At 40.0% G+C, this 1033532-nt stretch overlaps 11 protein-coding genes and 2 long non-coding RNA genes across 26 annotated transcripts; 6 read left to right on the top strand and 7 right to left on the bottom strand.

Moving 5' to 3' along the window:
• The first annotated feature begins 10367 nt into the window (after nucleotides 1-10367).
• Nucleotides 10368-284464, top strand: HECW1 (HECT, C2 and WW domain containing E3 ubiquitin protein ligase 1). Of its 6 annotated transcripts, XM_087713122.1 has the most exons (30): nucleotides 10368-10695; nucleotides 57034-57091; nucleotides 101504-101828; nucleotides 116452-116559; nucleotides 158233-158327; nucleotides 165750-165825; nucleotides 169653-169822; nucleotides 204834-204976; nucleotides 206146-206246; nucleotides 208451-209824; nucleotides 210857-210958; nucleotides 220433-220583; nucleotides 226563-226693; nucleotides 228953-229074; nucleotides 235902-236087; nucleotides 236386-236520; nucleotides 238357-238462; nucleotides 239041-239079; nucleotides 240533-240629; nucleotides 243789-243872; nucleotides 246549-246658; nucleotides 248217-248337; nucleotides 255621-255734; nucleotides 257001-257153; nucleotides 259381-259479; nucleotides 261041-261170; nucleotides 271853-271999; nucleotides 273435-273549; nucleotides 273891-274089; nucleotides 283075-284464. In XM_087713122.1, exons 2-30 carry the CDS (start codon nucleotides 57065-57067, stop codon nucleotides 283184-283186), a joined length of 4872 nt encoding a protein of 1623 aa, XP_087569248.1. In that variant the 5' UTR covers nucleotides 10368-10695; nucleotides 57034-57064; the 3' UTR covers nucleotides 283187-284464. The 6 variants fall into 6 exon arrangements, with proteins under 6 accessions (XP_087569248.1, XP_087569247.1, XP_087569250.1 ...); XM_087713121.1 differs by lacking the exon at nucleotides 57034-57091; XM_087713124.1 differs by lacking the exon at nucleotides 57034-57091 and having other exon boundaries at nucleotides 273435-273546.
• Nucleotides 284465-321382: 36918 nt separating this feature from the next.
• Nucleotides 321383-368776, top strand: STK17A (serine/threonine kinase 17a). Its single transcript, XM_014060927.2, has 7 exons — nucleotides 321383-321786; nucleotides 344941-345153; nucleotides 346409-346553; nucleotides 353040-353166; nucleotides 363779-363827; nucleotides 363917-364093; nucleotides 365662-368776. Exons 1-7 carry the CDS (start codon nucleotides 321623-321625, stop codon nucleotides 365978-365980), a joined length of 1194 nt encoding a protein of 397 aa, XP_013916402.2. The 5' UTR covers nucleotides 321383-321622; the 3' UTR covers nucleotides 365981-368776.
• Nucleotides 350494-470982, bottom strand: COA1 (cytochrome c oxidase assembly factor 1). Of its 3 annotated transcripts, none has more exons than XM_087713130.1 (7): nucleotides 470830-470982; nucleotides 396042-396096; nucleotides 393346-393443; nucleotides 379788-382194; nucleotides 378904-379055; nucleotides 373418-373494; nucleotides 350494-352090 (listed from the first exon to the last, which is right to left on the bottom strand). In XM_087713130.1, exons 4-7 carry the CDS (start codon nucleotides 379972-379974, stop codon nucleotides 351934-351936), a joined length of 573 nt encoding a protein of 190 aa, XP_087569256.1. In that variant the 5' UTR covers nucleotides 379975-382194; nucleotides 393346-393443; nucleotides 396042-396096; nucleotides 470830-470982; the 3' UTR covers nucleotides 350494-351933. The 3 variants fall into 3 exon arrangements, with proteins under 3 accessions (XP_087569256.1, XP_087569257.1, XP_087569258.1); XM_087713131.1 differs by lacking the exons at nucleotides 350494-352090; nucleotides 470830-470982 and adding exons at nucleotides 372650-372809; nucleotides 446003-446090; XM_087713132.1 differs by lacking the exons at nucleotides 350494-352090; nucleotides 379788-382194; nucleotides 470830-470982 and adding exons at nucleotides 372650-372809; nucleotides 429119-429211.
• On the bottom strand, nucleotides 408102-446057 carry FIGNL1 (fidgetin like 1). Of its 2 annotated transcripts, none has more exons than XM_087713127.1 (2): nucleotides 446003-446057; nucleotides 408102-410207 (listed from the first exon to the last, which is right to left on the bottom strand). In XM_087713127.1, the coding sequence occupies exon 2, from the start codon at nucleotides 410202-410204 to the stop codon at nucleotides 408171-408173; it is 2034 nt and encodes a 677-aa protein (XP_087569253.1). In that variant the 5' UTR covers nucleotides 410205-410207; nucleotides 446003-446057; the 3' UTR covers nucleotides 408102-408170. The 2 variants fall into 2 exon arrangements, with proteins under 2 accessions (XP_087569253.1, XP_013916406.2); XM_014060931.2 differs by lacking the exon at nucleotides 446003-446057 and adding an exon at nucleotides 429119-429205.
• On the top strand, nucleotides 429626-464999 carry BLVRA (biliverdin reductase A). 3 transcript variants are annotated; one of them, XM_087713128.1, is made up of 8 exons: nucleotides 429626-430436; nucleotides 447531-447594; nucleotides 448221-448347; nucleotides 449844-449963; nucleotides 450804-450901; nucleotides 458005-458112; nucleotides 459936-460104; nucleotides 464035-464999. In XM_087713128.1, the coding sequence occupies exons 3-8, from the start codon at nucleotides 448229-448231 to the stop codon at nucleotides 464306-464308; spliced, it is 888 nt and encodes a 295-aa protein (XP_087569254.1). In that variant the 5' UTR covers nucleotides 429626-430436; nucleotides 447531-447594; nucleotides 448221-448228; the 3' UTR covers nucleotides 464309-464999. The 3 variants fall into 3 exon arrangements, with proteins under 3 accessions (XP_087569254.1, XP_087569255.1, XP_013928839.2); XM_087713129.1 differs by having other exon boundaries at nucleotides 449847-449963; XM_014073364.2 differs by lacking the exon at nucleotides 429626-430436 and adding an exon at nucleotides 446064-446196.
• A 198-nt stretch (nucleotides 470983-471180) lies between the features above and the next one.
• VOPP1 (VOPP1 WW domain binding protein) lies at nucleotides 471181-527427 on the top strand. 2 transcript variants are annotated; one of them, XM_087713133.1, is made up of 5 exons: nucleotides 471181-471588; nucleotides 488351-488409; nucleotides 518916-518993; nucleotides 523922-524058; nucleotides 527064-527427. In XM_087713133.1, exons 1-5 carry the CDS (start codon nucleotides 471538-471540, stop codon nucleotides 527243-527245), a joined length of 507 nt encoding a protein of 168 aa, XP_087569259.1. In that variant the 5' UTR covers nucleotides 471181-471537; the 3' UTR covers nucleotides 527246-527427. The 2 variants fall into 2 exon arrangements, with proteins under 2 accessions (XP_087569259.1, XP_087569260.1); XM_087713134.1 differs by lacking the exon at nucleotides 518916-518993.
• Nucleotides 527428-533880: 6453 nt separating this feature from the next.
• LOC148045913 (uncharacterized) lies at nucleotides 533881-630931 on the top strand. Its single transcript, XR_015696391.1, has 4 exons — nucleotides 533881-533949; nucleotides 535835-535909; nucleotides 611935-612076; nucleotides 630747-630931. It is a non-coding gene; the product is annotated as an uncharacterized LOC148045913 (long non-coding RNA).
• Nucleotides 545163-585615, bottom strand: LANCL2 (LanC like glutathione S-transferase 2). Of its 2 annotated transcripts, XM_087713135.1 has the most exons (11): nucleotides 585378-585577; nucleotides 585119-585229; nucleotides 584916-584985; nucleotides 580266-580383; nucleotides 565082-565289; nucleotides 564044-564191; nucleotides 562435-562581; nucleotides 558659-558841; nucleotides 557269-557445; nucleotides 556115-556187; nucleotides 545163-546268 (listed from the first exon to the last, which is right to left on the bottom strand). In XM_087713135.1, the coding sequence occupies exons 1-11, from the start codon at nucleotides 585437-585439 to the stop codon at nucleotides 546153-546155; spliced, it is 1413 nt and encodes a 470-aa protein (XP_087569261.1). In that variant the 5' UTR covers nucleotides 585440-585577; the 3' UTR covers nucleotides 545163-546152. The 2 variants fall into 2 exon arrangements, with proteins under 2 accessions (XP_087569261.1, XP_013925071.2); XM_014069596.2 differs by lacking the exons at nucleotides 584916-584985; nucleotides 585119-585229 and having other exon boundaries at nucleotides 585382-585615.
• SPAG5 (sperm associated antigen 5) lies at nucleotides 590565-599910 on the bottom strand. The gene is given in 6 exon segments (XM_087712164.1): nucleotides 590565-591206; nucleotides 591208-592430; nucleotides 593537-593582; nucleotides 597844-597938; nucleotides 598874-599061; nucleotides 599747-599910. Coding segments are annotated over 6 exon segments (2358 nt in total).
• Nucleotides 614697-820138, bottom strand: EGFR (epidermal growth factor receptor). 2 transcript variants are annotated; one of them, XM_087713137.1, is made up of 28 exons: nucleotides 819620-820138; nucleotides 698808-698959; nucleotides 680459-680636; nucleotides 679319-679477; nucleotides 676443-676511; nucleotides 674679-674797; nucleotides 673589-673730; nucleotides 672462-672578; nucleotides 669349-669475; nucleotides 669187-669260; nucleotides 667691-667781; nucleotides 665720-665919; nucleotides 663773-663899; nucleotides 662126-662225; nucleotides 657053-657210; nucleotides 650511-650546; nucleotides 649269-649410; nucleotides 648712-648834; nucleotides 645479-645577; nucleotides 642233-642418; nucleotides 641032-641187; nucleotides 639916-639991; nucleotides 637093-637239; nucleotides 632468-632565; nucleotides 631380-631547; nucleotides 631128-631175; nucleotides 630829-630931; nucleotides 614697-620831 (listed from the first exon to the last, which is right to left on the bottom strand). In XM_087713137.1, exons 1-28 carry the CDS (start codon nucleotides 819756-819758, stop codon nucleotides 620446-620448), a joined length of 3720 nt encoding a protein of 1239 aa, XP_087569263.1. In that variant the 5' UTR covers nucleotides 819759-820138; the 3' UTR covers nucleotides 614697-620445. The 2 variants fall into 2 exon arrangements, with proteins under 2 accessions (XP_087569263.1, XP_087569262.1); XM_087713136.1 differs by having other exon boundaries at nucleotides 630829-630934; nucleotides 819620-820137.
• LOC148045915 (uncharacterized) lies at nucleotides 684547-685254 on the top strand. Its single transcript, XM_087712165.1, has one exon. It carries the CDS (start codon nucleotides 684547-684549, stop codon nucleotides 685252-685254), a length of 708 nt encoding a protein of 235 aa, XP_087568291.1.
• On the bottom strand, nucleotides 693592-694809 carry LOC148045916 (uncharacterized). Its single transcript, XM_087712166.1, has one exon. The coding sequence runs from the start codon at nucleotides 694561-694563 to the stop codon at nucleotides 693592-693594; it is 972 nt and encodes a 323-aa protein (XP_087568292.1). The 5' UTR covers nucleotides 694564-694809.
• Nucleotides 820139-844726: 24588 nt separating the features above from the next.
• Nucleotides 844727-844968, bottom strand: LOC148045917 (uncharacterized). The gene is made up of 2 exons (XR_015696251.1): nucleotides 844918-844968; nucleotides 844727-844881 (listed from the first exon to the last, which is right to left on the bottom strand). It is a non-coding gene; the product is annotated as an uncharacterized LOC148045917 (long non-coding RNA).
• Nucleotides 844969-1033532: the final 188564 nt, after the last annotated feature.

Consider the following 1033532-nt stretch of genomic DNA (forward strand, 5'->3'; position numbering starts at 1 on the left):
TTGTGCCTATCCATTACCCAATCTAACAATGATTACCTAGGCTGATCTTGAAAAAAGCTGAGTAGGATCAGATCTAGTTAACACTTGGATACAATTGGAAGTGGCCAGAAAATCCCACAGGGTAATCAAAGAAACCACCTAGAACATGGCTCTGGGAGTCAAGCAGAAAAAGGTTTTATTACCATCAATATCTAAAACTAGAATGGGATGACAGATTTCTGGCTCAGGCAAATTATGGTCTGGACAATACTATAAGGATTAAACATATTTTATCAATCTTTAAAAACTGCTAAGGAAGCAGAACTGGCAGCCGACCCCAAATATAGACAATGCCTTTTTTATAGCTTTTATTGCTTTTCTACATTCTGTCTCTTGTTCTTTTTATTTCTCAATAAAATATTGTTTCTCCTTCTTTATAACATACTTTCCAAACAAAAGTGGGCATCTACACCTACTTTCAAGTGATTGACTTATTTTCACCTTGGTCTATTGCTTTGTTTCTTGTGAAGAAGTGTATAGGACATTCATTCATGTTATATCACACTTTCCGAGCATTCTCCCTGATTTTGAATATGCAAATAAACACTCCATTTTATATAAAACTCTTATTGTTGAAATGATTTGATTGGGTCATAATTCCTTCCTTATGTCTCTAAAGTAGATTTTGCTAAATCAGTAGAATAGACAAGGAAAAATGTTGCTGAACTGTGTACTTTGTTGATTGTATGCCAAGTTTCTTTTATGAAAGCTAAAAAAGAAAAAAAATGTGTTATATCTGATCTTAAAACAGATTTTCATCAGAATTCTAGGTATAGTTTTTGGAGTGTTCATCAATTAATTTACTTGTGAATATATTCAGGTCTAAGTTGTTGGGTTATTCTCATTTGCCAATAAGGATATTATATCCCACAAATATGTTTATAGAGGATGACCCCCATGTCCTATGTGTAAGATAATTTTGATCTTTATCATGTCTAGTACTTGAAAAAATGAAGTGCAAAAGTGGCTGTGAAAATATACTATCCACAGCATCTAACATTGGTCATTTTCATAATGAGAACAAAGCATCTCAAAGAAATAGAATAGATTTTTAATCTCATTTTGGTATACTTTATATGCAGTTAGATGGGGGGATTCAGCCTATGTTTTTGACAATATTTGAAGTATATATGAAAATTTGGGTTATTATGCATAGCAATAGTGCAAATAGTATTCTGCAGTGATGGACCAGGATGCAAAGAAAGAGTTTATACATTGTAGAAACTCATGTCTTCAGCCTTTCTTTCCAGAATCTGTTTTAAGCAAAATCACTATTCAAATCAAGTTTTAAAAATATTATGATAAGCTAATAATTATTTTGTTAATCAATCTTTGATAGAGACAAACAAAACAACATATTTTCACAAAGTCTTTGCTAAATTTCTCTATCTCCCCTATCCACTTTGCTTCCTCTCCATTTATCTGTTTCTCATAGTGTCTATCAATATTCAGTGAAATTTTGAAAAATAAGGAAACTATTCTATTTAACTTCCTTTAGGGAAGGGAACTTCAGTTACTAAAGCTACTGAAGCTACTTCAGTTATTGGAAAATACAAAATATTTCTTCCAAAGCTAAATTCATATAGCATCCATCCTCTAATAGGGATACACTTCTGCAAAAACATGTGAGAAATGAATAACATCTTCCATAGCTGCCTATAAGAAAATCCTCTGCCACCTGATTTTCGGGACAGATATAGTCTAGCAGTGTCACCACATGGATGTAAACCAGTGCATTGTCATTAGTTTCCTGGTTTTTCGGTCCAAAATGTCCAAATCAGCTTGTGTCCAGTTAACTACACCAGCTGTGTATCTTATAACTTGTATTGCCCAGATATTTATGGCCTTGATTGTATTTCCACCATTCAATTTAGATTTCAAAATTTTCTTAACTCTGTTGGTGTACTCTTTCCTGACAATAATTTTTACTTCTCCATGTTTGATGTTATCCAACTGCAGAATGCCTACGTATTTGTAGGCTTCATTTTTGTTGCATTTAATTAGTTTTAATTAGTTTATTATTATTATTATACAATTGTATCACAGCGGCCAGTTGTTTTGCTGGATTTGGCATTGGTTACTAGTCGGGCCAGGGGCCTAGGACGTCATAACGTATTTTCGTAATATGCGTGCAGATCCAAGCAGTGTGGCTTTTTGCATTTGACTGATGGTGAGTTTGTCAATTTTTAACTGTTTTAAATGTAATTCCAGTGCTTTTGGAATAGCACCCAGTGTGCCAATTACCACTGGAATTACCACTGCTGGTTTGTGCCATAGTCGTTGAATTTCGATTTTTAAGTCCTGGTATCTTGCGATTTTTTCATGTTCCTTCTCAGCGACCCTGCTATCACCTGGTATTGCGATGTCTATGATTGTGACCTTATTTTTCTCAACCAGTGTGATGTCTGGTGTATTATGCGCCAGTATTTTGTCGGTTTGTATACGGAAATCCCACAAGATCTTGACCATCTGATTTTCGGTGACTTTTTCAGGCTGATGTTCCCACCAGTTTGTTGCTGTTATTATTATTATTATTATTATTATTATACAATTGTATCACAGCGGCCAGTTGTTTCGCCGGATTTGGCATTGGTTACTAGTCGGGCCCCACCCAGGGGCCTAGGATGTCGTAACATATTTTCGTAATATGCGTGCAGATCCAAGCAGTGCGGCTTTTTGCATTTGACTGATGGTGATTTTGTCAATTTTTAACTTTTTAAAATGTAATTCCAGTGCTTTTGGTATAGCACCCAGTGTGCCAATTACCACTGGAATTATCACTGCTGGTTTGTGCCATAGTCGTTGAATTTCAATTTTTAAGTCCTGATATCTTGCGATTTTTTCATGTTCCTTCTCGGCGACCCTGCTATCACCTGGTATTGCAATGTCTATGATTGTGACCTTATTTTTCTCAACCAGTGTGATGTCTGGTGTATTATGTGCCAGTATTTTGTCGGTTTGTATACGGAAATCCCACAAGATCTTGACCATCTGATTTTCGGTGACCTTTTCAGGCTGATGTTCCCACCAGTTTGTTGCTGTTTTAATATTATAATTTTTGCACAAATTCCAATGGATCATTTGTGCTACTGAATTGTGCCGCAATTTATAATCAGTCTGTGCGATTTTTTTACAGCAGCTGAGTATGTGATCAACAGTTTCATCAGCTTCTTTGCAAAGTCTGCATTTGGCATCATCAGAGGATTTTTCGATTTTGGCCTTAATGGCATTTGTGCGGATAGCTTGTTCTTGCGCAGCCAGGATTAGTGACTCTGTTTCTTTCTTTAATGTACCTGTTGTTAACCATAACCAAGTTTGTTCACTGTCCACTTTATCTTTTATTTTTTCCAGAAATTGGCCATGCAGTGCTTTGTTCTGCCAACTCTCCATTCTTGATTTTATCACATCTTTTCTGTATTCTTGTTTCGTCTGTTGGGCCTTCAGTAGATTTTTGTTCTTTACTTCGATTAATAGATGTTCTTGACTTTCTTTTAAATAATCAGCCAGTGCATGTTTTTCTTCTTCAACTGTTTGCTTCACTTGTAATAATCCTCTGCCACCTGACTTTTGGGGCAGGTACAGTCTATCAGTATCACCACGTGGATGTAAACTGTAGTGCATTGTCATTAGTTTCCTGGTTTTTCGGTCCAAAAGGTCCAAATCAGCTTGTGTCCAGTTAACTATACCAGCTGTGTATCTTATAATTGGTATTGCCCAGGTATTTATGGCCTTGATTGTATTTCCACCATTCAATTTAGATTTCAAAATTTTCCTAACTCTGTTGGTGTACTCTCGCCTGACAATAGTTTTTACTTCTCCATGCTTGATGTTATCCAACTGCAGAATGCCTAAGTATTTGTAGGCTTCATTTTCTTTGCATTTAATTAATTGGCCATTGGGCATTTCAATTCCCTCACATGCAGTGATTTTGCCCCTTTTTATGGATACAGTGGCACATTTTTCCATGCCAAACTGCATTGCAATATCGGTGCTGAATACTCGGACTGTGTTTGTCAATGATTGGATTTCTATTTCTGACTTTCCATAGAGTTTCAAATCATCCATATATAGTAAATGCGAATTTTTTTCAGCTTCTTTGGCTGTTTGGTAGCCTAATTTCATTTTTTTTAAGATTACTGATAGTGGGATCATTGCGATGATGAAGAGAAGAGGTGAAAGTGAATCACCCTGGAAAATTCCTCACTTGATATTAACCATTCCGTAGATCTCATTCCCTACTGCCAACTCAGTTCTCCATTGTTTCATCGCCTTTTCAGTAAAGGATGTAATATTTTTGCTAATGCCAGTTGTTTCTAAGCATTTTATGATCCAACTATGTGGCAGTGAGTCAAATGCCTTTTTGTAATCAATCCAGACCATATTCAAGTTCGTTTTTCTGCTCTTACAATTTTCTAATATCATTTTATCAATTAGAAGCTGATCTTTTGTGCCCCTGCTCCTTCTTTTGTTGCCTTTTTGCTCTACTGGCAAGATGTTGTTTGTTTCCAAATAATCCATCATGTTATCTGCAATAATGCCTGTGAGTAATTTGAAGGTTGTTGGCAAGCATGTTATTGGTCTGTAGTTTTCAGGTGTTGTTCCTTTAGTTGCATCTTTCTGAATCAAGTATGTTTTTCCAGTTGTCAACCATTCATCAATTTGGCCCTTTTGTAAAATTTCATTCAGTTGCCTGGCCAATATTGCATGTACACTGGTCAGATATTTGAGCCAGAAATCATGTAATTGGTCCTTTCCAGGTGATGTCCAATTCTTTACCTTTTTAACTCGATTTTTGAGCATCTCAGTTGTTATTTCTAATACTTGCATTTGTTTGTTGCCAATGCTTTTCTCAAAGTCATGTATCCACTTTGCTTCCTTATTGTAGTCCTTTGCATTTTCCCACAATTCTTTCCAGAATTCAACTGTGGCCTGTTTTTCTGGTTTTTCACTTTTGGTGTCACCATTCACATTAAGACTTTGATAAAAACGCCGTTGGTCTGATCGAAATTGCTGATTTTGTTTATATTGGATGATTCGTGCCTCATATCTTTCAATTTTTCTAGCTGTTGCTGTTATCTGCTGTTTTACAATCTCTACAGCTTCATTGATGTTTCTTGTATCCAATCTATATCTTCTGATTAGCCGATCTATGATTTTGTTGTTTTTAAGCCGTTGCTCATCCATGTTCTTTAAGTTACTAGCATCTGCCCTTAATTTTTTGATTTTTTGTTCTAAACGGATTTTCCACTTTGGCTTTGACGCTTTCTCTGTTGTGTGACTAGGTACTTTAATTTTAATGCCTAGTTCATTAGTGACTATTACAGCTGCGCTGTACATTAACTGGTTTGTTTCCAAGATGGATCCCGGTTCAATTGTTGAAAACACTGCATTAACCATTTTCATGATAGGGGCCAAAATTTTCTTAGGCACAGTTTTTAGTGATGGTAAACGTTGCCTTTCCTCATTAAGCAGAAAATGCTCCATGATCTTATCCTTCAATTCTTTTTGTTTTTGAGTTAGTTCATCCGTTGGTTCAGTGATAACTGGTTCTAGTGGTGGTGATGTTATTTCCTCCCCAAGAGCTTCTTCTGGGAGTTCTACTATAATGTCTTTAGTTGTGTCTTGAATATCAGTTATTTCTGCTTGTGATATTGTTTTTTTGGTTTTGTAATTTGCCTGAATTTCCTCAAGTTCAACTTCACTAAACACTTTATTCTGTATAATAAATAGCCTTTGATCTGCTAGTCGTTGTTCACTAACATTTGAATCTGGATATTGTTCTTTCCATAATTCATACATTCGCTTTAAATAACCTCTTTTTTCTGGCTCTGAATTGTAGTAACAGGCCATTATGGCACGGTTTTCATCTGCACTATATTTTTGTCGTTTTGTTGGCTGGTCCACTTGTAGCCCACTTGTCTAATTATTATTATTATTACTAATTATTATTATTATACAATTGTATCACAGCGGCCAGTTGTTTCACCGGATTTGGCATTGGTTACTAGTCGGGCCCCACCCAGGGGCCTAGGACGTTGTAACGTATTTTCGTAATATGCGTGCAGATCCAAGCAGTGCGGCTTTTTGCATTTGACTGATGGTGATTTTGTCAATTTTTAATTGTTTTAAATGTAATTCCAGTGCTTTTTGAATAGCACCCAGTGTGCCAATTACCACTGCAATTACCACTGCTGGTTTGTGCCATAGTCGTTGAATTTCAATTTTTAAGTCCTGGTATTTTGCGATTTTTTCACATTCCTTCTCATCAGTACCTGTTACCCCTCATGAAGGATGTGTTAGAGCACTTGGGAAAGGGGAAATTTTTCACTAAGTTAGGTTTAAGGGAGGCCTACTACAGAGTCTGAATAAAGCAAGGAGATGAGTGGAAGACTGCTTTCAACTGCCCTCTGGGATGTTTCCAGTTTAGAGTACTCCCATTTGGACTGCAGGGGGTGCCAGCCGTTTTTTATGCAGTTGATCAATTTTTTTCTAAAAATTTGCAGACAAAAGATGTGTTGAAGATTCTGCAAAAATGTTTTAAAGTCAAAAGATTTAAACTAGACATTTTCCAGACAACTGTATTGTTGCTGGCCTGTGGTTTAATGCTACCCAGGTTGTTCTAATATATTTTAGAATGTACGCTATGGATTATTGTTCTACTTTATGATTTTAGACATATTTTAAAATAATAAAATGTCTAAAACAGAATAGAAAATAAATGCAATCAATAATATCATGAATAATCAATAATCTGAACTGAATATTATTTCAGTGATTTTTTTTAGATGTAATAGAGAAAAATTATTAGCTTATCTTTAAAAAAAATCCTGATTTCCCATTCTTACCATGTCTACAGTTAAAATCTCAAATGATTTATTATATTTTTCGGACTATAAGATGCACCAGAGTATAAGACACAGTAAGATTTCAAAGAGGAAAACAAGAAAAAGAATACTTTTTGCACTTCCTGGCCCCTGGAGCACTCTGCAGGCCTCCCAAACTCTCTTCATGTCCCGGTTTTGGTGAAAATGAGACACGGTTTCGGGAAGGCAAAAATGGCCATATTCGGTGTATACGATGCACCGACATTTCCACCCTCTTTTTTTGGGGGGGGGAGTACTTCTTATACTTTGAAAGGTACAGTAGTAATATTCTGTCCAATAGGCGTTCATAGGATTTGGAAGAAACAAATAGAATCACCCGTGATACCAAATATATGTTACATTCAAACTGGAAGACTAGGATCTGAAATTTAGCAGAAATATGTTTTATATCTTGTAAAGTCTTTATTTAGAAACTTCCAGGAAGAAAAGTGAACGTTGGGTAAGGATTTTTAAGGAAGGTGAAAAGGAAAGGTTAATAATTTTCTCCCTAGTTTTTAAACTTTTCAAATTTAAATTTCCTTCAGATACTGCTTTTTGCAAACAAGTGAGACATTTCATTTAATTATGAAGTGGCAAACACTGTCTTTTCAGATCAATTATCAAGAGTAAAAAACAAATAGTTAAGAAATATGCCACAGACTATTACTTAGAACAATCCTGAAAGTCTTGGAAAAGATATTCAAATGCTGTGATGTATCTATATCTGCAAAGGTATAAAAAAACTTATCCTAGAAAAAAAAAACTTATCCTAGAAATGCTGTGATGTATCTATATCTGCAAAGGTAAGAATTGCATAAGCCATGGTATTCCCTCTGAGACTTTATTAAAGAGAAAGTTGGACTTTGAAGAAGCCAGAAACGAAGAGCATTTTGAACCTTGGTGATGGAAAAGTCTCCTTAGAATATCATGGCAGCCTTCCTCTTATGGATCTCTGAACCAATCAACCCAGAATTCGTATTCCAGGCAGAAATGACCACGCTCAAATTATGCTACTTTGGATACATTATGGAAAGGCCTAGCTCTTTTGAGTAGGTTCTAATGCTGGGAAAGGTGAAAGAAAAGGGAAGAAGATTATCAGCAACAAGGGGACTGGATTCACTTATGGTGACACTGCTTTGTTGGAAGAGCTAAAGGATAGATTAAGGACAATCATTGTGGAAAAAATCTACCTTAGTGTCACTAAAAATCTACTTTAGTGTTACTAAAGTTGATAATAACTTGATTATACATAATCATTCAATAAAGAATTGGCAATGTTTGCCAACAAAGACCATTTTCAGCATATGCCAGGTTCTCTCTTCCCTTTTTTTAAAAAAAACTTATAATTAAATTACAAAATACAAAGCAAAGTGCCAATGTCCAGAATTATCATCATTTACAAAAATTCCTCTGGTCTCTTCATAGGCCTTAATGCAATTATTAAAAATTCAGGGTGACTGCTTTGTTTTGCTCAGAATGAATGTCAGGCATTTGCAATAGCACCCCAATATCTTCCAAATATTTCAAATATACACGGAAGCTCCAAGAGATTGTAATTGTACACTTTGATGTAAATAAGCCTCCCAGAAGTAAAATAATTGATGATGCTTTAGAGCTAGAATATACAATATAGTAATAGAAGACATCCCCAATGGTCCCCACTGGGCTTCTTGCAGCAATTCTTTAAAATAATACTGGAAATGGGCAAAACACTTTGTAAAGGCACAGTCTGAGATCCATCACTAGTTTTAGAAAATAAACAGGCTATCTGGCCGAGGCTTTGCACATTCCCACAGGTTTAATAGTAGTGATGGAGAAAGAGATATAAGTCTCACTGGTTGGTTTTCTGGTAATCAGGTGTTTTGAAAATGGCAATACACCTCATAGGTCAGTGATGGCGAACCGATGGCACGTATGCCACAGATGGCACACAGAGTCCTCTCTTCTGGCACACAGCCTTCGCCCCAGGTCAGATCTCCATGGTGTTTCTTTCGTGACCTTCTGTTTTCTTGCAAACGACGAAACAGAAGCACACAAAAAGAAAAAGATCTTACCTCTTGCCGCGGTGCAGGTATTGGTGTGCCCCACCTCTCGCTTGCCAGCTGATCTTCAGGTCTCTGCTGTGCATGCACGCATGTCCACACATGTGCATGTCCATGCATGTTCATAAATGCACATGCATGGACGTGTTTGCGCGCGTACACACCTTTCAGTTTGAGCATGCATACTCAGTTTGGGCACTTGGTGTCTAAAAGTTTCGCCATTCATAGGTGAATGTTGGTGAGAAACTCAAAATACTCCAATCTACTTTGGTGTATTCTGCTTATTAACCTCAAAAGGGTTTTTTTTTTCAGGAGGGGGCTGCTCAATGGGGCTTATTCCCAGAGAAGTAGATACAAATGAGGTTAGATTGCCCTCAACTTTCTTGGACTTTAGAAAGTCCTTGAAAATACAAGGCTTGTTGAGCCCCTTCAAAATGGACATATTGCCTGTACAGGTTGTTACTTTCCCACACTTTCTGATTGTTTTGATTTATACGAATGTCTTCGCTATTTTAACTTGTAAGCCAGTCACCAGTGAGATGACCAGCTATATAAATTAACTGAAATAAATACTGCTGTCTCAACCTGCCATAAATTTGGTGGAATACATTCCTTTTTAGTATTTCTATATAAATTTAGCTGTTCCCAATAAAATCAATAGTACTTAGCTTAACTGCATCTTCCCAGAAAAGAAAAAGATAAACCTATTTCTCATTAGAAAACAAATCCAAAAATAGAATCCAGATGTATCAGATCTGGGGTGCAATATCAGGATGATCATTAGATAATAGCAGAATCAGACAATTTACATTCTTTGTCTCAGATTATTCCAAACCAGATACATTATGCTATCCCTTCTAGATGGTCTAATCTAAAATAAGTCATCTGCTTCCAGAGGCTGGACACTGTTGAATCCTATGAAAAGCGCTCATACTGAATGCATCTGACAGGAGTCCCATTATTGGTCACTTGAATGTCTGTTTGTTTTGATTAAGAAAGATTTGGCAGCATAGAGACGATATAACCATAAAGTGTATAAATGGTACAACAATATACCACCATTCTTTTTTTTATTAAAAAACCCAAATTAAGCACTGCAGAAAACTGCATTAATCACTCTCCACTCGTTTCTCCCCAATTTACCCCCCCCCCCCAACAATGCTGACTTTTCAGGTGGTCTTGGCCGACAGCATCCATGCCCCTGAAAATAATGCATCGTCTTCGAAGGCCCCAAGAACTATTGGCAGCCGCGTCTGCCGTTCCCCTGTCTCCAAAGAACATCACCCGGGGGTCCGAGAAGGAGGACCTGGCCAGGGGAGACCCGCTGGCGCAACCAGGCGCGCTTCGTGGTTGGTTATTTCAGCTCGGTCCTCAGAATGGAGCGGGGCGGAGCTAAGTGAGCCGGGCTGACTGCGACACGACCAGAGAAGGGTATTACGCGCCAGCGCCGCTTCTGCTGCTGTTGTTGCGGGTCCTTGGAGTCTAGTGGTGCTTGAATGAATGGACTATCGCACGTATCTTTCCTCCCTCGCGTCGTTCCACTTTCGAAAGAGGCGGCGGCGGTGCTATTACAGCAAGGCGGTTGGGGAACTCGAAAAGGCCAGACGATCTCAGATTGTACCAGAGAGCTTAGCAAATAGGCATCCAGCCATGAGCCACATGTGTGGGATCTAAAGCCTGTTCTTTTTGTCACCGCTCCCTATTGCTCCCATTGAAAGAGCATGCTCTGCGCTCAGCCCAGCTTTCTCCAGGTAAGACACGTGCAGAGTTGTCCTGCTTTGCCTCGCTTGGTTGGTTGGTTGGTCCTTCCCAATGGTAGCTGCTGTTACTTTCAGTCGCCTTGTCTCACCTTGGCCAGCATTCTTCCATTCCTGCTCTTAGGACTTGAACCGCTCCTCTGTCTGGCTCACGTATAGTAAAATGTTCCTGCTGTCTTCCTCCCATCCCCTCTCTCGCCACGAAAGCTGGAAAGGGTGTTATTGTGGCTTTGGATTCCTACTCTGCAGCATTTTCCTCATCGGTCCAAGCCAGACTCTTGTGTTGTTGCGGGATTGGATTCGGACATGTTCAGGGAGTTACCAAATGCATCCTAATAGAAAGCCGCGTTGGGAGTAGGGAAGGCCAGGACATATTTTCTATATTAAGTGCCTATTCCAAGAAAGAACCAAAATGAGACATCTCTTTTGTGGCTTATCACACAAAGGATGTTAGTAATAGGCTAGGAACTATCGGGTATTATCAAGTCATAAAACACCCTGTAAAGCTTTATTAATTGATTTCTTTCTTTCTTTAAAGGGACGGAGAATGTGGATGAATGTGAAATGACAGCAAATCTGTCATTTTTTGATTTGTTTTTATTCACCTGCTGGCATCTGATTGAAAATATCAGGGAGTGGGAAGAAGATAGCAGGAGGATTCTGTTTATGTGTGTACAATACAGCATTTATTTTTTGAGTGTCTCCAAACTATGTCACCCCTTATTTTCCTGGTTCTAAAGGGAATTAAAAGTCAATATGCATATGCAAGAACACCTTTATGTTGCTGCAAGATTGGAGAAAGGAGTTGGGCACTTTTGGAATTCAATTGTTCAATTTCAATTCTGTTAATAAAAATAGGAAAACATGAGAAACCCATTACTAATCGTATATCACATACATCTGACAATGTTGATACAGTCTAGTTATCAGATGTCTGTAGCTTTGATATTTTTTAACAGCCTTTGACTGGATGTCAATGCAGCAAATTCTTACATATGAGTTTTGCTTAACTCCTCTTCACACCCATCTTGTTTTATGTTGAGTGGTATTTCATTGACTTAGTTAAGTACTTCTGGTTTGTTTTCATACAGTATGTAGTTTAAAATTAGGATTACTGATGCAATCATGAATAATGCAGATTTTTTAATTTTTTTTTTAAAAAAATCTTAGCTTCCAGCAGACATATAAATAGGGAGGTAGAGCTCACTGGATTTCACTAGTATATGTTCTTCAAATGAAAATGAACATTGCTTGGCCTGGTTTGTCCTGTTTATGTTCATTATTTTTAGAACTGCAGTGGTACCCCTCTTATGCTGCACACAGCAGAAGAGGAGAGCTGTTTTACAGCTATCAGTCAGGCTGGGAAGAATTCTTCTCCAGGCCGATTTTACTAATTCGTCTGCATTTTTAATTTACTATCTGATTCAGTGGGGTGCATCCCTGGACTGAAGAGAGCAGCATTTAAGGTATAGAGGAACTGCTGTTTGGACAAGGTAACCTAGCAGGTGGATCAGCTGTTCCCTTGTGAAGCCAGGAACATATGAGGATTTCAGGTATTACAATAACTCATATTAGCTGGGGGATTCATTTGAAAATTTAGATTTTCCATCAAGAAGGGATTATAACTTTCCTGCTGTGTGACTATCTTTTGTGAAGCAATGAAGTATACTAGAGTATGGTGTGTTGAATGGAGTGTATGTTTATCTATCTCTTTTAAAATATTCAATTATTTAAAAAAGTATCTTATTCAGTTATGATGCATTTTAAATAAAATCCTGCCAGTACTTTGAAAAGACATTAGAAAGCAGACTCTGCTGATTAAAAGTATATTTTATCACTTTGCTTTTATTTTTTATATTTTATTTTTATAATTGAGTATTATGAGTGAGAATGTTTAGTTTGTTATAAAGCTAATTGTTGAAGACTAATACTAATTAGACATTGACATTTAGCCAATGAAATCCTATGTTTTCAAACTTCATGTAAACCTATTATTTTGTAGTTATTTAGTATAGAGAACCATAGAGACGGACTATAGAACTTCAGTTAGTATAGCAGTATTTTATTCCAGACAGGAAGAAGAAACCATTAGAAGAAACTCAAACTACCTCCACCTTCATTGTCTAGAGTAGCACAGGGAAAATGCACCCAGACTTTCAAGATTCTGTTATAGTAGCCTTTATCAGTAAAACAAAATTCTAGTCAAATTTATGGAATATGTTTCCTGACATGGCGTATCCTAAAAGGTTGAAATCTAGTTTCTAGCTGGAAATGTTCAAATGTAATACAAAAGGCAATGCATTCTTTTTTGAATGAGTACATAATATAATTATAGTTAATTCTTATTAATGATGTATACTTGTAAATACTGCATTCATTTATATATTATATGCATTTTCTTTACCTCATGAGTTTTCTATGGATTTCTAAGCAGCTTTCATTATTTAAGCAATAAATAATGTCTTTAATTCCATTTACAAGAATTATGCCCATCATAATCATATGCCATGACAGTCATAAAATTGTAAACTTTTTGTGGCAGTCATTAAGTAAAGCAACTGCCACAGGCATTAAGTGAATGCCATGGACATTAAACAAATTTGCTTTGGATGCTGTTTTGCTGAAATTTGGATATAAATGCTGGTTTTCTGCAAAATCATTGTAAAACATGTTCATGCAACTGTGGGATGCTGCAAGCAGACATAAATGTGGCCTGGTGCTGAGCACCCAAAGTTCAGTCACATGATTGTAGATATCACCCGATCATCAGAATTTTGAATCCAGATCTTAAGTAGGCCTAGGTAGGTTTGTTCTAACTTGGAAGGGTTGCTAAGTGATTGGTCATAAGTCAGGAACTACCTGCATGGGTGACTTTCAACAACAGTGCAACCACAAAACAGTAAATCTATCCTATAAAACAAAAATTATCTGGTACTTCCAACAAACTATTCACAGGCTGACATCTCATTTTAGTCAGACCAAGGAGTGGCTGTCCCACAAATAGCCTGACCCTACACACCTTGAATTATACCCATAAAAAAACTGAAGTCGGTGCAGTTCCCACAACAGAAGTATAATAGTCATTAAACCAAGAGTGCCCAACAATGCAGACACTTTTCCGTTCTGGCTCACAATATAACTTCCAAGGGATCTTCAAGGATAGTCTGATCTAGAGCTTATTGCAATAGTCCAACTGAGAAGTGCCTGTGAACCTGTCTTCCCTACCCAGGAAAGGGAGTCATTGAGATAAAATAGAAATTTGTGGAAAGGCCCTCTGACTATGGCTGCCACCTGCTCTTCAAACAGGAACCTGGAATCCATATTGTGGACCAGTTTTGTTTGTGCTTTTGCTTTATCTTGGACACAAGAAAATGTTATGAATGATGCCAGTGTTCCTGCACTACATTCCAAAATACAGTCTTTGTTAAAAATGAACTGCAGGTCAGTGGTTTTAAAGTACCGTATATACTCGAGTATAGGCCGACCCGAATATAAGCTGAGGTACCTAATTTTACCACAAAAAACTGGAAAAGTTATTGACTCGAGTATAAGCCTAGGGTGGGAAATGCAGCAGCTACCGGTAAATTTCAAAAATAAAAATAGATACCAATAATGTTTTTGAATATTTATTTCAAAGAAAAACAGTAAACTAGCTCTGTAAGTGGAAAAGAGGGTCAATAAAAACAATATGGTATCAACAATAACTTTAAAAGTACAAAAACCTTAGCTCATTCAGCAACCAAGCTAAAACGCAAGAGTTAAAATCCTTCAAAACTCATACAAAGCGCTGTCTTCATAGTATCCTACCCCTGGAGTGGGGAGGAAATGTGGATTTCATAGTATCCTTCCCCTGGAGTGGGGAGGGAATGGGGATTTCATAGTATCCTTCCCCTGGAGTGGGAAGGGAATGGGGATTTTGCAGTATCCTACCCCTGGAGTGGGGAGGAAATGTGGATTTCATAGTATCCTACCCCTGGAGTGGGGAGGATTTGGGGATTTCATAGTATCCTTCCCCTGGAGTGGGGAGGAAATGTGGATTTCATAGTATCCTTCCCCTGGAGTGGGGAGGGAATGGGGATTTTGCAGTATCTTACCCCTGGAGTGGGGAGGATTTGGGGATTTCATAGTATCCTTCCCCTGGAGTGGGGAGGAAACATGGATTTCATAGTATCCTTCCCCTGGAGAGGGGAGGATTTGGGGATTTCATAGTATCATAGTATGAACGAGTGGCCAGGCAGGGGGGGAAATGGAATGAACGAGTGGCCAGGCAGGCTAGGAAACGGAATGAACGAGTGTGCAGGCAGGGGGGGGACGGAATGAACGAGTGGCCAGGCAGGCTAGGAAACGGAATGAACGAGTGTGCAGGCAGGGGGGGGAAACGGAATGAACGAGCAGGCAGGCAGGCTAGGAAACGGAATGAATGAGTGGCCAGGCAGGCTAGGAAACGGAATGAACGAGTGTGCAGGCAGGGGGGGAAACGGAATGAACGAGTGGCCAGGCAGGCTAGGAAACGGAATGAACGAGTGTGCAGGCAGGGGGGGAAACGGAATGAACGAGCGGGCAGGCAGGCTAGGAAACGGAATGAACGAGTGTGCAGGCGGGGGGGACGGAATGAACGAGTGGCCAGGCAGGCTAGGAAACGGAATGAACGAGTGTGCAGGCAGGGGGGGAAACGGAATGAACGAGTGGCCAGGCAGGCTAGGAAACGGAATGAACGAGCGGGCAGGCAGGGGAGGAAATGGATGGAACGAGTGGGCAGGCTGGCAAGGAAACCGAATGAGTGAGCGGGCGGGCGGGCAGGCGAGGAAACGGGAACGGGCACTGACTCGAGTATAAGCCGAGGCGGCTTTTTTCAGCCCAAAAAGTGGGCTGAAAAACTCGGCTTATACTCGAGTATATATGGTATCAAATAATGCACCCTGGTTGCTGCATTTTGTTTAATCTACTGACTGAACCAGACTTGCTTTTTTCATTGCATGATAACATGCAACCCTCCAAATGTCAAATGGCTCTATCTATTCACCTCTCAACTACTGGCTTAAGTTGAAGAAACTTGGAATCCATCAACAACTGAAGATCAGTGTTCCCCAATCAGATGAGTTGAATTTATATCTGTCATTAACCATTGTTAGGACTTATTGTACTTATGTGAATTGAAATCCAGAACACAACAATATTTCAGAAAGACTAAACTATACCATCAATATAATAATGTTTATACGGCTGATCTGTGAAAGGAGGTATCAGTCAGTCATTGATTATGTATTATCAAGTTGTTTTCAACTCCTAGTGACTTCGTTGATCTTCTTCATGACAATCTATTTTAACCTGTTCTCTCAAGTCTCCCAACAGTATACTCATTGTCACTATAACCAAGTCCATCGATCTTTGCTGCTAGTCATCTTCTTCCCTTTCCTTCCACTTTTCCCAGCATGATGGCCGTTTCCAGAGCATCACATAATATAGATATCACTAAGATGCCTACACAAATTGTGGGAGTGTCTGATGTTTATTGGCTGCTATTTCCTAATGACTCTGAAATTAGAATAAAGATAACATTTTTTCTCAGTTCTCTTATTAGGAAATGGACTCTAGACCAGGGATTTTCCATTTTTTTTCAGGGTGTAGAATCTGGTAGCTAAAAACAAATATGCCCAAACCCAAACAAAGCTCTTGTTGCAGAAAATTGGCTACATTTACCCAAACTCCCTCCCTCCCTTAGTCTCTCCTATAATTCCCCAAACTATTCTGTTTTCTTTCCTCCTGCTAATGTTAGTTAAATAGTTAGTTGACAGAGAGATTTGCTTATATAAAGACATTAGGAACATTACAGATAGTCTTTGACTTACAACCATTTGTTTTAGTGACTGTTCAAAGTTATAACGGTATTGAAAAAAGTAATGTATGACTGAATTTCACACTTAACGACAGTTGCAGCAGCCTATGGTCACTTGATCAAAATTCAGGGGCTTTTCCTAGAATGTATTTATGATAATTGCACTGTCCCTGGTTCATGTGATCATCATTTTTAACCTTCTCAGCTGGCTTCCAACAAGCAAAGGCAATAGAAGTCAGATTCATTTAAGACTACACGATTCACTTAACAGCTGCAGAGATACACTTAACAATTGTAGCAAAAAAGATTGTAAAATGGGGCACAATTAATTAAATAATTGTCTTATTTAGCCATGGAAATTTTGGGCTCAGTTGTAGTTGTAATTCAAGGATTACTTGTATATAAAATTAATCTTAATATGCATTTCTCCCAAAGTTGTACCTTTTAGCTAATACTTAAAAGTATAGCTGCTATTATAATATTATACAATACAATACAATAGCAGAGTTGGAAGGGACCTTGGAGGTCTTTTAGTCCAACCCCCTGCCTAGGCAGGAAACCCTATACCGTTTCAGACAAATGGCTATCCAACTTTCCACTGATTAATTGTTCTAACTGTCAGGAAATTTCTCCTCAGTTCTAAGTTGCTTCTCTCCTTGATTAGTTTCCACCCATTGCTTCTTGTTCTACACTCAGGTGCCTTGGAGAATAGTTTGACTCCCTCTTCTTTGTGGCAACCCCTGAGATATTGGAAGACTGCTATCATGTCTCCCCTAGTCCTTCTTTTCATTAAACTAGACATACCCAGTTCCTGCAACCGTTCTTCATATGTTTTAGTCTCCAGTCCCCTAATAATCTTTGTTGCTCTTCTCTGTACTCTTTCCAGAGTCTCCACATCTTTTCTACATCGTGATGACCAAAACTGAATGCAGTATTCCAAGTGTGGCCTTACCAAGGCATTATAAAGTGGTATTTACACTTCACGTGATCTTGATTCTATCCCTCTGTTTATGCAGCCTAGAATTGTGTTGGTTTTTTTGGCAACTGCTGCATACTGCTGGCTCATATTTAAATGGTTGTCCACTAGGACTCCAAGATCCCTTTCACAGTTACTACTGTTGAGCAAGGTACCACCTATACTGTACCTATGCATTTCTTTTTTGTTGCCTAAATGTAGAACTTTACTCTTTTCACCATTGAATTTCATTTTATTAGATAGTGCCCAATGTTCAAGTTTGTCAAGATCCTTCTGTATTTTTAGCCTATCTTCTGGAGTGTTGGCTATTCCTGCCAGCTTGGTGTCATCTGCAAATTTGATGAGTTCCCCATTTATTCCCTCATCCAAATCATTGATGAAGATGTTGAAGAGTACTGGGCCCAAAACAGAGCTTTGGGGTACTCTACTGCATACTTCCCTCCATGAAGATGCAGTTCCATTGAGGACTACATGTCGAGTGCGGTTGGTCAGCCAGTTACAAATCCATCTGGTGGTGATGCTGTCTAACCCACATTCTTCTACTTTATCTAGTACTAGGTTATGGTCTACCTTATCAAATGCCTTACTGAAGTCTAAGTAAACGATATAGACGGCATTCCTCTGGTCCACTAATTTTGTCACATTATCAAAGAATGCAATAAGATTGATCTGGCATGATCTGTTTTTGACAAACCCATTGGCTTTTGGCTATTAGTTTGTTTGCTTCTAGGTGTTTGCTACTTCGTTGCTTGATTATCTTTTCCAGAATCATTCCTGGAATTGAGGTCAGGCTGATAGGTCTGTAGTTTCCTGGATCTGCTTTTTCTCCTTTTTTGAAGGTGGGAACCACATCGGCTCTTTTCCAGTCCTCTGGTAGTTCCCCGGTGCTCCAGGATCTCTGAAAGATATAGTTCAGTGGTTCTGAGATCTCGTCTGCCAGTTTCTTCAGAACCCTGGGGTGTAATCCATCCGGTCCTGGTGATTTGAACTCATCTAGGGTAGACAGGTGCTCACTTACCATTTTCTTCCCTATTTCAACTTGTGTTCCTAATCTGATTTTTGTGGTGCTGTTTTTGATAGGTTAGACTGTTTTATCCCTTTGTGTAAAGACAGATGCAAAAAATGAGTTAAATAGTTCTGCTTTCTCCCTGTTGCTTGTCACCTTCTTGCCACTTTCTCCCAGCAATGGATCAATTGTTTCCTTAACCTTTTTCTTGTTTTTAATATGTTGGAAGAAGCTTTTTTTGTTATTTTTTACTTTTGTGGCAAGCCTTTCTTCATTGTGAGCCTTAGCTTTCCTCACTTCATCTTTACAGGCTCGGGCTATTTGCTGATATTCTGCCTTAGTTATGTTCCCCCCCCCCTTCCAGTTTTTATACTTATCATTTTTGTCTTTCAATTTATCAGAGAGTTCTTTATGCAGCCATGCTGGTTTCTTTTGGGAGCTGTTATTTTTCTTCTTCATTGGGATTGTGCTAGACTGGGCTTTTGTAATCTCGTTTTTCAAAATTTCCCAAGCTTCTTGAGTTGTTTTCCCCTTGAGGATTCTCATCCATGGAATTTTTCCCAAGCTCTCTCTTAAGTTTATTGACATTAGCTCTCTTAAAGTCCAAGACTCTAGTTTCACTTTGTTCTACTACTTGTGTTAGCATAATGTTGAATTCCAATATTGCATGGTCACTGGCCCCTTTGTTCCTGTGGCTTCAACACCTTCTATTATTTCCTCTCTGTTAGTGAGAATTAAGTCCAATATGGCTGATCCCCTTGTTCCCTTCTCTACTTTTTGGGAAACAAAATTGTCTGCTAGGTTTGTTAGGAACCTGTTGGATCTTCCACTTGGTACAGAGTTTGTTTCCCAGTTGATGTCAGGGTAGTTAAAATTCCCCACTACTATTGTGGTGTGTTTCTTACATATCTTAGTTAGGTGACTAGCAAAAAGTTCATCTACTTCTTCTGCTTGGTTGGGTGGCCTGTAGTATAGACCTATGGCAATGTCATCCCCCCACAATCTTTAATATTGACCCAAATGATAGTTCTCATCATTGTTGTGCTCTATTTCTGTAGAGAGGTAATTATTTCTTATATATAGTGCAACTCCACCTCCTCTTTTATTTGGTCTATTTCTTTTAAATAATTTAAATCCTTCTAGCTGTATGTTCCATTTGTTGATTTTTCCCCACCAAATTTCTGTAATGGCAACAATATTGTATCTGCCCTCTTTACTTGAATTTCTATTATATGATAAAGCACTATTTGATCATATTATAATAATAATAATATTATATTATATGATCAAGCACTACCTGGATCAGGACAGAAGCCCCATCCAGTCAAGCCAATCACCAAATTTTTACTCTTGTTACCTTATTAATAGTATATGCAGAAGTGAGTATATTGCTGTTACTGTTTTGCTGTGTTCAGGGTTGTGATTTATTGTGCAACAATTAGTCTGTTGGGCAACTATTACTCTGGATATTTAAAATTTTTAATTTTAAAAAATAAAATAAAAATATTTTACATTATTACCTTCAACAGGGGAACTTGAATATGAAGGAAACACAAAGGGATGGTTATGCTTTCAGAAAAGCCTTTTCAAATAATCTGCTTTCTAGCAAATGACATGGGCTTGTTATTCAGTATCAAGCTTAGAAACTATACCAAGTAAAAAATCCTTGGCATCTAGTAGTAAAAGTATGAACAAACGACAAAAAATATATCTTATACCATTTGGTTTTTACAAACTCTATGTCTATGACTTTTTGAAGGAGTGTTTGACTCATTTACTTTACTAAAGCAGATCCTCAAATCAAATAAATCCCTACTTTGAATTATCAAATCATCATCAAGCTTAATCTTTAATTTGTAGTTCCATATAAGGAAAATGCTATGGGTGGGAATTAGTGTCACCATGACCAGGACCTTGACTTTGACTGACCTTAGTTGCCAATGAATCAGCTTAGTAACTTTTTCAACTCTGTGCTTATCAGAGCTTTTATAGAGTAATAATGTTAGCTTTGCTTTGTTTTTTTCAGATCTCAAATTCTTTAATGCAGCCAGCTACCAGCCTTAACTATTTTATGCTAATTTGTGGTTAAGGTAATAAGGGTCACTTCAATTTCAAATATTCTCAGGATGGATGCACCCCGGCTCTTATCCTTGAATTCTAAACAATTGGTGAAGTACTAAGTTTCTTTGATTATAACCAAATAGGTAGAAGCTAATATATACAGACAGTGGGAATGTAGCTGATCTGCCAGCCAGTAATACCAAACAATCAATGTACATACCTGCATTCTTTTGTTAAATGAAATAAATATATATCTTCCAACTGAGACATGAATTTTGCTCAAATACAAAAATAAATTAACCCATTCCTCCTTTGTTGATGGTCAAATTTTTAACTTAAAAAAATAAAAATATTTCACATTATTATCCTGTTCAGAGGATGCAGAATATAAAGGAAACCTTTTGAAATAATTTTACTGGGAGTACCATTAAATTATCTCAATTTCTTCAAATATGTATTACAGGGAGATAAAGGTAAATAAACTATTAATTTAGATTGGAATATAAAATAATTTCTTTGTTAATAATATACATTTGCACTCCTGTTGAAACAATGTAAAACAACTTCTTGAGGCAATCTTTCATGATGAGTTTTACTTTTGAAACAATGCAAGAACTCCAAAACTCAACGCCTCATTTTCAAAGTGAAACACTCTGATGGCAGGAGCCATTTCCCTTTATACCAGGGATGTCAAACTCGCATCGTCACATTGTCGACACATGGTGTATCGTGACTTTCCCCTTCATTAAAACAATGTGGGCATGGCCAGCACATGACGCATCCTGCCCATGGACCATGAGTTTGACATCCCTGTCTTATACTGTTTGTGGACGTAAGAGCAATTTATAAACTTATGGCACATGTATCCGCCTTGCAGCAGTTATGGGGTCAAAAAATATGGGTCACTTATGCTTCTGAAAACAAAACACCCTGCAGTTTAGTTCATGAATGCTTTAGTTTGTACATTTAAGCAATGAAATTAATCAGAAACAGGCAGGGAGCTGCCTCATATTGTTGAATCATTTCTGATAAGCTTCTCCTGGAAGCACTGTTGGATAAACAAGTGGTAAGTTCTTTCTGTGGTTTATCATAGTACTCAAACCAAAGTTGCAGCTTGCAGTGACGTGCGGTGAGCTTTATGGCTCTATAACCTAGGTAGCTCAATCTGCTCTGAAAATCCTGTTTTGTGTGGAAGAATGCTTACAGACTAGACTCTTGTTTCTCCTCTGATATACCGAGAAAGCAGATCCTGCAGAGTTAGAAAAGCATGTTTCCTCTCTCCCTGTTTGAAAGCAAGATCGACTTTGTTTCCATCTAACTGAGCTCCAGGGGAGGGGACCCAGGAATCGCATGATAAAGCACCCCCCCCCCTTCCCAACCTATCCAGTCTGATCTACTGTTATTAAGGCCAAATGCATGTGGCTTGGAAGCAAGCAGCAGCCTAACAAAGAAAAAAAACCTGTTTCAGTAAATCAAAGCAAATTCCAAGCCTTACTCCTTATGTGGTTGTAAAAGCCTCATGGAAAGGTCTCCTTGGAAACAGAATTTGAATAAGAGGTCAGCTAGCCCAGGTCTTTTGAATTTTATTTATAAGTTATCCTGACAATGAGGGGCAATAAAGAGGCCCCAATCATCCCAGCATCAGCTTACTTTGTGTGGGCAGAGCCATCTGGCAGTTGAATGGCCACAAGGCAGATGCAGTTGAACTGAAGGGCCTGCAAGTTATGGGCAGGCTGTTTTGTGACTATAGTTTATGAAATATTGGAAAAAGGCAAATTCCTTAGGAGGTACCAGGGATTCTAGGGCTCGCAGGAACCTCAATAAAAGTAAGGCGGCCGTAGAATACACTGCAGATGCCTCCTTGGACATGGCCCGTTTTGCCTCCAAGGCCATTGCCTCCTCCATTTCTATCCGCCGGCTTATCTGGTTGAAGCAGTGGCAAGCGGAAGCACAGGCTTTCACCCTCTCCCTATTCTGCATTCCTTCTCTTTGGTCCTCTGTTGGAACCCCTTCTGGTGGAATCCAAAGATAAGAGCAAAAGCAGGAAGGTCGGAAACAGTCCTTTTACCATAGGCAGCCCTTTCGTGGATAGGAGGTAGTTCTTCCAACTCCCATCCCCAGCAACAAGCCCCTCCTAGACCCCTTCTTTCTCCTATAGATCAGGAATAATCAGAGATTCCAGCCCAGAAAGCCCTTCAAGGACAATTCCAACCATTCCTTTAAGAGGCAGAAGTGACGGCCTGGAGGATCTCCCAATAGGGGGGGATCTGTCTTCGCGGATCGTTGGGACAACATTACCAATGATGCGTGGGTCAGGTCCACAATCAGATTCGGCCTTCTCCTGGACTTGCGCTCCAGCCCTCCGAACCACTTTGTCCTGTGCCTGATCTCCAGGGACCCTCAAAAAAGGCTCCTGGTAGAACAGGCCGTTCAGCACCTTCTCCAGATTCGGGCCGTTCAACCTGTGCCTCCAGGCCAGGAGGGACAGGGGTTCTACTCTCGTCTTTTTATCATGCCAAAGTCTTCGGGGGGCTGGAGGGCAATTCTCGATCTAAAAATTTTAAATCAATTCATCAGATACAGGAGATTCAAGATGCACTCTCTCCTATCAATCCTGGAGAGTGTTCGCAGACACGATCTCCTCACATCAGTGGATCTTATGGAGGCTTACCTCCACATGCCCATCCACAAACAGCACAGGCAGTTTCTCCGCTTTGTCCATGCGGGCCTCCATTACCAATATCGGGTCCTTCCCTTTGGGCTGTCCTCAGCCCCAAGGGTTTTCACAAAACTTCTATCAGTGGTAGCCACACATCTGCTACCTGGCAATATCCTTTTGTTGTGCAGGTCATGTACCCAGGCCCTCAGGGATCTCCAGGACACCCTTCAGGTATTAGAGAAAGTGAGGTTCTCCATCAATCGGGAGAAGAGTCACTTTGTCCCCACCCCTCACCTGGTGCACCTGGAAGCCCTCATAGATTCATCCCAGGGCAAAGTCTTCCTTCCCAGGACCGCCAGAACAATTCAGGGAATTGGCCAAGGAGGTATGAAGGAGGCAGTGGGTCCCTCTTCTTCAGCTGTCTCAGCTGCTGGGGAAGATGGTCTCCTGCTTCTTCATCGTCCCTTGGGCATGGCTTCACAGCCGCTGCCTCTAGTGGTTTCTTCTGCCATTCCAGAAGTCCAATAGCAGCTGTTCCTCAGTGAAGGTCCCCCTATCCCCAGAAGTCCTGTTATCCCTGGACTGGTGGATCTCCCCGGCCATTGCTCAGAGCTCTTTTCAGGGACCCTCCACATCTGGTAGTAACGACAGACGCAAGCCTCATGGGCTGGGGAGCTCACTTGGAGGAACAAGTAGCGCAAGGGCTTTGATCCAATTCAGACCTATCACACAGTATGAATTTGCTAGAGTTGAGGGCCATCCATCTAGTGCTCCTTCACTTCCAGCCCATTCTCCAAAACACATGTGTTGATCCGGATGGACAACACCACAGGCAAGGTGCATGTCAACCAACAAGGGGGGACGAGAGCTATCTCTCATGGAATCTGCCTTTCAATTAGGAACTTGGGCAGAGGCCAACCTTCTCTCCCTACACGCCGAGCACATCTCGGGGTTGGGCAACACCGCAGCAGACTGGCTGAGCCGCACAACGATCGACCTAGCAGAGTGGAGCTTGAATTGCCGCATATTTCATCAGCTGTCGGCCAGGTATGGGACTCCAGCCTTGGACCTCTTCGCAACATCTGCCAACAGCCAGCTGCCCAGGTACCTGTCTCGATACAGGCACGGAAGGGACGAACGCTCTCAGGTGCAGGTGGCCTCGCGGTCTCCTGTACGTCTTGCCCCCCTTCCCCCTGATACAAAGGGTGATTCGAAAAATGCTGGAGGAAGAGGCCGAGCTCATCCTAGTCGCCCCCAATTGGCTGCGCCGACCATGGTACGCAGACCTGATCAATCTTTCAGTGGAACCTCAGTGGCTCCTGCCAATAATTCCATCCCTCCTCCATCAGGGCTCCATTCACCACCCAGATCTACACTGGCTACGCCTAACCGCTTGGAGGCTGAGTGGGTGGTCCTGAGGGCAGATAACCTTTCTGAGACTCTGATCCATACCATTCAAGCCTCACGCTGCCCAGCTATCAATAGGATCTACGAATCTACCTGGAAGACCTTCATATCATGGTGCCTGGGGTGAGGGGAGGACCCTTTGAAAGCTGCAGTTCCCTAGCTTCTTGAATCCTTGCAGCAGGGTCTTGATAGGGAACTCTCTCCAAATACCTTGCGGAGGCAGGTGGCAGCTCTCTCCTCAGTCCTCTCTCTCCACCGGGATGAACTCCTCTCTTGCACCCTCATGTCCGCAGGTTCCTCAAAGGGGCATCCAATACCTGTCATCCTGTCATGCATTGATTCCCCTCTTGGGATCCGACCAAAGTCCTCCACTTCCTTACAGAATTGCCCTTCGAACCCCTCATGGTGGCAACTCTGCACCACCTAACCCTCAAGACTGCTTTTCTGGTGGCCATAACATCAGCATGGAGGGTATCAGAGCTGGCGGTCCTGTCCATCCGGGCTGACCTGTGTGTCTTCCACCCAGACTGTGTGGTACTTCGCATTGACCCCACCTTTGTCCTGAAGGTGAATTCAACTTTCCATCGTTCCCTGGATCTCACCCTTCCAAATTCCTGCCCGGCTCCATCTCACAGTCTGGAGCACAAATGGCACAAGCTAGACGTCAGGCGTGCTCTTAAAATTTACATCGCCAAGGCGACTGCCTTCAGACGCAGCAAAGCCCTCTTTGTCTCCTTTTATCCGACCAACAAGGGTCTAAAATTCGGTCCAGATTCGTAATCAACAAATTAGAGATGATATTTTAGAAGCTTTTAAGTGCCTATCTGGCTATGTATCAGGAATCGAAGATAAATTGGAAGATTTTAATGATTCTAATATCAGCCTGGTAACGAAAATGGATGTGGTTCAACAAAAGGTTGGTGAGGCAGAAAATGAAATTATAATGTTGCAGTATAGACAGATGGAATTTGCCTTAAGGATAAGAGGCCTCAAAGAGAAAAACCAAGAAAATTTGAAGCAGATTTTCTCAGAAGCTTTTAATCAATTGATGGGACGGTCAGGAGAGATTTTTGATTGGCAGATTGACAAGATATATTGTGTTAATTCCTGGCTCGCCAGACAAAACCAACTCCCAAGAGACATTGTGGTGTATGTTGCCATAAGAGATATGAGGAATTCGATATTGCAAGAGTCTTACAAAACTAAGCTTCAAATTGGGGGTCAGGAGGTGACTGTTTTGAAGGAAATACCACCCAAAATGTTGAGATTGAGGAAAGACTATGCCTTCTTAGTTGATGAGCTCAGAAATTGTCAGCTACAGTTTAGATGGGAGGCCCCAGACGGGTTAGCAGTTACTTACCAGGGGCAAAGATATCGTCTTAACTCAGTATGGAAGGCTCAAGATTTTTATAATAATATACTGAAGGCTGGACATCCCCCCCCTCCCCAGGATTTAGAGAAAGAGAACAAGAAGGACAGGATAGACAGCAAGCTACCCAAGGATCACCAAGGTTGGATTAACTTCTTCTCTCAGAACTAGAAGGAGTGAAGGAGCAAAGACAAACCTGCATGATTACTAGGCGAATGGAACAAGAGTTAAAAAAGCAACAAGCTTTGCAACAAACAAACATTACCGTCCAAGAATTCACAGGTTTTAGCTCAGAAGCAGTGGGAGAAGCCAGGCCGAAAGCCAAACTACAGGATTTCCAGATGGCTCTTAAAAAGCTTCAGGGAGCTAAAGATGACAACTAAGTTCTTAACCTGGAATGTTAACGGTTTAAACTCCCCACAGAAAAGGAAGAAAATAAATCATTATTTGAAACAATTTAAGAATGACATAATTTGCCTGCAAGAGACTCATATTAGATAAACTGACCAGAAATATTTGATCAATACAAGACTTAGACAACACTTTGTAGCTTCTGCCCCTGAGAAGAAAAATGGTATAGTTATTTACTTAAGAAAGGACATGAAAGCCGAATTAATTGAAGCAGATTCTCAAGGAAGTTATATTGCAATAGAACTGGTATTAGAAGAGAAAAAGATACTTCTAATGGGAAAATATGCTCCCAATCAACAAGAAGACAAATTTTACAAAATGCTCCATACTAAGTTAATACATTGGGACTATAGATCTTGCATATTATTGGGCGACTGGAATGGTGTTATGGATACCAAGAAAGATAAGAAGGGTCTTCTGCAAAATATCCAAAGGCGAGCGAAACTACCCAAGTCCTTCTTCGATATGATGGATGATTTCGAACTGAGATATTTGGCGAGAAAGGAATGCAGAAGAACATGACTTTACATATTTCTCCGATAGGCATCAATCCTTTTCTAGGATTGATTTTATATTAACAACTAATGATTTGCTTTCTAGGGTAAAGAAGATGAAGATATGTTCTAGAGCTTTATCAGATCATAATCCGGTTTGGATGGAGCTGGAATTTGGGACGTAAGCAAGAAGGACTTGGAGATTAAATGAAAATTTATTTAGATATGAGAAAAATATTAATGAATGTAAAAAATTGTTAAGAGAATATTTTGTTTTTAATATGAGTAAGGGCACATCTATGGAAATGGTCTGGGACGCAAGTAAAGCTTACATGCGAGGAATAATACAAAAAATGCAAATAGGAGAGCATTTTTTACAATCAATTAAAGCAATATATCAGGAACAAACAGCACAAATTATAGTCAATGGAAGTTTAACAGACCCATTTAAAATCGAGAAAGGTACAAGGCAGGGTTGTCCCCTATCCCCATTACTGTTTATTATAACTCTGGAATTATTGTTGAACAAAATACGGGGATCAGATGATTTACAGGGAATCAAGATTAAGCATCAAAAATATAGAATACGTGCTTTTGCGGATGATTTGGTTATAACATTAACCCAACCACAGGAATCTAGTAAGGTTTTAATGAATATGATTAATCAATATGGCCAAGTGTCCGGATTTAAAATAAATTTAGGGAAAACAAAGATGCTAGTTAAAAATATGAACACTAAACAAAGGGAAGAATTAGAAGGAATGACAGGATTTGAAATAGTCAAAAAGGTTAAATATTTAGGAGTCTATATCTCAACCTCAAACGGGAAACTATATAAGTATAATTATGAGCCACTATGGTGCAGCATACAGAGAGAGATGAAAAATTGGGAAAAATTACAATTATCTTTGTTGGGAAGAATAGCATCAGTGAAAATGAATGTTCTACCTAAATTTTTATTTCTTTTTCAAATGATACCAATACTTTAAAAAGATGCAAATTTGCTAGAATGGCAGAAGGGCATTAACAAATTTGTTTGGGTAGGGAAGAAGCCAAGAATAAAACTAAAAGTAATGCAAGATGTGCGTGAGAGAGGAGGTTTGAAATTGCCAAATTTAAAACTATATTATGAAGCAGTAGTTTTATCAGTAATACGTGACTGGATTAACTTAACAGATGATAGAATACTTAATATCGAAGGGCATGATTTGGTATATTGTTGGCATGCTTACCTGTTATATGACAAAAAGGTAGTTAAGAATTTTAAAAGTCATATTTTAAGGAATGCTCTACTGCGGGTCTGGAAAAAATATCAATACAAACTAAATGAATGTGGGCAATTCCTAGACACACAATAGAAAACATAAATATAGTACAAAAACAGTATGTAATTACATATAGACAGCTTCAAACCTTAGAAAGAGGTGTGTTACAATTAAAACCCTTGAATGTACTAAAAGAGGAAAAGGCAATTCAAACATGGTTTCAGTATGGGCAGTTACAGGCCAGATGGAAAAAAGATCAAAAAATTGGTTTTACGCAAAATGAGGATAATTTACTAAAATTAGGGATCAAAGTCCAATGTATATAAAGAGACTATATAATGCATTAATAGAAATGGATTCAGAAACAGAATTAGTTAAAGACTGTATGATAAAGTGGGCACAAAATTTTGAAGAACCAATAGTGTTGGATACATAGGAAAAGATATGGGTAAGAAATGTAAAATTTACACAAGCCCAAAATTTGGGAGAAACCTTTTATAAGATGTTTTATAGATGGCATTTAGATCCTAAAAAACTGGCCTCTATGTATCCGAATTTACAACCTAAGTGTTGGAGATGTGATTGTCTCAATGCTACATACTATCATATATGGTGGACTTGTAAAAAGGTAAAAGCATTTTGGATAAAAATATGGTGGATTATGCAAAATGTTCTTTAAAAAAGGATAAAGTTTACCCCTCAGTTATTCTTGCTAGGTATAATTACTGATTGTACAGTTATAGAGACTAACTTGATTTTTCATTTAATAACCGCAGCAAGACTGTTGGTGGCGCAATACTGGAAGAAGGAAGATTTGCCTACTATTCAAGAATGGACATTAAAAGTAACAAACCTAGCAGAGATGGCTAAAATATCAGTTTATTTTAGAATATCTTTGTTAAAGATTTATACCCTGTACTAGTTCTGGGAAGTTGGGGGGGTTGAGTGGGGGGGGGTAGGGGGAGGGAGGTAAACATTTGTAAAAAAAAAATTCAAAAATTTTCAATAAAAAAGGGTCTAAAAGCCTCTTCTTCCCTGATCGGACGTTGGATCAGATCTGCCATTGCTCAATCTTACATCTTGCATCTTCTCCCTCCTCCACCCAACATTACGGCTCATTCCATGTGCAGCACAGCCACGTCAGTGGCATGGGCGCGGCAGGTGTTGGTGGAGGAGATCTGTAAGTTGGCGACCTGGGCTACCCCTAATTCCTTTATCAGACATTGCAAGGTAGATAGGTATGCATCAGCTGATGCAGCTTTCGGCCGGCGAGTAGTCCAGTAGGTCCTTCCATCCTCCAGCTCCTAGGCCAATCTCTTGCCCTCCCGGGGACACGCCAGCTTTGGTACATCCCATGCATGACCACTGTCTCCACCAACTTAGGAGAATGGGGCGTTGGTTCTTACCTGATACGCCCCTTCTCTGGGCAGGTGGAGACAGCGGTCATCCCCACCCAGGAATTCTGGCCTACCTCACAGGGGTATGTGGGGAGCATATGGTATTGAGTCTGGAGAGAAAGCAGTTGTTCACACACAGCAGTCTACTAATCTCCGTCAAGAAAAGCGGGGAGCATGCTCCTTAGAGCTGATGACATCACTTTTGTAGACTCAGTTCTATTGGTTACTGACTGAGTTAACCCATGCATGACCGCTGTCTCCACCAGCCCAGAGAAGGGGCGTATCAGGTAAGAACCAATACCCCAATCACTCCAAACGTTAGTGACAAGCAGCGCCCTCTGGGGGCTCCTCTACAAACTGCAGTCCAGTATTTCAAGCCAACGCATGCAACACACCCTGGTGCACCCAAGAAGCAGCTGTAAGTGTCAATTGCACATCAGTATGTGGTGACTCATCATCCCCTCGCTCATACCAACCAATCTGCTTAGTGAAAGTCTACCCGGATGGGTGACTAGAAGAAGCCGGGAAGATGCCTAAAATAGTAGATGCACAAAGCTATAGCATATCAGCCAGTTTAGCACTCGACAGCCTCATCAACGTCCAAAGTGAAGAAACACACTTCATGACATCAACGTGCACTGGGTCCCAGCGCACGGTGGGTAGGAAAGTTGATAGACTCTGCATAAAATTGTTGGATGGGAATGCACAGTTTCCACTGCCATCATTACTAGATTGGGACGACCCATCAGATGATCGCAGTCAGATTGCGACACCAGGGTTAGCAAGCACCACACCTTACCTGAAACACATGGCTAATCACTTTCCTGCTCTAGATCCCAAAGCCGTAATCCTGCTCTTGCTGGGAGCAGATACCTCTGACACTTTCACCCCCCAAGAAGTTTGTCAAAGGCCCAAGGGGCTCCCCATTCACCCTCAAGACAGGTGCATCTTTGGGATGGTTTGTGTCGATCGGCCGCAGGCCCAATCCAGGCAAATGTCTTCGCAACCTCCACTCTCAGTAACGGGGGAGCATTCCACTCGAGACCATGTCAAGAACACTTCATGACTTCAGCAATCAAACCAGTTTTAAGAGCAACAGTGTTCCAGACCAGCAAAGAAGACAATGACTTGGCCTTGTCGATAGAGGACAAAGAATTTCTGAGACTCATGGACAAGAAACTTCAACAGGAGACTACCAAGAATTGGATGACTCCACTACCCTTCCGCATACCTAGGCAACGGCTTCAAACAACCATGAGCAAGCTCTCTCTTGGCTTTCCAGTCTGAGATGACTCAGACAAGAAGCCTATAATGAAAGCTCATTTAGTGGAGTTCATGGATAAGATGGTCCAGAATGGACACACAGAACTTGCCCCACCTCTGAGAAAGGATGAGAAATGCTGATACCTGCTATCCTTTGGAGTGTACCAGCCACAAAAGCCATGCCAGATTCGAGTAGTCTTTGATGCCAGCGCACAATTCCAAGGCCTCTCTCTGAACAAGGTCCTTCTCACAGGACCTGACTTCACCAACCGTCTGCTCGGCGTGCTCATTCACTTCAGAAAGGAAGCCATAGCCATCATGGTCAACATCCAGCAGATGTTCTACTCATTCCTTGTCAGAGAAGACCATCAAAACTACCTATGTTTATGTTTTCCAGTGTCAAACAGCACAACCAACAGAAGCAAGAATGGGAGATGTGGCATGCCTCCCTGAGTTGTCTCCAAAGTGTTCCTATGCAGCACACATACGTTCCCATCTCACCTGTCGCCACAACGAAGGCAATAGCAGCCATAGGATACATCAGGGTCTACGGCAGGGAGAACGACGTTCACATCAGTTTCATCATGGGAAAGGTGAAACTAGCACCACAACTACCTCTCAACCATTCCCGAGAACCAGCTTGCTTCAAACGCTTCTCCAGTGGAGACCTCTTGTGTTGAGCTTAGCAGTGATCATCCTCACTACCCTCATGGCAGAGGTGGTAGCTATCATCAACGCTCAACCTTTGGTTCCAGAATGTTCGGGTCCTGAAAACCCAACTGTCCTCACCCCAGCCACCTTGCTGACCCTGAAGACAGGTGACTGGCCAGCACCAGCAGGGAACTTCATTCCCAAAGACATGTATTGGAACTCATGGCCTAAGGACTTATGCACCAAGTCCTACCCAGTAAAGATGGACTAGTTTGCCAGGTCACAAAGCTGCTGGAGTCATGTCGCGACCAGCAGACTTTCACCAAGAAGCTCTACACCAGACCAATCACCTGATACTGCTGTTAAGGAAGACTGAACTAGAAGATTGAACCTCAAGCTTTGCATGCTTTGTGTTTACATCATTGTTTGCACTGTTTGATGCTATGCCTTTGTGTAACTCAGTTAGTTATTTAAGTTTGTATGTTGGATGTTATGCCTTTGTTTATCTTAGTTAATTAGATAGTCAAGTTTGTATTGTTTTATGCCATGCCTTTGTTTGCCTTTAGTTAAAAGTTAGTTGATAGTGGAATTTATAATTCCAGGCGGGGAGAGTGTGCGGCCCCAGCAGTATATAGCTAGTGTAGGAATTAAGAACTGTCTCCTTTAAGAAACTACCTCCTGGAAAATGTAGTACCATCACATGTGATGACATCTGTGTTTCTGATTGGCCACTGGGGCATTCTGCCTGCATGCAAAGTTTATAGCCGGTCATTTTAAATGTCTTTGTGAACTGGAATAGTAGTGTTGTATCTCCGCTCAGCATGGGAGTGAAATCGTCATCTTTTTACACCACCTGATGGGACAAATTATGAAAAGTCAGAAGTATCTTAACACTGAATTGTAAGTTTTGCTATTAAGAATGCCTGATAATAAACTTGATCTGAATGAGATTCCTAAGCGTGAAGTTAACTGCATGCCCTGAGCAAGCCTACATGTACATCTCTGAATACTTTTGTTAAATGAAATAAAGATACACTATATTAAGTTGTAAGCCGCCCTGAGTCCCCCCAGGGAAAAGGGCGGCATATAAATAAACTTTAAATCTAAATCTAAAATCTATATTGCCAAAAACATTCGCTCACCCATCCACATAATCAGACTCAGTTGTGAGCTAATACTTTTGGCAATATAGTGTATATCCTCTCAATTGAGACATGAGTTTTGGCCACATACAAAAACCCACTCCTCCTTTGCTGGGTGTAGAGAGTAATGATCTTGATGAAGACATGGAGGATCTGTTGTCTAGGCAAAAGTGAGAAAATCATTTTTTAAGTCTCGAATGCCCAAATAATATTTCAGAAGTGATTCAGGCATATCATATGCCTTCCTAATTTACTGAATGATAAGGTGAAAGCCAGAGTGCAGCACATTCAGGCTGGCATGATTTGTTTATTGTAGCCAATTTAAAGCAATTTTAACCTTCCTGTGAAGTTGATTTCCTGGTTTGCCTTACCTGGTGGATTGATAGCCGGAGATAGAAATTTGTTTGCTTAAAAGTGAAGAGGAGAATTTGGGTAAGGATTGAAGCAAAAATTCGTTGAAGATTGTGAAGTGGTGCTGGAAGAAGCCCAGAACTACCTTTATTTCACACAGCTTCTGATTATAGTTTGGAATCTTCAGAATCTGGAGAACTCCAGATAATTGAAACAGAGGAACTTTTGCTATACAAACATTTGTATTATAGCAGAAATAGATAGTATGTCTAATTGGGAATTTCTATTATGTTATTGATTTCTGTTTTCTCAGCAATTCTTAGACTTGCTGCTTATAACTCTTATAACTTAACTGAGTTACTTTGTTCTAATTGTGGTTGCTATACAAAGACTACTTGTATAAATAAATTGCAGTTAGTAATTATTTCATTTCATAACAATGTAATAATTAAATGTAATGAAATGTAATAATTACTAACTGCAATTTATTTGTACAAGTAGTCTTTGTATAGCAGCCACAATTAGAACAAGTAACTCAGTTAAGTGAAACAGTTGCTAAGTTAAACTGTCATCCTGCAAAGTGATTCAGATAGATTACTGTCAGCAGGTTAAAACTCTGACATAATTGAATCGTGCCAGGTATAAGAGAATCTGTCTGTTCTTGGAAGTGCTAGACCTACCAACCAGCTGTGTCCATGCTTATAGTTTCTCAGTGATCAGGTCAACAAAACTTCCCATCTCAGGAGGGGAATTTGATGGTCATTCTTCCATGTCATGCCCACCTGATGTCCTAGAAAAGTAAGTGAAAAGTAAGATTAAAAAAATATATTTTGAATTCAGGGGTGATAGATTTAAATATAGTGAGACTTTTTAATATTTTTGTTCCACTATTTTTTCTTTCTAAATTGTAGCTGTTTACTGGATAATATAGAAATTTTGTCCTTATTCTCAAGGAGGAAGATATCTCAAACTTTCTTGTGGTAAAATCTTTGGAAATATTCAACTGAAATTCGTACAGTTCATATCCCTTACCTCTTCCTTCTCTTGCTATTAATTTTATCCTGTTCTGTCAGAAAACTGTTTTAAAAAGCCTCTAAAAAAAGTGCCCTCTGCAGGAGGAGGCAAGAGAACCACGTGCCTCATTTAGTCGATCTTTATGATCACTTGAGCAGAGTTAAGCAAGGGTTAAAAGCCGAAAAATTCCTTATGTAGATGAGGCACATGGTTCTCTCGCCTCCTCCTGTAGAGGGCACTTTTCTAGAAGCTTTTTTTAAAAGGTTAAGCAGACTCATCCATTGGAGGCTCTGGCAGCAGCTAACCCAGCCTGACCTCAGCAGCTCTTGCCTTTTTCTTTTTACATTTTTTTACATTTTCATCATAGCAGATTAGAGCAGAGTTGAAATTCTCTGTGACACCGCTGGAAAAGGTATGTGGGTCGGAGGGAGGGGGGAGGAATTCAAAATTAATGTAATTTGTAAGTAATTGTAATTTGTATTATTGTGTGTGTGTGTGTGTGTGTTATCCGTCTCTGCTAGCGTGTGGGCTGACACTTTATTTTTTATGTGGGACATAGCGGCCGGCAGGGCTTTTGGACATAGCAGCAGGCCAGGGCTTTAATTTGGACATAGCGGCAGGGCAGCTTTGGTTCCAAGCAGCATTGATTCTTTGAAGCTTTCCATAGGTCCTCTCTGTTTTTAAAGTCTGGTTTTAAAGTCATTTTAAAGTCGTTGGTCTAAGGATGTTGTTCCTCTATGGCGGACACGGCGCCGGGACTATAAAGCCCTGCCGCCGTGTCCACCATAGAGCAGGATGCATCCTGCTGTATGGCAGACATGGCACCGGGACTTTAAAGCCCTGTCGCCGTGTCCGCCATACAGCGGGATGCCCGCTCTATGGCGGACACTGCGGCACTGTTTTAAAGTCCCGGCGCTGTGTCCGCCATAGAGCGGGATGGCGGACATGGCGCCGGGACTTTAAAGCCCTGCCGCCATGTCCACCATAAAGCGGCTTTTTCCCGTTTGCCTCACCAGCCATAAACCTCACTGCACGTCACTGGAACCAGATACATTTATATCTCATAGCATATGGTACAATTAATCATATCAAACTCATATATGACTTGCAAGTTCCCATGTTATTTTTCCAAATCAAGGTTAAGCTTTTGGCAGTGGTTGTGTTTTGTGCATTAGAAGGAAAATTATATTTCCATCTAATCCTATCCCATCATGACAGAATGAACAGCAGATTTTCTAATACCTACACAAAAGAAAAGGTTTGCAATCTCAAATATATTCTTGTCACCATCCACAAGTGACCATGGCATTGAATGAATTGGGAAATTTAGATGCACATAAAATTTGGAATAAATGAATTCAGTTGCCTAAAATATGCCCATTTCTATATTTTGCTATTAAGCTAAGGAATGAAAAATAAGTTTATCTTCTTTTTTCTTTCTTTAATAACCATATCCTGTACCACAAATATGGGAGAGTTGGTAGAAAAAAAGAAACACATTAAACATGCAATTTTATCTTATATTAAAATCTGGAGGAAAGGTAGTTTTAAACAAGAAACTGATGAAAGAACAGGAGACCTGAACTAGAGAATTACCTTGGCTGAATTTATAATTAGGATTGCCTAGCTGAAATAATTATTTCCTCCACCCCAACCCTATTGAGAAATAGTTGGATTATTTCTGAGTACAATTATAAGTCCTAATTGGATCTGTTACACTTCCAATTAAACCACTGGAGGCAAAAAAGAACTCTCATCCTTCAACTGTCCTGTGATTGCCCTCCACAGCTTCCTTTGAGTCTCTTGCTCTGCTTTTTTCTAAGGTAAGAGCAGTACATGTTTCCTTTCCTTCCACTCTGTGGTTACTGTGATAGGTAACAAACTTCTGTCTATCTTTGATAAGTGGATGAATTCTACAGCAATTACAGTACATCAGTGATAGAAAAGATATATACACTAGATAATCCTCACTTGATGACCATAATTGGGCATGAATTTTTTATTGTTAGGTAGTTATTATGCAGTAATAGAGGAAGAACTGCAGTGGTTTTTAATAATTATTTAAAAATTATATCAAACCAGATTTAATAATTAGTTTTTTCTAAAAAAAGTTCTAGTTAACAATTGTTAAAACACCCATGAATTTGGATTTGGAATAGGTTAGATTAGGTAAAAGGCAGCTATGAATGCCAGACAAAATAGAAACAAATATAGAATTGAGAAAAAGAAGGGCTGGAAATAACAATTAAAAATATTGGTTTTATCTTTACCTGAAAGGTATAGGATCTGTTGGATTGGATTATGGTTTCTTCCAATGTTAGAAACAAAACTAAATATAATATGTCATATTTATCTGATAGGAGGATGAAGGTTCCCCTCCTAAATAAATGGGGTGTATATACTATACATGGAAAGTATAGATGACAAAGAAATGGGTGCATTTAATAAATTACATTTCATCTGACTATTATAGCAGTAATAGCAATAGCAGTAGACTTATATACCGCTTCATAGGCCTTTCAGGCCTCTCTAAGCGGTTTACAGAGAGTCAGCATATTGCCCCCAACAATCTGGGTCCTCATTTTACCCACCTCGGAAGGATGGAAGGCTGAGTCAACCCTGAGCCGGTGAGATTTGAACCGCTGACCTGCTGATCTAGCAGTAGCCTGCAGTGCTGCATTTAACCACTACGCCACCTTGGCTCTTACCACATTAGCCTAGTGAAATTAACTGTTCTGTAATAGCTAAAAAAATTCAACTACTTTTTTATTTACAGTTTCTTGCTTCCTTTCCTTCTAGGTTTGTTTTCCATTTTTTTTTTTTTAACAGATCTATATACATTTTTTTCAAGTTTATTATTTCTGTTGGAAGAGGGAAGGCATGTGTGTATTTGTGGATGGGTGGGTGCTCTTATATGGCCTAGAGAGGGCAGCATGGGAGATGGAAAACACATGTGCATTGTACAGTATGTTTGCATGAGGTTGTTTTGTATGACACAGAATAGGTGGTATATGCAAATTACAAATAAATTAATTTTATAAATAGTATACTTTCTTTTACAGGGAATTAGTAATATAAATAGAAACTTTTATTTGACCTTTTCAAAAGGATTGGGTAGGGCATGGCATGGCAGGGCAGAATAGAATAGAATAGAATAGAATAGAATAGAATAGAATAGAATATTCTTTATTGGCCAAGTGTGATCAATGTATTGATTTATTAGATGGAAGGTTTTTTTGGAGTAGTTATAACTGCAATTGATAAGATTAAGTATCAGTGGAATGGCTGGGCATTACATAGACTAGTTATTGCCATTGTCATTGCCATTCTTATTATTTTATTCTTTGGGAGAGATCATATTCAAAGTCAGCTTTCCTTTATCTAAATGTAGCATATAAAATTCCAGCCCAAAACAGAGTTCTTTAACATTATTTTATATGCTAAAGTAATAGTTTTACTATAACCTCTTTAGAGGTGTTTATATTCAAATTGGAACTAGATTCCTGCACTTGCATTTACCTGTCTCATGTATATGTAGCATAGGTTTTTTTTAAAAAAAAACTTTCTACACCTTTTATCTGTTCCACTTTAATTTCTGTAGAAAGAGTTGCTGTACATCTTACATAGTTTTTTTGTCCTTGATATATCATTCTATGATCTGGAAAAATGATGCATTACAAGACTAATTTAGGTAGGTAGCTTGGGCTTCACTTGTGCTGTACACTGAGTTGTAGTGATAGTGATATCAGTGATATAGACTACTATCAGTCTGGTTCTTTGGGCGAAGCATGGATTTTCTGGAAAAAAATAAATTTAAATACTTTCTGTGCCAAAGTGTATGGTTCGAATGTTTTAATAATTTTATACAAGTGAAAAATCAAGTACAGGTAGTCCTCAAGTTACGAATGGAGCATGTCAAGTACATTTGTAACCTGAGGATTCATAGGATTGAATTGCCTAACTTGACCGTGATCACTCCCTGCTTTTGCCCATGCATTCACTAATCATATGTGCCGGTTGTTAAAGGCACAAGAGATATCTCAGGGTGGGGAAGGCCATGGGAAGGGGGGAATAGCGATGGATCAGACCACTCACTTAAGACCACCCAAGACCTCCCCCAATCCAATTATATACCTCATGCTCCCCATAATTGCTTCCCCCATCCATCCTGCCATGCTGTGGAAGCCTATGGAGGCTCACCTTTCAAAGATCTAGCTGTCTCTCTCCACCCTCTCAGTTTCTTTGCCTGCTCTTGGTGAGTGGGGAGAGTAAAGGGAGAACAGAATGAGCGCACACTGTTTGGCTTCTCTAACTCACTGAGGCTGCCTGCCACTTCAGGCAGCCTCAATTAGTCTCCTCCAAAGCTTCCAGTCATGCCGTATCAAAGCATCTCATCAGTGCTCAAACACTTTTTGCTTGGAAACCGGAAGATTCATTTGCATTCATTTGGACGCTTTGAGATGACAAAATCACATTGCCTCAAAGCACTCCATCTGTGCTCAAACATTTTTCGCCCAAAGACAGGAAACTTCATTTGGATGCCAATGGGATGCTTTGAGGTGGCAAAATTGTTCCACCTCAAAGTGCCCATCAGTTCGCAAACAGTTTTTGCCCAGAGACTGGAAGTTTCTGAGTGCCCTGATCTCAAGTGACTTCAGGCACCCATCTGCATTTGCAGAGAATGGATGCCCGAAGTCCTGTAAGATCGGTTCCACCACAAAATCGCGGAGGACAAAATCGCGCTCGACGAAAGCGCGCATTTGATGTCATCACAGCGCGACGAAAACATCGCGCTGTGATCGAAAAATGTAAAAATAAAGCTAAAACCTTACCCTAACCCCCCCCAAACCTAACCCTAAACCTAACTCTAAACCTAACCCTTAACCTAACCCTAAATCTAACCCTAAACCTAACCGTTAACGTAACGCTAAACCTAACGCTAACACTTAACCTAACGCTAAACCTAACGCTAACGCTCTAAACCTAACCCTAACCCTTAACCTAACCCTAACCCTAACCCTAACCCTAACCCTTACCTTTATGTGAATCGGCTTGCTTTAATTTTAATTTTATTTTAATTTTTAATTTTTTTCGTCGCGCTGTGATGACATCACATGCGCGTTTTCGTCGAGCGCGATTTTGTCCTCCGCGCTTTTGACGGGTCACGGTAAGATCAGGGCACCCAGAAGCTTCCAGTCTGCGCACAAAAAGTATTTGCACTCCAATGGAGGCTAAGCAATGCAGTTTCACTCTCCCAAATCCTTCTATCGGCATGCAAACTTTTCTGTGCCAAGACTGGAAGCCTTTGGAGGACACTCACTGAGGCTACCTGCCATTCCAGAAGTGACAGGCTGCTCAGTGAATCAGAGAAGCCAAGCAGGATGCGCTCGTCCTGTTCTGCCTTTATCTATCTGTTCACCAAGAGACCCAGTGGGAAGGCGTAGAGAATAGACAGAGCAAATGTTGCAGTGCCTCTGCAGTCATTCGTAAGGGTGAACAACTACCATGGTGCTGCAACATTCATAATCTCAGGACTGTGTCGTAAGTATTTGGGGAATATTCAATATTGTGAACAAAGGTGGTAAACAAACTGAGGCAAGTCAGAGCTATCAGCAACCATTTATTTTAACAAAGAATATCTACTAACACACAAACTGGCAACTAGCAACGGACCGCAAGTTTTTGTCTGATAGCTCCTTAAATACCCTGCTGTCAGACTTCTTAACCAATCAGAGTCCGGCTCCATTCCCACCCAGGGGACGGCCTGCGTCAGACACTGAATACGTAACAGGGGAGTTATGTCACAACCATGAATGGTCGCTAAGAGAACTGTCATAACTCAGGGATTACGTGTATAAATTAGGTCATTTGAACTGAAAGGCCTATTTAATTACTTCCAATTCAATGGAATGTATATTTATGGAAAGAAAATTTGTAAATAGGCATGGGACTTTGTTTATGAGGATGATTCTCTAAAAATAGGATAAAATTTAATGTTGGTGGGTGAAAAAAGCTGGCAAAGAAAATGAGTTTGAAGATAGGCCAGATCAAGTCAGAGCTGCAGGGATAAAATCCAGAAAAATTGCTGCAATGCATCCCTTTGAGAGAAGCACTTCAGGCAGCACTTCAGAGAGTTGCTGGCCAATCCACTCTTTCATAGTATCTCCAAATTTCAACTTAAAGTGCCATGTAACAAGTAACAAGTTAATATTAACTTTCTTCAGAGTGAGTTGGCAATATATTCCTGGAATTATTAGATCTTGGTGACATGATAAATGTTCATTCAGGTTCATATTGTCCTGATGACAGGACAGTAAATAACTGAAATGAACATAACCCAGACATGCAGTATTTGAGAGTTTATAAATTGATAATTTAGAATTTATAAATGTGTGATGGGCTTAATAGGTTTGTCAATCTCAAGTCTTTTTGATATTGTCATTAATTCCATCTTGCCACAACTTTATTGTAATTTCTTTGTTTGATTTGTGCACTGCTCAGACTTGTTGAAAGTTGAAGGCATACAAATTTAATATTAAATGGCTGATTGCAAATCAGTTAGATATTTAGGGTTTGGCATTATGTACATTATAGTGTCTTTCCCAAGAACCTGGAGATAGACAAATATCATTCTTTAATATTATTAAGGGTATCATTGAAGGATGTAAGCTGTTTCAAGTAAGACTACTTTTTGCAATTACAGATGGTGATTTTTGTCAGTGCTAATGATGTTCAAGAGGCGCTCTAGATGTTTTGGGATTGCATCCAAGAAAGCTCTTAGTATTATCTTTGCTTTTTTGCCACAGTCATTCTATTTCTATTTGCAGGTCTTTGTATTTTGTGATTTTCTCAAATTCTTTTCTACTCTTCCTGCCTCTAGGTACTACCACAACCACTATCCAGATATTTTTGTCTTTCTCATTGAAATTTGTTAAATTTGAGGTATTATTATCATCTTTATACAATAAAACACAGATGTAGGTAATTCTGGATATATGACTACAGTTGGGATAATAATTTCCATTTCTAAGAATAGTGGTCATTATGTGTCCAACTTTATAACTGGTTAAACAAATCATTGCAGTTGTTAAGTGAATCATGTGGTCATTAAGAAAATGTGGTTTCCTTCATTAATTTTGCTTGTCTGAAGCCAGTTGGGAAAGTTGCAGATAAATGATCATGTGATCCTAGGACACTGCAATCATTGTAAATACGTGCCACTTGCCAAATGTCTGAATTTTGATCATGTGATTACAGGAATGCTCCAACAATTGTATGTGCGAGGTCTAGTCATAGGTCAATTTTTCAATGCCACTATAACTTCAAATGGTCACTAAATAAATGGTTATAAATCGAGGATTATTTTTAGTCACTCATGATTATATTCAGCTCACATACATTCACATCCCATTCATTCATGTCCTTATCTTTTATTGCATATACTGCTTGAGTAACCATTACCTGGTATCATCCTGCTCTCAGGATAAACAATATGAGCTGCAGAATGATTTTATTTATTCATTCATTTAATTTAGAAGCCATCTGGCTCCATATAGACAGCTTAGCTTTATCATTAAGTTGGGAGCCATATAAATATCTGGGCACATGCTATTCTAGAGGTGATTCCACTGTGACAGAGAAGCCCTGCTTCCTAAGACTCAACAGATAATATTGTTTAATTGAGAGGTAGCTGGAATTTGCCTATTGTGGCTGGTATTACTCATAAGCAGAAACAATAGAAGATAGGGAGTCCGTTTATATGCAGCAATTTCTGTTTTTTTAAATAACATGTTCATTTTTCAGTCATTAATAGTCTGCTACAAACTATGTATTGTCCATTACCTTTCGGTCAACATTGGTATATCATTTTAAAAATGGCCTTCCTCATATCCTGTTCCTACTATGTCTAACAACTAGCTTTTAAATCTGTATTTCACATGAATTATTCTATAATTGAAGCCTATTTCAATTTCAGTTATACATTTTCTAAATCAGCAATGAATTAATATTTTTTTGCTCACAAATGTAGTGATCGGCTGAATAACAAAAATCTGGACTGAAGCAACAGTACTTGGCAGTTATTTTCACTATTGCCTATCACGCTCTTTCAATCAGAATTCTGCCAGATATCTTAGGGATGCTTAACAATCAAAATATAATTTTTACATCCAGACTTTGTGTGGAGAATAACAGTTTCCTTCCAGTCATCAGAAATAGATGGAGTCTTCACTTTACATATTAAACAAGTTACCTAGCCATTGTAATTATATAATTACAGCAATTATATAATAACATTAAGTAAATACATAAACAAATATTGCTAGGACTAGATTAAGCTACCATATTTAGTTGTAGCTTTCCACATGTAATATTACTGCTAATAATAAGTGGTCAGTTAGAGCTGCTACAAAGTAAATGCCAGAGAGTCAGCTCGCAACCTCATTTTAATACAAAGAATGCCCAGAAGATTAGGGGACCGGGAGGTTTTCTTAGCAAATGAAACAGGAGGGGAGAGGTTGCAATTCAGAGATTTGTTTCAGCTTTGTTTACAAGGTAGTCCTTGATTTATGAACAGACATTTAGCAACTATTTCAAGCAGTGACGTGCGGTGAGGTTTATGGCTGGTGAGGCACTGATGTCACACACACACACATAAACACACACACACAGAGGCAGATGTCACACAAGGGCCCTTCAAAGACTAAACTTTTTTTTTACTGGTGGGGAATTAAAACTCCCCTTTTCCTCAATGGGAAATCATATTCAGACAAAGAAAATTATTAAAAATATCCTTTCCTTTCTGAAGCCTGGCTCTTTCTCTGCACCTATATTGGGAGGGGGGGAATAGGGGAAATGCAAGCGGCGAGGCCAGCCTGCCCCCTTCTTGTCTCCCACCCTCCCTTTCCAACGGGACAAGAAGGCCAAGGGCTGGTCTTGCAAACAGGGATTAGCGCACCCTCCCCCTCCCCCGGGAGGAGCTCTGCAGCGGGACAGATGAACGGAGGGGGAGATCGCCCCTTCCTCCTCCGCGCCCCCAAACCCCATCTTCCCTGGCCTGCACCCCTGCGCCCAGGCTCCTTTGGGGTTGGGGGTAATCCAAATGGGAGCGGGGGATCCCCGGGGCGGAGGCCTCCTGGTGCAACGGTCTGCCGCAGCTCCAGAGCGAACCTTCACCTTCCCCGCCCAGGATTGCAAGGCTGGAGGCCTCGCAGCAGCCACCCCCAGCCGGCTAACCCTCACCCGTACCGTCAGCGGCAGGACCCGCGCAGTTCCTCTCCTCCCCGGCGCTGTCCGGTGGGCATGTGAGCGCTGGGTGCGAGCACTGAATGGCACTTCAAAGGCATGCCGGTACTTTAGAGTGCCGGCAGGGCTCGGCCACCATTCAGCGAAACATGTTTTGCTGAATGGTGGTCGAACTTTAAAGTGCCGGCTTGCCTTCCTCTGGCACTTCAAAGGCATGCCAGTACTTTAGAGTGCTGGCAGGGCTCGGCCACCATTCAGTGAAACATGTCCTGGTTTGTGGCCGGGCAGCACGCTTGCACTTTAAAGTGCATGCCACCCGGCCACAAACCAGGACATGTTTTACTCTATGGCGCACCAAGGTGGCATGGCTTTAAAAAATAAAATAAAAAATAAAAAATGAAAAATAAAAATAGATGTGCCAGCCCGCGCGCCAGCAGAGGCGGCTAAAAAAAACACCACGCACACACGCACACACGCACATACACATAATAAAAACAAATTACAATTACTTACATTACAAATAAATTGAATTCCTCCCCCCTGCCCCCTCCCTCTGACCCACATACCTTCCAGCTGCATCAGGCTAGGCTAGTTGCTGCTAGAGTCACCACGTGGATGACTCTGCTTAAATGTTTTAAAATAGCCTCTAAACAAAGTGCCCTCTGCAGGAGGAGGCGGGAGAATCACGTACCTCATTTGCATATGGAATTTTTTGCTTTTTAACCCTTGGTTAACTCTTAAAAGGCGAAAAATTCCTTATGCAAAGGAGGCCCATAGTTCTCTAGCTTCCTACTACTAACTGCACTAAGCAGACTCAGAGTCACTGTGACTTAGAGTCTGGGAGCAACTACCTTGGCCTTTTTAATTATTTTAAAAATTGTTTCCTCTTCCTCAGGAGACTGGTGAGGCCCCGCCACCCCTACCTCTAGTGACTGCACGTCACTGATTTCAAATTACAATGGCCTCAGAAAATGTTTTTTACAGATTGCAGTGCACTTCTTTGCTCTTCCCCAGTATCTTTATTGGTACCTCCCAACTAGGGGGACTCTCATTGCTTGGTACCATATCTTCCACAACTTTGAGTTGATCCATAAAATATTTTGGCAGGGAAAACTGGAATAGATTGCCATATCTTTCTCCATGCCAGAGATGTGTTACAATTTATCTTATGCTTGGATAGCATAGTAATTACAGAAATATGTTTGAACTATCAATCATCAGCATTAGTAAAGAAAGATTGAATATTTACAGAAGATACTAAGCTTTGGATAAAATTGAGATTAGCATGTCTTGAAAGAATTCTTTTATTGATGGAATATATGTAGTCCTCAACTTACAACCATTTGTTTAGTGACCATTTTGAAGCTACAATGGGACTGAAAAAAGTGAGTTATAACTGATTTTTACACTTATGACTGTTGCAGCATCCCAATGGTCACATGATCAAAATTTAGACACTTGGCAATTACATATTTCATTCATTCATACATACATACAATGGTTGCAGTGTTCTGGGATTATGTGATCACTTTTTATGATTGTTTGACAAGCAAAGATTCAAAAATTTAACAACTGTGTTACCTACTTAATAACTGAAGTAATTCACTTAACACCTGTGGCAAGAAAGGTTGTAAAATGGGGCAAAATTCACTTAACAATTGTTGCTTAGCAGCAGAAATTTTGGGGTTAGGACTACCTGTAATAAGTAAACTAATGCTCCCCATTTTAGATATTTTCTTGTTTGTGTTTGTATTTTCTTTTTTTATACATATTTAAGATGTATAGAATTGCTTTGTATCATGGTTGGTTTATCTCACATCTCAGTTGCCTCTATCAAAATATTATATTTAGTTTACAAAAGTTTTGATCCACATAGTTTTATCAAAAGAACAGAAAAAAAGAAAAATGGGTACATGTCATTTAGCCACCCATTTTATTAAATATTCTCTAAAGTAAGCCTTTCTTATAGTAATATGTCAACTAAGAGTTAATGGGACCTGAAGTCCAGTGGGATCATTACCAACTGCTTATATGTTCCTCATTCTCTTTCCTGCTTCCATTTCATACTGTATATGATCTGGGAGACACCAGAATTTTGAAAAGCTAGGTATTAGGAATATGAAAATGTCTCAGGGTCGACATGTTTCAAGATTTAAATGGCAGATCTGGGCAAATTAATTTACAGCTATTTCCTCGTGATCTGGTTTTCTTCATCAAAGCAATAAACAACATAATTTGTCCCGCAACTTGGATCACTTCAAACTGCTTAGGGACATACTGTGAGAACAGGGTTTTACCCTGCCTAAAGTGTTGCTAGATTAACTTGTATCAACATGTTCTGTAGGAATGGCGGCTGAAACCGCTCAGTTTAAATCTGCAGGGACTTTAGCATTCCTTGATTTTGTAAAACAATGTGCTCCTCTGAGTTCCACATTCTTCTTCAGGTAGTTTCTCAAATTCAAAATTGTGTATAATGTATATAATGTTGCTATGATCTTTAAGTTTACCAAATACAATCAATACTGCTTTTATGAATTGTGTTCACAGGTAGGGGGCCTGTATTTTTTAGTATATTGACAGAAACAAGTGAAATTATTCAAATTTTGCATTTGTGCTAATGCACTGATCGATAATTAACTTGTGTTGCAATACAATAGAGAGTTGTTTTTTTTGTGCAGAAAGCATGCATCGAACAAGCATGTGTATAAAAAAGAAATTTACCTTAAGAATCAGAGAAATTATATGAAAATGGTATTTAAGTGAATCCATTGTAGTTATTTTTACATGCTATGATTCTTAGGTAGGCCTAATTGCAAAAGTATATTGTACTATTGCTTTAATTGTTTTCTGTATAAAAAATGAGTAGTTTTTTCATTCCATACTTTATTATGTCAGAATAAGTAAAATATTTAGGGTTTTTACCCGTAATAAAACAGCTTATAAAAGATTCTGGTGCAAATGAGTTTGCTTTGTTTCAAGGTAAGAATATTTGCCTTTTGTTTTGTGCACAATCTTACCTTATATCTTACAAAGATTTTAAACCTTTGTTTGGCTTCATGTCTTTTTGTTACAGAGTAACAATTGACAGTAAATGAACATATAACAAAATAAATTGAAACATGATCTTGACAGCTAACAATATGCATAGACTTGAGATATAGTATTCTTGTGGTATATGCCCACGATGACCTGAAACACCTCCTATTGGATTTGTTAGAAGATAAGTCCAAATGCTTTGTTTCCTCAAGGAGCAATTTCTTGTGGCTTTATCCTGTGGGGAAGATTCAGAACTAAATTGGTCATAGTAATTTCCATGGCAACTCATGTTAGTTTCCATGGCAACGTAAGATTTTCACAACCAAGTGGTTACATCTTTACATTACATTGTGAAATATTGTGGAAAACTAAGAATAAAGGGAGAAGGTTTCAACTATATGCATTATTTGAGTTGTGGGGGAAGATTAATTGGTCGCCACGACGTAGAAAAGATGTGGAGACTCTAGAAAGAGTGCAGAGAAGAGCAACAAAGATGATTAGGGGACTGGAGGCTGAAACATATGAAGAACGATTGCAGGAACTGGGTATATCTAGTTTAATGAAAAGAAGGATTAGGGGAGACATGATAGCAGTGTTCCAATATCTCAGGGGTTGCCACAAAGAAGAGGGAGTCAAACTATTCTCCAAGGCATCTGAGGGTAGAACAAGAAGCAATGGGTGAAACTAATCAAGGAGAGAAGCAACTTAGAACTGAAGATAAATTTCCTGACAGTTAGAATAATTAATCAGTGGAACAGCTTGCCTCCAGAAGTTGTGACTGCCCCAACACTGGAAGTCTTTAAGAAATGTTGGATAGCCATTTGTCTGGAAGGTATAGGGTTTCCTGCCTAGGCAGGGGATTGGACTAGAAGATCTCCAAGGTCCCTTCCAACTTGCTATTGTATTGTAAATAACTTCTCCATTTAATCAATTTAAGTAATCATGTCAGTATTCAACTGCCTCATTAAAACCCTCATTTAGTATGTTGGTGCAAAGTGCATCACTAAGAATATGTGTTGCTCTCATAATGTCTTGTCCCATGTGTATTTGTAAATTATCTTAATCTCTGAACAGATATTTTATCAAGACATGACTCCATTAATTTTGAATACATAGCTATGTCTTGTTTAGTTATTCATATTCATTATAATAGAGAAAATATTGTTGCATTGGAATTTCTATTGCTAACCCTAGTTTTAGATTTCCTTGCATGTATTTCCTTCTTTCCTGTAAGTAATTCACATAGTTTCTCAAGAAAAAAAATATATAATTTCAAGTTGTGAGGGAATAAAGCTGGTGTTACTATCTGAAGTTGGGAAATGCAGTTGCAGTCAGGCAGAAATGCTTCCCGCCCCCACTTTTCCAACCTTAGCTAAGCTCATGCTTTTTCTCAAAGGCCATAAAAGTTTACAGACCCAGAAACTTGTAATGGAGTTGGGCTTATTTATTCATTCTCCCACTCATAGTATACTTACAAACATGTATTCCAGCATTCCAAATGTCTGGCTAATTGAGGCATATTCTAGTACTTCTGCAAATGTACAAACATCTATAAGCAGCCTCACCCTATCCAGACCTTTAAACTATAAATGTGTGACTGTAAAGGAGAGAAAACAAAGAAGACAACAAGGAGACAAAGAATTGGTTGGTAATGTCTACAGTGTACCATCAAATTGCTGCAAGACAACTCCACATGGCAAATCGCTCAGGGGACAACTTACTGTAAGCAGCCAGAGGAAGAGCTAAGGTGGTGGTGGTGAGCAAGCAGTTGGGCAGAGCACAGATGCATTGGGGCTGGAGGCAGGGAGGCAGCGGCAGCCAGGGCTTACCATTTTCACAACCCTGTCTCTACCGCTCTGCCAGACCTGAAGTGGAAGTGGCCAGGGCCAGCAGCAACTGTCGAGACAGGCAGTAGGGAACTTACCATTTTCACACCATGTCACCACTGTGCTAGGCTTGGAGCTTTTGCCATTACTGCTGCTTCCATGCTGGGCTTGGAGATGTCACTGATGCCCGCCACAGTGGCAGCATTGGCAGCAGCTTCAAGTGTGGCACCACTGCTGCTGCACCTGGCTCAGAGTCTGGCACAGGGGCAATGGTGGGTGTGAAAAAGGAAAAAAACCCAACTTCTGCCTCCTCCCCACTGTCTACCTCAACTGCTGCCACTGCTGTCCCTGGCCTGTTCCACTCAGAGCACGATATGGTGGCAGCTGTGGCAGGGTTGTGAACATGGGAAGCCCCTGGTCTCTGTAGCCCCCCTGCCACCCATCTCAATGCACTCTGTACTTTGCCCACCCACTCACTTTTCCGCCTATCTGCTCTCCAGCTGCTCATCTGCCTGCCCATCTGGCTTCCTCCTTTGGCTGCCTGCAGCAAGTTGTCCCTGTGGTGAGCTGGCCATGTAGAGTTGTCCTGTAGCGACTTGGCAATAGTAAGCTAGCTATGGCATTTTGTCTCATTCCATCTAGTCTCTCTCAGCCATGTTCTTTCCTAAGTGAACTTTGCTCAGATCAATGGAACTTCTAGTATACAGTTCCATTATATATATTGCATCAGGTAAAGCATAACTAACTTGTTCTTATTGCCCCATTGTGGAATTATTTAGTTGCTGTTTTGTTTTAATTCCCCCCCCCCAAGCCTCTTTGAAAGTCATATATACACGATGTAGATAAAAACAAACCAAGAGAGTTCTCTATAAAAAGAATGGTTTTTAGAAAGGAGCAATGAAGCGGATGGCTTTCAAGAGAAAAGGGGTTAGGCTGCTCCAAGCAAACAAAGCCATATGGCAGAAGGTGTGAACAGAAAAATGGGAAAGCATCTGCCAACAGTCCATGAATTAAGAGCAGAAGGAGAATGAAAAAGAGGTTAGGGAATTTAAAAGGATGGATGGATAGACTGGCACATTTTAAAAATGCAGCCCTTTTAGGTAGGTTAGTGTGAAAATTGTGTCCTGGACCCATAGGAAGTATAATTGCTGAAATGGTTTGAATGTTTAGATTTGAATCATTTCTGTCTCCCACTTCAAATCTAAACATTCAAACCATTTTGAATCAAAACCTTTGATACTTCTGTTTTCTTAATGATTCACTTCAGTGCATCATTTAACTTCTATTTAAAAGTCATCAGTTGTGTATTATTGCACTTTCAATCCTTTTTCTTAACATTTCTCTCGGTAGAGCTCCATAGATAGAGCAATATTGTTCTAACAATTCCTTTTTATACATATATGTGAATACATAGCATGTTTATGCTACATATTAGGGTTAGGATTATAAAATCAAAATTAAATTCAGACTTATATAAAGTATCAACATTAATTTTTAAATAGTCATTTATCCTATGTGGAAAAATCTTTATTAATGTAACTGTTAAAAAAGTAAAATGCATACTGAAGGTAGAATGGAACACGTTTGTCTTATTCAACCTTGTCTTTGAGCTCATAGCTTTAATACTATGGAAATATAAGAGATAGACAAAAAATATTGCTACTATGGGTGTAAAGACAAACATATAAGTTGTTCCAACTGAGTATGAAATTCGTACTCTGGATTCTATTTGGGTCATTCCCAGAAGATATTGAGATACCGCTTTCTGGGAGGCAGAGGTCCAACAACATTCAATTCTCTGTTAACTTCAAGCAGCAAAACTTTTTCATTGCCTTTCACCTTTTCTACCTTTAATACAGGGATCCCCAACAGGGGTGGAGTGCTCTCGGCATTACTGCTGGTTAGCAATCTGCATATAATCTGCGTGCATGCATCAGACACCCACTGTGTGCGCATGCACTGTTCAATGTAAATTGTTCTGCATGCATGCGCATAACAATTTACAATGAACTGTGCACACGCAGTCATGAAAATCCAAAATGGTGACAGCCAAGTAACAGCAAGAGAACCGTTTCGGGGGCATCGTAGACTTGGGTCACTGCCGGTTTTGCAACCTAGGCCTAAATTCCATTGGAATTTCATTAACAGTTCGGCCGAACTGGTGGCAACCCACCTCTGATTTCCCCAACCGTCACTACCAGGCCGTGGCCTATTTGGAATTGCTTTAATATATCACACACAAAAACCCTTTTAACTAGTTTCTTGTTTCTCAATTTTATATAAAGAGTTAGGGTTACCATATATATAATTTTTAAATATATAAAAATTCCCAAGAGATAAAAGTCAATCTCAGTACTCCCAGACTGATCCTTCACCCAGGACTGTATTTAATAGATATGGTCAAAGAAATTTGCAAGTGCTGCTATCCCACTTTTAATGTTCATAGTCTTTCATTTAAAACAGTTTGTAAGCACCACAAAATATGCATAGGGAAACCTAAATATTTTGCAAGGAATTATTCCAGAGGTGGGTTTCAGCCGGTCTTGTCCGATATGCACGTACTGGTTGAAAGAATTTAGCGTGCCTTCCCGTACCGGGGCTTTTGGGGACCTGGTACCTGAATGTTCCCTGGCCTGCCCCCCCTCGCTCGGCTGCCAGGAGAAGCCTTCTGGAAGGTTTTGGCTGGCATGTGTGTGGAGGGAGGAAATCGCATGGATTCCCCACCCCCTTCAATGGAAAGGAGACAACTGTCAGAGGAGAGAGCAGTGCGCACCCGTAGGCTTGTCCAACAAATCCTCGCCTCCTGTTCCTTCTTCTGCTCTTTGAACAAGCTGTGCAGGTCACGCTCCCTTGTCTTTCACAGCGGCCTCATTTCTAATTGGGGGTGAGGGAAAGAAATCAATCTTTTCTGTCCCTCTCCATGGATTCCCTCCCAAATTGGAAACAAGGCGGCTGTGAAAGACAAGGGAGCGCGACCCGCATGACATGTACAAACAGCAAAAGAAGGAACACGATAGGAGTTCCACACGGGACTTTTCAAACAGCAAAACTCCCCTCCTGTTCCTTCTTTTGCTGTTTGTACACGCCACACGGGGGTGTGCTACCTTGTCTTTCACAGCTGCCTCATTTCCAATTGGGAGGGAAGAAATCGATCTTTTCCGTCCCTCTCCATGGATCCTCACCCCAATTGAAAGACAAGGCAGCACGCCTTGTGTCGTGTACAAATAGCAAAAGAAGGAACAGGAGAGGAGTTCCACGTTGGGCTTTTCAAACAGCCAAACTCCCCTCCTGTTCCTGTTTGTACACCCCACACGGGTTATGCTCCCTTGTCCTGGCTGCCCTGCTGCTTCTGGCTTCCCTCTGAGAGTCTTTGCTCTCTGGGGCTGTAATTGTGCAGGCTGTGCCCGCACGCCTATGTTTTCCATAGGAGCAACTCCGGAGCTCATTCACAACCCTCCGTGGAAAACATAGGGGTGCGTGCACAGCCTGGACAATTACAGCCCCAGAGAGCAAAGACTCTCGGAGGGGAGCTAGAGGCAGCGGGGAAGCTGGGTCTCTCGCCCTCAGAAGGAGGAAGGTCCAGTTGGGACAGGAGCTTTGGTCCTGCTGCCTCTGGCAGATGGAGCTTTACTGTCCCACGGCGAAGATTCTGTCCCTCAATCCGAAGCCTTCATAACTTGTTCTCACTTGCCTGGGCTTGTGCAGAGGCTTCACTCTCCGGGTCTGTAATTGTGCGGGGCATGCACGTGCCTATCTTTTCCATGGCATGAGGCCACGGCCAGAAAATGAGGAATGCGAGGGGGACCAGCAGGGCCTCATCCTTCTGAAGAAGATCTGACCCTGAAGAGGCAGATGTGGTGGCATCGGTCCTGGGATGTTCTACAGAGCCCCCCAGGGAAAACGCCGCTGCCAGGTACTTTTAACCATATATTTTGGTACTATGACTACAGAATGCTGCAAAAAAAACCATAAATACAGGCCAGTTGTTGAGTATTTCAAATGTGATTGGAACACTCAACAAGGTGATCACAGTATGTATGGTTCTCTCTCTCTCTCTCTCTCTCTCTCTCTCTCTCTCTGTCTCTGTCTCTCTCTCTGTCTCTCTCTCTGTCTCTGTCTCTGTCTCTCTCTCTCTCTCTCTCTCTCTCTCTCTGTGTATGTGTGAGTGAGAGAGAGAGAGAGACAGACAGATAGAGGCACAGATAGAGAGAGGGAGTGAGAGACAAACAGACACACACCGAGGGAGGGAGGAGAGAGATACAGAGAGGCAGACAGACAGATACAGAGAGAGAATGACAGAAGGAGACACAGAGGGAGGGAGGGAGGGAGGAGAGAGAGAGAGAGAGAGAGAGAGAGAACTTATGACCACAATTGAGCCCAACATTTTGGTTGCTAAGCAAGAGTGTTGTTAAGTGAGTTTCACCACATTTTCCAAGTTGCCCACGCCCATCTGGTCACATGACTCCCACAAAACAGGCCATACCTACAGAATAGGTTCTAAAAATTTTGAAACCCACCACTGAATTATTCCATGAAAGTTTTTTATAAAGTGCAGCTCTATTTCTGTACAGAATAACTGTAATAAAGCCATAAAACCCTAATTTGAAAAAAAATGTGTCTTAGCAAGGTTGTTTTTGCCTACATAGTATCAACATTCTTGAATTTTTTTTAGATTGCTGAGAAACGAATATTATGTTTCTACATGGAAGGAACAAACCATCCAGCATTATATAATATTTGCCAGCTAGAAGTGATAGCTCATGCTTCATAATTTCTGACTCTGCCCCCCCTCCAGCCCAAACATCTGCCATTTCAATTTCAAATTAAATATTTCAATTGAAGAATGGTAAAGAGGAGGAGATTTATTTATGGTAATTCCTCAGAATTTCTAAAAATATTTCTCAATTTGTGAGCCTCTGTACTAGATCTCCTAATTATAATAATAATTCCCCATTGGCACTATTGGCCCAATCATCCTGCATTGCCTCTTGTGAAATTATCTGGATTAAAATTTAAGTGATAAATTGATGCTCCCTGCTGATCCAACAAAACTGCCAGCTGTCCTTGCTGATTTGGAGAATGAATCCAACTCTTGGGACGGTTCCATAGATTTTGATATTATGCCAGTATCAGGTAAATTGGATTTAGTGAAAAACTTCAGTTTCACTAAACTGCACCAAACTATTTCAGCAGTTTTCATTATTTTTTTAAATGTGCAAAAAAAAAAAAAAAAAGATTGAATAGGGATGGTTTTGCTTCAGCAGGCATGAGAATTAACTATATTCGATTCAATTTCTTCACATACTTGCTTTTTTGTATTCTTATTTTTATTGTTTTAGTATTTATAAAACAGGGAGACATACATGGGTTATTTTTATTTGCTAATAGTTATATCAACCTATATTGGAGGTTAGTTCAGTTTTGAAATGAATATAATTTATTATTGCCAATCATAGCTTTTAATCATCGTGAATAAGTCAAAAGTCAGTCTGCTGCCTTTTTCCAAAAGAGAAAGTATTAACTGAAATTTTCATTGTTTCTTCTTACATGAAAATCTCACAGATTTTTTTTAATATACAAGCAAAATATCCTTTTAAAAACCTGTTAAGAACGTTTTAAGCAACTGTTATCTTTTTTATAAATGTATAATCCTAGATTATCTGATTATAGAAATTCCAGAAATTCCAGATTATAGAAATTCCAAAAAATTAACAGTATATTCTTCCTAATATATCTTATCTGTGTATGCTTAATAACCTTTTAAAAAAAAGAGCCATCATGAAAATGTGTTCTAATAGTAGAATTTTAAGGCTTTGGATCAGATGTGAGATTATAATATAGAATCATTTAAACAATTGTTTAAATTGTTATCATAAATTATGATCACATTTAGTAAGGAACATCAGTTGCTACTGCAGTATATATTTGCTAATCTTTCTAAAATATGAAAGAAACAAAGAGTTTAAGCTTTTAAAAAAATCTACTGGAGGATCCTGCAACAAAACAATATGTTAAGGTTTTAAAGCTAAACAGAAGGTGATTGTAAATTCAGTTCAAGATATGAATAATAAGTATTGCAGGTTCAAAGGTTTAAAGATATGTGGTGAAATTTATCATGAAATATAAAAACAGTATTATTTCTGGAGATACATCTTGCATTCTTGAGGCACTGTAAGAAACAAGGTAGTCTTCAAGATTCCTATCTTGCCAAACTGCTTTCTCTGTTACACAACTAGGAATCAATGAACTTGATATTCTGTAGGCTGCAGGACATATCCATCCCTTTGGCTGTCCCTATCTGGCCCCTGGAGATGACCTATTGTTCAGATCTCCACAACAGTTCCGCATGTGGCCGCTTGGGAAAATTAATTGCCCACCCTTTTAAACCCTTTTTACAAATGTATTCCCTACTCTCTTTGGGAGAACATAGGTCTTGAAACAAATAAAATATTGGGGATTTGCCTTTTGACAAGGATGCCATATAGTACAGCAGTCCATATTTTCATTTTGGTATTATCAGTATAAAAAACATGGAAGCCCCTCCCAGTACTTGATTAACATAAGGTCTTTAACATTCTGCACACCATGCCCTCCAAATATCTCAAAAGGAGATTTTTATAAGTTCCCTGTTGAACAATGTCTCTCTACCTTGTACTGTTGATCAAGTTCAAGTTATTATCCGTTATGTCCTCCATTACCCATTTTTAAGAGCAAGTTATTAATAATAGATGAACTGAAGAGCTTTGACCTTGAAAAATTGAACTCTGTTGTATTTCCAAATGTAAACAATCAAGTTGCTACTTTTGCTCTACTGTTATTTCAACCTTAAAGAAATGTTTCTTAGTTATAGCTTTGGCTTTTTCTGTTGTAACCTTTATAGAATAATTCTTCCATTGTTCTTTTTAACAATTTGCTGTTTTGTTATTATTTTATACGTTATTACATGTTTACAACAGCAATCCTATTTACTTAATGTTTTATTATGATTCTCAGTTTTGAATTTTTTTAATGGAAGAAAAAATTAGTCAAATGTCCTGGATAAAGTAGTATTTTAATATCTCTTTGGCCCCAAATGTAGTTGTAGGATTTTTTCCACTATTATCTGCCTCAATATGGTAAACAAATTCTTATGAACAAATTCATTATAATTGTTATTAATTCTCACAAATTTATAAGTCTTTTAAATTTGTGCCATTTCCCCTTACTCTGGAAATGAGAGTAAAAAATATTGGTGCCTCTACAATAGTGCCAAGATTTGTTCATTTTTCCTCCTCAAATTGCAAGGCAATCATTTACTTAAGTTAACAGAAGTACACTAATGCACTTGTGAGGTAATGTAAGAGTCACCATCTTCCCTGTACCATTTCCTTTTATTTTTGCATATCATTTTATTTTTATGTATTCATAGTTCCCTCAAATATCTATTATTTTTATATATTGTGTCTTTTTTCTGCCTCTCCATAATACAGTAGGTCATTCATACATCTAAAACTTTATTTCAAGCCTTTATTCTGGGTTGATTCAAGCAATTATGGAAAGATTCCATGAAATATGGACATTAGACTGATGGCAAACGCGAACACTGAGATTATGCAGTGGTAGGTGAAAAGGTCAGACTTCATAAAAGTTGAGAAAAGTAATTGAGGGGGAAGGGGGGAGACAGAGCCATGAGAAGATTCATTTATAATTTCACACTCACTGAAGTTTAAGCAATTGGACTGTATGTCTCTGTGTATATGGAGACAGACAGGAAACGAATGCAAGGATGTATCTGAAAAACAATAGATTAGAAAATGTTAAAAACATAATTCTTGGACCATATACTGTATATTTAGAAGATTCCTTCAGAATCCAGTAGAAATAGATGTTGTTTATCCCATTTTCCTTTGGCCATTTTAATTTCAAAATTTATCAAATGTCTACTTTGTCCACTAAATAGCTAAGAGACATTAACTGTACTTATTATGTTTTTGCTTATTTTTATTTTGGTATTAATTATCATCAGCAATATTCTCCTGATTTGATGCTCAGAGGAAAGCCAGAAATCTGAAAGGAATTCTGGATTTTATATACTTATATTTGGAGGAAAGTCCACAAGATGAAAAGTATTGTTCCTTGTTCTTTATAAGCAATATACAAGAGTAAATTAAATAAAGGCATAACTATAACAATTGCATTAAAGTCTTCAAATGATGCACTTCATTATATAGTATTATTCCCATGGGAATTGGGGCTCAGGAGAGCAACAGGGTATCTTTTTTTTAAGAGCTAAATTATCACCTAAAGTGGTGACAAGGCTGTTACCAAGAAAGAGGAGATAAAAATCTTACTCACTCAATAAGTAAAAGGTAAGCTTCCCTCCTTTTCAGTTTTGAAAATCTTATCTCCCGAATATTACATTTTATTTTTATTTTGGGAGAGTACTTTCATTATGCCCCTACTCCCTTATACATCCAGTTAAGAAGAGACAAAAACTGTTCCAGCAATATTAATTTTAACTACATATAAATATTAAGGAATATAGAATTAAATTGCATGATGATGCTCTCAAGTTCTGTATGTGTAACTTCTTTTTTAAATCTGTAACTAATAATACTTCATATAATAACCCACATTTGTTACCAAACTTTGTTCATCTTCATGAATTATACTTTTATTTTTTTATTCTACTTCAAGTTATTGTATTCTTAATAATGCCATTTTATTGGTTTGTCATTGAACTATACAGCAATAGCTTAAGAGGAAAATGTTAAAAATAAATAGAATACTTTTTCATAGACCCTAAATATAAATTTATTTGGCATAGCAAAATACATTTTGGGCCAAAACCAAAAGTATAAATATATATATCTTTATGTCTATTTTTTATATTTCTGTATTATTTTGGGATATATACTAAGTTAACCTCATTGAACTTTTCTCCAGGAATTGATGCACTTACAATTGGCGAGTCATTATGCTGCTCCACCTGTGTAGTGTTAAGGTCAGTGTGTTTTTCTGATTATAAAAAGCCATCCATGTCATTCCATTATAAATCATAACCATTCATAATGGAATGTGCCATAGCCCAGAATTGGTACACACTGTTTAAAGACCTGGTACACATGCTCAGTTCAGGCTATTTGAAACAGGGTTAGGGAAATTACAATTACAATGAATCTCTTCTCTTTTCTATCTTTTCTATCGGCATTCCCTTGAAGATCCCACTAATTTCATATTTTGCTTAGCCAGAACCATATTTGTAGCTTTAGGAATCTTTTAACTAAAGAAATACTTTTTGGTAAAGGGGAGGTAATGTGAACTGATGAAAACAAATCTTTGTCTTCTAAAATATATTGAAAAGATTCTGTCACACATTTGCTTTATTCCTAAGGCATTTGTTTGAGGCCAGAGTGTTTGCTCAGATTACTTTCATTCTGGAATGATGGTCTGTTCTCCTATGATCATGTCGACAGCAGCCAGAATGGGTTTGCTCTGTCCAGTAACCAATTGGACTGAGTCTACACATGATGTCATTGAGCCCTTGGTGACTCCTCCCCAGTTTAGACTCAGTCCAACCTAGACTAGCTATGAGAATTGATCTCTCCTCCAAATTTTAACCTTATAGCATTAATTGGCGATTTTTTACAATTTTTTCCCTTTAAATTGGCTTTTTAAATGATTTTTTTTCTTCTGACCAAATTGGAGGGAAATTCAAAACTGCTTCCAGGCTGCCTCTCCTTTGCTATCTGACTGCCTGCAGCCATGAGTTCGCTCAGGAAGGCTGCCTTGCAGTCAGATCGGCCAGTTCACGAGCTCCAGCTCCAGAGCTGTTTCTTCAAGGCGCTCCTCGTCTCTGGGCACTCGGAGGGACGCACGACCAGCTCTTTCGTGTGCAGCGGCTCCAAGCGAGGTCGGTGGCCATTCTACAGATCGTTCAGCCACATTGAGTGTCGATGGCCATTTTGCGGGTTGGAAAAGCCCACGAAGATAGCACTGGCCATTTTGAGGTTCAGAAAACCCTCAGAGGAAAAAAGTCAGCCATTTTGGACACTTTAAAAAAGGCACAAACTCTGCAGCAGCCATGAGAAGTGCCCAGCGACCCAGGATTATCCCAGGAGGACCGGATCAGGAGTGCCTGGCCATCAAACGGGTGAGACCATTGCCTATCTTTATTGTGGCTTTGATTTATGTCTTGTGAGAAAACTGACCAAGCTGTGGCTGGGGGCAGAGCTGCAGCCGGTGCAGCTGGAGCGTGTTTGCAGTAGTGCCTCCCAGTTTTATTTTATTTTATCAATTTTTAGTACGCCTACTGGATTCTTTTTTTATTTAATTAACATTTTTTGGTGGAGATAACAGTGTAGAACATAATACAAACAAAAACTTTTGTTGCTCCCGAAGAATTAAAAAAGCATGGGAAAAAGAAAGAAACGCCATGGCACCAGCCCAGGATCTCTCCCTCCAGTGAAGACAGCAAAACAACCAAGAATTGAGGAGCTCTTTGTTGGCAAGAGATCTGTAAGTAAAACCAACTCCCCCATCTCCAACAATCTGGAGATAATAGAACAGGACTGGCAAAAAGATTTGGCAAATCAGCATTTACTAGACTTTTCCGATCTGGTGGAGTGGAGGGGGGGACAAAATGAAAGCCAGCTCTTCTCAAAAACAACTAGCCCAATAACTTCCTTTATGGAGTCTAAGTTAAAGGCTAAAAAGGTAAGAAACAACCAGATAATTCAGAGTATGGAGAGTTTACCTTGCGAAAATTCAACTGAGTTTATGGCAAAGCAATGCCTTCTCACAGCGCAAACGGTGGTTTCAATATTTGAACAATTAATCCAACATGATGTAAAGACATTGAAAAAAGATTTAGCTGTTTTTCTTCAAGTACAATATCGGGCCCCAAGTACTCTCACTAAAGTTCTTGCAGAAGACTTGATTAACTCCCATTCGCAGGATAAGGAAAAGGAAATAGAGCAAAGAGCCAGAGAAACAGTTAAAGAGACGGATAAAAGGAGGCAGTCCTCTCAGAAAAACAGTCCCCCACCCCAGACAATGCAACAAGAGGAAAAGGTATCAATAAAGAAGAAATCAGGAAACCATCCCTCAATTACAACAATCACATTGCTCACTACAAACACAAAGGATAGCTTTTAGAATCCATTTGAACGGACTTAATTATGGATGTTGGAATTCCAGAAGTGCAATATTAAATTCCCTAAGCCAGCTTCTTCACTGTCACAGGGGCATGATTGATCTCCGTGCTGTGGAGTGGTTATCTGAGGCCCCAAATTGGAAGCGGATTCTTCTATCTTTCAAACAGCCCATCATACCACAGATGTTATTCAAGATGAAGGCATATTTAGCCTCCTTCCAAATATTTCTCATCAGAGTCTTTGGTGAGGAAAGGGTTACTCCATTAATAGATAACATGTGAGCCTCCAAGGTGACTGATACCACCTCATTTTCAACCTTGGAAAAGAAAGAGAATGACAGTGGGAGTCAACCAGCCTTGCCCGGAGAAGAGATACTTAACAGCACAGAAGCTGGTCTCATTAACGCTTTTGGTGCTCTCCCAAGGAAAGAACAAGACAATATATTATACAAGTTAGAAAATTTAAAGAAATCCCTATTGGTCACAATGGATACAGCAGAGCTGCTTATAGATCTGGTTTCCCTAATAATTGAGCCTCTCACTTCCCCCCACAGAGGACAAGAGATTACATGGATACAAGATCATAGAAAATAGAAGCCAAGACCCAAAGGGGGTATTAGAGATCCCAGTAGAGATGGAGATGTTTTCATCCCTGTGTGAATATCCCATGACACCTTCAGCACTGCCAGCTCCAAACCAAGAAACCGAGAGTCGACCCACGTCAGAGCCACCATCTCAAAGAATGAAAGATGACCTAATAACGCCTTGTCCTACAATCAGAGAAGAGGCTTCGAAATGGCAAGCTCTGTTAGCTGGTGCTAAAACCTCTTACCCTGAACAAGTTTCTCTAGAGTCTACACATGACCTAGACGGGTCCTCCCTATTTTTAAAGAAGGCCAATTCAATGTGCGATGACACCTCAATCCCTGGTAACAATCAGACAACTTCCCTTTGTATAAATCAAGTTTCCTGAATATAGCAGATTGGCCCATCCCATCAAAAGACCAACTCTTTTTTGACTATATATCACAATTTGACATCCTCTTCTTGCAGGAAACCTGGGCCTCCACAAAGATTCAGTTAGATGGCTGTTGGGTTAACTCAATCCCGGCTGTCCCAAGCAAAGTGGGGGGGGGGAGAGCTAAAGGGGGTATTGTGACATTAGTTAATACATCCTTGCATTTTAAATGTGTACCACTGCCACCTTTCCAGCCATGGGTTGTAACTACATTATTCTTATTTAAACAGGTGGAGATTTTGCTTTTTAATATCTATATTCCTCCACTTAATAAGAATAATGTGATTAACAAGATTTGGGACAGCGTAGAAGATTTTATTCTTGGCTGTTCAGCCAAATTCCCCCAAAGCTGCAATAATTATAGGGGGGGGGGCTTAAACCCTAGAATGGGTCCAAATGATCAAGCATTATATAAGCAGTTTAAGATTCACTATGATGAAAATGTAACAGGTGAATCTTTGCATGCCAGACAATTTAAAGACCCTAAAACTAATCGGGCAGGCTTATGTGTAAGACAAATGACTGAACATTTAGATCTTTGTATCCTTAACGGGTCCCCATGGGGCGATTTCCCAGCAGAATATACTTATCGGGGAGCAGGAAGAAAATCCACAGTTGATTACTGGATAATATCATATGACCTCCTGAAGTTCTTACAGAAGATGGAGGTAGACTTGCGACTGGAAAGCGATCATGATGCAATAATCCTTAATCTCACATTACACCAGAAATCTCTAAGGGCAGGCACAGCCTACCTACCCAGGTTAGAGACTGAAAATACCCAGGTAAAAATTAAATGGAACGAGAAAAATGCTAAGGAAGTTACCAAATGGATGTTAGCCCCTGAAACCATAGAGTTATGTACATCTCTACTAAGAAATAACTGTGGGGGATCTTACCTAGAGGGGTTTGTATCCTTAATTTTAAATTTGAATTCGGTTCTCAGTAACAGATCACTAGCTCACCCCAAAATGCTAGTTTCAAAAAACAAAAAATGGTTCGATAGAGATTGCGTTCAACTAAAAAGGATATATAATGTGGAATACAAGAAAAGTAAAAGTGCCCCCTCCGAGGAGCACACTTACTACTTAAAGCAGCTGAAAGCAAAATATAAGAACCTTCTAAAAGAAAAGAAAAGTGTGGCTCTGAAGGAGTCTTGGCATAGACTAATTACGGCAGTCAGGACAAAAAATATATCCCTTTTTTGGTACATCACCAGGGGATTGGGAAAACCTCCCCTACCCCCAACAAATCAGGTCCCGATTCATGTCTGGGAAGAGTATTTTAGGGAGCTTTATACAGATCCTGACTATGTAACCAAGGAGAGCCATGCTAGTTTGGACCAAACTCCTTACTGGCCCCCTGTTACACCAGAAGAGATATCCCGGTTGATTGGAGCCCTAAAGGCTAACAAGGCACCCGGAGCTGATAATGTCCTGCCAGAAATAATTAAAAAGAACGCCAGTTGGTGGGCTCCACTTTTAGCATCACTGTTTACATTTATAGACAATACAGGCCATATGCCTAAAGATTGGGGAGTAGCAATTATCATACCATTTTATAAAAAAGGGAATAGAAATGACCCAGGCAATTATAGGCCCATTAGTCTTCTAAGCGTTATTAGTAAACTGTATGCCAAACACCTAAATTATAAACTTCAAGATTGGTTAATTTCAGGGGGGATAATCAAAGACGAAAAAGCCGGTTTTAGAGAAGGAAGATCTACGGTGGATCATATCTTGGTACTTCACCATTTAGTACAAAAATACACATAAAAGAAAAAAATCGTTTCTTTTTGTGGCCTTCCTGGATTTTAAACAGGCCTTTGATTCAATATCAAGGATCACCCTCTGGGAGAAATTAAAATGCACCACTATCGATAAACGCCTCCTCTTCCTCATACAAAAATTTCTTTCCACCCTGAAAGTGAGGTGCAATCCCCAAGGGAGTTTTACCGGCTCAGTAAGGGTACAAAATTGGGTACCGCAAGGTTGCATCCTGTCCCCCTCCCTCTTCAACTTCTATATTAATCCCCTGATTGATCTCTTACAGAACCCTGGTTTCCATCCTCCTAACCTAGGACAACGCAAAGTGCCAATTCTCTTATATGCTGATGATGCCACTATCATTTCCCAAACCCCCATAGGACTGAAGAGAGCAATTAGGGCAACACTCGGCTATTGCATGCAAAACAAGCTGGTCCTTAACTTTGATAAATCAAAAATTTTAGTTTTTGCTAAAAGACCAAGCCAATACTCCTGGAAAATAGAAGGATATAGTTTGGAACAGGTTAGAACATTTAGATACCTTGGTGTGGTTTTCCACTCGCTAGGGACATGGAAGGCACACCTGGATCACACATTGCAAGTAGCCATTAGGTCCTCAAATGCAATCAAACATTTCTTTTATACAGGTGGAGGTCAGTTAGTACCTGCTGCCTTAAAACTTTTTGAGGCCAAAACATTGGCACAAATTCTTGCCTACAACAGCACCCTTAGCCTGCTCCATCACATAGCCACAAGGATAGATCATCTGCAGCTGCTCAACAACCTGATCCCTCTGCTTCAGGCATCAGTTGGTGGGGAGCAGGATAACTTATGAGATTCAGCTCTGCCTGACGACGAGGTGGTCACCCCAGATGCCCTCCCCTTTGCTGGATTATTCAAAACCGATCGCTTTAAGTCTCTTCTCCTTAAGGTCATAAAAGCTGCTAACTTACCCTCTTCTACTTCAGCCTCTACTTCACAGGCTAAACCGACAGAACCAGCTACAACTGAGGGTCCCAGTATCACATTCACCAAACCTGTGGAAAAGGAGGTGATCCATGCTCCCAAGATCTTCATGAACATGATTCAAAAACAGTGGGAGTCCCCGGGCACAGGTCCACAGCCAACCAACCTTGATAAGTGTCTCTATAATATTGCACCAGAACTCACCAAATTCTTCGAGACTTCTTCTGTGTATGCACCGGTTGCAGCCCTATCATCTACTACAGTGGTCTCTGGAGCCCCTGGAGACATTCTCAAGCCTGAGGAGAAAAGGTCAGACCAAACCTTAGTCAAAAACTATCAGGCAGGGGCCTGGGCTGTTAGGGTCTCTACTGCCACTTCATTTTTCTCCAGAGTGGCCCTAGTCTGCATTGAACAACTTCAGGAGTGCATTGCTCCTACCGATACTAGATCACATAGGGACCTCAACAAGATTAGGGCAGCTGTTGAATATGCGGCTGATTCTTCTCTCAGTGCTGTCAAGTTTGCTTCTAAAGCCATGGCCTCTTCGGTCACGACCAGGCGTCTGCTTTGGCTCAAGCCATGGCAGGCGGATATCTGTACCAAGTGGCACCTAGCAGTCTCCCCCTTCAGTGGCACCCAATTATTTGATACCCCTTTGGATCCGTACCTCACGGAGTCTAAAGACAAACGCAAGGTCCTTTCATCCATCTATAAGAAACAGGACAGTTGTCCCGCTCCATACTACAGGAGGTCGACCTTTCGTCCGGCAGACGGGGGAACTTCTTTCTCCCATCCACAGTGGCAATCCTTCACTCCCAGGCAGGGATCTCACTAGGACAGATCTAATAGACCTAACCCCCAAGAGGTCTTACTGTGGAGAAAGCAACTGCCAATTTTCACAACAAAAATGACTATCTGGACTCTATTCCAATCGGAGGTTGCCTGGTGTTCTTTGCCCACCCCTGGGAAGAGACCACAACAGACAATTGGGTACTCAAAACTGTCAAATTTGGCCTCATGCTGGAATTCCTCTCCACCCCCCAGGAACACTTTGTGCCATGCTCAGTCTCTCAGTGTCCTCGCAAGAAGTCACTGATGGAACAGGCCATTCAGCACCTGTTGGAGATCCGGGCCATCCAACTGGTTCCTCCTCATCAGAAAGACAGAGTTTTTATTTACGCCCATTTGTGGTACCAAAGAACTCTGGGGGATGGAAAGCAATTTTGGATCTAAAATCGTTGAATCGCCATATTGTCTACCGGCATTTCAATCTACATTCTCTGCACACCATCCTGCAGGGAATCAGAAAGGGTGATTTCCTCACATCAGTAGACTTAATCGAAGCTTACCTTCATATTCCCATCTTCATAGACCACCAAAAATATCTCAGTTTCTCTTATGGGCGGGAGGCACTTCCAGTACTGAGCTCTTCTGTTCGGACTGTCCTCGGCCCCCAGGGTATTCACAAAGGTACTGGCAACCCTAGTCACCCATATCAAGTCATCCCAAATTCAGATTCTCTGTTACCTGGATAACATCCTCCTGTTTCCAGGTCACCGGCTCAAGCAGAAAGGGATCTCGCTCTCACCATTCACACCCTGCGGAATCACGGGTTTGGGTTGAATCTCAAGAAGAGTCACCTCATACCCAGAACTCACATTCTTCGCCTCGGGATCCTAATAGACACCGTGGCAGAGAGGATGTTTCTGTCCAACAACCGCATACTCAGTCAGAAGGAAATTATCAGGAAGGTTCTGTGCCTACGCAAGGCATCCCTTCTTCTTCTCACCCAAGTTTTGGGCAAGATGGTGTCTTGCTTTGGGGTTGTCCCGTGGGCCAGGTTCCATAGCAGGATCCTTCAATGGTTCATGCTTCTGCATCAAAAGGCTGACAGGAGCTGCTCCCCTCTCAGGGTTCTCCTTCCCAGTCAGGTTTTACAGTCCCTCAAATGGTGGCAGTCCCCAGCAATTTTGCAAGGAACATTGTTCAGGGATCCGAGTTGTCTCACACTTACGATGGATGGGGTAGGGGTGCACATGCAGGAGCTAGTGGCTCAGGGTCAGTGGTCCTTCGAAGAGAGCCAAACTAGCATAAATTGGCTAGAGTTATGGGCGGTTCATCTCACCCTCATACAATTCCAACACAAAGTTCAGGACCACCATTGTCCTAACAGACAATACCACGACCAAGGTGCACATAAACAGGCAAGGGGGAATACGTTCCTGGACCCTGATGCAGGAGTCCACCCTGTTGTGCCAGTGGGCGGAATCTCACCTGTCATCTCTCAGGGCAGAGCACATCTCAGGGGTCCCCCACATCCAGGCAGACTGGCTGAGCCGGACTAGGATAGATCAGGCAGAGTGAGAGCATCCATCTGAACCTCTTCCATCGCCCGGCCTACGATTAGGCCTCCCAGTGCTAGATCTATTTGCGACGGCAGAAAAAAAACCAGGTACCCAGGTATTACTCGCGGTTCATGGATCCCATGGAAGAAGGAGTAGACGCCCTCAGGTGCCATTGGCCCAAAGTTCTCCTATACACATTTCCGCCCCTTCCCCTCATTCAGTGGGTAATTCAGAAAATGTTGGAACAGGAGGCGGAACTCTTACTACTGGCGCCAGATTGGCCATGCTGGCCTTGGTATGCTGATCTAGTGACTCTGTCAATCTCCAATCCATGGAACATTCCACGGTCTCTCCTGTCTCTACACCAAGGGTCAGTTTGTCACCTCGACCCCCAGTGTAACATCTGCCAGACGCATTTCTGATTTGGCTGCCCATTCAGTCAGGCATGACTTGTACGTATTCCATTCAGATTGAGTCGTCTTAAGACTGGACCCGACATTCATACCAAAGGTGAATAGCTGCTTCCACAGAGGTCAAGAGTTAACCTTACCTGATATTTGTCCGTCTCCTCATCATGAGAGGGAGCGTAAGTGGCACACTCTTGACATACAATGTGCCTTCAAGATCTACATCAACCACACCAATCCGTTCCGCCACTCGGAAACTCTCTTCGTATCCTTTCGCCAAGCTTCCTTGGTAACAAGGCTTCATTGTCAAGTCTGGGGCAGTGGATCAGAGCCTGTATTAAACTTCAGTCCTTGTAGGTACCTCTAAACATTGCAGCTCATTCTACACAAAGTGTTGCAACAACTGAACTTCAATCCTTGCAGGTACCTCTAAACATTGCAGCTCATTCTACACGAAGTGCTGCAACAACTGCTGCTTGGTCCATACAAGCCACATTGGAAGAAGTCTGCCAGGTAGCCACATGGGCGCCTCCCGTGGTCTTCATAGTCATTACAAGTTAGACAAGTATGCGTCGGCTGATGCAGCCTTTGGGCGCAGGGTGCTACAACAAGTGCTTGTGCCTTAACAGATTTTCTTTAGTATTCCCACCCTAGTGGACAGCCCAGTCTTTGGTACATCCTATTTTGGCTGCTGTCTCCACGATCATAGGAGAATGGGCATTGGTTCTTACCTGATATGCTCATTCTCTATTGAAGTGGAGACAGCAGCCAGCCCCACCCTGGGTGTGTCATGCAGTTCAGAACTTTTTGTGCAGAGGAGAGAGAGTATGGACTTGATACATGTATGTTTGATTCTCACAATTCTCACTTGAGTCTGCAGTCTGCTTCATCTAAACTGGGGAGCAGTCACCAAGGGCTTGACGACATCATAAGTGTAGACTCAGTCCGATTGGTTACTGGACAGAGCAAACCCATTCTGGCTGCTGTCTCCACTTCAATAGAGAATGAGCGTATCAGGTAAGAACCAACACCCATTTTCACCTTCTGGGCTGTATCCAATGAAAATTTTTCACTAATAAAAATATTACAAGCCATCTGATTTTAGACAATTTCTTCTCTTCCACCTCCTCTTCAAGTGTTCTACATAGCATCCTACACTCTTGTGAAGAGTGAATCAATTTTTGTGAACAAGTTTTGAGGGGGCTGCAATCAGTATGGGTATTGACAATAATTGAGTACTTCACTTGTATGAGCAATATGTTTTCAGTGTAACCGCATACATTGCCTTGGGAGCCTGATTTCTAATTAAACATTGTTTCAGTTTATATATTTTGAATTATATAACATCATCTGTTCAAATGTTAACAAGAGCATTGTGATTGTCTTTTTATGAATAATAAAATTTACAGAAGTGACACATTATGTTCCAGGAAAGTCTATGCCCAATATATTCTTATTTTTAATACTACTACCTGTAAGTTAAGATTGAAACTCCTGAATGTAAAGTGGAAGATCATGTGAACCAGAATAAGAATATACTTGTGAACAGGAATACATCTTTCAGTGTGGCATATACAGATATTTAAACTTAAATCCATTTAAGCCCTTAGATCTTAAAGAGTGCTCACCTTTTCATTATGCTTCCTTTAAAAAACAGCTAGCCCTAGATGTATAAATTATTCAACCTTTGGGCAGCTTCAAACCTGTAACTGCCACCTGTCAATTTCATGAGTCTATATGCAGCATTGATTTGATTCTTAGTCATCCCAGTACATAAATCTGCCATGACAATCTGCATGCTGTATATATTTTGACATAATGTCAAACTGGATTGATTCCTATTGCAATGTACACATTTTAGCCACATCATATTATTAAATTATTATGTGTTTGTTAAAACTAAGACAATATAGTACTGTTTTTCTAAATAATTTTATCTCTGAATTAAACAAAGTGTTTTCTGGTGTGTTTTTTTTACTTGCTGAGCTTTTCTTTGCTGCTGATTTATCAAAATAGTTTCATTTTCTGGAGGGTAGAATAATTCTCAGGATCTGCATTATTGTATTAACAATTGAGCAGCTGATCATACCTTTTAAAATGATTGAGACTTGTGTTTATGGCAAACAGGCTTTTTTCAGTCAGTTAATTAAACATATTTCAAAAACTTACATAAGAAATAGTTGAAGCTTGTTCATTGAACAAAATATTGATGTAACTGTTCAGAAACTATTATGCAATCATTTTATAATATTTTCATGCATATTTTCCTACACCACTCTTGATTGTTTGTAAGCAAAGATCTCTGTCTAATCTTTTAAGTGGAAATAATTTTTTTTCATTTATTAGTTGTTGCCTTTACAGTTCAAGAATTTAGGAAGTGTCCCTTCTGAAACATTTGCCAAGCACCCATTCCTTCTGCATAGTCAGCTGCCACTTGCCTGACCATTGTCTAGTTTGTGGCTCTTCCTTTGGTGTCCCAAGTTTATTCACAGATATCATAACATCCATGTTCCCCTCACCTTACGTTAGGTAAGTTCTTAAGCGAGCCCCCTCTAAATGGAAAAAATATTGCATATAAGAAGTCACTAATTTTTTTTGAGTGGGGGAAGTTGAAATTCCATCAGTGCATTCTCAATCAATATTAGAATGAACTTGAAATCTTTCTGTATTTGATTGATAAAAAGTGTTATTGTTATTCATTCAACTTAGATGCCACCCAACTCCAAGTTTGTCATCTCACAGCATAAAAACAAAGCAAATCTGCAATAAAAATATAAAACAATAAGCAAAATGGTTATTGATAACAAAATATAAGCTAGCAAGGGGTTCCAACTACTCAGAGAACATTATAATACAATATGGTGATAACTCAATCTAAAATCGTTGAAACTTTGGGGTAGAACAGAGCTTCTTTATAAGCTGCTCTGGTGGAAGGAAGCATTAGGTTCAATAAAAATCATATCTCTATGCAAATATGAGTAACCCCATGGTCAAATTCATATTTTGTCAAAACAGAATATCTATGAAGTGGATAAGATATAACTTTCAATAAATATTGTTTCTTTCATGTCCATACAAGTAAGCAAGTTGTTTCTTTAATTACCTGGCTGGTTTTCTTTAAGATAAGTCAGCTTTTCTGACACTTATCATCTTCCAACAGTCAATTCCATTCCATTTACAAAGGCTCATTCTTATTCTTTGTCCCACTTTTTTATTCAAGCAGAAGATAAATTGTGTTAAGAGTTATTGATCTTAGGTGAAATGTAAAACACATCTTCCAGATCATTTTTACCCAAGCACACAACACATCAGATTTCATTTAGAAAATGTAGTCTGTTTGAGCCCCTATACAATTTCTTTGTTGTATATCTTTTTGGAACTGAATTTGAAGCATTATGTAGAGCTAATATATGCTCTCTAGACATCTGGGGAAAACCTTGCCACCATAGGCTTATGCTACTTAATATGTAAAGGAATACTATGCTCCTTTAATATATCGTACTTTTTGCAGTACAAGACACACCGGAGTATAAGACACACCTTGGTTTTTGGGGAGGAAAATAAGGGGGAAAAGATTCTGCCTACCAGATATTCATCTGGCTAGCATCCTTAGTCTGGTCAGATTCAGCACATAGGTTTGCTGGTTTTGAGTGTGCATGTGCGCGCATGCTTTTTATCCCCTGATTGGGGATAAAAAAAACAGCTTCTAAAGCAGTGGTGAAATCTAATCTCCACCTCCACTGGTTCTGTGGACATGGCTTGGTCGGGGGGGGGGGTGTCATGTGACTGGGTGGATGTGGCCAACTTTGTTTTTACTTTCAGCTATTTTTTTAGCTTTTTAAAGCATTTTTCCCCTGCCAGTTCGGGTGGACCGGCAGGGAAAAAATGCTTTAAAAAGCTTTTTAAAAGCCTTTGGACGATCGCATGGCTCACAGCTGAGCCGCACGATCCTCAGAAACTTTTTTTTTTACTACAGTTTGCATAACCAAGGACAATCGTCCCTACCGGTTCAGCCAAACTGGGAAATTTCACCCCTGTTCTAAAGCACAGCTGATCATTGGTGGGAGCAGTAATGAGAAAACCAGGCAAAGCACGGAAGATCACTTCACTCATTAACGCCTCATTAGGGATGAAAAACAGCTTTGAAAAAGCTACATTTGGAGTATAAGACACATTTTCAGCCTCTAAGAGGGGGCAAAGTGCTTCTTATACTCCAAAAAATACAGTACTTTGTGAAGCATCTCTTTATGAAGACTTGGCACTGTGGGAACAGAAACTTAAGTTTGGAATATACTATGTAAATAAGAAAGAGTGTCAGACACTTTCAATATTTCCCACTTTTATTAGATGAAAACAGTATAAATGTCATATTGCCATGCTCTGAATTGCTCTTCCCCAGCAAATTAATCAGAAATAAAAACTTTAATACTATCGCTCTTCACCTCCAAGCCAGAGAAGGTACTTCATTATAAACAAAATCTTTGCTCTATTAATAACACCCATGCTGTAAAAGTGAGGACAATAATCTTTCTGTTTAAAAAGTGAAAAAAATGAAATAGTGTAGTTCCTTAACATAATTTAAGAAATCCCTACAGAAAATCATCGGTTTACAAAAGTCTTTCAAGAAACCCCTCCGGACGCCAGACCCAGCTGCTCTTCACAGAGCTCTCTGTTCAAGCAGCCATTCGTGCTGGCAGCTAGCCCCACCTCTCCTGAAATCCAAGCTTTTACAGGAAGGAAAATCACTGCTAAGAACAGAATAGAATAGAATATAATTCTTTATTGGGCAAATGTGATTGACACACAAGGAATTTGTCTCTGCATAAGCTCTCAGTATACATACAAGTAATAAGATCATAAATCATTTTCTGCCAACACCAAAAACAAAAGTATTACATTTTATTGAGCATAAATAAAAGCATCTCTTTGATAAATAAAATATAACAATTGAAAAAAGTACTTTATAATTGAATGTTACCCTTCAAAATATCCATATAGAGAATAATGTTATAATAAAAATGTTTTTGGATTGTTAAGCTACAAGTATAATTGTAGTATACTACACAAGACTTTCTCATTCTTTTTCTTGTCTGAAAACAGTAAGTTAATTTGAGTAATTGCTACTGTATAAGATGCAGATGATACATTGAAGGAGAAAAGAATTTTCTTCACTTCTACTTTTATTAAATCTTTTTGACAATTGCATGCAGCCTCATATCCATAGCATGGTCTCTTTGCATTGATGCACTTTTGGAGTTTTCATTAAGAAACCTTATATTTTAAAGTCATGGGGCTTTTACTTTTCTACAATCTCATTTTTTGGGGAATAGAGCCTATGTAATGTTTGCCGCATTTTGGGTATGTTCGTATTACTTTGCTTCTCACCGGCTCAAGGTTGACTCAGTCTTCCATCCTTTTAAAGTCAGTAAAATGAGAACCCAGATTGTTGGGGGCAATATACTGATTCTATAAATCACTTAGAGAGAGCTGTAAGGCACTGTGAAGCAGTATATAATTCTGCTATTGGTATTGCTACTTACAGCATAAAAATGGAATATATAGATTGCAATTCAGTGTTAGGGTGAAACATTTCTATGTCCCCCAGATCCTGTGGACTATATTCATGTAGCTATGTATAGAAATGGAGACTAAAAATAAATTGAACAATAAAATGTCAAAAGCAAATTCAATGCAGAGACTCAATTGATTGAAAAATATAATTAAGGGCTAAGAGGAAAAAAATATTTCCTAAATACAGTTGAAACAGACCACTAAAAATTTTCATCCACAAAATAATGACCTTCAAGAGTTTAAAAGGATAAAGAGGATAAATTGGTAGACCACCCCTGGGTTGAGTTTCAGGATGTTGCCCCTGGGGATGTGGACAAGGCCATGAGAGCTGTGAGTGCCTCCACCTGTGTACTGGACCCGTGTCCCTCCTGGTTGGTCGCCAACAGCAGTGAGGTGACACGAGGCTGGATCCAGGCGGTCGTTACCGCCTCCCTTCGGGAGGGGCACTTCCCCTCCGCACTTAAAGCGGCGGTGGTGAGACCCCTCCTGAAGAAACCATCTTTGGATCCAGCTGTTCTCAACAATTATCATCCAGTCTCCAACCTCCCCTTTGTAGGGAAAGTTGTTGAGAAGGTGGTGGCCTTCCAGCTTCAACGGTCCTTGGATGAAGCCAGTTACCTAGACCCCTTCCAGTCCGGCTTCAGACCTGGTTACAGCACTGAAACCGCTTTGGTCGCATTGACCGATGATCTCTGGAGAGCCAGGGATGGAGGCCATGCCTCCATCCTGGATCTCCTTGACCTCTCGGCGGCTTTCGATACCATCGACCATGGTATCCTTCTGCGAAGACTGTGGGAGGTGGGGGTGGGAGGCACTGTTTTGCAGTGGTTCTCCTCCTACCTCTCGGACAGGTCGCAGTCGGTGTTAGTTGGGGGGCAGAGATCGACCCCTAGGCCCCTAACATATGGGGTGCCGCAGGGTTCGGTCTTATCCCCCCTACTATTTAACATCTACATGAAACCGCTGGGCGAGATCATTCGGAGGCACGGGATAAAATACCACCAATATGCGGACGATACCCAGTTGTATCTGTCCGCCCCGTGCCAACTCAATGAAGCGGTAGACGTGATGAACCGGGGTCTTGAAGCCGTTAGGGACTGGATGAGGGCTAACAAGCTTGTACTCAACCCGGAGAAGACCGAGTGGCTGTTGTGTTTCCCTCCCAATAATTTGGCTAGTGCTCCATCACTCAGGCTGGGGGGCCAAACTTTATACCCCTCAGACAGGGTTCACAACTTGGGAGTCCTCCTGGACCCACAGCTGACCTTCGACCACCATCTGACGGCTGTGACCAGGGGGGAATTTGCCCAGGTTCGCCTGGTGCGCCAGTTGCGACCCTACCTGAACCGGGAGGCTCTCACAACAGTCACTCGGGCCCTTGTGACCTCTAGGCTGGAATACTGCAATGTGCTCTACATGAGGCTGCCCTTGAAGAGCACCCGGCGACTTCAGCTAGTCCAGAATGCGGCCGCGCAAGTGATCGTGGGTGCGCCTCGGTTCGCCCACATAACACCTATCCTCCGCGAGCTGCGCTGGCTACCTGTTGATCTCCGGGTGCGCTTCAAGGTGCTACTTACCACCCATAAAGCCCTTCATGGTAGTGGATCTGCGTACTTGAGAGACCGCCTCCTGTCGATTACCTCCTTGCGACCTATTAGATCGCACAGATTAGGCCTCCTCCGAGTTCCATCCGCCAGTCAGTGTCGACTGACAACTACACGGAGGAGAGCCTTTTCAGTAGTAGCTCCGACCCTTTGGAACGATCTCCCCGTGGAGATTCGTACCCTCACCACCGTCCAGACCTTCCGCACAGCCCTCAAGACCTGGCTATCCCGTCAGGCCTGGGGATAAAGATCGTAATCCGTCCCCACCCGAATGATGAATGTTGTGTACTATTTTTACTATGTATTGTTTTATGTCTTACTGTCTTGTACTCCCCTCCCTATATATTGTAAGCCGCCCTGAGTCCCCTCAGGGAAAAGGGCGGCCTATAAATAATAAAACCATAAAACCATAAAACCATAAAAAGCCTGCACAGTGATATGCTATTCATGCACAGCTAAGCAGTTTAGCAATCACCCAATATTTCTGACTTCAAAAATATAACACATGCATATACACCCAAATACAAATCAAGTTGAAGCAACTGTACAACAATTATGCAACATTTGACAGATACATCAAAGTAAAAAGTGTACCTACACGTTACATGCATCATGATCTGCTAAGAAGAGCAGGTCTTCATGTCTTCTAAAGGGTAGCAGAGTCAGAATCATAGAAAATTCAAAGGAACAGGGAAATCATAGAAGTTTTCCCATATTTTTGGAATGATTAATATAATGAACTTAAAAAATAAAATGTCATACTCAAATCTCTAGGCTATTATTTATTCACTGTTTTTCTCATCACAGTTGTTGAAAGATTTGTTTTTCCAATTTTCATTTTTCACTAAAAGCAATATTAGCAAAAAAGTATTCTACTTTAGCCCAGATAATTATAATTGTGCATATGTCACTATGTGTGAAATCTATATAGGTAGTTCTTGTCTTGCAATCATTTGTTTAGTGACCGTTAAAGTAATGATATGTTATTGGTCCTTGCACTTAGTGATTATTGTAACATCCATGTACTCATGTGCTTGTGATTTGGGTGCTTGGCAATCAGCATATATTTATAACCGTAGCATCCTAGATTCACATGATTTTCAATGCCAATTTTTCCAGCAAGCTTTCAACAATTAAATGTGATGTGCTTAATGACCATGGCAAAATAGTTGTAAAATTAGACATGTTCATGTGACATCTCATTTAACAATCACATTGCTTAGCAATAAAAAATTTGGTTTCAATTGTGAGTGTAATTGAGGAATATTTTTTAATGCACATTATGTTTTAGTTTTTTGTGTGAGTTTTTGGGGAGATTTCAGAATCTAATGCCCTGATCCTTTTTTTCTGCTGAAATTTTAATGAAGGGGAGCTGAATCTAGTTGAATATATTTAAAGATTTCTATTTTGAAATCATAAAAAATGGGTATAATCATCTATATAAAATTGCGAATCTCCAAAAGTTCTTCACCGATTGCTTTGAAATTTTGACACAACGTTGCATTCGAATACGTGAATGTTTTTATATATGTATATTACATAGATGTCACACCTGTGACAGGTAAAAACATGATTTTCTGTAAAAACATGTTTTTTTGAAAACCAGCACCATATGGTGGACGTAAAAGCAACACATGCTATACTAAATATTTCATGATTCCATTTCAATGTTTCCACCGCCATCTGGTGGACGTAAAAGCAACGCACGCTACACTAAATATTTCAGGTAGGTGGCCAGGTACAGCTAGTATACAATATATTTGTTTCTGTACAAATTTCCTGGAGAATAAAGAATAAATAACAACATTAAATCCTTTCTTCTTAGGTCTTAATTTTATTAAAAAATGGGATGGTGGTAAAATAGTAATTACTATAAATTAAGAGGATAGTCATAGCTACCTCTGCTTGTTTCCTTCTTAACAATATTTCCCAGCTTTTCTTTCCTTTTGAATAAAGAGATTTTATGCTGCTCTCTATTGTGATACTAAATTAAGCCTGATTTAATGCACATCTTCTATTTAACCTGTAAGAGTACAGTACAGTCCTTGATGTACCACAATTCATTTAACAATATTTCAAAGTTACGTCTATATGATCCTGGGTTTGTAGGATCTTTATCTGGTTTCACTATCAGTATTATCAAAGATTGCTTCCAGGAACTTGGAATATTTCTCCTTCCATTATTTTATTAAACATTATCTTCATCTTCGGCACCAATAATCCTTTAAAATTTTTATAATCTATGCCTAGTCCATCTAACCCCAATGCCTTACCTATTTTCAAGTTATTAATAACTTCCAGTATCTCCTATTTGTGATTTCATTATTTCTATATCATATTATTGAATTTCACAATTTAAATTCTTTTCTATATATGCCTGACTTTCATTCACATTTATTTTATTTCCCTTATTTGGCTTTTCAAAGAACTTTTGAAATATCAAGAATTTTTCTATCATCATGTTACATCTTTCCCCCTTATCATTCTTTATTACTCCAATCAGGATTTTTGCCTTTTTAACTTGTGTGGCTCTAGCCAACATTCTAGAATTTTTATTACTATTTTCACAAAATTTGCTGTTTAAATATTAGTTTTATTTGAGTTATTGATGGAGGTTTTGGCAAACACAATTAGGGAAGATTCACTGATTGAAGGAATAGGTGTACAGAAGAAAATTAAAATAAATTTATTTACAGATGATACAGTATTAACATTTCAAAATCCTGTAGTTATTATAGAGAGGATATATTTACACCTGAATGAATTTGCAAAATATAGTGGTTTACAAATAAACGGGGGAAAATCAGAAATGATGTTATATAACCATAGTAAAGAAGAAATGAATGTATTGAAAGGAAAATATAAATTAAAAATAGTAAATAGTATTAAATATTTAGATATTGACATCCCAAAAAATACTCAAGAGTTAAAATAAATTATGAAAAGTTAAAAATATATAAACAATAAAAAATTTACTTCCCCATAAATATGGGGAAGTAAAATTATCATGGTTTGGAAGAATTGCAATGATAAAAATGAAAGTTTTACCAAAATTTAATGTCTTGTTTTGGATGATCCCAGTTAAATTTTTGGATCAAAAATTAAAGCAAATATAGAAGTTGCTGGAGGTGTATTGTAATGGAGGTAAGACAGCAAGAATAAGTAAAGCATTATGGTATGAACCATTAAAAAAGGGTGGGCTGGGTCTTCCAAATGTTAGAAATTATTGAGTAGCTAATAAATTAACATTAACTAGAGATTTAATATGGAGGGATATAGAGTGTGAAGTATTAAGGAAAATAGGTGATCCCTATAGCAACATATTGCTTTAAAAAGGATATTTAAAAAAATGCTAAGTGGATTACAAATCCCTTTTTAAAAAACTTGATAGAACTATGGAATATATGGAGATACTGGTTAATGCCTGGATACTGGTTAATATTGGTTAATGCCTTTAACACTGATGGTGGAAATGGATAAATTCCCTAAGATTGAATTGAAAGAATGGATTAGTAAATTAAAAGAAAAGTAGATATATAAATGGGAAAATGGAAGAACAAGATAAAGAATATAACACAACTAAATAACATTTTATCAGATATTAAATTACATTGGTTGAATTTAATATAATTTGATAAAGGGATAAAAATGGAAGAAAGATTCGAGGAGAAAGATAGACAGTTAACAAAATTTGAAATGATTATAAAAGAATGAGGTGAATGAAGAATATATACTGTGTTTCTCCAAAAATAAGACAGGGTCTTATTTTCTTTTGACCCCTGAAATAAGCAGTTAGCCTTTTTTTCTGGGAGGTCTTATTATTTTTGAGGTGCAGGAGGCAGTGAGTGTGGTCACCTCATGGCTGCTGCTGTGTTGCAATATTTTCGGGGAGGGCTTATTTTCAGGGGAGAGGTTATTTTAGTGCATGCACTCAAAAGCCCGTTTGTGCTTATTATCCAGGGAGGTCTTATTTTCAAGGAAACAGGGTAGATAAAGGAAGAATTGGGAAAATATACAGAAAATTAGCTGAATTAGAAGATTAGGCAAAAGCTATAAAATTAATTTGGAAATAAGATTTAGGAGAAATAAATGATAATGATTGAAAAAATATTTGGAATAGAAGAGTATATAAGAATATGTTAGTTAGAGTTAAGGAAATGAACATAAAGTGATATGGAGGTATACCTAACATCACGTAAATTAAATCAAAAATATGTTAAATATACAAATATTTGTTGGAAGTGCAGGAAGGAGGTTGGAACATATAAACATATGGTAGAATTCTGATAGTGCACAAAAATATGAAATATGGTATTTAGGGAAATTAAAGCACTTTTGAATATAAATTTAGATATGTCACCAAAGATTGCATTACTGTTGCTGATGGAAAAACAGGATATAAATGAAACAAAAAAGAATTTGATTGTAAATTTGATAAATGGCAGCTAGATTAGTGATAGCTAAATATTGGGGTTGAAATTGGGATATTCAAAGAAATGAGTAGCATAATAAAATCTGGATTGTGACAACAAATGATAAATTAACAACAGAAATGAAATTTAAAAAAGGGATGATTGAAGTAAACAATTAAAATGAAATATGGGGGGATTTTATAAAAACAGTGTGGGGAGGAGGCAAAAGGAATAAGCCTACCATGTTTTCCTGAAAATAAGACAGAGTCTTACCGTATTTTTCAGAGTATAAGATGCATCTTTTCCCCCCTAAAAGAGGATGAAAATTTGGGTGCGTCTTATACACTGAATGTAGCCACACCCAACCCTTTGTTCTCTGCCTCCCAGCAATTTACCTCTTTGCAGCAAACAAGGGCTTGAGGCCCTGTAGCCCATAATAGCTGATGATCGGGAGAAATTGAAAGTGAAACTTGCTATTTGCTCCACATGGCAAATTACTGGGAGGCAAAAAAAAATTTCTTGTATTAATCAGGTTGTTTGCTGCAAAGAGATAAGTCAACTACTATAAATGCCTATAGAATGTTCAAATTATTAGACTTATTTTTTAAAGACTACTTTATTATTATTCTAGACAACTTAACAAAATGAAGAAGCTTTTTAAAATAAATGCTTGATCTGAAGAGGCCCTGTGCTATTGTTTTTAAAAGTGCTTTTCTTTTAAATAGCAAAAAATAACTATACTTCCAAAAAGCACATCAATTTTAACAGCATCTGTGCAAGTATAGTCTGAAATATAACACTAGAAACAATGCAAATTGTCTGTACTGTTTGTTGCAAGGAGGCAAATTGCTGAGAGGCAGAGGCAGATATTTTTCCCTTGTTTTTCTCCCCCAAATCTAGGTGTGTCTTATACTTCGGAGCGTCTTATACTCCGAAAAATATGGTATTTTCTTTTGACCCCTGAAATAAGCACTTGGCCTTATTTTTGGGGAGGTCTTTTTAAGGTGCTGGAGGCGGCGAGCGTCATCACCTCATGGCTGCTGCTGTGTTGCAATATTTTCAGGGAAAGCTTATTTTCAGTGGAGGGCTTATTTTATCGCATATGCTCAAAAGCCCAATTGGGCTTATTATCCAGGGAGGGCTTATTTTTGGGAAAACAGGATAGTCAAGAATATATTTTGTTTTGGAGGATAAGGGCACAATTGGAATATACTGTATATCTTTTAGTTGTTATAAAAGAAGAAATATAAGAAAAATATGGTCTCTGGGTGACAACTATAATATTTGTATTTTTCCCCTTTTTGTTTTTAGATTTATATGTATTATGTTTGTATTATTTGTATTCAAAATAAAAAATACAAAAAACCCAGCAATATTTCAAAGTTACAACGACCTTGATAAAAGTGATTTACAACCTTTCACTTATGACTATTGCACCAATTCTATGATCATACGGTTACAATTTGGGCACTTGGGCACTGACTCATGTTTACAGCAACTTGTAACATCTTGTGGTCATGTGATTGCAATTTGTGATCTTTGAGCAAACCTGATTTGCTTAACAACTGTGGTGATTTAATGACTGCAGTGATTTGCTTAACAACCATTGTAAAAATTATCATAAAACTAAGTCCAATTTGACTTATGACAATAGTAACTTACAGTGTCCACTGGCCAGTTGGTCTCATGCACATGCCAGAAACTAGAAGAGCAGCTGGTGACAGCATGCATGCCCACAGAGAGGGCTTTGTGTACCACATCTGGCACACGTGCCATAGGTTCACCATCCGGTGCTATAGTTTAACATATATTTCTGTCAAACAGTCTCTTCAATGTTGCATGTTCACATATTTACAGTGACCAACATTGATATTACCCTAAAACTAATACAACCTGTTTTCATAAGTACTTATTTTCCACTAAATCAGGTTGCTTGAATTAACCAAAATTAGGATTATTTTGAATTCAGGCTATTACATATATTTTCCCAATTTTAAAACTTGATATCCAGTGGTGATTTTAATTTCAGGATGGGGATTAATAGTGGAATATTTTGCCAGCCAGAATGGAACATTTAGGCACCAACTCTTTGACATGCCCTCAGCCATCTGCCACAGCTAATTTATAGCCAGCTTTCCTTCTCTGCTGGCCCTCTCCTGACTATTCTTCACAGTCAGTGGATCCCTGGCCCTTCATCCCTACCCTATCCATCAGCCCAGATACCATTTGATTTGGGCATTTTGCTGCATGGGACAAATAGCCCCCAGCCAATTGGGTAGCATGCAGAAACAATGCTGCTATGTGGGCAGCATGCGATTGCTGATAGGTAGGATAATCGCAGAGGCTGTGGTGGGCAACATGCGATGCAATATTTTTTTTTTAAAGTGCTGAGGCTGCTCTGCAATTTTTTTTTTAAGGCCCTGTGCTTTCCGGCTCTGGGTAGCTCCAGAGCCGTGGTTCTGACAGGTCATGCAGAGGGGTTCTGGGCCTCAGTTATAAAAAGAAGGTGTTAGAGGTGCAGACAGGGGAGAGAGTGTTGGAAGTGACCAGGAAGGGAGGGAGGGGCACTTCTAGAAGCTTTGCAGAGATTTGGATACTGAGGAACACATTTATCATTGGAGTTGGCTTGCAATTCAGCCAGCTCCAATTAAACGAAAGGGGGGAGGAAGAGTAAGCACGATGTGGCTTCTGGCATTGCAAGGGGGGAGTGGCAGGCAAGTGGCAGTGGTGTGCAGCTTCTTGTGAGACAAGCCATCTCTGCAAAGTTCTTTAGGGGTGGTCCTCCCTACCTTCTTGATTGCCTTCCAACTCTTGAGTGTCTAGCCTCTTTTTATAACTTGGGCCCAGTGTCCCTCTGCATGACCTGTCAGAACCACAACTCTGGAGCCACCTAATGGGTGAGAAAGCACAGCCCATTTGAAAAAAACATTGGGGAGGAGCTGCGGCACATCTCTGCAAAGTTCTCTAGGGGTGGTCCTCCCTACCTTCTTGATTGCCTTCCAACTCTTGAGTGTCTAGCCTCTTTTTATAACTTGGGCCCAGTGTCCCTCTGCATGACCTGTCAGAACACAGCTCTGGAGCCACCTAATGGGTGAGAAAGCACAGCCCATTTGAAAAAAACATTGGGGAGGAGCTGCGGCACTTAAAAAAATATTGTATTGCACACTGCCCTACCACAGCCCCTACAATTGCCCCATTCATTGCCAACTGCATCCTGTCCCCGCAGCACTGCTTCTCCCTGCCATCCAATTGGCTGGGGGGCTATTTGTCCCTTGCAGCAAAATGCGCAGGTCAAACGATATTTGAGTGAATGACATGGACAAAGAGTGAGGTGCGGAGGGCCAGGGGCCCTTGGGTGTAGAGAATTATTTATTTATTTATTTATTTATTTATTTATTTATTTATTTATTTATTTATTTATTTATTTATTTATTTATTTGTCTTGTATGCCTCCCACTCCCGGAGGACTCCGGGCGGCTCACAAAAGACAAGGGAGAGGGGGGGAACGAGACAAAGACAACATATTAAAAACAAAACCAACTTTCACAATTTCCATGGAGGTAAATGCTTCTCAGCTCCCCCCAGCCTGCTGGAACAGCCAGGACTTGGTGGCTTTGCGGAAGGCCGGGAGGGTAGTAAGGGTCCGGATCTCAACAGGGAGCTCGTTCCAGAGGGCCGGAGCTGCAACAGAGAAGGCTCTCCCCCGGGGAGTTGCCAGCCGACATTGGCTGGCAGATGGAATCCGGAGGAGACCCAACCTGTGCGATCTAATTGGTCTGAGAGAGGTAATCAGCAGGAGGCGGTCTCTCAGGTACCCAGGTCCAATGCCATGTAGGGCTTTATAGGTAGCGACCAGCACCTTGAAGCGGATTCAGAGACTAATAGGTAGCCAGTGCAGCTCGCGGAGGATAGGTGTAACGTGGGTGTACCTTGGTGCACCCACAATCGCTCGCGCGGCTGCATTCTGGACTAATTGGAGTCTTCGAACACTCTTCAAGGGCAGCCCCATGTAGAGCGCATTACAATAATCCAGTCTTGAGGTCACAAGGGCGTGAGTGACTGTCTGAAGGGCCTCCCGATCCAGGTAGGGTCGCAATTAGTGCACCAGGCGGACCTGGGCAAAGGTCCCCCTGGTCACAGCCGACAGATGGTGTTCTAGAGTCAGCTGTGGGTCCAGGAGGACTCCCAAATTGCAAACCCTCTCTGAGGGGCGTATAATTTCGCCCCCCAGCCTGAGAGATGGAACAGTTGGACAATCTTTGGGAGGGAACATCAGAAGCCACTCGGTCTTGTCTGGATTGAGTGCCAACTTGTTTGCTCCCATCCAGACTCTAACAGCCTCCAGGCACTGGCACATCACTTCTACTGCTTCGCTGAGTTGGCACGGGGCAGACAGATACAGCTGCGTATCGTCTGCATATTGCTGATACTTAATCCCGTGCCGGCGTATGATCTCACCCAGCGGCTTCATGTAGATGTTAAATAGGAGGGGGGACAGGACCGAACCCTGCGGCACCCCATACTTGAGGGGCCTTGGGGTCGATCTCTGCCCTCCGACCAACACCGACTGCGACCTGCAAAACGGTGCCTCCCATCCCCACCTCTCGCAACCGTCGCAGAAGGATACCATGGTCGATGGTATCGAAGGCCGCGGAGAGGTCAATAAGCACAAGGATAGAGGGGTGACCCCTATCCCTGGCCCGCTAGAGATCATCGATCAGCGCGACCAAAGCAGTTTCCGTGCTGTAACCAGGCCTGAAACCTGACTGAAAAGAGTCTAGATAATCCCTACAAAGGGAAGGTTGGAGACTGGACGATAGTTGCTCAAAATGGCTGGGTCCAGAGATGATTTCTTCAGGAGGGGTCTCACCACCGCATCCTTTAGGAGGAGTGGGAAGAGTCTCTCCTGGAGAGAGGTGTTCACAATCGTCTGGATCCAGCCGCATGTCACCTCCCTGCTGGTCGAGACCAGCCAAGAGGGACACGGGTCCAGTATACAAGTGGAGGCACTCACCGCTCCCATGGCCTTGTCCACTTCATCAGGAGAAGCCCATTGAAACTCAATCCATAAAGCATGCTCAAGACCCTCCCCCGGTACCTCGGCTGGTATCGTGCAATTGGAGTCCAGCTCTGTCTGAATCTGAGCGACTTTATCCGTCAAATACTGAACAAATTCCTCAGCTCTACCCTCTAGAGGGTCACCCGCATCCCTCCCTTTCAAGAGGGAGTGGGTTATTCTAAACAAGGCGGCTGGGCGCGATTCGGCGGATGCAATAAGGGCAGCAAAATGCGAACATTTTGCCGCCCGTATTGCCACGAGATAGGCTCTAATAAAGGCTTTCATCAGTGCTCAGTCTGACTCAGATTTACTGGCCCTCCAGCGGCGCTCTAGGCGTCTCTTTTGGCGCTTCATCTCCTGGAGTTCCTTGGTGAACCAAGGAGCCCTCCTGGATCCGCCGCCTCGGAGAGGTCGCAAAGGCGCAATCCGGTTTAGAGCCCCTGCCGCCGCTGTATTCCAAGCAGCGACTAAGGACTCCACCGGATTGTGGACGATAGTGTCAGGAATTTCTCCAAGCGCCGTCTGAAACCCCATTGGGTCCATCAGGCGCCTGGGGCGGAACCACCTAATCGGTTCCTCCTCCCTACAGTGGGGGATTGGCTTCTGAAAGTCAAGCCTCAGCAGGAAGTGATCAGACCATGACAAGGGCAAGGTTTTAATGCCCTTCAACTCTAGATCACATCTCCATTGCTCCGAAAGAAATACAAGGTCAAGTGTGTGACCCGCTGAATGAGTCGAACCTCGAATTACTTGGGTCAAGTCCATGGCTGTCATGGAAGCCATGAACTCCTGCGTCCCATCAGAGTGTTCACCAAGTGTAGGCAGGTTGAAATCCCCCAGAACCATAAGCCTGGGGAACTCCATTGCCAACTCGGCTACTGACTCGAGGAGCGAGGGGAGGGCTGTTGCAACGCTGTTGGAAGGTAGGTACGTTAGCAACAGACCCACTTGACCACCAAGGTCCAGCTTCATCAACAGGGACTCACACCCGACAAACTCCGGAGCAGGGATCCTACGAGGAACTAAAGACCCTCGGACGATGACAGCCACTTCCCCACCCCTTTCCTGGGGTCGCGGCTGATGAAGCACCTGAAAACCTTCTGGGCACATTTCAGTGAGGGGGACTCCTCCCTCTGGGCCCAGCCAGGTCTCAGTAATAAGAGCCAAGGTGGCGCAGTGGTTAAATGCAGCACTGCAGGCTACTGCTAGATCAGCAGGTCAGCGATTCAAATCTCACCGGCTCAGGGTTGACTCAGCCTTCCATCCTTCCGAGGTGGGTAAAATGAGGACCCAGATTGTTGGGGGCAATATGCTGACTCTCTGTAAACCGCTTAGAGAGGCCTGAAAGGCCTATGAAGCGGTATATAAGTCTACTGCTATGCCAGGTCTGCCCCCTCGTCTAAAATTAGGTCCCGGACAAGGGGAGCTTTGTGAACCACAGACCTGGCATTTAGCAACAACAGCCTGAGACCAGGGTCCTGACAATTCTTGCCACCTGGCCCTGGAGTGGAACTAACAGGGCCGGAAGGAGGGATCTCTGTGATGTAGCGAACCCTCCTTCCCCAGTAATGGCCAGCCCTGAAGTTCCCGTCATACCTGCCCCTCCCCATAGTGACCGTAATGCTCCAGCCTTCCCCCGCTACCGTAGACCCCACAACCCCTCCCACAGCTCCCGCACCATCCAGCAGGCAATCCTTAACACTCATTCTGGGACGGGAAGTAAGTCTGGGCCCCTACCACTTCTGCAGTGGCACTCAGTGGAGGAGACACCGGTCAATACTCTCAACCCTCTCATACACACGCAGCCATTCACCCATGCAGTCCCCACAAAATAAGTTAAACACAGAAAATACAACAATATGAATTTTAAAAAAAGTGGGTGCAAACATCAACCAAGCATACCATTCACACTACATTCCTAAAAAAATTCGCGGAGCACTGCGCTAGTGCGATGTAAGACAGTGGTGTGCAGATGGAGGGCGAGCTGCTCCGCTCTTCTCCCCTCCTCTGAGTCCTAGAAGAGCTTCCCAGGCCACAGGTCCAAAGTCAGTAGCATATAAAGTGGCTGTAAGCGGAGAGGGCACGGGATAAGGGTCCGGTATTGGTACACAGCAGCTTTCCAGTCCTAAGCCCTCCGGATCTAACAAGCAATTTATGGCCCCCGTGTCGGGGGGTAATTCTTCTCCTTCCCCTAAGATTGAGCAGGGTCCAGAATACGGGGGGGGGGAGAGTCTGTGGGACTGGCCCGGGCTGCTCCAGAAGACGGGATAAGGGGCGCCAATTCCTACAGAGCCAAGTCCTGACCCCTACGGCTGCCATCATTTACCACTCCTAGCCCTATTCCAACCTTAATTATCCTACTACTAAACCTAATCCTAACCTAAAGCTAATCCTAATTCTAAGCCAAAACCAAAAACTAACACCAACCCAAACTAAGCTTACCCATTCTAACCCTATACCAGCCTAATCCTAATCCTAACCCCAGCGTAGCCTAGCCCTAGCCCCCACACTAACTCTACCCCCAACCCTAGCCACGACCCCAACCCCGGTCTCCACTAGCTCTGCCCCAAGGCCGAGAGCACCCACAGATGGTACAGTCTCCAGTACTTAAGTCTATATCTAATCTATACCTAAACTATATCCTAAATCTATATCTAATCTATGCCTAAACTATCTATAACTATAAACCTAAACCTAACTAAATCTACCTAATTAACTGGAGCTATGGCAGGCAGCAACCTGGGAGGGAGGGCAGATAGAATGACCAGAGCAGATGGCCCCAGCCGAGGCGAAGGAGAGTCAATGCTGGGCAGGGAGATGGTAAGGCTCGCCGGTAATGGAGAGGGACAGGAGTGGTATCCGAAAGGCTGCGATGGAAAAAAAAAGAGGGGGAGGCGTCCAGGCCTCTCACCGACTCAGCAATGGACGATGTCAGCACGGCACCGCCATCTTCTCCGCTCCGAGCAGCACGATCACTCAGGGTCGCCGGAACCCGACAGGGGCGCAGGGGCGAGAGGAGAGGGGCGAAAGGAGAGGCAGGAAAGGGCGAGCAAGGCATTGGGGGGGGTACGGCCACGGCGGCGGTACGCGCAGCCAGCCGCCGAATCCGCCGATCCCACAGAACTCCGTTCCAGATGGTCTCAATCGAACAGATCTCCCAATCCCCCCTGCTCACTGCTCACCACATAGATGAAATAAAAAAACAGAGTTCAACTCCAGTTGGAAAAGCAGCCGCTCAGATAGAATCAAAGGCAAGCGTCCAAGATTTAAAACGCAGCGTTCAACAGAGCGGCGGCGCCATCTCTCCTCTGCGCCATGCAGCAGTTCCAGTTCCAGTTCCAGGCCTCGGCAAATCCACAGCTAGGAAAGCGACCGGAGATGGCTGATGTTCAAATGTCAGTCCCCACTCAATCCGCAAAATACAGCCCTTCCAGGACCTTATGTCAAAGTTGTCACGTACTCTGGAGGCTCTTCTAAGATCTTCTTTCGTCTCGCTGGCTTCTATTGAGCGAGAAGCCAGGCAACCATCCAGGTCCTGCTCATGCGCAGAATGGCTATGGAAGGGCCAGTGGAGGAGGAAAGATGTCTGTAAATTGGCTGAGGTGGGTGGCTGGGGGTGAAGGGTCAGTGCCTAAACCTCCTAGACCAGCAGTTCTCAACTTGTGGGTGGCGACCCCTTTGGGAGTCGAACAACCCTTTCACAGAGGTCGCCTAAGACCACATATTTTTGATAGTCTTAGGAACCAAGAAACCTGTGTGCCAGTGTTTGGAGCCAGGGGAGCAGTGGTGGCGGCGAAGGTAGTGCTGCCTTGCAAAAGGGAGGGGCTACCTGACAGGAGCGGCATTGTGAGGACAGCTGGCGCCCAGCAAATTGCGACATGAGAGGCACTGGTGGGCGTATCAGACAGCTGCACTGGACAAGGGGAGGGGAGGAGAGAGAATGGAGCACAAAAGTACCGCGAGGCAGCACCCTGAGAAGTGGCCAGGCCCGGTTTAATCCCCCAGCTGCAAGGGGAGGGGTGGGGGCACCGGGAAGAAGGAGCCGAGAAACGAGAAGGGAAGGATGGTGACAATGTCCCTTCAGTTCGCAGCCACCTCCTCCTCGGAGACTCAGAAGTTCACGCAGGCGCTCTGCAGCAGCTGGCTCCAGACATTTGGGATTTCTCTTTTCTCTAAAAACTCCGTTCATTCACAAGGAGACCCGCCTTCATTTCCTTCCCACAATATCTATGAATGAATGAGTAGTTGGAAAACTTGGGAGTGAGAGGATTCTGGGAGTTTAGGAGCAGAGGGGAAAAAAGATAGCTGTCACAAAACATCTTCAGCAGCCGCTTTGAAAAAAAATAAAGCACTACATCTTTTTAGTTTTAGGTTTTAAGCTTCCATACTTAGAATAGAATGGAATGGAATAGGAAAATGAAATGGGAATGGGAATAGGAATGAAATAAGAATGAAATAGGAATAGAATAGAATAGAATGAAATAGGAATAGAATAGAATAGAATAGAATGAAATAGGAATAGAATGAAATAGAAATAGAAATGTTTATTGGTGAAGTGTGATAAGACACACAAGGAATTTGTCTCCAGTGCACCAAATCACAGTGTACATATAAACAGCAAGAATAGGTCATAGATCATAATAATAGTTACAATCATTAGTTACAAACAACAATTGATAAATCATAAAGAACCAGGAAGGAAGGAAGCACGGAGAATGGAAGGGCAAAAAATTATAGAAAAGGTAAAAAATGTAAAAGAAAAACTTATAAAATGTGTATTTGTATCACAAATGTATCAATTAATACCAAATCTAAGCAATAAAACATGATAAGCATAAGGATTAAAACCGAATAATAGAGTACATTCAATAAAAGCTTGAGATCTACAATGTCTTGGTTACAATTTTTACATATACACTTAGTTATATAGTAAATAAAATTACATTTGCCATATCACTTTTTAAGGAGAGTCTAACATTTTAAATTAAAAACTGACACAGTAGGTTTTTTATAAATTTAATTTTTAAATCACTATAAATTATTAAATTGGGAAGTTTCCAAGAGCTGACCTAATTAATTTACGAGCCTTGAAACAAAGTTCAAAAAAACCCCATTCATTTATTAGGACTAACATCTTGGCATGGACTTCTGTGGAGCCAAAACTAAATCCCACTTAATGGTGTCTGAACTTTACCCCTGTGTCCTCTCCTCTCTTCCTGAAGTCATCAATCACATTCTCCAACAGGATGTTACAGCAGGGTTCTGGACATGCGCATTCACATCCTAGTTACAGAAATATGAGACTTTTTACTCTGGCCAAAAGTATGCATGGCATTTCCCCCCCTTCTCAAGTTGATAGTAGTCATGGAAACACTTTAGATGTTGACTAGAATTATAAAGTATACCACATTAAGTTAACTCTAGAAATCTGCTTTCTTATAACATTGAAATAATAAACTGTTAATATTAAAAACAAATTTAGACTATGGTGGAACTCTGGAAGGTAAATCAAGATCCATGATTTTTAAGATATGCAAAACTAATTAAATATATTTTAAGGAATGCATTTAGTAAAAAAAATTCTAATTGGAAAAGGAATTCAGCTTTCCAGATTTGCTTCACACTGATATGAATAATTTTACAAAGTTCCTAAACTTTACTGCAGGCTTTTTTGCATTGCTATAAATGTGAAAAATGATTTACCTGATTCATTTAACTACTACTAATTTTTGTAAGATGAGGTGAAGGTAATGTGCAATGTTCCCTCTATTTTTTTTCAGTGTGTGCGGAAACTTATAGTGTTTGAGCGACACATTTTCATGCCTGAGCACCTGAATCTTTTTTAGCCATAATTGCCATAAGATGTTGGGGAGGGGGGCAAGGAGGAAAAGGATCCCCTCCCTCTCCCTCAGACCCCCAGGAAGGAAGGAGGGAAAGGAAGGGGGAGGGAAAGGAAAGGAAATGGGAAAGAAGAAAAAGAAAGGAACAAGGAAATGGAAAGGAAATGGAAAAGAAGGAAAGGAAAAAAGAAAGGAAATGGGAAAGAAGAAAGGAAAAAAGTAAGGAAATGGGAAAGGAAAGGAAATGGAAAAGAAGAAAGGAAAGGATGAAGAAGGGAGGAGGGGAAGGGAAGGGAAAAGAAAAAAAAAGAAGGGACAAGGAAATAAGGAAATGAGAAAGGAAAGTAAAGGGGGGAAAGGAAAAAGGAAAGGAAATGGAAAAGAAAGAAAGGAAAAAGGAAAACAGAAAGGAAAGGAAAAGAGAAAGGAAAGGAAAAGGAAAGGAAGATAGAAGAAGGACAGAAAGGGAAAGGAAAGAGTGGAATGGATTGGTACTGCTCAAAATTCAAGTCTCAAGATCCTATGGACCCCTTTGGCTCAGGCAGTCCAACTCCACGCTGCTTCCCTCTCTCCGCAAAGTGAAGGGATCGCAGAAAGGCTGTCGAGCCCAGGACGGGGCTTCAGATGACGCAATGCCTGAGAAACCCTGGATGTGCAGAGAAACGCAGGCTACAACCAGCAAATCACATTTTCCCAGGAACTGGCAAAGAATTCCAATGGGAATTCTCCCTTCTGCAGCGTCATCAGTCTCCGGGCAGAATCTTCCTTGATTTTACTAATCACCAGATGGAGGAGAGAGTTCGGTGCAGAAAAAGAAGGAAGCGTGGTGGGATATTTTCAGTCATACTTTAAGACATTAAAAAACACTGCTTGGCAGTTTGAAACTTGTGCGCAGTGTTTTGTTGTTATGTGCACGGCTGCACAGCTTAGAGGGAACATTGGTAGTGTAGAACATTGGTAGTGTAGAAGGTAGAAGGTAGGAGGGCAACATTCTAGGGCAAAGAGGCAATGAGCCAATGAGCCATAGAAAGTTTGATAGGGAGAAAGAGTTAAAAAGGATCCTGTCTGGTGATTCTCAGAGTATACCTGTAGTTATGCAAATAGTTTCTTTAGATAAAATTCTGTCTATAAGTGAGGAACAATAAAGGAGAATAAACTCAATAAACTCAGAAGTAACTATTTCCTAGTTCCTGGAGGTGTGACAGAAATGAATTATTCATCTTAGCAACAAAAACTTGAATAATACACTAGTGACAAAGTATTTTTTACACTTTTGTCTAATTATCATATTCTGAATAAAATTAATAATTTTCTTCCATTGAAATTCAAATTGCATGTTATTATAGTATTAAAATTCTCCATCCCTTTAATCATGCAGTCTTGCATATATTCGTTTCTGTTCTCAGGCCTGTTTTATTGTTCATTTATAAATTAAACCAAATAAAAAGTTAAAGTTGCATTCAATATAATATTTGGATCCTGTCATATTTCTCAATATTCCTCTTTTTTCCTGCAGTTGTTTTCATACTGAACTTCTTATTTGAATGTTCTGGAACCAACTATTGTAAAATAAGAATCTTAAAAGATTTTATCTTTGTCAACACGTCTTGCAATCTGTTTATATTATTATTTTTCCTCTGATCAATTTTTAATAACCTCATCTTCAAAAGCAGATTTTTAAAAACAAAGCTGAGGGAAAAACTGGTATTATCACCAATATAACAGCACACAATTCATTATTGCAAGGTCTCTTATTAATGATTTATTTTTATTTGTATCAATTCAAAAATATGTATTCAGGCCATCAGGAAGCCCTATTCCCTTCCAAGAAAGGATAGATAAAATCTCTTCTGTGATTCATATTTAACAACTAGCATAGTTGTACTAAGATTCAAACCCATGAATTCTCACTTTCTCAAATCCTGCAAAATCTTGATCTGAATGCTCTGGCTTTTATTGTACAGTATTTTATGGTTCACCATACTTTAATTTTAATACATATATGTCACATTTCTTAATATCTTATGCTTCCTGAAACTCACATCTTGATCACCACCCAGTTAGATTATGAAAACACATTCTGCATAGAAACAATCCAGTATCAATATCTAGTACATTTAATAACTTGAGTATTGGTATAATTATTTTTGGGGGGTTATGGTTAAGTAGTTTTATATTATTTCTGTATGCCTCTTAGGGTTGTTCAGGTGAGTTAAGAAATTATTAATTAAACATAAAGACCAACTGTGCTAGAAATGAGTTGTTTATATACAACCAGATGACATCATATTTTTCATGGTAGATGCCTTATTGTCCTTATTCACAGACTATCTGATAAAAGCAGCAGTAAATTTTCATGCCAATTCTTTGCAAAGAGTGTTTGACTCATCAAGTTAGAAGATCGGGTATCTTTCTGCTGTTGCCATACTGCAAAATGAAAACCATGTGCCATATTCATTACCAATAAAAGATAGTGGGTTGCACTTCTGTTTGATAGGCCCAAGCTTTATCTTTGAGCTTTGTGATATGTCTTTTGATTTAGTGCTCCAAAAATTGATAAACAATGTATGACACTAAATAAACAATAACATATTAACTATAATTGATAAATAAAAAACTATTTATCAATTATACAGCAGAATCACAGCATAAGAGGCAAGAATAGAATACCAATCCAAACTGCAGAACTGAATGTTGCTTTCACCATTTCATTGACTCAGTCCTAGAAATTTGAACAATAATTAAAATAATTTTTATAGATAGGTTTTCGAAGCAACACAGTCACTTTTCTTTAAAGACAGTATTTCAAACAATATGAACATAATGGAAAGAAACCAAGGGAAAATTAAATCTGTCTATATTCTTAATGAGAATATTGTACAATGTCAAGAAAGCATTCAGTTTTTTCATTAGATACTAGGCTTTAATATGGCTTCACCATCTTTGTACTGGGGCTGATATTAGAGGGCAGGTAGGCTACTAACAACTCTGTCTACCGATTCTGACCAAAGAGATAATTCAAAGTTACATAGGCTGCAAATTCCTTTTATTTTAGGTTTCCTTCTGGGTTGGGAATTATAGTTCAGTTTTTCACAATGATGCAGATTTTCTTCAAGCTGTCATTGAAGGCCGAATATGGCTTTTTCAGGCTGGTTCTTCGGCATGCATATTTTCCAGTGAGACAAACTGAGACAAATATAATTTTATTGCAATTTATCAGAATCTTCAGACAAAAGGGATTCCTCATTCAAGAGGAAACACTAGTCTTCAGCTTACACCTATCCCCTTTTATAGTTAACATAACAAATAAATCAGAAATAGGAAAGTTGATTGGAGAGGATAATAGCATACATGTTTATTAAAATGAGGTCTGAAGAGAAATAAATTGTAAGGAGAAAGGTTGTTTAGGGTTCACAAAATAGATAAGCCAGACCCCAATTTGTACTAACAAAATTTTCTTACCAGTAGCTAGTCTCCAGCTTGTTTATCAGTTTAGGAATGTTAAAAGCTAATAAATCTTAGAATAGAATAGAATAGAATAGAATAGAATAGAATAGAATAGCAGAGTTGGAAGGGACCTTGGAGGTCTTCTAGTCCAACCCACTGCCTAGGTAGGAAATCTTACACCACTTATGACGAATCGTTATCCAAAATCTTCGTAAAAACTTCCAGTGTTGGAGCATTCACATCTTCTGGAGGCAAGTTGTTACACTGAATTGCTTCTCTCCCTGATTAGTTTCCACCCATTGCTTCTTGTTCTACCCTCAGATGCTTTGGAGAATAGTTTGACTCCCTCTTCTTTGTGGCAACCCCTGAGATATTGCAACACTGCTATCATGTCTCCCCTAGTCCTTCTTTTCATTAAACTAGACATACCTAGTTCCAGAAACAGTTCCTCATATGTTTTAGTCTCCAGTCCCCTAATCATCTTTGTTGCTCTTCTCTGCACTCTTTTTAGAGTCTCCACATCTTTTTTACATCGTGGCGATCAAAACTGAATGCAGTATTCCAAGTGTGGCCTTACCAAGGTATTATAAAATCTTGAGCATCATTTTAAAAGAAAGATATAAATCAGATTAAAATACAAAATAACTATGTTAGTTAACAAATAACAAAACCCATGTTATTTGCCCCTCATCATAAAAGCTGAAAATGAAATGTGTTGTGCCTTCCTACTAATTTAATTCTTTCAAGTCCCTTAGAATTCACTTGAGTTCCACACTATTTATGTTTGTATATGAGGTGGGAGGGATATTTTGTATGTGTATATGTGACATGTGCGTATATGCATACATATGTAAACAAAAGTATGTTATCATCATCATTTTAGTGATTGTCTGTCCACTGCAGGATGAATGCCTCTTTCACATGTTTCCAAACAATTGGTCCTGAGCTTTCTTTGGCCAATTGGGCCCAGAATACTTCCTGATGTCATCAATCCATCTTGTCTTAGGTCTCTTTCATGGACGCTTTTTATCAAGTGGGATCCATTCTATGATTGCCTTGATCCACCTGCCATCTGTTCTCTTGCTATGTGACCAACCCCAATCCATTTTAGTTGTTTTACTCTTGATGATATCGTATACTTTTGTTTGTTCTCTAATCCATGTGCAGGTCTTTCTATCTTGTAATACTGAGGATGTATCTTTCCATGGTTCTTTGCATCTCTCATAGCTTTTGTATTGATTATGAGGTTAGTGTCCATGTTTCACCAGTATTTGTTAGAACAGGTAGTACACACCGATTGAAAACTTTTCACTTCAGGCATAGGAGGATGTTGTTCTTAAAAATTATGCTTAGTTTGTTAAATGTCTGCCAACCACATTTAACACAACATTCAATTTCCTTTATTTTATCACTTTCCATTGAGATCTGTTGGACAAGGTATATATAGTAGTTTACTACATCTAGCTCTTCTCCAGATATTGTTTTTTTCTTTCTTTAGTAAATTTATTAAACATAACCTGGCTCTTTTTCAGGTTTATTTTTAAGGCAAATGGTTTTCCTGCTTTGTGCAGCTGCTGTGTGTGTGTGTTTATAGTTCTTCTCGATCTTTTGAGAAGAGAACAACATCATCTGCAACTAGATGCCATTGGTTTTTATTCCATTTTTTGCCCAGTATAGTTTGCAAACTACTTCTTTAAGGCAGGCTGAGAAAATGATAGGCCCATGATGGCGAACCTATGGCATGTGTGACGGAAGTGGCCTCTCCGAGCCTGCCAGCCATCACCTGTTGCTCTTCCAGGTTCCAATGTGCACTTGTGCACCAGCCAGCTGGTCTTCCTGTGCAAAGGAGCTCCAGAAACCAGAAGAGCAGTTCCCTGGCGCACATGTGTATTCCGGGAAGCTGAGCTTCCATTTTACTGGTGCATGCATGCATGCTGGACAGCTGATCTTTGTGCGTGAATGTGCTCCAGAAACCAGAAGACTCATGTGCATGCTGGAAACTGGAAGCTCAACTTCCCAGTGCGCACATGTACACTGGGCAACTGCTATTTCGGTTTCTGTTGCTCCCATGTGTGCGCACCAGGGAGCTGCTCTTCCAGTTTCTGGTGCTTTCCCACACCCGTACATGCACTAACATTTCTGCACTGAAAAGGTTCTCCAACACTGGGATAGGTGATATTATATTATATAGTCATACTTCTCATTCTGTGTTGATATCAATTTTAAGATCATTAAGCCAAATTGCCGCATTATTTTTTCATATATTGATTTTAGTAAATTTATGTAAGCAGTGTCTACACCAGGGACGTGCAGTCACTGGAGGCAGGGGAGGCGGGGCCTCACCAGTCTCATAAAGAAAAGGAAAGAATTTTTTAAATAATTAAAAAGGCCAAGGTAGTTACTGCCATACTCCAAGTCACAGTGACTTTGAGTATGCTTAGTGTTAACTGTAGGGGGAGGCTAGAGAACTATGGGCCTCCTTTGCATAAGGAATTTTTCACCTTTTAAGAGTTAAGCAAGGGTTAAAAGCGAAGAATTCCTTATGCAAATGAGGCACGTGATTCTATCACCTCCTCCTGCAGAGGGCACTTTGTTTAGAGGCTTTTAAAAAACATTTAAGCAGAGTCATCCATGTGGTGACCCTAGCAGCAACTATCCTAGCCTGCCTGGCCCTGGCTAGACCAAATCTTGAATTTTTGACGCAGCTGGAAGGTATGTGGGTCAGAGGGATGGGGCAGGGAGGAGGAATTCAATATTATTTGTAATGTAATTGTAATTTGTTTTTAGTGTGTGTGTGTGTGTGTGTGTGTGTGTGTGTGTGTTTTATTTTTAAAAGTGCCTTCTGGGCCGAATGAAGGAACAACCTTTGGACAGGAAAGTATACAGCTTGTTAGAGAGGTAGATTTTAAGGGGGGTTTGAAACAATAGCAATCTTACAAGCTCAAAGTTGGCACATTAATACAAAGTTTCTGTACAGGCTCCAAGCCATCTTGTTTCATTTCCATATTCAACATAATCAGCTAGGAAAAGTTGTTAGATCAAATCAGAGAAAAGAACAGACTTTCTGTGGTCTGAATGGATTTGTACTTGATGAAACTCCTGTTAATAAAGGATCATGATGTGCATTTTGCAGGTAAAACTGCTTCAGATCAGCTGCAGCTTGGGGAAAGCCAGGGCTTGTGAGTTTGCCAACCGTGTGTGTGTGTGTGTGTGTGTGTGTGTGTGTGTGTGTGTCGCTTCGGGGCAGTGCCAAATGCAGAGTCTGACCCTCCGACAACCTAGCTGGAAAAGGGTGGGGGGAGCGGAAAAACAAGAGGCGATTTGAGCCCAATCTAACGGGTTGTGGGGACGAGGAGAAGAGTTGCCTGTTCCTTTAATTTGCTCTGTTTCCTCCCCGCTCCATCATTGGCAAACCGCATCTTCGCAAGCCAGGACCGCGTGGTTCTCGGGGATGTCCTCAGAGAAAACCGCTGCGATGTCCTCGGAGAAAACGGGTGAAGAAGCGCCCTGGAGGCATGGGGGGGCGGAGTGGGAAAAAACACGTGAGGGAGGGAATCGCGCATGCGTGCGTGTGCCACGGAAGACCCCCATCTCCACTCACCGTCTCCAAGCCCAGGAGGGGGGTGAGGTAAACCAGTCGGAGCGCATGGGGCTAACAATAATGCCACGCGTGTAATTCCCATGCAAGCCCGGAGGTGCATTGGAAAGGGAGGAGAGGAGAGAGAGCATGCACAAGGGGAAAGAGGTGATGCTGAGTTGCAAAAGGGTGCATTTGAAGTGCGATCGGAAAGAGGGGGGGCCATCTGCTAAATGCCCCATAAAGGGAAGGGATTGGCTCTCGGTCCCGCAGACGGTTTGAGATACAGCTATGTTGCATCTCTGCAAGGATGTGCCGCACGTGGCCGTGCAGGGATGTCACCCCAGGGAAAGAGGCTTGGGGGGGTGGAGTGCAGAATATCGGCTGGCCGCCTCTCTCCCCTCCTCCGAAAAACCGGGATCTGCAAAATGGATAAGGCCCAACCAAGTGGGGAGGGGCGAGGAGTGTTTTGGCCAGATCTGGAGCAGGAAAGTTTTTGTGTGGTGCGAGGGGCAAAGTTGCAGTCTTTGGGAAGGGGGTGGGATGGAGTGAGGGAGGGAGGGAAAGAAGAGCTGTGTTTTTTCTTTCTCTCTGCCTCACCAGCCATGAAGCTCACCACACGTCACTGGTCTACACCTATTGGTTGAGCAATATATTAATTATTGCTTGCTGGAATACTGAGTCAAATGCCTTTTTGTAGTCAGTGAAAGCCATGCATAGAGGCATGGTGTACTTGTGTCTTTCAGTGACTTGCTGAACAACTTGGATGTGATCCATTGTGCTGTAACTAATAATAATAACAACAACAACAACAACAACAATCATAGACATCGCAATACCAGGTGATAGCAGGGTCGCTGAGAAGGAACATGAAAAAATCGCAAAATACCAGGGCTTAAAAATCGAAATTCAACGACTATGGCACAAACCAGCAGTGGTAATTTCAGTGGTAATTGGCACACTGGGTGCTATTCCAAAAGCACTGGAATTACATTTAAAACAGTTAAAAATTGACCAAATCACCATCAGTCAAATGCAAAAAGCCGCACTGCTTGGATCTGCATGCATATTACAAAAATACGTTACAACGTCCTAGGCCCCTGGGTGGGGCCCGACTAGTAACCAATGCCAAATCCGGCGAAACAACTGGCCACTGTGATACAATTGTATAATAATAGTGATACAGTGATACACATTTAAATTGCAAGGATGTATTAACTAATGTCACAATACCCCCTTTAGCTCTCCCCCCGCACCTTGCTTGGGACAGCCAGGATTGAGTTAACCCGATAACTGTCTAACTGAATCTCTGTGGAGGCCCAGGTTTCCTGTAAGAAGAGGATATCAAATTGTGATATATAGTCAAAAAAGAGTTTGTCTTTTGATGGAACAGACCAACCTGCTATATTCCAGGTTATAAGGGAAAGTGGGTCATCTTTTGCAGCTGATCAGGAAACTTGATTTATACAAAGGGAAGTTGTCAGGCTGTTGCCATGGATTGAGGTGTCATCACGACATAATTGGTCTTCTCTAAAAGTGGGGGAGTCCCATCTAAGTCCTTTGTAGACGCTGAGGAACTCATTCAGAGTAAGAGGTTTTAGCACCAGCTAACAAAGCTTGCCATTCCAATATCTCTTCTCTTGGTGTAGGGCAAGGAGTTATTAGGTCATGCTTCATTTGACTTTGAGATGGTGGCACTGACGTGAGTCGTGTCACAGCTTCTTGGTTTGGTGCTATTCATATAAGAATGATAGCATCTCCCTCTCTACTGGGACCTCTAATGGCCCCTTTGGATCTTGACTTCTGTTTTCCATGATCTCATATTCATGCAATCCCTTGTCCTCTGGGGGAGAAGCGAGAGGCTCAATTATTGGTGAGACTAGATCTATAAGTAGCTCTGCTCACCATTGTGACCAACAAGATTTCTTTAAATTTTCTAACTTGAATAATATATTGTCTTGTTCTTTTCTTGTGAGAGCGACAAAAGCATTAATGAGACCAGTTTCTTGCTGTTAAGTATCTCTTCACCGGACAAGACTGGGTGACTCCCACTTTCTTTTTCTCCCTTTCCCAAGCCAATTTGGGAGCTCGCATGTTAACAATTAAGGGAGTAACCCTTTCCTCACAGAAGATTCTGATGGGAAAGATTTGAAAGGAAGCTGAATGTGCCCTCATCTTAAATAGCTTCTGCGGTATGGTGGGCAGACAGGAGAACCTGCTTCCAATTTGGGGCCTCAGGGAGACACTCCACAGCACGGAGATCAATCAACCCCCTGTGGCAATGAAGAAGCTGGCTTAGGGAATTTAGTATTGCACTACTTGGTATCCCCACGTCCATAATTAAGTCTGTTCATATGAATTCTAAAAGCAATCCGTTGTATTTAGTGAGTGAAGTTATTATTGTATTTGGGGGTGGGGAGATGCTTTCCTGACTTATCGTGAGACTTCTCTATTAATATGTTTCCCTCTCATTCTCTTGTCTGGGGAGGGACAGTTTTTCTGAGTGGACTGCCACTTTTTATCCAATTCTTTAACTGTTTCTCTGGCTCTTTGCTCTTTTTTCTCTTCTTTATCCTGCATATGGGAGTTAACCAAGTCTGCTGTAAGAACTTTAGTGGGAGAGCGCAGGGCCTGATATTGTACTTGAAGAAAGCTGAATCTTTTTTCAATGTCTCTAAATCGTGTTGGATGACAATTAGTTGTTTGAATATTGAAACCACCGTTCGTGCTGTGAGAAGGCATTGCTTTGCCATAAACTCCGTTGATTTTTCCCAAGGTAAACTCTCCATACTCTGAATTATCTGGTTGTTCTTTACCTTTTTAGCCTTTAACTCAGACTCCATACATGATGTAATTGGACTAGTTGTTTGTGAGAAGAGCTGGCTTTCAGTTTGTTCTCCCCACACCAGATCGGGAAAGTCTAGTAACTGCTGTTTTGCCAAAAAAATTTGCAGGTCCCGTTCTAATCTCTCCAGATTGTTGGCAATGGGGGGGGGGGGTAGTTTTACTTACAGATCTCTTGCTGTTTTCACTGGAGGGAGAGATCCCGGGCTGGTGCCCACTGTTCCTTCTAAGGTGCGCGGCTGCGCGGCCGCGCACGTGGCAAGAAACCCCTGCGCAGCAGTTTCTAACTGCTGCGCAGAGATTTCTATCAAAGCAAACGTGGGGAAGTCCTTTGCAGGCGGCTAGAACTGGCCGCCAGCAAAGGACTTCCCCAGACTGGGAGAGATATTTTTTAAAAAACGGCGGTCCTTCTAGCTTGCTTTGTTGCTTGGTTTGCTGCAGCCCTAGGGAGCCATGGAGAGGGCGAGTCAGAGGCAGCCCAGCACCTGGCGTCCCCCCCCCCTCGGCGGCACCGAGATGGCTCTCCTGGAAGCCCGACCTACCGGTATCTCCCACCCCCCACCCCCGCTTTCTGCCTTCCGGAAGCCCATCGCTTCGGGCGCTTCAGGCTCTTTTCTTTCCTCCCATCCCTTGTCCTGCTTTCTGCTCGAACAGAATGTCTGCTGCTGCCTCCTCCTCCCCCAACAGCACTGCCGGATTTGCTGCCCAATGCTGCAGCTGAGGTGAAGCCGCCAAAGCTCCCGCCAGCACCCCTGCTTAGGTGAGGTGTTCTGAGCGGAGGGGGAGGCAGGCACCGCCGCCGCTGCCATGGGCGGGGGCGCCAGCGGGAGCTTTGGCGGCTTCACCTCAGCTGCACCGCCGGGCAGCAAATGTGAGGAGGAGGCGGCGGCAGCAGTTATTCTGGGGGTGGGGGCTCGTCACAGCAGTGATAAGGCCATAGATCAGTCATTTTTAGATGCAGGATATTTTCATACAGTAATGTAGAAAAAGCAATGTTGTCTGCCAAAATGCTGTCACTTAATGAATATATATAAGCATATCAGTGAAAAGTGGGTGAATGAAAGGCAGTAATAGCAATAGCAATAGCAGATTTTTATATACCGCTTCATAGGGCTTTCAGCCCTCTCTAAGCGGTTTACAGAGTCAGCATATTGCCCCCAACAACAATCTGGGTCCTCATTTTACCCACCTCGGAAGGATGGAAGGCTGAGTCAACCCTGAGCCGGTGAGATTTGAACCGCTGAACTGCTGATCTAGCAGTCAGCTGAAGTGGCCTGCAGTACTGCACTCTACCCACTGCGCCACCTCGGCTCTTTAAAATAGGAAATGTTTGCTGAAAGCAATGCAAACAGAAATGCCTTCTTGTTAAATTCTTCGAATACAAATTTTAAAGATTGTCTTAAATTTCTTGCTGGTTTACAGGCATTATTTTTTTTCTTCCAAAAATTAAGTTAGCCTCAAGGAATTTCATTCCCAAGAAAATGAACACAGAAATGAATGTAAAAAGAAACTATTAAAAAAAAACCTGTGCATTAATTTATATAAAGCACTATTTTACTTACACTATTTTCTCCAACTACCATTTCAAATTATTCACCCTTCGAAGTTCCTATGTTTCCCTCTCTCCTTGTGTGTGTGTGTGTGTGTGTGTGTGTGTGTTTAAAATGCAGGAATAAAAATGCTCCTAACACACCACAACTTTAAAGGCTATTTTTGTTTCAAATGCCAGACTTTCTGAGCCAACATTTTGGTTGCTAAGCAGGAGCGTTGTTAAGTGATACTGATATTATTTTTAATTAAGCGGGCCCCTTGAATAAACATAACTTTGAGTTTCAAATAATACTGATTTCGTTGTTGTCTTAGGTGACATCTGTGAAAAAAATTCAGGTGCTCAGGCATGAAAATGTGCCGCTCAAACACTATACTTTTCCGCTCACACTGAAAAAAAATTAGAGGGAACATTGCTGGTGCCATGGTGTTTCTTTCTTTTTCCCATACCCTTTTAATCCTCAGCAGTAACAAAAACTTTTGTCTGTGTTATGGTCTATGCTGTTATCTCTATGCTGTGTTATGGTCTATGCTGTTAATTAAATAAAAAGGATCCAACGGGAGTACTAAAAATTGATAAAATAAGATAATACTGGGAGGTGCTACTGCAAACACACTCCAGCTGCACCAGCTGCAGTCCACCCCCTCCCCCAAATATCAATGTATTAAACTGGTAATGTAAGCTTTATATTAATCTTCAGAATCTTAAATGAGGATTCCATCAACCACAAAAATAAAACAACCTGTACTTATGTATCTATGAAAGAATGAATGGAATTTCATTTGATTAATCTTGGATAAAATGGTCAGTATGTGAATGACACTTGAAACTGTATTTTCTTGAAGGTTTCACATAGCATGTTTTTGATGTGAAGTCATTTGACAAGTTGACCTGCCATTGTGTAGTTTTCTTCCAGCAAACTGTAATGATGCCAGAATGATAGCATGCATATTTATTATGAAAATGCTACCATTTGATACTCACATCCCATAACTCAGAAAAATAAATGATAGCATTTGCATGATTGTTAGATCACATAATCTTTCTTTCTTTCTGCAGATATCATTGTTTTTCCCCCCACAATATTGCAGACTGAATCAGATTGACATTGCAAATTAGAAGTAAATCGCAATGGAAATATCTGCTCAACCTAATGTAGGGTTGCAGTACAGAATTCCAAATAAGTGCTATAATTGAGCATCTTACAGTCTTAATCTTGTTACTTACCTTTCCAACTTCAATATATAAAAATACATCATAACTGCATAGAATTCTTCTATACTTTGAAGGTACAATCAGCTACAGCAAAGTAGCCAACACTTAGTTTAGAAAGGAATTAAGCTAAGAGGTTCACTTCTTACACACTATTAACCAAATTGAGTTGTCAATAATTGCCAACCATGAGTACCAAGCATATGATAAAAGCTCTGTTGGCAGCAGTAATTTTTGAGAAGGTGACTTGCATTTTTGCTTTTTAAATTTTTTTTGACGAAAGTAGATTATGCAGTTGGGAGAAGCAGTGAAAATGAAGATGACTCCAGTAAGATTCAGGCTAAAATATTGCCTTAGCTGCCAAAGGCTGATGATGAGTCAAAGTTAAAAGTCAAACAGAAACATAATTTGCTGATGAAAGTTCTGTATACTTCATTAAGTAATATTATACTTCTAGTAAAATGAACCCCACTTTTGCAACATGTTAGATACAAATTCATATTACATCAGACAATAAATGTACATATTTTAATAATAGGTTCTTACAAATGGATTCCAGTCTCTTCATTTTATTTGATAATTTTCAAGGGGATGTCATTTTCATTTATATGAATTCTAATGATTCCTCTCTTTCATTTTGGCAGAATCTGTACCAGAACAGGTTATTAGGCCTGGCTGCTATGGCATCTCCATCCAGGAACTCGCAGAATCGGCGTCGGTGTAAAGAATCTCTGAGGTACAGCTATAACCCAGACCAGTTCCACAACATGGACATTGGAAGTGGACTCCATGGGACAGTCACCATTCCCCGCTCGACCAGTGACACAGATTTGGTCACTTCAGACAGCAGGTCTACACTCATGGTCAGCAGTTCCTATTATTCCATAGGACATTCACAGGATCTAGTGATTTATTGGGATATAAAGGAGGAAGTAGATGCAGGTGACTGGATTGGCATGTATCTCATTGGTAAGTGATGATACATCATAGGATTTGTTGTAACTTAATTCTGCAAGTAAAACATGTATTGTAAAACACATTTGTTTCAAGTTGAATATAATCCATAATTTACAAACAGTGGTCTCCTTTCTCCAGTAAAGAATCAACAAAAGCAACAGTAAAAGAGGTATCAAATGAAAGAAAAAAGAGAAATGTTGATAATGTGAAACTTCTGCCAAGCCTTAGCCCAGAAAATGAGTTTAGTCTAGCAAAATCAGAAGATTTGTCATTTAACTGCTGAATCCTAGTAATGAATGTCTCATAGAAAATCCTACTTCTTTTGTTATTTTAGGCCAGTAGTGTAATTCCAAACTAGGTACTGCAATTAATAACAGAAATATTTGTGCAGAGAAAGCTTGTAGGAAGCATGAACTTCAGTGGGATTTGGATTCAGCATTTCTAGTTATCTGTATTGAAGGGAAAAGATGATTTGAAATAAATAGAGGTGCTGACGAATGATCATTTATTCAGTGACTTCAAATTTACAGAGGCAGGAAATGAATAATGGTCCTTGGAGTAACAGCTGTTTCAGCACCCCCATGGTCACATGATTACAATTTAGTCGTTTGGCAACCCATTTTTATTTGTGACAGTTGCCAAGCACCTTGCGATCATGTGACTTGTGCCAGCTCCGACCCTCTGGAACGAACTCCCCGTGGAGATTCGAACCCTCACCACCCTCCAGGCCTTCCGCAAAGCCCTCAAAACCTGGTTGTTCCGACAGGCCTGGGGCTAAAGAGCTGTTGCCCCCGTCTCGAATGGTATGACTGTTGTGAGTTTTAAATTATATATTGTTATGCTGTTGTTTTTAAATCTTTTGTCTGTATCCCCCTCCCCGGTTTGAGTTGTGAGCCGCCCTGAGTCCCCTTCGGGGGAAAAGGGCGGCATATAAATTTAATAACTGAACTGAACTGAACTGAACTGACTGCCATTTGCAACTTTTCATGCAGTTCAAAAAGTCCAAGGTCAAGGTGGCAAGGAAAATCTCACGTTATTAGGGCAAGTCTTCCTCTCACCTGCACACCCTCCCCTAGTCCTGTGCACTCACACAGGACTGGCAACTTGCACAACTCTTGCATAATCTTTACAATCCACATGGTACCTCTCACACCATCCTTGAACCATGCATAATTTAGTTAACAACTGCAACCAGGACTGCAGGGATGAATGTTACTAAGCAATGCAGTTGCACTGTACAATTGCAATGCTTAACAATGGAAATTCCCAATTGCCATTATAAGTCAAGGACTACCTGTATCTTCCATTTGGGAAATACATTTAAATACAGTGTTGCACATAGAAACATTAGGAGTATTTTCTGTACTAGAAATCAAAGCAAAGATTTTTCTGGTAAATGCACCCATATTTCTAAACTTACTGCCCGCACTAATTATGCTAGTTTCTTCTTTGTTGTCTTTCTAACTTCAAACAAACATTTTTACTCAGAAAGGCTTTGTATTTAAGTTGTTCTGAACCTGAGTCAGAATTGGTATGGGGAGGTGCTTATTTCTTAACGTAAGTGGTAACTATGTTTTAATCTATTGTTTTAATGTGAAACTTCTTGAGTATTGCTTTGGTCACTACACTGTGTGTTTAATTTTAAGCTATGATGATTTAATGTTTTTCAAAAATTTATTTTCAGTTTTCATTTGTACTTTGTTTTTTAAAAAACTAACCAAACCATCTCAGAAGCCAGCAGATTATTTTCAGACCAAAATAAATTCTCTTTCAAAAATTTTTCCAGGTTTAATATATAAACTGTATAATTCAATTGAAAAAACAAACTAAAATATTTTTCTTGGGAAAATGTAAAATAAAAATCTAGAATAATGTGGCTACATAAGAGTTCACACACCCTCTATATGTGACTGTATTCAGAATTAACCAATTACATTCAAACTGATGTTAAATAGTAATCATTACTACTGATATACCTGCTGTCAATTAAAGTGATTCTAATCAAGCCCATATAAAGTTCAGCTGTGGCAGTAGGATTTTTCTGACATTTCCTCTATAGAGTGTTAGAACAAAAGCCAAGGTCTGCAAAGAACTTACAAAATATCAAAGACATCTCATTGTTAAAAGGTATTTATCAGGAGGATACATTGTTTTTCAAAGCATAGGATATACCATGGAACACAGTGAAGACAGTCATCAACAAATGGAGAAGTGATTACCAAGTACTGAATGTCCCTCTAAAATTGATGAAAAAACAAGAAGAAACTGGTTTGAGAGATCTACAGCAACATTAAAGCATCTTCAGGAATTTCTGGCAAATACTGATTGTGTACCATATGTGACAGAAATTTCCCATATTCTTCAGTAGTATACAACATAACGCAGGGTGGCAAGACAGAAGCCTTTTCTTATAAAGAAAAAACATCCAAATCCAATTACATTTTGCAAACAACTGAATTAAGTTTGACAAAAATGTGGAAAAATATGTTATGGTCTAGTGAATCCAACATTGAACCTTTTTGCCATAATTCCAAAACTTATGGTGGATAACAGAATAACAGGCTTGGAAGGGAACTTGGCGCTCTTCTAGTCCAATCCACTGCGCAGGCAGGAAACCCTGAATCATTTGAAACAAATGGTTATCCAATCTGTTCTTAGCTAATTCTAGTGTTGGTGCATTCATTACTTCTGGAGGCAAGTTGTTCCACTGATTAATTGTTCTTTTTTATATATATGAAGTTTTTTATTTTTTCATTTTCATAACATATAATCACATGTATACTATTACATAGCCAACATCATATTGTATTATTAAATGTTTACATCAATTCATCTTACCATCAATTCCCAAAAACAATTATTGGCTCTTATGCTCTCCATACACCATATTTATACCTTATCCTTAATTCTTTTTCCCTCTCTCTCCCTCTGTCATCCTTCTTTTCTCTACTCCCCTTTCCACTCCTCCTTTCTCTTCTCCTCTTCCCCCGCCCTCTCTCCTATCCCTCTCTTCTTCCCTTACCTCTCTCCTCTATTTCACACTCTTCATCTCATTTACTTGGTGTATTTCAGCTTCTGAGCAAGCTCCATTTTATGTTGATGGTATTTATATTCCTTTTCAATATACATATTTGTTCTGACACACACACCCTTTCATACGCCAAAGCATGCCAAGACAAAGATACTTCAAGGATTTATTAACACATAAGACTAGACCTTGGCAGCAATCCAGCACAGACCAGACCTTGGCAGCAATCCAGCACAGACCAGACCTTGGCAGCAATCCAGTCTGCCAAGTTAGCCACGATAGCTTCTCCAGCTCTAGTAAATACGTTGATTCCTGCGACGAGTGTGTGGAAAGTCATTCCTTTTATAGTCTTGAGAGGAGCCTAATGACCACCAACTGAGTTCAATTATCTCCTGTAACTGCGTAACTGTTCTTTACGCCTATTAGCCCTCCGTTGCCGGGCATCCAGGACCAACTCCCTTGTCTCCTCCCCACTGCTCCAATGCATGACATCAAGATCACACTCCCTTGTCTCCTTCCCACTGCGCCTCTTGGTGGCCAACCAGCCTCTCTGCGCCCTGCTCAGAGTTGGAACCCTGTCCAGGGTCCTCCACATCTTCCAGAGCCGACTCATAGGGCCCCAGAGTCTGGTGGCAGCTCCAACAGCTCCTGCTGGGCCACAACACATATTTAATTTTAACATATATCTTCCTCCTTTTTTTAAATAGAACAAAAAAGTATACATATATAGTCATTGTGCTTTTAACCCCTCCCCCCCTAATTTTGGCTGAGATATAGACCAGGTTACAATTCCCAGCTATTCTCATCATTATATTTATATAATTATACATCCTTACACGTCCCCAATTTGTGATTCTGTCTTTAAATCTCAATAATTTCCCATTGTAAGTATATTTGATGTTCCCTCTCCATTTTTCCATATCTTGGATTAGATTACTCTTAATTATCTATAAATGGCAATCCTTACTGTTCAATGTTCCTTACAATTCCTCTAATCTACTATATAGAATAACAAGCGGTAAACATCTCACTTTGTTTGTCATCTTAAAAGTTCTATATATGTCCATGTTTATTATATTTTAACTCATGCTTAGTTGTTCTTCTATTGTCATATTCAATTAATTAGCAACTCAGTTTAATTATCATGTATAAAAGTGAATCACAAACCTCTTCTTTACAGTCTCCCCATATCAGTTTCATATTTGTCCATATTCCATATATTTTAACCTTTATTTAATTATCTTTCCATTATGATATTCAACCAGTTAGCAACTCCATTTTATTGTCATATATAGGAATCAACCTCTTATCTTAACTTTATATTTTCCCATATAACAATTGCTAGTTGTATAATTTTTTCCTAGTAAGTCTTTTGTCCCATTCCTCTGTTCCTGCCTTCTCCCTTTTCTTTGTTTTGACACATCCACCCTCTTCACTTTTCCCCAAACCACCATCAAAATGATCTTTTATATTTCTCTTTGTTGGGGCGTAATTTCCTACTTCAATTTTCCTCATGTTACTAACAACCTCCAAAACATCTTTTGTCTGCTTTTTCTTCCCTTTTATTGGGACACTTCCCCCTTTTATAATTTTCCCTAGACCACTACCAAGTCTGCTTTATATTTCTCTCTGTTTCGACCCCTTCATTATCTTGCCACCTTCTTCTTTGCCTTCTTCTTTAAATACCTGCTTCTCTGGGTTCAGAATTCTATTTAGGCTTGATTTTAACGATTTATGCATATTTTTTGTATTTCACGTAGTTCTTCAAATTCCTGACTTTCCATGATGTCCAGTTCCAAAGTTACAGTTAATTTCACAGTTCTTATTTCAGAGTTCTGATCCACCTTAAATTTATCTACTTCAGTTGCTGTGGGGAAGAATGACAGAAGCCATCTTGGTCTTTTGTTCTTCCTTAATATCCAGTTCCAAAATTGCAGTTAGCTATACAAGTCTTATTTCAAGATTCTGGTCCAGCTTAAATTTAGTTAATTCAACTACTGTGAAACTAGAAAAAAAGCTGGAGCCATCTTAATCTTTTGCAGAAAAAAAGGAAGAGGAAAAAAAACACCTTCGTATTTCCCAGTTCTTGACTCTGTTATTATTTCCTTTCCTTGCCACTCCTCACCTCTCATTGGTCATAGCTGCTCAAAATATATTAATTGGAACAAGCTTGCATGCAGCCAAAACTCGGGTATATTTCTTCTTCGCTTCCTGCTTTTCCAAGTTCTGATTTATGGCGGTTGGTTAATTAGAATTTCCCACACAGGCAAGATTAGGTTATCAGTTGTCAGTGTGCTTTTTTCTTGATCTTTCTCCCTTGTTGCATTTCATCTCTCATTAATTGGGATTGCTTAAGATATGTTAGTTAAAAGAATGTCCTCACGGTACGGACGTGCGGTCTCGATGCTCTGAGACTGCAGCTGGTAATTTTGCCACTGGGGGGTCCAATCAGACCCTAAACCATCCCGAAGATACGATGAACAGGAAGATTACGTCTTGTTGATATCAGGGACAGTGTAAGTCTCTGATTGATACAAGAGAAGGTCTTCAAGCTAGTGACTAAATACACCTTAGGCTGATGAAGTGAGGACGGCTGAGGAACAGAAGGGAACAGAAAGAGAAAGTGTGATCATCTGGGGAATTCTTTCTGTTTTGGAAAAGAAACTGCCCCAAAAATCTCTTTTTTATGCTAAACTAAATCCTGAAGCAGAAGAAGTCAGCGGTGGAATTGATCTTCATTGTTTTGTTTTGGTTAGTATGCTTTTCTTCTTGGAACTATTGAAATGCTCCTCGCTCTTTTTTCTCTCTCCCTCCCCTCCGTTTAAAGTGAATGGACTGGTTTTTCTTCTTCGGCTCCTTCCTGGCTTATTTTTCAACTTAAGGACTAAAATCTCCCTCTCTACTTTAACAAAAATCATCTATTATTTGCAATTAAACTCCATTTAAGAACTTTGTCCCTCCTAAATCTGAGTCAACAAAAAGAAAGTGAAAAAAATATTAATTTTGCTGCTCGGAAGCGACACGCTAGAGCTTTTTTTTTTTTGAAACTACGCATTCTGTTCCTGTTTCTCCTTTGATCTTACTGTCTTCGTGCTTCAAAGCTCTGTTACTAAAAGTGATAAGAGTCAAGACCATAAATTGTTTACCACAGCTGTCTCTCGAGAGCTTTATCGTTACTGGGAGAAGGAAAAAAATGGAACCTCTCTCTTGTGAAGATTAAAGTTTAGTGGCAGTAATTTATAATTTGGAACATGGACCAATTTACAGAGGAGGAAACTTTAACTTTGCAAAAGATATGGGATGCAATTCAAGAGTTATTGGTAACTTGGGGAATTGACTAGGAGATAGAGTTTATACCAGAAAAAAATGAGGGAGATGGAGTCCCAAAAACTGAAGAGAAAAAAGAACACAAAGATAAGAAAACTAATGATTTGATTTCCGAACTGAAAGTGGTTGAAAGCAAAAAAATGGGAATTTGGAGGGGGGAACTCGATGGTCCAGAGCTCTACCCCAAATTTCAAAGCACAAAAGAAGAAAAAAGAGAAAAAATGATGGTTTTAAAGGAAAAAAATCTTATCAGAAACAGGATTGATAATCAAAGCTAAATCAATTAAAGTAGCAAAAGGGCACCGAGATTACCTGAGAGATCCAACAGATAATAAGGTGCGGAGAGATGTCCACTAAACTTTACAAAGGAATTAAATAGATAATTAACTCTACAAATGGCAAAAAAATAAGACTTCATGCCTTCTGGAAGGACACAGGTTGATATATGAAAATTGATAATTAAAAAAAAAGCTAACTTTGATGATTAGTAAGTAGGAATTTAGTAATGTTTTAGATTGCTTGCTTAAATAAATAGTTGATAATGGTAACAAGGTGTATTTCTATGTTGGCCCGAGGTGAGGAAGCTGGATATAAATAATAAATGATTTTGTTACAAATATTAATGATAATAATAATGATATGATAAAAGTTGTAGTTAATGACATATATATGTACTGGCTTAATATAAGGAATTTGGATATAAATTGCAAACAATGATTTGGGGGGAAAAAATTAGAAATTAAATTAATTCTTATTTTGAATATGTTATAAAGGTATAATATTATTGGATATATGAAAGTAGATAACAAAAAATTTAACTAAGTTTTATAATTAGTAAGTAGTAATTTAGTAATTTATAGATGGTTATGTTAAATAAATAATTGATAAAGGCAATAAGGTATACATATATGTTGGTTTGATGAGAAGAAAATAGGTATAACAGTAAAGGATTTTTTTGTTAATCAATATTAATTATAACAACTAACAATGGAATGATAAGGATAAGATATACAGTTAATGATACATATATGTACTACCATAACAAAAGGAACATGGACACAAATTGTAAACAGTGATTTATCAACTAATTTTTGTTTAGAATATGTTATAAAGGTTTAAGGCTATTGGATGATTCTGTAATAATTAATGAAATGCCATTAGGTGGTTGTGTTTATTAACTATGGATTATTCTAGGAAAAAGGACACAAACAATTTCAGTCGAACGAGAACTATGATATGTTGAAAGTAAGATTCATTAAGAACTTTGACACTTGATATGAATGTAAGTAATGATTGTGGAAGAGATGCACGAAAGCTAATTATAACCAATTGACACACTTTCTACAAAATGTAATGTAAGATGATTATTTTTTCTGTGTGTTGTTTGTTTAATAAAAATAAAAAAAATGTAAAAAAAAGATATGTTAGTTAAAAGACACTCGGACAAAATAAATCTTTACGCTCCTTTAAAAACACAATCTTTTCAAGTCGGAAGCCAAATTTAGAGTTAGTATTTGAGTGGGCTTGTCACTTCTTCGCTTTCTTCCTTTCTGTCTGAATTGTTTCAAACAAATAGCTTTTTGGGGGGAGGGTTAGTGTTTCAACCCCCCATTTTCCTTTTCTTTCTTTCTTTTTGAAAAAATCTTGGTCTGACCATCATTATTATTTATGCTCTCAAGATTCTTTGCCTTTTCCAAGTTTGATTTATGGCTGTGGGTTGGATGAATTTTCTTACCGGTCCTTCATCTCTTCCTCACATTCCTGTTCATGTGCTTTGGCTGGAAGTCAGCTTCTTGTGCAGCATGTTGCCATGCTGCCGCTCCTACTCCAATTCAGAGGGCAAATCTCTAACCTGCAAGGGACGTGTTGCCTCCCACTAGATCTGATGAGACGCTGCCCCTTCTTCACCCCCCTCTCCAGGGAGGGTTCCAATCTAAAAAAGATCTCGGAGATGGTTTGTCAGACAGGGTTCATGTGAGACTCTTGAGAGACAGCCCCCCCCCCACGTCTGTCCAGCTGGAGAACTTCCAGTCAAATCTCACTGATTAATTGTTCTAACTGTCAGGAAATTTCTCCTTAGTTCTAGATTGTTTCTCTCCTTGATTAGTTTCCACCCATTGCTTCTTCTTCTACCCTCAGGTGCTTTGGAGAATAGGTTGACACCCCCCCTCCCTGTTGCAACCCCTCAGATATTGGGACACTACTATCATGTCACCACTATTCCTTCTTTTCATTAAACTGGACATACCCCAAAACAATGCTGTGCATCATCAAAAGTATACCATACCCACAGTGAAGCATGGTGGTATATATGGTGGCAATATACTTTGGGGCTGCTTTTCTTCAGCTGGAATTGGGGTTTTAGTCAAAGTGTGTGTGTGGGAAATATGAACAGTTCCAAATATCAATCACACAAAACCTTTAGGCCCTGCTAAAATATTGAAGATAAAAAAAGAATTTCACTTTTCAATGCAACAATGATCCAAGGCACTTCCAAATCAATAAAACAATAACTTCACCAGAAGAAGATTGAAGTTTTGAAAGAGCTCAGTCAGACCCCAGTCCTGAATACAACTGAAAATCTGTGGGGTTACCAGAAGATGAATGCACAAACTGACAAATTTGCACAGAAGAGTGGGCCAAGATTCCTAAGGCAAAATGTGCCATGCTGGTGGGCTCCTACTCCAAAAAACTGAATGCTCTCATAAAATAAAATTTAAAAAATCTGTTTCAACAAAGTATTGGTTTAAGCATATGCATTTTTATGCACCATGTTATTTTATTTCATTTTTCTCTTAAAAGTTTTGGGGGGTTTTCCCATTTGAATTGTACAAACTATATTAAAGATAGAAAAAATTCTGGAGCGATTTATCTTGGTCTGATTTTTTTAAAACTCAAAAAATTTACGGTACATTTTAACAAATGTGTATAGACTTTCCATATTCACTGTATGTTAGAGAATAAAATCTGGAGGTTTTTTCATTTAAGTACATTTAATACTAATGATTAACATTTTCTAGCAATAACTGCATTCTTTTTGGTCAGGGATTAGGAATAATTTTAATGTTCTCTCTTTGTATAATTTTTCATTTCTCTATGAACGATTTCTCTGGAAAAGCTATTTCAATTATTCCATGTATTTATTTCCTTAGTTTAGATATGAAACTTTTAGTGATTTGACAGTATTAATTATTTCTTTCTTTTAAAACAGAACTATAAAGAAAACCTAGTTTCTTAAAATTTCATCTTTTTAATCTAATTTTTTAAATTATATCCAATAAATGGAAAACATATGTAGCTTAGTAGTAAACATAAAGCATTATATCAATTTCATATTCTTTAGGACCTCTCAAATCATCTCTGATTGAAGTGGGAAGCCTTGTGCAGACCTGGGTCTGTCTTCTCTGGACATCACATGGCCTCTTCCCTCCCCCCACTCCAAAGCACCGCATGCTGCACTTGCCACTCCTTGAGATTCTTTCAGACCTTGAGCCTGCTTCCTCATCATCAAATCCCTGCAGTCTTGGGATCATTTCCAACCCAGTCACTCAGTTATGCAAGGTAGTCTAGGCCGATTGCTGAGTTTGCAGCTTGCAGACTTTGGCTTTTCTTTCACTTATCTGGCGGGGAAGGTGGAGAGTTGAAAATAGGCAGGGAGGTGCTCAAGTGACCCTATGGTCAGTCATAATGTAGAATCTCCCTAAATTTGGTACATGTGACCAGGGGGTGCTACAGCATCCATAACTTCAAAACCAGGTCATAAGTAGTTTTTGGGGGGAGGGGGTTGTAACTTTGATTGGTTGCTAAGTCAAGGGCTACATGTTGTAATATTGTAGTGCGCACCCCAGCTCTGTGGGAAAACATCGAGAAATGTCACATGACAACAACATGATGCTGCAAGTTTGACACCCTTGTTGTAGTAGAATATAATATGAACAAAAGCATTTTTTGAAAAAAAAATTAAATAGAAAATAATGGAATCAATAGAAATATGTCATATGGAATAAAGATATTTTATCTATTTCATAATTTGTGTCTATCATGAAAATGGTAGATTGGAAGAATTTCACAACTAAGTGGCCTTTGAAAATCTAGGGAATCTTGAGTTATAAATGCCTAAAACAGGCAATTACAGACTGTAATTTATGATTTCATATGCAGTTAATATTGTGTTCTGCTTATTGATATATTGTAGACTTTCTTCTTAATTATCCTTATGGAAAAATTAAAACATTTTTAAAAATCTGATAAAATATCATACTTTCTCAGGCCAATTTCTTGTTCTTATTTTTTTTTAAAAAGTGTCAAACCTATTTTGAAGTAATTAGCCAGAGAAACTTTGCTTTAAGTATCATATGCTTCTTTCTCTTCATTTTTGCCTTTAATTTTATTTTCCTAAAAGGTTCTAAAATGAATGTAACATGAAAATATTCTAATTAGTGAGGATTTCTGAATATATTGCTATATTCATGGTGAAAGAGCAATATTTAACGAAGCTACATTTGATGTATGAATACACAGTACTCATTCCAATACACAGTGAATTTTAGGGAATATTTTGTACATAGTATGCTTATTACAGAACCACTAAATATATGCTTTTGGGAGAAAATAGTAACATTGGCTAGAATATAGTTCTGTATGTAATTCAAACAAACCATGTCTTGACCCAGCAGGCTGACAGCCATTCCACTTAATTTGAGGATGAATTCTAAGATACACCAACCCAAAGACAGTGGGCCAGGCAGTGTTGTGGGGGGAATCCAGGGGTCTTCGGCAGGTGGGAGAATCATCACAGGATGAGATGATGTGAGGTGATGCAGGGTGAGGGGAAGTGCTTCTGCTGTGAGGCAACACGGGCTGGGGGCGCTGATGCCAGCAACTGTTGACCATTGCACAGTTGCTCCCCTTTGTATGTCTGTTTTTGCTTGTGGCTAAAGAGCAGGTCACCGCTGGTTATCTTTTCAGCCTCCTTGTGGGTCTTGCCCTTTTCCTGCATGTAGAGTATGTTTCCCTCAAGTACCAGATACACCTTGGCCCTGCCGCAGCTGCCACTGCCAACACTCGGCAGACCTGCTGCCACTTAGCTGACCCACCCAGCCTGAAGGAGGTAGATAATGCCCAGGCCAGCAAGCAAAAAACGGCCACCTTGAGCAAGTGGCATTCCCATCGGTGCCATGGCCGCCCAGGCCCAGCAGATATTGGAGGGAGGCACATAATCCCAGGCCCTGAGCATGCTCTGCCACTTCTACTCAGCCTTTATAGCTGTCCACTTCGCCTCCTTTGGGCTGGGCAGACCTGGTGCTCCGGGCAGCGACAGCAGCAGCCTAATGGACCTGCACCTAATGGACCTTATTGGTGGTGGCAGTGGTCCACAGCAATTCTGAGGTGTGTCAGGTGACCTTCCCTGCTTGCAGTGGCCGCCTTTTATCTGCTAGGCCTGGGCATGCTCTACCACCTCTACTTTGCCTTTCTAGTTGGCCACTTTGCCTTCTTTGGGCTCCAGGCAGCAATGGCAGCAGCCTAATGGACTTGCATGAGCTGCTGGCGGCCTCGATGGTGGCAGTGGTCCACAGCAGTGCCGAGGTATCAGGTGGAAAAGTGGAACCCTCTACATATGTGGGCCAAGTGAAAGACCTGCAAGGGGGCCAAGGAGATGACCAAAGACTTTTTCAAATGCAAGCAAAAAGAGATGGGACAGAGTAGGTGGGCTGATGGTGCCTGGCAGCTGCCACCCCACCCCTTGCCTCACATTGTCTCAATCCATGGCAGCGGCAGTAGCTGGAGGCTCTGCACTTGGGGAGGAATGCGGTCTGGCCTGCTGGATGTTTCGGGTAGCCGCCAGCCACGTGGGATGGAGCAGGCGCATCTGGTGGTCTGCATCACATGCCTCTCCCCCCACTCTGCCTACTGCTGGTCCTACTGCCATGCCTGCTTCTTGGAGGGCCAGCTTGGTGGTTGCAGCAGGCTGTGGAGCCCCTGCTGCCAGACATCTCCCCTGTGCATGTGGACACATACAAACATGTACATGGATCTGGGAGAAGTAAGTGGAGAGCTATGCAAAGGCAACGATGGGGAAGGAATCGAAATGGGAAGGAATCGAAATGGGAAGCCTCTGTCCAGAGACTCTGGCAGGTTAAAAAAAACCCTGCGGAACAGCAGCTTCCTTTTTTGTCCACCTTCACCTCTGTTGCCTCCACACCTGATGAGGAGAGGATAGTTTTGCTCTCCCCCTTGCAATGCTAGAAGCTACATGCCATCCCGGCTCACATGCCGCATTCCCCCCACAGTCCCTGTGATCACCTAACACCCATGGTTCCACCACAAATGCGCGAATGACAAAAGCGCACCTGACTAAACCACGCTGACAAAACCACGCTGACAAAACCGTGCGACGAAGGAGCGACGAATGAGCCCTGAAGCGCGCCGACAACAGCGCGCCGACAGAAGCGCGCTGTAACCTAACCCTAAACCTAACCTTAAACCTAAACCTAACCCTAAACCTAACCCTAAACCTTACCTTAACTTAAATCACGCTTCTGTCGGCGCGCTGTTGTCGGCGTGCTGTTGTCGGCGCGCTTTTGACATCGCGGTTTTAGCGCCGCGGTTTTGTCGGCGCGCTTATGATGTTCACGCTTTTGTCGGGTCACGAAACACCCATTGCACCTGGTAGGCAGAAGCCCTATTGTCCTAAAGGTCCCATTCCATTCCCTTACCATTCCCTTCCTTCCTCCATGCTCAGGAAGGGATGAGTGCGGGGGGAAAGATAGGCAGCGTGGCTTTCCCATTTGATGGAGCAGGCGCCAATCTGCAGATGGCAGCCAGCCTTAGATCTGCGGTGTCACCTCAACCACCACCCCCAGGCATGCACATAGGAAGCAGCCAACGTGCGAGGGCTGGCATCCTGGGTGAAAGGCAAGTGCTCAGAACGCAGTCCCCAGGGATACCAGGCCCTACGCGCTTACTGCATCCTGTGCGCATGCCCAGAAGGCAGGCCAAGGCAGATTTAAGGCTGGCTGTGGTCCAGCCTGGATGGCCGCCATCAGGTTGCAGATTAGTGTCCAGGCTGCGACACTGCAGGCCAGTCCTTCATTGTTTCCAGGATGGCCCCACGTCCAGATCTAATCACCTCACAGACTGGATCTGGCTGTGGTCCTTGAGTTTAACACCTCTGTGATAGAATATGAGTTTTATATGACAAAATTAAGATTGCTATTAAACTATATTTAAAATGATAAGCTATAATGATGCAGAAAATGATGCTATACTGGACATACAAAAGTATTAATCATTAAAAGGAATATACCAATAAAAATGTAACAGGGTGACAGGATAATTTTCTTATATTGGATTTACGAAAGAGACTTGCCAAAGCTTTGAAGAATTCTGTGAGATGGGACAAAGAAAAATAAATAAATTAAGTTCTTATAACATTGGCAGACAGCTAGTCTTTAGAGACTAAGATGGTGATAAAATCCAAGCAGAAAGTTAGCACAATTAGGTCAGGAGCACAGAGTTCTTCAGGCAGGAAGGGTAGGCCATGGAAGGTCCAGCCAAGATCATACATGACTATCTCTCCCCCCGGGATGGAAAATCCTTTTCTGATTTAGTCAGGGAGGCTTTTTAGCTCTGATCAGAATCTTCCAGGCTCTCCCCCTCCCCCGGCAACCCACTCTACTTACCTGAGTCTCCACTTAACAACCCACAAGACCACTTAATGACTGCAAATGAGAATGCCAGAATTGTGGTCATTGAGCAAAGCAGTCACATGGCCATTGAGCAAATTTCAGCTCCCTCTTGTCATGCTTAATGACTGCTTCACTCAACAACTGAGATTCTGGGCTCAAAAGTGGTCAAAAGTTGAGGACTGCTTGTATTTCTTTTTCAGTACTACGTTCTATTTTTTCTTTATTTTTATTTTAGTTTGCATTACTAAAAATTACAATTGCAATTACTTTAATTATATTTAGTATTTAGTAATGATAATAGTAAAATTACTATTAAAAGTATAAAACAAATGGTATGCATGTTACAATCCTTTGTGATAAAGAAAGTGTGTATTCATGAAGAAATTCTTTCTTTGTTTAGTTAATTTGCCTTAGAATTCATGCTAATTTTACTTTAATCAACAGTAGTACATTTCATTTATTCATTTATTTATAAAATTTATTGCAGCCAATCTTACCTCAGGGTAACTCTGAGCTGCTTACAGTCATATAAACAATTTGCCAATGATTCCTTATTTTGCTGTGAAATAATACATTTTTATTTACTTCCCAGATGAAATTCTATCAGAAAACTTCTTAGACTACAAAAATCGTGGAGTAAACGGCTCTCACCAAGGTCAGATTATCTGGAAAATTGATGCCAGCTCTTGCTTTGCAGAATGTAAGTATCATTGTTCTTCTTCACTAATTTAGTGAACATTGATGGAGCTGTGCTTGCAAATCATATCAAAATTTAATAATATAATCACTCCATTTTTCAGCATAGGTTGAACTAATGTTCATTTATTGTGTTGATCAGCAGACATTTTTGAATTTTTGAACACAGGAAGTCATGCTCAATTACCCACATGTTTAAATATCAAGTGGTTTGGGTCTGTTTGTTCTTTAACTAAAATTTATGATCTTTATGAAATAAACAAGACTATATGTAATTATTTTCTTCTTAGAGAGACGAATGGATTATTAGCACTGTCATATTCATTCTTATTTGTTCCTTTATTGCAGTTTGAAGAGGTTGTTCTTTTGGGTCCACAAAGCAAGAGCCCAGGGTACCTTTGTGTGCTCTTTTATACACTGTAGTTGCATTATTCCTGAAGTAACTTTTAAGTGCTTTCATATGCTATCTCTAAAATTCAGGAAAATAAGTTTAATGATATTAGAAATATGTATAGGCTGGGCCAAGTATACTATAAGAAATGACAACAACAAAGCAATACATAATAAAGCAAGCACACTGCTGTTTGGAAAATGACCAAAATACTAGGTTAGATTTAATGGTACTATATTATTAATAATGAAAAATGTGCATATACAGTATAATTGCATCTAAGATCCATCTTACAGGAAACCTTTACAGACTTCTATCTCTTTAAGCTAATAATTATTCTATTCTTCAGCCCACAGAAAACATTCCCAACCCAACTGGACTTGCTCTATGAAAGCTCTTGAAATCTATTACCACATATACTGACTTGATTTGTCATGATTTCTACTTGCACTGATAGTATAGAGATACTATACATGATGTTCTCCATTCATCTCCAAGTTGTTCTAGAATTATTAATAGGAAAGGGAATGCAAGAGCTGTGATGGCTCAGTCGTTAGAATGTGGAACTGCAGACTACTTCTGCTAACTGCTGTCTGCCTGCAATTTGGCAGTTCGATTATCACTGGTTCAAGGTTGACTCAGCCTTCCATCTTTAAAATGAAGACCCAGATTGTTGGGGGCAATATGCTGACTCTGTAAGCTACTTAGAAAAGGCTGTAAAGCACTGTGAAGTGGTATACTGTGTAAGTCTATTGCTATTGCTATTGGAACATGAAAATCAATGTGATAAACCATACTTCTTCTTGTTTGCTTTTATCTATTTGACTTCAGTTTGAAGGGGGATTATTGGCAATGTGTGTCTGAAATAAATTGCTTCTCAAATATAACACTTAATTTCTTTCCTCCTTCAATAAAATAAGTAAATACTCACTCAAGATAGTTTACTAAGCAACAATATTGGCTCCTTTGAATGGCTTCCCTTCTCCTCCTAGGATTTTTTTTCTCCCAGATTCTTAGGGCCTATTACTGGTGATCATTTAGGGGTTACTCAATTATTTTCTCCAACTCAATCATTCCCTTTAAAAAAGGAATCTAGTGGAATCTATTTTACACAATCCTTAAATTATATTTAGATATTATATGTAATTACAAATAATGAAAAATGTGTCTCTTATAATTATAAAAATGGGAAAGATCTAAACTTTGAATAAATGAGATTTCTTATTTACCATTATTCTTTTGTAATTGTTTTTAAAATAATTGTGCTGGAAGACTTTGCCATATGCTGCTAGCTTGTCCAAGCAGAGGAGAAGCAATTATTGGCAATAATCTAGCTTTGCTGTTTTTTGTATATAGAAAAGCTCTGTGAGACTGCACCCTGGAGTTGCTTCTATAATTCGCTTGAGCAAGGTGACAGCTGGCTTGTCCAAGCACAATGGGGGTGAATTTTTGTGCATATTTGTACAGGCAAAGCCAGAGCCCTGTCAAAACTTGCTCTGGACTTTGCTTCCATAAGTCATCTGTCAAGATAGGTGAGAAAATTTTAATAACAGCATTAATACTACTATTATATTTTTAGTGAACTGAATAAAACTATTCTCAGATAAAAATACAGATCACAATTAAATTATCTATTACATAAAACATACTAAGAAAAAAAGAACAACTTATTTAGTTTTAAACAGGAATATAACAGAATAGAAATTTTATTAAGATTTGAATATGTCAAATATGAAAAAATAATACAAAGATACAAATAAAACAATAATGCATGTTTGTAGTAAGTCATAATTCCTATAGGAAACCATTATCTGGTCTAAACACTCTTGTCCTCTTCAAAATGTCTTTTGAGAAAAAGAATACAGTCTTATTAATGATATGTAGGTTTGTTCTCTACAAAAAGTAATATGTTTTATTCTAGGTATCCCAATATTTTTTACTTTTTAAATAAGAATGTAAATAAACAACCCTTTCTAGAGAGTACCATTTGTAGTGAAAAAGAATGTGTCCAATGTCTTCCATGGCCAGTGCTCCACAAAAGAAGAGCCTTTCTTCAAAAGCTACTCTATGAAACCTCCCAAGTCTTATCAAGGAGTTCAGTAGTTCAAATTGAGCTCTACAAAAAGCTCTTCTGAAATGCTGAGACTTGTAAGTTGTTAAATATTTTTCTAATGAGGGGGCTGTTTTGTGTTGAGCCAAACACATCAAAGACTTGACATATTGAAGTGCTGTAATACCATCTTGGGCATCCACAACAATAACTCTTTGTATGAAAGCTTCCTTTTACTTTTAGATCTGTTTGGACTAGGAATTGAATGGAGAATCCATATTGTGGGTGACATTTGAAAGTTGAACAACCCAAGCATAAGATTGTATTTTCTGTGACTGCTTTTCAAAACAGAGCTTGGGTAATCTATCTGGGTCCATGGATAACATCTTCAGTCAGTAATTGAATTCTTAACTGTTCTATAGGGAATGTACTCAACTCTAACAATACTGCTGGGGCTGCTGTAGGTTTGTCCAGCTCCTGAAGATACATTTCAAAAAAGTACATTGTTTCTGTTTCAGTAAGGAGACATTTATACAATATATCTCCATAGTCTATTGGGAGTAGTTTGCTGTTATATACAATTATGGAATTAGAGAACCCAGGTAACTTTTGGTGAACAATCTTATGGTATTGGCACAGGCCAACTCCTTTTAAAATGTGGGACTAGGAACTGTTTCTATAAAAACAAGTCCTAAGTATATATAGGACTGAACTTGATTTAAATATTCCATATCCAAACTCCAGTTATACCTGGTCCATTGCTTCTAGAAACAACTATTTTAGTTTTGGACTTATTGAATATTCAGGTAGCTGAGTGTGCAATATGTACTAAACCTGTGTAGCAGTCTTCTCATCCCTATCTGGCTGTATGACATCAATACTATATTATCTGCATAAAGCAGAATGTTTACATTTTTTTTTAACTTTACCAATGTGTATATCAGTAGAGTGAAAGGACTTTGAGATGTAATTAATATACAGATTAGACAAAATGGAAGGTCCTGTCTGATTCCTTTGTTGGTACTGATTTTTTCCTCTTATGGAACTATATGTTCCCGTGTTTACTCTTAGGCATTAGTTTGAGTAGAACATAGAACAGTGATGGCGAACCTATGACACGCGTGTCAGTGCTGACACGCGTAGCCATTTGGGGTGACACGCACAGGATTTCATGCGATTCATCCTCGGCTCCTGCACGGCCGCCGAGGATGAAAGAATCTGTGCTGGAAGAACGGGGGGGGGCGGGACGTGTGATCTCCCCCGCCCACACTCACTTACTGTATCGCCACCGCCCCTTTCTGAGCGCAGGGGCTGCTGGTAAGGCGTGCATGCCGTGCGCACACACGTCATCAGTGTGGCGAGGGAGGACCCGCAGGAGAGGAGCGCGGGAACAGTGCGCGCCTCTCTCCAGTCAGGCCGGCACAGAGAGTCTACTCCTGGGACTGTCGGTTACGACCGCACCACAGCAGGGAACAGCGGAGTGCCAACAGGAACTGTGAGCGCCATTAGCAGCAACTATTGGGGTGCCATGGACTTGTAATTGCCCACAATAACTGAGATAAGTGAGGGGGAGATTGTGTTAGCTTGTTAGGCTAGTTAACCCCTAATTGGCTATCTATAATTCTATCTGCTGTCACTGGCCCACTGATGGAGCACCCAAAAAATAAAAAACAAAGGTTAAGTAAAGGGAGTGGTAGTGGCAGTGGCCGACCCTTTCAAGAGACATGGAGCGAGATGTATGGCATTATAGAAAAAAATGGCAGATCATTTTGCGTTCTATGTACTGAAACGGTAGTAAGCAGAACGTGGAATATAAATAGACATTTTGAAACTAATCATTCCCAGCTCTTGGAAAAAAGTGAGGATGAAAGGAGGGAATACATTTCCAGGAAGCTACACCTTTATAAGATTATTATAAAATTATGTTTTTGTCGAAGTGACACACAACGCGAGTTATGCTCGATTTTTTGCCGATTTTTGACACACCACGCCAAAAAGGTTGCCCATCACTGACATAGAACAACAGTGTTGGAAGAGTCCTTGGAAGTCATCTAGTCCAGCACTCTGCTTGAGCAGAAGAGTCAACTCTATACCATTTAAGAAAAATGGCTGTCCAATCTCTTCTTGAAATGTTCAGGTAGCTGAATGTCTGAAGGCAAGGCATTTTACAGGTTGATTGTTCTCATTATTAGGAAATTTCTCCTTAGTTCTAGGTTGATTCTCGGTTAGTTTCCATCCATTGCTTCTTGTTCTGCCTTCTGGTGCATTGGAAAATAGTTTTCCCCTTCATCTTTGTGGCAACTCATCAAATACTGGAACATGGCTATCATATTTCTCCTTGTCCTTCTTTTCACTAGACTAGACGTATTCAATTCCTACTACAGTTCTTTATGTTTTAACTTCCAGCCCCCTAATCATCTTTAATGCTCTTCTCTGCATTCTTTCCAGGGTCTCAACATCTTTTCTATATTGTGATGATCAAAAATGGATGCAGTATTCCAAGTATGGCCATACTAAGACTTTGTAAAGTGATACTAATACTTCACATGATCTTGATTCTATCCCTCTGTTAATGCACTCTGACTTTTTTGGGTGCTGTTACACACTGTTCACCATATTTAAGTGATTGTCCATTTTTCCAAGATCCCTCTACAGTTACTTGTATTGAACTATGTTTGACCTAGTCCATATGTCTACAGTTGGTTTTTCTTGCCTAAGAATAGAACCCTACTTTTAACATTGAATCTCATTTTATTATATAGGGCCCATTGTCCAAGTTTGTCGAGATTGTTTTGGAGCTTGAGTCTATCTGAGGTGTTGGCTATTTCTGTTAGCTTAGTGTCATCTGCAAATTTGATAAGTTCCCTTCCATTCCCCTATCTAGATCGTTTATGAAGATATTGAAGAGTACTGGGCCTAAAACTGAATCTTGGTGTACCCCACTTACTTCCCTCTGTGTGGCTATAGTTCCATTGAGAACTACACATTGAAAATGGTTTGTCAGCCAGTTACAAATCCATCATGTGATTATGCTGTCTATCCCACATTTTTCTAGCTTATCAAGAAGTATGTTGTGGTCTACTTTGTTAAATGCTTTACTGAAATCTCCGTATACTATGTCATTAGCATTTCGCTGTTGCACTAATTTAGTCACCTTTTCAAAGAATGAAATAAGATTTGTTTAGCATGATCTTTTTTTGACGAAACCATGTTGGTTTCGTCAAAACTAGTTATAAATTTATTTGTTTCTAGGTGTTCACAGATTTGTTGCTTGATTATCTTTTCTAAGATCTTCCCAGGTATTGATATCAGGCTGATTGGTCTGTAATTTCCTGGACCTGTTATATTTTTTTTTCTTTTTTGAAGATGGGAACTACATTAGCTCTTTTCCAATCCTTTGGTATCCCCCAGTGCTCCAAGAATTTTGAAAGATGTGGTTCAAAGATTCTGAGATCACATCTGCTGGTTCCTTCAGAACTCTGGGATGTAATCTATCAGGACCTGGAATTTGAATCTGAAGCTGACAGGTTTTCTCTTACCTCATCTTTGCTTTTTTAAATTTGCACTCGTAGCCTGACTTTTACAGTTTTGTTTTTAGTAAGTTGGTTTGTGTTTTTGCATGAACACAGATGCAAAGAACATTCTGCTTTCTCTTCCCTGCACATTACTTCCTTGCCATCTTCTGCCAATTAGTGAACAAATTTTTTCTTTGACCTTTTTCTTATTTTTTATATGTTTTTGACATTTGTTGCAAGCCTTACTTCGTTCTGAGCCTTAGATTTTTTATTAGATTGCATAAAATGAAGTAGTTATCAACAACAGTGGAGCAAGCTGAATAAAACCAGTTTTCTCTTCGGGAAACAAATGCCTAATTTTATATAAAAGATACTTGGCATACAATTTTGCTTTGATGTCAGTTAGAGTAATCCATCTATAATTGAAGAATCTTGAAATATATTATCAACCTTTTTATAAATGGAACTCCCAATCAGCTGGAATTTGTCAAGAATTATTATTACGAGTAAATAAACCTGCAAGTAAGGCAGTCAATGTGGTATTTAAATAATTTTGGGGTAAAATATTTTAATGAGTTCTTTTAAGTATAACCAAGTCAGTGGTCTCCAAAACACAAGCATAACACAGCCTCTTAGGCAACATATACACAAGCATCTATAATCCTACAACTAAATTCCAGAAAAGGGCTGGATTTGGTTTTTTGGCTGCTAACTGAAAATTTACCCCAAAAGAAGGCAAATGGTTTGATAACCAACTTGATGGTTTCTAGTATTCCTTTCTGTCCCCTTGAAACACTGCCAAAGACTTAATTGGCAATTAACTTTGCACGTCCACACGGAGCACAGAGTCAAAACAGAGCTTCAGACTTTAAACCGACCAGAATGAACAAAGTTGCTTCCTGCAAAGGCTCACGTGCCTTTATGTCTTATGGGAGGGGCCAATAATCTCCAAGCCTTACTCCTGAATCACCCCTTTTGTCTTAACTGTTCTTGCCTTCTGGCAGCTCTTTGCATGCTCGCACTGAGAATAGGCTCCTCCTGTACCCCCTGTTCCTCTTCCTCGCCGATGACAGGCTCTGGAGGCTCTGGAGGCAGCACATAACTTCCAGATGGCCCTAGCCCCCTCTCTGCCTCTGATACAGAGGCCTCGTCCGAGCCTTCCCCAGACTCCAGGACTAGCCAATGTTCATCCCCAATCTCCTCTCTGTCTGACTCTGCTGCTAGCTCTGCAGGCCATCACCGGACTACAACATGTTACACATTCATTTCATTACCTCTCACATATTCCATTTTTATTACCTAGTAATATTTTTAACCCCCCCCCTTTTAAATATTAAAATAAATTAAAACATGAAAATTTCCAAGGGATTTTAAATGTTTTTGTTTTATTCTGCCATTTTTAATTTTGAATGTGTTGGAATAAACTTTTATATGCGTACTTTTGGAAAAGTTATATATCTAAATAAGTATTGAAACATATAATAACTCAATAGTTTTTGAAGAATCAATTCCACGTTTGGGGTTACATTGCACAAGAAAGATTTTGCTTCCTGAACACTTTTATGTAATCTTAATAGATTTTTGGCTGCTGATCGCAAAGATAACCTGCAATTTAATCTATCATTTTATATAAATATTCTGTTTTAGTGCAATGACAATGTACACCATTCAGTATCTGTTGGCCATGCCTCACACAGGAAAGAAACATATAAAAACATGGGACTATTGTTGAAACATATCCAGTAACTCAGGTACAGGATTGGCCTGTACCACTTGTGCTGGCAGAGGAGGCATGATGCGGGTCCCATCAGCCCGATCATTCTGACTGACGGGGTCCAGGAGGATTCTGCCATCTGAAACATCTTGCCCCCTGATGTGAGGTTGGCATCAACCTTTCTTTTGTAAGGCCTACAGACATGGCTCTGCCAGTTGGCTTGGAGTCCCAGTGGGAGAACAGTACAGTGGTTGATCAAGTAGCAAGAGATCCTACCTTCCCCCCCCCCCATCCCACTCCATCCCTATCCTGCCCAAGTGTCCTTAGACTTTAATGTTTGATTTTTATTTATGTTTTAATGTATAGGTAAAGGCATATTTTATTACTATAAGTTGCCCAGAGTTATATTATGCTGAGATGGCTGGTCAATAAAATTTAACAAACAAATATCTATGGAGATCTAAAAGGTAATGGCTCTGATGCTTGGAATGCAGTTCAGATATATCAAATAATGTTTTTACATATGTGAAGGGGACAACCATGTAAGAGAATTGCAGTACAATAAAAAGAAATGGTCACTCCAAAAGAATCTGTTCCCGGACAGAAAAAAAAACACATGGCACATGAACTATTTGTTGACACAACAAAAATATTTTTGACTCTGCTTCATATAAAGATTTAATGAAAACAATGAACAATAAAGGTGAAAATCTTTGTTATTTGAAACAGATGTCAAAATTAAGGACATTTTTGTTGATTCACAGATCAGATACATCATCATGAAAAGGGGTTCTAAGATCTGATAGTGGGGCCAAAGAAAATCATCTGGAAGACATTAAAGGATATTGTTGATAATTTTCTTGGCAAATAAGCAATAAACTACATTCAGCTGGCTGCCAAACTTCTTACAACAGGGGTATCAAACTGGCGGCCCATGGGATAGATGCATGACATGCAGGCCACGCCCACCCTGGCTTTGCAAAGGCAAAAAAGTCATGATAGGTCATGATGCAATCAAGTTTGACGCCTGTGCCTTACAGCATACAAGACTATGAAAGTCACTACACTAGTCACAATCACTAAAGATTCATTTTCTGCATTCACTTTTTTTCTAAAAATCTGGGTGTAGTCACTGACCAATATGGTGTAAGGTATTACCCTATTATCACAGCACATTACCACAATGGAAAAACAGCATCCAGGCAACCGGAACCCATCAATGCTGGCTGACTATTGTTGCATCAGATAGTGAGATGCATTGTACATTGACTACAAATGAGCACTTTTGAACTATGCAGCATTATCAGAAACATTTTGCAATTATACATGAAACTCATTAAAAATTAATTTCATATTTCTCAGAGACTCCTAGGTAATAAGATCATTCTGAAATTTTATTTGTATTCAGTTTGAAGGGATCTATCATAATCACTATGGGGTAAACTTTAGAAAAATGCATATTTGTTGTCCAGTGTTATTTCTGAAGCCAATTTTGCATCCAGATAACCAAATGATGCCTATAGGTTTCTGAAGTTTAGAGTGGTATATAAGAGAGAGATGGAATGCTGTGGCATAGAAATGCTATTTTTTTACAGGCGAATGTAAAAAAAACAGAAAATATGTTTTCACTATGATGTTTTGTGCTTTGTGATGCACTTTTAAAAATAGTTGTTAATCATACCATTTTAAATTACATAGTGAGGGTATCAGATTAGATTAGTCTATTTCACAGTAACTGGCATTGGGGAATTCTGAGACTTATAGTCATGAAAGAAGGTTGTATTAACATATTCCAATCAAGGAGCTTTATACAACTGATGAATGAATAAGTGCAGCTTCCATGGTTACAATGAGTATTTCATTTGCATATCATAGGACATTATTTGATTCATTCCATTTCATTCAGTTTAATCCACCAGCTGGTATTGTCAATGTGGTAAGAAGAAATATATTGTAGAATTCTATTTTCTGCTGGCTAATTAATGTAAGCAGGAACTCCTATGATAATGTCATCATACTTTTAATTTGTACATTACTTAGAACAGGGGTGTCAAACACAGGGGCTGGATATGGCCTGCGCAGGCCCTGCCCACCCCAGCATCACAAGGGCAAAAACAATTTCAATACATTCCGATATGGCCCACAATGCAATCAGATTTTACACTCCTGGCTTAGAATGTAATTGTAGAAAAAAATAATCCACCAAATTTCAAAGAATATCAGTAATGCCATAGATACAAAGATAAAATTCAGTCAATGCATGTTTTTGTTCATATGATTAATTGTTTCAGGTACTAAATAACATGACATATTTTCATGTATTTTAGTATATTGTATTTGGGTATATTGTTTATTCCCAAATTAGTCAGAAGCAAGTATGCAAAATATTAAACCATGACACCCAATGGCCTCAGCAGCTAAATTACTGCAAGTAATGTTTAAATATGGTGTATTTCAAATATTGCTAAATATATTAATATTATAAAGAAAATAATTTTATAAAATGATAAACTGTGTTCAAACCATAGAACAATTCAACTTTAAATCAATCTGTTTAAAAAGAGAGGGCCAACCCACAAACATCAGCCCAGCATTTGAAAGCTTAGCATCAGCTTCTAATTTAAATTATGACTTGTAACTTACAAATGGCAATATTTTATTCCAATCGTATGCTGAATCATAGTTTGTTTAACTTGTTTTATTGAATAAACCATATTAAGTCAGATCTGAATATGCTAATCAATAAACTAAATTGACAATCATTATAGCTAAAAACATAGTTTAGTAAAGAATGAGAACCTAACCAACTGGACTTGCTAAACAAGCCCATGTGCATACCTAATTCCTGAACTTTTATTTTAACTCACCAATTCATTTTAATGAAATTGCCCTACCTCCATTTTGAGTCTTCAGCATAATAATTAATATAGAAAAATTAAAAATCAGCTTTATCCTAGACTGTCAAATTCTCTTGCTTAGTATTATGAATAAGTGATACAAAAGAAGTGAGATACTAAGATACAGAATTGAATTGAGCAGGGACGTGCAGTCAGGGGAGGTAGGGCCTCACCACTGTCATCATGAAAAGAAAAAAAAGGAAAAGGAAAAAGGCTGAGGTAGTTGCTGCCAGAGTCACAGTGGTTGACGTCCCGCCTGTATGGCAGTCACAGTGTGTGGCGGCGATGAGAAGCAGTCGGAAAGTAAAGGTCTGAACGGATGCCCCCGCACTGTGTCCGCTATAGAGCGGGACACGTCCCGCCTGTATGGCTGACACAGCAGCGGGGCTTCAGTGGGGCTTTCGGAAAGCCGCACCGGGGCTTTGGCGCAGCTTTCCGAAAGTCCCGCCAAAGCCCTGGCGCTGTGTCTGCCATAGAGTAGGACACATCCCACCTGTATGGTGGACATAGCGGCGGGGCTTTTGGAAAGCCGCACCTGGGCTTTCGGCGGGGGCTTTCCGAAGGCTTTAAAGCCCTGCCGCTGTGTCCACCATAGAGCGGGATGCATCCCGCCTGTATGGCAGACACAGCGGCGGGGCTTCGGTGGGGCTTTCGAAAAGCGCTGGCAGACATAGGGCAGCAGACATAGGGCAGCTTTTGCCCGCTTGCCTCACTGGCCATAAACTTCACCGAACGTCACTGGAATTGAGTCAATACATGTAATCAAAATATAAGTTATTGTGTCACGCTTACAAATGCAGATAACTTAAGGAATAGCATGTGCTATAATTCACATGTATAAAGGAGTGTAACATTTTCTGCTGTAATGAAGTAGGTTTTGGTCATGACTGTCTTTTTGTACCAAAACTATATTAAAAGAAGAGAAGTGGCCTTTATTTATATCTCAACTACATTCATTTTTAATCAAATGGAATAAGAACCAATAGATGCATCTGTGATGCCAGTAAGCAACTGGAAAACAGCTTAGAGCTCTCTTAGAATTCCCTAGTTACCCAATTCTGGTATCTCTCTTCTCTCAAATGGACAATTCCTTGCTTTGTTGCCATGGAGATATTAGACTTACAATATCATTGGATGTAGTTGATATTAAAAAACGTTATGCATGTTGAACAGAAAAGAACGAATATGCAATGATTAATGGAGCTGGCCTCATTTTTTGAATATATTTCCAGGGGAAAATTAATATGTGTAATGATAGATATAGGAAGTCTAGCCTTTTAATGGGTTGTTTTATTGTTGTTAATTATTTAGCTTATTTTAACACATGTGTCACATAATACAGGAGCAAAACCTATGCTGGCAAAAATATACATGCTATTCCAAAATACTAATTATTATTTTTACATTACCCTACATAAATGCAATGGGAGAAATAACAAACTATTTCAAAGAATTGGATTAAGCTTGGGGTACATAAATTTGAAATTTATTTTCTTCACTACATTGTCCTTTGTCTAACATTTCAAAATTTTGGAAAAGAACCCAACTATTTATATCCTACCTTGCCTCAGAAGTTTAAGATGGCATGCTTCATATTTCAGATTTTACCTTCACATCAGCCATGCTATTATATTAAATTGAACATTAAATGAATGATTGAGTTAAAATCATATGTTAACCTTTGAAAATTGAAAATGGATTTGAACCTGCACATCTTCATTCTTAGTCCAGTATCATCATCATCATCTTCTCCTCCTCCTCCTCCTCCTCCTCCTCCTCCTCCTCCTCCTCCTCCTCCTCCTCCTCCTCCTCCTCCTCCTCCTCCTCCTCCTATATCTTGGTCAAACTTTAAATTGCCAGAACGAAGCCACCTTTCTGACTTTGTCATTGGCCTAAAATAAGTTATTATTGGTACTGTACATGTTTTTGGTAGAAGCCAACATATCTGTAGATAGGCTGGACTCTATTTCTCTCAATTCACACAGAGTGTTGTTACCTGCTAAGAGTCTTCACTTGAACATATTGGTTTTACACTTAGGCACTCTGACTCTCAACTAATTCAGGATCCTCCAAATAATATCAGGAAGTTTCCTTCAGCCACATCCTTATTTAATGTTATTCCTTGCTTGACAGTCTCTGTTTTGACCCAAATACGATAAACGCTGTGGCATGAACTCAAAAGATTCCTTTATTAGGAGACTTCTGGTTGTACTTCTGGCACCTTCGGAAGCCTGATCTGCAAGCTCTGTAGTCAGCTCTGACCTCTCCCTGTTAGAGGGTCCAAATTTTGACCATAGTTACCCTGAAGGGGTGGTGAATAAAAGGGAACCACCTGGCAGGTTGAGGAGAGCCACATCTCTCCTCCCTGACTTGGAAAGCCCCTCATATGAAGATGAAGAGTAGCAGCAGCAGCAGCCAAAATGGCCACCATGAAGCCGGGGACAGTCTGAATACCTAAGACTGTGCTGGAGTGGATAAAGTGAATAGAGTGTGATCTGGGTGAGAAAATATTTTTTTATTGGAAGTTGACCCCAGGAATCCAAAAGAGAAGCATATTTAAAACTATTTATTGAAGCTGCGAATGGGCACACAGGGAGAATTGAAGAAGAAGAAAAATTGCTTTTTAAATAATAAATAGAAACTTGGTTCCTCAAAGATAAAAGATGTGGTATTTTAAAATGCTGGAATTAAAGTCCCAAATTTCTCTTTACAAACATTGCTCAATTATTGGATTTGTAATTTAAAAGTAATTGAAATTGGAACTGTTAACAATATTGCAGAGAGGCTGAAGCAGAAGTGAGAGCGTCATCTGCTGACAAAAAGGGAAATATGCAAGCTTGGAAATAACTATTCAAAAAGACTGGAAATATCTGTTGGACACAGACCTACTCTAAGACCACTAGAGATTTGATTATTTACTAAGGACTTCAGTTAAGAGCCCGTGAACATCAGTGAATATTATTGAATATATAAAGTAATTTGAAGAGGCATTCCTGGTGAATTTAAATTGTTTGGACTGACTATTGATAAGACATTTAAAATTGTGACTTGGAAGTTTGGCTTTTTGAATTAATGAACTCTGGACAGTGGACTAAAAAAGAGATTGACTAAACCCAGACACAACACAAGATGGAAGTGAGGAGAAACTAAACAGAATGGAGCTTTTTTAAAGCATTGAAAAAATATTTGATCATATAGACCAAAAATTGGGAAATTTAATACAAAGAATAATGTACAATGATCAGGACAAGGAAGAAAGAATGGAGCTACCGGAAGAAATAGAGGGGAAAGTGGAGAAAAATCAGCAAGAAGAAGATAGCAAGGAGGATATGTTGCCAAAACAAATAGCGATTAAGGAAATAAAAAGGATGTAAATGTAAAAGACCTAAACGGTATGAGAGAAACAAGAAGAGAACTGGGAAAAAGAGGTAGGAGGTAGAATGGATAGTTCTGGAATTAGACAGTGAGAAAGAGTAGAGTTGGGAGGAAAAGTTAGACTGCATAGTCAAATAGAGGGAATAAAAGACCTAAGGGACAAATATGGGAGGAAAACTAAAAAAAAATAAGATTAAAAGTTCGGATGCAGCTAAGAGATGATGGATAAGGGAAAATAGAGTAAAATAATATTTTTATGAATATATTTCAATAATGTTGTATTAATCTCAGAACTATACAGGTTAGATTATTTTAGTGTGATGGATATCAGGATAATATTTTAATATAAATGGATACGAAGAATTGAAAAAATAGATTTTGAATGACTGTACTACTAAATATGTAAAAAATGGAAGGTTAGAACTTAACAATAGGCGATTAGGGATATATGCTGTATGTGTGTATGTGTGTGTGTGTGTATGTGTGTGTGCGTGTGTATGTATGTATGTATGTATTGTGTCACAACCCCTGGTATGCCCAAATATGGGAGGGAGCATACTGCTTCCCTTTTCTTTTGGCTCACCCTAGGAGCCATCCAGGCAGAAAGCCATTTTTTAATGTTGCATTTATTTATTTATTTATTTATTTATTTATTTATTTATTTATTTATTTATCAGCACAAATGCAACACACACACACACACACACATTTATATATATATATGCTGGTCTTGTTGTATTCGGGTCTTTTCCTGTGTAAGATTTTACTAATCGTTTATTCATGTTGTGGGGGTGTTTCTCTATTTCGATAATAATTATGGAAGCTATTGAACAACCCCACAACATGAATAAACGTGACGATACCTCCCACCTACCAGACATCTGGAAACCAGCCCTAGTCAACAAACGAGCCCCACCTACCACTCAGGCCGTTACAACACAAAACAACAATGGACACACAGCCAGCACCAATCAGCACCAATCTACCAATCATGATACAACTACACAGCCAATCAATCCACTTATTGAAACAAAGCCAGCACTCCACACCCACCCACCAAGATTTATAGAAAGACGGCAGCTCTGACCACACCTTACTCACACAAACATGAAGCCGAAAACACCAGCCTGAGGATGGTGTATATAAACATACATATACACATATACATACACACACATACATACACAAATACATACATAAATATACATACATACATACATAGTCACATACATGTGTACTAATAGTAGAATTGGAAAGAATATGAATAGAAATACCCTAAATGTATAAATGATTGTGATTTATACTAAAACTGTATAAGAATATATTGAATAATGGAAGAATGAAGAATGGAACTTTGATTTTACTAAGGAAATATGAACAACAAAATAGGTGAAAAACATGTTTTTGAATATTATAGTGATATGAAAGGGAAAAAAAGTTAAAATAGGGAGAGAAAATAGTGGGGAAAATAATAATTATATGTTAATATGTTAAGATATACAAAAGGACAGAAAGATGGTTGAAAATGAAGGGTGATAATAAAAGGCATGTATAAATAATATGAAATAATGGAAATGAAATGTAATATTTAGGAATAATAAGACTATGTTTATGTGTACTGAAATGTATGTTACCCAGTTACCACACCATTCACGCATTGATATGTATAAAGAATATAAAAAATAAAAATTTGATAGGAAAAAAAGATTCCTGTAGTAGGAATGCTGGCAGCCCCAGCAAAAGGTTTCTCTTGCAGGCTAAAAAGTCTGTCTGGCCAGAAGATGAATAGTTGTTTGATACATCTATTCATCTCCACCCCTTGCCTTTTATCGCCAGAGCTAGAGTGAGGCCTCACTAGCAGCGGTGGCTCTTCCTTCCTCAGCATCGGCTCACGTCTTTCCACCGCTCTCCTCTTCTTTGCCTTCTGCGCAGCAGCATGTCAGGCACTGGACTTAGCTTCTTCATCAACCACCTCTGGACCTGGGGGCTATTAAATCTTCATCTGGGGGCTCCGCCTTTCTCTCTCTCTCTCTCTTTCTCTCCCCCAGCTCCATTCCCTCTTCTCCCTCAGGCTCCCAGGTTGCCCTGATGCTGACCCTGACTCCCACACACCTCCTCCTCTGATTTGGCTGCTGGAGGAGCCAGCAGCTGACAGGCCACAACTGTCTCCTCCATAATTTTATTTGATTTTGTTATTATGTACCCTCAATGATGTTCACTTTTGCCATAAAGTTGTTTCTAGAGCTGAATTGGATGACTTGGGCCATATGTCTTTTCACAGGATGTCAAGGGTCGGAAACTTGCTTAGTTCTCTCAGTGTTTATTGTAACCTCTTTCCTGATCTTAGGTGGGGCAATGCCGGTGAGAGAATATATTTTCTCAATTGGTGTAGGTTTGAAACATCCTATCACTAAGTGTATACTACATTGACAATAATATCAATTTGTTTCACATGTGCAGATGTGCCGTATACTGGAGCATATTCTGTTGCAGAAATGCTTAAGGCTAAAGCTGTGTGTGCAAAATAGATGGTTGAGCTTCCCATGGGTAGAGTATCAATTTCGTGATGATATTGGTCCTCAAACTGATTTTAGGCTTAATTTCAGGCAGTGCTTTTTTTAAAGAGAGCATCCTGTTGAGTGTCACACACAGATTCTTCGGTGTTGGATAGTCCTATAGTCAGTTCCTTTACCACATAACATCCAACTCTTCCTTTGCAACTCAAATTTTGGACGTGGAAAGAACACACTTTTGGATTGGGCTCTAAGTGTTTGATAGTGTAATATCATCCTAATTCTTCAAGTGCTACCATAGATTTCCCACTTACCACATCAAAAGTGTGCAGCCACTTTTATATCATCTGCATAGATGAATATGTGTTGTTGGGGATTAGTTCGTCGTTCCTTATATGTTATACAGCAGTGTTGTGTTCTGACCGGTTTCGCCAAACAGGTAGTGGTTTGGCGGCTGGGGTCGCTGGAACTGGCAGCGACCCAACCTGCCACACCCGCAAACCAGTTCCCCAGGTGGTGCCATTGGCACAGCTATCTTGTTTTTCAGTTCTGTGCATGCGCAGAACAATTTTTTACACTGCACATGCACTGTGCACGCACGTGCACGCACTGTGCACGCACGTGCAAGCAGCATGCACATGAGGGAACCGGCAGTAGTGCTTGCCAGAACCCACCCCTGCAGCAGGGATGTCAAACTCAAGGCCCACATGCCAGATTCGGCCCGTGGGGTTTTTAGATCTGGCCCACAAGGCTGGCCTGGAAATAGGAAACCCTCTAACCCTCTACCAGTGGCCTCCCGTGGCCCGTTTTTGGCCTGGAAGGTCTCCTGTAGCACTCTCCTGGCCAAAACAGGTTGTGTGGGCCTCCAGAGGCCTCCCCAGGCTTGTTACAAGCCGAAATGGAGCCTCTGTGGGTTGGATCTGGTCCTCCCCCTCTTATTTCTCATGGCTTTACTGTACTTACTTTTTGAAGAGCACCAGAAGAGGCTGATCCAAGTGGCAGAGAAGCCAAAGTCTTTTATTCAGATGCCTGTGAAACTGTAAGAACATGAGATGTAAGGAAAACAGCTTTCCCCATCTAAATAAAAGATTGGCTTCTTTAGTGGATCGAGGGTAGAGAAGACACGAGAGCCAGGACTACACAGAACTCAGGTTTATTCACAAGATAATTGACAGCGATTCAAATGTATCCTCCACTTGACATTGTATTTATACAGGCTGTAAGAACAGACGGACCAATGGGCGCTCTCCCGGCGTCTGGCAACTGCTGACCCTGCATCCTGACCAATCGGGTTGGCTCGAGCAGCTAGCAACAGGCTATGCTGTGCCTCAGCCAATCAGGGCGCAGCCTGGTCTGTTGCTGGCCTCCCGGTCGTAACTCGAGGACTTTATGAGTCCTCAACACCCCTTCCCCCCGGTTAGAGCGCATGCCCAACATTTGAGCATGCGTAGTCATCAAGATAGGCAGGGCGGCGCCGGACCTGCCCAGACCTCCTCAGTTCTCCAGGAGTCATTAGAGGGGTGAGACCTGCTCGTCGTAGCTCCTCCCCGAAGGGAGTGGAGCTCCGAGCGGCGCCATCTTGGGATGGCCCAGAAGGCGGGCTCAACATAACAGGTAGGCCGGGCCGAGGGGGCGCGGCAACAGGGGAAGTGTCGCGTTGCCGGGAGGCGGCAACTGGAGAAGGATTGTTGCAAGAACCTGGAGCAAAAACCGGACCGGGTTGAGTTTGCGGATGGGGCGCCGACCAACACTGGGCGTCCGGGTAGGTGGGGCCTGAACTGGGGAAGGACCTGTCGCTTGAAACCGTGTCGGGTTGAGGAAAGTCAACAGCAGGTTGGAACCCTGCAACAAGGGGGTAGGAGAGGCCTGCCTGGGGAAAGGCCTTGAACTGGAGCATTGGGACCGGCTGGCAGGCAGCTGTGTCGTTGGGCCCTGGATCCGTCGGGGCACCAGTCTCTGCAGGGAGACGCCTTCTTAGTTGATCCACGTGGCGCCTCCACTCGGATCCATCGGCTAGTCCGACCCTGTAGGAACAGGGGCCGGTTATGGACACAACAGAGGCAACCACCCATTTAGGTTCCCCAGAAAACGAGCGAGCCAAACCAGTTCCCCCACAAGGAAGGAGCGGGGAGGGGAAACCCCCAGGTTGCATGGCTGATCCCCCAAATAGAGTGGGTGAAACCTATCCAGGGGGGTCTGCAGGCGCCGGTCCATCAAGAGCTCTGCAGAGCTTTTGTTGGTCGTTGGGCAGGGGGTGGAATGTTGGCTTAGCAGGTAAGCCGCCACCTTCGACTGCCAGTCGCCCCAGTTCATCCGGCCAAGTGCCTCCTTGGCCGATCGGACCGCGTGCTCCGCCCGGCCATTGCAGGCCTGATGGTACGGTGCTGTGGGCGCATGCCAGATACCCTGACAGGCCAGGAATTCCTGAAACGTGGTGGAAGTGAATTGGGGCCCATTGTCGGAAATAATTACGTCTGGCAACCCATGGGTTGCGAACAAGTGGCGCAGGGCCCTGACCGTACTCTCAGCAGAGATGGAGGCCATAAGGACCAGTTCCACCCAGCGAGAGTAGGCGTCCACCACTATCAGGAATATCTGGCCATGGAAGGGGCCGGCAAAATCCACATGTAGGCGGGACCACAGGCCTCTCGGAGCCTCCCACTCATGAGATGGCCCAGCTGGGGGGTTAGGTCGGGAGAGCTGGCTAGTAGTGCAGCGGCCCATGTAGGCCGCAATCTCTGAGTCCAGCAAAGGCCACCAGACATAGCTGCATGCTAACGCTTTCATCCGCGCTATGCCGGGGTGGTCTTTGTGGAGCAGAGACAGGACCTGGGAGCGCAGCACGGAAGGGATCACCACCCGATCCCCCCAAATAAGACACCTGCCATGTAGGGACAATTCAGCTTGCCGGGTCTTAAAGGGCCGGAAGCTGTCAGCCACCTTTCCTAAGGGCCATCCGTGGAGGACCCAAGAGCAAACCTGAGCCAAGACAGGGTCAGCCTTAGTGTGAGCCGTGACGTCCGCAGCAGAAAGGGGCAGGCCAGAGGAGGCAATAAGGAAAACGGACAGAGAAGGCACTGGGGCCGGGTCAGGGTCCGGCAAGGGGCAGCGGCTAAGGGCATCGGCATGCCCCAGCTGCTTGCCCGGGCGGTAGAGCAGCGTATAAGAATACGCCGCCAAGAACTCCGTCCATCGTGTCATTCTAGGGGAAAGAATGGGAGGGGTCGGCTTATCGCCTGCCAAAAGCCCAAGGAGCGGCTTATGGTCAGTGACAAGGGTAAAGTGCCGACCATAGAGGTAGTTGTGAAACTTTTAAACCTGGACACTGCAGCCAGAGCCTCCTTGTCTATCTGGCTGTAATTACGCTCCGCAGCGGAGAGTGTCCGGGAGTAAAAAGCCACGGGGGCCTCTGAGCCATTTGGGAGGACATGGCTCAGGACCGCCCCCAGACCATAGGGGGAGGCGTCACAGGCTAACGTCAGCGGCAGCTTGTCATTGTATTACACTAAGACAGCCGCTGACGTAAGCGTGTCTTTGACAGCCGCGAACGCATGCGCTTCGCGGCTGCCCCAGTGCCAGGCCGCAGATCGGTCGAGCAACCGATGCAGCGGCTCGACTAGTGATGCCATAATTATTTATGGTATGGAGAGATCTTCCTCCCATCTTTATCCAGCTGCTGTGAAAGTTCACCATTTAGCCTTCTTAAGGTTAACATGTCTATGAAAAGGAACTTCCTAGGGTTTCGCTAAAGCATGTACCATACTCGCAATGGAACTATGCTGAGTGTGTGGAATTGGCTTATCAACAACTTTCCTGCATTATGCTGTGATCTTCTTGCTAACAAAGATGTTATCCGTGTTGTATTCCGTCTCCATCTTCCATTGTTGAAAGATAATGGCAATTTCAGCTCATGAACAAGTTCAAATGCATTAGTATCTGCCCAAGATACAAGTCATGCCCTGTCTTTATTGGTCTGGTTATATCCCCAATCCTCATTGTGACAATTAAAATTCCTAATTATAAAATGTATTCAGTCATTTATCTGGTAAATTTATCTGGTTTGTTGGAAATGAAGTTTACTTCTGGAGATTTATAAACAGAGGTAACAGAGAACAGTTTAAATAGTGAGAATTTCAATGTTGTTTGTTTCTGTCAATACAGCTGATATTATGCTGAGACCTGTTCTAATGCATATCATGCCTTATTGGTCATGTGGTTTCTCAATCACCAGTTCCATTTCAGCCATTTTAGGCCTATTGCTTGCTGTCACCGATGTGTTTCCTGAGCCAGAAGTACATCACATTTATGTTTATTATATATATCTGCTAATAAGGTACTCTTATTGCTAAAGAATCTCTCAATATTTATTGAGATCATTTTTAAAAGTTGTCCAGTACATAAATCTCTACAGTAATTTGGTTTTCAGGTGACATAATCTTGAATTTTGGAAGAGCTGAAACAATTTCCAGTTTTCACACAATTTTTGCAGTTTCAGAAAACGCTTTCTTTTTTATTTTATTTTTTTAAAATATTTTTCAAAAATAGTTCTGGGCTTATTTGTCTTCAGTGATAGATTCACATTGCCAATATGGCTCAGTTGAGTTTATGTCATTCTAAAGAGAATATGTAATATAGTATTCCGGTTTCCAGAGTGTATAAGATTTATTAAGAACTAATATATGCAAATTTTATTTTTGATGAAAGATTGTATGTTTCTCTGTTGGAACTTCTATTATTTTTCTATTATTTCTTCAACCTAAAACTGAATTTGGTAAAAAAGAAAAAAATGTGCGGTTTTAGTTTTAATGTAGCTTTATTTCCCATAATTTGTTTTAATATTAAGTTCTCCATGGTGCCTTTTTTCTTGTATTTCTAATAAATGTTAAAAATCAATGAACTCAACTATGTATTTATATGTGATATAGAAAATATCAACTACATAACACATTAAAAAACAGCTACATATAGATCAAGATTAGTGAAATTGGAATCAAACTCTATAGAGAACGACCATTATCTCCCATTGAAAATGTTTTTGAATAAATTGTTAGCTTTCTAATAGCTAAAGAATAATAGCTTACAAGCTAAATAGAAAAGAGGCAAAAATTTGATCACAGAATAGTGATTAGTGTCACTGTAATTAAGGAATTTTAAATTGTTGGAGGATAATATTTGATTATAATAAGATTGCACATAGTCTTTATTTAATTTATACGATTTCTACATGCAACAATAAGTAACCCAAAACACAGGAAATTTCCTTTCTTTGTTAATTCTGTAATTGTATATAAATGCAAATTTCTGCTTCCTGATGATTTAACTGTCTTTATACAATTTACAGTATATTGTTTGCTTTCAAATATAAATGTAAACATTTCTTCAAAGCAAATGATAAATCAAAGCTGATCTTTAAGCAGATGTAAAACAATGTAGAATGAAGAATAAGAGAAATTCTGAATGAGAAAAATAAAATAACTCTTCATGAAGAGTGCTAAAAAGATTAATGAAAATGTTAAAGATAATTATAGAATATTATTATATTTAAATTCAGGAAATTTTATGTTGAGTTATGATGAAGGTAAATTTGTTTAATTTATAAACCACTGATATAAATACTTTGTGCTTATAGTAAGATTTGGTATGTGTTTTAAGTAGTCTTAAGTAGAAAAAGAGGATAAATATATTAAGTAAATTTTTCAAATAATTATGTGGCACAAAAGTATTTTCACAGAACCAAATTAGCATAATTATAATCATTTGAGATTGTATATTATTGCTGATCAAGATATACGTTAAATGTATAATATATGTAGTATGAATATAAATAACAAATTAAATTAGTATCATTATGTACTGTTTGTGTTAAGATTATAAATTGGGTAATTTAATTTGATTTGAGAATGGAATTTAATTTGAGAATGGAAAGACAACAATATTTTTAGACAAGGAGAAAAATAGATGCTTCTGTAAGGTGATAGTCCGACCCCCCCTTCTCAGTTCAGGAACAAAAGCCAAACAGACGTACAAAAGAATGTTTTAATCAGTCCCGGCTCTTGCTGGCTGCGAGCCCAAAAGAAACAAAGATAATTGCTCTGGCAAAAGTCCTATAACTCACAAAACACTGCAAACCGGCTTCTCTTATCAAGCCATTTATCCAAGTTGGCTTCTCTCGGTTTGTGAACGCAAACGAGAACAAGAACGAGAACATTGACTTCTACAAACCAGGGCGTGGCACCAGCAGTCTCTTTTATCAGCAGGAGGGATCTTGATCAGCATCAGCTGTTCGTAATCACCTCCTGTAGTTATTACGCTGAGTAGCCCTGCGCCTGCATGCATCCTGATACAACTCCCAATTTTTTTCATGAACATTCCCTTTGATCCAATGCTCTGACGCTACCTGGTGGCCAACCAGTCTCTCCTCGTCCTGCTCGGAGTTGACACCCTGTCCAGGGTCCTCCACCTCCTCCAAGGCCGACTCATAAGCCCTCTCGCTGTCGGAGTCTGGCGACAGCTCTAACAACTCCTGCCAGGTCACAACAGGTGCACATACTGTAGCAGTGGTGGGTTCCGGATCCTGTTGCAAATAGTACACTGCAATGGGGCCAGGCGTCCACCACGTGCAGCACGCATGCATACTTACCGCCCGCAACACTCCAGCTGCTCGGCGAAGCATCGCGCAGGTGCTGTACGCTCCGTGTACATGCGCAAAAGGCCTGATTGGCTCAAATACAGGTAAGGAGGGTGGGTGGGCCCTCTAGAGCATCATACCGGAACGGTACCTGTTGCTCCCAGCAGGGACCAGTATGCCCATCGTATCCCACCACTGTACTGTAGGTAGCATCTTAGGTTTGTTAACTCTATTTAGCAAGTTAACTTCTATTAAAATTTAATCAATGATAGTTTTATCTGGTTAATCTTATATTCCAATATTAAACTGAAACATTCAATAAAATCCTAGTATTATTTCTTGTTTCATATCCAGATTCAAATGCATAACTTTTTTAATCAAACAAATCACAGGTAATTAAATGCCTTAATGTGACGGCACTGATTTAGAGCTTGATATTTTATTCATTAGAACATGATCTGTTAATCTATTTAGTAGCACTAATTAAAAGGAATCAATTATCATTACTTGACCTAATAAGCCTAATAAATATAATTAGGAAAACCTAATAAATATAACTGGGAAAAGAAAAATACAGAAACCATATTATGAAGCAGTAACATGTAAGATGTGAGGCTAGGAATTAATTGAGTGAGCTGTCATAAATTACAGTTTGAAAGTGAAAAGAGCTATTGAAACTTGGGCTAAAGCTTCCAGTTTAGACTTACAAAGTAAGGAATTAAGTTTTCATACATTAGCTTTCAAGGACCCTGACCAGCTGGAGTTTCAATACTGAGTGAAGTCAAGTAGCTTTGCCCAGAAGATGCTGTGAATATTCCTCACAGTAACCCTGTAAAAATTCTCCTGGGTCCTCCTTATCTAGGAGGAAACAGGTTGCCAAGCAGCTATCTAGGAGGAGAGCCTTCTCGGTGGCTGCTCCGACCCTCTGGAACGAACTCCCCGTGGAGATTCGGACCCTCGCCACCCTCCAATCCTTCCGCGCCGCTTTAAAGATCTGGCTGTCCCGGCTGGCCTGCGGTTAAGATTTTAACCCCACCCGAATTGTGTGACTGTTGTGCTTTCTTTTAATATGTTGTATTGTCTCCATGTTTGGAATACTGTTTGTCTTGCCCCCCCACCCTTCTGAATTGTGAGCCGCCCTGAGTCCCCCCAGGGAAAAGGGCGGCATACAAATAAAGGAAAACTAAACAAACTAAACTAATCTACAGCTGCAATGGGGGGTAAAGAAATAAGTGCACTTGGCTGCCCTTATTGTCTCAAGGTAAATCCCAGTAAAGACTCTTACCTGTGCTAGGTTGATTTCATTCTTTGTCTCACTTCACTTTTTAATTAGTATTACTAAATTGGCTAACATATCATGTCACTTTGTCTCTCAGAGCTGCTCAGTAAACCATGGTACACTATGAAATCATGTGTACAGAGAATGTACACAGGCATAATCCAGTCCAGCAACCTCATTGTCTACTCAGTCCAAGCCACGATAAGGGTATCAGCGAAATATGTACCAGAATTTGAGAAAAGCTGTCCAAGCTCTCTGTGAAACTACATTGGGTCCATCAGGCACATCAGGCACCTGGATCAATAAGCCTCACCTCCTGGCATTGAGGAGCAGCTGCAGAGAACTTTAGAGCCAAAAAGGAGTGATCTGTTCATAGCAAGGGACTGATGTTAACATTCCCAGATTCCAAATCATGATGCTCCTGCCCTGAGGCATATACCAGATCCAATGTGCAACTAATCATATCAGTTGGACTATGAATTAGTTGAACCTTGGCTCCCATGGTGACCATGACTTCCTGTGCCATTTAGATCTTGAACCCAGAGAAAACAGGTTGAAGGCCCTCCAAAACCATAAGCCTGGAGAACACCACCATGAATCTGAACACAGAATTCAGCAGCACAGACAGCAACACTGCTACAGTATGGGAAGAAAGATAGTTGAGCAGCAATCCACACTGGTCCCTATGGCATAGCCTGATAAAGTGTGTCTGATGTGATGATGTCTGTTGCAGGACTGCTAGCAGCCACTAAAGATTACCCAATAACAACAGGAACTCCCCCATCCCTTTCCTGGAGTTGTGGCTAGTGCCATATTCCAAACCAGGAAGAGCACATTTCATAAAAAGCATCCTTCCAATGCCCAAACAGTTTCAAATGAATGTGCTTTTTAAAAGTGAAAAGGCAATTTTAAAAGGCTACTTGGTTGGAGGGAATCTCAGTTTCAAAAACAATCTGTTGTCTAACAAAATATAGCATTACAGAGATTTATGCCTTTTGCATGATATCATAGGTTTCACCGTAACTTAGTTTTTGTTCTTGACTGACTTCTATCCTGAAATGTTTTTTGCAACTCCTCAGTTAATAGAAGAAAACTTCACTGAACTTAGTGCGGGTGATTTTTGATTAGACACGTTTGATATTGCACTCAAGGATTGCAAATGTAAACTATTTACAAGGAAATAAGCATTAAAGCATAAGCACCAGCACAAAAGGAATTATTTCCTCTGTAGAGAATTATACTATAAATTTGATACTTGGGTAAAGTAAGCTTTTTAAATAAAATGGGATAACCTGGGATTTGTTGGGTTACTCTTTCAGAGATAGTTCCTTGTCTGAACAGAGAAAGAAAATGAAATAAAAGCAGTGGGAATGGAAGCGACTTCTGGTTTCCTGCTGCTTTTCCCACTGACACTCCCAGAATTTGTTAAGAAGCATCAGAAATCACTCCTCCCTTCCTCAACTGATGTTCTGTTATTTTGCTGAGAGGAGAGGGAATAAAGGGAACCATGGACAATTAGGAAATGCATCGCTGGTCTCCATTCTTGTGTATACCCAAGGGCCCTTTCTTTCCAGGTAAAGAAGATAACTCACCTTTAACTGCTTGTGCCTTCCAGCTTGCCCTATCTCACATGCAGGCATCTGAGTCACTTTCCTATTTTTTCCTCTTTGCCTACTGCTGTAAAGTGATTTCAGATTTCAGACTGTGTTCCGAAGCAGCAGATTGCCACTCAACTGTCAGGCCTTTCTGCCAATTGATTGGGTGCAGGAGTTAAAGAAAAGTAGGAAAGAGGACATTTTCCAGTAGAATGGAGGGAGGGGTTACACATAGTATAGTCAAAGCCTGATTGGTCCATAGACTGAGGGAATTTTCTTTAATATTCCACCATTCCCTATTGGCTCCCAGTTTCCTCTCAGTCTTTTGGTCCAAGCACTGCTTTGGCTCCTAGATAGGAAATATTGCTAAATTCTTTAAAAAATTAATTTGAATAATTGACTACTCTAAAATTTCTAAATTAATTGGCTGCTGCCCCCAGGGACCGTTGTTAGTGTTCCATGCAAGGTAGGAGAGCCTGCCTGGCATTTTCCCTCCTACCTTGTGAGATGAGGAGCCCTGTCCGATCCCTGGGCCAGCGGGGGTGACAGGCTTCAACCGGCAGCTGTGTGGGAGCAAAGAAGAGGCTACGAGCCGGTCAGGACTCATTCAAGTGTGCCGGGGTTGAGAAAAGTGAGCTGCGCCTTTAAAAAGGCTAATTGCGGCTTCATGGCACCGCTGGAGCATTGGAGTCTTCTTTCGAGCCGCAGGCTTCAAAGAGCACAGCCGCGGCTCGCTGCAGCGCTTTGGGCGAGTTGGAGCCTCCAACGTCCGACGAACAACTACAGCTGGTCAGCGTGAGCTGTGGCTTGAGAAGGCAAGCCGTGATTTCAAAGTGTCTGTTGGCAGCGTGATCGGTGGCCATTTTAACTAGTCACGTGGAGACATTTTAGAATGCCTTGTGGCCTACACCTCAGATCTGCATCACGGCCACTAATCAAGGCTGGCAGGTCACTAACTAAAACCTACTGTCCTCAGCTCCCGAGGGTGCAGGCATCGGTTGGAGCCACTGGTGGCCATCTCTGCTCCAAGGGCATGTGAGTAGCTGCCATGGCAGCAACCGGATCTGAATTGCCACAGGCTTCATCTGAGGCTCAAAGTGAGATTAGGAAGGGGTTAGTGACAGGCCTAGAACCAGGGCTGCGGCCTCCAAGCCTTTGGCCGCCCAATGCCCCTCCAGAGCCACAGCTAGTGATGAGCTGAGAAGACAATGCGCACTGGAGAAAACAATTGCTAGAGTTGAGAGACGGGCCCAGAACACTAGGCCTGATTCGGCCAGCAGATCCAGGTCTCCCATCAGGCCCGCCTCTCTTCAATCTGGCTCTCCACCCAGGGGTTTTAGCCCATCTTCCCCTTCAGTTTCCTCTCGCAGGCCTTGCAGACAATTGAGACAGGGGGTTTCCCCTTCTCCTTCAGCCTCCCCAAGGGCTATCGAGGGTGATGGGGGGTGGGATCCCTTGGAGGGCTCCTCTAGAGATTACTATCATACATCTGGGTTAGCTCCTCAAGGACCTCCAGTCCCGGGTCCATCTCAGGATGATCTGGAGGACTTGAAAGCATAAAGAGTATCATTTCTACAGCAATTACAAGGGACATCGCCACAGGTCTGTCCCAGAGAGAAAGGGCCTTTCAAGGTGGCAGGCCCCAAATGGACTCCCATTACCGGGAAGCCTTTCTGCTCCTCACAGACAAGACCATACTAAGCCTACTTCCCCCTCCATGGTCAGTGAAGGTTCCATCCTTGGAGGGGAGGCTCAGCAGGAGATGGGGTTCTCAGTGAATGAGGAGTCAGACCCCTCCTGACCCCCCAGCATTTCCTGGTCTTTTCCCTCCCCTGGCCATGTTCAAGACCCTTTTGCATAAGGCCAGAAAGACCACTAAGATAGGAACAGGGGACCCAGCGGTCATCCAGCATAGGTACCCGAATCTGGTAATGTTTTCCAATATCGCTATGAACAAAGAGGAGGTGCCTGCACCACCGTTGTTCCTAGAGGTGGTCAAGAACCTGTGGGCCCGTCCATCAACTTTTCCCAATCTGGGGAGCAGCGATTGCCGCTTCTACAACATGGAGCAGACCCTGCAGCTGCCAGCGATAGATACACCTGTAGCCGCCCTGGTCTCTTCCTTTTACGTAGTGTCAGAGATGCAGCTGACAAAATGAAACCGGAGGACAAGCTTGCGGAACTTACACTTCGTAAGAACTTCAATGCTTCTGCTTGGGCAATTAAATCCACCGCCCCAGCCTCTTACTTTAACTGCACAGCTGTTATGTGGCTATGCCAACTACAGGAACGCATCCCGGTCCAAGACGAACGGCTGTTGCAGGACATAACTAAGATTATAGTTGCAACTCAGTTCTCTGCCAATGCAACTCTGGACTCCATTAAGTATGCTTCCAGGGCGATTTCCACCTCAGTGACCTCCAGACGGTTGCTTTGGTTATGCAGCTGCCAGATGGATAACAAAGCTAAATGGAACCTGGCGGCTGCCCCGTACACGGGCACCAATCTCTTTGGGAAAGCACCAGATCTGATCCTCATAGAAAACAAAGATAAAAAAGGTTCTTCCCTTGAATGCCAAAAAGCCAGATTCTCACCCAACACCATACCACAGGGGCACCTACAGGGCACCCGAGACAGAACAAGAGCATAGGTATCCTCATTATAGATCAAATAGGTACTATCAGCATCCCTTTTACCAGGACAGGAGCAGGTACCAGGGCCAGTCCAGGCAGCCCTTTTGTGTTTGTGTGTGGGGTAATTTCCCGCAAAGGGAAATTACTCCAATCCGGATCTCCCCATAGGCGGTCACCTGGCGAAATTCATGGATCAGTGGGATCGGATAATGGCCGATGCCTGTGTCAGATCCACAGTCAGAAGTGGCCTCCTGGAATTCCTCTCCCTGCCCCGACGTTCTTCCAGACCTTTCCTCCGTCCTGGGACCCAGAAAGACACCACCTGATGGATCTCATCATAGATCATCTGCTGGATATTCGGGCAGTGAAACCAGTCCCATGGGTGGAACGCAGTTTGGGTCATTACTCCAACCTGTTTGTGGTCCCGAAGAGCTCAGGGGGCGATTCTAGATCTCAAAGGCCTGAACCGATTCATAGTTTACAGGCAATTCAAAATGTCGTCCTTCACATCCATTCTTCAAAGGGATTCATCGGGGAGATTACCTGGCCTCTGTGGACCTCACAGAGGCCTACCTCCACATTCCTATTCTGCCAGCCCATCGCAGATATCTACGGTTCTCACACAGGGATCTCCATTACCAGTACCGAACTCTCCCTTTCACCCTTATCTCAGCCCCTTGCACCTTTACGAAGGTCCTGGCGGCATTGGTGGCTCACCTGAGATCTGCCCTGGTGAGGCTCCAATGTTACCTCAATGATGTGTTAGTTCAGGCCCAGTCTCTTCCTCAGGCAGTCCTCGACCTCTGACTCACCATCCAGACCCTCCAATCCCTGGGATTCTCTGTCAACTTTCCCAAAAGTCACCTCTCTCCTTCCATGAGGATACTCCACCTGGGGACATGATAAACTCTGTAGAGGGGGTAGTTCACCTTTCTCCAGACTCACTGGTCAGTCTTCAAAAGCTGGCAAACCGGGTGCGCAGATGTCAGTCAGTTTCCATCCTGACCTTGTCCCAGTTGCTTGGCAAGATGGTGTCGTATATAGGGATAGTGCCTTGGGCCCTCCTCCACTCTTGAACTCTCCAGTGGGCTCTCATCCCATTCCAGCAGAGACGAATGAGCAACTCCCTGCGATCCGTCCTTCTGGTGGCTCTCCCCCGTCCTGAATCGGGGCTGTGCATTTTAGGAGCCAGACCGAGTGACGATAACTACGGATGTGAGTTTGTTCAGTTGGAGGACCTTGATGGACTCCAAACTGGCGCAAGGTCATTGGACTGCCTCAGACCTACGCCACAACATCAATTGGCTAGAGCTGAAGGCGGCTCGCCTGGCCCTCCGAAACTTCAAAGACTCGATCGTGGGGCGTCATGTACTTCTCCTGATAGACAATGTAGCCACAAAAGCCCAAATAAACCATCAGGGGGGTATTCATTCCTGGAGTCTTTGGCTAGAAGCTCTGAAGTTCGGATCTTGGGTGGAGAGAGACTACCATCAGTGGTCTCGGAACACATCTTAGGCACAGCCAACCATCAGGCTGAGTTGCGCAACAATCAACAACGGCAAATGGCAACTTCAACCCAAGTTATTCCAGAATATCTGCCTATGGTTTGGAACTCCACTGGTGGGTTTGTTTGCCACCCCGGCGAACTCTCAACTGCTGAGATTCTTTTCCCGTTTCCAGACCTGACTGCGGAAGACACAGACGCTCTCAGGAGCAGATGGCCTCCAGGCCTCCTTTACGCTTTCCCCCGTCTTCCACTCATCCTGGGGACCCTGAGAAAGGTAGTGGCAGAGAGGGCTCATATCATCATGTGGCCCCATATTGGCCCAGGTGGCCTTGGTTTGTGGACCTTGTCCAGCTGTCCATATCTCCCCATGGAGGATCCCTCAGAAGGAGATCCCCTTGTGCCAGGGTGTCCTAATGCCCCAGTGGCACCACTTGACTGCCTGGCACTTGAGCGGCGGCTCCTGAGGAATGCTAACTTATCCTCCCAAGTCATCGCAACCATAGAGGCCTCAAGACGGCTGTCAACCATGTGAATTTACAATTCCACGTGGTCAGCATTCATCAAATGGTGCGAACTCCTCAATATCTGTTCAACTGAGGCTTCAGTGGCTCAGATAGTCAATTTCCTTCAGAAAGGTCTCGACGGGGGCCTTTCACATAACACTCTGTGCCAGCAAGTGGCAGCCATAACTTCAACCTCCACCCTCCCCCAGTGCATAGGTTTCCCACTTGGGATTTGCCCTTGTGCCCAGGGCCTTGACCGGGACCCCCTTTGAACTGTTGTAGATGGCCCATCTCAGGTTCTTATCTCTAAAGGTAGTGTTTCTGGTTGCTGTTACGTCGGCCAGGCACATTTCTGAACTGGGGGCTCTATCATTAAAGGATGACCTCTGTCAATTTCACCAGGATAGGGTGGTCCTTCACCTGGACCCAACCTTTCTTCCAAAGGTCAATTCCCCCTTTCACAGGGTGCAAGAGATCATGTTGCCTAATTTTTGTCCTTCCCCCTCTCACGAGAGGGAGCATCTATAGCATCACCTCAACATCTGCCATGCCCTGCGCATCTATCTCAGGTGTACGTCAGAGGTGTGCAGATCTGAGGCCCTCTTCATTTCATTTCAGCTGGGTTCCTTGGGGGCCTGGGTATTTTCCACCACAATTGGCCTGTGGTTAAGACAGGCCATTGTTGCTGCCTATGAGTCATCTGGTCAGACTCCTCCCTTGGGGATCATGGCCCACTCCACGCGGAGCACTGCCACCAGGGCAGTGTGGGCCACTATGGCCCCGTTTGAGGACATTTGCTTGGCGGCCACCTGGTCGTCTCCAACACCCTTTATCCAGCACTATTGGCTGGATGTGTTTGCTTCTGTAGAGGCATCCTTTGGACGCAGGGATCTACAGCAGGTAGCAACCGTCCCTCCTCCTTGGTCCTAGTTTCCATCCTGGGACTAAGCTTGGGTACGTCCCATTGTAACCCCTTCCTCCATTCTACTGGAAAAAGAATGTTGGTCGTTACCTGAACATGTCTTTTCTGTAGAATGGAGGGAGGGATTACAACCTGCCCTAGTTAGTTATAGGGTCAGCCAGGTGGAGGGCCAGGAGGTCCTGTGGTCTGCTTGTGTTTTTGAGGGTGCCGTCCTTCGACCTCGAGGAACTGGGAGCCAATAGGGAATGGTGGAATATTAAAGAAAATTCCCTCAGTCTATGGACCAATCAGGCTTTGACTATACCATGTGTAACCCCTCCCTCCATTCTACAGAAAAGACACGTTCAGGTAAGGACCAAAGTTCTTTTGCCCTCCCCCATCTTCTCTTGTACCACATAATCAATGGATTTTCAGGAAGTATATTCAGAAGGCATGGAGGCACTTCCCCAAATTTAATTCCCATGGGAATCATGGCTTCCAACATTCTGTAAACCTGAGCTACCTTTATTTAATATTGTTGCCCAGTTGTTGCCCTATTGAAGATTACAAACAAAAAGGCACAAGTTTTAATAGTACATGGATAAAGCAATGGGTACAAGTGAAAGTAAAGAGTTTATCTTTTTTATTAATTATTATTTCTAGATTACAGATTAGGACCATGCAAAGATTGCACAATCCTTTTCAAAGAAATAAATCAGAGTTCTACAAATATCCTTTCTTGATTCACTCCAGGAGCTGTACAATCTGACACAATCCATGCATCTGCCATATGGTTTGAAAAAAAATGCAGCTGTTCTCTTAAAAAAGATTCTTGTAATATAAAACAATTTAGTTCCTCCCCCTTTCAAGGGGATGGAACAAAAGCTCTGCTATTCTTTAGCTGAGAAATTTATCAGGTAATACCCTGCTGTTGTTATAACTGTTTCCTGTTATGTTTAATGGAAAGGATTATATTGCAGCGAGCAGAAATTTTTTAAAGCTCTTCTGCCCCAGGCAGCTGACTAACATGTTCTCTCTAAAGTTATCCAGTAGAACAGTGTTTTTCAACCTTTTTGTGCAAAGGCACACTTTTTCATGAAAAAAAATCACGAGGCACACCACCATTAGAAAATGTTAAAAAAATTTAACTCTGTGCCTATATTGACTATATATAAAGTGTTTTTCCCACGGCACACCTTACACTATGTCACAGTGGTTGAAAAACACTGCAGTAGAAGATCCAAAGAGGCTTCTTGTCCAAACATTGTCACTATCTCAATTCTAGAGAAAGTGAACCTAGGGTGGTCATTAAGAATGGGAAAGAAAGATTAACCTTTCTCTCACCAAGGATCATTGTGAATTTCCCCCCTTTATATTAGCAATCTGTTTTTTCCAAATATGACTGTCATCCTTTGTCTTAACACTATTTTTTGTTCTTGGTTTCTGAATCTTAGAAAGTATTTGTTCAGAACATTTCCACCAGGGGTGGATTCACTCAGGGATGCGCTTCGGGTACATACATGCGCTTTAAGCGTGTGCATGCTTGATGCGGGTATGCACACATGCGCAGTAGTAAAAGAAACAAGACAGAACCTGTTCGGGGGCATGGCAGTATGAATTACTACTCGGCCGAACCGGTCTGAACCAGTAGGAACCCACCTCTGATTTCCACCATATTCAAATTTGCATTCACAATTAGATTGAAAACTGGCCTTGCTCTGCTCTCCTTTTGTTTCTTTGCCTAGCTCTTCTCTATCCTGCCTGTATATTTATTAGGCTTATCAGGTCAAGTTATAAGGTGATTGATTCTTTTTAATTAGTGCTACTAAATAGATTAACACATCATGTTCTAATAATAAAATACCAATCTCTAAATTAATGCAGTCACATTAAAGCATTTAACTACCTGTGATTTGTTTGATTTAAAAAAGTTATGCATTTGAATCTGGATATGAAACAAGAAATAATACTAGGATTTTATTGAATGTTTCAGTTTAATATTGGAATATAAAATTAACCAGATAAAACTATCATTGATAAAATCTAAACTTTAATAGAAGTTAACATGCTGAATAGAGTTAATAAACCTAAGATGCTACTACAGTATGTACACCTCACAGAAGCATCTGTTTTTCTCCTTGTCTAAAAATATTGTTGTCTTTCCATTCTCAAATTAAATTCCATTCTCAAATTAAATTACTCAATTTATAATCTTAACACACACAGTACATAATTATACTAATTTAATTTATTGTTTATATTCATACTACACATTATAGTGCACTCTGAACATTTTTGTTGGTTGTTTAATCCAATCTTCTTCCTACCACTTCTGTCCATCATGACATTTTATATATTTTTCTTACTTTTTTCAATATAGCTGCCAGGCTGCACTAATTGTCATATGCCAGACTTTGGAACAACATAATTAATGGAGAAGACATACTGGGGGATAAGGGAAGGACTTCTATTGCCTATTTTAAATCTTATTTTTCTTTGTCCTTGAAAATCTGTAGTAATATCAAAAGATCTCTATAGCACAGGGGTGTCAAACTCGATTTCATTGAGGGCCGCATCAGGGTTGTGTTTGACCTAAGGGAACCAGGGTGGGTGTGTCTAGCTTGATGTAACTAATGTTGGGGTTGTCTATAGTGGCCCAAGCATTCTGCCAGTGAAAACGGGCCCCTGAGTTCTGTTTTCAACTGTGACGGCTTCCTGCAATCTGCCAGTGAAAATGGGTGACCAGATGGTCACCTGCAACCCTCTGCCAGTGAAAAGGGAGCTTGGGAGGACCACATGTTGCCCTCACAAGCTCCATTTTTGGCTGCAATGTTCCTGCAACACTCTGTCAGAGGAAACTGAGCTCCAGAGGAGCTCCATTTTCATTGACAGAGGCACCATGGGCCGGTCGATCATTGTTTCCAGGGAGTCCCATGGGCCAGATCTAAGCAACCCATGGGCCAGATCTGGTTTGCGAGTCTTGAGTTTGACATCCCTGCTTTAGCACTTCAACTGGAACCAGGATGCAATAGGGGGAAGTATTATGTACATAATTCTCATTTAGAACATTCTATTTCTGTCACACTCTTTTAGAAATTACAGTGATATATAAGTAGTTCTTGAATTTTCACTCCTCATTCAGTGATCGTTCAAAATTACAATGACATTGAACAAGGAGGAGCTTCTTCATGATTGATCTGTGAAAGTTGAGACTGATCATGATTTATAGTAACCCACCCCCGCGCATCTTGCAGCTCTTATGGCCTACCCACATCTCTAGCACCTATTTGTATTTCCCAGCACCTGCCCCCAACCCTCATTGACCCATCTTCACTTCTAGTGGGTCCCAATTGCCATTGTAACCCAAGGACCACCTGTATTTAATAGTTTCTCATTCTTTTACACTAAACATTATAATTCCGAACAACTTTGATATAATTATCAAACATCATCCCAGCCTGTCAGAAAACATGTGTACACTTGTGGTCTTGAATAATTGTGTTTTAAAGGCTCTTTCAAACATACTACAAGGTTTTGTTGTTGTTTTATAAAAGAGAAAAGAAACTGAACTCATTAATTCCAACTTGCCCATTTGTAGATAAATCCTGTTTCTATTCCAGTTTTACTAACCTAAACTCTGTAGTTGCTAACATTGTGAAAAGTTACCTATTATTTCTGTTTAAAATGAGCAAAACCTTTGACTAAGGTTTTCATTTTCTTTTCCATTTTTTAATATTTCTCAATTAACAATTTTAAGCTCTAATTATAATGGCAGAAATGTATCATACAGAAAGCAAATTCCCTCTTTATCTATTGTATCCCCTCATCTCATTTACATTTTCTCCCTCATTTCAAAATGTGCATAACTTACATGCGAATAAAAGTAAAATCAATATACAATAATTAAAAGAGGGGGGTAGCAAGAAAGCAAGGGAGCATAGAAAGATGTCTGCTACTGTTAATGGTACTGTAATTTAATGGGTTTTAAATTTTCTGTGTTTGAAGAAAACTTTTTATATGAAAACAGCTGATTGGAACTCCCTTAAGTTTCTCTACTGCTCTGCTTCTAAGGATTATAGATGATATTTAGGACATATTTTATTCATACTGGGTATATTTTCCGGTGCTTGTAAATTGCAGAAGAAGATCAAAACATGTTGGTTTTCAGAGGAACTTATTCACCATTCCTGATTTTTTTAAATGAAAAATTATATACTTCATATACTACTGTTACTTAGAATACAGACTGCTGATACTAAGACACTATTAAGCTTTAAATATTTAGTGTGCCCATCTGTTTATAGCAGTATGCTAGTTTCAGAAAATTTAATAGGTTAGATTTTTTGTACAGAATATTTACATACTAAGTAACAAGCTACTGTGCTGAATTGTCATTCCAATTCTAAATAAAGCGGTATAAGGTAATTCCTTTAAATTGAAAAATCAACCTCAGCCACATTTGGCATGATGCAGTTATTTTGATATCACCAACATTTATCATGGTTTATAAGTCAGTAAAGCTGTGGGAACTGAGCTGTTGAAATTGCTATGAAGAAAATAAATGTTTTTAAGTCAGACCTGATCTCTAGCAGCTATCTGAAGTATTCCACAGTTTTTCTAGGTAGTATTTTTAGAAATCATTTGCCATTGCTTTCTTCTAAAGGCTGAAATTAATGGCTTTCTTTTCGTTTTTTTTTTAAATAATTTTTAAAATGATACAATTTTGTTGTATTTTAGTACAATGACAATAAAGATTATACTTATAACATCCAAAAATGCTTGGTGGACAGTATATTGTCTGGGTCAATATACTTTACACACAATTCTGATAATGATAGTACTATTTAAATATACATAATCATAAACTTTCAATTTCTAACATTTGTGTATACATAGTAATTATAATGTGTTCTGTTATATTTCAGTATACATAATACTATTTTCCCAATTTCTATTTTCTACTTCTTTTTTCTAACACTTCATATAATAATCGCCATGTTAAAAAATATTCTATATCTATCCATCATCCCTTTCCCGTTTTACTTCTTTTTTTCAGACGAACAACTTTTATTAAATGCATATATAGTTTCGTGAGTAACAGCTCCCTTCCTCACTCCTTTTATAAAACAAAGTTTCTTATTTTTTGTTGCATAATTAAAAATTATTTTATGAGCAAAGTGTTGTCTGGATTTCCCCTTTAATATTTTCGCATATTCATAATTCATTTTACATTATATTTCCATTTCCAATTTTTGCCATATTACTTTTCTTCTCTTTTTTCCAACTTTTAATTTTTATTATAAAAATTTAAAAATAAACCAAAAGTTATCATTCCCTTTTCATCTATTTTCTACAAGTAACATAGGTCTTCAATTTCAGATTTTTATATAGTAAGCTTTTAACACAATTACTTTGCACACTTAAAAGTATTTATATAGCTCACACACGTCTTAATTAGGTATATACTATTGCCATGTTTAAAATATTTCATTTCATTCTACTAGTTACATTTCATTATATTAATCTCCAATTCTTAGATTTTCTTTTCTCTTTTTCTTCTTTTTATATGTCTTATATCTTCTCTTCTGATTTTTTTCTATTATTTTCAATAGGTTGTTTGAATGGCTCTCCTTCAAATGTTCCTTTTCCACCTCCCATTATTTCTCTTTATTTTTGGCTAATTTCTTTTTTGGATACCCTTTTCCTTTTTTCCTCTCTACTCTTTCCATGCCTCTATAAATCTCAATAGCATTGTCCCACTGAGTTTTGTTTCTCATTTCTTTTTCTACCTTGTTAGTTTCTTGTTCATTTGCATTCCTTGTCTGTTCCTCTCCTATCTCCTGTTTCAACAATTTTTCTGGATCCATTACTAGCTCTTTATTACCTTTTAATGTTGCTCTTGCATTTTTTAAACAATTCCCTTGCCCTTTTTAGAATTTTAACTCTTATTAACTTCTTGGTGAATCTTTCATGCTTCTCCTCTGGTATTTTGTGACTTCTTTTATCATGTTTACTTAATCTAAACATTTCATCTGCCACAACATCCATCTCTTGCTGTTGAATCTCTAGAGTACCCATTTGTAATTCCCCCATCATTTTCAGGAGATCTTTCCCTTTATTCTCTTTTATATGTTGAATTTTTAAGGGATATTCTATCTGTTCCATATTAGAAATTATTGCTATCTCTTCTCATCTTTGTCTACTTGAATCAATTTTGAATTTTTCTCCTCTATTCTTTCCTCAGATGTTTCAGATTCCTTTCTGATCTCCTCTATTTTCTGATTTTTTTGTTCATTTTTTATTGTCATTTGCTGTGGGGTTTCTAGTCTCACACCCATATCCTGCATCAATTCTATCATCTCCCTATGATTCCTTGTTAATAAATCTTCCTTAATACATTGAAACATCAATAATATTTCTTTATAAACTACATTTGTTTTCCTCTATTGTAACATTTTGTGATGATGTAATAAACTAATCTCTGCTAATCACTGCTCAATATTCCACCAAAATTTCAATATCCCAATTTCCCAGAAACACCAACAATGCCAATATTAGTAAAATTTACACAGTCCTGGAACTGTTCCTCAAAATCCCCTAAATTTATAGTCCTTAATTTTTCTTTTTTTTGCTTCGTAGACTGTTCTGTCAAATGATCTTAATAATCCAAATTGGCCCACCAAATTTCCCCAAGTGCCTTTAATCCACAAAGTCAGATATTCAGTCTCAAGGATGTTTCTTGTTAATTGTAATCCACCTTGCCTTAAAAATCTTCAAACGGCTCCCTAGTACTCCCAGGCAGTCAAAACTCCAGTTGATGTGGAACCAAAATAAAAAGGCCTTCCGGGTGTTGTTTACCTTTCACTATTTTCTTTCTTCTCCTCTTTGTTATTCTTGAATTATCAAATAATTCTTGCATTCCCCGGTTATTCCCACCATATACTAATATAATATCGTCTTTGACCAGTAGGTGGCACCATCGCTCTAAGTTCCAGCATTAAACACAGCAAAAATAAAACAGCTGACTGTCAAAGAGAAAGATTGGTTAAAAAATAAAAAAGCAAAATTCCTCTTTCTTTGTACAATATTATCCACAAATTGAACCACTTTTCATGCTACTACCAGTTCCAGTCTAGTCTTTCCAGTCACAGTCTTCCATTAAAAGTTTGTTTCCCTTTAAGGTCTATAATCTTTCTCCATGTACTAAATCGGCCCTTTCTTAATGATTTGGAGAGTCTTTTTTTCTTAAAAATTATTTTATTTGGGTTTAAGTCTCTAGTATAGAAATTGAAAATTGTCTCACCCAGTTTCAATCCTCTGCCCACAAACCACTCCAACACATATTCTTCTTGTCCTGGTTGTCGCAGCTTCGGTCTTGCCAAAATGATTATCGTCTCTGTTGCTGATCAAGGGGTTTTCTTTGAATTAAACAAGGAAATTGCTGTTTCCTCATGATCTACAAAGCATCTCTCCTTTCTTCATCACCCCTCCAGGGTGGCTTTGGCCCAATAGGATCTCCTGGGAAGCAGGTATTGCCTGGGTTTTGTGGTGCTCTATGGAGCTCCGCTATCCCATAACCGTCCTGCTGCAACACCAACAGGTCAATCTCTCCCTCCCATCTGGCTTTCATGCAATCAAGAAAATTAGTAAATGAAAGTCTGAGTTTATAGTTCATATGCATTTAAAGTGAAACATGTTAGCATTCTAAAACAGACACAATAATTGATGCTCCTTGACTTTTTTCCTTGGCATGAGTGACAACAGATAGATAAATCAGCTTTCCCTATACAAAAACTATCTTCTGTCTTCTTCTATTCAATCCATTTTCAAATACCTTCAAGAAGGTATCATTAAAATTTCTATCATTAGATATATCATTATAGAAGTACTTTTTATTCCTTCTTTATATTAATTAAGTATTTTGGGCCCATTTTGTAACATTATGTTGATAAAATACATAGTATTTAATACATTTTTTATAATTGGCCTTGAACTGTAAACAATAAACCAAAGCTGAGAACTACTGTTCCTGTCCTAATGTTTGATTGATAGTTATGTACCTCAGGTACACTGATCTGAGTATTGTTTCATTATGATTCACCATAAATTTTATATTCTGCATTTCTTTTTCACTGCATCAAAAAGTACTTTGGGTGATTTTGTCATCAGTCATCAGTTAGGAGATATTGTGTTGCCACAAGAGACCCAAGTCCAGTCCTCTATGAATTCTATTACCATTATCTAGGACCAGTTTAGCTTTGACCATTGGTTTCCTAAATTGTTGTGTATATGTAATAATAATAAACACTTGTGTGCTTTAATTGAATTACTTTTGGCAGATATTAGGTTGCCTTTTAATTGAAATATTTGGAATAGCAAATTCATTTTTGGTTCTCATAAAATGATAGCCCATATCAGTATTCACCTCGTTACAAAATGGTGCCCATTTATCAAAAGGAAAATTGGTGAAGTTGTTCAATATAAGTTCTCTCTAAACCTTTCCTGTATTACTGGTACTTCAGCAAAACTTTCACCTCAATTTATTATTTCAAAAAATATATACCAAAAGTATCAAAAAAGTATCAAAAAAGTAGTACATGGTTTGTATTCTAAAATTAAAATTAGAAATAAAAGTATTCTAAAAGTATTCTTACAGTGAATATGAAGCAAGTGGGTGCTTTACTTTAGAGTTTGCGTGCTTCCATTTTGTTTTTATTTAAAGTAACTTTTTGAAAATTCAGATGGAGCACAAAACATGACAAGTACCAAAGGAAGTGTTCATGAAAACATTACTACTATAAGCATCATAATGCAAGTTCAGGTAATCCTTGTCTTATAACTGTTCATTTAATGACCATTCAAATTTACAAAAGCATTGAAAAAAGTGACTTATGAACATTTTTCACACTTATGATCGTTACAGCAACTCCATAACCAAGTGATCAAAGTTCAGACTCTTGGCAACTGACTTGTTTGTTTGTTTGTTTGTTTATTATTTGGAAAATTTATATTGCCATCTACTCACTCAAGGCGGCTTACAGGAAATTTATGATGGTTGCAGTGTCCTGGAACCATATGGTCACCTTTTAATCTTAACAACTGCAGTGATTCATTTAACAACTGTGATTAGAAAGGTTATAAAATGGGGCAAAATCTACTTAACAAATGTCTCACTTAGCAACAGAAAGTGTAATCATATTAAACTGCCTTGGGAGTAAGTTTATATGGCAAATTTGAAAAAAAAATAAGGGAAATGATGCTGAAAAAAAAGACCTGGTGTTATAAAACACCATAGAACTTAATGCAGAAGTCTGAATAATTTTCTATCAGTTAGTATGAATCACATGTGCCTTTTTCAAAGGCTATCCATCATAAATATAAATCAGTTGCCATGTGTCTGAAATTTGATCACATGACTATGGTAATGCTGCAACGATCATAAATATCAAAATTACACAATGGTCAGCAAAACTTCTATTGTGCTCAACAGGAGTAACAAATATGGAATCAGGCCCATTTTTTCAGAAATAATTTCTTAAATTTGAATATTTATTATATTTTTATCTAATTATCTCTAAGTTCTTAATCTCCATTTATATACCTTCTCAAATTAGCCTACCAAAAGACAAAAATCCTTGATTTATAACAGTTATTTAGTGACCGTTGAAAGTTACAGCACTGAAAAAGTGACTTATGACTTTTTCATACTTATGACCATTGCAGCATTCCCATGGTCACGTGATCAAAATTTGAATGCTGGACAGCTAGTTCATATTTATGATTGCAGTATTCCAGGGTCATGTGGTCACCTTTTGCAAACTTCCGACAAGCAAAGTGAATGGGGCAACCAGATTCACTTAACAATCCTGTTACTAACTTAATAATTGAAGTGATTCTCTTAACTACTGTGGCAAGAAATGTCATAAAATGGGGCAAAATTCACTTAACATCTGATTCACTTAGTAACATAAATTTTAGGCTCAATTGTGGTCATAATTCAAGAACTACCTGTAATTGTATTATCTTTAAAAATAACTTTTTAATTAGATTCATTAATTTTTATTTAATTTGAAGAATTATTTGAGTGCATGAATTATGTACTCAAAATGAATTTTCTTATACTAAGATTGAGTCTGCACAACAGATATAATTCAAAGTTATTACTTTTTCTTTTAGCTGAAACAAAGATCTGCTTCAAATATTATCATGGAGTGAGTGGGGCACTGCGTGCAACAACTCCCAGTGTGACAGTGAAGAATAATACAATTCCTGTAAGTTTTATGCTGGCTTCTTGATTATGATCCTGCTGTTTTTTGCTTATGACTATGATTCAGTTGTATCAGTAGTTTTCATCTTTAAATCTGGACTTGCTGAATTGTTATGCTCTGTATTCCATTGCCAGTTTTTCTTCTCTTTGTGTATTCTTGCAATTTAATACAAGTATGAAAAAAAATCCAAATAACTATTCTACAGTTATAAAGTTAGGCTTGATAAGTACCAATAGAACTAAAAAGTCAAGGGTAATTGCATTTCTTTTCACAAAATAACAAAGTTGGAGGGGACCTTGAAGGTTCTATACTATTCCAGACAAATGACTGTTCAGTCTCTTTTTGAAATTCTCCAGTGATGGAATATTCACAACATCTGAAGGCTAGAGATTCCATTGATTAATTGTTCTAATTGTCAGGAAATCTCTTCTTACTTCTAGGTTAGATCTCTCCTTGATTTTGTCTTGCCTTCAGGTGCTTTGGAGAATAGGTTGACCATCTTTTCTTTGTGTCAGTCCCTGAGATATTGGAAGATTGCCATCATGTCACCAATCATTCTTCTCTTTGTTAGAGAAGACATAGCCAGTTCCTATAACCATTCTTCATATGTTTTAGCCTCCAGTCCCCTAATCATTTTGGTGCTAATCTCTGCAATCTTTCTAGAACCTCAACATCTTTTTTATATTGTGATGACCAGAACTGGACACAATATTCTAAGTATAGTTTATCAAAGCAGTATGGAGTGATACTAGCACTTCAAGTGATCTTGATTCTACCCCTCTTTTTATACAGTTTAGGATTGTATTGGATTTTTTGCAAGTGCAGCACACTGCTGGCTCATATTAAATGGTTGTCAACTGGGACTCTTAGATTCATCTCTTAGTTACTGCTGTTGACACAGGTACTACTTATTCTATATCTACACATTAGTTTTTTTCTTGCCTAGATGTAATACCTTATTTTTATCACTTCTGAATTGCATTTTTGAATAGGGTTCAGTGTTCAAGACTGTGTCAACAGCTTTCTGTATCTTGAGCCTATGTTATAAAGTGTTGATTATTCCACCTAGATTGATGTCATTTGCAAATTTAACGAATTCGTTATCTTCTCATCTAAATCATTTATGAAGACATTGAAGAGTATAGGGCTGAAGACCAAACCTTGAATACTCCACTGCAAGTTTTCCTCCATGTAGATGCAGTTCCATTAAAGACTACACACTGAGTTTTGAATCCATCAATGGTGATGTTGTCTAACCCACATTTTTCAATCTTATCAAGTTGTAGATTGTGGTCTACTTTGCAAATGTCTTATTGAAGTCCAAGTATACTGTGTTTACAGCATATCTCATGATAAGCAGAAAACATTTCCATAAATATACTTGATATGTAATCTTCCTCATGATTCACACAGATGGCTTTACAAGATAACAGAATTGGTTTGGCTGCTGTTGAAATTCCTCAGTTTCTTTTGGAGCAGTGAGTTGACAATGTATTTGTCCTTGAGCTAAACATATTCTTCTTTTTTCAATTCCCCCCCCCTTTCTTTCCCCTTCCTCTTAGAATAGAATAGAATAACAGAGTTGGAAGGGACATTGGAGGTCTTCTTGTCCAACTCCCTGCTTAGGCAGGACACCCTACACCACTTCAGACAAATGGTTATCCAATATCTTTTTAAAACTTCCAGTGTTCAAGCATTTACAACCTCTGCAGGCAAGTTGTTCCACTGATTAATTGTTCTAACTGCCAGGAAATTTCTCCTTAGTTCTAAGTTGCTTCTCTCCTTGATTAGTTTCCACCATTGTTTCTTGTCCTATTTCAGGTGCTTTGGAAAATAGCTTGACTCCTTCTTCTTTGTGCCAGCCCCTGAGATATTGGAACACTGCTATCATGTCATCCCTAGTCCTTCTTTTCATCAGACTAGATATATACCCAGTTCTAGCAACCGTTCTTTATATATTTTAGCCTCCAGTCCCCTAATCATCTTTGTTGCTCTTCTCTGCACTCTTTCTAGAGTCCCCACATCTTTTTTACATCATGGCAATCAAAACTGAATGCAGTATTCCAAGTCTGTCTTACCAAGGCATTATAAAATGATATTAATACATCATGTGATCTTGATTCTATCCGTCTGTTTATGCAGCCTAGAACTGTGTTGGCTTTTTTGGCAGCTGTAGCCCACTGCTGGCTCATGTTTAAGTGATTGTCCACTAGGACTCCAAAATCCCTCTCACGGTTACTACTAATGAGAAAAGTACCATATATGCTGTACTAGTGGAATGTAGAACCTTACTATTTTCACCATTAAATTTCATTTTGTTAGATAGTGCCCAATGTTCAAGTCTGTCAAGATCCTTCTGAATCTTAAGCCTATCTTCTGGAGTGTTGGCTATTCCTGACAGCTTGGTGTCATTTGCAAATTTGATGAGTTCCCCATCTATCCCCTCGTCCAAATCATTGATGTAGATGTTGAAGAGTATTGAGTCTAAAACAGAACCTTTAGGTAGCCCACTGCATACTTCCTTCCATGTAGATGCAGTTCCATTGAGAACTACCTGTTGAGTGCAGTTGGTCAGCCAGGTATAAATCTGGTGGTAATGTTGTCTAACCCACATTTCTCTACTTTATCAAGTAGTAGCTTATGGTCTACTTTATAAAATGCCTTACTGAAGTCCAAGTAAATTATATCAACAGCATTCCTCTGGATCACTAATTTTGTCACTTTGTCAAGGAATGCAATAAGATTAGTCTGGCATGATCTGTTTTTGACAAACTCATGTTGGCTTTTGGTTATGACTGTGTTTGACTCTAGGTGTTCACTGATTCGTTGCTTGATAATCTTTTCCAGAATCTTCCCAAGTATTGATAAGTCTGTAGTTTCCTGGATCGATTTCCCCCCCCCCTTTTTTGAAGATGGGAACTACATATAGCTTTCCTTGTCACACTCTCTCATATTGTTTTGTTCGATCAAACAAATTCTAAAGGGAATTGTTACTGAATACAATTAATTTTGCAGTGAATTTTAGAATGTTCAGAAAACAATAAATTTTCATCCTCTCAATGAGTTTCAATACACATCTAAATTATTGCTATCCATGCTTTAGAAAATCTGAAGCACATAGTTCCAAACTATGTGGGGGGGGGGGGCAAGAGACTACAATTTAGTCTTAATATTCAAATGCATAAACATATGTTCTGAAATTGATTCAAGTATTTTTTTTTATTCTGTAACTAATGTCACATGGTCCAATTGAGTCGCCATTCTAACTGGAGTTGTTTCCCAGTTACACATTTCCAGGTGAACATCCTTGACTCCCAGTGAAAGAATGTTGTTATGGCAATACAACTCACCCCATTGCCATCCAACCACCCTCCCAGTTCCCACAGCATGCCCATCCACCAAATATGGCAGCCCTGAAGATCCAAAGAAAAAGATGGCTTCCAGGGCTGATAGGAGGACACGCTCATCGGCTGAGGAGTTTTTTGGGTGGAAATTCCTTTATAGAAGTGGCTGAGGAATTATAACCACCATAAACAACAGCTCTAATTCAGATCAGATTATTTCTACTCGGAAGAGATAGGACCCTAGTGCATTTTCTATTCTCAGCTGTGAAACCAAATATACAATAGGCGATTCAGATATATCCTGCACACTGCTTGAAGTGAAAATAGTCTAGACTTCAATAAATGCTGCACTGCCCTGAAATGAGAAAAGTCATTGGCAATTCCTTTGGTAGTTTATATCAGAGAACCATTTATGAAACTTCTGAAAGGAAGCACAAGTTTTCTTCTGAATAATGGTTAGGTAAGGTATTCTTACAGATCAGAAATGGCATAACTCAACTACTGTATTTTTCGGAGTATGAGATGCACTTCCCCACCCCTAAAAGAGGGTGAAAATTTGGCTGTATCTTATACACTGAATGCAGCCAAAAACGTGAGGCACGAAGGAGGCGATGGTCTGTGGCAATCCCTGCAGCCTAGAACAGCTGATTGGGGGTATTCGGGGAGGCTGATCCACCCACCAATCAGCTGCTCATGCTGAATCAGGCTGCAATAATGTGCTGATGCTGACCTAACTGCTATTTGCTGCAAGGACATGTCAGAGTTTGCAGCAAGCAATCACATTCAGAAAGCACACACAAGTAACTGATTCAGCAAGATTCAATAACATCTCTTTATAAATAATATAACACATTAAGTAAATATACAATACCAAAAGCAGCAGAGAAGTTTCACTTTCAATTTTAGTTTCAGATATCAACACACCATGCAGCTTTAGTACAGAACAAACCACGGCCAGGCTCCATGCTGTCTCCTTCCTTGTTGCTCACACAGCAAATACTGTTTGTTTCCAAAAAAACCCTAATCTCTCTAACACACTGACAGGACACTAGCCACATGAATACCATGGATGCTCATAGGCAGAGGCAGAATATATATTTTTTGGTTTGATTTGGTTTGGTTTATTGGTTTTGTATGCCGCCCACTCCCGAAGGACTCCGGGCGGCTTACAATAAAAAAGGGAGAGAATAAATAAGACAATACAAACAATTTTAAAATCCACAACAGTCACAATTAAGACGGGGCTGGGTGCTTTAACAGCCCCCAGCCTGCCGGAACAGCCAGGACTTAGTAGCTTTACCGAAGGCCGAGAGGGTAGTAAGGGTCCGGATCTCCATGCGGAGCTCGTTCCAGAGGGCTGGAGCAGCAACAGAGAAGGCTCTCCCCTGGGGGGTCGCCAGCCGGTATTGGCTGGCAGATGGAACCCGGAGAAGGCCAAGCCTGTGCAATCGAATTGGTCTTTGGGAGGTAATTGGCAGGAGGCGGTCTCTCAGGTACCCAGGTCCGATGCCATGTAGGGCTTTATAAGTAACAACTAGCACCTTGAAGCGAGTCCGGAGACCAATGGGCAGCCAGTGCAGCTCGCGGAGGATAGGTGTAACGTGGGTGTACCTAGGTGCACCCACAATCGCTTGCGCGGCCGCATTCTGGACTAGCTGAAGTCTTCGAACACTTTTCAAGGGCAGCCCCATGTAAAGCGCATTACAGTAGTCCAGTCTTGAGGTCACGAGGGCGTGAGTGACTATCTGAAGTGCCTCCCTGTCCAGATAGGGTCTCAATTGGTGCACCAGGCAAACCTGGGCAAAGACCCCCCTGGTCACAGCTGATAACTGGTGATCTAAAGTCAGCTGTGGATCCAGGAGGACTCCCAAATTGCAAACCCTCTCTGAGGGGCGTATAATTTCACCCCCCAGACTGAGAGATGCAATAATTAGCCAATCTTTGGGAGAGAATATTTTCTTATTTTTCTCCCCAAAAACTAAGGTGCATCTTATAGTCCGGTGTGTCTTATAGTAAAAAAATATGGTAATTATTTTCTCTTGAATTTATGCCCTCCCCTGTGTGTAATCTGAATGGTGCTGTGTTTATAAGGCAACAATCATGTTCCTAAGATTTCTCTACTGTGAATGTCAGCTATAATACAGATTGCATTTAGAAGTACAAAATAGATTTATAACTGATGGTGAGATTGCTACAGAGTGGATCTGTACCTTAATCTCATATATGAAACTTCAAGATGCATCAGTCTTTTTAAAAGCCTGCTGTAAAATCCTTCCAGATAGTTTGAAGAAGTTATTTTCAGAATTGCAAATTTCACATCAGAATACCCATCCGTCAGATGCCCTAGCAAAACAAAATTTCATTTGTAAGGAAATTGAAATAATAAATACATAAACAATACCTATAAAGAATAAATGTAACAAATCCTCACAACATATAATATAAATATTAATAAACCATACAACATAATATATGTATTACTGAAGGTATGAATGAAAGATAATTCTGGGTATTATTAGTTTCAAATCTTATTTTGACTTCAAACCAAAGTGTGTTGTCTTCCTTTCCCAACACTGAACAATATTTCTGTCAGATTATTAATGCAGAATTGCTCTAGAAAAAAGATCTCTTTATTTTTTATGTTGTAGAATACCATTTTAAAATACAAAACTTGTTCATGTGGTTTTCTTATCAGCATAATTAAAGTATTTGTCACTATCCTTTTCCATGATTCTCTCCCCCACCCACCCACCATTACTCAGTCAAGATGATAAGCCTAGAAATCCCAGATGAAATTTTGTGGAATTCCCTCCTAAAATACAAATTGGGGTTGACCCTGTCGAGAAGAAATGCTGCCACCTCCTGAAATTCTTCAGTGCCAAGAAGTAAAAAATGTGGTTGACACAAAACCTGTGATAATTGTCATTGGCCTTGCAAAGAATATGAGAAAAAATCCTTGGTTATAGTACAACATAGTCCAACTTGATACCTATTTAGAGTGGACATCATTGTAAGATAAAGTATGGCAAAAATAGTAATTTATAAACATTATAGGAGCATAACATTCTTAGACTGTGGTGGCAAAAAATAATAATAATCAGAAGGAATCTGGTAGTATTATTAAAAGACAGAAGCTTTTGTGAGTGGTAGCTTATTCCTTTATTCCTTTAAATAAAAAGCTAGTTCAAAAAGGTACTGCTTGCTCCTCCTCCTTATTTTATAAATTATTTAGCCCTGAAGAAACCCCATATAGAAACCATTTTTTCCAGTGCTGATTTTGATGGGCTTATTTGTACTTCATTGGGAAAAAAATACAGAAGAAAATGCCTATACAAGGAGGTCTGTTGAGAACAAATAATAGCAACATGTGATACAAATTGAGTCAAGCAAAGCAAATCCAGTGAAATCTGGCACACTATCCTAATAGGTAATGTGCAATTAGATTGCTGGTTTGACTGAATGCCTTACATTTCCCCTCCTGAAAGTTGCCTATTAAATTGATGACATCTGAGGCTGGAGATATGCTTTTGTTGGAATTACCTATAACTTTCCTGTTCAGATCATCAGAAGCTGGACAGCTAAAACTGTGTACATCTGGTGCTTTATGCACAAATAATAAGAAAAATTATTCAGAATATGCAACTGGGTGCAGTAAACCTCATTTTAGACTTTATGGTGAAATACGTGAATTAGATGTTTCACTGCCATACAAGAGATTATATTTCATTTCATTTCATTTTTTTCACGCCTAGTAATGAGTACAAAATCCTCACCTGTATGGTAGTCATTTAACCTATTGTAATAAGTAATTGTGATTTGTAAATACAAGAGAAAGTTCCTTCTCCAAAAGCATAAAATTATAGTAATTCTTTATCATGCCTTCCAAATTTCTATGGGATGAAGCTCCCCTGTGGCCTCTTTACATTGAAAGCATGGATTTATCAGAAGTGTTTTAATAAATAGTTGTTTAATGAATGCTTATCATAGATTTCTCCTTGATTGTACTTCTTGGATTAAGTTGTTAGCCAATAATACTCTACAAAAAGTGTCGATGCTTTTGATATCTTTCTCTTCATTACAGATTTTTAAAAACATCACTAGTGAAGATTCAGGCCAAGGGCATGGAAGCAGAAGGCTGATCAGTTTCTCCCTTTCAGGTATGTTTTTTCTCTAACATTATCTTATTAAAAGTTCCAGTGAATTTTTTTGACACCTATGCTCAATAAAATGGGACTAATAGCAATACAATATTTCAAGAGTAAACCCCTCTCTTTTATTGCCACTATTTACGAATAAGAAAGCATCTAGAGTAAGATATCTGATGAGCACCTTACAGAATGATTAGTTTACACTGTAACAACGTTATTTACTAACATAAAAGGAAAGTTATTTTTAAAAAATCCAGGGAAAGTCTTCAAGATGTAAAGTAGTTCTGTGCAAAGATAGACAATAAATTAAACTTGGGGTCCTGGTAATATCTCAGATATATATAAGAAGAGGAAATATTTTAATATTTCTCATCAAGTTTAGTAAGATAAGCTTTGTTCAGTTTTGCGTGGCAGTTATGAGGTTTGGGCATCTCTTTCAGGTTTCTTAATAAATCATTGTCTTCTAAGGAGAAGGGAAGAGGCATAGTTAGTGCATATTAGAATTTTAAAATCATGCTGCTGCCAATATTTTTTCAGCGTACAGCAGTATCTGTTCTTACCAGTCAACCTCCCTGGACCATAGTTTAGATATTTTATTTTATTCTTTATTGTACCAATCTTCTATTTGAGTCAACTTGCTCTAATATTAATTCATTTATCACTGTCTTGGAAACTATCAAATAAAATACTAAAGACATGTGCTTATAGGCATCCTAAAAATGAACAAATACAATAAACTGTATTGTATTCTTTGAGATATCATTAGGTAAAGCATTATGGTAGATTTAAATTATTGAAAAACATTCCCTTTTAACTGATCAGGAGCCAATAATAGTGACTTTAAAAGATTTGGAAGAGTAGAAAATAATTATTATAATAAATGATAAATAATAAGAAATTCAAGTTGTTAGACAAAACATTTATGGCTCAAGAAAAGCCTTGTCATATTAAAATCTGTTCATTGGCTTTTCTATAACTTTTAAAATAGGGCTCATTGTTTAATATATTTGTATTGCAGATGGAGCTCCCCCCCCCTTTTTTTTTTTTTTACTCCACAGCAAATCTGTTAGGGAGATTGGTCTAAGATGGTGGTTTTCCTACTTTCCATCACATCAGATTTTGTCTGTTAAGAAACACATCCTATCTTTCCGTAATTTTTTTATCTGTCTAGTGAAGTCTCATTTCTAGCTGAACTTTTGTAGAGCAAAAAATGCTGGTGGTGGATATGCTGTCTTTCAGGGAAGCCAGAGTGTTTCCTGGCCTTCTTGATAATACATTGCTGCATCTTCTTGGAAAGCAGGTTTTGAAAATAACTTTAAAGATCCAAACATATGTGCCTTCATTCTTCTCACCATTTTTTTTCCTGGCTTAACAATGACTTAATTATAATTGTTTTATTATTTCTGAAAACAGTTAAAAACAGCCATATGTGTTAGTAATAGCATTAAAACATTAAAATATTTCCTTCTTTTTAATAATAAGTGAAATATCACCAGGATCACAAGGTTAATTGTTGTTCACTTTCCCCAAAGAAGTATATTTGTATATTGAAGACATTTCTCTTATTTTAGTAATTAAGGTTGTTACATTGTAAACTTCATGTGCTCTCTTCTTCATAGATAGGTGACAACAAAAGAGAGGGATTTTGCTCTGTGATTATTTATATTAGAACAGATTTGTAAACCGTTAAGTGTTATGACAAAAATATTACTGAAATCTTTAATAAAATAATGCTATTTGTATCAGTCGTTGTTCTACATATTTTATAGTTAATTATCATATACTATTCTTTAGAATTATCTCCCTTCATACAATTTAATTAGTCTATATAAACCCCAGCTTCATCTATTTGGAATTGTCGTGTATGTTGAACAACATCTGGAATAGATATGCTGATTAGAAATAGCGGGGGTTGTAGTCTCAGAGTTTTTGTGTCTGTCTAAAAGTTATTTTCCTGAATTATGGCACTGTCCCCATTCTGCTATATACAATTATATTAGAAAACAGTAACCTGCTCTATCTCCAAATAAACGTACATGCATAATACCTACCTATGTGTGTTTCTGTGTGTGTCAATTGTTATTGTATCTCTGCCTTTTAATAGATTAACCTGCAAAAATTGATCTGTGTTATGTAATGTGCTAGTCATGCTAGTTTTTAAATGTGAAAAATAATTTTCATCCATTTCTTATGCTCTCAGTTGTTTGAGAAAAATTGACTGTCATTTTCAAACAGATAGATATATACCAGTTGTGCAGAGGCCTATGATTTATAAACAACCAGAAATGATGTATAATATACCTGTAATAATTCTCTTCATCAATAAATTGCACTGAAAAATATTCATAGAGAATTTTAACAGGTGCCTTCTTCCTCTTTGATTCATATAAACCCAAGTAATGTATTTTAGAAGTGGACAGCATTGCACTTCTTTGTATATTGGTTATACAAATGTTTCAATCTATAGCAGGAGTATCTGGCAACTTTACTTATCATGATTGGGATCCCATCATGGATATCTAAAGTGCCTCATGTTCATTCTCCTATTTATATTCTTCTACTAGCCATAATGAAGTTTAGCCAGTCCAGAGCCTCAGGATTGGGAAAGGAGCATCCATTTTTCATTCTTGTCTCCTTTCTATAAGCTATTCAAGAAGTAATGGAAGACTTTTTCTAGATTCTTCAGGATTCAGTTTCTCAAAATATTTTTTTAAATTCTGGATTTGTATTACTGAACATAATTTTTTTTCTATTTACTTACATTGTTTCATCCATAGCTGCCAAATTCTTTTTATTCTTTCAGCATTTGCAGCATCTTTGCCCCCGTATATTTTCATCATACCATTTGCCCTGATTGAGTATATTGTGAATGCTACAATGATTTTTAATGTGCTTTTACTCAGTTACATCTCAGAGCAATAATCAAAACTTAATTTGAATCTTATTTAGTTATCAAAGTTGTTGATACAGTTCTACAGAGAAATTATTGAGTGTCATTTGTTCTTCTATAACTGTCTGGTTTGGTACAACAATTAAACAGGACAGGTACAAACTTCAGTGAAAAGTTAGGACTGCAGAAAAAATGATTTCAAGCAGCCTGCCTTCCATTGAGGACCTATATATACTGCGTGAGTTAGGAAGAGGGCTGACAAAATGTCTACAGACCCCTCACATCCTAGACATAAACTGTTTCATCTCCTCCCTTCAGGATGCATACCAAAACAACTATACACAGACAATTTTTTCCTGTGCTGTCATTCTGCTAAACACATAATTCCCACAGCACTGTCTTATCTCAGGATATTTCTCATTTAGTAAGGCTGTATTACTATTATCCTTCTCATTTCTACTACCTTCTCTTATTGATATCATGATTATATTATTTTGCTATTTGTCTTCCCAGTAAGATCTTATGCACGAGATAAATTCCTTGTGTGTTCAATCACACTTGGCCAATAAAGAATTCTCTCCTCTCCTCTCCTCTCCTCTCCTCTCCTATTCTATTCTATTCTATTCTATTCTATTCTATTCTGTGAGAAAGTCTTCATCTAGCAACAATGGTGAAAAAGTAATTTTATGATCAATCCTCAGATTTAAAATCTTTGTAAATCTACACAGCAAAGGAAAGCTGAAATAAGATCATAAGCACAGTCGTGGTTTCACTTAGTGACTGCTTTGCTTAATAACTGAGTTGCCAATCCCAATTATGTCACTAAACATGGACCATTTATATTTATTTTATTTAATACACAGTTAAGAAATTTAATTGAAAAAATATTAATAATAGTTTAACAGAATATAAATAATGCTAATATGGATATCTAACATTTTTGCAGATTTCCAAGCTTTTGGTTTGAAGAAAGGCATGTTCTTCAATCCGGATCCTTACCTTAAAATTTCAATCCAGCCTGGAAAGCATAGCATCTTCCCAGCTCTTCCACACCATGGACAGGAAAAAAGATCCAAGATTATGTGTAACACTGTCAATCCCATCTGGCAAGGAGAGGTAAGGCATGGCCAAGAAAGAAATAAGGATGCCTAGAGAGAGAGAAAAGAGGCAAGATTTTTCTTGCTGACATAGGCTGCTGATCTTTTCTTCCATAGAAAGAAAAGACTTATTTTTAGTGTTTTATATATTCATTTTATTTTTTTAGAAACCGTCCATTTTCAAGGTAACTCACTCTTTCCATTTTCCCCTATAAAAATACAATATTTAGTTAAAAATTAGTCCTCTAGAACTCACATATCACTCCACACACACAACATTTAGATATGCTTTTGATTTCATCTTTGGATCCAAACTATGAAACAAATTGAACTCTTCTTCAATTGATTATTTTTTCTTATGTATGATATAATATCCAAGGACACTGGACCAAAGAAATTAACCCTTATAGACAAATAGAATAGCCCATCTCTTCATCTGTCAAAATAGAGGAAAAAAGGGATTTCTGCTCTTCTATATGCGGATGGTGTCATGCTGCTTTATCCAACATAATTGTCCTGAACCAGTTGCTTTGGCTAAGCATTCTAAAAATAACAGCTAGAAATTAAGTACTCTGAAACCAAGATCATTATTTTTGCTAACTACCCTAATGGCACATGTCTAGCAATTAAATAACCATTTAAAAGAGCAAGTCAAGAACAAGAACTTATGCCAAATTCATATACATGAAGAGTGGCTGTCTGGAATACACATGGATTATCTCAAGATCTCCTCTCTTCCAGGAAAATTTCAGTATCCAATATCCAACTAAACTAGTTGAAGGAGAGTATGCTTTCTCATAAGCTATGCTTTGTGAAAGTTACATAATGTTTCTTTCTTTGTGAAAGTTACATAATTTTCTATTTCTATTTATTTAAGTAGGTGCCAGCAAGGACAGATATAGATACTCTGTACTCCTTAAATTTCATTCATTATGGCTTAATTTGTTGTTAAATCAAATGTTAAGTATTTTGTGCACTTTGTGTGACAAAATGGTTATTGGTAAAGCTGGTAATTATTAAATAATTATTAAATAAAGGCAGAGGCTGGCATTACAAGAACATAATTAGAGGCTGGTTGAGTGTCTTTATTATGTACAAAAAAAACAAACAACTGGGAACAAAAGAAAAAAAAATAAGTAACATGTTTTGGTGGTGACAAGGTAACATAAATATAATTGAATAATTTGCAAAGTCCCAAATGCATTGTCCTTACACCTAAGAGCATATGGAATGTACTCAAATGTCAGAAGAACATTGGACTATGACACTTCATGGTGCTTCCTTTTAGAATGTTGTGCAGATGAGGGTGAATGAATGGAGCAGAACAGATGGAAATAGTAGCTCCTGTATAGATGGTTATTGAATATTTGAATAAGTATATAGTAGATAAGATAGTCAAATAATACAGGGAGAAGAAACAAAAATCTATTTATGCCAGATAGATTCAGTTTGGAATATATGAATACAAAGAATTAAATTGTCAATAAGTAATTTCAAACAATCCGATAAAGCTGGAAATTGCAAAGAGCTGTATAAATTGGAATCAATTAGGCAGTGACACAGTCAGGAGTTTTTGTAGGAGGTTATTCTGATATCCTTTCTGTGTCCCAGATTCTATTTCACATTTCATTCATCACCCTACATGTTTCTCATTTGGGAGTTCAGATTTGGAGCATAATCTGCTAAATTCAAAGTAAATTCCCAGTCCCCAATTCAGTAGTTTAATTCTACTGTAATTAAAGGTCTTCCTCAGTTCAACTGAATGTTTGCAGCAGAAATTGATTAATACTATACCTCCCACCCACCCAGATCTACTAGTTCAGCATAGGGTAACTTTAAGTATCTTCAAATGTTGTCTCTGACAATATGAAAAGGATTTGTTTCTAAATTCATTTCCTAAGTACATACACTTGTTGCAGATGGGATGGAAATTACTTCTTTCTGTTCATTGGCTAAGTTTATAGGATAAAATTATCTAATATTCCTTATTAAATATTTGTTGACTTAGTTGGTCAATAAAGTTGTTTGCCAGGAAACTAGCCAAAAGAAGCATCTGTAAGCAGTTCTTTATTAGTTATCAGTTATTACCAGGAATTTAATCTTGCAGTGTAGCACTTCTTCATATACAAGTAATCCTTAGTTTATGACCGTAGTGGAACATGCCTCTTACGACTTTAAATTGTGACGGTTGTAAAGCAAATTATCATTGCCTAGCGGTATTCAACAAAAATGTTATGAATCGCAGTCATGTGACCGTGGGATACTTCAAGCGGTCATGAATATGACCCAGTTGTCAAATGCCTGAAATGTGGTCACATAACCTGGGAATGTTAGCTGTTGGAACTTTAGAAACAGGTTGAAAGTACCATTGTAACTTTTAACAGTCTGATTGGTCATATGTTGAGCACTACCTATGCCAGTCTGTAACCTATTTTTATTATAAGATTATAAGTTTTCCATTAAAAATTATTGCATGATTATTATTTTTAATTTCTTAGTATCAATTTTTGCACTGCAAGATATGTTTGTCTACATACAGTTGCAAGAAAAAGTATGTGAACCCCTTGGGATTACATGGAGTTTTGCATGAATTGGTCATAAAATGTGCTCTGAACTTCATCTAAGTCACAACAATAGACAAACACAGTCTGCTGAAAATAATACTACACAAACATTAGATGTTGCCATGGTTTAATTGAACATAACATATAAACATTCACAGTGCAGGGAAGAAAAAGTATGTGAACCGTTGGACTTAATAGCTGGTTGACCCTCCTTTGGCAGCAATAACCTCAACCAAACATTTCTTGTAGTTGCAGATCAGACCTGCACAACGATCACCACTCCGCTTCACAAAACTGTTTCAGCGTAGCAACATTCTTGGGATGTCTGGTGTGAATCACTCTCTTAAGGTCATGCCACAGCATTTCAATCAGGTTGAGGTCAGGACTCTGACTGGGCCACTCCAGAAGGCATATTCTGTGCTGTTGAAGCCATTTTTTTGTTGAATTACTTGCTTTGGGTCATTGTCCTGTTGCATCACCCATTCTCTGCGGAGCTTCAGTTGGCGGACAGATGGTCGTACGTTTTCCTGCAAAATGTCTTGATAAACCCTGGAATTCATTTTCCCATCAATGACAACAATCCATCCAGGCGCTGAGGCAGCAAAGCAGCCCCAAACCATGATGCTCCCTCTGCCATGTTTTACAGTGGAGATGAGGTTTTGATGTTGGTGTGCTGTGCCTTTTTTTCTCCAAACATAGTGTTGTGTGTTTTTCCCAAACAACTCAATTTTGGTTTCATCTGTCCACAGTATATTTTGCCAGTAGTTCTGTGGAACATCCAGGTGCTCTTTTGCAAACTTCAAACGTGCTGCAATATTTTTTTTGGGATAGCAATGGCTTCCTCCATGGTGTCCTCTCATGTACTCTATTATTGTTTAATGTTTTCCTTATTGTAGATGTGTCAACAAAAATTTTAGCATGTGCCAGAGATTTCTGTAGGTCGTTAGCTGACACTCTGGGATTCTTCTTTACCTCATGAAGCATTCTGCGCTGTACTCTTGCAGTCATTTTTACAGGACGACCACACCTAGGGAGACTGGCAACAGTGCTAAACTTTCTCCATTTGTAGAAAGTCTGTCTTACCATTGACACATGAACATCAAGGCTTTTAGAGATACTTTTGTAACCCTTTCCAGCTTCTGCAAGTCAACAATTCTTGATCGTAGGTCTTCTGAGAGCTCTTTTCTGCGAGGCATGGTTCACATCAGACAGTGCTTCTTGAAACCAGTAAATCCAAAACAGGTGTGCGTTTTTAAAGGGCAGGACAGCTGTCAGCAACACATCCAATATCATCACACTGATTGGAGTCAAGGTTGGCTCACTCCTGGCTCCAATTAGCTCTTGGAGAAGTCATTAGGCTAGGGGCTCACATACTTTTTCCTCCCTGCACTGTGAATGTTTACATGTTATGTTCAAATAGACCATGGCAACATCTAATGTTTGTGTATTATTTTCAGCAGACTGTGTTTTTCTATTGTTGTAACTTAGATGAAGTTCAGAGCACATTTTATGACCAATTCATGCAAAACTCCACGTAATCGCAAGGGATTCACATACTTTTTCTTGCAACTGTAAGTCTAAAACTTAAAACTGAAGGTGTTTCTACTTGTGGGGAATCTTGTTGTGTGGAATTTATTTTCATAGCCTAATGTGATCAGGCAACCTCTGTGATTTTTTTGGAAAAAGAAAACCAGATCATTGTTACAAAGTTGCATAGCCAAAATTCTTTTTAATTGTTAAATCGATTAACCAGTGGACTATTATTCCCCAGAGGTTTTGCCTATATCATAGTAATTTTTATTATTGGGGTAAATAAGAGCAGAAATAAATAAGTCTACTTTCTATGGATTTTAATGATAATTTTCCATGAGATGAAATGCTGTAGTTAATTTAATAAATGTGTTTGTATGTTAGTTTTTTTAGTAGACAATAGTAGTAGTAGTAGTACTTGTTTATATTTATTTTCCACATTTCTTACTTCCCATCTCCCTCAGAGCTTAATTAATTGTCTTATATAGACAGTACATCTCTGCAGAGTCTAAGCATGGCATGGCAAGACAAATACAACATAGAGGAAGCTTCAAAAGTTGTTCTCAGCATCTACTCCTAGGAGTAACATCAATAAAACAGCCACCCAGGCTGTCCATCCAATAAAAAACTGGCAGAATTGGCTTTTCTGCAGGCTTTTTCTTTACTAACCTGTCAGATCTACAGAATTCTGGGGTGTGTGTGTATGTGTGTAAAATACATGTGTGTGTGTGTGTGTGTGTGTGTAAATAACATAACATAATGTAAAGTTTAGTTTAGTTTAGTTTCACTTTATTTGTATAACTGTGATTTGTATCACAGTTCAAAAGGGGGGGGGAGGACAAACAATTTACAACATAAAAGCACTACATCATTAAAGAACTCAACAGTCATACAATTCGAGTAGGGGTTAGAGTCTTTAACCCCAGGCCAGCCGGGATAGCCAGATTTTAAGTGCGGCGTGGAAGGTCTGGAGGGTGGTGAGGGTCCGGATCTCCACGGGGAGTTCGTTCCAGAGGGTCGGAGCAGCCACCGAGAAGGCTCTCCTCCGGGTAGTTGCCAGTCTACACTGGCTGGCTGATGGAATTCGGAGGAGGCCTAATCTATGCGATCTTATCGGTCTAGTGGAGGTAATTGGCAGTAGGCGGTCTCTCAAGTACCCAGATCCAATACCATGACGGGCTTTGTAGGTGACAAGTAGCACCTTGAAGCACACCCGGAGATCAACAGGCAGCCAGTGCAGCTCGCGGAGGATAGGTGTTACGTGGGTGAAGCGAGGTGCACCCACGATTGCTCGCGCGGCTGCATTCTGGACCAGCTGAAGTCGCCGAATACTCTTCAAGGGCAGCCCCATGTAGAGCACATTGCAGTACTCCAGCCTAGAAGTCACAAGGGCACGAGTGACTGTTGTGAGGGCCTCCCGGTTCAGGTAGGGACGCAACTGGTGCACCAGGCAAACCTGGGCAAATGCCCCCCTGGTTACAGCTGACAAATGGTGTTCAAAAGTCAGCTGAGGGTCCAGGAGGACTCCCAAGTTGCGAACCCTATCTGAGGGGCGTACAATTTGACCCCCCAGCCTGAGAGATGGAGCACTTGGCCAATTCGTGGGAGGGAAGCACAACAGCCACTCGGTCTTTTCTGGATTGAGCACAAGCTTGTTTACCCCCATCCAGTCTCTAACAGCCTCAAGACCCTGGCTCATCACGTCCATCGCTTCATTGAGTTGGCACGGGGCGGAAAGATACAACTGTGTATCGTCCGCATATTGATGGTATTTTATCCCGTGCCGTCGGATGATCTCACCCAGCGGTTTCATGTAGATGTTGAAAAGAAGGGGGGACAGGACCGAACCCTGCGGCACCCCATGTGTTAGGGGCCTAGGGGTCGATCTCTGCCCTCCGACTAACACCGACTGCGACCTGTCCGAGAGGTAAGAGGAGGACCACTGTAAAACAGTGCCTCCCACCCCCACCTCCTGCAGTCGTCGCAGAAGGATACCATGGTCGATGGTATCGAAAGCCGCCGAGAGGTCAAGGAGCACCAGGATGGAGGCATGGCCTCCATCCCTGGCTCTCCAGAGATCATCGGTCAATGCGACCAAAGCGGTTTCTGTGCTGTAGCCAGGTCTGAAGCCGGACTGGAATGGATCGAGATAACTGGCTTCCTCCAAGGATCGCTGGAGCTGAAAGGCCACCACCTTCTCAACAACCTTCCCCACAAAGGGGAGGTTGGAGACTGGACGATAGTTGTTTAAAATGGCTGGATCCAAGGATGGTTTCTTCAGGAGGGGTCTCACCACCGCCGCCTTTAAAGCGGGGGGAAAGACCCCCTCCCGAAGGGAGGCGGTAATAACCGCCTGGATCCAGCCTCATGTCACCTCTCTGCTGTTTACAACCAGCCAGGAGGGGCACGGGTCCAGCACACATGTGGAGGCGCCAACAGCTCTCATCGCCTTGTCCACGTCCTCAGGGGTAACAGCTTGAAAATCAATCCAGCGATGGCTTACCAGATTATCCCTTAGTGCCTCGGCTGGTTCTGCAGAATTGGAGTCCAGGTCCGCCCGGAACCGAGCAACCTTGTCCGCGAGGAATTGGACGTAATCCTCAGCCCTGCCCTGCAGCGGATCACCCGTGTCCCTCCTATTTAGGAGGGAACGGGTTATCCTAAACAGGGCGGCTGGGCGTGACTCAGCGGACGCAATCAGAGAGGCAATATGTGATCTCTTAGACGTCCTGATTGCTTGAATGTATTCTCTGATGCAGGTTGTTAAAAGTGCTCGGCTCGATTTGGATTTACTGGACCTCCAATTGTGCTCTAGGCGTCTCTTCCGGCGCTTCATCTCCCGGAGTTCCTCAGTGAACCAAGGAGCCCTCCGGGATCCACTGCCTCAGAGCGGCTGTAGAGGCGCAATCTGGTTAAGGGACTCCGTCGCTGCCGAATTCCAGGCAGCAACCAGAGTCTCCACCGGACTGCGGGCGAGAGTATCAGGAATAACCCCAAGCTCCGTCTGGAACCCCAAAGGGTCCATAAGGCGCCTGGGGCGGAACCACCTGGTCGGTTCCTCCTCCCTACAGTGGGGGTTTGGTCTCCGAAAGTCAAGCCTCAATAGGTAGTGGTCCGACCATGACAGGGGCAAGATCTCGCTACCCCTCAGACCAAGATCACAATTCCACTGCTCCGAGAGAAATACGAGGTCAAGCGTGTGACCCGCTGAGTGGGTTGGTCCTCGGATTACTTGGGTCAAGCCCATGGTTGTCATGGAAGCCATGAACTCCTGCGCTCCATCAGAGTGTTCACCGAGCGAAGGCAAGTTGAAATCCCCCAGAACCATAAGTCTGGGGAACTCAACTGCCAGCTCGGCTATTGACTCGAGGAGTGAGGGGAGGGCTGCTGCAACGCAGTTGGGAGGCAGGTACGTTAGCAGCACACCCACTTGACCCTTGAGGTCCAACTTCACCAGCAGGGACTCACACCCGACAAGCTCCGGAGCAGGGATCCTACGAGGTGCTAGAGACTCTCGGATAACAATGGCCACACCGCCACCCCTTCCCTGGGCCCTCGGCTGCTGGAGCACCTGAAAGCCCTCTGGGCATATCTCTACGAGGGGGACTCCTCCCTCTGGGCCCAGCCAGGTTTCAGTAATACATGCCAGGTCTGCCCTCTCGTCTAAAATTAAGTCCCAAACAAGAGGAGCCTTATGAACTACAGACCTGGCATTTAGCGACAGCAGCCTGAGACCAGGGTCCTGATTACTCGCGCCATCTGGCCTTGGAGTGGGACTCATAGGGCCGGAAGGAGGGATCTCTGTAACGTAGCGAGCCCTCCTTCCCCGGTAATGGCCAGCCCTAAAGTCCCCGCCATATCTGCCCCTCCCTGTTAAGACCGTAATGCTCCGGTCCACTCCCGTGTCCGTAGTCCCTCCACTCACCCCCATAGTCCCCGCGTTTTCCGACAGGCCCTTCGAATCAGTCATCCTGAGATTGGAGTAGGTCCAGCTCCCCCCACACTTCTGCGAAGCACTCAGTGTGGGGGAACCCGGTTCCTATCCCAGTCTCACTTACATACCCAAACACTCACTCACTCACTCACACCCCCGGAAGAAATTTTAAAATACAACAATATAATAAAAAGGGAATTACATAAGTCTAAAAGTGGGGTCATTCGCTTACAGTCATACACATCCACACTACTTACAGGAAGAATTTGCGCAGGTATAAAAAGGTGATAAAAATACGCGAGCAGTCCATACATAGAGATATAAAGTCCAAAGGGCAACAGCACGGTGGTAGACACAGTCCAGGGGGAGTGATGTAAAAGTAAAAGTCCAGCGGGGTAGTTCATAAAGGTGAAAACGTAGTTGGAGAAGCAAGCTAAGATAGATGGTAAAGATGGTAAGCAAGAAAGCCCCCCCCCAGCCACAAAGGAGGGCAAACCGGGGGGTCCTTGCACGCCCAATAAGATGGATTGTAGATTGTAGATTGAAAGGCGCTGGATGGGGGGAGAGTTCAAAAGGGCTGTAATGGTGGTTACAAACTGGCCACTCGATCACATTAAGTCCTAACCCACCCATCCAGGCTAGCCACCTCTTCACCCGTTCCACGCTGATGAGATAGACCAGGCGGCTGAGCCGGGGGGTTTTCCGGGCGGCTTCGGCAAGCCCATAGAACAGCAAGCCAGCAGCAGCCAACATACCAGTAGTCTCTAATCTAGCTAAGCCAGATTAGTTCTCACAATGCCGGCTACAGCGTCTTCAGCACCTTTAAACAAAGTTCAAAGAATAATGCCCCCTCACACCCGCCCCAAACACCTCGAGCACTCTCCATGCTAGGGCAGGAAACAGCCCAAACTCAGCTCGGCTCCACTCTTGCTGGGAGCAGCCATCCGTGCGAGGGGGGGGAAGACGCCCAGTAAGCCGAAGGTCGTTTGCAATGCCGTTCGTAAACTCCGAGAATGCTGAGGAATGCCGGAATCCGCTTCAGAGCCTCCGGACAAGCCCCTGGGTAATGTTTGTTTGTTTGTAATGTTTATTAACATTTGTAGGCCGCCCTTTTCCCTGAGGGGAGTCAGGGCGGCTCACATAAAGTCAGGGAGGGGAAATACAAACAATGACATAGACACATATAATAAAAGTAATAAGCAACATACATTCATCATTCGGGAGGGGCAACTATCCTTGTCCCCAGGCCTGACGGGCTAGCCAGTTCTTAAGGGCTGTGCGGAAGGCCTGGACGGTGGTGAGTAATGCTTTTTAAATTCGCTCACCACTCCCAGGCTCAGCCCAAGCTCTTCTCTTAGACCCCCCACTGCTTAGATCTGACAAACAGCATGGGAGGGTTCATTTCAGGACAGTTGAATGCTCTTCTCAGCCGGAGCGAAAAGCTCAGGCAGCCATCTTCCCAGCACAGGCGCAAACTGAAAATTTATTGGCCATTCATATTACCTCAGGCCAGTGACGTGCAGTGAGGTTGATACCTGGTGAGGCTCAGCAGGGCAGCGGTCGGCCTCGGCGGGGGGGGGGAATTTGCATCGCGGGAGCAACCAAGCGCCTGGGTCTGCAGCAAAGGCGCTTGGTGGTTCCCGCGATACAAAGTGCCCCGCTGCCCCCCCCCCCGCTGTCCCAGCCTGCGTCCGCTGCTTTTCCAAGCTCCGCTGCTGGAAGTCCCGGATCACCTCTGGGGGAAGGCTGAGTGAAAAACGGAGCGAAGCTTCTCTGCGGCCTCCCGGCGCTGCCCAGAGGCTCTTGCAGGAGCACGTGTCAGCGGCCGGCGGCCTGGAGCGGCCCCGGCTGTGAGACAAGGGAGCACTTAAAGTAGCCGCTGCCGCTGCTGCCACCACCGCCCCACCAGGCAAAGGAGGGGTGGTGGCGGCGGTGGCAGCGGCTGTTTTAAGTGCTCCCTTGTCTCACAGCCGGGGCCGCTCCAGGCTGCCGGCCGCTGACACGTGTTCTTGCAAGAGCCTCTGGGCAGCGCCGGGAGGCCGCAGAGACGCTTCGCTCCACTTCTCACCCAGCCTTCCCCCAGAGGCGATCCGGGACTTCCAGCGGCGGAGCCTGGAGAAGCAGGCCGGGGCAGCGGGCGGCAGCATCGGGGATGGTGGGGCACTTTGCATCGCGGGAACCGCCAAGCGCCCAGGTCTGCAGCAAAGAGGCAGCCTCCTCCTTCTCGCCCACTCCTCTCTCCTCTGAAGCACGCCCCGCCCAACGTAAGCGTGCTCAAGAAGACACGGTTGGCTGCTTCCAAATCAGGAGGCGGGAGAATTAGTGCCTCTTTTCCATCTGAACTTCTTTGCCTTTTAACTCTTTATTAACTTTTAGAAGGCGAAAAATTCCTTATGGAAAAGAGGCCCCGAGTTCTCTCACCTCCTGCTTTGGTTAACACTAAGCAGACACCAAGCCACTGTGACCTGGAATCTGGTAGCAACTATCTTGGCTTTAATTATTTAAAAAAATATATTTAAATTTCTTTCTTTTTCCTGAAGAGACTGGTGAGGCTACGCCTCCCTTGCCTCTAGTGACTGCACGTCCCTGCCTCAGGCTAACTCTAGACAGCTTACAAAAGCGTAAGTAGAATACTTATTTACTTGGCATAGTTTTACTTGATGTAGTATTACATAGTATTTACCTGGCATACAAACCCCCAGCAACCCCTTTGTCTTTGATCTCACTGGACAGGCAGATTCCATGTGTAATAGGTGATATTGCAGAAACCCAGGTTTCAATCCATGCCAATTGGCATCTTGATTTGCATTCATAAACTGACTGGCAACCAGTGTCACATCCATGAACTTAATATATCAGCAAAATGAGTAGAATTTAGAATGAATGAGCTAGAAGGGACTTTGGAGGTCTTCTAGTCCAGTCCTATGCTCAAGCAGGAGAACCTATACAATTAAGATAAGTGACTGTCTAGACTTTTAAAAACATCCAGTGATGGAGCACCCATGATTTTGGAGGCAAGCTGTTCCACTGGTTAATTGTCCTCACTATTAGGAAGTTTCTCCTTAATTCCAGGTTGCTTTCTCTCTGACTAGTTTCCAAACATTGTTTCTTGTCTTGCCCTCTGGTGCTTTGGAGAATAATTTGACCCCCTCTTCCTTGTGGCAGCCCCTCAAGTAGTGGAATACTGCTACTACACTCCTAATACTTCTTTTCTTTAGATTAACTAAACCAAAATCCTGCAGCTATTCTTCATATGTTTTAGTCTCCAGGCCTTCGATCATCTTAGTTGCTCTTCTCTGAACTTTTTCCAAAGTCTCCACATCTTTTTGTAGTATGGTGACCAAAATTGGTTGTGGTATTTCACGCGTAGTTTTACTAGGGTTTTATAAAGCTGTACTAATATTTCATGTTATCTTGATTCCAGTGACATGCAGTCAAGGGAGGCAGGGGAGGCACAGCCTCACCACTGTCAATCATGAAAAAGAAAAAAAAATGTAAACGGGAAAAGGCGAGTGCTGAGGTTCGGCTAGCTAGCTGAACCTCAGCTAGCTCACTCACACCGTGAATGACTGCCTGTTTAAAAAAGCCTCCTACACTATTTCTTGGCAGCCCAAACTCTTCTTGAGCTTTCAGTGATGAAGCTCCCACAACTTCTGAAGGCAAGCTGTTCAACGGGTTGATTGTTCTCACTGTGAGAAAATTTCTCCTTATTTCTAGGTTAATTCTCTCCCTGATCAGTTTCCATCCATTATTCCTTGTCTGGCCTTCAGGTACCTTGGAAAATAGCTTGACTCCTTCCTCTCTGTGGCAGCCCCTCAAATATTGGAACATCTTCTTTCAATCCTGGAGTGAATTATACACATGAGGATACCTGCCTGTTCTGACCCCCCGGTCTGTGAATAAACCAGAACACAGGCTTGGCTGTTTGCCACTGTTCAATTACTGAGATAACTAATCCTTTGGCTAAGGGCCCAGGCAACTCACATTCAATAGAGTAGCTCTCCAGCAACCCAGATAGTCCAAATGAACAGACACAACTAGAATACATAGATAGATTTTCTTAACTACTAATTCGAACAGTTGTTTCCTGCAAATGTTCCCTCCCAACACCTCACCTATAATCTCTCCTGGGAGGGGCCAATCAACAACCACCTGTGCTTAATCGTCTTCTGTGAGTCTATCTATGGAGTTGCTGCTTCCATTTCTCAGCCCTTCTCAATCTAGCATCAGGAACAAACTGCCTTTGATCCTCCCCACTGCTCCATGCCTCAGGCGCCTCCTGGTGGCCAATTTTTTCATTTTTTTTTCATTTAAATGACATTTATAGGCCGCCCTTTTCCCTGAGGGGACTCAGGGCGGCTTACAATAAATAGGAAGGGGGTGCAAGACAAAACACAAGGGGAAAAAAGCATGTGAATAAAAAAAATAAACCAGTAAAACACAACATTCATTCAGCATTCGGGTGGGGCGAGGTTAGGGTCTTATCCCCAGGCCTGACGGGATAGCCAGATCTTGAGGGCTGTGCGGAAGGTCTGGACGGTGGTGAGGGTGCGAATCTCCACGGGGAGATCGTTCCAAAGCGTCGGAGCTGCAACTGAGAAGGCTCTCCTCCGCGTAGTCGCCAGTCGGCACTGACTGGCGGATGGAATTCGGAGGAGGCCTACTCTATGCGATCTGATGGGACGAAGGGAGGAAATTGGCAGAAGGCGGTCTCTCAAATAGTCAGATCCACTACCATGGAGGGCTTTATGAATGGTGAGTAGCACCTTGAAGCGCACCCGGAGATCAACAGGTAGCCAGCGCAGCTCACGGAGGATCGGTGTTATGTGGGCGAACCGTGGTGCGCCCACGATCACTCGCGCGGCCGCATTCTGGACTAGCTGAAGTCGCCGGATGCTCTTCAAGGGCAGCCCCATGTAGAGCACATTGCAGTATTCCAGCCTGGAGATCACAAGGGCTCGAGTGACTGTTGTGAGGGCCTCCCGATTCAGGTAGGGCCGCAACTGGCGTACCAGGCGAACCTGGGCAAATGCCCCCCTGGTCACAGCTGACAAATGATGGTCAAAAGTCAGCTGTGGGTCCAGGAGGACTCCCAAGTTGCGGACCCTGTCTGAGGGGTATAAATTTTAACCCCCCAGCCTGAGTGATGGAATGTTGGCCAAATTGTTGGGAGGAAAACACAACAGCCACTCGGTCTTGTCTGGGTTGAGTACCAGTTTGTTAGCTCTCATCCAGTCCTTAACGGCCTCAAGACCCCGGTTCATCACGTCCACCGCTTCATTGAGGCCAACCAGCCTCTCTGGTCCCTGCTCTGAGTCTGAACCCTGCCCAGGGTTCTCCACATCGTCCAGGGCAGACTCATATGTGTCCTCGCTCTCCGAGTCCATCAGCAGCTCAACAGGATCCTGCTGGGGCATAACACTATCCCTAACCACAGGGCCCTTCCCCCGGGTCTGATGCTCAGGATGCGGCATCAAGGGACATTGTGCATGGTAGACCCGCACCAAAGAGGGGGCGTGCACATCCATCCCCCCGTCCAGCCCATCGTCCTTCCAGTCCACCAAGTACTGGAATTGTCCCTTTAGCCATCTCGAGTCCCGGATCCGGGCCACTTTGTGCGTAAGCTGCTTCTCCGCCTCACATGGTGATGGCTGGGGCAGAGAAGGTGGGCGGAGAGAACAAGGTGGGCGGAGAGACCGCTCAGGGACCAGGAGCGAGCGATGGAACATCAGGTGCACTCGCATCAAGCATGGCAAGGTCAGGCGATAGGCCACCGGGTTGATGATGGCCTCCACCAGGAACGGCCCAAGGTAACAGTGGTCCAATTTCTTAGCTGGCCGATGGGACGGAAGATGTCACGTGGACAGCCACACGCGATCTCCCACAGCCAACTCTGGCACCGCATGCCGAGATCTGTCTTCCATCCTCTTTGGCTTGAGTCAGATAGCGGCGCACCACTTAGTGGACCGCCTGGAGCTCTGAGAGGAAGTCCTGTGCTGCGGGGACCAGGGAGTCAACTGGGGTAAGAGGAAAGAAGTGAGGGTGATACCCGACATTAGCCAGGAAAGGCATCATCCGCGTGGAGGTGTGCTGCAAGTTGTTAAATGCAAACTCCACCATGGCCAGGTAGTCCACCCAGTTGTTCTGCTGCTGATTCACGAAGCAGCACAGGTACTGCTCCAAGATCCCGATCACCTTCTCCATCCCCTCATTCGTTTCAGGATGGGGTGCCGAGGACAAACAAATCTGGATGTCCAGAGCCTCCATCAGTCGAGAACTGGGCCGTGAACTGCATCCCATGGTCCGACATGACCTGATTGGATAGGCCGTGCAGCCGGAAGACGTGCTGGATGAATATGCGGGCAGTGGTGTGGGCTGTCGGAAATCTCCGACACGGAATCAAATGTGCCATCTTCATGAGCATGTCCACCACCACGAGAACTGTGGTAAACCCCGAAGACACAGGCAATTCCAGCAGAAAGTCCATGGACACGGCTCCCCAGGGTCTGTCCGGGGTCGGCAATGGCTGAAGCAGCCCTGGAGGAGCTCCCGTTGCTGACTTGGCCTGCTGACACTGTACACAAGAGGTGATGTGTGTCTGTACATCGTGTCGTAAGCGGGGCCACCAGAAAGTACGGGAGACCAGGTTCAAAGTCTTGAAAAGGCCAAAATGTCCCGCCGCCGGATTGTCATGGCACTGGGAGAGAATAAGTCCCCGGAGGGGCCCCGCAGGCACATAGAGCCTGTCCCGGTACCTCAAGAAGTCATCATCAAAGGTCCATGGGGAGACCGGCCCTACCTCTGCCCTCCGTTGCTCCACCCACTTGTCATACCACTGCACGTCCCGTATCTGAGGCCATAAGTCCATGGGCTTGTGAACTGCAGCAAAAGATTCGACGGGCAAAACTGTCTGGGTTGGAAGCGGCTCTGTGGTGCAAGAGTACTCAGGTTTCCTGGACAGGGCATCCACCCTTTGGTTGCGTGCACTTGGGGTGTAGGTCACTCAGAAGTTGAACCGGGCAAAGAACAGGGACCACCGGATCTAGTGCTAGTTCAACTTGCGCGCCGTTTTCAGGAACTCTAGATTCCTATGGTCCATCCGGACCTCGACTTGATGCCTGGCCCCCTCCAGCTGATGCCTCCAGGCCTCAAAAGCCACCTTAATGGCCAGCAATTCCTTCTCCCAGATGGTGTAATTGCACTCAGAAGGATTGAGTTTCCATGAGAAGAAAGCGTAAGGGAAAAGGGTGCCACTAGGGGCATGAGCCTGCAGTAACACCGCACCACCGGCCTGTGAATAAATCAGAACACTGTCTTGGCTGTTTGCCACTGTTCAATTACTGAGATAACGAATCCTTTGGCTGAGGGCCCAGGCAACTCATGTTCAATAGAGTAACTCTCCAGCAACCCAGATAATTCAAACGAAGCAACACAGATAGTCCAAATGAACAGACACGACTAGAATTCACAGATAGATTTTCTTAACTACTAATTCGAACAGTTGTTTCCTGCAAATGTCCCCTCCCAACGCTTCACCTATAATCTCTCTTGGGAAGGGCCAATCAACAACCTCCTGTGCTTAATCATCTGTGAGTCTGCCTATGCAGTTGCTGCTTCCGTTTCTCAGCCCTTCTCAATCTAGCATCAGGGACAAATTGCTTTTGATCCTCCCTACTGCTCCATGCCTCAGGCACCTCCCAGCCTCTCTGGTCCCTGCTGTGAGTCTGAACCCTGCTCAGGGTCCTCCACATCATCCAGGGCAGACTCATATGGTTCCTCGCTATCCGAGTCCATCAGCAGTTCAACCGGATCCTGCTGGGCCACAAGACCTGCCTATGCAAATGGATGATTTTCCCAATGGTTTCGTGTAGATGTTAAATAATATAGAGAAGAGACTAAATTCACTTCAGAGAACCCATTTGCATGAACTCTCACTCCTTGTTAATTGGTTAGAAAGGAATAGATATATTGCAAAATTGTGTTGTTCATTCCCAACCTTTTATAACACTTAATACATGATTAATGATATCAAATGGCACTGAGAAGACCAATAGGATCATGTTCCCATTACCCTATTCTTGCTATGAGTCATTACCAATCAATGTTAGCTCAGCCTCATAGTCAAGCTTCAACCAGACTGAAAAGAGTACAGATAATTACTTTCTCCAGGATCTTCAACAGCTAAACTTCTACCCTTCCTAAAAACAGAATGTAGAAGTCAGGCTAGTAATTGTCCAAAATAGCCAGATCAAACAATTGTTCTTGAGGAAGGAGCACATAATTTCTTCACCCAAGAATGTAGTAAACACCATTCATACATATTCTCTTTCTGGAAATATTCAGTTATCAAATGAGACAAGGATCTAACTGGCAGAGCTTACATTGCAAATCACTCAGGATACACAGGCCCCAAACTATCCCAAATAATGTAGCAAGATGATACATCTGTCATCACTGTTGAGCTTGCCTGGCAAATGTCAAATCTTATCAAACATGAGAAGGATTGGACATCTAAAATGTATTGTACATCTAAAGGAATTGGAGGAATATAAACATTTTATTTTTAGATTCCTCAAATTTTTCAAGCAACAGTAATCAATGGATTCAATAATAGCGAACAATCATAGACATTCCACTTCTTTTATCACCACAATGAAGGCTTGGATGTGAACTCTTAACCACATTTGGACACATTAAGTCAAATGAGATTTTCTTTGCACTGTATTTCTTATCCCTTTTCTGTAAACTAAATTGAGTTTGATCTTAGAGACTCCATGTTGAAGATACCAAGAACGTTTGTCCTGTATTTCTGATTTGTCTTTTTAGTCTTCAAAAATGCCACTGATCAGACTTTTCAGTACCTAGCTATTCTCTATTAAGAACTGCATTGCTATTGTTCATTTAGTGGTTAGCCACTCGAAGAGCAGTATATTCTGTAGTTGTATAGTTCACTCATTATCTTCCAAATTTTTACCATATTGCAACATTTGTCAGGAGGCTCACACATTCTCAAAGTTATTTCAGATCCTCACTTATTAGAGGAAATTGACCAAGCCATCACTGACACCAAGGAAATTGCTCACAATAATGATCAGAACCTTCTAAGAAGACTATTGTTTTATTTATTTTTTTAAAAAAGGGAGGGGGAGAAGATGAAAAGGAAAAATGCAAGCCCAATTATTCCTTTGTACTAACTCCCTACAGCCCTAAATCCCTCACCTTGTTATCACTCAAGACTGCTGGTGGTGGTTCTGTCATTGTTGTGTTTATCAATCCCTATAATCCTGTCTTTGTTAGATCCTTTTCAAAACAGATTTAATGTTGAAGGGAACATTAATTAATTTATGACATCAGGCATCATTCTCAATTCCAGACATCTCATTGTAAATTCAGGATTGGAACTGAATCCATTTTCTGCTTCAATTTCAGATTCACAAAGGTAGTTGGGTAGTTCCAGGCTCAGTTGTCCTTGAAGATTGTCTTATTTAAGATCAATTCTGAATCTTGTCATCCTTCAATTTCTTCTAGACCTTCATGAAATCAGCTTTTTCATGGTCCCAGTGAGCTGCTACATATTTCTCATGATAGCCCAAGACCTCTTGGCCTTTCATTCCCTGCTCTGTTTTTTCTCATTTCTAGTCAAGTAGTGTTCTAGAATTACCATAAAACCAGGAAACTCGTTTTCTTTTCTATTCTCTTATCCTGTAGACTACCACTGTTATTCCTCTAAAATAAATTGAATATGAGATATCTGATATCTCTTGGATAGATACAATGTTCTTCCGCACTGTCAGTTGCAGAGGCTGTTGTGTTTTTACTCCAGCAGTTATTCCAAGGGACATATAGTATAATGTACTTACCACTGAATGAAAATCAGTTCAATCTTTTGAAAAGGAGGTGGTAATGGTTCTGACATTCTAGGTTATTCAGTTCTTCCTTCTACCACACAATTGCTGATAATTGGTATTTGGTTGGAAAGTAAACACTGAGATCCTCTTCAAATAGTCTGGTGGCCTAGAAATTTAAAGTGCAGATGACCTGGTCTACTGGTTGATTAATCTGCTACTCCTTTTCCTGTCCTTACTAAGGTTTCTGAATAACTTCTGGGCCATCAGTAGTCATTTTTCCAAATAGGTTGAATATGTAACTAGTAATCTGTGGTTTCCATCAGTTTTATTTCCTAAGTTGCCATCTAGCATAGTGAGAAGTCACCGGTGGATTTCTCAAAATCTTTGGAGTGAAACTGAAATACTATTTGTCGTGCATTCTTTCCAAAAATCGGGAGTTTTTTTAAAACACGCGGGATGCGGGACAAATTGCGAGAAATCGGGAAATAAATCCTGAGATAACTATCACTGCTTCTCCCAACCAGAATAGAGAAGGTCCTGCTGTTTCTTAGCTGCTGTTCACAAGAAAGTCTGCTTAGATCTATATGGAAACAATATTTTTGTCAAGCAAATAATCTTGAAAGGCATGATCTGTCAATTATTCTCTTGCACTTGAAGCAATATGGCTTAGCACGTCTTCTATAAAGGCATAACTGGCAGTCATATCGCCTTTTATTCCGGTAGGTGGTGCTACTTTCCCCCTCCCCCACAAGAACTTATAATTCTTTGTTCATTGTCAAAAGCTGCTTCAATTAACATAAATACAGATTCTACAAATGAATATCATCAGCATCAAATGCAATAGGAAAAATAAAATATTGGAGACTATAGCCAATTCAAGCAGGATTTTTCCAGGGATAGACTAGGGCATGGACCCAGATGTGAAATTCAGCAGGTTCTGATAGTTTCTGGAGAACTGGTTGCGGAAATTTTAAGTAGTTTGGAGAATTGGCAAATACCACCTCTGGCTGGCCCCAGAGTGAGATGGGAATGAAGATTTTGCAATATCCTTCCCTTAGGAGTGGGAAGGGAATGAGAATTTCGCAGTATCCTTCCCCTGCCATGTCCACCAAGCCATGCCACAGAACCAGTAGCAAACCAAAATTTAATTTCACTACTGCATGATAAGGTGACAGTGCCAATTTCTCACAATTTGTCCCGCATCCCGCGGCGTTTTTAAAAAGTCCCAATTTTTGGAAAGAATACACGACAAGTAGTATCTCAGTTTCACTCCAAAGATTTTGAGAAATCCACCAGTGACTTCTCACTATGCTAGCTGAGAGTTTCCATTAGAGGCCGCCTGAGCTGCTCCCTCCCATTGGCTGGTTGCTCGGGGCCACACCCTTCCCCTTTTGCATCCCTATTGGCTGGCGGGCCTCTCCGGCTCTTTTCCCACCCACCCCGCCCCCACGAAGCGTCCCCTTTGTTTGCTTGATTGCTGCTGTACGGTCCTGGAAGGGGTGTGGTGAATTCTCCTACGTCGAATCAAGTTCCTGCGCTTCCAAATGGAATTCATTCCCACCGTTCCCTCTTCAGAGAGTTAACAAAGGGTGAGAGCCCCCTGGATGGGTGGACGGGAGAAATTCTAAGCGCTTGCCATGGGTGAGTGGACAAAAGGGTGTTGGTGGTACTGCCAGGACCTGCTGTGCGAGGGCAAGAGAAGAGCAGGGTGGGGCCTGAGAGAAGCCAGAGGAAGGGGGTTGGGAGGGAGGGGTGAGCCAAGATGGCGGTGGCTGAGGAGGAGGAGGTCTCGTGGCAGCCACTGCCACCGCCGCCGCCAAGGAATTGCAGGATGGTTCCCTCTCCTCTAGTCGTTTTGCAACCCAGAGACCGAGGGAGCAACCGAAAGGCTCCACTTGCGGGGCTGTCCTTGCACAAGACTTGCTGTGAAGAGCATTGGGGGGGCGCCGGGGGGGGACAAGACATAGTGCAAGGTTGCGCCTTCCTGGCTGGGAAGTTTTTGGTGTGGGGAGGGGAGTGGGAGGTGGGGAGTTTTTCTGCTCAGGTTCTCAGCTTGAGGTCTGGTTTAAGGCCAGGAAACGTGACTTGATCGCCAGCTGCGGGGGGGGGCTGCTTATGTTTCTGTTTGTGTGTTTCTGTCTGGGGGTCGAGGCACTCAGGCGCACAGGTTTCTCCCGACTGGGAAGCTGCAGCCTCAAGTCCTGCTTTGCACATCCCGCGTTCTTCACCACAAAATTTCTCTGCCGGGGCTTAGAACAGACACGGCGCCTGTTCTGCAACCGGCTGGAGAAAAAAAAACATCTCTGGAGGCCCCGCGAAGGAAGCCAGGTTCACGGGAAGGTTGGAGAAAGAGAGGGTGGAGGTTAAAGCAAGGGAAATATCATGTGAAACCACCTTCCTTTGCGTGTAGAGAGAGGGCTGGCCTCCCCAAACCTCCTACACGAGAGCCAGGAGAGGCCTGCATCCCCACGCAACTGTATGCCATTCGGGGCGGAGGCCTCTCTTCCTTTCACTACAAAACACCAAGCAGTGGATGATGGGTTGCTAAGCTGCATCCTCCACGAGTTTCGGAGCGGCAGGACTTCTCCCGACCCGTGGGCTTGTTTGCAAGCCTCTCTTAGGTGTCAGAACGCAGCAGCGCTCAGCAGAGTCTAGCCCTAATCTTCCCTAATCTGAGCCAGCTTCTCCCTTTGAAAGAGGCCGGAGCGTTTTTGGCGCAGGGAAAAGGTATCGGAGCCTCCTTGTGCAGGTCCTGGGAATTGGAGGCTGCTGCGTCCTGGCTGACCTTTCTCTTCTTCTCCTTCACCCTCCAAATTTCAGCGCCCCACTCGGGGGCGTCTCAGCAGAAGACTTCCAAGGAGTAGCGCTGTGGGTTTGGAGTATATGTTGATTTTAGCCTATAGTGGCTGTGCGCCGGGAGGGCAGCCTGCGGGGCTGGAGGCTGCCCGGCTGCTGGCGCTACTGTGCCTCTGCTTTGCTGCCAAAGATGCCACTGCCACCCCCTTGTCTGCTCTTTCCGCCCGGATGCCCGCCGCCCTGGAGCCACCCAAAGCCTTCCTGCCCACCACCGGCTGCACTGCGGGCGACTCACCTCGGGTGGGCTGGAAGGCTTCGGGTGGCTCCTGGGCAGTGAGCATCCAGGCGGGAAGAGCTGGCAAGGGGGGTGGCACTGGCATCTTCGGCGGCAGAGCAGAGGCACAGCAGTGCCAGCAGCAGGGCAGCCTCCATCAGGCGGCGAGGCGAGCTGCGTGTGAGGCTGCTTGGCCAGCCCGCCCCGCGACTCCTGCTAGTGCTCGGCTGGAAGGCTTTGGGAGGCCAGAGGGTGAAGATGAGGCCAGGTGAGAAGAAGGACCTAGGCACGCTGGGCTATGTATTGGGCACCCCTTCAATTCCCCCCCCCCGGTCAATGGTGTCCCGCATTACCAATTTTAAAATCTGGTCATTTTATACATGGACCATGAATTAGTAGTGTCAAATATATGGTTTAAATTAAAAAAATTAAAGAGGACAGTTAGGTCTGCAAAATTTGACCTGAAATATGTTTATTGCAGATGGAAATCTGTTCTGACCCCCCCTCTTCTTTCGTTCACAAATGACAGTCAGACAGAACTTCAAAGGAAATATCTTTATCAGTCCTGGCTCAAGCTGGCTGCGAGCCCAAAAATAAACATAGATAAAGTCTCTGGCAAAAAATTACACAGCAAAAGCAAAAACAAAAAGCTCTTGCAGCAAACCAGGTTTACAGAAAGCAAATCACTTATCCAAGTGCCTCTTTGAATCAGGTTTACAGAAAGCAAATCACTTATCCAAGTGCCTCTTTGAATCTCGAAACGATGAACCATATACGACGAACCACGAAGCACGAATGTTGACTTCTGCCACTAAGGCGTGGCACCATCTGTCTTTTATCTGCAGAAGACGACCCTAACGAGCAACAGCTGCTCATTAGTCCTGCATCCCGGCGCAACTCACAGCAAGCTTCTGCTGAGTCACAACAGAAATCTATATCAAATTATGGAACACTATAAAATGGTGAAGTAAGTGCTAATAAACCCTACTTGTTTATGGCACAAATTATCATCCAACCCATTTTGATCACTGCTTCACCAGACAGGGCAACATTGTAGCAGTATCTAAAAGTATCAAAAAGGTGTAAAACTGTCCTGGGTTCCCTGTAGGTGCCCTGGGTGCCTTGCAAAATAGTAAAATTGAATAGTGTAGTATTTAAGACATTGAACTAGAAACTGGGTGAATGTGAGTTTAACTCCAGCCTTAGATACAAAGACAATTGAGTGATCTTGGCCAGTGATTTTCTCTCAGCCTTATGAATGACAAACCATTCTGAAAAAACTTGCCAAGAAAATTGAAGGAAATTTTGGACATGATTCAAAGGAAGAAAAAAATAATGATGTGAGAGTCATACAAATGTCTGTGTAATAAAATACAGACACTAGTTGAACACAGACTTTGAACCTCAATATAAAAGGACAAGGAAATATATCAATCAAGAATAATATGCCATTGAGGAAAATAACAGCAGAAAGAAAAAGTGAGGAAACTATGAAAGCTAAAAAGTCAGACAATGGAAGATCATTAAATAATGTGAAATCTTAACTTTAGAGTAGCAAAATTCTAAAGACAGTACTGTTAAGACAGTAACTAGAAATTAATATCATTAGAAATGTGTTAGAAAATATTTGAAAATATTTCTAACAAGATAAAAACAATTCTAATAATAGAAAAGAAAAAAGAAAAAAAGAATTATGATTAAGAAACAAAAAAATTAAAAAAATAGGAAAGGAAGGGATTGTAAAGAAGTTGTTTCCAATTTTTTTGACAGCAGTTACACATTTATATTTTAGCTTCTCATTCTAAGGTTACATCATAATTTCCTTCTTTCCATAAACTATCCTTTCTAATCTTCAAACACATAAATCACAAGTTTTTTTCTATTTTTTTAAAGCAAAAAATCCACAAGGGATTGTCAGATATTGATAAGTATAGTTATTGGTCTTCCTTTAATCAAACAAGTTAATTTCCTCATCTGTTTGTCACCAACCATTCCTCTGTCAGGGGCATTTCAGTGTCCTTCCATTTTTGGATGTATATTAGTCTTAATTAGCAGTAATAGTTTATATTAGCAGTAATATAAAAATATGATTTTTGCCATGGATCTTTTTCTTCCATTGTTCTTTTCTTTCAATAAATCCCAGCAAGAAAAATTCTGTTTCAGTTGATCTTTAAAAATGTTTCTATCATCATAAAGTATGCATTTGAATCCAGAAATGTCTGGCTTTTTTTTTCAAGCCTACCAGGCCTGATCAAATTACTAATTCTTTCACACTACAAGTTTATCACTATGGTTAACTTATTGCTTTCTTTTTAAATTAAGAATTATCTATTGCCATTAAGATCAATCAACTCTCATTAGGAGACTATACTATTTCTAGATAGGTATTCCTCAACTTACCACTACAACTGAGAACAGAATTTATGTTGTTCTCACCCAATATTAAGGGTGAGCCACACCCAATATTAAGTCATTTTCTGACACAGTTGTTAAGCAAATCACTTCAATTGCTAAGTGAATAATGTAGCCTTCAGCAAATCCAGATTCTCCTATTGACTCTATTTTTTGGAAACTAGGTGGAAAGGTACCAAATGGTGACCACCTGACTCCGGGACATTGTAATTGTTGCAAATTCATTCCAGTTTCCAGGTGTATTGGTACTGGTAGTAAGTGCAAGGACTAGTTGTAAATTACTTTTTTCAATGTTGCTGTAATTTCAAATGGTTGCTAAACAAGATCAAATCTGGATCAGTCACTAGGAGCAGAGATTTACTCTTCTAAGCTTTTGGACTCCTGCTGAAGCCCATCTTCAGGGAACTTCTCTCTTCTCTGTTGACGACTGGTGATTGGCTGTTGTTTCCTTGTGCTGCCAAGCCTCAGTTCCTAACAGTGATGTGCAGGCAGGGAAGGCAGGGCCTCACCACTGTCATCATGAAAAGAAAAAAAAATGTAAAAGGAAAAAGGCTGAAGTAGTTGCTGCCACAGTGGATGACTGTGCTTAGTGCTTAAGTATTTAAAAAAGCCTCTAAAAAAGTGCCCTCTACAGAAGGAGGTGGGAGAACCACATGCCTCATTTAGTCTATCTTTATGATCACTCTAGCAGAATTAGGCAAGAGCTAAAAGTCAAAAAATTCCTTATGTAGATGAGAGGGCGTTTTTTTAGAGGCTTTTTTAAACAGTTAAGCAGAGTCATCCATTGGGGACTCTGGCAGCAGCTAACCCAGCCTGACCTCAGCAGCTCTTGCCTTTTTCCTTTTACATTTTTATATTTTCATCATGGCAGACAAAAGCAGAGTTGAAATCCTCTGTGAAACAGCTGGAAAAGGTATGTGGGTCGGAGGGAGGGGGAGGTATTCAAAATTAATGAAATTTGTAAGTAATTGTATTATTGTAAGTAATTTGTGTGTGTGTGTGTGTGTGTTTTACCCACCTCTGCTTTTTTATGTCGGACATAGTGGCAGGACTTTTGGACATAGCGGCAGGGCTTTTGGACATAGTGGCAGGGCTTTTGGATGCTCCGGCACTATGGGACGCCTCTATGTCGGACATAGCGGCAGGGCTTTTGGACATAGCGGCAGGGCTTTTGGACGCCCGAGCGCTATGTCCGACATAGCACCGGGGAGGCAGGGTGGCTTTTGCCCGCTTTCAAGAAAGCTTTCTTGAAAGTGGGCAAAAGCCGCCCTGCCGCTATGTCCGACATAGAGGCGTCCCGCCTCTATGTCGGACATAGCGCCGGGGCAGCAGGGCAGCTTTTGCCCGCTTGTCTTACCAGCCATAAACCTCACTGCACGTCACTGATTCCTAAGTACCCAATGAGATGATGGCAAATTGAGAGAGGAGGAGCCAACGTCGCAACATTACATCATGCGGACTCGACAGTCCCAGTCCACCGATGACACTTTTGCCCCTGGACGGTCCAGCAGGACCTAAACCGTCCCGAAGAGACAGTGACTGGGAAGACAAGACCTTGCTGGCCACAGGGACACCGCAAAGTCCCTGATAGACTCAAGGGAAGCACTTCCAACCGGCGGCAAACAGGCAGCCCCCAGGCTGACATAGTTGGAGACGGCTCCGGAAAGAAAGAGAAGTGAAAGTTTTCCATCTGGTGAGGCTTTTCTTTTCTTTTAGAAGATTGCCCTAAGAAACTGTTTTCTTAAGCTAAATTGGTCCCTTAACTAAGAACAAACCGGTGAATTTAATCCCTGTTGGACTGCCTTAGAAAGTTTTTCACCCTTGCCTGTAACAATGTTTTGTGGATTGAAGTGATTGCAACGTTTCCTGTTTCTCCGCTTGAGTTGAATGGACTGATCTTTTTTCCTTTATTTCTTTTTACTACTTAAACTACTTGGCTTAAACTAAAACTTTTTTTATTTTAATAAAATTCTTCTACTTGTTATAATATTATATTAAAGATACTTAAGGAAAAAGTTTTTAAAAATAGTTGAATCTGCCACTTGGAAGTCTAAGTCTGAAGTTTTTTTCTTTTTGTTGTAACAATGTATCCTTTGTTCATTTCTATTTGACTACACTGACTTTGCAACAGAAGGGTTTGGAACTTGTTTTTAAAACCTGATAAAGACTCAAGGTCACAAATTGTGTACTGCTGGTGCTTGTGGAAAATATTTTGGCAAGAGTTGGAAAAGGAAAGAAAAAGATAAGAACCCTTCTTTTTTGAAAACTACAAAAGAACTCGTGTTTAAGATTTAAAATAAAAATAGATATACTCTTTAAAAAAATTTGACAGGCTAGAGTGGCAGAAATTACCAATTTCCTCTTTTTTTTTATATTTCTTTTTACTCTAAAAAATGGATCAATACTCAGATGAAGAAAACTTGATAATTCAAAACATTTTGGCTTGACTTCAAAACATCTTAGAAGGACTTGAGAGATTTGATAAGAAAGGGGATACCCTGTGTGGTATCACAAAAAAGATGATGGGGTTGGAGCCCCAGAAATTAAAGAAGCAAATGAAAATATAGAAAACAAAGATAAGAAGATAGATGAACTTATTAATGGATAAGATAATGGATAACAATCTAAGAGCAACGAAACTACATGAGAGATCTTTTAAGCTACAAAGTGCGGAGAGAAGTCTTAAACCCTGGAAAGGTTCTGAAAAGAGAATTGACACAACAGCTGGTGAGAGGGAAAAGTCCATTTTGTTACTGGAAAGACACTGGTTAATAATGCTAGTTGATGAAAAAAAGCTAGTTAATTATTGATGATTAATAGTACTTTATAGACTGTTCTAGATTATTATTTGAATATTTATTTGTTAACATATAATTTACTATGATACCAATACTGAAATGATAGCCTTAATTAGGATAAATAACAGGGCCATAAATTGTAATTTGGGATCTGGCGAAAAAATGCACAAATCTTACAAATTTGTGTCTAGATCTTGTTATGAAGATATAAATAATTTGAGGCAGAGGAGAAGAGATGTGATATAAATAAGGAAATGCTAATGCATGCTTTTGGTGATTATTAAGTAGAAATGTTAATATCTCTTAGATTGTCTTAGATAAGGTGACCAGACGTCCCGATTTTGGCGGGACAATCGCGATTTATAACAATTTGTCCTGTGTCCCGGGGCGTTTTTAAAAAGTCCCGATTTTCTGGCTTCATGTTGAAAGCCCAGTGGATTTGCTTAAGAAATCCTAACCAGGGCAAGAAAAAAGACACTCTGTCTAAACCCTCTCTATGTCTCAGTACTTTCATTGAAGATAAAATGTTAAAGCAAGAAAACGGACCCCCCCGCCGCCCATTTTACTTCCTTTTATAAGAAAAGATGACCCAGTACCATAGAGCTCCAGGAAATACTTGGTTAGAGTCACGAGTGTTCCTTCCTGGATTTTCCAGAGGGGAGGGCACGGAGGTTGGAGGTCGGCTCGTGTAGAAAAAATGGTGGCAAAGTTTCTTTGAAAAATATTTCCCTGACTAATTTCACCATTTTAATTTGCTCAGTTCTTTGTATTAACATCTTCTACATCATTCTTGATTGACTTGGAGTGCCTGCCTGCTGGTAAGTGAGCTGGGTTTTTTTCTTTTATTTTTTTAATGTATTTTAAAATAATATTTTATTTATTGTGCATAGGATTTTTTTAAATAGTTTTATTCTGTGTGGATTCTTTTTTTAAATTGTCTTAGACTATTTAAAAAAAGATTCTATCCAAAATAAATTGAGGGGAAACCATTTTTTAAAATTCTATGCACAATACTTTGAAATATATTGTGCATAGAATTTTTAAAAATAGTTTTACTTCAATTTTTTCTGTGTGGAATAGTTTGAAATGTTTTACTTCAATTTATTCCATGTGGATTCTTTTTTTAAATTGTCTTAGACTATTTAAAAAAAGATTCTATCCAAAATACAAAATACCAGCTGCAGTTATTCACTTAAAAACTGTGGCAAGAAAGGTGGTATAGTGACCAAAGTTACAATGGCATTGAAAAAACTGACTAATGACCATTTTTCACACTTAGCGACCATTTTCACACTTAGCGACCATTTTCACACTTAGAGACCGTTGCAGCATCCTCATGATCACGCAATCAAAATTTTGATGTTTGGCAACAGATTCGTATTTATGATGGTTTCAGTGTCCTGGGGTCATTTTAATTGCCTTTTGTGACCTTTTGACAAAGTCAAATGGGGAAACCAGATTCACTTATGTTACTAACTTATCAGCTGCAGTTACTCACTTAAGAACTGTGGCAAGAAAGGTGGAATAGTGACCAAAGTTACAATGGCATTGAAAAAAGTGACTGATGACCATTTTTCACACTTAGCGACCATTTTCACACTTAGCAACCATTGCAGCATCCTCATGGTCACGTGATCAAAATTTTGATGTTTGGCAACAGTTACAATTTATATTTGTAAATTGTAGTTATGTTGAAATAAAAAAAATATTACAATACTATTTTTGCGTTGTATGAAAATTTTTGTTGCTCCGTATAAAATTTTTAATCAAGCCCCCCCTCCCCCCGGTAAAAGGTGTCCCTCTTTACCAATCTGAAAATCTGGTCACCTTAGTCTTAGATGATTAACGTTTATTTTCTTAACACGTAATTAACTAATTTGGGATTGAGGGAAAAGACATAAATCTTATTAATAAATCATTGTTTAAAGATGGCTACAAAGGTATAATCTTGTGTGGGCCTATGGAGAGGAGAGGTGAGATAAACAGTAAATGTTAATGGATAATATTTAATGATACATACAGGTGTGTTATGGGGGGGAGAAATGCTTAGATATCTTACTTAGCTATCTTGTTTTAGAATATGTTATAAAGGTATAACATTATTGGAGGTTTATTGAAACTGCAAATGGGATGTTCCCTGGCTTCGGGGGGTGGAGCCTGCCGCCGTCGGGAGCTCAACGAAGCTCCTGCCAGGACTCTGGTTCGTATATCTTATAAGATCTATAGATATCTCCCCTTTCTGGCAGAAAGGGGCAGGGAGAAGGTCAGTCGTTAGGATCTCTTTGTAATTCATAGCTTTTTTTTTTGCTGTGAATGGAGAAGAGGTTCAACATTAGCTGAGCCTTTACTCCGGCCAGTTTTCCGCGCTGCCTTTTTTGCAGCCCTAGGCAGATTGCCCCCCCCCCCCAGGACAAAGCTAAGCTATTTAAATGTTAATCCGGGCGGGGACCATTCCTGAGGAATTTCTTCCATTACTATTTAAAATACCAGCTTCAACTTCGCAAAAGGCTCCCTTTCTTTTTTAGCTGCGTCACAAGATGGCGATCTCGTAGCTTTTGTGTTTGATGTGACGTACTTAGTTAGCCCTACCCTCCTGAAGGCTTCTCCGTACTAATTGCTAAAAGATTAACTGAGGGGAGCAGAGACTTTGATTTTTGGCTCGCTTGATTGCTTGTCTTTTATTTTTACTCTGGAATGGCTCCCAAATCTAAACAGAAGCGCTTCCTTAATAACATATCTCCAAAAACTGCTATGAAGCCGCTACCCTTGTCTCCTACACCCTCCACGGGAGATTTGCTAACACAAGAATTTCTTCTCAAAACGCTTAATGATTTCAGACAGGAAATTAATCAACTGATATCGGATTTATGTGATCAATTTGATGCTAAAATTGCTCAGGCAAAGCAGGATATGATCGGAGTAATGACAGTCATGACAGATTATATTGCTGAAACGGAGGACAAATTGGAACTTTTGGAAGAAACTAACCTTAATTTGATATCCAAAATTCAAACGTTACAACAGGAAATTGAAACTGCTCAAAAAGAACTTGTCATGATAAATTATAATAAGACTGCCTTTGCTATAAGAGTTAGAGGACTGCGTGAAAACCAACAGGAGAATTTGAAACAGATCTTCTTTGAGGCTTTCAGCCGCTTGGTGGGAAGTCCGGGATTTAACTTTGATTGGCAGATTCAAAAAATTTACCGCCAGAATTCGTGGGTAGTAAAACAGCGACAGCTTCCGAGGGACATAATAATATACTTTACTACAAGGGAATCCAGAAATGAGATAATACAGAGGCTTTACGGAAAGAGGTTGAGAATTGATGGGCAGGACTTGATTGTTTTTAAAGAGATACCATTTCAAATATTAAGAACAAGGAGAGAGTACGCTTTCTTAACCGAAGAACTCAGAAATTCTCAGATTCCATACAAATGGGAAGTCCCAGCTGGTATTACAGTTACATTTGGCAACCAAAAACACCGCATTAATTCTGTCTGTGAAGCCCGAGAATTTTACTACGAGACCCTGAAGGCGGGACTTCCTGATTCATCCGGACCTGGAGAGAGACAAGGAGAAGGAGAAGACAAACAGCGAGACACGTGGCTACAAGGCGGAGGGTGTTGCTTTCCTCTTCCGGAAGGGCAGAAGACTAAAGAATAAAGACTAAGCGATGTTCTTAAAGCTTTATGATTTCCGTCTGGGATAAAATGGAAAAGTGGTATATTGATGATGAGACATGGAGACTGAAAGAAGCGTTGCTGATTGTGGACACATATTGTATATAAGATTTGTCTGAATTCTAACTCAAATCGCGCATGAATTATTTTCCTAGGCGAGGAGAGCGGAGATTGCGATCTTTTTGAGTTGTGGTCTGGGACGAACGGAGTTGGGAGGCGCGTGGGAGAGGGAAGGGTAGCGAAAGCTTAATTAGACTACTTGGGGCTAGAATGCAAGCTGATGTTTGTTTGAGTTGCTATTTCAATATAAGGTCAAGAAAGATTGGTCGGAGAGTCTTCAGGAAAGAGGAGTAAATATGGGAGGAGCAATGGACGCGGATAAAATATATATATGGACATGGATAAAGGCAGGGTGGAAGGTAAAAAATTTACATGTGGAGGTGGGTAAGGATAGAAAGGGAGGTGTTGGAAATGAAAAATGAAAGAAGTACTTGAGTTTAATGGTTTTATAGAAAGGTTTGGATATTCGGATAAAAAAGAGATAAATTAAAGGTTTGAATAGATAGACAAAGCAATGAGACTTTTAGTTGGGGAATCCTAATTGATCAACTTACCTGGCTCTAATACAGTTTGAAACCCTGCAAGTAGTAAAATAATCGAAATTTGGAATGAGCTACATTGTTTAAGATTTACAGATAATGGGAAGCTGTGTTAACGTAGTGGGTTTATTGACCCTTCTCTGTTTCTCCTTTCTTTTTGGGTGTGTGTGTGCTTTTTTTTTTCTTCTTTATTTTTTATTATTCTCTTTATTTTTTGGCTTTTCTTTTCTTTTATTTTTTTAATTTTAAAGTTAGCTGGCCTTATTATACTCAAATGCTTGTTAAAGAACTATGCCGGGTATGGGACCTGCGAAGCTGTAAGGGTGCTAGGGAGGGGGGATTATAGGGGGGAGGGGGGAGGGTGGAATTACAGTTTCAATTCTTAGAACAATAAGAATTCACTTGTATACTGCGGCTCGTTTTCCTTTTTTTTTTCTTTTTCTCTTTTATTTTTTTTTAAAAAAAAACAAACTGATGGATACACCAAAGCGAGGAGAAGAGGGAAAGAGGAGGGAGAAGTAAAGAGGGAGTGAGAGGGAATGTAAGGAGGGTGAGATGGAGGGAGGGGGAGATGTCTGAGGGGGAAGGGAAGTAGAAGAGGGGAATGCTGGAGGGGTGAAATGAAAGTTGGAGGGGGAGAAGCGAGGGTGTATGGGGGATTGAAGTGTTATGTTGGGTTTTTTTTTTTTTTTCTCTTTGTTTTTTTGTTACGCACAGTATATAAGTGATTGTATAAAATGAAAATGAAAATGAAATAGAAACTGCAAATGAATGCCAATAGGTGGTTGTGTCTTTAAATACAAATAATTCTAGATAAAAACATGTTTAAATAATGGTAATTAAATGAGAATTGTGGTACAGGGATAGTAAAATATCTAATTTTTCTTTCTTGACTTAAAATGTACAACTCGATTTGAATGAAGTATATGTAAGGATTGTGGAAGAAACGCATGGAATGTATTTGTAACCAATCAATACGCTTTCTACAAGATATAATGAAAGATTATTCTTTTTTTGTGTGTTTTTGTTTAATTAAAACAATAAAAAAAATTCCAAAAAAAAAAAAAGATGGTGGCAAATCAGCATTCCTATTGACTGACATTTCTCAGAATTCAATTATTTCCTTGGCTGTCTTTGTATCTGTATGGCCAACAAGTAATTGCAAGTCAAGAACTATTTGTGAGGATCTCACTTTTGATAGTAGCATCAATAGAATAATTTTATGAATAAAGGTTCACAATGACTTAAAATTCCAGTTGTGGAGCTGTTAATGTTGAATACATTAAAGGTTTATTAGCTGTATCTATACATATTTGTCTTGCCTGCAAAACAATAATGTCAACCAATCCATATAATGTTATAAAATGTATTCCATTTTTAATACGTAAATATATGGTGTTTATTGAATCAAACAGATATTTAAGTAGAATACTTCCCTTGTTGGCACTTTTATAGACTTAGACAATAGAGTTGTTTGCTGCAAAACAAATTTCTTCAGCAAGAAGTTTTAGAATATTGACAAAATTAATGGAAATTGCCTTATGGTGTGCATTCTGAAATTGCCTTATGGTATGCATTCATCAGGAAAGGAAAATGAGTTTTTGAAACTTCAATTTGCCTGAAATTTCTGTTTTATTTCTTTAATAGTTCTATTGCATAGTTGCAAATCAATTTACATCAGTCACAATAAGATCAAGCATAAGATCAATATTCATTTCTTTCTTTTATTAGCAAGTACTTTATCCATAAATAGATTGATCAAGTTAGAATGATTCTTGGTGCAAATGTTTTGGAAATGGCACCAAATTTGCCAATATGTTTTTCCCAATTAAATTTCCCCTGTGCACATACTTATGTCTTTGACAAGCATGTTATATTTCTGTATTATTGAAATAGGAGAAATGAAGTGTATACCGTTCTGGCTTCAGAATTTTTTTAATAGGTATAATTGGAGAAATGCCATTTTGAAATAATATGTGGCAATGACCTTGGGAAACAGGAAGAAGAACTGCAGATTAGACAACTATCTTGCAAAAGGTATCTCAGCCCACAGAAGGAAAAAAAAGGGACATAGAGATGTCTCAGAAGGGATTTGCACAATTGATGTTTTCAAATAGTACAGAAGCACAAACTACGAGTACTAATATTACCTTGTTGTATTCTATATTTCCTCATAGAAAACTAGAGGATGACAAATGAATCTCTGATAAATCTCTGAAATGCAACTGGAATTTTGTCAGTGAAATTTACTTCACAGTCTAAGTCCAGAGTAATTAAATCTTTCAGAAAGGAAACATTTTTAACATCATATAGTTCTGTTAAATCCCATAATCTTTACACTTGGCTTGTACCTCATTTATGGTTTGATTTTTTATTACCGCCCAATAATCCTATTCTTACTTTTTTCCATTAATATTTCTATTCTTTTCAAACACTCATAATTTGTATGTTTCCCTTTTAATCCTCCATCCAGCAATTCTCTCATCTCATCTTATGTCTCTATTCTACACTTCCAAAACTAAAACAAATAGTAATGACAAGAGGGATCCTTGTCTTGTCTCTTTCTATATCTTACTCACGAGTTTATTACTATATCTTACTCACGAGTTCCAGTTTATTAGTGCAAATTGCTGTTTCTGTTTCTATTTCCTATCATCCCAGATGCTATATGGTTTGATTAAAAACCACATTGTTTTACTGTATAAACTATTTTTTAAAAATAAATACTAGCTTGTTAGAACACTTACCACTTAAAAACTTTTAAGTTAAAGCCTGAAGTCCAAATTAACATGATGAATAATGGTCTAATCTAAGAGGCATAAGAAAGAAACCAAAGAATTTGCTTACCTTATAAAGTATTTTTAATGTCAAAATTAAGCATTCACATCTGCATCACTCACTCAAGGTCTTTGCATGAATTAGTCATTGAACAAAACTTGGGTGTATACTCAAGAATGCCATATAATTCTTAATTATTTAAAAATGACCAAATATGCAACATGAGATATTGCAATAGCTAAAAACAATTGGAATATTTGATCAGAAATAATGAATAATAAGCAACTATAAATGTGATGTGAGGAAGTATTGAGTTGTCATCCATCTTAGCCAATAATGCCTAAGTCTAGTGAACAACTGCAGTGAAGAAAGGAATTTATTCTGAATTAGATAGCATCAAATTGCAACCATGTAGGAAGAGTAGGGTTTCTGCTATATGAAGTAGCTGTTTGTTCCTTTTTATGAATGTTGAAATATTAGTATCTTGTCAGTCTTTGCTTAGTTTGTAGACCATCAGTTCCCATCTCTGAGCAACCCTTCTCAAGTAGTACCATATTTTGTGATAACAGCATTTTTGACATTTCCCATATATTCAAGATGTGCTCATGGTTGGAAAAATTGCAGAAACTTATAGCCCAACCGAATACTTCTATAAAGAGCCTGAGAAAACTTCTGGTTCTTTGGCTAAAGATTATAATAATAAGAGAAACACAGTGACCAAATATTTAATAAAGGATAAAGAAAATAATTCATTTTTTACTGCTCCAATAAAAATTATAAAAATTTCACAAAGGGAAAACCTATTTTTTTTATTGTTCCCAACACATCTTGTCATAACAATAAATCTTGTTGTTTATTAAAACCTTACCAAGTAGATCAAAGAAGAAACATGACCAGATAAGCCAAGTTTACTTTATTGTTACATTAACAAAATTTTGCAAATCTGGGAAGATAAATTTCCTGCCCTCTCCTTTTTAGAGCAAGAAACTAGGGAGGGACTCTTCTGAGCCTCCAGCTGTGGGCTATGCCCCCTCTTATGATTGTTTTCTAAGCAGCATCTCTTTGCCTTTCTTTCTCATATGCAATTACATCTTTCTTAGACTATAGCAGTGGTGGGATACGACCGGTACACCCCAGTACATGCATACGGGTGCCTACTGGGAGCACCAGGTACTGTTCCGGTACCGTGCTCCAGAGGGCCTGCCTGCCCGCCCTCCTTACCTGTATTTGAGCCAATCGGAGCTTTCGTGCACGCGCACGGAATGTATGGCGCCTACACGACGCTCCATCGAGCAGCCGGAGCGTCGTGGGCGGTAAGTATGCATACGAGCACTGTGCACATGCTGCACGCGTGCATGTGGTGGACACCGGGCCCTGTTGCAGCGTAGCGGTTGCAGTGGGATCCAGAACCCACTACAGCATTATGGCCAGGTTTTTAACTGACTCATCCCAGGCCTCAGCAATCACCTACTGCCATTTGTTGCCATTTATGTACATAGTATTAGTGAAGTTCAGGAAGTTAAAAAGTTTCTGGAATCTCAGAACTTCTGATGCAGACAGAAACAGTGAGAAATGAGGGTTTCAATTTGAAATATTACCAGCGTGTGTCACACACACACACACACATTCCCAAATTAAAAGCAACATATAATAACTGATAGAGAACAATGAGTTACATATGGGCTTCAGGGTTTCCATTATTTCATCTGGGAATTACTGAAGATATGGCTAATCAGATACATATCCAGATATTTAGTAGGAAAGGTAGGGAAAACATCTGTAATTTTTCCCTTTGTGTGTTATTTCTTTTCCAGCTGTTCAGCTTTGTTTCTCTGCCCACTGATGTCCTAGAAATAGAGGTGAAGGACAAGTTTGCAAAAAGTCGACCTATCATTAAGCGTTTTCTGGGAAAGCTTTCCATGCCAGTACAACGATTACTAGAAAGACATGCCATAGGGTAAATCTTTTCAACATAATTTTATCTTTTTTATGAATATATAAGAATCAAAAGGAGAGGGATGGTTGCCATTGCAATTACACCATCGGGGAGGGGGGATCCATAATTTAATCCCAATAATTGCCTTATTTTGGATAAACATTTTAAATAATTTAAATAATCTATGTCTGGTTAATCATAGAAGACATCTAATCTTCTGCTTACTATAGAATCTTCAATAAATTCAGATGATAATGTAGATGATAGCCTAGATAACAGTCTAGTCTTTCAAATATGTCAATGAAAAGAAAATCCATTATGTTTTACTCTATCTTCTCTTTGTCTTAAATTAGAATGTTAAATCTAACAATCTACTTAAGAAAAGCAACATAATCAAACATTTCTTTCTCTTCTCCGATTTCTACATATATACTATATAGCCATTTATAATATATTCAGTTTTGTTAGTGTTAGTACATATTTTAGTACATATTATAATTAATAGAAATGTATATAATTTGGTTTCAAGCATAGCTGTGGTTTCTAGGTGTTCTATATACAGGACAGAGATACCTTATGTTATGTTCATCCATTTACAAAGCAATCAAGGCCTTACCACACCTCACTGTGCAGTATATAATGGCTTGCACTTCTATACAACACTGATATATTGTATTAATAGTCACAATTGAATCTCGTGCGTAACGGTTCATAGAATATTATATGCTTTTCAATTTATAAAATATGGCCTATGCTTTACTTCTATAATAGAAGCTATTAATTCTGAAAATGAAATTATACTGGTGTTGTTGGACTAAAAAAATGTTAGGTACAAGGCTGTTAATAAGATTACTTGAACCATGTTTCTACAGATGAGACTGTTGGGTTTGGCAAAACTACTTCTTTCATCCTTTTGGATCTCTGTAACTCACTGTCAGCACAAATATTGATGTTACATCTCTTAGTATTGACCAAATTTATCTGCATTTTTGGGGTACAGGTTCAGGAGACTTAAGTGTTAGGACTTAGATTTCAGTTGAGAATTAATAATTGCCCTATGATGTCCTTTCATCAGATTTTTTACAAATAGGTCTAATGAAGATTATTAATTAATAATGTATATGAAGCAGTTGCAACAAGTATACCATATATAAAAATGTAATACTTTTTATTTACTTTTTTTCCAATAGAGACAGGGTTGTTAGCTACACACTGGGACGAAGACTACCAACAGAACATGTCAGTGGCCAGCTACAGTTTAGATTTGAGATAACGTCTTCAATTCATCCAGGTATTATTTATTTATTTGTTTATTTCCCACCTTTATTCCTTTTACAAATTACTAAAGGCATTGAACATATCAACACACCTTCGTCCTCCTATTTTCCCAAGGTATTTTTCTTTATCAAGTAGGCTTGGCTTCACTTAGGCCTTATTTAGCCTATTCACAAATTCTGATTCATGTAACTTGAATTGGAATAGGAAAATTTTCCTTACTCTTCAAACAAATAAGAAATGAATCAACAGATTGATAGGCTATGTGGAACTGAAGTTGATTTTCTTTTATTTTCCTCAGGCCTGAAAAGATAAATTGATGATAGAGACTGAGGGAGTTTTCTGTGTCATAATTTGATGACATGCTGTGTTTGGCTTTTCAAACTAATCATGAAGCAATTTTTAAGCAAAGTTTTGTCTCATAAATGTGCATTATAGATCATAAGAAATTCCTAGTTTTCTGCATGTTACTGAAACTCAGAACATCTGATAGCTGCATTCTATATTTAATCCTGCTTTGGATGTTTTGAATGATGCCTCACAATTTCAAATGCTTTCTTCATTTTAATTTTCAATCACAGTAAAATTTCAAATACTGTACTTAACCAGCTAATGCTGGTTGATAGAGTAGATCGAGTGCAGGACTTGAAGAGGGGAGACTAGAAATTAAAGGTCTGCTGAAGTCTGAAATTCACTTAGTAATTTTAAGAAGCCTCCGTCATTCCACTTGACTTCCTCCTAGACTTATTCTACAGACAAAAGATTAAAGAGGGCTATTTTCAAATTTAGAAAATTTAAGTTTGATAGAGTTCATCAAAGGTCATTTCCCCTGACCATGACTTACCTGATGGCTTAGCCATCATTTTGTTCACAGTGTACCATTCCAATAGACATTCATATACCCAGTGTTGCTTTAGTAGCACTAGGAAGAACCAATGGCTCATGTCAGTTTTGGAATCATTATGAAACATTTGGATGAAGAATGGAATTCAGATACCACATTCAATTCTGTGTCTTAAGATAGTAAGAGAATGCTAAATGATAAAATGGTAATAAATTACATATATGTATAATTATTTCTAGATTTCTAATTTATTAGGGTTTTGTGCCTTTCAAAAATGATTTGAAAGAAATTTTGTAGACCTGTGACCCTGAGACAATATCATTCTTGCCATTCATTAAAAATCTCATTTTTTTTTTTATTTTTTTTTTGAAAACCTGGAATGGGGATCAGGTATGGGGAGGGAGCCGTAACTGCTTTTAAATTAATTACTTGTGCAGAAATATGAAAAGGAAGTTATTTAAATGAATTATACTGTACACATGCTTACCGGAAATTTAGAAAAACATATTTTAATCATTTTCAAAAGATCACAGTCCTGTAATTTATATAGTTGAACATGGATGAATGAGCAAGAAGCAAAATCATGGCCCAGGATTTTAATCATAATCATTTGTCTGTTTGCAAAAGAGGAAAAAATGGGACATAATTTATTTTAAATTTCACCATGTCTTGCGAAGTCAGTAATAAGATTGACTACACTCAGAAAATAAACATATACATTGCATTCTGAGTCAACTTGGGGATTTTGTTGGCTTCTGTTTCTCATACATTCATATGAAAACAGAAATATCATTTTGCCTTAAGAATAATACTGAACTTTATTCTCTTTTAATTAATTCCAAATAGCTGAAAATAAATCCATTCAACTCTGTTTCTGTTTCTGAGTAGATATGTGTAAAATTATCTCATTAACCTTAATAGGTTGATATTTTCACATGGATCTATTTCTCTCTCTTCTTTTACATTTTTATAAAGGAAAGCACTCCTAAATCCAAAGTACAATGCTATGCATATCTACTCAGAATAAAATCCCATTGTATTCAATAAGATTTATTCCAAGGTGAGTATATATAGGCTTTTAGCTTATTTGATAATCGATTCACTTGATCATGGATTCAGTTTTAAATAATGAAAATTAATATCTTGCTTAATATTTTAAGCATTTTGGTCTATATATGATATTCCAAATTATTTTATTTTATTTTAATAAATGCATTTAATTCACTTGTTACTAAAATATATGAGGTGCAGCTTAATTCTGAGCTGTAATTAACAGATATTTGTAGATATTTATTTAGGTTTTTTTGAAGCGTAAGGCTATATTATTTATACCCAATTTTACTTATATGTCATATTTCTTTTCTTTTTGCTTCTAGCAGATGATGAAGAGGTCTCTATTGCTGCAGACCATGAATCAATTGAACTTCAAGAAAGCCCCATTAATACCTCAGCATGCAACAGTATAGAGACCTCAGAAAGTGCAGCTTCAGAAAAGCTAAATAAACGTCCACTACTATGCATCAGTGTGGGCAACTCCGGAGCTGAAGAACCTACCTTGAGCTGCTCCTTCAAAGAAGAGTTAGCACGATATAGAGAGAATGATGTTGTACCAGAAGACACAGTTAATCTCTCGGAATCTATCCCAGTGGAAATAACGCCTTCCCCAAGTGCTGTGGATTTCAGTGAACAACTACATTTGCTGGCGTGCACTCCTCCAGAGTCTGAAGTTAGAGAAAACAACAAAGTTAATTCTGTTACTCAGGGAGATAGTGACATCTTTATCAGCATAGAAGCCTTATCTATTGGTGAGGTGAGTGGGGATGTACAAGCTACCAAGGATTTAGAGAAGAATCAGAATGATGAAGGGGCTTCAGCCCAAGAGGACCAAGATGAGAATGATGATGAAAAGGAGAGCAGGCTACAACTAAGGATCATGGTGAAAAGGAAAAGCAGGCCTTGTTCCTTGCCTGTGTCAGAACTTGAAACAGTGATTGCATCTGCTTGTGGGGAGCCTGAGACTCCTCGTACACACTACATAAGAATACACAATCTCTTGCACAGTTTGCCTTCTGCCCAGTTGAGTAGTGATGATGGAGAAGGGGAGGAGGAACAACAAGGCAGTGTAATAGAGAATGACGAGGAACTGACAGTGAAGGAAGTATCTGAGAAAGATTTAGTTAGTGAGACTGAAACAGTGTTGGCTGAACCACCTCAGGAAAACTTAGTAGAAGAGAACTTTGTCCGGGGAACTGTTCCGTGCAGCACGTCCATTGAACACCTTGCTGATTTAAATGAACAAACATTGGATAATGAAGGGCCAAGAACTGAAAGTGGCAGTGAACTGAGCCCTAGACCAAATGGTGACCCTGAGTATGAAGTGTGTGACACATCCTGTTATAGCACTTCTTGTTATAGCACTTCCTGCTACAGTACCTCCTGTTACAGCACTTCCTGTTACAGCACTTCTGGCCATGAGAGTGCCAACCGATTCTCAAGCCATACTAGGTTCTCTTCCATTGACAGTGCAAAGATTTCTGAGAGCACGGTTTTTTCTTCACAGGATGATGAAGAGGAGGAAAATAGTGCTTTTGAATCAGTGCCAGACTCAGGCCAAAGCCCTGAGTTGGACAGGGAACAGCTGGATAGCTCTGCCCATTGGCCTGAGGAATTGGTAGTTCCCGAAACAAATCTACAGGGAACTGCAGAAAATATAGAGTCTCCAGTAGCAGGCCCAAGCATCAGAAGAGAAGGTTAGATTTGAAGGAGGAGGAGGACTTTGAATATCATAACTTAGGCAGAAATAATAAAGATCATATCATATCATGTTGGATAGCCATTTGTCTGAAACGGTATAGGGTTTCCTGCTTAAGCAGGGGGTTGGACTAGAAGATCTTCCAACTCTGCTATTGTATTGTATATAGAGGAATTTCTATTTAATGTAAGATATCAGATTTAAAGACCCACTTTTAAATGCAGGTGTGGGTATTGAATTTTCTTTTTTTATTGTGCTTTCATGATAATTTACATAGTAAATGAACTATCAAATGTATGGTGTGTAAAAAGTGAGAAATATATGGTTGCCACTTTGCAGTCCATGTTCTAAGCATTTATTATTGAGTATCAGGTGCTTCAGGTCACAAGATTTCTGTCTTATTTCTAAACATTTTTCTTCAGCTCCATGAGTCTTTGTCTACTTTTTCTGTTAATGAATAATACACCTCAGGTGATAAAGGACAAATTTAACCCTGGATTATAGAAGAAAATAATACCCCCAAATTCAGAAATTTTCAAGTACAGATTGGCTGATTAGAATCACTAAGCTCTCCAATTTTCTCTTATTTCCTTTATACTTGAATATATGTTTTTGTATGATATGTTCAAACATCACAGATATGCTGTATCCTCCTTTATTATGCTGGTGCCCTCCATGTGAAGCCACATAACACTCAGCAGTAGAGTCACTAGTGATGCTGGCTGGAATTCTAACTTAGAAAAGTTAGTGCCAATTGAGGAAGATTACATTTATATCCCCACCTGGTATTTAAAATTGTTATGGGTTTATATGTGGGGATTTCACCCATCGATCCTCCAAAGATCTTTCTTTTGCTTTTATATTTCAGTACCCATCTGCTGTATAAATATTTCTAGATTATTAGTACACCAAACTTTTTTCAACCCTTATCATTTCCAAACCTTCATATCATATGTGTATCACAATGCATCTGCAATCAATGTGTGGCAACTTTGAGTGAATATGCACTTCTGCATTTTCTTATCCATAGGTGATTGCCCTTTGCTCCATAATTCTCAGCCAATCAACCAGCTTCCTTCACTGAGACCTGATCACCATCAGTACCCAACTGTTGATGAGCCTCTTCCACCAAGTAAGATTTATATTTTATATTATTTGATTTAACTCCTCTAAAAGGTAAATATCAGTATCTCCTGTACTTATATATTAAGCTCGCAAGAGTTAGGTTTGCTAAGATATAACCTGCCACCATCTGTCTTTTGTTTTTTCTTTTATGCCAGAAATACTTTTTTTAAACTAGGATTTTTGCTGCGTTTGTTTTCCTTGATTCTATGCTGTTTTCATAATTACAGTTTATGATTTCTTCTCTTGTCATTTGTGTATTGGTGTATTTTTAAAGAACATTGTTTTGAACAATAACAAAGTACCGATAATTATTAGAGGAAATTATTATCGGACACGATATTGTTTTTAAAAGGCAGTTCTAAAACACGGAAATAAAGACTGAAACATTGGGTTTGATTGAATGTACATTTTTCCTGCTTTTGAGAAAGTAGAATGACATGAGACTCAACTGTAAGTGAAAAATTACTTCTGCTTTCCCTTTAAGTCCATTTTATCTCATCAGTTCATGCTTTACAAATTTAGGTATGCATCAGCTGTATGAATTTTTCCCCAGGTATCATAGTGCATTTAAGTCCAATTCATTTCAGAAAGCACAGGAAGGCATCCTGATAGAATGTGACTATGATGAGTTAAATCTTCAGTTGCTTTTCAAAGATGAAGAGGACAACTATTTGAAGAGAATGCATTCTATACTGAGGATCCCACGAGATCCAAATTGCCTCTTCATTTGAAGTTTGCCTGTATGATCTTCAGACAGCAAGCAGCATATGAATGTGGATGGTTTAGACATTGAACCATCCATATTTCTTGTATGTTTTAATCTTTCTGCAAAATATGTATGCAAAATGAGTAAAGTAAAATCAATACTTTTAGTTAAAAATTTTCCTAAAGTGTCCTGTATTAATAAATGTTGCCCACTAGAGGGCATGTTCTGATATATAATACTTCACATCGTTACCTTTAAGATTTGAATAATGACCTTTATAAATAATTCAGAGTCTTGTTATTAACCAACCTAATCATTGGATTTGATTCTGTTCTTGTTAATTTAATAAAAACCAAAAGAAATCTATAGTCATGCCACCATTTAATGCTCAGAAATTTCCACACTAAGGCCAAACAAAGATATATATATATAACATGGCAACATCACCTAATAGACAAAAATGTCTTTCCTTTTAAATCTTTACCAAGCAGTTTGCAAATCAGAGCAAATTTTACTACTGTTATTGTTTAAGAATAACATTTATTTATTTACATATTTATATCTATTTTTATTATTTTTCCAAATAATTCAACATATCCAACACACCGTCCTCCTCCTATGAGATGGTTTGGGTTGAGAGAAAGTGACTGGCTCAGCTGGCTTTCAATGTCTAAAGCAGGATTTGAACTCATTGTCTCCTACTTTCTAACCTGATGCCTTAACCACTAGACCAAACTGGCACTCAGTATATTGTTATTGTTATTTAACAATTTCACATGTATTGAATTATTGCAAAATCTGGGATCCATGACTCCTGTGGGAATGAAATTTGGCAAATTTGAGGTTGCTTCAGTGCTCTCAGGCAGACACATAACCCCTCCAGGGTTCAAAAGATCAGTCCCAGTGTAGTCCTGCAGAGGCCAGGTAAACCGCTCCCAGCATTGGTTACCACAGAGTAGTCAGCCATGGTTATGCCAGCAGGAAATCAGAAGTTGTTCCCGCTCATACTGGGGTTTCTTGTTTTGTTTTTTGTCCTTGATCATTTTGTTCTCTGGTTAGGTAAGGAAGTATTTCTGAAATAATGACCCATGCGACATGGATTGTCTAGGGTTGTTTATTAACAAGAAAATAAAGAACTAATTAATTAGTTTCCATTATTACACCACCTTATTTCTGTGTTCCTTGTTTCTGAATATAGTTTTTTTTTCTTTAGTGGTTTATGCCTGTTGAAAGCTTGCTGCACAAATTGTATTTTTTTTTTCTTAATTTGATTTAAAATTATATTGGAATGATAATGTTCGGTGGAATGATTTTTTAAATTCAGTTTTACATCTGCAATTTGAGCTCAATATTTAATATCTTATGTTTTGAAAAGTGCTTCATAGCAATAAGTAGACTACACTTAAGCTGAGAGAACATTTATTTAAATTTGATGTATATCTGAGGTAATAAAGAAAGAACTATTTGTGTTAAGCTCTTTATCTAACATAATGTTTTTGAAACTTGGCACTTTAAGACATGTGGGCTTCACATTCCCAAATTCTGGGACTTGAAGTCCATATGTCTTAAAAGTTGCCAAGTTTCAGAAACACTGATTTAACTGATGCCTAGATATTAAGTAATCATTAACATGGAGTCAGGCCCTCCTGAAAATTATAAGGAACTGTTATTTAAGAGAATACCACAAGCCAGATAATATTCAGATATTTCGGACAGAAGCATAAGAATGAATTATTAGCTAAATACATGGCCCAATGTTTTCTGTGATTAAACAAGCTAATATAATTGCTATTAGCATTATTAATGACTGTGATCTAGGAATGCTTACAAGGAAGTACAATCTATTGAACATAATGGTTCTTGCTTCAAAGTACAGAGAGATTTCAAGAGTATAGCTAAATATCTGTAATCCTGTCATAAATTTGCTTATTTGAGAGCCATGTTTCTCTTATGTCTCAGGAATTTTGAGTAAAGACCTATTCAGGAATATTCAAAACTGAGTGGTCTGAAATACCCATACTTTCCTGATCTACATCCCTTTAAAGATGAGTTATTGCAATTATCCAAAAAGCCAGCATTGATAAAGGGGGCAGAAAAGCCTGCATACATACAGCTTTATTTATGCATTTATTTAAAATATATTATTTCTATAGTCACCCAATTCTAGAGCATTACCCTTTGGTTAAAAATATAGAAATAGAAATACAAAGAACATGAAACACAGCTGTACAGGATAATTCAGATCAAACCAAAACATACCATATTTTAATTAATAGTCATTTCAGAATGGGCTTATCCAAGGCATAGAGAAAAAAACAGGTTTTCTAGTAGAACCGAGGGAGGGGTCACGCCTGATTGGTCCAGAGACTGAGGGAATTTTCTTATAATGCTCCATTATTCCCTGTGGTTTCCCAGTTTCCTCTCAGTCTTTGGTCCGAGCACTGGTTTTGGTTCCCTTAGAGGAAAAATTTACTATTGATATTCTGCTGTTTTAATTCGGTTAATTGGCTTCCTGAACAAATTTTAAAACTTATATTGAGTTGCAGCCCTCAGAGAATGGGTCGTCTATCTTGTCTTCAAGATAAGAAGGTTGCTTCGGCAATCCCTCCTCTCTCAGGGGCCCAGGAGCTCCACCTTGGCAGCTTCCAGGGAGCGGCTGCAAGTCCCCAAGCAAGTAGGACGATGCTAAGTCGAGCCGTGTGCTTTTAAATGAGCTGCAGCTAGATTAAGCGTGCCGTGGCTTTAAACAGCGAGCTGCAGCTGTGGTTTATTTCAAAGCGCTGTCCTTCCTAGCGAACCGCGGCAACTTAAAAGATGAGCCGCAGCCAATCAGCAAGCAGCGGCTATTAAGAGTCATCCGCGGCTTGAAAAGTAGCCACGGCATTTAAACAGAGAACCGCGACTCCTGAAGGCTCGAGAGGGGTGAAGAAGGATCCGGTGGCCATTTTGTCTGCGCATGTGGAAGCGGCCATTTTCCAGAGAATTGGGCCTGCATCACAGCCACTGATCAAGGCCGGCAGGTAGCACTGACCTATTTAATGGCCACTTCTGCTTCCTTACAGCCTTGACACCGACAGGCATTCCTACTGGGCCAAATTCCTTAGTGGCATGTGAGTGTGCGATGGTGGATTCTATGGAAGATCAAGTCCAAAGGGATGTAAGGAGGAGAGGATGGACAGGCCCAGAACCAGGGCTGCTGACTCCAAGCCCTCGGCTGCATAGCGTCCCTCTCGAGCCATGGTCAGAGATGAACAAAGAAGGCAGCGAGCACTAGAAAAGCACATTGCCAGGATGGAAAAACAGGCCCAACCCATCAGGCCCAGTCCACCCAACAGGCCCGATAGATCCAGATCCCCAGTCAGATCTGGCTCCCACCTTTCTGTTTTTCCTCCCAGGGGTTTCAGTCCCTCTTCCCCTTCTCTTTCCCCTGCTAGGGCACTCAGGCAAGCTAGACAGGAGATTTCACCATCCTCACCTGTTTCTCCGAGGTCAGTCAGGGAAGATGGGGAGGACCCATTGGAAGGGTCATCTCGTGATCTCTTTCCGCCTGCAAGTCTTGGTCCCCAGGCTTCCCCACTGGAGCCATCAGAGGATGACCTGCATGAATTGGAACTCCTTCCCGAGAGTATCAAGAACCCCATCTCCTTGGCCATTACCAAGGGCATAACCACAGGCCTCTCCCAACGGGAGCGTGTCCCTCCTACAAGAGTAGGCCTTGTATTGATCACCAGACTAGACATTCTACTTCTGCTTCTCGTAAGCAGGACAACATCAGACCTTCGTCCCCTTCGGTAGTCAGTGAAGGCTCCATTCTGGGGGAGAAGACTCAACACGACATGGGGTTTTCAGAGGATAAGGACTTTGTTCCTCCCGATCCTCCGGCCTTCTCTGGTCTTTTCTCTCCACCTATATTCAACAACTTCCTGCACAAGGCAAAAAAGACCACCAAAATTGGGACAGGAGACCCTAGGGTGTCTCAGCCTAGGGACCCTAACTTGGCCATGTTTGCCAACATGGCTGCCAACAAGGAAGAGGTTCCTCCCCCGCCCCTTTGGTTAAGAACCAATGAGCCTGCCCTTCCACCTTTCCCAACCCTGGGAGTAATGATCGCCGCTTCTACAACATGGAGCAGGCCTTCTCCCAGGCCCTGCAACTTCCGGCCATAGACAACCCGATAGCTGCTCTGGTTTCTTCTTCTTCCGTAGTCTCAGGAAATATGGCAGAGAAGTTAAAACCAGAGGATAAGTGCGCAGAATTTACGTTACATAAGAATTTCAACGCTTCCACATGGGCAATTAAATCTGTTGCATTGGCCTCATACTTCAATCGTTCTGCTGTTATGTGGTTGCGCCAGTTGCAGGAATGCATTTCTGTCCAGGACGAGCATCTCCAGCAAGATATCACCAAAATTATTGCTGCCACTCAATTTTCTGCTGATGCCACTCTGGATTCAGTTAAATTTGTATCCCGGGCTCTTGCAACCTCGGTGACTTCCAGGCGGCTTCTTTGGCTGCGCAATTGGCAAATGGACAATAAGGCAAAATGGAATGCAGCTCCATTTTTCTGGCACTAATCTCTTTGGGGAATCCCTAGACCCGATCCTCATAGAGAATAAGGATGAGAAGAAGATCCTACCCTCTAATGCAAAGAAACAGGACACCCATCCAACTTCCTTTCCCAGGCCCCCCTATAGGGCACCCGAGTTTGATTATCAACACAGGTATGCCCCCTATAGGACCAACAGACAACCTCATCATCCTTTTTACCAAGATGAGGTAGATTCCAAGGAGGGGGAAGTTGTCCCTTCCACAGGGGGAAATGACTCCAACCCAAGTCTTCCCATAGATGGCCGCTTGGAACTGGTCATGGATCAGTGGGACTGGATAACCTCGGATGCATGGGTCAGGTCCACCGTCAGGTATGGCCTCCGTCTGGAGTTTTTCTCCCCTCCCGTGACTTTCTTCAAGACCTTCCCCTGGTCCCGGGATCTGGACCGTCATCAGCTGATGAATCTGGCCATTCAACGTCTGCTGGACATACAGGCGATAGAACCGGTTCCGAGGGCGGAACATGGTTGGGCTATTACTCCAACCTATTCGTGGTCCCGAAGAACTCGGGGGGGGAGAGCGATCCTGGACCTGAAGCAACTCAATGCCTACCTGGTTTAGAAGTGCTTCAAGATGGCCTCGCCCAGGTCCATCCTACGGGGATCAGGCGAGAGGATTATCTGGCGTCTGTAGACTTAACAGAAGCCTACCTTCACATCCCAATCCTGCCAACCCATCGCAGATTTCTCTGGTTTTTCCACAACGGGTGACACTTTCAATAAAGGGCCCTTCCCTTCAGCCTAGCCTCACCCTGCACACCTTCACCAAGGTCCTGTCAGCATTGGCAGCTCACCTGTGAGCCTCCCCAGTGAGACTTCATTGCTACCTAGATGACATACTTGTTCAGGCCCAGTCTCACTCACAAGCTGTTCATGACCTGAATCACACCATCCAGACATTACAGGCCCTGGGGTTTTCCGTCAACTTCCCCAAAAGCCACCTTCTGCCCGCAACAAGAATCCTCCATCTCGGAGCAATAATAGACTCGGTTGCGGGACTGGTCCAACTTTCCACCAAACGTCTCACCAACCTCCAGCTGCTGGCACGTCACGTCAGTGCAAGACGGTCAGTTTCTATCCTGACCTTGGCCTGCTTGTTGGGCAAGATGGTGTCATGTATAGGGATAGTGCCCACGGCTCACCTTCATGCCCGACCGTTGCAGTGGGCTCTCATTCCATATCAACGTCAGCGACTGAGCAACTCCTTACAGGTCATTCCCCTGTCTCTGAGATTTCATCTATCTCTGAGGTGGTGGCTATCTCTGGCTCTCCGACAAGGGTCTACAATTTGGGAGGCAGATCATATCACAATCACTACAGATGCAAGTTTATATGGCTAGGGGGCCCTAATGAACTCCAAGCTGGTGCAAGGTCATTGGACAATCTCAGACCTGCACCACAATATCAACTGGCTGGAGCTGAAAGCAGCTCACATGGCCCTCCTTCACTTCCGGGACTCAATTGTCAATCATCATGTGCTCTCCTCCTGACAGACAATGTAGCCGCAAAAGCACACATAAACCGTCAGGGGCGCACCCACTCCAAGAGTCTCTGGCTGGAGGCTCTGAAGCTCGGCTCCTGGGCGGAGAAGCACCTGGCATCAATAATGTTAGAACACATCTCGGGCACGGCCAACCACCAGGCCAATTGGCTAAGCCATGCAACAGTCGACCACGGCGAATGGCAACTCCACCCCGACTTATTTCAAGCAATTTGTCGTTGATTCAGCACCCCACTGGTGGACTGACTTGCCAGCCCAGCAAACACTCAACTTCCAAGATTATTCTCCCGCTTCCCGACCTGGAACGCAGAAGGGACAGATGCGCTCAAGAGCAGTTGGCCACCCGGCCTGCTCTATGCCTTCCCACCCTCTAATCCCGGGGACCCTGAGAAAGTTAGTGGTAGAGAGGACACACGTCATTCTGCTGGCTCCATATTGGCCCAGGCGTCTCTGGTTTGCGGATCTTGTCCAACTGTCCATCTCTCCCCTGTGGAGGATCCCTCAGGAGGAGATTGCCCTGTGCCAGGGGGTCCTGATACACCCAGAGCCTCAGTGGCTCCACTTGACCGCCTGGCACTTGAGCGGAGCCTCCTGAGGGAAGCAAACCTGTCTGCCTGAGTTATTGTTACCATTGAGGCCTCCAGATGCCAGTCCACCACACAAATTTACAATTCGACATGGGCAACCTTCGTCAAATGGTTTGTTGCCTTCAAAATCAGTCCGACCGAGGCTTCGGTCGCCCAGGTTCTTGAATTCTTGCAGAAAGGGCTGGAGGGGGGCCTCTCACAAAACACTCTACAGTGCCAAGTAGCGGCCCTATCCTCAGTCCTTGCCGGGGACGGTCATTCCTCTCTCTTGCAGCTTCCTCTGGTTAAGAGGTTTCTTAAGGGAGCTGCCAACCTCCATCCCACTCCTGTTCACAGGTTCCCCACATGGGACTTGCCCTTAGTTTTCTTAGAGCGCTCACCAGAGTTCCCTTTGAACCCCTGAGTACGGTTTATCTCAGACTCCTACCCCTGAAAGTTGCCTTTCTGGTCGCTGTGACATCTGCATGGCGTATTTTCGAGTTAGGGGCCCTATCATCAAAGGACGACCTTTGCCAATTCCACCAGGATAGGGTGGTCCTCCATTTGAACCCTATGTTCTCCCGAAGGTCAACTCTCCCTTCCACAAGGCACAAGAAATTGTCCTGCCTAACTTTTGCTCTCTCATGAGAGAGAACGCCTGTGGCACTGACTGGATGTCTGCCGCGCCTTGCGTATTTATCTCATGGCGGCGGTTTGCAGATCAGAGGCTCTCTTCATTTCTTTTCAGCCCAGGTCCTTGGGAGCCAGGGTGTCTTCTGCCACAATTGGCAGGTGGTTATGACAGGCTATTGTTTCTGCCTATGAGGCTTCAGGTCAGGTTCCCCAATCAGGGATCATGGCCCATTCCACTTGGAGCGCCGCCACTATGGCGGCGTGAGCTACCAGAGCCCCCTTCGAGGACATTTGCCAGGTAGCCACGTGGTTATCTCCAGCCCCATTTATCCGTCACTACCTGCTAGACGTCTTCGCATCGGCAGATGCGCCCTTTGGATGCATGGTTCTCCAACAGGTAGCATCCGCCCCTCTCTCAGGATCTTGATGGCCTGTCCTGGGACTGAGCTTGCATATCCTATTATTGGCTTATTGTTATGTATATTTTCATCCATGATTAAAAAATAACATTCAATTTTTTATAAAATATTCTTACAAACAAATGGAAACGTTACAAATAAGGCAAAATTTGAAGTAAAATTGATTTTTTTGGATTTCCTATTTCTTGCAGAATATTAGCTCTTAAAATGTATGTTTAAATATACATGTTTATTTTTTATTTTATTATATATTATTTACTGAGATATTAACCCTAATTTGGAAACTATATGGCAATATATAAATTTTAGTGAGAGATACATTGTATGTGTGAGGTCTTCCTTGATCATTTCATTATCCAGAACAGCTCCATTGGAATGGAGAACATGTATTATTTCTAATACTGAGGGATTTCAACTTTCCTAAGACTTAACAACTATAGGAAATTGTGCTCTAAATATAGATTTTCCATTTTAACTTCTGACTTTATGATGGAGAATGGATTAGGAAATCCAAGGACCAAAATTGTAGAAATGATTTTAGATTATTTTCTCATTTCCCCCAATGAGATTAGCTATGCTGACTAGTTCACTTGATATATCCCTAATTCAAACCTTTGAAATGATATATTGGCCTAACTTGGGGCTTTATTAATGATTACTTTAGATCACAATAATTGCACAGTCAGAACTGGGAAGGGTGGGAGTACAAATGCAATTTGGGAATGTAGTAAACATTCTTAAATATTTGCATGTTACTTATTAATCATATATATGCTGTCATACATCATATATCTTACCAAGATGGCTTAAGATTATAAGATTAATACATCAGCTTCTACACTGATTGTAATGTTTTTTGATAGAATCTCTGCTTAATAGATCAATACGCTTTTTCATTTGGTTTATGTAAATATGTTTGCGTAACTTTATAAATTTTAGGGCAAATACGACATCTATAGGCTACATTTTCAATATCAATATTTTGGATATTCCAATTAAAATTAATTTGTTTTTTTCTTTCCTCCAACACTCCCTCCCCCCAAATGTAAGACTGGGAAGCTCGAATAGACAGTCATGGACGAGTATTTTATGTGGATCACATAAATCGAACCACAACTTGGCAACGACCTACAGCTGCAGCTACTCCTGATGGAATACGCAGATCTGGATCAATCCAACAAATGGAGCAACTCAATCGGCGGTAAGTTTTTGGGCCAAAATATAATAGGCAAAAGAAAAAAGAAAAAAATATGTATGTTCATTTCTGTTCCTTAGCAGACAGTAACTTACAGAGGAAATACACAATATATTTGCCCAATAAGGCTCATTAAACATATCTTGCTATAACCGAAGAGATATAATATTGTGTCTGTGTATTAAAAATGATTATATAAAATGTTGTTTTGTTCAGTGAATCTGATCAAAGTTTTATAAATGTCTAATATTTGGCAGACAGTTTTCATTTATTTTGTGCCAACATAAATGCCCAAGGTTAGTCACTGAGTGCAGATGTAAATGTCTCAATGGATAAAGTATACAATAGTGTTCCAAAAAACAACTTCAATTCAAATGGCTCTTAACATAATTCTCATTTCTGCAAACTGGAATCAAGACTAACTTCTAGCCAAAAAAGTCAAGTAACATATAAAATTGTAAAATAATTTATGAATTTAAGGCAAAAAAAAAAAGTAAATGTAGCTTACCAAACATCTAAATTAATTAAACGTTGTTCATTACAAAAGGTTATACCCTTCTTTCCAATTAGGGAAAATATTCAAGATTATTAAAATCCCACTGACTCAAGTTAAGAAATCAATATAAGTAGGTACATTTTATTTTAACTGTTTATTCTGCCTAATTAACACAGAATAAGATGTACTTAAACAGTACTGCAGGCAACTTCTGCTGATTGCTGGCTGCCTGAAATTTGGCAGTTCGAGTCTCACAGGCTCAAGATTGACTCAGCCTTCCATCCTTCTGAGATCAGTAAAATTAGGACCCAAATTGTCGGGGGCAGTATGCTGACTCTGTAAACCACTTAGTGAGGACTCTAAAGCACTGTGAAGTGGTACATAAGTCTAAGTGCTATTGCTATTTAATTTAATTTAATTTAAATGTTCCATGCCTTTTGGAAGGCAAAAATCAAATGCAGGTGGAAGGCTTTAAGAAGGCATTTTTATTACTTATCATAGTCCCATGGAAGTTACATGAATTCAGACATCTGTGAGCCTTATAAAATTATTCTCTGTAAAAGATCTGAACAAGATTATATGAGTCTTCAGTTTATGTCTTTCTGGTGTCTCTGTTCTGATAGTTCTGTAGATTTTTTCCAGCCAAATGCTGTAAGATTCAAAACAGTTATATATTACAACAGTAGTATAGAATTTGCAAGCCTGTTGGGTAAATACTACAACATAATTGCTTATTATCATTTACTCTTGCCTATATTTTTAAATATGGTCTGCTTGAAGTTTTAACTATTAAAACTAAAAAAACTCCTGCTGAAACTTATTTTGATTTTTTTTATTATTTTCCATCAAATCTGTGTCAATTTTTAGTGATTGCCTAGGAGTTCTCCAGAAAGAATTGTCCCCAAATACCCCTTCAGATCTTCCAATATTTCACGTTTGCTGCTGTAATCAAATTCACCAGGGACATGCAGTCAGGGGAGGCAGGGCCTCACTACTGTCATCATGAAAAAGAAAAACAAATTTAAAAGGAAAAAGGCTGAGGTAGTTGCTGCCAGAGTCACAGTGGATGACTATGCTTAGTGCCTAACTGCAGGAGGAGGCGAGAGAATCATGTGCCTCCTTTACTCTATCTTTATGATCACTTGAGCAGAGTTAAGCAAGGGTTAAAAGGTGAAAAATTCCTTATGCAAAGGAGGCACGTGGTTCTCTTGCCTCCTCCTGCAGAGGGCACTTTTTTAGAGGCTTTTTTTAAACAGTTAAGCAGAGTCATCCATTGGAGGCTCTGGCAGTAGCAGCTTTTGCCTTTTTCTTTTTACCTTTTTTTATATTTTCATCATGGCAGACAAGAGGAGAGTTGAAATCCTCTGTGACACAGCTGGAAAAGGTATGTGGGTCCTGGGTCAGAGGGGGGAGGAATTCAAAATTATTGTAATTTGTAAGTAATTGTAATTTGTATTATTATAAGTAATTTGTGTTTGTGTGTGTGTGTGTGTGTGTGTGTGTTTACCCACCTCTGCTGGCGCGTGTGCTGGCACTTTATTTTTAATTTTTTTAAAGCCATGCTGCTGGGGTGGCCGGAATGCGTGTCGGCACCTAAAGTGCCGACACGCCTTCCGGCCATACAGCGGGTCCCGCTGTATGGCCGGGGCGGTGGCATGCACTTTAAAGTGCCGGTGCGCCTTCCAGCCATAAAGCGGGACGTGTTGGGGCTTCGGGGGCGGCTGGTGCTGGCAGAGTCAGGGCGGCTTTTGCCCACTTGCCTCACTGGCCATGAGCCTCACCACATGTCACTGAAATTCACTCACCTTGATCTAGTTATCCTTTTCTCTTTCACACTGTTGTTGATATCTACAGCTAGTTAGATTTTTACTTAATGGTTCTATTCCTTCCAAAGTATTACTTTCGTTCTGAAAAATAAAATGGAGCAAATTATCTTTTATTACATTTTCATTTTCCTTTATACAATCACTTAAATACTGTGCAGTTAAAAAAAAAGAAACAATAAACAACTCATAACACTTCTATCCTACATACACCCTTCCTTCTACCCCTCCAACTTTCATTTCCCCCTTCCAACAATCCCCTCTTCTACTTCCCTTCTCCCTCAGCCATTCCTTTCTCCCCTTCCCACCATCTCACCCTCCTTACATTCCCTTCTCACTCCCTCTTAATTCCCCCCTCTTCTTTCCCTCTACACCTCGCTTCGGTGTATTTCTAGTATTCATTGGTCTATTTGTTTTATACTAAAACAAAAGAAAAATAAAAGGAAAAGAACGAAGAAAAGAAAAAAAAGGAAAAAAAAGCAACAGTATCCAAGTGCATTCATTGTTCTGAAAATTGAGTCTATATTTCCACCCTCCCCCCCACCCACCCCCTGAACCCCCCTACCTGACCCCCTTCCGACTTCCCAGGTCCCATTCCTGGCATCGTTCTTTATCAAGCAAAGTCTGGAGTATATTGAAACCAAATAGATTAGAAGTTACAAAATAAAAAAAAATAAAAAAAAATAAAGAACAAAAAAGAAAAGAATAATAAAAAGGAAAAAAAGGGGGGGGAAACCCCCCCCCAAGAAAGAGAAGTCAATATACTCTCTAACATTAACCTCAGCTTCTCATTATTTTTAAAATCTTAAACAATATCTTTACCTGCTTCCGCATATAAATTCTATACCTCCCATCCTGCCTTTACCCGTGTCCGCATATATATTTTATCCTCATCCATTGCTCCTCTCATATTTACTCCACCCTTGTGTGGACTCTCCAGATAATCTTTCTTAACCTTGTATTCAAATAACAATTTATACAAAAATCAGCTTACATTCTGGATCAAGGTAATCTAATTGAACTTTCACTACCCTTCCATCTACCCCACGCCACCCGACTCCATTCATCCCAAACCACAATCCAAAAAAACTACGATCTCCGCTCTCCTCGCCACAAAGAATAGATCATGCGCAGTTTAAATTAAGATTCAAACAAGTCTTATATATGTCCCATACAATATTTGTCCAAATTCAGCACCGCTTCTTTCAGTCTCAATATCTCTTCATCGGTATACAGCTTTGTCATTTTATACCAGACAGGAGTCCTGAAATTTTATTCAAATTAAAAATTTAAGAAGTATTTTAAAAGCATAGCTGGATCTTTATTCTTTACTCTTCTGCCCTTCCGGAAGGGGAAAGCAACACCCTCCGCCTTGTAGCCACATGTCCCGCTACTTATCTTCTCCTTCTCCTTGTCTTTCTCCAAGTCCGGGTGAGTCAGGAAGTCCCACCTTCAGAGTTTTGTTGTAAAAATCTCGGGCTTCGCAAATAGAATTGAGACGATATTTTTGGTTCTCAAATGTGACTGTGATACCAGATGGCACTTCCCATTTATATTGTATCTGAGAATCTCTGAGTTTTTCAGTTAAGAAAGTGTAGTCTCTCCTTGCTCTTAATATTTGAGATGGTATTTCTTTAAAAACAATCAAGTCCTGTCCATCGATTCGCAGCCTGTTATTGTAGAACTTCTGTATTATCGCATTTCTGGATTCTCTTGTGGTGAAATATATAATTATGTCCCTCGGAAGCTGTCGTTGTTTTGCTACACACGAGTTCTGGCGATAAATTTTTTGAATCTGCCAATCAAAGTTAAATCCCGGACTTCCCACCGAACGTCTGAAAGCCTCAAAAAAGGTCTGTTTCAAGTTCTCCTGTTCCTTTTCACGCAATCCTCTGACTCTTATTGCAAACGCAGTCTTATTGTAATTTATCATAACGAGTTGTTTTTGAGCATTTTCAACTTCCTGTTGTAACGTTTGAATTTTAGATGTCAAATTAGAATTAGTTTTTTCCAAAAGTTCCAATTTGTCCTCCATTTCAGAAACATAATCTGTCATAACAGTCATAACTCTGATCGTATCTTCCCTTGTTTGAGCAATCTTGGCGTCCAGTTTATCATATAAGTCCGATAAAAGTTGTTTAATTTCCTGTCTGAACTCTTTAAGGGTTTCAAAAAGAAATTCTTGCGTTAAGAGATCTCCAGTAGAGGGCGTGGGAGGCAAGGGCAGCGATTTTGTAACAATTTCTTGAGATGTATTATTAAGGAAACGCTTAGACTGCTTCGATTTGGGAGCCATTATAAAAAACGCACAAACAAACAAAGTCTCTGCTCCCCTCGGTTTTAAATGGGATACTATTTATAGACTTTTAACAGTTAATAAGGAGAAGTCTTCAGGAGAATAGAGCTGATTGAGTGTGTCATATATCAAACGCAGAAGCTATAAAATCGGCATCTTGTAACGCAGCTGGATAAGAAAGCCTTTTACAAAATTGAAGCTGGTATTTTGAATAGTAATAAGAAAAAAATTTACAACTTCAAGTTAATATTTGGTTTTAAAGCCATTTCAAAATTTATCTGCCTGCAGTTAATAAAACTCTATTGCCTGAATATGCAGCTTTAAGTAAAGAGGCTTTTATTTTGAAGTTTAAGGCTTGGCAGAACTTTCAGTGAGTAAACATTGTAACAAGACCGTTCAGCAGATTCATCACCATTTAACTTCCAGATAAGCAAAGTTAATGAAGGAGTAGAAATGAAACTAATTAAAAAGCTTCTGCTGGCCTATTGTGAAACCAAAACATATGATAAGCAATCTCTTTTGTTTTGAATTCTTGTGAATTCTTGTGAGGATTAACAAAAAGTGTTCATTATTACCGGAGAAACCAGCCTGCTCGGCGCCATTTTAAAAGCCTCTAAGTAAATAATTTTTCGGAGGAGAAAAAGAAAAGAAGCTAAAATGTTGATAAACAATTATTGTCCACGGAAATGGATTCAGCTCGTGATAAGATTAAATCAAACAAAACTTGGAACTGAGTGGGGGAGACCTACTTTGTCCTGCACAAGGCAGTTTGAAGTTCCCAGCACGGACAGCCGTTCTGCCTTGGGCTAGCCCCCCTTTCCCTGCAAGCACAAAAGCTGCAAAAATTGAAGAGCATTTGCCAGCAAAACAATTTCTTCTTTCCTTCTTGCCTGAAGGATAAGAAAACCTGATAAGACGTCAGATGGAAGATCCTCTAAACAGGTACGTAGCCAGGAATTCAGAGGCAGCTGATTTTTTTGCTGCCACCACCAGCAGGCTCCTCCCAGGAAGTCCAAATGGAGCAAATTATCAGCAGCATTGGCTTTATATTTAATTGACCAAAAAGCCTTGTTTGATAAAGTTAACTTGGCAATTAACAAGGCATTTTAAATGATCGTACACATTTTAAAATTCTTTTATATTATTATTTTTAATTGATTATGGATTTATACTTAGTTTGAATTCTATGCCTTTAACTGTATATTTTATATTACTGTATATATTTGAACAAAAAGGCAATAATTTCACATCAGTTAAAATTCTCAATCCAGCTGAATTTTAAATGTAGACACACAGACACATTGGAAAGTTTCTTTCCTAATTTCAGATGATTAATATATTTCTATTTCTTTCCTTTTTCCAAAATCCAGATATCAAAATATACAGCGAACTATTGCTACAGACAGAACAGAAGAGGATGCTACTGTCAGCAATCGTGTGGAAAGACTCCTTCCTGGAGGAAGCAGTGATTCTGAAACAGATCCTTCCCAGGCAAATACAGGTAAGACATTTTGTGTGGCCAAATGGTATTCTTCACTTTGCATTAAAAATACAATATTTTTCACTTAAAATGTTAAATAAATTACATTTAAACATAATAACTACTCCATTTAAGAGGAGAAAGAGCAACTTTGGACAAAGGCTTAAATTCTTAGCAGTAACTCTATCATTTCAATTTGCAAGTGAGGCAATTCTGAGGTGGTCATCATCATTATAGAAATCATTTCTAAATAGACATAGACAGTTCCATTGCATGTTAGAAAATCAAAAAGTGTATCAACTGGTATTAGACCAAACACTTTGTAAGTAATAAAAGCTTGGTTTTGGCTTAGTTTTTGTGTTTTAAGTTTTAAGTTCTGTTGCAATGAATGTGTCACTTTCTGTACACTGTGATTACAATGTTTGGCATTAGAGAAAATGTAATATCTCCTCAAAGAGTGTACTCATTACATCTCTGTTTACCCTGCAGCATATTGTGTCTGCTTTTATTGCAAAAAACATGGTTAAATTCTTGTTTCTTTGATATTTTTTATAACCAAATAGAGGTTATATGCATGTGTGAATGTCCAAAAATTAGAATTGTTCTTTGAAAAAAAGACTTCTGAAGTTGGAAAATATTTTTCAGTTCAAGAGAAGATGGTCCATAGATGTGATTTGTCTCCCACAACAAACTCAGATTATTTTCAAGTGGTGCCTTTTTCTAATACCTAATAATGGTCTGCAAGTTCTAGTAACAAATCAAGAAGCAAAGGGAAAAAATGGGACTAAGGTCAAATTAATGACAACAGATATAGGAAACAGCCTTAGAATTAATAATGATGATACTGAAGTTCCTTTTAGGATCAACACTAATGAAAACTAATATTTGATTAGAAGAACAATGGTCTTGGAAAAGAAATTCAATATGCAGGCTATATGTTCAAAATCATGAAGGCAAGTATATTCCCTGTGCACTATGAAATTGGAATTTGGGTTTTGAAAAAGCAGGAAATACGTTGGCACTTAGACTTATATATCACTTCATAGTGCTTTATAGCCCTTTCTAAGCAATTTATAGAATCAGCACATTGCCCGCAACAATCTGGGTCCTCATTTTAATGACCTTGGAAGGATGGAAGGATGAGTCAACCTTGAACTGATGAGAATCAAACTCCTGGAAGTGAGCTGAATTAGCCTGCAATACTGCATTCTAATCACTGGGCACCATGGCTCCTATAATGAGATCTTTTAAAATTTGGTGTTGGATTTCTGAGAATATTATAGTTAATAAAAAACAAAAACAAACAAATGGATCATTTAACAAATCAAGGCAGAGTTCCTCTTGAGATACACATTACCAAGGTCAAATCATTATATTTCGATACTGTGCAAAGATCTAGTTTTATGAATATGTCTATAATGCTGGAAAGCACTGATGAAAGGAGAATAAGAGAACAACAAGCAGCAAAGTAAATGTACTCAATTATACCTGAAATTGCTGCACTCTTGGTAGAAAGGTTGTCTTGGGAAAATATGCATCTATACTTGGTCATTAAGAATTAATATTGATTTGGTGGCATATGATGTGGAGAGACCTAGCCCATATCAATAGCCAAGAATCGGAAACAAGTGAATGGATAACAACAACAACAACAACAACATCATCATCATCATCATCATCACCATGGCACATGGTATCTACTGATCTTATTCTAAAACTGTATTTTTAAGATATAATTTCTAAGTATATCAGCAATCTTTGGAATGTCTTTTAGTAAACTTTTATATATTTTTAATTGTTGTGGAATAGAAATATAGTATTGGTGTGAAATTAAGACTGTGAATATTATCCAAAAATATATTTTCATTTTACCGATATTGATATACTAAGTGTTCAATAGAGTTTTTTTAAAAGCTTGTTGGAAATATAAATTAGAGACCCAAGGTAGCTTTCAGATAGTTGTATACATTTTGTTCTGTTAATCTTCTAACAATTAATTAAACACTGTTAATCTTTAACAGTAATTGGTAAATATTGTATTAAATAAAAATTTACTACATTGAAAATTATTTTTAAAGATAAAGTTAGTATAGTAAGAAAACACAGGCCCTAACTATTGGAAAAGAGTGGTAATAATAAACATTTTAAGCAATACATTGGGGAGTGCAGAAGGATTATGCAGGAAATCATTCAGAGAATAAGAGAGAGCAAAAGATACAAAGACTGGAATGATATAAATATCTTTTTGTTATAATTTATACATTTACCATTTTATTTCAGAAATTGGGAGAGAAATATCTGTTTCACCAGTGAATTCTCAAAAAATCACTTTATTGCTGCAGTCACCAGCTGTAAAGTTCATTACCAATCCTGAATTTTTCACACTGCTGCATGCAAATTATGTAAGTATTTGATTCTCTGCAATACAGGTTGGTGACTTACTTTAATGATATCTTCTAGGGAGTGTTTTATTTCTCACATGCATCATTCTTAATTAAGCAAATGATTTATGAAAGGGTAATGTGTATTACATTATTGTTCTATGTGTGTATTTATGCCCATAGAAGATCTAAATTACACATGTACAAATATTAGCTAAATGAATTACTCAAACAAAAAATAAAGGGTTTAGAAGCAAGTCTAGGTACTCTTGAGGCTCAACCAAAAAAAACAAGAAAGTCCATCCAAAAGAAGATTCAATCAAATTGAACACAATAAGGAACAAACAACTACTAGAAGAAATAAACTTTTAGATCAGTGGTTCTCAACCTGTAGTTCGGAACCCCTTTGGAGGTTGAATGACCCTTTCACAGGGGTCGTCAAAGACCATCGGAAAACACATATTTTCGATGGTCTTAGGAACTGAGACATCAATTTTATGGTTGGGGGTCACCACAACATGAGGAACTGTATTAAAGGGTCGCAGCATTGGGAAGGTTGAGAACCACTGCTTTAGATGAACTTTTAGAGATAGGCAACTGGCAACATGTCACTCATAGAACAAAAAACCCTAAAGAACAATGTCCCTGCTCTCTAGTGCAGTCCAATCCAATACAGCCAGCTGGGACTGAGTAATTGATTTCATATCCTCACCTTGGAGCAAAGCATGTAGACATCTGGAGAAGGGTCATAATCAAATGTTCCAGTGACATGAAGCCCAGACTTCCCCAAGGGAATAAAAAGGTGTTTGTTGGTGATAGGAGATTCATTTTTCAGAAGAATGGAATCAATTTGTAGAGCAGACAATCAGTCCAAGGAGGTATGTTGTTTCCCAAGAACAAAATCAAAGATGTGATTGAGAGCCTTACTAAAATAATTAAATCTGTGGATTATTAACTTTTTTCTTCTCTTTCATGTAGAGACAAATGATACAACAAAGAACTTGAAAACAATATTAAGAAACTATGAGCTTCTTGGCATGAAAGCCAAAGAGTTAGAAACATAGGGGGGGGGGGGTTCATCTGTACATCCAGTGAGGGATTGGGGATTTTAGAAGTAAACCATTGGCTTAAGAGATGGTGCCATTGAGACAACTTCAAATTCCTAGGTGACATCTATATTATTTACAAGATGGGGGATAGGCTTCATCTTACAAAAACCAGGAAGAATATATTTGGAAAATGACTGGTTTAGCTTATCAACAGGGCTTTAATCTAAAACTGAAGGGGAAGGATAACCAATCTGTAGGATCTTTGGGAGATAATCCCAAGCAAAAATTCCAAGACAAAGAATCAAAAAATTAGTTGGGGAGTGGTGGGAAGGAAGGGGAACTCGGATACAAAACAGGAGATGTAGAAAGCAAATTGACTCAGCAAAGGACTCAAATGCCTGTTCACTATTGCTCAGAAGTTTGAGGAGAAAACAGAGTGAACTTGTCCATGAGGGCAGATATAATATAGTTATCATTACTGAAAGATATTGGTGGGATGAAACTGCTGGAATGTATTTTTGGAAGGATATAATTTGTTTAAAAGAAACAGTCCTAAAAAAAAGAGGACATGGAGTTCCACCCAGCTCATCTTTTGTTAGGTCTTAATTTTTTACTTGCATAAAAAATCACTACACCTCTACAGACATTCATAAAACTAAGGATGAAAGCCTCGTTGAATCCATATGAGTTGATATAAAAGGGGGGGTGGGGAAATGGCATTGCTGTAAGTGTATACCAGAGGCCACCCAAACAGACAGAGGAAATGCTGATCTTTAGCTACAGTTTGCATGAAGTACACCAAAATAGTAATGGAGGACTTTACCCTGTGACAAAGAATTGTTTTGTTTGTTTTGAAGTTCAATTGACACATTCTAACTTTCTTCAGCTTTATCTTTAATTGTAAGCCTGTTTAGGCGCCGAGGTGGCGCAGTGGTTAAATGCAGCACTGCAGGCTACTTCAGCTGACTGCAGTTCTGCAGTTCGGCTGTTCAAATCTCACCGGCTCAAGGTTGACTCAGCCTTCCATCCTTCCGAGGTGGGTAAAATGAGGACCCGGATTGTTGTTGGGGCAATATGCTGACTCTGTAAACCGCTTAGAGAGGGCTGAAAACCCTATGAAGTGGTATATAAGTCTAACTGCTTTTGCTATTAAAGGGTATTTTTAAAGGTATTTTGTAAGTTCATGACAAGTAACTATACTGAGAAGTGTCAGATTGTCTGTCCTTGGTATTATAGACATTGCAGGAATAAATGATTGGACTGGGTTAGGTTCATCTCTATCTGGTTTTTTTCACCTGAATCAGCCACACTAGAAAGTTGCTTTGCAGCAATCCAGAAAATAAAGCTTACAAACTTTTTTTGTTTCAACACTGTGTATTTATTGTTTAATAAGTACTCATCTGCAATGTTAGCACTATTTACAACAACATATGGCTGGTTATCTTTGACATTGATCCAAGATGAAGTCACAGTGTGTCACTAACAGTTATAAAGTACAGCATTTTTTTCTGGTTGTTGAAACATTAACAGTATGTGACTTAGTCATGAATGTTAGCATATTCTATACAATATGCATTTTGTACTTGGAAGGGAAATAGTTTTATATAAGCATAGTTTACACAGACATAATCTACTAATATACTTCTGTGTAAAACATAGAAGAAAGTAATATTTCTCTAATCCTGAAACAAGAATCTCAAATTTCAAATCCTAGATGATTTCTGATATCTTTTATTGTATTATTGAATAAAAAAAACTTCATGCATGGCACAAAAACTTCTACAAAAATAGAAAAATGCATCACAATATGCAAGTTTATTTTCCCCAAAATCTGTGACATAAAAGGGAGCAACGTAGTATATTTAAGACTTATTTGTGCCAGACTATTGTGGGGCCTAACACCTCACTTTCCTCAATAAGGAATACTTACTATGAGTTTTGGATTATATTTTTCATAGCCTATTATTATTAGTCATATAGAGTGAGTTGAAAACAGGGAATACACATTTGCCTATTTCCATCCTACAGTAAGTAATTACATGTGCTAGTACGTATTTTGGAATCATTTGCAACATGCAAGCTGTTCTGTGATAAAAAGTGTGAAATCTTGAAAAAAAATTGATAAGACATTTCCCAGAAAATAAAAATTGAGAACAGTAGTAAAGAAATATGTATTTTGATAGATGCGTATACTTTGCTTATAACTGACTACATAGAAATAAAAGACACAGGTTAAACAAATTGTTCTAATATTCTCTAATTAGAATATTATAATGCTTCATGAGGGATTGTCTTTCCTTAAAATTCATTTTCTGTTATTGAGGTATTTGAATTTATTCTGTGATGAGTATGATTCTGACTAATATCAATAGCTTTCATCAACAGGAATTTAATTTTTTTGTTGTAAAACAACCTTTTTTTAAACCTCCAATCCACCAAAGAAAGCAAAATGACCGAACTAATCATCTTTCATTCAGATTCTATCTATAAAATAAGAATGCAACATGTATTCAAGCTTAATGTCACAACCCTGAATTACGGAAAGGGACTGTTCTCTTCATACCCTTTGCTGCCCCTTTTTTTGTGCCCAGAGTTCCGCCCCCAGCCATTCACCTCTACCATTTTGACTCTGCTGTTAGGCCCCCAGGTATTCTCACCGGCCAATGGGGCCCAGCCTCTTCAGTCCCAGACCCTTCATCAGGGGCCATTCAGCAAAATACTGTGAAATACTGTTCACCCCGGGCTTTTGGGCTCAGGTGACAGTTCACCACCAGCCAATTGGAGGAAGGGAAGGGAGAAAAAGAGAGGTAGAGGAGAGTGTTCCGCCTGGAGTTTCCTCTCTGGAGGTTTGGAAAATCCTTTGTATCCCCCCCCCCCCCGAAATACACAACAGCCACATGAAAGTTAAAATCATGACTTTCTACTTGTCACAATTCCTCAGACTCTTTCTTTTATTTTTATGCCAAAGCTCTTAATATTTTCATTACTTTAGTCATATAATCTAACTACATTATAAAACTCAGTCATATACCCTAACATAAACAGATTCCTTTCTGGCAGTGTTTATCTTTTGTTATTCCCGATTGGCCTATTAACAGCACAAAAGGTGTGAGGATTACTCTGGTAATTTGTGTTACTTGCCAATTCCTGAAGGGAATGGGGGTGGCATTTATAAAAGAAAGAAAAGGACCCATGAATGATCCAGATTCCAATGCAGGAAGGATACAGCTGACCGCAGGCACATGCTTTTGCAGAGGCACATGTGCCACAAATGCCCAACAACCAAATGCTCAAAAGGAAAACACCTTTATAGCAGCACAACACATATACATATTACAATAGAATAAATGCCTATAACATAACAAGTTTCTACTCATGTGATAATTACTTATTATTTTTTATTTATTACCATTTCCTTCATTTTTCTTCCTGTTTCTCAAATGATAGAATTCTTTCTATCATGATGAATGAGGGATGCATATTTAACAGGGATAGTTTGGAGGACCATGATATTTGCAGGCTTATTATGAGGGGAGGGAAGAAGAACAGCTCCAAAAAATAAAATAAGCAATACAAAAAGAGGTACTTTGAATCAACACTCCAAAATATCAGACTCCATTCAGATAGAAGCAAATTCTCCAAAGGCAGCTATCAGAGACAAACAAACAAACAGTGACATAGGATGGAGCACTTAGACTCCAACATCAAAGAGGGAGGTACAAAAAACAGCTTCAAAAATAACAGCTAAACAGCTTCAAAATAAAACGAACTTAATGAGGTGTGTTGAGTCAAATCAAAATCTACCTACAATAATAAACAAGTATTTTATTTCCTTGAAGAACTTTTTAATGAAATCTGTCTGCATTATGTTTATAGAAAGCTATTAAAAGGATTATTTAATGCTAGTAGAATGACCAGAATTAAACTAATGATCTCAAAATAGTTACACTCCCGGATATTAATCAATAATTAATATTAAAAATTAATTGGATTAATATTCAATCAAAAAAACAATCAGTGGAACAACTTTCCAGTGTTGTGAATGCTCCAACACTGAAAGTTTTTAAGAAGATAATGGATAACCATTTGTCTGAAGTGGTGTAGTCCTGCCTAGGCAGGGGGTTGGACTAGAAGACCTTCAAGGTCCCTTCCAACTCTGTTTCTATATATCTACAAACCAAAATTAAAAAGCAGATAACCCATTTACAAAAATGACTGATTCTATGTGACTATATTAGTTAATCAAAGTATTTTTATAAGGTTGTCTTGAACACAAGTGGGAACCTGTTACCTATAGATGGGTCTTGTGTCGTTATAGTAATATATGTATTACTATAGCAAAAAATATAGCAAGTGATACAATTAATCAGCACACCAGAATCATAAGCATAGGCAATAAAAAGAAATGTATTCAATAGAGGCCTTATTGATATTGTAGTGGGACAATGAATTGTCTATAGAACATATAAAGAAGCTCACACCTAAGAATATTAATATTTGTCTGAATGTATTCTAATAATTAATGTTAGAACTTTACCCATATTTCATCTGAAATTTGCTCTGAATTTATGAACTTTCTTGCCAAGTGTTTAGTAATTATTTTCCAAATCCTAGGGTTTGTTCTGGTAACTGAATTTTTAGCTACTCTGCAATTGGCTATAGTACTAATCATAGTTGTGAGCAACGTGGTACATTTATTTATGGTCTCAAACAAGCATGTGCAAAATATTGGATTCATTAACTTTCATACAGGACAAAAGAGCTTGGTTAGCTTGCCTAGCACTTAGGATAGGAGTAGAAAACCCATGATCTTCTGAATTTTGGTCAGTGATCAGTGCCATTATGCTTTGTAGCTGACCATATTGTCTAGGATTGCTGAGAGTGTTGCTAGGAGGACCACAAGTTCCCACTCCTCAAGCTTGTAAACTGCTATGTTATCTGTTACTATTCTAACCTAAAAATTAGAAAAATGAAAAGAAGAAAGATAATAATGAATGAGCAAAGGCTGATAATTATAGGATTCAAAGAAGAATATTTATTAGTATATTAATAATGACAATTGCAAAGAACCCTAAAAATATGAATTCAGAGAGGATTCAGGCATGGGTATGAGAAGGAATTGCACTGATAACTTGGATGACTATGTAGCAGGACTTGGAGGGAGGAAATGGAACTACAGGTGGTCCTCAACTTACGACCACAATGGAACCCAAAATTTATGTTGCTAAGTGAAAAAATTGTTAACTGGGTTTTTCTCCATTTTATAACTTTTCTTGCCATGTTTGTTAACTGAATCACTGCAGTTGTTAAATTAATAACAGGTTTGTTAACTGAATCTGGGTTCACTTAACTGGGTCATTGACTTTGCTTGTCAGAAGGTCACAAAAGAAGATCGCATGACCCCAAGATTCTGCAACCCTCATAAATGTGAGACAGTAATCAAGCATCCGAACGTAAATCACATGACCAAGGGGATGCTGCAACAGTCATAAGTGTGAAAATGGTCATAAGTCCCTTTTTTCAGTGACTTAAGTGAACTGTTGTAAGTCAAGAACTACCTGTATACTTGTTCTAACCATAGCCCTCCTGGAACTTTGGTTTCTGTTGGAAAAACAGTTGAGACTGTTGTTAGGAAGACCTTTGCCAGATTGGTATTTGCTATTCATTGCTGCTGTAGGTAATTGCTATATTAAAAAGGCACACATAATTAGTATGTTGGTTTTTTGGGGGGGGCAAAAGTGTATCAGTTATTTTGCAACAATGCATTTGAATTCCCCCACTTTTTTTCTTTATATTCAGAGTGCCTATCGAGTTTTCACCAATAGCACCTGCTTAAAACATATGATTCTGAAAATCCGGAGAGATGCTCGGAATTTTGAGCGGTATCAGCATAATAGGGACCTAGTAAATTTCATCAACATGTTTGCTGATACACGGTTGGAACTCCCGCGAGGATGGGAAATCAAAACCGATCAACAAGGCAAGGTACAAGAATGAAATGAAGTTAATATTTAATTCTGTGTAAAAAAAATACATACATACAGCTTCTCTTCATGCAGTATTTCATTAAGGAACATATACCTTAAAATAATTATCTGTATTGCTTTTCTTTCTTTTAATATAAGTAGTTCTTCAGTCTACTTTCAATACATTAGTCACAATGTGTTTAGCCATTTAATTTCTTAAAGTAAAAATATCAGTTAGGAATCATGTTAAAACCTTTATTACCAACTTGGTAGCTCTCTTAATATTATTTCTCATTCTTACTATTCTTCTATTGCAGTCTTTCTTTGTTGACCATAACAGTCGTGCTACCACTTTCATTGACCCCAGAATTCCACTTCAGAATGGCCGTCTACCCAATCACTTGACTCATAGGCAGCATCTTCAGAGACTCCGTAGTTACAGCGCTGGAGAGGTACATAAATATGGGCTATAGAACCTAAGAATTTCTTCAGATTCATTTTAGTAAAAGCAGATGCTAATTTTTAGCATGAGCTTTAAATAGTACTGATATGTCACTTTTTCTAAAGAAATTACAACTGATTATTTGCTTATCTCTGGGAAATTAATCTGCAGAATGTTAGTAGTAGTTTTTTACATGGGTTTATACAATCTGACCAGTTTATATAGTTGTTAGATTTAAACCTGTAAAAAAAACAGGGAAACTGGAAATAATATTTGTTACAACATTTGCATACTGCTGATTCTATTTGGATTCTTGGTGGATTGTATCAAATACCAATAAACATAAAAATATTTTTAAAAGACATAATATTCTACAAACATACAATAAAGCTTCAATTCAGCTCAGTCATATCAAATGGGAATTACTGTCTGGAACAGCTTCATTTTGACTACCTTCCTAATATCCATCATGTATGATGCCATCTGAATTTTTGGGAGTGAAGTCTTTTATTGGAATACAATGTATAATTAGAAAAATATTTTTTTCACTTCCCCACCCAAAGTTTCTTATAGTAGATGTCCTCTTAAAAATTTTAATTGTGAAGTGCATTCTTTATAGATCAAGTTTAAAATGGCCAGTCCTACAATTATCTAAGTGTCAATTCATATAGAGCTTCATATGTGGCCAGGTGTTTGATTAGTAGCCTATTGAAAGGCAGTACTGTGCCACATAAGAAATGTTATATTAATCCAATATGTCTCATCCAGTAAAAGACTGCCTACTGCAATTATGTGCTTGATTGTAGCTTCTGCAGGGAGCCTCATATAGAGCACAGTTTATTGTCAATCATAGAAATAATGAGATGATTTATTAATGCCATTGCCTCCCTCTTCTGATTTGGAATGGGACAATTTACAACAGCTGCCTGGCCCTACCTGCTTTATTCTGTCCCAACAGTCCTGCTGATCCGCCACAGGCGTTCTTCCCCAGATGCTCCCCCTCCTCCACTCCTTCCCCACCACTCCTCCCCTGCCACATGGCCCTGGGCAGTTTGCTATGGGACATGTATTCATCTCTTTTCTCTGATCCTTGCCTTCTGAAATCTCTGGGCCTCAATTTAATTTTGCTTTCTGCTGGGCACATTTAGTGGCGCCACTATGGCTGAAGTTTATTTCTGTACAAATTATATTCAAGAACAGAGAATTGTGAATAGGACCCTGTGTCAGCTGTCCCTAATTGGGATTAAAGCACTTTGGACCAATGACAGAAATTCTTAGGTCACTTTGTGTGCAGCCTTCTATCGCCTGAATATGCCTCCAAGAGAAGAGGAGGTTCAAGTAGCTGGGCCTGCCCTAGTGCTACACATAAAAGGATATTTAGTTATTTATGTATGAATATTTCATTCTTTCATAAGAAGCATGAAATATAAATAAATAATTGCACTTTCTACCCTACTACCCCTAATCCATTCATTCTATTCAATACACATGATAGTTAAGAATATTATTCTTTAGATTATTGTATGCAGTCATTCTCACTAGACAGAGAAGAGATATGGTAATGTCATGCCTACATCCTAATTCTACTGGAAGATATTGTCATGACATTTTCTGAATCAGTAAAATTAGAAAAAAAATACAAGACTGTAGCCTAAGGTGGGATAATGATTTTTAATATTCTCATGCACTCAAACAACAAAATACTAGTTTCATTTTTTCAACATTTTTCTAGTTTGCATATTCTGTCTTGGCTATGATTTTTTTATAAATACACATTTTTAAAAAAATCAATTCAACTTTTTACTTTAAATACTCACAATATAATTATAGGAATTCTTTATTTCAGGCATCAGAAGTCTCTCGAAACAGAGGAGTTTCTTTGTTGACTAGGCCAGCCAATAGCCTAGTAGCAGCAATTCGAAATCAGCATCATCATGAATCCTTGCCTCTTGGTATGTATCACTGCTTTTTAAGCGAGTTCAGATAATATTTACTAAATTTTCTTAGCTAAAATAAAAGGCTCACTGCAATTCTGCTGTTATTTTTTCATTTAAGAAATATGGCTTCATTTAATGGATGAATGAGTTATTGCAACAGTTAATCCCCTCTGGGTACAGAATCACAGCAAAGAAAGAGTTCATCAACAAGCAATAAAACTGCTGCTTCATTGGAAATTGTATCTTTGCATCCTCTTGGCTTTAGAAATAACACAATTAACCAGGTTTACCAGTGTTGTTGATTATCTAATTTAGCTATTGGTAAATCACTTCAAATATATCGCATTCATGTATTAATTCCATTATGTGTAAGCATTTTTTCTGGTTTATATTTCACAACATATGAAAACAAAAAGTATTAAATTCATAAAAGTATAGGGAGCACATCTACAAATATAGTATACATAAAAAACAGAATATGACAAGGCAAGGAAAAATGTTAAATACATAGTTATTTCAGATGGGCTGGGATGGGCTTCCTTAGGAACACCCTTATGGAATTTAAAGAGATTTTTTCTTTTGTTTGTTTTCAGAACAGCAAATCATGGATGTGCTAAAGAATAGCCCCAAAAGTGAGCCTAATTTTTTTTCTTAGTAGAACACACACCTATTTTATTCTCATTTGGCTATCTTTGCATAATATAAGCCAAAATATTTCAAAAAGTTGTGGGACAGCTGAAGCAATTGCAGTACTTCCAATGTGCCTCTTATAATTGACTTTTCAAGTCTGGAAAAAAGATTGATGCAAAATACTAAAGGCCTGAAACATCAGCATATTTTTCCCATATTAGAGACACAAGCAGCAGCTTTCCCTCTTTTGCAAGAAGGTCAAACAGTCCCTGCCTGAAGAAATTTACTGACAATGGAATGCTAAGGTACACACATCCAGCTTCCCTTTCAGATTCTAAAGTCTGGATCTTTTCAGGATCTTATTAACCATATGTATTGAAAGGAAAAAGGGAATTAGGTTTCAGAATCCAGGATATTGGCTGTGTGCACTTCAGTGATCAATTAATAAGTAAACTAATTCAGGTAAAGATTCTTTGATCCTTTTGCTCACTCAGGTTAAGCCTGGGGAGTTTGCTCTTTGAAACAATTTGGGGGACAGGGCTTGTCTGGAAACATGGGGGTATTCAGATCAATTATAATGGAGGAATGTACAGAAATTCTGTCCCTGTTATATTTTATAAATGATAATTCTCTTACTCTGGCTTTACATCTATTACTATGTCTATTACGTCTCCAAGGACAGGTGAAAGAAAAGATGTCGTAAGAGGGGAGAGACCTTGATAGAATATCCATAGGCTAGATAAAGGTCAGATATTCTCTGTCCTGCTGCTCAATAACATACTACAAGTAGGCAAGCAGGATGAAATGGGTAGCATGAACAATCCTAAACCCTAGTGAGTATGCTGTGGCAGTATATTCCCTATCATTATGCTATGAATTCTGATCAGCACCATATCTGTTATATGCAAAGTACTAAAGGTGCTTTTCACGAAAAGGCAACTCGATTATCTTGGGTTTTTTCCCTTTGACAACATTTTCTCATCCAAGAAACAGTTCGGTTCTTGGATGAGAAGCAAAACATTTGGAAAAAGCATCTTTGGGACAATATGACCTGAATGATTGAAAATCTCCATAGACATCTGGCTGTGCAAAATATTTCAGTGAGATGCTCTGCAGTTCATGAGAACATAAATGAAGTGCCATTGTTTTCTAAATCACTAAAGCATTTGCATGTGGAAAGAGCTGAGCAGCTTTTGGAACATCACTTGGAAAAGATGCAAGCACTTTTGACGTTTCAGATATGGATACTCTTTTTTGTACTCAAAACAATTCTTTAAATATCCCTAATCTTCCATGTTATTTTTACTTGTTAGATTTATTTACTTTTTCTTGTTTACTTATAAATATATTACTTTTCCATCAGAAAACCCAGGGTTCTTTAGAAAACAAAATTTAAGGCAAAAATAATAAAATAGAAGAATGATTTCACACTGGGATGTTTTTGTGCTTTTTCAGCATACAATGACAAAATAGTCGCATTTCTACGTCAGCCTAATATTTTTGAAATGCTGCAGGAGCGTCAGCCAAGTTTGGCTAGGAACCATGCACTCAGGTACAACAGTCTATAACTTAATTACTGAATACTCTGGTAAAGCTAAGATAGGAAAGCCCCAAAGTGTGATTTACATGTAGTTTGTTGGTTACTATAGACAATAAGAAACTAGGTAGATAGGTAACATGTGCTTTGTGCTCATAAGATTCCAGATTAATTTGCTTTCTTTTTCAATTAGAAGATTGAAGTTATTGTTTACCTAATGTATAGCTAGACTTCAGGGTCCAATCTGTGTTGGTCAGAAATTTAGTCTGCATAGAGGTAGTCCTCAACTTACAATCACAATGGAGCCCAAAAATTTATGTTGCTAAATGAGATATTTGTTAAGTGAGTTTTGTTTCATTTTATAATCTTTCTTACCATAGTTGTTAAGTAAAGGATTGCTGTTGTTAGGTTAGTAACATGGCTATTAAGTGAATCTGGCTTGCCCATTCACTTTGCTTATAAGAAGATCATAAAATATGATTATATTCTCCCAGGAAAGTCTAATTGTCATTAATATGAACCAGTTAGTAAGCTTCCAAATTTTGATCGTATGACCATGAAGATGCTACAATGGTCATAAATTTAAAAAACTGACATAACTCTCTTTTTTCAGTGCCATTGTAACTTTGAATGGTCATTAAACAAACATTGTAAGTTGAGGACTACCTGTAATTCATTCGACAGATGCAGTGGTTTGCTTTCAATGACCATGGTAAAAATTATAGTAAAATCAGGTCTGGTCATATGATGACTGGCTTTATGATTGCACAGACGTAACAATGAAATTTCAGTGCCAATTGTGGTTGTAAGCTGAGGACTAGTTGTAAAGCATCTATAGTGAGAATACTGTTGATTAATAATACTAATAATTTACTCCTTTAAAATAGTAGTGGAATAAAAGGGATAGCAGAGGATGAGATGATTAGGTAGTATGTATCATCAACGCAATGAACATGAATTTGTGAAAATTCCTCCAATGAAGGAGAGAGGGAACCGTATGGGGTTGTAAAAAGTCAGAGACAACTTAGTGACTGAACAACGGAATATTAGGTACTGAAAAGTATACAGCAATGAGGTTTTACTTTATAATGTAGGTGTATAATAAAGAGCTCATATCAGCAGTATAAATATCAGTTATAACTAGATTAAGAAATTTCTTGTCCATGGTGCATGAATATATTTTTGAATGTACAGTGCTTTGAATCAGGAGATGAAAAGATGTTTTGGAATAGACATGGGTGTGCTTGTCACATCTGTTGGCACCTTCTTGAAACGGCTCTGTCTCTTCAAGGATTGTACCAATAGATGTTGACAGTATGCTTACATCTGCTCTGAAATGCCTTGTTGCATGCTGCAAATTCCTTCTTAATCCATAAGTGTATTTTCCTGGAATTGAGCGGCTATTGAGGTAACTCAGGAAAAGATTCTGGTTCTTCAACAAAACACTAATAGTGTGATATGCAGATCCATACTCTCTCTGAAGTACATTTTTATCTTTGGATTTGAAACATTCCACATCCCTAAATATGACTTGTCAATTTATTTATTTGAGAAAATTTGTATGGCTGCCCATTCACCCTTAGTTGCGTGGTGTTTGGATCATAATGATAATTTGTAAAATGCCAAGCTAAAATGCCATTCAGAAGGGCATATTTTGGCAACATTTGATGCTTGACAAATGTCCGTATCTATAAACACACCATAACACCATTGTTGCAATCTGAAAAAAGATTGATTAATTTCATAGTTAGGCATGATAGGTAGAGATCACTATATCAGATCATTTGTACTAGTTACATTGTATGTAGGATATTAATATACATGTAGTCCTTGGTTAATAATGGTAATCATGACTGACTGCTCAGTTACTAAGAGATGCATAAAGCATCATAAAGCAGGACATCACATCCAGCTCTGACTTATAACAGTAGTTTCAGCAGATCTAGTTACTTATTATTAGGCAAATCTTGCATGGTCATTAGATATGATGTCATATGGTTGCCATTTTTGACCTCCTCCTGGCTCCCCCATTGACAGATTAAGGGAAGCCTCAGTGAAGGTCGCAAATTTCAACCACACTTGCCTTCTTTCTCTTGCTTTATTTTTCCTCCTTACTGGTTTGTTTGTTTGTTTGTTTATGGGATCACTGACTACTCTGATTTAATTTATAGGTCTAGACAAAAAGATATTTACTTCCAAAGAATTCAGTTTGGCTCCAGAAGAAAAACATTTATAAGTTTTAGATGAGTCATGTTAATAAATTAATTGTTTTTAAAATACACTTTTCCATTAGGTGATCATTCTGATGATGCTATCAAATTATTTATTTTGTTCTCTTTTTTTAAAACTAATTTCAGTAATAATATTTCAAATAATGTTTGAAGCCCTTTTTAATCAATTCTCCTATTATAATTTTGTTTGCCAAATGACTATCTACTCTACTTTCTTTACAACTTTTCCTTTTACCTGCACATTTCTGAACAATGTTAATTTCAAAGAATTTTTTTATCAGCAGTTACATACATTGTAAGTTGATTTGGATACAAATATTAGAAAACTTTATAAGAGAAACCAAGGTATGTTTCTGTACTAACTGTTTTATATTAGCTTTTGGAAGAGAAATGGGTCAGTGTAGATCAAAAGGAATGTGTGTAGCTTTTCTTTAATAGAATATCAATTTGTGTGTGTATATATATATATATATGTATGTATGTATCAGTGGTGGGTTGCTTATCCTGTTCCAACCGGTTTGGTTGGAACGGGGCTGGCGGCGTCCTCGTGCACGTGCACAGTTCACGCATGCATCTTAGCGCCTGCGCAATGCTCCAGCTGCTCGTGGAGAATCGCACAGGCACTGTATGTGCCATCCAGCTGCTCACGGAGAATCACGCAGGCGCTGTATATGCCATCTAGCTGCTCGCAGAGAATCGCGCAGGCGCTGTATGTGCCATGCGCCTGCGTGGAAGCGCAGAAGCCTTCAAAGACTGGTAAGGAGCGCGGGTGGGTGGGCCTTCACCGTTCCTGGAAGTTACTTACCTCCGGGTTCGCCGACCAACCGGTTCACGGGGACTGCCACGAACCGATTGAAACCCACCCCTGGTATGTATGTATGTATGTATGTATGTATGTATCTCTCTCTCTATCTATCTATATCTATCTATGTTAATTCTCTAGGGAGAAGATTCATTATATTCGAACAGAAGGTACACATGGACTTGAAAAATTGTCTTGTGATGCAGATTTGGTAATACTTCTGAGGTAATAGACAATAATTATTTCTAGTATAATTTTTTTAAATTAAAAAACAGGTATTAAAAGGATCACACAATATATTATGGATGTTTAGCTAGAATAGGACATAAGGATTCATTGTTATTGGAGGATTTTAGAAATATTAAATGAAATGCCAGTATGTGGTTATGTATTAAATCTTGGTATATTTTATGATGAAGGACATTTAAACAATTATAGTCAAATAAAAATGGAGGTATAAGGGTAATGTATAAATATCTGAGTTAAAATACTATGGCAGAAGATATAAGATTGTTTTGTTATTGGAAAGATACAGGTTGATAGATGGAAGAATATAACATAAAAATAGTTAAACTTAGTGAAATTTAGTGATAATAGATATAGTTAAAGAAATAATTGATAATGATAATAATGCATACAATGTGTAGTGTTATGATAAGCAATGCATACAATGTGTAGTGTTATGATAAGCAATAATTGGATATGAATATTGAATGGTACCTATGAAAGGAAGATTAGAAATCCTTTTGGATTATATATAAAGGTTAATAAAAAGAATTAAGTTAGATAAAGTTAAGTTTTGATTATTAGGGGGAAAATGTTATGATACAGGATATAGTCAAATAAAGGAGGGATAATGATGACAAACTAGATGAAAATTGCCAACAGTGATTTGGAAAGGAGGATTAGAAAAGTTTGTTATTAAATATTATGATACAGGATATAGTCAAATAAAGGAGGGTTTAGCTAGAATAGGACATAAGGATTCAGTGTTATTGGAGGATTTTAGAAATATTAAATGAAATGCCAGTATGTGGTTATGTATTAAATCTTGGTATATTTTATGATGAAGGACGTTTAAATAATTATAGTCAAATAAAAATGGAGGTATAAGGGTAACGTGTATAAATATTTGAGTTAAAATACTTGAGTTAATATGAATTATGCTTGATGACTGTGGAAGAGATGTACGAAAACCTTTTTTAACCAACTGATACACTTTCAGTATGTAAAGAAGTAAGATTTTATGTGTTGTGTTTGCTTTGAAAATAAAAATAAATTCTATTTTTTTAAAAAAGGATCACACAAAAAGAAAGATAAAAGTGCAAAAAGAAAATAAAAAAAATAAAAAATGACTTCTGACTTTCTTTGATACAGATATAGATTAAAAAGTACCTCCATCTCTTACTCTAAATTTGGCAATAGCCTATATTACTTCCGTAATTCCATTAATTCCAATCATCAAAACCTAAAATCAAAATTACATTTCCCAAAGGTGGCTCCATTAGCAAGTCATTACTGTCTCTTAAAATACAACAGCTTTTCATTCCATACTACATATCCTTTTTATAAACTCATCTCTAAATCTTCTCCTTATTAAACATCTAGTAAAAAAAATTATTAAAATATCCAATAATATAAAAATAGAGTGCCTTTTCCATTTAATCTTTGTTCCCCTCATCCCTCTCTTAACAATTCAACTTTTGTAAAATATAAAAATATTAAACATTTACTGATTTGATAACATCAAAACTGATACAAAGATTGAACAACTGAATGTGCTGTGCTTGACATGGTAATATGGAAAGCACTTGCCAAGAGTTGGACAGGACTGAATGGTTAAAACAGCAACATTTAGATATCAAAAACTAATCCTTTACCCTATTAGACATTTCCAAACTGAACAATTGTTCTAGTTCACCAAAATATAAGAATTCCTTATTTAATCATATTCTGATATAGCAGTTTTATTTTATTTTTTTCTTCTTCCTGCCAACCATTCTTAAGTCTTGTAAATAAACTTCTGGCTCCTATTTTCTTCTAGTATCTTCTAGTATCTCTTTGTAGTTTCCAAGCAGTAATTCCAATAAATTTCTTCTATTTCATTTTAACACAAACAAATCACAACATTTTTCAGTTTTTAAATGATTATTCAGTTACATTTGTAAATGCAGTGAATCCATCTTAGTTGTCTCCAGATAATTTGTTTAACTTCAGTAATAACATCTTGTTCCAGTAAAGAGTTTAAAATTTTAATTTTAACTTCAAAGGCCATAAATCAAAATTTATGGAGGGGGTTTCTTCCTCCAGAACTTAATCAATCCATTTGCCCTCCAGTTTCTCATTCCTCATGAAATGGAGGTTTTCTGATTGGCTGATGAGCTGAGTGACAAGCGTGTTCCCTCAAGTTCACAGTTGTGACACAGCCTAAATTTATGGACACTACTAGAATTGGCTATTTTTAATATACTTAATAATTAAATGATTTAAATGATTTATTTCCATATCTAAATCCTTCTTCCAAGAGTAGCTACTTCATTCTTACATCAGTAAAACTCAGTAAAAAAAGAAAAGAAAATTCTACATAATTTTGGTTGTCAAGGCCAAAAATGTTATTAGAAAAGCATGAGCAATCCTAGAACTAACCTTTGAAAGATAAGATTAAGTGGAAATATGTGGTGAAAATATGTTTGTATTTTATGTACACTAGTGGCTTTTTTAAAGAATGTTTTCCAAATTTAGAAAGATTGCTTTTGTTCAGAACAGGCTTCTACTGTAGTTCAACCCTTCTAGTTCAATTTTTATTCTTAGATTTGGAATCTGTAAGAAACAACTGGAAACCAAGATTCATATTTGTGGGGATTTTTACACATAATGTTCTCATATTTTTCTCCCTTTTAGTCTTTTTGAAGAAGACATTATGTCTTACATTCCTCTTCAATCAGCCTTCCATCCTGGCTACAGCTTTTCTCCCCGTTGTTCACCCTGTTCATCACCTCAGAATTCTCCAGGTAAAGCACTTGAGAGTGAATTCTCTGGCTAGATTTGTTTCCTATTATATTGTATTCCTATTCCAAAAAATACAGCAGCCAAAGAACACACAGTGCCTTGTTTTTTAGATCTCCCCCTCTTCCATAGAAAAATATGAGAAAAGATATGTTTGTCAATATTCTCTTTGCATAAGCCTGAACAATTTATCTCTGTGTTTCAAAGCAGATCAATAGCAACCTACAAGGCTTTGTCTAAAACAAATTTTCCCTAATATTTTTTGTACCCATTATAAATGCATATTTTAGTTTACATCTGATCTGAGGAATGTTCTGCCAAAAAAGAAAGGTGTTTGACAACTCTCACTTTCTTCCATATTTTTATGCTGTTAATTTGCAAGAAATAATGAATATGCTACTTTTGTGGTGTTAGCCACAAAAAAAAATTAAAGAAACTTTCAGCTATCAGGACTCCAGCTGTACGTATTCATTTGCTTCTTTGTAATGGAGGACTTGTTTGGGCATGCTAAGAAAATATCTTCATTATAAAAATATGCATAACAAAATCTTGTCACCACATAATAGTGTTGTGCATATGTTTGCTACTATAGCTTAATTTTTTAAAATCTTGAATTTAAAAAATGCAATCAAAGCACTATTACTTATATACAGAGAAATAATTTCCAGAAGATGCAAGATTGAATTCCACACATTATTATACGATCTCTAAAAATGGTTCTCAGCATTGTTTTCTTTCTTAATCCATGTAAAATATTCTGCATCAATCTTTGAATCTGGTATCATTTAATAATGCCAAATGGTGCTAAATTTAAGTCAGATAAAATTAAATTCTTTGCTATATATAACATACATACATATATTAGAGAATTTGGTAACATGTTCTGAGTTGTTTAAAGGTACAGCATTTAAAGATAGAGAGGATAAATTAATGTGGAATATGCATATGGATGGTTGCTGGTCAAAATGCCTTGTTTCTTTCATCAGTAGTAGTATACCTTTAAAGAATAATCATTGGAGAGAAATATTGTCTTTATGGTGTGGTTTTCAAGAGTTATTTAGCTAGTTGTTTCCACTATGGAAAATAACATGTTCTGCTATAAACGTAGTTAGTCTCATTTAACTGGTGTTTCTTATATTTTTAATTATTTATGACATGATGACACTATATTATATAATTCCTTGTCCCATCTTAAAGTCACTGATCAATATCCTGTTGACTCAGTAGAATTACAGTAAGACAAAGGCACAGAAGTGGCATGGAAGGACCCAGATATGTGCAAATCTCATCTATTTTTTTTCCTAAGTGCAGGTGCTGATTGAGATAGGTGACCTTTTCACAAAAGCTCATCTACACCCTTATCTGTAGTCTCAGTTGATTACATGAAACCTTCTAAATAGCTGAATGATACCCATATGCTATAAATGTGAAATAAAAAGTTTTGCCTTTTAAATATAAAGATTATGCTAGGAGATCATTAATGAATCAGATCATTGTTAACAAGTATTAGTTCAAGCCAGTGGTTGCAAATTATAAGTTCTTTCTTATGTTTGTACTCATCAGGCTTGCAGCGGGCCAGTGCAAGAGCACCTTCTCCTTACAGGAGAGACTTTGAAGCCAAACTTCGCAACTTTTATCGAAAGCTAGAAGCAAAAGGATATGGCCAGGGTCCAGGTAAAATTAAGTGAGTAGTTATTCATGATTCTATATATTATTTATTTAAATAATTTACAAATATGAATGTTTTTATAAAGGAATCCACTTGGAAAAAATTTCAGTTCTGCAAAGCAGAAAAATACAAAGGACAATTAGCAAAATGTAAATGTAATCTAAATGCAAATAGTGATAATTGTGAAGCCAGTATATAGTAAAGTAAGAAAATCTGTTTTTCATGTAACTTGTCATATTTTTTGTGGAGAGCTAAGCAATACACACTTTGGAAAATAAAATAAAAGCAAAGGCGTTCTTTGAGAACAAAGATTAGTGTCAGCCTCTACTTCACTTGCTTGCCATTGGCTGCCTTAGTAATGGGAAGGGTGGGGCTTGTGATATTTGGGGGAGGAATCGCTAGGTGCTGGAGCAATTAGCAATTTAATGGGTTTATATGCCTCCCAATCCCGGGAGGGACTCAGGGCAGCTTACAAGTACGAATAAAATAAAATAACATACAGGGGGAGAACATAAAACAATACAAACATTTTAAAAACACAATATACATCCGGTTTAATTGGGGGTTGACCTGATTTGAGTCAGCAACCCCAGGCCTGCCGGAACAGCCAGGTTTTGGTGGCTTTTTGGAAGGCTGCAAGGGTGAGGAGGGTCCGGATCTCTGTTGGTAACTCGTTCCACAGAGCCGGAGCAGCAACAGAAAAGGCTCTCCTCCGAGTGGTCGCCAGCCGGCATTGTCCAGCAGACGGCACCCGGAGGAGGCCTAACCTGTGAGTTCTTATCGGACGTTGGGAGGTGTGTAGCAGGAGACGGTCTCTCAGATATCCAGGTCCAGTGCCATGTACGGCTTTAAAGGTAATTACCAGCACTTTGTAGCGCGTCCGGAGACTAATAGGGAGCCAGTGCAGCTCGCGGAGGATAGGTGTAACACGGGTGTACCGAGGTACCCCTGATATCGCTCGCGCGGCTGCATTCTGGACCAACTGCAGTCTCCGAACACTCTTCAAGGGCAGCCCCATGTAGAGTGCGTTGCAGTAGTCGAGCCTTGAGGAGGAGTTATCATGAAGGGAGTTTGGTTCTCACCATCTTCTGCGCATGTTGATGGCTCATGTTTAGGCTTGATCAGGTCAAAAGTCTCTGCATACCAACTGAATGAGGCCAGTTGAAGATGCACCCCACATGACACCTTGGGGAGCTGCAGACTGGACATTGGGTTAGGATAACTGGGGGAAGGACCCTGGGTAAATGTTTGATATGTACACATTCACGCCTTTTTGCTTCAGCTCTTGCTTTTCTTTAGCTGTTTTCATTTCATGTCCAGTAAATGTACCTTTATATCTAATCAAATAGAGTTGTGGGTTTTCTTTCTTGGATACTGAATGAGGCACGCCTGATATTAAGCATGATCTCTCTTTGCACTCATCATGGAATTAAAAGCTTCCGTGGGGGGGGGGGGGTGCATCAACATGTCTAACCCCTGCAGCGACCAGGAGCACATGGGGGCTGCTGGATCCTCTCCTCCCTTGGAAACAAAGTGGATGGCTGAACTGAATCTGGAAGAAAAATCAGTCCAACTCAGATGGTCACTGGGAGTGGGACAGATGAATGATCCTGAGAAGATGTTGGCAGGGGTTACAACCACCCAATGCTGGTGACCAGAGGCTTCCTGGCAGGAAGCCAAAAAAGAGGATCTCATGATGACCAGTGCTTTACATCTTTTACAAGAGGCCTGGGGGAATCGCCATTTCCATGAAGGTCATGCTGAAAAGGAGATTGGAATTGCCGAGTAGCAGAGGGGGGAGCAGACGCCCTGGCTAACCCCAAATCGACCCTGGGAGTTGCTACAGGAGCCAGGCAGGATGGAGGAGTTCCAGCCGCAGCAGCAGTTCAAACTCCACCAAGAGGGGAGGTAGCCCCATGAAGGTGTCGAAAACAAAGATTCCTCCTCTTGGAGTAAAGTTCGGGAGAGATCCCAAAACTGGGGGTTTTTTTGGTTCAAGTTTGGAATTACATGCAAGACTATGGAGAGGATTTCCCATCAGAGGTTGCCAAAGTGAGAAGTGTTACGATGGCATTGGAGGGCAAAGCAGCTGAGTGGATGGTGGCTCTACATAACATGATTTCCCCCAGCTGAGGGATTACAACGTGTTTATATCAGCCCTGAGGGCACGCTTTGATGATCCCCTCACAAATCGGAAGGCAAGAACCAGGATGAAAACCTTAACCCAGGGAAGGAGGTCGGTGGCAGAGTACACTCAGGAGTTTTGTGAGCTGTCTGTGCATATGCGGGGGTGGTCCCAGGAGACATTGATGGACAGCTACATGGATGCCTTAACGATGATGTGTACCAGAGCTGTGTGAACAGGGGGGTCCCCCGCGACCTGCAACACTGGTATGTGCTGGCAGCTGATGTGGAAATTGACATAGCCAGAAATCGATACTGTGGAGGCAACAGCTGGAACAAAACAAAAAATACCCCAAAAGAGGCACCAAGAGCAGAAAAAAGGGAGTCAGCAACCAAGCCCAAATCAACAGCATGTTTCCGATGTGGAAAGGAAAGGCATCAAGCTGCCGACTGCTACTCCACGTTTGGCCCAAAACCAACTTTGGCTGGAGGGAAGAAACCCGACAAGCAGAGAGGGAAACGCCACGAAACAAACCTGAAAGGCCTGGAAGTCGCTGATCAACATGTCTAACCCCTTCCTCCAGGCCAGGAGGAGAAGGAAACCCCCCTTTCTTTAGGAGAAAGTGAAATGGATTTCGATGACCACCCCATGGTAAGACCTCTGGTGGGCCCCATCACCATCCCAGTAGAACTAAAAGTACACTTGACCAGTGCCCAGGGAAAGGTGCTGGCCCTTTTAGATTTTGGCTAAACCAGATGTGTAATTAGCCCTGAGGTGGTGCAAAAATGGGTTTAAGACTGAGAACTATGAAAGTACCCATTGCCTTTTGCCAGTTGGATGGGTCAGTTGCTGGGGGGGGATTTTGTAACTGAACAAGTGGAGATGTGGATGGGGGACCACCAAGAATCCTTGAGTTTCGTCATGGCGCCAGGGATGGAATGACCCCTCATACTGGGATTGCGTTGGCTACGGAAATGGAACCCTCAGATGAACTGGCAGAAGGGGTGACTATGCATCCATTCAGCCAAGCCAACAGAGGAGGAAGGGAAGACTTCCCACCTAGCCAGAGTTGTAACAGACCTGGCAGCATTGTCATATGAAAAAATTGAGGGGGAGGAAAAAATTCCGAAAGAATATTGGGACCTCAAAGAGGCTTTCAGCGAAAGGGCTTCCAACAAGCTCTCCCCACCCCCCACCACACTACCAATTGCAGCATAGAAATCTTCCCAGGGGAGAAACTCTCTAAACCACAGATTTACTCAATGGCCCCATGCGAACTAGAGGAATTACGCAACTTCATTGATAAAAACTTAAAAAGGGGATTCATCCAGTCTGTTTGTCTTATTTCGAGAAGATAAGAAGGATGGCTGTCTTCGCTTATATGTGAACTACAAAAACTTGAACGCCATTTGCATGGAAAACGTGTACCCTTTACCCCTCATGAAGGACATGTTAGCGCACTTGGCAAAGGGGAAATTTTTCATTAAATTAGATTTAAGGGAGACCTACTATAGAGTCTGAATAAAGGAAGAAGATGAGTGGAAGACTGCTTTCAACTGCCCTCTGGGGTGATTCCAGTTTAGAGTACTCCCATTCGGACTGCAGGGAGCACCAGGTATAAGGGGCTTGATGACATCTTTGTCTACACATAAACCCTAGAGGAACACGTAAAACTGGTGCGCTCAGTCTTGAAAAAACTCTGAGCCACTGAACTTTATGCTAAATTATCTGTGAATTTCACCAGAAGAAAATTGACTATTTGGGGTACCACATTTCTCGTGAGGGTATTGAAATGGATCCAGAGAAAATCCGGGCTGTTACAAAATCCCCCCCCCTCCCCGCACCCACAAGCAGCTACAAAGTTTTTTGGGATTTGCCAATTTTTACTGCCAATTTATTCCCTCATTCACTAGCATTGCACTGCCAATTACAAACCTCCTAAAGTTAAAGGGAGAAGCAAAGCCAAGGCCTAGTAAGCCCTTGAAGTGGACTATGGAATGTCAAGCAGCCTTTGAGAAATTGAAATGGCTGTTCACAACTGAACCAGTTTTAAAACACCTTGACATGGATGCACCATTTGTAGTCCAAGCAGATGCCAATAACGTGGCCGTGGGGGGAATGTTACTTCAAATGAATGCAGATGGGAATCTGCAAGCTTGCACCTACACCTCCCAAAAATTAATGGAAACAGAAAGGAGTTGGGCAATTTGGAAGAAAGAAGCTTTTGCAGTCTGATGGGCCTTACTAACTTGACGACATTTCCTCGAGGGAGCTAAGCACCCATTTGCGATATGGACTGATCATAAAAACCTTGAAGCATTAAAAACCCCATGGAAATTGTCGCCTAAACAGGTTCGCTGGCCACAGCATTTTAACCAATTTCACTTTACACTGAAATACCTCCTGGAGGGAAGAATTTTATGGTTGATGCCTTGTCCAGACTACCCCAGTACAATAGTGCCAGGTCAGTGATGATTCATCCTGTCATTCCCACCTGTCTAGCAGCTCCGGTGGTCACCAGAAGTTAGGGGAAAGTGGATTTGGAGGTGCCCACTGATTTGACGAAAAGGCTGAGGGAAAGCCTTGCATCTGATGAGTGGTTCAAGTTAGACTCCAATGAGTGCACCATGCAGGATGGCCTTGCGTGGGTAGGAGCTAAGCTTTATGTTCCTGCTAGTCTAAAAAGTGTTGTCCTCCAACAGGCCCATGACTCAAAAATGGCTGGGTATTTTGGTTTCATAAAAACATTATATTTGGTTAAAAGACAGCTCTGGTGGCCTTCTCTGAAAAAAGATATAGAATCCTACATTGCTAGTTGTCTTGTTTTGCTGCAGCAAAGGACTACTTCAAAATGTTGCCTGACCTGGTGCACCATGGAAGGAGATATCGATGGATTTTATTGTCAAGTTACCAGAAAGCCTTGAAAATACAGTCATCTGGGTGATCAGAGATTTGTTCTCCAAGCAAGTGCATTTTGTGCCCTGCTCCAAGATTCCATCGGCAAAAACACTGGCTAAACTGTTTATTTTACGTGTGTATAGGTTACATGGAGTTCCTGAATGCATTATTTCAGATAGTGGGGGGTTCAATTCACCTGCCTCTTCTGGAAGGAGTTCCTGAAGTTAATAGGCTCTGCTCAGGGACTCCGCCCACCATCTCCAGACAAATGGAACTTATGAAAGGGCTAACTCAGTTCTAGAGCAGTATCTTAGGTGCTATGTCAATTATCAACAAGATAATTGGGTTGATCTCTTGCCCTATGCAGAAGTAGAGAACAACAATTCGGTACGTAGCAGTACTAGAATGACTCCTTTTAAAGTAGTGTTTGACCAGGATTTTGTACCTATTTCTGAATTGCCTCAAGAGAAACCACAGAACCTATCTTTGTCTGAGTAGAGTGATCAGCTTCAACATGTCTGGCCTATAACTCATAAAGCCTTAGATGAGGCTCACCAGGCACATAAAAGACAATCTGATAAAAAAGGTCGAAGCCAAAAGAATACCAGCTTGGGGATAGGGTATTCTTGTCCACTAAGTTTCTTCAGACTACCCAGAAATTGAAGAAACTTGGCCCTAAATATGTGGGGCTTTTCCCCATTGTTAAAATTGTGAATCCTGTCACAGTGCAATTCAAATTACCAAAAATCCTTAGGAGAATCCATCCCGTGTTACATATCAACTTACTGAAACCGGTACATACATCTTTAATGCGATCACCTCAACCCCCACCCCATTACCTTCCTTATTGAAAGGGAACAACATTTTGAGGTTAAGGAGATCCTGGATTCCAGGAAACATAAGGGAAAAATACAGTATTTGATGGCCTGGAAACATTTCCCTCCATCCCATGCTGAGTGGGTGAATAAGTCCAATGTCAAAGCTCCCAAACTCTTGCAAAAGTTCCATTCTAGGTATCCTGATAAACCCTAATTGTGATGTATATATGTTTTATTGTTGTTGTTGTTTGTTTTATCTTTTTCTCCAGGGTTGATGTCCTTTCTGCAGGAGGGCCAAATGTCAGCCTCTACTTTGCTTGCTTGCTATCGGCTGCCATAGTAACGGGGAGAGTGGGGCTTGTGGTATTTGGGGGGGGAATTGCTAGGTGCTGGAGGAGTTATCATGAAGGGAGTTTGGTCTCACCATCTTCTGCACATGCTGATGGCTCGTGTTTAGGCTTGGTCAAGGTCAACAGTTTCTGCATACCAACTGAATGAGGCCACATGACACCTTGGGAGCTGCAGACTGGACATTGGGTTGGGGTAACTTGGGGGAGGGTCCTGGGTAAATGTTTGATATATGCACGTTTGCGCCTTTTTTGCTTCAGATCTTGCTTTCTTTGGCTGTTTTTTTCATGTCCAGGAAAAGTACCTTTATCTCTAATCAAATGGAGTTGGGGAGTTCTCTTTCTTGGATACTGAATGAGGCACGCCTGACAATTAGGCAGACAGGGTGTGAGCCCCTTCTTTGGTTGGGAGGGAGATGAAACCCTCCAAATCTCATCTCCCACTGGCATGCACTGTCCAAGGAGTTTCAGCTTGATTTCGCATCACTCCTTTTCTAATCTAGGACTAAATAAGCTACAGAGACCAGTTCCTCACCACTAAACCAACCATTTGCCTAGCAGACCAAACAATGCATTGCTAATTTAGAACACCATTTTCTGGGCGGACAAGAGCTAAACATTGCTTGAGAATTATGGTCAGTTCTTTTGAATTTACCCAATCACAAAAAATAGCTTTAATGTTAGAAGTCATGGAGAATCAAATTTTAGAAGATACAATAAAGGTTTATACATGTTATTATACTTGAGCAAATAAAATTATTGGCATTAAAAATATAAATAAATTTTCAGCTTATTAATTTGTTATAAAATTCCAGAGCTAAGACATCATCACTAAAAATCTATTTTGTGATTATTTAGCAGCACAGTTCTAACAGGGAAGATTGTATAATTTTAGAATTATAATTCTCTGCTGATATACTGATAGACTGTATAACTTTGTTTTATTTACAAATGGATCATTTACAGATGGGTCAAATTGTATGCCAAAACTCTTTCAACAATATTGAAGCAACTTATTGCAGAAGAGAATTTTATACTTAATTAATTACTGCAATAACAATAGTTGGGTAATCCAATTTACATAATTACTTCTCATTCACCCCACTCCAGATTAATAATAAGGCGTGACCACTTGCTGGAAGGCACTTTTAATCAAGTGATGACTTACTCACGGAAGGAGCTCCAAAGAAATAAACTCTATGTTACATTTGTTGGAGAAGAAGGGTAAGGAGTCGCAAAATGTGAGCAAAAGCATTTTTTCTGTTATTTTACATGGATTAAATTTACAATGGAATAGGTTATACAAAATAACTGACAAGAATTAAATCCAAATAGTGCATTTTTAGCATCATAATATCATTGCATTATGGTAGAAAAAGTCAGGATGGATTAATCAAAAGAGCAACCTTGATATCAGCACAGAACAAATGTGAAATTGGTATAGTAGCACCTATCTTCCTTATTATTTCAAATGAAGGACAGTATATATGGATATAATGAGTCCCGCCCATAAAAATAGCATCTTACAGAACTTGCCAGTAATTGCGTAGTCAGTAAGAATTTACAAATGAATTAACGACTCCTTGATATGACTTAGTCAAATATTTACAATGGAATTAACTTCTTGAACTAAGGTTGGCTTAAGAGGTACATTTTTTTCTAAGGATTTGTTCCCTAATATTTAAATGTTTCTACTTATTATGAAATAAAGGGTCCTTATTAGTTAGAATCAGGCTAAAATTATGTTAATAATGAAAGAAGAATAATAGTTGGTAAGAATTTATATAATTATATATACTGTATGTATAAAATTATAATATATATTAGACTTGGACAAATCATTCTAGGAAATACTTCTTTGCCAGAGGAAGAGCCTTGAAGACAATCGCAAATCACAAAATACTTCACATTTTTGGCATTTGTTTAAAAAAAGCATAAATAACATTCCATCCAATGGTATTATAAGTGATGTTATGTCATTTTTTTCAGATGAGATGAAAATATCATTTAATGTAAGGATGTAAAATAATTCAGTAGAGATAAAAAGCAGCAGAAAAAGTATTATAAACATACATTTCTGAATGTTTATAATAATTTTTCTTTAATAATAATGTAATTATTTTTGCTGCTACATAAATTTCATAAATTGCAGTGACTATTAGCTAAAAGATTTTGGTGGAGAGGTGTCTCTCTGCTGATTCTCCCCACCCTTCCAGTAGGTAGGTAAAAAAAACCAGTAATTTGGAAAATGTGAGTATGTGAAATGCAACTTAATTTTAAGTTACATTTTAAACAACTTTATATTTACTTTGGATTTCAAAGCAATTTGGAGAGGTACATTTACAGCATTAATTCTCAATCAAAATTAAAATCCAGTCACAAAACCTGTATAAAATGTCTAACTGTTTAACATGGATAAAGAGGCAGAACCAGCAATTTGTCATGAAACATATGATTAGTAAGTGTCATTCCTTGTGCATTTTTCCCCAGCTTGGATTACAGTGGCCCATCCCGGGAATTCTTCTTCCTTCTTTCTCAGGAGCTTTTCAATCCTTATTATGGCCTGTTTGAGTATTCAGCCAATGATACTTACACAGTACAGATCAGCCCCATGTCAGCATTTGTAGAAAATCACCTGGAATGGTAAGCTATTTAGTTAAGAATACATGTCATAGTAATTCTCTTTTTTTAAAAAAAATCAAATAAACTATACATTTTTTATTCTCAAGTATAATATTTTATAAATTACAATATTATCTTTCTTCATATGAGATTCTGTCACAGTATTAGACCTACAGTAAGGCAGCTAAAACTGAGAATCCAATATTAACAAAACCTTGGGGAAATAATTACTCAGTCAGATTTAATTGTTAATATAAGAGCCAGGTTTAATCATGACAGAATTACTTTAATGAAAGAAGTAAAGTACAACCTAGTAACTTATTTGACAGACAGGAAAGCTACAATGATACATCTGGTTGAAGGATTCAGAAAAAGTGGAAAGAAGGAAACAAGAACAGTGCACCATAATTATATTGTTTTATATTTTATTGTATTATAATAACTGATTTTTCATACTCCAGAAAATGTGTTCTTAGATATCTTGACAGTCAAATTCTCAAGAAAGATAATTTCTTCCTTTGGTCTTAGAGAGCACGGGTGAATTAAAGACAAAGCATTGAATACAGTCATAAATATATATTTTTTGCATGTTTAACTTTTTTTCTTGGTATATTTAACATTATTGATATGGTACTCAGTTATATAAGTAAAATAGTGTTAAAACTTTTTTTTTTAAAGTTAAGAGGCTTTTTCTGCCATACTAAACTTACAGACTCCATGTCAGCACAGAACTAGATTGATGAAATAGCGGCTTGTGTCAAAATGTTACTAAACTGAATAGAAAACTGTGCTTATAAGATTAAAGAATTTGTTTCATTCATAACCACAATTAGAATACTCTAACTGTCATATTAAAATATTCAACATAAATTCTCTATTAGTCATTTAGGTCCTAGAATTTTCTATTGAATTAAAGTTCAAATCAAAACTCTCATTTTCTCTCATAATACCTGGCCATGTTATTGCCCTGCAAAGACTGGAGATGATCCTATTAGGACTCTGGTTTTCCTTGGGCATGATTATTATTTTAGCCAGTTAGGTGGCAGCACTTACCAGAATGTGGCTAATCTCAAAATGTTAGCAAGATCAGACCTGATTAGGACTTGGAGCTGTAAATTAAACTGAGAGAACTAAAACATTCAAAAGAAGGCAGTATCCAAACACTTACATATTATTGCCACAAAAGTTCTACTTCTGGCTGTTAAATTATATACATTTAACTTATGTGTCCCTTGTGAAAGAAATAGGAATAGCTAAAAAATACCTAATTCTGAAATCATTAGCATTGTAAGTAAAAATTCTCCCAGCTCACAAACAAACAAAACATTATTTGCAGAGAGGTAATTGCCTGGGTTTCCAATTAAAGTAGGATTAGGTATCATATAATGAGAAGGATGTCTTCCTCTGATGCCTTAAAAACGCATTATCAGAAGACAGCTCTGGGCTATGTGACCAAGTTATCCAGCTACTGTATAGATTTCAATGCCCAGAAACACAGGTTGAATAAATATTGCATTCATTTCCTGCAAACTGCTTGTGTTTCAGGCATCAGCTGGGAAGGAAATTTATGAAGGAAGGTTTCAAAATAGAAACTCTGACTTCCCTACATTCTTAACTAGATAGTTGAAATAGTTAGTGTAATGGTTAATGTACATACCTGGAACCCAGGAGTTTGTGAGTTCTAGTTTTGCCTTAGGCATAAAAAAATAAGTGATTGACTTTGGCCAGTTACTCAGCCCAACTCACCTGATAGGGTTGACGTTGTAAGGAAGACAAGAGGAGAAAAGAGTACTGGTATATTTGCCATTTTGTTGAATATGAAAAGAAAGGGTGGGATAAATATTTTTTTAAAAGCCAACATATTAAAATCAAAAGAACAAGAAATCCACATTATTTTCCTTCCATTTCAATAATGTACATTGTTTATCTCTTATTCTTTCCACTGGAAAAGTACATTGTGGTTTTAGCATGGCATTTAATTTATTAGTTTATTTAATTCATATAATATGTAATAATAAATATATGCCTTTATAATACAGTTGTATCACATTGTAAGGAAGAAAATTGTTTAGAAAATCAATTTGGATCACATGAAATGAATCCTATGATAAAATCACCAATACAGTTTTTACATGTTGGTTAAATGCTTTGATTGCTATTACATATATTACATTATTTTCAAATAGAAAAAAAGGAATAAACTATTTCAAAAATTACACATCCCTCATTATGTATGTTTTTGGTTCAGGTTCCGATTTAGTGGTCGTATCCTTGGTCTTGCTCTTATTCATCAGTATCTACTTGATGCTTTCTTCACAAGACCATTCTACAAAGCATTGTTAAGGCTGTGAGTATTTACAGACTCAGTGGAAGAAACCATTATGACATTTCTTAATCTCTTGGCAAGATGGAATAAGTGGGATTTTAAAGAGAGTTTTTATTTATTAATTTATTCATTCATTCAGTTTATACAGCCACCTATTCAGTACATGTCTCAAGTCAGTACACATCAATAAATTGCAGTTATATGCATGTAAAAATGACAAAAGTAAATATAAAGACATAAAGTGCCAAGAAAAATTCATTCATGTCAGTTTCTGACCTAGTGCCCTGGGGAAGTCTTAAAGGCTTTTTGAAAGGCAGGCAGAATTGGGATCAACCCAACCTCATAGAAGACGCTACTCCAAATGGTGATGCTATTGGCACCAGAGAAGTTGTTTCCTCTGGGTCCTACCAGATGACATTGTTTAAGCAATCTAGAGCATGCTGATCCTTTTAGAACTTACCAGCTGAATGAAAATAATTAAAAATAGATGGTCCCACAAATAGTTTAGCATGAGATTCTCTGTAGATAAGAACCAGTTCCTTAGATTGCATTCAAAATCTCACTAGTAATCAGAATAACTTGTGAAATGGTCTCCTAATTACTCATGCCACTATATTTTGGACCAGTTGCATTTTATAAGTGGCTATCAAGGAAGGACCATATAAAGTGCATTTCAATAATCCAATTATGAGGTGACCAGAGCAGGTACATCTATGAGCAAGGTCTCCCAATCAGAAAACAGGCAAACTGGTGTGCAAGTTAAAGCTATACAAAGGCTGTCCAACCCAGTTGTTCAAATGAGACAAAGAGTTTAGAACCCCCAAATTGCACATCAGATTGTTTGGGACAGTTCAACCCTATCCATACTTATGTATGATGCATTCATATACATGGCAATATTTAGGTATGGGAATGGGGGAAACCTTGAATTCAATAGGACACATCTGAATTTATTTCCCTAAAATATATTTTTTTAAAACATATTTTTATTATCCTTTTATTTTATATGTTAACAATGAAATATTTTGAATTACTGCTTTTTAAGAAAATCTGTATAGTACAGTTTTGTATGAATAAAAAGTCCAATAACACTTCATGATCAAAAGAGAACAATATCAAGCATGAATCAAGAAGTTGTAACTCATTCTAATAATATTAAGAAAATAAATATCTAATCACACTAAATCTAGCAGAGGATTTCCTTTCTTAACCAACTAGATCACAGGTGTCAAACTCGATCACATCACATGACGTATCATGATGTATCATGATGTTTCTTGCCTTTGCAGAGCAGGGTTTGGTGTGGCCTGCACATGATGCATCCGGCCCACGGGTTGCCAGTTTGACATCCCTGAACTAGAAGATCCCTAGGAAGCTGATACAGAATAATGCAGTAAATTCTTTGTTCAGTGGTAGTGAAATGCTGATTCTTCATATTCCAAATTTTACTACCACTGAATAGAGATACAATGCTTAGCTATGGTTGCAGGTAGCTAATGAGAGTTAAAGTTTGAACTGAGGCTACTATTTAATATTTTACTATTTGAAACTTAAACATAATTTATTATCTATTGTCAATCAGGCCATGTGACCTTAGTGATATGGAATATCTGGATGAGGAATTCCACCAAAGTTTACAATGGATGAAAGACAACATCATTACTGATATTCTGGATCTCACTTTCACAGTGAATGAGGAAGTGTTTGGACAGGTAACTTAATATGAGTATTACAAGTTAGAAATTAGGAGTCATAAACATTTCAAATTAGGAAGAAAGCTTAACTGGAGACCAGTTATTAAAAGGATAGGAGGCAGTGGTGGGTTTCAATTTTTTTAGAACCTATTCTGTAGGTGTGGTCTGTTTTGTGGGAGTGGCTTGGCGGTCATGTGACCGGGTGGGAGTGGCTTGAGGGTCATGTGACCAGGTGGGAGTGGCTTGGCAGTCATGTGACTGGGTAGGAGTGGCCAAGTCGATGTCACTGAATTCTTTGTCCCAATGATTGACCTACAAAAAGAAGATATAAAAAAGGAAATTTATTATTTTGTGCACTTACTACTTAAATAGGAATAAAATAAATACACAAAACAATAAAAGAGCTAGTTACAGAAGGAAGATGACTGTCCTTGCCAGTCTTCAACATCACTGACCACCTTGCTCCAATGAATGGCCTGCACAAAGAAGAGAAAGAAAGGAAGAGTTTAATTGCATGCACTACATTAAGGATGAAACCAGCACACTAAACAATAAAACAGCTACTTACAGAGGAAAGATGACTGTCCTTGCCGGTCTTCAACACCACCACCTCACCACCTTGCTCCAATAACCTGCACACATAAATTGTTGTTAGGCTTCCGGGCTCCAGAAAAGTTGCACTTTTCTTGGTCTTCACTCATGGATCCTCAGCCGTGTGATGGTGTGCTCTGAGCCACTTTTTGACTGTAGCAATTGGGTCCCATCTCTTATCAGGCATGCCAACAACGCTTATCGTCATCAGTTAGGTGGGTTCTTTGCTATGAATATGTGAGGTTCATGTTTGAGAACCCACTTTCCGCCTCTGCGGAACTAACTACAATTGTCCTGACAATATCTCTAGCTTTTTTGATACTGTCAGGAATTTTGTAGGTTTTTGGATCTTTGATCACATTTTCCAAAAAATATCTGTAGTCATTCAAATCAATTTCATGATTAAACATTTCTCCAAATTGAATCAATAGCAATATAGCAATAGCAATAGCAGTAGACTTATATACCGCTTCATAGGCCTTTCAGGCCTCTCTAAGCGGTTTACAGAGAGTCAGCATATTGCCCCCAACAATCTGGGTCCTCATTTTACCCACCTCGGAAGGATGGAAGGCTGAGTCAACCCTGAGCCGGTGAGATTTGAACCGCTGACCTGCTGATCTAGCAGTAGCCTGCAGTGCTGCATTTAACCACTGCGCCACCTTGGCGCAGTGGTTAAATGAATCAATCAATCCTGCCTCTGCTTCTGCCCATAGTACGACTACATCTTCAATGTTCCAGTAATGCAACTCCAAATATGTGAGAAATTGTAATTTGTTTCCGTCTGGCAATTGTCTACCTGTTTTTAGATGGTCGCAATCCATCAGCCTTTTCTTCAAATTGATGATGATGCTTGCCAAAAGATTTTCACGAGGAATGGCAATAAATTGTTGATTTGGAACTAATTTTATGTTTTTCAAGGCTTCTGAATCTAGCATTCCATAAGCCTTTTTTTCATATGGACTCTTTCCCCGTCTAAGCATTTCAAATGCTTTAATTGATCGCGATACCAATTTTTCTGCCTTGATGATATCTGTGTTTCTCCCTTGCAGGGCATTTGACAGAATAGAAATCTCATTTAGAATATCAATCATTGGGGCCAAATCATTCAAAAAATTAAAAATTTCAAAACAGGAAGCCATGCCTGGGAATCTTTCATTGCCCAGAAAAAACTGATGTAGCGCTGGATAAGCGCGCTACATAGCTATGGTTGACCTTAAACTACAGGCAGCCCCTCTTGGTCCTAAAACTCTGCTGCCAATCTTCACAATTTCAATGCCCAGTTGTTCAGAGATTGGGAAAAGTTCATTCTGTCTCTTGCAGAATTTATGGAAAGTGGTGTGTATCTTGTCAAGGAATATCTTGAAGTGGTTCACTTGTTTGATTTCTTTTATCATATCATCCAGCACAAGTTGGAGACGGTGGTTCAAGCAGTGCTAGATTACAATGTTTGGGAAGTATTGAGCTATTCTGGTGCTGAGTCCAGATTTTCTCCCAAGCATAACGCTGGCACCATCGGAGCAGAATGTATTAAATTATTCTGCAGATATTTGGTGGTAAACCCAACTTTACTTAAGCTTTTCATCACTGTAGAACACATGGTCTCCATATCTTGTTTCTCCAATTCCAACAGCTCAACAAAAATGGTTGCTCCTGTTGTTTACTGTTTACTATTCTCTCTACAAATAAGGTGTGCTTTTGATTGAAAATGTTCCTTCAATTTTTTTCTGAGAGATGACTGCTGATTCTCCTTAGTTGTCCCTGCTGTCACAATCTGGAAATTTTTCCACTCTCTAGAAACATGAATACCTTTCTCTAATGAGAACATGGGTTTCGCACAGTACTCACAACCTAACTTTTTGTTGGATTCTTCCAGTCCATCATACTTCTCCTTGAAGTTTCTGTATTGCTGCAAACTCCAGCAGTCAGGAGGTTTTGGAACTTCAGTGGAGGAAATGGACTTGCTGCTTTCTCCAACTTCAAGTGGTGCTGGTGATGGTGGTGCTGGCACTTGTGGTACTGGTGACTGTTGTGGATCAGCTGATTGTTCCTCTCTTGGTTTTTTGGAGAAGAAAGCAGTCATACTCTGTTGCCTCTTCTTCATCATGTTAAATAAAACTAACTGCAAAAGAAATAAAACAATATTGGACTTGATTGTGGTTGTAAGCTGAGGACTATAGGTAACAGAAGGAACCTCGGTTTTCACCCAACAATGTACAGTCTTTTCAGGAAGGATGGCCCCCAACAAACAGGAAAGATATAGTTTTTTATCATCTAAGAAGTTAGATGAAGAAGAATGAATGTCATAGGTAGATTCACAGAGCAATACAGATTTCTTTTTCTGAAATTTCTTCTTCAGTTAAAAAAACAGGAATATATGAATTAGGTTCAGTACTTAGGACAGACCAAGTAGCTATTCAAGAGTTCGTGGTGTCATGGTTAGAAGCAATGGTAAATAAACATATGGATTTAAAACCAGAAATATTTTGTTGGATACTTCAAAGGGAATACAATACATATTTGATTTTACACATATAACAGCTGCTGGAATTGTTTTTCCATAGAAGCGGAAAAACAAAGATATGAAAATGAATAAATATTAGAATGTGCAGGAATGAATAAATTGACAAGAAGGCTTCGAATACTTTTTCACATGGGATTTGTTTTATCAATGGCTAATTAACAGAAACAGAAGTAATAAATCTAAAAGTATGGAAAAAAACATCAATTATGTAAGGAAAGGTAACTAAAATTTATAAGCAAATATTATTAATACTTGATCATTATTAATGTGTAGATAACTGCGGGACATTACACACACACACACACACACACACACACACACACACACACACACACACACAATGACAGCACCAGGAAAATACCAAAAGAATAACAGTTTTCCCCCAAAAGACTACAGATGAAACCAATTATTCCCCTAACCCTAAAGACAGGAAAGACAAAGCCACTGGAATAAAAACCATCAAGGCATTGTGGGAAGTTATAAAGGACAGTGCCAGAAAGTTCATAGAACAGAAACTACAAAAAACAGTGGTTTCCCCTTTAAGAAAACACCAGACCAAAACACCAGCTGAAAGGTAAATTTTAAGAACACCTATTAAGACAAAGGCTAAAAATAGCTCACCTGGAACTCCCCCTTTCCTGTTTCCTGGCAGAACTAACCCCCAGAATAGGAAAGACAAAAGACCTGGGACCAAGATTAACCAAGGAAAACAAGAAAATAAAAGCAGGGAAATCAGAAACCATCAAAACCCATCAAACTGCAGGAGCTCACAAAGCAGCACGAAACTCAATATATGAAAACAGCCATGGAGTCACATAAAAGGTTATTGCTGCAAGAAGCAACCGCCTCACAATTACCTCAAAAACAAGGTATTACACAGAAACACAATCTCGCAAAGCTCGCATAAATTTTATGTGCCTCAAAGTGACTGCTTTTATATGGGCAGGTTGGTGCAAGGAAACTTTGTGAGATTTTGTGTATTTATTTCTGTAATGAATTCACTACAGAAACACACAAAATCTCACAAACCGTTCACCAAACTGCTCACTTAAAAGCAACATATTGCATTACAAATAAAATATTTCCAAAAAGCAATAACATTTATTATAAAAAAAATGTTCTGAAAGCAATAAATAATAAGAACATTCCCTAAAAACAATTTAAAAACATTATGTAAACAATAAATAAAAAAAATTCCCTAAAAACAATTAAAAAACATATTCTATAAACAATAAATAAAAAGAATATTCCCTAAAAACAATTTTAAAAAACATATTCTATAAACAATAAATAAAAAACATTCCCTAAAAACAATTAAAAAAACATTTTCTGAAAACAATAAATAAAATATCCTTAAAAAAACATTAAAAGCATAAAGAAAAAAAACCCAGTAGCTTACCATCAGGCAGAATCAGCTGCTCTTCGATGTGAAGGATGCAGGCAGCAGGCAGGTGACCAGGCAGCAGGTAAGCTGGACTGAGGGACACAGGGACAAGCTAGTCAGCTAGACCCACCTGGCATGGAGCCGAGGCAGCTTACAAGCTAGGCAAGGCTGGGGACTGGGTGGATGGGGTGGCAAGAAAGGCCTCAGCCAAGCGCCATGCGATCCTGTGCTCTAGGCAAGGCTCCAGCTAGCTTCCTGCCACCACCCCCATGCGAAACCGCCGGCCGAGCGCCACTTGATCCTTGCTTTTAAGTGTGCAGGTTGGTAAATGGTTTGCGAGATTTTGTGTGTTTCTGTAGTGAATTCATTACAGAAATAAACACACAAAATCTCACAAAGCTGCCGTGCACCAACCTGCCCATATAAAAGTGGCAGCTTTTCTATGGGCAGGCCAGGTTGGTGCAAGGCAGTTTTGCGAGTGTCAGCTTGTAAAGCCTTTCCATGACTATTATCAAGTTGGAATGAAAAGGGAGGGAGAATTCCATGCATACCTTCAACCAGAGTTGGATCTCAAATTTCTACAGCAGGCGTGTGAGGTGCAAAGTTCACAGCTTGCTGCAGCACCTCGTTGGTGGATGTGACTTATGACACAGACTGAGAGGAGGGGGGACACAAGGCTAAAGATCGGAGGCCATTAATTGGAAATCAGTTTCGGTTCTGCAGAAGAACATGCCAGAATGTTGATCCTAATAAATGACTGGATTTCTTTTGAACCTAAATTAATTAGGTCATCTTTTGGAAACTTCACAGAGAGCCGAAACTGACTTTTAAAATCTGTCAAGATTTCTGGGTTTCCTGAATCCTGGGCTCTCCAATCACTTCCCAATATTTGGGGTGCTTGGAGGGAAAATCAGGCAACCATGACTGAAGAGAGAAACTGATTACATCTGGAGTAATGCGGCTAGCTCCAGACATCAAAGTTCCAGACATCCAAACTGCTATGCCTTTCCCAGCGGTATTTATGCAGTTAATATGAGGTGCGGCACAAGCACCTCTATAAGGGGATCCTCGTCTACTTGGATGACATCGTCATCTACACTGAGACCATGGACAACCACATATCCCTGGTCCACCAAGTACTGAAAAAAACTTCTGGCAGCCAACCTGTACGTCAAGGCATCAAAATGTGAATTCCACCGTGCACGGTTAGACTACCTCGGTTATCGAGTGTCAAATGAGGGAATAGAGATGGACCCAGCCAAAGTACAAGCCGTACTAGGTTGGCAACCCCCTCACAGCCGCAGACATCTACAAAGTTTCCTAGGGTTCGTGAACTTCTACAGGCAATTCAACCCCTCCTTTGCAAAGATTGCCAAACCCCTGAGAGACCTCATGAAGACAGGGAGCCCGGGACAACCTCTACAGTGGGACCTAACCTGCCAAGAGGCGTTCGAAACACTAAAACAAATGTTTGCAAAGGAGCCGGTGCTAAAGCATCCTGACCCCGAGCAACCCTTTGTGATCCAGGCAGACATGGCAGTGGGAGCAATGCTACTGCAAAGAAACAACCAAGGAAGCCTACACCTCCCACAAGCTCACAGACACAGAGAGATGATGGGCCGCATGGGAAAAGGAGGCTTTCGTGGTGAGATGGGCACTGCTAACCTGGAGACAACTGTTGGAAGGGGCCATAAACTGTTCGAAGTCTGGATTGACCACAAAAATCTGGAGGCACTCAGCACCCATTGGAAACTATCACCCAAACATGGGCTCAATACTTCAACCATTTCAATTTTGTATTAAAGCACATTCCAGAGGGGAGGAACTTTCTAGTTAGACCAACCAGCAAGCGACCTAACCACGAGACTCAAAACCGATCTCAAACTTCTACAGCAGGCGTGTGAGGTGCAAAGTTCACAGCTTGCTGCAGCACCTTGTTGGTGGATGTGATTTATGACACAGACTGAGGAGAGGAGAGACATAAAGATAAGAGGCTATTAACCGAAAATCAGTTTCAGCTCCGCAGAAGAACATGCCAAAATGTTAATCCTAATAAATGACTGGATTTCTTTGAACTTTGATCAATGACCAGCAAGTCAGTGAGCAGTGGGCAGGTAGGTAGACAGGGCAAGCATGGTGCAGACGGGCGGGGTGAGTGAGTGTGCAGTGACTGGGCGGGGGGGGTAAGCGGGCAGGGGGGGAAGGCCAGGGAAGGGGCTGTTCCGGTACTGTGCCTCCAGAAGGAAAATTCTTTAAACAGGTACGGGCATACTTTACCGTACCGGCTGAAACCCATCTCTGATAGGAGAACAACAAACAGCAAGTACAGTATTATAAAATAAGAATAGACAAGTACTGTGTTCATTTGCTTAATTGTCTTTACAATCATCACTGGGATTATTTATGTCAGGATCAGAGGTGGTATTCAGCAGGCTCTGGCCAGATCTGGAGAACTGATAGCAGAAATTTTGAATAGTTCGGAGAAGCAGTAAATACCACCTCTTACTGGCCTTACCCCCATCTAATTCTCTGCCTCCCAAAACCCAACTGATTGAGAGGAAATGGGGATTTTGCAGTAAACTTCCCCTAGAGTGGGGTAGGAATGGAGATTTTAAAGTATCCTTCTCCTGCCACACCCATCATGTTACACCATGCCCACCATGCAATGCCCTCGGAACCAATAGTAAAAAAAAATTGAATCCCACCACTGGTCAGGATTTGGGTTTTTTGTTATAAAGTTTTTCATTTTTTTCATTTTCATATCATATAATGACATGTATACTATAACATAGTCAACATCATATTGTATTATTAAATGTGTAAATTGATTCATCTTATCATCAACTCCCAAAGACAATTGGCTCTTCTGCTCTCCATACATCATATTTGTACCTTATCCATCGCTTTCTTCCCCCTTTCTCCTCCCCCTCCCTACCTCCTTTCTTCCGTCTGTCATCCTTCCCTTCTCCACTTCCCCTTCCTCTCTCCTTCTTTTCTCTCCCCTTTCCACTCCTCACTTCTCTCCTCCTCTCCCCCCACTTGCCCTTTCTCCTCTATTTCCCACTCTTCATCTCATTTACTTGGTGGATTTCAGCTTCTGAGCAAGCTCCATTTTATGTTGATGGTATTTATAATTCTTTTTTAATATACATATTTAATTTAAACATGAATTCTCCTTTTTAAAAAAATTAGAACAAAATAGAACAAAAAAGTGTGTGTGTGTGTGTGTGTGTGAGTGTGTGTGTGTATGTGTATGTATGTATGCATGTATGTATACACACACACACACACACACATAAATACATACATATAGTCCAGTGGTGGGTTTCAAAAATTGTTCGAACCTACTCTCTGGGTGTGGCCTATTTTGTGGGAGTGGCTTGCCACCCATGTGACCGGATGGGAGTGGCTTGCCGCCCATGTGACGGGATATGAAGATGCCGACGACACTTGTCAGAACCACCTTAAATTACCTCACACACAGCACTGGCATGCATAAGAATATGATGTAAACTTGTTTTTTAAAAGGCATCTTTGGTTTGCGTTAAAACAACTTCAACACACGCAATGTTCTGATTGCACCACAAACGCAGTAGTCATCCTTACCTTTCACAGAGGCACTGAGTTTTATAAATATGAGCATGATAGTGTAGAATAATCATATCCAAGGACCAGTGGTGGGTTTCAAAAAAAATTGGAGCCTCTTCTGTGGGTGTGGCCTGCTTTCCAGGTCCACTGGTGGGACCTCTTCTAACCGATTCGGTAGATTTGACGAACCGGTTCTACCGAATAGGTGCGAACTGATAGGAACCCACCTCTGATATAGTCATTAACACACACACACCAAGCCTAATTTTGGCTGAGATGTAGACCTGGCTACAATTCCCAGCTATTCTCATCATTATCTTTATATAATTATACATCCTTACATGCCCCCCCAGTTAGTGATTCTGTCTTTACATCTCAATAATTTCCCATTGCAGGTGTATTTCATGTTCCTTCTCCATTTTCCATATCTTAGTTTACATTACCCTTAATTGTTTATAAATGACAATCCTTGCTGCTCAATGTTCATTACAATTTCCTTAATCTATTATGTAGAATAACAGCGGTAAACATTTACTTTATTCATCATCTTAAAAATTCTATATATGTCCATGTTTCATATATTTTAACCCATGCTTAGTTGTTCTTCTATTGTCAAATTCAGTCAATTCACAACTCAGTTTAATTATCATGTATGAAAGTGAATCATAAACCTCTGCTTTACAACTTCCCCATATCAGTATTATATTAATCCATTTTCCATATATTTTAACCTTTGTTTAATTATCTTTCCATTATTATATTCAACCAATTAGCAACTCCATTTTATTGTCATATTTAGTAATAAAACCCCTTATCTTAGCTTTATATTTTCCCATATAAAAGTTTCTAGTTGTCTTATTTTTTCCTAGTAAGCCTTTTGTCCCACTTCTCTGTTCCTGTCTTCTCTCTTTTCTTTGTTTTGACACATCCACTCTCTTAAATTTTCCCCAGGCCACCATCAAAAGAATACTTTATATTTCTCTTTGTTGGGGTAAAACCTCCTACTTCAATTTTCCTTATGCCACTAACAACCTCAACCTCTTTTGTCTGCTTTTTATTCCCTTTTGTTGGGACACCTCCTCTTTTTACAGTTTTTCCCTATACCATGGCCAAGACTAATTGGAGTCTTGAGAGAGTCTCAAGAGTTTTTTCTCTGCTTTTTATTTCCCTCCATTTCTACCCCTTCGTTGTCTTGCCCCCCTTCTTCTTTGAATTCTTCTTTAGATATATGCTTCTCTGGGTTCAGAATTCTATTTAGGCTTGATTTTAATAATTTATGCATATTTTTTATAATTTCATGTAATTCTTCAAATTCCCAGCTTTCCACGATGTCCAATTCCAAAGTTACAGTTAGTTATACAGTTCTTGTTTCAGAGTTCTGATCCACCTTAAATTTATCTACTTCAGCTGCTGTGGGGAAGAGGAATGGGAGCCATTTTTGTCTTTTGTTCTTCCTTAATGTCAAGTTCCAAAATTGCGGTTTGTTATACAAGTCTTATTTTGAGGTTCTGGTCCACCTTAAATTTAATTCAATTACTGTGAGACCGGAAGATAAGCCAGGGCCATCTTAATCTTTTGCAGAGGAAAAAAAAGGACGAAAGGGGGGGGGGAAACCCTTGCATTTCCCAGTTCTTGACTCTGTAATTATTCTTTCCCCTGCCACCGTCCACCTTCCGGTCAACCACAGCTGCTCAAAACATATCAATTGGAACAAACTTGCGAACAGCCAGATTCAGGTACATTTCTCTTTTGCCTCCTGCTTTTCCAAATTCTGATTTATGGCAGTTGATTAATTAAAACAAGTCATAGCATTATCAACAGGAATGCAGTTCTCAAACCTGAATGTATCTGAATCTAAATAAATCAAATATTTATTAGTCAAAAGATAGCATATAACTCAACTACTAAAATTTCAGATAGATTAATATTTCTTATCGCTTGGATATTGGAAAATTAGGAATCTGCGCCAAATAATACAATTTAACTAAAGCTAAATTAAAATAATTGAGAAATGCAGTAGTTTTGGAATGTTAAGACTGATAAAAATATTGAAACTAATAAAAAATCCAAATAAAGAATTCTGTTTGATCTAGATGGAATTTTTTTAAATAAAATGTTGTAAAAATTGGGTTTGGCTGCTTTATTCAGAAAACTACTTTTTAGGTAAATAATGAGGATTTAGAGAATTTGTTACATATTTTAACCACCAACACATCCATTTTAAATATTGCTGGCTCAGATAACTAATACAATTTTAAAGGCAATACTGATTAGAAAGCAAATAAGTTATGAGCCATTACTGTATTACACTAAACTCCCGCAATTAGCCATGTGCACAAAAGTGGGTTGTTGTAATAGAATTTCTCTTCAGTGGCCTGGAACTGTGTACACAATATCTCTAACATATGCCCATACTTCCAATTTTAATAAATTGGTTCATTATGGTGTATAGTAAAAACATAAACATCTACAACAAGAAGTCAAATCAAACAGCATAACGATATCTCAGGCAATATCTCTTTTGAGCAACACTGATCATTAAAAGTACTAGTTGTCAAGGTAATTTCTATATTCCTGCCCAATATTTATATTTTGCTTATTTGATTTGTTTCCTAGGTAACAGAAAGAGAGTTGAAATCTGGAGGTGCAAATACGCAAGTAACTGAAAAGAACAAGAAGGAGTATATTGAAAGAATGGTTAAGTGGCGAGTAGAAAGAGGGGTTGTTCAACAAACCGAGGCACTAGTTCGTGGCTTCTACGAAGTATGTATCATATTTTATCAAATAAGAGTTGAAGTGTCATAAACATAAGGGCATTTCAATTATAGCAAATGCAATACAAAAAGGATAAAGAATTAACTGTTCTAGTAGTGGTTTCAAATCTTAATAGGAAACATCATTATAAGTGGAAGATCTATCATTATTTAGACATAGCATGGTTATATACCTTTATTTACATTTAAGAAATGGAATTTTCACTTCTATTTTACCAGTTTTTGATAGCAAACCTATGAAAAATAGAAGTGCAAATTCCATTTTTAAAATGAAAACAAATGTAAAGAGTTGTGCCTATATATCATCTAATTTCCCTCTATAAACTTTCACAGAAATTCTGATACTGCCCATTGCTGTAATATTTTCCTTGCTCCTGGGCCCAAATCCATTAAATCAGCAGTCCCCAATCTTTCTAGCTTAGCAATCTGGCGTTGGGTGTTTATGAGTGGCAGATGCATATGTCTATGTGAAGCTCCACTCTCATGAGTGAAGGGCGCATACATGAAGCTCCACACATGAACGTAAGCACCCTCTGTTGATGTGAATGGAGCTTCATGTACATGCCCTTGCCCATCTCTCCTGCGACCCAGTTTCAAACAGGTCACATCCTAGTAGTGGGCCGCAGCCCAGGAGCTAGTAACCACTGCCTTAAATGAGATTACTAATTACCAATTTGGAAGTTTTTGCACAATTTCTAAGTCCCATTTTGTAAACAATAGAAAATTGGCAGCTTAAATCAAAGCCATAAATTTTAGTTGTCCAGTTTTTCTGCTCTTTCTCCTGTTTTTTTTTAATTAATGAAGATTTTCATCTTAAACCTTGTTATCCATGACAATGTGATACACTCCCCCGCTCCCCAGACATAAAACCCCAACAAAAATAGGGAAAGTTTGGCTCCAACATTTCAGTAACATTATGAGAAGTCTGCAGTTTTGTTGGGAAAAAAATTGAAACTGTTTTGCCATTGCCTCCTTCCTAGGGCTGAGAGATGGGCTGACCCAAGGACAGAATTTGAACTCACATTTTCCTGGTTTACCCGGGAACCTTCACCACCACATTAAATTGGCTCTCCTCCACTATTCTTTTCTACTGATATAATATTTTTAAAAAATTATTCTATGATGTAATATTTCAAATAATCAGCATTTTTGTATCAAAAAAACTAATACATTTTATTGAGTAGTAATTGAGCGGTGTTACCATTTATTGCTAAGTCAATGGCAGACAATGGTGAGTAGATACCTTAAAAGAATACATGGGTGTGTGAGAGTGTGTGTGTGTGTGTGTACGTGTGTGTATCATTCAAATATCTAGTAATTGGAAACCACCTTTCACAAATTTGCAAATATACCTAGCTTGTATGAAATATTGAGTCTTTTGACATTTTTGCATTTATTGCTAGCATGTGTGCTTTATTTTTCAGGTTGTGGACTCAAGACTTGTTTCAGTTTTTGATGCTAGAGAACTAGAATTGGTAATCGCTGGCACAGCTGAAATCGACCTTAATGATTGGCGCAATAACACAGAATATCGGGGTGGTAAACATTGCAATTATTTTTCCTTGCCATTTTTGCATTTCATTAAGTCCTGTTAATGCTGGGAATTCTGCCCCATTTCTGCAAAGTATGTGTCAAATTACTTACTTTATAGATTGTAGGTTGGTTTATATGTGTAATAGCTATACCATTTATATACATATTGGATATGCTTAATTCAGATATATCAGCAATTACATAAAACTAATGTGGAAAAAACACACATATCTTGGGCAGATATGACTAGATAACGCAAAATATAATGTTTAGTTCATCTTCACATCCAGTTTTGTCTTTTTCCCCTGGTTCTAATGCATTTGTCTTTTACCCAACTTCTCTTTTAGGTTACCATGATGGCCATATAGTAATACGATGGTTCTGGGCTGCAGTAGAAAGGTTCAACAATGAGCAAAGACTACGGTTGCTGCAGTTTGTTACTGGAACATCTAGTGTCCCTTATGAAGGCTTTGCAGCCCTTCGAGGGAGCAATGGACTACGGCGCTTCTGTATAGAGAAATGGGGTAAAATAACATCACTACCCAGGTGTGTTTCATCTTAAAATAATATTCCATCATTCATAGTTGGTATAGTTGGTATAAATCACATGATTCATATTTTTATTAAAGACAAGACTATTTGACAGCATCTTTGAATATTCCAATTTTTCATATTAAGACTGCTTTAAAGTGACATCCTAATTATTTTGTTTTATAGAAAAGATAAAATTGAAAAAGAACATCAGATCCAAAATGATGCAGGAGAGGCATTCATTTCAGGTTCATAAAGAATAACAAATAATAAAATGTTGACAAATCTTAGTCAACTAAAGCAAGTTTTTCTTTCCTATGTGGTTTCTTGTTTTGCCATTCTTTCTTTTGTCATTTGCATGGACTGTTAAGGTCGCATAAAGTCAAAAGTAGAATACCATGATATACAATCTAGAATAACTAAAAAAACAGCAAAGAAAGTAGTTCGCTGCAGCAGGGAATTCAAATTCTACTATTATGCTGGTTAAAAAATATTAAACAAATTAATAAATTAATAGTAAACAAATTAAAATAAATTAATTGCTGCTCTTTTATTTTCTAAAGTCATACCATCCCAATTTGCCTAAAAGTAATCCTGGTCCTATAAAAGACAGATTAAAGTATTGAAATTGTTTCTAAAATATACTCGTAGTTCTTGTCATTCAAACTTAAAACCTCACATTTTACAATCATGTGTTGGCCTATATTTCGATTTCTAGAAATCCAAGGTGGGAGAAATCATCAATGCTCAGCTAGTTACATATATCAGTACCCAGACACTATAATTATTATTGCTGATTACTTTAATGCAAGTATTGTTCAGTTTAACACTCTTTTGCAAATTTATTTTAAACAACCAATGCTCCCTAAAACTGACATGGTTGTTTACCAGCCAGTCAGTCTAAATATAACATTGCAGGATTCATTTAGCTCAACACTTGGACAGTTTAGATCTAGACAGACTTAATGAAAAGGGTGGTTTAAAAGGGGAGCTTATATTCTGATGCCCTAATAGGCCTAGAATAGCTAATAATAGCATGATTATCTGGAGCTTTATTCATTTTATAGCTTACTTCTGTATTGAAATTCAAGATGATAGTGATCACTTTCCACTATTTTTTTTTATTCTAAAACAAATCTTGAATCATTAGAAGTAGCCCCTTGCCTTATTGACATTACAACAAAGAAGCAAGTTGGAACTAATGGTTTCAAGGTTTGGCTAAATTGTTGTCTACGCTCTTGACTTTACAGCCCATGCTTCAGATACACAAGCAAATCTGCCTAGCTGATTTCATTGACTAGGTAGTGTCACACTATCAGTCAGTTATCCCTTGGACAAGATTTTTATCAGCCAATGCTGTTTATGCCCATAAAAAGTTTAAACCTTGATATAAATAATGATTGCATCAAGGGTAAAAAAAATCTCTTTTAAATGTGATAAATTCATTTTTAAGGAAATTATAAAGATCTTTTGATCTAATAACCTAAAGAAAATGCAGGCTGCATGATGGAATTGGAAGAACTTAACTTTGGAGGCAAAACATAAGAACTCCACTTGGTTTGGCATTTAATCAATCAGTCCTTCATAGAGTAGATGAACCGTAGCTATATTGTGGCCCTATCTTGAAAACAGTAGATAAATCTCCCTCTTGTAGTGACTCCGGGATTGTCATTTATGTCTATAACTAACGTATCTATAGCCCAATTAACACAAGACAAGGCATCTAAAGGTGATTTAATTCCCCCAATTTAAAAAAGTAAAACGAAGGTTGGTTAGCTCCATTTCTTATCACCCTATTCATACATATTAACAACACAAGGCAATTTTTATTGTAATTTTAATTTATAATACTAATACTATAATACTAATATCTTTCAATATTCATAATTGTTTTTATATTGATATGTTTTATTATGTTGTAAGCTACTCAGAGTTGCTTTGGGCAGTAAGATGAGCAACATATAAATTTAATAAATAAAAATAATAATTAGAAACCGGCTTAATATTCTTGAAACAAATTGGACACATTGCAAACATTTTAGGGGTAGGGGAAAAATCTATTTTATAAATGAGCAATAAAAATTAATTGAATGAATGTGTTTTATTTTGCTCAATATGATATGCTTCACAACAACAGCAAAAAAGAAAGGCGACATTTACAAAGAAACAATGCTATGCTTATATGAGAAAAATGTCAAATATTAGCAAACATAAAAGCAGAGAGAAGCTATGCTTGATGAGGCCAGTGCCCGGCCAGTCCAGATCACTCCTCTCCCCCACCCCTACACAAGCTTCCTCTTCCTCATCTGGCCAACCCTGAGCCAATTCAGATGGAGCTTTTTTTTGTAGGGGGAGAAAATCCAAAGGAGATTTTGAATCATACACACCATCTCAGCAAAGGAAGCAACCCTCCAGCTGGTTCAAAGCCAGAGCAAATTTTATGCTTCCCCTTCCGCTTCCAGCAATCTTTCAGTTGGCTCACAACCTCATCCCCACCCCATCACAAAAATTGAGGGAATCCTATCTTCCTTTCTAAACAGTGATGAATACAACCCTGCTTTTTCTCCCTTTGCTGTTTGGAAAGGATCAAAGCACAGCCCATGGGAGGGGCTGGCAGACTGGAACCTTCCAGAGGGACAGATGTAGCCATGGACCATAGTTTGGAGACTCCTGTGCTAGGTTATATGGTGTCTCCTTATTGTCTTTGGCTAAATGTAATCCTATTTTCTATAGATTCGGCACCATTTGTAATTTTAGAATAGAATAGAATAATTTATTGGCCAAGTGTGATTGGAGCAGTGGTGGGTTTCTAAATTTTTTAGAACAGTGGTTCTCAACCTGTGGGTCGGGACCCCTTTGGGGGTCGAACGACCCTTTCACAGGGGTCGCCTAAGACCATCGAAAACACATACTTTCGATGGTCTTAGGAACCGAGACACCAGTTTAATGGTTGGGGGTCACCACAACATGAGGAACTGTATTAAAGGGTCGCGGCATTGGGAAGGCTGAGAACTACTGTTTTAGAACCTATTCTGTAGGTGTGTTCTGTTTAGTGGGAGTGGCTCGGCAGTCGTGACTGGGTGGGAGTGGCCAAATTGATGGCACTCACCAGGAAATGTCATGGATTTGGTAAAATGTGGTGAAGCTTACTTAACAACACTCTTGCTTAGCAACCAAAATTTTGGGCTCAATTGTAGTCATACGTCAAGGACTATCTCTGCCTTCCTCTGCATGGCAGCCTTGTCCTAGTAAACTCCTTCTCCTTTCTGGCAATTTTCCTCTCTGTTAGAGGCTCCAAAATAATCCAGACAATGTAAGGTTTCCTGCTGCAGCAGGGGGTTGGACTAGATGACCTCTGTAGCCTTCTACTCCTAAATTGCTGTACTGTTTTTCTTTCTTTCTGCTAACAAAGAAACCTGTCTGAGGCTCATTCCACATTCCTGCCAGATAGAGATAATGAGATAATGACCTTAGAGAAAGCTTGGTTCCATTCACAAGCAGGGAATCATCCAAACCCTTTTAGAAACAAAGCCCATATTGCACAAACCCTAAAACTTTGAAAACATAAAACCATATAACATATAACCATTTAACCAATTTTTTGTTCCCTGCACATTTCAATTTAAAGTTATAAGCATTAGGACTTGTGAACTCCCAGAATTCCACAGCCAGGCATGCTCAGTTCCGATTTAAAGCAACAGCATTTGTTTTTCTCCTCTGCGAAAGACGTTTCCTTCTTTCTTTTTCTTTTTCTTCTCCCTTCCCCTCCTTCCTTCCTCCCTCTCTCCCTCGCTCCCCCCCTCTCTCTCACTCATACACACACAGAAGTTGGATTGGATTTCTCTCCCAATGGCTTGAAAGCAGCTTCTCTGCCATTCCCCGCCCCCAATTCCCCTGCTGCCTTCCCCAAACACCTCCTCCATTGCAAATGCAGCATGCTGTCTGGGTGGGAAATGCCTAGAATGCAATAAAGGCCACCCACTCATCTCCTGCTGGCAGGTTGGGGTGAGAGGAGAGGCAGAGAAGCCGGAGGGGAGCTGATCAGTGCCTTCCGAAAGAACGGTGCTCTCCATCCCCAGTCTAGTTTGATTGCAGGTAGAGCCACATTGCCTTTTCAAACCTGTAATCAGTGAAGCTAGGCTGGATTTTTGCATATTTGTATCCAGCTGTCAGGGAAGAGGGACTTCCTCCCAGACCCCCATCCATTTCTCTCTCACACACACAACTGGATAAAGCTATGTAAAAATCCAGCCCAGCTTCACTGACTACAGGTTTGAAAAGGCAACGTGGCTTCGCCTGCAATCAAACTACACTTGGGAAGAGAAAGCACGAGTGAGCACTGAGGAGACCAAAGGAGGAGGCAGGAAGCCAGGCAAAGGGCCATGCTGTAGCACACAGACTTTCCCTCAGCCCCATTATTTTTTGCGTACCAGGCATTTCCAATCCAGACAGCACGCTATATTTGCAATGGGGGAAGCAGCAGGGGAATGGGGGGAATGGCAGAGGAACTGTTTTCAAGCCATTGGGAGAGATATCTAATCCAACTTCGGTATGTTTGTGTGCCCAGCTTCACTGACTGCAGCCTGCATCAAACTACACGAGGGAGGAGGGAACGAGGGAGAGAGCATGAGCGAGCCAGGGCCCTTCACTCCAACCTTTGCTCAAAGCCCCACACTGCACCAGGAGGATGAAGTTTGAATTCCTCCCCCCCCCCCCCTCCGACCCATACGTACCTCTTCCAGCTGCTTCAGAGAGGGCTTCAATACTGCTCTTGCCTCGGGTCCTCTGAAGAAGCCCCACCCTCGCTTCCTTCTCTTTGAGAAGCACCTTGCAAATGGGGGCAGGGCAGGGGAGCATACCAGTACGGGGGCATGGGCACACTGTCGTGGAACAGGTACACAAAAGTACAGCAAATTTCTGGCATCGGTATGCCCGTAGTGGTGCGTATCAGCTGGAATCCACCTCTGGATTGAAGACAAGGAATTTGTCTTTGATGCATATGCTCTCAGTGTACATAAAAGAAAAATATATATTCATCAAGAATCATAAGATACAACACTTAGTGATAGTCATAGGTTACTAATAAGCAATCAAATCATACTAGGAAACAAATAAAACAACATAAATTGTAGAGATACAAGCAACAAGGTTATAGTAATAAGTGGGAGGAGATAGGTAATAGGAAGGATGAGAATAGTAATACAGTCTTAGTAAATTTGACAGTGTTGTGGGAATTACAGAGTAATGGCATTTGGGAAAAACTGTCCTTGTGTCTAGTTGTTCTTGTGTGCAGTGCCCTATAGCTTCGTTTTGAGGGTAGAAATTGAAACAATTTAGGTCCAGGATGTGAGGGGTCTCTAGTTATTTTCACAGCCCTCTTTTTGACTCATGCAGTATACATATCCTCAATGAAAGGCAGGTTGGTAGCAATTGTTTTTTCTGCAGTTCTAATTATGTACAGAAGTACAGAAGACAGAAGTATGTATCTATCTTGTTTGGTTGCAGAGCCAAACCAGACAGTTATAGAGGTGCAGATGACAGACTCAATAATTCCTCTGCAGAACTGAATCAGCAGTTCCTGAGCTTTCTGAGTTAGCAAAGAACATTCTTTGTTCTGCTTTTTTGATGATGTTTTTGATAGTAGGTGTCCATTTTAAATCTTGAGATATGATAGAACTAGAAACTTAAAGGACTCTAGTATTGATACTGTGTTGTCTAGATATGGTAAGTGATGGCAGTATAGGAAGGTTTCTCCTAAAATCTACCATCATTTCTACTGTTTTGAGTGTGTTTAGTTCAAGATTGTTCTGGTTGCACCACAAGGCTAGTTGTTCAACCTACTGTCTGTATGCAGATTCATCATTGTCTCGAATGAGACCAATAACTGTTGTATCATCTGCAAACTTCAGTACTTTAACAGAAGGATCTTTTGAATTGCAGTCATTGGTGTATAGAAAGAAGAGAAGTGGAGAGAGCACACAGCCCTGGGAGGCTCCTGTGCTAATTGTAGGGGTATTTTATGTGGTTTTGCCTAGCTTCACCTGCTGCTTCCTGTCTGTTAGGAAGCTTATGATCCATTTACAAGTGTAGTCAGGTACAGCTAGCTGATTTTGTTTAATTAGAAAAATATCTGGAATGACGGTATTGAATGCTGAGTTGAAGTCTACAAAGAGGAGCATGCATAGGTCTTTGGAGATTCAAGATGTTTTGGATGTAGTGCAGAGTCATATTAATAGCATCATCTATCAATCTATTTGCTCAGTAAGCAAATTGCAAGGGGTCTAACAGCAGATCCATGATGGTTTTCAAGTGAGCCAGCACTAGCCTTTCAAAGGTTTTCATAACTACAGATGTTAGAGCAAACAGTCTGTAGTCATTCATTTCCTTGGTGGAGGGTTTCTTTAGCACTGGGATGATAATAGAGCATTTGAAGCAAGAAGGAACATAGCTCACCTCTAGTGATTTATTAAAGAAGTGGGTGAAAAGTTGGTCAGCACAAGCTTTTAAGCAAGAAGGAGTTATCTTGTCTGGGTCTGGTGCTTTTCCTGGCTTTTGTCTGTGAAATAGACCTTGCATCTCATCTTTTGTAATCACCAGAGGTGGTGGGCCTAATGGGATGGGATCAATTGTAGGAGGCTTGGCTGTTATAGGTGTGTCTGAGTTGGGGATTGTGTAGATGGATGGCAGTAGTTTTCTCTCAAACTACAGAAAAACACATTCAGGTCATCTGCCAGTTGTTGATTTCCTTCAGCATGGGAAGGATGTTTGCTGTAACCAGTCACATTTTAAAGAGTTTATACATGTTTGCTGGTTCATTTGTTGAGAACTGATTCTTTAGCTTTTCAGCGTAGCTTCTTTTTGCTGCTCTGATCTCCTTTATTAATAAGTTTTTGCCCTGATGGTACAGCATTCTATCTCCTTTTCTGTAGGCTTCCTCTTTGGTACAACGTAGCTGCTTACATTTAACTGTGAACCAAGGTTTATTGTTAATGTATATTCATTGTTTTCTGGTCGACACGCATATGTCTTCACAAAAACTGACATATGATGTTACAGTATCTGTGAGTTCATCCAAGTCTGCAGAGATATCTTTAAAAACATTCCAATTAGTCTAGTCAAGACAAGCCTTTAGCTTTAGCTTTGCCTTCTCAGTTCAAGCCCTCGCTGATTTAATTGTTGGTTTCATGGTTTTAAGTTTTTGTCTGTAAGCAGGTAAAAGTTGAATCATGCAATGATCAGAGTGTCCCACAGCTTCTTGTGGTAAAGACCGATAAGCATCTTTTAATGTTGTGTAGCAATGGTCTAGACTAGTATAGTCTTTATTGTCATTGTACAAAATAAATACAACGAAATTGGTTAGTGTGACAATTGACATGCTGAAAATATTTTGGTAGCACACCCTTAAGTTAGATTTATTTAAATCTTCTAAAGCAATCAGAAGTGAATCTGGGCCCTCATAATCTGTCAGCTAGAGTTCATAATGCATTGTTTATACACGCTTGTGGAGAAACATACACAGTAATTAGGAGAAATGAGAACTCTTGTGGAGAATTAAATGGTTTGCAATTGATAATTAATGTCTCTAAGTCCACCTCACAGAATTTCTTTAGTATAGTTATATTTCTGAACCAAGACTGTTAATATATAAACATAGGCCTCCTCCCTTCTTTTTACCTGATTTTTCTGCAATTCTGTCTGTTCTTTGTATCTGAAACCTTGGTATATGCAAACTGCTATCATCAATTGATTTATTTAGCCAAGTTTCGTTGAAGTAGAGAGCTGTTGAGTTGTAAAAATCAGAGTTGCATCTATTTCAAAGAAGTATTTCATCCATCTTATTAGCGAGTGAGCGTAAATTACTCAGAAAGAGTGAAGGGAGACAGGTTTTTATCCTTCTTTTCCTTAGTCTATTCAAAATTCCTGCTCTCTTACCCCTTCTTTGCCTCCATCTCTCCTCCATTTGTTTGTGTTTATCCATTGTTCAGATGAAGTTGCTTCTTCCTGTGTTAGAAACTCTTCTACATTTGTAAAGACAGTGGGGAGTGAAATCACAGAAAGCTACCCATAAAAAAAAATATGCTTGATGCTTAGCAGTTGGTCTCTTGAGAATGAAATCCATAATGAATCACAGAGAATGATAAAAAAAACAGCAAAACTATCGGGGAGCATTTCACCAAAACTGCCATCGGCTAGAATAGATAGTCCTCACTTAAAAGCAATTCATTCGGCAACTATAGTTATGATGTTGAACAAATAGTAGTTATGGTTTGTCCTCAAAGGTATGGCTGTTACAGTGCCCCTGAAGTCACCCAAGATATGGTCTTTAAAACCATATTTAAACATGCAATATATGCAATTAATTCACTATCAATTATAGTGAAAAAGCAATGAATAGATCAACTAAATAAATAAAAAATGAACAAAGAAAACACCCAAGTCTTTTGTATTACACTAAAAATCATTAACCAGTTTAGATGGCTCATAAGGAATTACACAAAATGGCAGAAATCACCAAGAGTTTAATTTGATATTTCATGCATCTTGCCATTTGGAGAACTAGAGAGAAAACATACTTTCTGAATATTTGAATTAGGAGATAACCGAGCCTAGAATTATAGCTGCAAATACAGGACTGTCAATCTTCTAGTAAGCATTATCATTACAGCTTAAAAGGAAAGTTACTAATTCTTGTCCTTTGTTGACATTTTTCTTTCCAGTCTGTCCTACTAGTTGTGGGAGAGTTATATTTACAGTTCAAATGGGAAATTGTGACTAAGGGAAAATCTGGAGAGAAAAATTGTGCATAAGATTCTGATTAAAGAAATAGTATTTCAAACCCATTGTTAATTTACACAGTAATAACAAACAACATCCTTCCCAAGGATGTGATTTCACTGCATTTTCAGGTTTAAAAGGGTAAATAAGGCAAGTGACATACATTGGACTATTTCTGACAAAGATGCTGTTTTTAAAGCTTTGCATATTATTTTCATTTTGCAGGGCCCATACTTGTTTCAATCGCCTGGATCTTCCACCCTATCCATCATATTCAATGCTGTGTGAAAAGCTGTTGACAGCTGTTGAAGAAACTAGTACCTTTGGACTTGAATGAAAAAAGGGATTCAATTATTTCCTTGTCAATGAGATCATTCCCTCCTTCTGCCATAAGAATTTGATTTTCAGTATTTTGTTTCTGATGGAAAAGACAAGAGAAATAAAAGCTGTGCATGAAGAACAGCTTTCCTTTAAGAACTAACTTTCATGCTTTTCATCTTTAATTCCTAATGGACAATTACCCTGTATGCAATATGAAAACAAGGTCTCCATGTATCTACACATACCTCCATTAGTAATAATGAAAATACGAATGCAAGTTACTCTACACTTGACCAAATGTTAATGTTTACTTCTATCTATGTTAATTAAAATAGAACATTCATCAAGCATTCCAAGCTATATGTTCATCCTTTCCATTTTAATTGTATTATGCCTTCACCTTTGAAGTTGGTCAACAATATCATTCATTTATCCTTGATTTTTGTACATATCATACAAAGATGGAAAAAATTCATGAGAGAAACTGATTTTTTTTTAATGTGAACTCATAATTCATATGAGCTAGATCAGTTGGAATTGGGCCAGATGATGTGGTACAGATAAGTTATTCAAAGCAACAAAATTAACCTGCAGTGCAATCAGAATATGTAATGATTATTAATAACTGTTAAATTAAATTAAAATACATATCTATTGCGGTATAATTAAGAGCTAATGCTTACTTAAATAAACACATATTTGGGGGAACTAAAGGATGTCTTATTATTAATATAACAGGCAGCACCATGTTAATTATTGTACATAACCAAAAATAACAGGACAAATACCTTTCTTTGTCTTCTCTCATTCTGCTTATCAATTCTTGGTTTTTTGATGTTCCATTTCCTAACAGAAAAGTAATATAGACAATCCTGCACTATGTATTGGAAACCATTATTGAAACTATAATGAGTGGCTTTCTTCCATTTCTCTTTGACGTCAAATATCACAATTAGTTCTATTAAAATGATTTTGCCTAATTACATTATATAAGAAGCTGCAGAGGGTGATGGAGTGGAAATAATATGAATAAGAGAATGATGTTTAGGTCTATTACCTAAACAACTGAACCCCCTGATAAATTCAATATAGCAGTTATTTGAGTGTATTGAAGAGTCTAAACTGCTCTGTACCCAGATGAAACAGTAGATAGTTAAAATATTCATTTTCTATTCCCAAAGTCAACGGGAAAAAATAAGATTTAAAATAAGACTTCTCTTTATATTCACTGCTGCTACACAAATTTTCTACACATAATATGAGAATAAAGCTGAAACATACAATGGTGATGAAATCTATTGAACTCAGTGAGCTTTATTTCTAAGTATGTACGATTTTGTTTTTAGTAAAATAGTTCATATTTCTATAGTGCATATCTGTAAAAATTCAGTAAGTTACAAATGATTCTGTATGTAATTAAATTATTACAGGAAGAAAACCACAAGTAGTTATGGAAGAGGGCAGCTGCAATGAATTTAAATATAATAATAATAATAATTTTAAAACAATAAAATACTATATAAATGGAAATTATCTAAAGTTCTAATTCTTGAAAAGAACTTATGGAAGGGAAGGATAATAAAAAAGATAGAGCTTGTGAACAAAGTTTCTTCTTTCCTGAAATCAAGAAACTAAGAAGCCCAAAGGCATACCAGTGAATATAGTTATGGTATTTCCTCCATAATTTCCATGTGAGAAAAAAAAATTTATTTAGAATATCAAACTTGGAGCTAAAAAATAAGTTGGTCCCTGATCCAAATGAAGGGAAAATTTTAAAGTGGATTAGCATAATCCAACTAAGGTTTTAACCACATGTTCCACATGTGGTTGTCTTTAAAACCAGGAACACAGAAATATATTGTGGCAGAATCATACCTTAATTGGGTTATGGTTTTGTCTTCAGCAAATCCGAATTTGAGATATTCTGTACATATTTCAAAAAAGGAAAAAATGTAAAATAAAAAAGTTATTTGCAATGCCACATGACACCTGATACTATTTCAAACAGAAATATGAAGCATGAAGAGGTGATTTATGTAAAAGCCTTTACACAAGACAAATAAGACTAAATAACTTCAACCTTTTTTAATATGGCTAATTAACTAATGTTTAACTTTATAAGTATAAAATAACTTTAACTAAACTCTTTTTTTTAATAAGGCACTTTCCTCTCCAAAGGAAACATTTCTTTTAAAAATCTGTTTAGTATTCAGTATTGTGCTTTATATTATTAAGAATGAGGTCAGGCAATGTAATTTTAAATAAATACTTTAGATGAGCAAGTGAACTGATCCCCCAAACTTAATTTTAGTTTAAAAGATTTATTTAGAGTAAAGAAATCAATCTAGGAACTTAGTATTATATTCTGTTAAATTGATCATTAATTGGAAACAAATGTTGATAACACCTTCATTTATTAAGATTTTTTTTCCAATCACACATCATATGTGTTGTAACTGTTGCATAAAAATTATACTAAAGATTTCCAAGTATACTATAAAATATATTGGCACTGTCTCTGTTTGATTTAAAGAAATTATCTGCAATTCTTTGAACAAGCAGAAAATCCACTATGACTGTAAGTCATACAGTAAGTCTTCCGATGGAATTCCAATCCCTTCCTCCCCCTCCCCCACAAAAATTGGACTAAATGCAATTTACATTGTTTGCATTTTTCTGTGGATGAAATCCTACTGAAATTACTACATCTAAAGCATGATTTTTAGCATGCAAGATTAAATGCAATGTCACTGCATGCATATTTATGATATTAAAAATAGGATGCCATCTGAAAATAAAAATTAGCAAACACAAAACACATTTAACTAACCTGTTAGTTCCAGATAGGCCAAATATACATTTGCTTACTAAAAAGCAGTTTACATGCTTTATAACACTATATAGTTAAAAACATTAATGTCTTTTAGAGCTCTATTTTAATAAAAAATAAAACTATTTTCTGTAGTATGATAAAAGATACGTACACGCTGGAAGACATTTGAAGAGATACAGAGTCATAAGTCATACAGTACATATCCATTAAAGACTTTGTTTTAGATGTCAGCCATGTTTTAAGAACTGGAATAAAAAATGGTCATTTGGCTTTCTGAATCTTATTAGGAATGTCAGGCAAAAAGAATATGCAAAATAATTGATACTATTTATTCTTCATGCCATCTGAGCAAAACAGTTTATCATTTTTTTCTTATACCATTGGAGTATTATTTATTAATTATTTTGGAGTTGTATGATGCCATATTAAATTGTCTTGTTAGCTATTGTACAGATCCCTCAATGATACATAAGAGGATAAAGCATTGAAGCTAATGTCTTAGAAACAGACTTGAGAAAAAAACTAATTGCATTTTTAAAATATGAGAAATAAAATAAAAATGTTGTCTTGAGACAGTGCTTTTGAGTAGAAGATAACAGGGTAATTTTAGAAAACACTATTTTTTGTCTAATTTGAAACTAAATCCAATCTGATTTTTCCTGTTCTGTCCTATACTCAGAAAATGAGTAGTCAATTCCACCTGACTTGGTATTACAAGAAATTATTGACGCACCAGGAAAAATACATAAGTCATCAAGATATCACTCAATGTATTACTTTGATCAAGGCCTTTTCAAATTTCAAAACATAAGAATTTCTACTTGATTTTAACAAAACTGAAAATTGGTTTCTATTGCCTGTAATTTTATTTGCTAAACAAAATTCATACCCAAAGCTGGACACATTTTCACCATGATTTCATATTACTGAAAAAAATGTTTCTGGTCACTTTTGAAGTAATATTTTGAGCCACAAAAGAGGGTTCAGCAAATGTTGAACCACACAATTACAACTTCTGCAAGGTCTCAGTGGTAGTAAACTGGATAGCTTACTGGAGTCAAGTGCCAAGACATTATCACACATGGGGATTAAAGTTTTTTCTGGAGATTTCATCACACACACACAAGTGCACACGCATGCGCCCGCACACACACACACACACCAAATAGCATCACTTTAAAGTAAAACTAATTATTCCTAAAAATATTAAAGTCAATGTTTCTAAGAAACATTAAATTGCACATCTTTACACACAAATTATTGTCCTAAACACAATAATTTGGCTCTAAATTTTATTGAAATAAATGAGGGGTTTTTTTTCTAATTCAGATAAAGACTTGTTTTTAGAAAGTATTCCCACTTCACTAAATATGATGCTGAGTTTAACAAAAATGTATCCATGGACTACTGTCATTAACTTCAACCATGGTACAGCCTCAGGAAGGAATTCCAAGCAAAGTTCTACCTTGTTTAAATGTAACATACACTTCTATATATCACAAAACCAATGTTTTTACCGTTACTCTTTTTGTAGGATTTAGTATTTCAAAATTTACTGTAATGTGCCACAAATCTGAAGCAGTTTTTCCAAGGTCTGAAAAATTATATTACTTCTCTTCCCCATAATATATCATTGTAACATATATACAAATTGAAATATTGGCTAAATCCCCTGAAGCTTCTATTTGATCTAAAACCAGAAATCAAAATTATTATGGTTTCAGTAAAGACTTCATAAAAGTCAGTGGCAGGAAAAGTCTCTTTAAGGGGTTGGTTTTGGTTCTAAGACAGGAAAATGTCACAATACTCAGGCTGTGCTTTTATTCAATCATATCACTGTAAAAGAATGTCAATAAAATCTCTTTGTTACGGCATGAAGTGATATGTTTATAAATTTCTTTTCTGTGTTTATTCTCTGAATGAAGCCTTTTCTATGTCCTCCAAAAGAATTTTTCTTCTCATATATATATATATATATACTACTTGATAATCTGTACAGCATTTTATCCTATTATATATATCCCTGAAGTACAGCTAATAGAATATACCTCTTTTATTTAAAAAGAGAGCATATATACAGTGTTTCTCCAAAAATAAAACATGCCCTGCTAATAAGCCCAATCGGGCTTTTCAGAGCAAGTGCCATAATAAGCCCTCCCCTGAAAATAAGCCCGCCCCCCAACTATTTAAGTGCATGCGCAACCAGTCCCTGCCATTACCACTGTACCACCTATCAGTACAGCTTGTGGGGCAAAAAGAGGACTCACCGCAAAAACAGCAGCAAGCAAAGCAAAGTGCTTCCCCCACCCTGCCCTTCCCTCCTGCTCAAAAAGAGCCCGCCGCAATGCGATCACCCCCTCCCACCTGTTCCTTCTTGCGCAAAGCACACTGCCCACCCCAATGGTAAAGGCAGCCTGCCTGGTTCCCTTCCCCACCATCCCTTTAGCGAGGGGTGGCAGGTGGGGATGGGAGAAGTGAGGCACACCTCTTATCTTCCCAGCTCTGTCACGTTCCTTGCCCTTTCGCCCATTGAATCCCTTTGTAAAAAAAGGATTCAATGGGTGAAAGGGCAAGGAATGCGACAGAGCTGGAAAGGAAAGAGGTGCACCTTGCGCTCAACACCGCCCACCTTGCCCCCATGATAAAGGCAGCCTGCCTGGTTCCCTTCCCTGCCGTTCCTTTAGCAAGGGGTGGCAGATGTGGAGGGAAGAAGCGAGACACACGTCCTAGGGCTACCAGAGACTGACAGCTCCGCTGTGTTCCTCACCCTTCCGCCCATTGAAACCCCTTGTAAAAAAAACCTTCATGAGTTCAACTTGCGAGGTTTTTTTTACAAGGGGATTAAAATGGGTGAAAGGGCGAGGAACACAACAGACCTGAAAATCACTCTTGGTGATTTCTGCCATTTTGTGTAATTCCTTATGAGCCATTTAAACTGGTTAATGATTTTTAGTGTAATACAAAAGACTTGGATGTTTTCTTTGTTCATTTTTTATTTATTTAGTTGATCTATTCATTGCTTTTTCACTATAATTGGAAAGGTAAGAGGTGTGCCACACTTCTCCCCCCCACCTGCTACCCCTAGCTAAAGGGACGAGAAGCGAGAAGCATTTTTTTTTACCGGCCACTTCCCTGAGCACAATGGCGAGGAACACGACGGAGCTGGAAAGGTAAAAGGCGCGCCTCGCTTCTCACCTGCCCCAGAAAATAATAAGCCCTCCCCTATAATAAGCCCAAGGCCATATTTCGTGGAGCAAAAGGAAATAAGACCCTGTCTTATTTTCAGGGAAACATGGTAGTACATTTTATAAATAATAAATAATATTTGAGATGGCTTCATTTTTTTAAACAAAATATAATTTGCAATGCTAGATCACAATTAGGTATAGGATTGATATTATAATGCTTTCAGAGAAATACTAAAACCATAGCAAAGGATGGATACAACTTGGTATATTAGATAAAATGTACAGACAAGAATATGAAATGAAGTGCAATACAGTATGAGGTAAAAATGTCACCAATATTTCTAGTTTAAGAACTTCCTATCCAGAATCAGAATCTTACCTGAATAACTTCAGTAAGCTTTTAGTGTGCCCATTTTCTGCCTGAGCAGGGATTCCTCTAATATTTGGATGAGTTTTAAACTTTGCTCATTGACAAGTTCCTTCTGCTAACAATAAGAGTTGGTTAGTAAGGCTTCTCCCATCAGTGATCACAAAGTGCAAAGGATTTCCAAATATGTAGTGTTTCCCCCCAAAAATTGAATTCTTGAGTACAGGAAGTTTTGCAGATCATTAATACTTTGATTTTGCCATATAGTGTGTTAGAAGAAATATCCATCTGGTTCAGTTCCATGTTGGGAGAAAGACACTGGAAACATGGGGGCTGATTGGACAGGTGGTTTATTGATGAAGCAGAACCACATGTGATTCTGGACAGCTAACTGTTCCTGGGCAAGAACATGTATTATATTGTCTGTTGTCAGATTCCTATGGGGTCAAGTAGGGGTATGTAGGAGCCATAGCTAGCTCTATAAGCAAAAGAGGAACTGCAAATCCTAGGTGTTTGTCTGAGGTAATCTGGTCAATCTCTGGCTTATTGTTTATCAGTTCCAAGGTTTTTGTGACTTTGAAGACTGCTCTGAGATGTGCAATGACGGGGCTTGTGTTCTGAAAGGGTGTTGGGCAATTCTTATTGTGACTAATGACTTTTCTTCTATGCTGGTTCTTGAGTGAGGAATTGCTTCTAATTCTATCACTCTGTTTTTGTTACTGTCAAGATTTGTGTTTGCTTTGCTTATGAATAGAGCCACCTAGATATCTTAAATGCTGTGGGCTGCTTTCTGTCTTTAAGAACATGTTTCTCCATTTCTCCTTTAGGGAAATATAATATTTTGCCCTTTTAATATTTCCCAAAATATTTCATTCTTCTAGGAGGGGGCTTCCCACAATTCCCCCTTTTTACCATAATATGTGTGGGTGACACACACACCTTTACTGGCAAAAGATTAAAAAATGATTAAACTGTTAATGTAAATGGGAAGACATTGATAGAAGCATCAGAAAAGTATCCCTTCAGTGGCTCCCAAAAGGAGAGCTTTCAACCCATGAAGGTCTAGCAGCCAGGGGAAAGTTCTGGAAAGAAATTTATAGTAACCAATTTTGTATGCCAATTATTTTCAGATGTTTGATGTCACTTTCTGTGAGCTTCCAGTCAGGTGTGAAGCAAGCAGAAGCTCCCAAAATTCTTCAAAGCTATGGTTTTGCTTTAATAAATAACTACTGGCTACCCATTTTCAAGGGTTGCTTCCTAAGTCTGCCGTAGCTTTTAGTTTAGTGCATCCATGGTTTGTGAGTTCAAATTGAGCTTAGCCAGGGTGCAATCCAGGCTATTAAATTTTTTGAAATTGAGCACAATGATCCTTGGGACTCTACTAATGAGGCCGCCAGGGCAACATACACAGTTTTAGTGGGCAATTGGACAGCATCATTTGTGAGTCACAATGGACTTGAGATTTGGATATCTCTCTTCTGCTACCTCTTCTGTGAGGGAATTGCCTGAGGAGGCATGCCTCCTCCCCCATCGAATTGGCAGGGAGGTATGATTGCTTGATCCTTAGTGTCACAGAACAAAAACCAACCTAAGGGAAATTTTATATGGAGGTGGGTGAAGGGGATAGCCTCAGTCTGAATCTGAATGGTGTATCTGTGTCTGTATGTCTTTTGTGAGCCGCCCGGAGTCCTCCAGGAGTGGGCAGCATACAAGACAAATAAATAAATAAATAAATAAATAAATGAATGAATGAATGAATGAATGAATGAATGAATGAATGAATAAATAAATAAATAAATAAATAAATAAATAAATAAATAAATAAATAAATAAATAAATAAATAAATAAATAAATAAATATGTGCAGCTACTTCTACAAGACAGGCAATACAAACACCCTGGACTAATTTCCCTCCTACCAGAAAAAAGTCCTTAGTCTTCACTGGTCCAGCTCAGGGTCCTCCTCTTGTTCATGTCTGCTGCGTGGCTGGTTGCTGTGATTACTTTCTAGTGGATGGCTGGATCCAAATCCAATTCCCTGGCTTAAACAGAAGGAGGGTCTTTTCTGGAGGAAGCATCTGGGTCAGTGTGATTTGCTTTATAGAGTTGTCTGTGCAGGCTGAAAGATATGAGAAGAGGGGCCACTCCCCCTTTTGTGAGTGATTCTCCCAGCAAGGCATTGTTGGAGGATAAGAGATGGAAAAGTGGGGTGGGTAAGGCCAGCAGTGGAATCGGAATCGGCCAGGCGAAGGGACCAATGCCATCTGTGGCCCTGGTGCACTGCTCTCTTGCATGTGACAGCCCTACTGTTTGAACGCTGAGTGAAGCCTTCAACTGAATGAGGAGGCATTGCGGGGCAGGCCCTTCACACCCATATATAGCCCACCAGAGTTTGCCACACTGGGCAGGAATGACCCTGTCCCATGGAGCCTGATGCTGCTTGAGCGGGAATGATGATGAGAAGAACAGCATGGCTTTGTTCTAGCCGGCATGGGATAAACTGAGCCTGTTTTTTTTTTCAGTCTTATAAGTGGGAGGAAGAAAATTACAATGAGAGAGTGTAAGGGTCTGAGGTGAAGCCTGCCTTAGCACTTGGTCACCAGCAGTCCTGTTGCCTTTTGCCATCTCCTGGTTCCCTCCTCCTGACCTCTCCTGGTGGTCTCCTATCCTATCACTGAGAATGCTTTGGTTACAAAGCCAGGTCTCCTTGCAAGCAGAGGGAGTGGGCCTCTCTCTGACCTACACACTTTGCCCTCCCGCACATGAGCAACATGGCCAAGGAGAGCGAGCACAGCAGCAATGGGAGCTGGCCACACCCACCACGGCCATGCCCACCATGACTCCCAAAAATCAACTACAATCCTGATGGGGCCCTCAATGAAATTGAGTTTGACACCCCTGGTGTATTCAAATACTACAAAATGCAGTCATGTATCCCATTATTTGGGTCTTGGTCTGCATACTTCTTGAGCATAGTTGTTAAGCTTCATACTTTCCGTAAGATGATTAGCCTGCAGATGATAAGGACTGGTACATCTTTTACTCCTAGGTCTGCATATAAATATTTAAGCAGTTTCAAATTAAACTGTTTCAAATTTGGTTCCTTGATCAGTGACGATCTAATTTGATATGACTACTAAAAAAATTATCAGATGTTCTTCTGAAGTCACACTGCTTAATGGAACCACTTCAAAATACAGAATTGTGTAACCATGGATAAATAGGATATACTCATTGCCTTTATCAGATCATGACAAACGGCTTACAATGTCCATGGCTATTTCAGGAAAGGTAGTCTGTCAGGTTTCCAAAAAAAAAAATGCCCTAATTGATTCATGAGCCTCGGATCAAACTTCAAAAGGAAATTAGTCATTTATTAGGAGCATTTATTTTTGGCAAGATCTTTTCACAGTCAGATATTAGCTTTTTAAAATTATAGCTGAACTTTACCCCCGTTCCTTTCCTCCCCCCGTCTGTGTCATAAATCACATTTCCCAATGAGGTGCACCCCTCCCAAAGCTGCTGCAATAATCTGAGATCCCTCTCTAGCTGAAAGTATGCATGGAATGCGCTCTCCCCTTTCCTCATTATGACAACTTTACAAGTTGACATTCTGCTCCCCTCACTTTCCAAAAGCAACTTGTGCAAAGCAAAAACAATTTGAGTACAAGTTTAGGATTTGAGGCTACGTCCTCCCCCAAAACTTGTTTGGATTTTCTGCATGGAATTTTTCTATAAGGGGATCAGCCTGGATATTTCTACTCTTTACCCAAGATGCCTCTGACAAAGGGTAGCCCTTCTGCTTGATTAAATATTGGAGTTGTCTCCTGTGCCACCTCAAATCTTCATAATGGTCTTGGCCCCCTGTGACCAGAGAGCCTGGGGCTGCCAGGGTAGTGGTCTCAGAGTGGATCCAACCATGGGATTTAAGAAGCTACTATGGAATACCGGGTGTATCTTCCCTGACAGTCGGGGCAGTTTCAATTGCACTGTGACTGGGTTGATGATCTTTACTATGGGGAATGGTCCCATAAACCTTTGCCCCAGTTTCTTGCTAGGGAATTTTAAATATTTTGTGGAGATGTAAACCTTCTCTCCCACCTGGAATGACCGTTGTGGAGCTTGGTATTTATCTGCCTGTTTCTTATAGGTTTCTGCCCCTTTAGTCAGTGCTTTTTTGACATTCTCCCAAGTTGCTTTTACATCGACATCCAGTCAGCCAAGCTGACTGAGGAAGGAGGATCTCTTGGATACTCAGGCATTGGGACAAAGTCCATGCCACTCACTACTTTGAACAGTGTTAGTCCTGTGCTACTATGAACAGCATTATTGTACGCAACCTCAGCAAAAGAAAGAAGGTCTGCCCAATTGGACTGCTGATAGTTCACGTAGCACCTCAGGTACTGCTCTACCATAGAGAGAGTTCAGTCTCTCTCTGCCCCCCCCCCCATTGATGCTCGGGTGGAACGCTGAGCTAAGACCCTGGGATGACTCAATGGACCGCAGAAACTCCTACCAGAACTTAGCCATGAACTGGACCCCTCTGTCTGTGATAATTCTTTGAGGTACTCCATGCAGGTGATAGATGTGCTTCAGGAACAGTTTGGCCAGCTGGTGAGCTGAGGGTAGTCTGCTGCAGGATATGAAGTGTGCCTGTTTGGAGAACAGGTCTATTAAAGTCCAAATCACCATGTTTCCCACACTTTTTGGCAACTCTACTATAAAGTTTGAAGTTTGAAGTTTTATTTTATTTATATGCTGCCCTATTCCCTAAAGAGACTCAGGGCGGCAAACAACTCAAACGGGAAGGGGCACATACAAATACAAGACAGACATTTAAAATGACCAACAACCACACCTGTCGAGAGGGGAAGGGAGCTCATCAACCCCAGGCCTGCCGACACAGCCAGGTTTTAATGGCTTTTCGGCGTGACCCGTCAAAACCGCGGTCCACAAAAGCGCGCTCGCCGAAAGCGCGCATTTGACGTCATCACAGCGTGACGAAAAAATTAAAAATTGAAATAAAAATAAAATTAAAGCAAGCCGATTCACATAAAGGTAACGGTTAGGTTTAGGGTTAGAGTTAGGGTTAGGTTAAGGGTTAGGGTTAGGTTTAGAGCGTTAGGGTTACGTTTAGCGTTAGGTTAAGGGTTAGCGTTAGGTTTAGCGTTAGGTTAAGGGTTAGGTTTAGGGTTAGGTTTAGGGTTAGATTTAGGGTTAGGTTAAGGGTTAGGTTTAGGGTTAGGTTTGGGGGGGTTAGGGTAAGGTTTTCGCTTTATTTTTACATTTATCGATCACAGCGCGATGTTTTGGTCGCACTGTGATGACGTCAAATGCGCACTTTCGTCGAGCGCAATTTTGTCATCTGCGGTTTTGTGGTGGAACCCTTTTCGGAAAGCCAGGAGAGAGGTGAGGGTCCGAATCTCCGCGGGGAGTTTGTTCCAAAGGGCCGGAGCTGCAACAGAGAAGGCCCTCCCCCGGGTCATAGCCAGATGGCATTGGCTAGTGGATGGAACCTGGAGGAGGCCGACCCTGTGCGATCCAATGGGTCTTTGGGAGGTAATTGGCAGCAGGCGGTCTCTCAAGTACCCAGGTCCAATACCATGAAGGGCTTTATAAGTAATAACTAGCACCTTGAAGCATATCCGGAGACCGATTGGAAGCCAGTGCAGCTCACGGGGGATAGGTGTAACGTGGGTGTATCGAGGTACACCCACAATCGCTCACGCGGCTGCATTCTGGACAAGTTGAAGTCTGCGAATGCTCTTCAAGGGCTGCCTCATGTAGAGCGCATTGCAGTAGTCCAGTCTTGAGGTCACGAGGGCGTGAGTGACTGTTGCGAGTGCCTCCCGGTTCAGGTAGGGACGCAACTGGTGCACCAGGCGAACCTGGGCAAATGCCCCCCTGGTCACAGCCGACAAATGACGTTCTAAAGTCAGCCGTGGGTCCAGGAGGACTCCCAAGTTGCGAGCCCTGTCTGAGGGGCGTAAAATTTCACCCCCCAGCCTGAGTGATGGAATACTAACCAAATTTTTGGGAGGGAAACACAACAGCCACTCGGTCTTGTCTGGATTGAGCACAAGTTTGTTAACCCCCATCCAGACCCTGACAGCCTCCAGGCACTGGCACATCATGTCGACCGCTTCACTGAGTTGGCACGGGGTGGACAGATACAACTGAGTATCGTCCGCGTATTGATGGTATTTTATCCCGTGCCGTCGAATGATCTCACCCAGTGGCTTCATGTAGATGTTAAACAGGAGGGGGGACAGGACCGAACCTTGAGGAATCCCATATTTCAGGGGCCCAGGGGTCGACCTCTGCCCCCCGACCAACACCAACTGCAACCTGTCCGAGAGGTAGGAGGAGAACCACCGAAAAACGGTGCCTCCCACCCCCACCTCTCATAACCGTCGCAGAAGGATACCATGGTCGATGGTATCGAAGGCCGCTGAGAGGTCAAGGAGCACTAGGATGGAGGGATGACCTCCATCCCTGGCTCTCTAGAGATCATCGGTCAGTGTGACCAAAGCGGTTTCCGTGCTGTAGCCAGGCCTGAATCCGGACTGAAAGGAGTCCAGATAATCGGCTTCTTCCAAGGACCATCGGAATTGAGAGGCCACCACTTTCTCAACAACCTTCCCAATAAAGGGACATAGTTTCATCCCCTTCCATTCAAGGCCATCTCTTTTTGTCAGGATGTGTTGTTTGTTTCAGAACCAGGAGTCTGCTAGCAGTTCAGTTTTGAGTCTAATGGTTAGGTCACCTCTGGTCTGTTGTGCCAGTCACCGCATTGTCTTCTGGTGGTCACTTGGGCAGCTATTTGGGTACCCACACATCGTGCACCATCTGTTCCCATTCACATTTGTACTGGGGCATGCAGGAGAGGGTATCGGCTAGAAAGTTCCTGGAATGTGTTTTAGTTTGAAGCAGGGGTGGGTTCCAACAGGTCCGTGGCGGTCCTTGCGAACTGGTTGGTCGGTGAACCCGGAAGTAATTAACTTCCGGGAACGCCGGTACTGCTCCTGGCCCCTGTCACTGCAAAGCGCCCTTGCTGGTGCATCGCAGCTCACTCACTCGCTCCCTCGCCTGTCCGCACTAAGACAGCCCAGCCTGCCGCTCACTGATTGGCTGGAGTCCAACCAATCAGTGAGCAGGCTGGAGGCGAAGCATTTAAAAGCTTCGTGCTTGACATCCATTTGAAAACTGAACTCCCTTTGCCTTCCATGAGGTTGCTGCTTCCCCCTCAGGTAAGCAACTAAGCCCCAGCGGCGGGACTCAGGAGGCTTCAGGTGGGTGGCGGCGGCCCAGCTTTCGTGAGGGAAGGCCTTCATGCTTCCCTCGTGAAAGCCACGGGCTGACATACACCACGCGGCTGAAGGCGGGTGGTGGGTGGTAGCGGCACAGACGCGGTGGCGGCCGAAGGCCTTCCCTCCCGAAAGCCGTGGGCTGGCATATGCCACGCGGCCGAAGGCAGGTGGGGGGCGGCGGCCTAGCTTTCGCAAGGGAAGGCCTGAAGGCTTTCTCTCGCAAAAGCCATGGGCTGGCGTACGCCACGCAGCTGAAGGCGGGTGGAGGGCGGTGGCGGCCTAGCTTTCACAAGGGAAGGCCTGAAGGCCTTCCCTAGTGAAAGCCATGGGTTGGCGGCAAAGGCGGCCAAGCTCTCTACCCCGCCCACCCTCTCCAGCCTCACCTGGCTGGCTAAGCCTGCCAGGCAACCTGCTTAGTGTCTTACCTGTTCCTGCTGCCTCTCTGCCTGCCTGCTCCCTGTTGCTTCCATCCATCGCAACGAGGATCCATCACATCGGAGTGCTGCTGATTCTGCTTGATGGTAAGTGACCCGGTTTTTTTTCTTTTATTTTTTAATGTATTTTAAAATAATATTTTATTTATTGTGCATAGAATTTTTTACAATAGTTTTACTTAAAAGTATTGAATGTAGAATATTTTAAAATGGTTTACTTCAATTTATTGGGTGTGGATTCTTCTTTTAAATTGTCTTGGACTATTTTAAAAAAGATTCTATCCAAAATAAATTAAACTAAACCATTTTTAAAAATTCTATACTCAATATTTTGAAATGTATTGTTCATAGAATTTTTTAAAATAGTTTTATTGTAATTTATTGTGTATGGAATATTTTTAATGGTTTCATTTTAAATTATTGTGTGTGGAATAGTTTGAAATGGTTACAGTGTAAATTATTAGTGGTGGATTGGAATAATGGTTACAGTATACTATGGCTGGTACAATACCTTAAAATAGTTACAGTATAAATTATTGCTGGTGCATTGGAATAATGGTTACAGTATACTATGGCTGGTACAATACCTTAAAATAGTTATACTATAAATTATTGCTGGTAGAATATTTAACAATGGTTTTTAAAGATTTTTTTATTTATAGAATATCTTTTTAAATTAATTTTTGGGGAATTTTATTTTTAAATTGTTTATAAAATATATTTACTACAAGAAATGTTATTCCTTTTTTCAAATGTTTTCTTTGTGATGCAACATGTTGCTTTTAAGTGTTCAGACCAGGTTTATGTGTCTCAAAGTGGCTGCTTTTCTATGGGCAGGCCAGGTTGGTGCAAGGCAGCTTTGCCAGATTTAGTGTGTTTCACCCTCATTGTTTAGGTAATTAATTCTGAGGTGGTTGATGGTTCTGTGAGCACCTGTCCTTTATAATTTCCCACAATGCCTTGATGGTTTTTATTCCAGTGACTTTGTCTTTCCTGTCCTTAGGCTTAGGAAAAAAAACTGGTTTCATTAGCAGTCTTGGGGGGGGGATTCTTATTTTTTGGTGTTTTCCTGGCACTGTCATAGTTTGTGTGTGTGTGGGGGGGGGGTAATGTCCCGCAGTTATCTATGCATTAATAATGATCTAGTAATATTTCCTTATACATTTTAGGGACCTTTCCTTACATAATTGGTGTTTTCTTTCATACTTTTCAATTTCTAATTTCTGTTTCCATTAGTTGGCAATTGCTAAAACCAATCCCACGTGAAAAAGTATTCAAAGTCTTCTTGATTTTAATTGTCAATTTATTTATTCCTGCACATTGTAATATTCATTTATTCATTTACATATCTCGGTTTTTCCATTGTTGTGCAAACACAACTCCAGCAGCTGCTAACATGTGTAAAATTAAATATATATTATACTCCCTTTCAAATAGCCAACAAAATATATCTGGTTTTAAGTCCATATCTTGCTTTACAATTGCTTCTAATCACTAACTTCTGAATAGCTACTTGGACCGACATAAGTACTAATTCATAATTTCATATCTGGTCTCATGGGCGGCAAGCCACTCCCATCCAGTCACATGGGTGGCAAGCCACTCCCACAAAGGAGGCCACACCCACAGAGTAGGTTCCAACAATTTTTGAAACCCACCACTGGTATGAAGTCAAAGTGGTTGAAATATTGAGCCCATCGGACTTATTTGGGTGATAGTTTTCATGGGGTCCTGTTGTGGCTCGGCTGGAGCCTTTGGAGCTGCTATCAGACTCTGACACAGAAACCTCCTGTGAGTGGTTTCAGGATGCACACAGGAGAAGGGCTGACCGACGTAAGGAACAATTGACGACTCGCTGGAGATGATAACGAGCAGCTGTGGCTCGTTAAGATCTCCTCCTGCGGATAAAAGACTGATGGTGCCACGCCCTGATTGCAGAAGTCAACGTTCCATTTCTGTTCTAGTCAAGTTCTCCATTTGTTTGCAACCATCGAGAAAAAACACTTGGATAAGTGATTTGATTTATATAATCCTGTTTTGCTGTAGTTTACTTTTGCCAGAGCATTTATCTGTGTTTATTTTGGGCTCGCAGCCAGCAAGAGCAGGGACTGATAAAAATATTCCTTTGAAGTTCTGTTTGGCTTTTGTTTTTGAACGGACAAGGTGGGGGTCAGAACAGGTCCTGAGAGCCTCTAGATTTTTGTGGTCAGTCCAGACTTTGAATGGTTTATGGCCTCCTTCCAACAGGTGTCTCCAGGTTATCAGTGCCCATCTCACTGCAAAAGCCTCCTTTTCTCATGCAGTCTATTGTCTCTCTCTGTGTCTGTGAGCTTGCAGGAGGTGTAGGCACAGGGTTGTAAGTTTCCTTGGTTGTTTCTTTGGAATAGCACTGTTTCTGCTGCCATGTCGCTGGCATCTGCTTGAATCACGAAGGGTTGCTCTGGGTCAGGATGCTTCAGCAGCAGTTCCTTTGCAAACATTTTTTTAGTGTCTCAAATGCTTTTTGGCAGGTTAGGTCCCACTGTAGAGGTTGTCCCAGGAGAGGTTTCGTTCCTGGCTCCCTGTCTTTAGGAGGTCTGTCATGGGTTTGGCAATCTTCACGAAGGAGGGGATGAATTGCCTATAGAGGTTCGCGAACACTAGGAAGCTTTGTAGCTGACTACGGGTGCGAGGGGGTTGCCAACTTAGGACAGCTTGTACTTTAGCTGGATCCATCTCTATTCCCTCATTTGACACTCAGTAGCCCAGGTAGTCTAGCCATGCATGGTGGAATTCACATTTTGATAGCTTGATATACAGGCTGCCAGAAGTGCTTGGGTGGTGTTTCTGCTTGCTGGCATGGAAAGCCCCTTTTTTATCCTAAGTCTGCAGGTATCCCCTTGCCACCATATGGTTGGTCCCCACTTGTCTAGCCAGGAGAATCCCAGTATGACTGCATCTGTCATTTTGGGGGATATTATGAATTGAATTACTTCCCAATGATCTACTAGCTCTAGTCTCACTGGTTCGGTCAGTTGGGTGGCATAGGCTCCCCCCATTAGGGACCCATCGACTTGTTCAAACCAGATTGGGTGGCCCAATCTCTTTGCTCTGATCCCCAGTTTCAGGATTGTGGCCAGGTTGATCAAGCATCTAGTGCATCCTGAGTCTATTAGGGCTTGAAAATTCTCCTGGCTTCCTCTTTTTGGGGCTGTGAGGCATATTGGAAAAAAGAATGGGCAAATTGGTCCTCTCATCATTGGGTTGTTTTCACTCTCGTCGTCACTGTCATAGGATTCTGGTGACTGGTTCTCCCACCTTCGTCTGGGTGGGGAGGTACCTCTGCAGCCTGGAGGACCTTCCAGGATGCGTGGGTGGCCCATTTGTGGCCCCGTTCCAGTCATGCCCTGTGTGGTGGCTTTCGCCTTGACATTGAGGTTGAAGTCATGCATGCAGATGCCATGTGGCCCACCCCTGCATCTGTAGCATTTCAGTGGACTTCGAGGAGGGCTGGTTTTGGGACCCTTGTTTTGCTGTGGGTCTCTGTCAGCCAGGCGGTTTTCTTTCATGTCTGGTGGCTTTCTCAGCAATCCGCCATCGACTTTTATTGCTACTCAGAACCAGTCAGAGAGTCAGTTTGGGATGTTGTGGTAAGTAGTTTCCTGGGCAATCTTCTCATCCAGGCTTGTTCTGAAAAAAATACATTAACAGACACCAAGGTAAAGGGGGTAGCCTTCCAATGACTCTCCTAAATTCATGAATGTGCTCTTTGATGGGGCAGCCCCTCTGCTTTAGGTCACTGAGCTCATCTTCCACATACAGGTCGTTCTCCACCTCCTCAAATCTGGCCTCTAGCAGTCATAGGAAGTCATCTACGCCTTGCAGTTGGGAAGGCTCTCCTCTTGTGGAGGGCTGCTAGCCATTCCCTTGCTTCTCCCTCTAGTCCCTCTGTGATAGTATTCACTATGTCTCTGGGGGATGAGTAGAGGTGTCCATAGCATTCTAGGTGGGTCTCAGCTGAGTCAAGGAATAGAGCTATCTGGTCTGAGTTCCCATCAAACTTTCCCCTGAACTGCCCCTGTCGGCCTCTGTATGCTTGTGCTTGATATGTCTGGCCATATTCCTCAGCTCTAGTTCAGAGAGAGGGAGGAGATTGTCTGCCCTGCACAACCTGCCTCCTACGTGGGAGAGGTGCTGGTTTCAGCCTCCTTCTGATGGGTGGAGAAAAGGGGCTGCGTTCCTGTCTGCTTCATGTCACCTCAAGAGGATCACTGCTTCTCCCTTCTTTTTTGGCATGCATAATGGCCTCTCTTCATGGTGGGTAGCCCAGTCAAATTCCTCCCTCTGTTGCTCTATGGAACTCCCCAGGGTCTTCATCAGGAGCTTTGGGAGCCTGGCTTGGTTCCAATCCAGCATCCATTCCATTCTTCCCAGCTTGCTCAGGGCCCTTCCCTTTTTCTGGGCATTGGGATGGGGGAGTTCAACTTTAGCTGCTTTAGGGGTTGGATACTCATCTCCTCTTGCTTCGGCCACTGGAGCAGGCATCTCGGCTTTGATGTCTGAGGTCAGGCTGCACTCCAGCTGCAATCAGGCTCTCTTTGGATAGCTGGCCCTCTGCCATGGTTGCCTGAGTTTCCTCCAGGCACCCCCAATATCAGGGGAGTGATTAGAGAGTCCAGGATTCAGAAGACCTGGTAATCTTGATAGATTTTAAAAGGAGATCTGACTGTCTTTCAGGTTTCCAAAAAAATGCTCTAATTGATTCATGAGCCTCGGACCAAACTTCAAAAGAAAATTAGTCATGTATTGTTTTGGCAAGATTTTTTCACAGTCAGATCTTAGCCTTTTTTTAATTATAGCTGAACTTTACCCCTGTTCCTCCCCTCCCCTCAGTCTGTGTCATAAATCACATTCTCCACTGAGGTGCACCCCTCCGAAACCTGCTGAAGTAATCTGATATCCCTCTCTAGCGAAAAGTATGCATGGAATGCGCCCCCCCTTTCCTCATTATGATAACTTTAGAAGTTGACATAGTGATTAAAGAGACTATTTCACAGAAACATTATCATGTTTCCCTCTTGACTTTACCAACTGACACACAGGGCAGTATCTATGTGCTGGTCCATTTCTTTATAGATCCTTGGTCAATAAAATCTATCCAGAATTCTGTATATGGTCCTATCCCTAGCCATATGGTAAGGTCATGAGTTTTTATGGGCTAATTTCAATATTGCAAGGTAATATTGAAATTATCTGTTGAACAACAATTATCTGTTTAATTTGTATAGAATTTGTATTTACATTTACATGCATAGCAATATTGATTTTATTTGAAATCTGGGATTTGTTTCCTTGTTTGTCTTCTTTTCTGCTGCTAACCAACAATGTTTTAATGTTGGATCTTTCTTTTGCAAGGGTGAATTTTCCATTTTCCCTTATGGTGACTATCACTTTAAGATCTTCTCTTCTTTTTCACTCTCTTCCCATTCTAGTCTACATTTCCTTTCTGTCTCTCTCTGCTTTTCTTCCTCTTAATCAAAGCCTTTTGTCTTGCTGACACTTTAAGATTACTGCAATGATAGTGACCCAAGGATCTTGGCAGGGGTGAAATTCAGCAGGTTCTGACAGATTCTGGAGAACTGGTAGTGGAAATTTTGCCAGGAGAACTGGTAAATACCACCTCTGACAGGCTCCAGAGTGGGGTGGGAATGGAGATTTGCAGTATCCTTCCCCTACCAGGCCCACCAAGCCATGCCCACAGAACCAGTAGTACAAAATTTGAATTTCACCTCTGGATCTTGGCCTAGCCCTATTACTGGTTGGTCTACTTTCTGCTTTGGTTTCACCAGAGGCTTACTAGGGTAGATACCCATCTCTGCCAAAATGATAGTCTTCACAAAGAGTGAATTTGTCCCTTCTGCCTTTTCCATGTTTGTTGGGTGTAGGCTCTGGTAAGACGTTTGGTTTCTGTAGCCAACTTCTGCAATATCTGAGCTCTGCAAGGTCCAAACCCCTTTCTTTCCTTTCTTTTCATAGTGTTTAATGAACTCTTTGAGTTTAAGCTAACTCTGCTAGTACAGTTACCACCTTGTATTGGATATACCACATTTTTTATGGATATCCCACCTTTTGAATATCCTTTTTTTTTTAATTTTACCTTTGCCACAACTGTCATGGTTTCTTTTTAGCACACAAAAGTCAGTGCCCCCCCCCCAGGCAGTACAGGCCTCTAGGCAACACACAAGCACTTATAAGCTAGTACTCACTGCTTTATTTCCACACACAAATACACACCTCCTTTCCTCTTAACCACCAATACCACCAGATATTTTTCAGCACTGCTTTTATAATCAATTTCATATGTTGGCTGAGGAGAGGGCTTAAGGAACTGACCATTTTCTAAGCCGCCTGCTCTCTCACACTGTCCTTAGGGAGGCAACTAGTCTAATCAGCTTCTCATGGTTACACTACAATCAATGAATATATTAAGTTTTGGCCCTGGCAATACAACAAACATGAATTAAGGCAGTAAATTCAACTGCTAGGCCTCCCAAGGAAGGTGGCAAGACTTCTGCTCAGCAAGTTATAAAAGAAAATGCAACCCATATTAACAAACTCCATCAACCACAAAGAAAAACCCATCCAAAAATAAGTCAGAGTTAGGATTTTATACTAACACATTAGTAACATCTCAGCAAAGTTTTTCTATCAGGTTTTATTTTATTTGTTTATTTTTATTTATTTGTAAAATTTATATGCTGCCCAATCCCAAAGGACTCCAGGCGGCTTACAAAAAAGAGAAAAAAAATGGTTTAAAATCGCAGCACCACATACATTCAATCTAATCGGGGTTGGACCTTAACAGTGATGTCAACAGCCCAGGCCTGCCGGAACAGCCAGGTTTTTACAGCTTTCCTGAAGGCCATGAGAGTGGGTATAGTCCAGATCTCTGGGGGTAGCTGATTCCAAAGAGTCAGAGCAGCCACAGAGAAGGCTCTCCTCCGGGGGCCCATCAGCCGACACTGTCCATCTGACGGCATCTGAAGGAGGCCCAATCTGTGGGATCTTACTGGCCGCTGGGAGATATGTGGCAGTAGGCGATCTCAAAGGTACGCTGGCCCTAAGCCATGCAGGGCTTTAAAGGTAATAACCAACACCTTGAATTGCATCCGGAGACCAATTGGTAGCCAATGCAGCTTGCGGAGGACAGGTGTAACGTGGGTGTACCTCGGTGCACCCAATATCGCTCACACAGCTGCATTCTGGACTAACTGCAGTCTCCGAACGCTTTTCAAGGGTAGCCCCATGTAGAGCGCATTGCAATCCAGCCTTGAGGTGACAAGGGCGTGAGTAACCGTTTGAAGTGCCTACCGATACAACTAGGGCCGCAATTGGTGCACCAGATGAACCTGGGCAAAGGCCCCCCTGGTCACAGCCGATAGATGATGTTCTAGTTTCAGCTGTGAATCCAGGAGGACTCCCAAATTGCGGACCCTCTCTGAGGGGCGTAAATTTTCACCCCCCAGGGTTAAGGATGGACTGTCTAAGCTGTCCTTCAGGGGCAGCATCCAAAGCCACTCAGTCTTATCAGGATTGAGCACAAGTTTGTTCACCCTCATCCAGATCCTAACAGCCTCCAGGTATCGGCACATCACATCTGCCGCTACACTGAGCTGGCACAGGGCAGACAGATACAGTTGAGTATCGTCTGCATATTGATGGTACTTTACCCCGTGCTGTCACATGATCTCACCCAGCGGCTTCATGTAGATGTTAAATAGGAGAGGGGACAAGACCAAACCCTGTGGCACACCACATTTGAGGGGCCTAGGGGTCGACCTTTGCCCCCCGACCAACACCGACTGCGACCTGTCAGAGAGGTAAGAGGAGAACCACTGTAAAATGGTGCCTCTCACTCCCACCTCCCCTAGGCGTCGCAGAAGGATACCATGGTCGATGGTATTGAAGGCCGCTGAGAGGTCAAGAAGCACCAGGATAGAGGAATGTCCTTTATCCATGGCTCGCCAGAGATCATCGGTCAGGGCGACCAAAGCGTTTTCCGTGCTGTACCCAGGCCTGAAACCAGACTGAAAGGAGTCTAGATAATCCGTTTCATTCAAGGTCCGTCGGAGTTGAAGCGCCACCACCTTCTCAACAACCTTCCCCAAAAAAGGAAGGTTGGAGACAGGACGATAGTTTTTCAAAATAGCTGGGTCCAGGGAAGGCTTCTTGAGGAGGTGTCTTACTACTGCTTTCTTTAATGGTTGCGGGAAAGACCCCTCCTGCAAAGATGCATTAGTAATCATCTGGAGCCAGCCTCGTGTCTCCTCTCTGCTAGTCGAAACCAGCCAGGAGGGGCATGGGGCCAATAAACAGGTGGAGGTACTCATTGCTCCCATGGCCTTGTCCACTTCCTCAGGGGTGACAAATTCGAACTCATCCCAGAAAATCCGATTAAGACTAACCCTCGGCATCTCGGCTGTACTGCCCAAGCGGAGTCCAGGTCTGTTCGAATCTAAGTGATTTTATCCAACAGAAACTGAACGATCTCCTCAGCTCTTCCCTGCAGGGGTTCCCCTGCCTCCTTACCTTTCAGGAGGGAGAGGGTCACCCTAAACAGGGCGGCTGGGTGACATTCCGCAGACGCAATAAGAGCAGAAAAATGCATACATTTTGCCACCCGTATCGCCACTAGGTAAGTCCTGATAAAGGCTCTTAATAGTGATCGATCAGATTCAGAGTTACTAGGCACAATCGTGAATTTCAAAGGCGCAATCCGATCCAATGCTTCAGCCGCCGCAACGTTCCAGGCAGCGACCAAAGACTCGGCCGAATTGCAGACAAGGGAGTCAGGTATCTCTCCAAGCTGCCTCTGAAATCCCTCCGGGTCCATCAGGCACCTGGGGCAGAACCACTTAGTCGGCTCCACCTCCCTGCAATGGGGGAGTAGCATCCTGAAGTCAAGCCTCGGCAAGGAGTGATCTGACCATGCCAAGGGCAAGGTCTCTATTCCCCTTAAATCAAGATCACGTCTCCACTGCCCTGAGAGAAATACAAGGTCAAGCGTGTGTCCTGCTCTATGAGTTGGACCCTGAAATACCTGGGTCAAGTCCATGGTTGTCATGGAAGCCATGAACTCCTGTGCCCCATCTGAGTGTTCACCAAGAGATGGCAGATTAAAGTCCCCCAGTACCGTTAGTCTGGGGAATTCCACCGCCAACCCGGCTACTGCCTCTAGCAGGCAGGGCTGTCGTGACGCAGCTGGGAGGTAGGTACGTCAACAGCAAGCCCAATTGAACCCCTAGGTCCAACTTCAAGAGGAGAGACTCACACCCCACAATCTCTGGGGCAGGGATCCTGCGAGGAACTAACGACCTTCGGACGATAACTGCTACTCCCCCACCCGTTCTTTGGTGTTGTGGTTGGTGGAGCACCTGGAACTCATCTGGGCACATTTCTGAGAGGGGGACTCCTCCCTCTTGGCCCAGCCAGGTTTCGGTTATACATGCCAGGTGTGCCTCCTCATCTAATATTAAATCCCGGACGAGGGGAGCTTTGTTCACAACCGACCTGGCATTTAGCAGCAACAACCTGAGACCAGGGCCTTGAACTCCTCTGCCACCAGGTCCTTGAGTTGAGCCTGAGGGGCTGGAACAAGGAATCACTGTAATGTAGCGAGTCCTTCTTCCCCGGTAATGGCTAGCCCTACAGCTCCCGTCATATCTGCCTCTCCCCGTCATAACCGAAATGCTCCGACATCCCCCCATCCCCGTAGACCTCCCTTCCCCATGGCCCCCATTCTTCCTGGCAGGCCACGCGTACCATTCACTCCAGGACGGAAGGTGAGTCTGGGCCCCCATCCACTTCTGCTTCTGCACTCAGTGGAGGGGATTCCAGGTCGCACTCCCGATCCTATCATACTCACCAATCAAACACTCTCTTCAGACACACCCCACAATAGTTATTAAAATACAATAATACAATAATTAAATTAAAAGTGGGCACATTTTCTCTCACATTCATATACTCATACAGCCAACAAACCAGCTAAAAAATGCTGGGATCCTCAATTTCCATCTGCAGCCTCAGGAAACAGAGTTGCAATATTCAGATTGTACACTGCTTCAAAATCACATTTTGAGTCACTGAAAGCCCTGCTTCATAAATGGCTAAACGGTAACATACAAAGGCTTGATATTAGAGGAAAGGAACAAAATTTGCTCATGAGTAACAAGCAAATAGCAACAACTAGTTAATGAAAAATTCTCAACCAAATATTTTAATATTTGAGCAGGAGGGAGAGTAGCATCAAAAAGCTCTTAGACACCTACTGCACAATGAGCAACAGGGTCCAGCCATACAGAGCAGGTTGTTCTTTAGTAGTCAGAAATGTTTAGTTAGTCAGCCAAATGCTAGTGTCCAAGACAAAAATCTAGCATTCCAAATAAAACTCTCACCTGTCACTTAATAGAAGACAGAAGCAAGTGAAGAACAGCATCTACCTGTGCAGTGAAAAGTTTTATTGTGCTCAGGTGTGTTAGGAATATATATATGTATATGCAAGGAACATGTATGTTTGGCAAATGGGTGGAAGGTGAAGGTGGCTGTTGAAGGTAATGCATGTTGTTCATTCCTAAAGGAGAAGTTACCAATGTTATATGTACCTAAACTGCAGGGATGTGCAGTCACTAGAGGCAGGGGAGGCGGGGCCTCACCAGTCTCCTGAGGGAAAGGAAAGAATTTTAAAGATTTTTTTTAAAATAATTGAAGCCAGGATAGTTGCTACCAGATTTCAAGTCACAATGGCTTGGTGTCTGTTCTCAGTGTTAACTATAGGAGGAAGCCTCCTTTGCATAAGGAATTTTTTGCCTTTTAAAAGTTAAGAAAGAGTTAAAAAGCAAAAAATTCCGTATGCAAAGGAGGCACTGATTCTCCCGCTTCCTGATCTGGAAGCAGCGAATCATGCCTTGCACTTGAGCAACTGCGCAATCTAGCAGCAGGAGCCTTGCTTGTAAAACGCGCCTGTGTTGGAAAAGTTCATGCTACGAGCAAGTTCAACTCTCCAGCGTGCAAGTAAAGTTTCTTTGGTTTTTCCAAACTTTTACCATTATCTCTATGGAGAGGTTCTTAATCATTCAGATCTGTACTTTTTCCAAAGGTGAGTGGACTTTCTGCCCCCCCCCTTCAGACATTTCTCTTCTCATGCAAGAGGATAGAAAAACCGAAAGCTTCATGGATGAGAAGCGAAAAGTGTCCCAAGAAAGTCAACTCGCCTTCTGGAAAAAAAAGCACCTTTGGGACCACTTCTTCTTGGGTTAATGAGGGAGGGGGGAATGTGATTTTTGTCAGCAATAAATCTGGAGTGTTGCCCTTTTCTGTCCTGGAAACGGGTTTTCTCTCGCTTTGGCAAGGTCGCTTTTTTGGCTGCTTTGGTATTTGGGTTTAAATACGTGGGGTTGACAAGCATGTTTTCGATGTTACCGTGAATGAATCCTGGCTTATTTATATTTCTATTATGAAATAAAAGGGCAAAACATGGTTCCCGATCCCCTGACAGTGATCGGAGGCAGGGAAGACGCTCAAAAGAGCAAAAGAATGGGCGAAAGAAACCGAAAAAGCCGCCGGGGGGAGTTTGATTTTCAAGCTGGAGTGGTTAAATACTTCCCCATGAAGTAAACCCTGAAAGGGCTCGATGCAACTAAAAAAACCCAAACAAACCTGTCTGCGAAAGCAAATTTACAGAACTATCTCTGGGAGATCCCCCCCCCCCGCCCCAACATTGCCCACCTGCGAACTGGAGTGATCTACTCTCCTAAATACGTTTGTCGGGTTGCAATTGTGGATTTCCATGTGCCTTTCTGACTTTCAGTGGCCCGAGTCTTTCAGAATGTCCCTGCGGCGGGGGACGGAGGAGGCGGAGGTGAGGCGGCAGAGCAGGGAGCGGTGAGAAGCAACACCCGTGCCGCTGTGTCCGACAGGCGTCTCACGTTTATGTCCACCATAAAAGCGAGACGCTTGTTGGGCACAGCGGCAAGAACTTCCCTGCCGCTGCCGCACTCCCCCACCTCTCCCCCTGCCTCCTCCATCCCTGTCCGCTGTGGGTGTTCCCTCCCCCCAAGCCATTTAATGAACGTCCGCTAATGAAGAATCGGGCCCCTGCCAGCCACGGCATGATTCAACCTCTGCTTTTCTTTTCAAGGTGCCCTTCTCCTTCTCCCAACCCCCCTCCCCAAAAAAACCTCCCACTTCTAACCGGTTTCCCTCTTTTTACTTATTTTTTTAAAATAAGGGATGCCAAGCAGAGAGCGATGTGCCAGGGGGAAATGCCAGCCGGACCGAGGCTTTAATGGGCTATGGAGGTGAAGGGGAATTAATTGGGTTGGCTCTTGGTTAGCACCAAGGGCGTCCCGACTGGGTTTCATGGGGAGGGGCCGTAGGGGGACTTTCCTGCAACTGGCTGAGCCCTGAATGCAGGCGGCTGTTTTCCTGCAGCTTCTTTATGGCTTTGTCAGCAATGGGATTGCTTCGTGCAGGCGTGATTCATATGCAGATGGAGACACGGGGAAGCAGGGAGGTTGGCAGGAGTTGAAGAAAAGAGAAGGAGGCGGGGGGTGAGGCGGGGGAGCGCGGCAGTGGTGGGGACGTTCTCGCTGCTGCCGCGCTCTTGCCTCACCAACCATAATCCTCACCGCACGTCACTGCTAAACTGAAATTTAATTTATTATCAGTAAGGGCTCTAGTTAATATTGGCTATGTAGTAACCTTTAGGGGAGATAACTGTATAATTGAAAAAGAAGGTAATAGGATTACTGCCAAATTAACAAATGGTTTATAGCAATAGCAATAGCAATAGCAGTTAGACTTATATACCGCTTCATAGGGCTTTCAGCCCTCTCTAAGCGGTTTACAGAGTCAGTATATTGCCCCCAACAACAATCCGGGTCCTCATTTTACCCACCTCGGAAGGATGGAAGGCTGCGTCAACCTTGAGCCGGTGAGATTTGAACAGCCGAACTGCAGAACTGCAGTCAGCTGAAGTAGCCTGCAGTGCTGCATTTAACCACTGCACCACCTTATATGTTATACTGGATGGCCAGCTGCCTAACACAGTTTATGCTAATGTGAAACCACATGATGAATGTATACATTTACTACATAGATGCATGGAGCACATCAATTTCAAGATGCTGCAACAAACTGTTAAGTTGGCAGAAGGAGTAAAACTAAAACCATGCAGTAAATATTTAAACTGGAATGTTTGCAATCAGAAGAAGAGCAAAGTTACTCCTTCAAACAGACCGAATGGTTTTAAAACAAAGGAATCTCTGGAGGTTGTTTTTGCTGATATAATTGGAACTAAGAAACCCAGTTTGGGAGGTACCTGTTATGTTTTAAGTATCATGGATTATTATTCAAGATACGGTTTCTGCTCTTTACTGAAAAACAAAACAGAAACGTTTCAGAATTTCTTTAATTGGCTAAGATTTGCTGAGAGAAAGATGAAAGCCAAGGTTATTACTTTAGTTACTGATAATGGGACGGAGTTTACCAACTGTAAATTCCAAACAATGTTGAGAACAGCTGGAATCGAGCACAAACGTTCTGCTTCTTATAGACCACAACATAATTCATTTGTAGAATGAAGGGGGCAAACATTACAGGCCATGGCTTGAACTATGATAGCTGATTCAGATATGCCGGAAACGTGTGGGGTGAAGCTATGATGTGTAGTAGCCATGTTTTAAATAATGTGGTGAATACAACAACTGGTGAATTGCCATTCACTTGGTGGCATGGCAGAAAACCTGATTTAGGTTACCTACATACATTCGGAGCCCCAGCATGGGTGCATATTCCATCACAAGTAAGACTGAAAGGTCAGAAAAGAGCTCAACAGTTATTTTTCGTAGGTTACGAGGCCAACCATAGATCGTTTAGATTTTGGGAGAAAGCACAACTAAGGTTCACTGTAGCACTAGTGCTATGTTTATAGAACACATGGGGTGGAATAAATTAGAGCCAACTGACGATGTAATTATCGACACCCAGGTAGTCCCTAGTGATGAAGTAGTAAAACCAGCAATTAAAGAGGAAGTGCAGGTACAGGAGGAACTAGAAGAATGGGAGCAGGTGAAACAGGAGAGTCCACTGGTGAGCCCTGAGTTGCCTAGATGTTCAACCCGTGTAACATGACCACCTGACAGATATCAAGCTACTATAGCGTGTCAAGTAGATAAAGTTCCTGCTACTTCTCATGAATTAACCCTGTATCCCAAGGAGGAGCAGATAGTTTGGAAAACAGCAATGGAAAAGGAACTGAAATCCTTACAAAACTTAGAGGTGTATGAAAATCTAAGGTTACCCCCAGGTAAACATGCCATTGGATGTAAATGGATCTACAAGATTAAAACAAGTGTAGATGGGACTGTTACCCATAAAGCCAGATTGGTAGCACAAGGGTTTGATCAGTCAGCCAATGACTATGATGAGGTATTTGCACCTAGCCTAAAGAATACAATGTTACATGCATCATTAGTTTGGGCAGCTAGGCATGGATATGTAGTGAATCATTTAGATGTTGAGACTGCATATCTCCATGCACCATTGCAACATATATATATTTAAAGAAACCTTTAAGGTTAAACACTGGTAATAACACTGATTGCTGGAAGTTAAAAAAGAGTCTTTATGACTTAAAGCAACCAGGCTATGAATGGAATCAATGCATAATTAAAGAATTAACTAGGCTAGGTTTTAAAGCTGGCATAGCTGATCCATGTTTATTGAAGAAAGAAAGTAATGCTGTGATTTCATTGTTGCTATTGTTCACTGATGATGTAGCACTAATCACTAAAACTGAGCAAGAAGCTATGAGTATTATAACACTGTTAAGGACGAAGTTCTGTACATCTCAGTGAGATAAGGCAATATCTTGGGTTAAAGATAGATAAAACTAGGGGAGGATACAAAATCTCACAAACTGGGAAGATTAACCAGCTACTCAGAATGTTTAGGATGGAACTGTGTAAACCAGCTAAAACTCCAATGGGTCTGGAATTTAGCCATGATGATGTACAAAGCCCTGTGTTTGATAAGGGTATTTATCAATCATTAATTGATAGTTTATCTTATCTGAGTAATTTGTCAAGGCCCGACATAGCATATAGTGTAAATCAATTAGCCAGGTTTAATGCTGAACCTACTGAAAGGCACTGGCAAGCTGCTAAGAGGATATTAAGATATCTTAAGCAAACGATGTATTATGCATTGTATTTAGAACCTAGAGAGGATCTGAGCTTAACTGCATATGCTGATGCAAGTTTTGCTACAGATGTGTCTACACGGAAATCAACATCAGGGTTTGTTGTATTCCTGGGAAAGGCACTAATTGGATGGCAGTCTATTAGACAAAAACACTTAAGTCTATCAACTATGGAGGCTGAATTCTCATGTCTGTCATTAGTATGTACGGATTTGGTTTGCTATAAACAACTCCTACTTGATATGGGGATTAATATACGAGAACCTATTGTTGTTTACGAAGACAATCAAGCAGCAATTCAGATGGCATCCAATCTTGCTGTAAAAACTAGGTCAAAACACACTGATATAAGGTATCTGAATGTAAAGCAAAGTGTGAATAATAAATTAGTTTCATTGGAGTACTGCATGTCTGAAGATAACATTGCAGACCACTTTACCAAAGCCCAAGGTAATATAAAGCATAAACGTTGTTGTGAGGAATACAGATTAAAATTGTAAGATGTATATATTGTCCTACCCAAAGGGGAGAATGTTAGGAATATAATTCTAATGGTTGGGTTGGCAATATATAAATCATGTAACAATGTTGTACCTGTTTCTTTAAAGCATACTGTAAAATGTGATTGGTGGCTGTTTTTCCTCAATCGGCCATAAGAGGGAGCCAGAATGACTGTTATCTCTCTCTGTTTGTTATATGCTGATCTGATCTGGAAGTGCCGTGAGCTATTGTAAGTTTTGCAACTGTTAGCAAACTTTGATTACTGGACTGATTTATATGATACTGGAGTATGTTATTTGGATCATCCCTTAAATGAAAGACATTGATGACTGTCTGTCTTATCCGTGTATGACTTGGACTGTTTGATGGATTCTGATACCTCTATTTCCATGAAAGTAAAAGCCTATTTAAACTGAAGTGTCTCTGTATGCTGGTTTGTGTGTTCTCCAACAATACTCTCACAACGCTTCTCTGAACGTACTCGCTCTCCCAATGGGGAGCTTACCTAACAAGGTGTATAATATAGTCCAGGTAAATGACTTTAGAAAAATAAGACTGTAGTTTGATTGGTGAAGCTTTGGGATCTTTACAAATTTAAATAGTCAACTCTTTGGATCTCTAGTAGGCTTCAACAGGTTTTAAAAATATAGTATCAGTAGACAACTAATTCCAGATGATTAGGGAATATCTGCAAACTGAGATAGTTAAAAATGTAAATACAAAAGTTAACAGAAAAGTTTCAAAATAAAGCTTAGCCTGTCAAGAGTTCAATGGATGGTGTTCTCTGATTAAAAACTTGTCAGATAAAAGAAGATAAAAAGTTTTAAAAACAATATATCAATAACTGTTAATGCATGGATTTCTTTAACATCAAGACTATTTATTCTCATTTCAATTATCCTTTCCAATTCCCAAAATTCAAAATCAGCTTCATCCAGTGCACAGCCAAAAAAAGACAATTTCTGCATCAAGCAACACCTGCAAACTTTTCTCTTCAATTTGTAATGTAATAGACTCCTCTCTCAAGATGTTCAATAGGCAAAATTGTAGCTCCGTTAACTAGTTTTCCTTGCTATATACTAATCTGGTTAACAAGGAACAGATACATTGGAGAGAAGTGGATATTTTTAAAAAATGTGGCCTGAAAAGAATTATAATCACTGGAAATAAGTTGTAATTTATTTGAAATCATTTTTTCTAGTTCCAAAATGCAAAGACAAGACACTTTCTTACATAGTTTCCACCAGGGACGTGCAGTCAGGGGAGGCAGGGGAGGCAGAGCCTCACCACTGTCATCATGAAAAGAAAAAAAATGTAAAAGGAAAAAGGCAAGAGCTGAGGTCAGGCTGAGCTAGTTGCTGCCAGAGTCACCGTGGATGACTCTGCTTAGTGCTTAACTGTTTAAAAAAGCCTCTAAAAAAGCGCCCACTACAGGAGGAGGCAGGAGAATGACGTGCCTCATCTAGTCTGATTTTAGACGTTTTATGATCACTCGAGCAGAGTTAAGCAAGGGTTAAAAGCCTAAAAATTCCTGATGTAGGTGAGGCACGTCGTTCTCCTGCCTCTTCCTGTAGAGGGTGCTTTTTAAGAGGCTTTTTAAAACAGGTAAGCAGAGTCATCCACGGTGACTCTTGCAGAAACTAGCTCAGCCTGACCTCAGCTTTTTCCTTTTTCCTTTTACATTTTTCTTTCTTTTCATAATGACAGGCAAGAGCAGAATTGAAACAGCTGGAAAAGATACGTGTGGGTCAGAGGGAGAGGGAGGAATTCAAACTTTATCCTCAAGTCTAGATCCCTCCCCAAGTGTAGTTTGATTGCAGGCAGAGCCACGTTGCCTTTTCAAACACACACACACACACACACACCTCTGGATAAAACTATATAAGCCCAGCTTCACTGATTACAAGTTTGAAAAGGCAACGTGGCTCTGCCTACAATCAAAGGCTCGGATCGGCTTCCCTCCGGCTTTTCTGCCTCTTCTCTCACCCCAGCCTGCAAGCAGGAGGTGAGTGGGTGGGTGGGCTTTATTATGTTTCAGGCATTTCCCACCCAGACAGCAGGCTGCATTTGCAATGGTGGAGGAATGAATGAAGGAAGGAAACTTTTTCGCAAAGGAGAAAAACAAATGCTGTCACTTTAAATCGGAACTGAGCATGTCTGGCTGTGGAATTCTGGGAGTTGAAGTCCACAAGTCTAAAAAAATTTGAAACCCACCACTGTGTAAGTGCCCCAACAGCTATAAACCTCACCGCACATCACTGGTTTCCATGCTGAACATATAGAGACATTCAGTGAAATCTTGCTGCAAATTCAGGAGTGATGCATATAAAAATACTGAAAAAAAATTCTGAAAAAGCAAGTAAAAAGGGCTTTATATTATATTTCACCATTCTTGTTGTCCTCGTCTTCCTTTTTATCTTCAATAAATGGATAGCAAATTTTAGAGAGACTGAAGGAGGGAGGTTTTGAGCCTAAGCCAGGGTAAGGCAAATAGGAGAAACGTACATACACTTCAAACAACAAAGAATAAACAGACAATATAAAGCCCTTAATTTTTTTTCTAAGAACCACAAATACCCGGCATAAATAGAAGAAATGTTCCTCCCCACTTTTCAGCTGTAAGAAATATATGGTCATAATATACAGGTGGGAAGGTTCATGTGAAATTCAAGGAAGGACTTCAACAGATAGAGATGGGAAACAAAAACAAATGTATTGTTCTATTGCTTAAATATTCTTAAATAACAGTGACGTGCGGTGAGAATAATGGTTGATGAGGCAAGAGTGCAGCAGCGGCGAGAACATGCCCGCCACTGCCGCGCTCCCCCGCCTTGCTCCCCCGCCGCCTCCTCTTTTCTTCAACTCCTGCCAACCTCCCTGCTTCCCCGTGTCTCCATCTGCATATGAATCGCGCTTGCACGAAGTGATCCCGCTACTGACAAAGCCATAAAGAAGCCGCAGGAAAACAGCCATCTCCATTCAGGGCTCAGCCAATTGCAGGAAAGTCCCCCCCACGCCCCCTCCCCACAAAACCCACTGAGGGCGCCCTTGGTGCCAACCAAGAGCCAACCCAATTAATTCCCCTTCGCCTCCATAGCCCATTAAAGCCTTGGTCCAGCTGGCATTTCCCCCTGGCACGTCCCTCTCTGCTTGGCAATGTCATCCTCTATTTTAAAAAAAATAAGTAAAAAGAGGGAAACCGGTTGGAAGTGGGAGGTTTTTTTTGGGAGGGGGGGTTGGGAGAAGGAGAAGGGCACCTCAAAAAGAAAAGCAGAGGTTGAATCATGCCGTGGCTGGTCAGGGCGCGATGATTCGTTACTGGACATTCATGAAACGGCTTGGGGGGGAGGGAACACCCGCAGCGGACGGGGATGGAGGAGGTGAGGGGCGAGGTGGGGGAGCGCGGCAGCGGCGGGGATGTTCTTGCCACTGTGTCCGACAAGCATCTCGCATTTATGGTGGACATAAACGTGATACGCCTGTCGGACACACCGGCGGGGGTGTTGCTTCTCGCCGCTGCCGTGCTCTGCCACCTTGCCCCCCGCCTCCTCCGTCCCCCACCACAGGGTTTGAGTTTTGAGTTTGAGTTTAATTTTATTTATAGGCCGCCCAATCCCGGAGGACTCCGGGCGGCTTACAGAGAGGAAAAGAAAACAGTCGCAACAGTCATTCGAGCCCTTGTGATCTCTAGGCTGGAATACTGCAATGTGCTCTACATGGGGCTGCCTTTGAGGTGCATTCGGCGACTGCAGTTAGTCCAGAATGCAGCCGCGCGAGTGATAGTGGGCGCACCACGGTTTGCCCACATAACACCCATCCTCCGTGAGCTGCACTGGCTACCTGTCGATCTCCGGGTGCGCTTCAGGGTATTACTCACCATCTTTAAAGCCCTCCATGGTAGTGGATCTGGATACCTGAGAGACCGCCTCCTGCCGATCACCTCCCTCCGACCAATTAGATCACACAGATTGGGCCTCCTCCGAATTCCATCCGCCAGTCAATGCCGACTGGCGACTACGCGGAGGAGAGCCTTTTCAGTAGCAGCTCCGACCCTTTGGAACGACCTCCCCGTTGAGATTCGCACCCTCACCACCGTCCAGACCTTCCGCACAGCCCTTAAGACCTGGCTATCCCGCCAGGCCTGGGGATAAGTTTCTAATTCACCCCGCCCGACTGTTGAATGCTGAATGAAAGTTGTGTTTTTTACTGTTTATTTTACTCACATACTGTTTTTGTTTTATATTGCACTCCCCCTTTCCCTACGAATGTAAGCCGCCCTGAGTCCCCTCAGGGAAAAGGGCGGCCTATAAATCCCAATAAATACTAAATACTAAATACTAGAAAATAAGAATAAAAGACAGGTTAAAACAACACAGATACATTCATTTTGGTTGGGGTTGGACCTCAACAATGAGGTCAACAGCCCCAGGCCTGCCGGAATAGCCAGGTCTTAACAGCTTTTCTGAAGGCCATTAGAGTGGGTAAGGTCCGGATTTCTGGGGGTAGTTCGTTCCAAAGGGTCGGAGCAGCTGCAGAGAAGGCTCTCCTCCGAGGAGCCGCCAGCCAACATTGTCTGGCTGACGGCATCTGAAGGAGGCCCACCCTGTGGGATCTTACCGGCCGTTGGGAGGAGTGTGGCAGTATGCAGTCTCGCAGGTATGCTGGCCCTGAGCCATGTACGGCTTTAAAGGTGATAACCAACACCTTGAATCGTGTCCGGAGACCAATAGCTAGCCAGTGCAGCTCATGGAGGATAGATGTAACATGGGTGTATCTAGGTACACCCAATATCGCTTGTGCAATATCGAGACATTCCGAAAGACTCGGGCCACTGAAAGTCAGAAAGGTGCGTGGAAATCCACAATTGCAACCCGACAAACGTATTTAGGAGAGTGAGATCACTCCAGTTCGTGGGTGGACAAAGTTGGGGTGGGGTGGGAAATCTCCCGGAGATCGTTCTGTAAATTTGCTTTTGCAGACAGGTTGGTTTGGGTTTTTTTAGTTGCATCGAACCCTTTCACGGGGAAGTATTTAACTGCTCCAGCTTGAAAATCAAATTCCCCTGGTGGCTTTTTCGGTTTCTTTTGCCCGTTCTTTTGCCCTTTTGAGCGTCTTCCCTGCCTCCGATCGCTGTCAGGGGATCGGGAACCGCGTTTTGCCCCTTTTATTTCATAATAGAAATATAAATAAGCCGGGATTCGTTCGCGGTAACATCGAAAACAAGCTTGTCAACCCCACATATTTAAACCCAAATACCAAAGCAGCCAAAAAAGTGACTTTGCCAAAGCGAGAGAAAACCCGTTTTCAGGACAGAAAAGGGCAACGCTTCAGATTTATTGCCGACAAAAATCACATTCCCCCCTACCTCATTAACCCAAGAAGAAGTGGTCCCAAAGGTGCTATTTTTTCCAAAAGGTGAGTTGACTTTCTTGGGGTACTTCCCCCCCCCCTTTGAACACGTTTCGCTTCTCATCCATGAAGCTTTCGGTTCTTCTATCCTCTTGCATGAGAAGAGAAATGTCTGAAAGGGGGGGCAGAAAGTCCACTCGCCTTTGGAAAAAGCGCAGATCGGAATAATTGAGAATCTTTTTCCAACCTGGTAAAGGTTGGAAAAACCAAAGAAACTTTACTTGCACGCTGGAGAGTTGAACTTGCTCAGAGCATGAACTTTTCCAACACAGGTGCATTTTACAAGCAAGGCTCCTGCTGCTATATTGCGCAGTCGCTCAAGTGCAAGACATGATTCGCTGCTTCCAGATCAGGAGGCAGGAGAATCAGTGCCTCCTTTGCATATGAATTTTTTTGCTTTTTAACTCTTTCTTAACTTTTAAAAGGCGAAAAATTCCTTATGCAAAGGAGGCCCCGAGTTCTCTGGCCTCCTCCTATAGTTAACACTGAGAACAGACACCAAGCCACTGTGACTTGAAATCTGGTAGCAACTATCCTGGCTTTAATTATTTTAAAAAAATTCTTTAAAATTCTTTCCTTTCCCTCAGGAGACTGGTGAGGCCCCACCTCCCCTGCCTCTAGTGACTGCACGTCCCTGTTAAATAAAACAAAGGCAGATTATTGGAATTGTAATGGCATGAGGGTTCAATAATGGATACCAAATCTTCTAATAGCTTTGATAGTTTCAAATTATAGTCTTGGAATGATTGGCTTGTTACTGAGCAATATTTAAGGAGAAAATATAAATGTCAATGGCAAATTTATTTACAAAAAGAAAAACATAATTTTAAGATCATTTTCATTTTTAGTATTAAGCTCTGCATGCTTCAAAATTCTTTCAGTGCTTGATATTGATGAAAAAAATGTCCTTCTGGGTTCGGCTCCAAGTGGGGAAAAAGACACTGGAGACATGGAGGCTGCTTGGAAAGATGGTTTATTGTTGGACAGAACCACATGGCTTGAGTCCTGAACCGAAAATGTGATCACATGCTTCAATGTTGGTGGAGAAGAAGAGAAGGGCTGAGGGAGGGGCTTGCTAGGCTTTTTATAACCTGTTCAGTCCCACCTCTCTGTTTCTTGTTCCTGTGTAAGAAATGTATTCTGATTGGTTGTCAGACTCCCATGGGGCCATGCAGGGGCAACTCTCCAGGCTGTGTTTTGAATCCAGGTTTGGTTGAGTTCTCAGATGCCATGTGGTCAGTTGGGTAAAGGGCCATTATCATGCTTTAATCCCATCCCCCCTGCATCTGAAGTGGAGAGGTCTTTATTATGTAAAGGGCCTATGTTGGCCTTCTTAATGGCCCATTGACAAAGGGGGTGGCCAGGAAGCTACAGGCAACTATTCTGTCTTTTAAAACATGTTTCTTTCTTTTCACATCCAGAGAAATATTCTGCCTTTTCAATATTTCCTAGGATATTTCATTTTTCTGGGAGAGGGCTGGATGATAACTTCCCACAATATAAAATGCTTTATAAGTTTTATCAGCGTTCTGAACAAAGGTTTCTTCAAATACTCCTAATAAGGTTAATTTTGTTTCTTGACCAAATTACAAGGAAAAAGTCTTGAGAAAGTTAAAATCTGATTAGAGGGACAAATTACATCTGAAAGTTGGACACAACACTTGCAGTTCACTATTTAATTTTGTTTTCTTCTCACCTAAAAAAATCATAACAATTAAAGTTCCCTATTCTAGTTAATTTTGTTTACTATAATTATCCAAACTCTCTGCCAATTAGTTTAAGAAAAACTATAGCTTATTTCTTACTCATTCCAAGGTGAACTGAAAGCTTGTTACTGCTTTTTTTTCTTTAAATGAGCTTGTTGCAGTATTCTGAGCTAAAACAGATCAGGTCCACTTCCTTGCAACGACCTTCTTTGGTCGTTGTATGACCCTTTGGTCTCTCCCTGCTGAACAGACAGGGCAGTGATCTCATAACTGGACCCTGCATCCCAATTGGTTTCCTGATGTAAAGTCATATCCTGTACCTTTTCTTTAGCCTGTGATCTCTCCCAAGAGATTATCAGTTTAATATCTCCTGGCTCCTCAGTTGTCTGCGTCCTCTGAATATGTGTGGGTGAAGTCACCGTGTGCTATCAAGCATGTTCTGTGGCTGAGTAGAGCCAATCTGAACCTGTGTGTGTGTGCGCATGCGCTATGCTGCCAAGACCTTAAATCTGTTGCCTCCAAGGTCAGACACCCTGGGAAAGTCCTGACTTTGCATGTTGCTGATAAGAAGTTGATCCCTGAATTTGTGAGAGAGATTTCTTTGTCTCCCATAAATACTAATCACCAAATAATTTAGGCAAAGCAAAAAAAAAAAAAAAACCCTGAAAGGGGGGTGTTATAGGGTACAGAAGCAAATGATACATTTAGTATATGTAATGTGTCAGGAAGCAAATGATCATACAATAAAATATATTAATTACATGTCAGACTTGAACAAGAGAAAACATTGATTCTGGATAACGTTTCAAAGGTGGCAAATTTGTGGATTACATTATTCTTTCCCAACTGGGATGTATATTTCTTAAAATTTACAAATATATTCAACGACTTTCAGAATACGGTCTCTATTGTTTGACAAGTTCTTGAATATCAAAGAAAAAGTCCATGGAGAAAAGAACATATTTTTTTCTGAAATTATTTTCCAATACTTAGATTTTGGATAGTTTCCTCCAAAAATTCATCCCCGTTTGAAGATTAATTCGTTTTTGCAAACATACCTGTGGTACTAATTCAGTCTCCCCTGGAACCGTCGATTTTTTGGGCGCTACATCGCTAGATGCCGCTGTTCGTCCACCGGCCTGTCGAGTCAGTAAGGTTACAGCTCAACGTCACTCTCGAGCACGTCCCGCCCTTCTTTTTCTTCCCTGCAGGTAGACGTTTGGGCGGGGTCAGTTGTAGCAAGGAGAGGTGGAGTACGCGGGAGGGCGTGGCGGTTGCTCGCAGCTCTGTGCCGTTGCCGTTGCTCTTCTTGGAACTGCTGTCATCTGCCTGCTGCTGCTTCTTCGAATTATTAAGTGAAAGGCGAAGTGAGGCGTGTGCTTTGACTTGGTAGCGAAAGGGAGGTAGAAGAAGAGAAGCCGCGGGTGCTGCTGTTCTCGCCGCCGTCTTCTCGGACTTTAGCTATGAGTTCAGACAAAAAGAGGCCGCCGCCGCGGTTTTCTTCACGCAATAGCCGAACGCCTCGTCCACAGCCGCGGAGGGGACTCCTGACTGAGATTCAGACTTCCCTTCTCACCGAGTCCTTTGAGGCCCGCTATACCATCAGCCCCGGCCGTGAACTCGGCAGGTAAGGCGGGGAGGGGAGATACATGAAATTAACATATGGGTGCTACGTCTCCGAGTCGTAGCACAAGTTGCGCCCTCCTTCTCGAGAGAGAGGAAAACCAGTGAGGGATGAGCGATGGAAAGAGCGAAAGAAGCCTTATCTTCTTATTCGGGGAGAAGACCAAAGTCTCCCCGTGGCACGCTTATCCCAACCCGCTGTCAAGATTGTGCCCGGACACAATCCGCTTTGGATGCTAAGAATGCTTTTCCTCAAACCTCCAGTAAACCAAATCTAATTTTTACACAATTTTTCCCCGGTTTTTCATTACGGTCCCTAATTCACCCAGCCTTGTGTTAGTACCGGAGCACCCAAGTATAGGTGTTCTTCATCTTGAGTCTGTAAAGGTGAACAGGGCTGTCTCTTTCTGGTTATGGCGACAAGTATGTAATATAATAGTAGCTGTGGTTTCCGGTGCTGATATTTGCTAGAAAGTAAAGAAAATCTCATCAGTTTGTAACTATTATTATCCCCACTTAGCCTGTTTGATACTGACTGACGCCTATGAAGATTATAATCCAAATTAATCATTATCCAATTTATGCTCAACTTGCTACTCAAACACTCAGGTTCCACATTGTTTCAGAAATGTGGAACTGTCCTTATTAAAGAGTGAGCCAAACAAATCGAGCAAATCTTCCCTTTGTAGTTATTCTGGGTCATAATTTTGATGGAGTTTTGGGGGAGGGGGAAGCAGAAGAGAGAATGGGAAGCCCTTTCAGCATTATATTTGTGTTTAATCTTTCATAAACCTAAATAGCTGAGAGTTGTTACATTGGCAATATTATCTCTCTAACCCATATGAACAGTGTAAAATACAGAATAGGATAAACTTGAGATTGGCCTGTAAAAGATTTCATTCCTGACAAACCAGTTTAAAGGATATTCAGGTAATTTAGAATATAAAGCTTATCACAGTCATAGATCAGCAAAAGACAAGAATCTATTTACCATAACATTAAAAGATAATACCAATAACAATAAATAATAACCAATAACATATCAATAACATACATTGTATCATAGGGATTGTGCCCATGTGTACTTGATGAATAAGTAGATAAGTATAAGTATAAATACAGATTCTCTAAAAATTGTTCAAGATATCTATGAAAAATTGGTGTAAGAAAACATCTTTAGTTCTGAAACTGATTGTTTCCTTGTGGTCATTGCAGAAGCACAGAATTTTGCTACTGCAAACATAGTAGCCAGGTTTACATCCCGGAGCAGACAGTCTACATAAAAATTGTCTGGCCTCACTGGTAATCTCTCTAGTGAGGGGAGAATATGCATTGACCTAAAAGCACTGTATAACTCACAGTGTAATAAGACATGCATGATAATTCCGACTTCTCATTTACCACACATGCATACTCGTTCCACTATTGGGGTCTTATTATATCTGCCCTGGAGGAGTGCTGAGGGGAGGATATTAAATCTGGCTCTGAAGAATGCTATTCTATGTTTTGGGAAAATCAGATCCTTTAAATATCTTGATGGTTCCCACACATCCTGTTTAATTCTATTCCTACTGTGGGAGAGCCCAGCTTATGGTCTATTGCCTGTTTCCAGGGAAAAGGTAAGTGAAATTCAGGTAATGAATTCGCTATGCGAATTATACAATATTGGATCAGGGTCTGTAAGAATATGTTAGATTTAAATGGCTAGCTGACCTTCAGCTTCACAAAATTTGAGAACAGATAAACTTCACCTTTTGTCGATGAAATGATCATGCATTGCTATTAGAATTTTAACTTAATCTATACATTCATACATTATTTGTATGGGCTAGTTTTAACATTAAAGCAACTAGGAATTCATCTTACAGTGGTAGAAAAGTTAAAATTATATATAATTATATATGCAAGTAACTTGTATGAAAGCTCTATTACTGATAATTTCAAGCACACTTAATATTGCAAAAGCAGCATAATAAAATATTAATGTTTCAGTTTTCCAGATGGAAGTAGAAGTAATAAAAATGACTATTTCACAACTTGAATTTAGTACAAAAGAAAGAAAGAATAGAATTAAAGTTATTCGCACTATCAATATGCAAGCCATAGTCACTTCACATAGAAAACATGAAATCCTCAGTTTAAAAAAAAGATTTTGTACTCCAGTTTCAAATATAAGTTTTCAAACTCTGAATCATAAGCTTAATAAATAATATATTTATTAATAAATAAATACATAGTGTGTATTTTAATTATAGTTTAACAAAGGTTAACTTTGGTTATATTCCTCGGTTAAATAGCCACAAAGTATACTTTAGTTGTTAAACTTAGGCTTCCACCTGTACCTGTGGAACCTCATTTTAAGTCTATGTTTCTTTTTCATAGGATTGTTTTGGGGAAAATATGTATAAGCTTATACCAATCCCCCCCCCCCCCAATTCAACAAATGCTAAATACAATCATTCAAATCACTTTTTTAAAGTTTGTGTTTCTATGGAGCAATTTTGTTTTTGCAATTGAGGAAGGTTTTTAAGTTTCAGTTTTTATTCATAGTTAAGCATCTTATATTAATTTATATATGATTTGCAGATTTTTAATAAGATAAAGCCTGAGTGAATATTCCTTTTGAAAATGTAGTAATTTGAGGATTCCCAGGGCACCATTTAAAAGGAATTAGATATAATAGCAGCAGCTCTATAATATATTTCATTTGTATAATACCATAATGATCCCAAATTGATAAAAAAATTAAGTGGGTGTTTATGTTAAGTACACAGCTAACAACAAAAGTAAAGAAGCCTGTATGAAAAGAGAATGAAAGTCTGGCATAAATAGATTTTGTTGGAAAAACAGGAGGTTTACAGCACTGCTTGCAAAATACTGGTAAAGTTTAAATGTGTGTAGAAAACAAACCATCCTTTTATAAATCTGAAATGATTTACCATAAGGCTCTGTATTTTATTCTTACAGTATTTTTAATTTTTGATTGCTTCTTTCAGGACGTAATAGAATTTTTTAGTTTTACTTGCACAATAGCTATATTTTGTGTGTTATCTAAGTTAGATAATATATTATTGTGGATGCATTTAATCCTCTGCAAATAGATTGCAGATTAATTGGTTGATTCATTGATAGATACATCTGTATTTATTGTATGTTATTTATTAATCCATTATATTTGCATATATATAATGTATGTATTGATATACAAATAGGCCTTGCTTAATGACCATGCGTTCACCAACTGTTTGGAATTACAATGGTGCTGAAAGGGACTATGACCAGCATCTGAATTTATGGTTGTTAAGTCACTCCTGATTTGCACTTACAACAAGTTGCCAAGTGCTCTGCAATTACCTAATCATCATATACAATCTTCCCTATTGGCTTCCCCAGAAAGTCAATAGGAAGCCAGCATGGAAGATTGCAAACTATTGCCACCTGGTTACTTCCTAGGGTAGGGCTGACTGAAAAAGATCTATCCCAAAATACAAGTTTGGGATAGATCTTTTCTCAGATAATCTATTAGAACCAATCAAACCAACACCACCTTCAAAGTAAAAAAAACTCCACCTCCTTTAACCTCTATACAAACCAAATCCTCCCAACCAAAATAAACCAACAAACCCTTGACTCCTCCTGTAACTAACCACAACAGAAATACAACAACCACAACAAACATAAAAACAACAAAATAACTATACCCCCCCACCTTAAAAATCCGTTTTATCTTTCTCCATACTCACACAATAACCAAAAACCACAACCAAACCACCCAAATACACAATATACATCACTAGGGCTGCAAACGTGTGACCCAGTACAACCATTAACATAGAACAAAAAAAAAACCCATAAGAGAAATCCCCCCCTGATAAGGGACAAAGGTCGCACCCAACACCGCAACACCAGAAACAAGATAAACCAAAATTAAACCAAATAGATAATAGAATAGAATACCTCAGATAATAAAAATACTGCTTGCCAGATATAGATAGATTAGGACAGTCTCTTTGACAGGCAGAAATTTTGCTCTCAAGATTGGTTGAAGATATGACATATCCTTTTAAGACATCCTTCTTGAAAGCAAAGTCTACTGCTTGCTAGATAAATCCCATCCTTCACATGATGGAGTAATAAATTTCATCCTTCACATGATGGAGTAAATAAATACCTCTAGCAGGTAGGAAGATAACTGCAGCACTGGGCTGTAATATGTTTTCTCTCCAACTCAGTGCAATGGCTCCTTCTGCATATAGAGAAAAGCTTCCTGCCCTCCCTTCAACAGGAAGTTCTTTCCCTTCATCCAGTTTCAGTTTCAGTTTTGGTTTATTTGTATGCCGCCCTTCTCCAGGAGGGACTCAGGGCGGCGAACAACTCAAAGGGGAAAGGGAACATAAACAACAGTACACATAATTAAAATACAAGAAAATCACACAGCCATACCGGTCGAGAGGGGAGGGGAACTCATCAACCCCAGGCCTGCCGGCACAGCCAGGTTTTGACGGCTTTCCGGAAGGCCTGGAGAGAGGTGAGGGTCCGGATCTCCACGGGGAGTTCATTCCAAAGGGCCGGAGCTGCTACAGAGAAGGCCCCCCCCCGGGTAGTAGCCAGATGGCATTGGCTGGTGGACGGAACCCGGAGGAGGCCGACCCTGTGTGATCTGACGGGTCTTTGGGAGGTAATTGGCAGCAGGCGGTCTCTCAAGTACCCAGGTCCAATACCATGAAGGGCTTTATAAGTTACTACTAGCACTTTGAAGCGTATCCGGAGACCAATCGGTAGCCAGTGCAGCTTGCGGAGGATAGGTGTATCGTGGGTGTACTGAGGTGCACCCACAATCGCTCACGCGGCTGCATTCTGGACGAGTTGAAGTCTCCGAATACTCTTCAAAGGCTGCCCCATGTAGAGCGCATCCACTCAACAACAAATGCAGTAACTTAATGAATTTGTTTGAGAAAGCCAATTTATGGTCATAAAATTAGTGAAATCACATGGTGACTTGGTTATGACCTCTAAGACATTTGACTGTAATTCTGACTCAATTACGGTCATAAGTAGAGGATTATCTGTATACCTCTGGAACCATAACAAATAATTCATTAAAGCAACCCAGTCAGAGCATTCCAGATGTCTAGAAATCTTTATCATCTTTAAGATCCGACAGCATCTTTACTTCTTAACTTGTTTTATTTATTTTTTTAAACAGAGAGCTATTAAATTTGATTACATATTATAATTTTAATCTATTAAATTGTAATATATATTACATTCCTTTGTGATAAGCCAAGGAAAGTATGCCAAATTGGAGACAATAAATACAATGACAACTTCAGTTTCCAGTCAGTGTATCTGTTAAATAATCTAGTGCCGAGAAATCAGAAAAGACCAATCTATAGAGATTCTCAGTCATCCAGGTCATGGTTGTCCCAAAGGTGTTTTTTCAAGAGGCAACTGAACTTTCTTTGTTTTTCTTTGAACATGAGAGACTCCAGTCTATGTTCAAAGGAAAACAAGAAAGTCCAGTTGCCCCTTGAAAAAAGCACCTTTGTGACGATCAGTTGTACTAATGTGAAATGGCATTTGTTGATCCAAAAAGAGGACCCACAACCTGCAGCAAATCACTAGTATGATGAAGAAGAAAACTCTTAAAGAAAACAAAATAATGGGAAGCCAATGGGTTGCTGAAAGGCCAGCCATAGAAAGATATATAAATGACCCTACATAAAAGATGACAGGTTTTGAACTACTGCGTCAGCAATGGACACTCCTGAATAGGATTCTCACTTCATATGGCATCTGTCTGTATAAATAGGGCATTCCTCTGTTCAGTGTGAATGCGGGATCCCACATCAAACTGTAGATCACATTGTGACTAGCTGTAAGCTGAGGGTATATGCTCGTCCAGTATCTGATTTTTAAAAATATAAGCAATGCTGTACTTTAATGGTTAGGTGGCCTATACATTGATATTTGAACATAGATCTTTGTAACATTTATATTTTATTATGTTTTACTAACCTAGGTGAAATGTAAATATATATTACTAGTCCATGTATTATATGCCATAAAATAAATAAATAAATATGATCTTTATTAACTAAAAATAATCCCCCTAAGGAAATTCAAAAGATGAATCAATAGCTTGAATCCCCTAATAAGATAATCTTTCAGGTGATTCCTATGGTATGCTTTTAGCTATTAAGCTGATTTATTAAAAACAAAGCCTAGATATCATTTATAATAAGTTTTTGGTCTTGGCATGCTTACATATTTCCAGACATGCCATTTGTTTACTGGAGTGAATGGACAAAAAATCCATTCAACCCTCAGATCATCACAGTGTTTAAGGATATGCTGATATAGTGTTCTTAGTGGTACTAAATACATCACTCCATATATTGAGGTATATAATGGATTTTTGTGTTCATCTACAATACAAAAGTCTACTTATTTTTCTTCCTCCAACCATGTATTTCACTTCTATATGTTCTTGAGATTACCTATCATGCATAATATTTCTAATGAAAAGTAGTAGTCAAATGTGAACGTTTCACAAATATAAGTAAAATGGCCCATATAAGATAAAATACAAATTTGAAAAACAAACAAATGGGATTCAGTTAATCACAAGTGAAATTATTTTGAATTCTCTTTTAATAGTTTTATTTTTAAAAACAATATGAACATTTTATATACATCTGTTGGAGTTTATAGTACTCCATAGGTGTATAGTATAGTACTCCATAGGTTTATAGGTGTTAGCATCTATATCAGAGACTTGTTTTATTTCATTAGAAATTCAAAAAATATTGTGGAGAAGAGGAAAAAATGTAACTTGTTCTAATGTTTCTAAAGAAACAGGATAATAAAGTTTTGCAAAGCATTTCAAATCTTTTTTTTACCATTAGACACTAGAATGTTATCCTTGAGCCATATTTTCCAGGAAGTTATATTATTTACAGAATTGTATATCTTTTGCAAATGCATTTCTTCTCCATCCTGGTGGAGATAGCATCCAGGAATGGGTTGATCTCATCTGCTCACCTATTAGACTGAGTCTGTCAAAGCTGTTAAGACACTCCCCTTTTGCTCGGGCTTCCCAGCTTTCAATTCAGTCACTCAGCATGGATGGACATGTCCATCCTTCTTCAAACTACCTATCCAAGTTATTAGACTGTAACAGAAATTGGCCTATTATTCACCTTCTGTGAGTACTGCCAGCTGACTATGTCTCTTAGATAGAGTTGCTGGTTTTTCCCTTGGTGGCACATCCTCTGCACTGCCTGAAAGATCACGATCCTCCAACTCTTTTAAGAAGCTCAGCTCCAAGTCGGCCAGAAAAGCTGGGCAGCCCCATAAGAACTTTAAGGCTGCCCAAAAAGATGAGGCTAGAAGGCAGAGGGCTCTGGAGAGAATCTGCACTAGAGCTGAAAGCAGACAGTCTCTCTTGTCAAAAATAAGGGATGAGACAAGTCCAAGCCCACTAGACATGCTGCAATGATCACCAGAAAGAGCTAGAGAGCAGGAATTTCCCCAATGCTCCATTTTGCCTAGCAATAGTGCAGCACTATGAAGATCAATGGCTGATCTGCATGTCCCTGTGGCTTCTTCTGGCCAGGCCAGTGGGATGGCCAGAGCTATTCTGGAGGCCACCTTCACTCCCACAGCAGCTGGCCTTTGCCCTGAGATGGGGTCTCTAGCCTCTGTTCAAGGCAACATGTAGACCATAATAAGAGAGACTATAAGACCGGGTATTGCTGTGGAGATCCAACAATACAGGAGACCTTCAGTGGGGTTGGGTTCACACTTGGACCTACACTAGGATATCAATCCCCATTCACAAACTGGATTATTCCAGCACAGCCTTTTTCGGTCCCTGCTATTCAAGGCAAGGAACTCAGAGAGGATGGGTTCTACTTCTACACAACCAGAACCCAGCAACTCACCTGATCCAACAATGACTCTTTACTCAGAATTGACCACTGAAGCTGAGGTCATCCCATCAGCTCAGCTATTTATTGATGTGGTCCAATGACAGTGGTCTTCTCTGGGGACAGCAATCAATCCATCATCTATAGACAAAAGATTTTATAATGCAGCTCTGGATTTATCTAAAATCTTCCAAATTCCTAAAGTAGATGTGCCAGTGGCAGCCTCGCATACCTCAGCCACTATGCCAGGAGAGCTGGAGGAGAACCTCAAACCAGAGGACAAAAGGGCTGAAAAAACACTATAGCAGCCCCATCAGGCAGCAGCGTGGGCAGCCCACGCATCAACAACCACATTCTTTTTCAACAGAGCTTCATTGCTTTGGCTCCGCCAGATTTGAATAAGCTGGTGGCCATGATTCAATTTTCAGCAGACACCACACTTAATGCCACAAAATTTGCACCTGCTCTGGCTACGTCAATGGCAAACCAATACCCACCACAAGTGGCATCTGGCCTCGGCACCCTTCAAAGGGGAGCACCTCTTTGCAGAAGTTCTGGATCCCTTCCTGGTCAAGTCCAGAGACAAAGAGGAAGATTTTGCTATCCATCAACAGGAAAGGGCTTTTTTTTGCCTGTCCCCATATTTCAACTGGCCTTCCTCTCAGGACCCAAGCTCAGGGTCAGGGGCTGTCCACCCACAAGGGGACTTCCTTCCCAGACAACGACAATACCCAGACAGATCAAACTGAGGTAGACAAGTTAGGTGGCCCTTTTGGGGCGCAGGAAATCTTCCCTTTCAAAGTAGATGCACCTCCAATCCTCCCATTGGGGGTTGACTGGTTCTCTTTGCCAACCATTGGGAGGACATCACATCTGATGCCTGGGTTAGGGGGGACTGTGAGGTCAGGCCTCTCCTTGGAATTCCTCTCCACCACCCCCGAAGTTCTTCATCTGTTGTCCTGTGTCAAGCAATCCTTCTAAGAGAACACTTATGAATTCAGAGGTACAGCATCTGCTGGAAATACAGGCTATCCAGCTAGTCCCAGAGGGGCAACAAGAGGAGGAGTTTTACTCGAACTTGTTTGTAATTCCTAAGACCTCAGGGTGGGGGTGAAGAGCTATTCTAAACCTCAAGAGATTAAATCGCCATCTTGTATACTGGCGGTTTAAGATACAGTCTGTTCAGGCAATTCTGGGGGGCGTTAGGCAGGGCAACTTCCTTCCATCCATTAATCCTACTGAGGCCTATTTACATATACCTATCCGGCCAGTGCTCAGCTGCAGAGATTTTATGGCAGGTATCCAGCTCCAGGGGCAGAAGGGGTCAATGCTGTCTGATGTAATTGACCTCCAGGACTGATGTATGCCTTCCCTCCTCTTCCCCTTATCCCAAGGGTGATACACAAGGTAATATCAGAGAGGGCAATGGTCCTCCATATTTTTCAGAATATAAGATGCACCAGAGTATAAAATGCACCAAGGTTTTGAAGAGGGAAATAAAAAAAGTTTTTGCACTCTGCAAACCTCCCCAAAACGGCCCATTTTTTGCAAAAACGGGCACGTATTTTTCCCCTTAAAAAGACATGAATAGCCTTTAGGGGGCTTGCGGAGTGCTCCTGGGGATGTGGGGGGGGGCAAAAACAAGCAAAAAATGTCCCGTTTTGCAAAAACGGGCCAATTTTTCATTAAAAAAGAGCATGGATAACCTTTAGGAAGCTTATAGAGTGCTCCTGGGGGCTGGAGGGGTAGAATTGAGCATTTTTTTGCTCATTTCTGCCCTCCGCCATCCCCAGGAGCTCTCTAAAAGCTTCCTACAAGTTGTGCATGGCCATTTTGGTGAAGGGGTAGAGTTTTGGGAGGCAAAAGAACTGTATTCAGTGTATAAGATGCACCCAGATTTTTAGCCTCTTTTTTGAGGGAAAATGGTGGGTCTTATACTCTGAAAAATACGGTATTTCCAAATTGCATCCTTGTCTAGGAGGCAGATCCAATTTCTATTATCTCAAGAATGTGTTGCTCTAGTAGTTTTTAAAAAAGAAGAAGCTTCAAACAATTTCTTTTTTTTTCTTTTCTTTTTTAATTGAAAATTTTGAAAAAAAAACTTTTACAAATGTTTACCTCCCTCCCCCTACCCTCCCCACCCAACCCCCCTAGTCTCCCCCCCCCCGCCAGCTTCCCAAAACCAATACAGGGTATAAATCTTTAACAAAGATATTCTAAGATAAACTTTAAAAAAAAGTTAGTACCATCTTTCATTTGAGCTTTAACTCCTCTTTGCTAGGCTAGCTCTAAACAGATTATATCATTCCTTGTTTCTTCAGTCATAAGCTATCTGGAATTTCGTAGTCCCATATTTATTTTTAGTGTAGTCAATCCATCTTCTCCACTCCAGTTTATATCTCTCATTTGAATGGTCCTTGAGATATGCTGATATTTTAGCCATCTCTGCTAGATTTGTTACTTTTAATGTCCATTCTTGAATAGTAGACAAATCTTCCTTCTTCCAGTATTGCGCCACCAGCAGTCTTGCTGTGGTTATTAAATGCAAAATCAGGTTAATCTCTACAACTGTACAATCAGTAATTATACCTAACAAAAATAACTGAAGGGTAAACTTTATCCTTTTTTAAGAACATTTTGCATAATCCACCATATTTTTATCCAGAATGCTTTAACCTTTTTATAAGTCCACCATATATGATAGAGAGCCGAGGTGGCGCAGTGGTTAAATGCAGCACTGCAGGCTACTTCAGCTGACTGCAGTTCTGCAGTTCGGCTGTTCAAATCTCACCGGCTCAAGGTTGACTCAGCCTTCCATTCTTCCGAGGTGGGTAAAATGAGGACCCGGATTGTTGGGAGCAATATGCTGACTCTGTAAACCACTTAGAGAGGGCTGAAAGCCCTATGAAGCGGTATATAAGTCTAACTGCTATTGCTATTGCTATGTAGCATCAGCACAATCACATCTCCAGCATTTAGGTTGTAAATTTGGATACATAGAGGCCAGTTTTTTAGGATCTAAATGCCATCTATAAAACATCTTATAAAAGTTTTCTCTCAAATTTTGGGCTTGTGTAAACTTTACATTTCTTACCCAAATCTTTTCCCATGTAGCCAGCATTATTGGTTCTTCAAAATTTTGTGCCCACTTTATCATACAGTCTTTAACTAATTCTATTTCCGAATCCATTTTTATTAATACATTATATAGTCTCTTTATATGTATTGGACTTTCATCCCTAATTTGTTTTAGTAAATTATCCTTGTTTTGTGTAAAACGGATTTTTTGATCTTTTTTCCATCTGGCCTGTAACTGACCATACTGAAACCATGTTTGAATTGCCTTTTCCTCTTTTAGTACATTCAAGGGTTTTAATTGTAATACACCTCTTTCTAAGGTGAGAAGCTGTCTATATGTAATTACATCCTGTTTTTGTACTATATTTATGTTTTCTATTGCGTGTCTAGGAATTGTCCACATGGGTATCTTATCATTTAGTTTATTTCAAGCAATTTCTGATGAACTGTTCAAATCTCACTAGAGGTATTCCAGTCATGCTTTGACCTAACTGGTGCTCTGAATTCAAAACAGACTGCTTTTGAGCTCAACATAGAATTTCAAGCTTGAAACATTACTGTATCTCAAAACCAAATCTTTGGGAAAAGATTTTCAAAGCAAAAACTCATATGAAAAAACAAGGCAAAATTGAGCTCCCAGTCAGTTAAAAGAAATAGCAAGGCAAGACTAGTAAAGAGCTGTTTCCTGTTAGTCTTTTTCCTATTGAGGCTGAAAATACCTTATTTCTACTTTCCCCTAATGTAAGGGATTCTACATAATAAAGCAAGAATAATAAAAGCATACATGCTAAAATCAGAAAATAAATATAAATAAATATAAAAATAACCATCCACAGTTTGGAGAATCATATTTTTCAACATTAAAAGCACATTCCCAATATATGTTTTCAGAAGCAAGGGCGGCTTCCATAATTTGGAAATCATTGTCAAGTAAAAAGCTTAGTTCCAAATTTTTTTCTAGATTGTGACTTCCCAAAATATCTGATATACTCATTCAAACACACAGTAATAATACTAACCACTTTTCTTCTCATAATATACAATATGCATCTGCAGATTTCCTTAAGCATACTATGATTTCCAGTTTTCTGGCATTGTATTGTAAGATTATAACTATTCTAGCTAAGGTATGGAGCACGATAGCCAAATCTAGCCATAGGTTCTGCCTCTATTTACTTTCCCAATAGGCAACCAAGTCGGAAAATCATTTAAAAGCAGTTTATTAGAGTACCCTGGTAAAGTCGGGTCTACCTATAAAAGGGGAGAACCTTGAGACCCATCTTACATTCTTTTTTATAGTTAACACAACAAAGAAAAACGAAACAGGAAAATTGATTGATAAGATTAGAGTAATCCCTCTTTGCATAGTAAATCAATTACAAACATTATTTGAAGTTAGATAACCAGATGCCAAGAAACTAAGAAACATTTTCTTATCAGGAGATAGTATCCGACATCCTTCTATAAATTATCTTTTTAGTTTAGGAATGTTAAAAGCTATCTAATCAATCCATATAACCATAGGATAAAAGTTTTCCTACATTCCAACCTGTAATGAAACTAAACATTATTTAAAAGAGATAAATAATTTATTTAAAAGAGATAAACAAATAAAACATAAGTCAAATTAAAATACAAATGTATTAGTTAACAAATTACAAAATGCATGTCATGTGCCTCTCAAGCATTATAAGAACATATTTCTTTTGGTACAGATATGAGAAGATTAAAAACATACTGATAGTCATGCTTTAAGTCTTTTCTAGATTCCCATATAAAATATAATACTAAACACTGATGCTAAAATATTCATTTCCAAATATAATTGTAGTTCTGTTTAATTCAGTAAAAGCAGTAATGGTACACAAGACTTAAAAATTGGAAAATGAATGAGAAAAATAAAATCCGATAACAGAAAATAGATTATAATGCTTAGAACTGCTGAAAACAAAAGCAACAAAAATATGCTTAGCAAATAATTCATTAGCACCACTAATGCTTGAATGTGAAGTGTCCTATGTTTAGTCATAAATATATGGATATAATCCTATCCGAAATTCTTAAGATTTATGACTAGAAGAATCAGTTGTGTTTAACTATAGTAAAGACCGTTTGAAAGCAATTCCCCAATTATCAAGGAATCAAGTCTTTTAATTATAGTATGTACTCTCCTTTGTGAATGTATGTTCAGAATTTTTATAATAAAGGATACAATTCTGGGTTTCCTTGTTGTCTGAAAGTGGAAGAAAGAATTAAGGAAAGGTAGGCCTCTGAATAGATGTCCATGGTTGTCAATGTAATCTGTGGGTAGTATCTTTAACACCAATGAACTATCTTCCTATAACTTGCATGCTTCATTGCAAAAGCTAAGCAACCAGCAACATCTTTGTTTCTAGCAATACCTTTCAAACTCATATAAGCTAGAGATATTCATTGATATTTTTATTTTATTTTACTGCTTTTTTTCTTGTTAAATAATATTCCTGATTATTAAAAGTGAAGATTTATCCCAATATGTGAAAAATCAACAGTATAGAGAATTTTCTGAGGTTTAGAAATAATGGCAAAGAAAATTCTGATCCCTAATGGGATTCTGACTAAGTAAAAATGCTATTGTGTATTATTAGTGTGTGCGGGGTGGGATGGGAGATATATAATAGTAGCTTATCAATGTGACTTTGCTTTTGTGCTTGTATTCTGTTCTCTGTCTTGATTTTTGTCTATCTATACAACATTCTGTTCCCTTTTTTAATGCTTTGGATAGATACACCTCCACATGAGTTTTTGTGTGCTTTAATCATGGTGAGATACATGATTTAGCATTTGGATTCAGTCGTAGCTCTTTACCATTTGTTAGGTTACCCATAAGCTTTATTTTATTTTTTATTTTATACATTATGACAGGTTGTAGATTATTTTGAGTTAGATTACTATATTTTTTGACAGATTTTTTTTATTTTTTCCCTTCTACAACATCTTAGTCATTACATCAACATTGTTATGTCATCATACCTGTACATGTATATAATATTTCGCTTCTATATTTACACACTTTATACACAGTTCTATATATATTTATATATATTGTTTTTTGGCTTAATTAATTTTGTTCCTGTTTTGCAGCCATTACCAAATGTTCCAAATTTCATAATATTCCGACTCTTCTTTATCTTTTAATTTCAGTGTTAATTTGCACATCTCTGCACAATCCAAAGTTTTTTTAATCACTAATTCGTCCAAAGGGGTATTATTTTGATTCCAGCATTGGGCAAATGCTATTCTTGCTGTAGTTAGCAGATGTGTTAATATGTACTTAATTTTCTTTGTATATTTCCCTTTGATTATTCCCAGTAGAAAGATTTCGGGTTTGTATTTTATCTGTTCTCCTCTAATTTCTTGCACCCATTTCCAAATTTTTGTCCAATATTTTTGTGTTTCTCGGCAGGTCCACCATATGTGATATAGGTCTCTTGTACTTTTTTACACTTCCAGCAGGTCGGGTTCATGTTTGGGTACACTTTAGCCAATCTTGTTGGTGATAAATGCCAACGATAAAACATTTTGTATATATTTTCTTTAAGTGCTGCTGATCGTGTTAGTTTATAATTTGTGTTCCAAATTCTTTCCCAATCCACTAGATCTATGTTGTAACCAAAGTTTTTGGCCCACGCTATCATGCAACCTTTAACTTTTTCTTCTAATGTTACTTCTAATAAATATTTGTAAATTTTCGTTATGAATTTATTTTCCGGGCCAATTAAAATTTTATCTATTTGTTATAATTCTGTGTATATTCCATATTCTTTTACATCTTTTTTGTATCTTGATTGTAGTTGGAGATATGGCCACCAATCTCTATTTATATTTTGCCCCTTTAATTTTGGATTTGTTTTCAGATTCCCTTGGCTGTCTAAAATTTCACTATATCTAACCATTTTCGATAGATCTAGTGTATTGGGATGTGTCATGGCTTCCATAGTGGAAAGCCATGTCGGTATTTTCATGTAATGTTTTTCTCAAATTTTATTCCAGACCTGTATCAGTGCATCTCTAATATAGTTTCTGTGAAAGTATTTTTGTTTCTTTTTATCTTCTTCCCATAGGAAAAAATGCCATCCCATTTGCAAATCGTGGCCCTCTAATGTTAGTATTCTTTTATTTTTTAAATTTATCCAATCCCTGATCCATGTTAGTACTGCTGCTTGTAATAAAGCTCCCAATCTGGGAGTCCCATACCACCTCTGCTTCTGTCTTCCTGTAGAGTTTTCAACTTTATCCTGGCTTTCTTCCCTTGCCATATAAATTTTAATATAATCTTATTCAGTTCAGTAAAAAAAAAGTTTCCTAATTTTATGGGGATTGTTTGAAATAGGTATAATAGTCTGGGTAGTACATTCATTTTTATCGCTGCTATTTTCCCTAATAATGTTAGTTGTAGTTTCCCCCATAGTTCTAGATCTTTTTTTTATTTGTTGCACTAATTTTGTATAATTATTTTCTTTTATAGTTGAGCACTTTGCAGTTAGCCATATTCCAAGATATTTAACTTTCTTTGTCACTTGCAGTCCTATCTATGATTCTTTCTAATTCTTTATTTTGTTCTTCCTTCAAATTTTTAGTTATCATTTTAGTATTTTCTCTATTAATCTTTAACCCTGCTACATCTCCATATTTTCCTAGTTCTCTCATTAAGCTATTTCCTGTTTCTAGTGGGTCTTCTATAATGAATACCAAATTGTCTGCAAAGACCTGGATTTTATATTCCTCTTTTTTAATTTTAGTTCCTCTTATCTCCAAATTACTATTTTTTAATGTTAGATTCTCCTTAGCTTGCTAGTGGAACCCATGGCAACCAGAAAGTGAGTAAACATATGACATAAGATCATTTTCTTATCCAGCTTGACTTGTGATCAGAAGGGCTTTCTTTCTTTCTTTTTTTCTCCAGTGAGAAAGCGAGGAAGCATGCCAATATTAACCATTCTTTTGAAGATGCCAGTCTCAAATGAATAACCTTGAGTTCTCCCTACAATTTTGAATTCCAATAAAACCATTCAAGAGAATGATATGAAAATGATATTTTATTTAGATAATTGAAATCATTTGAAGATAAATTAGTTAATTATTTTTTAATTAAATGGCAAGTATACATTATATATAATCTATGCCAACTAAGAAATACCTTCCTTCAGAGTGGTGTCGCTGATGTCATGACGATATGTGCGCTCTTGGAGCTCCAGGATCACGGTCAATATTTTTGCTGCTGGATGGTCCTTTTGGACCTAAACTGTCCCATAGAGATGGTGATAGAGAAGGGTGCATCCTGCTGATCCCGGGGACATTGCAAAGTTCCTGGTAGATCCAGGAGAAGCCTGTTTTTTTCTGGCAACAAAGAAGCAGCCATTGAAGCTGCTGAAAGTTGGGACAGCTCCAGAAATAGAAGACAAGCAGGAGAGAAAGTGCGCCGAACTGGTGAGATAATTCTTTACTATTAGATGAGAGAACACACCAAAGATTAAAAGTAAAGTTAAAATTGAAGACAGAAGAGGTCAAGTGGCAAGATTAAGCCTGAGTCAAACTTAGAGTGTTATTTTTCTTTAATCCTTTTACTACTGGAATTTCTACAAACACTTATTTTTTAAACTGGACTGATTTTATTTTTCTATTTTTTTAAAAAAAGATTTTCATTCTTTTTCTCTTTTCAATGGCCTATAATATTTTCTTGTTAAATTTTTCTTTCTTTCCTGGAATATAAAGAATATAAAGAGGAAAGTGAAAATAGATGAAAAGAAGTAACACTGCCACTTAGAGACTTGGAGGCTTGAAAATATTGTTTTTCTTCTCTACATTTGAGTATTTGATAATCTTGTGCAAAGTAAAAGATGGCATTACACTTCAAGGACTCTGAGTTTGTTTATTGGAAATGATAGTGGGAAGAGCACGGATATTTATACAGGTGCTTCTCTAGGTACTATCAGAGTGAAAAGCTTGAAATGGGAAAAAAAAGATTGCACTGAACTGGAAAAGAGAACAGTTAACTGTTTGGAAAAGAGCCTTGGATTTTACAGTGGCAGTGTGCACTATTGGAAGGAAAAGATCAATACAGATGATGTTGCAACAGGGAAAAGAAAAGGAAGTGACATTGCAGATGATTATGCAAGAAATTCAAAAAATGCAAGTAAGAACAGAGAGCATTGAAAAGAGACTGGAGATTATTGGACAAAGAACAGAAAAAATTGATGAAAAAATTGAAAATACTTACCAAACAAAGATGAAATATCAGGACAGATCTCAAAAAACTGAAGAAAAAGATGAACAAAGAGATAAGAAAATTGGAGATATTGACAGCAGAATGAGTGTTGTTGAAAAAGTTCAAAGTGGAATATTGGAATGGGAGATCAATAGACTAGAATTTTACCTCAGATTCCAGAAGATAGAAGAAGAAAAGGGAGAAAATTTGGCAGAAGTAATGATAGAAATTCTGGCAGAAGCATTGGTGATAACTAAAGGGAATATGATGGAAGGAACAGATGAGGGGTTTTGAGCCTTCACAAGATACGCAGTGAAATATAAGTTGCCAAGAGATATCCATACAAGATTTTCTTAAAAAGCAATTAGAATAGAAATACCACAAATAGCAAGAAATAAAAGATTGCACTACTATTGGATGGATACAGGATAATGTAATGAAATATTATAATAAAAATTAATTTGAATTTATTTAAAATTAGAATATTTTGTATAAAATAAAGTAATAATAGTTATAGTCAAATAAATGATTAATGATAATACTGTATACATATATATTAGATTGATAATATGAGATTTTATATAATTTGTAAGTGAGGACTATGGAGAGGATGCATAAAAGTTTGGTAACCAAAGATAAACAATTTTATAAAACATGGGACTTATCTTATTAATGGTTTGACAAAGAATTTTATAAAGATGTATTATTACTGGATGAATTTAGGATGATGTAATGAAATTCTGCTGTCATAATATAAATTTACCTAAAATGTAGAATATCTCACATAAAATGAAGTAATGAAAATTATAGTCAAATAAATGTATAATAATGATAATAATTATATACATATATATCAGATTGATAATACGAGATTCTGTATAAAGTGTAAGTGGAGACTATGGTGAGAATGTAAAAAAAGGTTTTGTAACCAATTGACACACTGTATGGAATTGGAAGATGTTTTTATGTTTTACATTTGTACTTGTTTGTTTAAAAATTTAAAAAAATGTTTTTTTTAAAGAAATACTTTCTTTCAAAAGAAATAATTTGTATTCCATGAATGCTCACAATTATATATCTCTTGAAGTAAATTCTCATACATTTCATTTTCCTGTGCACTGCTTGGAGAGTCCAAGCATGGGTTAAATTAGTCTGGTTGCCCTAGGACTGAGGAATCTTTTTCCTTGGCCATGCCTTCTGGTCCTCAACGAAAGATTTTTTTCCTCAATCTGGCCTGTTAAGGATTGCATTTGTGAGCTTCAGCTTTAATTTATCTTTGGCTTGGACTCTCTTCTTAGAAATTTTTTCCTCTCTTTTTCCTTGTTTGCCTATTTTTCATTCCTCTAGCATTAGGTATTTTTTCCCTTTTCCTTCGACTTTCCAGCTTCTGTTAGCTCACTTGAAGTAGGAATGTGGGGGTGCTCCGCTGACTGTGCCGCTCGAGGACAGCAGCGGAGATCCGTCTGGCAAGTTTGCTCTTCCTGGCAGGCAGCACAGCTCTTGGTGGCTGCCAGGAGCAGGCGGAGGTTCGACTTTTGAATTTTCGGCTTGCTGCCTTGCTGCAGAGAAGTGTGTGGCTGCCTTTTAAGCTTGCAGCCACCATTTTCTTTTCCTTCCCCCTCACTTCAAGCGGTGGCCATTTTTAATAGGGGTTTTTCACACTCTTTTTAACACTTGCATTGCCGCTTTTCTGATTCCCTGCAGATCGCTGTCGAGTGGCCAGCTGACCCTGTTCAGGGCTCCAGCAGGTTCGCTGCCACTCATTATCAACCTTTCTGGACACCTCTGGTTTCTTTGGCCACCTAAGGGTCATTCACTGGCACAGAGAGGGTTGAAGTATCTTTTTCTGCCCCTCTCTGATCGATCTGCTAGACTGTGCAACCTCCTTGGTTCGCGATCCCCTAATTGATATTCCTCACTTGTGTGACTGATTGGATTCCTTCCTGCCTGCCTAACGACTCCAGCTGCAGCAGACGTTCCTAGTCATTCAGCCAGCTTTATTTCATAGCTACCTGATCCAAATTCATTTCATCGTCTTTGTTTGGATCTAGATGGCTGAGTCTTCTGCTTCTGCAACTACGGAACAGCCTGGCACATCTTCCACTTACTAAGGTAGACTGGGCCCCTCTAAGACCCTAGTCAGGCCAAAGCCCCAAGCGAGGACAGGAAGACTAGGCAGGGTGGCGGTTACAGGCAGTCATCCCTACCAATCATCCACAGCTGCAGATAGGGATGCAGAACGCAGGCAAAAAACTCAGGGAAAGCAATTTGAAAATCCACAGCACCAGGTAGCAAAGACCAATCTGCAGACCACAGTCCTGGTTGAGTTGGGCTCTTCCCCCTCCCCCATAAGGGACCTTTTATGGGTCATTGAGAGGAGGTAGAGTCATAGGATTTGTCACCCGACAATTCCTTGGTGGATCCTGAGTCCCCCGACTCTCTGTTGCATCGGACCCTGGGCCAAGGCACACGGCTCACCAGCAGGGGTGGGCTCCACCCACAAACTCTGAGAGTCATGGATGCCCATTGAGGATCAGGGGCCCGAACTATCAGCCCTTATGCAAGCAGTTATTGCCAGGGACATTTCCTAGGGCATAGCCGAGGGGCTCCAGATGAGGATCAGGTTCCCGATAAACAGGCTCTGTCCGGATCCAGCAAGGAAAATGCTGGCACTAGCCACAGGGAATCTTCTCTGGAATCTTCCATGATTAGTGAGGTCTCTGTCTTGGAGGACCCAGATCAGGAGGAGCAGGAGCTCTCGGAGAATAAAGATCTTCCTCTGGATGCCCCCGCCTTCTCCGGCCTTTTCAAGCCCAGCTTGTTTAAATCCATCTTACATAAGGCCAAGGCCATCACTCAGCTGGGTACTAAACCTCAAGCAGGCCTGAGTGCTTCAGACTCAGCTGCCTCCAACCCTAATGAGAACATGGTACAGGTCCCTCCACAGGACCTTGTTCCTGTTCCCAGCCTCTTCATGGACATAGTTCAGCAATGGGTCCAACCCAGTTCCCTAGCCATGCCCAGTGTTGGGGACAAGAAGCTATATTCGGTGGAACCAATTCTAGAGGACATCTTGTCCTTACCATCTGTAGATCCCTGATAGCTCTCACCTCCAATTTGGTCCTTCTGACAGATCTGATGGAAGGCCTCAAGGCGGAAGACAAGAGGGTGGAGAAGGCATGAGACAAAACCAATTTAGCAACGGCCTGGGCCATTAAGGCATCTTCCTCCGACTCATTTTTTAATAGGGTATCCATCATTTGGCTATGCAATCTACAGTCTAAATTCCCAGCAGATAGCACACATCTATGTCAGGATGTGACCAAAATCATTGCTGCAGCCCAATATTCAGCCAACATTTCTCTTAACGTGGCGAAGTTCGCCTTGGGGGAACTAGCCTCCAATGTAACTTCGAGGCACCTTATTTGGCTTTGTCATAAGCAGGCTGACCAGAAGGCCAAGTGGAAGCTTACTTCTGCTCCCTTTAAAGGGACCAAGTTGTTTGTAGAGATGTTAGACCCTTTCCTAATTGAATCTAAGGATAAGCGAAAAATCCTTCCTATACTAAACAAAAAGCAGGACCGCAAGTCCACTCCCTATTTCAGGAGGCAATCCTTTCATGTGAATGACTCCTCATTCAACTCCTCCTCGACCAACAGGCCTACTAATCAGTCATCAGACAGGTCCAAGAACAGGCAGTCCTTTTGGGACAGGGGTAGGCAGCAGTTCAATTTTTGCAGATCCAACTATGGTGGAGGCTCCCACAGGCCCTTCCGCCAATTCAAGTGACCACTAAGGGACCCCTCCCATAGGGGGACAACTCCAAATCTTCATCTTTCAATGGGAACAGACCATGGAGGATGCCTGGGTCTGCAGTCCATGAGGGAAGGACTCTCACTAGAGTTCATCTCACACACCCCAAGGAATTTCATCCGAAGCCCCACCCCCTCTTGTCTGCTCAAGAGAGAGCTCATGATCCATCATCTCTTAGAGATCAATGCCATAGAGCAGGTCCCATCCAACCAGGAGCGGAGGGGATTTTATTCCATCCTCTTCCAGGTACCCAAGAGCATGGCGGTGGTGGTGGGCAGTACTGGACCTGAAGAACCTCAATTTCCATCTTGCATACAAAAGGTTCAAAATGCAATCCCTGCAGGGATTTGCCAAGGGGACCGCCTAACATCCATAGATCTAAAGAAGGCATACTACACATCCCAATTTGGCGACTGTACCGAAGGTTCCTGCAGTTCTTCTACGCGGGCTGACATTATTAATCAGGGCACTGCCATTTGGCCTGTCGTCGGCACCCAGGACCTTCAGCAAAATTCTGTCAGTAGTCGCAGCGCACCTCAGGCGCAGCTCTGTAAGGCTCCAATGTTACCTGAATGACATACTCATCCAGTTGTTGTCCAGGAAACAGGCCTTGTGGGACCTTCAGGTCACCATGCGGTCCCTCCAGATCCATGGGTTCTCTGTGAACCTGGAGAAAAGTCTCTCACTGACCACCAAACTCCTCCACCTGGGGGCAGTAATCAACACTTCCATCTGCAGAGTGTTTCTCTCCCAGGACAGGATAGGCAGCATAGGCTCCCTAGTCCACAAGGTTCAGGGTTTGAGGTAGGTCCCTGTGCTGCTCATCTCGCAACTGTTAGGGAAGATGATCTTGTGCATCTCGGTAGTTCCCTAGGCATGACTCCACTCCTGAGAGAGAGATCCAACAGAAGCAACTTCCCCATGAAGATTCAACTGCCACCAGCCATGAAGAGATCCCTCAGATGGTGGTGATCAGTCAGACCACTCTTCTATTATTTTTTTATTCTTTCAAATATTTTATAAAGTAAGAGTTGATTTTATGGACACTGAATTTGTGGTAAAAATATATAGCAAACCAATTGTAATTACAAACATTTTTGCAAATAAATTGTTTCTTCCATAGTAACAATAACTTCAGTTGAATTATTCTTTGTCTTCATAGAAACAGTCCTGCCCATCTCATCTTTATCACCAAAGAAGTTATAAATTATTTTCACAGGGAAGACATAAAAATGAAATATTTAAGATGCCAGCTGTTGCTTCCATTTTTGCATAGCAATAGCAATAGCAATAGCAATAGCAGTAGACTTATATACCGCTTCATAGGCCTTTCAGGCCTCTCTAAGCGGTTTACAGAGAGTCAGCATATTGCCCCCAACAATCTGGGTCCTCATTTTACCCACCTCGGAAGGATGGAAGGCTGAGTCAACCCTGAGCCGGTGAGATTTGAACCGCTGACCTGCTGATCTAGCAGTAGCCTGCAGTGCTGCTTTTAACCACTGCGCCACCTTGGCATAGAAGCAGGGGATATGATTATTCCTATTTATTAAACCTAATGTGTAGCTCAAGGATGGGCAAACTATAGGCCTTGTATTCCCCAACAATTATTTTGCACTACCAGACCATTTCCAGAAAATTTTATCCAAATTAAGTGAATGGCATAAGGTGGACATTTTTGTTAAAATAATTAAAAATATATACATAAAGCTATGCCAAGCACTAATATGCCAGTTTTGCCAATTAAACCCTTCAGATAAGATTAAAGTTTTGATTTTATCTCTTTTCTTCATACAATCACATTATGCGACATGAATCCTGCCATTCAAATACATGAAAAAAAAGAAACACAAAATAGCTTCCTAGTCCTGGTTCAGGCAATTTAAAAAAAATTAATTAAATGTTTGTGGAATAAAAAAATATTTTATGTGTTTTCAAGTCATAGACAGACAGATAAAGGATTTTCTCTCCAAAAGATCTTTTAAAGTTCATTAGTTAGGAGAACTCTGGAGGGCTGATTATACTTTAAATGTGCATACAGTTTATCTCTTCTTCTTCTTCTCTTTCTTCTTCACCTTCTCTCCAATTGTAGGGGGAAATTTGCAGTAGTAAAGAAATGTATAAACAAACAGACTGAAAAAGAGTTTGCAGCAAAATTCATGAGGAAAAGAAGAAAAGGCCAAGACTGTCGAATGGAAATAATTCATGAGATTGCAGTCCTGGAACTGGCACAATCTAATCAATGGGTTATTAACTTGCATGAAGTATATGAGACACCAACAGAAATTATTTTGGTTTTGGAATAGTAAGTAATACCTTTTTATGCCTTAGTATAGCATGTTTGGGCTTTTAATATGTGTTTGGTGAAATAACGTCAGTTTCCCTCTAATTTATTTTGATTTTATCCTGCTTTATCTCTGGAGCTCTGAACCACATCCATGAAACAAGCAAAATGAACAAAGAACATGAGAGAGGATCATATGAATAAGGTTTCAGCTTTGGAGCAGAAAATTATGTCAAAAATATTAGAGTTTACTAATAGTAGAAGCAAAGTACCCCAGATAAATGGTTTGGATTCTTTTTTTTCTAATATTTCTATTACGTTTTAGATGGAACAATAAAAGATAAATTCAAGCTAAAAAGAAGAAAGGGAATAAAGTGTATATGTGTGTGTACCCTCAAAAATGCAACTTCCCACCCTCATCATGACAAATAAAAACAATTTCATAATCTCACATTCTCTTAATTAAAAAATGTAACACTCTTCATTTTACAACCTGTTAACAATAAGCAAATTAAATAAATCTTTTCCAATCCAATTATCAGCAAAAAACTTAGAACTCTAAAATATTAGAATTAAGTAGCTGATTGATTGCTGTTAGTATAAAGGAGTTTCCCCTTTTCTCTCCTTTTGTGTGTGTTCTGTATACTGTTTAATTTACCTCATGATATTCCTGTGTTCCTGACGTGCTTATCTGGTTTACTTAAATTATTTTAACAGCGGAAGGATTAAAGCAAACTGATTATTTGGTTAACTTTTATTTTCAGAACAATTGTATTTTAAAGATTAGGGATATGTGATTTAACTTCTTATGCACACATAAAAGCTACATTTGTTGTAGAAGCTTATTTATAATTCTTCAATTTTTATACAAAAAAGTATTAAATATAGTAGCTGAGTTCCCTCTTACTAAACTGAAGTGTAAACATTATATATGGTAATCCAAGAACCTAAACAATAAAATATTTTACTTAAATAGTTTATGGTGGTTGCTATAAAACTAACTTACTTCCAAAGGCGGTTTGGTTAATTCTACCTTTTGCTGGCAGGCAAATATATATTTTATTCAGTTCTTCTGATGTTAAAATTTATTTGCTGTTGAATTTGGTCTAATCTGTTTTGAGTTCCATGGATATATTTTTATTTGAATTTTAATATTTTCATTGAAATGTTTTAACTTATTAAAATTATCTTAAGCATAATTTTAATACAAAGATGAGATATAAATGTAATTAATAGTGACTAATTGAAAATTATATACAAATATTCTTATTTTCAGTGCTGCTGGTGGAGAAATCTTTGACCAGTGTATAGCTGAAAGAGAAGATGCCTTCAAAGAAAAAGATGTTAAGCATCTCATGAGGCAGATTTTACAAGGAGTTTCCTTTTTACATCAAAACAATGTAGTTCATCTTGACTTGAAGGTGAGATAATTCTGAAGAATTGAAGCAAAATTAAGAATTCTGATTGCTTATTTTGAAGAACACATTGTGACATCTTAGAGGTTTTGATTTTTGGTGAAAAAGACTTTTCTGCCTATTTAGGAAATTACTTCTACTTCTGCCAAACTGTTCTTCAGTTGTCCCAAGTATGTATTGCAGGTTATTTTAACTCTGTTATTTTTTCCTGAGGGTCAGTTGTACATCCAAATAATATTATGCAATTGTGTAGAGCCCAGACTAAGAATCTTTTAATATTGTACATTTTGATACATATTCATTGTGCACATATGAATCAGCTTTTGCCTTGTTCCTCATTTTTTTGAAACGCTAACAGGAAGCCTGGCGTACCTGCCAGTTCAGGTACCTGCAGAGGGAAAGAGAACATATTTATGTAAATGCAGATTAAAAACTACAATTTTAGGTAAATAATTTAATCTACATGGTTTTTGTCTATTATGTATATGGGGTGATTAATGTTTACCTCCCAGGTGATAAGGCAGTGCATCAAGCCAAAGAAGAATTGAGAACAAAAAACTTTATCACAACGATGTTCGAACTCTGACATATCTATTCCTACCTGATGTAGATTAATGTTTGAAACTGTAGTGCTATCTTGCAGCAATCTGATTAAAGGATGCTGTGTTATATATAATGGAAAATGATGATGCATTTATTTTAGACTGGTTCCTAGACGAATTTATGCCAGACAACTTACAACGTTACAAACTAGTGATATTTCTGAGCAAAGCATTTGTCAGGACAGGCAAACTTTACTTTGGTTACCAAATAAAATAATTGCTGAAGTATTACAATGAGTGCCACAGAAGCTAAAGAAGAATGCACATCCAGAAAATGCAAGAAACTCTTGATATCAGAAAAGGAAGGCAGGAAAAATATGTGCAGTACTGGAATATGGGAAGAGCCGTAGTCATCTTAGAGAAAACAGTAGTATCTGATGTGAAAACCAACTTTTCCATTAGAATTTCTAATTGTTTCATCAGTTTTGCTGTCACAACTGAATCTGGAAATTTTACAGGTATGCCGGCATCTTTTTAACTAAGCTCTTTTCTCAACGTGATTTTTTATCATTTTCCATCTTGGGATTTATAGCATCATGTAACTTTTGCTTCAAAGTTTAGGCCTAAGGATCTATCAACTACAGCAATATTTATATTGGTAAAAAGTACATACTTTACATAATTATAGGCTTTGCTGTCTGTAAAAATATATATTTAACTTGGAAAATGAGACTTATGGCCAAAAATATCTTATATGGATAGGGTGACCAGACGTCCCGCATCTGGCGGGACAGGCACGCCTTTTCATAATTTTTCCCGCGTCCCGGGCCGTTCTAGAAAACCCCCGCTTTATTTTGGGGCTCGCTCGCTCCCCCGCCCATCAGCTGCCGCTAGCTCGCTCATTAGTTCCCCCATCTATTTCTAAAAATCTAAGCCAGCCCAGCCTGCCGCTCACTGATTGGCTTGGACTCCAGCCAATCAGTGAGCTGGCTGGGATGGAAAATGCGGCGTGCTTAAAGTTTTCCATCCCAGCCAGCTCACTGATTGGCTGGAATCTGCTTAGCACGCCGCATGAGTCGCAGGAGTCTTCATTTCATTTCGCCTTCACGGCCGTTTGCTTTGTTTTGCTGCTTCACTGGTGAGTAAACCGGGAATTAGTAACCTGCGCGGGGTTAGTGAAACAGCCGCCGCCGCCCTCCTCCCCTTCCCTGTGTGCGAGAAAGGCACCCGCTCGCCAACCCTTGGGCTCCGGGCGCAGCACCTTCCCAGCACCGCCGCACTGGTTCCTTCGCGCCCCTCCCACCCCTCTGCCTCCTCAGACCTCCACGCAAGAGCGGCAGAGCAAACGAGCAGCCACGGCCATCATTTTAAATGAGGCTCCACTCGCTGCTCATCCTGCTCCGAGCCGGGAAAGCGGCGCTTTGGCAGGGCTTCCGCAGCGCCCCCAAGGTCCGCCATGCGAGGTTGTCGGTGGCAGCAGCTGCTGCTGCTGAGGGCCTTTAGTAATCTGCGCGGGGTTAGAGAAACAGCCGCCGCCGCCACCCTCCTCCCCTTCCCTGTGTGCAAGAAAGGCGCCCGCTCGCCAGCCCGCTCACCCTTGGGCTTCGGGGGCAGCACCTTCCCAGCTTCGCCGCTGCCATGCTGCTTCCTTCACGCCCTGTGGAGTTTTCCCTGTGTCTCCCAGGTTGTGCCCGTCCTGTGTGCGAGAAACTCCACAGGGCGCGAAGGAAGCAGTGCGGCAGCGGTGGCGCTGGGGAGGTGCTGCCCCCGGAGCCCAAGGGTGGGTGGGCAGACTGGCGAGCAGGCGCCTTTCCCTGTGTCTCCCCCAGGTTGCGCCCGTCCTGTGTGCGAGAAAGCCGTCCGGGACGGCTTTCCCAGCCTCCTTTCTGTGCCCCTGCCCCGGTTCCACCTCCTCCGCCTGGCGGCCAAAGGGAGGGAAAGGCGGGAGAAAGAGCGAAGGCAACGATGGCGCTGCTCTTCTCTGCCCTCTGTGTGGTGTTGGGCCTTTTTTCACCGTCAGCGGGGGATCGCCGGAGACGCCCACCGGCAGATGGTGAGTGGGGCGCCTCCGAGACGGGAGGGGAAACTAGTTCGGGCGCAGAAGTAGGGAAGGGAGGGAGGGCAGCACTAATGGATGCTCTTTCTCTGTCGCAATCTCCTCTTTTGATCTGTGACCACGAGCCATTCCTATTGGCCGTTTCCTTTGTGACGGCTTAGTTTCCGTATTTTAAGAGAGACCGGAGATCGCGGGGTTTCTTGTATGCATGCTGCAAGGAGAGGCAGAAACCAAGAAGAGCCGGGCCTGCCTTCTCACTACCCCCGCTCCGCCCCGGTCACCGGAGATGGGGACAGCTCTCCGCTAGACTCGCTGCCAAACTGGACGGGGAAAGGGGAAAGCTGTTCCCACCAGCCGAAGTCAGAACCATGCTGTGACCAAAGTTTGGAGAAAAATGGTTTTGTGTTTGTGTGTGTTTGATTGAGCGAGGGATCCGGTAAGGGAACTGCGTCTATTTAGAAAAGGTAAATTATTGCAAACATGATCAGTCGAAGATAAGTATGGGCACAGGTTGGGTGGTAGAGAGAAAGTGATAAAAGAGTGGGAGAGAGGAAGAAAAAAGAGGGGAGAGAAACAGAAAGAGACAGAGAAAGAGAGAGAAAGTGACAGAAGAGTGGGAAAGAAGGAGAGAGAAAGAAAGAAAAAGAGAAAGAGGGTAAGAGAGAGAGAGAGAGACAAAGAGGAGGGAGAAGGGAGAAGGAGAGAGAAAGTGATAGAAGAATGGAAAAGGAGGAGAAAGAGAAGAGAGACAAAGAGAAAGAGGGTGAGAGAGAAAGAAACAAAGAGGAGAGAGAAGGGAGAAGGAGAGAGAAAGTGACAGAAGAATGGAAAAGAAGGAGAGAGAAAGAGGAGAGACAGAGAAAGAGGATGAGAGACAGAAAGAGACAAAGAGGAGAGAGAAGGGAGAAAGAAAGAATAAGTGAAGGAAGAATGGAAAAGAAGGAGAAAGAGAAGAGAGACAAAGAGAAAGAGGATGAGAGAGACAGAGAGAGAAGGGAGGAAGAGGAAAGAGTAGGAGAGAACATCTCATTTCAACCCTGAGGTGCAAATATTCTCTCTGATTGGTAATTTTATTTGCCCATTTACTATCCAATACTCTCATTTCTCCTTAAGTTCATCAAGAATTCCCTTCTTTTTATTGAATTTATCACAATACCTTGAGAACAACTTTTTCAGTATAGCTTTACAGCTATTTAAAATATATAGTAATTTAGGTCAGGTTTTCAGAACATTAGTCTATTTATAAGTCAGTGGTTGCGACCATTTTTCACACTTAGTGACCGTTGCAGCATCCTCATGGTCACATGATCACAATTTTGTTTGGCAACAGATTCGTATTTATGCTGGTTTCAGTGTCCTGGGGTGACCTTTTGACAAAATATAAAATTTTTAATCAATCCCACCCCCCCCATCAATGGTGTCCCTCTTTACCAATCTGAAAATCTGGTCACCTTATATATGGACTAATCAGACAAGCAAAGCCTTACATCACAGCTACAGTACAATGTACACATAAAAGGAGCTCTTTTGGACTCCCTGTAGATATGCTCAGATCACGTTGTGCATTCTTTTGTAAATATGACAAGTATGAAGAGCAAATTTGCTGTGTCAAAATATTCTAACTTGCATCTCAGTTAAAATAGAGATTTGCATCACCAGTGCAAGATTCAGGTCCAACTTGGCAATTCAATTTTAACTTAATTTTAACTGGCTGCCAGGTTATAAACTCTAGGTCTGAGTCAAAAATGAAATTTCCACTTATTAGTCTTCTGACTGATCAACAGCCACAGAACTTTAATGAACTCTGCTATAAAAGTACAGGTTTTTCAAATTTGGCCCTCTATTTTGCCTATATTAACCAAGATTACTACAACTAGTTCTAACAAAATTCTAGGAATATTGAATATGTGACTTCAGATATGGACATTTTAAGATTGCCTATGCAATGTAGCACACATACACACACACCTATGTTTGGGGAGGAGGTTGGCTTTATTTTTCTATTTTCCTTTTTAAAAACTACTTTTTTAGTTTGCCATATTAAATTAAAAAAGGGATAAAAACTGATGAAAACAAATCTTAGATGTCATTGTCATAATCCGCAATTAGCTGTTTTATTTTCTGAATGAGTGAATGAGTTAATTATATGTGGAAAATTGGTTAATCCTCTCAGGAATCATTTTTGTCACTTGGTAAAATTATGTAGGTCTTACAAAGTACATGAAAACAACCACTAGTAAACATGCAGTGAGGAATTAGCAAGGCCACATGACATATAGTATTTGTGAGGTTGTTTGTGAACGTTGTTTTTTTAAAGTTTAGTCTTTATGATTTGTGAGGTAATCTATACACACAGAGCATTTTTCATTCATATATCTTCCTGCAAGTCAATATGGTTGGCAAGAATGCATACAGCAGCAGCTTTTCTCTTTGTGGAGAATGGCAGCCCCCTTGGGCTTAGGCTGGTGCCCTGCTCTGCTGCAACATTGGGATTATTGTATATTGTTTCTGGACAATAATGAATCAATTACTTGAGTCCTTCAGGTGACATATTATTGGCAATATGGGGATGAATCATCTACATGGACAATACAAGACTGTAGTATATACCCACTTGATTGAAATATATCTATTATACAATGCTTGAGCAAGCACTGGCAAAGTAAATTAACAACTTCAGAGTAGGATGCTCAGGAAAGCTCACCGAGTGAAGTGGTAATATTGGAAAGAAGACTATGATCTGTTAAAAAATCAGTTAAAAGCAATTTATAGTAACGTGATGTTAACTCTAGTGAAGTAAAGAATTGTAGCAACTGAAAAAAATATGTAACTTAGAATTGAACTGTGGAGTCCTTGGTGCTCTTTGAGCTTGATTCTTGTTACAATGTAGATATTTTGTCACCCAGCTAGGTAACATCTTCGGTACTGGAAAGGTACTGAAACATCTGGAAGAAAACAGATATTTTCAGACTCCCGAACTGTCATTTAGCTGTCCATATAGATAAATCATTTCTAAATAACCTTAATCACAATGTAGGATTGATTTTAAACCAGTTTGGCAAGAAGAAAGTACTAGGCTAGTAAGAAATAAAGCCTTTACTTGGGTTGAGACTAGGATATTTATATACTGTTAATTGGAAGAAGTACAGAATTACTTCTTTGATTGACACAAAAAGCCAGACACAGAGTATTTAAAGAATGCTGTTGCTGAGATATGTTGGAAATGGTTGAATTGACATTGCAGGACAATTAGATGAATATATTATTTGAAACATAATATTAACTACATTAGAGAGGTTGGTAAACCTCACCCAAGTGCTAGTAAGTGCTCAGTGAAAGGTTGCAGCATAAAGAGACAAAACTATTGATTTCTCAAAACATAGCCTGGGGAAAGTAGTATCAGTATATATAATTGATACTCTTTCAAATTCAAACATCTTAGCTTTCAAAAGAAATTTTTGATGATAACCAGATACTGTAATTACAAGACTATTCCAGAATATTCAGAATCCTACAAAACTTGATCTGAACTATAGCCTTCAGGAATAACTTAAGATATTGGAAATAAATATTGGAATTGTATGGTAAGCATTAAGGTAGTGTGATATGAAAGGCAAATCCACAGTTGCCTGAACAGATACTGTAATGATTGTCTGTTCAGGACAAATGATACACAAATTTTTTTTTTGTTCACATAGTAATTATCTTAAATTGATGATGGATAAATTAATGAATGCTAGACTTCACACAGTGACATTTGTCCTGAATAGGTGGATAGGTATGTCAATAACATATGGTAAAATTTAAAGCTTTGGTGGCAGAAATGTTACATGCTGATAAGAAATGGCTGAACTATTTTCCAGTAAGCTTATTTTCCTTTATATATATTTTTAGCCGCAAAACATTTTGCTATCTTGTGAATCACCATTGGGAGAAATTCGGATAGTTGATTTTGGACTTTCCAGAGTACTGAAAACTAATGAAGAACTAAGAGAAATTATGGGAACACCTGAATATGTTGGTATGTTTGTTATTTATGTGATCTTCAAAGCCAATAGCTTGCAGCATATAATGCAAACATTTGAGTTATATGATATTTATCAGAATTTAAGCTTTGAATGTTTCAGATCTTACAATAATCAATTTCTATTCCAATAGAAAACCAGAATAACAAATAAAAGCTTTTCACTATTTCTGTGAACATAACCTGCATTCACATTGCTTAAATTACATTTGAATCTTGCAGCAGGGCTACAAAGCAGATTTTCCAGTCATCCCAAGATAACAATATCAATAATACTTAGACTTATATAATGTTCTATAGCGTTTTACAGCATTCTCTGGGCAGTTTACAACATTAACATATTGTCCCCCACAATCTCGATCTTCATTTTGCTGAAGGATGGAAGGCTGAGTCAGGATTGAACTCTAGAATATGGGCAGAGTTAGCCTGCAATACTGCATTCTAATCACTGCACAACCAGGGTTCTTATAAGATAGCTCCTCTAATTCTGTGAAAATGCTTTGCAGAATGTTGAAAGCATTTTATCTGCTTATAAAGTAGCTATATAGGGAAGGAGATTCATGCAGAATCAAGTAATGGCACCTTCACTAGCACCCATTCTTGGAAATTTGACTTTTTTGAGACTCTCCTTAACACAATATTCCCAATACTATATTTCTTAGAAATCTCAAAAAAGATAGTAAAATACTATTCAGCCACGATCACAATAAAGAAATAATTAGGTTTTAATATATTTTTTCCAGAAGGCAATTATTTTATTTTTTTAATATTCAAAATTTATTACATGTTTGATGATTTGTATACAATTTGCCTTTGAATCTAAATAAAATTTGATTAGCATGTTACACTTCAAATTACATCTCCAAATGAAGTTTATCTATTTTCCAGTAGAGATGGTGGGAGGGGCTACAGTTGGGTTTTGTCAAAGCCTGATTGGTCCAAAGACTGAGGGAAATTTCTTTAAGTATCCTCTTTTCCCTGTTGGCTCCCAGTTTCCTCTCAGTCTTTGGCCAAACACTGCTTTGGCTTCTTGAGGAAATTGTTGGAATAGTGTTCTTTCTCTTCAATCTGACTAATTGGAATCCTGTTCTAAAATTGCAAAATTCACTGCTGCGGGCCTTAGAGATTGGGCAATCCATCTTGCAGAGAGGTAGGAGTACTCCTCCGGCATTTTTGTCTCTTACCTTCTGGCCCCAGAACCCGGTCCGATCCCTGGCAAGCGGGGCTGACAGGCTCCTTCCAGGCAGCTTTCCAGGAGCGGCTGCAAGCCAATGGAGGAGGCAGTCGAGTCATCAGCTCTTTCGCACCTTCAGAGGCAAGCCGTGGCTTGAGAATTGGCACGTGGCTTGTGAAGCTGTCAAAAGTTACTGATGCTGAAGCGAGCCATGGGAGATTGGCGTGTGGCTCCTTTTTAAGTCTAGGAAGCGAGCCACGGTTTGGAAGCTGGCTTATGGCTTGCCGAGCCTCCAGCAAGGTCCTGTAAAGACTAGGAAGTGTGCCGTGACTGGGAATATGGCTCGTGGCTCACGGACTCCCCAGCCGTCATCCAACATCGTGGTGGCCATTTTGTCCACTCCACATGGAGGTGGCCATTTTGGGAAGCCAATTCCCATTTTGCCCTATACGGCAGCACCATCAAGGTCAGCAGGCCACCCAGGCAGCAGCGTTTGAAGCTCCCAAGGGCCGCAATGTCGCCAGGCGCACCAGAGGCCTCTTACACCTCAGAACCAACTTCATGCTTCATGGCCACTAATCAAGACTGGCAGGCCCTCATGCGACCGCCGCTGGTACTTCGGATACATGAGTGCTTCATGGCCACGTCTAGGCCCAACGCACTGAAGGCCTCCCCAGAGACCCAGGGTGAACCCAGGGAGCGGGAGCATGATAGGTCCAGCCGGCCATTGCCCCGCTAGAGCCACAATGAGAGATAAGCTTAGATGACAAAAAGCATTGGAAAAGAGGATTGCCAGGGCCGAAAAGCAGGCCCAGAATGCAAGGCCCAGCAGATCTAGATCTCCCATCAGACCCAGTTTACTTCAATCTGGCTCTCCTTTCAGGGGCTTCAGCCCCTCTTCTCCCTCTATCTCTCCTGCTAGATCGAGCTGGCAGGCTAGACATGCAGTTTCTCCATCTCCATCTGTCTCCCCGAGGGCGGTCAGGGATGTTGGGGAAGACCCCCTCAGACCCAGTTTACTTCAATCTGGCTCTCCTCCCAGCGGTTTCAGCCCCTCTTCTCCCTCTGTCTCTCTGAGGGCTGTTGGGGAAGACCCCCTAGAAGGCACCTCCAGGAATTTCCTGCCAGCTGCTAGCCTTACTCCCCAAGGGCAGTCCTTGCCAGGGCCATCTGAAGAGGAGCTTGACGACCTGGATCTCCTCCCTGAAAGCATCAAGAGTCTCATTTCTTTGCCCATCACTAAGAGCATTGCAACTGGTCTTTCCCAGAAGAAGGTCACAGCCCAGGGATCAGCAGGCCACACATAGGTCATCAGGCTAGATGTTCTACCTCTAGCACCTGCATGTGGGAGGCCTCTCAATCTCCATCCCCGTCTGTGGTCAGTGAAGGGTCCATCCTGGGGGAGGATGCTCAGCAGGATATGGGATTTTTAGAGGATGAGGACCGTGGTGACGGTCACCCTGTCCGGCTCCCAGAAGCAGCAGCCCCGCTGAATGGCCGGGGAGAGCCACCACGCCAGAGACACCCGGACCCCCACCGGGAGACAGAGAGTCTGAAGAGAATTGCTCAATCGTCCCCTCTGAAAGGGGATGAGTTCCCACTGGAGGGGCCTGAGATGAAGCCTGGCCCACAGGACAATCCGGACCATCTTGCCCAATAACTGTGACAGAGAGAGGATGGAAGTGGACCGTCTTGCGTGAACGCCTTCCGCCAGAAGACGGAGGCTGTCCTGCCGTTCCTGAGACAGACTCACCACCCCCGACTTGGAATCTATGACTGTCCCCAGGTGCAGAATGCAAGTGGAGGGGGAAAGATGGCTCTTGGCGAAGTTCACCAAAAAGCCCAGGCCTTGAAGGCTCCGAATGATGAGCCAAAGATCCGAGACGGCCTGAGGAAGGGACCCTGCCTGAACCAAGACATCGTCTAAATAACACTGGAGACGAACCGGGACAGACCGCAGATGAGCCGCCAGAGCCGCCAGAACCTTCGTGAAGGTCCGTGGGGCTGAGGCCAGGCCGAAGGGCAGAGCCCTGTACTGGTAGTGACGGGACCCGTGAGAGAACCTCAAGAACCGGGCAGGATGGGAATGTGGAGATAGGCCTCCATGAGATCCACGGAGGCCAGGAAGTCCCCCTTCCTGATGCCCTGAAGGATAGATTTGAGGGATGACATTTTGAAGTGTCTGTACACCAGAAACCTGTTCAGGCGCTTGAGGTCTAGAATCGCCCTCCAGCCCCCCGTGCTCTTCGGAACCACAAAGAGGTTGGAGTAGTGGCCCTGGCCTCGTTCCCCTAGAGGAACCGCCTCCACCGCCTGAATGTCGAGAAGGTGGGCGATTGCCTGATCCATCAGGCGGCGGCACTCCCGACTCCGAGACGGAGGGAACGACCGGAAGAGGTTTGGAGGAGTGGAGAGAAATTCTAACCCAAGACCGTGACGAACCGTGGCTCGGACCCAAGCGTCCGACGTGATCTCGTCCCATTGATCCACATAGAGGGAGAGGCGGCCGCCGATGGGACGATTCGGGTTCAAGTCACTTCCCCCTGCGGAAGGGACGACCGCCTTCCCCACGAGTGGCCCTGGAATCGATTCCTGTCCTGAAAGGACGACCCGGAGAATTGCCTATCAGTTGGGAAAGAAGGAAAGCGTTGGTTATAGCCGTAATCTGTAGCCCTATACCTTTGTCTACGGAAAGGGCGAGACTTAGCCTCGGGTTTCTTAGCATTAGTGGGAAGGACCTTCTTCTTGTCCTTGTCCTCAACCAAGATGGGGACGAGAGCCTCCCCGAAAAGATTGGGCCCCTTGAAAGGGGCGGCTGCCAAATCCCACTTAGCCATGTTATCCATCTGCTAGTGGCGTAGCCAAAGAAGCCTACGTGAGGTAACAGAGGTGGCTAAGACACTGGACGCAAACTTTACCATGTCCAGGGTCGCATCAGCGGAGAACTGCCAAGCCGCCATGATCTTAAAGAGATCCTGGTGGATCCACTCGTCCTGGATGGGAATGAGCTCCTGAAGCTTCTTAAGCCACATGACAGTGGCACGGTTAAAGTAAGAGGCCGAGGCCGCGGACTTGATAGCCCACGCAGTGGCATTAAAATTCTTCCGCAAAGTAAGCTCAGCACACTTATCCTCCGGCTTCATCTTATCCGCCGCATCGCCTGAAACCACCGGAGAGGAGGAAACTAGGGCGGCCACTGGGGTGTCAATGGCAGGCAATTGAATGGCCTGGGCAAAGGTCTGCTCCACGTCATAGTGCCGGCAGTCATTACTCCCTGGAGCAGAGAAATTGGAGGGGCGAGCCCATTGATCGGTCAAGACCTCCAAAAACAGGAGAGGAGCAGGAATTTCCTCCTTGTTAGTTGCCGTGGCAGAGAACATGGCCATGTCAGGATCTCTAGGCGGGGGCACCGAGGGGTCCCCCATTCCAACCTTGGTAGCCACGAAGGCCCACATAAACCGTCAGGGGGGGCACAAACTCCAAGTGCCTCTGGCTAGAGGCTCAGAAACTCTGCTCCTTGGCGGAGAGGCACTTAGCGTCAATAACATCAAAGCACATCTCAGGCACGGCCAACCATCAGGCTGACTGACTGAGCCACGCAACAGTCGACCACGGCGAATGGCAGCTGCAACCTGAGCTTTTCTGAAGAATTTGTACAAAACTGGTGGACTTGTTCGCGACTCCAGCGAATACACAACTTCCGCGGTTCTTCTCTCGCTTCCCGGCCCATAATGCAGAAGGGACCAATGCCTTCAGAAGCAGATGGCTGCCAGCCCAGTCTATGCCTTCCCCCCTCTCCCACTGATCCAAGGGACCCTGAGAAAGATAGTGGTAGAGAGGGCAACATCATCCTGCTAGCACCATATTGGCCCAGACAGCCTTGGTTTGCAGACCTTGTCCAACTGTCCATATCTCCTCGTGGACTCAGGAAGAGATTTCCTTGTGCCAGGGGGTCCTAATCCATCCGGAGCCCCAATGGCTCCATTTTACCACCTGGCACTTGAGTGGAGCCTCCTGAGGGACGCAAACTTGTCATACAAGGTCATCGTGACTATCGAGGCTTCCAGACGTCCATCGACCATGCGGATTTATAATTCCATGTGGTTGGCATTCATCAAATGGTGCAGGATGTTCGACATATCTCCAACCAAGGCCTCAGTTGCCCAAGTCCTTGAATTTCTATAGAAGGGTTTGGACGAGGGTCTTTCCCACTCCTCTCCTTGGTCCTTGCCGGGGATGGCCATTCCCCACTATCTCACCTTCCCCTAGTCAAAAGATTCCTAAAGGGAGCAGCTAAATCCAGCCGCCCCTGGTTCATCAGTTCCACATGTGGGATCTGCCCTTTGTTCTCAGACCCCTGACAGGGCCTCCGGTTGAACCATTGGGAACAGTGCACCTCAGGTTTCTCTCCCTAAAGGTAGCATTCCTAGTTGCCATGACATCTGCTCGGCGCATTTCTGAACTGGGGGCACTGTCATCCAAAGATGATCTCTGCCAATTCCATCAGGATAGGGTGGTCCTTTGACTGGACCCGACCTTCCTCCCGAAGGTCAATTCCCCTTTCCATAGAGTGCAGGAGGTCATTCTCCCTAACTTTTGTCCAGCTCCCTAACACAAGAGGGACCGCCTTTGGCACCGCCTAGACGTCAGCTGCACTTTGCGCATTTATTTCAGGCATACGTCAGCGATCCATCGGTCTGAGGCTCTTTTCATTTCCTTTCAGCCCAGCTCCCTGGGGGCCAGGGTGTTGTCTGCCACTATTGGCTGGTGGTTAAGGCAGGCCATCATCACCACCTATGATTTCATTTTCATTTTTTTTTTCATTTTATTAAGCATTTATAGGCCGCCCTTTTCCCTGAGGGGACTCAGGGCGGCTTACAATAATAGGGGAAGGGAGTGCGGGACAAAACGCAAAAAGAAAATGTGAATAGAAATAATTAGCAATAAAAAACCCAACATTCATTCAACATTCGGGAGGGGCGAGAATAAAGTCTTATCCCCAGGCCTGACGGGATAGCCAGATCTTGAGGGCTGTGCGGAAGGCCTGGACGGTGGTGAGGGTGCGGATCTCCACGGGGAGATTGTTCCATAGCGTCGGAGCTGCAACTGAGAAGGCTCTCCTCCGCGTAGTCGCCAGTCGGCACTGACTGGCGGATGGAATTCGGAGGAGGCCTACTCTATGCGATCTGATGGGACGGAGGGAGGTAATCGGCAGAAGGCGGTCTCTCAAATAGCCAGATCCACTACCATGGAGCACTTTATAGATGGTAAGAAGGACCTTGAAGTGCACCCGGAGACCAACAGGTAGCCAGCGCAGCTCACGGAGGATCGGTGTTATGTGGGCGAACTGTGGTGCGCCCACAATCACTCGCGCGGCTGCATTTTGGACTAGCTGAAGTCGCCGGATGCTCTTCAAGGGCAGCCCCATGTAGAGCACATTGCAGTATTCCAGCCTAGAGATCACAAGGGCTCGAGTGACTGTTGTGAGGGCCTCCCGGTTCAGGTAGGGCCACAACTGGTGCACCAGGCGAACCTGGGCAAATGCCCCCCTGGTCACAGCTGATAAGTGGTGGTCGAAACTCAGCTGTGGATCCAGGAGGACTCCCAAGTTGCGGACCCTGTCTGAGGGGTATAAATTTTCACCCCCCAGCCTGAGCGATGGAACGTCAGCCAAATTGTTGGGAGGAAAACACAACAGCCACTCGGTCTTGTCCGGGTTGAGTACCAGTTTGTTAGCTCTCATCCAGTCTTTAACAGCCTCAAGACCCCGGTTCATCACGTCCACCGCTTCATTGAGTTGGCACGGGGCGGACAGATACAACTGTGTATCGTCCGCGTATTGATGGTATTTTATCCCGTGCCTCCGAATGATCTCGCCCAGCGGTTTCATGTATATGTTAAACAGCAGGGGGATAAGACCGAACCCTGCGGCACCCCATAAGTTAGGGGCCTCAGGGACGATCTCTGCCCCCCCACCGACACCGACTGCGACCTGTCCGAGAGGTAGGAGGAGAACCACTGCAGAACAGTGCCGCCCACCCCCACCTCCTGCAGTCGTCGCAGAAGGATACCATGGTCGATGGTATCGAAAGCCGCTGAGAGGTCAAGGAGAACCAGGATGGACGCGTGGCCTCCATCTCTGGCTCTCCAGAGATCATTGGTCAATGCGACCAAAGCGGTTTCTGTGCTGTAACCGGGCCTGAAGCCTGACTGGAAGGGGTCAAGATAGTTAGCTTCCTCCAAGGTACGCTGAAGCTGGAAGGCCACCACCTTCTCAACAACCTTCCCCACAAAGGGGAGGTTGGAGACTGGACGGTAGTTATTAAGAACAGCTGGATCCAAGGACGGTTTCTTCAGGAGGGGTCTCACCACCGCCGTCTTAAGCGCGGTGGGGAAGTACCCCTCCCGAAGAGAGGCGGTAACAACCGCCTGGATCCAGCCTCGTGTCACCTCACTGCTGTTGGCAACCAGCCAGGAGGGACACGGGTCCAGTATACAGGTGGAGGCACTCACAGCTTGCATAGCCTTGTCCACATCTCCGGAGGCAACATCCTGAAACTCAACCCAGAGATGGTCTGCCAAGTCATTCCCCTGTGTCTCGGCTGGATCTGCGGGGGTGGAGTCCAGGTCCGACCGAAACCGAGCAACTTTGTCCGCCAAGAACTGAACATACTCCTCAGCCCTACCCTGTAAGGGGTCCCCCGTCTCCCTCCTATTTAGGAGGGAGCGGGTTATCCTAAACAGGGCGGCTGGGCGGGACTCGGCGGACGCTACCAAGGTGGCAATGTGTGTTCTCTTAGCTGTTCTTAATGCCCGAATGTACTCCTTGGTGCATGCTGTCAAAAGTGCTCGGTTCGGTTCGGACCTATCGGATCTCCACTGGTGCTCTAGGCGTCTCCTCCGGCGCTTTATCTCCCGGAGCTCCTCAGTGAACCAAGGAGGCCTCCGGGAGCCGCTGATCCGGAGGGGCCGTAGTGGCGCAATTCGGTCCAGAGACTCTGACGCTGCCGAGTGCCAGGCAGCAGCAAGAGTCTCCGCCGAGCTGTGGGCGAGAGTATCAGGAATAACCCCAAGCTCCGTCTGGAACCTTACAGGGTCCATAAGTCGCCTGGGGTGGAACCACCTGGTCAGTTCCTCCTCCCTACGGTGGGGGTTTGGCCTCCGGAAGTCTAGCCTCAGTAGGCAGTGGTCTGACCACGACAGGGGTATGATCTCATTACCCCTCAGACCAAGATCATAACTCCACTGCTCCGAGAGGAATACGAGGTCGAGTGTGTGACCCGCTGAGTGAGTCGGGCCTCGAATTATCTGGGTCAAGCCCATGGCTGTCATGGAAGCCATGAACTCCTGCGCTCCATCAGAGTGTTCACCGAGCGAAGGCAAGTTAAAGTCCCCCAGAACCATAAGCCTGGGGAACTCAACTGCCAGCTCGGCTACTGACTCGAGGAGCGAGGGGAGGGCTGCTGCAACGCAGTTGGGAGGCAGGTACGCTAGTAGCAGACCCACTTGACCCTTGAGGTCCAGCTTCACCAGTAGGGTCTCACACCCGACAAGCTCCGGAGCAGGGATCCTACGAGGTACTAAAGACTCCCGGACTACAATAGCCACACCGCCACCCCTTCCCTGGGCTCTCGGCTGGTGAAGCACCTGAAATCCGTCTGGGCACATCTCTACGAGGGGGACTCCTCCCTCCGTGCCCAGCCATGTCTCAGTAATACATGCCAGGTCTGCCCCCTCGTCTAAAATTAAGTCCCGGACGAGGGGAGCCTTATGAACAACAGACCTGGCATTTAGCGACACCAGCCTGAGACCAGGGTCCTGATTGCTCGTGCCATCTGACCTTGGAGTGGGACTCCTAGGGCCGGAAGGAGGGATCTCTGTGATATAGCGAGCCCTCCTTCCCCGGTAATGGCCTGCCCTAAAGTCCCCGCCGTATCTGCCTCTCCCTGTTATGACCGCAATGCCCCGACCCTCTCCCGTGGATGTAGTTCCCCCAACCACCCCGGTGACCCCCGCATGCCCCGCCAGGTCCTCCGAATCAGTCATACCCAAACTCTCACACAGAGAGTCCTCACTAGAAAGTTAAAACACAAATACAGCAATATTAATAGTAAAAAGTGAGTTCATTCATACCATCCCATACAATTCCATGCACTCACCATACCGTTTAAAATTTGCGCAGCGTGCGAAGATCTTACAAAAAGTCATACAGAAGATATACAGAAGGGGAAGATGGCATTTCTTCCCTTCTTATGCAGTTAGAAAGGTCCCAAGAGTCTAGGCGGTTAAAAAGACCGCCAAAGATGTTTAGTCCGGTTTGCCAACGATGTTGGGGTAGGCAAAGTCTAGGTGGCTGAGATGGTTTCCCTGGGGTGGCAAAAAGTGATGTTGGTCGGGCAGATACAGTTTGTTCGTGCGTGTGGAAGCCCAGGAGATGTAATTGTAGAAAGGGTGGGTAGATGTTAATTGAAGAGGCGGTGAAGATGACAAACCAGCCAAAAGATGAAAAAAGAACCAGTAATGGCCACAGGGGGGAGTCTAAGATAATAAACCAGCCCAAGATGAAAAAAAGTATCAGTAATGGCCACTGGGGGGAGTCTAAGCTCCAAGTACCCTGCCTTTCCAGAGCAATGGCGTCCAATGTAAAAGAGTCCAGTGAATAGCTCTGTCGGACGTGGCTCTCTTGAGGCTATGAAGCCTCAGATCAGACTCCTCCTTCGGGGATCACTGCCCATTCCATGCGGAGTGCCATCACTATGGTGGCATGGGCCACCAGAGCCTCGTTCGAGGACATTTGCCGGGCGGCCACTTGGTCATCCCCGACTCCCTTTATCTGACACTATCATCTTGATATTTTTGCATTGGTCGAGGCGTCCTTTGGATGCAGGGTTTTCCAGCAGTAGCGACCGCCCCTTCCCCAGGGTCTTAATTCCCTCCCTGGGACCCAGCTTGGATACATCCCAACTGTAGCTCCTCCCACCATCTCTACTGGAAAAAGAACATAGTGGGAGTAGTGGGAGGGGCTACATCCCTCCCTAGTTCAGCAATATATATAGCTAGTCAGGAGGGGTGAGGGGTGGTTGGGTGGTCTGTTTCTGTTCTGTCTTACAGCTTTTGTCATTCAACCTCAAGGGAACTGGGAGCCAACAGGGAAAGGAGGATACTTAAAGAAATTTCCCTCAGTCTTTGGACCAATCAGGTTTTGACAAAACGCAATTGTAGCCCCTCCCACCACTCTACTGAAAAGACACATTCAGATAAGGACCAATGTTCTTTCTGTTTATCCTTTTCACATTATTATACTGTTTCAGTTCTCAGTGCCAAGGATTTGTTTCCACCAACTAGATTGCATGTCAAAAGAAATACAAACCACCATCTCTTTGCCATCTCCTTGCTGTCTTCTTTGTAACTTAATTGTATTTTTTTTTCTAATAGCTCCAGAAATTCTAAGCTATGATCCAATCAGTACTGCAACAGATATGTGGTAAGAAAAACTGTTTATTGAAATATTAATTCAAAACCACATATTTTTTTCTAATGAAACATATGTTTTTATTTTCTTATTCTATTTAGGAGCATTGGAGTATTAACATATGTCATGCTAACAGGAGTATCACCTTTTTTGGGGAATGATAAACAAGAAACATTCTTAAATATATCTCAGATACATGTAAATTACTCTGAAGATTTTGATTTTGTATCTGAATCTGCAGTGGATTTCATCAAATCTCTTTTGATTAAAAAACCTGAGTAAGATCTATTTCAGTTATTTTCTTCATGAGTATTAACCTATGCATATGAAAAATAGGAATTGAAAATGTAAATGATTAATGTTTGTTAATGTTTAATGTTTAATAAATTTATATGCCGCCCAATCCCGAAGGACTCCGGGCAGCTTACATAAAAAACAATTTAAAAGAATACTAGAAAAGTTAAAAAATAGAGACAAGGCAAGTTAAAAGACACAACATGCACTCAACCTTGGTGGGGCTGGACCTCATTCAAGAGGTCAACAGCCCCAGGCCTGCCGGAAAAGCCAGGTCTTAATAGACTTCGGAAGGCTGTGAGACTGGGGAGGGTCCGGATCTCTGGGGGTAGATCATTCCATAGGGCCGGGGAAGCTAAAGAGAAGGCCCTCCCCCGAGGAGCCGCCAAACAACATTGTCTAGTTGACGGCACCCAGAGAAGGCCCATCCTGTGAGATCTTATCGGACGCTGGGAGGTATGTGGCAGAAGACGGTTCCGTAGATATCCAGGTCCTAAGCCATGTAGGGCTTTAAAGGTGATAACCGGCACCTTGAAGCGCGTTCGGAGACTGATCGGGAGCCAGTGCAGCTCGCGGAGAATAGGTGTAACATGGGTGTATCTTGGTACACCCAATATCGCTCGCGCGGCTGCATTCTGGACCAGTTGTTGTCTCCGAACACTTTTCAGGGGCAGCCCCATGTATAGCGCGTTGCAGTAGTCAAGTCTCGAGGTGACAAGAGCATGAGTGACCATTTGAAGTGCCTCCCGGTTCAGGTAGGGCCGCAACTGGTGCACCAGGCGAACCTGGGCAAAAGCTCCCCTGGTCACAGCTGACAAATGGTGTTCTAGTGTCAGCTGTGGGTCCAGGAGGACACCCAAGTTGCGGGCCCTCTCTGAGGGGTGTAAGATTTCACCCCCCCAGGCTTAGAGATGGAGTATCTGGACTATCCTTGAGGGGCAACATCCATAGCCACTCGGTCTTGTCAGGGTTGAGTGCAAACTTGTTCATTCCCATCCAGACCCTGACAGCTTCCAAGCACTGGCACATCACTTCCACCGCTTCACTGAGTTGGCACGGGGCGGACAGATACAACTGGGTATCGTCCGCATATTGATGGTATTTAATCCTGTGCCGGCGAATGATCTCACCCAGCGGCTTATGTTATGTACTCTTGGCTTAATAATATATTTCACAATGTCATCTCATGTGATTTTGCATTAGCAGTGGATTTAGCTGGACTTGAATAATTCTGATGATTAAACTGGAAACATCAAATTTATAGTATATGTAATCTAACTTTTCTGGAGGGAGATTCACAGGTTGGTATTCAAGTCTACTGTAATATGATCTGTTTACTTCATCCTAAAATAAAAATATAAGCCCTGATGAAAATGTAAGTTTTAAAAAAAGAATATGACTATTTGCAATAGATTGTGTTCTATTATTTGGAAAATATGGTTCATGTGAAGTTGAAATATTCTCAAAGCTAACAGGATCCTAGAATGTGATTTTAAGCCTTAACATTTTGTAGCTAGACTCTTTAAGTCAATTTCTTTCTTTTTCCATTTAGGAAACGGGCAACTGCAGAAGAATGTTTGCTGCATTCTTGGCTGGCTCAAACTGATATTCCTGATAAAATAAACTGTATTAAAAACACAGAAGATGAATCAAATGTTGTTACTGTAAATGAAGTCTATACATCTGAAAATTCTACAATTGGAGAAAAAACAGAAGAACCAGTAGTAAAAGAGGAGTTTATTTTAATGGCGTCCTATACACTGGGTCAATGCAGGCAATCAAAAAAAGATAAAATTGTTACACACAAAACTATTTCAAAACTATTTAAATTTAAGGAACCATTTCTCCATGAAATACCTGGAGTTTACTGAAAATACTGAATACCTGCAATTGCCTGAATTATAGCTTGTTTTTGCTTTGAGCCTTGTAAGATTGTCTCTTTTTTCTTAGATCAGTTATGTACAGCAAATAAAATTCATATAAAAATATTCTTGTAGAGGAAAATGTTAAAAATCATCTGCCAAATACCTTAATTTTCTATGGAATTGATATTATTGGAAATACTTAACACAGAGAAAAGCTGAAAACATTAATTCTAAAATATCTAATACATGCAAAGCAATGTTTTAGATATTCTGTTTAATTATTTATTCATGGTAGATATTTGAGTTGTCTGAATAAAACTTATGTATGTATATTTTCCTCAAATGCATAAAATAATAAGTTAAAATTTGAATGCTAGTATATAAGCTTATTCAGTTTCCAGATTTCATAATATAATATTATTTCTGATAAATGCCTCTACCTGTAATCCTAACTTTAACGTTAATGTTTGCCATTGGGAAAAGAGGATGTTCTTTTGAAATATGTATATTAGTTTTGGTATTTAATCTATATAATTATCATTTGGTGACCAATATATTAGGAAAGAAATACAATGTACTTTTAGTTTCTAGTATGTTTAGATAGATTTGTACCTAAATTGGCCAGTGGCCTTTTACTGGTCCTATTTAAACTATTCATCACTAAGTAAGAAATAATTTTTTTAGCTTTATTCCTAAATTTATTTTACTTCTACACTCCTAGTTTATCAAGATGTTTTAGCTTCCTTAAAAAAAAACCTGCTCACAGGAATAGGTATAGGCTGTTTTTCTTTACTTCGCAGATTATTTTTTTTCTATGTAGTTATAAAGAGATAGATGTATTATAACTCAAAGAATGAAAGACCCCAAAAACTCATTTATATGCAGAATGTACATCATGCAGTTTATCTACCATCATTCAATTACTTCTTAAAATTTGTATTCTACATGAAAAGTGCTTTATTTCTAATAGATTTACTAAGTTTTGGGAATAATATTAAACATTTATTTCAGAACCATGTTTAGATTATATGATTCAAGCCATATAATAATTTGATTAAGTTTCTGTAAAATTTCAACATTTGTGCACTAGAAAATTTGAAGAAATGTTCAATATGAAGATAGTTTATTAATTTATATTAAGTATAAATGCAGGTTTCTGACTCCATACTTCTTTATAAGAAATTGTGAGGCTCTAGCAGTGCTTCTTATAAGTTAAAATGGAATTTCGAGGGAAACATTGATTTTCTGTTTATTATTAATTAATGCAAGATTTGTGTTTTGTATATCCATATTTCAATTCAAGTGCATTCTTAATATGTATTGTTTTGTTAGCTCGTAATTGTAAATCTGAAAGGAATTAAAGGCTTTTACAATTATGAGTTATGTATACACAATGAAACCATGCTTTATTGTAGCTGAATAAAGAGGATGTCTGTTATTTTCAGTTGCATATTAAATTGAACACTCTGTCAACCATAGTAAGATCATTACACAAATGATATGAATTATGTTGTTTGTATTATTTTTGTTACTCTGTGATTATAGAATGATGTAAATTTACTTATGACTGCAATGGAGCCTGCCCATTATGATTGCATGTTACAAGACAGCCTCACTATACAGTCCCTTTCCCTTCTCTCCCCGAAGCGCTCATTAAAAAAATAATCATTTCTTCTAGACAGCTCCTAGTTAGAAGTATAGATAAAAACTTGCACTCTGGATACTTTGGTCATAAATGCAGCATAGTCAACAGAAGAAAACTCCTTTAGAATACAGGAGTACCTTTATAAAGAGTTAAGAACAGTAAATAAGTGCCATATCTTTAAATAGCTTAGCAATTTTACAAATTGTGATAAGTGCGCTATGATTATATATGCCCTTTAAATTATAGCCCAGTTAGGTTCTTCCATTGATCAATACAAACATTATTTCTTTAATGTGGTAAACTGGTTTTTCTGGTTTTTTAATGATTTTTAGAAATTTGCATATCATATTTTTTCTTCAACTCTTCAAAGAATATTCATAACATTTTAAGGAAATGTTCAATTCTGAAATTGTTTTCTGCTTTCCAGTTAAGAGAAAATTGTCATTCCATCCCAAAAAGTTTCTATTAAATAATACTAAAGTCTTAATTGCTCCATACTTTTGCTATGCCTTAGTTGAAAAAGTATCTCCATCACTAATAATAGCAGTATTGCTTTACTAGCATAGTCATGAAAGCCAAGAGTTTACTTTCATTAGAGGCAACTTTTTGGTAGTTCAACACTCAACCATGCATTTACATATTAACTTTCACAAAATCAATGAGACTATGCCAAGCTCCTAATTGACTTTGCAGATGTGCCATTTGTTACATCAAATTTATTGCTATAACATGGAATAGTTCTTTCCTTTAGTGCATACATTTTGTATTTGAAAATTTTGTTCTCTGAGCCATTAATATGTAATTGGAATTCATTTAAATTCACAAGGAATCATCTTATTGATTTAAAAGTTTAAATTCCACGCCCCTTTTCCTCAGCAAAGTTTACTAAGTAGTTCTCAATTATAAAAATCACTATTTTTTGTTCATAACTAAAAATTGGGGCTCCAAAACTGTATTTGATTTGTAATTGAGATAATGATTACACTGAAAAACATTAGCAGTTTAAATTTAAGAATTCATTTCCAGAATATTAGCTATGCTACTCAAACTCTTAAACGAGAATTCAATATTTTTTCTGATATGTATGCAATATCTTTTTTTCCCATTTTGTAAGCAATATCAAACCATTGTTAATAAAGGGATTTGTTTTATTAAAAGCATTGGTTCTCTAGTATATTCCATGGAAAGCAATGCAGTGTGATCAAATTCTTCTGGACAAAGATTTTACACAAGTAGTTAGTTTCTGGTTTAAAAAGTAGACACTGTTTAATATGAGATCTATTTCTTCTTAGTTTAATTATGTCCTTAAGATATAGTGTAGTGTCACAACTAACAAAGTAATGTTCACAGAGGCAGATCAATATTAGGCTAATAAAGGCATAATGAAGGAACAAAAGCAATGTGTCTTTTTCCCAAGTACTGTGTCCTCTTTGAACAAAGAAAATAAACAATGTTATAAATTATACTAGTGGCTCTCAATTACCCAAAATATTTTCTGAGTAAGAATAGATATGGAACAAAATAACCTTATTTCCAATCAACATTAAGAGAAGTTGGCAAAGGCTAGCAAATATTTCCAAGGCAGAAAGGATAGCTTACCATTGTTCCTTCAGCTCAGATTTATAAATTAACTTTCATTTAATGACAATAGAATATGGATATGTGGGATGATGCAAGGTTTGGAACCTCTCCATTCCTGTATAACATCTGTTGCAGGGTAAATTTATTGCCTTGGGGTGAAGTATTTGTGTGCTTATGAACACCAATTACATATCTCCACCCTGACAAAGCTGTTGATGCCAGGCTTCAAATGTCTAGAAAAATAAAAGGAACCTCGGCAAGATGGAGTGGGCCTAAATTTTGTGCTTCTGGATCTGAGACTTTACCATCTTTTTTACTAGAGCTACTCCAAACAGACATGATGCACAATCCTTCTAGACTACTGCTTAAGGAGGAAGTGACATTCATGGTTGGGATGGCTTTTGAACATGTTTATGTTGTGCACCAGTTGCACTCTTTTCTGGATTCTCAGACTCTGCTCACTCATGCCCTGTTCACTTCTGTAATGTGCTCTATACATGGGATTGCTCTTGAAAAATATCCAGCAGCTTAAAATCGGTGCAGAATGTAGCTGCGTGCCCCTAGGATGTGTCAATTTCCCCAGTAAACAAGGAAACATGATGAGTTAATTCTACTTTATTATATGACTAAACAGATCTTGTTAATCTGAAAGCCCAAACCTTCTGCCATCTCTTCACAGATCAACATAATCCATCAAGTCTAGCACAGGGTTATGCTGTGGGTCTTAGCTACTAACAGTTTCTTCTGATGAGACCCAGACAGCATGCCTTTTCTGCTATGGCCCAGCCCTCTAGAAAATCATCTCTCCCCAAAGTGAAGTGAGCCCCTTTACGGCTATACTTTCAGAAAACATAGTTTTTTTCAATAACCTTGGGGATCCCTTAGCTAGCCTGCGCAATGGTTACGCTATATTTAGATGGATGTTCTTCTGCAATCTTGGTTTTATTTTAAAATGTTAATGTAACATTTTAACTGTTGTTTATATGTTGCCCAGAGTTATATTTTGTGAGATGGACAGTAATATCAATTTGTTACATAAATGTGAGTCTGCCTATAGAACTATCTGAATAAAACAGGTTTTACTGTCTAACTTTACATAATTTAGGAGATCAGTGCACTCAATAGTTATTTAAACTTGGATACTTAGAGGTAAGCATATGTTTGTAAATATGATACATGGTTGATGTTAGCATGGAGGACAAGTCCAAAACTTGCTAAAATGGCAATTTAGTACACTTAACATTCCAATTTTTTCCCTCTTAGGACAATTTTTATGTGCCCATACATACACTATATTGCCAAAAGTATTCACTCACAACTGCTTCTGATTATGTAGATGGGTGAGCGAATACTTTTGGCAATATAGTGTATATGTGCATTTGTGTAAAATATTTTCAAGTGCGCTAAACTTTTTTCTTCTAAAACTTACTTGATTTACAACCATTCATTTAGTGACTGTTCGAAGTTATAATGGCCCTGAAGAAGTGATTTTTGACAGTTTTTCACAGGACCACTGCAGCATGCTCATGGTCACATGATCAAAATTCAGATGCTTGACAATTGGTTCATATTTATGATGGTTGCTGTGTCCCAGAGTCATTTGATCACCTTTTATGACAAGCAAAGTCAATGGGGAAGTCAGATTCACTTAACAACTTCAGTGATTCACTTAACAGTTGTAGCAAGTAAGGGTGTAAAAAGGGTAAAATTCACTTAATAGTCTTAGCAATAGAATTTTTGGGCTATACATTGTATGATACATAACTACTCAGAATGTATTTATTAAGCATATTTCTATTTCACCACAATCCAAACAAAGACTTGAACCTCTCCTGAAAGTGAAAAATCTTTCAGAGCAAGTCTGTTATTAATATAGTCTATGTCTTTGTTAGGCATTCAAAATCTTATTCATATTATTATAATAAATCCTGCCTATTAATTATGGAAGGACAAGGCGACAATATAGCAACTGAATAGTGTACAGTTGTGTTGGAAGCACCAAAGCACTTCTGGGTTGAAAGGGCTGAACGGTAATATCACTGTTGCCCAGGGAACACACAGTTGGGGACTCCTTTCATGTCCCCATTAAGATCCCACCGATGTGGTACCCATCTATGTACTTTTGGTCTTCAGCTTTTGAACTGTGGGTCAACAGGAACTGGAGAATATGATGGGAGTTCACCCTACCTCATGGAAGCAACTGGGTCACGAATGTGAATCTGCCAATCATCAGTGTCCTAACCATGTGAGCCACCGCACTTCTAGCAATTGAATTGGTTTTTTTAAAAAGAAACTGTATGAACCATATGCTAAATACTATATTTCAAAGGTTCTTGGCTATTCTTTGACTATAGAGTGCATTTTAGTGCTGAAGACAAATAGATTTTATTTGTTTTTAATTTTTATTTGTTATATTGTATGCACTTTCCCTTCAAGAGCTTAATTGCATTAAGAAGAGATAGCATCGTCTCTTCTACTTTTTTCACATTACATTTGTGTGAAGCAAGTTGAGCTGACACAGCATGATGGCCCAAAATTATTCCATGAATTCCCATGGCTGAGTGTCTCCTGCTAAACTACACTGGTTCATTTATAAGACACCTGAAATCAAACATTATTTAGAGAAAGCATTTGGGATATTACAAAAGTATATAAGTACAGCACTTTTCGGCTACTAATTAAAGCGGTCATTCCTTTTTCAAGCTCCCTCATCAGCCTAGAAAAATATTTGATAATTTTAATAACCTATCCTATTAACATGATTTAATATCTTTTTTCAGGCATCCAGAGAATAATGCAGAAAAGCATAGTTGCTTCAATGAATAGTAAGCAGGTGCTGTGCTTGGGCAAAATATTAAACATTAATCCCAAATTATTTTTAAGTATACACAGCCCTAATACCTTGGGAATATATGTAAATTATTTTAAACTGGACAGGATATAAAACTCCAAGCTACTTAAAATCTATATATACCTTTTATTATCCTTCATCTGCTTTAGTTTAAACCCCAAAGAGTCAATTAAGCAGTGTCACTGTGGCGCCCAGGAAGTATATCTCCTCAGTGATGGTTCCTGCCCAATGGAATTACATATAAATTGTACTTCAATGTCTTAATGATTGACAAATGATGACATATTTGTGGTTTTTTTTTAAAAGAAAAATAAAAAAGTTCTGTTTCATAAAGGAATTACATATAGCCATAGAGATCTGTATTGCTTTTACTCTTTTGACTCTGCAAATTGTTAAGGACTTGGTTGCAAGGATGATGGCCATGTGTACCCCATGATGTTTTTTTTTTTAAATTCTGTCTTCTATTCAGCTACATTTTTGTCTCTCTGTAATTTTATTTTACATTTTTTTACATTTGTAATTATAAGTCTTTAGAGTAGTTATGAAGGCAATTAAACTTTAAATAATAAATAAATGGTTCATATGTTCTGGTTGTCTGTAAGAATGTTTATTGGATTTGAATATACTAATACAAATAATAATAATAATTCAGTTCTACATATTACGTATTTTATCCAGAAATAGTCTTCATAGAAGAAACATACACTGGAATTCTGTGGCCATTGCAGAGCTGTAGCGTGACTTCCTGTAGACTCCAGCTAACACAAAAATTTGTTAGAAAATATGTAGTTGAACATGGTAGAAATATAATAGTTAAGATTTTAACCTAGAATAGATTCATTGCTGCAGTCCTCCCAATACATCATTTGTTTTATGTCTTTTAGGTAAATACTATTAAGGATAAACCATTATTTTATTTTTAAAAAGCTTTTAACTTGTTGATATTTCTAGTGAACTATGTTTTTTTTAAAAAAAATTACTTATTTTTGTATTCCCCAATTTGGTTTCCAATGAGTAAATATCTACTGTCTGAGGAAACTATATAGACTAGATGCAAATCAGTGAAAACGTACACTAGTAAGTGGATGTAGTATAACTTTACATGAATCACTTTTGGAAACTTATATTAGCAACCCAATTAACAATATGTCTTTATTTACATCAGCATTTTGTACTGGTTGATACAGAAATGGATTGCAAGTTATACACAGTTCTTTATTTTATCAGTTTCATTACCCATTTGTTTTAATCAAACTGCAATATCTCCTCTAAGGCTATTAAGTATAGTATGATAGAATAACTATCATACACAGTATGGTTGTTCAAATATCCAACAATTTTAAAAACATGATCTTTTAAAACTTACCTGTTGAGGGAAAAATCCATTTCTGAATTAACATGAAGATAACCACCTGACTTTTTCCCAGATACTGGTATTTTTACCTATAAAAGAAATCCTTCTCGTAAACTTTTGCAAATGTCCATTCTTTTGAAGAATGTAGATTTAATTCTTAATATAGATTTAAAATCTAGTGTCTGAAAAATCATAAGCAAAAGTTATCTTCATTCAATCTGATATACCACAGACACCTCTTTAATATGTATGCATTGAGATTATATGCACATTATCTGGCAGAACTATAGACTTTATTTATTTATCATTTCCCATTTGTTCACTCTAATAAACAACCCCAAAACAGAATACTTCTCATGACTGGAGTGAGGACTTCTAGTTCTACAAAAACTGTATAGGATAGATAGATGATAGATAGATAGATGATTGATTGATTGATTGATTTAGCAACAGTGATTGACCACTGGTTTCCACCCGTACAATTGTTGCAGCATTCTTATGATCACATGATCAAAATTTGTGTGCTTGGAAGAAGGCGGGGCTTAGCAGTGAGAAGACGGACTTTCAGGATCTCCCTGAATCTCCTTCTATTCCGAAGCATCTGGACGGTCCCTTTTTGGACCCAAGCTGTCCTGGAGAGATAATGAAAGGTAGGAGGAGACCCAGTGGTCCCAGAGACGTTCGCAAAGTCTCTGGGGACCTGGAAAAACCTCCTTTGCCAGTGACTTCCGGATTAGCCACAAGGCTAATTGAAACTGCAGGCAGCCCTAAAGAAAGAGAAAGTGTTTTCAGCTGGTAAGGATATTTTATTATTTAGAGAGAACGGACCGCCTAAAAATTTAAACTAATTTAAAGAACAGAAGAATCTAGCGGCGATTTTGAACTTTTTAATGGCTTTGGACGGTGGTTTTAAATGTTACTCACACGGATAATGGATAGATTACTCCAACATCTCCTCTGATCTTCCGCAAATGGGCTGTAAACCAATTCATTATAATTTGGCTGTTTACATCTTGACACTTTTATTGCTTGGCAGTATTGGCTTAAGATCTGATAAGATTGTACAGCTTTTAGTCTGCTTTTACATGTAAATACTTCAGAGCTCTTAAGAAAAAATACTAACTACGTATAAACATGGCGTCTATTCAAGTGTCTATTAAAGTGATTTCTTCAGCACTACAGAAATTGTCTGACACACAAGATAGAATTCAGAGAAAATTGGATTATTTGGTGTTTTTGGCAACAAAGTATGAGGAAAAAACTGAGAATGCTTTTCAAATACAAAACAAGGATGTCGGAGATAAAGATTCTGAATTTGTTGATATTCGGGGTAACTGGTTTACTTCTGAGGGAGGAAAGAATGGAATGTTTGAAGAGGAGGCAGACACACAGAAAATTTATTTCAAAAGACAGGGCGCAGGAGGAGTGAGAAGCACTAAAGAATTCATACTTTATGAAATACCATCTGCAAAACATTTGATACCACTACTGAGAATTAAAGACAAGCTGATAAAGGAAATAAAGAGAGGGCGGCAACATTATATGAGAGGCTTTACAAACAAAAAGGTGCAAAGATTTCTTCGTATGGACTTGCTCATAAAGATATTTGGAGAACTGGACCCACGAATGGCAGCAGATATAAGATTGTTCTGTTATTGGAGAGATACAGGCTGATGATGGAAGAGTATTTCAAAATTAGCTAAACCTAGTTAAATTCATTTGCAATAGGTATAGTTGAATAATAATTGATAATGAGAGTAATGTATGTAATGTTGAGTTGTTATGATAAGTAATAATTGGATATGAGAAGGGAAGGTTAGAAATATCTTTGGACTATATATAAAGATTATTAATTACAATAATAATTATTATAAAAAATAAAATAAAACTATATACAGTTAAATCTTAATTAATAGGGGGAAAATGCTATGATATAGGATATAACTAAATAAAGAAAGGAGAATGATAATAAATTATATACATGGAGGATTAGAAATTAGAAATTTTTGGTATTAAATATTATGGATGTTTAGCTAAAACAGGATATGAGGACTTAATGTTAATTGAGGATTTTATAAATAAGTAAATGAAATGCCAGCATGTGGTTAGGGATTGAATTTTTGGTATAGTTAAGGATGAAGGATGTTTAAATAATTGTAGTCAACTAAAAGTGGAGGTGTGATGATGTTAATATAGTAAATATTTGAGTTAAGACATTTGAATTAATATGAATTAATGGAAGAGATGCACATTTTTTTTTGTAACCAGCTTTTATAACATATGTATGTTGTGTTTTTTTTAATTTTTTTAATCAAATATATAAGTATATACATAATAGAGAGATACAAAGTGTGTCTGTGGGGGGAAATATAGTTAGGATAGATTAGCAAAGGTAAGGGAATAAGAAATGATACTAAATTATATTTGGGTTGGCGGAAGTACCATCCCAAGGAAATATAAACTGAGATTTAAAATAGACACACCAATAATAGTAGAAAAAGAAAGGGAGAAAGGAGGAGAGAATGAAAGGAAGATGGGGGAAAGAAGAAAGAGATAAGGAGAGGAGGATGGAAAGGAGAGAAAGAGGAGGAGAGTGGGTAGAAAGGGGAAGAGGAAGAGTAGGAGTAGGAGAAAGGCACGGGAAGAAGGAAGAGGAAGGAGAGGAGGAAGGAGGAAAGTAGAGAAGGGAGGGAGGGAGAAAGGAAAGGGAAAGGAAAGGAAGATGGGAGAGAAAAGGAAGGAGAGAGGGTAGGAAGGGAAAGATGAAGAGTAGGAGCAAAGGAGAGGTAAGGGAAGAAGGAAGGGGAAGGAAAGGAGAAAGGAAGAAAGTAGAGAAGGGAGAGAGGGTGAAAAGAAAGAGGTAAGGAGAGGAGGATGGAAAGGAGAGAAAGAGGAGGAGAGAGGGTACAAAGGGGAAGAGGAAGAGTAGGAGTAGGAGAAAGGCACGGGAAGAAGGAAGGGGAAGGAGAGGAGGAAGGAGGAAAGCAGAGAAGGGAGGGAGGGAGAAAGGAAAAGGAAAGGAAAGGAAGATGGAAGGGAGAGAAAAGAAAGGAGAGAGGGTAGGAAGGGAAAGATGAAGAGCAGGAGCAAAGGAGAGGTAAGGGAAGAAGGAAGGGGAAGGAAAGGAGAAAGGAAGAAAGTAGAGAAGGGAGAGAGGGTGAAAAGAAAGAGGTAAGGAGAGGAGGATGGAAAGGAGAGAAAGAGGAGGAGAGAGGGTATGAAGGGGATGAGGAAGAGCAGGAGTAGAAGAAAGGTACAGGAAGAAGGAAGGGAAGGGAGAGCAGGAAGGAAGAAAGTAGAGAAGGGAGGAAGGGAGGAAAGAAAGGGAAAATAAGGTGGTGTTATAACAGGAGGAAGGGATGGTAAATAAAGTAACCCAAACTGTATATTATAACCTATTAAATGAAATAATAAATGTATAAGAATGATAAATGCTAAAACACTTGTAGCCAAACGACATGCTATACGTGATGATGGGGTTTTTTTCTGTTTTGTTTTTTGTTTTGTTTTTTTTCCCTCTCATTGTTGTGGGTATGTGTTGTCTATGTAACAAAAATAATAATAATAAAAAAATTGTGTGCTTGAAAACCAATGTATATTTATGATAATTGCAGCATCCCAAGGTCATGTGATTGCCTTTATGACTTTCCCAGATAGCTTCTGACAAGCAAAAGTCAAGGGGGGAAGCCAGATTCATTTAACGATTTCAGTGATTTGCTTAAAGCCAAGGCAAAAAAAGGTCATAAAATCAGGTGCAACTCCCTTACCAACCACCTTGCTTAGCAATGGAAATTCTGGTTCCAACTGCAGTCGTAAATGGAAAATTATCTATATGAAGTTTCTTAAATCTTTCAGACCAATGGTGGGAATATTGTCTTCTTCCAGTTGTTTCCTAATGCTTAACATCCATAATTAACACAGCTGATATGGAGTTCAGAAAGATTTGGAGAAATAAAAAATCCTCATTCTTGAATTTGATCTAGTCAAGTCAGCATGTAATTCAATATATGGTTATCTGGAGATTTAGATAGAGATGTTCTTTCCATTTGCAAATTACCCATCCATATCAGTTGAAACCAAATTAGTCTTATATAGAATGAATTTACTGACTGAAGTCTAGTCACATAACTCCTGAGGTCTAAGAAGGATATCTTGCTATATTTTTTTAAAAAAAGAAGATATTAAGGGACATAGTCCAGGATCTTTTAAATGCAAAAATATATATTATATACATAACTTTTTAAAATTTATTTATTTATTTATTTTTCTTGTTTGTGTTTATTTAATCATGTATATGTAGTATATATTGGAGGTGGTGACCTTTGAGAGCTGTATGCAACAAAATTTCAGTTTAATGTATGCAGATTTGTGTGCATTCAAAGTCACAAAGTTTATTCTATTCTATTCTATTCTATTCTATTCTATTCTATTCTATTCTATTCTATTCTACCAATGAGTGATCATTTCAGCAACACTGCGCTTCCAGTTCAGTTGTGTGCTAAAATCTTTCTTGTTAGATGGATAAATTATGTTGAAAGAACCAATTTCATTTTCCTACAATTTCAAGTACTGGTAATTTAATGTTCATATACTTTGGCTATTCTTGTTAATTTTCTAACCAAATTAATATCACAATGTAATCAACCGAGTGTTGAAAGCAATGATTCAGGTCCTAGCCAAAGAATTAAAAGTCATGGAAGTACTGCCATAAAATGTATACTGTGCCAAGGTAATCTTTTGCAAATGTAGGGATATTAATCTATTAAGTTTAAAATTTAGTTCAAGTCAGATTAGTCTCATATAGATAGGGAAACCATTCTGAGGCCACTTGCATTATATTCAAAATCTGTGTAGGGTATCTTACTCAAGGTAGTCCTTATTTGCTGACTGCCTTATTTAACATTTGAATGATTATAACCACCACTTATAATGGTGTTAAAAAAAAAACCTTTGACAACCATCACAATATCCTATAATGACAATCACAATTTGTGTGCTTTGTAACCAGATAATGATAAGCAGTTAACACAGAACATAGAAATATCATTAAGTGACAATTATGTAATATTTCAATACAATGGGTCATGATGCCATAAATCAATTGTGGTCATATGATTTTCTGCTTAGCAACGGTGATAGACTTGCCTGTCCCAAATGTGATCAGTAAGCAAGAACTACCTGTATGAGATTAAACAAAAACTTTGAAGATATTAGGAGGTTTAGGCAAAGTTTAAAATGTGGTGAATCCATTTGGAGCCTCTTTTAAAATCAGTATGACAGATAATTTTTTACACATTATTACTGCTAATAAGTACTACTGTTTTAAATTACTGAATAATATTCAATAATTCCAAACTTTCAGGAATCCTGCCTCTGCTATTTAGTATAATACCATTTTCTTATTGACTTTAAAAACATCCTATAAACTGTTTTTTGTTCTTTGTCATGACTTCTGTTTTATTACTTCACCATCAGCTCCTAATGCATCTGCTGGTTACCTGGGCAGTTGACTTATCAACGCGGTTGCTCTTGTCTCTCAAGCTGATGTAGTGAACTTTCAGAGGGGGAGCACCAAGTGCTTCTAGGGCTAAGGGGTCTGCTTGAAGTTGCTTAAGAGCATCCTGATAGTATGTTGTTTTAGAGAAAACCCCTGAATAAAAAAGCAAAAAAGCAAAACAATATTATTTTGGACAGAATATCAAAAAGAACACAGTTAAATATTAATCAGACCCAGAAAGCCATCCAACTGATGCTCAAGCCAAGAAAATTAAAGTGCTGAGAGTCTCCTAGAGTTTCCTTCCTTTACAGTCCCAAAGGTGCTTTTTTCATGAGGCAACTGGACTTTTTTTATTTTTTTCCTGAAGACGTTTTGCTTCTTATCAAAGAAGCGTCTTCATATTAGAAAGTCACTTTGAATTGAGCAAATAGGGGCTTCATTGTTCTTTACTCATCCATCCCAAATGTGCAGGGTCTGACTAAAACAAGGATTAAATTGCTTACTTCCCAGCTTGGAACAGGAAATTCAAAAATATCAGAGGAGCTAAAGTCACTGTTGCAAACCACATTCTTTCTATTTCATGTCATTATTTCATTTCCCTTTATATCAAGAGTACCCTGTGCTGCTCTCCTTTAAAGTTCTCTATTCATATCTATAGACTGGGCGAAGATCCCCCAAGGCGAAGACTCAAAGGCATCTCAAAAGTTAGGCAGAGATGTTTTAGATGTACCAGATGGAAAATCTCCTCATTCTTGACATATCTCATCAGAAACATCTTGTCAGAAAAGAGACAGGGACTATGTACACCAGCATCAGAACTGGATTTTCGTTAATTTCCTCCACTACAATTAATGAAAAAGAAATAAAATGGGTGTTGGTCCTTACCTGATATGCCCTTTCTCCCGATGATGGAGACAGCAGCCAAGATGGGTTGTCTCTGTCTAATGACCAATAGGATTGAGCCTACAGCTGTGACACCACTGGTACCACTGGTGACTTCTCCCAGCTTTAACGAAGGTAGATCTGTAGACTGATGCATTGTGTAAATCACAACATCCGATAACATAATCATGCTCTCCTCCAGTGTGCCCTAAACTATTCCTAATCCATGAATCGCTAACAGTCTCTCAGAGTTTAGTCATCTTATGAGATGGGGCTGGCTACTGTCTCCACCGTCCGGAGAAAGGACATATCAGGTAAGGACCAACGCCCAGTCTCCCCAGTTGGTGGAGACAGCAGCCAGGATGGGACATACCAAAGTTTGCCCATGATATTAAGAGCGGGTAGATGACTGGCCTGAGGCTGATTGTCCTGTTCTGACTGGTTGGAGAACCCTCCTGACAAAAGCAGCATCTGCTGACACATATCTGTCTAATCTATAATTATTTACAAACAGAGATGGTGAAGACCACATGGCTGCTTTGCAGATTTCCTCGACTGACACTTGGGTAGACCACACTGCCAAAATGGCCACGCTTCTCGTCAAATGTGGTGTCACATGAGGAGGGAGCCGCAGTCCCTGAGCTCCATAGGATTTCAAGATGCAGGACCTGATCCAATGTCCAATGGACCTGGAAGAGATTTTGGCACCCATGTTAGTTTGATGAAAAGAAACAAACAGGGCCCCTGAGTGTCAAAAAGATGGAAATGTAGATGTGGAGTGCACGGCGCACGTCCAGCTTGTCCCATTTGTGCTCAAGTCTGTGGGCAGGGGAGAGCAGAAATTGGGTAGAATGATCTCCTGGGCTCTGTGGAACCTACTGTTGACCTTCAGGATGAACGCTGGTCAAGCTGAAGCACTACCCTGCCTCATGGAAAATACAAAAGTCTTGCCCAGTAGACAGAGTTGCAATTTCGGAAATGCAGCGTGCTGAAGTAATTGCTACCAAAAAGGCAACTGTGAGGGACAGGTACCTCATGCAGATGGTACGAAGTGGTTCAAAGGGGGATCTTGTGAGAGTGTCCAGAACCCTGCCCAAATCCCAGGTGGTGAATCTGATTGATGTTGGCCGCCGGAGCAAACAAGTCACTAAAGGATGGTGGAGAGAATCTCGAATGATGGAGAGTAGAACTGATGCTAATGCAACCACTTGCCTTTGTAGGGTGTTGATGGAAAGACCCGCATCCAGTCCTTGCTGGAGAAGTTCAAGATCGACAGGACCAATGCCGAGGTCAGGACAATATCGTGACTGTCACACCAGGTGTGGAAGACCCTCCAGGTAACATCATATATACGGTTGGTGGAGGTGCACCTTGAGGATTGGAGAATTTGTATGACCCTTGGAGAGAGATTCGGCACTGCTAGGGTTGTCCGCTCAATCTCCAAGCGGTCAACTGCAACCAGAGTGGGTCCAGATGGATGAGAGAGCCCTGTATCAATGTGGCCCTGGGAATAGGGATCTGCCATGGAGGGGCCATGGAGAGGTTGACCAAGTCCGGGAAACACGGCCAGTGGGGGAACAGAAGGAGGAGCTCGGCCTGCTCTTTGATCATCTTGCGGATCCCCCTCTGGACTAGCGAAAGAGAGGGGAATGCGTAGAGGAGACCCTCTGGCCACGTGCAATGAAGGGCATCCACCCCCGCCGACCCCGGGCCCGCATACCTGGTGAAGAAGATGGGCAGTTTGTTGAGATGAGTCGAGAACAGATCTATCACTGGAACGCCGAACCTGTGGATCATTTTATGGAACAGCTCTGGTGTTATGCTCCATTCCGTGTGATCGACTTGGGATTGGCTCAGCCAGTCTGCTTGGACTTTGTCTACGCCACTGATGTGTTTCTCGTGGAGTGACAACAGAGGATGTTCCACCCAGGTGCCCAGGCGATTCACCTCGTCCATCAGAGCGTGGGACCACGTGTCTCTTTGTCAGTTTATGTGTGCTTTTGTTGTTATATTGTCTGTGAGAACTAGTACATGTGAGTTCATCACAAGGTCTCAGAACTGCTTGAGAGCTAGGTGGATAACTCACAGTTCAAGACAATTGGTGTTGTGTCTTTTCTCCCGAGGTGCCCTGTGCAATCTGAGAGTGGAGATGGGGCCCCAACCCACGATACCTGTGTCCATTGTTATTGTGATGCAGGCCGAGTCCCACAAGAAGGACCCCTTGGTGATAATTGAGGAGAGTCACCAACCCAGGGACCTGATTACCTCTGTTGGAACGGTGACCAACCTTGCTGAACAGCTTCTGTTGGCTCTTTGGTGTGGCAGGAAGAACCACTGCAGCCCCCAACTGTGCAGCCTGGACCAGGGGACGATGCCGAAACAGACCATTTTGCCCAGGAGTTGGGAGAATCTGAGGAGAGATATTTGGCGGCTCCTTTTCACCTGCAGGACCAGTCCTATAGGCTGGAGAGGTGGTCTGGGAAGAGTAAAACTGTGCCCTACACTGTTGTCGGTTACTGGGCCTAGATGCAACAGCCTTGTTGTGGGGACAAGGTGGCTATTCTCCATGTTGATGGAGAAGCCATGCTCCCTGAGCGTCGAGAGGGTGACCTCAAGATCTTTGCACGCCTGATTCGCTGAACTGGACTATATCAAGATGTAGTCAACATAGCCCTGCAGTCTGATGGGCCAAGCGTGGAGATGGGCTGCTAGTGCTGCAAGGACCTTTGTGAACACCCTCGGCGCGGACGACAGGCTGAATGGGGGAGGGAGCTGTCCTGGTAATGCTTTGATGCATAGCAAAACTTTAGAAATTGCCTGTGGGCGGTAGAATGGGGATGTGCCTCTATGCCTCTGTCAAGTCCACCGATGTGAGGTGGTCGCTTTCCCTGATCCCCTCTAGGATGGTCTGGATTGAATGCATTTTGAACCTGTATATTTGATATACAGGCTCAAGGTTTCTAGGTTGAGAATTGATCTCTACCCACCCGATGCTTTTGGTACAACAAATAATTGAGAGTAAAACCCTTGATCAACCAGATATGCGTGGATCTCCAGCAGATGGTGGACCACTTGTTCCATCAGGAGTCTGCGAGATGGCTCCCGGGAGACGGGGCAAGGGGAAAAAAGCATCAAGGGAGTGGAGAGAAATGACAGGCCAAATTTTATTGTGTTCAGAACTCACAGGTCCGTGGTCGTGGCTTCCCACGGTCAGTTGGTAGAGCCCTTGAAGGGCTTCTTAGGGGGGAAACGTTGGCTTCCCCTCTCAAATCTGTCCTGTGGCTGATAGAACTGCCTAGGATTTGATTAGCATTGAGGACTAAAGGCAACCCGCCCATTTGATCCCCGAAAGGGAGACCTGCTGTCAGCTTGTTTCACTATTCGCTTTCAGCTGCCATTGAAATGGGGAGGGGGGCATGATATTTGGGAGGGATATGTTTGGTACAGGAGATATTGTTAAGTGGGAGTCTTGTTCTCACCATCTACTGCGCATGCTGATGGCTGGTGTTTAGAGTTGGTCAAGGCCAACCGTCCTGCATACCAACCTTATGATGCTTCTTGGAGATGCAAACCACATGACACCTGAGGGACTTGCAGATTGGACAATGGGATGGGGGTTACCGGGGGGAAGGTGGTTGGACAAATATTGATATGTATGATTTTGCGTGCTTTTGCCTCAGACCTTGCTTTACTTAGCTGCCATCTTTTCATAACCAATAAAGTACTCTTAATTCTGCAAAATGGAGTTAAGTGGTTTCTTTCTTGGTTGCTGAAGGCGGCCGGCTTAACACATGCGATAGAAGGGAGAAGGCTTGTTTTCGAATTTGTGAAAAAGAGAAAGCAGAACCTTGCATTTGTCGGATTCCACCAGTAGGGGTTTCAGCGGAGCCCCAAAAAGTTTTTCTCCTCCAAATGCACCTGAAACCAGCTTCCATTTGGCTCTGGCATCTGCTTGCCATTGTTTCAACCAAAGCAAGTGTCTGATAGAAACTGAGGAGGCCATGGCCTTAAAAGAGAACCTGACTGAATTGAGGGACGCATCTGCCACAAGTTCCATGGCAACTTTGATTTCACTAAGGTCCCTATGAGTTCTAGCATCTGATGGGGGAAGGCATTCCTGGAGCTGTTTGATCTAGAGAATGGCCGCTCTGCTGAAAAAAGAAGAAGTGGGGGTTCTAACAGCCCATGCAGAAGCCCGGTGCCCTTTCACAAGCTTCTGCCCGAAACGCTTGTCTTCAGGTTTTAAGACTTCCTTGGGGCCCGAGTTAGTGCGAAGGGGAGGACAGGGTCGCCACTGGGGGATGTGCAGGTAGGGTTTCCAATAGCTTTGCTAGCTCTGTTCCCACATTGTAGAGTTTCTTTTCCAAAGAATTGGGGAGAGGCCCTGATCCCGGGGATCCCCATTGCCTTTGGACTAAATCCACAAATAATTTGGTAAAAGGAATAACTTCCTTCTCTACCAGGAGTTCCAGAAAAAGAGGATACACTGGATGCCCAGTTCCTGAGTCTGAGACCTTGGTGATCTTTTTAGCCTTAAGGAGAGATTTAAATACTGCTGATTTGAACAAACCTACAAAGGTAGGTTGATCAGGTGTTAAATCCTCATCCTCCAATAAGTCAGAGTCTCTAACTGCCTGTTCCTCCTTCATCCCCACTGAGGCCTGGTCAGAATGGGTAGAGACTGAGACTGAGAGGATGGACTTTTGCTAGTTTGAGACTGTCTTGGTGATGGCACAACTGGAGCCAGATGATCAGCAGCATGTTGTTGGGGACCTGCAGCAATGCCTCGCTTTATGGCCTCAGATATTATGGAGGCCATATCAAATCTAACTGCTGGTAAGGGGCCCTGCACAGCCAGAGGATTTCCGGTCTCAGGAGATGGCTGAATGGTTTGAAGAACCAGAGAAGGTTCCACAGGCCCTGAACCATGTGATTCCTGAGATTGCTCCTCGTTATCTGAGGAGAAATCAGTGGGCCTGTGACTTTCAATCAGCAATGGCCCTGACAGGAAAGGATGATGGCTGGCGCTTTGCAATGACCTGGGTCTGCTGCTTGGCTGCCAAACGCTATGCCTTGGCAAATCGCTTGTCCAGCTGGTGTTAGCGGCGATCCTCCGCCTTTTGGGCTGCCTTGGAAATCTTAGGTCTGTCCTTTGGACTGGGTTCTGGTGCTGTCCTCTTTCTAGCTGTTGGTAAGCCAGAGGGGTCAGCAATGGGGCCATCAGGAGGGGACAACTGAGGACTGGTAGGATCCATATCCCCGCTTATCAATTAAGTCATACAATTGGTGATTCAGGGCTCTCTTGCTGAGCTGTAAGATGCCGCTGTGCTGCTGGCAAAGAAACGAGCCTTTGGGTGCTTTAAAATGTTATCGGAGTTTTTCGTGCCAAAGAAAATGGTCGCCTGAACTCTAACCTTTGCTAAAATGGATGCTGGAGCTGTTTTTGGCACCAAAATGAAGCAAAACTCAAGGAAGCCTCATAGCCAATTGCAGAAAGGACAGAAGCTGTTGGGTTATTGCCCATGGGCTTGTCCGAAGGTCTGACGTCACAGAGTGCTCCTGAGCGCACTCGTGGCACTCACAACTCTCTGAGAGGCAGCAGCCTTCGAAACAAGCAGCAGCTGTCAATTTGAGGTAATTTGGAGAAATTTGGCATTCCAATAAGGAGCAACCGAAGCTAATTAAAGTCAATTGAAATATTTAGATAACAATAGCTAACCACTAATTACTGATTAAATTTGGAGGAGAGTTGCAAAAGTGTGCAGATTGGACTGAGTCTAAAGCTGGAAGGAGTCACTAGTGGTACCAATTATGTCACAGCTGAAGACTGAGTCCTATTGGTTACTGGATAGAGACAACCCATCTTGGCTGCTGTCTCCACCAACTGGGAAGAGGAAGTCAGTAGAAACAAAGGAGTAGGGCAAAAGAAAAAGAAACCCTCTTTTTTAGAAAGTAGTTATTACTTTCAATAAATTCTCCCACCAGAGTCATTATAGTTGTTTTATATCTTGATAAACCTTAAAAACAAAATATCACTATTTATTTGGCTAGAATTTGCTTAGAGTTAGGGAATAGAAAAGGCCTCTTAGTTGTCTTCCATTGTTAGTTTTGCAGCAATGAATCTAGCCTGGAAGAGCAACATTTAGTGCAAATGTAGACCCATAAAGTTCAGTTAACCTTATTGACTGATCGAGTGATAATTCTGACCTGTACTTTTTTTTAAAAAAATTGATTTTTAAAAATCTCCCAATACATACAATAAATACATTGGTGTTTATAATATATTCTGGATATTTATATACTCCCGCTATTTAGTCAGGAAAATTTGGAAATTAAATGTCTCCATTGGTGCCTTGGAATTTCAGCATTGATATTAACACATTTTGGCTTCTAGTGCCGCTTCCCCTTTTGAGAAAATCAGTCCATTGGTTGGCAATCCAATAGCAAGCAAAAAAGAGCAGGATTTTTAGTAATGTTTACTAACTACAACTTTCTTGTGTTTTTATTTCTTAGCAAATGGCGGGTCGTATCTTGCTCTGTTCATGAAAGCAGAGCATGATGGAAAAATCTACATTTATAGTATTGTTTTGGCAGAACAACAGAACTTGGTTGCATCACATGCTTTTTCCCCCCATAAGCTTGTATGATGGATAGAAAATTATTTTTCACCAAAGGATGTATAGCTACGATTCTGAAAACTCTTTTGATATATAAAATATTAAGCTATGTAGGAAAAAAGATTTATAAAATCCATTATCAGCTGAGAATATTTATATATTTTTGTTGTTGAAAATGTATCACAAATGAGTTGAGATTCTAAAAAATCAAATAATTTTCAAAAAGATCTTAACTACAAAATGCACACCTTCTAAACTTTGAATCTGAAAAAGATGGTTGATCTTACCTGAATGGTAGTTCTCTGTGCACTGTGGGAGACTCCATGCATGGGCTATAACTTTTGCCTATTAGCCCCAAGACTGAGTTTGAATATTTGGACATGCCTCCTTGGGCTTGCTGTAGCTCAGTTCTTAACGAAGGCGTAGATAAAAAAGTGATAATTAGAAATGCAGAGTTCAAGATGGATCCTAGACCGGCTCTTCAGGGAGGGAATGGAGTCTCCTGCAATTCACAGAGAACTACCATTTAGGTAAGACCAACCATCTTTCTCTGTGCACTGCTTGGAGACTCCATGCATGGGATATACCCAAGCATAGATGATCAAGCGGTGGGGGAAGAGTCTGGTCCAGGGCCCCTATCATAGAGAGAACCCTTTGCAGCACATGTCGTCCAAACGCCGCCTCCACCGAAGCAAAGGAATCTAGCCAGTAATGTCTGATAAACGGCAATGTTGAGCCCCATGTTGCAGTTCTACTGATGCCTGAGTTGCCCAGGAGGCGGTAGAGGCAGCACTATGGGTCAAATGAGCCAGGATGCAGTGAGGTATGGCTCTGGATTGTTGCTCATAGGCTAGGGCTATGCCAGCCCTCAACCATCTACCGATCGTTGCTGGTGACATTTTCCTGCCCATTGTGGTGGGCTGGAAAGACATGAAAAAGCTTTCAGTGCACCGGAATACAGGTGTTCGTTTAATATAACAATGCACTGTCCATCGTACATCCATCCTGTGCAATCTTTTCTCAGACGAATGGACAGGGTGAGGACAAAAGTTTGGCAGGACAATCTCCTATGCCCTGTGGAACCACATATTCACTTTCAGATTTATAGAAAGGAGGGGTTGAGTCTTAGAATGATTCTGTTTGGTCGGATGAGAAACAGATCTGGGTGGACTGAAAGAGCTGCCAGCTCCGAAATTCTCCTGGCCAATGTTATGGCCACAAGAAAGGCTACCTTGATAGTAAGGAGCTTGAGAGTCACAGATTTTAATGGTTTGAAGGGAGGACCCATAAGGGCTTGGAGAACAAGAGAAAAGTCCCAGGAGAGGTACCTGTGTACTACAGGTGGGCGTAGGTTGACAGCCCCCCCTGAGAAAACTCCATATCTTAGGATGGTGTGGCAGGGAAATAGAGTCTTTTACTGGTAGAACTGTCTCAATGGCGGCCGCTTGCCTCCTGAGAGTGCTAGGTGCCAGCCCCTTAGATAGTCCATGTTGTAAGAAGTACAACACCTGCAGGACAGTAACTGTAGGAGCGTTGATGTGTGCTCCTGCACACCAGTTGCAGAATGCCCACCAGGAAGCCTCGTAAATACAATTGTGGAAGCACATCTCAAGGCCCATATGATAGAGATGACATTGGCAGAAAAATTGTGTCTAGTTAAGAGCTCCCTCTCAAGTGCCAGGTGATTAACTGGATCCACAGTGGGTCTGGGTACTCCAGTTCCCCCTGGCTGAGAGAGATCTTGTGTTCTGGTATCCGCCATGGAGAAAAGATGAAGAGGCTGAGCAGATATGTGAACGGCACGGTTGGCAAGGCCAATGTAGCGTGATGACGATGAGGTCTGCATTTTGGGTGATTACCTTTGACAGAAGGGGAAGGGGAGGAAATGCGTATAGTAGGCTGGGCAGCCAGCAACTGCAGAGAACTGCCCTCTGTCCCCGGGGTCTGGAACCATAAAAAGGAGTGTGGTAGCTGGGTGTTCTGCAGTGACACAAATAGGTCCACCACTGGCTGGCCGAACCTCTGAGTGATGTTGTGGAAGAAGTCCAGGTACAGGCGCCACTCTGCATGGTCGATCGTGGCCCTGCTCAGCCACTCTGCTTGAATGTTGGCCGAGCCTGATATGTGTTCCGCCCACAGAGATAAGAGGTTCTTCCCCGCCCAGAGGCATGGGCGTTCGGCCTCATGCATCAGTGCCCTTGAGTGGGTACCGCCCTAGCAGTTCACATGTGCCTTGGTTGCAATGTTGCGATGTCATCACGAGGATATGATGGCCGGCGATGCGGTGATGGAATTGACCTAGAGCCAGGTGAGCAGCTTGGTGCTCCAGCCAATTGATGCTGTTCTCCAGCTCCTCCTGAGACCAATGGCCCTGGGCCAATTGAGATTTGAGGTGGGCCCCCCAGCTGAACAGGCTGGCATCCAATGTGACAATTATCCGTTCGGGTTCCCTGAACAGAGTTGCCTTCTGAATTGCCCAGGACTTCCACAACTGAAGAGATCACAGGACTCTGGGGGGGCACGCATATGGTCGCTGGAGATGTGGAAACTCCCACTCATTGGTGTGGGAGAAGGAATCATTGTAATGGATGAGAATGGAGATGAACCTATGGCACTATGTCTACGCAAGGTATTAACTTCCCTAAGAGGCGGGATAGCAATATCAGAGGTACCTTGTGCCGAGAGGTGACAGTGTCCACCAGAGCTCAAATGCTGGTGCAACGGCCCTAGGATAGAAAGACCATGGATGATTCCATGTTTATCACCACTCCCAGATGAAGTAGTGGGGTGCAGGGAAGTAGATGACTCTTCTCAGTATTCACGGAGAAGCCGTGACTTGCCAGAAAGTGAAGGGCGATGCACAGATCTCGACACGCTTAGCTGAGAGTCGACAACTGTATCAAAATGTCATCCAAATAACATTGCAGACAAATGGGGATTGACCGGAATTGGACTGCTACTGCTGCGAGGATTTTGGTAAATGTCCAAGGAGCTAAGGAGAGTCCAAAGGGAAGAACTCTGTACTGGTAATGTTAGTTGTAACAAAACCTGAGGAACTTCCTGTGTGAAGGTCTGATTGAAATGTGTAGATAGGCCTCTTTGAGGACAATAAACATCAGGTGGTCTCCCTTGCAGATACAGGCCAGTATGGACCGCAGAGATTGCATCTTGAATCGCCTGTAGGCTATATAACTGTTGACCTTTTCACATCCAAGATGGTCCTCCAACCCCCTGAGTTCTTGGGAACCAGGAATATGATGGAATAGAACCCGGTTCCCTCATGCCCTGGGGTTACTGGCTCTGTGGCCCTGATATTCATCAAATGGAGGATCTCTGCTTCCATGAATTCCTTCTTGAGGGAGCTCTTTGGGACAGGACATTGAATGAAATGGGGAGGGGGAGGAGACTGAAATTCTAAGGTGAGCCCTAGACGGATGGTCTGCAGCACCCACGCGTCCTTGGTGGTTGCCTCCCACTGAGTCATATAATACTGCAGATGACCACCAATGGGAGTGCTTAGGGAGTCACTTTGACCAGGCTAGCCAATGGGATATTAAATTGGCCGCCAACGCTCACAAGGCAAACTTTGCTCCTTTCAGGTAGCATCGGCAGAGAACTCAGTGGTTGGCAGCAGCGTGTGTCCCCAGGTGGAAGTCTATCTAGGATTTGGCAGAGCCACATTAGAAAAGGGCAATTAAAATATGAAATGGCAGTGGTTGCCCTAATTGCCCAAGTAGAAGCTAGGTGGGCCTTGCAGAAGGAAGATTCTTCTTTTTTGTCTTTGACTTTCAGGCCTTCGGCCTCGTCTCCTGGAACATGGGCATCTACCTTAGGCCACTGGAGAAGGTTCTCCCAGAGCAGCAACATAGAAATGCTTGTCCATTCCACTAGGGGCAATAGCCAAGCTAGGTTGAGACCACTGACATTGAACAACATCAATGAATATCTGAGGGGAAGAAATGGAATCACGGGAAACTTTCTGCTCAGAAAACAGCCACTCCCCCGATTCTTCAACTCCTTGTCGGGAATGGATGAATCTCCTGCCCTCATCAAGGCAGTGATGGCCTTAGCCTTAAAGAAAAAGGATTTGAAAATAGTGGAGGTAAACAGGCCTGAGTAGTTCGGTGTATCAGGTTCCAGGCCTTCATATTCTGACAACTCATTCTCATCCACTTCTCCTTCTGCCAATGCTGAGATGTCACATTGGTGGGGTTCATCATCCACTTCCGCCTGTGATGTTTTCTCCACCATCGGTAGATCTTGACAGGTGGTAGGTGTGGTAGAAGAGGTAGGGCCCTTGGATCTGTGATGAAAGGCAGCCTTGACACTCTGAAGACGCACATTTCCTGTGTAAAACCAAAAGGAGGGGCGCAGGAGGTGGAGAAGGATTAGGCATGGAAGAAGGAGGTAGGTCATGAGAAGCAGAGGAAGTACCCTCCAAGGGAGGTAAATACTCAAAGGGAGAAAAGGAGGGGGTCAAAGCAAGCAGGTTGATTAGCTGGAAGGTCCGGAATATCAGGTGACAAGTCACGAAGTTACCTGCATGGAGCTAGAGATGAATCCTGACCACTCATGGTATTGTCTGACTGCACTGCAGTTGCCTTTTGTGCCTTGGCAAACTGCTTTCTAAGCACCTTTTGACGCCTGGCAGACAGCTTGGCTGACGCCTTAGAAGCTGATAAGTGCTTGGTCTTAGCCTTGGCCTTGCCAGGGCCTATTTTGCTACCAGCCATTTCTAGATGGAATATATTGCAAGAGATGAAGATGGAAAGAGATCAGATATAATACTTTATTAATTTAGCAATTTATGAATTCATCATATTAGTGGTTACAGTCACTTAACCCTGGGATGTGACCAAATACTTGGACGTGGACCCCAGGGAATATTAGACTGATTAACTTGCAGAATTAGGCCCTCAGGAGCAACAGCGGCTCAGGCAACCAAAGCTGCCAGATAGACTGCTGATTTGTAGGAGCAGGCAATTTGAGTAAGGAAAATGAGGCCTGACCATTGGTGACTCAAAATAGCCACCACTATTAGAAGCCTGCTGTATCAACTATGTCAGAGGAAAGGGAGAGCACTTATCTTGCTTAAGGAAGGGCTAGCCAGAAACCTGGAGGCTAAAGAATCCCAGCCCCTTAAAGAGAGATGAATAGATATGGGCATAGTGGCAATCAGTTGCAATCAAAAGGCAGATAGCCATGAGGAATTACAGAGAAGCCTCACAAAATGGAGGCACCATCTCTCCAGCCCACACTAACCTGTTACCTCAGCAATGAAGCCTGAAGAAGAGCAAGTGAATCCTTAGCCTTACTAAGGCAATCCAATGAGTCCGAAGGTTTCAGCCAATAAATGAGGGTTGCATGGCTCCCCACTCACTCCCGCTGCTCTGAAAAGTTCAAAGGAGCTGATTGTGCTCCAACTGCTGTTTGCACCAAAAAAAGAAGTGGCATGGTGGCGAGGCCAGCAGGCTCACCAGGTTAAAACCACTGTTCGCGCTTTAAAGGGGAAGCACAGCGGCTTGGCAGCAATCAGAAAGGAAAAGGAGAAGCGCGGCTGTCTCCCCAGGCTAAAACCATCATTCACGCCTCAAAGGGCAGTGCAGCGGCTTGGCAGCAATTAGAGATGAAAGGGAGAGTCCACAGAGCTATTAAGCAAAGAATGCAGCTGTGGGAGAGCTAGCCAGATGAAGACTTACCTCAGAACGGTCACCAGAGCCCTGGAAATCATTAAGCTCCCCTGCAGTCCAATTAAGGCTAGCAGATTATCAGGAAAAGAGATCAAATACTTTCTGTAGCTAGTTGAAGAGTCCAGATATAAAGTTCTAACTAATGCCTAAAAATAAACTTCAGAGAAGAGTTGAAATGCGTCTTGTTGGCCTAGACTGAGTTAAGAACTGAGCTACAGCAAGCCCAAGGAGGCGTGTCCAAATATTCAAACTCAGTCTCGGGACTAATAGGCACAAGTTATAACCCATGCATGGAGTCTCCAAGCAATGCACAGAGAAAATAAAATTTTATGCCAGAGCCCTAATGTGTGATTTACATACCTTGTTGAAGAAAATGTGTATCTTATTTCTTATAATTTATTTTAAGACTCAAGCATTGTCAGTCAAACCCATATTCAAGGCAAATTTTGGATTTGTAAATATGACTATGTTTTTCTTAGAAGCACCATTTATAAAGCACCATTTATAATTCCAATGGGATTCGCCTGTCTTTCCTGGGCCAGCAACAAAATTCCAGCTGGCAGGGTCCAGGAGAAGAGAATTTCTGTCAAGGCTCCTGCCCTCTGGAACATTATGCCTCCACGGTGAGATCCCCCTCCCTCTGGCCTTGCACAGGATAGTAATAAAACCTTGCTCTGCCGATTGGCCTTGGGTCCTGAGGGGTCCTTGGATTCTGCATTGGAGCTGGTTGGTGAACTGAGAGAGGATTCTGTCTCTATCCTATTTGCATTCTGCTTCCTTCTTTAGCCATTTTTGCTAATTTTAATGCTAATGCTTATCATTTTAATATTTTATATTGTTTCTATTTTATTGTAAGCCACCAAGAGTCACCTGATGGCAAGATGGATAGCAAATAAATAAAATGTTTGAAGGTCAAAGTCCTCCATCTATTAGCAAAATCAGAAATATTTAGCTGGGTAGTATAAAAGGATTCTAAGTAGAGGAACACATAATATTTGGTTGATACTCCTATGAATAGGTAGGGATATTATTTTTAAAATCTCCCCATTTAAAATCTTATTACAGATAGATAGAAAGATAGATAGTCCAATTCTTTGCCCACTATGCTGGATTTCTGTTTGTAAAAAAATTGAGCATGGAGAAATGAATAGGGACCTTGTACTTACAGTCTAAGAGGGTCCAGTTCAATTTATCAAGTTAATGCACAGACACTTTATAAATCAATTTCAAATTGCTAACTATGATGGAACTTACTTTGTATATAGTAGTATGTAAAAGCACCTGCTGCAATACACTGAATACCCATAAAAACAGCCATTTGATGAAATTTTCTTAGGGACATATTTTATTTCCTAGAGAGAAAAAAGTTGAAAAACAAATCATTTTACATGAAAAAACCAGGTATTTATGTTAATGTTTTTTCAATATTTCCACAAGACTGGCCTGAATAAAAGTCATTCACATAGCGTTCTGTATTGGTTCTTTCAGAGAAAATTCCAAAGGAAAACTGAGCAAGCCAAATCCATTTATACATTTATTTCAGGGATGTCACTGTTTCACTAATTATTAAGGAAAAAATGATATTCCTATATGGCTAGCAGTCAGAAATGTAGCCTAGTGTTTCCATGCCTTTGCATATGCATTGAATAATATAGGAAAGGAGGAATATTTTTCAGATTTTGGAGGAAAGGTTCAATTTATTTCAAAATGAAATGTCACCCATTATATAGGAATCAACTAGGGCAGTGGTCACTAACTGGTGGTTCGTGGACCATAGGTGGTATGCGAGAAAATTTTGGTGGTCTGCAGAAAAAATATTTGCATTTTTTATATTGCACTAAATACTATTTATCTTTTTTAAAAAAAATCATATTAGTAATCTGTGGGATTTAGAATTATGAATTTAGTGATCGCTGAAGCCAAAAGATTGGTGCCCCTGCAGTAGGGGATCTCATAGAAGGAATGGAAAGCAAACCAATGACATAATCATCATCAGGAAATAGATTGAATAATTAGCAAGAGGAAAAGTTGCCTCATTTTTGAGACACTAAATTACAGACAAAAGTAGACAAAATGATTTTAGAATATTTTGCAGTAGCTTTTTATTCCCATGTTCTTCATTAAACCTGCCTATTTTGCAAATCAGGTTTTTTTTTGTAACATTGCTCTGATGTTCAAGCAGATGACAAACATCAGAAAAAGCAGAAAAGGCAAAGTGTTGTTAAAGAAAAGAATTCAGCCCCCACCCCCTTTTTAATCATTCCCATATTGCCAGATATTTATTGCAATAAAGATACTGTATCTCCTTCAGATGCTTTGGAGATTCATACTTTGGACATTCACACTGATAAAATGGTATGAATCCTAAATCATAATGATCAGAACAAAGAAGTAAACATAAAAAAATATGCTTCCTTTTCCATTCTTTGAGTGTGGATTTATTTATAAACGCATTGTCACAAGAAAACATTTACAAATAGTAACTACCACAGCATATATAAAAACATTAGCATATGTATAATTCAGTGACGTGCGGTGAGGTTTATGGCTGGTGAGGCAGTCCTCTCCCCCGACACCCCACTAACTAAAGCACTTTCTTTCGCCCGCCTGTGCTTGCGGCAGCTCACCTGAGCTCTGCCCCGGGCACAGGCGGGCGAAAGAAAGTGACTTTCACCCATCTGAGCTGGCGGGCTGCCGCGGACACAGGCAGGGGAAAGAAAGTCTCTTTCGTCCGCCTGAGCTGACGGGCTGCCGCGGGCACAGGCGGGCGAAAGAAAGCTAGCGTCACAGGCTGGACTGAAGCCAGAGGTGCTGCCCCTCCAGCCGGGTAAGGCGGGCTGCCCACCCTGCCTCTCCTACCCACATCCCTCTCTTCACTCCAACAAACTCTCTCAAACAAACACACACAGACAAAGTTGCACCAGGAGGATTAAGTTTGAATTCCTCCCCCTCCCACCGACCCACACTTACCTTTTCCAGCTGTTTCAGAGAGGATTTCAATTCTGCTCTTGCCTGCCATCATGAAAAGAAAAAAAATGTAAAAGGAAAAAGGCAAGAGCTGAGGTCAGGCTGGGCTAGTTGCTGCCAAAGTCACTGTGTGGATGACTCTGCTTAACTGTTTAAAAAAGCCTCTAAAAAAACGCCCTCTACAGGAGGAGGCAGAACTACGTGCCTCAGCTACGTCAGGAATTTTTCGGCTTTTAACCCTTGCTTAACTCTGCTCGAGTGATCATAAAGTCAGACTAGATGAGGCATGTCGTTCTCCTGCCTCCTCCTGTAGAGGGCACTTTTTTAGAGGCTTTTTTAAACAGTTAAGCACTAAGTAGTCATCCACTGTGACTCTGGCAGCAACTAGCTCAGCTTTTTTCCTTTTACATTTTTTTTCTTTTTATGATGACAGTGGTGAGGCTCTGTCTCCCCTGCCTGCACATCCCTGGTATAATCCTATTAATTCAATCAGGACTTGCTTAGAAGATATTTTCAAAAGATCATTTTCGAGTTGAATAAGAAGTCCTAATTATTCCTAAAAGTGACAGCATTGTAGTCACAAACAGGAAAATTTTGCCAAAATGATTACATGCTTCTGAATCTCTTTTTTTCTTGCATCTTTCAGTTAAAATCTGGCTTAATCTATTGAGTCAGATTTTAAATGAATAAAACAGGAGGGAAAATGCAAATATTTTGCATATTTTGTGAAAATGCTCAGGAACATGGTCATTCATTCTTTTGCTCCTTCCAAGATGAAGTGCTATAGCTTTACACATGCTTTTACACATTAGTAAAAATGCAACAATAATTGCTAAATATAGCATTATTTTCTTAAGATATTCCTGAAAGAATAGGTTAAGGATACATTGTCATGGAGAAAATCGATGTCGTTTCTAAGATAAAAAATTACTTGATGGTACATAATCAATCAATCAATTATATCTAATGACATTATAGCATACCTTGTCAAGCTCTTCCCAGGAAGTTTTTTAATTGTCTTGGTTAAGAAGAATTACTCTGGAATTTAAAAATAGTTACATACATCAGTATCTTTAAGTTCATTTAGAATAAGTCTTTTAAAAATGGTATCATATCTTCCTCCTCTCCTACTAACCAATATTACTCAATTTGGTGTGCTCTAGATGTTTTGAGATTACAACTCTCAGAATTGAAGACTGGCTTTGCAAAAAACTGATATTGCTGAAAAAATATGAATATTTTGCAAGATCCCTTTTTAAAAATGTTTTCCAGACGATGTAGCTTTAGAAGCTGAAAAAAAGTACCCCAAAGTGGCCAAGAAATTGTTCTCTGGGTATTGAACATCAGCATGGCCAGCATGGTCAATGGAGAAAAAAATATACTACAACTTCTAGGAAGTACAATTGTCCATCTCTGTTTTAAATTGTGAAAACAACATATATAATCTCCAGTCTCCTAACTGTTTGTGTTCCAGGGCCACTTTCCCTTTTTTAACAAGGCCTATATTCCCCTTTATCTAAATTCCAGGTGTCTGGGAATAATTGACTCTTCGAGTGAAAAGCGTTCCAGATGGAGTAGGTGTAAAACTATTTCCACCTTTTCCTGAAAGAGGAGATTGAGCAATGGCTAGACTGATTTGCAGCACTTAAGGTGCTTCAGTTAACCAACATGAACATTGTGCCATTACCCAAAATGTAATTTGGATTAAAAATACATAATTGAATAAATTAAATCCAAAATGTGTAATATAAAATTATGTATATCAAAGTGAAACATTCTGAAAAAACACAATCAACAATCAAATAAAACAAAAGTTAGACCAATATAAAAAAATCCACATTAAAAATGCATGAAAACAAATATACAAAGCCTGGGCATAAAGGAGGATAAGAAATGTTGCCTCCACAATGGAGTCATCTAAGTATGTTTCCAATAATCTAAGACACCAGCACTTTGAATAGACTTCTAAATAACCTGGGATAGGTGGCTGTCTAGAGCTACCTCAGAGCCCATTTCAAGGGAAGGCAGCTTAAAGTGCCCCAGAGCCGCCAGCCAAATCAGAAATAAAATGAAAGGAGTTCAAGCAGAGAAGTCGCTGTGCGGAGGGGGGGGGCTTGAACTACAATAACAGTCCTAACTGATCTCTATAGCCCAATTTAATGAACAGGCTCACACAACTAGTAATTTGTGATCTATGAAAATTATAAGAAATTATGAATTTCCCTCATGAATGACCCCGCACCCTTGTCACAATGCAATAACAATAGAAATATCACTTAGTCTTACATACCACCCATAGTGCTTTGCATTACTCTCTGAGCAGTTTACAAATGTCAGTATATTGTCCTAACAATCTGGGTCATCATTTTACCAATTTCAGAAGAATGGAAGGCTGAGTCAGTCTTGAGTCCATCAGGATCAAATTCCAGGCTGTAGGCAGAGTTAGTCTGCAACATTCCATTCTAACCACTGTGCCACCATGGCTCAACTGCAACCCATCTGGGCAAATTTTGGAAAGGGCAAATCTCCTTTTAGAATCTACACAGGTCTCAGTAATACAGGTAGTCCTCAACTTATGACCACAACTGAGCCCAGAATTTATGTTGCTAAGTAGGTTTTGCCCCATTTCATGACTTTTCTTGCCACATTATTAAATGAATCACTGCAGTTGTTAAATTAGTAACACTGCAATTGTTAAATTAGTGTCAAGTGAATCTGGTTTTCCAATTAACTTTGTTTGTCAGAGGGGCGCAAAAGGTGATCATGTGACCCTGGGACACTGCAACTACCATAAATATGAACCAGTTGTCAAGCATCTGAATGCAAATCACATGACCATGGGGATGCTGCAATGGTCATAAGTGTGAAAAATGTGAAAAGTCACTTTTTTTCTGTACCATTGCAATTTTGAACAGTCACTAAATGAACTTGTTTATGCTAAGTCTATCATCTCATTATTGATCAAATCATTTATGAGAAAGGCTATTACAGACTTCTTATTCAGTAGAAGCAGCTAGTGGCCAGGGCTGCTAAAGGTCCACTGACAAAGCATTGGGGCTAAAGTCAGGTAGCTGGAACATGGAACTATTATGAGACAACAGTTTTGCAATTCCCGAAGATAGTCTGCTTTTGTTGCTCACCATATCTCCCCTTGCCCAATACCACTTAATTCTATGGCCTGCTCTCCCACCAATATCAGTCCCATCCCCAGAAGGAAGCTCACAGGACCCAGAATTTGGAACCTCCCAATGTCCTTATCAGAAAATTCTAACGATGGTAAGCCATGCACCTTGAGGTTTATCAGCTCTCAGTACCCACAGGGTATTCTATTTCCAACTCCTTACACATTACATAACATAGACACACATTACAAATATTACAACTCTTTCATACACATAAACACATCACATTTCTCTCCCCTGCCACTCCCACCAGATGCTAGAGAATGCCCCCCTCCCCCATTCACTCACCAGCAATCCCTTCCCTGTTGCCAGTTCTAAATGCTTGAACTAATGGCTCCTGATTCCCTTTAACCAAAGTGGCTTTGCTCAAATGTATTTAGAATGCACATCTTAATAAAATTCAATGTTAAAATAAAACAATAAAAAAGGAATTATATTTTAATAAGTACAACAAAGAACCTTAGGAATAAGATAACTAAATCATATAATAAAGCCCTAGATTAATAAACCACAATCCATGATCAACTGAAAAACAGACACTGCTGTGCATAAACTGATATATGCAAATATGTATTTATAAGCCCTTTTGAGGACTTAGAATGCAATGCATTCAGAGCACCAATTTCAGGCTACCTACTCCATGACAGAAAAAAAATATCTGCTGATATGCTGTTCAGGAATGAGAAATGAGGAAAGGAAAGGAACTGAATGTTCCAGAGCCAGATTATTTTGTACACCTCCACTAAGTAAAACTTTTACTCATATGACAGACTGGATAGGAACTAAGGCTGAAACAGGTCATTTTTTAAAGTTACTTCATGATTTATGCCTGAACAGACATTTACAGCAGGTCTGGGCAGCTCCAAGCATTTTCTTCATCAGGCAAGATCATATTTGTACACACATTTGAATTTTTATCCAACCTTTCCACTATCATCCTTACGGCATTGCATAAGACCATTGTTAGAAGCAAGCATATAAGTAATCAGAGTTGTTTTTATTGAGCTCCAAACACATGCAGCTCTTGCCAACAAGGTGAACAGCACCATAGCCACTGAAGTTTCAGCAAAAGCATCACATTTTCAATAGGACACAGAATATTTTCACATTTGTTTCACAAGTCACTATTACTTCTATGAAGTAATAGGATGAAATAGCACAATACTCAGAAACCACTCAACAGATTTACTCTGAAACTACACCATGTAAATATTATGCAAGAAATTATGTTTAAAAAAATTATATATATATGTAAAAGGAGTGTTTAGATATACTTGTATTCACCTATTTTCTGTACAAAAAGTGAAATGTATGTATTTATTTATTATTTATGTCAGAGTGCAAATGCATCTGATTTTCTAATACAAATAAATGCATAACACATAAAAAATTGCCCTAATGTGCATAAATCTTATCTTATTATTTGGTCTACAATGCATTATGGCAGTGCCCAGTCCCAGTAGCAACATTGGCTGATCTGGAAATACTAACAGATTGGATGAAGAAATCTCAGTGGCAAGATTCACACATAGTGGTAAGCCATAACAACAGTTTGTTTTGGTTGTCAGAAGCCTTTATAGCTAAATGATTCCATGTATTGTATGAACCTAGCCAACTATGCCCCATTAACTAATTATAGTTGAATAATCCATGTTTAGCACACTCTGTAAACCTAATCAAGTCTCACTCAGTAAATGTCAGTTGTAGAAGTATTAACCCAATATTCTAACCAGGACAGAGAAAGACACCCACAAACACAATTTCTAATTCATGTATTAATTGATAAAAACATTTCCAATTTAGCACATAGAATATAATAATGTTTAAAGGTAACCACAAAATGTGGAATAACACAAGTTTCAATTGCTATAAGCATGAATAGTAGAGATCATTAAGCTAAACCTGCTAATGAACAGCTCCAAACCTGTTTACAATTGTAGCAAGTTATAAGTACATAAAATAAACATGGAATTGAATGCGTAGCATTCAAATTGAATTGAATTGAATTTGAATTAAAACCACAGCATTCAAATTTACCCATTGTATATAGGTCGTTTGCAGCTGAAGACATTATTTACATCAGAGTTCTCATTTTTGGTGTAAGCCTTTATGTGAAGAGCTAGTGAGCATATAATAGTCATCACTTCTTTGGAAAGAAGAAAGGGAGGGAGGAGAGAAAAGGGATAAGGGGGAGAATTTTGAATAGACAGATGACTTAAAGTCAAGTGCATGGCATTAAAGCACTTTCTTCCTTCAGTTGAAAGGAAGAAAAAAGGAAAAGAAAGCAAAGAAAAAAGTGCAAGAAAGAAAGAAAAATAATTAAAAATAGAAAAAGACAAAAAGATAGGTGGCCTTCCAATATTTTTCACAGCAATTATAATTACAATTACATTTTAACAGGTATAAAAAAAGACATTACTACCATTGTAAGATGAAACTCTCACCTTCTTTTACATGTTTAACATGAAAAGGGGTTGGGCTTTTAATTATGTGCTTGTGAAGGACATATTTGTTTTTTACATGCTTACATGAGATAGATTCTCTAATAGTCTAATCCAGGGGTGGGTTTCAAAAATTGTTCGAACCTACTCTGTGGCGTGGCCTCCTTTGTGGGAGTGGCTTGCCACCCATGTGACCTGGTGGGAGTGGCCAAGACGATGTTATTACTAGATATTACTAATTACTAGATATTATTAATATTACTAGATCATTATTAATGCATAGATAACTACGGGACATTACACACCCACCCACATCCACACCCACAAACTATGACAGTGCTAGGAAAACACCAAAAAAATAAAAATCCCCCCCCCCCCCCAAAAAAAAGACTGCCAATGAAACCAGTTTTTTTTTCCTAAGCCTAAGAACAGGAAAGACAAAGTCACTGGAATAAAAACCATCAAGGCAATGTGGAAAATTATAAAGGACAGGCACTCACAGAACCATCAACCACCTCAGAATTACCTAAACAAGGAGGGTGAAACACACTGCCTTGCAACAAACCTGGCCTGCCCATAGAAAAGCAGCCACTTTGAGACACATAAACCTGGTCTAAACACTTAAAAGCAACATATTGCATCACAAATAAAACATTTGCAAAAAGGAATAACATTTCTTGTAATAAACATTCTATAAACAATAAATAAATAAAAATTCCCTAAACTAATTAAAAACTACCACGTTCAGAGAACACCAAAGGACCCCACAGTCCTCTCCCTCCTTATCTTTTTCTTTTTTGTCCTAACTTTCTCCTCCTCCCCCCCCCAACCCCACTCCCTTCTAGCACTGATGATGTTACCAAACTAGGAGTGCTGGAGAGGAGCTCTCACAGGGCGAAGAGCTTCCCGCTACAGGCACAATCTATCTGCAGCCGTAAATGACTGCAAGCAGCAGCTTCAGTCACCTGCTCACAGCTGACAGTTGCGTTTGGGAGTGGAGGTGGTGGCAGCAGAAGTGAGCACAGACGGGATGTCCCCGCTTGCTGAGTAGAACGAGGCGGCGGGGATGCGTTGTTTCAGGGCGCCCCAAGCGCCAGCTCCTCTGAGTGTAGCCCATTCCCCCTCCCAAGAAGACCGTTTTCTTTTTAAAAACGCCTCTGCAGACGATCTTGAAAACCTGCGAGGCATTCCCCCACCCCATTCCTGGTTGCCTGTAGCCTTGGAAGCTTCCACAGAGAAGCTTCTGCAGAGGCGTTTTTAAAAAGAAAACGGTCTTCTTGGGAGGGGGAATGGGCTGCGCTCCTGGTTCTGGGGATTCCCCCCCACCAAAGACCAGTTGCCCATCTCTCCAAATCCTTTTCAGGATTTTCTTTTTAAAAACGCCTCTCTGCAGACGATCTTGAAAACCTGCAAGGCATTCCCCCACCCCATTTCTGGTTGCCTGTAGCCTTGGAAGCTTCCACAGAGAAGCTTCTGCAGAGGCGTTTTTAAAAAGAAAACGGTCTTCTTGAGAGGGGGAATGGGCTGCGCTCCTGGTTCTGGGGATTCCCCCCCACCAAAGACCAGTTGCCCATCTCTCCAAATCCTTTTCAGGATTTTCTTTTTAAAAACGCCTCTCTGAAGACGATCTTGAAAACCTGCGAGGCATTCCCCCACCCCATTTCTGGTTGCCTGTAGCCTTGGAAGCTTCCACAGAGAAGCTTCTGCAGAGGCGTTTTAAAAAAGAAAACGGTCTTCTTGGGAGAGGGAATGGGCTGCGCTCCTGGTTCTGGGGATTCCCCCCCACCAAAGACCAGTTGCCCATCTCTCCAAATCCTTTTCAGGATTTTCTTTTTAAAAACGCCTCTGCAGACGATCTTGAAAACCTGCGAGGCATTCCCCCACCCTATCTCTGGTTGCCTGCAGCCTCGGAAGCTTCTGCAACTTCACAGTAAAAGCAATTAAGAACTTCTCTCGCTCGTGAGATTTTCTTTATTGTGCAAAGGCTTGCTTTAAAACTGCAGGCTCCCGGGGAGGGGGGCAGTGGGAAATGCTGCCCATATGTCCCCTTCCAAAGCAACCTTGCAGGTTTTCAAGATCATCCGGAGAGGCGTTTTTTAAAAAGAAAAACCCTGCAGGCACCCAGCGACAGGGGCTAGGAGCTAGGAACCCGGAAGTTAATTACTTCCGGGTTCACTGACGAACCGGTTTGCACGAACCGGTGCGAACCGGCAGGAACCCACCCCTGGTCTAATCTTATAATTTCCTTATTAATAAGTCACTGAATGTACCCTACAAACAAAAATACACACACACATACAAACACAGTTAGTATGTGGATTATTTTTTTATAAAATATAGCATTTGGCAGTTAGTATGCAATGTTTTTGTATTTCAAATTAAAACTATTTTCTTCCTTTCGAGTAATTTATAATTTTTATGAAGAAAACAGAAATTGATTGTTTTCTAGTAATCAGTTGTATATTTTTCTCTATAGAAAAAATGAACAAGGTATCATTTAAATATGTGCAAGGTTGGCTTAAAGACCTTTTATTTTCTACACTACATCCATTTCTACCATCCTCTCCATAGAACTCTATTTTCATAACGACTCACATAGATCTGTTCCAAAGATTAGCAAATATTATTATTATTCTCTCACCATACAATACATAATTTATTTTATGTCCTAATTATGCAAAATATTTCCTCTGGCCTAAAGTTTCTCTGAATTGCAAAAGATTTCTGAATTTGCCTTGAAACTGGAAACTGAGTTTCCCTCACCCAGATCTAGAATCTTAACCACTATGGTTGTTACACAAATCATGGGAAAATAAAATCCATATCAACTAATCAATATGGATACTAATTATTCTACAAGACATAACTTTTAGCTCATCAAGTAATTTCAGGGTTTGGAAGAAGGAAAACATTTAGCAACAGACTTCAAGTGAAATCTTGATTACAGTATTTGTACAAAATAAGAGTTTGGGTTTTTCAACAGTGATGCAAATTTCATGTTCAAGGTGGTGGAACTAAACTACAAATATGAAATTCAGCATTAAGAAGGATACATAAATCTTTGGATGACAATTGATTCATCAGATCAGGAGGATTTTAAACTAGAATATGGTGGGGTATAAAAAGTTCATTGAGAAATAAAAATTAGCAAGTGATGGATTAGTACAGCAGCAAAGCAATTTGTTTTATAAACTACTAGTTTAAGAAAGGAGCAAAGGATAAATATACACAGGAAAGTGGTACTGAACACAGGGAATAGTTTTCTTATGTTAAAAGTATTTGCATAAATATAAAAAAATGGATTAGAAGCAAGATGGATGTCATGAGATACAAGGCAAGTATATTACAGGAATCACAGAACTGATATGATAAATTCCATCAGTAGATCACTGGTTTTAATGAATATATACCGTTTCAAAGATCTTGTACAAATTATGTTATATATCGTGCTACTGAAGCAAAACAAAAAAGGAGCTGGTATAGTGTTGTGCATCAAGAATGGATTTTCCTGTACAACTACTGAAGTTCTGAACTTCCTTCTTTCCTTCCTTCTATTGCTAGTGCTATTTTCCACAGGTTTCTGAGAATAGATGAAAGAGAAGTGCAGTTTTAATGTTCCATTTTTCTAAATAAACAAAAAGAAAAAAATACTATTTCTCCCAAACATGATAACCTTATGTGTGAGGTGTCCTTAGTGCTATCTGAGCCTGGTTGTTTCCTTGCAGATGTTTCTGCTAGCACTGATGATGTTATCTAAGTTTGGTAATGAAATGTCTGCATAAAACATTCTGGCTGAGTTATAGAAATGGTTGAGTGCAACATTTATAAAACCAAACGTGGCCTTTTTTGGATCATATTACTTGAGAGCTGCAAGTAGATAAGTCTGAATCATTCTGCATTCTTGACACATCCAACCACCTCTTGATACATATGTGAATGAGATTGAAGTAATCTATATTGCATAAGAAACCAGTTTTAACACAATGGACTGTGTTTCTTTAGACAATGGGTAATGCATGGGTCATGTTAAAAAATATTCCTTTAATTGTATAGCATTAGCAATAGAATATTACAAATGCAAATAAGGTTCCAATAAAGGAGAATATTTGTAGCTCAAGATTGATATGAAGGGTCCTCAATGCTCTCTGATCTTGATTGTTTTCTTGCAGACATTTCATTACCCTAACTAGGCAACATCATCAGTGCTACTGGGACTCTTCTGTTAAGACTGATTCAGACTTATTATCTACTTGCACTTCCAAGTAATGTGATCCAAAAAAAGACCAAGATGTTTGTTTTCATAAAGGCTGTACTCAGCCTTTCCTACAACTCAGCAAAATTGTTGTTCCAAGCCTGGGGATCTTCATAAGTTGTTGCTTGAGGGACATTGTTGCAGTAGGCAATGCAGTAAAAAGAGTACCTGCTACACTCTTGAGTGGAACTAACCTCAATAGCTTATCGCATAGCCCCTGAGAAAAGCTTATCTCTGAAAAACATGTTTATCATTCCATTGAACAAATATCCTGTCACAAGATGAATTAGTTTAATTAATTGTTCATCATAGGTATATGGGTCTCATGTGTTTTGTTAGCACATTGTTAACCCTTTCATCTTGTTAGTTTACAGAACTCCAGGTGCACTTTCCAAGAGAACTATGCCAAGTTGCAAAAACATACAAACACTTATGATTAGCTATTGGCTCTAGCCTAAGGCACCTTTTCTTCTGAGCAGTTTGCAATGATTTTCCCTCAGACTCACTCTTTATAAGCAGTGTAACATGCAAGTATGAATAAGTGACCAACATATTTGCATCATGGGAAGCCACATTGAAGTTTAAATTGCTTATTCTGGACAGAAAGTTAGTAACCTGTCTTGCTAAAGCCCAGCAGTTTTCTAAGTGCAGTGTTTAAGATTCTTCTTCCTCTCATTCAACAATCCTCCTGATTTCTAGAAAAAGAGCTGAGAATGTTTTTAATGTCTCCTCGGACATGAAAGCCCTCCTTCAGGTTGCAACTTTTCTGGTAAATCCTACACAATTTTATCAGCTTCAAGGTAGACTGAGTAAATTCTGCTTGCCACAGAAATTTCTTTCTATGATGGGCAGGTGTTCTCGCATAACAAATAATAAAATTATTAATGTAATATATTTAAATAATGAATATGACCATGGTTTAAGAACTATAAATGGTTTGAGAACTATACAGTAGGAGAGAGAGAGAACACAAGAAAAGTTTTGCAAATAGGGTGCAGTTGTAATACACAAATAAAAGATTGAAAAGTCACAAAGCGATTGATGGAATCATGAACAGGCCCAGCCCTTTTTGCTATTGGGTAAATCTTTATCTAAATCTTGCGATGGCAAAGGGTGTGAATTGTGACTAAAGCTCTTAAATTGGCAGTACAAGCAATGATTTTTAGAGGGCAACTCATTGAATATTGCCAGGACTTGCCCTTCTAAGACTGTAGTTTTTCTGGCATGTGTAAACTAGAATTACTGAATGTGATTATTTTTTCCAGTGCTGATAAGCCTAAAAGTTGCCAGTAGCTTCAAAATACAAACTCTGCTTTTAAAGTTTTTATAAGGAGCCAATCCACAGGCAAATGTACATATATTGTTTACATTGAAAAATGGCATGCAAATGCCGCATGAGACTCTTTAAGAGGAATAGCTCTTAACAGCTCAGCTACAAAAACTGAATCGGATAGTTAGGTTCAGAGGTGGTATTCAGCTGGTTCTCTCCAGTTGAGGCGAACCACCAGCAGCCGCTGTGGGAGGCTCCACCCACCCTGACGTAATGCATGAGCACTGTGCAAGTGCAGAAGGTGGTGTGCATGTGCAGACAAGGCTCGTGCACTCACATTTGCGAACTGGTAGGGAAGGTAAGTGAATCCCACAGCTGGTTAGGTTAAATTATCTGTTTCTTTATTTTCTTTAAATTATGTTTTCATGTAGTCATGGTATTGTCCTTTAATTTAAGAGATCCCATTCTTTAAGTGATCTAATTTAAAATGAAATGTCTTTCAGCAAAAAGGATTCCAGATCTGGATTAAATAGTCATGTGATTATTTGGGGCACTTGGTCTAAAATCATTTCCATCTTTTTAAATGCCTCTGAGATTATTCTCTAAAATGGAGATGGAAGGAGCATCAGTTTTCATTATTAACAAGAGATCCACCTGAAGTCACCTGATGAAACTGCACGTGTGAATTTAAAGAAAATTCATACATGCAATTTATTAATTAGCAACACTGGCAGACCTTTATGGATATGTCACCAAAAACTAACCACATGAGACCTGGAATTTCACAAATTTGTGTGATGCTTCAAATAAGTTGTCACAAAACATACAAAAATGACAAAGTAAAAGGCATTGCCTAAAAATTGTGGGGTCATTCCAGTTCTCTTGAAAGCCAACACTTTCACACCAAGAAAGAGGCTTGTTCTGTAGTTACTGCAATAGGATATTGATACATTTCAATTCTGCCTTTTTCTTTGAATTCAGGAAAAATTTAGAGATTTTCCTTGGCATTTCTTTTCAATTGGCTGTGGGCTTCATTTTCAAATTTTTGTTGGCGTTACTTGAATGAGTTACTTATATAGTACAACTCCAATATACATGTTGTCAAGGCACTTTAGGCAACAGATCCCTAGGATATAATAAACTATCAGCCAGTTTCTATATCATAATATATACAGTATTTCTAAGGAAAAATAGATTAAACTGAGATGGGGAATGAGATTCAATTAACAGCCATGTTATAAACTTAACAATTGAAGTTTCACTTAACAACTGTTGCAAGAAAGGTTGTAAAATGGGACAAATCTCACTTAACAAATATCTAGCATAGGAACAGAAATGTTGAGCTCAATTTTGGTCATAAGTTCAGGACTACCTGTAACTTGACAAAGTATGTCATATATATAAAAAGTTTAATACAATATTTCCCTAAAAGTTTCAGTGATCATTTATTCTCGTATTATAATCAGGAATAACAGTTTCTGGAAGTAAGTTTTATTTATTTATTTTTATTTATTTGTATTCCACCTATATAATTTTTACAAATAACTTAAGGCGGCAAACACATCCAATGTGCCTACGTCTACATATTAAATTTACATCCACTTTAAGCACTTCCACTTCTCACCCCAATAATTTAGCACTGAAATTTTTGCATAACTTTATGTCTGGATGTAAGCTAAATTTTATATAGAATTCCTGGACTCCTTTGATGAAAAGGAGTTGGTGAGGGGGCATTAAAGTTAATAATGCATCTTATTAACATTTTTTTAATGTTAGGTGCATATAAAAATATAGCAAGGCACAAAAGAGCAATATGGTGAATTTTTATAGAATTCTACTACTTTTCTACTAGCAAAAATAAAGATTTTCATGCAAAACAATTCTCTAGGAAAAGATAATAGTTTTCTCAAATTTATTAGATCATGGTTACTATTTCAGAACTGAATATGCAAACAAATCAATTCTTCTCATCTTCCACTCCCAAACATTTGATTCCAAGTTTCGTATAATTCTAAATCTGTAGAAGACACACTGGGTCGAACAGTTTTGAAAGCACTTTCAAAATCTTGAAAAGCTATAGATCGTACTTGTTCAGGTCTAACAGTTGTAATGTCAAGGGTCTGAAGGCTGCGGATAGGACCCAGAGAAGCCTCTCGGCAAAGCTGGGTCATGTCAGCCCCAGAAAAACCATCTGATTTCTTAACAATGAGATCAATTTCTTCTTCAGTTAGGGAGCAATGTTCCTTTGACATTAAACAAGACACAATCTGCTTTCTGGCAGAAGCCTCAGGAAGTGGAATGTAGAGCCTCTTCACCAATCTCCTTCGGGCAGCCTCATCAATCTCTTGCGGTCGGTTGGTTGCACCTACAACTAATATGCGATCTTCAGAAGAAGTAGCTACTCCATCTAACTGGACTAAGAATTCAGTTTTTATTCTTCTGGAAGATTCATGTTCTCCATCTCCACGCTGGGATAAGAGAGAATCAATTTCATCAATGAAAATTACAGCTGGTTGCTGGAAGCGTGCCACTGTAAACAATGCACGGACCATCTTTTCTCCTTCACCAACCCACTTGGAAGTCAGTGAAGATGCACTGATGCTGAAAAATGTAGCCCCAGACTGGCAGGCAATGCATTTGCCAATAAGAGTCTTCCCTGTACCAGGAGGCCCAAAGAGAAGAATTCCTTTTGGAGGCCCTCGTAATCCAGTGAAAATGTCAGGTCTCAGCATAGGCCATACGACTATTTCCTTGATAGTTGTTTTTGCAAACTCAACTCCAGCTATGTCATCCCAGTTTACTGGAGGCCCATGGTCCATGATTTCATGCATTATAAGTTCTATCATTTTAGGTTCTATATTCTTTAACCTTTCATCTGTTGGATAAGTCAGCTCTGTAGATCCAGTCCCATTTGACTTAACTGGCATTCCTGTGTTCCCATTTCCATCTTGTTTGGGCAGTGGAGGAACAAACTTTCCAAATGGACCACGGGATCTTCCAGCTCCCAAAGATTTCTTTGTACCCCCGTAAGATGGTAATGAGATGTGCTGGGGATGATTTTGGAATTTCTTTTGCTGATCAACCCACAGCTGCTCTTTTGCAGTTTTGAAACCAGATGCTTTGTTTTCATTATTTTTCTTTTCATTCCATGGGATGTTTGACCCTTCTCTAGGAACTAACTTATGAGTGGAACCAGAAGATATATTACTGTTATCTTCACTGGACACAGCAAATGTCTTCCTTTTTCCCAGATTGCCCATTCTTGCAGAGAAAGCAGATGGAGCAGAAGATAAATCTTGCCCTGAACAAGCATTACTTGTGGATTTCAGAGAACTATTAAATGCTGATTCGTTACTTCCAGTGAGGGCTCTAGAAGACACATCATTCATAGTCACAGGCAAAACAGAACATGTAACTCCTGCTTTAGGAGAGGAGAATATATCATTTCGATAACACTTTGAAGTTGATGGCTTCTCACAAATCTCTGTTGCTTGAGTTACATAATTTGACAAACCAGCTCCAACCACAGATTCTCCATGACCACTTGATAGAGTATGATTGGGAACATTTGAAGAAACAGACTCAGTGACCTGTTTATCAATGGATATATCTATTTGCGCCTTCAGAGGCATCTCAAACATTTTTCCAGCCCGCATCATTGCTTGAATACACTTCAATTCCATTACATTATTTGGTGTCAAAGCAGACTGCCACTTGTCACTCTCATTCTGCTGATACTTTACCATAGTTAAAATATCTTTAGCATAGTTATTCAAGCCTCTTTCTACATTATCAGAATCAATAATTTCAGAATATTTTTCTACAAATGTTTTGAAAAGGTTAGCAGCACAATTCTGGGAAATATCTGAGTTTGCCCATGCATGCTGAATATGTAAAATTTGTGAACGATATGCATCTGCTTTTTGTCCTGGTGTAGAAGTATCAGAGGTAACAATAAAATAATTCCTTTGCCATTCGCTCATATGTATGTCAGTCTGCATGATCTACAAAGAAACAGACAAACAACAGATAATCAGAACTAGGGATACTTATGTCTAACATGAATCTAGGGGCAAATTATAGTGTATTGATTTTTTTCACTTTTCTATTATCACTATGTTTTGCAAATATTCTATATAGCAAAGCTAAGCAAATACTCTTCTGCATTTGTTATAAAAAATAAGCACAAGTTCACTTAAAATGATACCTGGAATTTACATCAATACCACTAAATTTATTTTAGCTCCATCTGAAACAGAAGTTAACTAATTAAGAGCCATTTAGTCTGACTCTAATATATATCTACGTTAAGTATCCTTGAACATTAATATGTAAGGCTCATTGAACATTGAGCAGAACAGATAGGCATAAAATAGTTATATCCTATCCAATGACTTATTCCCAAATAACTGTGTGCCATCCATTTGTTGTTTTAATCTAGATAGAAACTTTCCAGTAAGGGTGCATAAATTAATATCCACTAACCAGAAAAACATTATTTTTTTCCAGAGAATAGTAACTTGAAACAAAACTAGTCTAAGATAATTTGCCTTGAGCCTATGCATTTATGCAGCAGAAATTTATCCATCAGCCTTAAAAATGAAAACTTCCAATGCAAGCAGGTATGTTTTGTGAAGTTCCCAAGAGTTGACCTAATTAATTTACGAGCCTCGAGACAGAGTTCAAACAAACCCCTTCATTTATTAGGATCAACATCTTAGCATTACTTCTGTGGAGCCTAAACTGACTTTCGCTTAATTGCATTTGAACTTTACCCTCCAAACTCCCCCCTTCTGTCCTGCATCATAAATCATATTCTCCAACTAGATTGTAGAAATATGAGACCGAAGATATGCATGGAATTCTCCTCCCTTCTAAAGTTGATAGTAGACATGGAAATGCTTTAGATGTTGACATCCGGCCCCCCTCGCTTCCTGAAAGCGACCTGAGCAAAAGATAAAAGGTCTGCCCAATTGGACTGCTGATAGTTCATGTAGCACCTCAGGTACTGCTCTATCATGACGTTCAGTCTCTCTACTGCCCCATTAGTGCTCGAATGAAAAGCTGAACTAAGACCCTGAGATGACCCAATGGACCGCAGGAACTCCCTCAAGAACGTAGCCGTGAACTGGACCCCTCTGTCTGAGATAATTCTTTGAGGTACTTCATGCAGTCGGTAGATATGCTTAACGAACAGTTTAGCCAGCTTGTGAGCCGAGGGTAGTCCACTACAGGGTATGAAGTGTGCCTGTTTGGAGAACTGGTCTATTACAGTCCAAATCACTGTGTTTCCCCCATTTTTTGGTAATTCTATTATAAAGTCCATTCCGATCTCCTCCCATGGCCTCGTTGGCTCTGCTACTGTTTGCAGCAGACCAGGGAGGGGGGGGAGGTTTCCCAGTCGACTTTTCATTGTGCGCAGATGATGCAACTTTTCACATAACTATCCACATCTTTCTTTATGCCAGGCTACAAGAACTGCCTCCGGGCTAAGTGTAAAGTCTTTAGGAAGTCAAAGTGGCCTGCCAGTTTGGCGTCGTGACTCCTCTGGAGAACTAAGGTACATAGGGATTCTGGGATGTAGAGTTTCATCCCCCTCCATGCAAGGTCATCTCTTTTCATCAAGATGTGTTGGTTGTTTTGGAACCAGAGGTCTGCTAGCAATTTCGTTTTGAGTCTTGTGGTTAGATCGTTTGCGGATTGGTCTTGCCGATCATGGCATTGCCGCCTGGTGGTTACTTGGGCAGCTGTTTGAGTAGAGGAAATGGTGGTGTCCACTACGTGCTCCCATTCACATTTGTACTGAGGCATGTGGGAGAGGGCATCAGATAGAAAGTTCCTCCCGCCTGGAATGTGCTTTAAGACAAAATCAAAACGGTTGAAGTATTCAGCCCATCAGACTTGTTTCGGTGATAGTTTCCGTGGGGTCCAAAGCACCTCCAGATTTTTGTGGTCAGTCTAGACTTCGAACGGTTTCTGGCTCCCTTCCAACAGGTGTCTCCAGGTTAGCAGTGCCCATCTCACTGCAAAAGCCTCCTTTTCCCATGTGGCCCAACATCTCTCTGTATCTGTGAACTTGTGGGAGATGTAGGTGCAGGGTTGTAAGTTTCCTTGGTTATTTATTTGGAGTAGCACTGCTCCCACTGCCATGTCGCTGGCATCTGCCTGGATCACAAAGGGTTGTTCGGGGTCAGGATGATTCAGCACCGGCTCCTTTGCAAACATTTCTTTTAGGGTTTTGAATATCTCTTAGCAGGTTAGGTCACACTGTAGGTTTCGTTCCTGGGCTCCCTGTCTTCAGGAGGTCTGTCAGGGTTTTGGCAATTTTCGCAAAGGAGAAGATGAATCGCCTATAGGAGTTTGCGAACCCTAGGAAACTTTGTAGCTGTCTGTGGGTGCGAAGGGGTTGCCAGCTTAGGACGGCTTGCACTTTGGCTGGGTCCATCTCTATTCCCTCATTCAGTAACCCAGATAGTCTAACTGTGCATGGTGGAATTTGCATTTTGATACCTTGACGTACATTTTGGCTGCCAGAAGTTTTTCCAGTACTTGGCGAACCAGGGGTACGTGGTCATCCATGGTCTCAGTGTAGATAAGGATGTCATCTAGCTAGACGAGGACCCCCTTGTAGAAGTGCTCATGCAGCACCCCATTTATTAACTGCATGAATACCGCTGGGGCTCCCTGCAATCCGAAAGGCATTACTTTGAATTGAAAGCTCCCTAGGGGGCAGTTGAACGCTGTTTTCCACTCATCTCCCTCTCTGATACATACTTGGTAATATGCTTCTCTGAGGTCTAGTTTGGTGAAGACGTTTCCCTTGGCTAGATGAGATAGCATGTCCTTCATGAGGGGTAGCAGGTATAGGTTGTGTAAGCACACCCCATTTATCCCTCAAAAGTCTACACACAACCTCATAGTTCCATCTTTTTTTCTTTGAAGGACTGGTGCTGCAACCCGTGGTTTGGCTGGCTCAATGAACCCCCTTGCTAGGTTTTTGTCTATGTATTTGAGCATCTCTTGCATTTCCCGGGGTGTCATGGGGTACAGTTTGGGCTTGGGTAGTTTTGTCCTGGGGATGGTTTTGATGGCATAGTCTGTCTCCTGGTGGGGAGACAGAACATTGCACTCAGCCTTGCTGAATACTTCTACGAGGTCCTGATATTCCATCGGGAATATTAAACTCTACCTCAGCTGCCTTAGGGGTTAATTTCCAAAAGTACTCATCCTTTCTTGCTTCTGCTGCTAGAGAAGACATCACAGCGTGAAAGTGTGGAGCTCTGATGGGGGGGGGGGCTGGCTGACTTCCTCCAGTTGAAATCAGGCTTTCTCCCGATAATCCACCTTCTGCCATGGTTGCCTGATTTTCCCCCCAAATATTGGGGGAGTGCTCGGAGAGCCCAGGATTCAGGAAACCTGGAAATCTTGATAGATTTTTAAAAGTCAGTTTAGGCTCTCTGTGAAGTTCCCAAGAGATGATGTAATTAATTTACGAGCCTCGAGACAGAGTTCAAACAAAACCCCTTCATTTATTAGGATCAACATCTTAGCATTACTTCTGTGGAGCCTAAACTGACTTTTGCTTAATTGCATTTGAACTTTACCCTCCAAACTCCCCCCTTCTGTCCTGCATCACAAATCATATTCTCCAAGTAGATTGTAGAAATATGAGTTCCGAGATGCGCCTGGCAGCGGTGCATCTCTACCACCACCACTAGGAAGGCCACCTTAAGGGTCAGGAACTGGAGTGAGACGGTCCTAATCGGCTCAAATTGTTCACCCACCAGGGCTTCAAGAACCGTGGGAGATCCCATGAGGGGAATCTGTGGACCACTGAGGGCCTCAGGTTGAAGGCCATTTCAGAAATCGCCCGACAATCGGCTAGTGGGCTAAGGATGGGGAATGACCATCTCCCAGAGCTGTGGGAATTGTAGCCACCTGGCTCCTGAGGGTGTTATGTGCTAGGCCTCACTCAAAATTGTCCTGCAGGAACTCCAGGATCTGCAGTGGGGATGCCATTATAGGGTCAATGACCTTTCCCCCGCACTACCTAGCAAATGCTGACCAAGTCACGTTGTAGATGTGTACATGTGTGATGCCTCGCTGGTTGCGATTACCCTGTCAGAGATACTGGCCGCCCTCAGGATCTGCCTTTCAATTGCCAGGCGGAAAGCTGGAGCCACTAAGGCTCTGGGTGGAGTAGGACCCCCTGACACAAGACAATCTGATCCCGAAGAATCTCCTTGAGGGGTGGGGTGGAGACTGACAGGTGGACGAGGTCCGCAAACCATGCCCTCCTGGGCCAGTGTGGAGCCACTAGTACTATCTCCGCCCCTTCTGTCTCTAGTTTCCTGATCACCCCTGCGAGGAAAGGGAGGAGAGGGAAGGCATAGAGAAGTCCTGATGGCCAGCGGCAAGACAATATATCTACATCCTCTGCTCCGTGCAACAGGAATTGAGATGAATCATGGCAGCTGGGCATTCACCGGCATTACAAAAAGTTCAACCTCTGGCGTCCCAAATTGATGGCAAATCTGCTGGAATAGCTCAGGTTGCAACTGCCACTCCCTGTGGTCTACAGTGGCCCTGCTTAGCTAGTCAGCCTGCAGGTTTGCCATCCCCAAGATGTGCTCTGCCACAATCGATCCCAGGTGTCTCTCCGCCCACATGCCCAGTCTTAGGACCTCGACCCATAGGGTCTTTGAGTGAGTGCCCCCCTGCTGATTTACATGGGCTTTCACCGCCATGTTGTCCGTAAGCAGGAGCACTTTGAGCCGGGTCTTGAAGTGGAGGAGTGTTAGTGTAGAAATAAATGGTGGCACATTTGCTTCTTCAAGAGGAAGGTATTGAAGGGTCCAAAGAGCGGCGTTCCCCAGCCTTTTCAGGTTGACAGCCTGATGCAAGGGGGGGGGAGATGGTTTTGTGTGAGGCACAGGTGCATACGTGCACAGCTTAATTTGTATTACCTGGAACTGGAACTGTTGAGGAGGAAGATATAAATTAATGCATAATAAAGAAAATTAATTGAAAACTAACGAAGTTTTGCAGCATTTTCAAACTAGGGTGATTATTTTACAACTTGGACAAGTACTTTGGAAGTATAAACAGATCAAGCCTCCCATTAGGTTTGCCACTCCTAAAACTAGATTATACAGGATCTAGCAGAGAAACATAGTTGGGATTGAGAATTCCCCCAAGATCCATGCCTCCTGCAAAAAGTGTATAATGAATTTAGACAGGAATCCTAGAAAGTCTGGGTGTCCTTGTTTTGGGTCCACCTGGCTATGTTCCAAAAGATGACAGACAGAACATTGTAGAGTGTAGTTGTCAGTTGTCTGGTTTCCCCTTGGAGTACTGGCTGTGGATAAATGATCAAACAAATCAACACTTGGGATGAGCAGGTTATAGACTGAGGAAGAAGATGGAAAGCAAACCTCCTGCTGCCAATTAGGGTGGCTAGTATCCTCAGTTTGTGGCATAGGAGACATTTCATGGAAAGAACAAGTAGGCCTAGATTGGGGGTAAGAAGTATATGTTAGCCATATTCAGGGTTACTTTGAAAAGAGTTCACTTGCAAGGATAAAAAACAGGTTGCAGATGAGGTAGCCATTAGATCAGGATTGTCAAACTTGCAGTCCGTGGGCTGGATGCATCACACGTGGGCCAGGCCCACCCCCAAGCGAAGGGGAAAAAGTTGTCATGCCGCTGTGATGATGCAAGTTTGACACCCCTGCACTAGATCAATAGATTCAGGATCAATACAGGGGGAAGCCAGTGGAAGTGGGGCTGCAGTTTGGTCTGTTCTTTAAAGTCCTGTTGTGAGGAAATATCACCTGAGGAATGAACATCTGGAGAGTTATGAAGAGATCAGGTTACTTGTTCAGCTTTCTGTTCCCTTCATTTGTCTGGATAAAGTTTGGACTGGAATGCCTGTTGCCTATGTGGAGGTGTTAGGCATTCAGAAAATGAACCGGAGGGCAAAATGTTAAGAGAGAACACTAAGGCACTGATTTAACTGCCTCATGTTTGCATGTAATTGTTCATCTTCTTTAAGAGGGTGCCAAATAATTGAGCTAGTTCGTCGTCTTTCACAGAGTTGGCTGAAATCAAGGGTGTTATGCCTACAGGGCTTAGCTGGACCTGCTCTTGGTGTTGGTGAAGCATTCTGCTGGGCAGGTAGTTGCTGGCTGTGATTCAGCTCTGTAGGTTATGCCATTCTGTATTTTGTAGGTTTGGCTCTCCTCCCAGGATTTAGCAGAGGCCATACATTAGCAGATTCGTCTAGATCAGTATTTTTCAAACTTGGCAACTTTAAAATATGAGAACCAACTGCCAGAATGCTGGTCTGTTCTTTAAAGATCAGTTGTGAGAAAATATAACCTAAGGGATGAATGTTTGGAGGCCTATAAAAAGATTGTGTTACTTGTTCAGCTTTCTGTTTGCCTGGATAAATTTTGGACTGGAATGCTTTCTGTTTTGTTTTTTTAATACAAGCACTCAGAAAATGAACTTGTCAGCATTTCAACAGGAACATGGCTGGAGGGATTCCAGTGTTGAGGGACTCAGTTGCAACAATAATTAATTTGAGTATTTATTTCATTGCCTCAAGTTTGCATAACATTGTTAGTCTTCTGTACACAAAGAACCAAATAATGGAGCTAACCCTTCCTCATCTTCCATAGAGTCAGCTGACATCTGCATCTTTGCTGTAATGAAATCAAGTGTGTTATGCCCCCTGTGCTTACCTGGATCTGACTTTGGAGTTGGTGAAACATTCTACTGTGCAGATAGTTGTTGGCTATTTTTATGACCTCTGGAGCTTGTGCCATCCTCTCTCATGGCTTTCCAAGGATTAAGCAATGGCCATATACTACTTTTGTGAAAAACAATTATAGATATAATTTGAAATCCTCTTAAAAATATTTAAGTTTAAAGATCATTGAAGAAGGTATAAAATGCCTAAAAGTCAGTATTATTCTTTCAAGACCCTGCCAACTGGGAAGCAAAGCATTTTCTGTAAGATTGCTGAATATACTCTGCTGTAAAGAAGTTATGAGAAGGGAGTGTAGTACTACTTATCTATTTTTCCACCTCTCTTCATTGAAATGATTAATTGCAATCTGAAGCAAAACCCTGTGGTGCTACAAGACTAGCTTGTTTTTGGCAATTTCTACCTTGTAGGGTCTTGTGCAGTATTTTGAGTAAAATCTGAAGCAACTAGATTGGTGACTGGCTCCATAACAAATTTAGTTACATGCTTTTCCATTATAGCCTTAAGTTCATCTACCATATTTCCTCGTAAATATGGCCCACCTCAAAATTAGCTGAAGACTAATTTGTTCTTTTTTGGGGGGGGGGCTAATATATGCCCTATCCCCCCAAAATAAGCCCTAGTGAAGGGAATGGGTGTGGCCAGCATAGGAGGCAGCTCTTCATGGCTTCTGGACCCCTTAACAGCTTGCGGATCAGCTGATCTAGCGAGGGCCGGGAATTCTGTCTCTCCAGGTACCTGGAGATATTTCCAGCACATTCTTGCTATCCCTAGCCCTGCCCACAATGCCAGGCAAGCTTGCAGCCGAGGGCCCCTCTGTCCCGCAGCTCATCTTGTGGCTTTGGAGCAGGCGGCAAGCACAGTTTGCACTCCACCAGGCCTGGAACTTGGATGTCGCTTAGGCTGCTGCTACAATGATAGAAAGCCATGGGGCCTGTCAGAATCGGCTTCACCCTACCATCACCCACCTCTACCCAGCTGCTGGGCCTGCTGCACCTGCTGCTGCTGCCCACACAGGGCACTTGCCCTTCCTGGCTGCATTGCTCTCAGCAGCTCCCTTTGGCTGCTCCTGTCTGGCATGAGGCAACTGTAGATCAGCTCAGATCTACAACCACTGGAGCACCTCCCTCGCTGCCAGGCTGCCAGGACCCCCTTTGCCAGCAATCACATTGCCATGAGCAAGCTCCATGGCGGTTCTGCAGCAGGACAGAGGGGGGAGGGGGAGATCACCCCTTCTTCCTTTGCATCTCAGAACTCCTTTCCCTGGTCGCCAAGCCCCAAGCCTGCACCCATCACTGGAGCAAGACACGCAATTCAATCCTACCCATGGAGTCCTCCCAGTGCAATGCTCTGCTGTAGCTTCGGAGCAAACATCTCCCTTGCAGGATTGCAAAACTGGAGGCTTCGATGCCACGGAGGGAGTAGTTTGGATGTGCATCTGCAAGGATCCCCTTTGAAAGGAGGATCGGCAGGAAAATCCCCTCCCCCTGGAGATCACTTTCTGAAAGAATTTTCCTCACATTGTCTGCTTCCGATCTTTCTCTCTCTCCCACATCTCAAGCAAAATCAAACTGTGATGGGGAGATTTTCTTAATGCGTCCCATTTTCGGCCTCAGAACATCTCATTTTTGGCATGTTCAAGGCAGCGGGGAAAGGTGGTGGCAGGGATCCCCACCGCCTGGATTGAGGATGCGTGGAGGCCAAAAATGGACTGTGCAGAGGCCAAAAGTGGGGTGTGCAGAGACAGCGATGGGTAGCAGCAGCGACGGGCGGTGATAGCAGTGACAATCCTCACAGTCTGGAACAGCTGATAGGTGGTATTCCGGGAGGCAGATCCAACTGACAATCAAGTGCTCATGCTAATTCAAGCTGTGCTGAAGCCTTACAGGCTGTTTGCTGTAAGGAAGCAAATTGCTGGGAGGCAGAGACTGAAGGGTGGGGGATAGCGGGTGGGCAGGGCTTTGGTAAGATTTGCTGTATAAGACGCAGACATTTCAACCATTTTTAGTGGGGGAGTGCATCTTATACACCAGAAAATACGGTATATATTTTCCAAAATATGCATTTATTCCCCAGGGATGGTTGATGAAGATCTTTGTTTGTTTTGTTTGTTTTGCCTTTATTTGTATGCCGCCCTTTTCCCTGGGGGGACTCAGGGCGGCTCACAATTCAAAAGAGGAAGGGGGAGAAGACAAACAATAGACAATACAGCATGTTAAAAAGAAAACACAACAATCGTACAATTCGAGTGGGGCTACAATCTTAACCCCAGGCCAGCCGGGACAGCCAGATCTTTAAAGCGGCGCGGAAGGACTGGAGGGTGGTGAGGGTCCGAATCTCCACGGGGAGTTCGTTCCAAAGGGACGGAGCAGCCACCGAGAAGGCTCTCCTCCGGGTAGTTGCCAGTTTGCACTGGCTAGAAGATGGAATTCAGAGGAGGCCTAATCGATGTGATCGAATCGGTCTAGTGGAGGTAATTGGCAGTAGGCGGTCTCTCAAGTACCCAGGCCCACTACCATGAAGGGCTTTATAGGTGATAAGTAACACCTTGAAGCGCACCCGGAGATCAACAGGTAGCCAGTGCAGCTCGCGGAGGATAGGTGTTACGTGGGTGAACCGAGGTGCATCCACAATCGCTCGCGCGGCAGCATTCTGGACTAGCTGGAGTCGCTGAATGCTCTTCAAGGGCAGCCCCATGTAGAGCACATTGCAATATTCCAGCCTAGAGGTCACAAGGGCACGAGTGACTGTTGTGAGGGCCTCCCGGTTCAGGTAGGGACGCAACTGGTGTACCAGGCGAAACTGGGCAAATGCCCCCCTGGTCACAGCTGACAAATGATGTTCGAAGGTCAGCTGTGGGTCCAGGAGGACTCCCAAGTTGCGAACCCTGTCTGAGGGGCGTATAATTTGACCCCCCAGCCTGAGAGATGGAATACTTGGCCAATTCATGGGAGGGAAACACAGCAGCCACTTGGTCTTTTCTGGATTGAGCACAAGCTTGTTGACCCCCATCCAGTCTTTAACAGCATCCAGCCCCTGGCTCATCACATCCATCGCTTCGTTGAGTTGGCACAGGGCGGACAGATACAACTGAGTATCATCCGCATATTGATGGTACTTTATCCCGTGCCGTCGAATGATCTCACCCAGCGGTTTCATGTAGATGTTGAAAAGAAGGGGGGACAGGACCGAACCCTGGGGCACCCCACAAGTTAGGGGCCTAGGGGGCGATCTCTGCTCCCCAACTAACACCGACTGCGACCTGTCCGAGAGGTAAGAGGAGAACCACTGTAAAACAGCGCCTCCCACCCCCACCTCCCGCAGTCGTCGCAGAAGGATACCATGGTCGATGGTATCGAAAGCCGCCGAGAGGTCAAGGAGCACCAGGATGGAGGCGTGGCCTCCATCCCTGGCTCTCCAGAGATCATCGGTCAACGCGACCAAAGCGGTTTCTGTGCTGCAGCCAGGTCTGAAGCCAGACTGGAACGGATCGAGATAACTGGCTTCCTCCAAGGACCGCTGGAGCTGAAAGGCCACCACCTTCTCAACAACCTTCCCCACAAAGGGGAGGTTGGAGACTGGACGATAGTTATTTAAAACAGCTGGATCCAAGGATGGTTTCTTCAGGAGGGGTCTCACCACCACCGCCTTTAAAGCGGGGGGAAAGATCCCCTCCCGAAGAGAGGCAGTAACAACCGCCTGGATCCAGCCTCGTGTCACCTCCCTGCTGTTTACAACCAGCCAGGAGGGGCACGGGTCCAGCACACATGTGGAGGCACCTACAGCTCTCATGGCCTTGTCCACATCCTTAGGGGTAACAGCTTGAAACTCAATCCAGCGATGACTTACCAGATCATCCCTTGGTGCCTCGGCTGGTACTGCAGAATTGGAGTCCAGGTCCGCCCGGAGTCGAGCAACCTTGTCTGCGAGAAATTGGACGTAGTCCTCAGCCCTGCCCTGCAGCGGATCGCCCGTATCCCTCCTATTTAGGAGGGAATGGGTTATCCTAAACAGGGCGGCTGGGCGCGACTCAGCAGACGCAACCAGAGAGGCAATGTGTGTTTTCTTAGCCGTCCTAATTGCCTGAACGTAATCTCTGGTGTAGTTTGTCAAAAATGCTCGGCTCGATTCGGATTTGCTGGACCTCCATAGGTGCTCTAGGCGTCTCCTTCGGCGCTTCATCTCCCGGAGTTCCTCAGTGAACCAAGGAGCCTTCCGGGATCCACTGCCTCGGAGCGGCCGTAGAGGCGCAATCCGGTTAAGAGACTCCATCGCTGCCAAATCCCAGGCAGCAACCAGAGTCTCCGCCGAACTGCGGGTGAGAGTATCAGGAATAACCCCAAGCTCCGTCTGGAACCCCAAAGGGTCCATAAGTCGCCTGGGGCGGAACCACCTGGTCGGTTCCTCCTCCCTACAGTGGGGGTTTGGTCTCCGAAAGTCAAGCCTCAATAGGTAGTGGTCTGACCATGACAGGGGCAAGGTCTCGCTACCCCTCAGACCAAGATCACAATTCCACTGCTCCGAGAGGAATACGAGGTCAAGCGTGTGACCCGCTGAGTGGGTTGGTCCTCGGATTACTTGGGTCAAGCCCATGGTTGTCATGGAAACCATGAACTCCTGCGCTCCATCAGAGTGTTCACCGAGCGAAGGAAGATTGAAATCCCCCAGAACCATAAGTCTGGGGAATTCAACCGCCAGCTCGGCTATCGACTCGAGGAGCGAGGGGAGGGCTGTTGCAACGCAGTTAGGAGGCAGGTACGTTAGCAGCAGACCCACTTGACCCTTGAGGTCCAACTTCACTAGCAGGGACTCACACCCGACAAGCTCCGGAGCAGGGATCCTACGAGGTGCTAGAGACTCTCGGATAACAATAGCCACACCCCCACCCCTTCCCTTAGCCCTCGGTTGATGGATCACCAAAATATATTGTTTCTTAACTCAGCTATCTACATAAACATTCAACTAACTGAAAAAAAAATTGAAATCAGAATTGTTCTGTGTTTTCCTCAAAGAAGAATGAGGAACACCTAAAGAAATAAAACGTTTGTCTTACCTGAATGTGTCTTTTCAGGGGAAGAAAGGGAGTGGTCATGTGTGGGTATTCTCAAAGCCTGATTGGTCCAAAGACTGAGAGTAAACTTCTTAAATACTCCTTCCTTCCATTCTTGCCCAGTTTCCTCGAAGGCGAACAACGGAACTGAAGCAGATACAACTAAAAAAAAAAAAACCCCAGGAAACACCCTGCCCTCCCCTTGGGCCTACCCTAAGAAGAGCGGGTTGTGACGACTCCCTCTCTTCCCCTGAAAAGACACGTTCAGGTAAGACCAACATTCTTTTAACCACTGAGCCAAGGTGGCGCAGTGGTTAAATGCAGCACTGCTTTTAACCACTGAGCCAAGGTGGCGCAGTGGTTAAATGCAGCACTGCAGGCTACTGCTAGATCAGCAGGTCAGCGGTTCAAATCTCACCGGCTCAGGGTTGACTCAGCCTTCCATCCTTCCGAGGTGGGTAAAATGAGGACCCAGATTGTTGGGGGCAATATGCTGACTCTCTGTAAACCGCTTAGAGAGGCCTGAAAGGCCTATGAAGCGGTATATAAGTCTACTGCTATTGCTATTGCTACTGCTATTTTTCCAGTGGAAGAGAGGGAATGGTCATGTGTGGGACATACCCAAGCTTAGTCCCAGGGAGGGAAAAAAACTACAACTATGGCCCAAAGGGAGGATCAGCTGCCACAATCTGCAGGACCCTCCGATCAAAGGAAGCATCCGCTGAGGCGAACACATCCAGATGGTAATGTCAGATGAAAGGCATCAGCGACGCCCAAGTGGCTGCCTGACAAATGTCCTCAAAAGGAGCCCTAGTGGCCCACACCACAGTGGTCGCGGGACTCCTAGTAGAATGGGCTGTAATTCCCGATGGGAAAGGATGCCCCACCGTCCCATAGGCCTCCACAATGGCATATCGCAGCCAACGGCCAATGGTAGCCCAAGACACGCTGGCCCCCAACGACTCAGGTTGGAAAGAAACAAAGTGTCTGACCTGGGGATCCCTGCAGTCTGCCAGAGGTAAATGCGCAAGGCGCAACGAACGTCCAAACTGTGCCAGAGCCTCTCCCTATCACTGGATGGACCTGGGCAAAAATTGGGTAGGGGGTGTTCACCTTTGGGAGAAAGATAGGGTCAAGTCGAAGGACTACCCTATCCTGGTGAAAATGACAAAGGTCATCTTTGGAGGAAAGAGAGCCCTATACAACCTCCTACGATAAGGATGAGACCGAACCTCAGGCTTTTTAGTGTTGGATGGGGAACCTTTTTCTTGTCTTTGTTCTCGACCAGAATGGGGTCGAGAGCCTCCCCCCAAAAATTAGGCCCTTGAATGGGGCAGCTGCCAGATTCCACTTGGCCTTGTTATCCATTTGCCAGTTACGAAGCCATAAAGGCGGGAGGTAACTGAGGTGGCTAAGGTGCTGGACGCAAATTTAATCGTATCCAGAGTCACATCAGTGGAAAATTGGGAGGCCGCAATAATCTTAGTCAGATCTTGGTGGAGCCATTTGTCCTGGATCGGAATGTGATCCTGGAGCTGCCGAAGCCACATGACTGTGGCACGGTTAAAATACGAGGCCATGGCCATGAACTTTATGGCCCAGGCAGTGGCATTAAAAATTTTCTGTAAGGTAAGCTCTGCGCGCTTATCCTCCGGTTTCAACTTATCTGCCACATCACCAGACACCACCGGTGAGGAAGAGACCAGAGTAGCAACCCGGGTGTCAATAGTGGGCAACTGAATGGCCTGGGCAAAGGCCTGCTCTACATTGTCATTATTCCCAGGGTTAGAGAAATGGGAGGGGAGGGTCGACTGGTTGGTCAGGGCCTCCATAAACAAAGGAGGGCCTGGAATCTGCTCCTTGTTCATGACCGTGTTAGAAAACATGGCCATGTCAGGGTCCCTAGGCGGGACCATGGGATCCCCTGTCCCCACCTTGATGGTCTTCCTCGCCTTGTTCAGGAGAATCTTGAACATGGCTGGAGGAAAAAGGCCCGAGGAAGAAGGGGCATGAGTGCCACCCTGAGGCGCCACCCTGCGTGAAGGAAAAGGCCCCCTGGATGTCCCTTCCAGAGGATCTGCAGAACGTTTCCTAGCCAAACCTGGAGAGACCAAAAGAGAGGGAGACCCCCTCCGCCTGGAATAGCTGCGGGACCTGGCCGAGGAGGCTGAAGGAGAAGGACTGAACTCCCGACAAGAATGCCCAGAAGGGGGCCTGATTGGTGACCGGGACCTTCTGGTAGAGGCAGGCCCTGCAGACTTGGCCTACCTTCCCGCCCTGGTGAAGGTCTTCTCTAAGACCTTGTGCCTCCTGGCCTCCTCCCTCGTGGAGGATCTAGAGGGGTGCTGGGCAGCGAAAGGCCTTACTGGGGGAACCACCGCTCCGAATCCCTGCTCCAGGCCCTCTTCCCCCCTCACCGGGCCTTCTGCCTGGCCCTGGGGAATTTCCGATCCCTCCTCCATTGCCCCACTCACGTGTCCCGAAGCGTGGAGGAAGAAAGAATTCAGGCCTCTTTAGGCCCCGCCGGAGCCTGGGCGTTCGGATAGTGTGGGAGGAACTAGGCCGAATGTCCCGGCCTGGCCTCTAGATTGGCTCTGTAAATGGGGAAAGGCCTTGTGCACGTGGCGGCAGTTAAAATGGCCGCCAGACCTCAAATAGCTTGTGTGGAAGGAAGAGGCCAAAGACTGTGTCGAGCGGCTCTTCCTGAATACTCGGGGGCAAAACCGGTCCTGCAATGCTGGGGGCCACGCGGCACACAGGCTTGTACTCCCCCCAAGTTGCCCCCTCATGCTAATACAAGCAGCCGAAGCATGTGGCAGCCGCCCGAATCAAACGGCAGCTCCGCGGGTGGCTTATGCGCACCTTGTGGCGCTGACGCCACTTCCCTCACCGATCTTGGCAAAGGAAAAATCTGCCTCACCCACAACTTGTTTGGAGCTGGCACCCCCAGTCCCAGGGATAGGGCTGAGGCTCCGGGCCTGCGGAGGGAAGGATAGATGCCCCACAGGGTCCTCCTCGACTGCCCGAGGCAGAGGACTGTCCCTTGGGGCTGCAGCTGCAATTTTAGAATTTAGGAATTTTTAAAAAGCCCAATTAGCCAAATACCAGACCAGATTCAATAAATAAATTTCCTACCTAGATACAATTCTCAACAGTGCTTGGACCAAGAGACTGAGAGGAAACTGGGCAAGAATGGAAGGAGTATTTAAGAAGTTTACTCTCAGTCTTTGGACCAATCAGGCTTTGAAAATACCCACACCTGACCACTCCACTTTCTTCCACTGGAAAACAAACTGAAGAACTTAATTGCTTTTTAAAAAAAAATAAGAAATGTACAAAAATGGAAGGAGGAGCATATATCCAAACAATAAAACAGATTTTCCAGCCCTCTCAGCCAGATCCTCTTCCTCCTGCCTCTTCTCTGATGCCGCTGTGGCCAGGAACGGCTTCTTTGGCTTCCTCGCGATCCTCTGGCCACGTGGAGGCAGCGTGGGCGCTCCAGGGCGTTTGGAAACCCCGGTTCGTTGCTCAACCCCTGAGGGGAGCAACGGAACGCTCCAGCAACGTATGAGCCTCAGCGGTTAGGGCTTGCCTGTGAGAGACTTGTGCCCGGTCCTCCTGCTGCCCGGCCAAGGTCCTCACTGAGTGTCTTCAGATTCACTCAGTGGCCAGGACAGCGTGCCGCCCCAGAGGGGCTAGTGGCAGTCCCGATCCTGCAGGAGGAGGCTGTGCACGGTGCAGGGAGGCAAGGCTCGACGGGTCCAACTGAATTTTCTTTAAATCCTAGTAAATTGCTGGAGATCCAGAATGAGCAACCTTTCACGATCGTTTGAGTCAGAAAAACTGGGGAATTCCTGGTGCCAGGGGCGTTGCCCAAAGAGCTTATCTGACTCAATCCAATCACGAGAGGATAAGGTCAACCCATTCTGGATACTTCTCCCCCCCTCACTATGGAGAATGAATACTTCTAAAACACTATTACTAAAGTGTTTGAGATTTCCACAAAATATTTATAGATTTATACCAACGAAGTGTAACCCTAGACTTCAACTTTCATAATGGAGACATATAGTAAGGATGTTATTTAGTTAGATGATAAAACATCATCAGGCATACAACTTTGCTCAAAGACCAACATGAATTCCATAGTATTATAGTGCTCTGATCTAAGTGATAAATACTTCTGCCAATATCAAGCATGTTTTAATTTACATAGTTAGGAACTACAAAGATATGATGAATGTTCCTACAAAATATATTTATCATTCATCCCTTTCACTGCAGATGAATGGAACTGAACTTCTAAACAAGCGGACCTGTTATATGCCAATGAGCTAGGCATCATTTTGGATGTTCAGAGGAAACAGCTGAAATAGGCATTTTTATCTTAGTTTCTGTCAATGTAAGCATTTCTGCTAGCTTTATTGGCAGAAATGCTTACATAGGCTCTGCAGTTGTCAACCAATTCCAGGAAAAAATTGTTTGGATTCAAGAATTGCACATTTACATTTTCATGCTCTGAAATACTTTTCTGCCTTGAAATCTAAAGCACGATACAGCTTTATGAGATACATTGTAATGTAAAACAGTATTTTCCACATTATCTTTAGTCTGTAGAACAAGGATTAAGTAATACAGATTTAATTTTGTCTATTATCTACCTATTAGCCCATAAATTTTGTTTCAGATTTTAGATCTTATCTACATTCAATTTATCAAGCCATACTTGTGTAATCCATAGAAAGAATCGTTTCCTATAATTCTAGTTACCTCCAATAAAACAGCTTGCATTAAAAGCAGATTTTTTTGTTCTTAGGCCAAGGATTCAATATTTACCAACCCTTACAAAAGGATTTTAGAAAATTGATAGTAAAAGCAAGGATTTCACTAGAAGTAAATCGGAAAAGACAACAGAGAAAATATTTTATTCCAGAACAGATAACGTTGCATAGAGATACCAGGGTAATAGAGGGAGTATTCATTCTTGTCTCCCTACCATTCTCCATGTAACGAAAGTCACTAGGTTGCTGGGAGAGCATTATTTGACTGCATAAGAAGTATACATAAGCAGTGTGCATCCCTGCCTGGTTACAAAACTGCCTCTCTGGTGTGTTTGTGTGTGTGTGTGTGTTTGTGTGTGTGTGTGTGTGTGTGTGTGTGTGTGTGTGTGTGTGTGTGTGTATGTAGGGAAGGTGGGGGGGAAGGGAGAAAGAGGGAAAGAGGGAGGGAGGGAGAGAGAGAGAGAGAGAGAAATTTCAGGGCCAAACAACTGCCACTCCCATCATATTTATATTCTTATGCTATTCAGTAAGATTTGTGTTCAAATTCACAATAAATTTCAACTTAATTTAAGCAGCTTTTCTTTCTTGTCCATGGAAATGCTCTGGATTCTCTTCTGCCAAAATTCCATCCAGTTTAACCTTATGCAAACTGCTGTGTAAATTTGAACCATCCTTTAACCAAATTCTAAAATATCTACCTATTCGTCTACATTAATAGGCATAGACCACAATACATTACTTCTAGCATAGAACAAGTGGCAAGCTAGTAAAGTTCAATTAACTTTTCCATAACTTCTCCTGCCAGTGGAAGTAGTTAAAATATGTAGACAATTCTATATAAATAAGACTAGGCATCGTAAATCTGTGTTTACTTGCCTTTAATTTTTTTATTTTATTTTAGTAACATAAAATAACATACAACAAAGCAAAGCATGATGAAATGTGTTTATCTGCAACACAATCTTTGACTCTACAAAGCTCTCCCTTAAATGGCAAACATTATCATGGGAGTTTATTGACCTTCTGAGATATATATGTATATGTATATGTATATCTAGATCTATCTATCTATCTATCTATCTATCTATCTATCTATCTATCTATCTATCTATCTATCTATCTATCTATCTATCTATCTATCTCTGGCCATATTGCTGGGGTTTTGGGAATAACCACTTTTCATAACAGTGACAAGCATGCCCTCCATAGATCTTAAAAAATAGGTCAAACAATCTGTCTATCAATGTTCTATAGCGCATCTATCATTCTAGAAAAATAGGAACTCTGGCTTGTTACTTTTGGCAAAACCACAAACCAAAGTTGCTGTTTGATGTAGCCTATAGCTACTAACCTACGTACTCATAAACAGAGCTATCATGCTTGTCAAGCCATTTCTCCTGGCGGTAAGTAAACGTGTTGCCTGTTATGGGGTAAGCCAGAAATCTAGCAGTATTCATAACAAGCCATGATTGCCAAAATAGCAATATAAATGCAATGACATCACAAAATGTCATAATTAGGTAACAAATCCCTGACACAAATACATAATCCCTGACATTCACCTAATAATACTAACATTCACCTAATAATACCATCATACAAAGGTTGTTTCCTGATTTCACTTACAAGCACTCATGTAAGAGAATCAGAAGAATTTATGTCTACTATTTTTGGCACAAAGGAAAATCTGTCAAAAATCTGTGTCCCCCCCCCCCCATATTTGCACTATATAACTATTTAAACATACTTAGATTTGTAATAATCTTAAGTGCAACCTTTTTTTTGCTAATTTTATTATTAGATTTAACTATTACAAACACAATGAAGCACATATTTTCTTTTGTTATATCTTCTCAAGTCTGAAAGAAAGATGGAGAAGAAGCTAAAGCTTACGCAAATACAGCAATAATTAGATTTTTTAAATGTTAAATCACACTATTATATTTTTTGTTTCTTGAAGTGCACTTCAGCTTATTTTAGAAATCCCAGCATGACTGACAACCTTCTAATTCCCCGGCTGTGGATTGAAGACTAAATTTTAATCTCAATTCATTGTTTATTTACATTGAAGTAAAACTGCTCGAATGCGAGCCTCTTTCTGAACATTATGCCTAAACGTAAAAATTTATTAATAAAACATCAAAATAGATTATAAATATTCTCATGGTACCGCAACGGTTGTGTAATAAAAATGTCTAAATTTAAACACACTACCCCCCCCCCAAAAAAAAGGCCCACCACGTTTATTTTAGTCTGTCTTTAAGAGAGCTGAAAATAATTCCTGTATGTATTTAAAGTCACTATAAAACTCACCGAATTTTAACATAGACCGCGTGGAAACTAAAAAGTCACACTCCCTCCCTTCTTGCAGCCATCTTGAAACTTCTGATCAGCTTTACCAACGAGTTTAGTAGACGGATTCCTAGAACGGACGCTGATTAAAGAGGCGGAAGAAGAGATTCCTTTACAGTATAAAGAGGAACAGTTCCATTTATGTTTATCAGTTAAGTGCGGGGAAATAGATTCCTTAATTTGGGGGTTCCAGGGGATGCGATCTTTATTATTATCATTTTAAGTCACTGCAACCCTCTGGATGAAGGACAATATGCGTTTGTTACAGTAAGGGATCTTTGGTGCTATCAGATCTTCTTGGGGCTATAGTTCTCAATGTTTTTTATTTTTGTTTTTTTAGTTGACAACTTTAAGACGTGTGGACTTCAACTCCAAGCTTTGGCGCGGGAAGTTGTTGAGATTGAGAAATATAACTGCACCTCCAAATTCCAAGTGGAAACAAGAAGAAAGCCATGGAAAAAGGTGCGTTTTCAAGAGGCAACTGGACTTTCTGGGATTGTTGGTTTGTTTGTTTTTTGAAGACGTTTCGCTCTTCAGCCAAGAAGCCTCTTCAGCTCTGAAGAAAAAGCACCTTTGGATGATTGAGAATCTCCATAGACATAAAGCCACGGAAAGCTTTTTCCGTTTGTCCTGGTAATTCGCCAGGGATCGAGCGCAACGCGATGTTAATCCTAATAAATTTCGGTTCAACAACAGCTCAGTCACTTTCCGTCACGGTTGAGCCGATTATCCATGTATAGAGGCTGTTATTAAATGTAACTATGAACAGAAGACAGTAGGTCAACTATCTAGTTTTTTCCAAAATATTCTCCAGGGAAGCTCTGGTCCGAATCATCCCGATTTAAAAATGGAAAATGCCGTCCGTACCACGCGAACATAGAGAAATCACCACGACCTTTCGCGTTTCTTCGGGAACTAATCTGATTCTAGTGACTAAAAGACTTCCAGAGAAGGCCCGCCCCGTTTCTTACTAAGAGCACCAATCGGCTGCAGGTGGTACCCCTTAACTCCGCCCGTTTATTATCGGCGATTCTTGATTTTACCCTGCTGAGGTTTCACCTGCTGTAGTCTGAGCTACGTATTTGCGTTGATAACCGGAACGGGGGTTTTCCTCCTGAATTGCCACTCAAGAGAGCCGAGAAAGGGAGTAGTGTTTCGTTAGCCAGCAGCAGAGACTTGGCTACCCGCGATTTGTGCAAGGGGCTACAAGTAAAACAGCTGTGCTTCTAATACGGGGTTGATTGCGTGAACGAAAATCTGCCAGAAACTGGAATAAAGAGTAAGCGAAATACCCTCTCCTCTGTTAAACAAAATTATGTAGCCTTGTGTGGTACTTTGTCAAACGATGATGCGAAATGACAATCCTGTGTAGAGAATGTGCTTTGGCCGGTGTGTTCGACATTTCTAAATGACATACCGGTGTGGGGGTTTTCCTTTTCAGTGGAGTGGCACAAGAGAAATGTTGCCTGGATCCTGTGCCTTTATTCCACATAGGAAAGGAAAGTTGTCCCTTCAAGTCAGTCTTGACTCCTGCACTTTCCTTGACAGTACTTTTGGAAGTTGCTTGTTTTTAGGTCAAGAAAAAGGAACTAGCTCAAAGTCACTGGCTTTGAATCTAAAGAAAAACTAGAACTCACGTTTTCCTCTTTGTAGCCTGATATTTTCGTCATTTCACTAGTGCCAAGAGGAACTGTTGAATATTTTAATATTTTAACGAACTCCAGATTAAAGGAGGTGAGAAGCATTTTTTAGAAAACTGAGTAATTAATTTTTAAAAGCAATTGCCAATGTTTCTAATTTCTTGCATATTTAAAGAATGCATCTATCATACAAGGAATTTTATAAAGCCAAGATAAATATATAAAGCAATTACAGGAATAGAAAATTGGATGAATCTTGGAGAGCAGAACTTGGTTTTTGAAGATTTGAGATCTAGGACTCAATGGTAAAAGAATAATAAAAACCAATTGCCCCATGGATGAGTACAAAAGTGTACATTAGTGCACTTCAATGTACTCAATGTACAAGTACTCAATGTACAAGGGGATAGAAGCTAAAGCATATGGAAAATTATTGCAGGAACTTGCTATGTCTAGTCTAACAAAGAGAAAGACTAGGAGTGACATAATAACAGTCTTCCAATATTTGGAGGTTAGTCACAGAAAAGAGTGGAGTTGACCTATTCTGAGGCAGGACAAGGAATAACATGTAAGCTTATTGATCTAACTTAGAATTAAAGAAAAAAATTCCTGTCAGTAACAAAATTAATTAGTGGAAAGACTTGCATCCTGCAGTTGTGGGTGCTGCGTCACTGGAGGATTTAAGAAGAGATTGGACAGATTGAGCAGGTCATCTACTCAAACAGAGGATTGGACTAGAAGACCTCCAAGATCCCTTTCTGTTATTCTGTATAATGAGGGGGAAATTATTTTAAATGTTTAGTCTAAAGAGATGTTAGTAAATCCACTAAATTTGCAATTTACATATCTTGTGAGAGTAGTTCATAATAGTAAAGGACAGCAATATTATTAATACAATAGATTGTCTATTCAGATTTCTTGTAGGTATTAATAAAGTTTGACCATGTCATTCATTTCATTTGTATAGGTTGTCCACCTATGTTGCTGTTTCTGCAGCAAAAACTATAGTTATTAAATGCTTTGACACACATCCAAAAAACCCAACCCTTTAAAACCCTCCTAAAGTTCAAAAAGCAAATCTCCAAGAAATAAAAACCTAGCATACTTCAAAGTAGAGTTAATGGCTGTTAGTAAAGAAAGTGAAAAGGGAGTGGCATCGCTAGAATCCTGAATAACAACATTCCAGTGGTGAGTTCCTACCTGGTTGGACAGGTTCAGCCGAACCGGCAGTGGTTTGGCAGCCTGGGTTGCTGGAACTGCAGCGACTCAGGCCTGCTACACTCTCAAACCAGTTCTTGGGACAGCGCCATAGGCGCCGCCATCTTGTTTTTCGCTTCTCCGCATGCGCAGAGTAATTTTTATTGAACTGAGCATGTGCACGCTCATGAGCAAACCGACAGTAATGCCTGCAACATTCCCTTTTACAATATTTTGTTGCAGGTTCTAGTTTCTCTGCAGGAAGCTAGTTCCAATGTCTTGTCATGACCAAGATCTTATTCATAGGGTAGAAGCAGATTATGTTCTCAGCAGTTGAAGTTACCAAATATTTTTTTCAAATATCACTTTTCCCTTGGCAATGTCAGTATTCTTTTTTTTTTCCTTATACTACTTTTATAATGCATTTTCATATTTGTTTGGCTATGCTGCTGCTGCTTTTCTGTTGCTATATTTCACATGCTTACAGCATTTTAACTTTTCTCTGATAGTAACCCTAATGCATTTTTTTACTATTGTTTCCGTTTTTCTCTTTCGAGCAAAAGTGGATTAGAAGGCAAGAAATTCTTAATTATTTATTTTTCATTGAGATGACTTTTTCATTTTTCTCCATACCGAGTTGCATTCCTAAACAATCTTTAAAGTTTCCATTCCAACTGCATAATTCTGCATACAGATCTTCCCTGAAAGAAACCTGGGATAGCTATGTGACCTCTCTTTATTTCAGAGCTGTATCATGACTTATGGCAGCACTCATGCTGTAAAAATAGATTGTAAAATGCATGTGTGTTTTTAAATTCTTCCTCACCCTGCAATTACACTATAAGTTATAGGTGGTACTTGTTGACAATAAAAGCTCTTGTGGATATTGTATTGTATTATATTAATTAACGCATACTGCAGTTTTGTTTAGGAAACATAGCAGAAAATTAAAAGAAATAATATTGTGGACCTTAACCTTGTTTGATACAGTTATATTGAGGGCAAAATCTACCCTCTGTGCTTGATACTGGTTGACTCAGCATTGGCTTGCAGAAATGAGGAACTTGAAACTTTTCAAATTTGCGGTATCGCATATCCCCATCACTTTTGCCATACTTATCATTCACTTATTACAGGTGGACCTAGGGCAATTCATTGTGGCCAGCCTGCCGCAGGATAACTCACTGCAGGATAATTCACTGCTGTATTAATAGTTTCATTCACTTTTATTATTGGTGACCATGTTTTCATCAGAATTATTGTAACTCATGTATTTTTGGATTGACTTTATTTTATTGATATTGGCCATGTTTCCATTGAAATTAATTTTGTATTTGTGAATTGTTCTGCAGCAATTTGGTCATGGTGAATTGTCACATTCTGTCACAGGTCGCCTACATTTAGCACTGTTCTTTGAAACACAGTGGATGTCAGCAAATCTTGGTGTACAATATGGTAAAGAAAAAAACCACATCCTTTTCGGATTTCTTGGAATACATAATTTTCTTGTATGGTTAATATGGAAACATTTCTCATTTATTGTTCAGAAAAATATTTTCATATTCAACTTCAAATCAAGTCAAATTTTAAAACTACTATTACAACCAATAAGCCAAAAAGCAGAACAATAAAATACACAGACCTGTAATTATTAAACTTTTAAATGCAATAAAATTACAAAAAATACATGATTATAGCAACTATGGTACAAATAGTGGCAATCAACAAATTTTATAGTAAATCTCACTACAAAATAGGATAGGACGGAAACAAGAAATGATAGTAGAAAATCAGACTATCTGGAAAGACATGTCAGAGATAAAATATTGGTACATGCCTATTTGAGAAAAACTGATAAATTGTAGAGTTGGATACACACTAGTTTGAAAAATATCTCAAAAATATTGTTCAAGGTTACCCACGGCAGCTTCAAGCCCTAGTGGACAGAGACTTTCCAAAGAAAGACCTAAGGACTACAGTTTACTGTTATCTTTTATTAGCCAGGTTGATTTAAAATAGTATCTGAGAACCAGTTGAGCCAGATTAAACCCACAGATTTTTTTAAAAAGTTTCAACCAAAAATTAAGGAATTGGAAGTAGGCCCTGTCACCCACTGAACAAGATTTTTTAATTATAAAACATCATTCTTGATGCAACTTGGAATATCATAAACTGAAATATGACCTTAGCAAGAAAAACTTTGCAATCTGGCTTGGGTGTAGTAGACCGGGACCTGTTTTGGTCTGGTACAGTAGACCTGGGAGGCGTGGGCAAACGTTTGGGCTAGGCCACGTGTCAATTTCAAAATGGCTGCTGGAGCCCCGTCGGAGTTTTTAAAATGCTCCGCTTCGCCGCCGCTTGAAAGGGCTAGCCGCTGGTGGCTCACTAAAGCCCCCGATGAGCTTCTGAGGACTCAGAGGGAGCCTGTGACGAAGGAGCGGCTGGAAATTCTGTTAGGCTCAGCTGGGTTGCTGGTAAGCGCAAGGAGGTTGTGTCAGCATGCGCAATGCGCTCGGTGCCTCCTCGTCTCTTTTGCACCAAAAAACCTCCAAATCGAGCCACCCATGCTGTGGGTTCTTCTGCGGCTGCGAACGGTCCCTGGCACCCCCGCAATGGCCCCGGGGATCAACACAGGGAGCCTGGCCCATGGAGGGAAAGGGGAACTGCCCTACGGGCTTTCCCCACCGTATTAGGACAGCAAGGACTGTCCTATCTGGGCGCAGCCGAATTTACTCAATTTAAGTAATTTAAGTATTTAGAATAGTCAACAATACGAATTAAAGCCAGGAATTGTAGAAATCTCACTAGTAAAAATGTTTCCTACCTAGAGAGCCAAATCAACAGTCCTAGGACCAGAAAGACTGAGAGGAAACTGGGAGCCAATGGGATAGCTGAAGGCTAAGAAGTTTTATCTCAGTCTAATGGACCAATCAGGCTGTGATAAAACCCTGCCATGACCCCTCTCTCTACATCACCGGAAAATAAAATGTGCTCCCTTAATTAGAAGAATTTCAAGATAGGTTTAGGGCTATGTTGGGCCACACAGATAAATGTGAGTTCCAAGATACGGACATCTAGAAATGCACCCAAGATATTAATTAGTATATACCTGCTCACTGAGGTCTCATTAACCTACTGTTATACAAACACTAGCACTTTATGTTTGTGATAATTTATTGCACATTGTTTTAGATGAAAAGGCAATGCCTCAATGCCCTTCTCATTCCCACATGAGCAACAGATAAAATTACTACATCATGCCAGTTTGGTCTAGTAATTAAATCATTGGCCTAAAAAGCAGAAGACTCTGAAATCTAGCCACACCTTAGGCATGAAAGCTGGGTGGCTGACATTGGGCCATTCACTCTTTCTCAATTCACATCACAGATGTAGAGAAAATAGGAGGAGGAGGAGGAGTATGTTCACCATCTTGAGTTGTTTATAAAAAAAAAATAAAGGTGGGAGAAACAAGACTAAGGTACAAGGCTCGAATTGCATAACTTGCTAACATTGGGAAATGATGATTAGAAGTTGAGAGAGCCTGAACTAATGTATAAATTAAAAAAGTAAAGGGACTACAATATACTTTTGCCTTATCCCTCTTTCAGTGAAAATAGCTCCAAAAATATGCCTATAAGGAGAATCTTTCAGACAGAAAATTTCCTTACAGGCATATTTTTGGAACCATTTTTTTGTAAAGCATTAGAATAAAGTCTGAATAAGGAGGATATTTTATCCGTTGAGGAGTTCTCAAGTTCTTGCCATAGCTGCTCCTTTGGAATCAGATCAAAAGATGATTTGAAATCCACAAAGACTCCAAAAAAGCAGTGAAGTGAATTATATTTTCAGCTAAATGGTGCAAGACCAGTGAGCTCATCTAAGTTTGAACAATCCCTTCTAAATCTCATCTGTTTCTCATTGAGGACATTTTCACTTTGCACTCAATCTAACAGTTTTAAATAAAGATACTGGTATAGGTAGTCCTCGACAACACAGTTCCCTTAGTGACAGTTCAAAATTACAGTGGCACTGAAAAGTGACTTATGACCATTTTTCACACTTACAATCCCAGTGTGTAAGTGCAGCATCCCCATAGTCTCATGATCAAAATTTGGATGTTTAGCAATTGACTCATATTTATGGGGTCACACAATCACCTTTCACAACCTTCTGACAAGCAAAGTCAATGGGAAAGCCAGATTCACTTAACAACCATGTTCACTTAACCACTGCAGTGATTAATTTAACAACTATGGAAGATCATAAAATGAGGCAAAACTCATAACTGTCTCACCTAGCAATAGAAATGTTGGGTTCAACTATGGTCGTAAGTTGAGGACTACCTGTATTAAGCAAACTAATCATTCTGTAGTCAGCAGGTTTAAGTCAATTTCCTACATTCCTACAGAGAGGGATAAGTACAGGTAGTCCTTTATTTATGATTATAATGAGCCTGTTCATTCCAGTTTTAAGTGATGGTGACTGTTAAGTGAGATAGCCTATTTTAATGATCCTTCTCTGCTATCCCTGATATGATTGTTAAATGACCATGCAGGTCATTAAATGGAACATGGTATGCCTCAAGGATTTGGAGAACTTGGGAAACTTGGTGCAGACTCAGACTCTCTGGGCTTTCCATGGCCACCAACACCCCTGAGACACCCCAAGCTCGGCTTGCTGCTCTTCAGGGTCCTGATAGCCCTTAGACTTGCTTCTATTGTCCCACAATGCTCCATAGGCCTTTCCCACCACCAGGTCCTTGAAGGCCCTTCTCCCCCCCCCCCAAGCCCCCACAGGGAGCTCATACCAACAACATATCCTGCATTAAGTGATTTTAGCCCTGGATTTCATCTAGTTTCCATAGTAAGTCTATGGACTAAGCTTGTGAATACTACTATAGATAGATGGTCACTGTTGCTTATGTATAATCTTTATAATGATCCTACAATTCTCTTTTCAGCTAAGGCTAACACGTAATGACTTTGTAATCCTACTAAACATGGACATTATACTTCCTTTACTTTTTTTGAAAGGGTCCATGCTAAATTCATAAGAGCTATATTCCACATAGCACCTTGCATTCCAAATATTCCAACGACAGGCTGTCTAAAATCAAAACAGGTGACTTATAGCATAACATAATATATTAACTGAAGTTAGTGTCACACAGGTTTCAATTCTGTCTTTATTGCAGACAATATGGTTTGGAACAAATTCAGAAAAATATCAACACCTTGGCTTTTCCAGGCAGTGATGGTTATGAGCAGAGGTGGATTGCTCCCAGTTCAGCTCGGTTTAGCCCAGTACGGTAGTGGAGGTAGAGGTGGCGGCGGGAGGCTCCGCTCACACACCCGGATGCTTCTGCACAAGTGCAGAAGAGTTGTGCATGAGCACGAGCAAGTCAGTAGTAAATCAGTTAGCAACCCACCACTGGTTACGAGTATGCACTCACTGCATTTAAGCAACTTATTAAAGTCCTAAAACTCAAACAGGATCTGTCTCGAATACCCAACAGTTTTTTTCTAAGCAGTCAAGGCACCTTTTACAAACCAATGAGAATAAATAATTGTTTCCAAATTCCAAAGACAACTAATGTCAATGTGCTTCAACACTTTCTCCATAACAGTTTGGAGGACCAATACAAAAATAAAAGATCTCAATAAGCTTGGCTCTCTTTCCAGAAGCCATATATTGGCAGATTCATCTAAACCAGTTTGGTGAACCTTTTTTGGCTCGCATACCAAAAGCGGGGGGAGCTCAGGAGGGATCATGGATGGGTGTGCCACACCCATAATGCAATGTGCGACCCCCAGCATGCATACATGCATGACCAGCCCCCCCCCCTCCATTTTGTGCATGCATTTTACATCCTCCCCAGGCTCCAGACTCTTTATAGGAGCCTAGGGAGGGCAAAAACAGCCTTCCCCGCCGTCCTGGAGGACCTCAGGAAGCTTTACGAGCTTCCCTGAAGCCTCTGGAGTGCAAAAAATCACCCCTACAGGCAAACCGGAAGTTCAGGAACAGACTTCCGGTTTGTTCGTAGGGCCAGTTTTAGCCCTCCAGAGCCTTCAGGGGCCTTCCAGAAGCTTTCCTGAACGCTCTGGGGGGCAAAAAAACAATCCTACAAGCAAACCGGAAGTCACTTCTGGTTTGTCCATAGGGCCGTTTTTAGTCCTCCAGAGGCTTCAGGAGGCTTCCCTGAAGGCTCCGGAGGACGAAAAATGACCCTTCTGGTTTTCTCAAAGGGTCCTTTTTTGCCCACCTGAGCCTTCAGGGAAGTGTTCGGAAGGCCCCTGAATGCTCCCAAGGGCTAAAACTGGCCCTACGAGCAAACCCGAAGTCCATTCCCGAATTACCGGTTTGCCCATAGGGCTGTTTTTTTTGCGCTCCGGAGGCTTCAGAGAAGCTCCTGAAGCCTCTGGGAGGCCTCCAAGGTGGGGGGAGGGGAGGCTATTTTCACCCTCTCCAGGTTCCTATAAAGCCTCTGGAGCCTGGGGAGGGAGAAAAATGGCCTCAAAAAAGGGCATGTGCTGGCCAACTGATAAATGGCTCTGCCTGTCACCTGTGGCATGCATGCCATAGGGTCACCATCCTGGATCTAGACATTAGTGGGTTCCTACTGGTTCGGACAGGTTCAGCCAAACCGGTAGTGGTTTGAGGGCCTGGGTTGCTGGAATCGGCATTGACCCAGGCCTCCCATGCCACTGAACTGGTTCTCCAGCCGACACCATGGGCAGTGCCATCTTGTTTTTCACTTCTGTGCATGCACAGAACAATTTTTATTGTACTGTGCATGCATGTGCAGTGTGCATGAAGCATGCACCCACTCATGAACCATGTGTGCAGCACACATGAAGCATGCATCCACACATGAAGCATGCGTGCAGCGTGCCCACAAGCAAACCAACAGTAGTGCCTGCCAGAATCCACCCCTGCATCTAGATCAGTGTTTTTCAAACTTTAACTATGAGAACCAACTCTGAGAATGCTGGCAGGGGGTATTCTGAAAGTTGAAATCCAAACATCTTAAAGTTACCAAGTTTGAAAAATGCTGCTCTAGATAGTCAGCATTGTTCATCTTCACCACACTGGCCTTAACAGTCATTGCAAGCAAAATAAAATTATGCAGATAACACCACTGCTACCAAATGATCAGGCAAGTCTCCTTCATTACCTCTGTAGGTTAATTAAATATATGTATTTATTCAGAATATTGTGTTTGAGCAAGACTGAATGTGAGATATACATGAAATAATTATTTACACAATTGAAACAATTATGCAAAATAATTATAAAAATTTTGTTTCTTGACCCATGTTTATTTCATAAAAGATATCACCTCTTCTAGCCTGCCGTAACTCCAAGACGTTCACAGCAGTCTTGCACTACAGTAATTGCTATGCCTTGCCAGTTCTTCTTTTTTTCCCCTCACTTCAGCAATGTTATTCCAAACTCTTTTAGACCTGTGTGAATAAACATGAATAGGATTGAATGGCTGGAATATCTTGATTGGTGACCTTGTGCATTGTTGTTTAGTGAACTTTTGAATCCAGCCATTAATATTTCAAATTAACTGTACATTATGTATAAGGCAACTTTTCTGAATGATCAGAGAAGTTTGAAACAGAAATTCAGATGTGATAGGCATCAAATAGGAAAATAATGTTTTTGTCTATTTTCCAAGACTCTTTGAAAAGAGACAGGCTTAACCTTATTGGATCCTCTGTAAAATCTCAAAATGTAATAGTTAATAAGCTTTCTATAAGCCTTCACCTCATTATCATTTAGAGCCAGTTTTCATTTTCAACATTAATTTTTACAGGCATATAGTTTTTAGCTTTTAATTGGATAGTTGTCTTCTGCATAAATATTTTTGGGCAAAGCCTCGCTGTGGTCTTCGCCATTATGTGTAACTAGCTCTTGGGCAAAGTTTTATGTATATTGCTAAACGACCATTATTACCTCTCCTCATGCCTAAATTGCTGTTGTCCTGCATAGAATATTAAGAAAAGATTGAAAATATTAGGGCAATGAGGTCAACAAAAGACCCACAATAGAATTTCTATGAAAGAAGTCAAAATACAGATTAACTTTGGATGTTGGAGGTATGGCTACACACAAACCTGAGAATAGTTGTATATTTTAATCAGAGAGACAAAATCAATAAGAATGAATTGCAAAAAAAGTGTTTTTTTTCTGGAACAAAAAATGCAAAAAGAGTGGATTGAGAAGCATGGTTTATAAGATGTTTGAGAAAAGGAAGCATACAATTAAATAATCAAAAAACCCAAACTATTGTAAGAAGAAAGATCATTACAATCAGACCAAGGCCTGTATGTTTGAATGAAAACAGAAAATGCAGCTCTAACCAAAAATAATAAAACAACCAGCTAGTTTATATGTTTTACTTTTTTCTTAGAAATTAGTATTATAATGAATTGGGATTATTTCCCACTATGTTTCTTCCATTACATTATTGTAAATACACTCTTCCTTTTTCAATAAAATAAAAATATAATTTCTATGTCAGAAAATCCTTTGCCTAAATGTCTCATCCACTTATCTATTTCTAATATGTCCAACAAGTCTACTGAAGATAAATTCTCTTTGTTTTCTTTCCAACTATGAATTATAAAGGATTTATAAGAAGAGGATGTGCACACATCATCTTAGATAATATATACTGTAAACCTGTTTTTGTTCTGTCTTGATATTTGCAGACATCAACAGTTCAGAATGTACTTTATTATTATTTAAATAAAGTAAATTTTGCAGACATGAATAACTAGAATAAAGCTTAAACATTTGAGGCACTATGGGTATTTCTATCGCATAACAAATATTTGTCATCATCACAATTAATATAGGTAACGCCCAGGTTACGAGCATTCCTTTAGCGAATGTTTGAAGTTAGGCTATAAGTGCCCCCTAGCATTTAATAACAACTCCTGAAATTATGTTGCAGAACCACAGCAGTTGTTCGTTTTTATGAATGACTGCCGAGGCTCTGCAACATTCATCCCACCTATCCCCCCATCAAACTGTTTGGCAGCGAAAAATGCGACTGAATGTGTGCATGAATGGCTTGAAGAAGACTTTGGTGATGAAAAAGGAGGTGCTGAAGGTTGCACGCGGCCCTCCAGGCCTCACCTCCAGAACCTTTTTCAACATTAATGTACATTAATGTACATTAATGATTTACATGATAGTCAATTTGTTGATAATGCAGGTATGTGCAGGTTGAGACTGAATGGAATTGTATATATAAAATATTGTAAGTGAGTGGTAAATTATAAGTGCAATTAGCTTGCATTAATATATAGCAGAAAGTACTGTATGATTCTCCCTGTTGGAACGGTAAATCAACTGAATAAGAGCAAAGAAATTGGGAACAAAAGCAGAGTTAAAAATCTTATTGTGTAGCTCATGGGGCAGTACTTGGCTTACACTAACTGACCTTGAAAAAAACTAAACAGGCTCCAAAACTAATCTGGGACAGACGTTACCAGGGAATAGGCTGGAGATATTACTAGAGAGGTTGAAAAAAAATAAACTCAGCGAAGGCCAGAGCATCACTTTTGCATCATTGCTAAAAAGCCTGCACAGAATTTATGTTATTACCAAGAGGATACATTTTACTTTTTAAATTTGTTTTTAAAGTTTGAACAAGGTTTGTATTTCAGAAAAAGACTGTAAGAAGTCTGTGAACATAATAGTTCAGAATCTCTTTACTTATAAATGTACCTTTCATTCAAAGTTACTCAGTCAACAAAGTTACACTGACAAGTTTAGGGACTTGTGCAATTGTGTGAAGCAAGAATTTAAATCAGATAAGCTGAAAGAGCATAATACTTTAAAAGATAAGTACAAGTAGTTCTCAAGTTATGACCAGTCCTATAACCGTTTGAAATTATGACAGACTTGAAGTTACTTACGACCTGTCTTTCTAGTTATGACTGCTGCACCATCCTGTTTTGGTCTGCCAGCTACCAGCAGAGCTGGCAGCAGACTCAAATAGTGAGGAGGTTGGGGAGGAACTTGGGGCAGTCCTGGAGTCTGAGGAAGGCTTTGATGGGTGCTCTGCGTCAGAGGCAGAAATGGGGCCAGGGCCATCTGATATTTATCAGCTGCATTCAGAGTCAGAGTCAGAGATAAGTGGGGAAGAAGAACAGTTGGATCCTGTTCCAGATGCACATATATGCAGAGCTGTCAGGAGAAGGGAATAACTAAGGAACGGGGATCGATTCAGAAGAAAAGGCACAAGTGGATGCTGAATGCCCCTCCCATAGGGAATAAATAGGAGCAAAAAGGAGTGGTTAGTTTGCTTATTATTGTGAAGACTTGTTTATCTGAGTTTGCGTCTCACGGAGACTCCTTGCCAGGTATTTCATTTTACAGCATTGTGACTGAAGCTCTTGGCCTGGCAACTATCCAAGGACTGATAAGATCTGTTTTTTGCAATTAAACCTTGAAAGGCTTATTGCGGGGACTTTTCTGGATGTGAATGCCAGGAATTCACATTAACCAAATAAAAAGGTTTTTTTTTTTCAGGACAAGGAGTCTATTTTGTGATTCTGTTAAGCCTGGGTCAGAACACACTCCTGCATCACTTGATTTCATGCACATGGCAACTGGCTCGTGGCATTCCTATGATTGCATTCTGTAAACTTTTTCCATTTTTCTGTAAAAACTGGCAAAAAATTATATTGTATGAACTACATTTGGACTTACAATCACATGAATTGCTAAATAACCATGCAAATCAATTAATGACTGCAGTGATTTGCTTAATGACTGTAATAAAAACGTGTCATATGATGACTTGACTTAGCACTGCAACAACTAGCATCAGGGTGATACGACAGAATTCCACAGTGCTCTGTGGAAAACATCTAAATCCTCCTGCCCAGGGGTCCATAGAGACCCTAGCCAACCCTGCAGGGTTTGAGGAAGAAGAGAGGACACTCTGTGAACCACAGGGAGTCCGCAATCAGACCTGCAAGGAATGATAGATAGCCTGTCAGCTTTGGAAGCCATATTAACATCGGACGCTTCCACATTCTTGTGCTTGGGAAATTAGGAGGGAAGATTTAGTAGAGGGAATGTAGTTAGACATATAATGTCAGTGGAATGCTGACATGGCCACTACAAACTGTCAGAAGCCCTGGCAGCCAGACCGGAAAGTTAAAAAAAGATCATTGTAGAAAGGAAGATGGGGGAAAGAAGAAAGAGGTAAGGAGAGGAGGATGGAAAGGAGAGAAATAGGAGGAGAGAGGGTAGAAAGGGGAAGAGGAGGAGTAGGAGTAGGAGAAAGGCACGGGAAGAAGGAAGGGGAAGGAGAGGAGGAAGGAGGAAAGTAGAGAAGGGAGGGAGGGAGAAAGGAAAAGGAAAGGAAGATGAAAGGGAGAGAAAAGGGAGGAGAGAGGGTAGGAAGGGAAAGATGAAGAGTAGGAGCAAAGGAGAGGGAAGGGAAGAAGGAAGGGGAAGGAAAGGAGGAAGGAAGAAAGTAGAGAAGGGAGAGAGGGTGAAAAGAAAGAGGTAAGGAGAGGAGGATGGAAAGGAGAGAAAGAGGAGGAGAGAGGGTAGGAAGGGGATGAGGAAGAGCAGGAGTAGAAGAAAGGTACAGGAAGAAGGAAGGGAAGGGAGAGCAGGAAGGAAGAAAGTAGAGAAGGGGGGAAGGGAGAAAAGAAAGGGAAAATAAGGTGGTGTTATAACAGGAGGAAGGGATGGTAAACAAAGCAACCCAAACTGTATATTATTAAATGAAATAATAAATGTATAAGAATGATAAATGTTAAAACACTTGTAACCAAATGACATGCTATATGTGATGATGGGTTTTTTTCCTGGATTTTTTTTTGTTTTGTTTTGTTTTTTCATTGTTGTGGGTATGTGTTGTCTATGTAACAAAAAAAATTAAAAAAAATTATATATATAAAAAAAGATCATTGTATTTGTTCTAGACAAGATTTTTCTGACCTCTGCTTCAAAAGAAAAGTCTTGGCTCTCCCTCAAATTGAATTTAGTTGAGAGTGAGTCTAAAGAATAAGAGATGAGATTTTAAACTTTTCACCTCCAGATTTGAACGGCAAAGAGGCTTTTAATCATTAATAAAAAGACATAAAAAGTTTACTATTTTGCTACAAGAAAATGTGGAAGAGATAGAAAGAAGAGACTAAGGCATTATTTGGGGTGAAGCCCTTTTTATTAAAATTTGGAAACATTTGATTGTAAAAAGGAAAAACGTTAAGCTTTAAAATTAAGGAGTGTCTGGACTAAAATAGAGGAAACAGAACAAGTCGGCCATCTACTGGTACTGGATGGCAGAGAAAGTATTTAAGGAGAAAAAAGACTTCTGAATAGACATGACCTTGGGATGTGGATTAAATAAATGAAACAACAATCTTCTGACACCTGCAACTTGTTTAGTCTGGAAGGCTCGAGCAGAGAGTGAAAGAGCTATGACTGTGCAAAATCAGCAGCTCTCTGGCTTTAGCAGATAACAAATAAGTAAGCAGGCTGCAACTGGAAACATTTTGAATAGAACACCTTTGGATTCCTCCCCTTCTTTTATTTTTTCCCTGTTTTCCTTTAAGACTTTTAAAACTTAGAAGTTGTGAAGCTATAAAGACTTGCCAAATCAGACTGGATTATAAATTACATTATGGAATATAATTTTTGATATAATTGTAGACAGAGAAGAAAAGAAATTAAAATAGTTATACATAGCATCTTGGGACACTCTGCGAAAGATTCCTGGGGAAATAGGTGGGCCTAAGTGGATTACAAATAAACTTTGATAGCCTATTTACCAAAGAGGAAGAGAAGAAGGATCAAAGATTACTTGTGAAATATTTTTTGGTTTGCCTTTAAAATTTGTGACAGACATATGTTGGACTCTGTAAACTTATTAGGAATCTAATTAGTAGTCATATTTATATTCTATTTCTACATAATTTCCACACAATATTGTTGAAAAAAAGAAAATAAGGGTGAAAAACTATACTTAAAAGTACTCTTGAACTGATATAGAATATTTGGACAGAAGTGGTAATAAGATAGAGGAATCTAGTAGTGAGAGTGTTACATAAAGCATATTACGGTTGGGTGACAACTGGGGGGCAATAGTGGAATATTTGGGAGTGTGTTGTGAAGTTATTGTCTATTCTATGTGTTAATATTGAAAGATGAAGAAAACTACTTCGACTCCCTCCTAAGCAACACCATCTGCTGCCCCAAGTCCAGAAAGCCAGAGATCCTTGATACTTTTCTGGTGCAGGAAATAAATGCAATACAGGTGGAAACAAAAGCAATGTTCCAATCAATACAGGAGTCAATAACCAAACTACATGAAAGAATACAAAAAATGGATGATAAAGTGGAAAATATCTGATAAAGAATTATAAAGAATGAAGAAAGAATTTAAAAAGTAGAGGAAAAATCAGAACAGAGAAAAAGGTGCTGAAATGTTTGGAGCGGTTGCAGGGGGGGTGTAGGCGCCAGTTAGAAGAGATGCTAAATTCACGCCCGCGTCCCCACCACTTCCCGTCATTTCCTTCCGTCGAAGGCGTGTGACACAACAAGCTGCAAAGCTGCCAACACGCCAGAAGGTCTTTATTGCCGTTACAGTGATGGTATTATTTGGAAGGTAAACCAGAAGAGAAGAAGGTGAGGAAGGTCGGGGCCAAAAATGGCGGCCGCTGGGGGAGATGTTCATCCAATCCCCAGGTGCATCGCCTATCCAAACTGGTGGCGCCAAAAGTAGAATTGTCCAAAAAGTGGAGCTGTCAATGGCGGTCCCCCTGAGGTAGCAGCAGATGACAGTGGCTGCACTGGCCGCAGTAAAACACGTAGAGTGTCGGGCAGCACAAAGCCCCGCAGCAGCGACAGCAAGACAGAAAGGAGGCTGCGCCAAGAAGTACCAAGAAGGAGGGGGGGCCTAGAAGAGCTGCGGTGGCGACAGAGAACCAGCCGCCCAGTCCCAGCGCACATCGTTGCAAAAACTCACCACTACCCTCCTTGGGGCGAGGCACAAACCGCCGCGCCGGCACAGCCCAGCACAAGTCCATCGTCTCCCCCGGCAGCGAGGCCAAGAGCGCTCGCCATCCGCGCAACACCACCGTCGCCTCTGTCGCCAGCCAGCACAGGAGCACAGAAACCGCTGAAGGTGGCAACACCGTCCAGGAGCCGCCCGCCCTCCAGGTAGTCACTTCCCTGGATTGTCTGATAGTTGATCTCTCACAAGGACCCCCTTTTACAGTGTCCGGAATCTTAGTCCCATGAGCTTTGTCCGTTTCTGTTTTTCATAAGCCTAAGCAATAAAGCTTGGCAGCCATTTCCCATCCTGCACATGCTGGGTGTTCCATCACTGGCAGTTTTTTTTAAAAGACTTGATAACCATTTGTCTGCAATTGTATAGAACTTCTTGCTTGAGAAAGTGATTGGACTAGAATGCCTCCAAGGTCCCTTCCATCTCTATTCTGTTACATGTATTAACAGAAGTTTTATATAGAACAGTTTGCATTATAAAGAAACTTTATGACTTTATAAGGTCCAAGGTAACATCAATATCTGACTGGTATATAGGCAGAATCTAAATGATGGGCAGCGTACAAGTTTAATAAATAACAGGAAAATGTGACATAGCTTAAGATAGCAGAATAGATGTGATAATACATATATAAAAAAGAAAAATCTCCTATGGAATATAGCTAATCAGGAAAAGCAATAATTGATTTCAGATAGTATCCATGGTAGAATGAAAATTAAAGTGACATGTCCAGGCAATCCCAGGAGTGACAATTGATTGGAAGCCCCCCCCCCCATCTCTTTAAACTAGTTTTGAATCAAACTTTTCTAAGTACATAACTGCTGCCTTTTGAACATTGACTTAGTCCTCTTAGTCACAGATATCTGTGACTATAAAAACTAATAGAAAAATACCCATTGATAAAGAAGACAGTAAACTGTGTGTTGATTTAAACAATGTCTTAAGCTATTGGTGTGTGATAGTATAGATGATTTTTATAAAAAATAATAGCATAACTCTCCATGATTGTTTTAAACTGATAAACAAGTGGAAATTGGGTTTTTTCCTAATTAATCAAAATTTCTGAATTTTTATTATGAAAAAAAAAATTCAGTGAAGAAGGGAATGGGATTTCAGTTGCGAAAAATGAAGTTTTCTGAAATCAGCCTATTTTTATTACAGTATAATAAAATAATAGTATTATAGCATTATAGAGAACAGAATTCATGATTTTAAAAGAAAAAGAACCTATTTTTTAAAAAAAGTAAAGATATACTTCAGCTAATCAAATTACACTTTCCTTAGAAATGTGTTCTTTTTTTAAACAACTGAATTTCTGTTGAACACCCATGTACTGTTTCTTAGTGATAATAAGTCAGTTGTGTTTATCTGAAGCAGATTAAAGTATATAGGATTATCTCTAGGACACAGAAAAAGTAGATAAAGTCAGGGCTCAACTCTGAATAATGTTACTTTCATTACTAACTCTCATAACTTCTGTATGTAGGAAAGGCATATTTTGTGACCTGCTTACATCAATTCAAAAGAAGATCCCACCGTATTTGTCCCAGGTATGTACTTCTATCCATGTTTTATGTTTCTTCTTGGACCACTTGATTTTTTTTTAAACTATTGCCTCACCTTCTCCAGTGAATCGCTGACGGAGTGGAGGAATGGATGGAATATTGGAGAGGCCAAGAATAGACAATTATTTGTGGACTGATATTTTTTACTTACTGTGCATGCTACTGGCCATTTAGCCCAATTTTCCTCACACATATGATAAATTTAATGAATAAAAATATTTTGCATCTTTAGAAGGATGATGGGTACCATTTAGGCAAGCTGAGCAAATTAAAATAGTTCCATAGAATCTTTTATATACATGCTTATAAAGACTATTCAGAAAATAAATAGAAACTGTTCTTATTCATTTCACTCTATGTAAATTGACAGGAAAGGGGTACTAGATTAAAAACAAAAAAAATTTTTTATAGACAAAAATAATAAAGGGAGAGAAGTACTAACAAACTTCTGAAAAGATGAAAAAGCCTAGACAATGTGGTAATTACAGTTCTGCATTTTCACCATTAAAAGCAAATGATTGCATTTGCCTGAATTGTATCTCTTGCTCAAAAGCCAGTTACTTCTTCATAGTATTTTTTAATGTTTCTTTCTCTTCTCCTTTTTCATCTAGAATTGGCAATGTTTGGGACAGTAGTGACTGGAATTGGAATTGCTGGATCTGTACGAATCAGAGATTTGCTAAATCCTTTGCCTTCCAGTCCTGTTGAGCATCTTAAATTATTGGGATTCGTTTCTAGGTGAGAGGGGCCTCTTTATTTAATTTAACAAGATATATTGTAGTCAGACAAATGTATGTCTTGTCTTGACTATTAAGTCCCATGGTTTTTAAACACTATGGCTTTATTCTCATTTCCTATTTGAAATGATAACATACATTTCAGTATCAGAATATAATGTCAGAATTCAGTGAGTTACATGGCATAACACAAAGTTGTTAAGCAATATGATTCATTTAATGCAAAGTAATGCCTGAATTTTTAAACTCTTGCACTGTCTTCTATATATAAATTGCTATTGAGAACATTTCTGCTAGAAGTCACAAATCTTGTTTTTTCATACAAATATTTGTAATATATTTTTCAATGAATGAGGACAATTGCATTTTTCAGTTATTAAGCTAATTTACTCCAAATATTGGAGATTAATAGTATGCAAACAAAATCAAAATTCATAACCTTGTTTTAAATTTGGAAAAATTTCTTTGGCTTTCAGATAGGCTGTTTGAGCTGTTCTATACTTTTTCAATGTTGTAATACCCTTTTATAAGGTCAAAACATTTTCAAAAATGTTGAAATAATCCATTTCAAATCCAGAGCAACTTTTTTCAAACTTGATGCAACTGTTTAAGTTGCCACTGTTTTGCTATAGTAATCAAGCTGCCTTTCAATTTTAATACTATATAGCCGTGATGGCAAACCTAAGGCATGTGTGCCTGCCCTCTCTTCAGGCACACCAGCCATCACCCCAGCCCAGCTCCACCATGTATGCTTCTGCATCTCCCACCAGCCAGCTGGTCTTCAAGTCTCTGCTGTGCATTCGTGGGGGGGGCGGGGCCTTCTGAATCTCTGCAGGTTCCCCCCCAGCATGCCCTACCTTTCTCCTTCATTTCTACCGCCCGCACCAACCTTGAAGCCAAAACGGGGCATGGGGGCACCACATGAGGGCTCCCTGCACCCCATTTTGGCTGTGGAAAGTCTCCTGCACCAACTTTGAAGCCAAAACTGGGCGCGGAGGGATGAATTCACTTGGGTGCTCACATTGCATTTCAAGAGTTGGGGCACATGCGCATGCATTCACGCATGCGCACACCCATTCTGGGCACTTGGCACCAAAAAGGTTAACCATCACTGCTATATAGAATAAGAGAGTCTTTTTCTTAAGTTTACTTGTAAAGTCCTCCCAGAAATAATTCCATAACCTGAGAAGTACTGTATATTGTAGAAAATTTATTCCTTATTAATATTTTAATCTCATACAGTGTATGGGTCAGAAAAGGATTTTGAAATTGAGATCAGTAGGCCATAGAAAGAAGCATTAATTCACCATATTATCAGTGAGCAAAGTTAACATGCAAAGTCAATAACACATTGAAACCATACTTGAAAGACAACTTCAATTAGGACTTTCTAGATCTGATCATGAAGATGTTAATACTTCTTCTCCTGCTGCTGTTTTATAATCTGGGAATTGTCAGGGAAACCTTTCTTTTGCTTTCTTTTTCTGATAAAACTAGAAGATTTCTAGGTGATGTTTATCAAGTCAAGCAAATTAGTCTGCAAGAAGCTCTAGACAATCCAGAAGTCCATGCTGCCATCATCAGTACAGATAACCAAAACCACAGTGAGAGTGTAAGGTATTGACTTTTGAATTCTTAATATCAAATTGCCATTAGAATGTTTGTTGATTAGTTGCCATTCTAAACAGCAAGATAGCCAAGGGAGAGATCAAAATTTTAAAAAATCACAGAAATAATATCATAGGCCAACTGTTAAAGAACAGTAAATTGTTATTTATTTGCACAATTTTTAAGACTTTCCAGAGAATCTGGGCCTTTTATAGCTTTCAAATAGTTACTGTCTATTAACATAATTGACAATTACTATCCATTTAAAGATTTAAAATAGATTTAAAATGAAAAATACTTAGGTAGGGTTGTTTTATTATTTGAGTATAGATGTATGTGCATGTGCATACATTTTTTAAAATCTTATTTTCATTCATTTTCATTCATTCATACAGATTTTTTTATCTACTGGAAAACAATATAGAATCAGCTAACATTTTCTGCATTATCAAAGTGATGATAATTTAAATGGATAACTAGGCATCCATCAGTTACATTTTAGAACCAAATTAAGTTTTATATTCAGATGCAAATCAAATATCAGAATATTTAAATCCCAGCATTAAAAATTATGGAAGTGAGAAAAGCAGAATAAATATGCATGCATCTTATTGGGAACTGCTTTCATTATCTACATATATATAGTATTTAATTAATATAAAGTGAATATTGGTGTATCCTTTATAGTATCTATAGTTGTGGTTTTAAATATTTATTTAGGGAAAGGCCAAAATGTGCTTTAGATATGATAGTTTTCCAAGGCTACTGATAATAATTGAGGGATATTTATACACTGCTTTCATCTTCCTAAGAGAAGTATAAAATATGAAATTCTTTCTTTTCTATAAGGACATTTCTAGAGGCTGGCAAGCATGTCCTTGTTGAGTACCCTTTGGCGTTGTCTGTAAAAATAGCTCATGAACTTTGGGAGTTGGCAGAGTTGAAAGGTAATATATAATACAGAATGCACATCTATTGTTTAAATGTTGATGCTCAAGTTATTGTTTTCCCTCTCCACTTCCGTCTCCCATCAAAGTCAGAATTGTTCTCTTGTGTGCTGCTTGGAGAGTCCAAGCATGGGTTAAATTCAGTCTATTCGCCCAAGGACTAAATTAATTTTCTTAAGCACGCCTCCCCTCCTCATTGAGGGCCAGTTTAAAAACTCAGTCCAGCCCAGTTCGGATGCGTGTTTGGGTAGCTCCTCAGTGCTTATGTGAATAGACTGGTACTCTCCATAAGTTAGCATAGGAATTTTTTATTTTTGTCCTTAGTTGTCAGTTAGCTGAAATTCCTTTACCTTTAAAATTGCTGGTGAGGATTTTTGGGGCTTTTTGGCTCTGCGCCGTTGATGGAGCTTGCGATTCAGCAGCTGCTAGCAGGTGCAGGGGAGGTAGGAAGCTTCCTTTTTTCCCCAGCTGTCATTTTCCACCTAGCTGCTCACCCGGAGTCTTCGATGGAGGCTCCAGTTTGCGGCCGACAGTTCCCTCATCATCCGAAAAGCACGGTGGCCATTTTAAAAGATGTTTTCTCATGCTTTTCTTCCTTGGCTGTCTCTGCTTGCCGCACTTCCCTCCCAGCCAGCATATTGCTGTGAGGGAATGTGTGGCCTTAATTTGGGACTCTGGCAAGGCCTCCTCTCTCAAGAAGATTAACATTGGGAGGCTTAGGAGAGTTTGGCCTCCCACGTCATACTCCTGTCCTCAGGACATATCTTCAGGGCGCATCATAGCTCACAGTGCACACCGGTGTCAGGCCTACAGAAAACAGAGAATTTTTCAGAGCAGATACAGAGCTCAGTGCTGGCTTCATCCCCAGCTGAAGACCACCATGGCCGACGGGGACGCGAGGGCTTCAGAAGAACAGCAAGGCCCCTCATCAAAATGCAGTAGGCCATACCCCCCTTAGTTGGAGTAGGGCATGAAGGGCCCCAAGGGGAAGGGGATTCCCAATCCGAGAGGTGGCAAGGCCTTATCCAAGGCTGAGGCCTGCAGACATAAATCCCTTGAAAAGACCTTTGAGAGGGCCCAAAGGCTCTCTCTTTCTTCTGGGCAACCATCTCAGGGTCCAAGCCCAGTACCCCAGATGCAGGAGGTCATCTCTCAGCCCTCTACACAAGGGACATCTCTCCTTCACTGGTGGATGAGGGATCACAGGGTTCTTCTGCAGTGTCCCTGGGCTATCCTAACTATTCCTCCATCCATGAGGAATTATGCCCCTTTGCCTGCTCCATCGTAGAGGAGGATCCGCGACCCTCAGGGCATGCAAGCAGGAGCAGATCAGGTAGCTCAAGACCCTCTGAAGATCAGGGACCCAATCTATCCACTGAAATGCAGAGGGTCATAGAACAGGTTCTTGAGAGGGATATTGCAGCCATGCATCCAAAAGCTCCTCTGCCAGGCCTACCCAGAGGTCAGACCAGGGGGGTCAGATACAGGGACCTCCTCTGGGGACGTCCATCACCACAGAGGAGTCCATTTTAGAAGAGGACATCATAGGGGAGCAGGAGTTCTCTGAAGATGAAAACCCTCCCCCTGATGAGCCTGCATTCACAGAATTGTTCAGGCCTTTGCTTTTCAAGTTTATATTGCACAAGGCAAAGGCTTCCACCCAATTGGGCAATCCCAGCCAGGGGATGGCAGCCCCCTCTGGATTCCAGGATCCAAAAGAGGGTCTATTCAAGGAGAACGCTCCAGCGCAGGACCTGGTTCTGGTGCCAGAGTTGTTCGTGAATGTGGTTCAGAGCCAGTAGGCACAGCCCAGTTCACTAACCAACCCTAGTGAGGCTGTCAACAATCTCTATTCCATTGAAAGTAATTTAGAGGACATATTGAAGCTCCTGCAGGTGGATGCCCTGGTTATCTCTCTCACTTCCAATTCCGTCCTGCCGGCTGATCTCCTTGAAGGCTCAAAGCTGAGGACAAGAAGGCAGAGAAAGCCTGCCACAAAACTCACCAGGCAGCCGCCTGGTCCATCAGGACTTCCATCTCAGCATCGTTCTTTATTCGGGCCTCGTTGCTCTGGCTGAGACAGTTGAGATCGAATCCTCTCACGGAAGGTTCCAGATGGAAGCATGACCTTAACAAAATCATTGCGGCTCTTGAATACTCAGCTGAAGCTTCTCTCAATGCTGCCAAGTTTGATTCCCGGGTCCTAGCCTCCAATGTGACTTCACACCGTCTGCTATGGCTTCAGCACTGGCAGGCGGACATGAAGTCGAAGTGGAAGCTGGCTTCCACCTCCTTCAAGGGCAGGCAATTATTTGGGGTGACCCTAGACAAGGTCTTGATCAAGACCAAAGATAAATGGAAGACCCTTCCATCTACCTCTAGGAAGGCAGATAGGAAAAATAACACCTTTTTTTGGAAGCAGCCCTCTTTGGGGGGCTGACTCCTCAGGTGTGAGTCCCTCCTACCAGAGATCCTATCCCCAGGCCAGTGACCGTAGCCAGGATAGAGCAACCTTCAGGGATAAGGGCCAACATCAACAGCCCTTTCGGCATCCCTTTTGCGGCGGTTGCAGCAACTGTCCTTACCATCGATCCAAGTGACCACCAATGGGATCCTCCCATAGATGGCCATCTCCAACTTTACACCGCCCAATGGAGTTGATCACCATGGACGCTTGGGTCTTCAATACAGTGAGGCAGGACTGACCCTGGAGTTCCTCTCCCTTCCCTCGAGGACCTTTGCCCACTGTCCTGTCCCCACTTCCCTCCCCAAAAAACAATGCATGCAAGCAGAAATTCAGCATCTCCTACAGATAAACACCATAGAACCAGTCTCTGTAGAGCAGGAAAAAAGGGGTTTTTACTCCATTCTTTTCCTTGTCCCAAAAAGCTCCAGGGGGTGGAGAGTCATATTGAACCTGAAAAATCTAACTCAACATCTGGCCTACAAGCTTTTCAAGATGAAATCCTTGCAGACGGTCCTAGGTTGCATCAGATGAGGGGAGAGGTTGACTTCTATTGACCTGAAGGAGGCGTACTTGCATATCCCAATCCTCAGGTCCCTCAGGAGATTCCCCAGGTTCCACTACGATGGCAGGCACTACCAGTACAGAGCTCTGCCATTCGGACTGTTGTCAGCACCGAGGACTTTTACAAAGATATTGGCGGTTGTAGCGGCCCATCTGCGTTCTCGCCCAATACATCTACTTTGCTATCTAGATGATGAAAATTGATTCAATCAGCAGCCACCAACCAAACTGTCAGGGATGTCCGGATCACCATCTTAAACCTGTAATATCATGGGTCTCGGTAAACCAGGAAAAGAGTCAGCTGATGCCGTTGACCCTCATCTTACATCTCGGGGCACTCATAGACTGTTGCTGAGTGTTTCTATCACCAGGTCGCAGGTGCAACCTCACCACCCGCGCATTGTAGGCGAGAGTGATCCAATCAACCTTTCGTCAGTTGACCGTCAGATTCAGCCTACTGGTGTTCATCAGTCCAACCAATTCCCGAGGTTCTTTTCAAGATGTCACTCCGCAAGTGGAAGGAATAGACACAGACCATGGAGAATACCTCAGGAGCTGCTCTCCCCCAGCCAGGAGACCATAGTACATCCAGACCCCAGCTGGTTCCATTTGGCCATCCAGCACTTGAGGGGGACCTCCTGAGGAAGGACAGTCTTTCAGACAAGATCATTCATACAATCCAGGCATTTTGACGTCCACCCACGACTCAGATTTATGATGCCACCTGGGCTGCCTTTGCTACCTGTTGCCGGGCACATGAGCTTGAGGTCATCTCAGAGACAATCCTGCAACTGCTGGTCTTCTTGCAGAAGGGGTTGGATAAAGAGTTTTCTCCAAACACCCTTCGCCAACAAGTTGCAGTTCTATCTACCATTTTGACTAGACATTCGCCACTGTCTTTGGGACAGCACCCTCAAGTGAAGAGTTTCCTCAAGGGTGCCTCCAATTTACACCCACCCACAGTTCAGAGGTTCCCTACATGGGACCTTCATTTGTACTGCAGACCCTGACCAAGACCCTATTCGAGCCCATACATTCAATTGGCCTCCGACATCTGACCCTAAAAATAGTTTTTCTCATAGCCATCACATCGGCTAGGAGGGTGTCGGAGTTGGCAGTCCTCTCCGTCTGACAGGACCTCTGTATCTTTCTTGCTGACCACGATTCAGCTTTTCTGCCAAAAATTAAGTCAATGTTTCATAGAGCTCAAGAGGTGATACTCCCCAACTTTTGCCCTCACCCTGAGCAACCCAAGGAATGAACCTGGCACAAACTGGACATTCAGAGGATGGTTCACAGATACATCAAGAGGACAGAGGCTTTTCATCACAAGGCAGGGCAGTACCACCTAGACTCACAGCTCACTCCACAAGGAGCGCCACCACCATGGCTGCATGGGTGACGCAAGTTCCAGTGGAGGAAATTTGCAGGGCGGCCACCTGGTCGTTTCCTACTCTGTTTATTAAACACTATCGTATTGACTCCTATGCCGCGGCCGTGGCTTCCTTTCGAAGGAGAGTGTTATAATGGGTTGTAGTGACTCCGCACACCCTGGACAATTCTTCTTTCCTCCCTAGACTTCATAGCTTGGGTATGTCCTATGCTTGGACTCTCCAAGCAGTGCACAGGAGAATGACCATTAGCTTACTTGAACGGTCATACTCTGGGTACTGTGGGAGAATCCAACCCTACCTGGGGTCACTTCGTCTCTTCAGATCTCCTCAGGCTGTTGACAAGTCCAGAAGACACATTGTGGACAAGTCCATCACAGACCACCACCTTCATTTTTAAACTGGCTCTCAATGAGGAGGGGAGGCATGGTTAAGAAAATTAACTCAGTCCACTGTTCCCTCTAAGGTGCGCGCCTGCGCGGCCACGCACATGGAAAGAAATCCCCGCGCAGCAGTTTCTAACTGCTGCGCAGAGATTTCTACCAAAGCAAACGTGGGGAAGTCCTTTGCAGGCGGCTAGAACTGGCCGCCCGCAAAGGACCTCCCCAGACTTGTTTTGATGAGCCGCCAGTCCTCTTGCTTCTTCTCCTTCACCGGCAAAGCTCCCGCTGGCGCCTCCGCCCATGGCAGTGGTGCCTCTCCCTCCACGCGGAGCACCTGAGCTGGCTCCCGCGTTATCCCTCCCCCTTCCTCCTCTGCCGTGCTTTTGAGGCCGCGGGAGCTAGTAGGAAAGCGGCGGAGGTGGAGGCAGCGGCAGGGGTAACCCAGAGCCCAGCTGAGGTGCTCCGAGTGGGTGGAGGCGCCAGCGGGAGCTTTGCTGGTGAAAGAGAAGAAGCAAGAGGACTGGCGGCTTTGAAATGCAACCCCCTGGTCCCGCCGGCCGCGGATTTGATTCGGGGTAAGTGGGGGCCGAACACATGCTGAGCCGACTTTGCGCAGTGAGGCGGAGTAATTCAACCCCCCCCCAAAGAACGTGTGTGTGTGTGTGTGTGTGTGTGTGTGTGTGTGTGAGAGAGAGAGAGAGAGAGAGAGAGAGAGAGAGAGAATTGGATCAAAATTGGTGGCCAAAGGAGTGGAGGGAGGGAGGGAGGGAGGAAGGAAGCCCTGCCCCCTGTGAAAAAAACTGAAGATGGAGCAGTGAATGAATAAACCATAAAAGCAACAAACAGTTAATGCGTAAGTAAGCTGAGGAGCAAGTTCTCAACTAAGGAAGCAATATAAGAAAGAAATATAAAAAGCTCAATATGCCAAAACACTTATTTTAGTCTTCATTTAATTACTTGTATTGTAATTAATAGCAGTAATAACAATTACTGCTATTATTTATCAGCATTACATATTTACAGTTTTTAATATTGAGTTAGTCGTATTTTAGAATAATAGCGTTATCTTTTAATAGGATAATTGGCAAAATCTAATTCACATGTGATGGGTTGCATTCCAAAGGAATGTGAGAGGACAGGTTGCCTGCAAAATGCCAGGACCCAGGACCCTGTTGGTGCCATGTCTCTCTCTAGCCAGTCTAACAATCTAAAAGCTGAGCAGAGAGCCTTTTTTTTTCAGGGTGAGCGGAAAAGTATAGTCTTTGAGTGGCACTTTTCATGCCTGGCATTCATCAGGCTGAAACCTCGCTAGCAATCGGCGCTTGACGCTTGGTATGTTGCGCAAATGTCCAGCAGACGTGACAGCAGTTCAAACTGTGGCTCTCTTAGGTGCTCAGGCATGAAACTGTGCCGCTCAAACACTATACTTTTCCGCTCACACTGAAAAAAAATTAGAGGAAACATTGACTCAGTCCTTGGGCGAATAGACTGAATTTAACCCATGCTTGGACTCTTCCGCAGCGCCCAGAGAACAACAGTTCAGGTAAGCCAACAGTCATTTAAGATAAAATTTTAAATAGTAGGTATCTCCTAAGTAATGTCATCCATTTAGAACCTAAGCATCCATATCCTTAATGGATTACGTTCTATTCATATACTGAATAGGGATATTGTGTTACTGAGTGAATCGCAAGATTCTAATCAAATTTTTCATTTTGGAATTGAGAACTTTGTAATGTAGAGTGTCGGAGAGCCAATTTGGTGTAGTGGTTAAGACATGAGGTTAGAAACTGGGAGACCATGCATTGTAGTCCTGCCTTAGGAACAAAGCCAGTTGGGTGATTTTGGATCAGTCACTTTCTCATAACTCAAGGAAGCAATGGCAAATCACATCTAAAAAATCTTGTCTAGACAACTGCAGAGATTTGTTAATGCAGTCTCAGAGTATACATTCTAGGATAGTACAATTATAATACTATTTGATTCTTTATGAATAGTTGAATAAAAATGAGAATTTTGCTTTTCTTCCTCTCAACATGGCATCTTGATTCAGGACAACAGAATCTATAGCTAGTTCTTGCCTCTTTCCTAAAAGTTATTAGTATCTTATCTGAAGAGTTATGGCTTTCACAACTGGGAGACAAGAAATTAAAAATATATAATTTCTTTCTTATATAACCTTCCACAATACAATCAATGTACTGATAACTCTCCTCTTGGGATGTTCTGCTGTTCTTAAATATGAATTGCTTTGTGATCATAACAAATAACCTGTGTAAATATAAATTGGCTCAATGGCAGGCAAGATCCTCCACGTGGAACATATTGAACTACTATCAGAGGAATACAAACAACTGAAAAAAGAGGTATCAGGAAAAGAGCTTGTGAAGGGAACATTACATTTCACAGGTTAGTTATTAGAGATCCTTTGATTTCATATGTCTGATGAGTTACCTTGATTTGAAAAATATTTTTATATGTATGTTTGTGTCATGAATGGATTGAGTCATTTCATACTAGACCTAGAAAAAGGGGTGGTTGGAAGATATTTTGAAAAGTGTTTATTGTGAAAATAAAGAAAATTGAGGTACAGCCCTTTGAAGACAACTATACCCTTTGTCTGCTATGTATTCCTCAATTATAGCTTAAAGTATCACAGTTCAATCTGCTACTTGTATGTATGTCAGAGGTAAGCTCCTACCAGTTCGGCCTGGTTCAGCCGAATAAGTAGTAACTTGGCGGCCTGGCTTGCTGGAACCGGCAGTGACCCAGGCCTGCCACACCCCTGAACCAGTTCCCTAGTCACTTACCCCACTAAGTCACTCACCTCCCAGGCAGTTTGCCTGCCTAAGTTGCCACGTGGTGTCTGCCCTGCACCCCAACTGAGATGCCTCCTCCTGCCTAGAGGTAAGTCTTGCTAACCTCCCCTTCTCTGGAGCTTGCTGCCCACTCATCCCCACTGGGCTTGCAACCTTCCTTTCCCCCACCCCTTCCAAGATCCCCATGAGCCCATTTTAGCTCCCAGAGGGCTTCAGGGAGGCCTGCTAGGCCCAAAATAGGGCCTGGGGATGCCCCCCCCTCATTTTGGCTCCAATGGGGCTTCAGGGAGGCCTGCTAGGCCCAAAATAGGGCCTGGGGGTACCTAGCAAGTCTCCCTACAGCCCCCTGGGAGCAAAAAGGGGCTGCTGGTGAGGGCTTCAAGGGAGAAAGAAATCCTCACCATTTGGAGATCCCCAAGTGCATGGAGCAGGTGTCTTCAAACTTGGCAACTTTAAGACTTGTGAATTTCAACTCCCAGAATTCAGCTGGCTGGAGAATTCTGGGAGTTGAAGTCTACAAGTCTTAAAGTTGCCAAATTTGAAGACCTCTGGCATGGAGCTTGAGTTGAGAGGTTATTGAAAGTGTGGCTGGCTATCCTTGCTCAGGCTAAGCTAATCAATCTTGGAACTCTAAGAATGTCAGATGATCAATGGGCAGGTTCTTAGTTTCAAAACGTCTGGCTTTTCTTCCTCCTATCAAAGATCTTCTGGGGTTCTTCACAGGAAGGGAGAAAGGAAGGCAGGAAGGAGGGAGAGAGAAAATAAGAAAGGGAGGGAAGGGAGAAAGAAAGAGGAGGAAGAGAAGGGAGAAAGAGGGAAGGGAAAGTGAATGAGATATGGATGGATGGATAGAGGGAGGGAGAGAGAGAAAAAAGAGAGGAAGGACAGACCATAAACCTGGCACTAGACACAGCTTCAGAGGATGCTTTGAAACAGCAGAGCAATCCAGGGCTGGGACCTCAGAGGTCATCTAGTACAACCCTCTACTTGGTTATTTTGGTGCCTCTAACACAAAGGAGAAATTCCCAGATATCCCCAAGCATTGCCAACCTTCCCCCCCCCTAGTAAAAAAAACCTTAAGAACAAAAGCTTCATGCTGTATTAAAAAGAATAAAAAGGGGGCTGCTGTGTATTGTTTAGTGGACTGCTAAACTGCAAAATGGATGGCTAAATTGGCCACTCCCACCCGGTCACATGACCACCATGCCACTCCCACATGGTCACATGACTGCCAAGCCATGCCCACAAAATAAGCCAAACCCACAGAACTGGTAGTAAAAAAAAATTGAAACCCACCATGGATGTATGTATGTGTAGATCAGGTCTCATACTTTCTAATTTTTAAGTTCTATGTGAAGATATTTTAAAATCTTCTCTTTTCCAGTCTTTAAGTTTTCTTTATTATTTCTAAAGGGGGTCCATTGGATGAAAGATATTCAGGATTCCCATCTTTCAGTGGCATTGCTCGCCTCACATGGTTGGTGGATCTTTTTGGAGATCTCACTGTCACTTCTGCCACAAGAGAACAGCAAGAAAAAAACTACTTCAGAATGACAGTACATTTTCAGACTCCAAACAAAAGGTTGGTTTTCTTAAGCATTAAAAATGTTCATTAATCAAAATAATTTTATTCTTGCTAATAGCGATACATCATTAGAGAAACATTGTTAATTAATGAATTCATTTATATATTCATTCATCTGACTTTATTAGCAGCCAAACTAAGCAGCCAGTGTCTTTCAAATAGACTGAAATTAAGGCCAGATCATTTTGCCACTAGTCATTAGTAAATAATTTTGCTTTTGGAATAAAATTGATCCTTCATTATGGAAACTATTATTGTAGGTTTTCCCCCACTATTTTTGATTCTTGATGTTTTCCATGGAAGCATATGATCTGTTTTCTAAATTTTCCACTTTTTTTCTACTTGATTTATTCCATGCTCTTCCATTTCTGCTTCAGGACATTTAGTCCTTGACTTAATATTAGTTCTTGAGTTAATACTATGAATATTGACAGTTAAGCAATATAAGCAGGACATAATTTAAATATGTTGCCTAATATTCTACCATAGTTTCACTGACTTAGGTTTAGGTTAGGTTTAGATTTATTGGATTAATATGCCGCCCTTCTCCCAAGGACTTAATTATAAAATGTTCATGGACAAGGACCAAACTGCCACTTCTGTAGTCAGTTTAACTGAACCTGAGGAGCAGAATCTGTAGCTGAATTCCTGAAAGGGTACTTTTAAAGTCAAGCATTATTGATCTGCAAAAAGAAAAAATAAGAATAGAAAATAAAAATAAGAATAAAGAAAAAAACAAATGTATTAAGAAATTATTTCTCCCTTTATCACAAGTATAAATAATTTTAGTGACATATCACCTTCTCTTAAATAAAACAAATGATTATTTCTTTCCATATCCTGTCTTTTTTCTATAAACAAATCCTTAAATCCATTCCACCTGAATGCTTAAAGATGCTTAAAAAAACAAATAGGTTGTCTTATAATTAATTATAAAATCTTATTTCAAATCTATCTGGACCCTTAGTTGAGCCTTGCAGTGATATGGGTGGCAAGTAAATTTAACAATTAATAGTTCATTTGTAACTTTTCAAAATTTTAATCACCCCTTCACTGTTTGTTTCAAAAACAATTATATTTAAATCCTTACACTTATATTTAAAACTTCTTTCACTAAAGATTCAAGAAAACTGACCCATATTTTCAAATGTGTTAATCAAATGTTTCCTACTAGCTGAAAAGTACTTAACCAATTTTTGAAAGGATTAGAAAAAGAAGTATGGAAATTGAATGTCCTTTTGAAGGCCTAGATCAGTGATGGTGAACCTTTTTTGGTTCACGTGCCAAATGAGGGGGGAAGTGCAGGGAGGTCGTGCGCAGGCGTGCCACACCCATAATGTAATGCGCGACCTCAGTGCACGTGTGCATGACCAGCGCTCCCCTCCATTTTTTGCATGCTTTTTTCATCCTCCCTAGGCTCCAGGGGCTTTATAGGAGCCTGGGGAGGGAGAAAACAGCCTCCCCTGTCCCCCCCGAGGCCCTCCGGAGGCTTCAGGAGTTTCCTGAAGCCTCCGGAGTGCAAAAAAAGGTCCTACGGGCAAACCGGAAGTTCAGGAATGGATTTCTGGTTTGCTCATAGGGCCGGTTTTAGCCCTCTGGAGCCCTCAGGGGCCTTCCGGAGGCTTCCCTGAAGGCTCTGGAGGGCAAAAAATGACCCTACAAGCAAACAAAAAGTCACTTCCGGTTTGTCTGTAGTGCTTTGTCTGTAGTGCCGTTTTTAGTCTTCTGGAGCCTTCAGGGACCTTCAGGAGGCTGAAACTTTTGGTTTGCCCATAGGGCCGATTTTTTTGCGCTCCGGAAGCTTCAGGGACGCTCCTGAAGCCTCCTGAGGGCCTGGGGGGGGGGGGAGGCTGTTTTCTCCCTCCCCAGGCTTTAATGAAAATTAATGAGAAAGTATGGCAGGATAAAGGAAGAGAAAGCGTAGGGTAGAAGGGGGAAGAAAAAAAAAGAATTGATTTCTGACTCTTTTTAACACAGTCGAATAAGGTAGTAACATACAACCTAGTACAATAGTAACATGAACTAGCCATTTCTGTAACAACAAACCAAATTGTCAAAACCCAAAATTAAAGTTTCATTTTTCATTTCATTTTACCCCCATATCAAGCACAAAGTCCAGAAGCAATATTCTTTGAGATCTATGCAAACAGCTTCTGAATGTCATACTACTCTCTTAGCTTTCAGCTGACATATAGGGCTCTAGATCTATTCTGTTCCTTGGCAGTTTCCTATTGGCGTTATTCCAATGACATAATCCATTTGCAGTTGCTGAATATATGGCAACTCTTACTTATGGCTATATAACTATGACAGAAGCTTAGATTTCAACATCTAACATGAGTGTCTGATAAACATAAAAGTATTGTTAATATATTCTCTGACCAAATACATGAAAATCCTTTTGGTGAGGGCACTGCAAAATGCACAAAAATGGAAAGACTAAAATATCACCATAGAGAATGGCTGATGAGAATCACAGAATTAGCAGAGATGACAAAATTGGCTTGTTTAATTAGAGAAAAGACAATAACCTATATTTATAACTGACTGTTAAAAAAAATAAAGTGACACTTCATCCTTTCCTTCCTGTTTCCATTTTTCTTCAGTTATTATTTCTCTTTCCTTTCCTTATTTTTTCTCTTTCAAAGTTTGTATGGTTTTTATTCTTTTAAAATATTTATTTAATAAAATAATACATATAATAAAGTCTTTGGAGAAGGGTAAACTTTACAATGTGTTCTAAAGGAGGCATCACATGTAAATTTATATTCCCACAAACATAAAGAATCTGAAGTGGCCCACAAAATATCCATGAAATGTCATCATAGGGTATTTTGCTATACTTTGTCATAAACCTGCTGTGATGAGATGCCCCTTTTTCAAAATATATGTTATCATTGTGCATTCTTTTCTCTATTTCCTAATAAAATATTCACAAGTTATAGTCTTTCAAACCAGTTCACAAAAATAGATTGTAATCCCAACATCGCTTGATTCCAATATATAAAATATAGGAATGTGACTGTTTTGTTGTATTTTTCAAGATGCACTGTGTCATTTCTCTTTATCTGCTTTCTTGTCCCTGGGTTCCAACTACTCAAATTCACTAATCACTGTGACATTATTTTATTATTTTGATTTTAGTTTGAACAACAATGGTCATTGCATGATTCCCACTGACATAATGTACCAATCTGGTAATAATCAGTAATTCATAGAACATGTTCAGTATACATTACTTGGCAAATGCATTATGCAGTATACGCCTACCCATTCAAGGCTATAATATCTGAATCTTTTTTGTCCCCTGCTATTGTCAAAATGTTAGTTGGTGCAAGGAGAGTCTATTTTTTATTGAAAGTGCATGCAAACAAAGCACACAACTAAATATAAACCAAGGAACCATAGCAATTCTATATATTCAAACCAGTGGTGGGTTACGACTGGTACGCCCTGGTATGGGTGTACCGGTGCCTGCCAGGAGCACTGGGTACTGGTACGGTGCTCCAGAGGGCCCATCCACCCACCCACCGTCCTTATCTGTATTTGAGCTCTTCGGGGCTTCCACGCAAGTGCACAGAGTGTACGGCATGGTGCTCCACCGAGCAGCTGGAGCATCGCGGAAGTGTCACGGAACATCACAGACAGTAAGTATGCATGTGCACACTGCACACCTTCATGTGGTGGACGTCGAGCCCCGTTGCACATACCGGTGGCACCAGGTTCCAGAACCCACCACTGATTCAAACAGTACAAATGACAAACCAAGCAATGAATCTTTAGTGTTGGTGGCAATTATTTACATAAAGTTCACAAGATTGGACTAATTAATGTTCACAATTTTTCCATCTTTGGGACATCTTTTAAACAATTATTTGGAAAGTTTTATTTCTTCCTTTAAAAAAAAGTCCTTCTGCTTTAACAAAGGCCCCTGACTTGGATTGAAGAAAGGGCTCCAGGGATGAAACGAGAGAAGAAGATTAACTTCTGTTTTAAAAGTGGGTGCTTGGAATGCCTCCCTGTGGCTCCACGTTCACCAGTTGGTCTTTTCATGCAAGACTTGATTATCTTTGCCAAAAAACTTTTGGGACAGATCCCCAAAGAGGAGCTGATAGCTGAGAAAAGGCGGATTCTGCTGTGTCTCAGTCTTGCTGAGGAGATTCAAATGCACTGCGAACAGCCATCAAAATTCTACTCTTGAAAGTGTGTGAAACTACAGGAATCACCATTTTAAACTGTTTCTTGCACTCCCTTTTTAAAATGTTCTTCTTCTAATGTGCTAGCTTCTCTATTCTATTAAGCAATATTTTTCTAACAAAGCCATGTTGATCTGGCAACATGGGGTATATAGGTACTGTCTTGCCTTACTGCAAAGCAACTTTCTAATCAAAAATTAGTATGCCTGCATGTCTTTTAGAAGTGCAATAGCAAGAGTGTCATTTATTCACAATATTTATTATTGAGGAGAAAAAAATATTTCTTAGCAACAAAATATTTCTCTGAAACACTTTAAATTCTATATCTAAGCCTTGTGTATATTACTTAAATGTTTACAAAGATATTAATTAGTGTGCTGTTAATAAACAGCTTTAAGTTTATTTTTGGCCTCTGTTCAGTCTAAGTTGCTTTTTAACTGCAGTTGTACAAAACATTGAAAATAGTGCCCTTTCTTATATTCATCTCTAATGTGTAGCCCAAGACTACAACTTAGCTTTTCAAGATAGAAAACTGTACTGAAAGGATAGTGAATGAAGGAAAATTTCTGGTTGTGAAGGTGGTTTTTGTTGTTGTTGTTGTTGTTTTTGATTTGGCAACTATATATCACGATGACCTGGTTTAAACATAATGTTGTGTAAATTATGAATTAGTCAATAAATGTTATTTGAAAAATTGGTTTTAGTATAATACATGACCAACCCATTGAGCTTTACCTTGAGAATTCAAAAATCTTCCATATTTTTATCTGTTAACAAGTACATCTAAAAGTGGTAATTGCTTATCTGTTTCTTCCTCCATTCTTCGTCTGACATATAGTTTACAATGGAGGAAGAAACAGCTAGGCCTAGAAACCATAGCTTATCGCAAGGCCAACAACATTCCATGCATTCTGAATTTCAATAGCAATCATCTACTGTTACACAAAAAAGAGTTGCATCAGAACACTATTCGGCAGGGTGGGAACCTACTGTAGTATCCAGCAAGCCAAAAAGCTGGAAAGTAGGTACGTACGTGAACAATTCAAGTAGAATAGGTACCCAAAATCATTTGTCACAAGATGTCTGTGCAACAATGAGGAGAGGAAGGAAGAAACAAGGTACAATACTAATGACATGACACACTCTGTCATACATCAAAAACATTTTGGAAGCATAGAATCCAAATTCTGAGATCTGCAAGTGGGCATAGTGCACCACCCAAAGCAGAGGTGGAATTCAACAGGTTCTGACCAGTTCTGAAGAACCAGTAGCGGAAATTTTGAATAGTTTGGAGAACCGGTAAATACCACCTTTAACTGGCCCTGCCCCATCTATTCTCTGCCTCCCTAGTCCCAGATTGGGAGGGAATGGGGATTTTGCAGTAACCTTCCCCTGGAGTGGGGAGGGAATGGAGATTTTACAGCATCCTTCCCCTGCCATGCCCACCAAGCAACCCCACCAAGCCACAGCCACAGAACCGGTAATAAAAAAATTTGAGTTCCACCACTGGCCCAGAGGCTATCATACAAATTAGGCATTATAAAAATTGCTTGGAGGTGGGAGATACTTCAAATTTAATCTACAGAATCCCCTGCATGAATTGCCGCTGTAACTATGTAGTACAGACACAAACAAGTAGTCAAGACAAGGAGATTCAAACTCATTGGTAGCCTCGCACTACACACACATTCAATTTTGAAACTACTAAGATTATTGGATGAGCAGGCACAAAAACAGCTAGGGAAGTGATTGAAGCCTGGGATACAGGCTCCACGTCAGTCAACAGGAGCGCTGATTTCCCACCTGCCTATCAAGTACTTAGAAGGTGACGTCTGGGCAGCACAAGCAAGCGACAACTAATAAGTTAAAAGCCAGCCATCAACACACCCCAATCAACATCTAAAATAGGCACTAGAAATACAACACACAGAACAGCACACACTCTGCTAGTGAGAAGTTCCCTGAAGATAGGCTCCAGCAGGAGTCCGAAAGCTTGGAAGGCAAAACTTGTGTTCTGGTGACCGACCCAGATTGGATCCTGCTGTACTAATTTATCTTACTCTTTTACCTTCACTCTCTCTTACCTATTATATTTTATTCTCTGTTATCTCACACTAACTATTTAATCTCATTTCATTATCTTATATCATTTTATGGTATTTTATTATGGCTGATGCTCACATAATTAATAAATAAAGTATATCAAATCCTATATTCTGAAGTTCACCAAGCTTCAAAATTACCAATTGCTGTCTTTTGGTAATTAATACTTGACAATAAATAAATACAGTAGAACCTCTGGTCACAAATGCTTCTGACCACGACCAAATCAGGTTCCAAAAAAAATTCACATTTTTTTTTCTTTTTGCAGCTGATTTTCCTTTCCATGCCATTTTTTTGGGTAAGTGGCAAATTTTCAAAATTAGATTCGGGTCACGACCAAATTGGGTTGCGACCAAAGTTATGGAATAAATTATGGTCGTGATCAGAGGTTCTAATGATATAGCTTTTGATTTGAAAATCCAAATACAATTAATTGATAATTGCATTTTCTCTAAAGATTTTCCCAGAATTGAAAAACTCCATAGAAATTTACTGAACAAATTTATGTTTTGCAAATATTTCTGTTACATACACTGGAATTTTTTAGAATGTAAATTAATATTAGAATTACCTTTCCCCACAAAATAATTTCTCTTTTCTAACTCTCTGGATTACTTTCTAGGTAAAGCCTGTATTTTGAGGGAAGTAATTAAGGAAAAGATTTTTATAAATTTATCCTAAACACTTCCCAAAGCCTAGCAAGAACCAGAAGAGGTTTCCAAGTCTCACAATTTCATCTGATCAGAGCAGAGGCCCAGCCGACAAGCATGGCTTCCCCAGCCAATCATGGAGACTTGTTTGAAAGCCTCTTCAACATAGGTGCTAGGCCCTGATGTAGTTGAACTCTTTTTGGTTTTTCAAAGCTTTTTGCTATTTATCTATTACCTCTATGGCCTTCCACATAATTACCTTATGCTTGCTTAATAAACCTGCATGTTTGTTTAAAACAGCAGGATCAGGACTAGCAGGTGGTATAATCATTAACCAAGGCTGTCAGCACTAATTTTCGGTGCCCCTCCTTCCCATACCTGGAGCACGCTGTGGATCTTGGTTTGGCTGCTGGCCTGCCTCTAGTAGCTCTTGGAGCCTCTTTCATGGCAAAGTGGGAAGGCTTGCTCCAGCTGTGGCTCCCATGGTGCCGGATTCTTGACTGCCAACACATACCAGTGTTGAAGGTCTTGGGGGATCGTTAAGCCCATCTTTGTAGCACTCCATCAAGGCTTCTGGGGACCAGTCATGCATATGGCAGGTCAACTTGCAAAACTCCTGGGTGTGTTCTGCTACTGACCTCTACCCCAGATTTCATCCTGGTTCTAGCCTTACATTTAGTTAGGGGGTCCTCGAACGACATATGGAGCATCATAAACTGGTCGTAAGCTTTCAGCTGGGTGGCATCATCATTTTGAAGGGTGACCATCCATTCTACTGTAGTTCCTTCCAGGGCCATGTGACACATCTTACTTTGCCTGCTTATGAAGCAAAATCCTCCCCATACTCCTGCATGTGAATTATGGCTCCAGTTCTTCCCATCTGAAAAGGATTCTGATGAGTCTGAGTCTGAAACTGATTTCCCTCACTTTTGAGGTAGATGACAACTCATTTTGTCAAGAGTGTATAAAAACACCCATACAGGAGCTAAAATCACTAAAACTCTGGTTTACCATTCAGATTACACCTGTCAGGGAATAAAATTCACTGCACACATGACCAGATACAATACGCCATCTGCTCCAAAGATAGCCAACTGGCGTGTCACACTCTACAGGAAGCAAGGTTCACCACTAAAGGATGGATGGATGCATTTGTGGGGGGAAATATACCTAACAGTTGCCTTATAACCACACTATGCTTGGGAAAAGCTCAGGAATGACTGTTAAGTTTGATGCTTGTAACCCTTAATTTGCTGACTAAAACTAATACTCAAATGAGAACTACCAAAATAGATTGTCTCCAGATTCCCTTCTAGCTAAAGAAGGAAGATTCAGTGGAAACTTTAATCTAACCAATTGCTGTATCCAGATAGATAACGGAAAAGCAGTTGAAGAAATCACAGACTGTACAAGAAATCTCGCCCATGTTCCTGTTCAAACCTGGGATGGATTCTTAGATACCTCTAGATGGTCTGAAGGAATGTTTGGAGATTGGAAGAGAATTTTGTTCCTCATAGGTCTAGCCTTTGGAGGATTGATGATATTACCTTGTTTGATACCTGTAATAAGATCAGTTGTTACTAGCACAATTTCTGGAATAACAGTTGTGAGTTCGGGACGACAGGACAAGCCTGCCAAGATTCTTATTTTGACACCAGCACCAAAGCAATATTCACCATTGTTCCAGGAATAGGAAGCATCCTATTGCCTTAAAAATGGGGAAATGAAAGGATTAGAGCATTTACAGTGTTCCCAACTCAATTTTTGATTCCCTTCAAAGTAAGCTGCATAGTGCATTACCTGAAAAGATAAATCCTCCAGGCTAATTACCAAATAGCCTTGCTTATAACTTAAAATGTGTAGTCTCAACAACCTAATGTGAGATAATACTCCCCTAACAAAGCTCTGGCTATATGCCAGAAAATGTATTCTTTTCCCTTTTCTGAGGTCCATTGTTTTCAGAGCACTGAGAAAAGCATGAGGTTTGCATGAACCGTGGAGATGAAATAATGTTTCTATACCAATGACTATGCAAGAAATATGTGTAGACTATAAAAATATAAAAAGTGTTTGTTAGTGCCCATGCCTGCTTTTCTCTTTGCCTTGCTGTTTAAGGTGGGAGATTAAAGGTCACAGGCAAACTGGTAGTGGCGGCGGCAAGAGGTTTTGCCCACCTGCACAGATGTTTCTGCGCATGCGCAGAAGCGTCGCACGAGCAAACTGATAGTAAAATAAATTGAAAACCACCACTATAGAGCAGGGTGTCAAACTTGATTTCTTTGAGGGTTGCATCAGGGTTGTGTTTGACCTTGGGGCCAGAGTGGGCATGGCCAGGATGGCCATGGCCAGCTGAATGTGACTCATGTCAGTGTACCTGTGGTGGCCCAAGTGCTCTGCCAGTGAAAACAGGCTCCCAAGCTCTGTTTTTGGCTGTGAAGTCCTCCTGCAATCCTTTGCCAGTGAAAAGAGAGCTCAGGAGGGTTGTGAGCTGGTCCTTTGCTGTTTCCAGTGGCCCTTCTGGCCAGATCTAAGCACCCCGCAGACCAGATCTATCCCTTGGGCCTTGAGTTTGACACCTAGAGATTCCAGTATCATGCCTGCAGCCATGTTTCTTTTGGATCTTTGGCTTGCCACATTTCTATTCTACTATGTTGTTTCTATAGTGGGAAATTGGGATCATCTGCTGCCTGTGCAAACTAGTTTAGGAAATCCAATTATTATCAATTAAACTTACATTTAGCAAGATAATATAAATAGGAATAACATATCAGCTGATGAAAACAATAATGATTATCTATCAAAACATGATTAAATAATCTGATCTTCAAATACCAGGACGGAAGGGGCAAGGCATCACTCCTAAAGTAGGATATTCCAAAGCATGGATGCTATTATAGTCTTTGAGACCCAAACAACACTTTTAATTGGACTTGGAAATCTAGCAGTATTCAACAAAGCAACTGAAAATATATTATAGCGGCAGTGACCAACATGAGCTAGCTTCTAGGCTGCTACATGTTATCTTATTGCAGTTTCTTGGCCAATTTCAATGCATATACTGAATTTTTGGAGGAGGAGTGGAGGTGCCTTCAAGTTAGCACTGATTCCTGATAACTGCTTCTATAAGTCCGTGCAGTATTCTTGGCATGATTTCAGAAGTGGCTTACCATTGCCTGCCTCCTAGAACTGAGAGTAAGTAATTGGTCCAAAATAATCCAGTTGATTTTGTGTTTAAGAAAGAACTAATACTGACCGTCTCCTGGTTTCTAGCTGGATGCCTTAACCAGTACGCCAAATTGGCTCTTCATAGAGTATGCGGCAGGAATGGCTATGAGGATGGGGGTTAATATTTGCCAGACTTTATCCAGTTGGGGCTACAATTGGCAGAATATCCTAGGGGAGGGAGAGGTTCCTGTCTTGACTGCTACTTAACCAAAAATTCAGAGTCCTGGGGCTCTCCAAATTCTGAACATGCTCCTTCAAGGAGAGACCAGCACCATCAAGAGTCAGCAACAGAGCCAACATCTTTCTGAGGAATAGCAACTTCATCTTGCTGGGATTAAGTCTGAACACCTTTCTGTCCATTCAGGTCTCCATAGCTTTATAATCCTGGGTTAGGACTTCCATAGCATCTTGACTTGGCATGTAAAGTGGATAATTTCCCGCTCCCCATCACTTTGTAAATCATCGCGCAGAAGAAATGGTAGAGATGAATTAATCTACACACCATAAGGTGTCCTCCCCACCCGCCCGCTCGCTTCCGACTCATTTACCCGAATTCTCGTTTTGCTTCTCTTTAGCGTCGTGGGCGGTAAGTAGCGCGCCTCCTTCCCGAGCCCTGGTTGGTTCCCGCTTTTCCTAACGAGGTAGTGGGAGGCAGCTCGGTGGGCGAGAGAAGCGGCTACTGCTTAGCGAAGTCTGCGAGGCGGTCCTGGGGCGTGGGTTTTCTATTCCACAAATCCTGCCCTACGTTTCATTCTGTTTCCGCCAACTGCGTTGCGACCTCTCTTTGTGCTGCTTCTAGGCGGACAGCCTGGAATAGCCCTCCCGCCCTTCCTGGTCACTGGGGATTTCTCCCGGAGCAGGATCGACGTCCGGAGTCATCAAATACCGGAGACGTGCCGTGATTGGTAGCTTAAATAAGAGGCGTTTTCCAGCGATTGTGGAAATCCGGAGCTCTAATCAGGTTGTTTTCGTCTCTCCTGGAAAGTGAACGGTCCTTTCTATTTCAAAGCCAAGCAAAGGGGCGAGGATTCTTTTGTCTCTTTGATTTTTGCTCCCCCTTTCTCTCCTCACCGGACACTTGGGGTCTTTTGCAATCACCACGCCTCACCCCTACTCGCTCTTGAGCCACCTCTTACTTTTTGCACCCTTTAAAGACGGTATGCTGGAAGGAATGCCGCTCCTACTGACAGCTTCCAAGTACATCTGAGTAAACCAGGCAGAAAGAGGAACCCTCCACTAAGAAAAAAAGGGGAGAAATGAGCCCTTTTCAGCAGGGAATATTACTGTTGCTCTTCTTATTCCTAGAGGTAAGTTGAAAGGGCCAAAAATGACCTCTGTAAATGCAGTTCATCATTTGGAAATGTTCTACACAACACCGTTGTGGTGAAAGTGAGCTCTGAGTTTGCAGCGATTGGAGCAGCCAAGTTGAGGGGAGACACCGAAACATTTCTCAAAACTGTACCCAGGATTTGGAAGAGAAGGGTTCTTTGTGCCAACATTGCTTTCTCTTTTGTTAGAGGGGATGCTTGATAAAGTCTGAAATTACTCAGATAATATACGTTTTGCCATCTCAGACCAGATTTTATATGTATGTTATTTTCCAATTAATAATTCTTTTTCTCCCTGAAAGCAGCTCTGGGATATTTAATGAAACATAGAAAAGGCTACCTAATGTTTTGAGGCAAATTTTCTCCATTAAATTCCCGTACAGGAAATAATAAGGCTTTGTTAAGATTCCAATTTTCCTTGCCTGATTGATTTGCTGTTTTTCCCAAGTTGCCTGCAATGCACATCTTGGATTTAAACAATGATTTTTAACTATATGGCCTGTCTGTAACTAAATAAAATTTCAGTGTGAAATTATCTCCTCCCCTCCTCCATTAATTTTCTTTCTTATTATACACTTTGGTTTATAAAGAGAGCACCAGGGTGTGGAAGAGGTTTATCACATAAGCTTTTTGAGTCTCTACTGTGTTGATTATGAAATAATCTCTCTCTATTTAAAGTATTTTTTATGGGGAAGGTCACAATCACATTGTTATGTTTTAAACTTCCTAAAGAGGCTGGTCCTAAATAGTCTAAAGGCAGCTGTGTGTATGAAATCCATATGTCTGAGGAGCCTGCTGCTAGAAGTGCACATTTGCCAGGGAGGTTTCTTTCCCCCATAGGAATAGCTGTGAGGGTGTGACCATTGTTTATTATGGATGTTGTGAATTCAACTGTTCTCATGCCTGCCCTCTTGTGAGTTGCAACATATGCTCAGGGTTGCTGTACTCATTTTGGTATGTACATTTTTAATTCTATTATACATTTCTCCCAAAAGCTGAATTATATAAGCTAAACTCAGCAGGTTATCATTAGAAAGACTTTGGAGATTTTTATGTGCTGAAATGCTCTATTTGCAATTTCAGAAAAGTAAGGATAGGTGATAATTATGCAAAAAAGTTATGCTCACGTCCATATTTAGATTTCACGAAGCTAAGATAAAAAGCTAAATTCTGAGTTAACCTGACATGCCCTAAGGCTAGATAGAATTGAACAACCCAGACTATTCATATGTCAGGTCAGGTCATGGGGAGCAAATAAAATGCATGATTTGAACCTAGAGACAGTTATGACATTGTTCTTTCCAGAAATTAGTAGAAGAATATACAATAGCCACAGTTTATAATGTAAAACTGGAGAATCTCTTCAGTAAAAGTATGTTATTTTCTGTTAAAACAACAAACATTTAATAATAGGTAAATTTAATTTATGCAATTAATTATATTATTCATACCATAAATTATATGCCAGCATTTTCTGATTGGCATCCAATTCCTGTGATACCATTCTTTCCTAGACTCACCCAAACATGCCAAAAGATCAATTTAATTTTCCTTAAAGGATATATGTGAAGTATGTGCTTCTTGGGTTCCAGCTTTCCTTGGAAAATGTCAGGAATGAAGAATCAGAACCAGAACCAAGTTCCAGTTAAGAAGATTTATTGCTCAAGCCTATACACAAGAATCTAGTCAACTAATGGTCAGCAATATATTGACACTAAATAAGAGTCAACAGAATTCAAGGGTGACTGGACTTGGAGGAACATTTGTGGGCATGCAGAATTGTCTCTTGATTCAAACCAGGTTTTGCCTCTTCATCTCCTACAGATAGCATTTACAGAAATAGCCGCAATATCCTCTTGAGTATTTCATTGCTTTGATTGTTTTCATTTGGATGGAGCATAAACATGTTTTCCAGATTTTAATACTGAGCGAGCCTCAGCTTTCATTTCTAGATTTTAGTGATCTTTCAGCTTTGGTAAATTAAAAGTTACATATAAATGCTGTCACTGCCTTTATAAGTCTGGGAGATTAGGGGTTTTCTTTGGTTGAAATTAGGCTCATGGCCAATTGGGCATACAACAAATACAGTAAGCTTGTGGGATACTGTTTTGATCCTTGTCTCCTCAAGAATTAGAAATATAATGATGGGCTTCAAAAAAAGCATTTTATTATGCTATAAGCCTTGAATTTCATATTTGGTACTTTAATGACTAATGATGATGCAAGATGTTCTTGAGGTATATTAGTATTGCATGATAACTTGACAAGTCAAAAGTAAAGAGTCTAGAATAAATGATAGAAGGAATACCTCAGCTCTTTGTATGGAAGACTATATACAAGCTTTCTCATTTTATTGGCTTTCTTGGCATCCTGATGTTATAGAATTGGCCCACTCTGTGAAGTTTTTTTTAATATGAGTGTACAGATCCTGAAGGTCTCATTCAGTTCAAAATATAGGATCAAGTGCAGATGTTGATGCTTTTCCATCCTCACACTTTTAAAAAAAAATATTGTGCTGCCCTGAGTTAGGATTTCATTTTAATCTGTTCTGTAGAATTTTCTTTCTAAAAACCCAAAGCTGGTTAATTTCTCAGTCTCACTGCTTCCTCTTTGCTATTAGTAACATCTCGTTTTTCTAAATAATATTGCCTACTTTCACCCAAATTTTTTGAATCATTTTACATTAAATGTTTGTGCCCTTCTCCAAGTCATAGAGGAAATTGCATATTAGACCCAATATATTATTTCTAAGGAGTAGTGGGCTTCAAATAACTTAATAACGGGTTCTCTGCCCTAATGACTGGCTGGGTAGGCATGGTTGGGTGGTCATGTGACTGAGTAAGCATGGACAATTTGATGTCACATCGAGAGGCACTTAACCTCACTCGGCCTCTCATGACCATGGGGATTCTGTAATGATCGTAAATGTGAAAAGCAGTCATAAATCACTTTTTTCAGTGCCATTGTAACTTTGAATGGTCACTAAATGAATGTTGTAAATCAAGGATTACCTGTGAAAAAATACCAAAAGCTTATTTGGTTGCAAAAAGCTGTCCTAAATTTCAATCATTAGATCAGAAATGGGGGAATACACACTGAAGATCAATGAGTCACAGCTGTCATGGAAGGTTAAACCATTCTGTCTGAATACTTTCCTTTTTCTCAGCAATACCTGCAACCCAGAGTAACAAATCAGACAGGTGTCAGAGCACACTGAGGAATTAAAATAGTTAAAATACAGCCAACTCTTGGTCATAAAGTGAAACTTTTTAGCAGAGAGGTCATTTAAGATCTCCAGAAAGTGGGTGGGCATATTTGGCCTACAAAATGCTGAACTAGAGATAAATTAACATTTGAGTGAGGGCTAATCCCATTCTGTCTTTGTTCAGACCTTGCTGTAGGAAATTTTTGCCTATCTCTTTATCTCTTAATTGCTGACACCTGCTGTGGGCTATTAAGGAAGGTGGAGCTGCTTTCTCCCTCTAAGAAAACATGTTTCTCCATTTCTCATTCAGGGAAATATATTCTTCCTTTTTAATATTTCTCAAAATATTTCATTCTTCTAGGAGAGCGGTGGGTGCTAGCTTTCTACAAGTTAACTTTCTACTATGAACTCTTTATTATTCACTGTTGTGATTGCTTAGTTTGTCACTGTTCGGCCCAGAAACTCCCAGGAGAGGGAAATGGTCAATAGAGACCATTAATGTCAATGAGCATGATAATAATGACTCAGCAGTATTAGGCAGCAAAAAGAACAACAGAGACAGGATGCAAGAGACCTTAGCATATACTATACTAACTTTTGATTTCAGCCCTATATTAGATACAATTACTAATTTCAAATTTTATACTTGTCCTTTTATCCCTCAGTTTGTCAGAGAGCTCATGTTGCTTTTATCTGGAATATCTTGTTTTTCTTTGTCTATGATATTGTTTTTGTTTGAGCTTTTTATTTTTCAGAGTTTCTAATCCAGAGTTTCTGAATTATTTTGCCCTCTAGGATTTCTATCCATTTCTATTCTCTCTCTTAGTCTGTTGAAGTCAGCTCTCTTAAGTCTAAAACACTAGCCTGAATTTGTTCAGTTGCCTGTGCTTTTGCATTATGTCAGTATTCTAGTATGATATGGTCGCTCTCTGCCAAAGTTCCTACAACTTCTACTCCCTTAGCTGTTGTTTCTTCCTTATAAGTAAGATTTAAGTCCAGTATAGCTGACCTTCTAGTTCTCTCCTTCATTTTAAGGATGACAAAGTTGTTAGCTAAGCACATCAAGAACCTGTTTGATCTCCCACTTGCTGCAAAGTTTATTTCCCTGTTAATAATTAAAGACTGCCATCAGTATAGTGGTGTGTTCCCTTCACACCTCAGCTAACTGTTTAGCAAAAAGTTCACCTATTTTATCTGGTTGGGTGGGTGGCTTTTAGTACACATCTATAGCAATTAGGCAATTAGATATTGAAACACTGCTATCATGTTTCTCCCCAGTCCTTCTTTTCTATAGATTGGACATAAACAACAACAATAAATTCCTGCAACCGTTCTTCATAGGTTTTAACCTTCAGCCTCTTGATTATCTTTGTTGCTGTTATCTGCATTCTAATCCAAAAATTTCTAAAAAATGTAGTACTGCTGTATTGTAGTATCTTTTCTGCAAAACCATGTATATGCTAAAGCATGTGTTAGTACATATGGATGCAAGAGTAGGTTTCTGAAACAGTTTCAGAACTAAATTTGCAGAAATCTAATCTGGAAAGATTAAAGAATTAAAATTAAAATTTGGATATATAGATAGTTCTTGTTAGGAATGCTACCTCAAGCGACCATAAGATGGAGCCAGAATGACTGTTAACTTTCTGTTTGTTAGATGTTGATCTTTGGATACTGCTTGTAGATGTGTCGTGTATTGCTCAGCATGAATTACTGTGAGTTTTGCTACTGTTAGCGACTTTGTGTGCTAAACTGATTATATGATACTGGACTGTGTTTGATGGATCACCCCTTAATTGAGAACATTGATGACTGACCGTGTATGAATTGGACTTTGCATACCTCTATTTCCACAGAAGTAAAATACTATCTGTTTTACAATTCAGTGTCTCCGTATGCTGGTTTATGCATTTTCTTCCACATCACTCTCACTATGCTTCTCTGTACGCACTCGTTCTCCTAATGGGGAGCTTACCTAACAGTTCTTAACATGACTATGATTAAGACCAGAATTTCTGTTCTTAAGCAAGATGATTGTTAAGTGAGTCATGCCCAATTTTATGATCTTTTTGCCATAGTTATTAAGTGAATCACTGCAGTTGTTAAATGAACCATGCAGTTGTTAAGCGAATCTGGTTTCCCCTATTGATTTTGCTTGTTAAAAGCCAGCTGGGAAGGTTACAAATGATGATCAAATAACCCGTTATTATAAATATATGCCAGTTTCCAAGCATCCAAATTTGGATCATGTGACTGTGGAGATACTGTGATAGTCATAAGTGTAAGAAATGGTTGTAAGTCACTTTTTTCAGTGTTGTAACTTCAAAAGTGAATGAATGAATGGTTTTAAGTTGAAGATTACTTGCATGTTGTTTATCATTTTGGTTCTTTCTTTTTTCAAACATGATTCTTATCTATAGTCTTGACTTTAGGATATCATAATCTATTCTGTCATCCATTCTTTATATCTATGAGATTTTTATTTTGCATTTGTAAACTGTTAATAGAATTGTGATGTACAAGAGGACTTCTGATATCATAATTAGAGTTTTAAAGTAGATATTTCAGAAAATAAGGTATTTCTTCTGAAATAAATAATTCCCTTTCTGAGTCTGAAAGAAGTAAAGGTGTGGGACCAATGGTATGCAGAACCCCCAAATCAGCAAACAAAATACATGTTGAACAATGTTCCCTCTAATTTTTTTTCAGTGTGTGTGGAAAAGTATAGTGTTTGAGTGGCACATTTTCATGCCTGAGCACCTGAATTTTTTTCAAAGATGTTTCACAGAGCAATTGGTTTATAGGATCCGAATTGGAATGGAGAAAAATGGTTTTGTGTGTGTGTGTGTGTGTTTGAGTGAGCAAGGGATCCAGTAAGGGAAATGCGCCTATTTAGAAAAGAAGGTAAATTATTGCAAACATGATCAGTCGAAGATAAGTATGGGGACAGGTTGGGCGGTAGAGAGAAAGTGATAAAAGAGTGGGGGAGAGGAAGAGAGGAAGAAAAGAGGGAAGAGAGACAGAAAGAGACAGAGAAGGAGAGAGAAAGCGACAGAAGAGTGGGAAAGAAGGAGAAACAAAGAGAGACAAAGAGAAAGAGAGACAAAGAGAAAGAGAGAGACAGAGAGAGAAGAGAGGAAGAGGAAAAAGTAAGAGAGAACATCTTATTTCAACCCTGAGGTGCAAATATTCTCTTTGATTGGTAATTTTATTTGTCCATTTACTATCCAATACTCTCATTTCTCCTTAAGTTCATCAAGAATTCCCTTCTTTTTATTGAATTTATCACAATACCTTGAGAAGAACTTTTTCAGCATAGCTTTACAACTATTTAAAATATCTAGTAATTTAGGTCAGGTTTTCAGAACATTAGTCTATTTATAAGTCACTAAGTGCAAAGAAACAGAATTCAGAAAGTTGGCTTCCCTTTTTGTGATTGCCTATTGCCTGCTTAATTTTCTACCTACATTTTTGATAACTGATATTCACTGTTGACCCAAGAAGCCCATTGTAGAAAGAAACCCTCCCTATGAACTTTGTTGGGTTTTCATGGAAGGAAGTTTGGTCTTTTTCTCAACCATACAGTAGCATATTCTTTCTAAGGAGGATATAACCAAGATAGTCCATAATTGCCTATCAATCTAACAGTATGGTGATTGACAATCTCTTTATATTTCAACTCTAACTCTTTCAGTCTTAAAGGTTTGGTGAGAAGAAATCCAAAAATTCTTTTAAAGAGGAAAAAAATGTTTGCACAACTGCACCCATGGAGACATGTATATACACAACACACAGAGAAACAAACTTAACAAAGTGCTAAGTCTGCCCACCATCTCTCTTTCTCTCTCTCTCTCTCTCCCTCCCTCCCCCCCCTCTCTCCCGTCCCATGCCTTCTCCCAATCCCCACACCCCTTCTCTCAGCTACTTTCTGCCTTGTGGACCTAGAACTGATCGCTGCCTCCAGGCTGGCTCTCCTCTCCTATTATCATGGAAAGCGTCTCACAAAAACCACTGCAAGGCAGTTGGAAACTGTTGTGCGGTGTTTTGTTGCCACATGTGCGGCGTGCAGCCGCGCAGCTTAGAGGGAACACTGATGTTGAAAGCTATTCAGTTTATCTTGAATAAACTAGAAATTAAAGGATCTTCCAGGGAGAAACCTTGCCAGAAGCCATTATGAAACAGATAAGGTGCAGAGCACAAAATTCTGTTAGGGAAGATCCTAAGTGCTGAGCACAGGCCATATGAAAACTAGAAAAAAGCTGTCTTCCTGCATTTGTTATCTTTGTACAATTCCCAGAGAAAGAAAGAAGTTAAAGATAATTATGTATAGTCAAGACAAGATTGCTCTTTTTCTTAAGTTAACTAGTGTTTGTTCATAAGTGCTGAGAAAGCTGATATAATATGGTATCTGTAAGCAACTTGATAAATGCTTGCTTGCTAACCTGTGCCTTCTGCTCTGTGATAACAAATCAATGAAATTTCAAAGCACCTTTAGCTATGGGTTATTGACATTAACTGGATTAAAGGAATTCCCTTTATGGAAGCAGACTATGCAGTGCTAAGAGCAAGAAGAGGGGGAAATACTATGTATACTTTCTTTTTCCTGTCTCAATTGAGCAAAGATAAGAAGAGAAATTATTAGCGTAGATAGAAGATCTGTGGGTCCTATGAAAGAGATCCTGAACTAAACAGAATAATAAACATGTAATTTCCTTATGTAATTCCTAAAGAAAATTAAATTATATTACTTAACCTTTTATGGATGTGGCAGTGTAGATAGCCATGATCTGATTCCCACTCTCCCATAGTAATGTAGGCTTTTTGCTGGCTTTTGATTGAAAAGGCAGAACGGGAAAATATGAAGAGATGTGTCAGTGTATTCGAAGTCAGTTTCCTTCATCTTCCCCATATCCTTTATCTAGAAAAAAAGAGTGATACTTGAAGATTTAACTACTACTGATAAACTATGCTTGTTATTTTAGTGTTAAAGAAGGTATATCAGTCATTGTTTGTAGACAAAACAATTAACTAATAAATTTGGGTCCTATAATTATTGATGACATAAGTTCCCTAGTGAGGGCCTTAAAGCCACATGAAACCATTAAAGAGGCTTAAAAAAATCAGTGGATATATTCTTGAACCTAAAAGAACAACTATTACATTCTTTACTAAAATAAATCTGTAACTTTAAAACTTAGATTTCAAGCTGTGGTTATAGAACATTGCTAGGAATATTGGTATGTATGTCTGCACATGCATACATTTTGGTACTGTTGGAAGAAAAATCTGGTCTGGTTCCAAACCAGGAATACTCCCACAATACTTTTTGGAGCCCCCAGATCTATTTTTAAGCTATTTAGGCATTGTTCTAAGTGAACTATTTTAAATCATCTCCTCCTCCTCCTCCTCCTCCTCCTCCTCCTCCTCCTCCTCCTCCTCATCATCATCATCATCATCATCATCATCATCATCATCATCAGTTTTGAAATGGCTTTGATAAACAAATTGGAGAATTTTCTATATAGCACCATCTGTATAGCTCCATTCTACCAAATGTGGAAATTTGCAATTATTTAAAATTATTTCACATGAGAATTAATTAGGCTTATTTCAGCTCAACTTTGTCATTGGTGGGGAGAGATGGTGTTTAATGTTTGCATGTAGATCAATCACCAAATAGAATGAAAGAATGGCAGATTAAATGTGTCTGACTAAGAAGATGCTGAAAATAATAATAGACATTATTACTAGCCATGCATTATGTTGTTATTATAAATTAACTATATACCAGTGATGGCGAACCTTTTAGAGACCGTGACCAAACTGCAATCCCAAACCCACTTATTTATCGCAGTGTCAACACGGCAATTTAACCTGAATAATGTGATTTTGCTACCTAAAATATTGATAAACAATGCAGAGTTCAGCTAATTGTTCTAAGAAAAAAGTGCTAAATGCATTTTATGCCCCTTCTTTTTTTCCTGCTTTTGAAATATTACATTTAGCAATCATAAAAAATAAAAACTTTTGTAATAACATTTCTTGTTCCCTCCCATGTTCTCTTTCCCGCTCCTTCCCTCCCTCTTTCCCCCTCTTTCTCTTTCCCTCCCTTTCTCTCTCTCTCTCTCTCTCTCTGCCTCTCTGTTTCCTCTTTCTCTCTTTCTCTCCCCCTCTCTCTATCTCTCTCTCTTTCCCTCCCTCCCTCTCTTTCTCTCCCCCTTTCTCCTCTCCCTCTCTCTCTTCCCCTCCCTTCCACTCTCTCCCCCCTCTCTCTTTCCCTCTCTCCTTCTCTCTCTATCTCTTTCTCTCCCACTCTCTCTTTCTCTCTTTCCCTCCCTCTCTCTTTCCCTCTCCTGCTCTCTCTCTCTCTGTCTCTCCCCACTCACTCTTTACCTCCCTCGATGGAGCTGGGGCAATGGTGTATGCGCCCACAGACAGAGTTCTGAGTGCCACCTCTGGCATGTGAACCATAGGATCGCCACCACTGCTATATACTATATAACTATTATAATTGTTGTTGCACCCATGATGATATGTTAAAATTTTGGTTGCCAGCTGGGTCATTCCATGTCAAGTGGTCTGGGGGGCCCTGCTCGACCATCACAGATTTCAGTGAAATTTTGTGTGAACATGCACACATGTCCCCAATGAACATTGATAAAGTGTTACATGTTACAATGCAATATTTTCAGAGATATAGTCATTTATTTGACCCCAATACCGCAGCCTCCTACAGTATGACTCTCATGTTCCAGCAATTTTGAGACATAATATGTCCAGCAATATTTTGTTGAGAGAAACAAAACTTGGCCATCTTGTACAACTTTTTGTGCTCTATTAAACAAAATAATAAAAAAACATTCTCATGAGTGAGCTCCATCTAGATAATTTGGAACAATTTAGCCAAAAATATTGCAGCTCAAAAAAAGGTTAAAGTTTGGCTTTTTATATGTCTGGAAGGAAAGGTATGATAAACGTGAAACTTTGTGTGTAAGAACTTAACAACACGAAAAAATAATACAATGCACATGACATTGCCTTAGCAATGTTCTCAACTTTATCCCTATTTTTAGGGCTTTATACGTCAGCGATGAAAAACCAACCCTATTTTTTAAAGAGGTTTGAAACATGCTCTTTCTAATGAGAATGATTTAACAGAGTTTCCAGAAGGTCTTTTTTGTAAGGTCTCTTTTGCATGCCCACCCCAGGGATCAAACTCGGAGAAAGTCGGAGCACCCTCGCAAAAGATGCTCGCTGGTCAACCCGTGTCCCTTTGCTGCTCTTTGGCCAAGCCCGACTGCTCGCTTGAGGGTATTCCCGCTTTTACGTGCCCTCCCGGCCCCACAATACCCGCCCTAGAATCAGACACCATTGGACAAGGGGAATCTTTACTTTTAAAATAATTTCATATAAGATCTCTTAACTTATAGATTGTCTTTATTTTAAATGAAAAATGAAGCAAATTACAGAATTTTTTTTTCCAATTTAGCTTACCTAGTAAATACAAATACTTTTTATTCTGGAAGAATAAAAACTAGCAATATGCTAGTTCTAATACAGTTGCTCTAAGACAGAAATATATTTACTATCCATAATTAATGACAATTTTCATCTTTTGCAACTCAAATTGATAGTACTCCTTTCTGGGGGGAAAAATAAGATCCAAGCATTGCAATATATTCTACTGAGATTCTATCCAGCATTAATTTCTATTAACCTCCATTAATTCCTACTAAAACATCTGAACAATGAAGGGCACTAAGAAATACTGACTGAATGTGTTATAATTCTGTTGTCACCATAAATGCAATCTAATTATATTATAATGCCAGATTAAACATTTAAACTGAACAGCAGGGATAGAGAATTAATAGATACAGAACATTTCTGTCCCCAGCAATTTAAAATTCACAGGGATATCAATGCATGTAACATAGATGTTTGTACGGGTAAGATTATCACTCCTGCTGTCAAGCAAAACCAAGCATTTAATAGTGAGTGTCATACCAAGTGCATGAATCATACAAGTGGCAAGAAAATAGGGGCAGTTAGGCATAACACAGGTTATGTAGACAGTAAACATAGGGTCAATCAAAATGGACACAAATGTCTATATACCAATGTACAGAGTATGAGGAATAAACAGGGTGAATTAGAAATCCAAGTAAATGAAGGCAGATATGATATTGTTGCCATTACAGAAACGTGGTGGGATGAAACCCACAAACATACAGCTAGAAGGATCTAAATTATTTAAAAGAAATAAACCAAATAAAAGAGGAAGTGGAGTTGCACTATATATAAGAAATAACTACATCTCTACAGAAATAAAGCACAACAATAATGAGAACTATCTTGAATGCATTTGGGTCAATATTAAAGTTTGGGGGGAGGGGGAATGACACTGCCATAGGTCTATACTACAGGCCACCCAACCAAGCAGAGGAAGTAGATGAACTTTTTGCTAGTCAGCTAACTAAGGTATGTAGGAAGCACACCACAATAGTAATGGGGGATTTTAACTACCCTGACATCAACTGGGAAACAAACTCTGCACCAAATGGAAGATCCAACAAGTTCCTAACAAACCTAGTAGACAACTTTGTTTCCCAAAAAGTAGAGAAGGGAGCAAGGAGATCAGCCATATTGGATTTAATTCTCATTAACAGAAAGGAAGTGTTAGAAGGTGTTGAAGCCACAGGAACCCTGGGGGCAAGTGACCATGCAATATTGGAATTCAACATAATGCAAACACAAGTAGTAGAAAAAAGTCAAACTAGAGTCTTGGACTTTAAGAGAGCTAATTTCAATAAACTTCGAAAGAGCTTGGGAAGAATTCCATGGATGAGAATCCTCAAGGGGAAAACAACTCAAGCTTGGGAAATTTTGAAAAATGAGATTACAAAAGCCCAGTCTAGCACAATACCAATGAAGAAGAAAAATAACAGCTCTCAAAAGAAACCAGCATGGCTGCATAAAGAACTCTTTGACAAATTGAAAGACAAAAAAGATAAGTATAAAAAGTGGAAAGAGGGGGACATAATTAAGGCAGAATATCAGCAAATAGCCCGAGCCTGTAAAGATGAACTGAGAAAAAGTAAAAAATAACAACAAAAAGCTTCTTCCAACATGTTTAAAAAAAAAAGAAAAAAGTTAAGGAAACAATTGGTCCATTGCTGGGAGAAAGTGGCAAGAAGGTGACAAGCAACAGGGAGAAAGCAGAACTATTTAACTCATTTTTTGCATCTGTCTTTACACAAAGGGATAAAACAGTCCAACTTATCAAAAACAGCACCACAAAAATCAGATTAGGAACACAAGTTGAAATAGGGAAGAAAATGATAAGTGAGCACCTGTCTACCCTAGATGAGTTCAAATCACCAGGACCAGACGGATTATACCCCAGGGTTCTGAAGGAACTGGCAGACGAGATCTCAGAACCACTGAACTATATCTTTCAGAGATCCTGGAGCACTGGGAAACTGCCAGAGGACTGGAAAAGAGCTGATGTAGTTCCCATCTTCAAAAAAGGAAAAACAAATAGATCCAGGAACTATAGACCTATTAGCCTGACCTCAATACCAGGAAAGATTCTGGAAAAGATAAGCAACGAATTAGTGAACACCTAGAAATAAACAAAGTAATGGCCAAAAGCTAACATGGGTTTGTCAAAAACAGATCATGCCAGACTAATCTTATTGCATTCTTCAAAATTTGTGGACCAGAGGAATGCCATCGATATAGTTTACTTGGACTTCAGTAAGGCATTTGATAAGGTAGACCATAACCTACTACTAAATAAAGTAGAAGAATGTGGGTTAGACAGCATCACCACCAGATGGATTCATAACTGGCTAACCAACCACATTCAACGTGTAGTCCTCAATGAAACTGCATCTACATGGAGGGAAGTATGCAGTGGGGTACCCCAAGGCTCTGTTTTAGGCCCAGTACTCTTCAACATCTTCATCAATGATTTGGATGAGTGAATAATTGGGGAACTCATCAAATTTGCAGATGACACCAAACTGGCAAGAATAGCCAACACTCCAGAAGATAGGCTTAAGATACAGAAGGATCTTCACAAACTTGAACATTGGCACTATCTAATAAAATAAAATTCAATGGTGAAAAGAGTAAGGTTCTATATTTAGGCAAGAAAAATGAAACGCACATGTATAGTAAAGGTGGTACCTTCCTCAACAGTAGTAACTGTGAGAGGGATCTTGGAGTCCTAGTGGACAACCATTTAAATATGTGCCAGCAGTGTGCAGCAGCTTCCAAAAAAGCCAACACAGTTCTAAGCTACATAAACAGAGGGATAGAATCAAGATCACGTGAAGTGTTAATACCACTTTATAATGCCTTGGTAAGGCCACTCTTGGGATACTGCATTCAGTTTTGGTTGCCACGATGTAGAAAAGATGTGGAGACTCTAGAAAGAGTGCAGAGAAGAGCAACAAAGATGATTAGGGGACTTGAGACTAAAACAAAAGAAAAACGTTTGAAGGAACTGGATATGTCTAGTTTAATGAAAAGAAGGACTAGGGGAGACATGATAGCAGTGTTCCAGTATTTCAGGGGTTGCCACAAAGAAGAGGGAGTCAAACTATTCTCCAAGGCACCAAGGACAAGAAGCAATGGGTGGAAACTAATCAAGGAGAGAAGCAACTTAGAACTGAGGAGAAATTTCCTGACAGAACAATTAATCAGTTGAACAGCTTGCCTCCAGAAGTTGTGAATGCCCCAACACTGGAAGTCTTTAAGAAGATGTTGGATAGCCATTTGTCTGAAATGGTACAGGGTTTCCTGTCTAGGCTGGGGGTTGAATAGAAGACCTCCAAGGTCCCTTCCAACTCTGCTATTGTATTGAATGACTCATCTCTCTGAATATCAAAAAGATTTCAGAGATAATTTTGTCATCTTTAAAAAAGTGAAATCTCTCGCAACAAAAAATAGTAAACATTTCCATCATCTCATAAACCCAATATTTGAGTCAGATTAAAAAGTTAAAAGTCATTCTTTCCGTGCATTTATTTAATTTAATCTTGAATACTTTTCACAATCTCTGGGTTTTCTAATTGCTTTGAGAAGAAAATAATAAAAAAAATTGTTTCCCAAAAGTGTGCACAAGAATCATTCCAAATAAATTTCAAAAATCCTAGAAAGGAGAATTTTCATTTGCCAAATTAAAATAGGTACCGCTACTTGATAAATTGGGTAACCAACCTTGCTGCCTCCTTCCAGTCAAAAATAATAAGACCTCCCCGAAAATAAGGCCGAGCACTTATTTCAGGAAATAAAGTAATTCTGTCAATATCCTTCTAGAGTAACTGTTTAGTGTGATAATCAGCTGAGAATTAAATGTATTCAAACTTGCAAAGGCAGCTTCCATTTTACAGTCCTACATGTAGCTTGTTTATATTTACATAGTGTGGAAAGAAGAAGAATATCAACAGAATGAGGAAACTAAAAAAAGCCTTACTTTGAACAAGCACATGATATTCCAATTCCAAACAGCTGGAGATGTTGCCATAAAAATATTGGGTAGAGTAATTCGGGATAGAGAATGTTCTGAATCAATGCAAAGCAACAGTGAATAAGAGAAAAATAATCCATCTGTATTAAATATATACTTTGTTAGTCTTAGGCCCATCAGATATGTTAGATAACATATCTAACATATATCCAGCATTCCTAAAAAAGTCTATTACATAAAATTGGAAGAAATGATGTTCAAAAAATGAAAGAAGTCAACTAAGAGAAGAATTCCTTCTAAAAATTTGAACTTCTCCACCAGTCATACTCCTTTCTACTGGATTGATTATTTCCCTAATGCCTGAAACTAAATTGGCCACCTGTGTAGATGATGGAGGTCTGATGTAATTTGACTTTCAGAAATTCTGTAGTTGGTTCAATCAGATTTACTTCAAGATTAATGTTTTGATCAGAAACAAATAACATACTAACAGATACACTTAATTTGGCATAGTAGGAAGATTTCCTTCAAATGAAGGAGAATTTCACTGCAAATGTTTGCATATACTTACAGTTTGTGATAAAACCGGGATGGCGAACCTATGGCACGCATGCCACAGGTGGCACGTGGAGCCATTTGTCAGGGCATGCGCGTGCTGGCCAGCTGAGTTCAGCCTTTTTAAAGCCATTTTTTACCCTCCCCAGGCTCCAAAGGCTTTATAGGAACTTGGGGAGGGCGAAAAGAGCCTCCCCACCTCCCCAGAGGCCCTCCGGAGGTTTCAGGAGCTTCCCTGAAGCCTCCAGAGTGCTAAAAAACGGCCCTACAGGCAATCCGGAAGTTCTGGAACAGACTTCCGGTTTGCTCGTAGGGTCGATTTAAGCCCTCCGGAGGCTTCAGGGACCTTCAGGAGGCTTCACTGAAGCCTCTGGAGGACTAAAAACGACCCTACGAGCAAACCGGAAGTCAAGTCACTTCTGGTTTGCTCGTAGGGTTGGTTTAAACCCTCCAGAGACTTCAGGGAAGCCTCCTGAAGGTCCCTGAAGCCTCCAGAGGGCCTCTGGGATAGGCGGGGAGGCTGTTTTTGCCCTCCCCAGGCTCCTATAAAGCCTCTGGAGCCTGGGGAGGGCAAAAAAAGCATGCAAAAATGGGAAGTCGCGCTTCTCATGCGCACATGCACACTGGGGGGGTCGTGCATTGCATTATGGGTGTGGCACACCTACGCACGACCCCCCCTGTACTCCCCCCTTATGGCACATGAGCCAAAAAAGGTTCTCCATTGCTGTGATAAAAGGTTATGATTTGTCTAGGATTCCTGGGGGCAAAATAGATATAGGAAAAAAAGATCCTTGCCATCTCTTTGTTTCCCTTTTAATGGCAATAGCTATGAAGAAAGTTTTGGAAGAAATGGTTCAGAGGTAACATTTAATCCTTTCTCAAACCAGTAATTTTTATTATCCTAGGATTTATTTAAAAGGGATGCAGTGGCTCAACGGCTAAGACACTGAGCTTGTCGATTAGAAAGGTTGGCAGTTTGCCAGTTCGAATCCCTAGTGCCACATAACAGAGTGAGTTCCCATTACTTGTCCCAGCTTCTGCCAACAGCAGTTCGAAAATATGTAAAAATGCAAGTACAAAAATAGAAACCACTTTGGTGGGAAGATAACAATGTTCCATGTGCCTTTGGCATTTAGTCATGCCGGCCACATGACCATGGAGACATCTTTGGGCAACGCTGGCTCTTTGACTTTGAAACGGAGATGACCACTGCCCCCTAGAGTCAGGAACAACTAGCACATATGTGCGAGGGAACCTTTACGTTTAGAATTTATTTAAAATTATTTTCATTCAACTCCACATGCAAAACATAAGAATTTCTGGAAATTATATTTCACTCACATCTAGATGGTATCAGGTTGGACATCCCCCCCCCCCCCCGTAATAGATTTTTTTTTTACTTCATTAGAATTTCTGATAAATGATATTGTAATATCTTTTATATTTATAATGATTCATGCTGGCATCTGATGAACAATGCTATATTTTTTCTTTCTTTTCAGTATTCAGAAGCCAAAAAGCAATGCTGGTACTTTGAGGGGGTGTATCCTACATATTATATGTAAGTGATCCTCCTTTTTTCTTTATGTTTGTTTGTCTCTATGAATATGCCTATATGGGATAAAAGTTTCAGGTTTTCCAGTGGAAGAGAGGGAGTGGTCACGTGTGGGTATTCTCAAAGCCTGATTGGTCCAAGACTGAGTAAAACTTCTTAAATGCTCCTTCCTGCCGTTCTAGCCCAGTTTCCTCTCAGTCTCTTGGTCCAAGCACTGCTTGAGTTGTGAGTAGAGAGATAGTGTGTATTTTTTTCCTAAATTTGACCAATTGGCTTGCCGTATTTGGTTCAATTGGACACTTTAAATTTAATTAAATTTATTTAAATTTCCTTTATAGCTGCGGCCCAGGGGTCAGTCTTTTCTGCCTCCGGCGGTGGGGGGACTGTGGGCGTTCTGGCCCTCCCATCCGTGGGCCCAGTGCCTCAGACCTATCCCCAGGATTGCGGGGGTGCTGTGCTCCAGCGCAGCTGTCGCGGGGGCCATGGTTCTTTGGCAGGGCCGGCAGGAAGCTCCGCTAGCACCATGAGGCACCCACGAGGTTTGCGGAGCCGCCGTTTGCATTCAGGCAGCTGCTGCGTGCTGCACTTAAAGAGCCAGCGCAGCCGGAGTTTCGGGGGGGGGGTACAAGCCTTTGTGCCTCAGGGCCCCCTGGATCGCAGAGCGCACAGCACACGGCTCGTATAGTCGGGCATGCCTGTTATTGTTGATTTCGGCCCCTATTTGTTGCCCTGCCAGCCGTTGGTGAGCTCCAGTGGCCATTTTGGCTGCCGCCACATGCACAAGGCCTTCCTCGCTCATGCAACCATTGGGAGGTCCAGGCCGGGGGTGATTGGCCTAACATGACTGCTTACCTTTGGGGTCCCAGGCTCCGGTGGGGCCTACAGAGGCCTCCTCTTCCTCCACACCTTCCAGGACACGTAAGTGGGGAGTATGGAGAAGGGATCGGGTATTCCCCAGGGCCAGGCAGAAGGCCCGTTGGGAGGAGTAGGGGGCTGGAACTGGGAACCAGACCTAGGGAGCCCCTGGCAAGGCTCTTGGAAGCCCAGCGTCCCTCTAGGGCCTCCACGAGGGAGGAGGCCAGGAGGCACAAGGCGCTTGAAAAGACTTTCACCAGGGATGAGAGGCAGGCCAAGTCTGCTAGACCTGCCTCTACTAGCAGGTCCAGGTCACCGATCAGGCCTTCTTCTGGACATTCTTCACCTCGAGGTTTCAGCCCTTCTTCTTCCTCGGGCTTCCAGACCAGATCCTGCAGCTACTCCAGACGAATGGGGTCTCCTTCCCCTTCCCCTGCAGCTTCCCCGCATCTGGCAAAGGACAGCTATGCGGACCCCTTGGAGGGGACGTCTAGGGGGCCTTGTTCTTCATGCCGGTTGGTGCCTCAGGGGCCTATCACTCTCATGGAGGATCTGGAACACCTTCCTGAAGGTATTAAACAGCTTATTTCTGCAGCCATTTTGCAGGGCATTGCCCAGTGGGACAGGAGCTCCCATTCTGCTAGGTTACAAGGGGGGGCCAGGCCGGCAGCAGTATAGGGCTTCCTCCCCATCCATGGTTAGCGAGACCTTGGTCATGGGGGAGGAGAATCCTCATGATATGGGTTTTTCAGAGGACGAGAATGCGGCCCCTCCCGATCCTCCTTCCTCGGGCCTGTTTTCCCCAGCCACGTTCAAGACTCTCCTGAACAAGGCGAGGAAGACCACAAAGATTGGGACGGGGGATCCCACGGTACCTGTGCCTAGAGATCCGGACATGGCCATGTTTTCCAACACAGCTATGAACAAGGAGGAGATTCCTGCTCCCCCTTTGTTTATGGAGGTTCTGACCAACCAGTGGGCCCGCCCCTCCAATTTTTCTAATCCGGGAAGCAATGACCGCCGCTTCTACAATGTGGAACAGGCCTTTGCCCAGGCCATCTAGTTACCCATTATTGACATCCCTATTGCTACTTTGGTTTCTTCATCCCCGATGGTGTCAGGGGATGTGGTGGATAAGTTAAAACCTGAGGATAAGCTCACTGAGCTTACCCTGTGGAAAAATTTCAATGCCACTGCATGGGCCATAAAGCCTGCAGCAGTGGCCTCTTATTTCAAATTGCACTATCGTCATGTGGTTGCACCAGCTCCAGGATCGCACTCCGATCCAGGATGAGCGGCTCCACCAGGATCTGACTAAAATCATTGCCGCCTCTCAATTCTCGACGGATGCAACTCTGGACACGGTCAAGTTTGCGTCCAGCGCGTTAGCCACCTCAGTTACCTCCCGCCATCTCTTATGGCTTAGGAATTGGTAGATGGATAACAAGGCCAAGTGGAATCTGGCGGCTGCCCCTTTTAAGGGCCCCAATCTCTTTGGGGAGGCTCTCAATCCTATTCTCATCGAAAATAAGGACAAGAAAAAGGTCCTCCCATCCAACGCCAAAAAGCCCAAGGCACGGTCTCATCCTTATCGTAGACAATCTTATAAAGCTCCTGACTATGACCATCACCAACATTTCTTTTTTTGTTTTTTGAGAAAATATTTTATTGTTTTAGTTAAACAAAAAAAATAAGAAAAAAGAATCATCTTACATTACATCTTGTTGAAAGCGTATCGATTGGTTACAAATATATTCCGTGTGTTTCTTCCACAGTCCTTACATATACTTCATTCAAATCATGTTGTACATTTTAAGTCAAGAAAGAAAAGTTACGTATTTTACTATCCCTGTAGAACATCTTATAAAGATTTTCTTTCTACGCCATAGCCATTGTTATTTCTGATTAAGTATCCAAAGTTTTTCCCACTTAGCCAATTCCACATTATAACCAACATTTTTCGCCCAGGTGACCTTAGTTTCTTTGACATGTTCCTCTATCTATCTTACATTCCAACAAAAATCTATACAACACTTTGATCAGCCTGTTTTCTGTCTGTATCAAAAGTTTATCGTGTAATCTTTGGCAATACCTTCCTTCTTCCTATCCTGTGCAAACCTTGATTATATCTGTAAGTAAGACCACCATTCTACTTGTACACCTTGTGATCAATTCTAATCTAGTTTTGATCTCCCCCTGTCTGTTCAATAACTCTTTATATGTAACTATATTTTCCATATTAATTAAATTTGGATGTATGTATGCTTCCATCGTAGATAGCCAAATGGGTATTTTGGTATAGTCGTCGTGTTTAATTTTGTTCCATATTAATAACAAGGACTGTTTAATGTAAGATCTATTGAAATATTTGTGTGCAGATCCTTTTTCATACCAAAGGAAGGCATGCCATCCTACTTGGAGGTCATGACCTTCCAATTTGAGTAATCTTTTATTTCTCAACATTTTCAATTCTTTTAACCATGTTAGAGTGGCCATAAAGTTCCCAATCTGGTACGCCAAATCCTCTTTTTTCCTTAGTGTCTTGCATAACCTTGAGTTTTATTCTTGGTTTTCTTCCCTGCCAAAAAAAATTTCAAAACCAGTTGATTCAAATCCTTAAAAAAACCTTTTTCTAATTTAATGGGAATATTCTGAAATAGGAAAAGAAATTTTGGTGATACATTCATTTTTATAACTGCAAATTTACCTACCAGGGACAATTGTAGGTTTTTCCACCTTCCTAAGTCTTTCTTAGTTTTATTGACCAAATTAATATAGTTATCTTCTTTGATGGTCACACACTTCACAGATAAATGTATACCTAGATATTAGACTTTTTTGACAGTTTGGATACCCAATTTCTTCGTTAACTCCTCTTTCGATTTTGATTTCATATTTTTAACCAGCATTTTAGTCTTTGTCATATCTATCTTTAAACCTGCTACTTTCCCATACTCTGTCAATTCCTCAATAAGTTTCATACCAGACTTTATAGGATCCTCTAACATAAACACTAGATCATCCACAAAAGCCTGTAACTTAAATTGTTCTTTTTTAATTTCTAGTCCCTTTATCTGTTCCTCTTTACATACATTCCTGGCTAAAACTTCTAAGGTTAATATAAACAGCAGTGAGGATAGGGGACAACCTTGTGTTGTACCTTTCTGGATTGCTATACTTTGCGTTAATTCACCATTAATTATTACTTTGGCTTTTTGATTTGTATATATTGCTCTAATCGTGTTTATAAATTTATCCCCAAATTCTATATGTTCCAATTGTTGATGCAAAAATTTCCAGTTCACATTATCAAATGTCTTTTGGGCATCAAGAAAAAATAGTGCAACCTGTTTTTCATTATGCACTTCATAATATTCAAGAATGTTCAGCATAATTCTCATTGTTTTTAATTTGTCTTCTGGGGAAGAATCCATTTTGATCTGTGTGGATGAACGATGTAAGGAATTTTTTCAACCATTCTGCTATTATTAGAGCAAACATTTTGTAGTCTGCATTTAGCAGTGAGATTGGTCTGTAATTTTGTGTAAACATTGGTCTGTGTCCACCTTAGGTAATAATACAATATTAGCCTCTGTCCATGATAACAGTGTCTTCACTTCTTTCAACACAGCATTATAAACTTCCAACAGCATAGGAACAAGCATACCCTGAAATTCTTTATATATTCTTTCTCCACTTTCTTTCTTTCTTTCTTTCTTTCTTTCCTTCTTCCTTCCTTCCTTCCTTCCTTCCTTCTTTCCTCTCCCTTTCCCTCTTCGTCTACTCAATAATCAATTTTAAGTAGCATTAAGGGGTGGTATACTCTATATATCAATAGATTTGTATATTATATGAAAACAACTATCATAGGATAGAAAGAGAATGAGAGAGACTTATCATTTTATCAATGTATGTATGTATATATGTATGTATGTATGTATCACACTTGTAATATTTCTATTAATCTATTCTATTAACCTAAGAGTAAATTCTAAGAGCGAATTGCTTATAGTTATTGGTTATATTGTAATCAAACCATCTCCTTAATTAATCAATACTAATGTCAATAATATCAAAAATGGTGGAATTAATAATCTTATAGCAATAACAATACCAATGACAATAACAATATATTCCTTTGATAGTAGTATTATAACAACAATTCCTATTCTTTAAGTTCAACCTTACATATGACTCTCCTGAATTAAGTAATTATATAGAAATATTCTGAGTCCCCTTGGTCCGGTAAATCTTCTTTCTCTCTCTCCGATTGTTTCTTTTAATAATGTCCAAAGATTAACATCAATGTTCTCCAATAGTCAGGTCTCTTGTTATCCAAGGGATATAGTTACAAAAAATTCTATTTTCTCTTAAGGTATACCATAGTGGGGAAAATTCCAGATTTTGCCAGTAGATGTCACTCTTCCAGAAGCTAACCAGATACAGACTAACAAGAAACAGACTTGGCAAAATGTACTGCCATGAGTCAGCTTTCTTCTTCTTCAAACCTTCTTCAAATCTTCAATAGTTAACTCATTTCCCCCGAAGGCATCCATGTAATCAGAGTTATTTACAGCCGGCCTTTGTTGTATTAACTAATTAAGTTTAGATTCAACTCCTCAGACAGTTCAGAGAAGAAAATAAAAAAGTCTCCAGCCTTCACTCAGCGTATTGCTCTTGCCACTATAAAGCGGGGGGGGGGGGGAGGATTAAAAAAAACAACCACCCCACTCCTTCTTTGAGCCCTTAATCTCTTGAGCTGTTTTGGAATAAAAATACCTTCCACCAAGATCAGAAATCTGTTAAGTCACTCGCGACTCCTGTAGTTTCTCTGTAATAAATCCTCTTTTACTTTGAACTGCTGTCAGTACTCTGGGATGGCCTTTACAGAATGCCCTCTTCCACGCCCGGGGCTATGAAGGAAATTTCAAGGCAGACCATAAACTGCCATCCTATGGTCGTACCAAACCAACCTTCTCTTCAGTCTTCCCTACAGGAAATCTTCGGTTTACAAAAGTTTTTCCAGAAACCCCTCCGAACGCCAGATCCAGCTGCTCTTCATGGAGCTCTCCATTCAAGCAGCCATTCGTGCTGGCAGCTAGCCCCGCCCCCTTTTCCCATCTAACTTGTTCACCCCCTTGTTATGCAAGGTCAAGACGACTTCTGAGCTTGGGACTCAAGCAGTGAAGAAACCCCTATCACAGCCCCAGTCAACCAGTGTTTGGTTTACTGAGCACAAACTGGAGATCAACACCATTCCAGTTATTTGTTGATACTATTTAGTGTCAGTGGTCCACTCCTATGTCCTGCCCAGCTCTGTCAACTAATGATAGATGCTTCTATAATATTGCAGACAACCTCAACAAGGCGCTGTTGTGGCCAACAATTGACCCACCCGTCACAACCCTGTACACCAACACCACAATGGCGGGGGCTCAGGAGGACATCCTCAAGCCAAAGGATAAATGGGCTGACCAGGTCATCTAGCAGGGTCACTAGGTGGCCGCCTGGGCAGTGCGGGCCTCAACAGCGGCTTCCTTCTTCTCCTGCTCAAACCTTAGCTGGTTGCAACAGTTGCAGGGGCGGATCCTAGTCGGGGATTCAAGGGCCCATCCGGACTTGAACAAAATTGTAGCTGCTGTACAATTGGACGCCACTTTGAGCACTACCTGTTCATCTCCAGGGCAATGGCATCATCGGTAGCCTCACACAGAATTTTTTTTTAAATAATCTTTATTGGTTATACGTTTTTTTTAAAGAATAAAACATACAAGTACAAATACAATTTTACACATACAACCTCCCCTCCCTCCCCCCCCCCCCGCGGTGACAGTCATTCACAGCCCAACTTTTATCCCCCCTTCCTCATTGTTTAGTCTCTAAGCAGCATCTTCTTGTTACAAAGTTCAGGGATCTATTACAATACCCACTTTCACTTTTAGTTCCCATTGTTAACAACTGCTATTTAACTTTCCCCGTTTTAAGTCCCTGCTGTTCTCCTTGTCGCCCACATATACCATAAGTTCCAGTTAAGATAATGTTCCATTTCTCCTTTGTCCCTCAGCCAACCTGTCATTCTGTCCATTTCGGCACATTCATAGATCTTTTTAATTATGGCATCTTCCGATGGTATGGTAGTAGATTTCCAAAATTGTGCATATGTTATTCTTGCGGCCACAATTATATGTAGACTCAAATGCCATATAGATTTACTCATGTTTTCTGGTTTTATGCTTAGTAAAAAATTCTCGGGTTTCCACTCCATGCTTGCCCCAGTAACCTCTTTTAGCCATGTTTGAATCCTTCTCCAGTATTTCGTGGCCTCAGTACAAGACCACCAAATATGGTAGAATGTGCCATCCCTTCTTCCACATTTCCAATACAATGGAGATAACCCAGGAAACATTTTGGCTAACCTCGTTGGGGGGAAGTGCCATCTATAAACCATCTTGTATATGTTTTCTTTAAATGCTGTAGATATTGTAAGTTTAATAATCTTACTCCATAGATCCCACCATTTGCCCATTTCAATCTCATAGCCAAAGTTTCTCTCCCATGTTATTAGAAAGCTTTTGTCCATCTCTTCTTTAGCATCTTGACAGGTCAAAAATTGATAAATCTTCGATAACATTTTCTTATCTCCGCCAAACAAAATCTTATCTAGCCCCTGAGGGTTTGGGTAGATCCCAAACCATACCTTATCGCTTTTAAACCTATTTCTAATCTGTAAATATTCCCACCATTCCAGATTCCTGCCCTGCTGCTCTAATTCCATCTTTGTTTTCATGTTGCCATCTTCTCTCATAATGTCTTTATAAGTTATGTTTCTTGTCCAATTAAATACACTGGGATGCGTTAAGGCCTCTAACGGTGCCAACCAGCACAGAACCCTATGATAGTATTTTTTCCTCATCTTTTCCCACACCTCCATCAAAATCTTCCGAATGTAATGTCCCATGAAGTACCTATGGGGGGTATCTCTTTGTTGCCAGAGGGAGGCATGCCATCCCTGGGGGAGGTCATGTCCCTCTATAGCCAATATGTGCCTTCTACTCAAGGTCACCCAATCCTTCACCCATGTCATAATTGCTGCATTATAATATGCTTCCCAGTTGGGTACTCTGAAGCCTCCCAGTTCTTTATGTTTTTGCAACATTTGGGCTTTAATTTGTGCTTTCTTGCCTTGCCATATAAATCAAGCCAGTATTGTCTCCAAGGATTTTAAAAAAAATTTGTCCAATTTAGTTGGTGCCGTTTGAAACAAAAACAAAAATTTTGGTAGTACATGTGTCTTAACTGTCGCAATCCTGCCCATGAAAGACAGTTGTTTACCACTCCAATTAGTCATATCCTTAGATACCTGTTGTAGTAATTTCATGTAATTATCTACCTTGATAGAGGAACATCTCTCTGTGAGCCAAATTCCCAAGTATTGTATTTTATGGGCCATGTTAATCCCTAACAGGCTTTGTACTTCCCTTTTCTGGTTCAAAGTCATATTCTTAATTAACAATTTTGTCTTCTCTTTATTTATACGTAACCCCGCTATCATACCATACTCCTCTATTTTACGTAAAAGTTGTGTCCCAGAAGCCATAGGATCCTCCAGAATAAAAACAAGGTTGTCGGCAAAGGCCTCACGCAGACTTTTGTGGCTGTGACAGTGGCAGACAGATGTAAAACATAAATGGCGCCTGGCATCTGAGCCATATAGGGGAGCACATTCTTTGGGGATTCACTCACTCCCCTATTGGAGGGCAAAATCCTCCCCTCCAATCCCAAGAAAGGGTTCGCACGCCCAGCTCCTTACTCTAGAAGATAGCCATTTCGTAATCAGGAGTATGGGAGTCCCACCTGACAGCCGGAGCATTCTCCTTCGGGTTATCGCCCACAGGGAGGGTTCTTTCAGTGATCTAGGCAACAACAGTATCGGCAGCAGAGGGGTAACCAATCTAAGCGTCTCTTTCGGGGAGGCGGTAACCGATACTACCGCAGATCTTAATCGCTCTTAGGAACAATTCCCCATTGGAGGCAGGTTGCGTTTTTTCGCTGACCAATGGGAGGCCACAACTTCTGATGACTGGGTTAGGGCCATGGTCAGGTTTGGTCTGGCCTTGGAGTTTGTTTTCACACCCCCAAAGTTCTTTTTTTGTTTCCCTGTTTCTAACAATCCCCAGAGGAGGTGCCTTAGGCAGTCTGCTATACAGCATTTGTTCAAGATTATGGCTATACAGGAGGTGCTGACTGATCAAGCCGGCTGTGGTTTCTACTATGTTCTATTTGTGATACCTAAGGCCTCTGGAGGGTGGAGGGCCATCCTTGATTTGAAACAATTAAACAAGTTTGTCAAATACAGATTTTTTAAAATGCATTCCTTAATCACTATTCTTTTTTTCAATTGAGAAATTTTAATAAATTTTACAAATATTTCCCCTTTCCCTTCCCTTCCCCCACCCCAATCCTCCCCACCTCCAACCCTCCCTCCCCCAACTTCCCAGAGCAAAATACAGGGTATAAGCATTTAACAATCATACACTAACATAAGCTAACTAACTATAGCATCCTACCTCCCTCTTGTACTTTAACTCCCCTTTTATTAAATTAAATTTAGACAAATTATAAATTATAACATTCCTTGTTCATTCATAAGCTAATTGAAATTTCTTAGTCTGATATTTATTTTGAATGTAATCAATCCATCTTCTCCATTCCAACATATTTCTCATCTGAATGGTCCTTCAAATATGCTGAGATTTTGGCCATTTCTGCTAAATTTACTACTTTTAACATCCATTCTTGAATAGTAGGCAATTCTTCCTTCTTCCAGTACTGCACCATCAACAATCTTGCTGCCGTTATTAAGTTCATTATCAAATTAGTCTCTATAACTGTAAAGTCTGTGATTATACCTAGCAAGAACAACTGAGGAGTAAACTTTATCTTCTTTTTAAGAATATTTTGAATAATCAATCATATTTTTATCCAAAATGCTTTAACATTTTTACAAGTCCACCATACATGATAATACGTAGCGTCAACACAACCACATCTCCAACATTTGGGTTGTAAACTTGGGTACAAACAAGCTAGCTTTTGGGGATCTAGATACCATCTATAAAACATCTTATAAAAATTCTCTCTCAAGTTTTGAGCTTGCGTAAATTTTATATTTCTTACCCAAATCTTTTCCCTTGTTTCCATCATTATTGGTTCTTCAAAGTTTTGTGCCCATTTTATCATACAATCTTTAACTAACTCTGTTTCAGAATCTATTTCTATCAATATATTATACAACCTTTTTATATGCATTTGACTCTGGTCCCTAATTGTTTTACCAAATTTTTCTCATTTTGTATGATACCAACTTTCTGTTCTTTTTTCCATCTAGCCTGTAACTGTCCATACTGAAACCAGGTTTGAATTACCCTTTTCTCTCTTAATACATTCAAAGGCTTTAATTGTAGTACACCTCTTTCTATGTTAAGAAGCTCTTTATATGTAATTGCATCCTGTTTTTGTTCTATACTTATATTCTCTATTGCGTATCTGGGAACTACCCACATAGGTATCTTGTCATTTAATTTATATTGATATTTTTTCCAGACATGCAATAGAACATTCCTTAATATGTGGCTTTTAAAAATCTGTCCACCTTCTTATCATAAACTAAATAAGCATGCCAACCATATACCAAATCATAACCCTCAATATTCAATATTCTATCCTCCGTTAAGTTAATCCAATCACTAATTGTTGATAAAACTACTGCTTCATAATATAATTTTAAGTTGGGCATTTTCAAATCTCGTCTTTCACGTATATCTTGCATTATTTTAAGTTTTATTCTCGGTCTCTTCCCTGCCCAAACAAAGTTATTAATACTTTTCTGCCATTCTTCTAAATTTGCATCTTTTTTGAGTATTGGTATCATTTGAAAAAGAAATAAAAACTTAGGCAAAACGTTCATTTTTACTACTGCTATCCTTCCCAGCAAAGATAATTGTAATTTTTTCCATTTATTCATCTCTGTATGTATTTTGTGCCATAATGGTTCATAATTATACATATATAATTTCCCATTTGAAGTTGTGATATAAACTCCTAAATATTTAACCTTTTTTACTATCCCACATCCTGTTACACTTTCTAATTCTTCTTTTTGATTTATAGTCATATTTTTAATTATCATCTTCGCTTGCCCTAGATTTATTTTAAACCCAGATGCTTGACCATATTGATTAATTATGTTAATTAAACCTATAGCTGATTTCCCTGGTTGGGTTAAAGTTACAATCAAGTCATCTGCAAATACTCTATATTCATAATGCCTAATCTTAATTCCCTGTACATCATCTGAATCACGTATTCTGTTCAGCAATAATTCCAAAGTTAAAATAAACAATAATGGAGACAGGGGACACCCCTGTCTTGTTCCTTTTTTGATTTTAAAAGATTCTGTTAAACTACCATTAACTATAAATTGTGCTGTTTGTTTCTGATATGTTGCCTTAATAGAGTATAAAATACTCTCCAAATTTCATCTTTTGTATTATTTTCATTAAAAATTGCCAATTCACTCGATCAAATGCTTTCTCTGCATCCAAGAATATAAGCACTGCAGGGACTTGGTTATTCTTCCCCAAATACTCCAGTATATTAACAATTTGTCTTACATTACTTTTCATTTATCTCCCAGATTGATCATTGTGAATCATTTGTTGCATAACTGAAATTAACCTATTTGCTAGTATTTTAGCAAAGATTTTATAATCTGTATTAAGTAGTGATATAGGCCTATAGTTTTTTGGCTGACTATGATCTTGATTTTCTTTCGGAATCAAGGAAATAAAGGCTGTTCTCCAAGATGTATTGGATTTTACTAAATAGTTCCTTAAGAGGTTCTACCATTTCTAGTTGTAAATTTTTATAGTAAACTGCTGTCAATCCATCTGTACCAGGGGCCTTACCAACTTTTAACTGCTTAATTACCAGGAGAATTTCCTCCGTAATTATCGGTTGATTCAATCTTTCCCTTTGCTCATCTGTAACTATGGGGATATTTTTCTTCTCCAAATATCTATCTATATCTATACCTTGTATTTTATCACCAGCATACAGTCTTATATAAAATTCTAAAAAGGCCTTTTTAATCATATTCTGTTTACACTTCTTTACCTTTGTACTTTATTTTCTCTATGGTGCGAGACTTTTGTTTTTTCCTTAACATGTATGCTAACCATCTACCTGGTTTATTTGCATTGCAAAAAATATTGTGTTTAGCATATAGCAAGTTAGTTGCTACCTGGTCTGACATCAACATGTTAAATTGCCCTCTCAGTAAAGTAATTGCTTCTTTTGTCTTCTTATCATCTGGGTTAAATATTAGCGCCTGCTCTTTCTTTTTTATCTCCTCTTCTACTTCCCTCCATTTTTCTTCCTGTCTACATCTGTGTAGGTTATTCAAATTTATTAGAACACCTCTCATACATGCTTTACTTGCATCCCAAACCATTTCCATGGATGTTCCCTTATGCATGTTAAAAACAAAATATTCTTTCAATAGCTTTTTATATTCTATAACTTTTCCCTCATATCTAAATAAATTTTCATTTAACCTCCAAGACCTCCTAGACCCCTCTCCATATTCCAGTTCCATTCACACCGGATTATGATCTGTTAGAGTTCTCGGGCATATCTTCGTCTTCTTCACCCTGGAAAGAAAATCATTCGTAATTAATATAAAGTCAATTCTAGAAAAAGATTGGTGCCTATCGGAAAAAAATGTAAAGTCTTGCTCTTTAACATTCCTTTCATGCCAAATATCTCTCAGTTCCATATCACCCATCATGTCGAAAAAAGTTTTAGGCAATCTTGCTCGTGTTTGAGTATTTTGCAAAAGTCCCTTCTTGTTTTTCATAGTATCCAATACTCCATTCCAGTCACCCAATAATATACACAATCTATAATCCCATTGTATTAATTTAGTATGCAGCAACTTGTAAAAATTTTCTTGTTTTTGATTGGGTGCATATACTCCCATTAAGAGTATTTTCTTTCCTTCTATTAATAATTCAATTGCAATATATCTTCCTTGGGGATCTGCTTCAATTAATTTAACCTTTCCTTAAATATATAACTATGCCATTTTTCTTCTCCGGAGCAGATTCCACAAAGTGTATTCGCAATCTTGCATTTATCAAATATTTCTGGTCATTTGTTCTAATATGTGTTTCTTGCAAACAAATTACATCATTTTTAAATTGTTTCAAATAGTGAAATATTCTTTTCCTTTTTTGTGGTGAATTTAAGCCGTTAACGTTCCAGGTTAAAAATTTAATTGTCATCTTTAGCCCCCTGAAGCTTTTTAAGAGCCGCCTGGAAATTCTGCTGGAATTTCTTCTTCGGTCTGGCTCCCCCCACAGCTTCTGTATTTGTATTTATAGTTTCTTGGGTTGTTGTCTGAGCTTGTTGCATCTTTAATTCTTATTCTTTAAGTTTAGTTATTGCTCAAGTTTGTCTTTGTTCCATAACTCCTTCTATCTCCTCAAATAATTCCAAGGCTTGAACAGCACCCGAAAGTTGCATTAAATCTTCTTTTGCACCTCCTTGGGCTTGTACCTGCGTAGCTTCCTTTCTAGCCTCCCCTGCTTCTTTCCTTCTTCTGGCTCCTGGAGATGGTGGGTATCCAGCCTTTAGTACATTACTATAAAAATCTCTTGCCTTCCAAACTGAATTAAGACGATATCTTTCTCCTAAATAATTCACCACCAATCCAGCTGGAACCTCCCATCTATACTGTATCTGGCGATTTCTAAGTTCATCAACTAGGAATGCATAGTCCTTTCTGGATCTCAACGTTTTAGGGGGAATTTCCTTCAGTACTGCCACCTCCTGTCCTGTCACGGTAGCTTGTTTTTATAAGTCGCTTGTAATATTCCATTCCTTCTTTTCTGGTGACAAAATAGGTTACAATATCTCTTGGTAGTTGTCTCTGTCTAGCAATCCATGAGTTAACATGATAGATTTTGCCAATCTACCAATCATATTCTGCCTTTGATTCACCAATTAACTGAGCAAAAGCTTCTGCAAAAATCTCTTTCAAATTTTCTTAGTTATTTTCTTTCAGGCCTCTTATTCTCAAAGCAAATTCCATTGCTCTGTATTGTGTCATTGTAACTTCTGCCTCTGTCTTTTCAATCTTGATTTGAGCCTCATCAACTTTGTTCTCCAAGTTCACATTAGACTGATTAATTTCTTCCACCCTATTCTACAACGGTGTTACATAACTAAGCAAGCCCTTAAATCCATCCACAATATCCTCTCTTATTTGTTGATTGCGGGTTTGGATTAAATCCTTAATTTCAGACATTTCGTCAGACATATCTTTAAAAGCAGTTGTAATTTTCTCTTGCAAAACAGAGGGCTTCAAGTGTCAGTGTTTGTGTATCCGCTGGGGGTAAGAAAGACTGCAGTTTCGATGGCAGAGCTGGGGAACTTCCAGCACTCTTAGGAGCACCTATTTTTGTTTGCTTTGAAGCCATTTCCAAATATTCAAATCACACTTTCCAGCAGCCAAATTATTGAGTCCAAAAAGTCCACTTTATCCCCAAATTTGTTAAATCTTATAATTTGTTAGTAAACCGATGTTGTTTTCTTTAATCTTGAGCTCTTTGTTCTTTTAAAATTGAATCCATTGATTAGAACAAGGTTAACGACATTAACAAGCACTTAACAAGTACTTTCCTTATAAGTTTCACTTTCATCACACCCTTTAACTTTCAGGCGCCATCTTCATTTCCCTTTTGTTCCCCTCAATCTTCACAGAAGGGAGTAATACTATATCAGAGTTAAAGTTTGTACTTGCAATTATAATCACTCCTGTCTTTGCTCTGCCTGCTTCTTATTCAGATGTAGATTAAAGCGTTGTTTGCAGCTACAGCAGAAATATCCCAGATGCGAAGCTCTATCGGGCTGCTGTGGAGCTCTCACCCTTCAAGCCCCAGAATTGCTCCTGGGGGTCTAGGAGAGCTCTACCCTTGCCTGGCTGCTCACCTCCCCCTCTTTTCCCGAGGGGAAATTTTCAAGCCGCTAGACAGCTGCTTAATCACTATTCTTGAAGGTATTCGAGAAAATGATTTTCTCACCTCAATCGACCTCACGGAGGTGTACCTGCATGTGCCCATCCGAAGGGAATATTGTCAGTTCTTGCGTTTCTGTTACATGTCATGTCATTATCAGTACAGGGCATTACCCTTTGGCCTTTCTTCCACGCCCAGGGTTTTCACCAAAGTATTGGCGATCTTGACGGCCCATCTGCACTCCATTCCTGTCAGGGTACAACTTTATCTAGATGATATATTAGTACAATCAAGTTCTCGGGACAGGGCGGTGGCAACCTTCGCCTCACATTAGATGTATTGAGGGAGCATGCTTTCTCCATCAATGAAGCCAAAAGCCATTTTACACCCACAACTCGTATCTTACATTTGGGAGCTTGGATTGATACAGAGGCGGGTCAAGTTTTCCTTTCTGAGGACCACCTCAACAGCCTTAGACATATAGTAACAGAGGTGTTACACAGTCACCGGGTGTCCCTGGCCACTCTATCCAAATTGTTGTGGAAGATGGTTTCTACTATTTCCATTGTGCCCTGGGCTAGATTACATACGAGGGAGTTGCAATGGTTCCTTCTTCCCTACCAGAGTCTAATTGCAGTGTCTCCTTGACTAAGGTACCATTACCCAGGGAGGTTCACCACTCTTTCCACTGGTGGAGATCACCAGCCATAGAGAAAGGGTGTCATTTTAGAGTTTTCAGTAGAGTGACAGTTACCATGGATACCAGTCTGTATGATTGGAGAGCCCATATGGGAACGCAAATGGCACAAGGCCAATGGTCATGAGAGGAGGCGGAGAGAAGCATTAACTGGTTGGAACTATAGTCCCTGAGATTGGCCCTATTGAGTTTTCAAGATTCCATCTCTGGACAACATGTACTTGTTCTGACTGATAATATGGCGTCCAAAGCCCACATTAATAGACAGGGGGGTACTAGATCAGGTGATCTTATGACAGAAGCGAATGTCCTGTTTTCCTGGGCGGAGGAGAATCTTGGGTTCATTTCAGCAGAGCATATCTCAGGCATCACTAACGTCACTGCTGATTGGCTTAGCAGGGCTACGGTTGACCAAGCCGAATGGCGTCTGCACCCTTGTCTTTTTCAGGAGATAACGGAGCATTTCAGTCTCCTGATCGTTGACCTGTTCGCCACTGTGGACAATGCCCAGCTACTGAGGTTTTTCACACAGTTCAAAACACCTGGAGTGGAAGCAGTGGATGCCCTTCGCTGCCCCTGGCCTACTTTATGCATTCCCCCTGATTCCTCTTCTCCCCAGGGTCATCCGCAGGGTTATCTGCATCAGAGTGGAGATCATCCTTCTGGCACCTCAATGGCCATGTCGCCCCTGATTCGCCAACCTGTGGTCACTGTCAGTGGAGAGACCTTGGAGGATTCCACCAGAAAAAGGTTGTCCTCACCCAGGGGTCTCTGAAACACCCGGACCCTCAGTGGCTGCAGCTGTCCGTATGGCAGTTGAGCAGCTTACACTGAGGGAAGGCGATCTCTCAGACAGGGTCATTTCCACCATACAGGCATCCAGGAGACTGTCGACTGACCACATTTATGCCACCTGGAAAAAAATTTCTCGTTGGTACACGACCAAGCATATCTCGCCAGTTCAGTCTACCATCTCTTAGGTGCTGGAATTTCTACAGGATGGTTTGGAGAAGGGGTTATCCCCAACACTTTTAGGAGATAGGTGGTTAAAGTCCTGGAGGCCCTGATAGATCCACCATTTGAGCCCCTTCAGAAAGTATTCTTATAATTACTTATCTGGAAGGTAGCGTTCCTGGTGGCCGTGGCGTCAGCGAGACATATATCCAAACTGCATGCCTTGTCTGTGCGGGATGAACTCTTTAGGTTCCATGAGGACCAAGTGGTCCTCAGACTGAGCCCTTCCTTTATGCCAAAGGTGGGGTCTTGGTTTCACCGCACGCAGGAGGTGGTGGTGTCAAATTTTTGTCCCCACCCAGACACGAATTTGTTGGCACAAGTTAGATGTGCGTCAGGCGATAAGAGTTTACATTGATCGCACGGCGGGTCACAGACACTCAGGAGGTCCTCTTTGTTTCATTCCAGTCTTCTTCTCTTGGGCAAAGGGTTTCGATAGCAACCATTGGACGGTGGGTCAGGCATTGCATCACAGCAGCATATGACTCGTGCCGGGAACTGAGGCCAGCAGGGGTAGCGGCCTATTCTACGAGGAGCGCTGCTACCACAACAGCATGGGTGACACAGGCTTCTCTGGATGAAATTTGCAGGGCGGCTACCTGGGCCTCCCTGTCCCTTTCATACACAATTACAAACTTGATAAATTTGCATCAGCAGATGCTGCTTTTGGAAGGAGAGTGCTGCAGGTCATTCGGTCAGTTGAGTCCATTTCGGAACAGTCTATTGCCCACACTTGAGGGTTATATGGCTTGGGTATGTCCTATGCATGGATGCTATCTCCACACTTATTGAGAAAGGGCGTTGGTAACTTACCTGATACGCCTCTTCTAATAAGGTGGAGATAGCCCGGCCCTTATTTTGACTGTTCCTTGTCTTTCCAGGATTGTTTTTGTTCTAATTTCAAATGTTTGCATTGACATATTGGTGATGTTCCTTTTCTTTGGTGCACTAAAGTTGAAATTTGTTTGGATAACACGTGGAGTCTGTCTTTTTTCCTCTTCGCTGGAAACTGGGTAGTACCACTCATGGAGGCGGGTTATATAGTGGTTAATTAATTAGTAATCAGACTCCGTCCAATCAGCATGGAGCATGGACAGTGTCAACCCATGCATGGATGCTATCTCCACCTTATTAGAAGAGGCTCTTTCTTTCTTTCTTTCTTTCTTTCTTTCTTTCTTTCTTTCTTTCTTTCTTTCTTTCTTTCTTTCTTTCTTTCTTTCTTTCTTTCTTAAGAATTCTATTCATAAGTCTAGCTCTTAAACTTGGCAGTCAGTTTAATGTACAGAATGATTCACAAATAGTTGACCTAAACAGATGAGCTTATTTAAATAACAAATAGGAAATTTAAATTTATTTGAACAAAAATATGCTTTGATGAATAGGCAACCAGTGTTTTGTATTCTGCTTCACATTAGGAAAGATATTAAATTACATCCTGTCTTCTATGTCATCACAGTGAAGTTCGTGTTCTGGTTACAAAGGTTTATAACCCAACTCCTAAGCCTAAAAGGCAAGTAGGTAAGGAAATACCTTGCAGTAGATCCTCCTATAAACAGTCGGGATTAAGAAAAGGGGAAACAGGCAAGCATTTTGGATGTGTACCTACATCAAGCAAATGAATATTTTTCTGAAATAGAAGATTTGTCAGATTTATGTAATTTGGTTTGATACTTAACAGGATCTGCATTAGCAACCAGTAAAGCTTTGTTGCACTACTCAAGATAAATGATTTTGTTTGTTTTTAAATAATGAATATCTTATTGTAATATATTAGAGAGATGACTTAGCACTCACACCTTGATACCGAAAAATATGGGGAACATTATGCAACTTCATTTTTAAGAGTTATTTTTGTTTAACAACATTTGCTCCATCCCCAGTCTCTGTCTTTGGGTAATCTTGGATAAGATCATATATCTGCTATAAAGAATTATGAATATGGCAAACTATCTTGATATCATTCAGTCAGATATCAGACCAACACTTGGAATGGAAACTGCATTGGTCAATTTAGTGCAGAGGTATCAGACCCAACGCCCGTGGGCCAAATCCGGCCTGCGATGTGCTTAGATCTGGCCTGCAGGGCCTCCCTGGAGATGGTGAGGTGACATTGACTCCAATCTGGCCAGGTGCTTCCCCTGGGCAACTGCAACACATTGGCCCCTTGGCTGCTCATTGACTGGGCTGTGGGGATTGCCCAGTTCTGCACTTCTCCCCCCATCCCTCAGAGCCAAATTGGGACTCTGTGGGCTGTGGGTGTCCTACCAGAGGAGAGTGGCAGGGGGAGGAGGAGGCAGGGAGGGCGAGCAACCTGTCCCAGGATCTGCCAGGGAAGAAGCTTGGCTGCCAGCATTTCTGATAGAGCAAGGCGCAGTGGCAGAGCCAAGTTGGAAGGGGGGAGGGTAGAAGGAAGCACATCTCCCCTTGGGAAGAGGTGTCAAATCTCCCCTTTCTGCCCCTGTCTGCAGAGTTTTTAATACAGCTGCAGATTTGGACTCTCTCAACTTCCCCTGCCCACAATCTCAAAGGATACTCCGACTTTCCTTATCCCACCATAAATCACTCTCCCAATCTTTTTCTGACTCTGCACATCCTGGGTAGAGATCCTTCTGCCTTGTAGCTGCTTGCCACAAGAAGTCAATGGAAGGGCAGCCAATGGGCACTGTCCCCTCCAAGGCCCCTTTCTGCCTCTGCCTTTTGTCAACTGTTTGTTTGGCTGATGCCCAGGGCTGTTACCTCCCCCAGCCCAATCGGCTTATTTGGAAGTAGTAGATATGGGGATTGTTGGAGAAGGCTCAGCCCTTCTCTCTCCCAACAGAAGACCACAACTTTTGGAGAAGGTTAGATTTTGTCTGTCTTTTGGGCAAATAGAAATGATGAGCCCTCTCCAGACCCAGGTGGGCCAAAACCTCTATTGTTCGGGTTGAGGTGGAGATGTTCCTCCTCATCCACATCTTCACAACCTCCAGTTCCTTTGTGGATGAAATCATTGGGTAATGTCATTTCATTGAATAGGGTGCAATATCGGATCATTTGATTCTTGTTTCATAGTACCAGGGAGCAGGAAGACAACAATCCCTGAGACACCCACACACTGTCTTCTTTGCCATGTCTAGTTAGTCAAGCAATACCATTAGGGCAATCACCCAGTGCGTGGAGGCTATGAGGGTCCGAATGCAGAGGAAGCAGTTCCCCATCAGTTGGAAGGCTAGGAACAGGATGGGGTCAGGATACTTGCAGGACTCTCTCTCTCTGAGGGCACCTGCCCGTCTCTTCAAGCCATATAGGGGAGATGCCTCCAGGTCCTCTCCTTCCAATATTGTCATTTGGGGAGATCAAGCTGCCTCCTTCCCTTCTCCATAGCACTGCTACTGCTGTGAAAAAGGTTCCACCATGGGATTCAGCCCTGCCCCATTACTGAGAGATATGGGCCTTTCCATGCATTTGTTGTGTCCCACCAGCTGCCAGCAGAGCTGGCAGCGTACTCAGACAATGAGGAGGTTGGGGAAGAACATGGGTCAGTCCTGGAGTCTGGGGAAGGCTAGGATGGATGCTCTGTGTCAGAAGCAGAGGTAGAGCCAGGGCTGTCCAACATTTCTCAGCTGCCTTTGGAGGAGGAGATAAGTGGAGAGGAAGAGCAGCTGGGACCTGTTCCAAATGTGTGCATGCACAGAGCTGTTAGGAGAGGTGAACAACTGAGGGCAAGGAGCCATCTCAGGAAGAAATGCACACATAGACACTGAATGGCTCCTCCCTGGCTGGGGAATAAATAGAAGGAAAGGGGAGAGATAGTTACAGGAGCCAATCATTTCTTTTGGAAGTTTTGCTCATCATGGTTCGTGCTTCAGAGACTGCTTGCCAGAACTTAATTTTAGTCTTGCTGCTGGAAGCTTCCAGCTTGGCAATTATCTCAAGGAACTGATAAGGTCTGTTATTGCAATTAATCCTTTGCAGGATTATTGCCTGGACTTGTCCATGTGTGAATACCATTAATTCACAGTAGTTAAATAATGTTTTTCGGGACAAGGAGTCTGTATTGGTTCTGCTAAGGCTGGTCAGAATAGCATTTGCTTTCTTTTGTAAGTACAAGTAACTGAATAAGTATCACCAGCAGAATAAGTATCCTGGCAGTTTTTAAGAAAAGACTGGATAGACACCTATCTGAAATGGTATTGATATATCTCTGGGGAGGAGGAGGGGGTGGTAAGGGAGCTGCATGATGGAAGACTGCACCAACAAGCCAATATCGTTACCACACACAATTGGAAACAGGGATTCCCTTTGGAGCACTGGACAGGGAAATGCCAACAATGTCTGGGATTGGGAAAAGAAGGTTTCCTTTGGCATGCTAAACACACACACACACTCCAAGCTTGGAGACTTTTATCCACATCTGAGCTTGCAAACTGCCAATCATTCCTTGGCTTGCGGAGAAGGCCCTCTCTTTCCTCTGTGGATAAAAGTCCCCAAATCTTGGAATGTAGTGTGTGTGTGTTTGTGTGTGTGTGCGCACGCATGCGCACGTGCATCTGTGCACGCGCACACACACACATGCTTGACTGCCAGCAGTTTTGGGATGCGAGGAGCTTGTGGGTCACTAAATTGTCCCCACATCGATTTAGCTGGTGTAACTTGTTCCATCCTGACCCATCCCTCCTGAGTCAGCCATGCCCGGTGAGAGCATCAAGCCGGCTACACCCACTAGGCCATGCCCACCTAGTCACAGTGACATGGCTACATGCCCTTTGAGGGTAACCATAATGCTGATGTGGCCCTCAATGAAATTGAGTTTGGTCTAGTGGATGTCTTCATCATGACCTGGATGGAGGAAGTGCATTTCTCTTTGGCATTTGTACCTTTTTGGACTGCCTGAGGGATAAAGCACTTCCAGTTGGCCAGTTCCAATTGGAACTGGTAAGAGATGATAAGTCATATGAATGGCCAGTCTTTTATGGTCTTCAATAGAGTTTATTTCTCTTCCTCCTTGTATTTATCCTCTGTAGGACGAGACAAGCCTTTTCAATAGCCCACTATCTCTAAATAACTTTTTCTATGTTAGTTGCTTGTAGGCATGCATAGAACTGAACACACTCTTTACCGTATTTTTTGGTGTATAAGATGCACTTTCACCAAAGTGGGTGGAAATGTCTGTGCATCTTATACAGCGAGTGTTGGCGAAGCCCCGCCCATCCTCTGACCCTCATCCTTCGGCCTCTGTCTCTAGCAATTTGCCTCTGTGCAGCAAACAGCCTGATCATCTTCAGCACAGCCTGATTTAGCGCGAGCAGCTGATTGGATCAGCTGTTCCAGGCTTCAGGGATCGCCACTGCCCATTGCTGCTGTTGTCGCCCATGGCCGCTGCCCCCTATTGCTGCCTTCGCATGCCCCGTTTTCATCCTCTGCGTGCCCCATTTTTGGCCTGTTCCAGGTGGCAAGGATTGCCGTTGCCTATCCCTGCTAGCTGGAATGGGCCAAAAATGGGGTGTACACAGACCAAAAATTGGGCATGCGGAGGCAGCAATAGGCGGCAGCGGCGACAGGTGACAGCGAGCCTGGAAGAGCTGATAGGCTATATTCCTGGAGTCAGATCCAACCACCAATCAGCTGCTCGTGCTACATCATGCTGTGCTGAAGCTGACAGGCTGTTTGCTGTTTGTTCCAAGGAGGCAAATTTCTGGGAGGCAGAGACACATTTGTTTTCTTGATTTCCAGCCCAAAAGATTTGTGCGTCTTATAGTCCATAGCATTTTATAAATTGAAATACCGTATTTCAAAAAAAAAAAAAATGGTAGCTAGGATATTGTTTTATCTTTGCTGAAATTTTAAACTCATCTTATTTTTTTAATAACATTATTTTTTAAATAATATTTTAATTGATTATGTGTTTTTGGTTGAGTTTTATGATCATGGATTATTACATATTATAATTTTAAAATGTTTTTGTCTCCCAAAGCTTCTGAGTTGGGCAGTACATCATATTTATAATAACTAAATAAGCAAATATATTCTAGTTAGGAATGGCAAAAACATGGATCATCTTTTTGCTCTTGTTTAAAGGTGACCTTAATATTGAAAAACTATTGGTTTATTTGTTTGTTTATATCCTCGCTTTATTATCTTTACCATTTGTCATGTGACAAATATATCCAATACATCATCATCCTCTTAATTTATTTTTCATTTTATGCCAACGCATGTATGTGGGAGAAAGAGAGTGGAGAAGGGGGGTAAAAAAAAAGAGAGACAGATTTCTATTTTGAAGCTCAGGATAATTTATTGGCACCCTTTTGATCTTGACACATTTTCCTTGTTGCCATTTTTCAGCATTTTTCACATAATTTTCCATAAGCATAGCCATTTAATTTTACAATTCATTTTGCTGGCAAATTAAAATCTTTGTGTGTGTGTGTGTGTGTGTGTGTGTGTGTGTGTGTGTGTGTGTGTGTGTGTGCAGGCGTACACAGATGTGTGTGTGTGTGTGTGTGTGTGTGTGTAAGAGAGAGGGAAAAAGCCCAACATGTGATTAAAGCTGGATTTCTTTTAGCTGAATCCAACACTGATTGCTATCCATGCATCTTTAAACTGCAGAAATGCAGATGAGCACAAGAGCTATCATATAGAGATCATTTGGATTTTTGAAACTTAGAAATGGCAGACTTATATCTAGGGAGATGCTGAGGGCTAAATTGCTCATAATGTTGAATAGTGATTTGTATTCCTTTCCCTTTCTCTTTGCTGCTATTTGCAATGAAGTTAGGCAACAGAATAATACACATGTACACACACTTACAGATATGCCAGATCCTCATAACCTATTATAGGAGGAAAGATAAAGATGATCCTTTCCTCCCACACAGGTCTTATGTAGCCAGTTGCAGCCTCTCAGCTGCAAGTTGGGAAAATCAAAGCTGTGGTGGTAAAAATTTTAAATATCTGGGGAAAACAACTACCTAAACATCACATGGCTTATAGCTCTTAATATAGTTGCTTCATAGTAAATATGCATTTCTGAAAGGTTTTTATTGTAATTAAACTCTTTGGGCTGCAGTGGTTCTTTCTATCCAGCCTCAGACTTCACTGTCCATAAGCAGAAAAAGCCCAATGGAAGGTGATTTTGAGACCTCTCCACTGATGACATATAGCCTAAAAAGGAGATTCCACCTAGGAGTATTTACAGAGAAATTCCTGTAATGCTAAGTCAACATCTAACAACTTACCGTATCCAGTTTGGGAATATGTCTTTTCCTTTTCATTTATATTGGTATTAAATAGAGGGATAATCTGAGAACAGAAAAAAAATGTGCAACCAACCATAATAGTAATAATTTCAAAGGCAGCTTTACTTGGAACAGTTTATATGTTATTTCTAATGTTATTAAACAGCAACATCTGCCTATCTCAGGTTCTTAGTAAGGACTTGATAAGGGAACAAAAGTGCCAAATCCAGTATAAATATCTGGATGACTGGCTGCTTAAGTATAATACTGTTAATTAAGTAATGAAATCATGAATTATTTTAATTTATTTTGTTTTTTCCACATTTTTCTAGGAAGACTTTTATTTTTGCTTTTTTAAAAAAATAAATATGGGGCTTCTGGTTGGGCGTGGTCTGACAGGGGTTGTTGTTTTTAACAGCTCCGGATCCTTGGCTGCATTAAGCTGTCTAAACAGTATCCATCAATTGTTTGACTGTTTGATTACCTCCTCTCCAGGCATAGGAAAGGGGGGTGAGAAAGCTGCATCTGGATAGTGCTCCATTTAATCCCCCCAGAACATAAATCTGGGGGTGGGAGGTGTGAGCCGCCTGTAAACCAGTGAATTCTCCGCGTCAAGGACTTTTTCTGCCTTTTTTGCAGCTCAATTATTGATTTATTACTGATTCCAACACGGGCAGAACTGATACTGGAGAACTTCTAATTGTATGTATCACAGACTTTAACTCCATTTTTTAAAAAAAATTCCTTCTGATAAGCTACTTGCTAGAAACACAAAGATGGCGCCGAATAGCTTTGTAGGCGGGATCAGGCTCTGATGTTACAGATTTTCACGGAGCTCAGAGCATTTAAAGATCATCAACTCAGTAGTGATTTATTACTAAGCTAAATAGTAATTGCTAGACAAGCGGCTTGTCTGGATTTAGTAATTGGGTGGAGAAGATTAAATGAGAAATGGCCTCTAAGCAGCAGAAAATAAATGCTCCGAAAAGCGCTGATAATTCACCCGCTCCTGGAACTAAATTACAGTCACTACTCCCCCCCAACCCCCTCCTACTCCCACAGGGGAACTTCTGACCCAAGAAATACTGGAAAAAGAACTAAGTGTGGCCTTAGCCGAGGCCTTAAAAAATCATGCAGCTGCAATGGAAATTAAAATACAGGAAAAGCTATCTGCTGCCAATAAGGATCTGTGAGAAGAACTTATGAATTCGGTCCAGATTCGTAATCAAGAAATTAGATATGATATTTTAGACACTTTTAAATGCCTATCTGGCTATGTATCAGGAATTGAAGATAAATTGGAAGATCTTAATGATTCCAATATTAACCTGGTAACGAAAATGGATGTGGTACAACAAAAGGTTGGTGATGCAGAAAATGAAATTATAATGTTGCAGTATAGGCAGATGGAATTTGCCTTAAGGATAAGAGGCCTCAAAGAGAAAAACCAAGAAAATTTGAAGCAGATTTTCTCAAAAGCTTTTAATCCATTGATGAGACGGTCAGGAGGGATTTTTGATTGGCAGATTGACAAGATATATTGTGTTAATTCCTGGTTCACCAGACAAAAGCAACACCCAAGAGACATTGTGGTGTATTTTGCCACAAGAGATATGAGAAATTCGATATTGCAAGAGTCTTATGAAACTAAGCTTCAAATTGGGGGTCAGGAGGTGACTATTTTGAAGGAAATGCCACCCAAAATGTTGAGATTGAGGAAAGACTATGCCTTCTTAGTTGATGAGCTCAGAAATCGTCAGCTACAGTTTAGATGGGAGGTCCCAGACGGGTTAGCAGTTACTTACCAGGGGCAAAGATATCGTCTTAACTCAGTATGGAAGGCTCAAGATTTTTATAATAATATACTGAAGGCTGGACATCCCCCTCCCCCCAGGACTTAGAGAAAGAGAACAAAAAGGACAGGATAGACAGCAAGCTACCCAAGGATCATCAAGGTTGGATCAACTTCTTCTCTCAGAACTAGAAGGAGCGAAGGAGCAAAGACAAACCCACATGATTACTAGTTGAATGGAACAAGAGTTAAAAAAGCAACAAGCTTTGCAACAAACAAACGTTACCGTCCAAGAATTCACAGGTTTTAGCTCAGAAGCAGTGGGAGAAGCCAGGCCGAAAGCCAAACTACAGGATTTCCAGATGGCTCTTAAAAAGCTTCAGGGAGCTAAAGATGACAACTAAGTTCTTAACCTGGAACATTAACGGTTTAAACTCCCCACAGAAAAGGAAGAAAATAAATCATTATTTGAAACAATTTAAGAATGACATAATTTGCCTGCAAGAGACTCATATTAGATAAACTGACCAGAAATATTTGATCAATACAAGACTTAGACAACACTTTGTAGCTTCTGCCCCTGAGAAGAAAAATGGTATAGTTATTTACTTAAGAAAGGACATGAAAGCCGAATTAATTGAAGCAGATTCTCAAGGAAGTTATATTGCAATAGAACTGGTATTAGAAGGGAAAAAGATACTTCTAATGGGAAAATATGCTCCCAATCAACAAGAAGACAAATTTTATAAAATGCTCCATACTAAGTTAATACATTGGGACTATAGATCTTGCATATTATTGGGCGACTGGAACGGTGTTATGGATACCAAGAAAGATAAGAAGGGTCTTCTGCAAAATATCCAAAGGCAAGCGAAACTACCCAAGTCCTTCTTCGATATGATGGATGATTTCAAACAGATATTTGGCGAGAAAGGAATGCAGAATGTAAATGACTTTACATTTTTCTCCGATAGACATCAATCCTTTTCTAGGATTGATTTTATATTAACAACTAATGATTTGCTTTCTAGGGTAAAGAAGACGAAGATATGTTCTAAAGCTTTATCAGATCATAATCCGGTTTGGATGGAGCTGGAATTTGGGACGGAAGCAAGAAGGAATTGGAGATTAAATGAAAATTTATTTAGATATGAGAAAAATATTAATGAATGTAAAAAACTGTTAAGAGAATATTTTGTTTTTAATATGAGTAAGGGCACATCTATGGAAATGGTCTGGGATGCAAGTAAAGCTTACATGCGAGGAGTCCTAATAAATTTAAATAGGTTACATAGACGTAAACAGGGGGGGAAAAGAACTGAACTAAAGGAAGAAATTAGGAAGAGGGAACAGGAGTTAATATTAAACCCAGGAGATAAGAAGATTTAAAAAGCAATTACTTTATTAAGAGCGCAATTTAATATGCTGATGTCAGACCAGGTGGCTACTAATTTGTTATATGCAAAACATAATACTTTTTGTAATGCAAACAAATCTGGTAGATGGTTAGCATATCTGATTAGGAAGAAACAGAAATCTCGCAATATATCGAAATTACATTATAAAGGGAAGGAAGTCTATCCTTTATAGACTTGGATGAGATTCAAAAGGTCTTTCATGAATTTTTCACAGGATTGTACATGAATAACAAAATACAAGGTTTAGATATAGATAGATACCTGGATAAAGAAAAAAATACCCATAGTTAAAGACGAGCAGAGGGAGAGATTGAATCAACCAATAACTTCGGGGGAAATTCTCCAAGTAATTAAACAGCTAAAGGTACGGAAAGCACCAGGTACAGACGGTTTGACAACGGCTTATTACAAAAATTTACAATTATAAATGGTAGAACACCTTAAGGAACTATTTAATAAGCTTCGAATGGAAGGGAAGGTACCCCCATCTTGGAAGACAGCCTTCATATCCATGATACCATAAGAAGATCAAGATTTTAGTCAACCAAAAAATTACAGACCTATATCATTACTTAACATAGATTATAAAATTTTCACTAAAATACTAGCGAATAGGTTAATGTTGGTTATTCAGCAATTGATTCATAATGATCAAACCGGTTTTATACAAGGGAGACAAATGAGAAGTAATGTAAGATAAATTGTTAATATACTGGAATACTTGGGAAAGAATAATCAAATCCCTGCAGCGCTTATATTTCTAGATGCTGAGAAAGCCTTTGATCGAGTGAACTGGCAATTTTTAATGAAAATAATACAAAAAAAAAGCAAATAGGAGAGCATTTTTTACAATCAATTAAAGCAATATATCAGGAACAAACAGCACAAATTATAGTCAATGGAAGTTAACAGACCCATTTAAAATCGAGAAAGGTACAAGGCAGGGTTGTCCCTTATCCCCATTACTGTTTATCATAACCCTGGAACTATTCTTGAATAAAATAAGGGGATCAGACAACTTACAGGGAATCAAGATTAGGCACCAAGAATATAGAATACGTATTTTTGCGGACAATTTGGTTATAACAATAACCCAACCACAGGAATCCAGTAAGGTTATAATGAATATGATTAATCAATATAGCCAAGTGTCTGGTTTTAAAATAAATTTAGGGAAAACAAAGATGCTAGTTAAAAATATAAACACTAAACAAAGGGAAGAATTAGAAGGAACGACAGGATGTGAAATAGTTAAAAAGGTTAAATATTTAGGAATCCATATTTCAACCTCAAATGGGAAATTATATAAGTATAATTATGAGCCATTATGGTGCAGCATACAAACAGATGAAAAATTGGGAAAAATTACAATTATCTTTGTTGGGAAGAATAGCAGCAGTGAAAATGAATGTTCTACCTAAATTTTTATTTCTCTTTCAAATGATACCAATACTTTAAAAAGATGCAAATTTGTTAGAATGGCAGAAGGGCATTAACAAATTTGTTTGGGCAGGGAAGAAGCCGAGCATAAAATTAGAAATAATGCAAGATTTGCGTGAGAGAGGAGGTTTGAAATTGCCCAATTTAAAACTATTATGAAGCAGTAGTTTTATCAGTAATCAGTGACTGGATTAATTTAACAGATGATAGAATACTTAATATCGAAGGGCATGATTTGGTATATGGTTGGCATGCTTACCTGCTACATGACAAAAAGGTAGACAAGAATTTTAAAAGTCATATTTTAAGGAGTGCTCTACTGCGGGTCTGGAAAAAATATCAATACAAACTAAATGACAAGATACCTATGTGGGCAATAGAAAACATAAATATAGTACAAAAACAGGATTTGACTACATACAGACAGCTTCTCACCTTAGAAAGAGGTGTATTGCAATTAAAACCCTTGAATGTACTAAAAGAGGAAAAGGTAATTCAAACATGGTTTCAGTATGGTCAGTTACAGGCCAGATGGAAAAAAGATAAAAAAATTGGTTTTATGCAAAATGAGGATAATTTACTAAAACAAATTAGGGATCAAAGTCCAATGCATATAAAGAGATTATATAATGTATTAATAGAAATGGATTCGGAAACAGAATTAGTTAAAGACTGTATGATAAAGTGGGCACAAAATTTTGAAGAACCAATAATGTTGGATACATGGGAAAAGATATGGGTAAGAAATGTAAAATTTACACAAGCCCAAAATTTGAGAGAAAACTTTTATAAGATGTTTTATAGATGGCATCTAGATCCTTAAAAATTAGCCTGTACGTATCTAAATTTACAATCTAAATGCTGGAGATGTGATTGTGCTGATGCTATGTATGATCATATATGGTGGACTTGTAAAAAGGTTAAAGCATTTAGGATAAAAATATGGTGGATTTTGCAAAATATTCTTTAAAAAAGGATAAAGTTTACCCCTCAGTTATTCTTGTTAGGTATAATTACTGATTGTACAGTTATAGAGAATAACCTGATTTTGCATTTAATAATGGCAGCAAGACTGTTGGTGGCGCAATACTGGAAGAAGGAAGATTTGCCTACTATTCAAGAACGGACATTAAAAGTAACAAACCTAGCAGAGATGGCTAAAATATCAGCATATCTCAAGGATCATTCAACTGAGAGATATAAACTGGAGTGGAGAAAATGGATTGACTATATTCAAAATAAATATGGGACTAAGAAATTCCAGATAGTTTATGACTGAAGAAACAAGGAATGATATAATCTGTTTAGACTTAGCCTAGCTAAGAGGAGTTAAAGCTCAAATGAAAGATGATATCAACTTTTTTAAAGTTCATTTTAGAACATCTTTGTTAAAGATTTATACCCTGTATTGGTTCTGGGAAGTCGGGGGGGGGGAGGTTGGGGGGGAGGGAGGTAAACATTTATAAAAGTTTTTTTTTCCTAAAATTTTCAATTTAAAAAATAAAAATAAAAATAAAAAAAATATGGCCAGATACAGGTGATCTGTTAATCCATGTTTTGTGGCTTGGCTTCATCAATATTAATATCCAGTTGTGAAAATATATTATTTTATGTCCATGTGAAATTGAAGACAATTTTGTTTTCTTCTTTCCTAGTGTATCCAAAGTATAATCCCATGAATATGAATGAAGAAAAAAATCAGTTGTATCGGCAGCTAAATAATTTTCTGTCCTTGAATCTGTGGTAGTTGATGATGAGTAGGTGTGACTTCTTCATAGGTCCAAATTAACACTCTAGTTAGTTTCCAGGGAACAGCCCCTCTGTGTCTTTTGATTTTGGATAGCTAATCCCACAAATAACATAATGTAAATGTCTTTAAAGCAAAACTATGAATCTTCCAGAATTTGTTATCTAGCAATCATGTTCACTGTATTCTGAGGTTCTACTTTCCTGCTAATTTTTAATTCTTAAAATTCTTAGTTTTTCCATTGCTATCCCCAGATGTCGATCCTCTGAAGATTGTTGTGGTTCAAGATGCTGCGTGAGAAGTCTGTTGATCCAGCGACTATGGTATTTTTGGTAAGTTGGTAAGCAACTAGCAAGGTTAATGTGATATCCATGAAGTGTTCCTTTGTGGTTAATTTACTATGAACATTAATTTAAGTGCCTAAGGCAGCTTTCTAAATCAGTCAGACAAGAATTCCTGTATTCCTTTGACAGACGGATTTAAGTAATTAATATAACCTGGTAGTTGCCTTCATGTAAGTAAGCTTCATTCTGTTCAGTGGGCCATAATATCCAATAAATATGGGTATAACAAGAATAAAAGATTAAATCTGAAACAAGAGTTTTCTTTTGGGCATATACAAGCTTAGAATGAGTCAAGGCAAGCACCTCTTCCACACCATGAAGTCTCTCCCTGGTCATTCCTTCTTTCTTTTAGATGCATTCTCTAACTCCCTAAAGATCAGAAGCTGTTCCGCTCACTCAAACCAACCTGGGATTGAGCAGTCCTCAAAGACTAGGTGTCCATTATGTGAACATGCAACAATTATTAGTTTCATTGTCCCAGATAGCCCTGAGTCTTCCGGGAATAGGGTGGCATACAAGCCAAATAAATGAAATCAAATCAAATCAAATCTTTGAGACATGGAAAGTTTGTGGAAAAAACTCTTAATAATTTTCACCTCCAAAATGTTAAAATCCTCTCTTCTTACTGTGCATGCCCAAGATGGTGTCCTGTCGTGTTTGAGGAGAGCTTCGGGGAGATGATTGTCCTTCTACGGGGCTTGCTGGGGTACCCTATTCCATCTTTGGTTCCAGGTCTAGCTATGAGAACTTCCAGGAACCTCGGGGATACCCTTGAGCTGCGATTTACTGCTTCATAGCCGGAACATCATGAGTGAAAGGGGGCAGCTGGCGGTGAGAGAATGAAGATCGTCAGCGGCTGCCGATGTGGGTGCGGTCAGCGGCCGCGGCGGGGCGCCCAGCTCGGGATCTCTGCAGCCAGTGTGGATGGGAACGCCCAGCCTGAGGTCTCTGAAGCCAGCGTGGGTGTGCTCAGCAACAGTAGCGGGTCGCCCAGCTTAGGACCTCTGCAGCAGACGTGGATGGGCTCAGTGCCAGCTTCCTACTACCCCCCTCCTTGAACACAGCTGGCATGGGTGTGGTCATCAGAATGCCCAGCCTGGGTGCGCTCAGCGGCAGCGGTGGTGGATCGCCCGGCTTGGGATCTCTGCAGCCGGTGTGGGTGTGCCCAGCAGCAGCTTCCTGCTACACCCCCCCTTGAACACTGTCGGCTCCCCCCCCCATGGACATGTTATCTCCTCATTCCATCTCTCCGTGATGTCATCCCATTTGGTTGATGCCACATTCTCCTCTTTGCTATACTGCGACAGAACTTTATTCCCTTTGGGAACTCCCCCTTTCCCGGGGATGGCCTTCTTGCCTATCAAGACGCTTCCTCAATGACGGATTTTGGGATCCCAAGAGGTGGCATGCCAAGAAGAGACTGCTTAGGTTTTTTTTACAGGGGGTTTTAAATCAAATTTTAAGGGGAGGGCGGGGGGTTGATACAGATTGCTCAGACAGGCTTGGGGCGGGAGTCTGCCAGGGCACAGGCCAGAGCTAACTAAGGGGTGCGGGTCGGGAATGCTGGGTAGGGTTGGGATTCCGGGGGTGACGTTAAGCCATTCCATTAGGGGGTCCACCATCTCTACTGTTTGTGGGAGAGGCAGATATGGTGGGGGCCGAGGGCCAAATTATATTCGGGGGACACGGGTCTGCTGTTTAAGAGCGATCGCACATTCTGACCCTCATCACCCTTCTCACACCCCTGGGAGCTCGGGATTACAGGACCCTGGTCTCCGGCTGGTGTCGCTTAATGCCAGGTCCGTGGTACATAAGGCTCCCCTCATTTACGACCTCATACAAGAGGGTGGAGCGGACCTGGCGTGCATTACAGAGACCTGGTTGGGCCACGAGGGGGGTGTTCCCCTTAGTGAATTATGCCCACCAGGCTTCCGGGCATTTCACCAGCCGAGAGCCCAGGGCAGGGGTGGGGGGTGGCGATGGTTATTAGGGAAAGTCTCAGACCTCAGGAGATCACTGTGCCTCAGATAGGCAGGTGTGAGTCCCTTTTTGTGAAATGGGGCCTTGGAGTTCAGGTGGGCCTTTTTGTTACGTACCTGTCTCCCTGCTACGTTTCATCGGCCCTGCCGGAGCTGCTAAATGTGTTAACTGGATTGGCAGTTGATTTCTCCAGGCTTATGATCCTGGGGGATTTCAATCTGCCTTCCATTGGCGAGACATCTGAGTTGGCTCAGGAGTTCATGGCTTCCATGACGGCTATGGACCTAACTCAGTTAATTCAAGACCCCACCCATAATGGGGGATGCATGCTCGACCTGAGTTTTGTCTCTGGGCAGTGGATGAATGATCTAGTCATGGTCGGATCATTTCCTCATCAGGCTTGACTTCCATACTGCAGGGAGGCAGAACCGACTAGATGGTTCCGCCCCAGGCGCCTGATGGACCCTGAAAGGTTCCTGATGGAGCGTGGGACTTTTCCTGAATCCCTTGCTCACAACTCGACCGAAGCCCTAGTGGAAGCCTGGGATAGGGTGGCCACTGGGGCTTTGGATCATGTTGTGCCTTTGCGGCCTCTGACCTGGTGTCGATCCCGGGTAGCTCCCTGGTTTACCGAGGAGCTCCGGGAGATGAAACGCCAGAAAAGATGCCTAGAGAGTGGTTGGAGGGCCAGCCAGTCCGAATCTGATTGAACACTAGTAAGGATTCATATTAAATCCTACTTAGTGGCGATAGAAGCGGCAAAACAGCAACATTTTTCCGCTCTTATCGCGTCCGCAGATAACTGCCCAGCCGCCCTGTTTAGGGTGACCCGCTCCTTACTTAACCAAGGAGCTGGGAAAGACCCCTTGCAGGGTAGGGCTGAAGAATTTGTTCAGTATCTGCAGGATAAAATCGCTCAGATCCGGATGGGCCTGGACTCTGACTGGGTAGATTCGGGCGAGTCGATGGGGATGAATCTTGTGGAGACCATCCGGGATGAGTTTGATCCTGTGACCCCCGAGGGCATGGACAGGATTATGGGGAGACTCAGTGCTGCCACTTGTGTGCTGGACCCGTGTCCCTCTTGGTTAGTCTCGGCTTCCTGGGAGGTGACTTAAGGCTGGCTCCAGGCGATTACCAACACTTCTTTGAGAGAGGGTTTCTTTCCCACCGCCTTGAAGGAGGCAGTGGTGAGGCTCCTCCTTAAGAAGCCTTCCCTGGACCCAGCTTTTTTAGCCAACTATCGTCCTGTCTCCAACGTTCGCTTTGTAGCAAAGGTTGTTGAGAATGCGGTAGCACATCAGCTTCCCCAGTCCCTGGATGAAGCTTACCTGGATCCGTTTCAGTTGGGTTTCAGGTCCGGATACAGCACGGAGACGGCATTGGTCATGTTGGTCGATGATCTCTGGCAGGCCCGGGGTAGGGGCTGTTCCTCTGTCCTGGTCCTATTAGACCTCTCAGCGGCTTTCGATACCATCGACCATGGTATCCTTCTGTGACGACTCGAGGGGTTGGGAGTGGGGGGCACCATTTTACGGTGGTTCTCCTCCTACCTGTCGGATTGGTCGCAGTTTGTGTTGACTGGAGGGCAGGGATTGACCCCGAGGCGCGTCACTTGTGGGGTGCCCCAGGGGTCAGTTCTCTCACCCTTCCTGTTCAACATATATATGAAACCACTGGGTGAGATCATCTGTGGTTTTGGGGTACGGTATCATCAATATGCTGATGATACCCAACTTTTCTTCTCTACCCCAAACCACCCAAACGATGACCTTGACGTGATGTCCCGATGCCTGGAGGCTGTGCGGATCTGGATGGGGAGGAAGCTCAATCCCTCCAAGACGGAGTGGCTGTAGTTTCCGTCATCCTGATTCGTACATCTTGTTCCATCTTTGACAATAGGGGGATAAATTTTAGCCTCCTGGATACGCGGCTTAGTTTAGAAGAACACCTGATGGCTGTGACCAGAGGGGCTTTTTACCAGGTTCGCCTGGTATGTCAGTTGCGCCCCTTTCTGGATCGGGATGCTCTGTGCACAGTCACCCATGCCCTCGTCCTTTCTCGCCTGGACTACTGTAACACTCTCTACATGGGGCTGCCCTTGAAGAGCACCCGGAAGCTTCAACTGGTCCAGAATGCAGCTGCACGGGTTGTCATGGGGGCACCCAGGTACTCCCATGTTACACCTCTTTTAGGCGGCCTGCACTGGTTGCCGGTTGTCTTCCGGGTGCGATTCAAGGTACTAATTACGACCTTTAAAGCGCTCCATGGCTTAGGCCCAGGGTACCTGCGAGACCACCTACTGCCACTGGTAGCCTCCCATCGTCCAGTGCGATCCCACAGAGTTGGCCTCCTCAGTGTCGACTGGTGACCTCCAGGGGGAGAGCCTTCTCTGTGGGAGCGCCTTCCCTCTGAAATGAGCTGCCCCCGGTTTCGTATAATCCCCGATCTCCGGTCCTTCTGATGCTCCCTAAAAAGTTGGCTTTTCCAGCAAGCCAGCCTGGCCTGAACAAAACAAATCAAAGTATTGATTATTGTTAATTTTAATTTGAATTCTTTTTTTAAAAAAAGTGTCATTGTTAATTTTAATTGGGTTTGGGATATCCTATTTAATTTCTTTTTAACTTTTGTAGTATGTGTTTCTTTTAATATTGTACGCCGCCCTGAGTCCTTGGGAGAAGGGTGGCATATAAATCGAATAAACCTTAAACCTCAAACCTCAAATATTTGGCCAACTGGATATATTTGGCACCAAAAAACTAATGCTAAGCAAGATGAAATTTATATACCCTGCCTAAACGGTACTTGAAGCATAGTCAAAAAAGTTTAGCATTTCTCTAAGATTTATGGATCATTGATTAATTACTTGTACTGGAATCAATAATTAACTATATAGTAAATAACTAAAGATTTTTTAAACCTGTTTTTCTGTTCAGGTTCCTTCTGATGATGGGAGTTCTATTTTGCTGTGGGGCTGGTTTCTTTATCCGAAGAAGGATGTATCCTCCACCACTGGTTGATGAAACAACTTATAATGTGTCGTTCACTCGGCCACCTAACTCCAGTACACCAGGTTAGAGATTGTCAGGGCTGCTTCCATCAGTAACCAAGAAAGAAACCACTCAACTCCATTTTGCAGAATTAAGAGTACTTTTACTGGTTATGAGTAGATAGTAGCTAGCAAAGCAAGATCTGAGGCAAAAGCGCGTGTAATCATAGATATCAATATATGACCCAACTCCCTCCCCTTGGTGACTCCATCCCATAGTCCAATCCGTGCACTCCACAAGTGTCATGTGGGAGACATCTTCAAAAATCATAATCAGGTTGGTATGCCGGACAGTTGGCCTTGGCGGCAACTCCTCTATCAGCAGCATGCACAGTAGATGGCAAGAACAACTCCCTTTTCACAGTCACTCCAGCACTGACACTCCCCCACGCAAATACCATGCCCTCCCTCCCTGTTTCAATGGCAGCCGAAAGCAAGCAGCAAAACAGAGGCTGACATTGATTTTAATTGCCCTATCAGGTTTACACCTATTGCTCAATAATATAGTAATTATTTATTTCAATAATTACTGCCAGGTACTCACTGATTTGATTGTAAGGTAATCTAATGCATTACCTTATGAAATTTGCCAGACATCTTAAAAGACTTAAAAGGCAGATTGAAGAAGTATAATTTCAAGACAATTTTTTTGCCATGAAAGAATGGTGTGATTACAAAGGATCATACAAATAAAAAGTTAAAACCCGGGTTAAGGCCATTTTGACTATCTCAATGCAAGTTAAAGCCATAGTTGTTCAACTTAAATATCTCCAATAAAGGAGAGACCATCCAAAGCAGACAGATTTGCTATTTGAAATTATCTATTAACCAATTTCTTCTAATATATTGCCAGAATGTAATATAACTGAAGAAACAGTAGACCACCTAATAAGTTATTCAGAGATGGGCGCAAATATTTTTGTGCACCGAACTGGCGCACAATGGCAGTAATGCCGGCAGCAACCCACCCCTGAAGTTATTGCAAAGTCACAAAGACTGCCTATAAACAACAGCATGACACAGTAGCTATAATATTGCATTGGAATATCTGCAAAAAATACCATTTGCCTGTAAGCAAGAACTGCTGGGATCACAAATAGGCAAAATAATAGAAAAGAAAGAAGCTAAATTGTTCTGGGATTTTTAAAATGAAATTTCAATTTGAAACAGAACACCTTAGACTTAACATAGTTAAGGGATGGCTGTTAGTGAAAAAGAAGATAAAAGCACAAATATTTTAAATTACTTTTTCCATGGAATAAAACACGAATATGTCTAAGAAACCCAAACACATCAAATGGTTTCATTCAGTTATCAAGCCAGTCCACTCAAAATGTAAATACACTCTCACACATAGGATTCAAATGACACACTGGGAATTAAACATATTTATCTGTTTTTCTCCTTCCAGTTATTCACATATTAAAGTGAGTCATTTTATATTGTTGAATACATAGAAGAAAAGGGAAAATAAATTTAAATAGAGTTTAATAGTAAATATGTACTAAATAAAAATATAATTGAAGGGGCCATACCTTGAATAAGAAGTTATCTTTAAACATGTACTGTATGTACTATATGCTTCAAATTCAAACATAAATTGTTATTTTGTCCATGCATTATTGTGAGTGAAACAAATCTTTCTACTGTTGAAGAATAAGCCACCAGAAATACCAGTCCAAATTATATTATCTACTGGCAGATTTCAAATCTGTGGATTATAATTCAGAATTACATGAGCCTCTGTAAATGATGAAGAGAAAGGGGTGAATTGATACTATTAATGATTTGAAAGGAGTCATGATATCACATCATATAGGATGGTGAATACTTTCATAGAGGAGGCTCTGAGTACTACCAGTCAAAACGTATGGCAGATCTATCTTACTCCATTTTTTTTAGAAGAGCTTAAATATATAGAACAAAGAGTATGAAATTATTAGAGAATTATATTGTTCCAATAAAATATGAGACTATAGTAAATAAAAACTTACAATGAAACTGTACAATAAAACTTTATCTGAAAACGCTTACTTTTTCTGAGGGATGTCAACTTGGGAAACATTCCTGACCTGCTCTCTAGTTGCCATAGGCAGGGGGAGGATGAATCGAACCTTGCAACTGCATCAAGGAACTTGCATTTCAGTCAAAACAAAGCACATTCCAGCTGGCAATGTCAAGGTCATCTCCATGGAGACCCACAATGGCCAGAGAGAGTGACTTCTACAACTGGCGAAATTCAGTGGGGAATGTGACTGATGACACACTTTGGGAGGAGGGGAAACAGGGTCAGAGTCAAGGCACAAATTAAGTGAGGTCAGAATTGGCTTCATTTGGTCCGTGCCGACATGATGCTCCTGATAAACAACTGAATTTCTTTTTTAGCTTGGCTTGAGGGTCATGATTTAATTAGGGCATTGGTCGGAACCCTGACAAGGGGTATCATTGTAGCAACATTTTTTGAATAGAGTCATATTACCATCTAAATGCCAGATAATTGTCTAATGATTTCTGAAGAGTTTGAGAAATCCATTTTAATTTCAAAACAAACACTGCCTTATCTTTATAATATTCTAGTTTCTGCTTTATTCAGACTTTCTATGAACTGAACTTGGTTCTGTCTCACATTCTGTTATATAGGCTTTGTCACAGCATATGTATGATAATTCACTAAATACTAAGTTGGATGACTGATGTAAAAATGGTGAAAGAGGAATGAATAGAAACGAAGCTTGTAGATACAATTTGGCAAGTGCAACAGTTATGAATATCAAATTAATAGCTCAAAAAGAAGATAAATATTGTCTTATTTCTAAGCTGCCAAGAAAAAAGATCCACTTATTTCAGATTGCAGAAATCTGAACTTGTTGATGGGATATTTTTTATATTTAATATATAATTAAATGTATAGTTAATGTTAACTAATATAAAAAGCCTTGTGAATATAGCTTAATATAGCTCCAGAGTTACTTGTTCAACATGGTCACATTGATCAGCTTCTGATCTTTTCTATTATGACTCGTTTTCAGGAGTCCAGCAGCCAGGAATGGCTTATTATGCAAATCCAGAAGGAATCATGATGAATCCTATGGCCATGAGTTACCATGTCCAACCTAAGTCTCCACAAATGAACCAGCTTTATCCCCGTCCACCTTCTTACTGCAACACCCCACCCCCATCATATGATCAGGCTGTGAAATCTTCCACATAATCTCTTTATTGAAACCCGCAGGACCTTAGTCACAAAGAAGATACATCGTGGGCTGAGCTGAAGACTTCTCAGACCTCTACCATCCTTTGCTGTTGTTCCAACTAGAATACTTTGGACAATAATGATGGCACAGGACAAATTAAGTTTTGACATATTCAAAATAAAAGTTTTTTGTGTGCTTCCCTTCTGAAACTTATATTTAAATGCCCTTTGCCGGCCTTTTTAATTTATTTTCTTTATGATTTTGATGCATATAGTAACATGTTTGAGGGAACAAATGGTAGCAAACACAAAACAATTTAAAACTCTAGGAAGATATTGTATCATTTTACAAATGAAAAGAGAAAAAAAGATGATGACGGACTGAAGACAGTTGAATTAGTTGAAGCAGATGAACTTGTTAATAAAGCTTAGATAAATAACGTGTTGATAAAGGAAACTTGAAGGAACTGTAGTACACTATGTGGAAAACTTCATGTAAGAATAAAATCCCTTTGTTTCGCTAGTACCAACATTGGAGGGAAGAATATTATAAAATCTCCTATCCTACCAGTTTGTTGAAGATGGGCTGCCAAAAATAAGAAAATATATTATCCTTTTGGGACTGCCTATTGTTGATTTGGGATGGAATGAAAAATGCTATTGAGGGTCAACAGTAATTTGTCAAGATAGAGTAATACAAAAATTAATGTCTAGAAAATACTGCTTATGTAAAGAAAAAGTTTGGAGTTTTTATATTGATTCAGGGGACCTTTTTACAACTGTGTTTTGGCATACACTGTTTTTAGAGATATTCCTAATTGGATATGAGGGGTGCATCCGAAACAAGAGAACTCAGTAAGAAATCCTAGTTGGTCTGATTAGAAACGTGGGCTTTGACATTGGAGACTTATTTCCACACAACTTTTTCCTGGGTTGGGGGGTTGGGTACATGGTTATTTATTCAGAGTGAAAATCTTACTGAAATTGAGATTTGCGAGGTACTGAAAAGTGATTGCATATTCTCCAGTGTAATAACAGCATCATGTAGAAATCCACAGGTATAAATCTCATTGTATGAGTCTCAATTTCCATAGATTTTTCTCATTTGGCTGTTGACAGCCCAGGCTCAAAACCTGAACTCTGTATGATAGGGTGAGCTCCTGTTACTTTTCTCAGCTCCTGCCCACTTAGCAGTTCGAAAACATCCAAATGCAAGTAGATAAATGAATAACACTACGATGGGAATGTAACAGTGTTCCAGGTGCTTCAGCGTATAGTCATGTTGGCTATATGATCGCAGAAAATGTTTTTAGACAACGGTGGTCTCCTTGGCTAAGAAAAGAAATTGAGCACTGTCCCCTAAAGTCAGACATGACTGGACAGGGGAAACCTTTACCTTTACCAGCATTAGAAATATTTAGGAGCTCAGCTCCTAGATCTTTTTTCCACTAAAGAATAAATGAAACTTTCTCAAGGTTATTAGGATATATCTGGATAGTTTTTCTTTTAGCTAGGCTTCTGCAGCTAAAATGGGAAAGCTAGACAATTGTAAATTCTTCCCTTTATAAGTGATGTATAGCAGAATAACATTCAATTGAAGGGAGAAGAAAACAATATGATGCTATGGATGCTTATATGAATGGATAATATATCCACCATCTATCCATAACATTGCACTTTAAAAAATGATTTTTTAAGGTAATCTGTAAGATCTGAAGGAGTATCTGAGAGGCACCTCCATCTTTGGAGTCAGTATTCAAATGAGACTTTGATTTTAATTAATTCAGTACTTTGAATGAATATATGTCATTTTCATTGTGTATTGGTCAAATGAATATATTTTGAAAAAAAGTGAAACTGCGCATTACTTTATTAGCATTTCTTGAGTATTTAAATTGGGCTGCAGTTCCATTCTTCAGTTTCAGATGTAATCAAACTTTTGAACATTTTTTGAACTATACATCTCAACTTTAGCCTTTAATCTGAAATAACAATTTTATGTGCTGTTCCCTGAATATTACTTTTAGTTTTAATTACAAGGGTCAACTGCTGTGCTAGGTTAGAAACTTTGACAGGATCAAAGATAATATAATAACAATGTAATATCATCTGAAGATTGCAATGTTCAACCTGTAGAACCTTCATTCATGATGAAATATTATTTGTCAAGTTATTGTGATTGAATGTAGTAAAGTAACAACTACTGAACAATAATGAAGTCTGAAAAAAATCAATTGATGCCCCAGTTCTTGAAAAAATACTTTTATTACTGTTTAAATGTTTTATTCATTTTCATTTTCAATTTTGTACATTCACTTATATACTGGATATTTGCAATAATAATAATATAATAATAAGAAAAGAAAAACCCCAACCTAAACACAACTCATAAACCCAACCTATCACTTTCATACACCCCTTCTTCTCCCCCTCCAACTTTCCTTTCTCCCTCCAACGATCACCCCTCCTACTTCCCTTTCCCCTCCTATCTTCCTTTCTCGCCTTCCTCACCCTCCTTCCCCTCTCATCCTCCTTACATTCCCCTCTTCCTCCCTCCTTACTTCTCCCTCTTCCTTTCCTCTACTTCTCACTATGGTGCATTTCTCTATTCCTTAATCTATTCAGTTACGCTAAAAAGAAAAAAGAAGGGAAAAAAATAAAAATAAAAAAAGAGAAAAATAAAAAGAAAAGATAAGGATCAACAGTATACAAGTGTTTTCTTCTTATTCTATATATTGAAACTATATCTCCACCCACCCACCCACCTCCAATGAACCCCCCTCCCTAACCCCCTCCGACTTCCCAGGTCCCACACCCGGCACAGTTCAGTACCATTCACCTTCAAAATATCTTATTAACAATAATAATGAAAATAAAATAAAAAGAACGCTCCGAAAAAGAAAAAAAACGAAAAAGTAAATAAAAAAATTTTTTTAAAAAATCTTTTGCATTATGCTCAGCCTCCCATCATTCTTAAAATTTAAACAGTGTGAATCATTCCATTTATATTTTGTCCTCATCCCTTACTTCTTTGATATTTACCCCCATCTTCCTGTAGACTCTCCAAATAGCCTTTCTTAACCTTATATTCAAATATTAGTTTATACAAAAATCAATTTATCTTCAAATACAGAGCAGTCTAATCGTACTTTCGCTACTCATCTTCCTACCCTTCGTTTCACGTCTCCATTCCTCCCTACCCCAAATTGCATAAGATTAGGATCTCGCTCTTCACTTTAAAATCCTGCGCTTTTTATGTTATACTTCAAGCATGTAAATCCGTAAAATGTGTGCCCGAAATCCATACCATTTCGTTCAATCCCAAGATCCCTTCATCAATATCCCGCTCCACCTTCCCTTCTGCCCCACTCCTCCCAACTCCATTCATCCCAAACCGCAATTCAGATAAATCTTAGTCCCCGCTTTCCTCACAGAAAACACTTCATGCGCAGTTTGGATTGAGATTCAAATAAGTCTTGTAAAAGTCCCGTATAATATCTGTCTAGAATAAGCAATGCTTCTTTCCATTCCTCATCAGTACACAGCTTTACCATTTCATACCAAACAGAAATCCTAAAGTTTTAATCAGTCCAAAAGCTTAGAAAGTATTTTAAAGACATCGCTGGATCTATATACTTTACTCTTCTGCCCTTCCGAAAAGAGAAGGCAACCCTCTGCCTTATAACCACGTGTCCCGTTGCTTTGAAAATATGACTAAATCCTCAGTTTCCGCTCTTCTGCCTCTCCAGTAGGGGGAGAACAACTCCCTCCTTCTTGTAACCAAGTGACTTGCTGCTTGTCTTTCCTTCACCTTGTCCTTCCGCATTTCCGAATGATTCAGGAAGCCCCGCCTTCAGAGTTTTATAATAAAAGTCCCGAGCTTCCGAAACAGAATTAATACGAAATCTTTGATTTTCAAGTGTAACTGTGATTCCAACTGGAGCTTCCCATTTGTACTGTATTTGACGATTTCTAAGTTCTTGGGTTAAAAAAGTGTAGCCTCTCCTTGCTTGCAGCATCTGGAGCGGAATCTCTTTAAAGACAAACAAATCATGGCCATCGATTCGGAGCCTGTTATTGTAAAACTTTTGAGTGATCGCATTTCTGGATTCTCTTGTGAAAAAGTATATAATTATGTCTCTTGGAAGCTGTCGTTGCTCTGCTACACGCGAATTCTGGCGATAGATTTTTCGAATATTCCAATCAAAATTGAGTCCCGGACCTCCCACCGCTTGACTGAAAGCTTCTACAAACGTCTGTTTCAAGTTCTCTCCTTTCTTTTCGGGCAGTCCTCTGACTCTTATTGCAGACGCCTTTCTGTTATAATTTATCATTGTAAGTTGTGTTTGAGTATTTCTAATCTCTTGTTGTAATGCTTGGATATTAGAAGTCAAATTAAAATTAGCCTCCTCCAAAGTTTCCAGTTTAGTCTCCATTTCTTCGATATAATCTGTCAAAGTAGACGTAACTTCAAACATATCCGCCTTTATTTGGGCAATTATATGCATCATTCATTCTAGCTTTGCTCTCAAAATCTATAAAAAACAGCATAGTTATAATTACATACCTGATTCAAAAGAATAACTTACAAAGTATAGCTGTAGGACTTATTTTGAGAATTCAAGATTAGAAAAAAGGACTAGAAAATACACATCATACAATACAATACTCTATGTATATTAAATTCTATTCTATTTTAATGATTCTTATTTTTAAAATAATACTTATCAAGAAGTTTCTAAGATACAAATATACCATAAAAACTATTTGTAGTGTTCTAAAAACATGTAGAAAATAATAAAATGTAGGCCATCCTTTTATAGAAAATGATTCAGCTCATATTCTATTATACATGTTGACGTGAGTTCCTTGCTATATACCCCCAGAGAGATATTTTAGCTATATAAACGTTCCAATACACTAAAATTAATCATTTTTGGAAAAATTGTGGGTCATTATTATGTAATTTAAGAGAACAGTTTGGTTCTCAAGTTATTACAGAGGAAGTTTACAAACATTTTGCTGCATAGTATCTATTACTTTGATTTATCACACAAACTGTATAATATGAATAAATTTTTGGGCTGTGTTTTTTCTAAGTGCAGGTAGGGATGGGATCACATGGAAAAAAGTCATGCATTAAAAATGAACACGTCAAGAAAAAGATTAATCCCATTTTGGTTCATTTTATGCATTGAAGAGTTTATGCATTTAGCACTCTGAAAAATCTTACAATGCCAAAATAGTTGAGATTGGTTCCAAACCTAAACATACAGATAAGATTCAATCTGAGAGAATTTAGCTGTTATAAAGAGCACTTTCCCTGTTGCTCCCCAGAAGACAGTAAAGTGTGTGTAAAGACTTGCAGAATTTTACCATAACTATTAACCTGAACAAAAAAATTAAAAAGGAAATTTCATAAAATGTAATAGACATAAGAATTACACCTCTTTTTGGAGTGTTAAAGCAGCAGCCTCTTCTGGAAGTATGAATATATCTTTAAAGGTTTTTTTCTGGCTGTCAAATATGGGTTAATAATATACTTCACTGTATATGGGGAAAGTTGTGCAATGATTGTGCTAATCTCTCCAGAGCAAATATCTGCTGTAATGCTTTGAGAACTACTTGACTCATACAAATACATCTTATGGAGTTCCTTTATAAATGTTTCACATAGCTAGAATAATTACACATAGCCAGAAATATAATAGTAATGTGTCTATTTCACCTATAGTCCACATTTACCATAATACAATCCTTAGACATGTATTGAATTAAATGTATTGAGAAGCACAAATCAAATCTATCGTAGCTTTCTACATACTATGTAAGCAATTTCTGTTCCATTAATATAAGATAGGATCAGTTCATCTGCATTTCATAATTGGTTGACTGGTACAATATTAGTTTATTTTGGTTGCAAATATGTGTGAATCACATCAGATAGAACTATCATCATTAAAATAATTTACTGTTAATTGGTAGCAAAAAGAGATTATCATCAAAGGTTGAATTAATTTTGGTATGAGAGAGCCTGATTTATTATAGAGCTATCATTGCTTGAATTATAGCCTCTTCTTTTCTCATTCTACTATTTACCTTTTGCCATTTTCTTTTATCAGAACCTCTAGAAAACTAGAAAGGTTCATACTTAAAATTTGAGAGGAATCTAGGAGTTGGGTTCATAAGAGTTCATTAAGTGCTGCCCATCTTTGCTTCATAATTCAAGAGCTGATTATAGCACAAGTTAGTCTTTGTTTTAAAATAAATTGGTTTCATTTTGGTTTATAATATGGTCTGAGTTGTCTCACTGCACTTAATGTATATATTTTCATAAATAGGACAACTTTAAAGCTGCATAGGTTAACTGATAAATCAGGAATACCTATCTTAATATGCTGAATTCTATAACTGTAATTCTATATATTATTCTATAATTCTATTCTTCAAAGTTTTAAGCTACTCAGTAACATTATCTGGAATTCATCTTTATAGTCAAATCTTATTCGATATATTGAAATTGAATGTCAAATATTTTTCAATGAAGTTTTTTCTTGTTTTTATTATTAGATCATACCACATGTGAAGGCTTCGGTACTCTCTGAGATTTGTTGATTGCTTACAAAAGTTTAATTATTTGATTAGGTTACCTAATTAGTGCAAGTATCGTTTGTTTCCTTGTTAAATCGGCGGAAGGAAAAGCAGAGGCATCTGAGGTAACCGTAAGAAACTCTTTATTACAGGCAAGAACAGTAACTGTTGGTAAACCGGCACCTCTCCTCCATCTGACAGCTTTTTATATGGAGCTGTCAGATGGACGAGGCAATAGCCTCGCGTATGACAGCCCGGCAACTCGCAGGTGCGCCTGATTGGCTAAGGCGCGCCTGGCTGCTGCCGAGCTGTCATTCGTAAGTCCGAGGACTTATGAGGCTATTACACTCCTTCCCCCCCAGCGATGCGCCTGCGTCAGAAATGGCGCAGGCGTAGTCTCGTAAGTAGGCAGGGGGACGGCGGACACGCCCTGAATGCCTCAGTTGGACCGCAGGCGTCGACTGGTGAGGATGTCCCTGTAAGAGCTCCTCCGGTTGCAAGGTGTCGGTGGCCGGCCTCTGCGGGTCAGGTTGAGCTGGATCGTCCGGGTTGTGGCGGCTTCTCAATTGATCCAGGTGCCGCCGCCACACGGTGCCATCGGATATTCTGGCCCTGTAGGAGATGGGTCCTGTTACCTCGGTGATGGTGGCAGGCACCCACCGAGGGTCCCCGGAGTAGTTGTGAGCTCATACAGTGTACCCGGGTAGGAAGGAACGGGAGGGAGACCCCAGATTGCCAGGCTGAATTCCTGAATAGAGGGGGTGTAGTCTATCCAGGGTGGTCTACAGACGACGACCCATCAGCAGCTCTGCGGGGCTTTGCCGTGTTAGGGGGCAAGGTGTGGAGTGTTGTGCCATTAGGTAAGTATCCACCCTTGCCTGCCAGTCGCCTCGGTTCATGCAGCCCAAAGCCTCCTTGGCCGATCGGACCGCCCTTTCCGCCCGGCCATTGCTGGCCGGATGGTAAGGGGCAACTGGTGCATGGCGGATCCCTTGGGTGGCCAGGAATGTTTGGAAGGCAGCAGATGTAAATTGCGGGCCGTTGTCAGACACAACTGTGTCCGGCAACCCATGGGTAGCGAACAACCGTCGCAGGGCCCACACCATGCTCTCGGCTGTGGTGGAGTGCATTAACATCAGCTCCACCCAGCGGGAGTAGGCATCTACAGCCACCAAGAATACCTGGCCGTGAAAGGAGCCCGCAAAGTCCAAGTGAATGCGGGACCAGGGCCCGCGGGGCATCTCCCACTCCCAGGAGGGGGGAGATGGGCGGGATTCCTGGCATGGAACACAGCGGGCGACCCAGGCCTCGATCTCGGAGTCCAGGCCGGGCCACCACATATAGCTTCGGGCCAGCGCCTTCATGCATGCGACCCCAGGGTGATCGGCATGGAGCCGCTGTAGGACTTGGGTGCGGAGGACCGATGGGATGACCACGCGGTCGTCCCAGAGGAGGCAGCTGGAGTGGAGGGAGAGTTCCAACTGGCGGGACTTGAAGGCCCGGCAGTCTGGGCGGACAGCCTCTGTAGGCCAACCTCTCAGGACCCATGCCATGACTTGAGAAAGGACAGAGTCAGCTTGAGAGTGGGAGGCCACGTCAGTGGAGGTCAGGGGCAGGTCCAGCTCGGCGATGGAGAGGACCGATAGGCAGGGGATGGGCTGGGGGTCCTCGAAAGGGAGGGGCAGCGGCTAAGGGCATCGGTAGGCGAAACGGCGGGCGATCTCAGATGGGGTTGGGGCATAGTAAGCTTGGAGCCCCTCAGTTAGTTCCTCCCAGGTCAGATCGTATACAGCCCGAGGGGCTGCGAATGAGCGGGCCGTCGTGAACGATTGTTGGCGATTAGAAAGCATTCAAATCTCTCTAAAAATGCAGCCCAGGACTCTCCGGCAGCTCCGAACGGAGCGAAGGCTGGCATGCCGGCCATAGCGGTTCGCGGCTGAGGCGGCTGAGGCGATTTGAGGCGCGGTTTTTTTGTCCAGTCTAAACGCCTAAACACGATCGTTGCTTGCCCTCTAGGTCATGCTCAGAGCCGGTGATCCCATCCTCGTCGCCAGTGTTAAATCGGCGGAAGGAAAAGCAGAGGCGTCTGAGGTAACCGTAAGAAACTCTTTATTACAGGCAAGAACAGTAACTGTTGGTAGACCGGCACCTCTCCTCCGTCTGACAGCTTTTTATATGGAGCTGTCAGACGGACGAGCCAATAGCCTCGCATATGACAGCTCGGCAACTCGCAGGCGCGCCTGATTGGCTAAGGCGTGCCTGGCTGCAGCCGAGCTGTCATTCGTAAGTCCGAGGACTTACGAGGCTATTACAGTTTTTTCTTGTTTTTATTATTAGATCATTATTAGATCAAGAGCCAAGGTATTGCCTAAATAGACATTTAGGTATTGCTCCAAGGGCTCCAATTACAATCAGGACAACACACAATTTCTTTTTCCAGTCGCTTATCTTCAATTTGCAAGTCCTGGAATGTTGTTGTTGTTATTATTATATTGTGGATGACATTGATTGTTTCACATCTTTTCTCTACTTGTACTTTTTCATTATGACAAAGGTGTCATCTGCATACCAGGTCCAGGGGTGGGTTTCAACCGGTTCGCGGCGGTCCCCGCGAACCGGTTGGTCGGTGAACCCGGAAGTAAGTAACTTCCGGGAACGGCGAAGGGCCCAGCCGCCCGCCCGCTTTCCTTACCCGGTTTTGACGAGTTCTGCGCTTCCACGCATGCGCAGGACGCATACAGCGCCTGCGCGATCCTCCAAGAGCAGCTGGAGCATTGCACAGACGCTAGTACGCATGCATGCGCTGCGTGCGTGCATGAGGACGCCGCCGGCCCCGTTCCAACCGAACCGGTTGGAACGGGGCGAGAAACCCACCCCTGACCAGGTCCATAATTTTGGTTGTATGTGTGGGAGGGCTGTAGTTTCTAGACCAGTGTCTCTTCTATTGCGACTGCTAGGAGTCATGAAAGTAATGATTACATGAGTGTTCTGATTTGTTGCTCTATTTGTCCATTAAGTTGGTAATGAAGCAGAGGTTGATGAATTTCAGCTTCTATTTGTAGGTCTTTTATTTTGTGGCATACCATAGTGTTGAGTTTAGTTTTAGTTTAGTTTTCTTTTATTTGTATGCCGCCCTTTTCCCTGGGGGGACTCAGGGCGGCTCACAATTCAGAAGGGTGGGGGGGCAAGACAAACAGTATTCCAAACATGGAGACAATACAACATATTAAAAGAAGGCACAACAGTCACACAATTCGGGTGGGGTTAAAATCTTAACCCCAGGCCAGCCGGGACAGCCAGATCTTTAAAGTGGCGCGGAAGGATTGGAGGGTGGCGAGGGTCCGAATCTCCACGGGGAGTTCGTTCCAGAGGGTCGGAGCAGCCACCGAGAAGGCTCTCCTCCGGGTAGTTGCCAGTCTGCACTGGCTGGAAGATGGAATTCGGAGGAGGCCTAATCGATGCGATCGGATCGGTCTAGTGGAGGTAATTGGCAGTAGGCGGTCTCTCAAGTACCCAGGCCCACTACCATGGAGAGATTTATAGGTGATAAGTAGCACCTTGAAGCGCACCCGGAGATCGACAGGCAGCCAGTGCAGCTCACGGAGGATAGGTGTTACGTGGGTGAAGCGAGGTGCACCCACAATTGCTAGCGCGGCCGCATTCTGGACTAGCTGAAGTCGCCGAATGCTCTTCAAGGGCAGCCCCATGTAGAGCACATTGCAGTATTCCAGCCTAGAGGTCACAAGGGCACGAGTGACTGTTGTGAGGGCCTCCTGACTCAGGTAGGGACGCAACTGGTGTACCAGGCGAACCTGGGCAAATGCCCCCCTGGTCACAGCCGACAGCCCCCCTGGTCACAGCCGAGTTGATAAAATATTCACTCCATTCTGTGAGATGTCCAAGCTTTTTTGTAAGTTCTTTGCCTGTGTTGTATGTTGGGTTTCTGGCAATAATACAATTGAATGAGGAAGTATGTTAGACTTGTGAAATTTGGAAGCGTGGGAGGATGCATCCAGAAAGATTAATGCAACCTGTTTTTCACTATGTATTTCAATTATATTCAAAATTATTTTAGTTGTCTTTTAGGTAAGAAATGGCACCGGTCTTCATGTATAAGTGGATATAATGTATATAATCCTGTAAAACCTTTCTAAGTCAGCTAAAATAGATGTTTTATGAGTTTGTAACCATTATTAAAAAGGGAAATTGGCCTGTAATTCTTCACAGATGTTAAATCCAGTCCATCTTTGGGAATTAAAGAAATGTAGGATCCTTCCAAAAATCTGGCATAGAATTCACTTCTAGAATAGAATTCATTAAGTTCTTCATTGGAAGAAGTAGCTGATCTTCAAAAAATTTGTAAACTCCACTTGGTAGGCTATCTGGTTTTACCTCTTTTAATTGCTTCTATTATTTCAAAAGTTGTTATTGGACTGTTCAAAACTGGCTTGTAGTTTTCTGATGGTTTAGGAAGATTTTTAGTTGATATATAATGCTTTTAACCAGATTTTTCATTCATCTCTTGTAATGTAACATAAGAAACCTTTTTCTCGAATGCTTGTAATGTAATATAAGAAACCTTTTTCTCGAATGCTTCCTTAAGGAGTTTGGCACTGGGCTCCTCCAAGTCACATTTTAATTTCAACTCCTTCTTAGGAGACATTTTTGTATATATTTTTTCTTACAACTACCAGTAGTTGCTGGCAAGAAAAACAGGCAAGAATACATAGTTCCCTTTTCAAGATCAGATAAACAATTCCAAAAGCAAAACTAAGCAGCTAGCAGGGGAAATAATGTTGATATAAATAGAGAGAAAAAAAGATGTTTCTAAGCTTTTAACATAGAAAGCCGAAAATTATATGTAGTGCATGGTAAAAATAAAATAAAGGTATAAAATATTTTCAGCTTGATAATATATAGTCTTTTTGGTGAAAGTTCAATATAATTAAATCGGTAACTCATTTTCTCAGTAATCTAAAAAAACTTGTTGCCATTTGCCTATGGAATGATTATTTTAACACACATCTCCTGTGTTATTAAATCAATTAGAATCCACGAGGAGGGAAGGTATCAGAATTCCGGCACACAGCCAGCAATTCACATGCAATAATAATAATAAGAAAAGAAAAACCTTTGTAAAGTTGTGAAGTTAAAACAGAGGTGTCTTTGAAAACAAAGGCTTGGTGAATATATCAGTCCCCTCCTTGGCATAACTTAGAAAAACTTCACTGAATATTCACTCCCTACTGATCAAGGAACACCATCCAAGAACCTTCCATACCACTCCTTTTCTAATCCAGGAGTGAAATAGCTACAGAGACCTGCTCCTAGCTATCAAACCAGCCATTTGTCTATCAAAACAAAGATATGTGCTGCTAGTTCAGAGCACTGTATTGGATGGAGGCAAGTGTTTAGTAATTTGAACTCGGTCTTTATGTTTCAAGTAGTGGAAAAGATGGACATTGGATTAGGCTTTATACAGCATCTGAAGCCTATCTATATACTCCAGAAAGCTTGGATCATAGTGAATGGAGATGTTATAAAGCAGGTGAAATCCAGAAGGGAACAAGACAGTCCTTTATCAACTTCATTATTTATTCTAGTGTTGGAACTGTTTGAGACATTAGGAAAGATAACAGAGCAAAATGACTACAAATTAAAGTACATCATTACAAATTACATGCATTTATCGATGATTTGGAATTGATTGTGCAAAACCCACTAGAGAACATTGAATATGTTATGACACGAGTGTCAAACTCGTGGCATGTTGCTGTCATGTAATGTATTGTTTTTCCCCTTCACGGAGCATCCTACACACGATGCATCCTACACATGATGCATCCAGCCTATGGGCTGCCAGATTGACACAACTGTTCTATGCGGAATATCAAAATATTTGAAGAAATGGTGAGCTTAAAAATAAATAAAAGATGACAATACTGATTTAAGAACATAAATGTGGAACATCAGAATAAATTTAAATTTAAAACTGGTTTTAAAGTTGTGAAAAAGGTACAGTATTTGGGAATAACTCTTATTGAGAAAAATTCTAAGCTTTACAAAAATAATGATAAAATATGGAAGGAGATAAAATTGGATTTAAACAGATGGCAAAAATAGATTTGTCATTAATGGGAAGAATTTCAGTAATTAAAATGAAGGTACTACTTAGAATGTAATTTCTATTTCAGATTATACTAATAGTGGTTAGAGATTCCTCTTTTAAACAGTGGCAAAGGATATATTTAAATTTATTTGGCAAAATAAAAAACCAAGAATTAAATATAAACTACAAGATTCTAAAAATAGAGGAAGTCTGGGCTTGCCAGATTGTAGATTATATTACAATGCTGTTGTCTGATATAGTTAAAATTTGGATAACTTTAATAAATTAGACTTGAAAAGTTTGATTTGAGATTTGGGTGTCATGCCTATCAGTGACAAAGTTAAACCTGGTTTTAAGATTCATGGTGTTAGGCAATCGATCACACATGTATGGTGTATGGAAGTACAAAATATTAGCTGATAAAGTGCTACTTTCAATATCACCTCATATAGCACTACATAGATATTAGAATGCAAATGGAAGACGTATTGAAATTTACTGATATTTGAGAAAGAGGGATTCAAGATAAAGGCAAGAGAACAATTAGTAAGTGAAGAATTTGCTTGTGGTTGGTTTAATTATTGTATAATTTTTGAAAGATTTAAACTTGATTTAAAAAATTGTTTTAACAGGAACTAAATCTGAACTGGATGTTAATTTATGTTCTGGAGATGACCACTTGATTTCCAAATATATAAAATGTTACTTAAGATGAATCTTGAAGATGAATACATTAAAGATCATATAATAAAATGAGCAATTTGGGGTGTGTGTGTGTAATGCTGGATAAATGGGAGAATGTACGGATGAATAGACTACATTTTACATTAAATTGAAGTTGGAAAGAATTTTTTTATAAAGAGATGTATCATTGGTATTTGACCTCAGATAGACTATTGAAAATGTATAAAGGGATTTCTAATAAGTGCTAGATATGTAGTCAAAATCCAGGTTCATTTTATCATATGGGGTGGTCTTGCAAATATGTGAAAACATATTGGATAGACATAACGATGACAATGCAGAAAATATTTAAGATACACACCTTAATGAAACCTGAAGCTTTTCTTTTAAATAAGATGGACAAGCCAATTGAAAAAAACAATTTGGGGTATGATTCCTTCACATAATCAGCAGCAACCTGGGTGGATGAATCCACTGCTTTTAATGAATCCACTGTTTTTATATTTCTTGGTTAGGTTGTTGAGAGAGGGCTTGATCAAGTTGTCTAATTTCGATATTGGGCTGGGGTTTATTGAGAAGTAGGTTTCTTTTTCCTCCAACAATTCTTTGGCTACTACATTTTATATTACACCTTATAATAAAGTTAAGCTGCTGTTCTAGTGAGTTCTGGAACACAGTTGGAAATGAAATAAATCCTAATTAAACATATTGGCTATTTTGATTCTTGCTTTGCATAGAATCTATTTTGCTCAGTTCTTGTTTTTTAATAAAAAAAATTCATAGCATTGTTAAACCTTTGGAGGTAATGTTTCCTCTGTAAAAAAGTAAAATTGAACTGAGGGATGCACAGTACTGATTGCTCACTCATTGTCAAGCTTACTAATGTGAACAGCCTTACACAAATTATAATTTTGTAAGGTTTTCTGACAACCTACACAATACAACACTTATGAAGCAGGGGTGGGTTGCTTCTGGCATTACTGCTGGTTCGCAACCCATGTGTACTGTTCAATGTACATTGTATTGTGCGCATGCGCAGAACAATTTACAGTGAACTGCCCACACGCAGTCACTAAAATCCAAAATGGCAGTGGCCAAGCGGCAGCGAGGGAACTGGTTCAGGGGCGTGGCAGGCCTGGGTTGCTGCCGGTTCTGCGTCCCAGGTCTGAATTCCACTACCAGTTCAGCTGAACCAGGCCGAACCTGCAGCAACCCATCTCTGCTATAAAGGTTAAAACAGTTTTAAACCTTTACATAATTCTGAATCTCAAGAAAGTCACAAATAAGTGGGCCCACAGTACTCATCTTTAAGTAACTCTTACAGATGTCAATTTCATGGAAGAATAATCAACTTAAATAGAATCAATGTGCTAGAGTTGTATTTAAGAGTACAACCAGAAATTTTCCCATGGAAGAGTAATATCAACTGTGTTTACACAGTCTGTCTGTCTGTATCTCTCCCCCTCTCTTCTCCTCCCTTTCTCTCACGCACGTGCACACACACACAGAGACAGAGGTTAGAACTGGATTAAGTTGAAAGAGAGCACATAAAATAAATCCAATAAAGCATAGGGGAATTTTAAAGGAATATAGAGTATTGCTAGATGAGATTCTAGTGACAGTGCTTGTGCTAAAGTGAACATACATACTTTCAGTCTCAACTAATGTTATTCCTAGAATAATCATTCCTTATAATTCAAGACCTTATTAGCCAAATTTTAATCATGTCTGGAATTACAGCTAGGCAGAATAGTGAAACGTTGTTCCAAATGGGGCCTTCATTAACATTTTGCCCCAAATTCTACTTTGTAGACATCAATGAGCCTCTTTGAACTAGCTGTCAGATCCCACCTAGGTAATACGAGGAAGAATGTTCCTTTAGGGCAGGCATGCTAACAGGATCCTGCAAGCTGGCTCCCAAAGCAAGAGGCTATGCTTGCTAATGATACATTTCTATAGCACAGCTCTTTGTCTGGGTTTCTGTCACATCTAATAACTGCATTCATTCTTGGAGAGATTGGATGGAGGATGGGCACACATCTTTTTCATTTAGACTAGACCCATGATGGTGAACCTATGGCACCCATGCCACAAGTGGCAAGCAGAGCCCCCTCTGTGGGCACGTGAGCCATCACCCCAGCTCAGCTCCACCGCACATGCACTTCCCAGCAGCCAGCTGATTTTTGGGATTTTTGCTGCACATGTGCGGGAACCTGTGCGCATGCAAAAGATGCATGTGCATTCATGGGGGGACAGGATGCAGGCAGGGGTCATGTGCATGCGTGGGATGCATGCGTGGGATGCATGCATATGCACAAGGGGCATGTGGGATGTCACATGTGCACACTTGGAGGTGGCATGCACACACTACATTATGGATGTGTACACACACGTGTGTGCTTTTGGCACTCGGCAACAAAAAGGTTAGCCATCACTGGACTGGACAATGGTAACAATCCTACTCACAAAAATCAATTTATGTATTCCAGAATTCAACTGTGTTCAGGAATGAATTATTTTTTAACAAACATGTAAGCAACAGAGCCAGCTAGTAAGATTTCAGTACAAATTAGTAGCAATGGTAATGTAAATCATAATAGCTAGAATTCTGACTGATGAGCTACTTGTGCAAACCTGTAGTTTACAAGCTATTTCCTTCAAAATAAAGTTAGTTTTGGACAAAATTTGGAGTTTGGTATTTCTACTTTCTCTCATACAATTGTATATTAAATTAGCCTGTACTCATTCTTTGAAGACAAAGAAGGCAGCAATGCATTTCCATTTATTTAATGGCCCAAATAGAATCTGAACCGGAAAAGAAGTCTTTGCATAATGAATACATTATTAGGTATAACAACTTAGGGCAGATATAAATAAATCAATTTCTGTCCTCCTAGTCAATGTCAGTTTAGCCTTTTGGTTTGCTGTAATTTCCCTAACGTTATCTATCATAGAAATGGACTGTCTACTTCTCAGCCACCTACTACTCATAGTACCATGAATGTCCACTTACTCAACCCACATTGTCTTTTCACTTATAGACAGTTGACAAGCAGAACTTCACTTTTTTGACTCAGACTTGTCTGTTCAAGTCCTCATATAAAAGAAAAGGATTGATTTAAACTAAAAGTCTGCAAAAAATCAAGGTGAGCTCTATACTTTGCCTGCAAGGAAATTCAGGGCTAATTCCCAGCAGCATTCAGTTGGCAAATGATTTACAACGTACTTTCAAATCAGATGTATGAATCAGATGTAAAGCAAATCGTCTTAGAAACTTTCATAAAACTATGTTTAAAATCAATGGTGTGCCTAGTTCTGAGATTAATAACTAAGTTTAGTAGTCAGAAGCTAGAAATCCCATTTCTCTGCAAACTCATTTAGAAGCAAACTACAAATATTTTAAAACAAGGAAATATTCAGACATGGTAGCTCAAAAGATGGCATTTTCAAAGATAACTCAATCTTTCTCATTTGAAAAATTCTCAATAATATATTTCTGTCAGAGAATTGTTCTTCCAAACAGGTATAAAAATTCTAAGCACTTAAGAGTAGATCTCAGTTGTAAGCAACATATGTAGAAGATTGAATTGTAAAATTTGAGCTGCCAGTTACAAAGGAAATTACTTAATAAATCATCTCCAGCCTAGTTCATTGTAGATTTGTTGGAACTAAACTGCCAGAAAACACAGCTGGCATGAGAAATGTGAAGTGTCTAAAGCTGGGGAAGTACAGTTTAGGATTTCTAATATAAAAGTGTTGTGTTGCAAATTTCTTAAGGAAAAGACACCTGTGGAATGAGCATAGTAATACAGGTATAATGCAATGCAATCAAGAAAGTGGAAATAATTTTCCATGTCAGACTTTTGGGGAAATTTTGGAATTTTTCATTTTAATTTTTTTTACAAATGGGGCAGGTTGAACATAATTGCTCAACTATTCTGTATCTTGCTGTCTTTTTTTCCAGAAAAATCTGAACTGCAAAATATTTGGCAAGCAGTTTTTCCTTCCCAGGCCCACCATCTCTCCTTCAAAAAGTGTTACTAACTGTGAAATTACCCTTTCATGTTAGACTAGAAACAATACAATGGCCACCAAAAAAGTTTGATAAATCTTTTAAATATTCATTCTAAGGGTGGATTTTATCTTTCAATCACTGGAAAGTTTTGAATTAATTTTAACAGTAGCCTTCTTCTTCTAAATGATATACAAATCTTGTTTATTTAGATTTTTTAAGAGGTTTTGAAAGATGAAAAATAACCATTTATTTATTGAGAAAGTTAAGTTTAAGTGATCTACTCAATTACGTAGCTCTTGAATGGAAGAATGCAAAGATAATGAAGTTTTAAAAAATGAAATGACAAAAATGAGTTATTTATATGGGTTTTTTTTAAACAATGCATGTATTTTTATATTTATATGATTGACTTTTAATCAGAATGTGTCAGTCGGGTTCCATTGAGAAACCAAATGAGAATAAATTCTTTTTCCCCCCTTTGGTTTGTTTGGTTGTCTGCCAAACACAATAATCAAAAACAGATATGAGATACTATCAAAGGGGTAATATTTTTTTTAATAAACTAAGATTTATAATATAGATCCAACAGCAAAGTAGTAACCAAGCAAATGTTATCCCTTGGCATAAGTCTATTTCAAATAGAAAAGTGTTAATTGAACAGATTTTAAAGAAACATTTCCGCACAGCCCAGAATTGCTGGGTGGAGGACAAGTATAATAAAGAAAAAAGGGGAAAATTATGTTATCCTATTTAATTGCAGTGCACTTAAACTGCCCCCATAATCTGGATCCATAGATTCCAGAGAAATGAATATAGGATGTCAGTGTTGTGCTTTGGATGAAATCATAAAAATGTTCCCTATTGAAGGAAACAATAACTGTAAAAATGTTGGGTATAATGCATCTAGAAACCAAGTATTTCTAGATTCTGTAGAATGAGATTAGGGCAATTTAAGCACATAGAACTTTAAAACTTCTGTGTTGTGATGGGAGTAAACAAAATGCTCTAGAACTTTGAACTTATTTCCTGGCGAAAGGATTCTGTGACTTAAGTATCTGGCCTTTCCTGCTTCATTCATTTATTGTGTTCAACAGACTGGTCCTATTGTCATCATGTACTTGTCAGCTGCAGAAAAAACTGTGTTGTTAATACAATCATGCACAGAAAAAAACAACAGGACTAGATATTACAGAATGCTTTTCAGCTTTGCAACAAACAAAGAGAAAAATGACAGACAATACCAAGAACATGCAAACACTTGAAAGACCTTAAGATACAATTGTGAAAGCCAAACAAGAAACATCCCAACAAACTGAAATTTGCTCTTTGTCACTGTTAAAGATATCTCTTATAAGGAAACACCAAGGTATGGAATTCTCTCATTCATGCGTTAATGACAAACACAGTCCTTTGAAGGAGAACCAAGAAAATTGTCTTGCATCTCGCTGTTTGAACTCCAACATTGATCCAATATACTTTAAGCACTCAGCAGTCATGTTGCCTCTGGCACCACCTTCAGCTCCCATTTAGCTGTTGCGTTCCTCTTTGTTTTCTTTCATTTGGGGACTAAGTTCAAATGCTGGGAAGCGAGACTTTTCTGGAACCAAGATGTCAGAAAGGAAGTGGATAGTTCCTGCCATACCTGAAAAAGTAAGTTCAAAAGAAATGTGGCATCTTTATTCATAACTTTAACAGGGGTATTATGGCAGATATTTTAGGGAGAAACTGGACTAGCTTTAACTCAATCCTTTCTCATTAAGAGATACAGCTGTTAAGCAAGTCTACCTAAGACTAAAAATTTTAATACAGAGGTCACAACTCGGAGAAAGAGTTAAAAAAGAACCACAATGGTCATCAAATTCTCTCCTGGAAACATAGCACCTACCAATATCTTACTTTTTTAATCTCTTAAAGAAAAAGAAATTAGTGCTGAAAACTGGTGGTATGTTCTTGGAAGAGTCTAATGAGCATTTAAAAAAAATCAACTCACAACTTGCCCATTGCAATATTATGCTGATTAAGAATTACATGGGAATCCCTGCAAGAGCTCTTCCTGGAATAAGTTAATTATTTATAAATAAATAAATAAATGCTCTAGAGCAGTGGTTCTCAACCTGTGGGTCGGGACCCCTTTCACAGGGGTCGCCCAAGACCATTGGAAAACACATATTTTCAAAAAAAAAGTTTGGAAAACATAAAATAATTTTATGGTTGGGAGTCACCACAACATGTGGAACTGTATTAAAGGGTCACGGCATTAGGAAGGTTGAGACCCACTGCTCTAGAGGAAGAGGACTTTCTGAACCCTCTTCTGTCAGGATTCAGGTCCAGGCTGGAAAGGGAGTAGCACTGTTGTTCTGGTGTATGATGTATGCCAAGATCTGGATGGAGGGAAAGTGCTCCAGGGTCACCAACACTAGAAAATATTCCTAGTCCTCTAAACAGAATTCAGTATCATTTACAATAGTATCTTTCTGGATATCTATTGAGATAAAAATCCTTTCTATACTGGATTTATATTATTCGGAGAAGTAGATTGGGCAGATTGGCCCAATGGATATTTCCTTGTATACTGGCCAGGGTTGGTCATTTTCATTCTTTTTTAAAATATTCAATCACCAAGAGAGTCTGTCTGTGGGAGGAAGTATCATCAACTGATGATATGCAGTTATATATTTTCAGTTTGAGTCAAGTCAGAGATTCTGTTGAGAGCTTGGCAAAATTTAGAGATTGCTAGATTAGGGAAGGGAAAAAATAGCTTAAACTCAAAATAGCTTGAACTCAAGGAGAATGATTTATTGGAAAGGCTTTCTATCAGTTCTGGTTTTAATTTAATTTAAATTTAATGGGATGGCACTCTCTCTGAAAGAGCAAGTCCGCAAGCTGAGAATTTGTATTGCTTCAGATGGGCAAGCAGAAGCTATAGCCATAAGGGTTTTGAAGCAAGAGGCTCTGATGTTAGTAATTTATTCTCTAATCATCACACAGCTAGAGCACTATACATGGAGCTGCCTTGGAAGAGTCTTAGAAAATATGGTGGATGCAAAATGCTGTAGCATGCTTATTGACTGATAGGAAAAAAGTACTACAGTCATGGATCTTGGATTAGCTATATTTTATCCTGGGGATGTGTTTTCTATGGAAAAATACAAGCTGCAGGATAGTCTGCAGTCTAAAAGAAAATGTGACATGCTTAGATTTAGCTGGTATTAGGGGGCAACACCATCATATATTACATTAGTGGTACCTTAGTACCACTGAGCTGGACTTATTTCTGAGAAGGCAGAGATTTGTGCTTGTGAATTTTAATTTACTTCTAAATAAATCTGAAAATTAAACCTTTGAAAATAATACGGCTCACTTAGGCCTTGTTAATTTCAATGAGTTGCTGTGTGATAGAAAAGGGAATACAGTTATATACTATCATCCACTTCAATGATTTTCTACTCATCTGGATCTATGAAGTTGCAAATTTTTTCTCCAAATCCAAAGACATTTTTCAATCTGTTGCCTTCCAGAAATTTTGGATTAAAGTTTGGCGAATTTCCAGCCACCAACCATGGACATGCTTGGGAATTCTAGAGTTACACACCAAACCCATCTGGAATGCAATTATTATATTATATTATATATTATTATATTATATATTATTATATTATATTATATTATATTAATTATATTATATTATATTATATTATATTATATTATATTATATTATATTATATTATATTATATTATATTATATTATATTATATTATATTATATTATATTATATTATATTATATTATATTATATTATATTATTATATTATATTATATTATATTATTTATTTATTTATTATTTATTTATTATTTATTTATTTATTTATTTATTTATTTATTATTTATTTATTTATTATTTATTATTTGGAGTTTTTATATGCCGCCCAATCCCAAATGACTCCGGGCGGCTTACAAGAAATATAAAAAGCACATAACGACAAAACAATTTAAAACAACAGACACCCCTCATACATTCATTCTAGTCGGGGCTGGACCTCAACAGTGAGGTCAACAGCCCCAGGCCTGCCGGAACAGTCAAGTTTTTATGGCTTTCCTGAAGGCCATCAGAGTGGGTATGGTCCAGATTTCCGGGGGGAGCTGGTTCCAAAGAGTCGGAGCAGCCACTGAGAAGGCTCTCCTCCGAGGGCCTGCCAGCCGACATTGTTTGGCCGATGGCATCTGAAGGAGGCCCAATCTATGGGATTTTACTGGCCGCTGGGAGGTATGTGTCAGCAGGCGGTCTCGAAGGTATCCTGGCCCTAAGCCATGTAGGGCTTTAAAGGTAATAACCAACACCTTGAATTGCGTCCGGAGACCAATAGGTAGCACCAGTGCAGCTCACGGAGGATAGGTGTAACGTGGGTGTACCTCGGCACATCCAATATCGCCTGCGCGGCCGCATTCTGAACTAACTGCAGTCTCCAAACGCTTTTCAAGGGTAGCCCCATGTAGAGCGTGTTACAATAATCCAGCCTTGAGATGACAAGGGCATGAGTGACCGTTAGAAGCGCATCCCGGTCCAAAGAGGGCCGCAATTGGTGCACCAGATGAACTTGGGCAAAGGCCCCCCTGGTCACAGCCGACAGATGATGCTCCAATTTCAGTTGCGAATCCAGGAGGACTCCCAAATTGTGAGCCCTCTCTGAGGGGGCGTAAATTTTCTCCCCCCAGGGTTAAGGATGGACTGTCCAGACAGTCCTTCGGAGGCAACATCCAAAGCCACTCAGTCTTATCGGGATTGAGCACAAGTTTGTTCGCCCCCATCCAAACCCTAACAGCCTCCAGGCATCAGCACATCACATCCACCGCTTCACTGAGCTGGCAAGGGGCAGAAAGATATAATTATCATCGGCATACTGATGATACTTTACCCCACGTTGTCGCATGATCTCACCCAGCGGCTTCATGTAGATATTAAATAGGAGGGGGGACAAGACCGAACCCTGCGGCACACCACATTCGAGGGGCCTAGGGGTCGACCTTTGCCTCCCGACCAACACTGACTGCGACCTGTCAGAGAGGTAAGAGGAGAACCACTGCAAAACGGTGCCTCTCACTCCCACCTCCCCCAGGCAGAAGGATATCATGGTCGATGGTATCGAAAGCCGCTGAGAGGTCAAGAAGCACCAGGATAGAGGAATATCCTCTATCCCTGGCCCGCCAGAGATCATCATCAGGGCGACCAAAGCAGTTTCCATGCTGTACCTGGACCTGAAACCAGACTGAAAGGAGTCTAGATAATCCGTTTCATTCAAGGTCCATCAGAGTTGAAGCACCACCACCTTCTCAACAACCTTCCCTAAAAAAGGAAGGTTGGAGGCGGGACGATAGTTTTTCAAAACAGCTGGGTCCAGGGAAGGCTTCTTGAGGAGGGGTCTTACCACTGCTTCCTTTAATGGTTGCGGGAAAAAACCCTCCTGCAAAGATGCGTTGATAATCGTCTGGAGCCAGCCTCGTGTCACCTCTCTGCTGGTCGAAACCAGCCAGGACGGGCACGGGTCCAGTAAACAGGTGGAGGCACTCATCGCTCCCATGGCCTTGTCCACTTCCTCAGGGGTGACAAATTCAAACTCATCCCCAAAAATCTGATTAAGACTAGCCCTCGGCATCTCGGCTGGTACTGCCCAAGCGGAATCCAGGTCTGTCCAAATCTGAGTGATTTTATCCGACAGAAACTGAACAAACTCCTCAGCTCTTCCCTGCAAGGATTCCCCCTCCTCCTCACCTTTCAGGAGGGAGCGGGTCAGCCTAAACAGGGCGGCTGGGCGAGATTCCGCGGACGCAATAAGAGCAGAAAAATGCATACATTTTGCCGCCCGTATCGCCACTAGATAAGTCCTAATAAAGGCTCTTTTTTTAATAGAAAAACTGTTTTATTTCATTTTCCTTTTCCTTTTTATACAATCACTTATATACTGTGCAATTAAAAAAGCAATAAACACAACTCATCTTCTATTCCACCATGGAAAACCAACATAACACTTCGATCCTCCATACACCCTTTCTTCTCCCCCTCCAACTTTCATTTCTCCCCTCCAGCATTCCCCTCTTCTACTTCCCCTCCCCCTCAAACATTCCTTTCTCCCCTTCCCTCCATCTCACCCTCCTTACATTCCCCTCTCACTCCCTCTTAACTCCTCCCTCTTCTTTCCCTCTACTCCTCACTTCGGTGTATTTCTACTATTCATTAATCTATTCAATTTGTATTTTACACTAAAATTATAAGAAAAGAGGAAAAAAAGGGAAAAGAAAAGGAAAAGAAAAAAAAAGAAAAAAGAGCAACAGTATACAAGTGCATTCTTATTGTTTTAAAAATTGAAACTATCTCTCCCCCCTCCCCCCTCCCCCCCATGAACCCCCCTCCCTAGCCCCCTTCCGACTTCCCAGATCCCATTCCCGGCATAACTCTTTATCAAACACAGTCTGGAGTGTATTAAAACCAAATAGATTAAGAATTAAAAGATTAAAAATAAAGGAAAAAAGAAAGTAATTGGAAAAAAAAAGAAAAAAGAAAAAAAGAGAAAAATCAATAAACTCTCTACATTAAGCTCAGCTTCCCATCATTATTAAAACTTAAGCAATGTACATCATTCCTAATCTCAGTTAATTTATTACTTGCAGGATTTCAAACTATGTTGAAACCAAGTGAGTTAATCAAATAAAATTCTACTGTAACTAGGGGCCTTATCTCTTTATCTAAATATGTGTCCATTTCCATACCTTTAATTTGTCCCTTCTACCTCCTTCTCTATAAAGCAATTTAAACACCTCAAATATTTCTCACGGTTTCCATTCTAACTCCTCTCATCCTGCCTCTACCCGTGTCCATATATATATTTTATATCATCCGTACTCCTCTCATATTTGCTCCGCCTTCCTTCAAACTCCCTGAATATATCCTTCCAAGCATTATATTCAAATAACAATAACAATTTCTATAAAAATCAACTTACTTTCTGGCTCCGAATAAGCTCTAATTGAACCTTCACTACCCTCCCGTCTGCACCACACTTCCCAACTCCATTCAACCTAGACCACAATCCAGAAACATCACAATCTCCGCCCTCCTCACCCTAGAGAATAAATCATAAACAATTTATATAAAAGTTCAAAGTTATCCATCAAGTCTTTTTTTTTTAAAGTCCCATACAGTATATTTTCCGAAAAAATCAGCATCATTTCTTTCAGCCTTAATGTCTCTTCATCGGTATACCACTATACCATTTTATATAAGACAGAAGTCACAAAGTATTATTCAACTTAAAATTAAGCAAATGTTTTAGAAGCAAAACTAAATCCTTGTTCTCTGCTCTTCTGCCCTTCCGGAGGGGAAAAACGATGCCTCCCGCCTTGTAGTTGTGTGTTTGGTTGTTTCTCTTCTACTTCTCCTTGTCTTTCTCCGTGTCCGGGTGATTCAGGAAGTCCAGCCTTCAGGATCTTGTAGTAAAAATCTCGGGCTTCCCAAACAGAGTTGAGGCGATGTTTCTGGTCATCAAATGTAACCGTAATACCAAATGGCACCTCCCATCTGTACTCTATTTGATTATTTCTGAGTTCTTTGGTTAGAAAAGCATAGTCTCTCCTGGATCTTAACATTTGGGGTGGTATTTCTTTGAAGACGATCAAATCCTGTCCATCAATTTGCAGCCTGTTATTGTAAAACTCTTGTAGTATCACGTTTCTGGATTCTTTTGTAGCAAAATATATAATTATATCTCTTGGAAGCTGTCTCTGTTTTGCTGTCCACGAATTATGGCGGTAAATTTTTTGGATCTGCCAATCAAAGTTGAGTCCCGGACTTCCCACCAAACGACTGAAAGCCTCAGAAAAGGTCTGTTACAAATTCTCCTGTTCATTTTCACGCAATCCCCTAACTCTTATTGCAAACGCAGTCTTTTTATAATTTGTCATAACAAGTTGTCTTTCTGCATTTTCAACTTCCTGTTGCAACATTTCAATTTTAGATGTCAGATTAGAATTAGTTTCTTCCAAAAGTTCCAGTTTATCTTCCATTCCTGCAATATAATCTGTCATTACAGTTATAACCTCGATCATATTCTCTTTTGTTTGAGCAATCTTAGCATCAAGTTTATCACATAATTCCGAAACAAATTGCTTCATTTCCGCTCTAAATTCTTTAAGAGTTTCAAAAAGAAATTCTTTCGTTAACAAATCTCCAGTAGAGGGCGTAGAAGGCAAAGGCTGCGGCTTTATAGCAATTGCTTGGGATGTATTGTTGAAAAAATGTTTCGGTTGCTTTGACTTAGGAGCCATCATAAAAGAAAAAAAAGAAAACAAAGAAAGTCTCTGCTCACCTTGATTTAAGATAAAATACTTTCAGTAAACTTTTGGCAGTTAATAAAGAGAAGTCTTCAGGGAAACGGGGCTAGTTAGGTATATCATATATCAAATGCGAAGGCTGTAAAATCGCCATTTTGAAAAGCAGTTAAACAAAGGAGTTTTTTTGTAAAGTTGAAGCTGGTATTTTGAATAATAATAAATAAAAAGGTTCTCAGAAATGGTCGCTGCTCGGATCGATTTTAAATAGCTTAGATTTGTCCTGAGGGGGGGGACAACCTGCCTTGAGCTGAAAAAAAACAGCTGAGAAGATCTGGCTGGAGTAAAAAAAAAAACCTCAGCTTTTGTTGAACCTCTTTTCCGTTCACAGCGAAAAACAAAAGGCTGTGAACTACAAAGAGATTCTAACGACTGAGTTCCTCCCTGCCCCTTTCTTGCCTGAAAGGGGAGATATCTATAGATTTTTTAGATATACAGACCAGAACTCTGAGGGCAGCTCCTTTGAGCCACCGGCGACGGCAGGCTCCTCCCCCGGAAGCCACCCTAATAAAGGCTCTTAATAGTGATCGATCAGACTCAGAGTTACTAGCCCTCCAATGTCGCTCTAGGCGTCTCTTTTCGCGCTTCATCTCCCAGAGTTCCTCGGTAAACCAAGGTGCCCTCCTGGGTCCGCTGCTGCGGAGAGGCCTCAAAGGCGCAATCCGATCAAATGCTCCAGCCGCCGCACTATTCCAGGCAGCGACCAAAGACTTGGCCGGATTGCAGACAAGGGAGTCAGGTATCTCTCCAAGCTACCTCTGAAATCCCTGGGTCCATCAGGCGCCTAGGGCGGAAACACTTAATCAGCTCCGCCTCCCTGCAATGGGAGAGTAGTGTCATGAAGTCAAGCCTCAGCAAGGAGTGCTCTGACCATGACAAGGGCAAGGTCTCTATTCCCCTTAAATCAAGATCACGTCTCCACTGCCCCGAGAGAAATACAAGGTCAAGCGTGTGTCCCGCCCTATGAGTTGGACCCTGAACTACCTGGGTCAAGTCCATGGTTGTCATGGAAGCCATGAACTCCTGTGCCCCATCTGAGTGTTCATCGAGAGACGGCAGATTAAAGTCCCCCAATATTATAAGTCTGGGGAACTCCACCGCCAACCCGGCTACTGCCTCTAGTAGCACAGGCAGGGCTGTTGTGACGCAGCTGGGAGGCAGGTACGTCAACAGCAAGCCCAATTGAACCTGTCCAAATTCAAGAGGAGAGACTCACACCCCACAATCTCTGGGGCAGGGATCCTGCGAGGAACTAACGACATTCGGACGATAACTGCTACTCCCCCACCCCTTCACTGATGTCGTGGTTGGTGGAGCACCTGAAACCCATCTCGGCACATTTCTGAGAGGGGGACACTCCCCTCTTGGCCCAGCCAGGTTTCGGTTATACATGCCAGGTCTGCCTCCTCGTCCAATATTAGATCCCGGATGAGGAGGGCTTTGTTCACAACCGACCTGACATTTAACAACAACAACCTGAGACCAGGGCCCTGTACTCCTCTGACACCAGATCCTTGAGTTGAGCCTGAGGTGCCGGAACAAGCAATCGCTGTAATGTAGCGAGTCTTTCTTCCCCGGTAATGGCTAGCCCTACAGCTCCCGTCATATCTGCCCCTCCCAGTTGTGACCGAAATGCTCCGATGTCCCCCTATCCCCGTAGACCCCTCCCCCTCTCCAATGGCCCCCCTTCTTCCCGGCAGGTCATGTATTCCATTCACACCAGGACGGGAGGTGAGTCTGGGCCCCCATCCACTTCTGCTTCTGCACTCAGTGGAGGGGACTCCAGGTCGCATCCCCGGTCCTACCATACTTACTGATCAAACACTCTCTTCAGACACACCCCACACTAATTACTAAAATACAATAGAATAAATTAAAAGTGGGCACATTTTCTCTCACATTCTTACACTCATACACCCAGCAAACCAGCTAAAATGCCGTTCCTGAATAGACAGGCAATTAAAATAATTAGAAACAGTAAAAAATAGATGTCCCGGAAGGGAAAGAGAGGGGGGGGAGCATCCAGACAGAGGCGCTGGTGAGCGGTGGCCGGGTCCAGGGTCAGCGGGGCAGGCACTGGCTGGATTTTTAGTAGGATGGTTGCAAATCTATTTGCTGCTTTCTTTATGTCTTTTTTCTTCTCGCTTCTTTTTTGTTCTGCTTTCCTGGACAAAGTTCTTCCTTAGGGCAGATCGATCCTTTCAATCCTTTGCTGAAATCACAAGATGACTTATAAAGCTTGCACCGCATTGAAGACCCTGTTCATCCAGATCATTCCCCGGGTGCTTTCTTGTGAGGAGTAGCTACGTGCTGTCTGGAGTGAAGTTTGCTCTCTCCACTTCTAACTTTTTCCCGTGGGCGAGGCGAAGTCCGGGGCTTCCCATTTCCCACGTCCATCCCGAGCAACTGGAGTTCCGAAACAGGAGCAGGAGCTGCAGCGGGTTGTTTTTGCTTTTGGTTGAACAGCCGCGCAACGGGACTTGCCTTTATTTTCATCCGAGGAAGGGAAAGGAAGGGCTGGGTGCTCCAGGTTCAAACTTCAAACAGGTTCCTGCTCCGCTCTTTTGGCGGCAGCCGTCAGGGCCGGGTTTGATGTGCAACCCTTTTCCCCCAACATGCTGGGACTCGTTTCCACACCCGTCACAATCGCTCCCGATAGAGGGGGAAGGGCGGGAAATACCTGGGAGGAAGATGGAACTGCGTCCCGACTTGAAGCTCTAGCACTTTTCCCCCCAACAGACCTGGGCAATTTATCGCAGTCGAGCTGCGGGAAAAGCTCGGGGGATTCTCGCTTCGCCAGGACTCAGCGAAGTAAGTTTGGGGGTTGGTGGATGGGTGGGTGGTGTGTGAATGGGGTGTCCCGCCGCCTTTCCCTAGCACTTCAGGGAGGAGTGGGTGGGAGGCTTAAGCATTCTGATATCCCATTTCATATGCATTTTGCAAAATAAAACCAATGCTTTAAGGCTTTCAGAGCTTGACAGGTACAAGTATTTTGGTTGCAGCCCACTCAGTTTATCAGAAATTTACATACATCCAAATCTATATTTATAGTCCTAGGATGCAAATTTATGATTACTTATGAATATAGAATTCAAAAAACAAGCTCTTGCCTTCAAACAATGAGTAGGGTCGATCAGGAATACGGCATCCATGTGCACCATACTCTAGACACCATTCAGCAAACTGAGAAAATATGACCAATAAATAGGAGAATTAGTAAGTTTCTTGCTAAATAATATACGTAAATAAATATGTAACTCTGCACTTATTACAGACCATATAGTGATGTTAATCTCTATTATTCTAAAGAGAAAATGATCAGCAGTTTATATAATGAGCTCTAGTGAGCAAGAAATTACCTACAGGTCATTAATTCAAAAATTCAACTGCTGAACTGTCAGAAGATAAGGGCCATCCCTAGTTTGGACCCTCATTTAGTTAAATTCAAATTTATTTTAAGAATAAATTGTATTATTATTATCAACATTATCATGCACACTCCTGCTCCTTAATTCCAAATACCTCCACTAAAATTACTGAATAAATAAGGTAAAAATCAAATTCCTCATTGAAACTTTTTTTAATTGGGAAGAAAATCAGCTGTGATTCTCCCTAGCCTCTATTAACAATTGCTAATAGATTTTGTGACAGATTTTTGCATTTAAACAAACAAACCCAATCAAATTAGCAGCATCTTTTAAGTTTGCAAATATAGATTCCTGTGCTTACCTAGCCTATCATCTTCAGTAGACAGACAACTGAGGTGGAAAAGAGAGACTAAATACTTGGCTGGGGAGAGGGTGGAAATGGGAAAAACTATGGGCACAGTTGAGAAATGAAATAGAACACTTTGGAAGGGAACATGGCTGGCTGGTAGCAGCCTACATTGCACCTCCGAATACAGATTTGTCTGTTGGTTTCTGCAATAGTAATAAATATAGATTCTGGGCAATACATCTGTTTTCCTTACTATCCCTTTAGGTGGCAATAATTTTAGCAGAGGGCAATCAAATTAATTCTTCATTTAGTACAACTGGAAGACTTAAAAGAAAATTGTGATTACTGTGTTCAATGTAATCTTGATTTATGAAGCCCTTTCTGTTAGAAAACTAAATGGTACTTTTATGCAGTAATTGTTTTCTGACTATGGAAATATAGAGTAGCTTATTCTTCTTGTTTGATTTGACTAAAAAAGAAATGTGTCAGGGATACATCAATAAGAACAAAGGGTTAGTGTTTCTCTAAACAAAGAGGAAAAAAGTACCTTGCAAGCTCGGTAAAGATACTTTTTATCTTGAGTAAGGTGATAGAGAGACAGGAAAGAGTAGCCATTTCCAGCGGTTCCATGACAGATTCCGTATCCTTTCCTCAACAACCCCCTTTGCCAAATGATATCACTACATTCCATAGCATCCTTCAAATATTTATCTTCCTTGAAGATCTGTGGATATCAAGAAGCATAAAATCAGATGCCATTCTTTGCTAAACCTCAGCACAAGATAGGAAATGGTTTTGTAACTGGTAGTCCTCTACTTACAATTGCAATTAAGCCTGCAATTATGGTCATTAAGGTTTTTAAACGAGTCACTACATGATCATGTCTGATTTTGCAATTGTCATTAAGTGTATGGTTGTTAGGAAAAACACATTGTTTTCTATGGGGCTTTTTTTTTTTTTTTGCTAAAAGCTGGCAGTAAACATTGCTTTCTGGCAAAAAACATCACTAATTGTAATTATGTGCCCACAGGATGCTGCAAACAGAGATAAATGTGAGGCACTGCTGAGTGCCTAAAATGTCACCTAAGTACTGGGAGGGAGGTGGTCACTAGAACTTTGATTCTGGGTTACAAGCAACTTGTGGGGGGGGTCTATCTTAGCTTGGAATGTTTACTAGCTGTAAATCAAGCTACTTGTGCAAATAAATCTCCAGAGACTATTTGCACTCTCTCTGTGGAGGGATGAAATATGCTTTGGCATGGAACTGGGCAGGGGAATATTCTTTTATGTAGGAAAGAGTATTCTTTGTGAAAAGAGTATCTACATTTACATATCTCTGCAGAATTGCTCATCTACATGAACTGTCATCCAGGTGTTTCAAACTGCTTGCAAAAGCCCTATTCAGTACCATTACTCCCATAGCTACCTGAGCACATGAAAGTATTGAGGCTGACAAAACTTCTAAAAACTAACTTCTTTGATGAGGCGAATTTTTAGCTAAAGACTTCAAAGGTCTAATGTAATTTATCTGTTGTCTTCTGTCTCACCCCACTGTCTAAATCTAAACTGAAAGCTTCTCAAAACAAGATATAGCTTCAATTTATAATATTCAATATACATTTTTATGTTACAAGCTACAGAACTAATAAAAGAAACAGCCAGAATGCAGCTTTGCTTAAACTTCATTTAAAACAGAGTTTGTCTCAACTATGGGGAAACAAGCATTGTAACTTAATTCAGTTTTAAGATTAACCTGATTAACCCACAGAGGAATAAAAACTGCATTACATTTTATAAAATATAAAATAAACACTGCAAAGTGTTGGAAGAATGGATAGTATGTGCTACATAGGCTAATATTAAAAGTCTGAAAAATTACTTTTCATTTCAAAGCACATATTTTTTACTATCATTGTGTGGCTCAAATAAGGACGCACCTTATAAGCTTGCATGAGCATATGGATGGCTCCAGGTGCCCCATGACACCAATGCACCAACCTGTCAGTTTCATTGCTTAAGGATGAGGGATAATTCCCAGATCGGAATTTTTTATGCCGCACATAGTCAATGCTTGGTTTCAAAAGTTCCATCAATGTCTCCCGTTCAACATTAGCTGCTGGCTGCAAAAGTAAGTAAGATTTTTTTTTTCACCCAGTAAAGAATACATTGTCATAAAAATGAAATCTTTTGATCACACAATTTGATGAACCTATATCCATGATGAAGATTTGGAAAACAAATGCCCTAATTTATCTAAATTTCCCTTTGCTCACTATGTATTGCTTTGTGTATTACAAGAATTTTAACAATATTAACAATACAATTCACTTAGCTTTCTGTGAAAAGTAGAATAATAACTTGTTCATATATACCAAGAGGGATATTAGCTTTCCTACATATTTGGTGTTTCCATATTTTGCAATAGTAAAATACTTGAAGACAAATGATTTTGGCTTGCACATTAAACTAGGATAGCAAGGTTACTATGCACAAATTCCATATGCAACAATATATATTTGCTGTGAAATAGCTCTATAAATCTTTGAAATCTGTATTCAAGGGCCACAATACATAATCAAGATGTGCATGAACGGGACTTCATTTGGAAGCCACAAATTAGGATTCTGGGTTTGCATATATGCTACTACTTATACGACGAAGTCATCGCTTCCTCCTCTTTCTATAATATCTTAAGCTTTTATATCTCATAATGTGGATTACCTTCACAGATGTACATTTGGGATCCAACCACAATGTGTTCATCCTTTGTTTCCACCCCACTGTCTGGAGCCAATGTGGACACCTTTTCCCTTTTCTTAACAGCCCAGCTTATATCAATACTTGGCCAATGGCAAAATGCAAAAGCAGCAGTTCAAGAACGACTTTGCTCTATGGAGGCAATTGATGGCAAATATTTCATTTCAGCCAGGGCTTCTCTTTGTATTGTTTTAGAGCTACTTTAAACTCTTGGCCTCATCAAGAAATAGATTAATAGAAATAGCAAAAGTGTCTTGAGTGCAGGATCAGAGTATTGGAGAGGCAGTGTTCATTCTAGAACTCAGGGCCAAGCCTGAGCTGTCCTCCAAAATTAAGTAATTATCTTGCTCACTGTTTATAATGGTTCTGAACAGGAATAAATGGCTTTTTCCACAATGTTGAGAAACTGCCAGTCACTATTGAATAGCTTCCCTTCCCAAACAAGGATTCCCCAATAAAAGCTCTCTACTCTCCCAGTAGAGCAGTGACGTGCGGTGAGGTTTATGGCTGGTGAGGCACTGACATAGTGGTAGGTTTCAAATTTTTTTAGACTTGTGTACTTCAACTCCCAGAATTCCACAGCCAGGCATGCTCAGTTCTGATTTAAAGCGATAGCATTTGTTTTTTCTCCTTTGTGAAAGAAGTTTCCTTCTTTCTTTTTCTTCTCCCTCCCCCTCCTTCCTCCCTCCTTCTCTCCCCCCCCTCTCAAACAGACACACAGACACACAGAAAGAGAAGTTGGATTGGACTATCTCTCCTACCTCCTTCCCTCTCTCACTCATTCTTTCTCAAACAAACACAAAAACAGAAGTTGGATTGGATATATTTTCCAATGGCTTAAAAGCAGCTCCTCTGCCATCCCCCCTCCCCCATTCCCCTGCTGCCTTCCCCAAACACCTCCACCATTGAAAATGCAGCCTGCTGTCTGGGTGGGAAATGCCTGAAACGCAATAACACCCACACACTCACCTCCTGCTTGCAGGCTGGGGTGAGAGAAGAGGCAGAGAAGGTGGAGGGGAGCCGATCTGAACCTTCCGAAAGAAAGGGTCTGGGGGAAAGTGTGTGTGCTCCAGCATGGTTCTTTGCCTGGCTTCCTGCCTCCTCCTATGGTCTCCTCAGTGTTCACTTGTGCTCTCCGTCCTCAAGTGTAGTTTGATTGCAGGCAGAGCCACATTGCCTTTTCAAACTTGTAATCAGTGAAGCTGGGCTTATATAGTTTTATCCAGGTGTGTGTGTGTGTGTGTGTGTGTGTGTGTGTGTGTGTGTGTGTGTGTGTGTGTGTGTGTGTAAAAATGGATTGGGGCCTGAGGAGGAAGTCACTACACTTGGAGAGAGAGAGCACCAGCAAGGAGACCACAGGAGGAGGCAGGAAACCAGGCAAAGAGCCATGCTGGAGCACACACACTTTCCCCCAGCCCCGGAAGGATCCAGCCCAGCTTCACTGATTACAGGTTTGAAAAGGCAACGTGGCTCTGCCTGCAATCAAACTACACTTGGGGAGGGAGAGCAAAAGCAAGCCAAGGTCCTTCCCTTCAGCCTTTGCCCAAAGCCCCGCACAGCATCAGGAGGATGAAGTTTGAATTCCTTCTCCTCCCTCCGACCCACATACTTTTTCCAGCTGTTTCAGAGGACTTCAACTGTGCTCTTTCCTCGTGTCCTCTGAAGAAGCCCCACCCAAACGAGCGCTCTCTACTATGAGGCAGGAGAACTGTGTGCCTCACCTACCTCTGGACTTTTTAGGCTTTTAACCCTTGCTTAACTCTGCTCCAGCGATCATAAAATGCCTAAAAGGTCAGACTACATGAGGCATGCAGTTTTCCTGCCTCATGATAGAGGGCCCTTTTTAGAGGCTTTTTTAAACAGTTAAGCAGCCACATTCACAGTGAAGCAGCAACTAGCTCAGCCTAACCTCAGCTCTCGCCTTTTTCCTTTTACATTTTTTTCTTTTCATGATGACAGTGGTGAGGCTGTGCCTCCCCTGCCTCACCTGACTGCAGGTTCCTGCAGTGGAACAATATTTCAAGGTGGAATTAAAGAATTCCTTTTAGTATAGTCTGAAAAGCAGACAGCTGCAGACAAAAAGTGACCTTTATAGAATTAGATGAACAAAAAACAAATACATGGAACAGTTGGAACATCCTGAAATCCTTGGTGCTGAGGTTGGTTTGCTTAAGAACTTTCATTCAACTAGGTAGCATCATTTGTGCTAGTGAGTATAACATTTACTCCCTCAGTAGCTTATTCTGCCAGTGTTGGTAATTTTGTGATAGGCTATTGTTCTCTGCTTGATTATTGGTCTGGCATTAATCGGCCATTATTTGGTGTAGATTGCTGCAAAGGGTATTGTATTTTTCTGTTTTCTTCTTAGCATTTTATTGGCTCTTTTGAATGATGTGTAAATGTAGCTTATCTCTACATTCATTGATAGCTGATTTGTCTAATTGCCATGCTTCAGGAATTCTCTACTATTCTTGGATTTAGTTTGGTCTTTGATACTCACAGTGACCCAGTTGAAATTGTGATTTGAGTCTGTCTATGTGTTGTGAGATTAAGTACTTTTCTTGTCTTCTAACTGCTACTTGGTGTTCATGAATGTGCTCTGCTAGTCTTCTGCTTGGCTGCCATACATAGTGCTTGTTACAGTCCTTATTCTATATTTTATTTATTTTATAGATAATTCTTGTGGGTTTTTTCTTTTCTTCTACTGTTAGGACTTTTGGTTTACTTAAGATGGTCTGGACGGTCCTCCAATTTTGGATTAACACCAGACAAAAAAAATCACACAGAAAAACAATATGCTAATCAAGGAACAACCAAGAAGAAAAGCATTGATGATGTTACGTAGTTGGGTAATGAAATATCTAAACTGCGAGCAAACAACCATGCTCAAAGAACCCCAAGCACTCAACTGTTCTGAGCTACAGGTATTCTCTTCTATTCAAACATGGAACATCACCTGCATAAGCATGTAGTAAATCCCAGCCACACCATGGGCTGCACCCACATACTGTTTCCGGTGCCACTGGTACAGCAATGGGCACCGCTCAGTCTTTCGTTCTTCTCTGGAAAAGTTTTTCCCTGATTCAATGATGGATTCCACAACCTTATGCAGACAGAGGAGGAAAAATACCAATCTAATAGTACATCTTTTAATTTAATTATTATTTCCCCTAAGCAATGCAAATATATTCCTGCAGTGCTTGTCTTTTCTAAGAGGCTCCTTGGATATAAAGGAATCAATTCTACTCTGAGATAGCACCTAAGATTTCCTAAGCTATCATGTCATTTTTTCTATATAATGCAATATTTTATCACCCACAAAATCACTTTTATTAGCAAGCTAGAGGGGATACTAAAATATCTACGTTTGTTGGAATAATGATACATTACCTATTCGGACAGCACTCTTGCTATCACTAATTTCCTTCATTTCTAGACTATTTCAGAACCCCTGAATGATTTATCTTGTTATTACTAGTTTTTATAAGTTTTCAACAAGGCTAGATGCTGGAAAACAAGACTTATTCATCTTTGGTTAAGACACCCCCTACCCCGGGACCTTTTGGTTTATATTCTATAATTTTCTGAAAACTAAGCATTCTTCTTTCCTGCTCTTGAATGTTGATATCAAGTTATTGTTTTAACTTCACCATTACTTAATAGGGAGTATTTCCAGGTTTCAAAAGGCAATGTGGATGTTTTCATGAACCACATTATGTCCTTTGATACTGTGCACGCCCAAAATACACTGCAACAGAAAACCAGACACCCATTGTACCAAAGAAGAAGAAAGAAGGTAAAGTGGGTTATAAAATAGAACAGAGCAAGAGGAAAGTCATGACCCCAGGGACTATATCTGTCTCTTTCTTCTGCCTTCTTTGGGAGTACACAGGCATGTACAGCAATATCATGTGGGCATTGCTTTAGACGTTTGGAAATTCCAAACATTTAGAGGCAAAATAGATACTTTAAAGTAAAAAAAATATCAATCCAAAGTGGATGGCTATGAGAGATTTAGTGTCTTAGGTAAACCTAAAAAATGAAAAACAACTCCCCTCCTGATTGCTTCTGGGCTGGGGTTTTAAAATAAAACATTTGGGAAAAGGCAAAGAAAGATTTGGATGAGTATGGCATAGTTCAGCACAATGAAACGGCTGAGGTGGGATATACAAAAAAGAAGATAGCAATTGCAAGAACTAAGCACTATGAACATCTAGAAATAGCCTCCTTTCCAAAGCAGATAATTCAAGTTGAACTCTGGAATATCAGTGAAAGAAAGAAAAAGTATACAAAAAGTATACAATTCAATTTAAGAGTCCATTTGAGGGAAATTGGTATTCTTTACATTTGAGTGTCTACAATATTAAAATTGAATTATGCAATTAGGCAAATGATGTAAATTAATACAAATGTCAATTGTGTGATTATGCAAATGACATCAGGTTTTAGGAAAAGTGGTTTTTTATTCTTTGGAAAATGAAATCCCACATACAAAGATGACAAATCCTACATACAAAGACAGTTGAATAGTCTACACAATGAAGGTTTTATTGTATTTCCCTTACCTCTTTGATTACTGATTGTGGCACTGTCTCAGGATCAATTTCAGTATTCAGATAAAGCAAAGCATACAGGTAACCAGATCTTCCATAAAGCAACTCATCTGGAAGGTCAGAATCTGAAGCAAGGACTATTCTCTGTAGCTGCAAAAGTCTGTGCAAACCAGAATTGAGAAAACATGCAATGGAACTCTCATTCTTACATTAAATCTCAGATGTGATTATGGGGTGGGTTCTTGCAAATCTTCATTTGATTTCTATTCAGATTATGTAGGATATATGTCCTCCTAAAATGTCAAAGATAATGCAATACATGTGAAAGTGGGAGGAGCTTCTGGAGTTGTTAAAAGCTCCGTCATAAATGCCCCTGACAGCCAGATATTTTGGAAGGCAATTCTACAGATTCCAATCTCATTTATTTTTGATGAAGCATGTTTATAATCTCATCTTTATCACTCTTTGTTTATGTTACACAAAACTCCCCTTATTATTGGGACATGGAGAAGTTCCATGTGACAGAGAGATATTATTTGTAAAAGTATGGCAGAGATTAATCTTCCACCAGGCATGGATTAGCAGGCAACTGATTAAAATTCTAAATATAAACATCAATAGAAGAGTGGAATCCCTATGAGCCAATCAACTATCCAATGTAGAGGCAAGAAATAACATAAAGAATGCAAACATCAAACATTTGGTCTTTATGACTCTTCAATCATGACTGTTGTCAATTTCAAAGTAGCTGAATGACAGGAAGACTTTCCAAAAGCCTCAAGATTAGAATATTACTTTCCAGAATATTTTTAAAAATTATAATAAAAAAATTAAGAGTGACACACAAAATTAAAATAGGTCATTATTTAGCATTGAAAAAAGGACAACATGAGGACAAAAATGTTCTATCATCATTGACAAGGGGATTACTGGGAGATTACTGGGACTGTTTGCCAGTAATCATCTGACCGAAACAATCCAAAAGGCAGTCTTTTACCAAGGAATACCATTGATCTAGTCTTTTTGTCCTAGTCAATTTCACTCACTCACTTGGTCACACATTCCTTGGATTCACTATCATTTTTCATCTTGTGGTACACAACTGCTCCCACTGCCAAAGGTCCAGCATCACCACAAAGAAATGTAACTCTTCTTCCATTCAGATTACGTAGGATTCTCTTCACATAATCCAGGGATCTCTGTAGGTGAATTGGCTCCTTTGTCACACGATATAGCTGAAGATACAAGAGGGCTATGCCTGAAATTGCCACACAGAAAAATGGAAGACTTAGTTGGTGCTTTTCTCTACACCTTTGATCACATATCTGATATACTGCAGGCATCATTCAAGTACACATCTACATCCAGTAGTTTAACACGTTAAGAACAAGGCCTACCACTAAAGTATCACATGGCATAAAAACAATTCCTTACAGTTTTCTATCCTTTTTTCTCTTCTCTTGATAACTCTCTAGTGCTCTTCTTGTAAGAGAAAACTGTAAGTTGAATTTTGCTAAAAAAATTAAGAGAATTACCTGAATCAGTCTTGCAAAATATCTATATAACTGTTTCAATACTGATAAATTGTGGACTTTTATCACTCATATTACCACATTCTGGGCCAATTCCAAATTCTACATTATTTTCAAGTTCGACCCTATGTAGAGATGCAATTGTAGAAAGCCATACTTGATGTTACCCAGGATGTGTCACTCACATCATATCAATCTTCCCCAGAAAGGGATGCAATTGATTATTAGACAAAACTAATCAAAATCTCCCTTGTAGGGTTCCCAGATGAAAATAGGTTTCTTATGGGAAAGTTCAGTTTCATCCAGAAGATAGTTGACCACATATAAGAGCCTTGGTGGTGTAGTGGTTAGAATGTAGTATTGCAGCCAAATTCTGCTGATTGCTGACTGCCAGCAGTTTGGCAGTTTGATTCTCAGCAACTCAAGGTTAACTCATCCTTCCACCTTTCCGAGGTTAGTAAAATGAGAACCCAGATTGTTGGGGGCATTATGTTGACTCTGTAAACCACTTAGACACGGCTGGAAAGCATTGTGAAGCAATATATAATCTAAGTGCTATTGCTGTAATCACCAAGATCTTGGACTTGTTTTAATTTATCTTTAGACTGTTCTCCAGCATCAGAGTATTACAGACTAAAACATCTCCAAAGAAGCTCCTGAAATAGCCAATCTTGAACTGGCAAAGTAGTTGTTTGATTGTTCAGAAAATAAGGATTGTACATCATAAATACTTGAGGGGAATACCAGGACTATAAAACTAGATCAAGAATGTGAAACTCGTGTCGTCACGTTGTGGTCACGTGACATATCACAACTTTTCCCCTCTTCACTAAAATGGGGTGGGCATGGCCAGCATGTGATGCATGCAGCCTGCTGGCCCCTGCTCTAGATCAACATTTTTCAATTGGTGTAATTCAGAAGTATCAGGATTTAGGAGTTATAGTCCCAACATCACAAAATGAATCAGGTATATTTTAGATAGATTTTAATATATAGGCCAAAAATGCTACTACCAAATAGATGGAGTTATGTATAATAATCATTGTATTGACTGCTTCAAAACACTGAATTTGGTACTCAATGCATTTTGACCCCAAAATATAATATAATGGAATGGAATGGAACAGAACAGAACCGGTTCTTTATTGGCCAAGTGTGATTGGATACACAAAGAATATGTCCGGTGTATAAGCTCTCAGTGTATATATAAACAACAAAGCGGTAAGTCATATATCATAAAGATAGTCATAAATCATGAGATACGAACAAGTGATAAATCATAAGATAGCAATAGATGGTAGATGTAAGATAAGAAGGATAATAGCAATACAGCAATACATGGGAAATATCTTTAGACAGTGCTGTGAGAATTAGATGTTTGGCAGTGATGGCATGGGGGAAAACTATATTTGTGTCTAGTTGTTTTGGCATGAAAATGCCAAATGTTGTCCCAGTACTGGTACTCTGAGATAGAAAAAGAGGGATTGCTGTGGAGCATGGACAGGAAGTTGGCTATGCTGGGAAGGCCGCTGACATAGGAAAAGGAACAGATAGGAAGTCCTTCCCAGCCAACACAAAAGATAATGTGATTTATTTGGCACTCATCATTTTTAAGACTCATTGAGCTTCCAAGAACCAATTAACAGTGAGTATTGAGATACCACTATATTTTGTATCACTGAAGAGAAGTATGTAGGCAAATACTACTACTACTACTACTACTCCCCTCGTCCAGGACCTAATTACAGACGAGGGGGCAGACCTGGCATGTATTACTAAAACCTGGCTGGGCCCGGAGGGAGGCGTCCCCCTCACAGAAATATGCCCAGAGGGTTTTCAGGTGCTTCATCAACCGCGACCTCAAAGAAGGGGCGGGGGAGTGGCCATTGTTATCCAACAGTCCTTAGCTCCTCGTAGGATCCCTGCTCCGGAGCTTGTCGGATGTGAGTTCTTGCTGGTGAAGATGGACCTTGCGGGTCAAGTGGGCTTGTTGTTAACGTACCTGCCTCCCAACAGCGTGGCAACAGCCCTCCCCTTGCTCGAGTCAATAGCCGAGCTGGCGGTTGAGTTCCCCAGACTTATGGTACTGGGGGACTTCAATTTGCCTACGCTCGGTGAACACTCTGATGGAGCACAGGAGTTCATGGCTTCCATGACAGCCATGGGCTTGACCCAAGTAATCTAGGGTCCGACTCACTCAGCGGGCCACACACTCGACCTCGTATTTCTCTCGGAGCAGTGGAGTTGTGATCTTGGTGTGAGGGGTAGTGAGATCTTGCCCCTGTCATGGTCGGACCACTTCCTATTGAGGCTTGACTTTCGGAGACAGTTCGGTGGAGACCTTAGTCACTACTTGGAACTCGGTAGCGTCTGAGGCTCTCCACCGAATTGCGCCTTTACAGCCGATCCACGGCAGTGGATCCAGGAGGGCTCCTTGGTTTACCGAGGACCTCCGGGAGATGAAGCGCCAAAAAAGACACCTAGAGCGCTGCTGGAGGGCCAGTAAATCCGAGTCAGACCGAGCACTCTTAAAAGCCTGCATCGGAGCATATCTATCGGCATTACGGACAGCCAAGAACAACCACATTGACGCTCTGATTGCGTCCGCTGAGTCCTGCCCTGACGCCTTGTTTAGGGTGACCCACTCCCTCTTAAATACGAGGGTTGCGGGGAACCCCTTACAAGGTAGAGCAGAGGAATATGTCCAGTTCCTCGCGGACAAAGTTGCTCGGCTTCGGATGGACCTGGAGTCCAATTGTGCAGAGCCAGCCGAGGTACCGGGGGAAGGTCTTGAACGACACCTCTGGACTGATTTTCAACCTGTTGCTCCTGATGAAGTGGACAAAGCCATGGGAGCGGTGAGTGCTTCCACATGTGTACTTGACCCATGCCCCTCCTGGCTGGTCGCGAACAGCAGGGAGGTGACACGGGGCTGGATCCAGGCGATGGTGAATGCCTCTCTTCGGGAGGGTTTCTTCCCACCGGCATTGAAGGTAGCGGTGGTGAGACCCCTCCTGAAGAAGCCATCACTGGACCCAGCCAGTTTGAACAACTACCGTCCAGTCTCCAACCTCCCCTTCATTGGGAAGGTTGTTGAGAAAGTGGTGGCCTCGCAACTCCGGCGGTCCTTGGATGAAGCCGATTATCTAGACTCCTTTCAGTCGGGTTTCAGGCTTGGCTACAGCACGGAAACCGCTTTGGTCGCACTGACCGATGATCTCTGGAGAGCCAGGGATGGAGGTCATTCCTCCATCCTAGTGCTCCTTGACCTCTCAGCGGCCTTCAATACCATCGACCATGGTATCCTTCTGCGACGGTTGCGAGAGGTGGGGGTGGGAGGCACCGTTTTTCGGTGGTTCTCCTCCTACCTCTCGGACAGGTCGCAGTCGGTGTTAGTTGGGGAGGAGAGGTCGACCCCTACGCCCCTGAAATACGGGGTTCCTCAGGGTTCGGTCCTGTCCCCCCTGCTATTTAATATCTACATGAAGCCACTGGATGAGATCATTCGACGGCACGGGATAAAACACCATCAATATGCGGACGATACACAGTTGTATCTGTCCACCCCGTGCCAACTCAGTGAAGCGGTTGACATGATGGGCCAGTGCCTGGAGGCTGTTAGGGTCTGGATGGGGGTTAACAAGCTTGTACTCAATCCAGACAAGACCGAGTGGCTGTTGTGTTTCCCTCCCCAAAACTTGGTCAATATTCCATCACTCAGGCTGGGGGGTGAAAATCTACGTCCCTCAGACAGGGCTCGCAACTTGGGGGTCCTCCTGGATCCACAGCTGACTTTAGAACACCATTTGTCGGCTGTGACCAGGGGGGCATTTGCCCAGGTTCACCTGGTGCACCAGTTGCGTCCCTACCTGGACCGGGAGGCGCTCGCAACAGTCACTCACGCCCTCATGACTGGACTACTGCAATGCGCTCTACATGGGGCAGCCCTTGAAGAGTATTCGGAGACTTCAACTCGTCCAGAACGCAGCCGCGCGAGCGATTGTGGGTGCACCTTGGTACACCCACGTTACACCTATCCTCCGCGAGCTGCACTGGTTACCGATCAGTCTCCGGATACGCTTCAAGGTGCTAGTCGTAACATATAAAGCCCTTCATGGTATTGGATCTGGGTACTTGAGAGACCGCCTGCTGCCAATTACCTCCCACAGACCCATTAGATCTCACAGGGTTGGCCTCCTCCGGGTGCCATCTACCAGCCAATGCCACCTGGCTATTACCCGGGGGAGGGCCTTCTCTGTGGCAGCTCCGGCCCTCTGGAATGAACTCCCAGCAGGGATTCGGACCCTCACCTCTCTCCAGGCCTTCCGAAAAGCCGTCAAAACCTGGCTTTGCCGGCAAGCCTGGGGGTGATGAGTTCCCTCCCTTCTCGACATGTATGGTTGTGCGACTGTTGTTTACTTTTATTATTTGTATTTTGTTTTTTATGTTCCCCTTTCCCCCCCTTGAATTGTTCGCCGCCCTGAGTCCTCCTGGAGAAGGGCAGCATACAAATAATAAAATTCCATTCCATTCCATTCCAAATAATGCATATTGGTAAATCATATTCTTTATTGAAATACAATTAAAATGAAAAAAATACTAACGCTAACACTAATGCTAACCCTAACTATCAATTGTCTTAGCTTGTCTCACAAGACCTATGGCTGCACAATGGATAACAACATATATAAATCACTCTAAGCTTCTCCAAGGAGAGGATAAACACAATGGGAAGGAAAAGAATTCCAAAAATAAAAGTAACATGAATAGATTTACATTTAACTTACATAAAGCTCCAAAAATATTTTAACAGAGTGTTGCATTTAAATGTTCATATTCAAAACTAAGCCTTCTCCTAGGAGACTGATACAATTCCTCTTATTTCTTACTGTATGTCAAAGGTTCAATTCTTTCATAATGACTAAGGTGGCCAGATTTTCAGATTGGTAAAGAGGGACACCTTTGACTGGGGGCGAGGGGGGCTTGATTAAAAATTTTATATGGAGCAACAAAAATTTTCATATAACGCAAAAATAGTAATTTTTTTTTATTTCAACATAACTACAATTTACAAATATAAATTGTAACTCTTGCCAAACATCAACATTTTGATCACGTGACCATGAGGATGCTGCAACGGTCGCTAAATATGAAAATGATCGCTAAGTGTGAAAAATGGTCATCAGTCACTTTTTTCAATGCCATTGTAACTTTGGTCACTATACCACCTTTCTTGCCAAAGTTCTTAAGTGAATAACTGCAGCTGGTATTTTGTATTTTGGATAGAATCTTTTTTTAAATAGTCTAAGACAATTTAAAAAAAGAATCCACACAGAATAAAGCTATTTTAAAAAATCCTATGCACAATAAATAAAATATTATTTTAAAATACATTAAAAAAATAAAAGAAAAAAACCCAGCTCACTTACCAGCAGGCACAAGTCAATCCAGAATGATGTAGATGTTAATACAAAGAACTGATCAAATTAAAATGGTGAAATTAGTCAGGAAAATATTTTGCCATCATTTTTTCTTCCACATGAGCCGATCTCCAACCTCCGTGCCCCTCCACTCCGGAAAATCCAGGAAGTAACACTCGTGGCCCCTCTAGCCAAGCATTTCCTGAAGCTCTATGGTACTTGGTCATTTGTTCTTATAAAATGAGGTAAAAGGGGCGCGGGGGGGTCCGTTTTGTTGCTTTAACCTTTTAATATCTTCAGTGAAAGTACTGAGACAGAGAGAGGGATTAGACAGGGTGTCTTTTGTCATGCCCCGGTTAGGATTTCTTAAGCAAATCCACTGGGCTTTCAACATGAAGCCAGAAAATCGGGACTTTTTAAAAATGGCCCGCGACATGGGACAAATTGTTATAAAGCGTGACCGTCCCGCTGAAATCGGGACGTCTGGTCACCTTAATAATGACTCAAGAATGAATTAGCAGTGAACTACCTGCACCAGAATTTTGTACTATTACATTTCTAAAAAAAAAAAAAAAAAAAAGCAAGAGAGAGGCAGCAATATTTTTTAAAAAGCAACATTTCAGGAGCATTCAGCTGTTTCCATTTTTTTAAGCAAATAAATCATAAATGCTACAATTCTCCTCCTCCAGAGCCATCTGCCTGTTTTGCATCCTCCAGAGCCATTAAGAAGGAACAAACTGAAAAATACTGATCCCTTTTAATAATAGAGAGTGGGCTAATCTGCTTTCAAATTTAACTTTTGTTTGGGACAAAACCAAAGAAGCAAATGTTCTCTACCAAAAAGCCAGCTTTTCAGATCACTCCCTGAGCTAATCCCTGGAAGCAATCTCTGGACAAGGCTAGAGCACAGAGAGTAGGGAGAAATAGCTCTCCAATAGCGATCTGAGTAACCAGTTTTAGGGACTGCTCCTCCATTGTTTATATCCCAGATGATCATTATCACAATTTATCCAAATCAAGAATTACTGTCCAACTCTGTTCTTATCTATCCTTTCCCCCCTTTTTCTTTGTTAAGAATCTTTTTAGGTTTTAAAGTTATTCTGTGTCTTTTCAGCTATATGGTGGAGTTAAAAACATGACAAAAATGTTACATTTTGGATCATTTGTGTAAACTTTAATAGACTTCAAATGAAAAACTAGGTACCAAAAGATAGAGGTATGAAAAACTATGTATGCTATCTCGTATCTCTATATAAACTTTGTCCTGCAAACAATGCATATGCTGTGCCCACAAATTACATTACATTCCCAGCATCAATTCTTATTTATTTTACTACCTTATATTCTTTTTTTAAAAAAAATAATTTAAAACAAATACAACATCCTTCTTTACATGCTAGAGAAAGTGTATTAGTTGGTTACAAAAAGACTTTTGTGCATCTCTTCCACAGTCAACAAACATAATAACTTAAGTACTCAAATATTTATACATGTCACCATCATCGTATCTCCATTTTCATTTGACTATAATTGTTTGAGCGTCCTTCATCATAAAATATACCAAAATTTAATACATAATCATATACTGGCCTTTCAATTACTATTTCTAAAATCATCCACTCACACTAAATCCTTATGTCCCATTCGAGCTAAACAGACATAATATTTAATAACAAAGTTTTCTAATCCTCCTTTCCAAACCACTGTTTAAAGTTTACATCCAGTTTCCTTATGTTATACCCATCTCTATATATACGTTGTTACTTATCCCTCCTTTATTTGACTATATCCTATATCGTAACATTTCCCCCCTAATAATCAAAACATTAATTATATCTAACTTAGTTCATTATATTATATTATATTATATTATATTATTATTATTATTATTATTATTATTATTATTATTATTATTATTATACAATTGTATCACAGCGGCCAGTTGTTTCGCCGGATTTGGCATTGATTACTAGACGAGTCCCACCCAGGGGCCTAGGACGTCGTAATATATTTTCGTAATATGCGTGCAGATCCAAGCAGTGTGGCTTTTTGCATTTGACTGATGGTGATTTTGTCAATTTTTAACTGTTTTAAATGTAATTCCAGTGCTTTTAGAATAGCACCCAGTATGCCAATTACCACTGGAATTACTACTGCTGGTTTGTGCCAATAGTTGAATTTCGATTTTTAAATCCTGGTATTTCACGATTTTTTCATGTTCCTTCTTGTCAATCCTGCTATCACCTGGTATTGCGATGTCTATGATTGCAACCTTATTTTTCTCAACCAGTGTGATGTCTGGTGTATTATGCGCCAGTATTTTGTCCATTTATATACGAAAATCCCATAAGATTTTGACCATCTGATTTTCGGTGACTTTTTCAGGCTTATGTTCCCACCAGTTTGTTGTTGTTTTAATATTATAATTTTTGCACAAATTCCAATGGATCATTTGTGCTACTGAATTGTGCCTCAATTTATAATAAGTCTGCATGATTTTTTTACAGCAGCTGAGTACGCGATCAACAGTTTCATCAACTTTTTTGCAAAGTCTGCATTTGGCATCATCAGAGGATTTTTCGATTTTGGCCTTAATGGCATTTGTGCGGATAGCTTGTTCTTGCGCAGCCAGGATTAGTGACTCTGTTTCTTTCTTTAATGTACCTATTGTTAATCATAACCAAGTTTGTTCACTGTCCACTTTATCTTTTATTTTTTCCAGAAATTGGCCATGCAGTGCTTTGTTCTGCCAACTCTCCATTCTTGATTTTATCACATCTTTTCTGTATTCTAGTTTCGTCTGTTGGACCTTTAGTAGATTTTTGTTCTTTACTTCGATTAATAGATGTTCTTGACTTTCTTTTAAATAATCAGCCAGTGCATGTTTTTCTTCTTCAACTATTTGCTTCACTTGTAATAATCCTCTGCCACCTGATTTTCAGGGCAGGTATAGTCTATAAGTGTCACCACCTGGATTTAAAGTGTAGTGCATTGTCATTAGTTTCCTGGTTTTTCGGTCCAAAATGTCCAAATCAGCTTGTGTCCAGTTAACTATACTAGCGGTGTATCTTATAACTGGTATTGCCCAGGTATTTATGGCCTTGATTGTATTTCCACCATTCAATTTAGATTTCAAAATTTTCCTAACTCTGTTGGTGTACTCTCTCCTGACAGTAGTTTTTACTTCTCCATGTTTGATACTATCCAATTGCAGAATGCCTAAGTATTTATAAGCTTCATTTTCATTGCATTTAATTAGTTGTCCATTGGACATTTCAATTCCCTCACATGTAGTGATTTTGCCCCTTTTTATGGATACAGTGGCACATTTTTCCATGTCAAACTGCATTGAAATATCGGTGCTGAATACTCGGACTGTGTTTGCTAGTGATTGGATTTCTATTTCTGACTTTCCATAGAGTTTCAAATCATCCATATATAATAAATGTGAAATTTTTTCAGGTTCTGCAATTCATTAGGCATTGCCTCTAAGACAGTGTTTTTCAACCACTGTGCCGCGGCACACTAGTGTGCCGTGACATAGTGTAAGGTGTGCCGTGGGAAAAACACCTTATATATAGTCAATATAGGCACAGAGTTAAATTTTTTAAACATTTTCTAATGGTGGTGTGCCGCGTGATTTTTTTCATGAAAAAAGTGTGCCTTTGCACAAAAAAGGTTGAAAAACACTGCTCTAAGAGACACACATATAAAGGGGATTAGGTAACACATCTCCCAAATCCCCCTTCTCAGTCCCCAAAATTTCAACAACTCTTTCTTGCCATCTATGCATCTCAGAGAATAAATCTGTATTTTTGTTTGTTTTCATTTTGTTCACATATTTTTTTGTTATAGAAAATTTTACTTTATTCAAAAAAGATTAAAATACAAAACACAAAAATATTTTTTTAAAGAATAAAATACAACAAAAAGACATTAATAAAAAAGTCTCTTAAAAGAAACTAACACATATACACCTAACATCCTCCCTAGTTGAATATTGATTAGTATAATACAGCAATGTTAGTCCCCCCCCCCCGATAACAGGCCAAAATAATTTCAAACTGTTAACATACTAAATCTACTTAAAAATTATTGGCCTGACATTTATAAACTATATTAATAACAAAATGGTTAACAATTAACACAATAATAATAAACATATTATGTAAAATATAAGAATAACAGAAATGAATAAAAATTGTAAACTGTAATTTAAAAAAAACCCAAAGTTGAAATTTCAAAACCTTCTGTTAACCAATGATTATTCTGATCAACTCGCAGAAAATTTACCATGGCTTGAGTACCCAGTCATTCCAAATATTAACCCTAATTGATCCTGGAACAAATATTAATGTTTGCTTCTTTATACCATCACTTATCAATTGCTGATTGGTTACAGTATTTTTCGAAGTATAAGACACACCAAGATTTTGAAGAGGCAAATTTTAAAAAAAAATTGCATTCTGCAGACCTCCCCAAAACGATCTGTTTTTCGCAAAAATGGGCCCGTTGTTTTTTTTTTAAAGGGCATGAATAGCCTTTAGGAAGCTTGTAGAGCGCTCTTGGGGGGGTGCCCCCCCAAATGAGCAATAAATGGCCCATTTTAATAAAATCTAAAGTCACATGCCATGTTTCCATATGGAGAACAAAAATCAAGGAAAGAAAGCAAAAAAAAACAAAAAACCAGAAAGAATTCAGGGGTTGAAATAAATAAGAATTCAGCCTTCCAATTAACCTTTGAAGATATAAACAAAAACAAAAGTTTAAAAAGTGAATTTAAAAATCCCAGTCATGCTTATGATAATGTGCTCCTGATTGAGGATAGCAACACCCATTGATTTTTCAGGGAGCTGCAAGGCTCCCCCTCCCAGGTGGATCCACAGCTATCCAAAAGTCATCTTTGGTCAATCCTAAATGCCACCTTTCAAATCCAGGAGGCACAACTGCCAAAGAATCAGCTCTGGCCGCAAACCCAGCAGAACATAAGAGAAAAAATCCTTATACCTCAACACTCATTTTGGGGAAGAATTTTGCTCCTGTACTTCTGAATTGGTTTTAAGATAGGGAATCCATTAGGCTGTTGGAAAATGGGCATCATTATGTGTGTACTAAAACTGGACAGATTACATATTAATTTAAATATTCTCCATTTTTTAAATTTTTCAGTGTGGTCCTTATAATATTCTCATCAACCCAGGAGAAAATTGTACCTCAATGACTAAATGTATTTCAACCCTGCATTAAAAGAAGGAAGAATTCTTCCCTCTATGTGATCAGACATTTTTAAAAAAGAATTTGATTTTCTGAATCAAATGCTTCTGAATTAAAGAGAAGATGGAGGATTCTAAGTTACCTAGACCCATTCCAGTCCGGCTTCAGGCCTGGTTACAGCACAGAAACCGCTTTGGTCGCGTTGACCGATGATCTCTGGAGAGCCAGGGATGGAGGCCATGCCTCCATCTTGGTTCTCCTTGACCTCTCGGCGGCTTTCGATACCATCGATCATGGTATCCTTCTGCGACGACTGCGGGAGGTGGGAGTGGGAGGCACTGTTCTGCAGTGGTTGTCCTCCTACCTCTCGGACAGGTCGCAGTCGGTGTTAGTTAGGGGGCAGAGATCGACCCCTAGGCCCCTAACATATGGGGTGCCGCAGGGGTCGGTCCTGTCCCCCCTACTATTCAACATCTACATGAAACCGCTGGGCGAGATCATTCGGAGGCATGGGATAAGATACCACCAATACGCGGACGATACGCAGTTGTATCTGTCCGCCCCATGCCAACTCAATGAAGCGGTGGACGTGATGAACCGGGGTCTCGAAGCCGTTAGGGACTGGATGAGGGCCAACAAGCTTGTACTCAACCCGGAAAAGACCGAGTGGCTGTTGTGTTTTCCTCCCAATAATTTGGCCAGTGTACCATCACTCAGGCTGGGGGGTCAAATATTACACCCCTCAGACAGGGTTCGCAACTTGGGAGTCCTTCTGGATCCACAGCTGACCTTTGACTACCATCTGTCGGCTGTGACCAGGGGGGCATTTGCCCAGGTTCGCCTGGTGCGCCAGTTGCGACCCTACCTGAACCGGGAGGCTCTCACAACAGTCACTCGTGCCCTTGTGACCTCTAGGCTGGAATACTGCAATGTGCTCTACATGGGGCTGCCCTTGAAGAGCATCCGGCGACTTCAGCTAGTCCAGAATGCGGCCGCACGAGTGATTGTGGGTGCACCTCGGTTTGCCCACATGACACCTATCCTCCGCGAGCTGCGCTGGCTACCTGTTGATCTCCGGGTGCGCTTCAAGGTGCTACTTACCATCTACAAAGCCCTTCATGGTAGTGGATCTGGGTACTTGAGAGACCGCCTCCTGCCAATTACCTCCTCGCGACCCATCAGATCGCATAGATTGGGCCTCCTCCGAGTTCCATCTGCCAGTCAGTGCCGACTGGCAACTACGCGGAGGAGAGCCTTTTTAGTAGCAGCTCCGACCCTTTGGAACGATCTCCCCGTGGAGATTCGTACCCTCACCACCCTCCAGACCTTCCGCACAGCCCTCAAGACCTGGCTATCCCGTCAGGCCTGGGGTTAAAGATTATAATCCATCCCCGCCCGAATGATGAATGTTGCTCTATTCTTTTAATTATGTATTGTCCTATATGTCATTGTATGTATCCCCCTCCTATATAAGTTGTAAGCCGCCCTGAGTCCCCTCAGGGAAAAGGGCGGCCTATAAATAAACTTATACCAATACCAATATACCAATACCAAGAAGAGTTCAGAGAACAGTAACAAAGGTTAGGGGATAGAAGCAAAAACATACAAAGAATAATTGCAGGAATTGGATTTGTCTATAATACAATAGCAGAGTTGGAGGGGACCTTGGAAATCTTCTAGTCCAACCCACTGCCTAGGCAGGAAACCCTACACCATTTCAGACAAATGGCTATCCAGGATCTTCTTAAAGACTTCTGGAGGCAAGCTGTTCCACTGATTAATTGTTCTGTCAGGAAATTTCTCCTCAGTTTCAAGTTGCTTCTCTCCTTGATTAGTTTCCACCCATTACTTCTTGGTCTGCCCTCAGGTGCTTTGGAGAATAGTTTGACTCCCTCTTCTTTGTGGCAACCCCTGAAATATTGGAAGACTGCTATCATATCTCCCCCTAGTCCTTCTTTCCGTTAAACTAGACATACTCAGTTCTTGCAACTGTTCTTCATGTTTTAGCCTCCAGTCCCCTAATCATCTTTATTGCTCTTCTCTGCACTCTTTCCAGAGTCTCCACAATACTGAATGCAGTATTCCAAGTGTGGCCTCACCAAGGCATTATAAAGTGGTATTAACACTTCACGTGATCTTGATTCTATTCCTCTGTTTATGCAGCCTAGAACTGTGTTGGCTTTTTTGGCAGCTGCTGCACACTGCTGGCTCATATTTAAATGATTGTCCACTAGGACTCCAAGATCTCTCTCACAGTTACTACTATTGAGGAAGGTACCACCTATACTGTACCTGTGCATTTTGTTTTTCTTGCCTAAATATAGAACCTTACTCTTTTCACCACTGAATTTCATTTAATTAGATAGTGCCCAATGTTCAGGTTTGTGAAGATCCTTCTGTATCTTAAGCCTATCTTCTGGAGTGTTGGCTATTCCTGCCAGCTTGGTGTCATCTGCAAATTTGATGAAGATGTTGAAGAGTACTGGGCCTAAAACAGATACTTCCCTCCATGCAGATGCAGTTCCATTGAGGACTATACACTGAGTGCGGTTGGTAAGCCAGTTATGAATCCATCTGGTGATGATGCTGTCTAGCCCACATTCTTCTACTTTATCCAATATTAGGTTATGGTCCACCTTATCAAATGCCTTACTGAAGTTCAAGTAAACTATATCGATGGCATTCCTCTGGTCCACTAATTTTGTCACTTTGTCAAAGAATGCAATAAGATTAGTCTGGCATGATCTGTTTTTGACAAACCCATGTTGGCTTTTGGCTATTACTTTGTTTACTTCTAGGTGTTCACTAATTCGTTGCTTGGTTAACTTTTCCAGAACCTTTCCTGGTATTGAGGTCAGGCTGATAGGTCTGTAGTTTCCTGGATCGGTTTCCCCCTCCTTTTTTTGAAGATGGGAACCACATCAGCTCTTTTCCAGTCCTCTGGCAGTTCCCCAGTGCTCCAGGATCTCTGAAAGATATAGTTCAGTGGTTCTGAGTTCTCGTGTGCAAGTTCCTTCAGAACCCTAGGGTGGAATCCCTCCGGTCCTCGTGATTTGAACTCATCTAGGGTAGACAGGTGCTCACTTACCATTTTCTTCCCTATTTCAATGTGTTCCTAATCTGATTTTTGTGGTGCTGTTTTTGATTGGTTGGACTGTTTTATCCCTTTGTGTAAAGCCAGATGCAAAAAATGAGTTAAATAGTTCTGCTTTCTCACTGTTGCTTGTCGCCTTCTTGCCAATTTCTCCCAGCAATGGACCAATTGTTTCCTTGACTTTTTTCTTGTTTTTAACATGTTGGAGGAAGGGTTTTTTTTGTTATTTTTTACTTTTGTGGCAAGTATTTCTTCATTGTGAGCCTTCCAGAAGTTCTGGGTACTCCATCAATGGAGATTTTAAAGAAGAGATTGGACAGCCATTTGTTTGAAATGATATAATTTCCTGCTTGAGCAGAAGGTTAGACCTCCAAGGTCCTTTCCAACAATGTTATCTGTGTTCTGTACCTTCTTTACAATGCTATCAAATATGCTACAGATATATTCATGGAAAGAAAGGCAAAACATTATTATCAACAATTGGCATATCCGTGACCCGACAAATGTGTGCCTGACAACAGCGCGCCAACAAAACCACGGTGATAAAACCGTGACGTCGACAGCACACCGACGAATGAGCACAGAAGCGCGCTGACAAAAGAGCGCCAACAGAAGCGCCATTATGGTTAAGGTAAGGGTTAGGGTAAGGGTTACGTTTAGGTTTAGGGTTAGGTTTAGGGTAAGGTTCAGGCTTAGGTTTAGGTTAGGGTTACCTTTAGGGTTACCTTTAGGGTTAGGTTTAGAGCGCGCTTGTCGGCACTCTTTTGTCGGCGCGCTTCTGTGCTCATTCGCAATTTTGAACTCGTGCTTTTCTCCCCGCGGTTTTGTCGGTGCGGTTTTGTCGAGCATGCATTTGTCGGTGAACTGGCATATCAACAGAATGCAACCTGAATGTAGACTCTCGTGCTTGATAAATAGTAAACCTCTTATGACTTCATTTCCAAATTGACTATCAAAGAGTTTCGGTATCTCACCTGTCCAGCCAGTATATGCAGAGCAGTCATGAGGATCTGCTGTTTTTAAGCCTTCTTCCATTTGCTGCAATAAGTCTTTAATTTTAGTTGTAATTTTCTTATTAAAATATGAGGTGATCTGCAGAGAAGATAAGGCAGAGAAAGGTCTGATTCAGTTAACAAATTAAAGCTTCGTGAATAAAACATACAAATCTTAAGCAATAAATCACATTTAAATAATAACATTTATGCAATAAATTACATTACACATGTAATATGTAAACAATGGAGAGGTTATAAAAAGTTTGGGGACTGAAATATTTTAACCCTCAAAACTTTCCATTTTGGATGGAATTAATTATTTTACCTGAATTGTTACTTACTGGAAATATTCCATTTTGAAATGCAGCATTTTGACTACAAAACAGAAATCACAACACTCCCCCTTCAAAAACAGTACATTCCAGCATGGCCCAAGCCCAGTTCTGAATTTGGAACACGGTATTTTGTATTTCATCATTTTGATCCTGAACTGTTTTACATCTTCCTAATTCACACAAAATTGAAAGCCAAATCAGCAAAACCACATTAAGTTTTAACATTATGCATGAGCTTAGGCATCATGTTTGTTTAGCACTCAAAGGAATACAACATCCAGCAACTTTGAGACTTAATGTTTCATAATGATTTAATTACTCTGGCCAAGTAAAACTTTCAACAAAACTTTCAACTTTCAACAACTTTTCTGTCCCTGCTTCAACCACCTTTTTTTTTTTTTACTTTACAGGTATTGTTTTGGCAGCAAATATAAAAATAAATGGCACTCATTTATTGTTTCTTGCTATATGATTGCATGCTTTCAGTAAGGTTTCATTCAAATTTCCTTTGTTTTTCAATTTTTTCTTTGAAAGAACAAGAATTTTGTAATTTAGCATTAATAATGGATTGCTTTTTGTTCATAAATGAGAAGAAGACAAGAAGCAACTACAGGTATTTATGTGACTAAGTGAGACATTTGTTAAGTGAGGTTTGCCCCATTTTACGAACTTTCTTGCCATAGTTGTTAAATGAATCATTGTAGTTGTTAAGTTAGTAACATAGTTGTTAAGTAAATCTGGTTCCCCATTGATTTTTCTTGTCAGAAGATTGAAAAGCTGATCACATGTCTCACGACATTTGCAACTGTCGTAAATATGAACCAGTTCTCAAGCATCCAAATTTTGATCATGTGACTATGGCAATGCTGCAATTGTCATGTGTGAAAAATGGTCATGTCACTTTTTTCAGTGATTGTTCTTTCTTAGTTGGCAAAATGTATGTTGCATATTAAACATGTATGCTCTACTATAACTCAATAAAGTAATGCACACGGTAAGCTACATAAACATTATATTAAGATTTAGGTTTGCATTACAAAGTATCAACCATTATTTGGGCTCAATGTAATATTTTTGAAGAGATGTCCAGCAAATCTTTCAACTTAATGTGCTGAATTTGAGCTACAGGAATCTGATAATATGCAGAAAATAATGAGCTGAAACTAGCCAACCTGTCATACGATATTTTGAAGGGATGATTTATTCATCCAATAAAGAGAAAATAGCCATCTACAACCATAAGATTTCCAAGAAGGTATTATTTCTTTAGAAGAAGTCTAGTATTTTGTAAAGAACTAGCCTACAACTTGACAATATTACAATTATGGGCCACTGGGTAATATTTTCTTTCTAAGCAGTGGATTAGCAATTTTTGTTACTTGAAACAGATTTATTTTCAAATCTATTTAAATTCCTGCTTTTAGTTATTCTCTAGGAAGAAATCCCTTATTTCAATAGTGTGTGATTCTATAGATTACAATGGATTTTTCAGTGGCCGTTCACACCATTAGTCATGAATCATTCCAAATACATATACTGAGCTGGAGTATGGACTTCATTATTTGATGTTCAATACCTTGGCATTTAGAACTGTACATTTTTAAATACATATATATTTTAAAATGTATTTGGTGTATTTAACTTCAAACATTTAAATGAGTGCATACATTTCAAGCATACATTTCCCCTCTGCTTGCTATATCAATTACAGTAAGGGTTTCTGACAGTATATAAAAATAGTCTTTTTGGGACCATGTTAGGTGATTTACCAAAACAGTAACTCTGAGTCTTCAGTACAAATAAAAAGTATGATCAATCTCAAGTGTATGCTAAATAACTAAACATCACTAAATCATCTGAAGTTGTCCCAATTAACTATTTCTTCCAGCTAAATAATGTTTGCCATGAATTATCATTAGTCTTAAACTCACTCCTAAAGAACCAGTTAGAGTCTAAACTGAATCTAAACTGAGTTATTGCTGTTCAAAATATCAGGGTACATATACTCAGTAAATTAATTTTTAATATTCATGGTTCAACTACACAAAGTCTATTTTAGTCCTAGAAAAAAATTGACAACTGAAGGCAACTTCTGATTGTGCTTTGCAAACCATCTGTCATAACTCAGGTACTCAAGTTATATTTGACAAAATATTATGAGTCTGTGATAATGGTCTTGACATTAAAGTCAAAATAAATGACAAGCAGCAGTTATTGTGCATATCATTTGCTTATTAATTTGAATATAGACATTGGTTTGGAGAAAATATAAGCATTCAGAAATAGAAAGCTGGAGATGAGACAGATGGGATATGAGAACAAAAGCAAAAAATCCCACTCGTAGGTGTGAACTGCAGGCAAGTGTTAATGGTAAGAGCTGTAGATTTCAGAGAGAATGAATTTGGAAGTCTGACATGATAGTTTTCTATTTTTATTATCTATAGTTCATATATAAAATACATATTTTAAAATATTTTAAATATAACATTCAGATTTCCTTTAGCTAAAACCCTTGCCTTTCTCTATTGTATCAAAAAAACCTTGTTGCCTCTCCTTATAGGTACAAATGTGAAAGTTCTATTTTGATGCAAAAATGCAGTTCTGCTTTGCAGAACTTACAAAGTGAAGTTCACTCACAGAATTCCCTCCAAGTTGGAGGAACCCTATCTGGTTTTGCAATCAGCACCATTTTAATTTTTCAAAAAATCCCAATGTAGTTCCAGGGAGATTGTTTTTGCTTGAAAGAAAAATATTGCAACTTGGCAGATTTGGTAGTTGCCCAGTGATGCTGCATTAGTGTCAATTCTGTATCCTGGAAACAATTCAGGATTCAAGCATTTCAGATTTGTGAACTACCAAGTGACAGCCAGATATCCATATATGGCAGCCTCCTCTGAGGTTGAAATGAAAAACAATTATCATTAACAATTGTCATTACTTATTTCGAGATAATATACTGGTCTTTGGGACAAGAAAAAAAGGCAAAAAGTTTCTACTCTAAACAGAAAAATCCACTATATTAAAAAGAGAGTTAAAGGAAAAATGTGGAAAGGTTTTGGAAGGAAAATTGGCAGACTAGGAAATTACAATTTATTAATTTTTTTGCAAGGCTGAAATAAGGCTTAAGACTGGATTGGAATTTATAAACATTAGCTTTATATTCTTACCTAAATAACCATATAACTGTGAAGCACAGCAGCTTCTCTGGACAGCACATATTCCAACTTTTATTGAGCAAAATGGGTAACAAGATATTTTAATATTATAGTTATAGTCATGGAAACAGCAGGAATTGGATTTCTGTTTTGTTTTTTTTATTTTGTTTGCTTATTTGTTTTTTCCTGTTCACTCCTAGACAAGTTTGCTTAAAATATACATCCAAGGCACATGGTGGGTGGGTGAGTGATTGCATTAGTTAATATCCTGCCAAGCATTATTATTTGTTTGGATATTGAATTTTGTTGCTATAATCCTGGAAGACTCAGGGAGATACCAAAAGAGAGCTGTAGTTTGCTTATTTCAGGTTTAGAATCAGAGAATAGCTGGTTCAGATGGGCAGATAGCTACACTTCTTGAAAGTAGATCCTACAGAAGTCAGGAAGGCTTATTTCTGAGTACAGATTACAAGGTATAATGGATTTCCCTGTCATCTGCTTAAAGATGTCAGTCAATTCTACAATTATTTTCCAAAAGCCTCCTTTTGCATAAGTGACCTTTCTATGACATTATATTGAACTGGCTCAAATAAGCAAATTTTATTTCAGAACATGGGAAAATTGTTGCCAGAAATTGTTACCATAAACCTTAACACTTCCCCACATTTTCAGAGCATACCAAATTGTACTTCCAATTTATACTGATTCAGTATAATTACATATTATATCAGTATATGTCCTGTGAAAGAAAATTCATAGAAATTCTGGTAGTTCTGATGCACGAGATGGACAGACTGGGATTGACAAGGGATAATTATCAATAATTGATTAAAGTGCAGACTTTATGCTCGTTTGGGAAAATTCATGATAGTTAAAGAAATATCAGATATTTTCTTCAAGTCTATTTGTTAAGATACTGGAATGTTAACGGCGACTATCTATCACTTCATATGACAAGTTCTCCAATTTATACTTCTATCATATTTATTTATTTGATTTTTATCCTATCTTAGGTTTTTTGCCAGCTCAACCTTGCTTACATCCCTAACGTTCCTGTCTCCTATTTTCACACATCTCTGCAAGGTAGGTTGGGTTAGGTTAGTAGGCAGTGACAGGCCAAAATCACTCAACAGGCTTACATAGGAGTTCCCAGACACCTTCCTAAAAGTCTGATAAAGCAGATGAGGTTCACAGGATGGAATCCTGCTCCTCCATTGATATAACAGTAATTTCAATATATGAGTAATTTCAGTAATCATCCCATTATATTTTCCACCAGCCTGGTAATATGTGAAAGACAGCTAAACATCACTGATATACTATTTTTTTAAAACAGTCATACAGACAAGGACGCAGCCCTTCCATCCAGTTCCTGACATTGGCGGGGCTTTGATTAGCTCCCAAGTTCTTCCACACGCTTTGGGTGTGGAGAAAGGCCTGGAGGCGAAGGAGCCTTGTATTAACGCGAGGGACCTAAAAGAGGGAGACACAAATGCTAGGCGAGAACTTAGATAGAAACCTGCGGTCCATAACGGAACGCCCAGACACCAAAAAGAGCCCCTTTTCCCTCAGAAGAGACTCCGGCCGGGCCTGCATTTAGCTTACCTGCCCGTCGCTCTCGAAGGGAAAGGAGTCGTCTCGTTGGGGCGAAGCCGAACTGCATCGATTGCCTTCCAAGTCGCTGGGGGTAGGCAAAGTGCTGCTGCCCGAGGCGGTGCTTCCATGAGGCTGATAATCTGGATAGGGGTTGTTGAACGCCCTCTCCTCCATCTCCGCTTCGCTTCCCAATTGCACCTTCAGCCGTTTGGACATGCCCTCTCCCATCTCAGCCTGCCCCCCTGCCCTCCCACCGTCGAACGGCGAGCCAAGCAGGACAAACTCCCCAGCCAGCGATAATAACAGCAACGCGCTTTAGAGGTCGCAAAACGGCAACTGCGATCGGCGCCTAGGAAGACAGCAGCTGTTGCATACCAGCCAAAAATTAAGGGGCGGGGGGGGGGGTTCGGCAGGTGGTGAAGTTATCTCTACCAGGGAAGGTTGAGAAATACGACACGCCTCATCGCGGAGGGAAAACCAAAGCGGGGTGAATATCTAAAATCCTTAGCAATTAAGGATTAAAGGGTTAACGCCAGTCCTAGTCAATCTGCAAGATGACAGGACCGATGTGAGACTATTGTTTGTTGTTTTCTCTTCATTCCGATCTTAATTCCAGCCAGCTTTCAATGTGTGTAGGCACATGTATAAATAATTATTCGTTACCACCCCATTCTCAGGTTAAGGGCCAGAGAAACACCACACCACACTCCCAACAATGGGGCAGTTTCCTGCAAATTTAGGAAGAAAATATAAGAGGGCTACCCCTCCTGCGGCACACCTGGGATGGGCAAATTAGGGAATCATCTGGGACTCGAGGGTATCCTCTAATCCCCCATTTCCGATGGATATCCTCCCTTCTCCGAGACAGTCAGGCTGTCGGTGTCGCCGCTGCGGCACTTATTAACAAGCTCCGAGGCTGCAAAACGGAGATTCTGCCTCCTGCCTCTCGGCAACCGAAAACGATCGTCTCCAGAATCATTTTAGATTAAGATCATCAGGATCAACAAGGGGAAAGAAAACCCAAAGAGTAGAGAATAGACGAGCAACTCCTTATTCAGGGACATTCGAATCCTCTGACCTGCAGGGACCATCAGAAGAGAAGAGTGGAGACAATAAAACAGCCCTTTGAAGCTTTTTCTGGTTGGTTTTCTATCCTCTTCTGTTCTGACAAATGGACATTCAGTCCAGGTAGAGCTCGATCCTTCTTCAGATGATCAGAGTAATATTAGTACAAATACAACAAAGACTGTAAGAAGTCAAGAAAATCATGGAGGTAGTGGAAGAATCACTAATGGCTACTGGCCCTCTTCCCACCTTTGCTTTCCAGCAGCTTCTGTCTTTGTGGCTGTGAAATCAGTATGTGTTTGCCTTATAGTGCCAGCAAATAAACACGCAAAATCAATTGTAAATGACGATAGACTCAGGAGGTGGGACGGCTCAGCCAGTTTACCTCACAGAACGTACAGAAACAATCCTTCCTAACTGACTCACACTTCTATAGAACACATTTGTTTCACAAAAGGATGTTGAAGGTAACAAAATGAGTTTTAAAAAACAACCCTACCTCTTGACAGACTTGCTCAATATAAAGAAATGTCATTTTTTTTTGCAGCTATAATTTCATTCGTTAAAAAAAAAGTAGAAGGGAACCTTTGTCAAACTATGTTGCAATTCACCTGCCTGGGGAAGTGATTGGAGGAATTGTCTTTCAACCATATTGCTTCACACCCTCAGGTTTCATTTTGGAAATTTCTTTTAAGATGCATCTGATTTATAAATATACTGTACATGTGATTTCTACAAAGCAGTACTGTGCTGGCTATAAAGCAGGGACATTAATAGAAATACTTTTACATTAAATATATTCCTATTTAATTTTACATCCGAATATCCAACATTTTTCCACCAGCACCTTTGTCACTGCAATCCTGTATAATTTCCAATGTTGTTGTATTTGTATTGAAGACGTTTTTTTTTCCAAAATCTGTTAGCATAAACATTATCACATCCAGATCTCTGTCTCCATGCCTTATCCACATATCTCTGGATAAGAAGTTGCCTAATATTATTTATAATAATAAATATAATAAATATAGCCGCCTGAAGTCCTCCGGGATTGGGCGGCTTATAAATCTATTAAATACAATACAATTAAATACAAATACAATAATAGTATATTATAAAGTGATCTCCTCTGACTGGCCCCAGGTTTTAGGCATTTTTTTCTTTTATCTATTTATACTTTTTAACTGGAGATATTGGGGCTTAAATTTGGGGTCTGCTTTTGGCTATTACTGTTGTGATCCTACCCAGATTCTTCTCCATCATTATATGAAACCACGTACATAAGTGAGAACCATGGCCATTTACAACCATCTGGCTAGCTGTGTCTTTCTGTCTGTCCTGATTTGGAAACAGAAAATATTCCAAAGCCTTTTAGGTAATCTAAAAGTATAAAGTAAGATAATGTTTGCAAGCAAGATAGATGACCCTTTTGTGGATTATTTAGCCATCCGTAGGGGGATCATGAATGAAAAGCTTATAAATAAGGAGAGCTGTGGATTTTGTAGAACATGTAAATAAAGTTGATTACTTAAAGTAGCAGAACAGCAGCTTAGAACATAGAAGGAATTTTGTAATTTGTGGCAGTTGCTCTGCCAGACTAAATTGTATTTACTACCTGGTTTGTTGCAATCAAAACCATTGGATCTATGATGGAGCCCTCTGTCACAGTCTTTTGTGTTTAGGAAAATGATTGGAGATGGATGTGTTTTGTGTTTCAGCTTTATATTCTTACAAGGATTCTTGCTGAATATGTAGTACAGGCTGCTTTGAACCATAAAGTACCTTCCATTAGAAATTATGAAAAATATTTTATCATCCCTGTCTCAAAATAGTGCCAAATTGATGCTTCAGAATTAAGCTATTTTATTGATTGATTTATTTTTAATTTAGTTATTGAATTTTTGACTCTGACCTATAAGATTTAAAAGCTTGAGTTATGAGAGGATGACTCATCAAAATTACCCAATGAATTTTATGGTTGACAATGATCTAGTACCTGACTCTCTTCAGTCCTGAGTAAGTTCCCTGTCTATTATGTCACATTCCAGTCAGGATCTAGGTCAAGGGGGTCAAACTCAAGGCCTGGGGGTCGGATTTGGCCTGCAGGGTGGCTAGATTTGGTCCAGGGGGCAGTTCTGGTAACAGTGAAAGACTTGCCCATGGTGCCTCTATCAATGAAAAAGGACCTCAGGAGGGCTGCATGCGGCATTCCTGAACTCTGTTTTTGCTGGCAGAGAATTGCAGGAGACTGTCACAGCCAAAATTGAAGCTCAGGAGCCCATTTTCTCTGGCAGAGCACTCAGGCCACCACAAGCACCCCTGACACAAGTGGCGTCAAGCTGGCAACACCCCTCAACCCCCCAAGGTCAAACACAATACTGATGCAGCCCTCAACGAAATTGTGTTTGACACCATTGATCTAGAATTGCAATGTCTTTTATATTATGAGAACAAGGCTACTTTTTGTAGCTAGTCCACTTTTTGCAGTGTGGGTTTAATTGTTGATCATAATTCAAAATGAACATTTTGTCAAAAAGCCTAGAAATGCCTAAAAAACTAATTAGCTCTCCCCATGTCAATTGGTGAAAGTAAGGAGTGGAAAACCAATGCCTTCAAATGTTGCTGCCATAGTCTTGGCTTGATGAATGTACACTAATAGGAAACAGTAAAGTTAAATCCTGTTTGATGAGTTCATTTTTCATGTGTCACCAGCTATACATTTTCATTTTCTTGTTATCAGAACCATAAGGTATTTCAGGTTCCTATCAGGAGTAATATCCCTATTAATAGTTTAATCCAATGAGGCACTTAAATTTATTAGCTATGCATTTTATAAATCATCTTCTTGAGCTTTGTAGAAAGTTAGCATCTACCCCTCTCCTAGAAAAATGAAATAGTTTGAAATATTAAAAAGGCAGAATGTTATATTTCCCAAACGGAGAAATGGAAACATGTTTTAGAAGAAGGAAGCAGCCCTCACCTTCCTTAATAGCCCACAGCAGATTTCAGCACTTGAGATAAAGAGATAGATAGCTCTATTCATAAGCAAATATTCTCACCCAAGATCCAACAAAGGTAGGATTAGCCCTCAACCACAATAGAAATTGCCCAATGCCCCTTCATTGCATCAGCAGTCCAAACTTCAAGCAAATCTGGGACTCAGACAACCTATATAGCCAGCTATGACTACTACATAACCCCTACAACAGTCAATAGAATACATATTCTTGCATAGGAACAGGAAGGTCAAGTGCAAAGCTCAGAGAAGGTATAAAAACTGCCACTCTCAATTCCATGTGGTCAGCTGCCCAGAATCCTGTGCTCGGTGGTTCTGTTCATCATTAAATCCTCTCTCCAATCAGCCTCCAGCCTCCATTTTGTCTCCAGTGCCTCTCCTCCATGTTGGAACTCAACCAGATGGATATTTCTTCCAATAGCATTGTCCTTTGGAAACTTGGATATCTGTAAACAATGAATTTGGAACAGGACTAATATAAACATTGCTCTGTATCTGATTGATTCTTAGGGAAATATTACCATTCTCATAGTTTTAGCAATAAAGACACCATTTTCTACTATTTCACATCCTTACAGTAGGTAACTAATAGAGGCTTTCCAGTTGCTGCATCAGCTTTCTATATCAGTCTATATCTCTAGCAGCTTAAATTCATGATTAGCAAACACAAAATTATTCACCTCCATTTTAACTTAGAACCCTTTTTGCTGTCTATTTTTTATTTTATTTTATTTATTTATTAGACTTATATACCGCTTCATAGGGCTTTCAGCCCTCTCTAAGCGGTTTACAATTTTTTTAGCAAATTGAGTCAGCAACTTGCCCCCACAGTCTGGGTCCTCATTTCACCCACCTCGGAAGGATGGAAGGCTGAGTCAACCTTGAGCCGATGAGATTTGAACCACTGAACTGCAGATCACAGTCAGCTAAAGTGGCCTGTAGTACTGCACCCTAACCACTGCACCACCTCGGCTCATTTGGGACACAGATGCTGCGAATGCAGCTGGATGCCATGGCAGCCGTTCCCTTAGCCGGCAGGTCGAAGGGAGCATGTGACTCTCGGAAGGTGTGAGTTGGAAGGGGCTGTAGAGGTCATCTATCCATCCCTTTCCTATCCCTGCTTCAGGTTCGCCTCCACCTTTTCCTGGCGCCTCAGCAGCTGCTGGGCCTGGCACAGCCGCTCCTCCGGGCACCTCACCTGCATGAGGTGGCTGGTCAGGGCCTTGGTGTGCTCGGTGTCCTTCTGCAGCAGCAGCTCCTTCAGCTTCCCAACCTGGACATCCGGCCGATGGGCCCCGCTCATCTCATCCCACAGAGTGGTGGCTTCTGTCTTTGACTTCTGGAGCTCCAGCTACAGCTGGGCCACCTCCTCTTGCAGGGTCGCCACTTCCCTCTTCTGGTCACTCTGCCGACATTGCTTCTCTTCCTGCTGGCGCAAAAGCTCCTGCAGCTCCTTCTCGCTCTGGATCTTCAGCTGGAGAACCTTGCTGAGCTTCCTCTGGGCTGAGTGGCAGGTGTCCATCTCAGCCTGGTGCTGCGTCTGGGATGTTTCCAGCTGTTGCTTCAGCTGTAAAATCTGTGCCCGCAGCCCTCCGGCGTCTTCCTGGCAATGCCTGGCCAGGGGGTGCAATTGCTCCATTGCCCGGTGCAGGTCCTGGGTGCAACTGGCCAGAGAGGCTTGAATCTCTGAGAGCTGGGGAGGGGGTGCCGGGGCTGCACGCACAAATGCGGTGGTCTCGCTCCAGAGGCCAGGGGGTCTTTTGGGCTCCCTGGGACGCAGTTCAAAAGATGCTGTCCACCAAGGAGACCCTCAGGCAGTGGGGGGTGGGCCGGGCTAGGGTGCAGGTGCTGCTCTGGGGGGCCACTTGGGCTGCCTCACCTGGCCGGACCATCTGCAGAATGTTGGTCACCTCCAGGAACTGGGCGTGAAGACCCCCCAACTCCAGCACGGCCCCGGAAAGCCTCTCCAGGCCCCTTTTGGTCTCCTGGATCTCAGCCCTGGCGCCGTCCAGCTCAGTGCGCAGCGACTCCTGCTCCTGCTGGAGCTTCTGGTGGGCTTCCTTGAGGTCCTCCAGCTGGCTGCCACGTTCCCGCAGAGTGGTGAGGCTGGCCTTCAGCTCTTCCTCCGTCTCGCTCAGCTGACAGTGGGCAACCTGGTTCTCCTGCTCGAGAAACTCGCGGCAATCCGAGGCCTCCCAGAATTCTCGTTGGACACTGTCCCGTTCCTGCTGCACCCGCTCCTTCTCCTGGGCCAGCTTGGCAGCTTCGTCCTGCAGCTTCTGGATGGCTGCTGTCTTCTCCTCCAGCCTCTGGGTCAGCGCCAGCTGTTCCTCCTGCAGCTGCTCCAGCTGCTCTTCTGAGGAGGCCACTTTGTCCAGAGCGGCCTGCAGTTCTCGATCCAGCCGCATGTTGCTCTCCACCAGCTCATTCACCCGGCCCAGCGCTTCCACCAGTTCCACCATCGTCTCCTCCAGCTTCTGGCACACCTCTCGGTGCTGGGCGCCTTCGGTCCGGGCGGCCTCCACCTCCTCCGCCATCTTCCGGTGGGCCACGAGGCACTTGCTGACGACGCTGCGGTACTCCTGGTAGTCCAGCCGCATCCAAGCCCAGTTGGCTTTCAGGGCTGCCGCGAGCTTGTCTCCTTTGGCCAAGTGGCAGCCGTATCCGGCCAACAGATCCACCTTAAGCTCCTTCGCCTCCTGCAGCAGGGCCCACAAGCGTTGCCGGGACTCAGTGGTCTGCTCCAGCGTCCGGATTTTGGAGGCAGCCTCAACCTGCACCGACTCCTGGACCAGGTTGGCCGCGTCCTTCGCCTCCAGGGCTGCCTCCAGCTCCCGGGTCATGGCCTGCTGCTTCTGGCCCCACTGCTGCACCTGGGCCTTGCTCTGAGCCAGCAGCTGGCCCATCGCCTTCTGCTGCTGGCAAAGGGACCTCCGGTTGTCCTGGAGGTGCTGGAAGGAGGCGTCCACCTCTAAACCTTTAGAGGTTTTTACTTTGGTATTGATTGACACGTTTTGAATGTTAAGATTTGGTGGTTATATAATTGTAGTCTGGGAATATGCTTTTTAACTTTAGTGGTTTGTTACATTGAAATGGGAGGACTTGTGTAACTGGATTTGGGAAATAACCAATACTTCTCAGAAAGAAAGTGACCTAGCTTCTTTATAACAGGGGATAGTATAGTTGATTAATTTATATAATAATTTATACAGCTGCCCATCTAGCATGCATGATTCTGGGTGATTAAAAGTTAAAAACCATATAAAAACACAACTAAAACAATCAAAATCAAAACAACAGAAATAACATAAAATAATCCAGCAGCCAAAAACACTCATGATATCCCATGCTTAATAAACCATGACGAAAAATTGGACCTACCAGGGCCTGAGCTTAATGGCAAAACCACATTTTTAATGCTTTGTGAATGATTGTTTCTAAAGTTCAGTGATGGTGATGGTAATGATGGAGAAGCCATGCCTTCAATTGCGTTCAGTTTTTGGCAATTGTAAGGACCAGCACTCTCCACATTTTCTGAAACTGTTTCTTTCACTTGTTCTATGCTCCTGAAGATATGTGCCTTAAAGAAAAGCTTAGTTGTTCATAACAATTGCTAGCATCTCCTCAACTAGATACATGCCTAAGTAGACTTTCTTAGCATGTAAATCCATTTTGAATTTCCCACTGAAATTTCCTTGGCTGTCCTGATCTTCCTTCAGCAATGAAGAGTATTGATTCTCTTGGTTCTCAATAAGGGTGGAGATAGCATCCATGAATGGGTTAACATGGTCCGTGCTCTGATTGGACTGAGTCTGATTATTAATTAGTTATTGCCCTATATAACCCGCCCTTGTGAGTATTCCCACCCAGCTTTCGACTCAGTCCACTCTGGGACGGTTGTGTTATCCATTTCTTCCTTTATTAATTGATAGCAGATATTATCCAATTTCCCGATGTTCTGATGTTATCCTGGTATTTAACTGGGACTCCTATTTGAGTGAGTACACTGGCTGGAGACTTCGAATTAGTGGGCTATAAGACTATCACCCACTGGCCGCTGGCCTTTGCCCCACAGGCCCTTACCTTTGCCTTGGGGGCGGACGAGCATCTCACCCTCAGCAATTGTCCACTGCAATGACACCAGAACTTGAAAGGAGTGTGAATTCAGCAGGTCTGGCTGCGAGTCTTTCCACGCTAAAACGTGAGCCAGGACAGCTCAGCGAGGTTGCCTGACACCCCTTTTGATGCGGAGGAGAGCACAGCAGGGCACCTAGGCTGCGCCTAGCCCCTGGATATCAGCGGGTGCGCAGCGCTCACAGCTGGTCACTAACAAGGGCCTGGTCATTGCAAATGGCCTGGGAGCACAAAAGAGGGTGAAAAAAGAGTGTGGCCACCATTTTGAAGTGGGCGGAATGTTGACAGATGTGTAGTGTGTTTGGGAATGGCTGCTACTTTGGATTTGGCCTTCTTGCAGACAGCACAATCCCAAAACACCTTACACTCCTTTAGATCCAAACCTTTGTGAACTCTGGCATTTTGTTAAGAACACGGAAACTGGCATGCCCCAATTTTCTATGCCACTTATGGATACAATGCAAAGGCTTACCAGTTAGTGAATTTGAAACATTAATAGTTCTGTGAGGAACCTCAGGCTTGCTCTGAGCAACCTGTTTTCTTATTTTAGGAGCCTTTGGAGTAGCTACAGGATCTCTCACTGGAGCATCTCTCTCTGGGCCTGTGCTCTCGTCTTTTGGAGTTTGTATACTTGCCTGTGTTTTAGGCTTTGGTTTTATTTAATAGACACCACCAATTAGCATGGTTTCAACAATAATATCTCCATTTTTAACTATGTAACTTGCTTTTTCGAGGTGGTGAACCCGGTACTTTAACACTCTAGACAAGTGACTCTGACTAAGCAAATTACTACTTGCTGTAGGTATGTAATAAACATCAGGGATAAATGCATCGAGCTCCTCAACATAGACAGTCCCTTTTCCCATAACCTTACAAGGATGATTGGAGAAAGAATAAAGTTCACGTAGTTCAGCTTCAGACTTGTGCATCTCTGTAAACAATTCTTTTCTATAGGTAACATGCAACGCTGCACCACTGTCTAACATCCACAAAAGCCATCTATCATATTCTGGATATGGTTGTGGTTTGTTGGTTAAAGCCAATGTGGCGAGTGGAGTTTGTAGATCACACCTTGGACCACAATGACCTTGCCTTCCACCTCTGCCTCTGCCTCCAGAATCTGTTCCTCTGGGCTGGTATGTGGCGGGAGCTGGAACTTGTTGGAGACAATCCCGGGTGGCATGTCTCATACAGTTACAATTGTAGCATCTTGGCATCCTTGGAACGTAGGCTCTTCCTCGGAAAGCATGCCTCACTGGAGCTCTTGATGCGGGTGGTCTTCGCAAATGTGGCGTGGCTAATATGAGTGCTTCTTCAATTAAAAATCTGCAAACATTGTCCACTGTGCAATAGGAACTTGATTGATCTTTGCAATGACATCTTTCCATTCATAATTCAATGAGTTAATGATAATGCTGATCATTTGCATATCATCAATGCAAAAGCCATTTTCTCTCAATTCTTTTCTCATTCCTTTCAGTTTGGTTAAATGTCCTCCAATTTGTTCACCAGGTCTCAATCTCGAAACATGGAATTCAGACATGAGCAAACATGAAGATTCAATTGAGACGGGCCTGTAGCAATTCTCCAATTGGACCCAAATTTGTTGGGCTATTGCATCAGGGGAAAAATAACTTGCAATTCAGTATCCATGGACATCAATAATGTTGTGCAAGCCTTAGTCTCTAAGTCTCTTATTGCAGGAGTCCATGGCTGGGCAGGAGGATTAAACACCATACAATGGGTACCTTCTCGGCGAAGCAAAAGTGCAACCTCACTGACCCAGGCCTTATAATTCTGTCCTGACATTTTTAATTTTGACTCACCAGTCAATGGAGCAACAGAAGATGCCTGTTGAGGAATGTGTATTTGGAATGCTAGCTGTGTAGGTAACAATACTTGTTGTTGAACCTGTGGTTGCTGTATTACAGCTACGGCTGGTGTTTGAGTTGCAATATTAACATGGCCTGCTGAAGATGCAGCCATTTGCCCTTGCTGCATTAAGTATTGTTGTGCCCAATTTAAAAGACACTAGCACTACCAGGGGGTGCTGAAGATTGGGCCTGTGGAGGCACTTGTTGCATTGCTGAGTGAGTTAAGGACAGGTTTGATAATGTTTGTTGCAATATCTGTAATTGGTTTAGGAATTCAAAATGCAGGTTAGGTTTCTGTAGTAAATTACCTTTGCCAGTAGATGCTGCAGTTTCAGCTTTAGGCTTCTCAGTTAAACTTTCTGCCTGCGTGGCTTGTATAAATTGAGAAGAAAAACTTTCTGTTCTGATTGGCCTGACACAATACCCACCAGGGGTAGTGTCTTAGGCTGTGGACAAGAAGCCAAAAATGCGTTTTCAGAGGTTTGAACCACAGGAGATTCCATCTTATTTAACTCAAGTGTAGATAAGGCCATTTTGGCCTGGAACAGCTCACTTTCAAAAATTTCTATTTGATCATGATAGCCTTTTATAGTTTGCTTAGAGTTCTGAGGAGAATGATTAGTTTCTCTCTCTGTGTAGGAGTGAAAAAGCTCCTGTGAAAACTTTGGTCTTCCACCACGTGGTTCAAAATCTAAAGGCTCTTGAAAAACTGTTTGAGAGCGTGCACACTTATAAGGGGGAGTTACTGACCTCGGTCGAAGCACATTACCTTTAATAGCAGCCTTTGCAGTCTTCTCCTTCTTGGAGCCTTTGTAAAATACTTTTAATTTCCTCATCAGAGACATTTAAAGTTGTTGCAGAATGCTTTCTTGTTATTTTCTTCTTAGGCATTCTTAGGAGTGATTTACATCAGCTTTCCTCAGTCGCTAAAGTAATCATCTATCTAACTATCCCAAACACTTATCATTAAAGTAACAAGCAAGGAAAAAACCATAATCTCCTACAACCATCGTCTGCTACCATGTGAGGGTTGTAAATTCAGCCCTGTGTTTGATGAGGGGTGGATCGTGGTTTTTCCTTGGAGTATACTCTATGATTAAGTAAAATAAACCCGAGGTAGCTTCTAAGAAAACACATTTTTATTGTAAAATAAATAACAAACAAACTTACTGGCTAATAACTACATTCTGGTAAAGTTCCTAGCCTACCTCCTCATGGCAGGCAAAACAGAAAAAAGAAAGACAAAGACAAAGAACAAAAGGGACATGAGTAGTAGGCTCACAGAGAAGAGTGAGCCTACCCTATTTCTTAGAATATAAGCACAGCTGGCAAAACAAAAAAACATCGTGACAATCACCACCGCAGCTGCCTCAGGAGGGAAGGCTGGCAGCAAGAGCCTCTCCTCTTCTCATTGACCCTGCTGCAGCTGGAGGTTATCCAGGGCCCCATCAGTCCAATGCTACCCATTTATATGGCAGGGCACTGGGGTGACTCTGCCCCATGCCACTGGGTAGGGTACCGGAGGCCACCTTTACCCCAACCTCAGCTGGTCTTCAGCCGGAGGGCCAATTGCCTGCCATGCCAAGCTTCCCCCCCATGGCCATGATGCCATCCGCAGCCTTCGGGTTTCAAGATTTCATTACTGAGGCAATCTGACAGGGGATCACAGCCGGGCTTCAGCCCCATCAGCGGGTGTCCCCCGTGCCGCCCCTAGATTGTTACAGGAGGGGGTGAATCATTATCCCGTCGAGCCTTTCACCAGCCTTGGAGAGGGGGAAATTAGGGACACGAATCTCTCACAGGAGGAAGGAGCAGCCACAGACAAGCCCACATGCACTGGCCTGTTTCCCCCCACTCTGTTTAAACCTCTCCTGGGTAAGGCTAAGGTGGCCTCTGACCTAGGCAGTCAGGCAGAAGCCACCAGCATCTCGCCACAGCCCACTACCAGGTTTAAGGAGCTCAAGTTGGAGGCTGACATTATCCCGGCCCCTCAGTTCTTCGTAGACACTGTACAGAGACAGTGGTCATCCCCAACATCTGACCCGGCGCCCTCTGTTAACAATAGGTGGTTCTACAATGTCACCAAGCAACTCGACAAGACCCTTCTGTGGCTGACTGTCGATCCCCCCATTGCGGCTCTACACACCACCACAGTGATCCCGGGCTCTCAGGAGGATATCCTTAAGTCTGAGGATCAACAGACTTACTAGGTCCTTCAGCATGGTCACCAGGTGGCCGCTGAGCAGTGCGAGCCTCATCTGCAGTTTCATTCTTTTCAAGATCTAGCCTCTTTTGGCTTTAGCAGCTTCAAGAGCAAATTCCTGCAGGAGACTCTAGAGCGCATCAGGACTTGAATAAAATTGTCGCCGCGGTTCAATTTACCTTGGATGCCATCCTGAGAGCCATCAGGTTTTCCTCTAAGGCCATGCCATCTGCAGTGGCTTCCGTCAGGCTCCTATGGTTGCGGCAGTGGCAGACTGATATGAAGCATAAATGGAAGCCAGCTTTGGAGCTGTTCAAAGGGGCGGGGGCTTTTTGGAGATGCACTTACTCCACTTGATTGAGGGCAAGGATAAGTGTAAGGTCCTTCCCTCGAACCCTAAGAAGGGGTTTCCTTGTCCCTCCCCCTACACTAGGTGACAGCCCTTTCGGGCTCAGGAGTATCGGGGGTCTTTTAGATATTCAGATTACTTCTCCTTGGGCTTCCGTCCACAGGGTGGCTATGACCAACACCCGAGACAACAACAATACAGACAACAGAGGGGGAACCAGTCTAAATGACCCTTTTGAAGGGGCAGTAATCAAAACTACCGCAAGTCCTGACCTGGCTCAGGATGGGTTCCCCATTGGCGGGAGGTTGCAGTTTTTCGCAGACTAGTGGGAGGCCACAACATCTGATTTCTGGGTCAGAGACATGGGCAGGTTCAGTCTGACTGAGGAGTTCATTTCCGCCCCTCCTAAGTTCTTTGTTCGATGCCCCATTTCTGGCAACCCACAGAGGTGCCACCTGATGCAGTTGGCCATCCAGCATCTCCTAGATATCAAGGCCATCCAGGAGGTTCCGGCTGCCTAGATTGGCCAGGGTTTCTATTAAGTTTTATTTGTCATCCCTAAAGTCTCAGGGGTGGGGAGCCATTCTTGATTTTAAAAGGTTAAATAGTTATGTTAGATAGAGACATTTTAAGAAGCACTCGTTAAGCACTATTCTGGAGGGGGTATGTGAGGGATATATGCTTACCTCAATTGACCTTACAGAGGCATACCTGCACGTTCCCATTTTGCAGGAGCACTATCAGTTTCTTTGTTTTTGTTATAATTCTTGCCATTATCAATAGATAGCTTTGCTTTTTGGTCCTTCTGCGCCCTGTGTTTTCACTACAGTTTTGGCCGCCCTTGCAGCCTATTTACGTACCATGCCTATCAGGGTCCAACTTTACCTGGATGACATCTTGGTACAGTCGAGCTCCCAGGAGGCAGCCAGAGCAGACCTCGCCACTACATTGCACATATTTCAGGCCCATGGTTTTGCCATTAATGAGGCCAAGAGCCAATTCACGCCTGCCACCAGGATCCTCTACTTCCCTCACCAACTTATCAAAACTGCTAGGGAAAATAGTCTCAAGTCATCGCCATTGTACCCTGGGCTTGACTCCACACAAGGGACCTACAGTGGTTCCTACTCCCATTCCAAAGGAAAAGGATCAGTACCTCACTGGCTAGGGTGTCCCTGCCCAGGGAAGTCCGTAATTCTCTCCGCTAATGGGAGTCCCTGGCCATAGAGAGAGGGTGCCATTTCAGAGTATTCAATAGGGTTATCATCACCACGGACACTAGTCTATATGGCTGGGGAGCACACATTGGGTCAGAGGTAGCACAGGGTCAGTGGTCCCAGGAGAAGGCGGAGATGAGCAATAACTGGTTGGAACTAAGGGCTATCAGGTTGATGTTATTGAGTTTCCAGTGCTTTGACGAGGGTCAGCACGTGCTGATCCTCACAGATAACATTACGGCCAAGGCCCATGTGAACAGGCAGCTGACTGCCTGGCAATTGAACGGCTCACTCTTGGTGGGGGTGACCTTTCAGCCAGAGCCATAGATACCATCCAGGCCTCAACGGTTTGCATTTACAATGCAACCTGGAAAATCTTCTGCACTTGGTGCCTGCCCAAACACATTGTTCCATGTGAGTCCTCTGACCCTCAGGTCCTGTAATTCCTCCAGGAGGGGCTCGAGAAAGGGTTGTCTCCCAACACTCTCAGGAGGCCGCTCTCAGCACCATACTTACCTGGGGAGGGCAGCCTCTGTCACAATATCCGACAGTAAGGTGTTTTCTGAAGGGAGCTGCCTATCTGAGGCTGCAACAGTACTCCCCTTCCCCTCAGGGGGTTTAGCAGAATGCGTAATCACCCTTTCCTCCAGTTCACGTAATGGTTCTATTTCTGTAGCCATGGTAATCCTAGTATGAGGAGCCAATCCATCTCAGGTGCCACGATGAAACTCAAGGTTTCTTGGTGATCCCCCATCCACATTTTTATTGGTTCAGTTACAAAATGGGCAGGGACACCCCCAGCTTCTGAGCCATCTAATTGGCAAAAGGCAATGGGCACTTTCATAGTCTTCAGTCTTAAACCCATTTTCTCCACCACTTCCGGGCTATTTACGCAACGGGTGCATCCAGAGTCTAAGAGGGCAAGCATTTTCCCTTGGGCTCCAATAGAGGGCACTTTAGGTTCTACTGGAATGGTCATGGGGTCTGATCGGGGACTTACCAAATAGTTGTCACCAGAGTCAGTTTCACTTTCTCCGGAAAGAAAGCAGGACTCTTCTCCCTCCTGAGTGGGAGGGAAATCCTCAACAGTTTCCACCCCTTTCAAGGCGGTTTCTTTGCGTTTTCCTGGCAGGTGGTCTGGCTTCTTCTCTCCAGCAGTGGCGGGCTTCAGGCCAAGTTTTGCATAGCAGCTTGCCGCTCGGTGCCCCTCCTTCCTGCATTGGAAACAAGCAGTAAACCGGGGCTTGTTTGCAGACCATTACTTTCCTCCCCTCAGAGCTCCTTTGGGGTGGGTGGGAGGGGGATTCTTGACTTTGTCGCTGCCTCCTCGGAATCTATTCCTGGTTAGGTCAATTTCCACATCTGCTGCTGAATGAAAGCTTATAATAAAAAATTAAGTCAGGGCTTCTGGTGCCCATGTCGCCTGAAGAAGCTTCTTTTCTTTAGCAGCTCCAGTCCCAAGATCGCATTACGCTGTCTGGACAGCATTCATCAGTTGTCTGACAGATTGATTACCTCTTCTTCCGGCAAAGAAGAAGGGGGACAGTAGCTGAGCTTGGGAAGAGCTCCATTAACCCCCCAAGGAGATAATTCTGGGGTGTGGAAGGTGTGAGCCCCCCTGCAACTCAGCGAACTCTGCGCCCGGGATTCATTCTGCTTTTCTGCAGAAACCAAGGCACGTGTTCACCCCTGCTCAATGTTTGATTTACACCTGAATCTAAAACAGGCAGAGCAATACCGGAGAACTTACAACTGTATGTATAAACAAACTTTAACTCCATTTTTCTAAAAATTCCTTCTACTAAAACTAATGAGACAGAAGATAAAATGGCGCCGAAGAGTCCTGAAGGCGGGGTTGTTCTGTAATGTTACAAACTACCACAGAGCTTAAAATCATTTAAAACAGCAGTGATTTATTAGCAAGCTACAGAGTAATAATTGGAACAAGCAGTTTGTCTGGACTTATTAATTTGGTGGAAGATAAGCTTAACTGAGGAAATGGCTTCAAAGCAAACCAAAACAACTAGGGCTTCCAAAAGTGCTGGGAGTTTCCCCGCCCTGACAAGTAAATTACAGTCATTGCTACCCCCCTCCTCCTCCTGCTGGAGAACCTTTAAATCAAGAAGTACTACAAAGAGTTTTAAATGATGCTTTAAAAGACCATGCAGCCACGTTAGAACTTAAAATACAGGAGAAGGTTTCTGCTGCTTTTAAGGAGATCTCGGAAGTGGTTAGGGGGTTAGTTCAGACTCACAACCAAGAAATTAGAGAAGATATTTTAGAAGCTTTTAAATGCTTATCTGGCTATGTATCTGTTTTGGAAGAAAAAGTGGAAGAAGTTAATGAGTCCAATATTAATTTGGTAACTAAAATGGACATGGTCCAAGGCAAGGTTTATGATGCAGAAAATGAAATCACAATGCTGCAGTACAGACAGATGGAATTTGCTCTGAGAATAAGGGGCCTTAAAGAGAAAAATCAAGAAAACCTGAAGGAGATTCTTTCAGAAGCCTTTGATCAATTGTTGGGCCGATCAAGAGGGGACTTTGACTGGCAAATAGACAAGATATATTGTGTTAATTTATGGATTGCCTGACAGAAACAACTCCCAAGAGACATTGTAGTGTATTGTGCCACAAGGGACATGAGGAATTTGATATTACAAGAGTCTTATAAAACCAAGTTGCAGATTGCGGGCCAGGAGGTGATAGTTTTGAAGGAAATCTCACCTAAAATGCTGAGATCTAGAAAAGACTATGCATTCCTAGTAGATGAACTCAAAAACTGTCAGTTACAGTTCAGATGGGAAGCTCCAGCTGGATTAGTGGTCAACTACCTGGGACAAAGATATCGTCTCAACTCAGTTTGGAAGGCCAGAGATTTTTACAGCAATGTAGTAAAGGCTGGACACCTCCCCGCCTCCAGAATCCAGAGAAAGGGAGCAAGAAGGACAGACCAGACAGCAAGATACTCAAGGATCATTGGAGATGGCCCAAGTTTGGACCCCTCTGGCGGAATTAGAAGGATCCAAGGAGCAAAGACAAACCCGAGTGGTTACCAGACATATGGAACAAGAACTAAAGAAGCAACAAGCTCAGCAACAAGCTCAGACAACAGCTCAAGAAGCCACAGATACTAGCTCAGAAGCGGTAGGAAGAGCCAGGCGAAAAAAGAAACTACAGGATTTCCAGATGGCTCTTTAAAAGCTTCAGGGAGCTAAAGATGATAATTAAATTCTTAACTTGGAATGTCAATGGCTTAAATTCACCACAGAAAAGGAAAATAATAAACCATTATTTGAAACAGTTCAAGAATGATATAATTTGCCTGCAAGAAACACATATTAGAACAAATGACCAGAAATATTTGATGAATGCAAGACTTGGACAACATTTTGTAGCCTCCGTCTCAGAGAAGAAAAATGGTATAGTTATATACCTAAGAAAGGATATGAAAGCTGAACTAATTGAAGCAGACTCTCAAGGAAGATATATTGCAATAGAACTATTATTAGAAGGGGAAAAGCTACTCTTAATGGGAGTATACGCCCCCAATCAACAAGAAGACAAATTCTACAAGATGCTCCATACCAAGTTAATACAATGGAACTGTAAATCCTGCATATTAATGGGTGACTGGAATGGAGTTTTGGATACCAAGAAAGACAAGGGTCTTTTGCAAAATATCCAAACATGTGTGAAATTACCTGTCTTTCTTCGATATGATGGATGATTTGGAGCTAAGAGATATCTGGTGAGAAAGAAATGCTAAAGAACAGGGCTTTACATTCTTTTCTGATAGACATCAATCTTTTTCTAGGATTGACTTTATACTAACTACAAATGATTTGCTTTCTAAGGTAAAGAAGACGAAGATATGTTCCAGAGCCTTAACCGGTTTGGATGGAATTGGAATATGGGAAGGAATCTAGAAGGTGTTGGAGGTTAAATGAAAATTTATTTAGATATGAGAAAAATGTCAATGAATGTAAAAAATTGTTGAGAGAATATTTTGTTTTTAATATGAACAAGGGTACATCTATGGAAATGGTTTGGGATGCAAGCAAAGCGTATATGAGAGGAGTCCTAATAAATTTAAATAAGTTACATAGACGTAGACAGAGGGAAAAAAGAAAGGAACTAGAGGAAGAGATTAAGAAGAAAGAACAGGAGTTAATATCAAACCCAGGAGAGAAGAAGATAAAAGAGGCAATTACCCTATTATGAGCGCAATTTAATATGCTGATGTCAGATCAGGTGGCTACTAATTTGTTATATGCTAAACATAATACTTTTTGCAATGCAAATAAACCAGGTAGATGGTTAGCATATATGACCAAGAAGAAACAAAAATATAATATACAAAAAATATAAAGGTAAAGAAGTTTATCAACAGGATATGATCCAAAAGGCCTTCCTTGAATTTTTTACAGGATTGTACATGGGTGATAAAATACAAGGCTTAGATATAGATAGATACTTGGACAAAGAAAAAATACCTATAGTTAAGGATGAGCAAAGGGAGAGATTGAATCAACCAATAACTTCGGGGGAAATCTTCCAGGTAATTAAACAGTTAAAGGCTGGGAATGCACCGGGCACAGATGGCTTGACAGCGGTTTACTATAAAAATTTACAATTAGAAATGGTAGAACCTCTTAAGAAATTATTTAACAGAATCCAAATGGAAGGAAAGGTACTTCCATCTCGGAGAACAGTTTTTATATCCTTGATACCCAAAGAAGATCAAGATCTTAGTCAGCCAAAAAATTATAGGCCTATATCATTACTCAATACAGATTATAAAATTTTTGCCAAAATACTAGCGAATAGGTTGATGTTGGTTACTCACAGGGGTGGGTTTCGACCGGTTCGCACCTGTCCCTGCGATCCGGTTGGTCGCCGAACCCGGAAGTAAGTAACTTCCGGGAACGGCGAAGCCCCCCCCCCCCCCGCGCGCCCCCGCACACCCGCGCCTGCTCCTTACCCGGTTTTTACGAATTCTGCGCTTCTACGCATGCACAGAACGCATACAGCGCCTGCGCGATCCTCCAGGAGCAGCTGGAGCATCGCGCGGACGCTAGTACGCATGCGCCGTGTGCGTGCGCGAGGACGCCGCGTGCGTGCACGAGGACGCCGCGTGCGTGCACGAGGACGCCGCCGGCCTCGTTCCAACCGAACCGGTTGGAACGGGGCGAGAAACCCACCCCTGGTTACTCAGCAACTGATTCACAATGATCAAACTGGTTTTATACAAGGGAGACAAATGAGAAGTAATGTAAGACAAATTGTTAATATATTGGAGTATTTGGGAAAGAATAACCAAGTCCCCGCAGCACTTATATTTCTAGACGCAGAGAAAGCATTTGATCAAGTGAATTGGCAATTTTTAATGAAAACAATGCAAAAGATGCAAATGTTTTCTACAATCAATCAATGCAATATATCAGGAACAAACAGCACAAATTATAGTCAATGGAAGTCTAACAGAATCTTTTAAAATCGAGAAAGGTACAAGACAGGGTTGCCCCCTATCGCCATTATTGTTTATTATAACCCTGGAGTTATTGCTGAATAAAAAATGGGGGTCAGATGATTTACAGGGAATTAAGATTAGGCATCACGAATATAGATTACGAGCATTTGCGGACAACTTGATTATAACTTTAACCCAACCAGGGAAATCTACTAAAATCTTAATAAATATAATTAATCAATATGGCCAAGTATCTGGGTTTAAAATAAATCTAGGGAAAACAAAGATGTTAGTTAAAAATATGAACACTAATCAAAGGGAAGAATTAGAAAGAATAACAGGATGTGAGATAGTTAAAAAAATTAAATATTTAGGAGTTTATGTTACAACTTCAAACTATATAAGTATAGTTATGAACCATTATGGCATAGAATACAGGTAGAAATGAAAAATTGGGAAAAACTACAATTGTCTTTTTTGGGAAGGATAGCAGCAGTGAAAATGAATGTCTTGCCTAAGTTTTTATTTCTTTTTCAAATGATACCAATACTTTAAAAAGATGCAAACTTGCTTGAATGGCAGAAGGGTATTAACAAATTCGTTTGGGCAGGAAAAAAACTGAGAATAAAACTTAAAACAATGCAAGATGTACATGAGAGAGGAGGCTTGAAAATACCAAATTTAAAACTATTCTATGAAGCAGTAGTTTTATCACTAATTAGTGATTGGATTAATTCAACAGAGGATAGATTACTGAATATCGAGGGGCATGATTTGATATACGGTTGGCATGCTTATTTGATATACGACAAGAAGGTGGATAAGACTTTAAAAAGTCATATATTAAGGAATGCTTTATTGCGTGTCTGGAAAAAATACCAACATAAATTAAATGATAAGATACCTATGTGGGCAATTCCCAGACATGCAATAGAGAACATAAGAATAGCACAAAAACAGGATGTAACCACATATAGACAGCTTCTTACTATAGAAAGAGGTGTATTACAGCTAAAACCCTTGAATGTACTAAAAGAGGAAAAGGTAATCCAAACATGGTTTCAGTATCGACAGTTACAGGCCAGATGGAAAAAAGATCAGAAAATTGGTATTACGCAAGATGAGGACAATCTATTAAAACAAATTAGGATCAAAGTCAAATGCATATAAAAAGGTTATATAATGTATTAATAGAAATGGATTCTGAAACAGAATTAGTTAAAGACTGTATGATAAAGTGGGCACAAAATTTTGAAGAACCAATAATGCTGGGTACATGGGAAAAGATATGGGTAAGAAATGTAAAATTCACACAAGCCCAAAACCTGAGAGAGAACTTCTACAAGATGTTTTATAGATGGCACTTAGATCCTAAAAAATTGGCTTGCATGTATCCGAATTTACAACCTAAATGCTGAAGATATGATTGTGTTGATGCTACATATTACCATATATGGTGGACTTGCAAAAAGGTTAAAGCATTTTGGATAAAAATATGGTGGATTATGCAAAATATTTTTAAAAAGAGGATAAAGTTTACCCCTCAGTTATTCTTGTTAGGTATAACTACTGATTGTACTGTTATAGAGACTAAATTGATTTTGAACCTAACAATGGCAGCAAGACTGTTGGTGGCGTAATACTGGCAGAAGGAAGATTTGCCTACTATTCAAGAATGGACATTAAAAGTAGCAAACTTAGCAGAGATGGATAAAATATCAGCATATCTCAAGGATCACTCAGAGGAGAAATATAAACTGGAGTGGAGAAGATGGATTGATTATATTCAAAATAAATATGGGACTAAGAAACTCCAGATAGCCTATGATTGAAGAAGCAAGTAATGACATAATTTGTTTAGAGTTAGCCTAACAAAAGAGGAGTTAAAGTACAAGTGAGGATGATGCTAAAGTTTTTTTAGTTTACTTTATAATATGATTGTTAAAGATTTATACCCTGTATTTGCTCTGGGAAAATACAGGGAAGTCAGGGGGGGGAGGTTAGGGGGGAAATGGGTTCGGGTGGGGAGGGTGGGGGAGGGGAGGTAAATATTTGTATAAGTTTTTTAAATTTTCAATAAAAAAATAAAATAAAAAATTAAGTCAAATTTAGTTGAATTTAAAGCATTATGTATAAAATGAAGTGATAATGGATACAGTTAAATAATTGATTGATAATTATAATAATGTGTGTGTGTGTGTGTCTATGTATATATACACACATACATACATACATATGTATATTGGTTTGATAAGAGGAAATTTGATACAAATTGCAAACGGTGACTACGAAAGGAGGTTTAGAAACTCTGTTATTAAATATATATATTTAAATATATATATTTAATTTATATATATATATATATATATATATATATATATATATATATATATATATATATATATATGTATATATATATGTATATATATATGTATATATATATGTATATATGTATATATATATAAATATATGTATGTATGTATGTATGTATGTATGTATGTATGTATGTATGTATGTATGTATGTATGTATATATATATATATATATAATTAGAACGTGAGAATGAAGACAGAGGCTCGGTAACACTGTAACCAATTTAATGTAACAGTAACTTGTAACAAAGTAACGCTAGTAGACCGGGCTGGACGCGCGGTAGAGATAATTGTAACAAGAAGTAGACCGGGTAGTCTGTAAAGAAGAGGCAGCGAAACAGTTCCGAGTAGACCGGTATGTTCGGCTGCTCTGGGGTAGATCGGGTGGCGGTTGGACAGAGTCTGCCTTTTATATTCCTGCAGACTTGCGCCTGACAGCTCGGCAACTGACAGGCGCGTCTGATTGGCTAAGACGCGCCTGGCTGCTACCGAGCTGTCATTCGTAAGAGCGAGGACTACCTTTGGCTATACAACACTTCTTCCCCCCCAGCTGTGCGCATGCGTGATGTTTGCGCATGCATAGTCTTCTAAGTACACAGGAGAATGGCGGACATGCCCCAACCGCCGCAATTGGATTGCAGGTGGATCTTCATACGGATGTCCCTGTCTGAGCTCCTCCCTTCGGGGAGTGGAGCTCCAGGTGACGTCTGACGGCCCTGAATCCCTGAGTGGAAGACTGCAGCTAAATGGTAAGCTGGGCGAAGGGGCGCAGCCACGGATGTTGCTGGATTGTGATTAGGCCGGTAGGTGGCCTGTGCATTGGGAGGGTTAGGTCTATATTGACCTGAACTAACTGGGGGGGGGGGTTGCGAACTCGGATTGAGGAACAGTGGCTGACACATCAGGGTTTTCTACCCTTGATGATGGGCTAGGCTGGCCTGAATTCGGGAAGGCTTTTATATTCCTGCAGACTCGCGCCTGACAGCTCGGCAACTGACAGGCGCGTCTGATTGGCTAAGACGCACCTGGCTGCTACCGAGCTGTCATTTGTAAGAGCGAGGACTACCTTTGGCTATACAACATATATATATATATATAATCAATTTTTATTTAGAACATGTTATAAAGATGTAATGTTACTGGATGATATTAGGAAGAGCTAATGGAATGCCATTATGTGGTTTTACTTTAAATCTGGAATATTTTATATAAAAGGACATAAAAACAATTATAGTCATATGAAGGTTGAGGTATGATGATAGTAATGATTTAAAATATATGATTTGATATGAATTGTAGGTGATGACTGTGGAAGGGATGCACAAAAGTTTTTGTAACCAATCGACACACTTTCTACAACTTGTAATGGAAGATGGTTTTGTCTTTTTGGGTGTGTTTTGTCTGTTTGTGTTTTTCAAAAATAAAAAAATATTTATAAAAAAAATTTACATCGGCAGATATACGCCAGACAAAGACGTATTTGTTTTTTTCAAAACGTCCTCCTTGGGTAAGAAGGTCTTGGTGGCCACCATAGGTAGGTGGGTATGTAAATGCATTGCAGCAGCGTATGATTCTCGTCAAGAGTCGGTATCAGAGGGCATCACCATCCACTCCACAAGGAGTCCAGCCATCACCATGGCATGGGCCACACAAGCATCCCTGGATGAGATTTTCAAGGCTGCGGCTTGGGCTTCTTCCTCTCCCTTTATTAGAAATTACAAGTTAGATAAGTTTGCATTGGCTGATGCTGCATTTGGTTGCAGAGTCTTGCAGGCTGTTGGGTCTGATGGACTACACTCGGAACAGTCTGGAGCCCACCCTTGAAAACAGCCAGGCTTGGGTATGTCCCATTCATGGATGCTATCTCCACCCTTATTGAGAAACGGCATTGGTACCTACCTGATACACCTCTTCTAATATGGTGGAGATGGCATCTGGCCCACCCATATTGGGAGACTGTCCCATCTCTACGGTTACTTTTCCTCCAAAGGGCAATTTGCCTGCTATGGATGTTTGTAGGTCACTGATTTATAAAGGTTGAGTTCTGAGTAAAATATGGTTTGGATAACTCATTGAGTGTCTTATTTCCTTCGCCGAAAGCTGGGTGGGGACACTCACAAGGCGGGTTATATAGGGCAATAACTAATTAATAATCAGACTCAATCCAATCAGAGCATGGACTGTGTTAACCCATTCGTGGATGCTATCTCCACCTTATTAGAAGAAGTCTATCAGGTAGGCACCAATGCCCCATTTCTCAAAGCTTTAAAAATCATTATTTTTTAGTACTGAATGTGATTTTTTCCCCCTTACAAATTGGATAAGTGGATAATATGCAGAAGGTAGCAGGGTACTGCTTATTTGTACTGCCATTCTGCACCTGCAGTTATTGCTGATGCCTCAGATGAAAATGCCTCTTGGAGCTAGAAACATACCCTCCACATACCACACAATCTTTTCTAGGACAAATCTTTGGAAGAAGGGTGGAATTACAGTGTTATAGTGCTGTATAAGCCAACCAACTTTGCATTTCCCAAGATAACATCAGGATTTTCTTTCTTTCTTTCTTTCTTTCTTTCTTTCTTTCTTTCTTTCTTTCTTTCTTTCTTCTTCTTCTTCTTCTTCTTCTTCTTCTCCTCCTCCTCCTCCTCCTCCTCCTCCTCCTCCTCCTCCTCCTCCTCCTCCTCCTCCTCCTCCATCATCACCATCATCATCTTATGATTTCCTATTAGGGGATCTATTTTATTTAGTGTTAGTACTACTGACCAATAAGCAGTATATCCTCCTTAATTCTGAAATAAAAACTGACTGAAATTTTCCATTGAGTAAAACAATAGAAACATGTACAAAAAAAGCTGCTTTTGAGACATTATTTCCAAAAAAGATTTACTGGGTTTTCCTAAATAGCACATTCCCTAGGGCTCCTCTTGTAATTAATTGAACCCATTGGATATGCGAAACAATCTTGCTGCTTTTTAACTTTAGCTTCTGAACAAATGTAGATTGATTCTTTTTGTATGGTGTAGTTTTCCTAGTATATCTATGTTAGGTGCTAATTTTTTTTCTCTTCTACATGCATGAATTACATGACCCAAGGTTGGGCAAAGTTTTCCTTAGCTTGATTAAACATTAGCTGTGCATTCAGGAGGACCACAAAGTCATAGACCTGTTATGGCGAACCTACAGCATGCGTGCCAGAGGTAGCACACAGAGCCCTCTCTGTGAGCATGCGCGCCATTGCCAACTGCTCTTCTGAGTTCCATCGCATGCATGCGCGCTGGCACACAGAAGAGAGCATCTGTCCGGCATGCATGTGTGTGACAAAATCCAAAAGTGCAGCTGGCTCCCATGCACCTGTGCACCAACCAGTTGCTCTCTTCCGGGTTCTGGTGTTCCAGTGGGCACATGCTCCAGTTTCAGCACTTAGTGCCAAAAAGATTAACCATCACTGTCAAATCTATTCCTGCAACAGAAGTGTGAATCCATCCATAGCTGGGATAAGAACTAATATTTTACCAAATAATTTATGAAGAAATGGCACCTCTAATTTGCCAGGATTCTAGCTGTCCAGAGTTGTCCTTAATTTAATAAATTTATTTATTGACCACCAATTTTTCCACAGGATAACTCTGGGAAGCTAAAAATTAATTTAAGCCTCAGCCTACTTTGTCTTACCCAGGTTCCTAAAAAGACATTCTCCAAGATGCATTGTGAAAATTAATTCTAAAACTCCGATTGCCCACTCTTACCATACCTCTTACCAATATTTCCTGTTGATAAGCATTCTTTGTTCTTGCCAAACAGACCTCCCCAATTACAGTCTTCCTTATTTACTTTCAAGTATATGCCATGACCTTGCTTTAGCAGCCAGCCCATTACAGCTGTTTGTCTAGAACCAAGTTAAGAGAAATTGATTAATAGTGCTAGTTAAAAAGCACAGACCTGCCATGTCTTAAATCTTCTTCAAGTGCTCTCTCCATCCAACATCACTGACCTGAGATGAAATAGCAGCCTAGATACAACCAAATTTTTATTGTAACTAGCACTGTCAATCAATGTTTTTTATGAGCATATCCTTCCTTGGGACTTTTTTCTGCTTTATTTCACTATCCTCCATAATTGTAGTGTTAAACTTTATTAAGCCATTTTTTAAAAAGAAGGCCTTTGATAATCCCATAAAATTTAATAGGAGGCTTCTGAGAGCTATTCAAAGCCTTCAGTAGACCTTGAATAAAAATCATAACAAGATAACTTTAGAAATATTATTCTTTTGCAGAACAGCAGGGCATACAAAATACAGTGCACAGAAACAGTGTTTCTGTTGTACAATTCTATGTACCTTTTATTCTGCCTGAATTCTCACTGAAATTTAGTAGAAATCCAACATGTAAGTTTTTCAGGAGATATAAGAAGATACTGTGAACAAACCTGGTACTCAATCTCCAGAACATACTTGCCTTAAGAATAAAAGTTACTGAATTCAGCAAGTTTTATTCTTTTTTAAATATTTTTTTTATTTTCAAACACACACAAACATACAACACATATAACATAAAAGCCTCTTCAACTACATATAGTGTGTCAATTGGTTACAAGGTCTTTCTGCGTCCTTTCCATAATCAACACTTGAATTTTATCAAAATTCACATATTGTCAATGAATATATCTTTGTATACATTGTTATTTTGATTCCTTTGTTTAATTATCATTATTGTCTCTCCATTTTAGACAAGGTATTCTAAATATATAACCATTAATATTATAATGATTCATTATATCATCTTCAATATATCCAATAATAAAGAGTTTTTTTTAATCCTATTCTAAGTCATTCTATTATTTTATTTCTCTCTGTAGACTCCAAGCTCCGGAAGAAGAAGAAAAATGTTTAAAATTACGCTTTGACCAAGCCTTACGAGAGAAACTTTTAATCCATGAATACAAAAAATGGAAAAAGTATCGAGGAGGAAGGAAAAAAAGAGACCAGTCCTGTTTAAAAGTAAGAGGCATTTGTAAAAAGTCCATTCATAGAAAACAAACAAAGTTAAAATAGAAAAGATAACACAATAGTTTTAAACCAGGGTTAATTCACCGTTTATTTTCTTCTGTCTTCAATTTTATTTTAAACTCCAAGTCTTTTGGGTTTTCCCTTCTCTAATACTAAAAACGTTTCTCACCATTTTGACAAACTGTCTCTTCTGTACTGTTTCTGTTTCAGGGGCTTGTCTCAACCTTCTGCAGCCATTTTGGCTGCTTCTCTTGTAGCTGGCAAAAAAGAGCTTTCTCCTGGATCAATCAGGAACTTTGTGATGTCCCTGAGATCAGCAGGACATGCTCTTCTCTATCATTGTTCCTTCAGAACAGTTTAGGTCCAAAAGGACTGTCCAGGAACAGAGATATCGACAGCAATCCTGGAGCCCCAATATTGCATGTCGTGTTCTTGTGACGTCCCACCCTGCCTCTACAGCAAGTTTTATTCTGATACAAAACATAGAATCCTCTAAAAAGTTATACTTTTGTTTTCTAATTACCCCCCCCTCAAATTGTGTTCCAATTTGCAGTGGCTGAAGCAATAAATATATATGATGAATTCTCAATGGTAAGGTCTGTACAGGGTCAGCAGGGAATAGCAACAATAAGAGAAATTTGGAATACTCCAATATTGTTTGTCTTTCAAAAATACCTGGATTTCCCAGGCAATGCACCAGATGTGGAATGGGACTTTTTGGCTCCTACTCTTGGCCGTGCCTGCTTCTCCACAGGGTTTTGCCTCCAACCATTCACCACTAGCTTTTCTTCTCAGTTGACATGCCCCTAGCTGTTCGCCCTGGCCAATGGGCCACAGCCCCTCCATCCCACACGCTTCGGCATGGCGCATTCGATGCCACACTGTTCATCTCAGGCTTTTGGCAGCCCAGGTCAGTTACCGCCAGCCAATCGGCTAGCTGCCAATGCTGGCAGCCCAGTGGTGGGTTGCCAATTTTTTACTATCGGTTTGAGCATGCTCCTGCATGTGCAGAAGCAGCAGGACGGAGTCTCCTGCTGCCGCTACTACCAGTTTGCCTGATCTGGGCTGAACCAGGAACAACCCACCTCTGTGGCAGCCATAAGACACGGTGCGATCAATATCAGGGGTGGGGTTGGGGGAGGTGCTGCAGTCAAATGGTCTCAGGTGCTTGTTAGGAGAAGGAAGGGGAGAGGATGGAAGCTCCTAGACACCATATGTTGTTCCTGTATTCATTATTCTGTTTGCTTGGGACTCTGAAATTGCTTTTTGTGCATTTTTTTTCCAAATAAAAGTATGCTATTGGTTTTTTTAATGCTGTTCTGAATCATGCCTATACAAACTGCTTTAACAAACAAAAAATAATAATAAATACGGACATAATCTATTTGTGATAATATATCCTTTTCCAGAGCTATATTGTATTTATAAAAAATGGCAACTAAGGAGATTGAATGCTCGAAGCAAAATCTGTCACTCATCCATTCACTTATAAAAATCATCAACTGACAATTTTGTGACATGCATTATTCTTACTCTGCACATTATTTGGCTTGTACAAATGCTTTGGACATATTGAGACCTAAGGGTTAAGAGAAAGTTGAGAAATGATGATAAGGGTCATGTAGAAATTTAATTAATTTATAATCAAAATAAAAAGTACTATCAAAAATGTTGCACTGGAAGCTGAATTTGTGTCATGAAATTGCAAAGCTGGAAGGAATCTGCAGGCTACATAATGCCAATTCTAAAACTGATCTAGACTTTATCCCACCTTTTTCAGTGGTGTCACTTGATTAAGGTACATGGAACTTTGGAGTCTTTTGATACTTATTTGGGAGTAGGTTCAGTGACTTTATGGATAACCCAGAGTCTCATGTGTACTTAGGTTTTCTATTCATCGAGCAGTGCAGTTTAACAAAATAAAAATAAGCAAAACCAAAAGAATGGAACAAAATGTGTTATATAGAGTATAGGAGAGACTGACTGACTTCCTAGTAATGCCACTTACATCTTTGAGGACACAGTCAAAAGTCTTAGAGTTTCCAAAGGGCTATATAGGGTGATATTTCTGATCCTGCATTTTCCTGTTGAGATTGCTTATTAACATCAGCAGAAAACTGAAAAAGTACAATATATACAGTATATGCATACATATGCAAAACACACATACAGGTCAAACTGAAGAATAGATGTCATATAATATTCACTAAAATATAGTATATTTCATTGATTTGTTCTATGCTGTCTTGTGATGGTTTACAGAATATTATAGGATATTGCTGCAGATTTTCAATACATTTTATTATATGCATTATATCCATCTATTTATCAATGAATTTATTCCAGTAGTGATTAACATATTTTAGTTCCTTGTAAGCTGCTTTTAAAGCATAGCAATTCTTTCCAGAAGCAGAAAAAGATGACCTGAATATCTTCTATGTGCCTGAAAATAATGAAATTCTGATTCTGATTTTTTTTTTATCATCACATAGTGGCTGACAGATAGAAGGGTGTCCCCAGTGCCAGATTTTTTCTCCTGCAGATAGCTATTTGACCACTACCTAAAAGGTGATTGCCTAAACCCACATCTTTAAATAATAACAAGTTGAAAGAGGGTTGTTTCATAGGCTTTATTGAGATACAAACAACCATGCTTTAAAAACAAATTACAGTTATTTTTGAAAGCAAAGCATGTGAAATTTACGATTAAAAATATTTTGCATAAAAGAAATATTGGTAGCTTATGCCACTGCCACTTCCAGAATGGACTGTAAGAAAAAACAAAACAAAATATTAAAGTGGCCATTTCTTTTTCACAAAGTGCTTCTTTTCAAAAGTTTTATAAAATGCATTTCTTTAGCTTTAATCTAATAGGAATTAGATTAGGAATGACACTACTGTCCTTTCATGATGCTGTTTCCACTTTCTCTTCTCTGTACAGTAGTCTCTCTCTGTCTCTTTCTCAGATTATGAAGAAAAGAATATTTACATTTATAATGCAAAGCATATAGAAAAATATCCCATGTATTCTTTCCCTGGAAATTTTAGAATTGTAAAGAATCAAAGCAGATAAAGCAGTTCAAAGCAGTTCAAATGTCTAGCATTTTATCAAACAATATTATTTAGAGAGAGATAATTTCATTTACATAATACCAAATAGTGGAATTTTGTGGCATAGACACAATCTCTGTCTGTCTTTTTCTCTCTTGATAAGATCTCTGATTTTAATTACTTCCTGCTAATATCTCTGAATTTTTGTATTTTCAACACTGGGAAGAAAATCTTCTGAAATACCTGGAATATTTCTGTATCCAGAAATAACACATTGGAAATCAAAAATTCTCCAATAAATGTCCTCTCTTGGTTGTATGATTACTGTTGATTATTGGACAGGGCAGCAGGAATAAACATCTTAAAGGTCAATCAATGCTGTAAATAACTGTTATAATATTGTTACCCCAAGATTTTAAGGAGCAATTTCCATTAATTTTGCTGGAATATAATTTCATATGAATGCATTGGGATAACAATTCTCTTATTTTCTGTATATTCTGCATGTTGATATAATTTCAAGTATCAAGTTAAAAAAACAAACAAAAGCAGAACTTTCAGTATCAATAATACCAGAAGGCTGTCCTTTACCAAATATCAAAAGTAATAGGCTATATTATAATAAATTCCATATATTAAAAGATGGAAAAGAATTATACAAATATTGTTCATCATTTTATATACACAGATTAACACTAAAACATGTATACAAATTGTGTCATTTATTTATTAATTTGTCTATTGTGCCAATTAATTGGATTATATTTGTTCAATTGGTATACAAACTGCTTTCATAGATGACAGTATTTACAATGCTCAATCTACTGATATGCATTTGTATAATTCCTGTATAACTGATATTATTCCTGCAGAGCATCCATTTGGGACAGAAATGCAAGTCAGTGGTTTGGAAGCTAAACAAACACTACAAATACTTTATAGACCTATTTTAATCTCTACATAAAGCTAATGCATTTTAATGATCTCATAATAATTCCACAGGATCATTTTGAATTCAGTTTCTAATTCTTTCTAATTCCTGGTGAAATACTTATGAGTTCTGGGCCAGAATATACATCCTGTTCTTAGTTAGCAAATTGAATTGTTATATAGCAAATAGCTTACCCACATGTATATCTACATGTTGTCTACACAGTTTTTCCTTAGTGAATCTGGTCAGAGAAGTTGACTTTCTTTTTCTAAATCGTGCACTACAGTGCTGTTGATATTGCCTAATGCTGATGATGGTGCCTAGTTGAGAAATAAAACATCTGCAAGCACAGAGAACATCAAGGACTCCAAAGTTCAACCTTGAGCTACAGATATTTTCTTCCATTGGAATTATATAAATTTTATCAAACAATTATACAATTCCCTCTATTTTTATAGTACAGTTCTGTACTTTTAAAATTATCTTTATATTCTGCTTTTTCTTTGGAAAATTATATAACATATACATGTTTCCCTGAAAATAAGACAGGGTCTTATTTTCTTTTGACACCCAAAATAAGCACTGAACGTATTTTTGGGGAGGTCTTATTATTTTTGAGGTGCAGAAGGCGGCAAGTGTGGTCATTTTATGGCTGCTGCTGTGTTGCAATATTTTTAGGGAGGGCTTATTTTAGCACATGTTCAAAAGCCCAACTGGGCTTTATTATCCGGGTAGATCTTATTTCCAGGGAAATTTTCATTTTCTCCAAGCAACTTTGAAATAGATTGAGCTAAAGGTTGCTCAGAAAACCTTTGTTGGCTAAAGATGGACTGGGTCTTTCTGGTACAGTCTTATTAAACACCGTTTAATAAAAATGGCTGTCATATTATCATTCCCCTGGACCCTTATTAATACTGAAGCCTATCTTAAAAAGAGATGAGCAATTTTTGCCATTCACTGACTGATGTTGCTCTACATACTTCCTTCTTTAAAGGAGAAGTCTAGTCTAGTCATGCCCAATCACAATTAAATGTTCCCTTACATTTATAATGAGAACCTATGAAAGTTGTAATAACTATTTTTCTATTTATGAATTTATAACAAGAATGTCTTCTTGACAATGTCCTCAGTTCTAACATCCAAATATCCATTTTTTATGTAAAAAGAAATGTATTTTAATGTATAGTAGCTATATGATTGTTTTTTAAAAAGACTTATTTTAAAAAATCTGATACCAGATAAAAAGTGGATTATAAAGAATATGAAAAGATAATATGAATCTTAAAGAGAAAGAAATACACTTAACAGCAACTGAAGATTCTATATCTGCAGCGTTGTCCCTTGGCAGCATGATAGATACTATAGATCACACTATTGATACACAATTTAAACATGGTTGAGAAGAACAATCAAAAGACAATTGTTACTTTTTCTAACATATTTTCTCACAGAGAAATATAAATCATAGAAAATTAGAGCATGTTAACAACTATTGACATTGAAGAGGTAGGTAATAGTTTTTCTTTTATTATCTAAGTCCCAAAAATGAAATCATTGTTCAGAAATGCAAAATATCTTGCACTTAGGATGACTTCATATGTAACCACAATTTACACAAATCTTTTGCTTGGGAATCAGTATTAGTTTTCAAAGGAAAAATCATTATATGTAGCAATCCAAAGTGGTTTTACATTGTATATCTCCCTGCTATATAAGAAAATAAGTTGTATACTTGACTTCATGCATATAGAATGCATAAAAATGATTTGCAGGAATTGTGACTAATTCCTGCAAATCAGAGCAGGAAACGTATATACAGTTCATTGCATGTATCTAGTACATATGCATACTGGCAATTAAACAAGAATTAGCTCGCACTATCATATTTCCCAGTGTTACCTATGGCTACAAAAGTTAGACCCTAAAAAAAACTGACTTGTTCAAGCTGTGGTGTTGGAAAAGGCTCTTGCACATTCCTTATATATAGTAAATGTAACAAACAAGCAAATATGGAGCATATAAAAATAAACATAGAGCCAGAATCATATGCTTTATATATTTTGGCCAAATTCACTGGAAAATGCAATTAAGTTCAGAATCATTAGTAAAAGGAAATGAGGCTACCATAAAAACATGATTGCTAGACATAATCAAAGCCAAAACTGCCAGATCATAATACAAGTAATATATGTTATACAATGTGGAGAGATATGGTTCATATAATTGAAAATTTGACACAAACAGATAGCATCCACCATCAGCATATATGCAGGCATCCTTAAGTCTTATCTCTTCTATGCAATTAATATGTAAAATATTTGAAATACTTTCACAGTAAGATACTGGATTTGTTTTCTCCAATTCAGAGTTTCCAGATAAATGTATTGTTTCTATAGTCTTTCGTTTCCATTACCCAGAGCCAAATCAACATTGTAAGAATAGATATTCATGATGATTGGTGCTTCATAGTGAACTATTTAGAACAGCACCAACTTTTTGATGATACATTCATGTGTGTGATCCCCCCCCCCCTGTGTGATTATTTTTACCTTATATTTCCTGGGATATGAAATGCCATAATCCAAAATAATGAATTATACCGAGGGCTATTTTCTACATGTACTTTACTAGCAGAATTTATAGTATCCTTAAAAAGAGGAATAATTATTGCTCAATGATTTTTCATTTGTAATTAAGGCAGTGATTCTAATTATTACATTCACTGTTATTTGAACAATATGGAAATTGATGTATAGTGGCTTTATAGCAAAGTCATAAACTCAAAATAAGAGGGATAACAGTATTAGACAGCACTGCTACCCTCTCCCAGGAGATAAGAGACCAGGAGAATCAATGGAGCCAGGCTTAGTCAAGCTACGATATTATGAATATTAGTACAAAAATAAATCCTACCAATTTTAATAGATCTTATTTTAAAATTAGACCTATACTGTATTACACTACTAGACTGCAATCCTATATACTATTACAGAGACAACTGTATTGAATTCAGTCAGATTTAGTTCTGAGTAAAAATAGGTTCAAGCATTGTATTAAAACATCAGTTTAATATATAATGATTGGTCTGAAAACCATCCTACATTGATGGTATATTTTGGGAGAATAAGTTAATTTACCTATTTAAATGCAGCTGTTGAATTATGCTTCATATGACTCCTGCAAATTAACTGGTTTTATTTATCATATAATGCTGAATTTTGGTACAGAAATATTTTCTCTCAATGCAATTATCTCCAAGGTTAATATTTTTTCTCTACCAATAATTTCTGCATAAAATCATGATAAATGGGTATTGACTCACCGCATAGATTTTTTTTCAGTTTTTGTAATAGATTTCCCCAACATCCATCCTTAGTGCATGCAGTTATGTATGTAATAATTTGATTTTAGCCGAATGGCATTTCTTCACCACTTTATATACATACTGTGTTTAAATGTAGCAAGGCAGTGAAGTGGAATGTTTGTATGTGCAAAACAAGAATCAATGTTTTCCATTTGCAGATGTTTAAGTTCATTTTTCATATTTTTAAAATCATGAAACTAAGATACAAACACAAAACCACAACAGACAACGATGCTACTCATATCTACAATGAGCATTACAGAGACATGTGACAGAGTACCTGATGATCATTCCTGAATGTCTAACTTTTTGAATTTTATCAACATTCCTGAATTGAAACCTGCAGAATTTCCCAGCAATAGTAGTGGCAGTGTGTGCTGTATGAAGAACTAGGCATTCTTTCTCCCAATGTAATCAAAGGTTATATTGAACAGAATTCTCACATTTTAAAAAGAACTATTTTCATTGCAAATAAAATAGCAAATAAGATGGTGTTCAACTAGCTGGACTGAAGGATAGGAACAAGCTTCTCTTTAAATTAAACTGCTGGTAACTCTGTTAAGGAGACTGGCAAAATGATTTGAGTCTAAGTCCTTCCACTTATTCTGTGCTCCTCTCACTATGATCTACATGGCATAAACTTGTAATTTGCCATCATAAAGGCTTTTTAAAAGTACCACCACAAATGACCTATAAAAGATATGGTATCAAAAGGACTTATGGTGGATGCTTAATACAGCAGTTAATATTCAGAAAAATGCTGTACTTGTATATATAGCTTAAGAAAAAACATTGCTTGCTGGTTGATAATTCTTGGTTCTTTGTTGCATCTTTTGTAAACACTGAAATAAATGAAATTCTAGGCAAACTTGCTGAAACAGTACAGACACTTGGAAGATAAAAGTGTACTACAAAATGTAATAATGATTTTTAACCTAACCATATACAGCAAACAATTCTTTCATCTGTGTTTCTTTCCTACATTGCTGAGACAATTCAAAGCCTCTATCAGAGTCATGCTGAGGCTTCAATGTATTCATTTTTTGGCATTGCTACCCTTAGGTATTCTGGATTCTCAGCTGGAGGAAGTTTAACAATGCCATTAGGCTTGTTGTCTCTGGGCAAAAAGTCTTGCTGGTAGTCTGGATTGTCCAGATTGATTTGGTGGTTGGTTGTCTGGTCCCAGTAGGAGGAGCTATCAAAAACTGTGTTAGCCAAAGGCGAGAAACTTGTGTTGAGATATTCTGGGTTATCCAGTGCTGTGTTATGCAGCTTTTGATGATTTGAATCATTCATAGGCTTTGGATCAATGGGAAGGGAGAAAATGCTGTAGACTGGATTTTGTACCATAGAAGCAGATGCACTTGCTTCTTTTGGGGTCACTTGCTGGTTTACATATTCTGAAATGATTTTAGAAAGAAATACAAAGCATGTATTAAGGACTGTATATATGACTCAACACGTTACCTTTATTTATTGCAAATTTCTATTAATGAGGCATCAATTATCGAGGCATCAATTATTATTATTATTATTATTATTATTATTATTATTATATGAGGCATCAATTATTCAATTAATACAGCCTTCTGGAGACAGAGATCACACTAACTTGTGCAATTACTGTATTTTAAAAATCAAATTTATATATTACAAACACCACAATCTGCAATTAATTTTATCTATTGGTAAAGATACATTTTCTTTAAAATCAATGGAGTCTCCTTCACATAGCCCTTATGAATGTTGGCATATGATGAAAGATTAGCAAAAGAAAAGGATTATAGCAGTGTTTGATAATACAAAGAGATAGCTGCACCTGGCAGGTCTATGTAAAGTCACTGAAGCAATAGTGCTCTGAGAAGTCATAACACATTTCCTAGTTGCAAAAATCTTTCCTTGGGATTTTATGAGATTATTTTTGAAATCACATTTTCTTCTATTTCTGTGCTTATATGAAACTTTATATACAAAATTTATTGTCATGGACTGTTATTAATGAATCTCAGGCAGATAGGACAGGAGTTAGGAACACAAAACTCTACAAGTCATTGAAAAACAAACAAAAGTCTAAAAGACAAAACAAAATTAACAATACATTGTTACAAGGTTTCATCAAGTAATGTTGGATAAAGGTAACAGTGCTGAGTATAAAAGATTACATTAATATTATATCCCCCAACATAAATACGTATTTAATAAATGTATTATTTTCTTATTCTCTTTTTAAAATAATCCTTATTGGTGATTTTAATGCAATACTGGGAACAAATGACTAGATTCTGTTTGATAAATTCAGTTACTATCAAAAAGTAGATTTATGTTTCCTCTCCTTATTCAGTAGGCCAGTGGTTCCCAAACTTGGCAACTTTAAGACTTGTGGACTTCAACTCCAAGAATTCTCCAGCTAGCTCTTTTGGCTGGAGAACTCTGGGAGTTGAAGTCCACAAGTCTTAAAGTTGCCAATTTGGGAACCACTGCAGTAGGCTAATGAGAATATTAGAGATTATAATTAAGTCAAATCTCCAGGCAATGATTTATCACTACTGAAATTATAAGTGGTTAAACAATTTATGCCCATTGGGTCATCATTTTGAGACATTTCCTTACTTAAACAGAGAAACAGAATTACTATGAGTGGGCAAAAAGCAATGGTGTGACTTCCACCTTCTTATGGCTTCCCCATTGGCAGGGAAGGGAGGAAGCTGGCAAGGAACATTGAAAACCATTCTTGCTTGCTACAGCTGAACTGTCTGCCTACTCACTTTGAATTCCTTCCAGCTTTTCTGCTTACTTTACTTGTGGTAAGCTTGGAGGGTGAAAGTTAGTGAGAAAGTCAGCAAGACAACTCTGTCAGAGTGTGTACAGTGTGACTATGTGAGACAACCCAGGAACAAATACAGCAAACAGAAGTTTGTATTTAAATAGTGGCTTTATCTACAAATTATACATGCATGCATGCATGCATGCACGCACGCACGCACGCACGCACACACACACACACACACACACACTTTAGTCAGACCTCAAAACAAACAACAACCAGCATGGAAGCACACACGGAGGGAGAGATATGCCCCAATAGGGCCTCTCTTATAATACAGACTCTTAAATTGGTAACAGTCAAAATAACCCTGCTGACTCATTTCTACCATTCCAACATCATTGCAGCATTATAGTATTACAGCATTAGAGCAGCTGTTCAGCTATTAAATCAACATTATCCTACTCAAGGCCAGCAGGCAAGTATGGCTGGTGAGGAATAAGGGGATTGAGAGAATAGTTGGAAAATCATTGCAGAACATTCAAAATGAGCATCATGTGACACAGTAGTTAGTTCAGCAGCACTGAAACAGCCACAACTTTCCCACATTTCATTTGCTCTGCAGTCATGGATCCCAGAACGTGGACACATTCATAAGTTAACTCACTTGAGCTACCTTAGTTCAAAAATATTTGCCCTATAATGCATTGTTTCAGCCAGGAAGGAAAATTTTAGTAGTATACTAGAAAACCTGTGACCAATTAATGGTTATAGGAATGAGAGTCTTAGTAGTATATGTGTGTGTGCGTGTGCGTGTGTGCATATACACACACACATATATATAACACACACACACACACACACACACACACACACACACACACACACACACACACACACTGGTGTTGTTGTATTCCGGTCTTTTCCCATGTAAGATTGAGATTGTCTTGGCAATGTTTCAGCAAGGTCTCACTCACCATCTTCAGGCAGGGTTTTGGGCTTAAAGTGTGATCGGAGCTGATATCTTTCTATAAATCTTGGTGGGGTGTGTGTGGAGTTCTGGCTTTGTTTCAGTAAGTGGAATGATTGGTTGTGTGGTTGTATCATGATTGGTAGATTGGTGCTGATTGGTGCTGGCTGTGTGTCTATTGTTGTAAAGGGAGGAAGTTTTTTTTCTTTTTTTCTTACTGCGTTCTTGTGTTCTGCGATGCGTGCATTTATTCTCCTGTTCATTTGTCCTATGTATGTTGCAGGGCAGATTTTGCATGGTATTTCGTAGACTCTTTGGTTTTCTAGCTGGATCTTGTCTTTGGGGTTTCTTAAGATGTTGGTTATTTTTTGGTCAGTGTTGAAGGCTGTCTTGATATTGAGTTTGTGGAGAATTTTTCTGATTTTATCTGTGGTGCCTTTGATGTAAGGGAGGAGAGCGATGCCGTTGTCCTGTTCTGTGTCTCGGTTCTTGCGGGGAGTCTCCCTTTGGATTAGGTTGGTAATTGTTTTTCTTTGGAATCCGTTGGAGATTAATACATTTGTGAGAGCATGTAATTCAGTTTTCAGGTGGTCTTTGTTGGCTAGGCATTTATATATATATATTTTCGTAGATTTTCACGGGTCTAGGTATGCTGGTCTTGTTGTATTCGGATCTTTTCCCATGTAAGATTGAGATTGTCTTGGCAACGTTTCGGCGACATCTCACTCGCCATCTTCAGGCTGGTGTTTTTGGCTTAAAGCGTGGCTGGAGCTGCAGTCTTTCTGTAAATCTTGGTGGGGGTGTGTGGAGTGCTGGCTTTATTTCAATAAGTGGATTGATTGGATGTGTGGCTGTAACATGATTGGCAGATTGGTGCTGGCTGTAGGTCCGTTGCTGTTTTGTGTTGTAACGTCCTGGGTGGTGGGTGGGGCTCATTTGTTTACCAGGGCTGGTTTCAAGATGTCTGGTAGGTGGGAGGTATCATCACGTTTATTCATGTTGTGGAGATGTTTCTCTATTTTAATAGCTTCCATAATTATTCTCTTGTTGAAGTGTTCAGTTTTGGAGATTAACCTGGTTCCTTCAAAATTAATTTCATGTCCTGTAGCTTTAAGGTGCTAGAAAAGAGAGGAAGTTTTTTTCTTTTTTTTCTTACTGCGTTCTTTTGTTCTGCGATGCGTGCATTTATTCTCCTGTTTGTTTGCCCTATGTATGTTGCAGGGCAGGTTTTGCATGGTATTTCGTAGACTCCTTGGTTTTCTAGTTGGATTTTGTCTTTGGGGTTTCTTAAGATGTTGGCTATTTTTTGGTCAGTGTTGAAGACTGTCTTGATATTGTGTTTGTGGAGGATTTTTCTGATTTTATCTGTGGTAACCTTTGATGTAAGGGAGGAGAGCATGCCGTTGTCCTGTTCTGTGTCTTGGTTTTTGGTGGGGGTCTCCCTTTTGGGAGGTTGGTAATTGTTTGGAAACTGTTGGATATTAATATGTTTGTGAGAGTATATAATTCAGTTTTCAAGTGGTCTTTGTTGGCTAGGTGTTTGGTTCTGGAGATGAGGGTCTTGGCTACAGAGTTGATCTGTGCAGCGTGGTGATGGGATTATGTGTTTAAGTAGCGGTTGGTGGGTGTTTTTTTTCAGTAGATGATGTGTTGTAGGGAGCCATTGTTTTTTTTATAGATTAGGATGTCCAGAAAGGGAAGTTGGTTGTTTGCTTCTATTTCCATAGTGAATTGTATTTTGGGGTGTAGGCTGTTGAGATGTGTGAGGAAATTGTCCAGTTTTTCTTTCCCGTGTGGCCAAATCACGAAAGTGTCATCAACATATCTAAGCCAGAGTTTGGGTTTGTGTTCAGATTTATCTAAGACATTAATTTCAAAATGTTCCATTTATAAGTTTGTGATGATGGGTGAGAGGGGTGAACCCATGGGTGCTCCTTTTGACTGTTTGTATCTTTGTCCATTATGGATGAAGTATGTGTTGGTTATGCAGTGGTTGGTCAGGTCCAGGATATGTTTAGGGGGGTTGTGTTTGTTCAGGAGTAGGTCGCTGGGTTGTAGGTTTTGTTTCTTTATTGTTTTATGAAGTGGAGTGAGTTTTGTACATGTGAGGTGATGGATTCTGTGTAGGGCTGAAGTTATTTGGCGAGGAATTTGGCAATAGCAATAGCAGTAGACTTATATATACCGCTTCATAGGGCTTTCAGCCCTCTCTAAGCGGTTTACAGAGAGTCAGCATATTGCCCCCAACAATCTGGGTCCTCATTTTACCCACCTCGGAAGGATGGAAGGCTGAGTCAACCCTGAGCCGGTGAGATTTGAACCGCTGAACTGCTGATCTAGCAGTAGCCTGCAGTGCTGCATTTAACCACTGCGCCACCTCGGCTCTAGATTCTGTAGAGGTGAGCCTATGGAGCTGACTATGGATCTGAGTGGTGTTCCTTCTTTGTGTATCTTGGGGAGGCCATAGAGTTTGGAGCATTTGGAAGATTTCTCTCTGGGGATGATTCTTTGCTGGATCTCTTCACTGATGGGAGAGACTTTTATTTTGGATTTGGTGGTTTTTTCCAGGTAGGTGGTGGGGTCTGTGTTTAGAGGTTTGTAAGCGGGGTCTTGGAGTAGGTTGAATATTTTGGCTTGGTAGTCAGAAGTATTCATCAAGACTGTGGCGTTACCTTTGTCTACTGGGAGAATGATTATGTTGTTGTCTTTCCTCAGGTTGATGAGTGCTTTTTCTTGTTGTTGTAAGTTGTTTCTGGGTGGATTACTGGAGCAAAGGATGGTGGTGACTGCAAGTCTGATTTTATTGGCTTTATCTGGGTTGATTTTGGTGAGTGTAGCTTCAATTCCGCATATGATGTCTTCAGTGGGGATGTGTTTAGGGGCGACTGCAAAGTTGAATCCTCTGGAAAGGACATTGGTTTCAGCTGTGGTGAGGGTTCTGTCTGATATGTTGTGTACTGTTTGTTTCATGAGTTGCTGTGGAGGGGAGTTGGGCTTCTGTTGTTTTTCTAGCCTGTGGAGTTAGTTGATGTGTTTGTCTGTCTTGTAGGAGGTTTCTGTTTTGGCTCTCCAGAGGGCTAGTTGTTTGGATTTGTACCAGAGTGTTGGGTGGATTTTATTGCTGAGTTTGAGGTGAAGAGTGAGTAGGTCACGGTTGGTTTGGTCTAGTAGGAATCTTTTCCTGTGGAGTTTGTTTCTGATTAAGGCTAATTCAGTTCTTTTCAGTTCTTCACTGGCTGAGGTTTTAGAATAGAATTTTAGTTGGAAGCATGTAGGGATCAGGCTTTTGTCTCAGCAGTTGCGTAGGAATGTGAGGTCACATAAGATGATGGCTCTTAGGACTTCAAGTTTCTCGTAGGATCTGCTGAACAGGAAGGTTTCCTCCCCGTAGAGGTAAGATATTTGTTTTCGTAGATTTTCATGGGGGTAGGTATGCTGGTCTTGTTGTATTCGTGTCTTGTCCCATGTAAGATTGAGATTGTCTTGGCAACCTTTCAGTGAGGTGTCACTTGCCATCTTCAGGTTGGGTTTTGGGCTTAAAGCAGGGTCAGAGCTGCCGTCTTTCTATAAATCTTGGTGTGGAGTGCTGGCTTTGTTTCAGTAAGTGTGTGTGTGTGTGTGTGCATGTACGCGTGTATGTGCGTGTGTGTATGTATGTATGTATGTGTATGTATGTGTATATATATACATATACATACACACACACATACATATATACACACACACATTTATGTATATATATATATATATATGTATGTATGTATATGTATGTATATATATGTATGTGTGTGTATGTATGTATATATGTATGTGTGTATATATACACACACACATATACATGCATACATACATATACATATACATACAAATACACGCACACGCACATACATACATACATATATATATGTGTGTGTGTGTTTTCTGAGGTTTTTGCGGGTGTTAGTGTGTAGGTCTTTGGTTATTCGGGTTTTCTCCCGCGTAAAATTGGAAGTGTCTTGGCGACGTTTCGACGAAATCTCATTCGTCATCTTCAGGCTTGTTTACTTGGCTTCATGCTTCCAGGAGCAATGTGAGATCTCAGCTGTTTCTTCCTTTTAACTGCCAGTGGGGGTTTGAGCTGATTGGGTGGGAGCTTGGCTGTGTTCTGATTTGGTGGAGGCGTCTGATTGGTTGGGAGGGGGGTTGTGCTCGGCTTAGTCTGAGTTGCCGGGGGATTTGAGCTGGTGAGCTGCGTTGCTGTTGTTGGGCTTTGTGTTTGTGGCCGCGCCCGATCTTCTTGGTGGGTGTCAATCTGCTTCATGTATGGATTGGAGGGGTATAAAGTGGCTAATGGTGCAGGTGCGGTCTGGCTTCTGGTCCTTGGTCGTGCCTCATCATCAATGTGGGTTTGAGTCTGCTTTCTGAGTGGATTTGTGGTGGTGACATCCTGTGTGGCTCTTGTGAGTGTGGGTCTGGTGTCATTCCTCGTGTTAGGGACTCATTTGTCAATAAGGGCGGGTTTCCAAATGGCTGGTAGGCGGGAGGTATCATCTCGTTTGTTCATGCTTTGCAGACGTTTTTCTATCTCGATGGCATCTCTGATTATTCTGTTCTTAAAGTGTTCAGTTTTGACAATAGTTCTGGTCTTTTTAAAGTCAATTTTATGTCCTGAGGCTTTAAGGTGTTGGACCAGGGAAGAAGTTGGTTCCTCTTTTCTGATTGCATTCTTGTGTTCTTCAATGCATGCACTTATTCTTCTGTTGATTTGTCCGATGTATGTGGTGGGGCAGGTGGGGCATGGGATTTCATATACTCCTTGATTTTCTAACTCAATTTTGTCTTTGGGGTTTCTTAGGATGGTGGATATTTTTCGGTTTGTGCAGAATGCTGTCTTGATGTGTTTGTGGAGGATTTTGCTGATTCTGTCTGTGGGGCCTGTTATTTATGGGACGAGGGCTTTTCCGTTTTCTTGTTCTCTGTCCTGGATTTTAGTGGGGGTTTCTTTTTGGATTAGGTTGGTAATCTTCTTTCTTTGGAATCCATTGGATGTCAGTACGTTAGTGAGAGTGTGTAGTTCGGTTTTTAGGTGTTGTTCATCAGCTAAGCATTTTGTTCTGGAGATGAGTGTCTTGGCTGATTATTGTACAGAGGAAGCATTGGAAAAAATATTTCCAAACTAAAATTATATATATGGCAAACAGTGTAGACTCTATGCATGATAAGTGAATGAACACCTAACTGAACAAATATTTTTTTTAAAATAGAAATATTTATTTGACTCATTTGGTAAGTATAGGATTATATTGTTAACAATTCTCCAACATTGGCAATACCTCTACTATTTTAATTATTCTGGAAGGATATTATTTGTACCAGCTGCTGTAGCAAAAGAATGAGCAAAGGAGCTATAGGGACCTAAATCATTAAATAATCACTAGGCACTTTTGATACAAATATGTTTGAAATTACAAAGTAATTTTCTAAGGATTATTTTCCAAATGGTGTAAGTGTGTCTAATGTGGGTGCTCATGAAGCTGATGTGTTTAAATGTGATTATTTCATTTTTTATGTAAGCTAATCTTCTTGATCCTGGCTGATTTTAAATGGACTTAAGCAAGATAAATTATTGCAGAATTATGGTTTTTATAGGATGTATTACTAATGATGTCAAGCCTTAAATAAATATTACAGAAAGAGAAAGATAATTAGATTTTGCTGGCTCTACATGGATACGTTTTTCAGTAATAAATCACACTATTTTAGACCAGGAAACTATTTGGACCAGCAAATATTCATTCCCACATTTAGGATACTATTAGCCTCAAATTGTTTTAACTTACTTCTAACAACCATTCCTGAAGGAAAGATCAGGAAAATCCCTTATTTTTTAAGATTCATTTTTTGTGACAAAGGAACAGTTGAAAATACAATTCATGTACAATTTTGTAGCCTCTTAGTAATTTTCAATTTCAATTTAATAAAATTTGTATGCCGCCCAGAGTCCCATGGGACTCTGGGCGGCTTACAGACAGATTAAAAAAGCATTTAAAAATTAAAAATACAATTGTTAAAATTACACACCATCCATTCAGTCTAGGTGGGGCTGGACATTGATCAACAGCCCCAGGCCTGCCGGAACAGCCAGGTCTTAGTGGCTTTACGGAAGGCCGGGAGAGTGGTAAGGGTCTGGATCTCTATGGGTAGATCGTTCCACAGGGCTGGCGCAGCTACAGAGAAAGCCCTCCCCCAGGCGGCCGCCAGCCAGCATTGTCCGGTCGATGGCACCCGGAGGAGGCCCAAACTGTGAGATCCTGTTGGCCATTGGGAGGTATGTGGCAGGAGGCGGTCTCTCAGGTAGCCAGGTCCTAAACCATGCAGGGCTTTAAAAGTAACGACTAGCACCTTGAAGCGCGTTCGGAGACCAATAGGGAGCCAGTGCAGCTCACGGAGGATGGGTGTAACATGGGTGTATCTAGGTACACCCAGTATTGCTTGCGTGGCTGCATTCTGGACCAACTGCAGTCTTCGAACACTCTTCACGGGCATGAAGAGCGCATTACAGTAATCCAGTCTTGAGGTGACAAGGGCATGAGTGACCATTCGAAGTGCCTCCCGGTCCAGATAGGGCTGCAACTGGTGCACCAGGCAAACCTGGGCAAAAGACCCCTGGTCACAGCTGACAGATGGTGTTCTAACGTCAGCTGCGGGTCCAGGAGGACACCCAAATTGCGGGCCCTCTCTGAGGGGTGTATAATTTCACCCCCCAGGCTAAGAGGTGGAATGTCTGGACTATCCTTGGGAGGCAACATCAATAGCCACTCGGTCTTGTCTGGATTGAGTGCAAGCTTGTTCGCTCCCATCCAGACCCTGACAGCCTCCAGGCACTGGCACATCACTTCCACTGCTTTGCTGAGTTGGATACAATTGAATATCGTCCGCATATTGATGATATTTGATCCCGTGCCGGCGTATGATCTCACCCAGCGGCTTCATGTAGATATTAAATAGGAGGGGGGACAGGACCGAACCCTGCGGCACCCCATATTTGAGAGCCCTGGGGGTCGATCTCTGCCCTCCAACCAACACCGACTGCGACCTGTCCGAGAGGTAGGAGAACCACCGTAAGACGGTGCCTCCCACTCCCACCTCCCGTAACCGCCGCAGAAGGATACCATGGTCGATGGTATCGAAGGCCGCTGAGAGGTCAAGAAGCACTAGGATAGAGGAATGTTCTCTATCCCTGGCCCGCCAGAGATCATCGATCAGCGCGATCAAAGCAGTTTCAGTGCCGTAACCAGACCTGAAACCTGACTGAAAGGGATCCAGATAATCTGCTTCATCCAAGGTCCATCAGAATTGAAAGGCCAAAGTAAATTTTTGGATTATTCGGTACAGTTGTTAGTCATCTCTGTGTTTGAATGTGGCTACATTGTTTTACTGTTTGTAAAATCCATTATAACCAATCACCTTATTTGGTAATTGTTTATTTTTATGCATTTATTTTGTAAGTTTAAATATCTACCTTCTTCTAAATGGAATTTATGTGATTGACATAATAAACCCTATTGTCTAATTTTAAATGGTGCTTGTTTGTTTCCACAGGATCAAATTCAAAAACTTATTCTTCATCTGATTAATGTTATCAGAGAGGAACACAAAGGTTCAATAGAGTCTGTGTATTTACCTGGAGCAGGCAGAAAGCCATCATCCAGACTGTCATCGAGGAAAACTCCTGTTGGATCTGAACTATATCTCTGGACAAAGCTGTCTTCTCTCACTGGATGTTCCTGCTAATTGTAATAAAGTTCAGATTAATAATAATAAGATTCAGTACTCCATTGTTGACATAAAAAGACATTTTAATTCCAAACAATGCTTGCTTATTTATATTCTAATGGATGGCAAAAAAAAAAAAACCAAACCCAACAACAACCATGAAATAATTCATAAGTTACTGACCATGGCTCTAAATTGATCACTTACCCCATTCCTATCTATGCATGTTACTGCAGAATTATTGCTTGTAGCACTCTAAAGTAAAAGAGAAAAATGTTTCATGAATTTATTTTAACAGATGAAGAATATTAGACCATTTCATAATATAAAACTCATGGGTATCCAAATTGGAGAAGACTGTGATACAAGATTCTTTTGTGGATGTTAATGCAACAGATTAATTGCTTTCTTGCTTGGAGTATTTTCATTCAAAAAAAAACTTTAGAAACAGTCCCATACCAATGAGCTTAAGAGGGGTGTTCGTGAGTTTGATGGGCTGCTGAAAAATCCTTGATGAGGAATTAGATATTCATCTGCATCCACAATATCCTCCATGTCTTCTTCTTCCATTAGACTCCGGTAAAATTTGGAATCTGTTGGGCTGGGCAGGTGCATTCTTTCATCTCCCTACTCAGAAACAAATTCAAATTAGGATGAATAATTACACCTCTATAACATTAAGTCTTACTACAACTTGACTATTAAAATATCACTATCAAAAATATTCACCAACCAACAATAAAATATAAATTTAGACTGAGATGAAGAATGATTCTATTTTCTTGGGAAATACTGTAAATTACTCTAAACATAAAAGGCACTTTATCCAGCATTTGGTCACCATTGTCTGAGAAGAAAGACTCTTAGACAAGGACTCCAGAGAAGATATGGAAGCCACCTGAAATATTTTTATTCCATATACATTATTCAAATATTTAGCCAAAGCAGAAATCCCTGAATTTTCTAGCTAGAAGTTGTTTTTTGTTTTATTTCTTTGGTAATAAAATTCTGTAGGGAATTGAGTGGTGGTTAGGGAGATCTAGTCAGCTTATTCAATGTTTCTTTCTGTATGAAAATAGGTTAAAATGGAATATTTTTCTCTCATTCTTGGTTTTAAAATAAAACTCCTTTCCCATAAATTTGAAATTATAATTTCTTTGTATTTATTACATATCTAGACAGAATGTAATCTGTGACCCAAGAGCCTGATCATCAATATGCAGCTTTTTAGATCAATGTATGCCATTATAATACATAACTTTCAAAGTTTAAATTGGAATTACAAAGTGCTGATTTAGATAGTTAGAATCACTCCGAGTGTATTGAATACAAAATATTATTTAAAAAGAAACTGACATATTCATATATTTGCTTTTAGATGTAGAAATGACTATTATTTTACAATGTTTTTACTGGCCTACCAGCACTTAAAATAAAAGAATTTTGAAATAGTTTGATACCACTTGTCCATTTAAATTTTAAAACATTTGGAGCACATTGCATTATTTTGCTTGAAAAGTAAACACCATGTTACTCATGCTCAGCACCTGTATGACAAGATAGCGTTGTGGATCCCGAGCCATTTTGGAGAATTCTGCTATTAACTCTCTGAATTTAGGACGACTCTCTGCATCAATCATCCAACCTGTGATAAGAGGAACAACACAAACAAGTTATGGGGGTAATGGCCAGGTAAATTATTAAAAAGACTTTAAATTATAGATCATAACACTGATTCTGAAACAATCATAATAAGTACTCTGTATAATAAAATAACAATGTTGAATGAATGGTATATTTCAGTGTCTTTGTGTGTATATTTCCCTTCATGAATACCATGAAAAAATTGGGAAAATTGGAATATCTTGATGAGTTGGAATAATTCTTGCCATTTCCCATTTCAGATTAGGGTGCAAAACAGGGAAGAAAAAATCAAGAGAGGAAAAAATAGAGATATGGACAGTGCTTACTTTCTTTGGGTTCCAAAAAGCCCTTAAGAACTGGCTCTGATTCCAGAATTATGCATTCGGAGGACCTTCTGTAGCTGTTACTATTATGGCAGTTTTATCCCTGGCAGGGTCAGATTTTCCTATAGGCTAACTAGGCTTCAGCCTAGGGCCTCAAGATCAAGAGGGGCCTACATTCAAATTGTTAGCAAAATTAAAATTACACTATTCTAAAAACAGTGAACACTAAAACACTGAACCGAAAATAAGGAGAAATTCTACGCATATGACTAATAAACAAACATAAAAATGTATTGGTTAAGATCGTTCCAGTGCCGCGGCAGTTGGGGAGCCCGCCCACGTTCCCGGCACCGGCGTTCGGGTGAGAGGCGCGGACGCTTCCAGTAGCTGCCCCGTCGACACGGAGCCCACCAGCGGCCAGGCAGGTGAGGGCGAGGGGGCTGAGCCAGGCAGCTGAGTGCAGCAGGGGAGGTGGCTGGCCTCGCTGCCTTTGCCGCAGAGCAGAGCCGCCCTCCGTCAGGAGGCCAGCTATATATATTGATATATATTGATATATATCACAGTAATGATGTATTTTATTGTCTCTCATGTAATTTACAAACTTAAAAATGGGAGGTGAAAGGGCCTCATAAGTGGAATAGCCTAGGGCCTCTTTTCATCTAAATCCGGCACTGATCCCTGGGTTGCAACATTATTTTCTATGTTAATTGTTTTTATTGTTTCCTTAGATTTTGTAAGCTGTGGCTATATATTCCTCCAGGAGAGCAATGATAGACTAAGATGTCTTGGAATGAGCAGAGACTATGACCACAGCAAAGACTGAAGAACCAGAGAATATAAACCCAGGGAAGTTCCCTGGATAAGGAAAGGACAGGAGAGTGCCCATTTGTGCTCTAGATGGCTACTCCTAAAACAAGACTGCAGGACAGTTCTTTCCCATGATTTGAATGCTGGGAGACAAAAGGAACCATAGTGCTCTCAAACATGGCAGAGCCTTTTAAATGAGATTAACCTCACTTTCTAATCACTTTTGGAAATTACCTGAATAACTATTTAAGGATTTTAGAGACTTTCAAAATGACAGCTTGAAAAGTCAGTAAAACAAGATAAAACAAAACTTGTAGCATCAATGATTTGATATAGTATGTAGGCTGCTATGCCATACATTTTAAAAAAATAATACAAAAAGGTAACCTATAAATGAAGCATTGTGCTTTGATGTCATCAATGGATTTCAAGCATATCATAAACATTCATAAATCCTATGTACCCATTGATTTACATATCAGCAACAGAAAGAAATATTTAAATTAGATTAAAAGAGCTATGTATTTGATTTAGTTAAAATGAATTGGAAATCTTACAGTGTGGTAGTGACAAACTTATTATTGCTATGATTTATAAAATGTTACTGAAATTGAAATTGGAAAGTGAACATGAAAAACATTATATGAATCAATTAGCAAGGAATTTTAGATGTAATGTGATGCTTGAACAATGGGAAAATAGGTGGATAAAAGGTTTAAAATTTACACTAAAATATAATTTAAAAGAAAATTTCTATAAGAGGATATTTTGCCAGTATTTAACAGCTGATAAGTTATCTAGAATATAAAAGTATTTCAAATGAATGTTGGATGTGTAAAAGTAAAGAAGGGACTTTTTATCCTTTATGGTGGCATGTGATAAAGCAAAGAAATTTTAGAGTAAGATTCATATTTTAATACAGAAAATTCTTAAAACAAAGATAAATATGAAACCAGAAACTTTTCTTTTTGGTGTAATGGAAAAAAGATTTGGGTAAAAAATTTGGAAGTTTGATCTTATACATGTTGACAGCAGCAAGACTACTGTATGCACAAAAATGGAAGGACATCTTGATTCCCACTTTAGACAAATAGTTACAGAAGCAGATGGAGTTGGCAGAAATGGCTAAATTGACCATTTTGATTAAAGAAAAGAATATACCATATTTTTCAGAATATAAGATGCACCAAGATTTTGAAGAGGCAAATTAAAAAAAGAGGTTTTGCACTCTACAGACCTCCCCAAAACAGCCCGGTTTTTACAAAAATGGGTCCATTTTTTGTCAAAAAAGGGCATGCAAAGCCTTTAGAAGGCTTATAGAATATTTCTGGGGGCTGGGGCAAAATTGAGCAAAAAATGTTTTTTTGCTCATTTCTGCCCTCCCCAGCCCCTAGGAGCAATCTTCAAGTCTCCTACAGGCTATGCACAACCATTTTGGTGAAGGGGGAGGGGTTTCAGGAGGCAAAAAAGGCTGCATTCAGTGTATAAGAATTTCAGCCTCTTTTTTGAGGAAAAAAGGTGCATCTTATACTCCGAAAAATGCAATAAGTACTTTTGTTGCCACATGGAGACTGCTTCTGGATTGGAGGGAAAAATAAAACTTTTATTTTGCATTTTACTGATTAAATTGATTTGATTTTATAGAAATGGCTAGTTTATATTATTATGGAATAGTAAAATGTTGTGGTTTGATGTTAATTCTTTATGTATTTTACTGCAACAGAGTGAGATGGAAGTCAACACTTTTTTTCCTCCCCCTTTGTTTCCCCCCTCACTTCTTTTTCCCCTTCTTCCCCCACTGTGTCTTCCTATTTGCTTTTTGTATTTTGTATTATTCTAAAATCTAATAAAATGCTTAAACAGCATAAATCCTTTTTACCCAAAAGCTTTAATAGTTTAATATCTGTATTAATATCTTTTTTTAGGCTAAAGTTTTACAAAGAACTAATAATTAATCTTCATTTGAATTTCCAAAATGTATCTGTTGGTTGAGCTTTGAATATATCAACAGACTAAATTGTCCAAAATTCAGAATGAAGTGTTTTTATGCCACCTTGTGGGCTATTTGTAAATATTTTTTATTGTCTAGAAAGAATTATCACAGCTAGTTAGAACCCTACTAAAACACCTTCTTCCTTCCTTGTGTAAATATTATAGCATTAAATTCATATTTAAATGGCAACCTGACATCTCCTATCTATCTATAGACCTATATAAAGGCTGTTCTGGAACAATCACTTCTGAAAATAAATATTTCTGCTTTATAATAATTTAATAAATCAAAATTAAAATGCTAGTATCAAAGTCACCAATTTAAGTCAAAATTTGAAATGATGCCAAAAAAACAAACAAACCCTCTGTCAAGAAGTCTCTTGAGTTGCAAAGCATTTGATAACAATTTGGATATCTAATACATTTGCAAGTAAAAAGAGAGTGGGACTTTTCTTATACCCTTTCAGAAAAATACAACTTTTGCATTTTGCTGCTTGAACATTTCAGTTAGATGAATTGAACATATTTGATTGGTTGTAGCTGATATTGCATATCCACTGATGAATAGCATGAGTGTATTCTTTAGTGTTAAAGTATCTCAAAAGGCTTCCTGATTATTTCCAATTCAAAGTGATTTTCTATATCTATCAAGCCTATCTTTGGTCTCAGTACCTGAAGAACTGCTTTTTCTGTGTCCTTCCAACTGAGATAATAATTTACAGGTCTCTTGGATGCATTCTCTGTTTTTAGAATTCAGTTACTGATTTCTAGAGAAACAAACGTTACAGTGATGTTTACTATTATTTTTCATACTTTGGCTAATCTTGAATTTCCTGCTATAGAAGCGGATTTCTTAGTTCTCTTAATATACCCTGAATATTATTTTTTTAAATTATAGTTATTTTTCCGCTGGATCCTCCAAAACAATTTTATATCATTGTAATTTCTAATTTTGTAGGGCTGAGTAATAACATATGTGAAAGCAATCAATGAACATTGTAGTTTGATAGGGATTTACATTTGGGTCCTCTAGTCCTAATCCAAATTTGCATTGCTACACATATATCTTTGCAACTGGATAATCAATTATTTCCCTTTTCAAGCTAATTTTTTGGGAAAAGGTTCTTTAATAATGGAAGTGTTTTATGAATGAATAACCAATGGTACATAAGAAGCATCAGCCTTTAGTTCGATAGCATCAAACATAGAGAATATGGAAGAATATGAGAAAGATTAATCCACCTAAAACTGTACATTACCCTGTACAGAAGCAGAAGACAGGATTATGCCAGAAAGCTTGCAATAAATAAATTGCAGTCAAATGTTAGATGTATTTGGAAAAGAGAATACTCTATTTAAAGCAAACAAGTGAAAATAATTTGGTCGGTTAAATAGGAATGACTTACATTTGACCATGATCATATACACATCAATTGTACATATGGGGGGCTGAGGCAACCGTTCTCCTTTCTCCAAGACAGAGGAAATTTCACTGGCTGGAATACCATCATATGGTTTAGATCCAAATGTCATTAATTCCCAAACAGTGACACCTGAAATGTAGAAAGTTGAAAGGCTCATCCAGTAAACTAGAAAGCATGTAATAACTTGATTATTTGCTCAAGGAACAAGTTTCAGTGAATTGAAGATTGTTAATTGTTAATGATTTCAAACACTAGAGCTCATTACCATTTGTTTGTTTTCCGACAGCATAGAAGAATACTTTTCTTACAAAAAATGAAATTATTTTCTAATGTCACATTTCACAAAAGTAAGACTTTCAACACAATTCAATTTCGTTAAACATCACTTTATATCTGTATCCAATACATTCTTCTTTTTTTGGATAAATTTAGGTAGAATAATTATTGTCTTAGACAAAAATACTTTTTGTCTTAAATTTTCTCAATGATATAAGCTGCTTTTTATGAATTTGGATATGATTACTAGCATTATGATGGGCTGCAAGAAACAACAGTCCTTGATTTTCAATAATCAGAAACTTTGGGGGAAAACAGTATTGAAAAGCTTGCTTCACTGAGCAATACAACTTCAGGCTGTCAAGCCTGTATTTATTTGATCATTGAACTTCCCATCTAAGTTTCAAACGATAGGTCTGAAATAGTTCATTGAGCAATATAATTTAGATTGAGAGTTAAATCTGGATCCCAGTACATTTTAATTACTACACACATGTAGTATGATATGAAGAAGCACCCCCTGCAATAATATTTCTTTTGAAAAATAGATATGTGGCAGTAGTGGGTTTCAAAAATTTTAGAATCTATTCTGTAGGTGTGGTCAGTTTTATGGGAGTGGCTCAGTGTCATGTCACAGGGTGAGAGTGGCTTGGCAGTCATGTGAATGGGTGGGCGTGACCAAGTTGGAAAATGTGGTGAAACTCACTTAACAATGCTCTTGCTTAGCAACCAAAATTTTGGGCTCAATTGTGATCATAAGCTCTCTTTCAGTTCCGTGGGCGGGAGGTGCTGCTGCTGAGGCGGTGCAGCAGCGGGGGAGTCGGGGCACTGCCGACAGAGCAGCACGACCCACAGCCAGCACAGGAGCAGTAGCCACCACTGCTGTCAGCTGCCCCGTACCACCATAACTTGCTCCCCCTCAGGCCGGCGGCTGGGCACTCAGAGGGGGTGCAGCGGCAGCGAGGGCAGCCAAGCAGGGGCAGCACTTTGGTGGACATTGAGGGAAGGAAGGAATGAACAAGAGCCGAACTGAGGGGGGAAAAAAGCTCTGCTGGGCAGGGAGTGGGATGGGTCACTCCATGGCAGACTGGTCTTGCTGTCGCAGAGCCTTTCATTATTTTTTTCTCTTCTCCTCACGAGAGTTGTGCCGAGAGTGGCGGCAGCAGAAGCAACAGCCTGGCGCATGCTCCCGATCTGGCCTGCCTGAGGAACAGGAGGGGAGCTCAGCTGTTTGAAAAGCCCCACGTGGAACTCCCCTCTGTTCCTTCTGCTGTTTGAAGAAGTCATGCAGGGCACAGTCCCTTGTCTTTGACAGTCGCCTCATTTCCAATTGGGAGTGGGGAAAAAGAAATCCATCTTTTTCCTTCCTCTCCATGAATCCCCCCCCCAATTGGAAATGAGGCGGCTGTGAAAGACAAGGGAGTGCATTCCGCATGGCTTCTTTGAACAGCAGAAGAAGGAACAGGAGGGGAGTTTGGCTGTTTGAAAATCCCCACGTGGAACTCCCCTCCTGTTCCTTCTTCTGCTGTTTGAAGAAGCCATGTGAGGTGCGCTCCCTTGTCTTTGACAGCCACTTCGTTTCCAATTGGGGGGCAATCCATGCGGAGGAAGGAAAAACATGGATTTCTCCCCCCCAATTGGAAACGAGGTGGCTGTCAAAGACAAGGAATCATGCCCCTCATGGCTTCTTCAAGCAGGCGAAGAAGGAACAGGAGACGAGGATTCGTTGGACAAGCCCATGGGTGTGCGCTGCTCTCTCCTCTGACAGCTGCCTCATTTCCAGTGAAGGGGTGGGGAATCCATTTCCTCCCTCTGCATGGATTCCCCACCACCTTCATTGGAAATGAGGCAGCTATCAAAGAGAAGAGGGCAGTGCATGCCATGTGGGCTTGTCGGGGCCTCCGGACGAATGGGCATGCTAAGGCACACTAAATTTCACCAAATGGTATGTCTGTACCAGTCCATACTGGCTGAAACACAACCCTGATACGTGGGTAGATCCATAGTTTCTTCTTACTACTTTATACTATTTGTGCTTTTGCTTAGAGAGTTATATAACAAAACCATAATTGTTGACTAACTGTTTCATCTTTTCCTGGCATATTTTAGAGTCCCAATGGCTTTTTCTGCTTTGCATGTTATTTACTGCCTACTCCAATTTGTTTGGACAAACACAGTGATACTTTGTTCTTCTTCAGATATCAAGGGAAGTATCCCAAAAAAAAACCCTCACATAACTAAATGCTTCTTCATGCAAAAAACCCAAACCAAACCAAACCCAAATCCCCAAACCAAACCACAATCTCCTTCCACACATACTGAACAATAGAAGTTTGACAGAATGATCCAAATTTTGCTTCCATTAAAAAACCATCCGTTATATTAATTTTATGCATCAAGGGCTCTTTTGAGAGTTGCAATTCCATAATATTATCCCTGTGTCTCTACAAGAATAAATATTATAGAGCAAACCTTGCAAATTAGTTCAGTGACCAATTTAGAATCAGCCCAGCATGTTTTTACACTTACCAAAACTCCAAACATCACTCTGATGGGTATAAATGCGATGCAAAATTGACTCCAAAGCCATCCATTTAATTGGAACCTAGGAAGATATCAGAACCATAGTAAGCAGATGAGAATAGTGAAGTTCATTATTTTAAAAAGTATGACAGTGTGTTCATGCTCGCACCTGGTTATATTATACATATCATTGCAGGTAGCCAGCAATTCGTAAGTATGATACATATAACCTAGAACTATTGCTCAGAATATGAAGTTGAAAGAAGCATTGCCAGAAAAAATGCTCATATGTATTTTTACTAAATGTAGGGGATGGAATGGGCTTTTTTTGTTGTGAATTTTTAATATTGTAAATCATCTGCTGTCACCTACGTGTGAGTTGAATGACAGCCATGAATTATTTATAAATAAATAGTTCTACAATTGAGAATTGTAAAACTTTTTTTGTGGAGATAGTCACAGATGATGGCATATTTCTCAATTTAAAATTCCAGTATGGTTTTTGTCTTTTTTTCAGGAAGACGTAATGTCTTTCTCAGCATTCAACATGTAACTTGCTGTACTCATGTTACATCTCTATTCAGTGTGGTACAATGACTTCTAGTGTGCTTCTGGGTACAATTTTGGAGGTACTGGTTGTCATCTATAAAGCTGTTCATGGCACAGGAATTTGTGGGATGGCCGCCTCGTCCTACTAGATCAAGACGTCAGTAAAAAAAAATCTTGTGTGACTCAGGAAGCAGGGCTTTTCTGTTGCTGTGTCTGCCTTTGGAACATGACTTTCCCCTGGAGATTAGATTGGCCTCAATCTTACTGACTTTTGGAAGGTCCTCAAGACATGGATATTTTCCTGGCTTTGGGATCAACTTGTTAGGGTTCATGTCAATTAGTTGGTTTGGCTCCTTGGCTGTAATCTATATTATAAATTTATTTGAATCTCACCTTTATGTTGTTAGTAGTTTTTATTTGTTGAAAGCTGCCTAGAATCAGACTATATATAAAATTTATTTGTCAATATAGTTTCCACCACTCTCCAAAGTGACTGAAAACTGAACTTGAGTATTTGAAAACTCAACATTGTATAAATAAAACCAGAAGGAAGAAACAAATTGATGCTCTTACTTTGCCTCCTTCAGCATGGTACTCCTTTTCTTCTGCACCAAGTAATTTGGCCAATCCAAAGTCTGTAATCTTCACATGCTGGGGTGTCTTAACAAGGACATTTCGGGCAGCCAAATCACGGTGTACCAAACGACGTTCCTCTAAGTAATTCATTCCCTAAATATGTTAACAGTTAAAGCACCTTATTGTACCACATAACATCTTTAGCCACATTACATAAAATATTAAGTAAATGAATGTTGTGCTTATTTGAGTAGTCACAATAAAGCTGTTGCTTTTTCAGCAGTATTGAAAAATTAGTGAATGTGCAGAGCAAGATTATATTAATATGTATTAATTAAAAACATATTCTGGCACTCCTGGTTGTGATTGTTAAGCAATTTCCTGGGTTGGAAATTGAGCAAAAGAGCTGCTTGTAAAGCTCAGTTCCCCACAGTGTAGAGAAAAAAATTATTCTAGCAAGTTATAGGAATGTATCAGATCTCAGATACATTTCTGCAGCTTGCTGAAGCAAATGCTTGTGAAATTCATTTTCCTTCCATTCGCAGAAAAGGACTGGTCCAACAGACTACAGGAATGGAGCAGGGATATTCCAGGGCTCTAGGAGTCTGCTCCTGCTAGAAGATTTCAGCTTCCTTCTGCATGTTAAGAGAACTTCTCTGATGAGTTTCAGAAACAGAGCTCGGATCTTTGTGATCTGAATTCCATTTCTTCATTCTACCAAAGAAATTCAGCTCCCCTTGGTATGAGACAAGCGGGAATCTTCTCAGCAGGCACAACAGCTTGCAATCTTCTCTGCTGATTTTTCCATTGACTGAAAGAGAAGATTGCAAGTCATGATCAAATGGCTGCTGAGCTTTTTGCAACTGGTTATAAGTGTGAACAGACTGCGAATACCCAAACTGTGATCATTTTATTGCAAAGGGGAAAAGTGTGACATTTTACCATGGCTGGAGGTGCTTTATGGGCCATAAAACACAGTTTCTGAATCTGTTGTAATTTTCAATGGATATTAAATAATTGATTGTTAGTCGACATTTTAAAACACATCCAAGATTACAAGGGAACTTTTAATATAGCATGTGGAAACTAAAAACCAAGAAATGCTGTAGGCATTAGCTGTATCAGAGCGACAAATCTAAATTTAGGTCAATGTTCTAAACATTTTTGGACAACTAGATGGAGTTTGTTGTTAATATACCTTTGCAATCTGCACACACCAGTTGAGAAGGTACTGAGATCCAATGTTATCTTTGTGTTCTCTAACGTAGTCAAGAAGGCAGCCATAGGGCATAAGCTGGGTGATGAGTTGAACAGTTGATGTGAGGCAAATTCCCAGCAAACGGCACACATGGGGATTGTCAACACTTGCCATCACATATGCTTCCTAATCAAAAGAGACGGGGGGAATAAAAATTACCTACTCTGTAAGAAATTACAATTTTAGTATAAACTATCTTGTCTCAGAAGGTAAGATCTGCCTCCTCCCTTTTAGATTTCAGGAAAAGCCTTAAAACCTGTCTATTCTGTTTGGCATGGTGTCCTGAAGGAAAAACTGCTGGATGGAGGTCCTTGGTGCACTAACTGAGAAGGCACCCCACTTTTCCTCCTAAGATACGTATTTATGATAATTGAGTGTTGGTTTTATGTTGATGCAAGTCATTCAGAGTCACCTGAACTATGAGATGGGCAGCAAAAATTTTTGAGAAATAAAATTTATTTATTTATTTATAAATTACTACAATTAATTAATTAATTGACAGAATTAATCTGAATCATGCTAAATTCTATGTCGAATGAGAATTACTCTGAAGGCTAGAATTGACACCTGTTACATTTTAACATAGAAAATTATATTTTAATTTTTTGTCTCATTTAAAAAGATGATTGCATCAGTATAGAAGTCTGGTAGATAGAAGTCAGTATTTTTTTCTCTTTATTAATGCACATGATCTAAATAGGCACAGGATATCCACATATCCAAACAACAACTTCCAACTATGTATAATTCTAAGATGCAAATTACCACCTCAGGCTAAATAAAGTAGCTTAATTGTAATAAGGTTCAATAAAAATAAAACAAAAAATGATTATCTGTTATAACAATTTAATCAATTTATTTAAATAATAATGTAATTTTTAAAATTAATGGCTCAAACACATATATTGATGCTTTTCTATCCATTCACTACAGCAATCTGCTAAGATTCCTGAGAATTAATAAACAAACGTACACCTCTTAATACATAACAAAGTAATTTGCCACTACATTTTCCAAACCTGTAAATTGGATTATAAAGATCTTAATAGGCATTGTAGAAATTAAAAAAAGGAGAATGGAAAGGAAAACAGAAAATACATATGAAATCAACCAAAACGGTCATAGATGAGCAAAGAGAAAATAAATGTTCATATTTACTGTAAGGAAATTTTACATTATGGCAATTGTCATTATCTAATGAAGACCATGTTAAGAGAAACCATAACAAAAATTAGTCCCAATAAATCAAATTTCACCTCTTCTCAAAAGTATCACTGCAAAGGTCACTGGCTTTAAATTCGATAAAAAGGGAAGAAGCTTGTTTGTTCAGTTACACCTGCTTCCTTGAGGCCAACTACCTAAACTAAGGACACCTCAATTTTTTTCTTTTGATTTCATCAGCTCAGAAAATTTCATTTCTCAGAAAACCCATTCAAATAATATCTTAGTCATAATATATTGAATCACTCATTATCATGTAATTGTGCTTTTCTGTCATCAGTCTCAGTCATCCAGCAAAGAAAGATTTCTCACCATTTGTCTCGCCAAAAGTATATTTTACTGAAGCTTAAATGGTTACAGAAGTAGAGTAAACTGAATCTAAGGTTTACCCATGGAAACAACAGATGTAAAGTTCCCTCATTACATTTTCTCTGCAATTATAGAAAACTTTCTGATTTGGAGATTGATGGATCTGCATATGTCTATATATTACATCTGATCCACAAAACCACAAGAATCCATTTTCAGCAATGGCTCCTTAGCAACCATTGCATGTACCACAAATGTCTCCGTAGCATGAGGCTGCTAAATCAGAATATGGCCCAAATCAAAGAAAGAAGGCAAAATGCTTCATTTCTCAAATAGCATTTAGTTCATATAGGAAAGAGTGGGCAATTTCAATGAGAGGATCCAGAATATTTAAAAAGTGGAAGGTATTATATGTCTGGATCATACATAGTGTATACTATAAATGTTTCTTCAAAGATCTTTTAAACAGTTCTTTCTTAGTCTGCATATTTTTAATTCCACTGTAATAAATGTAGTATCATAAACACATGCTTCTTTGCTTCTTCTTTTATAGACTCTTATTTCATTAATTATTTTATAATGGTTTTTTAACCTATTTCTATGAATTGACTAAAAGTTCCAAAACTTATAAACATTAACTTGAATTCTGCCAAACTAGGAATTTGTTCTCCATGGACTGTGCCACTTATCAGCCATCAGAATGTGGAACTGTTTCAGTATTTGACAGTGCCTATTAAATTTGATAGTATAAAAACAAACAGCTATCAACTTCATTCAAGAAAGAATGGTGAAGCCATTGTGTCACCATACACTTTTAAAATGTTTTTTAAAAAATAGACTGAAGTTTTTGTTGTTAAACTGTTCTCTTACTTTCTGAAAAGGGACATTTGTCTACATATGTGGTATGTTCATATTAGTAACATTTTATGATTATGTAGATAAAATAAAGGAAGTACAGCATTTCTTATGCACCACAAAGTAATTACTTGAAACAAACTAATCTTTTCTAAGCCCACCTAAATGTGCTTTTTTTTGTAAATTTAAATTCATCTACATAAAATTTGTTAAAAATTTACCGAGTGGAACACTAAATACATTAAGTATAGTAGTCCTCAACTTAGAGCAGCTACTGAACAACTATTTGAAGTTATAACAGACTATCCTCCCAAATCTACTTATTGCCATTCAAAGTTACAATAGCTGCAGTGGGTCACTTTTGGGCATTTAACAACAGGCATATTTTTATAGCCATTTGCAGTATCCCATGGTCTTATGAGCACAATTACAATTTTTTTTTTAGTGTTTACTTCTGTTTCCATTAAAAAAAATATCCATTGGGGAAAATTAATTCATTTAATGACTATCCTGTTTGCAAATGGCTGATGCAAAAAATATGTCAAAAATTAGTTCTAGTCATATCACATATGACTTATGACTGTAACTTCACACTCAATTATAGGCATATATTAAGGACTTCCTATAGTTATTTGAAGAAGTCCAAACATAGTCTTTCTGCCTAGCCCCATTGAGGATAAAAATCAGTTGCAAGAAATTCTACAATGACATAAATACTGTCAACACTGTCTTAATATTTATCTACATGCTATAAAGTCTCTACAGCTGATATTTTAAATCTTCAAAAAACATAAAGCTCACATCAAGAATTTCTTTGTTAGCTTTTGGTGATGTAGCTTCTCTTAATTCCTTAATGGCTACAGGAATTTTAACTTTTTCTCCTTCTGGAATCCAGAGACCCTATTTAAAAAAATCAAAATGAGTAAATTTAACATAAATTAAGATAATTAGCAAGTAAAACAGATTATGAACAAACTTTAATACATCCATATAAATTACATATATATAAATGGTATTTGAGCAAGATAGTAAATATAAATGTACATATATTTGAAAATGTGTGATAATTTGGGTATGCAACATCATGATTTTATGTAAATTTACTATGGATTGTCAATGGGACTTAATTCCAAAGAAGTTTATACAGAACTGATTTTTCACTTATATAAAGACGCAAATACCATATTTTTCAGTCTATAAGACACACTCCCCACCCAAAAGTGGGTGGAAATGTCTGTGCATTTTATAGTTTTCAGTTTCAGTTTCAGTTTTCACTTTATTTGTATGCCGCCCTTTTCCCTGGGGGGACTCAGGGCGGCTCAAAGTTCAAAGAGGGGGGAAGGACAAACAATTTACAACATAAAGACACTACATCATTTAAGAACACAACAGTCATACAATTCGAGTGGGGTTAGAGTCTTTAACCCCAGGCCAGCCGGGACAGCCAGATTTTAAGGGCGGCGCGGAAGGTCTGGAGGGTGGTGAGGGTCCGAATCTCCACGGGGAGTTCGTTCCAGAGGGTCGGAGCAGCCACCGAGAAGGCTCTCCTCCGGGTAGTTGCCAGTCTACACTGGCTGGCTGATGGAATTCGGAGGAGGCCTAATCTATGCGATCTTATCGGTCTAGTGGAGGTAATTGGCAGTAGGCGGTCTCTCAAGTACCCAGATCCAATACCATGAAGGGCTTTGTAGGTGACAAGTAGCACCTTGAAGCGCACCCGGAGATCAACAGGCAGCCAGTGCAGCTCGCGGAGGATAGGTGTTACGTGGGTGAAACGTGCACCCACGATCGCTCGCGCGGCCGCATTCTGGACCAGCTGAAGTCGCCGAATACTCTTCAAGGGCAGTCCCATGTAGAGCACATTGCAGTACTCCAGCCTAGAGGTCACAAGGGCACGAGTGACTGTTGTGAGGGCCTCCCGGTTCAGGTAGGGACGCAACTGGTGCACCAGGCGAACCTGGGCAAATGCCCCCCTGGTCACAGCTGAGAAATGATGTTCAAAAGTCAGCTGTGGGTCCAGGAGGACTCCCAAGTTGCGAACCCTATCTGAGGGGCGTACATTTTGACCCCCCAGCCTGAGAGATGGAACACTTGGCCAATTCGTGGGAGGGAAGCACAACAGCCACTCGGTCTTATCTGGATTGAGCACAAGCTTGTTAACCCCCATCCAGTCTCTAACAGCCTCAAGACCCTGGCTCATCACGTCCATCGCTTCATTGAGTTGGCACGGGGCGGACAGATACAACTGTGTATCGTCCGCATACTGGTGGTATTTTATCCCGTGCCGTCGGATGATCTCACCCAGTGGTTTCATGTAGATATTGAAAAGAAGGGGGGACAGGACCGAACCCTGCGGCACCCCATACGTTAGGGGCCTAGGGGTCGATCTCTGCCCTCCAACTAACACCAACTGCGACCTGTCTGAGAGGTAAGAGGAGAACCACCGTAAGACAGTGCCTCCCACCCCCACTTCCCGCAGTCGTTGCAGAAGGATACCATGGTCGATGGTATCGAAAGCCGCCGAGAGGTCAAGGAGCACCAGGATGGAGGCATGGCCTCCATCCCGGGGTCTCCAGAGATCATCAGTCAACGCGACCAAAGCGGTTTCTGTGCTGTAGCCAGGTCTGAAGCCTGACTGGAATGGATCAAGATAACTGGCTTCCTCCAAGGACCGCTGGAGCTGAAAGGCCACCACCTTCTCAACAACCTTCCCCACAAAGGGGAGGTTGGAGACTGGACGATAGTTGTTTAAAACGGCTGGATCCAAGGATGGTTTCTTCAGGAGGGGTCTCACCACCGCCGCCTTTAAAGCTACGGTAACAACCGCCTGGATCCAGCCTCGTGTCACCTCTCTGCTGTTTACAACCAGCCAGGAGGGGCACGGGTCCAGCACACATGTGGAGGCGCCTACAGCTCTCATCGCCTTGTCCACGTCCTCAGGGGTAACAGCTTGAAAATCAATCCAGCGATGGCTTACCAGATTGTCCCTTAGTGCCTCGGCTGGTTCTGCAGAATTGGAGTCCAGGTCCACCCGGAACCGAGCAACCTTGTCCGCGAGGAATTGGACGTAATCCTCAGCCCTGCCCTGCAGCGGATCGCCTGTATCCCTCCTATTTAGGAGGGAACGGGTTATCCTAAACAGGGCGGCTGGGCGCGACTCGGCGGACGCAATCAGAGAGGCAATATGTGTTCTTTTAGATGTCCTGATTGCTCGAATGTACTCTCTGATGCAGGTTGTTAAAAGTGCTCGGCTCGATTCAGATTTACTGGACCTCCATAGGTGCTCTAGGCGTCTCTTTCGGCGCTTCATCTCCCGGAGTTCCTCAGTAAACCAAGGAGCCCTCCGGGATCCACTGCCTCAGAGCGGCCGTAGAGGCGCAATCCGGTTAAGAGACTCCGTCGCTGCCAAGTTCCAGGCAGCAACCAGAGTCTCCACCGGACTGCGGGCGAGAGTATCAGGAATAACCCCAAGCTTCGTCTGGAACCCCAAGGGGTCCATAAGTCACCTGGGGCGGAACCACCTGGTCGGTTCCTCCTCCCTACAGTGGGGGTTTGGTCTCCGAAAGTCAAGCCTGAATGTTGCCGAAGCCCTGTGCACCCTTGGGCCCCCACCCTTTGGCCTCTGCCTCGCAGCAATTTGCCTCCTTGCAGCAAACAGCAAACAGCCTGGTGAGCTTCAGCACAATCTGATTTAGCATGAGCAGGTGATTGGCAGCTGGATCGGCCTCCCAGAATACTGTCAATCAGTTGTTTCAGGCTGTGGGAATTGCTGCCAGCCAACGTCACCTATTGCTGCCTCCGTGTGCCCCATTTTCAGCCTTCGCATGTCCTGTTTTGGGCCTCCATGTGTCCTATCGAACGGTGGTGGCGATCCATGCTGCCTAGAATGGGCCAAAATGGGATGCACGGAGGCCAAAAATGGGACACATTTTTTGTTGTTTTCCTCCCCAAAAGCTAGGTGTGTCTTATAGTCTGGAGCATCTTATAGTGCAAAATATATGGTACATATATATTTAGAAAAGATGATAGTTTACCTGATAGACAGTACCAAAAGCTCCAGAGCCAAGGACTTTTACTTTTTTAAATTCTGTTTCTTTTAAGATTCTTAGAAGTGCTTGATTTGGTGCTTCCCCACTTGGTGTCAAAGGTTCAACAAGCTATTGAATCAAAAAGGGCATAGCTTAAGAAGAGTCAATTTCTTTCCAACCATAATAGTCTACAAGGAAGGGTGGTTTTTGAAAAATGTAAAACAAATGATTCAAACCTATTTGTGCTATATTATTATAAATCCATAACAAATTATTTAGCAAATCACTGCTGAGAAACAAATGATCAGCTTTCTCATCATTAGAAATATCCTCATGAACATTTATATTATAATAGCTCTAATACTATTAGAAACATACAAATATTTAGAAATACTATATTCTTTTACAAGAGCTAAAAGAATGCGGTTTCATCCCATACAGAAAGCTCATGATTCCTATTGAAACAAATATGGAATAACAGACAACTTAGAAAGTCTCTGAGATGCTAATGTATTATGAATCCATACTAGTTAGTTCTCTTCTGAATCATTAGTTATATTTACCTCTCTTTCTTGCAGCAGTCTGCGCAAAGTACGTTTTCTAACAATCCGACGTCTACGCACAAAAAGACCAACACCCAGGGTTATAACAACTAAGCAAAGAATGCTCCCAACAACTCCGGCTGCAATGGATGGGATTTTAGATCTACAAAATAGAAACAGTTATTATTGCTTCTATGTTATTGATAAATCTAGTTCATCATATGTGAGCATTTAGAGCATTTTTTAAAAAGGAAAGGGAATAAAATATAACTTGCTATAACAAAACATTCAGGCAGTGGTTTTGCCCAATGCAGTCCGAAGCAGTGAAGTTTAATGGACTGTGAGAATAACCTTGAGGAATAGGAAGAAGGCTTGTAGTCTAGACAAAAGTCTGATAAGAGAAATCTGAGTCAAAGCAGGACTGGGAGGAGAAAGCACTTCAGAATTGACCCTCCTTAGCTTTCTGGAAGATAATGGTACAGAGAAGAGGAAGTACTCTCAGATTTGCAAGATTTTGTTGTTGTAACCATAAACAATAAAGATAGTAATAATATTCTTGTTTTTAGTTTCCTGGTCTAGACTACTGAATGAAGAACATGTATGATTTGTGAAGTTCGATGTCATTTCTGTAAAATTATGACCATTAACTATAATTGGATATGCATCCTCATAATATTTGCCAAACATAAAAATAAAGTTATATCATCTGTATCTATCAATACAGTTATTAAGATAGGTAATACCCTATAAATATAACTATAGATACTTATATTTCTATGAAGAGAAACAAAAATATGCTCACTTAATGTACTATTGTGGAATTTTCTATAATTAGAAAATTAGATATAATTAGAAAATTAGATTTTAGGAAAATGAATGTTGTACAAAATAAAGATATGATTATGTGCTTAGGACCTAAGAAGCAACTCTAGCATGGTGGAAAGTTTCTATCCATTAACTGATTTTTAAAAATATGATTGGATTAATGACCTCTTTCCTATTGGCTAATATTTACATGCTACGATTGGAGTACAGTGAATGCATTACCTTTTCCTTATTGACCATTGATATTAAAAACTGTGTAAACTGCTATAAACTAATAGTGGATCTGGGTATCCTTTCTAAAGCTACAACTAAAGAGACATTCTTTGTGTATAAAAATCCATTTTATTAAAATCTGCTTTGTTTTGCCACAATATTCTTGGCTTAATTGGATGCAGCTATAAATGGACATCTGACTTTACATTAGTTATCAATAATTACCCATTAGGGCAGCCTTCGGGTCCAGGTCCTTTGCATCTATAAAAGCAAGGAAAATAAAAATGTTCAGAATTAAAAAGAGACTAGAATATTTTAATTTAACATTTAACTGTTCGCCCTGTGAACATTGTTGTGTCCTCCTGACGCAGCCGGCAGCCAAGCCACGCCTTGCTGGAAGCTGATTGGTCCTGGCGCGGCTGCCGGCCAGCGGGAGAATTACGGTCTTCCCATTGGCTGCCCGCCTGACAGCTATTCGTGTAAATAACTGTCAGGAGGCGCTGTCCAGCGTGTGTGTTCTGAACTGACTGTTCGTGTCACTTCTGTTAATAAAGAGTTCAGCTATTTAAATCAGAGCCTCCTCGTATCTAAAAAACATCAGTAATTATTTTATAAGACCAAGTACTTACTTCTAAGTACTTAGAAAAGTTATCAAGAATCTTGTACCAAATGTTTTTAATCACGGCAGGTTCTGCTTAAGCCAAATCTTTGAATTTGAGTAACCTGCAACATCCATTCCCCACCGCAGGGCCCTTTCCCCGGGTTCCGATGGTCGGGATGCGGTCGGAATGACATGTCCCCAAGATGACCCGCACCCATTTCCCTTGGTGCCTTTTTCATGAATCCCAAACCTCTGGAGGCATAGCCCCCTTGAATTGGAACTCCTTAGGTATGCGGTGGCCACCATGTTTCCTTCTGCCCTTCACGGCGTCGACACCCCATCCACCTTCCGCAAGGCCGACCCACCAGCACCCCTACCGTCGGAGGTTGATGGCACCTCTACCAGCTTCAGCCGAGCCTTAACACCCTGTCCAGGGTTCTCCACCCTCTGCAAGGCCAACCCACCAGCCCCCCTACCGTCGGAGGTTGATGGCACCTCTACCAGCTTTGGCCGAGCCTTAACATCCTGTCCAGGGTCCTCCACCCTCTGCAAGGCCGACTCACCAGCCCCCCTACCGTGGGAGGTTGATGGCACCTCTACCAGCTTTGGCCGAGCCTTAACATCCTGTCCAGGGTCCTCCACTCTCTGCAAGGCCGACCCACCAGCTCCCCTACCGTCAGAGGTTGATGGCACCTCTACCAGCTTTGGCCGAGCCTTAACACCCTATCCAGGGTCCTCCACCCTCTGCAAGACCGACCCACCAACCCCCCTTCCATCGGGGGTTGACAGCAGCTCTACCGACTCCTGCCAAGCCACCACGCAATCGCCTCCCGCAGAGCCCTTCCCCCGGTTTCGATGATCAGGGTGCAGCCCAGAAGGGTTAGTGACGGCCTCCCCAGAACACGGTCCAAGACACAGATACCCCACTGGGAACCTAGAGACAAAGTCCAGTGTTGCAGGGACCGGAGTCGACAAAGGCTGGAATCTTGGCGGAGTTCTCCTTGTAGACCTGGCCCAATGACACTGGGCACATGACTTCACAAACCTCCGTACATCATTTTTCAGATGGGGCCACCAAAATTGACGGGAGGCCAGGCGCAACGTCCAAACAAACTCCCAATGTCTTGATGCAGAGGCGCAATGAATCTGCGCAAGCACCCATCGATGGATGTGCCCTGCGGGAACATAGAGCCAGCCCTGACACTTCAAAAGATCCCCTTCCAAAGTCCATGGGGATGCTGGCCCCACTTCCGCCTTTTGCCACTCCACCCAGTCGTCATCCCGCTGCGCATCTCGTATCAGACACTGTATGCTCACGGGATGACAAATGGCAGCGCAGGCTGCAACGGGTGGAACAGTCCAAAGTGGAAGCGAGTTCGCAGGGTCAGAGTTCTCTACTTTACTCGGCAGGGCTTCCGCCCTGGGACTCCACACACCCCCGAACGCACGCTATCTTGTGCGAAAGGGGTATCACGGCCGCACCAACGTGCTGGTTGTCCGACCTGCGTTGCTGAGGGACGGCTGCAGTCCGCACAACCCTTCTGGTCTTCTTGGGGAAGCTCCCTGCCAGGTGCCCAAGATCCCCACAGTAGAAGCACAATCCCTCAGTACGTCGTCTGTCCATCTCTGTCCGTGACACTCGAGGTCTGACAGCACCCAACTCCATGGGCTCCTCCCAGTCCACTGCAGTCCCTTGCTGAACCGGCATGCTGGTGGTCTCCTGGAATGCACGGCGAGGCCTTCGCCTCTGCAGCCGGGCATCTATCCGGAGGCACAGGTGGACCAACGCGTTGAACATCGGTGGCCTGTCCACCCTCACCAGTTCATCTTGTAAGGACTCAGACAATCTATCCTGGAAGGTGTCCATAAGCGCTGGTTCATTCCATGCTGAGTCCTGACTCAGCAGCCGGAATTCGCTTACGTGCTCCTGCAAAGATCCACGACCCTGCCTTAATGCCTTCAGTCGCCTAGTTTCTGTTTCCCCCTTGATGGGATCCTCAAACATCAACCGAAAATGTTGACAGAAACCTTGGAAGTCATCCAACAAGGGGCTAGACTGACTGAGCAAGGGTGTGGCCCACCGGGCAGCTGTGCCTGAGAGCAAACTGATAATGAATCCCACCTTCATCCGGTCAGTGGGAAAGTCCTCCACTCTCAAACTCAGGAACAGCTGGCATTGTCCCAGAAACGCGGCAAACATAGCCAGACTCCCATCATATTTATCTGGCATGGCTACTGGGCACTTCCTCCTTGGCTGGGGTGGGGGTCTTACAGCTCTCTGCAACTGCGTAATTTGATCCGACAACATTGCGATTTGTTGTGCCATTTGTCTATTTTCAGCCATCAGCTGCTCCATAATTACGGAAATGAAGGCTTGTCAGGCAGGAGTCAATCTGTTCTGTCCCCCCTTCACGGCTCGTTAACAAACGGCAAGCAGACAAACTTAAAAGAAACTTTCTTTATCAGTTCTCGGCTCAGACTGGCTTCAAACCCAAAAATAACATAAATATAGTCTCTGACCAGATAACGAATGAAAAACAAAACAACTCTTACAAGCAATGCACTTCTCCAAGTGTAGCCTTGAATCAGAGTTACAGGAAACACAAAGCACTTATCCAAGTGTATCTTACATAAACCACGACTGATGATCAAGCAATGTTATACGAACCAAGGAACGCATGAGGGAACGTTGACTCCTGCAACCAGGGCATGGCAGCATCCGTCCTTTTATCTCCAAAACCCCACTAACGAGCCCCAGCTGCATTGTTAATCTTGCATTCCGAAAAGACTCACAGAAGACTGCTGCTGAGTCACAACACTGTCCCAAAGGTGCTTTTTCAAGAGGCAACTGGACAGATGAAAGCCAACTTGGGATATCCTCATGTTCTGAGGGTTTCTGTGATGTGTTTTAGTTATTCCCCCCCATCTTTGCTGGTAGTCAGGCCTTCAGCCCAGTGGTGTAGAGTTCTGATACTCTCATTTTGTGCTTCAGTGGGTGGATCACACACAAATCAATATTTACATTTTGATATTTATATTACCGAGCTGAAGGCCTCCTACCAGCAAAGAAGTTTGGTAAATGAATGAATGAATGAATAAATAAATAAATAAATTTGTTGACTTGATGTTACTTTTTAATAAGAAACAATAGTAGATATTCTGCTTTTTCATTTAAAATAATTCTGTAAGAAATATTTAAAGTTCTATCTTCATTCTACCAATGGACGTAGGTAGGTGAGACCAAGAGATTATTATCAATATGAATACAGAACTTTAAATTATATTCCCAGATGATTAAGAACAAAGCAATTAAAAGACTATCTTTCTGGGGACCATAGTGGTAAACCACCGAAATGACCTTAAGCATTATTCTACATTTCTCAATCAAATTAATTTTATAAAAATGCTTTTTACAAACCACAAATGTAATTCTGAAATAAAGCTATGATAAAGTGATTTTACATGATCATGTCAGGTACACCATTATGTTCTGCCGTTCTGTTGGAGGGAGAGGAGAAGGGTGGCTGGCATTTTTTGCATGTTTTTTCTTTTGCTATTACTGCTTGGGAATTAGGAGGGGGATTGTCTTTGGAGATGGAGCAGACTCCCTCCCAGCTGGTTCCAACCTGATTCCAAGGCTGTCTTGCCCTGGAAGTGACCTGTTATCTGCCTAGCACCACTGTGTTCCCAAAATATCCTTGTGGCATCACATTGGCTGCCAGTGGACTGACCAGGAGGGTTGAGTTTAGGGAAATGGAAGAATTGCTTTGTGCTTTGCATGGGACCTTCAGATTCTGTGTGACTTTAGTGCAACCACTTTCTCTCAGTAAAAGTTCTTTCAATTCAACTCAATGCAATCAAGAGTTTGCTTTTCCTGAGGGACCAGCTGTGGCAGGTTTTTTAGGCAGAATCTGAAGGTCCCACGCAAAGCACAAAGCAATTCTTCAATTTCTCTTGAGCTCTTCCAGCTCTGGCTGTTGCTCCCATCTCAGCCAAAACAGCTGCCTTGGTGAAAGTTATCCCTTTGGTTCTTTCTTCCCAGACTTCCTTATTTCTGATGCCTATGGACCACCTGAGTCTTGATCAGTCTCCCAGGCTCCCAACCTCCTCTGTTCATTTGGAAAGGTCCAGCTCGATGGAAGCATCATCTTAATAAACTGTCGGCAGCTTATTAAAACCTAGTCACTTCTCCCTTATACCTAAGCTTCGGCTGCCACCTGAGCCAGTCATAACAGAGATATTTTAGATTCCTGTAAACATAGGGGGAACCTTCAATATTTAGTAGCTTAGAAGGATTTCCCAGAAATCCAAATTGAATGGATTGACCAACGCCATGTTAGGGCTCTTAAACTTTTAAAGTGCTTTCATAATAAATATCCTGATAAACCAAAATGATTTTTTTCTGTTTTAACCTTCTTCTCTCCCTTTTTATTTTTTGTTGTTCTACAGGACAGGTCAGCAACATGTCAGGTACACCATTGTGTCCTGCCATTCTGTTGGTGGGGGAGGGGGAAGACTTGCTGGCATTTTTTGCACGCTCTTTTGCTTAGGGATTAGGAAAGGGAATTGTCTTCCTAATTGTCTTGGGAGACAAAGCAGACCCCTCCCATCTGATTCCAGCCTGGTTCCAAGGCAGTCGTGTCCTTTGAGTGATCTGTTACCTGCCCAGTACTTCAACATTCTCAAAACATCATTGTAGCATCACATTAGCTGCCAGTGGACTGGTCAGGGCGTTGGGTTTGGGGAAATGGAACATTGCTTTTGCTTTGTGTGGGATCTTTAGATTCTACCTGGCTTTACTGCAACCACTTTGTTTTTGTTTTTTAATTCAACTCAATGGGGTCAAGAGTTTTGCTTTCCCGAGGGACCAGTTTGGACAGGTCCTTACAGATTGCTTGCTTATGCCCAAAGTCAAACAAAGTCATGTTGTCTTTTAATTCAAACTTTATTCCTGGACACATCTCTCCCCCCCCCCCCCATGGGTGTGTTTGGCAATAGTACCAAAGTAGTTTGCCACTCACTTCTTCTGAAATGTTTTCTTACTTTCCAGTCTAGACAATAGTCCTAGTCTTTCCTATAGCTTTCCCATCTCTGTGGCAGATCCCTATCACTATACATATAATAATTAATGTTGACTGTAATATTATCTCCTTCTGGCTTATTACTAGCAATTGCAATAACAAAAGAGGAACAATTACTGATGTATTGCAACATCATTGTGACAATGCAAACCATTAAAACTATTAACCAATGGTCATTTTATATTAGAAAACACCAGCTAGATAATCATCTTGAATAGTGATCAAAATCTGCTAAGTATCACTATAGATTGAATTGTGAAATAATCTTTGTAAATCAAATCAGTTTAATAATCTCTGCATTCCAAGTTTTACATCGGTTTATACAATCATGTTTCATTGAGGATCACTCTTATAACTACAACTTTAGAACATGAACCTATTTTGTGTTGTGATTACGTTACTTTTAAGAATAAGGCAAAACATTTAATTATGTAGAGATGTTTTACATTAATGATAGCCTAGCTCAAGTAGCATTCAAGGAAAAACTAGGATTTTTTCTTGTGGAATACTGTTATTACTAACACCAAATTATAATTATCAGTATAAAATCAATATGATTTAATCTCTATGGACTCATAATTCCTAGACTGATTTACAATCTAGGAATTAGTGCTCCATGAAATACTTTATATTAACTATCCACCAGATGTCACTACAATTCCAATTCTCAAAAAATTAGCTTTGTTATAGGCCATTATAAAATAAAGAACTTAAATAGTTTAAGAGAATAATCACAATATCTTGTGGATTTCTGAAAAGTATCAGTATAGCTATGGGGAGGCTTAAATCAGAAGAAATGGTAATATTGGGCAACATTACAATAATGCTTTTACTCATGTAATTATATTGAATACATTTCCTCATTAAAGTTGATATTTTTTCTCTAGAAGAAAACTAATTGTATACCAAACTAAAAATATTTTAAACCATAAAAAATATATAGAGAAATTATAGCATAAGTTGTACTTATATTTGATTCTGCATTGATTAAGTGACGGTTCTGTTTTGTTCATATATTGAAATTTTATAACATTGCAACATTATCCGTTCAATTAAGTTTCAATTGAGAGAAAAAAATCGCTTACCCACGAACACAATTTGGATGGCACAACTGACATACTAAATTTTCATCTGGATATTTCCAGACTAAGGTATCATTTTCTCCCAAAATACCAGCAGGACATGATTTAACACAATGTGGGCCATCTATTACATGAGCACATTCCAAGCAGTTGCCGGGACCCTGGACAAGAAACACAGCATTTTTTGTAGATATGAAATACATTTGCATGTACATTAATACATTTGGAAATGATCAGGCTTTGTCAAACTACACCATCAAATGTGTGGACAAAAGAAATCTTGCAGGGTGAGAATGATGGATTTTAAAATCTGAAATATCTTCAGGTCAGAAGATAAAATATTGTATGTATCTTTTATTACTTCAATATCCTATTGATTTTGGAAAAACAGTTATTTTCAAACAAAATATTATTATTTTTCTGTAACATGTTAAATATTTTGTAGGTTTTTGTAGCTTTGGAAGTTTTAAAGAACATACTAATTATATACTTTATTTTGTAGGAAAAGCCAGGGCCATCTGCTTTATCTAATTACAATTATAAAGATAATTCAAGCTGATATTTTTCTAATGGGCTAATCAAGACATTTAAATATAACATATCTTCTCTCCCTTCCGGGCAAAATGAATCAAATCCAATTTGCTTGATATCCTTCCTGATTAGTTGCAATGAAAAATAGATATAAAGTGCTTAGATGAATTATTTGTAATTAAAAACAGTGATTGCAGATCTCCAACTATGTCCTACTCTGCCTTTCAATTTTTCAGAAGAATTGAAAGGAAAAAGAGGAATTTATTCATGCTTAATATTTTGCAGCAGTATCAGAAAATGGTTAGAAATGTATTAGATAATGTTTTCATGATGCTGGAAATTACAAGTGAATAGTTGTTATTGTTATTATTATTGAGGCACAATTGAATACAGAGTACAATTTTCTACAATTTCACTACTGTAAGTAAACATATAGAATATTTGATTTCATGCCAATGTGAAGTTTATAATATAAGTCAACTTCCAGATAGTCTTACAAATTTCCAAAAACCTTTTGAGGATGGGGGTTCATTTTCCGAGCTTGTGGTTTGATTCTGAAAGTTTTGTTACCAGGCTAGGTATTATTTTCAGTGGAATTTAGGGAATGTTAGTATTGGTGGTGTTCTGCTAATAAGGGCGTTATGTGGTCAGTAGGGATGATGAGAGAGTCATATTAAGGGTCTTGTGATGGGTTGTGTGATGTATAGGTCACATCAGGTGAAGGTCATTGGGAGGTGAAGTGCTGCTTGGGGGTGTTGTATGGATTGTCTGAAAGTTGGTGCTGTTGCTGGTTGGTTGTGTGGTTCATTTGAATTCTCAAGGGTTCATAGGTGGTTGTAGGTCAATATCTCTGTTGATGGAATTGCTTGTGGAGTTCCTGGCTTCGATAAACTCACAAGCATAGCAGGTAGTAGTGTGGCTGATGATTCGTGTATTGCTCCAATTGAATTAGTGCTGTTTGATGTCAGTGTGGATAGCTATTAGGGATTTGGGAACATGTCAATTGACTGCCAGCTGGTGTTCATGTATTCTGGTTTTCAATTGACATGATGTTTGTCCCATATAGAATTGTTTGCAATTGTTAAAGTTGATTCTGTAAATTACATTGTTTCTTTCATCCTTCTGTAACTTGTCTTTGTTTCTGGATAATTACTGGTGGATGTGGGTGTGGGTTTGTGGGCTATTGTGATTCCTACAGATTGGAGATTCTGACGATCATTTCCAACACCTTTTGTGTATGGCAGGGTTAGTTTTTGCAGGGTGGTTGGCTGTGTAGTGTGTTGTAATTTGGGTGCTGTGTTTTGGAATACAAAGTTTTTCGGATAGCCATTGAAGAGAAAGATTGCAAGCAGCTGTTTCTATTCCACTTTTCTTAGTGCTGTGGTGCTGCAGTATGTCCTGGACCTTCCAAAGAGGGTTAGGGTTAGGGTTGGATGCAGCTTCTTTTGTGACTGGGCTAATTGCTTGCAGAACCGAGGATCTGGTCCCTGTGAGTGAGTTTGTGGTAGACACGTGTTCCCAGTTTCCCATTGTCTAGTCTTCTTATGTCAAAGTCAAAGAATGGGATTCTTTTGTCTGTTTTTTCTTTACATGTGAATTTGATCCTGGGGCATATGTTATTGAATAGGTAGTATGTTTCTTCAATTTGGAAACATTCCATGATGACAAAGGTATTGCCAATGTAGAAATCCAAAATTTTGGTTAGATGGTAGGTAGGGCTATGGATTAGAGTTGTTGCATGATTGCTTCTATTAGGCCTGATATGGCTGATCCCATCACAGTGCCTTGGATTTGCTTATAGATTTTCCCTTTGAACTTGAAGCATGTATAGATCCAGAAGTTTCTGGGATGATTTCTATGGACATGGAGTGTTCTGTGACAGAGTGATCTTTGTGGGTGTGATTTTGGTGAATAGGTTATATATGGTTTGTTTAACCAGGCCAATGTTAATCGAGATGAAGAGTGTTGTGACATCAAAGGAGACCATGATTTCTTCCTTGTTGTTCTTGGTGTAGTTGATGAGTTGAAGAAATTGTTCTGTGAAGTTTATTGAATGGGTTGAGTAATTGATCAGGTGTCTGATTTTTCTCTGCTGAGTTTTTACTAGTTTGTGAATCCAATAGGTACAATAGTATAACAGAGTTGGAAGGGACTTTGGAGGTCATCTAGTCCAACCCTGTGCCTAGGCAGTAAACCCTACACCACTACAGATCAGGGGTGGGTTCCAGCTGCTGCTACTGCCGGTTTTCTCAGAGGCATGCTGAGAAAAACACTTTATGCGCTTGATGCATTGTACGTTGGAGATGATTCTCTTCCTGAGATCTTGGTGTTTTTTGGTCCAGATGGTTTGTTTTTAGAATGCATTCAAAGTTGGCTAGGAATGGCCTTGAATTGAGGCCATGTGTGAAGATGGTCTGATGGGGGTGTCTGCTGGATAGATTTTTGATGCATAGTTCTGAGTTATTGTCTTATGGTTTTGGGGTGATGGTATTGAGTTTCTCCTGTAATGAACTGCATTTTTGCATTTGTATTTTGTTAGTATTCTTGTGGATCATGTATTTAAGGCCCGACTGTCAGGTCCTGTCTGATGGAGTTGAGGCATGTGGTTTTTTGTTTGTCAATGATGTGTTGGCATTTTTCCAGGCAATTGTAGGCCTCAGTGATCATGAATCAAGCATTTGCACCTGTTTTGAGAGACTAGTTTCAATATTTATGGGTGGTTGATTCGTGGTCAGTAGGGTATGTTTTGGGGGGTTGTTTGTTTGCAAAGGCATTTGTTGAAGAAGTGTAGCTGTTTGCGTATTGACGATCATCAAAACTCACAGCAAAACACTCCCAACTCTCTTGCATGGAAAATATCTGTAGCTTGTGTGTAGGATAAGGGTGGAGTCTGTTCCCTGAGCTTTTGGGTTGGTTTCCAAATGTTTCATTACCAGGCTAGGTAAAATCATACAATTCTCCTTTTAATTCCACACACACACCTCAATGTTACCAGAGGAAAACAACTCTACTGGGAAACATATCCTTCCCCAATAGGTGACACTCTTGCCTCATGAGAATCTGAGCTCTTTCATTTCAGAATGCAGCTTGGGTGCAAATTCCATGCACTTTGTAGTAAGCATGATATTTGGCTGAATCCAAATGAGTAGAGAAATCATTGGTTATAGAGCTCTTCAAAATATTTTTCAGTAATTCTGGATGCAACATCCGGAATAACATCTCTGCTCCATCCTGCGTTAACCAAACTTCCTTCTTTTTTGTGATCCCCATGGGAAAAAAAATCTCATGTTAGTTGAATTCAACTAATAGTGATGTCATTGGAGACATCTATGGGTGTTTTGTTTTACTTCCCAATCAAGTGTTCAGCTGAGATTATACTGTGATTCCCCCATCTAATGAATTCCAACCATGCTTAGATTTTTTAGATCAATTCTTGTAGGCTTTAGAACCTTTCTTAGTTGGTGGTGCCTCTTCCTAATTCTCTTGAAACCTGTCTGGTTAGATTTCTGGCATTTTTATTATGTTATTCACAGTTTGTAGAAATTGGGATAACACAAGAATAGTAATTTAATGCAATATTTTAAGACAAAGCAGCACAATTTAAACCCCAGGCTTAAAGCCACTACAATTTAAATATTTTTTAAAAATGATAAAAATTATTGAAAACTAATATTTGAAATTATAGCTACAAAAGGTAACCAGCTGACTTTAGCCTTTTTTTGAGGCCATTTTTCGCCCTCCCCAGGCTCCAGAGGCTTTATAGGAACCTGGGGAGGGCAAAAACAGCCTTCCCCGGCCCCCGGAGGCCCCCTGGAGGCTTCAGAAGCTTCCCCGAAGCCTCCGGAGTGCAAAAAAACGGCCCTACAGGTAATGGAATTCTGGTTTATTTGTAGGGCCAGTTTAAGTCCTTCGGAACCTGCAGGGGCTTTCCGGAGGCTTCCCTGAAGGCTCTGGAGGACGAAAAATGACCCCATGAGCAAACTGAAAATCACTTCCAGTTTGCTCTTGGGCCGGTTTAAGCCCTTCGGAGCCTTCAGGGGCCTTCCGGAGGCCTTCTTGAAGGCTTCAGAGGGCTAAAACTGGCCCTACGAGCAAACCGTTCCTGAACTTCCAGTTTGCCCATAGGGCCATTTTTTGCGAAAGCTCCTGAAGCCTTCGGAGGGCCTCTGGGGAGGTGGGGGAGGCTGTTTTCGCCATCCCCAGGCTCCTATAAAGCCTCTAGAGCCTGGGGAGAGCAAAAAAAGCATGCAAAAAATGGGGAGGTTGCGCTTGCCTTGCACACATGTACGGGGTCAAGCATTGCATTATGGGTGTGGCACGTCCGTGCACGACCCTCCTGTGCTCCCCTCGCTTATGGCCAAAAAGGTACACCATCGCTGATATAGGCTGAGAAAAAAGTTTAGGATTGGATACTTTTAGGTCCCTACAGTAAAATTATATGTATCCTTTGAATATTAATCTATTTATTTGTGAGCACACTGATATTTGCATATACTCAAATATTCTAAGAAATATTCTAAGAACTACTAAAGTATGTGCACTTACAGGTCCTGTGCAAGTTAAATAAGGTTCAGTTGAATTTTGCACAAGGCATTCTGAATGGCAGGGAAAGCAACTAGAATTTTGTTCATATTCTCGAGGCATTCTAAAAGGGATAGAAAAAGAAATATGTCAGTCTCATACTTTTCAAGACATTTTTACTAAAGCTATTTCTAAAATGTTTACTTAAACCACAATTTTTAAAAAAAAGAAATATGTATACATTAAACTAATGATGGATCCCTCTTTTACTTTTTCTGACTTCCTTTTATTATAATTATTCCTTTTTTAAAATGCAAAACTTTTTTATCGTAAGCTATTACTTGTCTTTGGGTAAGAACAGAGCTTTGGCATGATGAATTAAACCATTACAAATTACATTAACATATTTTGATTTTTAACTGATGTCCTTAAAAATTATATCTGAGATGTTTTTCTTTGCGTTATATTTCTTCTCTATTTAAGTGGATTTTCAATATATTGTGCTTTATTAACAGCTAATAATCTCAGAACAAAATTATAAGTCATAGAAGCATCATAATGAGACAATTTAAAGCAGTTAATCATCCTGACAAGCTTTTACCACACTGACAATCCTTATCTTCCAAAAGAAAAACATTATCTTCCAATATGTCAGCACTAAGAAAGCATATTATTCAAATTTAGATAGACAAAGAATTCTGACCATGTCATAACTATTAAAAAGAAGATATATTATAAAAAAGTTATATTTATTGTAGGGAAATATCAGAGAGAAGCACTTCCAGGTAAGTTTGCAATATTAGAAATGCCCATAGATATTTTACTGTGTTCATTGGACATTGCTGAACACTTTATGGTTTCATTTAGGTAATTCTGTGACTAATATAAAATCATTTTAGTCAAAGATAATTCTGATGATAAAATGAAAAGGGTTTTGATAAACAGACAACACATAAGTTCAAGGAGAGGGAGCTCAAAATACATATATTTATAAGACTATAAATAACACAATTATGCTAAAATCACTTTGGCTCCCATAATGTTTTGATAAATTAGGTTTTATGTAGTGATAGTGGCCTAAAAACACATACAAATAAGTTAACAGGTTCTATCTGTTAGAGAATCTCATCTCTGAAACCATTTAATGAATTATTAAAACATGATAACTGAAACAGATGGCTTAAACAACTATTATTTGTTACTGGTTACAGTGTACCTATAATTTGCTATTTAGATCAACACAATATATGTAGGATTTTTTTTTTGTAAAACATCTGCCTTTAAATAAAGTTATTTAAAAAGTTTCATATTGTGCATTCATTTTGTTTTTCCTCAATTGATTACTTAACTTTGGAAAACTATAGCAGCAGGAAACAAAGAAAAATATTTTTATAGGAACTAATTATGTTAAATGTTTTAGCACTGCATTCTTAACATTGCAGTAGTTCATTTTCAGAATCTTTATCAGTTATTAGCTTGAATGACTATAATTTGTTGAGATCAAAGATCTGCACAGCTCAACTGGTAAGGGGGTTTGGTGTGTGTGTGTGTGTGTGTGTTAGGAAAAGTACTTAATATTTCAAAATCTTATTAAGCATCTTCTCAAAAAGCATTATTATGGAATTGAAAGGATTTCACTTCTTCATTACATGGGATGCTTGAAACTCTTACCCTTGATAAATATTACAATGTTTTACACATTCCTGTTGGCGGATAAAATAACGGCAAGAAAAGCACTGGAAGGGTCCTGGGCCCCAGCAGCCTATATTTGAGCAGAAGGGATGGCAAACTTGTCCAGCTAAAAGACAGAACCAAGTGTTTATCAGTATACCAGAAAGAAGAAATATGCATGGCATGGTTTAAATTTATTTAAACAATTTCAGTTTCTGAACTGTTAAAATCCAAGCAGTTGCCAACATCCAGAAAAATCACCTATCTAGGAAACAGTGATAATAGCATTACCATAACAATAGCTTCTAGGTTTATGTATCACCCACAGTGCTTTACAGTTTACAATGTTAGTATTATTTGCATATTGCCTCTAACAATCTGGGTCCTCATTTTACTGAACTTGAAAAGATGGAAGGCTGATTCAATCTTCAGCCCTATCTGGATCAAACTTTAGGCTGTGGGTAGTCTGCCAGCAATACTCCACTTTGACCACTGCACCATCAAGGCTCCTTGGGATAATGCTGGTATCTTACTATATATGATATTATATATAAATATTTTGAACTAACTTGTTTTGGCAATGCATGCAAGAAACGTGCGTTGCTTTTCACACAACCTCAAGTCTCACACAACCTCAAGTTTCCCCCCCCAAATCTAGTCTTATTAAAAAAAAAATTGCATGTATTGTAGATCATATATTCTTCTTCTTCTTCTTCTTCTTCTTCTTCTTCTTCTTCTTCTTCTTCTTCTTCTTCTTCTTCTTCTTCTTCTTCTTGCATGTCGAAAACTTTTCTCTTTAGGCATAGGGAAAGGTTGTCATGTCACATGATAAAACCATATTCTGCAATTATTCTGTCATCAGTCGTTTTAATGGTGGAAGTGACCATAGAATGGTATGATCTAAACTCTCCACCCAACCTTGTCCTCCAGTGAGCTTGCTGCTCTCCTACCCACTCCCATTGGCCCCACAAATGGGAAAGTTGGGAAGCAGCCTCGCTGCAGGATGAAATTGGACAGCGGCAACTGAGCACCCAGTGGCTGTGGCATGCCTGGCTAGGCTTTCTTAATGTGACCCCACCATCTGTCTTTGTTTGCCCATGGCTGCTACAGCTGGGAGATGCCTCTCCCACTGCACCTCCATCTCTGCCTGAGGCCTGGAGTGTCATGGAGCTCAGACCCACCTGCACTATGCAGCCTGTGGCCCAACAAAACATTTTGTGCACCGAAACAGCAGTTATGTCGGCAGCAACCCAATGAAAAATGGCAAAGCTTTAGAAAATGACTGTGTTATGATTGAAATACTGAAAGTTGGTGGTCACACTTTACACTAGCAAAACTATACTTGAGATGCTTCAGAGAAGAAAAAATGCTGAACTGATTTTTTGACTCAGTATTCCAACAAGCAATGTATTGCTCAACCAAGGCATAGGCACTGCTCACATAAACTTACTACAACCATATGAAAAAGCAATAGTGACAATTTGCTTTAATGATCTTAAAGTGGAAATCAACATAGAATGAGGTATATTTACTGGCCAATAGGATTGGCCAGCAAATAATTTGTTTTGCTGGATCAACTATAAGAACATTTGGGAGCTAGAATACAAACCACATTTATACCATTTACACTTATATATAGCTAATTGCTTACAGAATATATAAGTACTTTCCCAGTTTTACCAGCATGCCCGTAGATTCATAGAAGAAACCTCTGTCAGGACTTTGGCAAAATGATATGAGAATGCTGGCCGACCTGGCTTCTGCACATGTGCATGCATGCTTTAAAGGCCAGCAGAGGCGTTGAAGGAAGAATGTTTACACAGCTGAAATGTACAGATAAATGCATATACTAATATGATGAACCATGTGACCTGATTAATTTTAAGAATATAAACTGATTTTCAGAAATATATACCATTCATAGTTATATGAACCACATGCACTTACCACATTCACTTTCATTTCCATTTTTGCTTATTTGTATTTTTTGTTTTGGTGTTACAAAAAGTTTATTCCAATCCAATGTATTGCTGTAGCAAAGGTGTCTGTTTTTCAAAATGACTACATCTCCATCACTTATTTCCTTGAGAGACCGTAGTCCCAAAGATTTGATATTCAGGTTGATTACTGCAAGAGCGTATTGACCTCTAAGGTAGAAAGATTGGGAAATTATATCAAACAATTTATTTATTAAATTTAGAATGATACCTAACTCTGTAAGTGGGCCGTGTACAACAGAAAGTTTAATGACAATATTTGATCTGTTTCAACTAGATTTGTAAGTTAAAAGTAAAAGTAAAAGCCAAGATGAGAAATTAGCAGAGAACTTTGATCTCCTGGTACTTTTAGAGCTTCTAAGCCATTCCTTCTTGTTTCCTAGTCTGTAATGACAATTCAGAAATCAATATTACATTTTATACTTTCAAGTCCTGTCAGAAAGCAATTTGTTTCACTGGAGTTCTCCAACTTTCACATCAAACTCCAGATAGAAAAAAAAATAAGCTAGTAAAAGTTTCTAGAATCCAGTCTGCTATGAGTTAGGAGAAAGTGGAAATATTTCTGAAGGTGTTTTCAGTCAGTAAAACAACACAATTAGCATACAGAATCCAATATAGATTATGCAATATATACAGAATCCAATATAGATTATGCAATCCAATGTAGATTATCCAATATAGATTATGAACCATGTGACCTGATTAATTTTAAGAATATAAATCTATTTTTGTTTGGAAATTGCTTTAACATTCTGTTCCCAGGATGATAATAATCTACATCAGGGGTGTCAAACTCAATTTCATTGGGGGGCACATCAAGGCTGCGGTTGACTTTGGGCAGCTGGGAGGGCATGGCTGACTCACTGGGTGTAGCCAGCTGGACATAATGCACTGGCCGTGGCCAGATGGGTAGGCATGGCTAGCTTGATGCCACTCCTCAAATTGCTGGCATGCTTCCTCTTTGCATTGGGTAGACTGGGGCAAAGTGATGTGGGTAGACCTCTTTGGAATGGGTAGATTGGGCTGAAGCCACGCTGGACCAATGTTTCCTCTTCACAATGGGTACACTGGGTTGAAGCCATGCTGCCCTGATGTTTCTTCTTTGTATTGGGTAGACCAGACTGAAGCAATGCAGATAGACCAGGCAGACGTGACGCAGGTAGACTGGGCCGAAGAGACACAGCAGGCTCCTTACATTTTCTAGGACGGCACTGTGGACCAGATCCTACTACATCATGGGCTGCATCTGGCCCACCAGCCTTGAATTTGACACCCCTGATCTATATCAACTCCTCCCCACTTTGCAATTACATTTAAGCAATTTCAAATGCAGGTTTGAGCCCTGAAAAAAGGAAGAAAGGTTATAGTTTAGTTTATAGTTTATTGGAATTTGTAGGCCGCCCTTTTCCCTGAGGGGACTCAGGGCGGCTCACATAAACTAGGAGGGGGGGGGATACAGACAACAAAATAGAGACAAATACTAAAATGGTAAGCAACATACATTCATCATTCGGGAGGGGTCACGTTTAAACGTTTGTATGTCTACCATATTGTAGTTAACATTTTCCTCACTGCAACTGCAAACCTTCTTTTAAGAATAAACAACTTAAAATGAATAAACAACTTAAAATAAACAATATAAATGAAATGGGATCCTTGAGTCCTGCAGATTATTAAATCTGATGGACACTCTTCTAAACAGTAATTTTAATTTAAAAAAATCAGAAGAAAGAATGAATTAAACATTTCCAACCATCTTAAAAAAAAAGAAGAAATAGTGGCAGTAGTGCTGATGCATTCCACTGTAGTTTCTATTAATCTGCAAACTAGCAACTGATCTATGACAGAACAATGATCTGGTATTTTTAAAATATCACAACTCTACATAAGTACAAGTTTTATGGCATGCTGTTGTACTTACACCCGTTTTGTTCTACCTCGTATTACTTCCAGATTTTCAAAAATACTCAAATCAGTGACATTTTTAGGCCAAACCTGGATCAATAGAAACCCTAAAACAAACAAACAACATGTACAAAGTATTACTGACAAAAAAGAATGTCTTTTCTCTTTAGTTTTTACGAGAACATCAAAATGAATCATGACATTTCAGGAAGCTTCAGCACAGAGTTATTTTAAACCTTACTTTGTAAACAATTTACATGCAGGCAACTAAATCAGCTAAACAGTGTGAAGGCAGGGCTGTGGACTTAGCTGACTGAGCCATTACAGAAAACTCAATTCTCCTTAGCAACTCACCTTGGAAATGTGATCATTTTATAGAATACTCTTTCTTTTACTATATAAAATGGATGCCTAATATCTTGGAAAGAATCTTACATGGTAAGCATATTTTTTTAAAGGATAAATTGTTCCTTTATTTCTATAATTTTCCTAAGCCATCAAGAACATGTATATTTCTTGTCCATCAGTCTGGGAAGAACAAGTTAATAGACTACCGCACAACACCCCTCCCCCCTTGGCTATAGAAGTATAGTGGCCAAACTCTGAAATAGATGATCTACTACAAACAGGTGTTTCAAATGCATATTTCAAATGTAAAAAACATCTAAATACAGAAATGTTCAGGGGGCTCAATAGAGTATCTATTGAGGGTGATTTTCACAGTTGAGTAGAATGATTAAATCTAGAAAGTTTAACCAAATTTCTCACCATGAACATACATGAATATTTGACTAATGAAATTGTACTATTCCCGAGAGAACCACTCTGAAGCTACAATTAATCTAGAATGTAGTGGTGGAAGTAGTGGTGGGATGTTGTGGTACAGAGCCATTGTTTTGTGATAGGCTGCTAGTTGATTTCTGGTGCAATTCAAAGTAATGCTATCCATAGCACAGCTTACTTGTGAGCTTCTTCATATGCTTTCTTCATATGTTTCTGTCTGATCAGTGCGATCAGCTTTGGTGGGTCCTGCTAAGTAAGTCCTGTTGATTAAGCAATGTCTTCATAGGACTGAGGAAGTATGCCTTCTCAGTGATGATTCTTCTCCTGTGGAACGATTTATTCTACAGCAGAGCTGGCTGGAGAATTCTGGGAGTTGAAGTCCACAAGTCTTAAAGTTGCCAAGTTTGGGAATCACTGTTCTACAGCACCTGAAAATTCATGCTTCTCCCATCTTTTTGAATTTCCAAAAATGATTAAAGACCTAACCTAAAATTAGGATGGTAGTTGTACCTTTTGGGTTTTTTTGGTTCTGTTTTTATGGTCAGCTTTATTCTTTTATAAAAACACTGTGTCCTTTTAATTTTTTTAAATTAAATTTTAAACTACTTAAAACTTGCAGCAGTTGAAAAACCTTGAAATTAAATGAATAAAAATAACTGAATATTTAAAAGACCATCTATACAATATTGAAATTCATATAAATAAATAAATTTAAAACATTTTACTAACCTGTGATTTCTTTAACAGTTTTAAAAATACCCAATTTCCTTATATCCAAAGGAGGTGTTTTTGTGTATAGATCACTATAAAAGAATAATTGAATACTTGACTAATGAGGTAACATGTTTTTAGTACATTTTATGGTCAACATTTAATCAATCAGCAACTTACCCAAAAAAGGATGCATGCAGAAATGAGAGATCACCATTGATTGTGGTACAGTTCTTGAAATAATCAATATTGGATTCATTTACTGCAAGAACATCTTTCAGTTCACCTATTCCAATTCCACTGCACACTGAGAAAAAAGGAAAAATAGAATGTTAGGAATGCTTTCAAGGTATTTCATGTTGGATTAAGGATTAGAATCATGCCTAAGCAGCAACAAGGTACACAATTTGATTTAAACCCAAGAAAACAGGGATAAACAGCATTTGTAAGAAAATAATTTTATCATAGGATATCTTCCTTATTATGTTTTATTTAATTCATTGATAAAATATTTACCACTAATAAATCACCATAAAGACATATACTCTGTGTGTATGTGTGTGCTTGCGCACGTATGCATATGTGTATACATATACATATATTTTAGCTGGATACCTATGCTCTGCTATAAAACAATGTGATCGGGCTTGATAAATCAACACTTACAGCTTTAAAATTAATGAGTAGTTACGATTGGCCTCTCCTCTCCCATTCTTTCTCTGAGGCTTGCCCCACAGAAGCCTCTCCTCTCCTCTTCCCTTCTCTCCCACAGGCTTGACCTACAAAAGCCTCTCCTCTCCTATCCCCTTCTCTCCCTCAGGCTTGCCCCACAGAGGCCTCTCCTATCTTATCCCCTTCTTTCCCCAAGACTGGCCTCATTGTCTAAACTCCCAGTCTGCAGGCTGGATGAGTGATGTGTTGGCCACACCCACACCCAAGTGGCAGTTGGAACAAATTTTTTTTCAGGTTGGGAGGGGGAGTAGAAAGTCTAACTCTTTAGTATTGGAGCGTGTTAATATATAAATATTGTATTAGAAATACTAAATATCTGATGGTCATTTCGAAAAATCCTTTCTTAGCAAGCTCCTAGAAGTCCAGAGGAACATACATGCCAAATTTAAAGTTTGTAGACTTTATAGTTCTGAAGATTTTGTGATGAGTGATTTTGAAGATTTTGTGATGATTTGACATTTTATATTTATATAAAATATATATCCCCAGAGACAGGCAGGGTGAGTGAGTGAGTGAGTGAGTGAGTGAGTGAGTGAGCTTGTGTGTGTGTGTGTGTGTGTGTGTGTGTGTGTGTGTATGTGTGTGTGTGTGTGTGTGTGAGAGAGAGAGAGAGAGAGAGAGAGAGAGAGAGAGAGAGAGAGAGAGAGAGAGAGAGAGAGAGAGAGAGAGAGAGAGAGAGAGAGAGAGAGAGAGAGAGAGAATGTAGTCACATGTGGCCTACGTGGCCAGTGGGAGATGCCAGCTTATGGGAAGATGAGTGATTGTGAATGCTATGGAGAGTGAGAAACCTCTGCCAGTGCTGAGAGCCACAGTTAAAGTGCCATGGGAGCATTTCTCATCCCATTACCCACTGAATTGTTGTGTGAGTGGGTATGATCTGTTACTACATGTGTGAGTGGGTATGACTGGTAGAATTGTGGGGACACCCACATGGGAGAAAGAGAGATAGAACTTCACAACGTAGGTGGGACAAACAATTCAAGTGATGATGGATAGGAGTAGGAAAGCAAACATGACTGGAGGAGGAATTCTGGGAGCTGAAGTCCACAAGTCTTAAAGCTGTCAAGTTTGAACATCCCTGGGTTTTTTTCCCCTAAAAGTTAGGGGTGCAAGGATCTTGTAACTTGACAGCTTTAAGACTTGTGTGCTTTAAATGCCAGAGTACTGAGCCAACATTTTGGTTGCTAAGCAAGAGCGCTGTTAAGTTAATTTCACCACATTTTACAAGTTGGCCATGCCCACCCAGTCACATGACTGCCAAGCCACTCCCACCTGGTCACATGGCTGGCAAGTCACTCCCACCCGTTCACCTATAGAAGAGGTTCTAAAAATTTTTGAAGCCACCACTGGGCAAACCCCATATGGTCACATTCCTTAGTCATGTGATCACCATAGTCACAGTCCCACCAGTATCTTTGTTGACTTTGTTTGTTGGAAGTGAAGGTCACAAATGGTAGTAACGTGTTCACAGGACAGTGCAATGCTATTACTGCTAAGCATCTGAGTTGCAATGTCATTTGACTTGGGAGATATTGTGACAGCCACAACTACTCTTTATTCAGCACTATTGTTAAGTTTGAATAGTCACTGAATGAGTTCATCAAGGACTATCTGTAAATGATAGGAACAATTTGATTGTGAAATCAATAGGGGAAAGCCTCTTCTTTCTTATCTTCAAATGGGCAGTTAATAGTCATCTCTCAGGAATCCCTGACATTAGATTCTCTGTTGCAACACTTTTCATCCAGAACACAATTTTTCTGAGATTTGTTGGGCTGCCATCCACCCAGTGCTTGAAAATCTGGCTGTTCCCTAACCTTAGTTACACTGAATAATGAATCATATATTGTATTACTTAAAATGGCTGTTTCTTTTACCAGATTTTTTTAAATTTATTTTTTATTGTGCCCTGTCCAAATTAACCATGAGTTGGATGGCTTTACAAAAAATAATAATAATAAACTGATTTTGTACTGAGGATGGGTTTGATTGCCAAATGGCCCTGTCTAACATGATATGGACTTAACATCAATTTGCATGTTAATAGTAAGTATAATCAACATTTAGATTAAAGAAAAGAATATAAGTACTTCTGTTTCCACATGGAGACCATTTCTGAACTTTGTGCTTGAAGTGGAAAAGAATGAAACTTTGATTTGGGGTTTTACTGATTACACTGATAGATCCTTATAGAAATGTCTAGTTTATATTATTATGAAAAAACAAAAAGTTGTGATTTGATATTAATGCCTTATTTTGCTGCAACACAGAGAATCGGATGATCAATGCTTCTTTTTCCTAATCCTTCGTCACTTCTCTTCCCACTTTTCCTCCCCACTATTTTCCTATTTACTTTTGTATTTTGTATCTTATCTTATAACTCAATAAAAATGTTAAATTGATAAAATAAAAATTTAAAAACAGCTGCAGCTAACATAAATTTGGTAAAATAATTAAAGCTTCACAGACATCACATTAGGCATCATATTAATATGTAGAATGCCTAGTGTTAGTGGTAATCCTTCGAGTTGTTACATAATTTCATTTTCTACCCATCATACCTTTACTACAAGGACCATCACATTTTTTACACTTTCGAATGCCATTCTGCTCTACTTCTGTAGAGTCTGCATTACATGATCGGACACATGAGCCATGATCTGTTACTACATAATTATCTAGAAAAAAATTAAGAAAAGAGAGGGAAAACAGACAGACAGACATAAGAGAAAAAAGAAGACTTGTCACAGAATTTGTGTTATTTCCTTGGTTGATATATTTTTTATTTCCAGCCAAAACACATATTCTATCAAAAAAGTACACAAACATACTCTCCAAATCAACTATAAGCTTATCAATATAAATGGTATGCAATTTAAGTAAGTTTTAATATATTGAAATAAAATGGCAGATCAAATCTAAACTTCAGAATGGACTGATGTGCAAAAAAACCTTGCCAGTACTTTGAACAGCTGTGAGTATATTTTATAGCAGTAGCTTCTACATAGCACACCTTTGAAACATTTCAGTGAATTGCATATGTACTGTACATTAAAAGTGAAGAGAATTAAGATAGATAGAATAAGGTAGATTTGGAATGTGAACACCCTAGATAGATGCAATACTGAAATCAGTTTTACCATTTTTCAAAAGCGTTCTTATTCTAGAGGTAACTGAGAATCTACTTTTTCACCACAATGAAATTTCCTTCGCTACTCATATTTTCTAATTGAAAAACACCATATAGAAAGATTCCCATAAGATATTTGGAATTAAATTGTTGTGGAAGTTATACAAATTACATCTGTCAAAGAGCTGATTGTTCAGGTACTGACAGACTATTCACACACATTCCTTACATATGAACCCCTTACTATGAGATTTTCCCAAAATTCTTTTCTCCACTGAATGAAATCTCAAGAGTAAATTCTTATGGATGTATACGTTTATAAATAAACTTTCAAAACATACTCCAGTATTTCATTTATTTTTCACAAGTTCAGCACTGCATGCCTAGTATTATACTTCTGATGCTTCATTTTAGAATAGATAGATGAGCATATAGGAATAACATCTTGAGGTACAAATTTGGAGTTAATATGAAGCATTCCAAATGAAAGGTAGAAAGAAACTTAAATAGCTTTGTTAAATAGTATTTAACATAAATAATAATATTTATTTAACTTACGTGGACAGTTTTTTACACAAGTTGCTCCAAAACTGTACTTTCCTTCTGGGTTATCTTCCAACTGGTAAGTATAGGGATTGTATATTTGTAAAGCTGGACAAGACTCCTTGCAAGTTGCATCATCCGAAAACTTGCGACATGCCTATACAAAGGTGATCCAAATAATATACAAAAAAGAACCATCTTTTGTTTTAACAATGATGGGAAATGAAAGCAGTGGATTTAAAACAATTAGGTAAGATTAATATTCAGAGAATTAAATATTCCATCCATCCAAGCATTAGTGTAGACAGATAACTTTATTTTGGTCATTGATCGATAAAAATACATTCAATAAAACGTTACCCTTTAACAACAAGAACTATTGTAGGAAAGTTTACACATAATGTAGCAACATTTTGCTACTTTCAGAGAAATACATTTATTTGATGCAGTGGTGGGTTTCAAAAAATTTTGGAACCTCTTCTGTAGGTGTGGCCTGCTTTCCGGGTCCACTGGTGGAACCTCTTCTAACCGGTTCGATAGATTTGACAAACCGGTTCTACCGAATAGGTGCGAACTGGTAGGAACCCACCTCTGATTTGATGGTGTAACAGACAGTGCAAGTAAAAGCTATTGGTGTTCCAGAAATTTAAATAAAAGAGGAATAATCAACTGGTTATAAATATCCTTGTAGAATTGTTAATACAGAAGAACATGGGCTCTGTTTTCTATAGCATTCATTTCACAAGAGCAATAATTCATATGGGATTTTCCTATATTTCTCTTCCAGGACATATGTAGAGAGACCAAATAAAAAATGTAAATATAATTTGGGACTAACTAATAATAGCTAGATAATTATAACTAAAAGAAATGGCTACACTGTTGAAATACAACCTTATTGAATTTCTTGGAATACTTTAAGAATGAGACTAAAGCACAAAGTTTAATTTTTAATTTTATTATTTTTGTTATATTACTTTTTATTGCTTTATTCTCTATTTATTGTAGTTAATACCTGAAAAAGACATCTAAGTGCACTAATCTGATTTTTGATTTCCTTTTTTATATTGCTAAAATGCTATGCAAGTTTCTATAGCTTCCTTACCAAGCAGTCACTTTCTTTAGGACCTGTACATCCTGCTGCGCACTGAGTATGACAGCAGTCACTTGGCAATCTTCCCTTGCATCGACCTGAGCACTGTGCTGCACAGTCAATCTTAGTTACTGAAAGTTAAAAATACCACAAGTTAAACTACATCATATTTTACAAATAAAAATGTTTCAGAAAACACAAATATTATTTGATTGAATCACAGTTTAGTTACAGGTAGTCCTCAACTTGCAACCATTCATTTAGTGATCATTTGAAGTTACAATGGGATTGAAAAAAGTGATTTATAAGCATTTTTCAAACTTATGACCATTTAAGCATCCCCGATGGTCACCTGATCAAATATGCTTGGCACCTAATTCAAGTGATAACCTTTTCCACCTTTTGCCCTATCTTCATAAACTGTTTACATGAGAGAACAGAAGGGGAACTCATCAAATTTGCAGAGGACACCAAGCTGGCAGGAACAGCCAGTTTCCCAGAAGATGGAACATTGGGCCCTATCAACTAAAGTAAAATTAAATGTAGACAAAGCCAAATTTTACACTTAGGCAACAAAAACCAAATGTGCAGGTACAGATTAGATGGAACATTGTTCAAAAGCAGTAATTGCAAGAAGGATCTTGGAGTCCAAGTAGACAATCACTTAAATATGAGTCAGTAGTGTGCTGCAGCTGTCAAAAGAGCCAATGCAACTCTAGGCTATATTAACAGAGGGACAGAATCAAGCTCACATGAAGTATTAATAAGGCCTTGGTAAAACCACATTTGGAATGCTGCATCCAGTTTTGGTCACAATATAAAAAAAGTTGTTAAGACACTGGAAAGAGTGCAGAGAAGAACAACAAAGATGATTAGGAGGCTACAGGCTAAAATTTATGAAGAACAGTTGCAAGAATTGGGTATGTCTAGTTTAGTGAAAACGATGACTAAGGGTGACATGATAGCCGTGTTCCAATATCTGAAGGGCTGTCACAAAGTAGAGGGGGTCAATTTATTTTCCAAAGGACAGAAGACAAGACAAGAAGCAATGATTGGAAACTAACCAAAGGGAGAAGCAACTTAAAACTAAGGAGAAATATCCTGGCAGTGAGAATTATCAACCAGTGAAATGGCTTGCCTTCAGGATTTATGGTGCTCCAGCACTGGAGGCTTTTAAGAAGAGACTGGAAAAGCTATTTATCTGAAGTAGTGTAGGGTCTCCTGCTTGAGCAGGAGGTTAGACTAGAAGACTTCCAGGGTCTGTCCAATTATCTTTTTGACAAGCAAGGTCAATGGGAAAACCAGATTTATTTAACAGCTGTTTAAATAAACATTTTCAGTGATTCAGTTAACAGCTGTGGCAAGAAAAGTTGTAAAATGGGGCAAAATTCACTTAGCTGTCTCACTTAACAAAATAAATTTTGGACTCAATTGTGGTTATTAAGTCGAGGACTACCTGTACACTGTTTCTTTCTGAGGACTAGGAATCTAAAACCAATGGAAACAAGATTTACATTTTGCAGTTTGCAAAATGAGGCAAAACCAGCTGATTTTTATGGTATAAGAGAATAGCCAGAAGATATAAAAAGTCTACTTACCAGTAATTTACTTACACATTAAATTGCTATCCTATCCTATCCTATCCTATCCTATCCTATCCTATCCTATCCTATCCTATCTAACCCTACGCTATCCTACATTATCCTACCCTACCTTACTCTACCTTACCCTATACTATTTCAGCAGAAGGGGGGGGGAATCAATCTATGTTCTTACGTATTTGGCAATTCTCTTCACCAGGACCCCAGCAATGCTCTCTTGTGCAATTCGGATGACAAGGAGAACCTAAGAGAAAAAATACAGAATGTCTCTGAACATTATAAATGTATTCTTGCTATTTTTATGGAAAGCTCAAATTTTATAGGAATTTTTTTAGCAAGTCAATAACAGTTGTCAGAAGCCACATTCTTGGCATTATGAATCCCAAACCCAATATTTTACCAATTGCCAAATTTTTCCATGCTTAGCTTTCATGTGTATTATTACTTGCATCCAAATAATCAGTGATGTCAGGTTTACTAATAGTTGAAAACTGTGCCCTTTAAATAAAATTATTTACTTATCAATACTACTTATTAAAAATTATTTATATGCTCTGAAATAAAGCTGACTACTGATTCCTAAGGGTAGGAATGAGTATCAGCAAAATAAATGAAACTTTATGTCAATGAAACAAATACATTTTGGGAGGATTTTTCCTTCCAAATTTAAGATATAATTACATTTCTTTATAAAGAAATCAAATCATTTTAGTGTTATGCTACTGGGAATTCTGGGCGTGGTAACCATAATACAATTTGGGATAGTTAGCAATTATATTTCATGAATTATTCTATATTATTAAGTATAAAAATAACTTTAACTTTCTGATTTACTATTTCTATATGCAAAGTTGCTAATGAGCAAAAATGAGAACTGTGATTTTATTTTTTATTATTTAGTGTATAAGGAGAAGATGACAGAAGAGAAGTAAAACATATATGCATAGTCTACATAATTATATATAAAACTTCTATGAGGATAGTGTAGTGGACTCATAACTGGATTGAGTTATTCAATTCAGCAATCCAGGTAATCATCTCTGTCACTGCTTCATGCAGATCTTCTAGTGAACCAGAGAACATATCTCATGGACAATCTTGCACAATATGCTTAATAGTTTGCATATCGACAGCACAATCCAACAAGAGAATCTTTCCATCCTATTGATACAGAGCAGGGGAACGTCTTCCAGCATCATACCTAATCCTGTTCAATTTCATCCAAACAGAGCGAAGCAGATTAAAACAAGGTTGTTTGGTAGAGGAATCATTAATGTCAATAAAGGAGAATATTTGTAGCTCAGGGTTGAAATTAGGGGTGCTCGATGCTCTCTGAGCTTTCTTGCAGACATTTCATTACTGAATTTTTAAACTAGCACTGATGATGTTACCTGGTTTCAGTAATGAAATAAAACAACCAACCTCAGAGAGCACCAAATATCACTGATGGTCAGGCAACAAGAAGGTACCTTGGACCATTCCTCTGTCCAGGAGTTCCCGAATGAGATCCAATATGCCAGAAATGATACACATTGTCTGATGGAGTTGGACATCAACCATGTGGAAGTGGGCTATATTAAGTTACACAAGTTGGCACAATATTCAGCTGTGGAATAAACCAAAGTCAAGGTTGCTGTTCATAGAGTGCTAGCATCAGCACCTAGGATGTTTTAGTCCGTACTGTGGTACAAATACCACATTCAAATCATAGTATAAAAGTCTATTGTGAGAATCATGGTAACTCCTGGTCTTCTACACTTTGCCCTTTCTTTAGAGCACAAAAGGTGATTTAAGAGGAGGAGCATAACCCAAACAATGTGAGGTGAAAAATTCCAGTAGCAGCAGTAGAATTTTTAACAGCACAAAGAGGAATTGTGATGATGTCAATATTTAACACAGAATTTGCATAGTGGTTGTTTTTTTTAAAAAATGATGATACATAGGAAAAATATTGTTTTGAAATCATTTAGTGTAGAGAAGAAAATAAATAATTAATAGACTTTATACAGTATGTTTTAAAATAACTAGCATTTTAGGTCAAGATCTGAACTTCATGTCAATTTTTGACTTGCATCTCTATCCCAACAAAATAAAGAAAAAAATTGAATTTGATGATTTGTCAAAACATACAGTTTTGATTTGAAAAATAAAAGATCAGTGAAACAGAAACAATGCATGAATAAATCATAATCATGTTTAATAGAGTTCAGGATTATTTGCTGTGGCTGTCTCGCCATGGCCATCTTGTCTGGCTGTGGCTGATTTGGCCCTGACAACTCCCATGGGACAACTCACTGTGGGACAATTAGACATAGGATAACTCAACATGAGATAGCTGTACTGTTATCTGCCACTGTTTCTTTGACATTATTTTAATTCTTGTCATTCACAGTTCATTTTGTCATTCCTTTAGCGTGCTTTCTGTAATGATTCTACTCCACCATTTCTTCATTATCATTTAAAAAATGCTAATGGAGACACAAAATGAAATGTAAATGACAAAAATTAAAATAATGTTGAAGAAACAGTTACAGATAACAGTATAAATATTTCACATTGAATTATCCTGCATTGAATTGTCCTCCCAGTGAGTTGTCACGTGGCAGTTGACTATGTCGAGTTGGTCAGGCTGAGCCGGCTACAGCAAGACGACTACAGTGAGCTGGCCACAGCAATTTGTCTCATTCTGTGTTTAATATAGTAATTATAATAATTAATACTTATTCATTAACTTATTCATTAATTAATTTGAATCCATGCTCAAATGCTGCCAAAGTTTGCCAGAGGTAGTATAATGTGCACAAAAATACACACATGCATGATATACACACACACAAACACACCCATCCACAGTAATATATTTTATATGCAATAAAAATATTGCACAGTATATACTAAATATAGTTTCAAAAGGCAAATAAATCACTAAATAAATAACTCTTTAAAAAGAGTTTATTTATTTTCTATTGGGCAAACACTTATTATTATTATAAAGTTACATGAAATAAATCCTGCATTGTTTCTTTAGAATTATATGTCTCCTCTACTTACAGGATATGTGAGAGTCTATTGACCCCCTTGTTTTTTCACTGGTGTCAAACTGTACAAAACTCTGAAAATTATTTTTATCAAAAATGTCATCCCACAGAACATTTTCCATGTTGCAGAGATAAGGGTTACTCCTGAACTTTACTCCTCCATTTAGAATTTCTGCCAAAAGAAATTAGGATAAAGACACAGATTATTACACATGGTTTGATTTTCATATTTTAAAAATTACACAAGTATAATCATTTCCATTTATTTTGATGAAATATCATTCATGAGATAGCAGAATCCAATTAATAATTAATAAATTTTAAATGTATAAAGAATGTAGAAAATACAAAAAATACTAAAAGTAAGCAAATACACATACCCTGTTTCCCCGAAAATAAGACCTCCCCGGATAATAAACCCAATCGGGCTTTTGAGTGAATGCACTAAAATAAGCCCTCCTCCCAAAATAAGCCCTCCCTGAAAATATTGCAACACAGCAGCAGCCATGAGGTGACCACCCTCACTGCCTCCTGCTGTCTCTAAGACCTCCTGCTGCCAAAATAAAACCTTCTGTTTCTGAGTATCGAATCATAGGTGTAGCCCAGGTATTTATGGCTTTTATGATGTTTCCTCCACTCAATTTGGACTTTAATATCTTGCGAATTCATCAAATGTACTTGGCTGAAGTTAATTCCTTGACTTTATTATGCATTAAGTCAGAGGCCTCTAAAATCCCCAAGTACTTGTAGCCTTCTTCTGGTTTTACTGCCTTTATCATTTCTTCATTCTCAAATTTTATTCCATCATCTTCTATGACGTTGCCTGCTTTGGTTGCCATTGTTGCACATTTGTCAATTCCAAACTGTCTTCTCCTCTTCCTCTTTCTCTTCCTCCTCCTCCTCCTCCTCCTCCTCCTCTTCTTCTTTTTCCTCCTCCTCCTCCTCCTCCTCCTCCTCCTCCTCCTCCTCTTCTTCAAAAATAAGGCAAAGTGCTTATTTCAGAGGTCAAAAGAAAGTAAGACCCTGTCTTATTTTTGGGGAAACACGGTACAAATTTACCATATACTGTATGTATATTTTTATTAATATAATTATATAATTAATAATATAAGCATTTGTTAAATTTTTATTCTTTTCCTTCTAAATTTCTCACCTGTCAAGTGTCTTAATGGAAGCTCTTCAAGTCCCTTTGTACCATTGTGATTTAATAAAATTGCTAGCGCAGCATTTTCATAAAGTGTGTTCCCTCGTATTATCTGGAGATTCTCCAAAGGAATAGTTTTCACTGCATTCATTGCTATAACCACATAGCCAGCCACTTCTTGTATACTCTGGAAGATATGGAAGACAAACGTATGCAAAATATAGAGATGGAGACTAAAGCAAATTCTTTTCTTTTACCTTATATTTGCTAAGTATATTTAGGAGAAACACCTCCCTCAAATATGTAATATGCAAATTAAGTAACTTCCATATACTATTCATAAATTCAAAATAGCTCATTATTAAGACTTACAAAGATAAATTCCAGAAATATAAGATAATGTTTATCTCTTTTGTTTATATAGCTGGTATTCAAGATATAATAAAGTTAAAACAGCAAATAATCTTACAGAAATAAAAGACAATTAAAGACATAAATTTTGAGAGACCTACATTTAAATAACCAAATGTATTAAACCAATGTGTACATTGTTCCAGTTCCTGGAGGAAATGCTAGTCTTCCAAGTCTTAAAAAGAGCAGGCTGTGTTGGGGACATCTGGAGCAGGGCAATTGAAATGGGAAATAGCATTCCATTCCAAATCTCCGTGGTGCCACAAATGGTATTAAATTATAGGACCCGAAAAATGCCACATTATTAAAAGGCATAGATATTTGGAAATAGATGAGCTGCAAAGACACAAAGGGCTTTTATCTAGATTGTATTTGCACATAAGAAAACCAGTTCATCTTTATTCCTTCCTGTTCCAACTCTTGCATAGATTTAAGTTCACCCTCTGCATTCAATATTTCACCATATCTAACTGTTTGTTCCTTTTTGTATATTATTGAGTATGAAAAGGCTTCAATGGTTGATAGCCAGACTGGAATTTTTAGATAGTATTGTCTTTTAGTCTTCTCCCAATTTAGTAGCAAAGCCTCCCATAGATAGTGTCTTCTAAAATACCCCTTGATTTGATTCCCTTGTACCATAAAAAGGCATGCCATCCCAGCAATAGATCATGTCCTTCAACAGTCAATAATCTAGTGTTCCTTAATGTTATCCATTCTTTAACCCACATCAATCTTGCTGCCTGGTAATATAATTTCCAGTTGGGAAGGCCCAGTCCGGCCTCTTGTTCTTGCATCTTGTAACAGTTTTAGTTCTATTCTTGCTTTTTCCCCCTGCCATATGTACTTCAACACTATTTTATTTAAGTCATTGAAGTATTCCTTCCCTAGTCTAATTGGAATTGTCTGGAACAGATACAAGATTCTAGGTAAAATGTTCATTTTAATTGTAGATATTCTCCCTATCATTGATAATTGTAAATTTTCCAATTTCTTCAGGTCAATTGCAATCTGCTGTTTAAGCTTATAGTAATTGTTCTCTTAAGAGCACTACATCTTGCTGTTAAGTATATCCCCAAGTATTTAACCTTATTCTTAACCTGCATCTCCAAAGTTCTTGCCAGTTCTTCCTTTTGTCTTGTTGATATATTCTTTGTCAAGATCTTCATTTTATCTTTATTTATTTTCAGTCCAGCTACTTTTCCATATTCCTCTATTTTTTATATCAGCTTAGGTCCTGTTTCTAATGGATCCTCTAGGATGAAAACCAAATCATCTTCGAATGCTTGTAGCTTATATTCTTCCTTTTTGATTCTCATTCCTTTAATTTCTTTTCCTTCTCTGATGTTTCTATTTAAAACTTCTAATATTAAGACAAAAAGTAAAGGTGATAGTGGGCAGTCTTGTCTCATCCATTTCTTTATTTCAATGGACTCTGTCAGGTCTCCATTAATCATTATCTTAGCTGTTTATTTATGGTATATAGTTTGTATGGCTTGAGTAAATTTCTCACCAAAACCCATCTGTTCCAATTGTGACAACATAAAACACCAATTAACGTTATCAAATGCCTTCTGTGCATCCAAGAACATCAAAGCCAATTGTTTTTCGGGATGCGCCTCATAATATTCCAAAGTATCTAAAATTATTCTCATATTATCTTTAATTTGTTTCTTTGATAGAAACCCATTTTGATCAGGATGAATAAAATTATTTAAATATTTTTTAAGTCGTTCTGCCAATATTGACACAAACAACTTATAGTCTGAATTTAACAGGGAAATCGGTCTGTAATTCTTAATTTGTAGTAAATCGGCCTCCTCTTTTGGCAAAAGTGTAATATATGCTTCAGACCATGATTTGGGTATCCTTTTCTCTGACATCACCTCATTCATAACTTCTAACAATGGAAGAGACAACGATTCCTGCAGGGTCTTATAAAGTTCCACTGGTAGCTCATCCGGGCCTGGGGCCTTCCCATTCTTTTGTTTTTTAAGTGCTTTGGTTAGCTCCATCATAGTTATTTTGCCTTCTAGCATTGTTACAGTTTCTTTGGGTATCTGGGATAGCTTGGCTTCCTGTAAATATTGTTTCACACCTGCCTCTTCTGTGTTCTCTTGATCATATAGTTTACCATAGTAGTCTTATATAATCTTTTTCTTCTCTTCATTCCCATAACAGGTTTAACCGTGATCATCTGTTAACTGCAGTATTTTCTTTGATTTTCTCTCTTTTCTCAGTTTATATGCCAACCATCTATCTGGTTTGTTTGCATTTTCAAAATAATTCTGTTTAGCACCCCTAATTTTTTGAGCTAATTCCTCCTTTTCCATTAACCTCATTCGGTTTTTAATCGTGTCCATTTTTACTTTGATATCCTTCTTTTGTGGGGATTTCCTTAATTCTTTTTCAAGTATTTGTCTTTTTTATGTTTCTCTTCCTTGTATAGTCAATTATCAAGCCTATGGTATAAGCCTTCATTGTATCCCAGAGGTTCTGTATTGATGTATCTTCTTTTCTATTTTCTTTGAAGAAGAAGCTCAATTCCTTTTTCATTTTCTATACAGTCTTTCTCTTTTGATATAGAATTATTTAACATCCACTTAGATCTTTTTCTTTGTCCTTTCCATTTAATTGTCATTGGATTGTGGTCTGCCCAAGTACTTGTTTCAATCTCAATTTCCTGTATATTACAAACCAATTCAGTTGTTACCCATATCATATCGATTCTGGAATGGGATAAATGTCTATTTGAGTAAAAAGTATATTGTTTTTAAGTGAGGTTTCTCTCTCTCCAAACATCTTTTAAACCTATTTCATTGATCATTAAAAAAAAAAAAGATATGGGGAGGACTTTCGGTGGCACTGTAGGCGTTGAAGGACATTCCTGTGGGAACGCCAGCCCTGTGATCGCGTTTAAGCTGCTAGAACAGCGTAAATCAACTGTCAAGTGGCTTGAAAACTCTCACCTCAGGAAAAGAGGGGGAGGTGAGCAGCCAGGCAAGGGTAGAGCTCCCCATAGACCCCCAGGAGCAATTCTGGGGCTCAAAGGGTGAGAGCCTCCCAGCAGCCTGACAAAGCTCTGCATCCTGGGATGCTTCTGCTGTAGCAGAACAAAACACCACGACCATCCCTGCAATCAATGTTTTAATCTACATTTGAATAAGAAGCAGGCAGAGCAAAGACAGGAGTGATTATAACTGCAAGTACAAACTTTATCTCTGATGCAGTATCACTTCCTTCTGTGAAGATTGAGGAGAACAAAGGGTAATAAAGATGGCATCTGGAAATCAAAGGGTGTGATGAAAGTGAAACAAAAGGAAAGTATTTATTAAGTTCTTGTTAACATCGTTAAAAGAATCAAGAGCTCAAGATTAAAGAAAACAGAATTGGTTTACTAATAAATTATAAGATCTAACAAGTTTGGGGATTAAGTGGACTTTTTGGACTCAATAATTTGGCTGTTAGAAAGTGTGAGTTGAGTATTCGGAAATGGCTTCAAAACAAATAAAAATAAGTGCCTCTAAGAGTGCTGGAAGTCTCCCAGCCCAGCCACCTAAATTGCAGTCTTTATTACCTTTAGCAGATACACAACAGTGACATTTGAAGCCCTCCAAGGCGTTTTAAAGGCACAAGCCTCACTTTTGCAAGAAAAAATTACAACTGCCCTTAAAGATGCGTCTGACGAAATGTCTGAAATTAAGGACTTAATTCAAACCCGCAATCAACAAATAAGAGAGGATATAGTGGATGCATTTAAGGGTTTGTTTGGTTATGTAACATCACTGGAGGATAGGGTGGAAGAAATTATTCAGTCTAATGTGAATTTGGAGAACAAAGTTGATGAGGTTCAAATCAAGATTGAAAAACCAGAGGCAGAAGTTACAATGATACAATACAGAGCGATGGAATTTGCTTTGAGAATAAGAGGCCTGAAAGAAAATAACCAAGAAAATTTGAAAGAAACTTTTGCAGAAGCTTTCGCTCAGTTAATTGGTGAACCAAAAGCAGAATATGATTGGCAGATTGAAAAAAATTATCGTGTTAATTCATGGATTGCGAGACAGAGACAACTACCAAGAGATATTGTAATCTACTTTGTTACCAGGAAAGCAAGGAATGGAATATTACAAGCGACTTACGAAAGCAAACTACAAGTGGCAGAACAGGAGGTGGCAGTACTGAAGGAAATTCCCCCTAAAATGTTGAGATCCAGAAAGGATTATGCCTTCCTAGTTGATGAACTTAGAAATCGCCAGATACAGTATAGATGGGAGGCTCCAGACGGATTGGTGGTGAATTACTTAGAAGAAAGATATCATCTTAATTCAGTTTGGAAGGCAAAAGATTTTTACAGTAATGTACTAAAGACTGGATACCCACCATCTCCAGGATAAATCAAAAAGAAGAATCAGAAAAATTAACAGGGTGTGAGATAGTAAAAAAGGTTATATACTTAGGAGTTTATATTACAATTTTAAATGGGAAATTACATGTATAATTATGAACCATTATGGCACAAAATATAGATAGAAATGAATAAATGGGAGAAATTACAATATGCTGGGAAGGATAACAGTAGTAAAAATGAACGTCTTGCTTAAGTTTTTATTTCTTCTTCAAATGATACCAATATTTTAAAAAGATGCAAATATGGAAGAATGGTAGAAAGGTATTGATAACTTTCTTTAATAATGATGGAAACATGGGAAAAGATTTGGGTAAAAAATGTAAAATTTATGCAAGCTTAAAACTTGATAGAGAGTTTTTATAAGATGTTTTATAGATGGTATTTAGATCCTAAAAAGTTAGCTTGTATGTATCCGAATTTATAATTTAAATGTTGGAGATGTGATTGTGTTGATGTTATGTATTATCATGTACGGTGGATTTGTAAAAAAGCTAAAGCATTTTGGATAAAAATATGGTGGATTATTTAAAATATTTTTTAAAAGAGGATAAAGTTCACTCCTCAGTTGTTTTTGCTAGGTATAATTACAGACTGTACAGTTATAGAGACTAATTTGATTCTGAATTTAATAACGACAACAAGATTGCTGGAAGAAGGAAGAATTGCTTATTATTCAAGAATGGACGTTAAAAGTAGTATACTTAGCAGAGATGGCTAAAATTTCAGCATATTGGAAAGATTATTCAGCTGAGAAATAAAGGTTGGAATGGAGAAGATGGATTGACTGCATTCAAAATAAACATTGGACTAAGGAACTTCAATTAGCGTATGAATGAACAAGGAATGTTATAATTTATCTAAATTTAGCTTAATAAAAGGGGAGTTAAAGTGCAAGAGGGAGGTAAGATGTTATAGTTAGTTAACTTATGTTAGTGTATGATTGTTAAATGTTTATACCCTGTATTTTGCTCTGGGAAGTTGGGGGAGGGAGGGTTGGAGGGGTGGCAGCGTTGGGGTGGAGGGAGGGAAGGGGAAATATCTGTAAAATGTATTAAAACTTTTCAATAAAAAAAACTTCCTCAGCATTGGAAAAGGCACATAGTGACTGTCAAAAAAGATCAAGCTGTTGAGAAAGGCTGGAAGTAAAAAAAAGATTTGGGGAGTAACTTTCTATTTAACTTTGTTGTTTTTTGTGTAGTCCATATTCTTGTCTACAATTCCGTTGAAATCTCCCATCATGCAAATACTTGTGTAATCCAAATCAATTATTTTCCTGTGTAGTATTCTGTAAAATTCATCTTGTTTATCATTAGGTGCATAAATTGCTATTAAAAGTATTTTCTTATTATTATCCATAATTTCCACTATTAAAATTCTTCCATCATCATCTGTATAGATTTGTTCCACTGGGATTGTATCTTTAATATAAAAGATCACTCCTCTTTTCTTGCAACTTGAGGTTTGAGGTTTGAGGTTTTATTGGGATTTATATGCCGCCCTTTTCCCTGAGGGGACTCAGGGCGGCTTACAACCACAGGGGAGGGGAAGTGCAAGGTCAAACAAAACAATTGGTGAACAAAAGAAAATTAATAAAACACAACTTTCATTCAGCAATCAAACACTCGGGCGGGTGATTGGAAACCTATTCCCAGGCCTGCTGGGAGAGCCAGATCTTGAGGGCTGCGCGGAAGGTCTGGATTGTGGTGAGGGTGCGGATCTCCATGGGGAGCTCGTTCCATAGGGTCGGGGCAGCAACAGAGAAGGCTCTCCTCCGTGTGGTCGCCAGTCGGCATTGACTGGCTGATGGGATTCGGAGGAGGCCTAGTCTGTGCGATCTAATTGGTCGGTTTAGGGAGGTAATCGGCAGAAGGCGGTCTCTCAAGTACCCAGATCCACTACCATGGAGTGCTTTAAAGGTGGTCATTAGTATCCTGAAGCGCACCCGGAGACCAACAGGTAGCCAGTGCAGCTCGCGGAGGACAGGTGTAACGTGGGCGAACCGAGGTGCGCCCACTATCACTCGCGCGGCTGCATTTTGGACTAGCTGTAGTCGCCGGATGCACTTCAGGGGCAACCCCATGTAGAGCCCATTGCAGTATTCCAGTCTAGAGATCACGAGGGCTCGAGTGACTGTTGTGAGGGCCCCCCGATCTAGGTAGGGCCGCAACTGGCGGACCAGGCGAACCTGGGCAAATGCCCCCCTGGTCACAGCTGACAGCTGATGGTCAAAAGTCAGCTGTGGATCCAGGAGGACTCCTAAGTTGCGGACCCTATCTGAGGGGTATAAAATTTGACCCCCCCAGCCTAAGCGTTGGTGTATTAGCCAAATTATTGGGGGGGAAACACAACAGCCACTCGGTTTTATCCGGGTTGAGCACCAGTTTGTTAGCACTCATCCAGTTCTTAACGGCCTCCAGACCCTGGTTCATCACGTCCACCGCTTCATTGAGTTGGCACGGGGCGGACAGATACAATTGCGTATCGTCCGCGTATTGGTGGTATTTTATCCCGTGCCTCCGAATGATCTCGCCCAGCGGTTTCATGTATATGTTAAATAGTAGGGGGGATAAGACCGAACCCTGGGGTACCCCACATGTTAGGGGCCTCAGGGACGATCTCTGCCCCCCGACTAACACCGACTGCGACCTGTCCGAGAGGTAGGAGGAGAACCACCGCAGAACAGTGCCTCCCACTCCCACCTCCCGCAGTCGTCGCAGAAGGATACCATGGTCGATGGTATCGAAAGCCGCTGAGAGGTCAAGGAGAACCAGGATGGACGCATAGCCTCCATCTCTGGCCCTCCAGAGATCATCGGTCAATGCGACCAAAGCGGTTTCTGTGCTGTAACCAGGTCTGAAGCCGGACTGGAAGGGGTCAAGATAGCTAGCTTCCTCCAAGGCCCGTCGAAGCTGAAAGGCCACCACCTTCTCAACAACCTTCCCGATAAAGGGAAGGTTGGAGACAGGACGAAAGTTGTTTAAGATGGCTGGATCTAACGATGGTTTCTTTAGGAGGGGTCTCACCACCGCCGTTTTGAGTACGGCGGGGAAGTGCCCCTCCCGAAGAGAGGCGGTGACAACCGCCTGGATCCAGCCATGTGTCACCTCCCTGCTGTTAGCCACCAGCCAGGAGGGACACGGGTCCAGAATACAAGTGGAGGCACTTACAGCTCGGATGGCCTTGTCCACATCCCCAGAGGCAACTTCCTGGAACTCAACCCAGAGTTGATGTGGCAGATGATCCTCCTGTGTCTCAGCTGGATCTACTGCGGTGGAGTCCAAGTCCGATCGAAACCGAGCTACTTTGTCCGCCAAGAATTGAGCATAATCCTCAGCCCTACCCTGCAAGGGGTCTCCCGCATCCCTCCTATTAAGGAGGGAGCGGGTTATCCTGAACAGGGCGGCTGGGCGTGACTCGGCGGACGCAACCAAGGAAGAAATATATGATCTTTTTGCAGTTCTTAATGCTCGAACATAGTCCTTGGTGCAGGTGGTTAAGAGTGCTCGGTTTGCCTCGGACTTATCGGACCTCCACTGGTGCTCTAGGCATCTCCTCCGGCGTTTCTTCTCCCGGAGTTCCTCGGTAAACCAGGGAACTCTCCGGGATCCACCGACCCGGAGGGGCCGTAGTGGCGCAATCCGGTCGAGAGACTCCGACGCCGCTGAGTACCAGGCGGCAGCCAGAGTCTCCGCCGAACTGTGGGCGAGGGTATCAGGAATAACCCCAAGCTCCGTCTGGAACCTCTGAGGGTCCATAAGTCGCCTGGGGCGGAACCACCTGGTCGGTTCCTCCTCCCTACGGTGGGGGTTTGGCCTCCGGAAGTCAAGCCTCAGTAGGCAATGGTCTGACCACGACAGGGGTATGATCTCATTACCCCTCAGACCAAGATCACACATCCACTGCTCCGAGAGAAATACGAGGTCGAGCATGTGACCCGCTGCATGGGTTGGGCCCCGAATTACCTGGGTCAAGCCCATGGCTGTCATGGAAGCCATGAACTCCTGCGCCCCGTCAGAGCGTTCACCGAGCGATGGCAAGTTGAAATCCCCCAGAACAATAAGTCTGGGGAACTCAACTGCCAGCTCGGCTACTGACTCGAGGAGCGAGGGGAGGGATGCTGCAACGCAGTTGGGAGGCAGGTACGTTAGCAGCAGACCCACTTGACCCTTGAGGTCCAACTTTATCAGCAGAGACTCACACCCGACAAGCTCCGGAGCAGGGACCCTACGAGGTAACAGAGACTCCCGGATTACAATAGCCACACCGCCACCCCTTCCCTGGGCTCTCGGCTGATGAAGCACCTGAAATCCCTCTGGGCACATCTCTACGAGGGGGACTCCTCCTTCTGTGCCCAGCCAGGTTTCAGTAATACATGCCAGGTCTGCCCTCTCGTCAACAATTAAGTCCCGGACGAGGGGAGCTTTGTGAACAACAGACCTGGCATTTAGCGACAACAGCCTGAGCCCAGGGTCCTGACTACTCGCGCCATCTGGTCTTGGAGTGGGACTCCTAGGGCCGGAAGGAGGGATCTCTGTAATGTAGCGAACCCTCCTTCCCCGGTAATGGCCAGCCCTAAGGTCCCCGCCGTATCTGCCTCTCCCTGTCACGACCGCTATGCTCCGACCCACTCCCATGTCCATGGTCCCCCCAACCACCCCGGTTCCTCCCGCCATCCCCAGCAGGTCCTCCGAGTCAGACATTCTCATTTATCCACTCTAACAAATCCCACGTAAAATTTAAAACATATAAAATACAAAGGTAACAATTACTAAAAGTGGGCCATTCATTCAATTCCAAACAACTCCCATACACTCAACATTCTATTTAACTTGCCAATGAAGTAAATATTTTCCCAAGTTTTGGTTGCACTAATAAATGTTCATATTGCTTCTGAATATGCACTTCTTGTAGACAAATTATATCCGGTTTTAGTTTTCCTAGTTTGTGGAATATTTTCCTTCTTTTATTTGCTGCATTAAGTCCATTTATATTAATTGAGATCATTTTTTTCTCTTCCATGTTTATGTTTTATACATAGGATTTATTGCTCTAGTGGATCTCGGTTCTCATGGTTCTCTAAAGTCCACACCACCTACAGAACCTTCTTCTATCTCAATTCCACCTACAGCTCCTTCTTCTTTCTCAGTCACAGCTGTAGACACCACTTGGAGTTCTTTCACTATTTCTTCATTTTTAGCCTTCCCTCTCAAATGTTCTGCAAAAAATGCTTCTACTTTTTCAGTTGAGTCTATTCTGTATCTTTGCCCTTGCCATACCAACATTAAATCTTCTGGCATCAGCTATCTGTAATTAATGCCTTTTTTGAGTAGAATTTTAGTCAGAAATTGATATTCTCTTCTCGACTCTCTCACTTTTCTTAGAATTTGCTTTAAGACTACAATCTCCTTGCCTTTGTACTCCAATTTTCTGTCTCTTGCTTTTTGAAGTATTTGCATCTTAATTGCTCTTAGTAAATCTTACATGAACTTCCCTTGGAAGATCAATTCTCGCTGCATATCTTGTATATACTCGAAATGCCTCATCTATAGCATCCACTTTCTTCACCTGGATTATCTCAAGGACATCTTTCAGAATTTATGTCATTATTTGTAACAATTTCAATGTTTGTACAATGTTTTCCGTTCGTTGTTCAATATTTCCCATTCATTGTTCTATTGTCTCAATTTTTTTCCATGTTCTATGTTCTCTTTTCAATTATATCCGTCTTTGCATGTAACTTCTGGATTCCCTGCATAATCATCTTTAATGTAACACCCTTTTCTTTCTCCTGCTGCAACATTGTTTGAATTGATCTTTGGCCTCCTGCTGGTGAGGAGGAGGGTGTTGTTGTTGCTGAACCACTGGTTGTTAATTTTTTACTCATCTTCAAATTCTTCTATATTATATTCCATTAAATATGGGAATAAGTTGTAATTCAAGGTGACCATGGGGTAGTCAAAAATAAGAAAAAATAAAAAGGAGAGTTGGACCAAAAAAGGAAAAAGCCCAAAAGAAAAACAAAAAGGAAAAGGAGAGCAGACCTACTGTGAGAATCAAAAAAGCAAAAAAAAAGGAAGAAACAAAGAAAAGAGAAAACAAGGTAAAGATAAACATCTTCGACCTCTTCTATGCCCTTATCCAATTAGATCCAGTTAAAAAAGAAAAAAAGAGAAACAATTCCAAGATAAAAGTATTGCAATGTGTAAAGGCAAGGATTGTGAAGAAAAAGTATTTAAATTCTCCCGCAGTCCAATTCAACCAAAACAAGATAGCAAATGTCTCCAAAGGATGAGAGAAGAACAAAATTTTTTAAAAAAAACCAGAGGGGAAAGTTTTCACAACAGTGAAGTGTACCCACTGCCACCAGAAAAAAAAGTTTCGAAACTTTTATAAAATGAAAGCCTTTTCAAGACCACTCTAGGCTTTCTCTTAAAGTTGTTATTTATACTTTCCAGGCAGCTTCAAACACTAAGGATTTCAAAGTGAGCACTTGTGTAAATAACCGTGCTCATCTCCTATCAATCCCTGGTTAATTACCGTGGCTTTGGAAAGAACAGCCTTTCTCCAAACATCCATACAAAAATGGAAACAATATTTCAAAGCTTCTAGATGGCAGTGTTACTTATTTCTCACTTTTCCTCTCTGTATTACGTTCTCTGCCTTTGGTATAAAAAAAATAAAAAATAAAAAGCCAAATGGTAAGAAAGAAAAAAAAAATACAATAATACTTTAAACTGAGAAAGAGATTCTCAAATAATAAAGTTTAGTTGTCAAAGAGTCCAAATGGAAAAAAAAAAGAAAATAAGCCAATCCCATTTAAAACTGTGCTACATTGAAAGTCCAGTCAAGCTTCCGACAATAAAAAGGAAAAAGAAAAAGGAAACTTTCACTTTGACTATCCCTTAAAATCCGCTGCTTACTCTCTCTTTTTTAAATATTTTATTTCATTTTCATTTTCATTTTCATTTTGTACAATCACTTATATACTGTGCAAAGAAAAAAGGAAAAAAAAAAAAAAACCCCAACATAACACTTCATTCCCCCATACACCCTCTCTTCTCCCCCTCCAACTTTCCTTTCACCCCTCCAACATTCCCCTCTTCTACTTCCCTTCCCCCTCAGACATCTCCCCCTCCCTCCATTTACCCTCCTTACATTCCCTCTCACTCCCTCTTTACTTCTCCCTTCTCTTTCCCTCTTCTCCCCACTTTGGTGTATCCATACAATTCAATTTGTTTTTTACAATAAAAGTAGAAAAAGAAAAAAAGAAAAAGAAAAAAAAACGGCAGTACACAAGTGAATTCTTATTGTTCTAAGGATTGAAACTGTAATTCCACCCTCCCCCCTCCCCCCTATAATCCCCCCTCCCTAACCCCCTTACGGCTTCGCAGGTCCCATGCCCGGCATAATTCTTTAACAAGCATTTAAGTATAATAAGGCCAACTAACTTTAAAATTTAAAAAAAGTAAGATAAAAGTAGCCAAAAAGAAAAAGGAAAAATAGTAGAAAATAAGAAATAATAAAAAAAAAAAAACACCCACACTCACACACAAAAAGGAGAAAGAAACAAAAAGGGTCATAAGCCCACTACGTTACCACAGCTTCCCATTATCTATAAATCTTAATCAATGTGACTCATTCCAAATTTCGATTATTTTACTACTTGCAGGGTTTCAAACTATATTAGAGCCAGGTAAGTTGATCAGTTAGAATTCCCCAACTAAAAATCTCCTTGCTTTGTCTATCTATTCAAACCTTTAATTTATCTCCTTTTTTATCCAAGTATCCAAACCTTTCTATAACACCATTAACTCAAATACTTCTTTCATTTTTCATTTCCAACACCTCCCTTTCTATCCTTACCCACCTCCACATATAAATTTTTAACCTTCCACCCTGCCTTTATCCATATCCACATATATATTTTATCCATATTCGTTGCTCCTCCCATATTTACTCCACTTTCCTGAAGATTCTCCGACCAAACTTTCTTAACCTTATATTGATATAGCAACTCAAACAAACATCAGCTTACGTTCTAGCCCCATGTAATCTAATTAAACTTTCGCTGCCCTTCCCTCTCCCACGCACCTCCCAACTCCGTTTGTCCCAAACCACAACTCAAAAAGATCACAATTTCCGCTCTCTTCACCTAAAAGAATAGTTCATGCACAATTAAAGTTAGAGTTCAAACAAAATTTCTGTACAATATATGTCCCCAATCAGCAACGCTTCTTTCAGTCTCCATGTCTCATCATCGATATGCCACTTTTCCATTTTATCCCAGACGGAAATCATAAAGCTTTAAAAACATCGCTAGTCTTTATTCTTTAGTCTTCTGCCCTTCCGGAAGAGAAAAGCAACACGCTCCACCTTGTAGCCACGTGTCTCGCTGTTTGTCTTCTCCTTCTCCCTGTCTCTCCCCAGATCCTGATGAATCAGGAAGTCCCGCCTTCAGGGTCTCGTAGTAAAATTTTCGGGCTTCACAGACAGAGTTAATGCGGTGTTTTTGGTCGCCAAATGTAACTGTAATACCAGCTGGGACTTCCCATCTATATGAAATCTGAGAGTTTCTGAGTTCTTCGGTTAAGAAAGCATACTGTCTCCTTGTTCTTAACATTTGAAATGGTATCTCCTTAAAAACAATCAAGTCGTCCCCGTCAATTCTCAACCTCTTTCCGTAGAGCCTCTGTGTTATCTCATTTCTAGATTCCCTTGTAGTAAAGTATATTATTATGTCCCTCGGAAGCTGTCGCTGTTTTGCTACCCAGGAATTCTGGCGGTAAATTCTTTGAATCTGCCAATCAAAGTTAAGTCCCGGACTTCCCACCAAGCGGCTGAAAGCCTCAAAGAATGTCTGTTTCAAATTCTCCTGTTGGTTTTCACGCAGCCCTCTAACACGTATAGCAAAGGCAGACTTGTTATAATTTAATTTGACAAGTTCTTTTTGTGCAGATTCAATTTCCTGTTCTAACGTTTGAATTTTTGATATCAGATTAAGGTTACTTTCTTCCAAAAGTTCCAATTTGTCCTCCGTTTCAGCAATATAATCTGTCATGACTGTCATTACTCCGATTATATCCTGCTTTGCCTGAGCAATTTTAGCATCAAATTCATCAGATAAATCCGAAATCAGTTGATTAATCTCCTGTCTGAAATCATTAAGCGTTTTAAGAAGGAATTCTTGTGTTAGCAAATCTCCCGTGGAGGGTGTAGGAGACAAGGGTAGCGGCTTCATGGCATTTTTTGGAGATATATTATTAAGGAGGCGCTTCTGTTTAAGTTTGGGAGCCATTCCAGAATAAAAATAAGAGACAAGCAATCCAGCGAGCCAAAAATCAAAGTCTGTGCTCCCCTCAGATAATCTTTTAGCAATTAGTACGGAGAAGCCTTCAGGAGGGTAGGGTCAGCTAGCTGCGTCAGATCAAACACAAAAGCTACGAGATCGCCATCTTGTGACGCAGTTAAAAAAAGAAGAAAGGGAGCCTTTTGCGAGATTGAAGCTGGTATTTTAAATAGTAATAGAGAAAGTTCCTCGGGAATGCTCCCCGCCCGAATTGGCTTTTAAATAGCTTAGTTTTGTCCTGGGGGGGAGGCAATCTGCCTAGGCTGCAAAAAAAAAGCAGCGCGGAAAACTGGCCGGAGTAAAGGCTCAGCTAATGTTGAACCTCTTCTCCATTCACAGCAAAAAAAAAGCTATGAATTACAAAGAGATCCTAACGACTGACCTTCTCCCTGCCCCTTTCTGCCAGAAAGGGGAGATATCTATAGATCTTATAAGATATACGAACCAGAGTCCTGGCAGGAGCTTTACTTAGCTCCCGACGGCGGCAGCCCCTCCCCTCGAAGCCCTGCTGCTTACTCTCTCATCAGTCTTCATTTAACTTAAGTCTCTTCATTTAGGGTGTTCTCTCAAATAAAAAAATTTAAAACTCTCATCAAAAATGATACACTTCTCTCCTGCTCTTTTACTTGTGGAGCTGTCAGCAGTTTCAGCAACTTTTATGGCTGCTTCATTGCCTCCGGCAACAGGGGCTTTTCCTGGATCACCAGAGTCTTTGAGGGTGCTTCCGGGCTTTCAAGACATTCCATGAATTGCATCTGAAAAGCCAGTATAGTTTGCAAAAGTAGCAGAATTACAGAGACATGTTGCATTATTTTATTCTAAATGAGTTAAAGTGACCATTTACCAATTCATATTGACCAGTGAGTTAATCCTAAATGAAATCAACTGTCCTTTGAAAGGACAGATATTGAGCCTGAAGTTCAAATTTTTTGGCCACCAAATAAATTGTGACCATCAAATGAGAAGAAAGGAGTCATTAGAAAAGTTCTTGATGTTGGGAAAGATTGAAGAGAAAATGAGAAGAAGATTGTAGAGGATGAGACGATTAGATAGTGTCCTTGATGCAATTAACATGCATTTGGGCAAACTCCAATAGACAGTAGAGGACAGAGAGGCCTGGCGTATTATGGACCATAAGGTCATGAAGTGTCAGACACAGCTTACCGACTGAACAACAACAACAACCAATCATAGGAAATCATACAATGAAAGTAGATCTTGCTTGAAATGCATATAGCAATAGCACTTAGACTTATAATACCGTTTTATAGTGCTTTACAGCCCTCTCTAAGCAGTTTACAGAGTCAGCATATTGCCTCCAACAAAAACAATCATTTTACCAACCTCGGAAGGATGGAAGGCTGAGTCAACCTTGAGCTGGTGAGACCCAAACTGCCAAACTGCTGGCAATCAGTGATCAACAGAAGTAGCCTGCAGTACTGTATTCTAACCCCTGCGCCACCACAGCTCATATTTTCATTGTCTTGAGCAAATTTAATATAACAAAAATTCTTCATGTGTTTGTTCATGAAAGTGTGTGAGAATGGATTGTTCCTGAGTTCCCCATGTTGTATTACTTAGAGTTCTCTTATTTAGCTCATGTGACCAGGTGGGCATGGCCAACTTGTAAAATGTGATGAAACTCATTTAACAACAAAGCTTAGCAATGAAAATTTTGGGCTCAATTGTGGTCATGTTCTCTTTCTTTCTTTCTTTCTTTCTTTCCTTCCTTCCTTTCTCTTTCCTTCCTTCCTTCTCTCTCTCTCTCTCCTCCTCCTCCCTCTCTCCCTCCTTCCTTCCTCTTCTTTCTCTCTTACTCTTTCCCTGAAATGAATGTGCTGGCCTCTGGCTCTAATCAGTCCTTACTGTGGCTAATAGTTTCTGAAATTTTCTTATTTAGAGACAGTAATGCTACCAGATATAATTTATTAGGCATAATTACTTCAAAAATACACCATTTAGTGCCTCTTAGATTTTGGCTTGCTGGGAAATGTGATAGAAACTTGCATAGTATTTTGTGATTTTTTTGTTAGATTCTGGAATAAATTATCCTTATCCATCAGGGCTTATATTCTATTTATCAATAGACACATAGCATAGTCTGGTTGAATACTATTGGATGACTAGCTGAATTCTGGAAATGGATGATTATGAAAGAGAATGACTAGATTGATCTAGAAATTATGAACTTATCTTTAGGAGGAGGAGCTTTTAAAAAGCACTCTAGAACAATCGTAATGGCCCTATAGGTCAGTGACAAGATGCTCAGGTATGTTGAGATTGATGCTAGCTGGATCCAGGCATTTGTTTCTATTTATGATTGTACTCTCTAAACAGGTCCATCTAACACCTATTTTGTTGATCTCCAGTTGTCAAGCAAAAATATTTTCATTCAACACCTTTAATTAACTATACTCTTAAGTTGTGTCTTAAAGCCACTTTGATCTCTCTGGATCGATTTTCAAAGTTGTAAAAAAGTGTTCTACTTTTTGCTATTTACAGTTACAGTAGCTGGATTTTCATTTGTTTTCTGTTTTTTTTTTTGTATGGATAGATATGGATCTTTCTTTTTCTTTCTCTCCCCCTTCTCTCTCACACACACCTAACCCTTCACAACCCCCCCTCCCGCAAAAAGCCTAAAACTTTATTTTTTAAAGCATTTTGCACCCAGGGAAAGTCGGAACATGGCACATCAGCCATACACCACCTCCACTGTCTTTGAAGTCTTTCTCTTGTGCTGCCAAAACCCCTCGGCACTCTTCACCTGCGGTCACCCCTTCAACCTCCCACCCATGGAGGATATGTGGTGCAGATGAGGGGCACTTTTCCCCACCCCCTGAATAGTGCGTAAGCTGAGAAAAGTGAGAGGGAAGAGTAGAGCTGTTCTTTTTTTCCGGGGGCCAGAAGGAGGCGAGGCCGCCTCAAGTGCCATCCGGGGACCCTCAAAGACATCGCTTTTTGGCCCAAAACAAGGTGAGGAAAGAGTCTTTCCAAGCCTCCTCCCACCGCAGACACACCTTCTCTTTTCTCCTGGTGAGATTTGCTGCCTGAAAGGTGACAATTGTGGAGGAAAGTATTTTCAGGTGGAGGATCCCCTCCCTGATTCCAAAAACAGTATGTGCGGAAGGCACTGCCACCTAAAAGCTCTTTCCTCCATGATCCTTGCATCTGCGGTGGGAGGAGGCTTGGCGGGTGTCAGAGGGGTGGCGAGTGTTTGGCAGCTCCTGAGAGGGCCAAGGCTTTTCCACTTGCAATGTCTTCACCCTGAGAGCATCGCTGGCAGCTGCTTCCCACAACTCAGGAGGTCTCCACTCTCTCCACTGATGCTTCTCAGCCTGAAAATGCTTTCCTCATGTTTCAGGCCAAGCAGTGTCAGTGGGAAGAATGCGAGAGTGGAGCTGCTCTTTTTTTCTGTGGGGAAGAAGGAGGCAAGGCAGCCTCAGGTACCATCTGAGAAAAGCCCTTCAGAGGCGTCACTTCTCAGCCCAAAAAGCAGCTTCATTCTCTTTGACAGCCACCTCATTGCAGTGGGGTGGGGAGAAATCCATGCATTAGAAGGGTGAGAAGGCCGTCACTAGCAGAAGTTTGGCCTTCTCCCCCCTCTAAAGCATGGATTTCTCCCCACCTCATTGCAAATGAGGCAACTGTCAAAGAGAACGAACTTGGGGCTTCTTCTAGCAGTTAAGTCCTCTGCTCCTGTTCTTTCCTTGGGTGTTGGAAAAGCCCCAAGTTCGTTCTCTTTGACAGCCACTTCATTTGCAGTGGGGTGGGGAGAAATACATGCATTAGAGGGGGAAGAAGGCTGTCCCCAGCAGAAGTGGGGCATGTGGACAGGCGGGGCATGTGGACAGGCAGGGTGAGAGAGTGAGCAAGCAACGACCGGGCTAGTAGGGGGGAAGCAAGCGGGGGAAGGTCAGGGGAGGGACCATACCAGTAAGGGGCCTCTGGGTCTACAGATATGCAAACATACGCCTGATTTCCGCTACTGGTATATGCATACCGGTGTGAACCGTTAGGAACCCACCACTGGTTAGGAGTGGAAAACAGAACTTTAACATTTTGGAGCAAAATGTCCACAACATAAAACTGATTCCTAATCCAGATGCATATTGTTCTTTTTAAAGGCAGGTAAAGACATTATGATTCTCTCCATCTCCCATTCAGATTAGCACAATTTAATTAATTTTACAAACCTTTAGAAAAGTAAGATTATAGTTGTAATCCACGTAAGTGATTTCCAGATTGCCAAGCACTACTTCACAGTTCTCATACATTCTCTTAAGGTTGTTATAGTGGTCATCCACACTTGCAAGTTGGGTTAGCTTATTGGTTGTTCCTTGACAAACTGAAGAAAGAATAAACATACCATATAATAAACATGGAAATCTGCATGCAAAACAGGTAAACTATGTGCAGAATATGACTTTTCCAAATAGTGTCAATGTAAATTTTCTCACTGAAATTATTACCATCGCTTGGTATCAGAACATAAAATTTAAAATTACATCTATCTCCAACTGAAACAGGAATGTTATAGAAATAATGAAGGCATTTAATGATATTTTTATGATTATATGCATTATTTACACATAATTATAATAGTATAATTATTATTCAAACAATAATCATTCTGGACATGCATTTAATAGTACTTGGAAAGCAAATATGACTGTTAAGCTCATTTCAACCAATACTATTATTTCAGTCATAACAAATTATGATTCAATGTAAAATGTTTTAAAATAGATTTCAATTATAGGGTAAGAGTAACAAGGACAAACAAATAAAAAACAAGATACTTTAATATATAAAAGTATGGATTTAAATGTAAATAGTATCAGTATCAATAAATTAACAAATAAACTAATAACTATTAAAATTAAGCAAAGATTTTTGTGAGAAAACTGCAGATAATAATAGTAAATCAAAACTGAGGAATACAAAACCAGACATTCCTTATCTCTAATGAATTATGACTTTCAGGATTTATGGAACAACAACTAACATAAAATTTAAAATGTCTCATATATTGGGGCCCTCCCGATGATACTTGGAAGGACTTTGAAAGGCCTAATTATGCGTTTTCATTGGGAAAGATTAATAGCTCTAGGTGGAGAACAATTAAGATTATTCAGGCTTAGAGCTCAGTAAAGAAAAGAAATTACTGTGTGTCTTACCCTCCATTGTTACCTCTCTGGCAAACTGATAGAGATGAATGCAGCTATTTCTGACTTATGAAAGAAGAATTATTCAATTACATGAAATATAATTTGCGTATGATCTACCTTTTAAAGCATTTATTCTAGAAAAAATGTTACCACTAATCACATCGTATGCATATTATTTTTATGCAGCACAATTTTAAATATGACTGCAGTCCCACCTTAGCCATGAAAAACAGCTGGGTGAATGTGGGTTAGTCACTCTCTCTCACCCCAACCCATTTCCCAGGGCTGTTGTGAGAAAAAAAGAAGAAGGTGTGTTAGATATGTTCGCTGTCTTGAATTATTTATAAAAATAATAAAGGCGCGTTATAAATAAAATAAAATCCCATGGTATCAATAATAATAAAAATAATGCAAAATATTTTGTTAAAAATCCAATTTCAAGTCTTGCCAACTTACTTCTGATGTCTCATGACCTGGAAGGCAGCAAGTACTTGCCATGTTGTTGGCAAGGACCAGGCAATGCAGAGTTAGACCCTGACTGCTTACTTCAACAAGTTTCACAAAATAAGAAACTACTTATCATATTCACTAGTGCTGAAGTTGTTTGTACAGTCTTATTAAATCTTTTGAAATTTTGTACTGATGAATAATAAAAAGCAGTACAAGTCTGAGTGATATTAGAAATCTCAATACTCAATATACAAATATTTCAATTTATTCCATTATATTCCAAAAGTGCCTAATTTAATAATGCACTGCTGTCTCAGGAGAAATTTATATTAAAAATATTCTGTATGCATCTCTTACTTGCTAATTACTTTCTTTATTGGGGTAAAGAACAAAGAAAAATAAAATTATTGTAACTGCTACCACAAATTCAGATCAAAATAAAAGCTTAAAGTATGTAATGAAAAAAAAACAACCTACAGATTCATACAAAAAAACCACTATGTAAACAAAATAATTGTGAATACAATTCATATACCAATTACACCTCAAAATTAAGCATGGTTCCTTACCGTAGGAAGCAACAGAATACACTAATCCCTGAGACCTGAACTGTGCTTTTGCAAGCTTTCTTAAAATTAGGCTGGAAGAGATATCTGAATGTCTGGGGCCAAGCTGCAGTATAGTATCTGTAACTGGAGAGACATGACTCTGAATGGGGAAGAAGCTAGCAAAATAATTTGATAATTGGGTGGGGACCATGGCAAAAATGTTTTACACAAAGGGTTCCACCCAGAGATGGTATTCAGCAGGTTTGGACAAATCGGTAGCAGAATTTTTAACTGGTTTGCCCAACTGTCAAATATCACCTCTGGCTAGCCCCGCCCCCACCTGCCGCTTGCCTCACCCGCCCAGTAACCACTTGCTCTGCCCGCCTAGTCACCACTTGTCCCACCTACCCATTTGCCACTCACCCTGCCCACTCATTTGCTGCTTGCCCTGCCTGCCCGGTCACTGCTTGCCCTGTCTGCTCATTTGCCATTCACCCCGCCCACCCACTTGCCACTTGCCCCACCTGCCCACTCACCCTGGAAGCTTGCAACCACCACTTCTTTCCCAGCCAGAACTGACCCAGCAGTGATGGCTGCAGGGTTCTTGTACCGAAAATTACCAAAAAAAAAGGCCTGAAGTCCCATCGCCACTGCCTTGTTCTTTGAGCCGGCCACATACATGCACGCCATTGCCTGCCAGTATGTGGCAGCACTCCATTGCCAGACCTGGCCAGGAGAATGGCTTGCTCCACCAGAACTGCTTATACAGGTGGTCCTTGAATTATGATCATAATGATGCTTGCCCATTAAGGTCAGAACTCAGGACAAACATTAAATGAACTGCTTGAAGTAACAACCAATCATTCCTGCCCACACACACACAAACAAATAAACACACACACACACACACACATACACTGAATTGTCCTAAAAATGCAAGTTCCAGGTGTAGTTATAAAAGAAACAGTCATTGTGATCTCCGGAACTTTAAAATACATTGTTCACTAACCTTAAAGAGATAAAGATGTATAAAGGGAGGTAGCTCTTTAATGGCTTTTACACTCTGATGATGTTAGCAGTGGCTAACGAAAGCTTAGTGAGCAATATATTGTAAAGTTACGGAGATCACAATGTCTGTATCTTTTACATACATACATACATACATACATACATACATACATACATACATATGAATGTAAAATATGGAAGACCTTCATGTGTCATAATAAGTGAGGAAGCTGGGAACACACAATATTGTGAAACAAAACTATAAGTAGATCTTAATTTTTTAATGTATCTTAATTTCCTATTGAAAATTCATTATAATTTTTTTGTAAAACAGATTGACAAATAAAACTTTCCATGTTTTTCTTGCTATATGACAAAGAACAAAACTGCATCAAATACTTTTAGGTGTCAGATCCCTAAAAGTGATACTGCCATTCAATTGGGAGGAGAGGGGCCTCGAAGTTAAATCACTAGCTGTACCTGTAACAACTAAGTTTTACAACTTTTACAACTGGTTTCCTGTCACCGGAAGACTGAAGGTCTCAGCACCTCTAGAGGGATGTTTATGATGGCCATGTGGGATATCTTACTTTAATGTCTAACTAGAGATAGCCATGGGAACGTGTGTTTTATTCGACTCTCAGGGCAGAAGAGTTAAGGAAACATCTTCACACTTGTGTATTGGTCAGAATCTGCATTCGGAAAAAGAGGAGGGATCAATCAGTTTAATCCCACTTGTATTGCCTAAAGGGTTTCAGATGCTGCTTTGCCTCTAATGGTTTCCATCCTGCTTGATTAAAGGTTCCTTTTGAAATAATCCATTTAAGAGTCTTTACTTTCTTAAGTTAGGAGAGGAGCCTTTACATAAAGCAGCATCTCTCTGCAAAGTGGTCAACCAGGAGAGACAACATTTTACTCTATCGAGGGGACCCTGCAAACCATGTCTGAGCATAACAGCGAACAAGGGGGAACTGACTGCTGGAAGGAGATGGAACCCCCCACAACCAGAAACCTGCTCCTTGTACCCTGGCGGAGAGAACAAGGTGAGCCTTGAGGACCCCAAAATGCCCCGTTGGTCAATCGGAATTGGGACAAAAGACAGCTGGGAAGGGAGAACCAGGGGAGTTACTTTTACTTGAGGTAGCCAAAAACCAGGATGGAAATTGGAGTTAGACCTCCTCCCCTTTGACCAGGAGAGGCTAAATGAAGCCTCACTGAGAGAGGATCCTCTGAAGAGGCATATAACCCAGTTGGTGATGGAAATTTTGGAAAATCTCAACATCCAGGGGGAGTCAGACCAACAACTGAGAAGCGTTGGAAGGGCAGCAAACAGGGATGAAGTGAGGGGAACTAATCCCCCTCTGTTCCCTGCTGATCAAGCTGACAGCACAGCAGTAACAGCCAGGAACCCAGAAAACCCTCCCCCCAGTTGGCACACGGGTTGGGGCCTACTCCTAACCAACCCCAAAACCTGCAGTTAGAAAGGAAAACTCCTTCCCTGGGGTTAAATTTGATGGGAACCTGGAAAAATTGGGATTCTTTGTGGCACACATGCTCACCTACATGCAAGAATATGGGTGTGATTTTCGAACCCAAGGAGCCCGAGTGCAAGTGGTTACCCTAGCCCTGGAAGGAGCCACCACCAGATGAATGGTGACTTTACATGATGCCGATGCACCAGAACTGTGGGACTTTGACCGTTTCATGATGGCCCTGCGACGACGGTTCAAGGGCCCCCTCAAAGACCGCAAAGCATGTGATTGCATTAAAGTTGTGAAGCATGGACGCCATCCAGTGGCAGAGTATACCGAAGAATTCCGAGACCTAGCATGTCATGTGAACTGGCCAGACGATATCCTGGTAAGCTGGTTCAAGGATGGGCTGATTGATGACCTCTACAATGCCTGTGTGGCCCGAGGTGCCCCAAACCACCTACATGAGTGGTTTCTCATTGCTGAAGAGGCAGAGATTGATATGGCCAGAAATCAGTACCAAGCAAGACAAAGAAATCCCCACCCCAATGGAAACAAGAAACTTTTAAACTGCAAATGACACCTTCTCTGAAATCCTTAGCCTGTTTCAAGTATGGAAAAGAGGGGCACCGAGCTGCAGAATGCCATTCTCGGGCAATGGCTAAAACACCAGACCACCCATTGGGGGAAAGCCTACGAAACCTGGCCAGCGTGGAAAGGAGACGGCTCTGAGGAGTAGGGAGACCATAGAATCTCCACCCCCTCCCCTCTTTGAGGAGGAAATCCTGGCTTCGCAGCAGGAGGAACCATACTCATCTGGAAGCGATTCAGAGGATGAACCACTGGTAAGCAAACCAATTAAACCACTTACCTTGCCCCTGGGACTGTTTATCCCCAACTGGGAGAGGGGGATGAAAATCTCAGCTTTAGTGGACTTGGGGTGCATCCGCTGTTTGATCAGCCCAACCCTGGTAAGGAAGTTGAAGATTAATGTAAGGAAGCTGAAAAGCTCCATAGCTTTTTGCCAACTAGATGGGTCAATAGCAGCGGGGGAGCCAGCTTCATTTGCCACTGAGCCTCTACAGATAGGCCTCGGAAGCCATGAGGAAATGCTTACATTTATAGTGGTGCCTGGCATGGAATAGCCACTAGTTTTGGGTCTTGCATGGCTGAAAAAATGGAACCCCAAAATTAATTGGAAGCTAGGCACCATAAGAGTGCAGATGCATGTGACTTTTGCTGAGAATCCAGACAAAGAAACTGAGGGGGCAGAGCACCTAGAAACAGTAATGCCTGCTTACACTAGGCCAACCCAGGGCATACCCAAACAATATAAGGACAGCTGAGGTTTTTAGTGAAAAAGTATCTGATGAGCTTTCTGCCCCCCCCCCCACTTCACTGATTGTGCGATATAAATTCTACCCGGAGCCAAACTCCCTAAACTCAAGATGTATAGCATGTTTCCAAGGGAGCAGGAAGAATTGAGGGCATGTGCGAAGAATCGGAATGGCGGCCAGGGCTCCTTCGTCGTAGACGATCTGACGAAAAAAGCGCTGGGAGCCCTTGGAGCCAGCTTTTTACCGCCTTTGCCGGGGTCCTCCGGGATGACAGAGATTCGGTTGACGTGTGCGGGCCAGAAGTTGAGGGAGGCCGATGCCTTCTGTCGATCTGGGGCTTCGGATTTTCCGACGTGGCTGGGCGTTCTTGGCGGCGGGTGCAGCGGCCCTATGGTGGCGGTGGAAGCGGAGGTGATTGAGGGCGTTTTGCGGCGGCTTCAGCAGCGGTGGGGTTTTTTAACCCCTTCTTTACAAGTACTGAAGCTTGGTGAGCAGCTCAGTGAGCCTAGGGAGCTTATAGTGACTGTGACTGTGTCAACTGTCTATCGCTATCTTTTGGAACCGGGAAATTCGAACGGGGGCTCTACTCGGACTAGGCGAAGCGGGCGGCTGACTGTGTGTGCCGTGGCTGGAGCCTTTTCCGGATGCCCCCCCTCCCCTCCATATTTAGCTCAGCTTTTACAGCGATGCTACTGCCCTCAACAGCGCTGCTCCTCTCACCAATGCTGTCCCCTTTACCAACGCTGCCACTGGTATTACTATTGCTCTTTTCAACAACATAGCCCCCTGCTCCAGCACCGTTTCCTTCACCAACGCTGCCTTTTTCTCCAACGCTGCCTTTTCTACCAAAGCTACCTTTTCTACCAACATTGGTTTCCTGCCACTCTGGACTTTGACTGTCTGACTTCCCTCACCCATATATTTAGGGCCTGTGATCCTGTCTTTCTTAGCCCTGACTGTTACCATCACTATTATACTGGTTTTACCCCCAGAAGGAAACTTTGGACCTGGGCTACGGGTGGACAGACGACGGCAGCATTGTGTGTTCGCACTGAACCCCCGCAGGACCTTTTGACCAACAAATTTGCAAAAGAAGAGAGGGGCTACAAGACACCCCCCCCTTATATTCCATCTGAACTATAACTGGTTCCTAGCCACTTTAACTCTGAACATTAAGAGCCAATTTTGCCATCTGAACTCGCACCTTAAATTTTAATCAACTGCGCAACTATTTTAGTTTCTCTCTTTTCTTTCATCTTTCTCTTCTCTCTTTGTATGGGATATGCATGAGATACGTATGAGATGAATGAATGTCCCACTTTTTATTATTATATTGTTGTAAATTTTTGTGTTTTTAACTCTTACGTGGGGACTGTTTGGGGGAGTGTATGGGTATGTATGATTCGGAGGACCTGCCGGGAGATGCGGGGGCCATGGGGGTGGTTGAGGGGACCAGAGACACGGGAGATGGTCGGGGTATTACGGTCGTAACAGGGAGGGGCAGATACGGCGGGGACTTTAGGGCAGGCCATTACCGGGGAAGGAGGGTTCGCTACATTACAGAGATCCCTCCTTCCGGCCCTATGAGTCCCACTCCGAGACCAGATGGCGCAAGTAATCAGGACCCTGGACTCAGGCTGCTGTCGCTAAATGCCAGGTCTGTGGTACATAAAGCTCCTCTCGTCCGGGACTTAATTTTAGACGAGAGGGCAGACCTGGCATGTATTACTGAAACCTGGCTGGGCCCAGAGGGAGGAGTCCCCCTTGTAGAGCTGTGCCCAGAAGGATTTCACGTGCTACACCAGCCGAGAGCCCAGGGAAGGGGTGGGGGTGTGGCCATTGTTATCCGGGAGTCGTTAGTTCCTCGTAGGGTCCCTGCTCCGGAGCTTGTCGGGTGTGAGTCTCTGCTGATAAAGTTGGACCTCAAGGGTCAAGTGGGTCTGCTGTTAACGTACCTGCCTCCCAACAGCGTTGCAGCAGCCCTCCCCTCGCTCCTCAAGTCGGTAGCCGAACTGGCAATTGAGTTCCCTAGGTTGATGGTCCTGGGGGACTTTAATTTGCCGTCGCTCGGTGAAAACTCTGATGGGGCGCAGGAGTTCATGGCTTCCATGACAGCCATGGGCTTGACCCAAGTAATTCGGGGCCCAACCCATTCGGCGGGTCACATGCTCGACCTCGTATTCCTCTCGGAGCAGTGGATTTGTGATCTTGGTCTGAGGGGTAACGACATCATACCCCTGTCGTGGTCAGACCACTGCCTACTGAGGCTCGACTTCCGGAGACCAAACCCCCACTGTAGGGAGGAGGAACCGACCAGGTGGTTCCGCCCCAGGCGACTTATGGAACCATTAAGGTTCCAGACGGAGCTTGGGGTCATTCCTGATACTTTCGCCCACAGTCCGGTAGAGACTCTGGTTGCTGCTTGGCACTCGGCAGCATCGGAGGCCCTCGACCGGATTGCGCCACTACGGCCCCTCCAAGGCGGCGGATCCCGGAGACCTCCTTGGTTCACCGAGGAACTCCGGGAGATGAAGCGCCGGAGGAGATGCCTAGAGCACCGATGGAGGTCCGATAAGTCCGAATCGAACCGAGCAATGGTAACCACCTGCACCAAGGAATACACCAGGGCACTTAGGGCAGCAAAAAGATCTCACATAGCCACCTTGGTTGCGTCCGCTGAGTCCCGCCCAGCCGCCCTGTTTAAGATAACCCGCTCCCTATTAAATAAAAGGGAAGCGGGGGAACCCTTGCAGGGCAGAGCTGAGGATTATGCCCAATTCTTAGCGGACAAAATTGCTCGGTTTCGGTCGGACTTGGACTCCATCCCCGCAGTTCCAGCCGAGGCACAGGAGGATCAAGTAGAACATCTCTGGGTTGAGTTTCAGGATGTTACCCCCGGGGATGTGGACAAGGCCATGAGGGCTGTAAGTGCCTCCACCTGCGTGGCTGGTTACTAACAGCAGTGAGGTGACACGAGGCTGGATCCAGGCGGTTGTTACCACCTCTCTTCGGGAGGGGAACTTCCCCGCCGCACTGAAAGCGGCGGTGGTGAGACCCCTCCTAAAGAAGCCATCTCTGGATCCAGCTGTTCTTAATAACTATCGCCCAGTCTCCAACCTTCCCTTCCTTGGGAAGGTTGTTGAGAAGGTGGTGGCCTTCCAGCTCCAACGGTCCTTGGAGGAAGCAAACTATCTCGACCCCTTCCAGTCAGGCTTCAGACCCGGTTACAGCACAGAAACCGCTTTGGTCGCATTGACCGATGATCTCTGGAGAGCCAGAGATGGAGGACATTCCTCCATCCTGGTCCTCCTTGACCTCTCAGCGGCTTTCGATACCATCGACCATGGTATCCTTCTGCGATGACTGCGGGAGGTGGGAGTGGGAGGCACCGTGTTGCGGTGGTTCTCCTCCTACCTCTCGGACAGGTCGCAGTCGGTGTAAGAGCCAAGGTGGCGCAGTGGTTAAATGCAGCACTGCAGGCTACTGCTAGATCAGCAGGTCAGCGGTTCAAATCTCACCGGCTCAGGGTTGACTCAGCCTTCCATCCTTCCGAGGTGGGTAAAATGAGGACCCAGATTGTTGGGGGCAATATGCTGACTCTCTGTAAACCGCTTAGAGAGGCCTGACAGGCCTATGAAGCGGTATATAAGTCTACTGCTATTGCTATTGCTATTATAGTGGGGGGGCAGAGATCGTCCCCTAGGCCCCTAACATATGGGGTGCCTCAGGGCTCGGTCTTATCCCCCCTACTATTCAACATCTACATGAAACCGCTGGGAGAGATCATCCGCAGGCACGGGATCAGATACCATCAATATGCGGACGATACCCAGTTGTATCTGTCCGCCCCGTGCCAACTCAATGAAGCGGCAGACGTGATGAACCGAGGCCTTGAGGCCGTTATGGACTGGATGAGGGTTAACAAGCTTGTGCTCAACCCAGAAAAGACCGAGTGGCTGTTGTGTTTCCCTCCCAAAGATTCGATCAATATTCCATCACTCAGGCTGGGGGGGTCAAATTCTATACCCCTCAGAGAGGGTTCGCAACTTGGGAGTCCTCCTGGATTCACAGCTATCGTTTGACCACCACCTGACGGCTGTGACCAGGGGGGCATTCGCCCAGGTTCGCCTGGTGCGCCAGTTGCGACCCTACCTGAATTGGGAGGCTCTCACAACAGTCACTCGGGCCCTTGTGACCTCTAGGCTGGAATACTGCAATGTGCTCTACATGGGGCTGCCCTTGAAGAGCATCCGGCGACTTCAGCTAGTGCAGAACGTGGCCGCGTGAGCGATTGTGGGTGCACCTCGGTTCACCCACATAACACCTATCCTCCGCGAGCTGCGCTGGCTACCTGTCGATCTCCGGATGCGCTTCAAGGTGCTATTAGTCACCCATAAAGCCCTGCATGGTAGTGGATCTGGATACTTGAGAGACCGCCTTCTGCCAATTACCTCCCTGCGACCAATTAGATCTCATAGATTAGGCCTCCTCCGTATTCCATCGGCCAGCCAGTGCCGGCTGGCAACTACAAGGAGGAGGGCCTTCTCAGTAGTAGCCCCGACCCTTTGGAACGAGCTCCCCGTGGAGATTCGTACCCTCTCCACCGTCCAGGCCTTCCGCACAGCCCTTAAGAACTGGCTAGCCCGTCAGGCCTGGGGACAAGGATAGCCGCCCCTCCCGAATGATGAATGTATGTTGCTTATTACTTTTATTATATGTGTCTACGTCATTGTTTGTATTCCCCCTCCCTGATTTTATGTGAGCCGCCCTGAGTCCCCTCAGGGAAAAGGGCGGCCTACAAATGTTAATAAACATCTAAACATCTAAACATCTTACTTTAATGTCTAACTAGAAATAGCCATGGGAAGGTGTGTTTTATTAGACTCTCAGGGCAGAAGAGTTAAGGAAACATCTTCACACTTGTGTATTGGTCAGAATCTGCATTCGGAAAAAGAGGAAGGATCATTATCAGTTTAATCCCACTTGCATTGCCTAAAGGGTTTCAGATGCTGTTTTCCCTCTAATGGTTTCCATCCTGCTTGATTAAAGGTTCCTTTTGAAATAATCCGTTTCAAGAGTCTTTACTTTCTTAAATTAGGAGAGGAGCCATTACAGCCTGTTTAATTAACAATAGGTGTCATTCTAATCTGTAATAAAGTAAATTATACACTATTTCTGAAATAATCAGGAGTTAAAATATATACTTTGGAGGGGGGAGTAGTGAAACAAGAATGATTTTGATTCAATGATTCATTTCCTTTGCTCCAGTTCATAATCAATTACAATTATCTGTTGAACCATCCCCTGATCACATGCTTGTGTGTACAGCTATGGGTGTTTGTCCTATTAAAACTCAGTCAATTCCAAGTACAAATATAATAAGATTACTAACCAATCATCCTTGCGTCACAGCCTATTTTGTGAGCTACATGTAGAAAGATAATTATGAGTTCAGTAACTCATAAATGCTCAACTCTACAAATATTGCTTTTTGGTTGCTGTTTCCCAGCCATAGTTAGATAATAATTAATCACAGTTAATCTGATGATATTTATCAGAAGGTAAAACAAAACATGATTTAGCAAATCTATTTGCAATTAGCTCCTTAATGAAACTAGAGAAACGATACAGAGGAAATTTCTTCTGTGGTCTGTGATTTCATAGCAATTTTTATTCATATATTTCATGTAGCTAAAGGAAGACTTAAAACCCATCTTGCATTGCATCAGTAACTGTATGTGTCTCTCTATGTGTAAAACTATATCATAGTGTGCCTAGTCACATGTATGACATTTAACAATCCTTCATTAAACAAATCATGAATTAGAGGGCTGTGGCCTGAATCCCAGCAACAGGACGGGTTCTCTGGAGGACTCTCTGAAGAACCATCAGATTCCTGCTGTATTTGGGGAGGGGTGACCTGTAACCCCACCATAGCTGTCCTGAAGAGACAGTGAAGAGGGGGGTGCAAGTGGGTGTTGTTGGGGAACCCACAACTCTCCTAAAATGCCTGCATTTGCTCCTGGACACAAAGCAGGAAAGGTAGCCAATGTGAGCTATCGCAGCTGGAAGGCCAAACAAAGCGTGGGAATCAACGTGGACAGTGTCTGGGTGAGATAATAAGAGTGCTTGAAAGTGCAACATTCTTGCAAATTAACTTTTTAACCTCTGGTTAAAACTTTTTAAAGAGAGAGTGGCAGAAGAAATGGGGGAGCGGACATTACAAAGCTCCCCCTCTCTCAGGACAGCAGTGAATGAACCAAGCCATTAGATAGAAGAAAGGAAGTGATAGATCTTGAGAACTGCTTAAGGATATTAGAAAGCAAATTGGAAGCCCTTGGTGTTTAACTTTCACTCTATGCCTATGATTTTCTTGGTACCTTGGTAACTTTTGAGAATTGCTAGATTTGCTTTTGTTGCAAAAAGGAACTTAAAAGAAAATACGTTGAATTAATTGTCTGCATTGCTGTCTAGTAGCAAAGAGGTAAAAGCTGCCTAAGAAGAGTTGATCTTGAAACATTGTGGATAATAACAAACTGATAAATCTCCTCTAGAAGAAGGAAATAAGACCAGCTGTGTAAACATTGTCTTGCCTCCCCTGTTACATTATAATAGGCTACTGAGACTGCCTTCCTGATTGTGTGTGCTTCCCCCTTTTTCCTAAGGAGGAGAAAGAAATTTGGATAACCCAGACAACTCATACTAAAGGCTCTTTTTTTCACTCTTTGTTCATTTGGCTACTTTGGGTCATTTTTTATCCAATCAATGTTTATCTTTTTATCTCTATTTTTAACCTCTTGCAATGAGGTGTGGATTACCATTGTGGAATTAATTTTGTGGGTTTTTTTCTCCCCCCTTTTTTGGGAGGTAAGCGCCTTTTGACCAATATTTCCCTTGTTTCCTATTTTTTCCCTTTTGTTACTTCATGTGGCCATTATAAAGGGATTAAGGTAGCAAGAACCTGAAGACGGGGCCCAAGAACAGGGGTCGGTTTATTGGAGACTGGTGCTTGGGCCGGTGTGGGCGACTCTAGGACAACAATTAATCTACTAATCTATTCTTTAGATTATAAAACTTGATTACAACTTAAATACAACAATGTCAGATTCAAATAGCAAGACGAAGAAAATAACATCATATGCATTTGTAACAGCCAGTCCGCCCAGTTCAGTGACACAGAAACCAGCACAGGAACACCCAAGACAAAGCTATTTTATAGCTAAAAAGTATGTTGCAAGACATACATTTGGATATCAAGGAGAGGATAAAAAGAATAGAAGAGAAAGTGGCAAAGTGGAAGACGAATTGAAAGAAGTCAAGGAAATGATGGGGGGAAATGAACAAAGACTACAGAAGGTAGAAGAAAAGGCAGAGATAACAGAGAAAAAAATGGAGAAGATGGATTATAGGCTGACAGCAATTGATAAAAAACAGGAAGGAGCCAATGTATTGTGGGAGATCCGAATTCTATCTAAGACTCCAGAACATAGAAGAGGAGAAAGGAGAGAGTTTAGCAGAGAATATCGCAGAAATTTTCTCAGCGGCTACAGAAATGAGTAAGGAATATATCCTAGGCAGAATGGATGAGACTTTTAGAGTATATACAAGATATACAATGAGAAACAACTTGCCCAGAGAGGTACATGTAAGATTTGTAAATAAAAAAAAACCATAAAAAATGAAATATTGCAAGCAGCAAGAAGTACCACAATAAAATACAAATCTAGAGCGTTAGTGGTTTTGAAGGAATTCCAAGGAAGGTCAGAGAAATAAGAATGGAATACCACTTCTTGACTAAGAGCCTGATCAAAAAAGGGGTGAGTTTTCGATGGCTTGTTCCAGAAGGGATTTTGGTAAACTGGCACGAACAAAGGTACAGACTAGATACACTAGAGAAAGCAGAATTATTTTATGAACAAAATATAGCGGCACAGGAGGGAACGCTGGTAAGAGAAGAGGAAGGAGCTAAATGCCAGGAAGCTAAGGGAAAAGATCAAAGGGAGATGGAGAAAAAACAGGAAGAGAAAGCACTAAGAGAAGGAGCAATGGCCAAAGAGACAAAGGAACAGAGGGAGTTAAGAATGATTAGATCAACTAAACCTATAAACCAATGACATGGAGGAAGAAATAAAAGTAATCTCCATTAATATAAATGGACTAAATTCAGCAACAAAAAGAAAAACATTCAATGAATTAGAGAAATTGAAATTGGACATTATATGCTTACAGGAAGTACATATTAGAAAACAACACAGAAAGTTTTTGGAACAGGAAAAACTTGGTAATTTATATACGACCCTGGCTGACCAAAGCAAAAAGGGAATAGCATGATATATTTGAAAGACAATACAATCAAATAAAATTTTTGAAGATGGGGAGGGGAGAATACTGATGGTGGAAATAACAATGAATATGAGAAAGATATTATTAGTGACAATATACACTCCAAACAACAAACAAGAATATTTTTTGGGGAAACTACACAAAAAGATAACAGAATATGACTATGAAGATATATGTATATTAGGAGACTTTAATGCAAATGTAAATAATGAAATAGACTATAAATCTACAAAGATGAACAGGAAGCCGAGAAAAATCCTACCCAAAACATTTTTCACAATGGTGGAAGAATTAGACTTGCAAGATATTTGGAGAATAAGACACCCGAAAGAAAGACATTCTACACAAATAGACATTTATCGTGGTCAAGAATTGGTATTATGTGGATGTCTACAGAGCTAACGCTCAAAACAATTAAGACAGAGATAGATATAAGCACATGGGCAGATCATAATCCAATAACAATGACTTGGAAGAGACAGAGGAAAAAGGGGAGATGGACTTTAAATTCAAGAATATTGAAATTGCTTTGTTCGCAAAACAAAGTAACACCAGACGCCAAGTTGCAGTTGAACCATTTATTACCAAACTAACATAGAACTACAACAGACAAACAAGAGAGGCCATCTGACAGCTATTTGTAAGACCGCTATCGGTGGCCAGCCAATCCACGGCTACATTTAGCGCGCTTGTCCCCCGGCACGCTGGAACCAATCAGCTAAACTCATCTCAGCCCAGGTCGGAAGTCCGAAGACTTAACAGAAATAAAAAAGTTTCCAGCAATATATGGAAAAAGAATTGACATATTTCTTCCAGGAAAATGGAAAGGAAGACACATCATTACAAAATGTATGGGATACTTGCAAAGCATATATCAGAGGCCTTGCAATGACATACTTGAAGGAAAAATAAGACAATATTTAGAGAAAACTAGAATAACCAAAATCTCAGAAAAATTTAAGAAGGCACTAGAAGAAAGAATTACAATGATGGAAGTAACAGAAGGCATCAAAAGGCAAAAGAAGGGGAAAGCACCAGAACCAGATGGATTACCAGCTGACCTGTACTAAACAATACAAGAAGTATTAAGCAATGTAATGTTGGAACTATTCAATGACGTATTAAGAGAGGCAAAAATGCCAGAAACATGGACGGAGACATATATAATGCTTATACTAAAAGAAGAGTCAGATCCAAAACAAGTAAACAACTACAGACCTATTTCACTATTAAATGTAGATTATAAAATTTTTGCATCAATAATGGCAGAAAGAATGAAGAGACTTTTAAATGAATTGAGACACATAGACCAAAATTGATTTCTTCCCAAGAGACAGATCAGAGACAATATGTGGATTGTATTGAATACGCTAGAGTACTATGAAGCCCACCCAGAAAAACAAATGGTGTTGTTGTTTCTGGACGCTCAAAAGGCCTTTGATAATGTGAACTGGCAATTCGTGATAATGCAACTTCAAATGATGGGATTTGGTGAGGGATTTATAAATATCATTAAAAATATATATAATAACCAATCGGCAAATGCAATGGTAAATGGTGATATGACAGGAAAGATAGCGATTACGAAGGGAACTAGACAATGATATCACCATTATTATTTATACTGACACTAGAGATTTTGAATAGAGAAATACAACAAAATAAAGAGGTAAAAGGTATGAGGGTCAAGAAAGAAGAGTATAAATTACAAGCTTTTGCGGATGATTTGGTGTATATTATGGAGGATCCAATAGAAACCGGGCCAAAACTAGTTAAAATAATAGAAGAATATGGAGAAGTAGGGGGCTTGAAGACTAATAAAGATAAAACAAAAAAAATTTATGACAGAAAAACAGAAAAGAGAGTTGATGAGGAAACTGGACATACAAGTGGTGAAAAAAGTGAAATATTTGGGTATTCAATTGACATCAAGATGTGGAACACTAAAGGAGAATAACTAGTATAAAGTGAGAAAATACATAGAAATAGTCTTGGAAAGATGGAAAAACCTACAATTATTGCTGATGGGAAGAATAGCAGTAGTAAAGATGAACATATTACCAAGATTGTTATACCTATTCCAAACAATACCAATAAAACTCAGCTATAGGTTTAATGAACATAATTAATTAATATGGTCAAGTATCTGGGTTTAAAATAAATCTAGGGAAAACAAAGATGATAATTAAAAATATGACTATAAATCAAAAAGAAGAATTAGAAAGAGTAACAGGATGTGAGATAGTAAAAAAGGTTAAATATTTAGGAGTTTATATCACAACTTCAAATGGGAAATTATACAAGTATAATTATGAACCATTATGGCACAAAATACAGACAGAGGTGAATAAATTGGAAAAATTACAATTGTCTTTGTTGGGAAGGATAGCAGTAGTAAAAATGAATGTTTTGCCTAAGTTTTTATTTCTTTTTCAAATGATAGCAATACTCAAAATAGATGCAAACTTGGAAGAATGGCCGAAAGGTTATAGATTATAAAATGTTTGCTTCAATAATGGCACAAAGAATTTTTCAAAGTCTTTAAAAGTCTCTTCAACTTTTAAATGAATTTATACACGTAGAGCAAAATGGATTTCTTCCCAAGAGACAGATCAGAAACAATATACGGATGGTATTGAATATGCTAGAGTACTATGAAGCCCACCCAGAAAAACAAATGGTGTTGTTATTTCTGGACGCTCAAAAGGCCTTTGATAATGTGAACTGGCTATTTATGATAATGCAACTTCAAACTGCATTATCAAGAAGGTGAAGGAAAGAGTATAAATTACAAGCATTTGCGGATGATTTGGTGTTTATTATGGAGGATCCAATAGAAACAGGGCCAAAACTAATTAAAATAATAATGTGGAATATGGAAAGGGGAGCTAGATGGCCAGGAACTCTACCCCAGATGGCAAGGTATAGAAAAAGAAGAAAAGAGACGAATTGATGGATTTAAGGAGAGAAATCTTATCAGAAGCACTGTTGATGACCAAAGATATGCTGATTAAAGAAACAGATGGAGCATATTGAGATTATATAAGACATGCAACAAGCAGTGAGCTGCGAAGAGAAGTCTGCACAAATATTATCAAGGAAATAATCAGAAGATTAATTCCACAAACAGCAATTTTGCCTAAGTTTTTGCATTATTACTGGAAAGATTGCATTATTACTGGAAAGATACAGGTTGATATATGAAAGCTTATAACAGAAAATTAGTTAAACTTAGTTAAATTTAGAGCATTATGTAAAAAATGAAATGATAAGGGATATGGTTAAATAAATAATTGATAATGATAATAATGTATACATATGTAGTGGTTTGATAAGAAGTAATTGGATATGAATGGTAGGTGGTGACTATGAAAGGAAGATTAGAAATTTTGTTATGACATAAAAGCTAATAATAAAAAATTAAATTAAATCTAGTTAAACTTTGAGTATTAGATCAATTTTTTAATGATAATGGGCATAGTCAAATAAATGATTGATAATGATAATGATAATAATGTATATATATGTATTGGCTTAATAAAATGAAATTGTAAACAGTGATTTGGAAAGGAGGACTAGAAACTTGGTTACTAAATATTATTGATTTTTATTTAGAATAGATCATAAGGATTTAATGTTATTGGATGATATTGCAAATAGCTAACGAAATGCCATTATGTGGTTATGTTTTACACTTTGGAATATTCTATGCAAAAGGATGTTAAAACAATTATAGTTAAATCAAAATTGAGGTATGATGATAGTAATATCTATAAATATATTTGATTTAAAATATATGATTTGATATTAATTATAGGTGATGACTGTGGAAGAGACACACAAAAGCTTTTTGTAACCAATTGACACTCTTTCTTTAGTATGTAAAGAAATAGGATTCTTTGTGTTGTGTTTGTGTTTATGCAAAAACAAAAATTAAAAAAAAAGACATGGGGAAGATTTCATGATTGGCTAGAGAAAGCAAGGTAGAAAAGAAAATAGGGAGAAGAAAAAGTACCCAGACGATGCACTATTAAATGGAAAAAGGGGGGGGGGAGAGAAAGAGAAAACAGAAAAGAAATATTAAATATATAAGTATATATTCAAGAGCGAGATATAAAGTGGGGGACATAACTAGAGTAGATTAGCGAAGGTAAGGGAATAAGAAATGATACTAAATTATATTTGGATTGGTGGAAATACCATCCCAAGGAAACATAATCTGAGATTTGAAATATACACCAACAATAATAGAAAAAGAAAGGGAGAGAGGAGGAAAAAAAGAAAGGAAGATGGGGGAAAGAAGAAAGAGGTAAGGAGAGGAGAATGGAAGGGAGAGAAAGAGAAGGAGAGAGGTTAGGAGGGGGAAGAGGAAGCAGTAGGAGAAAGGTAAGGGAAGAAGAAAGGAGAAGGAGAGGAGGAAGGAAGGAAGTAGAGAAGGGGGGGGAGAAAAGAAAGGGAAAACAAGGAGGTGTTACAAAAGGAGGAAGGGATGGAAAATAAAGTAACCAAACTGTACATTATAACCTATTAAATGGAATAATAAATGTATAAGAATGATAAATGTAAAGAAGAACAACAATTATGTGAATGTATACAACTCATGAATTAGTATGATGCATGAACCTATAACATTTTACAGAATACTCTATAATTCTATAAATAGCAACATTCTTCCACGTATATATCTAAAACAGTAATGTTCTTGCCACCAGTAAGTGCCTATGAACAAAACACCATATTTTAATCCCTTCTATGGCAAACACTATGTTGTACTGGAAAGCAATGTTGCTGACAAAATAGCAATAGCAAAAGCACTTAGACTTATATATCGCTTCACAGTGATTTACATCCCTCTCTAAGTCGTTTATAGACTCAGCATATTGCCCCAACAATCTAGATCCTCATTTTATCCATCTCGGAAGGATGGAAGGCCGAGTCAACCTTGAGCCTGGTGAAATTTGTTCTGCCAAACTGCTGGCAGGCAATGATCAGCAAATGTAGCCTGAAGTACTGCACTCTAACCACTGTGCCACTACTGTCACTGTAAATAACAGTTAACTTACAACTGAACTATCCATTTTAATGCTATATTTTTTTCCTTCTAGGGATGGAAGTAAAAGTTACCCATTGATTTTAGTTGGAGTTTGAAAAGTTGCTAGAGCAGGTGGTGGCAAAATTTGGAAGGGCTGAGTTCACATAAAATGTCCTAATTTAATTTAATCTGTAAAACATGTAAATGTTGAATAAGAATTTGTGCATTTAGTGCATATCCATGTTCTAAGGTACCTATTAGTTCCTTGAGAACTATAGGTTCAGCAAATTACAAAATCCACATAGACAGAATTACAAGCAGACTTTCAAATCAATATCAATATCAATTTGCTTGTTTGCAAAATTCAAAATTTCTTTGTATTTCCAGTTGAACCTCAGTTGCTCAATTGGTCTATAGCAGAGTTCCCCAACCTTTCCAGCATTGTGGATTGGTGTAGGGGAGAGGGGAAAGGGAATGATTCTGGGCATGTAATGGGCATGCGTGGGTGCAGCTCCATTTGTGTGAGTGGCAGGAATGCGCGCCTGCTGCTGGCACAAATGGAGCATATATGCACATACTCACCTGAATTTTGTGAATTTTGTCATTATGCATGCCCTCATCCATTGCTTTGGATGACTCGGTTTTGAATATCTCATAGTCTGTTGGTGCGCCATGGCCTGGGGGTTGGGGACCCCTGGTCTATAGGGGCTGTTGTATATTAGCAAACACCTTACAAATGGATAAATTCAGCTATTGCATATTGTTCTTCTTCAAAGTTCATAGTTAAAAATGAACTAGAACTGGAATACCATTATATAGCTTTGTTATTCATAGAAACACTTATGCAAACAAATTCACATATTTGCTTCTTTAAATGTCGTTTGAATTACATAGCCCAGGAATAACAATTGCATCAGAAACAATCATTCATGTTTATGTTACAAGAGAATATGTGGCTCTCCAAGATTTGTTGGATTAAAAACGTGGGCCCCCGTGCTCTGTTTTGGCTGGCAGAGTGCTGCAGGAGGCTGTCCAGGCCAAAAATGAGGTGTGGGGGAGCTCACATGCTACCCCGTGCCCCATTTTTACTAGCAGAGGTACCACGGGCCAGTCCTTTGCTATTTCCAGTCTGACCCTGCAGCCAGATCTAAGCACCCCATGGACCGGGATCCGGCCCATAGGCCTTGAGTTTGACACCCCTGGGCTAGATCATCCTATGTACATAATTAGTTTCAACTAGTCCTGTAATAGCAATAGCAATAGCAGTTAGTATTATGTACTAATATTAATTACTTGACTGAGGCGATCCATTTAACAGTAAACATCAACAGTTCAACATCAACTAAGCACAAATCATGACAGAACAGAGGAACTCCGGTTTGACAGCTCTTTTATATTGGAGCTGTCAAACCGGCAACCAATCAGAACGACGTTAGCTTCCTTAGGTGCCCCCTACATTGACCAACCAATCCTGTCATCGGGTGGAGATGATTGACATCTCGCGTTTGCCCAGTCTCAGACATAACACCTCTCTCCCCCAAGTTTGCGCAAGCGTAGTCCAATAGATATGCCGGACGCCTCTGTATTTGGTCGAAGCAATGCAACTCCTGTGCTGGTGTCAGAGGTGGACACATTGGTACTTCCTGGCCTTCGTGACACTCCCCCGACAGCCGCGATGACTCTGCCCCGGGCTGAGGTTTTGATGTTTGAGGTGACTTGACCAGTGCCAGGTTAATGGTCACTGGTGTACATGAAATGAGAGGTGTGGTCGGTGTAGGCCAATAGGTGGCTATAGTCTTTCATCATTTGAAAAGAACTTAACAGGATGCTGTCCCCCTGGGTTTTCCCGGCGGCGCAGATGATCGACATGTCTCTGCCATTGCCTCCCATCGGTCAGTAGGACCCTGTAAGAACAGGGTCCTGTTATTTCAATTATGGTTGCTGGAACCCACTTAGGTTTTCCACCAAAGTTATGTGCAAAAAATTTTTCCCCACATGCAAACTCCCTGGAATGGTAATTTCCTGGTATTGATGGGAGGTTGTTGTAATGCAGGTGTAACCTGTCAAGGGTGGTTCTGAGCCTCCTGCCCATCAAGAGTTCGGCCGGGCTCTGATTAGTTACTGGGCAGGGAGTCGAGTGTTGTTATATTAAGTATTGGCAGATTTTGTCATAGATATTGCCAGATGTCATTCTTGCCAACGCTTTTTTAACAGAATGGACCACCCGTTCCGCTCAGCTGTTGCTGGCCAGATGTAATGGCGCCGTTAGAATCTGTCAGATCCCTAAAATAGCTAAAAACGTCTGTAAAGAGGCCACGGTCCACTGGGGCCCATTATCAAACACTATTACGTCCGGCAGTCCATGGTATGCAAAAACCCATTTCAGCACCCCAATGGAAGCCTCAACTGTCGTCGACTTCATAGGTATCACCTCCACCCACTTCGAATAAGCGTCTACAATTACCATGATGTATGTACCCTGAATAGGGCCAGCAAAATCAAGATGTAACCTTGACCATGGACCTGTAGGGGCTTTCCACTCTCTAGGCTCTACAGTGGCTGGAAGTGGCCGGGTGGCCTGACATTCAGAACAGCGGCCCACCCATTCTTGGATGGCATCATCCAACCCTGGCCACCACACGTAACTGCGGCCAAGGGCTTTCATATATACAATCCCTGGGTGGCCCTCATGAAGCCTGTGTAATACCTGGTCCTGAAGAGTTGTTGGAATCACAACCCTATGACCCCAAAGTAAACACTCTTACAGGATGGACAGCTCTAACCGTCGCCTCCCATAGGGAAGGAACATGCTATCCAATCCTCCAACCGGCCAGCCCTTGTGAAAACAATCTAGAATTTTTGCAAGGATGGGATCGCGGCGTGTATGCACCGCAATATCTGTGGATGACAATGGTAGATGAAGCTCCTCCACCACCAAGACAGGGCAAATTGGAGCCGGGTCCTGAGCCTTTAACAGCAGTGGACATCTGCTCAGTGCATCGGCATGTCCTACCTGTTTTCCTGGGCGATGCTCCAGCCTGTAGGAATAAGCGGCCAGAAATTCGGACCATCTAAGCATCCTGGGAGACAGGATCAGGGGTGTGGGACGATCACCTGACAAAATCCCCAGTAGGGGCTTGTGATCGGTCACTAAGAGGAACTGGTGGCCATAAAGATAGTCATGGAACCACTTGACGTCTGCTATGGCCGCCAATGCCTCCTTATCCACTTGACTATAGTTGCGTTCAGTTGGGGACAGTGTTCTAGAGAAAAATGTGATAGGAGCTTCTTGCCCCGAAGGTAATACATGGGATGGAACAGCCCCAATCCTATAGGGAGAAGCATCGCAAGTCAGCGTTAGAGGAAGGGTAGCATTGAATTGTATGAGCACGGCGGAGGAGGTAAGGAAATGTTTAACGTCATTGAATGCCTTAGCCTTCCTTGCTCCCCAGTGCCAGGTACCTGTACTATCCAGGAGTCTATGCAATGGTTCCGCCACAGAAGCCTTGTGCGGCAGAAAGATCGCATAGAAATTCAGGAGCCCTAAAAAGGCCTGTAATTCAAGCTTTGAACGGGGTGGTGGTGGGGGCCGGCTGAGCAGCCTCAATCTTGCTCGGAGTGGGATGTATCATACATCATCGAAATACGGAACCACTCTGTCCTGCCCTTGGAGCAGCTGCTCCATAAGACTTTGAAATATTCCTGGAGCGACAGAAATCCCAAACTGCAGCCTGGTGCAGCGGAAGGCCCCTTTGTGAGTTACAATTGTTTGTAACATCAGCAGAGGCTGGATCCACAGGTAACTGCTGATATGCCTGGGCCATGTCTAATTTCGCAAAAATGCACCCACACCCCAACAAATGCAAAAGATGTTGCACCACAGGAACAGGGTATGGGTGCAAATTTAGCGCTCTATTTACGGTCGACTTATAGTCCCCACATATACGAACAGACCCATTGGGCTTCACAGGGGTAACAATAGGGGTTTCCCATTGCAAGTATTCAACAGGTTCAAGGATCCCCTAAGCTACCAATTTATCAATTTCAGCTTCGACCTTAGATTTTAGGGCAAAATGAATTCTCCTAGCCTTCAATCTTACAGAGGGAACATTTGGGTCTAAATTAAGGGCAATGTAGTTACCTAAGGCATCATTAAACACATCAGCAAATTCAGTTGTCAATGAGTCAGTCATTGGCGCTGGACACAGAGTTCATGCCATCAATTGACAGTCCAAGGGGCTGAAATCAATCCAAGCCCAACAGCATAGCCAGAGGTGTGGCAACGACGGCAAGAGACAGTCGAGCTTTGAAGGACTTGAATTCAACAAGGACAGATGTGGCTCCTAACACAAGAATCACGTTTCCCTGATAGTCGCGCAGGAGGCAGGCGGAGGCTGCCCAGTCTCAGACATAACAGTTTGACTTATATTTCACTTTACAGTGCTTTACAGCTCTCTCTAAGCGGTTTACAGAATCAGTATTTTGCCCCCAACAATTTGGGTCCTCATTTTACCCACCTCAGAAGGATGGAAGGCTGAGTACCTGCAGTACTGCACTCTAACCACTGTGTGTACCAACTGCACGAAACAGAAAAAAAGATCTATTTAATTCCTTATAGAAAACCATTGGCATAAAATGATTTTATCTCTTTGCACATTTTCTATTGGTCTATATCTCCAAAAACAAGCCAATAAACATGGGAGCATAGTTTCTCAAACGATTTCTGTATTTATTCAAGTGAAATTATTTGCTAAATTAATATTACAGTTGCATAAAAGTACTTATAGCTTCTGGGTCATTTCGAGTAGGGTGGCATTTCAACTGAATCCAATTGATTCTGAGAGCATCATGATATCCAACAACTAATTACTTTCCTGATGAATCACCCTATATAGCTTGTTATGATTGTCATGTTTCACAGAGTGTGTGTACGGCTGTGCACTTATGTTTATTTAAAATAAAAATGATCAATGAAGTTTGGAAAAACTGCAATTTGTGAAGGGGGAGGGGGAGGTGCCTGATGTGCCCTGCAATGGTTTACCTCAGGGCCCCCACAGCCAGACCACCCACGCCTTGACACTTGCCTCACCTCACAGTGGCAGCTCTGGCAGCCCCATCCAGAAAGACCTAGCATGACTGCCGGCCACTTCTTTTGCTTGCTTGTGGCTGCAACAGAAGAATCCAAGCAACATGCTGGCCATGAGGCAAGGTGGGGGGCAGAGCTGCCCCATGCATCCTACACTGGCTTACCTCAGGGCCCCCACAGCCAGGCCATCCATGGCCTGACACCCAATTCACCATGTGGCCATGGCACCATCACATCATTCAGCTTCCTGCTCCATTGTAGCAGCGAGCAAGCAGAAGAAGTGGGCTGGTGGTCATGTGGAATCCTGCTGAACATGGCTGCCAGTGCTGCTGCTGCAAGGCAGGTGTTGGGGCATGGATTGCCTGACTGCAGGGGGGCATGGATGGACTGACTGCCCTGAGGTAAGCCATGGGGCAGCTCCACTTCCCTGCCTCATCTTGTGGCCGTGGCACTATGAGCAACCAGACAGAATGGGCAGGCAGTTGGCTGTGCAGACTTTTAGGTAGGGCTTATTTTGGGTAAAGGGATTATATTAGGAGCATGTGTTAAAACATGTTAGGGCTTATTTGACACTTAAGATGTCAGATGACACTTTCCTCTCAATTAGTTGGATCAACCATTTTCTTTTTCCTTGGAAAGCTATAGATAGATAAGTTTTCACACAGAAGTATCATATCCTGGCATCACCATTTACAGTACAAAAACCCCTAGAAATGTCTCTGGTTTGAAAAAAGAAACTGACATTTAAAGAGTCTTTTAAGAAAAAAGAGAAACAGGAAGTTTACAGGAAACTGCCATCCTGTAGCAAAATACCTTTGATTTCAATTGTCCTGATTGTTTCCACTGCTGCAGCCATAGGAAAACTACATGTTCTCAAAATCCCAAATGGATTCTGTTTCTAGAATATGAAACACTGAGTTCCAGCAAGGCAACTCTATTACCATACAGATGATGAAGTTTAATCAGTCTCTATTACTCTGAATGGAAATTGGAATGAAAAAATATTTCAGCTAAGTATTAGGAAAAACCATAGTTTGGAAATAATTAGTAGTGAGCTCTTCTCTGTCTGAATAACGTATGAAGTGAAGAAAATTTTGTCTGGGAAGAAACAGAATTAACAGCATTAGAGGTCCTACATAAGTAGTCACTTTCTTCCCACTTTGCACCATAGGCAGGTCTTGTTTAAAAACTGCCGTATTTAGTAATCATTCAAAGTTATCACAGCTGAAAAAGTAATTTTAAAACTGGTTCTCATACTTACTTATAACAGTTACAGTATCTGTGAAATTTTATGGTCAATATTCAGGCCTTTGGAAGCAGTGGCGGTGTTTCACAGTCTGCTTTTGACAAGCAGAGTCAATGGAAAAATCATCAATAAAACTGCAAGTCATGATCACATACTCTTAGATTAATAAATTTAAATAAAATAAAATGATAATAAAGTAGACCACAACCTACTATAGATAAGATAGAAAAATGAGCGTTCGACAGTATCATCACCACTAGATGGATTCCTAACTGGCTGACCAACTGCATTCAATGTGTGATCCTCAATTGAATTACATCTACATGGAGGGAAGTATGCATTGGGATACCCAAAGCTCTTTTTTAAGTTCACTACTTTTCAATATCTTCATCAATAATTTGGATGAGGGGATAGATGGGGAACTTATCAAATCTGCAGATGACACAAAGCTGTTGGCAGTAATAGCCAACATTCCATATAGAATTAAGATACAGAAGGATCGTGACAGACTTGAATATCTAATAAAATGAAATCCAATGGTGAAAAAAGTAAAGTTCTACGTTTAGGCAAGAAAAACCAAATGTATAGATATAGGATATTGTAGGTCAAGGGTGTCAAACTTGATTTCATTGAGGACTGCATCAGGGTTGTGTTTGACCTCAGGGGACAGAGTGGGCATGGCCAGGATAGGTCTGTCCAGCTTGACGTCACTCGTGTTGGAGGTGCCTGTGGTGGCCTGAGTGCTCTGCCAGTGAATACAGGCTGCTGAGCTCCATTTCCAGCTGCAACAGCCTCCTGCAACCCTGTCAGTGAAAACAGAGCCCAGAAGGGCCACATGCAGCCCTTGTGAGCTCTGTTTTCAGCTGCAACAGCCTCCTGCACCCTCCGCCAGGGAAAACGGAGCTCTGTTTTCATGGCAGAGGCACCGTGGGACAGTCCTTCACTGTTTCCAGGGGAGCCCCATGGGCCAGCTCTAAGCATCCAGCATGCCAGATCCAGTCCCGGTCCTTGAGTTTGACACCTCTGATATAGGTGATACCTTGTTCAATAGTAGTAACTGTGAGAAGGACCTTGGAGTCCTATCGGACAATCACTTAAATATGAGCCAGCAGTGAGCATGCTTACATTTGCGAATTGGTAGCAAAGGTAAGTTGATTTCTCCCCTAAAATTAAGAACTCAGGCTTAAATATACCCAAGAAATCTAATTAGTAAAATTGTAACTTTGGGCATCTGTTTTAATTGTGATAATCATAGATTTCCCTTGACTGCAGTTTCTTACAGGAAACTTCTCTGATATAAAATATGAGCTAAGGATGAGGGAGTTAAAGAGGTGGGTGAGTATTTAGTTACTCCTATCCCAAAATGAGTGGTGGATGCATGTTTTTACTTTTATATGTTGCCAGTAGAAATCACAGTTCCAAAGGAATAAATGTAATCACCAGATGTTATCCTGCGGGACATACATTAGGAATGAGGTTTTATTTAATAATACGGAAAATGGTTTAGTAAACAGAATGTTCTTTCTTATTAATGTGAAAAACATATTCATTAGCATTCCACATTTAAACAGTAAACAATTTTGCTGTCTTTGGATAAATATATTCATCCTATATTATTGTAAGCTCTATTTTTCAAGAAATAGTTGTGAAAATAACATTGAACACCTGAAGCAGTAAGAAACATATCAGATGCTTTCTTAGTGGAATGAATCTTACATCTTCAAGGAGGAAGGGTTTATGTTAATTCTTTCCTTTAATTAGAGCTTAATGTATGGCTTTAAATTTAAACTAAAATTTAATGATAAATATCAACACTAATTGTAGACTCTAGAACTGATAAATTATAATTTATTATAGATTGCTTTGATTTTTGGTTTCAGCCTCAGAAGCACTTGTTTCAATAACAGTAAGAAAAAACAATGAATAGTGTTATGTTTTAATATACTGTCATGAGATCGATTGAGGCGACGCACGGTTAACTATTAATTCTTTATTGAACAATCAACTCCAACTTGCAACTAACTCAATAACAAGCACAAATAGAATGCTGGCTCCCGTTTGACAGCAACTTTAAATAGCGGCTGTCAAAAATGAGTGGCCAATCAGCGGCTGGCATTATTCCCGCCTATTCTGCTTGCGATATTCAACACACCTTTCCGCCAAGTTCATGCAAGCGTAGTCTTGCAAGTATGCCGGCCGGCACCAGACATGCATCGATCTTCACAGCTCGACTCCAGCCTCTGGCGCTCTTGGACTTGAATTTGAATGCTGCTCTGGAATTGCACTCCGAGGGCCTGACTCCTGCAACTGAGTGCCTGCTGGGAACTGACCTGTGTCTTGCAGTAAGTCCTTTTCTATTCTTCCTGTCTGTGACTCGTCGCCTGTTGTAGGCCAGTAGGGGAGCTGTCATCGTCATTTGGGCTGTTGCCTTCCATCGGTTGGGTATGTTGTCTGCCGTCAATTCCGCTCATGTCATCATCACTTGCTGGTTAGTTCGGTGGCCCATCGTCCTCTGGTCTCCAGGGTAGTCTGGGGTCTTCTGGAGTTTCCCCGTCAGGTGATGTTAGACCCAGCCAAGTCCCGTGAGCCCTTAGATGGTTGATATGATGCCTCCACATGTGATCCTCTGTCAATTCCACCTTATAGGAACAGGGACCGATTACTTCCACAACTTTGCCAGGTAGCCACAATGGGTGGCCTACAAAATTCCTCTCATAGATGGCGTCCCCTATGCCAAACACCCAGCGAGTCCCCACTGATTCCCACGTCTTCTCTAGGGCAAAATTGAGATGTATGTGATCTAACACTGTTCTTAGCTGCTGGCCCATAAGCAACTCCGTCAGATTCTTATTAGTCACTGGACATGGTGTGGAATGCTGGGCTATCAAAAACTGGTCTATTCTATCCTGCCATCCCCCAGGGCCTAACCTAGCCAAAACTTTCTTAGCTGTATGAGCCAAACGTTCTGCCAGGCCGTTGCTGGCTGGGTGGAAGAGTGAGATTAGGGCATGTCAAATTCACAGGCCAGCAGGAACCCCTCAAACACTGTTGAAGTTAGTTAGGGCACATTGTCAGAGACTAGTAAATCTGGAAACCCATGGGTGGCAAATAATTTCTTTAGAATTTTTATAACCGCCTCCAATGTGTTGGATGACATTAGTGCAAGGTTCAGCCATTTCAAAAATGAGTCAGCCACCACTAAGAAGGACCTGCAAAATCTATATGTATATGGGCCCACGGCGATGCTGGGGTCTCCCACTGACATAGGGATTCATTAGGCGGAGCTGGTCTATCAGTCTGGCACCTATTACATGTGGCCACTCATTTAGTAATAGCCTCATCCACCTTTGGCCACCATAGGTAACTGCGAGCTAAAGCTTTCATCCAGACTATTCTGTGCTGGGCACTATGGAGCGTAGTTAACAGCTCTTCTTGCAGGGGGTTTGGAATCCCCACCCAATGGCCCCACAACAAGCAATGCTTTTGGACTGATAGCTCTAACCTGCAAGCGAGGTATGGTTGAAACTTGGATCCATGGGTTCAGAGGGCCATCCCTTTCTAACCCAATCTAACACTTGGACAATTTTCTTATCCCAGGCGGACAACCTGGCAATGTCTGCGGTAGCAATCGGGAGCCATAGGTCCTCAATTAATAGCACATGAGAAGCAGGCACCGGATCTTCTAACATGCCTGGCAACGAGCATAGACTGAGAGCATCTGCATGGGCCAGATGTTTGCCCGGTTGGTGTATCAGCGAATAGTGATAGGTAGCCGGGAAGACCGTCCACCTTGTCAATCAAGGCAACAACATTTGGGGAGTTTGCCTGTCACTGGATAGGATCCCCAATAATGGCTTATGGTCTGTCACAATCTGGAACTGTCAGCCATATAAATAATGATGGAACTGTTTAACACCAGCAACTACAGCCAATGCTTCTTTGTCTAATTGACTATAGTTGCATTCAGTGGCCGCTAAAGTCCTTGAAAAGTATGCAATGGGGGCTTCCTTGCCATCTGGCAGAATGGGGTAGGAATGGCAGAACCACTCCTACCCCATATGGGGAGGCATCACATGATTGCACTTTGTTATATTGGGCTAGTACCCTGTTTGACATAAGCAGTTGTTTAACAGCCACAAAAGAGCTTTGTTCCCTAGGACCCCACCTCCAAGGGGCTCTCTGATGCCTTATGCAGCAGAAATATTCTATAAAAATTAAGTAGTCCTAAAAATGCCTGCAATTCTGCCTTGCAATGGGGGCTGGAGCATCTCTAGTGGATCGGATCTTTTCTGCTGTCAGATGCAGTCTTTTCTCGTCTACTAAAACCCCCAAGTCTACTCGTGGTATGAATACCTGGCCTTTGTTCTGATTTACCTTAGGCCCCATTTTATTAAACCGCTGTAGTACCTCCCTTAGTCTAATTAGCAATTCAGCACGGCCAGAGGCAGAAACAAAAAGATCATCAAAGTAGGGCATGACGCCAGGGATTCCATGCAACAGACGTTCCATCAGGCTCTGAAAGACCCCTGGCACCACATTAACCCCGAATTAGAGCCGCCTACATTTGAACTCACTCCATGCGTTATGATAGTCTGGGCTTCAGCTGTTTCTTCATCAACCAGCAATTGCTGGTACGCCTGAGCCAGGTACAGCTGTACAAATATACTGCCCTTCCTGAGAGAATGTAGAAGGTGCTGGACCACTGGCACAGGGTACGCATGGGCAGGTAGAGCATGGTTCACTGTGCTCATAGTCAGCATACAAACTAATAGAGCCATCTGGTTTAATGGAAGTAGCAATGGGGGTCTCCCATTTAGCATAGTCCACTGGCTCTAACATCCCTTGTTCAATTAATCTGTCCAATTCAGCATCTACTCTAGCTTTAAGGGCAAATGGCACTTTTTGTGGCTTCGTGTGCACAGGAGCCACCCGAGGATCTAAATTGAATGACGCTGGTTTCCCAGTATAAGTTTCTAGTTTCCCATTGAAAATCTCAGGGAATTCCTTCTCCAAACTATCCAAATCACAGTTTTGAATTTGGTGAATGCCACTAATTTTCAGTCACAATGCCTGAAACCAATCTAACCCCAGGAGACTGGGTAAAGATCTACCAACCACAACCAGAGGCAGGTGCCCTTGAAATTGCTTGTATTGAACTCTGACCTATGATAGGGATATTATTGCTTGATAATCTCTCAGAGTCAATCCGCCTTCCTGTAATTGATCCCGACAGTATGGGTGGAATGTACTTCCACTCATTCTGTCCCCATGACTACAGGGAGAGTTGATGTGGCTCCCAGATGTTCTGGTGGACTCTTTTGAGGGGTTCCCTGCTTGGGTGGTGTTTCTGCTTGCTGGCATGGAAGGGGTTGGGGCCCCTTTTCTATCCTAAAAGGGTACCCCCTTGCCACCAGATGGTCAGTCCCCACATGTCTAGCCAGGAGAGTCCCAGTATGACTGTATCTATCATTTTGGGGGCTATTATGAATCAAATTAAAGCAAGATTTGACTGTCTGTCAAGTTTCCTAACAATGCTGTAATTGATTCATAATAATTGAGCCAATGTTTTTAATGCAAAAAAACAGTGATTTTTTAATAGCTTCATTAGGGAAGATTTATTCGCAGTTAAATCTTTGCTTTGTTTTATTCGCTTTTGAACTTCACTCCTGTTCCTCCCCTCCCCTCAGGCTGTGTCATAAATCACGTTACCCAATAGATACACCCTCCCAACCCGGCAGCAGTAATCTGAGATCCCGACAGTATGCGTGGAATGTACTTCCACTCATTCTGTCCCCATGACTACAGGGAGAGTTGACATCAGTCATATGAGATGAGACAGATCGATTTCATTCATAAGATCCATCTGTGGTACATCTTCAAATATATTTCCCTTAGGCCTCTCAGATTTTCAGTGTTTAAATTTTACATTACATTTTACATTCTCTGATAAGAGATTAAGATAAACAAATATTTATTTGTCATGTTAAATATATATTAAATATACTTCATATTTGATTTTCCTATTATTAACAGGAAATATTTTTAAAAACTAATTTGGCTAAAGATGACAAACTTTTTTGACAACTATCATGTTATTCTCTTTCATTATAGCTTTGTTAAATAAATAGTAACTAGCTCATGTATGTGAAGGTGTAGGAAAAGAAAGATTTGGTTAGCAAGATCTAAATATTATGGCTGCATTGAAGTTGAAACTAGTACATAGGATAATTTTTTTAAAAATTTTCATCCAAAATTCATCCATGTTAATTTTTTATCATTCACTACTGAAGCTCTTCCAGACAATAATATGTGTTGTGGGAATAAGATAACACATTAAAGAAAAGTTGTAATCCTGATTTTCATTTTTTAACTTTCTTTTAGATACAATCAAATAAGGAAACTAACTTATATGCAATATACTCTCATTCCACAATTACCAGAAAAATTAAATTGAAAACAATTTGAGATATATTAAGAAACCAATAAGCAACTCCATAGGATAAAGTGCTGATAGTGTGACTGAGCTTCCCAGATTTCTCAGTGTACTTTCTAGTACATTTATGCAGCAGAGATTTATTAAATAGCTTAATTTTATTCAAAAATGCTATTATCTCTGTTCATGTAGTTTTATAAAATGCCCGTGAGACCTACTCCAATGTATCTGTAGAGTACAGCCACAAATTTCAATTTTGGGATCCTGTCATTCAATATCCACAAGATATTCAAAGCACAGTTTAAGCAAGTAGTATGTAATAAAACATGGTCTTGAAATATCTTATTTCACAATTTGATGACTCTGCTGCTCCCTGTAACAACTTTTAGGCAAAAGTTTCATATAACTTTGTGTCAGAATATAAGGACTCATGAATTGGAATAGACATGGTAACAGGTCAGCCAATGGGGACTGTTTGATGACCCAAACAGCTCAGAGCTTGGGCATGGCTTAGGTTTACTGATCTGTAAATTCATATATATAGGAGTGCTTCTGTGATTTTATAACTTCTGTGATTATTGATTCTGTACTTCTGGATTCTGAGTAATGGTTCTGGCTTGTGTTATATGGTATTGTATATAAAGAAGTTTCTTATTTAAATGAATCCTGCTGAATTATTTACTTTTGTGCTGATTGGATTGCTGCAAACTCTTAACACTTTACTTTTTAAAGTAGGCTGTGCTTTACCATTTTGAATGACTTTGAATGAATTCATTGTCCAATCATTTTCTATGATAACCAAAATTATGGAACTGGATGGAAGTATAAGACACACCCTTTTCCCTCAAAAAAGAGGCTGAAAATCTGGGTAGGTCTATTACACTGAATACAGCATTTTTGTCTGCCGACCCCCCCCCTTTCACCAAAATGGCTATGCATAGCTTCTAGGAAGCTTTCAGAATGCTCCTGGGGGCTGGGGAGGGCAGAAAAGAGTGAAAAATGGGCTGAGTTTTGCTCAATTTTGTCTTTCCCCTGCCCCCAGGAGCACTCTAGAAGCCTCTTAAGGGCTATGTATGCATTTTTTTGACAAAATGGGCCCATTTTTATGAAAAATAGGCCATTTATTTGCTCATTTTTGGGGGGCCCACCCCCAGAAGCATTCTACAAGCCTCCTACAAGTCTCTTAAAGGCTATTCATGCCTTTTTTTAAAAAAATGAAAAATGGGCCATTTTGGGGAGGTTTGCAGAGTGCAAAAAGTTTTTTTTATTTGCCTCTTCAAAACCTTGGTGCATCTTATACTCCAGTGAGTCTTATACTCCGAAAAATTTGGTAAACAGATTTCTATTTCTTTCTGTCTCACCTTTTATTTGCCTTCTCACTATCATGTGCTTATATAACTTTGCAAGCCTTTAGATGGGTTTAAACACGCCCCCACATTTTGTTCATATCTACATATTTGGTATATAATCCACACTATAACTTTACAAATGTATGTAATTTTCATATTGGCATTAAAGCCAACAAAAATTGATAAGATGCTTTCTTAAGATATAATCATAAGTGTATAATTGTGGAATATACTTCCAGTAAGTTTTATAAAGAAGAGGAGTGTTATCATAATATAACATGATATATTGAATTGTTAGCTGCCAAGATACATTTGCTGAGATGGGTGGCAATAAAAATCAAATCAAACCAAATTACTAAATCAATATAACCAACATGGAATAGTGTAAGTAGTTGTGAAACATATTATTCTGTAAATATTTTAGTGGTAGAGGCAATCATAGAACTAGCCAATGTCTGACTAGCCACTAAGATTTAAAAATTTCCCATGAATAGTAGTAATTGCATATAGAAATATTTGTTTTGTATGCCTTCAAATCAGTAATGAATCCTAATGACTGTATGGACTAGTTTTTGGAAGTACTTTGCTGTTACCTTCTTCCCGTGGCTGAAAGACATGACTGGCCCAGGGTTACACATTGTGCTTAGGGCAGGCCTAGAAGTCATAGTGTAGTCTAGGGTCTTAAACCATTACACTAAACTGGCTCTTTATAGAAATGTAGAATATTTATATTGCAATGCTATTATTAATAGATGCCATTTTAGAGGAACCATTTCTCACATCCTTAGTGAGAAAAGAATGGAAATTTGAAATCAAAGAGAGCTCCTTTTTCCCTCTTTGAAAATGGTGGATATTAACAGCCTGAAACTTAAATATTTGTAGTCAAGCTTTAAGTGACTTCATCACTATATTCCTAATACTGTATTGAACCCACATTTCAACTCCATTTTTAAAATAGGGATACTTGCATTCAGCATCAACTTTTATTTTTGTATACTTTTTGCCCACATCTAAATAATCCACAATAATATACAAGATGCATATACAACTGATACCATATTATTTTTTTTATAGATCCCCACTTGTCAATTCTAACCTGATTCAATAAAAGTTAGAATGGTCTTAGTTGTACTTTTTGACCATGGAAATAGCAAAAGCCTAAGTAAACTATGATTTTTAGATAACAATGTTGTTTTTGCAATGTACAACTTCCTGAACAATTTAGCAAAACAGAGATACAGAGCTAAATTTGTAGGCTGTTAAGACCTTGGACTATGTTATTTTAGTAAGTGCATTTTTTAAAAAGGACACTTATTGTGTAAATAAAGCAAAGGGTAAAAAAGGCAAGGATATTGAAACTTACATATTTTACAGATTAGTCAGTTCACCACCACTTTCAACATTCCCTAGGGACATTCTACTAATGACATTGGGCAGCACAACTTCAAGTGATGCTATATAAGAAAAACCAGCCAGTCACACTTCACAGTGCCTTCTAAAGGATAGAAACAGCAATATCAGAAGTAACAGGTAAGCCAATGGCTGGGTAGAAGTCTTTCTGCCTGTGATTGTGTGTGAGAAACAAATAATGGTCCAGAAACACATATTGTTAACTAAACAAAAGCCTCAACACTAAAACCTTTACCTTATTTTTCTGGTACCTTCAAGATTTATCCATATCTTGTTTCTTTTAATGTGGCAAGATAGCTTAGCCAGTATCTTATTTAAAAAGTGCTAAAGGATTGTGAAAAAGTAATGAATATATAAGTGCTCTGGGTCTGCCACCCATTCCAGGAGATTAATTAAATGTAAAAATCTTTTTGGAAACTGTCTCAAGGATGCTTTTTAAAAAGGCAACTGGACTTTGTTTTTTTCCTTGAAAATGTTTAATTTCTCATCCAAGGAGCTTCTTCAGAATTCCAGTTCCCCTTTGAAAAACATCTTCTATTGTTTTGGGTCTTCTCTAATAATCCTTGCCTTTATAACAGGCATCTAAAATATTTAAGCTTTAGTTTCATCAATAGTTCTTCCAAGTAAATTTCAGTCTACTGTGCATGCCCAAGATGGTGCCCTGTCGTGTTTGAGGAGAACTTCGGGGAAATGATTTTCCTTCTCGGGGTATGCAGGGGGTACCCTATTCCATTGTCGGTTCCAGGTCCAGCTATGGGAACTTCCTGGGATCTCAGGAGGGTACCCTTGAGCTGCGATTTCCTGCCCTTTAGCCAGAACGTTGTGAGTGAAACAGGGCAGTTGGTGGTGAATGAAGAATGGAGAGTGTTTTTCTGCTGCCAGCGTGGGTGTGGTCGGCGGCGGGGGGGACTCCCTACCTGGGGTTTCTGCCACCATCGCTGCTGCTGCCCACGCCGTGGTATTATCCTGGTTACTTCCCCCTGCTTATGGACGTGATAGACTGGATTAGCGGGGAAGTAGTTGAGGTAGCTGGCATGGGCATTGATGCCAGTGGAAGATGACTTCGGTAGTTGGCAAGGGCACGGTTGGAGTGGGGGGAGCTCCTGTGTTGTGCCCACCCGCTATCACCACCATTGCCTGGGCCACTATACTGTGCCATTTGGCCCCTCCCCTTGTGACACTATGTTACAGAGTGCGACCCTGGCAACGGATATGAGTGCAGCTGACATGGACGGAGCTCAGTTGTTGGAGTAGCCATCGCCGCTGCCGCTGTCCTCACCGCCGCCATCATTGACCACTTTACCAACCTGCAATTTATCATCTGCTGCAATTTTGATATCTGACTGTTACCCTTACATATTGTCTTCAACATCAACCATGGCTATGATGGACATAAGCCTCCCGCTACTCCCTTGAACACTGTTGGCTGCCCCCCCCCATGGATATGTCATCTCCCCATTCCATCTCCCTGTGATGTCACTCCATTTTGGTTGATGTCACACTCTCCTCTATATTATATTGTGACAGAAGTTTCCTGGGGATGGCCTTCTTGCTTATCAAGATGCTTCCTTAATGACAGATCTTGGGATCCTGAGAGGTGGCATGCGAAGAAGAGGCTTCTTAGGGGTTTTTTAAATCAAATTTTAAGGGGTGGGTGGGTGGGTTGATTTGGATGGTTCAAACAGACTTGGGGGGGGGGAGTCTGCCAGGACACAGGCCAGAGCTAACTAATGGGTGCGGGTCAGAAGTGCTGGAAAGGGTTGGTATTCTGGGGGAGACATTAAACCATTCCATTGGGGAGTTTGCCATCTCTACTGTATGTGGGAGGGGCAGATATGGTGGGGGCCTAGGGCCATGGGTTTGCTGTTTAAGAGCGATGGCGCGCTCTGACCCTTATTTCCCCTCGGGATTACAGGACCTGGGTCTCCGGCTGGTATCGCTTAACGCCAGATCCGTGGTATATAAGGCTCCCCTCATTTATGATCTCATATAAGAGGGGAGACCAGACCTGGTGTGCATTACTGAGACCTGGTTGGGCCATGAGGGGGGTGTTCCCCTCGTTGAATTATGCCCACCAGGCTTCTGGGCGTTTCACCAGCCGAGAGCCCAGGGCAGGGGTGGGGGTGGGGGTGGTTATTAGGTAAAGTCTTGGACCTCAGGAGGTCACTGTGCCTCAGATAGGCGGGTGTGAGTCCCTTTTTGTGAAGTTGGGCCTTGGAGTCCAGGTGAACCTTTTTGTTACGTACCTGTCTCCCTGCTACATTTCATCGTCCTGCCGGAGCTGCTGAATGTATTGGCCGGATTGGCGGTTGATTTCCCCAGGCTTATGGTCCTGGGGGATTTCAATCTGCCTTCCATTGGCGAAACATCCAAGTCAGCTCGGGAGCTTATGGCTTCCATGACAGCTATGGACCTAATTCAGTTAATCCAAGACCCCACTCATAATGGGGGACACACGCTCGACCTGAATTTTGTCTCTGAACAGTGGATGAATGATCTAGATTTAGGGTATATTTCTATCCAACTCTTGTCATGGTCGGATCATTTACTCAAACTAGCTAACATCATCAGTACTGATTATTATTTTATATTATTTATTTTATTTGCATCCTGCATTTACTATTTGTTGTGAATAATTCAAGGAATTGAACATATTCAACACACCTTCCTATTTCTATTTTCCCCTCAACAATGACAATGTGAGGTGGGTTGAGAGAGAATAACTGGCTCAAAGTTATCCAGTTGGCTTTCATGGCTAAGATAGGGCTTGAATTCAGTCTCCTATTTTCTAGCCTGGTGCCTCAACAACTAGATCAGTCTGGCTCTCTGTGCATCTTTATACATCTGTTTGGTCTTGCTTCATGTATTATTTAATTCTTACATCTGTCTTCAGGCATTATTATTTGCCAGATAAATGGCAGGGAATGTCCATCTCCTCCCTCTCTGAAGTCAAATCAATGATGTCCAATAAGCAGAAACATCCCCATATTCAGCAAATTCACTTCCACTGAGGAAGATTTCACATGGAGTTAAAATAATATATTTACTGTACCTATTTTTCTTGACATTTCTTCTTGTATGGTGAATTATTCCCATTTGTGGATTCAATAGTGGATACAATAGTGGATTGTTCTATTTAATTATTTTTTTTACAAAATCCCTTAAGTATTAAAACAGAATTGTAATTATGCAAGAATGTAGAAACATTTTTGGTAATGAAGTTCCATATGGTTTTTGCATACCAAGCAATAAATGTAGATACAAAAAAGTACAAAAAGGTCAGATCAAAGATTTACATGTAATTAAATGAAAGTAAAAATTAAATGCAGAGGACATGATTGCTTCCCTGCAATTAGTTTTCACTTCTGACTTATTTATATTATAATCCATAATTATAACTTGGTTGCAATTTTTGCTGGGACTTAGATCATCATAGATTTTTACTGACAGATACTGTATGGGTTTTTCTAGTCTTGAATATACAGTTGTCAAGATCGGAGGGAATGTCCAGAACTTGAATAAGATAAATTGCTTTATTTTAGATCCTAATTTCATTTATTGTTTTTCAAGAATTTGGCTTTTAATAAATAATCCATGGCAAGGGGTGTGGCCTGAATTCCAGCAACAGAATGTGTTCTCCGGAAGGTTCTCTGAAGAACTGTCAGATTCCTGCTGTATCGTTACGGATCACAGAGGGATGACCTGTAACCCCACCATAGCTGTCCTGAAGAGACAGTGAAGAGGGGGGCACAGGTGGTTGTGGTTGGGGAACCCACAACTCCCCTAAAATGCCTGCTTTTGCCCTTGGATCCAAAGCAAGAAAGGTAGCCAAAGTGAGCTATCACAGCTGGAAGGCCAGACAAAGCATGGGAATCAACATGGACAGCGTCTGGGTGAGATAATAAGAGTGTTTGAAAGTGCAACATTCCTGTAAATTAACATTTAAACCTCCGGTTAAAGCTTTTTAAAGAGAAAGTGGCAAGAGAAAGAGGTGGATATTACAAAGCTTTCACTCCTTCAGGCCAGCAGAGAATGGACAGAGCCATTAGATCAGTGGTTCTCAACCTGTGGGTCGGGACCCCTTTGGGGGTCGAATGACCCTTTCACAGGGGTCGCCTAAGACCATAGGAAAACACATATTTTCAATGGTCTTAGGAACCGAGACACCAATTTTATAGTTGAGGGTCACCACAACATGAGGAACTGTATTAAAGGGTCACAGCATTAGAAAGGTTGAGAACCACTGCGTTAGATAGAAGAAAGGAAGTGATAAATCTTGAGAATTGCTTAAGGATGTTAGAAAGCGAATCGGAATCCCTTGGTGTTTAACTTTCACTCTATGCCTATGATTTTCTTGGTAACTTGGTAATTTTTGAGAATTGCTTTGATTTACTTTTGAAGCCAGGAACTTAAAAGAAAATATGTTGAATTAATTATCTGCACTGCTGTCTAGTAGCAAACAGTATCCGGTAAAAGCTCCCAAAGAAGAATTGACTTTGAAACATTGTGGATAATAACGAACTCATAAAAGTCCTCTAGAAGAAAGAAATAAGACCAGCTATGTAAACATTGTCTTCCCTTCCCTTGCTACATTATAATGGCCTGTTGAGACTGCCGACCTATTGGTGTGTGCCTCCTCCTTCTGCCTAAGAAAGGGGAAAAGAAATTTGAACAACCCAGACAACTCATACCAAAGGTTTCTTTTTTCTTCTTTGTTTATTTGGCTACTTTGGGTCAATTTTTACCTACCCAACTTTTATTTTTTTATCTATTTTTTTTACCTCTTGAAATGAAGTGTGAATTACCACCTTGGAATTAATTTTGTGGAGTTTTTTTCTCCCCCATTTTTCTTGGGGGGGGGGAGGTGAGTGCCTTTTGACTAATAATTTTTATGTGTCTATCCCCCCCTTATCTCCTAATTTTTTTCCTTTTGTTACTTCATGTGGCCATTGTAAAGCAATTGGATCAAAATAGCAAGAACCTGAAGATGAGGGCCAAGAACAGGGGTCGGTTTATTGGAGGCTGGAGCTTGGGCCAGTGTGGACGATTCAAGGACTACAATTAATTTACTAAACTATTTTTTGGATTACAAAATTGATTACAAATTAAATACAACAATGTCTGATCTAAATATCAAGATGAAGAAAATAACATCATATGCATCTGCAACAACCACCCTGTCTGGTTCAGTGATACAGAAACCAGTAAGCATAGTAACACAACAAGACTAAGCTATTTTGGAGCTAAAAAGTATGTTGCAAGACATACATGCGGATATCAAGGAGCATATAAACAGAGTAGAAGAGAAAGTCGGCAAAATGGAAGACGGATTGAAAGAAGTCAAGGAAATGATGGGGGAAAATGAACATAGACTAGGTAGAAGAAAAGGCAGAGATAACAGAGGAAAAAAATGGAGAAGATGGATTATAGGCTGATAACATTTGATAAAAAACAGGAAGGGGCCAATGTACTGTGGGAGATAGAAAGATCCAAATTCTATCTAAGACTCCAGGACATAGAATAGGAGAAAGGAGAGAATTTAGCAGAGAAGATTGCAGAAATTCTCTCAGCGGCTACAGAAATGAGTAAGAAATATATCCTAGGCAGAATGGATGAGACTTTTAGAGTATATACAAGATATGTAATGAGAAACAACTTGCCCAGAGAGGTACATGTAAGATTTGTAAATAAAAAAAAACCATAAAAAATGAAATATTGCAAGCAGCAAGAAGTACCACAATAAAATACAAATCTAGAGAGTTAGTGGTATTGAAGGAAGTTCCAAGGAAGGTCAGAGAAATAAGAAAGGAATACCACTTTTTGACTAAGAGTCTGATCAAAAATGGGGTGAGTTTTAGATGGCTTGTTCCAGAAGGGATTTTGGTAAACTGGTACGAACAAAGGTACAGACTAGATACACTAGAGAAAGCAGAATTATTTTATGAACAAAATATAGCAGCACAGGAGGGAACGCTGGTAAGAGAAGAGGAAGGAGCTAAATGCCAGGAAGCTAAGGGAAAAGATCAAAGGGAGATGGAGAAAAAACAGGAAGAGAAAGCACTAAGAGAAGGAGCAATGGCCAAAGAGACAAAGGAGCAGAGGGAGTTAAGAATGATTAGATCAACTAAACCTATAAACCAATGACATGGAGGAAGAAATAAAAGTAATCTCCATTAATATAAACGGACTAAATTCAGCAACAAAAAGAAGAACGTTTAATGAATTAGAGAAATTGAAATTGGACATTATATGCTTACAGGAAGTACATATTAGGAAACAACACAGAAAATTTTTGGGAACAGGAAAAACTTGGTAATTTATATATGAACCTGGCTGACCAAAGCAAAAAGGGAATAGCATTATATATTAGAAAGACAATACAATCAAATAATTTTTTTGAAGACAGGGAAGGGAGAATACTGCTGGTGGACATAATGATGAACATGAGAAAGATATTATTAGGGCAATATGAGTTTGTCCAAATGACAAATAAGAATAATTTTTTGGGAAACTACACAAAAAGATAACAGAATATGACTATGAAGATATATGTATATTAGGAGACTTTAATGCAAGTGTAAATAATGAAATAGACTATAAATCTACAAAGATGAACAAGAAGTCGAGAAAAATCCTACCCAAAACATTTTTCACAATGGTGGAAGAATTAAACTTGCAAGATGTTTGGAGAATAAGACACCCGAAAGAAAGACAATATACATTCCACACAAATAGACATTTATCATGGTCAAGAATTGATATGATGTGGTTGCCAACAGAGCTAACGCTCATCATTACAGAACATTTGGATACTTGCAAAGCATATATCAGAGGCCTTGCAATGACATACTTAGGGAAAAAGAATAGACAGAATAGACAAATTCAAAAGAAGTTGGAACCAGAGTATAAGAGTCTGGAGACAGAGCTGCAGAAAAACCCACAAAATATAAAAAGTAAAAAATATGATGGAACTGCAAAAACATAAATTGAACCAAATAGAAAATGAGGACTTGGCAAATAAAATAAAATCAGCGAAACAAAACTTTGAAAAGGCAAATAAACCAGGACATTGGCTGGCTTACAAGATGAAAAAGGAAAGAGAGAAAAGGCTGATAAGTCAACTGGTGGATGAAGAAGGGAATATACAACATTTAAATGAAAAAAAGAGAACAATAATTGAGAATTTCTACAATAAATTGTATCAGCATGAGAGAGTTTCAGAAGGAAAAATAAGACAATATTTAGAGAAAACTAGAATAACCAAAATCCCAGAAAAATTTAAGAAGGCACTAGAAGAAAGAATTATAATGATGGAAGTAACAGAAGGCATCAAAAGGCAAAAGAAGGGGAAAACATCAGAACCAGATGGATTACCAGCAGACCTGTACCAAACACTACAAGAAGTATTAAGCAATGTAATGTTGGAACTATTCAATGACTTATTAAGAGATGCAAAAATGCCAGAAACATGGACGGAGACATATATAATGCTTATACTAAAGAATAGTCAGATCCAAAACAAGTAAAGAACTACAGACCTATTTCATTATTAAATGTAGATTATAAATTTTTTGCATCAATAGAAGTAGCAGGGCTTGAAGACTAATAAAGATAAAACAAAAATTCTCGTGAAAAATATGACAGAAAAACAGAAAAGAGAGTTGATGGGGAAACTGGACATAGTGGTGAAAAAAGTGAAATATTTGGGTATTCAATTGACATCAAGATGTGGAACATTAAAGGAGAATAACTAGTATAAGTGAGAAAATATGACTATAAATCAGAAAGAACAATTAGAAAGAGTAACAGGATGTGAGATAGTAAAAAAGGTTAAATATTTAGGAGTTTATATCACAACTTCAAATGGGAAATTATATATGTATAATTATGAACCATTATGGCACAAAATACAGACAGAGATGAATAAATGGGAAAAATTACAATTGTCTTTGTTTGGAAGGATATCAGTAGTAAAAATGAATGTTTATTTCTTTTTCAAATGATAGCAATACTAAAAAAAGATGCAAACTTGGAAGAATGGCAGAAAGGTATTAATAACTTTGTTTGGGCAGGGAAGAGACAGAGAATAAAAATTAAAATAATGCAAGATATACGTGAAAGAGGAGGTTTGAAAATGCCCAACTTAAAATTATACTATGAAGCAGTAGTTTTATCAACAATTAGTGATTGGATTAACTTAACAGAGGACAGAATATTGAATATTGAGGGATATAATTTTTATATGGTTAGCATGCTTATTTAATATATGATAAGAAGGTGGACAGGATTTTTAAAAGCCACATATTAAGGAATGCTCTATTGCATGTCTGGAAAAAATATAAATATAAATTAAATGACAAGATACCTATGTGGGTAGTACCCAGACACGCGATAGAGAATATAAGTATAGAACGAAAACAGGATGTAATTACATATAAAGAGCTTCTTAACATAGAAAGAGATGTACTACAGTTAAAGCCTTTGAATGTATTAAGAGAGGAAAGAGTAATTCAAACCTGGTTTCAGTATGGACAGTTACAGGCTAGATGGAAAAAAGACCAGAAAATTGGTATCATACAAAATGAGGAAAATCTGGTAAAACAAATTGGGGACCAGAGTCAAATGCATATAAAAAGGTTGTATAATATATTAATAGAAATAGATTCTGAAACAGAATTAGTTAAAGGTTGTATGATAAAATGGGCACAAAACTTTGAAGAACCAATATTGATGGAAACATGGGAAAAGATTTGGGTAAGAAATATAACATTTATGCAAGCTCAAAACTTGAGAGAGAATTTTTATAAGATGCTTTATAGAGATGGCATCTAAATCCCAAAAAGCTAGCTTGTATGTATCCGAATTTACAATCCAAATGTTGGAGATGTTATTGTGTTGATGCTACATATTATCATGTATGGTGGACTTGTAAAAAAATTAAAACATTTTGGATAAAAATATGGTGGATTATTCAAAATAGTCTTAAAAAGAGAATTAAGTTTACTCCTCAGTTGTTCTTGCTAGGTATAATTACAGACTGTACAGTTATAGAGACTAATTTGATACTGAACTTAACAATGACAGCAGGATTTTTGGTGGTGCAGTACTGGAAGAAGGAAGAATTGCCTACTATTCAAGAATGGACGTTAAAAGTAGTAAATTTAGCAGAGATGGCCAGAATCTCAGCATATCTGAAGGACCATTCAGATGAGAAATATAAGTTGGAATGGAGAAGATGGATTGATTACATTCAAAATAAATACCGGACTAAGAAATTTCAATTAGCTTATGAATGAACAAGAAATGTTATAATTTATCTAAATTTAATTTAATAAAAGGGGAGTTAAAAGTACAAGAGGGAGGTAGGATGCTATAGTTAGTTAGCTTATCTTAGTGTATTATTGTTAAATGTTAATAACCTGTATTTTGCTCTGGGAAGTTGTGTGGAGGGAGGGTTGGAGGGGAAGAGGGTTGGGGTGGGGGGCGAGGGAAGGGGAAATATTTGTAACATTTATTAAAACTTTTCAATAAAAAAGAAGTATTGAGCAATGTAATGTTGGAACTATTCAATGACTTATTAAGAGAGGCAAAAATGCCAGAAACATGGACGGAGGCATATATAACGCTTATACTAAAAGAAGAGTCAGATCCAAAACAAGTAAACAACTACAGACCTATTTCACTATTAAATGTAGATTATAAAATTTTTGCATCAATAATGGCAGAAAGAATGAAGAGACTTTTAAGTGAATTTATACACATAGCCAAAATTGATTTCTTCCCAAGAGACAGATCAGAGACAATATGCAGATTGTATTGAATACGCTAGAGTACTATGAAGCCCACCCAGAAAAACAAATGGTGTTGTTGTTTCTGGTTGGTCAAAAGGCCTTTGATAATGTGAACTGGCAATTCATGATAATGCAACTTCAAATGATGGGATTTGGTGAGGGATTTATAAATATCATTAAAACTATATATAATAACCAATCGGCAAATGCAATGGTAAATGGTGATATGACAGGAAAGATAGCGATTACGAAGGGAAGTAGGCAAGGATATCACCATTATTATTTATACTGACACTAGAGATTTTGAATAGAGAAATACAACAAAATAAAGAGGTAAAAGGTATGAGGGTCAAGAAAGAAGAGTATAAATTACAAGCATTTGCAGATGATTTGGTATTTATTATGGAGGATCCAATAGAAACCGGGCAAAACTAGTTAAAATAATAGAAGAATATGGATAAATAGTGGGCTTGAAGACTAATAAAAATAAAACAAAAATTCTGGTGAAAAATATGACAGAAAAACAGAAAAGAGAGTTGATGGGGAAACTGGACATACAGGTGGTGAAAAAATTTAAATATTTGGGTATTCAATTGACATCAAGATGTGGAACACTAAAGGAGAATAACTAGTATAAAATGAGAAAACAAATAGAAATAGTCTTGGAAAGATGGAAAAACCTACAATTATCGCTGATGGGAAGAATAGCAGTAGTAAAGATGAACGTATTACCAAGATTGTTATACCTATTCCAAACAATACCAATAAAACTAGAGAAAAAATTCTTTGAAAGTATGAACAAAATAGTGGGAAAATACATATGACAAGGGAAAAAAGCAAGAATTAATATAAAAATGTTACAAGATGCAAGGATTCGAGGTGGATTTGGATTACCAAACTGGGAATTGTACTATCAAGCAGCGGATCTAGCTTGGATGAAATAATGGATTTTACTGAGAAATACAAGATTATTGACACTGGAGGGGTATGATTTGCAACTGGGTTGGCATGTTTTTGGGGGGTATGATAAAAGTAGGGCCATGGCTAATTCAAAGACATTTTGTAAGGAATGGATTAGTAACAATATGGGAAAGAGTGAAAGGGAAACATTATTTAGAAATACCAATGTGGCTTTCAACAATGGAACCATTGACACATTCAAATATTAGTATTATGAAAAATGTTATTAGATACAAAAATATCTTAATAGAAAGGGGGGAACTAAAAAAAACCAAAAAACAAGAATTAGAAAAACAAGGGATTGACATAGGTTGGTTTTCACAATTGCAAATACAATCAAGATATGAAAAAGATAAAAGGGAGTATGGTTTTAACTTAGGAAGTTCAGAGTTGGATAAGATACTTATGGGAACAGGAGAAAGAATAATCAAGGAATTGTGTAGCTACCTATTAAGAACTACGCTAGAAGAAGAAGTGGTAAAAGATACAATGTTAACTTGGGCAAACAATTTTGGCCATGCGATTGAACTAGAAAAGTGGCAATAACTATGGGAAAGGAATTATAAACTAACCATGTCAACAGCTTACAAAGAAAATATATACAAAATGTTTTAGAGATGGCACATGTCACCAGGAAAACTAGCTAAGAGGTTTAAAGATAAGTCAGCGAAATGTTGGAAATGTCAACAAGCAATAGGTTCATACTACCACATGTGGTGGACATGTGCAGAAGCAAGGAAATATTGGACTAAAATAAAAGTATGGTTAAAGAAAATATTACAACTAGAAATAGAATTTAGACCAGAGATATTTTTACTAGGTATTATCCCATTCAAGAAAGAGGATACTTATTTGATTATACATGTAACTACAGCAGCAAGAATTGTATTTGCCCAAAATTGGAAATTAAATAAGCTATCAACAGATGAAGAGATAATAAAAGAATTGAATTTGAATTTAATAACATTTATATGCCGCCCAATCCCGTAGGACTCTGGGCGGCTTACAATACAAAATAAAATCAAAACAAAAATATAAGGAAAAGAAAAGATAGATTTAAAAACAACACTCCATGCACTCAGTTCTAGATGGGGCTGGACCGTATTTTGGGGTCAACAGCCCCAGGCCTGCCGGAACAGCCAGGCTGAGAGAGTGGGAAGGGTCTGGATCTCTGAGGGGAGATCGTTCCACAGGGCCAGAGCAGCTACAGAAAAAGCCCTCCCCCGAGTGGTCGCCAACCGGCATTGCCCGGTTGACGGAACCCGGAGGAGGCCCAGCCTGTGAGATCTTATGGGTCGTTGGGAGGTATGTGACAGGAGGCGGTCCCGCAGGTATCCAGGTCCCAAGCCATGTAGGGCTTTAAAGGTCATAACCAGCACTTTGAAGGATGTCCGGAGACCGATTGGAAGCCAGTGCAGCTCGCAGAGGTTAGGTGTAACATGGGTGTATCTAGGTACACCCGATATTGCTCGCGCGGCTGCATTCAGGACCAACTGTAGTCTCCGAACATTCTTCAAGGGCAGCCCCATGTAAGCGCATTGCAGTAATCAAGCCTAGAGGTGACGAGAGCATGAGTGACCATTTGAAGTGCCTCCCGGTCCAGGTAGGGCCGCAACTGGTGCACCAGGCGAACCTGGGCAAAAGCCCCCCTGGTCACAGCTGGCAAGTGATATTCTAATGTCAGCTGTGAATCCAGGAGGACACCCAAGTTGCGGACCCTCTCTGAGGGGTGTATAGTTTCACCCCCCAGGCTGAGAGATGGAATATGTGGACCGTCCTTGGGGGGCAACATCAATAGCCACTCGGTCTTGTCTGGATTGAGTGCCAGCTTGTTTACTCCCATCCAGACCTGACGGCCTCCAGGGACTGGCACATCACTTCTACCGCTTCGCTGAGTTGACACGGGGCAGACAGATACAACTGGGTATCGTCCGTGTATTGATGGTATTTGATCCCGTGCCAGCGAATGATCTCACCCAGCGGCTTCATGTAGATGTTAAATAGGAAAGGGGACAGGACCTTTAGGGGCCTAGGGGTCGACCTCTGTCCTCCAACCAACATCGACTGCGACCTACCCGAGAGGTAAGAGGAGAACCACCATAGAACGGTGCCTCCCACTCCCACTTCTTCCAGTCGTCGCAGAAGGATACCATGGTCGATGGTATCGAAAGCCGCGCACCAGGATAGAGGAATGTCCTCTATCCCTGGCCCGCCAGAGATCATCGGTCAGCGCGACCAAAGCAGTTTCAGTGGAGTAACCAGGCCTGAAACCCGACTGAAAGGGGTCAAGTTAATCTGCTTCATCCAAGGTCCGTCGGAGCTGAAAGGCCACCACCTTCTCAACAACCTTCCCTACAAAAGGGAGGTTGGAGACTGGACGGTAATTTTTAAGGATAGCTGGATCCAGAGAAGGCTTCTTAAGGAGGGGTCTTACCACCGCGTCCTTTAATGGCAGCAGGAAAGATCCCTCCTGTAGAGAGGTATTAACAATCCTCTAGAGCCAGCCTCGTGTTACCTCCCTGCTGGTCAAAACCAGCCAGGAGGGACATGGGTCCAGTAGGCAGGTGGAGGCACTCACAGCTCCCATGGCCTTGTCCACTTCCTCAGGAGTGACAAGCTGGAACTCGCTCCAAGAAATCCGATCAAGGCCCACTCTCGGCATCTCTGCAGGTACTGTCCAAGTGGAGTCCAGGTCCGTCTGAATCTGAGCGACTTTGTCCGACAGAAACTGAACAAATTCCTCAGCACTTCCCTGCAAGGGTTCCCTGGCATCCCTCCCCTTCAGGAGGGAGTGGGTTATCCTAAACAGGGTGGCCGGGCAAGATTCTGCGGATGCAATAAGAGCGGAAAAATGAGTGCATTTTGCCGCCCATATTGCCACTAAATAAGTCCTAATAAAGGCTCTTAGTTGTGTTCGGTCAGATTCGGAGTTACTGGCCCTCCAGCATTGCTCTAGGCGTCTCTTTTGGCGCTTCATCTCCTGGAGTTCCTCAGTAAATCAAGGGGCCCTCCTGGATCCACTGCCGCGGAGAGGCCGCAAAGGCACAATCCGATCCAGAGCCCCAGCTGCCACTCTGTTCCAAGCAGCGACCAAGGACTTTGTAGGATTGTGGGCAAGGGAGTCAGTTATCTCCCCAAGCGCCGTCTGAAATCACACAGGGTCCATCAGGTGTCTGGGGCGGAACCATTTAATCGGCTCCACCTCCCTGCAGTGGGGGAGTAGTTTCCGAAAATCGAGCCTCAGAAAGAAGTGATCTGACAATGACAATGAGTCGGACCCTGAATTACCTGTACAGGCAGTCCTCAACTTACAACCATAATTGAGCCCAACATTTCTGTTGCTAAGTGAGACATTTGTTAAGTGAGTTTTGCCCCATTTTACAACCTTTCTTGCTCAGTTTTTAAGTGAATCACTGCAGTTGATAAGTTAATAACCTGGTTGTTAAATGAACCTGGCTTCCCCATTGACTTTGCTCAGCAAAAGGTGATCATGTGATCTTTTTAGAATAGAATAGAATTCTTTACCGGCCAATTGTGATTGCATACACAAGGAATTTGTCTTTGGTGTATATGCTCTCAGTATACATAAAGAAAAAACAAAATATATATGTCTATAATCATAGGATACAACACTTAGTGATAGTCATAGGATACTAATAAGCAATCAAATCATACTAGGAAACAATAAAAATAATATAAGTTGTAAAGATACAAGCAACATAGATATAGCCATAAGTGGGAAGAGATAGGTACTAGTAAGGATGAGGAGAATAATAGTAACATAGTCTTAGTACATAATTTGACAGAGTTGTGGGAATTAGTTATTTAGCAGAGTGATGGCATTCGGGAACAAACTGTCCTTGTATCTTATTGTTCTAGTGTGCAGAGTCCTATAGTGTTGTTTTGAGGGTAGAAGTTGAAACAATTTATGTCCAGGATGTGAGGGGTCTGTAGATATTTTCAAGCCCTCTTTTTACTCGTGCGGTATCAATGGAAGGCAGGTTGGTAGCAATTGTTTTTTCTGCAGTTCTAATTATCTGTTGAAGTCTGTGTCTGTCTTGTTGGGTTACAGAACCAAACCAGAGAGTTATATAGATGCAGATGACAGACTCTGTAATTCCTCTGTACAACTGAATCAGCAGCTCCTTGGGCAATTTGAGCTTTCTGACTTGGCGCCAAAAGAACATTCTCTACATTCTCTTTTTTGATGATGTTTTTGATGTTAGGTGTCCATTTTAAGTCTTGAGATATGATAGAACCTGGAAACTTGAAAGACTCTACTATTGATACTGTGTTGTCTAGTATTATAAGAGGTGGTAGGAGGGTTTCTCCTAAAATCTACCACCATTTCTTCAGTTTTGAGTGTGTTTAGTTCAAGACTGTTCTGGTTGTACCACAAGGCTAGTTGTTCAATCTCCTGTCTGTTGCAGATTTGTCATTGTCTCAAATGAGACCAATCATTGTTGTATCATCTGCAAACTTCAGTACTTTAACAGAACGATCTTTTGAGATGCAGTCATAGAGAAGTGGAGAGAGCACACAGCCTTGGGGGGCTCCTGTGCTAATTATACAGGTATCAGATGTGATTTTGCCTAGCTTCACTTGCTGCTTCCTGTCTGTTAGAAAGCTTATGATCTATTTTACAAGTCAGGTACAGCTAGCTGATTTAATTTAGTTAGAAGAATATCTGGAATGATGGTATTGAATGCTGAGCTGAAGTCTACAAAGAGGAACTTGCATAGGTCTTTGGAGATTCAAGATGTTGTAGGATGTAGTGCAGAGTCATATTAATAGCATCATCTGTCAATCTATTTGCTTGGTAAGCAAATTGCAAGGGGTCTAACAGCAGATCCATGATGGTTTTCAGGTGGGCCAGCACTAGCTTTTCAAAGGTTTTCATAACTACAGATGTTAGAGCAAACGGTCTGAAGTCATTCAGTTCCTTGATGGAGGGCTTCATCGGCACTGGGATGATAGTAGAGCATTTGAAGCAAGAAGGAACATAGCTCACCTCTAGTGATTTATTAAAGATGCAAGTGAAGATGGGGGCCAGTTGATCAGCACAAGCTTTTAAAGAAGAAGGGGTTATCTTGTCTGGGCCTGGTGCTTTTACAATACATTAGCAGAGTTGGAAGGGACCTCGGAGGTCTTCTAGTCCAACCCTCTGCCTAGGCAGGAAACCCTATATCATTTCAGACAAATAGCTATCCAGCATCTTCTTAAAGACTTCCAGTGTTGGGGCATTCACAACTTCTGGAGGCAAGGTGTTCCACTGATCAGTTGTTCTATCTGACAGGAAATTTATCCTAAGTTCTAAGTTGCTTCTCTCCTTGATTAGTTTCCACCCATTGCTTCTTGTTCTACCCTCAGGTGCCTTGGAGAATAGTTTGACTCCCTCTTCTTTGTGGCAACCCCTGAGATACTGGAACACTGCTATCATGTCTCCCCTAGTCCTTCTTTTCATTAAACTAGACATACCCAGTTCCTGCAACTGTTGTTCATATGTTTTAGTCTCCAGTCCCCTAATCATCTTTGTTGCTCTTCTCTGCACTCTTTCCAGAGTCTCCACATCTTTTCTACATCGCGGCGACCATAACTGAATGCAGTATTCCAAGTGTGGCCTTACCAAGGCATTATAAAGTGGTATTAACACTTCACGTGATCTTGATTCTATCCCTCTGTTTATGTAGCCTAGAACTATGTTTTTTTGGCAGCTGCTGCACTCTGCTGGCTCATATTTAAATGGTTGTCCACTAGGACTCCAAGATCCCTCTCACAGTTACTACTATTGAGGAAAGTACCATCTATACTGTACCTGTGCATTTTGTTTTTCTTGCCTAAATGTAGAACCTTACTCTTTTCACCACTGAATTTCATTTAATTAGATAGTGCCTAATGTTCAAGTTTGTCAAGATCCTTTTGTATCTTAAGCCTCTCTTCTGGAGTATTGGCTATTCCTGCCATCTTGATGTCATCTGCAAATTTGATGAGTTCCCCATTTATTCCCTCATCCAAATCATTGATGAAGAGTACTGGGCCTAAAACAGAGCCTTGAGGTACTCCATTGCACACTTCCTTCCATGTAAATGCAGTTCCATTAAGTTCCACATGTTGAGTGTGGTTGGTCAGCCAGTTACGAATCCATCTGGTGGTGATGCTCTCCAACCCACATTCTTCTACTTTATCTAGTAGTCGGTTATGGTCTACTTTATCAAATGCCTTACTGAAGTCCAAGTAAACTATATCAATGGCATTCCTCTGGTCCACTAATTTTGTCACTTTGTCAAATAATTCAATAAGATTAGATTTACTGACTTTTGTCTGTGAAATAGACTCTGAGGTGGTGGGCCCAATGGAACAGGTCAGTTGTAGGAGGCTTGGCTATTGTTAGTGTGTCTGGGTTGGGGATTGTGGAGATAGGTGGCAGTAGTTTTTTCTCAAACCTACAGTAAAATTTCCTTCAGTATGGGAAGGAGGTTTGCTGTAACTGGTGACATTTTAAAGAGTTTTCCACATGTTTGTTGGTTCATTTGTTGAGAACTGATTCCTTAGCTTTTCAGAGTAGCTTCTTTTTGCTGCTCTGCTCTTTTGTTAATACATTTCTGCCGTGATTATACAGCATTCTATCGCCTTTTCTGTAGGAAAATCATGGGACATAAGCAATGGTTGTCAGTATGAATCAGTTGTTAAGCATTTGAATTTTGATCACATGATCATGGGGATGCTGGAAATGTCATAACTGTGAAAAATAGACATAAGCCATTTTTCCAGTGCTGTTGTAACTTTGAACAGTCATTAAGCAAACATTGTAAGTCAAGGACTACCTGTATGTGAATAATATAGCCAATGATAATGTAATTCTGGAAGTGTGGATGCAAAGCTGTTTGCTGTAATGCCTAATATTCATTTTTCAAAAATGGGCAATGCTTATATTTATTTGCCCTATATCCCATTATGCCAAGTGAAGGGGAGGGGGGGAGGTTTTTTTGAACATGAGTGCAACATGCTGTTTAGCCACAAAAGCAAATAAGAGTACCCTTCTTTTTAAATTTTAAAAAATCATATGAAATAGTAAGTACTTGTATATATAAATATTCTATGAAATACATATATATTTAAGATACAAATGTTCATATACATTTATATACAGTAATAATTAACAAGAAATATAATGCTATAAAATAAAATTATTCTTTCTTTAGTCACTTCATTTTCAAACGATCAATATTCAACTGGATATTATTTAAAATGTGCGGTTAACACTACTGCAACAAAAAGGAATTCAAAATAATACTCACTAATAGTGCATACAATACTATGCAGGCATGCTTTTAAAATGGATTTTATAAAGCTGCATTCCATCTGTTTTCCCACACTTCCTTCAAGACATATAATGAATGTAACAGACTACTTATATCATGGCTACATTTTGCTCAGAACTTTGTTTCATGCCAGAAATGGTAATTGCTCATACACATTTATGGGTATTCCAGAAACAGAAAAAAGTAGTTGTGTTAGGAAAATGCTTCTATACTGTTGCTTTTTATTTAAACTCTAATATTGAAACAATAGTTTTACAACATTATTTTAATGCCTGACCATCTTAATCTTGTAATGGGAGTGTAGTTACTGTTCACGTTATTATTCACAATAATTCTTGAAAATGTAAATGAATGGAAGGAAAAATGCAGTATCAATTATGGGAAATGATTTTTTTTTGCTGCATTCTGTGTAGAGTCAGTTAGGTATAGGGCTTAAGGCACCAGGCTAGAAACAAGGAGACTGTGAATTCTAGTCCATCTTAGGCACAAAGCCTGCTGAGAGACTTTGGATTAGTCATTCCTCTCATCATATATACAGTATATTGGTAACTGGAATTTGTACAAATATTGGTAAAATCAGTATTTATACCACACTTCACAAGGAACGAAGGTTTACAAGCTTCTTAAGGATTTAAAGTAATCCTTGCATAGCAACTACTCATTCAATGACTGTTGAAAGTTGCAACAGCACTGCACAAGGAAACTTATGACTGATCCATGAGGTTGTGGCCACTGCAGCATCCCCATGGTCACATGATCATTATTCAAGGCCTTGGCAACTAAAAGGCATTTATGATGTTGCAGAGTCCTGATCAAAATGTATGATCTGCACAGTGAACAGGAGAAACCAGCAGAAAGTCATAAGTTGCAGTCATGTGCTTAAAGACCATATGTGATTCACTTAATAATTACAACTGGAACTGTTGGAACTGCTGGAAATGGGCTGCTCACATGATTTTCTTCACTTTGCAAATATACTTATAGCAAAGATGCCTACTGCAATTATTGCTCTCTTGTTACCTATGTTTCCTTTAGGATTCTTTAAATCAGAAATCATTGTTTCAATGCCATTTCTTAGTATATTTGATATAAAAAAACCCAAAAATCAAAAGCATGTGGCAAACCCGATTTTACCACCTTTTTTGCAATGATTGTTAAGTGGATGCTATAGTTTTAAAGCAGCCACTGCAGTCATTAAGAAAACTCATTGTTCACAATGGGCTTGTTTTGCTGAAAACTGGATGTAAATATTAGGTTTTGACCTAAAAAAATTTCCCATAACATAAACATGTGACTGCAGGACACTGCAAACAACTTATACCATAGGTTCATCATCATGGGCCTATATGTTTTCATCTAAGGCTCTTATAAAAATGAGAAAAAATATTTTATACACAGTAATACAAAATATTTATCTAAGTTTGCATCAAAGAGCCGAGGTGGCGCAGTGGTTAGGGTGCAGTACTGCAGGCCACTTCAGCTGACTGTTATCTGCAGTTCAGCGGTTCTAATCTCACCAGCTCAAGGTTGACTCAGCCTTCCATCCTTCCGAGGTAGGTGAAATGAGGACCCAGACTGTGGGGGCGATATGCTGACTCTGTAAACCGCTTAGAGAGGGCTGAAAGCCCTTTGAAGCGGTATATAAGTCTAATTGCTATTGCTATTGCTAAATTCTGTAGCAAAAAATTGCATTGTGTGAAGAAGTACTGTTCTAGGTTTTGACTAAAATCAAGACAGATTTTATCAAGTAATTAATTACCTTATGAGAAAAGAGGGGGGAGAAAACTACCTATTCTTTCAGTTTCTAATTATTTGTTTGTGTGTGTACATAAACACATACATAATTAATAAAAAATAAATATTTTAAAATAATAATTTGATTATTATCTCTTCTTCTATTATATTTACTTTCTTAAAGGGTACAATTTCATAATATGCCATCTCATAAAGGAGTTTATTTTGGAAATTCTTTCTTAAATCACATTAAAACTGAAATGTAACCTAAGACCAGTTTGGTGTAGTGGTTAAGACTGTGTTGGCAAACCTTTCAACACTGTGCCAAAAGGGGAGTGTATGTGTGCCGGAAACTGGAAAAGCGAACGATCTTCTGGTTTCTGGCACGCTCATGTGTGCCAGCCACCTGCTCTTCCGGTTTCTGGCGTGCATGCATGAACAAAGACCAGCTGTCCAGGGCCCATGTATGGCTCCGCTTGGCCTTTCGGGGTCCTCATGTCTCCTGGTCCCCATCGGGATGGTGGGACATCCCCACTGATGGCCCAGTTCTGCAGCCCCGGACAGGGAGAGGAAGGCCACCTTCCTCCACTGGAAAGCAAGAGCCTCTTCCCGGCCTCAGAGATAAAGGTGTCGGTGTTCCTGGGGCTCAGGTTGAGGGGCAGCAGGTGGGAGAGCTTTGCTGCAACTCTGGCCAGAATGAAGTGCCCCCCAGTCCGTAACTGAGAACAAACCAGTGCAGCTCCTCCCTGCTTTCTGCCTGGCAAGCTTCTTACCACTTGGCGGTGTCTCCATGCTGCACTCTCCTCCGGCCCTTCTTGGGCAGTTCACCTAAATAACAGCTGCTTCCCCTCCTTTTTCTCCTGGCTGCTCTAGCATCCCGGCCAGGAGCGGCAGCACAAAAACTGCCACCCCCTTACAGTGGTAGGAGCACTGGGGGAGGGGGCAGGCAGCTGTCCAGCCAGCAAATCCTGCCCCACATGGCCAAGCTGGCCAAGCACTTCAAATTGCACACGTGCATCAGTGCCGCAGGCTGGAGGGCTGGGGCCGCGCAAGAAGCCCACTTGGTCGGGGAGGGAGGGAAGCCCTGGTCGGCCCATCCTGGCTGGCAGCTCTTCTCCCCTTCCTCTTCTGTGTTCCAGCACACCGGCCACCTGGTCTTTGTCCACGCATGTGTGCCATAAACTGGAAGACCAGGTGGCCAGCGCACATGTGCGTGCTGGAAACTGGAAGATCATCTTCCCAGCACGCTCATGTGTACTAGGCCCTTTCAGTTTCTGACACTCCCATACATGTGAAGACCAGCTGGACAGCAGGCCAGAACCTGGAAGAGCAATGAGCAAGAGCTCCATGTGCCCAGAGAGATGGCTCTGCGTGCTATTTCTGGCATACATGCCAAAGTTTTGCATGGGGTTAAGGCATCAGACTAGAAACCAAGATAGCATAAGTGCTAGTCCTGCCTTTGGCATATAGCCAGCTGGGTAACCTTGAGCCAGTCCTAGAAAGAAGGTAATGGCAAAGCAATTCTGAAAAACCTTGGCAAGAAAACTGCAGAGAAAATTTTTTAAACAGTCTCTGAGAATCAGACATGATTTAAAAGAAATAAAACAAACAAAAAACTTAGGATATTGGGTAAAACACATTTTTTCATAATTATTCTTTATACCTTCCTTACATTCAGAATTTTTTAAGCAAATGTGCTTTTTATAGATGTGTTGCAAATTATTAAACTTTTTTGTGTCTGTGTATACAAAAACCACCATTTTAAATGCTTGTGATTTAAGTTGTTAGGACCAAAGAGAAAATGTTGTTTTTCTGGGGAAAAAATCCAGATAGACACATAGAATTCAAATTACATTAGTTACAGCCAAACACAAATCTCTTGGTGGGAAATAATAAAACAAGATGCTAAGAAATGTAGGAAAAATGTGCCAAGTAGATCCAATTACAGGGAACAACATATATAAAACATAGGTGCTGGAAAAAGGAATAAAATTGGGCTATAGGAAATACCATCCAGTATGTATGTATAGGACTAAAACTTGGCAAGTTGGAATGAGTAAGGTGATAATGGTTGTGCCAAAAACAATATGGATGGGAAATAGAGAACACGCAATGATGAAATACAAATATAGATGTTAGCTGAAGTCAAGATCCACAGGAAGAAAGGCAATGAAGTGCCAAGGATGTGGGAAAGAGGGACAGAGTAAGAAAGCAGCTGGAAAGTGAGAAAGGAAAAAGTTGCTATTATTTCTTTCTTGATTTCTTTCCACTCATGAAGCTAACAAACAAAATACACAGTTTTTGGAGTGCATAATCTATAAATTAGAAGAAGAATATGATTCTTCTTATAGACAATAAACTTTACACAGTTTGCAAATAAAAGGATTTGAAACATGTATCAGAAAGACATCACTTTAATACAACAGAGATTCTGCACATTAAATGGAAAACGAATAATAATATGCTTCATAAGAAAGGTGAAATCAGTCCTGTCTGTCTGGAAGTCATTTAGTGGGCCGAGGTGGCGCAGTGGTTAGAGTGCAGTACTGCAGCCACTTCAGCTGACTGTTCGCAGCAGTTCAGCGGTTCAAATCTCAGCGACTCAAGGCTGACTCAGCCTTCCATCCTTCCAAGGTGGGTAAAATGAGGACCCAGACTGTGGGGGCAATATGCTGACTCTGTAAACCGCTTAGAGAGGGTTGAAAGCCCTATGAAGCGGTATATAAGTCTAACTGCTATTGCTATTGCTATTGCTATACTGTGTGGGTTTATATGATGTCAACATTTTTTATTTATGCAAAGAAACTGTAAAGGGAAGCCAGCAGTGGTGGAAAATACAGAAATGAAAGTAGTAAAAATAAAAGAGTTTTAAAGTCCACCACATAACTAGCAACATATAGGAATTCAAAATGTAGTTCATTAGCTCTAATTAAACCTTGGTATCTTTTACTAATTCATTCAATAGTCAAATCATTTATGCTCTTACATTTTCTCCATTGCCATGTATACTGGTAAATATATTTTAACTCTTAAACCATACATTCAAAACAGATGTATTTTTTATTAAATACATTTCTTATTGCTTTATAAACATCGTGTTGTCTGGGTATTTAATTTGCATAACAATACAAATTACAAATTAATCTCCACTCCTTTTTTCCAACCATTGGTAAAATAAATTCCATATTTGATAATATTCAGTGACCTTTTTCTGCTTAGTTTCAATATCAATCTATTTCCACAATTTGTATCTTCTTAACTATGTCTTCATCTCGCGGTATATCTTCATTTCCCCAGTATTGTGACAAAATAATCATTGCTGCTGTTAAGACATGTAATATTAAATACATACTTTTCTTATCAAGTTTTTCTGATATTATACATAATAAAAACAATTCAGGTTTATAATCTATATGTTTCCCCATCATCTTTTCTAACCAATCTTTGTCCAATTTTTTTTTGCTTTGACACACATCCAACCACATATGATAAAATGTGCCCATTTTTAAATTATATTTCCAACATTTGCTAGACAGGTTTTTAAACATTTTTGCTAATCCAGCAGGTGGTAGATGCCCTCTATAAAACATTTTATATAGGTTTTCTTTATAAGAAATCACCATTGTTAATTTATAATTCATTTCCCATAAGTTATGCCATTTCTCTAGTTCTATGGTATATTATACCCAAAAAATTTCTATTTAACTATTGTGTCTTTTATTTGTTCATTTTCCATTTTCAAATTCAGTAAGAAGTTCTTAATTAGTTTTTCATCAGAGTGTAAGAGTGTCTGATCAAAAAGTGTTTGTCCTTTATAAAAGCTGTATTTTTCATATCTAAATCATATCTAGATTGTATTTGCAATATCGGCCAACACGGTAATGTAATGCCCTGGTCTTCAAGCTCTTGTTTCAATTTCATTTCCCTTCATTGTCCAAAATGTCTTTATAAGTAACATTTTTTTTCAAATCTCACCAAATTTGGATATGTAAAAGCTTTCATCATTGAGAGCCATTCTGAGATTTTCAAGTATATGTTGGGTTTTATTTTTCCCATAAAGATATTAGTGAATTTTTTATATAGTGAAAGTATCTATTGCTTTTATTTTTTTCATACCACAGGAACATGTGCCATCCCAATTGTAAGTCTCTACAAAAAGAAAAACTGGCAGAAGAAGTGAACTTCCAAATAGTTAAGAAAGTAGAATATTTGGGAATATACCTAACAGCAAGATGCACAACAATAAAAGAAGATTGTTACATACTGACAGACAGTATGGTAGTTTCCACCAAAGTCCTCTGATCCGGTGGGAAAATACTGAAAAGTGATTGGTTAAGACGTCTGACAGCTACCTATAAAAGGGATGCTGCCAGACAGTCTTTGCTGGATTGTACATAGTTGTCACATAATAAAGAGCTGTTGTTACTGCAAGCCTGAGTCTTCCTCTTCCATTCACCCGATCTAACATTGGCGATGAAGGTGGGATTGGATGGCAACTAGGCACCAAAAAGAGCTGATTAACAATCAGCAGTCAATCCAGCCAGAGCTAACCATCTTTAGCGGCAAATTTGAAATTGCCCCGCTGAACAAAGATGACAACACACACCCCACCAGCTCTTTACAACCCAGCAACTTAACACTGGGATTCATACATGATGAGATTCAAATGTTTTCTCGAAGCTAATCACCTTCTCGGGCTCTCAGAGAATCACAAGACAGCTATGTTCCTGAGCTACTGTGGGTATTCAACACCGCCAAGGACCTATCCGAGCCAATGATGGTACAGACCATCCCTTGGTCGGTGCTACAGACAACATTGAGTATGCACTATGGTCCCAAACCATCCAAATATGTTTGGAGGCATGAATTCAACCTCCAAAATAAAAATGAAGGTGAAACAATAAACCAGTACGTTGCCACACTTCGCAAAGCTTCAGTCTACTTCAACTACTGTTGCTGGACAGAATCATTTGTGACATTCAAGATAAAAATCTGCAGAGGAGGTTGCTCACAAAGACAAACTTCACACTACAAATCATGCTGGATAAAGCCAGAGCCACCGAGTCCTCAACCAAGTCAACGGAAATGCTGCAGAGACAGAACAGCCCAAGAAGCGCGTACAAGAGTGCTGAAGTCCATCGCAAGACTGCCGAGAAAGAACTCTGACCGCAAGGACAAGGTATGCCGCATGCGCACAGAAAAGAAAGAACCAGTGCGGAAATTCAAAACCCATTTCCCAACTTATGCCGGCTATGGGGACGCCATTTGCCAATACTGCGATCGTAAGTGACACATCGCAAGGGTCTGCCAAAGTGAACTTTCAGCAGCACCAAAGCAGCCGTCTGTCCAAACCACACACCCGAGACCGCCCAGATGAGAGGCATGGAAGCCTCTGCAAAGGCAAGAAAGGGCAGGGAACAATGGCACATTCCAGACAATCATTGGGCAAGCAAGCACCTGGCAGAACAAGAAGCTTTGAATCTCCATCCTACTTGAAGGATCTCCATGCAGCATGGATATTGATACCGGCTCCTTGCTGTCCATCATGTCCTGGGCCACACTGAAAAAGGTCATTCCCAACTTGAGGAAGCACAATCTGAGGGTTCCAGATGTATGCCTGAGGGACTACCAGGGGAACCGAATCCCCGTTTTGGGTCAAGGCATCTTCCTGGTGCAATTTAAAAACTTTAATGGCTTGCTCCCTGTAACAGTGGTTGGCAAAGCCCTGCAGAGTCTCCTAGGCTTAGACTGGTTCGAATCCCTGGGTTTGGGGGATGACCGGCATCAATACTGTTCGTGATGACAGTACCGAAGAACTGCTGAGAGAGTTCGAGGACGTCTTTGGCACCGGTCTAAGCAAGTATGTGGGGACCACAATCACCTTCAATTTGGACCCCAAGGTTGTCCCCATTAGATTAAAGCCCTGGAGGGTCCCTATCGCCCTCCATCCCAAAATTGACCTTGAATTAGACAAGGTAATTGGCCAAGGGATTATGGAGTCGGTTGATCATGCACACTGGGAGACTCCTATAGTGACCCTGGTCAAGCCTGATGGGTCTGTCCACATCTGCACGGATACAAGTGCACTATCAATAAAGCCCTACAACAAAGTGCTTATCCAGTGCCCATTGTTCGGCATTTACTTCATTCCCTTGGCCCGGGAAAAGTATTTGCTAAATTAGATATGCAGTCATACCAGCAATTGCCTGTAGATGGCACAATAGCGGAGGCCCAGACCATTGTGATGCATAGGGGTGCATTTAAATGCTGCAATTTGGAGTTAGTATCGCCCCTGGACTGTTCCAAAATGTTGTGGAACAGCTTTTGTAGGGGATACAAGGTGTCATCCCCTATTTTGATGATGTCTTGGTATCAGCTGCAAATAAGGAGCAACTTTTTAAAAGATTATGAACAGTTTTGACCAGAATTAGTGAAAAAGGCCTCTGCTTGAAAAAAGAAAAATGCCAAATTAATGTACCAAGGGTTGAATTCCTGGGGTATTTGATCGACAGATCCAGAATTCACCCAACAAATTAAAAAAATTAAAGCAATCCAGGATGCCCCCATACCTTGCAATCAGACCAAGCTGCAGGCATTCCTCAGATTTCTCAATTTTTACAGTGTGTTTCTCAAGCAGAAAGCTACTGTCGCTGAGCCCTTGCATCGGCTCCTTGGCAAGAATGCCAGATGGACCTGGGGCAAAGCCAAGGCCACCACTTTTGTTACGGTTAAAAGACTGCTGTCAGCAGACACATTCCTGGTCCAATATAACCAGACTCTGCCACTTGTCCTGACTTGTGATGCTTCTCTTTTTGGTGTCGGAGTGGTCCTCAGCCATCACATGCCCAATGGGACCGAAGCTCCCATTGCATATTACTCGAGGACCCCGTTAGCTTCCGAGTGCAACTACAGCCAACTGGACTGTGAGGCTCTGGCTGTGGTAGCTGGGGTCAAGAGATTTCACGAATACCTGTATGGCTGTGATTTTGAAATCATTATGTATCATAAACCTCTATTTTGGCTCCTGGCTGGGGACCAACCAATATCACATCATTGTCACCATGAATGACACGCTGGACTATTTTCCTTGCGGCCTACAGCTACCACCTAGTTTACTAGCTGGCGAAGACTCTGGGCCATGCTGACGCCCTCAGCAGGTGCCTGCTACCTGAACATTTGGATGATCTGACTCCTGACACCTTCAGTGGTTTTGCTCACTGACTGCCTTGAGGCCGGCTCGGTGTCATCCAGACAGGTCGCCCACTACTCAGCTAGAGACAAGACCATTTCTCAAGTTCTCAACTGGGTGTGGAGGGGGTGGCCCAAAGGGCTGGTTGGGTCTGAATTCAAATCGTTTGTAAATAAGAAAGATGAATTATCTGTTTTGCGGGATTGTCTTCTGTGGGGGACTGAGTAATTATTCCACCCAAACTGCGAGTTGCAGTATTAGTATTAGTTGCAGTATATAACATAATGACAATAAAGACTATACTAGAGGTCTTGAATGTAGGGCATCCAGGAATTGTCTGGATGAAATCTTTGGCAAGGAGTTATGTGTGGTGGCCTAAAATGGATGGGGAGATAGAAAAGTGGGTGGCTACCTGCATACCATGCCAGGAGTCCAGACCAGCTCCCCCAGAGGCACCCACTAAGGAATGGGAATAGCCTCAGGCACTCTGGTCTAGGGTACACATTGACTTTGCCACCCTGGTTCATGTCCAGGTCTTTATGGTAGTCGTGGATGTCTACTCAAAGTGGCTAGAGATAGACCTCATGACCGCCACCATGGCAGAGGTGGTCATCAAGGCACTATGGAGACTTTTCTCCACTCACAGCCTGCCTGACATCCTAGTCTCAGACATGGGCCCCAATTCATGGCCATGCAATTTGAAACTTATTTAGATATCAGGGAATCAGACATGCCCTGGTCGCTCCCTTCCATCCATCCAGTAATGGACAGGAGGAGAGAATGGTGCAATCTGAAAATGAAGCCCTATCCAGGATGGGGCTGGGAGATTGGCAAACATGGGTAAACCAATTCCTCCTTTACTAGCACATCACTCCAAGTGCAACCACTGGCAGAAGTCTTGCTGAGCTTCTGATGGGTCGCCGGCTAAGATCGTCCTTAGACCGGCTGCACCCAAATTACTCTGCCAAATCATCTTCAGATTCAACTGGCAAACTTAGACATTTTAGCGTAGGGGATCAAGTTTATGCCCACAACTATGCTGGAAGGGGGGGGGGTTCTCTGGGTTCCTGCCACTGTTACAGGAATCACCGAACCTCGCTCTTACCATTTGGTGCTCAAGAACGGAAGAATTTGGAGGCGGCACATTGACCAACTCTGAGGCCGCCTCTCCCAGTCAAATCTTAGGCAACCAGGGGTAACTCCTACATGAATTAACCAAAGCCCTAGCCAAAAGGAGCATGAATTCCTTCCTTCCACAGACAACTCAATCCCGAAGGTACCGGGTTACTTATCTGGTAAAGTTGCAGGGCCGCAGTGAGTTCTGAGCGAACCAGGTCTAGAAACTCCAGCCACGTCCTGTGAAAAGTTCCAGGAGCTTCCACCAGGCAAAGCTAGAGAGGCAACAGGTCTGTCTGACCTGACCGAAGTTCCAGCACTTACTGAACTGTGCAGGTCAGAAAGAGTTACTAGAAAACTCACCTACCTGCGTGAGTACATAACCAGCTGGATCAGTCCAACTAAGAGGGGAGAGGTGTTTCATACTAAGACAGTATGGTAGTTTCCACCAAAGTCCTCTGATCTAGTGGGAAAATACTCAAAGATGATTGGTTAAGATGTCTGACAGCTCTCTATAAAAGGGCTGCTGCCAGACAGAGTCTTTGCTGGATTGTACATAGTTGTCACTTAATAAAGAGCTGTTGTTACTGCAAGCCTGAGTCTGCATCTTCCATTCACCCAATCTAACAAAGATAATGATATGAAACTACTTAAGCAAATAAAATTAGATTTGGAATAATGGAAAAACTTACACGTATCAATATTGGGAAGCATTGCCATGGTAAAAATGTATATCTTACCAAAACTGCTTTTCATGTTCCAAACCATACCCATAAAAATTGAAAGGAAATTTTTTGATGACTTAAATAAACTAACTTTGAAATTTATATGGCAAGGAAAATAGCAGGAATAAAATGGAAAATGCTACAAGAATCCAAAGAAAATGGAGGATTTGGACTACCAAATTAGTTCTTATACTACCAGGCTTCTGTGATAACATAGTTAAAAGAATGGCTAATCCTTAGTCACAAGAGATTGTTATGCTTAGAAGTTCTCATCAATATTTTTATGTCTCCCAGCATAATTATTATTTCACAGTCATTAAGAATGTATTTTCTTTTATTATCACCATTCATTATACCATAATTCCATATACAGCATAGGCTTAGCAATCAAACAAAACTTACACCTTCTTCTCCTGTGTCAGTGAAATGGGGAATATTTGAAACAAGGGTAAAATTTGGGCTCCTTAATTTTCCCTTTGTATGGACTGTGAATCTTATCATGCTTAGTGGACTTGACAATATTTTTATTTATTTGATTTTTATCCTATCTTTATTGTTTTTAAAATAGCTCAAGGAAGTGAAAACACATAATACTCTTTCCTCCTCCTGTTTTCCTCTCAATAACGACTCTGTGAGGTGAGTTGGGCTGAGAAAGAATAATTTCATGCCTAAACTTCATGCCTAAGGTGTGATAAAACTTATTTGCTTTTTAAAAATTCCTTTTCCTCATTTATGGTCCAACAAAGTTGTTTGGTCTATAACTAGTTTACATGTAAAATTTAAGAGACAAAACTGAGAGAAAAAAGTAACACATTCCTAATCCAGGCATTTTAAAACATGACTCAATGTATCCAGCATCTATTTCTAGTAACTTGAAAACAAAATGTATATGAAATGGAAGAAAGTTCAGGCTAGTTCATCTGCATGTCTTTTCTGCATGAAATGATGGAAGTTATTATTAAAGAAATAATAAAATAAACAATGATATATAGAAGTTTTAATTGCAAAGATATATCTTCTCTCAAAAGGCTCTTTTAAAGCTAATATATCAACAATCATGATGCAATAGCTTGGACCTTTAGAAGGCTTTTGACAAATCCTTCATCAGCAACTATAGGATAAGGAAACAGATATTCTTAAAGATTTTAAATGATTAAAAATAGGAAGTAGACAGCAGGGAACAATACTGATTTTCTCACTGTGTACAGGGTTTATAGTTGCGATCGATGCTATTATGCTTGTTAACTGAACCTAAAAGCTGTGGTGGATCAGTCTGGAGATAAGGTTTGCTCTTGATAATCCTTCAGAATATAAAATCAAAATTCTGAAGAGTTCAGAAAGGTTTGAATTGAAAAATATGAATGGCATTTAAATTGTAAATGTATACAATCTATAGTGAAATCATATTGTCTACAATTTAGTTATCCCACCTTACAAGGTATATTTTATTGTAGATGTGGAAATGGTGGAGAAAAGGGCAAAGTATTAGAAAACTAATAAGGTTCCCCTACAAAAATGACAATAGCATTTGGGATACTTTAATTATTTTTCCTTATAGTAAACATTAAATTACAAATTTTTCTGCTATTAGATGTGATAATAGCTAATAATTCAAGAGCTTTAGAGGCTAGATAATTAAGCTATCAATTGCCAGTAGTCTTGTAGTAGACAAATTCTTGAACTGTAGCATTTGAAGTGGAATAAGCTGACGTTAACAGTATCACTGCATTTATTTTATTAATTATTAATAAAACTTTAAAAAGCAATAAAATTACAAAAAATAAATTATGGTATAAAATAAAGGTGTTTGTGTGTATATGTATATAATTCAAACTTCTGTGGCAATTATCAACATTTGTGCTAAACATCAACTGTGAGTATAATGGTGTTGTGGCCCAACAGCGGCCAGCTGAGCTGTTGGTGGAATCTGACAATGATGAACACTATGGGACTGCCCTGGAGGCTGAGGAAGACTCCGGGGGATGTTCGGAGTCAGAGCAGGGACTAGAGAGGCCTGTTGGCCACCAGATGGCGTCTGAGTCAGGGAGCAGTGAGGAAGAACAGAGGGAGGCTGTCCCTGACATACGTATGCGTAGGGCTGAGAGGAGGAGGGAGCAGCTTTGGAAAAAGGCTCACAAAAGGAAATAGGAACAGGTGGCTACTGATTGGCCCCTCCCAGAGAGCTTATAGGTGGGGCGATGGGAGGGGAATTTTGCAGGAAACAACAGTTTACTAATCCAGGTGTGGTAAAAGATTGGGAGAATTTTGTGAGTTCAAGCCTTGTTTTTATAGAGATAATTTTCTGGGCTCCTAGCCAAGGGGTTGCTTATCTCCTTCCTTAGTTGTGGCAGACAGCCAAGTCTGCGTCAGTATGTATTAGAGGCTTGGAACAGAACAATTTGTTTCCTGCCTTTTAAAACAGATTTACATATAATCTACAATGAAGCAGCTTCATGCTGAAAATGCACAGCTCACGCAACAGGTAGTTGTGCTGGCTGCCCAGGTGGCTCAGCTCCAAGTTCACACTGCTCCACCATCGCCTCGGAGGAAATGCCCAGTTGCAGTGCCTGATAAATTTGATGGCAACCAAGCCATGTTTCTGGCTTTTTTGGGACAATGCCAGCTGTTTATCAGTTTGAGAGCAGAGGATTTCCCCACTGACTGAGATAAAGTGGGGTTTATGATTAGCCTTCTCTCCAGCTCCGCAGCTCATTGGGCTACCCCACTGCTGCTCCAGGCTAGCCAGGTGTAGTGAAAAATTGGGAAAATTTCATGAGTTCGAACCTTGTTTTCATAGAGATAATTTTCTGGGCTCCTAGCCAAGGGGTTACTTATCTCCCTCCTTAGTTGTGGCAGATAGCCAAGTCTGCGTCAGTGTATATTAGAGGCTTGGGACAGAACAGATGGATACAATAAATGAAAGTACAAAATCAAACAACCTAGAACGGGTTCGATCTCAAGGTCTGGGGACCGGATGCAGCCTGTGGGGTGCTTAAATTTGGCCTGTGGTACCACCCTGGAAACAAGAAAGGACTGTCCTACAATGTCTCTGCCAGCAAAAACAGAGCTTGAGAGGGCCGCCTGACCTCTGTTTCCACTGGCAGAGTGTTGCAGGAGGCTGTTGCAGCAAAAAATGGAGCTTAGGAGCTCGTTTTCTCTGGCAGAGTGCCACCACAAGTGCCCCTGACATGAGTGACATCGAGCTGGCCTCACCCACTCCATAACCCTTGACGTCAAACACAACTCTGATGCAGCCCTCAATGAAATTGAGTTTGACACCCCTGACCTAGAAAGATTTGTCAGAGTCCTAGGGAAATAAAAGCAGCAATAGATAGTCATTGTGCTCTCTTTTCAACTTAGTTATTTAAAAAGAACTCTTATAGAGGTCTCCCTAGAGTCCCTAGGGAGTGGGCGGCATACAAATCTTATTAAAGTTGCAAAGTTGCAAAGTAATAAATTTGGATTCGATAGTTTGAAGAATACTAAACTTTGTAAATATGCAAATTGGAATATTATAAAAAATGAAATATGACCTTATCAAGAAAAACCTCAGAAAAAATATAATGTTCCCACTTTGAACAGAAAACTCTTAATAGACCTGTGGTGTTATACTGGGGTCACTCTTGCCAGGTAATAAAGAAGCCCAGAACTGCACTCAAGATATTTATGTATTTAATAGAGCTCTACTCTATTGGAATCTCATATTCTATTATTTATGAATCATACTGTTGGTTTGTGAAAAAATAGAATTTAGTTTTTTGATAATTTACTACAAGTTGTTCTCTTAGACAAAAGGAAATCAATAACTTCAATGCCCTTCTCATTTCCACTAGAGGAAGAGACAAAATTTTAATATTGTCTGCCTATAGCGAAAATGGAATTGTACCGGATTTTGCTAACATTGGACAATGATGATGATGAAAGAGTCCGAATTATTAAACTGATACAGAAACTAAAAAGGAGGCTATAATACTTTGTCATACCAGTCTTTTGGTTGAAATACTAATAGAAAAGCCTTAAAAATTGTATTTTCCAGTTATTTGAGATTGGAACATTGCCCTACAGAGATCAAGCACAATATGCAAAGTATATATGCTATATTTTCAATATTACAATATTGATAGATAAAAAAGACAATGTTTGATTCACATATTTTGTGATGAGTAACATACTCTAAATATAAGTAACAGCATTAAAATATTTATATCATTTTCAAAGGTTTTTCAAATTTAAAAAAATCTGTGCTCAATTTAATTATCTCTCCAAGTACTTATGTTATTATATTAACAATATAAATATAATAATTTCTCCATTTTAGAATTTATGATTAATCCTTTTTTCATCTTTAGCAATGCTTGAAAAATGAATATGCAATCATGTTAAAATTACTAAGTATTACTAATATTACTAAATTTTCAATTTTAAACAGGAAACCATTTATGTTTTGAGAGGTTAAATGCTTCAGTTTTCTCTCTTTTGCCCCTAAACCCATGATGGTGAACTAATGGCATGCATGCCAGCGGTGGCACGCAGAGCCTTCTCTGCTAGCACGTGTGCCGTCACCCCAGATCAGATCTCCATGGCATTTCTTTTGTGAGCTTCTGTTTCCCTGCAAACAACGAAACAGATGCTCACGAAAGAAAAAGATCTTACTTCTTGTCGCGCTGCTGGTATTGATCTGCCCTGCTTCCCACTGGCCAGCTGGTCTTCAGGTCTCTGCTGCACATATGTGCAGGTCCACACATTCATGCACATATGCACATGTGCACATTCATGTATGTCTGCACATGCGGGCACACATTCACACACATACACGTTCACATGTGCGGGCGCACACACACACAACACACAACTCTTTTAGTTTGGGCATGTGCACACAGTTTGGGACTTGGTGTCTAAAAGGTTCGCCATCACTGGCCTAAACTAACCAACAGTAGCATTTGAGGCTATATTTATAAGAAGGCTTATTTTATATTACAGTAAATGATTCTAAAGGAACAATCATAGTTACTTCTTTTACTTCTTTTACTTCTTTGTCTCCACCTAGACATCAGAACATAATTAAACAAAACCAGATGGTTTGTTATTCATTTGCTAGCCAAGATTGGCTCAGAATTGTAATAACAATATTTACTCTTAAGTGGTACAGCTAAGCATAATTTGGCTAAAAGAAAAAATGATTGAACTGTTAGGACACCAGCTATATCCTTGTGTGACTTGAAATGCTGCAACTAAGTTTATTACTTAGTTGACATTTGAAATGAAGATTGTTGCTTCATTTATGCCAAATAATTCTAATTACAGGACAAAGCAAAGATATTTTAGTACCTCAATTTTTGAAGGAATCACAGAAACTACAAGTAAATATAAAACACTGATGTTTATGTGTTTATAAAAGAATCCAATATTTGACAGAAAGGTGAGATGGTAATATATCTACTTTAACAGGCTGAGATATTTAGCCAAACAATAAAATCACGAAGAAAAAAAAATCAACATAGGCAGAGAGGTTTGCACTTGTTTGGACACATGTCTGCAATTTTCAGAAGCAACTTGCTATTGCCTTCTCTTCTTAGGAATGAGTGATCATTCCCAAGATCACCCTAATGGCTTTGTGCCTAAAATAGAATTCACTGACGTCTTACTCAATATACTAACTGGGTCTCATTAATAGAGGTAAATTATCAAAAAGCTGACAGGTAAAGCTGTAAAGAAATGGGAACATAGAAATAGATGGAACCTGTAAAGTCATGAAACATGGAAGAAGTTAGTTACAGAATATTGAAGAAGACACTGAGAAGTTGATTGTGTTAGTGTAAAAATGTATAATGTCTTTTGTGAAAAATAAAATATAGAAAGAGTACAGTAGAACTATAGTTGTAGTGTAGATTGGTGATACAAGACGGAGAGGGCCAAAGAAAATGGTGACTGACACAAGAGTTACAGTAGCTCTGTCCTATTGAAATAAAGCTAAGGCTGCAGATCTGAACCTATATTACATCTTAGAGAGCTATTGATTTTATTCATTAGTCCATTTATATCTCACAATTCTTTCAAATAGTACATAAAAGTGAAACAGTTACAAACTATTTTCGCCTATTTTATTTTTATAAAAATAGTGAAGTAGATAGTTGAACAACAGTAAATGTGTTTGCTTTTATTTTAGTTTATTAAACAAAATATATAATACACAATGGTTTACAAAGGCATATCTCCATTCATATGTAGTGTTATAAAAAATGAAAACAAAATACATATAGTGCAATGATTGGACCCAGGCAGTTTCAGTCTGAAGGCCACCCAAATGCCTATATATTAATGAGCATTTCCTACTTTTGTAATGCACACTGCCTCTATACAGCATTGCTTCTAAATATCTAAATAGTTGTAACTATGCTCATTTTTTCTTCCATTCAACCCTGCCTGATTCATGGAGATTGACTGAACAAGTTTCTGCAGTTTTCTTGGCAAGATTTGAAGAAGTGGTTTGCCATTGTTTCTGTCCTAAGGCCAAGAGAAAGTGATTGGCTCAATATATTAACCAATACACCAAACTAATTTTCAACTGTATTTATACAAAACTACAAAGAGACACATATAAATGCCTACAAAATCTGTACTGTTCTCCAGTGTTAGTCTGCATCAGATACACCTATATAAAATGACACTATCAGTTGCATACAAGGAAAACCAGTACGAAATGTTTTACAGATGTCACCTAGCACCAACAAGGTTAGCTAAAAACTCAGCAAATACCTCCCAAAAATGTTGGAAATGTGAAACAATACACGGAACATATTACCATTTGAACAGATCAGAGCCCCAGCGCCGCTTGTAGATAGCCAAAAGAGAGAAGGGGGGCAGGGGCCAGTGGGCACCCCCTTAGCTGGCCCTCTGCCGCCCAGCGGTCCCTGGTGTAACATGGCTGCGCGGCCTGCAGCTAGGCCCAAACGGCATGAAAATGCACCTAAAATGGCCACCACATAGTGAGGGGAACTAGGAGGCCATGCGGTGATCGCCTTAGCCGTCGGACGATCGCACGCGCCTCCGCGGCAGAGCTAACTCTCAAGGGGCAGAAAAGGCGAAAAAACTCGCTAGAAAACAAGAACAGGGACCAAGGGGGGAACGCTGGCTTGCTGAAGCCTCTCTGCCGCCTTGCCGTGCCGTTTTAAAAGCGCGGCAAGCCTCCAAGACCAGGCTGAGAAGATCAGGAAAGGAGGCCCTTCCCCCAGCAGCACGCTTACCTCCTCGCCGCCTGGAGGCTTGTAGAGAATAGAACTGTTAGTCAGATGTGTAGAAGAGGCAAAGATTGCCTGAGGGGAAAGATTCTCAGAGAGGAAAAGTCAGGAAGAAAAAAGAGAGTCCAAGCCAAAGGATTATTTCAGCTGGAGCTCCCAAAAAAGATTCCAAATGGGCCAAACTGAGGAAAATTTCTGGGGATTAGGCACGCCTAGAGGCGTGGCCAAGGAAAAGTCTTCCTCAGTTTCCAGGGCAACCAGATTGAAATAACCCACTGCTTGGACTCTCCAAGCAGTGCACAGGAGAAGGCTAAATTTTTTTGGAAAAGGATCAAAAATTGGCTAGAGGCAATAACAAAGGTCAAAATAGATTGGAAACCCGAAGTTTTTTTTACTAGGAATAATGACTGCAAAATATAAAAAGGAAATCCAGTATTTAATTTTACATATAATTACGGTGGCAAAGATTGCCTTCACTCAAAAATGGAAAAACAAATTAATTCCAAGCGAACATAAAATAATAAGAAAGGTTATGGATTGTACCAAAATGGATAAATTAACAAAAGAAATCCAGGGAAAAGAAGAAACAGAATACTATCAGATATGGGATAAATGGTATAGGTCAGGGGACAGTAAACGTAAACACCCAAAGAACCGTTTGGACCCGTTTCCCACGGGGAAAAAAATGCTGGGAGCCACAAAGGTCCTAACCAGAAGCCCTCTGTTCAATTCTGGAGCTGACCGGAAGTTCAGTTCCCTCACCACAGAGTCTCCTAGTGCGGTGCACTTTTTCCTCTATCTGTCATAACCGAAAGCCCTATCAATTGTGGAGACAACTGGAAAATCCTCCGTGTATTGTGCTTCTCTTCCCCCAACCCCTCACCGGAAGCTCTTCTCAAAATTGTGGCACAGACTGGTGATGGAACCACAGCAGAGGGAGGAAAGAGCCACACGTGGCTCCAGAGCTGCAGTTTGTTGACCCTGGTATACAGTAGGTGGATGGAGGAAAGAATCAAGGATCAATGAAGGAAGCCAATAAAGCCCAAAAATAGTAGTTAAGGAAAATTAACACATATATATATATGCATCCAAGAGGTTTAAATTTACTAGAAATGATCAGCCAATATAGCAGACAGATGAGTAAAATAAGAGGGTTACGAATGGTGAAATGCAAATGAAATATACTAGAAGGGGAAATAATATAAGGAGGACGGTATCGGTTGGTAATTGCTATTAGAAAGAACAGACAGATCCTGTTCATATTGCATTGTGTAAATGTGGTGTTCATCTAAGTTTTGTGTGTGTATTTTGCATGTTTGTAAATTAAAAAAAATTAAAAAAAGAAATCATAAATGAACTGAAATGTGTCTGACTTTTTTTTTAAAAAAAAGTTGCAATCCTGCATTATGACTATTTAGCCATTTTCACATGTTAGCACAAATTCTTCATTAGCTTCAACATATTAAAAAGCAGCAACGTATACTGAACATGAAGCAGAAGCAAGATGCAAGTTCAATTTCTTCCTATAGTTACATACAATAAAAGCCTGAACTTGAGCTTCATCTTGGCCTATAATTTAATTTGTCATTCAAAGGCCTCTATAAATGTACTTTTGGCTTTCGGAAATAAAGAAAAGAAAAAAGAAATAAGCACTCTCCAAAATGTAGTGAATGGAAAATGTACAACCCAGCCAAATTCCTGGTTTGCTCAATACTTATCCTTGCTGTTAATCCTTCCAATTCGTTAAACTCCATTCTTGTTTCCTGCTCTCCTTCTCTTGTTTTTTGGCACAGATTTTACCTGCCCTACGCAACTTGAATGGCATGTTTAAACTTTTCAATCAGGTTGCCATGGAACTATGAAAAACTTTGCAGTTCTTGAGAATTAAACAGATATTCTTGGATGTGTCATTTTAATAAAAATATTGTTCTCATCTCAAAGCCTGTCACATACTGCAATGAATGTGATTTTTTTTCAAAAGGAGGATAGATTAACATTTACTGATTTTAATTTATTAATTATTACACAATAGGCACCACAATTGAGCCTTTAGTTCTTTCATCCTCAATAAATTAGTTAAAATTCATAAGAGGGGAGGGGGATCAACAAAAGAATTCATCATGGATTTTTATCCTAGCTTTTCTTGGAAATACTAATTTTTATTTTAACAGAAAATTAGCAATTACCTGTTAGCTTAATATTATTAAACAATAACACGATAAATAATATTAAACAATAGTATTATTTATTGTGTCATTCTGATGGTTTTAGTAAATCATATAGTAGTAAGATATAATTTTGCCATCTGGATTTAAAAGATAAAGTATACTTTTGTCCCTTTTTGTCTTGCTTCATTTGCTATCATTGAGTGCAAATTCTAGCATGTTTAAATATGATTAACACAAATATGGTGGTATTTTATCTCTACCCTGTTTAAATGTTTAAAAGAAAAATATGCATATTTAAATAAAAGGAACAAGTCTTAAGTGATAAGAGCTATATAAAATAAACATATAGTACAAAATATTCTGCAGGGGAATTCTACTGTTCTGCTATCTGATTCCCTTCCTAAACTATTTGATCTGGCAGAGAGTCTTCTGGCAGTGACCACTCTAGAAGTGTGCTTCCCACTCTATGATTGTGGCCTGGCTGCTGGAACACTCTCTGTCCCAGCTCCCAGAAGACTCAGCAGCAGACGTCTGGGATTTGGAAGCCACAGAAGAAGCCATCCTAAGTGCTGGAATGGTGGTGGTGGCAGTGGCGGTGACCCTGGACCTGCTGGGAGGGCTGGCCTAGGTCATGGTGAGGCTGGGAGGCACATGGGCAGGGAGGTGAAACAAACCGCTCGCACGGCTTAGTGCCTTTGGGATATGGTGAGTGGCGCTCTCCCCAGCTGGAGAGCAGGATTGTGTAAGTGCCTGTTCCCCCTGGCTCCCGCAGCTTGGCACATTGGAGATATGCTGGGTCGGTGAGTGGCGTGCTTTCTGGTTTGAGAGGGAAGTTGCTGGGTGGTTGCCGTCTTGTGAGTGGGCTCCCGAAGAGTCTGGCGCGGGGATAGGAGGACGTGGGCAGATCCTCAGGGGTGAATGGCTGTATTGTGCTGACTCAGCAGGGCAACACAGCAATCATGAGGTGACCATGCACCACTAAAACAATAACCCCCCCCCTCTATAATAAGACCAAGGCCATATTTCGGGAGTCAAAAGAAAATAAGACTCAGTCTTATTTTAAGACTGAGGTTAAAGGTGATCAAATATTTGAGCTAGTTCTTTTTCGTCAGAACAAATGGATCTTGGTCTTAATAGGAAAGGCATTTTCATCTGCCCTTAGTTATGATCTGATCACTTTCTGGTCCCAATAAAACTGATACTCACCCACATCTTCCATGGTAAAAAAGAACTAACTAATATGGTCTGCCTCAGGACCTTTATGGATCTGGATAGTTTCCTGCAGATACTTGTGGAAACTTATTTTTCACTGGTTTTGCAAGTATTCTGTTGAGTCTTGGTTGCCCTAATAACAGCATGTTGGATATGTGTTTGACAAGATAGTAGCTTGAATAGCCTTTCACTGTCAGATATACCCAATTAGTTCCTTGCAAAGGCTTCAAGGAAAGGAATCAACAAGAGAAACATCTGGAGTGCTGATGAGGATGAATAATGAAATTGACCAAAATCAGTAGGAGTTCAAGTTCAAGGTGCTAAAGCAATAAAGAAAGAGAAGCATTGTTATTTATCCTCTTCTACTTTGTTGGTGGGCTGTCATGCTCTTTAGTATAGACAATTCTTGTTTAGAACAGATAGATATTTCACTGGCTGTTGTGACCAATTAGCCTAGTCCTAGTCTTCAAAAGCAAAGTACAATGAGGTATCCAGATCCCACATTGTCATGTTGTCTGGATTCTTGGCCTCTGGTCTATAAACTGAATCAGGTCTTCCAATGTTTATTCTCAGCCATCTCTATGCTTTATATTTCAAATGCTAGGTCTTTGGAGGTCCAGAAAAGCATGACAAATGGATCAGGAGGTGGTCAATCCCTTACTTTGAGATACAGCTGCAGTGCAGGCAGTGCAGGCTTTGACAAAGCTGGTTGTGTCTTAATTAAGAGAGTTTGCCTGGATCTGTCTGTATTTAACACGTATCAGCCAGACTAACCTATCATTTCTAGATTACTATGATCAATATACAATTGAAGAGTATCCAAAAGGAAGTAGATTATATGGACTATTTTCAGTCTGGATATAGCATAGTCATTTATAGCTCCTGTGGATAATTCACTCTGTCTGTCTGTCTGTTTATCTGTCTGTCTGTCTATCTGTCTGTGTGCAGGCACACTTCTTTTCTGACCCCTTAGATCTCTGAGCAGTCAATTGCAAGGATTGGAAGTACTTTTACAATAATTCTGTTTCTTTCTTAATGGGCAATCCCAGTTGACTCAAGATATAGTAGTGGGGAGATATCAACCAGCTTACTTGTAGGTATTCAACATTTTCTTCCCTATTATTATTATAAGTATAGATGGAACATTGTTGTTTTTGTGTATGGTAGCAATATATTTATGACAGCCATCTATACATTGTTATCCGAGCTGTAAATGAAATCCAGTTTCTGGACTCTGTGTGCCTTTGGATAGGATGATCAAACCCTAGCAGAGCTGTTGCTCTCTGAATTAGGTGCATTGTGTCTAGGGGGACTCAGCTATCTCTCTGTGAGAAGAACATTTGCCAAGCACCAGGTGCTGTCCTGTTTACAGTAAAACAATCCTTACTCATAAGTGATTCCATCATCATCACTTGTCTAGATCATTGACAATGAACCAGAGGTGGGTTCCTACCAATTCGCACCTATTCGGTAGAACCGGTTCATCAAATCTACCGAACTGGTTAGAAGAGGTTCCACCAGTGGACCCGGAAAGCAGGCCACACCTACAGAAGAGGTTCCAAAAATTTTTGAAACCCACCACTGGTCCTTGGATATGATTATTCTACACTATCATGCTCATATTTATAAAACTCAGTGCCTCTGTGAAAGGTAAGGATGACTACTGTGTTTGTGGTGCAATCAGAACATTGGGTGTGTTGAAGTTGTTTTAACGCAAACCAAAGATGCCTTTTAAAAAACAAGTTTACATCATATTCTTATGCATGCCAGTGCTGTGTGGGAGGTAATTTATGGTGGTTCTTACAAGTGTCGTTGGCGTCTTCATATCCGGTCACATAGGTGGCAAGCCACTCCCACAAAGGAGGCCACACCCACAGAGTAGGTTCAAACAATTTTTGAAACCCACCACCGCAATGAACCAAGGTAGATTTCTAGTTCATCTATTTATGTGGGTCTGCATATACTTTAAAACAGTTTACCATCAACATTTTTATTTCCCCCATTCTTTTGGCTTTCTGCAAGTTATTAAAAACATTTTTCCCCAGAAAGGTTTTTGAGATAAGCTGGCAGAAGCAAAATAACTGATTATTGGGTGATTATTTATTTTATAGTTTGTTTCTTATATACTTTTATCATTGATGTTTTTTAGATATATTAGATTATTTCATCTAATATATGTACATTTCTTTTGATTGTGGTGGAATACAAATCTATTATCAATTAGTCATATTGTACCACTATATTTCCAAGAAATATTTTTATGAAAATGATGATAAAGTTTCTCTGTTAAAGGTCTGAAGAAATTTACATTTTAAATGTTAAATCATATGCATGTTACATATTTTATTTACTCCTATGTAGTTTATAATATATATGGCAACAGTTTAAACCCAGCAGGTGACAAATTAGATCATCCACCCTGCAATGAGCTTTTCACTTCATTTCATGTAATCCTTTGTTTATGAAAGCCGAATACCCGAATTACAGCTGATGTCACAAAAAGATGTAGAAAATCTGGTTACATTTCCACTCTTGTGTTTGTGCAATCTGTTACTGAAAATATAACGAGGTCAGGAATCTATTGATGAAATAGTTCTAAAATGTGGATGAAGAAAGAAGTGTAAGCTATATTGTTCTTTTCTAGGACAGATCTATTTATAATGTTTGGGGGGGGGCACAAAGAATTCTGGTCTGTTCCTGCATTTATACATTCATTCATTTATATATAAATCAAATTTACAGGCCAAAATAATTCTGGCAGCACAGGAAAAATCCAATGCAACCAAAAATAAACTTACAAAAAAGTCAGCATCAGGAAAATAACCCAGGGCCTAAAATATCTAATATATACTACTGATAATATTCCCATAATGGCACATATTTTTAAACCCAAGTTTTGTGAAAGTCTGGATTAATTCTGCTATAACTGCATACTGCTGCAAATTTAGATCTCCACTATATGGGGCAGAGAAGTGAACAAAGGGTTTTCTTCTATGAAAATGGAAAAACTGGAAAATGATGCAATGGAAAATGGAGAAACGAAGAAAGATTAACTGATCTTTCACCAATAATCAGAGTGATTTCTAGGGTGTCACTTGTTACAGTTCCTGTGCTAATTATTCTCTTTGGTATAACTTTTAATTTTTATTTAGGTGAAGTTTATGCCATCTATTTTTAAAATCATTTTTGTCTCTGGCTTCTATCCTGCTCTTTAAGCAAAAATAATACTCTCATAAAAATTTTAAACTGCAGAGTGAGAGGAGGAATAATAATTTGTACCATTACAAACTTTTCAGAACAGTTTATGAAAAAATATTAATTCCAAAACTTCAAAGTATTCCAGATGAAATTAAGTTTAGGCTCTATTGGAAAGAAAATGCTTTATAGAGAATAAAACAGCCATAGACATCTGTCTGAAAAGAAGTGTGTGTGTGGGGGGGGGGAGATGACAAAAGATGTATTATGACACCATGACATAAATTATGTGATTTATATAATTCTGCCCAGTATCACACCCCAGGAACAAAAAACTGATGTTGTGATACTGCAATACACTTTTCAACATTTTCTCCTCATTGTGGTTTGTACTGAAAAAACCACAATGTCACAGGCAGAATTTTCTTTACGTTCTCAGTTTTCCAATTTGCCCTTGAATGGTAATCTGTTAGAAATTATTACTGAAATGAATAAAATACAGTAATAATCTATACAGAAAGTATACACATATATGTGAAAACAGTAAAAAACAACTTTGTCACTGCAGCTAAATGATATTTGTGTCAGCATTGCCTAAATGAATGTCAACATATTGTTGATATTCATGATTTCAATAAATTAGATCTTCTATATAGAATAGAATGAGCTGGAAGTGACCTTGAAGTCTTTAGTCCAGCTCCCTACTCAAGCAGGAGAACTTATATCATTTTAGATAAGTGACTATCTAGACCAGTGATGGCTAACCTTTTTGTCGAGGCATGCCAAAAGGGGGGGACCAGGAGGGGCACAAACATGCATGCCCATAGCCATAATGAAATGCTCTCTACATGCGTGCACAAGCCACCACCACCACCCCGCACATGCACGCAGGCCTCACTGAAGCCTCCGGACTTCTGGGAGGTGTTTTGGGTTGTTTTTTGCCCTCCGCCGACTTCAGGGAAGCCTCTTGAAGCTTGGAGAAGGTGAAAAATGGCCCAACACACAAACTGGAAGTTCAGGAAGGGACTTCCAGGTTGCCCGTTGGGCTGTTTTTCTCCCTCTGGAGGCTTCAGGAGGCTTCCCTAAAGCCTCTGGAGGGCGAAAAACAGCCCAACGTACAACCCAGAAGTCTGTTCCCGAACTTCCGGTTTGCGCGTTGGGCAGTTTTTCTCCCTCCAGAGGCTTTAGGAACTTCCCTGAACTCTATAGAGGGCAAAAAACAGCCCAATGTGCAAACCGGAAGTTGTTCCTGAATGGCAGTTGGCAGTTGGCGGAATCCGGCAGGCAGGTGATATGGCTGCCGGATTCCGCCGCTCCGAATGCCTGAAGATGAGACGATACTAACTGCAGCGCCCAAGACCCCTAATATGGTAACCGGGGGGTTCTTTTTGGGCGCCAGCCTTCAGCCCTCCCAGGGAGGTGGTCGTTTGAGGAGGGGGTCGCCTCTCGGCGGCCCCAGGGACAGCTCTAGAACGACGATATCCTCCCTGGCTTGGTTCATTACATCGGCCCTTTTGAACAGCTGGGAGGCGGCGGTGACGGCTGGGTGCGAGAGGCGGAGGCTTTGGCACCGCTGTTCGGAAGGGTGCCGAACTCCCTTACTGACTAGACAACATTGTGGGGTCGGCTTATGCCCCGAAGAAGAGGTGGGAGATCCAGGAGAGATGTTTGGACTGGACTGGGACTGGGACCGGGAGGCAGAGGAACGGGTTTCCTGCTTCCGCGGCAGCTTTACTGATACCCCTCCCTGCATTTTGAAGCGGCGCTTTTCTTCGATCTTGCCGCTGCTCCAGCAGGTTTTGAAACGGCTTGTCCATCTGCCCTGGTGTAAAAGTAAAGCTTTAAGAACTCAACTACGGGCTCCCTGTGGCAGCAATTATCATCAGCTGCCACCATTGCGATTACCACTGCTTCGAGAGTGCTGCGTTGGCTGGGAACTCGGGCCCCCTCTAGTGGCCACGACTAGTACTTTTTCCGCAGACCATCAAGTATCATCATTATTGCCAGCCACTATTACATCAGAGAGGCAGTGTGTTGAGCACTTGGACTCCCTCCAGTGGCCATCACTAGTACTTTTCTCTGGACCATTATATTATATTTCTGGACCATATATACTATTACTGGACTCCTACCAGACTCTGCTAACACGAAGGCCAAACTTTTAAAGACCTTTCATATAAGCCTTCACCAATTCGCACAACCGCGCAATTTTTATTTGGTATGATGAGTGCATGAGGTTTGTCTGTGTTGAATGAATGAGCCCACTTTTACTGTTTATTACTATTGTATTCTTATATGTTTTTTTAAATATTACATGGGGGATTGTTAGGGTGGATATATGAGAATGTTTGACTCGGAGGGCCTGCTGGGGAAGGCGGGGGTCAGTGGGGTGGTTGGGGGGACTACTGCTACGGGAGTGGGTCGGAGCATTACGGTCATTACAGGGAGGGGCAGACATGGCGGGGACTTTAGGGCAGGCCATTACCGGGGAAGGAGGGTTCGCTATATTACAGAGATCCCTCCTTCCGGCCCTATGAGTCCCACTCCAAGGCCAGATGGCGTGAGTAGTCAGGACCCTGGTCTCAGGCTGCTGTTGCTAAATGCCAGGTCTGTTATTCACAAGGCTCCTCTCGTCCGGGACTTAATTTCTGACGAGAGGGCAGACCTGGCATGTATTACTGAAACCTGGCTGGGCACAGAAGGAGGAGTCCCCCTTGTAGAGATGTGCCCAGAAGGATTTCAGGTGCTTCATCAGCCGAGAGCCCAGGGAAGGGGTGGCGGTGTGGCTATTGTTATCCGGGAGTCTCTAGTACCTCGTAGGGTCCCTGCTCCGGAGCTTGTCGGGTGTGAGACTCTGCTGGTGAAGTTGGACCTCAAGGGTCAAGTGGGTCTGCTGCTAACGTACCTGCCTCCCAACTGCGTTGCAGCAGCCCTCCCCTTGCTCCTCGAGTCAGTAGCCGAGCTGGCAATTGAGTTCCCCAGGCTGATGGTTCTGGGGGACTTCAATTTGCCATCGCTCAGTGAACACTCTGATGGGGCGCAGGAGTTCATGGCTTCCATGACAGCCATGGGCTTGACCCAGGTAATTCGGGGCCCAACCCACTCAGCGGGTCACATGCTCGACCTCGTATTTCTCTCGGAGCAGTGGATTTGTGATCTTGGTCTGAGGGGAAATGACACCATACCCCTGTCGTGGTCAGACCACTGCCTACTGAGGCTTGACTTCCGGAGGCCAAACCCCCACTGTAGGGAGGAGGAACCGACCAGGTGGTTCCGCCCCAGGCGACTGATGGACCCCTTGAGGTTCCAGACGGAGCTTGGGGTTATTCCTGATACTCTCGCCCACAGTTCGGCGGAGACTCTGGCTGCTGCCTGGTATTCGGCGGCATCGGAGTCTCTTGACCGGATTGCGCCACTACGGCCCCTCCGGGTCAGTGGATCCCGGAGACCCCCTTGGTTCACCGAGGAGCTCCGGGAGAAGAAGCGCCGGAGGAGACACCTAGAGCACTTGTGGAGGTCCGATAAGTCCGAGTCGAACCGAGCACTATTAACAACCTGCACCAAGGATTACATCAGGGCACTTAGGGCAGCAAAAAGATCCCATATTGCCACCTTGGTTGCGTCCGCTGAGTCCCGCCCAGCCGCCCTGTTTAGGATAACCCGTTCCCTCCTAAATAGGAGGGATACGGGGGAACCCTTGCAGGGTAGAGCTGAGGATTATGCCCAATTCTTAGCGGACAAAGTTGCTCGGTTTCGGTTGGACTTGGACTCCACTGCAGCAGATCCAGCCGGGACACAAGACGCAAACCATCTCTGGGTTGAGTTTCAGGATGTTGCCTCTGGGGATGTGGACAAGGCCATTCGAGCTGTGAGTGCCTCCACCTGCATTCTGGACCCGTGTCCCTCCTGGCTGGTTGCCAACAGCAGTGAGGTGCCACGTGGCTGGATCCAGGCGGTCGTAACCGCCTCCCTTCGGGAGGGGCACTTCCCCGCCGCACTAAAAACGGCGGTGGTGAGACCCCTCCTGAAGAAACCATCCTTGGATCCAGCCATTTTAAATAACTACCGTCCTGTCTCCAACCTTCCCTTTGTGGGGAAGGTTGTTGAGAAGGTGGTGGCCTTCCAGCTCCAGCGGTCCTTGGAGGAAGTCAGTTATCTCGATCCTTTCCAGTCAGGCTTCAGACCTGGCTGCAGCACAGAAACCGCTTTGGTCGCATTGACCGATGATCTCTGGAGGGCCAGAGATGGAGGCCATGCGTCCATCCTGGTTCTCCTTGACCTCTCGGCGGCTTTCGATACCATCGACCATGGTATCCTTCTGCGACGACTGCGGGAGGTGGGGGTGGGAGGCACTGTTTTGCAGTGGTTCTCCTCCTACCTCTCGGACAGGTCGCAGTCGGTGTTGGTGGGGGGGCAGAGATCGTCCCTGAGGCCCCTAAAATATGGGGTGCCGCAGGGTTCGGTCTTATCCCCCCTACTATTTAACATATACATGAAACCGCTGGGCGAGATCATTCGGAGGCACGGGATAAAATACCATCAATATGCGGACGATACGCAATTGTATCTGTCCGCCCCGTGCCAACTCAATGAAGCGGTGGATGTGATGAACCAGGGTCTGGAGGCCGTTAGGAACTGGATGAGCGCTAACAAACTGGTACTCAACCCGGACAAGACCGAGTGGCTGTTGTGTTTCCCTCCCAACAATTTGGTTAATGTTCCATCTATCAGGCTGGGGGGTCAAATTTTATACCCCTCAGATAGGGTTCGTAACTTAGGAGTCCTCCTGGATCCACAGCTGACTCTCGATCATCACCTGTCGGCTGTGACCAGGGGGGCATTTGCCCAGGTTCGCCTGGTCCGCCAGTTACGACCCTACCTGAATCGGGAGGCTCTCACAACAGTCACTCGAGCCCTTGTGATCTCTAGGCTGGAATACTGCAATGTGCTCTACATGGGGTTGCCCCTGAAGTGCATCCGGCGACTGCAGTTAGTCCAGAATGCAGCCGCACGAGTGATAGTGGGCGCACCGCGGTTCGCCCACGTTACACCCATCCTCCGCGAGCTGCACTGGCTACCTGTCGATCTCCGGGTGCGCTTCAGGGTACTGATGACCACCTTTAAAGCACTCCATGGTAGTGGATCTGGGTACTTGAGAGACCGCCTTCTGCCGATTACCTCCCTCCGACCGATTAGATCGCACAGACTGGGCCTCCTCCGAATTCCATCCGCCAGTCAATGTCGACTGGCGACTACACGGAGGAGCGCCTTTTCTGTTGCAGCTCCGACCCTGTGGAACGATCTCCCCGTCGAGATACGCACCCTCACCACCGTCCAGGCCTTCCGCGCAGCCCTCAAGACCTGGCTCTCCCAACAGGCCTGGGGATAAGTCCTTAATTTGCCCCACCCGAGTGTTGAATGTAGAATGTATGTTGTGTTTTTACTACTTATCTTGTTTTCATATCGTTTATTGTGTATTGTTCCCCCTCCCTAATGGTTGTAAGCCGCCCTGAGTCCCCTCAGGGAAAATGGCGGCCTATAAATTTTAATAAAATACCTAAAAATACCTTACCTGAACTGCTATTTTAGGAATTGGGACAGGAGGCTCTAGTTGTGGTATAATCACGCCCAATTGGCCATGAGACTGGCATGAAGCTGAAGCCACGCCTCTGTGCTCCACCCTTCTGACTCCAGTTTCTTGAAACGAGCTCTCCGAAGACCTGAAAACAAGTCACAAAGGAGAAATCTCCCCTTCCCACAAACTATCTAGCTACCCTAGGGCAGGAACTGGAGCCTCCTGTCCCAACTCCTAAAATAGCAGTTCAGGTAAGACCAATTGCCATTTTCTGGAGTGAGGGACTGGAGGCTCCAGTTATAGGACCTACCGAAGCTACAGTCCCATGGGGTGGGAAACTAATGATCTGCTAGGACCTGTAGGACCTGGCGACCGAACATCGCATCAGCTTTGCAAACACATCCAACCTGTAATGCCGAATAAATGGTGATGGAGAGGCCCACGTCGCCACCCAGCAAATGTCATCTATTGGTGCCTGGGAGGCCCAAGCCACTGAGGTAGCCGTCCTTCGGGTGGAATGTGTCGTGATACCGACCGGCATAGGCAACCTCTGCGACTCGTATGCAAGGGCGATAGCCAAACAGATCCAATGGCTAATGGTGGACGAGGTGACCCGTTTACCCAGCGATGAAGGCTGAAAAGACAAAAATAATGCCTCTGACCTCCAGAAGGCAGCTATCTGCTTTAAGTATATGCATAAGGCTCATCTCATGTTCAACCGGTTCCACTGATGTTCTCATTCGCAACGCATAACAACCCTTTTACTGTGGAACATACATAAGTCCTCCCTGTAGAAAAAAGCCCCTAGTTGGGACATGTGCCTCGCTGAAGTGACTGCTACCAAAAACACCACCTTAAGTGTGAGCAGCTTCATGCTAACTGTTCTCAATGGCTCAAAAGGTTCTGACATAAGAGCCTGCAATACCGTGGAAAGGTTCCATGTGGGAAACCTATGAACTACTGGGGGCGCAAATTCGAGACCCCCCTTAAGGAACCTCTTAAACACCAGTAGTTGGGTGAGACAAACTGAGCCCTCACCTGGAAGAACCATGGTGAGCGTAGCTAGCTACCTCTTCACCACACCATGGGAAAGCCTTGTCTAACCCATTCTGAATGAAATCTAGGACCTGCGGGACCAAAGCACTGGTGGGCACCACCTGAGCAGCTTGACACCAGGTCACAAAGGAGGCCCAGGTGGAGTCGTAAATCCTTGCAGTGGACTGTCTACATGAAGCATCTATGGCCCTGATCACCCGGTGGGACAGATGAACCTCCCTCAGGCGCTCCTGCTCAATCTCCACATGGCTAGTTGCAGCCAGTGTGGCTCTGGGTGCACCAGCTTCCCTTGATGCAACTCTATCTTCCCCTCCAGGATTCTTCACAGGTGGCTGAACTGACAGGACCATGAGGTCTGAAAATCAAGCCCTCCGTGGCCAGTTCCCTGACTAGCTTCTGAATGACTCTGGGAATGAGGGGAAGGGGAGAGAAAGCATACAAGAGTCCGTCTGGCCACCGTGGGTAAAGGGCGTTGATCCCCTCCATTCCCTGAGCTGGGAACCAAGAAAAGAACCAGGGAAGCTGCGTGTTCGATGGAGTGGCAAAGAGGTCCACCACCAGTTGCCCGAACCTCTGGTAAATACTCCAGAACAGCTCCTGGAAGAGACTCCATTCCCTGGTGTCCACTGTCTCTCGACTCAACCAGCCTGATGGTTGTCAACGCCGGTGGTGCCTCTCCACCCAGTTGTCCAGCGACATCGCTTCAGTGTGCAACACCTTGGAGTGACTGCTGCCCTGTCGATTGATGTGGCCTTCGCCACCACGTTGTTGGTTAAGACCAGGATGTGATGACCCTTGACAGAACTCCGGAAGTGCCAAAAGGTCAGATGGATCACTCAGAGTTCCAGCCAATTGATGTTGTGGAAGAGGTCCCTCCATGACCACCGGCATTGTGCCAACTGAGACCAAGTCACCACCACCCCAGCCAAACAGACTGACATCTGTGGTCTCCTGGTCCCTGAAGTCGCAACCCTTGAACACAGCTGGGGACAACCACCATTTCAGGGAGACCAGTACCTGTGGAGTGTCTGGGACTTTGACTGTTGAGCTGCTGGTGTTGACTCTCGGGTACGACAGGAGTCACCACTGAAGAGTTCTGATGTGCAACCACGCCCATGGCACTACCTTGATACAGGAGATGAGCTTCCCCAACAAGCTGGAGAGAAGGGCTATGGGAACATAACTGTCTCTGCAGTCCTGCTTAACCTGCGGTCCAGGGAGAGGAAAACTTTACCCAACCAGGAATCAATAACTGCCTCCAAATGAAGGATCCTAGTTGATGGGGAGAGGGAACTCTTCTCAAAATTAACAGAAAAACCAAAACGCTGAAGGGTCTCTATGAGTTGGGCCTCATCTGACTGGGCGACGCCCCCTGGATGAGAATGTCATCCAGGTAGCAGTGTATTCTAATGGGAAACCCCCTCAGGCAGGCCATCACTACCACCAGCACCTTGGTAAAGGACCAAACAGCAGGGTCCTGTACTGATAGTGGACTCCCAGGTAAGAGAACCTGAGAAATTGTCTATGCTCCGGAAGGTAAGCCTCCATGAGATCAATAGAAGCCATGTAGTCTTCCTCCCATACGCCTGCCAATATAAACTTAATGGAGGCCATCTTGAACCTACGATAAACTAAAACCTGGTTCAAGAGCTTCAAGTCCAGAATTGCTCTCCACCCCACCCACCCCCAAAGCCTTCAGCATGAGAAACAGGTTGGAATAAAAACCCCGTCCTGCTTGGTCTGGCAGGAACAGCTCCACCGCAGTTATGTCAAGCAAATGTTGAATAGCTTGACACATCAACCTGCACTTTTCTATATGCTTTGCCAGGAGATACGTGCAGAAGAAGTTCAGAGGCACAGAAAGGAACTCTAAATAAAGCCCAGATGTGACTGTGCTGAGCACCCAACCGTCAAAGGAAATTTCCGCCCAGGCCTCAGAGAAGAGAGCCAGGCGACTGCCAATGGGTGAGATCAAGGCCGACCTATTTGCCCCAGCGGTAAGGGCAACCACCTCCCCCTGGAAAGCGGTGCTTACTTGTTGCTGGAAACGGGGCCTATTCCTGTTGTAACTCCTCTCAGGCTGCCTCTGGGGGAAGAATACCTGCTCTACTGAGCTTCCTGTTCCTGGGGCTGGTATGAGGGCTTACAGTAGAAGGGCATAGATTTCTGCTCCACCTTCTTGGTCGAAGTGGGCAGGACTTTCTTTTTATTCTTGTCCTCCATGAGGATTGGGTCAAGAGAAGCTCCAAAGAGAGAGTGTAATTGGCTGAAGCCAGCTGCCACTTCAACTTGTTGTCCAATTGCCATCTCCGGAGCCAGAGAAGGCAACGAGATATAACAGATGAAGCCCTGGAAGCACCACGTTCAAAGTGGCATCAGCCAAAAACTGTGACACCGCAACCAGCTTGTTCATGTCCTGGTGAAGGCGTATGTCCTCAGGAGTGATCCACTCCTGGATCTTCTCCATCCATAGGATCGCCAAGTGGTTGAAGAAAGATGCAGACCCTGGAGCTTTGATGGCCCAAGCTGCTGACTGCAATGTCTTCCTCAGCATCATCTCCGCCTTCCTGTTGTCCACCTTCAGGTTGTCAGCCACATCCTTGGCCATCAGGGAAGTGGGAGACACCAATGCAATCATAGGAGGATCCACGGTGGGCATCCATAAGGCTTGGGAAAAGTCTGGCTCAATTTTATAGAACCGCCTAGCATTGCTGCCTGGATTGGAAAAAGCCTGCGGCTTTTCCCACTGCTTCTTTACTACCTCCAAAAACAGGTGAGGAGCAGGAATCTTTTCCTTGGCAGTTTTGGGTTCAGAAAAAACTGCAGCTAAGAAACACAGGTTTCTTATCTGCAGCCCCCTCCTGGGCCCCTTCCTTAGCTCCTTTTTACTCCCTCCCAGCTATGCAGTGGCACACGCCTTGTGCAGCAAGGATCAGAATAAATTTGGGGGAAACAACTCAGTGAATGCTGGGGGATCCGGAGTCAAATCCTCCTCATCTTCAGAAAGGTCAGGATCTCTCCGAGCCTTATCCCCGGACACAGATCCCTCGCTAGCCAGAGAGGGAGAAACAGGGCAACTCACAGGAAAAGGGGTGGGGGTGCGAGCTTGAGAAGTGCTGGCCCTAGGAGCCTTACCCTTCTCCCATGCCAGTGTCTGAGATGCCTGTTGCTGCAAGCCTGCAGCAATACAATTGGAAATGGCCCTTTCAATGAGATTCTGAAGTCCCCTAGGAAGGTTGTCCACGTCTAAGGAATCCCAGCCAGAATTCCCTGATTCCTGACCCCCGCTGGTTTGGGGTGCCAAGGGGGGCCTAGGTGAGGCCTGATATCCAAGCGGAACCCCCTGCAAACAGAGATCCTTCAATTCTATATCCTGCTCTTCCATGAAAAGGGGAGGAGAAGGGGAAACCTCCCCAAAATATATCCGAAGGGAAACAGGGGAACCCCGGGGGAGGGAACAGGCCTAGGCTCATCCCCTAATGCAGTGGGTCTCAACCTTCCTAATGCCATGACCCTTTAATACAGTTCCTCATGTTGTGGTGACCCCAACAATAAAATTATTTTATGTTATCTGTATTTTTTTTGAAAATATGTGTTTTCTGATGGTCTTAGGTGACCCCTGTGAAAGGGTCGTTTGAACCTCAAAGGGGTCCCAACCCACAAATTGAGAACCACTGCCCTAATGGGACTTGGAGCGGGAAGGAGAAGAGCTAAGCTTGCTTTGCTGGGCCCGCAGCTTCTCCACCTTTGAGAAGGTCTTGGTGAGGGCCTTATGCCTTCTCAATTCGTCCCTCTGAGTGGCACGCGAGGGATGTGAGGCAGCAGAGGCCTTTTGCCTCCTGGAGGAGACCATTTCTTCTCTACCTGGAGGATGTGCCCTCCCCAAGGGACAAAGGAGGGGCGGGGGACCTCTCCGCGCCTACCATCATCTTGGCCACGTGTGTGCAAGTGCTAACGACCCTCCTTGCCAGCCGCCGCCTCCACATGCTCTCCCTTCACCTCCTACAGCTTCAGCAATGTGACACGAAAGCTGAGCTCAGCGCGCTCCAAGGACCTTGCCAGAAGCTCTCCCAGCTTCAAAGGTTTTTTAGTGCCCTCTTGCCAAGGCACCAAAAAGCCATTTGAGCTCCTCCCAGCGCTCTCCAATCAATCACTGCAGTTCGAATCCAGCCGCTGATGACATCAACACTTAAGAGAAGCCGGTGCGAGGCTATAGGACTGCGAATCCAGAGCCTATTAGCCTCTCTGGCATGCAGGGAGCCTGCAGCCTTCTCGACATGGTCAGCACGGCCCAAAATGGTCACCAGAATGGCTACCAAGCCATCCAAGTCCCCAGAGGCCTGATAGCCCTCCTTGGTGGCCCGAGAAGCAGCAGCCACAGCCAGGAACTTACTGGGGAGGAGATAGGGTCTTTCCAAGAGCGGGCTGGGAAAAAAACAGAGGAGGGTTCAGAAATTGAAATAATCAGGAGTCCAATTTTGTACGTCTTGTCTCTGGCCAGGCTGAGATGAAACTGGAGTCAGAAGGGTGGAGCACAGAGGCATGGCTTCAGCTTCATCCCAGTGTCATGGACAATTGGGTGTGATTACACCACTGGAGCCTCCTGTCCCACACTCCGGAAAACTTCCAGTTTGCACATTGGTCAGTGAAAACGGCTGAAAATCAAGGCTGAAAATCAGCTGGCCATCGCACTGGAGCTGAAAGGGCAACACCTCGCATGCCCTCAGAAATGGCTCCATGTGCCAGCTGTGGCCCTTGTGCCATAGGTTCGCCATCACGGGTCTAGATTCTTCTTAAAACATCCAGTGATGGAGCGCCCATGATTTCTGCAGGCAAGCTGTTTCACTAGTTAATTGTCAGGAAGTTTCTTCCCAATTCCAGGTTGCTTCTCTCTTTGATTAGTTTCCAACCATTTTTTGTCCTGCGATTGCAGAATAATTCGACCCTCCTCTTTATGACAGCCCCTCAAATATTGGAACTCTGCTAGCATGTGTGTATTCCCCTTCCCCATAAGTTGTAAGCCGCCCTGAGTCCCCTCAGGGGAAAGGGCGGCCTATAAATAAACTTATCCTATCCTATGTCACTCCTAATTCTTCTTTTCTTTAGATTAGCCAAACCCAAATCCTGCAGCTGTTCTTCATATGTTTTAGCATCCTACCCTTTGATCATCTTAGTTGCTATTCTCTGAACTTTTTCCAAAACGTCAACATCTTTTTTGCAGTATGGTGACCAAAATTGCAGTATTCCAAGTGTGGTCTTACTAGGATTTTTATAAAGCTGTTTTATAAAGCTTCATGTGATCTTGATTCAATGACTCTATTTATACAACTCAGGATTGTATTAGCTTTTTTGGCTGCTGCTGCACACTGCTGGCTCATATTCAAGTGATCATCCACTACGACTCCAAGATGCCTCTCACAGTTACTATTTTTGAGCCGGGTCTCAACTAATCTGTACTTATATCTTTTTTTCCCTGCCTAAATGTAAAACTTTACTTTTTTCCACACTGAAATTCATTTTGTTGGATACGGCCCATTGTTCAAGTTTGTCAAGATATTTTTGGGTTCTGAGCTTTTGGATCCTGAGTCTTTTAGGGTGTTGGCTATTCCTGCAGTTTAGTGTCATCTACAAATTTGATGGTTTCCCCTTCTATTATTCTCTTATCTAACTCATTTACAAAGATATGAAAAGGTGAAGTCTTGTGATACCCCATTACTTACTTCTCTCCATGTGGATGTACTACCATTAAGGATTACTCATTGAGTATGATTTGTCAGCCAGCTACAAATCCACCTGGTGGTGATGTTATCTTTCCACATTTTTCTAGCTTACCAAGAAGTAGACTGTGATCTACTTTGTCAAATGCCTTACTGAAATCTAAGTATGCTATGTCCACAATAATTTGTTTAAACAGTTCAAAGTACTAAATGTCTGAATTTTAATAAAACTTTACAGACTATGGTGCCCAAGTTACTAGTGATTTTAATAATCACAAAGAAAAAAAATCATAGCAAATCATCTACTTGCAATAGTTTAGAGGTGTATCTGGACTAGTCTTCCCAAATTACTTTAACATATAAACTCATTTTTGCATAATAAACCTTCATTAAATTGGTTTCATTCCATAAAAAATGAAATGTACCGGTAATTCACTGTAATAAATTATACTCAATAGTTTTATAATAGACAAAGTTATTTACTGCATCTTCACTGATGATCTCTTGCCTAGAGTAGATATGACTGGCTTTCATGAACCTCAGATAGAGAGATTTTCCAAGCCAATCATAATAGATCCTTTTCAATTGAGAGATTGCAGCACATTCTTTATTTGATAACCTTCAATGTATTGCATATTAACTTCTCTCTTTTCCTTTAAGTACAACTTTCTGTAGAATGACAGAGTTACAAGCTAGATTTTTCCCTGCAAAAAACAGGAATTAAACCTGGGATTGTCTTTATTCAAACAGATGGTCTACCGCTCAACTTCAGTGCTGCTTTTTGAGGATGGATGGAGAGAAATAGATAGGGTTTGCAAGGATTTGGAGTTCAAGTTTTTTGGAATGTGAACAGTGTTAGAAAAGGTAATTTGCTTTACCAGGACTTTTTGAAAGTATTCTTTTTCAAGGCAATGTCTATAAATCATACCTAGGACTAATTTCATATAGCATCTTTAAGCCATTCCTGAAGCAATATATCAATAATATGGATAGGCTTAATATTATTGCAACCATGCCTCTCCTGTGGAAATCTTTATAGACTTAATTTCTTACTATTAATGACTACAGATATATATTTTGCCCCACCTCCTCCAATTCTAAAATGAATTTTCAAATGAAAGCTGAGCATCTTGGATATACTTCACCTGGGAAAGGCAGTTGTCCCTCTTCACCAGTTTCCATGTATGTATATATTAGTTTTAATATATCTTTTTCAGGAATAGTAATGTTTCTGATAACTAGGATATTTGAATTCAAGAGGAGAAATTTGCTGTTATAATGACCACTACTTTTATTTCTCTGACTATGATAATCCATTTGGAAGCTGCTTCAATTATAACAATGGGCAGTTACTTTTATTTAAATTGTGGTTTAACTGATAATTTTTCTATATCTTCATAAATGTCATGGAAAGAATATAAATTTCTTGTGCCTCAGATATAATTTTCTAACTACCTCCTATCTCTCTTCCCCAAAATATTTTTAGCTTTATAAGTCTCAAGACTATTGCTGAACACATGAGCCTGAAATCAGTAAACTGATTACTGTAGTTTGCTGGAATGGGAAAATGCAGTGTTTTTCCCCCCACTAGATTATTTTTTTAGCTTGCATGAATCAGAGTTGATATAGCAACTTGAGTTATTATATTTTCTATAAAATTTATAAAACTTCTTTAAAAAAATGTGTGAGGGAGGGATGGACTTCTCTTTATAGACGTTATTTAGAAAGGCATAAAAACTACCTGTTATTTCTGGCAAATCTTTCTCATTTGGAAATCTGTTTGTTGAAGTTTGGAAGAAAGATGTGTGTCCTAATCATATGTATTATCATGCTTATAAGGACATATGAGGCAATGTTTTATTCCTTCTGACAAAACCAGAGCTGTGTAGGCCAGGTGCTAGGTCTAACAGGCTATATTGAAGCAGGATTCCAATGAGGCCTCAAAACTACGTTCATAGATCTAACTGGTATAACCTATGACCATTTTTACACTTATGATCATTGCAGTAGCCTCACAGTCATGTGATTAAAACTCAGACACTTGGCAACTGACTCATATTTATGACGGTTGCTGTGTCCTTGGATTATGTGATCACCTTTTGAAAGCCTCTAACATGCAAAGTCAATGGGGAAGCCAGATTCAATTAACAACCATGTTAATAATTTAACAACTGCAGTGAGATACTTAACAACTGTGGTAGGAAAGGTTGTAAAATGGGGCAAAACTCACTTAGCAACAGAAATTTGCTAAGGAAAGGGATGTTAAGTCCTCAGGTCTATGATGACACCCTGAGACGTGCTGGCTAGAATGCCACTGATTGGTTCACATGGAAGCAGCCACTTGACGGGAGAATGCAGCCGGCCATTGGTCGAGCAGTCTGACAGCTGCTATATAAAGAGCAACAAACCAGTAATGTTGTTGTTGCCAATTCCGTTATTGTTCTGCTGTTGAATGTTAGCAATAAAGATTGTTATTGTTCACAACTGCCTCGCCTCAGTTCCTGCCTGCCTAGTTCTCCATACAGATCACAATTGTGTTCATAAATTGAGGATTATCTATGTATCTTGTCTACCCATGAAATGATTACACAAGCACCTTTACTTAGACTTTAAAAACCACTTCTGGACTTTGTGCTTGAGGTGGAAAAAGATGAAACTTTGACCTTTGGTTTTACCGATTAGATAGATTTGTTGTTGTAGAAATGTCCAGTTTCTATTATTTTGAAAAAGTAAAAAGTTGAGGGTAAATCATGCCTTGTTTTACTGCACCAAAGGAGTTTGAAGTCAATGCCTGTTTTTCTTTTCCTTTCTTTTCCCCCCACTATTCACTCCCTTTTTCACTTCCTAATTTCCCTAATATTTGCTTTTATATTCTCTTTGTGTGTTATATTATAAATGAATAAAAACTATATAACTGAAATGATTAAATGGTGAATGTGCCTTCCTAAACACATGCATAATCATCAATCTAAGTAAATATGACTCTTGTCAATAATTAGGAGTAAGATGAGCTACTTTTGATCTTATTAGATAGTAAAGATGGTAAAGAACAGAAGCAAGTTGGGGAGTTATATTATATATAAAACTAAGGACTGTAAGCAAGTTAATATATGTTTATTATTCTAAGCAATGTTAAAGTTAATTGAAACTCTCACTATTTTATAAAGATAAAATAGTAGTCACTTTCCAAAATTGTTTGAATTAATATTACTTGCCAACTACTTACTAATTTGCCAAAACGATTCAGTGTGTACAAGACAATGTTGGCTCTAGTCCTCTGAACCACAACATACACTAGGTCTGTGTAATATATTCTATCTCCAGAGATTGATCATTCCAGAACTCTCACGAACATGCCATTCTTCCTCTGGACCACTCCCTATTTGGCCATTTAGGAGAAGTCTAGCTGATTTCCAGAAATCATTTTTCCATAATTTGAAGTGGATGTTCTAGGCATATTCTGTATATATTGTATGTTCTGATTTGCTGTAATTTGGGAAATTAATTTACCAAAATAACATCTTCCTAATAGAACCACCCCCAATCTATTTATTTACAAACTAACCAGATGGAGCAAGGACAGCTTTCAATATGCTTGTTCTGTTCATAAAGAATCCTTTTCCTGATTGATCAAAGATAGTTATTATTAGTGTTCCAGTTTTTGTCAGTTTTAGTCTGCGGAGATCACCACCTCAATTCCTATAATTGCATTTTTAAGACTAGAAGATGACGGAAGCAAGTAAAGAGCTATTTTGCTCATTCAAATGTGCAACATTTCAAGTTAAAATGTGCAATACTTCAATAAAAGTATACAATTGAATAGAATTTATAAAGAATTGAATGGAATTAAAAAAACATTGTTTTCATAAGTTTGAAGATGCTCCAATATCTGGCCAGAACACAACTGTATTATTGAGCACTTCAGAAAGAACCATCTGTTGAAGAAGAAGCAACATGCCAATTTGCACAGCTGCAAGCATCCAACTCCCCCAGGAAAGTAAAGTTGAGGAGAAAAAAAAATCACAGATGACAAACATTTTTGTGGAAAAATAGGGGAGATTACTATAGTATATTTTTCAGGATTCAGCTTCTCTGCCATCATCTCTTCAGTCAATAGTAGACATTAGTCTTTCAATGAAATATTTACAACTCTAATGCAGTTTTTAATGTATAATTGCAATCTAGTTCTTGGAAATTTATAAGGCTTAGTGAAAAATAGTTAACTTATTACTGTTTATTTAATGATGTTCGTCCATCGTGTTTGAAGAGGACCTTGACATCTAATAGGCTGTGGACTGTCCACGGTGTGTCCGCAGGTGGATTGGTAAGGCCTATATGGGCACGAAATATTCTGCCACATGTCGGGCAGACACGTGTGGGCACCATTGTTGCAACATTGTTTATTTAGTGACTATTTGAAATGATGACAGCACTGAAAAAAAGCTGACATGACTGAGCCTTGCACTCTCCACAGTTACATCATCAAAATTTGGGCACTTGGCAACTGGCATATATTTATAATGGTTGTAGAATGCTGGGTCACATGATCACCATTTGGACACCATTTTTTATTATGTAACTGTGGATAATCCAAGTCTTGGTCATGTCAGCTTTTTTCGGTGCCGTCATAATTTCAAATGGTCACTAAATAAATGGGGGCTTTGAACAAGCAAAGTCAATGGAGGAACCCTGATTCACTAAATGATATAGCTGAAAGGTAGTAAAACCAAGCATATCTCACTTAACAAACACATTGCTTAATGAAGGAAATACTGGTTGCAACTGTGGTCATAAGTGAATGATTATTTATGCACTTCAATATTGGGGTTGAAGTAAAGGCCCTCGGGGCCTTCAGCGCTGCTGCCCCGGGCCTCTACCTGAGCAGCAATGCCCCCGACAAGAGTCCTCTGCCAAGGAGTTTTGCCTCAAATCTCATGCAGCAGCCAACTGTTCCAAAGTCAGATGCAAAGACTCAGCTTTGTACTCTACCAATCCTTACACACCCAGTGACATTTGCTATCCTTTCTTATGCTACTGATGAGGCATCCTCAGCCTGGGTCATCTCAGTGGCAACTGCTGATAGCACTAGGCCTTCTTCCTGAGGCAAGGTGTACTATTATTCAAATTGCACATGTCCTTTGACTAATGCTTTCAGAAGGCTTCTGGGACCTTCCAAAATCTTGCAATAAGCCTGCACCTGCCTTTCTCCAAGCTGCATGCCATTTCTCACACTGAGGTGGTTATCTGCAATGTAGGGAGCTTGAGATGGTAACAGTGGTGGGCTAAAGTAGAGACCAGAGGATTCAGCTGGCCAAGAATGCTGAAAACCCTAGGCCTCTTCTTCAGCCCCAGTGCCAATGCAGATAGCACCTCCAAAAATTCCCATGTATAGTACCCCAACTGAAAACCAAATTCACTTTGAAGTTGGGATATCCTTAAAGTTATCATCACATAATAATTTATTTAAATTCACTATCCTAGCTTTTTTCCATACTTTTCAAGAAAACATTTAATTACATATTTTTAAAGTAGAAATTTTCCACTTTTCTTTAATCCAAAGGATTAAATAGTCATAAATCTCATTATAAAAATATTTTGCAATCCAAAGCTTTCTTGTAGTCCAAGAAATTTCACTGCTGGATATAAATGAGTTTTTCTATTCTATACTGTTCCAAGAATTTGCCATATCTGAAAAGATGATGAATAACTATTTTACAATGTCCATAGAAAATTATATGGCACTAATTTTTTATGCCACTTACACTGAAAAAATATAAAGCCAATTATAATTTTGCCAATCAAATAAAGTAAAGCCACCCTCTTCAAATGGTATTTTTAGTTAATGAAAATCTTGATGACTGATTGATTATATGCCTTAAAATTGCTGTCAACTTCATTTTTTCCATGATAATCTAACTTGGTATTTCAGATATTCAAAAGGCATATCAATCACCACTGTAACAGAGTCCAGTCCCCTTGCAGCTGTTGGACTAGTATCTCAAGTAATTTTTTAAAGTCATCTAATCATAAAGATTGTCATATTTTGACTTGGTAATCCTTCCTATTCTGTTGTACCCTCCTGTATGACTCCTATAGTCTGCTTGGCAAAAATGTGTTATTATTTTATTTTGCATTCAGTTATTGATCTTACCAGTGCGCGGGAGTGGGGCCTGTGCAGGGGTGACGTGCACATGCAGGGGGAGGGATGCATGTGCAGGCAGTGCACACGTTGCAATTTGGGGTTTGGATACGCATGCTTTGGGAACTCTGGATATTTTATTGCAAATACTTTGCCATTATTTACCTCCAATTTATTTTCATAATCTTAGGATCATTATTCTAGCAATATGTTATGATCATATACAGAGGTAATTAACCCAACAGAATATCTTCCCAAGCTTGATGGGCTAAATCTGAACTCATATAACTTCTAAGTCCTTCCTCAAAGCTGTCATTTATTTCAATTTTTGAAGCAATTAAGTTAACTAAAACATGTTGAATAATTTGTAAAATTACAAATATCCACTGTGATTTTCAAATTTATAATGGAAATCCAAAATGCTTTAAAATATACATACTACCCTTACAATAATTTGGCTACAGTATTTTTAGAACAAAGGAAAATTGATTAGCTGAAATTAATTAGCTAAAATTAATTAGCCAAAGTTTACTTTTAACTGAACTGAAAATCTTGTAGTTTTTCTACATGCCAGAACATTACTACTGCTCACAATATTAAGTAATTAAATTCAAGTTGCTCAGCACTTTCCAGAGAAATTTGCCATCAAATTCTCAAATTATTATTGTAGTGCATCAGGCAAAAAAAATGAGTTTATGTCAGAATGTCAGCATAATAATGCAGAACTGCATGTTCATTCCCAGTGTAAACACAACACATATTAATAAAATATAGGAGAGTTACTTCTAATACATAATTCCTTGTTTGTGATTTGGCACTGACAAACCCAAGCAGATATTTGACCTAGACTCAACATTATTTGCTGTTAATAAGCGCTGCTGACACCATATAAAGAAATACAAGCGTTCCCTGTCTCAAATTGACTTTTATTTTTCACATTACAAAGAACATAAGCAAAGAGGTCAGGAAAGGAAGCACACAGCTATGATGGATTTTTGTAACTACTGAACAGGCTGAAAGTAGGACAGTACTCATTCTGCTCCATCTCAATGTCTGCAGCAGTTGTTATATAAATCTATTATGAAATAAATAGAATTCTACTATGTCACTGACATTGGTTATTTCTTTTTTTATTAAAGTTTTTTTATTTTTCCATTTTCATAACATATAATCACATGTATGCTATTACATAACCAACATCAAATTGTATTATTAAATGTTTACATCAATTCATCTTACCAACAACTCCCAAAAACCAATTATTGGCTCTTCTGCTTTCCATACACCATATTTATGATTTATCCATCACTTTCTTCTCCCTCTTTTCCTCCCCCTCCCTATCCCTCTGTCCTTCTCTTCTCAACTTCCCCTTCCTCTCTCCTTCTCCTCCCTCCCCTTACCACTCCTCATTTCTCTCCTCCTCTCCCCCCCCCTTTGTCCTCTCTCCTATCCCCCTCTTCTTCCCTTACCTTTCTCTTCTACTTCCCACTCTTTATCTCATTTACTTGGTGTATTTCAGCTTCTGAGCAAGCTCCATTTTAGCTTGATGGTATTTATAATTCTTTTTCAATAAGCATATTTAATTTTTCTCCTCTTTTTTAATAAAAAGTGATATAACAGAAAAGTATACATATGTAGTCATTGTGCTTTTAAACCACAGACCCCACCCTTAATTTTGGTTGAAATGTAGACCTGGTTACAGTTCCCAGCTATTGTCATCATTATCTTTATATCGTTATACATCCTTACATGCCCCCAATTTGTGATTCTGTATTTTTATCACAATAGTTTCCCATTATAGGTATATTTCATATTCCCTCTCTATTTTTCTATACGTTGAATTAGATTATCCTTAGTTATCTCTAAATGACGTTTGCTGTTCAGTGTTCATTACACTTCCCTTAATGTATTATATAAAGTAACAAGCATTAAACATCTCATTTTGTTCATCAACTTAAAGGTTCTATGTATGTCCATGTTACATAGATTTTGACCCGTGCTCAGTTGTCCTTCTATTGTCATGTTCACTCAATTCCCAACTCAATTTAATTATCAAGTTAAAAAGGTAAATCACAAACCTCTGCTTTACAAGCTCCCCATATCAGTTTCATATTTATCCATATTCCATATATTTTAACTTTGTTTAGTTATCTTTCCATTATCATGTTCAACCAGCTATCAACTCCATTTTATTATCATATTTAGGAATAAAGTCCTTATCTTAACTTTATATTTTCCCATATAGTAGTTTCTAATTATCTGATTTTTTCCTGCTAAGTCTTTTGTGCCACTTCTCTGTTCCTGTCTTCTCCCTTTTCTTTATTTTAACACTCCCTTCAAGTTTCCCCAGGTAACCAAGTGAATAATTTTTATTCCTCTTTGTTGGGGTGCTTCAATTTTCCTTAAATTTCCTCCAAAATCGCTTTTGTCAGCTTTTTTTTCCATTTTGTTGGACACCTCTCCTTTTCTCAATTTTCCCTACACCATTGCCAGGACCAAAAGAGTTTTTTCTCTGCTTTTTATTTCATTCCGCTTCTACCCATTCAAAGCCTTGGCCCCCTTGGCCCCCTTCTTCTTTGAGTTCTTCTATAGCTATCCGCTTCTCTGCATTCAAAATTCTAATTAGGCTTGATTTTACTGACTTTACTAATTCATGTATATTCTTTAAAATTCCACATAGTTCTTCAAATTCCAAGTTTTCCATGATGTCCAGTTCCAAAGTTACAATTAATTATACGGTTATGCAGTTCTTATTTCAGAGTTCTGTTCCACCTTAGGTTTGTTTGGTTTAATTGCTATGGGGAAAAACAATGGTGGCCATTTTAGTTTTTGTTCTACCTTAATGTCCAGATCCACAGGGAGTGGACAGGAAGTGCTTCAGCTGGACAGACGTGGGGGGTGTGGGCTCTCAAGAGCCTCACATGAACCCTGTCTGACAAACCAACTTCGAGGTCCATTTGGACTGGAACCTCTCCTGAGGGGGGGGACGAAGAGGACAACGTCTCATTAGACCCAGGGGGAGGCAACAGAGCCCTCACAGGTCGGAGATTTGTCTTTTGAATCGGAGTTGGGGCGACAGCCTATAAATATGGCTGACAAGACGCTGAACTTCTTGTCAAAGCAAAAGAAAACAGAAGATTTGGAAGGAATGAAAGGCCAGTAATAGCAACAGCAGTTAGACTTATATACCGCTTCATAGGCTTTCAGCCCTCTCTAAGCGGTTTACAGAGTCAGCAGTAAAATAATCTATCTAATCTACAGACATAAATTAAACCTGGAAAAGGCAAAGAAATCTTGAGAACATAAATAATATTAATGGTCAGATTGAGACTTTTTCCAAAAAGAAAGAAAGGAAGGAAGGGAAAATGGAGGGTGGAAACTCCAGCCCCCCAAAAGCTATTTATTTGAATCAATTTTTGGACAGAAAGGAGGAAGCAGAGAAATGACAAACCCATAACCCATTCAAATAAATTTTTTAACTTGGTTTTGGATTTGAAAAAGAAAAGAAACCAAATACTTTGAAAGATTTATTTTGTTTGAACTCTTTCCAATTGATAAATCTTAACTCCCCCCCCCCCAAAAGCACTTCTTACTTAACTTTCGCCTAACTTTGACTGTGAGGGAGGTTTTAATTAACTAACTGCTATAAATCAGAACTTTGGAAAGTACATCACCAATCGTAAGCCTGTTTTCAAGTGATATATTGCGAGCAGCAACAAGAGAACGGACCTGGTAAGGGAAAGAATAACAACAGAATAATAATGGAATCCAAACTGGGAAATACGAAAGGTTTTTTGGTTCTGTTTTCCTTTCTTCTTCTCCTTCCTTTTCTTCGCTTGGCAAAAGAGTAAGATGGCCCCAGCTTCTCTTCCGGTTTGAATTTAAGGTGGTCCAGAGTCTTGAAGTAGGATTTGTATAACTAACCACAATTTTGGACATTGGTTATTTCTTGGTAGCATGCTATCCCATGCTTTAAATCCAATTTTAAATACTTAATATGTTGATATCTCCAGCTTTTTTCTGTCCTGTATCTATCTCTGAAGCCTTAATGCATGGCTTATGTCCACTAAGCTATATTAAACTGGAAAATTTACTTGAGGCTTAAGCATAACCAATGAATTCTCCCACTACCTCAAGGGTACTTTTCACTGTATCAATGTCCTAAGGCAGTGGTCCCCAACCTTTTTATCGCCGCGGACCAGTCAGACGAGCCTCCCTCGGCCTTCCGGACCGGCGGGTGGGAAGGCGGCCATCCTGGGCACGCGTTCCGCAGGGCGGGGGGGGGGCTTCCTTCACGCCAAGGCCGACAGCCCGCGAGGCCGCCCCGCCTCCTCCTCCTCGGCCGCCGGGGGAAGGGAGGGGGAACTGACCCCGCGATCCGCTCGCTCGGGCAGCCCTTTTTCCTCGCTGCAGTTCGGCGGGGGGAAAAAGATGGCGCCGTGTCCTACTTCGGGCGGGCGGGCGGCTGGCGCAGCGGAGGCCGGCTGCTTCCGAGGGGGTGGGCCTCCGCGCCGCGCTCCATGAAGGGAAGAGGGGGAGAAGGCGGGCTGCAGCCGAAGGGCCCCCGAGAGCCCCGCCGGCCTGACGCAAAAAGCGCTTCGGCGGAGCGGCGGGGGGGAGGGGCGGGAGGCAGGTGACACTCCAGGAGGGGGGGGCAGAGCTGCGCCGCGAGTCTTACGTAAAGCCCCCCCTCCCCGCCTCGGCGGAGGAAAACATCTCCCACCTGGGTGGAGCTGCGCGCGAAGCGCCTCTCGGAACGGCGAAGCTCCCCAAGTTCCCCCGAAACGGCCGCGCTGCACCCCTCCCCCCCGCAACCTTAGTTTCTCCTTGGGAGGAAAATGCAGCGCCGCCGCCCCCTCCTGCCCCCCCCTCGTCATTCCACGGGGCAGGCGGGCCGGGCGAGTCCGCGGACAAAATTTCGCCTCCCAGGCAGCCTCCGCCAGCAGCATCCCAAGTTCGGGCCGAGGCCGCCGCCGCCGCCCCCTCCCTCCCGGGGCGAGCAGAGCAAGAGGGCGGGGGGGAGATCGGGCCTCCCCTCGCCCCCCCAGCCCCGCACATCTGGGGCGGCGGGGGGGGGCAGAGAAAGGGCGCGTTCATGAGGACTACAAAGTTGCAAATATGGCCCCCGGCCGCTGCAGCGATCATGGCCCCCGGCCGCTGCGCGGCCCGGTGCCAGGTACTCCACGGACCGGGGGTTGGGGACCACTGTCCTAAGGGACTCTTCCATACAAAAACAATAGATTACTCGCTGAGCTCACTATTAAGATTAAAGTTAATTTAAAATTTTGAGTGTGGCTGCAGTTTCAATAGATTGGCTTATGGCCACAAAGCTGGTTTAAACTGGAAAATTTACTTGAAGTCTAAGAATACAAGAAAGAATATCAATAGGACACATTAAAAATAAGAATCTTTTGAGGCCATGAGTTAACTAAAGTTTAGAAATAGACATATATTTCTTATCAGCATTCTTCAGTAGTGAGTTTAAAAAGTGCTTTTCCAACATAAATTTAAAACGTGTTATTCTTATAGAAATTAATTTTACTTTATAAAATTATATTTTCCAGAAGTATAATACTTTAGAGTATTGATATCAATCATATAGAGAAAGGTACCATTAGAGTTAGACCACAAGGAACGCGCCAAGACAAATAGACAAAAAATTGCCCTACAGTACTAGGAATGTTGCTGATTAGCCAGGCAATTGAAATTGCATTTAAAAGAACAGCACGATTTTTTAAAAACCATAAGCAGTGAGTTCTCCCACTAACTACCTCAAGGGTATTTTTCACTATATCAATGTCCTCAGAGACTCTTCACTACAAAAACAATAGATGACTGATTGAACTCATTGTTAAGATTAAAGTTAATTTAAAATATTGAGTGTGGCTGCAGTTTCAATAGATTAGTTAACCAACCTCTTTCTTGCGCTGCAGGAGGAAAATAACAGACCTGCAACTTCTAGCCAGAAGGATAATTAGGAGAATAATAAGATAAGTTTGGTATATGATGTCTACAAAAATAAGAGATAATGGATAGAAGAGATGATGGCAAGGGAGAAGATGATCATACAGTGAAGAAGAGGGGGAGGAGGAAGCAAAAGTGAAGGAGAAAGTCAGGAAAGAGAAAACAAGTTGCGAAAGAAAGAAGATGGAGACTAGGAGAGTTGGGCAAGGAATGGAAGTAGCAACAGATGGTGGTAAGATATTAGGGAAAAAGAGCAAGCATGACTGTAAAAAAGAGGAAGAGATGAGTATGGTGAAAGGCAAAACAAGATGAGAAGCAGGGAACAGAAACAGATAGGAAAAGTATTTTGCTATTGCTTTGAATGCAATTATTAAAGGTGATTCTGTTATCCTTTTAATCAAACTGCCTTACACAATTTAATAGACTATATTTAATTGCTAAAATTTTCTACCTGAAAATGGATACATAACTACCCTGTTTCCCTGAAAATAAGATCTCCTGGATAATAAGCCCTCCCCAAAAATATTGCAACACAGCAGCAGCCATGAGGTGACCATGCTTGCCACCTCCTGCACCTCAAAAATAATAAGACCTCTCTGAAAATAAGGCCAAATGCTTATTTCAGCGGTCAAAACAAAATAAGACCCTGTCTTATTTTGGGGAGAACATGGTACTGTGTGTGTGTATCTGTGTGTGTGTGCTCGGTGAATAGAATTATTTTAGAATGAAGTTCCATCTAGATCATTGGCCCTCTATCAATGATATATAGATTATAAAAAAATATGAAAGAGGTGCTATTATAACTTACAAAGTGCACTCTGGCTTGTAGTTGTATGTTTTTGTCCTTTTTGGTTGTAATTATTTCAAAGCTTCTATTAATTTATTTTACTATAGCGGATTATATTCCTTAAAGTTCCTGCAGAATGGCATGTACCTCACAGTAAATAAGATAAATACAAAAAGAATACCAAAATATAAAGTGCTTATATTTTGACTCTTATAGCTCTTACAATGGAGATTTTGAGGGGAAATATTAGAAATTCCACATGGGATTATATTAAATGGCACAGTGGAAGGAACAAAGTAAAAGCACTTAAAATTTGAATTCCTGATTGTAAACCACAGAAATAACTGCTCAGAGTCTCCCTATAAGAGAGGGCAATCATGTTAATTAATGTGCTTTCCCCCCCTCCCAAAAAAAGACTGCATCTGATTAATAAGCTTCAGCTCATGAATGCACATGTCTTTTAATAAGATTTGTTACCCAGAAAACAAATATTAACTTTTTCCTGTTTAGATTAGGGAAGAGGTATTATTCCTTAGATGTTTGTCCATATAATACACAACTTTAGTTTTCACATCTGGTTTTGCAAATGCTGTTTAAACTCAGAAATTAGTAGATTTATGGAGAAGCCAAGTGTGTGACAGGATCCACAATTTGCACTATAATGCTATTATATATAAGTAAAAGTTTCAAATTGATAAGGAAGTAATCACAATGCATAGCCATCTGGAGCTTATCATTCCACACAGATGTTCCCCTTGGTCCAGAAGTGCTGAAAGAACAATATTCACAACTAAGGATTAATAATCTGTTCAAAATTTCTTCCTGTAGGAACTCTGTTCAAGCCATATATTGTAACAGATAGCTCATCCTATTCCAGTAATGGCGAAAAGCTCGTGCAGAAACGTTGTGCATGTGTGTGCATGTTTGTCAGGGGCACGCTCCGGAAAAGCCAAACTTCCGAGTTCTAGTGTGCATGTACATCCAATGATCAGCTGGACAGTGCACATGCACAGGCCAGTTTTCAGCACTGCTGCACGCATGAAGGAATTGTGCTCCAGAAAAGCCAAACTTCTGGGTTCTGGCGCGCATGCACACCCAACAATCAGCTAGCTGGTGTCCATATGCACATCAGTTTTGGCACTGCCGTGCATGTGAAGGACAGCTGATCACTGCATGCACATGCATGCCAGAAACTCAGAAGACAAACAGGTTAGGCCACGCATGCTAGGCAACATGGCTTTACGTGCCACTTTGGGCACACATGCCATAGGTTCATCATCATGGTCCTATACAAATCAGAGTTAGAGGCAACATTGAAATTTTATGTTCTTATATAGGTTTCTACTATCAGTGTTCAGGGTCATGTGGAAACCTTTATTTGCACAAAATCTCCTCACTACAGACAATATAGCAATAGCAGTAGACTTATATACCGCTTCATAGGGCTTTCAGCCCTCTCTAAGCGGTTTACAGAGAGTCAGCATATTGCCCCCAACAATCTGGGTCCTCATTTTACCCACCTCAGAAGGATGGAAGGCTGAGTCAACCCTGAGCCGGTGGGATTTGAACCGCTGAACTGCTGATCTAGCAGTAGCCTGCAGTGCTGCATTTAACCACTGCGCCACCTTGGCTCTTACAATGTAAGTACATTGTGACATTGTACATTGTACAATGTCACAATGTACATACAGATATTATCATATTATCATTTCACTGATATTTATCAATACAATTTGTAGAGAATGAATGAATGAATAATACAGAACAAATAATCTCAGATTCACTGTATTCTGGCCACAGGTCAGGAACAACTGGAAATCTGTTTTTATTGTTCACTCACAATATGAATCAAGGTTAAATTAGCAGGCTCTGTTTGGAATATGTTAACACCATGCTGATACAAATTATTATCATATCTGAACTTTTTTTTCAAAACATTCTGTTCTTCTCTTGTCTTGTAACAGTTAAAAAAATCACAGTCTTAATATTCTAGACAAAATAAATCTTAAAAGCAAAATAGAGAAAAGTTTTGGAACACCAGATTGTCTGTGACTTGTTAGCCTATCTGTCTGGATGCAATGTTTTTTTATTACCAGCCATAGTCCCATTTAATGGGTTTAGAATTTGTCTCAGCATGATCTCAAGAAACCAGTTACTAATTTAAGCAATCGCTTATGTCTTTGCTGAAGGCAATGTTGAAATATCTGACCAAACCACTAAAACGAGTTATTTATCATAACTCTTCCTCCACCTTTTGTTTCCCTATTTTCAATTAGAGAAGAGAGACAGAGAGAAAAGGAGGAGGAGGAGGGGAGGGGAGGACATTTCAGTTGCATTGGAGAGTGACACACTATATAAAATGTAAAAATCAGCAAGCACATGAAGACACATATACACACATACAAATAAAAGTTAAGCATATCGGCTAATTAAATGATGTGGATTAAAAAGTGTAATATTGTAGTTATGACAGTAATTGTTTTTTAATTTGGTGCTAGATATTGTATTCTGGATTATCATACCTTTTCTACCGTAGAAGTAATATTTAGAACTAATATCTACTGTAGAAGTAATATTTCTTCACATTTTTATTTAGTTTATGTCTGAAAACCTTCAGGCCTTACTACAGAAAACCTCAGCTAATAATACAAATTTATTGTACTGCTATATAGAGGGGATTTCATGGCATTTGTGGTACTTGATTTTTCTTGCATTTCATCTTCTTGGATTGGGTTTTTGTCCATCTTAAATCTTTTTGTGAAACAAGTTTAGAATATATTCATGCTTGTTATGTCTTATATATTTCAGTTTAGCATATAATGAGTAGTACCACATTTAGTATCTATAAGCTCATTTGTGAATAAGTCAACTCTCAATCTTTTCATTATGTTACGTTTTTCACATTTGGTATTCATGGATGGTACTTTTCATTGTTTTTCAATTACAAATTCAATGGTCTTCTTATCCACTGATGTGTTTATCCACAAGTATATAGGGATATACATGTATTTTCAAAAACCTATTGCAGCCATGGCAAGTTGGCTGTGGCGAGTTGTCCCATTCTGTGCTAGGTCATTCTGTACAAATTATAGAAAAGACACATCCACAATACAGTAGATCACATAACATTATTTTCCAGTGCAGCTATATTAGGGAAAAGTAGCTCTTATGGGGCCACTCTGCAACTTGCATTCTGACTATGCATATCACAGAGCAGGATTACGCTCTAATGCTTTTCTAAAATATGTCCCATAAACAAGTCTCTTTGGAGAACTGTAACAGTTTATATGCAAATCTTCATATTACATGTTCCAAACCAGTCTTGTTTCTCTCAAGGAGTCATACTATTATTCTTGTTGTTGGTCACATAGTCAGCCAGATGTTTAGACTGTATTTGGCACTTTTGTCCACCTATCAAGTCCACCTATTTTTATCAGTGCCAATCAGTGGTGGGTTGCAGGTGGTAAACCCTGGTACGGGTGTAGAGGTGCCTGCTGGGAGCACTGGGTACAATTCCAGTACGGTGCTCTGGAGGGCCCACCCGCCCGTCCGCTGTCCTTACCTGTATTTAAGCTCTTCGGCACTTCCATGCACAGAGCATACGGCGCCTGCCCAATGCTCCGCTGAGCAACTGGAGTGTTGCAGAGGCGTCACGGATAATCGCAGGAGGTAAGGATGCATGTGCGCACTGTGCACATGTGTGCGTGCTGTGTGCATTCATGTGGGGGATGTCAGGCCCCATTGCACTGTACCGGTTGAAACAGGATCCGGAACCCACCACTGGTGCCAATGGTATCAGATCCAAGTGGTGCTCCAGATGTTTTGAGATTCCTCCCCAAAGGTTTCTTACTATTGGTACTACCTTTCCTTTCCTTTGCAACATTTCTATTTGCAGTCTTTGTATTTTGTGATTTTTCTTTCTTTTCTATTCTGCTGTCTTGAGGTACTATCCAGACTTTTTTATTTGTCAAGTTTCAGCTTGGGTTGGATGTTTGTTTGAATTCTAAAGTACTTTAGCTTTTTCAGTTTCATTTACTTTCTCTATTTTATGGTTCCACCATGTCTAGCAACACCATTGTTACTACTTTATCATGCTGTTGTTTCTATTCAGTTTGTGTGACCTTCTTGCAGCAGCCAACTAATGGTGCCCTGTTTCTTCAGCTTCTTTGCAGAAGTGGCATGCTGTCTAGTGCTATCTTCTCAATTCTGGCTTTGCTGCATTTGTCCTTAAGGCTTGAATTTGTGCAGCCAAAATTAGCCCTTCTGTCTCTTTTTTCAACTTTTATGCTTTTAGCCATTTTACCAGGTCTTGTTATTATCTTTTTTTTCCCTGCTGTTTTTTTTAATGTACTGGCTATATAATACTTTTCCTTGCCATGTTTCTTTTCTAATCATCATTTGATCTTTTTTTGTAGCTAATTTGATGTCTCCAGTAATCAATAAGCCTTCATGCTATACTACTTCAGTGTATCTTCTTCATTGTTCTTCAGATATTTTTCTAATCCCATTTTTTCCCCTTTTTCAGCTATCTATGTACTTGCAACATTGCACACCCTTGTCATTTTCTTGGTAGGTAGAGTTTATCAACATCACTATATCAATGAAGAGCATGATTCATTGCTGGGATTTTTTAGTTTTCCTATCCAGGGTTTTTAGTTCTGCTTAAGTCTGTATAATTAATGAATGGAATTGCCCAAGTGTTAATTACTTTGATGGCATTTCCACCATAGAGTGTAGACTTAACATTTCCATTTCTCTCTTTTCTCTCTGCCTTTTTTTCTATTGTTATGTGATTATGTTGTCTATGTAACAAAAATAAAATTAAATTTAAAAAAAAGATTTCCACTGTCATAATGTATTTATATGTAACCTTGTTGACTTCAGTCTGCTTGATATCAGGTTGAAGAATACCCTGATATTCAAACTATTAATAAAATTTCCATCCGACATATTTATTCCTTCAATTTTCACTTTTTTTTTCTATTGATCGTGAGCATGGGACATTTGTCCAATCCAAACAATATCTTGGCTTTACAAGATATTGTAAAGTGTTGAGCAGGAATTCTATTTCAAATTGTGTTTTTCCATTTAGTTTCAGATCACCCATGTAAAGGAGTTAGGATATCCTGGGATATGTTTTTGATGTTTAATATTTATGGCATTATTTTATCAAAGCTGTTGTATTCTTTGAGTTGATCCTGTTATACCTGTGCCCAAAACTGCAGTGATTTTTCTTTGTCAGCTGGTTACTGGTTCACTGATTTCTATCCACTGATGGATTGGGAAATATCTTTCTGATTTCTAGGTGCTACTTCTTGAACTAGTATTCTTTGGACTTCTTATTCTTCTGCTTTTCTTTCATCTGTATAGTTACTTACTATATAGCTGTATAGCTTACTTATATACAAATGCATAATTTGCTTGTATCTGATTTTAGCTTGCTGATTTATTTTCCAATCTGATCTTCTATTTCTGTGGTGCATTGTTTGACTTTTTTCTTTTTTGATTTTGCATCCATTATATTTATTTATAACTGCAGGCATGCTGTCAATTTGTCAGTTTGTTTCTTGCAATGATCTGGTGCTTATATTTGATATCACACTATTAGCATCTTTTAATACTTGTGCTAGCTGTTTCTTTGGAACAAGCTTCAATGCAGCTAACTTTATTCTGTGTTGGCTGTTGTTATTCTTTTAGATGCTCAATTACTCTTTGTTTCAATTATTCTTTTTTAGTGCTTTGTTCTTTCTGAGAGGAGGAGGTGCCCAAATGGGAATGAAAATGATTCAGTATCTATACTCACTTCTTCTACTGCCAACTCCCTATATTTTTATCTATGTTTGTCAAGACTTCAATATGTATATCCTAAATAGATCCTTGCAGTTCTTCCAATTCTACTTCTGTGAATAATTTATGTCTTATTATAAATCACTGCCAAGCTGTGCTCTGGTATTTCTGATTCTGGATGATTATGTTTTTTCTATACATTCTTTTCAGATATCCTCTTTTCATTGATCTTGATCTGTAAAATGGATCAATATTTTTTCCCAACTTTGTATGTTTGTGACAGGGAAACAATATTGTTCTTGTTAATCACAACTATCCTGAATCCTGTAGTAATCAGATATCCATGACCTACAACACTTACTACCATGATCCTTGTTGATTGGGTGAATCAGATTCAGTGTGAGTTTCTATAAATTATATCTCACTATATTGTTTACAGGAGGGACAGAGACAGTCTTTTTTCTGGATTCTCTGATGAGATCTGTCCAATATGGTTGAAACTCTGGCATAGCTCTCTCAGAACACACAAACGTGAGGACCATATAAAGATAGTACTTTACATATTTATTGTTATTGTTGTTGTTGTTATTATTATTCTATGACTATCAATGATTATGTTCAGTCATTAAAAATATTCAGATACAGAAATGGATATCACATTCTGCAGCTACATTATATTGGATATTTTTATATCCAAATGAATGATACCTATGTACATCCAAGGAATTATAGCAACTTTCCTGAAACCAATCAGAACTTTTGTCTAATCAATAAATCTTGGTACAATGCCTTTCATAACATTATTGAAAAAGTATAAAAGACAGATCAAATAAATGCAGAAGTCCCTGGCCTGAATTTAAGTATTATTTGCCATTTTCAAAGGACTTGGCAAAAAAATAAAGTGCTCATGTCTGTTCCCTCAAATGAAAGATTTATATAAGGGGAGGAAGTGAGCCTGCTCAAGACTTATTGTTAATGTGACAATTATAACTTCTAGTCACTTTATATGTCTGAACTGAACTTTATAAACTGAAATAATGGGAAGTATCAGTCATCAACATGTCTGATCCATTTCTAATAATGTATAATATTGGTATGAAATTAGAAAGGGAAAGGTTTTTTAACAAACCTTATTATTGGCGTCACACAGTGAAACACTGAAATGTGGTTTACTAAGTAAAGAAGTATTTATTTTGGTTCCTGATTTTGCTTTAAATTGCCTATCACTGTTTTAATTACTACTTATATTCACAATTACAGCCTTACTAGTTTGCCAAGGCAATTAAAGAAACATTTAAGCAATTGAATACTGAAAGCCCTACACTCCTCAAAGTCATGTAGAAAACCAAGTTTTCAGAAATTTAAATGATTAGTGAAGGTGCCTCACAGGAATATGCAATATAAGATTTTGCCCTGGACAACAAAAAGGTTGAAAAAAATCATTCTTGTATCACAGAGAGTTCAGGCGGAAGATATTTTGTTTCGCTTATTTCTAATGTTCTAAACTTTCTAACAAACTGATAAATATTACAATTCTTCTTCATCATATTCTGATTCTCACAAAGATGACATTTGATACAAAATTAAAATTATAGATAATTTTCTTACAGATAATTTCTACCACAGTTCTTGTGATAGGAATTACAACAACAAAGAATAGTTATGGCATATTTTTCAGATGCTAAGTAGAACAAAGCCTATTGATCTTGGAAGATACTGCCATGCTGTAACTCCAGTTTGAAAGATCATATTATTATCAAACCGAGTGCAAATGAACTAAATAAGCTGCTAGTTCTGATTATTTTGCTATATAGTTGGATTATTTTGTATTTTCAAAAAAAAATCAGATTCAGATTCAGATTTAATTTATTTGTATGCCGCCCTTCTCCGGGAGGGACTCAGGAAAAGGGGATACAAACACAATACATATAATTAAAATACACAAGAGTCATATGGCCATACAAGTCGAGAGGGGAGGGGAACTCATCAACCCCAGGCCTGCCGGCACAGCCAGGTTTTGACGGCTTTCCGGAAGGCCTGGAGAGGGGTGAGGGTCCGAATCTCCGCGGGGAGTTCATTCCAAATGGCGGTTACATTTGATTTCTACAAGGTTCTACAGAAATGTTACAGTAGGCAGTTGGTTTATTCTGAAAAAGATAAGCAGGATTAGATTTTTTAAAATACATGGATAGGAGACCATTGTAAAATCATGTAGCTATTGATTAGATTGGGAAATAGGAAAAAATATTCTGGAAAAAGGCAATTATTAAAGCATTCCCTATTTGTTACCTGGAACACAACATAGAAACTTCCAACTAGTCACAAAATCAGCTTGTTTGAGAGAAACTATCTTACATAATGGCAAAAAGTTTAAAGTCTATAACAGAGACCTGCTGTGAAAAGTAGATACTTAGCTAAATTTAAATACACAATTTAAAACGTGATAAGATAATAACAACAATGTTCAAGAGTGCCAAAACCACCCTTTTGTAATGCTCCCAGGTGTCCACTGACACTCTGATATTCACAAATAAGAGATGTGATGAACAAAGTTATGTCCATATCATAAGAATTTAAAACTATATATGTAAGAGTGCAAATTGACAATTAGATTGATAAAAATATGAACATGTGCTTATTTTGTAAAAACACAATTTTTCATTTCATTTTCTTGCAAAAAAGATATAGAACATCAGATAGGAATAGACTTATCCCATGTTTCAACTTTCTTATATATAGTAATACTAATTTTCATATATGATGTGATATCTTAATATATATTTTTATTGTAAACAAAAGCTGGTAACTTATGACATGATGAACTATATATCAGTTATGATTACTGGATTCACTTGGAAAGTTAAGACTATTCAGCTAAAAGCTGAAAAAAATTAAAACTCAGCTGATGTGTTCTATTGAACTGCCCCACTATTAGCCCCCCTTATTACAAAGTCCTTGAGGAGAAGGGTAGTATGGATAACTAATTGATTTGGCAAATAGAAAACTGTGGGCCATAAATACAAAACTTTTGGTGTGCCCCTAAATAATAGAAACAGTGCCCTTGCTGAATTAAATATGAATACTAAGGTGGCAGGTTCAGTTGTCTGTATTGATGGTGATGAGCAGGGAAAGAAATTGTTTTGAATAAGGAAACATGTGACTCGGGTATTGCAAATCAGTCATGTGACGTATCCAAGGTATCTAAAAGATTAGCCACCTTCTAGTTGGTGACTCAATTATAAGAAACGTCAATTTAGGAAACAATGTGGAGTTCTTGAAAGAGGTGAGATGTCTGCCTGTTGCTACTGTCAGCAGAGAAAGAGGCATGTTGTTAAGATAGTCAAGAGTGCTAGTAAGGAAGTGATGTTGATATTGTTGTGCATCTTGACACTAATGACCTGTCTGAAAAAGATGTATTTCTGTGCAGGAGGATTTCCAGAGCTTGGGCAGGAACTTAGCAGGATAGGTTATAGTCTCATTTTTAAGAGGTTTCATCTGTATATAAGGAACAAAAAGGAAAAGGTCAGCATATAGTGGAATTCAATGTGTGGCTAAAGGATTGGTATAAAGCAGAAGGTTCTGGTTATGTCAATTATGATGTTAGCAGTTGGTCTGATGAAAAGCTGTGCTAAAGAGATGGTTTACAGCTATCACAGAAAGGGACTGAGTTACTTAATACTAAATTCAGGAGTTTTCTGGAGAAGCATTTAAACTGAATAATAAGGACTGTTAATTGATACAGAACATTTTTGTTCCCAGCAATCTAAAACCAATAGGGTCTCTAATCCCAACATAGAGGTTTGTGCAATTAAGATTAATTGCCATTAAGAAAAATCAAGCTTTTGATTGTGTGTGCCATACTATGTACATTAATTAAATAGGTGATAAGGATGAAAGGGAACTCAGACACAAAACAGATTATGTAGAAAACAAACACAGGGCCAGTCAAAAATGACTCAAATGAAAATGCACCAATGCATAAAGTATGACTTTTTTTCTTTTTACAACTCTTTAATCCCTTTGTTCAAGGTGGAATTGGGGCGACCGAATGGCCCATCTCTACAGAAATACAGCAGAACAATGATGAAACCCATCTTGAATGCATTTGGATCAATAAAAAAAGAAAAATAATGACATTGCTATAGGTGTATAATACAGGTCACCCAACCAAACAAAGGAAATAGATGAACCTTTTTCTCTATGTACAAAACACACCACCATAATAATAGGGGACTTTAACTACCCTGACATCCCCGACTGGGAGACAAATTCTGTGCAAGGTCAAACAGATTCCTAAAAAACCTAGCAGACAACTCTCCCCAAAGGTAGAGAAGGGAACTAGAGGGTCAGCCACACTGGATTTAATTCTCACTAACAGAGATGAAATGATGTAAGGCATTGAAGTTACAGGAACCTTGAGGGGAATGATCACACAGTATTGGAATTCAATCTTATGCTAGCACAAGCAATAGAACAAAGTCAAATTAGAATCTTGGACTTAAGAGTGCTGATTTCAATAAACTTTGAGAGAGCTTGGAAAAGATTCCATAGATGAAAATCCTCAAGGGGAAAACAACCTAAGAAGCTTGGGAAATTTTGAAAAGTGAGATGATAAAAAGCCAGTCTGGCAAAATTCCAATAAAGAAGAAAAATAAGAGATTTTAAAAGAAACCAGTCGGGCTGCATAAAGAACTGCACAAAGAAAGACAAAAAGAACAAATATAAAAAGTGGAAAGAGGGGCACATAACTAAGGCAAAGTATCAGCAAATAACTTGAACATATGAAGTCAGGAAAGTTAAGATTCAAAATGAACTAAGGCTTGTGACAAAAGAGAAAAATAACAAAAATTGTTTCTTACAACATATAAAAAAATAAGAAAAGTCAGGGAAACCATTAGTTTATTAATGGGAGAAAAAGGCAAGAAAATTATGAGCAGCAGGAAGAAAGCAGAACCATTTAACTCATGTTTTTGCATCTGTCTTTACATAAAAGTTAAAAAATTCAACCTATCAAAAAAATCAGTAAAATTCAGATTAGGAATGAAAATCAAAATAAGGAAATGGTAAGAGAACACCTATCCATTCTGATGAGTTCAAATCACCAGGACCAGATGAATTACATCCCAAGGTTCTGAAAGAACTGGCAGACCTGATCTCAGAACCATGAACCACAGCCGTTTCAAAGTTCCTGGGAAACTATCAGATGACTAGAAAAGGAATGAGGTAGTTCTCATCTTTAAAAAAGAGGGAAAAATTGATCCAGAAAACTACAGACCTATCAGAAGATTCTGCAAAAGATAACCAAGCAATGTATTTGTGGACATCTAAAAGCAAGGTCTTCAATAAGGCATTTGATAAAGTACACCACAACCTACTTGGTAAAATAGAGAAATGTGGGTTTCTGGATTCATAACTGACTCATTTCCTCCCATCATTTCCTTGACTTCTTTCAATTCATCTTCCACCTTGTCTGCTTTCTCTTCTACTCTATTTATATGCTCCTTGATATCCACTTGTATGTCTTGCAACATACTTTTTAGCTGCAAAATAACTTTGTCTTGTTGTGTTACTGTGCCTGTTGCTTTCTGTGTCGCTGAACCAGGTGAGGTGGCTGTTGCAGATCCATATGATGCTATTTTCTTCATTTTGGTATTTGGTTCTGACATTGTTGTATTTAAGTTGTAATTAAATTTTGTAATCTAAAGAGTAGATTAGTAGACTAATTACAATCCTGGAGTCACCCACACCAGCCCAAGTACCAGCCCCCAATAAGCCAATCCTTGTTCTTGGACACTATCTTCAGGTTCTTGCTACCTTAATCCATTCGCTTTATAAAGACCACATGAAGTAAAGAAAAAAGAAAAAAAGATAGGAAACAAGGAGAAAAAAAATGGTGTTGAGTCTCTCTGCAACAGAGTATGTTGCTCCAGTTTGGGGCGCATCTGCACACATGAAACAGGTTGATACTGTTATCAGTGAAACAGTATGTTTAGTGACAGGTTGTCTCAAACCTACATCAATTGAAATAATATATTATCTCAATATGCACCATCAAAGATCAGGAGAGAAGTAGCAGCAGATGATGGGAGAACTAAGCAAGAGAATGATCCTCGATATCTTCTGAATGGACATATGCCCCAAGCCCACTGATTCAGATCTAGGAACAGCTTTATGACAAGAACAAACATTCTTGAGGATACAACAAGAACAACATTGAATTAAAAAATGGAAGGAGACCATTGAGCAAGGAATGGAGAATATGGCTTAAGGATCTGACCTCCCTTGCACTATTTGGAGGCTGTTAGTGGATAACAACACACTCTGTGAATGTGGAGAGATATAAATCCTGGCCTATCTGTGGGTATGTCAGCTACTACCAGAAACATGTACCATAATGACTTATTTTGCTGCAATGATAAATCCAAGTAGGAGGCTTCATTTTGGTAGTTTAACATTTGATCTAGACATGGGAGGAGGAAGGGGATGAAGAGGAGGAGGAAGAGGAAGAAGGATAAGATGATGATTATTAAGGATCCTATCAGATTTTATTTTAACATTCTAATGAACTTGATTAAAAGTTATGCAATTGAGAATACTATGTATTAATTAAGGGCATTCTGAGAGTATTGCCAAGAAAGACCAGCTGATGTAAACAAGGATAAGAGCTTTCTCTGTAGCAAGTCCAGTGCTGTGGAATTCCTTCTCTAATGTATAGTGTTTACTATTTGATTATTTTTAATATGGCAAGCAGGACTTGAAAACCTAAAGTTGAGCTACTACATTAAACACTGCCTTTATGCAGAAATATGTAACAGATTTTGCTGAGCTCTGATGAATCTTGGTTTCAATGAATTCAATAAAAATAAAAATATATAAAAATATAGAGGACCTATATTTACTTCCTGAATTTTATTCGTTTGCATACCGATGTTTGTTTTAACTTTTATATTATCTGCTTTACTGTTGCTTATTGATAGGTTTATCAGTTCAAATTAAGCTTTTAGTTCAATACTGAGAAATTTAAATGAGCAAAAAATTGCACAGCTATGGATTTGGAGAGAGGGTTACAATATCCTATCAGATAATTTTTTAAAAGCAAAGGTTATTGCTACATATTTTTGGTTTTTATATACTATTATCTAGAGTATGTAAAATAAAGGAAAAAATGAGAGTACATTTCAGTAAAAGGAATCACTTTCTTGCCTAAGGTTTATACAGAAATGCTGTAAGAAGACTCAAGATTTTGAAACATGATGTTCTATTTGACTGTGCTGTTTTCCACAAAAATGATACCTTCCCTATTTTTATTGAATTCATTAAAACCAAGATTCATCAGAGCTCAGCAAAATCTGTTACATATTTCTGCATAAAGGCAGTGTTTAATGTAGTAGCTCAACTTTAGGTTTTCAAGTCCTGCTTGCCATACTATGTTTAATAAACCGTGAGGTTTGTGGTGGGATCTTATTTTTCTATGTTGTACAGCACTGATATACAAATCACTTTGGAGGGTGAACTCATGAATATTAAAGGAATAGTAATTAAAGTAATAGAATACAATTAAAGGAATAGAGATCAACACTTCATAAATCCCCTGGATGAAATCTAGTCAATCACTAAAAATCTTAGGTATATAGCTTCTAAGGATTTCCAAAAATGTTAACAATGTTTAATTTTTAATATGGCAAAAGGGAAAAATTATTTAAAACATGTCTGAAAAGAAATTATATTAACTTTATTAAATTTTAATTAAAGTTAAGTAGAAATAAAATTAAACAAACTTTACATTACTTTTGTGGACTAGGTCCTTATATGCAATCAAAAATGAAATTCAGTTCTCTCTGAGTACCCATTGTACATATTTTGCATTCACAAAGGGCAAAAATGGATTAAACATGAATTTCCTCTAATTGTATAGAAAATTAATACCTTTAAGATTGAGAGCAGAACAAATTGTGTGTTTTTGTATATGCATTAGAAATCTGCAGCAAAATTAACTTTGTTTTGCATATGATGAATATTGAATTGCAAGGGAAAAATTTTTCCCTTGTAGTTTGAAACATAAAGAAAAATACTTTACCTTCTTTAAGTGATTGTCTTAATTATACCTGAACTGATGATGGAAAATCCAAGATTACTACATATATTGAGTTAATCTCATTTGCGTCTTCGTGATCATAATTTGATTATATTAGTGAAACTCTTTGTGATTAATTTCTCTAGCCAAAAAATATATATTTGAACATAATACATATAATTACAGCCTTAAAGACTGCCTATTTGTACTTTTTCCAAGAAGTATTATATAATGTTAAATTTTACTTTGAAATGTAAACATTGATAAGAATACTTAAGCTCAAATGATATATTTATGAAAGGGTGATGCATAGGCATTTTTAACATTTTTGCCTTTCCCTCCCACTTCCCCCAAGAATGCAAGTAAAGATTTGTTTGTTTGTTTGTTTGTTTATTATTGGCAAAATGGAAGTTAATGGTATATATGCATCTCTTATAACACATTGAACTGAGAAAAAAATATTTGATTTTTAGTAGAGTTTGAATTGTTTTATTAAATTTCACTACTGAGACCAGCATTTTCAAGACAGCAAGTCTCCAGCTGATAATTAAAAGATGTTTGGAATACAATATAGCTGGCATTTATGATATATAATTAATTTATATTTAATGTGCATTTTACCCAGAATATAACATTCCTTTATAGAACAATTCAAAATTTTGCATTCAACAGACTTCTGAGTGAAATCTAAATTCTACAACTAATCATTCATCCAGTAACACATTTTTTCTTCTCTAGAAAATCTCCCAGTATGTTCCAGCAATTCCCCTCTGTAGATTAGATCTGAATGTTCATGGGACTTGCTCAGGAAAGGTAGAATTCAATAGCATATTACTATTCACTTTATTCACAGTCATTGGATTCAATGGATTCAGTATCAATCAACCAAGAATTAATAATATTAAGTCATCAAAAATATCAAAATTGGAAATATGGTACTTAAGAACATGATGGCCATATTCATTTAAACTCTTAACAGCCTCTAAACCAGGATTCTCCAAAGTGGTCATTACTGATGACTCTGGGATGTTGGGACTATTAATTATTCTTGTTATATGATTGGGTGCAGTAAACCAGATGTTTAGATTAGATATGGCATTTTTATCTACCTAACAAGTACTTTCAATTACTAATAAATAGTAATTACCAATAATTGGAAAGTAGGTACTAGTTAAAGTGGTATTTATTACATGATTTTCATACACTAAATGTTTGGGAGTTGATGTTCAAACTAAAGCTTTTTAAAGGAATTGATGAGCTACTCTAAACTAATAGATATTGCATCATCATAAATTTTGTGGTACTACAGTCTTCCCCTACAGTCCCAGTATATCTGAAGACAATTAAGTAAATAATTTATCCATGAAGTATTGCTTTTCATTTGTGCTGATACTAGATATCAACTTGCCTGGGCAACTCAAAGTTGTACTATTCTGAAAAAAAGAGAAAACATTATGTATTTCATCTGCATTGAATACCTCCTCTATACTCTACATATCTCCTGTTGGTCTTATTACATTATATTATATTAAACATTACAAGCAAATAAGATTGGATAGAAATACTTATCCCATAATCAGATATTTCAATCATTTTAGCAACAGGAGAAACAAATATAACTGTAATCTACAACAAGACTATAGGTTTTTGTCTCTTCCTTAGGAGGGGAAACAGATTTGAGGATATTACTCCATTATGTGTTTCATTGGATGTCAGTTCCATAATTATTATTAAGTAGCTTTTCCATGAAGCTTATTGTTTAATTCTCTTTATTCACTTACATTTTATTGTCCTTTTTTGTTTACCTGAAGTGGTAAGTTTTGATTATAAGCTCCTTAGAACAAAGACTTACCTATTATTTTTAATATTACTTATAAAATATAATGTGCAGGTTTCAGTCTTCAGGAGTATTATACAACGTATAACAAATGTTAATACAAAACCAAAACTAAATAAAAGCAAATATTTATTCATTTAGTAATCTCAAGAGGCATAGTAACTCTAGCTGACATACAATAAATAAACAAACACAACACAAAACCACATGAGAACCAGAAAAATAATAGCACACCATTAAGAATCCATGTCAAAAAAACTACACAATAATTACCCAATAAATCAGTTCAAATCCGGATCACAAGTGAAGATACAAATCATTCTATTGAATGAGCCAAGATTTCAAGGCTTTTCTTAAAGAAAACAGGATCAAGCTATGCAAAGCTTTATGAATACTGCGCCTCCAAAATGCTACAAAATGAACCAGGTTGCCAAATTGATGGTGAATTCACATTTCCATGATCCCATCAGTTCTTTTAAAATATTTATCAAGTTTTGTTATATTTCTGTGTCAAAGCAGTTAACAGAGATAACAATGTGAATACCTCTTCATAATATTGAAAATTCTAATTTTATTCTAAATGTTTCTTTTTCAAATTCTCCTTTCATTTTTGCCTCCCACATTCTCAAGCCAACTCACCTATCCCATCTCAATTCAACTCACACCTATGTGAATTGCATAAAGGAAGGGAGGAAAAAAAATATCAACCCAACCCTGCCCTAATTACATTACTGGCAGGTATAAACTTGCTGTTCAGAGTTGATCAAAACGAAGCTTCTTGATTTTAAGATTGTGCAATTAACTATTCAGAAAGGTTTTTTTTAAAGATGGTTTTATTTGCCCAAGTCATGAAATATTTAAATTGATTTTGTTTAGTTTACAAAGTATATTTTCCAAGTTACAACTTTTTTTCCTCCCTCTGAACAGAGGCAATGAAAGGAAAAAGAGGGAAAACTCAATTTTTCTCCATTGGAAGACTTCTAAAATAAAGATGATTTGCCTGGAATGAAAACTGGCTGCTGTTCTCAAAACTTCATAAAAGTGAAAGAAATTAAAGAGCAGACAGAAGACCATCAACAAGACAACATATACATTACAGGAATCCTTTCCACTACTTCCTTGATACTTTAACTTCTTTAACAACAACTGCAACAACAAAAAAGCTTTCTTCACAGACTTAACTGTAGGTTAGGTGAAGGGAGAAGAAAGTATTGTCTGAAAACACATCAAGCCAAATCCAGCAGAAGATAAAATGGCTCTCAACCAAGTTAACCTGGAAAATTATTTGAGCTGAGAACAACACATTTTCTTTTTCCTTTCCCTTTCCTTCCCAAACCATGATATAACTATTTATTTCACTACACTACATTTAACTACATTTTAGAAAAATATAAAGCACCTAGTAGTGAAAGGTTTATTTAAAAAATAAAGCAAAAACACATATTTTGCACTTATAATTTCAAGTTTGTACAGAATTTTGATTCTTGGGGTCAGACATTCCTATGAATCACTGGTGGTTTTCCCCACGTTACAGAAAGAGCACAATAATTTTTCAGCAATACTTCTGTGCAAAGTATGTACACTCCTATGAAACTCACACATCAGCCTTTTACAAGGGTCATATAAACAAGAGGTCAGTCTCTTCTGCCAAGTTCTAATCCCTGTTGAATTTTCAAGGACTTGAAATTTACTCTTTCTAAAAGAGGAGTGCCTTGAAGCTTTTGGTTATATCTTCAGAATAACAACCAGGAGAATCTTGTTTCTAAACTTTAACAGACTACTTGCAGCAATATAACTACAGAAAAATATGATTCAATGAAGTATAAAAGATTTCTATGAAGAAGCGGAAAACAAAATTTGAGTTTAGGACACATATATGGCTCACCATTCAATTAAATATGAATCTTTTTTTTAAAGCTGTTCTTGTTTCTCAAAAAAATGTGAGATTGTGTTAGCCAAAAAACTGAAAACAATGGGAAGGTGACTCTACAGCTCTGTGCTTCTTTTGTTGACTTGTCACCTTCATTAGAGTGACCAAGCTCTCTTTCAAAAGCCTGAAGTCAAAATGGGGAGTAAGGAGGGTATTTGTTCCACCTTGGGCCTATTCCATCACTCAGCATTTAATAAGTATCAAGAATAATTTCTGAAATTCACATTTTGATAACCAGGATCCGATAGAAGTACTAAATCTTAAGAAAACAAAAGAAGATAATGTTATACTTAACTCACAGAGTAACTTTATAGTGGTAAAGTTAATGAGTCCCTTTAATCACATATGAAATTCAGAGGTGGTAGGAAGTTATACGTGCCTGGGTTAATAATGAGGGAATGCAAATGATCGGTGGATGCCCTTGGCCAAAGTGATTATACAGAGGCCACAACTTGAATATAACCAAACATGTACAAAGTGTGCTCCTGAACAACAGCTTTCTCGCCATACATCCAGGAGACAGATTCCAGGCTACAGCCCAGTCCCTTTCTTGGCGAAATTCCCATGCGCAGTGTGGCTGACTTGCTCCTTCTCATCTCAGACTTACCTTTCTTTTGATTTATAGCAGAGCTAAAGGTGCTCAATAGCAAAGCGAAGAGGACAGCAGCAGTAGAGACCCGTCTCGACCCTAAAGTTTCCGCGCCTGTTGCTGAAACTCCCGCAGATCGGCGGTTTCCGTGCCCCATCCTGGACGTGTGCGGCGACAATCCGGAGCGCCAGCGCTCGGCAAATCGAGCCTGTGGTCCGAAAGTTTGAATCCACTCGCTGCGCTTTTTCTCGGTCGCCCCCAAGCTAACTCTGCTCAGCAACACCTTTCTCTTTTTGCTTCAGTTTCTCAATCGCTACCCATGCCGAAAGACTGAGGCAATCCCAAGATCGGGGAGTGGGGGAGAAAGGGAGGAGGAGCGAAAGGAGGCTCTTTTTACAGTGGTTGCTGGCTGCGGTGCCGCGCGCTCACTCGCTGACTGAGCAAAGGAGTGAACGATCCTCGGGAAGCTGGCCCCGCTCCGCGTCCGCGCAAGGGGCAAAGAACCTTTTGCAGGAGTGGCCAATATACAGTAAACACAGTGCGAGGAACTCCCAGCCGAGCCGCACGCACAACACGAAGGAAAGAAAGTAGGCTAAAAAGATATCCGCGTTCCATCAATCCTCCCCCTCTTCTTTGCTAAGCTTACAAACAAAACTTTTTCCTCCTAGCGCACATCTCACACACTTCCTCTTGAGCCGTTGGCCAAAACCAATGAAAAACAAGAGGCGGGAACTATAAGAAAGAAAAAAGAACTGGGTGTGCGGGGAGAGGCTGCGTTGCCTTCAGGTGTAGTTTTGTACCTGTCCAGTGCCAGTGATGGGAAGGGCCAGAAATTCCTGTCCAGCTGGCTGAGCTGAGTAATACGCATGTGCGCTTTTTCATGCACTTTCAGGGGGCCGCCCCTGTGGTTTCGTTTATCTGCTGCTGCCGCCACAGTGACGGTACTACTGATTTACCTGCAGCTGTAGCGTTCCCGCTGTTCCAAGAAATGAGATTAAATCTGTGCTAGCAGGGGGGAAAAACCCAACATGTCATTACTAATCTATACCTTGGAAAGCTGTAGCTGAGCTGAAGTGGAGTCAGGAAACAAGCTTATTGTCCAGAGCAGCTTGTGCAACACCTTGGCCAGTCACTGGATTCCAGTAATCTTTTGAAGCCATTTCTTTGTGTAAAAATCAAATCTTGTTACAACTTGAAGACTTAAAGGTCTTCCAAATGCTTTGTCCTTGAACTGGCAAAAAATTACAGTGGTGTAAATTTGCTTGTCAATTCCTATTTTACCACAGACAGTGCCAGCAAATTGTGGTGGTGTTATTAATGTATGCAGGCCATGCAAAGGACTGAGATTGAGGGATCACTCCTGAGATTTGTTTTTCTCCCATTCCACCAGTCTACTAGTACATTCAAACAGAGCCTAAAATATTAATTCACATTCCAAGTACTCTAGGACACCATAGCATCTACATTTAAAAGCAGTCCCAGCAAAAGCTGGCAGATATGACAAGATTGTGTCATGAAGAGACAGAGAGAAAGCACTCTCATGCTTCACTAGGAAGCCCCACCATTACCTACATTGATAGGTACTTTGAGGCTAATTTAATTTAATTTAATATAACACTCTCTGGATTGACTAAGATAATTAACATGTTTGGGTGGGAGTGTCTATCTTGAAAAGACTAGAGACTATCATGAATGGTCAGAAAGTTAGTGTCCATTTACCAAAGAGAAGGAATGTGCATGCACCCACCTGGAGTGGCTAAATAGGTGCTCTGGTAATTAGTAGAACTGTTGACAAAGTGGATCAGATTTTATCTGTGTAATCACTTTTCTGACTCATTGCAGTCTTTTCAGATATCATCTTTTCACTGATTTGTAAAACAGATCATTATTTCTTTATTTATTTGCAATGGATAAACAATTTTTCTTCCAGTAGCCCTGTACCTACTGACCCTAGCTCCTCAACCAACACTGCTGAATTGTGTGGCTCATTTATCACCAGGTTTCCAGATACTGCAAAAATAGCAGACTCCTTATTGGATCATGACCAATCTGGTAGGTTTATTGAAGAAGTCTGAACAAGAGAAGCTGGGAAACCCTGTTTTCTGTGGTTTTTCCATACTTGGTTTGATTTAGTTTTATAATGTTTTCACTATGTCCAAATATATTCTGTTTGCTCAGCCTAGTTATTAATGACTAATAAATATGGCAGCATCATTCATGATTTGCTTGAAATTATATTTGATTACTTATCCAGTTCATCAATTGAGGAGGGTATATACAGCGTAGAATTTTCTCCATCTTTATGCTTTTCATTTGGATGTTAGAGTTGCCTGTGTACCTTTATCATACCCAGGAAACTTTTTATTAGGATACTGGACAAGAATATTCTTTTTCTAGGCTTTTTCACTGTGGATTGTTCCAGTAGATTATCAGCAAACAGAAGTAAATAAGGATGTGTTAGAGAACAAAATGTCTCCTATGCTGTTCACCACAGTCTGCATTCAAAGATTAAAGATTCATTACAGAGAATTGCAATAGAAAGATAACATGGGACAAAATGAAAATTTTGAGAAAAATAGACAAAAAGAGCTCTTCTGTTGCTAGTTTAACAGAAACTAGTTTCTGTCCCTGTATTTACACAGAATTTACAATATATTTTGGCAGTCAATAACAGTTATGATCCCTTTCCTCACTACTTACTCCAAAGCTGTAAATACAGTTTGAAAAGGAAATCAAAATAGCTATTCCATGAGTAAGAACAATATATTATTGTTTAAATATTGTAAGAAGAGAAAACCACTTAGGGAATCTGTTGAATAAAAGTGATGCTAAAGATACATTAAAGGGAAATAATGAGAGTATAAGCAAACAAAATAAAAGAATTTAGAATGCATACTTTATTGAGAAGGATAAAGAGCAGAAACCATGTTGAAAACTTACCTTCATATAAAGAATTTGAAAAACTGAATTTAATAGTAATTTCAAGAGATGAGGGTCTCAACATCTTTTTTGTAGTATGGTGATGAAAATAGTTTGCAGTATTCCAGGGGGGGTCCTTCTAGGGTTTTATAAAGTGGTATTAGTACTTCATGTGATGTTGATTCTATGCCTGTTTATACAACCAAGGATTGTATTAGCTTTTTAAGCTGCTGCTGCTACTGCACACTGCTGGGTCATATTCAAGTGAAGAGTCACTAGGACTCCACGATCCCTCTCACAGTTACTGTTTTTGAGCCAGGTCTTGACTAATCTGTACTTATACCTTTGATTTTTTTTCCCTGCCTAAATGTAAAAGTTTGCTTTTCTCCATATTGAAATGATTTTGTTGGATAGGGGCCGTTGTCTTCAGTTTGTCTTCCGGGGTGTTGACTATTCCTGACAGTGTAGTGTCATCTGCAATTTTGATGAGTTCCCCTTCTCTTCCCTCATCTAAGTCATTGAAGAATATTGGACCTATAATGGAGCCTTGTGGTACCCCATTACTTACTTCTCACCATGCGGATGTAGTACCATTAAGGACTACTCATTGAGTATGGTTTATCAGCCAGCTACAGATCTGGTGATGATGTTGTCTATCCCACATTTTTCTAGTTTACCAAGAAATAGATTGTGGTCTACTTTATCAAATGCCTTACTGAAATCTAAGTATACTATGTCCACAGCATTTCACTGGTCTATTTATATAAATCTAAACTAATCTAAAGTAAAACTGATTCAAATTTCCAGTATAGGGTAAATTTCTGGTGAAAATTATTGGTACATGAAGTCACTTATAAATTTTTCTCTATATCAGCAACATACTCCACAGAAATAGGTTAAAATGAAAAACATACCCAATTCAAAACATGCTTAATTGCAAATTAGTAGCTACAAAATAGTAACTTTGATAAGAGGCAAAATAAAATCTTTTTTTCTAATCTTTAACTTTCAAAGCTAATTATTATTAAAGACAGTATAATAGTAATCACTAAACCTTGAGAGCTTTCTTTCCATTTCAACCAGTGAAAAGGAAGAGAAAATGATTAAAGTTCCCTTACTAAGACTTGATTTGACTTGAAGGGTGTTGTTGCTTGTCTTTTATGATGCATGATTTAATCTTTTTATGATTCCATTGCTATACGTTTAATTTATAATAAGCTATTATGACTTATTATCATGGTCTGGGCAAATACATGCCTACCTTCATTTAACAAGTTAAGATTTAATAAATGGTACACATGGAGCTGGATTCCAAATACTATCTCACAATAGCTGGATAAAATTTCACATAATTCAGTTTAATTAAACATCCATCAAACTATTAAATTTGACAGTAATTATCTCATGTTATAAGAATTTCAGAAGTATTGTTTTAAAAATATAAATACATTGATGCTTTGTCACAGAAAACCCTCTGACTTGACAAACACGGAAACAGACATCCTGAAGAAACAAACAATGTGTAAATAACAAAAACATCTAAAAAGAAAGAGGAATAAAAATACCAAAATCACCAGGTCTAATATCATAAGAGTTGCAACAAATGTAGGGATTCTGGTGACCTGACCACTCTTTTCTATGCTGACATGAGAATGGGGCAATAACATTGTCTGGTTGCTTAAATATATGAAAAGAGACAGTCCAAGATTACATGGGATACTGTTTCTATTTCCACCAAAAAATAAATTCCTCTGAGATATATTATTGAATCTTCCGTCTTGCTAGTTAGCAAAGCACTGTGGTAGTGAGGGTACAAGATCTTCCATGTTGCTACAATAAATGTTTTCTAAACAGTTGGCATGGAAGAGTGATGTCCCAAACTGGTCTGTTCGTGTAAATGTTGAAATTTTGCTTAGATTGTGCTTGAATATTGGTATCAACAGTGTTTGGCTTCAGCTCACTCAAAGCACTCTTCAGGTTCTTAGGATCAAAGAATAACATTTTACATTTATGCTAATGCCTGTCTTCCTATAAAGACATAAAGTTGCACTTCAAGGTCAAGGTATTTAGAATACTGTCTTAAAAAAGTAATTTAGTCCAGTATATCAAGCAGCAAAACCAGACATGAGTTTTCATTGAAATTAGGCCTCATTTCCATTTCAGGAGGGAATTTTATGCACCAAGAAGAATTTATAAATATAGATTGAACTGTCCTTATGGAGCTTAGCTCACGAGTAGCAAAACTGTATATTATATAGCAGGGATTCCTGATCCTGTTTCTGAAAATTGACATTATATCACAAACAGAGTTATTTCCAAAAAATAACTCAAAGTACCAATTGTACTTGAAAGTATATTAGCTTTGGTGATAACATGTCTATGCTACAGTTTCCACTTCTCCGTGGTTGGAAAGCTAGAGGGCAGTCTCTGAATATGTCAAATTTATCCCCACAATAATAGATAAGATAGCTTGCCCAACTCATCAAGAGAAAAGGACCTTTGATAAATAATAAATTCTTGTGGGCCAGAACAAAGGTCTGCTGTCATTGGAATAGTGGAAGTGCAGCAGCAAGACTTAAAAGATGTTCAGCAACCTATCTTTTGAGGAATGAAATCTCTATATTTATTCCTTTTTTAAAAAAAGGATTTGCATACAAGGCTGCATACAGTTCACCTAACTAACATTGTACAGGTCTGGGATTTAGGACAGAGGCTCTGTCTCAAGTTGCTGCAGCATCAGCATTTAAAAGAACAGTAATAGAACAATGGTTTCCTGATGAGGAGGGGGAAGTGAAATAGGTTCTCTCAAAATTTGAGCCAGCAAATTGACATGAGGAAGGATGCTAAATTGCAACTTCACTCTTTTATTAAGTCATTACAAGTATAAGCAATTTTAGTCATTATTATTTTAACCTTATTTTAAAATAAAATGATCTCTTCTTTATATATCCTATCCCTTATTTATAAGCAAATTCATAAAGCATAGTAATTTTAATCCCGATAGTAGAGTTTACCAGAGATAATGTATCTCTTTTACTCTTGATCAAATAAATCAACTTTGTATGCATTTCTTTTATTTCTAACAATTTTGATCTTTTGTCACTTCAAACAATGTCATCTTTTCACTTCTTCTTTGTCCCTTCTTATAATATTCTTCAACTCTTTACTCTTTAACAAGCCTCTTTTGTAAATTCAATATAAGAAAATTTTATCCAGATCACTCTCTTGGTTTATAATTTGTATATCCGTTTTAATAATTAAATATGATGCAGTTTCATACAATTTGTATGTTCACTTTAGAACTTTTCGCATTCTTGTAATTTCTCCATTTTAATTAATTTTCAAATCAAATTCAGTCTTGTCAGGTAAAACATGTCCTCTGCCCAGTGGTAAGATGGGCAACTATATAAATTAGATAAATAGTGCTTATTCCTCATTCTCTAAGGCACTGGGGGGGGCAGGGAGACAAGAAACAATGGTTGGAAATTAATCAAGGAGAGAAACAACCTAGAATTAAGGAGAAACTTCCTAACAGTGAGGACAATTTACCAGTGAAACAGCTTGCCTGCAGAAATGGTGGGCGTTCCATCACTGGATGCTATATCTGGGAGGCGAACCTATGGCATGCGTACCACAGGTGGCATGCAGAGCCATTTGCCTTGCTTGCCCTGTCAGCTGGCCAGCTGCATGCACTGGATAGCTGAATTCAGGCTTTTTAAAGCCATTTTTCACTCTCCCCAAGCTCCAGAGGCTTTATAGGAGCCTGGGATGGGCAAAAGAGCCTCCCTGCCCTCCCTGGAGGCCTTCTGGATGCTTCAGGAGCTCCTCTGAAGCCTCCAGAGCGCAAAACCCTGGCCCTATGGGCAAACAGAAAGGTCGGGAATGGACTTCTGGTTTGCTCGTTGGATCAGTTTAAGCCCTCCGGAGGACTGTTTGCTCATAGGGTCGTTTTTAGTCCTCCGGAGGCTTCAGGGAAGCCGCCTGAAGGTCCCTGAAACCTCTGGAGGGCTTAAACTGACCCAACGAGCAAATAGGAGATCACTTCCGGTTTACTCGTAGGTTCTTTTTATGCCCTCCGGAGGCTTCAGGGACTCCTCGTGAAGGTCCCTGAACCTTCCAGAAGGCCTCTGGGGGGTGGGAAGGCTGTTTTCATCCCCCCGGCTCCTATAAAGCCTCTGGAGCCTGGGGAGGGCGAAAAAAGCATGCAAAAAATGGGAGGGAGCGCTTCTGATACATGCATGTGCACTGGAGGGGTCACACATTGAATCATGGCGACCCCTCTGCACTTCCCCCACTTATGGCACACTAGCCAAAGAAGGTTCGCCATCGCCGGGCTATACCCATTATGGCGAACCTATGGCACGCATGCCAGAGGTGGCATGCAGAGCCCTCTCTGTGGACACGTGTGCTGTTGCCAGCTGCTCTTCCGAATTCAGTCGTGAACCTGGACAGCTGGTCTAGTGAGCATGTGCACACTGGCCAGCTACTGTCTTTTGGGTTCCAGCACGCACATGTCCACCTTTCCGGCACCAAGTGCTGAAACTGGCGCACACACGTACGTCAGAAGAAAGCAGCTGGTTGATGTGCATGTGTGTTAGACCAGCTGTCTGGTATGCATATGTGTGATGGAGCCCAGAAGTGCAGCTGGCTGTCGCGCGCATGTGCATTGGACAGCTACTGTCTTTTGGATTCAGGTGCACACAGGTACCCCAGTTTTAGCACTCAGTGCCAAAAGATTAACTATCACTGGTATATACAGACACTCATTCCTTTCTATTCTAAATTCCTAAATACTCCAATATACATAAGCATCATAAATTGGATCTATTTAAATGTACTAAAGAATTATTTCATTAAAGTATTAAGAATATTCATAATTATATTAGTACAAAAAGATAATTAACTCTGGGGGATCATATTCTTTTCTTTCAGTGAGGTTTTCTCACTGAAAGAAAAATATGGCAAAAATATGGTTATAATTCTCATAAACAAGGTGTGGTTCTTATATTTGTTAGTTGCAGCAGTATTTCGCTTGGCTATTATCTTCTTGTTGTATCAAAATTATTTAAAAGCATCCTCCTTTTCCATTGTACTTTCAGCCTCCCAAAGTAAATCAGGCAGGAAATTCAACTGGATGCACTTTAATCTACTTTATTTTAAGCCCAAATTAAGAGAATCTTGCAAGTCTGAAAATACAAATTTCCTCTCCTCTACTTTTAATTGATCTCCATTATGGAGGTCCTTTCTTGGTTCTCAAACCCTTAAATGACTCTGGGTTTTGTCCCTCTTGTCTAATTTTGTTCCTAGGCTGCAGCCTAGAGGAGGTGCAAATGTTCCCCTCTTTTTTTCATGATCACTTATGCATTCTATTACATATATCTATCTAAGACAGATATATCTTATATCCGAGGTGGTGCAGTGGTTAGAGTGCAGTACTGCAGCCACTTCAGCTGACTGCTAAGCTCACCGGCTCAGGTTGGCTCAGCCTTCCATCCTTCCGAGGTGGGTAAAATGAGGACCCAGACAGTAGGGGCAATATGCTGACTCTGTAAACTGCTTAGAGAGGGCTGAAAGCCCTATGAAGCGGTATATAGGTCTAACTGCTATTGCTATTTGCTTATCTTCTATTTCTGGTGAAACAGGAATGAGTAATAATAATGCATTTTTTTCCTTTTAGCAGTTCTCTTTCTAACTACTGTCAATTACTGCCAATTAACTGATCATTTAAGTTTGTAATGCAACTACCAACATTGGCTAAAAAGAGCAAAGTCTGAAAAGAAGAACACTTTTTATATATGAATAACTAGTTCTACAACATTTGAGAAATGTTAAAAGTTAACTGGCTTTATTAATTTAAGAGGATGTGGAAAATTCCCTACAGTAACCACACTTTTTACAGCTTATCTGGATGGATTGATCTCCTGCAGCAATATAACTTTCATATATTCCAGCACAGTTCCTTTCTTCCATGTTTCTGTCAAAGGAATTTGGACGTAGGTTGTCCAAAACTGTAAAGGGCATCACTTTTCAAATAACATTATTTTAATTTTTAAAGGAGCATGTTAATTTTTTTTCCAGTTTGAAGAATACCACAGACACAATCCTCAAAGTTCAGAAACCAGATTTGTCCCATAGCCAATTCCTGTCACTTTGAGATGTAAGAATGCATTTATTTATTTAAAAATAACTATTTATCAACTTGAAAAATATAACAAAAGCTTATTTCTTAAAGGAAAAATATTACAGTTATCTTAGACAGGAAGAAATGCGGTCATTAAATTGAATATGCTACCTTTTAAAAAACATTATTTTCTTCTTCATATGATTCCAAACTTTCTTGAAAATAAAGTATTCAATGACTTGTACAGATAAATAATGTTTATGGCCAAATAAAAACCCAAAAATTCAATTCCAGACTTCGTAGGAATTAAGAGAATGAAATCGCCTAGCATCCCCAAACTTCAAATTATAATTTTGTCACTTGCTTAACATGATTTTAGAATGGATTATATCTCCTAGTGGCTTCATCTCTTCCCTAGAAGGGGCAGATCTTTCAGAAGGGTTGAATGGATATATCTGTCTTCATAGGTCTCCTATACAGGTTGTCCTCAACCTATGGCCATAATTGAGCTGAAAATTTCCATTGTTAAATAAGACAGTTGTTAAATAAGTTTTGCTCCATTTTACAACCTTTCTTGCCACAGTTGTTAAGTGAATCACTGCAATTTTTAAGTTGGTAACTTGATTGTTAAGTGAATCAAATGAATTGACTTTGCTTGTCAGAAGATCACAAAAGGTGAGCAAATGACTCTGGGACACCATCATAAATACATGGTAATTGACTGGGACACTGCAGCCATCATAAATACATGGTAATTGACAAGTGTCCAAATTTTAACGATGTGACCATATGGATGCTACAATGATTGTAAGTGTTAACAGTCATAAGTCACTTTTTCTGTGCCATTTTAACTTCAAACCATCACTAAACAAATGAATAGTGGACTATCTCTAGAAAGTGCAACTCTACTTATCCCCATTGCCCATTGAACTCTGTTCATTGCCCCAATTCCTTGAGTATTTCCATTTCACACTGTTCATTTTTCCCTCAGTTGTGAGATTTAAAATTATTAGAATATCTTCTTTTCCAAAGTTCAGAGTGGTACATTTTCACCTCTAGAAATATTTTTGTAACAAACCAAAGATGGTGACCAGAGTGTCAACTGCTTGAAATTGTTCTGGCAGCTGTGTTAGGAAGCGTTAACTGTGGAGCTGCTGATGAGCACAAAATTTTTATTTTTTAAAAAAGATTTCTGTCAGAATATAACACAGTGGCAAAGATTCAAATCTCCTCACTTTGACTAGATAAGAATATATAGCTTTCCCCACATATATGATATTATGTAGCACTTTTATGTTTTTAATATATATATAAATGTTTAATGTGCTATGTGTTCTTCCTGTAGTTAACCTCAATTAATCTTTCAATAATCTTGTCAATGAGACGTGGATCTTTTGCTGTGCATGGATTGAAGTTGAGAGAATAGTCATTTACCAAATGCTCGTGTGAAATTCAAACTAGCAAATGTTCACAGGAGATATTTGTTGTGCTTAAGAATTGATGAATCAAAAATGACAAGTACAACAACAATTAGTAAAATGAATAGAAAGGCAATATCCAATCCAACATCACAACATCTTCACCCTCAAATCAGTGCACAATTGAGAGCACACTGGGTATACAGAAAGCAAGCTCAACAACGAACCTTCAGTGTATGCAAGATGCATTAGCAATGATACAAGAAACAATGCTGAAAACACAAGAAACAATTACAAAAAATCACAAAGAAACTAGGAGAAATCATGAAGAAATTAAACCAGAAATGGGAGAAATGAAGAGTGAGATTAGACGAGTAGATGATAGAACAGGGAAAATACAAAGTTAAATAACAAAAAATGAACAAAAAATTCAAAAAGTAGAAACAAAGGTAGAAAAAACAAAGAAGAGAATAGAGATGGTAGATGAGAAGGTGACTACACTAAACAGACAATTAGGGGAAAATAGTGTTTCTGAAACTTGAAAAAGCTGGCTTCTTTCTGCGCTTTCAAAATATAGTAGAAGAAAAGGAGGAGGATTTAGGGGAAACAATCACAGAGATTGTTGTGAACATATTACAAAAGAACAAACAAGAAACGAGAAGGGACATAGACGAGGTGTATCAAATCCACACAAATTATGCCAGGAGACACAGGCTCCCAAAAGAAATCCATGTATGCTTTGCTAGAAAATCGGTAAGAGATGAAGTATATAAGAAAGTGAGAGGAAAAACAAATAACATATAAAGGAAGAGAGATAAAACTCCTCAGACTAATCCTGAAAATAGTGACAGACCAGAGGAGGTAATATCACTTCCTTACACAACAACTAATAAGGTACAATGTAGTGTTCAGATGGCTCACACCAGAGGGAGTGATGATTACCTGGCAGGATAAAAGATATAAAATAGACACAGCTGAGAAAGCACATGAGTTCTTTAAACATCATTTCTCCGCTGAGAAAGAATAAGAAAGTAAAGAGGAACCAGAGAGTAGAAGTCAAGAACAGTCAGTTGAAAACAGGGAGGAAGAAAGAGAACAAAGAAGAAGACAGGAAAGAGAACAAATAGAACAAGAAGGTAGTAAAATAGGAATAGAGACAAGACACACAAGGAAACTAAGGGTGGCACACAAATAACACCATGGAACAAGAAATTAAGTTACTCTCACTAAATATAAATGGATTAAACTCACCGGAAAAGAGAAGGCAAACTTTGACTAGATTACAAAAATGGATATGGACATAGTATGCCTTCAAGAGGTACATATTAAAAACCAATATAACAAACTTCTAGAATACCCAAAGTTAGGAAAACTATTTACAACATTAGCACAACAACAAAAAGAGGAATTGCAATATATATCAAAGAATGGATAAATGAAAAAAAAATGCAGATGAAGAAGGGAGAATTTTAATGATAGAAATAGAAACACAACAAAGAAAAATTCTTCTTACAGCAATATACGCCTCAAATAAAAATCAAAAATAATTTTACAAGAAAATGCACCAAAAAATAACAGAAATAGAATATAAGGATATATGTCTAAGTGATGACTTCAGTGCTATAACAGATATCAATGATGACTACAAGAGTAACAAAAGAAATAAGAAAAAAAGAATGCTACCATCTATCTTTTTCGAAATGGTGCAGGAATTGAGCCCGAAAGATGTATGGAGAGAAAGGAATATAGGAAACAAACACTTTACATATTATTCAAACCCCCACAAATCATGATCAAGGATAGATATGATTTGGTCAACCCAAGAATTGAGAAGAGATACAGAACAGATTGCAATAATGACAAACACCTAGGCGGATCACAACCCAATAAAAATAACATGGAAAAGACCAAAAAAGAAAAAGAGATGGTCAATGAATCAAAGAATAGTGAAAGATAAAGAATATATAAAAATGATAGAAAGAGAATTGAAACTTTTCTATGAAGTAAATAAGAAAGAAGAAACATCATTACAAAATTTATGGGATACTACAAAAGCTTTTACAAGAGGGTTGACAATAGCGTATTTGGCAAGGAAAAACAAGGAAAAGAGACAAAAACAAGAATCATTAGAGGAAGAACTTAAAGAATTGGAAATGGACCTGCAAAAAAACCCACAAGAATAAAAAATAAAGGAGAAAAAAGAACTAATAAAACACAAATTAAATTTGATGACACAAAAAGAGATGGCCCCAAAAAATCAAATTTGCAAAACAAAAGTATTTTGAAAATGCGAATAAAGTGGGAAGATGGTTAGCACACAAATTGAAAAAAGAAAAAGAAAAAAGAATAATACATCACTTACAAGATGAAAGGGGAAACATACAATACCGGAAAGAGGGAAAAAAAGAGTACAGAAATTTTTCGAGAATTTGTACAGCAAAGAAAATATATTACAAGACAGTATCGAACAATACTTAAATACAAGGAATCTACATGAAATTGAAGAAGAGAGAAGAGAAATGCTAAACAAAAAAAACCCCACAGTGATAGAATTAAAGGAAGCATTGAAGAGACAAAAAAATAATAAAACACTGGGCCCAGACGGTATACCTGTAGAATTTTATAAAGCCATGCAAGAGCAGACAGAAACAGTGATTTTAGACTTATTGAATGAAGCACTTATAGAAGCAAAGTTACTAAAATCATGGAGGGAAGCATTGATACCCAAAGACAATTCAGACCACCAATAAACAAAAAATTACAGACCAATTTCTTTACTAAACGCAGATTATAACATATTTACATCAATAATGGCAGAGCGAATTAAAAAATATTAAATGAAATTATCCACACAGATCAAAACAGCTTCTTACCAAAACATCAATTAAAAAACAATATGAGGATAATTATAAATACACTAGAATATTATGAATAGAATCTGGGAAAACAAGTTGCACTGGTCTTCTTAGACGCCCAGAAGGCCTTTGATAACTTGAATTGGCATTTCATAATTGCACAGTTAAAAATGATGAGATTTGGAGAAAAAATTATAAAAATGATAGAATCAATTTATTCGAAAGGAGCGAGACAGGGTTGTCCATTATCACCTTTATTATTTATACTATCACTGGAAGTTCTACTAACAGAAATTAGAAACAATCAAGAAATAAAGGGATTAACAATTTAAAAAGAGGAATATAAATCACAGGCCTTTGCAGACGATATGGTATTCATATTAGAGGATCCATTAAAATCAGGAATTAAATTAATCCAAAAATAGAGAAATTTGGTAAGGTAGCAGAACTTAAAATTAATAAGAACAAAACAAAGATCATTATGAAGAATTTTACTAAAAAACAAGACCAAGAATTAGAGGAAAACATGGGAATGCAAATAGCAAAAAAAAGTAAAGTATCTAGGAATTTGGCTGACAGGGAAATGCTCAATAATTAAAGAAGATAATTATGTTAAAATGATTCAGAAAATTAAGAAAGATCTGGAAAATTGGAGGAAACTACAAATATCCTTAATAGGAAGAATTGCCATCATTAAAATGAACATACTACCAATTTTTTTTATTTTTATTTCAAGTGGTGCCGATTAGCCTAGGGAAAATGTTTTTCATAGATTTAAATAAATTAATTGCACAGTTTATTTGGTCAGGGAAAAAAAAACACAAATTAAATTAAAATTGTTACAAGACAGTAGAGGAAGAGGAGGATTTGGATTTCCCGATTGGGAGCTTTATTACCAAGCAGCAGCTCTCACCTGGATAAAGGACTGGATCAATTTAAACAACAAAGATTATTAACAATAGAAAGTTATAATTTGGAATTGGGTTGGCACGCCTTTACCTGGGATGGGAAAGACAAGATTCATAGCTATTTCCAAAATCTCTACTACAAACAAGGTTAAAAATCAAAACAAAACATTATAATAAAATCCCAACCTAGCTATCCACCATGGAAGCTCTGCTATACCAGAACGTATTGGACATAAACAAGATAATAAGATATAAAGACATATTAGACAACCAAGAAAGGTTAAAAACAAGGCAAGAACTGAAAAACAAGGGAACAGATATTGCCTGGTGGCCATATTTACAAATACAGGCAAGGTATAAAAAAGACAGGAAAAGAGATGGATTCTATAAGGATCCGCAAGAGCTGAATAAAATTTTACAGGGAACCGAAGAAAAATTGATTAAAAAATATATCACTACTTATTAAAATTTAAAATGGAAGAAGAAACTGTGAAAGAAATGATGATAACATGGGCGATAAATTTTGGGTATAGTATAGAATTGGTGGAATGGGAAAAAATTTGGGAAATAAACTACAAATTAAAACTACAAATTAACGATGGCAATGGCTTATAGGGAGAACATGTACAAGATGTTCTACAAATGGCACCTTCCACCAGCGAGAATTGCAAAAATGTTCCCAGAGTGTTCACCTATCTGCTGGAAATGAAACAAGCAACATGGAACATACTACCATATGTGGTAGATGTGCATTAAATTGCACTAAAACCTGAATTATTTTGTTAGGGATTATAAAAGGAAATTATGAAAAAAATAATAGATACTTAATTTTACACATCATTATGGCAGTAAGAATTATATTCGCACAAAACTGGAAAAATAATTATATACCAACAGAAGAAAATGTAATTAAAAAAAATATTGGAATGTGCAGTGATGGATAGGCTCACGAAAGAACTAAAAGAGAAAGATGAATCGGAATACTACTCCGTATGGATTTATTGTACAATTGGCTGGAGGAAAGGAGGGGAAAAGCAGAAAAGCAAAAAAGAAAAGAAGAAAGATCAACAAAACAATAGACAACTACAAAACCGGAAAAGGATTAAAAGATTGAAATATGAGATAGACTATAGCAAATAAATATTACACAAAATGATGTAAATGTAGTAAAAACTGTTACACATAGAATATGTAGAATATTGCATATAGAATGAAAAAAAATGTATGAAATAATGTAAATGCACAAATATATAGTCATAGTTATAAAAGATTTAATATATACTTTACAAAATGACATAAATGTAGTAAAAACTGCTATACATAGAACATATAGAATATTATATATAGAATGAAAAAAATGTATGAAATAATGTAAATGCACAAATATATGAAGTCATAGTTTAAAAAGATTTATTGGTATAGATAAAACAGACACAACAGATAAGTAAAAAAAATATAATGTGTTGTAAAGATGTGAAGTTTGTACAAACAAAATAAAATTTATATATATGTGTATATGTGTGTGTATGTGTGTGTTGTATTTGTGCTGATAAATAAATAAAGGGAGACTAGTATAGATCTATTTCAAGCTATTTAGCTCTCATCAGCTAGCCATACCCTTACTGGGATTTGAACCTGTGCTGTATTATATATTAAGCAGTTGTGTTAACCACTAAGCCACAAGGTTCTCCTCCTTATCAGCTGAGCCAGGGAAGTAGGTATGTATTTAGTGTCACAACCCCTGGTATGCCCAAATATGGGAGGAAGCAGACTGTGTGTGTGTGTGTGTGTGTGTGTGTGTGTAAATAAATAAAATGAATCAATGTATAATTCTACTATCCAGCCTTCTCCAACCTGACATTGAGTAAAGCTGGAACTGTTTGTAACTCTTAGAATTCCAAACACAGGCATTCTGAGATTAGAGCAATTCCAAAATATCAGGAAGGCATCTAGAAGGTAAATGTATTAGTCAGATTTTGTTGCTCTTCTGAATTGCTCACCTGGTTTGTATGTGTATAAAAACAGAGGTGCTATGAAAGCCAATTTACATTATGTTCATTAGGTGCTTTTAAATCTCCTTTTTAATCCTGGGTGTGGTATTTAGAAGCTTGGGACTCTTGAAAACAGAATTCTGAGTTCAGAAAAAGGTTAAGCAATATGATACTTAATCACACAGACACTTACTGGCACATTCTTTTTAAAAACAAAAAGGTGAGATCCTCTTTCTTGCTCCCAAATAATCACTAATTGAGGGTCTTGATCTTGGGCAGAGTATAGTCACATCATTTTACTACCTGAGGTAGAACAGTATACGCAAGGGATAAGACTAATTTTATTTTGGTATCAATACTGTCCCCCCTCCCCCCGTGGATAAAAATACACTTGGATTTTTATTTACTGGTACTTAATTTAAGTTATTATTAATATAATAGTTTCCCACATTTTTATCCCAAGTGCCTGGGTAGTGCCTGGAATGCACTACATTGTAACATCCTCAAACCCCAAAACTTTAATCTTAAATTGTCTACTGTGAACCTCACCCCATTCCTAAGAGGTCTGTAAGGGGGAGTGCATAAGTGCACCAGTGTGCCTACCATTCCTGTCATACTGTTCCCATCTATTTGTACTAGTTTCTTACATATATACATATACCTGCTTATACTTCTATGTTTATATATTATAGTCATACTTGTTTTCTCATACATGCTTGACAAACCAAAATAAATAAAATAAAAATAAAAGTGCCTGTTACCATTTTAGTTCTTCTCAAAGCTGACTCACTTTTATCAATGCTTGCATCAACTTCCAGCTCACAATTTGCCCAAAAGAAAAGTGGGGAGGGTTGGTAAATTTCTAGGGAGGAAGGTGGGCTAAGGCAGTGTTTTTCAACCACTGTGCCGCGGCACACTAGTGTGCCGTGACATAGTGTAAGGTGTGCCGTGGGAGAATTACTTTATATATAGTCAATATAGGCACAGAGTTAAAATTTTTTAAACATTTTCTAATGGTGGTGTGCCTCGTGATTTTTTTCATGAAAAAAGTGTGCCTTTGCACAAAAAAGGTTGAAAAACACTGGGCTAAGGAATGTATGAGAAACTTCTGCTGCCAGAGAGAAGATATTGCATTTTTGGCACCCAACAACAAAAAGGTTAGCCATCACTAAGCTAGACCCTTCCAAGTCTAAATGAGAGGTTCCGCAGACAGTCATGGAGAATAAGAGGACTAAAATCCTGTGGGACTTCCAGATCTAGATGGACTGGCTAATGTATTATTAGCTAATCAACCATACACTAGTAGAAGAGAATGACCTAAAGGCTGTAGTAGTGATATATATAGTGATGCCAAGTGACAAAAATATCAGGAAGAAGTATGAAAAGCTAGAGAAATACCAGAGCCTGAAGGAGAAACCAGAAAGGATGTGTAAAGTAAAGGCCAAAGTCATGCCAGTGGCAATAGGAGCATCCAAGGCTGTGAGTACTAAACTGGAAGCGTGGCTCCAACAGATCCCAGGAACAACATCATAGTCCAGAAGGGTTTAGTGCACAGTACAACTAAGATATTGTGCAGAATCTTTAAATGCATGAACTGTTCATAGCATGAGCTGATAAAACAGTTAATCTTGAAGTTGCTTGTCCTTGTCAGCAAGCAGTATTAGGTATTTAATATAATTATTACATAATGAAACAGATATCATGAGAATCTCATATTGATATCGGTGAAGGCCATTAATGAATAGCTTTAACTAGTTTAACTGAAATGCCTTTATATTTATGCAAAAAGTTTTATACTACTAAGTGAGTTTTTAAATTTTGTGTCCTGCTTGTGGGCTTTCTTGATTGAATTTTGTGAGAACTAAGATCCTAGATGAGAGAGATGTATGTCTGATCCATCAAGGCTTTATCTTCTTATGAGTTGTACTATCTTAGACAGATAGGTTTATAACTGTAGGATATAATATATCCAATATTATAACCTTTTGGCAGCATCTACTTTCTTATGAATCAAAGAGCAATGAACAAAGTTCAGTTTGAAGCTGATAATGTTTTAATTAACATTATCTGACAGGAAATGTACGAGACATTTTTTAAAGACTTGTTTTTGTTCCTTCCAGTGACATTCACACATACATTCATATCCAAGCTGTCTAAGTGAGCCTGTGTAGAAATAAAAAAGTAAAAAAGAAAGTCATTAAAATCATACATAACTATTAACATTAAAGATTAACAGAACATCATGAAGACTTAGAAATTCAGATCAAATTTGAAAAACATGGAGAGACATGCATTGTTTTTAAATTGAAACAGAGAAAAGCAAGAAGATAGCAGAGGTTGTATTCAGCCAGTTTTGACAGGTTCTGGAGAACCGGAAATTTTGAGTAGTTCAGAGAACTGGCAAATAGGCTGGCCCCACCCTCGTTGCCTCCCAGCTGATCTTCTTTTGTTGTCCTGAACAGGAGAATGGAGCCGGAAAGCAGGTTAGTGGGATAGGAAAAGAATGGCGATTTTGCAGTAACCTGCCATCAGGAATGGGGAGGGAATGGGAATTTTACAGTATCTTTCCCCTGCCATGCTCACAAAGCCATGTCCATAAAGCCATGCCACACCCACAAAGCCACAGCCCACAGAACCAGTAGTAAAATTTTTTGAATTCCATCACTGGTAGATAGGTATATGCAGTACAGTGGAAAGAATTTCAGGGAATCTAAAAACTAAGCAGGCATTGTTCCAATTTTAAAGTTTTTTTGATTATTTTTATTTTAGATATAAGCATCCATAATCAAAAAATGATTGCAACACTATTAATTATATAATATGAATTAACAATTGGTACACATAATAAAAGAAAGGGAAAGGAAAGAGAGAGGGGAGAAAAGAATCTGAACAATTATCTTATGAGTTGAACAATTTCAAAATATTTGATCATATTGATCAAAAATCTTTTTTTTTCTGTCTCTCTTAAAAACAACCCTTAATTCAAATATTTGTAAAGGACATATGTCAGTAATCAATAACTGTTTCTTATTTTGTTCCAAGTACGAGTGTTGAAAGAGTACAGCAGCCTTTGAATTTTTAATGTCAAATTGCAATACTTACTCCCACAATAAGTCTGTTAATAATACTGTTACAAAACTAGATATTAAGAGAAGATAGTAGACTTCTCAAGACTGTTTTCATATAGAATTTGTATATTACCTTCTGTGTTTACAGATCATTTTTCTTTAACCTCAACTAAGTGGGAGGTACTGGTTCATAAAAAGAATGAGATTATTCTCCTTCACTTTCATTTTCTGGCTTCAGTCACAATGTCTGGGACAAATATAAATGTCTGATTTACTAAGCACTATACAATGGAATCAGGAACTGGCATAATTACTTAACCTTAAAATTGTCAGAAGAATAATTTGGGGTTCCAATTCCAGATACGGCTGCACAAGGATAAATAAAAATGAAATCCAATGAAGCTGTGAGCAAAGAAGAAATATTTATTCCTAAAAGCAAAAGTTTGCTTTTAGGTGCAGGCTGTAGAGAAATGCAGTACAGCAGCAGATTTTTATATGGGGAGCTTTTCCAGGGTGAAGTGTCTATGTGCTAATTCTAGGGTGACACTTGAGAGGTGTGTTTTTGTGTATGTGTAGATACCATATTTTTAATCTTGTGAACATGCAGTTCCTCTGGGAGACCTAGTTTAATTAACTCTGTGTTTGCAGAACTTATCCGTCAATATGTGGATTAGGTCTGGATAATTTATTTTGGGGATTTGAGGAAGTTTGCTTAATTCTAATTGATTAACTTTGTTTCAGCTTGACTTGTCAATTATCTAGTGGAGACAGTGATTCTCAGATATTTGTGGATTCTGTTCATATTTTAAGGGAAGAGGGAAACAATATAATAGAATAAAATATATTTGGATATAAAATTTCTCATAATCACCATTTAAAACCATATGTTTTGTCTATTTGTAAATAACATCATAAGGGAAATATCTTTAAGAAGAAGGATTCATTAATTAACACTTAGAAGAAAAGCAATAGTATAGTGCTTCAAACTGTGCAATCCTATTATAAGCTAATTATCCCAACATGGATAACCCCCACAATCTGCCACGCCCAGTCTTTCACAAGTTTTTCCTGGAGTTTTACTTGATGGGGGATCATTTAAGATCTTGTTTTGCCCATATGCATTGTGGATATATAGTTCATCAATAAGAATTGCATCTATTAGAACATGCAATAATTACAAGTATATAAATGAATATCCAAATTTTCAAATCTGTTATTAAGTGCCTATTTTAGGTTCCATATTGATGTTATTGGATATTTTTTAGACCTATTTTTCTCAATTCTGTCCACCAGCAAGAAAGCAAGTTCTTCTTTTCATATATGAAATGTATAAACTATCTCTCTTAGGGAAGCATTCTCTTGCTAGGCCTAGACCTTAATCAAATCATTGATTAAGGTTCAAGATGGCTTAATTTCAAAGTGGCTTCCACTCCCATGATCAGCAGGATACAGATTAGTTGTTAAAAGAATACTTTAAAAATGATCAGTGCTATAATTAATTTAAGATGTTTGCAACCTCAGACTCTGGTAAGTCTCCTGTCTTGGGTCTTAGCCCTATTGCCATACTAGGATAGGACTATTTACATTCAGCTATATTCTAAGGCAAGGCTTGAACTGTTTTTAGTTGAACTGTAAAGATATGTAATACTTTCCCATTTTTTAATAATTACCCAGAATAAGATCTTGCAAACCTGGGTACATCTTCATCCTTACCAGATGTCATGTTAAGGGACAAAAATGAAACCCACTAAATGTTCTCACATGACCTATTTAGGATTTTTTTTTTTTAAAAAAAAGCTAAAACACAAGTAAAAGGGAAAACATTACATAGTTTTAGATTTTTTTTTTCTTACTGGCCCACATGGAGCCAATGATGCTAAAATTTATTTATTTGTTTGTTTGTTTGTCAAACATGTACAAAATAGCTGGTAATAAGTATGAACATAAACATGAACAAATATTCCTGGGATGGGATTATTGAGAGAGGCTGAAGTGCAAATTTGTATTGGAGGCAGTACAGACGTTTAGACAAACAGTACAGAGATTAGGCAATAACAGTTGAGAAAGCAAAAAGTAGCTTTTTTGTTATGGCTAAGAGACAATAACTTGCCCGAAGTCATCCTGTCCGCCTTCATAGCTAAGGTAGGACTTGACCTCATATTCTTTACTTTTTAGTTTGGTGTCTTAAACCAAACTGGCTCTCATCATAAATTTGTTTACCTTCTTTTCCTTGGCTTTGAGAGAAAAGAAAACAAGTTTATCACACAGTTAGCAACAGCCACTCTCCTCTTTGTAATTCCAAATGCATTATTTAGGATACATCAATTAAAATGCAAAAATCATTTAGATTTTTCTACATAACATAAGCTAGCTGTCAGGCCTGCAATTATATTCCTTTTAGAATTTTGGCCTGCCACACTTTCTCTTATTTCATTATGCTGTTTCATTAGTATAGTCGATGGGAGGGGGGAATAGAAGGAGTAGGATTGTGGAATGTATTGTTTTCATTCTTTACTAGAAGCCAAGGTCATCCTTTGTCTCCGCACCAGTACACCTGACCGGAAGCAGCTGGGTGTGGATGCCAGCGTGGAAGAAGAAGATTGGACCATGTGATGGATTGTGGGTGTGGGGACAAGATCATGAACTTTTAACTGGGTGGAATGTTGATGTCATTTCCAGTATTGGGATTCCATAGCATGATGCCAACATGTCTGTCTTATTAAGTTGGAACTTTAAGGATAGTTTTGCCTTGGTCTCTGATTTAATTCTGCATGATATTTGGAACGCTGACACTAGCTTTATATCTCCTGACTCTCTTTTCTTAAACTTTTTTTATTACTGACTATTGTAGAAAGTTAGCACCCATCCATCTCCAACAAGAATGAAATACTCTAGAAAATATTAAAAAGGCAGAATATTATATTTCCCTAATATAAAGGAGAAACAAGCTCTTGAAAAGCAGCCGCTACCTTTGCTAATAGCCCTAGCAGAACTGGGCCAGCCTATCTTCAGCTCCTGGGTGATGGGATTAAGACATGACCCTCCAGGACATAATAGAATTATCTACCAGCAGAGGTCGCCTCATGGCACAACCAAGCCCCTTTATTGCATCACCAAGCAAGGTTCAATACAATACAATACAATACAATACAATACAATGCAATATAATACAACACAACACAACACAACACAACACAGCACAATAGCAGAGTTAGAAGGGACCTTGGAGATCTTCTAGTCCAAACCCATGCCTAGGCAGGAAACCCTATACTGTTCCAGACAAATGGCTAGACAACATCTTCATAAAGACTTCCAGTGTTGGGGCATTCACAACTTCTGGAGGCAAGCTGTTCCACTGATTAATTGTTCTAACTGTCAGGAAATTTCTCCTCAGTTCTAAATTGCTTCTCTCCTTGATTAGTTTCCACCCATTGCTTCTTGTTCTACACTCAGGTGCCTTTGAATATAGTTTGACTCCCTCTTCTTTGTGGCAACCCCTGAAATATTGAAACACTGCTATCATGTCTCCCCTAGTCCTTCTTTTCATTAAACTAGACATACCCAGTTCCTGCAACCATTCTTCATATGTTTTAGTCTCCAGTCCCCTAATCATCTTTGTTGGTCTTCTCTGCACTTTTTCTACAGTCTCCACATCTTTTCTACATCTACATCATCATTTAAATGGTTGTCCACTAGGACTCCAAGATCCTTCTCATAGTTACTACTATTAAACTAGGTACCACCTATACTGTACCTGTGCATTTCGTTTTTCTTGCCTAAATGGAGAACCTTACTCTCTTCACCATTGAATTTCATTTTATTAGATAGTGCCCAATGTTCAAGTTTGTCAAGATCCTTCTGTATCTTCTGGAGTGTTGGCTATTCCTGCCAGCTTGGTGTCATCTGCAAATTTGATGAGTTCCCCATTTATTCCCTCATCCAAATCATTGATGAAGATGTTGAAGAGTACTGGGCCTAAAACAGAGTACTGGGCCTAAAACAGAACCTCCACTGATTACTTCCCTCCATGTAGATGCAGTTCCATTGAGGACTACAGGTTGAGTGCGATTGGTCAGCTAGTTACGAATTTATGTGGTGGTGATGCTGTCCAACCTTCATTCTTCTACTTTATCTAGTAATAGGTTCTTCTACTTTATCATTCTTCTACTTTATCTAGTAATAGGTTATGGTCTACCTTATAAAATTCCTTACTGAAGTCCAAGTAAACTACAGGTGAAATTTGAAAAATTAGAGTATCTTGCAAAAGTTCATTTATTTCAATAATGCAATTTAAAAGGTGAAACTAATATATGAGATAGACTCATTGCATGCAAAGCAAGATAGTTCAAGCTGTGATTTGTCATAATTGTGATGATTATGGGTTACAGCTCATGAAAACCCCAAATCCACAATCTCAGAAAATTAGAATATTGTGAAAAGGTGCAATATTCTAGGCTCAAAGTGTCCCACTCTAATCAGCTAATAAAGCCATAACACCTGCAAAGGATTTCTGAGCCTTTAAATGGTCTCTCATTCTGGTTCAGTAGGAATCACAATCATGGGAAAGACTGCTGACCTGACAGTTGTGGAGAAAACCATTATTGACACCCTTCATAAGGAGGGAAAACCTCAAAAGATAATTGCAAAAGAAGTTAGATGTTCCCAAAGTGCTGTATCAAAGCACATTAATAGAAAGTTATGTGGAAGGGAAAAGTGTGGAAGAAAATGGTGCACAAGCAGCAGGGATGACCGCAGCCTGGAGAGGATTATCAGGAAAAGGCCATTCAAAAGCGTTGGGGACTTTCACAAGGAGTGGATTGAAGCTGGAGTCAGTGCATCAAGAGCCACCACACACAGACGGATCCTGGACATGGGCTTCAAATGTATTCCTCTTGTCAAGCTGCTCCTGAACAACAAACAACATCAGAAGCATCTTACCTGGGCTGAAGAAAAACAGACCTGGTCTGTTGCTCAGTGGTCCAAAGTCCTCTTTTCTGATGAGAGTAACTTTTGCATCTCATTTGGAAACCAAGGAAACCAGAATATGGAGGAAGAATAGAGAGGCACACACTGCAAGATGCTTGAAGTCCAGTGTGAAGTTTCCACAGTCTGGGTTAATTTGGGGAACTATGTCATCTGCTAGTATTGGTCCACTGTGCTTCATTAAGTCCAGGGTCAACGTAGTCGTCTTCCAGGAGATTTTGGAGCACTTCATGCTTCCTTCCGCAGACGAGCTTTATGGGGATGCTGACTTCATTTTCCAGCAGGACTTGGCACCTGCCCACATTACTAAAAGCACCAAAACCTGGTTCAACGACCGTGGATTACTGTGCTTGATTGGCCAGCAAACTCACCTGACCTGAACCCCATAGAGAATCTATGGGACACTGCCAAGAGAAAGATGAGAGACATGAGACCAAACAATGCAGAAGAGCTGAAGGCCACTATTGAAGCATCCTGGTCTTCCATAACACCTCAGCAGTGCCACAAGCTGATAGCTTCCATGCCACGTTGCATTGAGGCACTAATTGCTGCAAAAGGGGCCCAAACCAAGTACTGAGTACATATGCATGCTTATACTTTTCAGAGGTCCGATATTGTTCTATGTACAATCCTTGTTTTATTGATTGCATGTAATATTCTAATTTTCTGAGATTGTGGATTTGGGGTTTTCATGAGTTGTAAGCCATAATCATCACAATTATGACAAATCACGGCTTGAACTATCTTGCTTGACATGTAACGAGTCTATCTCATATATTAGTTTCACCTTTTAAGTTGCATTACTGAAATAAATCAACTTTTGCACGATATTCTAATTTTTGGAGTTTCATCTGTATATCGACGGTTCCACCACAAAAGCGCGTAGGACAAAATCGCGCTCGACAAAAGCGCGCTGTGACGTCATCACAGCGCGACGAAAAAGTTCGAAAAATGTAAAAATAAAGCGAAAACCTTACCCTAAGCCCCCCAAACCTAACCCTAACCCTAACCCTAACCCTAACTCTTAACCTAACCCTAAACCTAACCCTAAACCTAACCGTTAAAGTAACGAAAAACCTAACGCTAACCCTTAACCTAACCCTAACGCTAACGCTAACGCTCTAAAGCTAACCCTAACCCTTAACCTAACCCTAACCCTAACCCTAACGCTAACCCTTACCTTTATGTGAATCAGCTTGCTTTAATTTAATTTTTATTAATTTTTATTTGAATTTTTCGATCTTTTTCGTCGCGCTGTGATGACGTCAAAGGCGCGATTTTGTCGATCGGCTTTTGCTGTCTGCGCTTTTGACGGGTCACGATATCGACGGTATTCCTCTGGTCCACAAATTTTGTCACTTTGTCAAAGAATGCAATAAGATTAGTTTGGCATGATCTGTTTTTGACAAACCCATGTTGGCTTTTGGCTATTACTTTGTTTACTTCTAGGTGTTCGCTAATTTGTTGCTTGATTATCTTTTCCAGAATCTTTCCTGGTATTGAGGTCAGGCTGATAGGTCTATAGTTTCCTGGATCTATTTTTTTCCATTTTTGAAAATGGGAACCACATCAGCTCTTTTCCAGTCCTTTGGCAGTTCCCCAGTGTTCCAGGATCTTTGAAAAATATAGCTCAGTGGTTCTGAGATCTTGTCTGTCAGTTCCTTCAGAACCCTGGCGTGTAATCCATCCGGTCCTGGTGATTTGAACTCATCTAGGGTAGACAGGTGCTCACTTACCATTTTCTTCCCTATTTCAATTTGTGTTCCTAATCTGATTTTTGTGGTGCTGTTTTTGATAAGTTGGACTGTTTTATCCCTTTGTGTAAAGACAGATGCAAAAAATGGGTTGAATAGTTCTACTTTCTCCCTGTTGCTTGTCACCTTTTTGCCACTTTCTCCCAGCAATGGACCAATTATTTGCTTAACCTTTTTCTTGTTTTTAACATGTTGGAAGAAGCTTTTTTTGTTATTTTTTACTTTTGTGGCAAGCCTTATTTCATTGTGAGCCTTAGCTTTCCTTACTTCATCTTTACAGGCTCAAGCTATTTGCTGATATTCTGCCTTAGTTATGTCCCCCTCTTTCCACTTTTTATATTTATCCTTTTTGTCTTTCAATTTGTCAGAGTTCTTTATGCAGCCATGCTGGTTTCTTTTGGGAGATGTTATTTTTCTTCTTCTTGGTATTGTGCTAGACTGGGCTTTTGTAATCTCATTTTTCAAAATTTCCCAAGCTTCTTGAGTTGTTTTCCCCTTGAGGATTCTCATCCATGGAATTCTTCCCATGCTCTCTGTAAGTTTATTGAAATTAGCTCTCTTAAAGTCCAAGACTCTAGTTTGACTTTGTCCTACTACTTGTGTTTGCAAAATGTTGAATTCCAATATTGCATGGTCACTTGCCCCCAGGGTTCCTGTGTCTTCAACACCTTCTATCATTTCCTCTCTGTTAGTGAGAATTAAGTCCCCTATTTTCTTGCCACTTGTATGATTCATGCACATGGTATGGCACTCACTATTAAATGCTTGGTTTTGCTTGACAGCAATGTTAATCTTTTTTGAAAACAATTTTTATTTGTTTTTGAACAAGGACAAAACATAAAAATAAAAGTAAAAAAAAAATCTTCCATTACAAATTGTAGAAAGTGTGTCAGTTGGTTACAGTATTTCCATGCATCTCTTCCATAGTCACCACCTGCTTTTCATATCAAATCGCATATTTTAAATTCACCTATATTCATGTATATCACAATTATTATATCTCAACTTTAATTTGACTATAATTGTTTTTACATCCTTTTATATATAATATTCAAAATCTAGAATAGGATTATATGATAACATTCCATTAAATATCCTAAAATCACAATACATCTTTATAAAATATTCTAGATAAAGCTTTTAAATCTCCTCTCATAATCTCCAAATATTGTTTATATAAAATTTCATATTATCAAACTAATATATCTATATGTATTATCATTATTAATCATTATTTAACTATACCTATTGTCGCTTCATTTTTACATACTACTAGTAAACTAAATTTAGCTTAATTTTTATTATGCATTTTCATTGCATCAACCTGTATCCCTCCAGCAATAGTACGATCTTATATCTCTTGCCATTTGTAGCATTAACGTTGTAGTTACTTTCTTAATAAATCTTGTATAAATCTCCCTTGGCAACATGCTGTTCCTTTCATATCTCACAAAAGCTTGAAACCCAACATCTCTTTCCATCAGCTTATCTTTGGTTATTGCTAGTGCTTCTATCAAGATTTTTCTCCTTATCTCCGTCAATTTTTCTCTCTTTTCTTCTTCTATGCTTTGAAGTCTGGGGTAGAGTTCCAATCCATCTCCCCTTTCCATATTCCGCTCTTGCCATTACCAACCATGCTCACTTTGTTGTCAGTATCCATAGTTTTTTTAATCTCTTTGCTCATTTTTTCTTCCATCTTTTGAACTCTGTCCTCCACTTTCTTCATTTGGTAAACATTTTCAGTTTCTCCATCAAATTTTTCTGTTTTATATTCCATATTCTCCAATCTCTTTTCTATTCTTTCTGTCACAACTAATAGATTTTTGAATTTCAAACATAATCATTTGAAATGTTTTTCTTGCTGGACCATTTTTTCAATTTTGCAGATACTGCCACTATAGGGTTCAAGGCTATTTTAATAAACTTCAAACAGTTTCATTTATTATATTTCAAGTCAAAATGTAGCTAGTGATAGAACTTCCAAAAGGCACCTGTATAAACAACTTGTGCTCTTCCTACTATTACTGTCAGTAAACAAACTGAAAGAACCTTGAATCTCAAGTGATCAAAGAGAAAGAAGAAAAAACAATGTATCCAGTCTCCAGCCTCTAAGTGGCAATGTAACTGCTTTTCCTCCTGTTGTTACAACCCTCTTTATAATCCTTCTTATTTTCTTCTTTATGTTCCAAGCTTAAGAAAGAAAAAAACCTTTAAATGGAGATAAAAAACAATCCAATCAATCAAATCAAGCATTATAAAAAAAGGAGAATTTTAATCCATAGATATAAGCAAAAGTGAAAAAAGAAGAAGAAAGAATTAATCCATTCAGTTTAAAAAATAGGGAGCCCCTGTAAAAGTTCCATCCTTGAAAAAAAAAGAAATTAGAAACTGTATAACACACTAAGTTCAATGCAGTTCAATCTCGCTGCCTACAGTCTTTTGTCTTCAATCTTAACAAAAAAATTTCTTGGGTAGTCTCTTCCTCTAATAATAAAATTTCCTCACCAATTCGACACACTTTATCTTTCCGTTTTCTTCCCATTCTGGAGCTGTCTCAACTTCAGCAGCTTCATTAGCTGCATTCTGTCACCGGAAAAAAAGGCTATTCCTGGATCTTTCAGGGAGTTCGCGGTATCCCTGAGATCAGCAGGAGGTGCCCATCTCAATCACTGTCTCTGTGGGATGGTTTAGGTCCAAATGGACCATCCAGTGGCAGGAATTCGACTGCGATCTTGGAGCACCAAGATCGCACTTTGTGCCGTCACAATGTTAGCTCTCTTCTCCAGCAGGAGTGGTAATCTTACCCGTACAAACATCTATGTTACATGCACTGATAACCCTATGAGTTTTAGATCGCTGCGGACAGAAATGTTCTGTATCAATTAATTCTCTGTCCCTGCTGTTCAGTTTAAATGTTTATCCAGAAAATCTGTGAATTTAATGCCAAGTAACTCAGTTCCTTTCTTGGATGTGTGCAAGCCATCTCTTTTGTACAGTTTTTCATTGGACCAGCTGCAGGCATCATGACTAATAAAACCAAAGCCTTCCCTTTTACACCACTCCTGTAGCCACACATTAAACTCTGCTACATGCTGGCCCTTCCCTTTTTGTTCCTTATATACTGGTAAAACATCTGAAAAAGATAAGCCTACCACCTACATTATTAAGTTCACCCCAAGTTCTGGAAATCATTCTTCACATAAAGTACATCTTTTTGAGACAGATCATTTGTGCCAAGATGTATAATAGAATCAATGTTACAGTCCTTACTTGCATTCTTGACTATCTTAAGAATATGCCTCTTGTCTCTGCTGGCAGTAGCACCTGTCAGACACCTGACCTCTTTTAAAACTTCCATACCCTTTCCTAAATTTACATCCCTTACAATTGAATCACCAACCAGAAGGTGACTTCTCTTTTTACATACCTTGCTCTTCTTGTGCAACTGATGTGTGATACCTGGGTCCCTATTTTGCCTTTCCAAAGAAAGTTCTTCATTTTGGACCACGAGCCCCTGCTTATTTGAGTCATCATTATCATAACTACCTTGACTGTCTCTTTAGTGTCCCCATTAATGTCAGCAAGGATGCTATATCTGTTATGCTGGGTCACAGCAAAAGATTTGTGTTTATGGTTCACAGCTCTCACCCTGCCAGATCCCACGGTTGTCCAGACTGCTCTTCTCCTGCAGGATCTTTGCGGTAGAGGGGGCTGATAGCGTGGCATTTCCATAATGTTGAATGGCTGAATAGGGCACCTAATTTCTGCTTGGAGAGCACAGATTAGAGATTCTAGATAGGTAATCTGTCTATGTAGACTAGTAATTTGGTTGCAAAGGGGACAGTATCCAAATTTGAAAAGAGTACTGCGAAAGACAGGTGCAAGACAGCTATTACATTGAACTAAGCTGGTCATTTTGAAATAAAATAAAATCAGAATCTCAAGTGCACTAATCCAGAATGTATTATTGCTATTTTGGTTTATAGATATATGATTTGCGTGCCGTTAGGTGCGCGGGCTAATACCTAGTCCTCTTTGTCTCTCTGACTCTCCCCTTGTAGTCAGCAGTTCCAATCACCAGCCTCAGGAAAGTTCAAATGAAATGGTTCAACCAAGCTTATCTCAGACAACATCTACTATGACCCCTGCATAGCCTTCTGGGTGTTTGACAACCAATAGAATACATTTCTTGCACAGGAACAGGAAGCTAAAAGGCAAGGTCCAAGAGGGGGTATAAATACACCTCTCTCTTTACTCAATGTGATCAGTTGCCCAGGACCTCAAACCCATGTGGTCCTGTCCATCAATAAACCATCTTTCCAGTCAGCCTCCATTTTTCCAGTGTTTTTCTCCCCATTTGGAACTGAACCAGATGGATATTTCTTCCAACACCATATACAGTATAAGCCTTTTCTCCTGCTTCTTTTCAAAATCCTATTTAGATTACTCTTCTAACACATGGCATTCCTTTCCCAAACTTTCCTTTCCACATAGTTACAAATGATTAACTTTCTTAAAAACAAAGCATGTACATTTATGAAAAGCAACGCTGTAAACATGGCAGCTATGCTTATAATGCTGATCCATACATTTCACTCATCTCTTATAGTGCAGTTTACAAATAAAAAGAGAGAATGGGGCTAGGATTACTTTTAATATACTTTGTAATGGAGTTTTGGAAACAAGCTTTTGCTGGGTTGTGGGTTTGCCATTTCTTCCTCTTAATTGGCATATCAGATAAGAAAAACTGTAAGTTAACGAGGATTTAATAGAAGAAATCAGCTGTCTAAATTTAGGAATATTAAATTATCTACCAGACTGTCCTTGCAGCATTGACAAGCAAATTACAGAAAGGAAGCTGTATTTGACCAAGATACTCACACAAGAATTCTTGTCCCATTTTTGGGGGGGAAGGGATATGAAAAAGAAAGAAAGGGAGAAAAAAGATTTCCCTCCACATTGCCTTGCTGGCCTTGCAAAACGAGATGGAAAGATTATTCCTCATAACTTAGTTTTCATAGAGATTTAGAGGGCAGAAATATTTAGCTGTTGCAAAAAGCTTCAGAATAGACTGCAGAGTAGAGAGGGATTAAAGAATCTCTTCCCCTCCCCCTTTTTTTCTTTCAGCCTCCAGCTTTTACTTGGAGGCTGGTAAACACAGGTAAAGAGAAGTAACAGAAATACATATATTGCTTTTTATTGGTTTCCATTGGGGTTGGGTTCCTGCCAGTTCTAACCTCTTCTATAGAAGAGGTTCCACAAATCTACCATGCTGTTTAGAACCGGTTCCAGCTCCCTTCCCCCGCCTGTCAGCACCACACTTGCCCCGCCCACTGATTGGCTAGCTCACCAATCACCCCACCCACCTCTAAGAGTCCTATCTAAATCTTAAAGTCTTAAAGCTGTCAAGTTTGAACACCCCTGGGGTTTTTTCTAAAGGGTTAGGGGTGCAAGAGTCTTGTAACTTGACAGCTTTAAGACTTGCGTGCTTCAAATGCCAGAGTTTCTGAGCCAACATTTTGGTTGCTAAGCAAGAGTGTTGTTAAGTGAGTTTCACATATTTTACAAGTTGGCCATGGCCACCCAGTCACATGACTACCAAGCCACACCCACTCCCACATGGCTGGCAAGCCACTCCCACAAAGCAGGCCACACCTACAGAAGAGGTTCTAAAAAATTTGTAAAAACAAACATAGTCTGTTGTTAGCTGGATGAACTTACCCAGGCTAGGTCCACTGGCCAGGTTAATCTGGAGTCCCATCTGGGTTGCCATATTGTCATAGAAATAATTTGAGGTTCCAACTTGAGCCGGAGCCATGCAAGATTAAATAAAAATGAGATCCAGATAGCTGTGAAGAAAGAAGTCATATTTATTCTTAAAAGCAAAACAGATTGATTTTAGGGGCAAGCTGCAGAGGAATGGAGTACAGCATCAGATTTTTATAGTGGGAGCTTGTCCAGGGTGAAGTGTCTACATACTTAGTCTAGGGAGGAAAATATGTATGTGTGTATAGGTATGTTTATTTTGTGAATATGCAATTCCTCTGGAATATCTAATTTAATTAACATTAATTTGTTTGTTAATTAATTAATGCAGACCTTATCCGTTGATATGTGAATTAGTTAACTTATTTGGGGATTGGAGGATGTTTGCTAATTTTAGTTGGTTAACTTAGTTTCAGCTTGACTGTCAATTATCTAATGGAGACATTGATTCTCAGATCATTGTGGATTCTATTAATATTTTAAGGAAAGATGAAAACAGTATAAAAGAATAAAATATATTTGGATATAAAACTCCTCACAAGAAAGCTGGGGAGAGGGGTCAGGGAATGGAAAGGGAGGTCATCTTACTCCTTTAATAGAACTACCTTCTTTTCGAAACAGCTCTTGACTTTGTGAGTGAATTTGAAAAACATTTGAAAAACATAAAGTTAATTGTTTATTTGTTAATTGATATTTATTCATCCTTAACTTCCTTTCTTATACATATAACAAAAAGTCTTTGAGAATCACACATGATTGAATGTAAAAAATGATTGTTTTTTAAAAAAAGAAACTAGGTTGTAAATAAACTTTTTATCTAATAAAATCTAGTATGTTTGATTAATATAAATAAATTATGCTAAGCACTGGTGCAATATATTGTTCTATACAAATGTTGGTATATGTATGTTTTGTGATTATTCAAAGGAAATATGACATGCTTATTTTAAAAAAAATATTTTTAGACATAGTTTTGTGAGGTACTAGGATGGAAATATATGCATTAAGACATACATTTTATATGTGTCTTATTTACACACAGCTTTTATATTGCAAGTCAAAGCACTTTTTGATATCTATTGCGAGTTACAGGGTGAGTGTTATTTTAGCATAACATCATGAATCATGAGATTGTGATGATACTGGTAGCTCCAAGCAGGCTAGAGGACTTGTTATATTGAAAAGGAATGGTGGTTCTGAGTTGATTCTGGAATCTCATAAAGTCCAGGCATTCATATAATACCATCTATATTCCACGTGGAAGGCTGTAGAATACTTTGCAGATCAATAAATGAAAGTTTTTTTCTTTAGGGTTAGATTTTAGTGGTATGAAATCAGAAATATCCATGTTGGGAGCAAATGCATAGCTTATCTGCTAATGTAGAATTATTACTGGGAGACATTATTGACATGATGAGCTACAGCACTGGGAAACAGTGAACTGGAGTTTTACAGTGTAGCCCGGGGGTGGGGGTGGGGGGTGGAGGCTATGCCTTAGGAGCTGAATATTTCTGCTGGAGTTTATGGTGAATGTGATCCAATGGCATTAGTGACTCATTAGCCATAACAATCCAGAACATGGCATTTGTATTCTACAATATACTACCATTCCTTAATCCACCCAAAGTAATACTTGTTTATTCTTCCAGTACTTTCTTTCAGACACAGCATGCGGGGACATGTCTGCCTCTATTTGTTTTCAATAAAGGATAAAGCCATCAAATACTAGCCACATCATCTCGGGCCAATGATAATTTTGGCAAGACTGAGCTTATGCTATCAGGAAAAGGAACTGCTGTTAGTTGCTTAGCTACTTCTTTGTAATTTGTACAAACCACACAATCAAAGAAGTTACAAAATCTTGGATACCTCATAGAGCGGAGTGAATATTCAATCAACTTCCCACTACAGAAAAACCAATGACTTAAAATAGAAGAAAATGGTTTCATTTGATGTCACAGTATTTTTTTACATCCATAGAATAATTTTTGGACTATGTTGTATGGTGGGGTTCCTGGTAAAAATATAATTAGATGAAAAAGTAAGTTGGAGTTGTGTATAAAAAAAACCCAATACCTTAACTAAAGCACTAGTGAGGAGAAACCACACTCCCACTCTCATCTAGTTGGAAGGGAAAGCTACTATATAATCAGGGAACAAACCAATTAGCCCTGATGATGTTACCTACTCAGGTGATGAAACCTGTCTGCAAATTAACTACCAGGCTCAGGGAGCACCAGGAATTTCACAATATTACTAATCATAAACATGAATGGCTACTTCATTTTCCTATTTGTTCTCAATGAAGAATCAAGTGGGAGGGATTCACCAATAGTTATATTGTTATCGGATACCGTGCCCTTCCAATGGCATCACTACCTCTCACGAGCAGTGACATAATGGTGGTGCTTCATGTGGGCTGCAGCCTTCTCCACAGCGTTGTGACTTCTTATAGGAAGTTGACAGCAATGGCAATTACTTCACTACAGATGCAATTGCTTCACTGCCTTAGATCATGATTAGCTTCCTAACCCTAATGGATGGGGCATTAGCATTCTAAATGAAAACAATTGTATATCTCTGCTGGATTCCTCTACTACCAACTCCCCCTGGTTTGCATCTACATTCTGAATTACTTCTGGCAAGGCTTTGATTTCTTTGCCCTGGGTGAACCTTTACAGTTCTTCCAAATTATGCTTCTGTGAATACTTTATTTTGTATTATAAACTGATGTTGATCTGCTAACCTCTGTTATATTATTTCTGATTCTAGATGTTGTTTGATCAGAGCTGGTGCATTCATTTCAAATATCCTCTTCTTGTTGTACTTGTAATGACAGGTCATTATTTATTTGTTTTCAGTCACTGTATATTTGTGACAGCTATACACCTTTTTTTCTAGTAGTTCTGCACCTGCTGGCCCTGGTTGCTCAGCCAACAGTCCTAAGTTCCATTTTTTCATCAGATATCTAGAAACTCCAATATCTGACATGGGCTTGTTAACCCAGGTGATATACGAGCCAATGTGGCTTTCTGAAATTTACATCTCATGATATTTTTTGTATAGGAGAGAAACTCTTTGTCTGACTCCTCTGATGAGACCTGTCCAATATGGTTGAACCTCTGCCATAGCTCTCATCTTCCTCAGAGCAGACACGCCCCACAACCATGTCAAAGTAGTGCCTCATTGATGATGATGATGATTCCTAGAGCAATCTTTCTATTTGATATTCAACAATGTGTTGGTTTACAATTGTCCTAGTATGTATTGCTTATGAGAGATGTAATCAAATACATATAGGAAACAAATCTAGTTTATTTCACTATAGAATACATGATCTTTACATTAAACATGGAGGCTTTTTTCAAGATAGTGTATCTTCTTTTGAACAGACACTAATTTTTGTAATTTTCCATAGGAATTTAGCATGTGTTGTGAATCGTGGCACGACAAAACCGCGCTACGCAAAATAGCGGAGATTAAATCGCGTCGCTAAAGCCGCGACGTCATCACCGCACGTCATCACCGCCGCGACAACAGCGCGGCGACAGAAGGGCGTTCTACATGCTTCGTTCTTTCCCTCCAAAGGTAGCCCTTTTCCTCCAGCTGACATCGGCAGCGGGCACGGGGCAAAGCGGGCTGCCCAGCAGCAGCAGCCCGCAGGAAGGGTCCAGCATAGCCACGGGGGGCAGCAGGAAGCCCGCGGGGGGCCCGAGCGGGGCTGCCGACGCCGGCGGTGGAGGAGGACGCGGCAGCGGCGGTGGCTGAGGCTCTCCCGAGGCCGGTGAAGCGGGCTTGCCCGGCGGAGGCAGGCCGCCCTCTTCTTCCTCAACAATATCTCCTTGGACGGGCGGCCGCCGCCGCCGGGCAAGCCCGCTTCGCCGGCCCCGGGAGAGCCTCAGCCACTGCCGCTGCCACGTCCTCCGCCGCCGCCAGCGTCAGCGGCCCTGCTCGGGGCCCCCGTGGGCTTCCTGCTGCCCCCCGCAGTTGAGCTGGACCCTTCCCGCGGGCTGCTGCTGCTGGGCAGCCCGCTTTGCCCCGTGCCCGCTGCGCCAGCTGGAGGAGGAGGGCTACCTTTGGAGGGAAAGAACGAAGCATGTAGAACGTCCTTCTGTCGCCGCGCTGTTGTCGCGGCGGTACGGTCGTTTTTTTCTTAGCGCTTCGGACGCCGCGGATTTGCCTCCGCGCTTATGTCGGCGCGGATAAGGGCATTGCGGTTTTGTGGTGGAACCGTTGTGAATAAATCTGAAAAATAATCAGTGAAATAACTGATTTCTAACTATTTATAAATAACTGCTGGCTAGATAGCAAGCAACTATAGGCATCCACAGGGGAACAAGTAATGAGATGTGCATATTCACACAACTAACATACTTTTGTTTGATGCCTGATGAAGATTTTGTCTTTGCACAAAAACCTTATGATATATGTGTTGCCATTGTGTCATTGCACAATTTCTTACAGAAGCCACTGTAGGCAAGCCATATGAAAGAGGATCCATCCAAAGGCAGTCATTCAATTCGACCATTGCATTACTCAAGGTATCTTTTAAAAATATATACTGAGTGTAATACTACAAATAGAACATTGTAGATTATATCTCAAATGTAAAATTGTTTCATGAGGTTGACTCAGAGGCTCACATCCTCTTTGTAGCAGTAGAATAATTATATTATCTCTGAATTAGCCAAACAATAAACATTCTAAAATTTAATTTGTTTTCATTCATTTTCATTTCTAATCTTCATTTTTTTATATCTCATCATTTTATTTCCTTCTTCCCCATCCTCAAATCCTATAAACTGAAACATTTCTTATTAGCTGTATAAGATTTTGATGTTTGTTGTTACATTTCTGTTTCTGAAAGTCAATATTTCAAATACTTATTTACAAGTCAGCAATCCAATTTAATTGAAACTTAATAAAAACTACAGAGCAGAATTACAAAACAAACAACACAAAATAAAATAAGACATAGAAGGTTAAAAAATGTACAAATTATTTGGCCATCTGCAATATATATTGTTTTACCATCTGCCAAAACAATTTTTATTACTTATCTATTAGTAAAAATTGTACATACCTTTTTCCAGTTTGTCATGGGAATGAAGTTAAGAGGATAGATCTTTATATGTCTTGACAGAACTTGAAATATTTAGAATGTAAGTTTGTGTTTTAAAATTGCCATTTTATAAAGGCAGAACATTTCCACATATGGGATTTTATGAAATATCCTATACCAGACTTATGTGCTCAGATTTTGAAAATAATTTCATTAAGGACAGTAATACAGTAATGATATTTTCCGAACCAAATATGTTTTTGCTTGCAACATTGATGTTAGCAGTTAACTATATAAAATCTGAAACAGAAATATCAGCAGAAATCTCTGCAGCAGAGAAGCAGAGTGTAGTTCTGCCTTAACAAAGGTAGTTCTTGGTTAACAATGGTAATTGGGACCAGAATGTCCATTGCTAACCAATGTCATAAAACAAGAAATCAATTGACTGTACTGCTTAGTGACAATTCCAGCATCTGGTCACCATGGTTAAGGGAGAACTATACTGTCATTAAGCAAGAACCTCATATAATCACATTTTTTTCCAGTTTCTCCATTGACTTTGCTTGTGGGAAGTCAGAAGCAAGCTTGCAAATTGTAACCATGTGACTGCAGGACACCACAATGCTAGGATGTCCTGGCCAATTACTGAGCACTGAGATTGTGATTACATGACTGTGGATGTGTTGCACTCGCTGGGATTTTGAGGACTTGTCATAGCTGCCACTTGTTCAGCATCATCACAAATTAGAAAGGCCATTGAACAAGGGATTGTTAAATGAAGATTACCTCATAGTAATCCAGCCAGAAATACAGGTAGTCCTCAACTTATGATCACATCTGAGCCCATTTTTTTGTTGCTAAGTGAGATAGTTGTTAGATGATATTTGTCCCATTTAACAACCTTTCTTGCCACTTGTTAAATGAATCATTGCAGTTGTTAAATTAGTAACATGGGGTTGTTAAGTGATTCTGGCTTCCCCATTGGTTTCCCATTGATTGCAAAAAGTGATCACATCACTCCAGGACACTGCAACCGTCATATATATGCACCAGTTGCCAAATATCTGAATTTTGATCCTATGACCTTATGAATTCTGCAACGGTCATAAGTGTGATAAATGGTGATAAGTCACTTTTTTTCAGTGATGATGTAACCTAGAAGAAACACTAAGCAAATTATTATAAGTCAATGACTACCTGTATTGGGAAATGAGAACTATGATAGGCAAACAAATAATAAATGTTTCACTGCATTTGAATTACTCAAATAGGATATCTGCTTGCTAAGAGAGTATTTCTCTTTAATAAGAATACAATTGAAAAACATAGATTTTTAAGTGGAATGTCATGAATGGCCAATATGATTTCAACAACCTTTAAAAACCAGTATTTAGGAAAATTGGGCCCAACAGATATTTTACAATTCATAGTTTTTTTTATTCAGGGGGGAAAACCCCAAAAGATTCTTTTGCAATCTGCCTAAATTACTTCAATCTGTTGCATGAACAATTTTCTGTTAGACATGCTTGCCCAATTTTTTTTTTAATTATTTAATAGAGAGGATTATGTAATGCAATGGAACATATTTCGGATATGCATAAGATTGGACTATAAATTTCACTGAAAGTTATGGAATATAATTTCTAATTAATGTAAATCTTTTATAACCCTTATTCTGTTATACTGTATGTTGTTACTGAATAATTCATAAATGAAATTTATAATTATTGCCACTTTATTCATTTTCTGAGATTCCCAAATAGAATAGAATAGAGTAGAACAGAACAGAACAAAATAATAAAGTTGGAAGGGATCTTGGAAGTCTTCTAGCCAACTCCCTGCTTATACAGGAAACCCTACACTACTTCAGACAAATGGTTATCCAACATTTTCTTAAAAACTTCCAGTGTTGGAGCATTCACAACTTCTGGAGGCAAGTTGTTCCACTAATTAATTGTTCTAACAGTCAGGAAATTTCTTCTCAGTTCTAGGTTGCTTCTCTCCTTGATTAGGTTCCACCCATTGCTTCTTGTTCTACCCTCAGGTGCCTTGGAGAATAGTTTGACTCCCTCTTCTTTGTGGCAACCCCTGAGATATTGCAACACTGCTATCATGTCTCCCCTAGTCCTTCTTTTCATTAAACTAGACATACCCAGTTCCTGTAACCGTTCTTCACATGTTTTAGTCTCCAGTCCCCTAATCATCTTTGTTGCTCTTCTCTGCACTCTTTCTAGAGTCACCACATAAACCAAATTGGGACAACATCTACTTTTAAAGATAGAATATAAATTATTATAACAAACAAATTATTACCTTATTTTTGTGGTGAAAAGAAATGCTGTGGACATTTATTTCTGATATTTAGTTTGTGACTGGAGTGTTCACATGTATTAAATGCCATATTCATTGCATGTTTAGTGTATCAAAAAATCAAAAACATAAAAAAACCCTAAAAGAAGGATTTTGTGTTTGTGATCTCACGTCAGGTCATCTCCTACACTCAAATAAAAAAAGAGGACCCCCATTTAATTTAATTGTTGTTATTGTTGTTCCACAAAGAACAAATAGAATTTTGTACAGAATTGAAACATCTGGAGATGCCATTAACAATGCTTTTATTCAGAGCCATAAATCCACATTGTTCAACTACCTAGGAGTTTAATGCACTCCTGTAATTTTCCCATGAAGTCACTGCTCTTATTATTCAGTTAAATGCTTTTGGCTAAGAAGAATATATTCATTCATGCATGACTACACATGTTTGAAAGAAGGAAAAAAACATATTCCCTTCACTATTTTTTTCATGAACCAAAGTTATTCCCTCCATCAGAAATGTACAAATGAAAATTAAAATGTGCACTTGTAAATGATTTATCTCCCTTGTGATGTTGGACTTTTGGAAGTACAAAAGTTGGGGAAGTTCAGTTACTCCAGAAGGGTCTGCTGTGTTTCTAGCAAGATTTCTTTACAGACTTCAAAGGCCCCTGTCTTTGTACCAAGGGAAACAATGCTACAAATTGATCTCAGTCAGTCAATAGACCAACATGAAAGAGCTGTTACAAAATCATTACCAACATAATTTAGAAAACTGTAACAGATGGTCAGAAGTGTGGCTTTTTGCTTTGTAGAGAAATGGCAACTCTTTAGAGGTAAGCTTTTGTTGTACTTGAAATGATGAATCAGGAAAAGATATTTTTAAGCAAAGCTAGTTTTTGCGAAAATGCAAAATCCCACACTTTAAACTGCTGTTTTTGAGAGCTCTGCACCTGCAGTCCAAACTGGGTGGTTTCTGGATAAGTTGCTTCAAGTATTTCAAGTATACTATGATAGGGCTCTTATTTTGTGACTTAAGAAATTGGCTTTTTTTCTAGTCAAACCAAAATAGCAGAATAAATTAGTCATGTCCCACCTGCTTTTGTTGTAGATGGTTTGGGTGATGTATCAGTACAGTGCCAAGGACAAAGAAGAAATGAATCGTATGGCCAGAGAAAAGAAGATGGCTTGGAGCTCCACTCCTATTTTTCTTTTTGAAATTGCTATGTGGAAATTCAAGATTGCATGAGTGTTTTGCTCTGAATTATTTTATAGATTGATAAGGCATAGTTGTATATCTACAATAGCATTATGGTGCTTCATATACACAGGGTATTAGGGTTGTTGAAATCCTGCAAATAGAAAATGTAAATACAGTGTCTGTTAAGCTTTTGTGCATGTGAATTCTATGTATGGTCTTGTGATCTGTGGGTGTTGAGCTTTAGCTTCCTTTATGATTTCACTGGAATTATTGAGGTTTGACTTTTGTGCGATCTCCGCAGGGTATTTTTACGATTAATGGGAAATTATAGAGCCAGTTTAGTGCACTGGTTAAAGTCAAAGTTAAAGTTTCTGGCCTCCGGAGGGCCTCTAGACCAAGGAGGAAGCCATATTCACCCTCCTAGAGACTCAAGGAAAGCCTCTGGAGCATGGGGAGGGTGAAAAATGAATCTCCCGAGTCCATTTCAGGAATCCGGGGGAGGCCATTTATGCCCTCCTGGAGGCTTGAGGAAAGCTTCTGGAACCTGGGGAGGGCAAAACAAAGCCTCCTAGAAGTTCCAGCAGTCCAGAAATGGGCCTGTTTCTGGCCTCTGGAGGTCCTCCAGTGCCCAGGATAGGCTGTTTTCGCCCTCCCAGAGGCTCAAGAAAAACCTCCAGAGCCTGGGGAGGATGAAAGTGTCCTCCCTGCTGTGGTGCAGGAGGCCAAGTAGGCCATGCCCACTATGGCCACACCCAGCCAGCAACCAGTTTCTAAAAATTTTCAATCCCATCCCTGGCTAAGGTGCTCGGGTCGAATTTGGGAGACCATGAATAATTCTAGTCCTCCCTTAAGCAGCTGACTATACTCTGATTTTAACATGGCTGACAGAATACATTTGTGGGGAAAATAGAAGCTGTTACCTTAAATTGCACATAATATATGTGGGATATAAATTCAATAAATTAATTAAAAAACAGCTATTGTTTTTTTGTAACTATGGATTGAGCTATTCAGAGAGTTCATGTAAAGAAATAGAAAATGCCTTTATCTCTTTTCTTTGTTTACAAAGAGGTGCATGTGTATGTGAGATATTTTTCAGCAATAGATTCTAATTCCTTTTTCCCTGCAGTGTGAAAATAGAGTTACATTCCTATTGTTTCCTGTAGGAATTTATTAAATTTGTTTTTCAAAAATGTTTTAGAAATAATTCTTTTGGCCAATTTTTAATAGTTTTAGTGATAGATAACACTCAACATAGATTACTATTCCACCCACTCTTGTGGTTTAGAAGTGAAGAAAGGGAAACAGAAATGAATTCTAAGTTCCTGTTGTTGGTCAGAATATTCTCAATATTCCAGACTATTAAAGACATTCTGAATTTCTTCCATCAGAAGAGCCAATTTGAAATACTGTATTTTGACATATGTGGGGGCTGTTTTGTTCCAAGTTCAAAACAAAAGAAATTGGTTGCTCTTCTAAAATTCTGGTTCAGAGAAATTCTAATTATTTGCTAGATATCTATGACTTGTTAAGCTATCCTTCCATTTACAAATAATATAAATTGGTGCTGTTTCCAGGAGGAGGCAAAAAGAGGGTGAGGTATAGCCTTTCCATCTTCCCTTGTACCATGCAATCTATGGGTTTCTGGGACATGGGATTGGAAATCACAATCTAGTGACCTGAGCTAATTGTGGTGACACTGCAGTGAGCACAACTTTGCAAATTGGTGTGAAGATCCTTACAATTTCAATTACACTGAAGTAATGAGACCTTGGTTCAAATTGTTGCTCTATGTTGCCCCATTACAAACACAAAGGAAAGTTTAGTAGGATATGGGTTCAAGTTCATTTATTTTACTTGCTTAATTCCTAATAAATTGAGATAAGTATATGTGAACATTTGGTATAATCCATTGATGTTTAAATTATCCATATTCTTTTTGAAGAGTATTAAAATATATACATTTCCTTCTCCAACTGCAAATCAGATGAATCTGATGATGAAATGTGAATGAATTAATATACAACTATAGATTAACTGTTTTTAAGGAATCTTATTAAACATTCAGATTCCTATGGTTATTGAAACATGGTCTGAAACTATTACAGTTTGGTACATTGGCTGTCACTATAATTTAAATTTATTTTTATCACAAGGATATCAAATCAAATGCTGAATGTATTTTCATTTTTTTTTTTACACGTAGTCTCCAACTTATGACCTCACTTCTTGGGTCCTAAAATTCTGTTGCTAAGCAAAACATTTATTCAGTGAATCTTGCTCAATTTTATTATGATCTTTCTTGCAATAGTTGTTAAGAAAATCATTGGAATTATTAAGTTAGTAACAAGGTTGTTAAGTGAATCTGGCTTCCCCATTGATTTTGCTTGTCAGAAGGTGGGAAAAAGTGATCACATGACAGTGCAATAAATATGAGTTAATTGTCAAGTATCTGAATTTTGATCACATGACCATGGGGATGCAACAACAGGCGAAAGGGGGAGTAATGGTCATCAGTCACTTTTTTCAATGTACAATGTTTCATTCTAACTTCCAAAGATCACCAAATGAATTGTTCATTTAGTTGAAGACTATTTGCACTTATTTTAACTTTTGTAGTCTCTGGTACATCTTCATCTAAGTATTGCTATCTCCCTTTAAATGTTACCAAATGCTGAGATAAAAATGTGTCATCCTTTCTCCCTCCTCCTTACTTTGAGAATGGTAAAAAGAACCCAAGCGATTCTAAGTCCAATTCACATTTTTTTCTCTCAAGGGAAAACCAGATTTTGTCTCATTGCTATACACCAAATATGTGAAGCCTTGAGAAAGACTAGGGACCATAAAGAAGGAAAAGCCTGCACTAGTGAAGTTCTTTAAGATAGATGATACATATTATATTGGTAAACTATGTATATTAGTAAAAAAATTAAGTGAAATTGGAGCAAACATTGAATACCGAGGAAAGTCAAATTATAAAATAAACCAGAATGTCCTCACTGAGCAACACACATTCATTTCTTCAAATTCATTTACAACACTGACTTTTGAATTCTGAGAATAGTAGCTATTAATTCTGTGGATTGTTTTGAGAGTAAGACAAATGAATTAAAAGAAAGAAGGTGGCAATATTTTTTCTTACTATTCACTTACTAGGAAAAGATTGCTCCACTATTTTGTGCAGAAATCTTGGAAAACTCTTCGTAACTTGGATTAGTTATTAATCCAATAATTGGATTCATATGTGATATTTCATTGTGCTAGATTGACCATACACACTATATACTAGGATTGAGCAATTAGCAGGATACAGATGGCTATGAAATCATTTAAAAACAAGGGATTATTATTATTATGTGGTTAATCTTTGTGAGAGGTTGGTAGCCTAACAGCTCAAGTCCTAAGCAAGGACCTAGGAACTCTTAAGGTAACGTAGGAGGATATAAGTTGTTCCAAGTAGGATGGTTTTTGGAGAGTCAGAATGTTCAAATCAAGTAAATTTAGAATTTTCAAATAGCGAGGTAGCCCTTTAGTATTGCTCCAAGGGCTCCAATTATTATTATTATACAATTGTATCACAGCGGCCAGTTGTTTCGCCGGATTTGGCATTGGTTACTAGTCAGGCCCCACCCAGGGGCCTAGGACGTTGTAACGTATTTTCGTAATATGCGTGCAGATCCAAGCAGTGCGGCTTTTTGCATTTGACTGATGGTGATTTTGTCAATTTTTAACTGTTTTAAATGTAATTCCAGTGCTTTTGGAATAGCACCCAGTGTGCCAATTACCACTGGAATTACCACTGCTGGTTTGTGCCATAGTCGTTGAATTTCGATTTTTAAATCCTGGTATTTCGCGATTTTTTCATGTTCCTTCTCGGCGACCCTGCTATCACCTGGTATTGCGATGTCTATGATTGTGACCTTATTTTTCTCAACCAGTGTGATGTCTGGTGTATTATGCGCCAGTATTTTGTCGGTTTGTATACGGAAATCCCACAAGATCTTGACCATCTGATTTTCGGTGACTTTTTCAGGCTGATGTTCCCACCAGTTTTTTGCTGTTTTGATATTATAATTTTTGCACAAATTCCAAAGGATCATTTGTGCTACTGAATTGTGCCGCAATTTATAATCAGTCTGCGCGATTTTTTTACAGCAGCTGAGTATGTGATCAACAGTTTCATCAGCTTCTTTGCAAAGTCTGCATTTGGCATCATCAGAGGATTTTTCGATTTTGGCCTTAATGGCATTTGTGCGGATAGCTTGTTCTTGCGCAGCCAGGATTAGTGACTCTGTTTCTTTCTTTAATGTACCTGTTGTTAACCATAACCAAGTTTGTTCACTGTCCACTTTATCTTTTATTTTTTCCAGAAATTGGCCATGCAGTGCTTTGTTCTGCCAACTCTCCATTCTTGATTTTATCACATCTTTTCTGTATTCTTGTTTCGTCTGTTGGGCCTTCAGTAGATTTTTGTTCTTCACTTCGATTAATAGATGTTCTTGACTTTCTTTCAAATAATCAGCCAGTGCATGTTTTTCTTCTTCAACTGTTCGCTTCACTTGTAATAATCCTCTGCCACCTGATTTTCGGGGCAGATATAGTCTATCAGTATCACCACGTGGATGTAAACTGTAGTGCATTGTCATTAGTTTCCTGGTTTTTCGGTCCAAAAGGTCCAAATCAGCTTGTGTCCAGTTAACTATACCAGCTGTGTATCTTATAACTGGTATTGCCCAGGTATTTATGGCCTTGATTGTATTTCCACCATTCAATTTAGATTTTAAAATTTTCCTAACTCTGTTGGTGTACTCTCGCCTGACAATAGTTTTTACTTCTCCATGCTTGATGTTATCCAACTGCAGAATGCCTAAGTATTTGTAGGCTTCATTTTCTTTGCATTTAATTAATTGGCCATTGGGCATTTCAATTCCCTCACATGCAGTGATTTTGCCCCTTTTTATGGATACAGTGGCGCATTTTTCCATGCCAAACTGCATTGAAATATCGGTGCTGAATACTCGGACTGTGTTTGTCAATGCTTGGATTTCTATTTCTGACTTTCCATAGAGTTTCAAATCATCCATATATAGTAAATGTGAAATTTTTTCAGCTTCTTTGGCTGTTTGGTAGCCTAATTTCATTTTTTTTTAAGATTACTGATAGTGGGATCATTGCGATGATGAAGAGAAGAGGTGAAAGTGAATCACCCTGGAAAATTCCTCGCTTGATATTAACCATTCCGTAGATCTCATTCCCCACTGCCAACTCAGTTCTCCATTGTTTCATCGCCTTTTCAGTAAAGGATGTAATATTTTTGCTAATGCCAGTTGTTTCTAAGCATTTTATGATCCAACTATGTGGCAGTGAGTCAAATGCCTTTTTGTAATCAATCCAGGCCATATTCAAGTTTGTTTTTCTGTTCTTACAATTTTCTAATATCATTTTATCAATTAGAAGCTGATCTTTTGTGCCCCTGCTCCTTCTTTTGTTGCCTTTTTGCTCTACTGGCAAGATGTTGTTTGTTTCCAAATAATCCATCATGTTATCTGCAATAATGCCTGTGAGTAATTTGAAGGTTGTTGGCAAGCATGTTATTGGTCTGTAGTTTTCAGGTGTTGTTCCTTTAGTTGCATCTTTCTGAATCAAGTATGTTTTTCCAGTTGTCAACCATTCATCAATTTGGCCCTTTTGTAAAATTTCATTCAGTTGCCTGGCCAATATTGCATGTAAACTGGTCAGATATTTGAGCCAGAAACCATGTAATTGGTCCTTTCCAGGTGATGTCCAATTCTTTACCTTTTTAACTCGATTTTTGACCATCTCAGTTGTTATTTCTAATACTTGCATTTGTTTGTTGCCAATGCTTTTCTCAAAGTCATGTATCCACTTTGCTTCCTTGTTGTAGTCCTTTGCATTTTCCCACAATTCTTTCCAGAATTCAACTGTGGCCTGTTTTTCTGGTTTTTCACTTTTGGTGTCACCATTTACATTAAGACTTTGATAAAAACGCCGTTGGTCTGATCGAAATTGCTGATTTTGTTTATATTGGATGATTCGTGCCTCATATCTTTCAATTTTTCTAGCTGTTGCTGTTATCTGCTGTTTTACAATCTCTACAGCTTCATTGATGTTTCTTGTATCCAATCTATATCTCCTGATTAGCCGATCTATGATTTTGTTGTTTTTAAGCCGTTGCTCATGCATGTTCTTTAAGTTACTAGCATCTGCCCTTAATTTTTTGATTTTTTGTTCTAAACGGATTTTCCACTTTGGCTTTGATGCTTTTTCTGTTGTGTGACTAGGTACTTTAATTTTAATGCCTAGTTCATTAGTGACTATTACAGCTGCGCTGTACATTAACTGGTTTGTTTCCAAGATGGATCCCGGTTCAATTGTTGAAAACACTGCATTAACCATTTTCATGATAGGGGCCAAAATTTTCTTAGGCACAGTTTTTAGTGGTGGTAAACGTTGCCTTTCCTCATTAAGCAGAAAATGCTCCATGATCTTATCCTTCAATTCTTTCTGTTTTTGAGTTAGTTCATCAGTTGGTTCAGTGATAACTGGTTCTAGTGGTGGTGATGTTATTTCCTCCCCGAGAGCTTCTTCTGGGAGTTCTATTATAATGTCTTTAGTTGTGTCTTGAATATCAGTTATTTCCGCTTGTGATATTGTTTTTGGGGTTTTGCAATTTGCCTGAATTTCCTCATGTTCAACTTCATTAAACACTTTATTCCGTATAATAAATCGCCTTTGATCTGCTAGTCGTTGTTCACTAACATTTGAATCTGGATATTGTTGTTTCCATAATTCATACATTCGCTTTAAATATCCTCTTTTTTCTGGCTCTGAGTTGTAGTAACAGGCCATTATGGCACGGTTTTCATCTGCACTATATTTTTGTCGTTTTGTTGGCTGGTCCACTTGTAGCCCACTTGTCGACGGATGTCCAGGGACCCCAACATCCGCCGCGGCCCTTGTTAACCCGCGCGACGACCGATGCGGTATGGAATTCTTATTCGTTTTTTTCACCATATTGTATGGGTTGGCGGGGGGGGGGGTTTACGGGACCAGATGCCAACCTGATCCCAACCTTCCTCCTTTCTCATCCGGGCTTGGGACCGGCAACGGCGGAGTTGTTGTTGTTGTTGTTGTTGTTGTTGTTGTTGTTGTTGTTATTATTATTATTATTATTATTATTATTATTATTATTATTATTATTATTATTATTATTATACAATTGTATCACAGCGGCCAGTTGTTTCGCCGGATTTGGCATTGGTTACTAGTCGGGCCCCACCCAGGGGCCTAGGACATCGTAACGTATTTTCGTAATATGCGTGCAGATCCAAGCAGTGCGGCTTTTTGCATTTGACTGATGGTGATTTTGTCAATTTTTAACTGTTTTAAATGTAATTCCAGTGCTTTTGGAATAGCACCCAGTGTGCCAATTACCACTAGAATTACCACTGCTGGTTTGTGCCATAGTCGTTGAATTTCGATTTTTAAGTCCTGGTATCTTGCGATTTTTTTCATGTTCCTTCTCGGCGACCCTGCTATCACCTGGTATTGCAATATCTATGATTGTAACCTTGTTTTTCTCAACCAGTGTGATGTCTGGTGTATTATGCGCCAGTATTTTGTCTGTTTGTAAACGGAAATCCCACAAGATCTTGACCATCTGATTTTCGGTGACTTTTTCAGGCTGATGTTCCCACCAGTTTGTTGCTGTTTTAATATTATAATTTTTGCACAAATTCCAATGGATCATTTGTGCTACTGAATTGTGCCGCAATTTATAATCAGTCTGTGCGATTTTTTTACAGCAGCTGAGTATGTGATCAACAGTTTCATCAGCTTCTTTGCAAAGTCTGCATTTGGCATCATCAGAGGATTTTTCGATTTTGGCCTTAATGGCATTCGTGCGGATAGCTTGTTCTTGCGCAGCCAGGATTAGTGACTCTGTTTCTTTCTTTAATGTACCTGTTGTTAACCATAACCAACTTTGTTCACTGTCCACTTTATCTTTTATTTTTTCCAGAAATTGGCCATGCAGTGCTTTGTTCTGCCAACTCTTCATTCTTGATTTTATCACATCTTTTCTGTATTCTTGTTTCGTCTGTTGGGCCTTCAGTAGATTTTTGTTCTTCACTTCGATTAATAGATGTTCTTGACTTTCTTTCAAATAATCAGCCAGTGCATGTTTTTCTTCTTCAACTGTTCGCTTCACTTGTAATAATCCTATGCCACCTGATTTTCGGGGCAGATATAGTCTATCAGTATCACCACGTGGATGTAAACTGTAGTGCATTGTCATTAGTTTCCTGGTTTTTCGGTCCAAAATGTCCAAATCAGCTTGCGTCCAGTTAACTATACCAGCTGTGTATCTTATAACTGGTATTGCCCAGGTATTTATGGTCTTGATTGTATTTCCACCATTCAATTTAGATTTCAAAATTTTCTTAACTCTGTTGGTGTACTCTCGCCTGACAACAGTTTTTACTTCTCCATGCTTGATATTATCCAACTGCAGAATGCCTAAGTATTTGTAGGCTTCATTTTCTTTGCATTTAATTAATTGGCCATTGGGCATTTCAATTCCCTCACATGCAGTGATTTTGCCCCTTTTTATGGATACAGTGGCGCATTTTTCCATGCCAAACTGCATTGAAATATCGGTGCTGAATACTCGGACTGTGTTTGTCAATGATTGGATTTCTATTTCTGACTTTCCATAGAGTTTCAAATCATCCATATATAGTAAATGTGAAATTTTTTTCAGCTTCTTTGGCTGTTTGGTAGCCTAATTTCATTTTTTTTAAAGATTACTGATAGTGGGATCGTTGCGATGATGAAGAGAAGAGGTGAAAGTGAATCACCCTGGAAAATTCCTCGCTTGATATTAACCATTCCGTAGATCTCATTCCCTACTGCCAACTCAGTTCTCCATTGTTTCATCGCCTTTTCAGTAAAGGATGTAATATTTTTGCTAATGCCAGTTGTTTCTAAGTATTTTATGATCCAACTATGTGGCAGTGAATCAAATGCCTTTTTGTAATCAATCCAGACCATATTCAAGTTCGTTTTTCTGTTCTTACAATTTTCTAATATCATTTTATCAATTAGGAGCTGATCTTTTGTGCCCCTGCTCCTTCTTTTGTTGCCTTTTTGCTCTATTGGCAAGATATTGTTTGTTTCCAAATAATCCATCATGTTATCTGCAATAATGCCTGTGAGTAATTTGAAGGTTGTTGGCAAGCATGTTATTGGTCTGGAGTTTTCAGGTGTTGTTCCTTTAGTTGCATCTTTCTGAATCAAGTATGTATTTCCAGTTGTCAACCATTCATCAATTTGGCCCTTTTGTAAAATTTCATTCAGTTGCCTGGCCAATATTGCATGTAAACTGGTCAGATATTTGAGCCAGAAACCATGTAATTGGTCCTTTCCAGGTGATGTCCAATTCTTTACCTTTTTAACTCGATTTTTGACCATCTCAGTTGTTATTTCTAATACTTGCATTTGTTTGTTGCCAATGCTTTTCTCAAAGTCATGTATCCACTTTGTTTCCTTGTTGTAGTCCTTTGCATTTTCCCACAATTCTTTCCAGAATTCAACTGTGGCCTGTTTTTCTGGTTTTTCACTTTTGGTGTCACCATTCACATTAAGACTTTGATAAAAACGCCGTTGGTCTGATCGAAATTGCTGATTTTGTTTATATTGGATGATTCGTGCCTCATATCTTTCGATTTTTCTAGCTGTTGCTGTTATCTGCTGTTTTACAATCTCTACAGCTTCATTGATGTTTCTTGTATCCAATCTATATCTTCTGATTAGCCAATCTATGATTTTGTTGTTTTTAAGCCGTTGCTCATGCATGTTCTTTAAGTTACTAGCATCTGCCCTTAATTTTTTGATTTTTTGTTCTAAACGGATTTTCCACTTTGGCTTTGATGCTTTTTCTGTTGTGTGACTAGGTTCAATTCTTTTTGTTTTTGAGTTAGTTCATCAGTTGGTTCAGTGATAACTGGTTCTAGTGGTGGTGATGTTATTTCCTCCCCGAGAGCTTCTTCTGGGAGTTCTACTATAATGTCTTTAGTTGTGTCTTGAATATCAGTTATTTCCACTTGTGATATTGTTTTTGGGGTTTTGCAATTTGCCTGAATTTCCTCATGTTCAACTTCACTAAACACTTTATTCCGTATAATAAATCGCCTTTGATCTGCTAGTCGTTGTTCACTAACATTTGAATCTGGATATTGTTGTTTCCATAATTCATACATTCACTTTAAATAGCCTCTTTTTTCTGGCTCTGAGTTGTAGTAACAGGCCATTATGGCACGATTTTCATCTGCACTATATTTTTGTCGTTTTGTTGGCTGGTCCACTTGTAGCCCACTTGTCGACGGATGTCCAGGGACCCCAACATCCACCGCAGCCCTTGTTAACCCACGCGATGACCGATGCGGTATGGAATTCTATTTGTTTTTTTCACCATATTGTATGGGTTGGCGGTTTTTTTTTACGGGACCAGATGCCAACCTGACCCCAACCCTCCTCCTTTCTCATCCGGGCTTGGGACCAGCAACGGCGGAGTTGTTGTTGTTGTTGTTGTTGTTGTTGTTATTAACAACAACAATAACAACAATAATTTGAAAAACATAAATAACCAGCCAGTGCATGTTTTTCAAACAGTTGAAGAAGGAAAGCATGCAGTGGCTGATTATTTAAAAGAAAGTCAAGAATATCTATTAATCGAAGTGAAGAACAAAAATCTACTGAAGGCCCAACAGACGAAACAAGAATACAGAAAAGATGTGATAAAATCAAGAATAGAGAGTTGGCAGAACAAAGCACTGCATGGCCAATTTCTGGAAAAAATAAAAGATAAAGTGGACAGTGAACAAACTTGGTTATGGTTAACAACAGGTACATTAAAGAAAGAAACAGAGTCACTAATCCTGGCTGTGCAAGAACAAACTATCTGCACAAATGCCATTAAGGCCAAAATCGAAAAATCCTCTGATGATGCCAAATGCAGACTTTGCAAAGAAGCTGATGAAACTGTTGATCACATATTCAGCTGCTGTAAAAAAATCGCACAGACTGATTATAAATTGCGGCACAATTCAGTAGCACAAATGATCCATTGGAATTTGTGCAAAAATTATAATATTAAAACAGCAACAAACTGGTGGGAATATCAGCCTGAAAAAGTCACCGAAAGTCAGATGGTCAAGATCTTGTGGGATTTCCGTATACAAACGGACAAAATACTAGCGCATAATACACCAGACATCACACTGGTTGAGAAAAATAAGGTCACAATCATAGACATCGCAATACCAGGTGATAGCAGGGTCGCTGAGAAGAAATATGAAAAAATCGCAAAATACCAGGACTTAAAAATCAAAATTCAACGACTATGGCACAAACCAGCAGTGGTAATTCCAGTGGTAATTGGCATACTGGGTGCTATTCCCAAAGCACTGGAATTACATTTAAAACAGTTAAAAATTGACAAAATCACCATCAGTCAAATGCAAAAAGCCGCACTGCTTGGATCTGCATGCATATTACGAAAATACGTTATGACGTCCTAGGCCCCTGGGTGGGGCCCGACTAGTAACCAATGCCAAATCCGGTGAAACAACTGGCCACTGTGATACAATTGAAGGTTCCCATCACATATATGTGCTAGTTGTTCCTGACTATAGGGCTCATCTCTGTTTCAAAGTCAAAGAGCCAGTGCTGTCCTAAAATGTCTCCATGGTCATATGGCCAGCATGACTAAATGCTGAAGGCACATGGAGCACTGTTACCTTCCCATCAAAGCTATGTTTTTCCCAGTAGCCACAATGGAATTATAGAAATTCTATTTTATATAAAACTGATTGAGAATGCCGATGATATGTGGCTTGTCACTATCCTCTCTACCTGGCAAAAGTCTCCAAGGGGTCAAACAAAATCACTTTCTCATCCATATTCCCAGAATTCTTTTTATAAGGAGGTAATGGATTGAATCATGCAGGCAAAACATATGGAGTACAGTACATTCCTAATCAAAGATATTGGCAGAAAACTCTTTTCCTTTCCTAGTAGGAGGATAGATGGCAGAAACTGTAGAGCAATTCCTCATCTATTGTCAATACATTACTAGAGTGTTCACTGCTGGAGTGCTGCAGATACATTTTTTTTCAGGTTTTGGAAGTCCCCTTTTGCCCCCATGGAAAAAAAACCCCAATTCATTTAAAGTTCAATGCCACTTATCTGATTTGGGATATAATTAGTATATGATATTATTAATTTAGTATATTATTCCTGCTTAATTAGAAATAAAACAGGGGAAAGAGAGAAAGCATGGAAATGTTATAAATATACATTATTATAATATATTTCAGTATTTTATTTTAATATTTTTTTGGATTTAGGCACCACCAACTCCCAAATGATTCTAGGTGGCTCATAAAATGAAATAGATTTTATTTTATTAAACTAAAGGGACTTGTCAAGCACGCCTTCTTTGGCAACCAAGAAACAAATCACTTAACTCCATTTATAGAATTAAAAGTACTTTTACTGATTATGAAAAGATAGCTACAAAGTAAAGCAAGGTCTGAGGCAGAAACACGCAAAAGCATACATATCAAACATTTGTCCAATCCCCTTCCCCCCAACAACCCTCACCACATTGCCCAATCTGCAAATCTCTTAGGTATCATGGGGGTGCATCTCCAAGAAGTATCATCTGGTTGGAATGCAGGACGGTTGGCCTTGACCAACTCCAAACATTGGCCATCAGCATGGGCAGAAGATAGTGAGAAGAAAACTCCCTTTTTAACTAACCTCCTGTACCAATTATTTCCCATCCCAAATACCCTCCCTCCATTTCTATGGCAGCTGAAAGCAAGTAGTGAAGCAGAGGCTGACATCTGGCCCTCCTTCAGAAAGAGATGTCATCCTTGTAAGAAAACAAAACATAATACAAAACACAATAGAAGTATGCACATGTTAAAATATATTAAGGCTTATCAGGGTATTTAGCGTAGAATTTCTGCAAAAGTTTGGGAGCCTTAACATGAGATTTGTCCACCCATTCAGCATGGGAAGGGGGAAAGTGTTTCCAGGATACAAGATACTGAATGCGGTTTCTATATTTTCTGGAATCCAAGAGATCCTTAATTTCAAAATGTTGCTCTCCTTCAATAAGAAGAGGGGCCGAGGTGCAGGTTGAAGTGGATGTAGAAAGAAGTATGCTCCAGTTTCAATAGGCTCACATGAAACATGGGATAAATCCTACTAAGGATCTTAGGCAACTCCAATCTCATGGATATAGGATTTATGATTTTCACAATGGGGAATGGACCTATATACTTTGGCCACAACTTCTTCGACTTTTGGGTGGCTTGCAGAAACTTGGTGGACACAAAGACCTGATCCCCAACTTTGTATTCTTTTGGCTTAGCCCTCTTCTTATCAGCCTGTTTTTTGTGAGCCTGGTAGGCTCCCTCCAATATTTGCGAGTAATGGGCCAAAACCTTCAAAGTTGATCACTCCACTCAGATAAGGACAAAATTTGCAGTTTCTCCTGAGGTAATTCAGGAATCGGTACAAAGTCTTGGCTGAACACAACTTTGAAAGGGGTCATGCACAGAGTTATTGTATGCGACCTCAGCATGTGGTAACAGTTCAGCCCAGTTAGCCTATTGATAATTGATGAAACACCAGAGGTACTGCTCCAAAACCGAGTTAGCCCATTCGCAAGCCCCATTGACTGAGGATGGTGGGCAGAGCCTAGCCCTTGGGCAGAGCCAATCAACTTCAAGAACTCCTTCCAAAACAGGGAGGTGAATTGGATCCCCCTATCCAAAATTATATATTAAGGTACGCCATGTAACTGATATACATGTGAAATAAACGATTTAGCTGATGGGATTTCGGGACAAGTCACAAAATGAACTTGCTTAAAAAACAGGTCAGTGATAATCCAAATCATGGTGTTTCCTAGACTCTCTGGCAACTCAACAATGAAGTCCATTGATATCTCCTTCCATGGTGCCCCAGGGCATGCAACACTTTGGAGAAGACCTTAGGGCTTCCCTGGTGGCCTTTTTGCAGCCACACAGATGGGACAACTCGCTATGTAGGACTCAATGCCACCAAAATTGCCTCTTAACCAAATGCAAAGTCTTTACAAATCCAAAATGGCATGCCATTCTCGAATCATGGGCCCATTGAAGAATAACCAGTTTCAGGTCAGTAGGAACATACAATTTAGCTCCCACCCAAGCTAGTTCATCCTTCATGGTCTTATGTGCGGTCTTCAACGCTTCCACATTCTTATGATCAGTCCATACTTCAAAAGGTTGTTTTGCCCCCTCAAGGAAATGTCGCCAGGTCATCAGAGCCCATCTGACCACAAAAGCATCTCCTCCCCATCTCTAAGCTTACGTGAGGAGTAAGCGCATGTGTCAGCACCTCTCCATTAAATAATTAGGAAAGAAAGACCACGAGACTCCGTGTGTGGAAATCAAGTGTACTTTTACTAATTAAAAATGATTAAAGGCATAGCGAAGCGAAATCTGAATATTTAGGCGCGAAAGCAATTGATATATAGAATAGGCCATTCCCCACCCCTTGGCATCACAGTTACAGTCCAATCATAATTCTCCCAAGTGTCAGGTACAAGATAACTTCAAAAGGCATCACGAAGATGGAATGTCGGTGCCGTTAGTCCTGGCGGGAAACTCCCACGCATGCGTAGTCCGATCAACCGGTGAACTTCAGAACCTTCCTCCAGCACAATGAGTAACCCCTCCCAAATACCATGCCCTCCCTCCCCGTTTCATGGCAGCCGAAGCAACAGCAAAGCAGAGGCTGACATCCGGCCGTCCCCCGGAAAAAGGCGGTCAGGCCTGGAAAACAAGAAAACACAAACAAACAGACGAACAACAAAACACAGAAGAGAGAAGAGGGGGGGGGAAAGAAAAAAAAATCAAGGCTTGTCAGGATAAGCAGAATAAAACTGTCGAAGCAGCCGGGAGGCACGAACATGGGATTTGTCAACCCATTCCGTATGAGAGGGAGGAAAATGCTTCCAAGCCACTAAGTACTGGACCCGATTACGCCGCCGGCGAGAGTCCAGTATTTCACGAACTTCAAAGTGTTGTTCACCGTCAACCAACAGGGGAGCAGGTGGAGGGTCGACAGGCAGACGTAAAGTAGAAACACGAACAGGCTTAATGAGGTTAACGTGGAACACGGGATGAACACGGTGGAGATGCTTGGGCAGTTGCAAGCGAACGGAAACAGGATTGATGATTTTGATGATGGGAAATGGACCAACATACTTAGGCCCCAATTTCCTCGACTTCTGTGTGGTTTGAAGGAATTTGGTGGACAAGTAAACCAGGTCACCCTCCCTGTACTGATAAGGTTGCGCACGCTTCTTATCAGCTTGTTTTTTATGAGCACGATGCGCAGCATCCAAAGTAGCAAGAGTCAAAGGCCAAACATGGCTCAGGCATTTGCTCCACTCAGCGATGGAAGAAACTTGCAATTGGTCACGAGGCAGCTCAGGAATAGGAACAAAATCTTGACCAAAAACAACACGAAAAGGGGTGAAACCAGTGCTGCTATGTACAGAATTATTGTAGGCCACCTCAGCGTGTGGTAGCAAGTCTACCCAATCATCTTGCTGATAATTGATGAAACAACGCAAATATTGTTCTAAAACAGAATTAGTCCTCTCACAAGCCCCATTAGTCTGAGGATGGTGGGCGGAGCTTAGCCCCTGGGCGGAGCCAATGCGTTTAAGAAATTCCTTCCAGAAAGCCGAAGTGAACTGGACACCCCTATCGGAAATAATGCGATCAGGCACCCCATGCAAACAGTAAATGTGGGAAATGAAGAGTTTAGCGAGTGCCTTAGCCGAAGGAATCTTGTGGCACGGAACAAAATGAACTTGTTTTGAAAATAAGTCCGTAACCACCCAAATGACGGTGTCCCCTGGCTCTCAGGAAGCTCGACAATGAAGTCCATCGAAATTTCCTTCCAAGGGGCGACAGGGCGGGCCACAGATTGAAGCAGGCCCTGTGGTTTTCCAGGTGGCCGTTTAGCGGCTGCACAGACCGGACAACTGGCAACATAAAGTTCAATGTCCTTTTTCAAAGAGGGCCACCAAAATTGTCTCTTCACCAGGTGTAACATTTTTACGAAGCCAAAGTGACCCGCCAACTTAGAATTGTGAGCTTGTTGTAGGACGATGAGACGAAGAGAGGCGGGGACGTAAAGCTTGGCTCCGATCCACGGTAAATCGTCCCTCATTGTGCACTCATCCTGATGCTGCTGGAACCAGTCATCCTGGGGAAGGGCCCATTTGAGGTCAGAAAGAAAATCTTGAGGCACCTCCACTTTCAAGCGTGCCTGCTGGCGAGTGACCACTGGAGCCGCGAGGCTGGATGTGGGAACGACAGACTGAACAATACTCAGTTTAGAGCAGTTGTATTGAGGGAGTCTGGACAAAGCATCAGCCATGAAATTTTTTCCCCCAGGGATGTACTTGAGTGTGAAGTTGAAACGGTTGAAATGTTGGGCCCAGCGCATCTGTTTAGGGGATAGGCAGCGTGGGATCCTCAAAGCCTCCAAATTTTTGTAGTCAGTCCACACCTCAAAAGGGTGTTTAGCGCCCTCTAGAAAATGGCGCCACGTGGCCAGGGCCCATCGCACTGCAAATGCCTCCTTCTCCCAAACGGCCCAACGTCTTTCAGTGTCTGTGAGCTTGCGGGAGGTGTAAGCGCAAGGTTGCAAAGTACCTTGGTCGTTGGCTTGTAGCAAGACGGCCCCAACAGCGACGTCACTGGCATCGGCTTGGATGACGAAAGGCTTGTCCATGTCGGGATGCTTCAGAACCGGTTCCGCAGCAAAGAGGCGCTTCAACTTCTCGCAAGCAGCTTGACACTCCATGGTCCAATCTAGTGGTTTGCTAGGCTTAGGTTTAGGCCCACCTTTGGACTTCAAAAATTAGTGATAGGAAGCGCAATTTTGGCAAAAGAAGGAATGAACTGACGGTAGAAATTAGCAAAACCCAAAAAATTTTGCAATTGCCTGCGTGTTCGGGGCGCCTCCCACTCAGTGACCGCCTTTACTTTCCCAGGGTCCATCTCAATGCCAGCGGAGGAGATACGATACCCTAGGTAGTCAATCTTTGCCTGGTGAAATTCACACTTGGACAACTTGGCATACAGTTCAGCAGCCCTGAGTTTTTTCAAGACAGTGCGGACCAAAGCGACGTGTTCGTCGTAAGTCTGAGGATAGATAAGGATATCGTCCAAATATACGATAACGCCCTTGTAAAGGTGGTCATGCAAGATCTCATTAATTAATTGCATGAAAACTGCAGGCGCCCCCTGCAGGCCAAAAGGCATCACCTGGAACTGGAAACAGCCGAGGGGGCAGTTGAAAGCAGTCTTCCACTCATCCCCCTCCTTTATGCGGACTCTATAGTACGCTTCTCTGAGGTCCAGTTTAGTGAAAATACGGCCCTTCCCCAATTGGGCTAACATGTCCTTCATTAACGGCAATGGGTAGAGGTTTTGGGCCGAGATCCCATTCAGATTTTTGAAGTTAACACATAGCCTCAGGGAGCCATCTTTCTTCTCTCTGAATAACACAGGGGCAGCTACTTTCGGGCGTGCTGGCTCAATGAAACCCTGTTCTAAATTTTTATCAATGAATTTTCTCATTTCCTCCATCTCCCTAGGGGACATGGAATATATTTGGGGCTTTGGAAGCTTGATCCCGGGCAAAATGCCGATGGAGCAATCAGTAGGCCTGTGGGGCGGAAGTTTATCTGAAGATTCCTCACTAAAAACTCCTCTCAGGTCCCAATACACTTTTGGAATCTTTTCCTCTCCTTCAATCCTCTCCTGCCCTCTGGCGGCCAAAGCAGAACTGCAGCTAACAGGCTCCGGGGAAACGCTCTTCCCCTCAGGAGGCGTGCTCGTACGAATGCGTAACCATCCCTCCCTCCAATTTATGCGAGGGTTCCATTTTCGAAGCCAAGGGAGGCCTAAAATGAGGGGCCTGTCCATTCCGGGAGCCACAATAAAAGAGATCAATTCGGTGTGGGAGCCCATTTTCATCTCTAGAGGTTCAGTATAGAAATGGGCTGGGCCACCCCCTGCTATGGACCCATCTATCTGACAAAAGACAATAGGGGTTTTCAAAGTTTTTAACTTGAGGCCCAGTTTCTCCACCATAGCAGGGTTGATCATACAGCGGGAACAGCCTGAGTCAAGGAGGGCGGGAAGGTGTTCTGACACCCCATCGGGCGGAATCTTTAACTCTATTGAGATCAGCATGGGGCCTTTGTTTGAACTCACCCAGCGAGGTGAGGCGTCGTCATCGGAATCATCAGAGGAGCTGGTAGAGGCATCAGCTTCTCCCTCCATGTCCTGTCTGAAATGCGCGCGGGGGGGGTGGCATCCGCAGCGAAAGCAGCTTCCTTTTTCTTTTTGTCCGGGGCCTTGTTTGATTTCCCTTCCCTCTTGGCAGGGGGTGGGGGGGGTCGCGGGTAGCTTAGCATGGCACTCCGGAGCGCGGTGGCCTCCCCTCCCGCAACGAAAGCATGTGAACGGCTTGACTTTGCCTGTGGGGCCTCCTTTTCCTTCGCTCCTAACTCGGAAAGGGGGCTTGTGTGTTGGGGGGGAGATCTTGCTGCTCTTTCTCTCTCTTTTTCTCTCTCCTCTTTTGCACGTTGGAGTCTAATTAAATCAAGCTCAATATCTGCTGCTTTTTCATACCAAGCAGTAACGCGCTTAGGAAGGTGGCGATTAACACATTGTTGATAAATGTCCTCATTCAAGCCCAAAGCAAACTTATCCAAAAGGGCTTCTTCAGACCATCCTCTCATATAATTACATTCAGGTGTTGAAACTCCTGAATGTACTGAGTCACAGGCCTATCTCCCTGTGTGAGGGTCATAAATTTCAGTTTTCCCCGTTTCTCAGTTAGGGGGTCATCAAATCGTCTCTTGAACACAGTCATAAAAGGGTCAAAATTCCTCAGGAGGGGGGAATTGCTTTGGTGCAGACCCATCATCCAGTCAGCAGCTTCCTCCTCCAAAGCAAGTAACACCATACGAACTTTCATGGCATCCGATTCTAAATCGGGCCCATAAATTTCCATAAAGTTATAAACTTGCATAATGAAGAGGCCCAGCTTCTTGGGATTTCCGTCATACCTTACAGTTAAGGGAGGGACTTTAGCCATTCTGTGTCTTTTGGGGGGGGGACCCCTGCTCTGGCAGCCCCCCTGGCTGGGGGGGGGGTGAAGCTGTCTCTGGGTTAGCTTGCTCCCATTCCCCCTTGGCCTCTTCACCCTCCCCAAATCTTTGCCTAGAGTACCTCTGTTCCAAGTCCTTCGGCTGAACTCTTTCTCGGGGCCTTTGTTTGGCCCCTGCTTCAAGCGGCCTCTCCTGATGTTTTCTTCTGGTAACTCCAGCATCCCAGCTTGCACTGTCTTCCTTTTGTCCCACAGACAAGGACCAACAAGGGGGGGGGAACGCAGGACCCGCTATTTCCAGCTCAGCCATCCTCTCAGGTAATGATGGATCAGCAGTCTCCTTTTCAATTTCTTCATCGCTTGCGTGCAAAGACATTTTCTCCGTTTCTCCTTGTAGTTTCACCCCCCACGGAAGATTGTATTCTCCTGGTGGGGTGTTAGTGAGATTTCGCTTACTGTCAACACCTCTCCATTAAATAATTAGGAAAGAAAGACCACGAGACTTCATGTGTGGAAATCAAGTGTACTTTTACTAATTAAAAATGATTAAAGGCATAGCGAAGCGAAATCTGAATATTTAGGCGCGAAAGCGATTGATATATAGAATAGCCCATTCCCCACCCCTTGGCATCACAGTTACAGTCCAATCATAATTCTCCCAAGTGTCAGGTGCAAGATAACTTCAAAAGGCATCACGAAGATGGAATGTCGGTGCCGTTAGTCCTGGCGGGAAACTCCCACGCATGCGTAGTCCGATCAACCGGTGAACTCCAGAACCTTCCTCCAGCACAATGAGTAACCCCTCCCAAATACCATGCCCTCCCTCCCCGTTTCATGGCAGCCGAAGCAATAGCAAAGCAGAGGCTGACAGCATGGCTGCAATCTACCCTCAGCATTCATTTGAAGCAATACTGCCTCTACCGCCATGTCAATGGCATTTGCTTGAACTAATGGTGCGTCCATATCCGGGTGTTTCAAAACAGGTTCTGCTGCAAAGAGTAGCTTTAATTTCTCGACAGCAGCCTGACACGCCATAGTCCAATTTAAAGGTTTACTCGGTCTAGGTTTGGTCTCCCCTTTTGATTTTAGGAGATTAGTAATGAGCAGTGCAATGCTAGCGAATGAGGGAATAAATTGGCAATAAAAATTCGCAAATCCTAAAAAACTTTGCAATTGCTTGCGAGTCTGAGGGGGTGCCCACTCAGTGACAGCCTGGACTTTTGCCGGGTCTATCTCAATGCCATTGTGGGAGGTGTGGTAGCCCAGATAATCTATCTTCTGATGAAATTCACATTTAGACAATTTTGCATAAATTTCAGCGGCCCAGAGTTTTTTGAGAACTGATTGCACCAAAGTCATGTGTTCATCACGTGTTTCCATGTAGATAAGGATGTCATCAAGGTAGACCAACATGCCCTTGTACAGGTGTTCATGCAGAACTTCATTTATTAATTGCATGAAAACTGCTGGCGCCCCCTGCAGACCAAATGGGAGTAGTTTGAAATGAAAACATCCCAAAGGGCAGTTGAAAGCAGTTTTCCACTCATCTCCATCTTTGATTCTGATTCTGTAATAGGCCTCCCTGAGGTCCAACTTTGTGAAAATTTTACCTTTACCCAAGTGGGCCAACATATCTTTCATGAGTGGGAAGGGTATATATTTTCTACGCAAATTCCATTAAGATTCTTGTAGTTTACACATAAATGAAAATAGCCATCTTTCTTTTCTCTAAACAATACAGATGCGGCCACTCCTGGTCTCGCCGGCACTATGAACCCCCGATTCAAGTTTTTATCAATAATTTTCTGCAGTTCCTCCATTTCGGGTGGGGTCATTGAATAAATTTGGGATTTGGGGAGTTTTACCCCTGGGAGAATCTCAATGCTATGATCAGTAATGCGGTGGGGGGGGGGGTTATCGGAAGCCTTTTCACTGAAAACGTCTTTAAAGTCCCAGTATTCTTTAGGGATTTTCTCTTTCCCCTCAATTTTCTCCTGTGCTGCAGCCACAAGGTTAGGTTCAGCATTGGCTATGTGGGAGACCCTCCCCTTGCCCTCCAGGGGTTTAGTGGAATGGATACGTAACCATCCTTTCCTCCATGTGTGGGTTCCATTTCCGTAGTCAGGGTAATCCTAGTATGAGGGGCCGATCCATCCCAGGTGCAACAATGAAACTTAAAGTTTCTTGGTGATCCCCCAACCACATATCTATTGGTTCAGTCACAAATTGGGGTGGAGCCCCCTCAGCTATTGACCTATCCAACTGGCAAAAGGCAATGAACACTTTCAAAGTTCTCAGTCTTAAGCCCGTTTTTTCCACAACTTCCAGGTTAATTATGCAACATGTGCATCCAGAGTCTAAAAGGGCCAGCATTTTTTGCTTGGGCTCCAGTAGAGGGCACTTTAAGTTCTACTGGAATGGTCATGGGGCCTGATCAGGGACTTATCAGATGGTCGTCATCAGAGTCAGTTTCACTTTCCCCCAAGAGAAAGGAGGGTTCTTCTTCCCCTTGGTTGGGAGGGAATTCTTCAACAGGATCCACCTCTTTCATGGAGTCTTTTCATTTTCCAGGCTGTTTGTCTGGCTTCCTCTCCCCAGCGGTAGGGTGCTTTGGCCCAATTTTTGAGTGGCAGTTTGCTGCTCGGTGGTCCTCCTTTCCGCATCGGAAACAAGCAGTAGACAGGGACTTGCTTGCAGACCAACGTTTTCCTCCCTGCGGAGTTCCTTTGAGGGGAGCTGGGGGGGATTTTTACCTTTCTTACTCTCTTCCCGGTATTTATCCCTGGCTAGGTCCATGTCTTCATGTCTGCTGCTAATTCATACCGGCGTTGCAGTTTGTGGGGAGAGCTGTTAACACAGTTCTGGTATATATTTTGGTTCAGGCATATACACTAACAGCTCACAAAACTCTTGGATGTATTCAGCCACTGGGTTTTTACCCCGAGTAAGGGTTTTCATCTTTGGTCTGGCCTTTCGCTTGGTGAGCGGGACATCAAAGCATTTTCTCAGGGCAGCCATAAACCTATTATAGTTCCTCAGCAGGGGGGAGTCATCATTATGCAAAGCGACCACCCAGGCTGCCGCTTTGTTCTCCAATGCCATGGTAACAACTCTGACCCTGGCTCCCTGGTGGGGAGATTATCTCCAAATTGTTGCATGAAATTCCAGACCTGCACCAGGAAAAATCCTAGCTCCTTTGGGTCACCTCCAAATTTCACACCAAGAGGAGGAAAGTTTGCCATCCGGCATCTACGAGGGGGCTCCCCCTTGGAGGGGCTCTTGCAGCAGCTGCTGCTGCTGTTGGGGCTCTCCCATCCTGAACAGCTCTGCTGTCTGCCCCCAGGGCCCCCCCAAGGTGAGACAGGTCCTCTGCAGGTCTCTCTTTTTGATCAGGGAAATCAGCTTCTCTTTCAGACCTGTTCTTGCGAAAAAAAAGTTTCTCCCAAGCTTCCTGGAAGAATTTCATAGCATGGGACATCATGAGATCCTCTTCTTCAGCTTCCTGCCAGGCAGCTGCAGGTCACCGACGTCAGGTTGTTGTAACTCCAGCCGGAATTTCCTCAAAATCACACTTCTGTTCCACTCCCAATGACCATCTGGGATGGACGGATCTTTCCTCCAAATTCAGTTTTGCCATCTGCTCCATCTCCAGGGGACATAAGGATCCACCAGCCCCCATGTCGTCCTCCTGGTCACTGCCAGGGTTGGACATTTCTTTGAAGGTTCTGTTTTTATTACACTCCCCTCAGAAGGTGTTAGCTCTGGGATGAGTGCAAAAGTGAGACCTTGCTTAATGTCAAGCACACCTCCTTCAGCAACCAAGAAAGAAACCACTTAACTCCATTTGTAGAATTAAAAGTACTTTTACTGGTTATGAAAAGATAGCTGCGAAGTAAAGCAAGGTCTGAGGCAGAAACGTGCAAAAGCATACATATCAAAAATTTGCCCAACCCCCTCCCCCCAACAACCCCCACCCCATTGCCCAATCTGCAAATCCCTTAGGTATCATGTGGGTGCATCTCCAAGAAGTATCATCAGGTTGGAATGCAGGACTGTTGGCCTTGACCAACTCCAAACATCGGCCATCAGCATACGCAGAAGATAGTGAGAACAAAACTCCCTTTTTAACTAACCTAATGTACCAATTATTTCCCATCCCAAATACCACGCCCCCCATTTCTATGGCAGCCGAAAGCAAGTAGTAAAGGAGAGGCTGACAGGGACTAAAGGACTTTTGAGACAAATTATTTTCTTTCCCCAAAACTAAAATATGCTTTCTATTTATGAGCATATATTAACACAACTGGATTCCTACACACATCAGGTAGAAGCACTTTTCATGTAGACGTACAGAGACATCCACATCTCAATATCTCGTGACACCTTCTTTACTTTGCTATTCAACAGCTTTTGGGAGACAGGCGATATTTTTGTACCTTTACTTCAAAAGATGGTAATGTTTTATAAGCCTAATGTTGGTGGGAGCAAGTAGGTGGACATGTAAATATTCTAAATAAAATAAATACACAAATCAAACAAATAATATAAGGATTCATATAGCAATCCTAAAGGTTAAAAAACATTGTGGCATAATGTTATGTAAGCAAGGATGAAAGCAATGAAATACACGTTATAATTTTAAAGGTAATCAATAGCTTTAAGCCTGTGGGATACATTTCTAGCACCTATATAAACATTACATGCAGAAGACTATCGGAGTAACATATCTCAGTTTCTTGGATGCAATATTTTTCAACTATACTGGAGGCCTGAAGAATTCAGTAATAATAGCTTTATACACACACACACACACACACACACAAACATAAAAAATTGTTTTCGTAGATTTTCACGGGTATAGGTATGCTGGGTCTTTCCCCATGTAAAATTGAGATTGTCTTGGCAACGTTTTGGCGAGGTCTCACTTGCCATCCTCAGGCTGGTGTTTTTAGCTTAAAGTGTGGCCGGAACTGGCATCTTTCTATAGGGTGGTAGATGGGGCTCATTTGTTTACCAGGGCTGGTTTCCAGATGTCTGGTAGGCGGGAGGTATCATCACGTTTATTCATGTTGTAGTGGTGTTTCTCTATTTCAAAGCTATCGTTGCCAAGACAATCTCAATCTTACACAGGAAACGACCCGAATACAACAAGACCAGCATATAGATGATAGATAGATAGATAGATAGATAGATAGATAGATAGATAGATAGATAGATAGATGACAGATAGATAATATATATATATATATCTTTCTCTCTCTCTCTCTCTCTCTCTCTCTCTCTCTCTCTCTCTCTCTCTCTATATATATATATATATATATATATATATATATATATATATATATATATGTATATATGTATATATGTATATATGTATATATGTATGTATGTATGTATGTATGTATGTATGTATGTATATGCAGAGAGAGAGAGAGCATATATAACTGTATATATATCTGTATGTATGTTTGTATGTATACACATACAAACATATATATATGTGTGTGTGTGTGTGTGTGTATGTATATGTATATGTATATGTATATGTATATGTATATGTATATATGTAAAGTCACAACCCCTGGTATGCCCAAATATGGGAGGAAGTTCACTACTTCCATTCTCTGTCCATCGGTTCGTCACAAGAGACCATCCAGACAGAAACCCAATATTTTTACTGTTGCCTTTGTTACATTTGTGTTGTATTTGTGCTGATAAATAAATAAAGGGAGACTAGTATAGATCTATTTCAAGCTATTTAGCTCTCATCAGCTAGCCATTCCCTTACTTATATATAATAAATCTTGGATTCGAAATTTTCAGACCTCAGGAAAAGAATAGAAGTTCCTATTCCAACATGAAGTCTAACTCTGGTCAAACAAAATGCTATTAGGGCCACTTTTCGATTCTTGTTATTGTTTTCCAATGTACATTTCCCCCCTGTATCTTTAATATACTGTAGCATTTTCTATAAATAACTAAATGTTTACAGAAATGCTTTAAAGTACCAATATTTCATCTTCTGCATGCACCGTACTACTTGTAACAATCATGCAGGGCATTTTCTTAAATCTTTATATGGGCTTTTCAAATCTGCTTCTGCTACCAGATTCTAGCTCTTAAAACTTTATGTGGTCTTGAATCCTTTTAATTTTTCTTTCATAACCATGAAATAACATAAAAAATACTCTTAAAAATACATGTTCCCTATTTCCTGCAACATTGCTTATATAACATGTATGCTATATATAGCTGTATGTTCCTATGACATTTATTTTGATTCTGTTCCATAAGTGTCCTCCGTCTTTTGAAATCGGATGAAATTTAATGGAGATCCTTTACTATAATGAACAAAAAGGTGATGGAATAAAACATGTATGAAAAAACCCACAAAACTAAAACTGAGCACACTTACTTTTCCCATCTTCCCATCAACGAAGATGATGAATGATAGCCCATCACAAACAATGGCATTTTTGTTTTTTACCATTTTAATCATAGAACACTTCTAAAATTTTGTAAATTTACCATAGGTCTTTGGTAAAATAGCTACTGAGGTCTTATTAATTCACAAAAGGGCAGCCAGGGAAATATAACCAGAATATATTCAACAAAATACCATTTGCTAATCCCTCAATGTCTCCCTGAAAATGTTCCTTATTTTTCTTCCTTTCTTTTTTTCCAGAACATGCTAGAAGTATGCATTGTATTTTGAATTCATAATGTTGCAAGTTCAGAACATTCTATTCAACAGTATTCATTGAGGATAAAGCAAAATAAAGTGCATAGGGTTTTAATTGAAATGCTTTTATTGTGGACTATAAGCCAAAGTTGCTCAGTCTAAACAGATGTTAATGGCTTATGTATTGTACTTTTCCAATATACTCAGTTTCTTCTTTCAAGAAACCAAATAAAAAATACTATAACAATTTCCAGTGAAAGTTAAACTGTGTTTTTCATTGATACTAACATAGATAGTGTTAGAACTATAATCAAGTTGTAGAATTAAAATTTGCTGCATTTAATTTAACTACTTTTCAAAATGTAATAGCATATTTGAATGATAACCAAATAAGGGAGTGGGATGGAATGGCCTTTAAAACCACAGCTCACATTTGAAGACAAAGACATATTTCAGATTGATATTATGTGATCTATGATATTCTAAATACAGTATATCAAACCATAATTCTCTCTACACCATTCACAAATTCCTGTTCAAGAGTACTGAAACAATGGCTTGTCCAAGAGGTATCTACTATAGATATTTTATTAGGTAAGGTGTTACAAATTTAGTCCATGAGTCCTTACAGAAAATGCAATACAGCAGGATGTGAACTACAATTTCAATAGCCCTTTGACCACAAGGGCACAAACTCAGTTCACATGGTATTTTTTTTTGTATTGGCCCTGCTATGGGAATTTCATTGCAGTGTGCTAAAGTTAATGCCATTCAGATTTCTGGGACAGTTATTTGCTATAAATATCTTGCTGCTTTAAAAGAGAGAGTTTGACTGCTTAAATAAACATTCTTGGGAAGAGCAACCCAATCTTGTTGTCAGATCTGCCTTGCTCGGCTTGGGGCCTCACAAGGCATCCTTTTTATGGCATCCTGCCATAAAAAGAAGGGGGAGAATTAAAGGGGGAAGAAGGGGGGAGATGAAAGAGCAATAAAGCTTTGTGTGTACATGACAGGAATTTGGGAGGGGGAATGACAGGTGAGAAGGCCCAGAGCAGCTAGAACCTGTTTGTACCAGCATCCCATGGCCAAGCACCTTGATAAATATGCAGAACACCCCACAACACCTCAGAATTCTCAAAACATCTTGGTGAACTCTGGTTGGCTGGAAACAGACTGATCAAGGGGAGAGGGATGGGGGCAAACCTATACGTTATTTTTGTATCCAATGAGCTGGCTTGACTTTACTGCAACAAACACTCTTCATAAAAGAACCTTTGCTTTAACCAAATGGAATCTAAGACTTCTTTCCTAAGGGGTAGTATTTGGGGAGGTCTGACACTTGTTGGATTTCCAGATCTTTAATATATTGTTTAACTGAACTAAGTGACCTTTGCTTTTGTTGCTAACATTTGCTTTCATGGAATTGGTCTGCAAAGCTTGTTCTTGGGCAGCCAAAATGAAGCCTTCAACTTCTTTCTTCTGCACTCCTGATCTTAACCAGGTCCATGTTACTTTTGTATCTACCTTTCTTTTAATGTCCTTCAGGTATTGACTGTGTATAGGCTTCTTTATCCAGATAAAAAACCGATGTCCATGATTAATGACTTTAATTATGTTTCCAGTATTTCTTTGATTTTAACATTTTGCGGATCCTCCTGATGTATTCCTTTTGCATTAACTCTTTTCCATTCAAGATGTTATCTGCTTCCAATATGCCTAGGTATTTGTAATTGTCATCCTTGCTAATGCTTTCACTATGCTTCCATTTCCCATTCTATTACTTCTATTTCTTACATTTTTCCTTGCTGAATGGATTGTATGGCACATTTTTCAAATCCAAAGTTCATTCTGATATCGCTGCTAAACAGTTGGACTGTGTTGAGTATTGATTTAAATTCAGGGGCTTTTTGCATACATTTTAAGTCATCCATGTATAATAGATGGTTTATATTGACATGTCGGCTTGAGATTTAGTATCCCAGTTTTCTGTTTCATAGGATTATTGTCAGTGGAATTAATTTGATGATGAACAGTAGTGGTGGAAATGATTCCCACTGGAAGATTTCTCATCTGATGTTGAGATCACCATTGTTTCCCCCATTTGCTGTTTTCCATTTTTGCATATTTGCTTTCAAAAATGTACAAATAGTTTTGCTGATTCCAAAGTTTTCCAGACAGGTGTTAATCCAGGTATGGGGTAATGAGTCACATGCCTTCTTGTAATCAACCCATGCCATATTTAAATTCATTTTTCTTCATTTTGCATTTTTAGTAGCATTTTGTCAATGAACAGCTGATCTTTTGTTCCTCTTGATTTTTTTTATAATTTCCTTTTTATTCTACTGGATGCAAACTGTTTCCCATCAAATGACTGAATACTAAATTTGCCAGTATTCTTGTAAAAGGTTTGAATATTATTGGCAGACAATTAATTGGGTAGTAGTTGCTTGGTTCTGTGCCATTTTCTCAATCTTTCATTATCAAGTATGTTCGACTTGCTGTTAACCATTCTTTGCTTGTTGCATTTTGAAGCATTTTGTCACATTGAGTGGCCATGCAGTGAGGGATGGGATTGTTGTTCTTGTTCTTGTGTTGTTGTTGTTGTTGTTGTTGTTGTTGTTTTAGCCACAAAGTCAGCCAGATGTTCAATAGCAATAGCAATAGCAGTAGACTTATATACCGCTTCATAGGGCTTTCAGCCCTCTCTAAGCGGTTTACAGAGAGTCAGCATATTGCCCCCAACAATCTGGGTCCTCATTTTACCCACCTCGGAAGGATGGAAGGCTGAGTCAACCCTGAGCCGGTGAGATTTGAACCGCTGAACTGCTGATCTAGCAGTAGCCTGCAGTGCTGCATTTAACCACTGCGCCACCTTGGCTCTTGGTTCAGACTGGTTTGGCATTTTTCTCTATCTATCAAGCAGGTAGGACTCAAGGACCTGGGATAGGCAACTCTGGATGGTTGATGGTGTAACTGACGGTGTCACAGGATGGAAGTTGTCCCCAGTAATGCCTCCTTTTGCATTTGGCTGGTGGTGAATTTGTCAATACCGATGGTGTTCAAGTGGTACTCCAATTGTTTTGGCATTGCATCCAAGGTGCCTATTACTATTGGTATTATCCTTGCTTGCCTTTGCCACAGTCATTCTATTTTTATTTGTAGATCTTTGTATTTTCTTATCTTCTCTAGTTGTTTCTCTTCTATTCTGCTGTTGTTCTGACCTAAGCTACTCCAAAAAGCACAAGGAAGAGTCCTGGTCCCAACAAATCCCCTTTGAGTAAATGAATTTGAATTCCTCTCATTCATATTTAGCAAGGCCTAGAAAACAGTCTTTCAAAGGAATATTTATGACTACAGACTTTATCTATCTTGGAAAGCTGCCATGTAAATATTTTCCAAATGAGGTGCTGTGCAAGGAAAGACTGGGCACAGAGTCTCTGAGATTCATGGACAGATCTTCTGATTCCTGAAACAAATCTAATGACTGACTGAATGAATTGTTTCCTGCTAAAGCCCACTCCTTTCACTCCTCTTTTATATCCTATGGGAGGGACTAATCACCTTTCACCTGTGACCTTACTCCCAAGTTTACCATGGAGTTCTGAGTTATTCTTCTCTTCTGACAGCTCGTCACATGTGCACACTGGGAACAGGCTCTAGATCTGTGGTAGTCAACCTGGTCCCTACTGCCCACTAGTGGGCGTTCCAGATTTCATGGTGGGCAGTATGGGTTTGCTGTAACTCTGCTTTATAAATGTTATAAAGTAAAGTTACTTCCCTACTTTATAAATCACCATTACTGTGGAACCAGTGGGTGGTTAGAAAATTTTACTACTAACAGAGATACAAAAGTGGGTGGTAGGTATAAAAAGGTTGACTACCCCTGCTCTAGATGTTCCTCTGCCTCACTGCTGTTTAGTTCCGTAGGCACCCAATCACTGCCAGATGGCCTTGGCCCCATTTCTGCTTCTGATGCAGAGCGCTCATCCTTCCCCAGGCTCCAAGACTAGCCCAAGTTTCTCCCCAACCTTCTCACTGTCCGACTCTGCTGCCAGCTCCTCTGGCCACTGGCGGGCCACAACAGCTGTCTCCAGGCACTGCCACATCCAGTATCCAAACTTTGTTGTCTTTCTTATCAACAACTGTCCTTTACATAGATCTAAAGCTGTATGGAAAAACACCATCTGAAATAGAATCGCTACTCATCACTGTTCATATATATAGCCAAGATATTGCAATGGAGTTTGGTGATAGTGAATCTCCTTGAAACAATACAATACAATAGCAGAGTTGGAAGGGACCTTGGAGATTTTCTAGTCCAAACCCCTGCCTAGGCAGGAAACCCTATACCGTTTCATACAAATGGCTATACAACATCTTCTTAAAGACTTCCAGTGTTAGGGCATTCACAACTTCTGGAGGCAAGCTGTTTCACTGATTAATTGTTCTAACTGTCAGGAAATTTCTCCTCAGTTCTAAGTTGCTTCTCTCCTTGATTAGTTTCCACCCAATGCTTCTTGTTCTACACTCAGGTGCCTTGGAGAATAGCTTGACTTCTTTGTGGCAACCTCTGAGAGATTGAAACACTGCTATCATGTCTCTCCTAGTCCTTCTTTTCATTAAACTAGATATACCCAGTTCCTGCAACCATTCTTCATATGTTTTAGTCTCCAGTTCCCTAATCATCTTTGTTGTTCTTCTCTGCACTCTTTCTAGAGTCTCCACATCTTTTCTACATCGTGGCAACCAAAACTGAATGCAATATTCCAAGTGTGGCCTTACCAAGGCATTATAAAGTGGTATTGATACTTCACATGATCTTGATTCTATCCCTCTGTTTATGTAGCCTAGAACTGTGTTGGCTTTTTTGGCAGCTGCTATACACTGCTGGCTCATATTTAAATGGTTGTCCACTAGGACTCCAAGATCCCTCTCACAGTTACTACTATTGAGCATGGTACCACCTATCCTGTACCTGTGCATTTTGTTTTTCTTGCCTAAATGTAGAACCCTACTCTTTTCACCATTGCATTTCATTTTATTAGATAGTGCCCAATGTTCAAATTTGTCAAGATCCTTCTGTATCTTAAGCCTATCTTCTGGAGTGTTGGCTATACCTGCCAACTTAGTGTCATCTGCAAATTTGATAAGTTCCCCATTTATTCCCTCATCCAAATCAATGATGAAGATGTTGAAGAGTACTGGCCCTAAAACAGAGCCTCGGGGTACTCCATTGCATCCTTCCCTCCATGTAGATGCAGTTCCATTGAGGACTACACGTTGAGTGCGGTTGGTCAGCCAGTTATGAATCCATCTGGTGGTGATGTTGTCCAACCCACATTCTTCTACTTTATCTACTAGTAGGTTATAGTCTACCTTATCAAATGCTTGTTGAAATCCAAGTAAACTATATTGACAGCATTCCTCTGGTCCACTAATTTTGTCACTTTGTCAAAGAATGCAATAAAATTAGTCTGGCATGATCTATTTTTGACAAACCCATGTTGGCTTTTGGCTATTACTTTGTTTACTTCTAAGTGTTTGCTAATTCGTTGCTTTCCAGAATCTTTCCTGGTATTGAGGTCAGGCTGATAGGCCTGTAGTTTCCCGGATCTATTTTTTTTCCTTTTTTGAAGATGGGAACCACATCAGCTCTTTCCCAGTCCTCTGGCAGTTCCACTGTGCTCCAGGATCTTTGAAAGATATAGTTTAGTAGTTCTGAGATCTCGTCTGCCAGTTCCTTCAGAACCCTGGAGTGTAATCCATCCGGTCCTGGTGATTTGAACTCATCTAGAGTAGACAGGTGCTCACTTATCATTTTCTTCCTTATTTCAACTTGTGTTCCTAATCTGATTTTTGTGGTACTGTTTTTGATAGGTTGAACTGTTTTATCCCTTTGTGTAAAGATAGATGCAAAAAATGGGTTAAATAGTTCTGCTTTCTCCCTGTTGCTTGTCACCTTCTTGCCACTTTCTCCCAGCAATGGACCAATTGTTTCCTTAACTTTTTTCTTGTTTTTAACATGTTGGAAGAAGCTTTTTTTGTTATTTTTTTACTTTTTTTTTTAATTTAAAAATTTTTAATTTTTAATTTAAAACAAGTACAACATCTTTCTTTACATGCTATAGAAAGTGTATCAGTTGGTCACAAATAAACTTTCATACATCTCCTCCACAGTCAACAAACATAACTCATGTTAACTCAAGCATTTTAACTCAAATATTCATACATATCACCATCATCATATATCCATTTTCATTTGACTGTAATTATTATTTAAAAATATTGATAATAATAATAATCTTAAACAATACATGCCCACACCAGTGGGAAAAGAAAAAATCAAAAAAAAAAAAGAGAAAAAACAAAAAAGCCAAAGAAAAACAAAAAAAACAAAAGACAAGGCAGGGAAAAAAACAAAACAAAACACACACACACACACACACACACAAAGAACACAGGTATATATTATATAAAAAAAGTATATCAGCTGGTTACAACATGTTTTGGTGCATCTCTTCCATTAATTCATATTAATTCAAATATCTTAACTCAAATGTTTACCATATTGACATCATTATACCTCCACTTTTAGTTAACTACAGTTATTTAAACATCCTTCAACCTTAACTATGCCAAAGAGTTAATCCATAACCACATGCTGACATTTCATTTACTTGTTTGTAAAATCCTCTATTAACATCAAATCCTCATATCCTATTTTAGCTGAACATCCATAATATTTAATACCAAAAATTCCATCTTCCATGCAGTATAATTTATTATCATTCTCCCTTCTTTATGTAGTTATATCGTATAACATAGCATTTTCCCCATATTAATTAACATTTAACTGTATATATTTTATTTTATTTTTTAATAGTGATAATTATTGTGATTAATAACCTTTATATATAGTCCAAAAGCATTTCCAACCTTCCTTTCTCATATCCAATTATTATTTATCATATCAACTGCACATTATATACATTACTATCAATATCAATTATTATTCAGCTATATCTATTACAAATAAGAGTAATTAGATTTAGCTAATTTTAAGTTGTGTTCTTCCATCTGTCAGCCTATGTCTCTCCAATAACAAAACCTTCTCAGTCCTATTGCCATTTGTTGAATAGATTTACCAAATGTTTTTATAAGCAAGTCCAAACAGGGATATCTTCGCACCTTTTTGCTCAGGATGTCTCTGATGAAATAATAATGTTGTCCCAGGCTTGTTAAACTTTTCAAATTGACTTTAATTCTCAAGGGTGGAATTAAGAAATCTGCCAATGATGTTTCATAAAGTGTAGATTCTTTAATACTTCTCATTTCTCCTGCAATCTGTCTCTTAAAATGAATCTTTTGTATAGCTCCCCCCCTTTCCAGCGTTGCATTTCTTTCTTCCTCCGAGGTAGACCAGACGTCATTTCTCACAATTTTCATTTGTATTTCAGGAACATTCAAACATTCCACGTTCTCACCTTTTCCTTCATATTTTAATGTCAAATAATCAATTTTTTTTCCAAATCTTTGATATGAATCAAACAGCTTCCGAAATGCAGAAAAAAGTATTTGAAATGAGCCCTGAAATGAGCCCTTGGGAGTATAATTCGATGCCATGTTGTGTCGCAGTTAGAGACTCTAAGATATTTGCAAGTAAAAACACACTGGGAGCTGTGCGATCTTATCTGATCTTAGACCAACACAGCCAAGCAATAAAAGTGTCAGATCGTGAGGGGCCAATTTGTAGTAGGTTAGTTTTACAACCCACTTAGAAAGAGTCAGGGGGGAATGTTGAAGAATTCCTTAAAGCGTTTAAGAAATAGGGTAACCACCGGCCATAAATCCATTAAAAAAAAACCAATTCGCCGCTAGATTCTTCTGTTCTTTGGTTTCAATTAGCTTAAATTTTAGTGCGGACCGTCTCTCTTCGAGTAATAAAATCAGCTTACCAGTTGAATGCACTTTCACCATTCTTAGGGGCAACCTGCAGTTTCAGTTAGCATGCAGCTAATCCAGAAAGGAGTTGGCAGGAGGGGTTAATTCCAAGTCCCCCAGAGACTTGCGAACGTCTCTGAGGTCACTGGATCTCCCCTCACCTTTCACTGTCTCTACGGGACAGCTAGGGTCCGACGACCCATCCAAAAATTCCTTCAGAATAGGGGAATTTCAGGAGTAGCCTGAAACTCCGTCTTCTCACTGCTAAGCCCTGCCTTCTTCCCTGTTATTTTTTTATTTTTGTGGCAAGCCTTTCTTCATTGTGAGCCTTAGCTTTCATCACTTCATCTTTACAGGCTCGGGCTATTTGCTGATATTCTACCTTAGTTATGTGCCCCTCTTTCTACTTTTTATACTTATCTTTTTTGTCTTTCAATTTGTCAGAGAATTCTTTATGTAGCCATGCTGGTTTCTTTTGAGAGCTGTTATTTTTCTTCTTCATTGGTATTGTGCTAGACTGGGCTTTTGTAATCTCATTTTTCAAAATTTCCCAAGCTTCTTGAGTTGTTTTCCCCTTGAGGATTCTCATCCATGGAATTCTTCCCAAGCTCTCTCTAAGTTTATTGAAATTAGCTCTCTTAAAGTCCAAGACTCTAGTTTGACTTTGTTCTACTACTTTTGTTTGCAAAATGTTGAATTCCAATATTGCATGGTCACTATTCAACACCTTCTATCATTTCCTCTGTGTTAGTGAGAATTAAGTCCAATATGGCTGATCCCCTTGTTCCCCTCTCTACTTTTTGGGAAACAAAGTTGTCTGCTAGGTTCATTAGGAACCTGTTGGATCCCATTTGGTGCAGAGTTTTTTCCCAGTTGAAGTCAGGGTAGTTAAATTCCCTCATTACTATTGTGGTATGCTTCCTACATACCTTAGTTTAATAACTAACTAGCAAATAGTTCATCTACTTCCTCTGCTTGGTTGGGTAGCTTGTAGTATAGTCCTATGGCAAGTCATTCCTCCCCCAACCTTTAATATTAACCCAAATGCATTCAAGATAGTACTCATCATTGTTGTGCTCTATTTCTGTAGAGATGTAGTTATTTCTTATATATAGTGCAACTCCATCTCCTCTTTTATTTGATCTATTTTTTTTAAATAATTTAAATCCTTCTAGCTGTATGTTCCATTTGTGGGTTTCATTCCACCAAGTTTCTGTAATGGCAACAATATTGTATCTGCCCTCATTTACTTGAATTTCTAATTCACCCTATTTATTCCTCATACTCTGTGCATTGGTGTATATACATTTGAGTCCATTTTGATTGACCCTGTGCTTACTGTCTACATATCCTGTGTTATGCATTCCTCTCTTGATAGTAACTTCTCCCAGTCTCTCACCATTGACCTGCAACTGTGTCTTTCATTGTGCCTTTGATCTTTGCACAAACCTTCTGATGTTTCTACTGACTCCTGTAATTTTTAGGCACTTGATTATCCAATTATGTGGCAGAGAGTCAAATGTCTTTTTTTATAGTCAATCCATGCTACATTCAGGTTGGTTTTCCTTCTCTATCACTTTTCGTAAATCATTTTGTCAATTAGGAGTTGATCTTTTGTTCCTCTGCTATTGGGATGCTTTCATTCTGCTCAGGTGGAAAGAGATTGTTTTGACTAGATGCTATTGGGCTGCATCAACTACCACACCAGTTAACCATCTGAAAGTTGTTGGTAAGCAGGTAATTGGTCTGGAGTTACCTGGTGCATCTCCCTTTTGCTGAATCTTTCATTATCATGTAGGTTTTCCTAGATATTAGCCACTCTTCAGTTTTACCTCCTTGTAGTATTTTGTTAAAATGCTTGGTAATGAGTGGGTAGAGACCAGTTATAATGTTGCAACCAAAAACCATGCAGTTCATCTTCACCTGGTGCTGACCAATTCTTGATTTTACTTGCTCTTTTCTCTACCATTTCTGCTGTTATTACTAGTCCTTTCATTTCAACTTCTTTTTTAATTCTTATCCACCTCTTTTAATCAAGCTGCATCATTGTTGTATTCCTTTGGGTCATACCATATCTGCATCCAGAACTGCACTGTTTCTTCCTTTTCAGATACTAATTGATTCAGTGCAGTTTCTCTGTTGATGGATTGGTAGAAACATTTCTGATTGGATTGAAATTGCAGATTCTTCCTATAATTTGAGATTAATTCTAACCCTAACCCTTACCCACTAATCTTCTTAGCTATACTGTTATTTTCTATTTTATTATTTCCAGTGCTTCCTTGATCTTTCTTGTTTCTAAATGATATTTCTTGATTATGTATTCTTTGGTCTTTTTGTTCTTCAGCTTCTTTTCTTTCATCTGTTTTAGCTTGCTTGCATCTGATCTCAACTTGCGGATCTTATTTTCCAATCTAATCTTCAATTTTTGTAGTGCACTGTTTAGTTTTATTCTTCCCTATTGATTTTGAATCCCATGCATTCAGTTATAACTGCAGCTGTGCTGTACTTTAGTGGATTTGTTTTGTGCAGTGAGTTGGTGCTTATTCAGTACTTGATATAGCAGTATTTTTATGTTTTAATGCTTGTGCTAGCTGTTTCTTTGGAAGAAGCCTCAATGCAGGTAGCTTTATTCTGATGTTTTTGGGCTGTTCTAGATGCTCATTTATTCTTTGTTTCAATTATTTTACTGCTTTCATCAAAGATTTTTGTTCTTCCTGAGGCAGAGGAGATGGTGCCGGTTTCTAAATGAAAACAATAGTATATCTCTGCTGGATTCCCTACTACCAACTCTCCCTGGTTTGCGTCTACATTCTGAATTATTTCTGGCAAGGCTTTGATTTCTTTTCCCTGGGTGAACATTTACAGTTCTTCCAATTCTTCTTCTGTGAATACTTTATTTTGTATTATAAATCAGTGTTGATCTACTAGCCTTTCTTCTGTTCTTTCTGATTCTAGATGTTGTTCTTTGCAGAACTGGTGCATTTGTTTCAAATCTTGTTGGGCTTGCTCTGTAATAACAGATCATTATTTGTGATGGGCAAATGCCTTTTCTTCCAGTAGTTCTGCAGCTGCTGGCCCTGGTTGCTCAACCAACAGTCCATTTTTTCAACCAGTAGTCCATTTTTTACCAGATATCCAGGAACTCCAAAATCTAGTGCAGACCTTGTTAACTCAGGCGACAAAAGAGCTGGTATGGCTTTTGAAACATCTCAACATATTTTTTATGGGAGACAAACTCTTTTTCTGCTTCTTCTGTGAGACCTGTCCAGTATAGTTGAACCTAGCTCTCATTTTCCTCAGAGCACACAAGCCCAACAACCACATCAAGATAGTGCATCACTGGGGGATTATAATTATTATTAATTCTGAAACTAATCTTAAAATGCATTCATGGAAATTGGAAGAGCTGCCTTAGTAATAATTAAAGTATTAATATTTATTTGTTTTCATATATTTATAATAATTCTAGTACCAAAATATTAACTACAAACATTCCAGATGTTTCTGGACTTTTTTTTGTTAAGTACTAAAACCTTGCACAGTAGCAGTGATCACAGGTTTTGTCTCATATCTGAAATAACAGCATTGTTAAGATACCTTGCAGTTTAACAATTTCCTTCAGTTTTGGTCTCTGTAGTCTCTATCAGTAAAAGTTCCATACTGGTAATTTAGTAGTGAATGTGAAGATTGATCTTTACTTTTTCATATCAGCACCATTAGGTGTGGCATTTATTATTCCTCATAGGCAATAGATTGCAACTTATCATTTTTGCAACACAAAGATATGCTTTTTATGATACCATTTGGAGAAGAGTCAGACTCAGAGAAGACCATAAGACTGACTAGCACACCCTGCTTTCCTATCTGCCAATCTTTTATAAAATAAAAACAAATAGAAAATACAGTAAGAACAATATGTATTATTGTATGGTATGAATATGATCATATATGATTCTTAATTGGTCTGACACATATGCTTTTTGCAATTAAGATAATTCTTTTAGAACCTTTTCATTTATGAGCATTGAATTTAAGCTTTCATTAAAAAGTATGTATTACTTTATTAAAAATACTTACTGCTGCTGCTTGCTTGAAAAGATTAAGGAAAACATGCTAATAGTATTTTTCCTCAATCAACAGCTAATAAATAAACTTTCTGTATTCCCTTTAATATTGTATATACCAAAAATATTACAGTATTCAAACTATATAAATAATGTTGTGCCTTATGATGTGAGAACTAAGCTCTTTGTTTCTAAGACTGAGAGGCAACTATTAATCATTTTTGTTTTCTAAGAACTAAGGCTGTGTGCAGGTGATGGAGCTGGTACTTTCCTCCCAAAAATATTAATTTTATTTAAAATAAACTTTTGGATTCCTGAAAAGCACTGTGGGAGGAATCATTTTGGTGAGCATATGGCCTATATTTGAATACTGGAAATATCATCTGGTGAGAATAATCAATATGGGGATGATACAAAGCTACAACTTCTAGAGAGACTCTGTGAATATTTAGAAGGTAAGAAAGCTTAAACAAGATCAAATAGTATAGTAAAAATAAGAATAATTGTATGGGTAGTGAATTGAGTATTGTGTCAGGTCTTGAATGGCTTGCATATCCTTCCTAGGAGCATTTGGGGGTGAAAGGAGAAGGAATGCAGGAATGTGGGGGGGATGTATATTTTTGGTTTAGCTGCTATAGCAGCAGCAGGGGGTAGGAGAAACAAGCATAATAAATGGGTTCTGTTGATGTTTGTGCAGCAGGACCTGCCTGACATTTTCTTGAAGGAGATGGAATCACTGAGCAGCTCTTGTTTTTTTTAACCAAATAAGGAAAAGGCATGCCTGATTTAGTCTACTTGAGCCTTCTAATCAAGGATTATACTAGCCATTATTTTGCTTTTATATTCCTATTTTCCTTTTGACTTTGCAAGATTGAATGCATTCAGATATTCATCTTTAATTCTTATACTTAACATCAAATATACTTTCCAAATTATGTTATATTTGTTACTGAAACAATAATTGACAAATTATTTAAGTTGCTGCTAAAGCTCAACCTGTTTGCTAACCTTGAAATGTAGATTACATCTCTCTCCCACCATGCATATCCATCATCAACAAGCAATTTGCAGTGGTACAGGTTGAAGGGCTGTCACAGAGAGGAAGGGGTCAACCTATTTTCCAAGGCACCTGAAGCCCAGACAAAGAATAATGGATGGAAACTGATCAAGGAGAGATTCAACCTAGAAATAAGGAGAAACTTTCTGACAGTGAGAACAATCAACCAAAGGAACAGCTTGCCTTCAGAAGTTGTGGGAGCTTCATCACTGGAAGCTTTCAAGAAGAAACTGGGCTGCCATTTGTCTGAAGTGGTGTAGGGTTTCCTGCCTAGGCAGGGAGTTGGACTAGATATCCTACAGTACAAAGTCCTTTTCAACTCTGTTAATCTGAATGTAAAAACTGAACAACTGTAAATGTTTCTTCTTAATAATTAAGTAGCTTGTGAGTAATTTCAGGAGGTATACATTTGAAGTCAATTAAGGCAAATCATTTTTGTGTGTGTAAGAGTATGTGTGTGTGTAACAACTAGTTCTACATCTGGATTAAATGTATTTAGTCAGCTTTCAGTTACAAACATATATTTATTATACAACATTCATTATGGCATACTGTGTGGTACAAACTGGTTTATAGACTATTGTTTCTAACCTAATACATATGTGAATTATTTGATAAAGTATGAGGAAAAAAATTTATGACAATGTGATCTGCAAACCAGATCTATATATTAGATCACCATCTGTGATTGTTGAATTATATTTAAGATATGTATATTATTTAAAGGCCCCATTCCCCTTTCTTTAGTTTTGGTAAATTTAAATTAATTAAATTTAATAAATTCAAAAATATTGATTGAGATGGCTGACCCTAATTAAAGCTGATGAGGAAGTCTAGATAAGATTGGTGGCTGATGAGGAAAGCAGAAAAGATGCTTTGAGCCCTTTGTGAGATTTAAATGGTGAAGTTTTGGCAATTATATAGTATTTACCAAAGCCAAGGTCTTTTTGGGTTGCTGTACACTATATGTACTGTATTATTATTGTTATTGTTATTGGTTACTTTTCATAGCCAAACATTAATGGACAAGAGTCAAATCTTTTGGAATTATGACGTGGACTCAGGCATGGCTGCTGCATATTTCCTCTGCATCCTTGAGAGCTTTAATGATAATCTACAGGAACTTTAATTAACCAGATTTAATGCAAACTGCAATGTGTGTTGAGGTAATTTTTAGCACATGATGTAATAAGGGTATGCTTAGTTTTTACAGTCTTTTAAAATACACACATTTTTCCAACTGATTGTGAACAAAGTTTTAACAGAATAAACAAAGTCCAGAAATCTGGATTGAAATTGTTAAACTTTTAGTAATTAACTTTTCCTGGAATGTACACGACAAACTATCAGAATACTAACTGTACATTTCCTTGTTCATTCTTATGATGTTTAAGGAATAACTTCTATATCCTGCAACTAAGCTATTTGTCAAGGAAATAAAACTGGATCACTCTCACCAATCAAATATGGCAGTTATTTTCTATAAAATTATTCTGGTTTAGAGCTAGGTGCATAACAGAACTCAGCTCAACAAGTATTGGCCAAATATCTCCTGACAAAACCCCTTTTCTGCCTCATTCCCACAACACTGTCTTTCTTTAATCAGCAACTGATGTGTCAGAGAGCCATAAATTATTAGCTGCAAATAAAAGTTGCCATAAGCAGACTCCTTTTTGTCCCATCACATGTTGTATAAAAAACATAAAACTTTATCCCTCATTACTTTACAGTCATTCCTTCTTTGGCAGCTTTTACCAGGCACAATTTACTACTAGATAGCAAAGCAGACAATTAATTCAACATAGTTTCTTTTAAGTTCCTAGCTTTGAAAGCAAATCTCAAAGATTCTCAAAAGTTACCAAGAAAATCAAAGGCATAAAGAGAAAGTCAAACACCAAGAGATTCCAATTTGCTTTCTAACATCCTTAAGCAATTCTCAAGATCTATCACTTCCTTTCTTCTAGCTAACGGCTCCATCCATTCGCTGCTGACCTGAGGGTGGAAGAGCTTTGTAATGCTCGCTCCCCCCTTTCTTCTGCCACTCTGTCTTTAAAAAACTTTAACCAGAGGTTAAAAAGTTAATTTACAGGAATATTGCACTTTCAAGCACTCTTATTATCTCACCTAGATGATCACCACACTGATTCCCCGCTTTGTCTGGCCTTTCAGCTGTGGTAGCTTGCATTGGCTGCCTTTCCTGCTTTGGATCTGGAGGCAAATGCTTTAGGGGAATTGCGGGTTCTCCAACCACACCCACTTGTGCCTCTCCTCTTCATTGTCCCCCCAGGACAGTTATGGTTAGGGTTAAAGTTAACCCCACCCCCAATACAACAGGAATCTGATGGTTCTTCAGAGAGCCCACTGGACAACATGTCCTGTTGCTGAAATTCAGGCCATACACCCACTTCCTGGATTTATTAAGAGGCACTTTTAGTATAGTTCCAATCTAATTAATTGTTTGTGTGAGTTACATTTTATTACATGGAAAACACTACTGACACAGAGACTTCACCTGATTCTAGAAAATAGCACTCATCATGTGTACACATAGCCATATGAGGCACAAGAGTTCAAGGTAAAATAAAGGTAGCCAAAGAAGGAAATAAATAATAGCATTGTGCTAAGACTGAATCCCAAAGAGATGCTTCTCAGTTTAAAAAGAACATTTGTTTTTAAACTATAATAGAAACATTAACCTGCAACCCATAGTGTCCTTCCACCCCCCAGTTTGCCAGCCTCAGCCATGTCACCCATAATTTTTTTTCAACTGCTCAATTAACAGCAGTTAGCATAGACTGATTTAAATTGACATACAACTAATAGATTTTGTCTGTCTTTTTAACTATCCTTGACACATATTTTCCCATTCATCTGATAGTGCTGCTTTTGCACTTGGGTTTCTGAATAGACAAAGTAGCCTATTGCAAAGAGTTTTACACAGTTGCTGTGGTCAAATTGTTGGTTAGTTCTGGTGCCATTTGCTCATCAACCTCACTTGGCACAAGCTACAGAGGCAACAGATCTGCTACAACACATGAAATGATTTAGTGAGTCTGAGCACAGCAACTTAGTGCACATGCTTGGGCTATTCAGCTCAGTTCCATAAAGCAATAGAAGCTTTGAGTTTTAGCCAAGCTGTCCATGGGCAACTTTCCTTGAGGATGGAGTGCCTTTCACTATGCAGTTCTTACAATGGTGGACCCCATGCTGTTTCAAGAGAATCAGAGTGGTCTTACTTTTCTGTCTATATTGACCATTTTTCTAAATTAAAAAAACCCTCTTTAGTTACTTCTTCTCTTTGGTTTGATGGGGTTGATGAGGCTTGATTAGAAGTGAAAAGAGTTTCACTTCTATTTCTTTGGAATAAACAGTTTTAACTGCCGGGAAACTTTTTGTTATGGTAAAGGAATAGAAATGGTAATTTATGTTGGCTGTTCACACACTGGATTAACCAAAAATGTGGTCTGTTTGGTTATTATTAGTGTATGTATTAAGCCAGTGAATGTGAATCTGTGAAGCGTGGCTTTCAGCTATTTATTATGCAAATAGCTAATTTTAATTTATTAAAATAAATCATGATTATAGAAATTATGATTTAGCTTAATCTGATAAAATGAAACCACATTATTGTGAAGTGTATGTGAAAAAGGAAAACAGAAGGGTACTGCTCCCAACCTGCCAAGTATTGGCAGTCAACATCTCAATAGTTGCACTGAGAAGCTATCTCAACTTTGCAGAGTAGCCTGCAGCTATGAATTTCCTGGTTGCTCCAATTACTAACCAGCCCTGGCTTTCCAGTTTTGTGAGTTCAGCCAAAATTAGCTAGGTTTGCCACCTATCTGTGCTTATGCAAAATAAGGTGATCATAAAGGAAGAAAGGAAGTATTAATTAAGGATGGCTTTGGAAATAAGAAAGAATGTGATTTTGATTAGTATCTGTGATATATATGTATGTATATTTGGGCTATAGCACATTATTTTGTTATGCAATAATTCTAATTATGAAGAACTGACTTCTATTGAATGCATGGTTATCATACTCTATCTCTTAACAGTAATGTAATTAAAAGCTTTCAATGCCTCATTTTTGACTCTGATTCTTAATCCCAAAGTGCAATGGAGTGGAATGAGAGTTTATCTTACATGTGTTGTTTGTTTCGTGCAAATATCCAATCACTGCCACTCCATTCTTTCATTTGTTGAGTTCATTAACTTTATCTCCTTTTGTATATTCTGGAAGGATTAGCAGGTTAAATATTATTAGTTTCTGATTAAAAACACTGTTATTTTCTAGTGAAGTACTAGAACTCTGATTCCAGGACAGTAAAAGGCAAACACACAAACAAAAAATAAGATGATGAAATCCTAGTTCTCAAAAATCAGCAAGAAAATAGCTGGGATTAACCATTAATCTTCTGGATTGAAGATTAAAGAATGGAAAAACCAAGCTTAAAAATTGCTGTTCATTGTTTTGCCAAATTATACCTGGTCTTATGCTTCGAATAACTAGAATTTGAAAAAAAAAATAGAAGTGTTGGATAAATGATGATGATGATGATGATGATGATGATGATGATGATGATGATGATAAAATGTATTTAGAACAATTCTGTTTTTCAAACACATTATTACTCTTTTGTGTCTATGAAATGTTCTGTAAGACATGACTTGTATATCAATAAAAAGAACCTTAAAATTTTACCATAGCTACTCAAACAGAAATAAAAAGACAATGTGCTATAGATGGAAATATTATTTATACACATTTATATTTCATTTAATCCAATTGTATTTCAAGAATGTTACTGTTATTTAGAATGATGATGAGAGAGAATCAGTTAGAGAATTTTTCTGCACCTATTACTCTGTACAATGACCCATCAACCATCAGAATCTCCAGTAATGGCATGCTCAGAGTACTTGCTTCCTTTGAGAATCCAAGTTAGTCACTCCAAGAAATACTGTAGTTTCCTCAAATGACACTCGAGAACTGGAGAGTGAACTGCAACAATCTACTCCCATATTTATACAAAACAAATAGTCTAGTGTTCTGACCTGGATGTCAGCTGATTGGGAATGCTTGCCCAGTTCTATATTTGCTAAGCCCCCTATATGGTCCCCCCTCCACAGCCAATTGAGAATCTGTCCTTGCAAGTAGTGGGTGAGTGCACAGAGCTTCATTTGTGCATGTGTGGGATTAGATTGCATGCATGAAAGCCTCCTCCCTCCCTGCTGCCGCCATCACCACTGCCAATCAGTGGAGAAAAAAAGATTGGGGATTGCTGGTGTATATTGTAGCTTACTAATGAAAATTTGGGATATAAAAAACTGTTTTACACATGCAAAAAGTTGGAGTACTTGTCAAATATGATTTGTTACTTCTTTATGCTCTTACAGAAACACCAAAACTTCATATAACACTCTGATTTTGAAATTTCTTCAGTCCCCTTAGTAAGTTGCAGGAAGAGCTTAAAATCATAGTTCCCTTGAATAATGGTATAGTTTTATGATATAAACAGAAAGAAAGTAGAAAAATCTGAACAAAATAAAAATCTGAACAACAATGCCATTGTTTAGAATTTGCTAATGATTTATATCTGGCTATATATCACTGTATCATGGCAAGTAAAGGAATCTAGCAGAAAACCAGGAATATAGGTATTTAAAAATACCTATAAAAATACAGTCTTTGTTTTATTTCAATTTATTAGTCTTGAGATCTGAACATCCTTTAGAAGCCTCATAAGAACTTATTGTATCAAGTGTTCTGCATTTAGGGCTAATTTACATATATAGTAAAAAGTAGGCCATATCAAGTTGTAAGAAGGGGAGGGGGGAGAAATAGCATTTTAGAGATTGCATCATATTAATATCACCTGAAAAAGATTGATTAAACCTTTATCCATAAAGTATTGCTTTTAACCCACAGTTTAAATATTCCCACATGTGGATTTTTTTAAAAAAATAATGCATTTTAAAATAGTAAAGTTCAAGAAAAAATCCTCCATATGAATATGCTGAATGTTCAGTTTTTTAACCCTAATATGGGTTTGTTTCAAACCATTAATGCTTTATTACACCTTTTTATGTGGCAAGCCAAATGATAATCTGAGTAAATAAAGTTAAAATTAAATAAAGAAAATATTTAACTTGCTGTTAAACTCAAACTCACCTTCATGTCACTCCAAAAAAATTGATGATCAAGCACATCATTCATTAACTTTATTCAGAACCTGGTATACAAAAATATATTTTGCATGTTTTTTGGAAATTTTTAGTCACTTATATTGCTTTGCCAGAATACACATACTTAGAACTTCCCAGAAGGAAATTAAAGACCTATTACTTGCAGACTGCTACTTATTTTCTGTTTATTTTGTTGCTGAATTTTTATTACTCCATTTGGAACATATGGTTAATATTATAGCTATCTATAATATTATTTGTTCCCATATTTCCAAAACAAATCCAGATGTAGGAATCAAATGAATGCATCCACCTCCTGTATTGTTATATTTCAATACTATATTCCTAGTCTAGCTGCCATTCCTTAGTATGCAGGGACATCCAAAGCAAGACCTCTGATTGTTGGACTTGGATGGAAGTATATAAAAAGAAATATTTCTTCAGTTACTCTAGTCTCAAGCCTTACTGGTTAGCACCAGCATTTTGATTTGGATTTAGAAACAGGTGTACTGGTACTGAATTGTGTAATATGGTTGTAAGACCAGTAGAGTTATACAGTGCCCTCATATTTTCTATTATTAGTTAATAGGTTTAGTTACCAAATATGCATTCTTAAATGGGATTAATAATTGACCGTACAAATTTTCTTTAGATTCAGTCACTTGTGTATCAGCAGAAGACTGCTTTATCTTGACAACATTTTAATTAACACCTGGAAGAAGCTAATGGCAGGTAGGTAGCAGAATGTACCTTTACTTTTATACTGTTGTGGAAGGCTATATTTTTTTTCTTGGAAGTACAAATTATTATGGCTTCTTCTATTCAAAGATAACAAAGAGACGGCACAAATATATAAAATAAGTGTTATAAGTCTAGAAAACAACAGAAATAAATATATGTGAATGCATTTATATACTTTTATAATACATTTAAATAAGTGGATAAATTAGAAAGCAGATTGCCAACCTTTAATTTAATTCCCATTATGCATCTGGGCCCATTTGCCTATGTGCTTATTTTACAAGTAGTCCATATCAGAGGAAAAAAAGTGAGGGTACAATTGGATGCTAGAAGGATACTGGAGTAACAAGAGAAAGCAGATTGATAACAAGCTTGTTGAACAAACATAATTTGTGTTTGCCTGTATTTAATGAGAATATGTAACATCTATGGTTACATATTGCCATTTTGTAAGAATAACCAAAATATACATATTCAAAATCATGAGAATGATCACCAGTCCCCCAAACTGAGATTCCTACTCTTAAATACATGCATATTCATTATAGTCAATAAGTGTTTATAAAATTTCTTCTCCAGATCCAATTTTAATCTAGAGGAGACCTAGTGTTCCTTTCCTTTTTCCTGTTCATCAATGAACTCACTTCAGACTATGGAATACTTTGTGGCCCGATGTTGCTTTAGCAATATCTCAGATTCCACAAAAGACTTCTATTGCTATGTCCTCACCCCCAAAGCCAGGTAACTGCATGAGAACTTTTTACAAATTGAACAGGAAAGATACTATGTTCCCAATGGTACAAGAACATAGTAGGTTCAAAATGAGCAAGCAGATGGTTTTAAAGCAGTTTTAAATCTGGAAACTTTGCACCCAACTAAATTTACTCTACTTCATTTAAATGGCAAACAAACGTATGTAAACAGTTTGTAAACTTCCTAGAAATTACTTATTCCTTCTTAGCTCTTTTTTTAATAACTGTTGTCAGGAATGGGGAATTCACTCAGAAGGAAGAAGTAACTTAAAATCAAACTGCAATTAAAATGAAACAGTCAGTTTGGAGCTATAAATCCCCCCTCTCCCTCTAGCCCTTGTTTGCTGATTTTGCATCTTAGATATTCAGTTATAACTGCAACCATACAATATATTAGTTGGTTTGTTTGTTGCATTGCGCTGATGCTTATATTTAATATTACAGTATTGGTATATTTCAATATTTGTGGTAGCTGTTTCTCTGAGACAAAACACCAAAGAAGCTAAAGTGCTCTAAGACTTTATAATTAGACAAGCACTTGTCGTATTACATTCCAGACTCAACAATTGTCAATAAGAAAGGCAAAGAAGTCTGGATAGCAGACAAGGCAATACTTGGAGACAACAGAGTAGAAGAGAAAAAATGTTTTTTAAAAATAACAATAAAAACTGCAAATTAGAAGAAGAATGAATGTGGCAAAAGTCAGGTCAGTTAGGTAGTAGCTGCTTTTGATGCAATCTCAAAATAACTCGAGCACCATTTGAATGTCATTGGCATTGACAAAATCACCACCGTCAATTGCAAAGGTCAGCTTTATTCTGAATAGCTTACATTCTGTGATGTCACTTTTAACACATCAAACAGAAATATCTGTCTATCCCAGGTCCTTCCAAATCCAATCAACATCTGGATAACTATTTGACAAACTATAATAATGGCATAATCATTGAATGCAGTTCTGCAGTCTCCTGGAATTTGGAGGAAGTTTAAAAATGTCATGATGAGTTGGTGCTGTGATTTGGAGCAGTCTGGAAGTCAGAGTGGCAATAGTTGATGGTTGTGATTTCTGAAAAGCAGCAACTTTGCAAATCAAGCAGCTTCAGAGCAATTACATTCTATCGTTTTGTCAAGTTCCATGTTATTTTGTCTCACCTGATAGTTCACTCTGATTTTATTTTCCATTTTCTGGCATACTACTGTCTTCTTCAGGGCCTTCAACAGCAACAGCAATATTAGATTTGTGTACCAAAAGAATTCTTTGGGTATCTGAAAACAGGTAGAATCTGCACATGAGAAAATGTGAAGAGATGAAGATAGTTTTAAATCTATAAAAAAAAATTCACACTAACCATGTGTTCCATTACAAAAATAACAACCCAGCCTCTCACAAGAGTATATAAGAACATTATTCAGACAAGCAGAAACACATCACAGCAAGCCAGAACACCAAAAAGAAAAAAAGGAAATATACTTCCTTTACAACATCTTTCAACAAAAGGGATGTTACCACAACTTTAACAAAAAGCATCTGATTATTCAGCCCATTACAGCCAACCAACAAACCAACAAACAACAAACAACATTACCATACATCAAAAACATCTCAGAAGCAACCAGTAATCATATAATATTGCCATAGAAACCAAATCAACAAAAACCCTCCAATTGGGTAAACCAGAAGACCCAGTTCTGAAGAAGACAAAACAGGAATTATCTGTAACATATAGCACAAGGATTGTAACAGTCGATATGTAAAACATGCAGTGAGAAGACTAACAGAGTGCATCCATGAATACCAACTTGTCATAAAACACAATGAAAACTTATTACACACAGGCACACTCAACCATAGTGTCCATTGGAAATTGTGACCAAGCTAAATCAAAACATATTAGGAAATTCCTAGAAACCAGGCATTCAAATAAACCAGTTCAAATAAACCATAAACAGTAGAAATAAACCAAATTTACAGATCATTAATCATTAAAAAAGCTAAGAAACAAAAAAGACCAGAACACATCCTCTCCAGAGCCAATACCCAGATAAGCATTAACATTAGGCAAACAATCAAGCAGAAAACAATAACCTAATCAAATAATTATCAAGGAGAAAAACCACACCCAAGCCAGTGTATACAAACAAGCAGCAAACTCCATTTGCATTGATGATACTATACTATCTAATGAGATAATAAAAAGTTTTCAAGCAAACAGCCAAACTCAGAGAGCACCAAAGATTCCATACTTCAGCATTGAGCTACTTCTATTCTGTTTATTAGAATTATTTCTTCTCAAACTATTAAACCATTTTACATGGTAAAAATAAATATGTTGATCTGCTAATCTAAATATAGTCCAAACTGCTAAAGCCTCTGCCATAATTTTCCTTCTCCCACCTTTTTAGTGATTCTATTTTAATATGGATTGCTGGATTTTATTATAATATCAATAATATTATATTGAATTATATTGAGCTATTTACCATCAATTAGATAAATATTACACTTCTATTATTTTGTTTCCATTGTATGTTGTTATATTTTATATTGTAGTTTTAATATTCAGAATTTAATTTACAGTATTGTGAGAAAAAGATCCAATGCATTACTGTATTTTATTTGTGAAGGGAGGAGACAATGTTGCGATGATATAGACATGCCGTCTCGATGCTCTGAGACCGCAGCCGATACTTTTGCCACTGGGTGGTCCAATTGGACCTAAACCGTCCCTAAGAGATGCTGAACAGGAAGAATACGTCTTTCTGACCTCAGGGACATCGCAAAGTCCCTGATCGATGCAAGAGAAGTTCTTCAAGCCAGCAACAAAAAATCCAGCCAAGGCTGATGAAGTCGGGGTGACTCCAAAGTGGAAGGATACAGAAAGAGAAAGTGTTTCCACCTGGTGAGGAACTTTTACTGATTTAAAAAGAGATTGCCTATAAAAAAACTTAAAATTAATTTAAATTGGAGAACAGAAGAATCAAGCAGCGGAATTAAACTTGGAATGGTTTTGGACAGTGGTTATCTTACTTTTTAAATGCTATCTTCATGGATGGAATTTATGCAAACCTTTTAAAACAAATGTATTAAGTTTTCTTCTTCTATTTTTTCTTTTATTATTCTCTGTAACCTATGGTCTAAAAATTTCCTCTTTCATTACTGTGGGTGTTCTTATAAATGGGAGTTCCATTTCAAAATTGGACTCTTTTTTCTAACTTTAAATACAAAAAGATATAAAAGGAGCCAAGGTGGCGCAGTGGTTAAATGCAGCACTGCAGGCTACTGCTAGATCAGCAGGTCAGCGGTTCAAATCTCACCGGCTCAGGGTTGACTCAGCCTTCCATCCTTCCGAGGTGGGTAAAATGAGGACCCAGATTGTTGGGGGCAATATGCTGACTCTCTGTAAACCGCTTAGAGAGGCCTGAAAGGCCTATGAAGCGGTATATAAGTCTACTGCTATTGCTATAAAAGAAATAAGGAATTCTGCAACAATAAAACAGCTACTCGGAGGCTGGAAGGTTTGTGTATTGGAGTTTGTGTATTGGGAATGGAACACTTTTTTTCTTCACTGATTGTTTGGGCTTGGCACTACAAGGTCTCACTGCTTGGTTATAGAGAGTGATAACAAGGGAAGCATACAGATGTCCCTTTGAAGTATATCTTTAATCAGAGAAAAGTGAAAATAAATGTTCATGTGAATCTATGTTTAATTTTATTAACCTTCCAAGCTAGAGCAGCTGTGTTTGTTATCTGGAGAGAATGGCACAATTTCAAAAGCAAACGCAAATTTTCAAAAGCAAACGGAAAGATTCTTTCAAAAATACAGAAATTATCAAATACATATAAGAGGATAGAGAAGAAGCTGGAAGACTTAGAACATATAACAGCAAAATATGATGAAGTTGAGGATATCTACCTCCTATGTAAATTAATGTCCTGCACACCGCATATGATGCGGTCAAGAATAAGTTTGTCTAGGTCTCGTAGCACCGCAACGTACTTGGTGATTGATTCATCTTCCTTCTGGTTGCGAATATTAAATTCGTGCCAGCGGACATGTTTAGACGGCTTGGGAGCATAGTGAGTCCTCAGCATCTGCTGGAGCACGGACCAAGCGATTGATTGTAGCGGCGTTGGCTCTGATAGGTCTTTGGCAGTTTTGAACACTTCCCGTCCAGAGTAACCGAAGAACATGTTCTTCTTGTGGCCTTCAGAAAGGCCCATGAGGTCGTTGGCTTTGAGGAAGCAGTCAAACCTCCGCATATACGAGTCCCAGTGCTCAGTGACTGGGTCATACGGAGTCGGTAGGGTGTACATGGCCATTTTGAGTTAGCCACTCAAAATGGCAGCTTGAAGCCACACTGAGCTCTGGGTTGGATTTATTTGCTGGATTGCTACGCTCTTTTTGTTTCACCTAGTTACCTTCCAATCCCATCCTCGTCACCAGTGTTAGATCGGGTAATAGAAAGACACACAGGCTAATGGTAACAACAGCTCTTTATTATAACAGGCAAGTACGAACAATCCAGCAAAGGTTGAGTCTGACAGCAGCCCTTTTAAAGGAAGCTGTCAGACTCTTCGACCAATGAGATTAAACCTCTGTTCCCACTGGAACAGAGGACCTGGTGGAAACCATTATAACTGAAGCTAGTATCTAACAGGTAAGAAAGCTGAACTGTTTTGTTGCATGTTTGTATGTTCCCAATAGAGCTTCAGGTCACATCAGTAAATTATTTTAGTTTCTTTACAACCCTTTGTCTTCTTTTAAACCATTGGCTTATAAAATGTACAAAAATATGGTTCATGTGGTCATTGCTTTCTCATGGGATGTTCTTGCCTGTTTTTTTTTAATGGAAGATGAATAAATTTATAATCTAAGGAGGTGAAGGAAGAATATTGAGGTCACAAGGCAATGGAAAATAAAATCAGAATGAACTATCTATCAGGTGGCACAAAGTCAAATGCAATTTTGACAAACTATTGGAATTGAAATATTTCCCATTTCTATGAAAACTTGACAGAAACCAAAAGTATGCTCAGGGCCAGTCAACCTCTGGGGTATTCTCCAGAACACAAATATCAATCATAATACTCCATTGGTACTCTAGATTAGATTAACAGAGTTGAAAGGGACCTTGTAGGTCATCTGGTCCAACCCCCCACCCAAGCAGGAGACCCTACACCATTTCTGACAAATGGCAGTCCAATCTCTTCTTAAAAGCCTCCAGGGATGAAGCTCCCACAACTTCCAATGGCAATCTGTTCCATTGGTTAATTCTTCTCACTGTCAGAAAATCTCCTTATTTCTCTTCCTTATTTCTAGATTGAATCTTTCCTTGATCAGTTTCCACCCATTATTCCTTGTCTGGCATTCAGGTGCCTTGGAAAATAGTTTGATCCCTTCCTCTCTGAGGCAGCCCCTCAAGTATTGGAACACTGCTATCATGTCTCACCTGGTCCTTTCTTCACTATACAAGCCATGACCAGTTCCTTTAACTGTTCTTCATATGTTTTAGTCTCCTAAACATTTTGGTTGTTCTTCTCTGCACTTTTTCCAGATGTTTTTCAACATCTTTTTTATAGTCTGTTGACCAAAATTGGATGGAGTATTCTAGGTGCAGTCTTATTAAGGCTTTATAGCGTGGTATTAGTATCTCACTAGATCTTAATTATATTCCTCTGTTAATGAAATTTAAGATTGCATTGGCTTTTTTGTCTGCTGCTGCACACTGCTGGCTCATATTTAGCTGGTTGTCCACTAAGACTTCAAGTTTCCTTTCAAAGTTACTGCTATTAAGCCTGGTTTCATTAAGTCTATGTGTAATTAACTAATTAAACAAGTCAATATATATGATGAATTAACATTATATATTTCTTTGTGCTATTTTTACTTATCTACGCAGATGTAACTAAGAGAGTCATAAAAAAACCTAGCAAATAGATTTGGAGATTACTTAAATGAGAGTCAAATCATTCACCTGTATGCACCAGATAAATTAAAGTAGATATGTATGCATACAATACTATACTTGTAGAGACCATATGGAACAGTTTTCAGGTATCTTTTAATATTGTGATCTGAATTTAGATATAAGTCAAATCGATTTGATCATACATCAATTTCTCCTTTGGATTTCTTTCTAATGCTTTGCATGTGATCAAGAAATTTTCCTGACTCTGTAATCTACATTGCATAACTCTGCTGTATGTTACACAAGATTGAGTAGCTACCTTATTTTATTCACAGCAGTTAAATATTAGTTTATAGTTAGGCTCTTAAAGTTAATACTTTCTTGAATTAATTTCTTCACAGTCCAATTACAATAAGTGATAAAAAAGGATTAAACATATTTAACATATTCTTATTTGAGAATATTATATATATATATATATATATATATATATATATATATATATATATATATATATATATATATATATATATATATATATATATATATATATATACACACACACATATACATACACTTTTTAAAAATTGACATAATCCAAGTTATATAATTTCTTGCAACTTTTACTAAACACTGAACACAGTGTCTTTTCCTATGATTTGGAATGGACAGATTGAAATCAGAAATCATGTTTTGGTTCACTGCTTTTTAACTAGCAACCTAGATCAAGTTTCCCATTTTGAATGCCACAAATTCCTTGAACATAGATGCACACAGGTTGCTGTATTGGTTTGAAAATAACTAAAGAATAGTCAGAAGTCTTTGCTTACACATATCATATGCACTATTTAAGTGACCAATATTTTAGGATTCCTGTACACAAGAACTATTTGGGTAATATTTTTTACAAGGGAATGCATGGCAAACAGTTGGAGGCCAGAAAACAAGCAAGATTACTCAAATGGATTGTTTAAATCTTGGTGAGATATAGGAAAGCATTTCATGAAATCCAATAATAGAGTGATGAATACCTAGAGTCCAGAGGTGGGTTTCGACCAGTATGGACCGGTACGGGTAGACAGGTAGCGGAAATCGGCCGTACCTTTCTGTACCATTGTCAATGGTGGCGTTGCCATGCCCCTATACCAGTATGGTCCCCTGGCCTATCTCTGCTCGCTCCCACTGCCCGCCTGCCCAGTTGCAGCTCACTCGTTCCCCCCGCCCATCTGCACCATGCCTGTCCCGCTCACCCACTTCCTTTGCCTGCCCAGTTGGTGGGGCTGCAGCCTGAGGGGCGAAGGAGCATCAGTGGTGAGCAGTAAGTGAAGCAAGTGCCAGCCAGCATCCCTACCTAAAAGCAAAAGGCCTTTGGAAGCTGCAGCTGCCCCTTCCCCCTCCCTTTTGCAGAAACTCTTCTTGCTGCAGAATTGGGATTGCTCCATCTTTCCTGGCTTTCACCTTCTTTTATCCAATTATCTTCTCCTGCTGCCCCTCCCCCATGCACAGTCTCAGTTGCTGCTTGGAGGGGGGAGACTCCCAGCCCCTTCCCTTTTTTCTTTCTTTTGGCAGCGGGAAAAGAGAAAGTGTTCTGGCCTGGCTGCACCTGAGCTGGTGGAGTGCCTGCAACCCCCCACCCATTGCCAGGGAGACAGCCAGTGCAGGTGAGCCACACGGTTGGTGCACCAGCCAGACTGGAGCATTTTCTCTTCTCCTGCTTCTTGGAAGGGAACTGTGGCAACCTGCCTGTCCTTTTCAGGTAGAGGGGAGGGGGGCAGGAGGGAAGAGGCTGGGAGGCATAAATGGAGTAGTAGCTCCTCTATGAATGGTGGGAGAGGAAAAAGTTCAGCCTCTCTCTGCCACAACATTCAATGCTAAGTGCTGCAGCAGAGAGAATCCAAACTTTTTTCTTCTCCTTCTATTCATAGTGGAGCTGCTGCAGCTTCTCCCCCACATGTTCCCTAGTCATAGGCCAAGCCTCTACTATGCAGAATTTGGGTGGAGGGGTCCTCTGTTTTTTTGGGGGTAGAATTTCGTTGCAAAAACATCAAGGGTTGGGCAGCCTTGGAGGGCTTGTTCATCATTCCTCTTTTCCTCCCAGCCCTGCAAAACCAGAAATCTCCCCTTCTCCAAGCAGCAACTGAGACTGTGCAGGGGGGGGAGGGGGACAGGAGAGGATAATCAGGCAAGAGTAGCTGAAGGCCAGGAAAGATGAAGCGACCCAATTCTGCAGCAAGAGGAGTTTCTGCAAAAGGAAGGGGGCAGCCGCAGCTTCCAAAGGACTTTTGCTTTTAGCCATAATTCCATCAAAGCAGATATTGGGGGGAGCAAGGAGGAAATGTGTCCAAGAAGCCCAATACCCTGAAGAGGTCTGCGCAGACAGAGTGATGGGCGAAGAGGAAAAGTGGAGGAGAAATGGAAGGGATTTCCTCCACTGTCTTCCTTTGCTTCCCTCCCTGGAGGGAAGACCAACAGTAGGTGCTTTTGGGGGAGGGGGGAGCGGGCTGCATGGTCTCCAGGCTGCACCCTTTTCTTTAAAAATTGCTTGAAGTTGGGCCCCCAACCCACTTGGAGCTCTGCTTGGCTTTCCACAATATATTGCCAGGAAAAATAAAAGAAAAAGCAGGGAGAGAAGTCTGCAAGATGGTACCTGTCAAGGCAGCCTCTCTCAGTAACCAAGAAAGAAACCACTCAACTCCATTTTTGCAGAATTAAGAGTACTTTTACTGGTCATGAGTAGATAGCAGCTAAGTAAAGCAAGATCTGAGGCAAACGTGAGCGTAATCATAGATATCAATATGTGACCCAACTCCCTCCCCCTGGTAACCCCACCCCATAATCCAATCCTCACATCCCCCAGGTGCCATGTGGGAGACATCTTCAAAAAGCATCATCAGGCTGGTATGCCAGACAGTTGGCCTTGGTGGCAAATCCACTATCTGCAGCATGCGCAGTAGATGGTGAGAACAACTCCCTTTTTACAATCACTCCTGTACTGAATGCTTCCCCACCCAAATAACATGCCCCCCTCCCTGTTTCAATGGCAGCGGAAAGCAAGTAGTGAAGCAGAGGCTGACATCCAGCCCTCCATCAGGAAAGGAAGTCAGCCCTGCAGGAAAAACAAACACATTAAAAAAAACAGGAACAAGACAATTTAGAAATGTATAAGTCAATTTGGGTCAGGTCTTAGCGGGTTAGGCAGAGTAGAATTTACACAAAAATCTAGGAGCCCTAAGATGGGACTTATCAACCCATTCAGCTTGGGAGGGGGAAAAATATTTCCAGAAGACTAGATATTGAATCCGATTTCTACATTTCCTGGAGTCCAAAATTTCCTTAATCTCAAAATGTTGCTCTCCTTCAATGAGAGGAGGGGCAGGTGGTGTAGGTAGGGGTGCCCGGAAAGAGGAAATGTGTTCCTGTTTCAAAAGGTTTAAATGAAACACTGGGTAAATATGTTTAAGATGCTTTGGTAGTTCCAATCGCACAGAAACAGGATTAATGATCTTCACAATAGGAAACGGACCCACGTATTTAGACCCCAGCTTCTTCTTTTGGGTGGTTTGGAGAAACGTGGTAGACAAAAACACTCGATCTCCAATTTTGAACTCCCTTTGTTTCATCCTTTTCTTGTCGGCCTGTTTCTTGTGTGCTCAATGAACAGCTTCCAATGTTTTGCTGGTTATGGGCCAGATTTGTCCGAGTTGGTCACTCCACTTGGAGAGGGACAAAATTTGTGGTTTTTCTCGGGGTAATTCTGGAATAGGTACAAAATCCTGGCCAAACACTATTCTAAAAGGGGTGAAACTGGTGCTGCTGTGTACAGAGTTGTTGTAGGCCACTTCAGCATGTGGTAACAACTCAGCCCAATTATCCTGCTGATAATTAATAAAACACCGGAGCTACTGTTCCAAAACAGAATTAGTCCGTTCACAAGCCCTGTTAGTCTGAGGATGGTGGGCAGAGCTTAGCCCCAGAGCAGAGCCAATCAACTTCAAAAACTGCTTCCAGAAGAGGGAGGTGAACTGAACCCCCCTATCCGAAATTATGCATTCTGGTATACCACGTAGACGGTATACATGTGTAATAAATAATTTAGCCAATGATTTAGCTGACGGGATCTTGGAACAAGGCACAAAGTGAACTTCTTTAGAAAAGAGGTCCATGATCTTGCTTAATGTCAAGGCAGCCTCCCTCAGTAACCAAGAAAGAAACAACTCAACTTCATTTTTGCAGAATTAAGAGTACTTTTACTGGTCATGAGTAGATAGCAGCTAAGCAAAGCAAGATCTGAGGCAAAAGCATGCATAATCATAGATATCATTATGTGACCCAACTCCCTCCCCCTGGTAACCCCACCCCATAATCCAATCCTCACATCCCCCAGGTGCCATGTGGGAGACATCTTCAAAAAGCATCATCAGGTTAGTATGCCGGACAGTTGGCCTTGGCAGAAAATCCACTATCTGCAGCACGCGCAATAGATGGTGAGAACAACTCCCTTTTTACAATCACTCCTGTACTGAATACTTCCCCACCCAAATACCATGCCCCCCTCCCTGTTTCAATGGCAGCTGAAAACAAGTAGGGAAGCAGAGGCTGACAGTACCAATGCTCTTAAATTACTTAAGAAAGGAAGATCTATCCAGAGAGCAACTCTTAGGTCCATTATCTTTAAGGTACCCACTAGCGGACCTTCGAGATGGCAGTGTGTGTGTGTGTTTGTGTAACCCTATCCCCACCCACACATTTTTCCAGATAACTGCAGTGCAACAATAAAGAGAGTTGGGGAGGGGAGAAAGAGGAAGGGGCAGTTGTCCTCTATCAGGCTTGTGCACAAAGAAGAAGAAGCCACTTCTCTCCACCAAGTTGGTTGGCCTGTTAATTTGAAAATGAGCAATAAAAGAAAGACACATTTCTGTACATAACAGAAAGGAAAACATTGAGAAGTATTGAGGAGCTGAGGGGTGTGTGTGTGAGTTAGGGATTTCCAGACTGGAAAGATTGTTTTGTATTCCAGTTAAAATAGAACTGGTTCTTTGTGAAGGATCTGTGAGAATTTTGAAATATTGCAATAAGGCCCAAGAAAAAAAAAAGCAGAAAGATTTAATTAAAGGAGAAGAGAAAGAATTGTAAAATATCCACTAAAGACACTAAATGCCTTTCTTTTCTGCATAATATTTTTATTTCCGTTTCATTCTATACAATCACATGTTTACTGTGCATAACCAGGGCATTTAACATTGAGTAATAACCACAACCCTCACTTATATAGAAAGTGTCCCCTACAATACAAACCGAATATACCACCTTGACCCGCCATACACCCTCTTTCAACCCCCTCCAACTTTCATTCTCCCTTCTCACATACCCCTCTACGCCTACTTCCCCTCCCCCTCTATCTAACCCTAACCCTATCACTTCCTCTCTTAATCCATTCCCTCCCTTCCTTCTCCTCCTCCTCTCTCTCACTCTCTCCACCCTCCTTCTTCTTTCACTCAGCTTCTCCCTTCGGTATACTTCTATTACCTTCCAATATATTTGGTTTGTTCTGTTTTAACACTAACATTAAAAAGCCACAGTATACAAGTGCAATCATGTACCTTAAAGTTTAACACATATTATGTTTCCCCCCTCCCCCTAGATCCCCACCTCCCTTCCCTCCCCCCAACTTCCCAGAGACCATACATGGTATAACTTTTTAACAATCACAGTCTAGAATATCTCTACATTGATCTCAGCTTCTTACTGTTACCCAAATTTTAAACAGTTTGAGTTCTTACTGATGCTAAGCATAAGCTATCTGGAGTTTCTTAATCCCATGTTTACTTTGTATATAATCAATCCATTTTTTCCAGTCTCGTTTATATCTCTCGTTTGAATGTTCTTTGAGATATGCTGAAATTTTTGCCATTTCGGCTAAATTTATAACTTTTAAAGTCCATTCTTGAATTGTAGGCAAATCTTTCTTCTTCCAATATTGCGCCACCAAGAGTCTTGCTGCCGTTATTAAGTACAGAACCAAATTAATCTCTGCTGCCGTAAAGTCAATACATATACCTAATAGACTTCCGGGGGTGGAGCCTGTCGCCGAAGGGGGCTCAACGGAGCTCCTCTCAGAGATCTGGTCTGTATATCTAAATAAGATCAAAGATATCACCCCTTTTTGGCAAGAAAGGGGCAGGGAGAAGCTCAGTGGCTAGGGTCTATTCGTAGTTCACAGCCTTCTTCTTTTTTTTTTGGCTGTGGACGGAGATTAGATCCAGCGTTAGCTGAGCTCTTATCTCCAGCCAGTTCTTCTCAGCTACCTTTTTTGCAGCTCCAGACAGGAGACTCCCCCCTCAGGACAAAGCAAAGTTGTTTGAAGTTATTTATGATTAATACGAGCGGGTCCCACCCCTGAGAGGTTTTACTTTTATTACTATCTTAAACACCAGCCTCGTTTGTCCTAGAGGCTTCTTTGTTCAAACGCGTTACAAAATGGCGATTTTTCTCCGTTGGTGACTGATAGGGGATGTACTTAGCCGGCTCTACCTTCCTGGAGACTATTCCTCATTAACTACCCAAAATCTATAAACAATTTTTTTTTTTTGGAAATTGAGGGGAGCGAGAACGCTGTTTATTTGTTTATCTTTAGCTTTTACTTATAATGGCTCCCAGGTCAAAGCCGAAGCGTCCTTCTACGAATGTGCTTAAAGAATCTGCTATAAAATCGCTGCCCTTGTCTCCTACGCCCTCTACTGGAGATTTCTTAACACAGGAATTTCTTTTTCAAATGCTTAATGACTTTAAACAGGAAATTAAAGAATTTGTATTGGAGTTATATGATAATCTAGAGATTAAGATTGCCCAAATGAAGGCGGATACATTTGAAGCCATGTCTGCTCTGACAGATTACACTGCTGAAATGGAGAATAAATTGGAAAGCTTGGAGGAGGCTAACTCTAATTTGACTACTAACATCCAAACACTACAACAAAAAATTAGAGATACTCAAGAACAGCTCGTTATGATAAATTTTAACAGGAAGGCATTTGCAATAAGAGTCAGAGGATTGCGCGAAAAGGAGCGAGAGAATTTGAAACAGACTTTTGTTGAGGCCTTCAGCCATGCGGTGGGAAGCCCGGGATTTAATTTTGATTGGCAGATTCGAAAAATCTATCGCCAGAATTCGTTGGTAGCAGAACAGCGACAGCTCCCGAGGGACATAATCATATATTTCTCCACAAAAGAATCCAGAAATGCGATCATACAAAAGTTTTACAATAACAGGTTGCAAATTGATGGGCAGGATTTGATTGTTTTCAAAGAAATACCATCCCAGATGTTAAAAGCAAGAAGAGACTATACTTTCCTAACTGAAGAGCTTAGAAACCACCAGATACAGTATAAATGGGAAGCGCCAGCTGGCATCACGGTCACATTTGAGAATCAAAGATTTCATCTCAATTCTGTTTCGGAAGCTCGAGATTTCTACTATAAGACTTTGAAGGCGGGACTTCCTGACTCACTCGGAAAAGAGGAAAGACAAGGCGAAGGAGAAGGCAAGCAGCAGACCACATGGTTGCAAGACGGAGGGTGTAGCTCTCCCCCTTCCGGAGAAGCAGAAGAGCGGAGATCGAGGATTTAGCTATGTCCTCAAAATATTTGTCTGGTTTAAGATACGGTAATCCTGTCTAGACCCAACAATTTGCAAGACATTCAGTCTCTAGACTACGATGTTTTCCTATTAGACATTTTAAAATATTTGTCAAAGTTGTGGATTGAATGGGGGTTTGCGATCTCTCTCCGGTAGAAAAAGCGGAATTGGATACTGGTGGTGTGATATTGGGACTGAACTACGTGGAGTGGATGCTGAACACATATTTCACGGGACTTATATGTTTGAACTTTAATTTAAATTGTCCAGGACTTTAAAGTGAAGAGAGTGGAGATGGTAACTTCACTGAACTTTGGTTTGGGAGGAAGGGAGCCGGGTAACGCGGGGTAGGTGGAGGGGTAGCGAAAGCCTGATCAGATTATTTCGAGTTAAAAGGCAAACTGACTCTTGTGTAAATTATTATTTGAAAATAAGGTTAAGAAAGATTATTTGGAGTGACTACAGGAAGTAGTGGTAAATATCAGAGAAGTAAGGGACGAGGGTAAAATTCACGCGGAATGATCTACATTGTTTAAACTCTATTAGAAGGGAAAGCTTGGTGAGATTATTTTGAGACAGAATGTAAACCGATTTTTGTGTAAATTATTATCTGAATATGTGGAATGATCCACACTGTTTAAATCCTACTAGAAGGGAAAGTTTGGTGAGATTATTTTGAGCTAGATCGCAAACTGATTTCTGCTAAATCTGCATAAATTTTTATTTGAATATAAGGTTAAGGAAGATGAATTGGAGAGTCTACAGGAAGTTGGGGTAAATAACAAAGAAGCAAGAGACGAGAATAAAATACATATAGAATGATTTATACTGTTTAAACATTAATAAAGATGGGGGGCTGAGCTTAATACAAAGAGTTTTTTCTTTTTTCTTTTTTTTCTTTTCTTTTCCTTTTTATAATTTGTAATTTCTTTTTATTTATTTTTTTCTCATATTACTTTTATTTTTAATCACAAGATACTTCAGAAGGGGTTTGACAGAGGGCAGTGCCAGGTGTGGGCCCTGGGAAGTCGGGGGAGACTAGGGAGGGGGACCTACTGGGGGTGGGTGGGTGGGTGGTAATATAGTTTCAATAAGAAGAAGAATGCACTTGTATACGGTTGTCTCTTCTTTTTTTTTCTTTCTTTATATTTTTTTCCTTGGTTTTTTTAAATCATATTTTGTTTCCTATTTTCTATCTTCATAGCTCAATATTAATAAATAAGAGTTGAATAAAGGAATACACCAAGGGGAGAGGTAGAGGGAAAGAAGAGAGAGGAGCAAGGAGGGAGTAAGAGGGGAATGTAAGGAGAGTGTAAGGGGAATGCTAGGGTGAGGAAGGGAGAAAGGAAGGTTTGAGGGGAAAGGGAAGTAGGAAAGGGGAGTGCTAGAGGGAGGAAAGGAAAGTTGGAGGGGGAAGATGGGGTGTATGGAGGATGGAAGTGTCAGGTGGGGTTTTGTTTTATGCTGAATGATGATGAGTTGTGTTTTCTTTTTTATTTTATTTTATTTCTTTTCTTATAGCAAATATCCAGTATATAAGTGACTGTAAATTGAATGTGAAAATGAATAAAAAATAAAAGTTTGCAAAATACATATACCTAATAAAAACAGCTGGGGGGTGAATTTTATCCTTCTTTTGAAGATATTTTGCAGAATCCACCATATTTTTATCCAAAATGCCTTAACATTACGACATGTCCACCATATATGAAAATATGTAGCATCAAGAGAACCACATCTCCAACATTTAGGTTGAACATTCGGATACATAGAAGCAAGCTTTTTGGGATCTAAGTGCCATCTATAAAACATCTTATAAAAATTTTCTCTCAGATTTTGTGCTTGTGTAAATTTCACATTTCTTACCCAAATTCTTTCCCATGTGTCCAGCATTATTGGTTCCTCAATATTCTGAGCCCATTTTATCATACAATCCTTAATCAGTTCCGTTTCAGAATCCATCTGTATTAATACATTGTATATCCTCTTTATATGCATTGAGCTTTGATCTCTTATTTGTTTAAACAAATTATCCTCAACTTTTACAAAGCCAATTTTTTTATCTGTTTTCCACCTGGCCTGTAGTTGACCATACTGAAACCACGTTTGAACTACCTTCTCTTCTTTAAGTACCTCTAAAGATTTTAATTGTAACACCCCTCTTTCTAAAATAAGAAGTTGTCTATAGGTGGTTCTATCGTGTTTTTGTTCTGTATTCATATTTTCAATTGCATGTCTAGGAATTGCCCACATGGGCAATTTATCATTTAGTTTGTGTTGGTATTTTTTCCAGACCCGCAATAAAGCATTTCTTAAAATATGATTTTTAAAATTCTTATCCAGTTTTTTGTTAAATAACAAGTAAGCATGCCAACCATATACCAAGTCGTGTCCCTCGATATTCAATATTCTATCATTGGTTAAATGAGTCCAATCACTAATTGCAGATAATGCCACTGCATCATAGTATAATTTTAAATTAGGTAATTTCAATCCTCCTCTTTCACGTGTATCTTGCATTATTTTCATCTTTACCCTCGGCTTCTTTCCTGCCCATACAAATTTGTTGATACCCTTCTGCCATTCTAAAAGATTCACATCTCTTTTAAGTATTGGTAACATTTGAAAAAGAAATAAAAATTTTGGTAAAATGTTCATTTTCACTGCTGCTATCCTACCCAGCAAAGACAAATGCAGTTTCTCCCACCTTTTCAACTCCAACTGTATACTATGCCAAAGTGGTTCATAATTATGCTTATATAATTTCCCATTTGAGGTTAAGATATTAACTCCTAGATATTTGACTTTTTTAACTACCTCACATCTTAACATCGCTCCCAGTTCTTCCTTCTGCTTGATATTCATATTTATAGCTAATATTTTGGTTTTTGCTAAATTTATTTTAAATCCCGAAACCTGACCATATTGATTGATCTAAATGCCTTTCTAATGTGTTTTCAATTGTAAGATTGGAAATATTTGATTGACTGTATGCTTTAATGCCAGAGGAGGCGAAGACTGGCTGGGAGGGGAGGGGGAAGGAAAAGCCAGACAAAGTGCCTCTCCATGTGAGTGACATCGAGTTGGCCATGCCCACCCAATCACATGACCATACCCACCTAGTCATTCCCACCCAGTCACAGGACCACCAAGCCACTCCCACCCGGTCACATGACCACCAAGCAACACCCACAGAATAGGCCACACCCACAGAATAGGCCACACCCACAGAATAGGTAGTACAATTTTTTGAAACCCACCACTGCTAGAGTCTAGATTGATATTCTCATGCTTTAAATGTGTTAAATTTCAACTCTCAAAATTATCAGCCAGCAAAAAGTTCCTTTCTCTGCTGGGAAAGAATGATTGGAACTGAACACATCTGGAAGATATTAGGAAAAGGCTGGTATGTATTGTGAAGCCAGTACAAAATCAAAGTACTAAATACATTGTACTGTATTATTTACATTGTGCTTTATATCAGAAATCAAATATTTTTTGTGCAATTCCTTTATATAGTCAAATATATGTCTTATCTTTTTTTTTACAATTTAATGTTGTGAATATATACTGTGAATGTAAATAGTATCTATATTAATATTAACTTGCCAGCAACTCATTCTTGAATTTAACAGATTATCACACTTTTTAAAAAGGCATTCTAGTATTCAATGGTTTGAGACTATTGTTTGTCAATAAAATGTTGGCTGTACATCATATTGTCACTTTAAAAAAGCATAAAGAACACAATAGATCCTAAGAATCCTGTAGTAGATAACAAAAGATGTCTTACAGTATTTCAATTATTTGAGTTGCATTCGTCAAGAAATTAAGATTTTTTAAAAAAATTTCTAGCATATGTCTCCAATGAATCATCAGCATGCACCAATTTACTGACTAGAAAGAGAGCCCTTTATCATAGAAGAGAAGCATTTTATATAGCCCATGGAATTTTCCAGATATGAAGACATTACAGCACTAAATTATGTAAGCAAATAAGATTAGATGTTAATGGCAGATAATAACTGAGCTCTCTATCTACAAAAGTTTTATATAGTGCATCTACTTGTGAAAGTTACCTCAGCATAATTTTGTAGAGATGCAATGCATCTTGTGCCAACTAACCTGGGTCAGCAATGATAGTGCAAGTGTGCAATTTTTGTATGAACAGCTGCCCTGATATTATTGACTTAGCCACTAGAGTTCAGGTCAGGTCAGTTTAAAGTTGATTTGGGAAGAAATACTGAAAAGTCAGTGGTTTCAAATATCCTGGTGGACTTTCACCAGCTCTTAGGATGATGTTAGACTATAATTCTGATCCACACAGATCTTAGAGTTTCAGCTTTAAGCTAAGCAGTCTGTTGGATTGTTCACTACCACCACATCAAGAACAGTTCTTTATAATCACATTTTCTTAAATGTCTACTATTTCCTCCTTCTCTATCTCTGTACCTTTTTATGTAGATAAATGTGGCAGAAATGTGATGTTTGATATTATGAAACCAACCTTTCTTCCTTTATGGAAAGAGAAAAAAAAGATGTGTGTCCACATGCCTTTGTAAAACATTCACTTTTCCTCTTAGTATGATAACTATTTTACTAGTAAGTGATAGCAGTTTACCATTGTGCTTTAATGGCTTCAGAAACTAAGGCAAGGCAAATTCACAGAAAGGGAATAGTACAAACCACAAAAATACAGGTAGCCATCAAGTTGGATTTGTTTTATTAACATCATTTGATAGATCATCCTATGAGGCAAAAGAAGAAAAGCAATAGAGGTGGGGAGGAAAATAAGAAAAGACAAACAAGACTTTAAAATGTGGACAATTGGGAAGGTATAAACTGGAAATTACAAAGATTGCCAAGTATAAATTTATAGCTTTTAGGGACTAGAAATTTAGGGGACCTGGGGGAATGCTTCTGGGCATTGCCTAAATTTTATTAAAAATTGACTTTTTTGGAGTTTTTAGATATTGGGATACTGGAATATTAGAGGTATATTGAGTAATTTTTAATATATTAATTTGGTACAAAATGACTCAGCAAGATATAATAAAGTTCTATGAAGAAATGTTAGTGATGGTTAAAAGTATGTATGAAAATGTGGCAAAGAATCATAAGGAGATGATGGGATTGTTCAAAGATAAAGATGTGAGTGTAGAAGATCCTCAACAAATGGTGGGAAAAGATGAACATAATATTCAGAAGACAGATGAGAAATTAGAAAGTGTGGTAGAAGAGACAAATCAAAATAAGTTACAAGAAAACAAAAATACTGAAAAGACGGTAACAATAAATAATAAGAATCAAATAGATAATTCCTTAAGAGCTTACAATAGAACAGAGAGAAAAAAAGGAAGATTTTCCAAAAATAATGAAAGGGTTATGGATGGACATCCAAATGATACAGCAGAAGGAGATAAGGGGTAAGGCAGAGGGAACATTCATTCTGTGTAAAAATGTTAGAAAGAAATTTAGAATCCCAAGAGAGAAATAAAAAAGAATCAATAAAAAGTCAATAAATGATGAAGTTCTAAAAAGGCTAAGAGATGATAGACAGAGATATAATATCTTGCAATATTGTGACTGTATTAAAAACTAATAAAAATAAGTAGAAAGTATAAATTCAGAAAATAGTAACACATATACAGATATATAATACCATTTCCCCCCAAAACATGACCCACCCCAATAATAAGCTCAACCCTAATTTTCAGGGGATGGGCCTAATATTATCCCTACACCAAAAATAAGCCCAGGGGGGATGGGTGTGGCTAGCACATGGGCACTTAGGGGGGAACTGTCTGGCTGCAAGTGCAGCTCGCTGGTCCTTTGGGGCAGCACAAACACCACTTTTGCCCTTCTCTTTCTGGGCACAGCACTCTGCTTGTTGGGCCACTTCTCCAAAGCCAGCAGCTCCACAGCCAGCTGTTTTGCTTTTTCCCTGTTTTTGGAAGGCTCACGGGAGGAAAATGGGGAGGGGCATTTTCCTGCCTGTCATCCAGAGGTGGTATTCAGCAGGTTCTGACCAGTTCTGGAGAACTGGTAGTGGAAATTTTGAGTAGTTCGGAGAACCGTTAAATACCACCCCTGACTGGCTCTGCTCCCATCTATTCTCTGCCTCCTGAGTCCCAGCTGATCAGGAGGGAATGGAGATTTTGCAGTATCCTTCCCCCGGAGTAAAGTGGGCAAAATATTTTATGTATCATTCCCCTGCCACATCCACCAAGCCACACCCTCCATGCCATCCCTTCCTCCCCCCCATGAGAGAGGGGGGAGGGAGGGAGGGAGGGAGGGAAGGAAGGAAGGAAGGAAGGAAGGAAGGAGGGAGGGAAGGAGGGGCTGGCTATTTTACCACTTAATTTTTTGCATTTGTATCCCTGGCCCTTAGTCATAACCACTGGTGTGCTTCAAGTAATTTAACAACCGGTTCACCTAGTGACTGATTCAGTGGGGGTGGCTTTGGGGGGGGTGTCATGTGACTGAGTAGGCATGGGCAACTCAATGTAACTTACGGCAAGGTGGGATGGCACAGGCGGGCCAATGCTGAAGAGACTGGGTGATTTCCTATGTACGATTCCAAGCCTCTCCCCCCACCCCTTGGGCTGACAAAACAAAAGCCCATTTAAAGATCAAAAATTGAAAATGGGCAGTTTCGATAGGAAACCAATATGCCTGTAGATAGGTTTAGCATAGTTAAACCAAGAAAATAGCAAACAACCCAAAATGATCAGACCTACTCAAAATAATTTTACTCGGGTTCCAGATGGCATCATTTGTAACTTTGCTATCTTTCTTCACCACTTCTCCTGATCCTTTTTTGTACCTGAAAAAGACTGACAAGGAAAAAAAGTCAAAGAAGTTGCACACAGCTTTTTGAAGAATCCTAGTTGAGTCCTATATGTATGTAGAAGCATTTATTTATTTATCTTTACTCCTAAACATTAATGTTTCTAATAATACAACAGAGCCTGAAAACACAATTCTGTTGACTGAACTTACCATGAGTTTTCTGTTATTTGTTTTTCCATTTATTCCCTTTTTTCTGCTGCTTCAGCAAATTTTACATTGTAAATTTCTTTAGGCAGATACTTTCTGCCCTCTTTTATTCTATAGAGCACTATGTATATTCATTGCAACAATATCAATATTTAATAACAATGCTATGCATAATATTGATTTTTGGTGGTAGTCTAATGATAATAATAGCAACACCAATATGAATTAGTCAGTAACCATCTTAAAATAATAAATGCACATGCTATATTTAATTTCTGGGGGAAACTATTTCTGCTGCTGAAGTAATTTGTGAGAATCAAAGAAAATTGGATGTTAAATTTGCTTAGCAATTTCTTCCTCTCCTCAGAAATATGAGGAGCAACTGTACTACAGTTGGGCATTTATTCTCGTCAAAGTACATTTTGCAACTGAGAGACCATTTTAGAGGTGTGTTGCCAATTTTTCTACTACCAAATTGGGTGTGGTCTCAGGTGGAGCCTGCCAGAGCTGCTACTACTGGTTTACCACATCTGGGCTGAACCAGCAGCAACCCACCTCTGGGCCATTTCCAAACTGCCATGCTTTGGTCATATGCTTACTTACCATTAATTCTCAATATATTTTACAATATTACATAGGAAATATAAGTACATGCTTCTTGTGCAAACTATCTCAAACATCACATTATCCTTACATATAAAGCAACCTTTATACCATCTCGCTACAATTCTGAATGCAGAATTTGAATTCTGAATACAATTCTGAGAATTCAGAAAATTCTTCGCAAGTCCAGCTTCTTCCTACAAAGAATATCTGGACATGTGGCAGAATCTATGGTTGGAAGCAGTGGTAGGTTTCTACCAGTTTGCACTGGCTCGGGAGAACTGGTTGGTGAAATTTACCGATCCAGTGAGAGGAGGTTCGACCAGTGGACCCGGAAGTAACTTCTGGAACACCTGCCCCAGCCATGTCGCTTGCTCACCCTTGCCAACCCATTGCAGCTCGCTTGCTCCCCTGCCCATCCGCACTAAACTAGCCCAGCCTGCCACTCACTGATTGGCTGGAATCCAGAAAATCAGTGAGCGGGCTGGAGACAACCCGATCACCTCTAACACCCATTTAAAAATGCGGTGGGCCCTCCCTTCATTTCGTTTTGTTTTGCTTCGCCTTCCAGCAGGTAAGTAACTAAGCACAAGGTGGGGCGGCGGGGGTGGCGGGAGGATAGCTTATGCCAGCTCGCGTAAGCCGCAAGCTGGCATATGCTGTGGCCAAAAGCTGGTGGGCGGCAGCAGGGGTGGCAGCAGGGGTGGCTTAGCTTTCACAAGGGAAGGCCACAAGCTGGTGTTCTCCACACAGCCAAAAGCGGGTGGGCAGCGGCAGCGGGGGCAGGCTAGCTTTCATGGCTTTCGCTAGGGAAGGCCTTCATGAAAGCCGTGAGCTGGCATATGCCACATGGCCGAAAGCCCCCTGCCCCCCCCTCCAGCCTCGCCTGGCTGGCTAAGCCTGCCAGGTGGCGTGCCCACCTAACCGACAACCCTTGTCCCTCCAGTCCGGTAAGTTTACCTGTCCTGCTGCCTCATTGCCTGCCTGCTCCCTGCTGCATCCATCGCATCAGAGAACTGCTAATTCTGCCTGCTGGTAAATGACCCGGATTTTTTCTTTTATTTTTTAATGTTTTTTAAAAGAATATTTTATTTATTGTGTATAGAATTTTTTAAATCAAGGTGAGCAGAGACTTTGTTTGTTTGTTTTACTCTTTTATTATGACTTTATTTATTATGGCTCCTAAGTCAAAGCAACCGAAACGTTTCTTCAATAATACATCGCAAGCAATTGCCATAAAGCCGCAGCCTTTGCCTTCTACGCCCTCTACTGGAGATTTGTTAACGAAAGAATTTCTTTTTGAAACTCTTAATGAATTTAGAGCGGAAATGAAGCAATTTGTTTCGGAATTATGTGATAAACTTGATGCTAAGATTGCTCAAACAAAGGAGAATATGATCGAGGTTATAACTGTAATGACAGATTATATTGCAGGAATGGAAGATAAACTGGAACTTTTGGAAGAAACTAATTTTAATCTGACATTTACAATTGAAAAGTTGCAACAGGAAATTGAAAAGTCAGAGAGACAACTTGTTATGACAAATTATAAAAAGACTGTGTTTGCAATAAGAGTTAGGGGATTGCGTGAAAAGGAACAGGAGAATTTGAAACAGACCTTTTCGGAGGCTTTCAGTCGTTTGGTGGGAAGTCCGGGACTCAACTTTGATTGGCAGATTCAAAAAATTTACCGCCATAATTCGTGGACAGCAAAACAGAGACAGCTTCCGAGAGATATAATTATATACTTTGCTACAAAAGAATCCAGAAACGCGATACTACAAAAGTTTTACAATAACAGGCTGCGAATTGATGGACAGGATTTGATCGTCTTTAAAGAAATACCATCTCAAATGTTAAGATCCAGAAGAGACTATGCTTTCCTAACCAAAGAACTCAGAAATAATCAAATAGAGTACAGATGGGAGGTGCCATTTGGTATTATGGTTACATTCGATAACCAGAAACATCGCCTTAACTCTGTTTGGGAAGCCCGAGATTTCTACTACAAGATCCTGAAGGCGGGACTTCCTGAATCACCCGGACATGGAGAAAGACAAGGAGAAGCAGAAGAGAAACAATTAAACACACAACTACAAGGCGGGAGGTATCGTTTTCCCCCTCCGGAAGGGCAGAAGAGCAGAGAACAAGGATTTAGTTTTGCTTCCAAAATATTTGCTTAATGCTGATCCCCTCGGATAATATACTGTATGGGATTTAAATATGACTTGATGGATAACTTTGAACTTTTATATAAATTGCTTATGATTTATTCTCTAGGGTGAGGAGGGCGGAGATTGTGATGTTTCTGGATTGCGGCTTAGGTTGAATGGAGTTGGGAAGGGTGGTGCAGACGGGAGGGTAGTGAAGGTTCAATTAGAGCTTATTCGAAGCCAGAAAGTAAGGTGATTTTTATAGAAATTGTTATTGCTATTTGAATATAATGCTTGGAAGGATATATTCAGGGAGTTTGAAGGAAGGCGGAGCAAATATGAGAGGAGTACGGATGATATAAAATATACATATGGACACGGGTAGAGGCAGGATGAGAGGAGTTAGAATGGAAACCGTGAGAAATATTTGAGGTGTCTAAATTGCTTTATAGAGAAGGAGGTAAAAGGGACAAATTAAAGGTTTGGAAACGGACACATACCTAGATAAAGAGATAAGGTCCTGGCTACAGTAGAATTTTATTTGATTAACTCACTTGGTTTCAACATAGTTTGAAATCCTGCAAGTAATAAATTAATTGAGTTTAGGAATGATGCACATTGCTTAAGTTTTAATAATGATGGGAAGCTGAGCTTAATGTAGAGAGTTTATTGATTTTTCCCTTTTTTTCCTTTTTTTGGTTCTTTTTTTTATTTCTTTCTTTTTTCCCTTATTTTTAATCCTTTAATTCTTAATCTATTTGGTTTTAATATACTCCAGACTGTGCTTGATAAAGAGTCATGCCGGGAATGGGATCTGGGAAGTCGGAAGGGGGCTAGGGAGGGGGGTTCACGGGGGGGAGGGGGGGAGGGTGGAGAGATAGTTTCAATTTTCAAAACAATAAGAATGCACTTGTATACTGTTGCTTTTTTTCCTTTTTTTTCTTTTCCTTTTATTTTCCCTTTTTTTCTCTTTTCTTTTAATTTTAGTGTAAAATACAAATTGAATAGATTAATGAATAGTAGAAATACACCGAAGTGAGGAGTAGAGGGAAAGAAGAGGGAGGAGTTAAGAGGGAGTGAGAGGGGAATGTAAGGAGGGTGAGATGGAGGGAAGGGGAGAAAGGAATGTTTGAGGGGGAGGGGAAGTAGAAGAGGGGAATGTTGGAGGGGAGAAAGGAAAGTTGGAGGGGGAGAAGAAAGGGTGTATGGAGGATTGAAGTGTTATACTGGTTTTTCATGATGGAATAGAAGACAAGTTGTGTTTATTGCTTTTTTAATTGCACAGTATATAAGTGATTGTACAAAAAGGAAAATGAAAATGAAATAAAATATGTGAAAAGAAAACTCAAGGTTGCCTGGTGATCAGCATCCTCATCTCCACTAGTTCCATTATAAAGTGAACCAGGGCTCCCCCAGCCATGGTCTCATCTAGCTGGCAAAATGCTATGGGTACCCTTAATTATTTGGAATCTGAGTCCTAATTTTTCCACCGTATCATGGTTCACCATGTACCTGGTACAGCCTTTCTAGTAAGGCCAATATGTTTCCCAGAGCACCCAACAATGGCACATTCAGCTCGACTGATATGGTGATGGGGTTCACAGGACAACTTACCAGGGAATCATCACCAAAGTCGATATCACTCATCTCTGGGGTTGTCGGAGTTCCCCCTCTCCATTGCCAGGAAGAGGGAATTCAGTGGCTTCAACTCATTCTAACAACATCTCATAGGGCCTTTGGGGGGTTTTCCCACCTTTTTCTCCTTGTTGTCACTGGTCTTTGGGATCATTTTGATGAGTTGGCAGTCAGCTTGGTGCCCTTCCTTCCTGCATCTGAAGTATCTGGCAGATCAGCATTTGGGGCTGAGGTTGCATCCAGGTATTCTTTGTGCCTCTGCCTTCACTAGAGAGGAGAATGGTGCCATTCATGGGTTTTTCAGCTGCAGGAGCTAGCCAGGTCTTCAGCTAGCATGTATCACTGGTGGAGGGGTGGGGAACTCCCTGTGAATGCAGGTGTTGTATACATCAACAGTGAGCCTGTTTTGGAAGTACTCTATTAGAATGTTGTCTGGCTAGTCAGCTGGCTGACACACCAACTCACAAAACTTTTGGTTGTATGCTGCCGCTCCCCTGCGGACCTGATTAATGGTTTTGATACAGGCTTGGGCCTTGCATTGGATGACTGGGTCTTTGAACCACTTGTGCAAAGCAATCATGAATCAGTTGAAGTTTTGGAACTCTGTTGCCTGTCATTGGGGAGGGCAACCATCTATTCCACAGCAGTACTTTCTAGGGCCATGTTCACACATGTCTTGATAGTGAGGTCAGCTCTGTACTCCTGCATATAATTCAACATCTAGGTGTGGAAAAACCTCAGTTGTTTTGAATCTACTGTATATTTAGCCTCAGGGGATGAGGTCTCAGCATCCCTTGCCTTTGGAGGACAGGCTCAATGGTGGGTTCATACCGGTTTGAAATTGTTTGGCTGAACTAGTAGTGGTTTGGCAGTCTGGATCACTAGAACTGGCAGTGACCCAGGCCTGTCACACCCCTGAACTGGTGCTCCAGGTGGCGCCATAGGTGCTGCCATCTTGTTTTTTGCTTCTACCTATGTGCAGAGCAATTATTATTGTATTGTGCATGTGTACACACACACACAGACGTGTGGTGCAGCCACAAGGAAACCAACAGTAGTGACTGCCAGAAGCCCCCTCTCCCAGACAGGCTCCCCTCGGGGAAAGGGCTGCACTACCTGAGTAGCTGGTGATGGAGCTACAGGGTTGGGATGGATCTGGATGAGGCTGCCACTACCCCTGTTATAGCCACCTGTCCTACATGCCATCTCCCACCAGACCAGAGGGGGCCGAGGTTCTGCCAGCTGGGTGAGAAATTTCTTGGCTCACCATTTTCCAAAGGCATCTCTCAATAGTCTTTGTGTTGCTGCACCAGTTCTTCTCATTCATTCAGCTCACCTGGGAGCTCCTCTTTGCCCTGACCTCTGAGATACTCCTGTCTCTTGGCTCCATGGCTTGCCTGGGTGTACATCAAGGGCTTTTTCTTTCACATCCTTATCTTTCACCCCCAGGGCTTCAGGGCTTTCTCACCAATGCTAATGTTCTCCAGCTATTCAAGTTCCTCTTAGGGGTGATGTGGTTTGGCATGGGGGAGCTCCAGCCTCCTCCAGGCCACTTTCGTGGCTTGTCATTTATTGCTCGGTTCCATCGGTAGACATTGCTCTCCTGGTTGACTGCTACCGCAGAGCTTGCTTATTGTCAGACTGGCCCTAGCTACTCCTAGGAAAGAATTATCCTTGCTTGACTTCATAGGTTTTTAGAGAAAAGTTACTTTTACTAGAGATGCTGAATGCAGTAAGGCTGAGATAAAATCTTATATTGAAAGCAATTTCCAATGTCCAAAACCCTTCCCTCCTGGGAGACCAGTCCAATCAGGCCTTGTTCTGATATTTTGGTAATGATTACCATTCACTCCTTGACTCAGCCGAGCTATGATTTCACATATTGTTTTCTGTCCTATTTTCCACCACCTACATATACCAGGGTCAGGAATGTCCATTGGCAGCAGGAGTAGAGAATGTCAAAGAAGTTTAAAGGAGTGAGATTATGATCTTGTGTTGTAGTTACCATCTTGAATTTTTAAATCTTCCACCACCACCCTCCCTCCATCCCGCTCTCTCCTTATCCCTTTGTCATGGACACTTTTGCTCATCTGTCATAGATTTGCAATTATATTATGAAATGACTTTAAACAAATAATTAAAATGTACAGGCTGATGCAAATTCCCGCAGGTTTTTCTTCTATTTCAGAACTCTCTGACAACCTCGTTTATTTTCTTCTCTGAATAAGCAGCTAGAGAATGACAATAAGGAAAACTAATGGGTATATCATCACCTTTTGGATGATAAAGGGCTAGCTTTGCACAAATAGAGTTATATTTTTCCCTTTGCATATATTTTTTCCTGTTATTACTTGGCCTATTTTAGTGTACCTACTAATTTCCTTTCTTCCCCCTCTTGTTCCCCAAAAAACCAACAAAAAATGCTCTGGAACGTTTTATGAGCCAACAGCTTGAAATCAAATATCCTTAACTGAACATAACATACTTCTTGCTGGTTTCCTTCCATGTATGTCAGCTGAAAACAGAAGCCTGCTTTACTTAAATATGTGCAACATTACGCTCCTTGAGAAGAAAGATACATTCCAGAGCCTCATTTGTATGTTTGGAAAATATATCTCATTCAGGCTGTCAGGCTCTTATGCTCCATGCTAGAATAATCCCATCCTTCTGAGAGCCTGTCAATTCCACAACTCTCATTTTGCTGGTCTTGACAGGCCAGAATTCCATGGCAAATCCTGATATTTACCACTAGAAGTGGTGACCCCCACACCATTATCTGCAGTCTGGCAAAGTTGTTTCAAGTAACTGGGAGGGGGGGGGGAATCTGCTCCGCAAGTGGCAATATTTCTGGATAAATATCATTATGTTTCCCACTCTTTATTCTTAGATGTCGATTGCCTATTATACTTCCAGTCCTTGGAGTGGAATTTGAGTATGAGGCAAAAAAGTAGGGCACCAGATTTAACTTCACAGAGGATGGTTTGCAAATCCATTGGACATATTTTTGGTTAAAAAATTCCATATATTGGGGAAAATATTTTTTTATCCCTCCTAGGGATGATAGAGATATAAGAGACAAGCTAAACCTTGTAATTAGATTGTAATTTTTAATATGACATAAGAAGAATATGGTTTAAAGCTGTTATTATTCGTCAAACATTTAACAAATATGTCCTGATCATATTAAAATGTTTTAATGTTAATTTATTTAATTAATAAAGTATTAATTATTAATTGTAAGCAGGAATGAAAATAAAGCAAGTTTTCTGCATCAACTTCAGTAGAAGAGTATGTTTTTAATTTTTATGTTCAATCCACATTCATTCAGAATCCATTCATTCTTGACTCTTCTCTTATTGTGTTACCATACACATTTTTTGTGTAACTGATACCCACAGAATTCTTAAACTAAATTAAACTTTTTTTTAAAGCTAGTCCTTAACTAAGATTGATCTCTTAGCAACTATTGAAGTTATGATGGGCCTCCCTGAGGTTATTTACAACCCAGATTCGAAGTTCTAACAGCTTCCCACCCACCCCAAACTTTTTTTTGTAGGCACAGTATGAAATATCTTCCATATTGTTTTTTTTTTTTTGTTTTGTTATACGCATTCTCTAAGTTACAATGACCTCCCCAAGGCTACTTACAACCAGATTTGAAGTTTTGATGACCGGCCATGACATGTAACTACATTTTGGGCACTTGGCAATCAGCCCATATTAATAGTCTTTGGTGGTGCCTTGGTGTCATGTAAATATATATATATATATATATATATATATATATATATATATATATATATATATATATATATATGTGTGTGTGTGTGTGTGTGTGTGTGTGTGTGTGTGTGTGTGTGTGTGTGTGTGTGTGTGTGTGTGTGTGTGTGTGTGTGTGTGTGTGTTTATTTGTGCTGATAAATAAATAAAGGAAGACTAGTATAGATCTATTTCAAGCTATTTAGCTCTCATCAGCTAGCCATATATATATATTTATTTAAAGTCACAACCCCTGGTATGCCCAAATATGGGAGGAAGGTCACACTTCCACTCTCTGTCTTCGGCTCGTCACAAGAGACCATCCAGACAGAAACCCAATATTTTTTACTGTTGCCTTTTTGTTACATTTGTTATATTTATGCTGATAAATAAATAAAGGGAGACTAGTATAGATCTATTTCAAGCTATTTAGCTCTCATCAGCTAGCCATACCCATGCTGGGAATCGAACCTGTGCTCTATTGCCTCTTAGGCAGATGTGTTAACCATTGAGCTACAGAGCTCGACTCCTTATCAGCCAGCCAGGGTGAGAGGTATATATTTAAAGTCACAACCCCTGGTATGCCCAAATATGGGAGGAAGGTCACACTTCCACTCTCTGTCTTCGACTCGTCACAAGAGACCATCCAGACAGAAACCCAATATTTTTTACTGTTGCCTTTTTGTTACATTTGTTATATTTATGCTGATAAATAAATAAAGGGAGACTATATATTTTTTTTTGCCGGAAGGTGTCATTTGTTTCTGTTTCCAGTGAAAAAATGACCATTTTGGATAATAGATTTGGCTAACAACAACTGCAGAAAGATTGCAAAATTGGGTGCAATCACAGCTTAATGAAATGGCATGACTAATGACCATAAATATGTACTCAGTCATGGCCATAATTCAAGAGTTATCTATACAAGTAGTCCTCAATTCACAACAGTTCATTTTGTGACCATTTGAAGTTACAACAATAGTGAAAAAAGTAACTTATGACCATTTTTCATACTTACAACCATTGCAGCATCCCCATGGTCACATGATCAAAATTCAGACACTTGGTAACTGACTCATTTATTATAGTTGCAGTGTCCCAGGGTTATGTGAACACTTTTGCAACTTTCTGACAAGCAAAGTCAATGATGAAGCCAAATTTACTTAACGACTGCAGTGAAACTGTGGCAAGAAAGGTCATTAAGTGATGCAAAATTCACTTAACAACTATCTCACTTAGCAATATAAATTTTGGGCTCAATTATGGTCACAAGTTGACAACTTATTTTTGACTATTTTCAAATAGACTATTTTCCTTTTCATCAATATTCATTTTTGGCATGTTTTTCTTTTCATCAATATCTCAAAATTAAATACAAAATCAGCAACATCTATAAAGAGGAAAATACATAGTTGAATAAGGAAGCATCATCTCTGTTCATTTTGTACATGAATTGTGACATCATATGAATTCTAAGAAATTGCAGTGTGATGGTGAATACAACTTGTCATGTTAGCTATAATAACATGATTTTGCAAATATTTTTGTGTCTTTTGTGTAGTGTCTTTCACTACAATATTTCAATTTTTTACCATTAAAATTATATTTTTCAAATGTATTCTTTTTATGTATAAGAAACTATGTCTTTCAAATAAATAGATTATTTTGCCTAAGTTGATGTTTATCCCAGATCATTTCTACCATTCTTGCATTTCTGAATGGCTCAAATATTTTTTCTGTATTTTCATATCTCTTTCCCATCATGAATTCATGTCTCCTGCCAGAATAGGTTTTTCTCTAGACTTGGTTCATTCAGAATTTTAATTTCTCCCCAACCACTTTAACATGTAACATGTAAATATCAGCAGCAAACAGATTACTACCTCCATAAGCATTCTCATCTAAATAACACATGTAAAATTCCCTGCTAATGTTTGGCCAGAAGCACTTTTTTACATGCATGTCAATGCAAGCTCTATTTTGCCCCAGTCAGATTCACATGATTCTATGCAAGCTATCTTGCAAGTTAGAAACAATCTAGTAAGCAATTAAAAAAAACCTACCAACCAAGAGACATGTGATGTACTACATGCACATATGGAAACAGATGGAAACACACTTTGCAATATTTTCCAGATTTTTTTTTCTATGAAAAGTCTATGTATTTCCTCAGCATTCTAGCACAGTGATTTAAAAAGTTTACCTAAATATTAGAGCTGAAAAAGTGAATTCACATTCATACATATAACCAAGGGAAAGTGTCTCCTTTAAATGAAAGTCCCCCCCCCTCCCCAGTTACTACACAATCGTATTTTAGTGGAGGAATAAAACAGAGTTCCCACCACTTGTTAACTAAATAAGAAAATGGATAATATTAAAGTTGAACTGAAGTCTCTCAACCAGTTCAGACTTGTTTTTCAAGAAATTTAATAAACTAGAAAAAATTGTATACTGTTAATGAAATTTACATAAGACAGCAATACACATATAACTTGTAGGTGCCTGATTTTATCTGTAACCGTTGGCAATTTATAAGAATTTTGCAATGTGCAAAGTTAATATCATTAAAATGATACAAATACAGCTGAATATAAGTTGCAGCAGAAGGTATATCTGAAATTCATTCTAAATATATCATTAATTTCCATATTCTGTAAGGTTTTTTTTAAGGTGCCAATAAATGGTGATTTTGAGAGACTGGCAAAACTAATATCTTTTCTGATAAGATGTCCAATTACAACAGTAGTTTCAGGATTGTATTTCACAGTGCCCAGTTTGCTGATTTCAAGAATTCAGTTTTTATAGAACTTGATGTTTTGCAAGACCAGACCCATGAACAATGTGAGTATAGTAGGCCTTAGTAATGACCCCACCCCACCAAAACCCTGCCTCTTTTTTTCTTGCATATCAACTTGTTAAGTATACATATATGCAAGTGGAATCTTTTGATTCTCAAAATAATTTAAGTCTTATAAAACTATCTAGTCTGCTCTCAGCTAAATGGGTCTATAATCTAGATTAATGCAAGGCAGATGTGGCTCAATAACACTATGGAACTGATGTGGGAATTTCAGCTTTCTTGTCTAACTTGACCCGAAAAGCTGGGTCCATATAACTTCATGGCATTAGTTATAGGAAAGTTATGAAACTCGTGGTCTAACCATTCTTTTTATGATTATTTCATTTCATCATTTCTAATAGATATGTGAGAAACTGTGCCTCCTTCTAAATCCTTGCAGAAAGAGTGTGATGAAACAATTGTATATCTTTTAAAGCTTACCTCTCCCCCAAAGGCATTTTCTACTTTCATCATCTTGCCTGAATTATGTCCTATGAATCACCATTCCTCATTTCAGAACCCTTGCTGGAAGCTCACAAATTATCTTGAATTTCCACCCCAAATTAGGTAACAAAATTGTACAGAATAGAATTTAATATTACTAGGTATTTAAGAAAAGACAGAGCTTTTCCTTCCACATGACCATATTTGAAAATATGTAATATTTGAAGATGTTTCCAGGCCAGAAACAAAAAATAGAGAATCAGAAAATGAGTACTTGAAGCTGCCAATCAACTGTTAGCACTGGATTGCAAGATGATAAGACACAGAGCAACTTATCTGTCTTCCCTGCTATAGTTAGAAGTAATGATTTATATTTCAGTTATTAGATTTATTTTCACACTAATGAATTAGCATGTTTAATTTTTATGGAAACAAATTGTTGTTTTCATAGGATTATTTTTTGTCACAAAATAGTTGCCCTTACTGGTTTCACTTCCTTCATCAGCCTCATTTGAGATTCAATTTATTTTTAACATTAGAATATTTACCTGAAACCTTAATTATTTTTCATTGGGAGATTTTAATGACTGTAGAAGTGTTCTAAGTTCAGAAGCATACTTAAAATATTTTAAATAACTAGAAAAATCTTTTACAATTGAGGATTGAACAGAGTATTTGACTATTGTATGTGTGATAACCAGAAATATGCAAGGGCATTTATTAAAAACAAGTATGATAATGTGATACTGGAAGACCATTTTTTTTTTGAGGAAGATATGAAAAAGCAACATGCATACCTGTGTAGTTGGCCTTTTAAGCAATCCACTGTCCTTTCTCTCTAGTAGAGCAGAAGTGCTCTATGAACCCTTAAAGATTATTTTGATTATTTAGTATCAGTTGAGATCACAGCCAAGCAAATCACTTACATTTCTACTCAATTCTTCTTCATATATTGCATCTAAAACAGCATTTGTCCCTAAAGTCAAAGTTGGTAATCAGTATTGAATATTCAAAGGTTCATTGAATATGTATAGGCCATGCAAATGGCCCCGTTGGTTAAAGTACTTCAGCACCTTTATGCCGGTCAGCAACAGCCTCCTCCGTCCTGATTGGTCAAGACGCGAGGGAGGCTGTTGCCGGCTGAGAGTCAGTTCCTATTGGCTGAAGCCCCAGTATATAATGTTTGGCGCGCTAGTTTTCTGACGGAATCGCTGTCATACTTATCTTGTTAATAAAGACTGTTTCTTGTTCACCCTGTGGTCGCGTCCCTCCTTACGAACTCCAAAACTGGCGACGAGGATGGGATCAGCGATTCTGTGACGCTAGGGTGAAAAGAGAGAGACAGGCAGTTAGCTGCCGCTGTCCAGTCCGGCAACGAACGCTGTCTGAAGAGGAAAAAATTTTTTTGTGTGGCCTCTCTGTGTCTCTCCCTTCACGACCGTCAAGATGACATCTGCTCTACCTCCTTTTGCCCCCTTTGGTTCGGCCGGAGAATCATGGGAGGGGTTTATGGAGAGGTTTGAGTGTTACCTGATCGCTTCCAAAAATCAAGCTCAAACCGAAGAGGAAAAATGCAGCTTTTTCCTCTCATGCTGCGAACCATCCATGTTCGCGTCAGCGAGAGCCCTGGCAGCCCCGCGGCCAGCATACAAGCTGGGGTGGGACGAACTCATGGCCAGATTGAAGAACCATTACGCGCCCACCCCTTCTGTCATCGCTCGCCGGTTTGCCTTTCGCCGGCGAGTCCAAAAACAAAATGAATCAATCAGCCAATTTTTGGAGGCTTTGCGGATGGTGGCTGCCCAGTGCGAATTCTCAAACCTTGAGGAAAATTTGGTGGAACAGTTTGTGTGCGGGGTCCGCGATGTCAACCTGCGGAGCCGCATGTTCCGAAATCACCGAATTACCCTACTTCAGGCCGTGGAGACTGCCCGAGCGGCTGAACTATCAGAGCAATCCACGGCCGATATTGAGCGGTTGCAGATTTCCACACCGGAGCGACCACCGCCTGAAGCATCGCCCCAAGCCCACATGGTCGAGGACGACCTGCCTTATGAGGACCCAGAAGAAGAGGTGGTAGCCCAGATGAGAACTTTGCCTAAGAGAAAGCCGAAACCGCAGCCGGCAGCGCAACAGGCGTCCACAGTGCCCTGCCGGGGATGTGGAGGCCGTCATAAACACCAGGCCTGCCCATTTTTAAATGCCATTTGTAACCGATGCAAAGGGGAAGGCCACCTAGCTAAGGTCTGCAGGGCCCTATTGCCGGCACCCTCGTTCCTTCAATCTCCCAGCCGTTCCCAGGCGCAGCCGCGCCGCCAGCAGCAGCGGCCACCGAAGCGGTCGGAAGATTGCTACCAGTCCACCAGTCAACCATCTAGTTTTGACAGTACGGCGAGCCAAGCCGTTGCAGGGGCCCGGAAGGTCTCAACCTCCGTCCAGCTGGAAGGTCAGCTGTGCCGGATGGAGGTGGACTCTGGCTCTTCCCGGTCCCTCCTGCCCTGGTCTCTCTTCGCCAAGCTATGCCCTAAAGTGCCCCAGAAACGCCTAAGGCAATCTGAGGTTTCCCTAAGGGATTACCAAGGGAGGTTGATTCCTACACTAGGATCCTTCCCTATCTCAGTACGTTATGGACAATTCCAGGGGAAGTTACCCATTCTCATAGTCAGGGATGACCTGCCGGCCCTTTTGGGCCTGGACTGGTTCCCGGCCCTGGGATTATCTATTGGGGGGGTCCACCGGGTGGTTCCCAGCACCCTAGAGGACACCTTAAGGGAATTTTCGGACGTTTTCGACGGCCAGTTAGGCTGTTACAAGGGGACCCCCATCTCTTTAAGTTTAGACCCTCAGGTTGCTCCCATTAGGCTGAAAGCCCGTAGGGTGCCTTTTGCCTTAAGGGCCAAGGTTGACGCCGAACTGGATAAGTTGTTGGCGCAGGGAGTCATCGAGCCCGTTGATCATTCCCCTTGGGAGACACCCATTGTCCTCCCAATTAAACCAGACGGGTCGGTGAGGATCTGCGCCGACTACAAGTCGACGATCAACTTGGCCCTTCAGGCAAACCCCTATCCAGTCCCTGTAGTGCAACACCTGCTCCATTCCCTGGGGCAGGGTTGCACATTCGCCAAACTGGATATGGCGCAGGCCTATCAACAGCTCCCGGTGGATGACGATGCGGCGGCTGCCCAGACCATCGTCACCCATCGTGGGGCTTTCCGTTGTCACCGCCTGCAATTCGGTGTTTCCGTGGCCCCGGGGATCTTCCAAAGCCTAATGGAGCGGCTGCTCCATGGGCTGCCGGGCGTGGTTCCGTATTTCGATGACATTCTGATCGCTGCTTCCAGCCGCTCAGAACTCATCGAAGTACTGCGGAAGGTCCTCAGTCGTTTCAGGGGCGCGGGTTTAAAGCTGAAACGCAGCAAATGTTCATTTGCTGTTCCGAGGGTGGAATTCTTGGGCTTCATGATTGACGCCCAAGGCATCCACCCCACACCTTCGAAGGTCGCGGCCATTAGGAACGCCCCTGCACCCACCTCCAAGGCGGAGTTGCAGGCGTTCCTAGGGCTCCTGAACTTTTACGCCCCTTTTATACCGCACAAGGCGTCACTAGCCGAGCCGCTGCATCGGTTGCTCGACCAATCTGCGGCCTGGCGCTGGGGGAGCCGCGAAGCGCATGCGTTCGCGGCTGTCAAAGAAACTCTGACGTCAGCGGCAGTCCTGGTCCAGTATAATGACAGGATGCCACTGACATTGGCGTGTGACGCCTCCCCCTATGGAGTCGGGGCCGTCCTAAGCCATGTCCTCCCAAATGGCTTAGAGGCCCCTGTGGCCTATTACTCCCGGACACTCTCCTCGGCGGAGCGTAATTACAGCCAGATAGACAAGGAGGCTCTGGCTGCAGTGTCCGGGATTAAGAGGTTCCACGACTACCTCTATGGTCGGCCTTTCACCCTTGTCACTGACCACAAGCCACTCCTTGGGCTTTTGGCAGGTGACAAGCCGACCCCCCCCATCCTCTCCCCCCGCATGACTAGATGGACGGAGTTCCTTGCAGCGTATTCATATACGCTGCAGTACCGTCCGGGCAAGCAGCTGGGGCACGGCGATGCCTTAAGCCGCTGCCCGTTGCCGGAGACCGATACCGCCCTAGTGCCCTGCCTCTCCATCCTGTCCATCGCGTCTTCCGGCTTCCCCATTTCGGCCGCGGATGTCGCGGCCTGCACCAGGGCCGATCCGATCCTCTCCCAGGTCGCTTCCTGGGTCTTGAGGGGATGGCCATTGGACAAAGTGGCAGAGGGCTTCAAGCCCTTTAAAATCCGGCAGGCGGAGCTCTCCCTCCACGGGGGATGTCTCGTTTGGGGGGATCGAGTGGTGATCCCCACCGCGCTACGGCCACAAGTCCTGTCCCTGCTCCATAAGGACCATCCGGGCATAGCACGAATGAAGGCATTAGCCCGTAGCTATGTCTGGTGGCCCTTACTGGACTCAGAGATAGCGGCCTATGTTGGCCGCTGCAACCCCTGTCAACAATCTAGGCCAAATCCCCCAGCTGGGCCGGCTCGTGAGTGGGAGGCTCCGAGAGGCCCATGGTCATCTTTTTGTTTGTTCACATATTGTTTTGTTTCTGACCTTGCACCCCCCCTCCCCTGTGGTTGTAAGCCGCCCTGAGTCCCCTCAGGGAAAAGGGCGGCATATAAATCCCAATAAACCTTCAAACCTTCAAACCTTCACGCCTCCACCTAGATTTTGCCGGTCCCTTCCACGGTCAGAATTTCTTGGTCGTGGTGGACGCTTACTCCCGCTGGGTGGAGCTGGTCCTGATGGGCTCCACCACAGCTGAGAGTACGGTCCGGGCCTTGAGAAGGCTGTTCGCGACCCATGGGTTGCCGGACCTGATTGTTTCAGATAATGGGCCCCAATTTATGTCCACCACGTTCCAGGAGTTTCTGGCCGGGCAAGGGATTCGACATGCGCCCATAGCCCCGTACCACCCGGCCAGCAATGGCCGGGCGGAGCGGGCGGTCCGCTCAGCAAAGGAGGCACTGGGCCGCATGGACCGGGGCGACTGGCAGGAGAAAGTGGCGGCTTACCTGCTAAGCCAACATTCCACTCCCTGCCCAACAACCAACCGAAGCCCCTCGGAGCTCTTGATGGGCCGGCGTCTGCGGACTCCCCTGGACCGGCTACATCCGTTGTATTCAGGGGATCAGCCTAGCAACCTGGGGGTTATCCCTCCCCGTTCATTTAAATTAGGGGACGCGGTATGGGCCCGGGCATTTTCGGGGCCTAATAGATGGGTGCCAGCCACTGTGACTGCCCTGACAGGCCCGTGTTCTTTTAGAGTCGGATTGGCTGACGGATCCCAATGGAGGCGTCACCTGGATCAATTGAGGAGACGCCTCCCACCGCCAGCCAGCAGCCCGGACCCAACCGATGCCGGCACCGCCTGTCCGGGGGAGCAGCCCGAGGCCTTCGCCACTCCAGGCCTCTCCTGTCAACAACCGGGAACTCAATCTGGAGAAACAACGCCTTGGGCCTTCACCACACCAGGCCCAACCTGCCCGAGCGCCCCCTGCCGGGGACTTCCACCAACATATCAAGCCGCCGCAGAACGGTCCCCACCTAGGCCAAGGTTCCTCCCTTCCGACACGCCTTCCAAACATGACACTGTCACAGTGGACACGCCACCTCGCCCCTGCTCACCATTACCGTTGAGCCCTCCTTCTGGGCCATCCCGAGAAGGCGTGCCTTGGAGCTACACCCCCTTCCGGGAGGAGCTACCACAAGGAGGTCCTCCTCCGCCGACGACTAGTATAGAACTGCGTAGATCGGGGCGGGTCCGGCACCGCCCCGCCTACTTACAGGACTACGCATGCTCCATCCGAGGAGCATGCGCGGAACTGGTGGGAAGGGGTATTGAATATTCAAAGGTTCATTGAATATGTATAGGCCATGCAAATGGCCCCGTTGGTTAAAGTACTTCAGCACCTTTATGCCGGTCAGCAACAGCCTCCTCCGTCCTGATTGGTCAAGACGCGAGGGAGGCTGTTGCCGGCTGAGAGTCAGTTCCTATTGGCTGAAGCCCCAGTATATAATGTTTGGCGCGCTAGTTTTCTGACGGAATCGCTGTCATACTTATCTTGTTAATAAAGACTGTTTCTTGTTCACCCTGTGGTCGCGTCCCTCCTTACGAACTCCAAAAATCAGGACTGGTTAGGCCGAACTGGTAGTGGCTTGGTGACGTAGGTCGCTGGAACCGCAGTGACCTAGGCCTGCCACACCCCCAAACCAATTCTCCCGGGGGTGCCATAGGCACCACCATCTTGTTTTTTGTTTCTGTGCATGCACAGAGCAATTTTCATTGTACTGGGCATGCAGCATGTCCATGAGCAAAGTAGCACCTGCCAGAATCCACCACTGGTAAAATAACAGTTAAAATAACAAAAAGCAGCAATGGATCTTTTCTTTGTCTGTCTAAATATTATATTTGATTCATTACCTGGTTCTTTGTATATATAAGTCAATGTCTTTTTACAAAGTAATGTAAATATTTGATTTTCAAAATGCATAACTTTTAAAATAAAATTTTGGGAGCCAAATTTGACCATTCCAAAATATTAGAACAAGCCCTTAAAGAAAATATTTTAGATCCTGTACAGAGTATTGCTCAGAATGATTGCCTAAATCATACTGAAGCTAAGAAACAATATTGTTTAGTAATTTCTCTGCTTATGCTAATATGGCTCCAATAATTCATAACTCTCTGTCACCTAAACTCATCTATTGATCATAATTTATTAAGCCTCATTTTATATAGTGAAAAGGACCTAATCTGAAACATAAATAATGCTTTTCTTGGTCTGGCATTTAGGGTGATACATTTCACCCTGAGATGTTCATTCTAACACAGCCTATTTCACTATAGTGTTACACTCAATAAATCCTATACTTAGTCAGAATGGACCAAATGATGGGAGCTGTAGTCTTACACATCTGAAAAGTACCTATTTTGGAGAGCTACTTACTTTAATGAATTAGTTCAACTAACTTTTGAAGATGACCTCAGTAACAGCCAGCTGCTGCAAAATTCAGAGGACTTTGTTACAAGCGCTATTCAGATAAATAGCTTGAGTCCAGCTGTGCTCTTGTTCAGTTCCTATTTTGATCGGGCTTGTGTGCACAACAGATGTTCCCAAAGGGTTATGCCTCTTGAATTGTAAGTGCTTCATTTCAAGCTGAGCTAATGTACAGGGCAGGCTGCCATATTTTTAACAACTCTTTATTCCCTTTGTGCATTTCCCAGATTCAAGACAGATGGCAGTGTGATATCAAGGCTGAAAGAAACAGATGACCAGTTCAAAATACATTGTCTCCTTCATCTTGTAGAAAAAGGCTACATTCCTTGAAATCCAGACTTTCCCATAATGTATTTTAATAATTGTCCAAATAAAGTTAGCTATTTGGTTTAATTAGCCCACACTCTTTTTCAAAAATTATTTCTAGGGGTACCTTTTGTCAATTCTCAAAGTTTGAGCTCAGAATCAAACAGCAAATCTTATAGTCCACTGCCTTCATCAAATTGCCCGTATGCAGCCTAAGAAGAGTCACTTTCTAGTCAAGCAATGCTTATTATTCAATAGCAGGGCCAGGCAGAGTTTCAAGAATATTTTCTGTTTCTGTTTATCAATCCTTAGCATTGGCTGTGAAGACTGAAGACATGAGAAATGGCATTCATTTAAGAATTGCTCTGTTCAGAAGAAATGCATGATTATGGGGGAAGGATATATTAATTTAAACAAACGTAAATCTGAGTTGAAAGATCAATTTGTATATTTAGGCAGCCTCCAAATTAAATGATTTTGGTGTGAAGGCAAAGGCCTCAGGCTTTAGACTAATCTTTGTCTCGATTTGATACATGCCTGAACCTATTCCTAAGCCTCCTCATAAATTTTCCAATGTGTGGGAAGCACTCTGGCTCTTTCTTACCTTCTATGATCATCTAAACCAATTATTTTCCTTATGGACATACATAGAGGCTTATTAGTGAACTCCAAGAGTTACTTTAATGTTCATGCTCTATGCTTTTGAGGATAGTTATTTTCAGATGTTGGTGAACATTGGCACATCATCCAAAAATATGGTGGTATGTCACTCTTGACATGTGATATGTGGTTCACTATCACTGAATTAGTGAGAAATCATATTTTCTCTAGAAGAAGAATCATAGTTTCTGAGTAATATTCACTTATTTTGGGGAGTAAATAATAACGCAAGAAATAAGATATTGCTAATAAAGGAGAATATTTGTAGTGCAGGATTGAAATGAAGGGTCCATGATGCTCTCTGAGCTTGGCTGTTTTCTTCTAGACATCTGCAAGAAAACAATTAAGCCCAGTGTACCAAGGACTCCTCAATAACATATTAATTTGACTGGGAAATTCCTTCCAGATAACCCGGAAACTATAACTGCTGACATGAATTTGAAGGATGTAAGTTTTTTAGAACTAATAGGAAAAAAGGAGCAGTCAGGGGAATATGTCCCTATCTCTTTTGCTTGTTTTTCAATTTTAAATGATCGACCTCTCCGTTTATTGATCTCCTTTCTGAAGATGAAAATGTATTTCATTACTCAGCATATAAATAGTTCTCTTACATGCTGTGTGTCTTCTCTTGTATTTCTCTTCTCTATAAATAAAGTTGTGTATGAATGCATCCATGTGGTATGCAAGACAAAGGTTTGGCAATCTTAAAAGTCGTTAACATGACAGATAATATATTGAGACATTGTGAAATTGGAGGGTCTCCAATTATATACTTGTCCATATGAGTGAGGTAGATATTAGAATTAGCTAACACCTCAAAAATGTCAAAGCATCCAATTTTTTCACTACATGGTAGCACTAGCATAAGTAATACTGAAAGAAAAGGATCAATGAGATAGATGTATTGGCTGAATTATATATTTTTATGGCAAAGACAGGAGACCAAGGAATTTGTGGTCCAGATCAATGTGGGGGTTAGGATTATTTACTTCCTGTTGTGCTTCTCAAAATGAAGAAACACATTCTGTTTCTTCACAGATTATTTTAAAAATGAAATCTTTACTTACAAGAATATAAGAACAGAAGAATTAATCTGAAGATGTGAGGGAGAATCTAACTTTTGTCCACTAGACATTTAATCATATAAATGAAAAAAACTAAGTAGAAAAACCTAGAACTAAGAAGAAATTTCCTAACAGTTGGAACAATTAACCAGTGGAATGAGTTGCCTCCATAGGTTTTGGATGCTTCAACACCAGTGGCTTTTAAGAAGAAACTGGTTAGCCATTTCTCTAAAATGGTATATAGCGTTTCTTGCTTGAGCAGGAGGTTGGACTAGAACACCCTCAAGGTCCCTTTCAACTCTGTTATTCTGTTAACAGATAAGCAGGTACCTGTCCCTTTTGGGGGAGGGAGTGGATTTTCTCCTACTTGGCTGTAGATTGATGTTGATTTTCTTTTTGTATTCTTGTGTAATAAATATTAACTGATGAAGCTCAGTTTTTAAATATTTTCTGAATTATTGTTTAGCTAGCATTATAGCTCCTCAAATTCCAGTGATGGAAGTTGTAGACATGCCAGGAATTGGGAAGTGATTGAAGATGATGATAAATGGAGACACTGATGGATACCTTATTATATTGAAAAAGCTTTACTTAAACATTTCCTTGATTATTTTTTTAAAAAAAGAATCATACCAAATAGTTGCCAACAGATAAGAGATAAAGAGGAAGTGGTAGAGTTTACCACAGGAAGATAAGTTTTTTTTATTTTTTGTTGTTGAAGTTTCAGACACTTTCGGCTGTACATACCATTTGTTCTTCTTCCTAAATTTAAAATGAGCATCCCCCTTAAGATTTAATTAATAATACATAAAAGTTCATACCATCAATGAAACAATGGGGTAATGCAGCTCTTCTAAACTCGTGCCTCCAAATATACCGGGATTAGAACTTCATAATTCCCAACCAGTATTGAGGGCACATATACAAGAAGGCTAGCATAATATCATTATTTCCTTTTAGTTTTGTATTTGTTTTTGTTTTTAGCTTTGTTTGGTCTCATGTCGAAGGCATAATAGAAAAATGTTAAAAGGAGGTGTTCAGAATCCTCTTTAAGTTGTATTTTTCAGGATTTCCTATTTTGCAATAGATTCCAAGGATTTCCTATTTTGCAATAGATTCCAAGAATCAATTTTGTTTTTATTTCTATAGGAAAGGGCTGACTTTTATCTTATGTAACTGTCTTTCTATTAAATGTCATTCTATTACAAATCTATGTTTCTAAAACTGAAGGATATATTCTGGATCTCATATAAGGTGAAATGTGAATAATCTATTTTAAGAGATTATAATCTACCTTTGCTGAAGAATATAGTATATGGTTTAGTGCAGGGGTCCTCAGTCCCTGGCCTGTTGGGAAAAGGACTAGCAAGCAAAACCAAACCATCTCCCCTCCCCCCAGTCAATGAAAAAAATTGCCTTCCACGAAACCGATTCTTGGTGCCAAAAAGGTTGGGGACTGCTGGCTTACTAGATCAGACTAAGTTCTAGTCAAATTTCTTTAAAGAAAACTCTGAACAGCATTTGAAACAAAATAAAAAGCACAAGCTATAAAATGAACAACTTTTAAAACACCAGTATTTATTAAAAGAAAGCATATTCAATATAGGAAGCAATGTAGCCATTTTAGCCAAAAGTGCTTTTTTCAAAAGGCAACTGGACTTTTCTTTTCCTTGAAGACATTTCTCTTCTCATCCCAAAAAGTTATTCAGCTCAGCTTTTTGGATGAGAAGCAAAATGTCTTCAAGGAAAAACAAAGTCTATTTGCCTTTTGAAACAAGCACCTTTAGGACAGCCATGACTCTGAATGACTGAGAATCTCCATAGGCTAGAAGTGTCAAACTCACGTCATCATGGCAATGTCATGTGATGTATTGGGACTCCCCCCTTCGCTAAACCAGGTATGGGTGTGACCAGTGCGTGATGCATCTGACCCAGGGGCCAGGAGTTTGACAGCCCTGCCATAGTGTCTGGGTTCCAAATTACATCCAAAATTACATCTATTCCTTACTATTCCCCCTCTTGGACTACTACAACGAGTGGCCAGCCCTAGCCGACCATGGGGAGAGATTACAATGGACTTCATCATTGAGCTCCCAGACAGCAGCGGGAATAGAGTAATTTGGAAAGTTATTGATTTGTTTTCCAAGCAGGCACATTTCATCGCTTGCTCAGGATTGCCATCCACAAAGAAATTAGCGAAAATGTTTGTGAAACACATTTATCTCCTGCACGGAGTGCCCAAGAAGATCATTTCAGATGACAGAGTCCAGTTCACCGGCAAATTCTGGAAAGAGTTCCTGAGGTCTATTGGGTCCACACAAGGATAGAGCTCAGCATTTCATCCCAGCACGAATAGCGCAGCGGAGAGGGCCAATGTGATGATGGAACAATACATCCAATGTTATGTGGACTATCAGAAAGACAACTGGTCAGACTTGCTACCCTTTGCCAAAGTGATGTACAACAATGTGGTCCACAGCAGCACTGGATTAACTCCTTTCTAAATTACCAGTGGCATGGAATTTGTTCCCATGCCTGAGCTGCCTAGAGAACCTCCCTCCTCCATGTCTCTGACTGAATGGATTGACCCGCTAAAGAAAGGATGGGAAAATACGAAGAAAGCTCTAGCGGAAGCAGCAGAAGCCTACAAGAAGCAAACTGATAAGCACCGCTTGCTCCAAACCTCCCCTTTTATGGGGGGGGGGGGCAAAGTTTTTGTATCTACCAAATATATAAGATTAAGAATGCCTAGCAAGAAATTTGGCCCAAAATTTCTAGGTCCATTCCCAATAGTGAAGACAGGCTTCCCCTGTCATGTTTTCATCATTGCGCGGGTAGCACAGCTTTTGATGTAATCTTCCACTTCCGATTACATCTTTGGCCATCAAAATTGATGCCTGGTAAGGTGGAGTGTTTTAGGAATCCAAAGTGGCCTCCTAGTTTCACATCATGGCTTCATAGTAGAACTTCCAGCCTCAACCCCATGGGGTTTGGACCCCTTCCCAGCTAAATCATCATTCATTGTTAGGATGTCCTTTTTATTGTTGAACTACAGATCTGCTGGGAGTGCTGATTTCATCACTGTTGTCAGCTTATCCTGGCTTTGGGTGGTGACTTGGGCCACCTTTTGGTGGGAGGAAGAAGGGATGGGGTGAACAACTTCTTCCTTCTTACTGTTGTACTGCTATTTTCTCAACAAAGCATCCACCACAAGTTCTTCCCTGCAGGGATGTGTTTAAGTTCAAATTGGAACCTTTGGAAGTATTGTGCCCAGGGAACTTGTTAAGGGGGTAGTCTTCGATGGGCTTTGAGAGCTTTGAGGTTTTTATGATCAATCCAGACCTCGAATGGCATATCCCTCCTTCATAAATTGTCTCCAAGTGAGCAGGGACCACCTCTTTGCCTCTTTCTCCCAAATGGCCTACCTCTTTTTAGTAGTGGTGAGTTTTTTGGAGATGTAAGCGCATGGCAATAGGTGGCCTTCTTTATTCTTTTGTAGTAGCACTGCCGCTATCACTAAATCACTGGCATCTGTCTGGATTATGAATTGTTGCTCTGGGTCGGGGTGTTGCAGTATGGGCTCTTGGGCAAAGAGCTGTTTTAATTTCTCAAAGGCTTTTTGACACTCCATTGTCCACTTTAGGGGTTGGTTTGCTTTTGGCTGTTGGTAAAGGCTCTGTTTTTAATAGCTCAGACAATGGGAGAGCAATTTCCACAAAAATTGGAATGAACTGCCGGTAGAAATGGGCAAATCCAAGAAAGCTTTGCAGTTGTCTGTGAGTACTTGGAGGTTTCCAATCTAACACAGCTTTCACTTTTCCTGAGTCCATTTCTATCCCCTCGTTGGAGTTGTGATAACCCAGGTAATCTAGTGAGGTTTTGTGGAATTTATGTATAGCTTGGTAGCTAGAAGTTTTTCCAGGACTTGCTCTACCAGCTTCACATGTTCTTCCAGGGTTTCAGAGAAGATTAAGATGTCATTGAGATAAATGAACACTCCGTGGTATAGGTGCTCATGTAGCACCTCATTTATGTACTGCATGAAGACTGCAGGTGCTCCTTGTAGCCCAAATGGCATGACTTTGTATTGGAAGCTTCCAAGGGGGCAGTTAAAAGTGATCTTCTACTCATCTCCCTCTCTGATTTGTATGTGGTAATACGTCTCTCTCAAGTCCAATTTGGTGAAGATCTTGCCTTTAACCAAGTGGTTCAACATATCTTTCATAAGGGGAGAGGATAAGTGTTCTTCATGCATACAGTGTTCAAGGCTCACAGATCAACAGAGAGATGAACACCATCATCCTTCTTTTCTTTGAAGAGCACTGGGGCCGCTACTTTCAACTTCTCTGGTTCAATAAAGCCCCACTTCAAATTGATGTCAATGTACTTCCTCAATTCAACCATCTCCTTGGGAATCATGGAGTACATTTTTGGCTTTGGTAGGGTAGCCCCAGGGTTGAATTCTATTGCACAATCTGTGGGCTGGTGAGGGGGAAGATAATTACCATATTCCTCATTGAACACCTCCGCCAAGTTCCAGTAGTCTTTTGGTACTTGTTGGATCCCTGGGGCTTTTGTGTCTGCTGCAGGTGCTGCAGGTTCAATCATCCCTGGGTGGCCCTTTGGCTCCACCGATGGTGGTGTTCCAAATCTGATAATCAATTTCCTAATGCTGTCTTCCCACTTTATTGTAGGTGTCCACTTGTCCAGCCATGCAAGCCCCAAGATAATTAATTCCACCATCTTTGGAGCCACAATGAATCTGAGGAGCTCATAGTGGCAGCCTATTTGTAACTTTACCAGTTCGGTCATTAGTGTGGCCGGGGTCTCCCCAATTAGCGTTCCATCTACCTGCTCAAACCGAATGGGGTGGGCTAGAGGTCTTATGCGTATGCCCAGTTGCTTTACAATCGACATGCTGATTAAGCATTGGTTGCAGCCTGTGTCCATGACTGCTTCAACTTCTCCTTTCATCCCCGTTTCGGGTACTTGGAGTTTGGCTGGATGGTGAAGGGATGGACGGGTGCACTCACCATCAGGTCATCTACACTATTCTCCTCCTCTGAGGGTTCCCCATGGGTTGGACTTTTCATCACCTTAGATTGGGGATCAGCTTTCTGAGATTGTTGACTCAGATGACTCTTTTCTGGTGGCTTCTGGGGCCCTCTCTTTACCACACTGGTGATTAGTTTGCACGTTTGTGGGATTGGGGCTGGAGCCAGGCACTCTGACGCTCTGTGGCCAGGTTGATAGCAATTGTGGCATTTTATTGGCCCCCACGAGGGAAGGAACCCAGTTGCATTACTACTTTAGGTGCCACCTCATTATGATGCCCCATTATACATCCTGCAGCTTCCCCTTCATTCATCCCTTCTGCCATTGTTGAGATTATTTCTCTGTCGGAAGGCGGGATAAGAGCCTGTTGGGCATTGCAGGTGGGATGGGAATCGGTGGAAGGGTGTCAATCCCTGGGTTGGTCTTTGCCCAGTTATCTGACATGGTGCCATATGCTGAGGGTAGGCAGGCACCCACTGGCATCTCCCCCATCCATGATCTGGGAAAAAACCCATCCCAGTGGTGCTTGATTCACAGGCTGCAGCTCAAACATCGGTGGCTGGCTAGGGGGAGATATGGGCCAAGCCTTTTTCTGCTGGCTGGATTTATTTCCCCATGTTGATGGAGGATCTGTCTGTGGCTCAGCTGCAGGGTAATTGGTCATTTCACTTGTCACTGTGTGGAAGGAGTAAACATCTCCATTCCAGTACATTACAGAGCCTTTGCTACGGAAGGAGGGGGGGTTCACTCATGTTTGCCTACACAAGTTGGTCTGGGAGGCTCCAATCATCTAGTTGGCTATTGGGTGATTGCTTTTGTCCTCTCCAGCTGTGTGTTGAAATAGCCCTTTCAATCCCCTCCAGCTGTGACTGCATATCTCCAGATGCTATAAATCTCCAGTTTTCCTCCTCCACAGAGTCCTTTGCAACTTTGGAAGGTTTGCAGAGAAGCAACTCATTATCTACTTCTATTCTCAATGGCTCTATCTTCATCTTCGCTGATATTTTATGCTGACTGGGTCAGGTCAGTGATGGGAGTCAGCACCCCTCCCAGCACCCTGTGCAGGGATAGCTAGTGAAATATTTTAAGGGAGATTTAGATTAATGTCAGGGTTCCAAATAACATCCAAAATTAAATCAGAGTCCAAGACAAAGTATTCCTAAAAGTTCCAATTTATTAAGAGAGTCATGTTGGCACATCTGTGAAAACCTGAATCTGAGCTTCCTGGTTTTCCCTACCCAGTTGAGAGTTCATGATCTTGCCCCCATACCCACAAGTCCATCACATGGTCCAATCTTCCATGCCATGCTGGCAGTTCCACCCATCCGGTTGCAGTCAGGTGCAGAGGTGTAAAGACAAAGGATGACCTTGGATTGTAGAAAGGAATTTTATTTTGACAACATCACATTCTACTCCTTACTATTCCCCCTTCTAATTCCCCACTAATGAAACAGCATAGTAGAATAGAATATTAGTGTGGCAGGCCAAAGATCCCAAAAGGAACTGGCTACAGGCCTGACACATAGACATTTAGCCATTTTACCAATTCCTTAAAATTTCAAGCCTGTTGACCCAACTATGTGAGAGACCTCTGAAAGATTACTAAGGATGGAGGCAATCTTACCTCTCAGGGAATGATATTCCACAGGGAAGTGTCATAGCACTGTTGATTTCTGGGTCCTGCCAGATATAACTCCTTAACAGACAAGATTCACAACATATTTTTCTGCCAGATCTGATTAGGAAGAGGTAGTCTCTCAAATAACCCAACTCCATGCCATGAAGTTTAGAATCAGCACCTTGAATTCTACCTGGAAGCAAACTGGACCAGAAGTGTAATGTGTTGGGGCATACATGCCTATGCTGTTGCATTTCGCACCAGCTAAAACGTCTGGCTATTCTTCAGGTACAGCCCAATGGAAAGCACCATACGGTAGTCTAGTCCAGAACAGGCAATGGCATTAAAACCACAAGGTTATCTAGGAATAGGTGCAATTGGCAATATAAAGCTGTGCAAAAGCTCTTCTAGGACTTTTCAAGATGGAGTCATGACCTAGGAGAGCTCCCAGGTTTTGTACCAAAAAGAATGTCATTGTCCCAGAACAGGAAGCCCTTAAAGCTCAGAGCCATTCAATTTGCCAGGATCTAGCTGGCAAACTCTTGAACAGAAGTACATTACATTTTAATATCTACTACAGTACCTACTGTACATGTCTTATAGCTCAAAGCTTGCTGGCAGACCTCTTCCTTTTAATTTTCTAAATATAAATCATATTAATCTTGTGCATCTGGTGATGTCCAGGACTTTTAATTTATGTTAGTTGAAGCAGGTGCTGTCAACTAACATAAAGGATTAAGTTTGAAGAATTTGGTAACAATTTTTTTTGCCCTACTGTATTATTCAATTCAATCCAATCCAATCAAGTATAATCCAGTCCAAATTTTTCTACAATTTTCAGTCCAATACATTTGTATTTTTTTGTGTATAAGACGCTCTGAAGTATAAGGTGCACCTAGATTTTGGGGAGGAAAACAAGGGGAAAATATCTGTCTCTGCCTCCCAGCAATTTGCCTCCCTGTAATAAACAGTACAGACAATATACACTGTAGTGTTATATTTCAGACTACAGTTGTACAAATGTTGTTAAAAAGTATAGTTATTCTCTGCTTTTTTAAATAATAGGGCTTTTAAAAACAATAGCAATGTGCTTCTTCAGATCAAGCATTTATTTTAAAAAGCTTCTTCATTTTGTTAAGTTTTCTAGAATAATAACAAAGCAGTCTTTAAAAAATAAGTCTAATAATTTGAACATTTTATAGGCATTTGTAGTTGACTTACCTCATTGCAGCAAACAATCTGATTATCACAAGAAAAAATGGCCTTCCAGCAATTTGCCTCATGGACCAAACAACAGGCTTTCACTTTCAATTTCTTCTGATCATCAGCTGTTTGAGGCTGCAGGGGTTGCTATAGCTTATTGAAGCCTCCACAAGTCCCCATTTGCTGCAAAGAGGTAAACTGCTGGGAGCAGAGACCAAAGGGTTGATGCCAGTGGGTGGATGGGACTACATTCAGTGTATAAGATGCACACACATTTTCACCCTCTTTTAGGGGAGGAAAGGTGTGTCTTACACTCCAAAAATACAGTAATCCTTTTTAGATGTTATTTTACCACCATTTCCAATCTTCCATCAAATGCCCACTGACTTTAGTGGATGATATACTGTCTTTTATTGGATTATAGCTAAGCACATACTTAAATATCTCCTTTTTGGGGTATTCCATTACCATTTCATTCTTCCATTCAGTTTCATAAAATAATTTCACCTTGTAATATTCTGATTTAAAATACTGCAGTCCAGAGGTGGGTTGCTGCCGGTTTGGCCCAGTTTGGCTGAACTGGTAGTGGCGATGGTGGGATGCTCCATCCACCAGTCCGGACACTTCTGCACATGGGCACACAAGCAGAAGTAAACTTGTAATAAACTGGTTAGCAACCCACCACTGGGGCAGTCCACTTCTCCTAAATTCATTTATTCCTAACAAAACCAATTTTATCAGTTTATTTCTACAATTTGTTTTTATACTCTGTGCTTAATGTTCTAGGAAGTATTGTTGTGCTATATAAAAATAATGAATAGTGATTCTGTATGCATTTTTTTTAAAGAATAGAATAGAATTCTTTATTGGTTAAGTGTGATTGGACACACAAGGAATTTGTATTTGATGCATATGCTCTCAGTGTACATTAAAAGAGAAGATACATTCGTCAAGAATCATAAGGCATAACACTTAATGATAGTCATAGGGTACAAATAAATAATCAGGAAACAATCAAAATCAATATCAATATCAATTGTAAGGATACTAGCAACAAAGTTACAGTCATTTTAGTTTCCTGTAGGAGTAGAACAAGAAGTGGTAATTTTAGTTTACATTTTTTTTCTAGCCAGGGACTATTTTCTATGTATGTATGTATGCATGTATGCATGTATGTATGTAAGTACTGTATGTATGTTGTGTATATATATTGCCATAGAGAATTGCAGAGAATGCAATAAGATTGTCACCAATGTGGATGGAGTCAAAGTGTTTGACTTTGTTTTTTTTTATTTTACTTTTATTTTCAGAGCCTCAAGGTAAAACTATTTTTATTTAAAATAAGACAACTGATTATAATCTATTCTAGGACTAGTTTTAAAATAGAAAAATGCAAAGCATTGCATCAAAAAGATACTGCAATTTTCCTAGAAAATTTTGACAGAATAATCTTGGGGACTGGAGATGATAAAAAGCCAGTTGGGAAACCTAGAGGCAGAAAAGCAACTCCTCTGATATTTTTAAAAGCTCTAGTCACACTAATTTTCCCAACAATACCATTCATCATATTGATTAATTTTTCCAAATATTGGAAGATAAACCATTTTTTGGCAGGCAAACTGCAGAGTTTACTCAACTTCCCTAGTAAATGATTTGATGAAAATCACTCTTGTAATGAATAATGCATAATTAAGTAGGCATCTGAGTTAAGTGTAAAAGTTGGCATAGATTTTTTAAAGTGAGAGAATTAGGGTGTTTTCACACAAGAGTTTTCCTGTGTAATTATCCTGCCCCATGCATTTCAAAAAGATGTTCAAACTTGCCACTGCTATTTGTAATGTTATATGTATTTTTGATTTTTTTTAAAAACTACAAAACTTTTATATAAAAGAAGTTGAATATTTCAGCAGGCAAGCTAAATAAAGGTTTCTAGCTGTAATGAACCTTATTTATATATTTTTTATTTATACTATTGCCAGGAAAACCAGATGATGTGTATCATGTCCAAAAACTCACCATGAATTCAGTTTGAAGGTTTTCATTTCACATCTTTGCAACTAATATAAATAGGGATGGACTAGTTAATCCTTGACCAGCCTATAAAGAACCATGAAGGATTGTGGGCATATTAATGTTTGTCAGTGACGTGCGGTGAGGTTTATGGCTGGTGAGGCAAGCGGGCAAAAGCCCGCCCTGCTGCCCTGGCACTAGAGGCAAAAGCCACTGCCGCTATGTCCGACATAGAGGCATCCCGCCTCTATGGTGGACACAGTGCCAGGGCGTCCAAAAGCCCTGCCGCTGTGTCTGACATAGAGGCATCCCGCCTCTATGTTGGACACAGCAGTGGGATGTCCAAAAGCCCTGCCACTGTGTCCGACATAGAGGTGTCCTGCTATGTCCAAAAGCCCTGCCGCTATGTCCAAAAGCCCTGCCACTATGTCCAAAAGCCCTGCCACTATGTCTGACATAAAAAAAGTGCCAGCCCGCGGGCCAGCAGAGACAGGTAAAACACACACATACAAATTACTTACAATAATACAATTACTTACAAATTACATTAATTTTGAATTCCTCCCCCTCCCTCCGACCCACATACCTTTTCCAGCTGTTTCACAGAGGATTTCAACTCTGCTCTTGTCTGCTATGATGAAAATGTAAAAATGTAAAAGGAAAAAGGCAAGAGTTGCTGAGGTCAGGCTGGGTTAGCTGCTGCCAGAGTCCCCAATGGATGACTCTGCTTAACTGTTTAAAAAAGCCTCTAAAAAACAACCTCTACAGGAGGAGTCAAGAGAACCAAGTGCCTCATCTACATAAGGAATTTTTCAGCTTTTAACCCTTGCTTAACTCTGCTTGAGTGATCATAAAGATAGACTAAATGAGGCATGTGGTTCTCCCGCCTCCTCCTGTAGAGGGCACTTTTTTAGAGGCTTTTTTAAACAGTTAAGTACTAAGCAGAGTCATCCACTGTGACTCTGGCAGCAACTACCTCAGCCTTTTTCCTTTTACGTTTTTTTCTTTTCATGATAACAGTGGTGAGGCCCTGCCTCCCCTGCCTCCCCTGACTGCACCATTCATAAATTATGGAGCAGCTTTATGTTGAGAATGCCAGACTGTCCCAGCAAATAACAGTATTGGCTGAGCATATTTCTCAGCTGCAGAGAGCTGCAAAAAAAACCCCAGCCAAGGAGGAAGTGCCTAGTGGCTAGGCCGGATAAATTTGATGGAAATCAGGCCATGTTTGCTGCGTTTCTGAGACAATGCCAGCTGTTCCTGAGTTTGAGAGTGGAGGACTTTCCCACTGACCGGACGAAGGTGGGATTTATTATTAGTTTGCTCTCAGGCACAGCTGCCCGTTGGGCTACCCCTTTGTTAACCCATCTGAGCCCGTTGTTGGATGACTTCCTGGGTTTTTGTCAATACTTTAAACGTATGTTTGAGATCTTATTAAGGGGGAAACAGCAACCAGATGTCTTAAGTCACTGCAGCAGGGGAGTGGTTCATTGCAAGACTATGTAAGTGAATTCAGGCTGTGTAGCCAAGATTCAGCGTGGAATGAACCAGCTCTGATGGACACTTTCCAAGACGGATTGTCTGATGCCTTGCAAGATGAACTGGCGAGGGTGGACAGGCCACCGACGTTTGATGCGTTGGTCCACTTGTGCCTCCGGATAGACGCCCGGTTGCAGAGGCGAAGGCCTTGCCGTGCATTCCAGGAGACCACTAGCATGTCTGTTCATCAAGAGACTGCAGTGGACTGGAAGGAGCCCATGGAGTTGGGTGCTGTCAGACCTTGAGTGTCACGTACAGAGATGGACAAACAACGTGCTGAGGGGTTGTGTTTCTACTGTGGGGATCCTGGACACCTGGCGAGGAGTTGCCCCAAGAAGAATAGAAGGGTTGCGCAGACTGCGGCCGTCTCTCAGCAACGAACTATTGTGTCAGACAACTGGCACGTTTGTGCAGCTTTAATACCCCGCTCGCACAATGTAGCGTGCATTCGTGGGGTATGGAATCCCAGGGCAGATGCCCTGCCTAGGAAATCGGAGAACTCTGACCCTTCGTACTCACTTCCACCTTGGACTGTTCTACCCGTTGCATCCTGCACTGCAGTTTATCATCCCGTGAGCATACAGTCTCTGATAAAGGATGCGCAGCGAGGTGACGAATGGGTGGAGCGATAAAAGGCGGAAGTAGGGCCGGCTTCCCCGTGGACTTTGGAGGGGGATCTTTTGAAGTATCAGGGCTGGCTCTATGTTCCCGCAGGGCACATCCATAGATGGGTGCTCTCTCAGGTTCATGGCGCTTCTGCAGCGAGACATTGGAGGTTTTTCCAGACATTGCACCTGGCATCCCGTAGGTTTTGGTGGCCCCGCTTAAGAAATGATGTGTGGAAGTGCGTGGAGTTGTGTGTCCAGTGCCAATGGGCCAGGTCTGCGAGGAGGGCTTCGCCAAGATTCCAGCCCTTGCCAACACCAGTCTCCACAGCACAAGACTTCGTTTCTAGGATCCCGGCGAGGCACCAGTGTCTTGGACTGTGTTCTGTGGGGGCTGTCACCAATCCTTCCGGGCTGCATCCCAAGCATCAGAACTGTGGAACGGGCCCTGCGGTGGGGGATAGTGTGGTGGCCCGGCAGGAGTCAGTGGAGCTGCCACCAGACTCTGACAGCGAGGGGTCTTATGACTTGGCCTTGGAGGAAGTCGAGGACCCTGGACAGGGTGTTGTGGCCAGGCCAGAGCTGCTAGAGCTGTCTCCAGAATCTGACAGTACGGGGGCTGGTGGGGTCGGCTTTGGAGGAGATGGAGGACTCTGGACGGGGTGTCGACGCCGCACAGGCCGGAAAGAGATGTGGTGGCCACCAGATACCTGGGAGAATTGGATCAAGGGGAATGTTCCTGAAGGTAGTTGGGAATTATATAAGGAGGCACACGTGCTGGGGGTTGCTCAACGTAAGGAACAAAGGAGGAAACACAGGAGATGATTGCGGGCCTATCTTATAGACAACCCATCCCGACCGCATCCAGACCATCAGATCCAGGGGAAGGGCCCTGTGGTGTTGTGGCTCAGTAGGAGCCTTTGGAGCTGCTATCAGTGAGTGGTTTCAGGATGCTCACAGGAGAAGATAACAAGCAGCTGTGGCTCGTTAAGGATTTCCTCCTGCGGATAAAAGACTGATGGTGCCACGCCCTAGTTGCAGAAGTCAACGTTCATTCGTTCCATTCTGTTCCTGTCCTAGTCAAGTCTCTGTTTGTTTGCAATCATTGAGAGGAAGCACTTGGATAAGTGATTTGCTTTATATAAACCGGTTTTGCTGTTTAACTTTTTGCCAGAGAATTTATCTATGTTTATTTTGGGCTCACAGCCAGCAAAAGCTGGGACTGATAAAAACATTCCTTTGCAAGCTGTGTGTGGCTGTCGTTTCTGAACGAGCAAGGTGGGGGTCAGAACAGTAAAGTATAATAATCAAGGTACAGAAGATCTTAGGTCTTACATCCCTATTCTCAGGGAGGTTAACAAAAATAAAAGTCAAGATGGTGACTTTGACTGAGTATGTAAAGCATAAAATGTGGCCAGGGCTTCAATCACCAATTGATACAAATACAAAAGGGGCAGGTTGTCGGTTGGCCGATTACAGCTGCATCCACACATACACACACCTTTTCTGGGCCTGTCTGCAGTTTTCTGGCATCTAAGACAAATTCTGAACTTAAGAACCAGACTGGAACATGACAAAACCAAATAAACTAAAGTCCATTTTTATTCCTAAAGAGATCTGCTTTAAGCTAACTCTAGCCAATAAACACACAAATAGCACCATGTTAGATTAAACTACATGATTCTACATTAGAGAAATATTGACAGACCAAAACTAAAATGGGATACAAATATACAAAGAGACATTGTGAGATCCTCAACATATCCTGCTGAAATTGGTACTTTAATAGAATTGTAGTCAAATAATTCCTATTCAGTTTGTTACTGTAGTCTGTGAGTTGGGAGTAGTCAGGGGCTTTAAATTCCTTCTAAGCAGTACAGACATATCCAGTTCAGTGGTGGGGTTGAAACATTTTACTACCAGTTCTGTGGGGGTGGCTTTGTGGGCATGGCAGGGGAAGGATACTATAAAATCTCCATTTCCACCCCACTCCAGGGGAAGGATATTGTAAAATCTCCATTCCCTTCCGATCAGCTAGGACACAGGAGGCAGAGAATAAATAGAGGCAGAACCAGTCAGAGGTGATATTTACTGGTTCTTCGAACTACTCAAAATTTCTGAAACTCCAGAACTGGTCAGAACTTGCTGAATACCACCTGTGATCCAGTTGAGAGAAAACTAATTAGAGGTATTGTCTACAATTCTTTGGCATCCACTTGGCAATTTATCGTCCAGTTCAGACTTGGACAGAGGCATGCTCAGGTATGGGAGATTGCTTTCATCTGTCATATGAAGGCAACCTGCAGCCCATGAATCACATTCATTCTGGGTTCTATTGTTACAAGTTCTCTATTAATGTTGCCTTTTAAAAACCTGCAGGAATAATATGTGCCCTACAGCATTTTAGGGAGAGCAATAATAGGGAGACTGACGTAAGAAGCTAATTCTTTCTGGAACCATCCTCTGTGAATATTGCAGCCTGCTAGATGAAATGCATTTGTGACCAAGAGAAATTAATTTTCTCATAATTGTTCACATAGCACATTCATGAAACTGGTAATACATATATAGAATAGCAATAGCAATAGCAGTTAGACTTATATACCGCTTCATAGGGCTTTCAGCCCACTCTAAGCGGTTTACAGAATCAGCATATTGCCCCCAACAACAATCCAGGTTCTCATTTTACCCACCTCGGAAGGATGGAAGGCTGAGTCAACCCTGAGCCGGTGAGATTTGAACAGCCGAACTGCAGAACTGCAGTCAGCTGAAGTAGCCTGCAGTGCTGCATTTAACCACTGCGCCACCTCAGCTCTATGAAAAATGAAGGGGACAATGGCTTGACTACCCCACTGCAAATTAGGGCTGACCCACTTATTATCTGCAGCTGTTCTCATCTCACTGGTACATGCCAACCTCAGGGAAAAAAAGACTGCATTTTTTAAACTAAGATGTTTTTCTATGCAGTAAGAATAGCAAATCCCAATTTGTTGTTGGGAAAACAGAGAAGAAATTGTGTTGGATATGTTGCTGCCAGTTCACTTCATATGCGCTTTGCTGCTTTTGCACGCTTTGCCATTCACGTTCAATTTGCTGCGCACGTAAGCGCAGTTGATTATAAATTGTTCTGAGCATGCACAGAACATGAAAAAATTACTAAAAAACACCAGGTAACCAGTTTGGGAGTATGGCCAGCCTGGGTCACTGCCAGTTCTGCAACCCAGGCCAAAATACCACTATTGGTTCAACCGAACCAGTGCGACAGGTAGCAACCCACCTCTGATATGTTTGCTGCCTTGAATTATATGTAAAAATAATACAGGGGGAAATAAATAAAAAAAGCTTTTAAAATGGCAATAATAGAAAGTTGTAGTTACAATAGATTGTACTGAAAGAAAAAAAGTGAACTTGCTTATAAAGTTGTATATTGGTATGAATCTTGTGCTCACATTTTAAATATGCAGATATTGTACTATGTTAATTTAATTTCCATTTCCATCACTGTGTTGCCAGTTATGGAATAATATACAAAGCACAAGCGAATTATTTTAACACAACTGTATGAGAATTATTCCAAGTATATAATACTCTCAGTTTAACTTTCTAATGGATTGTGCCTCAAATGAATCAGTTTGTGTTAAATGATTGTTTTGGATGATATGGAAATGTGTCATAATAGTTCACCTATTATAGTAAACAAATTCTTTGATCTAAGGAGAAATTAGAATCACCAATTTATAGTATCATTTATTAATCATTCTAAAGTATATAATAATTTTAAAGATGTTAATGAAAAAAAGTTTCTACATGATTCCTTTAAATTTGCAAAGATATGCTTATCTTTGTTAACATTTCAAATATATGACCTGTAATATAACTCTTACTCCATGGAACATTTTTCAAGATTGTCTTGTATGCTGCAAAGATTTCTATGCCATGCTTTGTAACAGTGCATAATTAATCTGTGTTGAAATCTAGCTATTTCACCTGTCTTCTTGGGGGAGGTGAATCCAGAAGCATCTTCATTACATTTTGCAGGAGAAAGGCAATAATGCCGGACCAGTTTTCATTCAGGGAAGTTGAGGTATCCCAGCATTCATGTTTTAAAGCCACTGGTGTGTATGGAAATGCATTGGGCCAGCAACAACAGACTAGTGTATCCATCTATTGTTGCTTAACTCAATTTTCCTCAGGGAGAATGCCAGAACTACATTTTTGGTATTTACAGTAAGCTAGGCACCTCCCTCCATTTTTTTCTTATTGCGAAGCCAAGTAAAAGAAAGTTGTTTTGCTGTTGCCAAAAAAAAAAAAAAATGACTGTTAGGCCAGAATTAGCTTGAGGCTCCACTTTGGCATGTTTGGTTTAATGTAATAGTAGGTTAGTGGAACCCAGAGATCTTGGCTTTAGATCTGAAAGTGGGAGCATCTATCTGCCTTCAGCAGCAAGGAGACAGAGAAAAAGAGTTGAACGATAGGTATAAGACAGCAATCCAGATGAGAGAAAATAGCTTCACAGCAGGACCAATGCAGCCTAATAGACAGCATTGAGAGCTGCCTAGGGTGCCAAAATTCCAGGAACTCTTATTCAAGGGTGTGGAATTAGTGACCATCCAAATGTCATTGAAGTACAATCCCAACAATCCCATCTGGCATACGAATGGGAAAGGTGGAATAGAACTCCTTCCCTCCTAGGAGCAGCAAAGTTAGCTTTGTTGTTTAAAACAGCTTCTTGATTGAGAATTTGTAACTGGATCTTATATAGCCCACACTCTTCGAAAAGGGTCTTGTCTGAGCAGCAAGATTTTCTTGACTCTCTCATGTGTTTCTCTGAGATCCATTACTCATTTTGGACAGGTTGATGTTTGCGTATGGGAGCAGGGTTAAACTTTTTGATCATAGAATTCTTATATCTAAGAATAATAATATCCAACAATAAGTAGAATTTAAAAAATCCATTCACCTTTATGGAGTAAGAAAAGGAGCTGCAATTTGGAAACCTCTTAGAATGAAGTGAACAGGTGTTCATGCCTTCTTTGTGACAACTCTTTATTGCAAAGTTATGGAAGATATAAAAGAAGCAAGCATTTTCATTGGACATGCTAAACAGCTTCAGCAGATTAAACTTCACAAATGACAAGAATATTTTAAGTAGGTTTAAAGGCATGCACATTTTCCAGATATTAATTTTAGAAAGAAATAATGGAATGAGAGTAATACAATGGCACATTAGAATAAATTGTAGATCTCTGGGCATAGATCTCTAAATATCATGAGCTCTCTAGGCACCCACCAATATTCTGTGAATAGTTTCAGCTATTCTAAATCTCCATCACATGCAGTGAAATGGCATTTGATTGAGGAATATGTAAAAAGAAACAAAATTAATGATATAAACATTTATGGTATGTCTTTATAAATACTAATTGTGGGTCAGATTTAAGACTCTAATGGCAACTTTATTTATTGTTATTAAATTTACATAGCCACACTGCTCACATATATGTTTATTGTTGATTCCTCATAAATAATAAGTAAAGCTTTGCATTTTGGTGAGATCAGAGGTGGGTTCCAACCGTTTCAGACCGTTTTGGCTGAACTGGTAGTAAAAATCAGGCCTGGCTCTTCGAACTTGTAGGACCGGCAGGCTGGCCATGCCCCTGAACTGATCCCCCAGTCGCTGCTCACTCGCCCACCTGATGCCTCCGTCTGACGGCAAGCTGACCGGAGCTGGGAAGCAGCTGGCAGGTAAAGAAGCCCCTCACCTGCCTCTTTGAGTGTCGGAGGATCGGAGGTCTTTTTTCCAACGAGCCACTGGCTTGGTGAAAAGTCCTCCAGCCAGTGAGAAGAAAGCTGCACATGTGCGAAAATGGTGGCAGTGACCCAAGGTCTTTTTGGCATCCTGCGCCAGTGGCTGGATGGAAAAGAAGCCTCTTGGCTTCCAGGTTCCAAGTTCAGCAGCAGGCTTGGTCCTTTCACAGGGTCTCCACGCCTGAGAAAGATCAAAAGGCACGAAGCAGCCAAGTTGGTGGTAGCCACTTAGAGCTAAGGAAATGAACTCCTGAGGACAGGAGGCCCCCTCACCGCCGAGCTGCTGGTGTTGCAGCTTCCCTCCTTGTAGCTTGGAGTTCCAAGCAAAAGAGGCCATCGGCTGTTGCAAAGAAGTGGCAGCTCTGGGTGTGCCACACCCACTTTATTCTCTTTGAGAGCCACTTTGCAAACAAGTTGCAAAGCAGCTCTCAAAGAAAATGAAGCGGGTGTGGAGCAGCCAGAGCTGCCGCTTCTTTGCAACAGCTGAGGATGGAAGAGTTCACTTAGGAGCAATGCCAGCTAGGAAGGCAGCTGGGTCAGAGGGCAGCATAGCCCCAGCTCTCTGGGATGGGTAAACAAGTACAGGGAAATGAAGGGGAGAGAGAAGAGAGAGTGCTGGGCAGGAGCCACAGGAGGAGGGCAGCAGCAAGCAGCAAGCACCAGGCCACCACCCCTTCTGGGTTAGCCTTAAACTCCACCTCACACCACCTGAGAAAAGGAGAAAAATATTTCTCCCACATGCCAAGGAGTGTCGTGGTCTCTGCCCTTAACTGCTACTTCTGGCTCCAGGAGAGTTAGCTCGGCCGAACTGGGATCTCTCTCTCTCTCTACCTTCAGTTACAGAGGGAAGAGACAGGGAGGCTGCTGGGCAGGCAGCCAGGAAGGTGTGCCAGGTCCTAATTCCCATCCCAGCTCATTCTGTCCTCTCAGATCCTACAGGTAGCCACTTTGCAAAGCCACCCTGGGATGGCCCAGGGAAAAATCCTGGTAGTGGCAGTGAAGCAATGCAGCCAAGGATGCTCCTGAGGCCGGTGCCAGCAGCGACGACATGCTTCTCTCACTCACTATAAGCAGCCCCATGCCCCCTCCAGGCTTGAGAGATGCCATCCAGAGCAACCCACATGCCATTGACAGCCACAGCCAGCTCAGAGCATTGGTTCTTCCCCGCATTGCTGCCTTTGCTGCCATTTCATCCCAGCTGGGATCAAATGGTTTTTCCCTGCCAGGACTGGAGTCAGTCGCTGTTGAGTCCTTGCAGTGATCAGCTGCTTTGCCTTCCACAAAGCAGGCAGCCACAGTGCCTGTAAAGGCAGCAGCAGAAGTTTCCTCTTGGGCCGGCAAAAGGATTGGCAACTCTAGTCAGGTGAGCTTCTCCTGGGATAGGAAATCTCTTGCTGGGTGTAGCAGCCCCATAGGGTGGGGAGTGGAGAGAGGCATCATGCCAGGTTCTTGGGAAGGGAGGCATGTGATAGCAGAAAGAGAAGTCGCTCCCCTTGGTGGCAGTCACTGCTCTATCGCGCACCTCCTTTCATTCTCTGGTCCCTCTCCTTCCCTCGCTTGCCCTGGCAGCACCGCAGTGGTAGCAGCTGAGCGAGGGAAGGATGCACACAATAAGAAGCCCCCACTGCCAAGGGCGAAGGGGAGTACCTTTGCCCTCTGCTATTGTGTCTCAGGCAGCAGACTCAGACCCCCATGTGTTGCATCCCCCTCCCAGCCTTCTCCCATGCCTCTGTGCTGCCTTGTCTCCCAGATGGCACTGGGGTGACTGAGCAGCCTGCTCTTGAAGCGATGGCAATGGCGGAGTCTGGCGCTTGGGGAGGGCAAGGTTAGCATATTCCCAGCCATGCCCTGCAATGCTTCCGCTAGCTCAGGGCAGTGGATTCAGCTGCATCCCATATGAGCCGAGGCTGCGGGGAGCCTCCCACATGTTGCATCCTCCTCCCAGCCTTCGGCCATGCCTCCATGCCATTTTTGGGTGCCCAGCTTGCTGATTTGCCCCAGGCTGTCCCAGCTGCAGCACGGAGATGTGGGCAAAGGCTGGTAGGGGTATACAACACACAGCCTCATGAATTGTCTTTTATCTGCCTTTAAAATCCAGTGTCATCAATCCCATGTCATCCTTTCTTAGATGTTTCCATAGCTAAACAGAGAAACAGAATAACAATGGGAACATTGCTATTGCTTTGATTTTAAAATTAAAGAAGAAAAACTTTTATTGAGTAAGAAAAATGCATAGCAAGAGAAATATAGGTACTTTTTGTTTAATAAATGATGGTTTTGATGACAACATTTGTAATTGATTTGCCATACTTTAGGAATATGTTAGTTTTCATTTGTTTCCTTGGCCAAAAGCGACATACACCTGACCATGCTGGAATATTGGTTTCTCCAGAAAAATCAGCACATTCTCCATGATTTATCCTTTGTATATTGAGATAAAAGCATGACTATATTGGGAATAAGGCTCACTAAAAAAGGACATCTTTACCTTCTGATAAATTCAGAATAATTCTTGGAGTCATTAAGTGTTGTCATTGAGTGCACCAATGTTTATCTTTGCTACAGTGAGATTCTCTTATACAATCATTCTGTTCCATTGCAAAAAATTGGAAGAATAAAGTTCCTCATTAACCTGATGGGAGATCCTACCTTCAATTCCAGTTGATTTATTCATTTATTAATAAGATGACAAACAAATCTCTTATTATCTGGGGGTTTTCCAGCATCTTTTATTGTTTGTTACCAATGTTCATCAAACATTGCAAAGACTTTTCTCTCTGCTGATGTCTTTGATGGAAAGTTATTATCATTATTGGTCTTCAATGCTTTGGCCCATTGACCCTTTATGTGATTGATATATAGTCTCAAGTAACAAAGATCACCATTTGATGGAAAAATGATATGCACCCAACCCAGCTTCAAACATTCTAGAAATTTCTTCTCTTTCCCCAGTTTTCCTTCTTTCCAATCTCTTACTAGTTGAAGGGTTGAATCTTGGATTATCCACATAGTATGATATTTTTGCAAATATCGAAATTCAATATTCATGAAGTCTGTTAAAGTGGTTCTTGCCATATTTGTTATTCAGCAGTATTAGTTTGAAAAAATAGTCAGTGCTGTTGTACCAGGTGCAACAAGGCAAACAATAGTCTTCCTCTCTTGAATTTGAATAGCAATAACACTTAGATTTATATACCACTTTATAGTGCTTTACAGCCCTCTCTAAGTAGTTTACAGAGTCAGCATATTTCCCTCAACAATCTGGGTCATTTTACTGACCTCAAAAGGATATAAGGTTGAGTCAACCTTGAGCCTGGTGAGATTTGAACTACCAAATTGCAGGCAACTGGCAGTCAGCAGAACTAGCCTGCATTACTGCATTCTTACCACTAAACCATCATGGCTCTTATCCAAGTATCCAGGTATAACTGCAAAAGTTTCAGAGGGCAAGATACTTGCTGTCAAGTACTGTGTGATTTTGTCTTCTTTGTTCAATGCAAAAAAATGCCTGATCATTCTTCATAATATACCTAATCACATATTTGGTGGATTGGACTAATGACCATATTTCTACAGTGATGAGATCTTGAAAAAGGGATGTTTATAAAACAAAAGTCAATATGTAAAGCAATGTATGCATTTGGTGGAAGTAAGATGAGTGGTACTGGAGACCAATGAGGCCAAAAGCAGCATTTGCAGAGGCCCCAGGAGGCCGAAACAGGCCCATTTTTAGGCAGCAGAGTAGTTCTGGAGACCAAGGATATGGCAGAGTGGTTCTAGAAGCTGAGGAGGCCAAAAATGGAATATGTGGAGGCCCCAGAAGGCCAAAAATGGGCCCATTTTTGGGTGGCAGAGTGGTTCTAGACCAAGGAGGCCAAAAATGGGATGTGTGGAGACACTGGGAGCCAAAAATGGGCCCATTTTGGGGAGGAAAAGTGGTTCTGAAGGCCAATGAGGCAAAAAATGAGACATGCAGAGGCCCTGGGAGGTCAAAAAGGGCCACATTTTAGGTGACAGAGTGGTTCTAGAGGTCAAGGAGGTCAAAAATGGGACGTGTGGTGGCCCCAGGAGGCCAAAAACACCTTGGTTTTGGATGGCAGAGTGGTTCTGGAGGCTGAGGAGGCCAAAAATGGAGCCATTTTTCGCCTCCCCAGCCTCCATAGAGAGGGAGGGAGGGATGGAAAGAGAGACAGACAGACAGACAGACAGACAGACAGACAGACAGACAGACAGACAGACAGAAGTCCCTCACACACATCCCAAGGCAGCCACATCCCCTCATTAATCTGCTTTCCACCTCCAGGAGCATAACAAATTAAAGTTTAATTTGTGTGTATTGTTTAATGGACTACTAAATTGGCCAGTCCCACCCAGTCAAATGACCACTTAGGCCCACCCAGCTGGTCCACCCCCCACAGTCTGAGGGACCATGAATTACCCCTGTTTTAGAAAGTTTGAGGACCCCTGGTCGGAAGTTAACCTTGGAGTTATAACCTCAGATCTATGCGGTTAACCTCCGACCTATGCTGATCTGAATGCTGATTATTGGTGGAGATATGCTGGAGTCTTTTTCTCTTTTGGGCTGGTTAAATGTCTCTTTTGCAGTCTATAGATGCTGTTAATATCTATGTGTCTATTGATGATTGATTTGTCAGAGTGCCAAGCTTCTAGAAATTCCTTAGCATTTTTGGATTTGACCTGGTCTAGTATTCACATTTCCCATTGAAACTATGTTTAAATCTGTCTATATGTTGTGAACTTCTGCAAGTTTTGAAATTTATTCTACTTGGTACTTAAAAAGAACCATGTAAAACCTGGATCGAAAAGAAAACATCAGCATATTGAATGCACTCACACAAACCGATTTTGTGCAAAATCTGCTGGTCTGGTGAAATTTACTCGACCACAGTAAGGAAGCTACTTGGTGGATGCTTATCCCAAAAGATAGTAACATTGTTGAGAGAGAAATTGAAATGAGCGGAATCTACCAATTCCTTTCTTTAACTAGTCCCACATTAAAAGTGTAAGCATAATACAACTTCCTAGCCTTGTTACTGAAGCAGAATAGGACTTAGCTGTTAAGGCAATGGAAAAGTATGCCATTTAGGGCATGCCCTAATTATAAAGCAAATAAACAGCTTGTCAAGTAGCTTTCTATCTACATATGTATTGACTAGCCTTGATGGGAAGAAGGGGAATTGTATTCAAAATATATTCATGCAGCATGATAGAATAAGCAGCTTATGAGGTGTGACATATATAACTTACAATAATGTTTTAATTTCAGTCACTTTGAGGTAAATTGGTTTTCTACCATCATAAAATTTAGGAGCAAAACTTTTCAACTCTTCAGAAAGCCCCTCATTTTGTCCCAGGGCTAGGTTATTATAATTGTTAGTGGTGGTGTTGCTAAGAAGAGTGTGGGAACTAGGTTGAGAAAATGTCTTTTCTTCCTCATTAGCCTCAGGTAATACTGCAAACTGTGGGATTAAATTCCCAAAGCAGGAACTCTGCTAAAAGCTGCTATTTTGTATACAGGCTTCAACATGATCAGATTTGATGTTTGCAACAACTTGATCTTACACATTACAACAGAATTCTAAAAGAAAAAGAAACCACCAGAAATGAAAATCGCTATTCTCTATTACATTTCATGTACCAGGCGATTGCTTAAGAGTATAATTTTGGCTCTTCAAAAGCAAATTCTTTTGAGTAAGTTAGAGTTTCTTCTGCCCAGGATTAATACAACATTGGAGCCTCTTTAGCAATAGCAATAGCAGTTAGACTTATATACCGCTTCATAAAGCTTTCAGCCCTCTCTAAGCGGTTTACAAAATCAGCATATTGCCCCCACAGTTTGGGTCCTCATTTCACCCACCTCGGAAGGATGGAAGGATGAGTCAATCTTGAGCCAGTGAGATTTGAACCGCCGAACTGCAGATAGCAGTCAGCTGAAATGGCCTGCAGTACTGCACTCTAACCACTGCGCCACCTCGGCTCTTTCTAAATATGTATCCAAAAGTTCAGGTCTGTTTCTTTGTTTCCTTTTAAGAATCTACAACAAAGATACATTTCCAAATAAAGAACCAATTTCATCTAAAATTAGTACTGAGAATTTGTTCATGTACATGAGACTGTATGCAATATGTTTCTATCGGTTTCTATCTACATCACAGTTATCCCTAGAGGACTTATATTTTGTGAAGGAAGAAGAGTTATGGGAGGTTTTCAAAGAACCTTCTTGAATTTAAGAAATTATTAGAGAAGTGGTATGGAATGTTTGCTCTTGATAGCCATTGAAATATCACACCACAAAACCCAGCAGCTTCTGTTTTCCAACCCCTATAGTAGAAGTTATGATATTATATTTGTTGAAAGTTGCTAAATTGAAATGTGCTATATGCAATCTGACAGAAAGTGTTTCATTGTTTACTTTTCTCAGGCAGTTTTTATTCATAATGAGTATGTCACTCTATATGGAAAGTATAGTTCTAGTTATCCCCCTCCCTCCTTCTCACACTCATACTCCTTTCTGGGTAGTTTAGAACTACAGTGCTACGTCCTGATGCCCCCAGACAGAAGTGTGGTAAAACAGGTCATCTCGCCTATGTGTGCTGTGTCAACCTGTCAGCAGCAGACAATGGGCGTCCCATGAACAGACATTGTAAAGGTGCCCAGCCCGGGCTAAGGAGATCTGCCATGCCATTGACCATGACAGCAATGATGGAGAAACTGTCAACACAGCATCTGAAGGGAAATGTGGCAACTGTATTAATTGAGGGATCTCCATGTAAAATGGAGATCAACACGGGGTGGGAGAAATCCATTATTTCGTGGGGCAACCTCAAAAGGATCCTGCCCACACTTTGTAGCCGATTTGTCCCCGACTACCTGTGTCTTAAAAGATTATCAAAAAAGGGCTATCCCTATTGTGGGTAGCAGGAAGTTTCAAATTGAGCATGGCAAACTCAAGGGAACATTGCTGGCTTCATTATTGGGGTTAGATTGGTTTGAGGCATTGGGGTTTTCTATTTCAGGGATTCATTCTACTGAAATTGCTGCCGGTTTCAAAGATCTGACCAGGGAGTTCGAAGACGTTTTTAACAATGTATTGGGTGAATATAATGGATCCCCAATCTCTTTTAATTTAGACCCCAATGTAGCACCCATTTGTCTAAAGGCTAGGCGGGTCCCTTTCACTCTACAGGAAAAGGTGGATGCTGAGCTAGATAAACTAATTCAGCAAGGGATCCTAGAACCAGTAGATTATGTGAAGTGGGAGATCCCTATCGTAATTCCAATTAAATCAGATGGATCCATTAGGATCTGCACTGATTACAAATCGACAATTAATAAAGGACTGCAAGCGCACTCCTATCTGGTACCTGTAGTGCAACAACTGTTGCACTCGTTGGATCGTTGATGCCTCTTTGCTAAGCTTGACCTAGCTCAGGCATATCAGCAGTTACTGGTAGACGATGCAATGGTAGATGCTCAAATGATTGTTACTCATCATGGAGTGTTCCGTTGCCGCAGACTCCAATTTGGAGTCTGCGTGGCTCCTGGCATTTTCCAGAGCATCATGGAACATCTGCTCCATGGCTTGCCTGGAGTGTTGCCATATTTTGACGATGTGCTGATTGCAGCACAAAGTCAGGAGGAACTGCTCACTAAACTAAGAACAGTTTTTCTCCATTTTCAAAATGCAGGACTAAAATTAAAGAAAACTAAGTGCCATACTGGTGTGGAGTCGGTGGATTTTCTCGGATTTCATATTGACACCTGAGGCATTCACCCGGCTCCATCCAAAGTGGAAGCTATTAAGAAGGCTCCGGCTCTAACCAACAGGACGGAGCTGCAAGCCTTCTTGGGGCTATTAAACTTTTATGCTATGTTCTTGCCCCATAAGGCTTCTGTTGCGGAACCTTTACATCATCTTCTGGACACATCAGCAAGTTGGAGATGGGGCAGCCGCTAAGCTCAGGTGTTTGTGGCTGTCAAATCATTCCTGATGTCATCCACTGTTCTCATGCAGTACAGTGAAGCTTTACCTTTAATATCAGCTACCGGTGCTTCACCATATGCCATAGGGGCTGTTCTCAGCCATCGCTGCCCAAATGGTAGTGAAGCTCCTGTGGCTTATTTCTCCTGCTCCTTGTCCAAGGCTGAAAGGAATTACAGCCAGTTGGACAAGGAGGCTCTGGAACCGGTGGGTGGAATCAAAAGATTCCACCACTACCTTTACGGTCATTCTTTTGTGCTGCAAACTGATCACAAACCCTTATTTGGCATATTAGAGGGGATAAGCCAATTCCTGCCATATTGTTACCTTGTATATCACAATGGACTGAATTCCTCATGGCATACAGCTACCATTTAGAATATATACCCAGAAAACACATGGGGTATGCTGATGCCTTGAGCCGCTGCCCCTTGCCTCAGGAGGCTCAGGACCCGACTCTAGCATCTTCAGTCCTTATGATCGATGACCTAGAATTACCTCTCTCTGCCACTGACATACTGGCCATTCCAAAACTGACCCCGTCCTGTCTCAAATACCTGAATGGGTCTGCAGGGGATGGCCAAGAGGAGCGGTAGTTCTTGTCATACTTTACTAGGCGACTGGAACTCTCGGAGGTCAAGGGCTGTCTTTTATGGGGGAACAGAATGGTAGTTCCCCCATCTTTACGAGTGCCAATTTTGCAGTGCCTCCACGTGGGCCATCCAGGCATAGCTAGAATGAAGGCTTTAGGCCGCAGCTATGTGTGGTGGCCCAAATTGGATGCCAAAATTGCCAATTGGGTGGCGGCATGTCTCCCTTGTTAAGTCTCATGCCCTAATCCCCCAGCTGCTCCTACTAGGGTCTGGGAATTACCACAAGGACCATGGGCGTGATTACATATAGATTCATGGGGCCAGTGCAAGGGCATACTTTTCTGATTGCAGTAGATGCATTTTCTAGGTGGGTGGAAATTGCCTCCATGAATACTACTATCTCGGAGGCCACCATTAAAGAATTGCAGAGACTATTCTCCACTCATGGACTACTGGACACTTTAGTGTCCGATAATGGTCCTCAATTCATCTCCATTCATGCATTGGTGGCCCCGTATCACTTGTCCAGCAATGGTAGAGCGGAACAGGCAGTCTGCTCCGCTAAAGATGCATTACAGCATATGGAACCTGGTCCATGGGGGCAGAAAATCAATCTATACCTTTTGGCCCAACATTCCATGCCATGCCCCTTAACTGGCAAAAGTCCAGCTGAATTATTGATGAGACAATGTCTTCGTACCATTCTGGAGCATTTACACCCGCCCTATTGTGCGAACGCTCCTCCAGAGTGTTCCTCACACACCCGCACCTTTGACAAAGGGGAAAGAGTGTTTGCAAAAAATCGCATAGCAGATCCTAAATGGGTACCAGGTCAGATAATTCAAATAACTGGCCCATGTTCTTATAGGGTCCAGTTAGAGGATGGACATCAGTGGCGGTACCACGTAGATGAGCTTCGGCGCTGCGATTCACCTGTACTTCCACCTGCTACACCCACCACACCTAGTTGTTCTTCCCTTCCACATCACCCAGACGAGGCCAACTGCCACCCAAACTGCTCTCAACCCAGATTCAATGCTTTTGCAATACCCGCCACGATCTCGTCAGAACAAATACCTATTGCTCCCTGCCATCCAGCGGGGGCGGAGTCTCTGGAGGCCAGGCCAAGAATACGCCATCAACAGAGGAGGATCTGGAACAGTCTCCTTCCCCGGTGGGCCAACAAGAACTAAGGTGCTCTGAGAGGATTCACTGGAAGTCCGCCTACCTCAGAGACTATGTATGTGCAATCTGGGGGGAAGGAGTGCTACGTCCTGACGCCTCCAGGCAGAAGTGTCAATCAAGCGGGAAACATTTGTTTATTGGCTGCAGTCTGGTGGGAGCAGGGCAAGCTCCCTATTGGTTGACTGTTTGATAGTTCACTTATAAAAGAGCTGTCAGATCCCAGGTGTTTGTTCGTTGTTAGTTGTGTTAATAAACGGTTACAGCATCTATTCGTTTCCTTCCGTTACCTCAGGCAAGTATTTATTATACAGTATCAGAAAGAAAGTCAATAATGAATTATTTTCACAGCATTTTAACCAGATGTGGGTTGCTCCCGCTTCGGCCTGGATCAGGCAAACCTGTAGTAGCAGTGGCAGGAGGCTCCGCCTACCTGCCCAGACGCTTCTGCGCATGTGCCCAAATCGATAGTAAAAAGGTTAGCAAACCACCATTGATTTTAACTTATAGACATGTTGATATCTCTTTATGCAGATTTTGATGTGGGAACTATCAAACATACTAAGGTTGTCCAACACTTCAGAAATAATTCAGAAATGGTGTTTTAAAGCATATGTGGATATAAACCACACCATCTACCTAGAGCTGTTTAAGGCAGTTATACTTTTCTTTGGATCATTAACTTAATTTATTTCATTTAATCCAATTCAAAACAATGTACAAATTTACACACACAATTGTCTAACAATAACTTGATGCAGAGCCTGGATTAAATTAAAACAACACTATAAAAGAAACTGAGAAAATGTGGGGAAATTGTTACTTGCATCCTAATATGATGTATTTTTGTGCCTGACTGGATTCGGAGAATTCAAATTAAAACTCTCATATGGCAATTAAAATAATTAAATTATATGGTCAGGATTCTTTAGAGGCAACATGGAGAATAAGAACAAGATTGACTACATTGCAATCCTTAGTGCTAGAGCTTCTTAAACACCCTTTTCCAGTTTTATTTTATTTATTTTATTTTATTGCTTCTTGGGGCAATCTGTCAAGATCAGCTTGATTGATGTCAAAAGGAGCACAAAAAAGCAGGGAGTGAATGGCATTTACGTTTTTTCTTATCCACCGTTTGAAAATTTTCTGATTGGAAATGTTTGGGAGAAAGTAGAAGTGTACAAATAGCTGTACATAAAGAAAAGGGACCTGAACTTTATGTCCAGAGCCATTTACTGATGATTTTAAAAAATGGTAAAGGTTTCCCCTGCAGTTGTGGGTGATGCTCATCTTCGATTCAAAGCCAAAGAACCAATGTTGTCCAAAAATTCTTATGTGGTTATGTAGCCAGCCTGACTATATGCTGAAGGTACACAGAACATCATTATCTTTCCACCAAAGTAGTACCTATTTAACTACTTGCATGTTTTTAAACTGCTAGGTTAGTAGGAGTTGAGGCAAGTAATGGAAGCTCACTCTTTCCTGTGGTACTGAGGTCTGAAAATACCAACCTTTTGGCTGACAAACCCAGCATCTTAACTGCTCAGCCACCATGCCACTACTTGCCAGTGATAGGAGTAGATAAATGTCATATTCAGAGATGTTCAATGATAGTGGAAGCATCAGACAAGCCTGATGCTAGTACCCACAAGTGCCTCCTTGTCAAATTGGTTGCAGCTCCGGTCTGATTTAAATAGCGTTTTAGAATAAAAGACAATTGGCGCCTCCTTCCCATTTAGCATCCAATGGCTAAGAACAGCGTCTATGCCAAATGGGGAAGTGTAACATGAGTTAAAATGAGGGGGAAAGTCTCATGGTATTGTACTAAGATGCTGTCAGATGTTAAGAGTTCTTTTACAGCCACGAAAGCAGACACATCCTTGTGCCCCATGTCCAGTTCACCTTGTTAGCCATCAGCCTATATAGTAACTCTGTAACAGAAAAATACTATAAAAGTTTAAAAGATCAAGAAATGCCTGTAGTTCAGTTTTATTTTTCGGGGTAGGGGCATTCTTGGAACCAGTTCATAATCATTGAAGTAATTGCCCCTATAACTCCTGTGCTCCTAATCGAGGAGCTAGACACTGGCCCTGCCACAGCAACTGGGATCAGTAGATATTCAGCCAAAAACAAAACTTTGGCATGAGTTTTGAACTGGGTGTGGAGGGGGTGGCTGGAGCAAGCATTGGGAAATGAGCCATATGGCGACAAATGGCTTGGCTAAATGGATGGTCGGTCAACCAAGAAGGTGCTGACAAGGATGGGTTCAGGGGACTGGCAAGCCAACATCAGCAAATTTCTACTGGGCCAGCATATAACTCCTAGCGCAACCACCAACCGCAGCCCAGCAGACCTTTTAATAAGCCGTAAACTGAGGTTGAAACTGGATAGGCTGCACCCAAATTATAATTAAAATGCACCCCCAGATTCAATAAACCAGGCTCGAGCATTGCCCATAGTGGACCTAGTTTATGCCTGAAAATATACCAGGGCACAACCTGGGTGTCAGCAAGAATAATAAACATAACCGGACCCATATCCTAATGATTAGAATTAGATGAGGATATGATCTGGAGGAGACATACTGACCAGCTCTGGGGATGAAAGAAAACCCTCAACCAAGCCCAAAAGAAAGATTCACCAGCCACACACATTGCAGGCCCCACATTAAATTCAGTAGACCCTAACTCACACTCAGAAGGCACTAAAAGACAAACAAAAAACATACCTACACTATCCTCAAGCCTGAGTCAGGTGCACACACACTTATCTGAGATTCCCAGGATCCAGCGAAGAGTTCCTGAGGACCTGGGTGGGGCGGAGTCAGCCACGCCTCAGGGCACGTTCCAGGCAAGTCCACCAGCTAACTCAGGAGCGGCAGGAGGCAACTGAACTGCGCAGGTCAAGTTGTGCCCACTGAAGGCCTGCCTACCTGCATGACTATGCAAGTTGAGCCAGTGTGATTGGTGAACACTCATGTCAGGAGAGGAGGGGTGTTACATATGTAAATAATGAGGAACAGCTAAAGCCAGCTTTAGTCAGCTAAAGTCCCTCTTAAAGAGGGAGCTGCAAGGCATTCACCGTCTTTTGTTTCTCCAGCATTTAAATAAACAGACCTTGGAGACCAGTTGTCCTGTCTCTTCATTCAGGCCCATCTAACAAAAACAATTAAAACAATTAAAAGCCCCCAAACAGGTGGCTTACATTTATACTATATTTCACTTCATTGCCTTTCAGTGAACATTTTGGCTACTATAAATGTTAGTCTTTCAGATGTTATGCAACAATACCTATCTTTCTAGGAGCAGGTTTTTATAATCTGCAAAATAAATCTTTTTTTTTAGTAGTCTTGGCAAGATGATCGTACCTAAAATAAATAGATAAATACACAGGAATTATTTTACTAATACATAGCAACTCTGGAAACCTAAAGTTTATCATAAATAGTGATTAAACATAGATAACCAATAAAAAAACTATATCAGGACTAAAAATGGTTATTCTATTTTTAAAAGGGGGCAGGAGTCCTGGTTCTGTTACTGTAGTCCTACTCCATTTCCACATTGACTGGTACAGTCCTGTCCCCAACAAGACCTTTTCCTGCCTTATTCCTGATAATATTTGTTTCATCTCACCAACAAAACATGACTGAGCGAGGCTTATCTGTACTAATATAGTATTAAAGAAATACTTCTTTATACTCTTGGTGAAAACCCTCTACCTCAGGTGACTGAAAAAAATAGTAAAATTCCAGATTTACAAAATAGGGAGGGGGGAATCAGAGGAGGAAAACTACTATTTTAATTAAGCAAAATCTTAATTGGAAAGGAAGAACATTTCTGCCAGATTTCAAACCTGAAATCTTCTCTATATAAAATGATGAAATTTGACATTATGTTGTTTCTTAGTGCTAATAAGGAAAGAAATAAGATCAGAAGTGGCATTCAGCCAGTTCTGACAGGTTCTGGAGAACTGGTAATGGGAATTTTGAGTAGTTCGGGGAACTGGCAAATAGACTGCTCCCGCCTCTGCTGCCTCACAACTTCTTCTTTTGGTGTCTTGACCAGGAGAACGGAGCTGAAAAACAGGTTAGTGAGGTGGGGAGGGAATGGGGATTTTGCAATATCCTTCCCCTGCCATGGCCACAAAGCCACACCCACAAAGCCACACCATGCCCACAAAGCCACACTCGCAGACCGGTAGTAAAAATTTTTGAATCCCACCACAATGACTACATAATCAAACTGGCTCAATTAAAGGCTTGATGTTTCATTCGCAAAGAAAACAATGAATTGCCAAGGTTAACTTGAACAAATTGAAATGCTTTAGCTCAAAGGAGATTTTGAGGAATGTTTCAGAAATGGAGATTACTTTGAAGGAGAATGGAGGAGCCTTGATGTCAGCCACATCTGATAATGGGACAAGACCTATATCTTGGTCTGACTTCAATAGTGACAAAAGGCCCCATGGTATATATTTGTAAATTAGAAATGTACCTATAGTTGGTTCATAGAAAAATAAAAAAGGTAGCACAAAGGATCATAACAGTTTGGCCAGGCTTACTAGGTTTAACATCATTTTATTATATTATAGTTACAAAAAGTTATATACTTTTATATTCAGCTTTAACAAAATTAATACAAAGGTAATATTGGTAACAATGTCTTTTCCCTGCACCTTTTTTAAAAAAAAACCTACAGTCTCATGCCTTTGTCCTAATTATTCAGCCCTATGACTGATTCTTTCTTAAAAATACCACTTTTTTATAGTGCCAGACACTATCAGGAATAAGAAACCCAGACTCAACATCTGTAAAACAACTTTACAATGTTTTGAAAAAACTAATCTGAGTCATAACTAGCCTGTGAGCTGTGGCAGAGAGAACTATGGGAACTTGGAGTTTACAAAAAATATTTCTATAAAAAAAGGGTCAAACTGAGAAAAGAAGTAAGGAGTTAAAAAAAAGTATCTTGTGATAAAAAGTTGAATCCCTTCTTTTCTCAGACTTCTGGCTGAAATATTGTATTACTTCTTCCACAATTCCATATATAGCAATTGGATTTTATGATTAATTACTAACAACTAACTGCTAGACAACTCACAAAATTAAACATTTCATCCATTTCTATTATTTTTTATTTTGTGTTTTATACAAAGCACATTTATCTCACTGAGAATCACAGCCCAACCATTTTCTGAGGACCGTAAAAAAATCTGCAATAGGGATAACACCTTCATTATATTTCCATGGCAGTCAAAAGTAATGCAGTGCAATCAAGAAAGATTCTAATATTTTCATAAAAATGCATGATTTTTATTATGCTGTAATTCAGCAACTCCAAACTAAAGACAAATGTTTTCCAATCCACTTCTATGTTAATCCTCTATCAGTACTCAATTCTTCATGTATTGTCAAATGATTAATTGATAAAGTTTATATCATTAAAGATACACTTTAGTGACTGCAAGTGAGAATAGGAATTTCCGCCAAAAACAATTGGAATATGTCTACAACAATGTAATGCCATTCAGAATCTATTCAGGACTAATGGCTCACTGAAGGACTCAAGTATTACCATAAGGCAGGGGTCTTTAAACTTTGGGAAATTTGGAAAGTTTGTTGAGGGCTTGCACACTAGTTGTCGGAAGGAGACAACTTGCCACAGCCAACTTGTGGCCAAGTCACCATGGCCATCTTGCTGCAAGGCCAATCTCCATGGCAAAACTCTCCATGGGGCAACTCACTGTGGGACAATTTAACAATTTGATTTAATTATTTAAAATAAATAAATTTTTTTTCCATTCACATTTCATTCTGTCCCTTCTTTTGCATGTTTTCTTTAATGATTCTATTTCATAATTTTTTCGATATTAGTGTAACTCTTGTCCTGCAGTAAGTTGTCCTGCAGTAAGTTGTCCTGCAGCAAGTTGGTTGTGGTGAGTTGGCTGTGATAAGTTAATGATGGTGGATTGTCATAGACCCGCTGGCTACTGTGGTAAGATGCCATAGGATATACATTTGGTTCAGCTCTGATGGAGTTCAAATTGCTTTGAAGCTAGAGTGTGTCTTCTTTTCTGTGTGGTTCAATAATCCCCTGACTGGAGAAGATTCTTGCCTTATTCTTCTAATCTTCTCCTAAGGTTCAAAATCTATAAAGGGAATGCTACCTTGAGAGCTACCTGAGAGTTCCTCCTCAGTGGCCCAAATAAATCAAGCAGGAGATAAAATGATCAGCTCACTCTCTGTTTTCATTCCCTTTAGCATGAGGTTAGCCACAGTGCTATTTTTTCTTTTATGCCTAAAGCTGCAGGAGGGATTTATGCAGCTTCAGGGCCTGCAGCATCATGGGTGGGAGAAGGATCTTTCAACCCTTGGTTTTAACATTTAATGTCAACAAAAGAAGAGCAATTATGGATTGCTTTCAAAGGACTTCTGAACTGACAGGACTTCTGGAAATGAGATTAGGTAAATCCTCTCTATCAGTGGTCCCCAACATTTTGGCACTAGGAACCGGTTTCATGGAAGACAATTTTTCGATGGACAGAGAGGGAAACCAAGATCCCTTGCATGTGCACTTTATAGTAGGGTTCGTATTCCAATGAGAATTTAGTGCCTGATGATATGAGGTGGAGCTGAGGCAGTGAATCTAATACTGGGGAAACAGCTGCAAATACAGATGTAGCTTCACTTGCTCAGCCATCGCTCACCTCCAGCTTGGTGAATTGGTTCCTAACAGGCCACAGATCAGTACCAGTCTGTGGTCCAGGGGTTGGGGATCTTGGCTCTAAGTGTCAACGTGATATATGGCCTTAAATATAGGCTGCTAAGAACAATAAACATTTGCCCTTACATTTAAAATTCAGTTGAAAATAAAGACTCCTTTATCTAAGACTGATTAGCTGTTTTGTTCTCTCCAATATCTTCAATCCCAGGTCAAGTAATGTCAATAAATGAATAAATGATAAAAAAAAATAAGAAAATGCCTTTTGCTACTCCGTTGAAATGTACTTTAGAATAACCCCCTTTTCTCTATATGTTTTCAACAATTGAGCATTACCTACCCTCTAGCTAATAATGCTGAATCACAGCATTTGATTACTCAGTAAAAAGTAATTGAATTACTCTTTAGCGCGCTCTCTCTCTCTCTCTTGCTCTTGTTCTCTCCCACCCTTCCTCCCTCTCCCTTCCCCCCAGTCTCCCCCCCATGCCATCGTCTTCTGAAGTGATGTGCAATCTTAACAGCAGAAAGCTGTGACTCATGGACAAGTCTGAACTTAAGCTATTCTATTTGAAATGAGTTGTACTTTGGTAAACCTCAGTCCTTAAAGTCATAGTAAATAGATGGATGACTATCTGGTGTCTGGAAATGTTATATCCTTATTCTTTATACTGGTAAAAGAAATGGATGATAGTTCTAATGACTTGGTAGTAAATAGATAATAGGAGCAATAGCTGAAGTTTTGGCTAATAAGTAAAGTCAGATCTTCCCCAACAATTTTATAAATACCTTTTGGCCAATCATCTACAATTAGAAAATTTCAAATCTTTGACAATCCTGAGTGTGGACTACACTGTAGGAATTTATAAACTCCTATTCTGTTTCTCCCGCACCCAATTTCCTTATAGCTTTAAGATTCTTTTCTAGGCATGACAACAGACTAACCAGAGTGCTATTACAGAATTTGTTTCCTCAAGGAAATGCTATTCCATCCAAGCAAATCTTTCCTCATTCAGGCAGGTTTTGTTCCTTAAATATGTCTATCTTTTTCTGGATTAAGCTTCATCAATCTCAGACTGTTTCCAGGCACTGAGTCAAGAATTTCACAGCTGTCCTGGGAATTGGGGGTAGAAATGAATAGTAGAATTGTATCAAATGTATATTAGCAACTCCTAACACAAGTCTTTTTACGTTTTCACAATGTTTTCTTATAAAATAGGATGGGAAAAAGAATGAAGTTTTGAAGCATCTCTTATACTGTCTGGTTTGGCTCTGCAACCAAACAAGACAGACACAGACTTCAACTGAAAATTAGAACTGCAGAAAAAACAATTGCTACCAACCTGCCTTCCATTGAGGACTTTTATGCTGAACAAGTCAAAAAGAAGGCTGTGAAAATATTTACAGACACCTCACATCCTGGACATAAATTGTTTCAATGCTTACCCTCAAAATGACACTATAGGGCTCTGCACCCGAAGAACAAGAAGACACAAGGATAGTTTTTTCCTGAATACCATCACTCTGCTAAACAACTAATTCACACAACACTGTCAAACTATTTACTAAGACTGTATTATTATTATTATTCTCATCCTTCCTATTACCGATCTCCTTCCACTTATGCCTATAACTATATTGCTCGTATTTTTACTATATATATTGTTCTGTTGTTTCCTAGTATGATTTGATTGCTTAATAGTAACAGATGACTATCACTAAGTGTTGTATCTTCTGATTCTTGATGAATGTATTTTTCCTCTCTTTTTTTCTTTTTCTTTTCTTTTTATGTACAGTGAGAGCATATGCACCAAAGACAAATTCCTTGTGTGTCCATTCACACTTGGTCAATAAAGAATTTTATTCTATGTATTATATTCTCATGTCTTCTATAGCCAATCTGACATTATAGTGCCAAACAATAATAACTATCTTCTGAAAATGATACCAATTGCTAGATTGCAGAACTGTCAGAATTAAAAATGAATGTTTTTGAATTATTTCAGGTGCTGACAATTGACTGGTCTTTATGCTTGTATGTGGGATAGGTACTTGTCCAAAAAGACAAGTTGCAAAAATAAAAGGAGAGTTTTGCTTCCAAGGCTGCCACTGCTACAATTTTCACTCCTGCATTATTGACATTTTACAGTTTTGACTGTAAATAATAGGCTACATTGTTGACTGAACTATTAGCAGAGTGAAGTGGCTACTTTAAATAAAAGATATTGCAAAAAATAGATGGAAAATTAGAAATGGCTTCAGAAAGGGCATCAAGTCAGTAAAGGGTCAGCTCCATCCAGTCAGCCTGACTCTACCCCAAATTAAGGGATTACAGGGTCATAAATAGGGAGTTAGGAAATTAGAGGAATACATACCACGATTCCCTTCCAACTATCATAAGCTACCTTGCAGGTAGCAGATCTAGTGGAGATATTGGCATTGAAGAAAATTTAACTATTAAATTGACCCAAGAGTCTTCCTAATTTTGGAGTGTAATTTCTCTTTCTTTCAAGATTTAATAAAATCCAAAATTTTAATTTCTCAGGTTAGGTCAGCAGAGTAAAAAACAATACATGTTGCAACATGAAATAAATACGGACTGCTATATGTTTGTACAAAACTAGACTTTAAATATGTCCTTAAGAATCTAGGAATAGATTTTTTTATTAAAGTCCCAGTTGTTGTTTTGTTTGTGTCAGCTGAATATACAACTTCTTCCCAGAATGGCACACAAATTAATCATATGGACTTTTAAAGTAATGAAGGTATGAATATTGTCCTGATCCAACATTTAATACTCCCTATACTGAAGAGCAGAGCCTTTTGGGGTTTGCAGAAATAAATCTTTCCAAAACTATCTGGTAATGGACTTGGGATCTTTTGTTAGAAAACATGCCCTTTACTAATTGTACTAATAATGGCTATTAGTGAGGGCAATTCAGAATTTAATCTGGTTTTTATCGTTATTTTTTTTTTACATTTTGCTTCCTTTTGTCCATTAAAATAATTCAACCAGTAAAGTACCGTATATACTCGAGTATAGGCCGACCCGAATATAAGCCGAGGCACCTAATTTTACCACAAAAAACTGGAAAAGTTATTGACTCGAGTATAAGCCTAGGGTGGGAAATGCAGCAGCTACCAGTAAATTTCAAAAATAAAAATAGATACCAATAATGTTTTTGAATATTTATTTCAAAGAAAAACAGTAAACTAGCGGTGTATTCAATGAAATACTTCACTCACCTCATGATGCTGATGTCCCGCTGTGATGATGATGTCCCGTGCAGCCGCGGGAGCGATGTCCCGCCTCCTATGACACACGGCACAGTGATTCCTATCATTGGATCACTGTACCAGAGGAGGTGGGACATCGCTATGTGGCTGCTTGCCATAACAAGGAGGAGGTGGGACATTGTTGCAGAGCGGCAGGAGGGGGAGGAAGGGGAATCGTAAGACAGCCCTGCATTACATTAGAACGTGAGGAGGGGGGATGGTGCGGTGCGCGCTGCGCGGCAAACTGACACAGAGGGAGGGGAAACTCACAGGGGCACTGGGCCATTCACGAGTGTCACCCAGCGGCATGGCCCCGGCCCTTTTTCTCCTCCATTTCGGGCAAATTTTTCACTGACTCGAGTATAAGCCGAGGCGGCTTTTTTCAGCCCAAAAAGTGGGCTGAAAAACTAGGCTTATACTCGAGTATATACAGTATGTAGGAAAATAAAAAATGTATATTTTAATTTATAATTGTAATGCCTTTTATGAAAAATATTGCTTGATCTGCAATTTCAAATATTAAATCATACTTTAGTCGCTTCAATGTGTAGGGCTGAAAGCAGTAATGAAATCTAAAAAATTTTTTTACTGGTTCTTGGGCGTGGGTTAGGGGGGCATGTGACTGGGCTATGTAGTCAAGTGAAACTCACAGAAACTCACTTTAACAATGTCCTGCTGGAGCAGGGGGTTGGACTAGATGACCTCCAGGTCCCTTCCAGTCCTGGATTGCTGTGCTCTTTAAGGTATCCTCTGAAGCTGTGTCTTGGGCCAGGTTTGTGGTCCTTCCTCTCTCTCCTTTTTCCCTCCCACCCTCCCTCCCTCCCTCCCTCCCTCCTTTCTTTCTTTCTTTCTTTCTTTCGCAGCACCCATCCTCCCTTTTGGCCTAGCAGGCCTTAGGGAAGCCTCCTGGGATCAAAAACGGACCCCAAATGCTAAAAAAAAAACAGTTTAAAAAGGATTCCTACCATCGCGCAGCACAATTGATTGTTGGAACTTTTTATTTTTTTTACTTTGTTAAGCATTTTTTTACTACTGGTTCGGGCGAACTGGCTGAAAGCAATAGTTATCCTTCCCCACAAGGCTCTGAATGTTGGGTTCCATTCAAGTCACTAGATCTAGGCTCCAAAAATGCAGTAGAGAGAAAAACTCTAATTTTCCCCAGTGACCATCCACAACACAGTAATTATTATTATACAATTGTATCACAGCGGCCAGTTGTTTCGCCGGATTTGGCATTGGTTACTAGTCGGGCCCCACCCAGGGGCCTAGGACGTCGTAACGTATTTTCGTAATATGCGTGCAGATCCAAGCAGTGCGGCTTTTTGCATTTGACTGATGGTGATTTTGTCAATTTTTAACTGTTTTAAATGTAATTCCAGTGCTTTTGGAATAGCACCCAGTGTGCCAATTACCACTGGAATTACCACTGCTGGTTTGTGCCATAGTCGTTGAATTTCGATTTTTAAATCCTGGTATTTCGCGATTTTTTCATGTTCCTTCTCGGCGACCCTGCTATCACCTGGTATTGCGATGTCTATGATTGTGACCTTATTTTTCTCAACCAGTGTGATGTCTGGTGTATTATGCGCCAGTATTTTGTCGGTTTGTATACGGAAATCCCACAAGATCTTGACCATCTGATTTTCGGTGACTTTTTCAGGCTGATGTTCCCACCAGTTTTTTGCTGTTTTGATATTATAATTTTTGCACAAATTCCAATGGATCATTTGTGCTACTGAATTGTGCCGCAATTTATAATCAGTCTGCGCGATTTTTTTACAGCAGCTGAGTATGTGATCAACAGTTTCATCAGCTTCCTTGCAAAGTCTGCATTTGGCATCATCAGAGGATTTTTCAATTTTGGCCTTAATGGCATTTGTGCGGATAGCTTGTTCTTGCGCAGCCAGGATTAGTGACTCTGTTTCTTTCTTTAATGTACCTGTTGTTAACCATAACCAAGTTTGTTCACTGTCCACTTTATCTTTTATTTTTTCCAGAAATTGGCCATGCAGTGCTTTGTTCTGCCAACTCTCCATTCTTGATTTTATCGCATCTTTTCTGTATTCTTGTTTCGTCTGTTGGGCCTTCAGTAGATTTTTGTTCTTTACTTCGATTAATAGATGTTCTTGACTTTCTTTTAAATAATCAGCCAGTGCATGTTTTTCTTCTTCAACTGTTTGCTTCACTTGTAATAATCCTCTGCCACCTGATTTTCGGGGCAGATATAGTCTATCAGTATCACCACGTGGATGTAAACTGTAGTGCATTGTCATTAGTTTCCTGGTTTTTCGGTCCAAAATGTCCAAATCAGCTTGTGTCCAGTTAACTATACCAGTTGTGTATCTTATAACGGGTATTGCCCAGGTATTTATGGCCTTGATTGTATTTCCACCATTCAATTTAGATTTCAGAATTTTCCTAACTCTGTTGGTGTACTCTCGCCTGACAATAGTTTTTACTTCTCCATGCTTGATGTTATCCAACTGCAGAATGCCTAAGTATTTGTAGGCTTCATTTTCTTTGCATTTAATTAATTGGCCATTGGGCATTTCAATTCCCTCACATGCAGTGATTTTGCCCCTTTTTATGGATACAGTGGCGCATTTTTCCATGCCAAACTGCATTGAAATATCGGTGCTGAATACTCGGACTGTGTTTGTCAATGATTGGATTTCTATTTCTGACTTTCCATAGAGTTTCAAATCATCCATATATAGTAAATGCGAAATTTTTTCAGCTTCTTTGGCTGTTTGGTAACCTAATTTCATTTTTTTTAAGATTACTGATAGTGGGATCATTGCGATGATGAAGAGAAGAGGTGAAAGTGAATCACCCTGGAAAATTCCTCGCTTGATATTAACCATTCCGTAGATCTCATTCCCTACCGCCAACTCAGTTCTCCATTGTTTCATCGCCTTTTCAGTAAAGGATGTAATATTTTTGCTAATGCCAGTTGTTTCTAAGCATTTTATGATCCAACTATGTGGCAGTGAGTCAAATGCCTTTTTGTAATCAATCCAGACCATATTCAAGTTCGTTTTTCTGTTCTTACAATTTTCTAATATCATTTTATCAATTAGAAGCTGATCTTTTGTGCCCCTACTCCTTCTTTTGTTGCCTTTTTGCTCTACTGGCAAGATGTTGTTTGTTTCCAAATAATCCATCATGTTATCTGCAATAATGCCTGTGAGTAATTTGAAGGTTGTTGGCAAGCATGTTATTGGTCTGTAGTTTTCAGGTGTTGTTCCTTTAGTTGCATCTTTCTGAATCAAGTATGTTTTTCCAGTTGTCAACCATTCATCAATTTGGCCCTTTTGTAAAATTTCATTCAGTTGCTTGGCCAATATTGCATGTAAACTGGTCAGATATTTGAGCCAGAAACCATGTAATTGGTCCTTTACAGGTGATGTCCAATTCTTTACCTTTTTAACTCGATTTTTGACCATCTCAGTTGTTATTTCCAATACTTGCATTTGTTTGTTGCCAATGCTTTTTTCAAAGTCATGTATCCACTTTGCTTCCTTGTTGTAGTCCTTTGCATTTTCCCACAATTCTTTCCAGAATTCAACTGTGGCCTGTTTTTCTGGTTTTTCACTTTTGGTGTCACCATTCACATTAAGACTTTGATAAAAATGCCGTTGGTCTGATCAAAATTGCTGATTTTGTTTATATTGGATGATTCGTGCCTCATATCTTTCAATTTTTCTAGCTGTTGCTGTTATCTGCTGTTTTACAATCTCTACAGCTTCATTGATGTTTCTTGTATCCAATCTATATCTTCTGATTAGCCGATCTATGATTTTGTTGTTTTTAAGCCGTTGCTCATGCATGTTCTTTAAGTTACTAGCATCTGCTCTTAATTTTTTGATTTTTTGTTCTAAACGGATTTTCCACTTTGGCTTTGATGCTTTTTCTGTTGTGTGACTAGGTACTTTAATTTTAATGCCTAGTTCATTAGTGACTATTACAGCTGCGCTGTACATTAACTGGTTTGTTTCCAAGATGGATTCCGGTTCAATTGTTGAAAACACTGCATTAACCATTTTCATGATAGGGGGCAAAATTTTATTCGGCACAGTTTTTAGTGATGGTAAACGTTGCCTTTCCTCATTAAGCAGAAAATGCTCCATGATCTTATCCTTCAATTCTTTTTTGTTTTTGAGTTAGTTCATCAGTTGGTTCAGTGATAACTGGTTCTAGTGGTGGTGATGTTATTTCCTCCCCGAGAGCTTCTTCTGGGAGTTCTACTATAATGTCTTTAGTTGTGTCTTGAATATCAGTTATTTCCGCTTGTGATATTGTTTTTTGGGTTTTGCAATTTGCCTGAATTTCCTCATGTTCAACTTCACTAAACACTTTATTCCGTATAATAAATCGCCTTTGATCTGCTAGTCGTTGTTCACTAACATTTGAATCTGGATATTGTTGTTTCCATAATTCATACATTCGCTTTAAATAGCCTCTTTTTTCTGGCTCTGAGTTGTAGTAACAGGCCATTATGGCACGGTTTTCATCTGCACTATATTTTTGTCGTTTTGTTGGCTGGTCCACTTGTAGCCCACTTGTCGACGGATGTCCAGGGACCCCAACATCCGCCGCGGCCCTTGTTAACCCGCGCGACGACCGATGCGGTATGGAATTCTTATTTGTTTTTTTCACCATATTGTATGGGTTGGCGGGTTTTTTTTACGGGACCAGATGCCAACCTGACCCCAACCTTCCTCCTTTCTCATCCGGGCTTGGGACCGGCAACGGCGGAGTTGGGACCGGCAACGGCGGAGTTGGGACCGGCAACGGCGGAGTTGTTGTTGTTGTTGTTGTTGTTGTTGTTGTTGTTATTATTATTATTATTATTATTATTATTATTATTATACAATTGTATCACAGCGGCCAGTTGTTTCGCCGGATTTGGCATTGGTTACTAGTCGGGCCCCACCCAGGGGCCTAGGACGTCGTAACATATTTTCATAATATGCATGCAGATCCAAGCAGTGCGGCTTTTTGCATTTGACTGATGGTGATTTTGTCAATTTTTAACTGTTTTAAATGTAATTCCAGTGCTTTTGGAATAGCACCCAGTGTGCCAATTACCACTGGAATTATCACTGCTGGTTTGTGCCATAGTCGTTGAATTTCGATTTTTAAGTCCTGGTATCTTGTGATTTTTCCATGTTCCTTCTCAGCGACCCTGCTATCACCTGGTATTGCGATGTCTATGATTGTGACCTTATTTTTCTCAACCAGTGTGATGTCTGGTGTATTATGCGCCAGTATTTTGTCGGTTTGTATACGGAAATCCCACAAGATCTTGACCATCTGATTTTCGGTGACTTTTTCAGGCTGATGTTCCCACCAGTTTGTTGCTGTTTTAATATTATAATTTTTGCACAAATTCCAATGGATCATTTGTGCTACTGAATTGTGCCGCAATTTATAATCAGTCTGCGCGATTTTTTTACAGCAGCTGAGTATGTGATCAACAGTTTCATCAGCTTCTTTGCAAAGTCTGCATTTGGCATCATCAGAGGATTTTTCGATTTTGGCCTTAATGGCATTTGTGCGGATAGCTTGTTCTTGCGCAGCCAGGATTAGTGACTCTGTTTCTTTCTTTAATGTACCTGTTGTTAACCATAACCAAGTTTGTTCACTGTCCACTTTATCTTTTATTTTTTCCAGAAATTGGCCATGCAGTGCTTTGTTCTGCCAACTCTCCATTCTTGATTTTATCGCATCTTTTCTGTATTCTTGTTTCGTCTGTTGGGCCTTCAGTAGATTTTTGTTCTTTACTTCGATTAATAGATGTTCTTGACTTTCTTTTAAATAATCAGCCAGTGCATGTTTTTCTTCTTCAACTGTTTGCTTCACTTGTAATAATCCTCTGCCACCTGATTTTCGGGGCAGATATAGTCTATCAGTATCACCACGTGGATGTAAACTGTAGTGCATTGTCATTAGTTTCCTGGTTTTTCGGTCCAAAATGTCCAAATCAGCTTGTGTCCAGTTAACTATACCATCTGTGTATCTTATAACTGGTATTGCCCAGGTATTTATGGCCTTGATTGTATTTCCACCATTCAATTTAGATTTCAAAATTTTCCTAACTCTGTTGGTGTACTCTCGCCTGACAATAGTTTTTACTTCTCCATGCTTGATGTTATCCAACTGCAGAATGCCTAAGTATTTGTAGGCTTCATTTTCGTTGCATTTAATTAGTTGGCCATTGGGCACTTCAATTCCCTCACATGCAGTGATTTTGCCTCTTTTTATGGATACAGTGGTGCATTTTTCCATGCCAAACTGCATTATTTTTATTATTACACTCTGCAAGAGGCAGTTTTGTGAAGTGATTAAAGCACCAGGCTAGAAACTGGGAGATTCTGAGTTCTAGTCCCACTTGAATTACAAAGCCAACTGGATGATTTTGGATTACTCTCTCTCAGTTATGGGAAGCAAACGTTTGTAAATCACTCCTGAAAATTTTCCTAGTCCAGGCAGTCCTTGTACGTACTCTATCCCTCACCAAATCTTTTAGATGGCCAGCTATGCAAGTGCTTACAACTATAATCCTTACTAATCTTTAGATAAACAGACATCCATTTGCCTCTGCTTTCTCCTACATAGATGAAACAAGGAAAAATGAACAATGTGATTATGGTAAATGTTAGTTCTGACTTAAGTAGTAGTTTATCTGTAGATATAAAGAGTGACTTGTCTTTTGAAACTAGCTATCTCTTTATTCTTGTATGAAATCTGTGGAATCAATTTAGCACATGTAACATATAAATGTGAAAAGCTCATTTACTAAGATTTAGTATATGAATTAATGGAAGCAAATTTTAAACAAAAATGATCTCAGTTTATTGATTGAACCCTATTTTGGTTCAATTAGGTAGCTATAAGAGGAAGTTAAAGAATTCTAAAAATTCTCAGGTATCATGAGCTTTTCTGTTAAATTGGAAATTTTAAGATATCTTTGCAACAGTGATTTATTTGTTAATGGGAGACTCTCGCAAATGGAACTTCCCCTGTTTTATACATATATATATGCACTCACTGCTCTGAAATCTCATGTAAAATTAAAACTTTATTTCCTAACATCAAGTTTTTATGGTGAAAAAAAATAGGTGGTGTGAAAGAAAGACAAAAAAATCTTTTTAAAATATTACTTTAAAGAAAAGCAATCTTTAATCTGGAACCTAAAGAAGTATGCTGTAAATCCACTTGTATCAAGTTCAGAACTGGCAAAAAAATATGGATCCACCCACACATAATTAATGAAAAGATGGAAATGATTTAACATTTAGACTATTAAATGTCATTAGCAGATTTGAAATTTGACCCTTTTTTGTCACAAGCAGTACTTAACAACTACTTGCATAAAAACTGGCACATTCAACTTTCACTGGAAGTTACTTTTACTGTCCTTCAAAAGAGTATGAGTAGAGCTCCCTGAACCCTAAGACAATTCTATTAGTGGGAAGAAAGCAGGAGTGTTCTCAAGAATTTTGCTGCCACCTTGTGGTTATCTAGCTTTCTACAGCCCAGATATGCCTAGTCTTCCCTTGTGAAAAACAATAAGTAGCCAATGAATCTCAGAAAATAGTACCAGCAGCCATGGCGGCTCTTGCCTCTACCTTACATCTTTCTTTTCACTCCAGTTCCTAGGACATGACAACAAAAATCTAGGGGTGAAACAAACAGATACAAAAGAGCTACCATTGCTGCCTCTTGAGGATAGCCATATATATTTATAACCATTATATGATACACTTCATTTTACTTTTCTTCTCTGTATTTATAACCCAACACATAAAGTATATTGAAAATCCCAGATGTTGGGAGGGCAGTGCTTGATGTCACAATAACACAACATGCAATCTTGGAGTTCCAGGATTGCTGTGGATATCTCTGCTGCTGGATGGTCTTTTTGGACCTAAACCACCCCATAAAGATGGTGATAGAGAAGGGCACATCCTGCTGATCTCAGGAACATCGCAAAGTCCCTGATTGATCCAGGAGAAACTCTTTTTTTTCCAGTGAAAGAGAAGCAGCCATTGAAGCTGCAGAAGGTTGGGACAGCCCCTGAACAGAAGAAAAGCAGGAGAGAGAGAGAGTGTGTCAAAATGGTGAGATAAATTTTACTATTAGAGAAGAGAACACCCAAAAAGACTTGGAGTAAAATTAAATTTGAAGACAGAAAAGTGTAAGTGGCAAATTAAGCCTGAATTAAACTTAGTGTTTACTTTTTTCACTTTTGTTTTTTTTAATGGATGGAATTTTTACAAATGCCTCTTACTTTTTAAATTTGACTGGTTTCTTTTTTCCCTCTTCTTCTAATTTTTTCTTTTTCATATTGGTGGATTATCATTTTTCTCTTCTTTTTACAATGCTTGGCTGGATTGCTTGCTTTTAAGCACTTTTTTTCTTAAGTTTGGAATTTAAAGAGAAGGTTAAAGCAGAGGAAAAAGAAGTAACACTGCCACCTAGAGGCTGGAGACTTGGAAACATCATTTTTTTCTTATTTCTTTTGAATATCTGACTCATATCTTATATTTCAAGGCTCCTGATTTTGTTTATTGAAAGGGATAGTGGGAAGAGTACAGATTGTTTATCCAGGTGCTCTTCTGGAGTACTATCAATAGGTGGACTGGAGTGAAGAGAAAGCCTTGACTTGAAAGATTATAGTGAACTTGTTTGAAACTTAACAAAAAAAAAGCCCTGGAAGTTTTAGTGGCTGTGTTTATAACCTGGAAGAATGGTACAACATGAAGAAGAAAAAGAATTAATGTTGCAAATCATTATGTTAGAAATTCAAAAAGTACAAATAAGTACAGAAAACATTGAAAAGAGAATGGAGACTATAGAACCAGAAAAAAATAAAGGGAAGAGTTAAGAATATTTACAAAACAACGATGAAATTTGAGGATAGGGTTCAAAAAATTGAAGAAAAATACGAACAAAATGATAAGATAATTGTTGATATTGACAGCAAATTGAATGTGGTTGGAAATGATAGGAGTGGAATGTTGAAAGGAGAGATTAATGAACTAGAATTCTATCTCAAACTTCAAAACATGGAAGAAGAAAAGGGAGAAAATCTGGCAGAAACAATGGGAGAAATTCTGGCAGAAGCATTGGTGATAACTAAAGGCAAGCAGGTGGAAGGAACAGATGGAGGGTTTCGATTCTTTACAAGATATGCAATGAACAACAAGGTGCCAAGAGAAGTCCACATAAGACTTATCAAGAAAATAATTAGAATACAAATACAACAAATGGCAAGAGATATAGGACTGCACTACTATTGGAAGGATATAGGATTATGAAATGAAATGTTAGAATAAAAATTAAGTTGCACTTAGTTAAATTTAGATTATTATGTATAAAATAAAGTAATAATACTTATAGCTAAATAAATGATTAACAATGGTAAATAATGCATATATATATATATATATATATATATATATATATATATATATATATATATATATATATACACACATACATACATACATACATACACACACACACACACACACACACACACACATATACATAAACGTGCGCACAGACACACACACACACGATGGATATTATGAAATTTTATACAAATTGTAAGTGAGGACCATGGAGATGATGTTGAAAAGCTTTGCTATAAAAGATAAACAATTCTATATAGAATATAAAGATGTAATACTATTGGATGATTTCAGGATGATGTAATGAAATGCCATAATATAAATTTATTTTAAATTTAAAATATTTTACATCAAAAGGCTGTAATAATAGCTATAGTCAAATGAATGTTTAATAACCATAATAATTGCATACATATATATTAAATTGATGATATGAGTCTTTATGCAAACTGCAAGTGAAGACTATTGTGAGAAAGCACAAAAGTTTTATAACCAATCGACATACTGTAAGTAATTGGAGAAGGGTTTTTATTTTGTGTGTGTTTATGTTTGTTTTATGTTTGTCTAAAAATAAAAATAATAATATTAAAAAAAGCAAATCCCAGAATTATGACATGGGGAAAATACTCCCTTGATACTGTATTTTTCATTGTATAAATTCTAGAACTAGAGCTCCAGGACTCATAACAGCTTTTGGGTGAACCTTAGGTGAAATTAAGTACAAGTCTGAAGTGCATGAGAAAATAGATTAGGAACGAGTATTGACCAGTTACCAGTTGGCAGTCTAGCTGCCCTTTTTTGAATTAACTGAACCATTTACACCATTTTCACAATGAGCACAAAATGAATTTATGTATGTATGTGAATATAGAACATATATATGAATGAAAACATATTGAACATGTAATAACCTAAATGGGAGATTATAAATGTTGCAAGACTGTTTATATATGTTAGATTATAATCAGTACATTAGTCCAGTGTTTTTCAACCTTTTTTGTGCAAAGGCACACTTTTTTCATGAAAAAAATCACGAGGCACACCACCATTAGAAAATGTTAAAAAAAATTAACTCTGTACCTATATTGACTATATATAAAGTAATTCTCCCACGGCACACCTTACACTATGTCACGGCACACTAGTGTGCCGCGGCACAGTGGTTGAAAAACACTGTGATTAGTCTAACATGGTAAAAAAGAGTCAGCCATTTTATGCAGCCAGACCAAGAAATCATCTCAATAGAAAGATTAAACTACTTTAATTAAGATTGGTTGTTGTAGCAGAATCTTGCATGTCTGATCACACTTTACTTACTTCCATTTTTATACTCATGTGCATTAGAGAAATGCCCATCAGAACAACTTTCACATTCATGTCTTCAGCATGTTTTGTACTTAAAATATGTTTTTTTCTCCATTGGTAACAATTAGACAAATTGTTACCAGTTCTCCAATTGGTAATAGATTTTGCCTAGTTCCATCAAACTTTTTTGCTTTCTACAAAAGGCCTCTACATCATCAAAGTAATGATCATGCTCAATCCAAAAATATCCCCTAATTATGTACCTGTCATTTAGGATATACATCTGGAGATGGTAAAAATATATCAAGTCTTTTCAGTAGCTTATATCAAAATTATTTAGAAAACAATTTAGTATATTAAGGTGAGAGAAGGGAAAATTAAAAGGCCAGTAATAAGGACTTCAAAACTGCTATAAAAATATATTTGATAAAATGTGACAAAATGATTGTACTTGAAAGAACAGCTTCTGTCCATTGAATTGTTGAGACTTTGAAACTCTGTTTCTTCCACAAAATGCAGGTAAATGTAGTTGTGTTGCAACTTGAATAAAGGATATTTTTCCAAGAAAGAAAAAAAATGCTACTCATCTTTCCCTTTATGGAAAAAGGGAAGAAAGGTTATTTTTCACCATCTCTGAAACATAGGATAGAGTGACAGCTCCATGTCTTACGCTACCTGACATCCTCCTTTATGTAAGCAAAGGTGAGCAATGATAATTTCCTATAATCCTACACTCATTTCCTGTACAAGAGGCATCGGACATGAAAATGTCAGATTCCCTCAGAGTGGGCAAAAATGTTAAGTTAACCAAAATTAAAATATCACACTTTTTCCTGAAGAAGGAAAAATGGCAAATGATTGGAACTTTGGTGGGGATGGGACTTCTGGAAAGAATATTTCCCTTATCCAAAGTCCCACTTCTCACTTCACCATCACTCACTTCACTATTACTGGGGAGCTTTCCATTCAATTTAGGTCTTCACTCATTTCAGGTATTTCTTCTGAAATTATTTCCCTCCCAAAATTATGAAACAGAAGAACAACTTCTACCATCATTGAACAACTTCTATTTTCATTAAAAAAAATAAATGAATGGTCTTGAGGGGCAAAGGGCTATGGACAAATCTGTAGAAATAGATGAGGAACTTTGGACATTACGCATCACTGTTGATTTGCTGAATTAAAGTCTTTTTTTGAACTTCTAAATAGGTTTCCCTCTTTGATTCCTTTCCCATTTCCCCTCTTTCTTTTCCTAGTCTCTATCACCACAATCCCTTCTTTTGTTGTTTCATTGTTTTGTTCTACTTTTTCCTTATTTCATTTTCACCTTGTTTTGCCAATCCTTTTCTCATTCTTGTCCTTTCTAGTGTTGCTCCTTTATTTCTGTCCTGTATTTTAAAATCAGTATTTGGGGTGGAGGTCATTTCTGTTTGAAAAAGAGGGGGAGTGATTTTGTGTGTAAGTGGGTACACATACTTATATACATGATAATGACATGTGGATGATAAATAAAAGGGCCTATATATTATATAAAATTATTCATGAGGGAATAATTTTAGAAATTGGATACTTTATTTTAATCAGTAATTTGTTATTTAGGTTATATTAATTAACTATTTTGTTTTGCCTGTTTGTAAAGAGTAGCATCTGATACATATTGATACACAGAGCTGATACACTTACATATACACACAACTGTATCCATATCTTTACCACTATGTCATCACACATACATATTAGGGTAAAAGATTCCCCAGAAGTTGGGAAACCTAAATTAACAAGCTGCAGATAATGGACATTGCATATGATTTGGATCCATGTTTATATATATTTTTTGCATTATTTCTTTGAGGAATGGATTATCTTCCAATTCAGTATCATCCTCTGTTTTGAATAAATCCTGCACATTGCTAAAGAGGTTTTCAGGGTAATAGAAAGATACTGTGATCTTTTTGATCAACTGAATTGGAGCATTTCAGGATTTGATTGTTTTGCACAATGGGATTATCTCAATTAGGTAATTTAAAGGTTCTTCCTTTTGAATTAATTACATAATACTTTGGTGATTAGCATTTCCATGTATCGATTTGTACCATCACCTTTTCAGATAGTGATAGAGAATTTTTTGGGCTCAGCATATTAAAAATTTAGACAATACCTAACTTTTCTGTTGGCATGTTCTCTCCACTCTGAAAAAATAGGAAAATATTTATATATTCATTCCTTAAAAAAATACAGTCCAATCATGAGTGTTGCTATGTATTATAGAAAGAAACATCAAATAATTACAAAAATGAAATATGAACTAAACAAACTCATCAGGCTCTGGAGATCACATAAGACCATGGCCTCTCGTGCAATTTCTGGAACCTCTGGAAGCCACGTGAGAGCCTACCCCATTCTCACGAGGTGTCTGCAGCCTCCAAAAATTGTGTAAGAACAAGATGTGCTTTAAAAAATAGTTGTTGTTGGATGTTAGTGAATGCTGGAGTGTCACCCAAAACATGGTATATTACTGTTGACATACATATCATAGGTTTGCAATCACTGAAGATCCTAAAAACTTCTTGGGCGAAATTAACTAACTGAAATAACAGAAGTAGTATATTTCCTTCTTTAATTTAACCAGTGGAAGCATAATTAATAATGCTCTGAACACTGCAATACCTATTTTTTTACTTCCTATTTACTGCCAAATCATACAATTTCCAGTGGCTTACTGTCATCAAACTATAATACAACAAAGTTAATAGCACAGGAAAATTAATCCAAAAGAAAAAGAAACAATTGGCAAGTATCAACTCTTAAATATTTTGCAGAACAATTGTTTCCTGACAGCATTTTGAAAGGCTAGCCAAATAGGTATCTGTCAGATATATGGAGGAAGACTATTCCGTAAAATAGAGACTGTTTCTGGGCCCCACAGATCTTACTTCTCATAGGTCAGAGCTTTGAACATCCTTAAATGAGATGTGGCACCTGAATGATCAGTTCCCCTTGTAATACATAGCAATGAAGTCAGAACTGTAAAGATTAGAACTAATATTTTGAAGTATATTCAGAAACCAAATGGAAGATTTTGCAGGCCCCAATAGGACAATTCTCAGGTGGCATAGTAGCTTTTACTCGCTAGCATAAGGGCAACTGTTGCCTTGCTTTACAAAGTAGACCACAATATAGTTTCTATTCATTATGATTTTGGGAGATTTTGATTTGGCTGACTTTATTACTGTTGTGTCCATGGCTTTGCCAATGTGCCAACACAAGCTCAGCCCTGATTGGCTGTAGGTTTGACAGCCAGAGTGGGAGAATGACGCGTCGGGATTGGTTGCCCCATTTGACACCTGTCAAATGAGGGATTTCTCTTTTGCCAATTCAGAGCTGTTTAGCTGTTAGCTGTTAATAAAGCCTGTTGAATTACGATCCGTATTGCCTCATTCCTGTCCCTCCGGGTCTCGCTTTAGAACACTGGTGATGAGGATGGCATTCATGGAGTGAGGAATTGGATCAGCGAAGTCACTAAACAAATAAGGGCTGAAGGCACTCAGAAGAAACGCTGCCTCTTGCCTGAGGTAATTTTGAGCTGCTCATCCATTTCATGATGGCTACCCTAGCCACTTTTGCAACTTTCTGTCTGGCAACTGAGTCTTGCAACATTTCATGTGCTTTGTCAAGGCTAATGATCTCACTGACCTGTCCCGTGGCTGCAAGTGATCATGCTTTTTAAGCTCTTGCAGCCTCGAGATGTTCAGCACGGCCATTGCTCTCACTACACCTCAGCCTGAACATTTGGTGCAATGGGAAGAATTGATAGAGAAACTGAAGAGCCACTACACTCCCACGCCATCCTGAATCCACCACAAACTTCAGAAGGTGGGAGAGTCCATAAATCACTTTATGGCTTCCCTCAGGTCTGCTGCCCTGCATTGCAATTTTGCCAATCTGGACAATGACCTTCTTGACCAGTTGGTCTGTGGGATCAGGGACATAAGGCTGCAGCGTCACCTATTGGCACACACAGAACTGACCCTAAAAGCAGCCCTTGCTGAGGCGTGAGCATCAGAGATGTCTTGACAACTTGACCGCAGAAATTCAAAAATGTGCCATCCTCTGCCACTCGGGCTTTAACAGTCCATCATGAGGAGGAGGAAGATGAAGATGATAGCAGAGAAGAAGAAGATAGCATATGCTGCCTAAGGGCAAATACTGACAGGGGGCTTCAGAAAGAAAAAATTCTCCTCACAATGTTTGTGCTGGATGTAGTGAAAATTCCTCTAGGGCTTTATGCAAGTTCAAAATGACTCTGTGCCAGTGCTGTGGTAAAAAAAAAGGGCATTTAATAAAGGTCTGTCGAGTGCTGTCTCCCCTCACCAATCAGTTGCAAGAGAGAGCAGATGCCAGAAAATTATTCAGACAACCTGTCAACCCCAGAGAGGACTGTTTTGCAATCTCCCATGATCACCATTTTCCTGAAGTCTCCATTAGTCATATCAATGAGGGCAGCACCAACAAACTTTACCTCAGTGGCCACCTGTAAGATGGAGGTAGACACTGGGTCATCATGTTCCCTCTTAAACACTTAGTGCCCTACATTTCTAAGAAATGGCTATTGTTTTGTAATGTCAAACTGCGAGATTACCAAGGAACTGCCATCCCTATTGTGGGCAGAGGGATATTTAAAGTAATCACTGAACGCTTTAAGGGTCACCTTCCCTCATTGTCATCCAGAACCCCCTGCCTACACAAACCCCCTGGGCTTGACTGGTTTGCAGATTTAGGATTCAGAGTATCCAGCATCCACAATACATCAGCTGTCAAATCTCCAATCAATGAGTTCCAGTCCCTGAACGAAGAATGTCTTCAAAGACAGCTTTGGTAAATATACAGGAACCCCAATTACCTTTAGTCTAGACCCCCAGATATCCCCTATATGCCTCAAGCCTAGGAGGGTACCCTTAGCGCTCTGCCCCAGAGTGGATGCCAAATTAGATAAGCTTATCACCCAGGGAGTGTTGCAACCTAGTGACCATGCCCACCGGGAGACCCCAATTATTATTCCCATCAAGCCTGACGGCTCTATTAGGATGTGCGCTGACCATAAGTGCACCCTGAATAGAGCCTTGCAAGCTAACCCTTACCATGTTCCTATAGTACAACATCTGCTCCACTCCTCGGCCCAGGGTACTATTTTAGCTAAACTTGATTTTGCACAAGCATACCAGCAGCTCCCTGTGGATGATGCCACAGCCGATGTGCAGACTATTGTCACGCATCGGGAAGCTTTTCGCTGCAAGTGCCTGCAATTTGGGGTCAGCGTCGCTCCAGGGATCTTTCAAACTTTGATGGAGCGCTTGCTGGGGTAGTTCCCTATTTCAATGACATGCTGGTCTGCGCTCACAACCATCATGACCTCATCTCTAAATTGAGGGTGGTGCTGACATGTTTCCGCCAGGTTGGGTTGCAGCTTAAAAAACCCAAGTGTCGCAGTTCCCCAAGTGGAGTTCCTGGGATACCTTATTGATTCCAAAGGCCTGCACCCTACGTCTTCCAAACTGGCAGCCATTCAAAAGGCTCCAGCCCCTTCAATTAAACTGGAGCTTCAAGCCTTCTTGGGGCTTTAAAACTTCTATGTCGCCTTTTGTCACATAAAGCCTTGGTGGCAGAACCCCTCCATAGGCTTCTGGCAAATAAGGCTATTTGGTACTGGGGCAAGGTGGAAGCTAGCGCTTTCACTGCTGTCAAGTCATTACTGACATCTAACTCTGTCTTAGTCCAGTATAGTGACAGCTTGCCCTTTGTCTTGGCATGTGATGCTTCCACTTACGGGATTGGTTCTGTTCTTAGCCACAGACAACCAAATGGGTCAGAAACCCAATTAGCTTACTATTCCCATACTCTTTTCTGCCACTGAATGGAATTATGGCCACATAGACAAAGAGACTTTGGCCGTGGTAGCCAGGGTTAAACGTTTTCACGACTACCTCTATAGCCACTATTTTGAGTTAGTTTCTGACCATAAGCCTCTGTTGGGTTGTTATCTGGTGATAAGCAGACACCCCAAATTCTCTCCCCATGGATGTCCCAGTGGGCCGAATTCTTAGCTGCTCATAATTATAAACTATATCATCGGTCCAACAAGGAATTGGGACATGCTGAACACCCTTAGTCACCGCCCTCTACCTCTGTCTGTGGATGACCCCACCTCTCTTCTTACGTATTGCTCATTGAGGACTTACCAGTCCTCTTGTCCGCTACAGACATCACTTCTCACTGAGCCAAAGATAGGATTCTGGTGCAAGTGCTACATTGGGTAAGAAGGGAGTGGCCACAGGCCTCAGTGCCTGTGGAGCTTCTTCCGTTCAAAGCCAGGCAACATGAGCTCTCAGTTCTAAAAGGATGCCTTTTATATGGCAACAGTTATGCTCCCTAAATTGCAATAGCATATATTGCCCTGCCTATATGATGGTCACCCCGGGGTGGTCAGGATGAAGGCCTTAGGCAGGAGTTATGTGTGGTGGCCTGGCATGAACCAACATATCAACAGCTGGGTTGCTGCCTGCCATCTATGCCAGCAATAACGACTGCCCCCCCCCCCTACTGCTCCAGTCAGGGAGTGGGAAAAGCCCAAAGGATCATGGTCACCAGTCCATTTGGACTTTACTGGCCCTTTCCAGGGAAGAACACTCTTGGTTGTGATTGATGCCTACTTCAAGTGGGTAGAGGTATCTATCATGGCATCAACCACGTCCAAGACTGTCATCAAGGTGCTGTGAAACATTTTCCCCACCCATGGGTATCCTGATACCATCATTTCAGATAATGGGCCACAGTTAACTTCGGCCCCATTCCAAATGTATCTGGCAAACCATGGCATTTGCCATACCCAGATCACCCCGTTCTGGCCTGCAGCAATGGAGAGTAAGACACATTAAGGAATCACTAGCATGGTTAGGGACAAGTGAGTGGGCAAAACGGGTGCATAGGTTTCTTTTAACCCAACATGCCACTCCTTGTCCTGTTACCAACCAAAGTCCAGCTGAACTCCTGATGGGCCGCCATCTGAGAATCGACCTCAACAGACTGCACCCTAGCTATGAGGCAGATAGACCCCAGGCTCCAACCAGTGACCTAAGACATTTCAAAATAGGGGATTCTGTGTATGCACAGAATTATGGGTTTGATCCTCAGTGGCTAAGAGACAAATAATACAAATAACTGGGCCCTGTTCTTACAGGTCCTCCTGGATGATGGGGGCGAGTGGTGCTGCCACATTTTCTCTAATATAGAAAAGTTTCACAGCCTGTTGAATTACGATCTGTGTTGCCTCAGTCCTGTCCCTCTGGGTCTCCCTTCAGAACAATTACAATATAGAAAATTTGAGATTCCATCTAATAAATAAGCTATGCAAATACAGAGGCTCAGGATAACTCAGCCCTTTTAAAAAAAAGTTTGCTGCTTTTCTCCTTGTCCTCTCCTCTTCGTCCTCTGCTGTTTTCAATATATCTCAGAAATGCTGGCATCTAGATACCTCACCAAAGGAGATCATTTATGGGTCTGATATATCACTATTTCTCTGTGACCTAAGTATGTTTGTGTGTATCATAATAGGAAAATACTTGCTACTAGAGGAAAAGATTCTCTGAAACATTTTCTTCGTCACTCCTTTTCTTCTTCAATTATTGCTGTAGGAAAAAAAAGGGGAAATTCTTCTAAGAACACTTTCCCTAAATGCCCAAGTTACAAGCGATCACTGAAAAGTCATCTAACTGAAATTTAAAGCAAAACAGAAAATTTTGAAGAAAATAGAATTTTAGGTTCCCTGTCTATTTTTTCTCCCCCAAGCTTTTTCTATAGCAGATACTAATTTTTCAAAAATAATATTAAATCAATTATTTTTACAGGTGATGAAAATCTATAGATATATGTATCATGGGGAATATCTAAATGATGAAAATACTTGTAGGAATGAGAATAGGAATGAAGACATAAAATTGCAATTCAAAATATTTGTTATCATCATAAAAGTAAAGAAGCTGTGCAGCAATGGATGTTTAAGAACAAATGCCTAGTCTCAGGAACTTTGAAGTTAAATATGTGGCAATCTCTCTTCAACAGAGGAATGTTTGCCTAGAGGAATACCATTAGCCTTTCACATATATCCCTAGGGTGGAAGATAAACTGAGCTGCATCTACACTGATTACTGGGTTTGTGAATTGTAAGGGAAGAGCATTCCCTATCATCTGGATTAATTCTCTTTTGTGTGGATATTGGTATGGCAGCTTTGAGTCCAGAAGTAATGCTTGAAGATATGTTGTCAGGTATCCAGACAAATTATTTATTTCTTTTAAATTTATATTTTTGCATAAATTACTTATTTTCTATTGGTTGAAGCATCTTATAGAAGACAAATGATGTGTTGAAAGATCTGTTCCTATAATTCCCATGTGACACTTAAATCAGAACTTCCTTGCCTCAGCTCTGGAATCTTTCTCTTTTTAACACATATTGCCTATGACTATTTGGTTAAGAACGAAAAATATTACTCTGTTGCTGCCAGACATCTGCATTTGTTTCCTTGCTGTAAAGCATTTGGTAAATGAATAGAAATGAGCAGAACATGACAAATCCAGGCCCACGTATAGGTCAAGTTAGATTCCAGAAAAGAAAGTTGTCTGGCAGCCTTAGAGCAACTATTACAACATGGATGAGAGGAATAAACTACTTATGGACTGAAGTTAGAATTGTGAAGGGTTTTTTTTGTAATGTTGTTTTTTAACTGATAGTTATGACTATTCTAAACACAGTCTTTGAACACTCTGTTTTCAGAGGTTATAAAAAAAACCTTACCTTGCTTACAGTTGCTTAGAACTGAGCAATAAAGGAACATGCATTTGTCTATCTGCCTTTAGACTTCTACCTTTACTGGTTTTGCTTGCTTGTCCCCTCCCCCCTCTGTACATTGCAGGGTTAAGTGATCTGTAACAGCTTCAGATCTAGTCTAAACACTTCCTTCGCTTGTGAGCTTAATAAAGTGGTGGGTAGATTAGAACCCAACAGGTTTCCAATTCTTTTGGCTAGACTCCCTCCCATATAAACCTCATCACAATTCTTTGTTATTCTTCTAACTAGTCTTCTAAGCTAGCCTCAGAAACAAATGGGCTTGGCAAAAGAGAATTTCCCACATTTGCTTTTTGTTTTTTTATTTGTCTCTAAACCTGAGAAAATTGAACAATTCCATGACCCTTGGTGTAAAAAAGCTAATCTAGGGTCTCTCTCTCTCTCTCTCTCTCTCTCTCTCTCTCTCTCTCTCTCTCTCTCTCTCTCTCTCTCTCTCTCTCTCTCTCTCTCCATACATACATACATACATACATACATACATACATACATACATACATACTAAAAGTATAAATACACACCCACAAACAAAATAAAAGTATAAACTAGTATACCGTTTATGTAAGATGAACAAATTTGTCTGTTTATTTGTATGCTTTATATCTTGTATAATGTGATTACCAAGAGTAAGGTTTATTTGGAAATCATATACTAATACCTATATAATTTGAGAAATCTCACTAAATATTGTACATACATTTCCAAATGTACTTTCAAAATAACATTTTTTTTTTGAAACAACAAAAAGATTGAGCCCCATGTATCAATTAGAAATGTAACTGAAATAGTTACCTTTTCTAAAACCATGGTGTAAAATTACTGTAAAAATCCTCCGATTTTGGGCCTTTTACATAGTTTTATATGTAAAATGGAAGATATTATGACACAAAAATTCAGTATTATTTTTATGCTCATTAATGTAGAAAAGGGTAAACTAGAAATAATGGGATCTCCCTTACGTATGAGTTAAAGTGTGCTGCTGCTATAAAGTAGCAGGGGGTCACCTAGGAAACAAATAGAAAACAACCTTAGCCACATAGCACACAAAATCTTGGGGTATTCCAGCCAGTAGAGAAGTTGCAATAGTATTGTGATAACCCCACTGTTAGCTGTGGAAAGAGTAGGCATCACATTGATTATTGGCAATACAATTAGGGGGATATACTTTCTGTAGAAATGCAGGCTGCCAGTGCTTGTTCATGGATCTGCTTTCTGCTAATATCAGCAGAAGACAAGAATATATACACATTTGTTTATTTCAAAGGTGGAAAAGCTTCTAGACGAGGAATTGGTATTTGCAGTGGCATTCAGTGTTTTTGTGCCTGGGGCAATCCTTTTTGTTCCCTGCCTGCAGCCTACAGGGATTCTAGGCAGTGATTTCAGCTTATTTGGCAATAATTTGTTGTTTACATATCATTTGATGGAGATCAGGGTTAAGGGGCAAGCCTATATTTCAAATTTGGCAGACTGGTTTTTATTTTGCTCCTAAGCCTTCTTGAAATAGGAGGGTCCACCAGCCTTTCTTAGATATCTAGTTTTTAGGAAGTTGGATGCTTTACCATTAATTGCTATAACCTCTGCCAAAATCTGAAAATTGCATTGTTTTTCATTTTCACTCATGGGGCTAAGACATAGTTGGTTGATGCAACCAAGTCACATGAACAGCTATGATATATGTTGTCACCTAGATTATAATTTGGATATATTTTGTAAAATCAGAGTTGGGGAACATTTGCCCTTCCAGATGTTGCTGAGTGACAGTTCCTGGCATCATTCTCCATGATATGAAAGACCTTCACCATGACATATACTAGATTATATGTGTGAATGGTACTTAACTGACTACTGTATTTGGATTTTTCTGTCAACGACATGGAGAAACCCAAGCATTTTCATCCTTCAATGGGCATAGGCCAAAAAGAAAAAGATGGTGGGTGGTGATTTGAAATCTATAACGCTTGTAAACAAGTGACAGGTATTCATTGTACAGTTGTTCCTATAATCTTGACTTCTTTGACCTCCCTATCCATGTATGTATCTGCTTTCTTCTAAGGCTATATCATAATAAAAATTAAAAAAAATAGGAGTACATGAAAATAAAACATAGCATCTTTGCAAAAAAAGCAAGATATAATTTGCATGTTTTTAAGATTAAAAAATAAGCAACTGTTTAAATCTGAAGCTTTCTTTAAACTTGACACCAATAATAAGTGAATTTCTAGATCCCTGCTAAGGCTGATCCTTATTCTATCCTTTAATATTATTAAAACATGTTGATTTCAGACAATCTAATTTTCTAGAATGCTGTCTAATTAGTATATATTGGTTAGGTTGTTTCATTGCTAATCTGTGGTAGAGACTTTGAATATTTCTACTATATTGATGGCTACTTTTAAAAAAATCTAAAATCTTTAATTTTACTGTGTATTTTATTTAGTTGTATTTAAAGGTTCTTTTCCCCATGCTGTTTACCGCATTATGCATAGACTGACCATATTTTGTCAATTATATGACTTCTATGACTAAACCAGAAATATGATTTCTAAGACTGAACACCAATTTAAGGACAGGGCTTCATCAACCAAAATTTATGATCTTTTGGAAAATCTGTCTCTAGAATTTAATTAATCAGTTATTAATGTTTTTAGTAGCCAGCCTGCTGATCAGCCAGACTGATCATTGATTAGGTGCCATCAAGTCATATGTGACTCCACATGATCACACGATTTGGAGCTGCTAGATACAAGGAGGGAGTCAGAGAGACAAAGGTAGGGGCCCTTTAACTCCATTTCATTTGAACCTTCCTGAGGCTGGTGATTGGTACTGCTGGATACAGAGGGGAGTCAGAGAGACAAAAAGGACTAAGGTAGTGGTCTAATGGCATGCAAATTGTATATCTATAAACCAAAATAGCAATAATACATTCGGGATTAGTGCGCTTGAGATTATGATTTTATTTTATTTCAAAATGACTGGCTTAGTTCAATGTAATAGCTGTTTTGCATCTACCTTTCACAGTACTCTTTTCAAATTTGGATACTGTCCGCTTTGGAAACAAATTACTAGTCTACATAGACAGATTACCTATCTAGAATCTCTAATCTGTGCTCTCCAAACAGAAATTAGGTGTCCAATTCCGCCATTCCACTCTATGGAGATGCCACGCTATCAGTCCCCTCTACCGCAAAGATGCTGCAGGAGAAGAGCAGTCTGGACAACCGTGGGATCTGTCAGGGTGAGAGCTGTGAACCATAAACACAAAGCTTTTGCTGGGACCTAGCATAACAGATATAGTGCCCTTGCTGACCTTAATGGGGACACTAAAGAGACAGGTCAAGGTAGTTGTGATAATGATGACTCAAATAAGCAGGGGATCGTGGTCCAAAATGAAGAACTTTCTTCAGAAAGGCGAAATGGGGAACCAGGTATCACAGGTATCACACATCAGTCGCACAAGAAGAGCAAGGTATGCAAAAAGAGAAGCCATCTTCTAGTTGGTGATTCAATTGTAAGGGATGTAAATTTAAGAAAGGATATGGAGATTTTAAAAGAGGTCAGGTGTCTGCCAGGTGCTACTGCCAGCAGAGACAAGAGGCATATTCTTAAGATAGTCAAGAATGCAAGTAAGGACTGTAACATTGATGCTATTATACATCTTGGCACAAATGATCTGTCCCAAAAAGATGTACTTTCTGTGAAGAATGATTTCCAGAGCTTGTGGTATGAACTTAGTAGTACAGGTTGTAGGTTTATCTTTTCAGAGGTTTTACCAGTATATAAGGAACAAAAAGGGAAGGGCCAGCATGTAACAGAGTTTAATGTGTGGCTAAAGGAGTAGTGTAAAAGGGAAGGCTTTGGTTTTATTAGTCATGATGTCTGCAGCTTGTCCAATGAAAAATCTGTACAAAAGAGATGGTTTGCACCCATCCAAGAAAGGGACTGAGTTACTTGGCATTAAATTCACAGATAATCTGGATAAACATTTAAACTGAACAGTGGGGACAGAGAATTAATTGATACAGAACATGTCCCCAGCAATCTAAAATTCATAGGGATATCAGTGCATGTAACATAGATGTTTGTGCAGATAAGATTATCACTCCTGCTCTCAAGCAAAACCAAGAATTTAATGGGGGGGGGGGGATAATATTGTCATAGGTCTAAACTACAGGCCACCCAACCAAGCAGAGGAAGTAGATGAACTTTTTGCTAGTCAGCTAACTGAGGGATGTAGGAAGCACACCACAATAGTAATGGGTTTTTTTAACTACCTTGACATCAACTGGGAAACAAACTCTGCACCAAGTGGAAGATCCAACAGGTTCCTAACAAACCTAGCAGACAACTTTGTTTCCCAAAAAGTAGAGGGAAACAAGGGGATCGGCCATATTGGACTTAATTCTCACTAACAGAGAGGAAATGATAGAAGGTTTTGAAGCCACAGGAACCCTGGGGGCAAGTGACCATGCAATATTGGAATTCAACATTATGTAAACACAAGTAGTAGAACAAAGTCAAACTAGAGTCTTGGACTTTAAGAGAACTAATTTAAATAAACTTAGAGAGAACTTGGGAAGAATTCCATGGATGAGAATCCTCAAGGAAAAACAACTCAAGAAGCTTGGGAAATTTTGAAAAATGAGATTACAAAAGTCCAGTCTAGCACAATACCAATGAAGAAGAAAAATAACAGCTCCCAAAAGAAAACAGCATGGCTGCATAAAGAACTCTCTGACAAATTGAAAGACAAAAAAGATACATATAAAAAGTGGAAAGAGGGGGACATAACTAAGGCAGAATATCACCAAATAGCCCAAGCCTATAAAGATGAAGTGAGGAAAGCCAAGGCTCACAATGAAGAAAGGCTTGCCACAAAAGTAAAAAATAACAAAAAAAAGCTTCTTCCAACATGTTAAAAACAAGAAAAAGGTTAAGGAAACAATTGGTCCATTGCTGAGAGAAAGTGGCAAGAAGGTGACAGGCAACAGGGAGAAAGCAGAACTATTTAACTTATTTTTTGCATCTGTCTTTACACAAAGGGATAAAACAGTCCAACCTATCAAAAACAGCACCACAAAAGTCAGATTAAGAACACAAATTGAAATAGGGAAGAAAATGGTAAGTGAGCACCTGTCTACTCTAGACGAGTTCAAATCACCAGGACCGGACGGATTACACCCCAGGGTTTTGAAGGAACTGGCAGATGAGATCTCAAGAACCACTGAACTATATATTTCAGAGATCCTGGAGCACAGGGGAACTGCCAGAGGACTGGAAAAAAGCTGATGTGGTTTCCATCTTCAAAAAAGGGGAAAAATAGATCCAGGAAACTACAGATCTATCAGCCTGACCTCAATACCAGGAAAGATTCTGGAAAAGCTAATCAAGCAATGAATTAGCGAACACCTAGAAGTAAACAAAGTAATAGCCAAAAGCCAACATGGGTTTGTCAAAAATAGATCATGCCAGACTAATCTTATTGCATTCTTTGACAAAGTGACAAAATTAGTGGACCAGAGGAATGACGTCGATATAGTTTCCTATAAAGCCTCTGGAGCATGGGGAGGGCAAAAAAAGCATGCAAAATATGGGGGAGAGTGCCTCTCATGCGTCCACGTGCACTGGGGGGTCGCATATTGCATTATGGGTGCGGCACACACACACACACACTCCCTGCGCTCCCCCCTTATGTTACACAAGTCAATAAAAGGTTCGTTATCGCTGGTATAGGGTTTCCTGCCTAGGCAGGGTGTTGGACTAAAAGACCTCCAAAGTCCCTTCTAACTCTGCTATTGTATTGTATTGTATTGATCACATACATTGATTTTTTTTCTATGATCATCTATCTATAACCTGGCCTTTCAGGTCTTCCAAGTATGCTCTCACCACCAACACCACTCACCACATGACTAGTAGCACATCTTGCTATTAGTCATCCTCTTTTCTTCCCTTCTATCTTTCATAGTGTTACAGCAATTTCCAAAAAGCAGAATTTTTCTATAATGAGTCTGAAGTAGGATTATTGGAGCCTGGTGAGAATTCTGGATTGCTTTATTCAATGATCCATCAGTTTCGTTTTTTTTGGCTGTTCGTGATATGCTCAGGAGTCCCCTCTAATACAAAAGTTCAAAGGATCAATATCCTTCCCTTCCTGCTTCTTCAGAGTTCAACTTTCACTTTAATAAAGTAGCAAGTGTAGCTACTGGCTGGCTGGCTGGCTGAGAATCTCTGTATAGGATTATAACAACTGTTTTCTTGGGTACAGTAATGCCTAAGAACTAAGTAAACTAAACTTAAGGAGGAGGATTAATCTTCCGGAGAAAAATGTCTATTCATAATGGAGAGCATGGAAGAAGCAGGAAATACAGTAGCTAGCCCAGAAGTGTGAAATACGTCCTGCTCTGCTAACAGACTTTTATATGAAGTGTATACTGAAAAATAAACTCCTGATCTAATGTTAAAAGAGATTAAAGATTATAAATTATTCCACAAGGAGCAACCTGAGGACTACTTCTTGCAGAAAGTAATATATGACATTAGATCTCAAAGGATGGATGGCCTCTATTTTCCCAGAATACCTCGGGAATACATCATCTGCTCACATTTCCATCCTACAAAAACTGCAGCAAATACCTCTGAATGTAGAAAAGCATACATTGCTTCTTTCACATTCTTAACCAGGATTGGGATAACAAGAAAATATTTGGAGCTTTTCTGAGAAAAAAGGAAATACATCACCGCTGAAACAAAAATCGTTCACTTGATTTCTTTCCAAAAAGAGAAAATGCACATCTTTCCTCTTTGTTTCTTTGGTGAATCACCATATTTTTTCTCCTTATGTTTTAATTGTATATAGAAATTTTTCCTGTGAAGTGATTTTCTTCAATATGCAATTATTCCGGATAAGGAAATGAAGAGAAATGGAACAAATGATTTAATTAAAGAACAGTTTATGGGGCTGTTAAGTTTTGAAATTTGTGTTTATTCCAAACAAAATAATGTGTATGTGGTCTTGGTTCAAGGAAACCAAAACACTACTTTTACAGGAAGTTTCAAAGTGACCCCTACTAACACTTTGATGCTGATAAATTGAGTCTTATTATAAAATTTGGAGAAAAGTTCAACAATGCCATAAACATTGGGGAGGCAGATTGTTGTAACCTAAATTATTTCATTGCATGCTCAAAATTAATATTCAAGTGTTCAATGGTCCTTTCAAGATGCCCTGAAAATATTTAATCAATTAACTAGAACAACGCAGTGACTAACAGAGCTGGCATAGGCTAGTATACTATTAGAGGAAAAGTTGAAATGGCATGAACTCCATTTCAGGCAGAGAGGTCAATCTGACACACACATTGCTTGCATTCACATCCTTATCTAGTTCGGCAAAATAGATTTGGAGATGCAGATTAGCCCTGCTTTCCTAGAACAGCCTTATCATTTTGCCTTTTAATCCAAGGAGGCCTGCTGATAATTATAATCATAATAATCACAAAAGGATAAATCCTCCACTGGAAGCATAAGATTTAAGGAGAATTCTATGAATTTCTACAAAAAAAATAATGTTCATGGAGACATTCCTCCTGCTTTTCTTCTTCTCATAAATTTATTTATGCCGAGGGTAGCTTCATATGCTTTTTATGCTTTAATGATGGGAAACTAGAAACATAATTTGGAGGGGTGGTGCTAACTGTACAACCTAAGTACAGAAAAATAACTGGAGGGAGAAAGACTATATTTTATCATGTTTCCTGCTTCTTCGTGATTCAGAATTGTGACCTAGACTCACATTAATGCAGACAAGTTCCTTTAACTAATTTTTGCCATTTATAAAATAATTGTCTGCTTCTATGCATTCATTATTTTACCAAAATAAATAGTACTGCCAAAGGTCCAAAGCTATTTTGCTATGACATTTAATTGTTCTGTATATCAGGAAATATTGGTCTTCCAGGGTAAAAGTATGGCAGTAGGAGCTATACCTATTTCATTGTAAGGCAACATTAACAAAATTTTGCAAATCTGAAAGTACAAACTTCCTAACAACACCATTTTTAATTATGGCATACACACCGTACCCCCCCATGCATTCACATGTGACTCCTGTGCATGTGCACATGTTTCCCGCATGCGTGGCAGAGACCCAAAAATCAGCTGGCCAGTGGGAGGCATGCGTGTATGCGCAGTGGAGCTGAACTGGGCAATGGCTCATGTGCCCACAGAAAGGACTCTGCATGCCACCTGTGGCATGTGTGCCATAGGTTTGCCCTCACAATACTAGACAAATTAGGGTGGTTCTTCCCATGTTTTCTTCTTAGAACATTAAATGATCATGAGCTCCTGCCTCTCTTGTCAGATGGTTTCCTAAGCAGCATCTCCTCTCCCTTTTCCCCTTATCCATGCATTCCAAGGGCAAGATCTCAATTAAGAATTATAAACCACTTTCTTAGTTGAATAATGACTATAACCTATTAGAACAATATTTAGTTGCTGACACATTAAATAAAATTGTACACAATTTTATCCATAAATATCAATGTGGGTTTTTTTTCTCAAAGAAGACTGAAAGATAATCTGAGAATTGTATTTAGTAAGATAGAATATTTACAACAATGTAATGAGAAGCAAGCTGCATTAATTTTTCTAGGCTCAGAAATTTTTCACAATTTTAACTGCTCTTTTATGTGCAATGTTTTGGAAGATACAAATTTTGGGATGAATTTTATACAAGGGATTAGGCCTAGGCCCAAAACCATAGACAACACAGCAAAAACTGAGTTCAATATTTTATTTATTTTCACTTAAGGGACAGATTTTGTCAATCTAAATCAATAGTATTCTAACCTGTTACACAAGTCCTGAGAGAATCTACAATTGGCTTTCCTAAACCTCTTCTGCCCTCCCCTCCTTCCAGGTTACCCATGCATTCCATTAGAGGAAATTATTATTGCCCCAGCTTCTAGATGTGGGAGAAATGTCAGATTGAAAACATTGCTGTGAAGATTAGCAGATGGGGATTAAGATGGGTCAATGGCTCCTCCCTGGATAAGGAACAAGTGCAATCAGGTCATTAATTAATTGAGTGAATGGAGCTATGTATTTTTCTTTCCTATGCTACAAAATCAGTCTCAGCTATACTAAGAGCACAGATAATCCATTTATGTTTTCCTGTTGCCAAATTACATGTATATGGAATATGGAAGAGAATAGTATCCTCTGAAAATTTTAACATTTATTGCATAATTATATGTATACTTCTTTCTCCCCAAACTTAGTAAATGCAGGACGTTGTAGAAACTAGTTAAAGAAGCATTATCCTTATTACATCTTTAACTAATTTCTGTTTTTGACAGTTCTTTTCTATACAAACATAATGGAATCCAATATATTCTAAATGTTATTTTTGTTGTATAAATCATAATTTCATGTCCATTGATACTCTTGTATAGATATTAAAACACTCACCTATTGGAGAGGAACATCTAATTCCTTATTTCACCTGTTTGGAAGCATCTGCATATCAGATTGATTTGTTGATAACAAATATCCATCAAAATTAATAGTAGGGTTTTTTTTAATTTAAAGGATTTTATGTGTTATTTTGGTATTCCAGCTGTCTCAGAAACTGAAACTGCTGCTGGTATTAAAAGAAATTTGCTACTGTCCTGGCATCTTGAAAGTATGCAAATGTGAGTAGATAAATCCATCACTTTGGTGGGAAGGTAACAGTTTTCTGGGCACCTCAGATTATAATCCTGCTGACGACATCATGGAAATATCTTTAGGCATTGCTTCTCCCTCAGCTAAGAAATAGAGATGAGCATTGATCTCTAGAGTTGGACACAACTGGAAATGGGGAAACTATATTTACCTGCTGTGACAATGAGGAGACCTTTGTCTTTCAATATCCATGTCACTGAATATTATTAAACAAGTACTCTGGAAGGTGAATCCAGTTTTTTAGAAAAGCAACATTACAATAGGCTTTCTCAGACATCCTTCCAATTATAGGTTCTGAAGGCTGAGGGAGGGGGTAAGATTCTCCCAGCAGGACCGGTACCTGGTTGGAAAGGACCCAGAAGTGTACAGAAGCAAAAAAACAACAACAACCCCAAAACCTTATTTTGCTTTGTTCTGAAAACTTATTCTGTTCAAGATACAGCATTGGAATTCACGCTGTCCATAAGAATCTATAAAAGTTCATTCTTGAGGGGGGGAGAATTAAATACCTAAATTACTGGTTGTGAAGGCTACAGCGTTCCAAACAATTTTCTTCCTGTTGAGAACAGCAGGAGAATTAATCACAGTCTGACAATGAGGGTCTTAAATTACTAGTTGTCCTTGTCCCTGACATTTTGCTGTATTTTAACAACCAACTAGCAGCATAAGTAATGACAAACTGTCAAAGAAGATAAAGAAATTGGCTGAAGGGTAAAAGGCCTGGTCCATAATAAAAGAAATGTAGATAATGGGCCCAGGAAACAACTAGTTGGATTTCTTTGCCTGACTGCATCATAGTTCACTCTTTCCCTCCTTTTCCACCTCCCAATTTTAACTTTATAAATTGCACCTTAACCAAATCTTTTGCAGTTAATTTCAATATTCATCTTGCTGTGTTCATTACATTCTCACCAGACATCATGTTGATTGCTGACATGAATACAATTCCAGAACTCTGATAATTAAAGTATTCATTTCCCTTCCTCTGGTCCTGGTATTTCTTTAGTGGAAGTAATTAGTCTGTAAGGCATATTAAGCTCTGATTTACATAACACTTCTCCTTTAGAACACAAATGTACATTTTTTAAATATCATCCAAATGCTGTGCTTCACAGAAAACCAATTCTCTTATTGTAATAAAATGTATTGTTCAAGCTTTATGTAGCTTGCAAGTTTTAATTGGTCTAATTAGAAAATTAACCAACTAAATCTTTGATTAACTGGGGGGGCATTTAATTTGTGAGAGAATATTTTAATTTACAAAGCATACCTTTTTGCTGCTTTTTCTTTGATTGGGCAATACATGTTACATATTAAAACTGGAGTTTCAATTTATGTAGTAGAAATGAGACATATGAGGACAGGTGCAGAATGATGTCTCTCTCCCTCTTTCTTTCTTTCTTTCTTTCTTTCCTTCTTTCTCTTTCTATCTTTCTCTCTCTCTCTCTCTCTCTCTCTCTTCCTTCCTTTCTCTTTCTTTCTCTCTTACTCTTTTTCTTTCTCTCTTTCACTCCTCCCCTCTCTCACACACACATCCCTTCCAGTTGGTGAAAATTTCTGTTTTGCCAGTTGGAAGGCTGGCAAATCAGTCTCACTAACCCTATCACTCTACGCACATTTAACTAGAGTGAGTGGGGTGGGGGTGATTTTCATGGGGGCAGAAGAAGGACTTGGTACTTAACACCGAAGGCTTCACTTCCAAAATGCCCCTGTCTTCCTACCTATAGCCATAGGCATTGAAAGCCTGAAAATGCCACACCCACATGTGTTCATGAGGGCAAGCGGCTCCATGAATTGCATTGGGCAGCAATGACTGAAAAAGAGAGATGTTTCGCTTTTGGGACTCCTGCTCTACTCGGCTCCTGGGAGGACTTAGGCAGTGGTGGCAGCGGCAGCTCCTGGGGAGTGAAGTCATCATGACCATTGTCTCCCCTGAGCTGCCCGACAAGTCTCTGAGGCACCTGTTGCTTGCAGGAGGAGGAAGAGGGGCAGCGTAAAGCAGCGCCACCTTAAACCTAAGCCTCTGAGTAACTAGGAAAGAAAGCCATACTTGGAACCTGCTGAAAACCGCTGCTCAAAAAGCATGGCTTTCTTTCCCAGTTACTGAGAGGCTTTGGTTTAAGGTAGTGCTGCTTTACGCTGCCCCTCCTCCTCCTCCTGCACTAGATTTCTTTTCTTCCAGAATGGCAGGTGGGAAAAAACCTCACTTCACTCTGAGCTCCAACACTGCAGCTCTGCCAGAAGTGGGGAGAGTCGGGGGAATCCTGATTGCCAGTGGGGATTACTGGGTCTTGACTGCCTCATGCAAATACTATAGGTGTGTCGTTACACATACATACACACAATTTCCCTCATGTCTGCCACTGACAGCGATCAAAGAGAAGGAAATGTGGAGGCTTCTTCCAACAGCCAATGATGGAAGAGGAGCAGACAGAGGTTTTGGCTGTTGGAAGAAGCCCCCGCGCTTCCTTCTCTTTGAAAACCACTTTGATTGCAGAAATCAGGGGGAGAGTAGGAAGCAGCGGGGGAAGGCTTTTTCAGAGGAGTCCAGGCCAGATCAGCATTGAAGCGCAATCCAGCCTGGGCTCATCTGAAGAAGTAACCCCTTGCTTCCTTCTTTTTGAGAAGCACCCTGTTTTGCAAGCCACTTGTCAAAGAGAACAAAAGCGGTGGGGGAGGGATTTTTCAGAGGAGCCCAGGCCAGAGCAGCATTAAAGCCCGATCCAGCCTGCGCTCTTCTGAAGGAGTAACCCCCCACTTCCTTCTCTTTGAGAAGCATCCCATTTTGCAAGCCGCTTGTCACAGAGAAAGAAGTGTGGGCTTCTTGCAACCGCCAAGTCCTCCACTCCTGTTCCTTCCTTGGCTGTTGGAAGAAGATTGTGCTTCCTTCTCTTTGACAGCCATCTTGTTTGCAATGTGGTGGGGAGAAATCCATGGGTTAGAGTGGGGAGAAGGGTGAGCTTCTGCTAGGGATGGCCTTTCCTCCCTCTAACACATGGATTTCTCCCCCACCCCATTGCAAATGAGGTGGCTGTCAAAGAGAAGGAAGTGCGGGCTTTTTCCAACCGCCAAGTCCTCTACTCCGGCAAAGGAAGTGGGTGGGTGGGGCAAGCATGGTGCGGACAGGCAGTGCAAGAGAGAGCGGCAACTGGGGGGGATGAGTGGGGGCAGGCCATTGAAGAGACCGTACTGGTACGGAGGGCCTCCAGTTCTAATGGTGCAGACTAGTAGAAACCCACCACTGGTCTGCAGCTCTGAAAGTAGAGCAGCAGACAGGAAGCATGGTGAGCCAAACGATGCTCCTCACCGATCAGAATGAGAGAGAGAATCTCAGGTGCTCTTCCACTCCAAGCAGTTACATATTATGGAGATATAAAAGTCTACTATACGTCCCTTTCATGATAAAAGAAATTGTTAAGATGGACTTTCTCCCATCTAGGAAGAAATCTAGTTTTTTCCTGACTAGGAGAAAGATAAAATAGATAGAACTTTACTAAAGATTCCAGCAATTGTGCTTCCTGGCAAGTGTTGTGAAAAAAAAAGTGCTGAAAATCAAGCCCAGATATGCTAAATTGGAATTAGAAGGGTGGTGCTGCTTAAAGCCTAGGAATCAGACTGAAGACTGAAGCTGAAGCCTAGGAATCAGAAGGCTGAGTAAATCAACGGACTGAGATAGAAAATGCAAGAGTTTTTGCCAATGGGAAAAAAACACTGTATGGAACTCATTAAATAAGTTTCTTTATTGAAAATGGAAAGATATACCTTTCCTGCCATTTTGGACACAATGACCCAAACTTTCATTAGTTCAGCTGCAGAACTAAGCTGATATTACAGGGATACATACTTCTGGAATTGATCTTGGAGTGGTCCAAAGCCACTTTTATTCTCAGTATTGACAGTACTTGTGAAAGCAATGTGAAGTTAATTCCTTATGGAAAGTATGTTGAGGAACCACTTCAAGTGCTGCTTGGCTTGTGAGGATTGGATGCCCCACATTCTGCAAAATTCCTTGTTCCTATAGTTCCATCTTTCAAAAGAAGCCGGTGCAAACAACATTCTGTCTAGATTTTTATTCTCTTTGAGTACATGCAATCCAGTGGTGGGTTTCAAAATTTTTTAGAACCTTTTCTGTAGGTGTGGTCTGCTTTGTGGGTGTGGCTTCCTGGCCATGTGACCGGGTGGAGTGGCTTGCCAGCCATGTGACCGAGTATGAGTGGCTTGGCAGTCATGTGACTGGGTGGCCATGGCCAACTTGTAAAATGTGGTGAAACTTACTTAACAACAGTCTTGCTTAGCAACCAAAATGTTGGCTCAGAAACTCTGGCATTTGAAACTCGCAAGTCTTAAAGCTGTCAAGTTACAAGACCCTTGCACCCCTAACCCTTTAGGAAAAAAAACCCAGGGGTGTTCAAACTTGTTATCTTTAAGACTTTAAGGTTTAGATAGGACTCTTAGAGGCGGGTGGGGCGATTGGTGAACCAGCCAATCAATGAGTGGACAGGCGGGGGGAGGGAGCTGGAACCGGTTCTAAACAGCATGGTGATTTGTGGAACCTCTTCTATAGAAGAGGTTAGAACTGGCAGGAACCCACCCCTGATGCAATCTCTTCAGAAGAAAGAGTATGCATCAAAGATTCATCAGATCTTCACTTTGAATACCTACTTGACTTTTTAAATATTAATTTGATATATTGATATTCTTCTCTTACACAGAGCTCAGAATTTTAACCATTATTCATTTGCCAATCTTTCCCAGAGTCTTCCACTATAGTCTGCTCTACTCTAGCTGATTTGGGGGTTTAATTTGGGAGGTCATGAGTCACTTAAATATAGTCCTAGTTAAGTCAGGATATATCTGGATCTTTCCAAACTTTTCCCTGGGTTTCCACTGGTCTTTTAGTAAAATTTTGGATAAAAATATGACAGAAGGGTAACCTTTCTGATTTTAAGTGAATTGGATTGTATGTGGATTGGAAATATGAATAAACATTATACATGAATTTCTAATCACTATAGGAAGAAAGCAATAACACTCAAACAGATTGGCAAGATTGTTCTATTACTTCATTTTGAGAAATGATCTGCTTAATATTGTGAACCAGATAGCTCCATTCAGTAGCTCAGCACAAAGATTGTATATAGATATTTTAAAACCACATTTTATCATGTGGTTAAAAAGGAAATATCTGGTTACAATATAAGGACCTTAATTTTTTTTAAAAATAAACTGTCTAACAGCTAGCTCCAATTACAAAAAACTAAATTCTTATTCCATATTTCAAAGCTAAAGCTTAAAACAGTGGAGAGCAATGACTACTTCTATGATATAGAATACATTTGCCCTAAATATGCACTACTGCAATAAATACTGAAAATACAAACACAGAGAAGGGAGCACTTCAGAATTTAGTGATCTGTAATCTGATGATCTGTAAATGTTTTTGATGAACTTTCCATAGACTAGTAGCTTGTGTGTTGATACTGGAAAATTTGTTCAGACAAGATCTTCCTGTGCTCTTGCTTCAGTACTCTAGGGGAAATTTGGGGGCATGGAAATGAACTTTGTTGAATGTGGATCTGCTGAGTAGAAAGTATCACCCATAGTTTGTCCATTGGCCTTGCAGGGACTGGTGGGATTTGGATGTAACAGGAATTAGGAGCACAGAGCCAAAATCATTTTTGAAAGCCTAGAAAGAGACATGAGATTTGATTCCATTGGTACTTTAAGGCAGTGGTCCCCAACCTTTTTATCGCCGCGGACCAGTCAGCCTTTGATAATTTTACCGTGGCCCGCTGAGCGCGCACAGGGGTGGGGGGGCATTGTTCGCGACGACACATTGATTGTTTATATCAGTGGTCCCCAACCTTTTTATCGCCGCGGACCAGTCAGCCTTTGATAATTTTACCGTGGCCCGCTGAGCGCGCACAGGGGTGGGGGGGCATTGTTCGCGACGACACATTGATTGTTTATATATCAGATTGTTTTGATTAAACAACTTTTATTTTATTGTATTTAAACATGCCTTACAAAATAAAATACAATTACATAAATATAAAGTGCTTTAATATGCCCCCCCCACCCGGACAGACTTATGTTCCTCAAAGACCATCCTGAACCCTCAACCCGGACCAACCTTTCTGCCCGCCCTCCCCCCTCCCCACCACATTCCGCGGGCAAAGAACAGAGCGCGCGCGCGCGAATGCCGTGGAGAGAGAGAAAATAAATATATCTAAAAATATATAACTGTTTGGGAGTAAAAGCGGGGAGGCGCACCCAGCGGGGGGGGGGGAGGAGGAGGAAGGAGGGTGGGAAGGAAGCTGGCAAGCGAAGAACAGAAAGTAATTAGCAAGGATTAAAACGACCTGCCGGAAAAAGGAGAGGGGAAAAAAAAAACACCAGATCTGACGGCTAGTGCAGCCTCCACCGGAGGGGCTGCAGAAACACACACCACCAGTCCTGTCCTTCCTTTCCAACCAGTCTCTCTCCGCGCGCGCATACACACACACACACCACACAAACACACACCCGCCGGCAGATATGCACGCACACACACTTCTTTTTTTTTTTGCAATTGGCAGAACTACGGTTTTCTTTCTTTTAAAAAAAATAATTAAATGGAGGTGGGGGGTGTGTGGAGAGAAAGGGAGAGAAGCGGACACATAAAACCGAGCCGCACTCGCGAACCACAGCATGCATCTGGGTGACAAAATTGCAGGGAGAAAGCAGGAAAAGCCGAGGAGTGACCAAAAAAAGAAAAGAGCCAGACCAAGCGCGGCAGGGCGGGAAGGAAGGCGATGATGATTGGGGGAGGTTTGAAAAAGCAGATCCAAGTGCAAAAGTTACTGAGTCATTTCAGCGGCGGCCAGAACAGTTTTCTTGACTCCCTCCCTCTCTCCCTCCTCTCTCTCTCACTCTCTCTTTCCCTGGTGATGGATCGGTGCGGGAGGGGGGGAGAGAGAAGGGAGGAGACGGCGAGGGAGGGAGGGAGAGAGAGCCGAGGGTGGGACCAAAGGTGGGGGGAGAGAAATGCATTTAAGAGGAGCGGATTTAAAAGAGTGATCATGGCCCCCGGCCGCTGCGCGGCCCGGTGCCAGGTACTCCACGGCCCGGCACCGGTCCGGGGACCGGGGGTTGGGGACCACTGCTTTAAGGGGAAACCCTCCCCTTAGCTCTTATCTTCATGCAAACACTTTCCTGCAGCTAGCCAAACAATTGATTGGTAAATTGCTGGAAGAAAACTGATGAAAAATTTGGTTGGTGCTCACTCCCTTCTCAGGAAATAACTAATAGGTGGATTACCAAGAATGTGAAGCAACAGCAGCACAAGCTGATTTGGGTCGTACAAGAAAGCTTCTGAGGGGGAGCCACGTAGAACTTCAGGCTCACAAGTAAAGATGGTCTGACATATTGTTCTGTAATTCAGGAGGTGTGGGGTGTGAGGAATTAGGGTTGATGAACATGGTGTACAATTTATGAAATATAGCTCCTGATAGCCTACATTCAGAGGCATGGTCTTTCTATTCTACCTTATTCCTGTGTGCTTATTTATCTTTTCTTTTCTCTCTCAGGGTATATCCTGAGGCAGCTATGGAAGCCAGACAAAAAATTGGAAATCCTATCCCTTTTGATGGAATTCCTGTTACATCCAAATGTTCCTTTTGATAAGTAATGAAACATTGTGTTTGATGAATGAGTAATGAAGCAATATCTTGTGTTCATGAACAGATCATTGCAGATAAAAGGTACATGTTGCCTCAGGAGCACAGTCTTTTTTCTGATGTTGAGTCTCATAGTATCAATTCTGTGGACAATATTTAGGCATAGATAAATGGTCTTGTACAGCCATGGAAACCAATACTTCACATAAGGAGGTAACAGACTGGATAATTTTAGATTTAGATATGAAGGCTCCTGCAAGTTTGACCTGTTGAATTTTTTATTTGAATTGTAGTGCAGGAAGAAAAGAAACTTCTCCATATTGTCAAAGATGCAGCTTATATACTTAATGCAGACTTACATGTTTTCCAAATGCATATACTTCTCTCTACAAAATGTCAATAAGGCTCCCTCCCTCCCTATCTTTTATTTTATTTATTAATTTGGTGTCTGTTGACTTCTGGTAATTGAGTGTACAATTCCCTGCAGTTATTTGATTTATGATTTTCAAAAGTCAATGCCATTACCTTCTTCCTAAGGATTGATAACCATGTTCTGGACCTGAGGACCACCTGTACAGCATTGCTTAGCAATGCTAACTCTGGCAGTCACCATTACTGTTGGTAAGAGAAGATTGTGGTCATTAATTGAAGATGTCTCATGATTGTGACTTTCAACTTTCAGCTGGCTTCCCAACAAAGACAAAAGAGAATCCAGCTAGAAATTGCAAATCCTAGTAGCTCACAAGCAGACTGGTAATGGATAAAGATATGGAATACAAGTGTGTGTGGAATTGCTGCAGTGTTGCATAGGTTTGGCCAAGAGTGGAATGAATAATAGTTGCTGCTAAGGAAGTTTGGCAGGGTGTGTTTGCACTATGGAATGTGGTTGGGTGAGAGTGTTTGTGTACTATTCCTAGGGATAAAAAGTTTTAGGAGAGACTTATGGGACTAACTTGCAGTTTTCCCTGCTGGCTTTCCCACTGACTTAGATCACAAATGATTATCATACGGAGCTGCAACCATCATGTGTCACAACTTTGAACAGTTGCTTGTAATTCATGACAACTGTAATAAAAACTGAAAGGCCTAGTACAGGTAATACTAATAATACTAATACTAGTCAACTTTATTACAGTCACAGATCAGCAATAGACAAGAATTATCACTGTTTACAATAGTATTACAAGATATTACTAATAACAATAGTAAATAATAACATCCATAATAATAAAATACATGGTATCAAAAAGTATGGTTCTTGCCCTTGATTACATAATGGGAGAGGATATGTGTGTAAATATAGATTTTCTAAAGATTGTTAGAGATTTCTACGAAAAATTGGTGCAAGTAAACAACTTTAATTCTGTAATCGAATTATCCTTTTGGTCATTGCAGTTATACAGAATTTTGATACTGCATGTATGGTAGCCGGGTTTGAGTCCCAGAGGAGATAGTCTACATAAAAATTATCTGCCCTTCCTGGTAATCTCTCTAATAAGGGTAAAATATGCATTGACCAATTGAAATTGTATAACTCACAGTGCAATAAAACATGTGTGATATCTTCGACTTCTCCTTTACCACATATACCTACTTGTTACGCTTTTGGGATCTTGTTATACTTGCCTTGGAAGAGTGCTGAGGGGAGGATGTTAAATCTGGCTCTGAAGAATGCTATTCTATGTTTCGGGAAGATCAGGGCCTCTAAATATCTTGATGGTTTCCACACCCCATTTACTTCCGCTCCTACTATGGAGAAGCAACCTATTTATTTCTGAATGGAACTCCACGTCTTTTATTCTGTTATTGACTACTTGCTTAGCTTGGTCAAAGCCTAGGGATATTAAAAATGCCAGGGAGAACCCAGCTTGTGGTTTATCACCTGTTTCCAGGGGGAGGGGAAATTATCTGTCAACACTGTCAGGCCTAGTATAGATAGTCCTTGACAGTTCATTTAGTGACCGTTCAAAGTTACAGTGGCATTAAAAAAATTGAGTTATGACTATTTTTTCACACTTACAACCATTATAGCATCCCCATGGTCATGTGATCAAAATTCAGATGCTTGGCAATTGACTCATATTTATGACCATTGCAGTGTCCTGGGGTTGTGGGATTCCCTTTTATGACCTTCTGACAAGCAAATTCAATAGGGAAGCAATTACTGATTCTTGAAAAGAAGGCTGATCTGGCTTGTATAACCAAGACCTGGCTGGGTCCAGAGGGAGGTGTTCCCCTCTTCGAAATGTGCCCATTAGGTTATCAAGCATGGTATGAAAGTTATGAGTTATGAAAGTTTATTTATATGCCGCCCTTTTCCCTGGGGGGACTCAGGGCGGCTTACAACTCGGAGGGAGGGGGGAAACAAACATTTAACACGTAAAACAATACATAATTAAAAGCACAACATTCATACCATTCGGGTGGGTTACAGTCTTTAGCCCCAGGCCTGACGGGATAGCCAGATTTTAAGGGCTGTGCGGAAAGTCTGGAGGGTGGTGAGGGTACGAATCTCCATGGGGAGATCGTTCCATAGGGTCGGAGCTGCCACCGAGAAGGCTCTCCTCCGCGTAGTTGCCAGTCGGCATTGACCGGCAGATGGAACTCGGAGGAGGCCTAATCTATGGGATCTAATTGGTCGCGTGGAGGTAATTGGCAGTAGGCGGTCTCTCAAGTACCCAGATCCACTACCATGAAGGGCTTTATGGGTGACAAGTAGCACCTTGAAGCGTATCCGGAGATCGACAGGTAGCCAGTGCAGCTCGCGGAGGATAGGTGTTATGTGGGTGAAGCGAGGTGCACCCACAATCGCTCGCGCGACCGCATTCTGGACTAGCTGAAGTCGTCAAATACTCTTCAAGGGCAGCCCCATGTAGAGCACATTGCAGTATTCCAGCCTAGAGGTCACAAGGGCACGAGTGACTGTTGTGAGAGCCTCCCGGTTCAGGTAGGGGTGCAACTGGTGCACCAGGCGAACCTGGGCAAATGCCCCCCTGGTCACAGCTGACAAATGGTGTTCAAAAGTCAGCTGTGGGTCCAGGAGGACTCCCAAGTTGCGGACCCTGTCTGAGGGGTGTAATGTTTGACCCCCCAGCCTGAGAGATGGAACACTTGCCGAATTAATGGGAGGGAAACACAACAGCCACTCGGTCTTATCTGGGTTGAGCACAAGTTTGTTAGCCCTCATCCAGTCCCTAACAGCTTCAAGGCCCTGGTTCATCACGTCCACCGCTTCATTGAGTTGGCACGGGGCGGACAGATACAACTGAGTATCGTCCGCATACTGGTGGTATTTTATCCCGTACTAGTGGTACTAGTCTAGATTGCAGGGCCAGAGAGTGGGTGTGGCTGTTGTTATCAGAGAATCTCTACTAGCCTCCAGGGGCACTGCTGTATAAGTGCCTGGCTGTGAGACCCTTTCTCTTGGGTTGGGTTCAAGGGATCAGGCAGAATTGCTGGTGCTGTACTGAGTGGCAGTTTCCCTACCTGAGCTTCGGGACCTCGCCACAAGGATGGCAGTGGAATTCCCAAGGCTTATACTGGGGGCAGGGTTGGAAGTAGCCAGAGATTTCATGGAAACCATGACTTCCATGGGCTTGTCCCAATCATCCAGGACCCAATTAGGAATAGTGGTCATTCAACTTCCTGCAGTGATGTCACTTCCATGAGGACAAAGAAATGGTAGCTCTACTAGCTTTGCTCAAGTTTCTGGGATGAAGATCCTGAAAAAGGACGAGTTGAACCTGGAGGGATCAACAGGAGAGAGGGGAAGCCCGGGCACTGAAAGAGGAAGCAAGCAACTTCCCTATCAGACAAGGGAAAACCTCTTAAAATCACCGGAGAAGAAATTGGCGTCCATGGCTGATTTTGGGTGGTGACTACTGCACATGAGGGAGAGAAAATAGCAACAGAGCAGCATTGGTGACAATATTTAAAACAACTAAAATGGTATAAATTCTACTAAAGACTCATTGAGCTAGAATTTCAAAGCTTTGAAATGAGCTGGATAGAGCTTAATATCGGCAGCTACAAGAAGAGGGAAAGCAAGCAATTTCCTATAGCAATAGAAGGTTTGGAGTGACTTGAGAACAGAACTAAATAAGGAGAGATTTGGACAATAAACAGAATTTGGAGCCAGACAAAACAGTGACAATTGTGAAGAAGAGGAGAGAACTATTTTGGAATACTTGAGAGAAAGTGAAATATAGAAAAGTAAATATCAGATTTTCAGAGGAAAAAGAAAAACCCTATACGAAAGAAGAGTAACACCACCATCTAGTGGAAAAAGAAATAACAATTAAATAACAGTATACAATATTGCTGATGCAAACTGGAATTTTTGTTTTTGTTTTTTGTGATCTCTGAGATTTAAAAAATAGGAGAACATTGAAAGAAGAAATATAAATATAAACTGAACTGTGGTGAGATAAAATATTGTTATGAACTATTGGTAATACTTTGAAATTATCAATGTTATAAATAGATGACATATTATATAAGAATTAAAATTAAGGATTTATTAGCCTAAACATATTGTATACCCAGAGAATAGTAAAAAAATAGTAACATAGTGTTGAAGTGGGGGGGCGTATTAGTTTGTAATTATTAAAGAGACGATATAAGGTTGCATATTGAATCAAATTAAGAATGTGCTAGGTTAAATATATTCAATATTGCTTGAATATAGTGTGGATTGACTTGCATACTAACCCGAGTATATAGAAATTAGGTTGCTAGATTGTAGGATTGAATGATATTGAATTGAATTGAAATGTGCATGGAAAGGGAAAGTTCAAAGATTGAAGGGGCTGGTATAAGAGAGTGGAAACAAGCAGTGGGCAGAGAGGAGTATATGTTATTGTGGGGGGGAAATTGTAAGGAAATTAAAATCAAAAATGACAAGTACAACAACAATTAGTAAAATGAATAGAAAGACAGTATCCAATCCAATATCAGCAACATCTTCACCCTCAAATCAGCGCACAATTGAGAGCACACTGGGTATAGAGAAAGCAAGCTCAACAACATGTATGCAAGATGCATTAGCAAAGATACAAGAAACAATGCTGAAAACACAAGAAATAATTACAAAAACATAAGAAACAATTACAAAAAAATCACAAAGAAACTAGGAGAAATCATGAAGAAATTAAATTAGAATAGGGAGAAATGAAGAGTGAGTTTAGAAGAATAGATGATAGAATAGGGAAAATACAAGGTGAAATAACAAAAAATGAACAAAAAATTCAAAAAGTAGAAACAAAGGTAGAAAAAATGGAGAAGAGAATAGAGATGGGAAGCTGACTACACTAAACAGACAATTAGGGGGGAAATAGTGTTTTTGGAACTCGAAAAAGCTGGCTTCTTTCTGCGCTTTCAAAATATAGTAGAAGAAAAGGAGAAGGATTTAGGGGAAACAATCACAGAAATTGTTGCAAACATATTACAAAAGAACAAACAAGAAATGAGAAGGGTCATAGACGAGATGTATCGAATCCACCCAAATTATGCCAGGAGACACAGGCTCCCAAAAGAAATCCACGTACACTTTGCTAGAAAATCAGTGATTACCTGGCAGGATAAAAGATATAAAATAGACACAGTCGACAAAGCACAGGAGTTCTTTGAACATTATTTCACACTGCTGAGGAAGAACAAGATAGTAAAGAGGAACCAGAGAGTAGAAGTCAAGAAGAACAGTCAGTTGAAAACAAGGAGGAAGAAAGAGAACAAAGAAGAAGATAGGAAAGAGAACAAATAGAACAAGTAGGTAGTAAAATAGGAATAGAGACAAGAAATGCAAGGAAACTAAGGGCGGCACACAAATAACACAATGGAACAAGAAATTAAGTTACTCTCACTAAATATAAATGGATTAAACTCACCGGAAAAGAGAAGGCAAACTTTGACTAGATTACAAAAAATGAATATGGACATAGCATGCCTTCAAGAGGTACATGTTAAAAACCAATATAACAAACTTCTAGAATATCCAAAGTTACGAAAACTATTTACAACATTAGCACAAAAAAAGAGGAATTGCAATATACATTAAAGAATGGATAAATGCAAAAAAAAATATGCAGATGAAGAAGGGAGGATTTTAATGATAGAAATAGAAACAGAACAAAGAAAAATTCTTCTCACAGCAACATACTCCCCAAATAAAAACCAAAAAGAATTTTAAAGAAGATCCACCAAAAAATAACAGAAATAGAATATGAGGATATATGTCTAACTGGAGACTTCAATGCTATAACAGATATCAATGATAACTACAAGAGTAACAAAAGAAATAAGAAAAAAAGAATGCTACCATCTACCTTTTTCAAAATGGTGCAGGAATTGAGCCTGAAAGATGTATGGAGAGAAAGGAATATAGGAAACAAACAATTTATGTATTATTCAAACCCCCACAAATCATGGTCAAGGATAGATATGATTTGGTCAACCCAAGAATTGGGAAGAGATACAGAACAGATTGAAATAATGACAAACACCTGGGTGGATCACAACCCAATAAAAATAAAATGGAAAGGACCAAAAAAGAAAAAGAGATGATCAATGAATCAAAGAATAGTGAAAGATAAAGAATACATAAAAATGATAGAAAAAGAATTGAAACTTTTCTACGAAGTAAATAAGAAAGAAGAAACATCGTTACAAAATTTTGGGATACTACAAAAGCTTTTACAAGAGGGTTGACAATATTTAGCAAGAGAAAACAAGGAAAAAAGACAAAAACAAGAATCATTAGAGAAAGAACTTAAAGAATTGGAAATGGACCTGCAAAAAAACCCCCACAAGAATCAAAAAATAAAGGAGAAAAAAGAACTAATAAAGCACAAATTAAATTTGATGACACAAAAAGAGATGGCCCCCAAAAAATCAAATTTGCAAAACATTTTGAAAATGCGAATAAAGCGGGAAAATGGTTAGCACACACAAATTGAAAAAAGAAAAAGAAAAAACAATAATACTTACAAGATGAAAGGGGAAACATACAATACTGGAAAGAGGAAAAAAAGTAGTACAGAATTTTTCGAGAATCTGTACAGCAAAGAAAATGTATTACAAGACAGTATCGAACAATACTTAAATACAAGGAATGTACATGAAACTAAAGAAGAGAAATGCTAAACAAAAAAATCACAATGATAGAATTAAAGGAAGCATTGAAGAGACAAAAAAATAATAATATTCTACAGGTATACCTGTAGAATTTTATAAAGCCATGCAAGAGCAGACAGAAACAGTGATTTTAGACTTATTTAATGATGCTCTTATAGAAGCAAAGTTGCCAAAATCATGGAGGGAAGCATATATAACACCCAAAGACGATTCAGACCACCAACAAACAAAAAATTACAGACCAATTTCTTTACTAAATGCAGATTATAAAATCTTTACATTAATAATGGCAGAGCGAATTTAAAAAAATTTAAATGAAATTATCCACACAGATCAAAACAGCTTCTTACCAAAACGACAATTAAAAAGCAATATGAGGATAATTATAAATACATTAGGATATTATGAATAGAATCCGGGAAAAGAAGTTGCACTGGTCTTCTTAGACGCCCAGAAGGCCTTTGATAACTTGAATTGGCATTTCATAATTACACAGTTAAAAATGATGAGATTTGGAGAAAAAATTATAAAAATGATAGAATCAATTTATTCGACCCAGACAGCAAAAATAATAAGTGTTACTACAGAAGAAGTTAAGATATGGAAAGGAGCGAGACAGGGTTGTCCATTATCATCTTTATTATTTATACTATCACTGGAAGTTCTACTAACAGAAATTAGAAACAATCAAGAAATAAAGGGATTAAAAATTTAAAAAGAGGAATATAAAACACAGGCATTTGCGGACGATATGGTATTCATATTAGAGGATCCATTAAAATCAGGAATTAAATTAATCCAAAAAATAGAGGAATTTGGTAAGGTAGGGGGACTTAAAATTAATAAGAACAAAACAAAGATCATTATGAAGAATTTCTCTAAAAAAAAAAAGACCAAGAATTAGAGGAAAACATGGAATTGCAAAAAAAAGTAAAGTATCTAGGAATTTGGCTGACAGGGAAATGCTTAACAATTAAATAAGATTATGTTTAAATGATTCAGAAAATTAAGAAAGATCTGGAAAATTGGAGGAAACTACAAATATCCTTAATGGGAAGAATTGCCGTCATTAAAATGAATAAACTACCAATTTTTTTTTTTATTTCAAGTGGTGCTGATTAGCCTAGGGAATTTTTTTTTCATAGATTTAAATAAATAAATTGCACAGTTTATTTGGTCAGGGAAAAAACCATGAATTAAATTAAAATTGTTACAAGACAGTAGAGAAAGAGGAGGATTTGGACTTCCCGATTGGGAGCTTTATTACCAAGCAGCAGCTTTCACCTGGATAAAGGACTGGATCAATTTAAAAAACAGAAGATTATTAACAATAGAAGGTTATAATTTGGAATTGGGTTGGCACACCTTTATCTGGGATGGGAAAGACAAGATTCATAGCTATTTCCAAAAACATTTAATTAGAAAATTTCTACTACAAACAAGGTTAAAAATCAAAACTAAACATTATAATAAAATCCCAACCTGGCTATCCGCCATGGAAGCTCTGATATACCTGAACGTATTGGACATAAACAAGATAATAAAATATAAAAACATATTAGACGTCTGGGATGTGGGTAGGTGGTGGGGGAGCTACTGTTTTATTATTTTTTATTTTTTATTATTTTTCTTGTTATTTTTATACGTTTTTATATTCATATAAGCTGCTTGAATCACTATGGGTGGGTAGGTGGCATAAATTTTCTAAAATAAATAAAATGGGGCAAACTCAGTTAACAAATGTTTTACTTAGCAACAGAAATGTTGGGCTCAATTGTGTTCGTAAGTCAATGACTAGTATAATAGAATTATGTAATGAATATAATTTAAAATAATGATTAATTGAAACCACTTATTTTATTGTATATCCCATCTTTGTGTAGTATGTGCAAGTCAAGAGTGTTATTGTTTAATTCCCATAATTATCTTATTTAATTCCCTAACATCAACCTTATTCTGGACAGATAATTCTTATGTTAAGAATTGTCGAGTGAAGACTTGAGTGGAGACTTAAACCTTGACCTCACAGTCTCATAGTCACAATCTAATACCTTGTTGAGAAGCACTATTGAGATAGCAGGCTGAACCAAGGTAGGCCTCAAGCCTGAACCAAACTAGGGTTTCATGATATTGAGCTTTAACTGTGCATATATAGAAATTGCAAAGGTTTGCTTTTAGGACATGGTGCAGTTAGACACGGGTTAGAGGCGCATGAAACCTGCTGAGGCAAAGTCTCTATTTTAATGTATTTGCTGAAATGTGTCTGGAAGACACATTTAACTTCCTCAAAATACGAGCTCCTCTGCTCCGTTAGCTGACTATGTATTATGACTTCCTGTAGACATAATATTGCTGTAAAGGGCAAATCTTGAGGGGTGTTTCCAAAACTAACAGATGGCTTTATCTAAACTATATAAGGGATTTCCTGCCTGTCACTCGGGGTTCAGGCTTTTGTCTCTGACCTTGCGAAATAAACTATTCCTTCTCTGAAGAGCTGGCTTGCGTGTCCTGTTTTTTCTACAACACTATCTGGTGAAAGGAGCTTCTTTCTGTCTTCCCGTTGCTCACCCAAGTTTGAATCTAAGGAAAGAATTCTGCTTCAATTTGTTATATTTGGGAGTTTAAGCCAAGCTTCAATGAAGCAAAGGCCCCCAATTTATATCAGTCCACTCCAATTTAAACAGCAGATAATGTGATCAGGTTGGTCAGTGCCTGATACCACATGGAAGGCTGTCCAGACTCTTCTTGAATCTACAGTATACGGTATGAAATATATTTTCACTACAGTTTTCATATTAAAAATATATGAAAGTGAGCACTGTTGTTGAATAACAACAATGAACAATTTTACACCAATATAAACAGTTCATGAAAGTTGGTTCTGTAAAAAAAACTCCTAACTTAGATTCAAGAGAGCATTACTGTATTGTTGTCATTTTGTTTTATGCAAGCTATAATGCCACCTAGTGCCCATATTTGAAATGTAGGTTACAAATTAATTTTCCAAGAAAAATAGTGTATTTTAATATATAATCCATAATCAGTAATCCAAAAGTTTTGCCATTGATAAGAAAAACTTATTCTCTTATAGTAATTAAACATAATTATGACATTTAGTTATAACAACATTTAGTTCAATAGCATTTAGAAAAATAATAATATGACAGTGCTGCAGGTCTTTTGGTGCATTATAGAACCAACAGGATGAACAGGGTGATATTACAATGAGCAAGTGTGAGAGCTCTTCTGGTGTTTGGAGGGATAGTTTTGTCAGGAAATGTGTGGGAGCAACACTTTTATGTGGTGAGGGTGAAGGTTTGTTTTCCAAGTTTGTGGATTGTTTTCCAAAAGTTCTGTTGCCAGGCTACGTTCAGAAACCAGGAAACCATCGAACAAACAACCCATAATCTCAGAAAATGAACCTTCACCTCATTCTACATCCAAGCTAGAGATATTCACCACTACTTTTATTTTTTTTGTTATTTACATTTGGATTATATTTGGAGATTATTTATGTATACTTAATGTAAGATGCTTAGATTTGATTAGTATTTGGAATGGCGTGCTAGCCTACTAAAATAAGAAAGCAAATTAACTTGGAATTTACTTTTAAAGAAAATCTTGCTAAGCTCATTCCCCAAAAGAAAAGATTAGATTTGTTAAATCTGCTTCACACGGATTATTTTCTAACTTCAAAAGAAATGTTTTGATGACAAAAAATACATCCACTACTCACATCTACTTTTAGAGTGTAAGGTTTAATGGGCAATCCTACACATGCTGTTATGAAAGGAGTTTTCTGATAAAATCTGCTAAAAGTTCTTTTGAAAGAACTTCTCACTGTTGAAACATGAAAAAATTGAACATTAAACTGTATGAGATATGTAATCTATAAATGCTCAATGTTTTCATATTTTTTTAAAAAAAAAATCTGAATCCAATTACTTTTATTTAGTTTATTAGAATAAACAATGTTTATGGAATTTTTCACAGTGACACGTTTTAAAATTTAATTGAATCAAATTAGAGAATACTAAAT

The sequence above is a fragment of the Thamnophis sirtalis genome, unplaced genomic scaffold (genome assembly GCF_051295495.1).
Source record: "Thamnophis sirtalis isolate CommonGarterSnake01/CBP01778 unplaced genomic scaffold, rThaSir2_p1.2 scaffold_4, whole genome shotgun sequence".
In the NCBI taxonomy this organism is placed as follows: domain Eukaryota; kingdom Metazoa; phylum Chordata; class Lepidosauria; order Squamata; family Natricidae; genus Thamnophis; species Thamnophis sirtalis.

Coding starts and splice junctions, on each gene's coding strand:
- HECW1 (XM_087713121.1), top strand. CDS start 10,666: ATGCTCTGCGCTCAGCCCAGCTTTCTCCAG. Junction 238,463..239,040: donor TCATGAATCCTTGCCTCTTG/GTATGTATCACT, acceptor GTTTGTTTTCAG/AACAGCAAATCATGGATGTG. Junction 272,000..273,434: donor TAGTTCGTGGCTTCTACGAA/GTATGTATCATA, acceptor TTTATTTTTCAG/GTTGTGGACTCAAGACTTGT.
- STK17A (XM_014060927.2), top strand. CDS start 321,623: ATGAGTTCAGACAAAAAGAGGCCGCCGCCGCGGTTTTCTTCACGCAAT. Junction 353,167..363,778: donor GGGAACACCTGAATATGTTG/GTATGTTTGTTA, acceptor TTTTTCTAATAG/CTCCAGAAATTCTAAGCTAT. Junction 363,828..363,916: donor AGTACTGCAACAGATATGTG/GTAAGAAAAACT, acceptor TATTCTATTTAG/GAGCATTGGAGTATTAACAT.
- COA1 (XM_087713130.1), bottom strand. CDS start 379,974: ATGATTATGTTATCGGATGTTGTGATTTACACAATGCATCAGTCTACA. Junction 379,056..379,787: donor CGGGAGAAAGGGCATATCAG/GTAAGGACCAAC, acceptor TTTTTTATTCAG/GGGTTTTCTCTAAAACAACA. Junction 352,091..373,417: donor ATGGATTTTTCCCTCAACAG/GTAAGTTTTAAA, acceptor GTTTTCTTCCAG/ATGTTTCAGTACCTTTCCAG.
- FIGNL1 (XM_087713127.1), bottom strand. CDS start 410,204: ATGCAGACTGACATACATATGAGCGAATGGCAAAGGAATTATTTTATT.
- BLVRA (XM_087713128.1), top strand. CDS start 448,229: ATGTTTGGGACAGTAGTGACTGGAATTGGAATTGCTGGATCTGTACGA. Junction 449,964..450,803: donor AACCACAGTGAGAGTGTAAG/GTATTGACTTTT, acceptor CTTTTCTATAAG/GACATTTCTAGAGGCTGGCA. Junction 460,105..464,034: donor TTTCAGACTCCAAACAAAAG/GTTGGTTTTCTT, acceptor GCTTTAACAAAG/GCCCCTGACTTGGATTGAAG.
- VOPP1 (XM_087713133.1), top strand. CDS start 471,538: ATGAGCCCTTTTCAGCAGGGAATATTACTGTTGCTCTTCTTATTCCTA. Junction 518,994..523,921: donor CAGCGACTATGGTATTTTTG/GTAAGTTGGTAA, acceptor TTTTCTGTTCAG/GTTCCTTCTGATGATGGGAG. Junction 524,059..527,063: donor ACCTAACTCCAGTACACCAG/GTTAGAGATTGT, acceptor ACTCGTTTTCAG/GAGTCCAGCAGCCAGGAATG.
- LANCL2 (XM_087713135.1), bottom strand. CDS start 585,439: ATGCAGTTCGGCTTCGCCCCAACGAGACGACTCCTTTCCCTTCGAGAG. Junction 564,192..565,081: donor TCCAAGGAATGTGTGACCAA/GTGAGTGAGTGA, acceptor TGGTTTGCACAG/ACTTTTGCAGCTACAGAGAA. Junction 546,269..556,114: donor ACCCTACTCATTGTTTGAAG/GCAAGAGCTTGT, acceptor TTACTTTTTCAG/GTATGGCAGGAACTATCCAC.
- LOC148045915 (XM_087712165.1), top strand. CDS start 684,547: ATGTCTGAAATTAAGGACTTAATTCAAACCCGCAATCAACAAATAAGA.
- LOC148045916 (XM_087712166.1), bottom strand. CDS start 694,563: ATGGCTCCCAAACTTAAACAGAAGCGCCTCCTTAATAATATATCTCCA.
- EGFR (XM_087713136.1), bottom strand. CDS start 819,758: ATGGGGCACGGAAACCGCCGATCTGCGGGAGTTTCAGCAACAGGCGCG. Junction 676,512..679,318: donor AATAGACTCTCACATATCCT/GTAAGTAGAGGA, acceptor TTTTTCTCTTAG/GTTCTCCTTGTCATCCGAAT. Junction 669,261..669,348: donor CTGCATGCATCCTTTTTTGG/GTAAGTTGCTGA, acceptor ATTCTTTTATAG/TGATCTATACACAAAAACAC.